This window comes from Podarcis raffonei, chromosome 9, assembly GCF_027172205.1.
Source record: "Podarcis raffonei isolate rPodRaf1 chromosome 9, rPodRaf1.pri, whole genome shotgun sequence".
In the NCBI taxonomy this organism is placed as follows: Eukaryota; Metazoa; Chordata; class Lepidosauria; order Squamata; family Lacertidae; genus Podarcis; species Podarcis raffonei.
The window spans coordinates 20406491-21473667 of record NC_070610.1 but is presented as its reverse complement, the minus strand read 5'-3'; the positions used below and the strand labels follow the sequence as shown (position 1 = coordinate 21473667).

Genomic DNA, 1067177 nt, shown 5'->3' with positions numbered 1-1067177 from the left:
CTTCCAGCAAATGGTTCTCAAAAGCATCACTTCCTTCAACTGTGAAGGCTGAGCATAGCCAGCATGCCTTGTAGCCACTAATAGCTTCATCCTCCATCAATTTGTCCAATCCTCTTTTAAAACCATCCAAGTTGGTGACCATCGTTGCCTCCTATGGAAACAAGTTCCGTAGTTTAACCATGAACTGCACGACAAAGTACTTTCTTTCACCTGCCCTGAATCTTCCAGCATTCAGCATGTTGACCAACATCCAAGCTGCAGTTAAGGAAAGGGTCTCTTGTGCAGCTTTGGAAAGTTTTGATACAAAGTTGACCTAAGTTGTCAGTAACTGGCAATAATGTCCCTGTTCCCATTACTTCGACAGAAGGTAAATTTGGATTTATATCATGTTCTCCAGCTTATTAGGAAGAGCAGAGTCTAAAGCCCATTTTGATGGATTATACAAATGGATGGTAATGGTAAATCATTCTTTTAGTATCCTTTTAGCATCTGCTGAATAGTGGGATAAAAGTGAACGTAGGTCTCCCCTTTTTTTTTTACTGTCTCGGGCAGAAGTGGAATAGCAATAAAATAAAGAGGGAAAATGGCACATGGGGCCAGTAAAATGGTAATAAAGATGCTTCTGATCTTGTTAGTCATACTGCAATGCTGGCAGGTTGCTCAAACTAGGCAAAGTGTGCATTCAAACTTAAAACAGTAGCAAAAAGAGGAAAAAATGCAGTACATCTACAATTCAATGTGTCTCGTGCATTTGCTTCTCCAATTTCCTTAGTCCCTATGACATAAGTGAAAATAGAATTTCTCTCTGTGAACTCCCTGGACCATACATAGAACAACCTTTGGACAGAGATACGAAATCAGGACCAGGAGGACTCCACTCCTGCAATAGTCATGATGATACAAACGCTTTGGAACTGATTGTTTTCATGTGTACCCTACAAAATCAATATTCAATCTTGATATAATTTGATCACAAGATACTATAATCACAGTACCAAATTTAGTATAACCATAGTTTTCAGGACCCATGCTATTCTGGTATCTTGGGACCTGTAGATCAATATCTTCGGTAGGGCACAACATTGCCTACACTTGATGTAGTACATAATATGGTACATAATATATACATATTATTATTAAAAGGTAAAGGGACCCCTGACCATTAGGTCCAGTCGTGACCGACTCTGGGGTTGCGGCGCTCATCTCGCTTTATTGGCCAAGGGAGCCAGCATACAGCTTCCGGGTCATGTGGCCAGCATGACTAAGCCGCTTCGGGCAAACCAGAGCAGCACACGGAAACGCCATTTACCTTCCCGCCGGAGCGGTACCTATTTATCTACTTGCACTTTGACGTGCTTTCGAACTGCTAGGTTGGCAGGAGCAGGGACCGAGCAACGGAGCTCACCCCGTCACGGGGATTCGAACCGCCGACCTTCTGATCAGCAAGTCCAAGGCTCTGTGGTTTAACCCACAGCGCCACCTGCGTCCCACATATTATTTACATTTAATTCCCACCTTTGCTCCAAGGAGCTCAAGGTGCCATACATGGTTCTCCCCATCTCCAACTTTACCCTCACAACATTCCTGTGAGGTAGGGCTACAATGAGAGGCAGTGATTGGCTCAAGGTCCCCTGGTGGGCTTCATGGCTGAGTGGCGTTCCTAATCTTCCTGGTCACAGTCCAACATACCGACCACTAGTCCAACACACTAATCTCTATAGCACAATAAGATGTCATCATGAGCTCAGTCGTCTTCTTTTTTACCCAGCCAACTTAAATACCAAATGGGAGCATAAAAAATGTTTTCAGTAGACCTGATTCCCACCCCCACCAGTGTATCTAAGTGAGCAACCGTTGCACTCTGTTATATCACACTCTTTAAGATTGATGAAATTGCCCTCTGAACAAGTCACATAGAGCACACAGGACAATGCTTTCCTGGGAGGGAGTTTTCTCACTCATCAAATTTTAGTTGTTTTAATTAGATTTTACCTTTTAGTTTTCTATTTAATGTTAACCATCCATGGCCCTTGGATGAAATTATGTATCTCTATGTGTTTTGGCAAAAGGATAAAAAAATCTGACTAGCCTAAAATGAGAGATGCTTGATGTGTCATAAGAAATTATAGAAATACCAGGTGTGAAAAATCTGTCCCCACTCCTGCTGCTATTTCCACCTTTCAACACTGGCATTGCTTCATCAGGACACTTATCTACAAAGCATATACACATTTGTTCCACTGGAGCTCCAAATCACTCTTGAACATACCTTGCGTATTATTAATTAACTGCACATCAGGTTCTATATTCAGAAGCAGAAAGAGCAGTTATGTAATGCAGACCTGAATCATTGTTTGTGCATTACACACAAAATTAATTTTGTTATGCCACAGTGAGCTCATCCTACGCACCACTATTTTTATAGATCAGATGATGGCATCCACAAGCCTGTGGTCAGTTTGGGATGCTAAAGGCCAAAGTACACATGACGCCACAGTGTGGCATCAGCAATAGCAAATATGGGTTTGTTTTTTTGAAAAGGAAAGTAGCAGGTGCATGGGGCCCAATCCAGACTGGGATCCTGATGTATATGCGTGTGTAATTAGCTCCTTGTGGACAGACACATTTCCCTTTGGATTACCAAAATGTGTTAAATTGTTCATACCCACATTGCAGTGGGGCAGAGTGCTGTCGTTCCTTTGGCTTCCCAACACTCAGGTCGCTACTGGTAACCAAGATGGGGAAGGAGCAAGATGGCAGAGAGGTCGTTGCGGTGCAGGTGCAGAATTAGGCGTGTCAGATTGGCTCTGCCACTGTGTCCACACCATGCGAACCTCCTTGCTTCTCCTCCTCTCTCTCTTGGTTACTTGCAGCCACCTCCATGTTGGGAAGCCAGTTGAGCAACACAACCTTGCTCTCCCCCACTGACCATTACTGCCATTTTGAGTCACCCCTGATATTATCTTAAGCCTTATTTTTGGCCAGTTCTTCTTCTTACATTCCCAAGCTATTAGAACACCAAAATATGTTCTCCGCGTTGCAACTGTTACCAGTCTCAAGGAAGTCATGCAACAAAAAATTACATTGCGTAAGTCATGATCCACAGCAGTTTCTTTAGTAAAACTACCGCAGCAGGTATAAATCAATGTCCAACTTCCCTTACATTTTGTGATCACTTCTTCTTACAACAGGGGAATGTGGCATCTAGATTTCATTAACGCCATCTCTCTTTCCTTCCATAAACAATGAGGCTCCTTTAAAAGCTTTTCAGGGTTCCTTGATGAGGAAACCAGCAATGGTAGACAAACATCCCATAAAATCAGCTCACCCTGTGAGATGGCCAGTCAGTCTACCCCAGCAACGAAAAGGAAGGGTGCTGACTCAAGAAGATGGGAACAATTGTGTGTGGGGGAACAGAAACACTCATAGAGAATAGTTGATAGGTGCTCAGGAGGAATGGTGAGGAGCTACAGCTACTACCCCCACTGCTACATTAGGGGGGCACCTCTCTCGACCCAGTGGTTGACCTGCCCATCTAGTGGGTGAGTAGGTAGCACACCTCTCATTTGAGTTATATGAAGATATGCATGCAAGTATGTTGTCAATGAGTGTGTGTTGTGTATACATTGTGGAGGTCTGTGCCTTTTATGATCTGTGTCTGAATACTACCCACTCTCCATGTTTTTCACTAGCCAGAGATGCAATAAAACACTCTTATTGTGACTTGGAAACTAATTTGGGGCATTGTCAAGCACTTGTCAGGAGATAATATTTGGTTGGTGGGATGACCGTTGGACCATGAGTTGTGCAGGTCTGGTATAGTTAAGGATGGCCACAGGATTTCCTGGATCTGGTACCCTGTATGTGGACTGCCCCATTTATCCTCCCTCCCAAAGCAATCTATTGGCAAGAACTGCTGCTTATGTGCATATATTAGCTTAGCTGAGCCTATCTTACAAGGCTGTTGCAAGACTGAAAACAGGGAGAGGAGGATAATGTACACACCTTTGTGCTTCTGCAGGGAAAAGCAAGATCAAATATGTGGCGTTATCCACAGATGAAAAATAGACATGTGCAAAGCCAGAAAAAAACAAAACCCTGCCCTGGCTTGATAGTCCTGATATTTACAGCAAAACACCCACACCAGCCCTGATAAATAACAAGCAAGACATACTCTTCATTGTGCACAGTTTCACAACTTTAGTGTCCAAAGTTAGTACGACTTTAGGGTCACCAACAACCAGATATATAGACACACATGTCACCTTTTTCAGGTTCATCAGCTGTTCTTGATACACAAAGGATAAACAATGAGGATAAAATTAGAGTCATCAAGTGGGAAATGAATTAGGAACACTTTGTGATTGATGGGTAGCCTGACTTATTTTGCTTACATTTTTCTTCCTAACATTCCTGCATGAGAGTCCATCCCCTCCTGTAAGAGATTGCACTCCTGCATAAAAAAACAGTACAAGAAGAAAAGCCCCTAGGGCAATCTGACAGAGGCTGTTAACTTGGGGAAAAGCAAAGCTGTCCTCCCTGCTTCTCATTTTGTTTCAGCCCATGTCACTTTATCTGTTCCTACCGTTATCTAGGCTTTTTAATGCAATTGCTTTCCTATCTTGTTGAATTATGAAAATTCACTTACCGGCAGGATCTCATATTGGAGCCTTTTATCAAAGTTGTATTAGCCACGTTTAATGTATTGACATCAGATTACAACAGAGTAAATTATTTGTTGATTAAAGACTAACAATGAGACACCTCCAGAATGATAAAACATTTCGGCGTCTTTGATCAAAGAACTGTCCCGGTTTTGGATGCAGAGATCTTGAAGTGTTTTTGTGTGTGACAATGGCATATACAAGGAGTGCTCCTGCCGCTGCTGTGAAAAGTTTTTTGGAGGGGGCGAGAGGCAGTCTTAAGATGTATGGAATTCCTCAGAGAAACGTCCACTTATCAAAATTCACTCTTCTCAGAATTTCTCGTATGTTCCTCCCAAAGCTTTCAACTCACCCTGAAATGTTGCTTCAGGCAAAATTTGGCTGTACGTCTTCCTCTTGGTATGGCAAATATTGAACACCGTGGGGAGACTTTCTTTACCAGCTCCAGGCTCCCAGTTGGACACGCAATGCTGACATGAAAGAAGAGATAGCAAGAAAAGGACAACAATTGCAGATTGGTCTATTGGAAAAAGAAAAACCCAAAACCAGCTGTAACATAATACTTTTATTAGGGCCAAATTTAAAAAATAGAATAAATGAATGGATCACAAAGCCATGAGCCGGTTCATCTCTTGCTTGTGGGCATCCCATAGGCATTGGTTTGGCTATTGTGAGAACATGTTCCTGGACTAGAGAGTCCTTTGGTCTGATCTACAGCAGGGCTCTTCTTGTGTTCATTTTCAAATTCACCAACTTTCCTTAAGACTGGAGGTTAAGATCTCAGGTTCCATCAAAGCCTATGGAGGCAAAGAAGCAGTAGGTACCCAGCTGTTGAAAATATAAAAGCCAGAAGTGTTTCAGATCTGTATGTCTCCTTTTCTATATTACAGGTAGGGATGGATGTGCAGAATCTTCCTGAGAAATGGTACCAATCCAACCAAAATTCTTTCCCACCTCCTCATAGGTCAGAAACTCTGCAGCTGCTACCAAAATCTGGCCACTGTAGGAAGCACCTCATGGATGGGGTAAGAGCAGAGTATTTGAGGGGGCCAAGAGAAGACTCAAATTAATGCATTGTATAACTCCTCTAAAATGAATTGTGCAAACTGGCCAAAGATATCATTTTCTTATTCAAGTTGTTTCTGTTTACCTTCTGTGTGGCTGTCTTGTTGCTTGATGCCTGATTCTACCTTGTGCTTATTTTCTTTTTGGATCTGTACAAGGTACAGTGTAACCTGCTTCTCAGTCTTGGTCCTACAAACACCACCTAAACTAGGCCAACCCTAAACATTGCTTAATCTAGGAGTTAGTAGCCAATATGGCACGCTTCGGGTGTTGTTGAACTACAACACCCGTAGTCTAGGGAAGCTCTGCAGGTATAAATCGATGGCCAGTGCCTCCTCGCGTCCCAGCTGCAGTTTCCAGACCAACATCAAGGTCAGCCCCAAGTAGAATGCATTACGGTAGTCCAACCTCGAGGTTACTAATGCATGAGCTGCAGTGGCCATAGTATCTATCTCTGTCCAGGAATAGCTGCAGCCAAGGCACCAGCAAAAGATGGTAAAAGCCACTCCTAGTCACTGCTGGCCCCTGTGCTTCCAGTGATACAGGTGAAGCCAGAAGTATCACCAAGTTGTGTACCTGCTCCTTTGGGAGGCGTGCAATCCCATCCAGATCAGGCATATTGCTCATTTCCTGGACCTTGGAACCCCCACAGGGACCACATCCCCACAGGGCTTCTGTCTTCTCAAGGTTCAGCTTCAGTTTATTAGCCCTTTAGTTTATTATCCCAGGCAGTCATTCTAAAGATGCACAAGCACACCTGACTAAGATATAACAGCATATCGGTGGCACAACACTCCAGTTCCCCTAAAAACCAATCCCAGTAGCTTCATATAATAGAAACAGACAACCTAATAATAATAGAAATCTATGGGAGCAATAGCAATAGAACAAAGCCAGGTAATATACTTTTACGTTTTTAAAAACCCAAAGGCTGTGACCAGTGATGCTGGCTAATTCACAAATGGATTGGGACTACATTGGTGGGTTTTTGTTTCGTTAATTGTTTCATCGTGAAAGTTAATGGAAGATGATTGCATTTCTAGATTTTATCAAGGTTTCCTACCTTGACAAGCAGGGAAAGATGCACGCAGCACTGAATAACAATTACCGTAGCTTTGTATTTAAACTCTGTGCTGTGGCTCTGCTAGTTTTAGGATTTCCATGACAGCTGCGAAACATAAAAATGCAGCTGCACAAAGTGAGGAATTAGTCAAATGTACATGGACGAATATGTTTGATATAAGGACTTGTAGAAAGGGTGCTTAGTTTAGTTTTACTGGAAAGTGTTTCAGTGCATGTTAGCAGGCTTTAATAGCAGGGGTGTTTTGACACACAGGCACACACCCTCTCTCCACTTGTGCAGCGATAGCAGGTTCTATGTTTCAAAAATAGGATAATAACTAATGATTTGTTGCACATATTTGTAAGTGGCAATAAATGTATAAAATTATATGAATTATTATACTTGGAAATTGATTCCACTCTCCACTCTCCACTCTTTATTACCTTCCTATTTTTACATACCAAAGATGAATGGAAAGGGTGCCTTTTCATCTGAAAAGCAAGAATGAACAAGAAATTGGGTGGAAAAAAGAATCTGAGTTAAATATTCAGGCTGCATATACACTAACCCAGGGGTCAGCAAACTATTTCAGCAGGGGGCTGATCCATTGTCCCTCAGGCATTGTGGGGGGCAGGACTATTTTGGAAGGGGGGGAAATGAATGAATTCCTATGCCCCACAAATAACCCAAAGGTACATTTTAAATAAAAGGATACATTCTACTCATGTAAAAACACGATGATTCCCGGACCGTCCGGAGGCTGGATTTAGAAGGCGATTGGGCCAGATCCAGCCCCCGGGCCTTAGTTTGCCTACCCATGCACTAACCTATTTGTTCCACAAAAATACAGTTTTTATCAGTCCAGAATTGTTCATGCTCACCTTAAGTTAATGCCCTATTAATTGTTGGACACACTGTTGGGATACTGAAATCTGCCAGATTTGTGGCATATCTGTGCACTTTTACTCTTTATCACAAACATTCAGTTATATTTATTTATTTTTTTTGCTATTGCTGCATTGTTGTGGAGTTATTTAAACTTACATTACTCTGATATTTTGTGATAAACAATTTCCTTTTAAACTCGATCTCACAAGAAGATATGTATGCCTAAAAACAGCGCTAGCACTAGCTGAAAGCTATATCTGCAAGTTCCAGCGCACCGCTACCTAGAGTAAAATATAGATGTGCAAGATAAAATTTTGATTCATTCATAGTTACCCAAGCAATTTGAGAGCCACTTCTCATAGTGAATCCTACACCACTTCAGCAATGGATGCAAATCGGAACCATTTGGGTTCCTTCCTTTGGTAAAGTGTGGCGCACAAGTGTTTGACAAAACCATCAAGCCCTGTGATATCTCTTCACAGATACTTATCAGTAGTAGGGGACAATCAGGTGGTGCTCACCTGACCTCCCAGCAGTTCAGTTGCTCCTGCTTCCTGAGAAGGAAGGGAGGCAGAGCAAAGTGATGGGGAGGTCAGCGCGATGCAAATGCACCAGTGGAACCAGTCCGAGGTTGCTGCTGGTACATTTGCACTGCACTGATCTTGCACTGCCTCACTTTCTCCTTTCTGGTAAGCATCACTGACTCAGCCGTTGAGAGGTCAGGCAATTCCCACTGTTGCACACCACGACATCCACTACAGAGTAGCATGGGATCAGATGTCAGGAAAGCAGTTGCCATGTGATTCTGGTGCCGTAGCCATCAGGGCTGTGTTCCTGCCACCAAAGACTACAAACCCCATGATGTGCTGTATCCACAAATAAACACACATGTACTTAAGTGTCAAGAGTCTACTTTTTTCTTACTAAGCAGTGCATTGGGGTAATGTCAGGGCAAACACACTGAGCCGAATTTCAAATAAACCTTGAGATTTTCTGTAGCAATCTGCTACTTGGGGCTCAAAAGATATAGATGGAAATTGAATTCCACCTGCTGGTTTTGCACATCTGAAACACAGGTGCAGAATGAGAAGCCACGTTCATGAACATAACTTTCATGCCACTGTACTGCCTCTAAGTTGGTTGCAAGAAGCAGGTAATGATGGTTGCATTTTTTAATTTCAATTTAAGATCATTTGCATGCTGCTTAATTGTAAAAACCTCTAAATGGTTGTATAAAATATACATTTTATAGAACATTATTTGCTTTCAATTGACTTCATATAATGCAAAATGTTTTCTTCTTTGAATACAAGCTTTTTCTATCATGATTTTCCAGATTTCTAACATTGATTTCAACTATCTTATGTGCCAAAACATGTGATACTTCCTATATAGATTACATTCAGATAATTTAATTAAATCCAGTACCACACATCTCTTTCCATTACACAAACAGAAGAAATATCATTTTTTGAAAAAACAAAACAAAAGCAAAAGGAAGTAATATAAAGAGGCAAACTCCTGTGTTTTTCTTTTATTACTGGAAGTAATACTACAATATAAGGCATGGGCTACATGTCAAGGCTGGCTCGCTGTTGTGAAGCAACATATTTATTTTCTAATGCTTATGTTTCTCATTAAAAAGACTGATGTACCAAAATTGAGACACTGAAGCACACTGTCATTTGTATAAACCTGAAATGCAATTACACAAAATAATCCCTTCTCCCCAAACCCCCATTTTCTTTGGATAAGTCTAAGAAGAAAGCATTAACAGGAAAATCAATCATAAAGAAAATTAGCAATAAGAAATGTTAAAATAGACTTTTCCAGTGTTCTTCCAAAGAAGAGGGAGAGCAATTTCAATAAGCACCAGGGAGAGTAATACCTGTTCACTGCAAATGACCACCTTGGTTCAAAGATACAAATCCAAGAGATTTTAGAAGACAAACCAAGAAGATAGATGCAGTGAAGGAAACATGTGAAAGTTAGGAGGAAAGCATGTTTGAACACCTCTTGGTGTGTGTACGGTACATTTCAAGCGCCCAGTGCTTTATGTACATTACAGAACTGATGCTGTGATGCTTGTGTTATCAGTCCCTGTATGCAGTGTATTTTGCAATCATTTAATCAGGATAACTCAGCTGGTAGAGCATGGATTGTGGGTTTGAGCCCCATGTTGGGTGAAAGATTCCTGCATTGAGGACCAAGACTTGATAGCCCCTGTGGTCACTTCCAGCCCCAAGTTCTAGGATTCTTTGATTCTAAGTTCTAACTGAATTGCCAGACTATACTTGCACATTCCATTAACATTAAATGCCATCCTTTCCACTTTTCCTCTTATATCTTTGTGTATGTGTGCTCACACACGTGTGTTTATGGCACAACTGACAACTGACCTTGTGCTATAATAACATGTGCTGGTCTTTAAGATTCCAGAGGACTCTTTTATTATATAACAGATTATATTATACAACTTATAATATATAACATAAGCAAAATTAAAGGGGGCACCTTATCGCGCCTGCATTGCAATAAGTACATATTCAGGTAAGGTTGACATTTTCCAGGAATAGTCTCCCTGCCTTGCGGTAGCCTCTATTGCAGGGGTATGGAATTTGTGGCCCATCATCTCTGACCAGTGACCATTCTGGCTGGAGCGCATGTAATTCAGGAACTTCTGAATGCTCTCCTACATGGGGTGAAGGGGTTGTCCAGCTAGATCCTTTCATTACTATGGAAAGATACAGAATACAGATACAAAAGTACAGAATACTTTTGAATTTTCTCCATCTAATCAAAGCACCATTAAAAAAACAAAACAAAACAAAACAAACCCCCACATAGTAACAGATTCAAGGGCACATTCTGGCAATGTTTTTCACTAGAAAAGGCTTTTTGTTTCGCCGTAACACACAATGGCTTTAATTTACTTTGAGCACATTGTATGCAGCGTTAAAATCTTAATTCGTTTTCCAAGTAAATGAAGTTGAAAATGCAGGTGTACAATCCTGTTCAGTTTAATTAATTGTTATCCTAAACCAAGGCAAATTGAGGTCAGAGGAAATCTTTCTGGTCATATCTGTACAAACCCAGTTAAAAGTTTCTTCTGGAAAATAGGTTTTCTGAGACGCACAAGGAATAGAAAATGTGTGTGTGTTTGGATTGGGTTAGGTTGGGGGGAGAAAATCAAGGCAACATGTATCCCAAGTTGGTCATCTTAATTCTTTTATCTGCTCTGTCCTTGCTTGCACCCACACATAGGCCGTGTTCCGACGATGCACTGAGCCAAGTCATATGAATTAGCAATATGAATTAGTAAAGCAATATTTCTGCAAGGGATTCTGAAAAACTCTAGAAAAGGGAGGCATTTGTTATTTGTGAATTTTTTTTTAGCAAAAATGTAATTGTTTTGCACCTCTGTTTATAATATCATGAGAGAAAATAAGTTCACATGATACACATAGATGAATACAGGCCCTTGTATGTGTGTGTTTATGTGAAAATGAGAGTGGGCTGCTGGCATGGTACCTAACATAAGTGAATTTCATCCATTTTTATCCTGTTGAAACCAGTGGAACGAAAATGTCCAACATCTCAGCAATAATTCATCCTGGTTCAGCTGTGGATTGGAGCCCAATCCTACAGCAGAGTTGCTATTAGGCTGCTTGGATGGATAGCGTATGGTTCATCTAAGGACCCCAAGCCTCCTTTGAACTGGCCATTGATCATACCCTTCTTCTCAACCTTGATGAGGACCAAGAGCTTGTGTGGACAATCCATTAGCTACAGGGATCTCTATTTAAGATCAGAGCATCCCATGATAAATGGGCTCTCCCAAAGAAAAATGACCTGTCGCCAGTGGTCTGCATATCAGATGTTCTCTTTATAAGGAGAAACAACAAAAGAAATAAATAGCAAAGGGTGCAGACTTTTTCTGTGGGAAAATGTTGCCTTGTGCAATAAACCCCAAAAACATTTCCATCAAAAGGTTTCATTTTTATATATATATATATATATATATATATATATATATATATATATATATATAAAGTTTCCTTCGGAAATTTATAGTACTTCAAAACAGCACAGCCGACTGCAGGGAAATGCATGTTTATTTCCCAGAGGCTGCATTTAGCCCCTCAATTCCAACTAAAGAGAAATTTGAATGGAATTTGGAAATCCTCCTCAGGGGGAATGTCTAAGAAATCTTGAGGAAGCCAACAGTTTGTTAATGGTATTGAAAACGCATGTGTTTGTGTGTACCACACATTCCTAGGTCACCCTTGGACTTTGCCTAAAGCTGAATTCAAAGCAAATGTCGATATGCCTTCTCAAGCAAAACATTCAAAGAACATCATGGGGGAGTTAAAGAGTTTTGATACGACAACCAAGATTTCTCTGGGCTCATTTATACTCTGCAACATAGAGCCAAAATCTAGATATAGTGCTGGATAGGCAGCGTTTGGGCTGCTGGTTCAATATTCATGGTAATCATATGTGCAAGAGTTTCAAAGGCATTGAAATATGAAAACACACTAAACTTACCAGGATCTGTGGGCTATTTCAAGTTGGAAGATATCATGGTCTCTTTGTTTCTCTAGTAATGTTTAAGCACCTTTACTTGCTCCATGACATCATCACACAATGTCATTGATTACCACATTCAATGCCATCTTTCCATTTTATCCCCCCCCCCCATTTATCTCCCACTTTTTTTTCAGTCATGGGAACCTACGTGGCATAGATGTGGTTCCTATATGGTCGCCAACCAGTCACTTGGCTTCAGCAACATGGTGACCTCATGTGCCTTTAGACCTTATTCTGGGGCCTCTTTCTTTCCTGATCTCTATAACTGTTGAATCACCAAGATATGTGGTAATGGCAATGGTAATTGTCGGTGGTGTGTAAGTCAGAATGTGTATAAAGCATTACTCAAATAAAACGTAATATGTACTTCTGCCTTCAGGGTCAAATTTAGCATTCTAATGAATGATTAAGACTGCTGCAGGCACTTTTGGGCTATGTTTATACAAGCCTCAGGCTTCTTCACTCCCCGCTTCCTTCTCCTATTCCAGCGCAGCCACCAGGAAAAGATGAGAAGTGTTAAGCTCAAACCTATATTGTAGTTATTGTTAACTTCAAACCACAGTTAACCATTAAGGCTGGTTTCATCAACTGTAGTTAGCACTAACCACAGTTCCCACTTTGGACATAAGGAGAAACCATGATTAATTGAAAATGAAAGTGAAAGCTCTCAATTCCCCCCTCACAGTCACACTGCTGAAGGAAGGGGAATACAGTTGTACCTTGGTTTTCAAACAGCTTAGTTCTTGAACGTTTTGGCTCCTGAATGCCGCAAACCTGGAAGTGACTGTTCAGGGTTTGCAAACTATTTTTGGAAGCCGAATGTCCAAAATGGCTTCTGCAGCTTCTGATTGGCTTCAGGAGCTTCCTTCAGCCAATCAGAAGCTGTGCTTTGGTTTCCAAATGTTTTGGAAGTCGAATGGACTTCCGGAACAGATTCTGTTCGACTTCCAAGGTACGATTGTATATGATTTCAAAGCTTATGAATATCATGCTCTATCATAATTTAGCATAACATTTAATACAGCCTTGTATTTAAATCCCGATAGATTCAGTAATTATTTACATTTTCTCGGTGAACTACAAAACTCATTAGGAGGGTGTCAAATATTTTGCATCCGTTGCTGGGCTGGGTTCTCCTACACAGGATCTTGATATTGCTTTCCGATTAATAATTATTGTTTCACAGTTCATGGTGTTGATAATTTCAATATAAATAATGTAATTGCATTTCTGTTCCTAGACAGGTGTAATTAACGGCCTCTGTATGCTGCCTCCATACTTCTGGTGATTTAGGATGTTTGTACAGTCATGCTACAACATGGAAAGGGTGGGGAGGAGTAAGGGACTAGCCATCTGTCATTTAATTTATTTCTCACCATTATGCATATGAGGCAAGCATTGATTTTGCATTAATGTTACCCAGATAAAATATTTCTTTGCATAATTTGTCTTTTCTCTCCTGGTTTCTTACTTCTCATCATTTTTACAGCCTTATGTTTAGAAGATAAAACGAATGCCTTCTGTGGCGTAATATTCAGACATGAAGGCTGGTTCTGTGGAATGATTTGAAACAAGCTAATGTAGCAACCATTCAGTGTTGCCCCCTGAAGATAAAGAGAGACCTGTTTATTCTGAAATGCAACAAAAAAAGTCAAGATTTACCTGCCTTGGATCAGTAATGCCATATGTGATGATGTCCATAAAATGCTATCTGGGTCCTTAAGTGCTCTTGGAAGACTACATCATTATACTGATACCATATGCTTATGAAGACTTACAGGCAGGTAGATGAAAGCTGGTTGGAGGAGGGAAGTGACCAATGATGGGTGAGGTTTTGGCTCCCTAAAAGAGGCAGCATCAAGACTATTCTTGAAGAAATGTACTCTAGACCTTGAAGACTTAATAATTTTAAACTGGTAGCAAATGTCCCCTTCCTTGGCAAGGTTCTCAAGTGGTTGGTTTCTGATCAAATCCAGGCACACATGGGTGAAACATTTTCTGGAATAATTTCCATCAGGTTTCAGCCCTGGCTTTGGCACAGAAATTGTCTTAGTCGCCCTATATGATGACCTGGGTCCGGGAAAGGATGGGGGGAGTGTAACCTTGCTGATTCTCCTTGAACTCTTAGCAGCCCCCCCCCCCCCCGTGGCAGATGTTGATGCATCAGCCATGATATGTTTCTTATCCATAAGGTGGTGCTTAGGGGATACTTTTCACACCATTGAATTCTCCATTGTGGAGTTTTACAGGGGTCAGTCTTGCCCCTCATACTATTCAATACCTACATGAAACCACTGAGTTTTGGGGTGCTTTGTTATCAGTCTACTGATAAAACCCAACTCTATTTCCATCTTCTGCAGATAAGGCAGTGGATGGGCTGAATGAATGCCTGGTCACAGTATGGGATGAAGGCCAATAAACTGGCTGAGGACCAATAAACTGAAGCTCAGTTGAAACAAAGCTGAGCTGTTGCTTGTTGGTAATCCCTCTGACCAAAGGAATTATCGTCAGCCTGATCTAGATCAGGCCATACTCCCCTCTGAAGGAACAGGTCTGAAGCTTGGGTCTTCTCCTGGATCAATTACTGTCACTTGAGGCACAGATGGCTTCTGTGGTATGCAGTGTCTTCTACCAGCTTTGACTGGTGCCCAAGCGATGCCCCTGTATAGGCAGGGATAATTTGTCTTCAGTGATTTATTCTCAGTAGTGCTGCCTTTGAAGATGATTCAAAAACTTCAGATGGTCCATTGCGTGATCCACTGGCCAGACAACTGATGGGATTTGGCAGTTTGATTGCAGAGCACTAGTCCTGGTACCAGCTGCCTATATGCTTCTGAGCCCATTCAAAGTGCTGGTTTTAACCTATAAATCCTTATACAGTATGGTCAAGACCCGAATACCTGATGTGAACTTACAAAAAACTTAAGGTCCTTATTTGAGACTCTTCTTCAGGTGCCTCCTCCTCATGACCTTCTTCCTTTTCCTCAAGGCATTTGATGGACTAAGGTGAGCAGGGCGTTACATGCTTGGAGGTTTTACTATAATTTAGCATTATATGAATTTTGATAAATAAATTCACATGCTGTTGATGGTTTCAAGCTGCTGGTGATGTTTTTGAGTTATGTTTTGAAAATGGTGCTGTTTTTATGTTATGATGTTTTAATTATTGATGGTCGCTATGCTGCTGCAATTAATAATAATAATAATAATAATAATAATAATAATAATAATAATAAGTTGAGCTGCTCCTTAAGGACAATCTTATGTACTTCTGCACTTTCAGCACTGCAGAATTTCCTCATTACATGTTGTATGGTTTTAGTTTGCATTATACTAAGCACTTTTGCTTTTTATCTACAGTTCTTTCTGTCCTATTTCTGATGCATCTCCTTGCTCCCTAACTTCTGCCAGATGGGAAGGGAATCTCACTTTGCATTTAACAATAATTCTATCATAGGATACGTGCATTTGCATGCAAAAAATCCCGACAGATTACTGTGAAAACTGCCTTAAACTGAGTCAAACTGTTGGTCCATCTAGGGCTGCTGTTCTACAACATCACCTATTGTGGAGGGGAGGGGAGGGGAGTGCTGGCAGCAGCAGCTGTGTCTCCTGAGTTTATCTTTCTCTGTTACCAGGATTCAGTGGCTGAATGTGCTTTCCAGTGATAGCATACCCTCCAACATTTCTCCGATGAAAATAGGGACGTCCCATTCCATAATGATATTACTATTTATACCCCACATATCTTACTGGGTTGCCCCAGCCACTCTGGACAGCTTCCAACATATATAATAACATAATTAAACATTAAAACAAATTCCCTATACAGGATTACTTTCAGATGGGTTGGATAACTCCATACCCTCCAACATTTCTCCAATGAAAAGAGGGACATTCTAAGGAAAAGAGGGAAATTCTGGGATCAAATCAGGAACCAGGACGGCTTCTCAAAATCAGGGACGTCCCTGAAAAATAGGAAAACCTGGAGGGTCTCTGATATGCTACAGGTAGAGAAGTCAGAGAATTCAGATGAAAACAGAAATGGGAAAGTAAATTGCTAATCTTTGCTTTTTGTCCTATGTCCAGAATGGAAATCGGTCCAGGAAATATGACCGGCATTTGCTGTAGTTGCTTTCAGTCTACAAACAATACACAACTGATTGTTCCTATTCTCCCCATTTACACTGTGTTCCCTTTGCACTGAAATGAACAAGGTGGAATAACTTAATGATGACATAATTAAGTGCATTACATAATTTCACCACAGCCGACAGTGAGATGAATGCTGAAAATTTCGGTGGAAGGCGAACTGCAGTGGAAAGGAAAGAGTGTTGCATGGGACAAAACCAGGGTAGAACGGAAAGTGATGCTGTCATTATACTTCCCAGGAAACTTATACAACTGATTTTTCATCTACCACTCTGAAAACATGCCCGGTCTTTCCAAACAAACAAAACGAGGCAACTTTATTTTCACAACTGGTTAATAAATTACATTCACTTTGTTATCCATTTTACTAATTATGCATGCTAATTATACTGCTGCTCCTGGATATGCATGACCGTAGCATTTCAGTGCTTCAAAACCTTTATGCACTGGGAAAAATTAAAGAAAGTTGATTTCAAATTCACCGCATGCACAACTTTGAAAAAGAATTATATGAAAATGATGTACCGATGGTATTTAACTCCTGTCAAACTGGCAAAAATGTATAGAACAGGTGCTAATAAGTGCTGGAAGTGTAAAGAGAAAGAAGGTACGTTTTACCACATGTGGTGGAATTGTAAAGTAATTAAAAGTTATTGGGAGATAATATATAATGAATTGATGAAGATGTTTAAAATAACCTTTGTTAAAAAACCAGAAGCTTTTCTGTGGGGTATAATAGGACAGGAACTACCAAGAGAGTGTAAGAAGTTGTTTATGTACGCTACAACGGTGGCTCGGATTCTACTAACCCAAAAATGGAAGGACGACAAGATACCAATGAAAGAAGAATGGCCTCAAGCTTATGGAATATGTAGACATGGAGAAACTGACGGAAAGAATCAGAGACAATGATAATGATAATGAAGAATTTAAAAAAGACTGGGAACCTTTTATTTTGTATTTACAGAAATACTGTGAAGATATGGACTCACAAGCAGGGTTTGATTAAACACTTACAAGTAAGAAAATAAGATCAAAGGTTAAGTAAGGACAACATGGAATGAAATTGACTGTAAGATGTAATCATGAAGGAAAATTTGGTATAAAACTGATAAGAAAATAAGAGTATTAAGGTGTAAGATTATAAAAATAAGATAATAATTAAGCAGAAGTAGTAAATATTTAAAGAACCAGAAGGGGAAGTTGAGGGACGTCACAGGGAGGGTTTCTTTTTCTTTTATACGACAAATGTTATATTGTGTTGTTTGATTGAATATAAAACTGTAAAAATCCAATAAAATCTTTTTGTGAAACAACAACAACAAACCTTTATGCACTTATCTGGCAAACCAACCGTATGTTCCATGTTGTGCTGTGATAATGTTGTCCTTTTTAAAATAAAATAAAATGAAAAGAAGCTATAGGGTGTTGCTCAGCCCTAGATCACCAAATTTCAGTGCAGCTCAGGTAAATAAGTTTGCCCTTGGCTTCTCCTTAAAGCAAAGGCAATCCACTGAAGTACCTTGTTTTTATTCCTTGCACCTTCCAAAATGTCTCTTCTCAGTTGCTCTCAAAGAAGATAAGCTGCAAGCTGCAAGATACGATGGAGGCGCTGAGCGCATTGGCTCCCAGCCTTGGTTTCTTTTATCTAGCCACGTTTCTTATGAAGATGCGGTTTGTATCATAGCTAAGGCTAAATGCACCAGCGTGCTAGGAACTGAGAGGGAGATGGAAACACACAAGAGAGCCATGTGTGGTTAACATTACAATGGGAGCAGAGATGAGGGAGAATAACAAGCTCTGGAATCTAAAGTGGTTAAGGAGCAGCTGTTTAGAACAGAGGCAGGAAGTCATTTTTGGTCCATCTTCCAGGGTCTGTGTGCCAGCAGTGGGTGGGACTAGGTGCGAAAGTCAGCTTTGTGTGGTAGGTTACTGTGATGGGATGGTGAGCTGCTTGTGCGTAAAATCCTAGTCCCTCAGAGTTTGGCTAAGTCCACAAACCTCTGTCTGTGACGGAGCTCCTTAAGCATGGCTCCATCAGTCGCTCGTTGAATCGGACAGTGGGCGTTTACGGAACTTCTTCCAGCATAAAAGCTCCTTAACGGAAACACGTCTCCTGGACTCTCGGCGTGACAGTTTCCGGCGAGGAGTAGGTGTCCCTATGGGAGGTCCTGAAACCTCCCCACTGTTCTCGCTTGAAGTGTCTCTGAGCCCTCCCTCCGACTCACTTTCCCTTGGAACTCCACTTCTCCCCCTGCTGGTTCCCTCCTCGGCTGAATGGTCTCTCTCACCCTCCGTGAGCCCTTTCACCTCCTGCTCCTCAGATGGCAGTTCCCTGACATCCACCTCCCCTCCAGGGCCCCCTTCACCCCCTTCCCTCCCCTCCTCTGCGGGAGGCGAGGGAGCAAAACCCCTGAAAGAACCTCCCTCATCTTCCGAAGTTTCGAACACTTCCCTCCACCTGTTGCTGTTTCCGGTTTCCAAGTACTCCTCCTCATCGGAGTCTGTTCCTTCTTCCAACTCCGATTCCCTGAATCCTTCCAGTTCCTCCTCATCGTCGGTGGTGCCAAAGTACTCCCTCCGGAACCTCGCTACTGGCTGAGGTTTCCTGGGGAACCTTTGGTGGAACGTTTCGATCAAGATCTCGTCACTGACCTCCTCTGCCGTCACCCAGGTGTTTTCCGACTCCGGTTCCCCTTCCCACGCGACCAAATACTCCACCTGATTACCCTTCCACCTGGAGTCGATGATCTCCGCCACATGGTTGCTGCTTTCCCTTTCTTCTAAGACTGGCCCCCGTGTGGATACCCCTTCACCTTCCCCCCTATATGGTGACAGTAATGACCTGTGGAATACTGGGTGCAGTTTCATGTGGTTCGGTAACCGGAGTCTGAAAGCCACTGGGTTGACCTGTTGGATGACCTCAAATGGTCCCAATCTTTTGGGTCTCAATTTCTTGCAACCCCCCTTGAACGGCAACCCTTGGGTTGATAGCCAGACCTGACTCCCCACCCTAATGGTTTCACCTTCCCTTCTGCTCTTGTCTGCCTGCCTCTTATATTCTTCTTTGGCCCTTTCTAAGTTGAGTTGGAGTTGACGATGGATCGCTTCCATTTCTTCTACAAAATGTTCAGCGGCCGGGACACTCCATCTCTCCCCTCCTCCCCCTGGAAACGCCCTGGGGTGGCACCCATAATTAGCCAAAAAGGGGCTCATCCCGGTGGACACATTCTCCGCATTATTGTAAGCAAATTCCGCTAGCGCCAACTTTTCGACCCAATCGTTCTCTCTGTCATTGACATAACACCTCAGGTATTGTTGGAGGATACCGTTTGCCCTCTCCGCCTGCCCATTGGTCTCAGGGTGCCTGGCAGTCGAAAAGTTGACCTCTACGTGCAACAAGCTCATAAGTTTCCTCCAGAATCTGGACGTGAACTGTTTCCCTCTGTCGGAGACCACCCTCAAGGGGGCGCCATGCAGCCTAAAAATATGTTCTACAAACAATTTCGCTGTCTCTTCCGCCGTGACTGCATGTGAGCAAGCTACAAGGTGACCCATCTTAGTTAACAGGTCTACTACGACTAGTATGGCGGTTTTCCCCTGGGATTTAGGCAGATCAGTCATAAAATCTATCGATACCGCCTCCCACGGTCGTTCTGGTGTGGGTAACGGTTCTAATAACCCCGCTGGCGCCCGCCTTTCTCCTTTGGCTCTCTGGCATTGGTCACACCCTCTCACATACTCCCGTACATCCTCCCTCACCTTGGGCCACCAAAACTCCCTGGTCACCAACCACATGGTCTTGTGTTGCCCAAAATGCCCCACTGTGGGGTTGTCGTGCAGCTGTTTGAGTACTCTCCCCCTCAATTCCCCTTCGGGTATATATAGTGCCCCTTTGTAATACAATGCCCCGTTTCTTTCTTCAAAACCTCCGGGGTCTTCTCCCTCTCTCCTTAAACCTCTGAGCTTATTCTGGGCGTATTCATCATTTACCGTTCCCTCTACCAGTTCCCTTTGCCCCACCCAGGCCGCCCCACACACCCAGTGGTCCTCTGGGATAATATGTCTCTCTTCAGGTGCTCCCTCCCCCTCCAAATATTCAGGTTTGCGTGAGAGAGCGTCCGCTCTGATGTTTTCTGGACCTGGCACATAGCAAATTTCAAAATGGAATTTGGAGAACTCCTGGGCCCACCTCACTTGTCGTTGGTTGAGCACTCGTGCCGTTCTCCAATACTCCAAATTCTTGTGGTCCGTACACACTTGCACCTTATGCTGTGCGCCAATTAGTAAATGTCTCCATCTCCGGAACGCTTCGTGAATGGCGAGTAGTTCTCGGTCATATACGGTGTAGTTCCTCTCGGATTTGTTCAGCTTACGCGAAAAGAAGGCACACGTTCTCCATTCCGACTTATTGCTCCCCGGCTGAAGCAGCACCGCCCCCACCGCCCGGTCTGAGGCATCAGTTTCCACTCTCATGGGTTTTTGTAAATCCACATGCAGGAGCTGTTCTTCCGAAGCGAATCCCCTTTTCAATTCCTCAAATGCTTGCTCCGCCTCCGCCGTCCAAACGAATTTCTTCTTGCTGCTTAGACAGTCCGTGATGGGAGCCGTTAAGTGGGCAAAGTTCTTGATGAATTTACGGTAAAAGTTCCCAAACCCTAAGAACCTTTGCACATCCTTTTTCGTTTTCGGTGTCTTCCATTCCAGCACCGCCTGGACCTTGCCTGGATCCATGGCTAATCCCTTGTCTGATAAGCGGTACCCCAGGAATTCCACCTCCTTGGTGTGAAACTGACACTTCTCCAATTTCACCCACAGCTGGTTTGCTTGCAGTTGGCTCAGCACTTCCCTGACATCCTTTACATGCTGCTCCTCATTCTCTGAATATATCAGCACGTCATCGAGGAAGGCCACGCAATTCTTGTAGAGCAGAGGTCCCAGGACATGGTTCATGAACGATTGAAAACATGCGGAGCCTGATTGTAATCCGAATGGCATAACTAAATATTCAAAAGCCCCCAAAGGGGTGAACATGGTGGTTTTCCATTCATCCCCTTTCCTTATTCGTATCAGGTTGTATGCCCCTCTCAGGTCCAGTTTCGTGAATATCTTTCCCTTCCTCACCCTGGTCAAAATGTCATCAATTCTGGGCATGGGGAAAGTCACTGGTTCTGACACTGCATTTAGGGCCCGGTAGTCCACTACAAGCCTGGGTTTATCCGTGTTTTTTTTGTCCACAAAAAACACTGGGCTCCCCCCCACCGCTCTGGACTCTCTGATGAAGCCCCTCTTCAGGTTTTTATCAATAAACTCCCTTAACTCCTGCATTTCCCTGTCTGAGATGGCGTACAGCTTGCCCACGGGGAGCTGGGCCCCAGGGACCAGGTTAATTTGGCAGTCAAAGGCTCTATGCGGTGGTAGTTTATCTGCTTCCCTTTCGCTGAAGACCTTGCTCAGGTCAGCGTATTGTTTGGGCACCTTCCCTTTGTCCGCCACTTCCGTCCCTGCTAGAAAGGCTTTTGCCCCTTCTGGCACCTTTCCCTCTCTGCAGTGTTCCAGGCAATGTGCTGACCCAAAGGAAACCACTCTCTGATGCCAGCCCACCAGCGGATCATGCAACGCTAGCCAGCTCATTCCCAAAATAACGGGAGCCCCTCCCAGGGTGGCCACATTGAACGCTATCCTTTCGGTGTGCCTGGCCACCCTCATAACCATTGGGACGGTCTGTAGGCTAACTTCTCCTCCCAACAGCTCCCTCCCATCGATCGTGGTCACCTGCAGGGGGTTGCTTAAAGGGAGTATCTGTATCTGGTGTTCAGCTGCAAACTCCTTACTCATAAAATTACAGGAGCTGCCTGAGTCCAACAGCGCCTTTGTCTTTAGTGGGTATCCGTTTGCCAGCTCTAGCAACACCTCTATTACCAGGGCTGCCCTTGGAGGTTCCGGAGTGGGCACTTTTACTGCTCCTTGGCCTGGCTGCAGTGCCCTGACGGTGGCAGCCAGGCGTTGGCTTTTACTGGCTCCTGGACTCCCTCCTCCTTCCCCCCAACAGCTCCCGCCATCCCTTGCCATTCCTTTCTTTGCGGGCAGACTCTGGCAAAGTGACCTGGCTGCTGGCAGAGATAACATTTCTTGGTGCTCTTTCCCTCCTTCTTCCTCCCTTCACTGGGATTTGAAACTGCGCGCGCGCACGCTGTTCCAACTTCCATCGGCTCTCCTGGCGGGAAATTTGGCTCCGGAATCTCTGGAATGCGGAAATCCCTCCAACGCTCTCCTTTCCCCTCCCACTTCTCCAAGGCTCTTGCCTCCTGGCGCGCTCCAATGGTCAGCGCTGATTTGGTCAGCTGGTCCATAGACTCCGCCCTGGGCGCCCGGGAAAGTTCGTCTTTCACCGCCGAAGAAAGCCCCTCTTCAAAAAGCATTTGAATGGGTTCCGCCGATAGGTCCCACCCCAATTTATGTATCAACATTGTAAACTCAGTCCAGTACTCACGAACCGATCGGTTACCCTGTTTACAAGCCATCAATTGTCTGCGCACCAGTCCCTGTTCAATCTCGCTGGAAAACATCAAATCCATGGCGCGAAAAAACTTCCTCGTGTCCTTCAGCATTTCACTATTCCCTGCCATCAGGGGTCTAACCCAGTCTCTCGCCCCCCCTTCGAGATGGCCAATCACAAACGCCACTCGCGATGCCTCGTCGGTAAAGTCGTCAAACTGCAGCTCGAGAGCATACTGCATCTCTGTCCTAAAGGCTTGATAGTTCCTGGGGTCCCCCCCAAACTTCTGCACCAATCCTGGCATCTTTCTTGCTAGTGTAGCGCCTTTTGCCTTTTCTGCATCCTGCGCCCTCCTTTCCTCTAGCCTCGCCGTTTGCAGCGCTAGCTGGACTTCCAACACCCTGTACCTTTCTTCCAGGCTTGGACCCTCTCCAGCTCCTCCTGCTCCCCCGGCTCCGGCTGGGTTGCTCATGATGCCTCTCTGCACAAGCTGCTTTCAGGGACTGTCCGATTGCTGTGATGGGATGGTGAGCTGCTTGTGCATAAAATCCTAGTCCCTCAGAGTTTGGCTAAGTCCACAAACCTCTGTCTGTGACGGAGCTCCTTAAGCATGGCTCCATCAGTCGCTCGTTGAATCGGACAGTGGGCATTTACGGAACTTCTTCCAGCATAAAAGCTCCTTAACGGAAACGCGTCTCCTGGACTCTCGGCCGTGACAGTTTCCGGCGAGGAGTAGGTGTCCCTATGGGAGGTCCTGAAACCTCCCCACTGTTCTCGCTTGAAGTGTCTCTGAGCCCTCCCTCCGACTCACTTTCCCTTGGAACTCCACTTCTCCCCCTGCTGGTTCCCTCCTCAGCTGAATGGTCTCTCTCACCCTCTGTGAGCCCTTTCACCTCCTGCTCCTCAGATGGCAGTTCCCTGACAGTTACGTTCTCTAACCCTGCAAAAGTCAGAGGTTTTTATATACCCACACCACACAACTCTCCACCCTCTCTTCAGGCAAGCGCCAGGCATGATCATAGTTCCAGGACACATTCTAGCCAGGCAAAGGCCCTGAAGACTAGTAGTATATAATAACAGTGAACTCGGGGTGAGTGGCAATAGTATAGGATCCAAAATGGGGCTACAGGAAGCAAGAAAGAGCTATCAGTATAAACAGGGGAACTAGTAGGTTTTAGAAGCCATTTACATCTTTGAATAAAACATCTTTAGTTCCTGTAACACAGTTTTCATTTTTTTAAAAACACACACAAACGAAACAGGGGAAAAATAAACCCTTGCAGTTCAGGATTAAAAATAGGGTTGGATGGAACAGCACATTGCAATTTTTCTATTTTTAACAAAGCTGCTTCAACCACTATGTTTTCTTTCAAGGACTATTTAACGCTGCACTTCTCAAATAAATGAGCTACTGGAAGAATGATCCACCCACTCTTTATAAAATATATGTTTCTTTATAGATACTCAACTGCAGTTCATTATAATGGTGGCCCGCCAGTGAGCAGCAAAGGAAGCACTGATTTTTTTCCTGGCAACACTCGTTTTGCATTTCCCCAGAGAAGAGTTTTCTGGGGGAAACAAAATGGCAGCCGCTCTGATTCTCTTCCTTCTAAAATAATTCCATCCCCTAAAAAAAACCCCCCAAAATGGCAGTAGCACCATCTGTCTCCTGACCTCTAGTTGGTTGTGTTGCTGTAGCTTACTGAGAAAGAGAGAGGAAGAGGCGTGATCGTGATGAGGGCAGAGTGGTGTAGATGCGCTGGTAGAGTCAAGTCAGCATGCTTGCCAACATGTTTGCATTACACTGACCTCTTTGTCTCCTTGCCCCCTTCTGCGTTCTCATAAGCAGCAGTGCTGTGAGTGGCTGGATGTCCAGTGAGTAGTAGTGCCCCACCACATTAATAAATAATAATAATAATAATAATAATAATAATAATAATAATAATAATAATACTTTTATTATTTATACCCCACCCATCTGGCTAGGTTTCCCCAGCCACTCTGGGCAGCTTGCAGCAAATATAAAAATTGTAAAACATCAGACATAAAAAAATTCTCAATACAGAGCTGCCTTCAGATGTCTTCTAAAAATCAGAGTGTCATTTATTTCCTTGACATCTGGTGGGAGGGTGTTCCACAGTGAACCCCTTCTACTACTAAGAAGACCCTCTGCCTGGTTCCCTGTAACCTCACTTCTCGCAGGGAGGGAACCACCAGAAGGCCCTCGGCGCTGGACCTCAGTGTCTGGGCTGAACAATGGGGGTGGAGACTCTCCTCCAGATATACTGGGACAAGGCCATTTGGGGCTTTAAAGGTCAGCACCAACACTTTGAATTGTGCTCAGAAACATGCTGGGAGACAATGTAGGTCTTTCAGGACCGGTGTTATATGGTCGTGGGTGCCACTCACGGTCACTAGTCTAGCTGCCGCATTCTGGATTAGTTGTAATGTCCGAGTTACCCCATGTAGAACACATTGCAGTAGTTCAAGCGGGAGATAACCAGAGCATGGCACCACTCTGGTGAGACAGTCTGCAGGTAGGCAGGGTCTCAGCCTGTGTACCAGATGGAGCTGGTAGACAGCTGCCCTGGACACAGAATTGACCTGCACCTCCATGGACAGCTGTGAGTCCAAAATGACTCCCAGGCTGCACACCTGGTCATTCAGAGTCACAGCTACCTCATTCAGGACCAGGGAGTCCTCCACACCCGCCTGCCCCCTGTCCCTGCAAAACAGTACTTCTGTCTTCTCAGGATTCAACCTCAGTCCGTTAGCCACCATCCATCCATTGTTCAATTCAGCCATTTGGTTTCAGAAATATTTGAGGGAGGCAGTGAAATTCTTTGAGGGGGAAGAGGATCAGAGTGGCTGCCATTTTATTTTTCTAGAAAGCCCTGTTCTGAGATCTGCTACTGCAAAAGGGCCAATTTCAGCACTGCTGATGGTTTTGAGATCCTCTGAAAGTATTCCTCAGATTATATGGGGAACTGCAACTCAATTACTGCATGGATTCACTTACAGCTAATAGAAAATATGATGCAAGGGCCAAGGGATAGTTAACTATCCAGTGAAATAAGCACAGAAGAGGAAACTTCCCCCCACTTCTAATAAATCCTGCAAGTCTCCATTAGTTATATTGAAACATATTCATCCTGAACAGTATGTAACTTTGTGTCAGAAGCAATATTTTAAGAAGATGAAATGGAAGCATTTGAGGTAAAATGCCAGCATTTGAATTGCGCTGCGTATTACAGAGCTGTCCTGTAGAAGAGGGTCAAGTTCTATGAATGGGTTATGCTACGTAAATTGCCACTTTTTTGGCCTCTGAAGGAAATTTCTGCGGTTCCTAGGATGAAGTTGGACTTTGAAGTATGAACATTTCACATGCAATTTTTGAGAGCTTGGTGCTAGCTTTTTCATTTTGTTTTGTTTTAATGTATGGAAGTAGGAAACTTCTACCCCAATCCAGGCTTTAGGCCTACAAATTGGGCCTTCCATGCCCTGCGTCTGCTTTTAAGAGACACACTGCTTCTGAACATGGAAATACCATTTAGCTATCATGATTAAACTCTTATCAATAGGGTTCCCTGTATTTAAGGGATGCGATACTCAGCCACAGAGGCTGACTATTTGTGCTGACTTAGCCTTTTTGGGCTAATCAAAAGCATCTGATTTCCCAGAATCAGTCTCTGGCACCTCCAGGTATGGTTGGCTAAGATTCCCAGTCTGAAACCCTGGAGAGCTGCTGTCAGTCAGTGCAGACACTACTGAGTGAGATGGATCCGTGGTCTAACTTTATAGAAGACAGCTTCGTCTGTTCTTAAGCAGTTTTCAAAGCCAAGTCATAAGGATTTAATAAGATAGCAGTACAATATTCTCTCTAGCCCAGTACCTCTGAAAGGCACATATGTGAGCTTGCAAAAGGAGAGGCTGTCTTCCCCATTCTTTTCCTTATCACAGTAGCTCTGTGTACGTACAATGTTCAAACTGAGCAAATGCATCTCGAAATGAGCATTTTCAGAAGAAAATGGAAACATATTTCCGATGATTGAGTTACTTTCGCACAAGTCAAGGTGTGGCCCCTGCAGCTTTTTCTTCTCATTTACCGCCAAAGTCCAATTCATAAACCAATTGTGATTACAATAAGCTTAACGTTGCTGAGAGTGGGCTTTTTATAGATTGCGCAAGCTCAGCAGACATCAGATTTCATGAAATCCCCCACCTAGTATGCTGCCGTGGGAATCGTGATAGTCATCTGAGTTGAAAGCTTCCCCCATCCCCTTTTCAAAAAGTTGATCTGTCTCGTAGCCATTTGTACTATTCAATTACATCATTTAAGGATTACACTTTGAATTCAGCGGAATAACTGCTGGAGCTAAGAAGGTAAATTTCAGATGCTGCTCCTTTTTAATACACCTAGGCTTGTTTCAGTCCAAGCAGTGACCATCTTAATAATAATCCACTGCAGTTTCGAGATTCCTCAATAAAGGTCCAACAGAAACCAAGATATTCAATGAACAGTGTGGTTTTCTTCAATCTTGAAATAATTGCCTATAGCTGCTCAGAAAACGTCCTTCATAGACAGTATGTCCACTACAGTTGGGGACTGGGCAGAGGAGGAATGGTGGAGACCGCCTCCCCAGCTTGACCCTTCAGGGAGGAGGAAGAGGAAGACAGTTTAGAATTACAACAGGAGTTTGAGGATGGTCACAGCTCAGAGACAGATGAGGGGGAAAGTTGGGAAATAATGGGAGAGGAGGAGAAGGAAGCACCAGGGAGGGTAACAGCTGATGAACACAGTGTCTTTAGAAAGCATTCCAGACCCCTCCTCTCCCAGAACCCAGCGACCCTTGAAAGTAGGGGAGCAAAGAACTCAAAGACAGAGGGCACGTAGTAGAACCCATAGGAGAGACGCTGATAATGACAAATGAGGGAGAGACAAGGTGTGTGGAGATTCACTTGGGACAACGCCATTATCCAAGAAGTTGGGTTCTATAGCCTCTCTCTCTAAATACTGGGGGGGGGGGGGGATGATGGTAAGAAACATTCCCTTGTCTTTGTACGTTCCTGGGCAACCAGCCGGGAGCTGCTGCCAGCAGCCTGACAACTACCTTATTTGATGTATGGCTGAAAAGAAGTTGCTTCATCATAACCAGCACACTATTAGGCAATGTCTGGCAACAAGACATAATAGGACAAGACGTAATAGGACATAAAAAGAGCCCTGCTGGGTAAGTTGAAGGGCCTATCTATGCCAGCCTCCTGTGTCCCACAATGGCCAACCAGATACCTCTGAGAAGCCCACAAAAATAACATGAGGGCAATAGTCATTCCCTGGCATTCAGAGGCATGTTACCTCTGATCCTAGAGGTGGTAGCCATTGATAGCCTTAACCTGTGGCTTTGTCTAATCCCTTTTGAAGCTGTCCTAGATGGTGGTCATCACCACATCCTGTAGTGAACTGTCATAGACCCATTACGATGTTCAGATTGTGCACAACCCACTGCTTCTTGCTAGGGCTACTTCTGAAATTCTGCTCAGCTGAACTTCTTCCTAGATGAATTATCTGTTTTGTTTCCAAAATGGAACTGATGGATTAGCAATTCTCCATCACTCTGTTTGTTTGTTTTCCCCATTCCTGAATTTGTGTGTGTGTGTGTGTATCTTCCCACCTCCTGATACATGTGCACTCTGACACACACACACACACACACACACACACACACACACACACACCTTGATGGGACTGGCTGTACAACCGCATCAAGATTTTTGTCCATAATGTTTTAGCAATGGGCACATCCATATTGAGAGGAAATAAATATGAAAATGAACTGAAAGTTACAGCAAACTGTGTGGGCTCCAGTTCCAGAATTGTGTTGAGAAAGTCTCCCAATTAAACTTGAATTCAGAAGGTATGGGATGTAAAACATCTCCCTGGATCCATAAAGCAGTATTGGGGAACATGAGGCCCAGAGGCCACATGCAGCCCATGGCTTAATTTTATGTGGTCCTCGGGCAATGGCACAAAGAAAGAAGAGTCAAGTGAACTATGTAATTCTGTAAGCTATGCTCATTTTGGGTTCTGGCCTTGCCCACGACTGGCATGCAGTCTCTGACAGATTACCCTTGAGGGCAGTTGGCTGTCTACAGACAAAAGGTTCTTCATTCCTGCAACTATTAAACAGAAAAGGGTAGCAGAACACTGGTCTAGAATGACCTAAGGTGGAATTTAGGGGAGTGAAGTAGGCAAAGGGCTCTTGTGTGTGGCTAGCCACTGTCAGAACAGGATGCTGGACTATTGGGCTTTCAGCCTGATCCAGCAATAACCTTCTTAGGTTCTGATGTTTTCTTCCTAAACCAGAGATTTAGGGTTATCTATGAAAAGGAACTGCCACACTGGCAGCGATTTTTCTTCATAAAGGTCATCTTTGTAGAATGTGCCATGACACCTTGAGGAAAAAAGGAACATCAAACTGTGGTCAAAGTGAGTGTGGGAACTGGGTTTAAGTTGTTTACTGGTCACACTGAAAAAAAGAAAGAAATGAAAGCTAAGTAGCTGAAGACACAAAGAACCCCCAAACAGCTGGCGAGGATGCTGTGGCAAGCAATTTGGAACACAGGCAGATGGGAGTGGAATTATTTTACATAAAGGATTAATGCAGTGTTACGACTTTCCTCATCAACCACATTCTGTTTAGCGTTTTATAAAGATCAAAGGATTAGAATATTCCACTGCAGAAATACAATATGGTTGCATCACATGTCACTATTTACATATTTATCTATTTCAAAGGACAAGCCAAGCCTACGACCTTTTGCTACTACAATTTGAGAAATTAAATTACTTCCTTGACCACATAGACAGTTCACTAGTATGAATATGAATTGGATGACATTACATTAGTATGCTGATGACCTTGATCCTGTAAAAATGCCAGGCCACCATTCACAGTTGGTCAAGGCACTGTGTAAGAGCTGGTGTTCTTTTCAGCATATAGCAAAATTAAAGACCTCGTCCTGGAGAGATAATCGTGCACTTGGCAACTTTCTTCACAGGAGAGATAGGTGAAATGTTTATTCAAAGAGTACGCATGGTATTTGGACAAATCCCAAATCTGAAGATGAAATGAGGTTGCCGATGGTAGTGGGGCCCTTGCGAAAGGTGAAGCAGGATCTGCAGAAGTCAAAGCAGAGACTCCTAAAGTACTTCATGATGCCTCAGTGTTGATGAAATTGAAACATAGATCTGTAGCATAAGGACAACACCAGGATCATTGGGGGGGTGACTGACAGGTCCAGCTTGTAAGCAGATAATATGATTTTACATGGGCTTCTGAATGCCAGTGCTTTGAGGGAGAGAGTAGCGAGAGCAAATCATTTCCTCCTCTTTCCCCAGAATTCAACACACTGCTGCCCCTTGCCCAGGAGGCTTTTAAAGGTAAAGGTAAAGGTACCCCTGCCCATACGGGCCAGTCTTGACAGACTCTGGGGTTGTGCGCCCATCTCACTTAAGAGGCCAGGGGCCAGCGCTGTCCGGAGACACTTCCGGGTCACATGGCCAGCATGACAAAGCTGCATCTGGCGAGCCAGCGCAGCACACGGAAACGCTGTTTACCTTCCCGCCAGTAAGCGGTCCCTATTTATCTACTTGCACCTGGGGGTGCTTTCAAACTGCTAGGTTGGCAGGTGCTGGGACCGAGCAACGGGAGCGCACCCCGCCGCAGGGATTCGAACCGCCGACCTTTCGATAGGTAAGCCCTAGGCGCTGAGGCTTTTACCCACAGCACCACCCGCGTCCCTCAAAAGGAGGCTTTTGAGGGGTGGGTTACTGAGCTGTGGGCCTCCTCCCTCTCCTAAATCATCTTGAAAGGTACATAGCACAAAAGCCACTGAAAAGATTTCTATGCAATTTAGCAGGTTTCCAACCCAGGGGTGCTCCCCCCATGTCAGTTGTCCACAAAACACATGGGGAGATTAAGTTCTTCCTGTTTCACTCACCCCAAAACTGCAACAGCAACTATCCTGCAAGAAAACTAATGCAGATATCCTTCTGAAATCTGGCAGGATTCAGAGGCATTGCTGCTTACAAATTTCATCCAGTTCCGCTTTCACTAAAGTTATGTATGTTTCCTGAAAAAATATCATTCAGATGGAATCCATTGGCTCCAGAACCCAACCCAAACCGTTGGGTTCAAATTACAGGAAAGGAGATTCTGACTGAACATTAGAAAGAACTTTCTGATGGTAAGATCTGTTTGCTGGTGGAACTGGCTAATTTGGAAGATGGTGGACACTCCTTCATTTGAGGTTTTTAAACAGAAGTTGGTTGGCCATCTGTCAAGGATTCTTCAGCTGTGATTCCTGCAGGGCAAGAGGTTGGACTAGATGACCCTTGGAGTTCCTGTTGGCCATCTGCGCCAACTGAGTTTGCGCAGCAACTGGGGCAATGGAATAAAAACTTGCCCACAATATCGTTGCTTATCTTCATTTTTAAATAATAATCAAACAGCTGCAAAACACCGCTTCTCACCACCATTCCTCACCAATACTCAACAGCATTCCTTAACAGTATTCCTATAATAGTACACACTACACCACTTGATCAACTTAAATACAGTTTTCAAAATAACCAATTACCCTATCGCATTGCTGCATTCAGTGCAGCAGGTAAACTCCCCCTGCTAATTAGTTAAATTGTTAAGATACCACAGGTGTGCTGAATTGTCAAGAGCTCACAGATGTGCTGCCATGCAAGTTATAATTACAAACACACACCTCTGAGTAGCACCATTGGCCACATTAATACCAAGAAAACCCAACAGTTCCATCCAACTCTATGATTCTATGAACTAGAACATACCGTTCTTGTTTTGAATTATGGTAGCAGCTCCAGTTTTTTAGGCTTGGGAACAATGCTATTCCTTATATGATGCATGTGGGGGGAAAGCTGTGCATGTAAGTTGCATCAATTTTCCCTCTGTGCTTAGATATTAAGTAACGTATAATGGTATAAATTTTAATTAAATGTCAAAGATGGTGGGGACTCTGCAATGCTATTTTCCCGCTTTTCAAAATGTCCTCTTTTATGATCCCCATTTTATTTTTACTATGTAGTTTTTATCAGCATAATAAAAATAACTGCCGTCTCAAACATTCAGAGCAGAACTGTGCATGAATTCGAAGGAGGAAGACCCACCAATCCAAGAACCTTCCTGGGAGTTTATCTGAAACAAATACTAAGACAGGGTTGAGAACACGGCAAGCTTGTCTTAGATCTGAGTTCCTTGCTTTTTTACGAGGACCCCCAAGCTCTACCAGCCAGAGCCAGGAATGCAAGACATACAGTTAAAATTGAAGAACAGTGTGCTTTTGAGCACCATATGAGCTTAGGAACTGGTTTTCAGTCTCAGAACCGAGCTAAACTCACAGTCCTTTCACACAAAAGTCCACTCCAGGTTACTTTTCTTCATTTCAGCAGCTTATTTCAGATGGGGAAAGTTAGTTTCAAATTTCGAGAGTAATCTGCTAATACCTACTTGGGATAATAGAGCCATACCTTTAAGAACAAGACAAGGAATATGCAGCCTTCAGAAACAGCCCCAGGTGACTTTATTCAGCCTTCTCTTGCTCATCTCCACCCAACTACCTGAGCCTTTATCACTTGAGACAAGAAATTAGCTTGCTTGAAAATAAAAATATAAACCAGCATTTTAGTACACTTTTCTCCAAATGTACCAATTTCTGTATTCAATTCTGATATACACATTTGTGCAAGGATTTTTTTTTTGTCTATTGTCTATTTGTTTGTTTGTAAGTCACTTTGGTTTGCCCTGGGCAAGATAAAGCACCTGACATAATTTATAAATAAAATAATAAAATAATAATAATGTCTTTTTTATAGATGCATTTATATTTACTTTCTTTAGCTGAAGATTTGCACCACAAGCTTCAGGGAAGGGAGAACTTTGAAGAACAGCTAAGGTTTTCCCCCCTAGTTTCTCATTTTTCCAATTTTCAGTTCGACAAACATTTTTTAAAGTCTGCATGAAAAGTTGTATGCATTTCCTGCACATTTCTCCAAATGTACACATTTTTCTACATATTTCTGCCTAGTACACTTTTACAAGTAATTTTCCCCAATAGAGTGCATTTTTGTGCATTTTCACTAATATGCACAATTTATATTCACTTTTTACTAAAATAAGCATTTTTGTACACATTATATGGTTGGAGAGTTGTGCCACAAAATGTGAATTTTGAAACTGTTTCTAACTTTTTCCCCCCAATAAAGGTTTATGGTGTGTAGTGTTAGCTCTTGGGCAGCTGATATAGGAGATCAGTCTCATTTGTCCAGATCTGATAGATGACTTGCCACAGAATTTAGTGAATTCCCTTTATCCATCTAGCCAATCTAGAGAGTTGAATCTGGATGTCCAATTTTAATACGAAAAGCTTAATGTTTAATTTTGAAGTCAAAACTGACACCAAAACCTGGAACTTGAAAGTTTCACGAGTCTCAAAAGAATGAAAACTTGTGCTTCAGCTCTGAAGTTGACCCAGGTGATAATTAAAGTGTCGCATGCTAGATCCAAACCTACCTTTTAAAAAATTCATTCCATTGTTCCAGCTTGTGAATGAAAGCTACACTTTCACTGTTGCAAAAAAACAGAACAAAAAAGGATTTTGAAAGCAATCTAAGGACAAGTCTCTGTGTCGCTAACAAACAGTGCCAAATGGGTTAGACTTAATGCTGACATTGATTGTCTCGTTTCATATAAGCTTCAATAGCTAACTATTAATGCTTTCAGATCTTCTTTTTTCCAAAAGTTTTTTTAAAAAAATCTTCACACATTAGCACCCATTTGATCAACAATACAAAGCCTACAGTGTCTGCCGAGTCTGATTAATAGGTACGTGTCATCCTTCTAGCTGCATCTTCAATTACTTTGTAGAGCTGGTATACAAAGAAATAGATGCTGGAAATCAGGTGAATGCTTTTACCATTTTATTGAGTCGTGAAAAGAATGAAAAAGCAAGCAATTGGAAATTCATAGGTGTTTTTGTTATGTTAAATAATGGCTCACAGAAGGTATATACACTGTCTCCTCCTCATCATAATCATATTCCCTAGTAAATATGGCAGCAGAACAACTCAGAACTCGACTGCAGCTAACAGCTGTCAATATTGCACAAACTGTCACAACAGTTACTAATTGGCTCCCTTGTTAGCAATGTCGGCCCACAAGTAAACGGGCACCAAGGCTACACAGTTCTCTCTCTGCTAGAGGTCGTCCCTCAGGAATGTGACTGAACCTACAAAGAGGAACAACTCTCCTCCCTATACCAAAGTTGCAAGCTGTCCCCTGAATAAACAAAAGATGGGTATTTTTGTAGCCATCCAACTCCTTTTAGAAGTAATTGCATTCACTAAGAAGACTAAGTGTCAGTGTATAATTTGACAATGTATGTGAAGTACTTAAAATGTGGAAGCCAGGGTTCAGTGGGAGAGAGTCAACCAGATCCCACACTTTTGAGAGCCTCTAGTGCTACAGTGTTCTGGGCTATTCAAACATGTTCAGCACCCAAGGGTAAAAAAGCTAAATTCTGAAAGGGCACACAGTCTTTGGTGCCCAGTACTGAATGACAGGCAGTAACAGGTTCAATTCACAAATTATTTCTACTCGCTATAGTTGTTGCTAAGTATTTCCATGACATTTTTCAGTGTACAAAACACCTGACATATTTAATAAAACTCTTCCAACTTCTTCAAAACACCACACAACTTCCTATCCTTGCCTCCTAACACGATCCCACTATTGTGGCATGTGAGGTATCATCCAACACTGTTATTACGGTAGGCTTGGAACTCCCTCAGCTGCTCTTTTGAGCCTACATTTGTCTGTGAATATTTTCTGGCCTTGATCCAAGAACCTTTGTTGCCTTTTCAAAACTGGCACCTAGCCCCAAAGGCAGCAACAGAGGACCTCTTCTCCTGATATCAAATATCCCCCCTAGCACCAACTCCTCTTCCTAGTATGGGAGTAGTAAAGGTAAAGGGACCCCTGACCATTAGGTCCACTCATGGCCGACTCTTGGGCTGTGGCGCTCATCTTGCTTTATTGGCCGAGGAAGCCGGTGTACAGCTTCCGGGTCATGTGGCCGGCATGAGTAAGCCACTTCTGGCGAACCAGAGCAGCGCATAGAAACGCCGTTTACCTTCCCGCCAGAGTGGTAACTATTTATCTACTTGCATTTTGATGTGCTTTCAAACTGCTAGGTTGGCAGGAGCAGGGACCGAGCAACAGGAGCTCACCCCGTCGCGGGGATTCGAACCACCAACCTTCTGATCGGCAAGTCCTAGGCTCTGTGGTTTAACCCACAGTGCCACCCATGTAGTAGTAGTAGGCAAATAGCAATATTAAGAATTCAGTTTCCAAATTCTCGAGGCCAAATTTGCATTGAGTATAGATGGACATCTGAAGAATGACACTGCCAATCACATTGGTAAAGATTCAATGCTGTTTCAGAGGGAGGATCTCCAGGAAAGGAAGACAAGAAATTTCAAATCAACTGCCCCTTTCTCCCACACTATACAGCCAGCCATTGATGATGTTTGAGAAATAAAACTAGCCTGTGCCATAAAAGGAGGTAATTATTATAATCAAAGTTTAATGTCTAAATCCAGTCCATGGGAGGATCTTCCTCGCAATGATGCTTTTGCTTTGTCAGCTCACAAATCACTGAAAGGCTGATAGAAATTATGCAGAACTCTTTGAGGTTCCAGAATGGTGTTTTAATGAGCTGTGATACATATCTCAAAACGTATGCGGTAGATTGTCATGTGGGACCTTCTAGGGCTGTTACTTTGTGATAAAACAGATTTGCATCCTCCACATGTTGCCAAGCTACAGCTCCCATTGTCCCTTGCTGTTGGCCATGCTGGCTGGGACTAGTTGGAGTTTAGAGTCCATGGGTTCCCCATACCTATTGTAATGGTTCTAGGGGTTGCTTGTGTGTAAATCGACGCCACACCTGGCTGGGTTACCTGGGTGAACCCTTTCTGTCTGGACAGCCACTCACCCGCGGCTGTCCCAATCGCTGGCAGAATCCGTCAGTGGGCGTTTCTTGAACTTCTTCCAGCAAAGAAGCTCTTTGACGCCTAGTTGCCACCTACTCTCCCTGCGCGGAAGCCTTCTGCGCAGGGAGGGTGTGGGCAGTGGAGGACCCATGCTCTCCCCGCTGGTCTCCGGGGAGGAGTCATGGAGCCACCTCGCCGATTCCCCCATCTGCCCCCCTTCTCCACTGGTGCTACGCTGAATTCCTTCCCCAGAAGATGGGCTGCTTCTTTCCCTCCCGGGACGCTCTCCGGAATCCCTCTGGAGCCCTCCCTCTCCCTCTGGCTCCGATGGCAGTTCCCTGACACCTATGATAAGAGATTTCTAGCCGCTGCCAACCTGGTGCCCTCCGGATGTTTCAGGCTACAACTCCTGGCAGCTCCAGCCAGTATAACAATGAAGTCCCTGGACCCCACATTCTAGCCACAACAGTTCTCTATGCATTTCAATGGCCTTTGCTCTCCATCTTTTGCAACCTTTGTGGTGGAAGGCAAGAGATGAAGTCCACAGAAGTCCCATCTTGAAGTAAGTTTCTTCAGATCAAATCAGACAAGGAAGACTGCAAAGCAGAGAAGGTAAAGCCTAGGCATGTAGCTCAGGAGTGCCAGCCTGCGACCATGGGTGCCTGGGGCCATGGGTGCCATACAGCCTGCATGGCCCTGGCACCAAAATTTGTGGGTGCTCAGACATCCAGATTCCCAGGGAGTTGGCACCTATGATGTAGCTTGTGAGGCTTCTAGAATCTTCCTCAGCTCCACCCACCCTACAAGTTACAAACCTTTGTAGCTCATCATTCTAAGATTTCTCTAAGTTGGTGGTCTTCGCAATTTCTACCTGGTTGAGGCAGCACAAACTCCCCATTCCCAGCCTGACTTTTTATAACAATTCTGAATTTGCTAAATTGCAAATGGATGTGGCCTAGGGTAGCCATATTACAGAGGATAGTTATCTATATGAAGAGCTGTCAGAAGTCAATGCTCTGTTTGAAGGAAGTCTTTATTTGAAGGGTTGTCCAGTCCAAGTCAGGTTGAAGGATGAAGAACCATAAGAAGGGAGATCAGGAACCTTGAAGTTGCCAGTTAACAGCTCCTGCCTGGATAGTATACTAAGAAGACACTGGGAAAGCGGGAGGAATTAAGTTCAGTTCACATTTAAAGACAAACCTATCAAACTCAGACTTTTTGAATCAATATGTGAACTAAAACACAGTCATTGTTGGAAATCCACACTTCTATGAATTTTGCAATGTAATTATTCAGCCCAATAATGTGTACATAAATGCATATACTAGGGTAGTACGTGCATACAAATTCATATATTTGTGAAAATAACATACAAAAATGCATTGCATTAGGAAAAAATGCATTTAAGTAAAAATGCATTTATCAGGAGAATTTTGCAATGAAATGCTGCTGAAATTTCATTATTAGGAAAATGATTTACAAACTGTTGCAGATATGTGGGGAGCTGAATTTAAGATTGGAAAAATGAGGTATTTGGAGAACTGAAATTGATAGATATGTCCATTCCCCTCAGAAACAGAGGTCACCTGGGCAAAGTCTTTCCCACAATGGTGAGATGTATTTGTACCTAAACTATGGTAAATATTTCTAGATGTCCATCTACACATATAAATTAGTGTGTGATGCAAAAGTTATCAAAATCTGCATCCTCTGTTGTTCACTTTTTGGAGTGATGCATTCCTGCATTGCAGGGGGTTGAACTGCATGGCCCTCAAAATTCTTCCCGCTCTACAATCACATGATTCTACTATTTCCTCTTTTCTGATTATGTGCAAGTCCCCAGTGTAATTTCACCTGCTTTGACATATTTAACAGATCTTGTAAGGGATGAAAGACAAGGGTTTTTCTTCTTCTCCACATTGCAAAAAAATAAATACAAAAATAAAAGACCCACTATGGTGGAGTAGGTTGGAATGTATGTAGGTGGAGAGACAAGTTGAGATTGTATGAAAGACGCAAGATCTATAAACAAAAGTTCTTACTCCAGCCTCCTGTTGTGCAAGGTTCCTTAGTGAATAGAAGAGCTTGAGGCTCATGACAGATATTTTCCCTCCATACAGGAAATCATTCAGTGTGAAATTGTTATGGAGTTCTTGTTACCAACGGTACAGGTATTTATTTTTTTTAAACAAAGATGATCAATCTGAGTAAACAAAGGACTGCTTAAAATTACCTTTGTGCTCAAGCAAGAATAAAGATATTGCAGGAACAATTGGGTGGGTAGGGAAAGGTTAGCTATTTGTTGTCCTCGTTTGAAGAATGGTGGAAGCATTTGCATTGTCTCTCACTCTCCTATTGAACTATGGACACAAATGAAGGTTGCTGGTAGATAATCACTTTAAGTGCAGTACATTTGAGCATGGTACATGATATAAATTGCCTAACCACATTTTATACCCCTTCTGCTTTATGTCTTTCCATTATTCAAAGGAGCTCATAGAAGTGTAAAGTAGGTATCTCTGACAAAAGCATCCTTTGAATTTGAGTTGCCCACGAAATGTCGTTTGAAGGCTGATATGGAAAGCAGATTTTATTTGGGCAAAGTAATCAGGCAAAACATCTGTAGGATTTGAAAGGAAGCCAAAATAATTATACCAAGCACGGGAATTCTGCTCATCCCAAAGTTGTTGCCAGATTTCACCAAAAGCAAAACGGAAAGTCTGGAGGCCTCTCCTCAGCTCAAACATCTGAGGAATTTGGAGGGAAAGTAAATGAGTTTTGATTAGACTAGCCAAAGGTAGTGGTCACCATCAGTCAGGACCAGTAGCTGGAGGCCACCATATTGTTTAACGTCATACACATGTGTTAAAATGTGAAAGAGGTTTCAGACAACACAACTGCCTCAATTGGAAGAGGAGAAGTAACAAAAGTCTCCACAGGACATAAAGCTTCCTTCCTCGGGGCCTATGAGACAGAAGCAGCAATATAGGGAGAAGAAGAAAAGCTGCCAAGAGGAGATACCACACCACAGGGGAGAGAGAGGCGCTGGCCCCTCTGACGAGGAGGGGAATAAAAAAGATGTTGTTGTAGTATGCCCTTCCCTCATGGTCTGAGCTGACTGTGGTGACTGAGGACCTACAAGGACCTGGAGCTAGCATTGAGACTAGCAAAATTTCTTAACGGTGTGTGTCTCACATAACCCTACTTAAACCTAAAAACAGTAAGAATGAATTGTATTTTTCTAAAGGCAGGAGTAGGTAGCGTTAGAATTCCTACTCCATGATTGCAGTCATGGGATTGTTGTCTTTCACATGACGGTGTATGTTTTGACTCCACAAAGTGGGAAGTGACAGAGACAGGATGTTTGTGTTACTGTGTTCCGTGAAGTGGGACTATTGTCCTTTTTCTTTTTGCTCTCTGATGCTAGAGAGAGAGGGAGCCATATTGCAGTGCTCCATGTGTGTTTATATGTAAATAAAGTAGATTAGCCAAAATGCTGAGTTGCTGAGGTCTGTTACGCAAGCTGCGCAAACTCTGCGGATCCCTAAGTGTGCTGGTGTCTGTTGGCATTGGTTGCTGTGATGTTCAGGTGGAGGGAAGCTTTTGAAGCTCCTGAACGATCAACCAGGAGGGAGAGAACATGCCAGTTGGGCATGTGTCTCTGCCAGGGTCCTACTCGAGTGTAGGGCGAGCTCCTGACCGGTAGGTCACATATGGTTTGAGAAACCAGCCTCCTTGCAGTGGCAACGTAACATGACCCAAGCTGGGCATGGCATCTACAAAGGAAGCTCGTAAGAGGCAGAGTTTTCTTGCCCCTTTGGGAATGTGGTTACTATTCAAGGGGGTCCAGCCACTGCATGTTCCAAAGCCAGGCTGCTTTTTTATTATTCTCGCAGACGTTCTCATTTCCTACGTTCAAGGGACAGAAATTCTCCTGAAAAGTAACTGCACATTTAGAAGCATAGCTTTTGATTGGTTAGTAAATCTTTCAGTTTGCTCAAAGGTACTGGCAACCTTCCTCATAGCCCCTTCTCCTCCCGGATCTGTGTTCTGCGCTAACAAAGCTCTGGCAAAGCCCAAGGCTTTGCTAATTGCCAGTAACACATATTTGACAAGAGCTATTTAGACTCCATATAAGTGGGATATTGGTCTGGGACTGCAGCCAAAGTAATCTTAGTAATAAAATACTATATTTCCTAGCAAAAAAGAGAGAGAGTAAGAAAGGGGAACAGGTGTAGTTCAATTTTACAGACATCCACAGGATAAAACTGCACCTATCCTGAGGTAAGATTTTTTTCAGAAGCAGACCAACAGATCAGGTTTTTTTAAAAAGATATACAGTCCTTCAGGCCTCCTCCTTTCTTTAGAATGGCTGGCAAACAAAACCATTAGCTGAATAAAACAAAACCTTAATATATTATTCTTCCTCTGACTATACCCCTTCGGAAATGATCTCTCAAGATTCTCTATCCTATTTTTTGGAGAGAGAAACTGAGGGGACCACTCCACTGAATTTATTCAGGGGCCAGAGAATCCAACAGTTTGGGGGTTTTTTGCAGGTGGGGCTCACCATTAGCAGTGATAGAACAGCTTCTTTGCTTTATTTGTCCCTCCAGAATGCCGCAGATGTATCATAATTCCAGGGCATTATGAGCTAACAAATGATGCAGAATATTAGGATTTTTTTTTAAATACTCTCCAGCATCAAACATTCCCTGCCTACCAAAACCCAGCATGTTAGGTAGAAGGCCGAATTAACCTCATCTCACAAATATGCTAACTTTTCATGGGCAAGGATTTTTTTCAACATGGGGAAGCCTATAAACATTCAACCCCCCACTTCTATTCAGTCAGTAGAAGGATGTACCTATCATGACATCTCCAAACATAAAATTGGGCTCTGAGATATGTAAAATAAGTCACTTGATGGTCAACTTAATTTCCACTGGCCTGATTCTTATTATACTTAGATTCCTTTAGGGAACTATGGGTGGAATTCAAAGTAACTCTAAGGAGATTGCTGCTTGCCTGATGGACTGCCCTCCCCTCTCTTCTGCCATACATGGTTCTGGGGTTCTCCTGACCCCCTAGAGCTGATTTTGGGGTGAGGTGGGAGGTGAGAAAGCCTCTTTGTGCTAGTGGGATTCATTGTGCAGGCTCCCATTAGCACAGCTTCATTGAATCTGGCCACTGGTGATTATATTCAGTTATGTTCCTTTTTTTTTGCACTGTGTTGGAATAGCTCTTGAGGGACATTGTTTATATAAAAAATAAATATTCATAACCTTGGCATTTGCTATTCCTTCTATAAAGAGATCAATCTAGAGTTAACACAACAGTGTTGATTTTCTAAAATAGGATTGTTCTTAACAAATGGTTCATTTGTTCATATTCATGATTGGGAATAATTGAAATTCATGCTTTTACATGAAAATTTTTTCACTGCTTTTAACAGCTGGAAAGCTTAGAGAAATTAATCAGGAAAGTTTTAAAATAAACTCTTTCCCCAATGTTTCATGAATCATCTATTCCTTTAAAAAGTTACAAATTTAATTACATTCATTTTAACTCCAGTAGTTATCTGACATTATATGTGCTGAATAAGATAATCCTTGCCTTTAAAATAACTCAATATGATCCTTATTACAAACTAGCTTTCCCTCCACAATTATGGCTAAATCTATCAAAATGAATTGTATTGACAGGACTGCTAAAATGTGCTTAATTTGCTTTGTTCCCTCATCCAACATTAGTACAAAAATTATGTTCCGTTCTTGTCATTCCCTGTGTTGGAACATCTTTACTGGAAGCTTTCCTCACAATTCTGAAGTCAATAGGTTGCCAGATTTCATATTTTTATAGTGCAGCTTTGGGCCAAAAGTAAACTTTTTAGTGGCATAAAAATAGGTCCAGATTTTGTGATGGCATCATATCACTATTTTGGGTTATGTTTGCTTAGATACTAAAATTCATTTATATACCCCTATTTCAAGAAGACCAGAGTGGCATACAATGAAACAGCAACAATAAAATTTAACAGACAATATAAAGCACAACACAGCAGCCAAATTATCTAGGACAGTGGTCCTCAAACTTCTTTTCCCCGTGGACCACTTGGAAATTGCTGAAGGGCCTGGTGGACCTGGACCAATTCACATTTTTTCCTGCCTATTGTAGCAACTATAATGTGCTGTACTAGATGTTAGATGATTTTTAATTGTAATTTTATTGCTTCTTTTATTTCTTAGATCGTATTTTATTGTCATTGCCATTTGAATTCCATGGAATTCAAATTGTAAGTGCTCTTCACAGTCATGCCACAGACCACCTAAGTGGTTTGCATATCACAGTTTGGGAACCTCTGACCTAGGAGGACTCAAAAGCTAAAAAGAAAATGTTTAACTGCCCTTCTGAATATGGGCAGCGAAAGAGCCATACAAATCTCCAGGCAGGAGGGGTTCCAGAGCTGAGGGGTGCTGCAGAAAAGTCTCTATTGAACATTGTTACCTTATGTGTAGCTGAAGTTACTACAAGGAGGGCCTTTGTGGAAGATCTCGATTTTCAGGCAGGGTTTTCATGAAAGGAAGGAAACGGTTCTTCAGCTAATCTGGTCCCAAGTCATCTTGGGGTTTTTTGGTCAAACCCAGCACTTTAAATTGCACTTGGAAATGAATAGGAAGCCAATATAATTGATACAAAAAGGGAGGGGTAACGTGAGTCCTACCTCACCATAGCAAGATCAAAAGGTTCCAGAAAGGGAAACAATTGGTATGCTATTCTTAATTGTGCAAAGGTGCTTCTAACTTCAGCTGAGGCCTAAAGCTCCAGGTTTAAGGATGGGTCCAAGATAGACCCCAAGCTATGTTTTCAGAGGAAATGTACCCACTTCCAACACAGGTTGAACATCCAAACTGAAACCCTTCCTACTGACCAGAAGACCTAGCCTTGCTTCAGTTTGTTAGCCTTCATCTAGTCTATTATTGATATCAAGGCCTGGTTTAGAACATCTACAGCCTTCTGTGATTGTTAGAAAGAGAAAGATAGAGCTGAGTTTGGTACCCCAAGAATATTGACTTCTCCCAGCAGTTTTACGTAGATGTAAAACAATCATGGGGGACAGAAGAGAATCTTGAGGAACCCCACAAACCAAAGGACAAATGTCCTCCAGTTAAACCTTCTACAAATGTCTCTAAGGAAGGGTTTGAAAGAATGACCAGAGCAGTGGTCCAGAGTGCTTTCATAGCCAAACATCACTGAGAAGGTTTTGTACTTCTGGAAACTCCAGAGTTCCCTAGCAAACTGATACATCCCTCTCATGTATGGAGGGTGGTGTTTTGGCAATAAAATAATCGGTACTTAGATTCCTTTAGCATATGCAAGGGGAACCCATGACAAATTGTTGCAGTGTGGAGTGCTACTGTTCAAGAAATGGAGGAAATATTGTTGGTAATTTAAGTCATAAGAACATAAGACCCCCTTTGATTAGACCAAATGTCTTTCTAGTCAACATCCTGTTTCCCCACTGCGACCAGCCAGTTTGTTACCAATGGGAAGCCCACAAGCCATAGCTTTCAACTTTTCCCTTTTCTTGCAAGGAATCCTATTTGGAATAAGGGAATTTCCCTTAAAAAGGGGAAAACATTGACAGCTATGCCACAAGCGTTGAATCTGGAATTAGACATGCAGCAAGTCAATGTGGTCATTTATTTATTTTAAAAAAGGTGGTTCAGTAGGTCAGCTTTCAAATGAATAAAACAACAATATCACCTTAAAAAAAACTTTACTGGAAATCTTGCTTGAAAGACAGAAATATTCTGTAGCCCTCTAGGAATTAATGCTCGTGATACCTAAGTACACATAAAGTGAAATGGAATCGCTGAGATTTATTTATTTTTAATCAATATTATTCATATTACTCTTTGGGCAAAAAACAAAACTAAAACTGATATTATTATTATTGTTGTTGTTGTTGTTGTTGTTGTTGTTGTTGTTGTTATTAAAAACTGTTTCAAAAGCAGACACTTTTCCTATTAACTCCATGCCCCCCACAAAAGCTCTACAGGATGGGATTTCTCCAGATTTGAAAGCTTTTGCCCATTACAGCCCTGAATGAACTTCTATGGTTGAAGGCTGAAACTCTGACAATAGTATTTTTAGAGTGGAAACTTTGACAGGCTCTTTCTATTAAAAGTGCCAGCACACTTTCATAGAATGCTTGTGCTTTCCCCAGCTTATGACATTAATGCACTATTGTCAAGCTCTTCAGATGTGAAGTCAAGTAGACAGGCTCTTGTCAGATGAGACTCTTCACTTGAGAGATCATCCAAGGACAAGGCATCCCGGTCCTACCTGCCCAGATAAGATTTTTAATTTGAAAACCATACAGTGGTTCCTTACACAGAGTGATCTAAAGGTCATCCAGAAGCCAAGCACTTGATTCTTTCTCTCTCTCTCATTCCTGATGCAACTTTGGACTGGTCAATAGACTGATCATGTTGAAAACAGGGTTATGCAAGCAGACAAGGAAATATGATGTCCATGTGTCAAGGGTCTTTCTTCACAAGTGCCAGCTGCAAAATCTGCAATGTAGCTAACAAATCATAGTAATTCTATCTATCTATCTATCTATCTATCTATCTATCTATCTATCTATCTATCCTGCTTTAAACACTGCTTTGGGATTTATGGTCCATGGAGATCTATAAAGAGCCTTATTTATATTGAGTTGTTTATATTAATAACAGAACAAAAATATGAAACTAGTTTTCCAAATTCTGCCTCGATTTCAACATTGAATCTGTTATTGTATTCAGAAGCACTGCTACAATGTGGTATATAGCAAGACAGCTGTCCCTGGAGACAGATTATGAGAGCCATTAAGGATGATGGAATGGGAGGCAGACAGGCAAGATTTAGGCAGCCATGCTGAGCAAGTTTACTGGGAGCCAGTCGCATTGAACCAAATGGAATGTATTTCCGAGTAAACCCTGCTTAGCAAACTACTGGGAAATTCTCCAGCGTGAACCTTGTTGAAGTAAACAAGGAACTGTGCAGCTCATTTGAACAAGGTTTATATATTCAAATTACCTGGTAGATTATGTCTCATGTTTTCCAAGTGGAAGAACGGTACTCCATTTTGCTTTCATGCCTCAGACACTGAGAAGTCTCTGGGCAACCTTGAATCGTGATTATAACATTTCTGGAGACTAGAGCATGGAGAAAACAAGATTTGCTTCAGGTGAGATCTATACTGTGCCTGGCTGACAGTGTAGCAGGAAGGAAGGTTGTATTTCCCCCTGCATTTCAATTCCCATTTACTAATCAAGTCCAGTATATCAGAAAGTAAGAGTCAAAACTTGTCTGCTTTGAAACAGGCTGTGAATCAGTCACAGATACATTTTTAAAGGCATTTAAACTAAGCTAAATCCAGAGTACTGGTGATTAATTTGTTCTTAAAAAGTTCTTGCCCTGAAACCTTTAACGGCTGCCATTTAAAACATCATTGTGTCCAAAACATGCTTCATTATGCCTACAACTTATAATCAAGCTGACCTGGTGTACAAGCAATTAGTCAGTCAAAACCCTGGTTCATTTTCTGAATGCACACAGCTCTTCCTTTGCGGAGAAGTGTTCAGTTTGGATGAACAAATGTTTTGCCAAGGGCTGCCTAGAATTCAGAAATGACCTTAATTGAATATGCTGTAGGTGTGCCCAAATTCACAGCATTATTAATGGAATGATCCCCTCTGGTCCTCTTAGTCCTGTGACCTCAGCTTTAATCCATATTTCACTGAAGTTGCATATGCCAAAAAATTTGGCACATTTTCTCTGTGACCTGGCACTGATAAATCACAGGTCTTCTATTGCCTCTGTTTCAGTTCTTGGGGAGATTTGGGAGAATCCATTATGAAAATGTTTTTCATGTGCACACTTCTTTGTCTTACACCGCAATCCCCTAAATGATAACCGGGAGAGTAAATCAGCTGCCAGCAAGGGAAGATTTGCCTTCATCTCAGTCTGAGCCAATTTCAACAAGCTAATATAACCACACTTGTTGGCGAAATATGTTCATTTCTCACTGAACCCTTGAAGTATCTGGATGGCGTAAGATAATTGTTTTTTTGTTTTACATATACATATGTTAGGATTTTAGTGGGGTTAAGAAGACATATTTGTCCAGATATTGCAGCTGCCTTTACATTGCCTTTTCTATAGTATTACTTCAGACTTGATAATGCTAATAATTTAAGATGTAATTTTATAGCCACTTATCTGGGAGAAGATCCCATTGAAAGTGCACTGTTAATCAGTTATTTGGACAAAGACAGAAAAGATATAATTCAATTCAACATCATGTAAATATAAAGGCATATCAATATCTCAGAGGGGAAAGTAGCATGTTTCAGCCAAAAGAACAATCCTGAAAAGTAGATGGTTGGTTTGCCATGTGAATGTAAAATCCGAATTTTTCAAAATCATCACCACATTAGAATTGTCTGCCTTCTACATGATCAACAATAAGATGTTCTCCTTGTTAGTGTGAGAGAAGCTGAAAACATAAGAATACTCCATTAAGAATACTCACAGCTGTAAAGACATAAGAAGAGCCTGCTGGGTGAGACCAATGACCCATGTAGGCCAACATACATCCTGTTTTCCCAGTGGACAACTGTGGGAAGCCTGGAAGCAGGACCTGAACTCAACAGCACACCACCCACTTGTGATTCCCAATAGCTGCCATTCAGGGGCATTCCGCCTCTGACAGTGGCAGCTTGGCTCCCAAGTGCTGTGAATCTAGTTGGAAACATGGTGCTCTGTGACACGCTTATTTATTCCAAAATATTTATTTGCTGCCTTTGAAAGTAAACTCTTCCAAGGTGGTTAACAATAAGACACAGAAACACAATAAAGAACACGCATAAAAATAAAATACTAGTAAAACAGGGAGGCCACTCAAAATCACTAAAATAGAATCAACGCCAACAAAAATGGAGGCCAACATTTGCTATAAAAAAAAGCTTCAGGACAAAGTCCAACACTAAACACACCAGGCAAAGTCCACAAAACAAAGTGAGTCTTTACACCCAGACACATTCTCTCTCTCTCTCTCTCTCTCTCTCTCTCTCTCTCTCTCTCTCTCTGGTCTGAGCCTCCCTGCAAAACAAATTTCATTCAGAAGGCATTTGATTTCACGGCAATGTCACGCTGTCTGAAGAGCAAATTTTGAGTCATAGATTCGAAGCAAGAAACCATTGTCTTATATACACATCCTAAGGCTGAATGTTCCCTCCACTTGCCTATCCCTCTATTTTCTACCTTTTTTGTAATTCTTTTTTAAACTCAAGGTGTCTCTGACCCAAAATCTAGCGATATCCATACATTGTAAATATCTAATTTATTGCTTTGTCAAGAAAGTTAGTGGTGTACGAAGTGATTTGTTTAGAATACTTATATCCTGCATTACACCTCCCAGTGGCTGTAATTCAGTTGGGAGCTGCCCAGAGTCGCTGGGGAGACCCAGCCAGATGGGCGGGGTATAAACAAATTATTATTATTATTTCAAAGTAGCTTACAAAAGATACAAGGTGGCTTCAGTGCAAGTTGAAAGAAAAGAATATGGTACAATTCACTTCATCTCATTCCTGGAACAACACCTCTGTTTTTCCTAATGATCGAAAGGGTGTGTCCGTTCATCCTTTTATATGGCACAAAAGTGCAAATGTTCCTGTAGACCAGCCTTTCTTAACCTGTGGGTCCCCAAATGTTGTTGAACTACAACTCCCATCACCCCTAGCTAGCAAGGCCAGAGAGCTCAGGGATGATGGGAGTTGTAGTCCAACAACATCTGGGGACCCACATGTTGAGAACCGCTGCTGCAGACACATTATATGCAAATACAAATTCAAGACATGCACCCTATTTGCACATGGAAGCAGCTTGTGCATACCTGTGTCCCCTGCTTTCTCCATCAGAAACTGCACCCACAGGAATGCACGGCAATGAGCATTTGCAAAAGAAGCATTCAATGGAGGCCACATTAAACTTGGCAACATAAGAAGCTGCCATACACTGGTTCAGGGCATTGGTCCATCCAGTTCAGTACTGACTGGCAGTGACTGTTTAAAGTTGTATACAAGTGTTTCTCCCAATCCTACCTGAATATCATGGGGATTTTATTTATTTATGTTTTGGCCAATTAATATTCGGCAGCATTTAAAAATGTGTCTGTGGGAAGGGGTGGGTGGGTTGTTTTGCTGTTCTGTTTTAATTACTTACCGTACTTGTTTCCAATCCTGTATTTTGTTCTGTGAACTGCCCAGAGATCTTATAGTGAAGGGCTGTATATAAATCAAATAAATAAATAAATAATAATAAACATATCTTGTTAAAAGTTTCACAGCGAATTGATGTGAAGAGAAAAGGAAAAGGAAAGAAGGAAAGAAAAAATACATAGAAACAAAAGAAAGCAGAGGAAAACAACATCTAAATGACAATAACATGTGATTAAGGGTACAAAACTATGTAGTATATATGTAAGCAGATGAGCTTATTATTTCCCTCAAGTATAGATCTATCCATTGATCAAAGGGGGCCATATTTTTAACCTTCCAATGTATTAATATTGATCTTTTTGCAGATGGAAGGGCGCGGAGAAGCCATTTACATTGACTGATTGTTAAGTCCCACATATTAGGTATATAATTTAAGATGATGTTATGAAATGTTTAATTCTTTCCCCACAATAGTATTTATACATTCTAGTATTACCCTTCCCCCCAAAACATAGCAAAAACATAATGTCTCAAAGAAGCATTTTCCTTATTAAATATCCAACAACGTGTTGTCATACATAGACCATTTTTATACAATCGCGATGAAGTCCAGTGCAGGAGTTTCTCCCAGTCCTTACCTGGCGATTATGGGGATTTAACCCAAAACCTTTTTGCATGCAGAGCAGATGTACTGCTGCTGAAAAAGAGGATGCGGGTGGCGCTGTGGTCTAAACCACTGAGCCTCTTAGGCTTGCTGATCGGAAGGTTGGTAGTTTGAATCCCTGCGATGGAGTGAGCTCTGTCCCAGCTCCTGCCAACCTAGCAGTTCAAAAGCAAACCAGCGCAAATAGATAAATAGGTACCGCTCCGGTGGGAAGGTAAACAGTGTTTCCTTGCCCTGCTCTGGTTCGCCAGAAGCAGCTTAGTCATGCTGGTCACATGACCCGGAAAACTGTCTGTGGACAAACACCGGCTCCCCCAGCCTGAAAGCAAGATGAGTGCTGCAACCCCATAGCCTTTGACTGGACTTAACTGTCCAGGGATCCTTTACCTTTACCTTACTGCTACTGAACTATGGCATTTTCCAAAAGGAAGTGTACAATATAGATAGAGATGTGTATCTTCCTCAGCCACTGACTCTGGCTATGTGCACATGGTTATGTGTGACAGATTGCTTGAACATATGAGTCAGACTAATAAATGATCCTTTAATGTGCAATTCACATTAAGGCTGATAGTACAGCCAGTAAGAGAACATCAAATGCATAATTGCAATCAAATGACACAATCCAGAGCTTTAAAATAAATAAATAAATAAATAAATATATTTTTAAAAAATAATTTTATTTTATAAGTTGTGTTTCTTTGTTTCTCAATTTGATCTGTTTACATAGTTTTGTATGCATTGTGGTCTTTTATGCATTGTGACTTGCAGTTATTTTTATTGATCATAGTTTAGAAATTATTTATTGTAATTGTTAAGAGTGAATTTCTGTTTAATTATTTTTTGCCAATGTTTCAAGAGTTAATTTTGTTGTGTACTATTCTATTCTAATAGCTTATTGAATATTTTATTTGATAATAGTGTCTCATTATAAAGTTATATTTTAATAGGACTTTCTGTATTGGATCAGATTATTATAAGGCATGCTTTGTGTATAGTTTGCTGCTGTAAGCCACTTTGTGTATAGTAATCGACAAAGGCAGCATACAAATTAAAAGAGAAATGTAAAAAATGAAATGAAAGAGAGACAAAGGTAAGCACTTTTAAACACCATCAGTTTAAATAGTTGAAAAAAACCCATGTTCTTAAATTGAACATGTCTTAAAATTACTTAACACAAGCTGGATCATCTCTGAGGTCCTTTGCTATGGAAAAACATAGCCAAGACTGCTAGGCAAATTTGGACATTAGCAAAAGGTGTACACAGGTTGTAGCACATCACAAATCAAACTGTCAGGGTATGAATGCAAGAGCAGACGTTATAAATTAAAAACTAAATTTGCACTTCAGAAGCCATCAAGAGAGGTCAGGACAAAAGAGGCTGGACCAATAAACCAAAATGCTTGTTGTACATGAAGGACAAAATGCAACATAAAAAATATGTTTTGCTGTTCTACAGAAGCAAATTAACTTTTAATTGAGATAACTAGACAAACGAGTTGCTTATCATCAGACGTCGCACACTTGGTCACTGAGAATCTTGGCAAACAACAAGAAGAGCTTCAGTTAAAAACAAACCATGGCTAGGTCTTCCTTTATTGCACTGGTGGCAAATTAAAGGAATCTGCCAGTCCAGTGTGGTGAGTCAGTGTGTCAAATTGCTTAACTGGATTAGGGGTGGGGAAACTCTGGTCTGCCAGGGGTTTCACTTTGCCCACCTCCCATGTCATTTTCCCCAAACTACATTCCCAACTGCCCATCAACTGGACAATTGGGTGGAGCAACATGTACAACCCTTACCTTTGTGGATTTGGTGGCATTCCAGTTGCACAGAAGTAAGGTGTCTCTACAGTGTGAGAGCCAGTGTGGTGTAGTAGTTAAGAGTGGTAGACTTGTAATCTGGTGAACTGGGTTCGTTTCTCCGCTCCTCCACATGCAGCTGCTGGGTGACCTTGGGCTAGTCACACTTCTCTGAAGTCTCTCAGCCCCACTCACCTCACAGAGTGTTTGTTGTGGGGGAGGCAGGGAAAGGAGAATGTTAGCTGCTTTAAGACTCCTTCGGGTAGTGATAAAGCGGGATATCAAATCCAAACTACTACTACTACTACTACTACTACTACTACTCTTCTTCTTCTTCTTCTTCTTCTTCTTCTTCTTCTTCTTCTTCTTCTTCTTCTTCTTCTCCACACTCAGAGCCCTTCAAATTTCTATCAGGGCAAGCAAGAGGCAGCATCAAAGTTCAGGAAAACAACCCCAGCCTTGAGTAAGATGAGGACCACAGCCAGTTAGAGGCACGGCCTGGGGAGAAAGGATGTGGCCGGGCAAGGGGAGATTCCTGAGGGCCAAATGAAGAAGTGTGGAGGCCAGCATTTGGCCATCCAGACCTGAGGTTCCCAACCCCTGGTTTAAACCATAAACATCTTCTTTCAGGGTGTCGGGGCAATTATTCAAAGCTCACGTCCCATGTTTTGCACATCAATTTTGTGTCAAGGCCCTGAACCCTCTCCATTTGTTGAATAATAACACATGGACACAGTATTTTAGGTTAATGGGTAAATAAAGGCCACAACATTATTGGTTACAGAATGTGAGTGATTTTGGCTTAGGCACTGGAATTGAATCGCCTATATCTGACTCCTGCCCACCATGCAAGTAGTCCAGTAAGGATCAACCGCTAGTAGGGGGAACCCTGTTGATGTACATCAACTAAGAGCTACCCCAGGGTCCCTAGTGGGGTTGTGGCATGGCCCTAGCCCCTACCCGGACTTCGGACAAGATCCACACCCCTAGATCCCTTTAACAGAATACCCTTAAAGCGGAGAGACAGGTGATGCCCGCAACCTCCCCTCCCAAGAACCAGGTTTCACTAATGCCAAACCACCAAACTTTATAAAAGTTGTGACGATTGCTACGAGGTAGGTGAAAACCAAATGGCTGGTGCCAATTTGCCAAGTGGGAAAATTCCTATCAGGCCCCCTCAACGGGCGACCAGCTGAGGTCCATAGCAAGGCCAGGATGTTGAATGTATGAAAAATGGGCGGGAGGGCGGGAGATCTGCGGAAGCAGGGACAGGAAGGGAGATCCCCTGGCTGTGTGTCTGTTTAAATACACTAAGCCATGCCCCCAGATTGGTTGCTGGGGGCCATGACGTGGCCAGGACTCCTCTCATGACGCAGGGGCTTAGCCACGCCCTGGCTGTGTGCAGGGAGACCACGTGGCCTGCCCGCAACACCGTCCCACAAGGAAGTGGAGCGGCCTTGTCTTAGGATTTGTAAAGCACATGTCTTTAAATATGGTCCATATTTCAGTGTGCACAAGATGGTATGATTACCACCAGTGTCATTGGTGAGAGCGGATAAGCAACTAGGATTGGGTTGGCTGGTTGAAATCTTACTTTTTCTGGCATAAACTTACTAGGTGATGTTAGGTCAGCCCCATTCATGCATTACATGCTGCTCATGCTCCTCTTCAGATGTCTAAACTCAATGTGCAGAAGTCAATGGCAGGACTTGCCCAGACACACAATGTTGGATGAAGCACATACTGCAGTCCCAGCCATCATGTTGAAGAGGAGCTAACTCTAAGCCTCATCTTTCCTTCTGCAGCACAGGACTAAGAAGACCAATATTTGCAGCCAGGACACCTGGGGGCGTTGGGGAAGAGAACTCACAATCTTTGCTCATAATTTCTTATTTGCTGCTGCTTCTTTCTCCTGAGAGCAGAGATGAAGGAGGCAATTGTGAACCACCTTTTAAAAGAACTCAGCTCCAAAGTCCCAGGCTCAGTTGTGAGCCATGGACCATCATGGAAAAGGGACATCAAAACTACGCAACAAATACAGACCTTCCTTACAGGTTTACTGTGATAGTGTATGTGAATACTGCATGTATAGGATACAAATCTGCAGTTGCAAGAGTCGCGAGTGAAAATCAGAAAATGACCAGCTCAGATCTCAAACTCTTAACTACTACACCGCAGTAAGCATCAACAGTTAATACACGATCTGTATGTTCAGTTGTGAAATAGCTTGCAAATGTAGAACAGATTTTACAGATGCAATTTGAGTTCTTACACTGTTTTGGCACAATCTGCCTACACACACACACACACATACCCCTCCACGTGTGGAAGCCAATTTCTATACACAGGACCAAGTTCTGTGGATCATGGCCATGACCTTCAAATCAGTTACTCTTATTTGCAATATGAAATGTGTTATAATGAAAAATGCAAATTACATTCCTGTTTACAAGACAATATTAACCTTTCTAACAAAAATCTTTTAATTTATGATAATTGTACACTCTTATTTCTGAATTTATTCCAGGAGAAAGTGTCTAATTAATATGCTGCAGTTCAATATTTGACTTCTGTCACCTCTCTGGAACATGTAATTAGAAAGTCTCAAACTATCTAATTATAGTCACTGCATTGATCAGTGTTGTGTAATCCACATCTTTATTTGTAATGAAAATAACTCTTTAGAAAGGAAAAGAAAGGGGAAAAAAGTTATCCCCCCACAAAAAAGGAAAATAACATTCTAACATAGAGAAAGTTGCTATGAAGCTCTGGCTTCATGCATTGCCTTCCCATTCAGTAAATACTAGACAAAATATGTATTTATAGATAATTAGGAAACAGCAGTCACAAACCAAAGATAAACTGTAATACCTGAATAATGGCCTTTTCTCTAGAACCTGAGAGGCCAGCAGTGCTACTAAATTCAAATTTCCCAGGGACAAGAGGTCATGTGAGCTGAGCATTGCTTTGACAAATACAAACAGGAACTGTTCTCCTTATTTTTTATTCTCTATTACAAAAATATATCCTCTTGTATATTAATAAAACAGGATGGACAAAAAGGTCAAAAGTAAGTAACAATGGATAAAGTCAAATTATAATTAATTAGTTAATTTCCCTTTTCACAGTTCCAATCAGTCTGCAAGCAAGGTCACTGAGGTGATGCTGTCTCCAGCAGAGGCTACAAGGTATTACCACCAAATATATAATCTCTCAAAACATATCCTTGGAAATGGAACCCTTAAAAAAAAAGTTTCACTGGTCACTGGATACAAAATGGTTCCCTCTGGCTTTCTTTGAAGACTTATTTTCTCTGTTAAATGATGAAATACAAGGTGGGCAAACATCACAAATAGGCTCTGCTGAAGAATTGCAAAGAAAAGGGAAAAGGAGATAAGCATTGCTGCTCTCTGCATAGTCCTCTGTGGTCAGCAATGAAACTAGTCAAGCAAATACAATTGGCTTGCATCGCTGCCTACAAACAATATGCAATTAATGACTCTCTTTTTTTACAATGTTTTAACATTTCCTTTACATTGAAATGTATCTAAATTAGGTAAGCTATGTAAATAGTTGAGCAAGTTACTTTAAATAGCACACAGTGAGACAAATAACATAATAATTGCAGTTTGGAAACCGAAATGCAGTAGAATGGAAACAGTCCTGATTATGACAAATTCAAGCCAGAATGAAAATCACTGCCTTTGTACATCCCTAGGCCATGACAGAACCTTCAGCACTGCTGAGCTGCTGCTTTTCCACAGTCAACTGTAAATGGAATTAAAACTGAGGTTCCAGAAAGGCACTTAAAATAGCACTATTCTGTCTGGCAACACATAGAATCATAGATTTGTTGGAAGAGTCCACAAGGCTTATCTAGTTCAACCCCCTACCAAGATCCAAGTAAGTCCTAGCTCCTTCCTAATACTAAGAAAAAGCTGCTTTCTTACCTGCTCAGCATGGCTGGAATGATGTTGAATTGCTCCTTTATTGCCCCTTATATAACCAGGTTTGGTCTCCCATCTTCAGTTTTAAAAAACAACACGATTTTGTTATACCACAAAGAAAAGATAAAACAAACATTGGAAAGAAATTAGTAATTTAACATCACAGCCATAAAAGACTTGATAGTGTTTGGACTTCCTACAGGTCTTTAAAACGAAATCCACAGGAGAATACAACAGAAAACACAGGAATGGAATTCTCTGATGATGACATTGCAGGAACAGCCTGTAAAAGGGATAGGAAATGGATAGCAATTCCAGAACAGTGTGGAAGCAGGAAATGCCTTGGATATTTGGGGGTGGGGAATAAAATGGTGGCTGCCATCTCTGTCTCCAAAGGTGGTAAAGAACAAAATGAAAAGAAAAGAAACGTAACAAGAACAAATGAATAACAAAATGAATGTGATTTCAATGAACAAATGACAAAATAAAAGCAGTCCTTAATAACAAAAAAATAAGTGAATGCAGAAAGAACAAAAATCTTACACACCTTAGAATGCCTGAGAAGTGCAGAATTGCTGTGGCAAGAGCGAGATTTGGGTGCACAAACTAGATTTGACTTGGCTCCTTAAAGCTTTCAATGTAGCTTAGTGGCAAAGTAGTCTGTTTACACTGCAAGAGACAAAATAATAATAAACAAATGGTTGAACAACATCATCACCCAATGACCCTTCTAAGCTCCGCACGGTCACTATGGTTCATCAGAGGATTCTGGCAAGTGAACAAGGAGAAACCAGGGCCAGGGATTTATCCTTGAATGGCACAAGGGCAAACAAATGTCCCTTGCTTTCCCTCTGCAGTGATAAGAGGAAGCAGGGTAGACTTCTACTCTGCAGCTATTAATACAGTGCAATCATGGCCAACTGAGCCTTTCAACACAGTGTTATTTCCTGATCAAACCCGACAGTGTAATGCAAGCAGAGAACCTGAGTACGCTGGCTTCAGGGAGAATCTCTCATCCTACATTGCAGAATCAATCAGCTTCATGGCGCAGGAGCTTATTCAAACGGAACTCTCTTAAACTACACCGAGAACTATTGTTATGCACGCCCCACTTCCCAGAGCATAGACAAGTTCCAGGAGCAGCAGCTTCTTGGGCTTCATCCCCTTGAGAAGAAGAAATCCATGGAGACTCTCAGTGCAATCCTATACAGTGGTACCTCGGGTTAAGAACTTAATTCGTTCTGGAGCTCCGTTCTTAACCTGAAACTCTTCTTAACCTGAAGCACCACTTTAGCTAATGGGGCCTCCCACTGCCACCGCGCCACCGGAGCACGATTTATGTTCTCATCCTGAAGCAAAGTTCTTAACCCGAGGTACTATTTCTGGGTTAGCGGAGTCTGTAACCTGAAGCATCTGTAACCCCAGGTACCACCGAGGTACCAGGTTAGGCCCAATGAGTTGAATGGGGTTTACTCCCGGTAAGTGGCTAGAAGACTGCAATTCTAAGCTGCTTAATATTTGAGTTTCATTGCAAATTTACAGGTTGGGCACGGGTGATGGTAGGCAGTCTAGCGATTCAACCAATAGCAAATGCACTGCCCCATATCTTTTCCCCAGAGGGGAAATCCAGATGCTTAAAGCTGCCTTAGGTGACAGAGGAATGGTTTTGCCGTATATTCCCTCTTTCCCCCAAGTTCTGATGGATTGCACATTTCTGGAAATTGCATGCTATTTCTGAGCCATTGGCTCCCATGAAGACACATTTCCCTCACTGCTGAGGCATTAGCCAACAATTTCCTTACCACAGTAGTAGTAGTAGTAGTAGTAGTAGTAGTAGTAGTAGTAGCAGTAGTAGTAATTATTTTATTTCTACCCCAACACATATAAAAACATAATAAAACATCAAACATTAAAAACGTCCCAATACAGGGCTGCCTTCAGTTGTCTTCTAAAAGGTGTGTAGTTCTTTATCTCCTTGGCATCTGATGGGAAGGTGTTGTACAAGAGGGGTGCCACTACCGAGAAGGCCCTCTGCCTGGTTCCCTGTAAATTCACTCCTTGTTGTGAGGGAACTGCCAGAAGGCCCTTGGAGCTGGATCTCAGCATCCGGGCTGAACAACTGGGGTGGAAATGCTCCTTCAAGTATACAGGGCCAAGGCCATTTAGGGCTTTAAGGGTGAGCACCAACACTTTGAATTGTGCTCGGAAACGTACTGGGAGCTAGTGTAGATCCTTTAGGACCAAAGCTATATGGTTCCGGCAGCCAGTCCCTGTCACCAGTCTAGCTGCTCCATTCTGGATTAGTTGTATTTTCTGAGTCATCCGAAGGCATGGCCAGAGCTGGCTGGTTGCTTCAAATAGTAACAGTATTAACTGCCCTGAAATCCCTGTCTATATCTTTAGGTTTATGTATGCATCCATGTAGATTGGACCAAGTTAAGAGTTCTGTGTGCTGGTGACAAGCTGCATAATTGTCAGAATGAGGAAACCAGAAAAAAAAGTATCTTGAAGGTATGTTACAGGTATGGAAGGATGGAGGATGAGAGAGTAAGAGCAAAAGCAAGAGCAAGGAGAAAATAGACATTTGAAGTTCAAAACAGGATCTCAACTTTGATCTAAGAAGATAAGATGAGGCTTGCTGGATCAGACCAAAGGCTTATCTAGTCAAGGAAGCTGTTTCTTACACAGGTCAACCAGATGCCAGATCTAAGAAGCCACTCACACGCCACATTACCAATGTGTTTGTCTATTAGCCACAATGGTGCAACACCTGTGCTTCCTGCAATAAACATGTAATAGGGGAAGAGCAGGACCGTCTTAAGCATATGCGGTGCCAGGGTGCAAAGATCCGCCCGGCACCCCCCCCCCCAGCTTGCCCAGAGTTGTTGACCTTTTTCCTGGCTGGCTGCCTCAACAGCAACAGAGGAGTCCGAGGCGGCAGTGGCAGCAGAGCAAGACTGGGGCCGGGTGCTTGGGGGTGGGTGGGCAAGCAGAACCCAGCACAACAACAGTCGAGCCTGAGGCTCATGTGAGCAGTGTGCACTGGGTGGGCCTCTTGACGGCCCGCCAATCCCAAGTGCGCAGAAGGGCAGAGCTGGCTGGCTGCCTCAGCGTCTCACTCGCCCGCAGCAGAAGAGCTGCGGTGCCCCAATGGGCTCTGCTCCGCTTGGCAGCAGCTGTTGGCTCTTCCCAATCCTTGGACTCCAAATCTTGGCCCCGGACTCTCGGCCTGGCGCCCCTGAGAGCCCGGCGCCCCACACCACTAGCGCCTATGGGTAAGACAGCCCCGAGGAAGAGTTGATATCATTTCCACTAGGGAATTAGAGCCATCCATGGGCACGAAGGATATGTCTGTACAGTGGTACCTCGGGTTAAGAACTTAATTCGTTCTGGAGGTCTGTTCTTAACTTGAAACTGTTCTTAACCTGAAGCACCACTTTAGCTGATGGGGCCTCTCACTGCCACTGCACGATTTATGTTCTCATCCTGAAGCAAAGTTCTTAACCCGAGGTACTATTTCTGGGTTAGCGGAGTCTGTAACCTGAAGCGTCTGTAACCCGAGGTACAACTGTATATCTGAGACAAGCTGTTCCATTTCTCTCCCCTCCCTCTCCCTGCCACCCCATCTTCTCTCTTTTTCTGTCACCCCCCCTCTTTTTTTCTCTTTCTGTGAGTCACACAGGATGAGTCTGGCAGCTGCAGATTTCTATCCACTATCCTACACAGCAACACATACACTTCTTCTTCTTTGGTGATCACTCATAGCCAAGTAAGATTGTCTTCCATGAACACAGTCTTAACAGTGAGTCCGTAAGTAACTGTGGAGGCCAGTTCTGGATCCACACATCCTTCCACAGTGGGGACATAGGTTTCTGGGCAGGAGGGTTTGCCAAATGTGCCTTCCTATTAGCATGTTTCTCCCTTTCGTCCTGAGTTCCAGCATATTAAAAGGCTGTTCTCCAATTGGAACACTTGCAGGCCAGTGTTTCCCAGTTGTCTGTGCTTATGCTACATTTTTTAAGATTTGTCTTCAAATCTCTTTCATTGACCACCAGCATTATGCTTTCCACTTTTAAGTTCGGAATAGAGTAGTTGCTTTGGAAGATGATAATCAGGCATCTGAACAAAAGTTGATGTTGAAGAATCATTGCTTTGACACTGGTGATCTTTGCTTCTTCCAGTGCACTGGCATTAGTTCGCCTGTCTTCCCAAGTGAAGTGTAAATTTTTTAGGAGACACCATTGATGGAATCTTTTGAGAAATTGAAGACGGCGTTCGTAAGTGGTCTGTGTTTCAGAAGCATACAGTAAGGTTGGTAGTACAATAGCTTTGTAAACAAGCATTTTGATTTTCTTGTGAATGTCCTGGTCCTCAAACACTCTGCACTTCAATCGGGAGAAAGCTGCACCTGCAGAGCTCAGGTGATGCTGCATTTCAGCATCAATGTCAGCCCTTGTGGAAAGATAACTGCCCAGGTAGGAGAAGTGATTGGCACTTTCCAACATCGCACCACTGAGTTGTATTTGTGGTGCTGCAGAGTGGTTGTTTGTGCTTGTTGGTGCAACACTTTGGTTTGATTTCCAACCAGCAGCACACACTACGGAGATCCTAACAACAACCTGTTTATATCTGTCCATTGTGCATTTCCGCTTGTGTGTGTATCCTGTTGGAAACACAGGCGCAGTTGCATAAAACACATAATTGCTGCGTGCAACTTGAAGTGGGTTTCAGAAGAAAGAAAATCCAGCTTGCTTGCTAATGTAGAGAGACAGTTGGCTATATACCTAGGAGTTAAATAAGCCATTGGTATTTGAAAAGCCTTGAGTGTATAATTCATTTCAGAATGAATTCCAGCATATATGGCAGGAAGCCTGTTCGGAGACTGTTCACAGTATGTCTGTCCTTAAGCAGCATTATCAGTCTTTCATTTTTATGAGCTATACAAATTTACAGAGTTCAAACTTCTATCTTTTACGAGCGGAATAGAGTAGGAGATGAGCCATGTTGCACGACACCTTCCTAAGCAGGAAGATTATGATGGATGAGCAGAACACAATACCTCCTAGTAAAACAGTGAAATGGCAAAATGGCTCTCAAGAGTCCTTTTCTAGGATTCCAAAGAAACTATTTCATGAAACCTGGAGGGTGGGGAGGATGTGGAAAGGAAAGACGAATGAAAAATTCAGATGATGGGGGCAAATTCAAACCAGCAGTAGTGTAGTAGATGAATTGCCACGAGGTGACTCTTTCCTTCAATCCTGAGATGGAATAATGGTCTTGAGGAAGTACTTTGCTGCAGGGAAGCAACTAATATCTATGTTTTTGATTGCCACAACCCACATGGCATGTTTGCAAGACTGGATATATGTCCGGAATAAAACGCCAAGTTTCCAAGCAGTTATAAAGGACACGCATGGACATTGGTGGGAGTGTACAGGAGATGGTGCAACTAAATCGATGGCACAGAATTGGGAAGGCTCGACGTTATGAGCAATAAATAGGTGTGTCGGCACTTTGATGAGGAACAAGGAAAAGCCACAGGGAGGGAGAGCAATCGTAACAGCCTGGCTCCCAGTGAAATAGCAAGCCAGCGAATTATTTGAATTGGAAACAACGAACACATGTGCTGCATTGTCAGCTGGTGTGAAAAACTAGCCACAGTTTTGGAACCAGTGTGGTATAGTGGTTAGACTGTCAGGCTAAGATATGGGAGACCAGGGTTCAAATCCCTACTTGGGCACAAAGCTCACTGGATAGCTTTGGGCCAGTCGTTGCCTCTGTCAGAAATCCTTGTCTGAAACCCTGAAAAAACAAGGTTGGCTACTGCAGACAATATTGAGAAAGGATGGGCCAGTGGTCTGACTGGATAAGGCAGCTTCCTATGTTCCTATTAGATTAGCCTTGAAGACTATTTTAAAATAGTTTAAAAAAGCAGAAAAGTTTAAGACCTCTAGCCTCATCCAGTTTGGGAGTAATTTAAATCTTTCAAAAGGCAGAACATGGTGAAATATGAAAGCACGCAATTAAAGCTTACATAAAACATTTATATTTTACAGTGACACACCATCAAATCAGAAAACCCATGTGCCGGGAGGGGGAAGGGAAATGTGAAGGATTAAGATGAAAAGTGCACAAGAGGGTTCATACAGAAGATCACAGAAAATGGTTGCATTGGAGATGTGAGCAAAAAGATGAAATGCTACCTTCATTGCAGGGGGTTGGACTAGATGGCCCCGGGGGTCTTTTCCGACTCTAAAATTCTATGATTCTATGAATTACTTTAGAATTATATTTTGCCTTAACTTTTTTTGCTATGATTAGGTAATGGAAAAGATTTGCATTGCTGTGTCTTGGGATTGCAGCTATAATAGATCCATCAGAAATGATGAAGTGCCTGGAGTCACAGTGGAGAATTTGAATGGGAAAGCTGGTCTGATTCCATAGTTCTTTGTCCAAAAGATACTAAAGGGCTCTAAAGGGAAGATTAGACAAATTCAAGGATGACAAGTCTCTCAGAGGCTATGCGGAGCATCTGTGTTCAAAGACAGTTCACCAGAGCTGGGGAAAACAATCAGGGAGGGCTGCTCCTTTCATGTCCTGCTCATCAGCTTCTCTGGGGCATCAGGCTATATATACAGTGTTAGAAACAAGGTTCAGGACCACAGAAGACTCGGTGAAGCAGAGCAGGTCTGATGTTAGAGTGTACATTTCTTCAAAACATTTTAACACGACACATTGTAATTGGCGGAACATCACAACAGGGATTGTGGGGAAGCTGCCACCACATAATGTGGTTGTACCCCAACTCCCATTAACCCTTGCCAGCATGGCCAATGGTCAAGTATAATGAGAGATACAGTCCAATGACACCAGATGGCATGCAAATTCCCCATCTCTGTCTTACAGCAGCCTCCAAATTTTGTAAGCAGCCATTCCACCTGGTGAGATGGTATGGTCCACCCAATCAGCTTGACTGGGATCACTGCCATTTGGCACCTCCTCCCCTCAAACTGTCTTCCCCAATGGTCATTCCACACTGCTGAATAATTAGTGCCTGAATATTAATAGTTCCCTCCTTCCTGATCCCCCTTCACCCTTTTGTATTGTGCAAATTGTGTTGCGACTGTGCAGGCAGGGACTGTGTTCTTTGTAAATCTTTGTATAGTGCCTAGAAAACTTCAGGTGCTTTCTAACCAATGACAATAATTTGCAGACGAAGATCACTAGAATGTCTGTATTGTGCACTTCAATTACCCAGCTTGCAAGTTATATGCTGATGTAATAATCTTGATTCTTGTCTTTTCCTCCAGTCTCTTTCTGCCTGTATCGTGGCTCCAGTCACATTAGTCATTCCCATACTGCACGGAACTGACACATGCTTTCTGTCTTGTGTGCATTTTGGTGAAAATAACCAGGAGGTTTCCTGTATGTTCAGTAAGTGCTCTTAAGTTTCTTTAAGGGAAGAACAAGGTATTTGTGTAAACAAAACTGCAGCTGGCTAATTGGAATATACTCTTCTCTTTCTCTCTTAATAAAATAAATCTGTTTCTCCCTGGACAAGAAAAATTAGGGTGTGTTTATCAGATGCTGATCTACATATGCAAATGTGCTGTACACATAATGCTGCAATTTCTTTAGAATCTTTAATTTCAGGTTGGGAGAAGTCAAACATTTCTTGTGTTTATGGGTGCTAGGTGGAAGCACCTAATCTTTATGAACAAAGGCTCACTTCAGTGGACTTTTTCTTTTAAAAAATATTTCATATCTTCATGAAAAAAATACAAATCGGGGCCCATTCAGGCATTGATTAGGCTGAGGGGAGACTTCCTTTGCTTTGATTCAGCATCTTGCACCTACAATCCCTTCTCTGGGTTCCTAATATACCAGCTGAGCTCATATCCTGTTTTCATACTTCTTGCTTCAAGCCAAGAAAATGTGGTGCTCTTATTCTCTGCTTATGTACTTTGAGCATTATGCAGCTGGGTGCTTCTCTGGGAATACTGCATGCTTTAGATTTACGGGTCTCATCTACTGCTCATGTTGCATATTTACAAAATCAAAGCATCCTGCAGAGCTTCATAAGAAGAGGCCAGAATTTCCCAGAGTTCCTTAATAACATTTTCTTTTCATTATGGCTGGGAAGGTGATGCTATTAAACTTTCCAAAGTGGCACCGGATTTAGACTTTCAGAATTCCCATAAGTGTTCTACCTTTAGAGTTATAAAAAGCTACTTGTGAGGCCATGAAGTATTTGAGGTCTTATAAAATTTCATAGGCCACCTAGGAGTTGCTTGAAAAGAAATTTTCAAAACATTTACCTAAAATGAAAAAGCTTTGACTAGGTTACTTCTGCCCTTGCGACAAAAATATCCGTGGCTAATATACAGCTCTTGCCACAACCCAGTTAAGCTGATGTAGTAAAAACTGGTCCCAAGTAGCAATTCTGTACGTAGGCAAATGTTTCCTATCCTGAGCCAGTACTGTTGAAAGGAATGGGATGTCCAAAAATCTGGTAAGATCGAACTGCCTTGGCTTCAAAAGATTCTGCATACCTGTCCTGTGATTCAGAAAAGCACCCTTGGATCTTGATGACTACCTCTACTTCTGTAGAATAGGAAAAAAGAACTGTTGTCCAAGTCCCTCATGTGGAGGTTGTCTTGCTCAAGTCCTGCTGAAAGGGATGAGAGCTCCCATTCCTTTCAACAGCACAGCAGTGCCTGGAGTGGGTGAGCTCTGGGAATGAAGACGTCACCCCAACTGACAAATAGGATGGACACCCAACATCTTTACCAATAAGGATGCACTTGTGGTGGATGGTGGATGCATGGGAACCTCTTGGTTAGCAGGCATATATCTGCGTAGCTGCGGACCAATCAGTACTGTCCAATTCAAGTGGTTGATGACCTGCCTCACACAGGGCACTGCTGGAAAGTCAACATATGTGTCTGGACGATGCTTCTAGCAACACCTATGCATCTATCATCATCTTGTGACACCCACTGGTAACGGCATTAATGCCCAGTCCACCCTGGTCACTTTATGCGGCAATGATGGCATCTCACTTCCCAATGCACTGTATCCCTAGCTGCCACGGCATTTTGATAGTCCTGCAAAGCAATAAGGTAAAAGGTGAAGGGACCCCTGGATGGTTAAGTCCAGTCAAAGGTGACTATGGGGTTGCGGCACTCATCTCACTTTCAAGCCAAGAGAGCTGGCAATTGTCCACAGACAGCTTTCAGGATCATGTGGGCAGCATGACTAAACTGCTTCTGGCGCAATGGAACACCATGATGGAAACCAGAGCACACAGGAACACCATTTACCTTCCTGCCGCAGTGGTACCTATTTATTTACTTGCACTGGCGTGCTTTTGAACTGCTAGGTTGGCAGGAGCTGGGACTGAGCAACAGGAGCTCACCCCGTCACAGGGATTCGAACCGCCAATCTTCTGATCAGCAAGCCCAAGAGGCGCAGTGGTTTAGACCACAGCGCCACCTGTGTATGAAACTGTATGGAATGAACTATTCACTTTCACCATTTTCTACAGGGGCACCTTGCTCTCTCCCTTCAGAGAAAGATGCCTCGTGTACTTCATGCTGAAGATTATCCTTGTGAAAAAAGGGACAGAATTAAAGAACAGCTTAAAAAATGATGATACAGAGAACTAAAGACTAGATCCGTAGTAAAGCATAACCTTTACATGTAGAAGGTCCCAGGTTTAATCCCTGACATCTCCAAATGGGTGTGGGCATGTTTGAAACCCAGTTTGTATAGACCATGGGTTCTCAAACTGTGGTCCTTGAGCTTCCTTTAGAACCTCTGTTGTGTGTCTGCAAATAAGCGATTGCACACCACCCCAATAACCCCAAGATTCCAGAGGTTCCATGTGTTTTCCCAGAGTTTGGCTTCCTTGGAATGGGGGACGGCAGAGACTGTGGTGTCTTTACGATACGTGGTTTATTTACACATATATACAACCTGAACCTATGATGGAGAGGTTCATGGCATCAACACCCCAGAAGGTCTTTCTCCTTCCATTGTCACAGCCTTGGATTCAAGCAGAAATCAAGCATGGATTTCAATCTCTGGCTTCTGCCTCCTTTTTTCTTCTAGCCTAGAAGAAACACACTCAGCTCTGGCCTATGTCTTTCTCACTACCAGCCAGGTGAGGGAGAGTGATTTGCCCTCTGGCACAGAGCAACTTTCAGACTAACAACCATGCTTAGGCCCATTACCAAGATGCTGGCCAGGCTACTTCGACAATTGAATCCTGCAAATTCACAACAATACAATTAGAACACATATACAATCTAGCACAGCACATTAAAGTGGTTCCACTGGTGGAGCTGGAGTTGAGACTAGCAGTTTTTTGGCAGGGCATGGGAAAACACAGTAGGAAGCCTGGCTCCGGGACCCAGCATTAAGGATGGGGCTGCTTCCATTGGTAGAGCTCACTGCAAAAACTTCCTGTTCAGCTTTGAGAAAAAGGCTGAGGGTAGGGTGTGGGGAGAGAAAGGAAATTGGCCTTTGCTTCTTTGGCAACCAAACTAAAAAATAAAACCCTACAACCCAAACAAAGTGATTGGCAAGCTTACAAGCTAGCAACAGCTGAACTTTGCTGATAAGATTTTCTTTTGATTTCTTATAATTGTTTCCATCAAGCCAATCTCCTGATTAACTTATTCTCTTTCTATACTTGATGCATCACTAAGATTAGCATCCCTAATTTGCTCCTTACCAGAACAGATTTCAGTTGGAGAACTATAACCTGCCCTTCACGATTCTGAATGTTGCGTAAAACATTCTGAATAAAGTTTGGATGAGGAATGATGGAGCAGGTGTGCTAGTCATCTTTTTATTCCTCTCACTGAAGAGGCATCATCCTGAGAAGGGAAGAAGTAAGTAATACAAGAGTTCTTTGGGAAACCAAAATGTCAACCATCATTAATAATCCATACTTTAAAAAGTGCATCTGGTTTGCAGCACATTGTATACGGTGTTATTAATCCTCTTTCTCACGCACTGTAGGCATTGTACAATAGGATAGCAATGTTTACTTGGGGGAATCTTTGTTTTGAATCTTAGGCATATCTCCTATTGTTCTGGGAACATCATGAGCTGGAAAGGGTGGATAAAGGCTCCACTGTGCATCTTTCTCAATAAATAAAATATGCAGGATGTTCATACCGTTTAAAAGGAGATGGAGCATATCTCTGTACTTAATTGCACTGGCTGTATTAAAATATTTTTTCCTATGGCTCATTAGTAAAGCAATGTCTTAATATTAAGTAGAGAACAAAGTGCTTATTGGCTTTATATAATGGGAGAGACTATGTAGATCACATTGAAATTGCCGGATTACACCTGATAACTTTTAAAGCCTAGCTGTTGCCTGTACACTTGAGAGAATATAGGAGGATAGGAAGGCATATTGGCCTTAGACGCAGTCACATACAGGACACCATTAAGATGCAACTGATGCTGTAGCCCACCCCAAATCCTGGGAAACATCCAGGTAGAATGAGGCCCATGGGGTGGGCTCCAGCAATCATTCAAAAGTCTGAAAAGGTTTTCTGTGCTACACACACAGGGAGTATTCTGACTGATCCACAAGACTGCTGTTTCAGAATCCCTTACCATGCAGTGAAGCCCCTCCACACATACTATTGTGTGCATGTAAGTTCTCATCAAACCTTTAAACAGGCATGTGTAGGTTGGTAGTGGAATCTGCCCATCATGATTCCATTCATTCTTCCTGAAGTGAATGCCTGAAAAGTTCTAATAGCTTCGATTTTAAAGTTAGGAATGAGATACGCTAGGACTTTCTCCCAGGAGGAAATGATATGTATAACAGCAATTACCTGCTGCGACTGGTAATCCTGTTCCCACAGCTGGCGGAAATTAACACTCTACTCTGGCCTAGAGCATGGAGAAATTGCGCTCTGCTATCGCCTTCCCCTGCCCTACCCCAAGATAACTTACTGGGCTTTGGGGACAAGGAAAGGGCAAGTTAGTTGGGCTCCACTTTGTGAACATTTGACTTTAATATCGTCCAAACGTTTTCCGAGTATTGGAATCAAAGATTCGCAAAAGCCCAAGCCATTGAAAGTGTGTTATATGAATGGTCACAAAGGCTTGCCAGGTGTTCAGACATCACCAAAGTGGCACCCCTCTTCCTTACATAATGCTGGTGACATGAGTCACTGCAGTGTGGCTCTTTCCTGAGTTGTAAAGGCAATGCAAGCAAAGCTCCTTACCTCTCTTGCCCTGACCACTGTGATCCACGCGACGGTCACCTCCAGACTGGATTATTGTAACTTGCTCTACGTGGGGTTGCCCTTAAGACTGACCCAGAAACTCCAACGGGTGCAGAATACCACGGCGAGACTCCTTACGGGGTCCTTGCAGCGAGATCACATTCACCCGGTGCTATACCAGCTGCACTGGCTCCCGGTGGAGTATAGGATCAGGTTTAAGGTGCTGGTTTTAACCTTCAAAGCCCTATACGGCCTAGGATCCTCGTACCTACGGGACCGGCTCTCCTGGTATGTCTCACAGAGGAACTTACGGTCTTCAAACAAAAACATCTTGAAGGTCCAAGGCCACAGAGAGGTTAGGCTGGCCTCAACCAGAGCCAGGGCTTTTTCGGCTGTGGCTCCGATCTGGTGGAACGCTCTGTCACAAGAGACTAGGGCCCTGCGGGACTTGACATCTTTTCGCAGGGCCTGCAAGACAGAGCTGTTCCACCAGGCCTTTGGCCAGGGCACAGCTTGACTCCCTCCTCTGGCAATCCTCACATAACTTCTAGCCCAATGGTTGCCATTAATTTGATTGGAATTAATTTTATAATGAAATGATTTTAGAATGTTTTATCATTTTATTGTTGTTAGCCGCTCTGAGCCCGGCTTTGGCTAGGGAGGGCAGGATATAAATAAATTTTATTCTTCTTCTTCTTATTATTATTATTATTTGGGAGAGTTGCACTGTGTTTGCTTCTTATAACAGCAATGTTTCTTTTTCTGGAAGAATGATGCCGTCAAGAAGAGGTATCTGAATGTGGGCATCCTCCACGAGACCAGAGGTCTTAACTGTGCCTCACGGGGCTCCTGCCTATTCCTTTAAGTGCTCTCCCTGCATATGGTGTTCCCTCTCCAAATTGCCTTTTAAGAACTCTGAAATATCACGTACGGTGGTGTTCATCTGTTAAAATGCATTTTGAACGAAAGTCTTTCAAATGAATGGAAATGCCTGGAGTGTTTTGCCCCTTAATAAGACAAGTGATGTCTGTAGAGACTGAAATGCCCAGGATTTCCATTCTCTTTTATGCAAGAGCTTCTGTAGCACTCAGCACAGTGGTATGAGTATTTAGAGAATTTACCTTAGTTAGCTCCTGGGAAACAACAAATTTTCTCTGCAAAGCATCTATATTTCATTTTTGTTAAAGTATTAATAAGCTAAAATGCTAGCGACACTAGGTTTTATTGAAGCATTCAGAAACTCTCCAGGAGATTAATATACATCCTGAAAGTTCATGCTGGCTGCAAGTTTAGGATGTAAGCATTTTAAATAAAACTTGTTTAGGTGCTGATGTGAAGTTTATGGTTTAATGGCTTTGAAACGCATATCTTGCTGTTAACACATCCATTTAGGGTTTTCCAAGAGGACCTGGAAGGCAATCAGTACATCTTCCACAATACACATTGTCATTCATTACAGAAGTTTTCTGGTCTCTCTGTGCTGTTCCTCTTTTTGAAAGGGAAAGGGAATTCACTAAAAACAATATTTTTACCCTGAAAGGATTCTCACTGGGCTGGGCTGGGATTTTTTCAAAAGCAGTGCACTTGAGAACCTACCCAAATGTGGCTATAGCTAACAACATAGGAAGTCTGATCTGGTGCATGGCAGCCATTTGTCTATCCAGCTCAGTATTGCTCACACCTTGGGCAACTCCTCAAGCATTGGCCATGTTAGCTGGGGCTGATGGGAGACTCACAACATCTGCAGGGCACCACAATGGAGATCTCTGGTCTTCCCTGACCAGTAGCATCACTTGTGTCAGGAAGAGGTCTTTCACCTGCTATCTGAGCCTTCTAACTCGAGATAGTGGGGATGTAACCCAAGACTTTCTGCATGCAGTGTGAATGCTATATCACTGAGCTATGGTTCCACACATTATGCAGGACTCCTTAATCCTGAAATCAAGCCCTATATTGACGGTTGGCATGTGGTGAGCCCAGGTATACGATGCCTAACAGCAGCTCTCATGCAAGTTCCTCAGATGTACACAAGACCACTGCTGGACTTAAGACTCTCTGCTTCACTGCAGAGACTTCTTTTTCTGTATTGCTTGCCATGGCATGGAGATAATCTCCCAAGCCATGCATGAACCCACCAAATACAATGGGTCACCCTGTGACAAGGCCATGCAGAGTTAAACTATGGTACACACTCCCCCAGAAGGCAGTGATGACCACCAGCTTGGATGGCTTTAAAAGAGGATTGGACAAATTCATGGAGCAGAAGGCTTTCAGTGTCTACAGGCCTGGATAGGCAGGTTCTACCTCCATGATCAGAGGCAGTAATACTTCTGAATACCAGTTACTAGGAACCTAAGGAGGAGAGACTGTTGTGGTGCTCAAGTCCTGCTTGATGGTTAATAATAATAATAATAATAATAATAATAATAATAATAATAATTTATTATTTATACCCCGGCTTCCAACAGAATATTAAAATACAATAACCTATTAAACATTAAAAGCTTCCCTAAGCAGGGCTGCCTTCAGATGTCTTCTAAAAGTCTGGTAGTTGTTTTTCTCTTTGACATCTGGTGGGAGGGCGTTCCACAGGGCGGGCGCCACTACCGAGAAGGCCCTCTGCCTGGTTCCCTGTAACTTTGCTTCTCGCAGCAAGGGACCCACCAGAAGGCCCTCGGCACTGGACCTCAGCACTGGACCTCACAGGCATCTGTTTGGCCACTGTGAGAGCAGGATGCTGGACTAGATGGATCACTGGCCTGATCCAGGAGGCTCTTCTCATGTTCTTATGAGCAATTAGCACCCACATTAAGTCACCATTGGTGAGAAGCATTTGTGCTGCCACAGTGGGGGCTGTGCATGCAAGTGGCTGCAGTTCATACTGTGCTGGGAGCGCAAAGAAACACTGCCACAGCCACACAAACTTTAGTGGCTGGAGAGACAGACTCCACATGGAGACGTTTACACTGGTTGTTCCATGTGAGAGCTGTCAGATCAGGGACCCAGTAGCAACTGCTCTCGCACACGGGCTGCTCACCATGTACCCAGGTGTTTTCCACTGCCGACACTTTCCCCCTCTACGTTTGCCACAGCATGGAGATAATTTCTCAATCTGTGCAAAAAGCACTGGACACAAGGCTTCACCCTGGGACAAGCTACAGTTAAATTAGCCTCCAAGTAATTGGAATAGGAAGTAGATTACATTCGTGTGTGTCCACACCATGAAGCCCATGGAAAGGATGGGTCAACACTGCAACAATTCCATTTTTTTAAAAAAAAAACATATTTATTAAAATTTTCAAAATTAATACAATAAAAAAACCAAAAAGAAAAAAGAAAAAATAACAAAAAATACAAAGATTAAAAAAAGGTTAAAAACACATAAGGTTTACAATACTTATTTTTCATTAACCTATTTCCCCGGCCTCCTCATACCTCCCTTTTTTGTATTCCAGTTCAGATTATTAGTTCAGCAAATCCTTATCAATAAGTTTTAACCTATTTCTGCACCTTTTTCCCATATCACTTAAAACATTACAGCTGGAAACCACTTAATTTCTATCAGACATCATTCTAACATTCATTAATTTTACAATATTTCTGTAAATAGTCTTTAAATTTCTTCCAATCTTCTTCCGCCGACTCTTCTCCCTAGTCACGGATTCTGCCAGTCATTTCAGCCAATCCCATATAGTCAATCATCTTCATCTGCCATTCTTCCAGAGTGGGTAGATCCTGTGTCTTCCAGTACTTTGCGATAAGTTGTAGCATACATAAAAAAAGTTCTATCCTTCTTTGACACCAATTGGCCGACTATGCCCAGAAGAAAGGCCTCTGGTTTCTTCAGGAAGGTATATTTAAATACCTTTTTCAATTCATTATAAATCATTTCCCAGAAAGCCTTAATCTTAGGGCACGTCCACCAGAGGTGAAAGAATGTACCTTCATTTTCCTTGCATTTCCAACATTTATTGTCGGGCAAGTGATAAATTTTTGCGAGCTTGACTGGGGTCATGTACCACCTGTATATCATTTTCATAATATTCTCTCTTAAGGCATTACATGCCGTAAATTTCATACCTGTGGTCCACAACTGTTCCCAGTCAGCAAACATAATGTTATGTCCAACATCTTGTGCCCATTTAATCATAACAGATTTAACTGTCTCATCCTGAGTGTTCCATTTCAACAGCAAGTTATACATCTTTGACAAAATCTTAGTTTTAGGTTCTAACAGTTCTGTTTCCAATTTTGATTTTTCCACCTGGAAGCCGATTTTCTTGTCCAAATTATATGCCTCCATTATCTGATAATAATGAAGCCAATCTCGCACTTTGTTTTTTAATTTCTCAAAACTCTGCAGTTTCAGTCTGTCTCCTTCTTGTTCCAAAATTTCCCAATATTTCGGCTATTTGGCCTCCATATTGAGCTTTTCCTGAGCTTTCGCTTCCATTGGTGACAACCAACTTGGGGTTTTATTTTCCAATAAATCCTTATATCTAGTCCAAACATTAAACAATGCTTTCCTGACAATATGGTTTTTAAATGCTTTATGTGCTTTGACCTTGTCATACCACAAATATGCATGCCACCCAAAAACATTGTTAAAACCTTCTAAATCCAAAATGTCTGTGTTCTCAAGAAGCAGCCAATCTTTCAACCAGCAGAATGCTGCTGATTCATAATAAAGTTTAAAGTCTGGCAGGGCAAATCCACCCCTTTCCTTTACATCAGTTAATATCTTAAATTTTATTCTGGGCTTCTTGCCCTGCCAGACAAATCTAGAAATATCTTTCTGCCACTTCTTGAAACAGTCCGTCTTGTCCACAATTTGCAATGTTTGAAACAAAAACAACATTCTGGGCAATACATTCATCTTTATAGCTGCAATTCGACCCAACAAGGAAAGCTTCAAATTTGACCAAATTTCTAAATCTTTTTTCACTTCCGTCCAGCATTTTTCATAATTATCTTTAAACAAATTCCCATTTTTAGCTGTCATATTAATCCCCAGGTATTTCACTTTCTTAACCACAGTCAAACCTGTTTCATTCTGAAACCTCTCTCTTTCAATCAAAGTTAAATTTTTCTCTAAAACCTTAGTTTTTGACTTGTTCAATTTGAATCCTGCCAACACACTGCAACAATTCTAGTGCAGCCCCATTCCCCCAAAACACTTAACCCTACACATCTGAAAATGCAGTTTCACAAAGTCAAGGAAGATCCCAGGCAGGCAATAAATTCCATGCCTTAATAACAACAGCTCCAGATGACTCATGTATTTGTGCAGAAAAACACAACATTCATTGTTGGCCAGTGATCCACATTTTATAACACATACCTCATTAATACTTCCACAGCCACAGATGGAACCAACAATCCTCCAATTAACCCAGGAGGGAGAGGGGGATTGACAGTTAATGAAACACCATGGGACTGTCCCCCCTGCTTGGGGTGCGGTTGGTTGGGTTTTATCTTCTAGGGATACTTACCCTATCAGACCTCCACCTCTTTCCCATACCATTTTGACCCAGGAGTCCTGGCCCAAGGATGACTTGTTATTGAGGGGATGTTACCCATCTATTGGGGAGGCTAGTATGGGATCTGGGATTTCCACAATTGAAGGGCTAGGGAGGAATGGCGGTGGGGCTAGATATCTCTATCGGCGAAGGGTTTCGAGATGCAGTGATCCTCGAACCCCTTCCAATCTACGCCCCATCCCAAGGGATGAGGGTAGGGAGAGCAAGGATTACACACCTCCGTCATTGGTGCTGTGCAATGCCAGGTCCATAGGCAACAAAACCGCCACCATGCGTGACTTTTTTGTCTCGCAGGGGATTGACCTTGCTTGCGTGATGGAGAACTGGGTACGGGAAGGCGAAGTAGTCTCCCTACATGAGATAACACCCCCAGGTTTCTCTGTCCTCCATCAATCGTGGACTGTGGGTCGGGGGGGAGGAGTAGCGTTGTTATTCTGGGAGGATTGCTCTTTCAGAGCTCTGCCATCACCGGCGATCTCTGGCATTGAATGTGTTGGTCTCGTGTGGGGCACCAAGGAGAGCTTGGCTGTCTGGCTGGTGCACCGACCACCCAGCACACCTGCAGCCACCCTGTCAGACCTGCTGGAGGTGGTGGCGGGCTGGGCCTTGGAGTTCCCAAACCTACTGGTTTTGGGAGACTTCAACGTCCATGCCGATGCCGCTCCCTCCTCACAGGCTCTGGACCTAGTGACTTCCATGGCAACACTAGGGCTCTCCCAGTTTGTTTTGGGCCCCACTCATCAAGCAGGCCACACACTGGATCTGATCTTTGGGGCTGGCATAGATGTGATCATGCTCCCCGCTGTGGAGGTGCCATGGTCTGATCACTCACTACGCTCTGAAAGCCAAGATTGACTTCCCGCTCCTCCCCGGCTCGGGTGGCGAACCTATTTGGGCTCGTCCGCGAAAACTGATGGATCCTGATAGATTCCGACAAGCCTTGTGGAACCCTGCTCCTCCTGGCGACTCATTAGATGACCTTGTTGAGGACTGGAATAACCGACTCTTGGCAGCCATTGATGAGATGGCTAAGGGCGCCTAAGTGCCCTCTGCAACCCCGTCGAAACTGGGCACCTTGGTTTACTGAGGAGCTCCGGAAAATGAAGCGGGATCTCAGACGGCTAGAGTGAGTATGGCGACGGACTCATGACGGAGCCTCAAGAACATCTTATAGGACGCTTATGAAAGCCTATGAGATGGCTATGAAAGCTGCTAAGAAATCTTACTTTGCAGCTTCCATTGCATCCGCTAGCTCTCGCCCGGCACAACTTTTTAGAATAATTAGGTCAATAACCTTAGGAGGACAACCAAATTTAAGCACAAATTCGACCCACAGCTGTGAGGCATTCGCGAGCTTTTTTGCGGAGAAAGTCCTGTTGCTCCGCCGTGACCTCCCTGCCAATTTAGATACAGTGACTGAACTGGAGGCCCCCGACTGACTTCAGGTCCAGTGTTGGATCATTTTAATCGGATACTCCCTACTGATGTGGATAGATTCCTCCAAGTTGGTAGACCCACCACCTGCCTCCTTGATCCGTGCCCGTCTTGGCTGATTAGGGAGTGTCCTGATGTTGTGTTGACCGCCCTGGTTGAAATTATCAATTTGTCCCTTGACACGGGGACAGTCCCAGGGGAACTGAAGGAAGCAGTGGTGTGTCCACTCTTAAAGAAAACTTCATTAGATCCCTTAGACCTATCCAATTACCGCCCAGTTTCAAATCTTCCATACCTGGGTAAGGTAATTGAGAGAGCGGTTGCTGAACAGCTTGGTAGGTTTCTGGAGGAAACATCGGCATTAGATCCATTTCAGTCCGGTTTCCATCCTGGTTTTGGGACGGAGACGGCTCTGGTTGCCCTAACAGATGATCTCTGTAGACAACTGGATCGAGGCGGGTCAGGACTGCTGATCCTTTTAGATTTGTCAGCAGCCTTTGACATGGTCGATCATGATCTTCTGGACCACCGCTTCGCAGACGTGGGGATACAGGGCATAGCCCATAACTGGCTGTGCTCTTTTATCTCTGGTCGGGGACAGAGGGTGGCACTAGGGAGGGAAATGTCGTCGCGCCACTCCTTGGTGTGTGGAGTGCCGCAGGGCGCAATTCTCTCCCCGATGCTTTTTAACATCTTTATGCGCTCGCTTGCCCAGAATATCCGGAGCTTTGGGCTGGGCTGTCACCAATATGCTGATGACACTCAGCTCTATCTGCTGATGGATGGCCACACCGACTCGGCCCTGAACACACTGACCAGATGCTTGGAAGCTGTGGCTGGATGGTTTCGTGGGAGCCGATTGAAACTAAATCCTTCGAAGACAGAGGTCCTATGGCTAGGTCGGGATGGCATGGGGATGAGGGACCAACTCCCTTCTCTTGCGGGGGCCCAATTAGTGCCATTGCCTTCCGTTAAGAGTTTGGGTGTAATCCTTGACGCCTCCCTTTCCATGGAGGCGCAAGTTACAGCAACAGCCAAGGCGACATTTTTCCACCTTCGCCGCATCAAGCAGTTGGTCCCTTACCTTTCCCGCCCCGACCTGGCCACAGTGAGCCATGCGACGGTCATCTCCAGGCTTGACTACTGTAATTCGCTCTACGAGGGGCTGCCCTTGAAGCTGTCCCAGAAACTCCAGCGGGTACAGAATGCTGCAGCGAGGCTCCTCACGGGGTCTCTGCCATGGGAGCATATTCACCCAGTGCTTTTCAAGCTGCACTGGCTCTCGGTGGAGTACAGGGTCAGATTTAAGGTGCTGCTTTTGACCTTTAAAGCCCTTCACGGCCTAGGACCCTCGTACCTACGGGACCGCCTCTCCTGGTATGCCCCACGGAGGGCCTCAAGGTCCATAAATAACAACACTCTAGTGGTCCCAGGCCCTAAGGAAGTTAGATTCATCTCAACCAGAGCTAGGGCCTTTTCAACTCTGGCTCCGGCCTGGTGGAACGCCCTGCCTCATGAGACCAGGGCCCTGCAGGATCTGATTTCTTTCCGCAGGGCCTGTAAGACAGAGTTGTTCCGCCTGGCCTTTGGCTTGGAGCCAATTTGATTCCCTCCCTCTCTTTCTTTTTTCTTTTCCTTCTCCTCCTGCGATGAGGCTACATTTTAATATTTTAATGTTCCATTATTTTAATATTGTATTTTATTTTTGTTTTTAAGTTGTAATCATTCATCTTGTTTTTATTATTGCTTGTAAGCCGCTCTGAGCCCGGCCTTGGCTGGGAAGGGCGGGGTATAAATAAAAAATTATTATTATTATTCTTATTGACCCCCTGGGAGCCACCGTGTATGGCTGGTGGGTTGTGTTTGCTAGATGGATCGCAAGTTGTGCAGGGCTGACTTATGCCCTGATTTAAGAGAACTGAACTTTTAAATCAAAGCCACGTTCTCTTAAGTATTGCTTCCATACCAACCGTATTGAAATAAACAGTAGATGCTCTGTGCTTGATGAATTGGTTGCATTCTTTAGAAATATATCTTCTTAAAGTGAACATCAGTCCAGAACTTTTGAGGTTCTTGACGGCTGCACACATGAATTTGAATATTCAGAGAAAACCAAGAGTCAGGCTTGATTTGAGACTGTAATGTCCTCCGCACTTACTTCAGCTGCAGAACAGAAACAACAGTTTTGTATCAAGCAAAAGAAAATGAAACTTGAAAGGCCTATTTATCACATCAGACATATCAACCAATTTATAGCCCATTTTCTCATTAGATTTTCTTTTATTTCATCGGCTATTTTGTAGATTTTCATGTGATTATATATGCATACATATACACACACAAAATATGTCTGGCAGATCTCATGCACAATCTATTTCTGCGCAGGAATAATAGATTGGAACATTATGTTGTTTAGCATAGTTAATATAACTTAGCTTGGTCTGTTTCCATTAATCTTTTTAGGTCTGTGGCCCTTTCTTAGACATTTGCCTAATATATCAAGGTTATGTGCATTTTAAGCCTTGTTTCCAATATGCTTACATCTTTACTTAACCTTCTGCCTGTGATTAATGGGATAGACTGTTCCTGCCTAAATGTAATGGATGGTCATGTTAGAACAATACACAACTCAGCACTGACATCTCAGTTTAGAGAATGATAAAAAAAAGAAAGAAAGTGAGAGAGATGCATTCATGATGGTACATGTCCTTCTCTTTCAGGTGATTCTTTCTGAAACTCACCTGCAGCCGCTACTACCTCACAGTATTGACACTTCTGTGCTGAAGTCATTTTTGAGCTCAAGAGGCAGACATTTCTCTCCAAAAGAGAACTTCTAGTAACTCTCAATCCCAACCATGCCAGAATCCATTGATCCATCTTTATTGAGCAAGTGCCTGGATGGTTCATGTATTAGATAGAGTATGATCAGATAGCTCAATTGGTAGAATGTGAAACTCTTAATCTCAGGGTTGTGAGTTCAAGCCCCACATTGGGTGAAAGATTCCTGTACTGCAGGGTGTTGTACTCGATGATCCTTGTAGTCCCTTCCAACTCTACAATTCTATGAGTCTATGTACAGGAAAACATACATCCCTTCAAACAAATATCTGTGATTAGCACATTTTTATGAAAGCCCCAAAAATGTAGTGAGAAGGGGGAAATCACCCATCTCCTCCGAGAGAGAGAGAGAGAGAGAGAGAGAGAGGAAAGAGAGTCACTGGGAAAGTGGTCTTAAATTGCTTGGGACCAGGTTAATTGTAGGACCAACTTCACCCATATCATCCTGCCCTTATGGTAAGGACTGATTCAGTGAACCTTCTGAAATGTGCCTTGTCCTTTGTCGCAAGTGATTTAGGCAAGCACTGATGACCTTCCTCTTCAATGCTACTTTAAATTGATAATGCAATTATCTGGGTGTTACAGCTTCTTAAAAGCAATGTAGTATATGTTTATATCTTGTCTTACTCTTGCTTGTATGTTGTTTTGTGGTGGCATCATCCTAACAAGTGGCTTACTCAAGATATTATATCCGCAGAAGACAGGACAATATATGAACGCCATGGACCAATAAGCACTCTCAACCCAGCGCCATTGATAGAAATGAAAGGTGTGTGAAAAGGGACCATAACATTTATTGATCCTTCTGAATCAAGGCTGTGACGTATTAAATTTTCTCTGCCAGTGGACGCCAGAGGTGTAAAGAAGAAGGTGGAGAATCACATTGGGCACTGGCCCCAGTTCACAGTGCATGTTGCTAAATGCCACATTTCTTCTGAATGGAAACATTATCTGGGAATTGCTTATTACTTTGGCCATCTTATGCATTGCGGCCCCAAAGCAACCCTCAAAAATCCATATGCATGCAGGCAGGTAAATTTGTATGAGTCAAATATCACCTATATTAGTTTGGGCACTGAAGAAAGCTGCAGCTATTACTGAGCATAACCATTTCAGTGCCCCTGACTGCCAAGATGACAGATCTCGAGAACAAAGAGTCCATTTAATCAATCATTTGTTTCAAAATGCTTTAACCACTCTAGCAAACCTGACACAGCTCCTATTTTGTTTGACAGACCAATGCCCAATTGGCTGTATAAACACAATGACATCCTACAGCCAGCCAGGTTAATCTCAGTGTTTATTGCTATTCCCCACCCCCCACCTCCTGCCCACAGAGATCCAGATGATGAACTATGAAGTATTAACAATTGGAGATTCATAAGCTATTTGCTCGAGGGTATTCTGACCTATCATTCAATGAGGGCTAGCATTTCATACAGGAAAACCTATGTTTCGCTTTGGAGAGAGAGAACAAAAACCCAAATCCCTTTTGTCACATCTCTACAAATGCCTTCACATTGTCACTGCTGATTCCATGCATTTTTCTTCAAAGTACATAAAAGGCACCCTTGCTACATGATCGCTGTGGCTTTCTTTTATTCTGGCATGTTTTCTTCATAGGTCATTGAACTGAAGCCTTAGTTCATGGGTAGGCAAACTAAAGCCCAGTGGCCGGATCCGGCCCAATCGCCTTCTAAATCCGGCCTGCGGATGATCTGGGAATCAGTGTGTTTTTACATGAGTAGAATGTGTGCTTTTATTTAAAATGCATCTCTGGGTTATTTGTGGGGCATAGGAATTAGTTCATTCCCCCCCAAATATAGTCCGGCCCCCCACAAGGTCTGATGGACAGTGGACCAGCCCCCTGCTGAAAATGTTTGCTTACCCCTGGCTTAATTCTCCACAATTTTGTAGAAAATATTCTGATGTGACTGCTTTTTACTAACTCCATAACTTACATGTAAGTGAGAAAAGGTGTTTGCAGGGGACAGTCTGCTTGCCACATAAAAGCACAAGTGTTACTTGGGCTAACTCAGAATGCTGCATGGGGGCCATTATTTTCTGAACAAATGCTCCAGCCACTCTTAATATAAATATTTGGGGTTTTTTTTTTTGTTTGTTTGTTTAAAGAGGACTCAGTGTTAGAGTTGCTCTGAATTATATTCAGAGCAAAATATGTGGCAAAGTGGGAGGAGGTCTCTACTGAGGCAAAGTCACTGATGGATTTTCAAGTGAGGCGAAAAGAGTTTCACTAAGACTGGCAAGGCTTCTCCAGAGGGTTCGTACATCCTTGCACTGTCACTGAATTCTGCCTAAAGCAAAATTCAAGGCAGATCCAGAGGTTGTTGCTTGGGGAAAATGTCTGAGGAATTTCAAGAGAAGTGGAAGGAATTTCAATAATAATAATAATCAGAATTCTCAGAGAAAACATACTCTGCCTATACACAGAATGCAGAATATTGGTCATTCATCTGAAGAAACGAATTAATGATGTTGCCGAATTGCTGAAGAGGGGAATTTTCCTTAGCCTGACCCATGCTTTGACATATTATTCCCAGGACTTTCATGTTGGCTAGGTAAGTGAGAGAGAATAACTGGTTTCCCTTATCAACACCTCTTTCTTCCCCTCTCCTGCCAAGCCTTAACTAAAATGTGATGGACTGCCTCAACCTATCTCTCAATGGGCAGACCGAGCCCATAATCAAGGGCACCTATCCACAATGGCTATGTCCTAACCCCACAGTTAGAAGCAGTGTGCCTCTGAACACCATTGGCTGGGAATCATAGGGGGGAAGAGTCTTCTTCTTTGGTGATCACTCATAGCTGAGTAAGATTCTCTTCCATAAACACAGTTTTAAAAGTGGGTCCGTAAGTGATTGAGGAGGCCAATTCTGGATCCACACGTCCTTCCACAGTGGGGACATAGGTTTCCGGGGAAGGAGTTAATCATGGTGAGGGTTTGCCAAGCATGTCTTCCTTTTAGTGCATTCCTCCCTTTCATCCTGAGTTCGAGCGCCTTCAAAACCCATGACAACTTTGATAAAGGCTGTTCCCCAATTGGAGCGCTCGCAGGCCAGTGTTTCCCAGTTGTCAGTGTTTATACTATTTTTTAAAAAAGATTTGCCTTGTGAGAGTCTTTGAACTTGTTGACCACCAGCATTACGCTTTCCATTTTTAAGTTCGGAGTAGACTAGTTGCTTTGGAAGACGATAATCAGGCATCCGCACAATATGGCCAGTCCAACGAAGTTGATGACAGCCATTGTTATCTGTGATTGTTGCTGTCATATTATCATGGAGGAGCCGAATGATATTCACAAATTCATCTGGGCAGCCAATTTTCATAAGGACAGTCCACAGGGCATCCCATAATCAATGGCACCTATCCATGATGGCCAACCCCACAGCTGGAAGCAGTGTGGAATGCCTCTGAATGGCATTTGCTGGGAATCACAGGTGGGAAGAGTATTGTGGACTAGATAGACCTTTGGCCTGATCCAACAGGGCTCATCATATGTTCTTAAAGATAATCACCTTGTTGAAAAGGTTAAATCTTATTAGCTCATTCATGTACTTTTCAAGAGGGAAAAGAGTGACAATTCCTCAGCATTTTATGGTCAATGGGGGGGGGGAGAGGGGGGAGGGAGAACGAACCTTTGTGAACATCGGGGGCAGTATGTTGGTAACACAAAAAGTGAGTAAAACCTTGTCCTAAAATGTTTTCCGCTCATTCCAGAAGACAAAATATTTCACCGGAGGTTTCCCAAAATTTCCATATTTTTTCTTTCAAACTGAGGGGAAGCTCCACTTAGCAGGGTGAGTAAACATGCATATGGTTGCTTTATAAAATTAATAAATATCACAAATAGTATATTTCCATAGGAACTTTTATAAATGAAGTAATGAATGTGCTCTTGGAGAAATGAACGCAAAAACTAAGGATAGCCAGGAGACAAAAAATAATGGACTCATTTCAGAAAATATGGATTATGCCTGCCCCCTGCCTAATATACTCTAGACTATTTTGAGTTATCTCTTCAACTTGAAGCCCTGTATAGAAACAATATTGCAAAGAAAACCCTGTAAAGAAAATATAGAAAGTATTAGAATTATCAGTATGTATCGTCATTGAGCTGCTTTGAGCCTGTTATGTTCAGAACTTACCCTTTGCATCTGTTTTGTTTGATTTATTTTTAATTTTAATTTTCTAAAAGTTTAATAAAGAAAATAATGTTAAAAAGAAGAAAAGAGCTAATGTCATACAGGTGTGCTGTTGTGCTCCTTTTCATGACGCAGAACCATTTTACATACAGTACTTGGCCGGGAAGATACTTTCAAAATTTCACAGGCACTGAGAATCTCTATGAGTTGATTATTGGAAGTATGGGTATATAAAGTCTTAAAAATGAGCAAACGCTGTTATCTTCCATAGACAACCTTGCACCCCCCCTTTTTTCTGCTGCACAAAGCAATTACTCCTGTTGTCAGCAAAAGAAAAAATTATGACCACAGGAAATCATACAGGTTTTGATTCCTTCTGGAATGGAAAATCATGAGCTGCATGGCAATGAAGACCACACCTTTTAGGGGGCTCTCTGCAGCTGCTTAACTTTTCCATCGCACTCTTATGCTATTGTGCAGAGATTGGGTGAGGATGAAACCCAATTGCACATTCCAATGTAGCATAAAATCACCCATCCTCTGTCTTTTTTGTATATCGAGAGCTTTACATCAGTTTCATATCATTGAGTATTTTGCATAGCTGTGTATCGCAGTGCATGTTTGGCAAGAAACATTTGTATTTGATATAAAAACACGGCATTATATTTAAATGCAAATATATTTTGGAGATGAATCTGTGAGTATACAATTGTACGGCATTTAAAAGGATACACATATAAATGCTGTATTTTAAACACAGAGCAAATCTTTAGGTTTATAATGTTATCCTTTTCTTCTGTTTCTGGAATGGTATTAATAGCAATTGGATGAGAGAATAACATGTTAGCAGAGCCGACCCAACTTGTATTCCAAGCCACTTTCAGAACTGTCAGGCTTTCAGTGGTGCATAACCTCCCTGGGGTAAGGCAGCAGTTCTGCAGTGGAATGCAAGGACTATTCAAAGTCCAGGAGGAAAAAATGTGCAAAGTTAAACACCAATGTCAGCAAGGCTAAAACTTGTACAGGTTCCCTTTAAATGTGTTGGAAAATGTATGGAAGGACCCTGACCATTCTGAAGGCAAAGATCTCCATCTTTTGAAGTCACAGAGGTAGATTTTCTGGATGATGTTAAGCTTGTTTCCGTAATGTATTGTGGGGGCAAAACCAACTAACTACCGTTAAACCATGAAATTGATCGTTTTCAATGTCCTTCAATACACATAGGATCATAGAACTGTAGAGTTGGAAAAGACCATAAGAGCCATCTAGTCCAATTCCCTTCACATCAAGATACTGGTGACATCACATGATTATATATTATTTTCCCATTTCCATTTATTTACCCGGGCATTCTTTGTTAACACTGGCTATGCCAACCACTGTTTACTGCAGAAAATGTTGACATTTATGGCATATTTGAGCTTTTCTTGCATTTATAGATGTTATAAGTTTTATCCATGTTGCATTTTTGGCACTGCTTAGAGATGATCAAATATGAAGCACTTCTATAAATACCCTAAACAGATGAACATGGCCTGGGCACTCATTAGCGGGAGACCTTCAGTAAGTGCCTTTAATTAGACTCCAATAATTTTAAGATTGCCACTGATCAAGCAGCCAGGAGCAGCTGCAGTCAGCAGCCAGTCAGGTCAACATGTTTTCCCACAGTACCACATTTGGGGTAATATTTGGACTGTCAAGATGTAGCATCCTTCCAGGTGCATTGTTGGGGTGGGGGTGGGGGAAGAGAGTGAGTCCCATTGGCATCAAGAGGAGAAGGAAATTTATGTGAAAGAAAGACAAAGGGAAAACTAGGTGCTGCCACATCCACTTTTACTAGAATCCCTGCTACTGCTCCAGCCTACCATCTCCCCAAAGATGAAGTAGTTTTCACTCCTGCTTCCCCCACCAACATCAACCCCCCTAAAAAACACACCTTCCAAATGTGAAATTTTGGAACAGCTCCAGGAAATGCCTTTCAAAATAGCTTTCTGCCAAGTGTAAGTAAAGGAATAGGGAAGTGATATTACCTCTGGTCTTGTGCCCAAGTGACAGTTATCTTACCCTTAAGCTCATGGTGTTAAAACCCTCACATAGCCATTGCGTGGAGAATCTGTGCTTTCCTGTAATGATTTCTGGTACTATTTTCTTTTCCTCCATACTATTCATTTACTTTCTTGTTTAGTCGTTTAGTCGTGTCCGACTCTTAGTGACCCCATGGACCAGAGCACACCAGGCACTCCTGCCTTCCCCTGCCTCCCGCAGTTTGGTCAAACTCATGCTGGTAGCTTCGAGAACACTGTCCAACCATCTCATCCTCTGTCGTCCCCTTCTCCTTGTGCCGTCCATCTTTCCCAACATCAGGGTCTTTTCCAGGGAGTCTTTTCTGCTCATGAGGTGACCAAAGTATTGGAGCCTCAGCTTCAGGACCTGTCCTTCCAGTGAGCACTCAGGGCTGATTTCCTTCAGAATGGATAGGTTTGATCTTCTTGCAGTCCATGGGACTCTCAAGAGTCTCCTCCAGCACCATAATTCAAAAGCATCAATTCTTTGGTGATTAGCCTTCTTTATGGTCCAGCTCTAACTTCCATACATCACTACTGGGAAAACTATACTATAGTTTGTCATCGCTTTTCTCCCAAGAAGCAGGGATCTTTTAATTTTGTGACTGCTGTCCCCATCTGCTTATAAAACTTATAAAACTGTTATCCCACTCTTCGTCCTAGAGGAGCCTGAGGTGGACAGCAACCTATGTAATAATACTATTAAAAATAAAATTAAAACACATTAAAAATATTTTTGAAAGCTTTGAAAACTCTTTAAGGCAATAGCAACATATAATATACCACAGCCAGGAACTTCTCTCCCCTTCAGACCCCTTCTGCTCTGCTCAACACCAGCCGCCCCAGAGCCTGCTTTCTGCGCCCTCCTTGGATTGTCCTCTCCCTCGTATAATACAGTATGACCTGAAGTAAGATGCATATGGATGAGAATGACTAAGTGCTCGTGCAGCTTTCTGACATGCAGAACTCATAACCCTGATCACACCATAAAAAGTCACCTTGGGTTACGCAAAAGGGAAAAGCGGTTAAATGCCAAAAACTATTAAGTCAAAACTTTGTTATATTCAAGTTGCTGCGTTGAGGGAATGGTTTTAACAATATTCTTCAATTCCTGTTTACAGCTTCTTTATAAGCCCAACCCACTGGATATTTTATAAGCTGTAATCGTCTCTCGCATTATCAGTTTGATTCTGGTATGTCTTCAATATTCTCACTGAAGATAACATTCTGATTGTCACGGGTTCTTATCACCATGCATTCAGGTTTTATCATAAACTTCCTAAAATGCAAAAGCAAGGTTTGCAAAACTCTTGAATCTACCACACGTAAAAACAAAAAACAAAAGCCTATGTCCCTACTAATAATAGTGCCTAAGGACTTTAAACAGGACGTCACATCAGACAGATGTTACATTTACTTACCCTGAAGACCTCAAAACATGTTGTTTTAACAAAAGAGGATTTCAGTCACTAGCAGATAAAAATATTGTGAGATGCCAACTTTCAATACACCTAGATTCATTTCTAGGTATTAGGCAGTACTAGCAGAGTGATTTATTGGGAAAGGAAAAGATGCTTAACTAATTATCAAATTATGATCCAATTTGACCTATTATATTTGCCAGGCCTTTCCCCATACACAAATTACATATCAGTCTCATGGGACACTTTATGGCAGACCTCAGTGTTATCATATTTTAATATGAAGGCTTCAAAAGAAGACTGCAAAGTGAAGTTTCCAAACTTTTATTGGCAAATTCCTTTCTACTCAATTTGAACTCAGTTGAGATTAAGGAAATTTTCCCAATACTGAAAGTTTCTCTCTCTTTAATATGTTAATAATAATTATATTGCTAAATTAACACAAAAAGGGAGATATTAACACCACTGACCACTGTTTTGAATGAGTCACTCTTGTTTATAACTTGTATTTTATCAGGCTCTGTATAGAGATGTGACAGACCTATTGCTACCCTTTGGCAAGCTGAAGAACACGCATAGACAAGATTTCATATGTTGCCTGCTCTCAATATGCCACCAATTTTCCAAGCTAAATAAAAATAAACATCTAGATCAGAGTATATCTTGACCTTACAAGCTTCTGTCACTAGACTGTGTCCCATGCTCAACTTATGAGCTTGCTACTTCACTAAGTCCCTGATAAAGCATAATTTTATCCTTCACATCTGTTGGGTGACATTCAGGTAAACAAACATGCCATCTGAGCAGGATAGCTTGGTAGTGAAACAAGGTTTAAACCAGTGTCTGATCCAAAAGGAAGGTTCGTAGAGGAAATCCTATGTCTAAGTCAAAGAAAAATATCCATGGGGTGTGCTGGAAGACACACTATGCTCCTTGCCTGGCTTCAGAGCTCCACAAATCATAATGCTGTGGCGTAAAGAATTCCAAGACACCAAGACAATGCTATTACTGAGTCTTCATTACCAGACTATTAGCCCATTAAGGCAATCAACACCTCATTCTTGAATAATCAACATAATGATGAGTCTCTACCCTGAAACATAATGAGGTGCAGAGCTGCCCTGCAGCGACCAATATAATAAAGTAGGAAATGACTTTAACAACAACCCTTTTCCTCCTCACATCAGAGTTTCCCAAATATTTTGGACTCTCCCTTTCAGATGTTCTCGACCTTCCAAGACTTTCCCCAGAACATCTCCAAGAAAGTGACATCAAACATCTATGAACTAATGGAGGCTCCTATAATCAGAGACATGTATCCTGTTTGTGTTTCTAACACCCTGGATATTCAATGGATATTGAAGATTACATTTTCTCATCTGTTTTCCTTTTGTCCCCATTCTCTTTTTTGGCACAAGAGCCCACTGGGCTGCTGGATAAATTGACCAGAAGAATGGAGCAGTTCCTTCCTCCAGTTACTGCTTGGACAGTTCCCATTTGAGATCCCAAAAGGGAGAGAAGGCTGAGGGCGGGAGAAAATTCTCCAGTTCACCACTTGCCATCCAGCAGCAGTGGATCACTCACGAGCATTTGTGGCTTAGAGATGTCTTGCAAACTCTTCCAAACATGAGGGATTCTTTCCCATTGTTTGGGGAACTTGAGACTTCCCTGCTGTCAGAGTTACATAGGAGAATCTTTTTGAAAAGTATCATATCTTACATGCATATAGAGAGCAAGAGGAAGCTGCTTCATAATCTCTAGAGGACCTGATCTCAGCAGTATAGTACAGTGGTACCTTGGGTTACATACGCTTCAGGTTACATACGCTTCAGGTTACAGACTCCGCTAACCCAGAAATAGTACCTCAGGTTAAGAACTTTGCTTCAGGATGAGAACAGAATTCGTGCAGCGGCAGTGCAGCTGCAGCAGGAGGCCCCATTAGCTAAAGTGGTGCTTCAAGTTAAGAACAGTTTCAGGTTAAGTACGGACCTCCGGAACGAATTAAGTTCTTAACCTGAGGTACCACTGTAGATGGTTGTGTCTTTAGGTTGCATGATCCTAAGCATTCATATTAGGGAGCCCATTATATTCATTTACTTATGACAAAACATGCTTGGGATCAGGATACATATTCAGTGAATTCATTAACGAAGTCATTAGTTATATGCTTACCAGGTTGAGTTAAATTTGATGGTACACAGTCCTAGTCTCCCTTCTTGGAAGGATCATCAGGACTACCTGCAGACTATCCATTCTTAAATTGAATAATTACAATCTGTTACTCACCCATTGCCCCATCTTCATCTGTTCAGTGGGTGGGGGAAATTGGGGGAGTACCAAAGGTTTCAGAGTGTGACTATGTGATTCCATTCAAATGATGCAGATATTCATCTCATCCTTTTAGGAGGACCTGTGTTGCCTTGTGAATTTGCTTTGGGAGGAATCAGATATTTTTGGTTACCTATGAGTCTCCAATATCTTTCAATATCTAGAGGAGTATTCACTCATCCATCACACACACCTACCAAATGTGGGCAATGCTGCAATCTTGCTTCCTCTCCACACATGCATTGAATACATGTGGGTAGTCAGAGACATCTGAATGGCCCTTAGGAGGAATAAACATTCATAGTAAAGTTGTCAGGATACTAAAGCTTCTGAGATACATGGCTATGCCCCCCTCCCCCCAAAAAAATTCTGGCAGTGCTACATATGTGAACAATTAACTTTTCTACGGAATATAGGAATCAGGCCTTTAGTGTTGTGGAACCAACCCTTTGAAATTCCTGCATGTTAAATAGTAGAAGGAGCTATCTCCATTGTCTTTTGTGCCCAGTGCTGGATTTATGTATAAGCTAAACAAGCTATAGCTGTGGGCCCCCCTCTCTTGGACCCCCCCAAAAAAATTAAAGGGAAAAAAACCTGGATGTACATTTCCAATTGTATTTCAGTTCAACAATAACTTTGATAAAATACATATTTTGTTATGTACAAATGGCTTTAGATACCTATTAGGTCCACAAATTCCCATAGAGAATATATTCAACACAAAAAACAGAGAATTTGTTGTTGACAAAGGACAGCTGGATATATAAAGGGCCCCATTACCTTCAGTTGCTTAGGGCCTCATCAAACCTAAATCCGGCCCTGTTTGTGCCTCTACTGAAGAACATCTTCTTCCAACAAGTGTTTTGAGACTTTTTCCAGTCTGCTTCTGGAATTGTTTTAAATATATTGTTTTATCACTTGTTGCATGCCATCCTGGGCTTCTTTGGGAGGAAAGGTGGGATATGAATTTAAATAATAATAATGGTGATGATGCCGAATATGTTGAAGTGCTTTCTTAAAAGCTAAACATTGAAAGGCTAAACATTTCTCTTGCCTACTGTCTGTTAGTGACCTTTTTGGCACAGTTGTTTGTCTTCAATGCACAGAAGAGTGAAGATGCTGAGAACAATATAGTGGCCAGAGAGGAAACAGATGGAAAGGGTATACTGAAAATTTAGCTATTTGCATATATTTCCACAGTAATGCTCCACCTGGCTATAGCTCCTCAGAGTACAGCAGGCAACTTAGTTGTACTTTTGTAGAAAAGCTTTCCTAAGCTGAGAAACATTTGGAGAGAATTCTACAATGTGGCTTTCATGTAAATACATTTAATCTCCAAAGCGCAAGTTAGCGTCTTTACCTTCGAAGTAAATCCAGGGAGTATTGTAAATAACGAGAATGATCATACTTCAGCTCAAGGAGATTAATCATACCACAGTGTCAGAAAAAGGACCATATATTTAATGAACAAGCAAAGATTTATGACTCCTTACTCTTAAGAATTTATGCTAAGCTAAACACTTGCAACTAGGGACATAGGAGGGTGCGAAGTGGAAGCTAGACTAGGCAAGTCGCCAGCCTGGGTCTAAACTAAGTGGCCTAAGAACATAACAGAAATGCAAAAGCCAGCAAAGTCAATGCCCAAAGTTGATGGTGGGAATAATTTTCCGGATTTTCTCTCTCAAATATAAGTATTTCTAACTAGGGCCAATAATAGTTAAGCCACTTTAGTTGTTTGGACCAATTGAGTGTAAACTTCCAGAGGACTTTGTAATTAACTTTGGGGAAATAATTCATGATTAAAAAAAAAAGGCCAGAAAAACTAAACTTTAACGTGGACTGGCCTGCTTCTAAAATGTTTTGCAGCTGTGCCAGTACATTTGAATCACAACATCTATGGGCTAATACCTTTCTTGGGACCAACCAAAAAGTTACAAAGTAGTCAACAAGCTTTGTAAAACTAGACAAAAAAGCCAGAGAGGACTGGAGGGATTAGACCCCAATGTGGGCCAATTTCAGAAATGTAGTGAATGAAATGTCAGAATTAATTTAGAAATGTTGTTTCTCTGATTCACGAGATTGCAAGCATGGGATGGGATCATGGTGCATGTTTGAGAGAGGTTTATGTTACAAGCTAGTACTGGGTCTCAAAAAATCATGCTTAGGCTCATGGTGTCGGGGAGCACGTCCCTATTTTCATCAGAGAAATGTTGAAGGGTATGGATTTGGCCCCTCCACCCATATATTGTTCTGCTTTAAAAACTGGACTGTACACTCTCTGCTTTGTAGATGATTGGGGCAGAGGTGGGTTTCAACAAACAGCGCCGGCACATGTAATTTGAGTTTTCAGGCTTTCACCCCCTGTTGGCTAGATGATGCCACATAAAGACCAGGGAGGTCTCAAAATGCTGTTTTAACAAAACATTCCTCTGCCTGGTTTGTCGGGTCCCCCAGTTTGCAGCTTATTTCATCCACAGCCTGCTACCATCTCCAGGTCTTGCCCCTGTGACCCCTTTTCTTCATTGGAGCCAATCAAACTGTTTTTACCCAAGTTGCAGATGGTAGCTGCTGACATTTCAAACATGGCATACTGATTACCTACTCAATGCCATATCTAGAGTTATATCTGATACCAGCAATGGGGGAACCTAGTTAGAGGGGGTCAAGTCTACAATTCTGAAGTATGGGACTCTTCAGCTCACCTCATGCTGGCAATCTATAAGGCTGTGCCTGATGGATTTCCAATATTATACAAAGTACATCTCTAAGTCTATTTGGCTCGTGTCACATTCTGTGTGCGTCTTGTCATCTGTATGAGCAATTTCTCACAGTGCTGTTGCTCCCCATCTAGCAAAGCCACCTCGGAAAGTAGTTAGTTTTCCAAGAATATCTCAGCTACATGGTGTTGCACACTGGGTACTGTATGTACAGTAGCAGTGGGAGACCATTATCCTGTGACAAATTCTCACCTAGACGCATCATGTCTTGAATATAGGATCACCATGGGGCCCAGAAACACACACAGAAAATATGCTCTTTGTCAGGGATTTCTCCTCCATTGATTTGATTCATTAAGCTGTTTACATTTTTTTTTTTTGCTGAGCTCTTGGCAATTGTACCGCAGAAGCAAATGGAACACAGGATTCATCTGAGGTACTGCAGAGCCTGAGCTGTCTAAGCTGAGAAGGTAGCATATGCTGAAATTTGACGTTAAAGTTGGCTGCACACACACCACGCTTTCAAAGCACATTCCCTACCCCTGCCAGGAATCCTAGGAGCTATAGTTGATTAAGGGTGCTGGGAATTGCTTCTTCATGAGGGGTAAACGATGGTTTCCAATATTATTTTGGAGAAAAATGTGCTTCAAATGTGCTCTAAATGTATGGTGCGTTAGCTGTTACTTAAACAATCGTCTGGATTTTTGTATAAAAAGTTAATGGAAGGAATTCAGCACTGAATGTTGAATGTTCCATTAGTGTAAGAATTTCAGCTTGCCGAATGAAAAGATATTCTCTCTTCTCCCCTCATGCTCTGTAGTGGAGGTTCCCCTGACCCACCCTGAGCAATTTCTGGTGATGTAGGGAGTAGAGGGAGGGATAACCCCATTGCACAAGCAGAAGTCCTTGCACATTGTTTCTGCTTATGAGAACTGATCAGTGAATCCTGCCTGGTATAACTTTTTAGGCCATATATTGACAACGGGAACCATGTAAAATGGAGTTGAAAATTCCTGGATTCAAAGCTTTGTACAGTGGTACCTCGGGTTAAGAACTTAATTCATTCTGGAGGGCCCTTCTTAACCTGAAACTGTTCTTAACCTGAAGCACCACTTTAGCTAATGGGGCCTGCTGCTGCTGCCGCGCTGCCGGAGCACAATTTCTGTTCTCATCCTGAAGCAAAGTTCTTAACCCGAGGTACTATTTCTGGGTTAGTGGAGTCTGTAACCTGAAGCGTCTGTAACCTGAAGCGTATGTAACCCGAGGTACCACTGTAATGTGTATTTCAAGGCACTTTTATTGGCCCAATTAGCACAAGATCTTCTGTTCCTGTCCAAGATTTTTAAAACAGGAAGTTCTTTAACTCCATCACCACATGTTGTCCCCCCCCCCATATTGCTAGCTTTGAAGGAAGAATAAAGTATCACCTTATTTGTTTCACTAATTTTGAGGACCAGTCCAAAATGGTTGTTTTTGTACTTGCTATCAGTCATGTCCGTCTCGATCAGGATTGCTTGGAACGTTTTGTTCTAGGCATTTGCTTGCGATTTCTCAGAGGAGAACCGTGTCCTGTCATGTTATCCATTACAAGCTTCTGCACAGATTCTTCTTTATCAGATTGTTCTTTTTAAACATTAACATTAGCCTTGTTCTGCATATCATACTCACTCTATCAAGTTCTGTGTTAAAATTTCACAGCATTTGCATAAACGATACTGCCTGGAAAAACAACTCTTTAGCAGATTACTTTGGAGCAGTTATTTTCACATTGGTTAAAAGCACCCACAATAAACACGTACACAGCATGCCTAGGGGAAAATAATATTTCATAATTTTATTAGAAACTCAACTTCTTTTTCATTCCTGATTTATCAGAATCTTGAAAAACTTGCTTTAAAGACTTTTAATGATTGAGATTGTTAACTTAAACTAAATTGTACATTTCTGTAAGCACACAAGCCTGTTTTAAGGTGGAATTGTATTATACAGTTACTCATTTAATGCAGCCACTGTTGATTTCTTAAATTCTATTTTCCCTATGATTGGAACACCCTCCCATCAGATGTCAAGGAGATGAGTAGCTATACAACTTAGAAGACATCTGGAGGCAGCCCTGTATAGGGAAGTTTTTAATATTTGATGTTTTATTATGCATTTATATTTGTTGGAAGCTGCCCAGAGTGGCTAGGGCAACCCAGTCAGAAGGGCGGGGGTACAATTATTATTATTATTATTATTATTATTATTATTATTATTATTATTAAACTGCAAGGAATGCAGTATAATATATTGTCATTCCACTAGCCTATTCTATCATATCTTCTATATCCAATTTGACTGGATTTTAAATATTTGGAATTTCGCAATGTATTTCCTTGTTAAACTTCTTTGGATTTTGGCTAAACATGCTTAGTTCATTCAACCTGTCCAACTCTTTAGACTTTGGATTTTTTAAATGTAATTAATCATTGCATTCCCCTTCATGGATCACCATGGATCACTGCCTTGCCGTGGCGAAGGGGCTTGAAGAACTCAGAGAAGCTATGAACTATGCCGAGCAGGGCACCCAAGATGAACAGATCATAGTGGAGAGTTTTGACCAAACGTGATCCACCTGGAGGAGGAACCGGCAAGCCACTCCAGTATCTCTGCCAAGAAAACTCCATGGACAAAGACAACAGGCATATAAAAGTTATGACGCTGGAAGATGAGCCCTTCAGGTCGGAAGGCGTCCAACATGCTACTGGGGAAGAGCGGAGGGCAAGTACAAGTAGATCCAGAGCTGATGAAGCGGCTGGGCCAAAGCCGAAAGGACGCTCAGTTGCGGATATGCCTGGAAGCGAAAGGAAAGTCCAATGCTGTAAAGAAAAATATTGCATAGGAACCTGGAATGTAAGAACCATGAACCTGGGTAAGTTGGAGGTGGTCAAAAATGAGATGGCAAGAATAAATATTGACATCCTGGGCATCAGTGAACTAAAATGGACGGGAATGGGTGAATTCAGTTCGGATGACCATCATATCTACTACTGTGGGCAAGAAACCCGTAAAAGAAATGGAGTGGCCCTCATAGTCAACAAAAGAGTGGCGAAAGCTGTACTGGGATGCAATCTCAAAAATGATAGAATGATCTCGATACGAATCCAAGGCAGACCTTTTAACATCACAGTAATCCAAGTTTATGCACCAACTACTGGTGCTGAAGAAACTGAAATTGACCAATTCTATGAAGACTTACAACACCTTATAGAAGTGACACCAAAGAAGGATGTTCTTCTCATTATAGGGGATTGGAATGCTAAAGTAGGGAGTCAAGAGATAAAAGGAACAACTGGCAAGTTTGGCCTTGGAGATCAAAACGAAGCAGGGCAAAGGCTAATAGAGTTCTGTCAAGAGAACAAGCTGGTCATCACAAACACGCTTTTCCAACAACACAAGAGACGACTCTACACATGGACATCACCAGATGGGCAGCATCGAAATCAGATTGATTATATTCTCTGCAGCCAAAGATGGAGAAGCTCTATACAGTCAGCAAAAACAAGACCTGGAGCTGACTGTGGCTCAGATCATCAGCTTCTTACAGCAAAATTCAAGCTTAAACTGAAGAAAGTAGGAAAAACCACTGGGCCGGTAAGATACAATCTAAGTCAAATCCCATATGAATACACAGTGGAAGTGAGGAACAGGTTTAAGGATTTAGATTTGGTGGACAGAGTGCCTGAAGAACTATGGATGGAGGCTCGTAACATTATACAGGAGGCAGCAACGAAAACCATCCCAATGAAAAGGAAATGCAAGAAAGCAAAGTGGCTGTCCAATGAGGCCTTACAAATAGCGGGGGAGAGAAGGCAAGCAAAATGCGAGGGAGATAGTGATAGATACAGGAAATTGAATGCAGATTTCCAAAGAATAGCAAGGAGAGACAAGAAGACCTTCTTAAACGAGCAATGCAAAGAAATAGAGGAAAGCAATAGAATGGGAAGAACCAGAGATCTGTTCAAGAAAATTGGAGATATGAAAGGAACATTTCGTACAAAGATTTCCATAATAAAGGACAAAAGTGGAAAGGACCTAACAGAAGCAGAAGACATCAAGAAGAGGTGGCAAGAATACACAGAGGAATTATACCAGAAAGAAATGGATGTCTCGTATACCCCAGGTAGTGTAGTTGCTGACCTTGAGCCAGACATCCTGGAGAGTGAAGTCAAATGGGCCTTAGAAAGCAAATGGGCCAGTGGAAGTGATGGTATTCCAGCTGAACTATTTAAAATTTTAAAAGATGATGCTGTTAAGGTGCTACACTCAATATGCCAGCAAGTTTGGAAAACTCAGCAGTGGCCAGAAGATTGGAGAAGATCAGTCTACATCCCAATCCCAAAGAAGGGCAGTGCCAAAGAGTGCTCCAGCTACCGCACAATTGCACTCATTTCACACGCTAGCAAGGTTATGCTTAAAATTCTACAAGGAAGGCTCAAGCAGTATGTGGACCGAGAACTCCCAGAAGTGCAAGCTGGATTTAGAAGAGGCAGAGGAACCAGAGACCAAATTGCAAACATGCACTGGATTATGGAGAAAGCTAGAGAGTTCCAGAAAGACATCTACTTCTGCTTCATTGACTATGCAAAAGCCTTTAACTGTGTCGACCACGGCAAACTATGGCAAGTTCTTAAAGAAATGGGAGTGCCTGATCACCTCATCTGTCTCCTGAGAAATCTCTATGTGGGACAAGAAGCTACAGTTAGAACTGGATATGGAACAACTGATTGGTTCAAAATTGGAAAAGGAGTACGACAAGGCTGTATTTTGTCTCCCTGCTTATTTAACATATGCAGAATCCATCATGCGAAAGGCTGGGCTGGATGAATCCCTAGCCGGAATTAAGATTGCCGGAAGAAATATCAACAACCTCAGATATGCAGATGACACAACCTTGATGGCAGAAAGTGAGGAGGAATTAAAGAACCTTTTAATGAGGGTGAAAGAGGAGAGCGCAAAATATGGTCTGAAGTTCAACATCAAAAAAACGAAGATCATGGCCACTGGTCCCATCACCTCCTGGCAAATAGAAGGGGAAGAAATGGAGGCAGTGAGAGATTTTACTTTCTTGGGCTCCATGATCACTGCAGATGGTGACAGCAGTCACGAAATTAAAAGACGTCTGCTTCTTGGGAGAAGGGCAATGACAGGCCTAGACAGCATCTTGAGAAGTAGAGACATCACCTTGCCAACAAAGGTTCGTATAGTTAAAGCTATGGTTTTCCCAGTAGTGATGTATGGAAGTGAGAGCTGGACCATCAAGAAGGCTGATCGCCGAAGAATTGATGCTTTTGAATTATGGTGCTGGAGGAGACTCTTGAGAGTCCCATGGACTGCAAGAAGATCAAACCTCTCCATTCTGAAGGAAATCAGCCCTGAGTGCTCACTGGAAGGACAGATTGTGAAGCTGAAGCTCCAGTACTTTGGCCACCTCATGAGAAGAGAAGACTCCCTGGAGAAGACCCTGATGTTGGGAAAGATGGAGGGCACAAGGAGAAGGGGGCGACAGAGGACGAGATGCTTGGATAGTGTTTTCGAGGTTACCAGCATGAGTTTGACCAAACTGCGGGAGGCAGTGGAGGACAGAGGTGCCTGGCGTTCTCTGGTCCATGGGGTCACGAAGAGTCGGACACGACTAAACGACTAAACAACAACAATCATTGCATTTATTTCCCACCTTTTCCTGCAGGAACCTTAAGATGGCATACATTCTTATCCATGTCTTCATTTAATCCCCACACTGGGAGCCAGTGTGGTATAGTGGTTATAAGCAGTAGACTCGTAATCTGGTGAACCGGGTTTGATTCCCTGCTCCTCCACATGCAGCTGCCGGGTGACCTTGGGCTAGTCACATTTCTCTGAAGTCTCTCAGCCCCACTCACCTCACAGAGTGTTTGTTGTGGGGGAGGAAGGGAAAGGAGAATGTTAGCCGCTTTGAGACTCCTTTGAGTAGTGATAAAGCGGGATATCAAATCCAAACTCTTCAAACAAGACTGTGAGGTAGGGATTTGAACCCTGTTTTACCAGGTCCTAGTCGAGCACTCTAACCCAGGCTTTCTGCATTGCATATGAAAGGTCCTAGCTGTCAAACACTACAACATCTCATAGATCTTATGCTACCAGGTACTTAATGTCATTCCATGTCAGCTATCAAAACCAGTCAAATATCTGCTGTCAGATACTGAAACCAAATATCATCGGCTACAGACTTACAGATATTTCACAGACTACAAAGCAGGGTATAAATAGAATAAATGTTAAATACAGGCACAAAATTGTTTGTGAATACTTTTCGAATATTCGATTATTCACAAGAGTACCTGAAGAATAGTCAACATCAAAACTTGCTGCAGAGAGTTATGGCGGGAGCTAGCCTGTTTTATTTAAACGGCCTGTTTTGACCGAAGGATACAATAGAAATGTGGAAATTCCATCTGCAATAAATGCATTCCCACTGATAAGAAGTGGAACAGAAATAGCACAAATGCATAATTTATAATCAGACTAGCTCATATATAAATAAAGCATAATAAAATAATAATGTTCAGATTCATAAACCAGAAACTCGCTGAACCTCAATAAAAGTACAACAACAAAAAGAAGTACAAAATTCATTAGCCATACTGAATGCAAGGAGTTCTGGCTGGGAACTAAAAATGCTTCACGACACATGCTTTATTAGACTTCATTAAGAATCCACACATGAATTCATGCATAATTTGAGTTCAGTAATCAGCAGTTGGTACTAATCACCTTTTGCACCATTAGACACAACGTCTTGGTTAAATATTACCACGTATGTGCTTAAAGAGAGAAGAGCCCAATAAGGGGCAAATCCCACCTGAGGAATATTCATTTGAACTTTATATTAAAAGGTTAATGCCGTTTTCCTTGTGCTTAATTAAAGGCAATGTTCCAAAAGTCAACAACTTAATTAGGTGAATGGGCTAAATAAACTTCTATCTTATATTTTTATCTTCATAGCAGCAACCCTGCAGTTCAGCTTCAAGGAGTGCAATTTCAGAGCGCGAGATCTTGAATCAATCACAATAATTAGTTAACAAATCTAAGGTAAATATTGTGTTTTGAAATCAGGGTATACTCAGAACATAAAAGGACAGTGTTTTTTGAAGAACCCCACCCTCTCCGGTCAGAACAAGCTACTGACAAACAGGGTTGGGTAAAAACCAATTTTAAAAAGCATAACAATAAATAGAATTGGGTTTTTTAAATAAAAAAACCAATTTTTTATTTTACTCAGATATTTCAAATGTAAGTATGAAAGCCCTACCTGCAGTATACATTTAAAGTAGTATTATACAACTTTAAGAAGTCATTGCTTCCCCCAAGGAATCCTGGGAATTGTAGTTTGTTAAAACTGCTGAGACTTCTTAGGAGACATTGTCTCTTTCAGTCAGGGACATTGTTTGCCCCCTCCCCTACTTTATCTTTGTGAGAATGGGGATGAGCCAACATAGATTGAAACAGAAAGGAGCAACATGGGAAAGAAGAGAAGGATCTAGCCACAGGTTTCTATATTCACATGCTTCACATACTGTCTTGGATGATGACTGTAGGAAAGACTCTGTATGAGAGTAGTTACAATACAGTCCCTTTACAGTGGTACCTTGGGTTACATACGCTTCAGGTTACATGCACTTCAAGTTATAGACTCCGCTAACCCAGAAATAGTATCTCAGGTTAAGAACTTTGCTTCAGGATGAGAACAGAAATCGTGCTCCGGCGGCACGGCGGCAGCGGGAGGCCCCATTAGCTAAAGTGGTGCTTCAGGTTAAGAACAGTTTCAGGTTAAGAATGGACCTCCGGAACAAATTAAGTACTTAACTCGAAGTACCACTGTATTGGTAAAGAATGAAAGCATACAAAATGTATACAGTATGAAAAAGAGACGCAAAGCCTGGTTGTCAGACTAAAACAGTGTAAACAACCTTATGTTTAGTTGCTAATTAACATGATGTGGTTGTTAGGTTGATGCCATAGCTGAGGAAAAATATGAAATAGAACCAGCTCCCTTCCCCTATGTCTCCTCAAAGAGAAATGAAACAGGCAGAACAGAGGGTGCTTGTGTGCAGAGCCTGAGACTATGGGGGAAGACCCTGGAGAGGAGAAGTCCCAGTTTGCACTGGGAAAGCGGCGACCTTCAGTCCTTGCAACTTCTTCATGGGGGCAAGACCTCCTAGAAAGAGTTGTTGAGACCACTAGGCAGGAGCTGTGGTTTGTTTCCTTGGATAAAGATTTAACTGCACTGGTCTCAGTACGTTTCTGAGGACAATTCAAAGTGTTGGTGCTGACCTTTAAAGCCCTAAATGGCCTCGGTCCAGTATATCTGAAGGAGCGTCTCCACCCCCATCATTCTACCCGGAAACTGAGGTCCAGCGCCAAGGGCCTTCTGGCGGTTTCCTCGCTGCGAGAAGCCAAGTTACAGGGAACCAGGCAGAGGGCCTTCTCGGTAGTGGTGCCCTCCCTGTGGAACGCACTCCCACCAGATGACAAAGAGAACAACAACTACGAAACTTTTAGAAGACATCTGAAGGCAGTCCTCTTTAGGGAAGCTTTAAATGTTTGATGTATTACTGTATTTTAATATTTGGTTGGAAGCTGCCCAGAGTGGCTGGGGAAGCCCAGCCAGATGGGCGGAGTATAAATAATAAATTATTATTATTATTATTATTATTATTATTATTATTATTATTAGTTTTCACTGCTGACCTACGCCTGACTCCAACCATTCACAAGCACTGTGTTCGTGCAGCCTTCTGTTTAAGCATTGCACTGGTAAAGGTAAAGGTAAAGGTGAAGGGACCCCTGACCGTTAGGTCCAGTCGTGACCGACTCTGGGGTTGTGGTGCTCATCTCACTTTACTGGCCGAGGGCGCCGGCGTACAGTTTCCAGGTCATGTGGCCAGCATGACTAAGCCACTTCTGGCGAACCAGAACAGTGCACAGAAACGCCGTTTACCTTCCCGCCAGAGCAGTACCTATTTATCTACTTGCACTTTGATGTGCTTTCGAACTGCTAGGTTGGCAGGAGCAGGGACCGAGCAACGGGAGCTCACCCCATCATGGGGATTCGAACCGCCGACCTTCTGATCGGCAAGCCCTTGGCTCTGTGGTTTAACCCACAGTGCCACGAGGCAATAAAAAATTCCTGGTGGGCAAATACCCCATCCCTCCTCTGTGCTCCACAAAGAAACCAGGTGGGCTGCCAAAGGAGGCAAGCTCTTTTCTTTCTGCTCAGCGTGAAAACGAAGGAGGGACTGGACACTTTGTTCATCTTCTGCCAGCCTTCAGGAGGCTAGTATTGGGGTTTGGTACTTGGTTTGCTTGTTGGTGGGCTAGTAACTTTTGTGGACTTATTGACAAAGCTGTGTTGATGCAGCTCAATGCAAACATCAGACCTATGATTAGCTATTTGGTTTAGATCTCCTCCGTGGGTTTTGAAGGATGATAATACGCTTATTTCAATGCCAGTGTTATGATGGTTTTCAATGCAAATATATTTAAGACTTGGAAGGGGCTGACTCATGAGCAGTCAAGAATAATTGCGCTGCTTTCACAAAGATCAACAGTTTTGTCGGCACGGAAAAGTGCTACGGTCCATGGCTGAAAAACATACTGCATTTTTAAAGAGCTTTCTGAACCATCTCCTTCAAATGAAAGTAACAGCAACAGAAAAGTATAATCTGGAGAATAAATAGAGGAAGAAGAGACACACTAGGAAACACAAAACAAATGGCGAGGTTATCTTGCATTCTCTTGCCTTGGGGTGTTCAACTAGCAATGGAGCATTTTTGATGCTGCAGGCTTTGGAACAATTCCAAGGTAAATTTTTCAAACATGCATGCAGTATGTTCATCTCTTGCACTTGCTCGTTATTCCATACAGTTCAGTGACCTAATTACCTCTTCGGCTCCAAAAACAAGCATTTCAGGTAGAAACTTCTGTTAGAGGTAGTTTTTGGAGATGGATAAACTTTGTTTTATTTGCATTGGAAAATTGCAAACATATTTCAGATGCCTAGGCTAGAACTCTGCTCCTGTTCTATGCAGTGCATTTTTAAAGCGTAATAATTTGGCCTTCACAGATTATTATTATTTCCTGCGAACAGGTTTGGACTTGAAAGCTCCCACTGCAAGATTTAATCATATAAATATGGATGGACTGATTTTCAGGAAAACGTTTATTATATTTACTTTAAAAAGAACCAAAACCAGTGCTACTGCTTTTTGTTTTTACCAAATGAGCACAGATGGAAATCCATAGAAGAGAATACAAACAGAATATTCTAATACATGGGTCAGCAAACTAAGGCCCAGGGGCTGGATCCGGTCCAATCACCTTCTTAATCCAGCCTGTGGACAGTCCGGGAATCAGCATGTTTTTACATGAGTAGAATGTATCCTTTTATTTAAAATGCATCCTTTTATTTAAAATGCATTTAAAATGTTATTTGTGGGGCATAGGAATTCTTTCATCCCCCCCAAAAAAATATAGTCCAGCCTCCCACAAGGTCTGAGGGACAGTGGACCGGCCGCCTGCTGAAAAGGTTTGCTGACCCCTGTTCTAATATGTGAGCCTGAAAGGTAGCCGATCTAATTCATTTCAGACCGTTCTGCGCTTTACAAATCTAAACTGAATGGCAAATATTCATATTTAAAATTACACATATTGATTTCAACAGTCAGTCCCTGACAGACCCTCTTAGGAAAAAGAGAGAGAATGGATGAATGTGGAGACCAGAGGAAGGACATAGATGGTGCACATGCACAAACAATCACCTGCTTAGTATCACGCCTTTCAGCATTCACCGCTTCTAGCCTGGGCATGCTCATTCCTTAGTTACAGCTGTTTCTGGGAGGACTCCTTTTCATGTTACCTTTGTCTTGTGGGACCACTGTGGCACAGGCTCCTCCAGTTCCACTCAAGTAATCTATGTAGCCCCAGGCCACATATGATGAGTCCTCACTGCAGGTCTTCTCCAGGCCAGTATTGCCCCACTTCAAATAGCTGGTCATGAATGTATGTTTCTTGGAATCTAGGATAACTGAACAAAAGAACACAGTAAGAAGCATACAGACAGAATAAGTGAAACAGTAGCTTTCAGCAGATTGACTAGTGTATATTTTGTCCCGAATGCTAGTTAATATATTCTGTGAAGCTGCTGTGTGTGGTCATTAGAAAATTTAGGGCTCAACGCCATCAGTATGCCGATGGCACCAATATCTATTTCTGTCATCTGAATTGGGAGAGACTGGGAACCAATGCAGTGGTGGGCTGGATGAGGGCCAACGATCTTGAGATGTAATGTAATTCTGGTAAGACAGAGGCATTGTGGGTAAGTGGTTCACAGCTCTGCAAGCTGAGGAGGTTATAAATTCTGGGCAGGGCTGCACTTTCTCTGGGGGTATGTAGCCTGAGGCCCCTAGAACCACCACACTGGAGGTCCATGTATCCTCTGTGGTGAAGAGAGCCTATTGTCAACTTAGGTTAGTATATCAGCTATGCCCTATGCTGGGCAGGGATAGCTAGGCTCCTGTGAGTCATGTGTTATCAACCTCAATGTTGGACTACTGTAACATGCCCTAGGTGGGGCCTCTCTTGAAAATGGTCCAGAAGCAGTAGCTGGTGCAGAATGCTGTGGCCAAGTTGTTGAGTGGAACATCTGGATGTACACATAATTGTTGATTGAAGGATAAATTATTGGCAGCCATTTAAGTTCTGGGTCCAAGCAAGGTTTATCATGAGGAAGGGAAGGAGCCACAGGGCAGCAGCTCTTTTGCTCAGTAGTAAGTCTAGACTCCCTGGGAAAGACCCTGATGTTGGGAAAGATGGAGGGCACGAGGAGAAGGGGACGACAGAGGACGAGATGGTTGGACAGTGTTCTCGAAGCTACCAACATGAGTTTGACCAAGCTGCAGGACGCAGTGGAAGACAGGAGTGCCTGGCGTGCTCTGGTCCATGGGGTCACGAAGAGTCAGACACGACTAAATGACTAAACAACAACAAAGTCTAGATGTGTGGCTGTATAATTAATGTGAGTAAGGGCTCTGAGAAAGAAGGTGAAGAATTTGTTCTGTGTTATGTTGCACTGCAAAGAACCTGCAAGGTTGCTTTCTCTTCTCTTCTCTCTTTGCCTTTCAGGATATAGTTTGTGAACCCAGAGGGTGTGCTCAAAAGGAAAGTTTTGGTAACTCCCAAGAGGTTTCTTGATTCTATGCAAGTCACATTTAGCTATCAGCTAGTTAATTAAAATTTTGAATTAGTTAATAAGAGAAAATAGGCAAAGCTCAATGAGATGAGGATATGCAAATCACTCAAAAGTTTCTGATTTAAATACCGCAAGACCTGGCTTTGTCTCTTCCCAGTGTTTTCAGAAATGCCCTGCAAAGGTAGTTGAGCCTTGACCCCCTTTTGCTTCAGAAAAAAAGTGAGGCATTAAAGTGTCAGGAATATACTCTAATAAGAAGCAGGCTTTGGATGGCCTTGGCTCATTATAACTTTCCTTTGATTTACTATACTTGGCCTTTTCACTGATGGTTCAGAAAACGTGGAGGACCCGTTTTGTCTGGTCATCTTCCAAGATACTGAGTAGGTCATTTATGAAATGTTTGAAGGAATCAGTTTGTACTTCATATCAGAACTGAATGTGGCTGTCATTTCCCAAAACTTCCAAGGTTACACTGAGGCAACAGGTAAAGGTAAAGGACCCCTGGACACTTAAGTCCAATCAAAGGCAACTTTTCTTCTTTGACAATCACTCATAGCTGGGTAAGATTGTCTTCCATGAACACAGTCTTAACAGTGTATCCGTAGGTGACTGTGGAGGCCAATTCTGGATCCACACATCCTTCCACAGTGGGGACATAGGTTTCCAGAGAGGAGTTGATCACGGTGAGGGTTTGCTGAATTTGCCTTCCTCTTAGCATGTTTCTCCCTTTCGTCCTGAGTTTGAGTGTCTTCACAGCCCATGACACCTTTGATAAAGCCCAATTGGAGGCTCGCAAGCCAGTGTTTCCCAGTTGTCAGTGTTTATACTACATTTTTAAAGATCTGCCTTGAGATAGTCTTTAAACCTCTTTTGTTGACTACAGCATTACGCTTTCCATTTTTAAGTTTAAGCTTTGGAAGACGATAATCAGGCATCTGCACAACATGACCAGTCCAACTAAGTTGATGTTGAAGAATCATTGCTTCGACATTGGTGATCTTTGCTTCTTCCAGTACACTGGCATTAGTTCACCTGTCTTCCCAATTCAGGAGTGGGGAACTGGATCCCGCCAGGATCCATAGATCTCCCCCACAACCCAGTGGCCAAGTTTGACCACTGGGCAGGGCCATTTACCTGTTGGTCACCTGTCACAGTGTCAGAGGAACATGCCAGTCAGTAATCACACAAAGATGGAGTTAACTTATTAGCAAAAACACAACCTCCACAGACTTGGCTGAGTATCAGGCCCAATGAGCAGAGCAGCTCATTCTCAGTGGGCTTCCTTCAAGAAAATCAGTTGCCAAAGCTGAAAGTCCCTGCCTTCTTACCAGGGCTTTTTCTAAGCAATCGGAGGCTTTGCCTGTGTGCAGTCAACCTCTCCTCCCCCCTTTGTCATGTCTCTTCTGTTTTTTTTGTTTTTTGTTTTTTTTATTAAATATTTATTAGCATTTTCAAGAATTAAACAAGAGCAAGAAATAAACAAAACAAAAGAAAAATACAAAAATACATAACAAAATTAAACAACAAAAAAAGAAAAAATAGAAAAGAAACACATAAAATTATTCATACTTATTGTTCTTAACCTTATTTCTCAGACCTCCTCACACCTCCCCTTCTTGTATTCCAATTTAAATTATCAGTTCAGCAAGTCCTTAACTTATTTCTTTACCTTAATTTATACATTTATTCTAACATACCATTATTTTACTTTGCTTCTTTTTTCCATTTCCTCCATTTATTTTTTACAATCTTATTTTCAATTAATTTAAAAAAGAAGAAACCAATTTTACCTTATTAAAAACACACATCAATACTTATACCTCATTAATTGTTCTTAAACCTTTTTCCTAAAGTCGACCAAAATTTCCCTTCCACGATTTACCCAATTTCCTTACCACTAATTAAAAATGAAAAGAAAAACAAATTATCCTTATGTACCCTTTGGATTCCCAACCTCCACCCGCCCTTTTTCCCGGTTCCAGTCCCCAACCAATGTCCATCAGTCTTTATGTTATTTATTTAGCCTGGAGACCTCACGTCCGAGGCCCTTTTATCTCTCTCAGTTCCTTTCTGCCGGTCTCTTTGATGGTCCTTAATGTTAAACCCCAAGTCTCGGAGGGGCTCCGGCCCAGCAGAATCCTTGTTGCTTCCAGCCAGTCTTCCATACTTGAACGCAAAGCCTATGGGGGGCTCCAACTCTTGTTTCAAATTTCTTACAGATCCAGATGTCCCCAAGGCTCCAGCTTTCACCTTCCGCAGATTTATAATCTCCCATTCAGACCAGGCTTTCCACATCCAATTTTTATTGTCCTTTTTTATCATCATGTCAGGCCTCATATTGTAACTCTCCTTTAACTCCTGCACATCTCCTGCTTCTCCTTCATTTTCTTCAAAGACAGCACCTTGCTCCATCATTTCTGCACTTTCAGTTTCATTTACTTGTTCAGTTAAGTAGGCTTCCTGTTTCAAGTCCTTATCAGGCTCAAAACTGTTGTTCACTGTCCAGTGTAGTAGTGATATCTTTGTAGACATAACATTGTATTCATCTTTCAAGTTTCCCAAGAGAGCGAGTGTTCTATCCAGTTCTACTTGAAATTTACGTACTCCAGCCATTTTTGTAATGTAGTATCCCTATTACCCCTCTAGGGGGATTTTAGTTCCTTAATATTCCTTTCAGCTCAAAACCAAAAGTCCAGTTAATTTGTATCAGCCCTCGTTATTTTCAAATAAAACAACAAAAACAGCAGAAACAATGTTCTCTTTTTCCAGCTAGCAACTAGCTGACTCGCAGCTCTCTTGACAGCTGTCAAAATCTTCCATGCAACAGACTTTCTCTTAGGACGTTCCCGGGTCTCGGGGGGGGGGGTGAAATTTCAGTCCCCAAATTCTTTTTATCCTCCAGTAAATCCTTATAGTGTCAAAACCGTGAAATCAAGATCTTTTCACTAAAAAACATGTTCTCTCGACCTTAGTTGCCCAGTCCTTTGCTTTAAATTGTTTACAAAGAGGGGGGGGGTGACTTCCTTTTTAGCCCCTTCCCGCTCGTTCCAAATCCAGAATTAAGTTTTTTAACGTTCCAATCTCCGTATTACTCACGGGTTTATATTTTAGAGTCCAGTCAGTCTTGGAAGAAGTTGGCGCTCTCTGTCTATGGCTTGCGGCTTCACTCCGTAGGCGAGGGAGTACTCTCAGCACCACGCCTCACCCTGCCTCCGTTCCGAAGCCTTTAAAAAGGCTCCGTCGCGGATTGGGGGGGCGCAAATGGTGCCCGCCGAGTCTCTGTGTTCACAGGCATCCGCGCCTGTGATTTTAAGGGTCCCCGCTTCGCCGCAGCGGCCAGACCCAGACGCTACGGAGCCGATTCCCTCCGGAGCTCGGAGGGAATCCGCCATTAAACAATGGCGCCAACCCGGAAGCCTGTGTCATGTCTCTTCTGATTCTGGGAGACAAGGTGTGAGGGAAGGAGCTTGCCACATCGGGAGGGGGGGGGAAGACCCTCTGGCTTCTTCACCAGCCTGACTCATCCCTGCCCCTTGGCCTCCATCCTCTCCTGCTTCTGCTTCTAATTTTGGACTTCTCTCTGTCACAGGCTCCCCCAGCTCACTAAGCCCTGTTGCCCCCTTCAGCTTCCGACACTTTCTCCTCCCAGTCTTCTCCCTCTGACTACTCATCATCATCCCTTCAGCAATCCTTGGGCTCTGAGCCTTCTTCCCTTCTTCCCCATCTGACCCCTCCCCCAATTCCTCTGTATACAACCATTCCATGACACACAGTTATTTCAGGTGACCCATTTTTGCCCATGAACTTTAAAATCAAACCTTGCGGGCAAAGGTGCAGTATTTCTTAGTCACGGATGGTAAGGTGATCTGCAGCCCTTACAAAGCCCAGTGCACAGCATTTTGCAGATACCACTAGTTGTCAGTGCCTGCAACCACCCCACCTTGGCTCAGGTGTATTTACCTGCCTTACCACTAGGACTATCAGAGACTTCTGATGTGAGCAGTCGCAGAAATTGCCGATATTCACTTGATCCCGACTTTAGCTTTTTTTGATCCCGACTGTCTGTCCTAGTTACCAGTGTCTCCACTCCCACTCCCATTTGTCCTTTGGCCAAAATAAATACATCAGTATCAATGGTTCTCCACGCTGGATTCTTCCTCAGTGCTACATCTCCTTTTAAAAAAAGGCACTAGACAAAAGGGGAAATTACTCTTGACATTAACATTTCTTTGGAATAAAGTTCCTACTTTCATAAGACGTACGCATAAATCATTTTGGCAAATGGCAGCATTTTTATTATATATTGTAGCACACACATAAAATGCTCACAGCTGGGATCTATATTTCCTTACCTGTAAATATTTCAGCCAAAAGATAGATAGAGAGAAAGAGAACGAGGAAGTGGAATAAGCTCTTCTGTCCTGCGCCTCTAGGGGAGAGTTTAACATTTTTACTTTCCCTGCTTAAAGTAATTGCGATGTGACTGCCAAAGCTGGCAGAAAATGGGATACAGCATATTAGCAAGAAATATAAGAAGTTATATGACTATGATGGTAGAATAGTGCTTCTAATATAGATTGCACAGATGCCTAAGAATGCTTCGTTCCTGGGGTTAAAAATGTCCCCTATCATGGAAGGTTTTTTCCATATGCACCATGGGCAGAATTCAGCAAAAGCAGCTGTGATCAAAGCCCTATTTAGACATTTTGTCCATGGGATTAGCAAATGGTGCGAGAAAGTGGGGCCATACCCACAGACCTACACTGCCATGACAGCCCATGTGCCTTTTTTTCGCAGGGAGCCTTTAGAGGGGATCCTACTCTATTTATGTAGGCTTCCCCCAGCAGGGCTGAAATGCCAGCAGGCACAGCCCTGCTCTCCCACTCCATGGGATCATTTTAGAGAATGCCCAGATAGGGCTTAACATGCAATGAATGGGGTTTGTAGCCCAAGAATACAGACCCTCCAAGTGTCCCTATTTTCCAGGGACAGTCCCGGATTTACAGAAGCCATCCTGGTTTCAGATTTGATCCCAGAGTATCCTGCTTTTCCTTAGGATGTCCCTATTTTCATCAGAGAAATGTTGGGGGGGTATGGAGTTATGCGACCCCCAAGTCAAGGAGATAAATAACTATGCAACCTTTAGACGACACCTTAAGATAGCCCTGTATAGGGAAGTCTTTTCAAAAAAATCTTTTATGATGTTTTTATATATGCTGGAAGCCACCCAGTGTGGCTGGAGCACCCGATCAGATGGGTGGAGTATAAATAATAAAATTATTGTGATTATTTGTATTGTGGTATTAATAGGACGCCCCTATTTTCATTGGGGTAAAAGATTCCTGCATTGCAGAGGGTTGGACTAAATGTTGCTTGTGGTCCCTTCCAATCCTATGATTCTCTGATTCAAGCTCCCGATTGCTCATTTGCAGTTGTGTCTTCACCTGTCCCACACCTGATGTCATATGGGGCAGGTGGCCATATCTTTGGGGAAATAGCCTCATGGGCCAAATTCGGACCTGGGCCAAGCCTGGTTTAGCCTATGAGCTGGAGATTCCTCATGCTACCTTAGGGGGAAGCGTGGGGCACAACATGTGATAAACGTATGCACTCTCATAAACTTTCAGATGTTGTATGCCGAGTAGATGAATCTATAGCTTTTGCTGGCATTTTAAGGATGATTGCACACACACACAAACAACACACCACTTTGGCAGAGAATATAGCACATATGTTTTCATTCAGAGAAAGAGAGAGAGAGAAAGAGAAAGAGAAAGAAAGAGACCCGCCAATGTGAAATGATGAGTAATACCCCAGCCCACCCAGCTCCTTTGCTTCACTCTTTTGATGTTTGACATGATTCTTCTGTATGTAAATGTTTTTAATCTTCTAATGCATAAATTATTTCACCGTGAGATTGTTCCCAGTCTCTGACACACAATGCTGTGTCATCTTTTATTGTTGGTGCGGAGGGGGAAGGGAGTGACATTGACTGTAACCTTTCAGAATATAATCCCTCAAGTCTTTTGTAGATGATAATGGAGCCATCTTGGGGGTTAATGGTAGCTCCCCCCCCCCACCCTCCAGCAGCACAATTTGCTCAGATGCAGGGAACACTTAATATCAAGAAAAGGTGGTCTCCGATGACACATGTTCAGGGATATTACAGTGATGGGAAGCGGAATCCGTGTCATGTCACTAAACGTATAATCAAGCCCTCAAGAAACCAGAGTTTGTTCTAATGTGTGTTAATGTTGGTTTTTCCTTCCGGCATTAGCTCTATTTGATGATCTGTGCAGCCTTATTACTTGTCCACTGTGGAACATTCGCAGTTTTACCGTCTGTCTTGGAAAAACTGCTCAAGGGTGTATCTTGTAAACATTTATACAGTCAACATGCGCTGCCTAGACTGTTAACTAGTCAATGTCCAGGAAAAGCATAATGCCACCATTAAGAGAGTCTGTTGCATTGCTCCTAAATGTTTGTAGGCTACGTGCAATGATTCCTCAGGAGAACTTCAATACGTCTGCTTATTATGCGATGTGCATTTTACAAAGAACAACAACACCGCTAGAAGTACTATTTTAAAAACAATGAATTTCTCACCACAGTTTCATGCTCATTTTATCCAAAAGAAGCTCCCCTCTGTCCCAATTCCAATGAACTCTCTCCCCCTCCTTGCAGTGAGGATACCTTGATAATCAGGAGTTCCAGCTTGGCCCCACAAACGTGGGTTGCTGAGGATATAGATATGGAGGTATAGTCATAGACCGAGCAATTGCAGGCCTGTGAAAAGCTTTTGCAGGTTGTGTCGGCGGGGTTCAGATACACAGGGTGGAGTTACTCTTGCAGGGCTTTGCTTTCAATGAAATGCTCACTTGGGCCACAATCTGATCTCCCTTAACCTAGGAGTAAGACTTGCTGTAATAAATGAGATTTACTTCTGAGCAGATGTGCGCAGGATTGCATGCTTGGGTACATGTTTGGGTGCACATTCCAGTGATAGCATTGCAGACAGACAAGATTAGCTTCCATCTAACATCCAATTCACGCTGCAGTCTTCTGGTATAAAGAATTTGCCATGCAACCTGCATACTTAACTTGGGAATAAGTCCCATTGAACTCAACCCTTGCTTGTCCCCCATTGCGGATCCAGGCTAATGCCTTCCCTGCCTTCAATTATTACTTGAGATGAATGATAAGATAATCAACAACCACAACCCCAAACTCAAAACCTCGCTGTGGGGAAGAGAGAAAAACACCTCTGCATTACAGAGCCCATTGATTAAGGTGGATAACAAACCTTTCCAGCCCCATCAACTGCCAGCAAGCCCCTGTCCATAGCAAACAAGCCATCTTCCCTAGGTGAAGTCATGGAATCATAGAATTGTAGACCCTAAGGGAATCTCAGCAAAAGCATCCAAGACAGATGGCCATCCAATTGTCTGCTTAAACACTTTCAAGGAAGGTGAGTCCACCACCTTCCAAGGGACCATTGCCGTTCTTAGCAATGGCAACATCAAAGCCATGGCTGCCACCATCATTTATATGGCAGGAGCAGACCAGAGGAAGGTTTTCCTTCTGGTTTGCTCCCTGGCTCTACCCCAGAAACTCCACCAGTGCTGACACTTGGCTTCCAGATGAGAACCTTGACTGAACAACACATACTCCTGTAGGGATTAGTCTGCTCCCCTCTGTGCACAACACAAATTGTGGGTAAGGCAGGCCTTGCCTCTGACTAGACATTCCTAGATTTGCAATGCCAGAGGTATGCTTTTTCTAACTCCTGTCCTCACCCTCTGCATCTTTTAACCTGGAAGCAAGTGGGAAGGCGGGAATTCATGGCACCACAGCATTTGCATAACAATAATTTCTATCCAACTATATTTATTTCTCACACACACGTCAGAGGGAAGCTGATATAATATCACCTATGCTAAATATCTGTGCTGCTTGCATATTGATAGGAACAATTAACATAATTCAGCTTTTAAATCCCACTTTTTATAAGTTACGATTTTATTCTCTCACATTCTGAACATTATCCAGCGGTAATGGCCGAGGTTATCTTTTAAGATCCCCATGTCATGCCTCTCGATTTTAGCTCTTTAGCATTACCAATCATATGCAGTGCGTTGATCTTCCCAGGAAAAATTCAATTTGCACCAAGGCTCTCCAGGTAGTAAACCAAGCCATTAGTATGCCTAATGCTTGGCCAGTGTAAAATAAATATAAATTCCCAATATGACTGATACTTTAATAGCAATTATTTTGGATGTATGTTATTATATTGACTGTGTTTGGCGGTAGGAAGGGGAAATTGGGCAGGAGAAAAGCACGATGGATTCTGAGACGGTGAGAAGTGCATGAAGGCTCTGGGCAGGCGAGATATGTTAGAAGTGGATAGCTTAAATATTGCCCCATGAATCTGACAATGGGAAATGAAACTAGGCAAAACACATCAGGCTGCGATGAGTTTGCAAGGAAAGCAGGAACACTGACATATGGAATGGTTGCACAGAAAAATATTATGTTGTCAGTATTGAAAGAAATGGGGCACCAAACCCAGGAAGGAATGACATATAGACATTGGCCTGGTTTGTACCTAGTGCTAAAATATGGCTTATCAAACACAACTCAGCATTATGTGTTATCCCAGCCCAGAAACCTAACTATGGTTTATGAACTAAAGTTACAGGTTGACCAAGTTTTGTAGCTGGTTTACAAACCTTAGTTAACACTAACCATAACCAAGCATAATGTCCAAACCTGGAGCTCCTCTCCAACTATGCTTGAAGAGCTGACACAGCCCCACAGCTACAGAGCCTTGGAGGAAGAACAGCTCTTCCTGGCTTGTATCTCCTTTAACATAAGAAAGGGGGTGTAATAAACCATGGTTTAAATGACTGTCTTAACTACATTTATTAACTATGGCTAACATTAACCATGACTTTGGTAATATTCCAGGTTATGAAAAGTATTTTTTCTTTTCCTTTGTCTTTTTTCTTTATATCTTTTCTTTTTCCTTTTTTCCCTTTTTATTTTTATTAGTTTTCATTTCGGAAAATATGTATATAAGTGTGTTACAGTGTTATGTATTGTTCTTTGTTTTTCTTTGTTTAATTTCCATTTTTTTGAAAAATTTAATAAAAAATTAAAAGCAAAACTAAAAACTAAAAACCATTAACCATGACTTAGTTCTATCATCATCATCATCATCATAATTTATTATTTATACTTTGCCCATCTGGCTGGGTTTCCCCAGCCACTCTGGGCGGCTCCCAACAGAATTAATGATGATGATGATGATGATGATAAAGTGATAAAACATCAGACATTAACAGCTTCCCTAAACAGGGCTGCCTTCAGATGTCTTCTAAAAGTCAGATAGTTGTTTATTTCCTTGACAGGGAGGGTCAAGATACAACCCTCCAACGGGAGGGTGTTCCATAGGGTGGACGCCACCACTGAGAAGGCCCTCTGCCTTGTTCCCTGTAACTTCACTTCTTGCAGTGAGGGAACCGCCAGAAGGCCCTCAGCGCTGGAGCTCAGTGTCCGGGCTGAATGATGGGGGGTGGGAACGCTCCTTCAGGTATACTGGGCCGAGGCCTTTTAGGGCTTTCAAGGTCAGCACCAACACTTTGAATTGTGCTTGGAAACGTACTGGGAGCCAATGTAGGTCTTTTAGGACCGGTGTTATATGCTAAGTGCAAAACAGGCCAACGTCTCATGCCACTGCCCAGTTTTTCTGCAATTTGAAAAGAATAAAGCCTCTCCTACAGACCCGAACTGGGTTACAGCTGAACCATTATCAAGTTAACTAGTGAATAACTTTGTTAGGAAACTGGATAATGGTATAGGCAGGCTTCAGATACCGCCCCCCCCCCGGCAGCTTATCGACCCTGCTGTGGATGTTTGTCATGTACTGAGGAAAATGGCATTGGTTAGGGTTGGTTGCGCGGACTGCAATGTGTAGGAAGGAAGGATAGCTGCCAACTAAGCTATGCTGTGAATACACCTGGAAGCTGCTTAAGATAGCTTGAGAAAGCATCAGTGAAGTGGCAGTCTCTCTCCCTCTCTCTCTCTCTCTCTTCTCTCTGTGTGTGTTTTGCCTAATGTACCAGAATTACAAGTCAGAAAGCGGAAGTCAATTCACTTGAAAGGGTGGGGATTGCACAGGGTATATAATCTTCTTGCTCATTAATTTTTCTATTTCATGTCTGTTGCCCCTTCTGATGCCGTTTGTGATCAACTGTATTTTTACATTTTCTCTCACACTGCCTGATAAGCTGAAATGAATTGCTCTCGCCCAAACTAATGTCGTGCAAATGCATGAACCTGATGTAAAAATAAAATAAAATGTTCTCTCCTCTTGTGTCTTACAGGGGCTGGGGATGAATTATTTTGATTTGAATCAAAGTTGAGGATTCAAGGAGAAAGAGGAGCACATTCTTGGACTTTTGCAAGTCAGAGTCACTGCCTGTTCCTCCCTCACTTTGCCTACCAAAGCACCTGAAAGCTGAAAGGAAGGTGAAAGGATTTGGGGAACCTGTTATCCTCTACCTGAGAGAGAGGCCACATTTGCCCCTTTGCCCTAAGAACTGTAGGGGGGCAGGAAGCACTGCTTCCTCTTTATTTAAACATCAGTTTGTGTGGGGGGTGTTTTTGGTAGCATCAATAGCAATCACTTCATTGTGTTATTGTGTTTGATTTTTATTTGCAATGTTTTCTTTTTAATGGCCCAGAGAAATATATGTTTTCCTGTCAATTATGCAGCCTTAAATGTTGATTCTCATTGCATTTGCATCTGATTCTCATTTGTAGTGTTTGATATTTTGTAATATTCTGGTTAGAGGTTCCTTTGGTAACATGAAGCAGCACAGAACCGATTCAAATATCCATAAAAATAGCTCAAATATAGTTTTTATGTGGGGGGGGGGAAAAGCTCAACAACTTTGCTGAAAAACGCTGAACAACTTTTCTGTCTGGATTTTTACTGTTTGAAATATGACAACCCTATCATAGGTGGGAAATTGAACTTTGGTTGCTCCATCCACGTCCAATATTTTCACCCCTATACCATATTGGCTTATGCTGGTGTTTCACCAGGCCAATTCCCCAACACAAATGCTTTTCATGTAGAATTGTGTGTCGCAATTCTAGCCACATATGAAGGAACTCTGATACAGCTGCCTCCATTTTGCATTTCAGGTGTTTCTTGCCATACACCCAAAGCAAAAGGGTCTGCTCATGCCTTCAGACATGAAAGCATCTTACACATTGTTAACAGAAATTGCATGCGAAGAAAAGAACAGCATGGGCAGCCTTTGTAACTGTCTTTGTTACCACATTCTGCCTTCATTGCCAAATATTATTGGAGAATCTGGAAACTCATCAGATGAGTAAGAAAGAAGTGACAGCCTGGCTAAGTATCTTTGACAGAATTATTCTAGGAAAAGAAGAAAAAAGAGGTAGCTTTGAAAAATGTCTTGCATTCTTCAAAGCTCACACTCTTCACTTCACCCCCCTGTCATCTTATTACCCATGAGGTATGTTTCATATAAAAGACTTCCTTTTTCATGTCTTTGTACCCTTCAGAATTATCTGAGGAACAAGCCCAAGAGCAACTGTCAGGATTAGCATTATTGAGGATTGAACATGATATCTCTTTCAAGTCGGGGTGGGGGGGAGCCCTGGTAGGATTGATGATTTTAATTTGTTTGAAACTGACCACCAAATAGCTCTTCTCTTTCACTAAGGTTAAAGCTTCTTTTGAAAACGATGGCTCCTCTGACATTGCTGCGTGGCCTCACTTCCGCACACTGGAAAATCGCAGAGAGTTTTGAGCTTCCCTTTGTAACGATCAGTAACTGGACTGAACCTACTGTCAGAAGTGATGGTAGGCTGGCTTAAATGGAAATGATTGGAAACAGAACTTGCATTCTTACTTACATTGACATTCCTACACAGCAGTTCTCGTGCTTTATCATTCATTGATAGGGCAGTATTAATATGCAAGGAAGATTATTATTATTCTTGTGAAACTCTGTTTCATCACCAGTTTTCGTCTGGAGTTGGGTAGGTGGATGAGGGACTCTGAACCTTTCCCTGGCTCCTCAAGAATCTGATGCAGGGAGGAATTCAAAGCCACACCTTTCTGATCTTTTCTGCTTTGTGGATGGAATATCCCTGCCCCTTCCCTTGTGAACTGTTCTGGGGGGTTCTCCCAACCCCCTGACCCAACTTGGTGGGGAGAGTAGAGGGAAGGAAAGGCCCACTGTGGTAGTATAAGTCCTTGTGCAGACTCTTTATTGCTAACTCTTCATAGTCAAAGATCACACTTTTAGTCATTCTACAGCTCTAAATACCTATGCACACCAATCTAACATCTAGGCAGCTATTCCCAGATCAACGCTCTCAGGAGCAGTTGCAGCAACAGGGGACCACTCCTCCTTCTCTAGTTTATGTACCTTTCCCCAACAGGCTGTGTGCATGTAGCCAGATGAATTAAACACCAGGCAGCGCAATTCCATCTCAGACAAACAAATGGCTGACCTCTGACTACAGGTTATAGTATGGTTCAGGAAAACATGCACCATTTTACAAACAAAAGCAAGCAAACAGAAAACCCATCAAAGAGGTAGCCTCTAGCAATTAAACACAAATCTTCATGGGAAGATTTTTTTAAAGCAGAGATGTCTAGCTCAGAGCTTCCAGATTTTAGAGGAGAAAGCTTACAGATGCATCTGTATTCCTACTGTCTATAAGTAACTTGAGGGCTTTGGGTTTTTTTCCTTATCAGCTTGAGGAATTCTGTTTGAAATTTCCATCAGTCCAGAATCTCTTCGCCTTACCTCCTGGCCCACTTTAAAGTTTTTCTGAGGATGCTTGCGTTCCTTTAGTCTCAATCTGCAAAATCAAGAGCAATGTATCATCGTTGACATTTTGCCTTACTTAATACAGTGGTGCCTCGGGCTAAGAACTTAATTCATTCTGGAGGTCCGTTCTTAACCTGAAACTGTTCTTAACCTGAGGTACCACTTTAGCTAATGGGGCCTCCTGCTGCTGCCGCACCTCTGCCACGCGATTTCTGTTCTCATCCTGAAGCAAAGTTCTTAACCCGAGGTACTATTTCTTGGTTAGCAGAGTCTGTAACCTGAAGCGTCTGTAACCTGAAGCATCTGTAACCCAAGGTACCACTGTATATGATGTATCAGAAGTAAAACTTGGCCTGTATTTGGCTGGTTATTTCTAAAAAGAGCTGAAAACCCACCCAAATCTCATTCCTGTGCCTTTGTTATTTCCACATTCCAACAACACATTGTATATTTATATCCAAGCTGAGCACTATCTGCAAGGCTAATATTCCATGCTGGAAGTGCGAAATCAACTGACTTATTTTAACAAAGTCCTGCTAACTAAGGTTGTCTGTTGGCTGGTTTTACCATTTTAGTCTAACCATTACTAAGGAGCACAAAGAAATTCTGAGAAGCTAATCCAGATTCTGCCATGTTATATATATGTGTGTGTGAGGGAGAGAGCTGTCAGATTCTGCCACAACTCATCAAGTTTAGTCCCAACTCTAATCCAACTCACTCAGTTTAGCCTTGCCCTTGCCCTCTAATCTGCCAAATTCAGCCCTGTTTGGGCACCAAGTCCTGACCAGCCAAATTCCTCCAGGATTTCAACCCTGACTTGCCAGGTTTCAGCCTGACTCCACCCATGATTTGCCATTTTCTGCCCTTGCTCAATTCACTTACTCCTTAACATTTTCCACCTTAGGACATTATATACAGGATTTTTTTGGTTCTCCTTTACTGTAAGGACAAAAAGAGTAGAAAAAGAAAAGATGACTCTATCCAGAATGTATTAGATTTGGCAAACATAACAGAGAATCTCAGCACTGTCATACAACTCTCATTGTATGAGAGTTTCAATAAGTAGAACTTCTGTCCTTTGAAAAACTGATTTAAATAAATATCAGTCAGGAAGAATAGTAAAAGAAATGGACACATGCAACATGATTCTGAGCATCAGTACTCTAAAGTATATGGCTTAGACTTGCCATGATTAAATTTAAATGTTATTAGAAGAAGCAAAAGCCCATGCTTAAACGTTCCTTCTTGGCTAACCAAGGAAGGATTTAGCACTTAATGCTCTAAAATATCTCTATAACACAGTTGTTGATCCTGCAAGTGGTGTGATTTCTCTATTTTTACCACCCTTGTTGAATCAGAGTGAAGATCTTCAGGCCTCCTTCACCAATATCCCACTTTCTCCATTGTTTTACTTTGATACAAGCCACCTTTCTCTCCTAGTAATTTCTTGAGCAAATGCTATTGGGGGAAAGATTCTGTTCACCTTGAATCTGACATTTTGATTTTCCATCAGTTGGTGTTACTGCTCCCACAATTCCTACCACCCTTTCCTGTGATCCTGAGGCACGTCTGGCCTGCACATAGAAAAGTTCAAGTTCACACGGAGAGATTATTTATTTTTAGCTCACGTACCGTTTCTCCTTTTTGTGTTCTCAATTAAGCTTAAGTTTATTGGCAGGATCAATACAAATACAAAGTATATCAAGCAGGTCATTCTTTTCTTTGACATGTGTATATATGGCATTTGGCTTAAATAGAAACGAAACCTTGGCAATGGACAGCATTACCATTTTAATTAAAATGGCTTCTCAGTTAAGGAGGAGGAGTCAGTTTAGAACCTCTTTGGAGCCACAGGAACTCTGACTGAGATGATGTAAGCAAGGAATGAAGCACATATTTCAAGAGCATATTGTCTCATTTTTTGGCTCCCTGCCTCCTTAGCAGGAAGCAGGGAAAACAAGCGGAAGCTTTTTGCAACATAATGCATAATTAGAATTCTCTGTTACAAGACGGGATGGTGAGTCATTTTTAAAGCATTGCACAATTCCATGGAGGAAAAGTCTTGCGGGGCCAAACAAGACTTGAGCTTTGTATTGTGGTATGGCTGATTTTTGAGAAACAGGTAGCAGGGCCCCTGGTTTGATTCTGGATTTCAGCTCCAAAAATTTATCCAGGGATCCAATTGATGGTAGTGCATTCTATGTCAATTCCTGGGCCATTGCAGCAATGCTAACTGGGTCCTTTAGTCAGGGTTCAGATTTGTTCATTGGCAGTCCGGTGAACCAGTGATACCCACAGATTCCTCATTGAAGGCAAATGAAGCTTTCCCGTTGTCCTTACTCTGAAAGGGAAGTGTTGTCCAAGCATTGTTAATCTATTTTGTAGATTAATCTGCTGTAGGGATTACTGAGATAATATATGGTGAAGTGGTTATGCAGTTAGGAAAACCAGAAGGTTTATTATTATTATTATTATTATTATTATTATTATTATTAATAATAATAATACCCTGCCCATCTGGCTGGGTTACCCCAGCCACTCTGGACAGCTTCCAACAAAATATTAAAATACAATACAGTGGTACCTCGGGTTACATACGCTTCAGGTTACATACGCTTCAGGTTACAGACTCCGCTAACCCAGAAATAGTATCTTGGGTTGAGAACTTTGCTTCAGGATGAGAAAAGAAATTGTGCTCCGGTGGCGTGGCAGCAGCGGGAGGCCCCATTAGCTAAAGTGGTGCTTCAGGTTAAGAACAGTTTCAGGTTAAGAACAGATCTCTGGAACGAATTAAGTACTTAACCCGAGGTACCACTGTAGTCTGTCAAACATTAAAAGCTTCCCTAATGCTTCTGGTGATGATAAGGATGATTCAAAAGATGTAGAAGAAGTAATATCTAACCATCCCCTCAGTCACCAGGTCTAAATAACCACATGGGAGCAAGCTAAGTCACATTTCTAGATTCGTAAAGCATCCAGACTATTCCTGATGTAAATATGTTAGTAGCAATAGTAGCAGAAGTAGAGTGATAAATCTGAGATAATAGATAAGGCAACAAAACATAAGTAAAGGTTACTGAGACAAACTTGTACATCTCTTTGACCTTCCACATAGACTATGTGCATTTGTATTCCTTACCTGACAGGAGGGGGAGGGAAGTTATTCTAATTTGAAATCTTAGTGAAGGAAAAACACATTGCTCTGAAACTCAAAAGAAGACTCTCCCAGGAGAAGGACTAAATATTGTGAAGAGTTTAGCCACAGGGCAAATGTTTCCTATTTTCAGTTTTCACGGCTCAGCCTTCTCCCAGGATGTTTCCTAATGTACTCATTTATAATCCAAATGATCTTTTCTACTGGATGGTTTTACCTAAGCTGTGCTTCTCATACCTGTGAGGTCAGAGAAGCCAATCGTCTCAGAGCAAAGCGCTCCAAGAATTTTGAATGACTATTAGTTGGCTCAGTGCAGCATGACAAAAAAAAAGGGGGGGAAGGAAAAGGAAACCCAGAAAAGGATATTTTGCAACAACTTTTTGAATGTGTGGTCTTTCCATTAAACATAGCAGACCTCCTTTCCCCTGCACCCCAGGCAATCAAAATGATGGGATTTCTATATCATTTGACCGAATGTTTTTTGTCAATGTTATTTGACTATTAATTCAAGGGCAAAAAAATAATAATCTCAGCATGGCTCATGTTCCAAGGAAGAGAATGGAGAGGCAGTGAATTGCAAAATGTCAACATTGCCTTGTCCTCAACTTCAGAGAACCAGCCACTAATTCAAACATGTGTTGACTTTGTTCTTTCAACACCTTATTCCACATCCTTGTCCTGCTCCTCTCTGTCATTTCTCTGACTGATCTAACGGGAGACTATAAGCTCTTCCAAGTAGGTATCTGTCTCTTCTGTGGTTGTGCGAAGCACCATGCATATTGATGGCCCTCTAAAAATGATAAATTGTCACAGATTTGTGAGATGAGAGAGCAGAGCATTTTATTGCTTCCATGAAAACTCAGCACAGCCCAAGTACATAGAGGGCTTTCTGCAGATACCTGTTTAAGAGGTCTCAAATGGCAACAAAATTCTGTAAATTGTGTTTGGCTGGGCGCCATTCCCCCAGTGTGTACAACCAATCTACTTAGCATAAGTTTCTATTTCTCCATGAACTGAATTTTCACTTCACCTAATCCTGACATTTAATATCTCACTTTGTCGTGTGCACATCATGTTTTTAAACTCTACATTTACATTTAACTCTTCTGTTTAGAGTTCTGCAATGAAACCACAGGTATCCTTCATACACACATTCACATGTGCCATGGTGCACCTGTAGCAGAAAAACCTGGATGCCCTCATCTGTCCCACCTGCAATAAAATATGTCTCTCCCATATTGGTCTCTACAGCCACAGCAGGTGCTGTAACTCTCCAATGGTTTGGCTTTACCTCCGAAGGCACACACTTCCATTGTCTCCCAAGATGCCAGCAACAACTCATACATGCAAAGAGAGAGAATTGCTTCCCAGTGGGGTAATTCCACATCCCCAGGGGATATGCATGAATATATTCCAGCCTTGGGAGCTGGGCTGGCCATGCGATCCTTGACAGCTGAGCAACACTCTCACTTTCACCAGGGTATCTTTTAGGCAAGAAAGACTCACACCATCAAGGAGAGCACTGTACAGTGGTACCTCGGGTTACAGACACTTCAGGTCACAGATGCTTCAGGTTACAGACTCCGCTAACCCACAAATAGTACCTTGGGTTAAGAACTTTGCTTCAGGATGAGAACAGAAATCGTGCGGCAGCAGCGGGAGGCCCCAATAGCTAAAGTGGTACCTCGGGTTAAGAACAGTTTCATATTAAGAACGGACCTTCAGAATGAATTAATTTCTTAACCTGAGGTACCACTGTATTTGTATGTGCTCTCCTATGGCATAGGGTCACAGATTGCAACAGGGGAGAGCTTAGCTAATTCACACTTTTCAAAGCAATACAGGAGCCAAAACACAGCAACCCATTGAAATCCACACCTCTTTGAATTCTGCAATGCAATTCTCCAGCCGTAATGTGTACTCAAATGCATATACTGGGGTAAAGTGTGCATATAACTGCATATATTATACTGAAAACAACTTACAAAAATACATTGCATTGAAGGAAATTGTTTTGCAAAAAGAAGTTCCCAAAAATTTGCACAAAAATGCTGGTGAATATTCATGAGGACTTTAAAATCCACCCCCCACCCCAGCCCTGCAAACTGATATGGAAATGTGGAGAACTGAATTTCAGTTTGGAAAAATGTGAAACTGAGAGAAGCCAACATTGACAGAATCACCCATTCCCAGTCACAGTGCAGGGAAATAATGCCTTAAGCTTTCAGATATGTGTCTGTAAAGAAAGTCATAAATAAGCAAGAATAAAGATGTTATTGATGGGATTTTCAGTAACTGGATACCAAGGGACTCGCTTCTGTGTTGGGGCCAAGTAGAATTACTGCCTGTTCAAAATTTATACGGGCTGTTCATATTTCAGGAGTGCTCTCTGTAACAAGTGGAAAACTTATTGAGAATGAAGTTTGTCCATATTTTCTGGGAACAGAGTTCTCAAAAAAACATCAGTTGGCACCACTCTTGGAGGGCAGTCTTCAGGGCTTCAAAAGCAGTGGCAAGTATGCTTTTAAAAGGACCAACTTTGATAAGGCTCATCCTCCAGCAAAGTTTTGAGGTAAATTTATACAGCCTTTGCTGAGTTCCCACAAAGACTACAACATCTTTGGGGAAGGGAATGCTTACTATTTGATGAGGTGGTCATCTTTTTCCTTTTCCTTTTCTAACATGAAATCCATAAACCAAACTTGCTGCACTCAGTGCCTAACGGCTAGTTTTGCTTTGTTTTGTTTTGAAAAAACCTCTCCGGGCCTCAGCGAAGTCTGGTGCACAGCCCAAGTTTCTATCAGTATCCCCAACAATTTTGGCTCTACTTTCAGTTTTTCAGGTGTGATGAAGTAATAAGAAACTCTATAATTCCACAGGAAAATATACATGTTATTATATTTTATCTATCTTTGGCGGTATCTTGCCTGCAAGATTAACTATGTCTCACCCCTGCCAATCTACCTGAAATTATGGGCTGTCCATTCTCTGAATCAAGTAGTTAGGTGCTAAAACATGCCCTCAACTCCAGACTAAGGGATTTGTCCATCCCTGGCAATGCTTATTCATCTAGTTGTATCCCACATATCTTCCAGTGAGCCCAGGGTAACATTTATGGGAATTATCCCATTTTATAACTCTGTTATAAAAGAGGTTGGGAGAGAGAGTGCTTCCAGGTGGCCTTTTTATTGAGCATTTATCCCAATTTGCTTGCAGGGGGATCAGACGACATGGGCTGTTTTGTGATTGTTCACTCTGATTTGCTTGCAGGGAGGTTAGATCAAATTGCCTCAAAGGAAGTGTTAGTCCACATTTTCCAGTGCATTTCCGTATCACTTCCCTTATTGCAGACAGTCTAATCTTTTTTGGGAAGCAGGTTTGTCACACAAAATCTCTCCAACAACTGCATAGCCTGAATTTTCCAGTATATGACTGAATCCCACCCGAAAACACTGATGGCCTGGAAGTGCCCAGAGAGTGATATTCCTTCTTCCTTGGTATTCTTAGGTCATGTGTGTTTGTGCTGAATTGTCAACTCTACCCACTTTTAGTTTCCAAGACAAATGACAGCTCCATTGTTTATATATGCTCACTTAACCAAAGACGGAAAAGGTAAGTCAAGAGTCCTAATTAACAAGGGGCTCTCTTCCCTTATGCACTTCATCCTTTAATTAACCCCTGAATCATGTCAACAAATCAGATATTACAGTGAACTAATGGGAAATTAACTGGTGGTGGAACGGATCCAAAGGCACATTCGCTGGTCCTGCCCGTGCTTCAGCCAGCACCATTAATCATGGTCGTGCTTTCTCTAAGCTGAGGACCGTATCTTTTATGTGATTCTCATTCTCACAGAATCAAGCCCTTTGATCCCCTTTAATACACTGGGATCCACATGAAACATTACGGGATATTTGCTTTATGGTCTGTGAAGTGACTTTTGGTTCTGAAAATAAAAGATTCTCAAGAGACGAGTGCCCTCGAAAATGAAGGGGGGGAAATGGTCCTCTCTCAGCCTTGTCTATCAAAATGATGCAGCTCCATGTAGCTTTGGGCAATAAAAACCAGTTTGTAAAACCCTGTGAAATTTATTAATGTGGTGTCATGCAATTGTATTAAGAGATTGTATCACAGCACCACATGGCGTGAATTTCATTTCTGTACAAAATGTGATTATTTAATGTAATAAGATTTTTGGAAAAAAGAGAGAGTTAATATTACAGAAATCAGGAAGGAGGCCACAAAGTATACTTATCTCTACAAGAAAGTGTTGTGAGTACACTTTGTTTATTAGCCCTTGCTTATATTTTACCCTTAGAACTGTCGCAGTCGAATAAAACAAAATAAAATAAGCAATAATTTTCATAATTTAGACATATAATCCATCCACTAAAGCATATGTAAATACAGTTGGGCAGAACAACATTCAATTTCTCCGAGGAAAATGAAAAACAGCCCTCCTGTAGCAATTCTAATTTACATAAAAACTCATTTTAGCCCATTTCCATTATGGCAAATGTAACTAAATCTGAGAAGTACTCTGCCATTTATTTGAGGGTGAAAACATGGCATCCTTCATTCAGATGTCAACATTCATTTTTCTTTATTTGGAAGCTGACTGTACTTGGGGTGTAAATAAAAGGTAGAACTACAGTCCTGTGTGCTACTCCACACGTTAGCTACTCTTGAACAGAATGGAAACAACTTCGCCATAAGTTATCCCAATGGCCAGTTCCTAAACCTGTGTGATCTACCAGCCAAACATGCCCCTTAACTATACTGTGTGAGTGACCAGTTGCTTTGCCATAACCTCCAGTTTTTACAGTCCTAAGCTGGCAGCAGAAGCAGATTCATGAATTCATACACACTAACCATGTATGACATGCTCATGATGTGTGTTTTAGACGTTTAGTTTCTATTGTTCTTCCGTCATAATCCATTTTAGGTTGTGAATCCATCGTGAAATACAGGGTAGGCTTGTGCATCAACTCTAGCTGTATCCCAGATTCTGAACCAAACTGAACCGGTCCAGCAGAGGTAGTTTTAGGGTAGTGCAACTGGTCTGACAACACTAGGTGCCATGCTGAAAGGAGCGCCACACCAATGCTGTAGAATGCAGCATGAGAGGTGGGGAGCGCCAAATTTTGGTGTTGCACAGGGCACCGCTGAAATTTCACAGCCCAAAGTCTGCCACTGGGTCCAGCTTAATATGAGATTTGTCTGAAGCAGACTGAGGCAGTCCCAGATCGCCTCAGCTTGAATCAGGTCCACCTGGAGTGATCTGGGCCTCTCAAAAGGGGGTACAGTCAGGTAGAGAGGGAGGGGAAGAAGGAGGTGACTGAGACAGAGGCTCTTGCCTGCATCGTCTCCTCCTACCTCACTGCCTGACTGCCTGCTTAATTTGGGTTTTTGATGTGGGTGACTCCTACTTGTAAAGAGAACCAGGCCCACTGCATGCTGTCTGCAGAACGATTCTTACTTGTGGTGTTTTGTTTTGTTGAATGGAGGGCAACTTCCCCACCCACGCTGTCATACTGAAAATACAACTAGGAATTATGCAAGGGCTCCAGTTCAGTTCAGGGTCATGAATCAAGATACCAAATCTGTCTACCGAATGGGGGTACCTTGCATAGCCCTAGTATATAGCAAAGGGTTGTTTTTTTTATGGTGCTAGGCCTTTGTTACACAAATTTGCATGTAACACCGGGGACGGGGGGACGGGGACGGGACACACGACATTTCAGAGTCCCTGTTGGGCCCTTGGGACTCTCTCCACACCATACCTTCTCTTTCCAGGTCACACCTCTCACTGGCTTTGCTTTAAACACCCCTTGAACTTTTTTTGCCTGTCTGCGCTGCGCTCTTGATTTCTGATCATTGCTTCTGCTTGCCTGGTGTCAGAAGTGAGTCTACAGTAAATCGTGCTGTGTCTACTGGAGTTAACTCTTCATTAGCAAAAACACGACCTGCAAGGACCTGGCAGAGGGTCAGGCCTAATGAGCACAGCAACTCAGTCCTCGTAGGTCTTGACCCCACGAAGCAGTTGCTGAGACTGAAGGTCCCTACCTCCCCACAGCTGCCTCAGTCCCCTCCTCTCCAGGGTTCCCCCCATGGAATCAGAAACTGCACCTGTATGCCCAACTTTGCCCCTCCTGCTTCATGCCTCTTCTGTTTCTGGGAGACCAGGGGGGAGGGGACTGTGGCGATCACACCGGGTCCCCGGACATTTGACGGTCTATTGATCCCTGTGCCACCACTGTGATTGCTTTCCCGCTGCCACCAACCCGTTTCTCTCAGGTACACACAGAGTCCAGACAGTTGTTTAACATTAGCAAATAATCAAGTTTATTTTATAGGCATGAAGAAGTTTATGGTTTCAGTTAATTTTTCTTGGCAGTTTCTTAATCTTAGTTTCTATACTGACCTATACGTTCCTAACAACTCCAAACTGATTATCCCAGCTATCTATCTGACTCCAGCTAACAGTTCCTCTCACTCTCTCACAACACAACTTGACCAACCCACAGACTTATCCTCCCTCTTCCTTCTCCAACTCCCAACTGAACTCCACACAACTCCAACTCTAACTCCTCCCCTTGAGTTCCCACTGGCCAATAATTTCACACTCATTTAACCCTTTCCTTATGACCCACCTAGGAGGCAAACGCCACAGGGACCTTGTTGCAGCGGGAGGGGGAGACACCTGGGCCTCCTCACCAGTCTGACTGACCTCTGCCTCTTGGCCTCCCTCCTCCCACTCTCTTACTTCAGAGTCTGCCTCCAATTCTGGACTCCTCTCTGCCACAGTCTCTCCCACCTCACTAAGCCCTGACACCTCTTCAGCTTCTCACACCTCTTCTTCCCAGTCTTCTCTCTCTGACTACTCATCATTGTCCCACCACTCACTCCCTGGGCTCTGAGCCTTCTTCCCTTGGTGGTTCCCTAGCTGGTTCCTCCCGCCATTTTCCTGTGCCCAACCAGTCCATGATACCTGGATAGAGGCTAGAGAGGGGTGTATGTGTCAGAACTTGTTTACTGCACAAAGGTAACTCATTTCTCTGCACATTTTTGCCTCTGGCCCCTCCCACCATTGCCACGTGGCCCCCCCAGGGTGAAATAAAGATTCCCCATGCCTGACGTAACATGTATACATAACATGTGACGTTCTGATTGTTGGGTTCAAGCCTTCGTTCAACCATAAAATTCCCCGAATGACTTTAGAGGGCTATTATGGGGACAAATCAAGAAAGGGGCGAGAGAAGCATGCGTGCTTCTTGGAGCTCCTTGGAGGGAGATTAGAATGTAATAAACAAAATAAGATTAAATTGATTTTACAGTAGTTTTGAGCAACTGGTTATCAACACAGAAATGCCTTTTAATTAAGCCTGCTCCTCCAAGCATTCACATTTGTAAAAAAGGAAGAAAGAAAAAGAATCTAATGGTCTGTACTTGGAAACAGAAAGGAAGATTCACGACAATATAACTCTACCTTCAAGTAACCCGAAAAGAAGGACAGTACTCCAGAGTCACTTGTGAGTAAGACAGGGGTATTGTACCCTGAAGAACAAGGTGAGTTATGAAAAAGGACTAAGCCGTTCTACACCTATAGGACTTTCCCGTACACAAAGTACAAAATACGTTTTGGAAAATAATCAGCCGCAGAAAATATTACTCATCTTAATTTTGTTTTATTACTCAAAATAAAGTTATAAATTAGCTGAATGCCATTGAAGAGCAAGAGAAACCGCCTGCCCATAAATTCAGAAAACATTTATTACTGCTCATTAGTATGCTACATTTGCTTGTTCCTGCAGTTAAGGAACTGTGTTTTAGAGTATAAACAAAAACCTGACATTGAAAATTCTTGAGGGTTTTGACATCAGTTGGGGACATGAGCATTTTGAACCCCCCCCCAAAAAAACCCTGACCTTCTTACCTTTAAGAAGGTAAGATGAGCCAGACTGTCAGACTTATCTAGCCAAGCATTCTGTTTTCCACAGTGATGAACCAGATCTCAATGGGAATTCTCCAAGCAAGGCATTAGTCCTCTCTCCTACTGTAGTTCCCCAAAAACTGCATATTTGGAGGCTTGCTAACTCTCATGCTGCAGATAGCGGACCATGACTAGTAGCTGTCGATAGACTTATCCACAATGTATTTGTCCAATCCCAGTCAAGCTGGTGGTCATTGCCACATCTTTTGGCAGCAAATTGCACAGTTTAACCATGTGTAGCCTGAAGAAGATGTATGGAAGTGAGAGCTGGACCATAAAGAAGGCTGATTGCCGAAGAATTGATGCTTTTGAATTATGGTGTTGGAGGAGACTCTTGAGAGTCCCTGGACTGCAAGAAGATCAAACCTCTCCATTCATAAGGAAATCAGCCCTGAGTGCTCACTGGAAGGACAGATCCTGAAGCTGAGGCTCCAATACTTTGGCCACCTCATGAGAAGAGAAGACTCTCCCTGGAAAAGACCCTGATGTTGGGAAAGATGGAGGGCACAAGGAGAAGGGGACGACAGAGGACGAGATGGTTGGATAGTGTTCTCGAAGCTACCAGCATGAGTTTGACCAAACTGCGGGAGGCAGTGGAAGACAGGAGTGCCTGGCGTGCTCTGGTCCATGGGGTCACGAAAAGTCGGACACGACTAAACGACTAAACAAAGCCTGAAGAAATACTTCCTGTACCTCTCACCATTCAGCTTTATTGGATGGCCCCCATTTCCAATGTCATGATGAGAAAGGGAGAGAAACATATAACTAGCCATTTCCCCACCCCATTCATAATGTAACACACTTCTTTTTTATCCACCCTTATTCACCTTTTCTTTTCTAAACCATAAGGTCCCAAATATTGTAAACTTTCCTTGTAGGGATCATTTTGGTTGACCTTTCCACCTACCTTTTCCAGTTCTGTTCTTTTCAAGGCGTGACAACCATAACTTACATAATATTCCAAATATGTCCACATCGGTGATGGATTATATGGAACTGGCGGAAATGACTGGCAGAATCCGAGACCAGGGAGAAGAGTTGGTGGAAGAAGATTGGAAGAAATTTAAAGACTATTTGCAGAAATATTGTAAAATTAATGAATGCTAAAATGATGTTGGATTGAAATTAAGTGGCATTAGTAAAAAGGCTAACAAGAATATGTAAAAATGGATTGATAATGGATGAAAATATATAGTTATAATATGTTAAGATATAGAGTTAAGATAAATGAAAGAGGGTAAGGATTTGCTGAACTGACTATGTGAACGGGAATGCAAAAAAGGGAGGTGTGAGGAAGTCATGGAAACAAGCAAATGAGCGTAAAGATATGGAGAAAAAAGGATTTGTTTTTAACTTTTTTTAAACTTAATTTTTTCTCTTGTTTTTGTATTCTGTATTTTTTTCCCTATGCATTTTTTGTACTTTTTTGTATTTTTCTTCTTCTTTCTTTTTTTCTCTTGTTTTCTTTTTACTTTGTAAATTCCTGCTTTTGTAAAACTCTAATAAATATTTTATAAAAAATAAAATAAAAACCAAATATGTCCACATCATAGACTGCCATCCTGGGTGTTTTGTTTTGTTTTTTTGATTCTGGGTCTTCATCTTTGACGGCATTGGTAGGCCATGTAGCAACCATGCCTCTCCAGATAATATGTAAACAGGCAGCACCTATTTTCATACAGAGAATGGCAAATTCAGAGAGTTGGGTACTTGTAGAAGATCACATATAAGTGCAAGTTCAGAGAAGATGAAGTACAACAGAAGATAAGAAGCTAAAAGGTGGATAGAAGTGACACAAATCTTTGAGGCTCTGTAACATATTGAGGGAGAAACGTGTGTCCTAAAACAGACCTACACAGTAAATAAATGGGAGATGGACCATAGAAACATATAGTAGCCCAACTATCTTGATACTGCCTACCCTAAGTCAAAGCAGCTTGGACCAACCTGAGCTGGAAGCTGTTATGGGGTCAGGGAGTATGTTATGACCCCATGCTGGTTTCCCTCTAGTTGGAATCAGGAATCCCTTCCAAACATTACTTGAGTCCAGGCTCATGTTCTGACTCCCATCTCCTTGAATCTCGAGTTTATTTGAAAACTATACTCTCAAGAAGAGGAGGAGTGATAGTTTTTACCCTTAAGCTTCTTTTAATTGCCTTCAGTAATTTTTCAGCTTGCACTTGTCCTATTTAGTCAGCTGATGGCTGCGAATACAAATTGGAATCTGGAGTCAACCAGAAGTTGTGAATCCTTTTCAAAAGGTGGTCTTTGAAGGATAGTTGCTGTGCAGATAGGATGTATGGAAGGATGAGGCCACCGCTGGATTTTGTTGCTATCTCTGAGAAGAGAAATGTGAAAGAGAAGCAGAACGCCACCCTTAGTAAAATAAAATGAATGTCCCTATGGGAGCATTTCACAGCAGTCCCAGAATAACCTTGTCAGGCAGTTTTAGAGACGTTCTCCAGCCTCTCATGAAAAACATCAGCTAAGTATGTAAATGCAGGATCCGTGATCTAATACACAATTTAAGCCTAGACGAGCTCTGCCTACACCCACACAGAGCCATCTTTGAATAGCTCCAGCAGATTGTACTTCCCAGATACCACTAGGAGGCAGATGGCTCTCTTATAACATTAATCCTCAAACAGGCAGGACAGTTTTTGAAAATGCTTAACTGCGCCCGGGATAATCTCTTATTTCATAACACGCAGCCTGTGTGGCTTGCATATTCCTGCTGTCAACCCCTTACTGCTGCTGCTTCCACTTAAGCTGAAAGCTGGAGGAGCCGATAGTCTGAACTATGAGATTTACATTGGATTTGCCACACAGTGGTTTTCTATTCAGCAACTGGGCGATTGCTGCATTTGAGGTGATAGCGGGCGATGTGGAGCTAATCAAATAATAGCTTTAAAAGGGGAGAAACAACTCGGTTTTATGATTGCCTATTTGCAAAAACAACAACGACTACCACCTAACCCATCCCCCTAAAATAAAAAAGATCAGATATGATGAAAAACATCTAATGGTCCAGAAATGACATCAGATATAAAGCCTTCTGCATATCTTTCCATTCCACAGAGGTAAGTAGAAATGAAGGCAGGGGCTGCATGTTAGATGTGGCAAGAATAGTTGTGGGCCACATTTCAAGAGGAAAAAATAACTGGCCTGATTCAAATGCTTCTCAGCTCCCATGTGATGGCTCATGAGCAGGGCTTCTGGCCTTGCTAGAACTGTGGGGGGTGGACTGGAAAACTTAGAGGAATGTCAAACCAAAAGGTATATAGGGAATGGAAAATATATAAAGAATACTTGAAAATATATAAAAAATCATTGAACAATAAGATACTTGCAGAAATAGAGTGATACTGATAACCAGGAATTATTCAAAATGTAATAGTGGATTATATATCTATATACAAAATAAAATAAAATGCATCTGTGCAAGGAATACAGATAACATAAGTATTATAATGAGAATTATTGGAAGTTACATATTTTAATTTGTTATGTAAGTGTAATATATTGTATTTGTTTATGTTTGTTTTTCTAACTTTTCTAACTTTATTGTTTTTATTCATTTGTATCTTTTTTGTACTATATGTTATGTATAGTCTATGTGAAAATTAATAAAGACTTTCTTTTAAAAAAAATTGAACTGTGGGGGGTGGGTGTCAATGTGTCTACCCTCCCCACTGCAGAGTTCAATGTGCGTCTGTGTTTTTGTATAACCATGGAAAGGTGCTCCTGTGAAAATGCAAATTCAGGAGCGGCCAGCAGGGAGGGGCACCATCACAGACCCGGCCTCCCAGGAGTGGTGTCATGGTGGGATGGTATGGGAAAGGGCATGTTAGTGGCATGGCTTGTGAGCCCTGGTGAAAGCATCAGAGTGGGTCTGCTGGTGCACTAAAGCTGCCCCAATCTGATCACCACCCTAGCCTGCTCCCTCGTTATCCCTGTAAGTGGCAGAAATGCCATTGGCAGTGTCGGGCTTGGGGAATTCTATCCCTCCCCTGGTGACAGCAAGAAGCAGAGAAAAACAGAGAAGAGTTCTTACTAATGAGTCTATTCAGTCATCACAGCAAGAGACAAAGGAATGCAGTCAGTCTCCCATTAATGGTGTTGCTCCAACTGAGCTCCTTCCCCCTCCCTTCCTAGCAACACCACTTCCCTTTACTGTGGCCACCAGGGGCTAATTGTCTCTGAGTCCTTTGCTCTTGCATTCTTAACGAATGTTGGGTTCTGGGAGAAGGGGGGTCAGAAATGCTCTCCAGTGATAATGTGTCAGCTGGCTGCTCTGGTTCTGCCTCCTTCCTTATCTTCTCCCAACACCTCCCAACTCTTCTGTTCGCCTGTCTCTGAGCTGTGACCTTCCTCAAACCACTGCTTTAATTCAATACTGCCTTCCTCTTCTCTGGAAGCTTCAGGAGAAGTGGGGACGATTTCCACCATTCCTTCTCAATCTCAGCCCCTTCAGTCCAGTCCCTGACAGCAGGAGGCCAAGGCCATGGCAACTTTCCTTTCTTGTGATGTTCTTCAATGAAATGATGTGTACAAATAATAATAATAAAGCATATACCGGGGGAAGGTGTAGATGAATGCATGCCTCCCGAATGCATTCTGCTGGGGAAACCGCTTGCAAAAATATGTCGGTCAGACAAAACTGCATTTAAAAAAAATGAGCTTGAGGGCAAATATGCACCCAAATGCTGGTGAATTTTCATGAGGGTTTAAAAATAAATAAATCACAAGCTGGAGAGCTAAACTTAACACTGGAAAAATGAGAAATGGGGAACAACTAAAATAGACCAATTCACCCACCCCTAAGCAGGATTTAGAATCATTCAGGAGCAAGCAGAAGGGAGCAGGCACTGTTGACGGAAGACAGAGGTCTACTCTACCTCAGGCTGGTAAACATTAACATGCCAGCAAACAACAAAGTGAGGCACGGGAAGAATTGCAGAACTTGGACAGCTCTCAGGCAGTAATCTTGTTCCTATAACTGCTGAAGCAGAACTGAGCCTTTTAGTGGTTCCGGCCCTGGAAAACACCACAAGCTCTGCCATTTTGGGATGGAGTGAGTTTCTTTAAAGGCCACATTCTGGTTTGAAGTTTCTCACTCTTCCACAGCATCGCCTAGTCTTCTGGCAGACCTGACAGAGTCTCAGGTAAGAAAGGCTGGGGGAGCATGGGGTCTTAGTGAGTTGGCAAGGTGAGTCCCTTGCACGGTGCAGGGGTTCACTGAGATTCTAGCATATGGGTCCCCATAAAGCTGTATGCTTTTTGTGTTCAGGAGTCCATTATTGGCTCCTTTTACGATGGGAGTCTGGCTTTCTCAGTGCTCCTCTAGCCCCTGATACTGCATCCTGCTGCCTCACATCTGAGTCCTGATTCTGGTCTATGGATGCAATGAGTACCAGCTGGGGGTGGTGACAATTTGAAGCTTTTTTTCTGGGGGTGCTCAAGGGTACATAGTTCCAGCACCTTCTTTTCTAGAAGAAAAGCACTTGTTAAAAGTGTGGCATTTACTGCAACAAATTCATTGTGAATACCAGTAGCTTTCTTCCTATTTTAAAAGCACTGATAGGAGTCACCAAACCTGAAAAGTCCCCCAGTTTCTCCTTGTCTGAATACACTATGAGACACCTTGGTGTTTTATATTCACGCAAGTGAAACATGGTCTAACTTCCTACCATGATGTTGCCATTAATAGGCACAAGGGAAACAAAGGTTTGAATGGTACTTGCTACTCTTGGCATCGATTCTCCACACTTCAGTTTAATCAGACTGGCTGCAGTGAGGCACACATTTTCTATTAGAAATTTATTTATTTGTTTTTTCCCCAAATTAAAATATATCAAACATAAATCATAAAAACAAGATTCCAAGGAATCTCCTGGACTTCCATCCTCTCCTTTGTGGGTCCTATTATTAATCCTCTCCTCCCGCATCTTTTATGATAATTCAGACCATTTACCTCTTCCATTATGTCCAGAATTCAACCTTAAACTAAGTGCTATTCCAATCCGACTAACGATTTTAACTGTTTACAATGGTCTTTAAGGTAAGTTATGAATTTTCCCCATTCTTTGTTAAAACTTTGTTCTTCCTGATTTCTGACTCTTCCGGTCATTTTAGCCATTTCAGCATAGTCCATTAACTTCATCTGACATTCTTCTCTGGAACACACATTTTCTTTATGAGCATCCATGATATCATGTCAGCTACAGGCCACTGTAACATCGACAAAATGGCAGGCATCATCCCATTCATGTGGATTAAATAGCAGTGTGGGCAAATGTGGCCAAAGGCCACAAGAAGAAAGAAAGAAGAATTAAAATGGCAACAAGAACATCCTCAAAACAATGCCTTGGTATTTCACAACACATGCCAAAAATGACAGGCGGTGGGACAGGCTTTCCAAATCAGATGAAGAAAAGGAAAGAAAATGAGCAGAGACATTTCAGTTCAGCCCTGAATTGTATCTCATCCAAAAACTCTCATTAGCATTTTTGAGATTAATCAAAACAGGGGATTATGTTCAAAACCAAATGCTTTTTGGGCCCTGGAAGCAAATAGCAGAAATCATCTTAAGAACCAAGTAGACATTTGTATGGAGTGCCGAAAGTGAGAGACACAGCAACATATCATATGAGTTGGACTGAAAAGCTACAAACATCTTGGGCCAATCTGGCTTGGTTTACCCCAGTCATCCATTATACTCTTATGATATCCTGTAACTGGTGCTTTATCCCTCCCCACTACACATATAAAATCAAATGTCATTTCTATAAAGCTACACAACTCTGAAACAGTAAGGTCAGGGCAGGTTAAGGGGGACACTCAGAAGATTTAGTATGTGAAAAACAAGCTGTGCCAGCCAGATATATGGCAGATTAATGTCTTTGATAAATCACTGTCCTCGATACAATGGGGCTGACATAGCAGGTGTAGTCAGAGAAGCCCAAAGGAAACATGGAGTTGAAGATGAATGATATCAAGCAATACCTTTAATGGAAAACAACTTGAACAGAAATGCCCAAAGCAGCCATGATTTCTTTTCACCACCATGTTGATTTTTTTTTATTATAAAAAAGAAGGTTGTATTGCTTGTGACAATTCTTAAAACTGATGAATAGACTACTGAATGTGCTGTGACAACTCTCTGAAAACTAAGTACTTTCTGATAAAATTCATAAGAGAGGATTGCAGCAGGATTACATTCATCCGCATTGTTTTTCATCCCATAGAGTTTTGTTTTTTAAAAAACCTTTCCAGTTTCAAGGACCCCTTTCTCTAAAGCCATTTCTGTTGAGGAACCCTTCACTGTTTGCCATCGAACCCTAGCTACATGCTGAAGAGGATTCTGGGAAGTTTTCTAAGGGCCACACAATTTTCATAGTGTGCTGGCTAGGAATCACCACTGTTCCGTGTGGACGCAAAGAGACTGTAGCACAGGGCTGAGGAACTTGTGGTCTTCCAGTTGCTATAGCAGTGCCACTCCCATCAGCCCCAAACAGCAGGCTCAATGATCAGGGATGATGGTCCAGAAACGTCTAGAGGGCCGCAAGTTCTATGCTGTCAGGCTTCGGGGAATTCTATCTGAATTTGTGGCAGCACGAAGCAGAGAAAACAACACAGGAGAGACAACAGAATACAGTCTGTCTCCTGTTAGTGGCGTTGCTCCAACTGAACTCCTCCCCCTCCCGTCCTATCAACAGCACTTCCCTTTATGGTGGCCGCCACGGGCTAATTGTCTTTCAGCCCTTTGCTCTTGCACTCACAATGAATGCCGGGTTCTGGGAGAAGGGGGGTCAGAAATATTCTCCAGTGATAAAGTGTCAGCTGGCTGCTCTGGCTCTGGCTCCTCCTTATCTTCTCCCCACACCTCTGTCTCTGAGCTATGACTTTCCTCAAACCACTGCTGTAATTCAATACTGCCTTCCACTTCTCTGGAAGCTTCAGGGAGGGGGTGTGTGTGATCACCATTCCTCCTCAATCTCATCCCCTTCAGTCCAGTCCCTGATAGTGTGCATGTGTTTTGGTTCCAACACACACACTCCTAGGAGTTTCGTGACCTGAAGTAGGGTATCTGAAGACTCTAGAAAACAACTCAACCCTGATGTTTCCCCACAGCTACACATTTTAACGGCCAATCTGCAGTGTTGGGAAAATGTATTTTATGGATGCTTGTCATGGGCAGTTGCTGGTTCCACTTCCATGAATTAGTTCTTTTTTGTTGCTTTGGGGAGAACAGTTTTAGTGAGGCCCTCAGTGATCATTGCAGCAAGTGAGTGCAAGACTCTCTAGCCTCTGTCGCTTGCTTTAGAAATGAGAAGCAAATAAATGTCTCAAAATCCCAATTGGAGGGAAGTGCTATGGGGATTGTGTTTCCTCATTCTGTTTCTTGCTCAAGCTGGCAAGAATATTCTGGAATATTCTGAGTGGGTTGGCTTAGAGTGATAGAGGTTCTCTAGTCTTTATCTCTCCAATCTCAACTGGGTTAGATGTGGCAAAGTGTTTAGGAGGCAGCAAAGTGCTTTCCATCCATTAGTGCTGAATCTACTTTTGGAAACCTGGTGACGCTGTGGGTTAAACCACAGAGCCTAGGACTTGCCAATCAGAAGGAAGGTGGTTCGAATCCCCGTGACGGGGTGAGCTCCCGTTGCTCGGTCCCTGCTCCTGCCAACCTAGCAGTTCGAAAGCACGTCAAAGTGCAAGTAGATAAATAGGTACCGCTCCGGCGGGAAGGTAAACGGTGTTTCCGTGTGCTGCTCTGGTTCGCCAGAAGCGGCTTAGTTATGCTGGCCACATGACTCGGAAGCTGTCTGCGGACAAACGCTGGCTCCCTCGGCCTATAGAGCGAGATGAGCGCGCAACCCCAGAGTCGGTCACGACTGGACCTAAAGGTCAGGGGTCCCTTTACCTTTTTTATAGGTCAATAATAATGAGAATTTTTTTATTTTTTAGCAGAATCCATAAAAAGAAAAGTTAAAAATCCTTTCTCTTCAATATGAAGGAAATGGAAATTACAATCAATCAATCAATCAATCAATCAATCAATCAATCAATATCTGAGCAGATAAGCTCGATACCGAGATCTTCAGAAAATCCCCTCCCTAACAGTGAGTCTCTCTCCAAGAGAAGTGTTCAAACTTGTGCCCTTCACTAACTCCCTACAGTATGAAGTAGCACTATCTAGAACACTTTTGCACCACGTGGAGAAAAACAGAATGAAGTCCATGAAATGTGTGATACAGCTGTTTGAGAAGTAGAAACATACTTTTCATAGGGTGAATATAGGGGAGGCCATTGGGTGCATCAGTTAGCTGGAAACTCATGATACTCCTAGATTTCTGGGCACTGTGGAAGCACAGGTTGCATTACAGGTAGGTATAATTCATCAAGTACTGTATTTTTCTGTGTATAAGATGAGCTTTTTTGACCCAAAAATGAGGTTCAAAATTTAGGGTCGTCTTATACACGGGTAGTGCTGAGGGGGGACGGGCAAATGTTTTTTTTTTATGCGAGCCCGAGATTGTAAGCGGCAATTGGCTGCTTGATTTTTTTTGGGGGGGGGATGCCGAAAATCATTCACCCGCCAGAATGCAGCACACAACTGCTTGTGGCGCTTACAGTCGCCATTTACAAACTTGGGCTTGCACTCCGTTCTGGTGGGTGAGCGGTTTTCGGCATCCCTCCCAAATAATCCTCCCTATTTTCTAAATTTTGAGGCCCCCAAAATAGGGGTCGTCTTATACATGGGGGCGTCTTATAGATGGAAAAGTACGGTATTATCCGTAAGAACATAATAAGAGCCTGATGGATCAGACCAATGACCCATCTAGTCCAGAAACCTGTTCTCACAGTGGCCAGTTGATACCTGTGGGAATCTGTCAAGAAGGACCCAAGCACAAGAACACTCTCACCTTCTGCAGGTTCTACCAACTTGTTTTCAGAAGCACAGCTCCAACCACAGAGACAGAACATAACCATTTTGGCTAGTAGCCATTGATAGCCTTCTTCTGGACCCGACTTGCGCGTCTAATACATTTAATGATAACACAGAACCCTCAGTTCATCCCAGGTACCATATTTCATTCATCCACAAATGCAATGTGTTATTAATGGAGATTGAAACATGCATATGCCTTCAAATCATACCCTGTTAGTTAAGTTAAGAAAGCCTGCAACTTGCTATTTTCATTGTTTTCCAAAAGGTGTTTTACATATATTTGCCTGCTCATTTCAACGATTTTCCACATATTATAGTTTACTTAGAAATTAACACTGGTAAGAAGCATGAACTCTGTATATGCCACTGTGTTTTGTTATAAAGGTCTGTGCAAAGTCCTGTTTTAATGCTTAAAAAAAACTGTTTAAAGTAGTCAACTTTTCAACCATTTTTTGATCAATTTCTTCTCTGGGATGGTCCATAGGTTATTTCCTGGCAAGGCCACGATGTTCAAGTTCTCAGTCTTATTTATTTTCTAAAATGTTTAAGGGTGCAATCTATTTAAAAGAACTGCAACTTCTTAAAACGGATAAACAACTAAATATGCAGATGATTTCTTAAAAGATAAAATGCTAGTTAATACTTTGCAAAAGAACAGCAACAACATTAAAAGTACTTGCAACTAAAAATATCTTTCCCTTCAGTGGGAAACTAGGGATATGAGGAGAATACTAGGGATGGAGAAAAAATGAAAATCAGTTTGCATGTAGAGTCAAATCTACCCAATTTTGACTTCCTCAAACAATATGCAAACTGAAATACAATCCTTCAGTTCTCTGAATTTCACTCCACTTCTCCAGCCAAGTAATGTGTACAAAAATGAATATACTAGGATAAAGGATGTATAAAAATGCATACGTTAGTGAAAATAATATTGAAATGCATTGTGTTAGAGGGATTTGCTTGCAAAAATGTAGCTGTTAGGCAAAACTGCATACAATAATTTGTGTATTGGGAGAATTTTGCACTAAAACACTGATGAATCCCCCCCCTATTTCCCCCCAAAACTGATGTGGAAATGTGGAGAACTGAACTGAAGATGGCAAAATGATAAACCAAAATTGACAGATTTAGCCATCCCTACTCTACACTAGGAGGGACGCAGGTGGCGCTGTGGGTTAAACCACAGAGCCTAGGACTTGCCGATCAGAAGGTCGGCGGTTCAAATCCCTGTGATGGGGTGAGCTCCTGTTGCTTGGTCCCTGCTCCTGCCCACCTAGCAGTTCGAAAGCACATCAAAGTGCAAGTAGATAAATAGGTACCGCTCTGGTGGGAAGGTAAACGGCGTTTCCGTGCGCTGCTCTGGCTTGCCAGAAGCAGCTAAGTCATGCTGGCCACATGACCCGGAAGCTCCCTCGGCCGATAAAGTGAGATGAGCGCAGCAACCCCAGAGTTGGTCACGACTGAACCTAATGGTCAGGGGTCCCTTTACCTTTACCCTACACTAAGGTACCCCTGCCCATATGGGCCAGTCTTGACAGACTCTAGGGTTGTGCGCCCATCTCACTCTATAGGCCGGGGGCCAGCGCTGTCCGCAGACACTTCCGGGTCACGTGGCCAGCGTGACAAGCTGCATCTGGCGAGCCAGCGCAGCACACGGAACGCCGTTTACCTTCCCGCTAGTAAGCGGTCCCTATTTATCTACTTGCACCCGGGGGTGCTTTCGAACTGCTAGGTGGGCAGGAGCTGAGACCGAACGACAGGAGCTCACCCCGCCGCGGGGATTCAAACCGCCGACCTTTCGATCGGCAAGTCCTAGGCGCTGAGGCTTTAACCCACAGCGCCACCCGTGTCCCTTACCCTACACTACCCTTTGGGAATTACCCATAATGCACATCATAGAGGATGCTTTGCGTTAGTGGAATCTGACTGGGTAGCTCAGGAAGTCAGAGAAGTGGCAAGAGAGAATCACATTGCTTCTAATGCCCCATGATGCTCCATCCAAGGTCTGAAATTTGGAAGTGAGGTCCCCTTTCTTGGTCTCTCTGTCCAGCCATGCTAGTCGCCATAAAAAGCACTCTCTTACCTTGACCTGCCTTTTGATATTTCGGAAGGCAAGATTTCCATCACAGCACGAGTGTTCCCAAGATTCTTAAATATCTTGCGTGAGATCCAAGCGCCAGCTGGGGTTACCCAGTACCTCCATGCTACAAGTCTGGCCTCGAACTCTCCCAAACATTTACAAGTTTAAAAATTGTGATGTAAACTTAGCTGGCTAATAAACTGCACCGCGAAATGTCTAGATTTATAACCTCCAAAGAACAAGTGAACAATAAATTAGAATACCAGCTCCATGATTGTGGTAACTAATGCCAAACTGGGGAGCAACTTCACCTAATGGAAATGTAAACAGAAGATTTAATTGGTCCAAGGGGACTGCCAGTGTCATTAAAGATGCAGTAGAGAATGTGTGCAACAAACAACCTCCTGACGCTGATGAGCGCAATAAGACTGAGATCATTGTAGAACGGCAAGTTCGGGTGAAGTCGGTAATCACTCCATTCACATTACTGTCACCGCTACCCTGGGCATCCTTTGGTATGTGCCAGAGTCCATAGATGTCCCTATGTAGTTTTAATTAGAATTATTTCCCTCTTCTTCTTCTTCTTCTTCTTCTTCTTCTTCTTCTTCTTCTTCTTCTTCTTCTTCTGAGCCTCTGCAATTCCAAACACACTAAGCGGAAGAAGGCAACCAACATAACAATTTAATTAATTTCCCAATGCCTAGCATTCTATTTTTTTTAAAAAATCATGACATTTGAAACAACATAACCTGATTTGCAGTCAACCCAATCCTCTAAGTCCCACTGTCTGTAACATTTTTCACAGACCCATTATATTCTCTCCTTCCCTTGTTTTATGCTCATCCTTTGATTTATTTGTAGCATTTATATTCTTTTTCTTCAAGGAGCCCAAGTTGGCACACATGGTTCTCCGCCTCCTCATTTAATCTCCACAACACGCCTGGGAAGCAGGCTAGGCAGAGAGGCAGTGATTGGCCCAATGTCACCCAGTGAGCTTCACAGCTGAGTGGGGATTTGAACTTTGGTCTCCCAGGTCCTAGTCCAACACTCTAACCACTACACCACACTGGCATGTCAGTGGGCAGCTTCCTCATTCTAGAGATTAATCTTTGTGCAGTACTGAGTGTCCTCAGTCACTCAGTACGACTGCTGCTAATGCTGCTGTCCTAGTGTGCTGATGCTCATGTGCTGTTAGCATAGCTGATGTCTCTCCATAACAGTAATAAATTCAAGAGATCTCTTCATTCATTTGAAAGGGGACAAAAGCAAAATGATCACATTTCTTTGTCTCTGCACCAAAGAAAAAAGGGGATTCAAATCTGGCATTTCCAAAAACTAGTGGGGGTATTTACATAACAGACTGATGTTGCACCTTAAATATGAAGGAACTTCAAAAGAAAGAAAGAAAAAGTAATCAAATTCTAAATCAGTTGTGACCATGTTTTATTTGTTTTACTGGACCCGTGGTCTGTGAAAACATGAGAACTAGGTACAAACAGGAAAGATAATAAATGAGCAAGATTGGCAATTGGCACTCAAAGCAAATTAATTCTTAGACAGGCGAGACGTTGGGATAATTTGTTCAATAATCTTTTATGGAGATTAGAAAATGCATCTTTATTACTTTATAGTTTTTGTAAATTCACAGGGTTGTGTTGAATGTAGCACTAGGTAGTGCTTTGCACGAATGGAACAACTTTCACTTGTGGAATGGGACTCCCCTTCCCGTCCCCCGGTCATTGTCCAAGCATCCCCTAAATCTGTTCTGGGACTCTCCCAACTCCAGAGAAGATTTGGGGACGGTGCATAGAGGCGAAAGTCTTTTGCGTATAGCCATGGGGGGGAAGGTTCAAGTTCATGGAAGCTGCTACTTGGCATGAACCGTGCTTGCATTATGTGAACCGACATGCATGTGTTGATATTTCACTTTGGGGTGGGACAGCAGATGCTAAGCAAGGGGAGGAATGGGTTTTTTATATTGTAAATTGCCCTGTGATCCTTGGACGAAGGGCGGTAAAGAAGTTAAACAAGCAAACAAACAATATTTCAATCTCCCAGGACACTCAGTAACTGCCCTTAGAAGTCTCCATACTTGATCAAAGGAACTTCAGGTATGAAACCCCTGAAATACAAGTCATCAAAGGTTTGGTTCTATTGCTTGTGAATTGTTTTATGAATTTACTCTGTATGTGCACTTTCTACTTTTCATTTCATCCATATATACCTTATGCAATAATATTTTTTTCCATGTTTGATATGCTACAAGACTCCATGTTGCTTTTGCTGCAACAGAATAGTATGGCTACCTGACCTTTTAGAATCCCCCCCCCATCCGTTAGGCATTTTCAGAAACAGGAGACAAGAAATATTTTATAGGGAAGCTGCTTTCAATGTGGTCCTGAGCTAGCGCTCACTAGACCAAGTTTAACACAGCGGAGAATCAATACGCCACTTAAATGCAAGCGAGCAGCCAGAGATTCCATGGCTAAGCAGCTGGTGGGCTGCTGTTGTGATTGCATGGCCAGGTGACATCCAGCCTCTAGGTAGCTTGACTGAAGAAGTATCTATCCAGTATAAGTGCTATCCCATATAAGTGCCACAATTGCAGGTTGCTTAATAATCAGTTTGGTGTGGCGAACGGAGCATTGGAGTTGAGGCAAAGAGATTTGGGTTCAAATTTAGTTTTGTGTGCCATATTTTAATGACAGTGAGACTTCCAACAAAATATTGCAGCATGGAATGCTTGTTTTTAAGTCTGCCAGCCAACCACATCCTCATCTACGATGCGCCATAGATATCCCCTTCCTCCTTGGTTTTCCAGGACTCCACCACATAGCAGATATCCAGTATTCTGTGGCCACTGTTGACGCTCAGTTCTCTCATTGGGCTGGACTATTTTTTTATTTATTTGTGGGAGGTTGTCTCATTGTGGACGGGAATAGGGTATTTGTTTTCTTCTGGATGGAGTTAAACTGCTCCTGAGAGGTATGCAACCTGCGGATAATTGGCTGCCAGATTTTGGTTTAAAGTTTTCAAGCCCCACATAACTTAGAGACCACTTCCTTCCCTACTGACCATCTTAGGTGTTAAGCTTGGCAGAATAGTTCCATGGTAGTTCCATGACCCTCAGAAGTTTGGGCAGTCACAAATGCATAAAGAAGAAACTGTCATCCTAACCATGTACAGTGGTACTTCTCTTTACAAACTTAATCTGTTCTGGAAGTCCGTTCTTAAACTGAAACCGTTCTTAAACCAAGGCACGCTTCCCCAATGAGGCCTCCCGCTGCCAGTGCCCTTCCACCATTCAGATTCCATTCTTAGACCAAGGTAAAGTTCACAAACCGGGACACTACTTCCGGTTTTGCGGAGTTCGTAAACCAAAATAGTTTGTAAACAGGGCTGTTCTTAAACCGAAGTACCACTGTATATTCAAAAGTTAGACTTACTTCATTCCATGGGACTTACTCCCTAGTAACTGTGACTTAGGATTGCAGTCTAATGCTAAATATAGCCAGTGCTGTTTTTCTAGAGACAGAGGTGCTGGAATTTAGACTGGGCAGAAGACAAAATAGAAAGAATCCAAGGGATTGCCTGATAACTTTGAGATCTAAGGAGGAGAGAGACAAAATATTAAATTTACAATATCAAAGATCTCTGGAGATTGAAAATTCCTTTGTGCAGATCTACAAGGATATTCCTAAATATATCTTGGAAGCGAGAACTTACTACAAGGACCTGACCACTTTGTTGAAGAATAATAATATAATATACAGATGGGAGTACCCACAAGGCTTGTCTTTTAATTACAAAGGGAAAAAAATCAAAATAAAAACAGTGCAAGATAAAGAACAGTTTCTGGATAGAAACCAAGAGGACCTCGTGAAGGAAGTGGTGGACCTGACTACTGAGGCAAAGGACTTAGCGGATATTTCGAACTTGTCATTTGGACTTCAAACTCCAACAAAGGAAGAACAACTGCTGGGGGCTGTTGGGGGAGCAACCAAGTAAACAACAAGATGGCCCTACAATTTTTAAGTTGGAATTGTAACGGTTTGAACCTTCCCAGAAAAAGACGTGAGGTTTTTCATATTCTAAAAAAAGAACAATTGGACTTGATTTGTTTGCAAGAAACCCACGTGACTAGAATACATAGAAAATTACTTGTTAACAAAAGACTGGGACAGGAATTTATCTCATCAGACAAAGTGAAAAAAAGAGGAGTGGTGATTTATGCCAAGGAAAAATTGGCCCCTAAGTTGATGTTTAAAGATGAACAAGGAAGATACCTGGCAATTGAAATACAAGTCCAAGGAGAAAAATTATTGATAATTGGGATTTACGCTCCGAATGAAGGGAAGTCAGAGTTCTTTAAGAAACTACATGGGACATTAATGGACTATTTGGATTACAATGTAATTATGATGGGAGACATGAATGGAGTGGTCTCTACAAATATGGACAAAGCACTAAGACAGGTGGTTTCTAAGGATGGGAGACTACCTAAGACTTTTTTTGAAATGACAGATAATATGGACTTGATCGACATTTGGAGAACAAGAAACCCTCTGGAGAGAGAGGGAACTTTTTTCTCTGAAGCAAAAATGATTTGGACCAGAATCGACCAAATTTGGGTAACTAGTGGGATGGCACCCAAGATAAAAAAAGTGGAAATCTGCCCAAAGACTTGCTCCGACCATAACGCTGTAAAGATGGAAATGAACATAACAACAGCTGGTTCCTTCAGATGGAGGATGAATGACTCTCTATTTAGAGATGAAGAGGTGTACAGAAAGGCCCAGAAAACTATCAAGGGCTATTTTGAGATAAATCTGAAAACAGAGGTGGAGAAAAGAACAATTTGGGACGCAAGTAAAGCCGTTATGAGAGGATTCTTGATACAGCAGAATACTTTAAAAAAGAAGAGACAGAATGAAAAGAAAGATAAGATTTTGGAAAGAATAAAAGAAGGTGAAAAGAAATTGAGATCAAAGCCAAAGTCTCATGAAATTTTAAGAGAAATAAAGTTCTACCAGAGACAATATATGGAATTGATGAACCAGGAGATAGAATGGAAAATAAAACAAATGAGACAAAAGACATTTGAATCGGCAGATAAATGTGGGAAACTTCTGGCATGGCAATTGAAGAAAAGGCAAAAGTTGAATATGGTTACAAGCTTAGAGGTTGAAGGAAAGAACATTTTCAGGCCAAACGAGATTAGAAACTGCTTTCAGAGTTATTTCAGAAAACTTTATGCACAAGGGCCGGTGGACGAAAAAGAGATAGAAGAATTTCTTAAAAAATATGGATTACAAAAAATATCTGAACAAAGCAAAGTGACTTTGAACCAGAAAATAACTGAGCAAGAGATAGAGGGAGCCATTCAAAATATGAAATTGGGAAAATCTCCAGGACCAGATGGTTTGACTTCCAGATATTATAAAGTTTTGAAAGATTGGTTGATTCAACTGTTTAAGGAAGTCTGCAATGAAATCTTAGAGGGGAAGAAGGCACCTGAATCGTGGAAAGAAGCATACATTACACTTATACCAAAATCTGAGACTGATAAGAACCAGATTAAGAACTACCGCCCTATATCATTGCTTAATGTGGATTACAAAATTTTTGCAGACATTTTGGCAAAAAGACTGAAGAGGGTTTTGGTGGGTGAGATTCATAAGGACCAGGCTGGCTTTCTCCCGGGAAGACACTTATCTGACAATGTGAGAAATATAATAGACATTATGGAGTTGCTTGAAAACAATATTAATACGAAGGCAGCATTAATATTTGTGGACGCCGAGAAAGCCTTTGACAATATCTCTTGGAGTTTTATGAAAAAGAATCTCAAAGGAATGGGGGTAGGCCAGGGCTTTGAGAATGGTATAGGTGCAATTTATTCTGAACAAAAAGCAAAACTATTTGTGAACAATGTGGTCACTGAGGAAATTGCTATTGAAAAAGGGACACGACAGGGGTGCCCAATATCCCCATTACTTTTCATAACTGTTCTGGAGGTGTTATTAAACATGATTAGAGGGGACCAGCTGGTGAAAGGGATTCAGGTCGGAGCTAAACAGTATAAGTTGAGAGCGTTTGCAGATGATTTAGTTTTAACTTTGCAAGAACCAGACACTAGTACTAAAAGAGTTTTGGAGATAATACAAGTTTTTGGTCGAGTAGCAGGTTTTAAGCTAAATAAACAAAAAATAAAGGTACTGGGAAGAAATTTAACAGTGGAGGAAAGAGAGAAGTTTCAGAGTGAAACTGGATTAATGGTAGCAAATAAAGTGAAATATCTAGGGGTTAATTTAACAACTAAGAATGTGAACTTATTTAAAGACAACTATGAGAAATGTTGGACAGAAATTAAGAAAGATTTGGAAATATGGTTGAATTTGAGACTTTCCTTGTTAGGCCGAATTGCTGTTATTAAGATGAATGTTTTGCCAAGAATGCTGTTTTTGTTTCAAACATTGCAGATTGTGGACAGAATGGACTGTTTCAAGAAGTGGCAGAAAGACATATCGAGATTTGTCTGGCAGGGCAAAAAGCCCAGAATAAAATTTAAGATATTAACTGATGCAAAAGAAAGAGGGGGGTTTGCCCTGCCGGACTTAAAACTGTATTATGAAGCAGCAGCTTTTTGCTGGCTGAAAGACTGGCTACTTCTTGAGAACACAGACATTTTGGACTTAGAAGGGTTCAATAATAGGTTCGGTTGGCATGCATATATATGGTATGACAAGGTAAAAACTCATAAAAGTTTCAAAAACCATATTGTTAGGAAAGCATTATACAATGTTTGGATTCGTTATAAAGATCTGTTGGAAAATAAAACCCCTAGGTGGTTGTCACCAATGGAGGCTAAGGAAGTGAAAAAACTTAATATGGAATCTAAATGGCCAAAATATTGGGAAATTATAGAACAAGAAGGTGGAAATGTGAAATTACAGAGTTATGAGAAACTGAAGTCTAAAGTAAGAGATTGGCTTAATTATTACCAGATAAATGAAGTTTTTAAACAGGACAGGAAAATCGGATTCCAGGTGGAGAAGTCAAAGCTAGAAACAGAATTGTTAGAACCCAATACTAAGAATCTGTCTAGAATGTACAATTTGCTGCTGAAATGGAATACACAGGATGAAACGGTTAAATCAGCTATGATTAAATGGGCACAGGACATTGGTCATGACATTATGTTTGCTGACTGGGAACAGTTATGGACCACCGGTATAAAATTTACGGCGTGTAATGCCTTAAGAGAGAATACTATGAAAATGATTTATAGGTGGTACATGACCCCAGTCAAGCTTGCAAAAATTTATCATTTGCCCAATAATAAATGCTGGAAAAGTAATGAAACTGAAGGTACTTTCTACCACCTTTGGTGGACGTGCCCAAGGATTAAGGTCTTCTGGGAAACGATATATAATGAAATTAAGAAGGTGCTTAAGTGTACCTTTCATAAAAAACCAGAGGCTTTTCTCCTGGGCATAGTAGGCCAATTGGTGTCAAAGAAAGACAGGACGTTCTTTATGTATGCTACAACAGCAGCAAGAGTTCTACTAGCAAAGTATTGGAAGATACAAGAACTACCCACACTGGAAGAGTGGCAGACGAAGGTGATTGAATATATGGGACTAGCAGAGATGACGAGCAGTATCCGTGACCAAGGGAAAGAGACAGTGGAGGAAGACTGGAAGAAATTTAAACTTTATCTTAAAAATTCTTGTAAAATTACTGAGTGTTAAAATGTCATGGGTAAAGTATAGCAGATTTGCAGAGATATGACTGGATAAGAGGAAAGAAAAGGGTTATAGAAAGGAATTTATAAGTAATTCGGACCAGGGATTGCTGAAAAAAGTTTAAAACAGGGATGCAGAAAAGGGAGGCATGGGGAAGTCGTTGAAATTGGGTATATGAAATTTTTTTTTTAAATTATACATGTTTATATGTGTGTTTGTCAGTGTTTGTTGTTTGTATTGTCTTTTATTATATGTTGAAAAACTAATAAAATTTTTTATAAAAAAAACAACGAAGTACCACTGTATATTCAAAAGTTAGACTTACTTCATTCCATGGGACTTACTCCCTAGTAACTGTGACTTAGGATTGCAGTCTAATGCTAAATATAGCCAGTGCTGTTTTTCTAGAAACAGAGGTGCTGGAATTCACCATGAATGCCTCCCTTGCTCTCTTATAATGTCAATGGCACCTACCTGAGATGTGCCAGAACTGAGTTCTGGCTGAAAAGAAGAAGCCCTATATACCAGATCAAAAAAGTGATACCTTGGCCATCTGTACATGGGGAAAGAGCTGGGATCAGAGCTGGAAAAGGGCTGGGGCATCTGCTTTCCATGGTGCCAGGTTCAAACTCTGGCATCTCCAGATACGGTTGGGAAGATTCCCTTCTTCAAACCCTGAAGAGCCACTGACAGCCTGACTCTTCATAAGGGAGGTTCCTATGTAACATGGTGACTGAACAGCAGCAGTACCAGCTCAAAAGCTCTCTTTGTTAGCCAAGACAAGGAGAGGGGCAGTGAATGTGAATGTTCAATAGCACAGGAGGCTGATGGAAGTGGATGTGTGCCTCATTACAACGATAATATGTTTGAATCAGACCCCAAAGACATAAACACAAATTCCTTATGATACATAATTTTTAAAAAAGGTAGTGGTATATTTTCAGATTTCAAACCAAGCTGGAGAGAACAAAGCGAAGTGATATCCTATAGGCATTTGGTAGAATGAAAAACAACCTTCTGGCTATATCAAGGGCTTTGCAACCACCTCTGTGCTGGAGGTGTAGGACGAAGCAGCGCCCCGCCTGAGCTTCAGTTGCCAGAGGCATTCTGCCTGCAGAGGACACATCCTATAGCCTACCTTCTCTAATTTCCATCAGTAATACAAAATGTAAGCTACTTTTTGACACGTTAAAGAGAAAGCTATTAAAGTCGCAGCAATCAATTTTCGCTGAAGACCACACTCTCTCCCAGTGTCACTTAAATGCTAATGGGGTTCTTGCAAATTTGATATTTAGGACATGGTTGAACACGTAATTTTTTTTCCTGCTTCGAAATGTATCAGGTTCAATTGAGCAAGAGATTAACACCATTGGGCTGACTGATAGCTCGATGGGGAAAAGACAATGCAAAGGGGAGCGGTGAGAGAAGACTGGAGTTCAAATCCCACCTTGGGGAGATACGAATGTGGCAATCCACAAGATGAATTTTAGTTTGGGAGGTTCTGCTGGCAACAATAAATTCAGATGGAAAAAAGGAAGGGGTAATTAAAGTAGGATCTAGACCTTTCACACCACAGAATGCTACTCTTATCACATAACCACAGACACAAAAGAAAGACCTATGGCAATGGACCTCTAGGGTCTAACAGGAGTCATGTTCCATTCCTCCTCCAGCATGAGAGGACTCCCAACGACATATGGCCAGTACTGAAGGGGCCTCATATTGAACTGAAACTCAGTGGATTAGCACAAGTGTAGAACAGAAAAGATCTCAGATTTGATCTTTGCCTATAATTGCTCAAAGAAAAGGGCCAGAGGGTGACAGCCACTGTGACTGGTACAAAGGGATGTCTAAAAATTCTGATGAAAGTGGAAATTGCTGCTGTTCACATACTCGTCTGTGATGAGGAATGGAAATCAGTCACGCCAGTGTGGTGTAGTGGTTAAGAGCGGTAGACTTGTAATCTGGGGAACCGGGTTTGCGTCTCTGCTCCTCCACATGCAGCTGCTGGGTGACCTTGGGCTAGTCACACTTCTTTGAAGTCTCTCAGCCCCACTCACCTCACAGAGTGTTTGTTATGGGGGAGGAAGGGAAAGGAGAATGTTACGTGCTTTGAGACTCCTTCGGGTAGTGATAAAGCGGGATATCAAATCCAAACTCTTCTTCTTCTTCTTCTTCTTCTTCTTCACCACACAAATGCCATCAGTATTTGTCCACATCATGAATGTTGTTTTTAAGTCTCTCTCTCTCTCTCTCTCTCTCTGAGATTACTGACCTTTTAATATTGTTTTAGTGTTCTTTTATTTTGCAATGAAAGATAACGTATGAAACTTGCATAAACAACAGGCGGCCAAACAAATAATTTCTTGCAAATGAAGCTGCAGCAGAATGGAAACAGCGCTGCTTGTGATGAATACAGCTTGGAACAAAAATCGCTGCCTTTTGCATGCCTGTTGGTATGTATGTCCGAGATAGCTTTCAGCTCCCATAACCATTGGATACAATTGCTGGTTTTACTATCATTAGAATAAAAATATTTATCTAATTGTTTTAGTAAACATTTTCATATACTACCCTCCAGTGGCATTTCTAGGACAATTTTCAAAAGGAAAAAATACCCAAATAAAATATATAACAGTATGTAAGAAAAAGGAAAATACATCAACAAGAATGCTAAGGGAGTAAAGTTCACTTTCTTTTGAAAAAACACATTATCTTAAAACATATTTCACAGATCAGTCTAAAGAGGAAGACTTTCACAAATGTTTTCAAAAACAATTTTCTTAAATAAAACCCTTTTCACTGAAAATTTGAGAAAAAAAGTTTTCTATAAAAATGGAGAAAGCTCTACTCAGTTTTAAAGACTCCCCCCTTTTCACACATTTTTTGAAATGCGTATGTTACGTACGTAAGTTTCATTATCTATCTGTTATTAAATATAATGGCCCAGGAATCCCAATGTGTAGCAATGCTAAAGAAACACTCTCTGCATTTCTGTAAGGTATGTTTCCCTTATGACTAACTCTAACCAACTACAGCTAAAGATTAGTGACAACTTTTCTATTCCTGCTTCACCAAAAATAAAATTAAAAGAAGTTAGCAGAAAACATTTGAGACGTTGAGATGCAAAAATGGATTTGCACATTTTGGCAGTAGGGTTTTCCAAATTCTTATTTTGTACATTAGTTGTGATCCTGCCATTGTTTCCCATTTAAAGGCACAGGTATATGGCTTAATTGTGCAAACTTTCTACTTAATTGTGCATTGTTTCCATTTTGGAAATGAGTAAGGAACTCCTATAGTTTGTAACCAGCACACTACTGCAAAGCACTATTGTGCTTGCTACAGTTCATCTGGTTCCCCACGTTGTTGTCTGCTTGCAGAAACCAAGCTGTTTTCCAGCAATGCAGGCTATTTCACATTCTGTGCAATGGGAGGAATGACATGACATCCTGTATAGCAGGATAGTGGGTCCCCCTCTCCTTGGTTCCATGGTAACTGTTAGGAAACCTGTTGCTACATTTGGGACTCTTAGCTATAGCTGTGAGCATGCAATTCTCACACTCAAAAATGAAAATCACTGATACTCATTGCATCTCTCCTTCCAGTTCTTTCACATTAGAGAGTACGAGAGAAGGGCTTCTAGGGTAGATGATATTGTGGGTGGCATGTTTCATTAACACATTAAGTACAGCTCACTTCGCTGCTAAGTAGAGATAGTTTTTTAAAAACAAAAACGAAAAAAGAACAACTCAGTGTTGAGCTTATCGGCACAGATCTTTTTCTAATTCTCATCTCCTAGATCTCAACAGGAAGGGTATTTTTTTGTTTTTTTAAACTGGTTCTACTAAACATGAAAACAATTCTTACACATTAATTCATGTCCCTATTTCTATCTTTTAAAGTATGTATGATACAATCACCTTTTTTATTACTACTTTTATTCCTTACCTGTTTTAAGTCTTATGTGTTCAGTTTATCTGTATGCTTTATCTTATGCTGGTCTGTGACTGAAATAAAGTTTGATATTGATACTTGCACATTATTTGATGCAAAATATTTCACACAATATGCACTCCTGTTTTCCTACCTGGAAACATTGTTCCTCTACAACAATGCTTATATATGAATACTTGTCTGTTAATATTTACAAAATTAGGCTGGAGAAATACAGTACCACATGGGGCTTTTAATATACATCACATGTATTTTTGCATATAACTGTATATATAGTTAGTCAGGCTTTATTTTTTAAGGCAATGCAAAAGCACCTTGGACTTAAGTAAGTGGACAAATCAAGAGGCAGTCCGATGCAGGAAAATCTTGATCAAGTCAGAACCACCAAATACTGCATATAAATCCATTTAAATCTCACTAGCTAGTCTACCCTTTCCTGCATTAGAAAGAAAATCAGACCAATAACTAATATATTTTAGTCTTTCAAAAGTAAACATCAATTGCTTTATCAGTGGGGGCAATTGGGTGCTGCATTGTTACTGACCGCTGAGTATTAGCATGAGAAACTATGCAAATTCTCTGCACTGTGATACATAATTTACTCTACGCTATGTACATGGAATTTGCATACTGTGTTAGGACTGCATTATTTTGTAATAAAAAGGCACTAGATGGAGTCAGCTTTGTGCTGAAATCCCAGCTGGGCAACTCTGTTTTCATAGAAAGATTAACCAATACCAGATCCTTTAAAATGTTAGTTCCTCCATCCTCATTTTCTGTTTTCAAGGCAGACATGGAATCATGGGCTTAAAAAATTAATCAAAACATCTCCTAGCTGGCTGGGTTTCCATTTTTGTTTTGGAGAAGCTTGGGATTCCTCAGAAACTTTGAACTCCTCTAACACCCCCCCTAAATTAGTTGCCTGTTGCATTTTGTTCTGCACTCATTCGATACTGCAAACCATGGCTGGGTTAACTGTGGCATGGATGTCACAAGTGGTAAAGGTAACAGAACTGGGTGGCATGCCTGGATAGGAGCAAAATAGCCACTAAGCTATTTGATGAAAAATATTGTCACCACTTACTGTGCTGCTCAGTATATGGGACCCTAGGTCATGCATGGAGCTGGGGAGATCTTGGAGAACTTATTGCATGTGTTTGCATGAGTTAAAGCGATGCTGAATAAAAAATGTGCGACAGAGTTCTCATGTTGTCTGAGACTCATCACATCACTCAATCAGGAAATCAAATGGAATCTAATACCTGACTTCAACCTCATGTCTGTTTTCTTAATACACTCAGTGCAAGGACTTAAGTTCACTATGCAAAAATGAAGAGTGCCTTTCATGGTAAACCATAGCCCCCAATTCACATCACAAAATCAGCTGGAGGCTGGTCCATCAGGGCAGAAGGGATGCTGCCTCATCAACCTCACTCTGCCCTCAGCCAGCCCCCACCTGCCTGCCTTCCTACTTGCATCCAGTCTAGTGGGTGGTACTGCCTGACAGCTTCCTGTTTCTCAGTTTCAGTGCTGCCTTTGTAGAACTCAGCAGGGAAGAGGATGGGGGCAAAACTAGAATTCGTGGGCTCTGCCTCTCATTGGCTCTGACTCCATCTACTCTCAAGTTTTGTGGCTTCCTGCCATATTAATCCCAATGGGCAACAGCCACCATAGCCCAGAGAAATAAAATCTGGACATTACAGGGCTAATTTTATATTTTCTTATTGTTACCCAATCCTTCTTCTCTGACTCTGCGGTACTCCCCAACTACAGTGGAACCTTGGTTCCTGAACAAAATCTGTTCCAGAAGACTATTCAGCTTCCGAAATGTTCGAAAACCGAGGTGCGGCTTCCCATTGGTGGCAAGAGCTTCTTGCACTCAGCAGAAGTCACGTCACACGTTCGGGTTCCGAAAAATGTTCAAAAACAGAAGCATTTACTTTTGGGTTTTCGGCGTTTGGGAACCGAAACGTACAAGAATGGAGGCGTTTGGGAACCCAGGTTCCACTGTGTGTGAAAATCACCACCACCCATTTCCTTCCCATGTCTTTTTCCACCATTCACTTACAGAAGTTGCTGTCCTGGAATACAATTCTGCCAATGCAGATATGTGTATGTTTATCGATTCATATGCCTATGTAGTTCTAAGATCCAATCCTGGAACTCCAAGGACTTTCCAAGTAGTAAGTAGAACAGTTCTCTTAGATAAGAGGAATTCGGGAGGTCTGTCCTGGAGAAGCTATGATGATTTTCTATGCTTGCCTTCCTGGTGGAAAGGGAACTGCGGTTCAGTTTAATGAATACTGACAATGCAATTAAGTTTCTTATATGCCTTGCATATCCCAGGGAACCTGACAAGGAAACAAAAGGTAGTCCTCAATCATGTTTCCTATATCTGTGCAGAATAAAGCAAATGTAAATTGAGGCACCGAGGAACCACGGGATAAGCATTTCAATGCAGAGTCTTCAAAGGCATTTATCTTTTAGTCTTCAAGTACCTATCACTGCTTCCTCGCTCCTTGTTTTTAAGAACACAGTGCATAAATTAGTGGAAGTTATTAATATTAGCACCGAGTAATCTCCCCTGCATTGTGGAAAATGTATTAAGGAGTAAAGAAGGGGGATCTTTAATATTACGCTTGATGGATAAATGGTAAGAAATGACTCAAGGAAACACTCAACAATATCAAAAGGTCCCTAAGTATGTTACAAAATAGATCGTGTATACCAGGCTTGTACAACTGGAGACCCATCAAATTGAACATAGCCTTCCAGTCAATTTTGGGGGCCCACTAGGGTATGTTGATCTCTTGTTGCTTCTCCCAGCCCACTATCCTGGGAATACAAACAGTGAAGGGTTGTCAGGCGCCTGCCCGGTCACAAAACAAGATGCATGGGCCAGGCTTGCTGCGCCATAAGCTACCCAAGCCTAACACAAATTATTATTTCCTGTCAAAATGCAGACAGGGTATCAGCTACTCAAAATCCTTCCAAAAATCCTGATAGCTGGGCCAGAGGTGAAGCCAAGTTTCACAGTAATTTGGAAGTAGGGGGAAAAAATCCAATCATGATAGATTTTTTGCTTTGGAAGTTTGAACCTGGCATGCATTGAACAAATATATAATAAATCAGCAAAACTTTAAAATGTGCCTCCTAGAAGCAGTGGAGATATATTTATTTCCTAATCAGTTCCCAGGCTATTTGGGCATAATCAACCCTTCTTTCCCACTTCTTTGTAGGGTGGGAGGGGGCAGGACTTGTCAGTTTGCATTTTCTTGGTACAGAAAGTATTGGCTCAAAGTGCAGAGATCTTTCCTATTCTAATTGATTCAAGAGGGTTCTGGAAGCTTCTCTGTGAGACACAAGCTAGGGCAAACTGGAAGTTTCTAGCTGACAATTAAGGCTTCTATTCCACCTAGAAACAGGCAGAAGGTTCCCAAAGTTTGGGTTATTCCTTCAGAGAAGCTGAACTGCTGGTTTAAACTGGTTCTGTTATCTCTTTCTGCCAAGATCATGGTGACTATAATAGTGCCAGAAGGGGCCTGGGTTTCACCTTCTGTCACTCTTTCCTTCTGGTGTGGTGTTCTGTACATAGTATGTTTAGTGTTAAGGTTTTAGCCTGATTGTAAGTTTAAGTTAAGTCTGCTGCAACTGGATTTCTTATGGACTGTGCCAATCCTGAAGATATTTGTGACCTATGTGCTCATTTGCTTTCAGTAGTAGTAAAGACTGCTGGATGGAATTAATTGCCTCTGGTCTTTTTTTTGGGGGGGGAAATCCTGCAACGTGTTTATGTTTTTACTCTGCTAAACTATACGTTGGGATCTGCTCTGGATCAATATGAGCAGAAATCATGACAGGACTAGAGGAAGCTGCCTTATACCAAGCCAGACCATTTGTCCATTGGCCTCAGCATGGTCTACCCTGATTGGCCACAGCTCCCCAAGCTTCAGAGTGAGGTCTCTCTCTGTCCTACCTGGATATGTTGTTTAGTCGTTTAGTTGTGTCCGACTCTTCGTGACCCCATGGACCAGAGCACGCCAGGCACTCCTGTCTTCCACTGCCTCCCGCAGTTTGGTCAGACTCATGTTTGTAGCTTTGAGAACACCGTCCAACCTGGATATGCTGGGGATTAAAGCTGGGACCTTCTGCATGCAAAGCAGGTGCTCTACCATTAAGCTATGTCCCTTTTCCTTGAGGGGTGTAGAAAGCAGTAAAACCCACCAAGTTTCATCAAAACTGGGGGAGCACTCTGCATGCTGTTGGTGCTGGGCTGTGCCAATAGGGCCCTTCCATTATCTACTTCTTCCTCCTTTTTCCCAAATGTAATTCCCCCCCTTGAGGAAGTGTAGAGGATACGCAGCAGTGATAAACTGCTGAATCAATGTAAACCCCTGTGGAGTTTGCCCTCCTAGGTGGGTCATAAGGAAAGGGTTAAATGAGTGTGAAGTGATTGGTCAGTGGGAACCAAGGGGAGGAGTTAGAGTTAGAGTGGAGTTGTTTGGAAGTTAGTTGTGAGTTGGAGATGGAAGCGGGAGAATAAGCCTGTGGGTTGGTTGAGTTGTGTTGTGAGAGTGTGAGAGAAACTGATAGGAGGAGTCAGACAGACAATTGGGATAATCAGTTAGCACTTATTAGGAAAGGTATAGGCCGGTATAGAAACTAAGATTAGGAAACTGACAAGAAAAATTATCTGAAACCATAAACTTGTTAAGGCTTATAAAATAAACTTGCTTATTTGATTTAATGTTAACAACTGTCTGGACTCTGTGTGTACCTGAGAGAAACGGGTTGGTGGCAGCGGGGAAGCAATCACAGTGGTGGCACAGGGATCAATAGACCATCAAACGTCCGGGGACCCTGTGTGATCGCCACAACCCCTATTTGGTGTGGGTCTGTTGGAGGGTGTTGTATCTGACTCAAACTGGGAACCCTCTCTTCAAAGAGGAGGGAACTTGAGTTTTCAAGTCGTCCTTTTTTGAATACTCCAAGCTTTATCATAATACAACAAAAACACAGAGTCCTGTACCTTTGATTTAGTAACAAACACATGCAACTAGTTTCGCTCAGCAGAATGTCCCATAATTATATTACACTATTACCATAATAACATGAAACCAGAGGAACTTTTACCAACAAAAACAGATAACCAGGACAAAAAAAATATGCCATACCCACATCTAGAAAAAATCAGAAGGGATGATTAACATCTCTCTCCCCCCACCCCACCCAGCGCAGTCTGTTTCTGAAAGGAGACAGGGAGAGCAAGAAATAAGACTGCTTGCATGAGCCTCTGTGAAATCAACTGCAATGCGTAAATTACTAGTTAATCCCAACAGTCTATATTGGGAAGGCAGAATGCTTTACATTTGAAAAGACTAGGTGTTAGCTGTCATTTTTGTACTAATAAGTCAGGATTATTCATTATAGTGGAACATATTTGACAAGAGACACTTTGTTAAGAGTGTAGAAGATTGGTGTCAGATCTAAAAACCGATTCAAACATTGTATTTTCCCCAAGCATGCCTTCTTCCCTTTACACTTCCTTATGAGAGAGAACAAGCAAATCACTCTCCAGCTGTTTCCTTTCCTGCTAACTCCAGCAGTGCCTTCCCTTCCTTCTCCAAACTGTTTGGGCATGAGAAGCTGCTGCTCTTCTGAGGGGTAACAAGTGAGGGAGAAGGACAAGCATGGCCACCAACTTGGATGGCCTTAAAAGAGAATTAGGCAAATTAACAAAGGATAAGCCTATCTAGCCCCAATAGCTATGCTCTGCTTCCATTGTCATAGCTCAGCGGTACAAGTTCAATCCCTGACATCTCCAGGTAAGGACTGCTAGAAACTTTGGAGAGCCATTGCCAGTCAGTATAGACCATATTGAGCTGGATGGACCAATAGCCTGATCTGTATAAGGCACCTTCCTATGTTTCTATACAGTTTCTATATAGTTGTGGGGATCACAAGGGTGGATGGTGCTGTTGCACTCAGATCCTGCTTGCAGGCCTCTCATAGGCTACTTGGCCATTGTGAAAAGAGGATGCTGGTCTTGATAGGCCTTTGGCTTGATCCAGGGCTTTTCCTATGCTATATTCTTATGTTCTGAACATGGTTAACATGTGAACCAGCCCTTAAGGGAGAACACGAGGGTTTTCTAAGCATTCATCCTGAACATGTGGGGGGCAGGAAGTGTGGCTGGATGGGCAGGGAATGCATTTCCCCAAACCTGTATCTGATGAAGTGGGCTCTTGCCTGTGAAAGCTTATACCACAGAAAATCTGCCAATCTTTAAGGCGCCATAAGGCTAAATAACCTGGCTCTTTTCAATTCTGTTATCATTCTCAAAGTCTTTGGGAACAGGGACGTTGGAAAACAAAATACGTGAATACAATGTGAGGCCCAAAAGTGTATTTAAGTTCAAGACAGTTCTCTGCCCGATGTCTTTTAACCTTGGTCTGGGAATAAACCAATCCATGAGAAGAAATGTCACACTAACAAGACAAATATACTTATGAAATTCAAATCCCTGTAGGAGGAAACTTGTGGAACAAGGGTCATAGATATCACAATGTTATCACAATGTCAAAACAGGATGGTACGGAACTCCAGTGCTCAATAATAATAAAAAAGAACTACCTTGCAAATTGTTGGAAATGCCAGAAATATAGATATCTATCATATCTGAAGGTAATGCAGCACTGCAAAGAAATATTGGTGGACCACTAGCTATGGAATGTCATGGGACACTCTACTCCCCTCCCCTTTTGAACTATATAAATGGGTTGCTGTTGTTTTTGCCAACATTTTAAGAAATTAACAGGTGAAATCAGCCTTCACAAACCTTGTTTCCTCCATGTTTTAGACTACAACTCCCATCAGCCCCAGCCAGCTTGTGCTGGCCGGGGTTGATGGGAGGTGTAGTTCAAATACGACCGCCAGAATTCTATATGAAATGCGTAAGAGATTACGAGCAATTGATTAGACACAGAGTGGGATTTTGGAAAAACTAACACACCACATAAGGAGGAGGAAAAGAGAAAGGCTGGGGAAAAGTCATGGCTAACTGGATGTTTTATTGATTTCTGTAAAAAGAGTCTGTCTCAACAAAACATATACAGCTATGCTTCTCACTATGCTGATTTTAAAAATACAGATACATTGAGCAAATCAGTTAAATAAGTGTAATGTATTTGAAATGTACTTTATGATCATTATTACTATTTCTTCTTTATATTATTTATGGTGTTTTCGACACACCCTCTTTCTAAATTCACATTATTTCATTGGGGGGGACCCACTTTTTCTAGCACTTTTTGCTTTGTTAGGTTTTTGTTTTGTTAAAGGGAAAAAATGAATAAAATCCTGGTACTTAAGAAAGCTATCTTCTTTTGTTTGACCTTCATTTTTTGCAGTTGTTCCCTTGCTGAAATTGGCATAGCACAAACAGTAGCTTCTAGGCCAAATAGTGCACAGCCTCTCATTGCAGATGGAAGCAAAGACTGCACAATCCACCCCTACATTCTTTATGAATACTAGCGGCTTCTGTCAACAAAAACCAGTGGCCTTTCCAGCTGGTGGCTTCCCTTATTCTTCCATAGTAGCCTTTTCAATTGACTCTTTGGGGGCTTTGTACTGCAGGCTACAGATAACTCAGAACCCTGAATATAAAAGACTGCCGGGATACAAAACAACACTGGATGCAAGAAGTCTCTAAGGAGCGAGCGTCATTATACACATTCTCCTTCATATCGAATTCTGGAAGGCATTCATGAAATGAGGTACCTATTGATATCCAAGGTGTGCACAAAACATTTGGAGCCTCTTTCACAGCAATGGTGGTCCATTTATTTCCACCAGACTGCCCTTTCAAGGGTCAAAACCCACTTCCTCTCTCTTCAACATCTCTGTTATGGAAGATGGACTTGGAAAATTGTTTTCTTACCTCAAAGTGGCTTGTTGCTGTCATCCAGAGGTCAGGATTCACATGGAACCCGGTCTAGCATTCTCCCTGCTTGTTAAGGGAGGGGAACCTGTGGCCCACCAGATGCTACTTGCTTTCTGGGCCCTTCCAGACACTGCCCCATTCTACCCCAACACTAATTTTGAGCACCTAGGACAGGCCACGCCATGTGTTTCAGTGTAGACTACGTCTCAGGCATCATATGGGTTTTGAAGCGCAAAAGTGGGCATGCCTTTTCTAAGGTGGTGGTTGCCCTTTGTGGTTTTTATAAGTACTTGATACATATCGGCACCCCAATCAATTAGGGGAACCTTTATTGTTGTTCAAAAGTTTTAAAACCTGATAAATTTAATCAATTAAAGTATCTATCCACCTTGATTGAATAATCTAACCCGTTGTTCAGTTAAACACTGCAGCCCTTCACTTTAGCAACTAGCTCTTTGGATAGTCTTCATAAAGTCATACATTTTAGCTTCCCCCAACCCCCTTCATCTTCAGTATGAGGCCGTGGTGAAATAGACAGCACTTCACTTAAGTTACTGCCGATCTTGCCCAGTGAGATGATCCAAGCAACCTCATGGACTTCTATCCTACCAGATACCACTTCGTACTTTTTCACTGTCACCACTCAGAGTTATATGCAACTCCATGTATACAGTCTTGGCTTTACCAAAGCTCCTAGTAAAGCATGGTAAAGAACAAATAATCCCATTTCAGCTTTTTGGCAGGTGGTTCTAAGCAAGCCACTCAATACCAAAAGTATTCAGAGAGACAGAAATAGTGTAAATAACCCTCATGGTCACTACAGATAGATGGATATGGATAGATTTGGTGGGGGAGAAGACAACCACCCTCCTCCATAAAAGAGAGTCTTCTGATCTTCTCATGTGCCACACCTTGACCATGCAGGATGTGATGCCACCACAGACTCAGAAACAACCTTCCCATCATAATTATATAATAATAATAATAATAATAATAATAATAATAATAATAATAATAATAATTTATTATTTATACCCCGCCCATCTGGCTGAGTTTCCCCAGCCACTCTGGGCGGCTCCCAATCAGTGTTAAAAACAGTACAGCGTTACATATTAAAAACTTCCCTGAACAGGGCTGCCTTAAGATGTCTTCTGAATGACAGGTAATTATTTATCTCTTTGACATCTGATGGGAGGGCGTTCCACAGGGCGGGCGCCACTACCGAGAAGGCCCTCTGTCTGGTTCCCTGTAGCCTCACTTCTCGCAATGAGGGAACCGCCAGAAGGCCCTCGGCGCTGGATCTCAGTGTCCGGGCTGAACGATGGGGGTGGAGACGCTCCTTCAGGTATACAGGACCGAGGCCGTTTAGGGCTTTAAAGGTCAGCACCAACACTTTGAATCGTGCTCGGAAACGTACTGGGAGCCAATGCAGATCTCTCAGAACCGGTGTTATGTGGTCCCGGCGGCCACTCCCAGTCACCAGTCTAGCTGCCGCATTCTGGATTAATTGCAGTTTCCGGGTCACCTTCAAAGGTAGCCCCACGTAGAGCGCGTTGCAGTAGTCCAAGCGTGAGATAACTAGAGCATGCACCACTCTGGCGAGACAGTTCGCGGGCAGGTAGGGTCTTAGCCTGCGTACCAGGTGGAGCTGGTAGACAGCTGCCCTGGACACAGAGTTAACCTGCGCCTCCATGGACAGCTGTGAGTCCAAAATGACTCCCAGGCTGCGCACCTGGTCCTTCAGGGGCACAGTTACCCCATTCAAGACCAGGGAATCCCCCACACCAACCCGCTCCCTGTCCCCCAAAAACAGTACTTCTGTCTTGTCAGGATTCAACCTCAATCTGTTAGCCGCCATCCATCCTCCAACCGCCTCCAGGCACTCACACAGGACCTTCACCGCCTTCACTGGTTCTGATTTAAAGGAGAGGTAGAGCTGGGTGTCATCTGCATACTGATGAACACCCAGTCCAAACCCCCTGATGATCTCTCCCAGCGGCTTCATATAGATATTAAAAAGCATGGGGGAGAGGACAGAACCCTGAGGCACCCCACAAGTGAGAGCCCAGGGGTCTGAACACTCATCCCCCACCACCACTTTCTGGACACGGCCCAGGAGGAAGGAGCGGAACCACTGTATGACAGTGCACCCAGCTCCCAGCCCCTCTAGACGGTCCAGAAGGATGTTATGGTCGATGGTGTCAAAGGCCGCTGAGAGATCCAGCAGAACTAGGAAACAGCTCTCACCTTTGTCCCTAGCCCGCCGGAGATCATCAACCAGCGCGACCAAGGCAGTTTCAGTCCCATGGTGAGGCCTGAATCCCGATTGGAAGGGATCCAAATGGTCCGTTTCCTCCAGGCGTGCTTGGAGTTGTTCAGCAACCACCCGCTCAATCACCTTGCCCAAGAATGGCAGATTTGAGACTGGGCGATAGTTGGCCAAATTGGCCGGGTCTAAAGATGTTTTTTTAAGAAGCGGTTTAATGACCGCCTCTTTCAGCGGGTCTGGGAAGGCTCCCTCACAGAGGGAAGCATTCACCACCCCGCAGAGCCCATCGCCCAGCCCTTCCCAGCTCGCTTTTATCAGCCAGGATGGGCAAGGATCAAGGAGACAGGTGGTCGGTTTCACTTGTCCAAGCAGCCTGTCCACATCCTCGGAGGTAACAGATTGGAATTGATCCCATGTAACAGGACCAGACAGAACTCTAGCACTCTCCCGCCCTGGCCCTGCTCCCACGGTGGAGTCTACCTCCTTCTGAATCTGAGCGATTTTATCTGCAAAAAACTTTGCAAAAGCATTGCAGGAGATCTTGGGGTCCCTACCAGGCCCCGGTGGTACAGGTGGTTCCGATAGATTGCGAACCACCTGAAAAAGTCTCCTGCTGCTGTTTTCTGCAGATGCAATGGAGCGGCGAAGAAGGCCCTCTTCGCCGTCGCCATTGCCACTTGGTAGGCTCGACGTTGAGCTCTAACCCGTGTCCGGTCTGATTCAGAATGAGTTTTCCGCCACCGGCGCTCTAGCCGTCTCAACGATTGTTTCATCACCCTCAGCTCCGGGGAAAACCACGGGGCTGTCCGGGCTCCATGCAATCGGAGAGGGCGCTTCGGAGCCAGACAGTCAATAGCCCTGGTTAACTCCGCATTCCAGCGTGCCACCAGGGAATCAGCTGAAAGGCCATCAACTTGGGATAAAGCATCCCCTACCACTCTCTGGAAGCCAATTGGATCCATTAAGTGGCGGGGGCGGACCATCCGAATCGGTCCCACCTCCCTGCAGAGGGGAAGGGTTGCGGAGAAGTCCAGTTGCACCAGGAAGTGATCTGACCATGGCACTTCTTTTGTTTCGCTTTTAGTTAGTGTCAGATCACCAACATCCATAGAGGTGAACACCAAGTCTAAGGCATGTCCACGGCTATGAGTTGGGCCAAACTTATTCAGGGACAGCCCCATGGAGGCCATGCTTTCCACGAAGTCCCGAGCGGCCCCTTGTAAGGTCGTGTCGGCATGGATGTTAAAATCCCCCAGGACAACCAAGCTAGGTGTCTCCAGGAGCATATCCGCCACGACCTGAAGCAGCTCGGGCAGTTGACAGAGGAGCTGGCTTCATTATGAAGAATACAGGAGGCTATGGAAGCATTTCATTGCTACATTTTATAGACCTGTATCCTCAGCGCTGACTGGGGAATATCTGAAGGAATTGTGCAACCCAATGGAGTTTCCTGCAGATGTACAGGAGCAAATTTGCACTGACACATCCCAGGATCCATGAGCAAGGAGTTGCTGGTATGGGTCTTCCATCTCCTGAAGAAACAGCAACCAGTAATGCTCCAAAATGGTTGGGTATCTGTTGATCTTCTATTTTTATGATTCTTAATGCTCAGAAATGAAACTTTCCCTCTTTTTGCAATTTCCCAAAAATGCAGCCCTCTTGGGTCTTGAAGAATACCAGCTGAAATCAGTATCGTTTTGACACGGAATGCATGCTAACAAATCACTCTGCAGTCTTCAGCACTTATTCAGCTTTCATTTTCTTTATTATGCAAACCTGGGTTGGTACTAATAAATCTTACATTGCTTTCTGCCACAAGAGTACAGTTTCATACTCTAAAATGGGTTGACTTTTTTCCCCATCAGAAGTCAATACAGCTGCAATTCAACAACATCAAAAAAGACTTTTCCAACTAAAGTTAACTTTATTTAAATTGGGGACCACCAAGCATATCCCACTCATTTCTGTTTATCACATCTTCCACTTAGATATTCAATGTTTGCTATGATTATAAATCAGATGAAGCATTTTGGTAATAAGGTACAAAAACAAAATTGTCTTCTGCCCACAAATGCTGCAATTTTATCACAGGAAGCAGATGAACCAAGCAAAGACTCTTGAAGAAATGTAATGTTGGTAAGCAGATACTATCAGAAGCTGCTTATCTTCGTAGCAAACGTTAGCTTTATGTGAATCCCACTTGAATTCATTTAATTAAGAAGCTGTAAAGAACAAAAAAATATGATTAAATTCAAGGGGGGAGGGGAGTGCACATGTAGCTTGGCTTCTTGCTCTCGGAAATGAGATTTATCACCCTTTTTGGGGGGGGTGTATGCTTGTGTGTTATACATAATAACACACAAGTCCAAAAAAGAGCCCTTCTTGATGAGACCACAGTCATATTTGGTCTAGCATTCTCTTCACACAGTGGTCAACCAGATTCCTATGGAAGCTCGCAAACAAGATACAATTGCAACAGTACCCTCTCATGCTCCTGTTCCTTAGCACCTCAATCCCCATAGTCCAACACTGGAGGTAATATATAATAGTTGACTGTAGCTTATCCTCCATGAATATGTCTAATCCCCCTTTAAAGCAGCTATCACTGAGGGAGCAAATTCCATAGGGTTGCATCCTATGGTAGATTTGCTAGCAAAAACATTTCTTATATAGGGTGAGGCACTCAATTTTCACCACTCCCCTGTATCCATTGTAGCCTTCTGTGCCCTATCCCATCCTTTCAGGAGGTCCTCCAATCCTTCAGAGCTCTTGGGAGGCACAGAGTGGCTGCATGGGGTTGGGAATTAGTGAAAATCAGGTGCGCTTCCACTGGCAGAAAGTCACAACTGGATACAACCCATTGTTTAACCATGCTTTGTGTGAAGTGCTTCCTTTTGTCTATTCTGAATCTCCCACCATTCGTATCCATCCATTCACAGACTGATTCCTTTATTGAGGGTAAAATATTGTTAGGTCTTGACAGTGTTGCACCCAGATCCACTCTGAGAGCATCTACAAATGTTATCTACATTTATGCAGATTTCCTTCCACATTGCCACATTGATTTTCTTTTTCTTGCAGGTATACCACAGACTTGACTGTAGATCTTAAAACTGTCTCTCTCTCTCCCCCCCCTTCAAAAAGTAAAGTGCAGCAGTTCCATTTAAGCTCCTTCTCTGTCCTTGAAAATCCCCTGCTGAGACATGCATATGGGGAAAAAGAGGTCCCCTGAGAGCAGTGTAATATTAATGCCAGGAAAGGCCAGACAAGTTTCATAATTTCACCCTGAAGAGATCAGAAAGTGGCTCTGGAAAGCTGGCTATTCATCCCCAGTGAGATACACTTACAAGACCATGCCATGCAATTTGCATATCTGTAAACTTGTAAAAAGAAATGGCAGCCCCAAGGCATGTGGGAGGGATGAATAAAAGATAAAAATTTCCAAGCAATTTCTTTCCCTTTATACGATCATGTGATTGTGCATAGGGAAAATTAGCTGCAGGCTCTGTTTAACTGAAGTTAACAGGTGGGCATTGTGCAGCACTTTAAACAGACTTCAGTAAAACAGAACCTCCAGCTAATCTATCAAATGCTTTAACTAAATGGAATGCTGATGTGATCGGGCAGTTAAATTTAATGGCTGTGTTTTCCATTAACCAAAAAAGGAGTGATTTAATGAGCACAAGTACTAATGGGCATGGACTGCTACCTCCAAGGTGTGTGTGTGTGTGTGTGTGTGTGTGTGTGTGTGTGTGTGTGTGTGTAAATAAATGGCAGTAATGGATACCTGCAGGAAGAGCAAATGACACATGCATAACAATTGTAGTATTGGGAATTCAAAAATGGAAGTCAGAAAAACTAATCCACCGGCTCCATTCCACAACCAAAGAAGATTTCCCAGCTTCCCCTCAAATCCAGAGTGAAATAGAGGGAGAGACATGAAGAAGCATCAGTGAAGCAGTGGTGCTGCAGTCCGATTTCCAAGTTAACTGCTTATAAACAGCACGTTTGCCAAAATGTCAGGATTGGCTGCAGCTTCCAGGGTGGCATATCTAGATTGGCTGGCATGCAATGTATGCAAAGGGTCTAGCTCTTAATCCTAGTGTGATCCAATGTGCACACATGGGTTTTGCATCTCAAGAGCATGTGCCATTTGCTTTGGGTTTGTTGTGTGACGTGATATTTTCCGAGCAATCATTTAATAGTTCATGTTTGAGCTATGGTGTTATTATATAAACATTACAGATCTGAAGTGAGTTTCTGGTTATGAATTTTTTACATTTCTAATGCAGAACAATATATTTGCTCCTCTTTTCTATTAATCTGTGGTTGACCTGGCACTTTTCCTCCACCTTTGGGCCCAGCACTCAGCTGCATGCAGGGAGATGCAGATTGGTTTTTATGGCTTTAACAATGAGTCTCCCACACCTTTCCATTGAGAAGAATCTGACCACAACCGTTTACTTTGGTCCAGCAATGATTACATATTTCTACTGATTATTTATGGGCAGTCTATCTATTCCTCTGCCTTCCCAAGCAGCCTAACCTCCTTGCGCATGCACCTGGATGAACTGGTATCAAGTTCACACATCACAATCTCTGATCGGTCCAGTAGCAATAATCATGTCATTCTCCTCCCCTCCCCCAAATATAATTCTGTGTCTATAAACAGCAAAGGTCTGGCAACGTATACCGCAATCTGTTTGTGGTATTCTCAAATATTCTAACAAGAGTGATGCAGTCAAAGGATACATGAAATGAACAAATCTTAAATATTTGATTAGCCAGTTTCAAAGTACTGTGCCCCATTTTTGGCACCCTAGAAGCACATAACTGAAAATGCAATTTCAGAAAAGCTGTATTTCCCCCCCTCAGGAAAATTAAGTCCAACATCCGTTTTAGCTTGCACTAATTGATTATATGGACTGAAGATCTGATTACACATGGCAGTGGAAAATCCACATTCTTACTCAGAAAGCGGAGAGGAGGGTTCCAATTTAAAGAGCAAAGGTGTTGATTAAACTCTTTGTTTTCTGTTGCTGACTTCTTCATGTGATTTGATGCCTTCCTCTACCACCACAATGGTGAAGAACTTCCTTCTTTTTTATAAGGAAACGAATATTTTGAGTATTCTATTACTGTCATGACCCGAGGACGATGCAGTGTGTGGTGGACAATTCTGATGAAGATAAGCTTCTGGCTTCTTCCTTGTAGGAAGAACTGCTAGTAGTTTATTCAGGGCCCTCCTAGCTGAAGTACTGCAGTACTGCTATCTCCCCAACCATAAATGCAAAGCAGCCTTTGGCCTCCCAGGCAGTTCCTCCAGTGAGGCGACACCAACCACAGCTTACAGCTGACTCTAGTTCCCTCAAGGGACCATATTCTTGATCTGAGCAACAAGAGTGACTGATTTTGCTAACTTCAGCCAAGAAACCCTCCCACCCCAGGGTCACCGTTTTATTCCTTCAGCTATTCAAAGTTTTAAAGCCACAGGTGTGTTTCTTTTTTTTGGGGGGGGGGGTCAGTTTACATATGGATTACTGCTTTCAATCCTCAACTGGGAAGGGTTCAATCTATCTTTTTAAAGGAAGGTTTTGTACATATGATTCTGTGTGGGGAATGCAACTTTATATCATGAAGTGGGCATATGAATGTAAAGCTTGAATAAATGCCCTGAAATAATGTCTGCACTTGCATTTTCCCTCTGCCCTTCTAGTTATAGCACTTATTGGCCTCAGCCTGGGAATGCTGGACATGAAAAAGGAGATACTTATGCTGGGCTTCTCCACTGAGGTTTTGGGTATTATAACATAAAGGAGATTCAACTTTCTGTTATCCAGAGGCTAACAGGCCTATATTTATACCATCTGAGAACTGCAGTCATGCTTTCCACTATTCTTAAATAATATTCCAAATTATGGAATTGCCAGAGCTCCATAGTTGCAGACATTAGCTATTTACAAAACTAGGAGAGCACAATGTATTGCTTTTTTTTGTTTTGTTTGCTAACTACTTAAGTAAGAAAGATTCAGGGGTGTCTTGTTATTTGAGAAACAGAATATGTGAACCACATCCTTTTATATTGTAATTGGTACAAGGAGTCTAGAGAGAACTTGATTCTTTATTAAGTATTCTACCCAGAAGACCACTGAAATTCTAGGATCTTACTGTTTTAAGTGATTCCGCTTATGTTACTGAACAGGTAGCGATCCCCCCCCCCTTAATCTCAATACAAATTAGAAAGCAGATGGTAAAATACATTTCCTGTTGACACTTCTGGAGCTAACTTAGTAGGAGACTGCTTTTAGCCAGCAGGGCTCCCTTAGAACTGTCCAAGGTACTGTATTTGTCTGCTCTCAGATTTGATAGGACACCATCTAATTCTCCTGTAGCCTCAAGCTCTCAGGCAGGTACAAAATCTTGTGTAAGCAACCATATTTAGTATGACTGAAGCTCTTCAAATATAGAGATTCCTGAGAATATTTGAGGGTTGGATTTGCATCTCAGAATTCTCACTGCATCATTATTTTTAGTAAAGGAAAATGTTGCTCACAGAGCCTACTGCTGGTTGCAGAGTCGCATTTGAAAATATTGTTCCGAATATGCAGATGTCAGGGGAGAGCTGGGGCACATGCTCTCAGGGGATGGTTGGTCCTGCTCCCTTCTCAATGTGTGACTAAAATTGGGAACAATGAACCTGTGGTCCTACAAATGTTGTTGGACTGTCAACTCCCATCAGCTCCAGCCAGTATGACCAATGGTCAAGGAAGATGGGAATTCAAATCCAAACAACTCCCAGAAGGCCATAGGTTGATCTATCCTTGATCTAAATGCATGGAAGCAGTGTCTGATAGGTAGAGGAAGTAAACTGTATTTTCACAATTGCTCAATCAGGATTGCCTCAGTTCTATATTTTGCCCAACTCTGATAGAGCTTTAGATGTGAGGCAGTGTTAACAACTGAGGACATTTGTGGGAACACAAAATATGTCTGGGAAAAGAGGCAGCATAACAGAGGGACAACACCCAAGCAACAGAGACCAAAACAAATGAATAAGGTCAGAGTGAAATGATGAACAGGAAGCTCAGTGCCTTTCAAGACTTGCTTTTGCTCAGAGTGGCCTTAAACTTTGAAAATTACTGTTCAAAACTATGACTATATAAGTCAGATTAAAGAAGCCCTGATGAGCATTTAAGCCTCTCTCTCTTTTTTTGATAGGTGAAATTTTTTTATTGAAGAGAACACATGGGGCATATCTATATAATGTATTATAATGCATTTTACTTACATATTATCTTTATTTTGGTATTCGTTTTGCACCACCGAGTTTGTGAAGTTATCTTACATAGCACTTAAAAAGAAAAAAGTAAGAAAGCCAGCCTCATTTGCAGACTCAACTTTCTCACACTGCCATTTCTAGCCCATTTTTCTTTAGATGATCAAAAGCAAGAGAAACCATCATAGACATAGTAAAGGATCCTCCTACAATTTTTATGTATACGGCCATGTATAAAAAGCAGGGGCTGGGGATGATAGACAACCTCCCCCACAATCTTTCACTCTTGATTTATTTTTATTTGATTTCATTTTCAAAGCATATCACTTCATAGAGATGTGTGGCCTAAGACAAGTGGCTTTTTGTTTCCTTTATTGATGCAGGACCAACCGTCACCTGCTTCAGGAAAGATTAATATGGCTGTTTGCTGTTATGCAACGCATAAGGTGTTAGGTGTTCACCTTAGGGTGGACTTTGTTTTGGGGTCTACATCTTTCAGCATGCAGCCTCCAATTTCTCTTTACAAGCAATTACTTTAAACACACGCAAATAGAAAGATTCAGTATTCCTTAGTATATCTCCATCGGAATAAGAGCTAGGCATCATCTGGTGCATGTCTTTTATGGAGTTCTTGTCACCTCATTTCCACAGTTAGACATTGCGATTTAGGACTGATCCCATCCTGGCTAATAATATAGAAGGTCAACTCTTGTTGGAGCTGAGTAACTAACAGCACATTGTGACACTCTGAGCCCACATTTAGAACCATTCCACCACTCATCTGTAGCTGATGCATATTAATGCTATTCTTACTAGTTGGCAGGATGAGGCAGATGAGCAAACCAGCAGTGGCTGAGCTTTCTCTTGACTGCAGGCAACATGGTCATCATATGGGGCTTCATCTGTCAAGCATGCTTCGCTGTGCATTTTTTAAGCCTTAAAATGTTAACTGCTGTGGGTCTCAACACAGCTTGGAGTCCATTTCCCCATTCATATGCATCAAGTCCAAAAAACCCATGTATGTAGAGAAGCATCCTTGTAACCTACTTTATCTTAATACCAAGGCTCACCTGGCAGCCTCAAGCCTTTTGAGACGACAAAGTGCTGCCTCCTCATGCCAGTGGTGCCCTAAGCTCCCCAAAGGGACAATGCTTAGGTGGGGATGAACCTTAACAGGGTGTCTAACATTAGTAGAACAGTGTAGCAGCAGATCTATTTTTTAAATTGAATTTATATACCACCCTACACCCAGAGTTCTCAGGGCAGTTCACAGAACAAGTTCCAACCACTTCACACTGGAAGGGATTCCTTGGTGATTGCCCTACAGCTGTAAACTTCTCATCCCTTGGGTTCTCAGGCCACCTTCTCTCTTCCTTTGAAAGATGCAGGAATACAATTTGGGTTCAGAAGAAGTAGGTGGTAAATAATAATTTTAAAAATCCTGTCTAGTAGTCCAGTTTTGTAGTCAGGCTTGGAATGGGAGGAATTAGTTGACATATCTGTGTCCCTACAGATGCTGTTGGACTCCAACTCCAATAATCCCTAAGCACTGGACATGCTGGCTGGGACTGATAATAAATAAAAATAATATTTTTTTTATTTATACCCCGCCCTTCCCGGTTCAGGGCTCAGGGCGGCTAACAACAAATTTAAAACACTTAATTGATGCTACAAAAAAGAGAAGAATAAAATATGGTAGAAAACGTAAATAACAATAAAATAAAAAATCAATTTAGGGGGGAAATCCATCCAATAAACATTAGACGATCACCAGGGCTGGTTGGCTAAATTAGTCCCACTTGGGCCAGCGAGGAGACCAAGGGAGAACCAGTTGTGGGATCTGAGAGCAGACAATCTTCACAAAAAGGGGAGGGGGAGGAAGGAAGGGGAACCGAGGGGAACTGGAGTGCAACAATAGCTGGAGGGCCACAGGTCCCCCACCCTAAATGATATGGAAGCCTGGCGATGTGGTTGGCAACAGCTGTAGTAGCTGTAGTAGAGTAAGAAAATATGGAATAAAGGAATAATAACAGTAAATAATAGATGCAACTTAAGTTATGCTTGAGCAGCTAATGACATCAAAAGGAGATGGTTAAAACCCCCAAGATACTTTTTAACACAGGGTGTTTCAGTTCTGTCTGTTGTGTTTGGTGCACAAGACATTTATTTTTCATTTAAAGTAATGCAAGTTACATGCATGCCCGGAGGAGATTTAACCTAAAGGAAACAGGCAGAGGGGCAAGACTGTAGCACAGCCACTCATGATTACTGCAGGAGACAAAATTGATTTCATGAAGAGCCTAATGAATCCAGCAATGCTTTGCTCAGGGACTATAATACCCCCAGAGAGTTGGGTAAAAACTCCCCAAGCAGAAGGGTGTGATATTAGATGACTTTGACACAGCACTGAAGCAAGTAACTAGGCCAGAAAAGTTATAAAATATTGACTCAGGAGCTAGTAAATTTAGCAGTAAAGGCTGTTGTGTTGCTAGCCACCAGAGATTTTCCAGACAGCACACCTGAAGACGAACTGTTGAATATGCTATTCAAATTACTTGTAAAACAATGAGTAGGATAATCTCTCTCTCTTTTTTAAAAAAAGTATATGAATTAAGTTCAAAATGAGCCTCAAAATATTAGTGGGGATTTCTCTCCCCCTTCCTCTCAATGGACCCAACTGATTAGGAAAGAAGGAAAGGTAAGAAAACAGATAAAGAACAATTCTGAAACTGCCTCTTTGTTTTAAGTTTGGTGCCTGCCACAGTAAGAAGTCTAAAAAATGCAACAAATTTTCAGGGGCACAGGTGGAAAGTCAGTTGTGAACTGAGCAAAGGAATGATCAAAGAAGTGAGTTCAGGATATCTCCTGTGAGCCAGAAAGTTGTGCAAACCAGAAGTTTTTAAACCTTGTTCCTCCATTAGAAGATCAGTAATGGCAGAAAGACTTGCTTTGAAAGGAGGGCCATAGCTCGGTGTTCCTGGGTCCAATTCAGAGTGCTGTTTTTGACCTTTAAAGCCTCATATGGTTCAGGAGCCTTGTACTGAAAACTTTTTCAGCTTGGTGGGTTGGATCCTGAACACACAGCCCACCTCTAGGGGGCTACTTGCCAATCACCTTATATCCCCATGTCAGGGGGCCCATTTTTTCTTTGTAGTGTGGTGTGTGTATCAGCTGCGCTGTGAAGGAAGATTCCAGCCAATCGAATCAGTGCTTAAAGTCAGCACCAGTCAGAAGAAGCGTCTCTGCCTCCATCATTCTGCCCGGACACTGAGGTCCAGCGCCGAGGGCCTTTTGGTGGTTCCCTCGCTGCGAGAAGCCAAGTTACAGGGAACCAGGCAGAGGGCCTTCTCGATAGTGGCACCCGCCCTATGGAACGCCCTCCCACCATATGTCAAAGAGAAAAATAACTACCAAACTTTTAGAAGACACCTGAAGGCAGCCCTGTTTAGGGAAGCTTTTAAAGTTTAATAGATTATTGTATTTTAGTGTTTTGTTGGTTACCTGCCTCACACCTTACATGGGCCAAATTAAGACCCCTACAGGGGCTTCTCCACTGCTCACTGCTTCCCCATATGAATCTGCTTGGATCCTGAGAGTATGATCTGACACCCTGCTCTTTGTATCACTTCTTACAGAGAACTGAATGCTTCTCCTAAGTAGGCTCACCTGGTGCCAACTTTGTCACTCTTTCAGCATTTTTGTTTTCCCAGGCATTTGGGTAGCACTAATGACTTCTCTTCTCATGAGAAGAGAAGACTCCCTGAAAAAGACCCTGATGTTGGGAAAGATGGAGGGCACAAGAAGAAGGGGACGACAGAAGATGAGATGGTTGGACAGTGTTCTCGAAGCTACCAGCATGAGTTTGACCAAACTGCAGGAGTGCCTGGCGTGCTCTGGTCCATGGGGTCACGAAGAGTCGGACATGACTAAACGACTAAACAACAACAACAACGACTGGCTGTTTGCCTCTCTTTGGTGGTCATCTTGGGTGGGGAGGCTATGATGGGAATAAACCCTTTCATGCAATTATTATATTCTGAATATGTTTTTAACGTGGTTTCAGCTTCTGGTTTGGCTGGGGAAAGTATCTGAATGCACGGTTCAACCACTCTCAGACTCATACATGCCACAGTCAAGTGGTCCAATGTATCAGAACCATTTCTCAGAGTCCTCTCCAAAGAACATATCAAGATGTTGCAGAAATTATGTTTCCACCCTGCCGAGATTTTCCAATACTTTTAGTACAGAACTCTGACACACATGAAATGCTCTTCTGAAAGCACAGATGAGTAATATTTCATGCTGCTTATTGATTTTTTTTTAAATAAAAAGAGATACAAGCTGAAAATATTCATTCAAGGAAGAGCTAGTAAGAGACAGGAAGGAGATATAAATATTTTGCATTGTCTTTTATGTAGTTCCCTCATCTTTCTAGATCCAAGACTTGAAATGCATTTGTACCATATTACCAGGGAACAGCAGCTCATGGATTCCATAGTTTTAAGGAAACAGAGGTGGTTAATGTTTGATTATGAGAGTGATGACAGGAGCTGTGTTTGATGTCCTGTTTCTTCCCATACTTGTTTTTCCACCCGTGGTGTGTGGTCCTCTTCTTTCTCCTGGATCGTTGTTGTAGCATCCCTTTTCAAATACTATTCAAATACTTAAGCAGATTGAAAACAGAAGTGTTTTTCTGCCACCACCTCTGACTGCCTAGTAGTACGAGGGCTTGAAACCTTCTCTGGCCCCCAACTGTGAGTTAGGCTTTGTTAGGGATGGACAGATCAGTCTACTTCCAATCTTTCACATGTGCTCACGGATAAATGCATTCAGTCTCGTTTCAACACTCAATCTGCGATTATCATCTTTAATCTGCATGAGAAATCACATTTTCCCCCAAACAAGAATCTATTATGCAATGAACACTAGGAAAATATGCTCTCCTCAGAACAACCTTTTCCTTGACGGAAGATCTTTGGATCCCATGGACATGTGTTGTTGCTTTGATCGACTGAGAGTCAAATCACCATGTGATGGAAGAAATCTATCATATCTTCTAAAATACTTTAAAAACAATCATGGGATTTGAAATCAGTGGCTTGGAAGAGAAAGTTGTGGCTAACTCTTTTGCCCAGTACCCCTTCTCACTACACTATTTCTCCCCAACCTGCTATTTGCCCCAAAGGAGAAAAGTAGAACTACTGAGACTCTACATGGCCAATAGAAGCTTCAAGGTGCAATTTAGATCAGGAAAATTGTGAAGATTAAACACTAGCTTACCCCCAAACTACTGCTCTGATCAAATTCAGAGCCCCCTGTACTTGCTTTAAGATAGTAAATCATCTTAAACCTACACAACAGTTTGCTTTGTCCTGAAAAGGCCCTAAATCAGTATGAATGGGATGAGAATGTTGGCTCTAACACAGCAGCACTGGTATGCAACTTAAATCCATCAGAATGCCACATGCATACTCAAGTCCTCTGAACTTACAGTGTGGCAACTGTCTACAGTTTTCATACTGCATTTATATTTTGCCACCAACATCAGTTGTAGCAGGCACAGAATCTTAATGGAATTTGGTGGTATTTGCAAACTTTTAAACAGCCAACCTGTTATTTTTTCAGCTGTGCTATGCTCCATACCTCAGGTGGCATTAAACTAAGGAGCAATAGGATTTCTTTATGTTGTACTATAATTTTCTCTCTTTTTTGTACTATAATTTTCTGATTTCCTAAGGAATACCTGACAGCTCCATTTTCTTTGATACTGGTCATGTTTGCTGCTGTGGAAAAATTGGGTGAGAGCACATTTCTGCAGGAACTTGCAGGAGAACATTTCTGTAATAGTGCAATGCTGCTTTCTATTATTCAGAAGCTATAGCTAATTTCCTCTATGAATGGAGACAGCATTCTAAGCAAACAGCTGGTTTCCAGATACGGGAAAGGATGTTGCAAAGTTACACTTTTCAGCTAAGTATGGTGCATTATTTTTACCCAGCGTGTACAGTTCGGAATTCATCAACTGATCACTGTTCACATACCTTAAGGACCATAGGGCCAGAACACACCTGGAAAACCTATGGCTTCGTGAGCAGAGCCCATGATACCTGAGGCATCAGTAATTTGCAAACTCCAAAACATAGTCCATACCTCCCAGACTAATATTTAGATTGAACTGTAGCAATACCATCAGATTTTACACTTCTCTGAATACTGCAATGCAGTTCTCAGCTTATCAAAATGCTTTAAAAAATGTGTAGTTTGCAGAAAAATATATTTAAAATAAATCCTATGTCCTTGCAACATTGTAAGCCAGGGCTTGGTACCCGAATACAACCTGGAAATCCCCTTTTCAGTTGCATCTTCAAGCAGGAAGACTTCTTCATGTGGTATGACTAACAAGATGAAACTGCTTTCTTCACAGTTTAGCCTCATACAAGCTGGCATCAGCTACTACACAAGCTCCCTCTTTGCAGATTAAGCACTTCCTTGTTTCATACACCAGAGTGCATGTCACATTGCAAGAAGGCCACTTTTTATTTACTGTTTACCTTTGTACAGGGACTTGTAATACTGTCCTGCAAAACCAAAATGCAGTAAGTGTGTGTTTTGAAGTTGCTGGAAACCACAGGAGCGGAAAGTGCCCTTGTGTTCGAATCCTGATCGCTCGTTTCCCACAGGCAGTCGTTCAGCCCCTGTGAGAACAGGATTTTGGACTAGATGGGCCATTGGCCTGATTCAGCAGGCTCTTCTTATGTTCTTATGCAGTGATAATCCAAATAAACCCTAGAGATGCCAGTACAATTTACCTGTTCATGGATTCATTAATGTCGAAGTAGAAAGCTGGGAGCAGGCTGATGGCTGAAAAAAGGTGATCTGCGTGGATAGGGTTTTCTGGTGACTTACCTGTATGGGTAACCATGGTACTTGGAGCGGAATATCGACAACAGGAAACTGAAGAAGAAAACGACGAGACCCAATCCCACCAGGCATATAACTGGGGGGAAAGAAAAAGGCTGATATATTCAATATTAGGTACAATCACTTATATACTGAAATATACAAGGTTAGTTAGGATGTCTCTAGGCATCATATCATCTGAGATAACATTGTAACCCTTTTACAAAAAACAGAATTCCAAGAGATTATCTTTCCTCGTTATCACAAATGACAAGAAAATTGTTGTTTAAAAAGAAAAAGGGAACTAAAGGTGGCAACCTACAAAATGTCTCAGGGTACCCAGAGCTTGCTAGAGAAAGAAATAAACTTGAATTATGTATTTCAGGGAACATCATTTCAGGTGTGTATGTCAGACCCTTTGGCAGGCGAAAAAATAGTACATCTTAATTATCTATTGCCACAGGTTGGCAAATTCACAGCATCCACATGCCATGTAATTTTTCTTGAAAGGAACTGGCTGACTCAGCCAATTCAGATGCACTTGAGGGCCAAATTAGAAGAATGTCATTCACTGAATTAGCAGCTGCATGAATGGGATGTTAGAAGTCAACTGCAGGCATGGAGGGCTGATTCAGACTGGAGGGTCGTAAGAGGCTTTATCCGGGGAGTGGGGGCTTCTGGACCTAATTCTGGCCCCACCCACATGTCCTACACATGACATCATACATCTACAAGCAGGACATGGGCACAATGAAATGCAACGGAACTTTTTCTTCATAACATGCTCTCTTCCACTTAGATCAGTTCACTTTGTACGGTATTGAAAATGTGGGATACAGTCTCAGTGCTCTAGGCATCACTTTTTGCATACAGAACCTTCACTAGGGTTTTGTACCACCCATTGGTTAGATATATATTTTACATGAGTACTGATGACTGTAAGACACTTGCTTAAATGTGCATGCATGCATAGGGACTGGTTTTTGTTTTTTTGAAGGGTAGGGAGGAGTGGAGATTATTCACAAACTGGGGAGGATTAGCTGGTAGCGAGAGCAACATTTTCTTACCTTTGTTTCGGAACTAGTACAAGTAGTGACAGCAGCACTGCTGCTCCTGGTGGCCACCTTCTGACAACCACAATTTCTTCTCCAGAATGCCCCCTTGGAACAATGTGGTGTCATGAGGTAGCCTTATTCTAGAACATCATTCCAATGGGCATAATCGGGATGGGTGTGTGGCAGCCCCATATTGCCGTTTCCCCCCACAATGCATCTTGGAATTTTGCTGAGTCATGGCATAACGTCATTCTGGAGGGGACATTTTGTGTGTGTGTGCGTGTGTGTGTGTGTGCGAAACTCTGCTGCCGCTACACGACGTTGGGAGACCCAACATGTACACATATACAACATGTACAACATGTGCACATTCCCCACTTCCCAGCTGCCCAGAGTGCCTGAGGCGAGGCAATCCAGTCAGATGGGCAAGGAAATAATAATAATAATAATAATAATAATAATAATAATAATAATAATAATAATAATAATTATTATTATTATTATTATTATTATTCCCAATTTGTCTCTTCCCATTTATTGCAAGCTGAACATTCCCAACAGAAAAATATTCACTGCAGCCCTAAACAGGAACTCAGAAGAAAGCGATCTGAAAAACATGCTATTTTTTTTGTATTACCCAATCTTTCCTATTTAGTAACATCATCACTTTTACACACACAAACAGGGCTAGTATCCAAAGAACTGCACAGATAGTTCAAGGGGTGCAACAAAGTTTTAGACTTCTATTTTTCATGCTATATAGCAAGCTGATGTTGAAAAGACATATCTCAAGCAGCTATTTGGATACCTGCCTGTGCCGTTAAATAATATTAGGAAAGAAAAAAGCCTTTTCACAAAAGCACACCAATGTGTTCACAAATGAATAAATGCATTTGCAAGTGCTCGTGAAAGATGTATGAGAATCTGTGAGCTTCCACGTGGAATGCGGTAATCAAGTGTGAATCAGAATCTCTGAACAGCAATAATAAATCGGCCAACCACATTAAACATCTTACTTCTCCTTTTCCCAACATCTCCTTTGGAGGTAGCAGCTTCATTCAAAAGAACCATTCCCATGGTGATAGCAGCATCTATATCGTTGTTGTCAAGGAAACAATAGAAATGCGGAAGTCTTACAAAGCTAAGCAGTGCATCTTTAAACTTGGGTTATCAATTTTATGATTTAAAGAGGGTTAATTACATTCAGTGTATGGGTTGTAAAAGTTCACAGAGCTGTTCAGAGAGGAAAATGCATTAACTAGTGATTATTTCTATGTATCCTCCACATTTTCAGAGTTATTTTCCCCTTACCTACTTTTAGATTTCTGTAACTGGTTGGAATAGACTAGCAAAGGCATTAAATGAATCCAAGAACACTAATGGTGCTTTGTTAAATTAGGTAAGTATTGTAAAGCCTGCAAACCTATGAGATGTCTGGAAACCCATGTAGCAATTCTGGTAGTACAAAATGAATGTCGCCAGGAGACAGATACAGGGTGCATAAAAATAATTACATTAATTCTCTGATTAACTGATGCATACTAAAGCCATTTAGATAGCACACAGTATGCTGTTTCCCAACCAATGTTTGCAAGATGGATAGTATCTGTCTAATGTGCCACAAGAACAGAGTAAAATCACTGCAGCGGCAAGTGTTTTCACTCACTAGCCATTTTTAGACTCTTAATTGATAGCTTTTACAAATGCAAACAAGCACATAATGATAAAATAATTTTAACTAATTTGCCAGAATCCTAAGCCATTCACATAATTGTTTGAAAACGTATCCGTGAACAGCAACTGTTACTACTGTAATTAACATCTGTTCTAAGCAGTTGACATACAATTGATGTATCATGGGAGCTGTATCCATTTCTAGCTCCCCCCCAAAAAAAGGTCTACCATTTTAGAATTTAGCCTCTTTTCTTTTTCTGTTTAATTGCCTTATTAGTACCTGTAGTAACTAAACGAAAATTATCCACTGGGCACCACGCTCACTGTAAACACCTTATATTAACTAAAGTGCACTTTTTGACTTCAGGAGTTTTGTATTGCAGCTTTTTATGAGTCTGTAGCTGTTAAGAACACAACATCCACGAATAATGACACCGGAGAAAGCATGTCTAAATTAGTTTAGTGAACTTAAGACTGCCGAGAGCTGGGGGGAGGGGGGGGAGTGGCATGGAAAGGTGAAGCGAGTTATGCTCTCACTTCTGAATATCTCTTGCCACTTTTCTGTGTGGGAGTTGTAGACCAGCCCAAGATGTTTCATTGCCTGGGGAGCTGCTGGAGTGAAAGGTAGAACGATAGGCAGCCGGAATATATGCAGGTTGCCCAAAGAAGCCCCATTAATTTCAACGGGAGAGAGTTGTGCATGTGCTTAACTCTCTTTGATTAAAACAAGCAGGGTTTTAAAGTGTTCAAAGACTGGTTGGATCATGCACCAAGTTCAAAATAAGTCATCTCTACCATGCTAACCCCAAAATATCGACCAGCTTGGGGCTTCTGCCATGGGGAAGCATTAAACAGAGGAGTTCTTGTAGCACTGAAGATTATCAAAACTTTTAAAAATACCTGAATTCTGCTGTTCATAACAAAGCAAATGCTGTCAATGCTAATTCCTCTGTGTGTATCTTTGGCTCTAATCACAGTGCTGTCCACATTCTGCCCCAGTCTCCCCACCAAACATGAAGTGATTTTGGCAGATCATCTTTACTTATCTTCCCAGTTTGTATCAGGAAATTGACAGGGTTACTTGTTCTCTATTTATTTTATTTAGTCTCCTTGACAGGTCGACAAGGAATAGTAAAAAAGATAACTGTGTGGAACTCAAAATTCATAAGGTACTCATATATATATATATATATAAATACAAGCAGGCAACATCCTCTTAAGTGTTTGGAAAGGCACACAGGAACCTCCAGGTTTCATGAATGTAGATTGGTCTGTCTCCCCACACTTACAGTGCAATCCTACATTTGTCTACTCAGAAATTAATTGGATTCAGATCAATGGGATTTATTGCCAGGTTAAATGTGTACACGTACACACACACACACACACACACACACACACACACACACTTATTAGAGCTATGAACTGGCTCCAGCAAAATCCTAGCTTCCGAGTCGAATCAGGGTGACTTGTAGAGTCACAATCAGCCAGAGTGAGTTGATGCAGGCCTAGATTGCATCAGGTACACCCAGGGCAATCTGCAGTTATTGAAAGGGGAGGATAGTCAGGCAGCAAGAAGAGGGAGGAAGAAAGAGACACACACAAGGAAGTATGCATGCTTCTCCCTCTTCTTCCCTCCTGACTGCATGTTTAATCAGGGTTTTAAATCCCAATTATGAACTGTGCAAGGCCCCTGATTTGGCTTGGGGTGGGGTCACATCTGGAGTGGGTTGGGTCTGGATTGTCCCTGTATTGGATTGGGTGGGGGTAGGCACAGACTGCAGCCTTAGCTGATTAATTGTGTCCATTCAAAATGAATAAATGCACATGATTTTGCTATGAGAAAAAAAATGCAACAGTTCTAATGAAAAACAATAATCATTCTAGATGATAGACATGTGCTGTGGCAGCACGCATCATCGTCAGGCAATGTACTTCCTTCTCTCCCACATGGGAAGCAATGCCACCTGCGATGTTTGTAAGAAGTTGCGCTACTTTAGTTTTAATTTTTTTTAAAAAAAACCCTGCCACTTTAATAATTGGGATCATTTTTGTCAGTTCAAAACATTTTGAAATCAATCAATCAACTAACCATTGCAGGCTTTTATTTGTTTTTTAAAGAGGGATGGAGAACTACCCCCCAACACCCACCCGATAATCTGTTGCGGCACTAAATCAATCACAAAAAAACAGGACTTTTAGGAAGGAATTTTGGAAGTACTTGGAACTTCCTGACTACTGACATTAGGCAGGTGCAGTGCTTGGAAAGCTAATTTTGAAAAGGAACTAGTTCTAGTTCATCCTGTTCAAAAAGGAATTTACTAGTCCCAGTCCCAGTTTATGCTTTTACAAACCAAACTATTTCAGTTCAAGTTCATTCAAATGGAGCGTGGATTGAAACTTCATCCTCAGAAATTTCCCCCCAGCATTCAGAATGTTACAAGTGGCTGCGCAGGGACTAAAAAGAAATAAGATGCCATACACGAGTAATACAGGCCGACAGGAAGTCAGCAGGTAAAGCTTTCCCCACAACTGTATTTCCATACTAGAAAAGGCTAGCCCTGCTTAATATATGCCAGCCACTCAGCTATTAAAGAGACAAGGTACCAATCCCTTTGTTCCTGTACTTCTCACTGCAAGCTGTTCCTGTTGGAAGGGAACAAATTTCTTCAGCAGGGAAGATACAGGAAATGTCTCACATTCCTTCCTTCTGATTGTTTAGCAACAGTGACTAAGAACCTTTGTATCTGCCAAATTTGGCTTAAAGTGTTACCCAACATTTTGCTTGCTTGCTTTGTAGACGCTTAATTGACATTTTAAAAAATGAAAGCAAAGAGTTTGGGGAAGGGGTGGGGACATCTGAAAACCTGTAAGAAGCTGCACTGATGCACTGAAGATTTCTAATGCATCCGTTAAACTTTAGAAACTTTGGTCCCCTTGCAGGCAACAGAAGACAAGTTTTTTTACCATTAATAAAACACTTGCAGAACCAATGTTTTGTTTGAAGCTGTAAATACCTACAGAGGAAGTTTCAGAAGGATTTTGCTCCTCCAAAATCTGCTTCCAGAAATGGGCAGGGCAATGGGAGGGCCAGTCCTTAAAAGATAGCTGCTTTCTTTCTGAAACCTCAGTTTGGGTTGGAAGGTAGGCTATGATCCAGAGGTACTTACGGTACTTAAATCAGATAGATATCAGATATCAGATTTACTTAGGCCTATTGATTTCAACGGGCCTACCTCGAGTTTGACTGACTCACATTGGCTATCAGCCACTGTTTCATTTGAAATCGAAAACTTAAGGAAATGACCTTCAGCGATGCAAGGGGCATTGGCACTTCTGGCCATGTAGTTAAAAAGGCAGGAAAATAAAACTGGCAGAGTTGCTCATTCATTGTATGTAAACGGGCAGACACTTGGCCTCCTTGTCCTTCAGGCAACTCAGCTGGAAAATTGAAAAAGTAAAATCTCACTGAAAAACCAGATGCTACATCTGAGCCGAGATATCCCGAGCAAATAAATTACGAACGTATAAATAAATAAAAGGCCATTGGCTCGCTAAGAGTTGGCCACTTCAAGTACCCATTTTAATTTGTAGAAGATGAGCTTTAGGCTAAAGCTAAAGCTCCACGATGGGTTCGAATCTAACCCAGGTCATTATTTATTGAATCCATTTATTCATAGGGTAATAATTACCAACATTTATCAAACCCTGGCACCATGGAAGAGGTCAGCGGCTGGAAGCGTGGCCAACGAGGCGGAGAACGCTGCCAGCTTCCCTACACTCAGAGACTCCTGATAGTTGCATAATCCCCCCTTTCAGCAGGGGCTGGCACTGGCTCAAGAGATAGCAGCATCCTTTGGGAGGAGTGTGCCGTGGCGGCACTGCAGCATGTCAAGAGTTAGGCGCTAGTAGCAACTTCCAGGCTAAGCCTCTTCAAGCTCCTGCCATTTTCTGATGTCGAAAAGCAAGCTAAGAGCAGCGGCTGAAGGAACCTGTCAATTAGGTCTCCACAGGGCAGCTGTCAGTTTGCTCAGTCTATTCTCTCACCATGATTGGCACCATCCAGTACCTGCCAAGAAAGGCACAAAAGGCACTCTGACCAGCTGGGAGTAGAGAGCATATTTACAGCCCGAACTATAAAACAACTGGTTTTATATGCTGCCGGAGACTCCTTAACATGATATGCTTTAAGCATGGTGGAGATGGGAGATACATCATCCCCTAGCAACATGCAACCCGAATGTTCCCTTCTGCAGAAGATAAGAAGTGGTTCACATCCCACCTGATGCTCTGCTAGAATTCAGGGGTTGGGGGTAGCAATGTCCTTGAATGCCAGAAATTGCAACAGAGCTATTCTGCCTAGTAATTCAATAGAATTCGGACACCACTGTGAACCAGCCACCTAGAAATGATCTGATATAATTGAGGCCTCTTCTGCACCCTCTTATACAGAAAAAAATTACTCCCAGTGCACTCAGACAAACAGTTGCAGGTCATCAATTAAGAGGTGTATTGTGTCATAAGCCAGATGCATCAGGTCTGAATACCTACTGGAGCACTTTCTGCAACTTTTGACTACCACACTTTTAAATTTCCTGAATGCTGCAGCTTAAAATATTGCAGGACTAGTCATTAGAATTTGTTCCCGTGCAATGTTTGCTTAGCTTTAGGGCTCTTCTTTCAAATTCTGAATCTCCGATAGTCTAGTACACTTAGGCTTGACTCAAGTGCTCAATCTGTCTCAACCCGCCGCTCCTGTCTAGGCACTCAGTTCACAGATCTGCAAATTGTTAGGAGGTTTGCTGCAGAGCGCTGAAAAGTCAAAGGCTGTGCACGGCAGTAGCTTACATATGAACTACACACTGCACAGAACTGTCATATTGTTTCCGTTTAAGAGCAGTCAGCACAATGTGTGTGTGTGTGTGTGTGTGTGTGTGTGTGTGTGTAGGGCATCAGATTTAGAAAAAAAAAATATTTAACATCTATATTGTTGACTTCTTCACCAGCTTTGACACTGATCACATTTGAACTACACGTTCCCAGGGACATTGTAGAGATCCATCTACCATTGTATATGACATAACTTGCTTTTTAGGTGCTTGAACTACCATGGCCCCTAGATCACTTAGGACAGGGCCGAGAAAATTGTGGCTCTCAAGACATAGTTGAACCAGATGCACCATCAACTTGTAGAACAATCAGATACTCAGTCATTTTCTACACCACTTAGAAAAGTGTAATTATTGAAAACAAGGGCCTTTGTCACTTGTCTTTAGCACTAATCAGGAGGCATAATTCCAATTGAAATATTAAGCAGTAAACGTAAGGATGTTGTTGTTTTTCTAAAGGAACCACCCTCAAGATAAGCTCTTATGAAGCTTGACTGTTTCTGATGATCTCTGAAGCTGAGAACTTATATTCTATCTAAAGCCATCAGACCCGTGAAGGTAAAGATTTTAAAATCCATTTCAGCCCGGTCCAGCTACAACAAGCAGAGGATGGAACTACAGCTGACTGGATGATAGACCACTGATTTTCAGATCTTTCCCTTTCGGTGAGATAAGACCTGGGCTACTTAGAAAGGTGCCAATCAAACTGGTTGGAGAAAATAGGTTTTGAAAAGCTTGAAAATGAGAACCCAAAATAAAAGTTGAGACACGGATTACAATTACACGTAAAAAAAAAAAATCCCCAAGTATGTGAAGTAGAGGAGAGAAAACATTGATTTGTTCTCTGAAGAAAGAAATATTTTGTAGTCAACACTTCAGAGAAGTGGAAACGGAAGTATATGGTCACCCAAGGAGAAAGTATATCGCCCCCCAGTATCTTTTCCTTTATTTATTTATTCTCCATATTCTGCTGCTTATTTGGTTTGGCTATTCTTATGGGGTTGCTTTTTTCCTCCAGCTATAAGCTTTATTCTTCCAATCCTGCCACACCCAAAAATGACTGCCCACTTTCCCTGTCTCTTACATACAGAAGGTCACCTCAAAACATTTGAACAGCTATACTCCTCTCTTTTCCTTCAAGTCCCTTTCAGAACTAAGCTTTGTGAAGCCTTAGGCTCATTTCCAGTTGGAGAAGGCCCATGGCTCAGTGATACAGCTCATGCTTTGGGTGAAAAATTTCCCAGGTTTAATCTTTGGGAATCACCAGGTAGAGGTGGGAAAGACTCTGATTAGAGGACTTGGAGATCTTCTGCCAGTCTCAGTGTTTTCCAAACTTGGGTCTCCAGCTGGTTTTGGACTACAATTCCCATCTTCCCTGACCACTGGTCCTGCTAGCTAGGGATGATGGGAGTTGTAGTCCAAAAACAGCTGGAGACCCAAGTTTGAGAAACACTGGTTTAGATAATACTGACTTGCTATAAGGCAGCTTCTTATGTTGCCTTATGTTAGCCAAACATGCCAATATGTTTGCTGGCTGATATTCCATTCATCAGTCCTACCTTCTTCCTTTTATCCATTACCTTCCCATTGGAAGCTTCTCAAGGGCAGGGAACTATTTTTTTTAAAAGTTTATATTAGCTAAGTGCTATCAACGCTACTAATTTTTATACCCAGACTCTCTTGAAGTTCAGCCTATGCAGCAAGACACTTCTGTGTTAAAACTGACCTTAAAATACCTCATTAGTAAACTAAATAGTTTTCGGAGCTTAGTTACCAACATTTTATCTGCATTAACTGTATTTTAGAAAAGAATTATTGGGGAGTGGGGAGGAGGAACCCTGCAGGTTATTGTAAATCCCCACAGTAACGACCTTCAGGTTTATCACTTGCTGTACAAGCAAATACATTGCTTAAATGGAAAAGTCTTTTGATAAAGAAAATATTTATTACTTGAGCCGCATTAAGTGGAATGTTATTGCAACCGCAAGTATGAAAACAGCACAGATTACAGTTGCTAATCTTCAGCGTTCTGGTGCGAGAAAACCTAAGCGAGCATTGTGAAAAGCTTAGGGTAAAAAAATGTGTGGAGAATAGATGCAGGTTTTTGGCAGTAGGAAGAAATGTTATCTAACTTCTAGGGTGTGTGTGTGGAGGGAGGAGAGAGACACACGAAGCATGTGTTGTGGGGAATGAGAGGAGAGGATTAAAAAACAACAACATTCCCTTCCTTCATTTGCTAAGACATTCAAATAATGAGAAGGCTGAAATATCAAGGACAAGCAGGGGAGGAAATTATTTTCCAAATGTGAACTCCAAATGTATGTTTGTTTTAAAACAGACTTTCCCCATTTATTGTACTTAGGACCAAGTATTAAAGTTTGAATCAAGAACAGGAGAATGACAGTTGCAGGATTTGCTAGATGGTACTGTTACCAGGCAGAAGGGACGCAGGTGGCGCTGTGGTCTAAACCACTGAGCTTAGGGCTTGCCGATCAGAAGGTCGGCGGTTCGAATCCCTGCGACGGGGTGAGCGCCTGTTGCTCAGTCCCTGCTCCTGCCAACCTAGCAGTTCGAAAGCACGTCAAAGTGCAAGTAGATAAATAGGTACCACTCCGGCGGGAAGGTAAACGGCGTTTCCGTGTGCTGCTCTGGTTTCGCCAGAAGCGGCTTGGTCATGCTGGCCACATGACCCGGAAGCTGTATGCCGGCTCCCTCGGCCAATAAAGTGAGTTGAGCGCCGCAACCCCAGAGTCGGCCATGACTGGACCTAATGGTCAGGGGTCACTTTACCTTTTACTGTTACATTTTGCAACTGGCGCAGGTTTAATTGTGACCCTGTGGAGATCTCTGGCAATTGACATCTCCATTTGGCTGGCCCCTCCAACTTCCTTAACCAGGTAAGCAGAAGAGCTTATTCATTGCACTTATAGCCCACATTTTCCTCCCAGGAGTACATGGTTCATCCCTCCCCTCAGTTAATCCCTACAACATCCCTGTGAGGTAGGTTAAGAGACTATGATTGGCCCAAGGTTTCACGACTGAATGGGGATTTGAATCCTGATCTCCCAGATCCCAGGCCGACAGTCTAACCACTACACCGCCCAGCATCCTAGAGTATTTCTGCTATGGGGCAGCTATAAAAATTTAGTAAGTAGATAAAAAGAGGGAAAGCAAAATGTCACTTAGAGAAGGATCAGAAATGCTATCCTTGAAGCTTGAATTTGTTTTATTCTGGATTGTTTTATTTGATGTTTTAATGTGTTTGTAAACTGCTTTGAGATGTTTTCTTTAAAATATAAAGCGGTATAGAAATTATGATGATGATGATAATAATAATGAAGAAAAAGGGTGCCTAGACATTTGCAACCTAGGTTTAAGGTGCCATTTGGGAATTAAATTGTGTATCTGAGTTTCTAACACTGGTTACAGGTTATTTGTTGGGGGGAGCACATATTGAAACGCTCCTCTCAAAAAACTAAAACTGCGTTTTGTTGTGCATCTTGGTTGTTTTGGTGAACTCTTTTCTCGGTGTACTAGTTTTCTATTTATAAAAAACATTCTCTCTTCCAAGTGGGAATATTTCAACATGAGATTTCTCTACCTATAGTCCAAAGAACTTTTCTTCTATGGAATAAGTGAGTCATTTCAACTAGTAGTTGTCAATGGATTAGTATAGTCAATTTGGTTCTTCGGTTTTTCTGTCTTTAAAGTATGGGGAGTTCAGAAAGATTTCCATTTTGTCTCAAGTAGCTCTGGAATAAGGAAGTGAGTAATATCAAGATATGGATGGGCAATCTAAACAAGAGCTCAAAAGGCAAAAAATACTTGCAATTTGTAGTTTAAGAAATCTTTTTGCTTTAGTATTCAGCTTTTAAATGGCAGAAGCATAACAAGTCTCTTTATTCCATTCCTGACATGAAGAATGTATGTTTACCATTGAAATGTGAAGTAATTATCCTAAGAAGCTTCTGTTTTAGAATCTGTGTTCTATGGTCTAATTATTCTCAGAATTGAAGAATAATTAATGTAATGCATGATGTGTGTCTATGATTGTTTTCAGATCAATGCCTGAAGTAAAGAGTCATTTTTGAAATGCCTTGTTTAGAAATACAATTGAATGCATTCTGATAGAAAAAAAATGTGCTTTCGTCCTTACTTTCGTGAATATCAACATGCCTGCCCCTCTTTCTTTCCTACAATGTCTGTCAGCAAACCACCAATGCATCTTTATCCAGGTACTTAATGATGGAAAGATGATGACATATGTCGATTGCACAAACTAAGGTCTTTGATGAGCTTCTAAGAACATTGGTACTGGAACAAATATGTGACAGTCGTTTCTATGCAGTCATTCTGTTTTATTTCATATAGTTCAGTCTATCTCAAACGCATTTCAGCTCCTGGGATGATTTATTGATGGCACCACCCCTCCAAAAGGAAGCTACTCAGGGCAGCCAAAATATTGATGTAAGTCTGCCTAAAACCACAAACTATTATTTGTGAAAATTACATACAGCACCTTCAGGCAATGATCATCCAACTGAGAGGGTGACAAATATGTTTACAGTACATAAAGCTTCATTCTCAATTGCACCTGATAACAAGCTACTGTTGCTCTTAGAAAGGAAAACAGGGCTTTGCCAGTTTAAGATAAATGAGAACAGATGCTGAGGAAAAATGGCACTACACTGTGGTTATAATGACAGATTAGAAGCGATCCAAATCTAAAAACAATTCTCAAACTGCGTTCAGCATTAATGTTTCTTCCCCTGAAAATATCTGTCCTTGGATGCACTGTATGTAAAAGAAACCAAGGGGTGGAAACCCATCTATTCCTTTCCTGGGAACAGAATCCACATTTTGGCAAGTTTGCTTTTCGAAATGTTGCTGTGCAATAGGAAGCTGACTTATTGAGCCTTGTTATCCCTTAAGCAAGCTTTAGACAGGCCTAAATGAATACACTTTGACAGAATTACCCTGGATTTACTTTGACATAAATGAAACAGGCATGATGCTCAATATTGTACAGAAACCTGCTAGATGGAAAAGGCAGGAGAAGCGGGAAGGCAATCCCTGTAAGCTTACGGCACCATGCCTGGATAGCACCGTACAAGTAAGCTTGCACTACCTGAGAAGCACTGTGCACAAACACATTGCAGAGAAAACTAAAGCTGAAATGCTTCTGCTCACATTTGTTGGCTCAACGGTACACACCTGCCTGTGGCTGCCACCCCAAAATCCCTCCTAGCATTAGCCATTTATGGACAGAGTTTTGCTTAAACATTTTCTATCCCCTTTTGGAACAAATGAGGGCCCTCAAAGTGGTTTACCGTATTTTTCGCGCCATAAGATGCACCTAGTTTTTAGAGGAGGAATGCAAGAAAAACAATATTTAAAGGGAGTGCTGAGCAGAGCCTGTATGCATCCCAGCCTCTGCTCAGTGCTCCCTTTCATGAGCCGCGTGGAGCGTGTGTGTGGCTCTTGGGGCTTTTCTCGCCCGCCTCCCTCTTGCATTCACTCCATAAGACGCACACACATTTCCCCTTACTTTTTAGGAGGGAAAAAGTGCATCTTATGGAGCGAAAAATGCAGTACATTTAAAAAAAACAGAAAAAAGAAAGCAAAGTGAAACAAATCACAAACAAATACCAAAAGTTAAAATTAAATATTTATAATAATCACAAGCTGATTAGAAAAGCTGAAAAGGAACAAAGTAAGGACCCCAACTACCTTCAGTTCTAGGCAGGGCCAGTCTGGTATGAGAGGGATGACTCCTCCCACTGGAGACAAGGCAAAAGGCATATTAAAATTCAACAATATGTTTTTCATAAAACACTGAGAAATTCAACAGCATTATCGGGGAAAGTGATATTTTGTTACTTTCTTCTTTACTGCAAACATTTTTGAATAGACAAACAGAAACAACAGCGCAGCTAATAATTATTGCTGGTACATAAAGGATAATGGAAACAAACTCTTCCAAGCGTAACTGTTAAAAATCCATATGTAAGACTTCACACTGCTTGCATAACCTCTTTGCATCACAAATTTCAGTTGACAGTACTGAGCCATGAAATAAAACCTTCAAAAACTCTTGTGGGATGTGCTAGTTTAAATCCTCTATTCAAACTAGAAAGCCGTGAGAAGGATGTGTCAGGCCAGTAAAGAAAGGTTCCTTGGCAACTTGGCTTTGAATGTTACTGTAAGTCTGATGAAATTTATTGGAAGTCAGGGTTCACTGAACCCCTTGGGACTCTCCTCTATAGAAAATTTGTTTAAGGGTCCTTTGATGACCACCCTCTATCCACCCAAAGAGACAGAAGCATTTGAATTAGAAACACTGGTAAAAGTTGGAAGCTAATTGAAAATCAATGTTGGGAACCTGCAATCATCAAGGAAGCCTTGCGACTACCACTTCCTGAGCAGGAACTATTCCCTCGCCCTAATATTTCCCACTTATGGTAATGTATGAAGTTGGAACTGCTAGTTGTGAAGTATTACCACCTGTCTGCCCGATCCATGGGGTGAAAACAACAGCGCACAAGGGAGTTCCATAAAACAACAGTTGTCTTTAACACATCCATAGTTCCACAGAACCATGGACTCCCCATACATTTTGGTGAGTCAGAGAATATTCCATGCACAGTCCCCAATACAGTAGTGAATACCGCAAATAGTTCTCAGAGAGAATCCAGTATGAGGACCAGAATCCACTGGAACCCCCCCCCCCAATCTTCCATACCATCCTTAAATTGCGCAGCATTTCTGATGTATATTACTAATGGTGAAAATGGGGAAATTTTGACAGCAAACAGCAAAACATTAGGAACTCTCAGATTTTCCTAGTGGTACTAGGCGTTGTGGTAGATATAGGTTAATATGGCAGCTTGGGCAGAACACACAATCAGTTACAATTACTCTGTAATACAAGTAAGACAATTCCTTCTAAAATCTCCTGCAAATGTAATATGATGACCCAGGACTTCCATACACACTGCCCAGGCTTTTGCCCTGAGGAGGTCACTTTGGTGCTGCTAACACAGCTGTTTGACTTCACCCCCAGAGACACACTCCACTGTGTTGCGAGACTGATGGATGTCAACACCACAGTGACTTCTCTGCATCAAAAAAGGATTGCCCTACGTTTGTTGCTACTAGGGAGCATAACCATACAGCCAACATTATTACCTGACTGATGAACCTATTAAAAGAGAAGGATTTGTTCAAATGGGTCTAGGCCCTTAGAGCCTGGAGTTGGTGTTGCGGTTATGCGCATCCATCCCATTTTATATAGACTTTCTTTTCTAATCAGGTATATACAGGGAATGACAATTTTAGGCCCGTCCAATTGACACATGATCGCTGATGTGTGGGTCCTTTCAGACCTGGAAGAAGGCAAAATGGGGGTGAAATGGGGGTGGAACTGGGGAGGGGCAGAGCACGCTTATGCATGCTCTACCGACATGTGTGGGGGACAGAAACAGAATCCCTGCACAAAATGTTCACTGCTTGTAGATTATATATACCCCACCCTTGTGATTCAGCCAGATAGAATCATAGAATCATAGAGTTGGAAGAGACCACAAGGGCCATCGAGTCCAACCCCCTGCCAAGCAGGAAACACCATCAGAGCACTCCTGACATATGGTTGTCAAGCCTCTGCTTAAAGACCTCCAAAGAAGGAGACTCCACCACACTCCTTGGCAGCAAATTCCACTGTCGAACAGCTCTTACTGTCAGGAAGTTCTTCCTAATGTTTAGGTGGAATCTTCTTTCTTGTAGTTTGGATCCATTGCTCCGTGTCTGCTTCTCTGGAGCAGCAGAAAACAACCTTTCTCCCTCCTCTATGTGACATCCTTTTATATATTTGAACATGGCTATCATATCACCCCTTAACCTCCTCTTCTCCAGGCTAAACATGCCCAGCTCCCTTAGCCGTTCCTCATAAGGCATCATTTCCAGGCCTTTGACCATTTTGGTTGCCCTCCTCTGGACACGTTCCAGTTTGTCAGTGTCCTTCTTGAACTGTGGTGCCCAGAACTGGACACAGTACTCCAGGTGAGGTCTGACCAGAGCAGAATACAGTGGCACTATTACTTCCCTTGATCTAGATGCTATACTCCTATTGATGCATTGATCCTATTGATGGGTGGGGTAGAAATAATAAATTATTATTAATTATTATTATCCACCCATTCATTTGTATGGAGAAGGTATGAGTACTTAAGAGATGTAAAATGGCATGCGTGTGTTGGGTGGGGGAAATATGCTTCCAATGAGACTTGCTTCCACATTTCAACTAGGAATACAATCCTTTGTTGTGATAAAGGAAGACCTATTTGCTCTCCACATGTTACTAGACACCAAATTGTTGGGGATGATGAGAGTTGCAATCCAACAATATCTGGAGGGCAACTGGTTCCCTATCCTTGCAATAACGGCAAGTTTAGCAAAAGATTAAAATGATTATCTTGTCACTTGATGATCACTGCTGACATCCTGAGCTGATCCATAGTTTAACACAACATAGTTGGTTTCTGTTACAAGGGGAAAACAATACGCAACACAGCACCAGGTAACCAGTTAGCAGTATACAACAAAAACATCTACCTTTCTCTACACATAAAACCCCCCAAACTATTGGGCATCATCTTAATCACATAGCAAATAGGCAGGGAACGCAATACCTGTTCAAAACCTCAGTGATATTCACTGTCAGTGCAATTTCATGTAATAGCAGACTCTGCTTAGCTTGCCTTGTTCCATCCATCAACATTTGAAGGATACTCAGGAGCAGTATAATATGAGACTCTGCCACGAATTGTGCTTGGCTGCTTCCATGAATGTAACTCTGAGAAATGGAGGGAAAGGGAGAGTAAGTATTAGATTAGCACATACAAAGGATTTTTAAAAGGATACAATTAGTAAAGATATGTGTCAACAGAATTAAAAGCAAATAAAATCCAGCCTGGCAAAAGCAGGGTACAAAGTACAAAGAAATACAGAGAGATGACAGAGGTGCATAAACACGGCTGCAGAGCTGCACCTTTCTAAATTCTTGCTTAAAACCAAAGAACTATTATGGGAAATAACTAAAAGGGGTAGGCTACTGCCATCACCATTGAGTTATCTCCCATACTGTCATCACACCGTTGGTGGCCTTCCCAAAGGCATTTGACTGGCTATTGTTCACAACCAAGTCTTGGACTAGATGTGCCTTTGGCCTATTCCTAGAAGGCTATTCTTAAAGCAGTGTTTGTCTGCCAATTTCCTGAGCTTTAATCAGAATTGTAGCACTAACACAGATCAAAACCTACATATTGAACAGCAGGTACTGGGAATTATCCAGCAAGCTGAATTTTTAGCCTAGCCCTTGTGTGCTACCCTCCCTGGGAGATTCCATACTTGGTTCCATTAAAAAAAGCCACAAAACCATTAAAAACACACAAAAGTCTCAGAATGATGTTTCAAAATGTTGCCAGATAAGACACTGTGTAAGGGTCGAGAAGGAACTAGGCAGAGGAACAAGCCCAATTAGAAAATGGCAGTCTGAAGATGTGAGTGCACATATGTTGAAATACTTGTCATTCAGTGAGGTGGGAGGGGGCACTTTATTTCATTCATCCAAAAGGACAAAGGGATCCACTCATGTCAAGGGCAAGTCTATGTACAGTGGTAACTCCATTTACGAACTTAATTAGTTCTGGAGGTCCGTTCTTAACCTGAGGTGCGCTTTCGCTAATGGCCTCCCACTACCGCCAAGCCACTGGCACGCATCCCGGGGCAAAGTTCACTAACTGGAACACCTACTTCCGGGTTAGCGGAGCTCGTAACCCAAAGTGTTTGTAAGGAGGACAGTACATAACCTGAGGTTCCACTGTACTGAGGGATCAGTGGCCTTCTTATGCTAAAACTTCAAATCTCTTCCAACACTTTTTCATTTCCCAGTGACGGTGACCTGCTGGTTTCCTGGACCACTAACTGACCATTTACCAGAAAGTTAATTTTTACACTTTTCATAGATGAGGTCCATCCAAAGCATGCAGATTACATTAATTGTGAGGTATACATTTATTACATATGAAATAAAATCTACTGCTGCTTTGACAGCTGCCTATGCAGATCTTGTAGACCTTTTGTCTTTAAGGCAGAAAGGAGGGGGGGTGAGAGAAGAGCTTTCGGGTGACATGATGCTACACTGCATGAAAAAGAAGTGTTGCACTTGTTCTGTTGTCACTCTTATATTTAAGTGACTGTGGTATGGATGAGGGTGCATGTAGCTCAGACCCTCCTAAACTGGCACCAGCTCCCCAGGATTTCAGTCAGGGGTATCTCCCAGTCCTGAAATACTGGGAATTGAACCTGGAACTGTGTAATGCAAAACAGATGCTCTAACAGTGAGTTACAACAGGCTCACAGCATGTGACAGCGAATAGCTGGCAGAAAACTAAAGTAAAGTAAGAGCACTGATAAGAGGATGTGGGGCTGGGAAACCAGCTGGCGAATAATTATTTGTAAGGATAATTTAGGAACCCAGGAGTCACTTCCAGTACAAAATTATATTGTACAGAACCAAAACTTGTAATTTATACCTCAGTTTTGGCAAGCTCCTCTAAGCACCACCACCTCCACACTAAACTTCCTGTGTATGCAGTCCCTCTATAAGCAGAATCCCCACCCCACGATAAATAAAAGCCTATTACAATGCTATCAAATTTCAGGATACCTGAAGGAAAGTCAACCTAAGGGATGAAAGTTAATGAAGCCTAAATTAAATCAAGCGCCCTACAGAAAGATAATTAGGGCATCTACATAGCCATTAACATATAGCGCCAAAGTATACAGCACCTAAGGTACCTGTCAGGAGTTGAAAACTATATATCTCAAAATGTAAATAACCAACTCCCTAAGATGAAAAGACACACAAATTACTGCTTTTATTAATGTGAACATAGATAATGATCCCCCCAAAAGTATATATGGAACTGGATTTGAAGAATGAAGCGGCAATACTTTTGATGATCTGCACCCCGGTTCTTTATAGAGATGGACCAGCTTCTAAAATCTCTATTAGTATGAATTGGGGCTGGAAAAACGAGTAACATAGGATTTCCTTTCCTGAGCACTTTGACTTTGAACACTTAGAAAAGGATGTTCAGAGTTTGGAAGATTCAAGTTTGGTTCGGACTTGCTTTTCTCTCTCTCCCCCCCCCCCTTTTATTTCCAAACCTCTTGAATTAGAATCTGAGCCAAGTTTGGATAAACTCTTATGCTATCCCTAGTACTGCATTCGCTATACATTTGGGGCAGTTTCAAGCAATAATGAGCTGGGAGTAGTTAGTGCAACTGTTCCTGGGCTTGCAGCCAGGGTGAAGTGCATCCAGAAGCAGTGGTGATTTCAAAATGTATTGCAAGAGAGTGCGTACGTATGCTCTAAAATTTATCCTTAGGAGCCCTTCTTGTATAATGGTCGCATGTTGAAGATAGCACAATCACGTTGTCTCTCGGGAGCAACAGGCACAGGTCACACAGCCAAAAATTGTGCCACCATGTGTGAGCAGCATTTGCCAACATAGTCAGAGCAGCTTGCATATTATTTTAGAGGCTGGGTCCAGAAGGCTTCTCTGTCTGAAGGACCCACAGTCCCATATATACTGCATCCTACATGGAACTGAATTACGTTCACAATGAAACCTGAGGGAGCCTGAGGAATGTTCTAAACTAAGCCTTATTTGACAAATTAAAAACTAACAAATCACTGGGGTCTGAGTGCATCTACCTAAGAGTTATTATTATTATTAAAAAACTCAAATATGAAACTGCCAATCTTCTAGCAAAATATGTAACGGGTCCCTAAGGTCAGCTTCTCTACCCGACTGGAAAGTGGCCAACGTATCAATATTTTTTTGAAAAAAGAGATCTGGGAGAATCTGGGAAATCACAGGCTGGTTAGCTTAATGTTTGTTCTAGGAAAACTGGTGGAAAGCAGTGCAAAATATAGAATTACCAATTGTAGAAAAGAGCAACTCCTGTCTCACTATCCTTTCAGAGTTCTCTGATCTGTCAACAAGCCTACAGGTAGATGTGTCATTGTGTATGTAAGACTTTAATAATAATAATAATAATAATAATAATAATAATAATAATAACGACAAAGCACCTCATCCGTGTCCCCTGAGTAAAGTTTAGCAACTCATGGGAATAAGGTAAATCCTCTTATGGATTAGTAACTGGTTAAGAAACAGGAAACTGAGTGTAAAACAGGGACATTTCTCCCAATGGAAGGATGTAAAAAGTGGAGGGACACCCACCCGGGCCAAGGACTTGTGTTTTTTCAGTTGCTCATTAATGGTGTAGAATTATGGGTGAGCACTGACATAGCCTTGTTTGCTGATAATACCAAATTGTTTAAGGCAGATAAAACAAGAAGGAATTGTGAGGAGCTCCAAAAGGATCTATCCCAAATGGGTGAATGGGCAGTAAGATGGAAGCAAATATAAAATAATACATACTGTGGCAAAATGTCACATAAATTTCAAAGACATTATAATTTCACACATTTGCTGATGGGGTCTGAACTGGCAGTAACTGAGGAAGGGGACAAACTGAGATTGCAGAGTTTCGAAAAATTAAAAGGGAAGGTGAGAGATTGGTTACATTATCACCAAATAAATGAAATGTTTAAACTAGACAGAAAAACAGGCTTCCAGGTGGAAAAATCAAAATTAGAGACTGAACTGTTAGAATCCAGTACTAAGAATTTGTCAAAAATGTATAATCTGCTGCTGAAATGGAACACACAAGATGAAATGGTTAAATCAACTATGATTAAATGGGCTCAGGACATTGGGCATAACATTATGTTTGCTGACTGGGAAAAGTTGTGGACCACCGGGCTGAAGTTTACGGCGTGTAACGCCTTAAGGGAAAATATAATGAAAATGATTTATAGGTGGTACATAACCCCAGTCAAGCTTGCAAAAATTTACCATTTGCCTGATAATAAATGTTGGAAATGTAAAGAAAAGGAAGGTACTTTTTTTCACCTCTGGTGGACGTGCCCGAAGATTAAGGCATTCTGGGAAATGATTTACAATGAACTGAAAAAGGTATTTAAATATACTTTCACCAAGAAACCAGAGGCCTTTCTCTTGGGTATTGTCGGCCAGGGGGTGTTAAAGACAGATACAACCTTTTTTATGTATGCTACAACAGCAGCTAGAATACTCATTGCAAAGTACTGGAAGACACAGGATCTACCCACACTGGAAGAATGGCAGATGAAGGTGATGGACTATATGAATTTGGCGGAGATGACGAGCAGAATCCGAGACCAGGGAAGAGAAGCGGCGGAAGAAGAATGGAAAAAGTTTAAGGAGTATTTAAAGAAACATTATAAAATTGGTGACAGTTAGAATGATGTTGGATTAAAATAAATGGTTACTATCAGTAAGGGTTATGATAAAGAGAATAAGGGTGAATATTATAAATTTATAATAAAATAAGGTAAGATTTCGCTGAATAACTGTAAGAATTTGGAATACAGAAACGGGAAGTAAGGGGAGGTCGAGGAAGTAAGATTTACAAATTGGGTTATGAAATGGTACTTGTTTTTATGTTTTATTATTGTCTGATGTTTGTTTATGTATGTTTTGTTTTTGTTATATTAAAAATTGTTCAATAAAAATATTATTAAAAAAAAAAAAATGAACTGGCAGTAACTGACCAGGAACAAGAGCTTAGGGTCATAGTGGATAGCTTTATGAAGATGCTGAACTAGTGTGTGTCAGCTGTGAAAAAGGTGAATGGCATGAAAGGGACTGAAAACAAAACTATCAATACCACGAAAGCTATTATAGAAATCTATGATGGGGTGATACTTGGAATACTGTGTTTAGTTCAGGCCCTTGTATCTAAAAAAAGAATTCTGCAGAGCTGGGAAAAGTTCAAAAAGGACAACAAAAATGATCAAGGGCTTTGAGAAGCTCCTCTATGAGGAAAGGGGGCAACACTTGGGGCTTTGTTGCTTAGAAAAAATGGCAAGCAGAGGAGAACATGATAGAGGTGTATAAAATTTTGCATGGTATGGGGAAAGTGAATTTATTTCTGCCTCTCCTAATTCTAGAAGTCAGGGTCATCCAATTAAGCTGGTTGGGAAACACAGGTGGGGAAAGTGCTGTTGCACTCAAGTTACTGCTCAGGAGCTTTCCATATGCATCTAGCTGGTCGATGTGAGCAAAGGATGCTGGACAAGATGGGCTTTTAGCCTGATGCTGCAGAGCTCTTATGTTCAAGGCGGTCGGCTGAATTAGCATACTCACTTGCCATCACATCAGTTCAACTTCAGGTACAGCTACAAGAGAGTCTTCACTCAAGGTCTTTTAACAAATCCACTTTCCAAATCCATTTCTGTGATCAAAGTAACTGCAGCAGCAAGTCACAATGGCCAAAGGGCCCGGCAGACTTCAGCAAAGAATTAACTTAATACTAAAGGTCACTTGCTTCAAAAGATCTTTTCTTACAACACTGCAAGGATTTTGTCTCCTAAATCTTGATACGACAGTGGTGCCATTTAGAGTGAATTGCCAACTTTCTTTCTAGTAACAGTCACTTGTCTTCAGAAGGCTTTACTCTTATCCACTGTAAAGAATTTTAGGTTTTTCATGCAGTCACAAGTGCTAGCTGACTAATTCATTTTCCTTGCCAGAAAAATGCAAATAAGATCCATTTCAGTATATAAAAATCAACTGTGTTACTATCAGTAACAGGATACTACCCATATGAGAGATAAATAAATCATAATAAAGCTAAAAAGATAGAAATGTAATGATGATCCCTGAAGTTTTTTTTTATTAAACTAATGACACCTGTTTTTTCTATCCAACACATATATTCTGGTACTTTTTTAATGAGTCCTTAGGCATTTGGCTTTGCAGAGATGACAACATATGTTTTTAACATATCTGTAAAGAAACATGTAAGCCATGTTGCACCTGTAACAGCAAAACTGTATGCCTTCATCTGCCCCAATTGCAATAAAACATGTCTCTCCTGTATTGATCTCTACAGCCACAGCAGTCGCTGTAACTCTCTAACAGCTTGACTTTACCCTTGGTAGCACACTCTTCTAATGTCTCTCGAGACAGATGGCTGCCAACAGATAAGTCAGTACGCATAGCTGTCAACCGTCCCTTATTTGGCGGGAAACTCCCTTATCCCAGCGCCGTTTCCCGCTGCTGACCTGGGATATCCTGTAAATTTCCTGGGTTTCAAAGGAAGCAGCTCCTCTCCCTCCCTCCCTGCTGGCCAGGGAGGAGGGAGGCTCCAACTGTGTTGCTTGGCTGCATTGCTCACCCAATAAGGAGTCTAAGAACGACCGGGGGGTGGAGCTTGCATGCCTGTGCTGATCAAATCGGCTGCGTTGCCTGGGGCCTCGCCTTTGCTCAGCGCTTCCCAGCTGAGAGGTGACGGTGGTTTTCCTTGCTGCATCCCCTTTGCCGGGTTGCTGCACTGTGGGAACCACTGCTTGAGGCTTTGTTTGGCTGCTGGCTGGGCTTTCTGCCTTTGGCTTGGGAGCTGGTTGTCTAAAATCCCTTATTTTGGCTGCTGATCCCTTATTTTCGAGGCTGCTGGCCCCTTATTTTCAAATCTGTAAATTGACAGCTATGGTCAGTAAGACCTCTTCCTACACAGATGATAAGCAGAGAGCAGGCAGCAATGCCAGTGGTGTGGATAGAGGAAGGGGCATTGTGGTTAGAAAGCAAGAAGCAGAGGCAGAGAGACATTGCCAGGCCTTCAGCAGTTGCCCAGTTGTGTCACCAGCTTGCCACCTATGAAGTACCAGCCTTGTTTCTATCTGCATCTGTTTCTTGGTCACTTTAAAGTGGGATGGAATAAGAACTTCACACTTTGCTGCAAAGTGTTCTTCAAAATTTACTATCCTAATCAATATTGATTTCCCATGTCCTGTAGTAGCAGAGTGGCTAGTATGGACTGGTCTCCTACACAAAATAATGCTTGGCAGATCAGCGCTTCATGACAGAAGAACCCAATCTTGTGAATGGATTTGCAATTTAACTCTAAGACATTCTTTTGGTCCCACTGAAGGCAGCAAGAGTGGAATGTCCAACCCAAAGTATCAAAATGAATAATATCAAACGCATGTCTATTTCTTGAGAACCAAATTATTTATCTGCTCTCCTAGACTTATTTAGCATTACTGAACCAGAGATGGTATATACTTTGCACACTCTCTCTAGAGTAATCAACGATAGCCATAATGGATTATATATTTTTTTTGAAATTTCTCTAAATGCTGCATATGTTTGTGATCTCCAGAGTGATATCTGTCACGGTTCAGTAAGACACTTACATTAAATGTAGATTGCACTCATTCCTTTCTCCCTGTTAAACTGTGTAAATAAAATAGAAAACGGTAATTGGAAACAAGACCTGTGTGAGTTACATTTTAGTCCTCAAGGCAATTCAATTAGCTCCTGCAATAGCCCCCATTAAAATTTAAACATGATTGCATATTTTAGATGCCACAACGGTCTGCAGTGCTGTTACCTGAATAAAGCAGCATGGGTTTTGTGCTTCAATGAGTTGGTACAGGTGATGGGGAAAAAATAATCTAGAGATGTTTGCGTGGGGGCATTAATTAAACTCCATTTAAATTAATAAGCTGGCATCAGAGGAGAGCATTTCTGTCAAGTTCCAAAAAAAGTTTACTTTGCTTTTTAAAGAGACAGGAACGCACTGTTGTCCCAGCTGTCCAAACGGTCATTTCTGACACAGTGAAATGAAAAGGCTGCTAAGAGCGCAGACATTGGAACAGCTAGATGTAAATTTGATTATACTGCTGCAGCCTTAGGCTCACTATCTAGTTCTTGACAATTAAAAAAGCCTTGCAGCTGGCTAGACCTACTCTGGCAGACTTTCAGCTTGCTTAGGCTTGTGTGGGGGGCATTCCAGCTCAGTGTGACTGCTCCCACATGCCATGAGTGGGCTGAAGGAGAGGAAGGACTGACAAATACCTTAACCAATGCTAAGCATTGGTCCCCTTCAGTGGAACAAGAGGATCAGGTGTATCTTCAAAGCAGTAAAACGGAAGACGTGGCAATTATGCAGCACTTCTAAGCTTTAAAAGTTAAAGCTTCATCATACAAGTTGATACTTGTGCTTCATACAAGCTGATACTACCTCCATTCTGTTAAAGGCAGGATGCCTCTGAATGCTAGCTGCTGGGAATCACAAATGGGGAGAGTTCAGTTATGGCTGGGTCCTTCTTGCCGGGTTTACCATTGGTAAAAGGTAAAGGTAAAGGACCTCTGGATGGTTAAGTCCAGTCAAAGGCAACTATGGGGTTGCGGCGCTCATCTCGCTTTCAGGCCGAGGGAGCCGGCGTTTGTCCAGGTCATGTGGCCAGCAGGACTAAACCACTTCTGGCGCAATGGAACACCGTGACAGAAACCAGAGCGCACGGAAACGTTGTTTACCTTCCCGCCACAGCGATACCTATTTATCTACTTGCACTGATGTGCTTAGAACTGCTAGGTTGGCAGGAGCTGGGACAGAGGAATGGGAGGAAACCCCATCATGGGGATTTGAGCCGCCAACCTTCCAACCGGCAAGCCCAAGAGGCTCAGTGGTTTAGACCTCAGGGCCACCCACATCCCCAGCTTACCACAGGCCCCTGTTGGTCCCCTGTGAAAACAGTATGCTGGATTAGATGGGCCATTGGCCTGATCCAGCAGTTTCTTCTTATGTTCTCATGATTGTCAAATTACATGTTGTGGTGGGGAAAAGGAGGACAAGACATGTTGGTTTCCATAAAGTCTCCATGTGAACTCATGCTCTGGTGTCAGAGGTTTGAGTGGGACTTCCCACCTCTCCTGATAGCCACTGGGCTACAGGAAGTGACTGGCAGGATGAGCCACCCAACACAGACAGCCTAGTGCAGGCTTCCTCAAACTTGGCCCTCCAGATGTTTTTGGCCTACAATTCCCATGATCCCTAGCTAGCAGGACCATTGATCAGGGATGATGGGGATTGTAGTCTCAAAATATCTGGAGGACAGAGTTTGAAGAAGCCTAGCCTAGTGGCTTCTCAGTGACACTGCGTCAGATGCACACATCATAGTGTGTATACTGAGGGTGGGGAAGGCAGCTTGAACCCTGGATCCAAATGCAGCCTCCAAGCTTTGTATATGACTTGTGGGACTCTCCCCAAGCAACACAACCCACCAGTTCTGCTTTGTGCCTTCCTAGAGTGTTTTTGCCTGGCTGAAGTGCGTCCCTAAACTCTGATGATGTATACTGCTTGCTTGGATGGAGCCCAGAACAAAGTGTGTGTAGAAAAGTAAAAGAGAGAAAGAGTAAAATTTATACTTCTTGCTCTACAAACATTTACATCAGGCCTCACAGCTGGCATGTGGCAACTGAAATGGTGTCTGCAAGGGAATCTGGCTGTAAGGTTGAGATATTTCCCTGTCCCCCTTCAATTAAGATGGATAGGTAAATCTCTGCTTAGGCAACTTTTGCCTAGAATTAGATTGCTGTTAACAAGGGATCTAGAAGGGCCTTCCCTGCAATAGCTTGAAGGCTTTGGAACAAGCTAGTAGAGAAAGCGTGTCAGTGTGGCTAACTGGTGAGGTTAAGGAAGCGTTGCAAGACCATTTGTGTTTGAGAGCAGTTTTGCCAACTTGCTAATTTTCCCCTGGCTCCTTTAACAGCATTTGGATTTTGTGGCTGCTGGGTCATATTTGATGTTTAATGACTTTATGCCATTGTTATGCCATAACAAGTTATGTGGGAAGCTGTTTATTGTTAGAAACCACTTCAAGCCAGAGGAGAAGCTAGATTTACACACACACACACACACACACACACACACACGGTGTTCACAGAACTTTGGGGTAGTACAAATATTGTTAATAAATGAAAAAACAAAACAAAATGTTTTCAAAATAAAGGGAAATTTCTGGATAACATTTTTACAATGGCTCATAACAGCTATATCTAAGCATGCATGCTATATACATCCATATACATCTCTGCCCAGTTTTTGCCTCTGATGAACCAATGCCTATTGAAAGTTTATTCCAGCAATTTCTAGGCTATTTTTTCAGGATCACAGGGATGCATCTAAGTAAGTCATTGCACAAGCGGAATGATTTCTGCTCATGCAACAGAGTTTTTCTTCCTTCTCTTTTCCTATGCACCTCCTTACATCCCGAACTTGCTCCAGAGATTCCCTCCCCCATCCCCCCAAAATATCTGGAGCATTTTGGGGGTGGTGTGGGGAACACACAATTGGGAGGAGGGGTTCCATTGCATGAGTGATAGTTGTTTTGATCATGCAATGACTTATTCGGATGAAACCACCAATCCCCTAAATCTATGAGATTTTTTAAAAAATGCTACCACCTTGTTTGCAAAATTAGAACAGATAAAATATTTAACTCATTAAATCAAAAACAGTCAAGGAGCAAATTGTTATTTATATGCCCCCCTCCCCCACCTCTGTAACTGCAGTACATACTAGAGGACAGGAAGTTATTTTGACAAACCTTTCCACTGGCCTGTAAAAACCCATGCCATGTTAACATGCTACAAAATTGTCTTCTGCCCCTAAAAATCAACAGTGGCTAATTCCTCACAAAACCTAGTGCCAAACGCAGGAGGGAACCCCAGTTGCTGTTAGCCTCATGTAATTATGTGAGGAGGGTATTGGCAGACCTGGCTCATTTATTCCCTCCCACCAGTTGAGGCCTGTTTCCTGCGGGAGTCTTTTTCAATGTTTTCACTGTCATCTACCAGCACAAAGTCAATCACACCCAAAGCTGCAATACTAATGGATGCACTTTGAATACCGATTTTACGACCCTAAGGCGTACCATCTCATTTGCCAGACTAGAGAGAGGGAAAGGCAAATGAAACCATCACAATAGACTCACAGGCTATCTCAGTGGCCGCTAGAGAGCACAGTGTTTACATCGTTTCTTTGAAGGAAATGCCTGTTTTCACTTTCTGCAGGCCTAACAATACCATTTCATTACGTTAGTGGGAGATTTGTTTTGTCTTCATAAAGACCTCTAATCGCCAAATGACAAAAGCTACATCTGATACAATTTTGGCACAATTTCTTATTAAATCATCTTTGATGTTTAACAAATATCCAGTTCAAAGAAGCTGTTTCTTATTGATCCTTTCCCCAGTTTGGGCAGCTAATGATTGTTTGTTCGGATACTTTAATTTTAGCATGATGCAATAATGTAGTTATATAAAATGTCCAACATCCCTCGAAAAATAAGAAGAAAGGCAGACATTGGCAGAGGTTTAACATTTAAGAACACAGCAGCCACCCGCTTCCCTGGCACACTCTATGTAACACATATTTAAGTTATATCTCCCTATATACCTTAAAATGTAAGGTTGTCATCACATAGCCATTGGAGGATTTGTAGTGCCACATCACAATTCCAGGTTTGCATGAACTCTGAGCTCGGCCTCAGAATTTGTAGTGCAATGTGTGAAGGAGGAAGATGTAGGAGCTTATTATGAAGGTGGTCTGCGTGCAAAAGGGGTTGCCCAGAATCAGGAGGTGAAGGTAAAAACAGGTATGCAAAGTGGGGCTGCAGAACAGACAAGAGAAGTGTTCAGAAATGAGGTTGGAAAGGTGAAATACTAGCTTAGTAGTAGTATAGGATGGGGATGGGGAAGATGTGGGGAATTAATGTGTGGGGAACAGCAGGGAGTTGTTGAGCAGAGTAATGAGGGGCACAGCTTCCATCTTCACATTTTTAACCAAATGTTGGGATTTAAATACATGTGTTTTTGTGTAATGGGCAGGATTGCAAAACAAACTGTTATCTAAAAAAAGATATCTAATTAGTAGATCTACAGCCTATTCTAAGCCTTCTAACTGCAGCTTCAATGTGCATCAGTCGACACTGGACAGCAATAAAACCATCTAGCATTGCACAATGACCTGAAAAATAATAAGGGACATAATATTGCTTACAAAGGTGACCTGTAGCTCAAGAGGTCAATATAAATGTCAAAACAATAAATATATGGAAAAATTGTCCCTGCTCATTAATTTTTGAAACAAAACAAAAAAAAACCAGAATAATACCCAACAATGTCTCCAAACCCCCCATGTTGTAACTGAAAGGTACATTTGACTAAGGCTGCAAAGAGTAGTCAATATCCCTTCAGTGTCCTTCTGGCCAACCATTTCTATAAGCCCTTTCTATAAAAAGGGCTGGCATCTCTATTGCCCCTAAATATTAAAGTCCCATCATTTTCCAAAGTTCAAATCATTAATGGGGAAGTCTTAATGTCCTAAGTTATTTTGTTTTTCCTCTCAGAATTACTGAAACTAGTATAACATTTATTTAGCATTCAGAAACTCCTAAGGGATCTGAATTATTTCTGTAGCACTATGGTTTATTTGAATTTAATTACTGAAGTTCTATGTATATTGAGTTGCACCTATCCCCTATTTTCTTTTGTGGTGCTTTTGATCCAGAATTTTCCCTTGTGACGTTTCATATATCACATTCTGCTTCACACTGCTCGGCTTCAAACTAAACCACTGGAAAAGCTGCCAGCCAGCCCCCTGGCTAAATGGGATTATTCTTGTTACTCTCTTGGCAAGGCTTGCTTGGCATGAAGACAGATGTTGATATGAGTTTCTCAGAGCTTCTAAATTCAGAGCAGACCACAGAGGTGTGCTCACAAAATCAGACTATTGGGTTTGAAAGAAAACACCTAGATTACTGGAATGCTTCCTTATCCAATTTTTAGATACCCAGTCCTCATTCACAATGAGTGTTATGGCAACCCTTGATATATTTGAAATAGCTAAAAATAACAATGATCTGTGAAATTATGCAAGCTAATCGGTTAGAAGTTATTCCTGGCATGGGATGATGGGATTTGTAGTCCAGAAAGACTGGGAATCAATTTTTCTCATGGATGATTGAACCTGTAGTCCAATGCTGTCTGGAAGGCCACAGGTTTCCTATCCTTGCTTTAAAAACGTGAATGGTTTGGGAACATTCACTGGAAGATCACTTGGACCCATACAAACCAGCCCAGACCTTGCGATCAGCAACTGAACCCCTGCTCTCTGATCTGCCATCAAGGTCCATTAGACTGTAGAGAAGCAGAGACAAGGACTTTTTAGTGGTAGCCCCACATTACTAGCATTCACTTCCTAAAAAGGCATGTATTGCTGTGTCTGCATCTCGCTTCAAGCAGAATTTTTCTGCTTTGTTCTGCATTTTGAGGTGTATGTTCTGGTCATTTGTCTTTTGGATTTTTTAAAATTTGGCAAGGTGAGTTTAAGGTGGTGGTGGCTGGGTTCCCCCCACTCCTGAGAAGCAGGGTATACCCTTATTAATTAATTAAATAGCACACAAATGCAATGCACTGAGTCTTGTGAGGCTGTTCACTGTGGTTTTAAAGGCACATTTTTAAAGCCCCTGTGTTTGGGGGGCAGTTTGTTGGGAGATGTGTTATGAGGTGCTTTCGGAAAGGGGCCATGTGACACGCTGACCCCTCAGAGCTCACAACACAGCACTCAAAATTAAGGCTCTACCCTTAGTTACAGGCCAGCATGCTCATATTTATTAGCTTTTGATGTATTTTCACTGGTAACCTTTCCTTTTTTGCACTCAATTTAAGACTGTTAGTTCCCTTCAAACGTATCTATTCACCAGCTCCTGCTTATCTTTCATCTCTGAGTACTTTATATTCTCCTTCTTGCTTTTTGCATTCTTCCAAGTTCTTTGTTGTTTGCTAGAGCTGACATCTCTCCAGCTATTTTGTATCCTGAGCTTTTTCTCTGATTGCTTCTTATTTATAGAACTCTTTACCAGCTGACATTAGTTTAATTGAATCTCTCTCCCCCTCACTTTTTAAAACAATTCCTCAAGTCTCATATTTCACCTACTCTGTATACAATTATTTTTTTAGCATTCTCCTCTAGTTTTCAGTATATTATTTATATGTTATGTCCATGTGTGGCGGCAGTTTCCATCAATAAGATGGTGGAGGGCCTTTGTGTGTGCATTTGTGCAACACCTAGTTTAAAAAAAATAATCCCACAAATAGTACTAACGCTATCAAGAATCAATTTAAAATTGTATTTAAAAGCTATTAATAAAAAGAGAAAACTTCCGCTCCTTTCACACATCTCTCCAGCCCACACGACTTCGGATTTCCTCCTAGTTAGTCTATTTATCTAGACAGTTTCTGTTGACAGCACTTATATATAATTACATTCTCAACTCTTGCTTATTCAGAGCCAGTGGGATAAAGTAGAATATAAATATACATAGCATAAATAGAGACAGCAGGATTAATCCTGCGTTACCAGTTATATTCCTCTTTACTTTATGGCTCTCTCTCTCTGTTCTGTACTGTTTTAAGCTCACTAAGGCACCTCTTTTGGATTTCCCCTCCAATAAACCATGATTCAGCTGAAGGCACTTATGCCATTCTGCCCAAAGCAATGGGCAGATTGAGCCCTTGAGGAATGTTGGCTACTCTGTGAAAGGGCCTCACAAATTAAAGATACAGCTTTGGGCAGAGAAGGTTACTAGGTGCCCCAGGAAGTTTATTTAATGTTCTGTAACATTATAACATGGCTTCCCCAATAATAATGCAGAAGATGAAGTCCTGCCTGTGTGTCTGCCGATCAGATCAATTAATCTGGCAGGCATGAGAGACAGGGCCTTTTTGTGGTGGCCCCACAGCCATGGAAGCCTGCAATGAATTAAGCTTGGCTCCTTCATCTAAGGTTTTCATACTGACATTGTTTAGGCCTATGGTGCTGAAATCCTGTCTCTTAAAAGTTCACAGAAATCTGCTATGTCAAAGTAGCATCTATGGATCTTCTTGAGAGGGCATTCCCTTGAAAGGCAGCCTACAAATATTTTCCGTAAATAAATAGTGAACATAGTGTATCCAGGAGAAATTGTCATCTTCTACTTTGAAGGAGTTCTGGCGTCTTCTAGCAACTAATGAAACCCTTCCATTTCAGCTGCAGACAGTAACACTTCATCTCTGCCTCAAATCTCGGCAGTTTCTCAGCCATTTCCATTAAAATATCCTCCCCACTCTCAGTCCGAAAACAGGCTTGTGTCACAGATTATTTCCATCCAAACTATTTGAGGCCAATTATGGGTATCTGAAAATAGACAATGAACACGCTCTAAGTGTGAGCGGAGTCCTACTGCTGTGACTATAAATATATATACATATTTATTAGTGTTAATGGAACTACTAGTGTGAATAAGGTTTATGAGAGTAAAAGCTTTATAGGATGAGACATTTTATTGTGCCAATTATTTTAGGCACATAACTACATAAACACTTAACATATTAAAATTTAAATCATAAAGGATGTGACCGATTTTCTAGCAGTACAAGTGAGTTTTACTATTCTGTTCAAATTTATGCTCAACTCATTATACGGTCATTTTGTTGCAATAAGCCCCTATTTTGATGATTTAAAACTCCATAACATCTAAATATTGATACGTAGGGTTTATTATCATGTAGCACAGCTATGCAGAATAGCTAAATTAATATTTCCTGAGAGACAGCATACACAAGTGCAGCTATATTCAACCATGTGAAGGAATGGGGTTTATATTTTTTTTCTTTTTTTTAATAAAATTTTTATTAAGATTTTTACATTACAAAATAGAAAAAGAAAAAAGAAAAAATACAAAATAAAAATAGTTAAAAACAATCAATCTTTTCATCACATTATTTTTCATTTACTTGGTTCTCGGACCTCCTCATACCTCCCTTTTTTGTATTCCAGTTCAATTTATTGGCTCAGCAGTTTCTTTCCCTCTTTATTCTACCCAGATCTTTAATCTTAAATTATTATAACCTTAAATTTGTACTTATAAAAAACCATTTTTTTCATATTCTTTTATACCATTTCAGCTAGAAACCACTTAATTTCAATCCAACATCATTCTAACATTCATTAATTTTACAATGTCTCTGTAAATAGTCTTTAAATTTCTTCCAGTCTTCTTCCACTGACTCTTCTCCCTGGTCTCGGATCCTGCCAGTCATTTCCGCCAATTCCATATAGTCCATCACCTTCATCTGCCATTCTTCCAGAGTGGGTAAATCTTGTGTCTTCCAATACTTTGCAATAAGTATTCTTGCTGCTGTTGTAGCATACATAAAGAAAGTTCTATCCTTCTTTAACACCGATTGGTCAACTATGCCCTGGAGAAAGGCCTCTGGTTTCTTCAAGAAGGTATATTTAAATACCTCTTTCAATTCATTATATATCGTCTCCCAGAAAGCCTTAATCCTTGGGCACGTCCACCAAAGGTGAAAGAATGTACCTTCAGTTTCTTTACATTTCCAACATTTATTATCGGGCAAATGGTAGATTTTTGCTAGCTTGACTGGGGTCATGTACCACCTGTATATCATTTTCATAATATTCTCTCTTAGGGCACTGCATGCCGTAAACTTCATACCTGTGGTCCATAACTGTTCCCAGTCAGCAAACATAATATTGTGTCCAATATCTTGTGCCCATTTAATCATAACGGATTTCACTGTTTCATCCTGAGTATTCCATTTCAACAGCAAGTTATACATCCTTGAGAGAGTCTTAGTTTTGGGTTCTAACAGTTCTGTTTCTAATTTTGAATTGGAAGCCAATTTTCTTGTCCAAATTGTATGCCTCCATTATCAGATAATAATGAAGCCAGTCTCGCACTTTGTTCTTTAGTTTCTCAAAACTCTGCAGTTTTAGTCTATCTCCATCTTGTTCCAAAATTTCCCAATATTTCGGCCATATAACCTCCATATTGAGCTTTTTCTGAGCTTTCGCTTCCATCGGTGACAGCCACCTTGGGGTTTTATTTTCCAATAAATCCTTATATCTTATCCAAACGTTAAACAATGCTTTTCTAACAATATGGTTTTTAAATCCTTTATGCGCTTTAACCTTATCATACCACAAATATGCATGCCATCCAAATACATTGTTAAAACCTTTCAAATCCAAAATGTCTGTGTTTTCAAGAAGTAGCCATTCTTTCAACCAGCAAAAAGCTGCTGATTCATAATAAAGTTTAAAGTCTGGCAGGGCAAATCCACCTCTTTCCTTTGCATCTGTTAATATTTTAAATTTTATTCTAGGCTTCTTGCCCTGCCAGACAAATCTTGAAATATCTCTCTGGAATGGGGTTTATATTGTCATCCTGTTCATGTGTGCGTATGATGCATACAAACCATTCAGCTTCCAAGGGGTAAATGCCTTCTCAAATTCTCCTCACTTTCCCTTTAAGAGTCTTCTACGTCATACCCGCTCTCCCCCAGCACTGCCAATGAATCTCCCACCATCTTCCAGCCATCTTGCGATGATAATTATTTGCAGATTAGAGGCCAGCTAGAATGCTATCAGGGATGCAGGTGGAGCTGTGGCCTAAACCACAGAGCCTAGGGCTTGCTGATCAGGTCGGTGGTCCAAATCCCTGTGATGCGGTGAGCTCCTGTTGCTTGGTCCCTGCAGTTTGAAAGCACGTCAAAGTGCTAGTAGATAAATAGGAACCACTCCGGTGGAGTTTCCGTGTGCTGCTCTGGTTAGCCAGAAGCGGCTTAGTCATGCTGGCCAGATGACCCGGAAGCTGTATGACGGCTCCCTCAGCCAGTAAAGCGAGTTGAGAGCCACAACTCCAGAGTCGTCCACAACTGGACCAAATGGTCAGAGGGCCCTTTACCTTTTTTTAGAATGCTATCAATCCCTGCAGGCATGATTCATCAACCCGGCTCTTAAAGATGGGAGCGTCAGCATCACCTTTATTCACTCTGGAAATCATATGGAACAACTGGAATAATTCCCCTGTCATCCCTTAGACAACCAGGAGATTAATCTACATTTCATATCAAACCCCTAGGTCCTGATAACACTGCAGTATAATATCATCTCCGTAATACCTTAATTCCCCCCAATTCTCAGCTTTCAAGATGTAGCAGAATTCATAGCAGCTATCAGGGCTTGCAACTATGCTATGGGTGTTGCTGGCTGACCTCCCCTGCCTTTTCCATTGCCTCTAGTTAAGGTGAAGGTTGGTACAGCAAAAAAAGAAAAAAGAAAAAAAAAGAAAAAAAAGGAAAAAAGGATACAGCACCACTCGCTTTAGATTTCCATGGTTTCCCATCTCAGCTGGCAAGTGTCCCTTATTTGAAGGGACAGTCCCTTATTCCAGCACCATGTCCCGCTGCTGTCCCTTATTGATGGATGTCCCTCCAATGATGTCCCTTAAATTTCAAAGGAAGCAGCTCCTCTCCCTCCCTCCCTGCCGGCCAGGGAGGAGGGAGGCTCCAACTGTGTTGCTTGGCTGTGTTGCTCACCCAATAAGAAGTCTAAGAACGACTGGGGGGGTGGAGCTTGCATGCCTTGTTTGTGGCTAGTTAATGCAAGCTGAGGGGTTTTTTGAATGCTGGACGCCATTTCGTTGCACGTGCTGCTGCAAACTTTGCAGTGCAAAGCCAGGCCGGGGAGCCACCTTAAGTTGAGGCTGCATAGGCCTTGTGGTGCATGTGATTCAGATTCTATTCAGTTGAACCTCTAGTTACAAAGTTGGTTGGACAGTATTCTCGAAGCTACCAGCTTGAGTTTGATCAGACTGCAGGAGGACAGGAAGACTGGAGTGCCTGGAACAGGTGAGGCTGCAGGTCCCTTATTTTGGCTGCTGGTCCCTTATTTTCAAGGCTGCTGGTCCCTTATTTTCAAATCTGTAAGTTGACAGCTATGTTTCCCATGCTGAGAAATATCATATCTGTTTGTTCACTCTGAAAATATATAGTTTCTGAACTCAAAATGTAGCAAGGCTGCCAAGGAGAAAGCAACTATTAGAAATTTCAGGGAGAGAAATGCAAAGCTAACTTCTTAAATATTGCAGATGTCAGACCATTCCAATATGCTTCTATTATTATGGTTATTGTTGTTGTTTGCTGTTGTTATTATTATTATTATTTGTGCATCACCCTTTATCCATAGATCTCAACATAAAATTACAATATAAAAGACAGAAAAGACAATTAAAAATAAGAACAAAAACAAACCAATAATCCTCCCTTTCACAACACATTCCCCTTACTTTTCTCTTTCTGGAAACAGGTCCTGGCCTTGGTCATTTCATTTATTTAAACATTTAACAGAAGCCTCTCACATTGTATTCCCTTTAAGGCTTTTAATTTGAAGTTGAAGTTGGGGCTACATTTTTATCCCACAAAGCACATGGCAATTTGAAGAATGAAAAAGATTTTCATTCTGCTCCTTTCTGCATTAATCATGCTTAGGCCAAGGTTAGCAACAGTACAGGAGTTGGTGTAATAAAACTGGGGGAAAGTGTGTATCCATCAAGCTTCTGCCTTAAAGTGAATTAAAATTACTGAATGCTCTTAGATTTAGCCACACAGAGAATACTTTCAGGCCTTAAAAAAAATATATCTACTAGCTGAACCAAGGACACAAGCACAAACCATCATTTCATTCAATCTGCTCTTTGCATATACCCTTACAGGTTACTGAGAAACGATAAGGTCTGAATAATTTATCAATAAAAGTATCAAAATTGACTGTATGAATGCAGAATGCTACATTGATCGCATCAACCTCTTCATACTATATAGTAGGGACAAATGGATACTGGCTTGGTACTGTTTTAACTGCCACAGCTTCAACTAGAAGATCCTGAAAACTGTGATATTGTAGCCATGAAAGAAGGAGCTAGCAATCACCCCAATTCTCAACACAAAGGGAATGATGATAGCAAGAGTGGGAAACCTACAGCCCGGGAGCCAAATGCAGCCCCTCCAGGTCTCTCTATTTGGGCCCTTGGAACTTTCCCAGGCCACACCCCTCCTCCTTAGGCCACACCCCTCACTTCCCCTGCTTTGCACCCTCCTTCAGCGTCTCTTTCCCTGACTTGTTTGTGCCACTGAGCTCTGATAATGCCTCTTGCTTACAGTGGTACCTCAGGTTACATACGCTTCAGGTTACCTACGTTTCAGGTTACAGACTCCGCTAACCCAAAAATAGTACCTCGGGTTAAGAACTTTGCTTCAGGATGAGAACAGAAATTGTCCTCCGGCGGTGCGGCAGCAGCAGGAGGCCCCATTAGTTAAAGTGGTGCTTCAGGTTAAGAACAGTTTCAGGTTAAGAAGGGACCTCCAGAACGAATTAAGTACTTAACCCGAGGTACCACTGTATCTGGATGGAGGGTAAAAGATGGGTGTGTGAATCTGTGTAGAAACTAGCCTACTGTAAAAAGGTAAAAATTACAGTTGTTGTTCCGCCCACTTTTGCCTCTGGAACCACTCACCACTACCATATGACTTGCCAAGAAGAGAAAGTGGCCCTCAGGCTGAAAACACCCTGAGACTATAGCCCAATTCTATCCTAACAGTTTCTTTTTGGGCCTGGTTTAAGTGTGCACATTGATTTCTTGATTCCTCTATATTTAATGACACTTTTTTTCTGCCCAAAGCAGAAAGAGTGGAGCAGAAGAAGGGAGGAGATGAAGTTTGCATTTTGGCCTGCTTTTCCACCACTGTCACCAGGTTTGGCGGTCCTGGCAGCAGCCATCCAAGCCTTTGCAATACCCCAAAGAACAATACAATAAGTTCACCACAGCCAATCACAAACAAACAACCACCCTTAAAGATGGCCAAAAGCCTTATTGAGCAAAGATTAGCGGACATTGAAAATCAACACAACCTCGCCAGGGGTGGGGGTGTCTGCTCCCCCAGGTATCACGGAATAACCCCACCACTTGGCCTTCCATCATACATGTCATCTCTTTCATCAGTACCACACCGACTTGCATTTATTCGTGCAAGGTTCAATGTCCTTCCATCAAACCTGCTGAGCCACAGATTTTCCAAGGGTTTGGTGTCTCCGCTATGCGTGTGTGACGGGGAATGTGTTGAATCTCTTTCACATATAATGTTCAACTGTCCCCTACATAGCATAGCCAGGACTAAATTCCTGGGTCCTGCTTTACTGCGCTTGGTTGGCAGGCCTGTTGAGGGACGCTGACACAAAACCCCACACATACATTAAGTAAAATAGAAACATCGCCACCTGACCCCACCCCTACGCACCATGGCCCCCTCTTTCCCTCTTTTCTTCCTAATGTAACACTAAAGTGGTACCTTTGGTTATGTACTTAATTCGTTCCGGAGGTCCATTCTTAACCTGAAACTGAGACACCACTTTAGTTAATGGGGCTTCCCACTGCTGCCGCGCCGCCACTACGTGATTTCTGTTCTCATCCTGAAGCAAAGTTCTTAACCCGAGGTACTATTTCTGGGTTAGCGGAGACTGTAACCTGAAGCGTCTGTAACCTGAAGCGTATGTAACCCCAGATACCACTGTACTGTAATGTCTCAACAAATGAAACTGATCTGTAGAGAATGTAACTTGGAAAAAAAAGACATTGCACATACTTTTGTAAACCAAGAAATCTTTAATAAAAATATGTTAAAAAATAAACTGCTCCTAAAGAGACATAAAAACACACACACAATACAATACAATACACCCTCCCTTTTCACTGCCTGCAAATAAGGTACCAAAACCAAGGTATTTGGGGTCAGCTCTACATAAGATAATGTGGGAAGGTATTAAAATTCTATCAGTGATGGGCCATTCACACATTTAATAATTTTGTGTATTTTGTACTCACTCAGTAACTGTTCTTTGAGTGACATGCAGTCAATCAACTGACCAACCATTATACAAAAACATTTCAGGAATAAAACAGAGATAAAACGATTTTAAACCCATGCAACTTATCACTTGATGCTGAAATTTATGAGAGATCAACATACATAAGTGGACTAGCTCTTTGAGTGAGGCAAATGTTTATGCAGCATGCATGTTCAAATAAGGCTTAAAATACCCAAACAATGAAAGTTAACTCCCCAAACCTTACAATTCTATTTGAGTTGCACCTCATCTAAAAGCAATGTCCTGACTTTATATCACAAGTCCAATATTATCACTCAACTAATATTTGAACCACATGAAGTCCATTTCAGTTTATGCAATGAGAAATTGGTTACACTAAAAAAACACTGATAATGCTGTTATCTTTTCTATTCCAGCAAATATAACCTCAAAAGGAAGCCTCTTCTATTCACAGTTCAAAATCTTCATGAGTACATGCATTATGATTCTGACATTTCTATGAATGATAAGAGACCGAAAGTCGCTGAGAAAGTTTGAAGGTTATTCTTTTAATTGTCTTGTGTAAAACTAGTACTTTTAATACTGTGTGATGTACCCTATCAGACATGAATGTTCTGGGGGAGAAATTCACTTCGTTTTGATGGAATTAAAATGCAACCTCTATTCACTTGAATCTACTCTCATCTCTTTTGCCAGACCTTACCCAGTGATAACAAAAGCTTCAAGAATAACCAAACCTGCATTTTCAAAATGAACAGAGGAAACATTACAACTGAGAAATATATCTTTTTCAAAAGTTGACTTAAATGGCATTTTTATAAAGAGAATATGTGAGGACTAAGCAACCCAATTTGATTCCATGTTTCATTATGCATCTAAAAAGATTCATGATCTTTAAAGAAATGCTGTATAGTTTTTGATCAAAGTAGCCTCAAAGTAGCCTCAACATACTTCATCTGGGCATCATCAATACTGGCCACAGTTTCTATGCAATTCTGGGGTTACCACCAGTCTCTGACAGTTTTAACCATAACAGAAATCTCAGACTTTTAGAAATGTGACAGAAATAGCCAACATTATTTTCATCCAAAGCACTGAGTTAATTAGGATGATTCATCCATTTCAGGCCTGAACCCAACAAAGCAACATATTCCAAGGTTCAATTCACTCATGGGAAATGGCCAATCGTTTTTTTCTTCATGTAATCTCTCTCCTGTGTGGATTTGCATAGAGAAAACTCTTTGCAAATGGGCTTGGATATGAAAACTACCTACAACAGTTTCCATGACCACGGCAGCTGCAGAATATGTTGCTACGATGGCGGAAATGGCCTCCGGCTCTCAGTGTACAATCCAGTTCACACAAAAAATGAAATATGTATACAAGAGTGTGCGAGTGTGTGCGAGAGAAAACAAGTATGTGAATGCTGGAAAGAAAAATCTCTCACACTCAGACATTGTCTGTTAAAACGCTGGTGCAGAACACTAAGGTTTTAATGCACTCAAGAGAGCATTTCCTTTCCCCCCAGCGATACTATGTATACACCAAGTGCAAAAAACAAGAATCTTGGTGACCATGGAACAATTATGTTGAAGGCATGTAAGAACTGATTATCTCATTTAAAGCCTTTTTTGAGGTTTTTTTCTATTACACTTGCACTAAAGTAGATAGCTAGACAAATGCCATGGGGCACACTATAGGATTAAGCAAAAGAAATCCATGCAGTAATGCTGACTATGACCTTGCAAAGTCAACATTTTCTTTTCCTCTTAATGACTTAAACCATACTTAATTTTTATAACAATTCTGAAAAGACACATATTAAGTTAACGTTAACATATTGTGAACTGCTCACATGACTTTCAGAATGCAGCAGATTTCAAAACCTGCCTAAATGAGAGCCACCCAGAATGGATGCTGAGAAAACGGGAAACTGCTTGATCACCATTTAGTCTGAAAATCTGTACATTTATAGTTGTAAGATTCTATTCTTTCAGATCACAAAGAATCCCAAGCTAGATTACAAAGTTAAAAAAACAAAGCAATAGTAAAAAACAATTAGACTATCAAAACAGTAGGATTAAAAGCCTCCCAAACCATACCATATATCTGTGTAACCATGGCACAACAGTATGCCCATTGCTCATGAAAAGGAGGTAGCCATCAGATGGAAAATGGCCTCTCTCAAAAAATTGCAAAATTGCATCATCAGAGACTGAGAGGCACATTGGTTCTGATGAACACAATGTTGGCAACCCCTTGTTTATGACATGATGTGATGCCAAGAGGATATATCATGCTTGCTTGTGGGAACAATACAGTCATACCTCTTGTTACGTTTGCTTCAGGTTAAATCTGTTCAGGTTGCATCCCGCAGCAACCCAGAAGTACCGGAAAGGGTTACTTCCGGGTTTCGCCACTTGCACATGCGCAGACGTTCAAAATGACGTCACGCGCATGCACAGAAGCGGCAAATCACGACCCGCGCATGGACACGGTGCGTTCTGCTCATGTTGCGAACGGGGCTCTGGAACGGATCCCGTTCGTAACCAGAGGTACCACTGTATCCTCTACCAGTTAACTGAACACAAGCCACCACTTCATTGACTTCAAAGTAGCTCAACATCAGAGAGTTATTTCATTCTGAAAACCACATTTTATTACTTTGGAGAATGTTGAAGCCCACCAGATATGCCTCAGCAAGAAATTAACGTCCTCTCATTTAGAAGAGACGACATCAGCTGCAGAATTTATAGGGTACATAAACTTTCACATTAACAAAATTAAATTGGAATGTTAATATTTCATTAAAGGAAATAAAGAGCAAATGCCACCTTTTATGCAGTAGCGAAAGAACAGAAAGAATACAAAAGAAAATTTCTCTAGTGACCTATATCTTTTGTATTGCAAAAATACAATGTTATAGAAATAGGAAATTATATAGAGACTTGATTCTAGAGTGCCCCCTGACACAATGGCCAACTCAATCCACTGAACTATACTTTGCTTCCAACATAAATCAGTTTTTCCTATACGTCGGTGCACATATATCTACTTTATGCATTCCTGAAGGACTGGACTAGCCCAGTTAAGATTCCAATTCTTTCCCTGTAAACAGGATATAACAATATAACCATGATTTTCCCATTCTCATGCTCACAGCTAGCATGCTTTGAACCTTCTCAGTCAAGGGATCCATACAACAAGAACTTAGTGATAGTTGGGAGGGGGTGGTGGTAGTGCAGCTTAGGGAGCAGATATATATCAGTGGTAGAGATGAAAACAATGTCAAGCTTGATAAATTGGATGTTTCGCTTACAAACTAGCAATTTTTATGGAATGCAAGTGTTGCAACTGCTAGCTTTTCTGGCAAAATAAAGCCCAAAATGTTCCATATATTGTAGCATTGTTTTAACAAGCTGAAAGTCAAGGTGCAAGCTAATTTAGCAAGGCTCACTTGTAATGCATGAATTTATAATGGAACAAGTGCATAACAGACTATCTTGGCAAGAGAAGTCTCATTAACTATAATGGTGCAACTAATTTAACCATTTTCACCTTATACTAGCTTCCCAGTTTATCAGATGAATGAGAACAGCATTACTGTATTTTACAGAATCCAATACCAGAAGCGACATTTCTAGTAGGAGCATAAACAAGCACCAAATAAATAATAGATGGATAAACATGCTTCTTTTTCTTTGATACAAGAATTTACAAAGACGTGGTCTCTACTTTTCTTTTCCTAGAGCAATTCTCAAGCAACAATATCTTTGAAATACAGGCCACTCCAGAATATAAGGGAAAGCTAACTCTGTGTCAGATCTGCCCTGCCACCACCCCTGATATTCTGCACACACAGCACAAAAGACTTCAAGAACTTTGACTTTAAACAGAGACACAAAATTATATTTCATAAATGTTAAATAATTTCAGCTAGGGAAATAGAAAGGGCAGAAATAAAAAGATCTACTGTGCATTTTGAAGTTTTCCAAATGAATGGACAGTTTTATGTACTTTTATTTATTTATTTATTTTGTAAATGGAAAAGTCACCGTAATTTATTTTGTCCCCTTAGAACAGGCATACTCAGACTTTGTTCCAGCGAGATGTTATTTCATTAAACTTTATGACCTTCAACCACACATCATTATGGCTTTCTTATTGCCCTTGACAGAGAATGGAAGAAGTTTTCCCTCCAACATTCAAAGCATTCTACTAACAGAGCTGGATTGTCAACCATTTGTCATAGTTGATAATGTCCAGAATGTCCTCATTAGTTAACTGGATATTTAATGCAAGTGAAGAATTGTTTCCTTGCACTTTATCTAGCCTATTTTTTTTTTAATCTGGAGCTACACACTTTCTCTGAATGGGCTGTATCCAACTAAGTTAGAGTAGACCTACTGAAATTAATGAACTTAAGGCACACATGTCCATTAATTTCAATGGGTTTACTATGAGTAGGCCTAACATTGGATACATAATTTTATGCAACCGTGCCTTTATTTCTGGGGATGCTGTGAATCCTACAGAAATATAATACACTTAGGCAGTAATTAAAACTGAAGCACGTTGTCGCACATATGCCAGCTTTCCCCACATTCAGAGCATTGCAAATATTTGAATTTTGGCACTTATTGTTCTTCCATTGTTAACAAATTGAATTTGAAATGTTATTACCCCTGTAAAGGCTCAACATTGCCGTATTTGGATGACTCTCCGTGGTTTCATAAACAATGATTTACGAAGTCACGGGCAAGCGCTGAGGCTCCTCCTTCGCTCTCCCATTCTTGCTTTGTGCACCAACGTTCATGAAAATATTCTGGCTTGCATCAATCAGTAGAATGTTCCGGTGAATCAGCAGGCATGCAGGACTTAAGTTCTTTTTTTCTGCACGTACTTGATAAATTCTGGACATTTTAAAATGGAATGTTTTCTAATTCCAGACTTTTCTGGAGTGCCCTGGTAAATTTAACCCAGTTTGCACAGAAGAGGCAGTAGCACCCCCAAGGCAGAATTGTGATCGCTCCTTACCGCCACGGCCTTCATCTCCATTGCCCTCCAGAACACATACACACAAAGAACGGAGGGGATAGTTTCTAAGCCCAAACGCCAAAATGATGGCATACTTACTGTTTTATGCTCTAGCTGAATTACTAAGCATTTCAAACTCAGAGATGCTGAACTGCAATTTCTGTGCTACAAATGTTGGCGCTTGTAAGGAGAATACAGGAGGGCAATAGCGTGTGCTAGACTTTATGGTGCTTGAAAATAAAATCTGTTATTTAAAATTATTCTGAGAAGTTTGCTTTTTTTTCCAGTTAGAGCAACCTGAGAAAATCACGTTGTTTACAGTATCAAAAAAGCCCCACCTTAACCCCAGCGGAAGTTTAAGAAATCCTTTAAAATGTCAAAAAATAAAATAAAGAAATGGCTTTAGAATTGCTACGAGTTTCACTTCACCCCTACCTAGCTCGCAGGGCCATTTGCCGCTTCTGCTGCAACAGATGAGCATGGCTGCCTCTCTGGGAGATGCTATGAGAGGGATAGCTCTTATACACTGGGCTGCTTCTGGACAATGATGACAATTAGCATATGAACATGAACTGTGCCAGCCACCCTTCAATGTCTCCCAGAAGGAACAGCTCCTAAGCAAAAGACTATCACTATTAGAGGACTGACAACACATCATAAGATGTCGAGAAAAAGGCAGAAAGTAATGAAAATAGGTCTCCTTATATTCCTCCTCTGGGACAGAGAATCCAAACCGAATCTATAAAAACTTACACTTTATTAAACACACACACACAAACCCTAATTTAATTGTTAGCATCAGTTGTCTGCTCTCTGCCATTTCTCACCTTTCTGTCACTCCATATAAAAGGCATCATAAATTAAATACTGAAATGGAGTAATGAAAAATTCTGAGCTGTTCTAAACACAGTGCTTTAGTGACACAGTTATTTATTACTTCCTTAGTCAAAGTTCTGCATAACAAAGCTGCCAGACCAAATGTGTCATTTTATGCCATCCATCAGCAACTATCCTCCCGTCACCAAGTAGATCAGTCATCAAATTCAGTCCGTCACTTTTTTTTCTTACTCTAATTAAGATATGAGGTATCAAAGAAAATTAAGAATGGATTTCCTCTTGCAAGACTAAGCAAATTATTCTTCATTAAACAGTAATGAGAATGCATGAAAATGTGGGAAGTTCAGCTCGCAGGAAGGGGGAGGGACAGATCCCATTTTTGTAAACTACCAACTCAATGACTTGTGGATTTCCCCCCCAAAAAAATATAATACTTTTATTCTGCTTTCTTCAAAGAACAATTCAAGAATGCAGCCCATCTTAGACCTTCTGTGTTTGGTGGGAAACAAGGTGAAATGGAGGTCTTTATGTCAAAGCCCTGACATTTGTTTTCTTATGACAGTTTCTCTTACTATCTTTCATATCAGTCTTACTTCTTTTCTTTCGCTTCTGTATCCCAGCAGGAAGTTCAAAGAGGATTACACTCTAAAAACCATGTATATACACCCAACACAAAAAACAAACTCCCAAGAGCCATCTGAGATTCAAATCACCCTTTGAAGTCAAAAGCATGATTATCATTATGCAGTCGGAACGCACCTCCTGGGACTTGATTCATTACAAATGATGAAGAATTTACAACAGCTGAACCAAGGGATCATCCACTAAGTTATGCAAATCTATTTACAATGTTTCCCGGTATCTTTTAAACCCTCCATCCTAGCCACACTTCACTTCACTTTAACCAGACCCTACTCCTTCTTCATCACAGCTTCCTGCTCAGTTTGATTCAGGAGATACTTTTAGAGAGGTTCCAAAATGCAGGACAAGGCAAAGGAAGGGGCCTGCAAACCAATTACTTTTGTATGTCTTCCTTTAAATTACTATGTTTGATGAAACAAAGCTAGCTCTCACCACTGAGGGAGACAGTTATAACAAAAATGTATATTCAGCTTTCTGTGTTTTCCAGTTATCGCACACTGTTTGATGAAACAGGTGATGTTCTGAAAAGGGGCTGAACATTTCTAAAAGAAGTAAGAGCATCACAGACTATGTGAAGCATAAACAACAAGCTACTTCTATCTTCCATAACCACATATGCTAATGTTTACAACGTGCTTAAGGTCTTGATATTGGAATGCAAAATCTCAAAGAACTTGAGACCAGGCTACCTCCGAGAAGGCCTTACCTTATCTATACTTTCCAGGTCACCAAGCCTTGGGAGAGTCACTCTTAGAAGGGCCATACACTCCTGATGTTAGTCTCATGTCCACTAAAACCAAGGCTTTTAGTGTGGCAGCACCTGCCATCTGGAATGCGCTTCCAAAACACACCAGCCAGGCAGCTACAGCATTGTTAAACAGGCAGCTGCTTAAAACTCATCTATTCACCATGGCTTTCCCTGAGAAGGTGATGCAGCTATGTTTACTATTAGATTCTGATGGATTGTTGAATGTTGCTATGTTTAATGTAAGTTGTTTATTTTAAAGTTATTGTGACTCTTATATTGGATCAGATTGTTACTATTAATGTTTGATGTTTTATTATGTTTTTATGTCTTGGAAGCCGCCCAGAGTAGCTTGGGCAACCAAGCCAGATGGGTGGGGTATAAATGAATTATGATGATGATGATGATGATGATGAAGGAAGCTGATCACCTGAATTGTAATATATTTTGTACTTTTAAATGAATGCATTTTTTGGTTATTTTATACTGTTTGCTGCCATTTTTTTCTTAATAGCCCTTTTTGCAAATAAATAAATTGCAAACAAATAATCCATGCAAGTAACATTTGCTACACCTAGGCTGCATTTCTAAATATATTTATCAGGTCAAAAGCCTCTCCAGACACTCTATGCATAAATAAGTATAGAACTGAACTGCTGGAAAAACTTCATGACATGAGCCGATTAGAATGAAGCTGGTAGTCCAATTTTCTACCCAAAATCTTGACATTGTAGAAGGTGCTCACCCTTAGATAAAGCCTCCTGTCATCTCTTTGTATAACATGCGTGCAGACATATACTAAAAAAGTTTAAAACCTCACTAAAGATTTATAGGGAGAGTGGAAAGCCATAATTAGTATGCAGTCTGTCCATCTGCTGGTATGGCTAGAAGACCATTGGTAGAAGCAATTTTACATGAACTTTGGTTACATACGAAGCCTTTGCTTATGTTCACTGCACATTCCTAAAAAACAGTTTCATTAAGTTCATGTGCTATCAAAAGCATGTGCTAGACACAAGTCTTTTGAAAAAACTGCCCCCGAAGGTAAATAATCGTCACTTATTTTCATACCCTATTCCCCTGCAACTTGAATTTATAGCCCCCTGTGATGACATCATTCTTTTTATACATTGGTAGAATAGGAGAACTTACCACTTGCCCATTCTGAGGATTTTTATGAGCATAAGGGGGCCCACGAATGTGGTTCCACATTTGGCCAGAAGTCATAGCGAAAACGACACACTGCAAAAAGAAAAAGAAAAAGATGCTATTAATAGAACAAACAAAAGAAAGAAAGGGGGGAGCTCTTAAGTTTGCATGCCCAGGAAATATATCCCAATAATCAAGCAGCATATATTTTCAAGACAGATTACAGTGGTACCTCGGGTTAAGTACTTAATTCGTTCCGGAGGTCCATTCTTAACCTGAAAATTTCTTAACCTGAAGCACCACTTTAGCTAATGGGGCCTCCTGCTGCTGCTGTGCCGCCGGAGCACGATTTCTGTTCTCATCCTGAAGCAAAGTTCTTAACCTGAGGTACTATTTCTGGGTTAGCAGAGTCTGTAAACTGAAGCGTATGTAACCTGAAGCGTATGTAACCTGAGGTAACATGGTACTAAAGTTAGGATATTACTTAAGGTAGGTAAAGGCAGGAAGCAAAGAGAAAATATAAAGCGGTATAGGAATAAAATGAATAATAATAATAAAATGGGCCTTCAAAGATTAGTTCCTCAGGGGGGGAAATGAGGTAATGCTTTAAGTTTATAGAATTGCTTGCTTGTGGGACGAAGAATTCAGCCTATCTCTAATGAATTCACATGTGGGGAGAGGGGGAGGAAACCAAACTCCAGTATCTGAGGAGGGGTGCTGTCAGCTAGAGTAGTTGTGTCATCCTTAGATGATCCAATTGGAGAGCCAGATCTGAAAGTGACCAACACTTCACAGGCCAATTTGATAGGTGGGCGTGGCCATCCACCTGTCAATCACCTCCCATCATATAGTGTCAAGTGATTAAGGTTTGGCTGCAAAACCAGGCAGGGGGACAGAAAAGGATGCCAAGTTCAAAAAAAATGCAGCATTTGGACTGCAAAGGAACAAGCAGTGGCACACTGGTTCCCATTCTTCCTTTGCAGCCACAGCTGAATTAGGCGCTTTGGTCAGTGTTGGAAATTTAAACTTGCAGGTGGCTTCCCAGACTCAGGGGCTGCTGACAGTGAGTCTGCAGCTGTAGGGTTAGAAGGAAACTATACAATGATCATCCTGCCAACCTAGCAGTTCAAAAGCACGTCAAAGTGCAAGTAGATAAATAGATACCGCTCCGGCGGGAAGGTAAATGGCATTTCCGTGCGCTGCTCTGGTTTGCCAGAAGCGGCTTAGTCCTGCTGGCCACATGACCCGGAAGCTGTACGGCGGCTCCCTCGGCCAATAAAGCAAGATGAGCACCGCAACCCCAGAGTCGGTCACGACTGGACCTAATGGTCAGGGGTCCCTTTACCTTTACTATACAATGACCAATGCTTTGCAGGGCAACTGCCTCAAACCTACAGCTAGTCCCAAATTTTTCTGTTTCTCTCCATATCACAGCTTTACTACTGCAATCTTGATGGAAGCAGTTTAACTTGAAAATTAATGAACATACAAGGATGAAAGAAGGGGAGGGGAGTCCCTGCTTGACAGACGTCCATGCTCTCAGATTTCGGGGGGGGACCCCAGCTCTCACTGGGGAACTTCCTTTTATCTTCCTTATAATTATCTATGTGGGGGCAAGCACACCAACTGCTCAAGCGATAGGTACAAAAATGGAGTGGACTTGGCTTCTCAACTATCTTAATGCCCAGTTAATGATTGTGTTGTTCTCCCTAAGGCTTAGCAAGCCTAAAATACAAAATATATGCTAATCCCAGGTCCAGCAGGGAGCCACATGCAGCTTAGAGCCTTTTGAGGCTGCCGGCAGCTTCCGAGCTGCGCTGACTATTGATTGACATGAATCAAGTTAGGAATGGTTTTGACAACCGCACACCTACTGTCTGCCTGCCTGAACTAGTTCACAGACTGGACCGGGCCTCCTTTTCGCCACCTGAATCATCTATTAATAAGGAACAAGCTGGCACATGATTAAGGCGGGAGCTAATGGACAACATTAATGGGTCATCTGCATTACGTACAATCTGGAGGGAAAGCAAGCTCACACCTTTAGACGAGTCCTTGAGATCCATGCATGGACGATTAGGGGAGCAGGGTATGTGGAAAGTAAGAGAAATCCGGGGATACTGAGGGAGCTGCTCTTTATCTCATTTTCCCCAGGGTCCTCTTTGCTTACCCACTACTGCTCAATTTATTGTTATCTCTTTCATATTACCTCTAAAGTATTCAACTCCACCTCCCCATTCATGTCATTATTTAAGCTGTCTCAGATGACAGTATGGGATCTACAGGCTCACAACTCCATATTATAAAGACATAATAAAAGGATACGGTAAAAGGATAGCATCTTGTACTTCGCTCCACAAATTAATAATCCGCCTCCTTCCTGTTTTGGAATATATAATCACTCTCCATTTTAGCAGAGTTTTAGTTGCTACACCAAGATAGAATTGAACACTGGATTTTCTTTGTTGCTCCTTTTTTTAATTAAACTCTTGAATTTTCTGAACCCCCTAGGACTGAGGCTCAATGAAGTACTGCTGTCCAATTGGTTGTTTTCTACTAACATCTCTGTATATGCTTAAAATCATTACATGGCTTTTCGTTCCAAGCATAATAATTCTACCCCATGATTCCTCCAAGGAATCAAAAACTATGTATAACATTACCCAATTTATTCTAACAGGATATAGGTACAATACATAAGATGACAGGAACACCTCTTCTTGCACATTTATGTACCAGGCAAGGGACAAAAGGGTCAGGTTAACAGATCCGTAGACATCTTCAAAGCTTTGCAGCGGAGAGCAATCTTACTCAACCCAGCACCGTGTTCTACATCTAAAAAGAGATGCTGCCTTATCCATTCAAAAAATCCAGGGGGAAAAGGTCCTCCCAGAAACCTCTGTAAGGAAATTCCCAAAAAGTAGTAAAACAGCAAAAGAAGGTGAGAGGAAGCAAGTGATAACCAGATAAATTGTACTTGGGAGTAAACCTACTGAAATAATCTCCATTAATCTCAGTTTGGTCTATGCTGAGTATGACTAATGCTGATATCACCAAGAAAGAGTACACTGGCAGTACAAGAAGATCCTCATCACATTAGGAGTCTTGTAGCTCAATGGCAAAGCACATACAAAGTGTCAGTCAATCCCCAGAAAGTCCTGGTAGGGCTGGGAAGGGTCCCTGCCTGAAACCCTGCTGAGACAGTCATCACTTGGTTCAGAAGTAATGAGCTAGATTGACCCAATGGCACTAGATGGACTCTGTTCCTAAAAGACCATGAAACCAGTATTGTGTTCCCAAGGGGGTTGTGGAATTGTTTTCCTAACTCCACTCTCTACCAAACCACATGGCAAACTGGTTTTGAGATTTATTTATTTTTCAGGTGATTCCAAAGCAGTTTGGAAAATGTTCAGCTGGACTTCTGTGCCAAGGACAAAAAGTAACAAATCCCACTGGGCTACTGCCATATCCCTGCATGGAGATTCGTAGTTATTTACATCCTGCAAGTCAGACAAGTTTGCAGCCAAATATATAGGTCAAACTATATATTATAGTGGCATGACCTGAATATCAGAATGTGAGTCATGTAGATTAATGGCACAGATGAGTAGACAGGGAACCTTTCCCTCACCTTCTCTTCCCTCACACCCCAGAAAATCTGTTTTTATCAGCAATTTTTTTTCTCCTTCTGGGCACCAGAAAACAAACTGGGAGGAAGCAGTTTTTCTCAGGAGCAAGTGGAGAAATTTCAGCATTCCTTCCTGAGGAAAGTGCAATTTTATTTCCCCTCCCCACTTTAAAAGAATTCAGCAACAATTTCAGGTGACACAGGTACTGCCCACTGTCTGGCCTAACTCCCACGTCAGATTCATAATTATTTTATTTTAGCTTTATGGACTAGGGATAAAGGGATAAAACAAAGGAAGCATCTCACAAGTATTTTCGGCAGGACACAAGGCATGTTAGCAGTCTGTAACCTGAAAAACGGTGTGGGTGGCGTTTGATGGAGAAGTCAGAGAAACGAATGAAGCAGGTGGCATTTAAGAATGTAAGGGGAAAAATAAATCAGAAATGTTTCTAAAGCAAAAATATCTACCTTAATATTCTTATGGCTAAATGCAGCTGTTCCTTCCAAAGAGAGATATGATTTTGCATGAATAAAAGATCTTTAAAAGCTACCAACAAATCATCACCACCACCTCTTATCTTTGAAGATACCACCATGGAAGAGTTCAAGATTGGAAATCTGCTTCAATAGACAATTTGTCAAACAATTTAACTGCATTTTCTCTCATATATATATGGGGTGGGGAAGATGAGGAGAAAGATAACTAAGCAGCTCCTTTCCATCTTCCCAGCTCTGCAGGGAATTCAAAAGGAGTACCTGTGGGTAGGAAAGCTACAAACTTAGCAGGACTTCAGGAGCTATTGTGCAGTGTGATTTTAGCTACATCTTATAGAGGAAAGAGTCCTGTGGCATCTTAAGTATTAACAAATAAGTTCTGGCTTTTGCAAGCAAGAGCCAAACTCCTGAGCTGTAGAAGGTGGACAAAAAAATGTTGAATTTATTTCTAAGATTTTATAATACGGTGCCTTTCAAACCAATGTTTGTCAAGGCAGCTTACAATATATTTTAATGATGCATGCTTACATATATGCATGTATACACAAGCCCCCAAACTGAACAAACGTGGGGCAAGTTATATGGTAAAATGAGAGTAAAAAGCAAATGTATATATGGCATCCCTGTGTTCAACGCATGTGTTAACGACTATCAAGGACCAAAGCCTACCATTACTATTACCAGTGGGGACAGCTTAGCATACTGGTTCATGACAAAATAAATAAATAATTAAAAAACTGTCCAGTAGCGCCTTAGGTAAAGGGACCCCTGACCATTAGGTCCAGTTGTGGCCGACTCTGGGATTGCAGCGCTCATCTCACTTTATTGGCCAAGGCAGCCAGCGAACAGCTTCCAGGTCATGTGGCCAGCATGACTAAGCCGCTTCTGGCGAACCAGAGCAGCGCACGGAAACGCCGTTTACCTTCCCGCCGGAGCGGTACCTATTTATCTACTTGCACTTTGACGTGCTTTCGAACTGCTAGGTTGGCAGGAGCAGGGACCGAGCACCGGGAGTTCACCCCGTCGCGGGGATTCAAACCGCCGACCTTCTGATCGGCAAGTCCTAGGCTCTGTGGTTTAACCCACAGCGCCACCCGCATCCCTTTAGTAGCACCTTAGAGACCAACTAAATTTGTTTTGGGTATAAGCTTTCATGTGCATGCACACTTCTTCAGATACCAACTTCAGATACTACATGCACACAAAAGGTTATACCCAGAACAATCTTATCTGGTCTCTAAGGTGCTACTGGACAATTTTTTAATTTCTTTCGACTGTGTCAGACCAACACGGCTACCTGCCTGAATCTGGTTCATGACAGTTCAGCAACTGAACCATGACCTGTTAGCAGCATTGTTACTTACATGTAAAGGAAGTAACACTAAAAGGAAGAGCTCAATGTGGAGGTGCGAGTATAAGTAATACTCTCGGACTTGGGAGTCCTCCCAGATCCATTATTCTGTCAGATTCATAAACTTCCATGGCGGGTGGTGGCGGTGACAGCTTTGTTTTAAAATAGAATTGCCTTGTTCTCATGGGTGCAGATATATTTTTAAACAACAACAAAGCAGCAGCACAAGTAAAAGACTGAAACCAACTATGCAACACAGATTCATTATAACGGATGCTGAACAATAAATGAAGGTATTTCAACAGTGGATTCAAGTACTGAGATTTCAGATGAGGGAGCTGTACTCCCACCCACTACAGCTAAGCTCTTACCTAGCAAGGATGTCATGGAAGAGAAGTTTAGTACAAGAAACTAACATGAGCTGCAGCCATGTGGCTCATATTTTCCCATGCCAACTTTCAAGGAGCCCAGCTCTATCTTACATTTCAGCCACTAAAACTAATGTTATATATTCGATAAAACAGTGATTATCAGTATCTTTAATTGCATAAGCATACCCACCCTACCCCCCAGTTCTGAGCAACTGTTAACTTGTGAGTTGTAACCTTCATGCCTTTGAACTTGGGGGGGGGGTGTCAATTTAACCAACTTCTGCCAACACTGGAACCAATTACAATTAGCCAGGGTATCGGCAACCTCTTAATTGCATGCTAGCACTGTTTACTGCCCTTGAGGTTTGGCCCAGCTGTTCCTGTTATGATTTCACAATCAATGCTGTCTCTCGCTAACCTATTTATTAATGCAGTGCTCTCTCATTAACAGTGCGAATGGGACTTGAAATCTTGTTATATAAACAATTAAATTAATTGAGCTTCAAAAAGGTTTTTTTTTTAAAAAAATGAAAAGTTGGCTTACCAGTGCTGCCATTGCCCAACCAGTCTTGTTGTAGATGAACTCCAAGTTGTTTCGCCGCAAGTAGAGTAAGCCACCAACCAGCGACACCAGGAGAGCCAATGCAATGGTACCTGAATAGTTTGGGGGCCTGAACACTCTGATCTGTAAAACAAGAAAAAGCATGTCATGTGTTTTCTGCTTTCTGATGTACAGTGGTACCTCGGGTTACATACGCTTCAGGTTACAGACTCCGCTAACCCAGAAATATTGCTTCAGTTAAGAACTTTGCTTCAGGATGAGAACAGAAATTGTGCTCCGGCGGCGCGGCAGCAGCAGGAGGCCCCATTAGCTAAAGTGGTGCTTCAGGTTAAGAACAGTTTCAGGTTAAGTACGGACCTCCGGAACGAATTAAGTACTTAACCTGAGGTACCACTGTATAAGTAGACATACACCTAGGCATGCAGAATTTACATAGTAAACAGAGCCAGCCATTCACAATTAAACTTGTATGCATCTAGTCAAGTAAAATGCCACAAGTGCAATTAAAACTGCTTTTTCCCCATTTTTCGGTGTGTGGGTGATACCATGCTTGCTGGAGGCAGGGCTTTTTTCAGGAGGAACACAGTTCCAGCACCTCTCAGGTGGGCACCATTGCCATTATAAGAGAACAAGGGGGGTGTTCATAGTGAGTTCCAGCACCACTTTTTCTAGAAAAATAGCACTGGGCTGGATCCAATGGGAACTGTATTCCAAATCACTCAGAGGACACCAGATTGGCTACCCCTTCTCTAAGCCTTCAATGGCAACTACAAAACCACATTCAGATGGCAGCGAGTTTATTCTAGTCACAGCAACAGGACAGAGCCTGGCAAAGGGGCCTGATGGTCTAAACTCAGGAGATAACGTAAAAGAATTTCCACTGGGAGGTTCTCCTGCACTAGACCTGATGAAATGAAAGGGAACTTGTAGTCGTCAATTCATTTTAGCAATGTCTGCACAAGAAAATGTGCTGGTGAGCTGTGCCCCATTTGAGCAGTGAACCTAAAAACATCCCCCCATTTCTTGAAAAGTCCCCTCTGCATCAACCCTAAGAAGCAGTCAAGATTTTAATTCTTCATTAATTCTAAAGAGACTTCTAGTTTTTCCTTTAGATAAATACTCTTCCTACAATGTTCTTGCCCACTATGCCTGCATGCAGTTAAATAAAGTTGTTCAGTATATTTACCAATTGCACATCTACAGCATTATTTTTTTAAAAAAACAACAACTACTCAGTGTTAGACTTGGGAGTTATTACTAGCAATAAGAAATATTTCAAGTACGTGCTCACATTAATCAATTAATTGGTAGAATATCATTCCTCATGTTCTGCTAGGAGACAGCCAGATTAATATTTTAGCTACCAAAGCAAGATTGAAATACATCGTTAATTTTTTTCCCTCTGGAGTTACCAAAGAGTGATAGAGTAGCACAGCTGGCACTTTTATTATTTTAATACATTTTGTAGAGGACTCTTATGGGGGGGGGTATCATTTGAAGGTAGTGGGGAAGAGGGAACCCCAATTCCTAAGGTCTGTTTGTCACAGAACATGAAGATAAGTGTGGATGAGTCTCTTAACTTTGTCAAGTGACTTACATGAACATCAGTTCTGTCAGCTATCCACTTAGCTAACTGCTCTGCTGCGAATCCAATTCTCTGCAGGTCAAATGTGTCAGCTCTCCTGGGCTTCCCTTTCGGAGGGAAATGCATGAACGTTGGAGCAGAGTTCATATTGAGCTATGAGAGACAACAAAGATGCCACCAAATATTAAAAAAGCATATCTGTCCTTTGTCAGCCTTTTGGGAAACTGTTAAAAGTATGGAAGTATATTGTATATAATGCTTAACAATGTGCCATTAAATCAAGCCACTGGGCTTCTATCAAGTCCCCATCTACTGTATGGGAACAATAAGGTCAGTACACTACAGGTCAGCTGCACACATGTAATTTATGTATTTAAAGTCATTTACAGATCACCTCCTAGTGTAAAAACAAGGCAATTTGCAAAGCAGAAATTATACAATACAATATTCAACAGACGTACAAAAGTTCAGTACAGCGAGTACTAAGGATCAGGGTACAGGAATTCCCATGTGAACAGTTAAGCTTTTAAACAGTCAGTTGAGTACCTCTCATTGCTTCTCATGGGGGTGGGGGTGGAACTCAAAAGATGAAATATAAAAGCTAAGTATCATCATCAGCCTAGATCTTATGATAAGCTAACCTGTAGACGTTTACAAAAGGAAATGCTTCCTGACCCCCCCATTTTCTCTGCAGCCACTGTATCTCTTAAAAATATCTTGTGTTCAGAGGTACTCCCAGAATGAAACATGGGGAAGGGCACTAAGAGAAGCAGGGAATTGCATCAAATCAGGTTTGGATCCTAAGCTAAGGAAATTCTCATAAGAAAAGTTCCTGTTGCTTCATCTTTCTCCAAATAGCCCTTGTGCCTCATCCCACATTCTTCAAGGGAGCTTCCATGCCTCCTTGGTCATCATAGGTAACTGCAGACGGAAGGATGGAACAGGAAACTTTCCTTCCAATTTCCTTAAAGCTATGTCAGGATCCAAGCCGTTATTTTCCACTAACGAAAGGCAATATTGTATTTATTTATACTCTCTCTGTCTCAGAACTCAGGGATGTGGACATATAAGGCTACCCTGAAATCTGAGTGAAGAAACCTGTGAAAGCAACGAGGATGGAACAAGATTGCCTCTAATGACATACACAAGCCCAGCCATTTTCATTACCAGGGCTGTATGCTCACTACACAACTAAATTATGTTACATAAATACATTATTTAAATGTTGCAAATTCAAATTATGTACAATAATCAGGCTGGATGTTAAATAATTGGGTTTATTCCAAGTACAACATATTCTCTTCCTCCGCGGAATATTTGTTGACAACCCAATATGTTGTGAAACTGCAAAATATGAGGCACTAGGAAATGTGGTTGGTTGTGGGGTTTTTTTTTTGGTCAAATGTAATATTTCAGAAGACAGCACATAGCTTTGCTGAAGTAGACTGCAACTCGCTTTGTGAACTAGCAAAAGTGAGGTCTTTTAAAAGAAGTAATCAATCTGAATGATATGCATTTTATGTGAACTCAATTACTCAGGTCCATGGGGTGCGTGAGAGAGGATGGAAGAGGAGAAAGAGAGCAATCAGCAATAAGGTAAAAAGGTATCAGCAATAGGGAAGGACAAAAGCTACATATTGTGTTAGGGTGGCCATCGAAAACAGTCTCTCTGTGCCACACTCTTCTTCCCCTTTTCCCCATAACATATATATTCAATTACATCTGATGTGATGCCATCACAGTATGCATTTTCCGTCCAACAGCAGCCGATGCTGAAGAATGGGAGAACATAGGTAATGGCATCAAATCTCTGACAACTGATATACATTATGGAGAGAAGGGGGAGAAAATGTCCTGGCGAGTTGGTTACAGATGGCCATGACCTACATTTTAGTATAAAACTATTAGTGTCAAAGTTTCAGGATAACTGGAAGCAGTAGCAATCTTGTTTTATAAAAATAAACTGATCTCTTAAAAAACTTTTAAACTTGTTTTCTTGTATAGCCTGGGGAGAAGTGGTAGGCTTCTGTGTGTGTATATGTGTGTGTGCATGTGCTTGTGTGTGTATGTATATATAGCACAGTAAAGTAAGAAAGCAGTTTATTTCACTTGCTTTTCAGAACACTAGCTACTTTTGTCTGTGGCACTAAAAAAAAAATCCCCACCCAACCTCTGTATATTTGACAGTAGCCCCATAAAACCCAATGAGGGTTACTTTTGGGCACAGTTATGTAGGTTGGGAATTCAAATCTGAGGTAGGCATAGCAAAAATTGGTCTTTCTTCCAGATTAGTTAATTGAAAACACTTTTGGCTTTGCCCACGGCCCCCAAAAGATTAGCCCTGAGTGGAACCGGTCCTCAACAGGGGTGGGAAGGCTTGTTCATCCCTGATCTAAGCCATAGTTTCACGATCATCTGGACTACAAAAAATGAACAATGTGTACATTTTTGTGGGCAGCAGAAGCAAACTGCTGCGGATCTCTCAGAACAGCAACATTCTTCATTTTTAGTGGCAGTTAAAGGAGTATGGTGGAATTTTCTCATCAATAACCTCAATAACAACAGCAGTCTCTCCATCATCTGTGCTTGTGCTTACCCCCTCTAAAAAAAAGTAAAACATGTCTGAAACATACAATTAAGGCAACCAAGAGTATGAATATATTAGAAAGACGGACACAGAACAGCTTAGCATTCAGGAATGCACCTTCTCACCTGCTGAAAAACATCAGCGCCCTCATCATAATCTACTATAGTGAAGAAAAGTTTGTTCGAAAATGCCGAAGAGTAGCGCCATGAGTTAGCCAGCACTTGATATTCCTCATTAGCTTGCCTGTAAGAGTAAAGACAGAGAAAAACACATTCAACTACCTAATAAGTGCACCATTAATAACTGCAGTAACATCGTCCTACTTACAGCATTAGATGAACCTCACATAAAACTGTAATGTGCATTCTTTTCCACAAAATTACACTATCTTTTCTTTTAAAAAACTTGCAGCTAAACCTCAGAAAAGGGAGAAAACTTTACAGTATTTACAACACTCAGAGCATTTTCAAGGGCTTTGCATAGGTCATTCTCAGTAAGCATCATCATCCCCACATTGCAGATGAGACCCAAGGCTGAAAGACAGTGACCTTGAGCAAATCATCTCCTTTCAGTTGCTGCACCAGTGTGCAATGTGGGGAACAGTAAACTGTTGAGTTGCTGGAAGAGATGAGATTTTAACTGCTCCTAACCACTATAGCAGGGCTCACACAAACCCCTCCATAACCTGAAAAATTTGTGGAAGGGGCTGCTACCACCTTCAAAACTTCCAAAATCCAAAATAAAGAGCCAGTGGTGGTGTAGTGGTTAGTGTTGGGTAGGACCTAAGGCCCTGGTTGGTTATAAAAAACTCACTGGGTGACCTTACAAGTTACGACAAGAAAACTGGACTACTCAAGGAACAGGAACTATGCTGAACCCCTAGGTAAACTGGATTGCAAAATTGCTTTTTACTATTCCCAAATTGTCCCCAGGAGACCAGGGCTGATGTAGTGTCAGCTACCTATCACTAGCCTAGGACTGTCTCATTTTTGTTTCTGTTTTAATCTGTCTATTGCAAGTCTGCTTACATTACCTGGTAGGTGGCGTTGTGGTCAGGCAGTGATCTGGCCGGGGCCGGAAATCAGCACCTCCTTGGCACTGTTCAGCTGCATCGCCGGCACTGGGCCCTGCCTAGGAGCGGCCCTCACTGCCCAATCGGTGCCAGCAGGGGCAGGGAGCTTGGCTGTAGGGAATTTAAACTGCGGCACAGCCGGACACCATCTTCTCTTGCTCTTCACCAGATCATCCACTCAGGGATGAGTTGGTTTAGGTATACATGCCTGAACAACTGACACAGGACTTTCATTTTTGCATTTGATGCCTTCTGCTTTGTTTTTACAAACAGAATGGCTGTATCTTGGTATTGCATTTCATACCCAACCAAGAAGACCACGCCAGTTGAATTTTTTTGTTTATTTTAATCTTGTACGTAAGGTTATCAGATTTTTTTCAATGAATCCACGGACACTTTTCAACTTCAATGGATTTTGTATGGGGGCTGATTTGTAAATCCGGGGACTGTGTGGTAACCTTACTTGTACGCCCTAAGGACAAGTCATTTGAAATGTGGAAGCATTTGCAGTTATCTACGTGGTACCCAGTGAAGTAGTTTCACTAGCACAAGGATTTCTGCATGCAGTGGAACTTCTCCATCTCCTCTCTCCTCGCCTTCTCTGGATCTGCTCTGGAAAGTTGGGGAAAACTCCAGAACAATTATTGGGAAAGGATGAGAGGGAAGGGAAATTCTATTGTGTAGCCAAAAGTCACTGCACCAGCACATCTATTTTGAAACTGCCCTCAGGCTTTTGGAAGTAGCTTATTCACAGGCTCCCAGGTCCTAGGCAAGTTTATTTGAAATTATATCCCCCAGTGTTTGGTGAGACTTACCTACCAGGCAAGAATGCAAAAGGACTACAGCCAGGCACCAACTCTATACACCAGTCTTTGACAACTTGGGTGCCTTCCACACAGGTTGGAGCTGATACAAGTTGTATCACAAAACGTATGGAAGACATCAGGCTAGCAAAAGCTGTTGCATTCACTGACCTGGAAGGAAGCCATACTAAACACTGCGGGATTTACTTCCAAATAATCTTGCACAGGATCAAGCTGAATGTCACTATCCGTTTGGGCAAAATATTAAACAGAATATTTGGCCTTCAGGGGAAGAAAAGGGATAAGTGCTTCTTTGAAGTTACTTCAAGTTGGGAATACTAAATATTTCTCTCTCCCCTTTGGTTTGTTCTTCCTTTCCTAATCCTATAAATCCAGAACAGCTGTTTTTATAGCAGTACTTTTAAGGGTATAATCAGTGCTTTTCTTCCAGGAAAAAAAAATGGTGCCAGCACTCACCATGAAGTTGTTACAGTAAGGGCTACACTTATAACCAGTGCTTTTATTCTAAAAACAGGTGCCAGTATTGCATACCCATGAGTACCACTAGAAAAAAGCACTGGTATAATATCATAGGGTTAAAAGAGTATATAAATAAAGCAAAAACCCAGCCATTGGACAAAAAGAATTACTGGATTTATTTTCAAGTTGGGGGTAAATTCTCTGACTCCAAGTTGATGTTATTTGATCTTAACTATTGAAGGAACTTCCTCCATGACAGTTGACAGATCCAGATCACTGAAAGACTCCAAGAAGCCAATACGTCCATCAGGATATCTAAGAAGCCACAACTTTCATATTCTCCTGCTCAATTTTCAAGCTGTGAGATGGAACCTCTCCATATCTGGGTGAACCATAGTTCAAAAGACCCAGCATCAAAAGACCCAGATGAGGCAGTATTTGCAATGCATGTGGGGCTATTGTTGTTTGCAAAATTTCTGTAAACCATGGTCATTCTGTAATCCATGGCTAAACCGACACTATCAGAACTATTCAAGACCTCTTCAATCTCAATTTTCTTAGAACACTTGGCAGAAGTGAAATTTGTAGGAAAGCATAATGAAGACCCTCTAGTCCAAGCACTGAAAATGTAGCCATCTCTTGTGCCTTTGATCACTGGAACCAGGTAAAAAAAAAGGTTAAGTCTGTATGTTCACTGGAGAAGCAAACAGAGCCAGAGTTCCCTGGTTGAAACTTGACTCAAGACACTGCAAAACATGGATACTAAGTGTCATTTCCTCAAATGAACTTGCTGTCGACTTAGTCAGTGGACCCACACATTTGACTCCCCTTTCATATGGTCAGCAGTCTTCCTTCCTATTCATGAGTACTGCCGTCTAGCACTGCAAACTCTGAGACCAAGATCTGTCCTGCCTTTAATGTGATCCAAGTTGAAGCTTTGGGCAAAATGCCAAAGAGTTAAACTTGCCTCCCACAACTCCAACAAATTCACACTATGAGTAGCCTTGTTCTTCGCCCAGATGCCCATCAGACTGGCATCTTGCGGTCATTACCATTCTCACTAGATCTAAGAAATAAACTGAATTCTGGAGTCCACCCTCTTAGAGATAATCGTAGCCCCACAGTCAAAAGTATCTAAAAAGGTAGTAATACTCATTGTAATGGTCTGATATGTTTTGCCCAAAACATCAGATGAATTGTCCAAACTACAAGTCCCTGTACCATGGGCTATGTGTATCAGCAGTGCTGACCTCATCAGCAGCAATTTGCTGACAATATTTTAAACACACGGTCTAGGCTGACTGATACCAACCCATTCTGCGTATCCAACAGAGCTTGTAGATGAATCAGCTGCTGTGCTGGCTGAAGATGACTTTTTCTCCTTTTCAATTTATTAGGAAACCACATGCTGAGAGACATTCCTTGATTGCATTGGCACCTCTGACTCACTTGTCAATTGTAGTGCGACCTCAAGAGAAGATTGCCCAGAAATGGGTACACATGGCGGAGAGTACACATTGGAGAGTGCTCTTTGGCCCCATGGAGCCTTCGATGTGGGGTTCCTCGGAGTTCAATTTTATCACCCATGTTGTTTAACATCTACATGAAACCACTGAGTGGGGTTATCTGGAGTACGTTGTCAGCAATATGCTGATGAAACCCAGCTGGACTTCTCCTGTACATCTGCAGGTGAGGCAGCGGATGTGCTGGATTGTTGTCTTGCCTTGGTAATGGACTGGATGAGAGCCAGTAAACTGGAGCTCAATCCAGATAAGACAAAAAGCACTGGGAATGGGCAGTTCCCTAGACCAGATAGATGGGAGGTTGCCTACTACTGATGGGGTTACACTCCCACTGAAGGAGTGAGGAAATAGCTTGAGGGTACTTCTGCATCCATTGCTGTTGCTTGAGGCTTAGGTGGCTCAGAGTGTCTTCCATCAGCCAAAGCTGTACCCCTATCTAGACAGAGATAGCCTAACTTCTGTTGTCTGTGCTCTGGTAACCTGTAGGTAAGATTGCTGCAATGTGTTATACATGGAGCTGCCTCTGAAGATGGTTTGGAAACTTTAGCTGGAGCAGAATTCAGAAGACAGGTTGCTCACCAGAGTAAGAGGGTTTGAGCATATACAATGGTACCTTGGGTTAAGTACTTAATTCGTTCCGGAGGTCCGTTCTTAACCTGAAACTGATCTTAACCTGAAGCACCACTTTAGCTAATGAGGCCTCCCACTGCCGCCGCGCCACCTCTACACGATTTCTATTCTCATCCTGAAGCAAAGTTCTTAACCCGAGGTACTATTTCTGGGTTAGTGGAGTCTGTAACCTGAAGTGTCTATAACCTGAAGCATATGTAACCTGAGGTACCACTGTAATGCCAATCCTGGCCCAACTGCACTGACTGCCAATTATTTTCCGGGCCCAATTCAAAAGTGCTGCTTTGGACCTATAAAGCCTTAAGTGATTCAGGACCACAATACCTCCAGGACCACCACTCCCCACATGAACTGACCCAGACCCTGCAATCATCACGTGAGGCCCTTCTTTGTGTACCTCCTCCACAAGAGGTCTGGAGGGTGGCAACACAAGAATGGGCCTTTTTTGCATTGGCTCCCATTTGTGCAATGCTCTCCCTAGGAAGGCTCACCTGGCACCATCATTATACACCTTTAGGCGACAGGCAAAAATGTTCCTCTTTAACCAGGCCTTTGGCTAATTAAACAATTGATGGCCTTTTAAACTGGAAAGTGGATTGTTTTTGTTTGTTGCTATGTTATGTGCTTTTATGTTGTAAACTGCCTTATGATCCTCAGATGAATGGCAGTATAGGAAATTTAATCATCACCATCATCATCATAGGTACAAGACTGAGGACAAATGACAGGAGGGATATCACACGTCTGTCCCAGGCAAAGGCAGGAAATGGGCTACGGGAGGCATGATAAATGGACAAAGAAAAAAGCTGTTTTTCCTGTCTTTGGGTGTGAGGGAGTGATATAACGCACCATGTTCTGTGTCTGCCACCTCTGAAAACAGCTGTTTTTATAGCATTACTTTTAAGGGTATAAGAGTTGTTGTTGTTTAAAAAGCACACTTCTGTTAGATATGACTTTTATTGGTTGGTAATTTTTGTGGATTGATTTTCAAGACCAAGGTAAATTATTCTCAGTATCAGCAACCAATTATACCTGCCAAAAAAAGAAAAAAAAGAGAAAATCCCCCCTGATCTTAATCTGCCCAATAAGTTCTCACAAATTAAATTTGGTCTCCAACCCTATCTTTCTAATAATCTCCCCAGGTTCATGATTATCTCTGAAAAAGGCAAAAAACAAATTCTTTGGCTGTTGCATCACTCAATGACTGAGCCACCATCACAAATCTAATCACCTAACACCATCTGAAGCACAATACTAGTCTAGCTTGCAATGTGCCAACTGATTAGGAAAGTGTGTATGGCAGGGGGATTAATTACTAAAAATATTGATGGGTTTATGTGCTGAGTATTCTCCTGCTACAGTTTATTTGGTTTAGAAAGACCCACTATCTGTCTGCTTTAGTGCAACTGTGTATTCAGTCCCAGAACTGGCCTTCAAGTACAATAAATGTAATCATCACTAACTGTCAGGGTTGCTTCCAGACAGTCAGTATTTTGTGGGATGGGTTCAAGCACTTGCTAGAAATTTAGGTCTGTGCAACTAAAGTGGATTAAAAAGCTTTATTGCCTAGCACAAAAAAACCCACTTCTTGTTTTTTATTGACTTTTTGAGATCAGGAAAGTAACAGGGAAATGTATTTAAATGTGTAGGTTGACTTACTGCTTAATGGGAAGATGTATAAACAAAATACAATAAAATCAGGATGGATGCTCATCATCATATAATCTCTCAACAGACAAACCAGAACAAATGTTCAAGAAAGAGCAAACATAGTCCTTGCGTAAGCTTTGCAGAAGCAAATCATGATAGATGTTGAATCATCAGGTCACCTGGAAGAGCTCTAGATAAAAGTGTAAGAGACACCATAACTAAATAGAATTCTGAATGCCATTTTGGTAGAAAAGTGCATTTCCCCACCAGAACACAGTACTAATCATCTGGTGAAAAGAAAACCAATATTTCTAAATTGCGATCACAAGAAAACACAGCCTCCGACACGGGGCACTCATTTGGACTAGAAGCAAACTGAAATGTTTGCTTTTGCTGTCAACTGGAGAGCCGAGAATTATTCCCTTCTTTCAAAATCCCATTTAGGGGGCAAGGTTTGAAAGCCAGGCAGCTCACTGCTACACTGAATCTGTCATTTCCTAATGAACTGGTGCTGCATCTTCATTCACAGCCTGTAGAGGGCAGTCAAGCAACATCAAATGAATCCTGCCAAGGTTTAAGTAATAACTGTAGGGCATGTCTGTGTTAAACCAACTATAATAGAAACTCTGAAGTTTTAATAGATGAATAAAATGATCACATCACATCACATCACTCCAACTTGATCATTTTCTTTAACTTGTTTAGCTATTACTTACACTTGGGTAATATATCCTAGCCAGTCTTTCAGGTTGCTTTATTAATTAACTCTCTGCCTAATTTAAAGTTACTGCTAATTAATTTATATTTACTATCTTTTGCAAAAGGCTTCAAACTTTTCTGGAATTTCAAGCTCATTATCTTACCATTTCTGCAAGGGATAGTGGGTCAGATACAGTTCACTCAAAGAAAGAGGGAAATAAATTGCCAAAGACAGCTTTTATGCAGTAAAAATAACAACGAACATGTAAGTCAGCCAGAAAAGCAACAATGTTGGGGCGGGGGGGGGGGGGGACAGACAAGATTGGTATGCTAAACTGAAATCTAGCATGTAACTCAGAAATACTATCTAGATACCAGAAAAGGAAAATAGCTATATTCATTTCTCTTAAAAGAATGACTCCCCTGCTCTCCATATTAGATTTACATTTCTCCTTCACTGTACAGTCGTACCTTGGCTCAAGCTCCTGAACGATCAAAAACCGGAAGTGATTGTTCCAGTTTTCAAACGTTCTTTCGGAAGCTGAATGTCTGAGGGGGCTTCCGCAGCTTCTGATTGGCTCCAGGAGCTTCCTGCAGCCAATCAGAAGCCGCGCTTTGGAAGTCGACCGTTTCGGAAGTCGAAGTTGAGCGGATTCCGAGGTACGACTGTATACCCAATTTTATATGAAATTCATAGAAATTTTTGTATGATGTCCTCTTTAGGGGCTGAGGGACATGGAGATAAACAGTAGGAAAATATTTCACATTTTGGGGAAATTGAAATGTAACGGCCTGCAAGAAAAATGCTGAAGAACTGGCTGTTCCTGTTCAGGGTTCTAGCCAGCCATGTCCCCTCCCTGAATACACCATTCCACTGCCCCCTCTCCTAGCAGCAGTCAGTCAGCATTTTGTGCCCCCTGAGCATGCTCAGCTATGACACTCACCTGGGCAATTTATCATCTCTCAGCCTTAACTTGATTGGGAGAATAAAATGGACTAAGCCTACACACACTGCCCTGAACTCCATGGAGGAAGAAGGCACTGAGTATATTTCTGCCCTAAGCTGTTCACAAAGAATAGACAAAAATATTTGTCTTTGGTTTATGGGATTCACAATTTGCTAATCAAGAAGGGACAGTAATTCAGACCTCTAAGTAACCTCTTCTCCTAATTGCATGTAGGTAGAACTGGTCCTCAGGTGACCAAGCAATGGTAGCATTCCTCCTGCCCATCCCTTTTTTAGATCACAAACAGTCATATTAGAAACGTGTGCAAGTGGGCTAGTGAATCTTTTGCAAGGGCCAATAAATCCTGTTCTGTTATTTGCAAAACTGGAATAACTAAACTGGGTCTAAACATTTTTAAAGCTGCAATATTGCGTTATAAAGCAGCACACTCCCCAGAGGGGGTGTTATTTCCCTTGGGTGGGCTCGCAAAAGACCCTGAAGGACATTAGTGCCGACAAGCACATCAGACTGCTAGGGACAGCCTCTTGGCTGCCCTACAAAAAAATGGGGGGGGGGAGGCGAATTCAATGCTTGTATTATACGATTATCATCAGTTATAAGTCCTCCTGAGGAAAGATTTGATCAGAAAGCAGAGTATAAACCTTTTCAAAAATAAGTAAGCTACAGCTACGGGTTTAGTCCAGCATTTGTTTCCTCGAAAGAAAACTGAAAAGGATTTTGAAGAGAAACAACCGTTTTATCATTTTAAGTCAAAATGCCAACTGGGTTTTTCACCAGCTCCTCACTGCAGCCTTGAGAGACAGAACACTGTAGGTTATGAGACCCTCTAGACTCAGCCAAGACCTACTTCTGTCCTTCATACCACTGATTTCCTATTTGCTTAATTCCCAATTTTCTTTCCATAGATGAATACATGTATGTATGTATGTATGTATGTATGTATATACGGAAAGAAAATTCGGGATTAAGCAAAGAGAAATATACATATATTTTGTTTTGATTTGTTTTGTTGTATTTCTGTGCTGCTTTCCATTCAAATGAATCCCCAATCAGCTTGCAAACAATAAATAACGTAATAGAACATTACAGGTTCAGCATTAGTCATATTACATAATTAACCAATCAGTAAAACAATTACAATCCGTAAAACACTATTAACCAACCAGCAGCTAAGAAGAAGAGGAAGCTAAACATATATAATGTAAGCGAGCAGTACTGCAAGAAAGGCCCACAGCTGCATCACCTCAGTCAACAGTTGGCACCCCTAGTTGTTGTTGGTGTGTGTGTGTGTGTGTTTTGCAAAACCCAAGTTTAGATAGCAAAGGCAAACATTTCAGTGGGAAGGAATTAAAAGTACACGTGCGTGAGAGTATGAGTGTGAAGAGCCAAATAGTTGGCAAGGGCCAAGTCATCCCTCATTTTGGAATGGTGATTAAGAACATACAGTCGGCTGACAGCAGGCCCAGCAGGCATCGAGCGAGACAAGCTGTTTTTCATCTTGCGCTGGGCACCGGCGAGGAGGCTCTTGCGTAAAATGGAGCCCGTCCAGTTCTCAGCACTGACTCCAGCTCCTCACACTTGCACGGCATGATAAAGTGCTAATTTCATGAAGGTGAAAATGAAAACGTCATATAATTGGAGAAGAGCTTTTGTGTGTGTGTGTGTGTGTGTGTGTGTGTGTGTGTGGAGAACTGGGATCAAAATAAGAAGGGGGAAGTATGGACAAAAGTGGCCTCTCTTGATACAGAAGACACACAGAGATTAAGCTAGGGTCAACTGCCATGTCCCCTACTTCCTTTTCAAGTGTAAAATCTGAACCAGTGACACCTGACCTCCTCCCACCATTACCCTGGACCTGAAGAGCAGACATTTCAGTGCTGGCAAAAGGCAGGATGCTCTGGTTCAGAAAATAAAGAGGAAATACCAGCTTGCCATATGCTTTTTAATAGGTGATGCCACTACCTTCTCCTCCTGTTCTTACTTCTCCTTCATTTCACAATATTCCCAACCAGCCCAAATGTGAAAGGGAAGACCCTATCTGAACAATAAAAGGGAGGAGATGGGAACATTCTTATTTTATTTGTAAGACTCGTTACCCACCCTTCACCACAAGGTTCCAGGGCGGATCCTGACCATTTCATATACAGTCAGAAAAATGTTTAAAATAGTTACAATGATAAAATCAAGCAAGTAATAATGTTCCAATCAGAACAACAGATTGATAAATAAATACATTCTGTCAGTGGATGTGATGAAAACTCCTTTACTTGCTCTGTTAAGGATGTTGAATGGGATTAAGTTGGCAGATGATGGATCTGACCAAAAAAAAGGTACCTTCTCCAACTTTTTATAAGCTCTGAATATCTGGGACCAACACAACTGTATGTGCGTGCAGTGATGAGATTCTGCACATATAAAACAGTGCCTAATCTCAATTCAGGCAGGCCTGGAAGACGTGCTGACAAAGCAGGTTATCAGTAATGTAGTAAGGAGGAGAGCAGGAAGGGCTGAATCAAGTCCCCTGTTCTTTCACCCATATTCTCCCCAGACAGGGGATCAGCATCTGTTGCATGCGCACCAACACAGAAGCAAACATCAATACACATTTGGCCCCAAGTCAGAACTCCCCAATCTAGTGCTCTACAGATGTCTTTGAACCACATCTCCCATCACCATCAGATATGTTGATTGGGGTTGATGGAAGTTGCAGTCCCATAACATCTTGAGAGCACCAGGTTGGGGAAGGTTACACAGGCAGTTTTAAAATTTGGAATAATTTATCCCAGCAAAAGTGGGAGGGTGGCCTCATCCGGCTGAAATCCCAAGCACTCCTACACCTCAGAGTAAGTCAAACAGAACTCAGTGAGACTTACTTTAAAGTACGCAGGCATAGGATTGCATTTTAAGTGTATTTCCCCCCTCCCTGGCAATATCGAAACACTGGATCAAAACACTACAAGCAGCACTAGAAAAATCCAAGGAGGCTCGCCTCTCAAACACACTTTCAGTCTAGTAGCTTCCCATCATGCTTCCATAGTCTTCATGACACACATAATTATAGGATTCTTCCCACAATCACACTGACTGTTCCTTGCAAATTCTGCTTCCTGCAAACCCCAAACAAAAGGTCCACACTGGTAAGCTTTAGGCATAAGATTTGCAATCAAAGGGAATGTGATCCTGCTTCTGGTGCTGAAGCACATGGTTAGAGGATTTGACAGTAGTGGAATCAGTGGACATAATGCAGTCATACAGATGATGGAAAGAAATTTGACTGCTTGCGGTCTGGCGGCGCTCCAATAGAAGAAATGGCACAAAGACGAAGAACTGGAATTTAACAAAGCGATGTTTTTTAACGGTAGGAGTGGCACACTAATTTGTATCCTCTTTCCACTCTTGCCATTTATTTTCACAATGTTTAGCCAATATTTTATTTCTTTTAGGTGAAGGCTGCAGTGCACCCAACTAAGTATTCTAAGAAATAATATTACCACAATCCTCCTGGAAGCTTATAAATTTACTTCTAGTGCTATCAAGAGTGAAACATTGACCTTTATCATTGGTCACAGAATCAAAGAATTGTATAGTTGGAAGGGATCCTGAGGATCACCAAGTCCAAACCCCTGCAATGCAGGGATATGCAGCTGTTCCATACAGGGATCGAACCTGCAACCTTGGTGTTATCAGTTATTAGCTCTAACCAACCACTTAAGCTCTTACTTGATACATTGAGCCTTACATAGGTGCTGCAATGCTCCTGGTGAGCAACAGGCAAGCCCAAGCTTCCTTGCAGGACTGTGGCAGAAACAGCTCCATGCATCAAACGGGAATGCAATCTAACCTGCTCCCAAATATGTGAATGAATGTGAAAACCACTGCATGCATGTGCTTCGCGTACATTGGAATAAAGGTCAAGTTTGCATACAACATGTTAATTCCTTTTCACACTTCCTCTTACAATAGCTTTGCATGATCAAGAGCCTCAAGTGATACATCTAGTCATGGATTATACCTAGGGGAACTAGAATGAGCTCACTACTGGCAACTGTGTTTTTATTTTCTTTTATGCTAATGAGAAAATTGAAAAGGTTCTTGCATTAACATGCAGAAAGAAGGAAGGCCGTTTCAGGCTAATGAGAAGAATATGGGAACCTCCAGACTTTGTGCTGAGCCTAAAAAAGTTTTTTTAAATGCATTTATTTATTTTATTGCATTTATATCACACCTTGTTCTCCAAGAAGCTCAATGTGGTCACCTGGTTCACCCCCTCCTCATTTCATCCCTACAACAACTGAGAAGCAGTGACTGGCTGAGAGTCATGGCTGAGCGGAGATTTGAATACTTGGTCTAATCAGACACCCTAATAACATCATCATCATCCTGATTCTGAAAGAAGCCGTATAACTTGCTGTCATTGGAACCATTTGAAAATTAGACATTCTCCCCCTCTTGTCCATCTCAGATGAAGGGTAGGCAAATAATCAGATTTTGCAATGAGCCTGTGCCACTGCTTCCCACTCCATCAGTTCAGACCTAGGGGAGGAGAGCTAGGGCTTGTCTCTGTGGCTGAGTTGGGCTTCAGGGCTTTTGGAAAGCCTGCCAAGATCAGTGTGTTGTCATAAGCAAGACTTAACAATCTCCTTACAGTGATGCATAGGAGGAATTTGGCAAAATATCAGCTCCAAGAGGTCTAAGGAAGCAGCTGAATTGCCACACAAAAAGGGTCAGAGAATGAAGAACTTGTTCAGATCCTACAAAGTGCAGAAGACACAACATGTAAAAGAGTGACTAAAAACTAGACTCACTTTATTTGACATGTTTTTGAGAGGTACCTCGTTTTTTAATGATCAAACTTCCACACAGTTGTACAGGAAGCAACTAAATTCACTGAGCAAATCTGATAATTTCACTTGGTTTCCTTACATTACAGAAAAAGTAATGGAGCTAATCATTAGCTTCGAGATGATCAACTGAGATTTAATGATAAGGGACAGACTTAACAAATACTCTGAGTTCCTCCATTAATGCAGACTTCTAAATCATGGTAGGCAGAATCATGACCCAAGGACCAGCTTCCTGACTTCTTGATAAGTGACGAGAAAAACATTGCTCAAATGGTATCCTGTAGCATTTCGTAGTCAGCCATGAATGGATGTATACTAACAAATCTCCACAAAAAACAAATGCACTTAATAGTGCTTCGTACCTGGAGTATGCTCAGCAAATTAGCTGGGCCAATTTAATTTGCATAATTTATTCTCCTTGTGCTAATCCCAAGAAGGGACATGGATCAATGAGAAGCATTGAAGCCTTGGTCCTCCAACCATTCAGCTGTCACTCCAGCTCTATTCATGCATTCAAAAGAATGTGCAGGAGTGGCTTTGTAGGAGGAGTGGAGGCGCAAGAATCAGGCCCAATCTCAGTCTTCTGACCTCCATCCTTGTTGATCTGGACAGTTTGAAGGAGACTTCTAACCTTGAGCTGTCAGGGTAGCTGATCACAATCTAAGTACGCTCAGCTGAATGTGCTTACAAGCCCCCTTCAGACATTCCAGTTTCAAAATGAGAAGGGACATGGAAAACGTCTGATGTGTGCAGGAACATTGAGGGTGGGGAAAGCATGCACACCTGTTCCCCTCACACACATTTTTCTTTTCTTTTTTGGAACACATGGCAAAGATTTTGACTTCTGAAGATTCCCACATGCACTACCCACACACAAGATTTGTCTTCCCAGCCATACTGTCTCAAAACTCTCAGAAGGGAAAAAAAATGAAAATGAGAATCTCAATACACTGTACTCCGCACCCAATGGTGTGACCACATGCCTCAATTTCCTAAAAAGAGCTGCACATCACATACTTTCCACTAAAACAATAGCACAGTGCTACATCTTTCAGCCCCAAATATCTCATGTATTGCTGGCAGAGGTATTCTGGGCAACCTTGGAAGGAAAACTTTTAAAACTATTAACATATGTTGAAGGGAATTATGAACTTTTCACAACTTAATGCATCCTCAGTATCTGAAATACCTAAAAGCCCAAGGACGAACTACATAGAAAAACAACAACAACCGCCCACTGAAATTTCCTATGCATTGATCAAATATGACTGTTTCAGAGCAGTTCCATGCAGAAAGTTAATATTGCATGCTTATTAAAAAATATATATGTTTTGCTAAAAAAGTACAGAGATTCCAAAGGGAAAAATTCATATGAGAAATACTATATTAGTATGTGGTGTACAATTACTTTGAAAACAACTTCTTGTCTAAGAGAGCTATACAAAAGAGTAGCTTCAGTCAGTGATGCATTCAGCAGTATCTAACTAAGCATTTCCGCTAGTGCAGGTACTATGGGGCATGCAGTGAACTCCCATACAACCCCAACATTTTCTAGGGAGGGTTGGAGGGAAACCCAGAACTCAGGGGATGCAGCACAAGGAGAGGAAGTTCTGTTGCACTGTCTAAAGTGCTTGCACTAGCAGAACTGTTTAGTCGAATACCGCCCATTAGGTTGTTCATAGCAAAAACTCCAAAATGCACTGAACACAGCACTCTGTATTCATCTTCTCTATTATACGTACAGCTCCTGCCTTTTAATTACTTGGTGATTGGAGTAACTTCCGTTTTATGTTATTATTTTCAGGTGCAGCGACATCAGCTTCATTTAATTCATATTGTACCCTACAGCAAAGCTAAATCTCAATTTCACATTTGTTTTAAACATTTTGAACTAGAAGCAATGAGTTAATTGTTTCTTATTTTAGATGTCCAGCTGCATTCTGCAGAAATGACTAAGCCTGCGGTCCTAATATTTACTTGGAAATGAATTTCACTGAAATTAATGGGACGTGTTCAGGGTCTTTGCCATGCCATACAGCAGGATGAACCTTAAGCCCTTTTCTCCCCCACTGCAGTAAATGGTATCCTCTTATTAAATGACAATATTTGTACAGCATTAAATCCTAGTAACAAAAGATTTATGCACAGACCAACATAAGGGAATGTGTTACTGGCTATTTTGCATAATAATCAGAACAGCACCATTTAAAGCTGTTCCGTTTGTTCCTGAACTTCAGCCCACCGAGGATAATACAGTTTCTCAGCAACAATAAGCCACATTCCAACTGCAAAGCCAATTCCATCATGCCAACCTGTCATTCTAAAAAAGAGCTGCAGTGGCCTGTTGAGAATTCACATGCTGAAAAAAAGGAGCTGATTGTGAAACCAAACAGTAACAAGGAGTCCTGGAAAGGAAATGTGTAACTTCATGGAAAAGCCACAGATGATTGACAGTTTGACAAATGTTGTAACAACTGTGATTCCTTAGTGGATGTCTTAAGAGCTGTTTCCGATGTTGCATGCATACTTGTACATTGGGCATAACTGTGGCATCCCCAAAAACATATGTGTTCTTGAAAAAAAGTTGAACTTTTGTATGTGCCATGGGGAATCTGGGTTCCATATTGATGTGTAGACAAAATATATGCAGTTAAAAAGAACAACAACGTGTTATAGGGGAAACAGCAAGTATACAAGGCATACAGGTATGCTCTCGCTCAGCTATTTGCAACGTGAAAAGCAGTGCTTTATGTGCCCACGTATTTAGATTGCTTAATTGACAGGTTATTACATGGGGCTGTATCTCTCCTACAAAACAACAAGATCCAGTCTACACTACTGCAGGTTAGAATTTGCAACTTTTAAGGAGCATCTCGTTAAATAGACTTGAGCAACGTTTTCCACAGCAATCACCGAGTAGAAACAATAGAAGGAAGGCTGCAGAATGTTACAAAAAGCCCTGAAATTGTATTAAGTTGTGGCAAAGATCTCTGAAGAAACCAGTCAGTCAACTTGTGAAATAATGAATGCCATTTTTAAGTGTTTAAGTGTGTGTGTGTGTGTGTGTACACAAACATGTAACCCAAAGAACCTGAAATTAAAGCGCACCCAACTGTTGCAATTTGTAAATGGAGCATAAAAGGTCCTTTAAATAAAGAAACTAATGAATTACCATTCCACTTGTATCTCACAGATAAACACAAACATGTGAGTTGATTACATAATTGATAAAGAACTGATAAATGTGAAAACATTGACTGAAGGCAGATGATCAAAAGAGAAGAAGACCAAAAAGTTCTGCTTCCAAGGGTATAAACGTACCTGCAAACAGAACATTGCCTCTGCGGCTGGAGAGCTGTAAACATTACAATCACCGAATAGTTGCGAGGCGGGGCCTTCACAAATCTTCTGAATTTGTCTCCATTCATGCGGATGACTGAGCGCCTTGAACTCCATTCCATAAGTTGTTCCACCTTTTCAGCTAAAAGGTTCTGAAATCAAGAACAAGCAGAATGGTTGGTGCTGCATTTTAAAACACAGCACGTCCCAGGAGGTAGCCCCAGTTCAGATAGTCTCTGTTTAATGGACTATCAAGTTAATAGAAACTTTCTCGTCTTATAGATCTTACTGGCAAGCTGCTGGACTATCGTTGTGGGAATGCCAGGGTTGGAAAAGGATATTATAGCAATATAGGCCTACAAAGCTTTTCTGAGCAAGTAATCTTTTCAGGCACACAGAGGCTCCCATTCACAAATATGTGTATTAAAAGGCTACCAAATATGCATAAAAATAAAAATAGTATCTTAAGGGTTGCTTTATGTACTACAGAAATGGTACATATACAGTGGTACCTTGGGTTACGTATGCTTCAGGTTACACACTCCGCTAACCCAGAAATAGTGCTTCGGGTTAAGAACTTTGCTTCAGGATAAGAACAGAAATTAGGCTCCGGAGGTGCGGCGGCAGCAGGAGGCCCCATTTGCTAAAGTGGTGCTTCAGGTTAAGAACAGTTTCAGGTTAAGAACGGACCTCTGGAACGAATTAAGTACTTAACCCTAGGTACCACTGTACACTGTTAGAAACTCAGATATATAAGCTAGGCACCAAATGGTTCCTTAAACCAGGGTTACAATCACCAAAATGGGATGTCTAGTTGCCATTTTCAGGTTAGATGGCTCAAAAGTCATATTTTTCAATACAACCTTTTGGTTCCTAAAATTTGTTCTGATTGTGCAGATAAAATACCGCAGATAGAATTTTACAGGATGTGTTGTTAGTGTGTGAAAACAGGCAAGACCCAAGGATCCCCAGCCATGCACCTCCAGATGTTGAAAATAACAGGTGCCATCCTAGCACTCGGGCATCTTCACTTGGTCACAAGTGGCTGACAACCACATACAAAATGTGCCTGGCGGATTTTGAATGCTGTGCGTACAGCGCCAATTTTGTAACATGCAAATACAGGAAAAATCAGGGACATGACGCCCCACTACACAACCAGGGTCAGACTCTGCCCTCTTTCAGTCAAGTATCACATCACTTTCCCAACAAACATTTAATGGTTCCTGGCACAACTTGAATGCAGTAAATAAATCTCTCATTAAATAAACAAGGACGAAACTAGATATAAGGCAGCTGGGGCTCTGGCAGTAGGACCAAGGCATCTTATTCCCTGCAAGCAGCAGGAATCGCTGGCCTGATTTTAACAGCTCTGCAGTGCCACTACTGCAGATGGGTGGACAGCAATGTGGCAGATTACATCCCAGGAGGAATCAGGTGACTGAAAGAACCAATAGGGTCCCATGGGGACTGTAAAGCTGACAACGCTGGCCTAGCTCCACAATATGCATAACTTGTCCCTTGGGAGCAGACTGAGCTGCTTCACCATCTGCCCAACTACTACCCACTACTTTGCGTGCTCAGCCTCTGGAACCCTTCACAGGCTTCCAGGCCAGCAATGCGGATGAGAGACAAGTTTCGGAACTGGAACTGTGGACCAAGACCACAAATCATGATTGGCAACTGTCAAATTAAAAAAGGGAAATGTCACAACAGATATGCAATAATGACCTTGTGCGACTTTAAAAATCTTTGCGTAGCGTAGCAATTAGCAAAAGAAAATTCCACAAATTTCAGGACTAAGGAAGTTATCCCTTCAGCAGTCCAATAATAATTGAAACTGCTGAGTAGAAGCATTATGTTAGATCCTTACCACTACTTATCAAAACTAGACTCTGAAATGATAGGCTATTGCTTGCCACCAGACTCTAAGAAGTGCTCCCCCTCTCTATGGCTTCAGATAGCCCCGAACCCAAGTCTTGCAGCACTGGTATAGGCTTCTTGTGGGTGAATGGGGAGTGGGCAGGAAAAGGGTGAAATGTATTTCTTCCTTACCAAACTGCTGCAGGACTTTCCCTCCTGCACTGGAGGGCTACTGACCCTAAACTTGATGGGCTGAGAGAATGCAGTTCTGGAGAAGAAAAGGCATCCCCCAACTCAAATTCTCTGCTTCCAGGATACTTACTACAAGTTTTTAGGGGCTTAAGCAGGTTAATTCCCTTTCAACTCACATATTAACACTGTGCCTCACTGTTCTCAGCCATAGATTTGATTGTAACACATGACTTCTGATTTCACCAAACTCTTTCTATATGCTTAACTGCATAAACAATCTGTAAGCTCACAGGTCCCTTCCATTAAGTTTTGTTTTGTTATTTTTGTTATTTTCTTTTAATTCACAAACATATGCCCTTCTTCATACCTACAATGTCCCCCAAATATGTGGAATCCATTGTGATTCGAGGACCCGATCCCCGCTTGGGGAATAAAGACACGTGGACACAGAATGTAAGGTTAATGGGTAAGGTAAAGGCCACAACTTTATTGATTACAGCATGTGAGAAGGTATTGGCTTAGGCATTGGACCACGGAACATTAGACTCCACCCACTCGTAGAGGGGTGAGTCTGAGGAGGGGTTAACCACCAGTAGGGGAAGCCTGCTGATGCTAATCCAACTATAGGCTCTCTTTCTGATGTCACCGAGGGTCGTGCCATGGCCCCCCGCCACACGGGCATTGGACAGGATCCACGACCGCCGGATTCCTTTAGCGGAATACCCAAAATTGCCGGGGAAGGCGATGGCCACACCTTGCCCCCCGAAACACCAACAGCACATTCCAATGCCTAACCGCCAAATACCACGAAAGTTGTGACGGTTGCTACGAGGTGGGCGAAAAAAAACCAAGAGGCCGGGCCAATTTAGCCAATTGGAAAAAACTCCTACCAGGCCCCCTGGTTAAACAGGGCGACCAACCAGAGGTCCATAGCAAAGTCTTAGGAATCTAAAGGGAGTGGAGGGTGGGTGACTCAGAGAAAATGTGTGTGCAATGGTGGGGATGGCAGCAAGCCACGCCCCCGCCGAGCTTCCCTATTGGGTGCCCAACCGGGGAGGGGTGTGGCACGCCAGCCCTGGAGTTGAAGCAGGGGGCGGAGCGCCCCCTGCATGACGCAGGAATCGTCTCCCGATCACAACCCCTTCCCTTCCTGGGAGGAGGAAAGGCTCTACCCTAATTTTGGAGGAACAAGTTTCACTTCCAAACTGATCCGCACTCAGCCATCTGAGTACACTCTTATAGGGAATTATTCTAATTTCAGTAACAGCCACGTAATAGCACCACCATTTTTTCTTACAACTTAGATTCACAATTAAGTTTTAGTAAGAGGCTGAGAGGAAGAGATTTTCTGAAGGCAGAAGATGAGTTTGATAGTAACACACAAGGCACATTACCCAATCTTTCTCCCATCCAGAGCGAGGAACAATTGACCTCTGCCATTCACAGGTGACAAATTGAGGGTTGATATTTCAGGAGCGGGTGGCTTGCAATTGCATCAGGGAGTCCTTATGGTTTTTTCCTTGCACTTTTCCTTCTCCCGCTCTCCCCTATTTTAAGGCACCTATTAGAGGCACTACCTCCATTCTTCCTTCCTAGACTGACCATGGGAAGGAAGAACAGCTGGCAGTGAGCAGAGCTCTGTTGTTGCTACCAAAACCACCAGCAGTTTCAAAAGGGTCTGGTTTATTAAAAAAACTTAAAAGCCCCTTCTCCTAATCATTTCATCACTCTCCTTTTGTTTCACTTCAGTAATTCAACTGAAATGCCCCCCTCCCAGGACACAACCAAGCCTCCAAAATGAAATGAGATCGGTATTGCCCTCTATTAAGCAGACAAGGCTCCTATCTGCCAGGGGATTATACTTGTGAACCAGGGAAAAGAACACTGTCGGATTACATAGTGACTGCACACACTCTGCCTCTCTCTGCTGTAAGGTTGGGAGACAATACACAGATGTTAATAAAACAGTGTTAGTTTGGCCACAGGGCTGGCAGCCTAGTGTAGACGACTCTCCATTGCCCGCTTTTTTTGCCTAACCAATTCCAAGCTCCAAATCCAAGAAACTCAACAAGACCAACAAGGATGCAGGTAGAATACCAGGAAGGGGTGGGAGCTCTGTATTGTGCACAATATCCCACGAATGACTCTCTGCCTCCTGGACAGAGGTTGTGGCTGCCTGCTCAGTACAATAAGCTCCTGACCCTCAAGGAACAACTCTGTCCCCTCGAGGCAGCTGAGAAAGTTAGAGGGATTGGAGAATGAAGCTTTAATAAATGGGACAGTGGTAACTTATTCCCAGGGTGCCAGTTCCTCTGCTGAAAAAGGGCCTTGGGGAAGGAGAGTATAACTCTGAGGAACAGCAAAATGGTACTGTAGGACAGGGCTTCCCAAACTTGGATCTCCAGTTGTTTTTGGACTACAACTCCCAACATCCCTAGCTAGCAGGACCAGTGGTTAGGGATGATGGGAACTGTAGTCCAAAAACAACTGGAGACCCAAGGGAAACCCTGCTGTATAAGGAACCCATTTCTTGGGAGGCAAACAACTATTCCCTCACATCAAGGATACTTCTCCGAGGAGTGGGGATCTCCTAGTAGTGGGTGACTTGTTCATTAGAGATATAGTTAGGTTTGTGATGGGTATGCTGAATGCATGGCGACTTGCCTGCATTATACAAAGGTTGCAAATGTCAGGTCGCGCCTACATGGTTTGCTGGACAGTGGTCAAACACTGTCACACTGGACTTCAAAAGAGAAAATGTCTAAAAAATGATGGATCTGGTGAAAAGGAAAATTGAAAGGCAAAGCAAAGAGGGTCAAATCTCCCAAGAACAGTTGGGGGTTATTCAAAATCACAATAATAGAAGCTCAACTAGAATCTATACTGCAGATCAGAAAAAGTACCAGCGGGGCCAATATGATGTCAATGTGTTTAATGAGCAGTCAAGAAACTATTAGAGGTTACACGGCTTCCTTCAGAAAATGGAAGTCTTGTCCAAATGAGCGGAGCAAAACGGAACACAAATTCTGGCAAAAGAAATGCAAGCTGGCAATAAGGATGCTAAAAAAATAATCTGAGGAGCACATTGCTAAACAAACAAACAAACAAAACCACCCACAAAGACCAACAAAAGGTTGTGTAAAGACATTAGCAGCCCGAGACCAGCTAGGGAGGAAGTAGAACCTTGGGATGACAAGAGAGTCAAATGTGTGCTAAAGGAGGAAAAGGAGATTGTAGAGAAGCTGCACCAATTCTTTGCATCTATCTTTACAGCAGAAGATACAAGGCAAATCCCTGTGCCTGTACTAACTTTTCCAGGAAGGGAGTCTGAGGTCAACAGTAGTGACGAATTGATGTTCTAAGCCAGGGGTAGGCAACCTAAGGCCCATAGGCCAGATGCGGCCCAATCGCCTTCTCAAGCCGGCCCATGGACGGTCTGGGAATCAGTGTATTTTTACATGAGTAGAATGTGTCCTTTTATTTAAAATGCATCTCTGGGTTATTTGTGGGGCCTGCCCGGTGTTTTTACATGAGTAGAATGTGTGCTTTTATTTAAAATGCATCTCTGGGTTATTTGTGGGGCATAGGAATTCGTTCATTTTTTCCCCCAAAATATAGTCCTGCCCACCACATGTTCTGAGGGATGGTGGACCATCCCACGGCTGAAAAAGGTTGCTGATCAAAACCTAGCAAAAATGTTAACTAGTCACTATGATCGACTTAGGAAGGACTGGAAAGGGATCCAGGGAGAAACTATGAAATTACACTGGCTAGTTTAATGCCTTTTCTGAGAAAACTGGTGGAAAGTATTTGTTAAAGATAGAATTACAAAGCATATAATAGAATAGGCAGGGTATGTGTTTGCTTTTATACATTTTAAGCTGTTCTAAATGGACTTGAATTTTTTTAGATAGCTTTTCATAGTTTCTGCGTATTTTAAGTATGTTTTGAATTGATTTTAAATTATACTGTTATAACGTTTTGAGGGCTGCTTGGGGAGGAAGGTCAGGAAACAAATTTAATAAATAAATAATGCAGATAGTATCTCCTGTGTCATTTTTCAAACAAAAGCTGATCCAGAGATGCAGCCTTCAAACCATACTCCTGGTTTGACTCGGAGACTCAGGATTTAAGTCAAAGAAGAAAAACACCCCCCCAAAACCATTGTTTAAAGTACTTTATGGGTCTGGGGCACCAATTTCCTTGCCTCAGTAAATGTGGTCCTATGTTAATACCCTGCAAAACTTGAGGTTTAGACTGAAGAGGATTAACGGAGCCAGGAGTACTCCTGGTGACTTAATAGTCCCTTGTCAATGAGGCTGGGTACATCCTTTGTTCGGGACACAACAGGTAAATAGGTACATAACCCAAGATGACTAGGAGATAGTTGGAAAAGATGACTCACCCTTGCTCCCCACTGTAGCCAGGGAGAACAAACAAACTAGCTGAGTAGTAACCAATAGAAGCATTTTTCAGGAGAAAAACAGAAAATGAAGCAGAGAGCTGGGCTCTGAAAAAGTATCAGTGCGTGGTGGGGTGCTTTTCTCTGGAGATCTGAAACAGGGCCGTTGCTTTAGCTGTCTGCTGGAGTGTAACACTATGTCTCCACATACTCTCAACCAGTGCTATTTTTCTAGAATAATAGGTGCCAGAACTCCCCATGAACGCCTCCTTTGTTCTCTTATAATGGCAATGGCACCCACCTAGGAGGTGCCAGAACTGTGTTCCCACGAGTTTCTGTTGAAAAAAAGAGCCCTGCTCTCAACTTTTACATTTATAGATCAACTCAAATATTACACAAAAGGCCGTAAGATGCAAGTAAAATCTTCCAAAGGAATCCAAACCAAGACTAAGCGCTGTTACCCTGGTGTTATCAAGATGCTTTGTTTTACTGTCATTTCAAGTGTACCCAAGTGCCTTGACCACCAGTGAAGCCTAGTGTAGCAGGAGAACACAAGCTTGCTCCATCTTCCATGTGATTTTAGATATTTGAAGATGGCTATAATATCCACTGGTGGAGGAACGGGAGTGTGGAGGGAGTGGACCACCCCCGGCACCACTATTCTGGTAGGGTGCCATCGCAGCGGCCCCCCCCGGACACGTGTCACGCACCCGCGTATGCACCAGGTGTCATGCCCCACAGGTGGCGCGCCACGCTCCCAGAATGCACGCCACGCCCCAGGGGGGCACCAGCCACGCCCCTGCCTGCTCTCCACCTCCAGTGGTGGAGCATGCAGCTTCACCACTGATCATATCTCCTCTCAGTCTCCTCTTTACCAGACTAAATGTATCCAGTTCTCACAACTGTTCTAAGGCTTGATTTCCAGACCCTTGATCATCTTGGTCACCTCCTCTGCACATGTTCCAGCTTGTTAATATCCTTCTTAAATTGTGGTGCCTGGAACTGGACAAAGTGCTTGAGGTGGGGTCTGATCAAGGCAGAATAGAGCTGTAGTATTACTTCTCTTGATGAGGGCACTGTACTTCTGCTGATGCAGCCTAGAATAGAATTAGCTTTTTTCTCCTGCTGCACTCTACTGCTGAAGCTCCTATGAAGCCAAGCCAAGTGTCCCTCATTTCATATTTGTGCTGCTGGTTCTTCCTGCCTGACACCTGGCCCTACTGAAATTCATTTTGTTAGTATGGACCCAGTTCTCCAATCAGTTAAAGTCACCATGAATCCTGATTCTATCTTCTCCAGCATTAGTCACCTCTCCCAGTCCAGTGTCATCCGCAAATCTGATAAACAACCCCTCAATGTATTTATCCAAGTTGTTCATCAAAAATAGTTACACGAGGATGTGAGACTGGTTCTAAAAAAAATATGCAGGCAAAATACACACTGGTTTTTTGTTTAACTTAAGGAGAGACCTGGAAAATCTAGCAGCAGGATCCACAGCAGATAAATGAATATGCAAAAACCACATGCTTTCCTATGGTAAATGCAATCTGTAACAATGGCAGCCAGGAACAACTGATTCTCATTGTGTCACACTGAAGATGATATTAACAGATAGCACTTCACTGGCTTTGCGATTTAACACCTGTAACAATTTGAAAAGTACTTTTTCTTTTCACCATGCCTGTGATGTTTCGGCCTTATTGTAGATCTGCAGCAACCCCCCTTCCAAAAAAAAAAAAAAATCAATTACCAACACAAGGTGAAAAGGTACATTAAGAATTGTCATCAAAATATTAATTTGTCTAAAGCATCTGAACATATGGTTTAGAAGATCAATAAAACTATGGAATCCAAGCATTTAAGTATACCATAAAATATGTCGTCAAAGTAGGCTCGTCAGCCAGATGGCTACCTACCAGGTCTTTATTTTAAAAATGCCATCTGAAGAGTGACTACATCAGTATTTGCATACAGAACATTCTAGATTAATGGCTGGCTACCAATTGCTGCAAAAATAGTAACAGGTTTTGGGCTCCATGCCTTTGCAGGAATACCTATCTACAAGTTACATCCCTGCAATATTAGGACAATATTAACAGCTTGCGACATTGTGCCAGTTAGTGCAACCCATCTTAGAATTTCTTTTCTGGCTCTGCAAAGTTAATTAGTATCAGCTGGTCATTTCAAATGCTTATGATGGAAGCAGGCAAGAGCTGAAGTTGATATGACAGAACCATGGTGCATACACTTTGCTTTTGTCATGATATGACCCCAGTTTAACTGGCTCTATATGTTGTTCAACATGTGAAGTTGTCTTTGGCTCAACTGCCATTGTTTCAACTAGTCCAGTAGTGCCCATTCTGAAGGATGGAAGTTCTCCAAGAGCTTTCCCAGGCTTTTTACCTGCGACCCTTTTTAACTAGATCTGCTGAGCACTGAACATGAGATCTTCTACATTCCCTTGCTCAAATCACAGACTCTTTTAACACCAAATGCTTCAATTAAAGCTTCTTGATTTTTGAAATATTATTGTTCCTCAGGCAAGGCATTTTAAGTGTTTTGTACTCAAAAAGCACTCTTTGCACTCTTATTAATGAATAACATTAATAACATGCAAGTGTTCTTGTTTAGGGTACCAGCTAGTTATTCATTTTTCTCCTCCTACTTCCCATTACATTTTACTTTCCCAATTGCTACCGTTCATTCTGTGGCAACTGAGTATGCACAGTATTCATTGTGCTATTGCTTTGGGCTGGGATGGTATATTCAGTTTTCAAATTATTATTATTTTTAAAAAAGATTTTTAGTTTTAGTTTTTAGTTTTGTCTCTCATTTTAGCTACAATCCTAGCTGCAACTGACTTTATTAAAAAGAAATGATTTCAGTTGTAACACCATTTACAAAACTACCCTACAGACAGTCCACCACAAGAAATGAAGAGCAGCATGTTTTAAGGACTTTACATCAGTGGTTTTTATCAACTGCTCTAAAAAAAAGACTCAAATTGCTTCAGTAAGTAACTAACCACAATCTACTCCAGCAAGGTCAAAATGTTCTCCTTGTTTTATTGGCCACCACCCTTCGCAACCTGCTCCATGAACAAGTCGAACTCATTAATCCAAGATTTTTGCTGCATGACCCATTAACAATTTTACTATGGAAGTGTGTTAGCCAATACCGAGAAAGAAAGTAAATTGAGAGTACATGCTGTTCAGTCCAGGATAACATTAATGCAGCAAGGGCAAGGTGTTGTACTCAGTGCCCAAAGAAGAGAAAGGGCAAGATGATGCAACAACTTAGCTGCAGAAACAGTGAGCAAAGTGTACAACAGATTGCTGGCTTTGGTAACAGTCTGGGAGGGAAGCTCTCTTTGAATACTGGATACCAGAGACCACAACCACAGAAATCAGTCATCACTTTCATGCACTGCTTGTGAGCTTTCCAGAGACATTTAGTCCAACACTCTGAAGGAAAGAGAATGCTGGACTGGGTGGACTTTTGCTCTGATCCAGCATTACTCTTCTTATGTTCTTATAGAGAGAGAGTCAAACACCACTAAGAAGCAACCTATTTTTAAGGAAACTAGGTATATGGGTCGCCAATTCAAACAGAAGTGCTCTGTTATGTGAGATCCTTGAACTGTTGCAAAGAGATCTGAGGCAAGCAGAGGTCTCCCTGCTTCAAGTCTTCAGGCACACACACATAGACCTCCATTATCTGCCACCCCATACACTTCTCCGAAACAAAAGTATAGGGTCTTTTCTGTCCTTAGGGGTGGAATGGGGTAGCAGCCAAGAAGAGGCTTTCCATCCCTTGGATTCAAATGTCTGAAGAGTCTTCTCAAGGCTTTCGACCTCAATAATCAAGGGTACAAATGTAGGGGCACATAGCTGTCTGTCCTTCTCTAAAAGAAACTTTAAATCCACTACTTTCTGATTAGGTAGTTTCAAACCTGCAGGTGTACTTTTTTATTTTAAAGAAACCTGAATTTAGCCATTAATGATATTTATCTATCCATTCATTAGCGGAAATAAAATTTCCCAAGCAATTTCCCTTCATCACTTGTTGTAATGAAAAAAAAGAGGGTACAATCTTCATGTGTATGATCATGTTACACTTCTTGGAAAAGCTGGAAAATAACCACTTCACATCTAAAGGACATACACAAGTGAAAGATGAACTAAATAGTTACATTCACTATTTTCAAGTGATCCAAGTTCAGATGCCATGTCTTCTGAATGTATTTTTTGTTGGGGGGTGGGGGGAGAACTAAGCAAGTAAGTTGTGTAACAAGAAAAATTCTATTTGGTCATTGACACTGAAAAGAAAGGTCTTGGAAGCCCATGTACCAGTTCATAAAACAAAGGAAGACAAAGTAATTTCAGAGATAGAAATCATATGACTCTGAAAGGTAAATATTTGCAAAACTTAAAAAAGATACTGGAATCTTTACTGAATTGTCTAGTATTAAAGTATCCTGTGATGTTACACAAAGGGATCCAGGTGCAAACCTGTTCTATGTACAGAAGCAGTGTCTCTGGTTTGTAAATCACTTATGAGACGTGCATACAAAATTATAGCATAAGAAATGGACACAGTTAACCGAATCAGAGCATAAAGATATTACGATTTCCCATAACTACTGCTAATGTAAAATGCATTAGAGCACTTAACTGCCGGAGTTCCAAACCATTGGCTCAGTATGACATTAACACAGTTTGACAAGAGATATTGTCTTCAGCATGAATCAATTCTCTTTCATTATATGCATACATGTAAACAGATTGCTATAAGGCTTACCAATATCTTGTATGTAAGCCATTGCATACGCTATACTAAAACTGAGCCTGAAACGTGGTACCAACATACTACCTAGAAGTGGACGAGGAGGATACCAGAGAGGCCATAACTGCCAAGTAATGTACCAAGCGATGTAGTTCCTTCTTCTATTCCAGTCAGTTAATGCAGCTGCCATTGAGTGTCAGACCACTGGCCCATCCTATCCCAGTTATTGTATGCTTTGTTAGTTCTTCTTCATGGTCTCATTCATTTATTAAGTACACTTACAGTCTGCTCATCCTTCATACCTCTGAGAGCATACAGATTACATGAGCTTTCTCAAACAGTCTACCATCCTGAGACCCACAGTTGTTTATGTGCCCCCAGATCATACTTGGGGTACTCAGAGATAGCACACTCATTTTTAGAGTCCCTGAGCTGGAACATGGGAGTCTCTTCTTTCCATACCAGATCTCTGCAAACCAAGAAGCAAGGGGGAAAGACTAGGGGAAACTCAATGACCTGCAAGGGGTGAGGGGAATCTGATGCACCAGAATACGATGCTTAGGTTACAAATATATGGGTGTTGGTTATTAGCCTCTAAGTTGAAATCCCAAGTGCTAGCCTGGTGCTTATCCAACATGCAATTCACAATCTGAATGTCAGCTTTTAAAACCTGGTTTATTATTATTAAACTCATTTTTTCTTAGTTTGTACATGTCTGTCTTTATGGCATCAACCTGATGTCTCTTAATTGTTGCTTCAGCGTATTATTAAAAATGTGCAATTTTCCATACTCCATTTCCCATCTAGGCTCTATAAATAATTCTGGATCTCCATACTCCTCTCCTCCTTTTACTAATTACCTCTAATAAGTATCATTTGTGACTATCACTTCAGCAATGCCATACAGACAACACAGAAAACTGACAGTAAATTTAAAAAGTAATCCTCTGATTCTACCTGAATCGAAATTCCAGAATGCTTTCCATTGTACTGGAAACTGGCGGAAAGAACAGCAACCAGAAAGTCAGTACGAACCAAACACACCAAAATGGTTGTTGGTAATGGCCATCACAAAGCTTACAAATATAACATGTAAGGGGCAGCCCACTAGTGCCAAGTAATATGATGAATGGAATGGCAGGAAGAAAAAAATATTGTGAGTCTTTGAATTAGGAAAATTACTGGTCTTTACTGGTTGTGTAAACATTCCAAAGCAAACCAAGCATTTGAGGTACAGATTATGGTATTTAGATGGTGTTGGGATACTGCCAGGGAGACAAAGTCCATCATGGCCCCCAAGTCGTCTTCGTTGCGATCCATCGATCTCCCGTAGACAACGCAGTATCATTCAATTAGCGACATGAGCTCCAGAAATAGCTTGCCACATTCCAGAGCTGATGCACGCTCTATCAGCAGAATTCGCACAGCGAAGATGCACGCAGGAGGGCATTATTTACAACTTTATTCAGCGTTGGTCAGAACAAAGAAAACATGACTGCCTGCTTCAATGTGTCAGGCACAGAGAGAGAAACGAAAGCATAGACACAACAGAAACATCCTGTGAACAGGAAATACGCAGGCTGTGACACAAACATCCTGCTCCCTTTTAAGGTGGAACGGAAATATCCTAACAGATGGTTCATTGGTTTCATTTAATTTTATTGTACTGGTGGTCAAAATGTACCATGATACCTCAGTTTTTGAACGTAATCCGTTCCAGAAGACCATTCAAGTTCTGAAACGTTCGAAAACCAAAAACTCAACAGCCAACAGGTAGGCCCCAGGATCTTGCACTCAGCGGAAGCCCCATGGCATGTTTGACTTCCAAGGCGTATTCGAAAACCGAACCATTTACTTCTGGGTTTATGGTTTTTGTAAACTCAAATGTTTCTCAACGGAGATGTTCGAAAACCGGGGTACAGTACCACTGTATTTGTAATTTTAATTATTTTCATATACTGTCCTGAAAGCCATTCTAAATAAAGGGCAATTTTTAAATTTCAAAAATATTTTCTACAAGATTTGGAAAATTATTATATAATGGCCACCAACCTGGATGGTTGCAAAAGGAATTTAGACAAAGTCATGGAGGATGATGCTATCAGTGGCTATGAGTCATGTGCCTTTGAATACCAGTTTCTTGGAATCACAAGAGGCGTGAGAACTGGTGAGCTCATGACCTTCTTCGCTTCCCAGAGGTGTCTGGCTAGCCACTGTAAGAACTACAAGGGCCTTTGGTCTGATCCAGCACAACTTTTATTATTTTCTTAAAATAAAAAAATTCTCCTCCTAGAAGTACAGTGGAACCTCTATTCACAACTACAATCCATTCTGGAGGCCCGTCCTTATGGAGAAACAGGTTGCTGATAGAAGCGGCGTTGTGTGCAGGTGCATTCAGTGGCAGCCTGTTTCTGCACAGGTGCATTTGGCAGCACCCCGCTTCTGCGCATGTGCCGACAGCGGCAGGTGCTTCTGTGCATGTGCAAATGGCTGCAGATGCTTCTGCGCATGCGCAAATCATGGCAAACCCGGTGTTTACTTCCGGGTTTGCCACAGTCGCGACTTGGAACGGGCCTAAGTAGAGCAGGACGTAAGTAGAGGTTCTACTGTACAGTGGTACCTCCGGTTACGAATGGGATCCGTTCTGAAGGCCCGGCCGTATCCCAAACTCTTCATAACCGGAGGTACCCTTCTGAGCATGTGTGTGCGGTGAAACCCAGAAGTATACACTTCCGGGTTTGCTGTGTTCGCAACCTGAAAGTTATGTTACCCAAAGGTAACGTAACCCAAGGGTCCACTGTATAAAGATAGCCAAAAGTGCTCCCCTAACTTTCTTGTCCACTAACAAAATATCAAGGGAGTGAACAGCTTTAACAGCTTGACCAGTTCCACTGCCAAGCCATGAGACCCTCCTTTAAAAAAATCAAAATCAAAAATCATTTTATCCATGAGATATGCTCCATGCTACTAAGTAAAAACAAGACAGATAAATAGTCCTTTCCCAGTAAGGTTCAAGTTTGTCAATGTTTTCTTATGAACATGATGAGAGGGGTCCCAGATCTTCTCACAAACAGAGTGAGTGAGTTGTGGGCGATGGATATTCCCTGCAGTTATACAGGACTCGTTCAATGATGGGTCTCCGATTCTAAGAAAGGAAGGCTGAGCTGGCTGTTTTGGTAATGAGAAGCCAATGTGCCAACGATACTGATGTACACACCAAGCAAGACCTTCCTAAATGCAGCAAATAAGGTTAATGTCCTTGAGCTCCTAAAAATTACATGCGGGCACCAGAAGTTGCTAGTATTCTGAAACATTCTGAAAGGAGCTGTCCTCAAATGCACCACGTTTAACAACACATTTCAGTTTGCTCAATCCCAATTAAATGCACCACCAGGTACACTCATGCACAGTGGACTAAGCAGGTATCCTGGACTAGCCCCAAGGATAAATGAAGTGGCAGTTTAAGTGAACATCTGAGAGCCTTTTCGGGGGTACCATGCACAGTGGGGGAAATGCTAAGGCTAAGGCAGGAAGATAACAGAATGGTGATAGCTCAGGCTATGGACCATGAGACTCTGAATCTCTGGGTCATTTTTTCGAGTCCCACGTTGGGCAAAAAATTCCTGCATTGCAGGGAATTGGACCAGATGACTTGTGTGGTCCCCTCCAACTTTACAATTCTATGATTCTATGCTTCTAATTCTGCCAGGCTGTTTTCCCTTTGACTAGTTTTGCAGTGACCTCTACTTCCAAACTCAAGGTAAAAGGTTAGGTAGCTCAAGACAGTGGCTAGTGGGATCCAAAAGCTTTAAATGAAGCCCTGAGTCTATTAAACTAACAGAGATGAGAAAGCATTAGAGAACCTCCTAACTTTTCTCTGCATTTGGAAGAATTGCTGACAAGTGTTTTGGTTTTTGCATATATATTTTCCATAATACCACAGAGACTGTGTTGCAACAATTACAAAGAATGATTCAGCTCTCATTCCAACCACTTTTTTTAAGCCAAGCTTTAGGGCAAGAATGATGCATTTTAAAAATCGCATCTGCCCTCTACATTTTTATTAGTATAATTTCTTTGTAAATTAAGTAGTAAGTTTTAGTTTTCAACAGCTTGTTACCACTGAAAAGGAAGATGCTCTGATATGGTTATGTTTATTGTATAATACATTAGACTTTAAAGAAACAACTGCCAATGTTAGCTTTCAGACACTGGATCTACCATTGCCACTAATCAGCAGGACAGATTTAGCATTATTTTTATGTTGTGGAAAGGGGAAAGGGAAAGGACTACAATCTGTGTGGAAATAAAAATAGATTCCCTAGAAAACTGTTCTACGTGGAGCATATGGACTGCAGATGCACCTATAGCAAACCCCATCTTTTAACCACTCAATCTGGCTTTCATAAAAGTTGAGGGTCTCCATTTTAAACGAATAAGGTTTTTGCTTGTGGACCCTGATCTTCACTGGTGAACCATTTATTCATTCAAAAAAACCCCTATTTTTAGAAAGAATTACACTCAAAATAAACACAATTCTATGTATTGAATTATCTGTCTTGCACAAGGCAAACACCCACAATAGAATTTTACACTGACGTGGCATTTTCTCCCTGCATGGCTTTTTGATAACAAAATGCAATACATTTTAAATGCAGGGCCCCAACCAAGGAGGAGCTGAACAATTTGCTCTCCAGACATTTTTTATTTTTTTTATGAGTGTTCAACTTTTAAGAGACAGATTGGATTTTAAAACAGGCTCCGCAGTTTGAACCACCATACAAGTCTGTCTCCCCTATCCTACATAGGCTTCTCTGCACATTGGACAATTTGAGAACAAACTAAACTGGCTGTTAATGCAACGGTACGATTCACTGTACAGAAATAAACATAAAATACACTTAAGAACATTAAAAAGGTGGAAGAGAAGAACATTACAGCGAGAACAACACGTTATGAAAAGTGATAGTTGCCACGTACTTGGCAAATTGACTCTGATGTATCTGGGCAAAGAGAAAAGGAAAGAGAAACAGATACAATGAGCCGGGAGAAGTGGAGACGGAATATACCTGTTACATGAATATTTTACAAGTCAGTGCACAAATCTAATTCATTTGAACCGGGGTTTGGTTAATTTACTTTGTTTGGCCTTCCTGCGCTTTTTTAAAAGCTAGGATCTCTGTGGCCTTCCAATGCATTTTTAATTCGCCACGCCCAAGAGGCGTATTCAGGCTCTCTTGATGGAGAAATATTAAGGGAGAAATAATATGTTTTAAGGAGATCCTGAGTATTCACTCTTCCTTTAAAAAGTGTTAGTGCCTTTTATGTACTGTACATTGAGCAACATCATAGGTAAGAGTTTTTCCAGCTACTCCACCCTTGGCTCTTGGAAGCCTTACAAGTGGCTGCAGGAGAGAGTCACTGAGCAACATCATGGGAGTCTGTTTCTGGGACTAAGGTGAAATTGTGAAGCTCCCTTGTTATTTTTGCTATTGGATGCTGCATGTTGTTTAAGTAATCTGATTTTACTTATCATCTTTAAATGTGGGGGTTTTTGTATGTTATGTTTGCTATAATATTGCTATGTTATTACAACATTGTTACTATGTCATTGTTTTGCTGTATTATGAAATTGTTTTTGCAGTGTTTGTTTGAAATGTCTTCCTGTTTTCTTTGCTGAAAGCTGCTTTGAGGATTATTTTTTGTGTGGGAATGTGGTATATAAATAAAATGAATGAATGAAATTTAATTGGAGAGATGGGCACTTCTAAACAGGCTAAAACAAGAATATATTAAGAATCACCTCCACCAATACGAGTCTGGCCAGACCTTGAGAAACTGTACACAAACCTTGCTCTGTGTTTTCCTACAGCAGATGGGCACTAGCACAACAGATGGGCATGAGGAACAGGGCTTTCTCTGTGACAGGGTCAAGGCAACAGAAGGCCCTGCTAAAGAAGCCCACTAGGCTCATCACTGCTCACTTTTCAAGGAGCCACGAAGACACAGCTTCCCCCTCCCAATGGGTGACTTCCTGGTACTGCTTTTTAAATTATTTCTCCGTGATGGCTGCATTCCCCCCGCCTTTTACTCCAGTCTTAATGATTATGGGTTTCGTTTGCCTTCTTAAAAAACAACATTGCTGCATTGTTGCAATGTTCTTTAGTTTTGTTTTTCATTGTTAGTGGCCTTAGGTAGTTAAACTATAGAATTTGCTACCAAAGAATGTGGAGATGGTCCCCAACTTACATGGTTCTAAAAGGGCTTCAGCCAAATACGTGGAAAAGAAGGCTATCGCTAGCTACAAATTGGGAAACAACAGCAGGAAAGGAATAGTACTGTCATGTCTTGGCTTGTGCATTTCTGGTTGGCCCCTATGCTGGAGTAGATGGGCATGGTCTGATAAATAAGGGCTTTTCTTACGTACTTTGTATAGAAAGAGTAAATATTTTCCAATTATAAGTAAATCCTACCTATAGTCCAATTGGTACAGTTCAAGAAAATCATTTGCCTTGAACTAATGAAGTGTGTCTGTTCCCAAGCTAGAAATGTATCCTGACCACCACAAAAATAAACCCAGGCATGCCAAAGTCCTCATATGAGCTCCATATATTCGAGAATGTTGATATTTCTACTTTAAATAGGCACTTCGGCATTGTCAAACTGCTTCCACCCATGCTAAACAGTTCCTTCAACCACACAACTAGATAGATAGAAGGTACATGGGGTTTTACTGGGTCACAGGAGATCTGCAAGAGGTTCATGAGCCACCATTTTGCACCTGCCTACATTGGTGGGCAAGAGGAGGAAAAAAGATATAGATCCTGCATGCCTAACTCTGCCCAACCTCTACCTAATACCTGAGAGATCTAAATACAAATTTTCAAAAGCAGGTTTGAAAAATAGGATCCAACACCCTAGGTTGCTTTTTCTACCTGTCCTTGTTCCTGTCATATATATTTATAGCTAGATGTGCAAATATATACTATATCCTTATGTTACATTTCCCCTTTAGGAAGCAGGATCATCAAGCCATCAAGGCGACCACTCCAGGTTTTAAAAGCTATCATAGGCCTCAGGCATAATGTTGAAGATGTAGCAGAAGGAATCAGGCAAGGTAACACAGGGATCGGAGAAGCTGCACATTTGCATTTAGCTGCTCATCCCAGGAGAACAAACAAATGTTATATGGGACAATAAAATAAATAAGTCTATTTTACCACCAGACTCAAGGAACAAGGAACAAAGTTACTACAAAAGTATTTTAATAAATGAAGTCTATGGAACTATTTGTTAAAATGGTGGGTTGGTCTACATTCCTATTACACCTTAGAACTCACATTTCAGTTGTAAACCATCCTTTTGTCAGCACACTGCAATTTCAGAATTTACATATAAGTTACAAAATACAACAACACACTACAGAATGAGGTTTAGCACCACATAGTTTAAGAAAAACCACGTTTCTCAAGATAATATTGCATAGAGAAAGGGCCCTTTAATTTTGGGGGGAAGCGGGGAGGAACGTGTTCATGTAGCAACAGTACAGAACTTTAATTGCTTTAAAAAACAAATTGCTGTTTCAGCTAACAAACTTATAATTTACTCTCCAATAGCAAAGTAAGCATGAGTTCTGCATGAAAGCACACTGCATTAACTGTTCATTTTAAGCAAACAATTTCCCCTCCTCTGTGTAGGTTTGATTTGACAGAAAGGCAAAACCTAAATATAAGCCGAGAACCTGCCATCTTAAAAAGCACAAGCTCATAGGTTTTCCGTTTTCCAATGCAGTCTCCAGAATCCTAAGGGATCCATTCAATAGCAAGCAGCTTTCATGCAGTGCATCTAAAAGTTCAAAAGTGCTTCGTACACCTACTCTGAAAAATCTTATCCACAGTGATGTAAGGTAGGTTGGAATCATTATCTTTATGTTGGTAAGAGGAGAGATTTGAAATAGAGGTCTCTTCACAATGGCCCAGATTGCACATAACCTTTAAACCACAGTTTAGCTCTACACTAATGAGGTTGAATGAACCTGAGCAAAGCATCAGACGTGGTGCTTCCCTTTCTTCTTCTCCATGGGTGGCAGGAAGACTTTGCCAAAGCTTAGTTTCACATTTAAGAAATTTCAGGTTAGCATTATGTTGAAACAAGGGAATCTTTCTTTTCTTTTTGAAACTGACTACATCTTATTTTAAACCAGAACCCCTAATTCAAATGTGACACTAAGCATAGAATCATTAAAAGAAATTGAACCTATGGCCCAGTCGTCGTCTTGGCCATGCAGGAGGAAAGGAAAAAGTACACAAGCCCAATACTTTGCCCTGGTTCTTTCAGGTTCATCCACACAATGTTAAAGCACTGGAAATGCCCTTCGGAAGGCAGAGTATTTGCTCAAAACTTTTTCTGTTTTCATTCTCCCCACCCCATAGCTCTAATTAGATTTTTCCCAGGCACACTCATTCAGATTATATACAATCATATTTTGGGCTGTTTACTAATTAAATTTGTAGCTATTCAATCATGTGCCTTTTACTGGATTAATTGAATTTTTTTTAAAAAAACACTCAGTATTGCTATAACCTCAATGGTAGTGCCTTTGAGATTAAGTGAAATATAAATGCAATGCAATGAACAAAAGCTACCACTCATTAGAAGGAAATGCCATGTTTAATATTCACTTCTTTTGATCCCTGTTACAGCAACATGCTAAAACAAAAGTAACCTCAAATACAGTCTCGCCAATTCTGCCCTCACTAATAAAATTGTCCCCCCGATTAATCATCTAAATCTTTAGATGATTAATCTACCAATTAAAGATCCAGTCCTAATTGCATCCTAAATTTCTTTACAAACAGTCTAGGCTATCTTCGTCACATTACTTCTTCTTTCTTCCAATTAGTGTTTAGAAGTTGCTGGGCAGCATCCAAATTATTAGTCCAGGTCATAAAGCTTTAAGTAATATTTAGAAGCAGCTCTTGGGGAATATTAAAGATCTACAAACATTATGAACAGGCAGTTTGACTATTCTTTGTTATGCCACCATCAAAAACCCTTTCGTTAACAGAAACACACACACAGCAACCAATATAGAAACTATATTGACAGAAACCAAGACTCAGTGCCAATGCCGGAAGATACCCTGACATTACCCCGTTTTGGACATTAAACAAAGATGGACATCACCATCATGTTCTGGGAATATATTAATGGATATTTGGAAACACAGTGCATTTTTACAGCCAATCATAAGGAATCAATGCATTTCAATGATGATTCTGTGTCATTCTTTTTAGTAAGTTTTTGGCAACAATTTTAGACTAGATGGATCATTCTTCCAATGAAGCAGGGTAATTTTAATGTTCCTATCCAAGAGTACTGTAGGTTTGTTTTTTTTCTAAAAGAAGTTTGTTCTCATTAGTTACAATGTTATCCACAAATTATCTAAAAGGAAACTTTGTTTAGTGCACATGCACCACATATTCTGAGCTCTTCTGTCAAATTTTATTCACAGACCTACTGAAATTAATGAATATGACTAATTCAATGGGTCTGAGGAAAACTTAGTTGAATACTACCCCATTTTTCCAACACCACTGGATGCTTTTCAGGGAAATTTCAAACGTTAGTTCAGGAGTTCTGTAAGGGCAGTTGCCAAGAGCAAAATATCATGACATGTGTGCCCTTTGGAATTATGGTCCAGTTTTACAATTTAGAGTTGCTGGGAACCAGATTAGTCCATGAAAAAAAAGAGATCAGCAACCCAGCAAAGCAACTCATCTAAAGGAAAGGGATGGAAGGTGATGTTCACCACTTCGCCCTATAGCAAGGTTGAGGAGCCTGTGGCCCTCCACAATCCCTGGCCATTGGCTGAGGATGATAGGAGTCAGAGTCTAATGACATATGAAGTGGCATAGGCTTCTACAGCCTCCTCCCATTCAACCACCCAAAGCAGATTTTCAAGGGTGCATGGGGAATCAGGCTAAATTGCCTCATCCCTTTCTGTGCGCTTTCCACAAGTGCAACTCCACTCATCAGTTCTCTGGATCCACAATGCACATTTGCCCCATCACCCCTTCTCATATTTAATTTCAGTTTTCCATTGCTGTCCCATACAAATCTTTGTACCCTTGCCTTACATACAAGGTTTGGGTCCCACCCACCACCCTCTTAAAATCTGTCTTTACCCATACAATTAATGCTGATGTGGAACACAGAGGCGGGGAGCTAAGTAGATCTCTGGGGGATTGGGAAAGGTATCTCCAGCTCATCTTCCTCCCATAAACAATTAGCCAGAATGCTGTAGTGAAAGAGTGGAAATGTCAAAATAAATAAAATCAGCTTACCTTATTTTTAAAAATAAGTATATCAGAAGAAATCAACCATGAGGAAATTATCACCTTTTAAAGAAGGAATCAACTTTGGAACATAATACAATGAAGCATTCATCAGGCTGCACCAGCAACTCAGTCTATTTATAGAGACTGAATACATGAGCTGATAGAAACATCCCATTACCATCTGTTTCCAGAATAGCTGAGCCCTTTTATTGCTACATGCTAATAAGCCCAATAAAGCCACTTCTAGTTCAAAAAAAATGGTTATTTCAAGAAATGGGTTCAAATCCATGTAGCTTTCCAGTTCCATATTTAATTGCAACCTTACTCTGCTAATGAAAACATCTGCAATGGTCACATCTGTCAGCTATGTCAATGCATAAAGGTATTTGTCACTGCAGTCGTGCAGCAATTGGTATATGTAGGATAGATGCTGTCAGCAGGTTAGGGCCAGATATAGATCAGGAGAAGAGGTTTCTTACACAAACCCAGCTCTTTCTTCCCACTCTACCATCTTGCCATTGCTCAGAGCTTTCTGAGGATTCATCAGCATTCTGATGGCTTCAGAAATAGTCATGCTAGTGCACATGTGCTCTCCCCATCCCCCCATATTTAGGAAATCTGATGGACTCATTAGAGAAAGGACACATTACTCCAGGAACTCTACTGCTATTTTGCAAATGGCACCCTGCCACCATGTTGCTCATCCTTCCCTTCTGCTGGTCGCTGGTAAATTCACCATCTCCACAGTGAGTTGTATTCAATAGTGTCTCTGCCTCTGTAGAAAGGGCGTTTTCTGGAGCAAAGTGGAGCCCCCATTTTTTTATTTATTTTTTGCTGATTCCTCTCTACCCATTTCAGCCTTCTTTTAAACTTACTTTGGAGGGTTAGGGTACTTTCCAGAACAGAATGAGAAACAGTCTGGGAGCAAACTGTCTGAAAGACTTCCTGAATTTATATGTACCTGCCCAAACTTCAAGATCAGCACTGGAGGTCCTGCCCTCTGATCCACACAGTGAGTGCTATTAGGTTAGTGAGCCCAGGGGACTTGGCCTTCTCTGTGACAGCCCCACAATCAGTGGAACAACCTCCTCAGAGAGGCACATCTTCCACCACTTCTGTGGCCTTTAGACAATCCCTAAATCTTTTTTTTAATTATTATTCCCATCCGCTTTTTGGTGATTCGATGGCACCAAGTTTTACCATGGTATTATCTACTACTATTATTTCAATACTACTTAATGCTGATGTGGGTTTAATTTAGCTTGTGGTTAGAGATGGGAGAGAAATTAGATTTACTTCCTATTTAAAGGTGAGTTTAGCTAACTTGAGCTTCCTGAAGCAATATGAAACCTGAAACATAGACATTCTTCCAAAATTCACTCAGAATTTTTCAACGCAGTTCTCCAGCCAAGGAATGTATATAGACATGCATATACTAATACTGGGTGTTCCCAAAATGCATATATTAGTGAAAATAACATACAATGATGCATTAGGGAGAAATGTTTTGCGAAAAATGTGTATATTAGGCAACTTTTTTTTTGGGGGGGGAGTACATAATGGAAAAATCCAAACTAAAATGCTGATGACTTTTCATGAGGACTTAAAAATAATAATAATCACAAGCTGATGTACAAAAGTGAAGAACTAAACTTAGGACTGGAAAACTGAAAAGAACCAAAACTGACAGATTCACCCATCCCTACATGTGATATTATATTGCTGGTTCACATACTGCTTTGTAAGCTGCCTTCAGAGGCTTATGAGGGGCATTCATTAAAGATTTCTCCTGACATACTTCCCGTGGACTGAGACAAACGAAACTGGGCACAGTTATTAGTCCTTCTCTACATAGCTACCAGCAAGAGTCAAACACTTCTCCCATTGCTTTATGCAGCTGTGGAGACCTCGGCTGTAGAAGTCGGCAGGTTGCGTCAGAAGCCACGACTTGACCTCAGAAATCAGCATTTCATCGTGTGGAAAAAGCTTGCCCTTCAGAAATAACCTAATGGTTGGGAAGAGGTGGAAGTCCGATGGTGCGAGGTCAGGAAAATAAGGGGGGTAAGGAAGGATTTCATAGCCACAGGACCATGCTTCCATCTGAGCAACAGACAAGTTGTGAATCTGGGCATTATCCTGCAGGAGGCAGACCTTTGGTCAGTATATCATGCCTCTCAATTTTGATGGCCTTCCGCAATTTCTGCAGCAGTGAAGCATAGTATGCCCTGGTAATTGTGGTACCCTTTGCCAGGAAATCCATCATCACTACTTCGCACTGGTCCCAAAAGACCATAAGCATGACCTTGCCCACTGACAGTTGGACACGTATCTACTTTGGAGGTGGTGAGGCAGACTACTTCCATTGTTTGGGATTTAGTCTCTGGGTCATAATGATGGACCCATTTTTCATCCTGAGTAATTAGGCTGGTGAAGAAGAAGCCATCATGGATTTTGTGACACATGGCCAAAAGAGCCTGTGAGCATGTCACTCGTTCCTGCTTCTGGAAAGGCATCAGCAGCCAGGGAACCCACCGTGCGGACACCGTTCCCATGTGCAAATGGTCATGGATTATTTTTTCTACAGAGCCCACACTGATCTTGACATCTGCAGCTAGTTGGCGAACAGTTATGCGGTGATTCTCAAAATGGCAGCCTCCACTTGCTGAATGGTGTCTTTATCAATGGAGGACTGTGGTGACCCAGGAATGGGAGCCATTTCACCAAAGTCCAACCACACTTGAACTGACCATGCCAGTGCTTGACTATACCATATGATGGGCCATTCTTCCCATAAGTCCCTTTCATCTCATTGAACATCTCCCATGGTGTGCGCCCTTTCAAGAACCTGATGACCGCTCTGCATTCAACTGGTCCCATTATCAGACATTACTCCACGTTAGCACCCGTAACAGAGAAACAGTTAGGAGTTCAGAGCTACAAATTACTAAGCTACCTATGGAGAGATGTATCATTATACATGTGCAATTTCATCCTCCTACGATAACTGAAAGTGGGTCTGGGGAAATCTTTAATGAACGCCCCTTGTAACACTCTTAAATGAGGTTTAAAAAATGCCTAACTAACTAACTAACTAACTAACTAACTAAGAAGTGCATGGAAACCTAACTAACTTAATAACTAACTAAGAAGGGAATGGAAGGCCACCATAGGTAGAGATAAGAATAAATGAAAAGAAGATGTTCTGTGCAGAAGTGCTTTTGTTTAAACAATTGGCTCAGCCCAATATATCCTGTTGTATGAATGATTCAATGAGTCTGGAGCCTGAGCTGTGATTTTCATACACCTTTATAAGCAGCAGGCAAAACAGTGTTTTGGCTACCCATTGTTAATATTTGTTCTCATGGGCCTCTAGCATAGGTGGGAGAGGAAGAGAGGAAGGTACACTGCAATTACATTAAACAGCATGTGGTCACATTTTTCTCTCAGACACTTAATTTAAGTCTCCTCTCCTCCCCTAAAATAATCCTAGCCAACTCTTGGAAATGAAAATTGGATGGCTCGTTGAAATGAATTTTGAATAATACACTACAATAGAGGGGAAGAAGCCTCGGGGTGCCAAACCTAGCATATTATAACGTTCCACAAGATGAACGTACTAACAAAACCTGTTAAAGCTTAAACAATTTATTCAGAATACTCTCTGCCACTCAAAGCTGAACAATGCTACACAGTTGTGGAGGGTCGATCTGTGAATACTTCAGGCCACAAATGAAAGCATCCATGAGACATGAACATATAAAGAGTTAGGCAATATTAAGGTTCTGATTGGCCAACAACTCCAATGGCTTGGCAATCACAAAAGGGGGGGGGGTCATTGCTCAATGTCAAACCCAGATATTTGATGCAAACATGGAGGAAAGTCTCACATAACTTTCACCAGAAGAACCACTTCTACGATTTTGTGGTGGCAGGGAAGTAGAGAGCCAAAGGAACTCCTATCTTTCCAGATAGCTGGAAAAGAGGAGCAGTGAAGCAAGTCAAACCAACTGGATGCGCATAAGTAAATATGGACTATTAAAATATTGGGAATTCCAGTCATTTGGCCGTATAGTTAGAGAAACTGATAAGCTGCCCGGCCCCAGGTTTTTATAGCAAGCAATGATGTAGCAAGTGCTGCTGCAAACTTTAAGAAATTGGAAAGGCTGTAGCTCAGGGGTATAGGCATTTTGTTTTGCAGGGAACAGGAAAGAGATGCTTATATAGGACAATGAAGAAGAGGGCAATGGCCAAGCCCCAAAGGGAAAGGGCAGAGCAAGGTAAAGAGCCAATAAAACTACTGGGACCCAAGGAAGTCTGTGACTTCCCAGAGATATTTAATTGTCCAATGAGCTGCTCAGACAAACAGGAAGTCATCAGTTCAAGTTTGTCCGCAGCTGAAAACTTGAATGCAACTAGCATTCAGAGAAAGAGAGAAAAACCAGCTTCTACCCCACTCCATTTTGTGTGCCTGCTATGGAAGGCACAAGGGCTATGTCAGCTTTTGAAATAATATTCTGGGGCTTGAAGCTGGTGAATCGTGGATAAATCCAAACATCAAAATTTCATTTATTCTTGCCGTGGAACTGCCATGGCCCCTAAGCCAAGCTGAAAATTGATATTTCCTTGGGTAACTACATACTTGTAGGATAGATAGATTTTCTTTTGTATTCTGCTATAACCCTGTATAACAAAATCCACAGTATCTGGTTGCTGTGTTAGCAAAGGTCAGAAATGTCTCATTTAGAAATGGCTGCCAATGCAAATACAATCTTATTTTGATTCATAGGTCTGAGGACCAAACTCTAGCACCATGGGGTGAGATCTAGCTAAAATTAAGCCCTAGGCATTAATAACATTTGGGATTATGCTAAAATCCTCTTTCTTCACAAAAATTGTAATGAATCTGGGAGAAAGCTGACAAGAGCATCTGCTTCGCATCCTTTAGGCTGTGCATCCTTTATGCAGCAATGGTGGGGAACCTGTGGCCCTGCAGAAGCTGGTGGAGTAGAACTCCCATAATCCCTGACCACTGACCATGCAGGCTGGGGCCAATGTGTGTTGAAGTCCAGCAACATCTGGATGGCTGCTGGTTCCCCACCACTGCTGTCCTTCTAATACATCTCTTAGGGATTATGGATTGGATCCATTGTTCCCAGCATGGGGCACACGCCCCACAAAGGGGCAATTTGATTTTTAAGGGGGGCAAATCGAGAATGAGTTAGACCAAATTAATGGCCTTTTAGAGTTCCTCCACATGAATAGGAGTTCACTTTTTGAATAATAAGAATTATATGTCGCGGGGGGGCGGGTGTCAGGATTTTAGAGATGCTTAGGTGGGGCATGGCCAAAAAATGGTTGGGAACCACTGGATTAGATATTTTAGATAAAACTTGGCAAAGATCATAGAAAAAATGACAGTAGTTTAAAAATGCTAAATAGTGATTTTTTTTAAATTCAGTGTGCATGCACACACATACACCATTTATAGACAGATGCAATGCACAGGTGCATGCTGAAGCCAAAAGCCTCAAACTATGAGAAGAAGGGTACTAAAAGCAGTACATGGTTACAAGGGGCATCTCAGCAACAGATCAGAACAGTGTAAATTGATGGAATGTCATTATTCCTTTAAATAAATCAATACATGGTGTAATATGTCATGTGTTGTTGCTCATCTGAGGTTGCATTTACCTGATTTTAAGACCTACTAGGGAACAGATGGTTGTTGTTATTATGTCCTGAGGTCTGTATCTCAGGGTATATATGTATAAATATTATCTGTATATTTTAATGGTGTATCTATGCAAATTCTGCACAACATGCATAGAATACTTCTATTTCCTTTTTGGTTGAAATGACCAGGATTGTCACAACAACAAATAAACTTGAAACTTGTCCTGTTATGTGAAACCACTGAAATCAAAGAGGATGTGCTTTCTTTTCCCCATGACCTGTACTTGGGAGTCTCAAGACTATACCCTAATAACTTTCTGTCTACTCCAGTCCAGTTTGAAATATTAGCCGAACTTCCTGTCACTTTGGCTTTCTTCTTCTACCTTTGTTTTTTTAAGAACTCAGGAGGTTCAGCTGGAAAGTGCAAGCCCGCAAGTATAGGGCAATTAAGGGCTTTGTATTTTACTGATGCGACTCATTTTTACTGTGGCTCCTCCATTAGAGAGTCACCTCAGTCAGCATGGCAGAATTACCCATTTATTACCTCTTTTGCTGCCTGTAAAAAGAGTTGACACATAGCAGAACACTAATAGTATGAGGTAGTAAGACTTTATCCACTTCAAATGCCACCTTGAGGGCCATTTTAAGTGTGGCAGGCTCAAAAGGTAAAAAGCACAGCCTTCTTGCATCATCATATCCCCCCCCCCCATATAACATTTTGGTTCAAGTTTTATCTCAACTGTATAGATGGCTCAGTGGTATTGTTTCATTATCCACATCAATCAAAGGGATTTCTACCTGTGATACATGGGACATTACGTGAGGAGTCATTTGATTAATCGTAGTTAAAAGATCTAGTACAGTGGTACCTCAGGTTAAGTACTTAATTCGCTCTGGAGGTCCGTACTTAACCTGAAACTGTTCTTAACCTGAAGCATCACTTTAGCTAATGGGGCCTCCTGCTGCTGCTGCGCCACCGGAGCACAATTTCTGTTCTCATCCTGAAGCAAAGTTCTTAACCTGAAGCACTATTTCTGGGTTAGCGGAATCTGTAACCTGAAGTGTATGTAACCTGAAGCGTATGTAACCCGAGGTACCACTGTATAGGTATTAAGCGGGCTTCAAAAATAAAGATGGTGTATTGGAGGAGGGAAGGGGAAAATAAATGTTCTGATGGGAGCTGTTTAAGAACAATGTATAAGCTTTTGGTAATGTATGAGCTATAGATTAATTTTTTGGCTGTGATAGATGATGATGATGATAGATAGATGATAGATAGATATCTCCCCAAAAGGTATACCAGAGTTTTAATAATAAGATGGAAGCCAAATCACATCTCCAAAACTTACTTTAAAAAGAGAGTGAATTTCAACACTGATTACATGTTGGGGCAGTTCCTGGGAAGATAATTTGCAGTAGCATCTCTTAAACTGGAAAGAGCAGTGGCAGACTCAGTTCTCACATGATAGTTTGGAGAGAGTGCCCTTTGCTCCTGGATAGTTCCTTGCTCAAAGAATCATATGCAACTGTGAACCATTTTCATTCCTTGTACAAGCATCCAAGGCGCCTTCCCGGTCAACGTCTTAACTAAAAATATACCTTGTTAATTTGCTGAACCAACTGAAATCCATGAATAATTCACTTTCTCCCAGGACCACAATTCCTTCCTTTCCCTGGCACCTTGTGCTTCAGCCACTTGTCTTAGACATTAAAAGCATTTTTTTCAGCCTCTTAGCCACTACACTGCCATAGCTCTAAGTTGCTTTAAACTATTTTCAGTGTTGTGTTTCAATGTTGCAACCCACCCTCGGACCCTAGGGTGAAGGGTGATTAATAATTAGTAAATAAAATAATAACCACAGTAGTGCTTTTTATCTTAATGCCCTCATACTCACACAAAAAGCTCTCCCTTTCCTAACACTCTGCTGTGGATCCACTAATTTTTTCAAAGTTTTTTTTTTTTGAATAGGATTAAAGTGCAATACCCACACATTTTCTCCTGATTTTATTACCAAGACTGATACATCCAACCAATTTTATAATAGGTTTTACGAGCAACACACACACACCATTTTGCTATGACAGAATTGTCCAATTCACTTTACTCATCACAATCCAAAACCAGAGCAAACAGTCTCTATTTTCCACGTGGCTGCCCAGGCAGTGCTGCATAAGTACTTGCAGAACAGTTTGATAGGAAAGATCAATTAAGCTGCTGATCTGTCTTATAGAAGCTATGCTGCCAAACTAGAGACATCTGGGATGGGGACAAAGTTTCAGGCAATCTAATTACAGGAGTACTTTGGGGCTGCTATAAGCACCATATTTTATTTATTGTAGATGACAACAACAACAACAACAACAAGCTGCAACACCAACCACTGAAAAACATTTGCCATTCCCACCCTGGTCTCTTCTGGGCTAAAATGTGACAAGATATCATATTAAACAATTGTGTTCTACCAAGTCTCCATGTAAACACCCTGTTTGATTGGCATAGGAGCAATATACTTCAATCCGTTGACTGGATTACCAGAGAATAGCCAAATCACTGAAACACTTCACAGGAAGTTGTATGCATGTTTAGAAATCCATGTATAATAATTCCTTCCCATAGGTATACAAGTTTGATGGATCTGGCTGACAACAAAGCACACGATGGGTGGTTGCTATCTTGCCACAAGTTTTCACAAAAGATCTGTGTGGGCTTTCATGTAGGAAACCCAAATTCAAATTTTCACTCCACCTAGGGAGTTCAAATGTGCAAACACGATTTCTCAGCCTTACCTACTTCATGGGGTTATCTTGTTTCAAAGATAACTGCTCCTTGAGCTGCTTGGAGAAAGGGAAATATACACAAAAGGACTGTTCATTTGAAGCCCTCCATGCATGTATCCAATGCAAGGAGGAGGCAGAATATTGTGCTTCATCACTCCACCCAACATTCATGCATTCAGTGTGGCATTTAGAACAGGAGCCTGTGCAGATTTACATACCTATTATCACTATTTCATTCCCTGACAATTGCAAAAACCACAATTTATGAAGCACTTTGAACATTCAAAGCACTTTCCATATATTGCCCTAGGGTCCCTACAACAGCCCTGTAAGGAAGGTCAGACTGATGGTAGAGTGAGCAACTGCGGCTTGCCTGAAGCTACCTAATGAATCTGTGGATGAGATTTTACCTGGGGATAGCTTGGCTGACAGGTCACACATCTACTATACTAAACCTGCTAGAACCTGTTCTCCTTCATTAAAACATTCATATTCCATCAACCATCTGCCGTGTCACCTCACTAAGCTCTTCCCTGTTCTTAAATCTATTTCCCCAGTGATCCATCAGCAAAATTGCCACCTCACTTTCTTCTCAGAGCTATCAGGAATACTTGCCAATGGTAGAAGAGGTGTTGCAGATGCTGCTGTTTGCCTCAAGAGGCATGAACAGAAGTGGAAGTGATGCATCAGCAGAGGCAGAAAAGCAAAAAAGGCAGAAAGGCTTCATTATGCCTGGACTTTAAAAAACAAAACAATGCAGTGTTTGGCCTCAAAACAGACTGATAAATGATAGACATGTTCAAAAAGAGGTGATCATGGAAGTCCAATAGGTGCCCAAAATGTTCTATGTAGGGTTGTCCAAAATTTTTGCACATCCAAGGATGGCATAATTCAACTAAAAAGGAACATTTTCTAAGGGGCAAAGCATCCCACCTTCCAAGTAAGAAACTACGTTCAAAAGGCCAGCTATATTTCAACTGTCAGCCATTATGAAGAGTGGGTGGAGGACAGGGAATCACTGCAGCTTACGCATTGTTTTAAGGGGAGAAATCTAAACCTTGAAGAATTCAGGACTGACTTTAATCAATTGTGGTTCCTTTTCCAGAATTAAAACTAACAGATGTACAGTAACTCCATAGCCTTGCACATCCTATTTTACAGTTTCCAACTCCATTAGAACCTTAGCTTCATGACTGATTATCTTCAAGATTTATTTTTATATGTATATAAGGAAAAGAAGCACACACCAACACGGACTTAAGCAAGCTTACAGCCTGTAGATTTTCATCCATATTAAACATGCTCTGCATTGGATTGCAGCCAAACAACATTTTCAGAGGCAGCTATAAAAAAGTTACATTTAGATCTAGCATAAGAACAAAAGAGATGAAACTGATGTTGGAACAATGATAAGGTAATATATAATGACTTTATTCAAGTCTGAGGTATGGGAAACGTTCAATGTTTAAAAATTAATTGCTTCATAAAAGTCATTAGTAAAATGGTGGTGGTCAATGCAATATGAGGCAAGTTTGGCAGTTCCAAACTTGTAATTAATGTCATTCTGGTTGCTACACTTAGGAAAAGTCTGGTGATATGTATGTTTTATTGATTTTTAACCCAGAAAGGGTAAATTAAAAACCACAAAAATACTTAGTAACTCTAACCAAAGATCAAGTTATGAATTCACCTGATTGCATTTGCAGCTCTAATCAAAGTGAAAATTCTTACTGCACATCAGATTGCAAGTGTTTTTAAACTTGCTTACTAAATATAAGTTAAATATGTTACATCAGATCACACTGTAGATGCTAAATAAGCATCAGAAAATTTTCCACCTCAATATTTCCTATAAACCCCTTTATCAATTATTTGAATCTACATTATCATTTCAGAAGTTTTACTCTAGTATCAGGTACAGTAATTATGTCAGAGCTCAAAGCTCAGAGAATGTGGTAGTGCTGGATAGGACTTTTTTTTTGGAACAATCATATGGGCAATCCAAGCCAGTCAGGGATCACATGGAGAATACTGGGATGATAGATAGCAAGAACTGGATACATAATGAAGTCAAAAAGCCAGTTAAGATCAATGTTTGCTGACGCTGCCCTAACTCTCAACAGGTAAATACAGTGGTACCTCGGAAGTCGAACAGAATCCGTTCTGGAAGTCCGTTCAAGTTCCAAAATGTTCAGAAACCAAGGTGCGGCTTCTGATTGGCTACAGGAAACTTCTGCAGTCAATTGGAAGCCGCGTCGGACGTTCAGGTACCAAAGAATGTTCACAAACTGGAACACTCATTTCTAGGTTTGTGGAATTCGGGAGCCAAAATGTTCAACTTGCAAGGCGTTCAGAATCCAAGGTACAAATATACTTTCATCTCCTCTCAGGGAAACCTCCTATAAAATTCCTGTAACAAATTCCTGTAACATGGACAATACCATTCCCACAGATAAATGTTTCCATCAAAATGTATCTACCTTTCAGTTGAGCCCTAAATATCTTCAGAAGAAATAAAACAACACACATATAAAAGGGAGGGCAAATTTTAAAAGTTTTTTAAGGCAGGAAACAAGAAGGTAAATTAAAGAAATCCACAATATATTGGCAAATTTATTTAGTCATCTGAAGAAGTGCAAGCAGCAGCTTAAGTGTATTGCGGAAAAATAACTCCCTCTCATCATCACTCTTAAATGTATAGTTCAACTAAAGGTTGTTGGTTTTTTTTTAAGTTCCATTATATGAACACACTTTCTGTTCACCCATCTCTATAGTAGGGTCAATAGTATGTTTGAAATATTATATGGCTTACTTCAGTGCTATCATTCTCTGCTCCTTCCCAATCTACCCCCTAGTTTAAAATATTTACTTTGCAGGGTTTTTTCAAAAGCTTTTGTACACCAGGAAACAGACTCTCCTAACCTTAGTTCATAAATATATTCTGAAGTATTTCAAAATGGTATGTGTAAGAAGTCAGATAGCCTGTACAAAGGGCAATATGGTGCGAAGTAGAGAGGCAAATTTCCTCCAGAGAACATTTGTCTCTGTGTTGCTTTTGTTTATTATGGTTTGTATTTTTGTGTTTTTATATTGCAAACCACCCTGTGATCCTCGGATGAAGGGTGGTATAGAATTTTTTTTTAACAACAACAGAAATAGTTCCACATCTAAAATTAGGGATTCCTCTACCAGAAGATAACAGACATCACTTATTTTGTTTTCCAGGGCTACTTTCACCAAGAATCTCTGCAAGCATCTTCTGAACTTTGTCCAAAAATGCAAAAGAGGACACCTTAACCTTTCTGCTCTTACTTTACATTCATTTGCTCTCCATTAGTACCACCCTGGCCAAGAGTCAAATCTAGCACAATTAAGACAAAATTGATCTAAAGGCTGATCCTGATATTTTTCTGCACATGCTGCATTTTCAGCCTGATTCTCTTTTCTAAAGGGAAGGAAGATCTGGAGGTAGCATCACAGGCCTTTTGCATTTTTCAAAGGAGTGTTTTGTCTCCAGAGTTTATACTTTCCACATGCAGACGGCCTAAAGCATGGCTAGGAAAGCAGATGAGGCAATTCATTGCACTGAATCAACTGCATTGCAGAAAATAAAGGTCTAGACCAGCCTTCATCCACCTGGTGCCCTCCAGATGTTTTGGACTACATCATCTCCTCTCATCCCCAGCCCCTAGCTATGTTATCTGGGCCTGATGGGATATACAGTCCAAATACAGGAGCAGAGTTGAGAGAGAAAGGGCCTTAGAGGAGAAATTTGTGCTTCTATTTGGCAATGTTCAAGGTCGCATTTCTTGATACCGAGAGCACATTTTTTTCTGGATTAAAATTGGAGGCATTCTCTTCTCAGTGCTCAAAAAACACATATTACTTTCTCAGTCAGTTTCAAGAATAAAGGCCAGACATCCTTTTGCACCATACCCACCCTGTTTACCCAGTGCTTTCTAGGCAATGAAGAGTCTTCAGAGATTCTCTTCAGCTGTCAATTAAAAAGGTTGCCATCAGGAAACTTCAGCGCTTTCTTACTTCCTCTCCCTAATGTAACTAGGCCACCCTCCTACAACAGCCTTAGAGTAATGGTTGCATAAAATATAACTGCTTAATTTTTCAAAACATGCTTTGGCCCTAATATGCCCCAACATGTCGTTTGAGCATCACTGATTTAAAGCACACTTTGTGCAATAGATCAAATGATTTACAGGAACACAATTTGTGTTTTTGAAGAAAATGTGTGAGATCCATGCCTGAAGGCATCCAGACTCCACAAATGGAGCCTCATGCAAAATGCATTAAAACTTCATTTCTCGAACATACCCTTTCTTGCAATGTACACATTGTCTCTTTGGCTATAACCACTGTACCTACCATGGAGTTGTCCTAGCTATTTCAACCGAACTATAATATGAATTAACAGGTTACCTTTTCAACCAGTCAGATATCACCACTACTTATTAAAACAGCTGAATTAAAATGGAAATACAAATTTCCAACATCCATGTCATCAATACATCTGTTCCACAAGTAACACTCATGAGAAAGTTCATGAAACTGATGATCACAAACTTTTCCATGCCAATGCTATAAAGGTAGCCTCCTCAGTTATCATTTTCATCTTTCAAGCAATGCATTTTAATTCAAAGAAGAGAAAGTGAAAGTGTAGCGCACCATTCCTCGTGAGAAAAAGAATCAAAACACATAGGGTTCATAAAAGACAAGTGTGGTAACATTCTTTGTAAAAACATGCAAACTGTGTTATTGCAATTTGCAAACAAATTCTGTTCTCAATACTAAGACAGGTGAGATCAACACATTAAAAATAGAACCTGGCATATCAGACCGCCAAGGCCAGATGCAATTCGCCCCATGATCTCTAAGGAACTGAATAAAGAATTGGCTCAGCCACCAGAAAAACCAGGAAGGGTTCCAAAGCTTTTGAAGGCCAATTAAGTATCCATAGCTAATGAGTGAAGGGGGAGAGGAGGATAGATTTTCAAGTACACCTCTAGGTCCAGTAAAATAGAAAGTTTTGATACAGTCTCTCTTTCCCCACCCACCCCATCCATGTAAGGAGTGAAGAAGTTCACATTAAACTTAAAGCGCTGGGGTGAGCTTTAGGAACAACAACAAAAATGACTTGATGACTAGCCACCTGGATTGCTGAAGAAAACACAAAGCAAGCATCTCCTCCTCCAATGAGGAGCACTCTGTATACAACCTGACATTTGCCTTCCCTTACACCCTCTGTCCCCAACTTTGTTCCTTCAAACTCAATAAGCTCAACTTATCTACATTTTGGTGGTACAGCAGCAAGATTTGGCTGCTGTCTCATTTTCCTTAGTCCATCAAACAATACACTAAAATAATACTGAGACTATTTTACCCCCTCCAGCACATTCATAGCACACACCCTCCCTTTCCTGCAGGACTAAAGATCTACTTAAGACGGTTCATGTCCCCCCATATATATATATATATATATATATATATATATATATATATATATATATTCTCTTACATCGTTTCTGTGCCTACACTGATTTTCTTTTAAAACATGAACAACATGACTTACAATAGAACTATGTGACTAGATTCAATGCAATGTATGCCACCCAAAATTTATTATTTTTGCTAATTCTGCTTCCCTCTTTTCCTCTGCTTCTTCTTTTCTCTATCTTTTCTGTCGTGCTTTTGTTCATGCTCCCTTTCTTTCCCATGCAATCCTCATCCCAGCATATCTATCTCTTTCTGTTAGTTTCTTCCTTTCCCACAAAGTTCTTCCCCATGTCAACATCTTCTTATTTAGCCTCTCCACAAGTTTTACACAGCCTTTTAAAAACGCAATCTTGCCCTCTCATTTCTCTCACTCAATTCTAGTCCTTTGCCCTTTGCTTTTCACCTTTTTAACTTTTTGGGACTTAGAAGCAGGTCTTAATCGGAGTTGGGGTTTCCTAGTTAAACTATGGATATTACCTCCACATGGTGCACTGATGGCCCACCACTTGGACAGCTTTAAAAGAGGAATGGATAAGCCTATCAATCATTACTAGCTACAATGCAGGAAGCATGCCTCTGAAGAGTTGTTGCTGGGAATCACACATGGGGGGTACTGTTACAGTCAAGTCCTGCTTGTGGGTTTCCCATAGGACGATGCCCTTTGGCCTGACCCAGCCAAGCTCTTCTTTATGTTCCTAAGAGCACAGCTCCAGAACCTCTTTCTATGGAAAGGCCTTGGAGCAGAAGAAAGAGTAAGTGAAGGTATAGGCAGACCGCAATTACTTAGTAGAGGGAAAAGGCAACCACAAGCCACATGAAGCAGGAGGAAGGGCTCTGCTTTCCAAGTAATCGTCTTGAACCATGGCTCTCTGAATTAAGTGCTGACTAAAAGGCAGCCTGATAAGGGCTAGGGATATCGGTCCCACCCCTCAGTCCAGTATATCTGAAGGAGCATCTCCACCCCCATCGTTCTACCCGGACACTGAGGTCCAGCGCCGAGGGCCTTCTGGCGGTTCCCTCACTGCAAGAAGTCAAGTTACAGGGAACCAGACAGAGGGCCTTCTCAGTGGTGGCGCCTTCCCTGTGGAACGCCCTCCCACCAGATGTCAAGGAGAACAACAACTACCAGACTTTTAGAAGACATCTGAAGGCAGCCCTGTTTAGGGAAGCTTTTAATGTTTGATGTATTGTGGTATTTTAATATTTTGTGGGAAGCCGCCCAGAGTGGCTGGGGAAGCCCAGCCAGATGGGCAGGGTATAAATAATACTATTATTATTATTATTATTATTATTAGGAGAAGCAGAAGCCATAATAAAACCAAACAAGGGCAGGATCCCCTTTTCCACTGATGCACTCAGGTCTCCATTTCTACTTTTCCTCCAATCTAATTCTAACAGCACAAACCTGTAGATATGCCTACACAGGAATAAGTCCCACCAAGCTCAATGGGGCTATTCCCAGGTTAAGCAGGTAAAGGCTTACAGACCACACTTTGGTAAAAGCAAATGGCACCCCACTTGGTTTATAGCAAAGATTCAAATTAAAATAATTCAACACTTTACTATTCTGGCCATTTTTACTCAGAAATAGCACCAATTTCAGGAGACTCACTTTCTACTGGTTAACTCTTAACAACTGAAGTCATGAAATACAGCACTTGGCTCATAAAAAACCCCTGGATGAATCAGAAAGAGACACACGTGCTGCAATACATAAAGCAATGGAAAAATCATTTTAAAACTTCCTAAAGATCCTGATCCGAAATACATCAGCGTTCCTTTATTTGCAGCAGTAGCCTGATGGGGAACAGACAGCTGCTGAAGCAATGGTGAGGGCTTGCAGGCTGTTGCAAATTTGTTTACAAGTTCATTTAGTATAAAAGCTAGCCACACATATTTTTTATTATTAGTACAAGCTGCAGATAAGCATCAGGGTTGCATATTGTCACATTTTTATTGCATAAGTGCTAAGATCAGCAGCTACAGTGTTTCTCATTATCTCAAACAAATTACAATAGTTTGTTTGGGTGTAAATCATGTGCCCAGCATATTGTGATCACAAAGGATAGGGTAGAAGACATTTACTGACTACGAGGCTCACAAAGTAGAACACTTTGAATTCTACTTCAAAATCTCTTGATTTACAAACTTCATCTCACAATATTTATATATTATGAATAATTCCAGAGTGTTGTTGTATACTAGCTATTCATATACTGGTTAGAAGTTGTCCAGTCACAAAAGGCATTACTCACTGAATACATGCTACAAAGCCAGAAAGTTAAAAGTTTTCAGAATAATTAACCCAGGTTCATTGATATAAAGTATTTCCCCACCCCTTCTATGCATGTTAAATGATAAAGCAAGGAGTTTAATCCCAATCAGTAGCCAATGGTGGCTAAGAGACTTGAAGTATAACCGTGGAAGGATGCAGACCTACTGTCTATTATGCAGTTGTCTGAAGACCTTATTGCCATGGCTACATTCAAAAACGTAAGCATCAATCTTGTGTGGATACCTATTTGAAAATCTGAAGGCCTTATACTTACTTATATGTATAATTTAAGACCCATGTACTGATGGTCATGGTATTCATAGTTGATTCTGATTTGATTTAATGTTATTATCTGTGTTATTACTATCATTTGTATATTATATTTTTATCTTTATTTTTTCTTCTCTTTAATTCACTTTTACCTTTTTTCTTGGTAAACATGCAAATAAAATAATAATAATAACATAATCAAGTAAGTAAGATAGAGAGACAGTTAATTCAAGCCAAGTGCAGAAGTGTTATTTTATCTCTGCAAGACAGGAGGTTCCCCCGTTTTTCAGGGGATAATACTGGATGTCTGGCATTAAATGGAGAAGGGAAAAAGCATGTATTGATGGCAAAAAGATTAGGGAAGGGTCCATATTACAGAAATCTCCAACTGCAGCACTGGATATACTACTAATTTATGAAAACTTAAGAGGCAGAATTATTGCTGATATTAATTTAACCACAACAGCTATTTCAATATATAACATTCTGCACTATGCAGCAGTTAGGAGAGGGTGTATATATGGGACAAATGTAACGACAATGACCAACTAATAGGAAATTGTACAAGTGATTAAGGTGGGCTTAAATGTCACAGGTGGTATCAAAACATAGTGAGGAAAAGAACAAGGGAGAAAGGAAGGAAAACAACAACAAAGCAGCAATTAATTCCTAAAAGGATGCTCCTGCCATGTGAAAATCACACAGTGTGATCAGGAATTCCTTTCCGCTTATTTCCAAATAGGTGCTTGTGTTTATGTCAGAAGAGACTTTCATCACACGCTCAGAGCCACTTTTCTTTTTCTCCACTCTAACACCACATGTTCCATCGATAAAACAAGCTGTGGGATATGAGATGTAGAACTGATTTTGCTTACACAATCTAACAACATTTTTGAGGGGTGGGTTTTTTTTTGTTAATTCAAAAATATATTAAACAAAAGAAAACAGGTTCTGGGTTTAAACACTAGTTATGTCTCTTATCTTTTACAAATTTTGCATTGGTGGTTCAGTGGTAGAATTCTCACCTGCCACACAGCTTTTGATCAGCAGTCCTGAGCAAGGCAAACACTCAACCTTCTCCACATTCCTATTATTATTATTATTATCAGTGCTTTTTTTCGGTGGGGGGACGCAGGAGAATGCATACCCCTAAACATTTTGTGAGTCTTTGTACTTTTCTCCATTAGCTGTGTATTTTCCCCAATTTGAACTATAAAATGGTGATTTTCTTGAGTCAAAATGAGAGGACCCCTAAACATCATCATCATCATCATCATTATTATTATTATTATTATTATTGAAAAAAGCACTGATTATTATTGTATACCGCCCTTCATCCAAAGATCACAGGGCGGCTTACAACACACAAAAACACACACACACACAAACCCCACATAGCATAATAACGGACATTTCTAGGCATTTCTAGAAATCTTAAGGATCCATCTTTCCCACATCTTTCCCACATGTCCAACCCAGTGGCGTAGCGTGGGTTGTCAGCACCCGGGGCAAGGCAAGTAATTTGCACCCCCTAACCCATGGATTTGCGCCCCCTAACCCTAACCCCCAGATATTGCGCCCGGTGCGGCCAGCCCCCCCTGCACCCCCCACGCTACGCCACTGGTCCAACCTATGGTTGCCCCTCAGAGGGATGGATGACTGTGTGGGTGGAAGAGGCAGCGAGAAGGGGGGCGGGGGGGTGAATGATTGCTATAAACAAAACCTAATACTGAAATCTTAAATGTGGGCATTCATATTGTATAAATAAAATTGTAAATAGAAGACAACAAATAAACAAACAAATAAATAAATAGAAAAGGATATTATATATATATATATACCAACACAAAGGAGCTGCAGGGGGGAAGGTGGAGAATATATTAAACTCATCAACAAAGGGAGCTGGAGGGGTTTGTGTGTTGAACCCTAGCTATCTCCCTCCCCCCCTTGACACACACAGGGAGGCAGAAGGGTCGCGCGGGTGGGGCGCGTGGAAACGGGAGAGAAGCGAACGGCTCTACCTCCTTCTTCTTCTGGCCTCCCCCGAACTGGACACAAAGGAGGAAGAGGAGGAGGAGGGGGGGAAGGAGGCTGCTCCCCACAGGCAGGTGCGGCGCGAGGCGCCGTGACGGGGCCATGGCTTCCAACGGGCGCCGGCGCGTCAGTCTCCGCCACAAGCACCTGGGAAACGCCGTTATCCACGCCGTTCTCCTCCGTGCTGATTGGGCCCCGAGGAGCACCAATCCAGAAGCGAGCCTGCTACTGGGCAAAGCCTTCTGGGAAATGTAGTCCGTTCCGTGGCGGTGGTTCTCAAAGGGTGCGGAGCGCCGCGCAGGTGCGGCAGGAGAGGATGGCAGGTGTGGCGGGACCCGCTCAAAGAAGCGTTTAAACATTTCACTATACTATACTGTACTATACATGCGTATGTATATATGTGTGCATGTGTGTGTTTCTCTGTGTGTATATATACGTATATATATACGTGTGTGTGTGTGTTTCTATTATACACACACACACACACACACACATATATATGTATATACACACACACATACATACCTCATGTTACGTTTGCTTCATGTTACGTTTTTTCAGGTTGCGTCCCACGCCAACGCAGAAGTACTGGAAAGGGTTACTTCCGGGTTTCACTGGTCGCGCATGCGCAGACACGCAAAACGACGTCATGTGCATGCGAAGAAGTGGCAAGTCGCAACCTGCATGTGCGCAGACGCGCCACTGTGGGTTGCGTTCTTTTCATGTTGCAAACGAGCCTCTGGAACGGATCACGTTCACAACCAGAGGTACCATTCTGTATACACACACACACATACACACATAAATATTCGCAGAATGTGGAATACGCATCTTTTCAAAATCAAGCACTGCTAGGAGTTGTTGCTTTTTGTTTCCCAATGTACTTCTTATTGATAAAAAAATTTAGTGCGGCATGAGCATATTACTATTATTATTATTAAATATTTTTTCGTTATTAGTTTTATTATTTATACCTGGCCCACCTTGCTGGGTTTCCCCAGCCACTCTGGGTGGCTTCCAGCACATATAAAAGCTTAATAAAACGTCAAACATTAAAAACTTCCTGATACAGGGATGCCTTCAGATGTCTTCTAAAAGTTGTGTAGTTCTTTACTACCTTGACATCTGATGGGAAAATGTGGTTCAGAGGGAAGAAGTTTGAGAACCACTGTTCTGAGTCCCCCCCCCCACCCGCTTCCTCTTTCGTAGGGTTTCCTTATTATTTTATGTATACTATTCCTGAAAATAAAGCGATCGCCACTGTGAAACCTGGTTCTTTGCTTGCTTGCTTTAACACAAGTCCCACTTTATTGAATGGGACTTAACACCTGCAAGCAAGGGTGCAACCTGGATAGCAGCCTTAATTAAGAAGTTTGTTGTTTTGACCTAAGCCCCCTTTCCCTACATAGGAAAGCAAATGTACACAGTGATATGAAGCTGAGAAAATATCGGTAGCTTGCCTTTAATGTGGGGTAGAGAGAAGTGTGTGTGTGTGTGTTTTAGCATTCTGTGCAACTTAAAACACACTATTTGATACGTGTCCACTCAGAAGTAAGTCGAGTTGAGTTCAGAGGTCCTTAAAGGTAAAGGCAAAGGGACCCTTGACCATTTGGTCCAGTCATGGACAACTCTGGGGTTGCGGGCTCATCTCGCTTTATTGGCCGAGTGAGCTGGCGTACAGCTTCTGGGTCATGTGGCCAGCACGACTAAGACGCTTCTGGCGAACCAGAGCAGCGCACAGAAACCCCGTTTACCTTCCCACCAGAGCGGTACCTATTTATCTACTTGCACTTTGACGTGCTTTCAAACTGCTATGTTGGCAGGAGCAGAGACTGAGCAACAGGAGCTCACCCTGTTGCAGGGATTCGAACCACCAACCTTCTGATCAGCAAGCCCTAGGCTCTGTGGTTTAACCCACAGCACCACCTGCATCCTTACTCTGAAGTATATGGATATTAGGCTGCTATGTATATAGTATATGACTACCTTTATGCAGCCCCCATACATTACATTTAGTATCCTAGAATCATATAAATGTAGGGTGGGAAGGGACCATGAGGAACATCTAGTTCAACCCCCTACAATGCAGGAATCTGTCCCCAATGTGCATCTCAAACCCATGACCTTGAGATTAAGAGTCTCATACTCTACCGAGATAAGAATAATGACCATGTCACCAATAGTATCAGAGGTGATTGCAGATTTCTGTGCCTTTAATAGCTGGCCAGCAGACAGAAATACAGCAAATTTAGACACACACACACACACACACACACACACACACACACGCTTCCAGAAATAAAGCTTTGTAGGCTGATTTTCTGCCTATGAAATAGTTTTTGAGTGCACAAAAATCTTGCCATAAGAAGGTTCACGGCCAATTCTCATAACCAAATTAAAGAAGGTTCCTGGATTTTATGCTGGTTTGTTTGTTTAAATTAAATAAGGTTAAAGCTTGTCATGATTAAGATAAATGAGCAATGAATGTGCTATTAAAATATTATTCTCTTTACTTGAAACAGAAACTAGCGATAATAAATGTGATGGTTGGGATATCCTATGCAGCACAATCCAGTGCATGTCTATTCAGAGGTAAGTGCTATTGAATTTAATGGGACATTCTCTTAGATAAGTGTGTACAGTGGAACCTCAGGTTACGTACCACCCTCCTTATGAACGCTTCAGGTAACGAGCGCCACTAACCCGGATGTAGATGCCCCTGGTAGCGAACTTTGCCCTGGGATGCAAGCGGAAGTCATGCACCAGCGGCACAGCACCAGCAGGAGGCCCCATTAGCGAAAGCACGCCTCAGGTTAAGAACAGTTTTGGGTTAAGAACGGACCTCCGGAACGAATTAAGTTCGTAACCAGAGGTACCACTGTATAGGAGTTCAGACTTTGACTCTTAGCCAACAAAAATTTCACAAGCTTCAGTATGCAATTATTTAGGAAATGCAACATTTTTTGTTGTTGTTGTTATTGTCAAGACCATGTTCTTGCTAGGGCAGTTGATATAAAGAGAGAACTGGCATATTACACCAGGGACCCTTCTTCTTGTGTCTGCCTTCTCCTCACAATAACCAGTCAAATGTCTCTAGAAAGCAGGGCATGAAGACAACATACTTTCTTCCACCTGCTCCCAGAATCTGCTATTCTGTGTATCCCCCACCCTCACACCACCCCAAATACTAAAATAATAATATTGTTGTTGTTGTTCTTGTTATTTTACACCCAGCCACCCTGGGCAGCTTCCAGCCAAATTTAAAAACATTATAAAACGTCAACCATTATTCCATGTTCTGTGGAGTACTGTCTCCACGCTTGAACATGCTACTAACCTACCATGACTAATAGTTACAGGTAGACCTAACCTGCACTAATTTATCTAAATCTCTTTTAAAGCCATGACTACATCTTGTGGCAATAAATTCCATAATGGCTGGTTGCCTTTTGTCACAGAATTGTTCTATGATTTTGCCTCTCCTGAATCTACTGCTTATCAGTTTAAATGAATTACCCTGAATTACTAACATTGTCTACTTTTCTGCATCATACAGTATACAGTTTTTCAAATGCCTACCGTGAGCCCCAGTCTTTTCCCCCTTTCCCTCAGACCATGCCCCCTTTGCCCCTGACCACATCCATTTTGCCTCAGAAGGGTGGACAGGTGCAAATCTGACTCATGAGCTGTAAATGGTTCTTTCTGTGCCCTAATCTAAAAAGCTCAAAACTCTTGACTCTTTGTTCTTAGGGAAACTGCCCCCTCACCAATTCTTTGATTAATTTGGTTGACCTTTTCTGCATCTTTCGCACCTCTGTAGAACTTTTTCTGAGATAGGGCCCTGTTTCGACATAAGACCTCCAGTTGTAATAGATTGCTCTGAGATTAGCTGTCTGGTTTCTCTGAATGGGTCTACTATTATGGTTTTACTTGGGGTTGTGACAGCAGTACTTAAAAAATGAGTGTCAAATCCCTGCAAAATAAACATATAATAATAATACCCCACCTTCCTACGATACCTGAAATTGAAACAACAAAGCTACAGATAAAATAAACTGTAAAATAATAAAATTGCAAACATTAAAAAAATGTAATGTTTAACTAGAAGCACACTGGAATAAAGCATCTGGGTTGGGCCAAGCATGTTGCCCTGAGTAGGGTGTTCCATGATCTGGATATTGTAACTGAAAAGCCCCTCTCTCTTGACTCCACTTGCCACTCCTCATGCAAAATTGGGTCCCACAAAGTTCTCAAATCATTTCTCAAAGTGGAGACAGTGCCCAACATGCCCTGGTGCCATACCTTGACTTTCAAGGTCAAAACCAACAGCAAGTTGTTACTAGTGAACCGGGTAAAGGATTGAAGTAATGTATTCAGATCTTTGGGCTTCAGCCAACCCCCTGGCATCCACATTCTGAAACAAGTGAATTGTCTGAATTGTCTTCATAGACAGCTCAGCATAGAATGAATTACAGTAACCCAACCTAGAGGTGACTAGGGCATGAATGACTGAGGTCAAGTCAAAATAACTTTAATGATCCTTTAATGGTTTTTATGTTCTCTTCAATAGGAAATCTAGCTGCAGGGTGATGGGACTGATACCATTGCTCAGTGCAAGGAAACAGGAGTTTTACGGTTTGATTAAAGAAGCTGAGAGTTTAACAGGGAGGGGTAAAGTCTGGTAGAAGATGTACTCTCAGTAGATCCAATTCAGACTTATTGAAGGAGTTCTCGTTTGATTCAGCTATGCTGTGCTTACGTATTTGTAATTAAAGTTGAGATTACAGTATGACTGGTAATCTAGACATACACAAGGACTTTTAAAAAACAAAATTCTCATTGTCAAACTGTTAAGCCATGAAAAACAACCAGAATGAACTAAAGTAATACTTCCCCCACTTTTATATGTCTTTAGTGCAAGTGGAATATGGGGTTATTTTATTTTATTTTAGCATTTTGTTTGTTAATATCAACTGAGCTTTTATGGCAATGCAAATTGCTTACAGGCAAAGCTTTCCTTCATTTATCCACTCACATTCACAACATTTCAGGCCCTGTGGGTAGTATCCCCAGCTTCATGTAAATTGGCCAAGCTGTGCATCAGTGCTTTAACTATATGTAGCCATGATGTTTAAAACTAGACAATCGACTGAACCAATCTGACAGCTGTGCTAGAAAATTCTTCTCAAAAGGAACAATTCGTTTGCACTATAATCAGCCAAAGTAGTGCAATGTTGCAGGGGTCCAAGCAATGACTGAAAACTGAGTGGAAACTTAAAAATATAAACGGTGTAGAATATTTTATTTGTATGTTTTTTTCCCTGATTTGCCATAGCTAAGTAAGAGCATGGCCCATCTGGCCCAGCACTAAAAGCTATTCAGATGTCAGAAGTAGGGGGAAATGGAGATAGCATTCATATAACCCACAACCCATAGAGTTCCAGGAATTGCAAGATTTCTCCTTAATTCTAGCCACTCTCAAGAGAAGTCATTTGTCTTCTAGGTTGCGTCAGAGGACAGCTGGAACTCTTGGAAGTGGCCAGGTAATTCTCAGGTGTTCTATTTGAAGGGCCTCTCAACCAGGATGGTTTCATGGTCTTGCCTATGCCCTATCTTCATGGCAATCTGTAAATATTTTGCAAACAGATGTGTCACTCTAAGACAAATCTATGAGTAGCATTGCATATTCTGAATGCTAGTTTCTGTAAGTGGTTTCTCCAGTTACGTTTCCGAGCATAATTCAAAGTGTTGATGCTGACCTTTAAAGCCCTAAACGGCCTCGGCCCAGTATACTTGAAGGAGCGTTTACATCCCCATTGTTCAGCCCAGACACTGAGGTCCAGTTCTGAGGGCCTTCTAGTGGTTCCCTTACTGCGAGAAGTGAGGTTGCAGGGAACCAGGCAGAGGGCCTTCTCAGTAGTGGCCCTCCCATCAGATGTCAAGGAAATAAACAACTACCTGACTTTTAGAAAACATCTGAAGGCAGCCCTGTTCAGGACAGTTTTTAATATTAGATGTTTTATCGTGTTTTTAATACTCTATTGGGAGCTGCTCAGAGTGGCTGGGGAAACCCAGCCAGATGCCTATCAAAATCAGAATCCATATCTTTCTTTACAGTCAAAAGAAAGAAAAGTCAGGGGCTCCGATTATGGATCCCTCACACCCTGACCCTCCCATTTCATACAAGGCAATCCTCGTGTCCTCAGCCATTTGTGTAATATTATACAGAGACGGTTGCTGTGAACTGCTTTTATAAGTCACTGTAAAATTACTTCCCACAAATAAACTCCTAATTCATATCACTGCTGTAGCAACTTCAGGGCGTTTTGCAGATGGTTCTTGTAGCTGCTTCAGCCTCTAAAATTTCCTGCTAAACCTGGAGCCGGGATAGAAAGCCACTTGGAAATCCCATATATACTGTGCAAGCTGCTCTCCAATGGAAGGGTACAATGCAAATGAGTAAAAAAAATATTACAGTGGTACCTCAGGTTAAGTACTTAATTCGTTCCGGAGGTCCATTCTTAACCTGAAACTGTTCTTAACCTGAAGCACCACTTTAGCTAATGGGGCCTCCTGCTGCTGCTGCACCGTCGGAGCGCAATTTCTGTTCTCATCCTGAAGCAAAGTTCTTAACCTGAGGTAATATTTCTGGGTTAGTGGAGTCTGTAACCTGAAGTGTATGTAACCTGAAGCGTATGTAACCCGAGGTACCGCTGTACGGTATTGGCCCAAACATAAGCTGTACCCGAATATAAGCCGCACCTTTAAAATTGGAGGGGGGAAAGGAAAAAAACCCCAATTATAAGCCACTCCCTTCCTCACTGCTCCTGGCTGCATACTGGGCCGGGGCTGCATTGCCGATGGCCTTTCTTCTCTCCCTTCCCAGACTTGCGCAGGGCTGGCTCTGCTTTGCCATGCTCCTGGCGCTGTTTGCCCCGCGCTCCTGGCTGCATACCATAAGGTCGCGAATATAAGCCACACTTTAACTTTTCACAGTCGGAATTGGGGGGGGGGAGTGTGTCTTATTTTCGGGCCAATGCGGTATTTTAAATGGTTGGAAAATATTGGCTTTCATTTCATTTCTTTTTTTTTTTTTTAAAGGCTTTAACATGACTAATTATTTCAGAACAAGTCTAGTAATGGTTACAACTCATGATGAATGTGTGTGTCTGTGTGCACATTCCCTAACTCCAGAATAAGATTATCCTGTGAACCGCCCTGAGACCTGCGGGCATAGGGTGGTATACAAATTTAATAATACAGTGGTACCTTGGGTTACATATGCTTCAGGTTACATACGCTTCAGGTTACAGACTCCGCTAACCCAGAAATAGTACCTTGGGTTAAGAACTTTGCTTCAGGATGAGAACAGAAATCGTGCAGCAGCGGCAGCAGGAGGCCCCATTAGCTAAAGTGGTGCTTCAGGTTAAGAACAGTTTCAGGTTAAGAAGGGACCTCCAGAATGAATTAAGTACGTAACCAGAGGTACCACTGTAAATAGATAAGTAGACACAGTATGCCCCCTCGGGGACAGCAGCGAGAGAGGGCTATTGCTAGCATGTGCTGCTTGCAAACTTTCTATAGGCCACTGTGGGCAAGAGAATGCTAGATGTGATAGATCTTTGATCTGATTCAGCCAGGCTCTTCTCACATGCTTGAGACAACCAGCGCCAGAGGCATGCAGTCAGTGGACTAGGGGGACTAAGCTAGTCATCTAAATGCTTCTGGTAAATTAGAGTATTAAAGCCTAGCGCCTTCTCAAAGCCTGGGATGCTTCTACCCAGCTTAGGGGGGGAGTCACGATGCTCTGACAGGGCCAAGAGCCCTTCTGCCATCTTCCCAAAGCCTGCCCAGATTTGGAAAGGAGGCAGCAGGCTTCCAGCATCTTGTCAGAGACCTGGTACCTCCTTCCCAAAACCCAGGAAGCTTCTGCCCAGCTTAGGGAGGCAGGTGCAACGCTCACACGCATGACATCAGGACGTCAGGCTGAGAGTAGATTGACTGATGGACGATTATTGGGGATTGGAACCGGGAAAGGGGGGGTGGAGTTTGGGAATCCAAAGGGTGCATAATTATAATTTGTTTTGTTTTTATTTTGTTTTGTTATTTGTATGAGAATTGAGGAAATCGTGGAAGGGAATTTAGGTCGACTTTAGAAAAAGGCTTTAAGAATAAGCACGGATGTATAATTATGGATGTTTATAAGGCAAAATTGGTTTTTCAAAATGAACTAAATATAAAATATAAAACATAAAAAGGTTAAAGATCAGGGACAAGAACTTGTTGAACTGTTGTTTAAATATTGATGTTTGTAAGTTAAAATTGGTTTGTCTAAAATGAATGAAATATAAAAAGGTTAAAAATTGGGGACAAGAACTGGTTGAACCAACAATTTGAACTGGAATACAAGATGGGGAGGTATGGGGAAGTCAGGGAAATATGTCATTGAAAATAAGGACTTGAATTTTATGTGTTTTAAAATTTTTTTGTTTTTTGTTTTGTTTTTGTTTTTTGTTTTTTGACGTATTATAATGGAAACATCTTAATAAATATCATTTTTAAAAAACCACAAACAAACATCAGGACGTCATGATTTTCCCTGCACCACCACTGCCAGCAATTGCACTCACAAGCTGGCACCTCTGGCCCCAACTGTTCCTCTACAAAAAATTTCAACACACGCCACTGAGCCCCACACAGGATAAGTTCTGGAAGCCTCCTAATTATTCAGGTACCACTGAATAACCTAACAACCAAGCCAAAGAACCACATCTGGAAGTTGGCAAGAAAGCAAAGTAAAGTTGCAGGTGACATAATTTTTCATTCTGCGTGATCGATGATGTCGTGTGTGCTGGAATGACAAAGAAGTGAAATGGAGACCAAGTTGGAAGAAAAATTACATCTGGGTTCCTACCTAAGCACCAATTTTTGTGATAGGAATATTAATCATGACACATCATATCCAAATGAACAGTGCTTAACAAAGTACCTGAGAGCAAAATCAAGATTCCACCCCACCCTTATTTTCCACCAATCCTGAAGGCTCATCTTCTTTGACAGCAAACTGTCCTCAAAGCACTGAGCCAAGAAGAATATGTTTGGCAGCTATCAGAAACAAACAGCTTATATTGGATTCCTAGTCAATAGAACAGAAGGTGAACCTTTTTTTCCAGGTAGAAATCTCTCAGGTTTATGGTTTCTCAATGCTTTGGGACGGTGCGAAGGTAATACTGATAATCTCCCAGCTATGGTGAGGCAACTGAGGGTTTCTGTTGACCTATTTGCTTCTATTCAGGAACAATAGCAACACCTGGCATCCTCGTTCAACTGAGGAGGATCTGAGCCTCGCAGGACCCTCCCAAGCATATGTGAGGACTGAGGATTAGGCCTACTCACCCACCCATAACCGCAGCTTGATTTATTTTTTTAAAAAAGAAATCATTTTAAATTTCCAGGAGGGGGAAGAATCATAGATACCACCTTGAGCTCCATGGAGGAAAGGTGGGATATAAATATAATGATAGATAGAAAGACAGACAGAAAGAGATAGATGATGATAGATAGATAGATGATAGATAGATAGATAGATGATAGATGATAGATGATAGATAGATAGATAGATAGATAGATAGATGATAGATAGACAGACAGATAACAACTCAATAGAATTAAAAATTGGAATAAATGAGTGGAGCCTCAGATGCACTCCTTGCCTGGGGCACTGCTTGGTCTGTGGCCATCCTTGGTCTCTGCTGCACTAGAATAGGCAGTTTAGAGACTGCAGCCATCAAATTAACTTGTACATAAATGGCCTCCATGTAATTTAAGTTTTATTGGCAGGCTCCCAGAACTAATCAAATGAAAATATACACTTATGTGCGTAAGGAAGAGATTCTGCTCCGGATTAGGGAAAGCAAATCAACTGCCATAGTAGTACAAATAGCAAAACTAACAGAAGATTAACTTTTCAGAAGTGCTTGCCAGCTTATCATTATGAACAGAAAAAGCTGAAAAGAGCTGGAATAATACCTAAAATAATGGCTCGGGGTGGGGGAGGGATCCTCAGGATAAAAGGGCTGACTTTTTGCCCCAGTACCAAAAATAACTAGGAAAGAACCCAAAAAGCAATTAATATAGATGGCATTCTCACAAAGCTATTATTAACAGGAGAATCTTTATGGGTCCTGTTGCACTAAAAAAATTTGTTCTGCCTGAACTTTAGAAGAGTTCAAAAAAATCTGATACGTTTACCTTGACAATCATTTCAAAGGGGGCTAGCTGACGCTGCATATCTCTGTTAATTAATTTAACAATTGCAAATAATTGATACAGCTTTTGGGGGCCTGCACATGCATCCCTGACAAAAACGTAGCATTTTCAAGTGCCCATAGTGGCAGATGGAAAGAGAATGGAGGAGGCATAGTGCATAATTTCTAGACATACCTCTAGTAGAATCAGTGAGTTTCTGGAGCTGAACTCCCGGGTTCTAGCAAGAAACATGGGCGTTATGATCTCTGCTTCAAATTAAACCCTCTAGAAATCTCTTTGCTGAATTCATTCATTGTGTTTTCAGTCTGGAACACCATTGTGGCAGGTCTGACTGGGGACAATGTGCCATGTAGTTCCATGCCTGCCTCCTTCCATTCAGAAAACATGTCAGATATAAAACTCATGGTTGCAACAAACTGGTCATTTTATCTACTGTGTTGCATTTTCAGGCCAGCTAACCTTGAACATTACAAAAAGCTCACCTTACCCCTAGAGCTTTGATTTTTCCTGACCTTCTCTACCACTGAACAAATTGGATCCTAATTCCTTGCAACTCTGTGGTGTCTAGTGAAACCAGCTAGAAAGAGGAGCAATGCCCAGAAAAGGCTATTGGGCAATGCTTTAATAAGAGAAAGACATTCCTAAAGAAGAAGTTCCTCCCCACCGCTGCAGTGGCAAAGAGAGGGTTGTCTGTGGTCTCTCTCTCTCTCTCTCTCTCTCTCTCTCTCTCTCTGTGTGTGTGTGTGTGCAAAGGAAGGTAAGCAGGTCACAGTTGGGGATGGTGGAATAATTGTTATCCTTATTACTACAAACTATTAATTCCTTGGAATTCAATGTTGGCACTGGTGAAATTATTCCAGGGCAATTAATTCATTAATGTGTGTGTGGAAGTAATAATCATTACGGATCATTATAACAGAGCAATTATTAGTGCATTTGAAGTCATTGTTGGTGCTTCTAAGAATCATTCTAGGGCAATGAAATAATATTTTAAAAAATGTTTTTAAATAATTTATTATATGCATTGGTAAGAATTTTGGTTTGGCTTCAGCCCTCCCAGCTTTGACACATGACAACCCACCCTGCAAAGTGGGAGGGTTTGCAACAGAAAATGGGGTGCTTGGACCAGAAAAGTTTCACTACCCCTTGCCATACAGGGTGAAGTTTCCAGTGTACGTTCTCTAGTGCTTGGCCCGTGACTAATTGCCTGTGGCCTATGCATCCCTACTCCATGCATTCAAAAATATTGCTGTGCAGAGTGTTGCTAAGAACTTCTATCATTTGTACTCACCACTCCAAGCCTTGCTCCGACTTTGAAACTGAGTACTGTGTGGTCCAGTTTAGATGCCACACTTCTGGATCTCCAAACCATAGTTCAGGAACACGATGCTTCCTCATTCTCCCTTCCATTTCAGCCAAACTCTGGTAAATACTGACTTCAGACCATGTTTTCAAATCATGGTTTTGAAGTCCATTGGCTAACCATGGTTTGAAGCTTAGCAATGGCCATAGGTGCCAGATTTGAATGTCACTGTAGACTAAGATTGGCGCAATCTGGAAATGGAGGCGAAAATCCTTTTTTGGGAGACGAAAGAGGTGGTTAGAGAACAAGAAGGATTAAGACTGCGGGTTATAATCAATAGTCCTATTCAGAATAGATCCATTGAAATTAATGTAGATGACTAACTTATGCTCCTTTATTACAATGATTATACACTTGAGCAGAACTTAGCTAGATACAACTCAGAGCATGTGAGCCCATGGTGCAGCTTCAATAGTTTGGCAAAACAGCTCAGATGAGCCAATGTATGTGGCATTTCAGTGATATTGATACTTGAGAAATGGGCTATCGGACATGATTCCTACCCTAGACTGGAGAGAGTTTAGCAGTGTGGTCCTGCATGGGACCCAGGCATTACTTAAGCCGTTTCCTGCTCAGGCTAGCAATCCCTTTTCTTTTCTTTTCTTCCCTTCCTCCTCCTGCCTCATTATTCTTGAATTATGTCCGCATTTGAAATTGTTTGGAAGGCTAGATTAATTGCCTTCCCTTCATTCATTTATGCTGACATAACATCAGTGGCACTGTCTGTGCATTTCTCCACTTCTGAATAGAGCACTGCCAGCGCATTCAAGCATGAAGGCAACTTCATCATTGCTCCTGAATCAGCCGGAAGGTTTTGTTTGTAAGAGTTGGGTTAACATACAGAGAGGGCATGAAGATGTTCTCCTTCCTTTACATATCATTAGGGGTAGTGGAAGCTGCCTTGTACCAAATCAGACCATTGGATCATCGGGCTCAGTATTGTCTACATTGGAAAAGCAGCGGCTCTCTGGCATTTCAGACAGTGGTTTACGCCGACTGGTAAGATTTGTCTAGAGTTTCAGAAAGGAATCTTTCCCAGGCCTGTACCTGATGATGTAAGGGACTGAACACAGGAGCTTTTGCATGCACACCATGTGCTCTGCTACTGAGCTACAGACCTTCCCCAAGTTGTCCTGGTGATCACATGTGGAGCGATAAGACTATTTATAGGCTTATGGAAATACTCCTGTCTGACCAGAGCAAACAGCACTGCCCTGGCGATGCGCTGGAAAAACAAACAAGCACTTTAGGGCATTTTCAATGTGACTTCATGCCATAGGCATCCCTGATAATAAAAAAGAAAAATGCTCTCGTTTCAACCTTACAGCTACCTGATGCAAGATTTGAGGTGACAGCCATAAAACCTAGAAATGTCCTCATCAAACTAAGACAGGTGGCAATGCAGCTGCTTCAAAAGCCCATCCAAACATATGTATCTTTTCTTTCGGCAGTATTAGTATGCTGCGCCTAACTGTTACTAGGCAAAGTGATGTTAACAGCACCACAGATCACTTATTAATGTGGCACATCTGTCCTCTTTGTGTATAGAGACAAACAGCATTTCCATCAAGCAAGAAACTTGTGTACCATAAATCCTGATGAACCAAATGGCACGGGGATTTTTCCTCCTTCCTTTTGCAGGGAGGGCAGAAAAGGGAGGGTTGGTTTTAAATCCAGACAAAGTGACAGTCGGTTATCTCCTCTCATTATTTCACTGCCTAACAACAGATACAAGATCATTTTCTAGTGGTGCTCTTGGTATAGGTTGCAGCCATTCAGAATGAACTACAATATGTGAATTCAAGGTTTCTTTTTCCTTCCAATTCTGAAATCACATTTTGATGGGAGGGTTAACTATGGGCTAGATTGTCCAGTTAAAAACTATTATATACAACCCAAGTTGTAGGGATTTTCCATATTCTTATGTGGGGAATGTTCCATGTCCATATCCAGTTATAGAATCTCAACTTACAAACGTTGATCCATTTGGTCCAAGGCAAATGTTGCATTTTAATATTCTGAAGTCTGCTCCACTCTGCATTGATTGTGGCCAGTTCTACTGATGATTTGCACTGTTTTGTCCAATCCACTGGTGTTCAAACCACAACATAATGTAGGTTGTACCAGTGTATCACAATCCCATCACAACAGGACCCTGGAGAGACTTCCTTCAAGGAAGAGGTGTGGGACCCTCAGAGAAACCCAGCACATCTGGGGACCAGGAAGAACTTACTGTAGTCCTGAGATAGCCCCAAATACCTCGTCTCATTGACATGTTGCCTGATCCCTCTAACAGCCACTTCAACCACATCCTTCCTCAACCCCTGATTCTCCTCCTTTGTCCCATATTTCAAGATCAAACAGGACAGCAAACCCAATGGGAGAACTGGAGCCTGAATGTTCATTTGATGTCCAGGGGTCTATCACCAGGGTTTTCTTGGGGAGGAAGGATCTACTCAGGAGGAGGGAGGCTTCAGAGAGAATTCAGTTGTGAACTAAGACCTAGATTATCATATTGCTATTATAGAAACAACAGGTCCTTTGCTCAGCTGCCACACTAGGTGGTGGTCATGGGCACAGTGGCACTACTGCCACCTTGGGGACATAAGAGAATGTCAGGTGATCGGTTCAAGTACTGGCAAATACCTGGGGCAGGCTAGGCAAGCAGTATAGTTGTGCAACCCACCCTAAAAAACAAAACACCCGACAGATCTGCGGCTCTATAGTAGACAGCAGCATGGAACTAACCCCTCACTCAAAGAATTGTGGCCTTTGTGTCTTCATTTGATATGCCCGCTGATGCCTCTAAGACTGGTCATAGACTAAATGGCACCCAAGTGAGGAACTTCCTTGGTATTCTCTCCATTTCTTCAACTTTTGAATGCCATAGTATTTATTTCATTTGTAGTCCATTTAATAGGTTTGATTTATCACAGTCTCAATATGATAAATTTGCACACGTGGGTCTGGTCACAGTCTCTCTCTCTCTCTCTCCCACCCACACCACTACATTTTATTGAATGGTGTATGCCTTATGAGGAACGGCTAAGGGAGCTGGGCATGTTTAGCCTGGAGAAGAGGAGGTTAAGGGGTGATATGATAGCCATGTTCAAATATATAAAAGGATGTCACATAGAGGAGGGAGAAAGGTTGTTTTCTGCTGCTCCAGAGAAGCGGACACGGAGCAATGGATCCAAACTACAAGAAAGAAGATTCCACCTAAACATTAGGAAGAACTTCCTGACAGTAAGAGCTGTTCGACAGTGGAATTTGCTGCCAAGGAGTGTGGTGGAGTCTCCTTCTTTGGAGGTCTTTAAGCAGAGGCTTGACAACCATATGTCAGGAGTGCTCTGATGGTGTTTCCTGCTTGGCAGGGGGTTGGACTCGATGGCCCTTGTGGTCTCTTCCAACTCTATGATTCTATGATTCTATGATTCTATGATTCTTGTAAACATGTGAGAAAATTTACAAGAAGAAGAAACAATATTAACACAGTGCTGGCTATGCTTTACATGTAAGGTTGTAAGGTTTGTGTTAATCACATTGATTGTTACTTCGACAGCTGAATAGATAGACCATGACAAAGAACCCCCTCCCCTTCCCTACAAGGGCATCACCCCCAAGCCTGGCACTCTGCTCAGCTGAACAGCAGTGCCTGAAAACTGAATTTAGTCCAGACACATCTTTACCTGCCACCAAACCAACAATATCTCCCAAATACTGGCACCAAAGAAAAAGAATGGAGACCTAAAAACTTGGAGCAAAACTCTTATGAAATGGTGAAAACATCTTATCCAAGACAAGATAGCTCAGTTGGTTAGAACATAGTGCTGATAATGCCAGGGTTGCAGGTTCAATCTCCATAAGGCGCAACAGCATATTCCTGCATTTCAGGGGGTTGGACTAGATGATCCTAAGGGTTCCTTATAACTCTATGATTCTATGTCTGACTTAGGCTACAATCCTATCCACACATTGATTTCAATGGAGCTTACACTGTCAGATTTTATTGAAGTTGTTCAAAAGTACCGATGAAAAATAATTCTTTAAAGGTTACCACACAGAGATAAGGAGCTAAATCTCCATACAACACAACTTGATAGGGGGGAAATCCACAATAATCTAGTTCCTTTCTTTTTATTCTCCTCTTTAGAGAAAGGTTATTCCAAACATCAAGCACCACTGAGCTTTGTAGGCTCATCCTGCTGACTTATCCCTGTTAGAACAACCTAATTAGACGAAAGCTTATTTTGGAATTGTTTGTAATCAACTAGGGAAAGAGAATAAAAGCAGCCATATTATCTGAAATTTCAAGGTGTATGTTTCCCTATTAATGCTAATTACATTTATAAAATGGAAACTGTTTCCCTTTCCTGTTCTTGCTATAACACAAATGTGAATGCACCAGTTGCAATGCAAGGGCACACACAAACAGAAGCAAATAAACTAAAACAATTGGTTGTAAACATAATTTGTTGCATTCATCCAAGGGTGGAGAACCTGTGGCTCTCTAGGCATTGCTGGTCTGCATTTTCCACCCTCCCTGACTATTGACCATGCTGGCTGGGGTTGATGAGAGTTGGCATCCAACAACATTTGGGAAGACCATAGGTCTGCCACCACTGCCTTAACCAATACTGGGAATACTGGAGTATTAAGGTGCAGTAATACTTTAGGGATAGTTGACACACAACCTTGGTGATTTTTGCAACTGTATATGATGCAGTTTCCAAGATCTCAGATCCTGAGTCACAGCACATGGTGGCATGTTGCCTAGCACACCAATTAGTAAAGGGACCCCTGACCATTAGGTCCAGTCGTGGCCGACTCTGGGGTTGCGGCGCTCATCTCGCTTTATTGGCTGAAGGAGCTGGCGTACAGCTTCCGGGTCATATGGCTAGCATGACTAAGATGCTTCTGGCAAACCAGAGCAGCACACGGAAACTCCGTTTACCTTCCCGCTGGAGTGGTACCTATTTAACTACTTGCACTTTGATGTGCTTTCGAACTGCTAGGTTGGCAGGAGCAGGGACCGAGCAACGGGAGCTCACCCCACCGCAGGGATTCGAACCGCAACCTTCTGATCGGCAAGTCCTAGGCTCTGTGGTTTAGCACACCAGTTACTGGGGATAAATTGCAACAAAACATAGAGTCAATGCAGGTGATGAAGAAAGGTCTGTATTTACTACAAAATCTAAAAAGTGGTAAGAGTTATGCATGCAACCACTTTGCAGACACCACCAGAAGTGCCAAGTTGCCCCTAAGATTCAGGGGGCCTGGCTTGCATCACCTGGCTTGCATGTCATTGGGGGAGGCCGAGCCCTCTGGAGGAGCCGGCCACTGAACCTGCAATGCACAATGCACACTAGGCCCCTCAACATTGAGAGGGCCCAGCCCCCTTCCAACAAATTTTGAGGATGCTGACATGTCTTCAGCCCCCTGGATACCACCTTGACTGAACCAGCAGCTTAATTGAATAGTTCATTTACATGACTGACCTTAAATGTGCAAATGGACTCGTGTCAGATGTAGGATAAGGCTGTTACCAGTTACCCTAAGGAGCGGAGGGTATACACCAAATATACACAGAGTGACTAACATCTAGTTGAACTGTATTAGAGAGCAGGTTTGATGCTGGGTGCCACAGAACAAGGCACATTAGCAATTTCAGGACCATGGATAGCTCCACATGAGCATCTTGCTCCAAGAAAGGTTGAGGCCAAACTGATCCCTTTTAAGCCTCTAAGCTACCTCTCCCAGGCTCTTCCCTCTTGTGACCCTTAAAGGATCAACCCTCTGACCTAAAGATGAACACTTCTCCTCCTTTCCATTTTGGGCAGCGGTGAAGGTGGGGATGTCATTCAGCTGGACTTTCCAAAATGAGACAGCCCCTTCTGCTTTGCAGCTATAGGCAACTCTCTCTGTGTCATTAGAAGAAACTTCCCTAGTGGCTAATTGTTCTACATACATTTCACCAACAACTTGGCAACTTGAGTCTAACAAAGAAGTAATAAGGCTCTGTATAATTAAATAAATGTTCACAGAGTTGCTTTCATTTATGGTTACTATGGAAGGAACACATAATTGGCTCAGGGGGAACAAAAAGAGCATATTTCTTGCAAAGATCGCTGAAAAGGAATTGTCTCCGTTTCTTGTCTAAGCCATATCCCTGTACCTTTTTTTCATTAGAGTGAACTCCAATTTGCATTAGCCTTTCCTATGAAAACCCCTTTTGTTTTCTAGAAAGAGGCTTTGTTATAAAGGCAAGAAGAACATAAAGACAACTTAATTCCAGAATCCTGTGATGTATGTTGATACAATTTCTACTGCATGAACAAAGGGAATGAATTTTTTTTAAATTACAATCTCCCTAATAGGACATCTCCAATTATATGGTGAAGAACCCAACTCAGTGGTAGAGAAGCTACTTTGCATGCAGAAGGTCTCAGGTTGAATTTCTGGTTACTCCAGGTAAGGCTAGTGAAAATGTCCTGCTGAAATGCTGGAGAGCTGCTACCAGTCAGTGTAGACAAAACTGAGATAGATCAGGCCTAAGGGCCATGTTAATTTCTGGGCAACCTGTCAGTGGTGGACTGGGGCAAGTGAAAAAAAAAGTGGGCAAAGCAACAGATACAGTACAGTAAGTACTTTGCACAGTAGGCTAGGTGTGCACTCACACACCCCATGAAGGCATGCAACAGGCATTACAGGGTTCAAGGAACTATTCCAGCCAGGCAAAAGACTTGGGGTGTGAATCATGGCCATTGAGCAGGGTAGCCTGGCAAGCTGAGGGCCTGATGGAGAAACCTAGCAGCCACATTTGGTCCTAGATTCTTCATCCTTGGTCTAGATATGATGTGATTCAGTATAAGGCAACTTGTTATATTCTTAATTACCTGCAATGGCTTCAAGGTATATGGTTGTTGTTGTTGTTGTTGTTGTTGTTGTTGTTGTTGTTGTTGTCTGTCAGGCTTGAGGAATCCTCTCCCTCCCCCCGATGGCACAAAGAGGCAGGGAGGAAACAAGAAAGTTATTACGTATGATTTATTCAGTTATCACAGTAAAATACAAAGAATGCCGGTCATTCCTCCATAATGGAGTTGCTCGCACTGAATTCCTCCTTCTTCCCTCTCTAGCAACAACACCTGCTTCTATAGCTGGGGTCAGCAAAATTTTTCAGCAGGGAGGCGGTCCACTGTCCCTCAGACCTTGTGGGGGGCCGGACTATATTTTGGGGAAAAAATGAACAAATTCCTATGCTCCACAAATAACCCAGAGATGCATTTTAAATAAAAGGACACATTCTACTCATGTAAAAACACACTGATTCACGGGCCGTCCGCGGGCCGGATTTAGAAGGCGATTGGGCCGGATCCGGCCCCCGGGCCTTAGTTTGCCTACCCATGTTCTATAGCATCTGTCTGTGGACAATTGTCTCTGCTTTTTGTTCTAACAACCTTAACAAACGCCGCGTTTTGAGAGAAGAGGGGTCAGGTATTCTGCGCAATGACTTGTTAGCTAGCTGCTTTATCTCCCCTCCTCCTAACACAGCATAACTCGGCTGTTCGCCTGTCTCTGAGCTGCTATCTTCCTCAAAGCCCTGCTGTAATTTGAGATTGCCTTCCTCCTCAGTGTAAGCTACAGGAGAAGGGCGGGGAGACCTCCACCATTCCTTCTCTTCTTCGGTACACATTATTATTATGCTGCCCATCTGACTGGGTTACCGCAGCCACTCTAGTCAGCTTCCAGCATATATAAAAACATAATAAAACATTACACCTTAAAAACTTCCCGATACAGGGCTGCCTTCAGGTATCTTCTAAAGGTTGTAGTGTTACTTATCTCCTTGACATCTGATAAAAGGGTGTTCCATGGGGTGGGTGCCACTATCGAGAAGGCCCTCTGCTTGTTCCCTGTAACCTCCCTTCTTGCAGTGAGGGAATCGCCAGAAGGCCCTTGGAGCTGGACCTCAGTGTCTGAACGAGGGGGGTGGGGTGGAGATGCTCCTTCAGGTATACAGGTCAAAGTTCACCACAGCCTTCAATTCAGATGCCATCATTAGGTGCACAGTGATAAAACAACAACCTCTAAGTAGTTATTTATCTGAAAGATTGTGCTTCAACTCTGACAAAGTTGATGCTGAGATCGCCGAAGAATTGATGCTTTTGAATTATGGTGCTGGAGAAGACTCTTGAGAGTCCCATGGACTGCAAGAAGATCAAATGCATCCATTCTTAATGAAATCAGCCCTGAGTGCTCACTGGAAGGACAGATCGTGAAGCTGAGGCTCCAGTACTTTGGCCACCTCATGAGAAGAGAAGACTCCCTGGAGAAGACACTGATGCTGGGAAAGATGGAGGGCACAAGGAGAAGGGGGCGACAGAGGACGAGATGGTTGGATAGTGTTTTCGAGGTTACCAGCATGAGTTTGACCAAACTGCGGGAGGTAGTGGAGGACAGAGGTGCCTGGCGTGCTCTGGTCCATGGGGTCACGAAGAGTCGGACACGACTAAACGACTAAACAACAACAACAACAACATACGGCATTGGTTCTCTTTCAGGTATCGGATTGCTAGGCATTCATTCTGCATTTATTCTCAGTAGGATTTATTACTTGACTCTGTAGTCTTTAAATTATCCCGTTGAACACTTGCATAAATAAAGACAGGACTGCAAATGTATCATTTCTTTTGGTGAAATCTACTGCATAAATTATCCCGAATGGCTATGTCATATATAAACTTAAAATGAATAATTTAATTGCAGATCTGTCATGATGAGGATTGATATACCTTCCTACCTACAAAGAGGCTAAATTAAAAGCTGTAGTACCATAATGTTCAGTTGCATATGCTAGTGGTGGCTTGCTAGGTTATATCTATACCTATCAAAAGCTAAAGCAGGGTTGGGGAACCAGTGAGCCATCCAGATGGTGAACTCCAACTTCCATCAGTCCCATATAGAATGGCCAAAGGCCAAGGATGATGGACACTGTAGTCCAGCAACATCTAGAGGGCTGCAGGTCCCCCATCCCTGATCTAGAGGAGTAATGTATTCATCACAAATCAGATGTATATTTAGCAGAACATCTAGTATTTTCAACAGCCTCATACCATTTTGAATTGACTAGTAGGTTGCTGAATGATTTGCAGTAGATCAGCAATTGGCTCCCAGTTGCTTAGCACTAGCAATAAACTCCTCTTTTTTCCTTCTAAATTATGCTTCTAGATTTAGAATCCTAGATATGTAGTCACTCAGGTGTCGGTTTGTATTGTGTGTTGGGTCATTCAAGCTGATGGGAGTGCAGTAGGTAATTTGCTCCACCCCTTCAATTATTTTTGCATCTGGTTCCACTCACTATTTTGTAACTCTTCAGTCAGTAGCCCTTAGGGTTTTAGTAAAACAACAAAGTAGGCCACACAAACCTGATGTCTGCCCATAACTTTATAAGGTAGGGCATGGTATCTAGCTTCATCTTTTAAAAAAATCCAACAAAGGAAAAGCAATGACTAGAGCAATAGCAATAGCAATAAAATGTAAACATTCAAGTAGTCTCATATATTTTGAATACAACCTGGCACATGGATATATCTCAATAGCTAACATTTTGAGAGATAGGCTTTCTCTCACATTTTGGCTTTCTCTAACATTTTGGACAGCATTCTTGTCCATGTCTTTTTGATGGGCAGATGGAAGCATACTTTGTTTACTGTATTAAAATTAAAACAGCTGCTTTATTGTTTTCTTAATAGCATGTAACTCTGGGATCAATAAAATTGAGGAAGGGCAGGCTAAATATCAAATCAACCAGCAACATGATTTAGCCCCGAATAAAGTGGTTATTTTTTTCCTTTCTGTTTTAAGGAGAGGAAGGTAATATTCATTAATATTCTAGGTCTTGCCTAGCCAGTCTTGTGGCATTCATATTAGGCTGCTTAGATCTTGACACGTCTACTGTCATGTCTTGGTTAATCTCAACTTCTTTTTGTAGCCTAGGGTTAAACTTCCATATTCGTGCAAAATAGATTATGAAGGTGATGGAGCTGTAAATTGTTTCCTCAGACTTTGCAGTTTCTGAGCTGAAAAACATAAAATAAAATTGAATGTATCCTGATACAAGCATGGTGTGTAACAACTCTGCATTGTATAGATGATGCACAGAGAAGCAAAAGAAGATGAGTTTACACAAGATGAAAGCAAAGCTGGCAAATGAAATAAGGGGAAAGGACTTTGAAATATTTTTTTAAATGTAATGGTGGAATAGTGGGGATGGAAGCAAAGAAGGAATTACCAATAACAGACAAAACAACAACAACAACAAGTATGTTTGTTATGTTTAGAAAGGGCTAGCCTGGCACTTTTATTCCTCAGCATTCCACACTAGTCTTGGAAGGCAGAAAAAAGTGGTCGATTTCTTTCCCGTTCCTGGACAATTTTAAGTAGAGCATACCGTAGATTTTCCTTTACTGAACTTATTTATTAAAAGGATTTATTAATCCTTTCAAGTCATTTTTGATATTCAGGGCAGCATGAAATTTCATTCATTTGTGGCTACAAATAATGGCTGATATGAGACCAGAAAGCTGAATCGTATGAACTAGTCATACAAAGCAATTTTTTAATCATAAATGTTTGCAGGTGTTGTAACTCAGTTTTATATTTTTGCATGGAGTATCCAAACTGATATATTGTTTGTCTCTATTATATAACGTGTGTACATTCAGAGTTCACTGAAAAAGACCCTTGGTTGAAATGCATTTGGTTAATTGTATTGTTTTATTTGAAACCCCCCCCCCCATGAATATTTATTGGTTACATCACAACTGAGTTGTTGAGTTGGCATCCATCTATCTTGGGAGACAATGGAGGACTGCACCTTTGGGGGAGAGGGCAAGCTGTTGGAAGGTTTCAGCATTAGGAGACATTAGGAGATGTGAGGCAGTCACACATCTTTTCGTAGCATGTAGTTCTGCTTGCTGGTGTAAGTAATAATCTATGTGCAACGTTTCTCCTGCAACCAGCTTTCAAAAGGCACTTTAAAGTGTTTTTGAAAGTTCAGTGGGGGAAACTGCAGTCCAGGGATTGTTGCCTAATTGTTTAAAAGGGTTTCTGGCTTTCAAAATCTTGCAATCACTTCAGCTTCTGGGTGTTCAGAGCAAAAGTAGAATAAGAAGATCCTCATTCTCCCAAGTCTATACGTAATCACAAATCACACAGGGTGTTCTGAGAACAATGGAGTGTGGCTGGAGACTGTAATGGGCTGGATGAGGGCCAACAAAATGAAACTTAATCCAGACAAGATGGATGTAACCTCCATATTAGATTACCATAATGTCCTCAACTTGGGGCTGCCATTAAAATCAGGGGCCCAAGGTGGCACACATGGTTCTTCCTCCTCTCATGTTAGCCTCACAACAACCCTGTGATGTAGGTTAGGCTGAAAGGCCACCCAGTGAGCTTCATGACTGAGTACAGATTGGAATCCTTATCTCCCTGGTTCTAATGAAAGTAATATAACACTGCATTATATTGTGGGGAAATAACAGAATCGTAGAATCGTAAAACGTGTACGGGTATATTAGGCAAGATTGCATGCAATATATATATTTATATGTAATATGTTAGTCAATTACTGAGTGAGGCTTGTACCTCCACAGCTTGTGAAAGGGACAGAAGTCATGAAGATGTAAAAATCAGTTCCTCGGTCATCTCAAGGAGTAGTCAAGCAGACTCTCTGGCCCTGCTTTCTTGATCTGGAACATGACCTCCAGTTAATCTTCAATTAAGTCCTCTGCCTCTGGCCTATTTAATCCTTGTCTTTCTGTTGTGGGAGCTTATTACCAACACTCTTATATATATATATATATATATATATATATATATATATATATATATATATGATTATTTTATTTTGACAAAGTAATAATTATACATAAACAAATATAACAATGTGCACCCTACCACCGAGACCATTCCATTTTAACTATCCATCCTCCCCAAATTTCAACACCTCTTGTGATGGTTTGGTCCCTTTCCATTTTAACAGTACAAATTCTACAAACACCATCCATATCTCCTCAAAATCATTTCTCCTGCATATTCCCCATCTTACATTAATGGCGCATGTTAATTTATCATTAATAGCTATATCCCACACCTCTTTATACCATTCTTCCATTTTATATTCTGCTTGCCCCTTCCACTTCCTAGCTAGAATGACTTGTGCAGCTGTCAATAAATTTGCAAGCAAGTCCTTCATTGCCTGCATGCCTTCCACCCCATCATAAATTGATAATAATGCTACCTCTGGACTTTTGGTCAGCTTTAACTCAGTGATTTCTGTTATCTCCTTAAACACCCTTTGCCAGAGAATTTGTACATATTTACACCCCCATCACATGTGAACATAATTCTCGGTTTCCTGGCATCTTCTCCAACATAACAAAGAATATTCCTTGTTTATTTGATTTAATCTGACTGGTGTTAAATGCCATCTCCAAATTAATTTATAATAATTTTCTTTTATTCTTATAGACAACATAGACAACAACACTCTTTTTGAGCATCTCATTGACTCGGGCCTTGTGGATGCTTGTTCAATTGCACCAGAGTTTGCCCAAGGCCCAAGACTACCTGTTTGTTTAGCTCTTCCTCAGACACCTGCTGTTGGCTCCTTCACCATGCAAGGTGTAGAGGAAGCTTACCTGGGGTAGGGCCTTTTATACAGTGCTACAGAAATTCTGAAATTCCCTCCTGTAGGAGGTTCATTCCATCCTTTTATTGTGGACCTTCTGGTGACAGGTCAAGATCATGCTGTTTATTTCTGGGGTCATTTGGAGCCCCCCCAGACAGATTTTCTTTTATTTAGTTGCTGGGCTGTCCCTTTCTTCCCTCAGCTGTTATTAGCTCAGAATGTTTGATGCTTTTAATTTTTTAAAAATGTCTTGTTAGCTGCTTTGAAGGACCTTGGGCACAAAAGACGGGTGAAAAGTATTTTTAAAATAGATATATCTCGCCCATAGATTTAACAAAAATAAAGAAATCCTTGCTAATGAGCAGTGGCAAATCCTCATATTATAAGAAAATTAAATAAAGTGACACATTAAATTAGTTGTGTTTAATTAACGCAGCATAAAATGTTGCCCTTTTAATCACCAGCAACAGCATCATGTTGATTGGACCTGTAAACGATGGCTCTCAATTCAGTCTAAATGTATCATTTTTAAAAAAATTGCTTTTTTAAAAATGCAATCACATTCCATGGGCTCATCCCCTAGATGAAGATACTGACAAATGCAGTAAAGCCACTTCATTTAGAGAGAGGATTAATAACTTCAAAGTTGGAAGCAGAATGGAAGTGAAAGGTGAAATTCAATACAGTTGAAGGCTAATGGAAATGTTTCAATACTTTTAAGTACTAAGTTACTTCATATTTCATGTCTGGGTTTGTTTGGTTTTATTTTTTATTTTTTAAAATGTATCTTAAACCCTAATTTATGCAGCCCCAGAATGGTAGTCCCTTTAGTCTGGTAGCTGCAGCAAACGTAAAGCCATGAGGTATCTTAGACTAATAGATTTCTTGCAGCTTTTTAGGGTCAGAAGCCACTTTGCTAGATGTGAAAGCAGGCATAATAGTCATCAGGAAAAGCACCAGTGTTTACAGAATAAGAAGCCTAGCTGCTTTGGGATATTTTCCTCATTCGTAGACTGAACACACAGATGTGAGGGGGAAATAAAAAGTAGAGTTATGCACAAATAGTCTCCCAAAATTCTCCATCCTAATTGTGGGCAGAAAAAAATGCATTAGGGGCAGGGCCGGAATTAGATGAAGGGAGGCCCTAGGCTACTCTACTTGTGAGGTCCCTCCTAATCCCCCACCTTCACAACTAGAAGAAAATGAAAGTGTGTTATAAACAAAATTGAGCGAAGCCAAGGATGATGACCGGTATTTAAAATTCTGCAATTCACAATTTCACCTCTAAAGGACGTAAGATATTATTGTTAAATGCCATGGTGATTTTAAAAAAATCTGCAATTCACAATTTCTCCTTTAAAGAACATAAGATATTATTGTTAAATACCATGGTGATTTAAAAAAATTAAAATTAACACTGAAAAACTTTTGCAATAACTGAAGGCCGGGTCTTCCTGTTATATACTTGCTGGGATTGACAAGGCATCTGACCCTCACCTGAATCTCATAGCTCTCCTGACGAGTCCTTTGGTCTGCAGCCACGGTGTGGAAATAAAGGATGAGATTGCCCACCAGATACCAGACACTCTACTATTCAAATTAGGCCCCAGTGTTTTTGTTACACTCCCCTTCTCAATTAAGTAATCAACTTTAATCTAGAATTTAAATTCTCAAAACTTTCTTATTTGTTAATTCGAGCAAGTAAACTACTGCTCTCACTTCATTACAAACAGTGTTTCTACCTGCAACATACTTGAGCAAACCTGCTCCTTTTCCTTTCACAGATATTTTGTTGCCATTTGCAACTGTAGCTGCCTCTGATTAGTTATCATTTAACTCTTGGGATAAATAATTAGCATCACACGTCATGTGCATAGAAGTTGCCGAAACAATTAACCAACTAGAAGGATTACTGTTAATAGCATCAGTTTTCCTAGAACTTGATATTGCTGGATAGTTTTGATGAACTGCAAAAGCATTTTTAGTTTGCTTTCTGTTGCCACCCTGGAAATTTTCTTTATTAGTCCCACTTTGTTTTGTATGATTCCTTGCAAATGAGGGAAAACAACTTTTCTGCTTGCATATGTTGATAATATAATTTTGGTTACTGAGGACAAACAAGATTGTACAAAAACAAGATTGGGTACAGGCCTGGCCAGGATATAGGCGTCTTGACTGTGACAAAGGTGACCTGTGTGCTTACTTGCTTGATTAACAACTGTTAGGAACTTCAAGGTCCCTTTTCTCCCTTCTTATGGTCTTTGTACTGGACCTGGAAACTCCAATATACAGCATTCCATATCAAGAAGGAGGGCAAGTGGGTACCCTATCAAATGACAGAGCAGGAGCTACACAGAGCAGGGCCTTTTCACTGGTGGTGCCCATTGTATACCTTGCTCTTCCCAGACCCGCTATATTTTGGTCTGTATTTTGGAGCTTTATAATTTAGGAAGACTAACGCTGATGTATGAGCGGATTTTATTTGCTGCTATTCTGGGCTTCTGGTGCACCAGGGTTTACACCAATGTAATAGAGTTCACCAGGTTGCCAGAAGGGATACAATTTATGAGCTTCCTCCATTATCTGCATAGCAGGGGGTGTTCAGTCAACAGTGCAAAGGCTGAGCTGAAGCATTCCCTGCTGGTTACCTGCTATCAGCAATAGGGGTCACTGTTTGGTAGTCCCCGATTGGTTAGCTGTCAGATTCTAGAGCTCCCTATTGATGGCTCTTAAGTAATTCACAAAATACAGAGTCCATTCATAAAACACAGTGTTCATTATAAAGCAGTAACATAAATCTTCATTGCTACATACCGGGTGTATATTTCAGTGGTTGAACGTACAGGTTTATGGCCATGCTGTAATGTTGTGCTTATGCGACTGTGAATAAAAGGTGGCTGGGCTCATTGTCTCAGGGTTTGGGGCAGGGGGGAGAGGTGACAAAACTGATTTCCAATAAGTTGTTGTTGTTGTTTAGTCATGTCCGACTCTTCGTGACCCCATGGACCAGAGCATGCCAGGCACTCCTGTCTTCCACTGCCTCCCGCAGTTTGGTCAGACTCATGCTGGTAGCTTCGAGAACACTGTCCAACCATCTCGTCCTCTGTCGTCCCCTTCTCCTTATGCCCTCAATCTTTCCCAACATCAGGGTCTTTTCCAGGGAGTCTTCTCTTCTCATGAGGTGGCCAAAGTATTGGAGCCTCAGCTTCATGATCTGTCCTTCCAGTGACCACTCAGGGCTGATTTCCTTAAGAATGGATGTGTTTGATCTTCTTGCAGTCCATGGGACTCTCAAAAGTCTCCTCCAGCATCATAATTCAAAAGCATCAATTCTTCGGCAATCAGCCTTCTTTATGGTCCAGCTCTCACTTCCATACATCAACCATGGCTTTCCAATAAGTGCCCTCCCTTTATTTCCATAACAAGTCCTTGAGTCTGTACTCTGAATAGTGACAACAGGGACCTAGAACATGCAGGGCTTGTCAGTCCAACCCCCTGCACAGTCTCATCAGGGCTGACCTTAAGACAATTGGAGCAATTGGGCCAAATTGGGCCCTGCGTGCAGCTCCTAAGGGGGCCCCTGCACCAGGGCAATCTAGATGGATTTTATTTGTATCTATAAGATTTTGCAGACCAAAAAAAAAAAAAAAAATTCAAGATGCGCCCCACTGCTTCAAATTGGGCCCCACTGGCTAGCCCTGAGTCTCACAGTTGCTGGGCATGAGTTGCCCTGCCCTTGCATGAAGTCTTGGGTTTGCAATTTTGGAAGAGGGGAGTCTGCCCGCTGGGGAGCAGGCGGGCTGGCAAGGCCCCCAGATTTAGAGGCTCTAGGCTTCAGCCTACTTAGCCTATACATAAATCTGGCCCTGATTAGGGGAGAGAACCATTTCAGTAAATTTATCTAGGGAAAGAGAAATTCTTCACCAATTAATTCCAGGGGGATTGAGTTCACCATTAACGGTTGTAAACCAGCACAGTGTCTTTGTCCCCACCACCCACAAAAAAGCTGGTGAACATCCTGTGACAAAATGGCACTCTCTAACTCAGAAATTATCTCAGAAGAATTTTCTTTGAGAAATTTCAATCCATCTCTCGCACATGCTAGGTGTCTCTCACCTCTGTGTGTCCACCTAAAGGTCTGAAAGGAGCTTCATGTGTGTCCACCTCTATGTATCCCATAATAATAACAACTGACTGCAGTTGTCTCCAGATGCTAGTTATCTCCAGATGCTAGTTATCTCCTGCCAAAGAGTCATTTATGGATACAGCAATCAAGAAAGCTCATCGGTGTATCATGGCATTTCTTCTTTCTGCACCCCTCCCAGCAGTCATTTCTCCTTTGGTCACTGCTGTGAATACATAAGTTGTCTCCAAGCACTGCATTCATCTGCAAGGTTGATCGGGACTACCTGGCTTAAGGTGGGCAATAGCTGACCAGTGAGACACAATGATCTCTCCCACCGACAAAGGCAACCTGTAGTGCTCATACCTTACGCCAATCAGTCTGAGTTTAATAACGCCTAACTGCTGCCTCCCACATTGTCTTTGCTGCATTAGCAGCAGGGAAGCAATCTCTCTGGAGTGCAAGCCTGGGCAGTGTGTAGAGAGGGCCTGGACTGCCCAGCAGTGGTGTAGCATGGGTTGCCAGGGCCGTGGGGAGGGTGTGGATTGGAGGGAAGGAAATGGACAGAGTATGCATAGACATTCAGTTGCCTAATGGCGTCCACATCACCCAGGAGATCGCAGCTGCAGAGATAAGAAGAGTTGTTCCATTGTCTGGAGAGGTCATTTTCTGGTTCACATGGGGAAGCCATTTTCAATGGAGCTAAGTGACGGAAGTATGCAGCAGTATTGAGGCAACACAGGGTGTTTAAATTTTGTGCCCCTAACAATTTTGCATTCAGGGCAACTGCCTCTGTGCCTCCCTGCCTCTCACGCTACACCACTGCTGCCCGGACATTATGACCCCACTCTTGGCCTTGTTGATATGGTCCTAAGGAAAGCAAAGCAGTACATTTGGCACCAACTTGGCTTCAGGAATTGCTGGAAAGAAGCATACAAGATGCTATCCAGCCACCTTAGGGATTCTACATGGTATTTGCATAAGGTTTACTTCTTAGCCCTTCTTCTCCTGAAGATGTCCTGCAAGGAAGCAAGTAATGGTTATCGTCTAATTTTTATCAGAGGGAATCTTTCATCTAGAGGCCTCGGAAGGTTTGATCTGAAGTCTCTTGCCATACAAGGTCTTCAGCAAGGCTTAAGGTTTTACTTTAATTGGCTGTGTGGGGAAAGGGTTGATAATAACTCTTGTATTTATATTCTTAGGTAAGCTGGTTCTTTGTTCATACTAATGCATTTTGCAGATTTTCCTTTGATGAATTAGAGCACTTACTTTCATTTTCCAGAATTGGATGTAGAAGTAATATCTAGATATTATTTTGGAGCAGGACAGGAGCCTTATGATAAGGAGTCCAATGCGAGACACGGTAGTTCTCAAGAACATTATCAAGAGTATGGCAAAGAGCCATATTGTTAGTTTGTAGCACTCATCTTAGATGGCATGTAACTGCGTATAGGGAATACTGCAGACCTTGGAACTACAATAAACCCCATAGGCTTGCACTTTTTATGAACTTGAGATCCATCACTATGTCCTTTACTATCAGCTCAAGATGCCATTTCTCCTCAAGCACTACAGGAACACAGCTTTGCCACACTGCAGAAATGTCTCGGCCTTGGCAAATGTGTCTCTATTTATATTGTTCTCCCTCCAATGCTCAATATACAATTTTTTAAATTCAATCATTCCATTAAGTTCAGCTACATTCCATTCTTATAGGCGAGTCCTTTGAGGGGTGTTATTGGTGAATGTGTACACACAGAAACTTTACAAAATTTTATTTTGCCAAGAAGAAGCAGATTTTATTGGTCCATGTCTATGCAACCCAGGAACGCTTAATTTTTTTTAAAAAAAAATAGACTGTCTAGCAAACCTACAGGTATATTTCACAAGAAAAAGATAGTAGAACCATAGAATCTTATAGTTGGAAGGGACCCCAAGGGTCATCTAGTCCAAGCCCCTGCGATGCAGGAATCACAGCTAAAGCATCCATGACAGATGACTATCCAAAGTCTGCTTAAAAACCTCCAAGGATGGAGAGTCCACCACCTCTCGTGGGAGTCTGTTCCACTGCCGAAGAAGCTCTTACTGTCAGAAAGTTTTTCCAAATGTTTAGTCGGAATCTCCTTTCTTGCAACCTGATATTCTCAGAGGACTACATATGGCAAATTGGAAGCACAGATTACCCTTTGAGCTCAAAGCCAACGGTCTGGGTGGGTTTTTGCAAGTAGAGGATCAGAGTGAGAGGATTCCTTTAAAAATGTGTTTATCGTCTTTTTAACCCAACCTTCCTCCAAAGACCTGAGAGTGGGCTACATAACCACACAACCCCTCCATTTTAGAACATTCCTGTGAGGTGCATTAAGGTTAGATCAGGCATAGGCAAACTCCGGCCCTCCAGATGTTTGCGACTACAATTCCCATCACCCCTGACCACCGGTCCTGTTAGCTAGGGATGATGGGAATTGTCCCAAACATCTGGAGAGCCGGAGTTTGCCTATGGGTTTGCCTGGGTTAGAGGTAGCAAGTGACCCAACATCATCCACTGAGAGCTTCATTGCTGAATCGGGATTTGAATTGTGGACAGCATTTCCTACTCAGATTAGATCCATTGAAGTTGGTCACAACTACCATATTCGTTTCATTTTTTATATAATATTTTTTATTAATTTTTAGCATACAAAAATTTTAAAGACATACCACACAAATTATTATACATATGTCCTTGTTTGGACTTCCTCCAGCATCTCTGATAGCCTTCCGTCTTGATTATTTCTCCTGCAATTCTTAACTTAATATTGCCTTTACATTTTCAAGCAAATCATTTCTCCCTTTCCATTTTTACAATATTTCTTAAATTACTCCTCACAGAACTTCTTGTAGTCCACCATATTCGTTTCAATGGGTCTTCTGTGAACACGACTTAGCTGAATACAGTTCTGAGTCTCCCTCGCTTTCACCATTGGCCTCTGGCAGCCAGATGTCCATTGGATGCATATCTGGTGCATTATAACACATCATGAAGATGAGTGCGTTATAATAAGTACAGCACAAGCCAAAATCTAGAATTAAATTAACCTGAGATGGATAATGTACTAGATTTGCTTAACATGCAGCTGAACAAACAGGGATCTCACTGTGGCCTTTTAAAAAAGGAATTTGTTAGTATGACTCTGATAAGAACACAGTGTGGTATTTAGTGTTCCAAATATATTTTGATTGTGTGACTTTTTGTTAAATTTATGAGAGGCATTTATCACACAGAGAGCACTCAGCAATGTACAATCCAGAGATACTCAACCATCTCTCTTTAGCTTGAGTAAAGTTGCCTAGATAGAACACTTCTAGAACCACCTCTGGCCTTTCCCTTCCCTTTTGCTTCCTTCTTGCCTTGTTACACAAAAATAGGGGTATATAGAAAAGATCTTCCACAGCATGAGAGATCAAAAAACAAACAGTGCTGTAAAACCATTCAACAATTCTTGGCAAGAATCCCTAAAGGTAGGCGTAAAATACTAGCAGAGTACTATGAGGCAGAGGTCATCGTAAGGGAGTCACAGCCAATTTCAAACCCTGTCTGTTTCCAAAAAAAAAAACCCCCACATTGATACACACTCAAACGTATTGTTATGTTACAGATCTGGAGGTTCAGTATTGTGGAATACCTGGGAAGAAAATGGTGAAAGTTGTGAGGTTGAGATGCTCTGAACAAAAGGTTGGCACTACCTGAAGATCCAACAGAGTTCCAAAGAACATAAAACATCTGTCAGAGATGAACAGCGGGAACAATATCTGAGCAGAGCCACGAGGGGGAAGGCAAATTCCTTTTTCAGGTGCTTTTTTTAGTTCTGTGAAAAACAAGGACCAAAAGCCGTGTGAATCAAAGCTTCATAAGCAAACCCCGAAGAGATGGCATGCCTCAATATTAGTTAGGAATGAGAATTTTGTATTTCCCCACCATATTTCAAAAGTATAGCTATTCTTCTTCTTCTTCAGTTATTATTAAATGCATGTCCATGGTGCTTCATGAAGAACAAAAGGGAAGTTTCTGAGAAGCATATGTAAACCTCTTAGAGGTTTTTAGTGATTAAGCGGTATATAAATCAATTAAATAAAATCTAAAGTTCAATACGGGAAGACTGTGGGGCGAGAGGAGTTCAGTTATACATGCCTTGGCTTAGTTACAGTAGGGCATGTTAATTTATCCACCTTTTTCCTCTTCACCCAATGCAGTGATGGAGAGCAATGAATATTTTGAAGAAAGATTCTTTACAGCCTCATTTTATTCTCACGGCAAAGTCTCAGGAGGTCAGGGTTGACAGACTCTAGCAATGGTACCCAAGCACTTAATCTGTGTGTTGCCATGGAAACATCCCAGAGGAAGGAGTAACCTGTAGTCTGTGATGCTCTGGCACCAGCGCTGGAGATGGTGGGAGTGGGGCGGGGCATTGCAGCTATAAGCTCAGCAGGGGCCAAGTGGCGTAAGTGACCAGTAGGACTTCATTTGGTCCTGTCACAGAAACTTGTCACTCAGGCATAGAGCAAGCTCTCCAGCTACCCATGATTAGCTGCTTATAGGTTCATCTCAAGACCACCAACCCTGGCCAGAAAGTTCTTCCAAGCCATAGGTTTTAAATAAATAGGAAGTCTATTGTGACAAGCATGTGCATCATTTTTGGAGGGAACATTGCATGTAGCTATTTTGGCAGTCTCCCACTTTCCATCCTCTTGTAGTGAGTAATCAATGCTAACTGTGATCCTAAGGCGGGGGGGGGGGAGTTATCTGCCACACATAGAGAGTTGGACCTGGGAATACAGCACAATCTAAACCATGTTTACTCAGAAGTAAGCCCTATAGAATTCAATGGGGCTTACTCCCAGGTAAGTGGGGCTAGGAGTGCATCCTTAGGCTTCATTCAGACCATGCTTTATTCCATGTGCACATTTCCTTACTTGATATTTTCCACATTTTACATATCTTTCACATGACATAAAAGCCACTTGTGGAAAAACCAGCAAAATCTAGTGAAAGTTTTGGTGCTCGTTTTTGTAATTTGCTTCCAGATTTATTTATTTTTTGGTAAGCATGTTAACCCCCCAAAAACGTGTTCATCATTGCATCATAATGATGAAATGTTGGACAGTATTTCGGCAAACAATTCATTCCTGCCTTTGGAAATTGATCAGAAAGCCACGTTTCCGTAACACAACAGGTAACACAGTAGAAAGGGAATGTTTTATTCAAGTGCTAGCATTATAATTAGGAAAACTAATGCACAAATCCTCACATCTCAAAGCACCCTTAGTCATGTTTAGAAGAGAACAGTTGAAATCAACATGACTTAAGTTAGTCTGAAAGCATGTGACCATCACCTTGATGAAGCTAAGCAGATCTGGATCTAGTCAGCTGCTTGGATCATTGGCTGCCTGAGAAATACATGAATGGCACCTTCAGTTCTGTGATGGAAGAGAGGCAGAATGTAAACATAAGAAAATAAGTGAAATGGGTTCCATGAGCTAAAATCACACCTTTGGGTTAATCATGAGCTCTCAGTGGACCATAGTGTAGTACATGATGGCTTTTAATCACTGTAACCAAATGACACTTGTAGCATCGATTATACCCACCCTATGTGGCATAGGGTCCATTTGAGAAATGCAAATTTGTTAGTACACAATTGTTTTTAAAGGAGTCAATGTGTGCTCTCTGTCTGTGTGTTTACGTACAATATATATGTGTATGTATGTTTGTTTGTATGTATGTATATATGTGTGTGTACATGTATATAAACTGTACATGCATATCTGTGTGTAAATGTAGGTCACTAACTCTGAAGTATCTCTTGCTGTAGCAGTTTATAACCTCCCACTGCTTTGGTCTGGCGTATGTCTCAAGTAATAGGTAGTCTTTGACTGCGGCAAGCTTTTGTGTCCTTTCAGTGTGCTCCTCCTTTGAAGTCAAAGAGTTCATTTTGTTTGAAGCATTTGACTCTGGGCACTGTGCAGCTCAATTTCACAGTTTAGTTATTACACGTTCCTGCCAATCATATTAAGATTGCATATTACAGAGTTACGGTTTCAAAAGGTTAGGCACATGCTCTTTAATACTTTGTGCAATTCTGCTGTCACACTTCCTCCTTTGATTCCCCCGCCCTACATCTAAGCTAAAGGAACAGCTTGCCTCCTTGTCTTGAGAAGGCTTCCTTCGTATAAGCAGGAAAAAGAAACCACAAGTTGAGCCTGGGTGTTGAAACACTCAACATTAACTACTGTAGATGTGATTATGCACAAATCCATCAGTGAAGTATTATATGTCAGATGAGTGAAAGAAACCAACATCATTTGTATAAACTGCAAATTATCAGGGCTGCCTTATTGGAAGGATTCTAGAAAGTTTAAAGAGAACATTGTAGCATGTAATTGTAAGTTAAGAGCACTGAGAGGTCTGCCCAGGAAAAGTCTCCAAGTTCAGATAGAGAGGTCTGAATGGGCACAAGTGTGATCAAAAGGGAATAGTAACCAATCATGGGTTCCTAGGCCTATCTGTTTGGTACTTAAATTTTCAGTGAGGTTTGTCACACTCAGGGATTCATCCCTGGGGTGAAACAAATTTGGAAAAGGGCTGCTTCATTACACAGTTGAATATGCTAGCATGGGAGCCACAGGCTAGGATCTGTTATAGCAGCCCATAGCAATATTATGAAGGGACTGAGGGAATATTACCACCAGGAGAATTCTGTTCCAGGGTTTCCTGGTCTTTGCAGCTGTCAATTTCCTCTTTTTTTAGTTCAGAGACACAAGCAAGGCATTTGGGAACCATGGATAATCAGTGTGTGTTGGTGGGGGGGGGAGAGATATCATGCCCACCATCTCTACTCCACAGTGGGTGGCGCTGTGGTCTAAACCACTGAGCCTCTTGGGCTTGCCAATCAGAAGGTCGCGGTTTGAATCTTTGTGACGGTGGTGAGCTCCCATTGCTCTGTCCCAGCTTCTGCCAACTTAGCAGTTCAAAAGCACACCAGTGCAAGTAGAGAAACAGGTACCACTGCAGCAGGAAGGTAAACAGCATTTCCGTGCGCTCTGGCTTCTGTCTCGGTGTTCCATTGTGCCAGAAGCGGTTTAGTCATGCTGGCCACATGACCTGGAAAGCTGTCTATGGACAAACACCAGCTCCCTCAGCCTGAGTGCCACACCCTATAGTCACGTTTGACTGGACTTGAGTGCCCAGGGGTCCTTTACCTTTTTTTTACCTTACTCCCAGCTTACCTGCATTGATTCAAAAGACTTAAAATAATCACAGTGTGTACACATTGTATGTGTACAAATTCTATTGGGACCATTAGATTGACACACAGAGGCCAGGAGTGTAGAAAATGGACACCATCCTGTTTCCCCATCACTGATTTTATGTGATTCCTGAATGTCTTAGTAGGGCTTCAGTCAAGTGCAGATTCATTCCATCTTTACTAACCAGGAAGACACATTAAGTGGCTTTCTATCGACTTGGTAAATGGGTAGAACTCATCCCCGATGCAAAGTTTTGTATCAGCTTTCTGTTCTTGAAATGCAAAATACATTCATAGAAACAATGCAATATATAATTATCCAGTCATTTAGCTGAGAATTTCTATTATTACACTTTGGTGCCCAAATACAATGGACTCTTCATTTCTGGCATGGGGATTGCATAAAGCCAATGACGTTAAGTTCAAAACACATCCATACATCCCTTTTGGATTCTAAAGTACTCAGCATGCTTCTGACAAGGTAATCCTTAAAAAGATGTTCTTGTCTTTTCTGTAACTGAGTTAGGAACAGCATGACTTACCTCAAGGTATACTTTGATGAGAGTAGCCTGCACCATGCAGTGTCACTCCCTATGGACTTTGCAAGGTGTCCTAATACGATAGTACTAAGAGTGTTTTGAAGTTTGGTTTGGTCGTTAACACTTTAGTGGTTTCATTCTCATAAGGCCTCTTGGCTCAAAACAGAATGTTTTGGTCAAAGTCACAAACTCCTCTTTCAGCTACAGTTCTACAAGAAGAGCTTGTTATGGACTGCAACCCTATACATGCTTGTTTGGGAGCAATTTCCACTGAAGTCAATGGTGCTTCCTTCCAAATGGACATCTATAGGATTGCTCTGTTAGTGACCTTAACTTTGTTGCATTGTGGCTCTCCTTGCCTGCACTAATCTCCTCTGATCCCATTACAGTATAATGATGGAGTGAGTTAGTTTCAGCTTGAACACTCATCATGAGGCCTTATGAGGACCCCAAAATCTGCCATAGGAAATGGTTTGACTCAGGCCCCACATAATGTTCAAATCATGCCTAAAGAGAAAATGATTATATACGATAGAGCAGGGAAAATGTGTCGTCGTCGTCCCCGCCTTCGAATGTACATTTACATTTCTCAAAGCTGTTTTCTTGCAACCTTCACTTGGCTAAAGTTCTTTGGTTCTGCCTCTAAAATATTTATCATTGTAGAATCCCCTTCAGCCAGCACACTCAGCTCCTGATTGTTCGGGGCAATTGTGTGCCAAATCCCAGAGGGAATAAATGCCTGGAACGAAGGACACAATGCAATAAATAACCTTCTTCTATGAGGACGAGGTATTTATGTAGAAGGTGGTGGAAGAGTGAAAGCACCCATATTTGTAAAGTTAATTTGTTCTATCAAAACAACAGAGGCTTTCGTCTTTGTGTTCTAATAATTCAGATATGCTTTTCAAGACCCCAAAGAAAATCCCACCTAAAAAACAAAATTGTGGTTACTGCCTTCAAATGGAAGTCCTATTAAGTCATTCACCCAAATGCATGCAGGCTAAACTTGTGGAGGGAGAAGGTTGGAAGGGAGAATCTCAGGCCAAATTCACACCATACATTTAAAGTGCTATGGTGCCACTTCAAATTATCATGGCTCACCACCCAGATAATTATGGGAGCTGCAGTTTATTAAGGGTCCTGAGAATTATTAGGAGGCCTCTAGTCCCCTCCTAGAGCTACAGTTCTCTGAGTTCCCCATGAAGAGGGATTGGTGGTTAAACTGCTCTGGGAATGGGCAAAGTGTATTTCTAGGTAGGATATGCCAGTGGCGTAGCGTGGGGGGTGCAGGGGGGCCGGCCGCAACATCTGGGGTGCAACATCTGGGGTTAGGGCAAATCCACGGGTTAGGGGGTGCAAATCCACGGGTTAGGAGGCGCAAATTACTTGCCTTGCCCCGGGTGCTGACAACCCACGCTACGCCACTGGGATATGCTAATGACAGACGAAATGAGGGAGCAAGTGGGGGTTAAGATTCTTGTTTTGTGGGGTGCTTGCTTCCCTCCTGCACTGCCTCTGGGGGCATGCAAGGGGAAGAGAAAAGGGAAGTTTCATTGCATGTGGAGAAGTTCTTCCATTTGCACAGTGACTTAGCTAGATACAGCCCCTGATTATCTTCCTGAAAAGGACTTCACAATCTCATTGTAGACGTCTCATATATAGCCATACCACCAGCAGTTCTCGGCAAAGCAGAATAAAATAAAACCTTAAAATAGCAAGACTAGGGTATGATTTAGTCAGCAGTATTTATAAAATTGTTCCAGGCATCTTAGATATGTATTTTAATACCTAGCGTGCCTTCTGATAAGCGAGCGATCAGATTGTTATTGGGACGACTTAATGAAAGTCCAGAAGCTGGTGATGATCTCGTGACCTCAACCGACGTGGGTTAGGAAATGTTTATGAAAGGCTTAATCGGCAGACCAATCCATTTCTAGGCATTATTAATGCAGGAAGGGTTTTTTTTTTTTGAGGGGTGGGGGGTTGGTTGGTTGGTTTGGTTCCCCCCACCCCCGCAATATAGTCTGGAGGGTAGACATCCGGAAGCCCTTTGCAGGAGGGCGGCAGAGAGAGGCACTCATTTTAAATAATAATATAAAAATGTGAAATAGAGCATGATGGCTCAGAATCCCTGATGTGCATATACAGCAATATTATTATGGGTGATGAGCAAACAGTGGGAGGCTTACTGAAAAGTAACAGAGGCACAAATGAATGAAAAGAAATGTCAGCAACAGCAGTAGCTCTGGTTTCAGCTGAGTGAGTGGAAGATAATACCGCAGTTGCTTTCTCAGCTTGCTTTCTGCTGCTTTAATGACAACTGATCCTTTCAATTCTCTGTCCATATGGGAATTTTAGCTCGAGTATAACACCCAAGTCTTTGCCGGACTGTTCACCAATGTAAGCAGAACATTTATTTCCTTTTAATTCCCATACCAATTTATTGGGAATAGGATCCGGGGACAAAATAAAACTCGCTCGCTTGACACTAATGGGCTTTCTGGCTTCTGGTTCCTGGAAGCTCTGCAATGACAGATGACAATATGGCTGTGGTGTTTTAGTGCTCGTTCGTAACAAGGAAAAAAGGGCCTTGGAAGAAGAAAGGGACACAGAGAGAAAGCCCAGCCATCAGCTTTGTTCGCAATCCAGTTCAGACAAAAATAGTAATACTTGGATTGTTCCCGTTGAAGAATCTGCTTCCTTTGGCAACCTGAGAAGTACAACCAGCATCTTCCATCCCAATTGTACTGCCAAGCACTTAGGTGTATGGGCTGCTGATAAGCACCTGGGGCAGACAGGATGGCAGCTGGAAGCAGGAGACAGGTAGCTTGTTGGACTCTCTCAGAGACAAATTGCCCATCTTGCGGAAGAGCAGCAGCTCTCAGAGCTTTTATAACAGGCATTTTCATGGGATTGGCTCTCTATAGGGCCAGGAGGATTATGGGTTGTGTCAATAGTCTCATGGCTTTCCAGCCAGCAGTCCTACCAGTGGAGGAAGCAGGGAACAATCCCTAATCCAAGCCCTGCAGCACCTCAGTTGGAAACCAATTCTATCAAAGTAAGTCCTGGTAATTTCAGTTCAGCTTTGCTAGGGAGTCACAGCAAAGCAAATCCAAGAGTGAAAAGCCTGTTGGTTGGATTCAGAGCAGTGACATTTCGAATGCTACATCCAAGAGTTGACAGTACTCCATACTGTTGAATACAGTCACAAAAAAAGCAATGACATCATCTATTCATGACAATATATTCCAGTAGTAGTGTAGATGGGTACCGGGTTATATTTTCCAGAGCTAGAGAAACGAGGGCAGTCTTAATCCAAAATGTAAGCAAACACCTGATGCAAAGAAATAAAGCCTTCTGGAGGTTTATATTCATTCTATCTGTGAGTCCAGCTTTAGGGGGCACAATGAATTTTGAAAGGTACACAATATGGGATACATAAAGACCCTTAGGCTTCATTTACTAACCCTATGTCTACCTGTCCATACAGATCCTACAGTTCCCTTGCAGACCTCACCCAACTCTATGGGCCACAATCCGCCAAGACAGGAGACTCGATGAGAGTATCAAAATCCGCTCCCATTGCAAATAACATAAAATAAAAGAACGTGTGAAGATTTTTTTAATTGACTGGGCATCTGGATCCTGAAGTCTTTGGTGCTGTTCTACAGGAGATTTTATATTCACTGTAATGTTATTTTCATTTGTTGATTTTCCAAATGGTTTTACTTTCACTGCTGGAGGTAGTAAGCCTCTGAATGCGAGTTGCTAGGACTAGCAGATGGGGCAGAGCTGTTTGTGCTCAGCTCTAGCTTGCAGACTTCCCTCGGGCATCTATCTGGTTGGCCACTGTGTGAAAAGGATGCTGGACTAGATGGACCCTTGGCTTGCTCCAGCCGGGCTGTTCATATGCTCTTACATTTTACTAGTATTTCCCCCCCCCCCATGTTTCTGCAATCTCATCCTGAGATCACCATTGTACTGAGCCTATATAAGCAAAAGCAATAATAATTTACCAGGGCAACTTCTTTCCCGAGTTACTGTTTGCCTGCATGACTTTCACAGGCGTATCTGGCAATGCAGTTAGGCATCTGCTGACATTTTTTGTTTGCAGGTACATCAAAGAGAAAATAACCTGTTCTGTTCTGTCCAATTGTCTAATTCAGGCATAGCTCCGCTGCTGGCTCCCTAATGCAGAAAAAGTGGAAGCAGTACAAATAATTTTGTCTTTGGAAAAACCTGGGCATGGTGATGAATGCAGAAAGGGAACAAATATTGAATGGAAAAGGTGCTATTTTACATTTGCATTTCTTTTTCAGAAGCGATTCGGGAAACTCTTCAAATAGCCTCTTTCTGGTTCTGATGGGCTAACAAGTAGACTGTTAGAAAACAAATTGCTTACGCTGTCGGCAGCCTGGAATGAGAGTGTCAGAATGATGGCTGTGTCAAAACTGCTTTCCATGTTGGGGTTGACTTTGCCAGTCCAGAAGCCCTTGTAAACAGATGTGGGTATGTACATCCTATAAATGAATAGCAGACTCGTTCTCCTGTGTGGTTTCCGTATAGTCAAAATGGGACCATCCATTGTACAAGAAGGAGGTACCAGCAGACTTAAGGGGAACCCCAAGCTAGCTACCTATTTGTATCTGGAACCACAAGTGGGAAAGAAAACAGCAAAACAGTTCAATGAGACTTAGCATATTTAGTGGGCATGGAACGCTGACTATCTGCTGGAGAATAAAAATAGAAAATTGGGGCAGTGGAGGGAAAATGTAATGGAGTGTCCTAGAAATGATCGTGACTGGCATCGAGAGGAACACATTCCACTTGCCCCTGTTTTGAAAATGTCAGTTAGTCCGAAGGCTCGTCTATGACATTTTGCCTCCTGAGGCAAAGGACATGATATTGGGTGGAGTTCAATATTGTGCTAAGCAGGTTGCTCCATCAGTAGGTAAAAGGTAAAGGTAAAGGACCCCTGGACGGTTAAGTCCAGTCAAAGGCAACTATGGGGTTGCGGCGCTCATCTCTCAGGCCGAGGGAGCCGGCGTTTGTCCACAGACAGTTTTCTGGGACATGTGGCCAGCAGGACTAAACCATTTATGGCGCAACGGAACACCGTGACAGAAGCCTCAGTGCACGGAAATGTCGGTTACCTTCCTGCCACAGTGGTATCTCGTTATCTACTCACACTGGTATGCTTTCAAACTGCTAGGTTGGCAGGAGCTGGGACAGAGCAACGGGAGCTCACCCCATTGTGGGGATTCGAACTGCCAATCTTCTGATCGGCAAGCCCAAGAGGCTCTGTGGTTTAGACCACAGCACCACCTGTGTCCTTGCCGTCAGTACAAGCATTGCTCAACTCTCTGCATCCTGTTCCAGGTGTTCTCCTGATTCTCCTCAAACACCACAGGACAATTTTAGTGCAGGGAGGAGCAAGGGAAAGCCCCAATAGATTTGAGACTTCAGTTAGTGGGACTACTTAGTTCATGGGTAGGCAAACTAAGGCCCAGGGGCTGGATCCGGCCCAATTGCCTTCTAAATCTGGTCCACGGACGGTCCGGGAATCAGCATGTTTTTACATGAGTAGAATGTGTCCTTTTATTCAAAATGCATCTCTGGGTTATTTGTGGGGCATAGGAATTTGTTCATTTTTTTCTTCAAAATATAGTCCGGCCCCCTACAAGGTCTGAGGGACAGTGGACCGGCCCCCTGCTGAAAAATTTTGCTGACCCCTGACTTAGTTGAATCCAGGCAGGTGTCTGCCCCACTCCCCACTGCAATGTGTAGAAGTCTACCAACTAGCAACTGACTATTGCTTCAACACTCATGATGAGACAGCATTTTACACTGCATCTGAGGGTAGCAGGCTAGCATATAGGCACAAGGTAGGCCATGTGGCACATACAGCTCAGTTTTCCAACACCTCCCCGCCCTGCCCCAGCACCTGCTACCTCAGGCAGTTGCCTCACTCTACCATGCTGTTCTGAGACCCACCCACTGAACCATCACATGTCATTATGTCATGTCTCCAGGTAAGACACACTGAATCTGATTGGCTGATAAAGGACGTTGGGCAGGGCTTGCAAAAGACACAATGAATAGCCCTTGATGCAAAGACTACATGTTCCTTCTTGTGACTAAGTGCTCTGAAAAGGTAGCAAGACTAGGAATATGACTCTGGGAGACAAATTTGTTTATATAAAAGGAACAACTGAATGCCTATGCTGTTTTGCAAATACAGTATAGCACTTTCAATATGCAGCAATGATTTGTTTTACAATGCTTGGATAGTGTGTTTGGATAGGGGAATCAATGCACTATTAGGCAAATGCAGGGATATATTTATTAATTTAAGTAAATTGCTAGCCCTCCTCTCCATCTGAAGATGCTTGAGGCATCTTGTACTCAACACATACACATGTCTAACAAAATTTTGGATCTGATTGCAGAAATCACATATCCAGTTTTTCCTGATTGTGTTTCTGTACATTCTATGCCAGGAAGGTAGAAATATCTATGGAAATAAATCAACAGGTCCTCTCCCAATTCATAGTATTTATCGGCAAAGCAGTCAAGGAACTAGCAGCAGCAGCAGCTATGAAGTTATTATATTTTTAACCCACTAACATTAATTAGGGCTGCCATATACATCTGGGTTTCCCCAGACATTATCAGGATTTCAAAGGTGGAATCAATGTGGGGGGGGGGATTTCAAAAATGTGGTGCTTTGTCCTGGATTTTAGGCAAGTCAATTGAAAAATCATGGTTGTTTGACATTTTTGTTGGGGGAAAAAATACATCAAAATTTTTGAGGTCTTCCCAGCAACTTTCAAGGTGTCCTGGTTTTTACTTTCTGAAATATGGCAACCCTAAACATCATTACTGATTTCAAGGTAATGTACAATGCCACCAAAACAATCCGATTAAAACACTGTAGCTAAACACAAACAAAAAAATGAACAAGTCAAATGCCATAATTAAAACACATCTTTAAAAACACACTGTGGACTTTATATTGCCTGCAAAAACAAAAAGAAAACTGGCAAGTGAATATTGAATATCCTACAAATTCCAAGGTGAACAAGTAAGGTTTTATTTGGCACCAGCACCAAAATGTAGAGCTAGTCAGTGCCAAATGTACCTTGTGGCGGCAAGGCACTGCACAAATGGGGGGGGGGGTGTCACCAGTAAGGAGACCTTTCTCCCATGTCACTGCATAATGCATATCTCTCAGCAGCAGGACTTTGAGAAGAGTCTGTTGATCTTAAGGCATATGATTCCTATGTGGCAAGCACTGAAACATGTAGCAAGGTGGTATGACAGGCGTGAGAGACGTGGTACGAAGCCAGGACTGCTCCATATGTCATGATTACAGCTATGTGACAATGCTAAAGGAAGCACAATCAGATGGTTGTTGCAAGCTGTTCAATAATGTCTAGTGATGCAAAGGCCCTGGACCTTGGAAGCTTCTCTCAAAGTGCAAACAGCAGTTTCATAAAGGTGATTTGTGTCGGGATGGTGGCTGGGCAAGAAAAAACAAACTATCAAATGAAATGACCCCTTTGTTTTCATGGAGCTGTGGGCATGTATAAAGATAGAAACAAACAAACAAAAAACCCTCCTGTTAAACCTGAACCTCATCTGCTCTGATTCTCCCCCAAGTCCAGCGAGTGACCAGAAACTCCACGTAATAAGTGAAAAGCGATAGGGAAGTTTTGCAAGAGCTTCTGGTACCTAATTCAACAAGCCTCCTACAATTAAATTCCTGCGTGTGATCGCAGAAGCTAAATGGGCAGCTGCTATTTTTGGGTGGCAGAAGTATGTTTAACATAGCATTTAGTTTGGCCCTAAGGGGGAAGTAAGTTATATGTGATTCCAGCAGGCAAGACTTACACTCCAAGCACTCAGATCCTAGCATCTTAATGAAATTGAATTCCAGATGGCAACTATGCAATAACACATCTTCAAAATGGATTAATTGGTGTTGCTCCACTGAGTTTCTATATTTCTTGAAGAGCTGACCTTCTGTGTCAGTTTTTCTCTGTAATGAGCCTTGTCTAAATTAATGTTATCTAAGAGCCACCACGCTGACGAAGGGAGCTTGCCAAACCCTACATGCTTTTCTCTGTGTTATGTACTCAAAATACATCTCAGTTCCACAAGATTTATCTGAATAGTCTGAGAACAGCTCAGCACATATGTATCAGAAATTCAGATAATCATGAGCCCCATTTCTACAAGTCTCCAGCTGCAATATTAGCTACATGGAGCTCAAAGAATTGATTCAGATAACTGCATGGGGGGCGGGGGGAATGAATCACATTTTTATGGAATATGAAAGTAGGAAATATTAGTATAATCTAAAACAATCCATGCAAACACAGTAAGCTAGCTTCCTTAGAGGGAACAAGCACACATGGTTGCCAAGATAGAAGGAACCATCAAAATGTGTCCTGACATGCGATTCATCATTAAAAAGTCTCCTATTGCACATCTATTTTTGTACTCTCTTTATGACAAGGTTCCAGCAGAATGGTTGGGATTATGATCAGACTAAGTCCCTCCCCCAAGGGGTTTTCATTGAAAGAAAAAGAAAAACTCATGGAAGCCAGCAAAATATGGGATACCCTGTAGCACTACAAAGGCAAACGCAGTATTAAGAATTCACAAATTGATGCTTTTTTTAAATGGCTGAATAATCCACCAACAACATACAAATCAATATGGTTAACCTGATCCAAAACACCCACCCCACTCACACACGAAAACAAAGATCACCACAGCCAATCACAAACAAACAACCACACCCTAGGCCAACCCCAACCTCTCTCACCACCAAAGGAACTCAAGTGCACAGCACAAGCAATGCTGACACCAAACCCTACATATATTAAGCATAATAGAAACATCGCCACCCGACCCCACCCCCACCCATCTTCCCCCCTCCACCCCCCCTTTTCTCTCTCCCCCTAATGTCTCAACAAATGAAACGGATTTGTAAAAATGTTACATGGGAAAAAAAAAACGAGAGACATTACACATACTTCTGTAAAACAAGAAAATCTTTAATAAAATAAAATAAAATAAAATGCTGTTGTTTTAGAAATTGTTGCAGAGTTGGAAGAGGTCTAGAAAGGCCGTTCCACTTCTGAGTGGGGCGGTGCTGCGCTCAGGCCACGTGCCCTCTGCACCCAGCGGGGGCTGGGCTAAGCCCCCTCATCATCAGGGAGTCCCCGGCCGTGCCCCGGTCCCCGGCCAGCCAATCCGGTTAGCCGGGGGGGCGTGGCTTCCCCCTTTAAAGCAGCCGCACGGCTGGGTGATCTCCCTTGTTGTTCAGTGCCTAAGCCAATACCGCTCACATTCTGTAACCAATAAAGTTGTGGCCTAAATTTTGCCCATTAACCTGATATATGGTGTCCACGTGTTATTATTCAACATAAGGGGGAGGCCTCGGGGTCTCCCCCCCCATTTTTTTATTACTTTTCCAAATTTATGACAAATATAGCACACACAAAATAGAAAGCACATTAAAAAAATAACAAACATATAAAACATCTTACTATTAAAAATCCATTTTGATTTCCATTGTTAAGTGACTTCCTCGAATCCTCCCTAAGTGAGTTTCATTAAATCTCATTGTAGCAATTTTCCAATATCCACTTTCTAATAAAATTAACTTATTCAAATTACTATCTTCCTTCCTTTTCATGGTTTCTCAATCCATAATATTATACAATTCAACATATTTTAATCCTAGCCCAGTTTGGTACTTGCAAGTATTTCAACTTATGTTATAGCCTCTCGGCCTTTTGGCTAAGATCAAGTGTAGTGGCCTCGGGGTCTTGACATGCAAATGGGAATCAAAATGATCAAGGGGGTGGAGCAATTCACCTATGAGGAAAGGTCAGTGGCATAGCGTCTGTTGCTGGCACCCAGGGATATGCATGCATGCCAGGCAGGGGGGTCTCTAGCCCAGCCCTCACTGCCGGAGCGACTCCACCCTCACTGCAGCAAAGCAGGGCCACACTGAGCCACTAACCCATACAGGGGGAACCTGGCCGACCTATGTGGCCCTTGGCAGGTAGAGAACAGCATCAACACCCCCATCGCTCAGCCCGGACACTGAGATCCAGCGCCGAGGGCCTTCTGGTGGTTCCCTCATTGCGAGAAGTGAGGTTACAAGAAACCAGACAGAGGGCCTTCTCAGTAGTGGCGCCCGCCCTGTGGAATGCCCTCCCTTCAGATGTGAAGGAAATAAGCAGCTATCTTATCTTTAAGAGACATCTGAAGGCAGCCCTGTTTAGGGAAGTTTTTAATATTTAATGCTGTATTGTTTTTAACACTTGATTGGAAGCCGCCCAGAGTGGCTAGGGAAACTCAGCCAGATGGGCGGGGTGTAAATAATAAATTGTTGTTGTTGTTGTCAAGCCAGGCTGGAGCTGAGGGCCTGGTTTGCGCTCCTCCAAAATTGTGTGCCCAAGGCCACGGCCCTCCTAACACCACCTGCCCCATGCTATGCCCCTAGGCAAAGTTGCAGCATTTGGGACTTTTTCATTTAGATTAACAGTGAGTGCGACGTGACATGGCATGTAAAAAGTAGGCAGGAAAAGTTCTTTTCCTTCTCTCATAATGTCTTGTGGACCTCTATTAAAGCTGGAGAATGTACTTCTTCATGCAGTGCATATGTCAACTATGGAACTCGTTCCCATAGAGAAGAAGAGTTTGGATTTGATATCCCGCCTTTCACTCCCCTTCAGGAGTCTCAAAGCGGCTAACATTCTCCTTTCCCTTCCTCCCCCACAACAAACACTCTGTGAGGTGTGTGGGGCTGAGAGACTTCAGAGAAGTGTGACTGGCCCAAGGTCACCCAGCAGCTGCATGTGGAGGAGCGGAGACGCGAACCCGGTTCCCCAGATTATGAGACTACCGCTCTTAACCACTACACCACACTGGCTCTCATTGCTAGGAGGCAATGCATAGGAGGCAATGATGGCTGAAAGAAGGTTCTTTTTATCGTATGTGGTGGTCTTGTAGTAAGGTTAAGGCCTACTGGGAAATGATATACAATGAAATGAAAAGATGTTTAAAATAGCGTTTGTAAAAATAACCCAGAAGCCGTTCTCTTGGGAATTATAGGGATAGCACTACCTAAACTGTATAGAAATTTATCCATATATGCGACGACAGCAGCAAGAATGTGCCCAAAAATGGAAAGAAGAAGAAGTCCCAGCAAAGGAAGAATGGATGCAAAAACTTACGGAATATGCAGAAATGGCGAAACTTACCAGACGAATAAGAAATCAAAATATCAAAATTTTATAAAAGGATGGAAATGGTTTATTGACTATTTACAGACAAATTGTACACAGACAGAAACACTGGCAGGATTACTGTAATAACCTTCAGCTACATAAGAGTATATATTTAAATAACATAAATAAATGAGTAAGTTAAGTTAATTAGGATATGCAGAAGATATTAAAAATAAATTTAAGGAACCTCAGAAAGAGAGGGAAGGAAGTCAAGTTTTAAAATGTCAAAATGACTGTAAAATCAATGAAATGTATATATCTGAAAAGTGTGTATGTATGTAAATGTGTGTATATATATATGTGTGTGTGTGTGTGTGTGTGTGTGTGTGTGTGTATATATATATATATATGGCAATGATGGCCACCAAATTCAATGGCTTTAAAAGAAGGTTGAGAAATTCACAGAAGACAAGGCTATCAATGGCTGTCAGACACAATGGCTGTGTTCAAACTTGCATTCATAATTCTTGGAGAAAATAATATTTATTGATATTGCAGGGTAGTAACATGTCCTTTATATATATATATATATAAAAGATTTGTTTTGTTAATAAATATAAGGATGCTTTCCTTGGGGTCTTATGGTATTTTCTCTTGAAGCTGAAAAGTTACTAAGAGTTCCAAATAGCAGCATATTTCAGCATTATCATCATCATTTATATATAAAATAATTTTTTATTTATGTATATATTTCCTGCATATATACAGCCATCCATAAATAAATATTCCTTGGGTGGCATACAAACAATATATATAACCCACGAAAAATAATAATACAAAACAATTTATGTCACCTTTCCATAGATGCTCAGTGAAGTTTATATCAAACTGACAAAAGCATTAGAATACAAAAAAAATAAAAAATCACAAACCATTAGCCTACAATATCTCCATAGTTAAAACAAAAAATCATAATAAGGAAACACATAAATATTAAAATATTACATAAGGACAATCCATCAAAACATACAGTTCATAATTACTGGAGCATAACAACCAAGTTTAAAACCAGGACAGCAGACATATTCGGAATTTATGGTCTGGCATTATCGTTTACAAATGGAGTATACAGGTGGTATACAGGTAGGTCTGACACGTTTCCTGTTATGCAGTTTGTCTCGGCTTAGCCCTGAACTTGCACCTCCCTGCAGTCACCCTTATTGAATTTAAAGTTCTTCTTGGCTATGGTTATGTGGAGCTATTTGGTGCTAATTTGGGAAAACATTGCACATGATCAGAGGCAAACAGCTGTTTATCATTACTTCACCTGCTCCATGGTTCATGGTGGGAGGGAACCTCTGGCTCTTTGGGTATTTTCCCACATTGCTCTATGACAGACAGACAGACAGACAGACAGACAGACAGTATGTGTCTTAGGGCATGTGTGTGTGTGTGTTTCCCGAACGTAGGTATCCATCCATTTTTGAACTACAATTCCCAACATTGCTAGCTAGGGATGATGGGAACTGTAGTCCAAAAACAACTGGAGACCCAAGTTTGGGAAAACACACACACACACACACACACACACACACACACAATTCAGGGGCTGCAGCCCCTGCATGCTCTCTGCAACAACCCCACCTACCCCCTTCCTCTTCACCCACACCTGAACACACCCCTCCCTATTTCCCCACAGCTCACCTTGCCCTCCTCTCACGGCTCGCCTGAAGCCTCACCCCTTTTTACCCAAGCCCCACCCCCATTTTAAAGGAGAGGAAGACACTCCACTGTGCGAAGGGCCTCCCGCCTCCATTAAACCTTGCTGTGGGTGCATTTAACTGTGGGGGGAAAGTACTCCATAGCTACCTATCTCCATTAAACTGTTTGCCTGTGGCAGCCTTCCATTCCTCCTGCTGCAGTTGGTGTGGCCACCAGTTGGCCGCTATGTGAACTGCAGAGCATGACAACACACTATATTTTTATGTATATAGGAGGATAAAACCCAATAAAAGTATTAAGCAATGCACAATATCAATACAGTAATAAATCTAGTAAGAATTTTTAAAAACTCACACTAAAGCCTGGATCAAAATAACAACAATGCTACTAAATATCATCAATTGCCAGGGAGAATAGAAACATTTTTGCTTGTACCCCAAATGCTAATAAAGTTGGTGCCAATTGTGCCTCCCCAAGGAGACATTCCAATGTCCAGGCAAGTTCATATGGGAAGAGATGGCTCTTTATATATTGGATTTCTGAGCTTCAACAGGGGACGCGGGTGGCGCTGTGGGTAAAACCTCAGTGCCTAGGACTTGCCGATCGTATGGTCGGCGGTTCGAATCCCTGCGGCGGGGTGAGCTCCCGTTGTTCGGTCCCAGCTCCTGCCCACCTAGCAGTTCGAAAGCACTCTTAAGTGCAAGTAGATAAATAGGGACCGCTTTATAGCGGGAAGGTAAATGGCGTTTCCGTGTGCTGCGCTGGTGGCGGCTCGCCAGAGCAGCTTCGTCACGCTGGCCACATGACCCGGAAGTGTCTTCGGACGGTGCCGGCTCACGGCCTCTAGAGAGAGATGAGCACGCAACCCTAGAGTCGGACACGACTGGCCCGTACGGGCAGGGGTACCTTTACCTTTACCTAGCCGTTAGAACTGAACCTAGAAACTGACAGCTAGTGCAGTTGGGCAAGAAGTGGCCTCAGATGTTCCCATCTTCTTGTTTTTGTTAATATCCTCTACATCTAAGCTGTTCACCTTGTCCAAATGTAACATGCCAAGAGTATTGCCAAAAAGATTCCCATACAGTATTTGTGGCTCTAACAACGACAACGAGCGTTCTAAGATTTCTTGCAGCTTTCGTGAAATCAACATTCTCTTCACTGGAACCACTACAGGTCCTTTTGCTGGGTGTAAAAATGAGCTGCCACAATGGAAGCTCGAGAATGTTTGCTCAGCATATAACCACAAAACCCAGTGTGCATGCATGGGAAGAACAATATAGTGCTGATGCAGCAGAAAGACCACAGAGCCTGTGAATGAGCACACTCCAGATTAAAGCATGCATACACAAAATACTGCAATTCAAATCAGCCATGGACAGCGTAATGCACTACTGATTTTATCCCAAATTCGCAACATGGTAGATGCTTGACTTTTGAGCAGCATGCTGCTTTGTGAATTTAAATCAGATATATCTGCAGAGCATGTAATGGGATGTTATAATTGTTGCTCTTTTAGGGATCGAGAAGAACAAATCACAGCAGGGGCTGGAATTTCTACATAAACATATAAATAGAGTAGGAATTTTGGGGCTGAAAATACAATTCCACACCTTTATGCAGAATAGGGATGGACAAATTTGTCAGTTTTGGTTTCTCATCTTTTCTTATTTTTCCAACCTTAAGTCCAGTTTGCCTTCTTTCTTTCATCATCATCATCATCATCATCATCATCATCATCATCATTACAACAATTCATTACCGCCCTTCACCTCAAGGTCCCAGATTGCAATAATTAAAATACAATATTCATATTAAAACACAATATTGCATAATATCAAAAGCAGTTTAAAACAACTGTGTAATTCATTTTTTCACAGTAAGTCTGCTGCACGATATATTCACCTTGTCACACTTATGTCTCCTAATATTTTAATGCATTTTTTTGTTAAGTATGTACATATCGCTAAGCCATTTCCCTTAGCATAATACATCTTTGTATGTTCACTAATGCACACATTTTGGTATGTGCACTTTTTTCAGTCTGCATTTCTACTTTGGTTGGAGGACTGCATTGCAAAATTTGGAAAAGTGCAAATTTCACATTAGTTTGAGAAATGCCATTAGGCGGGCTCACACTAAAATGTGAACTGAACAAATTCCTCCCCATCCCTAAATGGAAGAATAAGTCCAGGAGGACTCTTCACAGTTGTCTCTTTTGCACCAAGCAATATTAAAAAACAAACCAAGTTTCCCAGCTATCTTAGAAACATGGGAATCCCTTATTATGGAGAATGGCAGTGTGGCCTGATGCCTCTAGAGGGCATCATAGGCTGATACTCCCTGATGAGCACTAAGCACATGTAAACAATGCAAGCCCTTCTTTACCAACAGCAGACAGTCAAAGCTCTCTTAATTGCCCTGGGCTGCCTCTTATTCCACAGACCGCTAGCAACCATTGCTTGCCGGCTCCAGATTTCTGAACTCCCCAAGATTGATGATTTTGCCTACATGGAGGACCTAGGATACACTGGGAAAACTCTCTCAGGCCACAACAGAAATGACTTGTCTGAAAGCGCACACATATATTTTAAAAATGGCTCGAACTCACTGAGTCTCTGGCGGTCCCGAGGGGAGCACAAGTCCTCTGAATCCCTCCTCTGCGTACCGAAACAGCAAGCTTCCATCAAACTTGTAAAAACCCTGTCACTTTGTTTGGGGTTGAGTTGGTTCTGGCACTTAACAAATCCCTTTGTCTTTCCTTTCTCCCTGCAGTTTTATTAACGGCGACTGCCGCTCTTTTCGCATACATAAATGTATGGCTTGCTCCAACAGTCCGGAGCTAAGCTGATGGAACGCAAAGAAATAATAATGCCTCGGTTGTGGGCAATCGCTGGGGCTGCCATAAATGGGGTGCATGCCAAAGGGGTAGAAGTGTTCATGTTGCCAGCAATCAAAATGAAAGGTCCCTTCATGATAGTCACAGCCATGTACCTCCAAGATTACGCAACCAAGCTTCTAGTACAATCATCTTGTAATGATACAATCATAATAATATTTAAGGATGCATTGCAATGATCAGTGCAGATCTCCATGCCTGGCCTTTCAGCTAGATTCTGGGCACCTGCATGGGCAAATGATTTGGAGTGCTCCAATATCTTCCTTCGGAGTGACTTAAGCTGCGTTTTCCTTGGTGTGCCTTTGTCTGCATCCAAACTTGCATGCTAGTCTCTGGAAATTGAAGCACCTTGTGTTTTCAATGTTCCTAAATGCTTAGCTTTGGAGAACATGGAATGACTCCTTCCCAGTAGTCTGCCTGCACCCCTTCTCCAGAGTGACCACGGGGCCAATCCTCAGGTGCTGACTCACCTGCTTTCACCATGATTTGCTCCAATCAGCACAAAGGGTGAGAAAACATCTTCTGAGTGGCTAAAAAGCTCCCCTCTCATTCTGATTGGCCAGCTCTAGGACCCTGCTGCTGAAACAGCAATTGGTCTTCAAACCTCCACGACTCTGGACCACTGCACCTTTAGTTTTAACAGATTGAAGATCAGGTGGCTATGAGTTTTATATTTTATAAGGGGACCAAGCCTTCCAAAAGTGGTTTTACAAAGTTAGACATTTGGATGCTTCCATTCCTTTCATTTGCATCAGGTTATATAAGTGTCTCCTATCAAGACGGGCATTGCTCATTACCTGCCTACACATGTTCTCCCTTAAAGAAGGAAATTGACATTTTCTCAACGTATTACAAGTTTGCAGAGGACTATGTATAATCTGTAGGGATTTAATGATAACTCACTGTCTACATCAGGAAAAGCTGAACTCTGGCACCTGATTAAGGCCTCCGGCCTTGAGCACCTGTCTTTGACTGGTTGGACCCAGAGGAATGGAAGGAGGAACCAGCTGGAGAACCACCAAGGGAAGAAGGCTCAGAGCCCGGGGAGTGGTAGTGGGACAATATTGAGTGGTCACAGGGAGAGAAGATAGGGTGGAGGAGGTGTCAGAAGTTGAAGAGGTAACAGGGCTTAGTGAGCTGGGAGAGTCTGTGGCAGAAAGAAGTCCAGAAACAGAGGCAGAAGCTTAAGCAGGGAAGGAAGGAGGCCAAGAGACAGAAATGAATCATGCTGCTGAAGAATCACAGTTGTCTTCCCCTTCTGCTGCAACAAACTCCCCTTCCCCCTTGTCTGCCAGAACCAGAAGAGGCATGAAAAGGATGGAGGAGAGATTGGCAACATGCAGATGCAGTCTCCAATTGCTTGTGGGGACAACGACCCTGGAGAAGAGGCAGCTGTGAGGAGGCAGGGACCTTCAGTCTCCACAACTCCTTCACGGATGCAAGACCTACCAGGGATGAGTTGCTGTGCTCATTAGGCCTGAAACTCCTGTGTCAATCATATTTTTGCTAATACAGTGGTACCTTACATACGCTTCAGGTTACATACGCTTCAGGTTACAGACTCCACTAACCCAGAAATAGTGCTTCAGGTTAAGAACTTTGCTTCAGGATGAGAACAGAAATTGTGCTCCGGCGGCACGGCAGCAGCAGGAGGCTAAAGTGGTGCTTCAGGTTAAGAACAGTTTCAGGTTAAGTACGGACCTCCGGAACGAATTAAGTACTTAACCTGAGGTACCACCGTACAGCAAAGTTCTTAACCTGAAGCACTATTTCTGGGTTAGCGGAGTCTGTAACCTGAAGCGTATGTAACCCGAGGTACCACTGTAAAGAGATAACTCCAACTTGCATGGTGTGATTTACTGCTGTCTCTCTCCTGACAGAACCCCTGGCGCATGGCTTCCCAGAAGGAAATGTAGTGCTCAGCTAAAAATGACTCCCATGTTAGTTTGTAACACCATGTTTAGTCTGATAATGCTGGTCATAGGGTGTATCTGTGCAGAACAGCGAGCAATTGAAATCCTACTGTTTTCTAAAATCTAAACAGATTCTTCATCCACGTTCTCAAATTTGGCTTGAGGAGTGGGACCATGACTTTTAAGAAGAAGAAAAAAACAAAGGCTTTCAAGATTTCATTTATTTGTTGCACTTATATCCCACCTTTTCTCTAATGAACTCAAGGTGGCACACCTGGTTTCCCCCCTCCTCATTTAATACCCACAACAACCCTGTGAAATAGGTTAGGCTGAGAGGCAGTGAATGGCCCAACTGAGCTTCATGGTTGTGTGAGGATTTGAATCCTGGTCTCCCATGTCCTGGTCCAGTGCTCTAACCATTGCACCACACTAGCTGGAAACAGGTTGGATGCCATATTCTGCACAATAGGTTTTGTGCCACCTAAGTCCCAAATATGCAGAATACCTATAACTGGATGTATCTGCATTTGCCACAGGTTATCTGGCAGACACAACAGAGATGGCAGATCATGATCCCGTCTACTGGGAGAAGATGACTGATGGTGCTGCTCTGTGAAAAATGTGTAAATCACACCCTTGTGATGTTTGGATAATATTGCCCAATTTCAAGTACAAATACAAAATTCTGTAACTACTAACTATGTATCATAAGAAAAGTATGTTCACAGTGATTGCTTTTTAAGTGGTAAACTAGAGGATTTACTAAGTGATTATGATGTCATTTTCCTATGGTCCAAGCACTGTTGCATTGAAATATTTTTGTATTGTGAACTGCCCTGAGATCTTGTGATGAAGGACAGTATAATAAAATAAAATAAAATGCTCATTATACAGCAGTAAAAAAAAAAAGATAGATAAAATTGGGGAAAATAATATATGGAGATAAATTAGAATCTGCAGAGGAAAGGAAATTAATAAAATTAAACATGGAAGGTAGGGAGGGGAGTCAACATTAAATGTGTGTTTTACATTTAGACTATCGTTAGTGTTTTAAGTGTAAAAATGAAAATGAGAAATAAATTTTAATTTTAATAATAATAATTAATATTATGTTCATTATATACGTGTGTAGTTGGGGGTGGGTGGTTTTTCCAGCACATGAACACAAAACACACAATCAATAAAACTACAGTAATATATAGCAGGCAGGCGGCATATAAAAGAAGCATAACACCATTTTCATCAGGATAAGTCGTTTATAACAGCATCCTTATTTCTGGCCAGGCACATTTCAGCAAGAGCAAAACCACCATAAGGACACTTCCAGACAAGATGTTCAATTTCAAAAAATAACACCAGAGAGAGTCAGGCCAGGTCAGAGTCATGGAAGAAACACAAATCAAAGAAATGAAAAGTTAGACTCCAGAGTTTCTGCGTTTTATTCGGCCATGATCTGGAAGAAATGGAACAAACAAAAAAAGGAAAGAAGGTAATGATATTGGCTTTTGACACCTGCTGGAGTTCTGATTTGTTTGGTCACTCATTAGGAGAATGGACAGCTGGAGCAATCTGGAACTTCAACTAATTCCCTGGGATAGCTCCATGGCATAAGGAGGAGTTGCAGGCAAGGCAGCTAGCCTTCAAAGAGGTGGATGAAACATTTGAACCAGTAGCCAAGAGAGCATAAGCACCATAGAACATTTGACCCCAGGCTGAGTAAGGCCAATATTCCTTTCATTGCTGCACCTTAACAGGACAGGTCTGGGGGCAAGGTGCACGTTTGGGAGCACTGGATTGGCTGTATCAGTGCAGAGCCCTGACCTCACTAAACCCCGATGCCATGCAGGTAAGCTGCAGTGACCTCAAGAGGGTGGCTCCACCACTGTGCCCCTATCACATGGGCCACTGCTGGTGAGGAGCACAAAAGCATGAGATGTTCCTGCTGCTCATCTCCCATCTAAAGTTCCCCCTTTTCTCCCATGGCAGTGAATTCAACCCCCACCACAGTCACAAAGAAATTCTCTAATGCAGCCCCTTCGCATTTTGTTCAAGCATTTCCCAAGCCCATATTTGTCTTAGAAACTAAAAGCCTTCATGCTTGTGTTAAGGTTTAGTTTTAATCTCTATCCCAGGGAAAGCAAGATCAGTTGAAATAGGAGCGCATGAAAGAATCTAGCTATGAGGAATGCATTTTGGAAACGGGGTTAAACGACTGATGGGAAAAGAGCATGTTTCTAACCATTAGGAACCATATGAACAGTAGTGGGACTGAGTGAGGGTGGTTGGATTCATGATTGCATAGGATCATGATCAAGGGAAGTACCAGTCCCACTCTGTTCTGCCTTGGTCAGAGCACACCTGGAGTACTGTGTCCAGTTCTGGACACCACAATTTAAGAAAGACATTGACAAGGTGTGCAGAGGAGGGCAACCAAGATGATTAAAGGAACTAAGCCTTATTTACAGTCGTACCTTGGATCCCAAATGCCTTGCGAGTCAAACGTTTTGGCTACCAAACACTGCAAACCCGGAAGTGAGTGTTCCAGTTGGCAAACGTTCTTTGGAACCCAAACATCCAACACAACTTCCATGGCTTCCACGGCTTCCGATTGGCTGCAGAAGCTTCCTGCAGCCATTCGGAAGCCGCACCTTGGTTTCTGAACGTTTTGGAAGTCGAACGGACTTCTGGAATGGAGTCCCTTCGACTTCCGAGGTACCATTGTACAGGAACCAGAGCAGCCGGACCCCCTCACCAGAGCCAAAGGGGCCCCTGTCCCCACAAACATGGCAGGCTCTGTGTCATAAGGAGCAGTGGGAAAGGCACTCTAGGAGGCTGAGAATGCAAGGGCCCACTGTCCATTTCCTTAGCTGGCCAGGTGGGGCTCGCTAGCTCTGGGAGGAGAGGTTTGATTCCTCAGCTGAAGTAAGCTTGGAACAGGTGAGGGTCATATGCCTCGTCAAGCCCAGATGCTGCAATCAGCAGTCAAAAGGGAAGCTAAGCTGAGGAGCTGTGTCTGTTCAACTGCCCATGTTGATGGGCCTCGGCCTAGATACCCCTGGACCTTTATGGGACTGTGCTTCAGATTTGACTCTGGACTTCATTCTGATTGCTGGACCTCAGGCTTGGCATTTGGATTGTGTTTCCTGACTGTTGGACTTTGCTTGTGTGGCTTGACCCCCAGACAGTGGACTTGGCCTACTGACTTGCCACCAGGAAGGCCAGGGCTTCAGGACACTAGGAGATACTCAGAAGGCTTTCCTAAGTGTGGATGATGTGAACTAGTTGTGTGGCGTAGGAAACTTCTGTTTTAAAAGTGAGAAAGAGAGAGAGAGAGAGAGAGAGAGAGAGAGAGAGGGGAAGGTGAGTTGCTAGGATCTGTAAGTTAAAAGCATGTTGTGCTGCTGCCTACCACTGCCCAGAGATCTGGAATGGGGCCCCTGGCTTTGACTATCTGTTGGAACTGTACCACCACATAAGAACATAAGAATAGCCTGCAGGATCAGGCCAATGGCCCATTTGTCCAGCATCCTGTTCCCAGATGCCTGTGGGAAACCAGGGAGCAGAACAAGGGCACTCTGCCTTCCTGTGGTTTGCATCAACCACCTATGCTCAACCTGTAAATTTCCAAATAAAATTGGATAAATAAAACAATGGCACAAGTCACCTTCTGCCAAACTGAAAGGAAACTTGCGTTCAGTGCAGCACGGCTGGAACTTTTCAACCCACGTGGAAAAATGAGGTGAGTGTAACCATGTTTTCCATTACAATATGTTAGTTTTTGAATAACAGGATTCACAGGTCTCTGGGTGAGTCAAACAAAAGATTTACTGGTTCATCCCCCACAGGGATGAACCTCCACATCTCTGTGAATGCAAGGTGGAGTGGTCCTCACTTTAAATAATGTTTTTGACTTGACAACCACACAGTGATAATTACAACACTAGACCTTTCTTGAGATAAGTAGCAGGCTGCACATTGGCGGTGGACCTTGACTGTAGTAAACTGTACGAGAAGCCTTTAATTTCCTTGGGGAAAAAATAGTAATTTATTTCATGGTGTTTTCTTTTTTGCTGAACAAGTACCTGCATTTCCTCAATGGTAAAATAAACCAGCTGGGGTTTTAATGTCAGGAATAACTCAGCACTTCAAAATACTGTGCATGCAAAGGGAGCCTTGCAGTTTAACCACAGAGGTCAAATAACCATGTCTCTTGTAAATGATATTGCAGGAGGATAATGGGTCCTTTAGTCTTGAGGAAGAAAATGTAATGTTAGTATTTTGAATGGAAAATGTTTTTATGTTAAGAAACTCAAGCCAGCTTTGTTGATTAATCCATTTAACAAAATGCATACACCACTGGGTTGTAAAGAATAACTTCTAAGCAGTTTACAGAAATGACACATTGCTCATAGAATGAGGGATGGAGTGGGATTTTTCCCTGCTCACCACATCACGCCCTTTGACTCCAGAGAGCACTCCAGAGTTCATATCTGGGTTGTATCCATTGTTGCACTAAATTAGTCAGTTAATTTGTCACACTAAGTCAGTTAGTGACATATTTGTTCCTCTGGTGAAACATTTTGCGGCAGTGAAACACTGTTGTGCGAGAGAATCCTCCCTCAAGTAACTGTGATTGGAGATTCTTGGGAAATAATTCTCTCTGAGTATAAGATAGACCTGTCAGTCACGAAAAAACTCTCCCTTCCCAACATGACATTTTCTGTAGTAGGTTCTTTTTTTAAAAAAGTCTGAATTGCTGAAGTACCTTAAATCACTTTGGATGCCTGTGGTTTGGTTCAGACCCCTTTGGAGGGATCATGATTCCATTTGGACAATGCACAAATCTTTCCAAAGCAGACCGCTTTGGGTCAGGATTTATCAGACTCTAACGCACAACCCTACACACAAGTGATTTTGTATAAATTCCTTGCCTGAGGAGAAGATTGCCTTCGAGCTCTGTCTCATGTGGAGTTGAGCCCCAGCAGGGTAGAATTACATTAGATAAAACTTTGAATGATATGCCCTTCTCCACACACAAAAATTGTCCAAGACACTTCACAATATACAAAGTTAGATAAAAACTGCAGGGGGGGGGTACTATATTCATGGCAACTTGACAAGATACGAAGTAAGGTAACAAGTGCATAAAAACAAATTTAAATGAACATTTTGATTAAAGAAAATCAATAACATAACAATGTCCAAATAATACCAACATTTCAGTAAAATGTAAACATTAATTCATAGAACAACTTTATAAAAAGTTCAGTTAATTTTTTTAAAAAATCCCAACATGCAAAAGCATCATCAAGACTCCCAGTAAGGGGACTTTTCAAAACTCAACAAGCTGGTTTAATTTTTTTTCAACCTGTCTCACCCCCAGCTGTGGTGGACCTTGGGGTCTCAGACTTCAGTGACATCCTGTGTGATGTCAGAATCCAGCTTCCTCCTGCCTCTCACCTTCCATTGGATGTCATAGTGGTGGTGCCTGCTGAGGCACCCCAGAAACTCTGCGCCCAGTGAGCCTGCACCATTCATGATCCCCTGTAACCACCTCTGTCCCCAAATTGCTTTCCCTCTGACTACAATTACTTCAGCAGCCATCTTAACAATCGGAGGAGCTTCTTATTCACACACCTAGGAGGCAGATAGTCCCTCATTTAAATATAGTAGTACCTTGGGTTACAAATGCTTCGGGTTACGAACACTTCAGGTTACAGACTCCGCTAACCTGGTAGTAGTACCTGGGGTTTAGAACTTTACTTCAGGATGAGAACAGAAATTGCGCGGCAGCGGGAGGCCCCATTAGCTAAAGTGGTACCTCAGGTTAAGAACAGTTTCAGGTTAAGAACGAATCTCCGGACTGAATTAAGTTCCTAACCAAAGGTACCACAGTATTGGCAGCATTCAGATGTCAGGGCAAACCACAGTTGTTTGCCATGTGTGAGCTGCTCACACCCACTTTGGTCCTCTTCACTAGTGCTAGGGAGAAATAAATCTGGCTGCTACTTCTTCTTTGGCGATTACTCATAGCTGAGTAAGATTGTCTTCCATAAACATGGTTTTAACAGTGAGTCCGTAAGTGACTGTGGAGGCCAATTCTGGATCCACACGTCCTTCCACAGTTGGGGACAAAGGTTTTCTGGGAAGGAGTTGATCGTGGTGAGGGTTTGCCAAGCGTGTCTTCCTCTTAGCATGTTTCTCCCTTTTGTCCTGAGTTTGAGCGTCTTCTAAACCCATGACACCTTTGGTAAAGACTGTTCTCCAATTGGAGCACTCGCAGGCCAGTGTTTCTTAGTTGTCAGTGTTTATACTACATTTTAAAACATTTGCCTTGAGAGAAACTTTAAACCTCTTTTGTTGACCACCAGCATTACGCTTTCCATTGTTAAGTTCGGAATAGAGTAGTTGCTTTGGAAGACGATAATCAGGCATTCGAACAACATGACCAGTCCAACAAAGTTGATGTTGAAGAATCATTGCTTCGACACAGGTGGTCTTTGCTTCTTCCAAAAATCTGGCTTAACATTGTCTAAACCATGTGTTGTGGGTTGTTTCTCTTGAACCATGATGAGTAGGCCAAGAACAAGGATTGTGGTTTGTTTCTCTTGCTGCTAGTGGGGAGTAGCAAAGCAGGCATACTGAGTTTGTGCATGGTAAACTATAATCTTATTATGATGTCTGAACATGTCCATTAACTCTCAGCTCACCAGCAGTACAGTTTGTATTTTTCTTACCAAAGATGTTTACCTGCAACTTACCAGGACAATCTTCCCGCAATGGAAATTGCCTCCTACACAAAGGGGCATTTACTTGTCTTGGCAGGAGGATGGGATCCATTTTTCAGCTTTCAATTAGGGTGTGTGGCGTTTGCGCTAAAGAGGTGAAATGCATAAATCATGCTCCAATCGCACGAAAATAACTTGCAGCCCGAACCCAGAGTTATCTGTGCGATCCCCCAGGATGGACGATTTTTGTAGGCATGGTTTTGAGTTCATTACACAACAGAAAAGATGAGCTTTTGCTGTTTGGAAGAAATACATCTTCCTTACCCTGGTTTCTACAGAACACGCAGGCAAATGATTCCCATTTGACAAAGAAATAGAAAGAGCAATAACCTGGAAGTCAAGAAGGGAATAAAAATAATGATAGGAGGGAAATTGCATTTCAGTAATCTTGTTGCATGTTTATAAATTCAGTGGAAGCACATGGCAGGTAGGCAGTTTAGCTTTACTGTGAATTCAATAAGCCCCTTTTCTTAAGACCTGAGGATTTGAAAGGAAAGAGCATATGCAGTAATAATAGTAATAAAGATGCCTCAATCAACATTTTCATTGACTACAATCGCTGCTTATCTTGGTGGGACCTCTTAATGTTCAAGCTTCTCCCACAGTGGGAACAACTCCATTGCATCGTCCATTGTGCTTCCCTTTCCTGCCCTCCTTATCAGCCATGTTACCTAAATGGGATTCTTTGCTTAGTGGCAGAAAAGCTCTGTGCACCAATAAGGTCAGAAAAGATTCAGAACTGTGCAGAGTGGTCCCTGTGTGATTATAGTGCAGTGGTCTTCAGCTTGTTCAAGCCAGGAGCCAACCTACAACTTCAGCCTGATTCACAGACCCACTTTTAAAAAATAATAATTAAAAAATCATAAATAAATAGCCTGTTTATTTGGCTGAGAGAACAAGCAAGTAGCAATAGGAGGACTTATTTATGATTGGGAGGTAGATACTACCCTTTGTCTCCTCAGCTCTCTTTTTCTGCATCTGAAGAAAAGCGTCTTGTTGGAGGAGCCAGGAAGTTCAGCCATCTAGCATTGTTCCTCAAGAACCTTGCCACAGCTGAAGCTGGTTTCTGGGGTGCAGGGTGTGGGATAAATTGATTTGGAGGCTGCCATTGGTGGGACAGCTTCTGAGGTCATCCCTTTAGGTTGCAGAAAGGTGAGTCACACCAGTGGCACTTCAGGGTGTGACAAGGGAGAGGGCTCGTCCCATGAGGGATTGGCTGTAGGTGGGCTTGCTTCTAGGGGAGAGACTGGAGCAGCTAGAAGGGGAGGAATGAAAGTGAACCTGAATTTCAGGTGAGAGGTGGAATGCTGCGGAGATGTTTCTGTGCCTCTTAATGGGTCTGCGGAACCCACTGGGGAAACTCCCTTGCAAAGCTGTGTTAGTTGATGCTAGTTCTCAGTTTTTTCTTGACAGTTTGCAATATTTTCAGCACATGCTTACTTTAAAAGATAGTTTTTAATTTAATTTGTATTTTTTTGTAATTGAAAAGAAAAACAATAGCTTATTAAAGGAACAGATTTTTTTTCCGTATGCAGGAGCTGGGGAAAACATTTACTGCCCAGAAAAAAATCTACTTCCTCTGAATAAGGTGTATTCTGGCTCTCAGTGTTTGGGTATTGGCAGCACATGTCATCTTACACCCAGACAGATATTACCCGAGGTCTACCTTCTACTGCACTATGCATTGGAAATCTTATTGGGGGCATAAAATGGACCCTGAAAACCATTAGGGTGGTTTCCCTCTTCAAGACTGGATGGAGGTTAAATGATGGCACAGCCCATGTGGGGGCCTTAACCCTCCAGCTGTAGGGCAATAGCCATGTAAGTCCAGAGGCATGAAGCATTATCATGCCGCTGGATGGTATCATTCTTATCTTTACTAATTTCATTTATGAATTGCTTCCTATGAAACATCTTGAAGCCAACAGCTCAGGATTGCAATACCTCTTTCCATATGAACCTATCCAGACCCTGAGATCATCTTCTGAATACCTTCATGTGAAAGGGGACTTTTCTGCAGTGGCTCCCCATTTGTGGAATGCTCTTGCCAGTGAGGATTGGCTGGTGCTTTCATTATACACCTTTAGAAGCCAGGCAAAAGTATCCCTCTTTAAACAGGCCTTTGGCTGATTAATATCCAATACCCTTTTAAAATGTGTTGTTGTTGTTGTTTATGGGGGGCCCTATTGTTCGTTTTTATTCGTTTTTATTTTGATATGTATTTTGTGTTTTTCTATTGCGATTTTATCCTGTGAACTGCCCCAAGACCTGCAGATATAGGGCAGTGTATAAATTCAATTAATTAATAACTTCACAGTACAGTAACAGCATATGTAAAACAATCACACATGTAAAAATGGTTAAAACAATTTTGACATTCAGAGTGGCGCAAGAACTCTGGGGGAAAGAAGTAATTGCCAGTTTCTGTAGAAACTGACTGTACCAGCAACTAGGTCAGCTCCTTTGGTGTTGGGGAGGGGTGTACCCTAGAGAAATGTGTCCAGTCAAGTAATCCACTATCTATCACTGTTCCCCCAATCAAAATGATTTATTTGCAGTCTATAATGTTATGCCATTGAAGGTATCCCGGCCCACTTCGCACTCTCTCGCTCTCGTTCTCTCTCTCTCTCTCTCTCTCTCTCTCTCTCTCTCTCTCTCCTGCATTTTCTCAAGGTAGCGTTCTCTTGAGCGAAATGCTAATGTAGCCTTTTGTTCAATCCCTCAACTGATCCATTTGTGCCGGGATGGGAGATGTGAGGATATATTTTTGAAACCGTAACATTTCATACATAATAACTGACAGAGGTGCCCCTGTACTAGGGATGTAAATGTCACCTGAAATAGGTAAAGCTGCCTGTAGGTAATCCCAACTGGGTAGGTTACTACACGAATTCGTATTCTGCCTGCTAACTTGCTTGGGGAGGAACCGAAGGTGGTAGACACCGGCAGCCTAAATACATTTTGGATTAATTAACGCTTGCCTCACACTGGGTTGCTTGTATATTTAAATGGCTTTAATAGAGTTTAGATGGAAGGGAAATATTAGCTTTCCTTAATGGGTGGAATGCAGCCTTCTCATTGTCAACATAAATTAGGTAGTGCATTTCAGGGTTTCAGAACACTTTGCAAATATTATCTAGCATTCATATACGGTAGACCAATGTTATTATCTGAGGGGACGAAGGAACTAGCACTGAGATATTGGGTACATTCAGACATGGGGAAAGCTGTGTTAGTTTTACTGCTTGCAATGCAAGCACTTTTGTCCCTCTTTTTAATGTTCCTTTCACACTGCAGTACCTGTTTTGTTATGGAATGGTGGCTTTGAATGACATACTGGCAGGTTGTGCTCAATTTCATTCGCAACAGTGGGTGTGGTGTGACACGACAACAAATATCAATGGAAAATGTTGCAACTGCCCCACCCTTCCTAGACATGCATGTTTCTGCTCCCCCGTGATTCATTTCCCCATGAAAACAGCAGGAAAGTATACTATGGTGATAAGGTAAAGGTAAAGGTACCCCTGCCCGTACGGACCAGTCGTGTCCAACTCTAGGATTGTGCGCCCATCTCACTTAAGAGGCCGGGGGCCAGCGCTGTCCGGAGACACTTCTGGGTCACGTGGCCAGCGTGACGAAGCTGCTCTGGCGAGCCAGCACCAGCGCAGCACACGGAAACGCCGTTTACCTTCCCGCTATAAAGTGGTACCTATTTATCTACTTGCACTTAGGGGTGCTTTCGAACTGCTAGGTGGGCAGGAGCCCACCACAAATTTCATCACTTTACTCCTGTAGTTTTCTGGTTTAAGGATCCCCCACTCTTTGGAACCAAATAACACAGAGATGAGATCTCAACTTGCACTCTGTTCTAAAAGTGGCTTTTTGTGTGTGTCATGTGACAGCTCAAATATAATGCAGAAATAAACAGTTAGGGAAATGTTGGGGAAATGGAATAAACTGTCAAATGAATGCAGCCTTTGTTTTAAACAAGGGCTTGACTACATGCTATGTGCATTACGTGATTAGCGATTAGATATCAGTGAAAATCACCCCCTGCATGGCAATTAGCTTTAGGAAAACCCCACCAGTGGTATGAACCTGAGAACAATCACAATGCACCAATGAAACAAAACTTCACATTTCTAGATTCAAGTAGGTAGCCGTGTTGGTCTGCTATGGTTGAAATAAATAAATAAAAATCTTGAAAAAGATTATTAAAAAATAAATAAATTAAAAATTGTCCAGTAGCAGCTTAGAAACCAACTAAGTTTGTCCTGGGTATAAGCTTTCATGTGCACATGATTTGTGGACCATGTGGTTGCAATCCTATGTATTCTTACAGTGATCAAGTGGTGCTTATTTATGAATGAATATACAGTTGTAACTTGGAAGTCAAACGGAATCCATTCTGGAAATCCGTTCGACTTCCAAAACATTCGAAAATCAAATCACGGCTTCTGCAGGAAGCTCCTGTAGCCAATCAGAAGCCATTGGACATTCAGCTTCCAAAAGAACGTTCACAAACATGAACGATCATTTCCAGGTTTGTAGTGTTCGGGAGCCAAAACGTCCGAGTTCCAGAGCATTTGGGATTCAAGGTACGGCTGTAGATAGATTCATGGACAACTACTGAACTCATGGCTCTTGGTGCAATTTGAACCAAGATCTGCCCAGCTCATGCTCTTAGCTGTCAGATAGACCTGACGATGAGAAAGTTGTCATTGGATGTCAGTTTTTAACAGTAGTCATGTCAAAGTGGAAGTGTGGAATACGATCAGGGCTGCAGCAATGTGTGTGTGCTTGTGTGTTTCTGCATGGGGGTAACATCTAAGTCCTTCTCTACATGCCATATTCTCACTGAAAAACTCTTCCCCCAGGTGCAATTTGCCCTTGTTAGGTGTTTGGTCTACCAGGATAAACCAATAGCAGCTCAAATGACTGCATAGTGAAGTCTCCGGAGGGTTGCAAGTTAGGCATTTTCCAGGGTCCTAAGGGAGAGGGACACTACCCTAACCATTTCAACTTTGCATAGAGTATTCAAGATCAGGACAACCTAAAGAGAATCCTCAGTTTGCATATCCTGCCTTGTTCAGGTTAGAGGACCCCACTGAGTCCAGATCTGTTGGTATGCAAAGAAGAGTTCCCACGCCCTCAATTTGACCATCCTGATTAGATTCAGACTCTCTTGCTATCGGTCTTCAAAAAGCATGGATCTCCTGTTACATTTAGTTTGGTCCTTTGTCACCTCACTGCACCAGCTCTGCCGTTTCCGTAGCACTCAGACGGCTTGCTCCAATCTCTGAACTAAACAAGAAGCAGGTAATTAAGACCATCATGTTCTCCAATATGAAAGGCTTGCTCTTTAATCATTCCCATTTATGTTGTGATGGTTACAGCAGTTACATCTCTTCTCATCGCGTTCGTGTACCCATCCCAAGTGGGTTGTCAAGGAGTTGCTTTAGGGAAAGTAAGTGAGAGGAGTGACAGCCTGATCCCATGCATATCAACTTTAAAGTAAGTCCCACTGAGGTTGAAGCTCATCTCAAATAAATGTGCGCAGGAGTCTAAAGGAACAGACAGGCAATTACAGGTGGCGGTGGAACTTCAGGGCAGTGAACTACTGCAGTTCGTTGGCTATAAGGGAAGTGAGAACGAACAGGAATGAACTGGAGGTGATATCAGTGAAGGGCTAACAATGTGAGCATACATCAATCAATAAAAATGAACAGACAGTGTGGCTTGCCATTGTCTTGAGCCAGCATGCCTCTGAACAGCACCAGACTAAGAGATTTCGCACCTCACCTTGCCTCATCGGTGGGCCGGCCCTTCTTCTGAATACAGAGGGCTAGGAATTGCAAGTAGGGAGAGTGCTGTTGCACTCAGGTCATGCTTATAGACTTCCCATTTGGTTGTCTACTGTGAGTCCAGAATGCTGGATTAGATGAGCCTTTGACATGGTCTTCTTCCACAGACAAATAATGGAGAAGATGTAGAATTGGGGAACTGAGCCAGTGACTTCCTAGAAGGAGATGTCTAACCATATAAATCCTCTCTTCATGCTTTGGCTAGGGTATAAATAGTAACGTGCCGCAGAATAGCTATTATCTTCACTCTCAGACTGGCTAGGATGGCAGTGGTCTTGCTTGAGGACTCAGAGCTGTCTGTGTTGTTCCAGCTCTCCTGTGAAGCTGGCAGTCTGAGGACCAGACCATTGCCTTCCACCCAGCCTCCAGCTGGCATGATGCATCTGCCCTTGCCAACATCAGTTTTGGGTTTGGGGCCAGGTACTGGCAGCATGTGTGTTGCGACTTCATGCCAATGGAGGAACTCTTGCACCTGATCCTGGCTCCCAGGCTAGAGAATTGGTTTATAGGATGAAGATGTAAGAATGAAATGCTCTCATGTGAGATCAGAAACACAAGAAGAGCCATTAAAATGAAGAAAGTACCTCAGGATGCCTCCCTTCCCATCCCCTTTTCTATTCTACAGATAAATGTGATACAGCTTGTACTAATCCCATTTCAAGTTATTAAGATAAGAACTGGGGGTGGGGGAGAGATTGATTGGCATTTTGAGAATAAATCTCTATCTGGAAGGGGAATCTGACACAATTTGAATACATAGACATAGGCAGTGTTTTAAAATATGACACTAATACATGGGCTTGGTCTTCCTTGGGATGTTCTAAACTTCTAAAATAAAATGCAGTAATCTTCATGAGGCAATGGTAAGCTGTATTCTTTGCTCATTTTTATCGGCTGCTATATGATTGCATTGAGATAGCAAACTTGTATGTTTAAGGGAGAAACAGGACTAGAGGTGCTTCGAAACAAGAAGAGATTCACTGTATGGTTCAGTTGTGAAATCAGACTATAAATGTACTGTTCTTTATTATAATAAAGTAAAGGGACCCCTGACCATTAGGTCCAGTCGTGGCCGACTCTGGGGTTGCGGCGCTCATCTCGCTTTATTGGCCAAGGGAGCCAGCATACAGTTTCCTGGTCATGTGGCCAGCATGACTAAGCCACTTCTGGCGAACCAGAGCAGCGCATGGAAATGCTGTTTAGCTTCCCGCTGGAGCGGTACCTATTTATCTACTTGCACTTTGATGTGCTTTTGAACTGCTAGGTTGGTAGGAGATGGGACTGAGCAACGGGAGCTCACCCCGTCGCGGGGATTTGAACTGCTGACTTTCTGATCGGCAAGTCCTAGGCTCTGTGATTTAACCCACAGCGTTACCCGCGTCCCTTCTTTATTATAATAGTTCACAGCTAAAAACAATTTGAAGTTCTCACATAACAAAATCCTTTTCTTCATTAGAAGTTTAATGTATTAGAGTTCTCAGTTGCTGCCTAAAAAACTCTGTGAGGTCTTTGTCCCCCATGGATGGAGAACCTGAAGCTCCAGTACAGATGGAAGGATCTGCCAATTTTAGGTCTCTTAGTTTCTCATTTTTACAATCTTAAATGCAATTTTCCATAGTTCTGCAGAAATTTATGTGTTATTGTTTTTTAAGCCTTGTGAAAATTATTCAGCATTTTAGTCCAATTTTGCCTAATAAACACATTTTTGCAAGCAGTTTCTCCTATTTTAGTGTACTAGTGAGGACTGCCTGGTGCTGCGTGGCAATTTTTAGAAACCAAATATATTTGTGATTTTTTTAAATGGATGGGATAGTTTGAGAGTTTGGATCTGTCACGCTGACAAATGGGTAAAGTCTCACCAAAGTCACATTTTGGTCTGCCATCTTATGTCTGGTGTGGAGAAAGTGGATAAGAAGGGAGCATTTCCCCTTTCATATGATATTAGAACTCAGCAACTTCCCCCAATCTGGTGTCCTCCAGACATTGTTGGACTTCAGTCCCCATCAGCTCCAATCAGCATGGTCATTGGTCAAGGATGATGGAAGTCCAACAACATCTGAAGGACATCAAGTTGGGGGAAGCTGCTTTAGGACAAGACTAGGGAACCTGTGACCACCCAGATGTCGTTGGACCACCACCCCTGATCCTTGGGGATGCTGGCCAGCACTGATGAAGGTTGTAGTCCAAAACATCTGCAGAGCTCCCAGTTGGGAAAGCTCACTGCACTAAAATCTAGGTGCCTAGAAAGATTGGTTAGAAAGGTTGGGCCTTCTGGCGTTTCCCTCACTGCGAGATGTGAAGCTACAGGGAACCAGGCAGAGGACCTTCTCAGTAGTGGCACCCACCCTGTGGAATGCCTTCCCATCAGATGTCAAACAGATAACAACTATTTGACTTTTAGAAGACATCTGAAGGCAGTCCTGTTCAGGGAAGCTTTTAATTGTTGATATTTCACTGTGTTTTTAATATTTTGTTGAGAGCCGCACAGATGGGCAGCATATAATAAATAAAATAAAATAAAATAAAATAATTTATTTATTTATTTATTTTATTATTCCTTGCTCACAGAAAACAAATGTTTCTGCCTTCCATTCTAGGGCCTTCATGGCTCATAGCATTCTCTCTACTTCCCAATTTTTTAGCATCAAGAATAACTGGAAAATGCCAGAGTGATATTCTTTTATTAAAAAAGCTACAGAAAACGCTCCTGGCAATAGTTGCACGATAGGGCGTTGTCAAATGAAACAGATCCAACTTTCATGGTGTCACTACTTTGGGGAGAAATATGCTAAATTTTAGAAGTGAAATACCCTTTGACTAAAATGATTTTTCATACCATGCCTGAAGCTCTTTGCTTTCCAGAAGCTGTGACTGGTGCATCCGTTTTAAGGTAACAGCATATGGCACACAAATAGCCTCCCTCCAATGTCTTGTCATGCTGGATTGTACTACAGTAGGCAGAAATAATCCTCTTTTCAGGAGAGTTCAGTTCTATAACTACAGAAGTTAAATTATTTAGTCGAGGCCATGCCAAATGTCAAAACCTTTTGAAGCTGGAAAGTAAAACGATTGCTTCTAATTAAATTACTGTTTATGAATTATTCCCTAAAGTCTCACCACTTTGAATACATACATTGGAGCACTTAGCCTGTTTTGTATGTAGCAAATTGAGTGCAACAGCATCAGGAGGTGAGTACCAGCTATCGCCCACCGACAGTTTTCAAGCCATGTATGGTGATCTTCCATAGCACCCCTCTCAGACAACAAGATATGAGGTTAATTGGTTCCATCCAGAAGGGCCAAGTACACTGTAAATGGGTTGGGCTCCCTCTACCTCAACCAGTCAATGCCTAGAATGAACACCACTTAAAAAACTTGAGTTCCAAAATACATATGGTGTGTGTGTGAATACGTTTACAAGCGTTAAGTTTACAAAAGTAGTGAACAATGGTCCTGCCGCGGTGATAGACTTTGCTTGTTTTTTCTAATTGCCAACTATTTCCGAAATCTCATACACGTCAATGGACGAATGAAATTGACCAAATTGCCTTATGCTTCAACACGTTGCAGCAAAAACCGGTCCACACATCTTCCAGGCTGTCAGTCATACGACCTGTACAAGAGTCACGTTTTTGGGTGTCGTGATCTCATGTGTTTTGAGAGCAGGGAGCCCAAAACAGGGACGTGCCAATTTAAACAGGACAGTTGAGGGATATGGAATGTTTCACAGACATCCTCTAGTCTTATTAATGTCACTTGTAAAAGAGCAATAACAAACCAACGGCAAACATGTTCTCCTTATTTATCTCCACTCACGCACAAGAGGGAGATGTTAACAGGATTGGCGGAAACCCGAGGTACAAAAAACAGAAAGAAAAGGGTTTAGAACAAAGCTAAAGGGGGATGGATGAAGCCAAAGAAAGAATCCATTGGGGATTGGTCTGATTCGGTGACCACAGAATGCTGGCTAAATGTTGAGGCAGTGGGGAGCAGGGAGAATGGAATGGAGTATCCTTAAGAAAGTGTGGCTGCCTGGAATCCTGAACAGGAGCACTCCCCACTGCAAGACTTTGCTGCTGGTCCCACTGTGGCTGCATATTGTTCCGTTGCGCAACCATAAAAATCTGTAGCTGACCGATGGGCTTTGGATGTTAACCTGGATTTACACAGCTCTGAATGAGCACTGAATGTAGCCTTCCATAAGGAGGAAGTGACCCATACTGGCTTTACCCTTGTTAAAGAGAGCACTGTGCCAATCACCTGGCTGGGCTAGTCAGACTCTGGGAAACTTCTCCACAAGGCTGCCCTTTCAGCAGTCTCTCTCCCTCCATTCCTGGCTCGGTGTTATTCATCCACAGCCAGCAGAGACTGATTAAAGCGGACAAGCAAACCAGGCATGGAAATGGCTCTGGCTATAGGGCCAGGACCACTCCATGACAATATTCCGTATCTAATTTGTCTTCCCTTTCTTACATAGTCCATTTTTCGAATGGATTGGTTTCCCAAACGGTGGATCTAGAACACACTCCAAGTGCTTGCGCTTCAATTGACATGTGGAAATGTTGCCATGTGGTGTTTTATGAGTCTGGTGTGCCACTGAACCTCGGTCATCACCTCACCTAGGCATTTAGTGTTATCATTGTCGTTTCATTTATACTCCACCATTCTTCCAAAGACGTCAAGGTGGTATGAATGGTTCTCCACCTCTCTGTTTTATCTCACCTATGAGGTAGGTTAGCCGAGAGACAGTGACTAACTCAAAGTCGTTCAGTGTGTTCTGTGGCTGGGTGAGGATTTGAGCCCTGCTCTCCTACCCAGGTCGTCGTCTAACATGCTAACCACTGCACCACACTGCCTCTCCATGAATCTGTGCTCATGCTATGGAAAGTGTATTGCAGGCCTAGACTGAACAGTAAATCAGCATTTGGACTGGTGTATTGTTGAGTTTTTCTTACACAACATGCAGTGCAGCAAAACGGGGGGAGGAAAAAAACAAAGTTTCTTTCGAATGATCTACATTACCTATAAATATGTAATTATGTTAAACTGCTTAAAGACATGGCTCCTCTTTTCCCTACAATATGGTAAGATCAGTGATTCAGGCTGATCCCAAATTAGGCCCAACCAATCAGGGTTCACTCTAAGCTCCCCCCCCACCCAGTTGCACAAGCAGCCAGCACAATGCCTGCCCCTGAACATTTTGTAACCAAAACAACCTGAAAGAAGAAGGACAAAATCAGAATTAACAGAGAAAGAGACAGAAAAAGGAAGGAGGAGGAGGAGGAGAAAGAAGGAAAAATTGGATATTTGGGCAAATAATAAAAAAAAAGTCAGAGAAGGAGCAAGAAAAATAGAGATGCCTTGAAAAGAATGGGGGAGTAAGGAGAATGCTCCCAATTATTTGGGGGAAGATATTATCTCCTTTCCTTAAGCTATAATTTGGTACTGAGACTCCTTTTCCACACAAAGCATAACTACAAAGCTGAATTCACAGCCTTTACTATGGCAGAATAAATTTTATCATGCTCAGCATACTGTGAGAGAACGCACCATGGCACCTCTGTGCAATATTCTCTTTGCTTTGTACTGGTAGGTAATGATTGTATAGCTACATATACTGTTTAAGCAGAGTTCAATATGAGTCAATAAATGCCTTTGGCCAGTCCAGTAATTAGTCCCATAATATGCACTTAATATCAATATTTAAAAGGAACCAGTATTCACCTTCATTTTCTCATCTCTCTTTAAAGAAACCACCTAGCTCCTTATTAAATACCATTTGCCCAGCTGCACAAAAACTTATTTCACTTGGCATATTTTCTGTGCACAAAATGTATCCAGCTGCACATGAGAATAAATCCTACAGCCAGTCATGATTAAGTCATGCTAGACTTTGATTTCTAGTTTTGCTTTCACTTCTCTTTGTTGGGCCAACACTGTAAACAACACAGATGACTGTTTTCCCTAAAGGAGAACAGGGCGTTCTTGGGCTTATTGGTCTCTCAAACTATAATTGTCAGCTAATAGAGGAGCAGAGCTCTTCTTCTTCTTTGATATCTCTCTGTCTGAATGCAGACATGCAAATGAGGGTATATAGGACTAGCAACCTGCTAGATACCTGCACACACAATAATCTCCTTTAAAATGTAATCTGAAATTATTAAAATAGTATTATGCATTCTTGGCACTGTTCCATTTTTTGATAGGGTTCCCATATTTCAAAAAGTGAAAATCCAGACCCAAAAGTTGTTGAGCTTCTGACATCGGTTGTCATATGTCGGTTGTCATATTTAAGTGATTTCCTCCTGGACACTGTTTCCGACAGCCAAAACCCTGCAATGTCTGGACATATGACAACCCTAATTTATGAACTAAGCTAAAATACTATGTGTAGCTTGGTTCCCATTATTTTGGACTCAACGCTGTCCATGGAGGCACAGGTCAAGTCTGTGTCCAGGGCAGCTGTGTACCAGATCCATCTGGTATGCAGGCTGAGACCCTATATGCCCGTGAATTGAATCACGCAGGTGGGTTCTGAATACTATGATACCTATTTAATCCACACCCTCTCCTTTTTATTTGTCATGAAGACATATTTGGAGTTTTGCCTTACTTTGACAATCAACAAGTGTTAGTTTTTTAAATAGGAAATAAATCTCCTTTCCCGTTCTATTCAGCAGAATTTGCAGGCCTGTATGTTAGTTTAAAAACAACCACGCACATTAGCACTTCTTATATCCTTGCCGTATCATCTTGCTATCCGGTTGGGGTTTGTTTGTTTTCTCCCCTTCTTCCAAAAGGCCTTAGAGCTAGCTTGTAAACTCATTTGCATGTAGTTAACTGAACCTGACACCTGGTGCCACAGTCCTCTGGGGCTCCCACATCTGTGCACACCTCTTCACATTCCACGAGCCAGAATTCACCAAAGGCCCTTCAGCCTGGTGTAATAAGAGAGCTACAAAATTTTAAAAGGCAATAGGCAGGAATATGCATACAATCCCACTCATATGAAAAATGTACACTGTGCACTTTAGTACATGCAACATTTTGATTTCGTTAACAATCATCAATTGTTTCATTTGATCAATCAAATGTCAAATAATCAATCATCATTTTTATAGTATGAAAAGGTCAGAAAAAAGGCAAACAAAATGATCAAGGCGCTCCAGCAATTCTTCCATGAGAAAAGGTTCCAATGTTGTGGGGTGATGGTGGGGGGCTTTTATAGCCTAGAAAAATGACTAGTAAGGGTGAGACATGATAGTAATGTTAAAATTATGCTTGAAGGACAGGAGAAAGTGGATACAGGTAGTTTTTCATCCTCTCTTTGCTGGTTATTCCTGTTTAAGTGTAGAACCTGACATGTGTCCCTATTGAATTTCATTTTGTTCGTTTGGGACCAGTTCTCCAGTCTGTTAAGGTCAAATTGAATCCTGATTCTGTATTCTACAGCATTAGCTACCCCTCGCAGTTTGGTATCATCTGCAAATTGGATGAACATCCTCTTAGTTCTTTAATCCAAGTAATTTATAGACATTGAAGACCACCGGCCCAGGAAAGAACCCTGTTGAACCTCACTTGTCACTTTCTTCCAGGATGAGGAGGAACCATTAGTGAGCACTTCACTGTGTTCAGTCAACCAACCAGTTGCAAACCCATCTAACAGCAAACTCATCCCATCCACATTTTACCAGCTCCTTCACAATAATATCGGGGGGGGGGATTTTGCCCCAAACCTTACTGAAGTCAAGATACACTATGTCCACAGCATTCCCCTGATCCACCAAGCTTGTTACTCTATCAAAGAAAGAAATGGGGTTCATTTGGCATGGCTTGTTTTTGAGAAACCCATGCTGAAATCTGTTTCTGCAGCTGAATCTCCTTTGTGGGATTGGGGCAGTAATCTGCCTTTTTATACCAGAAAGACGGACACTGAAGTTGGCTCCTATTTTTTAAAAAGAGAGCGGATGACTAAAATTCCCAAAATCCCATAAGAGAATTCTAGGCCAACAGAAACATTACAAACCTAGGAAGTAGTCTTATACTGAAGCAGGCTGCTTCAAAACTGAGTGGGGAAGCTTCTGGGAAGGCTTTTTATTGAATATTCATGCAGATGTGGCCACAGGAAATGTATGTGGAAGTTATACAATCCATCTATTTATCAAAACATGTCATCCTGATATGTTTTCATGGATGTTATATGATACTTATCAGGTTTGTTTTTTTTCCAAGTAGAAAAGTGAAAGATAACAACCACATTTTGTGCAAATAAACAGCATCTCTGGAAATTCCCTCATGGTTGCTCTCCATGATTTCAGAGTTGCCTGGAGAATGAGTTACATATTTCAACTTCCAGGGAGTGTGTATGTCTTCCATAATCTCTTGCTTCACTTCTTCATATAGGTGTTAGAGGCTATGTTTTCCGAGGTTTTCAGTGTTTCCGTAATTATATTTCTGTAAAAGGAATCTGTAACTGCTATTAGTATCCCCTTACAACTTTTTTCTCTATTACTATAGGTAATGAAAGTTTACCCATGTTGTATGGAAAATAAAGATATCCTCTCTCATGCTCACACATAAATGAATCCTTAACAAATCACAAAATGGCTCCTAGAATTCTTTGGGTAAAGCCATGGCTGTTTATAGTGGCATTACAGTGCTTTAAATGTATGGTGTGAATGTGGCTGAAATGTAGTGGTTGAGAGGCAGAGGGGGTGAGGCAGTATTGCTCACCAGGCTTTCCAATCTAGAGGTTGCTGCTAGTACCTGAGAGGGGCACAGCAATGGGAGGTTGTTGTGAGGCAAGCAAATGGCAGAGCCCATCTGATGGTCCCGCCACAGTGCCCGAACCACACTGACCTCCCTGCTGCTACCTCGCTCTTCGCCTTATTGGTTGCTGGCAAAAATCTTTACATTGGGAAGACTGGTAAGCGGCCATTATGCATTTCATTGTGCGTTCAAAGTGGAGAAAACATGTATATACAAATCAGCCTATGTTATTCTGCCCACATTTTATATAGGGCAGTCATGAGTTTAGCATAAAATACCTGCTTAAAGAAAAACAACAACTTCTCTTCCTGTAACATTTTCATAATTAGGTGTCTTTGCTCGTTCTTAACGAGGAATTCTTCCATTTTATACTATAGATTGTCACAGGGAGAATGGAAAGGGCTTTTGAGGTTTCCACCTCTAGTAGCAGCTAATATCTTAAGCTGAAATCCTCAAACCTGGTGATGGAGTTGCCAGAGATTACTGGTGCACTCAAAATATATAGAGATGGAAAGGCACTGTCATTTCTCCCATCTGTTACAACAGGTGGCCCTATTAACCGAGAAGACTTGCAAAAGGCTGACAATTTATTTGATGTTCATACAGGTGACTACAGTCAACAGGTGACAACACTAAACTTTCCAAGTGTGAACTGTAATTAAATAACACAAAATTGTCACTATAGGCCACTGGTTGAGGCCCATTATTGTGTTGTCTCATCCCACCATCTGGGAGCTAACTTTACCCAATATTTTTACTCAGCAAATGGACCCACTGACCTTGGGCTAAAAGTGTCGGCATGCAGAGGGCCGGGAGGCCAGCTGGCTAGCCCCTGCTGGGCCGTCTCCTTCCAGCTGTCCCGCTGCGAAGACCATCACTTCTGCTCCGAGGCAAATCAGTGACCTGGACTTCAAAGCCAGGGCACACTATCAGCAGATCGAACTGCACACACAGAATAGGCGTGAGGCTTGTGGAAGCATACTACAACTACAGATTTATTAAGCATAAATCAGGACAAAGAAACATGTCGTCTCTCTCTCATGTCGTCTCAGAGAGAACAGCTAAAAAGCAAAAGATATACACAACGGAAGTTCCCAGCATACTGTGCTGGAATGTAAACAGACATGTGACACGTAACAATCCCATGTCTGTTCCTTAAGGTGGAATAGAAATGTCAACAAAAACTTCATTGAATCATCTGGTCCAAACCACTGCAATGCAGAAAACCCCACCCTCATGATCTGATATGAACAAGAGCAATAAATGGCTTCCCATATCCTGGGGCGTCTCTCTCTCTCTCTCTCTCTCTCTCTCTCTCTCTCTCTCTCTCTCTCCCCACACCAAGGAAAAACAACTCATGCAGATCACACCCTAGGAGCAGCTCAGGGCAGCCTCAGCCCAGACACGCCAACCTAAGGCAAACTACTTTGGAGTTCAGGAAGCTCCATCACAGACCAGCACAGGTTCCTGAGGAAGATGCTCTGGACACCAAGCTGTGTGGCTGGGCTCCCAAGCTCTTGCACCTGCCCGACTGCCTCCTTGCGGCTCTGCACAGTCAGACAGGGTTGTAGAGTCCAGAGGAAGGAGGGTTACAGGGTGGGAGGCTGGCCAAGACTCTGCCTCTGCTGGAGAGCCCTGCACTTCCCTATACCCCTTGACATGTCCTTATGAGGGGGTTGCTTTGGATTTTGTCCAAATACAAATCCCAGTCTTTTTTCTGGTAAATGGGGTTGACTGTACTCCCTCACCTGGGCTCTGTGAGAGAACGGGACCAGTTTTGTTGATCTCAAGCGATCAACAAGTATTTCACCTCTTGATTCCAGGGTGTGAATGTGACAGGCTTACTAGTTACACTTTAACTTCTTGATGGGGATTTATTTTAATTTCAAGTAAAATAGGAACAGGGCAAAACATGGGAAGTGGGGAAGAACAGTGATCTGAAGCAAAGACCGTGAGATCCTGTGTTGTCGTTGGTGATTAGGCTTGCAGGAACGTATCAGCGGTTTCTTCAGAATGACAAGATGAATTGTATGTGCTCATACACTTCCCACATTTAAGTGAATGTATGCAGGATAATAATAATAATAATAATAATAATAATAATAATAATAAGTCCAACAGGATTTGTTGGCTGCTCAGTGCAGTGCCTATATTAGCAAATGCTCACCCCCTAGTCATCCTGATGATGGTAAATACATCTAAAGGCCAACTGTGACCAACACTCATCTTGATAACAGGGTTTCATCATAACATCTTGGTAATTTCCACTTTTTGCACAGTTTGTGTAAAGCATCATGGAGGAATGGCATGATCTTAGCAGGAAATGAAGGCATTGCTGCACAGAACAGCCTGTCTCAGGCAAGCTTGATAGCCTTTGAAGCTTTTTTCCCATTAAGACACAAATTTCCCATTTTTCAAGTTATATAGACACTGGTAATAATAGATCTTTTTCAAGATCAGCAAAAGCATCAGAGGAATCTCCACTTTCAGATAGCACAGTAAATGCCCTGTAACTGTTCCGTTGCAAGCATATAACATTTCCACAATTTATATCAGAGTTAGTAGTCTTCTGTGTGTACCACAGAGGCACAGTAAACAAGGAAGGAAAAACGCTTAGGCTTTATCAGGTATTTGATTCAAGATCCTGGAAGTCATGTTTGTGCTTTCAACCAAAACTTTGTGCCTCAGTTTGGTAACCTGTTCTGAATATGCGTTTTGATTTACCAAAGACTACCCAGTCTGAAAAAAAACATTCATCAGTTTTGTTGGGAAAACTTATCCATCTCTCTTTATATACTTCTTTCTGCATGTAAACCACCCGCATCCATTAAATTCAATACATTTTTGTCATCGAGAAATGGAACAAATGAATACAGTATCTGAATGGATGTGGATCCGTAGATTAGAATGAATAGTTGGAGTTGTCAAGTCAGGTAGAGAATGTTACTGTAAGATAACATTAAGGGGTGGGCAGTAGCTCAGGAACAGAGTGTTTGCTTTGCATGCAAACTCAGGCTTCTCCAGAGGGCTGGGGGTGTGCCCTACCTGAAACCCTGGAGAGGAATTGTCCATCAGTGCAGAAAATACTAAGCTGGCTCAGTCTGGTTCAGTCAAAGACAGCTTTCTATATTCCTATGATCAATCATCTGCAATTTAGTAAATACTGTAACTAAATTTAATCAATAAAAATGAATAATGATGATGTTCAAAATCTTGATATAGGAGCCTTTTTTCAAGGATGTATACGATAATTACTGGACATGGGTGGCGCTGTGGGTTAAACCACAGAGCCTAGGACTTGCCGATCAGAAGGGCGGCAGTTCGAATCCCCGTGATGGAGTGAGCTCCCGTTGTTCGGTCCCAGCTTCTGCCAACATAACAATTCCAAAGCACGTCAAAGTGCAAGTTGATAAATAGGTACTGCTCCGGCGGGAAGGTAAACGGCATTTCCGTGCGCTGCTCTGGTTCGCCAGAAGCGGCTTAGTCATGATGGCCACATGACCCGGAAGCTGTGTGCCGGCTCCCTCGGCCAATAAAGCGAGATGAGCGCCGCAACCCCAGAGTCGGTCACGACTGGACCTAATGGTCAGGGGTCCCTTTACCTTTACTTTATACGATAATTAGATATAGAAAACCAACCATAGTCGAGTAGAAAGGTCTTCCTCAATAATTTTATTTTTGCTTTTTTTAAAAAAGTAGGTTTTGTACATACATGTATTATGTAACTAAGCTTATGCTCCATCTATATATGCAATCAGTGAGAACAATAATTCAATTAATTCATATATCTTAAGTCAGAAGGCACTGATATTATACTGTGAATTCAACTCTATATGGAAAAACCTGACGGTGTTTATATGTCACTCAACTTCATTTCCTTTATTCAGATTAATTGTAGATTGGTACACATTAAAATATCAGTGACACCATATACAATGAAGCACACAAAAAGATAATGTAAACGTAATTAAAGTGCCACCATAATAATTATGAAAGCTATTTTAAATTAGCCTGAATTACCTAACAGTTAACTTCTAATCCATAAAAATAAATAACGTATGTGAATTCTCATCTTCTGTTCTTGTTGTTTTACAAAAGACGTAGAATATTGCAGTCAAGACTGGTGCAGAATCCACTGCCATATTGAATCACATTACAGATGAATGACTCAGGACCCAAGTACCTTGAGTATCTTGATGTGCCTCGGTTTTGCTATTGGATCAATGGGCTTGCATTAAAGATGATGAAAAGTTCCCCAGGATATTGGTCCTTCAAATGTCACCATTACCATTCATTTTCAGTTTGACACATGTCTATAAACGGCAACAGAATTTTGCTGGAAGTGAAACGCTAGGCAGATACGGGAAAACCCATTCAGCCAGAATACCCATGGAAATTCTCAGAGTGGAAACTTCAATAAAATTTGGATAATTTGGCATGGGGCTTTGTACATCCAGTTCCAAATACATTGTTTAAGCAAATATTGCAGGAGATACTAGAAGAGAAAGAGAGTTTTAAGATCTTCTTGCAAGAAATGAAATTATTCAGTATAGATTTATTGCTTGGAAGCAAACAAAACACAGAACAAGGAAAGGTCACAACAATAGCTTTCTACTTTCTCAGACTCAAGACCCAATTTTAGCCTTAATCTAAAAGAAGGAATCCACTTTTATTTATTACCCTATCCCCATGTTCTCTTCTTTCTCTTGCTTCCTTTACCATTTATATATGGTTGGGAAATGCTCTCACCATGTTCAAATGTGCTTCTCATTCAGATTCTTAGATTCCTGAACTCTTATTGTTATATATGTACAAGATTCCAGAAGGATTCAGCACAAAAAAATCAATAATAAAAAACCCTGCATCTAACACCTAAGTTTGTGTTGTATAACGTTCACGAATCCTCACTGGTGTTGCAGAAACCAGTCTACTATCTCCATTTTATCCCCATCCTGAGATTCATGCGAAATTGTCACTTCACATTACCTGTTCCGCTCTATATTTAGAGGACTGTATCATTGGTTGGTTTTGGTGATAGGTTGGGAATTCCGGGCTTAGACCACTAGGGCTGCTTTCAGTCTAGGGGGTTGGAAAGATAGGGTGGTCTTTTCCACCCGGGCTCAATCAGAAGGTTGAACTGCCATTCTCAACCTAGCAGCCCCTTGTGGAGTTTGCAGCCAAATCACAAATGCATGTTTTGCTAGACAAGCACAGAGAATTCTTGAACTTCCTAGAGAGGATCCCCTGTGTGTGGTCACTTCCTTTGCCTCCTCTGGGTGGGAACTCTAACAAAGGTGGCAGTCCTTTATATTTCCTTCTGCCTGTGAGGACACTCTGTCTTTCCACCATGCCTCCAAGCTGACCAGACATGCATGGCTAAAGCTCCTTATTTCTACCATGTTAGCTAAGACTACCAACTTTTATTTTACTGTAACTTAGAAGTATTTTTCTTCACACTACTATTCAGTATTTGCTGCCTGCACTGAAATGTAAGTAAACCATTTTTTCGTTTATCTTACTAAAACGTGTGGTTCATTCTCTACAATGGGAATGAAGAGGTGGAAGGTCAACAGACCACAAATGAAATGTATAAAAAGGTGCAATTGCTTAATTATTAGTCTTTCATAAGCTGCAAAACTTATAAGTGTTTTTACTCTGCTAAAAAGGCTTCACAGCTTTTGTATTTCTCCCTCACACGTGAGATAGGAGGTTTATATCTAAATGTACAGATTTAATCTTCAATCCATCTCCCACACCCCCAAGGCCACAATAATATATAAGCTATTAGTTTGTAACCTTTGCCATGTTCTTCCTTTGAAGAACTCAGAGCAGTTCTATATTGTTCCATCAGTCTTCATCTGCTTAGCTTTGGCAGTGGAATGGTATCTTGTGCCTCCTGGTTTCTAAGCATTAGCAATTCCTTCTACGCTGAAGTTGCTCAAAAGCTCTCTCCTGATGGCTACCTGCTGAGAGATGCAGCCCTGCTTATGGGAGAAAAGGGAAGGAAGCCCTGTATGCTTTAGTGAAGAAAACTGGAGGCAGAGTCCAGCAGCAGCAGCAGCAGCGACAACAACAAAGATCTTTCTCAAAGTAAAAAGGTAGAAGTAAGACAGGCATGATTTTAAAAAGCACGGTGTTCTGTGAGTGAATTCCAAGTAGAAAAACAAGGCAGCAGGCACCCGCCTACACATCCAGTGAGCACACGGGGTGGCAGGAGGAGATTACAGCTCTCTACGAGATTTGAGATTAAGGACACCTGTTTCACAAAGGAAAAGACTATGCCAGAAGACTCTGGGAGCTATTTACACTGTGAGATGTTAAAAAACGAGCCAGTGATTCATTACGCTGATGCATCGTTTCGACTTTTTATTTTATTTTATTTTTACACCAGGGTGGGGAACTCGTGGCCCTCCAGGGGACAATGGACTCCAGCTCCAATTGGCCCTAGCTGGCGTGTGCACCCATTGTGCAAGGTGATAGGAGGAGGAGCCTGTCAACATCTAGAGGGCCACAGGTTCCCCATTCCTGCTATAAAGTCCAGTGGTACCTCAGGTTAAGAACTTAATTCGTTCTGGAGGTCTCTTCTTATCCTGAAACCGTTCTTAACCTGAGGTACCACTTTAGCTAATGGGGCCTCCCACTGTTGCCACGCTGCCGGAGCACGATTTCTGTTCTCATCCTGAAGCAAAGTTCTCTGCCTCTTTCCAAGCGGATCCATGTTTGGGTATGAGCCATGCTATTGTACATCAACTATATACACTATATCACCTATATCAACTTTATTTTATTAAGTTTCAACATTTTAAACATATGCAGTCAAGACCCAATTTCATCTTTTCTCTTATTTCTGTCGACTCCCCACCCCTTTCCCCATTGAACTGTTGTCTCTCCCCTTCTGCTGCACCCTATCTTCCATCTATCAAATAACAACCACAATCTTATAATCTCCTGTTGCTCATAGCTCAAATCCTGCTTGCGATATCATCACACTATAATATTTCTTTAAATAGTTCAAAAAAGGCATCCATTCTTCCATTGATTTCTGTGAAATCAATGAAAGCTAAAGGAGTTTGTAAACATATGAAACTGCCTTGTGTGAGGCAGATGTGAGGCCTATCTGGCCCTGAATAGTCCACCCTGATGGATATTCTCTCAGTCAATGGTTTCTGCAGAGGCATTCTCTAACCATGCCTCCTGAAATAACTACCTTGGATTCTACGGATCAAACCTGAGCTCATCCGTGGAGCTATGGGCCATTTTTTTATCTGGATTGTGCCCTTAACACACACACACACACACACACACACACACACACACACACACGATGTGATCTTGTCATAATGCAATTCCCCCTAAACACACAAATATATAGCTCAATGGTAGAGCATTTGCTTTGCATGCAGAAGGTCATAAGTTCAATTCCTGGCATCTCCAGGTGTAGGGCTGATTGAGGACTTCATCTGGAATCCTGGAGAGCCCCTGCCAGTCGTTTGAGACAAAACTCAGCTAGATGGAAGAACACTGTGACTCAGTATAAATCTGAACATTTTAAAATGGAAATTGGAATAGCTTATTACCATTCATCATTGACAGGAAACTTGTTCAAGGTTTGAAGGATTCTGTAGCTTCCTTCATGGTTCTCTCTCTTTTTTAAGTGATGGCACTCAGCATGATACTGAGGGAAAGGCCATCAACCAAATCTCAGAAAAGTAAACACTATTTTGATATATATATATTTATAGTATCATATAAAATTATGTAACTTTAAGCAGGTTAATAATGCATCTCATGCTCCAGGGCATATTACTTTATTGGATATGTGGCAATCCTGGGCTTTTTCCCTTTTGTTTCCCAAGGACAAATTACATAAATTAAATTAAAACAGAGCACATAGATTTAAAGCCAATTAAAGTATTATGAATCAGATGCCAAGTTCTCCAAGGCTGGGAATTCAATTTGAGTATTCATTAGATGAAACCAACACTCCAACTTGGTTTGTGATCCCCCGCCTTTTTAGATTCTCTAACTTGTTTCACCCACCCACACCTTCCCCCCTTCCTCCAACAGTACAAATTCAATTTTTAAATCAGCAGCGCATCCATGTACTTAAGCATCAGAATCATTCCTAAATGTGAGGCTGGTCACAAAGAAAGCAGCGTGGTGGAAGATTGTACACAGAGATACCCAATAGGGCATTGAAACAGAGTGAGGAAAGTCACCTTTTTGATCTCACTCCATTAAAAAAAACCAGCACTGTGTCAAAATGTGCCCTTCAATTTCTCAAAAGTTTTCTTCACTTGCAAAAGTGAATTCCCTTCTTCTTCTTCTTCTTCTTCTTCTTCTTCTTCTTCTTCTTCTTCCTCTTCCTCTTCCTCTTCCTCTTCCTCTTCCTCTTCCTCTTCCTCTTCTTCCTCTTCTTCCTCTTCTTCTTCTTCAGGGCCTTTTAGAATTTCTTGACATTTCCAGTGGGTGCAGGATTAAGCTTACTTTAGCGTCGTGAAGTGGTTGTGGGTGGTGTGTATCACAGAATTGTAGAGTTGGAAGGGACCTGGAGGGTTATCTTGGGGGAATCTCAGTGAAAGCATCCCTAGCAGTTGGAGTACCCAAGCTCTGCTTAAAAACCTCCAAGGAAAGAGAATCCACAACCTCCCAAGGGAGTCCATCCCGCTGTTGAACAGCACTTACCGTCAGAATGTTCTTCCTGAGGTTTAGTTGGAATCTCATTTCTTGTAGCTTGAAACCATTGGTTTGAGTGCTACCCTCCAGAGCAGGAGAAAAGAAGCAAGTTCCCTCTTGCATGTGACAACCCTTGAGATATTGGAAGATGACTGTAATATCTCCTCTCAGTCTCCTCTTTTCCAGGCTAAACATGCCCAGCTCCTTCAACCGTTCCTCATAAGGCTTGATTTCCAGTCCCTTTTCATCTCGGTTGCCCTTCTCTACATGCGTTCCAGCTTGTGAACATCCTTCCTGTTTCTCTCCTTCAAACATTTCTCCAGTGCTCTGCCCCAACTGCCCACACTTCCTGGTCTCAAAAACCCTTACAACAGGCATAGGCAAACTCGGCCCTTCAGATGTTTTGGGACTACAACTCCCATCATCCCTAGCTAACAGGACCAGTGGTCAGGGATGATGGGAGTTGTAGTCCCAAAACATCTGGAGGGCCGAGCTTGCCTATGCCTGCCCTACAACATCTTTCCTTAAGTTTGAAGTGTGGAAAGCCAAGTGGTGGTGACTTTCAAGCACCCAAAATCAGTGCACTCGCTGATTTTGTTTTTAAGGGAAGTCTTTCTTTTACCTAACGAAACAACAACAACAAAACTTTTTGCACTGTGATAGGCAGCTTCCCTGTCTTCTGCACTGATAGGAAAGCTCAGCTGAATTTGTCATGAGGTTTTAAGGAAATTTGGGGCCCCAGCAAGACTGCAGTGTGCAACACGGGAAAGATGGTTTGTATCAAAAAGCATCAGCTCAAAAGAAAGCTGATCCACTTTCCTCAAAACCCTGCCCCCACCCCAAGAATGCCACAGGATTTTATTTTCTTCTTTGGTATCATTTGAATGCCATTTCTTTTCTCATTAATTGATGGAGAAAGATCGGGAGGTGAGAGAAGTCAGAGAAATTTCATCACTCACTAATAATAATAATAAAAATGCCCACAGCAATCTGAATCTGATTTGATCCCAAATATGTGTACACATATATGTGCAAATACGCAAACACGGTACCTGGACAGTACAGTAAATGGTCCAAGTAGCCTATGAGTTGGCTAAAGTCAATTTGATATTGACAACTGCTGGTAGGTGATGGACTCGTGCATCGTTGAAAAAGAGGAAATGCGTCATCGGAAAAGAACCCTGATCAGCATGAAACATACCTGTACTATTTTATAACTTTAGCTACAAATTTAGAAATAATTACTATAATTTAAATAGAAATACAATACCTCTCACTGTAGCAGGGGGAAACTGTAATCAGATTAGCTGTTTGCCTGCTGCTCTACCAGTGCTAAGCAGGAAGAACGCAGAAAGAGCTGTTAATGGGCAACCCCATGGCCTCTGCTCTCCCTTGTGATGGTTCTCTGTCTTTAAATCACACTCAGACCAGACAGCCCTTCAAAAGAGAGGACTGTTCTCCAATGGACTCTATGAAAAGGCCACCTTGGGTGCTGGTGACATGTAAGCTTACACAGTAAAGGTAAAGGGACCCCTGACCATTAGGTCCAGTCGTGGATGACTCTGGGATTGCGGCGCTCATCTCGCTTTATTGGCCGAGGGAGCCGGCGTACAGCTTCCAGGTCATATGGCCAGCATGACTAAGCCACTTCTGGTGAACCGGTGCAGCACACGGAAACACCGTTTACCTTCCCGCTAGAGCAGTACCTATTTATCTACTTGCACTTTGATGTGCTTTCGAACTGCTAGGTTGGCAGGAACAGGGACGGACCAAGCAACGGGAGCTCACCCCGTCGCGGGGATTGGAACCGCCGACCTTCTGATCGGCAAGCCCTAGGCTCAGTGGTTTAGACCACAGTGCCACCCGTGTCCCAAAGCTTACACAGTAAGGAAATGCTATTTGTAACTCCATGTTGCGGGGGGGACACAGTTCAGACTGGCCTCAAAGGCGTCACTGCTCCTATTTCTCTTAAAAGTAGGTTAGGGGTGGGGAAACTCAGACCTGGGAGCCAAATATGGCCCTCCAAGCATTTCTGTCTGGTCCATGGGACTTTTCACAGACCACACCTCCTTCCTAGGCCATGCTCCTCACTGGTTCTGCTCCATGCTCTCATCCTGTCTTCTTACGCCTGGTTTGAAAGTGTCCTTGAACTGCAATAATGTCTCTTGCTTGTCTGGAGGGACAGGTGCTAGTGTAGGCAGCTCAGGCTTTTACGAGCTGGAGTCTATGGGCTGGAGTCACATCTGTTGCCTCCACCACTGGTATGTTGCCCCCAGAAAGATGCCCATGAGGGAAAGCAGGCTTTCAGCTGAAGAAGGATTCCTCCTCTCTGAGGCAGATGGGGACCATGATGGAAGGGCTGAGAATTAAAATGATTGTTTATATCACCTCAAACTGGGATCAATGGAATAGAACACGATTCCTTTCCCAAGAAGTAGAAGCATCTGTCCTCTATGACTGCATCAGATATGTATATTCATGATTTTGTCTAAATTTTATTCCAGTTTTTCTTCTTTGCTCACTTTTTCATGGGTTCGTTTTGAATGAGGGTTAGAAAAATATATATACTAGGGATTTGTCATCAAAAAGTCCTTCTTTCATGACCGTTGAGGAATGGCACCTGTTTAGAATGGCTGTTTATTATAGTTCTCCAGACATGTAAGAAGCAAACCGTGTAATCTTGTGTATGTCTACTCAGAAGTAAGCTCTGTTGAGTTTGGGCATCGGAATGTAGCCTAAATCAGGCTGTTGCTTGGTTAAAAGCAAACTAGGCATTCAGCAGAAACACTGCAACATGCTTTAAACACTGTGTTGTTAAACACTGTTATATTGATTTCAGAACAAAATAAATGAATAGGTCATTTTTTAAAAAACCTCAAATTCCTCTAGATTTTGGGGCCATGCATATTTCATGCTATATTTAAGGTGCACTTCTTTGGGAGAATGTTTCATTAAACTTAATTAAAGACATTTATAGAATTGTGCTATAAACACATAGTTGTCATCATAAGTAGTACCTATTCATTTACTATGACAACCTACTCATTCCCGCAGTCATGGCATTGGCCATCGACGCAGCCCAACACATAGCTTTGGCTCCTGGGTGGGAAGGAGAGAGACACAATGTCGTGATGTCACAATATGGATAATTTGTCCTAGACCAGGAGTAGCCAACCAGGTGTCCTCTAGACCAGTTGACCAGTCAGAGATGATGGTAGTTGTAGTCTAGCAATATCTGGAGGACACCATGTTCACTATCCCTGTCCTAGTCATTTATGGAAGAGCAGAGAGAACTAAATGGGCAATCACTGATTTTAGCTTCAAATTAAAAGCAAAACGTAGTTCCAGACGCATATTCTCTGCTACTGCCCATGTATATGTTAGGTTTTTTTGTTAAAACCCATATGATGAAGAGAGAGAAAAGGAGGACTTCTGTCTTAACCTGAACACAAAGGAAAGGAGAACGCTTTTGTTTATAAGCCACTGGAAAGACAGATGTGGTAAGTCATCCTTTCCCTTTCGCCGGAGCGCTACAAGTGAAATGGAGAGAAACATTGCTAAGATATATTTCGAAAGTGATACTTATTTTAAAATGAGTTACAGTTCACTCACTGGAAAACTCAACAGTTAACATATTTCCCCTGTTTGGCGATATTATTATCAAACTGGCAACATGCCCTGGCAGAAACTATTTCCAAAAGTTCTTGAGCTGAAGAATGCATAATATGAAAAATGCCCTTTTTTGCAAATACTGACAAAATGCTAAGTATCGGAATGCATTAAGCATGAAGTTAGCTTTCTCTCCCTTATTGCAGTATAGGAGAAATTCACCCTGGGAACACTTCTGTAGAATTTTTAACAGGTTCAATCATTATAAAAGATGATCTCGTAGCTGGAAAAACATACGTCTCTATTGCTGCAGAACAGATGTCATTGAGGTTAATTTTGTTTGCTTGACATGGGGCATAAGTGTAGTAGAATGTAAACTACGCATGTATTATTTGAAAGCTCAACTCTATTGAATACTGAAAAAGCATTGTTTGGGAATGTCAATTATAATCATAACTATTTTCATTAGGTATGTGAAGTAGTTAGAATATTGTTTGTGCTTCTACTTATAATTTCATTAAGCATATTTTGGTTTAGCTATGTTGATTCATATCTCTGTCTAAAAGGTTGGCGATATCTCCAGCACCCCTTATGAAATTCTCTCTCTCTCTCTCTCTCTCTCTCTCTCTCTCTCTCTCTCTATATATATATATATATGAAAAAATTGTGGCCCACATAGTGGTATTTTGGGGTAAATCTCAGTCTTCCCTTCTCTGGTCCCTAGAGAAGGAGAAGCTAGGTGTCAAAAGAGAAGTCAGCAGAAGACAACCCAAGGAGGAAGCAACCACCTGGTAGCCTTGTCTTATCTCCTACATAGACATCAGAGATGTAGCCCAGCAGTGATGGGCAGCCTGTGACCAGTCAGATATTTCTGGATTCCAAGTCCCATCAGCCCCAGCTGGCAAAGTCTATGATTGGGGGTAATAGGCATTGTAGGCCAACAATATCTTAGTCGGCTGCAAATTTCAATTAAAAATAGAAGAATCAGGAATGCTGCGTCATTGAAAGAGCAGCTGGAGGGCACAACTGCAGTGTAATGACTTCAAATGGCACATAGTAAATTAACTTGCCCATTTAATCAAGAAGCACAAGCGTTCTAGAGTGTGCAGGCCAATTGATACTATAAAAGTATAAAGCATCATCAGTTACATCAACCTGACGAAAGAGATTCAAATCTGAGTGGTTAGATCTACAGCTGCAAGATACATAGTGTTATAAACAGCAGAAAATGGAACATAGAATCACAGAGCTAGAAGGGTCATCTAGTCCAACCCCCTGCAAAGCAGGTCTCTCAGATAAAGCAACCATGACAGATGATCATCTAACCTCTGCTTAAAAACCTCAAAGGGAGCAGCGTCCACAACCTCTCAAGGGAATCCGTTCCACTGTCAAACAGCTCTTACCATCAGAAAGTTCTTCCTGATATTTAGTCGGAATCTCATTTTTTGTAACTTGAAGCCATTGACTCTGGTCCTACCCTCTTCAGCAGGAGAAAAGCAGCTTGCTGCATCTTCCATGTGACAGCCCATTCAATATTTGAAGATGACATATCTCCTCTCACTCTCCTCTTTTCCAGGTTAAACATACCCAACTCCCTCAACCAGTGCTTTTTTCCGGAAAAATTTTTTTTTAGGGGTACTTTCATTTTGACTCAAGAAAACCACCATTTTATAGGTCAAATCGAGAAAAATAAATACAGTAAATGGACAAAAGTACAAAGATTCACAAAATGTTTAGGGTTATGCGTACCCCTGTGTCACCCCAGAAAAAGCACTGCCCTCAACCATTGCTCATAAGGATTGGTTTCCAGACCCATGATCATCTTGGTTGTCCTCCTCTACACACATTCCAGCTTGTCAATTATCCTTAAATTGTGGTACCTAGAAGTGGACACAGTACGCCAGGTGTGGTCTGACCAAGGCAGAATAGTACTATTGCTTCCTTTCATGTGGACACTACTGTTGATGCAGCCTAGAGTAGCATTTTGTAGGGCAGTCTGTGGAGGTGTGAATAAAACTGGCCCATCCACAATTACACAAATGGTCACTAACTATATGATTTAAAGCAGCATCTACTTTGCAGCCAAAAAACATTGCATGGTTCAACTCCAAAGAGAGAGCACAAATTATTATATTTTTGTATTTCCACCCCTAGGTTTTTGATGGCATAAAGATGCATGATTTGTTTATTTGTGAAATTTATATGCACCCTTTCCACCCAATGGTGCTTAAGTTAGTTGACAGCAATAACAAAAATATGATCAACGACCATAAAACAATAAATGAAGAACAAAGGGGGGGGGACAGAAAAAGGAGGCAGGTGAAACATAACGTTTCATTCCCGTTGCTGCTTGCTAGTCTCTACACAGCGTCTATCAAAGCTTTAAACTACAGATAGAGAATGGCAGCAAGGCTGAATGCCATGCAGTCAACAAGCTTTGGTGTGAAAATGAGATCTTGTGAGCTTTCTCATTTCTGTAATCTGCTAATACAAGTAGCACAATGGACAGGGGAGCTGCAGATTAACCCACTCCTGCTAACTCAAATGCAACATCTTGGGAGCTATTTCCAGTCCAAACATAAGAGCTACTGCCAAGTTACTCAATATTTCCCAGCAGTCTAATAAAACTGATCTAAAGGCACAAAGTGCACTTGGAACAATGACCCTGTATACAATGTACCTTGGAAATACAGGATGCATCAGGAGCGCTGGGCATAGCCTCAAACTCTGCTTTGATTTCCATGCTATGGCATATGAGATGTCCTGCTGCCAGGTAATTAGGGACACACAGACTTGTTGACATCCCAGGGTATACCGAACCCTCCTTGCCAATGTATTGTTCCTTTACTAGCAATGCACACGAACACCACACTGATGCAGTTAAGATTAATGACCTCCTGATTAAAACCAGAGAGTGCATTTGCAATCCAATGGTCTATATCGACGAAGCATGCGGAGAACATTTTGTACATGAGTTCAACAGTTCATGGAGCTGTGCCATTTCTGGAATAGAAACTGCCAGTTATTCACCTCATGAGCACTTGCACAGTGTTTCAGAATAGCTTAATCATATAAAGCACTGCTTCTGGAGTCTTTAAAATAAATGCTTTTTAAAATGTGGCTTGGAGACTGCATGCTGGCAACCAACCTTGACAGCACTTGAATACCAAATGCAATGCAATATGCTCTCAGCTCAACAACTGCGAGCAGGAAGCTGCAGATAAAGGTTAGTGGGCATCTTGTCCCTTGTTCACATGCAGAAATGAGCATTCGTTCTGCCATTGTTTTGGAAAGGAAAATCATCACCAGCAACCCAGAAAAATGCAGACTTTTCACTGTTGGTGGTATTCAGGTTCGCCAAGTCAGACCATGACTCTATCTCGAAACTGTACAATCAGATTGGTGGTGGTACCCCAGAGTTTTAGACAGAAGTCCTTCTTGGGTCTACCTGGAAGTGCTGGACAGCAGTGGAGGAAGCCACTCGGGTGCCTGGGGCAGCACGCCCAGGGGCAGGGAGAGCCACCCATAGGGCTGGGGCCTCTGGAGTCTGCCTGCCTCCTTCCACTCAGCTGCCCCACAGCTGGGGGGAGGCAGCGGGCAGACTGTTTGGGCAGTGAGGAGCCTGCATGCACCCAAGCTGCCGCGTCTCTCCCAGGAGAGATGCGTGGCTTGGGCACGCTGCAGGCCCCGCGGTGAGTGCCGCCTGGCATTTTGTCACCCCCTTAGTGGTGATACCCAGGGCGACCCGTACCCACCGCACTTCCCTCCCTTCACCCCTGGTGCTGGAGAGTGGACATGGGACCTTTGGCATGTGTATGCTCTGTTAGAATTCCTGATCTGTGATTGCAGTCATGGGATTTTTGTCTATCACATGACGGTGTATGTTTTGACTCCACACAGTGGGAAGTGACGGAGACAGGATGTTTGTGTTACTGTGTTCCGTGAAGTGGGACTATTGTCCTTTGTTCTTTTTCTCTTTGCTGATGCTAGAGAGAGAGGGAGCCATGTTGCAGTGCTCCATGTGTGTTTATATGTAAATAAAGTAGATTAGCCAAAATGCCGAGTTGCTGAGGTCTGTCACGCAAGGTGCGCATACTCTGCAGATCTCTAAGTGTGCCGATGTCTGTTGGCATCGGTAGCTGTGATGTTTGGGCTGAAGAAAGCTTTTGAAGCTCCCGAACGATCGACCAGGAGGGAGAGAACATGCCAGTTGGGCATGTGTCTCTGCCAGGGTCCTACTCGTGTGAACTCCTGACATGCTCTACCATGGCGGTGTGGCCCACTCCAAAAACTGGCTGGAGGTGCCTCTGTCTCCTTTGAGGTAAAACTGCCAAAATGCTCAGGCTTTACTGAAAGCTTCAACTGCAAAAAATGGAAAGAGAGCTGAAGGGGGCAGTAGTTTAATTCTAATTCCTCCCTTAATGTCATCATCCCCATCCGCTTAGAAGCATGCTCAAAACGCCCTCAAATTCCCAAGAATTTCACAGTTCTATTCACGAAGTTATTAAATGGACTTATTAATGGTGGAGATTAATTAGCAACCCATTCTATTATGTCTTCCACTATAACTCAACATGAGGCCGCTAAAAGACCGCCTGTAGCTCTGTAGCATTTCACTGATGACAGTCCCCAGATTTAAAGGATAATTTATTAGCCCAAGAATAAATAACTTGTAAACACAGTGGAGATACTGCAGTAATCAACTGCTTCGCCACGACTGGCTTCGAGTTTTGCGCCACCTTCAAGAATAGAATTGATTCATTTATGGCAGTGTATATGAGATGCTGTAAGGCTTCCTATCAAGTCTTAGTGTTTGGTACAAATTAATATGCACTATTACACCAGAAGCTGCGGGCAGGGGATTCTGTCATCATTTGAAAATGCTCAAAGCCAAGGTTTTGTAAGTAAAAGGATGGTCAGTGTTGTGGGCAGTTTGGAGAGAGTGCAGCACGGAGGTTTGAGTGATATTGCAACATGCTTTGTGCTTCTCCCCCTTAGTGGCTGGAGGCTTGTGGCACCAAAGCCACAAACAACAATTTAGTGAGAGGATGGTCAGACCGAAGGAGATTCCCCTTCCCTTTTGTTTTCTCAAGAGCAGTGCCCTCGTTGCAGACTAATAATTTATCTAAAAGACACTTAAATTGATTAATGCCTCTTTAATAATTGACAGCCATACTCATTTTCTATCTTCTGGACTTCCAAAGCACTTAATACACAATCTTAGCTGCAAGACAGGAACAGTTCAGCCTCGAAGAATATTATCATACACTTCCCAAAGGGTGTCAGGGCTGGTGGCCTGGAGGAAGGGAAGTGACACAGACAGATGAGCTAGGCAGATGGCAAGCTGGCAAATGGACAGGCTGAGACAAGCTGAGAGGCAGCGTGATGGCAGCTTGGTGTTTACACCACAGACAAATTGCACAGGCGGGGCTTTATAGGGCCAGCTCTGTCCCCATTGGTTCCTCAGGTCACCTGGCCCCTGCTACATTGGTCAGCTTATTGTGTCCCTCTTTTTGCAACTGTTGTGTAGTGAGCAAAGCGTATAGTTTGACCTGTCAGCAACCCAGATGTACAGGGCCAGGTGAAGACGGTTAGAGGCCCTAAGCCAGTCATCCCCAACCTTCAGCCCTCCAGATGTTTTGGACTACAATTCCCACCATCCCTGACCACTGGTCCTGTTAGCTAGGGATCATGGGAGTTGTAGGCCAAAACATCTGGAGGGCCGCAGGTTGGGGATGCCTGCCCTAAGCACTGAAAAGATTATGGTGTCCTCATGTGTAAATCAAAATAAATATAATACTAAAATAAAATAAAATTGTAAAGGAGTCTAACAAAGTTCTCATCTTTCCCATGATCAGTGCTTTTTTTACTTTTTTTAATAAAAAAAAATCAAATGTCAAATCCCATTTTTAAAATCTATTTTTTTATGCCCCTGCTTTGCTTGTGCTTAAAGCACATGCTTAATCTGTCTATTGGGTAATCCAGCACTGTATATCCCCAGATAGACTACAAATAGTTAAGCATGGATTTATCATTCTGGGTCATTTTCATATCTGCTCAAAGAAAGGTCCATTCCACTTCATTTTTAGTGCATTAATTGGGAAAAACCACACACAGAAATTTGCCAAAAAATTTCCACCTTATTATTATTAATTTCATTTCTACACTGCTTTATATTTTTAAGAAAAAACCCTCAAAGTAATTTACAACCTGCATTAAAAAATCAAACAAAGGATTACAGGAGAAAATCAAATATAAAGTATACATTTAAAGCAACATAATTAACAGGAAACAAAAATATTATGTTAAACATTTCAAAATATAACATTACTAAAAGAGGGCAAATATAGAATACATGCTTAAAACTGCATAATTAGCAAGAGGATAAAATATTATATTAAACTGAGAACATATCGCCATCATCTCAACATACCAAGTTAACAAGTATAACAATTCTATCTGCCTGTCTGCCTTTCTGTCTGTCTCATTGTCACTGCCAATGGTGGTTTATGGCAGGCAGTAGCTGTGGAAATTTGGGTTCAGTGACCTGGGTCTGCACTAAGAGACCCTGTAGTGGGCAGAGAAGCAGAGAGACTCCAAGACAATGCCAAGGGGACAGTTAGCATTGAATTCAGGGCATCACTGAGACTCTGCTTCATGAATTCTTTCCTTCTATATACCTGATGTCAATTTTATTTGGGTTCATCACATAGAAAGCATATTTCTGTATGCTTTTCAATGCATTTCCCCATAAAACCCACAGCTTTGAATGTTATATCAGAGCCTGATAAACTAGGTCAGGTTGGTTTAAAATGCATACTAAATCATTTTCTCCTACCAATAGTGAATGACTTGTCAAGGACCCCTCCATTTCTTAAATGTAATTCACAAATTATGTCTGCAATCCTACACACACTGAGCTGGAAGTAATTTCCAATAACGTCCATGGGATATCTTACCCAGTAGATATACTCAGAGTTGTGCTATCTGCCTGTCATACATGTGGGTAACTCAAGTAAAACATGAATAACAAGTGGAACATTTCCTTTATACTTTTGTTTAAAGAAGGGGCATTTTCAAGTTCTGAAAACATGAAAAACTTATTTGTACAGAAATGAGGAACTTACTTGTTCCTCAAATTTACACCTCCGCCAGGGGAGCTGACTTGGACCCCAGGTTAAGGGTGCCCAATGTGTGTAACGTCATGATGTCACATTGCAATGTGATGTCATGGTTCCAAGACCTCAGCAAGCATCTCCAAGGTCTCGCAAAGCCTCGGAGATGCTTTCTGAGGTCTCACGAGACCTTGGAACCTGACTTCTGGTGCCACCGGATATCAGGTTCCGAGGTCTCGCAAGGCCTCAGACAGCATCTCCGATGCCTTGCAAGACCTCAAAAGATGCATCAAGGGCCCTGCAATGTGGGTGCATCCACCCCAAAAATTTTGTGGGTGTTCAGGCACCAGGAGCCCCCTACAGTCTTTGATGTCCAATCAGTACTCTCAAGGTGGCTTACGAAAAAAACATCAAATCCTCATAAAGATTACACAGGAAAGGAAGGAAAACAATCTATAAAACTCAATAAAAACTCACAAGAGCTTAAAACAATTAAAAACCTTTATAAAGTTTAGCAGGGTTGAAGTTTACAACCTACATTGAGCATTGTAACTGTTGAGAGAGTTATGATTGCCACAAGTTTTTGCAGCATGCCAGAAATTATGAGCAACAGCTGGGGAAAGACACATAGATACTGAACATCCTAAATCACTCCCATGTAGGCGATGGGGAACTTCCCCAATTACTTGCTGCTGTTCACATGCTTTATGTGCTTCTCTGGGTCAGTTTTTTCTTGATAACCGCCATGGGGCATTTTTTCTTCTTCTTTTTTTATCCCAACACAACATCCTTGCCAGGATGAGATAAAAGTCACCCCATCTGTAAGATTCAGCTGGTTCTCCCACCCCGTTTGCCCAGGTGTTTTTTGTGTACAAAAAGAAAACTATAACTGGTAGTGGCTGAAATTTGGGGGTCTTGTTTACTATTATACAAATGCCAATAAATAAGGAATACTACATTGTAGATCTGCCTCTGTGCAAATTCTGCAAGAAAATTGCACCCTAGTAATCACTGGGGGGGCAACTGCTCTATCTTGCTCCCTCTTACTGTAGATGTCTTGGTTTGTTTTTTTAAAGGGATTTTCATGGGACAACATAAAATGGCACTTTAAAAATCACATGAAATGACATTTTTTATTCTCAATTAATGAAACACACATTTATTTAAATACAGAAATGTCATGAAATGTGTCAGAAAATCTTCAGGACCTCCTGATTCCTCCTTGATCACTGCCCAACCACTGAGGTCTTCATGATAGCCATTGTTCGTGGTCCCCCATGGCTCGGACACTTGGCTCACGGACAGCAGGAGCTGTGCTTTCAGTATTGTGGGCTCAAGCTTGTGGCATTCCCTTCCAGCTAAGATCAGACAAGCCCCCTTCTGGACTTCTAGAGGAGTCTCCAACTTTTCCATCCTCATTATTGGCTACCTATTGAGAAGAATCAGTCAATCTCCCTAACAGAGGAAAGGTATTTGGCAAGTTTACCAAGTCTGTTAAGGCAGTTTCCAGTTCTGCTAACCTCCTCCTGTACAACTTGTTTGGCCACTGTGGCAGTAGTCCTTTGTCCAGACCCCAGTCTTATATCTAGAAAATTCCTGAGTTGGAAAGGACCTAAAAGGCCACCCAAGAAACCCTTCACCCAAGCTTGCAAAGTTAAGTTAAAATGAAAACAAAAACTGGGACCTGACCAGTAGTACTTTCTATTTGTATCATGTTTAAGACTATAACCCTCTACACTCTTACCTGGCAGTAATTCCAATATTACTCAATGGGGCTTACACCTGAGTAGGATTGCACTGCATCTCAGTAATCCCTCAAGCAGACCTATAAAGTAGGCCAGTCTGGAGTTGGGTGGGCCTGAGCTTGAGAAACAGTGGCTTGCTCAAGGCAGTCTACTGAGTTCAATGGCTGAGGTGCAGTTTGACACTGAGAAGGCCTGGACCTATCACAGTCTCTTAGCCACTCTTATTTCACTGGGTCTCAAGGCATTACAGTCTTCAGTGAAATATAATCAAAGCAAAGCCATTTTCATTAGGCTGTTCTCATGAAAGGCCAGAGGCTGGGCTATTCCAAATTAGCTCTTTACTTATTGTCGGCAGGAGACAAGTCGTGCCATGTTTTTCTGGCATTAAGGAAGTGTAGCTGAAGTCCCCGTTAGTGTTCCATGCAGTGGTGACTTGGCTGCTTTATCTTGAGATGGAGTGCTATTATTTTAAAAACCCTGCAAGAAAAGAGAGAGGCTGTTTCCAGCTTCTCTCTCTTGCTCTCGCTCATAAGCTAGTGAGGAACTGTATCAGCATGATAAGCTTCATATTTATTTTTGTGTATTTTGACACTTACATACCACTTAGCACCATAATCTCTAAGTACGGTGCAGTAAGATTAAACAGATAAAAAAAAACACAGTTAAAACAAACCAGAAAACTTACTTAAAATGCCTGCTTAAACCAAAAGGTCTGCACCAAGCACCAGATGCTCAACAGGGAGGGGGTTCTGTAGGCATCTTAGGCTGCCTCCCTAGAGATCTGATGTGGGAGCCATGGGTGTTGATAATTTGTTGGAGCACTGAAGCTACATCTCCATCTATCCTCAACCTGTCTTCTTCTTCTTTGGCGATCACTTGTAGCCGAGTAAGATTGTCTTCCATGAACACGGTCTTAACAGTGAGTCCATAAGTGACTGTGGAGGCCAATTCTGGATTGACATGTCCTTCCACTGCAGGGACGTAGGTTTCTGGGCAGGAGTTGATCATGGTGAGGGTTTGTCAAGTGTGCCTTCCTCTTAGCACGTTTCTCCCTTTTGTCCTTCAAAGCCAATGACACCTTTGGTAAAGGCTGTTCTCCAACTGCAGCGCTCGCAGGCCAGTGTTTCCCAGTTGTCGGTGTTTATGCTACATTTTTTTTAGATTTGCCTTGAGAGAGTCTTTGAACCTCTTTTGTTGACCACCAATATTACGCTTTCCATTGTTAAGTTCGGAATAGAGTAGTTGCTTTGGAAGATGATCATCAGGCATCCGCACACCATCCACTCAACCTGTATATTTACAAATAAACTTATATATTACAAATCCCCAAGAACCTAACCTGGGTAAGCACTGTATCTCTGGAACTTCTCGCCACTCAGGGACAGGTGACAGTATATATTAAATCACTTGTATGTTGAAATGTGTGCATATTTTAGGTAGGTGGGACATGAATAAGATTGACAGCTGAGGCTGACACTGTCCAACCTTAATCCATCCTTCTTCATGCTTCTTGCATTACACCTACTTACAGAATCCAAGCATTTTCTTCAGTAAGAGTAGTTTGCAAAATCAATGATGAATGGATGGTCTTTTAATGCCCTAAGAATCAAGTCAATCCTCTTCCTTCACAGCATTGTTACTTTTCCAATCATTTCATGTTCTCCATCACATTATCAGGTCTCATCCAATCGTGGACATTTTTTGGAGTCCCCTTGCTGTTGTTTTTAACATCTGTTAATGTCTGCTAGAAACATGAATCTCTATGACAGGTTATTGTGCTTCTATTTATAAAGCACATGAAGTTGTCGTAGAAGGGTTTACAAGAGAAGGCGAAATGGTGTGGACTTAACATTAGAAGAATCTGCCCCACAGAGATGAAAGGAATAATTTTAGGAGAAATTTAGTTCTCAATGATGCACCAAGAAGTAAAAAAAAAAAAAGGGGGGGAGTGTGAAGCAAATGAGACTGGATACAAATAGATGAGCAATGATTATGCCATCTACAGTGCAGGAACAGAAATATAAGCTCTGAATCACCACTGTTCTGTCAATGCCTCAAAGGTTTAAAAATGGTATGTGCAAACTATGAAGTAATGCTGACTAATGAAGAGTATATTTACAGTAATCATGAGCAGCTCCAAGAGGGCTGCATTAAAATAGGGGTAAGGTTAACAAAAGGGACCGGGTCGCGCAGTGGGTTAAACCACAGAGCCTAGGGCTTGCTGATCAGAAGGTCAGCGGTTCCAATCCCCGCGACAGGGTGAGCTCCCGTTGTTCGGTCCCTGCTCCTGCCAACCTAGCAGTTCAAAAGCATGTCAAAGTGCAAGTAGATAAATAGGTACCGCTCTGGCGGGAAGGTAAACGGCGTTTCGTGCGCTGCTGTGGTTCGCCAGAAGTGGCTTAGTCATGCTGGCCACATGACCTGGAAGCTGTACGCCGGCTCCCTCAGCCAATAAAGCGAGATGAGCACCGCAACCCCAGAGCCGGTCACGACTGGGCCTAATGGTCAGGGGTCCCTTTACCTTAAGTTTAACAAATACCTGTAGTTATTTCAATTTTGTCTCTCTTTGGTCAGGAGATCAAATAAAGCTGAAATGAGATTGTGTTAAGGAGAGGAGAAGAAAATAAATCTGAGTGATTCTAGCAGGCCAAATATGTAGGGTCACAAGCATATCTTCTAACAATTCATCAACTAGGAACCCAGACAAGACCCCCGAATTCTGTAGAAACTCCTTTGTTCACATGGAAGCTCTGTCAGCACTTTGAATCCTGCTCCACAAATGTGAATTTGTGATATAGATCTGAGTTGTGCCCATTCCTGCAGCAAACTTCCACTTGCATAATGGAACTGCCCCTTCCAACTTGCTGCACACCCTCAAAATCTGCTCCATCTCTCTTAAGCCCTAGATTTGGCCCTAATTGGTTGATTTTAAATTTGCACCGCTCCTTCTTCTATGTACTCAAGCAGCTAAAGTGGAGAGTTGGTGGGATGGAGAAGCAGCCTGATTGCTAAAAATCGATCCCTGTCAAATCCCTAGTTCTGAATTCAGGGTATTTAAAAATAAAAATAAAATTTTGGGAACCCCCCTTTACATCTTAGCGTAATAAAAGACAATATTATCACCACCACCACCACCACCACCTCTATTCTTATTATTTTCTTGCATTTGTATCTGACCTTTCTTCCATCATGAAACCCAAGATGGCATACATGTGTTTCCCAGGCTGTCTCCCATCCAAACACTGACCAGACCCAAACCTGCTTGCCTTCAGCAAAGTGCTGGCCTGCTGTGACTTCACCCCATAAATACCTTCCTTCTTTCTCCTTCTCCTTCTGCTGTGCATCCAATACATGGAAGGCCTTTCTAAAAAGGATGGGCCAGAAAGCCTGAATGGAGGCATCTGCCAATACATTGTTGGAGACGGCATCTATCAACCATGTTTCATGGTCACCTGTTGCAAAAAGTAAAATAAAATAAAAATAGAAGCACCAAGCAGTTGGATTGGGAAAGTTGCCTCTGCTCCAGGGATTGAACTTTTCAAAGTGTACAAAGAGGGATTTGTTGCTTTAGGGAAGTTTTTAATGTTTGATGTTTTATCGCTTTATCATCATCATTAATAATATTAATATTCGGTTGGGAGCCGCCAGAGTGGCTGGGGAAACCCAGCCAGATGAGCGGGGTATAAATAAATTATTATTATTATTAGCCTGCATTATTCAGGTCTAGAAAGGACCTTACTCACACCAGACCTGTAACTGATGGAACTGTGAGTGGGTGATAGGAGCAAGGCCTAGGATAGGGGGAGAGATAAATTTTATTCAGTTTGCGTTCACATGGAAGCTTGGACAATTCACACTTTGTTTTGAAATTTCATTTGAAAGTCACACATTCCTGAATTTTGTCATGCAGTTCTGCAGCCGAGGAACATCCTGCAAACCTGCGTATACTAGGGCATGCTTTTATTATATTATATTTTATATTAGGGAAATTATAGACAAAGTGCATTATATATGGGGGAACTGCTTTGAAAATAACATGTGCCTTAGGCAAAATTGCATTAGAAATTGTGTATATTGGGAGAAATTCACGCTAAAATGCTGGTGCAGACCAACGTGGAAATGTGGAGAACTGAATTCAGATTGGAAAAATGAGAAGCCGAAATTTGTTCAACTCTAGTGGGGCCAGACATTTTGCCACGTGAGGCAGAGCCACAATGGCACCCCTACGTCAAAGTGAAGGCGCACTGCAAAAATACAGAAGGACAATCAAGTTATTTTGACACCTGCATCAGAATCTGTCTCTGGCAGCAAAAATACCAGATAACAACAATTTGCTGCCCTTGCTTTATTCAACCTAATGGTAGAGCTGGCCATATGAGGCAGGCTGAGATAAGTGTAGGGGTAGGTGAGAGACAATTCTCTGCCACACCTTGCTTTTCAATCTTTCCCCAGTCATATTCTTCGCCTTGTACAAAAGACTGTAACAAGTGGCGCATATGACAGGAAGCCCCGCTTTGATTTTGTTTAGAATATTCTTTATTTTGTTTGGCTAAGCTTGCCTCCTCTACTGACATTTATCCATTATCATCACTGCATGTATCAGAGGATTTTTATTCAATGGATGTAGCCAAAGTCCCCTGTCTTGACATCAAAACTTGACAAAGCAAGTTCCTTTTGCATTCAGCTTCTGCACAGCTGAATTGTCATTCCGTCACCCTAGTGGTTGATGGGCAGCAGGAATAAAAACATGCTCAGTTGAACCACATGTCCTATCTGAGGCGAAACTGTCCTTGTCTTCGTAGTTATGTGATTCCCAAATCCTAATGCAAAACAGATAAACCTATCCTGTTCATCATGGGGTCAAGCAGTGTACTAATGTTGGGATAGTGGACCTCCAAACCTTTTCTGTACCATCTGTGCTATGCAACTCTTTGGTATACAGTACACCTGGGCTTTCGTATTAGTGGCAAGCAAAAGCAGTGCAGATTGCCTGCTCTTGGTCTAACCTTACATTTGAGGTGTCAAGCCTTGCTTGTATGTTTGTTAAAATATAAATGGAAGATTCTTTTTTAAAAGAAATATATTTTATTGAATTTCCACAAATTACACATGAAGTTCCAATACATCATGAATTTTTCTATCGACTTTCCATCCCATTTTTCGTGATGTTCTACTTTTCAACCCCTATGCTGCACCCTATCTTCCCTCTTTTATATCATATCCCTAATACAGTAATCTCTAATTCTCTCTGTTGCTCAAAATTCAAATCCTCCTCGTGATTTCATCGCATTATAATATTTCTTTAAGTAATCCCAAAAGGGCTTCCATTCTTCAATAAAGCAATCATCACTAAGTTCTCTTATTTTTAGCTGTTAACTTTGCTGATTCAACATAGTCCATCACTTTACTTAGCCATTCTTCTTTAGCGGAAACTTCTTCATCTTTCCATTTCTGAGCAAAAATAATCCTAGCTGTTGTAGTTACATACCTAAACCCCTTAATCATCTCTTTTTGGAATTTCTGTCCCTATAGTAAAGGTAAAGGTACCCCTGCCCGTACGGGCCAGTCTTGACAGCCTCTAGGGTTGTGCGCCCATCTCACTCAAGAGGCCAGGGGCCAGCGCTGTCCGGAGACACTTCCGGGTCACGTGGCCAGTGTGACATCGCTGCTCTGGCGAGCCAGAGCCGCACACGGAAACGCCGTTTTACCTTCCTGCTGGTAAGCGGTCCCTATTTATCTACTTGCACCCGGGGGTGCTTTCGAACTGCTAGGTTGGCAGGCGCTGGGACCAAACAACGGGAGCGCACCCCACCACGGGGATTCGAACCGCCGACCTTTCGATCGGCAAGCCCTAGGCGCTGAGGCTTTTACCCACAGCGCCACCCAGACCCTATATTCCCCAGCAGAAAAGCTTCAGGATTTTGTTGTTGTTGTACATTTTAGGGTATTTTGGAAGATTCATTTCAATCAGATAGTCTGAGGTAGGGAATCTTTTACAGCCAGAAGGCAGTAGTCCCTTCTTCTGAGGTCCACAGGCCAGTGGTAGATAGGGCCAGAAGTGGGTGGAGAAACAAATGCAAATTTCACCTTTGAACAGTAGGCTAGTTTCTACACACAGACATGCCCCCCTCCCTCTCTATCCTACATCCAGGCAAGCAGGCATTCAAGGACAGACTCCTGCCATGCAAAAATGCTTGAAGCAGGTCTAGTTAGGGACCTAGCCTGGAGAGAGACCCATGGGCCAGCTAGAGAGTTCTGGAGGCTTGCATTTTGCCCCTGAGGTTCCCAACCCCTGAAAAGCCCATATGGTTTCTCTGCTATCTAGATCTAAACAGCTTGTTTCAATCTTATATAAGTCTGTCCTTGTCTTGGCTCATATGTCTACCTGAACTGGAACTGGCATAGCTTGGAGGAGCTGTGAGCCTCTCTCCATCCTCCGGATAATTTAGTGTGAACCGAGTCTGACTTGTGAATGCACAGGGGACTCGTTCCCATAATTGTTTATTGTAAAAGGATATCACAGAGGAGGAGGCATCATGTAGCTGGGCTTCTGTGCAATCAGATATTAACCCAAGAAACCCACTTCTGCTTTATTGTCTGACTCTAGCACGGCATTGCTAGAGTGTCACAAAGAGATCGACCGTTGGGAACAGAGAGATACAGAGCCCAGGGGAAAAAAGAATGTCATGATGAACTTTGGAAAAAACGACAACATATTGTTGATGCGGCATCCCCTAAGGAACACTACATCTTTATTGGGAGAGGTCAAACTCATCAGTTCTCCCACAGAATGCTGGCCACTGATGACTTGTGATCAAAAACCCCCAAAAGACAGCACTTTCTAGCTCTGATATAAAATAATGAGTAGAAACTTTTATTGCTACATTTGTCTTATTTAGTTCAACTGTTATGTGGTCAGGTCAGCCTGACATCTCATGTATCTGTAACAATTCTTGTTCTGTTCCTACTTCACTTCTATCCATTATTGTATATTTAGCTCCCTTTGCCCCCACTTTGCTCTGTATTTTATGCTCTCCTCCTAGCTTTGGTCTGCATCTTTAGCAAGGATTTGGGATTCATCTAAATTTGATTTTGTCTCAATCAACTCTGTTTCTAGATAAAACAATTGCGGTTTGCAGTATCTCTTTAGCAATGAATTTCTTTTATTAAGCCTCTTCTGCAGATTCAGACTGGGACACAGGTGGTGCTGTGGGTTAAACCACAGAGCCTAGGACTTGCTGGTCAGAAGGTCAGCGGTTCGAATCCCCACAACAGGGTGAGCTCCCGTTGCTCTGTCCCTGCTCCTGCCAACCTAGCAGTTCGAAAGCACGTCAAAGTGCAAGTAGATAAATAGGTACCGCTCCGGCGGGAAGGTAAAAGGCATTTCCGTGTGCTGCTCTGGTTCGCCAGAAGCGGCTTAGTCATGCTGGCCACATGACCTGGAAGCTGTATGCCAGCTCCCTTGGCCAATAAAGCGAGATGAGCGCCGCAACCCCAGAGTCGGTCACGACTGGTCCTAATGGTCAGGGGTCCCTTTACACATTCAGAATTTTTGCTACAGTTCTACTTTTTTAAAAAACCTGTCTCAACCCACTTCATCTTCTTCCCTGTCATCCCTCAATTGATTTTGCACCTCCTCAAAACAAAAATAATGCCCGAGACATCAATATTGGTAGGATTTACAAAATGGCATCCTATATAGATTTGGTCCAAACCAGCAAGACAACTTCTAGCAAATGTCACAGCTAAGGGTGTTGGAGTATTCTGGTTCTATCCTCATTGGGGAGATAGCCTACCCCCTTTTGACCCCACAGACCTATGTGTGGATTGGAATGTAGATATGAGGATTAGTTTGCATAATCTAGGAACCAATATACACATAAACTCTGCAACCACCTTCTTCTTCTTCTTCTTCTTCTTCTTCTTCTTCTTCTTCTTCTTCTTCTTCTTCTTCTTTTTTGAAGTTTTTGCCATCACTATGTTCCTGATGCCAGATATTCACAATAGTTCCAGTGGGAACTTTTCTTCCCATTTTGAATAACAAGTGTGCATCCACCTAAATTTAGATCAATAATGTGGTGGGGGCAAAGATCATCGTATTCCCACACTATTATTGTAATCCAGATCTTCAAAAAATAAATAACCAGTGTAGGGTTGAGTTCACGTCTAGTTTGGCCCTTGGTGTCTGATAAATTAATGGGGTAAGCTCTTGAGCAGTAATACTGAGCATGTATAAGGATGCTAATCTGAATTTTTGCCTGGCATCTTCTTGTACCTATGTAATTGGTATGTCTTCTACACGGACTCTTCCTCTTCCCTCCCCATGCTTCCTCTAACACAGTATTTACTGCGGGAAAAATCTGCAGTTTCCCTGGAAACAAAATTACATGCCATTCAAGACACAAAAGTTAAAATAGATTCTTGTTCTGCCTGGAACCTGATGCAAGAAGTTCACAATCAGAAAAAAAATAAAACTAAATAAAAATATTGCAATGGAAGCAAAATACCTATGATATAAACCTTCAAAAGATATCTCAAAACAAAGATGGCTATTCCTGACTGTTAAACAACATTTGGTAAAGTTTTAATATGTAAACAACAACTTCTGCTTGAAAGATCTGCCCAGTCTGTGAGCTACCAAGTTGAATTGTTGCCATGAGCCGTGTAATTGACTTCTCTATATTTTTGTAATCCTTAGGGTTACCTTATTTCAAAAACACTCACAAAATTGTTGAGCTTTCTGGGGATACATCCCCCCCCAAAAAAAAGTGATTTTAAGCTTTTCGGAGCTGTTTCCTCTGCTTTTTTGGTTGCGTTGCCATACATACAGGTTTTCCCTGACATTTTGCTCTTTTGACAATTTTTCCCCCTGACACTGTTTTTACACCCCAAAACCAGGACATGTCAGGAATTTTCCTGATGTGTGGCAAGCCTAGTAATCCCAGACAAACAGCAAAAAAAGAGAGGAGGGTTGCCAATTTCCAGGTGAACCACCGTACATGGCTGCTTAGCCGTAACCCCAGAGTTGGCCACGACTGGACCTAATGGTCATGGGTCCCTTTACCTTTACCTTATGGGAATTGATAAGTACCTGGAGATGGTCAAGAGAGTGGCTGTACTCTTTTCTTTCTTTCTTTTTTGGTGGGGGGGACGACATGGTAGATAGAATCAAGGTTCTGCAAAAGAGGGTCAGTGTGCCCATGTCCCAGTTTAGTGATTCTACTGTAGTTATTAGGCTGCTGGTTTCTTATTTTTCCAATTATTAATAATAACATTTTACTGATTTTGTTAAGAAAAAGAAATAAAACAAAGAATCAAAAAACACTAATCATAAAATGTCACATTCTGGAAGGACAAAAGTAAAAAGCACAGCTCTAAAGGAATAATGGAGTATTGACTCATCCAAAGATTCCTTTTACAAATAACAAATATATGTAAAGATGAAAGTATTATCCACCTGTGAGTTCCATCATTACTGAGAATAAAGGTTCTATAAAGTCTTAGATGAGCCAGACATTTGCATGCATTGGTGATGCTGAACAACTGTGTGCCACAATATTTGTATAAGAAATAGAATCATGCCATATAGCCCCCACTCCACCCCCACAAAAAAGGCCATTTAAGCTCTGCCCTTTAGATACTTTTAGTTTATGAGTTATCTTTCCAAGGTGGGCAATTTGCCAAATCCAGCAATCCAAATTATTAAGATTGAAGGTCTTCCAGGATTTGGCAGTGGAGCCCCAAACTGCTGTTAAGAGTTGAGAAATAGAATCTGAGAATCATAGAATTGTAGAGTTGGAAATGACTAGGAAGGTCCTCTAGTCCAACCCTCTGCAATGCAGGAATCTCAACTGGAGTATCCATGACAGATGGCCATCCAACCTCTGCTTAGAAACCTCCCAGGAAAGAAAGTCCACCTTCTGTGGGAGTCTGTTCCACTGTCAAACAGCATCTCCTTTCTTGTAACTTGAAGCAATTGGTTCAGGTCCTAGTCTCCAGAGCAGGAGAAAACAAGCTTGATGCGTCCAAGTGACAGCCCTTGAGATATTTGAAGATGGCTATCAAATCTCCCCTCAGTCTCCTTCATGATCTCGGTCACCTCCTCTGCATATGTTCCAGCTTGTCAATTATCCTTCAATTGTGGTGCCCAGAACAGGTCGCACTACTCCAGGTGTGATTGGACCAAGGCAGAATAGATTCAGCCCAGCCTGCGCATCTGACTCAGCCATCAGGTCACAAATACAGCATACAACCTTCCCTTCCCATCTGCAACTGTCCAAAAAACTGGAGGTGTCCCTGCGCTATAAGCTGAAAAAAGCTTCATACTGGAGTCAATAGGAGTCTCCCCCCCAAGTCTGATTGTGGGCTGGGGTGTCACAGTACACGAAAAGGGGAATATTACAGTGAAATAGGTGTGCCTCCTTGGGTCGGCCTTATGTTGGGATTGGTGGAGCTTCTCCTGGTAAGATTTATATCCAAGGGCAGAATAACTAAGGAGAAGCTCTCTTTTAATGTTTGGCCAAGCACTGCAGAACTTCTATACAGTGGTACCTCTGGTTAAGAACTTAATTCGTTCTGGAGGTCTGTTCTTAACTTGAGGTACCACTTTAGCTAATGGGGCCTCCTGCTGCTGCCATGTCGCTGCTGCACGATTTCTGTTCTCATCCTGAAGCAAAGTTCTTAACCCGAGGTACTATTTCTGGGTTAGCGGAGTCTGTAACCTGAAGCGTCTGTCACCCGAGGTACTTGTACCTATTGGAGTTAAACTGATGCAGTTTAACATTATTGTTCCCAATGTTTTGAAAAGGCCTGGATTCAGCAGTCAGACAGCAGAAAACAAATTAACAGCAATAGTTTTGGTTTGAAAGATCAGCCCTAAGGATGTCTGCTTCTTTATTCCCCCCACTCCTTGAAAATGCCACTGGGATTCAAGTTGACTTCCTTGGACTCTGATCTAGAAATGTATAACAACATCAATCAACCAAACTCCCGGGAAGGGCCTTTAGGGTGCAGGCTTTGTGAGGGGCAACACAGCAGGAAAACAGCAGGCCCAGCTTATTCAGAATGTTGCAACACAGCTTTTCTTTGTTATTTTTAAGAATGCCACAAATATCTGCGGTTTCCTAGTCTCAGTGCAAAAACAGCACCTGAATATTCACTATTGCGGGTAAGCAGTGGTGTAGAGGTTAATTTTGAACCCAGGTGCTCCCTCGCAGCCGCCACTGCTGCTGCCGCAGTTGCTCAGGCCAAGCGTCGGCTCATCAGCTGCACTGGTGGGGAAAATAGGGACATTCTCAGATCAAATCAGAAGCCAGGATGGCTTTCATAACTATGGGACTGCCCCTGGAAAATAGGGGCACTTGGGGGGTATGCCATAGCCATGTCGCTTAGGACAGTCCAGAAATGCAAGCAGCTGTGTCAATCAATTATATAATATTTTGCATAGCAGAAACCCCAATATACTGTATCAGGCTCAGATGACAGTCCCAGAATACTGAGCTGGCAAAAGGTGGTGTCACAGTGGTTAGCATATTGGAATGTGCATGGAATGAAGTTCTGCACATGGTTGCTTATTTACCGTATTTTTCGCACCATAGGACACACTTTTCCCCCTCCAAAAATGAAGGGGAAATGTGTGTGCGTCCTATGGTGCGAATGCAGGCTTTCGCTGAAGCCTGGAGAGTGAGAGGGGTCGGTGCGCACCGACCCCTCACGCTCTCCAGGCTTCGCACACCTCTCTGCAAGCAGCGGGAGCCGAGCGCTGGGCTCCCACTGCTTGCGGAGAGTTGCCTGCATGCTCAGGCCTGCGCGCGCTGAGCTCAGCGCGTCCAGGCTTCGCGGACCTCTCCGCAAGCAGCGGGAGCGCTCCCGCTGCTTGCGGAGAGTTGCCAGCATGCCGAAGCCTGCACGCGCTGAGATCAGCGCGCCCAGGCTTCGCAGACCTCTCAGCAAGCTGTGGGAGCGCTCCCACGGCTTGCAGAGAGCTGTCTGTTTGGGGGCTGGGGTCAGGGGAAGCTCCAGCTTCCCCCGCCCCAGCCCCGCGCCTGGGGGGAAAATAATTTCCCCCCCTTTATTTCCCCCCCAAAAAACTGGGTGCGCCCTATGGTCTGGTGCGCCCTATGGTGCGAAAAATACGGTATTTGTTTATTTTATTTATGCACTTGGTTAGTTGCATCATTGTGTCAAGGGCAAGCCAAAGTGACTTAAAACCAACCAAACAGAGAGACCAAAAACCCCACACATACATATGTTAAAACCAAGAGGAAAATGAAATACTTTAAAAACATGCTGCCTACTTCTAAAAGGCCACAGAGGACAAAGGTCTGGTTATTGAGGAAAGGTTTTGCCTGGCACCTAAAGATATATAACAATGGTGCTAGGAGAACGTCCCTGGGGAGAGCATTCCACAAGTGAGGAGCTACTGCAGAAAAGGCACATTCTTGTGTTGCCACCCTCCAGACCTCTCATGTAGGGAACACACAAAGAAGGGCCTCAGATAATGATCAGTGCATACGGGAGAGGTGGCCCTTGAAGTATTGTGGTCCTGGGCAATTTAAGGCTTTAGAGGTCAAAACTTTGAATTGGGACCAGAAACTAATTGGCAGAAAAGTGTAGTCAGGCCAAGAATATTGTCATTGCTACCTGGGAGTGAGCGCCACTGAATTTGGTTGTCCCTATGCTACAACAGCAGCAAGAATACTCATCGCAAAGTATTGGAAGACGCAAGATCTACCCACTCTGGAAGAATGGCAGATGAAGATGATTGACTGTATGGGACTGGCAGAATTGACGAGCAGAATCCGTGACCAGGGAGAAGAGTCGGCTGAAGAAGACTGGAAAAAATTTAAGGACTATTTACAGAAATACTGTAAAACTAAGGAAAGTTAAATGGTGTTGGATTGAAATTGAGGGGTTTCTAGCTGTAATGATATAAAGGAACATAGATGGGGGGAAAAAGGGTTTGGAAAATAAGGTAATGTTATAAGCTGTAATGCTTTAAATGAAGGATTTGCTGAACAAATAACCTTAATTGGGATACAAGGAGGAGAAGTATGAGGAGGTCTGAGAAATTTGTTATTTAAAAGTATGATTTATGAATTTTATGTCTTTTTTAATGTTTTTGTTTGTTCCGTTTTTGTTTGTTTGTTTTAAAAATTGGAAAATCTAATAAATATTCTTTTAAAAAAAAGAATTTGGTTGTCCCAATTCTTCTGACAGCATAGTTTTGTAAATCATATTGAGTTTTCACAAATCTTTAGTCAGCTGAAATACAACCTTCATCCTTGAATCAGAAATGCAGACCACCTTGCAAAGAAACTGCTTGCGTGAAGTAGGAACCTTATGCAAGGAAAGACACGTTCTGTCTCCTCTTCATTATTTCCCTCATTCTCTGACTTCTTTTATGTGAAACTTGAAAGTCTCACAATCATTTCATTCACTTGCTGTTACTGGTGCATTAAGATGATTTCTGCTTCCATGCCACCCACTCATCTGGGGCTGCCTCCTACAGTCACCGCAACACCAGATATTATAGCTTTCTGATGGTGGTAGGCAGAAATATTTATCCTGTACATTTTCTATCAGCACAGTAGGCTGTAGTACTGAGGCTGTCTAATTAATCGTAAAAGTTTGGTGCTTCCAAAATCAAACATCGTATCAACAGCAAGGTTTCACAAAGTGTATTTAGTCAGGATCTAACACAGGCATAGGCAAACTTGGCCCTCCATATTTTTGGGGGACTACAACTCCCATCACCCCTGACCACTGGTCCTGTTAGCTAGGGATAATGGGCGCTGTAGCCCCAAAACATCTGGAGGGCCGAGTTTGCCTATACCTGATCTAACAAATCCTGTAAACATCTAAAAGTAAATTTCAGATCACATAGCGTTGGGTCAGTATTAGTACATGTCCACCAATCCCTAGGAATGTCATTTCCATCCATCCATCCAATCTAACTAAATGGATGGGTCACTGTTGTGCAACTCTCATTCATTTTGGTGGGATTTGAGAAAAGAATGGAGTGGCTTCCAGGAGATCATGCTTCACCATTGTGTCTAGACAGATGGCCCATTGAATTAAATTGCATGCCGAGGTCCGGGGCCCCACAGCCCCCTTAGATAATAAACGCACCATCACAAATATTTAGGTTAATGGGATAAAAAAAGGCCACAACTTTATTGGTTACAGATGTGATCGGTTTGGCTTAGGCATTGGGTGAAACCACACTATATCCTGACTCCGGCCCGTCTGCAGGGCGTCTCCTAAGGGTAAGCCACCAGTAGGGGGAGCCCTATGATATACATCAAATGAGGGCATCCCCAAGGTCCCTGATGGAGTCATGGCATGGCCCTAGCCCATGCCCAGGCTTCGAACAGAATCCACACCCCTGGAGCCCTTTAACGGGACATCCTTAACGAGGAGGGGCAGGCAGAGGCTACAACCTCCTCTCCCATAAACAAGGCTTACCCAATGCCTAACCTCACAAAGTTGCAACGATTGCTACAAGGTAGGCAAAAACCAAATGGCTGGTCCCAATTTGCCAAGTGGGAAAATTCCTACCTGGCCCCATGGCGGCAGACATATGTCCATAGCAAGGTCATGTCAAACCAGAGCTTGAAAAAAGAGGGCGAGTTGCCTGGGAGATCCAGTGAGGAAGCAAAAAGGAGGGCGCGCCCTCCACCGGCCATGCCACAGTTTAATCGGCCATTGGCCACACCCTCAGCTCTCTCGATTGGTCAGCTGGGGGCATGATGTGGCCGGGAATCCTGGTGATGTGGGCAGCATCCCCCCTTCCTCTTGCAGGGTCACTGTGAGGTAAAGGGACCCCTGACCATTAGGTCCAGTCGCGGACGACTCTGGGGTTGCGCCGCTCATCTCGCTTTATTGGCCGAGGGAGCCGGCGTACAGCTTCCGGGTCATGTGGCCAGCATGACTAAGCCGCTTCTGGCGAACCAGAGCAACACACGGAAACGCCGTTTACCTTCCCGCCAGAGCGGTACCTATTTATCTACTTGCACTTTGATGTGCTTTCAAATTGCTAGACCCAGATACGCCACCACAATGCCGCCCACCGGGAGAAGGTGAGCGGTCTTGTATGCAATAAAGGTCATGTTACAAATTAAAGGCCAAGTACTGAAGCCCATGCTTCTGTTGTGATGCCAATGTGGGAGATGGAAGAGCTTTTGCATAGGAGAAAAGTACATAATCCTTCCCCTGCCCTATGGTTCTCTGCTGCAAAAAGCCCCAGAATATTGGGAATCAACACATTTGCTGAGATACTCTTTGGTTCGGCCCTAAGAGAGCCTCTGTTGCTTTGGCTTTGGGCCAAAGGAAATAAATGCATCTGAATCTTTGCTCAGAAATAAAGGTTCAGAGTGAGGGTCATATTTTACAAAACCTGGGAGAAATGTGAATTCTACACAGTTGTATAGATTTTGCAATAAAAATGTTAAATGAATGCTTATTTAGAAACACAATCAACTTATCAGGAATCAGGACCCAGTACGCTATACTAGAATTATTGATTTTTCTAACAAAAAAAAAAAGTTTATACATTGTTGCAAAGCAACAAAAAGCCATAAAGGAAGCAGTGTATGCCAGGTGTAATATCATAAAAATAAAAAGTTTGCTTAGCAGAGATGCTTGGAATTACATTAGTAAAATAGCTTTTAAAGTAGATAGTACATACTTTGTAAAAATGATTTTTTGAAGTTTGACCTACTTTTTTTGGAATCCAAATCAAACCTCAAAAGAACCAGCAGCAAGAGTTTAGTTAGAAGCAGATTTGTTCCTCTGCCAGTTCTAGGAATCACATCCGGCCTAAGTGTGGAACTAAGAAAAGAGTGCTTCTGAGCATGTGCAAAATTTCTTTCTGTCTCACTTCTGAGACCATCTTGGCTGTGATGCATGCATGTGTCACAGCAGCAGTCAGCATCTAAGAGGAGGAACTGCTGTATCTGGAATTGGGTTTTGCTGCAATGCAAGACTCTGTGGATGCATTTGCAAACTGCACCCTCTCTCACACTTGCCATGGTGCTTCCATTTTAAAATGCTCTACAGTCAGTGAAACTGCACTGCGAAATGGTGCAATGCTACACTTAACTGAAGTGCATCAGAGCCATGCAAATCTTCCCAAGTGTCTATATTTTCAGCACCAGAGAGGGAAATGATAAGGAGATGTACCTGGAGCAGCTATTTAAACTCCACATTCGGAGCCCTATTCCACTGTCAACAAACAACAATGAAAGCCACCAGCAGTGCGTGCAATTTTCCCTCTAGTGTCCAGGCCAGATAGAAAACCTGTAATTGCTCTTGAACAGGCCACCCCTGTTGAAATGGCAGAGGACCTAAACTGAAGAACAAAGATGTTTCTGGACTGGTTTTCTTTCATGTTTGGGTGTACATCGTGGGAAGGAGGGGACGGTGGTGCTCACTGCTGCCACCAAGTAAATGTCTTTCATTGAAATCGCACTTCATTTCCTGTCCTTTTATTTATTTAATTGATCATAAGAAATATTGATACACTGTGGTATCATAAAAAGAGAGACATCAAAGCAGTTTACAGCAATAGTGCATAACACAGAGAAGTTAAAAACAGAATCAAGGAAGCCATGTGGAAAGGTGTACTTTTATTTGCCTGAATTGGCCTGACAGAATAGAAGAGGTTGCAGCAGGCATTTAAAAAATGACACAAAAGGTGTCTGCTGAATCCCTATTGTCAGAGTATTCCACAGCAGTGGGCCAATCACATGAAAGGCTCAGCTTCTTCTTGGAGAATGACCATTGGGGCCCCTGCAGATCTCAGTGATGTACTTGTGTCCATGTCTTGTGTCAGCTAGAACCATAGCAAAACATGAATCTGTTATAAGTTTTAAATATAAGACAGTCACTGAACATAATGAAATGCTGGTCACACGTAGTACAAAAGGCACAGTTTTACATATGCAAAGGAGCTTTACACACCTAGAGATGCCATGGAAATGTCACCCAAGGCAAAATTCAAAGTGAAATTCCAGGTTTCCTCAGGCAAAACACCTGAGGAGTTTTAAGGGCAGCCGAAAGGAGTTTTGATAAGGCTAATGAAATTTCTCAAGGAGGGATCTGCATAACCACAGACTGCCACCAGAATCAGCCTAAAGCAAAACTAAAGTGATTTCAGAGGTTCCTCATTGGGCAAAACCATCTAAAATATCCAAGGTATTTAGTGTAAAGTTACGGAGGGGTGCCAGCTGCCATTGTTTCCCGTAACTGTTGATTTATACATCAACTTCTTTGGGGGAATACATGCCTCTTTAAGTGGTATCATAGTGCTTTGAATTTAGGGTGTGAATATTGCCTGCATAAAGAGATTGCACATGAGCATATTCAAAAGCAGAGATAGAGAACTGTTGGCCTCAAAATGTTGTTGGAGTACATCATCCATAAATTCTCAACTGTCCTGATTTAAGGGGGATCTCCTGGAATTACAGACGACATCCCAGCTTCCAGTGGGATCCCAGAATGTCCTGTTTTGGCTCCCGTATAGCCCCCAAAGATGCTCGTTTTTTGTGGCTGTGCTCTCACTTGAGTCACATGACTCATGCAGTGCTGCAGCCCCGAAAGACACGTTTTGGGGGCCACGCTCTCATGTGAATGATATGACTTGCACAGGACCACAGACACTGGTTTGAATCCCCGTGACGGGGTGAGTTCCCGTTGCTCTGTCCCTGCTCCTGCCAACCTAGCAGTTCAAAAGCACATCAAAGTGCAAGTAGATAAATAGGTACTGCTCCAGCGGGAAGGTAAACGGCGTTTCCATGTGCTGCTCTGGTTTGCCAGAAGCGGCTTAGTCATGCTTGCCACATGACTCGGAAGCTGTATGCCATGTAACACACATGTGAGCAGCCAACACTGTTTTTAAACGGTGAAAGCTGTCACTTAACACTCTTATAAAGCAATGACAACCATCCACACTTGATTAATCCATTAGACTTCAGAAGTACGGTACTTTAGTTTGACATATAACTACCCTTTTGCTGAAGGGGCTGGAATTGTGTTTGCCCCAAAGATGCCCAGATAGATGCAAATGTGCCATCAATACCTTTATAGAGAAATAAAAATAACAGCAGCCTAATTATGAAAGAAAATGAAATGGAATCTTGTTTCCTTCTGCAGGTGATTGTTTCCACCTAAGCAATTGTGAACAGTCAGCCTCCAAATTAATTCCCATCTGGAGGTAACCTTATTTGCAATATGTTTCTTTTTTTAAAAAAGCAATCTGGAATCACTCAGCATTCTCAAGTATTATTTTACAGCAGTGATAAACTATAACCTTCTTAAAAGAGAAGCATGAGAGGAAGTTTTTTTAAATATATATATAAAAAAGAAAATATAGTTTTGCAATATGCATATGTAATGCGAGTTGTTTAATGGCCAATACGGGTCAATTAGAATGCCTAGCATTAAAAAGTAATGCGGATATAGTACACATATAAGGATCCTGGGTAAAACAATGAAAGTCAATGGGATACTGGTATCTCTGCATATAAAACCTACAGGGAATTCAGAGCAGTTTATGGTGAAGGTGATGTTGTTCTATAGCATGAAATTGCATAAAACAAAAATCGGGGCAGCAAATTACACCACAGAATCAGTAAAGGAGGTCAGCAAAAGTGTGTGGCATTGGGTATTTTATTGATCAACCAAAAACAGACAATATACACAAACGAGATAAACAATAGCAACAAAATAATACAAGGAGCTTTGGATAGTAAAGAAAAAAAAATATCAGGAGTGAATAAAATAGATACAATTATAAAAGGGGTAAAAAAAAAGCACAACATACATTGCACAATGAAAGAGATAGGAAAAAAGTATTGCCTGTTCATAGACACTGAAAATAAAACCATATTTCAAAGGAATTTGCCACCTGTGATGTCCTATATTTAATAAATAACCCCCAAATAGAAGTGAAATCAGAAGGATTAGCATCATCCCTAGCCATTTAAATATTACATGTCAATTTCTCTGAAACAGCAATAAACCTAACTTTCTTGAACCAGTTATCTAGGGTATAGCATGAAGTGTCTTTCCAGCTCTGAGTGATTACTAATTGAAGATTACTAATTGAGAGTTGATAAACAATCAACTGTTTACATTTAAGATATGCATTAATTTTTTCAAAAACAGACAAAACACATTTAAGAGTAATGATTTCAGATGGTTCCTCTAAGCCAGGCATGACCAGACTTGGCCCTCCAGCTGTTTTGGGACTACAACTCCCATCATCCCTAGCTAACAGGACCAGTGGTCAGGGATGATGGGAATTGTAATCCTAAAACAGCTGGAGGGCCAAGTTTGGCCATGCCTGATCTAAGCCAAGCCAAAACAGCAGGGGGAATAAATCTCTTAGGGTCACCAGAAACATGAAGGAAGCTTCAGTGGTGGCTCATGGTGGAGATGGAGACAATGGTGTCCTCCTAGTAGCAGCAGTGCTGTGCTCATCAGGACAGAGATGGAGTGTGATAGCAACAGTGAGGTTGGGGGAACTCCTCTTTGCCCCACCTTCGTCCCATCCTGAGAAGCACAGTACTTCCAGGAAGATGTGACTTCCTCTCCCTGCCTCATGAGGCACTTCTGGGGAACTTCTCCCAACTTCAGATATGATCTGGATGTCATCAAAATCCACTAAATCTTTCTTAATCACTTTGATACATATTCACACCACTCAAACTCCTGTAGTTTTGGTGGGTTCAGGTATGCCAATATATTGCACCTTGGGTTTGAGTCAAACATGTGTGTTCACAGCTCGATAATGGCAACATCAGGCCATCTAACAATGCAGACAGGACTTTCATAGCACCCACCCACCGTAACCTCCAACACAATACTTTTTCAGCTCAAACACATCAGCCCTCAGATGTGAGTCATCAAGTGGCAAGAAATCCCATGATTTGTGCGGACCACTCCACTCTCTCCCTAAGTGATAAATAAATTCCCTATTCAGTGGCTATGTCTTCAGCTCCAATCAGTCTGGAAGTCCTTCCAGGTGACCCCCGTTCCATCCCTCACAATGTCAGCAGCTGCTAAGGAAAGACACACTTCACTTCCCCATCCCAAGTATTGTCCTGAGATTCCCTTGTTATTACAAAGCAACACCATAAGGAGATTTGCCAGCCAAAGTTAATTTCTTTCCGCCCATCTTTGTTGTCTCAAGTAGCTTCCTTAGAAAATTGGGTTATGCATGAGACCGTTTCCAATTGCTCAATCGGAGTTGCTTATTTAAAAGGAGTCTGCATTGCTAAGGTGGCTTATTGCCAAATACTACAGTTCCAGTAGACCAGCTGAGCTGCCTCCCGAGTGGCTCAGCTGGTCGTATTTGTACTTCTGTACATAGCGTGGCTGTTGACTAGAGCTTTAAACCATTAACAGTACACATTTTAAATCTTATTTCAAACCTCTTCCCTGGGTAGCAGTGTGTATCCAATCTCTCTTTCTTTTAATTGTACAACATGTCCTCAGAACTCCTCAGCAAATATTTTCCCTGTCAAGTACTTTGGGAGGATATAACCTGAATCACGGCGTCAAGATGGTATTTGTATTTAATTAGCAAAATATCAGATAAAGAGGCAAAGTTTTTAGTTAAACGCACGCAGTTGCTTTCAGGTTCTTTGGAATTCTGTGGAAACGTTGTTCAGTGTGATCCCCATTGTTATCCCGTTAATGCTCTGGCGCCTTTGAAAATTTGCGCGCCAGAGATCTCTCCCCATCCCTCCAAATCGAATTACCAAATGCAAGTCGGCACTTATATTGCTGAGGGATATGTATGAAGAACAAGGTGTGGCACTTTCTGAAAGACGAAGTCCTTACCTGCAGACCATAGGAGGTGTTGAGATCCGTGGGGGGTGATCTTTGCTGCTCTAATTTTCTCCCGCTTGGATTACTGCAATGCGCTCTATACAGGGCTACCTTTGAAGGTGACCTGGAAACTACGACTAATCCAGAATGTGGCAGCCATATTATACCGGTCCTTAAAGACCTACATTGGCTCCCAGTACATTTCTGAGCACAATTCAAAGTATTGGTGCTGACCTTGAAAGCCCTAAAAGGCCCAGTATACCTGAAGGAGCGTCTCCACCCCCATCATTCTGCCCAGACACTGAGGTCCAGCTGAGAGGGCCTTCTGGTGGTTCCCTCACTGTGAGAAGTAAGGTTGCAGGGAACCAAGCAGAGGGCCTTCTCAGTAGTGGCACCCGCCCTGTGGAACCCCTCCCATCTATCTGACTTTTAGAAGAAATCTGAGGGCAGCCCTGTTTAGGTTTTTAATGTTTGAAGTTTTTAATGTTTTTAGTGTTCTGTTAGAAGCCACCCAGAGTAGTAGTAGTAATAGTAATAATAATAATAATAATAATAATAATAATAATAATAATAGAGACTTGGAGAGAGCATTCTCTGTGGCAGCCGCTAGCTGTGGAACCCTCTCCCCATAGAAGTGCACATGGTACTTTGATTGTACAGCTTTTGTCATTTACTGAAGGCAACCTCTTCACTCCTCAGCCCGTCTTTTGACCCCTGACTTACTATTATTAATAATATTGCTATTATTATTTCCATTTATAGATAAACTGCTATATGAATATCTCAAACTGGTTTATATATGCATTTTTTTAAAACCATGTCAAATGATGTACATAAAAGCAAATACATATACAATATAAATATACATAAACACAATATCAGTGCAAGACATGCACAAAGGTTTCTGCAAGAGGGCTGCCCTGATTTCCTCCTCCTGAACCCTCAGCCCATACTGAATTTGGTTCTGGCGGGCCTAGAGAATCTCCAGAACAGTGGGATGGTTTTTTTTGGAAATCATTCCCTCTGGTAAACTGCAGTGCCTGTATTGACAGGATGTTCATCACAATGCAACGTTGAATTCCACTCATTGTATGTCAAGTCAAAGAGCATTATGAGGCAGTGTCATGTAAAATTTCAATCAACACAACACACATTATTCATAATACTACTCACTCAGTATCACTCGCCATCTATTCCACACAACCACTGCAGCCTTTCCCTACCTCATACATTTTATTTGTCAGTCAACTACTCACTACATTTCATCAAAGACGGAGATGGTGAATCTGTGGCCCTCCAAATATTGCTGGAATATAACCCCATCATGGGCTGGGACTGATGGAAGTCCAACAAAATCAAGAAGGCCACAGGTCCCCTATCCATTGCCTGAGGCCCAATATTAGGGCAGGTGCCTAAAAGCATTTAAGCAATATTGAGGGAAACCAAAAGCATTTTGATAAGGCCAATGGGATTTCTCAAGATTTCACTGGGCACCCTCTGTTCCAGCTGTGGGATTCAGTTTGGAAAGTAACTAAAGGCATGGGTTATGCTTGAATTTCTTTAAAATATTTCTTATCTGCCCTTCAGGGAAAAGATTCCAAACTCGTGTACAAAGGTGTGAATAAAACTATTCACACAATATAGTAATGCAATAAGAACAGCAAATGAACTTAATATACAGTGGGTTATCCAAACATGGAACATGCTAGCCTAATCCTATCCAGCAGTGGCCACTGCTGGCAAACTAGCTGAAGCTAGTAAGACCAAGGGCTTAAATGACAACACTTTGATCAATGATTACCCACAGACTGATCAACTGCATTTTCAGGAAAAGTGCAACCCCATCCGGAACAAAGTTGATAATCATAGTCCCAGACCCACGATAACAACCAACCACAGAGTTTCTGCCTTGTTGGGGTTCAGCTTCAATTTATGGGGGGCCCTCATTCGAACCACTACGGAGTGCAGGCATCACTCCGTAGCACAGATTATACGTACAGAAGAAGAAGAAGAGTTTGGATTTGATATCCGGCTTTATCACTACCCGAAGAAGTCTCAAAGCGGCTAACATTCTCCTTTCCCTTCCTCCCCCACAACAAACACTCTGTGAGGTGAGTGGGGCTGAGAGACTTCAGAAAAGTGTGACTAGCCCAAGGTCACCCAGCAGCTGCATGTGGAGGAGCGGGGAATCGAACCCGGTTTCCCAGATTACGAGTCCACCGCTCTTAACCACTATGCCACAGAGTTCCCCCATTAAGGATTCGGAATGGATGGAATTGCTTCAGAATATATACAAAGGATCACTCCCTTTTCAAATATCTCTCCACAACAGTGAACACAGTTTCTGGCTTGGTTTTTTTGTTTTTGTTTTTGTTTTTAATTGCTTGTACCGGTATATCCTACAGCTGGTGGATACACACCCCTTCCTGCTACGATAGTTTAGTACACAGATACTTCTTCTGACGACACTGTAAAGATGTTTCCTTTTACAATTAAGCTACATTTATTTGACATCTGGGTGGAGGTGGTGCAGTAGTTCAGACAAGATGCATGAAGATGGTCATCAGGTACTCTTGCATCTTATCTCTGAGAAGGCATTTCTTGAATATTTCAGCCTACGGTACTGCTCATACTATTTCATTTAGCTCAATCTGCTATAATTTTCTCAGAAGCATGATTTGGGGAGAGCAAACGTGCTCGTATTTACATAAACACCCCACTCCAGTTTCCCCGCTGGGCTTCTAAATGAAGCCTGAAAGCCAATCAAACTGCCAACATTTCACCACAGCCAGACATGTTCTTCGGGAAGAACCTGAACTCCTACACAGCTGCAGGTCCTCAGGGCCTAAATGAAACATTGGTGACAAACATCGACAGGTCAGCTGAGAGAAAACATGAAAGCCATATCCTGCTTTGGCGCAATACAGGTTGTTCACTGTTGAAGTGCTGTGCATAACTAGAATGGAGGAATATGCTGGTGAAGACAGTACCTCATAGTGGAGAGCAGGGTGGGGTTTGTGTTTTTAGGCAATTTGGGGAAAACATTGTGATACCACAGGTTGGCAGCAACAGGGACAAAATGTGAATTGGGGGCAGTCTGAATATGAACTCCTTATTTGAAATGGCTCTTCCCAATGTGAGCAGAATCCAGAACCTTTCAGATTAGGTTTAGAGGGTCAAGGGTTATCCTGCTGTTTTTGAGTCACTCTTGCTCCTTGCAAATTACTACTGATGCTCCTCCTAATTCTTATTTGTCTGGCATGCCACCTTCACCGATCCATCCAGCAGACCCACTTGGGCTGCTCTGCTCCAAGTTCTGGCAGTAGAACAGTTGCATGAAGATTCATTTTGAAACAAAGTTCAAAGTACAGGCAATGAAGAAGGTAGAATAAGAATACAGTGAGATAACTAATTGAGAGGAAATTAAACTCACTGATAGGGATGGGAGAACAATTTGATTCAATCCCCATTTAAAGCAAACCTCCCAAATTCACACTTTCCAGAACAATATGCAAACTGAAATAAAGGCAGCCTTTGAAATGAGAACTTCTCTGAATTTTGCAATGCAGGTCTTCCGCCGGCTAAAGTGTGCAAAAATGCATAGCCTTGGGTAAAGTCTGCATAAAAATGCTTATATTGGTGAAAATATGATACAAAATGCATTATATTACGAGAAATTGCACACACTTTTAAATAGTACAAAATTGCACACACTTCTGAATATAAAATTCACTCATCCAGTCCACTAGGTTCGGGAGGAAACAAGCAGCAAACATGGGAAGCATGCAGTCGGATAAGGTGTTGTTAGACGACAATGCGCAGCATCTTTTATCTTGGGCTATGATGTCTGTGGCTGATGGGAGGTGTAGTTCAGAAACATCTGGAAGGCTACAGATTCCATATCTCTGATTTACAGGAAGAAGATCTCATTGACTTTTCATATTCCTATTAGGGGATGAGGTTAGCACCACAGCAATTGTAATTCTAGCAACATCCTTGCTTGTCCTAAATTTCAGCTAATTTGGTTTCATTATTATGTAGGAATGTGCCATTACTGCCTTCTGTCTCCTGAAAATAAAGAAATAATAGACAGATGTCTACTGCAAATAATTATTCATTTCTTTTTTTAAAAATTGCTTGCATGTTACCATTGAGAGAGCCATCTAAAAAGGTAGCAGGTTTTCAAGAAATTTAATAGGATGAGGATTGCATCACAGGTCAAAGTGTTGTACTGAAGTACTATATCCAAATGGGACATGGGTGGCACTATGGTCTAAACCACAGAGCCTAGGGCTTGCCGATCAGAATATAGACGGTTCGAATCCCCGTGATGGGGTGAGCTCCTGTTGCTCTGTCCCAGCTCCTGCTAACCTAGCAGTTCGAAAGCACAACAGTGCAAGTAGATAAATAGGTACTGCTCTGGCAGAAAGGTAAACGGTGTTTCCTTGTACTGCTCTGGTTCGCCAGAAGTGGCTTAGTCATGCTGGCCATGTGACCCAGAAGCTGTACGCCAATTCCCTCGGCCAGTAAAGCGAGATGAACGCCGCAACCCCAGAGTCATCCGCAACTGGACCTAATGGTCAGGGGTCTCTTTACCTTTACCTTTATCACATCTCTCACCCTCTTTTTTTCCAAGTTAAACATACCCAACTCTCTCAACCTTCCCTTACAAGGCTTTGTTTCCAGACCCATGATCATCTTGGTTGCTCTTTTCTGCACTCATTCCGGCTTGTCAATATCCTTCTTTTTGGCTCTGTTCTCCAATCTGTTAAGGCTATCCTGATTCTGTCTTCTTTGGCTACCCTTCCCAGTTTGGTATCATCTGCAGATTTGATGACCATCCCACCAATCCCTTCTTCCAAATAATTTATACAGACATTGAACAACAATGAGCCCAAAACAGAATCATGTGGCACCACACTTCTCACTTTCTCCCAGGATGACAAGGAACCATTAGCGAACACTCTTTTGGTTCAGCCGGTCTACCAGCTACAAATCTCTCTAGCTGTTACCTCATCCAGACCACATTTTGCCAGCTTCTTGACAAGAATATCATGGGGGGGAGGGGCGGTTGTCAAAAGATTTACTGAAATCCAGATATACTATGTCCACACAATTCTCCACCAAGATTGTAACTCTTTCAAAAAGAAAAAAAAATGAGAATATACCCCATTCTCAAATTCTCTTATTATGTTGAATCTGTAATGCAGATGAAATGCAATCTTTTCATTTTAAAAAAGCAAAAGTTTGAAAGAGAATAACTGCACTCTCATTGTAAGGCTCGTTTTTGCTACAGTTTCTTACTTTTAATTAAAAGGGGGAAATGTCATGCGCTTTTTGATTATTTAAACATTTAATGCACATAGTGCAACAGAGAAATTAGCCTAATCTTAATTTTGTTACTTTAAGGATACATTTCCTTTGATGGTATCTCCTTTGAATGCTCGTACGTGAGACATGAGCTTGTGTAATAGGTAGATGCAGACACATCATGTTTAATTTTAAGACTATAACTGAAGTCTTTGACAGAATAAAAGCTTTCCCCTTAGAGATCAAAGTATTGAGCGTGATTCTGCACATGTCAAGGCTGCAGTCCCACCAGGAAATCTTCTGGGCTGTCATCTTGATTGGAGCATGGAGGTTATCTGAGTAGGCAGCCATAAACTCTACCTCCAAGATTTAGAAGATTATAATGGTGCCTATGTTTACCTTTAGAAAACAAAACATCAAATGGAAGTAGAAACCCATGTGTGAATGGTGGAATAGTGGTCTAAACCACTGAACCTCTTGGGTTTGCTGATCAGAAGGTCAGCGGTTTGAATCCCCACGATGGGGTGAGCTCCCGTTGCTGTGTCCCAGCTCCTGCTAACTTAGCAGTTCAAAAGCACACTGGTGTGAGTAGATAAATAGGTACCACTGAGTTGGGAAGGTAAACAGTGTTTCTGTGCACTTTGCCACCTGTCACAGTGTTCTGTTGTGCCAGAAGCAGTTTAGCCATGCTGGCCACATGACCCAGAAAGCTGTCTGTGCACAAATGCCAGCTCCCTCGGCCTGAAGCAAGATGAACGTCACAACCCCATAGTTGCCTTTAACTGGACTTAACCGTCCAGGGGTCCCTTTACCCTTACTTCATGCCAAGTAGTCTGAGCAGGGCAGATCTCTACACATATCTGTGAATATAACAGTTTGATCCTGACTAGGGATTGTAGCTCAGTGATAAGAGTATCTCCCTCACATGCAAGAGGTCCTGAATTCAATACCCCAGACACACAGGTCGGGTTAGGAAAGGCCCTTGCCCTGGAGACCCACTGCAATCCCAGTACTGCACCAAATGGACCAATGATGTGGCTCAGTATACAACAGTTTCCTGTGTTCATAAGTGGTGCAACGCAATCTCCTTGCAATGCTGCTGTAATGCCACTGCAACATCGTAAGAACTGGCAAGTAACTGTAAGAATATCTAATACTTTTGAAAAGCACAGTTGTTGGTTATAAAACATATTGATTAGTACCTAAAATAACGATGGCCTTGATTGCATGTGGTTTGCCAGTCTACTGGAGGTGAGAAACACGCCATGATTCCTGCCTTAGTATTGTATATCAACCCGGCATCACAGGCTGGATCTACACGGATCTGAAAAATGCTATTTAAAAACGCAATAAAAATATAGTTCTCAAGGCAATTTTCCATTAGTGATGGATTGTTGCTCTACAGTGCCCGCTGGTGTCACATTTTTATAACGCATTTTTAACGTTATAATTGACCAATGTTGCTGAGTCCACAGTTTGTTTTGCATAAAATAAGCATGCCAGGGAAGCCAAGAACCAAGTTTCGATATGTATAATGGCTTGTTTGCAGCAAAACAAACCATGATCCATGTTTTAAATGTAATGCTAAGCCAGGGACTGGGTTTTGTTTCTCCCATAAGCTAGTAGGAAGGAACAAAGCAGGTGAGATTGGCACATTCATGGTGAGCCAATCTGCAGTTTACCATGATGTGCAAATTGGGCTAATGTTAATCTGTTTCACATGCCTGACCCAGTGAAGAATAATAAATTAATGATATTCAGAAGAACTGTGAATCATTCGTTAGATACTGGAATCAGCCTGAAGGGTACCAATTAGTTTCTAAAAGATTCTCTTCTACATTGTAACCCATTCTTCTTTGTTTCTGAATGGTGATGTCTTGGAAGTGAAATATTGCAATTTCAGAAGTCTTAACTTGACCGTAGGCATTTAGTTGACTAATTTATTGATTAAACATGCAGATGAATGGGGGGGGAAATAGTTCTGAAGCAAAAGGCAAACTTTATTTGCTTTCAAATGATGCACGCTGTGATGGGATGATGAGCTGCTTGTGCGTAAAATCCTAATCCCTCAGAGTTTGGCTAAGTCCCCAAACCTCTGTCTGTGATGGAGCTCCTTAAACATGACTCCATCAATCGCTCGTTGAATCGGACAGTGGGCGTTTACGGAACTTCTTCCAGCATAAAAGCTCCTTAACGGAAACGCGTCTTCTGGACTCTCGGCGTGACAGTTTCCGCCGAGGAGTGGGTGTCCCTACAGGAGGTCCTGAAATCTCCCCGCTGCTCCCGCTTGAAGTGTCTCTGAGCCCTCCCTCCGACTCACTTTCCCTTGGAACTCCACTTCTCCCCCTGCTGGTCCCCTCCTCCGCTGAATGGTCTCTCTCACCCTCCATGAGCCCTTTCACCTCCTTAGTCTCAGATGGCAGTTCCCTGACATCCACCTCCCCTCCAGGGCCCCCTTCACCCCCTTCCCTCCCCTCCTCTGTGGGAGGCGAGGGAGCAAAACCCCTGAAGGAACCTCCCTCATCTTCCGAAGTTTCGAACACTTCCCTCCACCTTTTGCTGTCTCCGGTTTCCAAGTACTCCTCCTCATCGGAGTCTGTTCCTCCTTCCAACTCCGATTCCCTGAATCCCTCCAGTTCCTCCTCATCGTCGGTGGTGCCAAAGTACTCCCTCCGAAACCTCGCTACTGGCTGAGGTTTCCTGGGGAACCTTTGGTGAAACGTTTCGATCAAGATCTCGTCACGGACCTCCTCTGCCTTCACCCAGGTGTTTTCCGACTCCGGTTCCCCTTCCCACGCGACCAAATACTCCACCTGATTACCCTTCCACCTGGAGTCGATGATTTCCGCCACATGGTTGCGGCTTTCCCTTTCTTCTATGGCTGGCCCCCGTGTGGATACCCCTTCACCTTCCCCCCTGTATGGTGACAGTAATGACCTGTGGAATACTGGGTGCAGTTTCATGTGGTTCGGTAACCGGAGTCTGAACGCCACTGGGTTGACCTGTTGGATGACCTCAAATGGTCCCAATCTTTTGGGTCTCAATTTCTTGCAACCCCCCTTGAACGGCAACCCTTGGGTTGATAGCCAGACCCGACTCCCCACCCTAATTGTTTCACCTTCCCTTCTGCTCTTGTCTGCCTGCCTCTTATATTCTTCCTTGGCCCTTTCTAAGTTGAGTTGGAGTTGACGATGGATCGCTTCCATTTCTTCTACAAAAAGTTCCGCGGCCGGAACACTCCATCTTTCCCCTCCTTCCCCTGGAAACGCCCTGGGGTGGCACCCATAATTAGCCAAAAAGGGGCTCATCCCGGTGGACACATTCTCAGCATTATTGTAAGCAAATTCCGCTAGTGCCAACTTTTCGACCCAATCGTTCTCTCTGTCATTGACATAACACCTCAGGTATTGTTGGAGAATACCGTTTGCTCTCTCCGCCTGCCCATTGGTCTCAGGGTGCCTGGCAGTCGAAAAGTTGACCTCTACGTGCAATAAGCTCATAAGTTTCCTCCAGAATCTGGACGTGAACTGTTTCCCTCTGTCGGAAACCACCCTCAAGGGGGCGCCATGCAGTCTGAAAATATGTTCTACAAACAATTTCGCTGTTTCTTCCGCCGTGACTGCATGTGAGCAAGCTACAAAGTGACCCATCTTAGTTAACAGGTCTACTACGACTAGTATGGCGGTTTTCCCCTGGGATTTGGGCAGATCAGTCATAAAATCTATCGACACCGCCTCCCACGGTCGTTCTGGTGTGGGTAACGGTTCTAATAACCCCGCTGGTGCCCGCCTTTCTCCTTTGGCTCTCTGGCATTGGTCACACCTTCTCACATACTCCCGTACATCCTCCCTCACCTTGGGCCACCAAAACTCCCTGGTCACCAACCACATGGTCTTGTGTTGCCCAAAATGCCCCGCTGTGGGATTGTCGTGCAGCTGTTTGAGTACTCTCCCCCTCAATTCCCCTTCGGGTATATATAGCGCCCCTCTGTAATACAATGCCCCGTTTCTTTCTTCAAAACCCCCGGGGTCTTCTCCCTCTCTCCTTAGACCTCTGAGCTTGTCCTGGGCGTACTCATCATTTACCGTTCCCTCTACCAGTTCTCTTTGCCCCACCCAGGCCGCACCACGCACCCAGTGGTCCTCTGGGATAATATGTCTCTCTTCCGGCGCTCCCTCCCCCTCCAAATATTCAGGTTTGCGAGAGAGAGCGTCCGCTCTGATGTTTTCTGGACCTGGCACATAGCAAATTTCAAAATGGAATCTGGAGAACTCCTGGGCCCATCTCACTTGTCGTTGGTTGAGCACCCGTGCCGTTCTCCAATACTCCAAATTCTTGTGGTCCGTACACACTTGCACCTTATGTTGTGCGCCAATTAGTAAGTGTCTCCATCTCCGGAACGCTTCGTGAATGGCGAGTAGTTCTCGGTCATATACCGTGTAGTTCCTCTCGGATTTGTTCAGCTTACGCGAAAAGAAGGCACACGGTCTCCATTCCGACTTATTGCTCCCTGGCTGAAGCAGCACCGCCCCCACCGCCCGGTCTGAGGCATCAGTTTCCACTCTCATGGGTTTTTGTAAATCCACATGCAGGAGCTGTTCTTCCGAAGCGAATGCCCTTTTCAATTCCTCAAAAGCATGCTCCGCCTCCGCCGTCCAAACGAATTTCTTCTTGCTGCTTAGACAGTCCGTGATGGTAGCCGTTAAGTGGGCAAAGTTCTTGATGAATTTACGGTAAAAGTTCCCAAACCCTAAGAACCTTTGCACATCTTTTTTCGTTTTCGGTGTCTTCCATTCCAGCACCGCCTGGACCTTCCCTGGATCCATGGCTAATCCCTTGTCTGATAAGCGGTACCCCAGGAATTCCACCTCCTTGGTGTGGAACTGACACTTCTCCAATTTCACCCACAACTGGTTTGCTTGCAGCTGGCTCAGCACTTCCCTGACATCCTTTACATGCTGCTCCTCATTCTCTGAATATATCAGCACGTCATCGAGGAATGCCACGCAATTCTTGTAGAGCAAAGGTCCCAGTACGTGGTTCATGAGCGATTGAAAACAGGCGGAGCCTGATTGTAATCCGAATGGCATAACGAGATATTCAAACGCCCCCAAAGGGGTGAACATGGTGGTTTTCCATTCATCCCCCTTCTTTATTCGTATCAGGTTGTATGCTCCTCTCAGGTCCAGTTTCGTGAATATCTTTCCCTTCCTCACCCTGGTCAAAATGTCATCAATCCTGGGCATGGGGAAAGTCACTGGTTCTGACACGGCATTTAGGGCCCGGTAGTCCACGACCAATCTCGGTTTATCCGTGTTTTTTTTGTCCACAAAAAACACTGGGCTCCCCCCCACCGCTCTGGACTCTCTGATGAAGCCCCTCTTCAGGTTTTTATCAATAAACTCCCTTAACTCCTGCATTTCCCTGTCTGACATGGCGTACAGCTTGCCCACGGGGAGCTGGGCCCCAGGGACCAGATTAATTTGGCAGTCAAAGTCTCTGTGCGGTGGTAATTTATCTGCTTCCCTTTCACTGAAGACCTTGCTCAGGTCAGCGTATTGTTTGGGCACCTTCCCTTTGTCCGCCACTTCCGTCCCTGCTAGAGAGGCTTTTGCCCCTTCTGGCACCTTTCCCTCTCTGCAGTGTTCCAGACAATGTGCTGACCCAAAGGAGACCACTCTCTGATGCCAGCCCACTAGCGGGTCATGCAACGCTAGCCAGCTCATTCGCAAAATGACTGGAGCCCCTCCCAGGGTGGCTACATTGAACGCTATCCTCTCAGTGTGCCTGGCCACCCTCATAACCATTGGGACGGTTTGTAGGCTGACTTCTCCTCCCAGCAGCTCCCTCCCATCGATCGTGGTGACCTGCAGGGGGTTGCTTAAAGGGAGTGTCTGTATCTGGTGTTCAGCTGCAAACTCCTTGCTCATAAAATTACAGGAGCTGCCTGAGTCCAGCAGCGCCTTAGTCTTTAGTGGGTATCCGTTTGCCAGCTCTAGCAACACCTCTATTACTAGGGCTGGTCTTGGAGGTTCCGGAGTGGGCACTTTTACTGCTCCTTGGCCTGTCTGCAGTGCCCTGACAGAGGCAGACAGGCGTTGGCTTTTACTGGCTCCTGGACTTCCTCCTCCTTCCCCCCAACAGCTCCAGCCATCCCTTGCCATTCCTTTCTTTGCGGGCAGACTCTGGCAAAGTGACCTGGCTGCTGGCAGAGATAACATTTCTTGGCGCTCTTTCCCTCCTTCTTCCTCCCTTCACTGGGATTTGAAACTGCGCGCGCGCGCGCTGTTCCAACTTCCATCGGCTCTCCTGGCGGGAAACTTGGTTCTGGAATCTCTGGAATGCGGAAATCCCTCCAACGCTCTCCTTTCCCCTCCCGCTTCTCCAAGGCTCTTGCCTCCTGGCGTGCTCCAATGGTCAGCGCTGATTTGGTCAGCTGGTCCATAGACTCCGCCCTGGGCACCCGGGAAAGTTCATCTTTCACCGCCGAAGAAAGCCCCTCTTCAAAGAGCATTTGAATGGGTTCCGCCGAAAGGTCCCACCCCAATCTATGTATCAACATTGTAAACTCAGTCCAGTACTCACGAACCGATCGGCTCCCCTGTTTGCACGCCATCAATTGTCTGCGCACCAGCCCCTGTTCAATCTCGCTGGAAAACATCAAATCCATGGCGCGAAAAAACTTCCTCGCGTCCTTCAGCATGTCACTATTCCCTGCCATCAGGGGTCTGACCCAATCTCTCGCCCCTCCTTCGAGATGGCCAATCACAAACGCCACTCTCGATGCCTCGTCGGGAAAGTCATTAAACTGCAGTTCAAGAGCATACTGCATCTCTGTCCTAAAGGCTTGGTAGTTCCTGGGGTCCCCCCCAAACTTCTGCACCATTCCTGGCATCTTTCTTGCTAGTGAAGCGCCTTTTGCCTTTTCTGCATCCTGCGCCCTCCTTTCTTCTAGCCTCGCCGTTTGCATTGCTAGCTGGAGTTCCAACACTCTGTACCTTTCTTCCAGGCTTGGACCCTCTCCAGCTCCTGCTGCTCCTCCGGCTCCGGCTGGGTTACTCATGATGCCTCTCTGCACAAGCTGCTTTCAGGGACTGTCCGATTGCTGTGATGGGATGATGAGCTGCTTGTGCGTAAAATCCTAATCCCTCAGAGTTTGGCTAAGTCCCCAAACCTCTGTCTGTGATGGAGCTCCTTAAACATGACTCCATCAATCGCTCGTTGAATCGGACAGTGGGCGTTTACGGAACTTCTTCCAGCATAAAAGCTCCTTAACGGAAACGCGTCTTCTGGACTCTCGGCGTGACAGTTTCCGCCGAGGAGTGGGTGTCCCTACAGGAGGTCCTGAAATCTCCCCGCTGCTCCCGCTTGAAGTGTCTCTGAGCCCTCCCTCCGACTCACTTTCCCTTGGAACTCCACTTCTCCCCCTGCTGGTCCCCTCCTCCGCTGAATGGTCTCTCTCACCCTCCATGAGCCCTTTCACCTCCTTAGTCTCAGATGGCAGTTCCCTGACACACGCCTATATTATAGCGAGCATCATTTTAGAAGAGACTTTCCCTCTCCTGTGCAGTTTGTGTCTCCCGCAACATTTGGGAAACAGCTTTTTCAGCTACCAACTGGTTTGCAGTTGATAATCCAACCAATTAACTGGAAAATGTTGCAGTCCTAAGATAAATACTACTCTTTTCTTTTCTTTTCTTTCATTTACCAAACAAACAAACAAACAAATAAATAAAGTGGCTATTTTTCAGTTGGTAGCCAAATGGTCTTTGTATCCAATAAAGGTTTGTTTTTTATTGATTTAAATAGTGTCATCTATATGCATAGTGCTTTACAGAGGAACAGAAGACAGCTCTCTGTTCCGAGGGGCTTGCAGTTTAACATTGGCATTGCAGAAGACAGCAGTAGATGTAGGGTAAATGAGGAAAGAATACATTGTTATTCTAGCTACACATACTGATGATTAGTTACATTAGGAAATCTGTGGCCCTTCAGAGGCTGTTGGACCTCAGTGCCCATCACCCATGGCCACTGACAATGCTGGGGCTGATGGGAATTGGAGTCCAAAAATATCTGGTGGGCCACGGCTTCCTTTTAGTGGAGAAAAGGAACTAGTTTACCACTGTGCATGATTGAAATCAGGGTAATAATAATAATAATAATAATAATAATAATAATATACCCCGCCCATCTGGCTGGGCTTCCCCAGCCACTCTGGGCAGCTTCCAACAAAATATTAAAATACAGTAATGCATCAAACATTAAAAGCTTCCCTAAACAGGGCTGCCTTCAGATGTCTTCTAAAAGTTTGGTAGTTATTTTTCTCTTTGACATCTGGTGGGAGGGCGTTCCGCAGGGTGGGTGCCACTACCGAGAAGGCCCTCTGTCTGGTTCCCTGTAACTTGGCTTCTTGCAGTAAGGGAACCGCCAGAAGGCCCTTGGCGCTGGACCTCAGTGTCCGGGCAGAACGATGGGGGTGGAGGCGCTCCTTCAGATATACTGGACTGAGGCCATTTAGGGCTTCAAAGGTCAGCACCAATACTTTGAATTGTGCTTGGAAACATACTGGGAGCCAATGTAGGTCTTTCAAGACCGGTGTTATATGGTCTCGGCGGTCGCATAGCTTATTCTGGGCCATAGCTTAATAAGTAGTTAGGCAGCCACTGACATGAAGGCACAGATGCTTAGCAATAAGAAAAGGAGAACATTTGTTTCTACTCAAGTGCTGTTGTCTTAATCTGTTGCAATGCAGGTTAGAATTAGGTCAGTGAAGCTGTACAAGGGATATGCACTGAATCTGTCACGTAGCTTCATCAAAAACTACAGCTGGGTTGGTAAGTGCAACTTTTGAAGTGCTTGAGGCGAAGCTTTTGTTGACTATAAATAAAAAAAGAGATATTTGGAAAGGAAGACCTGAAAGAAATGAAACTCTCACCCAAGTTTTAAAGTCTAGGACTAGTAGATTAGACTAACCCAGGCAATGCAATCGAGGCATGTGGAAGACAGGCTTTCCATTTTATTTATAAATCAGTATCTCTTCATAAGGAAGGGACGCGGGTGGTGCTGTGGTCTAAACCACAGGACTTGCCGATCAGGAGGTTGGCGGTTTGAATCCCCACGACGGGGTGAGCTCCCGTTGCTCGGTCCCCGCTCCTGCCAACTTAGCAGTTCAAAAGCACGTCAAAGTGCAAGTAGATAAATAGGTACCACTCCAGCGGGAAGGTAAATGGTGTTTCCGTGCGCTGCTCTGGTTCGCCAGAAGTGGCTTAGTCATGCTAGCCACATGACCCAGAAGCTGTACGCCGGCTCCCTCGGCCAATAAAGTGAGATGAGGGCCGCAACCCCAGAGTCGGCCACAACTGGACCTAATGGTCAGGGGTCCCTTTACCTTTACCTTTATCTCTTCATAATGTTAATACACAACCAGCATTTAAACCCTAGAAAGGGAGCAGTGATAATTCTCTTGGAGAAACTACTGGAGAACATGGCAAACATCCATTGTGGGTATATATTTTCAGGGAGAATACAGGTTCCTGCTCCCCTTAGCCTTAACAATTCCAAATAGTCTTAGAGAAGAGAAAACTGAACATACCTGGTACCTCCATAATAATGTTCCATTGCAAAAGCTTGGACTGAGCCGGTATTACAGGGCTGCAGAATGGAGCACATGGGCTGTCAGATTTCTAGGAAGGTTCAGCATCACCGCCCGTCCCCCCAATACACTCAACCCACTTCTCACTCTTTAGAGAAGTTTCATCAGTGCATACCCAGGTTTCATTTCCTTTGAAAGGAAATCACTGGGTATGCATTGGCCTTTGGTAATAGTTGTGTTGATGTATAAATGTACAGGTTGACCATAGGTGGAAGCACTCCCACAGACACCCAAAGGCAATTGCCTTTACACTGTAACTCTTCCCACTGCGCTGTGACCCACAAAACATATCCACCCTGCTTTAATTGCAACTGGATGTTGACTAGAGAGAAGGCCACAGTTCAAGAGGAAGATGGTTGAACACAATGGCACAAGTCTGGCTCTCCTCAATAAGCCAGATACTGATTCTGGGCCTCTCCCAGCTCAGATTCAATTTTTGAATGAAAAAGAGGGAGTATTCCCCACCCCACATCCTGGCTGAGGGCTGATTCACATGACCATTTCTAAGGCAGATACTTACCGCTTCTCATTTTCTGCATGCTGGTGTGGTCTTGTGAATGCATGTTCATATGGGCAACTGGATTTTCTTACTAGCTACATAGTCTGAAGCTTTAAATGAACATGACTGCAAGTAATGTATAAAGGACAGCCGCATGTCCACTTTGGGGTACAAGAGCAACAGTTATTTTGTAGAAGACTATGCATCCTTCTATTTTGCATTACATCCGAAGATTGGCACTTAATGTTTTATCGCTCCAAAATGGAGAAGCTTTTTAAAGCCCTCATAGGTGCACTGAAAGAGATTTCAGCTTAAAATGGCCATTATTTCAAATACCAACTACTAGTAACCTTAATAATCTTAGGGCTTGACTAAGCAGTTCAGGAATTAGTGCAGAATTGAACAAAAAGCTGATGCACACAGATTCACCTCCTTAATTAGTCAAGCTCTTTACATTTTTCCTAAAGAAAACCTGAAAGTTTCATGTTGCTGGGGGATCTGTTTAATCTCCCCAACCTACCCCACAATTCCTGACTTTAAAGCATATTAAAACAGTGAATATTCAAACTGAAATTCACACACACACACCAAGTTTTAAAATGGAGAACTGTGAGACATGGGCATAAAATAGGATTCTCCTGAAAGCTGCAGAAGCTGTCACTAAACCCTAGCTGTAGGATTCACAAAGCAGATTATTCCTATGGTCATGGAAGCAATTTACCCAAAGATCCGTCTCTGCAGTATTTGCTGGGATGGGGACTGATAAAAGATGTCAGATCTTGGTGGGCTGGTTTAAGTCTGTAAATCAGGCCAGGCCCTCACCAGCACCAGCCCTTTTCTTCTCCAGACATCCTCTCCCATGTCGGGAACTGCCCAGAGGAAGCTCAGTGCGAATTAGGTTAGGAACACAGCAAACCCCCAACTCTTCTTGTGATTATGGCGTCCCCTTTGGCAGCTTCCATAATATGAAAATGGCTATCTGCTGCATCCATTCATGAAAGTTCTTTCTACCAAGGGCTATTAGGTGTGACTAGGGAGACCTGTAACAAAACATTGTGTTGTGGAGTGTTCCTGTTGAGACAGCTGGCCAGCCAGGTCTTTCTTCTATGGCAAAACTTTGGGGGTGTCAGGCTTTGGGGAATCAGTTTCCTCCCCCCGTGGCAGTAGATAAGGGATCAAACGAATGGAACGCCTTAGCAGTTAGAATCTTTAATAATCACAGCGAGAGAACAAAGAACACCTCTCTTAGAAATGGCGGTGCTCTCACATAAGGGACACTCCCCCCTCCGTCCCTATTAATCTATGTCATTCCTACGTCCTGTAATCTGATCTCGTACCCTCTGTGCTTTCTGTTCTGACACTTTCTGAGCTCTCCGAGACTTTGGTGAAGAGGGGTGAATGTTGTCCAGTCACTGTGAATCTGTTAACTCTCTCTCTTCCAGTGTTTCTTCTGCTAGCTGTTCCCCATCCAGTATTTCCCAGCTTCTGCCTTCTGAACTATGCCCCTCTGCAAACCACTGTTCCAAATCTATGCTGTCCTCCTGCTCCTGGGAAGATTCAGGATCAGGATCAGGGGGAGAGGTGGCTCGCATCATTCTTCCTCAGTGCAGCCCCCCTTAGTATGGTCCCTGATGGGGGAGGGAGGGGTTTTTGGGGGTCCTCTTTTTTTCAATTAAAATTGCAGGTATAGGACCCTGGCACAGTAGGATTTAACCCTTTGATCTTGCTGTGGTCCTGCTATTTCCATTGCCAAGAAGAGCCTAGCTGGTTCAATTGCACCTCTCTCTCTCTCTCTCTCTCTCTCTCTCTCTCTCTCTCTCTCTCTGTAATGAAAATTGCTAGCAAGATGGAGAAGACTGAGATTGGGACCACAGCAAAGGGAAAGGGCTAAAACTCCTCCCCCTCTCTTCACATGGCTCCACCCTGACTCATTTCTGCCTTACTGCTTATCAGGCAGGAATCTCTTCTTCTCCCCCAGCCGCTTTTTAAGGTTAATTTGGTGTCCTCGAAAGCAAAGCTCAGACACCCAGCAGCCCTACACTATTCCTTCCTTAGTTGCGCATTATATCAGGGAGTTTATAAATGAATATAAAGAACACTTAAGAGCTTCCAAGGTGAACTGGAATCTGTAGTGTCACCTTGCCTTCTTTACCTGTGATTGGGTGGTCTGATCACATGAATTTCAACTATGTATGAGTTGTTCTTAATAATAATAATAATAATTCTGTTCTGAAGCATTCTTGCCCATTCTGAGCTCTTTAGATGGTTTGGACCAAATGTGCATTTCACATTTTTCAAGAGCTGCCAAATCACATCTAAAGGTCTGTCTTCTCCACGTCAGTGTGTGTGGCAGCCGTTTAACAATCCGCAGGAGCTGAGGGAATGAATAAAGCAGAAACAAATGCTTACTCTTTTCAACATATTATCCTTATTTTACAGACTTCAAAGAGGATATTATTGTGGGAAGCAAATCACCTTGCATTAGCTTAATGTAAATTATTTCATTAATCTCTGAATACGTTTAAGCAGGACAAATGCTGGGTGCACTGTTTCAGAGCCTCATTTCCTACTGTTTTGAAAAGAAAGCTCAGTGAGGGATGGGCTAGTCCTTATATAATGAGATCAGTAAATTATCTGTCAAAACAAATGCTTTTAGACCTATTTAAAGTAATTACAAAACTTGCTGCCCTAAAAGTGTGCATGTGAGTGTTTTTTCTTTCGTTCTTTTTTTTTAAAAAAAAGAAACTCTCCTCACTTCAAAAAATTTGGGATTGTTCACATTTTAACGTGAACCTACTGAATTCATTCTTTCCAAAACAATGCACAAATAAAAACACAACCATCCATAAAAATTCCCACTTCTCTGAATTCTGCAATGCAGTTCTCTACTCATGCATGTATTCTGGAAAGGCATGCATAAAAATGGATGTACCCATGAAAATAAATACAAAAATTGCCTTACAATAGGAAAATTGTTTGCAATTTTTAAAAAAATATTCATTTTTATTAAATTTTCCACCTTAACAATCCAATCAAATCACATTAAATATTACAAATTATACATATACATATCAAATAATCTGAATATTCTGCTAAATTATAATTTTTTAATAGGACTTCCCATGCTTCAAGTTCGGAGGGTTCTGATCATCTCATACTTCTACTGCTTTTCATAGTCACTTCCGATGGTTCCTCTAATTCTTTCTGTTGTTAACCTTCTGCAAAAATATATTTTTAAAGGCATACAATAATGTATTCATTGGAAGCAAGTGCACCAAAATGCTAAGCAGTTATCATGTTGACTAGCTTTAAAGGGAAAAATTAGAAACTCAGAGAAATTGAAATTGGCATATTCATCCAGCCTACCAGAAGTACATCTGCAACAGATGGCCTAGCATGGTGTAGTAGTGTAAGACATCAGTCCTAAGCGCATTTAGTAGGGACTCAGTGGGATGTTACATGACCTTAGCCACAAGCTCACTAGATGGCCTTAGGCAAATCACTCTTACCTTCCTTGAACCCAACCTCCAAGCTCCCATTAGACTGGGGAGCCAACATGATGGACTTCAACTCCAATCTGCCCCAGCCAACAGTGCTGGTGGCCAGGGGTTACAGCTGTTGTTGTCCAACAACATCTGGAGGTGACCGCGTTGGCGATCCTTAAAGGTAAAGGTACCCCTGCCCGTACGGGCCAGTCTTGACAGACTCTAGGGTTGTGCGCCCATCTCACTCAAGAGGCCGGGGGCCAGCGCTGTCTGCAGACACTTCCGGGTCACGTGGCCAGCGTGATAAGCTGCATCTGGCGAGCCAGCACAGCACACGGAACGCCGTTTACCTTCCCGCTAGTAAGCGGTCCCTATTTATCTACTTGCACCCGAGGGTGCTTTCGAACTGCTAGGTTGGCAGGCGCTGGGACTGAGCGACGAGAGCGCACCCCGCCGCGGGGATTCAAACCGCGACCTTTCGATCGGCAAGTCCTAGGCACTGAGGCTTTAACCCACAGCGCCACCCGCGATCCTTACACCAGACCAAAACCTGAACCCTATCCGCCACATGGAGGCTAGTACAGAAGCAAAGACTCTAACTGTGGCTTCCTAGAAAAAATAGGTACATGATAATTATTATTATTCTGAGACCTGCAACTTCTGTTCCAGTTCAGAAAGCCCCTGCACAGTGTGTTGCATTTGCAGCCATTTCTGTTTTCCAGCATGCATATTTTATTTCAGTCATTTCTTGGCTTCGGAATAAATGCAAACCATAATGAGTTGTTACCGCATTCAGCAGATACACGAGTAGCTTCAAGAAAAGGATGTGTTTGATTTAGATTGTTTTGTTTTGTTTTACTTCCACTTATTTTACAAAGGAAAAAGAATATGAGCATTCAGTTAATTCTGCTTTTTTCAGCCCCCTGGAGAGGTTGCTGTGTGATAAATTATTCAGATGAGCTATAAATTATTTGGGAAATATCTGTGTTAGGAACTGGACCATAGTTGTGGCAAATTAGGAGAATCCTCCTCCCAACACACTCTCAAAATTACCATTTCACTAAACAGTTGCACTTATATTTACATGTAAATAGGCATTTTTTAAATTTTAAAACACTGGTATCTAATTTTCAGAGGAAACTCCAGATGTCTAACAAAGCCAAATATCATCATCATCATCATCATCATATTATTATTATTATTATTATTATTATTATTATTATTATTATTATTATTATTATTATTATTATTACTACTATTACTATTATTGTCATTGCTTATGTTATCATCGTATTATAAATTTATACTCAGCTTAATGCTAAAATAAGCTTCCAAGTACAGTGGCATCTCTGGTTGCGAACGGGATCCATTCCGGAGGCCCGTTTGCAACATGAAAAGAGCGCAACCTGCAGCGACGCATCTGCGCATGCAAGGGTTGCAATTCATTGCTTCTGCGCATGTGCGTGATATCATTTTGTCCTTCTGCGCATGCGCGAGCTACAAAACCTGGAAGTAACCCTTTCCGGTACTTCCGGGTCACCGCGGGACATAACCTGAAAGAACGTAACATGAAGCAAACATAACAACATGAGGTATGACTGTAGTTTACAAATATAAAAGCCAATTGCGCAAGCATGAAAATATAGAGATCCATAAAAATAAATATATAGTTGCAGAACCCTCTGTAGCACCCTCAAGGCTTTGCACCCAGTGCAACATTACCAGTCATGCTCCCCTAAATCCATCTCTACAGGGAGTAAGCATTCTCAGTGAATAGTTAACTCACCAGGCTGAGAGGACCCGAAGGTTTCAGTGAATCATCAAATTGTAGCGCCTGGCTCCAACAATTGGGGTAGAGGCTAAACAAAACAAAACACTGAGGAAGCCCACAGTGCCTTGGCCCTTTGGAGCTGAGGCTTATGCTCAGCATCCTTAACAAACCATACTTGCCATGTCTCTTGAAAGTAGTATGATACTATGTTAAATGCTGTGAATGTGGCCAGAAAAGGGAGGGGAGAAGGGGATATCAGGAGGCAGGTCAGAAGCTGGAGAAATCTGGAGCTTTTCCTTCCAAACCTCCTCAGTATTGCCTTTTGGTTGCTTTTTAAAACAACAAAAACAAAACAGAAATAAGGAGCTCTCAAAGAAACTTCTTCGCAAAATGTATGAAAACAATCCGTCATGGCCCAGTTTCAGGTATTCCTAGACTGATTGCCCTACAGATGAAGAAAAGTGCCTGTAGCTCAGAGCTGACAGCTGGAGCCAAGGGCCTGGCAGTTCCCATGCTTCCTCCATCAGCACGTAACCTCTACTAGGGGAGAGTGACAATGACAATTTCTAGCTCAATCCACTTACTGAACAAGCTTTCTAGAAGAATGCCTCATAAAAAAAAGGAATGCAAATCTGATATTCCCAAGGATCACTTTAAATGGGTCTGATACACACACAACACACCTAAGTTTAAACTGCAGTTGGCTGATGTTTGAGAAATTTGGTCTTTGTAAATTCAAGTATAAACTGATCCAATTTATTTGCAGTGGGAGGTTGATAATATCTGGAGGGCTGGCAATATCTGGGGGGCTGTAGGTACCCCATACCTGCCCTGGGAGGATCGAAAAGGATTAGTTCCAATCTTTGTGATACTCAGAGTAAACCAATGGAACCAAAGCAGGTTATTATTAATATAGGTCCTACCGGTGTCAACCTGTCAAATCTAAATCGAACCCAAATGACACAGTTATATATATAGTGAGCTCAGTAACACACTTCCTTAAGTAGCAAGTGGCTCTTACATTGCCTCATCTGCATTATATTTTTTAAGCAGTATCGTAACACTTTAAATGGTCATGGCTTCTCCCAAAGAATCATGGGAAGTGCAGTTTGTTGAGAGTGCTGAGGGTTCTTAGGAGAACAATTCCCCTCACAAAGCCTCAGTTCTCAGAGTGATTTAACAATCAATACCTCTTCTCAGGGAACTCTGGGAATTGTACCGCCTTGAGGGAAATTCTTTGGGGAAAGCTATGACTGTTTATAGTGGTGTAAACCTAATAGTAGTAGTAGTAGCAGCAGCAGCAGCAGTAGCAGTAGTTTATTTACACCCAACAGAATATTAAAAACATGATAAAACATCAAACATTAAAAACTTCCCTAAACAGGGCTGCCTTCAGATGTCTTCTAAATGTCAGATAGTTGTTTATTTCCTTGACATCTGATGGGAGGGCGTTCCACAGGGCGGGAGCCACTACCGAGAAGGCCCTCTGCCTGGTTCCCTGTAGCCTCACTTCTCACAGTGAGGGAACCGCCAGAAAGCCCTTGGAGCTGGACCTCAGTGTATAGTGCAAATGAGGTCTAAATAAAGAAACTGTAGGTGGGCAAATTTCAGAACTGTGGACTGACTGGGGTACACCCAGGCACTGATAATGGGTGTGATCATAGTGGTACAGAAAGTACAAAAGAGTGTTCCTATTTTCATTTATGTTGATAAGGGTATCTTTGTCAAGGACTAATTTTGATCCTAAGAGTGAAGTTTGTCTCCAGTATTAATTGAGTAAAAAGTGGCCACCTGTTTTTGGATGTTATCAAGAGAGGGGAAGGCAACGAAGGGGAAATTAAATGACCTAAACAATTTATTCATGATGCTTGTAGCTATACCCTTCAATATAAGCAGTAATCCAGCCATTTCAAACCTGGCACACAAATATTGAGAAGTGGAACAGAGAGTTAAAACAACCTATCCTGTAAAGGTCAGAACAGAAGCACTCTATGTAATATTAGGTCTTCTATCATAAATTTAAATCTTGTTTGTGCAACAGAAAAAACCATTCTTATTAGAAGTTACTGGGCACCACACAGACCTCGTAAGAAAGAGCATGAGAAATGACTCCTTACCATTGGCTTTGTAGATGTATTTAAAGCCCTAAACGGCCTTGGTCCAATATACCTGAAGGAGCCTCTCCACCTCCATCGTTCTGCCCGGACACTGAGGTCCAGCGCTGAGGGCCTTCTGGCGGTTCCCTCATTGCAAGAAGTGAGGTTACAGGGAACCAGGCAGAGGGCCTTCTCGGTAGTGGCACCCGCCCTGTGGAACGCCCTCCCACCAGATGTAAAAGAGAAAAATAACTACCAAACTTTTAGAAGACATCTGAAGGCAGCCCTGTTTAGGGAAGTTTTTAATGTTTAATAGGTTATTGTATTTTAGTGTTTTGTTGGAAGCCGCCCAGAGTGGCTGGGGAAACCCAGCCAGATGGGCGGGGTATAAATAATTTATTATTATTATTATTATTATTATTATTATTATTATTATTATTATGCTGGTGATGTGTGTATGTACTGAAGTTATCCAAAGTTTGGAAACATTGCCTAAGTGTGTGAGTGGAAAAGGAGTGCATGGGCTCAGGAAGAGTTCAAGTCCATTGACAGCTGTGAAAAATCCTGTTACTTCAAGTAACCTAACATTTCAAATCAGTGCTCAGAGCTCATTTTATAAAGAATCACAGGATGCAGCATATCTGAAAATATGAAGTTATGGACTGGTATTTCATTAATGCATCGGCAAAGTCTCTGCCCGAATCAACATGCATTTGGCATGCTTTTTAAGATTTTTTTTTAGGATTCAAAGATTAAGAGGAAGCTACTCAGTCGAGTCCCTAGCGGGCATCTGCTCACTTCACACAGCCACCATCATCTTAAAGCATAATTTGCTTTCATTGTCAGTCACGACTTAAGAGAGCTGCTACTTTTCAAATCTAATCCTGAAAAACCCTTGCTGAAATGCCATTAACGTGGCAAACATGTATGTTCCTCATGTCTTCGGATAAGGCAAGGAGGCCTTCTGAAATGCAAATGATCTATTTAGAGTCTTATCTTTCATGCTGAGTGTCAAAGAAAGTTGTCGAGGCTGCCAAACTCCAAACCCTGACTCCTCAAACTAGGCTGCTAAACATAAAATATCAGGGCAACAAAGAGCTTTAAAGAGCATGGATGGTTTAGAGAAGCTGGGGGGTTCAACCCAGAATTTCACAATGCTAGAGGTCTCCAGGCAGGATTCGAGTGGTTTGTAAGAACTCATTCCTCAATTGCTGTCATAATAGCAGCTGTAGATTAGCCGATCTCAGGGTTTATTTGGGATTGAAGGAAGTATGGCAGAAACGTAGGAAGGTTCTGTAGAATTCTCAGAGCACACTGGTCCATTGATCTCCAGGGTTTCTGATGGGACACCCCCAGTTGTACCTGGAGATGCCAGGGATTGAATCTCAGAAGTTTCGCATTCAAAGCAGATCCTCTTCCACTAAGCTACACCCCTTCCTCAAATATATATACAGTGGTACCTCTGGTTACATACTTAATTCATTCTGAAGGTCCGTTCTTAACCTGAAACTGTTCTTAACCTGAAGCACCACTTTAGCTTATGGGGCCTCCCACTGCTGCCGTGCCGCTGCCACGTGATTTCTGTTCTCATCCTGAAGCAAGGTTCTTAACCCGAGGTACTATTTCTGGGTTAGCAGAGTCTGTAACCTGAAGCGTATCTAACCTGATGTGTATGTAACCTGAGGTACCACTGTATTTATATAGTTGGTTTTGTTCTGTAATCGGAGGTCTGCTTCTTACACCTACATGTTTGTAACTTCTTTAGACTTTAGACTGTCCAGCTACCCAAATCCTCAGGGGACCAGATGTTCCACTTGCAAGATAAGTTAGGCTGATGAACATCCTTCTGAACCAGGCAACACTGTGTCCTCCAGATATTGTGGGCTACAGCTCCTACCATTCCAAGCTGTCATGGTCAATGGTCCCAGACTCTAGAAGTCACTCCTTAGAGAGGCAAGACTGGCTCCCTCCTTGTTGTCCTTCTGCTGGCAGGTGAAGACCTCCTTGTTCTAATAGGCTTTGGGGAAACCAACAGCTTATAATGAAAAGGCTGGTGCTGTGCTGTTTTCGTTGCAATTATTTGTATGTTTTAAACAAATTGTGTATATATAATGTCAATTCTATTACTGTTTAATTGCTTTCTAATTATTGTTTTTTTCTGTTTTTACCAATTCTGTTTTTATGTGGAATCTGCCTTGTGTCCTATCAGGGGGAAAGCTGGGGTATAAATACAACAACAGCAACTTCTGCTTCACAACACCGGGACAGCACCACATTGGCTACCCCTGCCATAGTCCATCCTATTTCTCACAAATTAAGTGACACCTGCACTGGCTTAATGAATGCAGCAGACAGACACAACAGCATTGCTTACTTTGTTCCCCTAGCACCCTGCTGGTGATATGCAATCTATTAATAATTTTAGTAGGTGTCTGCATACTCAGTACAGTTATGAAACTTTGCAATTGTCATTCTGTGGAATTCAACTGCGTATAATACAAATGAGATTCTAGGGTTACATCTGTGCTCTGACAGCGCAACAGTGAGAAGGCAACACTGACGAAAATGAATAAACGAAATCTTTAAGGACATTCTAGGACCTTGAAAAGCATGCTGGCATGTGGCATATGCTTCATGGTCCTCCTTCGTTTGTCCCAGTCAGACTCTGCAACATTGATAGGTGAGCTCCCCTTGGCTCAGTTCAGAACTGGGCTCAGCAGACTGAGCTCTTTTCCAACAAACAATCAGGAAATGTTTTTCTCCCAATGCCAATTCAGAATTTGGACTCCATAGACCTACCAATGATGCCATCAGGAACATGACAAGATCTGAATGATGAGTGGGGTGCGTGTGCTAAACCCTTTCCTTGCTGGCCACCCCATCAACTTTTCCCTCTGTGACGGAATAGGTGCAGGTGCAACCAGGTTTGTTGCTGTTGTTGGGGAATTCAATTCATTTTGTATTTAAAGGAGAACCTCCCTAATACACACTTCCCACAACACACAAATCGAAACTCAGCCATCCTTCGAAACCCGCGCTTCTCTGAATTTTTCAGTACAGTTCTCCAGCCAGGTGATGTGTACAAAAATGCATATACTGGGGTAAAGTGTACTTATAAATGCATGTGTCAGTGCAAATAAGATCAAAATGCATTATATTAGGGGAAATTGCTTTGCAAAAATGTGTATATGAAACAAAATTGCATAGGAAAGTGCGCATTTTAGGATAAATGAATCAATGATTTTTTTTGTGAGCACTTTAGACAAAACCACAAACTGATGCAGAAATGTGGAGACCCAAACTTAAGATTTTTAAAACGAGAAACAAAAATTGACACATTCACCTGTCCCTAGGTACCACTTTCTTTTTTCCTCTGGGGGAAAAAAGCTGCCTGGAGGAAGGTGATTTTGCTTGGGAAAACAGCTGGCAGGGAAAGGATGTGTGTACATATAAGCACCCCCCCACACACAATCCAGTTGAATTCAGTGTGTTTCAAGGCTCCTTTACATGAAAAAGGTTGTTTGGAGAAAGTGACATGCACCTGCATGTAATATTTGATTTTGCCAGTAACCACTGCCAGTGGGAAGAAGGTTCAAATAATCATGAAATATGGATAAACGTTTTCTGTGAAAATAGTTTTGGAAAACTGCTGCAATGATTATATGGAAATTCAGCCAGGGGATTCGAGGAAGTCACCCAATAATGTTAACAAAAGTGGAATTATTACAGTTAGGATTAATGTTTGTTTGTTTGTTTGTTGATGTTTTCTTTTTATTTGTTATAAATTTGGAAAATTAATTAAAAAAATTGAAAAAAGAGATATGGATAAACGTTGGTCCCCCAAAATGAATATATTGGTCATTACATGTACATTTTGAAACAAAATGAAAGAATTCTGTTCCAATGAGCAAAGAAACTAAGGTTATGGACAGAAGGCTGTTACAGATTAGGATGCTCCTTAGTAGCTGGGAATGAGTGTCCATATCGCCTCTGGGTTTGTCCTGCTTCATAGAGCCTGTGTGGTTCCCCTTAAAATTAATGCCCACATCTATCAAGAATGTATGTAGGTCACCTTCAGTCTAGTAGTTTTCAAACTCTGTGCTTTCAGAGAACCCATTCTTCACTGATGTGTCTGCCAAGAAAACCAGGAACATCTGCCATGGTACTCCTGCAAAGGATTCAAGGGATGGGGGAACATTCTCAGATGCATACTTTTAGTTCATTCAAGGTGGTGGCCATGCTAGAAAGGACTCCTCCTTTAGCCCGTGTAAAAAAAAGAAAGCATGTACACCCTATTATAGCCAACATTCTCTTGTGGCTTCCTATTACAGTGGCAGAAGAGTACCAGCCTAGCAATCAGTCTTCAAGAGATGAAGGTCCACCATTGCTGATGTTCTCAGTGACAAACCCCTGATAAGCTCCATAAACAACAGCAGTGAATCACTCCAGCATTCCCTGGAACGCGGTTTAAAAAACATTGCTTCATCTTAAATTCTCCTGAAACCCTAAACACGGTAACTTGGAGGTAAGTCCTGCTGAAATAAATTTACTTTGGACAAACAGGTTAGATTGGGTTGTTCATATTAAATACCACATTGCTGGGTCATGAAGATACACAAATAAGTGATTTATTTTTTTAAAAAAAGAAGGGTCCTTTCTCTAAAAGTCAGCTCATTTGCTTTCTCCGTATTCTCTCCTTTTTTAATGTTGTCCTAATTACTGGTATTCATTTGTTATTCCCTCATCCCCTACTTATATCAAAGAACAAAAAAAATTGAAGTAGTGGAGTAAAAACAACGCTTTTGCAATAAATCTCTGTTTTTGTGACTCTGTGAGCTTCAGACACTCAGCACTCTTGCTGAATCAAACACTTTGCTTATTTGTTTCTGGAGCAGGACCCCTAAGAAATCTTACCAGCACCCTGAGAACGGAGAAATCATTTGCAGTTCTGAAGTTAGCCTTCTTCACCACCACAGAATATTTGACTCACTACTGTATGCCCATAACTCAAAACCTTGTGTTTTACCCCTCCCTATGATAGCTCCTGGAATAATTACTGCAGGTCCGTGTGTGTGTGTGTGTGTGTGTGTGTGTGTGTACAGACTTAATTAGAATGGGTCATTCATATGCCTTATTTGTAAACTGATGCTGGAAGCTGAGGCATCTTCTGCTGTAGTTAGTTGCAGTTGATGTGATTGCCTGTGAATATGCTAAACAGGCGACACCAGCAGCAGCACCCTTGTCATTAACATCTGGAAGAACCCACCCAATAAGGGAGCTGTATGTGTTCATTCTGCTGAGCAATGTACATTTCTGATCTTTTGGTCTCTTCCTAAATCCCATTCTGATGTTATACTGTCAGTGCGATGCCTTGTGTTGAGATTAGGGTTGCCTGATCACCGTGTGGATATTTCAAAGCACTGATGCAGTATTAGATTATGTGCCGGTTGCTTTTCCTGCCTGCTCATCCATCTTGACCCATTTCTCTTTGCCAGTCCCTTTTCCTATACCTGCTTTAGCTAGCAAGCTCTCAAGCCACCATTTTGGCCCCCATCGGTGTAATGGTGCCTCCCCCTTTTTAACTTGTTTCTGTTAAAGATTTTCCTGTGTTACATAACAAACAAATAAGCATCGGGGAAGTACAATTGGGTGGAAGAGAGGAGAGAGAGGGAAGCAGAAAAATGGGAGTGTTCTTTCATTCTGTTTCCTAGTGTAGGGATTTGTGTCAGTGTCACATGGATAGGTCGTGTGTGTGTGTGTGTGTACACTACTGACACTGTGAGAGTTTAAGGGGTCCAGAGTTTGGTTGGTTGCATTTAGTTGGTTGCAATGTGACTTGTTTGTTGTTGGGTCTAGTTGTTGGGTCTAGTTAGCCATATTGATTTGTATGCTGTTGGGGGCGGGGCTAGGTCTTTGTACTGTTGTGCTGTGTATGTGATAAAGGTGAACTATACTGAGGCGAAGGCATTCTCCCTTGCTTGTCCCCGTGTGAACTTAAGTTCCAGTAGGGTGGTTTCCCATCCATTTTGGTACCAGTGGTCTATGTTCATTCCTGATAGGTCCTTCCAGTGTCTAGCTGTGATGCTTCTAGCTGCTGAGAGTAAGTGATTTATGAGTTCCTTGTCATGTGTGTGTGTGCTTTGTTATCCTGGAAGATATTTAATAAGGCTAATTCTGGAGTTGCTTCTATTACTTGTTTTGTTATTTGGGAAATTTCCTGCAGCACTGATATGCCAAAGGATGAGATTTCCCCCCCATGCCCGGGAATCCTCTAAGCCTCCCTCCCAACTCAGACACACCTGTTTGCTCCCTTCCTCCTTTGTCTTGAAGAAGTGAATGGTGGTTACATTCTGCTCCACTGAAAACTGCATACAGTCGTACCTCGGAAGTCGAACACCTTGGGAGACGAACGTTTTGGCTCCCGAATGCCACAAACCTGGAAGTGATTGTTCCAGTTTGCGAATGCCCTTTGGAACGTCCATCGCGGTCTCTACGGCTTCTGATTGGCTGCAGGAGCCTCCTTCAGGTTTCCGTGCCTTGGTTTCCGAACGTTTTGGATGTCGAATGGACTTCCAGAACAGATTCTGTTCGACTTCCGAGGTTGAACTGTATTTCTGAAGGAAGAAGCTGGAAGGCTGGTGCTTTTCCCCACTTCTTTTTGCAAGAGGTAGAGGAATTACTCTGGAGCCAGCTTCTACCCAAATCCCTTGGAAAATGTGCATGCATTTTCTCTCTTTCTGTCTCTGGGAGTTTGGGGTGGGGGTGAGAAGGTGGAGCCCATGGCACTTGCTCAAAAACCCAAACATACCAAGGGGTTTAAAGATGGAGGGGGGCTGCTCTAGCTTTGCACCACACAAATGGGTGCCGTAGGACTGCAAAGAAATGAGAGTGGGGGAAGTGTGGCAGCTGAGCCTCTCCTGCTCCCTTTGCGCGTGTACAGGTGTAGGCAGGATCCCTGGGTTGCAGTCTGGCAACTGAAGCCAAGACATGTGCTCCGGAGGAAATTAAGCGAGCCTAGCTGTACATTTCCCATGAGCTCCCTGAACAATCTGTGGCATTCATACTGAGTCCACGTCCTGGTAATTCCGCCACCCCTCCCCTCCCCGAACAATCTAGTTCACGCTGGCGCTATGTGTTTGAATGGAAATTAGCAAAAGCTGAAAGTGTCTGCGTGAACATTTGCCTGCCTCGAGGTATTTAAAGAAATCCTCAGTGTGGGCAAGAATCGAAGAGGCACGCAGAAGCTGTATTGCAGCTCTCTTTTTATAAAAGTTACAGCAGACTGTCTCACAGAGATTAAGCAAAATGGCTCCGTTCCAGGCTCCGTTTCTTAGAACAAAAGTATCTCCCTCCAGCACTAAGACTTGATTATGCCCTCAGATATCTGTAGCACCGAACAGAGAAATAATTTATGCATGTGAAGGGCTAGCAGCAGCTTCCATGACGAACTGTTGTTCCTCTGAGATCCTTCTTCTGCTAAAAGGCAAAGCATTTGCCAGATCCTCGCAGTGATTTTTTGCTTCTCAAAGGTTTCTCCAAACTGAGAAAGAAGCCTGACCGAAAGTTAAGTCCTTAAAATAATAATAATGTGCAAATGCAAACTGCTTATTTCTGAGAAAGCACTCTTTGTGAGCTCTGTACTTAGAAGCTTTTTGCCAGCTAGTCTGCCACTGTGGCACTAGATTTAGCTCTGGTTTAATGCCACGTTCTGCAACCAGATGCCCTGGACTAAAAGGTCCTGGAAGCTTTGGACTAAAATGTCCATCATCCTTGACTAGGGTTGATGCCGGGGGTGATGGGAGTTGTAGCTCAGAACACTCATAAGGCATCATCAATCCAGAATGTGGCAGCTAGATTGGTGACTGGGAGTGGCCACCGAGACCATATAACACTGGTCCTGAAAGACCTACATTGGCTCCCAGTACGTTTTTGAGCACAATTCGAAGTGTTGGTGCCGACCTTTAAAGCCCTAAACAGTCTTGGCCCAATATACCCAAAGGAGTTTTTCCACCCCATCGTCCAACCTAGACATTGAGGTCCAGCACCGAGGGCCTTCTGGTCGTTCCCTCCCTGCAAGAAGGGAGGTTACAGGGAACCAGGCAGAAGGCCTTCTCGGTAGTGGCGCCTGCCCTGTGGAACACCCTCCCACCAGATGTCAAGGAAATAAACAACTATCTGACTTTTAGAAGACACCTGAGGGCCACCCTGTTTAGGGAAGTTTTTAATGTTTGATGTTTTACTGTATTTTTAATGCTCTGTTGAAAGCCGCCCAGAGTGGGTGTGGAAATCCAGCCAGATGAGCGTGGTATAAATAAATAAAAATATTACTATTATTACTATTATAATCAGGCCGATCTATTCAGGCTCTTCTTATCCGATTCTTACATCAGTTGGGGTTTTTTTGGGGGGTTAATTAAAAGTTTATTGGCATAAACACATACAGAATAAATTAAAAAGATGGGTATGGCAAATAAAAATAAATGTAAAAGTAGAAAAATAAGACACAGATACAGAGAAGGGGGTAAAACACCAGGAAACTACTTAATATGCAATGCCACATCCAGTTGTCAAATATGAGAAGAAAAGGGTGGGTCAATTCAGTTCTTGATAAAACCTCTCCTTTAATACGAAGGAAACAAGAGTGCGTGTAAATTCTTGCCAATGAAATTGCTCATCATTTCCCAAGTCTGCAGTGCAAAGCCTCATGGTGAGTTTTCAATGTCTGCTTGACAGCCTATATTGTGGGGACCATACACAACTCACTTGGAAGGCAGTTCATAGCCAGAGGGTCTCCACCAAGAAGCAGCAGTCACTTGTGCCTGCTAACCTAATTGATCTTATCAGCAGGCTTACAGGCAGAGTCTCTGAAGCTGATCTTAATGCAGGTTGTCCCCCATTCGTCCACACTCACTGGTAGCAGAGTTTCAGACTGTGGTCTTTATCAGCCCTACCAAGAGATACCAGGGATGGAACATGACGTATATATTCTACTACTGATCTACAGCTTCTCCCATCAAATAGAAACATATCCCTCACCCCATCCCAAAATGCATGATCAGGATGGAATCCTGGACTTCTCACACCCTAAAAAAATACCATGCAGATAGACTGAAAAGAGAATGGAACTCAAGCGAGGAGACTCCCTACTTGGGAATCAATGGAGCAACCAACCATTTTGGGCAGGAAAGCTCCAAGCTTCCATTGCATTGGAGAATCCAGCCCTTTTTTCAGCTCTGGCAAAGAAATGTGCTTAATTAACTTTAAAGGAACTTTATTCCCAAGCCAGGGCCATATGTACTGAGTGCTCCAAGAGATCAACATTCAGTGGCAAACAGTGTTAGAAACAGGTGTGAAAGTGAGGAGCTAAATGACAGAGCGTTACGGGTGCAACAACGGAATGTCTAGGTGCACTTTTTTTATAACAAGAATACAAAGCTGAAAATGAATGAGCTGCAGCTAAAATATGATGTTCATTTTTCACATGGGCTAGTCCTTCCCCTGCCCATCCCTGTAATATTCTTAAGAGTGTCTCTTTTCCAGTCTGGAATTGGGGAGGCAGAAAAAAGTCCTCCTTTCCTTCCACTCTGCTGTTTTAAACTGAAATATTAGGTGCAGTACTGAGCCCAGAGCTCAGAAACTGCTCCTGCTAATGAAATTCCCGGTTGCAAAATGCACCTGGAACAATGGGAGTTTCGAACACTGGTGGCAAAGTAATTCTCCTAAATCCATTCTAAGCTAAGGAAATTCGGAAATAAAAGTTGGATTTTGTGGCTTGTAGGAACGTTGAACATTTGTAAACTACACAGACCATCTCTGGCCATTCCTGACGCTGCCTGGGGCTGATGAGAGATAGAGAACAGCAACATTTAGAGGTCCATGGGTGCTTCATTCTTGTTCTAGGAGTAGAGGGAAAAGTCTTGGGGACAGGATGCTGATAGACAGCACTTGTATTAATGTGGCAAAAACTGCCTAAGGATTCTATGAAAATAACTTATGCTTAGATGTAAATATGTTTAGGTTATGTAAGTTTAGATGCAGAATGGATGCTTGGGTGAAGAGTTGTAGACAACAGGACAGTGGAACAGGATCTGTGGCGCAGATGAATTTATAACAAACACTGGGAAAGTGTATTTTTCTTTTAAAAATATATATGCTGGTGGAAGACTCTTAGGAAGTTGTTTGATCTGCATGGAGAGGGGAAGAAACTCTGCACATCAATGGGAACTTTAGCCGACTTAGATTAGAAGGGGACATTTTTATAAATCAGGAGGCACTCCGAATTATATCTCTGTATTATCACAAACCTTTGAATTGATCAGGTGTGTGTGTGTAGGTTGATGCTGACAGCTACAACAGGAACGACATAAAAACGCCTTTCAAAAATATCCCTAATATTTGTTGGGTCAGCGCAACGTGGGGAGTGCAATAAGGCAGGAAATCAAGGGTGGGGTTAATGTGATATGTAGGGAAACTCCGAAGATTGCAGCCGGAGCTTCACTCAGCCATAGCACCGCCGGCCCCCCAATCTCCAACCAGAGGCGCCTGCCTTTCCGTGCGTGCCCACGACTGCTCGCTCCGAAGCAGCAGCGGTGCCAAGACCAAGCGTGCGCTAGGACCCGGCGCCCGCAGCCTGGGCCGGGAGAGGAAATGTTGCTTTTTGACAGAGGAGAGAAATCCCCTCAGTGCTGGCTGTGAGAAGAGAGAAGTGAAGTCAGTCACCTGGCGGTGAAGGACAGTAAAACAGGAGAGAGGGGGGCGAGAGAGAGAGAGAAATCTCCCCCCCTACTCTTCTCTTCCTCTCCCTGCGAGAGATCCTTCTCTCTCTTTCCCACCCCCCTTCCCCAATCAACCCGGTTTTAACTCTGTTTAGCCTAACCTTCAGGAGAGAGAGGGGGGGAGGGAGGGAGAGCGTCTCTATATCTCCCCCGCAGACTTTCTCTTCTCCTTCTCCCCTTCCTCCCTTCCTCCCTCCCTCCCTCCTCCAGCTCCCTTCCCGCCAGAGCCTCCGCACAACAACTGGGGCGTCTATATCCAGGACTAAGCGGTGAAAGCTCGAGAAGGGACGGCGGCGGATGCCCGGCGCTCGCTCGTTCTCCCGGGCGCCCGCGGGGAGCTGGCCGGGGTAAGCATGCCGGGCAGCCCCGCGCTGCGCCGCTGCTCTTGCCGGGCGCTCGCTGCCTTCTCCGGCTGGGCGAAGGAGGCGCAGCACCAGGAGACGCTCGCTCGCCGTTTTGCTGCATTGGTGCCGTCCGGGGGAAAGGCAGGCGCCGCTGTTCGCCTCGGCTGCCAGCGAGGCGCCGCTGCCGGCTGCTGAGGCGGCGGCCGGGGAGGAAAGCTTTGGCGGAGAGGATTCTCCTCGGCGTCCCAGCCCGACGGGAAACCCATCTTCTTCTCCCCGCCCCCCTCGATTCCTTCGCCTCGGCACAGGACAAGATCCGGGGGCTCCCAAGATCACCTGTCGCTTCCTCCCCCCACCCCGATCCGCTAAGGGAGGTGTGTGTGGTTTCTCCCTCCCCATCTCCCCCCACCCCACCCCAAAAGGAAAGATTGCGAGGAAGGGCCGGGGCATCTGATTCCCCTCTCCACATTTATTTGTTGCTTTTGGGAAGCCTGGGAGGCGGCGCGCTTGGCGGAGGATGCCATTGACTCGAGCCGCCCGGATTGCCAGGGCAAGGCTGACTTCGCGTTGGAAACGGAGCGCCGAGAACCGATGACTGGCTGGCTCGCTCTCGCTCCGAAGAGAGAGGAAGAAATTGGCACAACTTCTCTGGTGTTTTCCTCTTCCTCCGCCACCTCTTTTTCTTCTTCTTCTTCTTCTCCTCCTTCCTCCGCCTCGCCTCTTTTCCCACCTCCGTGGCGTTCACTTTCGGTCTATGGAAACAGCACCCGATCTGGACATTGAAGAGCTCAAGGTACGTGTGATCGTCTCTCCCCCCGTGTTGAGAGAGATGGGAGAGCGTGTGTGAGCGATTGTGAAAAGGGGGAGAAAGAGGAAATGGCTCTCGTGGTGGTGGTGTCTTTTGCTCAGGCTCAGCCCGAAGGAGTTGGAGGCGCTTTCTGTTGCCGGTGCGCGGAGATGCCGGGTGTGGGGGTATGGGAAGAGAAGGGTGGGCATGGAGGAGCGCAGCCCCGTCCGCCGGCCCCTACAGGAGGAGAAGAAGAAGGAAAGAAGAAGAAGGGGTGGGGGGAGGAGGAGGCTCTGGTAGTGGGGAGAGGGGGAGGGGGAAGGAGGAGGAGGACGACGGGCGCTGGAGATTAGATGGCAAAAGCCCGGCTGCGCTTCTCCTCTTCCCTCCCCCTCTCCCTCCCTCTGCTGCGCCTTCCTAATCATGATCCTAATGATAAAGCGCTGCTTCCTCGCGTCAGTTGCATCAGCACTTCGGACAGCGGCGCGCCGGGTCTGTTAATCATCGGCCGCCGGAGGAAGAGCTGAAATGTGGCTTCCCTTTTCACGCCGCCGCTGTTCCTTCCTCAGCAAAACTTCCCTCTCAAAGCTCCCTCCCTCCCGATTTCTAGCCTGTTGTGAGAATGATCGGGCGATCCTCCTCCTTGTCTTGCACTGCTCTTGATCTATGGGGTTCCCTTCCCTCTGCGGATCCCCTCACTCTAGTCTAAAGTCTTTTCCTTCCGCTTCACACACACTCCAGAAGCCCAAGGCTCAACATTTCAGGACTACAAGCCACGCAAGGCAACTATCCGGGATTTTCCAAGGATGCGGACGCAGCCACGTACTTTGCTGGGGGGAGGGGAGCTGAGAAAACTTTGCATTGGAATCGCGGAGCGGAGGGTTTTTAAACAAGGAAACTTCCCCATCCGATTTTGCCTTCTTTTAGGCTCCCTCCCTCTTAAGGAGCATGCTTAGTTGCTGGGAGCATGCGCCATGAAGCTGCCCACCCCGTTTTGCTGGTTTAGAACCTGTTCCCTGCAAAAGGGGAGGGGGCTTCCTAGGAAGCAGAGCAGGCGGTGAAATCGGGGAGAAGGCAGAGTAAGGAGGCAATGGCGAGAGAAGGGGGAATGGGGCTCATGGGGAGAGGAGTAGTACTGAAGGGAAAATGAAAAATGGGGGGGGACTAAGGTGAAATAATGCAAATATAAGGGTAGCAGAGGATCAAAAGAGGATGAGAAGAAGGTCGTTAGAAAAAGAAAAAATAATTTATGTATTTTTTTAATTAAAAAAATCACTGCACTGTGAATCAGAAATTTTGTGTGAAAGAGGAATAGTTGTCTCACAGCCCTTTCCTTATAAAACCTTTCAGAAAGAATTATCCTGTCCTTACATGTGGCAGGCATGCTATTTATTCATTCAGAGGAGTTGCTTCATTTCCTCAAATATTGAAATGCGTGGTGCGGGAACTTTGAAATTGGGGTTCTGGTGGTGGAAATTCCGCGCCCCCAAACTGTGATTCATTGCTTCCTGTTGTTGAGGATGCATTTCCCCACATAAACTTTTACAGCTTGATGCTTCTATGCGCAGTCGCCTCAGAAGGAACCCCCCCCCCAGTTCCCTGGGAGTTACCTCCAAGAAAGCACACATGAAAAAATGGCAACCCCCCCTTCAAGTTGCTCAATTTCAAGAGCTTAAAGAATATGGCATTTTAATGCCAGCTCTGTTGAGATGATCATTTGTTGTGATTGTTATTATATGAACACAATGCAAGAGCCAAGACCAGACTGTTTTGAGCTCGGTTTCCAGCCTGGTGCAATGCCATCCCTCAATGAACTGAGATCCCCTTGCAGTTTGCCGCCTTTCCCTCTTCCCAGGGAGCTGTGGCATGTAACGTAGGTTTGTGAACAAAGTTTTCTTTGAGGACGGCATAAGGGCACTTCCCCGCAGGGAAATGGCTCCCCGCTTTCAAAGTTCTGTGGAAATCCTAAACTGGGCTACGTCTCACACGTCTCTCCATCACTTGGGGACTGGCAGATACTTCTCCGCTGCATGTGGTCTTTCTACAGACCACGGTTTGAGGGAGAGGGAGATGTGTTCCCATTAATCTTCCCTCGAGCAGCTCTGCAATTAAGGCCACTCTTGCAGGGGCTGGGAGACAGTGGGCGACCTTGAGGAGAGCAGCCAGGATGAAAGGGGACTCCCAATGCCCCCTTTCCCCGTTCTTTGCCTTGGGTACCTTAGAGAAAGCAGCAGGGCTTCTCAAGGGGAACTTTATCCTCGCACAGAAGACAGAGGAGCGATAGAAACCCGCATGTCGTTGGCTTAGAGTGGAGCACATCTACATGTTCAGGACATGTCGCCGTGGTGCTGATCTGTGAGATCCGATATGCTCATGCAGGTGCAGCTGATTCATGTGGTGCACATGCACCTAGGTTTCAGATCTGGCTGGACTCCTGCCTGTCTAAATGCTGGATATGTATCTACCTACCTATCTAGGTAGGTAGCACCTTCCCGTTAGATGGTCCTCAGGGCTGCTCCAAGAGCACTGTTTCCCATGCATGCTTCCTCTCATGTGCCACAATGTCTCCTGTACCTCCCCCTGGCTGCTTTTAGGAGCCTGTGAAAACTCAGCCTTTTTGGATAGACAACTAATACTTTTTGATAATTGGTCTGCTGCATTCTATTAATCACCAGTAGGGGGTGGTGTGTATGCAAGATACCATTTTATTGAACAAGGCTAAAAAGAAGCAGGTGGTGAGTTTGGGGTGTGCGTGTGGGTGTTTGTACACACAGTATATTCTGTATTATCAGCTATTTTTTAAGCATTTGCTCCAGGGTGGATTAAACGTGTAATAAATAAATATAAGGGGCAGCCAACACTTTCCTTCTCTTAGCTACTAAGCTTTGTTGGCACCTCTGCTAGTGATGCAATGCCAACTTAAAGTTGCTGGTATTATTAGAATGAGACCCCCCCCCTTCCTTCTTCACATGAGGTTGAACGCATTGTGTGTTTGGGGTGTCAAGGGCTTGTGAGCATGATGCACTTGGGCTTCAGCTGCGAGAATCAGGAAAGCACAGCAAAAAAGAAGAAGCTCAGAGGCTGCTTTAAGTTGCAAAGAAGCAAATGGACTGTAGTCACTGATCTCTCCCCTACACTGATCACATGTGCAGGACAAATCGAGGTGTGTCTACTCAGACGTAAGTCCTACTAAGTTTGATGGGACTTACTTCCAAGTATGCAGGCATAAGATTGAAACCGAAGGTTCTAAGCTCCTTTTTGGGCCGGGGCTGCTTCTGTTAATTTGTAGAGCATGGTGTGTGTGTGTGTGTGTGTGTGTGTGTGTGTGTGTGTCTGTTTCTAAAACTAATGCTAAGAATGGTTAAATAATATTAACAACGGTAGCAGAAGTAGGTGGTCATGCCAAGGTCTCAAAGATGAACACTTGATTTACTGATTAGCTCAGGTGAGGACAGACCTGATTGGTTTTGCTTCGTCTACATTTTTCACCCTAGAACCCTCCTGTGCTCTGCTTCTGTGTTTTACAATTACAGTGCTAACGTGCACATTTAGCACCAATTATTAAAGTGTAAGGGACGCGGGTGGCACTGTGGTCTAAACCACAGAGCCTAGGGCTTGTCCATCGGAAGGTCGGCAGTTTGAATCCCTGCAACGGGATGAGCTCCCATTGCTCAGGCCCAGCTCCTGCCAGCCTAGCAGTTTGAAAGCACGTCAAAGTGCAAGTAGATAAATAGGTACTGCTCCGGCGGGAAGGTAAACGGTGTTTCCATGCGCTGCTCTGGTTTTCCAGAAGTGGCTTAGTCATGCTGGCCACATGACCCGAAAGCTGTACACCAGCTCCCTTGGCCAGTAAAGCGAGATGAGTGCCGCAACCCCAGAGTCGTCTGCGACTGGACCTAATGGTCAGGAGTACCTTTACCTTTACCTTTATTAAAGTGTAACCAATTTCTTCATGAAGCATGTGTTCATGCCTCTGAGCAGAACTGCTTTGGCTGGGTCAAACCAAAGCTGACTTATCTCAGCAATCTTTGCAAGCAGCCCAGATACCAGAAATTTGCTGTGGCTCCACCAGTGGACCATGCCATTTCCTGATGTACCTGCAACACTAAGCTCACCTGGGAGTGAACCCCGCTGAATTCAGTGAGACTTATTTCTGAGCCGACATGGTTAGGATTGTGGCCTTAATGTTCATAATACCTATATTTTATTGAACAAATAAATATATTGTATCCAGAAGTTTTGCTGGCTCTAAACCTGGAGATTCTGTTAGCTCTCATTTTTGCCATCAGGGCATAACTTTGGGGCAGATGCCAGAAAGACCTCCAAATACATTTTGAAGCAAGTAGGGCAATAAACAATATGATTCAAAGGATCTGAAATTATGTAACTGCACCACTGTTAGCCACCATGTCTAATAGACATATTCTCCATGATAGTGCCTAATCTTCTTAGAAAGCCTTCACCTCATCCAGTGGCCCATCTCACAAATTAATTCTATCCTATGTGAAGGACCTTCTGTTGTCTGTCCTGATTCTCCTGGCAACCCGCATCTCTAGACATTCCCTAGACCAAGTTCTAATGTGACAGAAGAGGAAGATGGGGGAGGAAGCCCATTTGACCCACTTTTTCCAGAACATGCATAATTTTGTAAACTGGTATCACAACCCTCTTTGTTGTCGGGTTTTCTGAACCAAAAAGTCTCCAAACCTCAGCACTTACTCTTGAGGAAAATGGCCCCAACCTCTAATTGTTTTGTTTGTTTGCCCTTTGCAGTGCCATAGAGTTCTCTGTGATACCTTTCTTGAGATGAGCTGGTAAGATCTGTTCGGACTATTCTAAATGCAGCCGCAGCAGTTTTCTATGAAGGCATTTTGAAACAGGTCCTCTTGGTTTCCACTTCTTAATCTCTTGCAAGGATTTTGCCTTCTGCCTCTCCAGTTGCCATACACTGAGTTGACATTTTTATTGAATTACCAGCCATGCCTCCGATATCTCTTTCCTGATTAGACCTACTTGGCTCTGATCCTATCATTGTATTTGTGAAGTTAAGATTATTGGGCAAGCAGGGGAGGAATGCACATAATTTTGCAGTCGTACTACTGAGCTTAATTTGCCATATTAGTACTATTCCTATCCCCCACCGTTCCCCTCAGTTTGGAGAGACCCCTCCTTGGATAATGTGTTGCTCTTTGCAAAGTTGGTCACTTCCTTCTGACTTCAGCTCATTTATGGAAACCTTTTATGGAGCTTATGTCTTCTCACAAAGGCCTGCCTGAAACCTGATTAAAACAGTGTCTCCTCCAAACATCTATCTGAAATGCAGCAGACTCGGCCTAGCAGTGTAACACTATCTTTAAAAAAAGGTTTCTAAAATCTTATTTGTGTGGGGGACCTACTATTTTATTATGAGAAATTGCTTCTGGCTTTAGAAAGAATACTTGGATCAAAACAGCAACGAACTCGCTAGCAGCACAAATACTTCTCCATCTGAAATCTATCTCTCTTGTTTACGAAAGCACAGTACGGCCAGGCTTTGGAAAGATCAGCTAGTGATTCCTGATGTGGTTTGGTTGCCTTGCCAAATGAAATCGAGGCAGGGCGAAAAAAAATGCTGCTTAAAATTTCACTTTAAAGAAGCAACAAGATGCTGCAAATTTTATACGTCTTACTCCCACAAATACAGAAAGCAGGGAAACAAAACAGAGAAAGAAGGATGTGCCAGCATTCTTAGGGGGAATACCACAGTTTACAAAAGTGTATATATCTATAATATATACCAAAAATAAACACAAGGATATGGCAGACAAAACCAGAACCAGAACCATGCAGTAAAATATTGAGTCAGCTGGAAAGGAGGAACTGAAAACAGGTCTGAATGGATAGAATGCCCTCTTTGAAAAGAATAGCTGGCTAAAATCCTGAACAGGAGTCCTCTTGTTAGGGGAGAGGATGCTCTGCAACCACAGTAGAAAAAAAAGCAAAGAACTATTTGCCTCTTGGGGAGATCTTTCAGGTAGCACTTTCATTCTTCATTCCCCACAATCAATGACCTTGTGCTAGGATCTGAGTGCACTGTGCTCCATACCTGAAGCCTTTAATGCAAAGTAATACCTGCCTTACTAAAGTCTTGATCATCCATGAAGAGGCCAGATTGATCTGGGACTTGTGTCGTACGCTAGCCCCTAAGAATAGAGAAGTTGGTTATCCCTGGTTACCTATGGCCTGGAGCAAAATCTCACTCCTCTTGCAACCGTTCGTTGATCCCAGGTTATTGGAGACACTGTAACAGGACCTGCCATCTAATTTTCTGGGTAGTTTGGCAATAAGCTTTTCATTTGCTAAGAGCATTATGGATTTTTATTTGTAAGCATAAAGCTTATGTTAAGCCCCTTTTTCTGAGTCCATTTAAAAGTTAGAGTTTCATTAAGCACTTAGCTACAGAGGAACCGTAATAAAGCTCACTGCCGAGTGTCTCCTTGAATGTGTGTTGTGATATTTTCAAAGGTGCTGGGCACATTTGAAAGGTCACTTGATACAAAACTGGAAACTAGCAAGGGGAGGCGCTTCACCTTGCTAGTCTCTGCACGAATTTGCGATGAAACAGATCAGAACAAAAATGAGAGAGACAGAAAGCAAGTTTTCATCCAGAGATCTGGGGGCTGAAGTCCTTTTGCTTTGATCTTCCAGCTTCCGTCTCCAATGCATATATGAACTTTCATACTTTTAATTCACAAATCCTTGGTGTTTTGTTTCAAAGGAACACTGCCATAAAAATTAACTAGGGCTGTATTGCACTTACCTGGAAGAAAGCCCCAGTAGACACAGTGGGACTTCCTCCTGAGTAATCATGCGTAACACTGGGGTGCATGTTGAATGTGTCTCCTCCAAATCCTTTGCAGTGCAGCCCTTTGCGTTAGCAAAGCCACTTTGCAATTTCTAAATGTGTGTCCCTATATGCACAGGCATTTCCTCTGTGAACAGCTAAGCATGTTCATGTTTTGCATACATGCCCAGGAGCACATCCTTAAACTCTTGGCTAATTAAACTAAAATATTACCTACTACTTTCTGGTTCATAATCACTAGCATAAGTTAAAATTCACATATCTCCCCTAAGCATGCTCTCAAAAAGCGTCAAAGTGTGTGTAAGAGTGCAGTCTCATGTGAATTTTATGAGGCTTACTTTTGAGTAGACATGATTAGGGTTGCAGTGTAACTCCCCTGCTGAAATCAGCACAATTTAAATGTACTTAACTTTTGACTGGATCGTACCTAGTGATTGTGAAGTGCAACAGAGTAGCCATACCAAGTCAGGGAGATCCAAAATGGTTCCCTGCAAATGCTGCTGGAATCCAGCTCCCTTCAGTCCAGTGAGCATGGCCACGGATGATGGGAGTTGTAGTTCAGTGCCACCTGGAGAGCAGTGGCATAGCGTGGGTTGTCAGCACCCGGGGCAAGGCAAGTAATTTGCGCCCCCTAACCCTGAGTGAGCCAGGTAGGGGCAGAGAGCTACGAGTGCAAGCGCGCCTCCCAGATGTTGCGCCCGGTGCAGCTGGCCCCCCCTGCACCCCCACGCTACGCCACTGCTGGAGAGCACTCCATTGGCTAACCTTGCTCAAATGGAGAACAAATCCAAGTGATTTGCATATGTGCATATGTGCCCATGGAAATATACTTACACAAATGTTCACTGTATAGTTTGAAATATTTAGCTGACAATTGGATGAGCTGCATTTTTGAAGGCTTGTACGCCTATGTGCTTTGGCTTACCGCACAGGCATGAACTGACTTTGAACCACTCCTTAAATAATGACACAAAGGCAGCAAGTTTGGGATCTGAAGCCAATGGAAGAGAAGTTTTCACATGTGAAGCATGTTCACTGAATTGCCTTGCCCCACACTGATCCTGCTTCTATTGCTATAAATCTCTCGTTTGCATTTTCCACTCTTTATGGTGCAACTCTTGCAGCATCTTTTATTTCCATTCCTCTCCCATTTGCAATCATTGAAATATGTCTATCGGTCTCAGATGGCAGGTGATTGTGCTTTATAGGGTGTGTAAAACATCATCTTGACATTTTTTTCTGGATGAATAGACTATGCAAACCTATAAAAAAAGAATCTTTCAGGTGATATTATTAACTTGAGGTAATTAACAACACCAGTGAAAAGCAGCATTTCTACCTGAAAGTGACAATTCTAAGAAGGAACAGCAAGTTCTAACAGATCGATCCTATGCACATTTACTTAAAGGCCAATCTCTTTGAGTTCAATGACATGAAATGTAGGATTACAAATATGCTAGTTTTAGTTTTTAGTGGTACGTTCAGTCTTGCAAGCATGTTAATGGTTGACTGCTGTTTTTCTGGTGAAGCTATTGGTGAAAGCACTCCTACGAAATGATGTGATCTCAATGTATGGGCAGCCACACGTGGAGGCAAGGGATTATTCCAGTACCCCATCCTCTAGCCATGATGAGCTTTAAAGGTCCCTGTGAATTGGGCCCGGAAACAGATCAAGAGGCAGTGCAGCTGATGAAGTGCTAGCATGACATCTTCATCGCTCCCGGTCCCAGTTAGCTGTCCAGCAGCTGCATGGTTACCCAACAGCAGTTTCCGAATGCTCTTCAGAGGCAGCCCCATATATATGGGCTATCGCAGTTTAACACAGAGGCTAACAGAGCATGGCACATTGGAATTAATATGCAGATAGATGTCTGCCTTTTGAAAACATAGACATGCTCCACGATGGTGGGGATTGCTGTATAACAACATCTGGAGGGGCAAAGGTCCCTCACTCCTGATACAGGGGCTTCTTTAGCACCCAGAACCCAGAACTAATTGTCTCTTCCATTGGACCTATCTCGGACCACCCTCCTGTCTCCTAGGGCTTACTTTCATGTGCATGTACACTCCCTGCTGATCAGTTTTGGTCCTTCTTATCTCACTCTTACAGTTGTACCTTGGTTGTTGAATGGCTTGTGATTCAAACATTTTGGCTCCCGAACGCTGCAAACCCAGAAGGGAGTATTCCGGTTTGCGAACGTTCTTTGGAAGCTGAATGTTCGACGGGGCTTCCACGGCTTCTGGTTGGCTGCAAGAAGCTCCTACAGCCAATCAGAGGCCATGCCTTGGTTTTTGAATGTTTTTGGAAGTCAGACGGACTTCTGGAACGGATTCCATTTGAGAACCAAGGTACAACTGTATATACTAAAATGTATCTAGGTCACGTAGCAGCCTGTTCAGGGCACTGTGAAGACAAACTGGTAAATCAAGCCTGTCACTGTAGGCAGGTAGTTTGCATCAGGGCAACATGGAGCAACAAGAAGTAAGGCAGTTCACTCGAAAAACCAGAAGAGGCTGCTGTAAGGTGATCAAGGGGTGTGGACGAGGAAGAGAAAGGGGAGGGGGGGTCTTTATTCCTGCTGTTGCATTGATGTATCAATAGGTGCTGGGGGGTTGTAACATACTTGAGAACCGCTTGGTCCAATTTCCATTTCCAGATAAATATGGTTACATTATTCAGACCAGTCGATTCCAAAACTAGCCGCAGATGGAGAGCTTTAAACAATGCTGTCCTCCCGCACATGGTAGATTGATGATGTTTCAGAATTGCAGCATATGGCATAAGGAATGTGAAATGAGGGAGCCCTCAAGAGGTTGATTCAGCAGTTCTGTGGTCCTAAACCAAGCCATCTCGGAAGCCAGTTTCACAGTTTCCCCTCCGAAACCGAGCCAAGTTAAGTCAGGCTTTGTGCAGCGTGGGAGGATTTTTGATGGGCAAAGCTAAGTAGGTGGCTTTATTTCTGTTACACGTTAGTCATTCCATAATGCAAAATACTACTCTGTAGCAACTGACATATTTTTAGTGCAATGCATGCTATATATTCATCGCTGAGGCTGGAGACTGGAAAGCAACCTCTGGTTAGAATTATCTGACTTGCCTGATAAACAAACGGCTCTTCTTTCTTTTGTCCTCCCTTCCCTCATTTGCCACCCCAAATCCCATCATTTTCACAAAGCCTGTCATCATCAACATTAGATAAAAGACAATTAACCTTTGCAATTCACCTTCAGAATATCCAGTCTTCAAGCTCTACCTAATTAAAGGTCAAGCAGGAACAAAGTAACACTTGGCAAATTTCTCTTCTTGTTTAGGACAGGATGAGGCGGTGCCATCATTCTGAAAAGGGCCAGTTCACGTTCATCACACACGTTTTAGTCAAAAGATCAGTGGGGAGAGTGATTACCTTTCCCTTGGAAATATCATGAACTCAAGCAAAGCATGCCTAAGGAAGGCCTATTTTCCAGGTGACAATTTTATAAACATGGACACACAGTCATGCAAGAGCAGGTGCCTCTTTCAGAGTGATACATGAATATGCAGGTTCATTTCTGGCAACAGGTGCTGGATCAGAACCAGAAATGCTTTCAGCCAGGGACCAATCTGTTTCTAGTCCATGTCACTTTTACACGTGTCCATTCATAGATCTGATTGCTACAGTTTCCAGATTAATCTGCATTTTTGATCTGCCTGAAAATGTCTGTTATATTTTGGAATGCTTTCCATCACTAAATATACATTTTGCAGCATATTTTATCTTCAGGTATTAATGTGATAGGGAGTAAGGCATGGATGTACAGAAGACAGCCACATAATATTTTCCTACGGGTAAACAGATGTAGGCATGGGAAATGCATCATTTAAGTGAGCACTGAGTGGGTAACAAGGCTGGACCATCTTAGGTAAGTGTAGAACAGGGTTGCCCCCAAATAAAAACAGGTGAAGCAAATTGCAGTGGGTGACCTCAGTAAATAAATCTTCCCTTCCTCCTTTCATTATTAAGAGTTTGCAGTTACTCTGCCTGAACACTTCAGTCTTGTATTAATATAGAGGTTTGCTAAGCTCACTACATTTCAAGCTGAAAATATATCAACACTTGGTTAAAATGAAAATCCTTCTAACTTGTACTTATTCGTGGCTTTTTATATACACTATATCTGTCTTCTCAAGAACTTATCACATTGTGCAAAAAGTATTGATCGTTACATTGATTTCCCCAACCAGTACTAAACACACACACACCAAACGCAAAGCCTACTCCAGATTATCCTAAAGGTTGAATCAGAAGGATTGTGCCAAGCATCCACAATGCCCTTGGCACTAAAAACCTTTAATGAGATCCCAGGGGTGCCAGAACAACGAGATTTACCTTAATTCCATGACAATTCTAGGTAGAATCTTTAGGGGTGCCATGGGACTCAAAAAGTCCCATGCTTCCCTTTTGGTGGGGAACATCATTTTTTTTTTTCATTCTCTGCTTCCTAGAGGACAGCCAGTTGGTTTTCTCTGTCTCCAATCTTCCAGAAGTTAGATGGAGCTATTTTAGCCATTCTCCACTTTGGGCTTATCTTGTCCCTCTTGAAGTGTTTGGACAGCAGACATCATGCATTCTGTTCCATCTGTAGATCTGCACTGTAATGTGTGAATAGATATGTTGGCAGTGGCTGCAGTGATCAGCAGGGGTGCTCTGATATCACAGGAGGTGAAACACGTAAAATGTTTTCTAAATGCTGTTGGATGAATGGCTTTGAGCTAGACCCTTTAAATCAGGGTTGGGGGACCTGTGAACCTTCAAATGTTGCTGTACTACAACCCTCATCATCCCTGACCATTGGCCATACTGGCTGGGCCTGGTGAGAGTTGGACTCCAGCAACATCTGTAAACTGACATGTTCTCTATCGCAATCTAAACCATGGTGGACCATGCTACAGTAGAGGTGCTACATCAGGCTTCTACAACCTCGGCCCTCCAGATGTTTTGGCCTACAACTTCCATGATCCCTAGCTAGCAGGACCAGTGATCAGGGATGATGAGAATTGTAGTCTCAAAAACATCTGGAGGGCCGAGGTTGAGGAAGCCTGTGCTACATGGTATGTCAACTGAGTAGGACAGATGTGCCCATGTACAGCATATAGTCTGGTCTGTATATCCCTTCCTGCCTCTCCAGGGTTGTACTGATAACTTTTTCCTGAATCATAAACCTAAAGCCAAACATGGCAGGCTGTGTATCCATTGTAATGCACATTAGAGTAGTACACTCATATACTTTGAATTGGACCCAGGGCACACCTGCTAAAAAGGAAGGCCACCACTGCTGTCAACCTTGAATCCCACCTTAGGGATAATTTAATGGCAACTCCATTTACTATAAAATATTCTGGATGAGGTCCCATCGTCTGATATTCCATATGCATCTTCGAAGCTCCATCATATATTTTAGTATGCCCATGATTTTTTATTTTTTATTTTTTTGCATGCAGTAGAGTTTTGATGTTGATTGCATTTCAGAAATATTTGTGCAAAAGTTCTCTGGTGTACAAAATTATTATGAGACATTTTTAGTATGAATCAATCAAGACGGTAAATGCGAAATTGATTTTAAGCACGCAGAGCTTGATATGAGGGATTTAGTATTCACAGCACCGTTTCAAAGTGATGCTATATAGTTTAATTCACAGAGATCTACGCGCACATTTACTCCCTTCCATTTGTAGGTAAAACAGCCCAGATTTATAGCGTTTGTTGCATTCCAGAAAGATAGCAGGCCCATATGCAGATGATCCTTGCTTTGCCACACAAATACATTTCCCTTCCCTTCCCTTCCATGAACCTCACATCCCACCACACAAATTAACTCTAATTGGATATGGCGTCACTTTCACTCATCTTAAAGACTGTAAAGCATGGATTTTATGAATTGCCGGCATACATTCAGCAATAAAAACTAAAGATGCCGGAAATCAATAGGAGCTTCTGTGTTGATCATTGGCAATGAGAAAAGGCAAAAGTCAATTTAATATTTCAGGCAACAAGCTGCCTTATCTATAATGGTCTGAAAGCAAAAGAGGACTTATACTGAAGGTGTCTTCACAAGAACCCATACACTTCCATGCTATGAGCCTTTTGGTGGAATCTCTACTTACTGCACAAGCCTTACCATGTTTACTAAGAATTGAGTCCTGCTCAATGGGGCTTAGTCCCAAGTAAGTGAGTCAAGGGTTGCCCACCTTAGTCGAGAATATTCTACATGAGATACAATAATCTGATATAGAAACGTTATCATTATGTGGGAGCGTTTATGGTTTTGGGAGGTTCCATGCTAGCATATAGAGCAGCCTTTCTCAACCTGTGGGTCCCCCGATGTTGTTGAACTACAACTCCCATCACCCCTAGCTAGCAAGGCCAGAGCTCAGGGATGATGGGAGTTGTAGTCCAACAACATCTGGGGACCCACAGGTTGAGAACCGCTGATATAGACAGTGGAGACAAACCCTTGTCCATTTCTGTAGCTGGCTTCAACAGCAAACTTGCATGACCTTTGATGTCCATTTTACACACAGCTGTCCTGCATGGTCCATAGTGTCCCTTTGCAAACTGCTTCTCAGCTGTATAGCTTCTTTCAGGAAGGAGAGTCAGGTGGCAAGTTCCTAGCTCCTAGGGCTGCCATCCTGGGCATTACCCGGATTCAGCGGCGGAATTGACGTCGGGGGGGTGGTGGTGGTTCTGAAAGGCAGCACTTTCTCCTGGATCAAGTCAATTGAAAATTTGTGGTGTTTCAACAACTCAACAACTTTGGGGTTTGTTTGAAGAAAGCTCAACCACTTTTGGGTGTCCTGGTTTTTACTTTTTGAAATATGGCAACCCTGCTAGCTCCTCCTGGCAGTCAGGGTAGTCTAGGTCTTTTCACAGGGTTTTCCTGCTCTGTGCCTGTCTCTGCTTCCTTCCCAGTGCCACATTGCTCTGCGCCAGGGTTTCCCAAACTTGGGTCTCCAACTTTGGACTACAAGTCCCATCATCCCACTAGCTAGGGATGATGGGAGTTGTAGTCCAAAAACAGCTGTAGACACAAGTTTGGGAAACCTTACTCTTGGCCATCCAACCTGATGTGTTGCAACTGTGGTTGTCTGTGTCCAACTCATCCAATGCCTAAGTACTTCCAGATATGCCAGACTTTGCTGAGGACTTGGCCAAAATCTGGTGCACAGCCCTACTAAAGGCAATGGTGGCTGGCTCCATTGGGGACTGGTGTGGTGCAAAGTAGGAGGCCAGCAGTAGGTGGAGCTTCATTCTCCTCCCTTCTAAGTTCTAGAACAGGCATAGGCAAACTCGGTTCTCCAGATGTTTTTGGACTACAATTCCCATCATCCCTGACCACTGGTCCTGTTAGCTAGGGATCATGGGAGTTGTAGTCCCAAAACATCTGGAGGGCCGAGTTTGCCTATGCCTGTTCTAGAAAGGTGAAGAAGGAAGAAGCTGAAAGCCAATGTCACCCTGTGGACTAGCTGTAAATAAGGAAGTAGGGACTAGATGATATTGATGGGGCAGTAGTCCATTCACCCTGATGGACCAGCCTCCACCAACTAAAGACATACCTTTGTTGACTTGGTAATCCTTCCACTATCAGCAAATTCTACAGGTTCTATTGATAATATATGAGATTTCATAATGGCTTCACCCACACCCTCCTAATTCTGCCCTTGCTCCATCCCTGAATCACCACCTTCCTCAGAAGTTGGTGTCTCTGAGCATGAGGCAAACGCTTAAACAATGTAATGTGTGGAATGCCCCTTTGCGTTCTCCCTCTCCAAGTTGTGAAAATTGCTCAGGCAACAACTGTACAAGCCTCTTAATGTTCTCTTCCTTCCTTCCCTCCTCAGCAAACGCATGATCTATTTGCCCAGCTCGGGCCTGCCTAGTTAAGCTCCCTATTTCATTCCGTATTAATTTAGATGAGGCGGATAATATTTGCTGTTCATGTAAATATGTCATCTACTCAGTCTACCGAGACCACTTGCACTATTGCTTAATAAAATTATGGGGATATGAGTGGTGTCGCTGCGTCCCATGATAAAATTTCCATCATAGTGCTGACAGTCATAAAACAAAAGCTTCTCTCTGCCAAAGTGCCGCCTGTCCTATTGAACTTGGGACTTTTTCTAGGCCTTGATCAATGAACAGTATCTACCAGGCAGTAAAACTTCAGCATAATGATAAACAGAGCAAGAAGACAGAGTTTGGGCGGATTGAAGTTGAGCACCTGGCATGTCAGGGATTATAGATTATATTGGCCAAAATTTATTTTACGCGGGTGCATGGTGCACTCAAGTTGAGCTCCTTTGTGATACACAACCCAGCAAGCTCCATTTTCAGAGAAGAGAAGTAAATTGTAAGGATTTGAGGACTGACTGGGTGGGGCAGGGAGGAAGGCACAGACAGAACAGAAATAAACAATTCTAAGCTACACAGCCACATAGGAGCCATTTGTCAAGCTTCTTAAACAAGCTGGGCCTAAGTGAAATAATGCTGTAATACCAGACCCTCCAAGTGTCCTCATTTTCCAGGGACAATCTTGGATTTACAGAAGCCATCCCAGTTTCTGATTTGCTCCTGGAATGTCCGGCTTTTCCTTAGGATGTCCCTATTTTCATCGGAGAAATGTTGGAGGTTATGGAGTTATGTGACCCATGTCAAGGAGATAAGTAACTATACAACCTTTAGATTACATCTGAAGGCATAGGGAAGATTTTGATGTCTAATTTTTATATATGTTGGAAGCCACCCAGAGTGGCTGAAGCAAACAAGTCAGATGGGTGGGTTGTAAATAATAAAATTATTATTACTATTATTATTACTATTAGTATCATTGAGTAGGGCATCATCATCAGAGAAATGTTGGAGGGTGTGTAATAATAATTCAGGAAAAGGAAAACATGGTTTGACTTGGTGTTAATATGGTGCATTAAGTACAGAATGGAAGTTTTTGAGTATCTTGTCACAGCAGTCGTAAACTCCAGGGCTGTAAATCATCAGTATCACATAGTACCTTTGGCCATGGACAGCAATGGTGGCAGGTGCCCTTTGGAGGTAGGGTAGAAGACAGAGATGCCATTGAAAGGCAGAGTTTTGACCCTGTCCTCTCCCCTGCTGAGTTTAACAAGGGCAGTGCTAAGATGCTGACAGAATGTGCTACCCCCTGGGCTACATATAAGTAAGACAGCTGGAGGCTGGCGGAGGGCAGACTGCTGTTGGTGAGGCAGTGCCCCGCACACCCTAGTGGCCTAGACTCCACTGGTGGGTCGGGAACCTATGGCCCTCCAGATGTTCTTCAGCTCCCACTAATCTCTAAGCATTGGCCATGTTGGCTGGGTTACCTCAGCGTCAGGTGTCAGAGGATCCAACCCCCACGGTAGGTTGCCAGGAACGGATAAGACAAAGAAAGTTCTTACCAACTGCTTTTTATTCAATGTTCACACAGAGGTGCTTAGAAATGCAGCCTCTTGGAAAAATGGTGTTGCTCTGGGTAAATCTCCAACCCCTTTCTCTCCCACTTCCTCATTTGTCAACCACAACACCCCCCCCCCTTTATGGTTTCAGCTTACGGCCGTCTGTCTCTGAGCCCTTTGCTCTTCTACTTTTAAGGCTTGCTGGGTTCTGGGAGATGGTGATTCTGGAATGCTTTCTAGTGATAACGTGTCAGCCAGCTGCTCCAGCTCTGACTCCTCCTCTTCTCCCATTATTTCCCAACTTTCCCCCTCGTCTTCCTCTGAGCTGTGACCTCCCTCAAACCCCTGTTGTAATTTGGAACTGTGTTCTTTTTCTCTGGAAGAGTCAGGCTGAACAGGCGGTCTCCATCATTCCCCCTCTGCCCAGTCCCTGACACTCAGCAAAGATCATGCCAATCTGACTGGTTTCTAGGCAACACCTCCCTTTTTGCTGTAAACAGCATTAACCCTTGGGTCACTTGTTGAATGGTCTCTGCTGTCACACTTCCTATAAAAGAACAGGAGCTTACTTATAGCCACCTAATACGATCATAGCAAAGGTAAGAATTGAATAAGGGCTTTCCTGATTCAGAGCTCAGTTGCGTTAAGTCACCAGGCTACAGTTGTTCTCAGTCAGGAATTGCCACGCTTCCAGATTAATTGTTTTAATATGTAATTTCCTCCCCCCCCCGCCACCCAAATGAAAATATAAAAATTGATTAGCTTTTGAGGTTTGATCTGACTGGTGATAAAATTGATCCATGATGGTTTTTAAATCAGGCAGTCAAAGCACTGAGAAGCTGGGAGGTTTATATGCTCTATTTGGTTCAAACATCCGTTTATAGAGCTACCTGCAGCATCAGTCAAAAGCTGTGGCTCAAGGCAGGAAGCACATCCCACAATCCTAATTATAGGCAACCTGTACAGCTCTGAACAGCTGGGCGGCTCCTCACCTGCCTGTGCATAATATAACATGACAGTTGTGGACTCCACATGTCTCCATTCCTAATGGCCAGATCACCAACCCATGTACATCACGCTGTTGATTTTTGTACACTTGTTCACTCTACCTGTGATGACTGGCTGCCAAATATGTCCTCAGATGCCTGTAAAAAGTACTGGACAGATTATGAAAATTATGCCTATGTTATTAGATCTCTGGCTGTCTCCTCAAACATGTAAAGATGCTATCACTTGATGCTGCAGGAACCATGTGAGTCAGTTCCAAGTCTAAACTTTCATTGTGGCATTTGAACACTGATGGTTCATGCACACATGAAAGCATCGTTCAAGGCTGAAGTCACCAAATGATGAATATACGTGTGCAGACCAGTCCACTGGTGAATAGTCAAAAGCCTAATCCAGAGATTTGTTATGGGGTGGGCACTGTGTCCATTGCATATACACTTAGGGATGCAGGTGGCGCTGTAGTCTAAAGTACTGAGCTTCTTGGGCTTGCCAATCAGAAGGTCACCGGTTTGAATCCCAGTGACGGGGTGAGCTCCTGTTGCTCTATCCCAGTTTCTGCCAGCCTAGCAATTCGCAAGCATGCCAGTGCAAGTAGATAAATAGGTACCACTGTGGCGGGAAGGTAAACAGCATTTCTGTGTGCTCTGGTTTCCATCATGGTGTTCTGTTGCACCAGAAGCAGTTTAGTCATGCCGGACACATGATCTGGAAAGCTGTCTATGGACAAATGCCGGCTCCCTCGGCCTGAAAGTGAGATGCGCACCACAGCCACATAGTTACCTTTGACTGGACTTAAACATCTGGGGATCCTTTGCCTTTACTTTTTCCTGCATATACACTTGGAGGTAAATATCATCTCTAGCAGTAGAACTAAGTGCCCTACACATGTCTTTGAATGTGAGTAGACAGCATGCACACCCAAGAGCTCCATGTACACATCTTGGCACATGTGGGATCTGGACTGAGCTGCAAAGCTAAATTGAAGCACAACTTGGAAAGAAGACATGTCCTCCTCTGTCCACCTACTGAGCTGCATAAATACTCTAGAGGCTTCTGATGGAAGCCTCTGTCTTGGAACACACTGTTCTGAGACAGAGGCTGCAAAATATCACAGATGCAGAAAGATCCAGCAGTTTCAGAGGGTTGTTTTGTCAAGCTTCCTTTCAGCCGTGAGGGGAGAAGTTAAAGTTCTGCTGGAGAAAGCAGGGCAGGTTTCACACAGTATCACCCTTGCCTAAATTTTTCCTGTCTTCAGATTTGACAGGTGAGCCTGGCCCTTCTCCATATGTTGCCACTGGAAGTCACAATTATTTGTTTTTCCTTAGAGTTAGCCAAGATCCGTCCACTGATGGGGAAAGGAACAGAAAAATAACCCCAGCCTTAAACCGTAAAAAAAAAGCAAGAAAACGGAGTTCAACTATTTAAACAATCAATTTTATTCTGCACACAGCAATTACTTCTGCTGTCAGAAGGGATAAAGTTTACTACTGCAGGAAACTGTAAAAAGTCAAATGTGTTCTTGTAAAATCCAGTGTGAGCTGCTAAGTCAATGGCAGCATACCTTTGGAAGGCTGCTTTCAGATGTTACATTTATCAAGAGACCATGTGGACATAAATCAAGCTGTGGTATTCTCCTGATGTCATTTCTGAAACAAAAACAGTGGAAGTCATTCTCTTTGGTGGCTCCCACCAAAGCATCCTGCACAGAGGACCATTAATGGGGTGGTGGTAGTGGTGGTGGTCAGTATGATTGTAAACCAAGTGGCCTGGGCTGAGTTACAGTGAAGCATTAGAATACAGTAGGGCCAAAACTGACAGATAATTTCTAATGGGCCAGCAGAAATGACTCCCATTTTGGAGCTGGAGGTCTGACTACTGGCTTTGTCCCATGGATTCTGGTACCCGAAGCCTTGCTGCTCATCTTACGTTGCTTTGAACTGAATTGTAGTTTTTATATTATCTTGTGTTTGAGTAGTTTAATTCATAGAAAAGTGACCCACAAGTCTGAATGAATGAATGAACGAACGAATGCATACATCCATGTAAACAGGACTTTTTTTCCAGCTGGAACTCACCAGAACTCAGTTCCAGCACCTTTCAGGTGGACGCCATTGCCATTATAAGAGAACAAGGGAGGAGTTCATGGTGAGTTCTTGAGCGGTCATCAATGGGAGTTGTAGTCCAACAACATCTGGGTACCCCAGGTTGAGAGAGGCTGGTATAAGGTGCTGTTTCCTTTTCTTTGTGTATGTGTGCGATATTATCATACAGTCCGTATGGAAACATTTATTTTGTTCTTGCAGGGATATGGTTTCCCCAATTCCATTTAAAGGGCCTTTTATGTTCTTGAAGATTGTGACATCACATTTGTGCATGGAGAAAGAGAGAGAGAGAGATGAGAGAGAGAGTGCTTGCCCCTTTTTTAAGCAAAGAAAAAGAAAATATACATCTTCTTAAAAAAGAAAGCAGAGATAAAAATGGCAATGCATCCCTTATGTGCAATCTGTATCAGAAGAAGTTTAAAGCACAGTTTGCTTTTATTGATGCCTTCATCTGAAAAACAAACAGAAGAAACCCTAAAGTTGTAAATTCCAGAGACTGGGGATAAGAATGAGATGCTGATACGATGTACCACAGATAAATCAGGTGGCACTAACAGAATTTCAATAGCTAAGGTTAATAATATCGCCATCAGTAGTTTTCGAAAAAGCTTTGACTGCCTTAGAAGGAACTTAATTTTAAATCTCAAGAGAAGTCAATCAGTATACATCTAAAATATGCGTCAGGATGTGAATTGCATACATTAGAGTCATGTTTCTCTACCTACCTAAAGTGATCTCATTTCCTATGTAGTTACTTTGCCAACAGAGAGTTCCAGCAACTTGAGTGAGAGAAAATAAAGGTCAAGGAACAGTTCAGAAGAGAGTACTTCTCTTATCTCCTCATATCTGCCAACTGTCTTACTTTCCTGGTCAGCTCGGAGGCTGATCAACAGGAAGCAGAAGATGCATCCAGCAGGTTCTTATTGATCTGATATCAGTTCTGGAACTTAGATTAGTTCGATGAGGTTTACCAAAGGCATTCTTCACTTCCTGCAGATCAGCTCTGTACCAGGAACAGCGTCAGCCCAATACATTTTGATGGTGCCCAAAGGACACCTCCATGCTACAGCTTTAAATCAGGGTAGGGATCCTGTAGCCTTCAACTGCAACTCCCATCATTGGGCTAGTTGGGGTTTGTGGGAGTTGGAGTCCAACAATTTCAGGAGCTGGTTCCTCACTTCTCTGTTTAAGTCTTATTACCCCATTCAGATACCAGTTCCCGCTTTCACCTATCCCACCTCCATGGTGCTTTGTAAAGGAAGGAGGCCACCACACTTTATTGCATAGCAGGGCAAGCTCTGATCAAGAAGAGACAATTCTAACTTGTGGCGGAAGGAGCATGGTGCAAATCACACTGATATTGCTCAGAGTTTGAGACTACACCCAAGTCATGTTTCCTCTTGGTAGCACTGGAGCTAATGCACATATACCTCCCCAAAGTGAGATAATTTTCACGAGAGATCCCCACTATTGAAGCTATACAATTAGAGCACATTGGATTTGCACACTGGCAACCGAATGGTCTGTGCTCCTCCTCCCAGATCTTAGTTGAAATCCAATGGATCACTAGGCACTAAGCACAGCACATGTCCATCAAGTGTCACAATCATGGAAATCACTTGCAGGCGTCATCCATGTCTGGAAAACATTGCTGAATTACAGCTTTAGTAACATGACGTCTCCCCACCACCACTCCTGAAAAAAACTACCCTGAAGCTGTTTATAAATATGAAATGGTGACTGAACATAAAAATGCAATGTCACTGTGGTCAGCAGCCATTGGTCTGAAACTCATAGTCTTCTGCCACATCATGCACCCATCAGAAAAACAATATGTTCCAGAGACTTATTTCAGGAACAGCTGTTGTTAGAGTATTCCCACCAACCCCAGCAAGGATGAGCAATGCTCAGGGAAGATGGAAGCCACAGTCCTTCAACATCTGTAGGGCACCATGTGTCAGCTATATTTGGATTATTTATTGTATCACTTTTGATCTTGTCAAGGGAGCAGAGGATGGCATGTGGTTATTATTAGCTATTCTTATCTACTTTTTCATATAGGAATTCCTTCCCATGAGGCATCCCAAAGCAAATTTACAATTTAATAAAACATGAATAAAACACTTAAATATATAAAAACAGAAACCAGTAGTACATATGAGAACATTCTTTTTTTAAAGAACTACATACAGGCACACACACACACACAGACACAATGTAAAACAACAGCATATACATCAAATCAATTCAAATCCAGTACAAATACCAGATGTTTCCTTATGACAATTATATGAGGTATGTAAGTGAGATACAATGACTTGCACAAGTCCAGTTAATCAGAAGGCTGAAGGAAGATTTGAACTCAACTCAGGCCTTCCTCAGTAACACACTGGTGAATCAAGTCAAAGCTTCATGGCAAGTTTTTGCAAAGGTCACATTGGAGAAATCAAGGTGGTGTTTGTCTACTTCAGAAACAAAATCTGGGGCTTTGGAGTTCTTGTCTTTCACTGAGATACAAAATGGGAGGGGATTTTAACTTATCCTGCAATTAAAACAATTATGCATTCTTTTCATTATTCACTGCAATGTTGATTATTTGGGTAAACGTCCTCACATCAGGAGGATTCTGGGGGATGGCATAATTGAACCAGAGCAATAAACACACAAAAAAGTTAATCCATCATGTCAGGTGTGCTGCTTAAAGAGACTAACCCGAACTTGAAGCCGGGAAGAGTCTTCTTGCCTCCTGATTAAAATGTGATTATAAATTACAGTGTGAATGCTGTAATTTCAACAAGGGTTTTTACTCTCAGAACCTGACCTTGAGCTAAAAAGAAAAACAACCATTTGTTGTTGTTGTTTGGCCTGTTTTGATGCTTTCATTCAGAATATCCATGGGAGAAAAGGATCGCGACGTGTGGACAGAAAAAATCTGTGGCATGTAGTTGCCTCTCTACATAACAGCGGTTTTCAGATTTTCTACCTTCACCTTGTCTGTAAAAGGCTCCCTATGCATCTGTCACATAGAACCTCTGATTGTAGGCTTGGTTGAAAGTGGGCACACTCTTTATGTAAGGCTCAAAGGTTCAGTCCAGCACTCCATCCACCACATCAGGAGTGGCGACCTCAGGTGACTGGAGACTGACTGTGTACCAGGCCTGACATCTTCAGCCATGGAAACGCTGCTTTCTCGATAAATGGATTGATCTGCCAGCTAATTTTCATGCACTCTTTGTGCTTCCTTTGGCTGTGGACGTGGAATTCACCAGGTAGTTTAAAGTGTGATCAGCTGCTGTAAATTGAATTCTTTTTCCAGGAATAGGTCAGTTTCTTTCCTCTCTCTGGTTGCAGATATTATACACCAAGCTTCATGACTAGGGATGGAGGAAGAATTTGGTCCACTTTTCTGACTGATCTGATCTGAAAAGCCTAAATTTTCTTGAGGGATAAATGAGAGTGGGGACTTACCTTTCTCCAACAGCAGTGACTTTTCTCAGTGTTGCCATTTCCTAAATGCCACCATTTTATTTTCCCAGAATGCTCCTAATGTGTTATTCTGTAGCATCCCATGGGAAAAAATGGAGGTTGATATCACTTATTCCTACCCAAAATGCTACAGAAGATGCAATGTCAGGTTTGGGTACCACTGCACTGCGTTCCTCAAGAGCAGCTTTTTATTTCCTTCCTGGAATTAATGTGTGGCACCCAGTAGTACTGAGTGCAGAAAGAAAATGATTGGGGTTAAACATGCTCCTTATCCCTAGTGACCCAACTATTAATTATCGAGCCTGCACCTCTCTGCTTAGCCCCATCCTGGGTTCTGTCTCTTGGTCATGCTGAGCATGACAAGTTGTTGGGAGTGCTACAGAATGTTGGGAACTGGCAGATAGATACTTGGAATTACTATTTAAAAGTGACCACCGTGGCACTACCCTTTTGATGTTTATACAAATGCATATACTTCTAGTTCACTGGCTGCATTTTAGACTTTAATTGCCCTGGCCCAGAGACTGAAAAGCTTTTAGTTGATTGCACACATTAGATTAGACTCTTGGACCTGACAATTGACTTGGGCGGTTATTACTATTTCCAGCACTGCAGTATAATTTGTGAGTTTCCTCCATCTGGGGCATCACAAAAAAAAACAAAACAAAACTGTGTTGCAGATTTTCATTCTTCATATCTGTGACAGTTGCACTTGTAGGGCTTCTGTGTGAAACAGAATACAAAAGGGTATACTGCAACTAGGACATTGCTTGCATTCTCAAAAGCTGCTACATTAGAACCCATGAAGATCCCCTCTGGGTCAGGTTCTAGTCTAGCATTCTGTTCCAACAGTGGCTAACCAGGTGCCTATCAGAAGTCCACAAGCAGGACTCAATGGTGGCTGGTGCTCCTTGGGACAGAAGGACAGCAATGATAGGCAGAGCCAACTAATTCCAGTTTTGTCCCCATCCTCCTTCCTGGTGAGTTCTACACCAGGGCCCAATTCAAAGTGCTGGTTTTGACCTGTAAAGCCTTAAAGGGCTCAGGAGCACAATACTTCAAGAACTGCCTCTCTCCATGTGAACCTACCCAGACCCTTCAATCATCTTCTGAGGCCCTTCTTCATGTGTCTCCTCCACGAGAGGTCCAGAGGCTGCCAACAGGAGAGCAGGTCTTTTCTCCAGTGGTTCCCGTTTAGGGAATGCTCTCCCCAGGGATGTTTGGCTGGTGCCTTCATTATACACCTTCAGGTGTCAGGTGAAAATGTTCCTCTTTAACCAGGCCTTTGGCTGATGGACTTCTAGTGCCCTTGTGGGAGTGTGGATTATTGGGTTGTCTTTGTTTTTATTTTGTGCTTTCTACATTGTGATTTTATGTGATGAGCCGCCCTGAGATCTATGGCTATAGAGTGGTATACAAATAATAATAATAATAATAATAATAATAATAATAATAATAATACAGCCCTCCAGCCTCTAATGGACCAGCCTCCCCTGACAGGACTTGAATGCAAGAGTGCTCTCCCCATTTGTTATTTCCAGCATCTAGAATTGTGAGTTACCCAGGGGAGTTCCAGCACTGCTCTTGTGGGCTAGCCATTGATAACCTCTTTCCCTGTAATTCAGGTTTGTGGCCATGACTACATCTTGCGGGAGACAACAAAGGCTTAATACTAGAAAAGCGACTAAACTGTAGAGGAGTTGGTTGACAATAGGGATCTGGTTCACAATGTAGCTGTTTAGGTGTCATTGGGTATACAGTGAGGGGGGAAAGTATTTGATCCCCTGCTAAATTTGCCTGTTTGCCCTCTGACGAAGAAATGACCAGTCCATAATTTTAATGGTAGGTTTATTGTAGCTGTGAGAGACAGAATAACAACAGGAACCCCCCCCCCCCCAGAAACCCAGAAGACAAAAGCCAGGGATTGATGTGCATTATAATGAGTGAAATAAGTATTTGAGCCCTTTGCAAAAGATGACTTAGTACTTGGTGGCAAAACCCTTGTTGGCAATTACAGAGGTCAGACGTTTCTTGTAAGTGGCCACCAGGTTTGCACACATCTCAGGAGGTATTTTGTCCCACTCCTCTTTACTTTTCTGGGTTTCTGGAGTTTTCCCTGTTGTTATTCTGTCTCTCACAGATACAATAAACCTACCATTAAAATTATGGACTGGTCAGAGGGCAAACGGGCAAATTTAGCAGGTGCTCAAATACTTTCCCCCCTCACTGTATTTCTGAAGTACGGTGTGTGGGGGTGGGGGGAGGTCAAAGGGAAGACAAAACATTGGCTTTGCAATACATGCACAGATTCGATAAATTGTACAGCTCCTCACTCAGGTCACCAGTCAGGTTACCTGCCCACGGCTTTGCTTTATGGGAAGCTTATGTTTCCCTCGCATCACACCAGCTTGGGTGATGAAGTTGTTCCGGGGTCTTTTGGCCCTGAACAGCATGCAGGAAATTTTCTACCTGCCTGTGCAGATTATGCCTGCCTGCACTTGTTATATGAGATCGACACAAAGTGCTCCTTGCTATATTTTAAGAGATATATTTTACCAATTCATGCTTTGTCAAGTCTTCATTCTGGGTGTAGGGGAGTCTCTGGTTATATACTAACCAAAGGTTAGACAGCCTTGGGATACAGCATAATATAGGACAAATAAAACCGAAGAATGAAACTGGAATGGATGAGATGCTGACATTTGGACATCTCCTGGAAAGAAATCCTGGAGTACATTTGGTAAGTCAGCATTCAGAGGCAAATAAATATTGCAACCCACTCACAGATATAGATAGAGAATAGCTCAAGGTCAAAAAGCACTGTCGGTGGTTTTAACTGCATTTGTAAATTGTGGGAGAAAACATGAATCTTGTATGCCGCATAATGGATTTTAATTCTTGCACTCAGTCTTTGCATTATAACTTCTTCCTTGATTGCTCATCATTCATCAGATATATTCTAAATGTGTGGATGCTTTGGACTAATCTATTAATCCAGATGCTGATAGTTTAGCCATAGCCTTTGGCAATGGCTTGGAAGCTTTGTTTGGTGCAGAATGAGGAAGCCAGAGTTTTATCTGGAAGAAATCCACTGGTTCCCTGTTGGCTTCTGGGCCCAATTCAAATCGCTGGTGCTTTTAAGCTCTAAATGAGTTAAGATCCAAGTACCTGAGATAATGGCTTCACCCATACCAATCTGTCTGCATGTTAAGATGCACATCTGCTGGTCATCTTTTCTCTCTTTCAGAGATGAGGTATGTTTTAATGAAAGGGGATTTTTTTTGGCCATGACACTCTGATTGCAAAATCTCTCCCACCCAGCTCCATTATTGTACTGTACAAAGGCTCCTGCCAACTAGCAGTTCGAAAGCACGTCAAAGTGGCAGGAAGGTAAACTGCGTTTCTGTGTGCTGCTCTGGTTCGCCAGAAGCGGCTTAGTCATCCTGGCCACATAACCCGGAAGCTGTATGCTGGCTCCCTCGGCCAATAAAGCAAGATGAGCGCCGCAACCCCAGTCAGTCATGACTGGACCTAATGGTCAGGGGTCCCTTTACCTTAGTACTGTAAAGACTTTTTCAACATTCAAGCAGGTGTTTTAGACATCCTGACGAGCATTGTGTTTCTAATGGGCAAGTTTTATGCTTATGTTGTACTTCGTAAATGGCTTCAAAATCTCTAGATATCTAGAGTATCAAGTACACAATGCATTTTAGAATCGAAAAGAGGCATTGCAGAAGCTACTTTTGCAGCCCCACTTGTACTAAAGTCACATAAAGCCACGGGTAAGACTGCGAGGCCCAGGTGTCTAGGGACTGGCTCCTGGGCTGGATATAGCTCAGTTGGTAGAGCATGGACTCAGCTAGATTGGTAAAGAAAAAGCCTTTTATATGCGTTGTATATGCAATATAACACAGTGACACCAGATGGCACTGGGGAGTCCCGTCTTTCCCCACCGGATTTCCCTGTATGAGTTTACAACGTGTTTAACTGAATTGCTTTTTTGATGTGTCTAGATCCAGCCCAAGAGACTCTTTATCTCATGATTGTGGGTTTGAGCCCCATGTTGGCATTGCAGGGGCTTGTACTACATGACCCCCACGGTCCCTTCCAACTCTACAATTCTATGATTCTATGATATCATAAAATGCCATGTTCTGTGCCCATTACAGTGCTGTCACCACAAGAAAAAAAATAGCACCTTTGATGCATGTTTTAATGGCAAAATAATCATTTCAGTGTAGTTCTAGAATTGGCAGTTCTACCCAAGAGATGTGTGTGTGTGTGTGTGTGTGTGTGTGTGTGTGTGTTGAAGAGTGATTTCTTTTAAAAGCATATAATTGAGATGTAGAACCATGAGCTCAAACAGCATTCCCCCCCCTTACATAAACCAGCCTCGAATCTTTCCTCTTTAGACCTTTCAAGCCGCTGCAGCATCTGTGACTTGAATTAGCAGAACAGCTGTTGACCTTTTCAACACACAGTGCACAGAAGGACCCATCACAATTCCTAGTAGGTCACACAGAGCCTGTTTCTTAGAGAGCAGCGGTTGCATTCAAACTGCAGCTTGCTGGTTATGCCATTTGTGATGTTATATTTGGTATAAAGACCTGCATCCAGCATCGCTCCCTATTTCAGAGCTCTTGCCTGTTGTTGTTATCATCAGGAGTTAGGATACAACTCTACTCCTGGTTATTTTTTTATTTTTATTATATTTATATGTTGACTTTCCTCCATCATGGAGCCCAAAATGGCTCCCAGGCCATTATCCCATCCAGGCACTGACCAGATCCAGACCTGCTTAGCTTCAGCAAGGTGGTGGCTTCATATGCCTTCAGATGATATATGACATAGATGTGAATAGAAAACTGGGTTTCCTTCATGGTGATGTGCTTGTTCCTGGTGTACTGTGAATTTCTTCCCTCAGGAGGCCCATCCAAACCTGGGTTTCCCAGTTTTTTGGAAAGTGCTATAAACGGCATTTCATGCATTTATTTAATCGGAGGTCTGGTGCTAAATTTGAGATAGCTGCCTTTGTGATTTTCCTTTTTTGTCAACAATGCGATTGTATTTTTGTATTCTGGCAATTGTGAAATGCCACGATTTTGTAGGAGAAAGAAATATCATTACAATTATTAATGCACTGCCGCCATCCATGCAGTGTGAAACAGTGTTTCCACTTACGCTAAGCATGTCTTCTTCACTGAGATGCATACCAAAAATGCTGCTGAAAATGGAAACTCTGGGGATAAATGTAGCCTAGTATATACCATGTTGGACCTGGAAGACTGGAGGTTAAATCACCACTTGGCTGTGAACAAACTAGTTGGTCTTGGTTAGGTCAGTATCTTTCAGCCCCATGTCTCTATCTAAATGGAAAGACAGTGAAGTTATATATATCTCTTGAAGATGAGTGTGATGGGGATGAAAAATAAGGAAGCTATGGCTGAATTCTAATTTTGATACTGGGTTATTTCTAAACATGGTACAAAAAATAGAACATTAGTGCTGGACATGTGGATATCAATAGCTGGAGTGCCTTCTCCAACTCAGGACTGAGGAGGTCAATCTAGCGAGATGGAACATAGAGTTGTAACAAAGGCTGGAAACCCATGTTGGGAAGAAATCTATAGGACTGGGCTGGTTTTTATTTCTTTTACATCTTTCTTGATTTTGTCCCCCCTCCCAATTCTCTCAGCCCCCTTCCAAATATTATGTGAAGTACCACTCCTCCAAACTTTTCTGCCCATCAATAAAGTGGTGCAACTTCTGTTGCAGTTTTGATTTTTGTTTTTATATCATTGCGATGTTGTTGAAAGCAAGCAATGGATATGTCCCCTATTCCTTCCAGTTCTCATAAATTGGCCCATTGCTTCCTGCCATTCACTAGACTGAACGAATGATACATCTTCATTCATTATTGACGGAGCCAAAATGGATCAGAAGACACCGTATTTTTCCGTGTATAACACGCCCCCATATATAAGATGCCCCCTATTTTGGGGGACTCGAATTTAAGAAAATGGGGGAGATGGTCCAAAGTTGTTAAGCCTTTTTTGGGGGGGTCCAGAAAATCACTAACCCAATTAACAAACGCGCACACCACAGCCAACATGCGTCTGCCCGCTCACCAACAGCAGACGGCAATCGCACACCCAATTCGCGAAGCGTCAGCCAATCCAAAGCAACCCTTGCCGCGGCAACCAATCACCCCCCTATTGCCGCAGCAGCAGCCAATCCAAAGCAGCACATGACACAGCCACCAATCACCCACAAAATCACCACTGACAAGCTCCTGCTCGCGGCTGCAACCAATCACCTGTCCCCACCATGCACTATCTATGTATAGGACAACCCCCGTTGTTTTACCTTATTTTAGAGTAAAAAAGCTCGTCTTATACATGAAAAAGTACAGTAATTTTCTGGAAAATGGTTAGAGAACTGGTTTTTTGTGTGTGTTTTTTTGCTATTTCAAAACCCAAACACTTAACGAATCCCCTATTTTTATTTTTATTTGTTTGTTTTATTGGCACCTTGGTGGAGAGAAGTTTTATTGGGGAGCTTTGGGGGTGCCATGTTCTCATGCCCCCTAGAAGATACAGTAGTGCCTCAGGTTAATTCGTTCTGGAGGTTCATTCTTAACCTGAAACTGTTCTTAACCTGAAGCACCACTTTAGCTAATGGGGCCTCCCGCTGCCGCCATGCGATTTCTGTTCTCATCCTGAAGCAAAGTTCTTAACCCAAGCTACTATTTCTGGGTTAGCCGAGTCTGTAACCTGAAGCGTCTGTAACCTGAAGCATCTGTAACCCGAGGTACCACTGTACTGCTTTGTTGATTAGGCAAGGACAGGGACCGCCAGCATTTATTCATGGCCCAGTAAATCCAGAGAATTCATACTGCTACATTTTCACTGGAAGGGTGTGTGCTGTGTCATGCCCTAGGGCTCTGAAGTTTGAACACATTGAGTCCTAGCCAGCTTACTAGGCTGGGTCTTCTGCTCAGCTATGAGGTTTCCAGTTCAAGCTCCAGAGCCCCCAACCCCTTTGTAAAACATCTACAGTACGTCAAGTGCTCCTAACCTTTCGCCTGTGGCGGTTAACGTCTTTCTCTTGGAGTTATTTTCTGTAACGGTTGCAACAGAAGGGAGGGCCTGCCTCTTGTCACTTGTGAGTCATAGCACATATATTTAAAACTTTGCCTGGCTTGGAAACAACTTGTTAAAATTCTAGTACATCCCCGCTAACTCCAAGGACTCCTTCCTATACACGGCACGTAGCAGAGGTTCACATCAAAAGAGACAAATTTGATTTGAAGCTGAGCTCCAATTGTGTTGGCAATGCTTGGATGTATGATTATTCTAAAAGGATAATAATGTGGCTGAACTGTTGGTGGCGAAACCGAGGAAGTTGGGTCATATATTGGAAAGGTACAAAAGGAAATGGAATTCAGGGGATGAGGCTGGTTAATTACAAGGGAGATAAAAGAAAATTAATTAAAAGAAGCAACCCATGAGCTGTTTGAAAACATTGCTATCTATAGGGGCAATTGGCACTAATTGGTTGTTTTATTTTCAAACAACAACAACACCTAAGACTTAGTTGATTTATTCAAAGGATGCCATCCTGCAGTTCATTACAATATTTCATTGAACTTGCAGGCCTTCAATACTTGAAATATAATGGACTTTATTCTTAAGGCATTGTAGTGGAAAAGTAATCAGGGCTCCCCCTTAAATGTCTGAAGAATATCTACAACATGTGCTTTATCAGTGTGACTTTTGAAATTGCAGACAAATGAACATTGTGCAATCAACTGCATTAGAGCCTCGGGGAGTAATCCACTAAATGTTGCCCCCCCCCCATGCAAGGACCATTAAAATGAATGGGCATGGCGTGAGGTGGTTGTTGACAGATACACTGCATGTGGTCTTATTTTTTCTCTTTGAGAAAGCAACGGAAGCTGTGAAGGAAGGGCTCTTTCAAACTACACAGTATACAATGATGGGTGCTGGGGGAAAGATTAAAAATGTTCCCCATAATTCCCTGGTTTCAATTGACTAGAATATTCCCTCAAAGATTCCAGGCCTGTTAGAAGGGTTGGAATTAGGTAAGATAGTTGCTTGGGGCGATGGGCAAGGTCTTGCAAGAGTGTTGCACAAGAGAGAGTAGCACCCACCGAGATCTTGTGTGAGAAAACAGGATGTCCTGGGGTTTTTCCAGGGCATTTGGGAGATATGGGTTTCCTAGAAGCGTGTTCATTTCATGCAGCACCAACAACAAACTTTCTGCAGTCTCCCTCCTGCTCTCTCTCTCTCTCTCTCTCTCTCATCTATCTATCTATCATCTATCTATCTATCTATCTATCTATCTATCTATCTATCTATCTATCTATCTATCATCTATCTATCTATCTATCTATCTATCTATCTATCTATCTATCATCATCTATCTATCATCTATCTATCTATCTATCTATCTATCTATCTATCTATCATCTATCTATCTCTATCTCTGTCTCTCTCTCGCTTTGTGTGAGACACACCTCAAACAAGTCCTCAAACACTCCAAGGCACCCCGGTTCATCCTGTCATATAAAACCTCTGTGCACCCCTACTTCAGACTATACTCTGTGAAGATATACAGAGCAATGAGTTCTCCTTATCTCTGGTTCCCCCTCTCCCCAAGCTGCTGAAATTGAACACTGGAAAAGGGCTTGATCCCCTAACAGGAGTTTTGCAAGAAAAGGGACTGTGGGATGGAACCTACTGAGTCTATAATAATTAGAGTTCCTATTTACTCATTAATATACTGGAGAGAATTAGGCAGTTTGAACACAATAGGCTTTCACAAAAGATATAGACTATGTAATTGGAATTTGCTGCTTAAATGTGGGATAAGGAGCGGGGGGAATCAACACTGCAGGAGGAGAGATAAAATGCAGCTTCTCTAGGTTTTGAAAGAGCAAAAATGAGCGCTGCCTCATATTCTCCCCAGTATCAAATGAATGTTTTTGTTTGCTCCACATATCAGCATTGGTGGGGGAATGAAATCACATGATGCACTTTCTAAACAAATAACATTACATGTGTGCATCTTAATGCCTTTTATAAAATTATAATTGTTAGACAAATCCTTTCGTCACAGGAGAGGTCACACGAGGTGAATTCTATTATTTGAAAAAGAAAGTGACACAATATGTTGGTGTTATGCATTAAGCCCAAATGCCCTGGAATCAGACAGGGTGAATACTGAGGGAATATTGATGGTTTTCCACATTGAAGAATTCTTCATAACATGGAAAGGGCCCAGATCTACATACATTGCAAGTGCTGATTTTAAGGATCTGAGAAGCCTCAAACAATCAACATAGAGTGGTGATATTTTATCACTTTAATGAAAGAGGGGGATTTTTTGGCCCATGCATTTAAAATAATGCAGTAGTAGACCTAAATCAGTCTTGGAGCACCATGAACTCCAATTCCAGTTCCATCAGGAAAATGTATAGGGCACCAAGTCTTCTGCCTCAGTTCCCCATATAGCATTTGCTCATGGGATGGTTGAGAAAAGGGATGCTAAAAGTGATTGTGTATTAAATGTGGCATTGTAATTTATTTGTTTGTTGCTAGGATTCTTTGTGAATGGATCTGTGAATGGAGATCTGTAAATGGAGCAATCCCCTCCACCTCCTACAACTCAGCTCCTTCATTGGTGTAGGCAGGAAAGGTGCTGTCAGATAAAATATAAAGCAGGTGGGAAGGGGAGACTATATATAGGGAACCTGTGACCTTTTGCTTGAGAGAAAGCTTTTGCTAATGCTGCATTGCCTTTGCCATACAGATGTAACTAACCAATTCAGCAAGTCAGTGGCTAGAAGACTCATTCTCTTCCTTGCCCTTTCCCCCTATTGCCATGTCTGCAATTCTGGTTGAGTAACGCTTTGGTAGATCAGCATGCCCATCCTATAAGGGGCATCTCAGTAGCTTTAACTCGTATAAGTAATGGAAGCATTTGTCCTGAAAGGACACCTTCCAGATCCAGTGAAACGATGGTTGGAATAGCTTTCAAATGTGGAGAGCAGTTTGGAAGGAAATGGCCTGATCAGCTTGCGAAAGTTATTGTAAATTGAGCCGCGTGAAGTAATATTGTCCTGCAGCTAGTTTCACGTGGCAGCAGAAGAGGCTGATCTCTGAATGGTCCTTTGAAGCCAATATTTGCTTATGCTTGTTGCTTCAGTCCAGGAATGGAGCACTTCTGAGCATTTCCTCTTTGAAGATACAAATAGGGATGTGATGTCTCCACTGAAACAAAGAGGGGTCACCTTGAGATTTTGGCGGCTCCCTCCTATACCCACCCCGCCCCATCAAATTGTTGGTTTGGAACAAATCAGTGAAGCTACAATGACACAGGTAGCATCCTCACAAAGAGGCTTACAGGCTCTGTTCCAGGAATGGGGGAACCATGGCCTCACAAATGGTGCTGGACTCCTCTTGGACCACAGAACATGCAGGTGTTGACATTTTCCATTCCACCTTAAGGAACAGGCATGAGATTGTTGCGTGTCACATGTCTGTTTGCATTCCAGCACAGCTTGCTGGGAACTTCCATTTGTGTATAGCTTTTGCTGTTCTCTCCGAGACAACATGAGAGAGAGACGACATGTTTCTTTGTTCTGATTTATGTTCAATAAATCTGTAGCTTTAGCATGACTTATGCCTCACGCCTACTTCTGTGTGCATACCACACTCTGCTAATTGCCTGCCCTGGCTTTTGAAGTTTGGGTTGCTGATTTACGTTGGAGCACAGGCCGATGGAAGGAGACGTCTGAGCTGGGCTTGCCAGCTGGCCTCCCGGACCCTCTGCATGTCGACAACAGGCTGGGACTGATGGGAGTTGGAGTCCAGGAACATCTGGAGCACCATAGACTTTCCACTCCTGCTCTAATCCCTAAACAATATGCACAATGTTATTGACCAATTTATCTACTGTCCAGAGAGTGTTCTTAGGGGAGAGGTCTTCTGTGTATGAAAGATGCAATCATGGTCCTTCGTTCAAAACCTTTCTATAGATGGGATTACAAAACAATTAACAGTATTTCCATGCATACCTGTCAACTTTTCCCTTTTCTTGCGAGGAATCCTATTCGGAATAAGGGAATTTCCCTTTAAAAAAGGGAAACGTTGACAGCTATGTTTCCATGTTATACGTTCTGCCTGATTATATTTTCAAATAGGCCATTTGGCTGGGAGTTCTGTATTTCTCCATTGTGGTTTCCCACTTTGAGGTTTACAACGTGTTTCCATGAAACGCTTTTTTGGTGCATCTAGATCCAGCCACTGATTCATGGGATGAACAGCTCACAATCTGGACTCACAGGGTGTGTTTGGTGGTAAAGCATTGGATCTGCATGGAGAGGGTCCCAGCTATCAATCCCTGGCAACTTCAGGGTGGGCTAAAAGAGACCCCCATCCAAACTCCTGGATAGCCACTGCCAGTCAGTGCAGACAATACTGAGGTAGATGAACCAATGGTCTGACTCAGTATAGGGCAGTTTCCTATGTTCCTTGCAGGTAAAGCAAGCAAAAAGTATTGCTCTCTTGAGCAGACAAAGCCAGAAGTCCAGGTTCCTGGTGCTTCTACCACACTTAGCCAGTCACTGCCAGTCAGTGCAGACAATACTGAGGTAGATGGACCAATGGTCTGACTCAGTATAGGGCAGTTTCCTATGTTCCTTGCAGGTAAAGCAAGCAAAAAGTATTGCTCTCTTGAGCAGACAAAGCCAGAAGTCCAGGTTCCTGGTGCTTCTACCACACTTAGCCAGTCTAGAGACTGCACAGAACCTAACAAGCACAGGGGCCATTGTTGTACACTCTTCCATCCTCTAGCACTCCAAAGCAATGCTGACACCTGAATGCAGCATTTCCCTTGGGTAGGTCTCTGCCTGCGATCATAGGTTTCACTTTACATGCTGATGCCCAAGGCAATGTTCCAGATATAGCTAAATCTGGAAACGGAAAGCATTGTATAGTGGCCCAGGAGAAGGGATGCACTCGGTTCTGTTCAAAAGAAAATCAGCTGTCAAATGCCTGCTAAGCTGTAGTTGCAGTCTCTGATCTAAAAGTATTAAATTCATAAGCGCAGCGCTGGAGAGAGTTGGGAAATAGGGCGAGAATGAAATTCTAATTGCACAATCAATAAAGAGGACCATGTAAGACTGACATGCCAAATTTGAATGGCACCATCCTAAGGAACAAACTTCTATTCTTTTGGACAACAGGTAGAGGAGAAGGCTTCTGATTAAAAAACAGTGTGCTGAAAAATAATAGGTCATCTCCATTAATCACCTGGCCAGCTGAAACTCCTGAATCTGAAAGGAGCTCTTAATCATATTAAAAAATATGCAGAGCAAAGTTAAAATCCTGGACTGCAGCAGGGCTCAAAGATGTTGCGCAGAACAAAGAATCTGCAACAAGCTTCTTAGTCCTGAAAGTGGAACAGCTTTCTGACTAAAGCTGATGAGCTTCAAAACTGCTCTTGTTTCTTCTGGGCTGCCTATCCAGCTGCAACATTTTTCTTGAATTTTTTTTTCAGGGGGCGAGTGCTGCTCTCTGCTTAATCCAGCAGTCTTTGGCACTAAGGTGGCTGTGTTCTAAGCACATGCAAACTGGAAGTTTCATGGGAGATTGAAATAATAGTATCATGGTTTAAAATATACATATCTACTTGACTGAGAAATGTGTGAAGCACGTCTGCCAAACAACATAGTGCTTTAAGTTTTAGAAATATTCTGCTGCAATGGTAGCTCTTTGGGATATTCCCACATGCCAATCATCACACGATGCTTCAGTAATCAAGTGCCCACACTGCATGTCTGGTCTGGACTACGAAAGGAAGTCAGCAAGCCCCCCTGCTGGTAGTAATGCTTCTGTTGTGAATGGTGGACTATATGTAGAAATTCTACTTGTGAAACGAATCTCATGTGCTGCCTGCAGTTCAGATCCACCCATCCACATGTGTTTGTGGACAGTGGTGTAGCATGGGTTGCCAGCACCCAGGGCCACTTGGAGGGAGGGAAACAGATGGAGCATGCATGCCCATTCACTCAGAAGATTGCAGAGATAAGAAAAGAAGAGTCATTCTGTTGTCTGGAGAGGTCACTTCCTGGTTCTCATGGAGAAGCTGTTTTCAATGGAGCCCAGAGAGGGAAGCATGCAGCTGTATTGAGGCAGCATTGAGTGGTGACTTTTTGTGCTTCCTAAGAATTTTGCACCTGGGGCAACCAGCCTTGTGGGCCCCCCATGCTATGCCACTGTTTGTGGAGATGTTGATAGTGCATGTTTCAGTTGTCTCCTACTTGATCTGAGCGACTGGGAGAATTCAGAATCTGCTCATTCTTCTTCCCAAAGTTAAAATGGGGAGTAAATGTTATCAAAAGGCCTTTTAGACTGAGATCAGATTAGTTGCCTACATCACAGTGAAGTGGTAGACTGGATTTCTTTCTCAATAAGCTGGCGGAGGACCTAAAGTACTACAACTCCCATCATCCTTGACCACTGGCCACACTCTCTGGGGCAGTCCAGCAACATCTAGGGGGCCACAGGCCCTAAAAGAAACACTACCCACCAGCTGATTGGAGCAGCCTGCCTTCCTAACCTCTCACAGATCAGACTATTGGCAACTATTAAGTGATGACCATTAACTTGATATCATCAAAACATCTAAGGTCACATAGAGCTGATTGCAAATTAGCCCTGCTAAAAGCAAAATAAGTAATCATTCCCAGGCGCAAAAATGACCAAAAAACGCAATTTTTCAATTGACTTGCCTAAGATCCAAAGTACCACCTTTAGGAAATTCCCCTCCGATGTCAATTCTGCCTTTGAAATCCTGGTAATATCTGGGAAAATCTGGATGCATGGCAGCCCTGATTTAGCACCCTTTTTATTCAATACCCCAGAATAAGGCACCCAGCAAATTTCTCACTTCCACTCACACCAAGCCCTTTCATAATGCTGAAAACAGCAACCTTCTCCACCCATTCGCTCACTGATACAGATCACTGGAGACACTGACATTTCTTTAGGGAAAGCACACTAATAATCTATCAGGTAAGACTCTGGCTATGTAACTATGGTTGCAATCCTACGCACATTTCTCTGGGAATAAGCTCTATTTTTTTTTAATAACAAAAAAGAGGAGCATGCTTCTGAATAAATATGCATAGGATTGCCCTGCATTCATGTTGTCTAATTTAGGGAGTTTTGGAGAAAATGCTTGTTCTTAAGTATAACATGGTTGAAAAACCTCAGGATGGTTTAATGGTGACTGAGTCTCTCCCACATTTATTTATTAAAACATATACCTCCCAGCTTTTTGTTCAGTGACTTTACCGAGGCAGATTTATAACATTTAAAATCCACAATGATGCTATAAATCACAATGATGATGCTTCAACCCTCCTTCTCTGCTGTGACAGGAGGAGGAGGAACCAGCACCAAAGGGTTGGTGCTGACCTTTAAAGCCCTAAACGGCCTCGGTCCAGTATACCTGAAGGAGCGTCTCCACCCCCATAGTTCAACCCGGACACTTAGGTCCAGCACTGAGTGCCTTTTGGCAGTTCCCTCACTGTGAGAAGTGAGGTTACAGGGAACCAGGCAGAGGACCTTCTCGGTGGTGGCACCCACCCTGTGGAACGCCCTCCCATCAGAGATCAAGGAAATAAACAACTATTGACTTTTAGAAGACATCTGAAGGCAGCCCTGTTTAGGGAAGTTTTTAAAGTTTGATGTTTTATCATGTTTTTAATATTCTGTTGGGAGCTGCCCAGAGTGGCTAGGGAAACCCAGCCAGATGGGCTGGGTATAATAAATTATTATTATTATTATTATTATTATTATTATTATTATTATTAACCACGTCATGGTTGGCTCCGCCCTTCACCTCCATGCTTTTTGAACCTTGGGAAGGATTCTTGGCCCCAAAGCCAAAAATATAGGGGGCTCAGCCCCCCTGGAGCAGGGGCCCCTGCTATAAGATTGTTAGTCCATGGAGAAGATCAAACTGAATCTGCTCTATTAAGGTGAGTAAGGCACTGCCTCACCAACCTGAATCTGCCTTGAAACAGCCCCCCACCCTGCCACCACTTATGTTCTTTGTTACAGCCAGTGCAGGGTGGCCATTGGCTGTCAGCTTCTTCCTCCTTAGTCCCTGTAGGGAGAAGGATGGGGACATGGTAGAATCAGCTGACTCTGTCAATAATACTGGCACCACCTACTGTTGATCTTCCTGACCAATCCCCTACAGTCCCAATAGGTAACAGGCCCCACTGGTAGGATCTCTGTCACTCTCTCAGCATGCACAGTATGCACACATCATGACAATAATAAAGGGAGGGTCTTTCACTCATGCATCTGACAAAATAGATTCCAGCCTACAAAAGCCCATGCTGTAATAACTGAGGTTGTTGAAATCCTATGACTTTGACTGGCCTGGGATTCAGCTACAATGAACACCATAGCACTTCCAAAAGAAAATATCTAGGTTTGGGCTTCTCACTAAGATGTTGGTAGTGGTAGCCTATTTCAAAGCACAACATACACCTTTGATTGGTTTTATTCATATAAATTAGAGGGTTTTTCTTGCTTGTTGAAAGGACTGCTATAAGCGCATCCCTGAAAAATATAGCATTTGTTGATAAATGTATTTATTAATAAGTGAGGGTGCCAAACGAGAAAGGATGCTGCTGGCATGGAGGAACTATTGAACTTGTGGTTAACTTATTTGTTTAATAAAGCAGGAAGCAACTGGGTTGTATAACATGACAATTTAGCGGCAATAAAGAAAACCACATGAACAAAGTGGGTCTTAAAAAAGAAGAAGACTGTGATGAGACTTTCTAAAGAGGGTTGAAGTTCTTGGGTGCAGCAAATTGCAATACGCCTTTTCCTGACTTTTTTCTTCTTCAGAAAATCAAATCCTAGCAATTACAGCATTGACCATTATTCCTGTCTGTCAGCATGATCAGAAAAGGAATGTATCTTTATATTGGGTAGAAATATCCAGAAATCTTTCTTTTTTAAAAAACCAGCAGTTGGCAAATGTACTTTTGGAAAACCTTGGAGGGGGTAGTAAAAGAGCTTGCCCTAAGATTGCAGCCCTTTGCACGTTTACCTGCCACGGTGTGCCAAGGGACTTACTTCTGTGTAAGCACGGTTAGGCTGCTGCCCGTGTGAAAAATGGAGCTCAGCAGAAACACAACGAGAGAGTGCATTCCACAAGGCTGAGCTGAAAAATTAATTGAAATTGGCTTAGATGTCAGTGCTCCTGTGCGATCTCAAACCTGGCAGAAGGAGCGCAAAACAAACAGTAACGATAGAGAGCAGGTTATTGAGTTGCGGTAAGACGGGCCAAAGGAGAAGCATTGCTGGGTGCCACAGCAATCAATTTGATGTCTGGTCTTATTCAACGTCTTCATTAATGATCAGCAAATGAGCCGTTAATGACATTCAGATGATGCTACCTTGCAAAGTGTGGCAACGGCGCACTTGACCCAACAAACAATGCTTCAGTTCTAGAGACATGAGTAACACAGTAGCCAGATGCAACTTTGGCGAAGAGGGTGAGGAGTTCCTTTGCACGATGCAGATCAGTTGTGTTGGTATCTTATCTGCTATGCCTTTAAATCTGAGCAATGAGACGCAGTGGTGTAGCATGGGTTGCCTGTATCCGGGGCCACGTGGAGAGGTGGGGTATGGAAGAGAAACAGACAGAGTATACATGTGCATTCAACTGCCTAAGGTGTCTGCATCACCCAGGAGATCACAGCCACAGAGATAAGAAGAGAAGAGCTGTTCTATTGTCTGGAGAGGTCAGTTTCTGTTTTCAACAGAACCCAGTAATGGAAGCACACAGCTGTATTGAGGCGGCACCGGGCGTTAAAATTTTGAGCCCCGAACAAATTTTGTGCCTGGGGCAAATGCCCCTGTGCCCCCCCCACAATACACCACTGATGAGACGTAAGAGTAAGGGCTGATCTCTGCATTTAAATATAACTACTTAGACAGCGGGTGGTGCTGTGGGTTAAACCACAGAGCCTAGGGTTTGCCGATCAGAAGGTTGGCGGTTCAAATCCCCGCGATGGGGTGAGGTCCTGTTGCTCGGTCCCTGCTCCTGCCCACCTAGCAGTTCAAAAGCACAAAGTGCAAGTAGATAAATAGGTACCGCTCCGGCGGGAAGGTAAACGGCGTTTCCGTGCGCTGCTCTGGTTCGCCAGAAGTGGCTGAGTCATGCTGGCCACATGACCCAGAAGCTGTATGCCGGCTCCCTTGGCCAATGAAGCAAGATGAGCGTCGCTACCCCAGAGTCGTCTGTGATTGGACCTAATGGTCAGGGGTCCCTTTACCTTTACCTTACGTGGACAGCACCATGTGAGCCAGTGTAGGTAACTTCTGCATTTGGGCTCAAATCCACACTCAGACATACAAGCCGTAGGATGACAATCTTTAAGATGCCATAGACCTAGTACTGAGACTCAGACATCATGCATTCTGTGCTATTTGGATGTCTTGTCAGAGAAAGGAGCTTTTGATGTGCTCCTGCTGCACTTGAGTGCCAACATTAAGCTTGGCAAAAGGGGCTCAACAGGGGTCAGGTGACAGAAGAGGCCAATAGGCTTCCTTCTTGTCCCATAACGCTGCTGATACTGTTCTTACTGCTCTATCTGAGATATTTGATTCGTCCGCTCCCACAGTCCCTTCTACACAGGACACCAGCCCTGCCACCATATGCATTTCTTCCTGCCTAATCCACCACACAGGGTTCTGTGAGTGACCTATGTGCCACCTTGGACGAAGAAACACAGCTTAGAAATGTGTTGTGTTTTTTTTCAAAGCAACAAAACTCATTTGAGTAGAAAAATGCTTCACAAAGCCTGCCATGGAAGAAAGCAATGTAAACAAGATTAAAGACCAAAACAAGATAAACACTAGAGGTACAAAATATATCTATTAGAGTAGTCTTGTTTTTCTTCATTATGTCTGAATGCTCTTAACCAGTGTCACACTCCAATGGGAATTCTAACTGGCTTAGATTTATTTGAGCAATGGAGGGCTGGTGACTTTTATATGAAGAATGCTTCAGTTATTGTTTTCTACCTGTCATTTTATCTAGATTGAAGAAAAGATCTCAAGCAAACCGAATGCATTGTATCATTCTATTCTTGCTGGTATGCTTTGGTAAAGTGGGCAAGTGTTAAATCCATTATCATCCTTTCAGTCAGCCACTCTGCTCGGAATAGATTTAATACAACACCAATCGCACTAATGCTCAGTATACTGTACATTTGCCACTGTCTACCATTCTGTTTCCAATTACTGCTTGGTCCTCTGTGTGTGTGTGTGTGTGTGTGTGTGTGTGAGAGAGAGAGAGAGAGAGAGAGAGAGAGAGAGAGAGAGAGAGATTATAAACAGCACTATATAGTATATATAGCACCAGGGTACAACACTTACAAAAGCAATAATATACATGCTTACTTTCAAGTAAGCTACAATCCTATACTAGGGAGTGAGTCCCACTCAACTAAATGAGGCTTACTTCTGAGTAGACAAGAATAGGACTGTACACCCATCATGTGTGTGTGCAGGGTCGGATTTAGATTTGATGAGGCCCTAAGCTACTGAAGGTAATGAGGCTCTTTATATGTCCAGCTGTCCTTTGTCAACAACAAATTGTCGCTGTTTTGTGTGTGTTGAATATATGCTATATGGTACAGTGGCACCTTGGGTCAAGAACTTAATTTGTTCTGGAGGTCCGTTCTTAACCTGAAACTGTTCTTAACCTGAGGTACCACTTTAGCTAACGGGGCCTCCCGCTGCCGCCGCCGTGCGATTTCTGTTCTCATCCTGAAGTAAAGTTCTTAACCCGAGGTACTACTTCTGGGTTAGCGGAGTATGTAACCTGAAACATCTGTAACCTGAAACATCTGTAACCTGAAGCATCTGTAACCCGAGGTACCACTGTAATTTATGGACCTAATAGGTATCTAAAGCCATTTACACATGCGGAATGTAGGCACCCTATATATAGAAATGAGCAAATCCAGTGATATTTTAGGGAGCAGGCTAGCAGGCGGGGCCCATTACTTACATCATAGGAGCCTTCACTGTTGCTGTATGTATGTTTTATTTTATTTGTTTTTTATCTTGTATTTTGGAAATGTACAACCAGTTTCCCCCCCTATAAATTTTTTTGGGGGCCCCAAGAGAGTGGGGCTCTAAGCTATAGCTTGTTCAGTTTATACGTAAATCCGGCACTGTGTGTGTGTGTGTTGTGTGCAATATGTGTGACAGCCGCTATCTTAACAGAGGCTGTCCTCCGCCTATTGCTGCCATCTATGATGGTGCCTGCTGCAACATATGCTTGCATAATTTTATCTAAAATGAGGGTCCCTCCCTCCCCGAGGCACAGTTACTTAAATGCAGATTTATGTAGATGTAATTGATTAATCAAAACCATACGATTAATCCTACACGTGCCTCAGAACACCCCAGCGCAGATTGGAGGTCCTGGGTCAGGACCACAGAAAGGATGATAAATCCCACTGTGATCAATAAGATTAACTTGCAAACCTACTGCATTAATTCCATAACTGGGTTTAATCCCATATGTCAGTTGTAGGTCTAAGATCCTGGACAGACTTTTCATTCTATATTCAAAGCAATAGGTACCTGCCTTGATCTGAAAAATAAATAAATAAATACATCCTCTTCTTTCTTTCACTTAAGTCTCAGGTTATGGTCCTGCATACCTGGGATGGGTAAACCGAGGCTTAATCTCAAGTGGCTCTAATTTTAGGTAGCCAACAGAGAAGGAGAGGGACACGGGTGGCGCTGTGGGTTAAACCACAGAGCCTAGGACTTGCTGATCAGAAGGTTGGCAGTTCGAATCCCCGCGACGGGGTGAGCTCCCGTTGCTCGGTCCCTGCTCCTGCCAACTTTGTAGTTCGAAAGCACGTCAAAGTGCAAGTAGATAAATAGGGACCGCTCTGGCGGGAAGGTAAACAGCGTTTCCGTGCGCTGCTCTGGTTCGCCAGAAGCGGCTTAGTCATGCTGGCCACATGACCCGGAAGCTGTATGCCGGCTCCCTCGGCCAATAAAGCGAGATGAGCGCTGCAACCCCAGAGTCGGCCATGACTAGACCTAATGGTCAGGGGTCCCTTTACCCTTTACCTTTACAGAGAAGGAGAGAAAGAGATGAACAATACTGCAAACCCCACCCACTTTGAGTACTAGCTCCACCCACCCCAGCTCTGCCTCTGGCTGCCATCTGCCCCACTGACTTTTCCCATGGGTCAACAATAGGGTTGCCATATTCCAAAAAGTGAAAATCTGGACACAAAAGTTGTTGAGCATTTTTTTTTTGGCAAAGTTGTTGAGCTATATAATTTTGCAAAAAAAAAAAAGTTTTTGAGATATTTTTAAGGGAAATCGCCAAAATATAGACTTCTGACATGGGTTGCCATACCCCTGGATTTTCCCAGACATTTAAGCAATTTCCAACCCAGACACTGTTTCCTAATGTTGTATGGGAAATTCTGGTTGTATGGCAACCCTCGTCAACAACCTTCTGTAGGGACTCAGTGGGGCTTAATTCTCAGTAGACGTTAGTAGGCTTGCCCAATTAACCTGCTAGTGTATCTTAAAACCAGTCCTCTTTTAAAAATCCATAAGTGGGGACGTGGGTGGCACTGTGGTCTAAACCACAGAGCCTAGGGCTTGCTGATCAGAAGGTCAGCGGTTCGAATCTCTGCAATGGGGTGAGCTCCCATTGTTTGGTCCCAGCACCTGCCCACCTAGCAGTTTGAAAGCATGTCAAGTGCAAGTAGATAAATATGTACCACTCTGGCAGGAAGGTAAATGGCATTTTCTTGTGCTGCTCTGGTTTGCCAGAAGCGACTTAGTCCTGCTGGCCACATGACCAGGAAGCTGTCTGCGGACAAACGCTGGCTCCCTCAGCCTATAGACCGAGATGAGTGCGCAACCCCAGAGTTGTCTGTGACTGGACCTAATGGTCAAGGATACCTTTACCTTTACCTTTAAGTGAGGCTCATTTCCCAGTCCTGTGGAAAACTCTGTCAGAAGTAATTCAACAGTTCCTTTTAAATGACTGCTGAAAACTCTTCCATTCTGGCAGGCCTGTGCTGGCAGTTAAGAATCCATCCCTCCACACTGGCTAACTGATATGTGCTTTTAATTTTTTATGGTTCATATTGTAGGGTTTTATGTTTTATTGCTTTAATCCGCTTTGATATCTTTTTTACGACACAGTGGTAGATAATTATTTGCATAAATAAATAAATAAACAAACAAACGAGTCTTCGGGCCTGGCACACTTTCCCGAAAATAAGCCCTGTGGGCCACGGGGGAATTTACTCCCAGGTCAGATCCCATTTGCAATCGATCAAAACATTTCCCCTAATGCAATTTCTGGCCCCTGTTCAGCTCTGTCTGTGGGAAATACAACTGTTATCCTCAGATGTCCACCCTCCTTTAAAATATATACAGTGGTACCTCGCAAGACAAAAAACTCGCTAGACGAAAGGGTTTTTTGAGCTGCTTCGCAAGACGATTTTCCCTATGGGCTTGCTTCGCAAGACGGAAACGTCTTGCAAGTTTGTTTCCTTTTTCTTAACACCGTTAATACAGTTGCGACTTGACTTCGAGGAGCAACTCATAGAATGCGGTGTGGTAGCCTTTTTTGAGGTTTTTAAAGACTTTGGTCTTGCGAGGCACCACTGTGTGTGTGTGTGTATATATATATATATATATATATATATATATATATATATAACACCAATGAAATGGTCCTGAAGGGAATTACCAAGTAGGTAGGGATGCACACCCAGATGTGCTTTTGTGACTGCGCAAGAGAAAGGCTTCTTTCATGCTTGGACCTCCTGAGCTAGAACCAGGCATTTGTCTTCAGAAATTCACCTGCTTCAGTTCCCTTTTCCCTTTGTAGGTTGGCTGCATTTACTGTTTATAAGCCAAAGCAGCTGAAAGTGTGCTTCCCTAATTTAGGAAGACAAAAAGGGGCTGCACCCTTAAGCATAAGAACCATACTCAAAAGTCAGCTTCGAGATCGATGTGTTACGCAGCATGAGCGAAACTGGAGACTAAGGAAAGCAGCTGTAACGCCTAACTAAGTGACCAGTGCATTAATTGCCCATCGGCTTTAGTCTGTCTAGTTTGCCATTGTAAACATTGGATTCTGCAAGCCTTCTCCGTTTCCCCTCTGGATAGAAGGCAATTTAACTCCTGACATCTGCAGCCCTCCTCCCCCCAAACTACAAACAAGATATCCCTGTATGTGGATACTTTCGCCCTGCCTATGCTGCAGTAGCGTCAAATACCCAGAGGAGGGCGCTTGTGGCACTCCAGTCAACCTGCTCCAAGAGAAGCACTTAATACCATATACTCGTTTCTAAGGGGGGACGGGACACATTTTCAAGCACCTTATCTGAGTCAAAGCACTATTAAACAATAATGGGCAATGCTTGGTTATCAGTACCAAGATTAGCTTGCAGGTTTCTGCAATTAATTGGCATATTTATCACACAAGCTGCTTTCTAAACACAGAAAGCAACATCTTTCTGGAGCTGCAGCTGTTGGCTGCGGTTGTCTGTGGCTCAGACCACGGAGGCTGTAGGGACCTTCTGTGTACTCATCATCCCATAAGCAAAGGAAATATCCACTGCAAAACTAGATGCGATGTGAAATGAGTAGAAAGAGGATCATTTGGAGAAATGGTTTCCTGATTCTGTGTTTACATTTTAAAAGCTAGTTAGGTGATCTGTGAAATGTCTGTGAGAGACATTCGTTTGGGGGGGGGATGACATTATTCTCATATTTCACACAGCACTGGCACTAAAAAAGAATATTTACCTGAAATGATATGGGGGGGGCAGAGGGGAAGCAGAAAGATTCCGTGGTTTGAGGAGTTTATTACAATTGATGGCATAGGAAGGGTGGGGTAAATCGCAAAAAAGAAACAAGGATGGCAATTTGGAAGATAACAGTACTGGAAGATACTGGAGATGCAAAAACAAGAGAACGTATGCCACGACCAAAAGAGGGGGTTCCATACATCCATGAAGAGGTGGGATACACCAGCCATCATCATCTCTGGGTACGTCCACACCAAGTGTGCTGGCTCACCCCTGCAATTAAGGGGGGCGGCGCCGTGTGAAGTGTGGACGCTGTGCATGCTGACATCATCCATGTGGGACGCGCAATGTGCTGGTGTCATGAGCGTGTGCCATGCGACGTGCTTGTACTGTGCGCACATGCTGCACAGCATGCTGACATCATGTGCGCATGCCACACAACGTGCGCAGTCGCCACAGAATATTAGGGGGCTGGTCCCCTCCCTGAATATTTTTGGGTGCCCTCAACACCCCCTGCCAAATGGTGCCCCTGTTCCACACCAGGTATTTTAATTCAAAGTCTTGGTCCTGTATACCTGAATGAGCTTCTCCACCCCCATTATCCAGCCCGGACACTGAGGTCCAGCACTGAGGGCCTTCTGGCGGTTCACTCGCTACAGGGAACCAGGCAGAGGGCCTTCTTGGTAGTGGCGCCTGCCCTGTGGAACGCCCTCCCATCAGATGTCAAGGAAATAAGCAGCTATCTTATTTTTAAAAGACATCTGAAGGCAGCCCTGTTTAGGGAAGTTTTTAATATTTAATGCTTTATTGTTTTTAACACTCGATTGGGAGCTGCCCAGAGTGGCTGGGGAAACTTAGCCAGATGGGTGGGATATAAATAATAAATTATTCTTATTATTCTTATTATTGTTGTTGTTGTTGTTGTTACAATTATCATCATCATCATTGCCCACAACTGTCCCATTTTAAGTGGGACATACTGGATCGCAGAAGCCAATCCCGACTTCTGTCTGGATCCTGGGATGTCCCATTTTCTTTCGTCCAGCCCCCTGGCGTGAGTCCAGAGCACCGGACCAAACAAACTCTCACTGGGCTCTCTATCCCAGCACTCTGGCACGACCTTGCTGACAATGCCCCTCCTGACACCCCAATTTTGGGGATGAAAATGTTGGTGGCTATGGAATAAGGAACCCTCACTCTCTGTCCCATAGAAAGGGTCTGAAAATTGGCATGGTGAGAGACATGGCAGGGGGTTCACCTGCTGTAGCATGGAAAGTTAAGTAGTTTAAAGTTGGACAATGAGTGGGAAGTACTAAAAGCTCTCAGTCTGGAAGCGACCTCTCTCTCTCCTAGGTAGCTGGTGGGGCAGCTCAGGGTTGCTCAGCTGCCAACTTAGCATTGCTCATAGATAGATAGATAGATAGATAGATAGATTCTTTATTGTCATTACACACGTGCAACATTGCACAAGTGCAACGAAATTGGATGCCATCCCTTAAAAACAACAAAAGCAAAACAACAACAACAACCAACAAACCACATTCCAGCCACACCCACACCCATCAATCTCCCAGGTCACACTATCGAGTTACAGCATTCAAAAGGGCCACAGCTCTCGGGTAAAAACTGTTTTTCAGTCTATTTGTCCTTGACTTGATGTTTCTATATCTCCTGCCAGAAGGCAGTAGTGCAAACAGACTGTATCCCGGGTGAGATGAATCCTGCAGGATGTTGTTTGCTTTCCTAAGACAACGGGAACCGTACAATTCTTCCAAAGATGGGAGAGGTTGACCAATAATCATGGTTCATGAGAGGGTGAGGCCTGGGGAGCTCAGTGCGGTGTCGGCATGGTGGCAGGATTGCCAGATTGGCTCCGTTGCTGCAGCAACACCTCACCAAGCCCCCTACCCCTCGCACCTTCACTCTCTCTCTTAGGAACCGGCAACGACACACAGCGCTTGGTAAAGGTAAAGGGACCCCTGACCATTACGTCCAGTCGTGGCCGACTCTGGGGTTGCGGCTCTCATCTTGCTTTATTGGCTGAGGGAGCCGGTGTACAGCTTCTGGGTCATGTGGCCAGCATGACTTAGCTGCTTCTGGCGAACCAGAGCAGCACACGGAAACACCGTTTACCTTCCTGCCAGAGTGGTACCTATTTATCTACTTGCACTTTGATGTGCTTTCAAACTGCTAGGTTGGCAGGAGCAGGGACCGAGCAATGGGAGCTCATCCCGGCGCGGGGATTCGAACCGCTGATCTTCTGATCGGCAAGTCCTAGACTCTGTGGTTTAATCCACAGTGCCACCTGCGCTTGGAGAGGCAGATAAAAAGCGTACCCTGCCAACAGCTACTGCTCCCAGATGCAAATGCAATGCAGCGTTGACGAGTGAACTCTCCACTCTTCAAACGTCACAATGTTAACCACACTGACAATCTCTGCAGCAAAATCAATTCCCAGGAACACCATGACTTGTTTCTGTTTACATTAATTAATTACCACATTTGGGTTTTGTTTTGTTTTCTTACTGGAAAGGCCTGTGAATATTTTGTTGAGGGGGGGAATGGTTTGCTTGTTTCTTCAGCTGTGCTACATTAATCTCACTACATCATGTAAGTGGCAGAATGTCACACAAACTGGCTCAGATAACAGAGGGTTTGCCCAATGGGAATCTGTTGTTTTTAAGATGCCCCTTTGCTAATCCATAATGTATGGGGCCTCTGCGCCACCAGTAACAGATCACACACATGGAACGGAAATGTGAAATTTTATAATCGATTTCTTTAAAATATTCACATATATATATCTCATTTTAATATACTAAGAACAGATAAGAAACTTGAGCTTGCAATCACACAGTCCGGTCTTCTCTCGCTTTCCTATTCATTTATATGGCTTTCCACTGATGCTCCGACGAGTTTCTATTAAACAGAACTAGATGAGCTACAAGGTGATATCAAACTTGCCTTGCCTAATTCACGAAAAAGTGCAAAATGGCTTTGTCCTCAAAAAGACTGCAGAAATAATCCCCAGCTTTTGTTCCACCACCACCACCACCACTTTCTGCTTCCAAGACTGATGGGTCTGTCATTCTGAGTTGATGTGGGGAAGAAAAATGAGACGTTTTAACGAACCACTTTTCTCTTTATATTCCTCTGAGGTGATAGGTCTCTTTGAATGCTACAACCCATAATGCTTGCGGAGGTCACAAGTCACTCTGAAAGAATGGAAAATAACATGGAACTCTAGCACTTTCATACTCCATGTACTCTCCTGTAATAAAGTGTCGGGTGGTAACTCAGCCTTCTCACTCTTCAGTACAGCAATGGGCACTTTTGTCATTTGGTTTCTCTCTGCTTCCTGTTTATGACTTGCTTCTGCACATACCTACATCAGATCACTTCTCTCCCCCCCCTTTCTAGAAAAGTCCACGTGAAAATTCTTCAGCATTGTGGTGTAAATTTCTCCCGTTAAACACATTCTCCTATGCAATTTTGCCCAATATATACACATTTTTGCAAGCAATGTCCCCATATGTGCTTTTTGTTGGTGTGTGTGTGTGACGTTAACATATGAGAGTGCTGGAGGTGAAATAGTTAAACAGGTTACCCAATCAGAACCCAGGGGGGTGGAGTCAGAGGGACTATAAAACCAGCTCTGGGAGGGGCGAAGGAAGGAGTTCGTTGGGTGATTGGTTGGAGTGGGAGTGAATTGGGATAGATTCTGTGGGGAGGTTGAGTTAGTGTAGTGAAATAAGCTGAGTCAGGAACAGTTAGGGGCCAGGAAGACAAGCAAATACCTGAGAGGTGGTTTAGTGAGTGAAAGCAGGTAGCGGAAGTTATAGGTCTGGAGAGGCAACCCATGAATGTAATTGACTGATATCGTTTATGAAACCACACACTTGTTAAACTGCAATAAATAAACAGAAGTTTAACCCTGACTGGACTCAATATTGTACCAGGTAGGGCCTGGGTGGTGGCAGCGAGAAATAAAGTGGTGGCACAGGGATCAATAGACGGTGAAACGTCCAGGGACCCTGTGTGATCGCCACAGGGGGTTATGTGACTTTCATGAATATATGCATGTTTATGCGCATATTACTATAATATATGCATTTTTGTGCTGGCGAAGTGCATTGCAACATTTGGAGAGGTGTGACTATTAAAGGATGGCTCTGCAACTGCAAGGCACCATGTGACCCATCCCTGGTTTAAAGCTTCACAGATGGGTGGGACCAAGACTTAATGTGCATCTGCCTTTGGACAGTGCCACTGTGCTGTGTCTGTAGCAAAGGACATTGTTTCCTGGGATAAGATACTATTATGCTAACAGAGGGAAGCTGAGTTTGATCACCTTGTAAAGGGGTGGGGGGAATGTTGTAAGATGAACTGGTAATGAACTTGTAATTCCTAGGCTGTTGGAGTGGCTGTAACCATAAGGATAAAGGTAAAGGTAAAGGGACCCCTGACCATTAGGTCCAGTCGTGACCGACTCTGGGGTTGCAGCGCTCATCTCACTTTACTGGTCGAGGGAGCCGGCATACAGCTTCTGGGTCATGTGGCCAGCATGACTAAGATGCTTCTGGTGAACCAGAGCAGCACACAGAAACGCCATTTACCTTCCCGCCAGAGCGGTACCTATTTATCTACTTGCACTTTGACATGCTTTCGAATTGCTAGGTTGGCAGGAGCGGGGCCCGAGCAATGAGAGCTCACCCCGTCACGGGGATTCGAACCACCAACCTTCTGATCGGCAAGTTCTAGGCTTTGTGGTTTAACCCACAGCACCACCCGCATCCCAACCCTAAGGATAGATACTTTGAAATCAATGGGCATTGCCTCTCTCTTCCTCATCCCACCATCCTTTGTGATCTGCATGCATAAAAGAGAATGGGCCACAGTCAACAAAATTTACATCTGAGAATCAAGCTTTTGGCCTTTGTTTCCCCTGATAGAGAAAACCTCTGAACTGCTTATATCATCAGTAACCGCAGAACCGAGCCTTTGAGAAGTGTCAGCTCCACATCACAGACGGAATTTGATTCCCATTTAGCTTGGTGGTTGTCTGGAAGGTGTTCTATAACTCAACAATGCAAAAAGACTTCTCTGTGATCTTTTAACATCAAAGTCCCCCCCTCCCCACTCATAGAAGGATATTAGTTAATCTCCCGTCATTAAAAATAGCAAAACAAAAAGCGCCAGCAGCTCTCTCTTTTTTCCGCTGAAAGTACAAAACTACCAAAGCATCATTTATTCTTCACAAGATGTTCTCCTAGACACACACTAATGGCAGCTACATGACTGTCTTTGTGGCACAAGCATGTGTCTGGCCCTCGGTGATGTGGATAATGAACGGAGCTGGTGCAGATTAGCGAATTCCATCACTCTTGCTGTTTTTCAGTTGGTTGGAAGTATATCTTTGCCTAGCAAATTGCTTTTCAGCCCGGGAAGCCATGTGGATCATAAAGGGAGAAAACCCAAATTAATTGCCATGACAACATATTTACTGATTTGCTAGATAAGGCTCATTTGCCTTTCGTTAGCAAAGGCTGATGAGCAGAGAAGAAAATGGTAGGAAAAGACTTGCCAAAAAAATATAAAGATTGTTAATTTCATACATTCACTGGCAGTGACACCATCATTACAAGATGGATTCTTCCTCCTTCCCTCCAAGGTGTAGATGACATGTTGAGTGAGCTGGGAGCTCCACATAAATAGCTGACCTTGTAGAGCAGGGATGGGGAACCTGTGGACAACCAGATGTTGCTGAACTGCAGCTGCCATCAGCCCTGTTTATTGGCCATGTTGACTGGGGCTTATGAGAGCTGGAATCCAACAAACAAATCGTTCACATAGAAATACAGGAAGCTGCCAGATATTGAGTCAGATCGTTGATTGGTCCACCTCAGTACTGTTAACTCTTCTTCTTCCATAGAAGGGGAGAGAGGGGGGGGAGGAAGGGAGTGAGGGAGGGATGGGGGGGAGGAAGGAGACTGCCAGCTGACATTAACATTAAGAATATTCCATCAATCATAATTTAAACATACAGATTAACATATGTAAGGTTAAAGCTTACCAGGAAATGATATATATTGAAATGAAAAGGTTGTTTAGAATAACCTTTGTAAAAAAAAACAAAAAACACCAGAAGCGTTTCTTTTGGGAATTATAGAAGCAGAACTACCTAAAATGTACAGAAACTTATTCATTATGCTACTAAAGCAGCAAGAATGTTACTTGCCCCAAAATGGAAAAAAACAGAAGTCCCAGCAAAGGAAGAATGGATACAAAAAATTATGTAATATGTAGAAATGGTGAAACGTACCGGAAGAATAAGAAATCAATATAACTTTTTTTAAAAACAACAACAAAAGAGTGGAAATGGTTTATTGAACATTTACAGATAAATTATAAACAGATAAAAACACTGGCAGGATTAATGTAACAACCTGCAGTTTTATAAGAGTACTGTATATATTTAAAGAAGATGAATAAACGAGTAAATTAAGTTAATTTGGATATGCAGAGGATATTAAAAATAAATTTAAGGGATCGCAGAAAGTGGGGGAAGGGAGTCAAGTTTCAAAATGTCAAAATGATTGTAAAATTAGTGAAATGTATAAAATTAGTGAAATGCATAAACTTGAAAAGTATAAATAAATAATTATGGAGTTAAATAACAAACAAACAGATTAACATATGCTATGCAGTCCATAAGTATTTAAAGAAGATTGATGATTATAAGCCAGGCATTCAAACATGAAAAGGCCAGTAAAATCTTTAGGTCACTGAGTAATGGATGGTGGGTGTTTGGCCTTCCCGGTATTCTCTACACTGACTGATAGTGACTCCCCATGATTTTTGACAGGCTTCCTTCCTAGCCCTACCTGGAAATTTCAGGGATGGAGTGCAGGTACTTTGCCCCTGGGATATGTCTACTCTGATTTGCACACAGCCCCTCAAAATACCATGGGTGGTCAATTGTATAGCCAGGATTCCATATCATCTGTCATTTCTACTGAACAATTTGAAAGTATATGGTTTTATTTGTGTGCAGAAGGGAAGGGGTAAGTTTGCTCATCCACCACGCAAGGATAGTGTTGGTTTCAGTGACTGACTGAACAGAAAATACCATCTGTTATGAGAAGCCAGCTGGCATTCACAAAGCTACAATGGGGAGCCCTGTTGGATAAGGCAAAAAGTCCATCTAGTTCAGCATCCTGATTTCTACAGTGGTCCATTAGATGCTTTCAGGAGGACCATCAGGATAGCATGAAAACCCCATGAAATGAGCATGTGGTCCTCTCCTACCGTAACTATCCATTAGCCATACATACTGCCTCTTAACATGGATATTTCATTTAGTTATCATAGCTAATAACCACTGATATACGGTATATCCTTTTCCTCCATGTGTTTTCCTTAATCCCCTTTAAGAGCCATTTAAACTAGTAGACATCAAGTTTTATAACATATCTGATTTGCTAGGAAGCAAACACTCTTCAGCACCACCAGCCAGTCCTCAGCAATGCCATCTCAGGCTGAAATCTCGGATGCAAAAACCCAGATAGTTCAATCTTTAAAATATTCAAAAGTGGATATCTGAAAGAACCCCACAGCGTGCAAAGTGCAACCCACTTAGGAATAATTGATTAACTTCTGTAGGCTTCCAACGAAGGATGGCGCTTTGAGATTACAGCCATGGTATCGGCTACCAGCTTGCCATAAAATGAGCACAGATGCATTGCGTTTGAATATGAAAAACTGGAACATTTTCGTACTTTCCCCCCACTGAAATTGTTTTCTCTGAGCAAGAGAAATGCAGATTAAATTCAGGAGCATCCTCCCATCTAAATCAATGGAAGGAAAGTTTGCACGTGCATATGTGATGAAACTGTATTATGCAAAGAACCCTTGTTCCCCTATTCTTATCACCAGACTCTCCCCTTGTGAGATCCATGGGTATATAATAGGGTTGTCATACGTCCAGAATTTCCTGGACAAATCCAGAATACTGCAGTCAGAAGCAGTGTCCTGGCAGAAATTGCTAAGAATGTCTGGGAAAATCCGGACAAATGGCAACCGATGTCGGCAGTTGTCCTTTAAAATAGCTCAGAAATTTGCCAAAAAAAAAAAACCCTCAACAACTTTTCTGTCTGGATTTTCACTGTTTGAAATACGGCAACCCTAGATATAACCCAATTATGTGCACCATGTCATCTGAGTTCTTGTCTTTATATATAGAGGCTCAGTATCCTCTCCATCATGGTGATGTGAACAGGAAGGTTGTCATTGGGTGCATGTGTGCAAAGTTTTATTTATTTTCTCCTTGCCACTGAATTCAGAGAGAATTCCTTTCATAAGTTGCATGGTCAGTTGATGGGGGCATGGGCAGAGTCTGAGTGGGTGTAGGATTTGCAGTAAGAATCCTACACCCTCCTGCCACCTGCCTCTCATGTGTATCTGTACCCCAATTTGGTCACACCCAGCAACATTTTCTACTGGGATAGCCAAGAAGATGCACATTGCTCTGGTGCAAGTGGGTCTTCCCTTCTGCCAGTATTTCTTCAGTACAGGACTGTGCTCTACATAAGCAAAGCAGTTGCTTCCTGTGAAAATAAAATTACCGTAATGGTAAATCTTGGTCAATCTGGTGCTCATTCCCTTATATTCGCTTTTAACCATTTGTCCTTGTTTTTATCTTTTTAAGTACGTATGATATAATCACCTTTTAATTACAGTGGTACCTCGGTTTACAAACTTAATCTGTTCCGGAAGTCCATTCTTAAACTGAAACCATTCTTAAACCAAGGTGTAGTTTCCTTAATGAGGCCTCCCACCGCCGATGCCCTTCCACCATTTGGATTCTGTTCTTAGACCGAGGTAAAGTTCACAAACCGGGACACTACTTCCTGTTTTGCGGAGTTCGTAAACCAAATCATTTGTAAACAGGGCTGTTCTTAAACCGAGGTGCCACCGTACTAGTTTTTATCCCTTACCTGTTTTAAGTCTTATGTGTTCAGTTTATCCGTATGTTTTATCTTATGCTGGTCTGTGACTGAAGTTAAGTTTGATACTGATAATGTTTTGAACAACAACTCCCACCAGCCGGCATAGTCAGAGATCAGGGATAATGGGAGCTATACCCAACAATTTCTGTAGGGCACCATATGGGAAAAGCAGATTTAGATTATTCATACAGCTGAATACCACTATGGGGATTTGCTGCTAGGTTCATTTCATCACACTGTTTAATAACCTAGACACAGCACACCTTGGATGCCATCCACTTTCGTTCATGCTGGAAACTATAGCAGAGACCTGAACCTTCAAACGGAGGGCTCATGTTTTGCATGCTGAAGACTCCAGACTCAATCCCTGGCATCTCCAGTTAAAGGATAGCTAGGGCTGGGGACGACGACTGCTGTTTGACTCAACTGAATAATTAGATTGTTTTAGGAGGGATGTTTGCAATGGATTCTAATGCCTCCAAAACAGTGAGATGGAGTGAAAACAAAATACAGGGGGACACCCTTCCTGCTGCTTTGCTGTCTCCTGCCAAATGCCTAGCAAGTGGGAGTTCTAAAGCTAAACTATTATTAAAATTTGGTGTGCAGTTCTGGAAGAGTGACTAAATATTGATTTTGGCCAGTGCAATTGAAAATAAATCTGCAAATTTAAAAATATCCAGCCACTGGGACTCAATGTGTCAAGAAAGTTTTCCCTCTTATTGTCCTGTGTCCACCAACAAACCGCTCATCACATATCATCAGAAAGGTGAAGGCTAATATGGTCTGGAAGGGATAGCCTGCTTTATTTCACCAAGTGCATGGTTAGCTCTAGCCAAGTTGCCTGAGGACTCTTATTGAACACATCTCCAAAAGGAAACTAAGGCGACAATTCTGTTTGCAGCTCTCTGGGTGTAAATCTCATTGGACTCAATACTACTGCAGCAAAAATGTGATGAGCGGAAATGGACACAACAAAGTAATCAAAGAGAGACCAAATAACTTGTATGAAAGGAGAAGGGACTGGCACACTGAGAAAGACGACTATTATTATTATTATTATTATTATTATTATTATTATTATTATTTTATTTATGAAATTTGTATACCACCCTTCATCTGAAGATCCCAAGGATGCATAAAGATGCAAAATAGAGACACAAAATACATAGCAAAAACAGGAACAAAAGCAAAACAAAGCAATAACACGCCCCGCCCCACCCAGGGCGTTATCCAACAATGGAATTCCATTAGTGCAAGGTCTTTGGGCTGTGCAATGCTCTGTGTGCCTCACTAACACCCCATTAATCTCTGCTGGTTGTTGGAGGATGCTTGTTGAAAAACAAAAAGCCAAACAAAATTAAAGTGCCCATCACAAAAGCCGCTGAACCCATTTGCTTGTGATTTGGTAAGCTTGGCAACACAAGACCTTCATATACACTGCCCAGGCTTGGGCCCAAAGAGATCACAGAATCATAGCATCTAAGAGTTGGAAGGGACCCAAGGATCATCTAGTCCAACCCCCTGCAATGCAGGAATCTCACATAAGCATCCATGACAGATGGCCATCCAACCTCTGCTTAAAAACCTCCAAGGAAGGAGAGTCCACCACCTCTTGTGGGAGCCTGTTCCACTGCTGAACAGCTCTTAGTGTCAGAAAGTTCTTCCAAATGTTTAGCTGGAATCTCCTTTCTTGTAACTTGACGCCATTGCCTGAAATCCTACCCTCAAGGACAGGAGAAAACAAGTGTGCTCCCTCTTCCATTTGACAGCCCTTAGGATATTATATCTCCTCTCAGTCTCCTCTTTTCCAGGCTAAACATACCCAGCTCCTTCAAGTGCTCCTCATAAGGTTTAATTTCCAGACCCTTGATCATCTTGGTTGCCCTCCTCTGCGCACGTTCCAGCTTGTCAACATCCTTCTTAAATTGTGGCGCCCAGAATTGGACACAGTATTCCAGGTGTGGTCTGACCATGTTGGCGCTGCTAACACAGCAAAACCAACACAGGAGGCAGCAGTTACTCTGCAGCCACAGTAGGTGCTGTGATTTTACCGCAGTTTGACTTCACCCCCAGAAGCGCACTCCATTGTCTCATGAGACAGACAGCTTTGAACAACAACAACAATTACTGGACTCATGAGTCCTGGGGAGCTCACAGCAGCTGGTGCTGGCTAGGAAACCCTGTAACCTTTTAAATTTTGGGATGGAATTAAATGGAATTTTCAGGCAAGGTCACCTCCTATGAGGGCATGAATCTAGAAGGATAGCTGCAACAATTTTCCTATAAGGGCAGCTGCTTCTTGTTTTTTTAGGGTGAGTGAAAAGGAATCTCTTAATCTCCCCTCATGTCTTGTGGGCGATTGGTCTGAAAATTGCAGTCCTGGGAAGAAGCTTGCTAAATTGCAGACAAATAGATCAGGAGCTTTTGTGCTAGATGCCATTAAATGTTAAAAGAATGAAAAGGGATTTGCTTTCTGGGTAAAACCAGTCCCTCAGATTACAAGCATGACCTGTTAGTCACACAATGGATCTCTCTCTTTCTGTCCTTTATCCACTCGGGGTTTTGATTTCCGTCTCCCCCACCCTCGCAGTAAGGTGGTGTGTTAATCTTAGAGTCTTTACTTTTGCTTTTTAGTGTATGCTTGTCCACAGCATTTTTTAAAATGTCTTATCACTGAGAAGCCATGAAGCATTTTGGGGGTTCCTGTATCAACTCATGCCACCTTATACAAATCCAATGCATACCCCTAGCATATTCTGGAGTCCCCAGCTGCTACTAGATTCACAGGAAGTAAAGAATGAACAAACAAGCAGAGTCATTGTGATGTACTGTTACTCATAAAAAAACCAAAATGACATTTTTTTTATGTGTATAATACACCCCCATGTATAAGATGACTCCTATTTTTTTTGAACCAAAAATTAAGAAATCAATATTTTAAACAGAGTGTGCCCCACCAAGGATGTTGAGCTTTTTTGAGGGAGAAGAACTTTTTGTGGGAGATTGGCAGTTCCGGCAGCTTCTTTGCAGCAGCCACGGGAAGATAATTAGCATTTTAAAAAATACAAAAAACCCCCATGCAATGAACATCCGCGTTTAAGTCGACCCCCAATTATACATGGAAAAATACTGCATTTTTCTAACAGGATATGCAGGAAATTATCACACTAGGCTGACAGATTGCTTACTGATAGAATCCAGTAATGTACTGGATTGCATAATCAGAATACTTTGTTATTCCTCCCTGCATTTCAAAATCAACAAACTTTTAAAAGCCCAGCAAATCCATTTGGAATCTATCAAGTGACCACTGGGCTACTAAGTCTTTGAAAATGCAAAGCTTTAAATTAGACACAAGCAAGACTGAAAACTCATCACAAGGTTGTATGTAGCCTTCGTTTCTGCATATAAATGTCCTCTGTGATGTACGAATTTCCTTTCATGGGCATTTTCTTTAATGTAATAATCACAGATATAACAGTGGGAGCTTCTGTAATCGGAGCTCCCACTATTTTCCTTGCCTTGGTAATCTTTTGTCGGGAGGGCTAAGTAGGAAGAAAGAGAAGAGATTTGCTATGTGAGTACATTAAAGTTAGTAGAGAAAAAGCAGAATGTTGGAACAGGGACAAAGGAACAAGAAACAGAGGAAGGTAGAGTAGAGATGAAAGGTCTCTGGCAAGGGCACGATGTGATGTACTAGCAGCCTTGCACTTGACATTGCTCGGGAATTCTAAGAAACCAAATAAATCAGCGCAGTTCTGAAATTTCAGATTACCATCTTGATGTCAGGAGTTCGGCCTACACTCAAGTAGGACCCTGGCAGAGACACATGCCTGACTGGCATGTTCCCTCCCTCCTGGTCGATCGTTCGGGAGCTTCATAAGCTTTCTTCAGCCCAAACATCACAGCGACCGATGCCAACCGACACCGGCACACTTAGGGATCTGCAGAGTTTGCGCAGTTGCATAACAGATCTCAGCAACTCAGCATTTTGGCTAATCTACTTTATTTACATATAAAGAAGAAGAAGAAGAAGAGTTTGGATTTGATATCCCGCTTTATCACTACCCGAAGGAGTCTCAAAGCGGCTAACATTCTCCTTTCCCTTCCTCCCCCACAACAAACACTCTGTGAGGTGAGTGGGGCTGAGAGACTTCAAAGATCACCCAGCAGCTGCAGGTGGAGGAGCGGAGACGCGAACCCGGTTCCCCAGATTACGATTCCACCGCTCTTAACCACTACACCACACTGGCTCTCACACATGGAGCACTGCAACATGGCTCCCTCTCTCTCTAGCATCAGACAGCAAAGAGAAAAAGACAAAGGACAATAGTCCCACTTCATGGAACAAAGTAACACAAACATCCTGTTTCTGTCACTTCCCACTCTGTGGAGTCAAAACATACACCGTCATGTGATAGACAACAATCCCATGACTGCAATCATGGATCAGGAATTCTAACACTTGATTGAAAATGGCATCCAACTGTATTCAAATCTTATCCTTGTTTTTATGAACCATTGTGCAAAATTGGATTGTATCGCAAGAAGTGTCCAAATGCCTAGTGAACAGCTTTCAAAATTCTGGGGAAAGGCCTGCATTGCCAACTTTGCAGCTAGATTCCACCCCCTCACCCCCGAATTCACCACATACAAAGGACTTTGATGGGAATAATATAGCAAGTGGCAACATTTTCACAGAAATAATGCTATTCATATCGGGCACCAATTTGTCTTCTGGAGAAATAACACCCCTTGTTGTCTAGAATGGATTCTGTGAAGTTTTGGTGGTATATTGCATCACTCCCATGTGACTTGGGATGCCTGGTGGCGTTGTTACCTGGAAACCTATTTTTTCTTCATCTAAAAAGCAGGTGTTATAACTGCACAAATTCTCCATCAGACACCCCACGCTAAAAATAAGACAAACAAACACAAAGTGTGCTTTTGTTCTTGCTCACACCCTGTATCAGTGGTGGTTTCTCATTGGCGTCAGTAGCTCTTATCTATTATACAGTGATGATTTATTTACGAATCTGCCTTCGCTCAGCAACTGACAGGCACAAAAGAAGGAAGCAATGAAGTGTTCCCTGCTCGAAGATGAAGGTGCAGAAAAGGAGATTCCACCAAAAACAAAGTGTTTCAATATAGTTTGGGCGGTTTCTTCTAAGTATGCAAACTGAGCACATTGTTCCCCCTCCATCACCCACGCACATTTGAATCTGTTTACCAAGCCTAATGCTTGTGAGTTGTGAATTAAGAAGGGTTTCCCCTCCCCATTCACTGAGAGACAAAAATGGCTTCCTTTGACTTTATGCAAGTCTGTTGGTGAATGAGGAGGTGAATGAGAAAATGCATTTCTGGCCAAGGTTTCAGAGCATAATTTATTTCAGTGTAATTTTCCAACAGGGTGCTTCCCAGTCAAAGAGCAGTGAAATGAGAAAAATGCAGGCTTCTTCTTCTAATGCAGAAATCTTTATGCAGAGGAGAAGAGGCTGTAGACTTTCACAGCAGGACTGCTCAAGTCAGGGCTCAGAGCTTCCTTTCCCCGCAATCTTCTTCTTCTTTTTCTTCTTTTATTATTAAAGCACATTTATTCAAAAGTTACAAGACAGCTGTGTCCACTGCCATCATAAGGTAAAAAGGTAAAGGACCCCTGGACAGTTAAGTCCAGTCAAAGGCAACTATAGTGTGTGGCGCTCATCTCACTTTTCAGGCCGAGGCAGCTGGCGTTTGTCCACAGACAGCTTTGCAGGTCATGTGGCCAGCATGACAAACTGCTTCTGGCACAATGGGGCACTGTGACAGAAGCAAGAGTGCACAGAAACACTGTTTACCTTCCCACTGCAGCGGTAACTACTTATCTACTTGCACTAGCATGCTTTCAAATTGCTAGGTTGGCAGAAGCTGGGACAGAGCAACAGGAGCTCCCCCCATTGTGTGGATTTGAACAACCAACCTTCAGATCGGCAAGCCCAAGAGGTTCAGTAGTTTAGACTACCGTGCCACCCGCGTCATAGTATCACAAAATGATCACTCCAATCCTAAATCCCTCACCATTGTCATGTTGGCTCACCCAATACCTTAAAAAGGGACCCAACTACAGATCTGATTTTCAGTTAATATATCCCTTCTACAGACACCGCTGTGATGATGCTGGCATTAAAATATCCTGCCCTTCTTCAATAAAAGAGAAAAAAAGGAGACCAAATCATGTCATATGTATCTTTTTGGGAGATGCCTTTGATTAGTCACTGATGGTATGTGAGGCGTTCTGATAGAGCAATGCTCCAGATGTTATTCAGCCATGCCTCTATTAGATGTTTCCTTCCATACTTGGGCAATAACTAGCCTAGCTGCTGAGAACAGGAAGCAAATTAATTCTTTAGATTTAAGGGTAGAATTTGGGGTCAAATCTAGTGATAGTAAGGCAAGTGCCAAATTAGGAGAGAGAGATTGTTTTGTGATTTCAGAGGTCAGATAAAATACTTTTCCCCAAAAGGCATGGACCACAGTACACTCCCACCAAACTTGAAAACAGGAACCTCATTCTTCACAGCCTTTCCAACCTAATGGTGAGCTTGAAGAATTTGTTTTTGCAAGGCATGTGGGGGTCCAGTGCCACTGAAAGATAATCTTAAGGGAAATTTCCTGGAGGCGAGCCGAAATTGTTTTCAGAGACGGATTTCACCATATGGATTCCCATGCTTTTTCACTTATCAGACTCCCAATGTCAGTTTCCCATCTCATTCAAATATCTTCTGTGTTGCCCCCAAAACTGTCTAATCTTTAAAGCTAGCAGTGTAGCAACAGGTAAGAAAAACAACCGCGAGACAGAACTTTCTTGAAGGTTTATTCTTTTGAATGATCGTATGTACTTTAGATATTGCCTACATCAGACATTTACACCTGTGTAGCTTCACCCAGTTTAGTAGGATATCAGTCTATCTCAGCTTTAAGTAGTTACTGCAGTTCAAACTTTCTAGCGCCTTACTCCACATCCGTTCATCTCCTATGACATCCTAGGTCATTGCAGAAAATGTGAAGGCATTCTCTGGAGCACACATCCAGGTTTTTTTATATTAACGTGGCATTCCCCCTTCCTGTGGTTTCCAGCAAGTAGGAATCATAGCAGCCTCATTTGCCTTCACCCTGTCGAGCCCAATCAGGCTTAAGCATCACCGAATTGCTCATGTCACGATACAGCCGTATGCCCGAAATGAACTCGATGGAAGGTTGAGCAGTGTTGTTATATCCATTAGCTTCCATTATTCATGACACTTTGCAAGATATTGCGGAAGGAAAATACAGTTAAGAGTGCTGTGTGTGTGTGTGTGTGTGTGTGTGTGTGTGTGTAATGTATACACATACTGATGGATAGGTATGATCAAAACATTTGTACCAAACTGAACCATTTCCCCTCTCAACGGATCCAAATTCTAGCCCTATCATTGTCAGAGTGAGGTAGCTGCCTTAGGCAGCAGGTGCTTGAGGGAAGGAGGTGACAGTAAGTTGTGTGTGCTGTGCTACCTGACCTGCAGTACAGTGGTACTCAGGTACAGTGGAGGACATTGTCCTCTCACCAGGGTCGAAGTAAAATTCATCTGCCAGTCTGTAATGGCTTTAGGGGTTGCTTGTGCGTAAGTTACCGCCGCTCTGGGCTAGGTTGCCTGGTTAAACCGTTTCTCCCTGGACAGCCATCCATTCCGTGGCTGTTCAGTCGCTAGCAGAATCTGTCAGTGGGCGTTTCTTGAACCTCTTCCAGCAAAGAAGTTCTTTGACGCCAAGTCGCCGCCTACTCTCCCTGCGCGGAAGTCTTCTGCACAGGGTGGGTGTGGGCAGCGGAGGACCCGTGCTCTCCTTGCTGGTCTCCTGCGAGGAGTCCTGGAGCCTCCTCTCTGCTTCCCCCATCGGCCCCCCTCTATCCCTGGTGTTACGCTGATTTTCTTCCCCAGCCGGGGAGCTGCCTCTCTCCCTGCTTGGCCCTTCTCCAGCATCGCTGTGGAGCCTCGCCTCCTCCTCTCGTTCCGATGGCAGTTCCCTGACACAGTCCACAATCATCTTCTGAGAGAAGGGTCACAGCTCAGTGGTAATACAGTATCTGTTTTGCACTCAGGTGGTGCCAGGTTCAACTTCCAGCTGGAAATGTATTTTACCTGAAGCTCAACGCAAGCCACTGCGAGTCATTGTAGACAAGGCTGAGCTGAATAAGTAGAGGGTGTGTTTGTATGTATATGGAATGGAGGCGGCCATCTTGTCATTTGTCTCAGGCAGCTAAAAGCCTTGGTCCAGCCCTGCTCCTTGTTTGAGTAGAGCCTTGATCCTCAGTGAAGGTCACTTGGTTCTGTGCGCCACCATGGCTGGGAAATTAATATCTCAGAATTAGCCTAGATATACCCAGAGTGGACTCTACATTCCTGCCCAATTGGTAAGTTGTCATTATAAACTTTATCGACATGGGTTTGTCCATAGCATAAACATTCATGGATGCTACCAGAGCTTGGAGTGGAGCCTGTTCTATTTGGGAAAAGGGGGCAAAGCCCTACCAGTCTCAGTCTGTTCTCAACCAGTCTCCACTTGCCTGCAGAAATCAGAAGGGAGGAAGATGGGGACAAAAACCAGTCAGTTCTGCCTGCCATTCGCTCTGGTACCACCTACGGTTGGGGTCCCTGCCTTTTATCCTACCAGTTCCAAGGGGCACCAACCACCACTGTCTGCCTACTTAGGAGAAAGAGGAGAAGGAGGTGGGCCAGAAGAGGAGTCACTTTGATTACTCTGTTTCTCAGGTGATGAGAAAATCTCTTTCCTACCTTCTGATCCAATATGAATACCTAATTCTGCAGAGAGGAGAACATTTTGGGAACTGCCTGTCAACTGGCACAGGTCCAAATTCAGGCTTTAGAATGTAATAGGCAACTTTATGAATAGCACTGATTGTTCAGGCTGCGTATTTAGGGAGATAGTGGTCAATTTGCACTTTAGCTATTTATTTACATCTTCCACCAAAATACGACGTGTAAAAAAGTACCAACACACTGTGAAATTACATCAAAGGAAATTAAAGAACTAAGCCTTAAAAGAAAGCATATAATTAAAAGAAATCCACAAACAGAGCTACTGGCTAAGGAAGGAAAAGAAAAATGAGAGAAGTGGGAAAATATTGGCACACACACAAATGGACATGGTTGGGTGCAGTAATGTGGTCCAATGATGTAGCATCACTCTTGAGGCATTGCAGAAGGGGAAATGGATGGTGGCTGTTGGGGGTTAGGGTTAGTGGGGACAGAGGGATACTTAGAAATATAGTGGTGGGGAAAATGTATTTGTTTGTTTGTTTGTTTCGAGCATTTGTAATAATAAATAAATAACAATAATATTTTATTTATTTATTTATACCCCACCCTTCCCGGTTCAAAAACCAGGCTCAGGGTGGCTAACAACAAATTTAAAACACTTAATTATAAAAGCAGCATGAAATACAGTATAAAACATGAATAACAATAAAATTCAAAATTCAAAAATCAATTTAGTGGAAATAAGCATTAGATAATCCCCAGGGCTAGCTGGCTGAATTGGTCCTACTTGGGCCAGTGAGGAAGCCAGGGGAGAATTAGCTATGGGGTCTCAGAATGGGTGATCTTCATAAAAGGGGAGGGGGGGGAAGAGAAGGGAAATAAAAGATCAGGCTGAATTCAAATTAAAGCCCAGGTGGAATAGCGAAATTGTACCCTGCTCTTCAGCCAAAAAGGCTACCAGAATGACCTACATACAATCAAAACAAGACACTCCCTACCAGCAATCTAGGAAAGGCCTCTGTGAGCACATCTGGCAACCACTGGAGCAGGTGATGCTCTCATTTGTAGACAATGGCAGTCAGTGGGCTGGTGCAGGTCCACATGCCTCCCCAGTGCTGAGCATCCCTGTCAGTTCCTGAGAGGGGGAGGTATGAGGTGCTGGAAGTTCAGCGCAGTGTGTGCACGATGGCAGGAACATTGGATTGGCTCTGCTGCCGCGGATGCACTGCAATGAGCTTCCTGTGCTTTACCCCTCCACTTCTCCCTCAGTTACTGGGATCGGAACTCAGCATTGGGAAGGCAGTTGAGCAACCCGTCTCTGGCCTATGCTGCCCCCCCCCAAAAAAACCACTGTGGTATTTAGCAGTGTCTAAGATAAGGCTGTGCCTCTTTAATTTCAAGAGTACTTACTTCCAAATCAACCCTTGATGCATTTATGCGGAAATAAGTACCAGTGGAATGTATTTGTAAGCTAAGCATCCTTTGAAAGCATATTTCAAGGTGGCTTTTGAATTTACCGACAAAAGTTTCCATTTCATTTAGGTTGCGAGCTCCTTGATTGCCATTCTGTGTGAAGACACTCAGAGTTATGCCTAGACCCCAAACCGTTTTTTTGCTAATACTTTTGAGGCTGATGGCTGCTTTGAGGAGGAAAACAAAAGCTTGATTGAATTGCCCATCAAAGGGAGCCCTTGGCTTGCTGGATTTTTCTTCAGGAGAGAATAGCAATTTTGGCTAAGTGCAGGAAGAGAGAGTATTCTCCATTTGCAAAGAGTTTCCTGGCACTTGTGACTTTCCTACTGCTCTCAATTGCCAGTACCATGGGGTCAGTGTCATGCAATACAATTGTTTGGGTAAGAATTGTGGGCCGTAGCCAAGTAAGTACTTTATATGGAGGGGGAAATTGAATATGCAGACTAGAACATCGTGAATATTGTCAGCAGCGGCACTTAGGCTTCCAAGGTTTTCACCAGATTTTGCAACTTTGGTCCATATGTTTAAAGACTCTGAGTCCCCTCCTAGCTCACTGGGGCTTGAATGAATGATAGAATGGATACAATTACAATTATTGCATAAATAAATGTTAGAATCCTGGGCATTCAGAGTTAAGCAAGTACTGACTACATCCCCAAATAATCTTGTGGCATTTTGGTTGCTGCACTTCTTCGTGAAGGGAATATATGGTACTTATAGGACAATAAATATTTTGTTTGCATCCGTATGTCTTGATAGACAATGGAGTGTTCCTCTGGGGGTGAACTCAAACCACTGAGTTAACAGCACCAAAGTTACCTCCCTAGGGCGCAAGCCTTGGCAGTGTGCATGGAGGTCTTGGGCCTCCCAGACAACAAGACCCGCCCGTCTCTCAGTCTCACTCATGCGGTCCAAAGGAAAGCAGAGCAGTATGTTTGGCAACAGCTTGGCTGCAGGAGTTGCTGGAAGGAGGTGCACAAGGCACCATCCAACTATCTTAGGTACTGCACTCTGGATCTGTGGAAGAAGAGGAAGAGGAAGAAGAAGAAGAAGAAGAAGACGACGAAGAAGAGTTTGGATTTGATATCCTGCTTTATCACTACCCAAAGGAGTCTCAAAGTGGCTAACATTCTCCGTTTCCTTCTTCCCCCACAACAAAAACTCTGTGAGGTGAGTAGGGCTGAGAGACTTCAGAGAAGTGTGACTAGCCCAAGGTCACCCAGCAGCTGCAGGTGGAGGAGCGGAGATGCGAACCCGGTTCACCAGATTATGAGTTTACTGCTCTGAACCACTACACCACACTGGCTCTCTAGAGTTATAAGGTTAACTCTTTAGCCTTTCCTTAATGATCTATACCATCTCTATTCAAAGAGGCTTCTTTCCATATAAGAAGGTTGCCATATTTCAAGAAGTAAAAATCCGAAAACACGAAGTTGAAAGTTGTTGAGCTTTTTTGGAGGGAAATTGCCCAAATGAAGTTGTTTTGGGGGAAAGTTTCAAAGACCTGGACATTTTGACGATTTCCCAAAATTCCCCCCATCACTGGAATCCCAGATATGTCCAGGAAAATACATACATATGGCAACCCTACAATATAAGGTACCCAAAATGCAATTATTCAGCAATTATTCGGACTTTGTACAGGAAGACCTGAACTGGGAATTTGCTTAACCTGATCATATTGGAACATGGCCTCTAGGATGGATTTTCTTTTCTTTTACCTTCCTTGGACTTTTAGCCTATATTTATTTTTAATATTTCTTTTAAAAAAAACAAAAAAAAGACTTACAATCCCAACAGCTATAGAGAAAAATCTGGGCGTAAATGGACATCTTCTTCTCATTGTAAGGATAGAGCTGCTTCATCCATCACCATCTCTAGTTCCTCCTCCTCCCCTCCCCTCAGTCTCTTTCATTATTGCAAGTCCAGCTCACCTTGTCCAGCTTGACAAAAAAAAAGGTACACAAGACAAGGCATGTAGATTAAGCATTGTTAAGCATCATTGCCTTCTTTTGCATGCTTCATTCCAGCCTCGGCATTTGAAGATGCCAAATTGAGAGTTCATCATGCAAAGTACAAGACTACATCCCTGCTTGCCCTCGTGCATAGTCAGTTTAACAAGCATTTTTGTCCAAGTGGACAGCCCAAAATACATCAGTGATTATAATACCAATTACATGATGGCGAATGATGCTTGCGCTGGGCTGCATTGCCAATGGTCACAACAGCGAATTGTTAGTACTTGGATTCAGAAGGGACTTTCCCACTATCCACATCTGCCCATAGAAGCTGTTATTTGGGGCTGCGAGCTTTAAACAGTTGAATCAATAGATCAATCAGTTAGAGATTCATCAGTTGGTTATTTGAATTCGAGTCAATTTAAATCTCTTTGGGTGCATGTTAAGGGCACAAGTGTCCTGTTTCAGTTTTTGTGTGCTATTGTAACGAAGACTGAAAAAGAAAACATAAAACACAGTTTTTTCCTGCAACGGAAGCTAAATAATGAGCATTGTAAATACCTATCTATGCTTCAATAATTCAAAAGGCATATCTATTGAGGTTTGTGTGATATGCATATTTAAACACAATTGGTTTAAACTAAGTTGGTTTAGCCAATTAAAAAAATATTGATCAGTTAGTGACCCTATTAATAATAAGTTGTAGAAGAGAAGTATTTTTTAATATATTTCTAATGGACCATAATAGAACCAGAAATTTTCTTTTCCATGGAAGCCTTTAGACTCTATTATGAGTGGTGTTCATTTGGCTTCTTGATTTTTGAGGTCTTTGCAGGGGAAGGAACTGGCCTAAACCAAGGAAAATGGATTATTAACCATAAGTATATTGGTCTGCTCATAGGGAACTAGGCTTTCCCCCAGGTAAGATGATTCACTGATTGCCTGTAATTTGAATTTGGATTAGATTTATGGAGCTTCATATTTCTTTATACCAAGCAATTACCAATTTCATGGTTAAGTTTGTATATTTCATGGCACTTTGCCCCCAAAGTAAACGTGTCATGCTTAGGAATTGCATCTTAAAAGTGGGGAAATAGGCTGACATTAGGTAGATTTCATGGAAATTTTAAACACTGTGAAGGGAACCCCAACTCCATTTGAAAACTATTCTGTTCCATTGCCAACAAGAGTCCAGGCTACAGCTCCAAACCTCTGGGTTCTTTTGCACCCTTTATTAAAGCAATACTGCAAAATTCTTGGCATGGAGTCTAATGCTAAAAGCATGCGTTTGTCATACATGACAGCCAGCAATTTCTGAGTCGTTTCTAAATGACATTTTGCACACTTAGACTTAAAGCTTTATTCTGTCATTTAGCATTTATTCCCATTCTACACACATTATTGCAGAATAGCTCCGAGCATCCCATTCAAGGTAGTTTCAAGGGTTTATGCCTTCTGCGGAGAGCAGTTACAATGCATGTTATTACTGGCAATCTTTTTTTAATTACACTATTAGATCTTTTGGTGGGAGCCTCAAACACTTTTAAGATGAGACATGATTATGGGTTATTTTAGAGGTATATTCAAGAGAGTAAAAGCTTTCTTCAGTCATGAAAGACAACAAAATTCCTCTTGTTTTCCTTGGAATGACATTTGCTGAACATTAACCGCTGACCCCAACGTTTGTCCCTACTCCAATTATACCACCCTTAACTGCCCCCCAAATTTGTATTTTCTAGCACACACACACAGCTACACCCTTACTGTCCAATATTGCATGTATTTTTTCACTTATATCCCATGTTTCTTTCATTATGGGACTCAATACAGCACTTTTCGTGGGTATCTTGTTTCACCTCAGATCCAACAAAGACCTTCCCTTCCAATGTTGTCTCAGTTACAATAATGAGGCGCTATTGAAGTTGCTCTATTTGTTGTTGTATTACAGAAATGGATGGAATTTGTAGGTCTAGTTGTTGTTTAGAAAGAGAAGTGCCTGCCAGATTTCAGAAAAACAGATGCAAGGGTTTCTAGGTGGAGCCTTCAACATTTGTAGATTTTAAAAGGAAAGTACCCCTAGCTGTTTGTTTCTTAGCAGAGCAGGGTGGTCTCTGCAATTATGGCAGTCCATTCTGAGTAGACGAAGTCTCCCACATTTGAGACAGGTAAATGCAGAGCTGTTTTTGTTTTGCAAAGGGAGCCATAAATATTTGATATTATTATTATTAATATTGGCTGAGGCCAATTCCAATAAACATTTCATCCTTTGTAGACATGCCCAATGGTACGTTCCCTGCAATGTTTCAGAAGCATGGGTTCAGGTGTTAGGAAGCTATGATGACGGAAAAAGAGTTTGAGGCATGTTTTATTTTCGGCTAATAGTTGGCACCACCACCATCCGGAGAACTGCATATTCCAAATTTCTGTTGTAGGTCCTGAGGATAGGGAATGAAAACAACTGGTCCTCAATTGCTAAGCCATTTAAAAGTAGGAATAATAGGAGAAAGTTGTAAAGATGAGTTTTGAGAAGCTTCCTGAAGGGAGGGGAGAGCAGAACATAGCTCACATGAAAGAGAATCCCACATGTTAGGAGCAGCAAGTAACAAAGGATAAATACAAGGAAAAGCAGCTGAAATATCCGTTCCTTTCACATCACAAACTGGATATGAAACCGAGGGGGCTTTCAAAATATACCGTATTTTTCGCTCTATAAGACGCACCAGACCACAAGACGCACCTAGTTTTTGGAGGAGGAAAACAAGAAAAAAAATATTCTGAATCTCAGAAGCCAGAACAGCAAGAGGGATCGCCGCGCAGTGAAAGCAGCAATCCCTCTTGCTGTTCTGGCTTCTGGGACAGCTGCACAGCCTGCATTCGCTTCATAAGACGCACACACATTTCCCCTTACTTTTTAGGAGGGAAAAAGTGAGTCTTATAGAGCAAAAAATACAGTATTTTTGACATGGCCCCTGTGGTGGGGCAGAGTCTGCTGTTGGAAAGGGGGAGGGAGAATTTGTTAAAATCCCACTGAATATTGCCCGGCCCCCATGGCACATGCAGAATAGTTCTTTGGATCCTGGACACAGAAGCCAAACAGTTTGTATGACCTACAGGAGACCACCCACACCCCAGGTACATTCCATATGCCTATGGGAGCATTGGAAGTAATATAGAGATCACTGTGCGGGCTGGGCTTTCCATTTATACTCTGCAATTTCTATGCTCAAATAAAGTTGTAGCCTAGTTAAGCCCAGCATGTAGCAACCTGACTTCCTTCCAGCGATTTGTAGGTAGTCTTATCAAATAAGTCTTAATGCTCCTCTGGGATTGAAGAGAACGGCAGGCTGAGATTTGCTTGCACTGCCCAACATATAGTTAGTTTTGGCCTTTGCTCATAATTCGGATCATTTGCCACCTTGGTACAAAATCAGGGATGGGGGGTGGGGGGAGAGAAGAGGGCCTTTTCTTCCTTTTTAAGTAAAAATAGGCAAAATCACTTCCTGCACAATTTGCAGAAAATAACCTTTCATGCCCTTTTCATTGCCTGCAAACCGGGAGTTTCCCAGAGTGACAGCAACCAAGAGTGAAAGAGAATAGGAAATGAAAGGCTTATGGATATCTATACAGGCAGCCCTGTTTTGATCTGTGCCTAACTCTCTTTATATTCCAGCATTGTTAAATTTCCCTTTTGTATAAGTCAGCCATTTGTTTGCATGGCCGTGCAGAATGCTGCTCTACTGCCTGATCCTGTAGCTTGTAGCAAGGAGTGCGTGTTGCAGCCGGGATGGAGGAAAGACAGGATTGGTACCCATCCACCCACTCCCATTCTATGCTATTGTGCAGACCTAAGAAGTTCCTTAAGAGCCACATAGGCATTTGTTGCCTGCCTGAGTCTTGGCCTTGTGGGCAAGTTTTTCACTTCCACTGCACCATATGCCAGATTTTTGGGGATTGGCAGGCATATGAGTGTGCCATTAATTGGGTTATTTGGTCACTTTGGAAGCAGGAAGGTGTGAGGAAATTGATCAGATGGGGTGAGATTAGGGCCGGATCTACAGTAACATTAAGGAAGGGTTAAGGAATGGTTTTCATAATGTAGATGGACACATGTCGTTCTTCTTTTAACATTCATAATGCATTATTCAATTGTGACAACTGAGGACCCTGCAGGACAACCAGCAACCAGCAGTAGGAAGATAGCCATTTTGATGGGGGGAGGGGACAGAGCTAACAAATTATTTTACAAGTATGCCATATGATGTTTTAGAACAGGCATAGGCAAACTCGACCCTCCAGAAGTTTTGGGACTACAATTCCCATCATCCCTGACCACTGGTCCTGTTAGCTAGGGATCATGGGAGTTGTAGTCCCCAAACATTTGGAGGGCCGAGTTTCCCTTATGCCTGTTTTAGAACGATATATCTAATATCATTCTAATAACGTTAAACAGGTCAGTGTAGATTCAGCCTAGGTGAGCATACTTAGGCAACTTTGAGATTGATGGGCACTTGCCAGGACTTGCCGCTCAGAGCTATGGGACTCAGGGGTGGAATAAAAAGTGTATTTGAGGCTAACCTGTCTCACCTGTGAAGTGAAGGACATGAGACAGGAGTTAATCATGCAGGTGAGCTGTGCATAAGCAAGCTGCCAGCTAGCTCTGTAGAGGCTCTTTTTATTAGCACAATATGCAAAACCAGTCGGATACATTTTGGACTGTGCCCTTTACACATCTTCCAATCACACGATCATGGGGTGGTACAAAGTTATTTTGGCACCTGTTTCCACCATGTCACTTTCCCTCTGAACAATGTTTAAACAAAGGTCACAGACAGGGCACGGCAGACCACTGAGAAAGCCAAAGGTTAGATAGAGGGCATGGTGTTCAGACAGCTGTGGCTTATCTGTGGGCAGAAGTGTGCTCCACACCCAGCGGTCATCCCTTCACACCTGACTGGGGCTGTGAGCAGCAGTGGACCTTGGGGTCTCACATTTCAGCAGCACCAAAATTCAGCACCCACCCTGCCTCTCGCCTTCCATTCTACACCAACAGATCTGCACCCGGTGCGACTGAACCAGTCATACTCTAAATCTGCCTCTGCTGTGAGGCCCTAGGAAGGGATGCATCAGGAATACCTATCTGCTCACCTTCATGGGTGTGGCTTGCAAGGATAAGAAATGGCAACTCATGCCACTAGAAACAGCACACCGGGTAGGGCCATTAAGTTGGCTTCCCACTGCTGCTTAGCGGGACAGGTGAGGCGGCAGGGAGATTGGCACTGTCCAAATGCACTGGCGGAGACAATCCTGTGCTTCTGCTGCTGACCTGCTCACTGCCTCACCTCTACCCCTGCTGGTAAAGAACAGTGGTCCACCTGCCAAGAAGCTAGCATAGTGACTCTACCCCCTCCTGCACACCACACTCCCTGGGTAGGGGCTGACTCACCTGATAGCAGGTATTTCTGAGTTATTAGTTTCCTGCACTGCCATTGTCCCTCTGCAGATCCTGATGTGGTTTAAATAAAATGGCCATCTTGGCTCAACTCATTTTCCCCTGTGCCACAGGTATCACTTTACGCCCAGTTCGGGTTGCAAATCTTCCCACTGGAAAAACAGTTACAGAATTAGGATGATAGCGTTGGCTTTCAAATGGAGTTGGTGTTACTAAGTCCAGAATTGTTCTGCCTCCAGAACAGATATAAATGTAAGCAATCAACAAATGAATGAATGAATGTTGGCACTCCAGGCTACATCCTAGGTTGCTTTACCACAGCTGGATCAGCTCTGCCTCTTCCAGTTTGGAGAAAATCAGAAACAAAACAATGGGTGCCTTCTGTCATCCGTTGTGCTAATGGGATTCAGTAAAAAGCAACAGCAATTAGATGCAAATGCAACCACACCTTTAAAGTTTTCTTCTTAGAAGTTTTCTCTTTACGTTTGAAATTGCTAGCAGTGGATTATGGCTCCCATTGCGAAGTAAGTAACTCTGATGCAATGCAGAATATTACTCAGTAACGTTTGTTTGCCATAAACATCAAACCGTTCCGTGCCGGCATAACTCATAGCAGGGGTGGGAGGAACCTGTTTATTTCTTTTTAGAAAAGCGAGAATGTGTGTTTATGGGAAAGATAACTGGAAGCTAGAGAGCGATGGTTGTGTTTGGACTGATTTCAGAGTATACGATGCATAAACTTAAAGACTGCTGGTGCCCGTTGGTAAGTAAAAAATGATAGTCCTATTACAGTGTAATCTTTTTTTCAAACGTTTCCAAGATAGAGATGGTTTGAAAGGACAAACGCTCGACAACTTCAAGTGAGATCTGAAAAGGCATGGAACAAAACCATCCGTGAAATCTTACACTCTTTTAAGGATGGTGTGTGTGCTGGGTATTTTTTATTTTATTTTAAGTAAGGATAAAGAGAAACAGTTGCCAGAAAAGCTGATCAAAATATTCTTTTAAGGACAGGAAAGAAAACACACAATTCTTTCAATATTCTTTCCATACTCAAATGCTGGTGTGTGTGTGTGTGTGTGTGTGTGTGTGTGTGTAAGTAATAACACTTAAGGTTCAGTAAAAGTTTTTGGGAAAGTGTTTTCAGTAAGGCTGACAGAGGGGGATAGATTTACAGAGTACTGTCCAGTGTTAGTCATATTCAGACTTGAGCATCTGAAATCCAAGACTTAAATCCACTGATTTCAATGGGTTATGACTACAGTTGCATATCGCCCACATGCCATAGTCAGATTGCAAGAGAATGAATTTCCTGGGGGCCCGGTTTTGGCTAACCTCATTCCAAGTAGCAAGATTTCCTGGTCCTACACACAGATATGTATGCAGTGGCACTGCTATTTCAGATTCGTCTCCTTAATGAAGCCTGTTGTCAGTTTTTGGCACAGTGCAAGAGCATTTCATGAATGGGCACAGAAAGTGACTCACTCAAAAATTTATTAAGTTAGCAGATAATTTCATTTTAGGCCACGGGCCTGTGCTGGGAAAAAAGTCTGTGTGAATTTGAAGGAAACGTCAGCTGTGAATAAATAAGGGAGTCTGGTTAATTTGCACTTTGAATGCATCTGTTTCTGCAGCCACCTACGGCTTGCTCTTGTGCCATGTTGATTTTGGGAGCTTCCCCCTTGCCGGACTTAATTTTAGGTAGACCAATAAAACTTGTTTATTGATACAGGAGCCAGAGTTCGTCTGCCATTATTTTATCTCTCTGCTGCAGTTGATACCTCACACTGTTTGATTTTGTATTTCTGTTGTGTGTGCTCTATGTATTTCCCTTGCCTCGAATATCTTGGGCAGAAAGGTAGCATGCCTCTGAATGGCAGTTACCTGGAATCGCAAGTGGCGAGGGTGATGCTGTGCTCATGTCCTGTTTGTGGGCTTCTCATGGGCATCAAGCTGAACACTGAGATAACCAGATGCTGGGCTAGAGATGGGCCAGTTGGTCTGCTCCTCTTATGTGATAAGTGACTTTTATAAATAAATATTTGGGGACTTTCAGCTTAGCTGGTTTGTTGTGAACCAGACAGAATAAAGTGGACCAGACCGTTTCATTTCAGTACACTCTACTTAGGAATGTACAGAAATTTCAGTAGGCTTACTGAAACAAATTTGGCATCAGATGTTTGGCCATCATGCTTCCAGCAATTGCAGATGATGTGAATTTTGCTACTTTTTGTCTTGCTAGGGCTTTGGGTCTTTATTTCCAGCTTCATTCAGGCAGAAATCTGGAGAGCTGCACCTCTTTCCATCACTTCTCATTGTTGTGGGAAAATGTGTAATCTATGAGCTTCTTTTGGTTTATGGCGAGCTGGGAGTAGCAATGAAGGAGAAATTCAGTTTGGCATGCATTTAAAAACAAACCTACTGAATTTGCAAAACTCTCAAAACAGTCCATGGACCAAAAATTCCACATTGGAGTTTTGTGACTCGGTTCTCCAGCCAAAGTTGTATACACAAAGTTGTGCCTCTCTGTGCCTTAAAAAAATGAATGGGAGGATCCAGGAACACTAACCTGAAATAATGTGCTTAATAACAAATAGGAAAGCACTGTTCAAGTCTATGTTGCATACCTGAGGTGGGTTTTTTTGCAGGTAAGTACTCTAACTTTGCAATGTAGCTTTTCAACACTGTGAGAATACACATGAAAATAACTGGGACACATTTGCCTGGCAGTATTTTATTTATTTCATAAAATTTATGCACCACTTGCTTGTAAAAAAAGAAAAAGAAAACAGTAAAAAGAGCAGTTTTCAGAAAATCAAAATCAGCAACAAACTGGAAACAGATTAAAACACACACTAGCATTCTAGATATCTGGGTAGGCTGATCTGATAGTCAAGAAAGGCCATTTATTTAAGCATCTCTTCTTTCGTAATGGAAACTTCGCCCTCTAAACATCTGGAATGTGAATCCTTTGCACTTTTCTGACATGTAGGCTCTCCCTGGATATGTCATATGCTCAGCGGTGGTGATTCCTTGACAGAGTAGATTTACAAAGTGCTCAGGTGCTCTGTGCTGTAGGTCAGATTTGTTGTGTGTCTTCAAAACTGCAATCCCCATCTATTACAGGAAGAAGGCAGCTGAATTTCATCATCTCCAACAGCTGCACCACAGCTAGGGTCATAGCAGCGTGATTTGCTTCATCTAAACGATCAGTGCATATCTTCCCTTCCCTCCCAAGCCAAAGCAGATGAGAAGGTCGTACAGAGTGGTCTAGGATATTTGGGCAAATCAGTAGTGGTGACATCCCCTCCCCCTACAATCTAGGCATATTTTAAGCTGTTCAGTAGGTTAATATAAGGTTCATTTCCATGTTAGTGTGAACCTCATTTATTGCTCATTTGCTACCTCCGAGTCCCTGGGATGTTTTTCCTCCTCATTAGCTCCACATAACACAATTAAGCTTTGACCAACTTGGGAAAGGAATAAATGAGTTGGCGAATGTTCAATATGTGCCACATACCCTCCAATATTCTGCAGGAGAACTTAGGGTCCCTCTCCAGTGTTCTTGCGACGCCCCTATTCTCACATTAAGGACCAGGGCTGTCTGCATTATTCATTAAAAGCCTGTCCTTAAATGGCTTCTGAAACAGGGTGTGTTAGTAAATTGACAACAGCAAAGCCTTTTTTTTTTTTGAGGAAAAGGGAAGGGGAAATAAAAACTTTGTGTGTGTTTTGCTTCCCTTACAAATAGAAGCAAGGCGTAGTTTAAACGGGGAACTTTGGATTGGATGCAGAATAGGAATGTCGGAGAATTTTTACCCCCAAATTTTCATTTCATTTTTTAAAAAAATGCAGAATATGCAAAATTACAGAAATTACAGCTGGGTACATATTACAGCTGCGGGTGGCGCAGGGACGCGGGTGGCGCTGTGGGTTAAAGCCTCAGTGCCTAGGACTTGCCGATCATCAGGTCGGCGGTTCGAATCCCCGCAACGGGGTGCGCTCCCGCTGTTCGGTCCCAGCGCCTGCCAACCTAGCAGTTCGAAAGCACCCCCAGGTGCAAGTAGATAAATAGGGACCGCTTACTAGCGGGAAGGTAAACGGCGTTTCCGTGTGCTGCACTGGCTCGCCAGATGCAGCTTGTCACGCTGGCCACGTGACCCGGAAGTGTCTCCGGACAGCGCTGGCCCTCGGCCTCTTAAGTGAGATGGGCGCGCAACCTCAGAGTCTGTCAAGACTGGCCCGTACGGGCAGGGGTACCTTTACCTTTACTTACATATTCACTCATTGTCAAGACCAGGTTTACTTCCTGCGAATGTAAGGGCTTTTCCATACCTTTTGCTCTGCTCTTTCCAGGCAGAGTTCCACACTTTAATGCTCTGTGTTCCCCACCGCTGACCTCTCCCCACGAAAACCCGCTTTTTAAAGCTGAATCGGAGCAAACGTCAAAAAAGGGTGCTTGGGCACAGAGCTCTAAAGAGTGGAGAAAAAGAAAGTGTGGTTAAGCCTTAACTAGCATTTGTTGACACTGGATTCCAGAGCTGTGGATATTAGGTGCCGTATTTTTCGCTCCATAAAACGCACCTGGCCATAAGACGCACCTAGTTTTTAGAGGAGGAAAGGGGGAAAGCCCCATTTTTGGGGGGATCAGCTCACAGTTGTGCAGCTTCTTTTGCAAAGGGGAAAAGCCCCTTTTTTGAGGATTAGCTCAAAGTTGTGCAACTTCTTTTGCAAAGGGGAAAAGCCCCCTTTTTTGAGGATCAGCTCAAAGTTGTTGAGCTTATTTTGCAAAGGAAAAAAATCCTGTTTTTATGGGGTTCAACTCACAGTTCTGCAGCTTCTTTAGGAAAGGAAAGGGAGCCATTTCTACAGTTTCCAGACAGATAATCTAATCAGCCATGTCGCTGGGGAAACAAACGGCCTCCTTCTGCAGAACATTCAACAATGGAGGCCTGGGCAAGGGGGCGGAGCTGGAAAGGGAGCCAGCGATCGACCACACATTCGCTCCATAAGATGCACAGACATTTCCCCTTACTGTTTAGGAGGAAAAAAGTGCATCTTACGGAGCGAAAAATACAGTAATTAATGCCATTGCCCATCATGTTTGCATTGCATTGGCATTCAATGGACTGTGGCTCCAAATGCACTATGGGTTTAAAGCAGTATCATACCACATTAAAGAGTCTCGACTTCCCCCAAAGAACCCTGGGAAGGGTAGTTTGCCAAAGGTGTTGAGAATTGTTCAGAAGCCCCTATTCGCCACACAGAGCTACAGTTCCTGGAGTTTCCTAGGAAGAGGGATTGATTGTTAAACTACTCTGAGAACTGTGAAGAGAATGGGGACTTTTGTAACAACTCGCAGCACCCTTAATAAACTACACTTTATTTGGGGGAAACCATGGCTTTTTAACAACTCTGTGTTCATAGTTGTTAAAATAGGCAGTTACAGCATATTCATTTATTTTCCATACGGTTAAGCAAGTTGTTAAGATTAAGCTCCTTTGCACGTTTCCTCTTTGCACTGTAAGTTCTCAGTATAATGGGGTATAAAAATAATGGGGGCAATCCAGCCAGTACTATGTCTTTGGTTTCAGTTGGAGAGTTAAGCATGCGCTTAAATCTCTCTTCCTCGTTGCAATAAACAGATGTGATATAAAAGTGTTCAATTTTTAATTTTATCTTTTGCCCTTTCTGGAAGGTGAAGGACATTAAAATAGAGGTTTTTAATTGAAAATGTTGCAGGCTTTATTGAAATTTTAGTACTGGTTTTCCCTAATGATACTTTTTTGAGTAGCTATGTAAGTAATTGTATGATGGGGAAATTCTAGGTTAGCTTTATACGATCGTGTTTTTGTTGTTGTTTCGGAGGGGGTAACATAGCCATGCATGAAAAGATGTAGATGTTTCTGATGGGAATCCTAAAGAACTGTGTGGCAATATAGTCTTCAGTGAACAATAATGTCAAGATAAAATGGCCAGGGTTCTGTGGGTTCAGGCAAGGAGTTTCTCTAGGCCTAGAATGAAGCAGAGATGTGAAGCAACAGACTCTCAAGACCCGTTTATAGACATATACAGAGAATCGTAGAATTGTAGAGCAGGAAAGGACCACAAAGATAATCTAATCGAACCCCCTGGAATGCAGGAATCTTTTTGCCCAATGTGGGTCTCAAACCCATGGCCCTGATATTAAGAGTCTCATGCTCTACCAGTTGAGCCATTCTGTGCACATGTACTTACACATTTACTAAAAACCAGAGCCTCTGTCTCTTGCTTGGTCAATAGAACAGAATCGTCTGTGGTACTCAAGCTCCATCCTACCCCACTGCCTTGAAGGCCAAAGCAGCCAACTCCTAGTGACTGGGGGGGCTTTGGCCCCCACAATAAAATATTTGATGGCCATTTCAATTCAAATGGTGTGTGTGAACTGCATCATGTGATTGATTATGGGGGGAGGGGCTTACCTGGGCCCCACCATATTTTATTCAAGTTGGCACCCCTGTTGAAGGCTCCTATTCTACCTCCAGCTCTGGTTATCATCTGTAGAAATTCTGGAGTATAGACTTGACTCATGGTAGCATATCCTAAGGGCCTGGCCTTCTGTGGTCCATAGCCTCCATGGAAAATGGTGCTAAGATTCTGTGAGGAACTACTCCTTAACCACATAAGAGCTGATAAAATTTCAGCTCTGTATCACATCCCAGATTCAGCAATACTCTAAATCCGTGTCCTGAGCAAGGCTGAATGCCCTGTGTCCTTTCTTTAAAAAATTGTAGCAGCAGAAACTGCAAAAAAGGACTTGCTCTTTCCTCCCCTTAGCTTCTGAGCCATGCCTTCTTGGTCTTCTGGATGTGTCTAAAATGGCTGGTGCAGGGGGACAATTTCCATTACAGTATATACATCCCCCGGTTACCTAACTGGTGCACGAATGACTGGTTAGAAAGCTTCAGATCTTGCTCCTCTCTCTTTTTTCCCAAGGCAAACTAATTGGACAGCAGACGCGATTCGAATGTACCCTCATCAGTATGCGAGCTGCGGTGTTTGCAGACAAGCACTGGATGGAATGGATTTGAACATCAAAACAACAGAATGCAATATGTGATTGAAAACAGAGGCTGACAGCAAAGGGTTGCCAGCATGGGGTTCTTGATAAAGTCCATTTGGTCTCTCCGCAGACAACTCAGAGTCTTCTCTTTCCCCCACCCCTTTTAATCTTTAACTCTCGACACAAGAGCCCTCCCCATCCCAAGCTTCCACTTTCCCTGAAATAAGAGGGATTTCTGGCAGCACTTTTAATGATAAACAGAAGAAAAGCTTTTGTTTTCATTCTGCCCTCGAACATATCAAAGGGTTCCATTTTATACACTGGGCTGCAATCTTCTGCTCTTGGTTGTTGATAAAAATTACATAACTCCATTTTTTTTGTAATGATTGAAGAGTGCACAATCTAGCAACAAAGCTGCACCATTCAGTTTGGGTGCAGGCAACAGGAGAGCAATGCAGCCCCACCTACATCATCCCACCAGTCATTCATAAAACCCACAGAACTCATAGAGTTGGAAGGGAACCTGAGGATCATCTAGTCTAGCCCCCTTCAGTTGCATCACAGGGGGTTGGATTAGATTATCTTTGTGGTCCTTTTCTGCTCTACAGTTCTATGATTCTCTGTGTATGCATGTAAACGGGTCTTGAGGGCCTGTTGCTTCACATCTCTGTTTCAGGAATATGCAGCTGTCTCTTACCTGCAACCTTGGGGTTATCAGCACCACACTCTAAGCAACCGAGCTATGCTGCCTATAACCATAGCTGTCAACCTTCCCTTTTTTTGTGGGACATTCCGTTATTCCAGCACCATTTCCCATTGCTATCCCGGATTGTGAGATATCCCGTAGACTGTCCCCGGGACAGGTGAGGCTGCTGTTCCCTTATTTTCAAATCTGAAAGTTGACAGCTATGCCTATAACCCAAGAGATGCCATTAATAATAATAATAATAATAATAATAATAATAATAATAAATTTTATTTATATCCCGCCCTCCCCAGCCGAAGCCGGGCTCAGGGCGGCTAACAACAATCAAATAATCAAACAATCAAATAAACCAACATTCTAAAAATATTTCATTATAAAAATTAATTAAAATCAAGTTAATGGCAACCATTAAGCAAAACTCTGTGCAGGTTGCCAGAGGAGGGAGTCAGGCTGCGCCCTGACCAAAGGCCTGGTGGAACAACTCTGTCTTGCAGGCCCTGCGGAAAGATGTCAAGTCCCGCAGGGCCCTAGTCTCTTGTGACAGAGCGTTCCACCAGATTGGAGCCGCAGCCGAGAAGGCCCTGGCTCTAGTTGAGGCCAGCCTAACCTCTCTGAGGCCTGGGACCTTCAGGATGTTTTTATTTGCAGACCGTAGGTTTCTTGTGGACAGAAGCAAACTATGTCAGAGATGAGAGCAATTTGCTTGTTGTGCAAATGAGGGTGTGTTATATAGCACACGGCGCTTGCATGCCGAACCAGCGCGGAATCTGCCGATACATATTTCATGTAGTTTTAACTGGCCCAAATAGGCTCATTTCCACAGCTTAGGTTTTGCCGACAAATGCTAATAGAGCCATTTCCATGGTAGTAAAAAGTGCAGTCAACTTAAAATGGCCTATGCAACATTATCTTTACCATTTGAATGTGCAATATCGCTTTTGCTTCCTAGCCAGGACAAAATCTGTTTTGTGATTCCCTTCCAACTAAGTTGAAAAGCAGAAGAACAAGCTGTCAATAATTAATCTAGCAATACAGTAATGTGGAAAGAGGAAGCAGATGAGGACGTTGCGAGATTCATTACTGGCTGAGAATCGCATGTCACAAACCCATCCAAACTCTCCATAGTAACTGCTGTGTCGGAATCATTCGCTCTGGGGTGGGGAGGGGGAAGGAGATGCCCTAGATTTTTTTTGAGGCATGCTTTCACAAATAAGAGAGAATATCTTTTCCAAGAAAGCCACTGCATCAGAGACTTGCGGAAAAATCTAAGTTCTCATTCTTATTAAGTTAGCTCCAATTCATCACTTTAACCCAAATATGCTATTTGCATTATTGCCAACAATAATCATACCTATGGTGTGGTTATGCCCCAAGCCGAAAGGAGGATGGTGTCTTGCTGCGTTCCTAAGTGTGTGCTCCAGATAATTCACACTCTAATTAGGTAATACAATGACACTATCAGATGTAGGGAAAGCACTATTTTAAATTAAGGCTCTTCAAGAAATGTGTGTCTTGAGGACCCTTTAATTGGGGAAAGATGGAGTGGAAGTGCAGAAAAGGACAAAGTACAGGCTAGAGTCTAGACCTAGGCACAATTTATGTACTAAATTTGTTCCGGAGGTCCGTTCTTAACGTGAAACTGTTCTTAACCTGAAGCACCACTTTAGTTAATGGGGCCTCCTGCTGCCGCCACGCCGCCGGAGCCCGATTTCTGTTCTCATCCTGAAGCAAAGTTCTTAACCCGAGGTACTATTTCTGGGTTAGGGGAGTCTGTAACCTGAAGTGTATGTAACCTGAAGCGTATGTAACCTGAGGTACCACTGTACAAGGATGTGGGACCTAGTTCAGAATCAAAGAAGGGCCCGGATCCAGCAAGCTCAGCAGAAGTTTGGCTAGGTTTCTTCTGGCATCTTGCATACCTAATGCAAAGATTCAGCCACCATCTAAGATGCTGATTTATATTAGATTCACCTTTAAGTTAAGAGACAGCTCAAAATGGTTAAGTTTATTGTACTGTTTTGGTTAGGTTTATTGCACATTTTAGCTGCTCTGCCATTTTAGAATCTTATTCTAAAATGCTGCTTCCATATACAGATTTTCTCAGTCTAGTAGTTGTCTGGGGCCATTGCCATTGATGGCAAATGCCTGCTAGTTTCTGTCCAGTATAGGCACATGTCCCTAGTAAGTATGACGTGGAGTATTTGAAGCAAAAGCACTCCCCCTTCCCTCATTCTGTTCTTCCAGCAAATTTCTTGGCATCATTGAAAACAGAGCTGGTTCTCCTTCAATGCTACAAGTGTACTCAGTAAAGAGGTGCAGATTAAGAACAGTCACAAGTAATGCAAGGTGATAATCATATTTAACTGTTTTATTGATATCATTAAAGGTTTGGACTCATCAATGTATTGTCCAGATATAATGGCTTTTGGAGCTGCAGCCTAGAAATAGATCTTGTGGTAATCTATCCATCCAGCCAGGCCCCTGAAGCATTGCTAGATTGAGAAAATCAATATATGGAAGCAACATTTTAGCTGCTCTGGCTTTTTAGAATATTATCCTTTGCCAAGAAACCGAACCCTCATTTGAAGGTAATTGTAAATGTCATTCTTGAGTAGCTCGGAAATCATTGTTTTAGACAGGATCCATCAATTCTGAAAAATAGCATGTAGCACAATGTTCCATTACACACACCCATCCTGATCTGATTCCAGCTTGCGCTGGTACTGCATGATGTATGTGTACGGTGGCTTGGCAATGCCAATTTTAATCCCGTACTGAAATCTGTTCATACCAGTTAAGAATCTGGCCCAAGGGCATTGTCAAATATGGCTACAATCACAGCAGCAGGTTATAGCATTTATCAAGAATAATTACAATGTGTTACACCAGGCCAAAGAAAATGATAAGTTACAATGATCAAATAGTCAGATGCTTTATTGATCAGTGGGGCGAATCCTATTTGGGAGGGGGAAATCATCTTACTAGCTCTGATACCCATCTACCAATATCTTGCCTCCTATAGTAGGGTTGACATACGTCCGGGAAAACCTGGACATGTCCTCTTTTGGGGGACAACATGCCCATCCTGGCAGATTTTCACATTTTAAAAGAAATGCCTGGGTTTTTTCAGGCTTGGGCTCAGGCTGTCAGTGGCTCAGGCTGTCCTCTTTTTTGCTCTTCAAGATATGGCAACCCTAGACTCTGCGACACATCTGACGCATTGTAAAGACTTCTGACCTCTGTATTTTGGGGATAAGCAATGGACCCATCTACAACCTAAAGCATTGGGGGTGGATTGCACAAACCTCTCTGTGCTTATCTCTAATCTGATTGTGGTTTGGTGAGCATTTCCTTGAAGTTCTTGCAACAGTTTGAGGAATTTTGCTAGTGCTTGAAAGAAAGAAGACTAGCCAAAAGAACTCCCCCACAGCATTGAACCTGCTTAAATCTTCCTGAAAAGGTAATAAATAAATAACTTTAGGACACATCATGGGAATCCTCATGGACTCTAAAGGTGACTTGGTGTTTTCAACAATGGCTAACCCTTCTAATATTCATACTGCTTCACAGACGTAATCAGGCTATTTATTGATCCTCAGGGTCTTTTCCAACTCTACCATTCTATGATTCTAACTTCCTTTATTCCCACTCAAGCCCAGTGTAGCGTATATGAAAAATCCCTTCAGGTAGGATCAATCAAACTAGGAATGTATGAATCTCTTCATTTTGGCTTTTCTTGAGTCATATGTTGAAATCTCCACATTTCCAAATCAGTTTGTGATTTTTTTTTAAGTCCTCATGAGAATTCACCAGCATGTTAGTGTGAAATTTCTCTGCATTTTCACATAAAACACACATTTGCATATGCTATTCTCACAAATAAATGAGTTTTCATGCACATTTACCCCAGCATGTGCGTTTTTGTGCACATTACTTGTCTGGAGATCTGCACTGCAAAATTCAGAGAAGTGCAGATTTTAAAGGCCGCTTCACTTATTGTTACAGAAGTGTAAAATGCGAAGGTCTGCCTTTAAATGTTACTGAACTGAATTTATCCTTCATCCCCAGATCAAGCTACATTAGGGGATTCAAGTCTGCTTCCAATAATGGATACAGTGCTTAGCCATGCAACCCCTTGCCCTTCTAGGGCTCAGATAGAGGGGGAACACTGTTACCATTGAAAAATATAAAATTATTAATTATGATTTGACTATTTTATAATATATTATGGTAATCATATGTTGTCAAAAGATGCCTGTTGAAGTTGGAGGGTTTATCTCATGGTTGATGTTGGTTTTGTGTGTGTGTACACACACATACACACACACACACACAGAGAGAGAGAGAGAGAGAGAGAGGGAGATAATAAGGTTCTTGGACCTCTAATCAATTTGCTACCAAAACAGTCCCACTGACTCAAAAATGCCCTTGTAGCATATTCAGTTTGAGGAAATGACTGTCAAAGATCATTACCATTTCAAAAAGTCGTTTCCTAGAGTAAGTGGTTTAATTGTTGCAAGCTTAAACCGAAACATCCAAAAATGCTTCAGGCTCAAATGTAAATAATCAAAGAAGTTGAAAATTACAGAGGTTTTAGATGAAGACAGCTAAGATGATATAAGGTTTAAGAGCGCAAATCCTACTAAGAAAGATGGAAAGTACAGAGCCCGACATATTAAGAAGACAGAAGTTGAACTGTAAACCTAGAGAAGAAGTAATTCTTCCATTTTGCCACTGGGGACAGGACAAAAATCAATGGGCTTAACCTACCGCAAAGAAAATAATAGGAGCAATGATTGTGATTATAGAAGTAACCGGACAGTAGAAAAAGTTGCCAAGTATATTCTGGAGTTCCTATTGACTGAACAGGTTGAATACACATTTCTCAGGGACATTATTCATTTTTTGCCGGCTTGCAAAAGTGAGATGCATTCTTTGATTATTTCGAGGGAAGTGCTACAAATCTTCAAATCTATGATTCCTGGATCTATGTAAGAATATGGATACATGGACCCTAAGGAAGTAAAAATTGTTTTGATGGCTACAGCAGTGCTCAACATCCCACAAATTCTGACATGAATAAACGTATTAGCAGGTTTGTTCCCTTTCTTCCTTAGTGATGTTGTATGCTGAATAGAGAAGTTGGCTTTCACTAAGTCTGGGTGAAATGCCTTTGTACCTTATTACCTCAAAATTCCAAGCTATACCATCAGAAAAGGCATCAGAAGCCAATGATCTCTGAAGCCTGAACCGCGTAACTTGGAGCAGGACTTTCAGTGTGGCTGCCCCTGTTTTGTGGAATAGCATTCCTGTCGATGTGCCTACTATCTGCATTTTCTGGAAACCACTGAATTTTTTTATCCATCAGGCTTTCTCATCTTTCCCAGCTGAATGAATGGATCTTTGTCATATGTGTCTATTGTTTTAAATGTATCTGCTTTTTGTGGGTTTTTAATAATAATAATAATAATAATAATAATAATAATAATAATAATAATAATTTGATTTTACAAGTGTAGTGTTTTAACAATGCCAAGAAAATATCCACATTTAGAGAATTCGCAGAATCTCCAGAACTTCCCACCACCTCCTTCTCCATGGGTCTTATTGCCAACATTTTCCACTCCATATTATTTTATAGTCCATATTTTGTATCTGTCCATATTATCCATAGTGATTGTTACAAGTGTTATTAAAATCCTGCTAATATTTTCATCTGCTTATAGTGGTCGCCTAGATAAATTATAAATTTCCCCCATTCTTTCTTAAAGTTTTTGTCTTCTTGGTTCCTGAGGTTTCCAGTCAGTTTTGGTATTTTGGCATATTCCATCAGCTTGGTTTGCCATTCCTTTCTGGTCACGGCCTTGTCTTCTTTCCATCTCTTGGCTAGTAGCATCCGTGCAACTGTTGTCACATACATAAAAAGCCTTTTCTGTTCCTTTGCAATATCAGTACCTACAATTCCTAATGAAAAAACTTCTAGGTTGTTTTTTTTAAATAAAAGTTATTTTAAACATTTTTTCCCAATTCATTATATATCATTTCCCAGAATGCTTTTATTACTTTACATGACCATAGTTTTTAACTGTTTCCCCCCTGTGTATCTCCTTGACATAATGGTGCAGAGGCAACTAATACGTTTATCACCATCATCATATCCTCAAAAACAATAGCAATGACTATTGAAGGAGTGTCTCCACCCCATCGTTCTGCTCAGGCACTGAAGTCCAGCTTTGAGGGCCTTCTGGCGATTCCCTTACTGCAAGAAGTGAGGTTACAGGGAACCAGGCAGAGGGCCTTCTTGGTAGTGGCACCCACCCTGTGGAACGCCCTCTCATCAGATGTCAAGAGAATAAACAATATCTGACTTTTAGAAGACATCTGAAAGCAGCCCGGCAGCCCTGTTTAGGAAAGTTTTTAATGTTTGAAGTTTTATTCTGTTTTTTAATGTTCTGTTGAAAGCCACTCAGAGCGGCTGGGGTAGAAATAATAATAATAATAATTTATAATAATAATTTATTATTTATACCCCGCCCATCTGGCTGGGCTTCCCCAGCCACTCTGGGCGGCTTCCAAAAGAATATTAAAATACTGTGATACATCAAACATTAAAAGCTTCCCTAAACAGGGCTGCCTTCAGATGTCTTCTAAAAGTCTGGTAGTTGTTGTTATCTTTGACATCTGGTGGGAGGGCGTTCCACAGGGTGGGTGCCACTACCGAGAGAGAGATAGATAAATAAATAAATAAATAAATAAATAAATAAATAAATAAATAATATGGCAACAATAAAAAACCATTTGGTATATCTCTTCTAGAGCTGTTGGACAAGTCACAGTGGAGATGGGCAATTTCATGAAGTAATGCTCTTCCAAAGGAAAACATTCCCTGCTCATGGAAAGTTGGCATGCCAGAAAAATGTTCTGGTGTTGTACTCCTCTGAAAAGAGTAGGTCTGTAGCTTGGCCTTGTACTCCTGGCTCCAACATTGTCTCAGAAAGCTCAGGAGCACCTATTTCCAACTGTGGATGGTTCACCAGCTATGGCACCTGCTCATACATTACAGCAACCTGTTTCAGATATGTAACCAAAACATGTGCAACAGAAAGGGCAACAAAAATAATGATAAAATTTCTTTTGTGGTAAAGGACTCCTATGCCGGACTCTAATCGGTCATGGAGTTCTACCTACAGCACAGAAGTTTGAAGATAATTAAGAGTTTGTTGCTTGACCAATGTGTTGGTGGGGAATTGAAGAAAGCAGTTTGACCCCAAAAAACACAACCTAAGTAGATGACCTGGAGTTCTGCATATTGTACGTACTTAAGCTGTGAACTTGCATGAATAGGAGAGAGAGAAAGAGATTCCAAGCACTCACATTTGGAAAGGCCCCAAGAGGCATAATAATTGGTGAGAGCATCCCTGCAGATATGTAGGGAACCAGCACCTAACTTCTCTGTGTATTGATCATGTATTGGGTCTGAAAAGTCAATCCTGCTGTTATAATATCTCAGCACAAAACCCATTGTTAATAGATCAGCATGCGTTTTGGGTATGTTTAGTGTGCTCACTGAACATTTGCCCAGCAAAGCTAGAATCTCTTCCCATCCTTTGGGCGGTCAATAAAGCACCAGCTGACGATTGTATTCCTCCTGAAGTTTATATCGATATTATTGACTGGTGGTCAGTCATCCTCGCGAGACTGTTTACTTCTATTAATGAGTCAGGGTTGGTTGCTCCAGCTCCTGCTCTGGAATAATAATTCCTATATTAGAGAGCGGCCACAATTATCAACCAATCTATATTTCAGATATGGGAAGTAAATTCTGTGCCAACTATCCCCTAGACAAATTGGATACACGAGCTATTAACCAGTGGAGTCTTTGGTGAAGAACAAGCAGGAATTAGAGCGGGCCTCTCAACAGTGGATAATTATTTTTTCCTAAAACATTCAGTTCACCAATATTTCATGCCCCTTCCAGCCAACTGGGGCTATTTGTGGCTTTTGTCAGCGTAAAAGCAGCCTCAGATTGAATTTGTGTGAAGTCCTTGTGGGAGAAACTAAGAAGGCTGAACAAAGATCGTAAATGGTTGCTATTACTGGGAACACAATGAGAAAAGTTTGAATTAGTCCCCAGTGTCATTTATCTGAAGCTATCTCAATCCCAAATGTACTTTGGCAAGGTTGCCTGCTAGTACATGTTGTTTTTAAGTTTTCTCACTCAAAGCTTTCTGCAGCAGGCAAGTCCTCATCATTAGGTATATCTCAAGCCACAACCCATTACTGTTACCCTAGGTAGCTGTAACCTCCAACCTTTTCAGACCCAATGCCCAGTCTTAATTCCAATCTGCATCACTGGACCTACTTTTTTTTCTAAAAAAATAAAAGTTTATGTTCTTTTACTTTTCTCTCTAGAGCAAGGATGGGAAAACTATGACCCTCCAGATGTTGAATTTGAACTCCCAGCCAGCAAGGACAATGGCCGGGGCTGATGAGAGCTGGAGTCTATTAGCACCTGCATGACTGCTGTTTCCCCTTCCATGTTCTAGGATGGCAGCTGAAATAAATAACACTCTTCTGCCTTCAGTGTTTAGATAATATTAGGGGATGCAGGTAAACGACTCAGCCTCTTGGGCTTGCCGATCATAAGGTATGAGCCCCGTCGCTTTGTCCCAGCTCCTGCCAATCTAGCAGTTCAAAAGTATACCAGCACAAGTAGATAAATAGGTACCACTGCAGTGGGAAGGTAAATGGCATTTCCATGCACTCTGGCCCTTGTCACAGTGTTCTGTGCACCAGAAGCAGTTTAGCCATGCTGACCACATGACCCAGAAAAGGCTGTCTGCAGACAAATGTTGGCTCCCTTTGCCTGAAAGTGGAGATGGGTGCTGCACCCCATAGTCGAAGTCAACTGGACTTAACCATCCAGGAGTCCTTTACCTTTACCTTAGATAATTTTGGAGTCTTGCCTTGAATGGCTATATACAAGAGGGACTTCAGGTATGTGCAATTTAGTATGAAAAAGCTGAACACTGTGAAATCCCTTCTTTCATATACCTATTCACAGTAAGAATGCCTTTTCTACATTTTCTCTTTCATATCTGTTTTAGTCCTACCTTTTTCTGTGTTGCTTCTCTTTAAAAATGAAACAAAATGGAGGTGGTGCTACTGCTTACTGATGCTCAGATTGCGGTGTGGCCCTACATCCCACAAGTTAAAAGATGAATACTGTAGACCAGGTATGGGGAATATGAGGTCCTCCAGATTCCCATGGAATGGTTCCCCAGCCATTGATGCAATGAATATCCACAATTTTCTATTCTTAAAAAAGGCATATTTGCTATTGTGGGTAAGTGATCTATAGAGGCTGCTGATTTGTAAATATACTTTTAGACCTGTGGAAAAAACAGCAGTTTGATTGTACAACTATGATATAGCCCTGGCTTCATTTAAACTATGCTCTGCACTGTTGAATGGAAAATGTGATGAGATTTAAACCAATAATGCATGCAATGTGCCTGCAAGGATTTAGTTTCATGCACACTTTCCTGGAAGTAAGTCCCACTGAGCATTTAGAAGCTTACATCTGTGTAAAACTGAATAGGAGTGCACTGTTGGATCCATACAATTATCTGTGCTTTTGAATGGGGAACATGGCACACAAATGTGGGCATTTGGTTGAATTCAAAACCATGTTCTGTCTGTGCAAGCGTTGCAGCTTGCCAGATGGAATGATTTCTAATCTCTTTCCCCATGTGCACTGTTTAGCATGGGGTGTCTCCTGAAACCCCCTCAGAGGCAATTGCAGGGGGCTTGGAGGAAGGAGAGATGCAAAATTGTCCTGTTTTGAATGTGGAAATCCTTGAAAATCATCTGGCAGGGATGGTTAGATGAATCAACCATTATGTGCAATACTGATTCAGATCTGCTCTGCGAAAACATATGCCCCTCACAGAGATACAATTTCCAGAATGGTTTAACAATCTTTCCCTCTTCTCAGGGAACTCTTAAGAACTGTAGGGGAATCAGATGGTTGGCACCTGTCTGTCTCAGGAGACAATGTGCCTTCAGTGGTGAATTCATGGATGGAGACTTACAACACCTGCTGTGGCTGTGTGGGAAAAACTGTACAGTGGTACCTCGGGTTAAGAAATTAATTCGGTCTGGAGGTCTGTTCTTAACCTGAAACTGTTCTTAACCTGAGGTGCCACTTTAGCTAATGGGGCCTTCCGCTGCTACCGCGCGATTTCTGTTCTCATCCTGAAGCAAAATTCTTAACCTGAGGTACTATTTCTGGGTTAGCAGAGTCTGTAAGCTGAAGCCTCTGTAACCTGAGGTACCACTGTACATGTTTTATTGCAGCTAGCTAGGCAAAGGAAAGCATCCAGTTGTGAATATGCATGGGGAATACGTGAGGGGAATGTGGCTCTCCTAACAACCGTCAACAACCCTTAACAAACTACAGTTCCCATGATACTTTGAGGGAAGCTCCAACTGTTAAAGTTGAATAAGAGGGCTTTAAATGTGTGGTAGAGGATATCTGAGAAAATTCTGCAAAGAATTTCTGTGGCGGTGGGATAAAACTAAATCTCAGCAATTTTTCCTCAGAGAAATACCATCTGAGACATTGGGGCACAGCTCCACTTATTACAGGCGTTATATTAGACACACCGAGGAAGTAAGGCTCCTTTTCCCTACATTTCCCCCTCACCCAAATGGGCACGTTGATATTGACCCATCTCGGCAGCAAGGGGCAGTGGTGGGAAATAATCAAGTTCATAATTTTCATCTCTGCTGCAGGTCCTCCTTCTGGATAACCCATTTTGGGGTCGTCGTCCCCTGCAGTTATGCAAAGAACTAACTCTGATGGTAAAACATATTGAAATAATGCCTGGTTTTATTACAGCTTCTGTTCAAAGAAGCAGCAAATTACACAGCACTCATATAGCACCCATTAAAATTCATGTTATGACTCATCAATCACAGAAAGTCTTAATAGATAAAAATAACAAAAATTGAAACTGAGAAGAATGAAAGAAAATTAGTTCTAGCCACTGAGGCTTTCCTTCTAATATATCCTTTTTTATGTAGAAAAAAAAATGTTTATCTCTTTTTTGCCTCCCCTCCCTCTAAAACCCAGTGTGGGTTTTCAAGGACAATTTCTTTCTTAACATTATCTGTGCTAAGGCAAACATTTCCTCTGTTGCTAAGCAACAACTATTTGTTTCTTTAATGAGAGACCACTTTAGCAGTGTTCCTTGCCATTGCTGCTGTTGTTAAAAAGCCTCCGTTAATATATAATTTATTTGAATTTAGAGTAGACCCGTGCTTCTGCGAAGCATTGCAAACCTATCGTTTTAACCTCCAAGCATTTGGAACAATGAAATCTATTTCAGAAATGAGCAATGAATTGGGGACTTTTGAAAGCGGTTGTCATGATGAACTTTTCAGATTGCTGCATTTGGAGCCATGAGGAGGAAGCTGAACAGGGAGTCTGCTTTATTGCGAAGAATTTGTGATCAGCTCCTTCAGTGTTAATTTGTTTGTTTGTTCTTTATTTTAAAAAACCTATATTAGAAATTACATTCATGGTGGCTAACAAAACAGAAAGCAGCACGCTTTGGATCTGTTAGAGGGGTGTGTGTGCTTTGCTCCCCAATCAGGATTATAGCAGACTTGCCAAAAATGGTTTGGTGAGAGGAATGGAAATGAAACTTTGTAAAGTTGACCTGAAAAGTGAAATAGCCCAGGTGGGGCTTGATGGCTTGAGAAGCAGGTGTGTGGTGCCTCAGCTGGAGTAGGCTCAGGTGAGGGTCAGGTGCCTTGTAAAGCCTTCTAAAAACTCGTAAAGCCCAGAGTATATAGCAGGAAGACCATCCCAGTCAGGCCTTCACTGGAAAATGTTGATCACTTCATTGGACCGGTCATGTTGTGCAGATGCCTGATTAACGTCTTCCAAAGCAACTACTCTATTCCCAACTTAAAAATAGAAAGTGTAATGCTGGTGGTCTACAAAAGAGGTTTAAAGACTCTCTGAAGGCAAATTTTTTAAAATGTAGTATAAACACCTAAAGTTGGGAAATACTAGCTTGCGAGCGCTCCAATTGGAAAACAGCCTTTACCAATGGTGTCATGGGCTTTGAAGACACTCGAACTCACGATGCAAGGGAGAAACATGCTATGACGAAGGCACGCCTGGCAAATCCACACCATGATCAACTCCCACCCAGAAACCAATGTCCCCACTGTGGAAGGACGTGTGGATCCAGAATTGGCCTCCACAGTCATTTACGGACTCATTGTTAAAACCATGTTTATGGAAGACAATCTTACTTGGCTACAAATGATTGCCAAAGAAGAAGGAGGAATATACATGGTGGACAACATAATATAGTATAATATAAACAGGGTTGATGCTACACAAAAGAAATAGCATACTAATTTTCACTTGCTTGCGCTTTCTCTCTCTCTCTCTCTCTCTCTCTCTCTCTCCATATACAAACACACACTTGTTTCCATATTTCAGTTATCTTCAGATAGGCTATGTAGTATGAAATAGCTTGGGCAATGTGATGCAAAATGTATGTCTCCTGTCAATATAGTGCTACAACCATAAATGCTGGGTCTTCTAAAGTTGTGCTGTTACATCTGTTAGCTTATCACATCCATTTCACTTATCCAGTGAATCAATAGACATACCACTGATTCTTAGACTGTGGTTCAAGCACCACCAATTATCTCCATTGTGCTTTCAAGTGGTCCATCAGACCATGACCAAAACAATGGGATGAATGCTGAAGGTTTCTTTCTTCAGAACAAACTGATGAGACTCTTTCAACACTCCAGTACAGCTGAATTGAATGCATTGTATTTGCATGGTGAGATGCCAATGAGATTATTTGTTGACAAGACATAACTGTTTGGAGCTGATTATCACATTACAGCTACTATGGTTCTGTGACACAGAGTATGTATATGTCTGGCAATATCAGTTGCTACCTCCCATTCCTTTCCCTCTTCACATTCAGTTTTTGCTTAGACTTTTAAAAACAAACAAAACCACTTTAAAGCCATTCTAGGGGTACTTCCCACACCGCTGAGCCAATTTTGCAGTGGGAAGAGAAAGGGGGAAAATCCCTTTGTGCAAGCAGAGGTCTTTTCTTGGGGCTTCTGCTGACAGGGATACTTAGATAACTCCCACCTCTTGAATTTAACTTTGAAACTTCTTGTCAAAGAATCACAGATTAAAATATGGTGGCCCTCAAAGAAAAAGCGAAAGAGAATAATGGTCTCAAGCAAACAAAATTTAAGAATAATTGAATATTCCAATGATATATATATATATATATATATATATATATATATATATATATATATCCAGATGGAAGTAATTTAGCAGTGGTGATGCTTAATTAGCAATTGAATAGAATGTTGATCTCTTCCTGTGTCATTCAGCTTCCAGGCATGCAAAATAGTAAAGCGCACCAGTTTGTTCATTGATCTGCTTTGTAATTGTCTCAGCATGTTTAATGCTATGAGGCTTGACCCTCTTTAACTTCGTCTGGAATGTGTCCTGTGTTTTCAGGTCACTTTTGCAACAGGTGGGGGCAGACATTTTTTGAAAGAAAGCTCTCGTTTCCACCCACTTGTTTGGAACTACACTAGCTAATCATGCCTGATATTGAACATCAAGGATATCCATTCCATAGCAGTACATCTCCTACTATCTTCCTTAAATATGTCGCCATTAAATCCAGTCAAGAAAGGAAGTAAATGTAGCGAGTCAAGATATTTGGGTGTCATAATTGTCACATCCATTTGGTCATGCCTGTATAACTTTTGTAACCATCTTGATAGTAAAAACTGCATTGGGAAGGAAAACTTCAGTCTTAAGGATCTCCTATTATCCTTTGTTCTGCACCATATTTGGGGGGAAGTAACTCGCTTTCCTTTGCCTTTCTCTTTGAACTCAGGCTAGTGCACATGAAATGCTGGTTTGGTGCCAGTGCTGTATAAAGTGAGAGAACTACTATGGAATTCTTTATTTGTTCTAGCTATAGGCCATTACGAACAAACAAGGAACGAAAAAGCAGACACACAGGGAGACATCAGGAATAGAAGTTAAAAATAGGTAGCAAATGTACAATACAAACTCCAGTCCAGCAGAATAAATGGGAAATGCCAGTGTGTTGTTGCATTCCTTCCAATGCTTCCCATTAAGCTTCTCTGGTGCCCAATCTCATCTCCAATGCTTTCTGAATAGAGTTTAAAGAGCAATGCAGAGTTCCATGCAGGCAGCTTCTGAAAAGGAAACTGTAGGGGGGGGTAGGGAAATCAAGGGCACATCTGAGGAACTGCTTTGTGATGCACTCAGAACCTAATTTTCCCCCCTATAGTCCTTGTTTAGGTTTCTCTCCTGGTTGACTCAAATCATCCCAAATTCACTCCCGAGTACAATGTTGTATTAAAAGCATGACATAGCCAGACTTCTGATGAAGCACTTCCCCAGCTGTTCCATTTTATGGCCAGCTAGGTTTTCAGCACCTGTTGAGGCTCATTATTTTTATTTTCTAGTCAACTCATCACGCGCTGAAAATTGATCAGGCCACAAACAGAGCAATCAGCAGTAAGACAATCTGAATTTGCCACATGCTCAAGGTCAATTTGGGGTTAGGTAAATTGGCTCTACATCTGCCCTATGTATCGTGCCACATTGCAAATGAAGCTGTAGACTCTCCTCCAAATGCACTGGGTAGGCAGAATTGAGGGAAGAGGGTTAAGGCCAAGTTCTCACTGAGGCTCAAGGGGGGATTATTAAGTCTTAGTTCTCGCAGGGAGGTTTGGGCCATAGCATTTCACATTGCAAGTGTAAACTCATATGACTGAACAGGTTTTGTACATAATAGTTCACTGCACAAAAACTACCAGCGGGTGAGGGAGAAGACTGGACATGGATTCATATTATTGATGCTAAGTTTTGTATTTTCAGGGGGGTTTTATTCAGCCATGCAAGCACCCCCACCTGCAATTTGGGCTGGAGCAGCCCAGACACAGGTTTATCACCCCAGTGAAAGCCAAACTATTAAGTGAAAACTCTCTCTTTCTTTTTTTCTCTCTCTGTGTTAGTTCCAGAATTCTCTAGACACTTTTTTAATAAATGCAAAGCAGCTGTAAGTGGCTTCCAGATTGAATGTAGGACTTGTAGGGTGTGTGTGTGTGTGTGTGTGTGAGGGGAACACATGATTGCTTAACCCTTCCCTTGCTGCTTCCTCAGAGCTACCCCCACTCCTGCTTGTAGGAAAGGACTAATGGAAGGAAACGGCTTGCAGGGAAAATGTTTGAAAGCCTCTCTTCCTTGCTGGCCCTTTGATTGTACTTAAAGTGAACTGATTGGGAAAGATATATGGAAATATTGCAAATAATATTATTAGGTAGTTTGCACGTGATAACTGTACCCAAATCCCCTTGAAACTAATGGAATCTAGACTTGTTCCGCACAACCATGCTCATGATTTTGCAAAGGCACCTGATGAATGTAGGAGCTGACACTTAAAAAAAAAATTACTGTAAGCATTGTATCTGTGGGGGTTTGATCTCGACAGCTCATTCATAAATACAAGCCATCATTTGAACATGTATCTTGTCAGTCAACCCTAAGTTGCAACTAACATTTGGTGGACTGTGCCCTGCTATGTTTATACAAAAATAATAGCACTCGTCAAGCTAAGGAGAGATAGATATTTCCCGCAGAATTTATTATAGGCAAGCACAACAGGACCTCACCCTTACCAGCAGGACCCCCAGGCAACACAGTTGTAAATAAGAAAGTGATCTGTATTTTCATTTTTATATGCCTAATCTAAATGGACACTAATTTATATGTGCATAACATTATTGTGGGTGATTCCCCCCTTCACTATTGAATAAGTTTTCATTCTGATGAAGAGATTTTGAAATCTACAGCAGACAGTAATTAACTTTATTGTGTAACCTTCTTCCATAAGTAGCATTTCTTATTGCCTACTATAACATTTATTTGATGGAAAAGCTAACAGCTGTGACCTAATTGCTCTTACACTCATTGGCTTTCCAAGAACATGTATATTCTCTTTGTAACGAAAGTTGCATCTTATGGAGAAAAACAGGCACATGGGAAAATCTGGTCCTCTGCTTTTAACTTATGGGGAAGAACCGTAGTCGAGTGGTAGAGCATATGGTTTGCATGCTGAAGGTCCCATGTTCAGTTCCCAGCAGCTCTAGGTACAGCTGGAAAAGCTCCAGTCCAGCACCCTGGAGAGCTCCTTCCAGTCAGCACAGACAATTCTGAGCTAGACTGATCAATGGTCCCATTGGATCATGGGCTAGGGCAGTCATGCACAAACTGTGCGCTGGAGCACAGTAGTAGAATATGAACGAGCCACCCATGTACCAGAAACATTTAACAAATTCAGTACTGAAAGGATACTGTGAACTTTCAGGGTGTACTTCTCTCCTTCCTCCCACAATCAGACTCCTATGAAGGCCAATGATTTTGCTGTGATTAAATTATCCAGTCACATGTGAGGGACAGACTCGTCAGCAGATCCTTCAGGCAAGGTCAACTGTTACATCTCTGAAACTTAAGCATGGCTTGAATTGGAGGCCTATTAGTAGGGCGACACATATCCCTGATTAACTGATGTTAATTTTATTGTGCTGCATATTTCACTTTCAGTCAAATATGTGAGACACACATATGGTCTAAACGGCCTTTGCCAAGTATACCTGAAGGAGCGTCTCCACCCACATTGTTCAGCCTGGACACTGAGGTCCAGCTCCAAGAGCCTTCTGGCAGTTCCCTCACTGTGAGAAGTGAAGTTACAGGGAACCAGGCAGAGGGTCTTCTGGGTAGCCATGCCCACCATGTGGAATGCCCTCCCATCAGATGTCGAAGAAATAAACAACTATGACTTTAGAGGATTTCTGAAGGCAGCCCTGTATAGGGAAGTTTTTAATGTTTGAGGTTTTAGTGTTTTTCATATTTTGCTGGAAGCCGGCCAGAGTGGCTGGGGCAACCCATTCAGGCAGGCAGAATAATAATAATAAAATAATAATAATAATAATAATAATAATAATAATAATAATATACTCTGAACTAGAATAATTCTTTCGTCAAATAAAATTATTTTCTTTCTCTCCATTCCTACTATTTTGACTGGTTTTGGCATATCAATCCTTGTATTTAACAGGCTCTTTCCTAGAAAAATATTGATACCTAACAATTCAGCGAATCAAAAAAGATAATACAACACTGCTGCTTGACACTGTCCCTTATTAATAACATCTAATTGACTTTCATTTGAAGCTTTTCAGCTGGATTACATGATCTTTGTGCAAATGTCTGCTCCATAAAAATACGACCTGCATGCTAATCTTTCTCTTCCCATTAGAAGTAATAAACATGTTTGCTGAAATGGGCTGCCGATTTTTATAATACCCCTGGAAGCGTTTCTCGTCTATTTTTAAAGCCTCTTAATAGTAGGCTTGCTGAAATGGTAACTGGTAGGCTTTCATTTTCATTTGGAGATTGGGGGCGACGCCCTGGCATAAGTGATAACAGATGTAAAGGATTTGGCAAATATTAGGAGAGTGAACACTCCGACCACTTTCTAAATCTGTGTTTCTTGATACAGCATGCAACTGAATGCCTTTATTACACCCGTGAAAACATGTGCAAACACATACTTGCTTTTCTTGGAATGCAGTTTGCAAACAAATACAGAATGCCATGCTTCCCTATTTAATTTGAGATAAATTCAGGGAGACACTGGGGCAGTTCATCCTTGACTTGACACAGAGTGAACTTGGGCTTGAAGAGTGTTTGTGCCAAGACCACATGATTGATGTCATACATCATGGAATGCAAACATAAGGAACATTTTACTCAGTATCTGAGTTATTTCCAGGACAACTTGAAAAGAAAGTGAGAATAATTATCACAATGAGAAGCATTAGTAGGAATGAGTGAAGAAACACTGAATATCCACTAACTCAGAGAAAGGTCCTTATATAGGTAAACGATTCTATTATGTCCTCTTCTCTTCTGTTTCTTCTTCTGCATGGAACAGTAACAGTCATACAGAGCAATGCTGTGCAAAGAATTCATAGAATCATAGGATTAGAGGGACCCTGAGAGTCATCGTCCAACACCCTGCAATTCAAGAATATATAGTTGTCACATATGGGGATCAAACCTGCAACCTTGGCATTATCAGCACCACGCTCTAATCAACTGAGCTATTTGACCACCATGTTTCCTAGGAAGTAGGTCCCACTAAGTGTGTTTGGGACTGCAGACTCACTTCCACGTAAACAGTCTCAGGGTTGCTCTGTAAGTGGATAATAAGAGAAGGAACAAAAGCAACAGCACATAATATGGAAATAAGCAGATAAATGACATTGACAGGGAAAACATAGAAAGCAAGGTGAAAGAGATTAAGAATGACAAACTAGTTTGTGATAAATGGATTCCTACTTGAAAAGCTCCATCCATAGATGCTTTAATTAAAGAGCCACTAATTCTCCACCAATGCCAGGTGCAGGCATCTAATTGCATCTGTCAGAATAAAAGTAAATGAGATTCTTCTGAGAGTCCTTTTCCAGCGGAAAAAAGAGCAATTCCATCTGCCTCAATTGCATCTGCATATTCTCAGAAGCTCCTGACGTATCATAAACCTCATGATGTAGATGGTGTTGCTCCCAAAATGCATTCTCCCCCTTTCCCACAAAAAAAATGTATGAATCTGGTGTTTAGCGGAAAGGCACTAAATGGATTTGTGTAAAAATTACCTTAGACTCTCAATGATGCAATGGATTGTCATAACAGAATGTTAAATTCCATCAAGGCAAGAGTAAATCAATTTCAAAAAGGGAGGGAAATTGCAACAATAATTCTCTTTATAGAAGCCCAAATTTTTTAGCCCTCTTCAGGCATAAAGAAGGAAAGCAAATACAGAGGGGCTGCTGACCTGTGCACATAGCCCCACTCCCATCATTGGCCTCTCATCTCAGTCGTGTGCCTTTTCTACCCTGGAAGCTCCTCCCACAATTGAGAATTCTAGATGATCTAGAACGTTTGAGTGTAAACAAATCACTAACAACAGCAACAAAACATGGTAGTGGGGAGTCATCCTCCAGTCATTCCATTCCATTGCCCTTCTCGTTTTCACACACATTCAGGGCTGGAGTCAGATGCAGGTCAGCACGAAAGAAGCAGTGTAGTTAAGACTTTATTCAAGGTCTTGCCCCTATGGAGCAGTTACTAGGACTGATGGTCCCTGCCTCGCACCCTTTCTAAGGCTCCTCATCTCCCAGATGTTTCTCAAGCAGTCTCAAACTGTGTGCACTTCTGGCCTCTTTTCCGCCCTCCTCATTATTCTGTGCACTCTTGGAGCTTAGGAGCGGAGGGAGCTTGTTGCAGCAGGAGAGGGAGAGTCCCCGAATTCTTCTGCAGTCTCTTGAACCCCCTCCTCTGCTTCAGCCTTGGAGTTTCAACTGCTACCTGTCACAGGCTCTTCCTGCTCACTAAACCCTGTTGCCCCTCCAGCATCCAGCCCTCCCTACTAATCTTCTCCCTCTGACCTCTCCTCAGTGTTCTACCACCAATCCCTTGGCTCTGAGCCTTCATTCTCCGATATTTCCCTTGGGGTTTCCCCATCAGCTGCCTCTCACCACTCCCCTTCATCCAGCCAGTCCCTGACACACACACATGTGAAGTTGCACTCTCTGCCCATTGACCATGCTAGGTCTCCACTGAACCCTTTGTAGACTCCCTTCCTCACTTAGGTTCCCCTCCACAAAACATACTTGTCTTTCTGCAAATGTTGGTGCTACCCCAAACATGCCAGGAGCTCCTTTTTGTGCTTGGGTAGTGTTTTCATGGCTAGTGTTCTCATGCAGAATGCTGCGGCAAGGCTCTTTACGGGGTCCTTGCCATGGGATCACATTCATACAGTGCTTAACCAACTGCACTGGCTCCCGGTGGAGTACTAAGTCAGGTTTAAGGTGCTGGTTTTGACCTTTAAAGCCCTATGCGGCCTAGGACCCTCGTACCTACGGGACCGCCTCTCCTGGTATGCCCCGGGGAGGATCTTAAGGTCCACAAATGACAACATTTTGGAGGCCCCAAGTCACAAGGTGGTTAGATTGGTCTCAACTAGGGCCAGGGCCTTTTCAGTACCGGCCCCGACTTGGTGGAATGCTCTTTCACAAGAGTCTAGGGCCCTGCGGGACTTGACATCTTTCCGCAGGGCCTGCAAGACACAGCTGTTCCGCCTGGCCTTTGGTTTGGACTCAGTCTGACCCTTATGTCTTCCCTCCCTTAACTGTTTTGATTTATGGGCTACTTTTAAAATGAGGCTGCTTTTTAAATTGCATTTTAACCTGTATTTTAAATTGGGTTTTTTGTTTGTTTGTCCCCCCCCCATTATATTTCCATTGTAATTTTACTGGTGTTAGCCGCCCTGAACCCGGCTTTGGCCATGGAGGGCAGGGTATAAATAAAATTTATTATTATTATTATTACATAAGCAGCAGCACTCACAGCCTGAGCACTAGAAATAGGAGAAATGGCAACAACTATACCAATCTGAGGGACGCGGGTGGCGCTGTGGGTAAAACCTCAGCGCCTAGGACTTGCCGATTGTCAGGTCGGCGGTTCGAATCCCCGCGGCAGGGTGCGCTCCCGTTGCTCGGTCCCAGCGCCTGCCAACCTAGCAGTTCGAAAGCACCCCCGGGGGCAAGTAGATAAATAGGGACTGCTTACTAGCGGGAAGGTAAACAGCGTTTCCGTGTGCTGCGCTGGCTCACCAGATGCAGCTTGTCATGCTGGCCACGTGACCCGGAAGTGTCTCCGGACAGCGCTGGCCCCCGGCCTCTTAAGTGAGATGGGCACACAACCCTAGAGTCGGACACGACTGGCCCATATGGGCAGGGGTACCTTTACCTTTACTATACCAATCTGAACTGCTTCCCACACGCAGGGTTGTATCTAACTAAGAAGTGTGCATGCACACGAAAGCTCATACAAAGAACAAACTCAGTTGGTCTCTAAGGTGCTACTAGAAGAATTTTTTTTAAAAAAATTGTTTAAGCTATTAAGTTAGTCATCATAGCCAATACCTTCAATGGGTCTACTCTGAGTGAGACTAACATTGGCTACAATGCTCAGACTGTGCTATCTAATAGGGAAAGTATTTTTATTGTTGTTTATACAACAAAAAAGGATCCACATACGCAGTCGGGAGTTTTGTCGTCAAGCAAACATAAAGTGAATGAAGCCACTTTCTAAAACCATGGCTTGTACGAACATCCATCAAAACCACTCTGGCGAAAACAGCCCAGAAAGCCTTGACACAGCACCCCATGCCTGCTTGCTCCTTTCTGCTGTGGTGTAAGTATACCTGTGGCATGCTGATTGCAATGATTTGCATTTAAATGGCACAGAGACTCTGGAGCTGAGATTGCCCTCCCTGCGGGCTATCTCTTGCATAGTTAAGCAAAAGTCCACTAGAGCCAAGGATTCCTTCCCATCGCCAGCACTTGAAACAATTAATAACGATAATGATTAAACTCTTCCACTGAAAACTAAATTGTTTCTTAATTAACACGAATGGGCTATTAAAGCATTGATTTAACAGATAAAGTAACTTAAAGCATCGAGATTGCCATGCTTATGAAATACTAATTAATATTAGATGAGTTAATTGATGCTGTAGCCGTGTTGTCAAAATGTCAACTCAAAGTCAGGCGAGTTTTAAGACCGTGGTTTTGTATTTTCATTGCATAACATCACACCATCATAATCTTTGCCCTAATCCAAAATTCTCCATGTCTACTGGGAGCTGCAGGCAAGTAGGGGACTTTCTCATTCACTTCACCTTGGTGCCAATGTCTGAAGAATAAAAATATACAGTGGTACCTCGGGTTACATACGCTTCAGGTTACAGACTCCGCTAACCCAGAAACAGTACCTCGGGTTAAGAACTTTGCTTCAGGATAAGAACAGAAATCATGCTTCGGCGTTGCGGCAGCAGCAGGAGGTCCCATTAGATAAAGTGGTGCTTCAGGTTAAGAACAGTTTCAGGTTAAGAATGGACCTCCGGAACTAATTAAGTACTTAACCCGAGGTACCACTGTATAGATACATATGCAGAGAGAGAGGGAAAGAGAGGGGGGGAGGGAGAGAGGGAGAGAGAGAGACCAAGAGCATTATGGAGATGTGGTTTGCAATCGCTGGTGACAGATGCCAATAAATATCTCAATCTATGTGGTTGTAGATCATCATAACCATCATTTGCAAAGGGCATCATAACTACACATGGGCTTGTCTCCAGTGCTCTGCATACATAGTTCTGCTGGTAACTGCACAACTTCTGTTTCCTCTCCTCCCCCAAATTTGCTCCAGAAGGTCCCCAAACCACCCAGAACTGATTTTAAGGTTGCACCAGGAGGGGGACCTTAGGGGACCAGAGGGAAGCAGGAACCTCCATAGATCACACAGACATCCATTGCAACAGCTGAATTTTGCCACTGCATATGGCCCACAGCTTTCATTATGAAGCTAAACTGGAATCTGTGGCTCATTAAGAAGCTGGCATTTCTCTTCACAGAGTGGAGAAACATTCCCTATTACCATACTTTAAACGTAACGTGCAAATGAAGTGCTCCACTTGGACGTTAGTATGTACACACTCCCAGTTTGTGCAATATTCTTTTACTGCTTTTGAGAAGGGGAGGAAGAATAATGTGCAATAATAATTGAGAAGGGACTTGGCACATATGGACCTCGATTGTGCCACATTCTGAGCATGGTGGAATCGGAGAGTCTGATCTTTCAAGTGAAGTGGATCTCCAATCTAGTAGGTTCATGAACCTTTGGGACAATGAGAAATCAGGGGAATGTTGCTTTGAATCTTATTGAAGGGTGAATGCATTCTCAGCTGTGAAAGACCCCCAATCCATAATAGTTAGAAAAAGGATCACTCTTGTGTACGTACTGCACTCCTTGTTGCAAGGTTTAGTACTTGTGGGTCTTGTCATCAGGGCCGTCTTTACCCTGGGGCGCAAGAGCACCCTGGTGCCAAATTCTGGGGGCTGGCTGCCACTGAAGCCACCTAAGCATATTGTATGTGTCAGCGGAGTCAGCGGCACCTTTGACATGACTAATCGCCTGCTGCCTGCCTGCCTTCTCCCATTCATGGCAGGCATCGTGAGGTGCAAGCACAAGGGGTAGCTGCTGGCTTGATGCTGGGGGAGCCTCTGATTTGGCCACCGAGAAGAGGAGGAGGAGGCACCACTGCCTTTATTTCCCACCGGAATCTTGGAAGGAAAAGCGGCGGTGGTGAGGGCACCAGAGCGAGAGGTGCCGAGGGGTGGCCACCTGCCTGGACATGCGCTGAGGCTTGGCTTACGTGCCTCCCTGCCAAAGAGCAGCACTATATATGAACAAACTAGGCCTATAATCAACCACATTGTATAAAAATAATAATCAGGCAATAAATTCCTTTGTTTTACTCACCCAAGGAATTCTGTAAAGGAGCAAAGCAGGAATTTAAATTTTAAGAGCTGTGCTTTTTATATTTCAGACAGGAGAAGACAGGACTCTTGTGATGTACCATAACTTTGCCACAGAAAGTTTTCTTAACAGAACATCTTTATGCTGAGGTTGATGATCTATATGTATTAGTGAGCATTTGGGACAACTAGCTGTTTATACACTGCAATATCCAGTGGTCAAAACTGTTATGTCAACTTGCTTTCACTGGACTTTTGCCCCTGTCTGCGTAATGTGCATACCTAATATATTCTATGTCTGCCTGCTTGCACATACGTATGTTCTGTTCATGCATTTCTTTTGTAGAGCTGGAAAATGTATTCAATTGCTTTATTCTTTGGGGCATTTCTTTATTTATTTGCTTTTAAGAAATGCAGAAGGGGGAAAGAACCTTGTTGTGTTTCAAGCTGCTAATGTGTGCATAGCCAAATAGTTCTCCCAAATGATAAAAACCAAATCCTGGACACTAATCCATGCAGCATCACTGTAAAAAAAGAAAAAGAAAAGAAGGAATCCACATTTTCTTGTTTGTTTACATATGGGTGACCTTGCCAGGATGTACAAGTAAACCCCTTGATCTCTGGAGGGAAGGAATTGGATAGCTATGGAGGAGACTAATTCACAAGATCACTGAATATGATAGGAATTGGTTTCTTCCCATGTGATAAACTGCAGCTCTTATCTGATCGTTTTGTTGCTTGAAGCCATTATCACAGATCAGTTATCATGCAATGCTCTATCTTATCATATCCGCCCATCATCTAACAAGAGAGAGGCAGGCTTGAATGTGATAAGAAAGAACAATCCGCTTTAGTAGTAGATTTCTGATAATGACTTCACAGTTAAAAGGGGGGGGGGGAGAGATATAGCCATAGCTTGTTTTTGCAGCAAAATCCAACATGGAGCACAGATGTATAATTAAACTAGAAGTATTTGTCTACAATTATCATGTAATAAAAAGTTATAATTCCAGAAATAATCATCTAAGGGTGTATGGGGGTGTGAAATATAGCTACCTACGGTATATAGCACAGCAAAGGACTAAAGTAGTGGGGCTCATTCAGATAGCTCAATTGAGACCCCTGAATTTCAGGGTTGTGGGTTTGAGCCCAACGTTGTGTGACTACATTCCTGGACTACATGAAACTTGTGGCCCCTTCCAACTCTGCAATTCTATGATTCTTTACCCTAGGCATCTAGGAAAACATGATTATTCTTGTTAAGGAAAGAAAAAAGTATAACTGGGAAAAACTAATGCAGGCAGAAAAGCTTTACTACAAATGTTATTTTCTAATCAAGATCAGTGCTTGCTCGTAGCAGTCACAACAAAATACAATCTATATTTGCTTCAGAAGGATTTGTAGAATTAAGATCAGGTGATATCATTAGAACACATTTCAAAGCAATCATACTGTACTCTGCTCAAAAGATGCACCTTCCAGGTCTTCCTTGGCTAGACAAGAAAGCTCTAATGTATTAGTTGCCAAACTGTGTGCTATGAGAGAACTGTTCTGCAAGAAAGAAAGAAATTCATTCATTAAAAGCGCCTATGAACTCAAAGTCCCCACCCACAGGGAAGGTTTCTTGCTACATCTGTACATGGGGTTCTGCTAAGGTTACCAGATTTTTTTCAATGAATCTGGGGACACTTTTCAACTTCAATTGATTTTGTTAGGAGACTGATTTGTAAATCTGGGGACTGTCCCCGGGAAACAGGGACATCTGGTAACCTTAGGTTCTGTGCTTTCCTGCTACCAACCAACCTCTGCTGAGGATAGTTGCATACGATAAGTCTGCTGCATGACTAAATTGAGTGTGATAGGATGATTCAATCTGTCTTCATGCAGAATGCATCTAAATGAAACACCTTCAGTGGAGAATACCCAATGAATCTCTGTAAGAGTCGTTGCTCTGGGCTTACCTCCTTCAAAGGGTTAGTATTCTTACATGCACATGAAGTCAGCCTGTTTGGATATAAACATGAAGCTCACCTCCAATTTGCATTGAGCAAAGTGTTCCTCAGAAAAACGGTTGGGTGGGAAAAACTGCTCCAGTACAGTGGTACCTCAGGTTACATACGCTTCAGGTTACATACACTACAGACTCCGCTAACCCAGAAATAGTGCTTCAGGTTAAGAACTTTGCTACAGGATGAGAACAGAAATTGTGCTCCGGCGGTGTGGCGGCAGCAGGAGGCCCCATTAGCTAAAGTGGTGCTTCAGGTTAAGAACAGTTTCAGGTTAAGTACAGACCTCCGGAATGAATTAAGTACTTAACCTGAGGTACCACTGTATATCTGACTATAGTGAAGTGGGGAGAGAGGAAGCCAGATACCCATATTTAGCTTTAACTATCATATCCTTGAAAGTTCACTTGATGCGATTCTAATAAAGGAGCCTTCCATGTTGCTGCTTTGACATTTAGGTGCTAAACCAGAAGAGGAGGAAGTCCGGCTTGCAAAAGGAAGTACATAAGAGTTTGTGCTTTTGTTCGCTACTGACATTGACCTCATTATTCCCCCACTTTAAGAAAGAGAGATCATCAGAGAGCACAATTCTAAACCCCAGATGCATTTGCTAACTCTCCTCCCATAAGATCTTCAAAACTTGAATGGTGGAACAACTTTAAAGGGATCACAGTCATGCCAACCTGGATGAAGGCTGGAAGACAAAGACCTACCAGCTACCTCTCTCTCTTGTCATGATTCTACAGCTGAGTCAGAAAATAAATGAAAATAAATAAATGCAGCATTATAAACAGAATTATTATGACTCACGTTGCTGCGGCTGTAAATTGCAAGTAACCTGATTGCTGTAATTTAGCAAGGGTCTCGGCATCCATAAGAAGACTTCTGAATGCTGATCTAATGTTAATGTACGCTTGGAAGTGCATTAGAATCAGGGCTCTACTCTGGGCTACATTGAGTTAGAAGAGTGGCATTTCAAATTGATGTGGATGGAACTATGTATCGCCTTCTAAAGAAACTAGTTGTTGTGCAAGACCTCTTCTGCATAGTCTGGATTTAGGGACTGCTTTAAAGCAAGGTATATGCACTAGGTTTTCCTGGTGAGATTTTGAGAAACATTTACTGCCTCTGAGAATAGGGAATTTAAACACCTCAAATATGTGCTCTCTAACAAACAAAAGCCATTCCCCGCTATTTGTGGGTGTGAATACTGATTATGGGATTAAAGTGTCCAAATATTTAGAAGTGTTAAACCTTTCTAAATATAGTTGTGCTTTCACATTAGCTAGGTACAGTGCGTTACCCTCTGTACTGATGCAAGAAAGATTTTATGCCTTCCTCTGGTTGTAGATGTTATGTTATTGTGGGACCACACAGAGGCTGACTCTGTTACACAGGTCTTAACTATACTGTCCATTTTACGTAGAGATTATGTTGACATTTATGGTAGATTTAAGGAAATCTTTTGATGACCCAAATCCTGGCTATTACAAAGAGGTTTTTGGACACACACATGAAAGTGAATGCAATGAAGTTAGAGAAATCTTGACTTGGAACACCAAGGCCATTAAACTCCCTTGGGTGATCTTGGGTCAGTCATTGCCCAATCTAAAAAGCAGAAGAGCGATTCTGAAGTTTTCATTTGTTTATAAATATCAAGATGACAGGCTTCTCTGAATAAATTCATGAATATGCCATATCAAGAGCAAATATTCCACTACTGGATTGTGGTTTGTTTGACTTGCAGATGTCAATGTAATATTCTGGGGAAGCCATTCTTCTGTGACATGTTTACCAAACTAGATGATGCTGAACCTCTGCACACATTTTCATACACGATTTTTTTTTAATGTTTCTGAGAAAACCTACCGTGAATGCAATTACTTGCAGTGTTTTTTGAATTTTAGGAAAAGTTGACATTTGTTAACCGTGGAAGTTAACATTTACAAGAATATAGAACCTCATTGCCATTCCTATTCAGCCATGTTAACTTCATTGGGTTGGATCCAGAGTAAGGAAGCAATCCAAGCCCAAGATCCCCCCAGCTGAGCAAGTTAGGATCCAGCAGATCTCTGGCTTTGCTGACTGATTTGCAGCTCAGCTAGGGCTATGCTGTCATAACACCCTCATCCTGGCTCAGCCAGGTCATAAAGCTGACGTGAGACTGGCAGATCTTATACTGGCATAAGCTCTGAAAAACTGGCATTCTGGGGAGGTGGCAGGGAAGTGTTGAGAACAGGACCAGGGGGAGGACTTATGTTGGATCCTAACTCTGTTCAGCTAAGTCACATGACTTGGCAACTTATGCTGGTGAAAAGGGTGGGCTAAGTTTTTTTTCCTCCCCCAGGAGTTCAAATTATTTTATTTTTGTGATTTACAGAGTCTAAAAACCTCCCAAGAACCTTTTATGCATCACCCCCCTTGCTGTTTCGGGTTTAGATGACCTGGGCTCTGTGCTTGGATACCAGTTTGATTAGGCCTTTGCTGAGAAGCTCCTGGAGTGTGGCTCTAGCCAAGGACCCTCAAATCTTCAGCCTTTCAGAGACCACAGCAGGTGTGATGAGTTTGTAGTTTGGAACCTCCTTGCACTGCTTTTTGTAAGTAGCTTTGTCAAACAGAACAAGGTTGTTCAACTTGTCTCTTACTTTCCCTTTTTGGCCACTTCTTCTTCTTGGCTTTTCCCCTGGACTTGTTGATGGGGTCCTTGTCCTTCTTGGCCAACTTGCCCATGTCCCCCTTCTTATCGTCCTTTGGCGGCATGGTGCAGTTGGAGCAGCTACCATCGCTGCTTCTCAAGGGTGGTCTAAGTTGAACTGGTTTGGATCTGATGTATTCTAAGGTACCCCTGCCCATATGACCGACTCTAGGGTTGCGCGCTCATCTCGCTCAAGAGGCTGGGAGCCGGCGCTGTCCGAAGACACTTCCGGGTCATGTGGCCAGCGTGACGAAGCTGCTCTGGCGAGCCAGCACCAGTGCCGCACACGGAAACGCCGTTTACCTTCCCGCTATAAAGCGGCACCTATTTATCTACTTGCACTTAGGGGTGCTTTCGCACTGCTAGGTGGGCAGGAGCTGGGACCGAACGACGGGAGCTCACCCCGCTGCGGGGATTCGAACCGCTGACCTTACGATCGGCAAGTCCTAGGCACTGAGGTTTTACACACAGCGCCACCCGCGTCCCTTCTGGTGTATTCTACACCAGCTTAATTTAAGTCATTCTAAATTACACTGCCTTTCCATATTTAGGATTGCTCATTTAGCCATACCTAGAGTAAACCCGGATGCGGTTGGTGCTGTGGTCTCAACCACTGAGCCTCTTGGGCTTGCTGATCAGAAGGTCGGTGGTTCAAATCCCCATGACGGGTGAGCTCCTGTTGCTTGGTCCCAGCTCCTGCCAACCTAGCAGCTCGAAAGCATGCCCCAAAGTGCAAGTAGATAAATAGGTACAGCTGCGGTGGGATGGTAAACGGTGTTTCCGTGCGCTGCTCTGGTCTTGGTGTTCTGTTGCGCCAGAAGCGGCTTAGTCATGCTGGCCACATGACCCGGAAAAACTGTCTGTGGACAAACGTCGGCTCCCTCGGCCAGTAAAGTGAGATGAGCGCCGCAACCCCAGAGTCATCTGCAACTGGACTTAACGGTCAGGGGTCCTTTACCTTTACCTTTTTAGAGTAAACCCATTATAATCCAGTCTGGATCCGCCCTAATATGACAAAGCGAGTGAAAGGTGAAAGCTGTTGTTGCATATAATTGCCCAATGATTGAGCAATGCAATAAGAATATGAGGGGATATTTGGAATTTGAATGCCCCCTCCCCACTCCTGTGCCATCTACATTATACCTCCAGCTGTCCCATTTCTTAATCTTCCACCTTGGTCTCTGCTATGCTGATGCGATGGGGAAATATTTATTTTGCTGCACAGTGAGTGCTAATCAAAGTAGTCATTCAACCTTTTCTCTCTTTAATCAAGGGCTACTTTTCCCATCAGTCTAACACTGATGCGATTGATAATGGGGAAGGTAAAATCAGTTAACATGTAGAGAGCCCTATAGGAAATGCGCTGAAATCGGATTACTCCGGCAAATTACTCTCTAGGCATTTGTACAATTGTGGATTTATTAAAGCACTGATATGGGCAGCATTTCAAAGCCCTGCTGCAGCATCTCTGTTGCATTCATGATTGCCATGAGATGAAACAGACGCAGCAATTGTGTTGCACAAACTGCCTATCAGCTCCCTATCAGCTTGTGTGTAAAAGGGGGCTTAGAAGCTCATACCGCATACTAATGTGATGAACATGGACTCCGTGTCATAATTCATGAATCATAATAACTAGGGGGCTCTAAGGCACAGGGAGATCCTGATCATTTATATACAATATGGTGGAATTTTATTTCCTATGATTTAGTTTCAGATTTACCGGTATCTCTCCCGTTGCCATGATTTTAGATTGGGTGTTATGACTTAATATCTTTAGGTTTTGTGTTCCCTGCCTTAAGTCGGACATATTACTGATTTTCTGGTATTGTTTGCTTGTCTCTGTGGTTCCATAATGATTTGAAATCTGAAATAGTAACAACAATAACTAATTATCATTCTTACCCCTTTCATCTGCATCCTGTATCCGTTTTTTGAGGTGCCTTTCTGGCATTAGTTGAGGGTGATACACAGCTGCATGCATATGTTCAATAAGATTTTAAAAAAGCTATTTTGCTTTTGGCTACTTAACATTTGGCCACTTTTCCAACTTGCAATAAAGACAGTGGGTTTGAATGGTTTTACAAAGCACCAAGAATGCACGATCGCAGCGAAATACTGACGACAAAATTTCACCTGCCCGATAAAAAGCGAATGAATGTGGGGGAAATCATAATGGCAAGACAGGCTTTGCTAGGAGGTTTGCCCCTGACCAAAACAGGGGCTGCAACCATGAAGGCCCTGCCCTGTGTCCAAGTCAATCATGCTGTGTTTAAATGGCAAGCACAGCCAGGCTTCCTCAACAGATTCCATAGAAAAGATAGCTTTATATGGGAATACTATAGTATAGTCTTTGCTTGCCAAGCCTCTCAGGCGTTTGGATTACAAGTCCACTTAACGTCAGCAAAGGCAGCCATGCTTGCTGAGGCTGCTAAGAGTTGTAGTCCAAAACATCTGGAAGGTAAAGGCTGCTATAGCATAAAAAGTAGTTTATCAGTTTTTCTACTGATTTAAGTCCCTGGTGCTGCATTAAGATGTATGGTTGAGGCTTCAGTTCTGCACACTTTTAACTGGGAGCAAGTGTCATTGAATTCAGGGTGACTTACTATTGGAGTGGGCTACTTATTTGGTTCCAATTCAGCCTAATGCTCGGCCCAAGCTTGTTTTCCTTCAGTACTTGTAGCCAAAAAAACCCCACATAGAAAGCCCAAAGAATGCCTTGGTGCCCTGCAAAAGGAATCCAGAGAGGGATGCATAATTACATTATCATATTTATAGAGATCAAAGAAAAGCTGTTCCAATAGCACAATCGCTAGAGTCATTGTAACGAGAGAGCCAAAAGAGGAATGTAATGGAATCTTTTAAGAGGAGACATAGGCATTATTATCATTTATTGTCACCGTGGGTTGTCTTGGTTATTATTAAAAAAAACCCCTTCATTATTATTGTCAGTTTCCTGGGAATAAATAAATGATTGTTCACAATTCACTAGATACAAGGTTTTATGACGTTTAGCTCTCTGTAAACAATGAATGAAGAAGCAGGGAAACTGCTTTTAAAATAAAGACCTCTGTGGCCCATTCACGAGCTTTAGCAATAGGTGTTAATTCAGATGTGTTCAAAGAACTTTTCCTCTTGGCAGAATATTGGAAATTGGTTTTGCATTCCACTTGCTGCCAACATGAATGGCAAAATCGCTCAGGGGAAAATATTGCACATTTCCCTCGACACACACTGCGCATGCATGCTGTAATATATGAAAGCAGCAGCAAGGACGCTTCAGGAATGTCTGTTTGGAAACCTTCTCCTTCAATGCATTTGAACCAGGGCATTTGCAGTGCCCTTCCCATGTGTCGCTTTTAGAGATTGGTGCCATTCATCAGAAAAATGGCAACAGACTGCCTAATTATAAACTTCCTTTGCTAATGATTAATAAGCAGCAAGGTAGTTTGTTAGAATGTTAAAAAGTTGCCCTATGTCTCCTGAAGATGAAGAAAGACAAATGTCAGTGCTGTACCTAGGACTGAAGGTATGTGCAAACAGAAGGCAAAAACTGTTACACAAACATATGATGGCCCCAATTTGGAGTGGGTAGTGCACCCCCAATGCTTTTTGGATTGCATCATCTCATGCCTAGGGATGGATGTATTTGTCAGTTTCAGTTCCTTGCAGTTTTTCATTTTTCCAGTCTTCCATTCATTATGCCTCATGTTTGCAGTAGTTTGCATTTTTTAAAAAACTAAAACCTTGATAAATACTCATTCATCATGTGCATTTCTTCTCATGCACATAATGTATACAATTTTGCTTAAGCTAGCGATGGCAAACCTAGACAGCATCTTGAAAAGCAGAGGCATCACCTTGCCAACAAAGGTCCATCTAGTTAAAGCTATGGTTTTCCCAGTAGTGATGTATGGAAGTGAGAGCTGGACCATAAAGAAGGCTGATCGCCGAAGAATTGATGCTTTTGAATTACGGTGCTGGAGGAGACTCTTGAGAGTCCCATGGACTGCAAGAAGATCAAACCTCTCCATTCTGAAGGAAATCAGCCCTGAGTGCTCACTGGAAGGACAGATCGTGAAGCTGAGGCTCCAATACTTTGGCCACCTCATGAGAAGAGAAGACTCCCTAGAAAAGACCCTGATGTTGGGAAAGATTGAGGGCACAAGAAGAAGGGGACGACAGAGGACGAGATGGTTGGACAGTGTTCTTGAAGCTACTAACAAACTGCAGGAGGCAGTGGAAGACAGGAGTGCCTGGCGTGCTCTGGTCCATGGGGTCACGAAGAATCGGACACGATTAAATGACTAAACAAACAAACAACAACAACACTCACAATGGCACCCACTGGACTTGCCCCTGACACTTTGGAACAATAGTTTCCTATAAGGAACCTACATTTGGAGTGAGAAGGGGCTAATGTTGGTTGGGAGCGGGGATTGCTGTTTCAGGTTATTTTGAAAAAATCAACACAATATATTTATTTTTATACTTTTTTAAATGAGTGCTGAGAGGGGAGAACTCTGGGAGGGGAATAGGAGACTCCTGGGAACTCTCAGTTTGCAAACTACAGCTCCCAGGATTCTTTGAGGGAAGCCACACCTGTTGAAATGGGCATCAGTGGAGCACTTTGGGCTTCCAATTTTCAGTGGCATTGTGTGCCACACTAACCCTCACCTCTTGTGCTCCATCCTACATCATTGTTGCTGTTTCCCCCATAGTGCAGCCAAACTGGTTGTGCTACCCTAAAACTGTCTCTGCTGGCATCATGGTGCTTTAAACATATGGTGTGTTTGTGACCTAAGACGCATTTCGACTTTTATTGTAACTGAAATCTGTACTTCTTTTTTGAAAGTCTAGAAAATATTTATAAGACCCTCACCTCGTGAAAAGCATCTGCCTCATAGCAGTTGTGTAGAAATAGGTCACTGTAATTTGAAGAAGAGAATCCCTGAGGCGCTGTCAAGGGAAAAAATCAAGCTGGGCTGGGCAATACCTCTCCTTGTTTAATTAGCATTATGAGGAGCAAGCCCTTTATGGGGTTTTGCAAAGCTATCAAAGAAGGAAATTACCTAATTGTAGCATGAAGCATTCTTCATAAAAAAAGAGAGCTAAATATACAGGTAATGGCCCTAGTCTGATTTATATTTCAACAAATATCCGTGGTTATGAAGGTTAATGGCCTGTTAACACTTGTGGATAAAGCTCTTCTTTTAAGCTATGCAGAACCTCCAGCAGGCAGAAAAAGGAAGAAGGGCAGCGGTGTTCACAGAGGAAATCTTACTCAAGGTGCAGAAGTTCAGAGGTACTTAGAAACAATATGGCTGCTTGGAGTGATTTCAGATGGGACCAAAAAGAAGGAGAGGGAGGGAGGAGGACAGGCAATGAACAGGAGGTGTGAGGAATGTTTGCATGTGATGTCTCATAAGAACATAAGAAAATAAGGCGAGCCTGCTGGACCAGGCCAATGGCCTATCTCTGTGGCCAACCACATGCCTGTGGGAAGCCTGTAAGCTGAACATGAGTACTGTAGAATGCGTACATTGTGAGTAGTAGCCATTGGTAGAAGAGAAGAAGAAGAAGAGTTTGGATTTGCTATCCTGCCTTTCACTCCCCTTCAGGAGTCTCAAAGCGGCTAACATTATCCTTTCCCTTCCTCCTCTACAACAAACACTCTGTGAGGTGAGTGGGGCTGACAGACTTCAAAGAAGTGTGACTGGCCCAAGGTCACCCAGCAGCTGCATGTGGAGGAGCGGAGACGCGAACCCGGTTCCCCAGATTACGAGACTACCGCTCTTAACCACTACACCACGCTGGCTCTCGTATGGAGAGAGTCCTGTCCTCCATGAATTTGTCTAATCCACTTTTTAAGCCATCCAAGATCTCCCCAGTGATGAATGCATTTCTGGGAAGATGGAGAAGCACAAAATCAGGAAGGTGATTTGCCCTTCACCTGCCCTTGTTTCTCCTCAAAATCCCAGGTGGCATTTTGAGTACAGTGGTACCTCTGGTTAAGAACTTAATTCGTTCTGGAGGTCTGTTCTTAACCTGAAGCACCACTTTAGCTAATGGGGCCTCCTGCTGCCGCCGCACGATTTCTGTTAACATCCTGAAGCAAAGTTCTTAACCCGAAGTAATATTTCTGGGTTAGTGGAGTCTGTAACCTGAAGCGTATGTAACCTGAAGCGTATATAATCCGAGGTACCACTGTATAGTACATGTCGTGCTTGAAGCACTGTGTGGTTCTGGTGAGAGGAATCAAGGCTTGCAGTAATAATTCAGAGGCCTTGTATCTTGAGACTATGGTGCCAAGTCCTACATGCCATGGAAGTCCTTGCGCTTTGCAGTTACCTAGAACAGAAGTTGACAAGTTCCCTCCATGTACATGACTCCCAGTCATTGAATGTATGGAGGTCAAACTGACAGATTGGGTGGGACCAGGGACATTGGGAAGGCCTGGCATATGACATCATATTTCCCCCTCTTCATATTATCCCACCTTTCAGAGGGCTAATGTCCTCATAGAGCCAGAACAAGGATGGGGATTCAGCTGGACTTCAAAGCCCATTAGATCCAGCCAGCAAGGCAAAAGTTCAGGGAGGGAAGATGGGAGCTGTGGTCCAACCACATCATGACACCAGAATAATAAAAGCAAGGAGAAATCTCACTTGAACAGAATATTTCGGCTTTCCTTTCATCTCTCATTTTCAAATCAATTCTTCCTTTTCCCAGTCTTGCTTTTTCTCGATTGTGTATGTGTTGCTATGGGGCTGTTTTCACATCAGCCATGGCAGAAGCATGAAGCATTATTGAAATAACGTTGCCAACCATGCAACGGAAAGGCTTTGAGGGAGATTCATGATTGGTTGGACTAACCAACCAATCAATTAAAGCTGACATTCCCTCGACAGAACGGTGGTGATTGAGGACAATTGAAACCAATTAGTCACTTCGGCAGCCACCTTGCAAGCTCTCTTCCTCATCATTTCATGTGACACCTGTTCTTGATGTTTTCTATTAGGAAAAGAAACAACAGGATCTTTTAGCTGTTGACTATGGAGAGTTGCACACCCACAAAAGATGCACAGGCCAACATGTTTTCCAATGCTGTTATATCGTATGCAGTGGCGTAGCGTGGGGGGTGCAGGGGGGGCCCGGCCGCACCGGGCGCAACATCAGGGGTTAGGGCAAATCCACGGGTTAGGGGGCACAAATCCACGGGTTAGGGGGCGCAAATCCACGGGTTAGGGGGCGCAAATTACTTGCCTTGCCCCGGGTGCTGACAACCCACGCTACGCCACTGATCGTATGCAGCCGATTGAGATGATACACAAGAGCAGGCATAGGCAAACTCGGCGCTCCAGATGTTTTGGGACTACAACTCCCATCATCCCTGACCACTGGTCCTATTAGCTAGGGGTGATGGGAGTTGTAGTCCCAAAACATCTGGAGGGCTGAGTTTGCCTATGCCACACAAGAGTATGAATACACTATGGCCTCAATTTATGAATTCAATATAAACACTTGAAGTTGCTTTATACTGAGGCACGGCATTGGTTCACATAGCTCAGTATGTTGACTCACCTGGAGATGCTGAGGATTGAATCTGAGACCATCCATTAATGCTCTACCACTGAGCTAAAGCCCCTTCACTGAACAAGACATGTGCAACACTGGGACGTCAGCGCTTCCTGTTTCTAAATCTAGACCTGTCTGATGACTATTTACAACCTAGCCTCTGGATTGCCAGAGGTATAGTAGAGTGGCCATCCACTATATCTTTCCCAATAGCCAGAAATGTGCAGCTACTGAGAGATGCTATCCTGAATTCTCTAGAATAGCTCTGCCAGCCCAGCCCCACACAGACTATGACATAGCATATGTCCATATCCAACATGTTCTGTTCCCAGAGCATATGCAAAAGCTGTTGCTGCCCACACTCCTTCAGGCCAGCAGAAAATTATGTTGGCACTAGGAATGGGTTTTTTGGGGGGGGGGTGTCCTAGGGACTTTGAGTCCCCGTGTTTCTACACTCCTGGTCTTTTGTGAGGAAATCTAGGCTTCTATTTAGCCTAGGCTGTAGATCACTAGTGGCAAGTCACACATACTTATTGTCATAGGAGCCACCCCCCAATAAAATACTTTAAGGGGCCAGTCTCGCCCCCCCCAAAAAATTGATGGGCCTTGCCGGTCAAATGGTGTGTGTGCTCCGGGTCTTGCAATTGATTCTGCAAGGCAGTGCTAACTTGGACCCCCCAATATTTTATTCAAGTTGTCACCCCTGCCTATTATTAAATACAGTGGTACCTCTGGTTGCGAACGGGATCCGTTCCAGAGCCCCGTTCGCAACATGAGCAGAGCGCAACCCACGTCTGCGCGTGCACAGGCGCGATTCACCACTTCTGCACATGCGCGTGATGTCATTTTGAGCATCTGCGCATGCGCGAGTGGTGAAACCCGGAAGTATGCTGAAAGAACGTAACCTGAACCAAATGTAACAAGAGGTATGACTGTCCATCGATATCCCAGCTTTTCTCCAAAGGAGCTCAAGGTAGCATCGCCAGCTCTCCTCCTCTTTATCCCCACAGCTTATTCTGTGAGGTAGGTTAAGCTGAGAGATAGTGGATGGCCCAAGGTTACCCAAGTGAGCTTCATTTGAGCTTTGGTCTCCCAGGTCCTGGTCCAGCAGTCTAACCACTACAAGGATAACAGTGATTGGTATTATTATTATTATTATTATTATTATTATTATTATTATTATTGATTTACATCTCACCTTTCCTCCAAGAAGCCTTACAGCCTTGTGACAAGCTTCATGGCTAAACAGAGATTTGAACTTGGGTGTTTCATGCTCATAGCTGGCACCCTAGCAACTCTTCTGACCTGCTTCAGTGTGACACAGCAGCATCCATACTTCCTCAGAAGTTAAGTCCAATTGAGTTCAATAAGTAAGGTGTTCATAGGATTGTAGCCACGCAATCCAATTCTGTGTGTACTTAGTTGGAACCATGTTCTGTGGGACTTTTTCTGAGGTTCATGTGCCTAGGACTGCAAGTCTCTCTCTCAGCAATAGCAGTGTTTTCTCCTCTGGTTATTGATCCTTTTGTCAGTGCATCACAATCAATTTTTCGCATTTGTAGCTGCTGTTTTCCTCTCCCTTTTCCAAGAAAGATCTTTGATAAATGGTATTATTTTGTGATTTGTTTCAATTACCCTCAGCCCGATTCATCTTTCTGTTGTGTGTTTGGCAACTGTTACCCATTCTGCAAGTTCCCTCTTTAATATTCCATCTGATTTCTGAGCAATAGTCAACACTTTGCTCTGTATTTGTTTTCACTTTTCCATGTTATCAGCTTTAGAGTTCTTCTAATGAGGAACAACAGCATTTAAACAGGGTTCTGCTAGCTGTTTGGGTACATATTTATGAGCCATTGCATAACAAGTGCAGGCAATTCACACTTGTCAATTGTTTGGAGTTCTGCTGATTACTGTATCTGTAATCATCAGGGTGCTTTATTTCTTTTAATATCCTCCTGCAGAAAGACTAATTAATCATTCACTGATGTCCCTCTCCTTTCAAATTCTGTTTTAAAAATATTCAGAATTGAGACATCCAGGCATTCTGGCAATGAATGATGTAGCAAGCCCTATAAATAAATCATAAATTATCCTCCCAGCTGTATAGAAACATGGGCTATCAAATTATTCCAAAATCTATTTTTTAATTTATTTATTTTTAGGTGGCCTAAGTTCAGAGAACCATATGGCATCTTTAACACCATAAATCCTTTCAGGTTTGAAGAGTCCTGTTGGTATCATTAGAGCTCCTTTTCATCTTTCCCCCTTCCGCTCTCAGAATTGACTCCTGTCTCCCTGACTACTAAATCTTAGCTAAATTAATTGTGATGCATTGTTATGATTAAACTGGCTGGTCTGACTATGAATGCAGATTGGGTTGCCAACTCTTGAACCAAAACATTTTGGGTATCTCAATCAGCCTCGTTCACTCTGGAGACAGAGCCAAGAGCAGACCCAATGGTGGAGCTGGAAAATGCCAGAATTTCTTGGTGGGTTCATAGTGGACCTCAGTGAGTCAGGGGCAACTTCAGCCCCCCCCCCAATATTTCAAATTAGTTTCAGCTGAGGTGCTTTCTCTTTAGTCTGTGGGATGGTCTTGGACCATTGAAGGTCTTTATTTTAACAACATATATTAGTAATAGCTTGATCCATTTTGAAGATTGGTTGGTTGGATTTGTTTAGATGTTGGCAAAAACCAGTATAGCCCCAATTATGCCAATCAAATAATCTCACTTTCAATGACTAACTGCATGAATGGGACTTCCTCGAATTACCGCTCCCATAATCATGGCTCACTGTGTTTAAGCCTCATTAGATGCATGCCATAATTTCAGTTAAAATTTACTGCACCGCAATAATATTAAAATTGCGCAAAATGTTTTGTTTTACAACACACATAAAATTGCATTACGTAGGTGATAAAATGGACGGCCGTCTTCTTCGTTGTAATATTCCCAAGCCTGCATTTGTTTAATCTCTTGAATGAACATTCATAGCACCTTGTGCCTTTTTATAACGGAAAATTGCTCAAAACGTAAGAACAGGAAATGATCCCGCTGGATCAGGCCAATGGCCCGTCTAGTCCAGCATCCCATTCTCACAGTGGCCGACCAAATGCCCATAAGAAACATGCAATCAGGACCAGAGTGCAACAGCACTTTGCCCTGCAATTCCCAGCAACGGGCATTCAGAGGCGTAACACCTCTGACAGTGGAGGTAGAACATAGCTCTTACAGTGGTACCTTGGGTTAAGTACTTAATTCGTTCCGGAGGTCCGTTCTTAACCTGAAACTGTTCTTAACCTGAAGCACCACTTTAGCTAATGGGGCCTCCTGCTGCCACTGCGCCGCCAGAGCACGATTTCTGTTCTCATCCTGAAGCAAAGTTCTTAACCCAAGGTAATATTTCTGGGTTAGCGGAGTCTGTAACCTGAAGCATATGTAACCCAAGGTACCACTGTACATTTAGAAGCCATTGCTAGCCTTACCCTCCATGAATTTGTCCAGTCCTCTTTTAAAGCCATAGATGTTGGTGGCCTTTCCTGCCGTCTATGCAAGCGGGTTCCATTGTTCAACTAACCGTATTTTTTCGTCTATAAAATGCCCCCATGTATAAGACACCCCCTATTTTGGGGGACTCAGATTTAAGAAAATGGGGGGGAGATGTATCCATGTATAAGATGCCCCCTAATTTTTGACATTATTTTTTAGGGGGGGGAACCTAGTCTTATACACGGAAAAATACGGTATATGTTGTGTGAAGAAGTCCTTTCTTTAGTCTGCCCTGAACATTCCAGCATTCAACTTCATGGGATGACCACGAATTCCAGTGTTATGAGAGAAGGAGAAAAACGTTTCGCTTATCACTTTCTCTATGCCATGCATAATTTTATAGAAGCAAATGCCTAGTCAATCTCCTTTTTTCTTCCTTCAGCAGGACAGAGAGTTCTTTTCCAGCCTTAAGATACCTCTTACTCATCTTTCCTCTGAATTTCAATAAAGAAATAATTTTTTTGAGGGAACAGGACAGGGGACAGAAGATTCTTAGAGGAAATAACAAATAATTTTCCCGAGTTGGGAATGAGATATAAGGATATCTGGTAATTTCACTCCCTGACAAAGAAGCAAGATTCCATTTTATCAAGTTTAGTTAAAGCTGAATTGACGCGTGATTGTAAAAACACAACTCCAAACCTGCATTTCAGAATGCCATCCCTGTACAGTAGTTGCCTTCATTGTAAAGGTAAAAAGGTAAAGGTTAAGTCCAGTCAAAGGTGACTAATAGGTTGCAGCGCTCATCTCGCTTTCAGGCCAAGGGAGCCGGCGTTTGTCCACAGACAGCTTTCCAGGTCTTGTGGCCAGGATGACTTCTGGTGCAATGAAACACCATGACGGAAACCAGAGCGCACAGAAAGGCCATTTCCCTTCCATACCTATTTATCTACTTGCACCAGCGTGCTTTCGAACTGCTAGGTTGGCAGAAGCTGGGACAGAGCAATGGGAGCTCACGCCATTGTGGGGATTCGAACCACCGACCTTCTGATCAGCAAGCTCAAGAGGCTCAGTGGTTTAGACCACAGCACCATCTGCCTCCCTACCTTCATTGTACCTGATGGTCATCTGCTTCATCTCATGTCATTACCTTGTGCAAAATCCCTTTATGAGGAATGATCTCTCCACATAATCTTGATTCTGAATGTAAGGACTCCTTCCTCATGCAATGCTGCCTTTGAATATGATATACAGGCCCCAACTCAGAAGTCCATTACCATGCCACACACAGTTACTTCTTTTATTTTGTTTTATGCAATTCAGGGGCCCATTTCTTAAACACACAACACATGCATCTCCCTATCCTTAGGTGTCAACTCCTAGGGGCTGAGGCAGTTTTGCCCCCCCCCCCATGCATTTTTGAGGTGGTGGGCCCCCTCAATTTTCAGAGGGAATTCGGCTCCCCCGGGATCCTCATGACATCACACAATATCATGTTGGGCCTCCTCAATCATCTGAAGAAGCTGACACCTCTGGTTCTATCACTGAATTTAGGAACTCTGAATTGGAGAGTGTGGTCTCCTAGATTTGGGGTTGTAGATGCCTTTGGTAGGCCTGGCTTTGCTATTCTGGAAGCTTCACTGGTTGTAATGGCAAAAAGGAGAACCCAGCATCCTTTAACAGCAAGCTGTAGTTGCCGCGAGTCCATTTGCCAAAGTGACAGGAGCTGAATCGCAGCACTGAATTAAAAATGGAGAATTAAATACCTTTTAAGTCCTAAGGAGTCTGTCCTCAGCAGTTGCTTAATGTAGCTTAAATAGCATAATGGAAAACTATTCATCTTTTCTGGTAATAAAAGCAAAATGTGTGTGTGTGTGTGTGTTTGGCTTGGTAATGTTTATTGCAGGGTTTGTATGTTTCACATTCGCTTAAATATTAATGTCAGCATCTGTTGCATTCTATGCTACGACAGTTATCCTAGGCAAGCAAGGAAGGTTAAACACTTTTTCTTCCTGTCATCCCCAAGCATGTCTCATTTCTATGCTTGCTTCCCTGAAGAATTGACAGTGGACAAAATGGCTTTAAACTGAAGCAGAGAAGAGGAGGAGGGGGAAATCTGAAGAAAGGACAGATGCCATAGAAATTGATGAGTGTTACTTGGGCCAAAGGGCGTCTTCAACAGAAACAAGGCAGGATTGTTGAGAGCCTATTTTTTAATTGTTTATTTTCTTAGGTGTACAACAGGTAGCACAGGCCTGTAGGGAGATTCAAGGAACTCATGCATATTTTCTCATACAAAGCACTTTATACAAAGCCCAACTGGGGTTACTTCCATGTAGGAGTGCACAACTGTGTATCTATATCTCCTGTGGTTTTTTTATTTTAAAAAAATTCAACCTAAGACAAGCAGGTGTATTACATTTATTATTATATTACATTTATCTATGTCCCATCTTTTCCTCAGGGACTCAAAGTGGCTTACAAATAAAATAGACAGTTAAAAACATAGGAGTGTCAGAAATAATTAAAAAACAATTAAATTATTATTATTATTATTATTATTATTATTATTATTATTATTATTATTTACCACTCTTTATCAAAAGATCAGGGTGGTGTGCAACATTAAAAGCATATAGTATTGCATACTACTAGTAGTACTACTACTAATTTTATTATTTGTACCCCACCCATCTAACTGGGTTGCCTCAGCCATGTAGATCATTACAATAAAAACATCACAGCACCAGCTCTTTCCTTAAGAACACTAAGCTCCAAAAACCTGTTTAAATAAGAAAGTCTTCGCCTGCTGGCAGAAGGGAGGGAGCCAGGAGGGCCCCCTCTCACGTCCTGAGCCTTGAAGGGTGGTGGGACTGAGAGAAGGGCTTCCGCTGAAGTTCTCAGAGCTTGGCCAGGTTTGTCTGAGGGAATAACGCCAATTATGGTTCTTTCAGTTGCATATTTTTTGAATTTTAAATTCAGTTTTTCACATTTCTCCATTAAAAAAAAATTGCTCATGAAAATTCATCAGCATCTCCACACAAATTTCTCTTGAGAAACACATTTTTCTACACAGCTGTGACAAATATTCGTGTTTTTGCAAACCAGTTTCCTCTCATATATAAAGCATTTGCGTTATGTGATTAACACAGAGAAATTTGTTTAATGCACATTTTACCCTGGGGTGTGCAATTTTATAAATATTATTTGGCTGGAGAAGTGCATTTTGGAAAAGTGCGAATCTCAAAGGCTGGCTATGTCTCATATTGTTTCAGAAAGCGTGAGTTGAGTAAGTTTGCCTTTAAAGCTGAACTGTATTTCTTTCCTATCCCTACCAGGGAGTAAGCCCAATTGAACACTGTGTGCTTTACACAGCATAAACATGAGTATGGATCAGGTGGGATGTACTCTTAAGTGCCTGCATAGGCCTGGCAGAACAGGAAAGTTTTCAGTGGTCACTGAAGTTGCCCGCTGAATCTCTGTTGGCAATGTGTTGCACAGGACTGGGGCAATGACAATAAAGGCTCAAATTCTCAATCGTTTATAACCGTGGAGAGATTTCTGTTGCTGTTGCAAAAAGGAGAATGGATAGGTATGTGGAGGGGACATTCAACAGAGAAAACATTCCGCTTTGGGTAGTGCAACACAGAAGGGAGGAAAGGAGTAAAAGCCCTCAGTCCCCCTTCTTATGAATTTTCTTCTGGCTTCCCAGCTGAGTTAGCCAGCAAAAAGGAACCCAGCTTTATTTGTTGTGGCAGGATAACTCCACATGTGGAGAAATTGTGGAATAGTTTGTTTAAATGTTAGGGTTATTGTTTCACAGGATGTGTACCATTTTAAAAGCCAGGGTGCATATCTTGCCCTAGTTTTTACAGCTGTGTAGAAGGTGCTGATAAGTCACTGTAATTAGATGTGTCAGCAATTGTGAATGGTATATCATGTACAGTATGTACCGTACTCTGCTGCCCTGGTGGATTGATGTTGTTGTTTAGTCATTTAGTCATATCCGACTCTTCGTGACCCCATGGACCAGAGCACATCGGGCACTCCTGTCTTTCACTGCCTCCCGCAGTTTGGTCAAACTCATGCTGGTAGCTTCGAGAACACTATCCAGCCATCTCGTCCTCTGTCGTCCCCTTCTTCTTGTGCCCTCCATCTTTCCCAACATCAGGGTCTTTTCCAGGGAGTCTTCTCTTCTCATGAGGTGGCCAAAGTATTGGAGCCTCAGCTTCAGGATCTGTCCTTCCAGTGAGCACTCAGGGCTGATTTCCTTCAGAATGGATAGGTTTGATCTTCTTGGAGTCCATGGGACTCTCAAGAGTCTCCTCCAGCACCATAATTCAAAAGCATCCATTCTTCGGCGATCAGCCTTCTTGATGGTCCAGCTCTCACTTCCATACATCACTACTGGGAAAACCATAGCTTTAACTATACGGACCTTTGTTGACAAGGTGATGTCTCTGGATGGGTGATGATTATAGGCACTATGTAAGATGTATGTTTGAGAAGTTGTTATTAAACCTTGCAAATATATCTTTGCATCTCTTTCCATCTGTGTGGTCCACTCTGCATGCACTCTGTGACATGTTTTGATGCCCAATAGAAATATCCTTCGTAATTGGCTACAAATGGCTTTTAGTGATTCAGCTGGTTTTTCTTTTACCCCTAGACCTTGACCTCTTATTTTGTGCCTTTCCGGCCCTTAGTTCTTTGACTTTTCAATTTTATTTGTTTTTTCCTACTTGCCTGTGGCTTTTACCCTTTGATTCCCACCTTTCTACAATTTCTCAATATAGGCAGACAGACAGACAGACACTCTTCTCCTTGGCTTGGTTACATCCTGCCCCCCTTTGGAATTTCCCTGCTTTACTTCCTTTCAAAACTTTGCAGAGTTATTGTGGTTGTTAATGGTTTTTCTTTGGCGGCAGTCTACAAGTGGCCAGAGGCATGGTCTGCTGTGGAAGTATAATATGTAAACTCCTCAGATACTGCTTTTGCTTTAGCACTGTATTATGGATCTGGTCTCTGTGGGTATGCTGAGAATTTGACCTCCAGCAAACAAATGTGGAAATCAGTAATAAAACATACTGTTCTTTTTGCTAGTTCTAGAACCTCTGTAGGGCGCTTAGCTTTTTCTTTCTTTCTTTCTTTCTTTCTTTCTTTCTTTCTTTCTTTCTTTCTTTCTTTCTTTCTAGTATATGCAATCAAATACAGTCCATATGTCCTCAGGGAAATGTGTGATCTCTGGCATTTGTAGTTGTTGATGTTTCTGCTGCTAGAAGCAGACGCGGAGGTCCCAGTTTTGATCAGGGAATTAATGGGGTGGGGGTGGGGAAACAGGGGCTTACACACACCCCATGCCTTCTATTTATATCCTTCTCCTGCAGCTACTCTTAGCTAAAGAAGTGAGAACGTAACAGAAATGCTGGTGCTTTTTAGCATCTCTCCCACTGCTGGTGTGCATGCATACAAGACAGAAATGCAAGCTCAAATGTGTTTGTGCCAGCTTTTCAAACTAATGCGAACAAACATGCAGGAAGATGGATTTGTATGCTCATGTCAACCTTTGTGTAGATTTTGTGCCACTTGCAAACCATTTGGTCTGATGTGCATTTTGAGCCATCTATTCAGGACCTTTTCCAGAGAGTTGTACATTTTTGGGATTTGATTTTTTTTATATACATATATACAAGGATGCGGGTGGCGCTGTAGTGTAAACCACAGAGCCTAGGGCTTGCCAATCGGCAGTTTGAATCCCTGCAACAGGGTGAGTTCCTGTTGCTCGGTCCCTGCTCCTGCCCACCTAGCAGTTTGGAAGCACATCAAAGTGCAAGTAGATAAATAGGTACTCCTGCGGTGGGAAGGTAAACGGCATTTCCGTGCGCTGCTCTGGTTTGCCAGAAGCGGCTTAGTCATGCTGGCCACATGACCTGGAAAAACTGTCTGTGGACAAACGTCGGCTCCCTCGGCCAGTAAAGTGAGATGAGCGCCGCAACCCCAGAGTCATCTGCAACTGGACCTAACGGTCAGGGGGACCTTTACCTTTACCTTTATATACATATATAAAAATAACTTCATTCCTCTATGAAAGTGTATGTGAAAGGAGATAGAGAGAAAGTCTCCTCATTTTCACTGTTATCCTTCTCTGATGCTGATTTTCTTCACTGTTCCCCACTCTGTGTTGTATTAATGAATTAACTCTGAGGCTGACAATTTTTTTTAAAAAAATCAGTTTCTTTGTGGAAACTTCACAACTTCCGCTCCTTTTCTTTGCCCCTATAACTGCTGCTGTTCAGGAAAAGGAATAAAGAGTTTGTGTGTAAATGTGCACAAAGAATATATTTATATTATAAAAGCAATCGGTGAAACTGTTCTCCCTGACCTCCTTCACTGGATTTAATAGCTAGGAAGGGGCAGTGAAGGTAACAGTGAGGGCAAGGAGAATATCTTTAGAAGAAGGATGGCTAAACAATGATCTTCCAGATGTCATTGGACTCCAACTCCCATTGGTCCCACCTAGAATGACCAATCGCTAGGGATGAACACACTGACACAGAACTCTGAACCTCTGAACTCTAACACATTCCAGTTAGTAGGCCATTAATTATCACTCCCTTGAGAAAGCTTGACCAATCAGGGAGCGGTCTCCATGTCTCTGTTATCACCAGGCAGACTTACTCCTTCAGATGACCTTCTGGCTGTCTGCCAAACCTTAATTGACTCTGTGTGAGTAGCTGCACGTACACAGTTAGTGCATGTGTGAGGAACTTATTTTCATTGAGAAGTATTCAGTCTGGCAATCTCCCCATCTACTACCCAAAGTGGTATATTCCAGGAAGAGTTTTACGACACCACACAATGTTTTCTGTGAAAAAGGCCTCAGAAATGAAGTTCCTCTGCACCTCCAAAGACTTCTGAACCTAGGTTGGGAATGAGGTCCAGACGGGAGTTCAGCAACACATCTGTTTGTCCCATCATTTGTAGGCACGGGGCCAAGAGATTGCTCTCCTGCCCCACAGCTTTCTTTGGAAAAACCCACTGTTTACTGCTGAATCAGAACAAAACATTAATTCGCGGAAAACCCGATTGATATTTCATCAGTAAATGGGACCAATGGAAGTGTGCATGAGCCCTCAGCATTGATGTGCTTTTTGGTCTAACAAGGCATAGACTTGATTTGGTTTAATAGGATTACCGTTCTACTCACATAATTACACTGTGGTGAGAAGCCATCGGATAATTGGGGCAAAGTTAATTTTCTGTTTCAAAAATGTAGGTAATGATTGCACATTTTGACTGACTCTTTTCTGTGCCGTGCAGTTACGCTGTTCTGTAGACTTTTTATTCTCCACAGTATAAATTAATTATGCGCAGATTGATCTGCAGCTGTCATTAGAACAATCTTGTGTGTAACATGCTTTGCCTGATTACCATAAAAATTTACGCTGATGCTAATCAAACTTGCCCCAATAGGAATTTATAGGTCTAAATTGAGTTTTGCTTATGGATTGTCTACTATAGAGAAATTAAAGCTTGTTGCTGTTTCCAGTTCAATATATTGGTCTATTTTAAAGCTCTCGGTTTTAGATCTGCTTGTGAAATCATTATTCTGTGCTGGGTGACATTGTCAATCTAGTGTTAGTGTTAAATCACAGTCCATTTTTATGCTTCAGAGATTTTTTATTTTTTTAAAAACCTGTTTGTGAAGTTAAAAGTTGTGGCTAATGTACGTCCTGCAAATACCATGAGCAAGTGGAACGATTGTAATTTATGCGGCCACAAGGAAGCGTAGCTTACCTAAAGAAGTAGCCTCTTTTTAATTCCTTCAGTGTTCCCTAGTGGAGTTTGCTTATCTGTAGCTCAGCCAGTCCCCAAAAGAGTAGAGCGGACCAAAATTCTATTTGGATTAAAGCTGTAAAAACAGAGATTATGGGGATTGAAACACGGTTTTTTATTTTATTTTTAAGGCTTGGTTCTGCGTTCCACTGACAACTTGGCTCGTGAAAAATGTCTGAGGATACAAGTCCGCTGTTGAATATAAAAGAACAGTTTAGTAATCTTTAAGTAAACAACCCAAAGCTTACTGTAACTCTGTGGAATTAAGTTGAATGAGCTCAGGGTCCTACAGTTCGACTTCTGAAGTGACACATGTATGATGCATGTTGTACATCTTTAATAACAAAACATGTTGTGTAGTTGCGGTACCTTTTTATTTTGTCTTTTTCTCTGGCCTTGCTTCTGTGTCTTTCAAAGCAGCCTTAGACAGATAAATTTAGCTGGTGAAGCTTTTCCATTTGCCTGGATATCTGAATGGGTAAATCTTTACCCAGTGCCTGTGCCAGGCTATTTTGAGCCCTAAGCAAGGCTAACTACTTGCACCCTCCCCACCGAAAAAATTGCTAACTTCAATTTTCAAAAATGGATGTCTTATAGAAAATGAAAAGCACAAAACTTGAAACTGCTAAATAAGTAATACAACAATCTTGGATTATCTTTCGCAAACACAAAAGGAAATGTTTTAGCACACAAATCATTTCGAATAATCCTGTGAATTGCAGTGTTGAAGTTCAGGTCTCCTGAAAGTTTCACTTTCAGGCACAAAATCTCACTTTGCATGCTTTTTCCTTTGAAAATGATGTCACCAGTTCCTTCAGGTCAAATATTGATGCTTGGGCCTGTTCAATTGGTATACAGGTGACTTCTTATTTACATGGGATTTATGTTCCTGAGATAGTGTGTAAAGCTAAAATTGCAAATAGTCAAAATTTAACATCTATGTTAACTCCCTGGTCACATGTTGCCGTGAAATCGAAACCCACCCCCCGTGTTCTCTAACGGCAGAAAAGTACCAGTTTTAATGTATGCGGATGATGCTGTTCTTCTCTCTCAAACCAAAGTGGGTCTGAAACGTGCCTTAGGAAAGTTTAGTGACCAATGTAACACTGAACTGTTAACAATTAATTTTGCCAAAACCAAAATTGTACATTTTAACCGCTCCTTCAGGAAAGATAATTGGAGCGTAAAGGGAAACGCCATTGAACAGACTAAGACCTTCCAATACTTAGGCATTACTTTCTCTTATAATGCCAAATTGTCAACACACCTGACCACATCAGCTATATCAGCAGGAAGAAGTGCAAATGCCATCCTTAGATTATTCAGAAGGAAAGGAGCTGGCTTCCTCCCGATGGCCCTAAAAGTCTTTCAGGCAAAATCTTTAGCCCAACTCCTGTATGGCTCTCAAATTAGCCCCTCTGCCAACCTTAAGACCCTTGAAACAGTACAATCAAAATTCTTAAGATCATTATTTGCTACCCCAAAGTGTACACCTAATGCAGTCTTAAGGCAAGAGGCAGGACTGCCCAGAGTGGAATTAAAAGTCTGGGAGCAAGCAATATCCCTCTGGCTGAAAATCCATTACAATCCTAAGGGACTGTTACCTTGCTTCCTGGCCGCAGTTCCCTATCCTCCTTGGCTTATGCAAATAACTAATAAGATCAAACAAATTGGCCTAAACCCTGAAAACCTTTTTATTGGAACTCTGAATAAGGCAAAAGCAATTATCACTCAGAGACTTTACGATGTCGAATTACAACAAGAAGACGCCCTACTCCCGGAGACGTATAGATGTTTAAAAGCTTGGCCTAATTTTGCAACTGCCCCTTACTTAACTAACATCACTAACGAAGCTTATAGATGGGCTTTCTCTAGAGCCCGCTTTGAGACAATGCCCTCAGCAGTGCTGTACGGCAAATTCACGCGGGTACCAATGCATGCGCGCCTCTGCCCCTGTATGTCTAATAAGGTAGAATCTGTCACACACATCCTTCTATTTTGCGAATTTTATAGTGAAGAGCGAGTTCAACTTATTTTGCCACTTTTATCAAAATTCATACCCCTACAACATTATTTGGAATCCTCCCCCGAAATTCTACGAAAATACCTTCTGGAAGATTCCTCAAGCTCAATATCATATGAGGTGGCCAAATTTTGCACTTTAGTAATCAGGAAGCGTAAATCTCTTCTGTTGAATGGCACACTGCGAAGTTCCCTTGTGTAATCCTTTTTTTTCCTTTTTCTTTTCTGATGTTGTTGTTGATTTCTTTTTGTTTGATCTTGTGGTGTTTAGTGTCACTGGCTTTTGCCATAATAAAACTTGGTAGCAAATAGTCAAAACACATTGGGTGCAATGGCGGGTGGGCTTGCCAAAGTCTTTTTTTCTGGATGCCTACCCCTTTCCACCCCTTTTTTATTTTTTGCCAAGAGCGTGAAGCTGAATGCATGCAAGTTAAATGTGCATTAAGTTGTGGTTTACTTGTAGATGCCAAGCCAACTAGTCTCTCTCTTTTTTAACATGGTTGAGCTTTTATGAGTTTGAGCTTTGAGAAACTGTGTTCACTACTTGCTATTAGCAATGGAAGTGTGAGATGGATCCTTAAGAGAAGCAAAAATATTAGGCACATTATCCAACAGTTTCAGTTGTATGAAAAGAAATACTCCTTTTGGCGGCATAAACTTTGGAAGTCTTTGAGCTTTTGCTATAAGTTCATAGCACAGATGTCAGCATCAATTTAGTTGTTTCCGTTGTGCATCAATGATTTTTCCAAATTTTTACAGGCCTTAAGTAATAATAATAATAATAATAATAATAATAATAATAATAATAATAATAATTTATTATTTATACCCCGCCCATCTGGCTGAGTTTCCCCAGCCACTCTGGGTGGCTCCCAATCAGTGTTAAAAACAGTACAGCGTTACATATTAAAAACTTCCCTGAACAGGGCTGCCTTAAGATGTCTTCTTAAGTACAGCTTCAGTAGAATACTGTATATATCATACAGGAAGCCAAATAGGGAATTATATTTTTATAGTTGTTGGGATCTCTCTTCAGCAGATTGCACATGTAAGACAGCTTAGTAGAAGCCTACTTTGAATTTCTGCTTTGGATTTTGTAGTGCCTCTTTTTGGGCCTTGTACAAAAACTACCAGTGTGGTGTAGTGGTTAAGAGCGGTAGATTCGTAATCTGGGGAACCGGGTTCACGTCTCCGTTCCTCCACATGCAGCTGCTGGGTGACCTTGGGCCAGTCACACTTCTCTGAAGTCTCTCAGCCCCACTCACCTCACAGAGTGTTTGTTGTGGGGGAGGAAGGGAAAGGAGAATGTTAGCTGCTTTGAGACTCCTTCGGGTAGTGATAAAGCGGGATATCAAATCCAAACTCTTCTACTCTTCTTCTTTCTCCTTTTTCTAACTTACTCTGTCTCAAAGTTTGGTAGCATTTCTAGCTTCTTTGCAATCTCTGTAGCCTCTATCAAAACTTGTTGAAAACCCTCATCACCTCTATAGCTCACAAGGCAATTCTTGGTCACTTGCAATTGGCTTGTAGCTGAATTTAAATCAGGCTCCTTACTTTGTAATAGCTTGTTTATAAGATTGACTTCAAAAAGGATGTTGTACCATGTAGCAAGGAATACCACAAACTTGAACTTATAAATTGCATCAGCAAGAGCCTTAGCTTCAATTCGGGAAGTATTTCCAGATAAACCTTTTAGGCTTGTTTCATCAAAGGTTTCTATTAAAGCATCATACATACTGCCAGTGGTTTCAAAGCATCAATCTGGTTCTCCCATCTTGTTTTGCTCAATGGCTTAGCAGTTATGTCTAAGACTGATGCATGGCTAGTTAGAATTTGTCGATGCCAAGTCAATGCATAGAAATAGTGATAGGTCTGTTGAACCAAGTTGTCTACCAAGTTTAAAGAGTGTTTATTGCACGGCACAAAAAAGGCGACGAGTTTATGTCCAGGACTCTCTCTTGTATGCCATTTTCTTTGCCTTTCAACTCCCACTATCATAACCTTGATCACACAAATTCTCGGTGGCTAATCCCATTTGCACAAGGCGCCCAAGAATAATTTCTGCCATAAAGGCATTCATAACAGTGACCAAAGGAGGAATGAACGCTGGGAGGAGCACAGAGAGAAGAAATGCCATGGTGCATCTGTAGCAGCACAACCAGACGCCTTCATCTGATCCTTCTGCAACAAAACATGTCTCGTCCGTATCTGACTCTACAGCCACAGCAGGAGCTGTAACTTTCCAGTGATTTGACTTCACCCCTAAAGGTGCACTCTTCCACTGTCTCCCAAGATAGACGGATGCCAACAAATCTCCTTTAGTGGAACAGATCCCAATAAATGTTCTGTTATGATAACTTTAAGCTTATACATACATACATAATTTTATTTGTACTTCTATACAAATCATTGTCATTTGTTCAATAACATCTGGTGTGCAGTCCAAAGTGTAATGCTCTGTACAGAGTGAAGCTCTTGTGTTCCCCATTCACTATAATGGGGAATCTAATTATAATTTAGGCCAGATGAAATATTCAGGCACAGGAGAACCTTCAGAGAGAATTAAATGTGCCAAATGACAGACAAATAGGTCAACAAACTTTTTGTGAGGGAAATAAAAGGGATTCCATTTTCTCTGCAATCCCTTATGAAAATGGGGATCAGGGGTTTGTTTCTCGCTCTCTCTTAACTTAAAATAAATGAGTTGACTTAACAGTTTTTGTTCTTCTTTTAAATTAAAAAACCCAACAACTTCTTACTAACTTCCTAGATGCTCAGTTGTGTCCTCAGATACCTTTTAAAATGTGTTTTAAAATCTACAGAGTTCTATACTGGTTTTTTAAAAGCAGAAGAATGTATTTTTTTGAATAAGTGTTTTTCCCTTAATTTCTCTAAAGAGGTCAGAAGGGCCTTTTAAGGATTTTCTGTATTTGTATATTTGAGTGCACCAGGGAGTGCACCAAATATTTGCTGATGAACATTTTCAGTGTTCAGAAATGTTTCCTGAAATAACATGCCTCAAAGCCCAACTTACCTGTTTTTTGGCCAGAATTCAGAGCCAGTTCACGATCCGAGTGGCAGCTAGTCCAGTGACTTTCTTTTTCATTTGGCTGTCCAAAAACCATATATAGTACCTTACCCCACCCCCAAGACAGGGAAAATTCTAGTCATCCTGTGTATTCCTTATAAGAACTTCCCTCCACGGTTAAGGCTACTTTGAATGCAAGAGTTCTTCCTGTATCATCTTCATACAGAGAATGACTAATAGGCATTTGTAGTTTGTTTTATGTCAAGTATTATAATCCAAAATATGATGCTTAAATGGGGACCAAAAGTTCACAGAGACCCATTTCCCCCCACTAGATTTAATTTTAAGGAATCTATTTAAAATATGGCTTTCTGCACTACAAAATTGCTTCCTGCTCTCTCCCCCCCCCCATTTTAAAGGACTATACTCTGAAGAGAAAGGCATGGGGCTAGAATTGCGAATGCAAAACTGTATCCTATAAGGAAACAGATATTCAATGCTTTTGTGTAATCTTTTGTCGAAAAGCACTTTAAGTGCATGCATTATCTTCTCGTGTAATAGATTTTCTCAGGGGCTTTCAAGTACAGCCAACATTCTCACTGGAGAGGCGAGTGGGAAAAAGTTGCACTGCCTGTAGATTACCATTGCAGGATAATTTGTACTGTGTCGGTTCTTTGTTGGCTTGAATTACACTCCACCTGAAAATAATCTTTTGGACCAAATTTAGCATCACGACCACCACCACCACTACCTCCACCACTATTACTACAACAAAGGAATAAATATCCATGGAGTTCTTTCCCTGTTTTTAGCTGCTGTTAACTGGCAGTGACATTTTTCCTACAGCCTTCTCTGAGATTGTGCTGGGAGAGTTTAGAAACGTTTCTGAAGCCCGTTAGGATTTCTGCCTTGATACAGAGTGGAATTTGATTATTTGGGACAGGTATGAAATTATAGCAGGCATTAAATGAAATAATTATGAGAAGAACATTTCCTTAGTTGGTTTCCATTTCAACTCCTTCTTGCTATTGGTCTGATCATCCTTTCCCTTAAATTGTGCACTGGGGAAAGCAGCTGGAAGCACAGGACCACACACATTGCTAGGGCTTTTCTGTAGATTCCAGACAAGGCCAGGCCAGGGCTATGGGTGTCTGGATCCAAAAATAGTCCTAGAAGGTGCATTTCCCAGCCTGGGGTGCCCATTCTTTTCCTAAAGAGGACTCTGAAATTTAAGCACATGTAGTTCATAGCACATGTGCATGCCCTGTGGCTCTCTGCTGGCTGGCTTTCTTCATGTTGAGCGTGTGAGGAGGTTTCATCTTCATGTCAATGTGAGTAGAAGACATCCCATAAGGTGGGATTCTAGTCATGTGGGGCAATCTACTTGCATTTGAATGATTGCAAGTTAAAAACAAAACAAAAACAACCCTACAGATCAGGCATAGGCAAACTCGGCCCTCCAGATGTTTTGGGACTACAACTCCCATCATCCCTAGCTAACAGGACCAGTGGTCAGGGATGATGGGAGTTGTAGTCCCAAAACATCTGGAGGGCCTATGCCTGCTACAGATCTTCCCAGGGAAGATTGGGGTCTGAGTGAATTCATATGGATTGACCCAATGTGCATGGGGTCATTTTGAACCAGTGCCAGATTAAACCCTGTGGAGGCACCCCTAGAATTCTTGGGGTCTCTCTCGTGTGCAGATTAGTGGGATAACATTGAATTAAGAAAGCTTGATGGTAATTTTCTTTCAAGATCAAAACAATATTATTTTTATCTGTTCTCGTGGGGCCCCTAAAAGGTGCAGGGCCCTAGGCAAGTGCCTACTCTGCTTGTTGGTTAATCTTGCACTGTTTTGAACTGTGCAGTTCAGCAAGATTTTGCCCAGCCTTTTGTAGTACAGTCATGCCTTGGTTGTCAAACGCCTTGTGACTCGAACATTTTGGCTCCCGAACACCGCAAACCTGGAAGTGAGTGTTCCGGTGTGTGAACGTTCTTTGGAACCCAAACGTCTGACACTGTTTCCGTGGCTTCCGATTGAGTGCAGGAAGCTCCTGCAGCCAATTGGAAGCCGCACCTTGGTTGTCGAACGTTTTTGGAAGTCGAACGGACTTCTGGAACGGATTTCCATTTGAGAACCATGGTACGAATGTACTATCAAATGATACAGATGTAATAGCGCTGCTGCTAGGGTATATGACAGTACTTAACTCTAGAAGCCCAAGGGTCGGGTTTGGAAGGGGAGTAGAAGGATGCCTTCCCACTTTCTATCATCTTCTGATCAAGCTGGGCTGTGAACTGTGTAGCATTCTGGGAGACACTTGTATTTTAACAGTTAGTGATGCTTTGAGCAAGATTGGTACAAAAAATGCAGCGCTGATTGCATATCTGCCCGGGTAAATGTGGGGATTTATGGAAGATCTTGGGACTACGTTAAACCGCTGGAAATCATTAATGAAAGCATTTTGTTCTTTGGCTGGTAAAGGGGCTCTCTTTTCCTTTCGTTTCCCCATCCTGGCCTTGCATTGTTTTTCGTTTCCTGCTCGAAATGAGAAGAGAGCTATTGTTTTGCTTTCTAGGTGGTAAACAAATGCTCCAGTCTCAAATCAATCTGCGCCACTTTATGTGGCCAGTTGGGATTTCCCAGCATGTGGCTTTAATGGAAATGGCACCAGTGCCTGAGATGTGAAGTAGGGCAGCACAAAATGCGTTGCTGCATGGTGCTGGGATCTGCTCCTTCCTGCAACTTGTGGCAGTTAAGTGGTTTGATGGTGAGTAATAGGGAACATTTGATAGCCCAAATGGCATAATTTATAAGGAAAGGGTACCATTTCAGTGATGCAGGTTCTATCCAAGACAATGCGTATTGAGAGTACAGTTCTGGGAAGTGTTGTTCTGCATTCTCTTAATACATGATAAATATTTCTCTCTGTGTTAATATTATTCACAGAGTAGTCTTGGCTCGGTTGATATAGTTTCCATTCAGAAAGTCTAACATTATCAACAAAGAAATGCAGCAATCTACAGGAGGGCTGCAGACTGATTTGAAACCAAATGCCTGGAGCCATGGTCCCTGTCCTATAATGCATGTTTTCATATTGATGGAGGAATGAAGTGCCACCAAGCAGTGCGAAGCTCAGATCCAGTCCATTCATTTAAAGGAGGCTTGGATAAAGCAACTGTTGGAACTTGTAGCATGTTGCCTGGAAGAAGCAATGAAGAAAGCTGGCTGAAAACATACTGTAGTGACTGTAGTCATTTTGTTGAATCCTTATGTGCTTCCAAGTTCAGCTTGATTTCTGTTCCCAGTGATAGGGGTGCATCAGGATTCCTGTGAATTCTGCTGTGAACTAACCTGATCAGAACCTCCCATATATCTATGGAGGTTGGAATGTACTTATCCTTCGGATTTCACTACCATCTGAAATTTGAAATTCAGTTCTTGGCTCAAAGAAATAAAATATAATGGATATTTAAAGGTAATGTACATGCTTTAGGATAAAATATGTATTCAAATATATGATTAAGTACAACTGTTCATGTGGATTAACCAAAATATGAAAATATGCAGATTAATGCAGAAATAGTAGTAGGATGGAGTATACTAATGAATGACATAAACTCTTAATATCAGGGTAATGGGTTTGAACCCCAGGTTGGGCAAAGATTCCTTCATTGCAAGCGGTTGGACTAGGTGACACTCAGTGTCTGTTCCAATTCAGACCACAGAGGACTGGAAAGGAATGGCTAACATCTTCAAAAAGCATAGTCAATATCACTAAATAAGGACTGGGTTGCAACAACTTTTAACCACCTGTTCCTTCATGCTTTGGAAGGTTCAGAAACATGGTTAGAGTGTCTCTGTGTATATTGTAGCAGTTAGAGGTGAAAACGCAGACATAAGTCTAGCACTGTTTCTACTTGTTATAGAGAAAAACATGACTCAAATAACAGGGAACTTGGATGGTTATTCTAGGTTTATTTTTATCTGCCCATTGCTTGGGGACTTGGAAAATGTGCATCCAGCCCTTCAGTTCTCAAGGTTCCTCTCTTTTTCAGCCAACATTGTATAAATCTGCCAGACTCTGAAGAGCCGTTTGAAAGTGGAAAATATTGAGGAAAATTAACAGTGCATTTGAAGTATCCACAATTTGAGACTTGGCACTAATATCTGAGTGTGGGTGTCTTTATACTTACAGCTTATTAGCATTGTTTTGTTTTAGAATAATACAAACACAAGCACACCTACATGATGGAGGCTACAGTCCTGCATACACAAACCTAGGAGCAAATTACATTGAATTCACCGAGGCTTACTCTTGAGTAGAAATGCATATTGTTACACGCAGCACTTTTTTTCCAGTCAGAACTCGCTGGAACTCAGTTCTGGCACCTCTCAGGTGGCCGCCATTGCCATTATAAGAGAACAAGGGAAGCATTCGTAGTGTGTTCCGGCACCTCTTTCTGTAGAAAAATAGCTCTGGTTACACCCACCCCAATTTTCACAGCCGTCATGTCATGTATGAGTTGAGATTCCTTATGACCCCCGGGATCTAGTTGAGATTCCTAATGACCCCCGGGATCACTTCTAATTCTACAGTTCTATGATTCCAGAGGCCCAGGCGCTCACCCAGGGTTTGTGTTTCCTTTGGAAATGAAACACACCCATGTTTCTTTATCTCTCTGTATTCCTTTGTGCTATGTTGTGTTTATTTCCTTTGGAAATGAGGCATGCCGTAGACTGTGGTGTCCTTCGGATGTATGGTTTATTTGTACATACATACAACCTGAACCTACCTACAATGGAGGGGCTCATAGCATTCCACTGCAAGCGGGGTCTTGCTTCCTCCATAAGCTCACCCTTGGATTCAAAAATAAATACGCCATGGTTCTCTGACCCACTGCAGCTGGGAGTATTTTGCATACTGGCCCTTTCTTCCCCCTAGCTCACAGCACAGCAAAACTCTAAAACTTCAATGTCGCTTGTCTTTCTAACTAATTCTGAGTTGAGAGAGCGAGCCCTCCCATTTGCCCTCTGGCACAGAGCCACTCCCTTTGTTCCAGCGAACGACCCTTCTTTAGTGGCCATCACCAGGCTGGCTCCTGGCTTGTATTTGTAACATGCTAAATTCAGTGCGTTCCACCCAGGAATTTGAAGAAGAAGAAGAAGAAGAAGAAGAAGAAGAAGAAGAAGAAGAAGAGTAGTAGTAGTAGTAGTAGTTTGGATTTGATATCCCTCTTTATCACTACCCGCAGGAGTCTCAAAGCGGCTAACATTCTCCTTTCCCTTCCACCCCCACAACAAACACTCTGTGAGGTGAGTGAGGCTGAGAGACTTCAGAGAAGTGTGACTAGCCCAAGGTCACCCAGCAGCTGCATGTGGAGGAGCGGAGATGCTCCTGACAGAAAGAAAATGGAGAGGATGGAGAGTGGTGGTAAATAATAATAATCATCATCATCATCATTATCCATTGGGGTATGGAATTTGGACTTGCAGTGCACAGTGTTGCCCATATAGTCTAAGGAACTAGCTCAGGAATCAGGAACCGTTTTTCAGACCGAGAGCCACATTCATTTTTGGGCAAAATTCCAGGGGCCACATGACGGTGGTTGGTAGGACCAGAGAGAAAAGTGGACAAAGCAATGAATGTGAATTCTACCTTTGCTCAGGTGGATGGTTTATAGACGCATTCACACATCCCTCTCTGGCCTCCATTAAGGCAAGGCATCATTGGAGTTCAAAGACACATTCCAGCCAGGCCAGAGCTCTCAAGGTAGGTGTGAAGGTGGGGCCAGTGAAGGGTGATCTGAGGAGAGTCCTGAGCACATATCTGGAGGGATGTATTTGTCCTCTGGGCTTGAGAACTGCAGATCTCCTGAATTGGAGATATCTCCAATGTGTATTTATTTTAATTATTGGTATGTTGTTGTTGTTTAGTCGTTTAGTCGTGTCCGACTCTTCGTGACCCCATGGACCAGAGCGCACCAGGCACTCCTGTCTTCCACTGCCTCCCGCAGTTTGGTCAGACTCATGTTTGTAGCTTCCAGAACACTGTCTAACCATCTCATCCTCTGTCGTCCCCTTCTTCTTGTGCCCTCAATCTTTCCCAACATCAGGGTCTTTTCCAGGGAGTCTTCTCTTCTCATGAGGTGGCCAAAGTATTGGAGCCTCAGCTTCACGATCTGTCCTTCCAGTGAGCACTCAGGGCTGATTTCCTTAAGAATGGATACGTTTGATCTTCATGTATTCCATGGGACTCTCAAGAGTCTCCTCCAGCACCATAATTCAAAAGCATCAAATCTTCGGCGATCAGCCTTCTTTATGGTCCAGCTCTCACTTCCATACATCACTACTGGGAAAACCATGGCTTTTACTATACGGACCTTTGTTGGCAAGGTGATGTCTCTGCTTTTTAAGATGTTGTCTAGGTTTGCCATCGCCTTTCTCCCAAGGAGCAGGCGTCTTTTAATTTCGTGACTGCTGTCACCATCTGCAGTGATCATGGAACCCAAGAAAGTAAAATCTCTCACTGCCTCCATTTCTTCCCCTTCTATTTGCCAGGAGGTGATGGGCCCAGTGGCCATGATCTTCGTTTTTTTGATGTTGAGCTTCAGACCATATTTTGCGCTCTCCTATTTCACCCTCATTAAAAGGTTCTTTAATTCTTCCTCACTTTCTGCCTTCAAGGTTGTGTCATCTGCATATCTGAGGTTGTTGATATTTCTTCCGGCGATCTTAATTCCGGCTTGGGATTCATCCAGCCCAGCCTTTCGCATGATGAATTCTGCATATAAGTTAAATAAGCAGGGAGACAATATACAGCCTTGCCATACTCCTTTCCCAATTTTGAACCAATCAGTTGTTCCAGATCCAGTTCTAACTGTAGCATCTTGTCCCACATAGAGATTTCTCAGGAGAAAAAGGGAAGGTGAGAGATTGGTTACATTATCATCAAATAAATGAAGTGTTTAAATTGGACAGTAAAATAGGCTTCCAGGTGGAAAAATCAAAATTAGAGACTGAACTGTTAGAATCCAGTACTAAGAATTTGTCAAAAATGTATGATCTGCTGCTGAAATGGAATACACAAGATGAAATGGTAAAATCAAGTATGATTAAATGGGCTCAGGACATTGGTCATAACATCATGTTTGCTGATTGGGAAAAGTTGTGGACCACCGGGTTGAAGTTTACGGCATGTAATGCCTTAAGAGAAAATATTATGAAAATGATTTATAGGTGGTACATAACCCCAGTCAAGCTTGCAAAGATCTACCATTTGCCTGACAACAAATGTTGGAAATGTAAAGAAAAGGAAGGTACATTCTTTCACCTCTGGTGGACGTGCCCGAAGATTAAGGCATTCTGGGAAATGATTTATAATGAACTGAAAAAGGTATTTAAATATACTTTCCCCAAGAAACCAGAGGCCTTTCTCTTGGGTATTGTCGGCCAGGGGGTGCTAAAGACAGATACAACCTTTTTTATGTATGCTACAACAGCAGCTAGAATACTCATTGCAAAGTACTGGAAGACACAGGATCTACCCACACTGGAAGAATGGCAGATGAAGGTGATGGACTACATGGGCCTGGCAGAAATGACGAGCAGAATCCGAAACCAGGGAAGAGAAGCGGCGGAAGAAGAATGGAAAAAGTTCAAGGACTATTTAAAGAAATACTACAAAATTAATGACAGTTAGAATGATGTTGGATTAAAATAAATGGTTACTATTAGTAATGGTTAAGACAAAGAGAATAAGGATGATTAGCATAAATTTATAGTAAAATAAGGGAAGATTCGCTGAATAATTATAAGAATTTGGAATACAGAAACGGGAGGCAAGAGGAAGTCGAGGAAGAAAGGCTTAAGAAATCAGGATATGAAATGGTACTTGTTTTTTGTTCTGTTATTGTTTGTTGTCTGTTTATATATGTTTTGTTTGTATTAATATAAAAATTGTTTAATAAAAATATTATTAAAAAAAAAAAGAGATTTCTCAGGAGACAGATGAGGTGATCAGGCACTCCCATTTCTTTAAGAACTTGCCATAGTTTGCTGTGGTCGACACAGTCAAAGGCTTTTGCATAGTCAATGAAGCAGAAGTAGATGTCTTTCTGGAACTCTCTTGCTTTCTCCATAATCCAGCGCATGTTTGCAATTTGGTCTCTGGTTCCTCTGCCCCTTCAAAATCCAGCTTGCACTTCTGGGAGTTCTCGGTCCAAATACTGCTTAAGCCTGCCTTGTAGAATTTTAAGCATAACCTTGCTAGCGTGTGAAATGAGTGCAATTGTGCGATAGTTAGAGCATTCTTTGACACTGCCCTTATTTGGGATTGGGATGTAGACTGATCTTCTCCAATCCTCTGGCCACTGCTGAGTTTTCCAAATTTGCTGGCATATTGAGTGTAGCACCTTAACAGCATCATCTTTTAAAATTTTAAGTAGTTCAGCTGGAATATCATCACTTCCACTGGCCTTGTTATTAGCAGTGCTTTCTAAGGCCCATTTGACTTCACTCTCCAGGATGTCTGGCTCAAGGTCAGAAACCACACTACCTGGGGTATACGAGACATCCATTTCTTTCTGGTATAGTTCCTCTGTGTATTCTTGCCACCTCTTCTTGATGTCTTCTGCTTCTGTTAGGTCCTTTCCACTTTTGTCTTTTATTATGGTAATCTTTGTACGAAATGTTCCTTTCATATCTCCAATTTTCTTGAACAAATCTCTTGTTTTTCCCATTCTATTGTTTTCCTCTATTTCTTTGCATTGCTCGTTTAAGAAGGCCTTCTTGTCTCTCTTTGCTATTTTTTGGAAATCTGCATTCAATTTCCTGTATCTTTCACTATCTCCCTCGCATTTTGCTTGCCTTCTCTCCCCTGCTATTTGTAAGGCCTCATTGGACAGCCACTTTGCTTTCTTGCATTTCCTTTTCGTTGGGATGGTTTTAGTTGCTGCCTCCTGTATAATGTTACGAGCCTCCATCCATAGTTCTTCAGGCACTCTGTCCACCAAATCTAAATCCTTAAACCTGTTCCTTACTTCCACTGTGTATTCATAAGGGATTTGACTTAGATTGTATCTTACCGGCCCAGTGGTTTTTCCTACTTTCTTCAGTTTAAGCTTGAATTTTGCTATAAGAAGCTGATGATCTGAGCCACAGTCAGCTCCAGGTCTTGTTTTTGTTGACTGTATAGAGCTTCTCCATCTTTGGCTGCAGAGAATATAATCAATCTGATTTCGATGCTGCCCATCTGGTGATGTCCATGTGTAGAGTCATCTCTTGTGTTGTTGGAAAAGAGTGTTTGTGATGACCAGCTTGTTCTCTTGGCAGAACTCTATTAGCCTTTGCCCTGCTTCGTTTTGAACTCCAAGGCCAAACTTGCCAGTTCCTTTTATCTCTTGACTCCCTACTTTAGCATTCCAATCCCCTATAATGAGAAGAACATCCTTCTTTGGTGTCATTTCTATAAGGTGTTGTAAGTCTTCATACAATTGGTCAATTTCTTCAGCACCAGTGGTTGGTGTATAAACTTGGATTACTGTGATGTTAAAAGGTTTGCCTTGGATTCGTATCGAGATCATTCTATCATTTTTGAGATTGCATCCCAGTATAGCTTTCGCCACTCTTTTGTTGACTATGAGGGCCACTCCATTTCTTTTACGGGATTCTTGCCCACAGTAGTAGATATGATGGTCATCCAAACTGAATTCACCCATTCCCGTCCATTTTAGTTCACTGATGCCCAGGATGTCAATATTTATTCTTGCCATCTCATTTTTGACCACCTTCAACTTACCCAGGTTCATGGTTCTTACATTCCAGGTTCCTATGCAATATTTTTCTTTACAGCATTGGACTTTCCTTTTGCTTCCAGGCATATCCGCAACTGAGCGTCCTTTCGGCTTTGGCCCAGCTGCTTCATCAGCTCTGAAAATCTACTTCTTCTTGTCCTCTGCTCTTCCTCAGTAGCATGTTGGACGCCTTCCGACCTGAGGGGCTCATCTTCCAGCGTCATAACTTTTATATGCCTGTTGTCTTTGTCCATGGAGTTTTCTTGGCAGTATACTGGAGTGGCTTGCCGGTTCCTGCTCCAGGTGGATCCTGTTTGGTCAAAACTCTCCACTATGACCTGTCCATCTTGGGTGGCCCTGCACGGCATAGTTCATAGCTTCTCTGAATTATTCAAGCCCCTTCGCCAGGACAAGGCAGTGATCCATGAAGGGGAATTATTGGTATACCAATATGTAACAAAATATAACAATAAAAGCTGTGACAACAAAATGACAGTGAAACTTATTATTTCAGGATTGGGCAAAGTGTGATGTCATATATATATATATATATATATATATATATATATATATATATCCAGCACCATCCTTTTCTACTTTTCAGCTGTGCTTTAGTTCCAAACTTGCAAGCAGGAAAAATGAAAGCTGCTGCACGTGTTTTGAATTTTTGCTTGGGTGCCCACTGCTTTGGAACCGGCAGTCATAAAAAATATTCATAAAGTTTGTTCAATTCATCTGTTTGGATGTCTCGCATGTCAAGGCTGCTTCTTTATTGTGATATTGATGCTTGGCCGAGCCTCACAGCTTCTCGGTGTTGTGCTGAATTTCAAACGAGCCTCACTTGTTACAACGTTGACAGGGAAACCTTGACCACGTCGCTTGCGGTCTTAAAAGAATAATAAAGAGTAGACACTTATTTTATGGGCCCGCACAGCAGGCATGTGTGGATATAGTATCAATAAGCATCTCTTTATATGTTAAGGTTGCTTGATATTAACTCCATCAGCGAGTGCAGATATTATCCTGTGAGAGTCAGTCTTCCTGGAAGGGCAGGAAAGGACATATTTATTCTGTGCTCTTTTTATTATCTCATTGGGATTCCTTTCTTTCTGATGTTGTTTTCAATGGCAATTTGTGTCTTAAAGGCCTTTTTGGATGGCAGGGGGAACCCACATGCATTTCTTTAGCATTTTACTAGCATCAGTAACACAACTATACTCTGTCCTAAGGATGGAGAGATGAATCTGTCAGTTTTGGTTTCTCTTACCTTCTCATTTCCCTGCCGTAAATTAAGTCCACCATTTCCCCTAATGTAGGCCTGTTGTGCACACACTTCCTGCTAATGTACATTTGTGCATCACAAAATTTGGAAAAGGGATGAATCTCAAAGGATGGCTGCATTTCAGTTTGTGTCTTCCAAACTTGATTTTTCCTCCATCCCTACTCTGTCTCGCTAACAGTGCATTGTGGGTAGATTTCCTGTTCACCAATTTTTGGGTTGGGGATATAGAAGATGTCTGTATGGCACAGAAGTAATATAATACCTTTAAGGAACAAATTTTGTTCCTGTACTGATAAGTGAGATAAGATAAGCGAGGACCCCAAACACCTTCTATTTAGCTTAAATCAAGGCTAAGGAGTCAGTGACCCTCCAGATATTGCAGGAGCCCCATCATGACCAGCGATCAGGGATGATGAGAGTTGCAGTCCAACAACGGGAAAAGCACAGATTCCCCACTCCAACTATACTACAGCATCAGCTGCTCCCAGCTGGACACCTCCCCACCTTGAATTATTATTCCTATTTTTTAAAGAGAGATAGTCCTGAAAATCCTTTCCCCAAAGGCCAGTGAGTGATCTTCATAGCTGAATAATTTGAACCGGCTGATCCCGTGTTCAGACCTAGTCTTCTGTCCACGTCACCTGACCAACTTTCACATCCACTGTGACTGCATTAGTTGCTGTGCAAGAAAGCAGAGCCGGGAGGAGGTTTTAATCAAATGCTTTTGAGTTTGCCGGCACTTAGTGGGTGAGAGCAAGTGGACATTCAGAGGTGGATAACATAGCACAGAATCATAGGATCATAGAGTTGGAAGGTGCCCTGAGGATAATCTAGTCCAGCCATTTCCCAACCTTGGGGCTCCAGCTGTCTTCAGACTACAGCTCCCATCATCCCTGACCACTGGGCTTGCTAGCTAGGGATGATGGGAGTTGTAGCCCAGAAACAGCAGAAGACCCAATGTTGAGAAACACTGATGTAGTCCAATCCACTGCAGTGCAGGAATGTGCAGCTGTCCCATATTGAACCTGCAAACTTGGCGTTATCATCATCATGAATCAAGGCATATCTCGGGGGTTGGGTTGAAGAGAGCAAAGTGATTTGAAAAAACACACACAACAGTTTTCAATTCAGAATAAGCTTTGTATCCATCTCAACTGTTTGCTCCTTTTGTTTTTAGCGCAACGGTGATCATTCAAAAGTGATTGCCTGAGAAAAAAGAGAAGAAAGCCATGATCCTTGCTGTGGTCTTTGTTTTTGCATGTACTTTGAGCTGCTGACTTGCATAATGAAAACGAGCTTTTGTAGCTTTTCACGTTTTCTTATCCCTGCTGAGACATCGCATTTATAAATAAAAAGTGCGGGGGGGGGGGGGAGGGAGGGAAAGAGACGCTGTTCCTTTCCATGTACTAATGGACTCATTTACCAAGTTGCTCTAAGTAAGATGCTGATAGCATCAGAGCTGCGTGGTTGTCTTAAATGATGCCCTTGGAGACAATGGGATTGTACAGCTGAAGCTGAGGGCCCAATTTGGCCTGTCATCCCTTTGTTACTGGGCTTGATGGTCTTTGTTCTCAAATCCCAGGTCGAATTTCCAGGGTTGGCAATTGGCTCCTAATGGAAGGGTAGGATTCACAGAGACGCAATGAACATGGGGGGGTCCACAAAGTCCTCTCCAGTTTTCCTTTGCAATCGACAATGTTTGCTTGCTCTGTAGAGAAATCAAACATAATGGCTTGTGGTTTTTAAAAAGCGCATGCAAAGAAGGCAGAAAACGAACCTTAAATTGAGTTTACTTAAGGCTTGTTACTTAGACATTTTGTTTAATGGTTCAACAAGCGGGGAACAATTGAAGGAAAGTGGTGGTACAGGTTCTTTGAATTCTGCTTGAAAAATCGGGCTGTGGATCCAGTCAAGCTTGAACATTTTAAAACCCTGTCAGTTTCAATGGGAGGAACTGGATTTCATGCTAGACCCCTCCTATTACATATATCAGTGGGACTTTAAAGTGATTAGCTGTGGCTAGATTCCTTCTCTGCATATCGTACAGGGTTGGCAACTGCAGACCTTGGGGACAAATGTGGCCCTCCAGTCTTCTCTAGCTGGGTTGCGTCTCAAGGCCCCAAGACCCACCCCCAAAATAAATACACACGGACACTTATATTAGTTTAAGTTTTTGGGCAAATTTTGGCCTCAACTTTATTGAAATACAATCACGTGAGCGGTATTGGCTTAGGCATTGACTCCCCGCTATAACTGACTCCACCTCTCGGGGTGATCGTCCAATAGGGTAAACCAAATGAGGGAGCAAGGTCAATGAGGATCAACCTAAGCTCACCCCGGGGTTCCTGGCATGGTCCTAGCCCCTCAAGCAGACTTTGGATGAGATCCAGGACCCCCAGATTCCTTTAACGGAATACCCAGTTCCTGGAGGGGCAGGTGATGGCCGCACCTCCCCTCCCCACAATCCAACTGAGCCAATGCCTAACCGCCACCTTACAAGTTGTGATGATTTGCTAAGGGGTAGGCGAAAACCAAATGGCTAAAGCCAATCTGCCAAATGGGAAAAAATTCCTACCCAGCCCATGTTCCAAAACAGGTGACCCAAACCAAAGCAAGGCCAAGCGATTCTACCTAAACTAGGAAGGGTGGGTGGGTGTTCAGCCATGCAAATGCAAGTGCCCCACTTGTATCACACTGCCGTTTTTTAAAGCCCCTGGGATCACGCCACCTACTGGCTATTGACTAAAACTGCCTGGCGTGATCCCAGGGGAATGACCAGGACTTCCTGCTCCTCCCCCCCCCCATTTTAACCCTGTCAGGTGAGCTCTTGGGTCCCGAGCGCAACCAGGACGCTCTCTTATGAGGACCCCATTTTCTGGACTCTCTCCAGGCCATAGTCATCACTTGCTCTGCTTTGTACCTCATTAACTGCTTTTTTCTGGTCGGAACTGGTGCTTGGGGGTGATAATGTCTCTTACTTGTCAGGCGGAGAAAGGTGTGGTGTGTGTGTAGAAACCACTAACTTTTGTGTGGCTGGAATGTAGCCTGCAGAACAAAGCTAAGCATCACATCTGTTGCTTCGTCTACTTTTTCCTCTGGCTCTGTCCACCCCTGGAAGGTGGCACAGGAGTAAATTTTCCACAGAGCTGAAAAGGGTTCCCTTTTCTTACATGACCTTGACCCAGTAGTCTTATATTGGTACCCTCAGGTGGGTTACTCTGTTGGCTGTCTTCTTACAAGCAAGTGGTTGTATGAAGATGAGCCCCTTCAGTGCTTCAGAGGAGAGAACCAATGTTCTTCAAGGGACCTTTTGAAAAAGCAAATAAATCCAAACTTTTTAAAGTGAAAGGGCACTGATGCTGTAGCCCCTCTTCTTCTCCTCCTCCTCCTCCTCCTCCTCCTCCTCCTTCTTCTTCTTCTTCTTCTTCTTCTTCTTCTTCTTCTTCTTCTTCTTCTTCTCCTCCTTCTGGAGAGGGAGGCTTGGAATTTATGCAAAAGTAGTGGAAATGAAGAGTCTAGAGCACCCAACGCCTAAACAATTTAGAAGAAAGGTGGGGAGTCAAGCAAGGACATCTACTGCTTATTTCAAGGATGTGAGAGGCACTACCCAATGGGCACCTGCGAATCTCGCTCTGTCCCTGCAGCATTTGCAAATAGGATTGCTGTGCTGCCAGGGGTGAACTTTCATTTCCCCAGCATCTCAAAATTAGCACTTTGAGTGCCTGGAAAATGAGATTTCCCCACTGCCAATGTGCTAGCTAGGGGAGTGTGTGTGGTGAAAGAGGACTAGCTAAGAGCTGCTACTGACATACTGCTTAAAAAGATATCCGGTTTTGTAAAATATTAATAAATGGTGTGTGATTTTGTGCGTGTGTGTGTGAAACTTCTTAGAAATCTTGGGAGCCTATTGATAAAACTGGTGAAATTTCCTGAGGGGAATTCTAGGTTTCCATCACATTTTTTTTGCCCAAATTTCAGGTCTTTCTGATGGCAAATAGCCCATCATCTGTAAAATCTTGTCATGCAAAAGAGATTGACTTCTGAAACTAATATGATCCAAAACTGTCCCCTGTGTAGGAGGCTGAGATGCTTGGAAGTTTTATTAAGCCTCTCCTCTGTCATCACTCATGAGGTTTTATTTGGGGGTGGGGGTGCAAAAGAGCCCCCAGAAACATCTGGATCCCACAGGGAAGACACCTGCATGCATTTTCTTACAGTACAATCCTATATCTGTGTGCTCAAAAGTTAATTGTGTTGTGTTCAATAGAGTATACTTACAGATTAGTATATTTGGATGGGTATGAGCAGTAGGAGCAGAGGAGCTTGGCTGGCCAGCGAATAAGATGGCAGAAGGCCGGGTGGCAGTTCCCCAGCAAGTGCCATTGAAACACCTTGAAATGGGGCATTTTGAGGGCTGAGAAGGGGCGGGGAAGAGCTGGCCTGGAATCCCAAGACATTCCCACAGCTATCACCAGCCAGTATTGGCCCTGATCCATGCTTCAGTGCTTCACCAGCCATTCTCGTCTTCCACCATGACTACCAATAGGTGGGAGAGAGACTCAACAGTAGTGAGTTTCAATTGAAGCCTCAATGTGTTTTTACTTCAGATGTGCAGGATTGTAGGCAACAATGAATCTGGTTCAGCGAGAGCAAGATGGCAGCCTAGTGTGAGCACAGCCTGAATATTTTGACTGTTTCCCAGACACTTTGGATAGATGGGTTTGTACTTCATTACGCTGGCTGGTTACTCCGTGCTTTGCAGGCCTAGAACTCCTGCCTCAGTATCCCTTTCTGGCTATATAGCAGGCTTCAGAGGCTTCAGAGTGGTCAGGCAGAAGATAAGGGTCCCATTTCTGGCCATAAGTTAGCTGTTTGTGTGTTTTAAATCTCTGTGTATTGAACCAAAAAGTTTGCTCCTGAAGTTTGGAGTCAGTTACAGCTTGGCAGCAAGATGATACGGTACATTTCCCGTACAGCTCAATTCTCCAATTCTTACCTAGGGACACATTTCAGAAATCCTTCTTAGTCTCTAAGACTGTGTTGTTGATTTTTTCCCCTTTTTTAACCAACCCTCCAACTTCCTGGCATAAATCAATCTGATGGGAATGTTATCGCAAAGAAGCAGATCATAAGGTAACATGGGCTGATGTTTTTGTGGCACTAAAACCTTCCTATCAAGCACAAACCCCTTAATCTTGGTTGCAAGATTTTCTAAAAAGATATTAACACTTGAGGTTGCCCGTCTTGCAATGCTGATGTATTGGAAATTGCCCCAGGTGGGAATTTGCCAATTTCACAGAGAAATGTTTCTCTTTTCATGGTGGAATGAGTTTTTGTGATTCCCTCCCCCAACTAAAAAAAAAATATGAAAAATGCTTTCCTATGTTTGCACACCAGTTAAAATGAGCTATATGTGCGTGTGTGTTTTTCCCTGGCAGCTGAAATATCTTACAGAGCTTTAATAAAAAGAACAAATGCGAGTGTTGGGAATGAGGGAGAGATCAAATTCTGTCATTTGTTCTTAAAGAAATGACACTTAATATTCTTGACATACATTAGCTTGTCTGCAATTTTGACTTATATTAATAGGGCCTGCTCTTGGAATGCTATCTCAGCATTTCCTGCTTGGAGTGACATATGAAGCCGGACTATCTCTGACTACATGAATGCAGTCAGGCAAACTTCTCCGTTCCTCCATTGGTGGTATGAATAATCGTAGCTGACATGTCATTCAAAAATGGTTTAAGGAAATGTAAGTTTCTATTGGGTAATAAGCTACAACGAACAACAAAGAGAGCGGAAATGATAATCAGAACTGACTCCTGGGTCATGATAAATGTCAGAGATGTCAAAGGAAATACTAGAGAGGTTTCTTTCTTGCTGCCTGTTGCAACCTGCAGCTTGTCAGATCCATCCATACATATGTGAAATGCAAGGACTAGAATTACATAGAATGAGATGAGAGTGTTGGCGTTTATCTACTCACAGCAATGCAACAGATCTCCAGCTGCTTTTGTTCAGATTGCAAACTTTCAAGTGCTCAGCTGTGCCTGGTTAGGGAAAGAGCTATTTGAGTGTGAGTTCCATTTGCGTGTTCAGACCCAGAGACCTCCCCGCTAAATCAATTCACACATGACTCAAATTTTAGTTTTGGTTTTTGACAGAATTTAGGCCACAACTTTATTGATTGCAGAAGGTGAGTGGTTGCATAGGCTCTGGTTCAACTAGCTCCCTGCACTCTTGTAAGCAGCGCTGACCCAGGGCACCAGGATAAGTCAGCCAAGGGTGAACACCTAGGAAGGTGAAAAGCCAGGTACAGACTCTGTTCACCACCCAGATGCCCCCCCTGGACTCAGGTACAGGCACAACCCCCTCTCACTGGTTGACCAAACCAGTTGAGTCCCTGGATTCCTTTAACACCATTCCTTCACATAGGAATGGCGAGACTGTTCTCCCATCCCTATCACATGAACCAGAGCCTATCCACAACCTTACAAGTTGTGACGATTTGCTACGCGGCAGGCGAAACCCAAATGGCAACAACCAATCAGCCAAGTGGGGAAATTCTGCACGGTCAGGGAAAAAACAATCCTGTCCAGGGTTGTAAAGACTGTAGAGAGAATAATTGGGTGCACTCTTCCCACCTTGGATCTATGCTTCCCAGTGCTATAAGAAAGCTGCAGAGATAGCACAGGATAGTGCACACCCCGGAAATGATCTCTTTCAGCTTCTGCCGTCTGGAAGAAGGTACAAGGTTACAAAGACCAGGACTAGCCTCCTGAGAAACAGTTTCTACCAAGATGTGATTTTGGTTTTAAACACAGTGTAAGGAGTCTCTATGGGAGTATATTGTATTTAAAAATGGGGTATCAGAGTTTTTAGGGGGCTAACCAGGTTAGCGTAGCTGGGATAGCAGGCTTGTTAGATTTTGAATGTTTTATGTAGATTTTTCAATCTCATTGTTCTGTATGGGACAATGACAATAAAGATTATCGTATCATATCGTATCGTATCGTAGTGTGTGGAAATGTATGTCTCATTCCTCTTTGTAAGCAGCCTTGAGCATGGTTTTAAACATGGAAAGGAGGCATGGATGAATATTGCTAGACTATAGCTCCTATCATCCCTGATCATTGGCCTTTGCTGACTGGGACTGATGCAATTTAATGATATCTTATAGATTCAGTTAGATAGGAACTTCAGAAAGAAAAGTTAACTACCTGTCTCCTCCCAGGGGAAGAGATAGAGCTATTGTGCCCCAATTTTCTTGAGAACTTCCACAATCTCATTCACTTTCTCTTTGAGTATGCAGCTTCATCACCAAGGTGCATGTATACAGCCAGGGAAAGCTTTATGGCTATTGAAGGCACATTCTTGATTTAAGGAGCCTGGATAGTTCTCTTTTTCTAAATGAGCTAATTCTTAAAAGCTTCTTTCAATACAATAAAAGGTCTTTCGGTGTTTCTGAAACATCAGCACATTCCAGAGACTGATCTGGGACAGTCTCAGTGTAGTCATATAATTGCTCCATCAAATAACTTGACAAAAGGTAATCCTACAGACGTTAGACGACTGGCCCTTTAGGCTTGTTCCATTTATGCTGAACTTGGTAGTTTTAAGTGCCTACTCATCCATTCCACTTTCTTAGTGTTGCAATAAAAAAAAAAAGCAAGGACTTCAGCCCACAACTGAACACAGCAGACAATTGAATGGGACTATAGGTCAGATTGGACGCGGGTGGCGCTGTGGGTTAAACCACTGATCCTAGGGCTTGCCGATCAGAAGGTCGGCGGTTCGAATCCCCGTGATGGGGTGAGCTCCCGTTGCTCGGTCCCTGCTCCTGTCAACCTAGCAGTTCGAAAGCACGTCAAAGTGCAAGTAGATAAATAGGTACCGCTCCGGCAGGAAGGTAAACGGCATTTCCGTCCGCTACTCTGGTTCGCCAGAAGCGGCTTAGTCATGCTGGCCACATGACCTGGAAGCTGTCTGTGGACAAACACCGGCTCCTCGGCCAGTAAAGCAAGATGAGCGCTGCAACCCCAGAGTCGGTCACGACTGGACCTAATGGTCAGGGGTCCCTTTACCTTTTTATAGGTCAGATTAAGTCAAAACTGTCAGTACTCCAGAGAGGAAAGAAAGACTTGGAGGGCTGCAGGAGTGCCCCCAAATACAACATATCCATGGCAAAGTCTTCAATCTCTGCTGTATTATTTGCTAGCTTATATGTGTTTGGCTCCATCATGTAGTAGTTATTCCCCGCCCCAGTGTTGCATTGCTGAAATGCAATGTATCAACTGCTTGAGTGGAATCATATGGTAAGCACTTACAGGTGATCAATGAATGCATGAAGAAGAGTAAGTTCACTCTCAGTAGCCATATGGTTGATCTCAATGTAACTACATTTTTTTTCCATTTAGTTGCTGAAAGAATGCAGGTATTATTTAAGAATATCACGGTCCAGAATATGTATGAGTAGCGTATATTTTTGGTTTGGTCATCAGCTGTGGTGGGGATTAAGTAACTGAAAGTATCTTCTCTGGGTGAATATTAAAGTGTACTAGTTTTTCTAGTAAAAAAAGATCGGGAACCATAATGCTTTGTGGCAATAGTGACAATGATTGGATCTGTAACATAGTGCCTAACTAAGGAAGATCTGGCCTGAAAACTTTTTTCCACATCTTTAGACACAGTATTCTGTGCTCATATTTTTATATTCTGTGGAAGATGGGCACAGAATCTGAAACTTATGTAAAAACCTATCAACCATGCCTCATTTTAAAATATTTTCCCCCCATCTGTCTTGAATGCTTTAGTTGAGATTCCTTCATTGCAGGGCATTGGACTAGATGGCCCTTGGAGTCCATTCAAACTCAATAGTTCTATGATTCTAGGTCTACAGTCTCTACGTCTGCTTGGGTCATAGTGTCAAGCTGGGTTACATCACACTGCAGGTTTGTCCACAAACCAAGATTCACAGTTTATTTTTAGTGCTGTTATCTTGACATAATACATATCACCCTAACTTTCTTGCTAATTATCTGGATCATTCTGAGGTCACTGCATTTTACTGTAGAATTCTACACACCACAAATATATGCTCTGGGTGGTGAAAATTCATCAGCATCTCCTCCCAGGACATCTATGCCATTGGGAATAAGGAAATGGACCGGAAAACCTGCCTAGAACTCTTCTGAGAAATAGAATCATAGACTCATGTGTTTGAGTAGGTTGCCCACATACTTGTACTAAAGACTTGAGAAGGGGAAAGCCTATATCTCCCGTATCCTGGGCAAAATCAACCTACTTTGGCCCTTGCACTGTTAAGCAAGTGATGAGAGCAAATGATTTCTGGTTTCTCATATAGGGAAGCAGTACACCAGGCTCCAAGAGCACCAGAAGAAGCAGCCTCCCAAGCCCATCAGCAATGGAAGGCGCTCACCAATGTTATCCAGACCAATGTACATTCTTGCCCAACACTAAATGGAAATTAGGATTGAATCAGCCACATCATAAACCCAAGCTCACCAAAAGTCAGTTGAAAAAGGGGCAGGATGGAGTAAGTGAAAAAATGGTGCTCAGTTGCCAGTTGAGCCCTAGGAGGATAACTGACTTTGCTGTTCATAGCAGACAAAGAAGAAGCGCCTTGGGGCAACATCAGCCATTATAGGCTGGTGCCAGCCTTTTTCTGATTGGTCTGTTAGGGCTGAAAACTCCTGCTCTCTTGTCTCCCTCCAGGAAAAAGCCTCTCTAGACTTCCTGCGACTTCCCGCTTGCACAGAGTAGGCCAAATTCATCCCCAGAAGAGAGATGGGGCAACGGCATAATCCAATTATAGTTTATTCTACTCCCAAGGCTAAGGATATGCAGTTTACTTCATGATTCAAAGGTTAAACTGTCTTTCCCATCCCGGTTCACTCAGATTGTTCCCACTGTGCTGGGCTGTCATCTTTCGTCATCTTCCAAGAAGCTCTCCTGATACCGAGTCAGTGTAGTTAAGACTAAACACAGGGGAGCAAAGATAGCGGTTGTTGCAGGAAAAAACACAATATTTTATTTATGATGGAAGAAATGTATTCTCCCTCTGTTGCGTTTTAGCTTCAGTGACTGGTGAAGAAGAATGAGGAGGGGGGCAAACCCGGAGCAAGATACTCAAATCCTCACTTCTGATACACTTTAAAAGCTTGTTTATAATTCATCAGGGAATTTTAAGGCACGAGTGCCCTGGTAAGATCAATAAGCACTCCCGGAGGGAATGTAAAATGGACAGAAGCCTTAATGCGAGAGACCCAGATTGCTTCTGACACCATGCAACCATGTTGACAATGACCTGATGCAAAGATTCTTGGTGGGGAAAAAACCTGGAAAAATCACAGCCCATTTATTTATGAAACTCTCGGAAAAGGAGGGTCAAAATGTTCTTCTATCCCCATATGGTTATGGTGGCAGTAGTAGCAGTTGTACACAGAGAGAAACTCAGACTTTTTCTTTGAGGCTATATTATTGACGGTCAATTATCTTTTCAAACCCGGGAATTAAATTTCCAAAGTTGAATGCATCGACTTAAAAAGCATTCACTTCAAAAGACAACTGAAAGAAGTGATGAGAGGAAAATTGATTTCGTTAAAAGGTGGCCAACGTTTTATTAAACAAACTCCCGCAGTGTTTCCCTTTGAAATCACAATGCATCTGGATATGGTGCTCTTACAGAAGCGCAACTCGGATGTGAGCGATGGCGCACATTTCATACACATCCTATTTTTATGCATGCATTTTCTTAGTTGCTGTGCAGAGCTTCAAAGCGACTGGCCCATTCTGCTAAATCCCCCTTGTTAACTTCACCTTAGCTGGATCGTAAACATTGACTTTCTCCCTCTTTCTCTCATATATACCTCCAATAAAAGTGGGAAAAGAGAATGAGAGAGGGAAAAATCTATAACCACAGAGCTGTCAATTCTTACACCGCAAGGATAAATCACTGGAACACGCGCAGCTGTAACTTTTTACTATTGAGATTGGCATCCTTGTGGCAATGTTTGTTTGTGCACATAGCTGTATATTGAAACAGCATTTTCTATGTTGGTAGGGGACTCTCACATTGCAAATTTCCCCACCCCATAAGTGCAGCCTTTGATGTGATTTGGGGACAGGACAAAAGAACTCACTGTGTGATGGATACAACTGGGACTGTGCTTTTGTTTCATTATATGCCCTGAGGACAAGGGGAATGCATAGTGCAGGTAACTGCAAAGGAAGTAACATCTAGGCTAGCTCTCATGTTATAACCATGACATCGAAGGCTAGTGGAAAAGTCTCCTACGTAGTGTTAGCACCACTAGGGATGTAACAAGGCATAGTTTTCTATTTCACCCATTCCATCCCATTCATCCCATGCCGCACTGTTTCCATTCCACTGCAGTTCATGTTCCACCCAGAATTACATTATTTGTCTGACTGACTGTTGTGATGAATTTAGAAAATTTATGTAATTGATTGTGTAAATTACATTATCATTAAGGTACAGTGGTACCTCTGGTTACGAACTTAATTTGTTCTGGAGGCCTGTTCTTAACCTGGAACCGTTCTTATCCTGAGGTACCACTTTAGCTAATGGGGCCTCCCGCTGCCGCGGCGGCACGATTTCTGTTCTCATCCTGGGGCAAAGTTCTTAACCCAAGGTACTACTACCGGGTTAGCGGAGTCTGTAACCCAAAGTGTTTGTAACCCAAGGTGTTTGTAACCCGAGGTACCACTGTATTCTACTCCATTCATTTCAATGCAAAGGAAATGCAATGCATATTGTGGGCAGGGAGCAATAAATAATGTTTCATTTGTGGAATCAAGGCAACAACAACATATACTGATAGCATTCACTGGATTGATTTCCATTCTGGGATGAATAAGTGAACATAGACAGTTTATTCTCCAAATTTCATTGCAATTCTCTTCCCTAAGCAACCTGCAGCCATTATAATGTGTGAGAGATGTTTACCACATGGGTCAGCTGTGTGGTTAAGTCGAAAGTCGCCAAACCAGTGACCTCCATACGTGGCTGTGGCATGTAGCAGTGTCCAGACATTCCAAGCTATTGGGGCACTCCACGTGTTGAATGGAGATTCATATTACGGCTGCCATGTGGATACATGTATCTCAAGACTCCCAAATGATGCCCATGACAAGAGAACTGGATTTAAGTAGGAGACTCCCTTAAGGGTGAATCCCCCCCGGTACCTCGGGTTACAGACGCTTCAGGTTACAGACGCTTCAGGTTACAGACTCCGCTAACCCAAAAATAGTACCTTGGGACAAGAACTTTGCTTCAGGATGAGAATAGATATAGTGGTCTGGCGGCGCGGTGGCAGCAGGAGGTCTCGTTAGCTAAAGTGGTGCTTCAGGTTAAGAACAGTTTCAGGTTAAGAATGGACCTCCGGAATGAATTACCGTATTTTTCGCCCCATAAGACACACTTTTCCCCTCTTAAAATCTAAGGGGAAATGTCTGTGCGTCTTATGGAGCGAATGTGTGGTCCCTGGGGCTGGGGGGGGGGCTCTCTCACTTCCCCCACCTCCCGCAAAAGCCCCCAAGGGCTGCATTTTTTTTTCTTTAATTCCCCCCCCCCCAAAAAGTAGGTGTGCCTTATGGTCAGGTGCGCCTTATGGAGCAAAAAATACAGCAAGTTCTTAACCTGAGGTACCACTGTACTGCCTTTGCTTTTGTTCAGGTCAGCTTCACTCTTACTGACATTTCCTAAGCAGTGCTATTGGCAATTAAGGCTGTCGAAGAGCTGAGCTTTCTAAATCAACGGAAAATACTTTGCCAACAGATCTCGGGTTTGTATAAGCTAATTAGCTCTGTGCAATGCAGCTGAGGTCCTAGGCATGAAGAGAGAAAATGCCTGATTTTTGACAAAGGGTACCAGTTACATTTATTTTATTTATTTCATAAAATTTATATACTTCTTGATTTAAAAAACAAAACAAAAACCACACATCCTCAATGTCTATTGCCACGCCCCTCATTTAATCAACTTGTTAATTTTTATAGTCAAAATAAGCATTCCAGAGTGACGCCAAACCTTGCATTCACGATCATTTTCTAGGTGCTTATCATTATAACAGACCAGTGGGCCCTGTGCTTTACTGGCCATTGGAATCAGGAATAAAAAGCAATTTAACTTTCGAGACCCATGCTCTTATCACTTACCCTTCCTGGTTTCAGAAATGTATTTTGAATGTTACGGCAAAACCGTTTGACATATTTTTCAGTGCTCAATAAATGGCTCTGCCACGCAACAGATGCCACTGTGCGTCACCAGGTAATCTTTCAAAGCTATTGTCTCATGGAGTTTAATGGGGCAGGGTTAAAGCATTGCTCCCCCTTTAAACCATTATGATATAAAAGTGCTGAACACTCAGCTAGATCACATGCATTGTGTGTGCATGTGAACCTGCATTGACAACACAGCTGCTATCTTTGAATTCATATTTAAGATTTGTGTTTAACTTTAATTATGACAACCCAAACTGGATAGGATATTTTAAAAAACAACAAAGAAAACACCGTTCAGTTATCTGTTTGCTTTTCCCCAGACACATGGGAAATTAGGGTGTGTTTCCGAGCACAATTCAAAGTGTTGGTGCTGACCTTTAAAGCCCTAAACGGCCTCCCAGTATACCTGAAAGAGAGTCTCCACCCCCATCATTCAGCCCGGACACTGAGGTCCAGTGCTGAGGGCCTTCTGGTGGTTCCTTCACTGTGAGAGGTTACAGGTAGTGCCCTCCCATCAGGTGTCAAGGAAATAAACAACTATCTGACTTTTAGAAGACATCTGAAGGCAGCCCTGTTTAGGAAAGCTTTTAATGTTTAATAGATTGTTGTATTTTAATATTCTGTTGGAAGCTGCCCAGAGTGGCTGAGAAAACCCAGCCAGATGGGTGGGGTATAAATAAATTATTATTATTATTATTATCATCATTATTATTATTATTATTATGTGCGATCTTGCCTTGTGTGCTTGGAAATTCCAACTGTTCCTCCTGTAGTTAGGAACAGTTTTGTCTTCCCCATTTTCAAAAATGGTGGGTTTGATTTGTCTCTGCAAGGGAATGTAGCAGTGGTGGGGAGCCTCAGGCCTTGAGGGCAAATGTGGCCCTCAAGATCTCTCTGCCAGGCCTTTCGGACCTTCACCAGGCTCCCCAGCCGCATCCCCACTCATCCTGCTTTGCACCCTTTTTGCACCCACCTGGCTGTCCTTGAACTCTGTCCATGCTTCTTGCTTGCCTACATGAAGCATAGAGAGGGGGTGCAATATGCATGAACTAGTCTACTGTATATAGGTAAAATTTACCTACAGTGCTCCACCCATTCTTGCCACTGGCCTCATATGGTATGTGGGCTCAGCGGCACAGCATATGCCCGTGCTGCCCTGGGTGGGCGCGTTCCTGAGGGGGGCAAAGCACACTCCCCAGGGGGGGTGGAGCGTGCTCCTGAGGGGGCTGAGTTGCAGAGGGTACCCTCCCAGGTGCAGGATAGCCACTCGGGTGCATGGAACGCCCCATGCACCCTGCAGCCAGGGGCAGAGTGAGCTGCCTGTGGGGGCTCAGTGAGCCACTGATGGCAGACATTCGGCGCGCCAAATGTCACCCCCCTCCGTGAAGACACTTGGGGCAGTCCGCCCCCACCGCACCCCCTTCCTCTGCCCCTGTGTGGACTCTGGACAATTTCACAGAATGCAATGTGGTCCTTGAGATAAAGAAAAGCTTCCTCATGCCTGGTCTATAGGAAAAAATAGGCATAAATTATTTCCCCGCTTCGTCATCTGTATACTATTATGCAATGGTGATTCACCCGCCTGTACAAATCATGAACATATTGCTGCCATATCATCCCAAACTGCCTTCTGCAGCCTCACCTTCTCTCTCACTTTGTCCTTCTGTCATGTGTGAAGTGTATTTTCCCCACCCCAACAAATACTGAAACACTGTTATGATTTCATGAAGTACTAATGATCTGACATCCAAGGAGTAAGCAAAATCTGTGCTTTTGAGCCTATTAAGGACTGACAGAAAGCAGCAAACATTGTTCCTTAAGGAACAAAATATATTTGAACATTTCGTTGGTACTTGTTACAAAAACAGTGCAGGCAAAATCTACAGTTCAATTTGCTGAGGTACTAAAAATTGGAGGTAATATTTAGGTTAGCCGCATGTTGGCTGTACTGCAATAAACCAAACCATTGAAGGTTTGGATCAGAGTCATTTCTGCTGTAACATAATGAAGGCTTCATTGATCTCAGTGGCAGTTGCTTGAGTTTTTATAGAATTTTCTTGTGTTCAGATTCAATACAGCAGTGTTTCTCAAACTTCTGAAATTTGTGAGACTCTTTTCTTTCTGGATTAACTTGGAGGCACTCGTATGTTTATTTTGACACTGCAGTCCTATGCATCTCCTCTCAAAAGGAAGCCCCACTATGTTTTATGGAACTTACTTATGACAAACAAGAAAAGTTGAACCCCAAAGCACTGAATAAAATGTTTTGGTAAGATTCACTCCAATGAATATTTCCTCAAACGAGGTGGTGCCAGTACAGACCTTGTCTGCCTACATAAGGCTTCAGATAACCCCAGCTCTTGGCTGAGGGCTTATCCTCACATACCTTTTGCCCTGGTCTTTGCAGGCACAGGTCTAGGCCTTAAAGCTATATGTCTGAACACTCTTTTTTTGTCTCCCCTGCGAAAACCCGCTCTTTAAAGCTGAAGCGCAACAAACAGCAATTCAGGTTTTCTACGGATTGCCCCTTTTTTTCCAATTCAGCTTTTGTAGGGAAAGCTCCAGATCAAAAAAAGAAAGGAAAAGAAAGAGCGCTCGGACATGGAGTTTTCAAATGTGGACTGTGCCTGAAAACAGCAGAGAAAGTCTGGATAAGCCTTGAGACAACAAAGTTTCAAAGTTCAGCCAGCAGGGCCCAATGGGAGTTGTCCAGGGTCCTGAATCTGTTTAGAGAAACTTAACTTGACTTTTTGCCTGGATTTGCCTTGATGTGCTTGACCTATTTATTGCTTGCACTTCCCCTGTGAGTCTCAAGCCTCAGCAAATGTTGACTTGAAAGTTCTCATACAAACTTACCAGGCTGAGTTATGGTTCTGGGCTATGTGTGTGAAAAGTTTAAGCACACAGTTCCCTCCCTCCCTCTGCTGTCATCCATTCCTGGTCCTGGTTACAGCAGGAATTGTGTTCCCCAGTGCTTTGGGACATCATTTTATATTACCCACCCAGCCCAGAAGTCACCTGAGTGAAGGCAATCCTTCCTGCTATCACTCTGATTTGGCTTCATGATTATTGTTTGATAGACTTTTGTGACAGAACCCTTTAACTACCAAGTCTCCCACAGCAGCTTATGTTTTTTTAAAAAAGGGGAAAATGTTTTACAGTAGACAGCTTTTAAAGAGCCAGAAAAAGCTCTGTCATGGTAAGCCCCTCCTGAAATGGTATAAATTGCTTTATGCCACCTCACACTCTTTGTTCTTTAAGCTCTCCACCCATCCTCAAATTCAGGCAAAACTTAAAATGGAGCTCAGGAAGTCCAGGTCTATATGGGGTAACCTTGCAACATTTGGTGTAGCAGATTCAGTGACCCGAGCACCAAATTTCTAATGCCAAGCTCCCTATCAGATACGTGTTTTCACTGACTGAAAGTCAACTGCAAGTTTATACATTCCAGTAAGAGATCATAGATCTGTATGTGCGACAAGTAACGGTGATGGTAGCAATAGACGTTGTTGAAGTTGGTGTCAGATGTATAAAAATTGTTCACCTACTCACCTGTCAGTGTCAGATGTGTTAAGTAAAAAAGAGAAAGTACCTGTCCATCAGCAAGTCCATTTTTCTTTCCTAAGGCTCTCAAAAGTGTCACAAATATCTTCCTCTGGATAGGTAGTCTAGTAAAACTGCTTGTAGGTTAAAAAGTCTTTTAAAAGCTGGACTTTAGTACTAAGGGGTTCACAAAGTTGTGTGGATTCAGAGACCAGTAGCTTACTGCACAATTCTAAACATGCTTACCCTGAAGTAAGTCCCATTGAATTCAATGGGACTTGTCCCAGGTAAATGGGGTAAAGATTGCAGCCTTAACTATCAGCTCACTCTGCTATTTGAATGAAAAGCACCATCCATGGCTCGCTTCCAAAGATCACATCTTTTTAGATTGCCACGACAAAACTGATGTGAATCAGGAGACTATAAGGACACAGAGTCTCTTTACTGTTTTCTGTTTTGCTTTCTCCCTCTGATTAAGGCTGAGAACACAAGACTTGCAAGTATTTTAGAGGGTTATCTCAGGATAACCCAAAGAGATCTTGTGTGTCCAGAGCAGAAGGAAGGTGCCTAGACACCTATTAAGTGGATATGAGGTGGTGGCTATGGAATTTGAGGCATGTAGGACACTTTTTAACGAGCAAGAGAACAGGATTTTGAACAGCAGCAAGAGAATCCTGTGGGATCTTGTGGAAGAGGATTGACCTCTAACCGAAGACCACAACACTGACTTGCTTAACAGCTTAAAGGATTATCAGAGAGTGAGAATGCCAGAAGCTTCAAGATTTATTATGACTTTACAGAGAGGCTTATCTAGAGGAATCGATCAGATTAAACTGAGTATGTGCTGAAGAACACTTTCTTCAGGGGCTATACGATGTTAACGCTTTGCCCTTTGCAAGGGGCTCCCAGAGGACAATCTTCCTTTAAAAAAGAATAGAAAGATGATTAAAGCTTCTAAATGCTTAATGCAAAGGTTTTCAACCTTTCTGAGTCCACGGCTCCCTTGACCAGCTACAGTTCCTTCTTTCTGTGGCACCCCTGTGGGGCTCAGGAGCCCAGTTACGTCACCCCTTTCCTGCAAAGCTACCTAGCAGCCTCTCACCCCTTTTTGAACACTCTCCCTTTTGGAGTGTTCCTTCAGCCTCCTCTCCCTTCTCCTTGGGAGTCCTCTGGGCAGCCGGTGCTGCTGGCCCTGGTCTCTGAGCTGCCCCCCGCCACTCCAAAGAGAGATGCCTCCTCACACTGCCCCACAGGGCAGAGGATGACACCAGCCTTAGTGGCCTAAAGGAGACTGGCCACTGTTGGGAGGAAACCCCATTGAGGAAGATAACAATGGTTACCTAGACCTTGTCACTGGTTGTGAAGTGGCCCCCATAACAGTTCAAGTTTCAAGGTCCCCCAAAATGTAGGTCCGCCACAACTGTAGCTTTTGAGTTGTAGTAGAATATGTGAAGTAACTAGGGCTATGCCAAAAGTTTGCCTATTTATATGAGGGCGGGGAGGGATGAAAATAGATTTGTTGAAGGAGATGGGGACTTGATAAATAAATCCTTGATATTTATATTCCCTTCGTTCTCCCAGTCTTACTGCCATTGTTTTTTCTTCTTCTCCGCTGCTTCACTGCCGTTTTTTAAGAGTTTATTTTTGTCTTCTTAGAGTTATCTCAGCCACTCAAGGATGAAACATGACAAATGTGATGCCCCCCGTGCTATGCAACTGATAGCTATGGCTACACAGAGGGCACACAAAACCAATTGAGAGTGGGGACAATTTTTCCTGCTTCAGTAACATGGAAATCTCAGCCAATTGGATAACCAGTTGTCCTCATTCTGTATCAGTGAATGTTTTGTCCTTCCTTTTGATGCAATTACTGAAAGGTTACTGAAAGGCAGGTGTTTTTCAGTTCTTCCAAAAATGTTTGCAATGCCCCCTCCCTGTGCAGGTACACACACACAATGTTTGGTTCAGTCCTAGGAGATACAAACTACAATGGCCACACTGAAATTTTTAACTTTTTAATGGATACACTTAATCTGCTGGTACAAATGCAGTTTTTGGAGTCCGATGATTAAATCTGAATTTATGTCTGTTAAAACTCCACACTTTCAAAAGAACTTAGTCAACTGTATGACAAATTTCCTTCACAGAAATGGCAATTAAAAATGATCTACAAGGATGTGCTAGCAGAAAAGGCTAGAGATCAATTAGGATACACACACTGTTCAGCATAGTTGCTACTGGACAATTGGCTAGCAGGTCTGAGTAAATCATTATGCCCAATTAAACAATAAAACCTGACAGTAGGGTGGACTCTAATAAGTGAGGCTTCAGTTTTGGGGCATAGAGAATGTGCCCTTAGAGATTATTTTATTGGGAAATTTTGCTTTATTGCTGAATTGCTACTTTGATTGGAGGTTCTGATTTTTCAAGTTATTCCACACATTGATCTCCTTTCTAAAGCCTTAACCAATAAGATCAGTTTGACTTCCATTATCTTTATTGTACAGTGATTTCTATTGCAATTTGACAGTACTTATGTCAAAGCTACAGCTCGAAATAGCACAGGCTCCATAAGGCCAGGTCCTTTGCTTTCTTTGCAGCACAGTCTCTTTTTGATCCCAGCTGTGCAAGGAGCCTCTGATAGCTAAGTCGGTAGAGCATGAGACTCTTAATCTCAGCGTCGTGGGTTTGAACCCCATGTTGGGCAAAATATTCCTTTGTTGTAGGGGGTTGGACTAGATGACCCTTGTGGTCCCTTCCAACTCTACAATTATATTATTCTATAAAAGCTGCATTTAAATCTGTTCAGTGTGTTTCAGTGAATGATCATGATGCTCCTCTAAATTAATAGTTGTTTAATCTATAATAAAATCAGCAACATTTGGCAACAAGACGAATTTCATTTTGGGTTAATTGTTGAGAACAACCTAATTCTGGGGAATTAGCTACTGAAATAAATACTCACAAAAAATGAAAGAGCAGCCCAAATGGGCTAATGCCGTTAAGATTTTCCACCTGTAGGAGAGTGGCTGGGCCACAGGCTTGCAGGTGCTCCGATGGTTGTCTGCGAGCCTATCTTTCTGCTTCTTGCAACTTCATTTGTGTGATGTTGGATGCATGCACTCAAAGAACCAAGCCCTTTTTCCCTGCCTTGCAGAAAAATTGTTAGTAAAGTAAAGCTTGAGCCAGCCCTCTGTAGTGGCTGCACAGACTTATCTATTGCACAATTTCTTATTGAATTAAACAGAAGGCTGTGCTACCATGCTCAAAGAGGTAACAAATATAACCTCAGATATTCAAGGGCTAATGGAAACTCTTACAATACAGAGAAATGTACATGAGGAGTTACAACTTCTTTCATCAGGTCCCTTTTGAATTTCTGCATGACTTTTGTAGCACTTGGCAGAATCTGTCTGAAACCTTTCAACACCAGAAGGGGAAATATATATCAGAGAAGAATTCCTGAGGCTGAGGCCCCTGTAGACTCCTGCAATAACCCCGGCCATGTATTCCTCCCCAACATTTTTGATAACTTCTTAAAGTTGGCTTCCATTTGTTTAGGCTGATTTCTTTTTAATGCTCTGTGGCTAGTAGCTAGTACCTTGAGAGTGAAAGACCATAAGTTCACTTTCCAATCAGGGTTTATTTTAAGCTATCTCAGAGCTCATCCTGGCATGCCAAGTTCTGTCTTGGTGCAAGAAAAACAAGCCCCGATCATTCTCGTTTCTTTGTTCATTTCCAACCACAGCATTTTCTGAGCTTTCAGCGGAGTTGGGTCATTGTCTAGTTTGATCAAGCCTGAAATCTGAGAAATCTCTTGATCCCATAGGGCTACCTGTGTGACACAGATGAAATCTGTCCCTTCCCAAGTATTTCCTTTTATTTATTTTAGTTACAATGTGAGGCATTGGCCACACTTTAGTGCCTTTCCATTTTTCTGCTGTAGTCCTAAATCCGTTATTCTTAGACACATACTGGGGGACATCAGTGTGCCATTAATCCATACCTTGAAAATTCAGCGAGACTGAGAGGGGGGATCCTGTCGTTTGGGTAGCCCAGGACCTCCATATGCACTGCCCAAGCTTGTACCCCAGGGAGGTAACTTCAGTGCTGCTAATGCAACAGTTTGACCTCACCCCTTGAAGCACACACCATTGTTTCTCAAGAAAGACAGATGCCAACAACATGACTCAAACTACCCATCACTCAATACCAAAAGAACAAGGGAGTTCAGAAATCTGCACTGATGGTACCTCTTTATGCCATTATATGGACAGGGATTCCATCCTTTGGAGAAGTGCAAGGATGCACTGAAGTTTTCACTATGAGATTCCTTTCATTTGGCTGACAGTATGGGGAAATCCTATGGAACATAGGAAGTTGCTTTATACTGAGTCAGACCACTGGTCCATCTAGCTGTCTACTCCAGGGGTGGGGAACCATTAGCCCTCTGGATGCTGTTGGGTTCCAACTTCAATCAGCCCCAACCAGTGTGGCCAATAGTCAAAAATGATGGGAGTTGTGTTTCTACCAACATCTGGAGATCCACAGGTTCACCACCACTAATCTGCAATGTCCAGCTCTTTGATATTTCAGGCAGAGTTGCCTCCCAGCTTTACAAGGAGATGGTGGATATTGAACCTGGGATCTTCTGCATGCAAACCCTAGAAGTATTACCACTGGCAAGAATCTGCTATGCTGTCTCTGAGCTCTGAAGAACTGGAGATGGTAGGGTCAACTATCCTGCAGCTGATAGGAGAAAACTTGTTCATTATACTGGCAATTGAATGAGATACGTAAGTGAGTTTCTTCTCCCATTTGAATTCAGAAAAATCTTTGTTCCAGTCATAAAGCTTTTGGAACAGTGCTTCCTAAATAGATTATACCTGAATTATGCTACTGTGCCTTCCAACTTGCAGGAAGTTCTCATTCTTTTTGTGCCTTCTTTTTTGAGGTTTACCTAACATTTGAAAATTGGTATATTATATATTTTATTGCCGTAAGCTGCTTTGAGACCTACATGGTAAAAAGTGGGATATTTTCCCGCAATATTAAAAACTAATTAAACAGCAGTAGCATCAAACTTTACAATAGCAGACTTGGATGGTGAGTGCAGACAGGGTTGCAGCCAAAATCAACAAGAACAGGAACAGCCCAGCGATGATGACAGAGCATGCTCAGTGGCCATAAAATGCTGAGTGTTTGGAGAGGGGGCTGGATTACTTTGTGGGGTAGGGAATGGGCAAAATGGAGCTGTATGCTGGCTGAAATACCGAACAGGAGCAGTCTAGATGACAATATTTCATTTCAGGTTGCAACCGAATATCAATCACTAAATTTACTATTATTATTTGTTTGGTTTCTTAAAAAGCAGTTACAGCAGCAATGCATGGGGAAGTCCTCTCAAAATGAATGGTTTGACAGAAGTGTGTGTATGCTCCCACGTTTATTCATGTTCAAAACACTTTGTGATGTATGCTGATATATGAAGGTAATGAATTCTTTGGTGACTGGAATATTCCATACCTTGTGTTCCACCTCGTCCACCAATGAACCAGCACCTAAGTATCTGGACCCAGGAGAACGCTCAAGTCACCTGCTCCTCAGATCAGAAGGTGATTGTGGCTTTGGTTTGATATTAAACAGCCACAGCACTGCCTGGTCAGAAAGAGCAAGTGTACTAGCCTTTTGCCACGTTGAGACCTTGGTTCTCATGGAGCATAGCTTACAACCTAATGGTTTTGGTGGTCACCTCCCCGTGTGAGAATCAAAAAAGCAAAACCAAATGTAAGGAATGATTAATGGTCATGAGGATCCTGGAGTCAATTGCTCGAGTTGTTGGCAGGTAAGCATTGGCTTGACTTGCAGTTTTCAAACCACATCACAAATGACAGTAACCCCAACGTAACACATTGCTTTGTTTTTTTAAGTCAGTGTGCTTATCTGCCGCGAATAAACCTAGATTGACTTTAATGTCTCCCTAGTTGTTTGCATCAACTAATAGTTAAGCAGAAAGTATTACAATAAGTAATGTAGCCTTGTTGGATACGGGGGGGGGGGTCTTGTCTTTTTTTATTATCAGTAGCAGAACTATGGGCAAATTACACCATGCATGCACAGAACAGCAAATATTTCTGCATCCTGCTGATTTTGCTTTTCCTCATGCTGTCTTAGCTTATCAATATTGCCAGAATACAATATCTAATGCACAATGCATTAGAGCGAGGTGTGATGCCATCTCACTCCTTTTCTGTGAACAATTGAGGCTGTCCTCATTTGAAGCAAAATGAAATCATCAGACTTCCTTGCCACACATGCCGTATTGAGCACTGCTGACACAAACCCCAATGCAAGCTTATACAGAGTCACCTGCCCGTGATGGGCAGAAGTTGCCTACGTCACAGATGACCAAGCAAGAAAGCCAGCAGGGTCAGGGCTGATGGGAACTATAATCTAGCAGCATCTGGAGGGTCACAGCTTTCTCATCCATGCTGCACAGGTTGGTGAAGTCATTAAATTCCAAGTAGATGCCCACTTGCTTTGCTCCCAGTGCTAAAGACTAGAAATAATAGTACCTGATTTTCCCCCACCCCACTGAGAAAGGTTTTGGCTGAAACTCATTCAGTTTGTTTCAATCCCTAATGCCTAGAGCAGGGGTCAGCAAACTTTTTCAGCAGGGGGCCAGTCCACTGTCCCCCAGACCTTGTGGGGGATGCGGACTATATTTTGAAACAAATAATAATGAACGAATTCCTATGCCCCACAAATAACCCAGAGATGCATTTTAAATAAAAGGACATATTCTACCCATGTAAAAGCACGCTGATTCCCTGACTGTCCATGGGCCAGATTTAGAAAGCGATTGGGCTGGATCCAGCCCCCGGGTCTTAGTTTGCCTACCCATGGCCTAGAGGCATTATTATGCAGGTGTTGCTTTTTTACCTCTGTGATATCGGATACCATATATAAATCAATTTTAGTATTGGATTGTGTTTGTTTGTTGTCCAATAGCTTTATGAATGACCTTGGGACACACACTGCCTTGATTAGTAGAGATTTATATCACTGATGAGGAATAATAAGCCTGACCAGTCTCATTGTTGAGGGCACACTGCTGAACACTAAGGCTGCAATCTTACACACATTTCCCCAGGCTTAAGCAACATTGAACTCAATAGGGCTTACTTCTGATATGCATAGGATTAGGCTATGACTGAATAAATATTCAGCCAGCACTCTTTCTTGGTATAGTGCCAAATAAAACAAAGTACTTAACCCCTAGCCCTAATCAAGGTTTTGCTATAGCTGACCTTTCAAATCAGCAACAAAGTGGAGCAAATCAGGCAATATTATTTTTCAGGCTTTGAATTTCAAAAATAATATAGTGGCTGCACTTGATTGGCGCATTCAAAGCACTGTTGCAAAGTGCTTGCTTTCATTCCTAAGAACCATGTGCCCAGTTCCATGAGTCCAAGGAAGCTTTGGATTTAATTTGTGTCCCCCTCAAAAAACAAAACAAAAAACACACATGCAAAATTGCCTTTGCAAGTCAAGGGCGTTTCAAAAAGCTCAAGACTCTGTCATTCAAGGGGGTCAGAAATGCCATTTGCTTATATTCAGATCCTTTAAACATCTGCAAAGTAGTTCTTTGGATCCCTGCTTATAAGAGTGACTGAGACTTGCCTTATTTACATCTATCATTTATACTATCTCTGCAAATGTTGTAGCTGTGCATTGCTTTGTTACAGGAATTTCATGGAGGGAGTCTTAATGCAGCCTGTTTTATAAGAATTGTATTGATTTGAGGTTGGATGTCTGGTAAATGCCAGCTTGTGGGAACCCGGAAATAAATGTTTATCAATGTTTAGTGACTTTTGCAAATTCTGTTATAAATAATGTTCCTCTGTATGGTTTCCTTAATCTCTTCCTGTGGTTGTTAGCCAAAATCTCATTCCGCCCCTGTGCAGAGCTAGCATCTACAGTAAGATCAATAAACATTGTGACTAAAATGGCGTCATGCCTTTTGATTCTCTCTGTGTCATAGCTGTGTTAATAACAGCAATCTGTGGACACAGTTTAGGGCACTTTCCCTAACTTGGTGTCCTGCAGATATTTTGAACCCCCATTAACCCCAAACAATGGCCAATGGTCAGAGAAAATGAGATTGTAGTCTAAAAGATCTGGAGGGCACCATTTTGGAGAAACTGCTCTTGAGGTTTGAATGAAATCACCAGTGCTTTGATATACAAAAGTTTAGATCATGTGAAGTCCCTCCAAGTAGTCACTAAATGATTTCTGGAGCAGCAATAAAACCGCTAACACATTTGCAAAGCTAAGCAGGGTCCGGTATGGTTCCAAACTGGGTGGGAGACGGTGTGTTGACATTCCTGCATTGCAGGTGGTTGGACTAGATGGTCTCTTCCAACTCTCCAGTTCTATGTTTCTTTGACATCATTTCCTACCCTCAAATCTTCAGTAAGCAAACTATGCAATTCTCCAATACTTTGGTGTTCAGCTCAGGGATGCTATTTAAGATTCCAGTGCCTGTAATATAACAGCCATGTTATATTAAGAACCTTTGCTGTGGTTATTTTTGTACCTCTGAATAACCCTCCCTTTCTGTATGTGGTGCCTCACAATTGTAAATAACTTTATTAGGACCACACAAAATGATGAAAAGAGTGCAGGCTTTGCGTTCTCCAGATCAATTCAACAGGCAAGATGTTACTCAAAGCAGAAATTGAGAGGAATTGGAGAAACATCCCCAGCTGTTTTATTTAAAAAGAAAATTAAGCTGGACACTTTGATGGTTGCATTTAGACTCAGTCTGAAGATGGAGATCGCATAGTGTATTTGCAGGTATCAGATTACACCTGATATTCTGACAAGAAGCAGCAATAGCTGATCCCCATTTTTTTGGAGAAAAACAAAGCCTGGCTGTTACCCAGATCTGTCTTGTGCCTTAAGCAAAACACACAAGTTTCTGGTTATGCAGAAATTATATCTCTGTCACCCCACCCCATAGGTATAGGTATTCCTGAAGAATATTTTTGTGTGTACCAAAGAATCCCTAACTCCTTCATAAGAGGGTATCTATAGAAATCCATTAATCACTATGCTTTTGCCTGAAATCCTGAAATCTTGATGGTATGGTGTTTTTCAACCAACACATTTTATAATACAAAGCCCTGCACCCAAACTGTGGCTGGCCCAGTAGCTTTCAGGGTGAATTCCATCATGCTATTCCCCATAGAGTTCCCCGCATGAAGCCCCATTATCCAGGCTCATTTCAGTGAGGGTAAATTTCCGGCCTTAATGAACTTTTCTTCATTTTCGATTGTTCTGCTGCCAAACACGATGCCTCACGCTGAGAAACAGCAAGGAAATGTGTCCCTTTTAAATTAAAAATGGGAATGTGGAAGAGAGAACAGATTGGGGAAACAGAGCCAGAATAAATGACAAGTACCAAAACAGAGAACACACCTTCCATTCATAAGTGAGCGATCAAGGGGGATAATATTTGTTGTTTCTCTCTGAACACTCTCAGGGCTGATTCACACACACATGTGCACTGCTTGAGGATCCTCAGACAACTCACGACAGGGGAGGCAAGAGAGGAGGGGGGGGGAGAGAGACCTGTGATTCTTCACCAGCAGGACTCATCTCTGCCTCTTGGTCTCCCTCCTCCCCTGATTCTGATTCTGATTCTGGACTCTCTCTGCTCACTAACTCTGTTACCCCTTCAGCTTCTGACACCTCTCCCCCCCCCCAGTTTTCTCCCTCTTCTCCCTCAGACCACTCATCATTATCACACTCCCTGGGCTCTGCTGCCAGTGTGGTGTAGTGGTTAAGAGCGGTGGACTCGTAATCTGGTGAACCGGGTTCGCGTCTCCGCTCCTCCACATGCAGCTGCTGGGTGACCTTGGGCTAGTCGCACTTCTCTGAAGTCTCTCAGCCCCACTCACCTCACAGAGTGTTTGTTGTGTTGGAGGAAGGGAAAGGAGAATGTTAGCCGCTTTGAGACTCCTTCGGGTAGTGATAAAGCGGGATATCAAATCCAAACTCTTCTCTTCTTCTTTTGGGTTTTCCCCTTTCCTCTGTGTCCAACCAGTCCAAGTATGCAGTGGGCTTCATGTCCAAGTAGGGATTTGAACCCTGGTCTCCCAGGCCATAGTTCAACAATCTAAGCACCACATCACACTGGTGTAATGATATTATTATTATTATTATTATTATTATTATTATTATTATCATCATCATCATCATCATCATCATCATTATCATTATTATCATTAATTGATACTGCACCCATCTGGCTGGGTTTCCCCAGCCACTCTGGGCGGCTCCCAACAGAATATTAAAAACACAATAAAACATCAAACATTAAAAACTTCCCTAAACAGGGTTGCCTTCAGATGTCTTCTAAAAGTCAGGTAGTTGTTGATTACCTTGACATCTGATTGGAGGGAGTTCCACAGGGCAGGTGCCACTACTGAGAAGGCCCTCTGCCTGATTGCCTGTAACCTCACTTCTCACAGTGAGGGACCCGTCAGAAGGCCCTGGACCTCAGTGTCTGGGCTGAATGATGGGGGTGGAGCCGCTTCTTCATGTATACTGGGCCGAGGCCTTTTAAGGGCTTTAAAGGACAGCACCAACACTTTGAATTGTTCTCGGAAACGTACTACCTGATTTCTCATCTACACATGGAGGTCATCATTTAATGGTTCCCAACCCCATGTTTGCATTTGACATGGAAATTAGGAGCCAGAAAGGGGGGCAGGGTGGATTTGCAGGAAGAGTTCTTAATCCTTTTTCCTGGCCACTGTGTTTCCTTGATTGCTTTCCCCAGTTGACCAGGAAATCCGGAATCTGATGGGGAAGTGATTTGAGGAAAGAGCTTGCGGAGTAAAAGAAGCAGCCAGAGAAGGATTGAAGGAAAAGCTATTCAGGGGAAAAGATCAACAGCTTCCTCCTTGCTAATTATCCTTGTTTTTGTACATCATTGTCAAACATTGGACTGGGAGGGTTCCATTTTTGCACCTAGTGCCTAGTTCCTGCCTCAGGCTCCATCTGCCCTACACATTTACAGCAGTGACACACCGTCCACTTGTCATGGTAGTTAGGTTAATGAGGCGAGCCTGCCGTTTTCATAACACAGGTATTTAATATCTGACACTGTCAACACGGTTTCCGTGGCTATTCCAGTGAATCTTGACAATCTTCAGCTTGTGACATTTGTAGCGGCGTCCCAAATATCAGGAGCTTTTGTGCGGAAATGGGAAAAAGGCATGTATATCTTGAAAGGTTTGTAGGTGATTGTATAGCAAAACACTTTTGGCAGGAGTTCTTTCCTTAACAGCTCTTGCATCTACCGATTTGTAAGGTGCCATGTTACCCTCAGACTTCAATAAGCAAGCCTGATAATTGTAGCTTATATTTAAGTGACTGTGATTGACTTCAAACTCTAATGATAAAAGAGGCGGCTAAGTTTGATCATTAAATCCCTGTAAGAGAAGCTTTAAATCACAAGAGATGTGTGAATATGCAGAATCAGTTTATTATCCCCTTTCCCCCTCTAGTCACTCATTTATATTGTAATGTAGCTGGGTTTTATTTCCTCTTTCTATTTCTTTAAGGCATCATACGCACAGAATAAAAGGATGGAGGAAGGGACTCAGTCATTCCACCTTTTGCACCCAAGTGACCTGATCCGACGCCCCCAAACTTGCAGATTAGTAATGCATTTTTGATGCTCAAAATTGTACACACAAAAAATGCACATTGCACTGGTGAAATCACCAAAAAGCACTGAGAGCAGCATATTTTATGCACAATGTGCATATTTTACATCTCAGAAGTGTGCACAAAATGTGTACAGGGGGATGGAATAGGATGGAATGACATGCAATGGAACGGGATGCAATGGCATGCAATGGGATACAGTGGGAAGGAACAATGACTGAAACAAGCTGGAATTATCTGCTCATCGCTTCCCTAGGGATAGGCAAAACGCCTAGGGTATAAGGAAATCATTCCCTTGTCATATAGCATGTACCTTTAAGGTCCACTGGAGCTAACCTTGGGCACCTCAGCTAACAACAAGTCTGGGAAGAGAAGGGTTCAAGTAGGCAAGGGAAGTGAGTGAGCTACGGCAGCACTAGATGGAGCAACCTTCTGCCCCACCAATGTATAAGCAACACATTGTTGTGGCTTCTTTGCTTTATATGGTCGTTTTGCAGCTTAGAGCAAAAGCTTAACAACAGGTAGTTTCAAAATATGCCATTCCTGACTACCGGCTGCATATTTCAGGCTGAAGCCACAAGCATGTCATCTGGGAGATGATGTCTCACGCAGCCCAGATGGTGCATTTGGGCTTCTTTCCAAAATGGTCTCAGAATGCCTGTGTGGCTGTTTCCTCAGGAGGCTGTTGAGTGGAAGTGCTGCTCTGCTGAACAAAATCTGCCTCTTCTGTCCAGCAAGTGGCCCACAGCAATTCCCAGTCCGGATTCCTCTCCTCTCAAATTTAGCTCCTGATCAGTGCATTCTTTCCTTATATTTCTTATTGGCAGAGTCCTAAATAACTTCACAAACAAAGGTTGCTGAAGGTATATTGAATATCAAAGGTATACAATAAAATACTGAAAAAGTAAACAGTACACAGTAGAACAAAAGGTGCCTGTCTTTAAACCTCACAAACCTGCTCTAATGTTCACAGTACCAACGTATCATCTTCATAAACCCGTCACCAGGAAGACTCTACAAATGAAGCACCTGTGACTTTTGACTTTCCGCTGTAGGCTACACACAGGGAAAGGGTTGCAGCTGAGTAGTAGAGCATCTCAGGTTCAATTCCTAGCATTTCCGGGTATAGCTGAAAGAAACCTCTGACTGGATGTAAACACAATAGTTCTCCCTCACCATTTGCCCACTGCCACCTAGTATTCATAGGTACACTGCTGATAAACACAGGCATTACACTTGGGCTCCATGACCACTGCAGATGGTGACAGCAGCCACGAAATTAAAAGATGCCTGCTTCTTGGGAGAAAAGCAATGACAAACCTAGACAGCATCTTAAAAAGCAGAGACATCACCTTGCTGACAAAGGTCTGTATAGTTAAAGCCATGGGTTTTCCCAGTAGTGATGTATGGAAGTGAGAGCTGGATCATAAAGAAGGCTGATCGCCGAAGAATTGATGCTTTTGAATTATGGTGCTGGAGGAGACTCTTGAGAGTCCCATGGACTGCAAGAAGATCAAACCTATCCATTCTGAAGGAAATCAGCCCTGAGTGCTCACTGGAAGGCCAGATTGTGAAGCTGAGGCTCCAATACCTGAGGGCACCTCATGAGAAGAGAAGACTCCCTGGAAAAGACCCTGATGTTGGGAAAGATGGAGGGCACAAGGAGTAGGGGACGACAGAGGACAAGATGGTTGGATAGTGTCTTCGAAGCTACCAGCATGAGTTTGACCAAACTGCGGGAGGCAGTGGAAGACAGGAGTGCCTGGCGTGCTCTGGTCCATGGGGTCACGAAGAGTTGGACACGACTAAACGACTAAACAACACTTAGCTAACATTAATCCCCTTTCAAAGGTAGCTAAGACTGAAACAAATGTTACAATATATGTAGCTTTCCTGTCTTCTCCTAATCCTTCCCCTCCAGCAGTTTTCCACGCAGAATAGCAGCAGGGGGGGTGGTGGTGGTGATGAAATGGCTAGAGGGAAACAGGTTAAGCAGTGTCCTTGCTGCTCCTTGCACACATTCGTAGCACCCTTTTGTGAAGAAAAAAAGAAATGGAAGCAAAGTTTAATGACACACAACCACATGTAGACCTAAGCCAGGGGCCACCACCATGTCCCAAGACAGCAAATTCAATTTGTTATTTATGCTTTTGTGGGAATAAGTTCTGAACACATATTAGGCTCCTCTGACACATTTCTTGCCATTGTTTACATCATTTGATATAACAGAATGGTGAAAAACCTCTTTATTGGTTGGCAAAAACAAGGAACTTCTTAGCTTTCTGTTGAAGAATCTAATCCAGCGTAAAACAACTAGAAATGTTTGTGTCCCTCCAAAGATTCATTCAGACCTTCAGGTCATTTCCACATCCCTTTCATTGCTTGAGGAAGTATGGCTTCAGTTATATACACAGGGTTCGCTGAAGAGCAGCCATCACAAACTGTTTGAGTCTGCCATTCCAAATCAAGGGGAATTGGAGATAGAGTTGGAGTTCTCCACCGTTTTTGGACCTATAAACACATAGACAAATGAGAGAATCTGTTATGGGCAACATGCACACACACCACAGCTATGTGTGCACAAGTGTCAACCACATGGATGCACACACCCTGACTCCCCGCCACACTACAAGCAATGAGGCTTGCAAAAGGCCTCTTTTCAAATCTAATGTGCTTTTTTTGGGGGGGGGGTAGTAATTCAAGAGAGTACAGCTGGAGGTTGAAAGACTTACAGGCCAGGGCCCTGCAGGATCTCTTTCCGCAGGGCCTGTAAGACAGAGTTGTTCCGCCTGGCCTTTGGCTTGGAATCAACTTGATCCCCTCCCCCTCTTTCCTTCTTCCTTTTTCCTTCTGTGATGGAACTCCTATTTGGGGACTTCCCTGGTTTTTTTCCGGCCCATGTAGGACCAGTCTGGATAGTTGGCCTTGGTGAAGATTTGATGTTTTAATCCCCAAAATGTTTTCTACTGAAATGAGGCTGCATTTTAATGTTGTATTTTAATCTTGTTTTTAAGTTGTATTTTAATCAATTGTTTTTATACTTGGTGTTAGCCGCCCTGAGCCCGGTCTTGGCTGGGGAGGGCGGGGTATAAATAAATTATTATTATTATTATTATTATTATTATTATTATTATTATTATTATTATTCTGCAGCTCCCTGACAATAATTAGGCATAAGAAAAGCCTTCTGTCACAGCTAACAGAAAGCTTATTTCAAGCCTAATTGCAGTGGTGTGGAGTGTTTTGAGGGATCAAAACTGCAGAGGGAAGGAGTAACCTCAGCTCCACCCCCCCCAAATCACCCCTGCTCCTTTGTAACCAGGCTTCAAAGAAGTCTTCTATTGTACCCCAAAGAACCCTAATTGTAGTGGTGGGGACATTTGTGTCACAGCCAGGGAGCACATGAGCATGCTGACTCTGCTGCCTCACTGCCTTTGACAAGTTGGATAACACCTGATGCAGGCAGCCTGCACTACTACATGTGATTGAGAACCCTGAAAAAAATGAAGGATTTAAAGGGAGCCTAAAAGAGTAGAATGGGACGCGGGTGGCGCTGTGGGTAAAAGCCTCAGTGCCTAGGGCTTGCTGATCGAAAGGTCGGTGGTTCGAATCCCCGCGGCAGGGTGCGCTCCCGCTGCTCGGTCCCAGCACCTGCCAACCTAGCAGTTCGAAAGCACCCCCGGGTGCAAGTAGATAAATAGGGACCGCTTACTAGCGGGAAGGTAAACAGCGTTTCCGTGTGTGGCTCTGGCTTGCCAGAGCAGCGATGCCACGCTGGCTACATGACCCGGAAGTGTCTCCGGACAGCGCTGGCCCCCGGCCTCTAGAGTGAGATGGGCGCACAACCCTAGAGTCTGTCAAGACTGGCCCGTACGGGCAGGGGTACCTTTACCTTTACCTTAAAAGAGTAGAAAAGGCTCTCAGTGCTGAAGTGATTCCTCCAGCTCATGAAGCCACTGTGCCCATCCTAACCTTCCACCCCAAGCATTTGATTAAATGGAGAAGCAGAATGGTCGGATACGGCTATGTTGATTCTGTCTTCTGAGAATAATCAAGAGGATGCCCTGCATTTGCTTCAATGCAGCACTTTGTAATGTTAATTTATCATCCCGCTTGTAGCATGGGAAATGTCAGTGAATACAGATGAATCTTATTTACAGTGAAGAACTGAACCATGAAAACATTTTCCCCGATAGCAGACAAGTTGCTACGACATTCAAAGAGTGTGCTGGAAAGTTCCTCTGGGACTGCAGTGATTTCCCTCCTCCATTACCCTAAACCTGTCACAATCCATGCACCAGGTCAAATTTTTGGACACGACAGCTATATAAACACCGCCATTGCCTTATACCAGAAACCAGCTCAAATTTAAACACGGCTACACAATTGCATTTATTCTGAGTTTGCCACACCATCCAGTGCCTATAGCCAAACCTTATGCCTGAATTTATTCTGGCTCCTTGCAAAGGGACAAATACCCCCAGTATTTATAGCAATGGAAAATATTATTTCAATGTGAATTTTGCCCAATTAGTACATTTTTACACACACACACAAAATCCACGACAGAATGATTTTTTGTATTTTTTTCCACCAAAATATGCATTTGGGTCTTGGCTGATCCATTTTGTACACATTGCGTGGGTGGAGAGTTTTTGCATTGCTGGTGCCACCCAGTCAGATGGGCATGTAAATAATAATAATAATAATAATAATAATAATAATAATAATAATAGTAATAATAATTTGGCAAGGTGCAAATTTTGAAGGATAATTGTGTTTTGGCTCATGTATTGTTTTAGGAAGTGCAGATTTGGTATGTTCATCTTTAAATGTGAACTAGCAGGGGGTTGGACTAGATAACATCCTTCAGACTCTAGAGTTGTGGTTTATTCTGTATCCATTCCATTATATTTCCTTTTGCAGTTCAGATTTTAATAGAGGGCAAGATTTCCCCCTGCAACAATATGTAGATTATTGCAGGGCAGTAACTTATGGCAAGTATAGCACCTTGAAACAGTCAGTCACGCTAAGTAATCAAACGCATAATAGAGTCGCTTTCAGTGAACGCTTATAGAATGAGTCAGTCTGTGATCAATTCTCTCGCAGTAGAAATCTTATGGGACAAGAAATCTTTCAAGTTTGCAAACCATGTGAATGTATTTAGAACGTGGAGGAAATTCTGCAGACTTGCTGTAGAACTGGAATGGCATATCAAAAGTCAGATGGTAGGAAATAATCTTCTTTCCTCTTCCTCTTTGTCTGTATGGTGATGCAAACAGCTTGACTTAGCAAGTTTTCATCTCTGTATTGGATGCTCTAAGCCTGAAAAATGTTAAAATGGTGAGGATCGCTTACACTGTTTTTGGACACAGTACAGAAACCTCTCTCCAGTTCTTTGCATAAGTAAAATGGAAAAATCTGCATGCAAAAGCCTGTTTGTACTTGATTGGGTCCTCCCTGTGCATGGGGGAGTTGCGATGTCTGGTATTTCTGCTAGCTCTGTGTCATGCTTAGTCTAAATTCCAAATACTGAGGCAGGTATATTTAGACTGAAATGTTGACCTTCCAAAGTGTGTCTCCTTTCCAACTACTCCAAAGTGAATACGTCCCACCACTCGGAGCTATCTGGAGTTATTCAGAGTTGACATTTTAAACCCTATTACCTAAGCTAGACGGCCTGTCTCCAAAATGCTATAAATACGTAAAACAAAACCATACAAGGGAAATGCCTGGGTAGAGAGAGGGAGAGAGTAAGGGAGCCAAAGTTTGTTCATTGAGAGGACTATCTTCCAATAAAGGGCTAGAACCACCCTCAAAACTCTCCAGTCAAAGTGCTTGGAAGATGGGGTGTTGATTCTATCAGACTTTCCCCCAATGCCTTTTTCTCACTCTTTGTCTAGTTCTCAGAGCATCACAAAGAGTTGGGTGGCTTTTTAAAAAAGAATATTTTTAAGACAAGTATTTCCAAATCTGCTGGTGGAAAACGCCACCTTGTAAAAGCCATGCTTCCTGAAGAGGATTGGATGCATGAGATCTAGGCTGCCTCAAGCTCTCACCTCACAGCCACTTCTCACTTCTCACCTCATGGCCAAGTGTCTGTTAAGAGGACTGAGGAGAAAGAGACTAATGGTGGAGGATTACTTTTCCCACTTTGACCATATCTGCCCTTTGCTGGGCTGTAAGCTTGGGGGTGAACTAGAATAATTTGTTGTTTGCGTCTTGAGCCCCCAACCCAAAATTTCATAGCACTATGCTCTAACTTTATGCTGCAAAATGTCTTGAATAGTATTGGCTCTGTATAGATAAAAAATGATGATCAATTAATAAGCAGCTGTGCTGGTTTTAAATGCTACCTGCAATATGTTATAGTGTTGTTTTAATTTGTTTTTATATCATTCTCTTATTGTGAGTTGCCCTGAAGGTGGCTTATAAATTTGAAATGCTAAATAACAAAACAAGAAGTGGGCATAAAGCTATAAAATGGCTGTTGCAACTTTTTTTTGCAGATCATGTTGTGCAGCACCCAGCACCCACTTCCTCTCCTCATGCACCCCTGCACTTTCCTCAGATCTGTTCTTGAGGATTAAGGAACCCTAATAATAATAATAATAATAATAATAATAATAATAATAATAATTTTTATTTATACCCCGCCCTCCCCAGCCAAGGCTGGGCTCAAGGCGGCTAACAAGCAATAATAAAAACAAGTTGAATGAATACAACTTAAAAACAAGATTAAAATACAACAATTAAAATATTGAAACATTAAAATATTAAAATGCAGCCTCATCACAGGAGGAGAAAGGAAAAAGAAAGAGGGGGAGGAAATCAAATTGGCTCCAAGCCAAAGGCCAGGCAGAACAACTCTGTCTTACAGGCCCTGCGGAAAGAAATCAGATCCTGCAGGGCCCTGATCTCATGAGACAGAGCGTTCCACCAGGTCGGAGCCAGTGTTGAAAAGGCTCTGGCTCTGGTTGAAGCTAATCTAACTTCCTTAGGGCCCGGGACCACTAGGGTGTTGCTATTTGTGGACCTTGAGGTCTATAAATAGAACAGGGGGACAGAAAAAGGGAGAGGAGAGGGAGAGAGCTTGGGTCCCTGTGTGATAAAACTCTGAAGTTTCATTGCGCTAATAGAACAACTTTCGGTAGCAAGACAAGATAGAAGGCCATGGAAAATGTAGCACGTAGTATCCATAACTTGAATTTGGCTCTGAAGCTTGGTTTCTGGTACACCTACCCTCACATTGATTTTTCTTGAGAATGTAAGAGAGCATTTCCGCCCTTCCCCATCTTCCTTGAATTGGTTAAATAACCCAATCAGCATTACAAAACAAAGCAGAATGGCTTCATTTTTAAAATTAAATGATTATTTCAAAACTTTTTTTTGCAAATTGTGGGCAAAGCTCATTAGTATGCCATTATATTTATAGAGATGTTACTTGCTGCATTAGTATAATGTCAGAAATAATTATACATGCAAACACATATACACTTTTATACAACCTCCCTTGCCTTGCAGCCAGCATCTGGTATCAGTAACGGTATCGGTAATTAATGTGAACAGGTGAATTTATAGATATGAAAAGTATTTCCATAACTATATTCTACATGTTCTAGCTAAACATAAACTTTTATTTCTGGGTCATGAGCATATTAGTTTCCTAGCACAATAATATGCTTTTCTGATTTATTTATGCTTATAAGGCACTCATGGGTCCTAAGTAGTATTTATCTGCAGAATGAGTAACATTCAGGCTCTGTGGTTCTTTTTCCTTGGCATTTAGCTCCTAACAAGATTCCTCAGGACTTGCTTTTCAAAGCTTGGCTCTGATTTGGAGAAGTGTACTGTCTTTAATATATCTGTGAGCTACTCATATTGCAGTGAGATTGGGCAGACCCGGTTATTGCAGCCTAGCTAAGCAGCCTATCCTCCTAATGCCTCACTAAGATGTGGAAAAAATATTGTGTAAGTTTTATTGATGATATAATGCTAGCGTCTTCCGTTTTCTAACATACCTTTCACACTGAGGTACTTGTTGCCTACTGTGTCTTTTTGACTGATATGCTGGCATGTCTCACTCAATTTCATTCACACCAGTGAAAGAGAAACTGCATATCCATATGATCTGCTGATTATGTGTGAGTTATAGATTCCCTGAGAATTAGAGGACCCCGTATTTGCCATCTGTGGGACCTTCCTCAGAGGGAGGTGTGGAGGGGGGGCATTTGTGGAGTGGCTCCACATTTGCTAAATGCTTTCCCCAAGGAGGCACACCTGGCACCATCACTATTGATATTTTTCCCCACCCAGGTTTTGGCCCTTAATTTGGAAGGTACTTAGCTATCTGGCCTCATTTTGTGCTTTTTTCCCTGGGGGTAAGCAGCGCACGGAAACACCATTTACCTTCCCGCTGGAGCTATTTATCTACTTGCTGTTTTTTGGGCATGCTTTCGAACTGCTAGGTTGGCAGGAGCTGGGACAGAGCAACAGGAGCTCTCCCCATCGCGGGGATTCGAACCGCCGACCTTCTGATCGGCAAGCCCAAGAGGCCCAGTGGTTTAGACCACAGGTCAACCCTGGCCTCATCTTTTGCTTTTTTTTCCTGGGAGTGAGTTGAGTTAGATCTCTTCTTTTATACTTATTCCTGAGCAGCCTTTTAGGTTGTTTTTTACTCTTATTTTTATACTTGTTTTTAAATTTTCTTTCATCAGTCGCTTTGAGTCACTTTTGTAAAAAAAGGGAAATGATAATAATAATCCCAATTGCTTTTCAAAATAGATCCTGAAAGTTTGCAAGATCTGTAAATCTTCCATCTTTCTGGAACAGATTGTGCAATGGGGTAAAAAGAAAGTTAAGTTTCATGGCATTAACATGTTGACTGAACTACCTACTGACTTGTAAGTACGAACGAGTAAATACTTCTATCTTTTCGCTGCCCCCCCTCTGATGTCTCTGGTTATTTGCTTCATTTTTTAGAATCAACTAGTGTTTTCAGTGTAAATATGATTCATTTATGATTCATCTGGCGGCTCATTTGGAATGTTTTATGCATATTATACTATTATGTTTAGAAGATTGCACTCGTTTTGTGGGGTTGATCCAGGGCATTTTATCGCTGCCTGGCTAGGATTATATACTATTATCACGTTAACATGACACAACCTTTAAGAAGATGTCCCAGGGCAGCATTTAATCTTCTGTTGACTGGGAGTTGCATTTCATTATGCAGTGGCTCACAATAGCACTAATATATCATTTTTTTATTTTTTGCAGAATCTCTCTCTCTCTCTATCTCTATCTCCTTACCTGATCTGGGAACTGTGTTCTCTGTATTCGAATACCACTGATGATGCATTTGTTTTTGAAGCCTGGTGATGTGTACAATATGTTATTGTTCTAGCTTCACATCGTCTACAATACAAATGAATGTCAGTTTTATAAACACTTTAATGTCACAAATTCTCTGAAAAAGTTTTCTTAGGAACAGTAAACTTGTTTGGAATTTCTGGCAGTTTATCTCAGGGCACTACAGCTCCCATGGGACAATGGCACAGAAACAAAACATCTTAAGTGAATTTGATTGGAACATTGTTTGGATCAAGAGTAAGGGTTGTAGCATCAAGTTGAAGTCACCTAGTGATATACTTAGTCTTTTGGCAAATGTTTTGTGGCAGGAGAATGTTGTTGCACAAGAAAATGCACAAGCAGGTTGCTGGGAACTTTGTTGCATGATAGAGTATGCAATCTGTTGCATTTATAAAAAATATATAGTAAAGGTAAAGGTACCCCTGCCCGTACGGGCCAGTCGTGTCCGACTCTAGGGTTGCGTGCTCATCTCGCTCTAGAGGCCGTGAGCTGGTGCCGTCCGAAGACCGAACGACGGGAGCTCACCCCGCCGCAGGGATTCGAACCGCCGACCATACGATCGGCAAGTCCTAGGCACTGAGGTTTTACCCACAGCGCCACCCATGTCCCTATATATATATAGTAGGTTATAAATAGCAATATATGTATTTGAATAATAGTACTTTATGAGCATATGTGGAATTGTAGTTGTCAGCATATATAATGATATAATACACAGTGGTACCTCGGGTTAAGTACCGTATTTTTCTCTCTATAACACTCACATTTTCTCTCCTAAAAAGTAAGGGGAAATGTCTGTGCGTGTTATTGAGCGAATGTGTGGTCCCTGGAGCCGACTGGCCCGAGTACAGGGGCAAAAATCAGGCAAAAATCAGATTGCGGAGGAGGGAAGGCTAAAGAGAGGAGGTTGCTGCTTTCCTGCATTCTGCCTCAGGGTCTTACTGCCCACTGTTTTCGCTAGGAGCGCAGCTGACAGCCACCACCTCCTCCTCTCTGTGCTCCGCTGCTGCTGCTGCTGCGTCCAGCATCGCAGGCAGCCGGAAAATGCAGGTGGGAGAGAGAGAGAAAGAGAGAGAAAGAGAGGGGGGCTGGCTTAGGTGGGTGGGGGGAAACTTTTGCCTTCCTTTCCTCCCTCCTGTTAAACCCCTCTCCTGCATTGTTAGCCAGCTGCTTCTCCGCACACCCCTCTCGTGCTCCTTGTCCCTTCTGTGTTTTTCCTTCCCTCCCCACTTAAAACGTGGTTACAAAGCACGGATCCACATGGATCCTCAGGATCTTTGCATTGGGTCACCCCAAATTCACCATCAGATCACATTACATGTCCATGGCTACAGCCTGCACCAAAAAAATCACGCACCCACTGTTGCCTGGAGCTACAATGGTGCAAAAACATGGTTACAAAGCATGGATCCACATGGATCCTCAGGATCTTTGCATTGGGTCACCCCAAATTCACCATCAGATCACCTAGCATGTCCATGCCTACAGCCTGCACCAAAAAAATCATGCACCCACTGTTCCCTGGGGCCACAATGGTGCAAAAACGTGGTTACAAAGCACAGATCCACATGGATTCTCAGGATTTTTGCATTGGGCTACCCCAAACTCACCGTCAAATCACATGTCTGTGGCCACAGCATGAAGCACAAAAATGATACATCCACTGTTTCACTCAGAATTTTTTTTCTTGTTTTCCTCCTCTAAAAACTATGTGCGTGTTATGGTCAGGTGCGTGTTATCGAGCGAAAAATACGGTACTTAATTCGTTCTGGAGGTCCGTTCTTAACCTGAAACTGTTCTTAACCTGAAGCACCACTTTAGCTAATGGAGCCTCCTGCTGCTGCCGCACCGCCAGAGCACAATTTTTGTTCTCATCCTGAAGCAAAGTTCTTAACCCGAGGTACTATTTCTGGCTTAGCGGAGCCTGTAACCTGAAGCGCCTGTAACCTGAAGCGTATGTAACCCAAGGTACCACTGTACATTTATTTCATTTTCCACATTGTATTTCTTTTTTTTTTTCATTTTTCACTTCTCTTTTATTAGGTTCAATTGAAATATTCTCAGTAAAAGATGAATATAAAAAAGCTTTGAGGGAATTAGAGTGGCAAATAACTTACATACATACACACATGCATTAATTTAGCTGTTAAGAGAGTAGAACCCCATAAAGCTTAAAAATTGTGGAGAAGGGGTCACATTCCTTCATCTTAATTATCCCAAATAGCAGTGGAAGCTGATCTGCTAGGACACTGCCCCACCAACTTCGGTCTTCCCTTAGTTTGCCCCGACCTACAAACTTTCTTACAACAGTCAGCGGGTGACTCTGCCTCTCATTGACTCTGACCCCACTCACTGCTGGTCTCTTTGCCTTCAAATCTACCAGTTCCAACCGCCACCACCTGGGAATGTGGAAGAAGTAAGTGGTGGTGGACACTGGAAACTTCTTGGAGTGGGTAGAGAGATCATGCCCCTCAATGGGTCATGTTTAGTTTGTGAGCCACCACTTACAAAGCCCTACTGTGGTGGCTTTCCTTACTCCATATCAGTGGTGTCCAAATTTTTTTCAAAGAGGGCCAGATTTGATGAAGTGAAGGGCCGTGAGGGCCGACCAAAGTTGTTGACCTTCTTTTCTTTTTTTAGATATAAACTGCCACGGGGGCCAGATTAAACCGACCGATGGGCCGGATTAGGCCCCCAGAATGGACTTTGGACATGCCTGCCATATATTATCTACCTCACCAGAACCCTGTATTAATACAGTGATAAGGCATCCCTACATGAACTAGGCATTTAGATCTAATTCACGAAGGACTCCAGAGTACTTTGTTTTAGTGGGGTGGCATACACATGCCATAAATAGAGAGAATAATCCCTTGGTGAAATAGCTGCTTGTGAAAAACCTAAGAGGGACGATACTGGACTGCTGAGATTGAAATTACCGTATTTTTTGCCCTATAGGACGCACTTTCCCCCTCCAAAAATGAAGGGGAAATGTGTGTGTGTCCTATGGGGCGAATGCAGGCTTTCGCTGAAGCCTGGAGAGCGAGAGGGGTCGGTGCGCACCGACCCCTCTCACTCTCCAGGCTTCAGGAAGCTATCCGCAAGTCTTGGGAGCCCGCGGGAGTTCCCGCCGGGCTCCTAAGGCTTGCGGACAGCAGCTTGCAGCCCGAAACCCGGGGAGCGCAGCAGAGCACGCCCCAGGCATCGGGCAGATATCCACAAGCCTGGGGAGACCGGCGCGACTTCCCGCCGGGCTCCCTAGGATTGCGGATAGCAGCCTGTTCTGGGGGCTGGGGGGGAATAATTTTTTCCCCTTTATTCCCCCCCCAAAAAACTAGGTGCGCCCTATGGGCCGGTGCGCCCTATGGGGCGAAAAATACGATACACTTTTTAAAAAAACAAACCAATTTTGTTCTCACAATAAATAAAATACAATGCCTTGAGATTTATGTCATTTCTTAAGGAGAAGAATGGCAAAGGATGATTTCATGTAGCAATAAAAAGGGATAAGTGCCCCCATTTTCAAGTTTGCACATATACTGCTGTCTTGGAATAGGAAATGTGCCAGCAGGCTTTAGAATCCAGAACAATTTATCAACAGCAGAACACTGGTGATGTATTACACTCGGGAAAGCAGAACGTTTAGATGGCTTTTGCTTTGCAGATGTAATTTAGACAAATTAAACTGAGTCAGAGTTCCTTTGTTTTGGCCTTCAGAAGAAAGAATTTGGTCTGAAACCAGGCATTGAATCGGGCCAGACTATATGGGAAGTCTCTAATTGCAGCTCACAGTGATGGGAGGAAAATGTGGTGGTGGTGGTGTTGTTTAAAAAAAACCTTATGGGCCTTTTAATGTATCTAACGCTTTAAATTCACTTAAAAACATTGATTTAAAAAAAAACTTCTCTGAATTTTGCAGTGCAGTTCTCCAATCAAAAATGCCCACAAGTATCTTTCTGTCTGTGGAAATAAACACATTATATTAAGGGAAGTAACCTGCAAAATGTTGTAGGTTAGGCAGAATGCATACACATTTTTCATGTAGACTTTTAATTTTTTGTAAATCACGAACTGACATGGAAATAGTGAGGACTGAACTTAGTGTACAAGTGTGATGTGTCATTGTGCATCAGGGATGAGGAATCTCAAGCCTGGGGGGGCAAATGCCATCCTTTGGGTCCTTCTACCTGGTCCACAGAACTCTTCCCAGAACTCCTCAGCCCCCAGACCAGACTCCTCACTGGTCTTATTTTGCTTGGATGGAATGTTCTCTTGAACTTTCATAATGTCTCCTGCTTATCTGGGTGGAGGATTTTTGTGCACAGAAATCGGTCCACCGGGGTGGGCTTTGTAATCTATGGTACTATGGTGTTCTGAGTGAGGCCAAAATTTGGCAACCCCAAATGGATCTTCTCAATTACGGATCTTCTCAATTTAGTGCAACCTCTGCTCGGTGCCATGTGTGGCAGAACCACTAGCACTGCCCTAAATCCAACACTGAGTCTACTGTACGAAAGTAAAGTTTGCATTTGTTGTTATGCCACTTTTGCCTTCAGCCTTGCCCTTGGAAAGTTGCCCAGAAGGGAATGTGCCCCTCTGGCTGAAGAAAGATTCCAACCCTGTTGTATATAAAAACTGGAAAAATGAGAATGAGCCACTCTACGTGGGCTGCCCTTGAGACTGACCGAGAAACTGCAGCGGGTGCAGAATGCCACGGCGAGACTACTTACTGGACCCTTGCCATGGCATCACATTCACCTGGTGCTATACCAGCTGCACTGGCTCCCGGTGCAGTACAGGATCAGGTTGAAGGTGCTGGTTTTAACCTTTAAAGCCCTTTGTGGCCTAGGACCCTCGTACCTACAGGACCACCTCTCCTGGTATGTCCCACGGAGGACCTTACGGTCTTCAAATAAAAACATCTTGGAGATCCCGGGCCACAGGGATGTTAGGCTGGCCTCAACTAGAGCCAGGGCTTTTTCAGCCGTGGCCCCGATCTGGTGGAACGCTCTGTCACTAGGGCCCTGCGGGACTTGACATCTTTCCGCAGGGCCTGCAAGACAGAGCTGTTCCACCAGGCCTTTGGCCAAGGCACAGTCTGACCCCCTCTCTCCTTCTGTAATCCTCATAGAATTCTAACCCAATGGTTGGCATTAATTTGATTCTGAATTGATTTTAGAATGTATTTTAATTAATTGACTGTGATTTTATGTAAATTGTGTTATTTTTACTGTTGTTAGCCACTCTGAGCCCAGTGTTGGCCAGGGAGGGTGGGGTATAAATAAAAACTTCTTCTTCTTCTTCTTCTTCTTCTTCTTCTTCTTCTTCTTCTTCTTCTTAAGTTGACATGTCTGCCCATCTCTGCTCTCAGGCATATAGGATTGCACATGGTGATGCACAGGAGAGGATGACAGCAGATAAGGTAGAATAGCAAAGAGGGAGACATGGGCCAGCATGAGAATTCCTTCTGCTCTTGCACATGACACTCCATGGCCCCCATGGCATTGCCTCTTTAACTAGGATGATCTAGGAATTTTCTGAGCCCAAATCCCACAGTAAATTTAACCTTATCACACCTCCTGGACTAGTGGGAAGGGAGGAACTGAATGTAGTTCTCCTTCAGAATCTGTGCTGCAATGAATTTGAAAAGTGGTCCAAGGGTTGCCTTTGGAAAAGAATTTTTTTGAACAGCTGGTTCAGTAAGCGCAAGTGCACAGGGAATGATAGGACATGATAACATCCCATTCCTCCCAGCGACAAAGGAGGGAGTTTTCCCCATAGCTACTTCTAAAAGAAGAAAAGCACATAGATCTGCCACATAGCACCTCATTATGCCCAAATCTTATATAAAAAATGTACTGAACCCCTTCACACTCTAGTTCCTATGGGTCCTATGAGTAGAGTGTGTTCTGTCAAATGTGAGTCCCACAAGATCTAAAGTGGGTCAGAAAGTTTTTATATAATCTGAAATGCAAGTTTCAGGCCTAAGATGCTGTGTGGGAGTCCCATATGATCTCCTTCTTCTAAAAGTAGTTATGCTTTCCTCCCCAGCTATGGATTAGTTGGACGTGGGTGGCGCTGTGGGTTAAACCACAGAGCCTAGGACTTGCTGATCAGAAGGTCAGTGGTTCAAATCCCCGTGACAGGGTGAGCTCCCATTGCTTAGTCCCTGCTCCTGCCAACCTAGCAGTTCGAAAGCACTTCAAAGTGCAAGTAGATAAATAGGTACCGCTCCGGCGGGAAGGTAAACGGCATTTCTGTGCACTGCTCTGGTTCTCCAGAAGTGGCTTAGTCATGCTGGCCACATGACCCGGAAGCTGTACACCGGCTCCCTCAGCCAATAAAGCGAAATGAGCGCCCCAGAGTCGGCCACGACTGGACCTAATGGTCAGGGGTCTCTTTATGGATTAGTTAATTTACGTGATTGCCAATAACCTCTACAGAACTTTGAGAAGACCATATCTTTACCTGACTGCAAGCAAACTGCATCCATACATGCTTGGAATTCCTACTCAAGACAGCAGCCCTAGTGCATGGCTCTTCCTCTTGCTCACAAAGCAATGCCACCATGGGGATGAAGATCTTTGCAGCAAAATCCTCACTTAGTTACGTATCACAAGCTTTTGCAAGACTGTGCATTGTCACAGTCCGTTTCCATGTCTCTGCCAGCAAGCACCGTTGATAGGAATTGCAAATAGAAAACGTCATAGTTCTTGTGGATCAGGAGCAGTTATTCCCCTTTCAAATTATCCCTTTCTTAGTCAGTTATCCGTATTCAGTGTTTAGATATAGACTTGCAGCTACCCAGAAGTAAATGTGGCATCCTGCTTATCTCTTGCAGCAACCATCAAAGGGAAACACAATTTGTTCCCAAGCCTTTCATTTAGCATTCATGTATAAGGACCCAATCAAACTGAAGTGATTACCGCCCCCTCCACAAGTAACTATTGTGTCAAATGGGACTTTGCAGTTCAAATAGCGAAATATCAGAGGGAAATTTCAAACCAAGGCATGACAATGAAGAAGACAACTTTTGTAAATGTGTAACCTCAGAAAAAGATAATTCCTCATTATGCACATGAGAAATATAAATAATGTATGTGCAGCTGAGGGAAAGTTAAATAAACACAATCAGACAATATGAGATTTTTCTGATCTCTTGACCTGAACATCTTGTTTTAAATGTTATTTTGTTGTGCTACTTTAATGGGATTTGTTGCATATTTTAATTTTAGGTGCTTATTTTAATATTTTTCTGTCATTGTTTTATTGTGGATTTTAATTATGTGTGTGTGTGCATAGATAGATATAGATAGATAGATGATAGATAGATAGATAGATAGATAGATAGATAGATAGATAGATGATAGATAGGTTTTACACTTGTAAACTGCTTAGAAACCACTTTGGCAATTAAGTGGTATATAAAATAATAAATTCATAATTTAATGATGATGATGATTTTTCATGGAGCACTCAGTGGGGAACCTTTTTCAAACTGAGGGCCACACTCTGTTCCTGCCAATCTTCTGAGGGCCACCTGCAGTGGTGGGTGAGGCTAAGGACATGTTCCAGCAGGGGCAGCCCATCCCGTTTCACCACCTGAGGCAAAATGTGAAGGTGCCCTTCTTCTGAAGCCTCTCTTCTGGAGCCAGTGTGGTGTAGTGGTTAAGAGCGGTGGAGTTGTAATCTGCTGAACCGGGTTCGCGTCTCCGCTCCTCCACATGCAGGTCACTGCTGGGTGACCTTGGGCTAGTCAAACTTCTCTGAAGTCTCTCAGCCCCACTCACCTCACAGAGTGTTTGTTGTGGAGGAGGAAGGGAGAGGAGAATGTTAGCCGCTGTGAGATTCCTTCGGGTAGTGATAAAGCGGGATATCAAATCCAAACTCCTCCTCTTCTTCTTGTCTTACCACGGTTGTGAACTGTGGCTGCAGCTTCCATGTTCCAGCAAGACCTTGGGATAAGTCTGTGAGATCTTTCCAGAACCTGGAAACCACAGCCGCTTCTCTGGCAGCAGTGGTGATGGCAGGGTGAGGAGAAGCAGCGGCGATGAGATCGTGTGAGAGTTCTCTGAGACCTCATGAGTTCTAATGATATCTCACTGGAAGCAGCTGTTTCTTCTTCTTGCTTCTCTGGCAGAGGCAGAAGGGGAACCTGTGGGGGTGCCACCCCTTGGGATTCCACCACCCTTGACAGCTGTCTTAGTCTGCCTCATGGATAGGCTGATTGTGTATTCCAGCCAGACAAAAACATGTTTGGCATGCAAAGTAGGGCCAGAGAGGGGTGTGGCTGAGAAGAAGGGGTGTGGCTTGGGGAGAATTCCAGGGGCCAGGTAGAGAGATCTGAAGGGCTGCCTTTGGCCCCTGGGCCTGAGATTCTTGATGTGATTCAGACAGATCACACTGACATGCAGTGTCCACAGCAGTATCCTAAGAAGTCTCTCTCAGCAGCCATTCTCCTCACACACAGAGCAAGAAGCAGAAAGCAGTTAAAAACGACAGTTGCTTGAATAACAGTCACAACAGAATGGAATGCCTTTCTCATGTGACTCACAGTCCTCCAATTACATGAGAGCTACTACCAAAGGAAAAACCCTGTGCAGAAAATACACATTAGTTTAATATAATTCCCATTTCAGGAAATTAAACCATTATCCTTAACGATTCCCCACCCCTGGCTTAAAGGGAAGGACAAGATGGCAGCCATGTGCAGAACTCTACTGGACCAGCAGCTGAATCTTACTTTAAAACTAGTGAGGGAACAGTGTCCTCCATTGGACCTCAAGACGGCAGATATCTTAGAGGCTCAGTGCCAGTGCTTGTGTCTGAGTGCAGCCAGACCCAAAACCACTGGAAAGCAATAGGACCATGGAGAGTCTGGCGTCAGGGCTAGACCATGAGCAGTGCTCTGCAGAGAGCCAGAATTGAGAATCAGGAGACAAGTCAGGAGTCAGGGCTAGCAAGCAAGACCAGAAGCATAAGATATTCTAGAGCTCAAGTAGACCTTCCTTGAGCAAGGCTCAGCTGGATAAAGAAGCTCATTATACCACTACCTGCCTAGAAAGTTGCTTGGTAAACAGAGTCAGTCCAGAAGGCTCTTCACAGGGGAGGTTGCCACCTGCAATTCAGTGATTCACCATATGGGGCAGCTACAAACAGATTCTAGCAGCTCCTGACTGTTGACCTGGTTCTTGGCTTCTGGGAAGGACAGGTGACAGCCATGGCATAAGCTGAGGGTAGATTTGCCTGAAGATGAAAATTGGCCACACATCTCACAGCTCTGATGGTTACAGATGTAGCCTAGAGCGGTTATAGCTGTAGTAATCACTGCTCCCTCTCAGAGATGTCATTCATTATTGGGAATGACAAACAGATTAGGAGAGAGAGAGGTCTCGAAAACTCTCATTGATTATTATTATTTTTAAATATAAAAAGAGTCAATAGACATTTCAGTGCACTGCATTAAAAAAAGAAGTTATCTGCTTATTCTCATCATATACAACAATGTGATATTTGCGGACCATAGCTCCAGTGTATTTTCCTACTGCTTCTGTTGTCACAGTTTGACAGGTTGTGATGATAAATGTTCAAAACAATAGATGGTTTTCCATTTCTGCTTTGACAGCAGCATTATTCTTGGTGGTTAGACTTGCAAAATGAATGTGATTGGCTAAAGCAGGTGAAGGACCTTAAAGGTTGTGATGGGCAGGCAGTGTATATTGCAGAGACCCCTGGTTGGGAACCTCTGGCATGGCCTGCAGGCCTCCCTGCCTGGCCATCAGAACAGTCCTTAGACCACACTGCTCTCTGGCTCTTCTTCATAGCCTCTCTCAGTGTTTCCATCTGGCTAAAATGTGTCACTTGACTCTGATGATACCTTTTGTTTGTCAATATGGAGGACAGAGAGCTGCATGTGTAGAAACTATGGAGGCTATAGAGGGGGTGTTTGTAATGTGAACTAGTTCAAAGGTACATTGCTCCACACACTTTTGCTTATTGTTCCAACCAGCATAGGGATGTGGCCCCCAGAATCTTGCCCAGAAGGGAATGTGGCCCTTGAGAGCCAGCGTGGTGTAGTGTTTAAGAGCGGTGGACTTGTAATCTAGTGAACCGGGTTCGCTTCCCCGCTCCTCCACATGCAGCTGCTGGGTGACCTTGGGCTAGTCACACTTCTCTGAAGTCTCTCAGCCTCACTCACCTCACAGAGTGTTTGTTGTGGGGAGGAAGGGAAACTTAGCCACTTTGAGACTCCTTAAGGGGAGTGAAAGGAGGGATATCAAGTCCAAACTCCTCCTCCTCCTCCTCCTCCTCTTCTTCTTCTTCTTCTTCTTCTTCTTCTTCTTCTTGAGTTCAGAAAGGTTTCCCACTCCTGCGCTGAGGCGTGCTGTACATCTAGTTGCGTTCTGTAAAACCGGGCATATTGTAAACACAGGTACCCTCTACCGTGCCAGTGAGGAAACTACTCAGTGTCAAAAACAGTGGACAGGTTTTGCTCTCAGTACAATGCTGTTCTCATAATCAGTACCTTGCTTTTCCTACTGAAGTGAACAGCACAAAGTTGCTCCTGTGGGAGAAATTATGGAGGTACATTTCATTGGGGAACCATAGGATGGGGGCTAACCCTGCTACCTGCCTCTGGTGACCCTGGTCAAACAAACTTGCTTCCAGTTGCGCACCCCACTTCTCTCTACTGCATAGTTTGTTCCCAGCGATCCTGTTTCATGTTCATGCTAGAGTGTGATCAAATGTTGGGGAGCTATAATTACATAATAAATGAGAAAACTAATAAGGATATCTCTTTTTAGAATGGCTTTAATCAACCATATTGTTGACACATTTCGTGACTGGAGAGGCGCTTTTCTCACTCTTTATTGGCCACATGCTGTTTAAACACTCATTTCAACGGCATATCTTATAATAACTGGAGGTATAGTACCTAACGCTCCAGCTTAGTTTAAAATTCCACTTTAGATGAAAAGCTCAAAAGGTCAACAAAATCTTGGCTTCCCAAGAATGTCTCTGAACGAAACACTGTATATCTTACAGATTTCAAATGTATGAACCATTGGTACACCCATTATAGCCTTGAGAGGCTATGAAAATAAAACATCTTCACATTTCTGATCTCTGGGGTAATCAGTTCCAACAGATTAAGACTGTTTGTTTTAAAGTTTGTGAGTGTGTGTGCCTTAAGATCCTGAGTTCTGGATGAAAAATGTATCTGGCTGGGTTATTTGTCTTTGGTTTCCATGCTGTCTGCAGTACCATTTTCTCATGGATAGCTGTTTGTTCTTTTGGGATGTGTATTGATTTGCATAGGGCTTCAGCATCAGGCTCCTAAAATAATTCTAGCAGCAGGGTTGAAATAATGGCAAGGAAGATAGATAGCATATGAGCAAGAGATTTGATTAAAAATTAGATGGATGATCATGTTTCTGAAAAGTATTATACTTTAGGGGGGCTGTTTTGATTGGGCTTGTATACTTCATTATGGCATGCTCTCCGTTACATTACATTACAACCCAGATTTCCTTCAAAACAGCTGCTGCCATACAAATGGACTAGTCACTTGAATATAGTATCAGAGTCTTGGAGACAGGTCATACATTACGGTAACAGTCTGAGCACTGTTTCTGTTGCTGCAATTGTAGCCTGCAGGCAGAGTCCTGTGATTTTTAATTATGGTTCTTTAGTCTACCATGAGTCCTGTTTGAGCATTCAAAAGTGCATTCAGTGAGCATGCCACTGGAGGAGGAATCATGCTCCACCCCATAACCTGTGTGGATTCACCAAAGCCAGTGCATGAGGCTGTGCTCTGGTAATCAATGAATGTTCAAGGGGTGAGGGCAATGTCTGTGCAAGGGATGTATTTTGGAATATCAGAACTGGGTTATAGGAAGAGGCACTTTGATTGCTTGCCCAGGTAATAACAGGAAGCCTATTCAGATTCTGTGGCTGGGTGGGCGATATGGATATGTCAGCATCTCAGTTGTCCCATGGAGAAAAGAGCCAAGTCTTTGCAAGCATTCCCGACAAAGCACAAAGCCTTTGCAAGTTGTGATGCAAACACTTGTGAAAAGATCACTGGCAAACCTGCCTTTTCCTTTGCTCTAAAACTCCGAAATGTACTATGGATAGGGCCGGGGAAGACATTGGCAAATGTTGCCACACTGAAAGTACAACTCCTGACAAATGCAGAATGGGCACATGCAGGAGTGCAAGTTCTGCAGATTAAAGTGATTGAGTCAGCATACATGGGGTTAGTAAACTGGTCCCAAGCCATTAAGGGCTTGGTAGCACCTTGAACTCATCTCACTGGCGAACCGGAAGCCAGTGCAGATCTTTGAGCCCAGCTGCAATATGCTAACAGACTTCCACTTCTGTAAGCAATCATGCTGCAGCATTCTACACTAATGACAGTTTCTGGACCCAGGGAAGCCCCAAGTAGAGTGCATTGCAGTAGTCCATTCTTGAAGCTACCGATGTCTGAACCACTGAGATCAAACTGCCCCAGTCCAGGAACGGTTGTAGGGTTTGTGTGCTGAGTTTCCTCCTGCATTAAGCAACAGGCCCTAAAAATATTAATTTTTCCAAGGACTGAATCACTGCATGCTTCAATAGTGGGATTTTCTTTTCATTACAGTAACAATTATTATCAGTGAATTTATAAGATGGTACAACCAAGGGCATCTTGCCCATAGAGGCAAGTGGTGTGGGGCGCCGGGGCGCCACGTTCTGGAGGGCGTCAGGGAAGAAGCGGAGGCTGGATGCTGGGAGCGGCCGCCAAGACCATATAACACCGGTCTTGAAAGACCTACATTGGCTCCCAGTACGTTTCCAAGCACAAATCAAAGTGTTGGTGCTGACCTTTAAAGCCCTAAATGGCCTCGGCCCAGTATACCTGAAGGAGCATCTCCACCCCCATCATTCTGCCCGGACACTGAGGTCTAGCGCAGAGGGCCTTCTGGTGGTTCCCTCCCTGCGAGAAGCCAAGTTACAGGGAACCAGGCAGAGGGCCTTCTCGGTAGTGGCACCCACCCTGTGGAACGCCCTGCCACCAGATGTCAAAGAGAAGAACAACTACCAGACTTTTAGAAGACATTTGAAGGCAGCCCTCTTTAGGGAAGCTTTTAATGTTTAACAGACTACTGTATTTTAATACTTCCTTGGAAGCAGCCCAGAGTAGCTGGGGAAACCCAGCCAGATGGGCGAGATATAAATAATAAATTATTATTATTATATTATTATTATATCAGCTCGCTGCCCTCGCCCGCCTCCGCCATGCCACGCTGAAGCAGCGCCACGCCAGGAGCCTCTGCCTGCCATGGCCACCATGGCACAGGCTCTAGGGAAGAGGCTGAGACTGGGCGTGGCACCTCCCAGCATCAGCTTGCGCCTTCACCTGCCTCGCTGAAGCAGCACCACGCCTGGAGCCTCTGCCTCTTCCCCGCCAGAGGAGCTGCCCTCCAGCCTCTGCCCGCCTCCTCCAGCCCCACAAAGCTGTCGGCCACACCGTAAAAAGGTCAGCATCTCTGGGAAATGGGGGATCTTTGCTCCACGGCAGCGGATATACTTAAGATGGCCCTGGATATAACCCTTGGGAATCTTGGCATCCTAGCATGTCATGGGAGAGACTGCAACCCACTGCCCGTGCTTTGCAAGCTAAGTTCCTTTGATAAGGAGATGTTCTAACACCGCAGTCTAGGAGTGGTACAATGTAGAGGCGCCATCCATGGTGACTGCATTAACAATGGAGTCTTTATTGATGCTGTATCATGAGAGTGCTTCAGCAGAAATGCTCCATTTCTATTCAGTATTTGAAGTGTGGTAAATCTCTCTTTTTATTGTGCCGTAAAAAATGACATGATATTTAGTTACTCTAAATGCATATTGTGACCTGAGATGCAATTCACATAACCTACTTACCTTGAAGTAAAAGAGTCAATAGAACTGCTCTGGGACAACTCTGGGGGTGAGTGAGCTGTAAATTTCAGCCTAAATACCTGTTCTCTCTTTCCTCCACCTCCTCTTTCTCTCTCTATCCTTGACATTTAACTTTCTAGCTGTACTGAAGTAATGGATTCCATTTTACAGGGTATATTTTTTATGGGTAAAAGAACTGGGCTAAAATTCCCTTAACTAAAAATATGAATGTAGATTGCAACTCAGCCAGAATACATTAAACACTCTCTCATGCAACAGATGAGATAAAATTAATAAACTATATGTTCATGTATGTTTTATGAAATAGGCCTGTAGTCAGAACAAAAACAATTAATGTCTTGTAAATCTGTCACAAAGTTTATTAGTTTCTTTATGAGTTTTATTCATTGTTTTTAATGCCGGAGGTGAATTATAGACCATCGTTTTCTTCTTTTCTCAGACTCCCTGTAAATTCTCATTCCACTGGTACGTATCATAGTAGTTCTCAGACAGCCAAGAGCAGATAAAAGAGTTTTGGGAGGCATTCCAAACTCATTTGGTGTTCTACGTAGGCGCGATCTTTGGCTTTTAATCAGTGCCCTGTGATCAGCATTGTCAAACTCATAGATAAAGAGTTTAAAAATTCGGAGAGCTACAATGGGGTATCAAGTGGTGATCAGCAATCATCAGCCTCTCATTTATGTCCTGCTTGCGTGCCAAAAACAGGTTCAAAGCAATTTACAAGTATTAAATCAGTTATAGAACACAGACATACATAAATAAAACAGTTCCATTAAAATGTCTGTAATGTAAATTTACTTACAGAATACTTAAAAGAGTTAAAAGAGCAATTAAACCAAATAGATCAGGAAGTTCATATTCAGGGGAATACTTGCCTAACAGCCATATCTTCAAATATGTCCGAAGCATTTGCAAGGTGTATTTAAATTCTGAAATGTAGCCATAAAGGTCATCAAATAATAGAAGTCCTTAAAAAAACACACACACACACACACACAGCCAGCCAGTAAATATGAATGGTTGTGTAGAAGAAACTGACATAAGGAGATATCAAATTCTGTCCAAAATTGGCAGTATGGATTTGCCTTTTTAAAATGGCTTATTTAGTGAATATTAACAATGTGGCATTGAAAAAGTCTACCAGGGCAGGCTCTGTGATGAAGCAGAGCAAAATAGTTGGCAGGCTCAGGCAGCAGATTTGGAACACCGTTAAAGGGGATTAACTTGTCAGTCCCAGCCATGAGGCAGCCATCAATTCATTCGGCAGATTTTGGATACCATTAAAGGGATTCAGATTGCCGTGGTTAGGAAAGCATTTGGATTTTCTACCTCAGTAATACTAATTTACAGGACCAGCACTACTCTGTGTGTGTGTGGGGGGGTACCTGTATATACACTTTCTTTAAGTTCGGCTCTCAAAAGTGTCCAGATCAACCTTTCTCAACCTGTGGGTCCCCAGATGTTGTTGAACTACAACTCCAATCACCCCTAGCTAGCAAGGCCAGAGCTCAGGGATGATGGGAGTTGTAGTCCAACAGCATCTGGAGACCCACAGATTGAGAACCACTGGTCTAGATGAACATTTAAAGCAGGAGTGCTTTAAACTACAACTCCCACCATCCCTGGCCATTCTCCATGCTTGCTTCGGCTGGTGGAAATTGTAGTTCAGCCACACCTGGAGGACCAAAGATTTCTCACCTCTGCTTTAAAGAATTCTACCACTTCTCTCCATTGTGCAGTTCGTTTATAGTGCGCCAGTGATGCTGCTTTTTACATATGATGAATGACATCACTGTATCGTTTGTGTTAGTAAAGGCAGGAATTTACATTGCCCTCAGCCTTGATGCATCTTGCTCAAGAGGAGTAGCCTTAATATCCATCACATGTTTTTGTTGTTTAGTCGTTTAGTTGTGTCTGACTCTTCATGACCCCATGGACCAGAGCACACCAGGCACTCCTGTCTTCCACTGCCTCCCGCAGTTTGGTCAAACTCATGCTGGTAGCTTCGAGAACATGTCCAACCATCTCGTCCTCTGTCGTCCCCTTCTCCTTGTGCCCTCCATCTTTCCCAACATCAGGGTCTTTTCCAGGGAGTCTTCTCTTCTCATGAGGTGGACATCCATCGCATAGGGGTCTTCAGTTATGGGAGCAGCATGGTCACCATTCTCTGATACTGCTCCTTGTGGCTCCAGGAATGTGGGAATCGACATCCAGCACAGTTGGTCTTAATCAGGCATAGGCAAACTCCAGATGTTTTGAGACTACAACTCCCATCATCTCTGACCACTGGTCCTGTTAGCTAGGGATGATGGGAGTTGTAGTCCCAAAACATCTGGAGGGCTGAGTTTGCCTATGCATGGTCTTAATTTCAAGAGAGGAAACTTCTCAAGAAATTAGGGGATCAGTTTAGAAAGGCAAGAGGTTCAGATCTATTAGAGGGAATTAAAAAAAAATAAGTGTGTTGGAGAAATGCCAATGGGACTAATGAGCAGCATTGAGGAAACCATTAAAAGCCTGCCTTTCTAAAAGTTTCCCAAATAAATGCAACGAAAAGGAACGCACGCCCTCCAAAATGAAAGTAAGCTGACAATAAGTCAAGCAAGAGTAAAAAAGTGTAGTGAAATTGCCCTCTTTTTATTTTTGGGATGACATCAAATGATTAAAGATGGTTAATTAGCATTCTCCACAACCAAGTGGATAGAGAAGGATGTCTCACAATAGGGCTGGGCTGAACAGCATCCCACACACTTCCATGGGCTCATTTGTGCCCCTGCAGAAGAATGTGCCATATTGGCCTGAATATAAGCCTCACCTTTTCCTCAAATTCTGACCATGAAAAGTTAAGGTGCAGATTATATTCACGACCTTACGGTATGCAGCCAGGAGTGCGGGGCAAACAGCGCCAGGAGCTCAGCAAAGTGGTGCCCGCCCCAAGGCCGGGAAGGGAGAGAGCGGCAACACAGCACAGCCCTCCCCCCAAGTATGCAGCCAGGAGTAGCAAGGAATGGAGCGGCTCATATACTGGTAACTTTTTCTCCCCTTCCTCCAATTTTAAAGGTGCAGCTTATATTTGGGTGCGGCTTATATTCAAGCTAATATGGTATGTGTTTAGGTTTTCAGGCACTTTCTTTTTTTAAAAGATATTTATTAAGAGTTTCAAAAGTACAGAAAAGAGAAGAAAAAAAGAAGAGGAAATACATAAAAACCAATACAACAACACCACAACAAAAAAAGAAAAATACAAATCCCATATTACATATCTTTATCTTTCATTTGCTTATTTCCTTGACCTCCTCACACCTCCCTTTTTGTATTCTAGCTTAATTAGTTATTTCAGCAAATTCTTTCCATCGTTCTCAATTTTTATTTGAATAATTTATCTTAACAGTCTAACCTATTAATTAACTCAGCAAATCCTTTCCATCTTTCACCATATTCTGTTATTCAATTTGCCTTAATTTGTTTAACCTTATCTTACCGTAAAATACCTTAAAACTTAAAACTTAATACTTATTTATACATAACTCCTTATATCATTTCTACTAAAGCCAGATAGCTTCATTCCAACATTTTCCCTAATATTCATTAATTTTACACTAATTCCCAAAATAAAAATTTTTCTTTATAGACTTTCTTCCAATTTTCATCCAACGTCCCTTCTTCCTGGTCTCGGGTTATGTCAGTCCTTACTGTCCATTCCATCCAGTCCATCAACCTGGTAATCTTATGTCCGAGGCCCTTAAATCTCTTCCATGCCCCTTCTGCAGATCTTCTTCTTCTTGTTTATACTTGCACTTTTCCTTGTCTTTTGTTGGTCTCTTTCTTAGTTTCTTTCCTTTCTCCTTGAGGAGTAGGTCTCTGGGGGATTCCAGCCGATAGTTATCTCCATCTCCCCTCATCAGACCAGCCCAATCCCCACAGTCCCACTCCCCTCAGTCATCAATGTAATCCAAAAAATAATTAACAGCATATTTCAAAGTCCCTCCAAAGTTAAGAGCCTCCTCAGCTCCAGGCTCCCCCTGGCCCACTCCAAATTCAATCTTCAAAAGCAGCGGCTTATGCTCCTGCAGGGCCTCGGATCTCTCCATTTGTATTACTTGAGGTGCAACTGCCACCTCCTCCATTATCATCTGCCCTTGCACTTGCCCAGTCGAACCAGTTTCCTGAGTTGGTCCCTGTATGATTTCTGTGTCAGTATTCCCTGTTTGTCCGCATTTACTGACTACAACAGTCATCAAGTCCAACTTCTCATTCATCAGATCCATCTTCTCATGCAACTGCTTCAGCAAAGCATTCGTCTTACAAAAAGCAAGCACCAAGACTTCCTCCCAACACATTTTTATTCAAGGTCAGAAGACTGGTCCCACGATCTTAATCTCGCAGCTGTAAAGTCCCCTAGTGGACTGCAGCAACAATTTAACAAGCTCCCTCTAGAAGAGACAATTTCTATTTGTGTCCATCTTTTTAAAGCATATCCAACAAAGGAAAGTTACTTTCATTTTTCAAATATTTTGTTTCTTTAGGATGCAAAAGGCAACATTGGAATCAGTTTGTTTCTCTTTTTTAGCTATCTGTCAAAATGTTCCATTCACAGTCAATGAACGTCTCCAACAATTTCTGTCTCTGACACCCCGTTCCCAGGTTTGAGGCGGTGGAAACTTATTTTTCTTTTACTCTCTCTCCTGCAGGCTTGAAAAATCCCCCCCCTTTCTTCTGCTTCCAAGGGGGTTTTAGTGGTTATAAATGAAGGAGATTTCGACCTTTACAAACGACTTTCCAGGCTATTAGCTTACAAGGTTTTTGCTTCAGTCTATTTACAAAAAGCAGAAGGCGGACTTCCTGTTTTAAACCTTCCCGCTTCGGTGCCAAATTAGAGTGTTTCTTGATCCAATTTTCCGTTTCTACCCACGGGTACTTGTTTAGAGTCCAATTGTTCACAGGAAAAAGTCAGTGCTCTCCGGCAATGGCTATGCGGCTTCCCTCCATGAAAATAGCAATCAGTTTGCAGCACCGCGCCGCTCACCCCACTTCGCTCCGGAGCCCCAAAATGGGGTTCCCCGCAAGTAGGGGAGGCGCTCCTGGTGCCCTGCTGAACCCCACGTTCCCAGGCTTCCTCCACCTGGGATTTCTAGTGGGTCCCCACCTTCGCCGCGGCGGGAAGACCCAGTTTCCACGGAGCCAGTTCCTCCGGTCGGAGGAACTCTGCCATTCGCCGATGGCGCTAACCCGGAAGTCCGATGGCGCTAACCTGGAAGGTTTTCAGGCACTTTCACAAGAGAAGTTACATTTTCTTTATTTTTGGAGTTGGGGACTTGGTATTTGGAAATGAGATGGTGGAGGGCTTTCTTGATCCCTTGCTCTTCTTTTTAAAACAACAAAATAAATCTTTGCCTCTGCTTCAAGTGGTGGTAAAGCTGCAACCAGCAGCACGTTGGTGTCTTGTCCCATATGGTGGCCTGTTGCCAATGGAGCATCATAGGAGACAGAATGTCAACTGGCTGCTGATTGAAACTTGAAGAAGCAAAGACTTTATGATGTGTGTGTATTTTAATGAAGAGAAGACTTTGCAAGTCTCCACCTTCCACACATAAAATTCAGCCTTCCCATGAAAACACTGCCATTGTCCAGCTGCTGTTTGCCCCACCTCCTTATCCTCCTAAAAGGAGGAGATCTGGGCTGCATAGTTTGTCTCAGCGCCAACTTCACATTGTGTGAACGGACAACAAAAGTGTAAAATCATTCAAACTGGAGCAAAAACCGCTAACTTCACATAAGCACCAATGTGGGTGGTGAGGTCATGATAACAAAACTGTTATCTCAGTGGGTGATTGTTGTGATAAAGGCAAATTCCACAATAGGAAATTATTAGTAAAGGGACTGAAAATTAAAATTCAGTTTTGTAAACTATGCCATTGCATAATCTATAATACAGCCTCATTTGGAGCTCAGGTACAGTTCTGATTTCTCAATCTCAAAGATAGCACAGAGTTAAGGAGAGCACGTGGGATGCGGGTGGCGCTTGCCGGTCAGAAGGTTGGCGGTTCATTGCTCGGTCCCTGCTCCTGCCCTCCTAGCAGTTCGAAAGCATGAAGTGCAAGTAGACAAATAGGTACCACTCCGGCAGGAAGGTAAACAGCGTTTCCGTGCGCTGCTCTGGTTCACGAGAAGCGGCTTAGTCATGCTGGCCACATGACCCAGAAGCTGTACGCCGGCTCCCTCAGCCAATAAAGCAAGATGAGCGCCACAACCACAGAGTCGTCTGCGACTGGACCCAACCGTCAGGGGTCCCTTTACCTTTACTAAGGAGAGCACAGAAAAGGGCAACCAAAATATCCAGGGGGTAGGAGCACTTTTCCTAAGAGGGAAGACTAACAGATACATGGATTTTTGATAGCAGGGGGACAGCAGCAGCAGCAGCAACATAATTTTATTATTTGTACCAGACCCATCTGACTGAGTTGCTCCAGCCACTCTGGGTGGCTTCCAACATATATAAAAACATAATAAAACATTTCACATCTGAGACAGGGGACATGGTAGAAGTTTATAAAGTTAGATATGGTATAGGAAAAAGTGGTTATAAATTATTTTCCCTCTTTACCCCATTGGTAGTAAACACTTTTTCTTCTGCATTCAGTTGCTTCTCTCCCAGGAATAAGAGTCTCTTCCTGCAAGCTGGCTTAAGTAAAGGAACAAGTTTGTGAAAAGGGTACCACAGATGGTTTAGTACAAGAGGTGATCATCCCTTTCTCTGTACTTTGTTGTTTCAGTTTGCATATATTAAGTGTACAGATTTCAGTGGTGGCATTTGCCTCCCAGTTGTTGTTGATACACATAAAACGAATTCTTTGCTTATGTTTGGTGATGATATTAATCTTCCACTCTAGCAATTTTCAGTATGTCATGCTCCACATCTCAATCCGTCTCTTAAAACCAGGTTGCAGGTGGCTTTTTGGAACGATACAAATATTACCAGCTGTTCTGGATTCTTCAGCTCTCATAAGTAATATGGCATATGCCTTGTATCCTCGTAGCTTGTTTTGATGATGAAATGTTGGGAGTTTGAATGGATAATTAATGTTATGGAATGCTTCACCTTAAAAAAACAACAACGTTATTGCCTCTTCAGCAGTGGTTTAGTGGAGCAATAATGCAGAGAGATACAGCTCTAGGGTGTTCTTCAGAATAATAATGAAATCTGCTGGACCACCCAGTAATTGACAGACCCTACTTGTTCAGGTTCAAGGGACGCGGGTGGCGCTGTGGGTAAAACCTCAGTGCCTAGGGCTTGCCGATCGTATGGTCGGCGGTTCGAATCCCTGCGGCAGGGTGAGCGCCCGTCTTTCGGTCCCAGCTCCTGCCCACCTAGCAGTTCAAAAGCACCCCTAAGTGCAAGTAGATAAATAGGTACCGCTTTATAGCGGGAAGGTAAACGGCGTTTCCGTGTGCTGTGCTGGTGCTGGCTCGCCAGAGCAGCTTCGTCACGCTAGCCACGCGACCCGGAAGTGTCTCCGGACAGCGCTGGCCCCTGGCCTCTTAAGTGAGATGGGCGCACAACCCTAGAGTCGGACACGACTGGCCCGTACGGGCAGGGGTACCTTTACCTTTACTTGTTCAGGTAATGGTGTTAATGAAGCTCTGAAATTTGTTTGTCAACATAGAGGAAGTCAAAGAATGAGGAATATTGTCAAGTAACAGAATGGACCCATCTTCCATTTTCTTTGGTGGGGGTCACACGAACAATTTAAATGCCAACACTTATTTGCAAGATGGTTAGCATTTCTAATTTAAAAGCTAAAGGGTGTGTTTTACAAGTCAAGCCTTTGCAGTCAGATGTAGGTAAAGGTAAAGGGACCCCTGACCATTAGGTCCAGTCATGATTGACTCTGGGGTTGCGGCGCTCATCTCGTTTTATTGGCCGAGGGAGCCGGCGTACAGCTTCCGAGTCATGTGGCCAGCATGACTAAGCCGCTTCTGGCAAACCAGAGCAGCACACGGAAATGCCGTTTACCTTCCTGCTGGAGCGGTACCTATTTATCTACTTGCACTTTGATGTGCTTTCAAACTGCTAGGTTGGCAGGAGCAGGGACCGAGCAACGGGAGCTCACCCCGTAACGGGGATTCGAACCACCGACCTTCTGATGGGCAAGTCCTAGGCTCTGTGGTTTAACCCACAGCGCCACCGCGTCCCTCAGATGTAGGTACCACTGAGTTAAATGGAGGAGTTTAATTCTTGAAAACTTAATAGGATTGCTGTCATGCTGATTCTAATAAGCTGAGTATTATGCTATGCATTGGTGTTCCTGTGTGTGAAAGAGAGCAGTGGATGGAGAATGGATGAACACAGTTGCCTTTAGTCTCTCCTTGGGGACATAGCTATGGCGTCTGTCACAATGCGCTTATGCACTTCAGATTTTAGTACTGCACCATTACTATTCAGACTTGCCTTAGCATGCAAATTATGCTGGTAGCCTCACTTACATAGCCCTGCACAATTCCAGCCCCTGTTTTTTTCTACTATTCCATCCTTTACCACAGTCCCTTGTGCCACCATAAAAATCTCTATGTGGGGCTACCTTTGAAGGTGACATGAAACTACAATTAATCCAGAATGCAGCAGCTAGACTGGTGACTGGGAGTGGCTGCCGTGACCACATAAGACTGTTTGTGAATGGCCTACATTGGCTCCCAGTACTTTTCCAAGCACAATTCAAAGTGTTGGTGCTGATCTTTAAAGCCCTAAACAGCCTCTGCCCAGTATATCTGAAGGAGCGTCTCCACCCCCATCTTAGGTCCACACTTAGGTCCAGCTCTGAGGGCCTTCTGGCGGTTCCCTCACTGTGAGAAGTAAGGTTACAGGGAACCAGGCAGAGGGCCTTCTCGGTAGTGGCGCCCACCCTGTGGAACGCACTCCCACCAGATGTCAAGGAAACAAACAACTACCTGACTTTTAGAAAACATCTGAAGGCAGCCCTGTTTAGGGAAGTTTTTAATGTTTGATGTTTTGTCATGTTTTTAATATTCTGTTGGGAGCTGCCCAGAGTGGCTGGGAAGGCCCGGCCAGATGGGTGGGGTGTAAGTAATAAACTATCATCATCATCATGATGTAGGAGGTGAGATCTCAGATCTTTGTGGATGCTGCTCTGAAAGCTCTTATACAAGTCACACATAACATCCTCCAAAGCACCAATAAGACCATATTTTGTAGATCTCACTGTTTGTCTGATCTTCTTCCCCCCGCTACCAAATCCTGCTTAACAAGCCAGTCATTTGTCTTGAGGAGGAATTAAATGGTCAGTCTTGTTGCCACTGCAGTAGGAGCTAGCAAGCAAATACTAGAGACTTGTCAGCTAATTCCTGTGGCATTTCTGTCTACCTTGCTACCACGCTGGGCTCCTTCATTAAATATATGATGACTTTTTAACTAGGATTAAAGATATCCCATGACCTTTAAATGCCTTTATTCCTTTGCCCAATTAAAGTGCAGAGCTGAAATATTCCACAGTGTTAAAATGTGAAGCACCTGGGCTTTGCTGTGGGCCATGCTGCATCAGGGATGCATGTGCCCTGCATGATGCGCCCATTTCTGTATCCTTGGCATCCCGGTAATGTGCTGTTATAGCCCATTATGTGTCATTACAGTCCTCAAGATCCTCATGTAGGCATAAGTGTTGTGCAATGTAACTGAGATGAAAATGGCTTGAGGGGAAAGATGTTATGTGTGTGTTGTTGATTTTACTAGCCCTAGAAAGATTGGCCATGAAAGAAAACAGATGCCCTTAGGAACATAGGAAACTGCCTTGCACAGAGTCATACTATTGGTCCATCTAGCTTGGCATTGGCTACAAGGACTGGAAGCAGTTCTCCAGGGTTTAGACAGGAGTCTCTCCCACCCATACTTTGAGGTACCAGGGATTGAAATCTGGATATTCTGTGTGCAGTTTACCACTAAGCCAGTGTTTAACAAACCTGGATCTCCAGCTGTTTTTGGACTACAATTCCCATCATCCCTGACCACTGCCCATGCTAGCTACGGATGATGGGAGCTGAGCCTTCATATGCAGATGGGCCTTCATATGCAGTTGAGCTACAGTTATCATACCCCCAGTGAGACCAGTTGTCAAAGATGATGGGTGCCATAGTCCAACAAAATATGGCAGGGTTGAGGGGAACAGATTCCTCTACTGGTGCTCTATAACATCCCATATCTAGCATGGTTTGGGAGCATGGGGGGCAGGGATGGAGGTCACGACCCACACAAAATGCGTAGGATATTTGGAGAAACTTCCGCAGCATGGCTTTCTTACTGCTGAAGAGGGATGGTGCTGAGAAAAAGAAAAATCTCCATCCTTGTCTCTGGGGAAGCACTGAAAGCAGCTATGAATGAAGGAGCCTCATGTGGAAGATGCCTTCACAATGTGAGGGATAACTTAGTAAAACCAAAGAGAAAATCCTCCTGACTGTGCAGCAGGGGCAGCCACTTAATCATTTATATTTCTCCCCGGGAGTGAAGAACAAGTGAACTGTCCATCTTTGCGCCTTTTAAATCATATTGATGTAGCAGATTGCAAAAGGTTTCCCAGATGCATCAGAGTAAACATTGTTTGGTGCTGTCAGTTTGCTTTGTGCTCTTTCTTTACGGGTTACAGAGTGGCTGGATTGCAGCTGAGAAGGATGGACGGCAGAAGGCATGGTTTGTGCTAGCTGATCTCACCTCCCTTCTTTTGTTTTCTTGTGTAAAGAATCTGGCTACAAAGCTTCCTGGGTAGGCAATGTGTGGTTGGTGTCCTTCCCAGAGGGCCCCTGAGAAAGGGGACTAAGAGGCTGGGTCAGAATTATGGGGCGGGTAAGGGAAAACCTCTTTTGAAAATGGAGACTGGCAATTAGCTAATGACTTGTTCATATGTTACAAAGACAGGTGCAAGTGTTTGTGTGAAAGAGTGTACACATGTTGATTTGTATGGCTCAACTTATGTGTACACAGATATACAGACTGTACATTCAGTGAATGTTGCATGTGAATAACGGTACAAGTGTACAAGTCAATCATTTGTATACATGCGTATATCAGGGTGGGTGGTGCTGTGGGCCTCTTGGGCTTGTCAATCAGAAGGTCGGTGGTTTGAATCCCCATGACAGGGTGAGCTCCTGTTGCTCTGCCCCAGCTCCTGTCAACCTAGCAGTTCGAAAGCATGCCAGTGCAAGTAGATAAATAGTTACCGCTGTGGTGGGAAGATAAACAGCATTTCCATGTGCTCTGGTTTCCGTTACAGTGTTCTGTTACTTCAGAAGCAGTTTAGTCATGCTGACCACATGAACTGGAAAGCTGTGGATAAACGCAGATTCCCTTGGACTGAAAGAGAGATGAGGGCCGCAACCTCATAGTCGCCTTTGACTGGACTTAACCTTCCAGGGGTCTTTTACCTTTTTACCTTACACAGAATCATAGAATTGTAGGGTCAGAAGGGACCACAAGGGTTATCTAGTCCAACCCCCCGCAATGCCAGAAACTTTTGCCCAATGTGGGGCTTGAACCCAAGACCCATGCTTTACCAACAGAGCTATCCCAGCAGATTGAACACTCATTGAACGTAATGTGTGAACGCCCCTTTCAAAATGCAGTTGGGCCTGACTAGGCGATATTCTGGTCTTTCCTGAAGCTATTCTGAACCCACACTTATGTACAGGGCTTGGAATCAGTCCTGGTCTCTGCTCTTGGACCTAGGAACCTCAGCTGCTCATAGGGAAAGCTTGAGGACTGCCTATCTCTCTCATCTGTGGGGCCATCCCCACAATCTTTTCTTCTCAGGCAGCAAAATATCTTGGGTCAACCCTCCCTGTTGCAAACTGGCTAACAGTTGCTAGAGTCTTCCTCCTTCTCTGGTGTTCTTGCTGCCGTTTTTCCTCCCTTGCCATCTTCCTCTGTCCTATAAGTCCTCCTCTTCCTCTCCCTTCTTCTCCTCGGCATTCTTTGCTTCTTCCAAAGTGAAAAACGCCCCTCTTGCTTGCCTCACGCCTCTGTATCCCTGCCTCCCCACTCCTGCAGCCCATCTGGGCTCACTTCCAGAGCTAGCACAGGCAGGGAGCCAAACTGCATCAGTGTCTCCTTGCGGTATCACTGCTCTAACATAACAGTCTTGTTTTTGGAGTCATCCATGTCTGCATGTACATGACAGCATTAAAAATGACAGGGCTTTGCCCCAAGGATCTTCCATTCCAGTATCTGATATTTTATTTATTTACTGGATTTATATCCTGGTTTTCATTGAAGGAGCTTAAGATGGCATGCATGGTTCTTCCCCCACCTCTCCCATTTTTTCCTCACAACCACCTAAAAAGTAGTGACTGGCCCAATGTCACCTAGCTAGTTGCAGCCAACACTAGTCCCACTCAGAGTAAACCCATTGACATTAATGGACATGACTCAGTTCATTAGTATAACGAGATATTTGAACCCAAGGCCCCATCTACACCACACATTCAAATAAATATCATACCGCTGTAAATTGTTAAGAGTGTTGAAAGTTGTTAGGAGACACCTATTCTCCTCACAGAGCTACCACTCCCAGAATTCCCTAGGAAGAGGGATTGGTTGTTAAACAGCTCTGGGAATTGTAGCTGTGGAAGTGGACTAAGGGGCCTCCGAACAACTTTCAGTACCTTTAAGAAATTACAATTCCTAGAATTCTTTGATGGGAGCCATGACTGTTTAAAGTGATACTACTTTAACTGTAAAGTGCAGACGGGGCTGGATTCTCTCCAGCTTTAGTCCAATGACTACACTATACGGCTCTCAGGTTCTTGACAGAGAACAGAGGAAATGGAGAGGTGAAAGAGGTGATAGTAAAGGTGAAAATGAGCAGATGTAGTTATATTTTCAGTGCCAGGGAAAATGTGGGCTTTGAAGTGGGATTTGAAGGAAGAGAGCATGAGCCTTTCATGCTAAGAGTTTACAATCTCGTGCTGATCAGCTTGCAGCCCGGAGTCCATAGACTTCCAACCAGGGACATGCTAGGCAAAGAAGATCAGGGGATGGCTCCTACGGTATGAGGCTGACTTTTATTTATCGAGATTAAGGTTTGCCTAATCCAAAAGATTTCAGAGTAGGTAGTAGCTATGCAATATGTCAGATGGGCAAACCGTAAATCCCTAGCAGGCTTAATGCCAAGCAGAAGCTGTCTGAAAGGTGACTGTGGATTGTGCGCTAGACCTTCTCTGCATCTCCATACGCTGTTCTTCCTCTGGGTCAGCTGGTAGTTACAAGAGGGGACAGTCAGGTAGGGGGCAGTCAGGCTGGGCAAGCAACACCCACACACATTAGGAAAAATGGGATAGAAAGAGATATGGAGGGCCACATGTACACACCTCCATCCTAAGAAAATAGTAAGTAAAGGTAAAGGGACCCCTGACTGTTAGGTCCAGTCGTGGCCGACTCTGGGGTTGTGGCGCTCATCTCACTTTATTGGCCAAGGGAGCCGGTGTACAGCTTCCGGGTCATGTGGCCAGCATGACTAAGCCCCTTCTGGAAAACCAGAGCAGTGCACGGAAACACCGTTTACCTTCCTGCTGGAGTGGTACCTATTTATCTACTTGCACTTTGATGTGCTTTCGAACTGCTAGGTTGGCAGGAGCAGGGGCCGAGCAACAGGAGCTCACCCTGTCACGTGGATTCAAACTGCTGACCTTCTGATCAGCAAGTCCTAGGTTCTGTGGTTTAACCCACAGCGCCACCCACGTCCCTTAAGAAAACAGTACTATGTTGTAATCAGAGGGGAATGCAAAGTAAGAATTCTGATGAATATCGAATAACCCTAAAGTAATACCCTATAGGCATTTTTCCACCAACAGTAGCATGATGGGAAAATGAAGGAAGCCAATGAACACTCAGTTTAATGGGCCTGGAGCAAATCATTCCTTCACATCTGTTTTGTTGTTGTTTTCTAGGCTACGATCTACACACTGACTTTAATATACAGCTTAACTTTCCAGGAAGCCCTAGTGGCATTTGAGTTCTAATGTAATGGTCTTTTTGGCACCGACCTCCAGTTTAATATCTTAAATCAAAGGGGAACATATTTAACAATGCCAGCCAGCTGCCTGAGCTGCCGATCGGTCCCAACACTGGGTGTGAACTCAGCTGCTGCAGAGACTTGACATACACACTCCTTGGCTTGAAATTGGAAGTGCTGTGGCACTTACCACTTGACTGGATCATTTAAGTATTCCATGTCCTGTGGTAGGTGGGAAATCTTGAAAAATGCAGGATATTACTGAACTACTGCAGAGGATTCCTAGTCTCTAAGTATGTGGGGTCAGGGACAGAGCAAGAGTAGCAATAACTCAAGCTTTTTGAAGTGAGAGGAAAAATTAGCACGACAGCATCAAAGAGCATGAAGCATCAAATATCATCATGCTGCTCGCCAAGGTTAATTTTTAAAAAATATAATAGGCTTCTTAGTCTGAATGCTGAGCATGCAGCCTCAGCAGCAGTATCTAATTTTCAACTTTGGTTAGACAAGTTCTATTCTAAGCAGTTTCTGCATTCATCTCCCTGCTTTTCCACCCAAAAGGAAGGCTAAAGTCACTGACAATAAGCACGACATGGTCAATGCAAGAAATGAAAGCTTGGTCACTGCTCAGTTATTATATTGCATATGTGCACATTGGGGGGTGGGGGGAATCAAAATTACAATCCAAACAAAATGATAATTGATATTTAAACTTGAATAAAGCAGTTCAATATCATTCCAAACCCATAATGTCAAATCAGTAGATCAATATAGCACACTTTTTCTATAGGTAAAATAAATAAATCAGGCATTTCCTTAAAGAAATGTCTTCCGAGAAATTTCAGCTCAACTCCAGGCAAAATATATCATGCCTAGATATCAAGAGCAAACCCACACTTTATTATTTTTTTTACATTCTATTGCCAACCTGCTTTTTATCTTTCACAAACCTGACACATTAACCTGGGGTGCGTATGGGAGATTCCAATTTACAGGTAAAGACAACAACAACAACAACAACAACAACAACAACATTCATGAGGAATGGATGCCATGTTCCCCACTCAAATATGTTGCATATGGAATTGTGGTTTTCTCTCCTACAAACCTGGAAATAATTTTCTTGCTTAAGGCAATTGGTCTGAAGTCCCATATCAGGGGTATGTCCAATATCCCTTAATGCAGCTTACTTCTGAGTAGACAAATATAGAGTTCTACTGTTATTCACAACAGCAAAAAGACAGGGTTTTTAAAACGTAGGTGGGGAAAATATAAGACACTCATTCCATCCCTGTAAATCTGATTTATCGTCACTTGAGGCAGCTAGCTATGAATCCAAATTTCTGTAGCGATGGCTGTGTACACCTGAGTAGGAGACTGGACACACAGAGTGGGTGTGAATGAAAGCTGCCTACAGTGTTCTTTGTCTTTATTTCGCCCCCTTTATTTCTTTATGCGATGGATTTAATTAGGTATTCTCTACCAGCCTCCCTATGTTCCGCACAGCACAGTAGCCTTCATAATATCAGTGAACTCACAGTGTGTGGCTGTAATTGACATGTTAATGAAGCTGTGCCTGGGGAGGGTGTTACACTAGTTCCTACCACCTTACAAGAGGAAAGCTAATGAAGAAATGTGTCCTGAAGTTCTTTTGGCAACGACAAGGAGAAAGAAGAAAAGCTAGGATTGGGTTTTAGCGTTTAGGTGTCTGCAGGTAGGTGCTGCAGGGTGGAAAAAATAGGCAGTAGTTAGGCCAATAGCATAGTCCTCATGTGCTGCTCCTAATATTTCTGTATGCATTTTTGCCTAATATACACATTTTGCAGTAATTTCCCCCATGTTTTGGTTAGAGAGCTGCATTCCATCATCTGGAGAGGTGTGAATTTTGAAAGATGGTTGAATTTCAATTCTTGTGTGGTTTCACTAGGTGCAAATTGGGTAGTTTCGCATTGCAGTGATGACTCATTTGAATTTCTGCTCCATCCCTGCCCTGTACTTCCTGACAAGCTGCCACCAAATCTCGTATAAACTTGGAAACAGCCTGTAAGACAATGCAAGGCAGAACAGTTAGTCAAATAAAAAGGGAAGACCCTTTGATGGTTTTAACAATGGAAAGGCAACATACAAATAAAAATATATATGCCTGTATGTTTATATGTTTTCCCACCTAGGACTGGGAATACCAGTCCCACAAGCTTCGGCAGGAAACAGACACCTTTGTATTCTCTATTAATGCAAGGAATAGTGACTAAAACCACCTATTTTGTGGTTAAATATCAAATAAATCCATGAGCCTTAATCCTTGTAAAAAATCCACCTCACTTTGCTCTTCCTCTTAACATACTTGGGCACAATCCACAGAGATACAGTGGTACCTCGGGTTAAGAACTTAATTCGTTCTGGAGGTCCGTTCTTAACTTGAAACTGTTCTTAACCTGAGGTGCCACTTTCGCTAATGGGGCCTCCCGCCGCTGTTCTCATCCTGAAGCAAAGTTCTTAACCTGAGGCAGTGGCGTAGCGTGGGTTGTCAGCACCCGGGGCAAGGCAAGTAATTTGCGCCCCCTAACCCGTGGATTTGCGCCCCCTAACCCCCAGATGTTGCGCCCGGTGCGCCCGGCCCCCCCTGCACCCCCCATGCTACGCCACTGACCTGAGGTACTATTTCTGGGTTAGCGGAATCTGTAACCTGAAGCGTCTGTAACCTGAAGCGTCTGTAACCCGAGGTACCACTGTAAATTGATTCCATTAAGCATCAGTGTACTCGCTTCATGCTGGATTGTGGCCACTGTTTTTCATCTGACAATGTTTCCTCCCATGAAATGGAGTTTGGGAAGCTTGCCGGAATAAAACCTCTAAAAAGTACAGTGGTACCTCAGGTTAGGGACGCGGGTGGCGCTGTGGGTAAAAGCCTCAGCGCCTAGGGCTTGCCGATCGAAAGGTCGGCGGTTCGAATCCCCGTGGCGGGGTGCGCTCCCGCTGCTCGGTCCCAGCGCCTGCCAACCTAGCAGTTCGAAAGCACCTCCGGGTGCAAGTAGATAAATAGGGACCGCTTACCAGCGGGAAGGTAAACGGCGTTCCGTGTGCTGCGCTGGCTCGCCAGATGCAGCTTTGTCACGCTGGCCACGTGACCCGGAAGTGTCTCCGGACAGCGCTGGCCCCCGGCCTCTTGAGTGAGATGGGCGCACAACCCCAGAGTCTGTCAAGACTGGCCCATACGGGCAGGGGTACCTTTACCTTTACCTTACCTCAGGTTAAGAACTTAATTTGTTCCGGAGGTCTGTTCTTAACCTGACACTGTTCTTAACCTGAGGTACCACTTTAGCTAATGGGGCCTCCTGCTGCTGCCGCAGTGCCGCCACGCGATTTCTGTTCTCATCCTGAAGCAAAGTTCTTAACCTGGGTTAGCAGAGTCTGTAGCCTGAAGCATTTGTAACCTGAGGTACCACTATACAGCGGTTGAATTTCTGTGTAGCCTGATGGAGTAAAATTGATTAGTAGCACCAGTAGAAGACAAGGATGGTGGGAGCTGCCATCCACTTCACCTCCTGATAGGTGAATCACTGCTGTCTGCCACGCCGACCTCCCTGCCACTTAACTTCTCTTCCCTCTCCTTCCCATTCTTGGGAGGGAAGTGCCACTGCCCCATCAGGCCATCCGCTACTGAGTAGCACACTTAAGCATCTGTTATATATATGGATTCTGCTAGTTTCAACATGGCATTGTCAAATGCTTTGGAGAAGCTTCATTTCCTACCAGCTTGATTAGTCTCTCATGCTTTCCAGCCAAACAAAATCACATAATTGCGCATTCTAATTTGGTGGTTACTTGAATTCACACTGATTATGTGATTAGATGTAATGACAATAATTACTCCCTGAAAGTGGACAACGGTCATTTGAAGAGAGGGAAAAAATTACAATCATTTTAACAAGATAATACCTCACGCACAAGGACAGGAAAACTTTGTTTTCTCTGTTGTGAATTTATTCCGATATCATGGACAACAGCTTGAAAGGTTCACGCTCCGTTTCCAAGAGATTCCATATGCAAAGAAGGCAAGTGGAACTTAAAACAGTTGAGCAACATCTGCAAGAAGATTAGCCAGATGTCTCAGTGTCCCCTGCAGAAGAATTCAAAGAATTTTCCCTCCAGAAGGAAACAGAGCGAGAGACGTCATTATATCCCCTAAGGACTGAACATTTTACTTAAAATTTATTGGGAAAGATTTCGGTTATTGTGAATGGTACCTGCAGGTGAAACGGGAAATTCCTAAAATCATTATCAAAGAAATTTGTCATTTGCAATTCTATACTCAGAGCAACCATTGTGTTCAATGGGCTTACTAAGAGGAAAGTGTTTGTAGGAGCACAGCCATATTAATGTAATCCTGTGCATGACTAATCCAGCCAACCTAGCAGTTTGAAAGCACGTCAAAGTGCAAGTAGATAAATAGGTACCACACTGGCGGGAAGGTAAATGGCGTTTCTGTGCGCTGCTCTGGTTCACCAGAAGCGGCTTAGTCATGCTGGCCACATGACCCGGAAGCTGTACACCAGCTCCCTCAGCCAATAAAGCGAGATGAGCGCCGCAACCCCAGAGTCGGTCACAACTGGACCTAATGCTCAGGGGTCCCTTTACCTTTACTTTATGCATGACTAAACAGATATAAACTCCAGGGGGTTCAACAGGAGTTACACCTGGATAAGAGGCTATAGGATTGCCACCTTACAGAAATCTTTGGCTTCTAGGTATATGGACAGTTGAGCATGGTCTTAAAAATACTTGGGTGCTTCCTTTGTTCTTTTCCTGCCATACACCCTTTTGGAAGTTCTAGTTTATTTCCTTAATTTATTTAGAAGTCTAAAAGCAGCATGCGTTCATTCTATTTTGATTTGATCCAGACGTTCAGGAAATCTAACATCTGTAGATTTGGGTTTATGTTTAATGTACCATTCTAGAGAAGTGAACCATCCATTTTGGAAAAATGTAGCATGCCTATGAATACCAAAAGCTGGGTGGGTCAGAGGCTTTATGCCTGCATGCTCTCTAACATTTCATGGGTGAAAACAAGAACACCACTGCAACCATGTATTTTCTTTCTGAATTCATACCCAAGTTCCTCCTATTGTTGCTAAGGTGAATGGTCTTCTCCACCCACTCCCCACTGTATTTCCTTTCTTTATAAGAATTGTCTGGGAATGAGGGGGTATTTTGTTCACATTTTAATGAGTAACTACTCAATTGGCACAACTCAAGCCAATACGCGAACTGAAAGTACACATTGTGAATTTTGCAATACATTTCTAAAGCCAAATGATAGACAATGCATGGGTGTGTGTGTATGCATAAGAATCTATATAACATACAAAAACACATTCTGTTTAGAAAATTTGCTTGCAAAAATTGTGTACATTAGTCAAAACTGCGCACAAATGTGTATATTAGGAGAAATTTGCACTGAAATGCTTATGAATTTTCATGAGAATTTTTTCAAAAAGAATTACAAACTGCTGTGGAAATGGAGGGAACTTAATTTAAGGAAGGGGAAAACAAGAAATCAACCCTGACAGATTCATTTCTCCTTGAGCTGTTTGCACTCAGAACACATTCAGGAAAAAAATTATCCTGATCAAAAATTATTGGTGTCAGAGGAAGTGTGTTTTTTATGTATGTACACTAGGGAAACCTACATGTTGTCCTTGGGATTGTCAGACCGACCAGGGTAAAATGGATCTTGCCACCTTCAAGTTGTGCATTTTGGGTTCATTTGTGTGCACTGGCAAGCATAAGTCAATTTCTAGCCTGCCTTTCATCATGATTCCAGGGCAGTAAACAACAAAACAGTACTACAATAAAACCAATTGAACACAGCTGAGAAAAGCAGTTTGAAATGTAAAATTAGCAAAAGATATAAACCTTCTTACCTTCGATGGAACTGACTCCTAGCTAAGTGCTTTTAGGATTGCAGCCTAAAACTTGGTAGGGCTGCTAAGAGGGTTGATAAAAGTCCTTCTTTGCCAAAGGGCATTATAACTTTCACTTTATAATTTGGGACCCAAAGGTTAGATACACTGATAGGTCCAAAGTCACTCGTTCGGGTGGGAAGTGGCTCTCAAATACTTCACATTAATTTATGAATTGCAATTTTGCAGAATGAAGAAAGTTTCCATTAATGGAATGGACGGGCTCTTCTGCTGTCTTCGAGTAGTCTCCAAATGTGAAGTTAATCATTGTGACATATTCCTTTTGGCCATTTTATTTTCATTTCTCCCCCAAACCTCTGCTTGATTTACAGTTTGCCGCCACTTATAATGCACACCAGTGCTTCTCTTAACAGTCTAGTGGCCTCATTCAAGAGGAGTTGACAGACTTCCAAGGCCTGTCATGATCTGGTAACTCTCCTCTGATTCATAAGGGATTAATTGCCCCTTAGTGCTGGTGAGCTGTAATGCTGTCACCAAGGCTGTAGATCTGTCACTTTGATGCATAAGATAATCAAGTCTCATAATAGACTCTCCATGCATGCGAATAACTTGGGAAAAAAATCTAAGCAGGAAATGACAAAAACATGTGGTAAACATGTATACTGACAAATGTCACTGATCACACTTTTCACTTCTTTCTTCTTTGGGGGTGAAAAAGGTACAAATTGATATATTAGTATTCTAAACTATAGTGGTACCTCGGGATACATATGCTTCAGGTTACAAACTCTGCTATATTACCTCGGGTTAAGAACTTTGCTTCAGGATGAGAACAGAAATCGTGCAGCAGCGGCGCAGCGGCAGCAGGAGGCCCCACTAGCTAAAGTGGTGCTTCAGGTTAAGAACAGTTTCAGGTTAAGAACAGACCTCTAGAACGAATTAAGTTCTTAACCTGAGGTACCACTGTATTTAGATCAGGGTTGGGGAACCACAAGCTTTGGGAACAAAAAACGGCCTCTGCATCTGTCCTGAGGGACTCTCCTTAGGTCATGTCTCCTCCTTAGGCCACACCCCTCTCCCTAGCCCACAGCCTCACCTATTACAAGCTCTCATTGAGTGCTTTTGCCTGGCTGGAATGTGTCCTTGAACTGTGGCAATTCTTCTTGCTTGCTTGAGGATAGGGAAATATAAGGTAAAACGGTAAAGGACCCCTGCACGGTTAAGTCCAGTCAAAGGCAACTATGGGGTTGCAGTGCTCATCTTGCTTTCAGGCTGACGGAGCTGGCATTTGTCCACAGACAGCTTTCTGGGTCATGTGGCCAGCATGACTAAACCACTTCTAGTGCAATGGGACACTGTGATGGAAGCTAGAGTGAACTGAAACAATGTTTACCTCCCCGCCACAGCCGTACCTATTTATCTACTCACACTGGTGTGCTTTCGAACTGCTAGGTAGGAAGGAGCTGGGACAGAGCAACAGGAGCTTGCTCCATCCCGGGGATTCAAACCAGTGACCTTCCGATCGGCAAGCCCAAGAGGCTCAGTGGTTTTGAGCACAGCATCACCACCCGCGTCCCTACAGGGAAATGTATGTGTGGGTATGAGTATGGAAATCCCTGAATTTTGCAAAGCTAGGATCAGGCCTCCTGTAAAATGGTAAAATTTGCATTCATTGCTCTTCCTATGTATGTCTCTGGCCATGATGATGATGATGATGTATCACTTGTCCCCTGCACATCTGACTGGGTTGCCCCAGCCACTCTGGGTTACTTCCAAGAAAATACAAAAGAATACACGATACATCAACAGCTTCCTGATACAGGGATGCCTTCAAATGTCTTCGGAAAGTCGTATAATTTTTTTATGCAAACAGAACTGTTACCCTGATGGATGATGGTGATGATGGTGGTGGTGATGATGGTGATTTACTGCCTCAGCTCACACTGTTCTCCCAACCCGCCAACCCCTTCCCCTTCCAGGGATAAGCACTTGAGGAGGTCACAGAACAGGTCTGAGATGGGGGATCTGGCCTGGGAAGAGTCCTGAGGACCCAACAGAGAATCCACATTCAGTCTCAGGGCCTGAGGTTCCCCACCCCTCTATAAAAGGATACGATTAATGGAAGTGAATAAAGAATCAAATTTAGCTAGTAATTGAAGAGGGTGTGTTTGAATTAACTATTTGAAAAAGAGTGTTTAAATGTTTCATTTGACAAGTTTAAGCTGTTAAATGTTTTAACAATAGCATCAGCTTTAGAGGCAGGGATATTTTATTTAAAATAAAAGTTCTGGCTGCTCCAAGATCCTTAATCACGTGGTCTGTGTAAGATGAGATAGCTGTGGCAAAATTAGACCCATAATAAATCCTCTCTGGTGTCACAGAAACATCAAAGATACAATGCTGGTTAAAAGGTGATACATCATGCCAGGATTGTGCAGCCATTACTTGGCAATGCAGGTAGATATGCCATTACAAGTGTTTAGAATTAATGCCAGCACTCCAGAATAATTCCTTATTCCATATGTAAAACTGTAAATATGCTGCTGAGATGTAAGACTTTAGCTCAAATGTTTATATCTTTATCTTCATTTGCTTTTAAGTACCACTCAGGTGAAAGAGATTCATAAGCTGAGGTTGGGGGTGGGGTCTCTTTGTTGTGGCAACTGCCTCCTTGTGTGCACACCTAGGAGTAGCTGAGAGACGTAGGGCCGAGAGACATGCCTTTCCCTAACTTGTAAGTGCCCTTTTGACAATAAAGAGTTAATTCCTCACTCTGGACATTCCGTGCCTGATAGCACAATGACACTTGTGGTCATCAAGCAATGCCAAATCAGGGATTGGCTAATCCAGTTCAGTGCTGGTTGTTGTCTTATTTCCCCAGTGTAGGTTGCACAGAAGACTTCAAATGGCAAGAGATGGCTGCAGTTTTCTGCATGTTGTGAAGGAACGTTATATTACAATTTAATTCAACTGTTATGTAAGCTATGCCCTTTGTTATATACTATGGTCCTCCTATTCTGCATTTTGCCAACCGTCTTCTCCCAAAATGGACCATACACTGTGACCTTATTTTCTGTCTTTTCAAGATTTCTTCGCAGTTGCTATGGGATTTTATGTAGCGTTTTAGATGCCTTTTTCCATGTGCAGATTTAATTGCATTTTGTTAATGGCTTTTTTCTTCTAAACCTGTGGTACCTTTCCCTCTTTGTGTTTGAATGCTGCCTACGAACATTGTGTCCTATTAACAATAAGGCGGACTGAGCAGCCTAATTCTTTGCTATTTCAGTTTTGCTGGCACTCAAAATGAAAGTCTGTTCCTTCCCATTTTCTGCAGATGTTTTGAAAGAATACACGAACACTCTGCATTTGCATTCTGCACATTTGTTATACATTTTCATAGAATCATACATTTACAGAATTGCAGAGTTGGAAGGTACCCGAAGGTCCAACCCCCTGGAATACAGGAATAACAGCTAAAGCATCCATGACAGATGACCATCCAACATCTGCTTAAAAACCGCCAAGGAAGGAGAGTCCACTTTCTCCTGAGGGAGTCCATTCTTACTGACATAAAATCCTTTCTGATGTTTAGTTGGAATCTCCATTCTTCTACTTTTTGGTACTTGCTTATTACATAAAATTTGCATTTTTGATACATTTCCCCATCAAATATGTGCTTTGGACTCATTCCTTACATAACAAAGCTTTTTGTGTGATGGAAGTACACCACAAAATCCACATAATCTGATTGGGATTTCATTCCAATCTGCAAGTACCTTCTGCAGTGCTGATTTGGGTTGGTCCACTATGCCTGGCGTGCTCTGGTCCATGGGGTCACGAAGAGTTGGACACAACTAAACAACAACAACTATGAAAAGCATGCTGAACAAACTCCTCTTCCAACTCTAGGTGATGGTACTGCTTGGATGTAGTGGACATCTATGACCCTTAGCAGTCATTGATCTACTGTGGCCACATTTCAATAATTGCATTTCAACTATATTGGTTCTTATTTCTTCACCCTGAGTATTGCCATAAGAATAACCCTTCGAGTATATAAAGATATAGCTAAACCTTCCATGTTCCTTTTCATCCTCCATCTGAGCACAAGTGGGTCAAGGAGGAAAGGGGAGTTAGATATATTTGGACTCATTCCAAGCTATAACCCTTGTGAAAATGGACTGGTTTATGTCATTGATTCCTGAGCATTGCTCAGGGGGATTAGAGATGATTGGAGGGTTGGAGCTTCTGGTCTTATACTGACTGGAAGAAACTGAATGAATGGATATACTTGCAGAGTTCACTCTGCACCTCCCTTGCCTTTAAAGGTAAAGGTACCCCTGACCATTAGGTCCAGTCGCCGCCGACTCTGGGGTTGTGGCGCTCATTTCGCTCTATAGGCCGAGGGAGCCAGTGTTTGTCCGCAGACAGCTTCCGGGTCATGTGGCCAGCATGACTAAGCCGCTTCTGGCGAAACCAGAGCAGTGCATGGAAACGTCATTTACCTTACCACTGGAGCAGTACCTATTTATCTACTTGCACTTTAACGTGCTTTCGAACTGCTAGGTGGACAGGAGCTGGGACTGAGCAACGGGAGCTCACCCCGTCGCGGGGATTCGAACCGCCGATCTTCTGATCAGCAAGCCCTAGGCTCTGTGGTTTAGACCACAGTGCCACCCTATCCCTTGCCTTTAGGTAAAGGTAAAGGGACCCCTGACCATTAGGTCCAGTCGTGGCCAACTCTGGGGTTGCGGCGCTCATCTCGCTTTATTGGCCGAGGGAGCCAGCGTAGAGCTTCCAGGTCATGTGACCAGCATGACTAAGCTGCTTCTGGCAAACCAGAGTAGTGCACTGAAACACTATTTACCTTCCCCCCAGAGTGGTACCTATTTATCTACTTGCACTTTGACATGCTTTTGAACTGCTAGGTTGGCAGGAGCAGGGACCGAGCAACGGGAGCTCACCCCGTCGTGGGGATTTGAACCGCCGAGCTTCTGATCGGCAAGTCCTAGGCTTGCGTTCCTCCCTTGCCTTTAGAATGCCACTAATACCCAGTACATGCAAGAAGACAACCTTTCTACCTAATCACCTATGAACTGAGGGACCTTCTTCCACACAAACCACTTGTTCTGCTACTGAGTGATGGCTTGTTCCTTATGGCCAGAATGCACAGGAGCAAACCATTCTGTTGTCAACAAAAGAGATGCTGGAGCTGCATTTGGGAGAACTCAGCACCTGATTTGTGAAGGAAAGTTTATCACCATCTGATCTCAAGTACACTGCCGGAAGCAGGAAGGGGGGAAAGCTTTAGCTATGGTTTCATCTTAACTTTGTGCTCCTGATTTAAAGGGAAATAAAAGCTATAACAACAATAATAAATCTGAAACATTTCCATTAGGTGTAAGGCACAAGCAAGAACGGTCTACAAAAGCCCTGATTCTTTCCTTTCTCCCTGCCTAAATTCCCATTGAGAAACAACTCGCATCCTATAACAATAGCAGCTTTCATATTTAGAAAAGGAATGCAATTTTAATTTAGCCTATAATGATACTTTAATAGGCACGCCTGTTATTAGCCGTGTCAGCCTGATTGCTTTCCTGACTGCAGTTTTCAATTAAGCATAATGTGTCCTATTCATGTGCAGAGGAGAAGAGAGGAAAGGGGTGTGGACTATTTTTGTTGGCAAATCATAGACTTGAATAGGCACTTAGAGAAAATACATCTTGTAAATCTCTTCTGGGTTTCAATGAGACTGATTTTTCTAGTGAAATGCATCTAACTTGATTAGAGGTGCTCTCCCTGATACGTCCTCCACAACAGTGGTCTTAATGCCACTTCATGTCTTCTAACTTCCATCATGGAACCACCAGGGAGGGCAAGAGGGATGAAGGCCATCAGACTTCTAATATTTGCCTCATACATTTTGTGATCCCCACACAAAATGCCAAAAAAGTTTTTTTGAATTAGGAGTGTGCAAAAGATTCAGAAGAATTGGCAAAGGACCACTTCATCCAGATTTGTCTGAGCCAAAGTAAGATCTCTCCAATGTGACCCAAATCGAAGAGGCGACCTCTGAAGCACTAGGTTTCAGATGTTTGAAAAACATTGCACTGCATCTGAAATAATAATTAAAAAAATCTCCTATGCTTTTTGCCATATAAGAAAAATGCCAGGGTGGAGAGGGACAACTTGTTTGTGATGGACGGATCTAGCCTCTAATCAGAAAATAATATTTTGCCAGGCCTCTCCAATCACAGTGCATTTTCTTTTCAAATTAGTTCTGCTTGTGGTGTTTGCTTGGGAAATACTGTTTGTCTTGTCTCTGTGCCGAATGCTCCTCATGGTCCCACCCCCTTCATGTCCATAGCCTGAAGAGTGGTGATGCATAGGACCTTCTCAGTGGTAGTGTCTGGTTTTGGACCTCTCACCTGTTAGAGATCTGTGCGTCTCCCTACACTGCTTTCCATTAGGCGATCACTTAGCTATATGTTTGTCTGGGCTTTCGACCACATAGCTAAAGAAGAGTCCAATTGTCTACTGTTTTGAGTCGTATTGTTTAGTGTTAAGGTTTTTATTGTTGGTTCCCCCCCCAGCTGATTTTATTTGTGTGGTTGTTATTGTTCCTTCAGGAGGAACAGCAGGATATAACAATAAATCATCATCAGCACACAGGGGATTTTTGCCCAGTTTATACATGACTGCAGCAAAGCAGTAAGGAGGCAGGCAAAAGTATTCTCATTCCATGTGGATAAGATAATATGTCACCATCTCCACTCTTATCTATTTCACCGGGAATTCTAAGTTAAAAGAGGAAGAAGCAAGGTCTAAAAGACTCCAATTTAATCACAGGAGTGCATGCTTTTCTATACAGAAATGGTAAAAGAAAAATATTTTTGTCTAGCTCAAAATGTATCCTATACCAAATTAAATTTCTAAAGCCATAAGTGTGCAGTGGCATTATATTAGTGAAATTAAACCATTTTCAATTTTGTGGAAAGTAATAGGCATTTAACTTTTCAAAATGAACAGCTGATGAGCATTACACCTCTGCAGATGTAGCAGATGGATCCTCTATTAGTTCGACTGCAGATGTCATATTATATCTGCATATCTCCTAGTAGGCTGCAATGTTTAAATTTAGATCCTTGCTTTATAGTCTTGGAAATATTCATATGGAGACAGCCCAGGATACTGAGGCAGTATTGACATCTTTAGGACAGTATTGATGAGTCAATATGTTTCTGTTAGTCACAGTTGCTTGAAGACTCTCATATATATATATATATATATATATATATATATATATATATATGCATGGAAACACCTAGGGGTATTGTTGACAACTGCAACACCCAATGTAGATATAATCCAAGGAACCCTTTCAAGAAACTATTCTTCTATGGGGAGGGGGAAGACTGTTTTCAATAACCATAGTTGTTGTTGTTGTTGTTGTTTAGTCTGACTCTTCGTGACCCCATGGACCAGAGCACGCCAGGCACTCCTGTCTTCCACTGCCTCCCGCAGTTTAGTCAAACTCATGCTGGTAGCTTTGAGAACACTATCCAACCATCTCGTCCTCTGTCGTCCCCTTCTCCTTGTGCCCTCCATCTTTCCCAACATCAGGGTCTTTTCCAGGTAGTCTTCTCTTCTCATGAGGTGACCAAAGTACTGGAGTCTCAGCTTCAGGATCTGTCCTTCCAGTGAACACTCAGGGCTGATTTCCTTCAGAATGGAGAGGTTTGATCTTCTTGCAGTCCATGGGACTCTCAAGAGTCTCCTCCAGCACCATAATTCAAAAGCATCAATTCTTCGGCCTTCTTTACGTTTCCACCATCCAGGCAATTTTTAAAATACATGTAACCTTAGCAGGCAGGAACAGCGCCAGACCATTGTTGATCATGATTTCATGCCGATAATGAAAACATAACGCTTCCACCATTTTAATAAAAGTTGATTAAAGCAAATTTTCGCTTGAAAAGCCTATGTCTATATTTCTAAGGCCCGGATGAACCCAGTGCTCCTCTTTCTTTTCCATTGTGTTACAGTGCATGTTAGATCCTTCAGCAGCCATTATGAACTTCTGCAGGAGGTGTTAATCTCGCTCATACAACACTCAGCAGTCCCTGTGGAGTCATTCCAAGTGCATGAATGTTTACTGAACTGCCCAAAAGTACTTTGAAGCGCTCTATATAGTTACTCCTTTAAGGGCCAACAAGCTGGTGGAGGAGGTACTGCTTTGATTCATTCTTACTGTGGTCAACCGCTGTGTGAAGGGAAGAAGAAAAGGATGGTTAGGAGAATGCGCTGGGCAGTTGCCCAGGTATTTCTGATGGTTATTCTGCTCCTGTTCCTTTCATTTCCCAGGAGGCAAATTCCATCTCTGACAGATCACAAGTCAGAGAAATAGCCTCAGGTTAATGAGGTGATGCGGTTCATCCAGCAAAGCCGTCGTGCAGCTTGGCTTGCTTTTATGTGACTCCTTTCCATAGCCATCTTGTTGGCCATTATTTTCAAGTTAATATTTTACAGTACCAGATAGAGATGGACAAGCACTTTCATTTTTTTATTCTCTTATTGAATGCTCCACCACTGCACAATTTTCTGTTAGATACTCTGAGCACTGGGAGCATATGGACCACTTGATGTGCTTTTTGTGAAATCACCATGATAAGAACCCAACCATTATCCAAATTTATAGAATTGGCGAAAATAACCACAGCAATAAGATATCAAACAAATCAGAAATTAAGGTCACAATGGATATGGTTTGAAGAGTATATGAGCAAACACTGGTCTAAAGATAATACCTTGATATGTTTAGATTAAGTCTGTAAAGCTGATCTAGAAAAAAACTAATAGTTTAACAAGAAAAGTAAGGTTGAGATATATAAATTGCAATGTAAGAAAGAAATTTTATGAATAAAAGATGACGAGCACTGGTGGAGGGAAGTCACAAGGCTGTAGTACCTATTTTTTCTTTTTTTTCTTTATCTTTTTTGTTTGTCTTTCTGTTTGCAAGTGTATGTGTAATACTGCTTTGTATGTTTGATGAAAGAAAGAAAGAAAGAAAGAAAGAAAGAAAGAAAGAAAGAACCCAACCATTGGCAAGATGCAGCTGATTGTGTGATTGGGCGCTATTGAAAAGTCTTTGTGTGTGTGTGTGTGTGTGTGTGTGTAGGGGGTGATGTAGAGTGACGTTCAAATGTGGTGCTTGATTTTTCAGTGGCACATTATTGAACTACAGCATGCTAAGAGATGAACACATAGGTGTGAATTGTTTCATTTGGTAACTCATTCAGAATATAGGGGAGATGTTTTTTGATCACTGGCGACAGCAAAATGATATTGAACCATATACAATATGAGATAGACAAAGCTTGTATTTACAGGTAGCAAGCCTGTAGGTGTTTAGTGCAATGCCTGAGACATCAAAGGCTTTTGTACACCTGGGAGAGAAGGGTGCCAGTAAGAATGGGCTGGGACTGTGCATTGGACAATGTATGATTCTAACTTCAGGGAATAGACTTAGCGTTAGGGCTAGAGGATTGCGTTTAACTCTTTGTTTTTTGCTTCATTGGGGATATGCTGGTTTTCTGTAACTTTTCCTTGCAGTACAATTTTTCTTTTCTTAAAATGTATCATAGTAAATGTTTTGTTTCAAAATCCTGTTGTGGTTTACTCCCTGTTAGCCATGTGCTCCCTTTCCTCAGATGGTAATAGTAATAATAGTAATAGTAATAGTAATAGTAATAGTAATAGTAGTAGTAATAATAATAATAATAATAATAATAATAATAATAATACTTAAACCCTCCCCACTTGGCCGGGCCTCCCCAGTCACTCTTGGCTGTTCCCAACAGAATATTAAAAACACAATAAAACATCAAACATTAAAAACTTCCCTGAACAGGGCTGCCTTCAGATGTCTTATAAAAGTCAGATAGCTGCTTATTTCCTTGACATCTGATGGGAGGGCGTTCCACAGGGCAGGCACCACTACCAAGAAGGCCCTCTGCCTGGTTCCCTGCAACCGCACTTCTCACAGTGAGGGAACCACCAGAAGGCCCTTGGAACTGGACCTCTGTGTCCAGGCTGAACAATGTGGGTGGAGATGCTACTTCAGGTATACTGGGCCAAGGCCGTTTAGGATTTTGAATGTTCTCAGAAATGTACTGGGAGCCAATGAAGGGACCCAGGGCGGCTGGAGAGGACGGGTGGTCATCACATATGTGATCCATCCTATCCCATTTCCACATTGATTAACTTACTTTCTATCCATCTGCAAGGAAATGGCATGTAAATTACAGAATGTATCCCCCCAAAAAAATATATATTTAGTTCTCAATGTTTTTCGATATGACATTTAAGACAAAACCTGCCACAGAATCCAAAGAAGTATGAAATCCAGCAGATAGCTGACTTCCAAGCCAAACATTAGTCTAGAATAGATCAAGTCAGCTAGCATTGGAATTCACATAGATCAAATGCAACAGACACCTGTACACTCTGCTATGAATAATAATAATAATAATAATAATAATAATAATAATAATAATAATAATAATTTATTTATACCCTGCCCATCTGGCTGGGTTTCCCCAGCCACTCTGGGCAGCTTCCAACAAAACACTAAAATACAATAACCTATTAAACATTAAAAGCTTCCCTCAACAGGGCTGCCTTCAGATGTCTTCTAAAAGTTTGGTAGTTATTTTTCTCTTTGACATCTGGTGGGAGGGTGTTCCAAAGGGCGGGTGCCACTACCGAGAAGGCCCTCTGTCTGGCTCCCTGTAACTTGGCTTCTTGCAGTGAGGGAACTGCCAGAAGTCCCTCGGTGCTGGACCTCAGTGTCCGGGCAGAACAATGGGGGTGGAGACGCTCCTTCAGGTATACTGGGCCGAGGCCATTTAGGGTTTTAAAGGTCAGCCCCAACACTTTGAATTGTGCTTGGAAACGTACTTGGTACAAGTACAGTAAAACTTTCCAGGACAACTGTGCATATATCCTGTGCACATTATTAACTCCAATGTGGCTCATGTGATCACATGATTAATGATGTTACAGGAGAAGGCAATTATTGAGAGACGGATGTGTTGTTAATGTAAGCTCAAAGCCTCTGACCAGCTTTCAAAGAGCTGCCATGATCACAAAAGCAAACAAACAAAGGCTCCTTTTTGTTTCCCTTGCAAATGAAGTGGAGGTCAATACCAGCAATTACGTTGGCTTGAACTCCTGTACCAGCCTCATCCTGCCCTTCACAATTGACATTTTTGAAGTCCAGCTTCTCCTGAACTGTCAGCCATTTCAATTATAGCAGGTTGTAAGACCTTACATTTCCGACACCCAGATTACCCAACAAAATGCTTGCAAATGGCTTGAGCAGGCTTTGTAAACCATTAGCGTTCTCACCTTTGACATTCCAAAACATGGGCTCTTTGCATTGATGTTACCACTACGACATTATGTTTACGCTCTTCTCCGCTTCATTGGCAACCAGCAATTCATCATTGGACCAAACCAGGCTTGAATAAGCCACACTCTTGGACCTGAAAGCAATGTCCCTTGTTCCTATGTCTGGACTGATTTGTTGATGGTGTACAAGGACTTTGCATCCTCTTTGAGGCTTGTGCTCAACCAAGCTAAACACAGCTTGCTAGTCATGTATAGTGGAACCAAGTGTTCAATAAACAACTTGGTTTTGCTGTCTATCAGGTATGCACAAAAATGGGCTTGCAGGCTCACTTGTGCATAACTACAGTGGTACCTTGGTTCTCAAACTTAATCCATTCCGGAAGTCTGTTCCAAAACCAAAGCATTCCAAAACCAAGGCGTGCTTTCCCATAGAAAGTAATGCAAAATGGATTAATCCGTTCTAGACTTTTAAAAACAACCTCTAAAACAGCAATTTAACATGAAATTTACTATCTAATGAGACCATTGATCCATAAAATGAAAGCAATAATCAATGTACTATCCTATAAAATAAATAAAACAGTATTGTAGATGATAAAAATTAAAATTAAATTCTTTTCTTACCTGCACTGATGATAGTCATTGTTTGGATGGGGGGCTTTTATCCATTTCCACAGTCACACAATCAATCAATCAATCAATCAGTAGCTGATCTGGGATCCAGAGTCACAAAAACAAATTAACTGAAAAAGCTTCAAAACAAAAAATGCAAAATAAATAGCAAAAACAAAAGGACCAAATATAAGCTCCAATTATTGCCTCAGAACACTGCAATCGGAAACGGAAGGCTTGAAGTACAATGCGGGGGACGCAAATTAGCAGTGAAACAGGGAACACAGGGGGACTCAAAACGGAGCACGTTTGGCTTCTGGAAAAAAGTTTGAAAACTGGAACACCTACTTCCGGTTTTGCAGCCTTCGGGTTCCAAGTTGTTCATGAATTAAGCTGTTTGAAAACCAAGGTACCACTTTACATATATTTTTGGCACTGGAAAATAATTCAATAATTCAATACTAACCTGAAATGACAGGAGAAAGCTGGAAAGTGGCTCATGAGGAGACCCTCCCCAGAGCCTGAAGTCCAGAAGACTCCAAGGGCTCCAAAATGGTGTGCGGGAGCTCTCACTGTTGGATAGGAAACCGTATTTACTGCAATGGGCTTCCCACTTACGTGCATTTCACTTAGGCCTTTATTATTAAGCACTTGGCAGGCCCAAATGAATGGCTGGGGGACTGTGTTGAGTAGGGTGTGCATCAACTCCATGTGGGGGCTGGATAATGGGAGAATTGTGGTGATTCAGGCAGTTTCCCCCACCCCACAATCCAGAATCAAAGGGCAATGTCATTAAACCCATTTGACACAAATCAGGGTTTCCACACAGGTTGATCCGTTGTTCCTTTCCTTTCTGTAACTTACAGCTCTGAGTTTCCCTTTAGCTCTGTGTTTCTCCCTGGGCTTTGCAAGAAGTGAAGCTGTCTGAATTGTTGCCGACAGAGCATTGAGGAGCTCTGGGTTTTGTGGTGGTGGTTAAAGTGCAGCATCCGGTGATTTTGTTTTTAAAAAAACAGTGGAGAATTTTATTTTAAGAAGTTTGTTGTTGTTGTTGTTGTTTAGTCGTTTAGTCGTGTCTGACTCTTCGTGACCCCATGGACCAGAGCACGCCAGGCACTCCTGTCTTCCACTGCCTCCCGCAATTTGGTCAAACTCATGCTGGTAGCTTTGAGAACACTGTACAACCATCTCATCCTCTGTCATCCCCTTCTCCTTGTGCCCTCCATCTTTCCCAACATCAGGGTCTTTTCCAGGGAGTCTTCTCTTCTCATGAGGTGGCCAAAGTATTGGAGCCTCGGCTTCAGGATCTGTCCTTCCAGTGAGCACTCAGGGCTGATTTCCTGAAGAATGGAGAGGTTTGATATTCTTGCAGTCCATGGGACTCTCAAGAGTTTTAAGAAGTTAAATACTTCTATTAAGTTTTCTTGAAATCCTACTTTACTCTGCTTTGACAGTGACAACCATCTTCCCCTTCAGGAAACAGCCCAAAGCTCTTCAAAACTGAAGGCAACTTTGTGGACAGTCTCACACTATAAGGCTTCCCAGAGACCCCTTAAGACCCACCAGAGGAAACCAACAAGACTGAAATGGAAAGCTTGATGTGAAGCTGCAGAGTTGTTTTTTTAATGTGCTAACAACAATATACATCACTCAGCCACCACATAAGCTGCTTATCCATGCTCGTTAATTGCAGTGGTTTTACTCTGAGTAAAACTGAGTTGAGTACTAATCTGGTTTCTTGTCATCACCTCACGCAGTCAGGTGCAAGGAAATTGGTAAGAATATTGCATTTGGACAATAAAACGTTGGCCTAGCTTTATGTGCACGCCATTGTGCTGCAGAACTGTTATTGTTTTGCTCCTCCTTGTTAGCTTTGCGCTCGCCCTAATACAAATGAACATCTAATGCACTGAGGGGAGTAGAATAATTACACAAGAGAATTGGGCTGTTGCAAAGGTGAAAGCAATAAATCCTGGTATTATACTTTTAATTTGCGCAAGGTATTAAACCTGAAACTGCTCTTTCACTTGGTGAGTTAGAAGCTGTGCTGCGGCAGCACATCCAAAGCTTCTTTTTTGGTCTGAAACATGAATGTGAACTAATGCTCACTGATGGTGCCCTCAGTGCACTTTGAGATGTCAGATTCATTTCCAGAGCCGTCCCTTCTGCTATGTGAATGGCCTTTTGATGTGATGTTGTTGGGAAGTGGGAGCTTCAAGGAAATGCATCAAGGAAATGCAGGAGGCCAGGACAGCAGAAAGCAAATATGTATTTTCACACATAAACAAGCATGTGCACACATACATGCAGACACGGACAGAGATATATGCATGTGCAGTGTTAGAATGTGGGATAACAAAAGCTAGGAGCCTCATTGCTCCTGGGACTTTGATTGTAGGTGCAAAAACAGAATGTATAGTCACCACTTTTTAAAATTTATATAGGGATTTCTTTTTTTAAAGACACTACAGGTTTTCTGTTTTGAAAACCAGATTTTGGCACAAATTTATTCCAGGCAGGTTTAATAACATGAAAAAAAATAGTTTAGCAGGGATTTTTAATACAACTATGTGAATGTCATAGCTACCTGGCAAGAGCAACGGGGGTGGGAATCCCATAATGAAAGCTCTGTCATTTTCAACAGTAAACAGTCTATCCACCAATTTCCCTACAGGAATATTTGTGGGAGAGAGACTGCTAGGGGAGATGCAAAAGGTTCCTTGCAAACAGTGATGAGGTGAGGTGGGGAAAATGATATAACAGGAAGCACAAAGCACTGATGCTTCCTGGTGTTTTTGCAGGTCCTCTTTGAAGGCAGTCTGATATCCCCAGCCACATTATAAAGGGACAAGGAAGTAGGTGCAGGTAAGACCCTTGAGAAAACATTTTGAAGCCACAGCTAGGGGTTCAAGTCAGGTCATTTAAGAAAGGTGGGTGATTTAAACTTTATCTTTTTATTTAAAATGAACAAAAAATAATCCAGTCCAACCTGTTTTTAAAATCAAGTGTGATGACTTAGCATTCTAAAATCATCAGCTAATAATACTTTATACAAATTGGTATAAATTAGGGAGAAAGGGATGCAAGTACCAGTAGACATCACCATCACGCTGAACATTTGGAAATGCCCTCGCTTACAATGAACACAGGAATTCTGAAACTCATGATCAGTAATAATATTTCCCTCCATTGAAAAGCATAAGCTCTCTTTCTCCTAACAACATCCTATACAATATATGCAGCTCTTAGCACAGAAATAAACATAAAAGGGAGCTTCTATTATTACCTTGTTTAGTAATTTGGTTATATTTTGAAATACTAAGTGCATTGTAAAAAAATATTCTTTACATCTAGTCATTTCAACAACAACAAAAAACAACACACTCAAAGCAAAGAACCACTGATTTCTAGTAACAATTATACATCTCTGAATTATTCTAAAAGCAGAAACACCAAGCCTAAGGAAATACACACAAACTTTGGGCAGGAATTTTTTAAAAAAGGTAAACATGTACTGTTTGTGTGCTATTACTTAATCTAAAATAGAGGGACACAAAGTTAATAGCAAATTTTATAAAGAAACTAACTTGTAGTAATTTTCCTCTGTCCCTGAACTCACACACTTATCAACATGGTTCACCCTGAAAAGAAATAACTGACATAGTTTGGTCTTGCATTTAAATAATGGCAATGAAAGTTACCATTCTTTCCAGGCATTCATACCCCTTTGAAAATAATTAAATGAAGGTATTGTCTGACAGATCCTATTAACCAACATGGTCAGTGCACATGCTTCATCCAATAAATTGCTCCTAAAGTTTCCACAACAGAGACAATATTGGTATGCTCAGCAAATTGAAATCTACAGAGGAGGCTTGCGTTTCTTTGCATGGCACAGTTATTACAGGTAACAGGAATGAGTCTTCTCCCTGCGCAGAAAGCACAAAATGGTTATGTAGATTTGCGCTGCTGTCTGACTAAAGATCAAGAGCGGAGAGAAACTTCTCAGAAGCTTCTGGGAGTTGTAAAAGAGGGCTGCCTGTGAATCACCTGGCCGGCGCAGCCGGGGAGAGGACAGGCAAAGGAAGGAGAGAAAGAGAGAGGGAGAGAGAAAGAGTCTGAGCTGAGCCCGAAGCAGGGGAATCCTCACGAAACACAAAGCGGCAGCGAGAGAGGCGAGGCTCTGCTTCCCTGCCCGGCCATGCAGAGGCCAGTTCGCTGCTCCGAAAAGGAGAAGGAGAAGATTGGTAGAGAGAGAGGGAGCTTCGCCTGACGGAGGGAGGGAGAAGAGGAGGAGGAGGAAAAGGCGGAGGCGGCAGCAGGAGCTCTCCTGCTGCTGCCTTATTGGGAGAGAGGGGGAAAGGAGGGATCTTTGGAGCCGATGCCAAAATGCGGGTAGATGCTTCCTTTACACCCAACCCGATTCTCCTGCGCCTTCCTTCACACACGCATGCACAGCGTTCTCCCTGCGCCTGTCTTCACACCCCACCCCAAACACCTGATTCGCCCAGCAGGATGGCAGAAGAAGGAAAAGACGCGTCTTTTGCTGCTGCTCTGCTGGGCGAATCAGGTGTTTTGCGGAGTAGAGGCACTTCTTTTGCTGCCTGTGCCCTGCAGACCGGCGGACTGCAGCCCGGCAGGCGTGGAGATACCTAGGCGCAACGGAAACTTCCAGACATCTCCAGTCGCAAAAGGCGGGTTTGCCAGTGGCAAAATGAGACTGGAACAATGGGAGTATCCATCGCTGTGCATGAGCACGTTTACCCACATCTAAAGGGCACATAAGGGCTTTTTCATGTGCTCTTCTTCTGTGGAGTTTGTGGAGCGCAAGTTGAGCCAGAAAAACCCCCAGGCCTCACCAGATCCGAATTCACTCATCTCATCAGCTCTTGGATTTAGGTTGCACTTTCATGCATTAAATAACTTTTCCTTAAAAAGGCTGCTCTTCCATATATACAAAATTAGTTTCCCGAAGAGGTCACCTCACTGTACATTTACCCTGTGCTAGTGGATAATATTTTAAAATTAGTTCTGTACCTTCTAAATATGTTAAATATTAAGCGGTTAACAAATGATAAATATACTACTTCCTCTTTCCTGGCCAAGTCTGTTTTCTGTGTGTGAATGGAAGTTTCACCTGAACCCAAATAACAGCAATTGTTGATAACAGCAATTTAGTGATATCTGGATGGAATTCTACAGGGTTTTTCATTCCTTATCATTCTTACTTAGGAACCGTGTGTGTGTGTTTGTTTGTTCCTGAAAGTCCTCTTTCTGCTACATCTCTATTTCATTTTTATTTTTAGATAAGAGGGGAAAAGGTATGATCATTTCAATTTGTCAGATATGTGTGGGGCCTTTCACCCTCTCAAATACTCTTTTAAAAGATTGTGATTATTGAGGATGAAGTATACTGGTTTGATTGTCTTCTGAGGCACTTAGATGCTCCCCGCCATTCTGTGTATATATCTTTTGTCAAATGGCACGTTATTTTTTGAGCGGGTTGAACTTTCATTATTATAGCTTCTGCTTCCATTATGTCAAAGCATATTTGTGGGGGTATATTTGGTCAGCTTCATTGAAATCTAACTTTAAGCTCCCCAGCAGTGGTGGAGATTAGAATGCAAATTGCTTTCAGAAAATGAAATAGTTACTTAGAACAATACATACCTCTACTTAGAGATTTATTTAAAAAATGCAAAGTATGGATGTTTTGTTCCTTCTTTGGATACTGGGGGATGATTCAGCATCTGGGCTGGGTGGCCTTGGCCAAGCAATGACCCGCAGTTCAGGTACAGGGTTTTTGTCTGGATGTTGGCTTCAGCCTAACATGATCTTAAGCGTTCCCTTCTGCATTCAGTGCCACTGATTGCCTTAATTCAGGCGCACTTTAATGCTACTCAAAGCCACATATGGAACTTTAGTTGCCACCTGTACATGCTTAAAAAGCCCCCAAACAATTTCTGTGCTAGATAAGGTTTGATATGATGTACAGTGGTACCTCGGGTTAAGAACTTAATTCGTTCTGGAGGTCCGTTCTTAACCTGAAACCATTCTTAACTTGAGGTACCACTTTAGCTAATGGGGCCTCCTGCTGCCGCCACGCCGCCGGAGCACAATTTCTGTTCTCATCCTGAAGCAAAGTTCTTAATATTACAAAGTTCGTAGGGTTAGCGGAGTCTGTAACCTGAAGCGTCTGTAACCCGAGGTACCACTTTACAATGTTCAAGCACTTGCAAATTAGGCACTTAAAAAAAATAAAAATAATATTTATTAAGTTTTCCAATTTAACAACCCAATAAAGACCACATTAAAGACATTCCAAATTATAAAATAATCGAACAGTCCAAATATTAAGCCAAATCATAAACCTTTGTTTGACTTCCCATGCTCTGAGGTTGGAGGGTTGCAATCATCTCACATTTGCACTGCTTTCTTAATTAGTCCAGGTGGTTCAGATAAATTAATCTGATGTTAATCCTTCATTCATTTTCACAGCCTCTGAGTTCGTCCAGCAAGCGAGTTATATCAAAACAGTATGTTTCTGAGTGGGTGTTTATTTTTGTCTGTGTCTTTCGCTTTCACTTCTTCATGCCTGTAATTGTCCAATACGACACATCCCCAAATGGAGGAAATCTGGCTTTCTGCCAATTGTTCCAGGCATATGTTCAAACCTCTTCATTTCATCTCATACCAGAACAGATAAGCCTGTACTTTGGCTAGAAGCCTCAATTCGCATATTCTGCTCTTAACAGTCCATCAAAATTAATTGCAAATTCATAAATCTTTTCCACACAGTTAATAATTAGATCAAAACTATATCAACTAGGCAATGCTTTGGTACTGCAAAGGAATCTCTGTTTGAAGACTGCAAAAAGATCTCTGGAATTGAGCCAAAGTAAAGGCACTAAATGTTACCAGTAGCGACTGAAGGGCCCATCACTTTGAGCTCTCTCCGCATCTAGTTTTTCTAATTTTAATTTTTTTTCTGCACATTTCTGTAGCAGTTTAAAAGAAATCCTCATGAAAATTCTTCAGCATGTGACTGCAAATTTCTCCCAATAAATACAGATGTTTGTATGCAGCTTTAACTAATGTACACATCTTTTTTGCAAGCTGGTTCTCCATAAATATTGCATTTTTGTATGTTCTTTTCGCTAATATATTCTTTTCTTTTGCACACTTTCCCCTAATATATGCATTTTTGTAAACATTGTTTGGTAAGAGCAGTGCATTGCCAAATTCAGACAACTGCAAAATTTTAAAGGTAGCTGTTCATATATTGTTTGTGCGGATTAAAATTATAAAGTCAGAACTCAGTTAATATGCCTGCTGGATATTTTCCCCAAAAAGTCCTTCAGTGTGTGCCAGAGGTTCAATGGGAAGCATGACATTCTGATCTCAGCTGGTAGAGAGTTCCATAAAATTGGAACCACAATACTGGACAGCTCCTGGTGGGTATAAGTCATACTTGCGAGTCACAAGAGACAACTAACAGTGGCTCCCAACCCCCAAGTTATCAGCGATTGAGTGGGGATATAGCAAATCAGGTAGTCTTGGAGGTATCCCGGTCTCAGATTGTTAAAGGCTTTGTAATTGAATGCAAGAACCTTGAACCTTGCCCAGTAACATATGGGCAGCCAGTGCACAGAAATCAAATGCACACTTTTGAGCACTGGTATTATGTGCTGGAGATGTTTTTCTTATACAGTCATACCTCTTGTTACGTTCGGTTCAGGTTACGTCTTTTCAGGTTACATCCCGTGGCAACCCGGAAGTACCAGAAAGTGTTACTTCCAGGTTTCGCCGCTCGTGCATGTGCAGACACGCAAAATGACGTCACACGCATGTGCAGAAGCAGCGAATCGCGATCCACATGTGCGCAGATGCGGGTTGCGTTCCTTTCAGGTTGCGAACAGGGCTCCAGAACAGATCCTGTTCGCAACCAGAGGTACCACTGTAAAAAGAAACTCACCATCTTTGGCTAGAACAAAGATGGTGAACTTCCCCACCTCTGGCCAAGAGTCCTATTCATAGACCAAAAGCCAAAAATCATAGACCAAAGCCAACAGTTGATGGAGTCACTATCTTTCTGTCCACCACCCTTTCCCTCTTTCTATTTCCTCCTTCTTTCTCTCCCCTTCCAATCAGGCTCCTGGGGAAGAGACAGATTGCTCTTGCCAGATCTTTGAACGGATCCCTGGCTTACAGAAAACTTTTGTAATTAGGCCTTGTGCTACAGGTTGTCTGCCCCAATGTAGAATCTGCCCTAGGGTGTGGTTATTGTAAAGTGTTAAGAAAAAGAAGAAAATGCAATTCACAAATAAAATACTTCAGCCTGCTTATTCATCATAACTTATGGGGAGTGGGAAATAACAACATAAAGGGCATGCAAATTATTTCTAATGAATATCAGCTTGTCATTAAATTATTTTCCCTTTGAAGTGCTGGTATTAGCTGAAAAGTCAAGTTGCTGAGTTTCAAAACCACGTAGGATGTTGTAAATAATGCAAAAGAGAGAGAGAACTCCATGGCTCTGTCTGTCTTCTTCTTCTTCTTTTCTTTAAACTATCTAATGGCAAGCTCAGCTTTGTTTTTAATATATCTGACGTTTAGGAAATAAAGTATCTGGAATGGCGTATCTGTGTATTATTAGAGAAGAGTGCACAAAGTATATTGGATCCATCATAGCAATGTTTCATCTAATGACAGAACCGTGTCAGCTAAAGCAGTGTTATCTGAAAGTGTACTCTGATATTCAAGTGAAGGGGCTTGGGGATTTTTTAAATTAGTCATTTTTATTGTTTCCTAAATAATTGTGTTTGCTTTATTAAACAATATCACAGCTTGTTATCATGGTTAGTTGGTTCCCCTTACCTAGTAAAAGTCATTCTTTGGTTAATCAATTGGCTAGTATGAAATGGCTCTTTATATTGCTCATCGGCATGTATTTCTTGATCAAGAGCTAGGATATCATAGTGACTGAGAGCCAGCTTGAGGTCCAGTGCCGGAGCTTGAGTTCCCAGCTCCCATAACCATACATCATAACCATTGCTGAATGGGCTACCGTTACTGAGAACCAGTCATGCTTGTGTTGGATCTTAGTTTAGTCTTTATTGCACAAGGTATGAGTTTAGGTCGACAGTACAATGAAGCTTCAAAGCTCTGTATTGATTTCCTAAGATTGCAGGGTATTGTGTTTTTAATGTGTGAAAATACAGGATTGAGTCACTCCCTCGTTTTTAAACCGTAATTTATTTTCACTTATTGCTGTGAAAGCTTTATTCTCTTACTTTAATATTATCTAAAGAGGCACTTGTTCCCTCTGGATATATCCTGTAATAAGCTGTTTCTTCAAATGCTTGAAGAGTTGAGAAGCCCTAAAAGCTTTGCTTAAAATGAATTAGAATAACCATGTTATCATGTTTGGTTGCTTTTGTATTTTTCTTCTCAAAAAACACTTTAGTTTGTATGTACAAACTTCACTCCTCCCTCTTTAAGGGAGGAAAAAGATTGACATTAGCAAGCAAGAATTATCAAAAGAAACATAGCTAAAGTCAGTAATTTCCCCCTTTTGGATTCCTGAGAAATGACCATCACACTTTTGGAGAGGCACATTATAAGGGGAGACCCTGAGTGAGGGGCAAGCTGTCATCCAGGGAATATAGGTCGTAATTACTGATCTTTTTATTTAGGAGCCCTGAGTAAGTTTCTGAGGAACCCCACAGTTCTCCAGAACACCAGGTGGAACACAGTTGCTTTAGCCATTTTTTAAATTACTGCTTAAAATAGATTTACTTCTGCTATGTTTGGGCTTTAGAGCTCAGGTGTTAACTTAGTTCCAGAATGCCTAGCTGCTTTGGATGAACAGCCTAATCCTAAAGAGGTATGTGATGCGGCAACAAAAATGGAGGAAATGTTGCAGCGCCTGGGACTTAGCTTAAAGAAAAGCAGGTGAGAGTGATATTAGAGGAGTTTATAAAACTATGTACGACATGGAGAAAGTGGGCAGATAAAAAAAATTCTCCCTCATAACGCTAGAATCCATGGACATTCAACGAAACTGAATGTTGGAAGATTCAAGACAAATTAAATAAACTACTTCTTCACACAGTTAAACTATGGAACCTCCCACAGGAGGTAGGAGATGACCATCATCTTGGATAGCTTTGAAAGAGATTTGGGAAATAAATGAAGGATAAGGCTATCAATGCCTACTAGCCATGATAGCTATGCGCTGCCTCCATAGTCAGAGATAGTAATGCATGTGAATACCAGGTGCTGGAAACCACAGGAGCAGAGCGTGCTTGAGAGGTCTCCTTGACTTTCCCATAGGTATCTGGTTGGCCACTGTGATAAGAGGATGCTGGACCATTGGCCTGATCAGGCATGTTCTTATGTAGTTTCCAGGGCTTTTTTATGGGGAGCTCACAGGAACTCAGTTCCAGCACCTCTCAGGAGAGCACCATTGCCATTCTAAGAGAATGAGGCAGGAGTTCATGGTGAGTTCCAGCACCTCTTTTCCTAGAAAAATAGCAATGGACCAACCTGTAGTATGCCAAAATCTGTCCTCACCTTTCACAGAAGGCTTTTTCTTTGGCGATCACTTGTAGCCAAGTAAGATTGTCTTCCATAAACGCTGTTTTAAGAGTGGCTCCATAAGTGACTGTGGAGGTCAATTCTGAATCCACATGTCCTTCCACAGTGGGGACATAGGTTGATCATGGTGAGGGTTTGCCAAGCGTGCCTTCCTCTTAGCGCATTTCTCCCTTGCGTTCTGAGTTTGAGCGTCTTCAAAACCCACGACACCTTTGGTAAAGTTTGTTCTCCAATTGGAGCACCCCCAGTCCAGTATTTCCCAGTTGTCGGTGTTTATATTACTTTTTTTAAGATTTGCATTGAGAGAGTCTTTAAGCCTCTTTTGTTGACCACCAGCATTATGCTTACCATTTTTAAGTACCCTGTCTTCAGCAAGACATCAGCAGACATCTGAAAACAAGTCCGCCCAGATCTTGTATCCATTTTACAACGTAAAATTTACACCAGAGGGAACTTATTTCTTTTATTTTGTTTTGAACTACTGCTTCTAATGTTAATGCTGAAATCCTTCATTCCTTTTTTTTTAAAAAAATGGAAATTAGCAAACCGAGTGCAATCACGTAAAACTGATGAGGGTTTTGATGGAATGTTTATAATCAAGAGCTGTGAAAAAGCTGTTGAAACTTTATATTTCATAGATTAAAAAAAAATCATGAAAATGTTTCTCCTGTAGCAAATGCAAGGGAGAAAATGATGGTGAGTTTAAAGCATACTGCTAGATAATGAGCATAGTGCCATTCTGAACTGTGGAACTGGAAGGGATCTAAGAGGTCACTTGGTCCAAACTCAGCCCACCTCCTCAATGCAGGATTTGCAGTGCCTGATGCAATTACAGTTTCCCTGATAGATGACAAATAATGATGCCTATAGCACAAAAAGAAGAAAGTATCACTTCAGAATTCTAAGGAAGGCATATGGGGGAGCAACAGTTTTAAAGCAGATATAGAATCAAATTATTTAAAAGAGTATTTAAAAAAATTCTTTTATTGAGAATTATGATCAGTTATATGTGTTGGAAGCTGCCCAGAGTGACTGGGGTAACCCAGCCAGATGGGTGGGATCTTCTTCTTCTTCTTCTTCTTCTTCTTCTTCTTCTTCTTCTTCTTCTTCTTCTTCAGCAGATTTATCAATAAACAACTAAAACTCCAGACTGGAGAGAAGGCCTAACACAACTAATTCTCTCCCACTGTGTATCTAATGTAAAAGGTAAAGGTCCAGTTGTGGTGCGAGGACCCGACCCCCGCGAAGTGAAATGAAGACACAAGGACAAGTGATATAAGGTTGATGGGCTAGAAAAGGCCACAACTTTATTGATTACAGCAATGAAAAGGTATTGGCTTAGGCATTGGATCGAAACAAGTGGGTTTATTCACCAGTAGGTGGAGCCTGTTGATGCTAATCCAACTATAGGCTCACCCCTGATGTCACCGAGGGTCGTGCCATGGCCTCCCGCCAAGCAGGCATCGGACAGAATACACGACCGCCAGATTCCTTTAACGGAATACCCCTAAAAATTGAAGGCATAGGCGATGGCCACACCTAGCACTTCGACACACAACACATTATTCCAATGCCTAACCTACCCACCAATACCACAAAAGTTGTGACGATTGCTACGAGGTAGGCGAAAAAACCAAAAAGCCTAATGCCAAATGGAAAAACTCCTACCAGGCCCCCCGGGCAACCAGGGCGACCTTCTGATCGGCAAGCCCTAGACTGTGGTTTAGACCACAGTGCCACCCGCATCCCTATGTGTGTCTAATGTAGAGGAAGACAATTATCATTGTCAAAGGACAAGGTGGTGCCTCCCATCACCCATTCTGTCTTCTAGCACTGGCTGGTTAAACAGACACCTGGCTTCAACATTGGCAATAGAATATCATCCTCCATCAAGGCAGCTTTAAGGGGACAAGGCAGGCTGCACAGCACATGCAGCTCTGACTGTGTGAAGAATACCCAAGAGGGCCACCACAGCCTTCTCCCAGACTCCCAGCATCTCCTGCCTGAGGCGACTGCCTCCCTCTGCCTAATAATAGAGGTGACCCTGCTCTTAGCTTTTGGGCCTTCCTTACAATATCCTGGTTTCTTAGTAAGGTGTCATTCATCCTCCATCTGAAGGAACCGATAGGTGTTAGTTTCATTTCCATCTTTACTGCGTTATGGTCGGAGCAGGTTTTTGGGCAGATTTCCACCTTTTTTATCTTAGGTGCCAGGCCTCTAGTTGTCCAAATTTGGTCAATCCTTGTCCATGTCATTTTGGCTTCAGAAAAGAATGTTCCCTCTCTACCTAGGGGGTTTTTAGTCCTCCAAATATCAATCAAATCCATGTTGTCAGTCAGTTCAAAAAAAGTTTTTGGTAGTCTGCCCTCTTTCGTTATGGTCTGTCTTTGTGCTTTGTCCATATTCGTAGACACCACTCCATTCATGTCTCCCATCATAATAATATTGTTATAGTCCATAAAGTCCATCAATGTCTCATGCAGTTTCTTGTAGAACTCTGATTTCCCCTCATTTGGTGCATAAATTCCTAAAATCAAAAATTTCTCTCCTTGTGTTTGGATTTCAATTGCCAAAATTCTTCCTTGTTCATCTTTAAAAAGGAACTTTGGTGATAGGCTTTCTTTTGCATAAATTGCCACACCTCTCTTTTTGACCTTGTCTGATGAGATAAATTCTTGGCCTAGTTTTTTATTAATTAGCACTTTTCTATGCAGCCTAATCACATGTGTTTCCTGCAAGCAAATTATGTCCAATTGTTCCTTTTTTAATAAATGAAAAACTTTCCTCCTCTTTTCCGGGGAATTTAAACCATGAATATTCCAGCTTAGTAGTTGCAGAGACATATTGAGATGATGTTATTTTCCTCCTGTTGCTCCCAAAAGTGGCGTGTCTTTCTCAGGATCTTTCGATTCCCCAGGTGCAGGTGTTAGGCTTGATGATCCAGGTCCTGGATCGCTTGGCTCTTCAATCCCTTTCTGAAGGTCTTCTCCGTAGTCGTTCAAAAATTTATCTTTATCTTCCACCGATTTAATTTTGACTTTTTTCCCTCTGAAAGTAAAGGAAATCCCCTGGGGGAATTCCCATCTGAAGATAATCCTGTTGCTCCTCAGAAGTTGCACCAGATCACCGTAGTTCACTCTGAGCTCCAACAAATGCTTAGGAATATCCTTATAAATTTCCAGCCTTGATTCTTGGATCTCTAAAGGCGTCTTGAAGTGCGCACTCAGAATTTTGTCTCTTTCTTCCCTCGTTCTGAGGGAGATCAGACAGTCTCTCGACTTAATCTTCCTCCCTCCCTTTCCCAGTCTGAATGCACTTACAATTTTAAAATCCTTTTCTTCTTCCAAGGGCCAAAATTGTGTAAATTCTTTCGTAAGGTACTCGATTAGATTTTCATTATCAATTTCCGGTACAGATCTGATTCTTAAATTATTTTCCTTATTTTTCAGTTCGATCATAGACAGCAGTGCCTGGTGTTCCCCTATCTGTTTGCGCATAGGTTTAATTTCTCCCTGAACTTCTTCAACTTTCTGCTTTGCCTCCTCAGCAATTTTACGATTTACAGTAGTGTCTTCCACAAGCTTTCCAATAGTTTGTGCATTTAAATTTACTTGTTGGGTCAGGTTGTTAATACTTGCAGTATTTTGGTCTATCTTAGCTGACTGGTCTGTGACTTGTTTGCTTAAACCTTTCAATTTTTCCAAAATTTTATTTAGCACTGAAGTAAAGTCCCCTCCTGAGGCCATTCCTTCCGGCCTAGGTTGTTCTATATCTTCCACTCATGCCACAGGGATTGTGGGGACAGATGATCTGTGCAGCTGAGAAGTTAAAGTAGTTTGCAGTGTTTTTGCTTTAGCTGATCTTGTCCTTCCGCTCATACCCCTTCTTATCTATGCGTCAAGGTCAGTCTCACAGTCTGTCTTTCTCATGGAAATCCCCAAATCAACAGATGGAAAATTCCCCCAGTAGGCTGCCAAACTAAGTTGTTCCACTAGAGGGATACTGTAATCAGGAAAGTTCAGAAATGTCGCAGTTCATAAAAGTTTAAAAGTTAAAAATTTCCCTCTAGGCGTTAAACAGTGTCCAATTTGTAAAAGACCTTCAGACTCCTCTTAAATCCCTTAAATTTCCACAGAGTTACTCTTTAACAAAGATGAATTGTCCCAGCAAAGTGCGAGATATTAAGTAACAGTTCCAAAGTAGCCTTCAAATTCCAAACCCTGGCAGCTCAGTAACCAGGGATTCAATATTTTCCAGTCCCAAAGTTCAAAGAATCAGCAGGAAAAAGCTGATTTTTCACCCCTCCTCCCCTCAATAAAATTGAGAGGGGGTCTTTAAGCTTGATGTGAGAGTTTGCAACTTATTTATCCCGAAGTCCGAGGCTTGGGTTTTTTGAAAGTCTTTGCTTTGTTCTTGAAACAAAACCCGGGAGACGGACTTCCTGGTTGCGTCTCCCGCTTGTATGCCAAATTCTTAAATTTATCTTCGTGAACCAAATAAAGTCCCCTACTTACGGGTTGAAGTTTGTAGCCAAATAGTTCCCAGGAAAAGGGTCAGCGCTCACCGGCAGCAGCTTAGCGGCTTCACTCCGCAAAAAGAGCGATCGACTCACAGCGCCGCGCCACCCCCGACACGATCCGGAGCTCCTTACGGGGTCCCTTCACGTAACGGAGGAGCGCTACAGGCGCCCGCCGAGTCCCACGACCACAGGCTATCCCCACCTGTGGGTTTCTGACGGGGGTCTCCGCTTTGCCGTAGCGGACGACCCGTTTCTGCGGAGCTTCCCCTTCACAAGTGAGAGGGGACCGCCATTACCGTTCGCGCCGCCCCCGGAAGTCCAGTAATCATGTTCTTTAAAGGCCCTAAGCAAGACGTGTAAGTGAATGAACTAGAAATCGTTCAGAGTTCTACCTCCAAAACAAACAATTCATGTTCAGTTATGGGAACTACTTCCAGTTGTAGTTCGGAGATTTTGGGACTAATTCTGTGAACCTCTTAAGCTGAGCTCGTTCATTCCAAACACTAGTTGGGCAGATCACCTACGAAGCCCACCCATTTCTCTAGTTCTCTAAGAACTTTTCACTTACAAAGCCACCACTGGTTCTGGGCATCTGCTGCTGTAGCTGGTGACTTTCTAGCTGGAATCACATAAAGGGGCAATGGAGGTGCTGGCTGACCCAAGAGGAGTTGTCCCAACCAAGAAAATGCATTCAGACACCACATTCTGGATTAGGAATCAGAAGCATAAATTGGATGTAGATTCAAATGCCCGTCCTGTGTATGAACCACTTCTGTCTGCACTGCCTTGGTCTCAAACAGAAGGGAATCCATGTCCCTTTTGAATGCAAGGCAGTGTTGGTGGTGTCCTCTACTCTGGATCAATATGGGGATTAAACACACATGAAGGTGATGGATGGTTGGCAAAGGACCCTGTATGAGAGGCAGGGAAAGGAATGGTCCCCAGGGCGGGATGCTGGGAAAAGAAAGGGAAGCTCCCAGGTGAGACCTGGGAGGGTCCACCCCTTTCTGTATGAGACAAGGGGTAAGATCTACCTTTGAGACACTGCTTTGAATTTCCTTTCCTTTTCCTTTATTTCTCCCCCCCTTGAGATTAGTTTGTTTTTTATTGTACAAAAAAGCTTTAATAATACAGTGGTACCTTGGTTTACAACCATAATCCGTTCCGGAGGTCCGTTTGTAAACCAAAGCAGGTTGTAACCCAAGGCACGCTTTCGCCAATGGGGCCTCCAAAAGAAAAAAAAATGTTCGTAATCCAAAAAAACTGGGATGTAATCCAAAAAAAGGTTGCAAACCGGGACATGCACTTCCGGGTTTGACGTGTTTGTAATCCAAAACGTATGCAAGCCATGACGTATGCAAACCAAGGTACCACTGTTATAATACGTTATCAGAAAGAAAAGAAAGCAATGAATTGTAGATCTGACATGCTCATGCAGTTTCTGATCCAGGATGCGCTGTGCATCTTGAACGCTGCTTCAATACACAGATTGCCTTGGTTGTACTGGGCCAATGAAGCATTATGGGAGGGGCAGCAGAGAGTGAGATGTGCGTGAAAGAAAAACATGTCTCTCTTTCTGAAAGTTTTATCTTTGGTGTGCACACTTTTCGGTTTGCAATTAAACAGGTCTGTTTAATTCTTACATAGCAATCATTCGGGACCAGTTAGAATGCAAGGTGTCTTGCATGAATGTAATTAACATGCATGATTTTGTTGATGCAAATAGCAGCCCCAAGGGGAGCCTAAAGCAGCATTGGTGCCGTAAGCGCTGGGGAGGGGAAGCTTAACCCTGTACTTCCTGCTGTTGTTGTTGTTTAGTTGTTTAGTTGTTTAGTCGTGTCTGACTCTTTGTGACCCCATGGACCAGAGCACACCAGGCACTCCTGTCTTCCACTGCCTCCCGCAGTTTGGTCAAACTCATGCTGGTAGCTTCGAGAACACTATCCAACCATCTCGTCCTCTGTCGTCCCCTTCTCCTTGTGCCCTCCATCTTTCCCAACATCAGGGTCTTTTCCAGGGAGTCTTCTCTTCTCATGAGGTGGCCAAAGTCTTGGAGCCTCAGTTTCAGGATCTGTCCTTCCAGTGAGCACTCAGGGCTGATTTCCTTAAGAATGGAGAGGTTTGATCTTCTTGCAGTCCATGGGACTCTCAAGAGTCTCCTCCAGCACCATAATTCAAAAGCATCAATTCTTCGGCGATCAGCCTTCTTTATGGTCCAGCTCTCACTTCCATACATCACTACTGGGGAAACCATAGCTTTAATTATATGGACCTTTGTTGGCAAAGACCTGCTGTGGTCCCTGCCAAAATAGCCCTCCCACCTAAGCTGCTGTTTGCTCTGGAAGGGAAGCCTCGATTGCTCAAGCCCCCCTGTGGTTGCTATTTTCAAAACAAATGTGCACATTAATTGCATTCACGTAATTAATGCTGTGCTTAGCTTGGCCCTTGATGTGTTTAGACCTAGTGAGCTGGCCAAAATATTCTGAGCTATGTGATCTGAAATGTGGGAGGGGCAGTGGTGGAGGGAGTTGCCCCCCCATGCCCTTTCTAAATGGCACCCCTAATGAAAAGTTAAAAAATATCTATAATCCATTCCGAGAAGCTAAGAGTGATCTCGAAAGCCTGGCAATGGAAAAGAACTTTTGACACCAAGCAAATTACTGAAATGCGACAGAATGATAGAGGTGAATTGGAAGCGAATTATATTCAAACAGATTGTAATTCACCTCTCCCCACATGACATTGCATTCAGTGGCGTGTGTGCTTAGATACTTGAATGCAAGTCAGCACACAAGGGGTCATAGTGGAAGGTCAACTCTCAACCACTGAGAACTTGAATAGGTGGCCTTTGTGAATTACAAATACAGGAGAGGGGAAAGAGGATGTGAGCATAGATGGTGTAGTAAGGAAGCAGACTGAATGGTACTCTTCAATGCATTTTTGTAGTGAATGACCATAAAAGCAATGAAAAGAAAAACTCCCCCTCCCCCCAAAAAGACGAGTGTTGCAGAAGATTATTGTGTCTTCTGAAGAACTGATGAACAGCAAGGAATGATCAAAAAGGGTAAGGTAAATCAACGACGTTAAGCAGAGTTGTTGCCAAGTTCCATCTGAAGTGCGATTTATTATTATTTCAGTGTGCATGGTACTTTATACAGTACAGGAAGACAGGTCACTGTCCTGAGGAGCTTACAGTCTAAGGGTCAAATGACATAGCATGTTAATGACATGAATGGCCCTTGCACTTGTGTTTTTCTTTGCTTAACTTTACTTCCTAAAGTTGGCCTCTTCCCTTTTTGTGCTTTAGGATGTTGTGCTGTATTTTTGTATCTTGCTAGGTGGTTTGTCATGTATGCTTTAACTGGGATCCCTGCATTGTAGGAGGTTGAACTAGATAACCCTCAAACTCTTCAGTTCTACAATTCTGTGATTCCGTGGTTTGAGTGTTAGACTCGGACCTGTGAGAACACAGTTCAAATCCCCACTTGGCCAGTCAACGCCTCTCTGCCCAGCCTACCTCACAAGCAGTGCTCCTTTTTTCTTAAAAAATGTTTAGGGATACAGTACTCTCATTTTGACTCGAGAAAAGCAACATTTTATAGTTCAAATCGGGGGAAATAAATACAGTAAATGGACAAATGTACAAGGATTCATGAAATGTTTAGGGGTATGTGTACCCCTGCATCCCCTCAGGAAAAAAGCACTGCTCACAAGGTTGCTGTGGAGAGTAGATGCATGAGAAAAAGAGCCATGTAGACCAACTTGTGCTCCTTGGAGAAAAAGGTGGGATATAAATAAATAGCTTAACTATCTGCTGTGTGTGAAGATGGTCCTTTGTCTGTCTTCTGTCTCCCACCATTCAGTTTCATTGGATGACACCTGGTTCTAGTATTATGGGAGATAAATTTCTCTGGGTCCAACTTTCTCTACACCCTGCCTGGTTTTATATACCTCTATATACTTACTCACCTTTTTGGTCATCTAAAAAGCCCTAAGTGTCACCACCTCTCTTCTTAGCAGAATTGCTCCACCCTGTTCATTGTTCTTGCTTGTGTGGAGAGAGGCTCTTCCTTTAAATTCCTAGGAATTTATCTCAGTGAAGACCTTACTTGGAAAATAAATACAACCCAGGTGGTTAAGAAAGCCCAACAGAGACTCCATTTCCTCAGAGTCTTGCGGAAGAACGATGTCAATCAACATTTGATGATCTCCTTCTACCGGTCAACAATAGAAAGTGTCCTTTCATACTGCATCACGGTGTGGTACGCTGGTTTGACATCAGCTGATTGGAAGTGCCTACAGAGGGTGGTGAATACAGCACAATATATTATGGGCTGTCCCATGAATCCACTGGATGAAATAGCAGAAGAACGTTGCCTCAGGAGAGTGAGGAAAATTTTCAGGGATGATTCACACCCTGGCCGGCACTTTCTTGATCTCCTGCCCTCAGGCAGAAGATATAGAAGCATGATTAGTCGCACCAACAGGGTAAAGAACAGCTTCTATCCATGGGCTGTTAGGCTGCTGAATGAAAAGAGAACAACAGGGCAACTGACTTTCAGGTTTGGTGGGTGTGCGTCAGTAAATGAGGGGAATTAAGACTAAGAGAGCTGAGTGGGGGGTGCTCGTGTAATCTCACAGTATACAAGTTGTACAAGTGACAATAAAGTATTTCAATTTCAATTTCAATTGGAAGGAAAAAGTTTTGTGGTAGGGAAGCAGAACTGAGTTCCATCAGTATGTCTTCTAAATCTTTTTTGTATTGGATTTTAATTATTCTGAGCACTGTAGGTTTGTTTGTTTTTTGCAAGTCTCCCCTAAACAGCTAGATAAATTACCTTCAGCTGTTTGAAGATGTATCGCTGCAGAGACGTGACAAAATAAAATGTGCTAAATAATATGTTAAAAGCGCCAAGTTGCTATGCTGGTGAGGCAATCCCTCATTAACAGCTTTGTAATATTAATAATGATGGCACAAGAGGAGAATTTATAAAAAGAAGCTTACCTTTTTTCAGAGCAGCTCGGCGTATCCTGGGAAGCACAGCCTGCTGAGTTTGACTTTGGTAGAAGAAAAATATATCTGAAGCATTGTATGAAAAGGGAGCTATAAAGTGAGCCTATAATTAGTGTGTAATAGAGATAAACCGGCAGGAAGTATGTAAGAAAAATGTGTGGTTTATAGAAATTAATTCTGAAAGTGTTGACAACTTTGTTAGAGAGTGGAAGGTGAAAGTAGCATGGAAGAGAAATATTTTGTGTGTACTTCCCTGTTTGCAAAATTGGTCATGCAAGAAATGGAAATGAAACCCACACAGGGTTACATCCAGTGCTCAGAGTAGACTAACTGAAATTAATAGGCATGACTAAGTCAAGTCCACTGATTTCAATAGATCTACTGTGAGTAGATAGTAGGGCCATGGGTGGCGCTGTGGGTTAAACTACAGAGCCTAGGACTTGCCGATCAGAAGGTCGGTGGTTCGAATCCCCATGACGGGGTGAGCTCCCATTGCTCGGTCCCTGCTCCTGCCAACCTAGCAGTTCCAAAGCATGAAGTGCAAGTAGATAAATAGGTACCACTCCGGCAGGAAGGTAAACGACGTTTCCATGCGCTTGCTCTGGTTCGCCAGAAGCGGCTTTGTCATGCTGGCCACATGACCCAGAAGCTGTACGCCGGCTCCCTCGGCCAATAAAGCGAGATGAGCGCCACAACCCCAGAGTTGGTCACAACTGGACCTAATGGTCAGGGGTCCCTTTACCTTTTTACTGTGAATATGATTTAGAGCATCTCCAGACTGGAATAGGGGATCTTTGGCCCTCCAGATGTTGGACTGCAATTCCCATCAGCCTTGCATGTAGATGGTGCATGCAACATTTGGAGGGTCAAAGGTTCTCCTCCCCTGCATTAATGTAAGGAACAACACACAAATGACCACAGAACCCACTGCCGCCACCACACACACACACACACATGCACGCACACACACACACACACACATATGCACGCGCACGCGCGCGCACACACACACACACACACACACACACTTATAATAGCAATATTTAGGCTAGAAGAACCGGAAACTGTCTCCAGGGATAGTAATACTCAAAGCCAGGGGTGCCAACTTAAATAAAATACTGGGGGGGGGGACAGGTAACCCCATCCCCACATAAGCGATCACAAGTCACGGTACACACACCTCATTTGAATGCAATCCCCATCAATTTTGGGGAGGCAGCCCCCTCAAATATTTTATTGGGAGACCAAAGGGATCTCAGCCCCTAGGAGTTAATGGACGTGACTAATATACAGTTATTGAGCTGAATAATTTCTATGGGTCTACTAGATAAGGATACATCCTTTCACTTTTACTGTATCAGAAATGGATTACTGCCTAACATACGTTGCCTATCATTCTAGTATTTTTTTTTAAGATTACTATTCTTGCTCAGATTGATTTGTTTTATAACTTCCTAGCTTCACCCAAAGAAACCACATAACTTTCTCAAAGATTATACATCTCATAGTTTAATATTCTTTCAGTTGGGGTATTTTCCTTCTTTTCCAATCCTTAAAAAGAACAAACAGTCTGTATTATATATTTAAAAGAGGTTTTCTTCCTTTACTGCTTGGTCCCCTATCTTTTAAATATTAATATTTGATGGGGTTAAGAGGAACAGCATATTGCAAAATATCATTGATATTTATATATAAAAATATTGCCAAGATCTCTTGGCTTTAGAACACATCCAGTAAATGGCAGGTTAAGTCGGTGTTGAAATTGGTATGTTTGCCTAATTTTGACTCTCTGTGAAATATATTTTCATTGCGGTGAAATGATGATTCTTTCATGACTTTAGAAGCTGATTATACAAAATTTGTACCATGTTGGATTTCTGATCAGTGGGAGTAGATTCTCAAGGTTGATTTCTAATGAAAAATTGCAAAGTGGGACGCTTCTATCCAAGGCAGATGGAATTACCAGGTAGAAAACAACTTGCACAAGGACAGCCATTGTCATTTTATTTAATCCTGAGATGTAATTCTACAGTCCTTGCATTTTGAATTCACTCTCAAGTATACTTCTATTGAAATCCTGCCCACATATTGGCAGGCGACAATATATTCTCTTCTGTCTCGTTCTGTAGTTCTGTTTAGAGGAACTGTTTGGCCATCCCTTCCAAAAGTAAAGAAGAATGGACTAAAAATCCTATACATGCCAGTAAACCATTATTTGCACCTGCATTTCACAGATAATTTTCTCAGCTCTAATTGCTGCATCTTATATGACAAGATACATGTTAATGGGCTGAGACAGCTTTTGCAAAAGAACGTGGAGATCTGCCTTGTACAAAACGATACCATTTGTCCATCTAACATAGAATTGTAGAGTTCCAAGCCCCTGAAGGCAGGAATATGCAGTTGTCCTATATTGGGATCAAACCTGCAACCTTGGCATTATTGGCACCATGCTCCGTGGCTGTGAAGGGTCAGCAGCAGGGGTATTTCACCTGCTAGAAGTAGCCAACACGATGTCCTAAATATGTTGCTGGAAGAGTTCTGAAATAGCAAGCTGTTTCTTAGCATTTGCTTCATCAGAATTCTTTGTTGAATTTCCTGACTATGCCGAAATCTACTGGCATTCGGTTGGCTGGGGCGAGAAAGAGGGCATTTTCTGTTTTGTGCAATGAGCCCCACCCATATGGAGACCACTGACCATGGGGTGCTTTTGCAGACCGCTTTCTGTCTTTTCCTTGGTATTTCCTGGCTTGTGGACATTGGGTTGTACTCAGTGCTGCATGGATGGTGTTCTACTCACACAGTGGAACTTGCCCTTCCTTTCCTTTCCTCTCCTCTTTCTCTTTGGCTGGAATGCACCCTAGCTTCCCCAAAATGGTGGATTCAATGCTAATGCAGCCTTAAAAAAAAATAGATTTTCTGTAAAGCTTTTGTGGCAAAGAAGATAAATACGCAGGGTAATAAGTGGCGTAATGATCTTAGGCTCTTCAGCTTCACCCTATGCAGCATCTCAGAAGGCTAATGTAATTTTAGAGGAAAGAATACTAAGATGTATCATTTATCTTTCTCACCCATTCCTCAGCTATCACCTGCAATGTAGGACATTAACATTTGAATGGAAACTTTTGTCAATCATGAAGCAAGATAAAGCGTGATCCGTTTTCAAACAGTGGAAGGGAAAGGAAGGAAACACTAGTATCCTAGCTCACAATTACATTATAGGTTTTCATACATATTAAAATAGGCAGAGACGGCACACTGAAAACTGGATTTATTACAGCTTCTTCCCAAATATTGATTTTTCTGTGTGTGCATTACCTGGAAGGAAGATTTGCATTGTGGGTGTTTTGTTTTGTTTTTGCTATTCCTTCATTTAGAACTTTGAGTGAAACAATGGGATGTATATGGAAGTAACTGGGTTCAATGATGTGTGCAGTGAGGTCCTCTTCTTTCTCTACCTCTTTATCTCATAGGGTTGTATCAAATCTTTCAGAAGCAAGACAGTTAATGTGGTTCCCTTCCTGTCCTCCTTTTCTTGTCTCTGTGCTAGTTTAAGTTTGTTGGTTCATTTTTCTAGGAGGGCGGCTTCCCATTCATTTTGGTAACAGTGGTCTATGTTCATTCCTGATAGGTCCTTCACGTGTCTAGTTATGGTATTTCTAGCTGCTGATGCAAGTCTTAATTTCCTTTAAGATCTAACACTGTGTTAGATCCCCTAAGATGTCCAGCCCACAGAAGCCCTGTTCAAGGACTTCCCCTTGTGCTATGGGGCTTTCCCCACTGTCCTCCCCTCATACCCTCTGAAATAGGCGAGGGGAATAGTTCCATATGGCAAGCTGCCATATGGAACCATATTAAATTCCACTAAATTGCATTCAGAGTAGATACATTGGACTTAACGAACCTAAGTTAGTCAATGGGTCTACTCTGTGTAGGGCTAGCATTGAATACTATCCACAGCACTTGTAAACTACCCTGAAATCAACTGATATAGGGGCTTGTGTGTGTGTGTGCGTGTGTGTGCGCGCGCATCTCTCTCACTCTCTCTCTCTCTCTCTCTCTCTCTCTCTCTCTCTCTCACACACACACACACACACACACAGAGAATCCTCACAAAGCCTGACCAGTTTCTATTGATAAAGATTTTTAAAATATGCTGAAAATATCTGCTAACAGTTTTGTGTACGTTAAAATATTTCTTCTATATCCATTGATTCTCATTATCAATGTAAGTACCCATTTTCAGATAGCTGACTTGGCAATGCAACTTATTCTTTTCTACAGTAACAGCCTTTGAAATTGCATTCCTCACATTCTACGTGTTACTGTTTCTTCCAAGGAGACAAAAATGCACTTAATTCTCGGTGTTTTGAAAACTCACACCTTAAAGTGTCAACAGCCTGATGTATCTTTTAGCGAAGCGAGAAGCTTCTAATAATATAGTGTTTATCTAGTAGGCTGTTCCTCAGTAACTCTAATCAATACTGGTGTTCTCATTATTTTACCTCTTATCGTGGTGCTGGAAAATTAATGTGAAGTAATCATGGAATTGCTCTGAATTCATTGAAATGGATTATACCAGTTTGGATATATGGTTCCTTATACACAGACAGCCAATTAAAGGTTTTACTCAGTGATTGAATGCACGCTTTGTAGAATGCCTCCCCTTCAACCTCCAGCAACTCCTGTAAGATGCCTGTCAATGTAGACAACAGATGAGATGATGGGCCAAAGCTGATGGACCAAAGGCAGCTTCCTGTGTCCTTATGCATACCATTCTGAGATGATTTTATTCTTGTCTGAGGATTATGTTGCTGGGGATCGAGATGACTATATAATTAGAGATGGGCAGTCTAAAGCCTTTGGGCTGTGTGTGGCTGTCTTGCCAAATGCAAGGTGGTTCTTTGGAAATGAGATTCAGAGGCAATACAAACACAAGTGAGTGACAAGATTAAAGATTTTATTCTAAACAGCAAGCATTATGTACATTACCAAGCAGGCACTTCGATCTTCCACTTGGAAGCCCTCAAGAAGCGGCAAAGTGACTCCCCAGGTTGCACAGCCCTGTGGCCGTCAGTTTGTGCACAAGCTTCTCAGAACTCAGCCCAAAATATCTGATTTATAGTTAGTTAACCTTTTAGCCTGCTTGGCTTGCCTGACTGGTTATGTGCTACTAGCTACATGCAGATTCATTAGCCACCTCTCCCAATGCCTCACTTTCTTCAAACAATGTCCAGCATCAAAACAAGGTACCCAGCAATATCACTTCCTTCCGTTTCAACAGATTAGGGCATTAAAGGCTGTTCTTCAGCCATCAAAGAGCTTAGAGGGGGGAAGCAAACAGGAGCAAGAATGATAACCACGTTAGAGCGCTATCTCCTCGAAATACAGTTATCTTCCAGATAGATTGCCCAGACAATGGCCCTCAGCTTCCAGTCTCGTTTCTAATTTCAGGCAAATGGTGGGAGCCCAGAAGGGAGAAAAGGAGGTTGAGGACAGGAATTGGGGGTCAGAAATAAAAATGAATGCAGTGATGGAAGAATAAGCCAAAATACTGGGAAATTTTGGAACAAGAAGGGGACAGATTGAAACTGCAGAGTTTTGAGAAACTGAAAGATAAAGTGCGAGATTGGCTTCATTACTACCAGATAATGGAGGTTTACAACTTAGACAAGAAAGTTGGTTTCCAGGTGGAAAAATCTAAATTGGAAACAGAATTGTTAGAATCCAAAACTAAGACTTTGTCAAAAATGTATAACTTGCTGTTGAAATGGAATACTCAGGATGAAACGGTTAAATCTGTAATGATTAAATGGGCACAAGACGTTGGACATAATATTATGTTTGCTGACTGGGAACAGTTGTGGACCACCGGGATTAAATTTACGGCATGTAATGCCTTAAGAGAGAATATTATGAAAATGATATATAGGTGGTACATGACCCCAGTCAAGCTTGCAAAAATGAATCCCACCCACTTTTAGATCCAGCCCCACCCACCAGTTCCTGACAGTTCCTCCCAGCTCTTATATATGTAGGGGAATGGTGCAATTCAAGGGACTTCCCTTATGTTGGAAGAAATGTTGAATCTGCTTCTGGCATGTTCACTTCCCATGCAAGCAGAGAGTGTGCCCCAGATTCATGGGCAATGCCACAGCTCATGTCAAAGTTCTAGGACACAGACTTTGAATACTGTTCTGCTTCTGCCTCACTTGCATCTAGGGCAGAAGACAAAAACAGAAACATCCTTGATGTGCTCCTAATGCTACCTCTATTTTTCATGGGGGGAACTACCTGAGCTAGCTGACCATGTAAAAATCAGAATGTGTAGCCACCATGCCTCTCAATGTCCTTCTCAATGCACTCAACTATTGAATGGCCTCTTGGTCATTCTTCTTGAACAATGGCCATACCCAAAGAGAAATCCTTTTGTTTGGACTGGCTTTACTTAAACTGTGCCACATATACTGCTTGAGGGTTGATGCACACGGTATACCTCACCACTGCATCTCCAGCTCCTTTAATAAAGGACTTTTTAAGGAAAATCCTACTGACAATTCAGGGACGCGGGTGGCGCTGTGGGTAAAACCTCAGTGCCTAGGGCTTGCTGATCACATGGTCGGCGGTTCGAATCCCCACGGCGGGGTGAGCTCCCGTCGTTCGGTCCCAGCTCCTGCCCACCTAGCAGTTCGAAAGCACCCCCAAGTGCAAGTAGATAAATAGGTACCGCTTTATAGCGGGAAGGTAAACGGCGTTTCCGTGTGCTGCGCTGGTGCTGGCTCACCAGAGCAGCTTTGTCACACTGGCCACGTGACCCAGAAGTGTCTCCAGGCAGCGCTGGCCCCCGGCCTCTTAAGTGAGATGGGCGCACAACCCTAGAGTCGGACACGACTGGCCCGTACGGGCAGGGGTACCTTTACCTTTTACCTTTACTGACAATTACTTTTTTCCTGTTACAGTGTAGATAGAGGCGACTTCCTGTAGCATCTGTGCTCCTTAAAAAAAAACCCCGAACCCCTCAATTGACTCCTGAAATACATTATCTTTCTTTAAAAAAAGTTCTTTCAACTTGTGAGTTATTTTGCTGAGTTTTGAGGTCAGAGTTCCCACTTATTTCCTCCTTAAGAGATCTGAACCCCAAGGTGAGGCTGGCAGACACTGAAAAAACATATGTCAGGATCAGCAAGGATAAATTGAGAGATACAGAAACACAGAGAGGGAGGAAGTCTCTTATTGGGTATGAACTGCCTAATCAAAAAAATGTTGTCTCTGGTTCACACATTGGATGAGGTGACAGCCTTGTACGTCTATTGCAGTCTCCATTATTGTCATCGTGGGTAGGTCTGGTTTCCAAAGTTTGGAACCAAGAAGCTGAACAGTTGCATAAATATTTGACCACATAGTTCAGGCCTGGGTCACATGAAGAGAGCTATGAGTGTTTTTGTTTTAGTATCGCTTGCTAAATGAAGACAAACTCTTGTCTCTAAGCACCTACTGTACTGTTCTATAGAGTTCTGCGTGAATATGAAATAGGAGCTAGGAGAGAATGTAGAAAAGATGCATAAATAAGACTAAGTGACATGTCCCCACTAACTTTCCACTGGGGCAGTGTTCTCCAGCCATGTTTTATGTGTATTTCTCAAGCAAACAAGTTTGATAACAAAATCAGGATTGCTGCTGGATTTCCTCTGGAGCTCAGGGATGTAAATCATGGAACCTGCTTTGAAAGCCCATGAAAAATGGATAGTTCTTCTTGCTTTCACCACCCATTGGAACAGAATGTGGCAGAAAAAGTTCTGCTTTCTTGTAGATTTTATTTGCAGTAGAATTTTATTTGCCTGGGAACAGTAATGACTCTTGAGTGCTGACATTCCAGTGTACTAAAAGCAAAGGAACATGAATCTGTTTTTTTTTTAATTGAACCCAGCACACACGGAGATTTCATTAGTTCTAATTATAGTAAGTTTATTTAGATTCCCATGAAAATAGCTTAATAGGTTAGAAACTATTGTGCATAGTTGATTACTTTTTTCCTTTCCTTTCCTTAGTCAAAATGAGCAACTTGAGAGCTGCACAATGGCACATCAACAAAATACATTTGTCATTTCGACATGCTGCTGCTTAAATGTAGATAGCTGTGGACTCTGAACTCCTGGTCTAGCTGCTAATTAGTTCTTAGCACTTGTAAAGTCAGAGCACATCCTACAATCTCAGAAGTGGCATTTTTTTCCTCCCAGGAAGAAAATTGCACCACTCCTCGTTCAAGGCAAGCTAAATGTAATGAAGCAAAGCTGAAGGAGATGTTCGCTGCTGACAATTATCCAGCTTGAATTGTTACTGAAATCAGTTTTACGTTCAAGGGACATAAGTGAAGGTTCAAAAATTTAAGGTGGGCTTAATCTATTTTTTGCATGTTTCAGCAGCAGGAAAACATATAGCTGAGTGCACTTCCTTCAACTAGTGATGATTTAGAACAGCACTTGTTGATGCCTTCTCCTCCTTCCATGGTTTCCCCATGAGTTCCAATGGAAAAGAGCAGTTGTATTGAATTGTACATCTGCCTCAAGTAAATTTCTGGAGGAGCAGGACACTAAACAAAAAGTATACTTCTCCGATATTGGTATAAATAAGCAAAATAGTTTTCTCCCAGAGCAGATTATTTCTTAAAATTTAGATATTTTATATTGCTTTATTAAATAAATTATTTCATTTCGTTTTTTCTAATATAACAACACACACTAAAAACATAAACCCCTTCCCATCATGAGAACAAGGTACAGATATCAGCCAAATACATGTCATATATATGTCATAGAGGCATGCCCTGTTTCCACAAAATCATTTTGTTTGTTGTCCGTTCCGTACTTTTAATGGTCAGCTTTTCCATGATAGCCAGAGTACAAACCTTTTGTCCCAAGCAGACAACTGCAAATTATCCAAATCCTTCCAGTTTGGAGCAATCAAAAGAATGTGATCAATTATTTGTGGAGAACGTCCTTCTGTTCATTTTCCCCCCAATGGTTAATAAAGCCACTTGCTAACCAATGAACTGACTGTTTTTTTGAGCAAACTTATTTCCTGAAGGATTGCAGTTCAAAATGTATTAACCAAAGTACAAGTCGGCCACATATGGTACATCATCCCCAAACATCCACAGTCCCTCCATCACAGTGGCGACCCTTGAGCATTGACCCAGTTACATTTTTGTGAATTCAAATGCCACCTATGTACGATTTTAAATGTGTTTCCCCTAAGTTGGGCAGATACAGAGTGAAGTGGCTTTTTTTTTTTGCCACGTATTGCACCAATCTGCTTGACCATAAAAAAAAGAAAATCCCCAAAGTGGTTTGCAATTTGCTTAATTGAATGGTTCCATTTCTGTATAAGACCAGTGAATCAAATGTCATTAGAACAGTTGAATTAGCAGTATTTACATTTTTGCAAGTCAACTTCAAATAGGAGAATTTTATTGATTATCTGAAAAAAATAACCCAGCGCTTGCCTTTCTTACTGGAAAGATCATGAAGACACTAACTGATTTAAGTTTCTTTGAAGTCCCCCAAGCCAGTGGTCTAAGCAGCATATGGTTGGACACAGCTGGATTGCAACTGACATAGTTTCTAAATGAGAGGAAGGACCAAGGACAAGGGAAATTGACTGGTGAACAGATGCTATCGCTGCTGTTCACACTGACTAGCAGAATTGAGTTCCTGCCTAGACTGACCCTAAATCATCTAATGAATGAAGTCAAAGAAAGGTCAGGACACACTATTCCAATTACTTCCCCCACTCTCTGTGGTGATTTGTGTAAGTGAGGTAGTAAACATTTGAACAGAATCACCAGAGTTGTAGTTTATAGTTCTTCTATATAATGGCGAGACTTCATTTTCAGCAAAGCTTCCTCTTGTCTTGCTCTGTGCCTATTTACTATATACCTGCCTTTAAATATTCTTTAACATGGTCTCGTTCAGGTGGGACCTTCAAAGATTGATCAAAATTATCCCCCTACTTTCATGGGTTCATTTACGCCTGCAGGAGAGGGGTTCAGTTTTTTGCTATTATTATTTTTTGAGTGGAGAAATAATTTTCCATGAATTTTTCAAGGTGGAGGGAAGTTTGCCTGTGGTTATGTTGATGAACTATATAGGATGGTCAAGGATTCCTTCCCCACAATACTTCTTAATTTATTTATTTTTTAAAAAACCTTGCAGCTACTCATAGCACCATAACCCGAGGCTGTGTTTCCTGAGAGCTGGCCCAGAATGTCTAAGGGAATAATAAAATGTCGAAACATCACATGGCTCTCAGAGGCATTCTTTAGTAGAAGGACTGTGGGTCAGGGTGGCAACACCTGCCTTACATGAAAAAAATGTCCTGGAATCCATCCCTGGTTTCTCTCAGGTAGGAAATGAGAAAAAAAACAACCAAAACAAATAAAAACCTGCCTGGAACCCTTGAGAGCCTCGGCCAGCCATTGTAGACAATCCTGAGGTAGATGGACCAGTGCTTCAACTCAATAGGTGACAGCTTCCTATGTTGTTTTTTTTAAAAATAAGATTTTATTGGGTTACAAAAGTACAACATCTCTGCTTTCAGTTCATAGAGTTCTTTCTACAGATCAGTTATATTCAATGCAAGACACTGCCAGTATAAGGTTGGGGGAGAAAGACCGAGGGAGAGAGAAAGGGTGTAGTAAACTTTTGCTCTTTTACTTAGTGTACGTGCAAGGTTTTTGCGTCAGTGTCACATGGGTAGTTTCTCTTTCTATTCATTTATTAGTTTTCTTTGGCGATGAGAGAGATTGGGGGGCCCAGGGCATGGTTGGTTGCCTTCAGCTGACTGGAGTGAGTTTTGTTTGCGTGTGTGAGGGAGAGAGGCTGTCAGGTCAAGTTAGCCATATCAATTCATATGCTGACGGTGGATTCTTGTCATTGTCTTGTTGGGCTGCATATGTAAAAAAGGGGAGTCATACACCGGTGAAGATGTCCTCTTTTGTTTGTCCCCATGCTAGTTTCAATTTGTTACAGGTAGGTAGCTGTGTTGGTCTGCCGTAGTCGAAACAAAATAAAAAAATTCCTTACAGTAGCACCTTAGAGACCAACTAAGTTTAGTTGGTCTCTAAGGTGCTACTGGAAGGAATTTTTTTAGTTTGTTTCAGTTTGTTAGTTAGCTTCTCCAGTAGGGTTGTTTCCCATATGCTTTGGTACCAGTGGTCCATGTTCACTCCTGACAGGTCCCTCTGGTGTCTAGTTATGATGTTTCTGGCTGCTGAGAGCAGATGGATTATGAGTTCTTTGTAGTGTGAATCTGCGACAGCTTCCTATGTTAAGCAACTAACAGGACACTGTTTCAGCAAAGAGGCAGCTCCACCCTCAACCCAGCTGGGAAAGCAGAGGTGCTTTGAAAGTCAGCTAACTCTGCAAAGATGCTACAAGGATTTTTCTGGCACAAGAAGCTCTTTTCACTTAAAAATGTGTATAACAACAACAACAACAACAACAACAACAACAACAACAACAACAACAACAACAGAATATTAAAAACACGATAAAACATCAAACATTAAAAACTTCCCTAAACAGGGCTGCCTTCAGATGTCTTCTAAAAGGCAGATAGTTGTTTATTTCCTTGACATCTGACGGGAGGGCATTCCACAGGGCGGGCGCCACTACCGAGAAGGCCCTCTGCCTGGTTGTCTGTAACCTCACTTCTCGCAGTGAGGGAACCTCCAGAAGGCCCTCGGTGCTGGACCTCAGTGTCCCGGCTGAACAATGGGGGTGGAGACACTCTTTTAGGTATACTGGGCCGAGGCCATTTAGGGCATTAAAGGTCAGTACCAACACTTTGAATTGTGCTTGGAAACACACACTGGCCTTGTGCCAGTGTCTCCATAGGCAAGCCCCATACCAGCTGAAATCCCCATTGAAGGATAATAACACCTTCCCATGGGCATTTCAGAAAATGTGTTGGCAAGGAGGCACCAGAAAGCAGCATGATGGGTTTATTTTTAAAGGAAGATCACCCCTTGGTCACCTTGCAACCTTCTTATTAAGGTAACCTCTCCTTTCCAAAAAAAAGGGGGGATTCTCCCATCCTCATGCCAATTTGAGAGGGAACATATTTTTTCCTGCTGCCACCCTGGGAATGGTTGAAAAACATCTTGCTTGAAAATATCAGTCTACCACCATGTAAGCTATAATGAATCAGACATAGTTGGGCATAGGCACTCCTAGCCACTTAAACCCCCAATGACAGTGCTGGATCCAGGAGCACCACAAACCACAGACCTGCTTCTTCCAATGGAGCAGGCTGTCTTCTCACCTCCTAGACTTGAGAAGTCTGAACACATAACATAACCATTGCATATGGCTATGCATAACCATTTCCAGCGTATTATTTCCATGTATGGCTCACATAAAAAAGTGTGTTCCCAACGACTCCTGTGTAAATTTAAGCATTTATGGGATAAGAGGACAGAATGAACATATTATTATGGATTAACAACTGTTTTAGCAACAGAAAAAAGAGGACAGGAAGAAATTAGCAAGGGGAGAAGTTGGGTCCTCCCAGTATCTGTATTGGTATTGCTGCTGTCCAGTTACTTCATAAATGAACTCAAATTAGGGGTGAACAGGGAAGGCTAATCTTGCAGGTGCCATCAAATTATTTATGGTGGTGTGAAGCCTGCGGAGCAGTGGAAAGCTTCAAATTGACCCCTCTGACCTGACTGGTAGGGTATCCAAACAGAAATGCAGCATAAATAACTGCAAAGCGATGCACACACTAACTTCACAAATATATTGATGGAGTCTGAAAAAATGGAAAAATCCTTAATATCCCGGTTTATATACCAGTAAAGTGAATAAAACATGCTATGAGAGTGAACTCTAAGAAAGAAGATACACTGCCAAGGCTGGAGTCAGACTCAGGTCAGAACAAAGAGACAGCCAGTTGTCAGTGAAGGTAACTATTCAGTGAAATGGCATACAACTCAGCAACACTTCCCAGCAGGTCTTGCCCCTATAGAGCAGTTGCCAGGGATGAAGGCCCCCACCTTCCACCCTTTTAAAGGCTCCTCCTCTCTTCAATGTTTCCCAAGCAGTCTCAAACGACATCTCTGGTCTCAGCATTGCCCTCCTCATTATCTTGTGCGTTCTTGGAGATGAGGGAGTTTGTTGCAGCCTGAGAGAGAGACTCCCAGGATGCTCCAACAATCTCTTGACCCCTAATCTTCCTCTGCTTCAGCCTCGGCATCTGAACCCTGTCACAGGTTCCTCCTGTTCACTAAACCCTGTTGCCCCGTCAGTATCCAGCCCCCCCTCCCAATCGTCTCTCTCTGACCTCTCCTCAATGTCCCTCCACCAATCCCCCAGCTCTGAGCCTGCCTTCTCTGGGATCTCCCACCACTCCTTGTCATCTAACCAGTCCCTGACACACAGCCACTGCCTCATACATTGCAATTACAAAATGTAATTTCATTGCCACTCTAACGGTGATGACTATAAATACATTGAGTGTAGTACAGTAATTACAGCAGTCAGCCTTCTTTTTTAGATCTAGGAACTTTTCTACTGTCTCTAGTCCCCATCAGCCAGTCAAGATTATCTTTCTTTAAGTATGAACACCTCTTCTGCTGCCTTAATAATATGCAATTCCCTGATGTGTTCCATCATTGAGCACTTAATTATCTGTTAATTAAATCACACAGTTTAGAGATTTGTTAGATTAAACAGGAATCCCAATTTCAAAGAAGAAGAAGAAGAAAAGGTGCTTGCATAACCCACAAACTGGGTCAAAGAAGATCCAATATTAAACCAATCCCAATGTGAGAATGGAAGGTGCTAGGCGTATGAAGATACACAATAGGATGCTATACTAACCCTGATAACAATGAGTGGCCCAATGGCACATCAAGACAGCAACAAAATAATATTTTGTGAGCATGCCTCTCCTTCTGAGAGCACTGCAAGTGAGGAAGGAACTAATTAGCAGTACAGAATCATGCAGAATTCATCTGATCGAAAGGCACCACAGGAGACAGGAGTTCCATTTTCACTGGAATTTTGATAGTAAGTACAGTTTTATTTTTTCTTCTTTCAGTGCATCAGGACTGAGTGTTATTAAAACTGCGTTCTGGAGTTCCATTATGGTGCACCTGCTTTCCTCAGAAGAACCCAACTTGCCCTTAATTGTCAGCCTTAAGAGATATATGGGGGAAGAGCTATGCATTTTGTTGACAAGGAGAGGCCTAGTGGTGCGGGCTGGGTCACATGCCCCAGCCTGAGGTGGGTTGTCCATTGCGAGCCATGGGACATGTAGCAGTCAAGGCCAAAGAGTAAGTTGGAACTAAATAAGACATCAGGTGTAGGGGCAAAGAGCAAGTAAGAAGTCAGGACTGAAGGACAAGCAGAGTGGTAGGAACACACCATAACTCAGGAAAGCCTTGTTTCTCAGTCAAGGCTCAACTGAAACAGGAAGCCCTCTTAGACTCCATATTGTCCACTATGATCCAGTGACCATCCTCAATAGGCCTGAAGATACTTCACTGAGAATCTTTTCAGTGACATGGGGCAGCTACTAACAAATCCCACCAGGTCTTGACAGCAGGGCTTTCAAGTCCCATGAGGACTGCATACTCCAGTATCTTCTGGAGCACCCAGAAATTTATCCATAGAAAGGTTGGTGCAGAAAGGGTCCTTTGAAGAGAGAAAATCTGAAAACCACTGGCGAATTTCTGTAAAACGATTCCATTTATTGCGAGCTTTTAAAGAAAGTAGGCTGTTCATAATTGATCTTTGTGGGCCTGTAGGGTACACTTCAAGGCATTGTAATAAACTTTCCTTCTCTCTTTTTGGTGGACCCTATCTCCCAGTTAATTTAACATCCCAATTTGTTTCCACCTGGAGTCCAATATGAAGTAAAGTTAGCAGTTAATGGCACATCAGCACCCACAAAGCTGTGTCTGGATGACTTTTGAATAACTGTAGACTGTAGAAAATAGATACTGGCTTGGGGTACAGGAATAGCTATATCCACAGGCAAATGGCCAAATCTGCTTCAACAAGCAATCTAGATTGTTACCGAACAATCCTATGCATGTATACTCTGAATCATAGGAGCCAACTTCTAGAGGCCAACCCCTCTCCAAAGTTGGTGGGCATTGCCATTCAAATGGTGTGCATGTGCCGTGTCTTGTGATCAATTATGTGGAGCAGGGCTTACCTTCCCCCACCAACATTTTATTCAGATTGGTACCCCTGCTCACAAGTAAGTCCTGCTGAATTTAGTGTGGCTTGTTTCCAAGTGAATGTGCATGGACTGCACTCTTAGTGTTAAAACTGTTTCTTTAATTTTGTATTTTTAGATAGCCATGCCATGTGAATTTATTTCTATCTCTTTCCTGCTCCCACTCTGATCATTCTTTGTATCAGTTTTGCCTCTTCATGTCACTGGTTTCTGGGTTGCAAAAGTAGAGATGCTTGCGGAGTTTTGTCTTTGGAAATTCCAGAACTTGAGCTAACCTGATTGACACCTCTCAGATGAATGTGGTGGTGATTGGAACATAGTGACTCATTTGTTTTCAGACTTGCTGGCTGTCCTGATGCAGTTCTTGACTCAAATATATCAAGATACATCGATGGGGTGGGGGGAAGTTATGTTGAGAGAAAAATGCATTCAGAAATGTGTATTTAAATACATAAAGGTGAAGGGACCCACCCTGACCGTTAGGTCCAGTCACAGACGACTCTGGGGTTGCGGCGCTCATCTCGCTTTACTTGCCGAGGGAGCTGGCGTACAGCTTCCGGGTCATGTGGCTAGCATGACTAAGCCGCTTCTGGGGAACCAGAGCAGTGCACGGAAACGCCGTTTACCTTCCCGCTGGAGTGGTACCTATTTATCTACTTGCACTTTGATGTGCTTTCAAACTGCTAGGTTGGCAGGAGCTGGGACCGAGCAATGGGAGCTCACCCCATTGCGGGGATTCGAACAGCCGACCTTCTGAATGTAATTTTTTGTGCAGATTTTTTTTATTATAAAAAATGCAGATTAATGTAGAAATGGAACAGAACGGACTCACTATAGCTCAACCAGAAGCGTAGGAGACTCTTAGTCTCAGGCTTATGGGTTTGAGCCCCACATTGACAAAAGATTCCTGAATTGCAAGGGGTTGGACTAGATGACCCTCATGGTCCCTTCCAACTATATGATTCTAAGATATCTGAAACTGACACAGATTGTTTCCATATGACCTGTACATGAGCATTCATTTTGATTTGCTTTCACAATGTTTGCAGTGAGGCTGGATGACGTCCACCATTTATTGACCATTCATTCCAATTTGTTCATGGGGAGGTTAGACTATTGTCTCAAGCAAGAGTTATCCCACATCTTTCAGTGCATTTTCTCCTAACTTTCTTTACTGCAAAACATTCAATTTAGGTTGAATACGAGTGTCAAATCGGTGTTAATTGTACAACCTGAATCTGATGGCATGTGATTGAACCCCACCCAATAATAGCGACACCCCCTTAAGAAGCCGATATATTATCAATAAATGCTCTTGATTCTTTTCTCTCTCTCTTTTTTTTTTAAAAAAATATTAGATTTTTAACAATAAGAACAACAAACATCATATTTCCAAAATACTCTGGTTTCTAAAGTGCCTTTGCTTCTACCAATGGAAGCGACTTTTCAAGCTTCCGAGTTTCTAATGGATCTCCCCCCCCCCCGCCTTTTTACTGTCCTCCTCATGAGCAATTAAAGTAATTATACCATACCTGCCTTCCTACTCATTTCATCAGCTCTCATTCTGGCATGCCTCCCAAGCCCTATCATTAAATCTTTAAAAACCTCTGCAAGGTTCTATTTCCACAAAATGTAGCTATTCTGATCTGAAGTGCATATAAGTTACAGAACTGAAAGCTTCTAAAACTTCTGAATACATGATCAAAATGTTTAATTCGAGGCTATTCACCGACAAAATGCTAAATCACAATTATACCTTTTCATAGACCTATGACTGTTCATTATCCCCAGTCCCCGCCATACCAATCATTAATAGATCAAATTTCAAGTTACCTCTAAAATGCAGGGTAAGTTGCTTATTGTGGTAACATTAATTATTGACTTGTAGTTTATTTTTAAATTGTAGGTTTTGTCTTGAAACTTTTTGTTAACTACTCTTGTCACTGAAAACCACAATCTGTCTGATTTTAACTTGTAATTGCGGCTGTATTTAACAGAGCAGATTTGGGCAGAAAAACAAAGCAATGTATTCAACGATGTCATCATGTTTGCTCAAGGACTTGTGCAACAGAACGTTCCTTCCCTCTCGTGTGCCCATATGTCCCCCATCCCGACCCCACCAAATTTGCTCTAGAGTGTTGGAGGGGGAAATCAAGATCAAATTGGGGGGGGGGGGGCACAAAGAGGGAGGAGAGAAAGAGAAAGTTCTATTGCACTAGCAGAAATCTTTTTTGTGAATGGAATGATTTTGTTAGCAGCAACCCAAAATCCTCATGACACAATTGATAAATAAGAAAGGTAGCCGTGTTGGTCTGCCATAGTCAAAACAAATTTTTTCCCCCCTTCCAGTAGCACCTTAAAGACCAACTAAGTTAGTTCTTGGTATGAGCTTTCGTGTGCATGCACACTTCTTCAGATACACTTGAAACAGAAGTAGAGGGATCTGGCAACTTCTGTTTCAAGTGTATCTGAAGAAGTGTGCATGCACACAAAAGCTCATACCAAGAACTAACTTAGTTGGTCTTTAAGGTGCTACTGGAAGGAAAAAATTTTTTTGTTTTGATAAATAAGAGTTTGTTTTGACTGAGTGCATGCAATTTGCCTTTTTGGGAAATTTGCTCCTCTTATTATTTGTGAGAAATAATATAAAATATACCTGGAGGAGAAATTCAACTCAGCATGCATTTAAAGCCATATCTACCAAGTTTTCACTATCTGAAACAATATGCGAATGAAAACACAGATGTGCTTTGAAATTCATATTTATTTGGATTTGCTATGCAGTTCTCCAACCCAACTCCCTACCCCAACCCTGGAAATGCATATTGTAGGGGAAAGTATGCCTTAAACATAAGCTATCAATACAAAAATGTATTGTTTCAGATTGCTTGCAAAAATGTACACACTAGACAAACTTTTATATAAAAATTGTTTAGTTGGGAAAAAATCTCACTAAAATGCTGATGAATTTTCATGAGGATTTTTTTAAAAATTGTAAATGGCTGCAAAATGTGGAGAGCTGAATTTAAGATTCAAATAATCAGAAACTGAGGGAACTGAAATGGACAGATCCATCAGTCCCTACCTGGAAATGGATAATGACACACAGTTAAGCATCTGTATAACTGCACAGGAATGCCCTATTACTGACACATAATGCACCATTCATCTGCAATGCCCTAAAACAGTATAAGGAAGCAGATTCCCAGATCAAACTTGAGTTTGATTTCCTAAAGCTAGGATTGTTTTAACTCACACGTATGCTACACATTTGGACTATAATTCTAAACATTCTTATGATGAGTTAAGTCCCACTGGCATCACTAAAGCTTACTTTTGAGTAGACATGCATACAATTGCACTCCATATCTGGTTGGGCAGTGATTCAGTTGTCACGACTTCTCTCAAAGAATGATGAGAATTCTTTGGGTCTTCCCTGGTCTGTTTACAGCACTTCAGTATCTGGGGTATCTTGGCTGAGAGCCATACCATACCACAGTCTTGAAATTGATTTATTTTAATAGTAAAGGGAATATATGGATTTGACATAGCACAAACTTCCTCCCATGATTTCTGACTGATATTGAGTTTTTCACTCTCCTCTGAAACTTCTTGGCTCATACTCCAAGCTTCAGTCTTTTCAAGTATGATTGGGAAGAAATGCCTTCAATATCTGAGGTTGTTGTTGCTGTTATATTAAATTTATGTATTGCCCTTCATCCAAAGATCTCAAGGCTACAGAGTGGCTTACACATTTGGTCATAATTTTAGGAACTGTAAAGACGTAGTTTAAATAATATAAATGAACTGAATTGAGAGCTGGTTTATAAGTTGCAGATAAATGGACAAATACAAAGAATAATAAACATCCATTTCTGAATTCCCCTTTTCTATCACAGTGTGTGATATGGACAGATCCAGCGGTGGGATTCTGGACATACCCATCTATGTTTGAATGTGCAGATGCTCAATTTTTCCATCCACTTCCATCCACTCATGAAAGCATCACTAGTGTACATATGGGGGACATGTACAGTCCAGCCATTTCTGAAGGATAATTAGTTTGGCAAGTACTGGAGCTGGACCAGTATTGCTCTCCTATCTGCCATTATGAATGTGTTTTCCCTTGATCGTTCACTATCAATAAAATAAAAAAAGATTTAAAATCCATCATTATAGTTTTGAAGTCCAGCTTTTTCAGCCCCGTCAAATTAAATAACAAAATAAGCCACTCGATGTCTATTGCAGGCTGACTAGGATTAATTATATATTATGGACCTGGTTGGTGTCATTCATTTTGGGATTTCAAAACTAGTGATGCAGTACAACTGTCTACCAGAGACATGTAGTCAATAGAGGTAAGATAGATAGTGCTCATAAAAGCCTATTGATTATGGAATACGTTGTTGTTTTCACATGGGCAGATAACTAAATTCTCTGTTTTATACCTGACACTCTTGTATGTATAAGCTGTAAAACCATTCCCATTTTAAGGACAAGGGTGCTATTGTATTCTGTATAAGGGTGAGGGGAAGGCTCAGCAGTATAATGTTTTTATGATAAAAGCTACTCTATGTGTCTTGCATAGACGTCTATAAAGGGATTGATGGCTGGTGGAAGCATACAACAGAATTTACTCCTCAGATTTTGACATCCAACTGTAGTCAAGTAATATCAGGGTGTTTTGAAATTAATTTGATATGCTTTGAAGGCATATATATATATAGGCTATTCGTATTAATCTCACTTGAGGGATGCCTGCCATTTTACTTTTGAAAAGATTTTAGTGCATGGTTAAGAGAAGCACCTGGATTGAAGACGCCATCAAAATATAATGTTAAACTGTATTATACTGACTTTGACTTCTGAGGAGAAGAAGTCTACACAACTTGTAAATCAGCAAGCAAGCAAACACGGTCCACCAGGCATACGTTGTGACTTCCTGTGGGCTCCATAAACCTGTAGTTTTTGCTTCCTGTTGGCTAAAGAAAATGCTTTTGGGTGAGATCTCTGAAGTATGTGAGGCTGAGGAATTCAAAGTTGTAGGAGCAGCCAATGCAATGTCCTCCAGATGTTGTTGAACTATAGCTAGCACCTATTTATCCCTGACCAGTGGTCATGCTGGTCTCCAGACAACATCCAGAAAGCACCACATTATCTATCCATGGAATAGAGCATGGGGACTGGACATGACACATCCTAATTAAAGTATGCAATCCCAGAAGCTAGAGACATTTATCCGGTTACTTAATCAGATGGTTTAAAATACAGTGAACTATAACATGTTGTCTAGTGAACACAGAGAACTAGAAAGTATTGTCCATAGCTGTAACCTTTAGAAGACATCTGAAGGCAGCCCTGTTTAGGGAAGCCTTTAACATTTGATGAATCATTGCATTTTAATATTCTGCTGGAAGCCTCCCAGAATGGGATAAATTATAAATAATACTAACTATTATTATTATTATTATTATTATTATTATTATTATTATTATTATTATTATTATAGCTGTCATTAAAACAAACAAACAAACTCTCTCACCTCATTAAAAAACCCCCAAAACATCTTAGAGTAATCTTTCTTTATGTGAAAGAGCTGTGTTGGGTGAATGTTGTGATATGGCTCCAGGAACTGTGCAGCTTTCCGCACTCCCAAAAAGATATATGAATGGGTTTGCAATGCTCTTTATACGCAAATGGAATGTCCAAGATTAGCTCTGCAACTTTCAAACAATGAGCTTGCATGTATACCTTCTGTTTTTCTCCTTTAATGAAGCAATTGTCTGTTTGCTTTACCTTTGCAGCAGGTTTGATCTGCTATAGCTTTGCATGCAATGCATCCCAGCAAAAGAGAATGAAAGGCGCCATCTTCCCTTTCTGAAGATCTCACACTGCCAAACAAATTTCAAGGGGGAAAACCATTGGTGCTTTACTTCCTGCCCTTTGCAACCCTGTTCCCTATTTCCCATTGGAAACCCAGGTTAATTCTGCAGATGAGAATTCTATTTTAACTATGCTTCTGTTGTATTAAGTGGGTTGAATCTGCAAGAAACTGACAGTGATTACATAGTCTAATGTAACAAATGAGAGCAGGTGCTGTTGTAAATAGTCCCTGATTAACAATTTCATTTAAATGTTATAACAGATTTCTGTAGGGCAAATTACTCCCACTGGCAAAGAGGTGTAGCTACTTTTTTGTAATATAATTTAGTAAACCTATAATTTAATTATGCCAGCAATAACAAAGAACCTCGGTGTGCCAAAAACTTCCAAATGCACCATGGAAAGGAGTGTAACAAAAATGAATGATTTGTTATTCACAATGTTTCTGAAGTATCTCAAAAGGGAATAGTGTCTTTTGATGCTCTGTTCTGTATATATTGAGCTGCACCAGAGATGAAAGACTGAAAATGGGATAGTGACTGTAATTCACTATTTTAGTTGATACAGATATTTTTCTTATTCTACTGGTAGATAATTTCTGTCAGACTATTTGGACTGCAATGTTTAGGACCGGGGTGGGGAACCTGTGATCTTCCAGATATTGCAAGACTACAAATCCCATCATCCCTAATTGCACATGCTAGCTAAGGCAAATAGGAGTTGGAGCCCAATAACATCTCAACAGGTTTCCCCCTCCTGGCTTTGGACTTGCAACTGAATTTCATTCCTCTAATAACCTTACCTGTTCTTGAAAATCAGAAGGGCGTTTTTTCTACATAAACATGTCAAGGGTCAAATTAGACATGTGATTCTAAATACACATACTTGAAAATAGCTACACTGACATCAATGGAACTTCCTAAATTCACTTATTTGAAAGCAGTGAAAGGTGAGCTCCCTGCAGCTTGCAATTAGTTCTGGTTTCCTTTTCCTTTTTAATAATATTTTACTGGTTTTATAAAATGAAAACATGAATCCAAAGAAGGCTAGAAAAATGCATTACATACATTATAAATAACTGAACCTTGTTATCAGTAAAGGTCCTTCTTCATAGCACTAACCATACAAAAATTGCACAGAAATCTCATCCTTGCCAAGCCATCTGTGTTGACTTAAGAAAGGCTGTAGTGAATAATTGTTGTTTATATAAGAAATAAGCATAAACCATTTATCAATATTCTGTTCAGTTGTGTTTGTTCACCAGATGCATGCACTTGTTCAGACAATTTGTCCCAAAAGGCTGTTAATTTCTGAGATTTCTCAGTGAATTATTGGAAAGCCCACACAAGGGTGAGATTGCTCTCAGTCTACCCAGTGATTCCCCACTTTCCTAAAATTCACTCTGTCAAGGGTGATGTAAGCAGGAATAGGGATGATCGGACTAATGGATTTCCACATTCATAAATTCATTCATTCATTCATTTGTTCGTTCATTCTTTACTTGCCATTTCCACATTAACCTGCATTTTAAAAAAAAAAGACAACCTGTTGTATTTAAAAATGCATTTTTCTATATCTACGTATAGTGCTAGATTTACTTATAAGCTAAACAAGCTATAGCTTAGGGCCCCACTCTCTTGCCCCCCCATATACTTCTTCTTAATTGCATTTCACTATTAATATAATTCTTCTTAATTACATTTCAGTTCAACAATTACTTTGATAAAATACATATTTTGTTATGTGCAAATGGCTTTAGATACCTATTAGGTCCATAAATTACCATATAGCATATATTCAACACAAACAACAGCGACAATTTGTTGTTGACAAAGGACAGCTGGACATATAAAGGGCCCCATTACCTTCAGTAGCTTAGGGCCTCACGAAACCTAAATCCAGCCCTGACTATGTATATTTTCTCTCAATGTCTACATTTCTTTATGTATTCTTTAATTCTAAAACATGCATTTAAATACACATTTAGGTTCATTTTTTTGACACCCCCCAAAAAAAGCACCACAAATTTTGTAGAAGCATGAAATCCAAAGTATAACTGCATTCCAATCCACACACCAGCTTGGGAAGTATGAGTGAGGTTTGTTCCTAGCAGAATTCAGAAAGAACGCATTCTTAAGCATCCCTCGACAAAGCGGGCTTTTGTGGATTGCTTCAGCAGATCATCCAGTCTTTCGAGCATGTTCTTTTTGAGCATGTTCAGAAATTCAATTGCTTCCAGGGAGCCTAGGAAATGGATGTTCCCAGTGCCTCTCTGCTTAATGAATCAAACTGAGGGGCAAAAGGGAGAGAACATGAAAACTTCATTTTGCATGCTGGACATATATGCAATAGACTCTTCTAAATAAAAACAGAATTATCTAGGGACAACCAGGCATCTACAGTTAGACTTACGCAGCTCCAGAAGCCTTCCACAACAGGCTTCTCTGTAGTTGGACCCTCTTTTCCTTCTAATGTTTTCCAGAATGGGAAAGTTTGATTTGAAATCCCCTAGTTCCCAATTTTGGTTCCAACCTCAGTTGGAGAATCCAGGATGTAACTTTGAAGTATTTTGGTTTTACTGTATCGGGCTTCAAAGCAGCCTGGATCTTCTGGGCTGTCAAAGATGGAACAAAGGTTTCTGCTTCCTTTAAGGGTCGTTGTAAAGGCATTACTGTGGTTACACAGAAGCAGACTAAATACAGATTTTAAAAAGAAAAACAATGGCTCACCAATGTATTGATGCTCATGATTCTTCCTAAAATGATTGAAATTTGAAGTGAATTCCAGTGGAAACTTGTTTCAGAAATAACAAGTTGCAGAAATAACAGCAGAGATGCTGAGGGAAGTTTTGTGTAGTAGTTAACAAAAAATACATACGATATATTCTCGAGGAGTGGATAATGGTCTAGAGAGCAAAGAGAAGCTGAATCTTAGTGAAGTTTTGGAGATTCTAATGCTGGGTTTTATATCAAAAGCTGGAACACAGAGGAAAGAGGCAACAATTGTAGCTGAAAGAGATCTAGCAGGGCAGCCTCTTTGTTTATAGCAGAGGAGGAATTTATTGATGGCTTCAGAGGGGGCAAAGAGTTGGAAACAAGAGGAAGACTTTGCAGATTCATCAAAGTAACACACTGGAATGGCAGGCAGCTCTGGAGTGAGCCTGCCTTTGATCTTGGGAAGACAAAAGCAGCCATCTCAGAAGTCTGCATGAAGAGGTTTTTGCGGGCTTTTCTCAATTTGAAGATAAGAGCCCTGTGCTGTATATGAAGCTGGAGAGAGGACTACAAAGCCCACACAGATTTGTCTTCCTCCTTCCTGTTCTGCTACAATGCGCCACATCCCCTAGGTCTCATGTGCTGTTGTAAAAGGCCACTCGCCACCAACACCCAGGCAAGATGAGCTCATGTCCAGGTAACCTAAATCTGGGCATAAGGAAATCCAGATTTATGGTAGCTTAAATGGAAAGGGATGAACAGACCTAAATCCACTCCTTTCTGCCTACCAAGGTGGCATTCAGACAAACTTTATTACGTTTCCCTGGTGTTTCTTTACCTGGTAATTTCTGTGTTTAATGTGATCTTTCACATGGTATAAAAACACTTCTGGAAATCTAGTGGAAGTTTAGCATTCATTTCCATGTTGAGACAAGAATTGGAGCCCAAAATATCTAGAGGTAGCATGGTTGGGGAAACTTAGCTTAGAAGCCTGGCTTAGAAGTTGGAACCTATCTATTTCTTTAAAAACTCAATAAATATTTATAATGACAGTAAATCAAATATCCATCAGTAATATATTACCATAAATAATTATCCCTCACATTCAAAATGCCATCAGCATCTGCAGCGTAGAGGTTTTTTTAATACAGCTTGCAAAGCTTTTTTATCAGCTTGTCCAACCATTTAGGATAAGAGTCAATATTCATTTTCTGAAGGAGAAAAAAAAGCAGCAGCAAGAATTTTTATGGTACTTCTAAAGTGCTTAAAAGAGTCTTGAGCCTTTACCTTGATCTTAATTCGTCTTGAATATAGCTGACTAAATAGGGTTGTCAGAGGGTACACTTCCGGGCAGCGGTTCACCTATGGCACTCACTTCTTTAATCTCTAAATAGTGTAGAGCAGTTCCTCTAGCAACACGAACCCAGAAGTATCAGCCTGTCAAGGAGACAGGCACTGATTTGTTTGGATCAGACAGTGAGGACCTTTATTTATACCTCCAGCAGTGCTGCTTGGTTTTGTAGCATTTAGTAGCCCTCTCCAGGCATTGTACTTCACCACAAGAATAGAACTGTGTGAGGAGGGAAAGCAGGGATGAGCATGCAAAGCTCCTCTGTTACTGTCCCCGTCATCCTCCATGAGTTGGAGAGTGAACATCTGAAGCAAAGAGCTCTTTTATACTTGTGGAGGCTCCCCATATAATTTGGAATCTTGATCTTGCAGGGTTCTATATTGCACTGTGCAAGGTTGCCAACATGGACTACATGTTGTTGGACTACAGCTCCCATTGCCAGCAACCATTGGCCATGCTGGCTGGGGCTGATGGGAACTGAAGTCCAACAATATCTGGAGATCACCATGTTGGTAACCTTTGGTGTAGTGTAAGGTTACCAGATTTTTTCCCAGTGAATCTGGGGACACTTTAAATTAATTAATTAATTAATTACTACACGTTCGGGACCTTGATGCTGCAGCAATGGCGGTGGCAGAGGGCTGGCCGCCACCTTGACCTAAACCGCCACGTTTCCCCTTCCTCCGAGGCTTCTATCTCCTTTCTCCATGAGCCTGGTCAGCCCTTGAGTTGTTGGTTCTTTGGTGGTGGTGGTGTTGGAGAAGCGGTGCACAGTAGGTCAGGCATGGAAGGCGGAGAAGGAGGGCCGAGATTGGAGGTGAGGCTTGGGCAGCACAATGCCTCCCTTCCCACTGGAGCAGCCGCAATCCCATTCCTACTTGCGTGCAAGCAGGAGGGGGCGGGGATCCCTCAGCTGGGAAGAGAGGCTTCCTGTTGCCTAACAGAGATGCCTGCCCCCTCCTGCTTGCACGCAAGCTCTGATAGGCAGCGCCTTCACAGCTTAGTTGCTGGGGTCAGGGAAGGTGGAGGCAGCCCGGAAGCTGCATCTTAGAGCCCCTGCACAACCATCATATGGGGACTTCTGAGCAGCTCCTGAAGCCAGCCCGAGCCAACTGCTCTGGGCTGATGAGACTGCCACTGCTGCATTTCCCAGGGACATTAGATGAAATCCGGGGACATTCCAGAGGTGGAATTCATCCAGGGACTTATTCGCAAATCCAGGGACTGTCCCCGGGAAACGGGGACATCTGGTAACCCTAGTATAGTGTGTCTCCACAAGTAAAGAAGCCTCTCTCTGTTTCAGTTCACCCTCTGTGGTGAAAATGGGGAAGGCTCATGCTTGGCCCTGTTTTTTACCACAAAATGCTACTCATGTGCAGGGCTAGTGTAGAAGCTTCTAGATGGCACTAAGATATGGGGGCATGATGCACCACCTTATTCAAAAGCAATCTGGTACAGTGGTACCTTGGGTTAAGAACTTAATTCATTCTGGAGGTCTGTTATTAACCTGAAACTGTTCTTAACCTGAAGCACCACTTTAGCTAATGGGGCCTCCTGCTGCTGCTGCTGCTGCCGCTGCTGCCGCTGCGCCACCGCTGCACAATTTCTGTTCTCATCCTGAAGCAAAGTTCTTAACCCGAGGTAATATTTCTGGGTTAGCGGAGTCTGTAACCTGAAGCGTATGTAACCTGAAGCATATGTAACCTGAGGTACCACTGTACAGAGATTTCATACTGATGCTGGTACTTCTATGGTAATGGCACTCTTTATGGTATTTTGAAAGTGCTTAACAGAGTCTTGAGCCTTTACCTTGATCTTAATTCCTCTTGAACAAAGCTGACTAAATAAGGACAAATCTTTCAGAGAGTACACTTTCAGGCAGTAGTTTCACCTATGGCACTCAGTTTTTACATCTTTAAATAGTGTACAGCAGTTCCTCCAGCAACATGAACCCAGAAGTCTCAACCTGTCAAGGTTAGAAACACTGATTTGTTTGGATCAGACATTGAGGACCTTTATTTATACCCCCAGCAGTGCTTCTTAGTTTTGTAGCACTTAGTAGCCTGCTTTGGGCATTGTACTTCACCACAAGAGTAGCACCGGTGGAGGGAAAGCAGGGATAAGCATGCTAAATTCCTAAAGTCTTCCATTTGTGCAGTTGAAACTGAATGTAGGTCTAGGCCCAGTCTCAGGGATGATGATTAGGTTATTAACTCCTAGCTGAAAATTAAATGTCAGAAGACAGCCTTTTAAAAAGCATATATGATGGAGCATCAGCACAGTCCAGGGTCATCTTGGTATTCTACCTTGGAGGAACCGATTTGACTTCTCTTTGACCTGTTTTAGGGATCACTCTATAGACGGTTCAGAATCTGAATTTAAGCTTAAGGTCCAATATTAAGAAAACTAGAAACGGCAGCTGAAGATTCTGTAAAACCATGTTGTGCCAGACTGTAACATTTGCATGGTTGTGAATCTGATTTAACAATATTAGACAACTTTCCTCTAAGGAAAATATTCATACTGCTGGAGCTTTACACTGCTATTTTAGAGAAAGTTCCTCAATCTTAACCTTAAGTGCATTTGTGAGATTGGAAAGTTGAGTCACTATTTATTTTTCTCCTCAGAGGAAATTTACTCCAGACTTTTGATTCCATTTTTTATGAAGAAAACCCAACGATGAGCTCTTCAGAAGCTAATGTTTTAATTAAGTCCTGAATGGAGCTAAATTATTTGCAAAGTGGAAGCTTTTCTATGCATTTGATGTTCGTATGGATTCCCATCCCTTGAAGGTCACAAAGCTAATGGATACCAACCAACCCAAGCCTATTTTAATGGTCAGGGATGGTGGGAGTTATAATTAAACAAAACTCAGAGGGCAGCAGGTTGGGAGAGGCTGGTGTAGATGGAGTGTGCTAGATTACTCTGTGGTTATTGAAAGCTTGTGTGTGTGTGTGTGTGTGTGTGTATGTAAAGAGTCTGGCATAAGGCACATGGAGTCACAGTATCAACATGGTTAAAGATGTGGAAAGGGAGCTTAACCTAAATGGTGGTTGTGAAAACATACTTTGCCTGTTATCAGACTGAGAAGGAGACAGGAAGTGCAGGTGGCTCAGACTTGCCCTTATTGGTTCTTCTTTGTAACTTCTGCCACAGAATGGACATGGTTCATTTCCAACAGTACAAATTGCCTGAGTTTCACAGGCTACTTCCACATCGTGAATTTCCATTCAGCATCTTGGACATTGCGAAGGAGCACGGAAAACAGAAAACACAAGCCGCTGGTGCTTGCTGTTCTCCAGCATTCAGTCATGTCCATAGCCCCTCTGTTTCCTGTGGATCCAAGCCATCGTGAGGAAAACGTTGCCATTGGCATTGCATAATGGTGTCATCTAATGTCCTTTCTGAATGAGAATCGCATTACATATGTATTTCCAACCTTTATACACACTGGTGAAAAAATGATGCCAAATCTGGATTTTATAGCCAGGACCAATACAAGATAAGGGAAAGTGCAAGGAGAACAATGGAAGAACCTGGCAAGCATGCTGTTTTCCCCCAGTGTAGACGTTAGTGGCCTCGCTGTATGGCACCCATTCCCTGGCTGGTAGTCCAAAACACAGGCTGAACAATGAGATATCCTGGCATAGAGAGACGTTCTCTGAACTGCATTAAATGAGGGATTTGGAGGACATTTGGTCTGCATAAATCATAGATTCATCTGCTAGAATCCTCCTTTAATTAGGAGGATGCTTGATTTCTGTAACACATTTAGCACCACCTTGCCTCTGTTTAATTACCTTGATAAAATGAGAGACTGTGTAGATTTAGACATGCTTCTTGAGAACACTCCAACAACATGTTTAATTCCCCCCCTCCCCCCATCTATATACGTGGCAATTTATAACAAAGAAGTATGACCCATCTGCACCCCATTGGGTTTACAAACCACAGAACCTCTTGGGCTTGCTGATCAGAAGGTTGACAGTTTGAATCCCCGCGATGGGATGAGCTCCCATTGCTCTGTCCCAGCTCCTACCAACCTAGCAATTTGAAAGCATGCCAGTGGAAGTAGATAAATAGGTACCGCTGTGGCGGGAAGGTAAACAGCGTTTCCGTGTGCTCTGGTTTCCATCACGGTGTCGCGTTATGCCAGAATGGTTTAGTCATGCTCACCACATGACCCAGAAAGCTGTCTGTGGACAAACGCTGGCTCCCTCAGCCTCAGCCTGGAGCAAGATGAGCGCCGCAACCCCATAGTCACCTTTTAATGGACTTAACCATCCAGGGGTCATTTGCCTTTGCCTTTACCTTTTACAATCTAAAAGAGATCCAGGGAAACAACTGAGAAAGTGGGAGAAATGGATGCATAGTTAGGCAAGGGAAGAATATTCTATTATTTCACTTACAAATACTTTAATTTACAATAAGAATTAACCAATGTGGTGTGTGATCTAAAAGCTTCTTGGAAAACATGAGTTCCATACATAGGTCCATGGTATACTCATAAAACATATCAATACACACACAGAGGGGGGGGGGAGAGTATATATATAGGTTATTTTTCTATTAGCTGTGTCTGAATCTTCCATTTCAATTTCCTTGCTATCGTCTTTTGCTTCCTTACTATATAATATACAGTCATACCTTGTGTTGCGTTTGCTTCATGATACATTTTTTCAGGTTGCGTCCTGCGGCAACCTGGAAGTACCGGAAGGGTTACTTCCGGGTTTTGCAGCTCGCGCATGCGCAGATGCACAAAATGACATCACATGCATGCGCAGAAGCGGCGAATCGCAACCTGCAGACGAGACGCGCAGACGCGGGTAATGTTCTGCTCATGTTGCAAATGGTCCTCCGGTACGGAGGTACCACTGTATTTGTAAGAAAGTAAGTCACCATGCTGCAGTTTGCATGTCCTCCAGTAGGCAGCCACGTGAACTGCAGGGGTGACAAGAACAGGTAAAGTGAGTGAAGGAAGCAGGCCGGCCAATGGGGTCCGTGAGCAGGCCAGTGCAGTGAGTGAGTACATGGGCAGGTGGGTGAGCCAGGTGGGCCTTCCCATGTCTCCCATGTCATCATCATTGCTGCCACCGCCCACCTGCTGGCTTGAGTGTGTGCATGCACAACAGGGCCAGGAAAGCCCAGGGTCTGAGTGACTGAATAGGCAGCCTGGCTGAGCAAGTGAGTGAGTGAGTGAATGGACAAATGATCCAGCACAACAGGCAGCCAGGAGGGTGTCCCAGGCAGGCATTCACATGCCCTTCCATTGCCACCACCACTACTGCCATGGAGGGGACAAGTTGTTCTCCCCTTCACCACTGCTGTCACCAGAAAGACACCTGCCTTTCGAAATGTGGTGGCTCATCTTTGAGATGTGGCAGGGATTTTGTGTTATTCTAATCCTCCTCAGCAGCCATCTTGTGACTGGCACCCATGGCACTTTCTCAAAATTACACTGGCCTAGAATTATGACCTATGCACTAGTTGAAAACAGAAACTCTTAACTTCACTTGGTATGCTACCACCATACAGTAATGATGAGAATAAGTGGGATTTATTTTCCATGTTATGGCAGAAACTAGAGAGGAGATAGTTGATTGTATCCTACTGTGTAAGGACAAAGCAATGGAATGCTATTAAATATGAAAACTATCGAGAATGTGTTGGCCACCCTTAGAAATTTTACAAACACACACACACTCACACACCACTTTCCCTACATGTTCAAGGAGCAGAAGTTAATGTAATTGGGGGTCAAATAGCTAAGTTGTGGGTGAACATATCAGACGACACAGCGATTCTTCAAACAGCTCTTGTTTATTCACAGGCCAGAACAGAACTGAACTGAAGGGTTCAGCCAGCCTGCTTATATAGAGCTCCACTAGAACGCAACAGTAACCATTTTCTGTAACTATCCAATCACTGAACGTCACTTTCAATCCCTTATTTGCATATGTGGACCTGAGTGAAAACTATCTACAGTATCCCCCTGCTGGCTCAGGGTGAGAACTTCAGTACATAACAGAAATAATTTTTAAAACCAAAAATACCAGCTTTTGGAACAGAGTAATATGGTAACTGCCATAGAAACCCACTTCCTCTGGCTAGAACTGAATTTTACCTCAAGAATCAGAGGAGGGGATGGTTGAGTTCAGTATTGTGCTAGATTATGCTGAAAGAGTTGATTTACAGTTAAGTTTGCTGTTGGCTGGAATTATGTGATGAAATGTTTTGTTGCTGAATGCATATAAGTAGTTCCATCCCTGTATACCCGTCCTGTTTATTTGTTTGTTTAAAAAAGCTCAAATTGTGATGGCTCATTCACAAAATTGCCAGTTGGAGGTTCTGTATTCATCGTGGTATGCTGAGATTGTGTTCTCTCCATGCAGATGTTGAATCACTGTTGTCATTATAATTTATTTTTATTTATACTGAGCCTGCTGCTATAATAGGTGCTGTACAAAACACATAGTTTTGCCAGCAGGACTATAAAAGGAATGTGATCTATGTTCTAAGACTTATGTGCACAAGTCTGCATATGCCTAAACTCACACATATATTTCCACTCAAAAATGGACCACGAAGAAGCAACACACACACATGTGTACAGATGTATGCTCATATGTCTCAATTCATGTACTACATAGAGGGGGTGACCTACAATTCCAGTGTCTTCTCACAAGAACAGAATTTCCAGTAAGGGAGTGTTTGCACTACCTCAATGATCTCTTAACTCCCATGCAGAGCTTTCATATGTTTCTGTAAAGTAATCCATACTACTGAAGAGGATGCACAGAGATGTGAGAATATGTCTTAAATTTGCATATGACAGATTAGCAATTCATGCCAAAGATTTGTAGCAACATTGTGTGTGTTATTTTAGCCTAATTAAATTGACTGGCCTATGCTGTCAAGAGTGAGCCACTGACCTCCCAGAACCAGAGTTGACAGAGGAAGAATGATCTCCTCCTCCCAGCTCTATTATTTCCAGACTTCAGATGTGGTTAGAGAGGATTACAACAGTGCATTTGTTAACTGCCCATTAAAATATAACAATTATTTTATTTGAAGGGAGAATGATAAACTTGGTAGTGATTACTTGGGGAAATAAAGCCTTCAGGGCACAAACCACTCTCAGATATTTGTGCAGGCTGTGTGTGTGTGTCTGTTTAAATCCAGATTGCATTGTGTTTATATGGCTTTCCATTTGAAAAATATAGGCCTTTTCTTAATCTGCTGTTTTTGTCCTAAAGGTGATCTATAATCACATGTGCAAGTGGTGCATTTAGCCCAGAATTATCCACTAGGACAGTCTAGCTATTACTTTTATTCATGGTATGCTTCCCTCCTATCTATCTATCTATCTATCTATCATCTATCTATATCTATCTATCTATCTATCATCTATCTATCTATCTATCATCTATCTATCTATCTATCTATCTATCTATCATCTATCTATCTATCTATCTATCTATCTATCTATCTATCTATCTATCATAGATAGAGAAATGCTGTTCAACAGTGAAACTTTGAAATTCATAGATCAATACCACAAGGATGTCCTCAGTCAGTCAAGGACCATAAAGACCCTATAGGTTAGCACCTTTCCTTCAATGTGCTTAGCCAAACTTCAAACTGCAAATCACTTGAAAAGACTCCTGGACAGACTGAGACCTAAAGACACACATGCATGTTCCTCCGTTGATGTCTGCAAATAGTGACTTGGATGTGTTGATCAGCAAACGAACACCATGGATATTTCCTCACTGTTCACACCTATGAGTGTGCTCCTATGAGTGTAAGTCTCCCTGAGTTCAATGGAGCTTACTCCCAGGTAACGGGCCACAGGACTCCAACCTGAGGCTCAAGAAACACAATGATCAGGAAGCCAGCGATATACCTTCTTATGTAGATTCCAAGCCCAGCCCTGAAAAATCTCTTGTTAAAAGGAGGAAATGGCTCTTAATCATGGTAGAAAGTAGGGAAATAGTACGTTCCTTCTGCTCATGGTCTATCTGGTGTATGCTGGTTTTATTATGTTTTTATATATGCTGTAAGTCACCCAGAATGGCTGGGGAAACCCAGCCAGATGGGAGGGGTATAAACCTAATAATAATAATAATAATAATAATAATAATAATATCATAGTGGTCATAGTACAGCAGGAGTGGGAAGTCTTTTTCAATCTGAGGAACAAATAAAAAACTAGGCCCACCTACCCTGAGCCATTTTTGGCACATGGGCGGGGCTTTCTACCTGTCAGTTGTCTGACTTCATTATGATTCCAGGTGACAACGTCAAAGGGGCTCACTGTCCATGCCAGTCAGCTGTTCAGCACTGGCATTGAACTCCACTTGCACACTTTAAGCTCCTGACTGTTCCTTGGCAGCCACATCTGTCCTGCCCTCCACCTGATGCCACATATTTTAGGCCCAGGAGCCAAAGGCCATTCACAGCTATAGTATGGTCATCGTTTAGTCGTCTTAGTCGTGTCCGACTCTCTGTGACCCCATGAACCAGAGCATGCCTTGGAAATTTCTTCTCAAAGCTTCTCCTTTGTAATGTGCATGGAGTTTTCATGGCAAAAATACTGGAGTGGGTTGCCAGTTCCTTCTCCAGGTGGATCACATTAAGTCTAAACTCTCAGCTATCTGTCTTGGGTGGCTTCTTGGGGCTATTCAAGCCCCTTCGCCATGACAAGGCAGTGATCCATGAAGGGGTATAGTATGGTAAACCCAGGCAAATTCTCTCCATTGAGAAATCTTCAACACTCCTCTGTGCTTCTATGCCAAATAAAAAGAAATGATATGAAAGCATAACTGATTGCGAAGGGGCTTTTCCTTTTTACTGAGATGATGATTTCCTTATATAAGGGGAAATAGCATTTGTGTAAAAGGAATGATGCATTAGCACAGGAAGGCATTAAAGGATGGGACAAGGCAGAAAGCGACAGAAGAAATCATATATCAGAGTGGATGAAAATCAAATAACAGGACCATTAAGATGTTAGAAGTAGAGTTGTGCACAAGGTGGTCCCTTGAATTTCGCCACCCTACATAGGAGCAGAGAAATTGTTTGTGCAGGAGGAAGGGGCATGATTTAAAAGCTTTGTTTCAAACAGTAATAATTTCATTGGGGTAGAAAATAAAAACTTGCTTAGAGGAGAAAGAAAGGAAAGAAGAAATACCATATAAGTGTAATACCATGATCCTACAATTTACAATCCCATCATAGCTGTCAACGTTTCCCTTTTTACAAAGGAAATTCCCTTATTCCGAATAGGATTCCTCACAAGAAAAGGGAAAAGTTGACAGCTATGAATCCATATAACCCAGTAGGGCCATAACAGACCTGAATTTTTAAAAAATCCTTGATTTTGATTTTTAAGACAAATTTGATTCCCCCCCCCCTTGAAACAGATCCTATTGCTCCCTTCATGAAGGTTCATAGTTTCCCCTCCCATACCTTGGTGGGGACTAACGTGTGTGAACTCTTGCTCTTTTGCTCCCCATTGTTAGCAAAATTATTTTATGCAATAACTTAACATACATAACAAGCAGAATCTTAGAAGGCACCTCCCACAAAGACAAAGGGCAGAATCTTATGCAGATTACCTGGGACTGGAGTAACCTCATTGAACTCAGTGGAATTTGCTTCTGAGTGGATGAGAAAAGTCTCACCTGATCAAACTTCTACTGAAATCACAAAATGGGTGGGTGGGAGAGAGCTGGCAACTAACGAGCAAAAGAGGAGACTCAGGAGTTATGGGGACAATGTGGCATGAACCAGAATCCATTTTTACTGGACGATGGGGAGAAGAGGACAGACCCAGACTTAAGTAATCTCCCAGAATGCAGATTGATGTTGAAGGGAATCAACTAGTGGTGGGGGAAGGAATTAATTAAAAACTCCCCAGAAGAAGAGAGCTTTGCACCTACAGAAAAGCCAACCTGAGTGTGCTGGAATATCTATGATTGCTCTTTGCTTCCCATCCTTTTTTGTTTTTAAGCAAGCCCTACCAATGGATGAGGGACGCGGGTGGCGCTGTGGGTAAAACCTCAGTGCCTAGGGCTTGCCGATCGCATGGTCAGCGGTTCGAATCCCCGCGGCGGGGTGAGCTCCCGTCTTTCGGTCCCAGCTCCTGCCTACCTAGCAGTTCGAAAGCACCCTTAAGTGCAAGTAGATAAATAGGTACCGCTTTATAGCGGGAAGGTAAACGGCGTTTCCGTGTGCTGCGCTGGTGCCGGCTCGCCAGAGCAGCTTCGTCACGCTGGCCACGTGACCCGGAAGTGTCTCCGGACAGCGCTGGCCCCCGGCCTCTTAAGTGAGATGGGCGCACAACCCTAGAGTCAGACACAACTGGCCCGTACGGGCAGGAGTTACCTTTACCTTTACCAATGGATGAAGGAGGCACTCACCACTGATGGGCAGGCAAGCAGTAATGGACTTGGCAGGTGAGGTTTCTTCTGGCTACCCCAAAATGGGGTGAAGGGCCAGATGGCAGGAGGTTGAGCATGTCACAGTGTGGGACAAAGGAGACACCTGCTAGAGCTGGCTGGCGTGCACAGAATTATGTCTGGGAACATTCCACCAGAAAATGGCAACTGAAAACTTCTTTCAACGTTGGCTGAAAATAGTGGACTTTTCTATCCTGCAATATTACCGGCTCCACGTTGCAGAGGATGACTGTGATGGCAGAAGAATAAATTGTTCAGCTCTCTCAAATGACAGGGGTCTGTGGCACATTAGAGGCTGTGCCTCTAATTTTTCCGCATATGGCAATTTTTAAGACCCGGGCTCTGCTTTGATGTAAAGGAAGTTCGTATCGGAAGAACCCATGAGCGACTTGAGCCTAAAGTTCTCAGCTTTTGGTGGAACATAAATGGTAAACTAATTTTTGCAGGACTGAGGCCTCCCCACTTATGACTGGATCAACAACATTTTGAAAATATCATCTTTTTTAAAAAGTGAAGGGAGCCATTTTTGTGCCCTTGTATTCATCAACATAATTGTCCCTTCTTATCATCATGCTCATCAGTACTGATTAGGCAACTTCTAAAGCGGTTCTCCTATAAATCACAGAAACCTTGATCTCTGTAGCTAAAATAAAATTAACTGTAGGTTAAAGTCACATTTAACTTGAGACTAGTTGAAAATGATAATTAGATCTTATTCATTTCTGCTGGTCTCCCCTCCCCCCCGCCCAGCATAACTTGTATGTATGTATATATGTGTATATGTGTCTTTAATACACTTATGTCTTAGGACAACTATGTCCGATGGGGATAAAATTCTACATTCGTATTACCTGAAGGCAAAATTACATTGGCTTTACTGTATTCAAAGAAGTTAAGGAAGAATTGATGTGATTTTGTAATCTTGCACAGTAATTTTAATTGTTGAAAAAGAAGCTGCATGAAACTGATTTGAACAAATATAAATCTTCATTAATTTCACATGTCAATGCACCAATTATATTTAGGTATGCAATTAAACCTCTAATTATGTTTACAATGCGACCACATATTAAAATAGATATCTCTAGGCCCAGCCATTTGCTACCTTTCCCTGTTCTTTATGCAGGTGTACACCCCCACCCCACAGGTCGTTTACAAATTTGTTTGTGTATTTGTTACGCTACATACCCCAAAGTGAATCCTGATATTGTTTGCCTATGCTGTGCATTTCCATTAAATGCTGACCTGCAGACCATAAATGAACTTGATTGCATGATCACAAAAATGTTATTCACCAGAGATATTTGCAGATCCGCTATCTGTGGTCCCTTTCCCCTTCAAGATGTATGCTGCCATATTGCATCCACTAACCATTTTCTATCAATGATCAGAATTTCTAGACAAATTAGTATTTCTCATTTCCGTTCTGACACATTTGCCTCCTTTTTCCCTAGCACATTGTGGGAGATGTCTTATCTTCTTATAGTGCATGAGAAATTGGGTGATGCAAGAGGGATGGGGTGTGACTTCCTTGAACTAGGCGCATGAGCACATTCAGTTCTGAAGATGGAACTGAGTTTGGTGGGCTGGTATTTGTTGTGGCAAAACAGAATCCAAATAACGAAGGGATGAGAATGTTGAAGCAATGAAAACAGGTGCTGCACAATTATTATTTTTTGTGATATCCACTTTTGCTACTGAAGGTTGCTGGGGAAAGGATAATTTTGATGACTTCTCCTCCCTGCACTACCACCCATACCATGAAGCATCTCCAAGCTCTCTAAATAGGAAATAATAATAATAATAATAATAATAATAATAATAATAATAATAATTTATTATTGATACCCCGCCCATCTGGCTGAGTTTCCCAGCCACTCTGGGCGGCTCCCAATCAAGTGTTAAAAACAGTACAGCGTTAAATATTAAAAACTTCCCTAAACAGGGCTGCCTTCAGATGTCTTTTAAAGATAGGATAGCTGCCTATTTCCTTCACATCTGAAGGGAGGGTGTTCCACAGGGTGGGTGCCACTACTGAGGAGGCCCTCTGTCTGGTTCCCTGTAACCTCACTTCTCACAATGAGGGAACCATCAGAAGGCCCTCGGCGCTGGATCTCAGTGTCCGGGCTGAACAATGGGGGTGGAGACGCTCCTTCAGGTATACAGGACCGAGGCTGTTTAGGGCTTTAAAGGTCAGCACCAACACTTTAAATTGTGCTCAGAAACGTACTAGGAGCCAATGCAGATCTCTCAGAACTGGTGTTATGTGGTCCCAGTGGCCACTCCCAGTCACCAGTCTAGCTGCCGCACTCTGGATTAATTGCAGTTTCCGGGTCACCTTCAAAGGTAGCCCCATGTAGAGCACGTTGCAGTAGTCTAAGCGGGAAATAACTAGAGCATGCACCACTCTGGTGAGACAGTCCGCAGGCAGGTAGGGTCTTAGCCTGCGTACCAGGTGGATATGGTAGATAGCTACCGGATAGCTGGTAGATAGCTGGAAAGAGGAAGTGCATTCCTGCCTCATTGTCTCATGTTCATCTTTTTTGGGGGGGCTGCATGGCAGTGGTACATGTGGCCAAAGGGAAAAGTGCATAGAGCAATTCATGTGGCTCTTACCTTTATACTGTTGCCTACATTCCAACCTGCACAGCTGTGAGAGGTTTCTACACACACAAACATCCTACATTCAGGCAAGCAAGATACGCTATCACAGCTCAAGGATACATTGCAGCCTGACAAAAAGCCCTTGAGGAGGGTGCAGAGAGAAGCCTGACCTAGTAAAAGTCTCAAGGGCCATACAGAGAGGTACGGCGAACCTCATTGTTATTGCCATCCTCGTGTCACATGTGGCAAGTATTGAACTGAATAGGTGAGAGCATGAGGACTTGGAGGTGACTGAAGATCATCCCATTATCTGAAGGCTCTCTGTGCCACACAGCCAATCAATGTGTTCCTTTCTGTTTCTTACTTTAATGAACTAGTCTTCAATTCATTAATTTCCTTCCTGGTGGGTTTGTTAAATGGGGTGGTGTCATACCCCGTCCCCAGCAACTACAATGGCTCTGTCACAACTGGTAAGTTGCCGCTACTAATAGCGTGCACGCACACACAGTCTTTCAGAAAATAGGCAGCTTTTCACATCAAAAGCACTGCAAACTAGAGTAGGAGGATTCAACATAATGTGAAAGTCTCATGCCTCGCTTGATGACTTACAATTGAGTGTGTACACTGACACAGTAAATAAGCAGGTTTTTTTTTCTGTTTAAGATCTCATCAAGTGGTAGGAAAGTGTCAGACCGAGAATGACTCATTCACACATGGAAGTCACCATTTGATGCCACAGTTACCAAGGGATAAAAATGCATGTGCGAACTAACCCTCTGCATTAAGATACATCTTATTCTAAGTTTGGGTAAGCGGGGGTGTCTTAGCCAAGCAGTGCAATAGTCCAGGACAGGCACCCCAAACTCGACCCTCCCGATGTTTTGGGACTACAATTCCCATCATCCCTGACCACTGGTCCTGTTAGCTTGGGATGATGGGAGTTGTAGTCCCAAAACATCGGGAGGGCCGAGTTTGAGGGTGCCTGGTCCAGGATCTAATGCAGGCTTTCAGGACCTTGGATAGCTCACCCTGGCAGCTGGTTACAAATCAAGCTCTCTGCAAAGAGAACAAGAAGCAACGTGCTTAGCTGTGTTGCTTCACCAATAGTCCTGAGCCAACTTCAGGCTTAACAGATGGCTCTCAGCTTCTACCACTTTAGAGAAAAATCTGCTTGGACCTAAAGAGATCATGCTCTATAATGACCCAACTGATCTGGTTGGGTTGGAAAGCATTCTACTGCCTAGTATCATGGGCTAGGAGTCGGCGTCACCTGCTGAGCAGCAGCCTGAAGGAGCATAAGGCAAAGTGACTCCACCTGCTGCTCATCAGCCTTCTTGCTCCTGATGAGAACCAGCTGGCTTCAGCTTTCTTAAGCAGGGATTCCAGCCTCAGTTAGTTGCTGGAAACAACATTTGTTGTTCCTGGCCAAACCTTGCTGCTTCTTGCTTCTCATGCCCATGGACCGTCAGCTTTCTTGACTCCTGGATTGTGAACTAAGATATTCCTGACCTTAGGACTGGACTGAACCTTGTATACAGACTGCCTCCAGGCAAGTACCCCCCTGAGACTCGGCTGGCTGGCTGGCTTCCTCCTCCATTGAGCTCTGCTGTGGTTGGCAGCACAGAGCTACAACACCTATGGACATGACATGTTTGGAGAAGGAACTCTCCTGAGCTTCAGGTGGCTTGGGGGAAAGGGTTAGAGGCAGGGCATGGTTACCTGCTCAGGTAGAGAAAATGGAGGCATAGCTGTATCCTAGAGCTCCATTTTCATAGGACTTTCTAACAGCAGAGTTGTTTTGGACTGATAGGTCTTCTCCATTGGTAGGTTTGTCGGGATTAGAAGCACAGCTTTCTCTTTTATTTGGTTCTAGGTAGAGTCTGGAGTGTCACATGCAATTAATTAATACATGCAATTAATTTAATACTTATTTCCTAAAGGTTGAATCCAACATTAGTCCTACTCATAGACCAATTGAAATGAGTGGACACAACTAACTTGGGTCCATTACTTTTTGCTGGTCTGGTCTTTGTATAACTTAGTTGGATACATCCCTTCATTTCTATACTGCACTTCTCCCAAACAAGTTAAGCTGGTTTGTTGTAATGGCTTTTAATCTAAGAGACGTGAGGCAAAGATGATCAGGGAGGAAATAGGAAAGGAAGCAATTTCACATTCCAAATATTGTGTAAATGGCATTCTGCATGATTACCAGGAAGCAGTTGATACCAGCTTATCCAAAGGAGAGAACCTCACTGTGTCAGTGTGTATGTATATGCGTATAGTCATACCTCGGTCTAAGAACAGTCCTGTTAACGAACGATTTGGGCAATGCACTCTGCAAAACTGGCTAGCAAACTTTGCCCCAGAAAACAAATGGAAGCTGACCGGTGGAAGGGCACCGGTGGCGGGAAGCCTCATTGGGGAAGGCACGCCTCGGTTTAAGAATGTTTTTGGTGTAAGAAAGGACTTCCAGAACGAATTAAGTTCGTAAACAAAGGTATCACTGTATACAGTGTGTGTGTGTGTGTGTGTGTGTGTGTGTGTGTGTGCGTGTGTGTGTGTGTGTGGTGTTTTCTTGGACTGTATCAGATTTAAATTATTATATTTCAAAATTAGAAGAAGCTGGTGTATGCCACAAGTAGTAGTACAACTTTATTTTGTCAAAAATAATTATATTTTTTTTATCTGTTATGATCTGTCTTGTCTTTCTAAATTTACTCAGCCCTCCAAGCAATTTATTTAGGAATATGTTAATTATAACTGTACCACACACACAAAACAGGCTCATTTTTAGTCTCCCCAAATATAGGCAAGCCACTGTAAAACACTGGCTGCAAATTGATGGTGAAGCTTTTCTATCAAAAAATCCTTGGCGGGGAAAACTATTTTTCTGCCTTAATTAGGTCACCTATGATGGTGGAAATATCTCTTCAGCGTAAGTAACATGATTGACACTATGCAAATAATTGTTTTGTTTTTGTTTTGCGGTAGTTGGAATTTTGGGGTAAGGAAAAAAAGACATGAAATAATCATGTGATGCTTTGTGGTGGTGAAAACAGAAATAAAACTAGTAATTTATGAACTTATTACTTGGGCCACAGTTACACCATACATTTAAAGCACTCGTGACACCACTGGGAGAACAGGGGTCTCCTAACAACTCTCAGCACCTTTAACAAACTACAGATCTCAGAATTATTTAGAGGATACTATGACTACTTAAAGTGGTTTGTTGTTGTTGTTTAGTCGTTTAGTCGTGTCCGACTCTTTGTGACCCCATGGACCAGAGCATGCCAGGCACTCCTGTCTTCCACTGCCTCCCACAGTTTGGTCAAACTCATGCTGGTAGCTTCGAGAACACTGTCCAACCATCTTGTCCTCTGTCGCCCCCTTCTCCTTGTGCCCTCCATCTTTCCCAACATCAGGGTCTTTTCCAGGGAGTCTTCTCTTCTCATGAGGTGGCCAAAGTATTGGAGCCTCAGCTTCACGATCTGTCCTTCCAATGAGCACTCAGGGCTGATTTCCTTGAGAATGGATAGGTTTGATTTTCTTGCAGTCCATGGGACTCTCAAGAGTTTCCTCCAGCACCATAATTTAAAAGCATCAATTCTTCGGCGATCAGCCTTCTTTATGGTCCAGCTCTCACTTCAGTACATCACTACTGGGAAAACCATAGCGTTAACTATATGGACCTTTGTTGGCAAGGTGATGTTTCTGCTTTTTAAGATGCTGTCTAGGTTTCTCATTGCTTTTCTCCCGAGAAGCAGGCGTCTTTTAATTTCGTGGCTGCTGTCACCATCTGCAGTGATCATGGAGCCCAAGAAAGTAAAATCTCTCACTGCCTCCATTTCTTCCCCTTCTATTTGCCAGGAGGTAATGGGACCAGTGGCCATGATCTTCGTTTTTTTGATGTTGAGCTTCAGACCATATTTTGCGCTCTCCTCTTTCACCCTCATTAAAAGGTTCTTTAATTCCTCCTCATTTTCTGCCATTAAGGTTGTGTCATCTGCATATCTGAGGTTGTTGATATTTCTTCCGGCAATCTTAATTCCGGCTTGGGATTCATCCAGCCCAGCCTTTCGCATGATGAATTCTGCATATAAGTTAAATAAGCAGGGAGACAATATACAGCCCTTGCCGTACTCCTTTCCCAATTTTGAACCAATCAGTTGTTCCAGATCCAGTTCTAACTGTAGCATCTTGTCCCACATAGAGATTTCTCAGGAGACAGATGAGGTGATCAGGCACTCCCATTTCTTTAAGAACTTGCCATAGTTTGCTGTGGTCAACACAATCAAAGGCTTCAAAGACTTAAAGTGGTATACCGCTTTAAATGTATTGTGTGAACATGACCTTCTGTGTCTGGCTCACTGTGCCTCTGTATTTAAGAATTTTCGCATCAGTGGCTAACTTTTGCCAATCTGAAGGCAGAATTGATGGTATTTGAAGGGAATTTTAAAAACCCATACATTTACTCTGTATTTTTAGGAGTGCAGAAAATATAAGGTATTGAAAGGACCATCTCAAATTGGTTGGGATTAAAATAAAAATAGAACAGAATGGGGTAGAATCAGTTGGCCTTGTTTCATAATTAATTAATTGAATTACGGCATCCAGTGTGTAATAAATTCAAAATCAACGGAGTCAAACAGTATTCTTAATATAGCAGCCATCTTGATAAAAAAAAGCAACTCTATTTATTTTTTTCCTTGCAGTTCTCCCTGAAAGTGACACAGTAGTTGTCTTGCATCAGAAGATTTAAAGAGGGTTTGCAATAGTAATTAATATGAAATATGCATGACAGATGTACACATTGAGGCGTTTTAAGAAGTATGTGTTGAATAATGGTTCTTGTATTATTCAAAGGGCTTGCAAAGTACTTATCCATTGTGTTAGTGTGTGCAGAACTTCAATTTTTAAATGAGATTTGCATATTCTAGTTTGTTTACAATAAATTGGTGAAGGGATAATTGGTAATTTTCCAAATTTCTCTTTTGATTCAAGTACACATGTTGTGCCTTGCCATACTGATCCTTTTTGTATTTTGCTGTGGTTCCCCTCCCCCCCATCTTCTAAATAACTCACTAACTTAACTACATGTAAAAGATCAAAAGATAAAAGCCATTTCTAAAGCCCAATTGAGGTGAAGGAGGAGCCTGAGGGCAATAACAGGACCAATTATCAGAACTTCCACACTTAGTGAATTGCTAAGTGACATCTGATTTCTTCCTCGCTTCAAACCCTGGCTTGAATTGGTATTAACCAAGAACTGGAGTTGTAGAAACACAAGTTCAATTCAGCAATACCCATGCTCAGGAATAACCACATTTTTCTATTTAACTCCAATCTCATTGGGGTGGTTTTGTTGTTTAGCTGCTACTGAATACCAGACCACTGGTATTATGCAGGCTGGACCCTGGTTTGAGCTCATTCCGTTTGCATAGAGAAAAGAAAAGGAAGAGTGAACCTTTACCATAGCTGCCTTTTCCCTCAGTGCAGTTCGTGAGGGCGAAAAACCGTTCTCATTTATCAAAGCCTGTGGCTGAAGTATATAACTTTTTACCCTGCTATGGCTACTTTTAATATTTTATTATGTCTTACGTGTTTATTTTAATCTATTGTGTGCTGCCCTTGAGCTTTGCAAAGAGGCACCAAAGCGAAATAAACAGATGCCATTAATGATTGTAATATTAGTTTTATAATGAAAATGCAGATTACCATTTAAAGGATATATTTGACTTAATTCATGAGCTACTTCCACGGGGGTAGCCGTGCTAGTCTGAGAAAACAACATTAGCTGCAGCAAAAGCAATGAAGCATATTGTGTCACCGCATAGATGAACAAGTTTATTATGGCTTGTGTCTGCTGCAACCAATGCAGGGCCAGCTTTAGGTCTGATGAGGCCCTAAGCTACTGAAGGTAATGGGGCCCTTTATATGTCCAGCTGTCCTTTGTCAACAGCAAATTGTCCCTGTTGTTTGTGTTGGATATATGATATATGATAATTTATGGATCTAATACATATCTAAAGCCATTTCCACATGCAGAATGTAGGCACCCTATATATAGAAATGAGCCAACCAGTGATATTTTAGGGAGCAGGCTAGCAGGTGGGACCCATTCCTTACATCATAGGAGCCCACACAACACAAAACACTGTTGTTTATGTAGGTTTTATTTTATTTTTTCTTATATTTTGGAAATGTACGTCCAGTTTTTCCCCTTTACATTTTTTTTTTGGGGGGGCCCAAGAGAGTGTGGCTCTAAGCCATAGCTTGTTTAGCTTATACGTAAATCTGGCACTGATCTGATGCCACTTCCAAAAACAGCTCTACCATTTGGCAGTGTGAGGCAGCCAACATGAAGGCAACATTCTAAGGATTGTTGGGCAGGTTGTGGAGGCACTTTTGTTGCTAAGGATGCTTAATCACTGTTGCTAAGCAGTCGGAAGGAAGGAATGTGAGGCATTTCCTGTCGCTTTTCCCCCGCTGAAGAGATTTGCTCTCTTCCAAGAGGAGCAGCTTGCCTAAAGAAGTTAAAGAACAAAGCAAATGATGCATTTTAACAGGTGTGCAACTTGCACAAATACAATAGGGCAAGCCTTTTCTAGTATAGAAATACAATTATGGGTGGGGGTGGAGGAGAAATTCAATTCAGTACACACGTAAAGCCAAATCAATCAAATTTGCACTTTCTGAAACAATGTGAACCAAAACACAGCTAGTTTTCAAAATTTGCACATATCATAATTTTGCAGGGTACTTTTCCAAGCAAACAAGATTTACAGAAGTACATATATTAGGGGAAAGTGTGCACAAAATGAAGATACAGGTTACAAACACTTCAGGTTACAAACACTTCAGGCTACAGACTCCACTAACCCAGAAGTAGTTCTTCAGGTTAAGAATTTTACCTCAGGATGAGAACAGAAATTGTGCACTGGCAGCAGGAGGCCCCATTAGTGAAAGCACGCCTCAGGTTAAGAACGGTTTCAGGTTAAGAACGGACCTTCGGAACGAATTAAGTTCATAACCAGAGGTACCACTGTATTAGTGAAGATAACTTACAAAAGTGCATTATATTAGGGGGAAACCACTTGCAAAAATGTGTATTTTAGTCAAAGCTGCATATAAAACTGGGGAGAAATTTACACTAAAATGGTATGAATTTTCATGATATTTTTTTTTAAATGCAAATTGCTGCAGAAATAACTGAATTTAAAATTGGAAAAATGAGAGCGGAAATTGGCAGATCCTTCCATCCCTAATTGTGTGGAAAGCTTCACCTGTTGACATTCTGTCTGTCAGACATCTTACTTGTGTGTAGCCTCTGATTTTCTTGTGCTTTAGCACAACAGCTTGTAACTGGATTTTATTTTTTGCCAAGGATGAACTTTTTATGAACTAAAATGTTCATTTGGGTTGACTTGAGCTGAACTAGTTTGCCTCATAAGAGGAAGTTGAAATGAAAATTGTCCCACTTTTGACAGAATGAATTGAGACTTGTTCACTTTTAAAACTGGACCTTCCGCACAGTGTGCAGGACTGAGCTGTTTATACCATTCCAGCTGCCCTACCCTACCCTACTGCCCTCAGATGCGCTGCCTCATTCACAGCGTTTAAGTAAAGTTCAACTGCTTGTCTGCTTGGCTTTTTAACATGGAATGGAGAGTGGCACCATCTTATCCTTTGCCTCAGGCAACCAAACGAATAATGTTTGAAATGACCTTTAGCAAGGAGAATAAAAGGGCTAAAGAGCCATATAGGAATTAGCTTCCTTTTGCTAGCAGGCATGTTTGAGGTCTCTGCAAATATCATACATTTAGAAGACAGGGGCTTCTGAAAAGGAAACAAGCCTCTTGGGGCCCAGCTAGATATTCACATGTAGCTTCCTTCTTGCCTTTTCTTTCTGAATTCCAAGCACACAGGTGGGCAATCCATATAGGGATGGAGATGGCTGGCTTATCTCTTCCTCAGCATGACTGGGCCTCACTCCCATAGATAGAAGCCTTAAGGACAAAATGGCTTGAGCTTCACATATCTGAAGGAACATTTCTCCCTATATGTGCTTGCCCATGTATGAAGGTCAGTAGTGGAAGCAATTCTGATTGTCGTATCTTCAGGAAAAGTATGTGGGGCAGCGGCATAAGAAAGTGTCCACTAAGTGGTGACACCCCCATCTCTGGAGCCATCTCCCCTCTGAAGAATGTCTGACACTGATGTTGCTTATGTTTGGGCCCAGGCTTTTGGGGTGGATTGAGTTGTTATGTCACGTATTATCGGTTTTATTTCCTGCTTTTCCCCCCTGCCTTTTTGATAAGTTCTAAAGAAAATATTTTTGTGAATGGTTTTATTCTAGGACCATTTGATGAAGGATGGGCTTATAGATTCCATAGATAACCATTAGCAGCAAAGCTCCTAGATGGGGAGGGGTTGTTCATCTGGATTCTCCAACATCCCAACCCCTAAGTATTGCCCTAGGCAGACCCTTGATTCTGTGGACCCAGCCCACCAATAGATTGTCACTTGTGCCAGAACAGTCCTTCCCAACCTGGTTCCCTCCAGATGCTTAGGACTACAACTTCCACCATCCAAAGCAATCATGGGTGGGAAATGCTAGCGTAACAGAAAGACATTTTAACACTAAGCTAGAAGAAATCCAGGTTTTTCTGGCAGCCTAATTTAGCAACTACAATGCAATCTTTCTCTCTCCTGCCCACCTCCACCTGCTGCTGCCGCAAAATCCTATGGATCATTAGGTGTAGCTAAGCCTATTGATTTTGGCAGGTGCAAACATTTCTAACTCAGTCTTTTAGCCTCACAATACAAGGGAGTGGATATGTGGAAGTCTCCTTCTTGATCCCCTCTCTATCCCACCCCCACAAAGACTAGTATCTTAATGGAAACATCTCCATACTTTCTCTGTTCTGGCTGCTTCCTCCTGCGAGTCATCGCTATTGGTGCAAGCCAATGGACTTCCTTGGTAAGCATTTATTGCAGAGCTTGGCATTTTCACAGTTCGTATCGTTTAGCACCAGAAAGGTACCGTATGTCCTTACATAACTGCACTTGCATTAAAGTTAATAAGGATAATGCACGAAAGCTGTGAGGGACGGAAACCTTCTTGCTGTAACGAGGTTCTGATTTATTTTACATTTGCAAGACGGATCAGTGCCAAGCATGCCATCTGTTGCCAAAGAAGAGACATTATTGCTGTTGCCACACTAGCTAGATCGTGAAAGCTAGTTGCATATGGGAGGGTGTTGGCCCTGGTCGGACTATTTACTGTGACTGGAAATGGCACTGACTGCCCTTTCTAGCTCGCCGAAGACTTTTGTTATCCTTCCTCCACAGCTGCAGCCAATAGTGATATGGCTTTAAAAACTGGCATGCTGAAAGCCTCTTTCTTTAAAGCAGTGCTGGGCAACATATTGTGTTTTGCTAAGGAATAAAGACTTTAAAAGATAAGGAGACTGCTGCGTCCAGCCTGAGTTATTACCACACAGAACGTTCCTGCTTCTGTTCCGCTCTGTTTACGTGCTGCTGAGTCAGAGGTCCCTGGGGGAAGACCAGAGCCACGCAGCGAAGAAGTGTGCCGGACCCCCGGACTGGCTCAGGTTTCGGAAGACATTGTTCTTTGATGCGCTCTTGGATATGTTCGGTAGCAGAGAACAGAATGGTGGCTCCAAGAAGGACTCATTGAAAATTGGTGGAAAACTGCCTTGGTAGGCTTTCCCTCCCATCAGCACAGGAAGTTTCCCTTACTGTGGCTGTCTGGTAGTGGTGAGCTCCATTTGTTTCACCAAGAAAACAGGATTTAGTACATAGACTAAAGGACAGGTGAATCTGTCTTTACTTTGTTGAGATTGAAAGCCTTTTGTCAAGGTTGGCAAACGTAAATCCCAGCATCTGTTGGTTTGTGAAAGAAAAGACAGAGCAATCAAGGCTGTGCTCGCATTGACTCGGCTTTCCCAAATCAATTAGGGAAAGAGACTTGGAAGACATATGTTGTAAAACAGACCAAACATACTTTAGTGATATCTGAGATGCTGTTGGCAGGGCTTACTTATCCAGCAGGCAGACGGTGCTCAGCTTCCATCTTCCATACATTGGCAGATCAGTGAGAATGGGGAAAAATTCACTGTTGCTGTAGCTGTATGTGAAGACAGAACTAGTTGTATGGTTGGCCAACAAAATAGATAGCACTTAAGAATTTTGGAGTGACACTAGAAGTTGATTCAAAACAGGATGACTTTGTCTGCTGTCCTTAACCCCAGCGTACTCTGAGTTAAGTTTTGATGTCATGAACTGGCAGGACATCAGTTTTTGGATTAAGTTGTGAATGCCACTGGTAATGTAGTTTAAACAATGACATTGCACACACATGCATGCAGAAAAGGTAGACATGAACAGTCTTGGGGAAACACAACATCTTTATGAAAAACACACTAAGGGAGGGGCACCTGTAGAAACATCTCGGAGAGATCTGAGCATTCCCAGTGGCTACAAAATGCTGTCTGACAGTTGAGTGGTGGAAAGGAAGGGAAAGGCTAGAACCCTGAACCACAGCACCCTGTGCTACAACCTTTTACTGCAGGTCTCACTTTGTTCAGTACTATCACTATTTACCTTTTGACACATGCAAAAACAGAATGGTGGAGCCAAAATTATTGGGGTTTTGATCATTTTGAAAAGGCGTTTCTGTGTTGGGATCAGTTGTCTTTCACCCACATATGTGGTGTGTCAGGAGTTGTGGCGGTCAGTCTGAGAGCCTTTACAATCATGTTGAGGTTTCCTTTTCCTGTGCCACCCTCTGAGCTGCTAGGTAGAGGAGGGGAACAATAAGCAGTTCAAGCTGTGCCACTGATAAAATCAGGATTCTGAGCTCCAATGGTAATCAGGTGATACTGGTGAACCAATCCCATGTTGCTTATTAAAGGAGTGGCCATAGGACATATGCATTCATATTGCTGACAATAGTAAAACCTGTTGTGTTTTCTAGTTTACAATTACATATTCTGAGTGATGGAGATTTGTGACCCAAGTGAAATAAAACATAGGATTTATAGTGTGCAGTATTTCTAGCTCTTTTTTCAGCATGTGAATCACTTCCTATAAAACAACATCAGGATAATTAACAGGGAATATGGATAACTCCATATGGTTGTTGGAGCTCTTTTATGTGTGCGATATAGACTTTTCAAGAGTTAATCAGCATGTGCTTAAAATGCTTATGGGGCAATCCTGTGCCATTTTGAAGTGCAGTCAATCAATGACTATTACAATGTCTTGCCATTCTCGCCAGTGATTTTTAAGAAGCACTGTGCAACTCCAGTCAGTATGTGGAATTATGGTTGCACATCTGAGCATACAGACCAAATTTAGCTAAATATCTCAATTAAATGCACAGTTCTGTCAGCTGCTTCTCGTGAGATATTTTCTACTCGGGGGAACAGATTGTGACTTATAAGAACCATAATTAAATCTAACAAAATTGAAAGTACATTATTTTTCATGGTTCATATCAAGAGTGCTTAATCCTTGGTCCTCCTGATATTGCTAACCTACAACTCCTCTCACCATTGGCCATTGAGCATGTGGCTTAGAGTGATGGGATTTGTAGTGCAGTAACAGAGGGTCACAGGTTAGTCATTCCTAGTTTACAGTATAGGGGTACAAACTATATTGGAATGATATCTGAGGTCTTTAATAACCCAGAATATTAAGGTTCAGGCAATGCTGGGTTTTTTTGCATGGATGCATGTATTTACAGAACCTAACTTCAACTCAAACTCTTACCTTTCATAATTAACACAGACTGTATGCATTTGAAAGTCTGGCCTCTGGGACTTAATGCTGGTATGTGAACTGTATTTTCTCAATGTCAGTCATGAAGTCCAGAAAGATCGTTGTCTGGGAATATTGAAGAGGAAATGACAAAATCCTGCGGCAGTGTGGCACTTTTATAGACTTTTTTATTATCTGTTTGTGTGTGTGTTGATTTATGCATTTTCCATTCAATAGTGTATGTTTCTTGTATAGCTAACTCTTTTCAAGATCTTAAGACTATTAAATGACTTAATCCATGGCATGCACCAGCATGCTCTAAAAGCAGTTTGAAGTGGGGAGTGGAGTGGAGGGCTATTGGATCACATAGATATATATTACATCTTGTATCTTTCTATTGCATTACTTCTGTAGTGGCATTTTTAAAAGAAGGCACACCCTTTGGAACTTATTTTATATACAGTGGTACCTCAGGTTACAAACACTTCGGGTTACAGGGGACTTCCGGGTTGGCGCCATTGTTTAATGGCGGATTCCCTCCGAGCTCCGGAGGGAATCGGCTCCGTAGCGTCTGGGTCTGGCCGCTGCGGCGAAGCGGGGACCCTTAAAATCACAGGCGCGGATGCCTGTGAACACAGAGACTCGGCGGGCACCATTTGCGCCCCCCCAATCCGCGACGGAGCCTTTTTAAAGGCTTCGGAACGGAGGCAGGGTGAGGCGTGGTGCTGAGAGTACTCCCTCGCCTACGGAGTGAAGCCGCAAGCCATTGACAGAGAGCGCCAACTTCTTCCAAGACCGATTGGACTCTAAAATATAAACCCGTGAGTAATACGGAGATTGGAACTTTAAAAATTTTTAATTTTGGATTTGGAACGAGCGGGAAGGGGCTAAAAAGGAAGTTCACCCCCCCCTCTTTGTAAACAATCTAAAGCAAAGGACTGGGCAGCTAAGGTCGAGAGAATCTGTTTTTTGTTTTTTAATGAAAGATCCTGACTTCACGGTTTTGATACTATAAGAAGACTTACTGGAGGATAAAAAGAATTTTGGGAGCTGAAATTTCACCCCCCCCCGAGACCCGGGAACGTCCTATGAGAAAGCCTGTTGCATTGAAGATTTTGACAGCTGTCAAGTGAGCTGCTAGTCAGCTAGTTGTCAGCTGGAAAAAGAGAACATTGTTTCTGCTGTTTTTGCTGGTTTACTTGGTATAACTTGTTGAAAATAAGGAGGGCTGATACAAAATAACTGGACTTTTGGTTTTGAGCTGAAAGGAACAACAAGGAACTAAAATCCCCCTAGAGGGGTAATAGGGACATTACATCACAAAAATGGCTGGAGTATGTAAGATCCAAGCAGAATTGGACAGAGCACTCGTTCTCTTGGGAAACTTGCAAGATGAGTACAATGCTTTGTCTACAAAGGTATCACTACTACACTGGACAGTAAACAACAGTTTTGAGCCTGATAAGGACTTGAAACAGGAAGCCCATTCAACTGAACAAATAAATGAAACTGAAAGTGTAGATACGATGGAGCAATATGTTGTTTTTGAAGAAAATGAAGGAGGAGCAGGAGATTTGCAGGAGTCAAAGGAGAGTTACAATATGAGGCCTGACATGATGATAAAAAAGGATAATAAAAAGTGGATGTGGAAAGCCTGGTCTGAATGGGAGTCTGGAAAATGGAGAGATCCCTTTTGGAGGAGATCTGAAGACCTGAGGATTACAAATTTGTTGGTGAAGGCTGGAGCTTTGGGGACATTTGGATTTGAAAGAAATTTGAAACAAGAGTTGGAGCACCCCATAGGCTTTGCCTTTAAGTATGGAGGACTGGCTGGAAGCGACATGGATTCTGTTGGGCCGGAGCCCCTCCGAGACTTGGGGTTTAACATCAAGGACTATCAAAGAGACCGGCAGAAAGGAACTGAGAGAGATATAAGGGCCTCGGATGTGAGATCTCCAGGCTAAATAAATAATATAAAGACTGATGGATATTGGTTGGGGACTGGAACCGGGAAAAGGGTGGGTGGAGGTTGGGAATCCAAAGGGTACATAAGGATAATTTGCTTTTTATATTTTTTGTTAGTGGTAAGGAAATTGGGTAAATCGTGGAAGGGAAATTTTGGTCGACTTTAGGAAAAAGGTTTAAGAATAATCAATGAGGTATAAGTATTGATGTGTAATTTTAATAAGGTAAAATTGGTTTCTTTTCTTTTTAAATTAATTGAAAATAAGGCTGTTAAAAATAAATTGAAGAAATGGAAAAAAGAAGTAAAGTAAAGCAATAGTATGTTAGAACAAATGTTTAAGCTAAGGTAAAGAAATAAGTTAAGGACTTGCTGAACTGACAATCTAAATTGGAATACAAGAAGGGGAGGTGTGAGGAAGTCTGAGAAATAAGGTTAAGAATAATAAGTATTAGAAACTTTATGTGTTTTTTCTATTTTTTTTTGTTTAGTTTTGAATGTTATGTATTTTTGTGTTTTCTGTTTTGTTTATTTTTTGTTTTTGTTTGTTGTGTGTTATTTGAAAATGCTAATAAATATTTAATTAAAAAAAAAAACACTTCGGGTTACAGACTCCGCTAACCCGAAAGTACAGTGGTACCTCTGGTTAAGAACTTAATTCTTTCTGGAGGTCCGTTCTTAACCTGAAACTGTTCTTAACCTGAGGTACCACTGTACTACTTCCTTGGGTTAAGAACTTTGTAACCCTAGATATCACTGTAGTACCTTGAGTTAAGAACTTTACCTCGGGATCAGAACAGAAATTGCGCAGTGGCAGCACAGTGGCAGCGGGAGGCCCTATTAGCTAAAGTGGTACCTCAGGTTAAGAACAGCTTCAGGTTAAGAACGGACCTCCGGAACGAATTAAGTTCATAACCAGAGGTATCACTGTATTGGACAATGCCAAAATGGCACAGTGAATGTGAGCCTTCCCTTGAGAGAGAAGCATGCACTCCATCTCAAATATTGTGGAAGAAGCTCAAAATGGGAAGCAGACAACCCACCACTTAGTGCTTGCTACTTGGTGTGTGATGTCAAGAACCTCACATTACAAGTGTTCTAATTTTTTATCCATAATTGTTGTTTGTATCTTTCCAACTTTAACTAAAATTAATGCAGTGAAGGTAGCTCTGTATTGGTGGTCAAATTCTTTAGTCTCCTGGGTTTAGCATCTTGTCACAGATTTATGATGGTAGATAATTGTGTTATGGCTGTGTTGACCAAAGTATGAACTAAATGATAAATGATTTCTTCGTAATCTTCGTTGACATGTACTGCACAATTATTATTCAAGTTTGTGACATTAGCATGAACTCATTCCACTCTTTATGAGAAACAGATGGAACAAGCAGTCGCCATAGGTATTGCCATGAGCATCACAAACTTTTACCGGATTTTTATTACAATGGACAAGCAGTCGATTATTATAGCTACAGGGATACTGCTGTAGACAGAAGTATTCAAACATAAATTGTGCGTCAGCACTGATAAATTGTGCACCATGTATACATAAAATTCTAATGCATGTGCTTATTTAGAGAGGTATTCTGACATGATGGATAGAGGAAAATTATTCTGATTTACATAGAAATGTGCAGCAGCTAAAAGTTGAAAATGAGTTTGAGGGGCCTTCATTCCTTTCACCCGAATATAATGTGAATTACAATGAGTTATTAAAATATGCTAGTGCTACTTCTAGGAACAAACATATAATTTGACAAAAGTTAGCATGCTTGCAGCTTTGTCTTGATAGCAGTTTACATTTGGAGTTACCTCTTCAACAATTAAGCTGTTATTTGTTGTACAGAAAATGTTGCTTGAAGAATGCTTTCAGAGCAGGAGGGAGAAAGTATTGTAGTGCACTTGCTATCTTTTTGCAGTATATGACACATTTAGGCTACAATACAAAGTGTACCTAGGATTGAATGACACTGTTGAAATCAGTGACCAGAATCAGGGTGGTTGGGAATTTAGAACTGTTCCCTAAGCCTCGTACCTCTTTGAAGAACTGTATTCCTCTTTCTGTCTTTATCCTGATGTGACCCCATCTCAATCCACCTATGGTAGTCAGGTGATTGTTCCATTTGTCCGGGTGTATCTCCTTCAAGAATTGTGACAATCTGACTTTCTTCTACTTACAGATAGGTAGCCGTGTTGGTCTGCCATAGTCAAAACAAATTTTTTTTTTCCTTCCAGTAGCACCTTAAAGACCAACTAAGTTAGTTCTTGGTATGAGCTTTCGTGTGCATGCACACTTCTTCAGATACCTGAAGAAGTGTGCATGCACACGAAAGCTCATACCAAGAACTAACTTAGTTGGTCTTTAAGGTGCTACTGGAAGGAAAAATTTTTTTTTTTGTTTTGACTTTCTTCTGTTTTAGGTATATGCAGTATATGTTAGATATATATTTTAGGTATATTCTATATGCATTGGAAAATGAGTGCTTTGATTAAATGGGCATGATCCAAGTCTGGAAGGCTACAATTACATCAGGGTAGGTCTAGCCTACAGATAACTTCTACAGAGGACTTGTGGCCAAACTATATGTGACCTAGAATGTCAAGACATATAAAAAATAGATTTTTCTCAGAGGAGTCTATGTCAGTCCATAATCACTTGCCACCAAGTTTTGCCTAATCACTTAGTTGTCAACAAGTTTTGCCCAAAAGAAACTGGAAATTGGGAATTCTATTGACTTTTTACAGCTGTATTTTCAAAGATCAAGAAACATTTTTTTTAAAAAAATATAGTGATAATTCTGAGCAATTTGATGAAAAGTTAGCAAAAGTTCTTGGGTTACCAATGTTACTAATCAACTGTTATATGGATATATATAAATTAAAACTCTTATCAGCTGAAACTTTCTTTGGACAACAGTATAATAGCTTTGTTGAGTTAAACTAAAATCACAATGTAGAGAGCTAGCATTTGAATTTCAGAGAATATTTCCTCAGGATGAAGGTTATAGTTGAGAGAATGGAGAAAGATGCTGATGATGAAAGGACAGTGTGTGACACTGTCAAGATGATGGTTTGGGAAGCTCTTTGCAGATTAATATAAATTAATTAGTGCCCAGAACAAATTATCGTAGTTTGCACCAAGTAAATAGAGATTTTTGCATTCAGAATAGAGCATGGGTAGGCAAACTAAGGTCCGTGGGCCAGATCAGGCCCAATTGTCTTCTGGATCTGGCCCATGGACGGTCTGGGAATCTCCGCGTGGATCGCCAGCATGCGCATTCTTTCCCTCTCCCTCACATGGCGGCGGCAGCAGCTCCCTCCCTCCTCCTGGCTTCTCCCCGCCCTGCCTAGAGGAGGAAGGAGGCTGGGCTTTGTCGGTACCAGCAGCAGCAGCAGCACCACTCGAGCGGCCACCATTTTAAGCAGCCCCTCTCCAGAGCCCTTTCACGCACTGCTCATCGTCACTCCACCTCTGCCGCCAGCCCTTGCCGCTCACAAGACACAGGTAAGCAGCCACTGGGGCTCTTGGTGCTCTTGCATCACCCCCCCAAAAAAATATAGTCTGCCCCCCCAAGGTCTGAGGGACAGTGGACCAGCCCCCTGGTGAAAAAGTTTGCTGACCCCTGGAATAGAGCTTCATAAAACTCATGCTAGAACAGAATTTGACAGTTCACACCAATCCTGTGACAAATGACTCTCAGTCTCATGCATGCCCTTCGTAACTTCCTCATATTCTGGCTTGCATCCTGCTGTTTAGTATAAGCCACAGTTTGCCATTCCATCCAAATAGCCAATGTATGCCAGCAATCTATGGTTTGTACTAGACAGGAAGACAGTGGATTTCTGCATGGGAGAAGAAGGAGGAAGTAGCATGTGCATCTGAGGCTTGCTGCAGTAATACAAAGCCATAGTTTGGCATTATATGTGAACCAGCTCTGGATCCATCTTATCTTAGTGTGGCTACTTTGAGAAGCACTCCCAAAGGCACAGTGATTCATTACATCTGTGGGTACTTGTTAATTAGTCTCATTAATTTATAAACTCTAAATTTTCTTTTTAATTATGTACACTGAGAAAAGTGGATAACTCAAGAAGGTAAAGGAAATGAGCAGTGAATGAAGACTTGCTAGCTTTTAATTATGCAAATAAAGACCGCTGTGGATTAATTATTTAGAAATCGGTATGCTTAGAATTGAAAATCTATTTCTGTCATTTGTGTACATGCCTTCCTTACTTGGAACAAAAGAAACGACCTTTTCCCATATATTTTGCTTTGCTATATATTATCATACTTTGGAGAAATCCAGATACACTTCTGGGATTTCCTCCTCCTTGGGATTTCACTTCAGTGGCTTTAAATTGGTGAATTTTTTACCAAACTCATTTTGTCGTTGTGCTCTCACTTCCCCAGCATCCTAGTGTTTCTGTTTCTTAGTTGTGTTGTGCTGAAACTTGTGCTCCAGTTCCTCAAAAACATCTTCCCCTAAAAAAGGGCTTCAATTTTCTGCCTTATTCTCAGGGGCTTGAGAATTTCTTTAGAATTCTGGTTGGTGCCGGATTTTGAGCTTGCCTTATCATTGTAAGGTGGCCCAGAATGATGTGCATGCATTTTTCTTCCTAGCAAACAGTTGTCCAGTTCTTTGCAGATTCGCATGTTCCCTGTAATTCCTAATATAAAGAACACCCATGGGAGCAGTTACCTCAATATAACCTCCCCGGAATTATAGTCACCCAGGGGAGCTGCAGAGTGTTGAACACTAGGCGACCCTCACAAGCCTCCATGATCCCCTGCACTCATGAGAAGTTATTTAAAGTGTTGGCACAACACTAGTTTTAGTAGTCGCACTAGCCATTTCCCCTTGGTAGCAGCCGAATAACACCTGATTTAACAAATGTGTTCATCGATGGTGCAGAATTCTGACTGTAAAGCACAGCTTACTCTTCGGGGATTGGGGGAAATGGCTGAGATGTTGGAGATGGTTCATGCAATGGGATCTTGCCAGGGAAAGGTAGCTTGCCCCAAGCTGATTTTCCATCTCTCCTGTTGTGTTCCAAAACCTTTATAAAACATCTTATTTACTTCACTAGGGTATGCAATGGCCCAAAGCACATCAAATTTAATTTGAATCTTCATTCTCCTTACATTATCACTTCTCCAGTTCTTCTTCCTTTCCAATATGGCTATATGTATACAAATAGAAAACTACGTTGTTGTTGTTTTAAAAAAGAACGGTAGCTAACAGCTTTTCTACTGAAGTTGAAAATGAGGATAGGAAAACGTAGAGTTCTGAATTCTTCATACAGTGTGTGTGTGTGTGTGTGTGTGTGTGTGTGTGTACACACACACACACACACACACACACACACATATATATATATATATACACACACATCCATACACACACACACACACACACACACACACACACACACAACATATATATATCTGTGTTGATCAACCCTATTCCATCCTCCAGACACTGCCATGTTACAGCTCCTAGTATGGTACATGTATTTTTAAATGGTTAAAGGACACACATGCACGTTATATATTTAACTCTCAGATCTGCTTTCTTAATGCTACTTTCATATCTTTTCCCCCGGAGGAAAATTGTTCTGTTTAAAACATGTTGGGACAGTTTGTCACAACTTAGCATAAGCACTTTGGTATCCATCGGTTTTAATTCCTGCATTTTCCTCTTCCAGTCTAATACTTTTACACCTATTTCAGAATTGTGAGGGGAAAATTGAGTGTGCCTTTCATTCATTGCCATTCAGATTTATTTTTAAGCTGCCTTTTATTTCTGTATTATTCAGTCCTTTAAGAAGCCTAGCAGGAATCCAGCGCTTTATATGAAAGAAACCGCATGAAGTAACAGCATGCATAAGTTTGTGATGGCACGGCAGTTGGCTTGTGACCATCACTCGCTTACTCCCCAGGCTGGTGATCAAGGAAGGATATTCCTCTGTTATCTCTCTTGGGGCCAAAGCTCAGCACTGTTAGAAATGGACAAAAATAAACTCTTCAGTATTGTTTGCTGTCTTGATAAATCTTTGCTACTTTAGAATAATGTTTACATCTGTTCCAATGTCCTTTCTCTCCCATCTGCTCTTCGCATATAATTTATCTTTATAGAGCTTTCCCCTTTTAATTGTTCCACTCTTCCAATCTGCTGTATTTACTTCTACATTTAACTACATTTACAACCCCTTCTGTTGACGTTATAATTCCTGAATCAAGTTTTCCTTCTCAAATATCAATAGTATTCGATTCGGGCCCCATTCATGCTTAGCTGCTTCCTGGCCATTGAAGGCATGGTCTCCGCAGGCTGAACTTAAGATCAATTCAAAATGGCCGGTGGCAAGGTTGCCACTCTGGTCATGGACAATGGCTATGGAATGTGCAAAGTGAGATTTGTGGAAGATGACAATTCCCAGGCAGTCTTCTCCACCATTATGAGATAGCTCAGGCACCAGAAGATCATGGTGGAGTTGAGCCAGAAGGACAATTACATGGGGGACAAGGCACAGAACAAGAGGGGTTTCCCCATTGAACATGGCATCATCACCAAGTGAGATGACAGGGAGACAATCACCCCCACCGTCTACAAGTTGTGGGTGGCCACCAAGGAATACCCAGTCTTGCTAACCGAAGCCCTCCTGAACCTGAAGGCCAACTGGGAGAAGATGATGCAGATCATGTTTGAGACCTTCAGCGTGCTGGCCATGTAAGTGATCATCCAGGCTGTGCTGTTGCTGTACACCTCTGGCTGCACCACCAGTCATGTAGGTGTCCCACATGGTGCTCATCTATAAAAGGTACTCTCTGCCACATGCCATCCTGTGCTTTAACCTGGCCATTTGCGTCCTGACTGGCCATATCATGAATATCCTGACCAAGTGAGCTATTGCTTCACTACCACAGCTGAGACGGCAGGACATCAAAGGGCCCTGGACTTCAAGCAGATTACGGCCACGGCTTCCTTGTCATCCTCTCTGGAGAAGAGCTATGAGCTGCCTGATAGGCAGGTGATCACCATTGGCAGTAAGTGCTTCCGGTGCCCCAGGGCCCTCTTCCAGCACTCCTCCCTGGACATGGAGTCATGTGGCATCGACTTGGTGTGAGTCAGGGACTCCACAATGTTTCTCCACATTCTAGAAGTTTTGCATCTGCAAGCAGGAACACAATGAGTTTGGCACATTCATCATCCATCGCAAATGCTTCTAACAATCCAAGCAGCCAACCTCTTCTGCTGGAGTCAATTTCTCTTGGTGCACTGTTTTTATCTGTTAAATTCTGTCCTCTTGCAAAATCTTTAGTATTGCCCTGATTCTTGAATTATCTCTTCCTTTGTGCAACCCTTGTCTACTACTACATTGTCAAGGCTTGTTAGCATCTGCACTCTCAATCATTAATCAGATTTGTCTTCTTTCTGACTCCTAAGAGCCAGTGTGGTGTAGTGGTTAAGAGCGGTAGTGTCGTAATCTGGGGAACCGGGTTCGCATGTCCGCTCCTCCACATGCAGCTGCTAGGTGACCTTGGGCTAGTCACACTTTGAAGTCTCTCAGCCCCACTCACCTCACAGATTGTTTGTTGTGGGGGAGAAAGGGAAAGGAGAATGTTAGCCACTTTGAGACTCCTGAAGGGGAGTGAAAGGCGGGATATCAAATCCAAACTCCTCTTCTTCTTCTAACTGCTTCCATATTCCAAGTTTAGTGTCGGAATAGTCAAGTTCAGTACTTTATTACTATCAATTTTCACTGTCAAACAAGAAAAATTAATAAAAGTAGTGCAAATGAATTAAGTAATAATAATAATTCATAGCCCTTAAAAGACTTCATATTTGCAGGGAAATGTCAATCACTGTGATTCCTGGGGCAAAATTGGGTTTATACTATATTCTCACCAATTTCTGCCTAGGCTCACAAGTAGGAATGATTCTGCATACGTCTCTTACATGGAGCTCAGAAAAAGAAATTAGGGATGTTTTCATAACATACTGAACTTCCTTTGAAAGCCTTGTAGATATCTAGGAGGACTCAGAAGTCATCTAGTCCTTTCTGCCTCAAATTGGTATCAAGCCCTTAACTGGCAAACTCTCCCAAGCATCATTTATGACCCATTCCTCTGTCATAAGAAGTTGCCTTATACCTGGAACCCAGTACTAAGAATCTGTCAAGAATGTATAACTTGCTGTTGAAATGGAATACACAGGATGAGTTGGTTAAATCAGCTATGATTAAATGGGCACAGGACATTGGACATGACATTATGTTTGCTGACTGGGAACAGTTATGGACCACCGGTATAAAGTTTACGGCATGTAATGCCTTAAGAGAGAATATTATGAAAATGATTTATAGGTGGTACATGACCCCAGTCAAGCTTGCAAAAATTTACCATTTGCCCAATAACAAATGCTGGAAATGTAATGAAACTGAAGGTACTTTTTATCACCTTTGGTGGACATGCCCAAAGATTAAGGCTTTCTGGGAAAGGATTTATAATGAAATGAAAAAAGTGCTTAAATGCACTTTTGTGAAGAAACCAGAGGCCTTTCTCTTGGGCATGGTAGGCCAATTGGTGTCAAAGAAAGATAGGATGTTTTTTATGTATGCGACAACAGCAGCAAGAGTACTCTTAGCAAAGTACTGGAAGACACAAGAACTACCCACACTGGAAGAATGGCAGACGAAGGTGATTGACTACATGGGACTGGCTGAGATGACTGGCAGAATCCGAGACCAAGGGAAAGAGACGGTGGAAGAAGACTGGAAGAAATTTAAAGTTTACCTTAAAAACTGTTGTAAAATTAACGAGTGCTAAAATGTTTTGAGTAATGCAAAATAGAATTGCAGCGATAAACAATTGGATATGGGAAAAAGGATTTAAAGGAAGTGCCATAAGTAAATAAAATTAGGGGTTGCTGGAAAGATTTAGAACAAGGATGCAGAAAAAGGAGGTATGGGGAAGTCGTTGAAAGAAGGTTTAAGGAAAAGAAGGTTAAGAAATTATACATGTTTATATGTTTGTTTGTTTTCATATTGTTTTGTATTGTCATTTAATATGTGTTGGAAAATTAATAAAAATTTATTTAAAAAAAAAAAAGAAGTTGCCTTATACCATGCCATGTCAAACCATTGAGCCATCTTGCTTAGTGTTGTCTACACGGACTGGCAGTTTCTACCTGGCGACACCAGGGATTTTCCTCTTCAGTGGTCCTGGGATGACAACACCTGTAGAGCGCTCCCTTCTCAAAGACAACCATGCTGAGTGCTGGTTTAAAAAACAACAGTAGGCTCTCTTCTTGTCAGCAAGTTTTTAAATATCATAAATAGCAGGAGCTGAAACCATTAGAAACCCCTTTGGTTCTGAGTGGGTGATATTTGCATGAAATCAAAGGCATCCATTCAGAGTCTCATGGTGCCTTGGGAAGGAGGGAGTTCCCTTGCTGGCCAAGTTCATTGACATGTGCTAAAGTACATTACACCTCTTCAATATTTCATTCCCATCTTGTCATGCCAAACTACATAAATTTTGGTTTTGTTTTTCCTTTTGCCTACAAGGTCTTGACGCCAACCCTGAATTATGCATGTCCAGGTTGCCGCCCATCTTGCCTCGAGTCCTGGAGGACGTTGCTTGCTTCTTTGCAGGCCTTTTCCACCTGATATTGTTTAGGGGATTTTGTTGATGAAAGGAGCCTGTTGCTGTTTATAAATGGTTTTGTTAATGTTTTAAATTGCAGACTGCTTTTAACATGTGTGTTCTAAAATTTAATATTTGAGGGTTTTGTTTTGTTGTGTTTCAATTAAGGGATGCAGGATGTGTCTGGGAAGATAGGAGCTGGCAAGAGCAGAGGCACTACAGTCAGTTCTAGGAAAGGGGACATATGGTGTGTGAGTGAGGCAGCCCTGACTGACCTATGGCTTGGGCTGTTGACATAGTCACCCCTGAATCTTCTCCTCTCATCCATCCCTCCTGGTGACTTATATAGCCATGGGAAAACATGTGTATTGCTGTATATGTAATGCAAAATAAAACAGTCCATGCATACTTCAACTTTACTTTCTTTTTAGGATAGCTTCCTGGGTCCTTGGGGGTGTGAAACAGAGCGGGGCTAAATACAAATGACAAATGTCTCTGGGGCGGGGCTATATTTGCAATTCTGAAGAGCAAATTCAAGAGAAGACTTGCAAATAAGTTGGCTAGATCTGCCACTCTCTCCCTTTCCAGCAAGGTTTGTTTGCAACAACCTGCTTATTCTTGGAAGTAGCTATTACTCAGAGTTATTTTAAGAGATTAGCTGGCACAGTGCAGTTGCTTCTGTTGCCATGGCCTGTTTCTGTGACCATCGAAAGACTGAAAATAACAATGACATGTCAAAGAGCGAGATACGGACTCAGTAAACTGCATCTGACAAAGTGGGCTCTACTCCAGAAAAGCTGATGCCCCCATGATACAAAATCCTGGGCCATTCTCCTAATTTATTTTAAAACAAGCAGAGCGCCAGAAGGAAGAGGTTCCCCTTCCAGTCCACACCTAAGCCCAGCTCCCTAGAATCATCTGGCATCACTGATTGGCTCCCAAGGAAATGTCTCAACTGCAGTTTGGTCCTGAGCCCCCAAATTGTGCAACTCATCTTCCAAGTCAACAGTTCCTTCTTAGATATTGTCCAAGGGATTAAGATTGAAGAACAGTGGTCTGTTAAATAGGGCTCTGTTGTGCTTGAGGTCATAGTAAACACCCTCAAGAAAACAATAAGCATAAGATTAAGATACTAAAGAAATAGTTCTTTTAAATCAGCGCAGAAAATTCAGAGTGAGGGTACAAAGGGTCCTTTGCCTTTAAGCAGTGCTTTTTTCTATTAAAAAAAGTTTAGGGGTACTCTCATTTTGACTCAAGAAAATCAGCATTTTATAGTTCAAATTGTGGGAAATAAATACAGTAACTGGACAAAAGTACAAAGATTCATAAAATGTTTAGGGGTATGTGTACCCCTGCATCCCCCCAGAGAAAAGCACTGCCTTTAAGACTCCCCAACTGTTACTTCAGACAGAGCTCAGAATCACATGAAAAAGATACCAAATGAATAATTATTACCCAGCCAATGAAGAACATCATTGTAATGATATGTGGCACACGGTCAATGAAGGCTGCAAATGTTTGTAAGCAGTGGGAAATGTTTTCAGTCCTGGCCTTGGTTCATTTTGCATTCATGAATTCCTGATCTATTTACAGTTAAGCTTGAACTGTAAGCCTTTTATGAAAGAAGGGGGGGGGGAGAGAGAGTGAAGCAAAAGCTTTAGTTTTGAAAGCTCATTAAGCAGCCCCAGGACTCAAAACAACAGCAAGGCCATTAGGAGAGGATTTAAAATTACCTTTACCCAGTAAACTATTCAAAGATGTACACCACACAAGCTTTTGCTTTTGTAGCACCTTAAAAACAACAGGCTTTTTGCTCCTCCTTATTTTGAAATTACTTGTATCTGGGGGTGGGGGTGGAGTGGGAATGCCTTATTTTCGTCTAGTTCTGTGTATAGACCTGCATCCTACTGCAAAAGAGCAATTGTTCATTTATGTGGTGAGAGGCAATTTGCGAAGTCGCAGTGTTTGCGGTGTTGGAACAATTCTTGTTGTTCCCTGTTGATTACTTGAAATCTGTTTAAGATGTTTGAGTGTGGAATCCTATGCCCTAAAATGCTATACATCAGAGGTAGTTGGCACCAGGACGTACCCCACCCAGCAAAAATGCATGTATTTGTAGTCACATGTAACTCAGATTAATTTGACTGTAATCCACAAAATATATATTATAATCTATGTTACTCTTTAAAATGCCACCAGGTTCTTTGCTGTTTCATTCAGAGGTGTCAACCGTAGGGTGGCAATGACTAAGTGATCCATTCATGCTTGAGTTGTGTGGAAGGATGGGTCTGTGCTGGTAGAATGAATAGGGTTTTTTTTATTTAAATTGCCCAGCCGTAGTGCTTGGAAGAAAGGCTGACAACAGGCTGTAAAGCTCAGAAGCTCCAGACTGAGAAAAGAGCATGCAGAGGTATTTTAACAATTCATCCATGTCACAAGAGCACCCAAGGCCCATTCTGTTGTGAGTTGTAGATGAATGCTATTGTGCACATGGTGTTCCTTTTTTAAAAGTATTTTTTGAGAGGCTGAAAAATGACACCGACAGAAACAGCCACCTACAGAGTCTCAGGGAAGGGGATTTTAGTTGTACGCAAATAGCAAATTGCTAGGATGAGATCCCAGGAACTGCCTTGAAAGAGCCATGTATTTTTGCTTGCCTCTTGTGCATGCTAATTGTGGAACAGGTATGACAGCTGCAGATGTACAATGGATTTGCCATTCTGCAAGATTGAGGCATGGTTCACAGACCTGTCTATTGAGTGAAATGATGGAAGCAGGGGGATACGATCCTCTCTTTTAACTACCTCTATTCAGAAACCATTGTAAAACCTTCTGGTGTTGGGAGGAGTTCTTCAGCAACTTGTTCTATCATTTATGCATCATTGAAAGTCATTACAAGCAGTAGTGTTTTGAAGGAATATTAATGATCCAGTCACTAGCTTACCATTTCTGCATGGGGGGTGCTAACCTGGTCAACCCAAATTCGCCAGATCTCCCATTTCTTGTAGTACTCAGATTATGGGGGCAAAGCTAGGGGGCCTTTAATGAAATCAACAAGAGCCATTTTAGGCACAGAGAGAGACAGAGAGAGAGCTTCTGGGGGAAAAGCAGCTGAGAGGACTGGGAATACCCTTGTATTCAAGAACTGATTTCCTGGACTGCAGCCATTTCCAGTCTGTCAGTATATTCCCTGACATAGATGATACAAAAATGGGTGGCATGCAGATGCCTTAAATAAGTAAAATTAAATATTGAGTTAATAAGACTATGATGTGCACTTTCATTGAAGAGGATGGGAAGACGGTTATCCTCTTTTCTTGGATAGAGATCAAAGCTTAGTTCTTTATCTGGATTGGACCACTTCAGGCTGTATATAGGGGCTCAGGGGGCTCAAGACCTGCACACCCCAAAATCTGTATGTTGGGGAGAATGGTTCCAGTTTAATTTTGTTTCCTATTTTTCTGCGGAGGATATGTTTGTATGAAAGAGCATTCCTAATAATGAACCTGTGTTTGGGCTGAACTACTGCACTATATAAGGGACGCGGGTGGCGCTGTGGGTAAAACCTCAGCGCCTAGGACTTGCCGATCGCATGGTCGGCGGTTCGAATCCCCGCGGCGGGGTGAGCTCCCGTCTTTCGGTCCCAGCTCCTGCCCACCTAACAGTTCGAAAGTACCCCTAAGTGCAAGTAGATAAATAGGTGCCGCTTTATAGCGGGAAGGTAAACGGCGTTTCCGTGTGCTGCGCTGGTGCTGGTTCGCCAGAGCAGCTTCGTCACGCTGGCCACGTGACCCGGAAGTGTCTGCGGACAGCGCTGGCTCCCGGCCTCTAGAGTGAGATGAGCGCACAACCCTAGAGTCTGTCAAGACTGGCCCGTATGGGCAGGGGTACCTTTACCTTTACCTTTACTGCACTATATGAAGTGGTTCAGCCCTGACACAGGTTTGTTGTTAGGCAATAGTCCTGTTTTCCTTTTGGTAACTTGTTAGTCCTCATTTTTCTATTGGATATTTTAAATGCCCATTGAAACAGGGTTTGAAAAGACATGCATTTTATAGGCGCACGAATAAGAAAGCCAGGGTTGGCTGTGGCTGCCTGTCAAGTGTATATTCATTGGCAAAACCAGGTTTGCTTCTATGTAATGAGCGGTGAGTGCTGGCTCTGCCATTAGGCAGAGTGAGACAGCTGCTTCAGGCAGCAGATGCTGAGGTGGACTGGGAGTGCAGCCAGATGACAGAGCTGTGTGAGTTAGCCTGCTTACTTACACATGTACTCTAGGCTACAGTCCTGTTATCATGATTGATGTAAAATTCAGTTGCTATCTGGTTGGAAAAGGGATGGGGAAAGTTCCCATTCTGCCCTTTATTTTAGGCAGCAAAATGTCTTGCAACAGTCCTGTCCTCTATCTTTCACTTGTAACGAAGGTCTCATTAGCACACAGTGATCTCCTAGGGATGTGAGTCAAGAAATGTTCAGTTTCATAACATTTTTGGTGCAACGTACTTGAATTGGAATCCCGAAACTCCTCTCTTCATAAAAAGAAGGCACCCAAGTCATTATTCCAGAGTACATTTTAGCATTGGAAGATGAATAAATATTTGCCTCCTCGCCCCCCTTCTGCCTGTACTTTCTCAGTAGCTGTTCAGAAATACTGTGAAATAATGCAGTGTGTCTGTCTGAGCAAGTTGAGAGTACTTTTCGTTGAGCTTCTATGCTGGCAAACCATCAACACCTTTCCTCAGGGCTGAGATGGTAAGACTAGCTCATCCTCTCTACTTACATCAAAAATCACACACCCCAAAACACACACACACACACACACACACACACGGATTTTGAATCACTGGAAGTCTGCTTCTGAGTTTAAGTGCATGGCTCCTCAGTCCCTTTTCATCTCCCTCATAATCTCTCTGTAAGGTGCCTCCCCTTCCCCCTGGGCTTTGCTCCTTTGGAGATTTCCAGATCACAAGGTAATAGGTGAGTTCCTTTTGGATGCTTTCGGCAGCCAGCAGAGTCTCCTTGGATGAATAGCAGAGGAGGTGGATGAAACATGCTCCATACGGCTCATTAATAGGTGGGCTACAAATATTGTGCACCAGCTTAAGCTTTGGGATAATATTTTACCTGGTTTAATGTTTATTATGCGATTCCAGCTCATGACAGGCGGTTCACCTCAGAATATTTTTTCCATGGCTCAAAGAGAGGAAAAGGCTGTTTGGAGAAGTGCATAAACCTTTGTAGCTGTCTCACTGTGCTGTGTGCTCTTAATGAACGATTTTGCTACTAATTCCAGTTAGAGGACCCACGTATACCGGAGGAAGCTGGTCCATTAGAGTAAATGGCATCCTGCCTCACCAATTTCAGTCTGCACTCAGCTAAGCCCACCCACTTACTCACAACCATTAGTCTTGGTGGTGCCCCCATAGAGCTCAAACAGGGAGCAGGATGGAGGCAAAACTGGAATTAGGTGTGTCTACCTATCATTGGTTCTGGTTCTGCTTACCATTGGCTTTAGCTCCACCTAATGCTGGTCTCCTTGCCTTCTGCCCTATGAGTCACAATGGACACCAGCTGCCCCTGAGACACGCATATTCCTCTTTTCCCCCATAAGGGGCATGCTCACTGGGATACTGTTTCCTTGACCCATAAGCTGTGTGTTGCACAAATTCACAAGCTTCTGAGTGAAATGCCAAACCTGTCGAAGTAACAGCAAAGTCCCACTGCCCTGTTTTTTTTTAAATAAGATTTTGTGCAAGAAAATATAATAATAATAATAATAATAATAATAATAATAATAATAATAATAATAATAAATTTTATTTATATCCCGCCCTCCCCAGCCGAAGCTGGGCTCAGGGCGGCTAACAACAATCAAAATAATCCAACATTCTAAAAACATTCATTATAAAATTTCAAATTAAAATCAAATTGATGGAAACCATTAAGCAAAATTCTGTGCAGTTTGCCAGAGGAGGGGGTCAGGCTGCGCCCTGACCAAAGGCCTGGCGGAACAGCTCTGTCTTGCAGGCCCTGCGGAAAGATGTCAGGTCCCGCAGGGCCCTAGTCTCTTGTGACAGAGCGTTCCACCAGATTGGAGCCGCGGCCGAGAAAGCCCTGGCTCTAGTTGAGGCCAGCCTAACCTCTCTGTGGCCTGGGATCTTCAGGATGTTTTTATTTGCAGACCGTAAATTTCTCTGTGGGACATACCAGGAGAGGCGGTCCCGTAGGTACGAGGGTCCTAGGCCGTATAGGGCTTTAAAGGTTAAAACCAGCACCTTAAACCTGATCCTGTACTCCACTGGGAGCCAGTGCAGCTGGTATAGTACCGGATGAATATGATCTCGCAGCGAAGACCCCATAAGGAGTCTCACCGCGGCATTCTGCACCCGCTGGAGTTTCTGGGTCAGTCTCAAGGGCAGCCCCACGTAGAGCGTGTTACAATAATCCAGTCTGGAGGTGACCGTCGCGTGGATCACAGTGACTAGGTCAGGGCGAGAGAGATAAGGAGCCAACTGCTTAGCTTGGCGGAGATGAAAAAATGCTGCCTTTGTTATAGCTGTAATCTGCGCCTCCATAGAGAGGGAGGTATCGAAGATTACACCCAAACTCTTAACGGACGATGCTGGCACTAATTGCACCCCTGCAAGAGATGGGAGTTGCCCCCTCAATCCCATATCGCTCTGTCCCAGCCAGAGGACCTCTGTCTTCGAAGGATTTAACTTCAACTGGCTCCCACGTAGCCATCCAGCCACAGCTTCCAGACATCTGTCAGTGTGTCTGGGGCCGAGTCAGGATGGCCATCCATCAACAGATAGAGTTGGGTGTCATCGGCATACTGATGGCAACCCAGCCCAAAACTCCGGACAAGCTGGGCGAGGGGGTGCATAAAGATGTTAAAAAGCATCGGGGAGAGAATCGCACCCTGAGGCACTCCACATACCAAGGAGTGGCGCGATGACAATTCCCCCCCAAGCGCCACCCTCTGTCCCCGACCAGAGAGAAACGAGCGCAGCCATTGAAGGACTGTGCCCTGGATCCCCACGTCGGCAAGGCGGTGGTCCAGGAGTTCGTGATCGACCATGTCGAAGGCTGCTGACAGGTCTAGAAGAATCAGCAGCCCTGACCCGCCTCGATCCAGCTGCCTGCGGAGATCATCTGTTAGGGCGACCAGAGCCGTCTCGGTCCCATGACCAGCGCGGAAGCCGGACTGGAATGGATCGAGAGCCGATGTTTCATCCAGAAACCTACCAGGCTGTTCAGCAACCGCTCTCTCAATCACCTTACCCAGGAATGGAAGATTCGAAACCGGGCGGTAATTGGATAGATCTAAGGGATCTAATGATGTTTTCTTTAAGAGTGGACGCACCACTGCCTCCTTCAGTTCCCCTGGGAATATCCCGGTGCCAAGGGACAAATTGATGATATCACCCAGGGGGGACCGCACCTCGTCTGGACACGCTCTAATCAGCCAAGACGGGCACGGGTCAAGAGGACAGGTGGTGGGCTTTCCAGCTCGGAGGAGTCTGTCCACATCGTCTGGGGATATCCGGTCAAAGTGGTCCAATACTAGACCCGAGGACAGTCGAGGGGCCTCCAGTTCCTTTATTGTATCCAAATTGGCAGGGAGGTCATGGCGGAGCAGCTGTGTGTCAAATTGTTATTTAAATTTGGCTGACCTTCAAGGGACGTTAAAGACCTAATTATACTAAATAATTGTGCCGGGCAAGAGCTAGCGGAGGCAATGGAGGCTGAGAAGTAGGACTTCTTAGTGGCCTTCACTGCCATCTCGTAGGTTTTCATAAAAACCCTATAAGATGTTCTTGAGGCTCCGTCATGGGCACCCCGCCATACTCGCTCTAGCCGTCTGGGGTCCCGCTTCATTTTCCGAAGCTCCTCGGTAAACCAGGGAGCCCGGTTTCTGCGGGGTCGCAGAGGGCGCCTAGGTGCGATCTCATCGATGGCTGCTAGGAGCTGGATATTCCAGCCCTCAACAAGCTCAGTCAATGAGTCGCCAGGGGGAGCAAGGTCCCGCAAGGCCTGGCCTCCTTGCCTTATTTATATCCAATAAATTGCTTACACAGATTGCTACATTCTATAGTTATAAGTATCTGCCCGTTTGTTGGTTACTTTCTGCTTTTGTCTTAAAGACTGTAGCCATTTCAATTAGAGAGATTTCCTTGAATTGTTGAATGTAGGCTTCTTCTTCTTCTTCTTCTTCTTCTTCTTCTTCTTCTTCTTCTTCTTCGTCTTCATCTTAAGACATAACAGTGTTAGGAGTAGACATTTCTAATTTGGATCAAATCAGTAGCTGAAGTGGCGCTTTCTGAGCTTGAGTTTCTCTTCCTTACCTCCTGATATTCCATTATGTAACAGACAAAGTTAAAGCTGACATTTAACTGACAGCTTCTATGAAGCACAGACAATGTTCCTTGGACCAATTTCCTATTAAATTGCTGGCTTCCTAAATTCTCTGGGTTTTTTCTTCTTCTTCACCTAATGCCTACCTTTAAGTACGGTGATGGTTTTATAATGACGGGTTCTATCAGATTTTCATTTCTACATTAGCATCTGGAATTAAAAGCCATCGGTAATCATTCATGTTGAGATATATCTTGGCACAGGCTATTCTGCTCAACTACTATTTTGTAAAAATATGATTTTAATCAAATTTGACTGTGTGTGCGCGCGCTTCTACTCTAGCAACACAGATGATGCTATTCAAGTTAAAGGCTACTATAGCTAATCAGACTGAAAATGGAAATTCTTTCATGCTGTTAGATCTTCGAGGGTACAACATTAATGTAGCATTAACTTACAATCTTGTGTAAGTTGTTTTAAATGTTGTGGAGAGAGGGAGAGAGGGGGTGAACTTCCCAGGCTACTGTTCTGGGGTGGCAATCTTCTGTTGCTACTGCTGATACTTCATTTCCCCCTAAAGCATCTCTGTTTGAAAATGAGTCACTTAACTGGGTGAAATCAGAGGGAGTGAAATTTAAAATGGCAAATTAATGATCTACAACTTTAGTTTGGTCTACAATTTCAAACATTTAAATATCAAATTAGAGATCTCCAAGAATCCTGACAAAAGCAGGTATTGCTTCAGCCTAAGTGAATATGATTGGTATTCATTCACTGGGTTAATTGCTGCTAAGTTTCTAAACGACAGGTAATTAATGATATTTTATTTACATTGCTTTGATGTTTACTTTACATTGAAATGAATGGATGTAAGTTATAGAACAAATATTAAATAGATGACAGGGAGATGAATAATGTAGTATCTGGCAGAAACTGAACTTCAGTGGAATGGAAACAGTGCTGATTGTGATAAGTAAAGGTCAGAACAGAAATTGTTTTCCTTACACACCTAATATAAATCAAAGTAAACATAGTAATGCATACATTGACTTTAGTCCTGCAAATCACTGGAGGACCCACATGCACAGTTGAAATCCACAGTTGTAGCCAAAAGAGATTGGCAACATTTCAAGCTAAAAAGCAGTTTGCTTATCATTAGTTTTCTAACAGTTAAAAGCGATAACTGGTTACTAAAACTTTCTTGGTAACTGCCTTCATCTTCATCTGTGCTCCCCCCCTTTTTTTAAGTATTTGTATTATTCTGAATTAGAATGGATTAGGACCTCGTTGCATTTGCCTCGAGTAATGGGTGCACTCCAGCTATTCAGATAATTAGATTAGCTTTTCCCAATCTTTATTAGATAAAACCTTTCACCAAGAGGCCTCTGAGAATGCTCAGATTGTTGGTGTACCTGAGGGAGCTCCTTGCTAGATCTTTCCTGTCAAAAACTAGCCTTGAGCAGAGTATGAGGAGCCAGCAGAGAGGAGAACTGTACGGTAATTGTGGAGGTCCAATAGGCCCCATTCTTAAGGTCTGAATCCCAAACCTACTCGGATGCAGGGCAATTGTAGTTTCCAGTACTCCCAATTCAATGAATTGTTCCAGGAGGAATTGGAACCCTCAACTTCTACTCACCCCAGTGATGCTAAAAAAAGCTTGAGCATGCTCAGGGATGTTCAGACGGATGACACCTACAAGCCCCTGTGATTCCACTAGCTTTCCTTCTCCATGGATAGTTCTTCCGTTTTCTTCAGAAGGTTAACTTTGCTGGGGGCAGGGGGACAAACAAGCAAGATTGACTGATGGTGAGCCAGTTATGGCCCTAGCTTGCATTATTTTGTGTGGAGCTGTGAGCTCAGCTCATGAAGGCAAACCTTTGGGTTGGCCACTATAACCCCCTCCCCTTCCAAAGTTCGGCAATCTTACTACTCACCATAACTAAGCCATATTTTTTTTGACATGATCTTTCACAAAATGTTGTTTGAAAAGCATTAGCCATGTCTATCCCCTTGAATGAACTTTTGGGGGACAGTAAGATACGATAAACTAAAGTCCACAATCCAGTCTGCAAGCCTTCTAGGTGCCCAGACATCCCTTTTAGACTACACATTTTATTTTTTAAAGAGAAACTGTGGAAAGTTTCTGGTCAAAAGCAAAGTGTCTGTAGCTTCATAAGACACTAATGGGAGATGGTGACAGAGAAACTAACAGGAAACACCACAACCAACAGTCAGCTCAGTCTGTCTATTGCAGTAATCGGTGTGTAGCTGAGCAACTGCCATAGCAAAGCACATGTTTTGAATACAGAACGACTCAGGTTCAGTTACAGGGCTGGGGAAGACTGCTGCTTCAGACCCTGGAGAGCCCCTGTCAGTTAGAGTACACAATATTAGGCTAGGAGTGGATCGATGTCCTGCCTCAATATAAGACCGTATGTCTTGTCAGACAAAGAACAGAAGGGAAATGTGTCATGCTGACACTCTGGTATTAACTTATCCATTGCAAAAATTAGCAGCCTCACACCGCGTCATGGGGACTCTACAACATTAGTAGTCATAGTGGGTTTTATCTATCCACCACATTTTCCCACAGATACCTTTGGGATCAAAGTGCTGTGCAGAAAATAAATGGTCGAAATACAATAGTACAACAAACCATAATCATAAATATAATGCTATTGCAATACAGTGCTAACAAGTTCGACAAGGGTTCATTTAAATTATATCAGGAATTTAAGAGAGCATAAAGTTTAACAGTAGGTCACTTAACCTGTCGTTGTCCCCCCCCCCCAAAAAAAAATTATGGTATAAGTGTCCCCACAGACAATGAAGGCTCCTAAGCCTGGAGAATAGAGCAAGGCATGTGGAAACATCAATTCCCAGATAGTAAACAAAGAATGCCTCTTTCTTCCTAAATTACAATAACCTGAAGTTCCCTTAGCTGAAGCCCTCAACTTCACTGAGTATGCTGTGAAGAAATATAAGAGCAAGATCCATACTCCACATGTTTCTACTCCACTCGTACACACGCCTTTCTCTTTGCAAGTTTTTTATTTCCCTCAGCCGCTCTGTAAGTAAAAGTGAAGTTGGGGGGGGGGGCAGGATTGGATGAAGGATAGAGTTGGGCTTACTGGAAAAACTTGATGCTGGGCTTATCTGCACAGTTTTTTCTAACTCCATCTTGCTCCTTAATCTCAGTTAAGTTCTTCCCTGACTCCAGCCTGGTTCTGCTAAATGTACGAGCAATTCACACATATTATACAAATTATTTATACCAGAGATGGGGGAGCTTGTGGGCTTCAAAATGTTCTTGGACTCCCAACTCTCATCGCTAATGGCCAGTATGGACATTGGTCAGGGATGATGGGCGTTGCAGTTCAAGAACAACTCAGAAGTCAATGGTTCTTCATACCTGATTCTTGAGTTATTATGAAAGTTCACATAATATATAAATATTTATAATATAATATAATAAATATATAAATATAAATGTGTGTGTGTGTGCTGGAATGTAAACAGACATGTAACATGCAACAATCCACATATCTGCAGCAAAGGGTGGAATGGAATTCCCAATAGATCATACACATAGTATTCATGTGTAAAGAAATAAGCAAATACGCCAATGCATATAATGCCATAATTTATGTAAATATTAATATACTTATAAAATTATACAGCAGAAATATAGTATGGTACATTATATGCATACAAGGCATACACATAGTACAGTGGTACCTCTGGTTACGTACTTAATTCGTTCCGGAGGTCCGTTCTTAACCTGAAACTGTTCTTAACCTGAAGCACCACTTTAGCTAATGGGGCCTCCTGCTGCTGCCGCCCCGCCACTGCACAATTTCTGTTCTCATCCTGAAGCAAAGTTCTTAGCCCGAGTTACTATTTCTGGGTTAGCAGAGTCTGTAACCTGAAGCATATGTAACCCGAGCTACCACTGTATAGGGAAAATTAGCATCTAATTAGTTGGGCTTTTGTAAAGCAAACAAAAAAAGACCAGTGCCTCAATGCAACAGGCAGCTCAATGCAAACAGGTTCTGTCTGTCCAGAACTGCCAAAATGTGTGTCTCATTCTATTTAAGGCAGATTCCTCCTCCGTCCCTAGTAAAGGAACCAAGTGTTAGAACTTGCAGCTGAATCCTATAACGCAAGGGGTTCACCTGAATATGCGAACAGGCGCTTGATAACTTCCACTGCAATGTTCAAAAGTTTCAGTGTCCCTTACTGCTGCTTCTACCTCCTCAGAAGAACTCTTTTATTTCCTGTAACTCCAGCCTCCAATTTTCTATTCTTTGAAGCTTTTTATACTTGCCTCTGTGAATAGACTTGAGATAAAAGACAAAACACCCAGCCTTTTCGACTTAGCTAGTGCCAGTTATGAGTGGTGCCGACTGCCTGAAGAGAACTGTCATTCAAGCAAGCTCGGGACATGCCCAATTTAGATGAGGAATCCTGCCAGACAATTTTAACCTGTCCTTTGGGGGGCGGGGGAACCATTAGTGTACTGTTTGAAAGGTTGTTGCTTGCCAGCAGGGTCTATAGCCCAACAGACCAGGGAGATCATGATTTCTTGTGTCTGATGACAGCGATAAATCTATGTCCCCTGAACTTATATTTTGATGTGTCGTTGAGAACACTCTGGCCATTCTGCTTCCAAGTAGTAAAACCAGTTGTAAGGGTGCTTGGGGATTTCATGTGGTTCACATTTTTAGGCGAACTGGTCTGATTTGCACTTCCTGGAGTTAAGGGAGAAATCCTAACTCCCCACTCCCCATATGTATGCAGTCTAGCAGACTTTAGAGTTTACCACCTCCACAGTTCTTCTCCACATGGGTGCAGAAGGCAGGCAGGCAGATTGTGCCAGCCCGGAGGTGGTACATTGATTGGACTCAGATCATACCCTATGACATCACATGATGACAGCGAGACCCACTTATAAGCCTGTGGATCCCAGGCTGCGTCCCTGTTTCTGAGTTGGCTGTAGGATCCTACAGGTTCAGGATACCACCGCCCATTGAAAACACACACCCCAAAGAGCCTGCTGGCACCAGGCTGACAGTGCCATTGCTGTACCAGCTTAGATGATGAAAAGGTGCAAACATTACTAGTATTGCTCAGCAGAAGGGTGGGATTCTTAGAATTATATCATTGGAAGTAACGTCAAAGGAGACCTCAAACTCCACACTAAGGCAAGAGATCAACTCCTAAAGCATCTATGACTGGTATTTGGAAAGAGACAGATCCTTTAAGCATTTCCACTCCCCAATAAACAGGGAGTGTGATGCTTACTGTGGCATGATTCCTTTCTATTGAAGAGCAACCTTGGAATCGCAATGTGCTCTGTAGCGCCGATTAGATTTTGAAGGAAGGGTTGAGAGCATACATTTTGTTTGTAAGATTGTCCTTCAGTCCTTGGAATCTAGTTAAAAGGATATCTGGTAAGAGTGCTGGAAAATAATAAATAAAAATAAAATAAATAAAAATAAATAAAATAATATAATAATATAATAAAATAATTATATGCCACACATCTGACTGGATTTTCCCCGCCACTCTGTCTCTGTCTGAGACCATTTTCATTTATTAATCATACTATAACCCAAGTTCTCTGGGTGATAACCCAGCTTAAACACAATTTAAAACACAAATCCAGTAAAACAATAAAAGAATCCTAAAAATCAAAATAGCCACATCAGGGGAGATTTAAGTCTTTTAATGTCAGCAGAGAGCCACAAAGTTATGTTACCTTCATGTTCTTTGCAACTTTGAAAACTTATTTTTGGAAATACAGAAAATACTTACGAAATATGATTTTTTAGAAAAGGACTATGGAGTAAAAATACTTGGCAGCACTTGCCATAAGCCAAATATACCTGACTTTGATTTTGCTTCCACTGTGTAACAAGCCAACTAGAAATCTTCTTTTGATGCTGCAGGATCAATATTATTTGACAGCTTTGTCACTTGTAACAAACCTCGGAAATACAGTTTCATTGGAAGCAATTGCCACTGCATCTTGTTGGTTCATGGACCCCAAACTGAGAATCAGAGCAGGGATAGAGATTGTTGTAGCAGTTGCAATGACAGTAGCCGAAGGCAGCACCACAAGACCTTTTTAAAGCAGCAGTCCCATATGCACGAGTTCAGTAGTGCTTCCTTCTGAGCAAATGTGTAGGCAGTGGCACTGTCGGTTCCATTTCATCCAGTCAAAATGGTTTGAATTTATATCTGCAGAAGAAAATTGTTATTTGTATTACTGAAAATAAATAAGCATAAATACACTCTAAACGTCCTGCAATGGAGGCTGGTTGATTAGGACAAATGGGGCAGTGCTCCACCAAACTCCGTTTGCCCTTAGCCAGCCTCTGTGTGCTGACCTTCTTACTTACATCCCGTCTCTTTTTTTGTAGTAATTTTTATTTGATTTTTGAAATACAGATTTATAACAAAACCCAATACATTAGAGAATTTCGTGAATTCCCCCCATTCCTTCTGTAGGTCCTAATGTCAACGTTTTCAACTGCATATTATACCGTAATCATGTTTTATATCTATCCATATTATCCATTGTATTTGTTACATTACAAGTGAGATTAAAAACCTGCCATTTTTTTCCATCTGCTTACAGTGGTCTCCTAGATAAATTATAATTTCCCCCCATTATTTCTTGACGTTTTTGTCCTCTTGGTTCCTGAGCTTTTTGGTCAGCTTTGCCATTTTGCCGTAGTCCAACAATTTAGTTTGCCATTCCTCTCTGGCAGGGACTCCTTCTTTTTTCCATCTCTGGGCTAGTAGCATCCGTGCAGCTGTTGTCACATACCATAAAAATTCTTTTCTGCTCCTCTGAAATGTCTGTACCTATGATTCCTAATAGAAAAGCTTCTGGATTTTTAACACAGTCACTCAGTGAAATTTTGTTGGCAGTGCAACTTAGTGCCCAAATTAGTGTCCAACTGTAGTGAAACAGAGACGAAAACCTGTTGCTTTGATCTCAGGAGCCACAAGCAGAGTAAAAGAACCGTAGCTGTCAACTTACAGATTTGAAAATAAGGGACCAGCAGCCTCGAAAATAAGGGATCAGTAGCCAAAATAAGGGATTTTTGGAATACATGTATGTTCGACCTCCGAGCCCAAAGCCCAGCCAGCAGCCAAACGAAGCCTCAGGCTGTGGTTCCCACAGGGCAGCAACCCAGCAAAGGGGATGCAGCAAGGAAAACCACCGTCACCTCTCCGCTGGGAAGCGCTGAGCAAAGGCGAGTGCCCAGGCAACGTGGCCGATTTGTCAGCACAAGGCATGCAAGCTCCACCCCCCAGTCGTTCTTAGACTCCTTATTGGGTGAGCAACGCAGCCAAGCAACACAGTTGGAGCCTCCCTCCTCCCTGGCTAGCAGGGGAAGAGGGAGAGGAGCTGCTTCCTTTGAAACCCAGGAAATTTAAGGGACAGCAGCGGGACACGGCGCTGGGATAAGGGACTGTCCCTCCAAATAAGGGACGCTTGACAGCTATGAAAAGAACTGTGAGATACGTGCAAGCGGGAAGCAAGCAGGAAGCAAACAGAAAGAGTCCCAGTCCTGCGGCCGCTTAAATGCTGCAAACCACGCCCCCCAGCCAGCCGGATTGGCTGGCTGTGGGCATGATGTGGGCCAGGGAATCCCTGTGACACGGGGGGCCTAGTCACACCCCCTACTAAGCGTGGGAATGTGAAGACTGCTTGCAACCCCTCCCCTCTGGGAAGAGGAGCGGCCTTGCTTGATCTCAGGAGCCATTGTGCTGGTTACAATATATTAAACTTCATAGTGAAACAACAGCTTTCCAAAAATATATAATAGATACATGCAGTAGACCTATATTTTGCATATAATTTTGGATATAATTAGTCAAACTTCTTTTTTTAAAAGAAAAATGTTCCTTTTCAACCAGACTGTTGCCTGACTTGATCTACATCTTATACCTTTTTTTAAAAAGCTGGCTCTTTTGGGGTTGGTTTTATTTTATTGGGTTGTTAGTTTTGTTTTAATTTTATGTATTTGATATTTTATGTGAACCACCCTGAGACCTTCGGGTATAGGACAGTATAGAAATTAAATGAATAATAAGAAGGCATTCAATATAAGTTTGAGCAACTCACCCCCCCATGTAATAAATCTCTTTAAAATGGATGCCTCCTTCACTGTACAAGTCTGGTGGTACATTTGCCATATACTTGAATGCAAGCATGTCCTTTTCAAGTACAGTGGTACCTCAGGTTAAGTACTTAATTTGTTCCAGAGGTCCGATCTTAACCTGAAACTGTTCTTAAACTGAAGCACCACTTTAGCTAATGGGGCCTCCTGCTGCTGCCGCGCCGCTGGAGCCCGATTTCTGTTCTTATCCTGAAGCAAAGTTCTTAACCAGAAGCACTATTTCTGGGTTAGTGGAGTGTGTAACCTGAAGCGTATGTAACCCGAGGTACCACTGTATTCATGTCTCCAAGCAATTAGCATCCCATGGAGCAGGAAGCAGGAATGAGCATGCTTGCTCCTTGTTCATCCCCACTGTAGTCCACAAACTGGAGGGTGGTCATCTGCAGTGTGGACTTTCCCCACTCAGAAAGGTTCCCTGTACATTTTAGAAAACTGATTTCCCCAGATGCTAAACCATAAGGGGAGCCTACCTGAGTAGAAGGGGCTCCTCATTGCAGTTGAACGTCCCCCAACCAGTTGAAGATTTCGGGGATGGCATTGGATAGGGCAGGTTGAGTGTGCTCATTCTCACCAGTGTGGTGTAGTGGTTAAGAGTGGTAGACTCGTAATCAGGGGAACCGGGTTCGCATCTCCGCTCCTCCACATGCAGCTGCTGGGTGACCTTGGGCTAGTCACACTTCTCTGAAGTCTCTCAGCCCCACTCACCTCACAGAGTGTTTCTTGTGGGGGAGGAAGGGAAAGGAGAATGTTGGCCGCTTTGAGACTCCTTCGGGTAGTGATAAAGCGGGATATCAAATCCAAACTCCCCTTCTTCTTCTTCACTTCCTCCTCCATGTGATGGATAAATGAACCCATGAAAAGGGCTGCAACACATCACAATTTCCTCCAGGCAAGGCCTATCTTTTAATTTTACCTATAATGATTTGAACACATTGCAGCTGGTATGTAAATAATCATACTCTCCAAGCCTACTGATGCTAATCACAGTCTGCTTAGAAAGGCACAAAGGTTAAATTCACGGTGATCGTTCACTGGGTTTTGAATAACTGTGGCGCGCCTCTAGTAATTCATGCTACCCATGATCTTCAATAAACAAAAGTTATTAAATCAGTTTCACCGACACACGAGAAAATCCATTAGCCCGAAAATCCATAGAAAGCACGCAAGGCATGCCAATGTGATCCCCAGAAAATGCTTTTAAATATGCAGATATGAACTAGGCTGTGGCAGACCTCATACATTATTTAAGATTACAAGCAGAGGCGTCGATATTTAATGTTTGAATGTGCAGAAAATTGGGCATCTTGGAATAAATATGCTGGGCGAATATTTTAATCAGCATATCCTTGTAACCACAACTGGCAATCGGAAGCATGATGAGGGATTGTTCCTAACTCAGTTAAAGTTTGTTAATGGGGAAATCATTTCAGCCAAATGTGTTGATTCATTTCTCTCAACAGGCAATCTGTTGAGGGTTAGGTGCCACTGTCTTTCACCCAAAAAACCAATGTAGTACATTAAATTGAAGTGTGTTGCTGCTGCTGTTGTTGTTGGCTATGCTGCAAATTTACCAATCAAACTCTGCTTCCTATTTAGAGGGTAAAAATTTCACAATAAAGCAAAACATATGGTATATTTGCTTCATAATCCAGATTATCATGAACATTTGTTAGGGAAAGTAAGCATCACAGAGATGTTGTTAGCCACATACTCATTTGCTTTTGTTATGGAGGTAGTGGTTGTGTGAAGAGCTGATGAACAACATAACTTGTCAAAAGACCTAATAAAATTGTAACGCTTCTCATCACACACCGCATACTATGGAACAATCTGTTTGGATGATGATGGGGGGAAAAGCTTTACAGGGACATTATTTGCAACCATCCCTGTCAAACACAAATATATTACCAAGCACATGTTGTACAGTAGTAGCTGCTGCTGTTGTTCTAGAAAAAAAACTTGAAGAAACTTTTAAAACCCATTTAAAGGAACATGTTAATAATAAACAAACAAACAAACAAACAATTTATTATTTTTACCCTGCCCATCTGGCTGGGATTCCCCAGCCACTCTGGGTGGCTTCCAACCAAATATTAAAAACAATACAGCATCAAACATTAAAAACTTCCCTAAACAGGCCCATCTTCAGTTGTCTTTTAAAAGTAAAATAGTTGCTTATTGCCTTGACATCTGCTGGGAGGGCGTTCCACAGGGTGGGTGCCACTACTGATAAGGCCCTTTGCCTGGTTCCCTGTAACCTCACTTCTCACACTGAGGGAACCACCAGAAGGCCCTCAGTGCTGGACCTCATAATAATAAAAGAGAAAGAGAAAGGGACCCCTGACCATTAGGTCCAGTCATGGCCGACTCTGGGGTTGCGGCGCTCATCTCGCTTTATTGGCCGAGGGAGCCAGCGTACAGCTTCAGGGTCATGTGGCCAGCATGACTAAGCTGCTTCTGACGAACCAGAGCAGCACATGGAAACGCTGTTTACCTTCCCGCTGGAGCGGTACCTATTTATCTACTTGCACTTTGACGTGCTTTCAAACTGCTAGGTTGGCAGGAGCAGGGACCGAGCAATAGGAGCTCACCCCGTCGCAGGGATTCGAACCGCCGACCTTCTGATCAGCAAGTCCTAGGCTCTGTGGTTTAACCCACAGCGCCACCTACGGCCCTGACCCTCATAATATGACGAGTCATATTGGAACTTCTGATTCATTAAATATTGGGCCTGGAGAAAGAAGTTTGGGGGAAATGCTATCTTGCAGAATGGGAAAGGAAGGCTGGATATTAACTACAGCAAGAATTACTCAGGAGTGTGTATGTTAAATACTTTGAATTATTGGTATACATGTAATTGATAGAAAGGTGGAAGTACCTCTTATGTTGTGTTATTTTATTTTCTCTTTTAGAAGTCCTTTATTTTGGATTGAGGAGGGCACACATAGGAAGGGGATAGTTGGAGGAAGATGATCCCGACAGGAAATGAAGGGTAGAAAGATTCTTTGAGGTTAGGAGACTGGGAGAAGAAGTAGGGTCCCAGATGGGAGATGCGAGGATCTACCTTTTTGGATAAATGATATGATACAAATGTGATAAAGTGCCCTTATAGTTACTTTTCCCCCTCCTTTCTCTCTTTTTATCTCTTTCTCTCTTTTCTTTTGTCTCCTTTTTCATTTCTTGGTTTCTTATCATTTTTGTTATTTAGATTAGTTTGATTTTTTTGTATTTTATGTTGAAAACTTTCAATAACAATACTTATTTTAAAAAAAGCTAAAGAAGTATTTTTTAAATAAGTGATTTGGTCAGCCCTCAATGTAAAATCCATGAGATGTTGTTTAGTCAGTTAGTCGTGTCTGACTCTTCGTGACCCCATGGACCAGAGCACGCCAGGCACTCCTGTCTTCCACTGCCTCCCACAGTTTGGTCAAACTCATGCTGGTAGCTTCGAGAACACTGTCCAACCATCTCATCTTCTGTCGTCCCCTTCTTCTTGTGCCCTCCATCTTTCCCAGCATCAGGGTCTTTTCCAGGGAGTCTTCTCTTCTCATGAGGTGGCCAAAGTATTGGAGCCTCAGCTTCAGGATCTGTCCATGTCTAATCTTTTAGTGAGCCTCAGCTCAGCAGGCTCTAACACCCCCTAAACATCTCTTGTTTGATAAGGATTCATCCTGAACTTACAAATATGCCTGATTATTGCTCTGAGGTGAGCACAGATATCCTCCTCCCTTCTCCCAGATTCGGACCTTTTAGAAATGCCAGGATTACATTTTGAAATCAGCACACTGTCTCCAGCCTACTGGTGCTATTGAATAATGGGTTTCAGGCAGACAAGAAAGTTCAGAAAGCAGATGATGGGGCCGTAATGGAAAGGCAATAAATTATGCTTTCCGTAATACTTGAAAAAGAAATAAAACGACCGTACTGAGCAGGTGCTGGTCACATACAGCCTATGAGCTGAATGTAAACTGCCAAAATTTGTACCATGGTTTGCAGTCTTCCAAGTAATAAATGTAGATGGGATGCAAAGTGAGGTGAGGCTGAAATGGACTAGGTGCAACCCCCAGGCTTTAGATTGCACCCACTTCATTAGAAAAGGAAACCAGTGATGTCCCTTAAAAAGAAAAGATGCATTAGGTTTATAGTGTCATATCACTCTAGAACATACAAAATACAAATACAAAATATTTTTAGAAATCTAAAGGGTCCAAACAGCAAGAGAATTCCATTCTCTTCCTAGCACTGTTTTGAAATTCAGTAGTGAAGGACAGAATAAAAGAGTTATCCAGGCACTTAAGGATTTTATACATTACAGTGGTACCTTGGGTTACATACGCTTCAGGTTACAGACTCTGCTAACCCAGAAATATTACCCCGGGTTAAGAACTTTGCTTCAGGATGAGAACAGAAATCGTGCTCCGGCGGCGCAGCAGCAGCAGGAGGCCCTAAACTAAAGTGGTGCTTCAGGTAAAGAACAGTTTCAGGTTAAGAACAGACCTCCAGAACGAATTAAGTACTGAACCCGAGGTACCACTGTACTGGGAAGTTTCAAGGCTTACGGAATGGGGAGGTTCATCAAGATTGTTGTGCAGTTTGGTATCTGGGAAAGAAGTTCCCATCTTGAAAGTATGGCCAAAAATGTTAAATGCAGAATCACTAGCATTGCTGATAAGTCAAGCAGCATGTTTTTAAATACCTCTGTATGTATAATGATAGAAAACAACACTAGAGAGGAAAATGGGAAATTGAAGCTGCATGTCTCATAAAATGGAGGCGTAGGGATGCAGATTTTGAATAATTTCTTTTTGGAGACCTGATGGGGTAACAGAAACATGCCTAAGTGCTTTCTCTGTGGGTTTATAATAGTATCTGAATTGCTTGATAGAATTACAGCCTCAAGATTCTCAGTGGTGCCTTGGTCCATATTTGTTCTCTGTTGCTATTAGTTTAGCTCCCTGCAATTTTTTAAAAATAAAGTAGCAAATTCTGAGTCTGCAAGGCAGGCCACTGAACAAATATGGATGTATTCCTTTGTGGTTATTTATTTTAACTTTTGCATCCGCTTTTCCGAAACCAAAAGTTATACAATAAGCACAACTAATATAAAACAGTTGTTTTTGTTGTTTTAAAAAGTGTCTTTCTGAGTTACTGCAATGCACTCTATGTGGGACTTCCCTTGAGGCTGAATTAGTGCAGAATGCTTCAGCACAACTGCTGACAGGAGTGAAATTCGATGAGCATCCTATACCTGCGCTTAAAGATCTGTACAAGCTGCCAAGTTTGTTTCTGGACTAAGTTCAAGGTTTTATTATAGGTACATAATGCCCTTAACAGCATGGGATCACTTTACTTTAGGGATCCCTTTCCATATATTCAAGCATTTTGGTATGCAGAACTTAAAACGTTTACAGGTGCTATATCATGTTGGTTGGAGACAATCTTTTAGCGTGGCCGCACTTTTGGTTTTGAAACCCCCGTCTTATTGGCATTAGGCAGGTGCCTTCTCTGTATTGATTAAACACTTGCTGAAAACTTGGAATCATAGAATTTTAGAGCTGGAAGGGACCCTGATAATTATCTAGTCCAGCCCCCTGCAAAGCAGGAATATGCAGCTGTCACAAACAGGGCTCAAACCTGCAACCTTTGTGTTATCAGCACCACATAACTGAGCTACTTCCTCTCCTCCCCGCCCCGCCCCCAAACAAGGCTATTTACACACACACATACACACACACACACTGGTACCTCGGGTTAAGTACTTAATTCGTTCTGGAGATCCGTTATTAACCTGAAACTGTTCTTAACCTGAAGCACCACTTTAGCTAATGGGGCCTCCTGCTGCCACCGCGCCGCCGGAGCACGATTTCTGTTCTCATCCTGAAGCAAAGTTCTTAACCTGAAGCACTATTTCTGGGTTAGCGGAGTCTGTAACCTGAAGTGGATGTAACCTGAAGCGTATGGAACCTGAGGTACCACTGTATACTATGGGTGATTTCTGCATTTTATTGATAATGTCTAGTATACCTGTTTTTTACCAGTGTTGCTAATTTTACCCATGTTTCATTGATGATGCTGTTATATGCACCACTTGCAGAAGCACCACTTTTCTGCCTACATAAATAAATGCACCTCTCCCCCCCCCCTTCTTAACCTTTTGCGCTGGAAGGCATCCATATCCTCCTCCCAAATCTCTGAAAATATGGAAACTGTTCATCATAGGATTATTCTTCCTGAGTGCATGCCGCGAATGTGATTGCATGACATGCATTATAATTAAATATGTTAAATACAGAGCACCAGCAAATGTTCTCACTAAGCGGTAATGCTAATAGCAGTATCTAGCTTACAGTCGTTCCCCCCATTTAACTCCCTTTCCCTTTCAGTGGGAAAATGGCATTGGAAAACAATATTTAAGATAGAGGCATTTATTGTCCTTTTATAGACAATTGTTCCAATAACTGTTTAGTAGTTCTGGGATCATAGGGTGAAAATTGTATACCTCAGCGGCTGTCCTGCTTGTGGCTGTAATGAAGTCTCGGTAGTAATCTAATTGTATTGACTTAGCAGGAAAGTGGAATTCTCATTGACAGTGTACAGGCAAGCAAATTGCAGTATCAGAAGACACATGCTGACATAAACCCCATAGACACCGATGTCAAGGAAAAGTGTTCTTCCTCGCCCCCGCTCCTAGAGAGGAGAGGGTATGAAACAATTAGGTTCCTCTGAATTTAGTAATTTTTTAAACAAATAATTTGACTTTATTCTATAGATTTTTTTTCCTCTCTAGACAGACATTTTGGCCCAAGCTTTCGATGGTCGCTTCCATGGCCATGTGGCATTCAGTCACATCCTGGCAAATTCAGCTTGCACAATTAAAGCTGGTTTGGAGCTCTTGCCAACTCACTCCCTGAAAAGATTGGACATTTTTTGACAAGAAAAGCGACAGGGAAATCTATTGTAAAGTGTGGGAGATGTCAGAAAGAATAAGGCAATAAGTAAGAATGAAAGCTCAATAGACAGCCAACCAAATCAGTTTGTCTAACCTCACGGCAAACAAATGGCAATGCTCAATAAACAGATAATCTGAAAATAAATAGACTTTCTAGTCTTTTTCATGTAGACTTTCCAATCGTTCCTAATGTTCAGAGAACACTACCCACGTTTCCACAATGACCTGTCTACTGAAGAACCAAATATGCATTGGTGAGGCTTCTGTAACATATTCTAGGTAAACATTCACATAAGGGCAGGAATCAAGACCTTAATATGTCACTACTAATCCATGTGAACATTGAGTGTGCCTAGGACACATCCAGGACTTCAAGGGAAGATTTGTTTTAAGGAAGCTAGGTCATTATTGAAGAAGCCCTCAAAATCTTTCTTGGATTTCCTGGAACATGGTTTGAAAAGAAGGAAGGATTTGAGTATTGATGCCTACAGAGAAACTCCCATGGTGAACTCTTAAGTGTAAAGCCATGCCTTAGCAGAGCAATGAGGTAATAAATGATAAGGGAAGACTACCTTCATCTTGAATAGAAAGCTTCTGGGCAGCCATTGTCTTTGAGTCGTGAGCAGTCTCACTGAGAAGGGCAACATATGCCAATCCAATGGAAGAGAGGGTTGTATCTAGCAGTAAATGCCTGTGTGGCCTTGGTGCGAAAAGCAAATAACTCTATCTGAGTGGTATGAAAGTAGGTAGTCTGGATGAGCATGACCACTGTATGCATAAGGGATGGAAGGAATTGACTGTGGCTCCTGAGTTGAGTGAAATCTCCTATTTTTAGGTTTTGAACATGGGTTTGCAGAAGAATGGGTGGTGAGAAACCTCCTATGCTTATTAAGAAACATCTCCCTAATGGCTCCACCGTTGTTTGGAGCGCCACATTTCTCTGAAAGAACAAAATTCTTAATTTGTACATGCAAGTCAATTAAGGTGGATTACATGGACCGGTGGGTTACATAATTCTCAGTGGTGGAAGGACTTCTGGTTATAGGCGTAACTTTATGTAGCCTGTAGATATGGAGTGGCATGGTGTACAGAGAGAGAGAACTTAGACAATCCTTCAACGATGCAAATCCCAGCCACTTTGGGCTCTTTCTCTGGCCACTCTTCCCTGCAGTCCCTGATAAACTTTTCCTGTAGCCCTTCGCAGCATTTCATATACATCCCATTCTGGTGACTCTTTGTGAGAAGGCAACATTGTCAGGAAATGACTGTATGAACAAATATATTTGATTCATGTGACAAAAAGATGGCATATCCTGCCTATGTCTTGTTGAGGGAAGGGTTGTTAAGTGTCGGTGCTATTGCAGTAAAATACTTCCTCCAGGTAGATAAAAGATAAAACACCGAAGGCTGTGGTTACCATGAAGAGGGCTCCATCTACTGATCTCGGTTTGCTTCATAGTGCTACTGAGGTGAGGAAGAGATAATGGCTTCCTTCTTTCCTCACATTGCCATTGGGAGGGAAAGGGTTTGGAGGCTGATGGGCCTTGGAGGCTCATGAGGGTTGTGTAAGTGTGAGAGGGAATGGTTGGGAGATTCAAGAGGGAACATTCCACGATGGATCAGAACCCCTCAAGATAACGTTATTTTGAGGTCATGATGGGGATAATTTGGTTTTTAGTTGGGTTTGGGATAGACCAAAGCTAGACTTGGAATAGACTTTGGGGGCAAAAGCTTTGGTATGTCCAACAACAAATCCAACCAAGTAATTTAGTGCTCATTACATGCACAATTCACATATACATACATACATACATACAAACATAATTATATTTGTATGCTGCCTTTCCATAGTTCAAACCATGCTCAGAGTGGCTTATGACATGAAAAAGATGCATAATTGCAATGTAAGAAAAGTAGTAATAAAAAATAAACATCAAAAATACACAGCCAAATGGAACAATTTCCACATAAATCACAAGATCTAAAATGAAGATACAAAAAATATCAATAACATCAACAGCCTGTCCCAACAAGACCGCCTAAACAATAGCCCAGCTCCTAAATATCCAATAGATACCCTGCGAAGGAAAAGTGATATAGGTTATGAACACAGAATTATATTTACTCTTTTTAAAAAGTCGTAGAGCTTAGCTGTAGGAAATAAGGCCTAACTTTAGGAAATAAGTCGGAATAAATCAGTTTGAGCAGCATTATCTGTTTCTTAAAAATAAAAAAAATAAAAATGACAAGACTAGGTATATTTAAGCCGCTTGCCTTTGAAAAGAGCTTCCATGGTAAATCTATTTGTCTGACTCGTGGAGTCTTTCTTTTACAAATCAATCCATAGCGGGAAGAATAACTGGCCATTATATATAGTTAAATTGTAAAAGTCCAATTTTTATCTATCACGCCTGAAATACGGTGCCATTTTTTAATACATAATGTATGTATTTATGAGTTTGCAGCCGGAGAAATGATGACTCCGGTGCTGTTATGCGCCATCAGCTACACTGTGTGATACATATTACCCTACATATGGTAGGATGCCAGCCAGCCAAACAGCACGAAGGAAATGTGAAATAATGCTTCATCTGTAAGTTTAATTAACGCCCCATGCTGCACAAACCAGAAGCAGGGTGAGTGACTTGCTGGCATGTTGAAGAGAGAAGAGAGGTGGCCACAGCATGGACTGCATAGCTAGAGGGCATGTTACTGTCAGGGGGAGTAAAGGAAGCCAGCTGGTTCTGGTAAATTACCTGTCTAAGGTTTTGAAAGAGTTCTCCCTAGCTTCTGTGGCTGGTTAGCAGCAGATTGTGGACCCCCCTCTTTCCCTTTCTCTTTTCTTATTCACTCTAAATGCTGATGCGCGCACTTTTAGCTTAGAGTGTCTATTTTAAAAGGCTTCTCCCCAAGCTATTGTGACGAGTTTCACAGCTCACATGGCTCAGAGTCTCCACGCAAGCACAAAATAATAATCTGATCTATATACGGATGGGGGCTGAGTCACGTGTCCTCGTCCCAACATCATATTTTTGTTGAGAATAAATTATCAGGGGAAGGAAGATACAAGGGAATGTTTATTGGCTTATCTTTGCCTGGGTATCGATGAGCACTTGCCACCGTGTGCTTGGATAACCAGGTATCTGTGTCATCTTGCCAAATGGTCAGGAGAACTTTCCCCTGCTTTTGTCAGGCATCAGGTGCTGACAGCTGGTAGTTGAGACAGATGGGTAGAAGCAGCACAAGTGGAGTCAAGTCTTTATGGAAATATAAATCATACGAAGCCATAGAATGTCAAACTGCCTCGGTCCAGTATACCTGAAGGAGTGTCTCCACCCCCATTGTTCTGCCCAGACACTGAGGTCCAGCGCTGAGGGCCTTCTGGTGGTTCCCTCGCTGCGAGAAGCCAAGTTACAGGGAACCAGGCAGAGGGCCTTCTCGGTAGTGGCGCCCTCCCTGTGGAACGCCCTCCCACCAGATGTCAAAGAGATCAACAGCTACCAGACTTTTAGAAGACATCTGAAGGCAGCCCTGTTTAGGGAAGCTTTTAATGTTTAATAGGTTATTGCATTTTAGTGTTCTGTTGGAAGCTGCCCAGAGTGGCTGGGGAAACCCAGCCAGATGGGCGGGGTATAAATTATTATTATTATTATTATTATTATTATTATTATTATTATATAAGACCACAGAATGCCATGTGGTTTCTTGAAAGACAGCTGCACCAGTACTTAGCACTGTCAAACCATCAGCCAAATCTGAGCATATTTTAAATTAAATGAAAGTTGTGCTCAAGCTCCATTTCAGATTTTGAGGTTCCAAGTTGTTCTTCAGCTCCCCCAAATTTGAAATCTGGATTTTGAAATTACAAATGATATGTACTAGTGGTAGACCCTTCAAAGGACTTTATAAGCTCTTAGTGCAATTAAGAGAAACCCTCCTGATCCCCTTTTAGGCATGCTCATAACTATTGTTTGCAGCCTCTTGTTCCAGGCCATAAGCCCTCTTCTGTATTTCACAAGCGTGACCTGCTGGTGGTTATACCTGTTAGTTAGTAAAAGCAAAAACTTTTGCTTAAGAAGCAAGTTAACTGGCAGGGAAGGGATGGCTAGTGACTGGACCTAAACCTAAAAGGGATTGGGCCCCACTTACAAAGGGGCGAGCTTTTTTGAAGGAGTGGGGAGGAACTTCACAGTTCTGAACTCTCCCCAACAGGAAATTCACCCCATAGCAAAAATTCAGCTGGTCCAACTTGTGTTTGAGAAGTCACTTACAGCACTGCAGAAATTATTATAGCACCAGAGGGAAATGATGGAGTGGCAGTGGATGCGTGGCAGCCAAAGATAGAGAAACCTATTAATTTTGGTACCTCAAGTTTCTCATTTCTCCAATCTTAAATCTAGTTCTCCACAGTTGTGTGTCGAGGTCCCCAAGCCACCCCAAATAAACTCACACTTCACACATCAATTTTGTTAAAGGTTTTTGGCATGATTTTGGCCACAACCTTATTTAAATACACACGTGAGTGGTTGCTTAGGCATTGGTTACGACTATCTGTCCCTGCCCCAGGGACAGAACTGACTTCCAGATTCCAGCGGAAGCCAGTCAGGGAAAACAATATCGGGGAGAAATGAAGCTGGGCATCAGACCCTCACTTCTCACCTGCATGCTCCCAGGGGCTTGCATGGCCCAAGCCCGATGCCAGGGACTTGGATGAAAGGATGGCAAGTCCCTAGATTCCTTTAACGGAATTCCCTTGCAGCACCACCATTGGAGGGGTAGGCACTTACCCCTCCACCAACCAATTTTAACCAATGCCTAACCGCCAACCTTACAAGTTGTGACGATTTGCTACACAGTAGGCAAAAACCAAATGTCACCAGCCAATCAGCCAAATGGACAAAATTCCTACCAGGCCCCTGCCCCAACAGCAGGCGACCCCATGACAGGCATAGCAAGGTCAAGCAAAGAACCCCCCTCCCCAATTCAGGGAGGGTGGGCGGGTGATCCGGTGCACGCAGCCCAAGAGGACACCCAAAGCTGTGTGTCCAGTATTTAAAACCTTTGACCCCTCCTCCAAATTGGTAACTTCAAAATCTCCCCAGAGACTCGAATTACCCAATCACTGCCTGTGGCCATCCAAACGTATCTGCCCAGCAACAGTGGGGGGGCCTGCTGCCCCCCCGCAACACGTGTTCTCTCTCAGGGAGAACACGCTTTCTGCAACAATCTCTCTCTCTCTCTCATGAAAATCTGTCATTGTTTAATTGAAAATTTCCAGTTTGTGTGCAGTTGCATAATATTAATATTATTGCAAAGCAATTTTCCCTGAAGTAATGCAGTATTCACTCTGCCCTTCCTTATATTCTCTTGAGAAAGGGCTTTGTGTGTTGGCCTCATCACAGCTTGCATTTTCCTAATTGTTTTATGACAATCTCTCAAAGGTAGAAGCTGGTCCATTGGGATGAATGGGGCACTGACTGCCCCACCACCCTCAAACCTTTCCTCAAGCCAGACCCCACCTGCAGGTGTATACTGTAACTCGCAGCCAGTCAGGTGGTGGCTCCCCTGGACATTGGCTCCGCCTACTTTTGGTCCCTCTACTTCTGCCTTACCAGCTTCAGTGGCTCCAAGCATCATTGCTAAAAGAAAATTCCATTCCCACCATGGCTCCTTTCTCTGCCCCAATTGCCTTTTAACCGATACAGTAATTGAATGCATCTTGCTTGTTGCAGAAAGGATAACATTTCCTGTTTGGGTGGACTTGTTTGGAAATACGGCAAATGTTTGATACATAAACAGCATGTGTTAGCACTTTGGAGAGAGAGAGCATATGCTTATTGGTTTGTTCCTTAAATTTGAGACATCGTTTCTTACATTGAAAGGTCGAAAACATTAATTGTATCGTGTCTTGTTAATGAGGAAAATGGCTCTAAAACAACAGAAGTCTTTCATTTCATTTTTGCCGGTCATTAATATTGAACCATTTTTGTACGAGGAAAAAATGCAGGTGTGCATACTGAACAGATCATAAATTTTTGTTAGAATAAAAGGATGTGGAAATGAAGGGATACCGTAAAAGTTAATCCAGAAATCATTAAAGCAATTTTTGCTAAATACCAGAAGATTAGCAATCTAGTGAATACATGTGCCCTGACATTCTCAGTTATTAACTTTCTAAATTACCATATATTGAGACTGGCTTGAAATGAAGACTAGAATTGTTTTAATTGAGAACAGTGAACTATTTTCCCCATGAGATTTAATCTGCGTCATTTGCTTCCCCCCTCTGAGTCTGGAGGAGAGTGAAAGGACCAGTTGCTGAGTCCATCATTTCTTTGCTTCTGGTCCCAGTTGCTTCAACTATTAACCTTTATTCAGAGCCAGCTCTGAGCAATGTAAATGTTAGAGAGCCCAGCCAAGGCCTTGCATCCCAGGCTAACTGAGGAATGAAAGGCTCTGGCCCCATTCTGGAAGAAATGCAGCTTGGACATCTGAGATGGGGCCAGGATGCACCCCCACAACCATTTTATTCACAGGATGCCCCTTTATGCAAGAAATGGCATTGCGATCAGTTGCAGGAACTGAAGGTGGTCGTTGGCAAAGATGGAAGCTAAAGTCCAGTGAGTTGCGTCCCTCCCAGCTGTTAATATGTCTGAAAGAAAAAAAATAGCAATATCAGACCCTCCAAGTGTCCCTATTTTCCAGGGACAGTCCTGGATTTACAGAAGCCGTCCTGGTTTCTTCTGTCTTGATCCTGTAATGTCCTGCTATTCCTTAGGACATCCCTGTTGTTAAGTTGTGGGTGAACATATCAGATGACACAGCAATTCTTCAGACAGCTCTTGTTTATTCACAGCCCAGAACAGAACTGAACTGAAGGGTTCAGCCAGCCTGCTTATACAGAGCACCACAACAATGCAACAGTAACAACTTTCTATAACTATCCAGTCACTGAACGTCACTTTCAATTCCTTATTTGCATATGTGGACCTGAGTGAAAACTATCTACAGTATCCCCCTGCTTGCCCAGGGTGAGAACTTCAGTACATAACACCTGTTTTCATCCGAGGAATATTGGAGGCTATGGAGTTATGAAACCCCTGACCCAAGGAGATAAGTAACTATACAGCCTTTAGAAGACACCTGTAGGCAGCCCAGTATAGGAAAGGTTTTTTTTAAAAAAAGGTTTAATGTTTTATTATGTTTTTATATATTGGAAGCTGCCCAGAGTGGCTGGGGCAACTGAGTCAAATGGGTGGGGCACATGAAATTTATTACGGTCAGAGACCAGCTTGAGAAACACAAATGGAACTACAATCCCAATAGCAAAACAAACATTTAAAACAATATACAGCAATGGATTTTAAGTTTAAAAGTGTGATAGGCATATAAACACATAAAAACTTTAAAATAGACTACCTTAGAGAGATGACCCAAAGTAGCCCATGGATCCTATGGGTGGTGTATTATTATTATTATTATTATTATTATTATTATTATTATTATTATTATTATTATTTAAATAGGACATCCCTATTTTCATAAGAGAAATGTTGCAGGGTATGCAATATATGTTAATGACAGAAGTCTAGCAATGGAGGGGAAAAGGGGATGAGCTGCTTGTTTGGGGGAGCATTTTCCTCATCTCTGGTACCACCCATGTTTTGGTTTCTCTTTCATCTTTCCTGCTTGCTTCTGCTTTAACAAGCTATGGCTGATGTTGTTAAGAAAAAGATCCTGTTTAAGCTTATAGCCGTGCCTTCTGTGAGGTGAGGCAAAGAACCAGCTCTGCGACAGACAGAGGAGCGAATGGTCTGACTTAGTGTGAGGCAGTGCCCTATGTTTCTACGGCTGGGGGAACACTGTGTTGTATTCAGGTCCCGCTGCTGAGCTTATCAGCAGCACATCAGGTTGGCTACAGTGAGCACAGGATGTTAGATAAAAGGGGATTTGGTCTGATCTGGCAGGGCTCTTATTATGCTCTTGGGAAAAGGGAGTGTTGGTGGTATTGTAATCCTTCACATGGGAGCAATACAGGAGGGAGAAGAAGAGTGCATTGAGGTGAACTTGTTTATCTACACAGACTAGGGTTTTTCGCGGTTTTTGAACACCAGCCAAATGTATAGCAAGTACTTGAGTATTTAATTCATCCGTATTCGTACATACTTCTTCCCTTGTTTTTCACTTCTTCATGCAAAATGATGTTTTGGAAACCATTTATTTTGCCCTCGAAGGCAAGGCAGAAGTTTTCATTAACATTATATATGGTAAAACAAAGTCTGAGCTGAAGTAGGCACTGAGATTCCTATTGAGTTTAATGGATCCAAGATTTCATTTATTCATCTTATTTTGTCTTTTTAATTTAGCTTCCCTCCTTTCAGCTTTGTAATATGGCTCTGATATATACATACGACACACACACACATTTGTATTGTATAATTACAACCAATGATGGGAGGGAGAAAGATACTCCTAGTGGGAACAGGGAAGCGGTACAACACTGTAAAATGCTTGCCAAATGGGTGGAAATTAATGTAAATCAAATATGATGCCCTTGCAGCAAAATCCTATGCATATCTAATCAGAAGCAAATCCCATTCTGTTCTATTGACTTACTCCTGAGTAATTGTGTCTAGGATTGCAGCCATAATGCACTATTGCAGGCATCCCCAAACTTGGCCCTCCAGCTGTTTTGGGACTACAATTCCCATAATCCCTGACCACTGGTCCTGTTAGCTAGGGATCATGGGAGCTGTAGTCCCAAAACAGCTGGAGGGCTGAGTTTGGGGATGCCTGCACTATTGTATTGTTTACCATGGTGATAAAAAATTGTAGGATGGTGTTGATGATGATTATACTCCACCCATATGGCTGGGTTGCCCCAGCCACTCTTGGCAGCTTCCAACATAATATATAAAAACACAACAACAACAACAACAACAACAACAACAACAACAGAACATCACACATGAAAAGTGTCCTAATACAGGGCTGCCTTCAGATGTCTACAGAAGGTTATATCATTATTTATCTCTTCGACATTTGAAGGGAGGGCATTCCACAGGTTGGGCACAACTACCAAGAAGGCCCTACTTCTTATACAAAAGCAAACTTGTTCTCCTGGCACGTGGACTCTAAGAGAGGAGCTTATTGAAGAAACTCTTAAAATACATTGGATAGGTCCATTAATATAGTTTATGGCCTGACAGCTGCATTCACCCTTGACCAACCCTCTAGGTTGTGGGTGTGGTCAAAGTGAGTAGCTGTGGATGCCACCTACAGGACACATGGCCCCCTTCTCAGCTGATCCGTGCAGATTATCACCATCATTTGATGAAATGATAAATCTGAAGACTGGGGAAGGGATATTTTGCAGACAGTTCCATGTGGAAAGTGTTTCCGGAAGCAGAACACTTGTAAAGTGCTTCGGGGTGTGTGTGTGGGTGTGTGTGTGAAATATTAATTCAGATATGTCTGCAGTTTTGATCCTCTTTTGTGTGGTTTTTTCTTTAATTCTCATTATGCATGTTAACTCTCTGAAACTTTATGCCTGTATTATATAGCTAAAGTGGGGGAGGAGGCAAACATTGATGGTTAAAGGGGGGAAAACCTGGTGTGTTATTTTCCTACTGTATTTGATTTGATTGTGAAAACTTGAAAATCAATTAATCACACCATCCAACAAGAGAGAGAACTCCTTTGGGAGTTCATTAGTTGAAACCTGGGACAATTGTTCTAGACATAGTCCTATTTAAATGGTATATTTGATTGAATATTAAGATAAATACTTAATGATATTTTTATTTTTATTTTATTTTAATAGATGACACGAGAACAGTATATACTGGCAACACAGCAAAACAATCTGCCCAGAACAGAAAACACTCAGCTTTATCCAGTAGGAATTTATGGTTGGCGAAAGAGGTGCCTATACTTCTTTGTCCTCTTGCTATTGGTTACCATGATTGTTAACTTAGCAATGACGATATGGATACTAAAAGTAATGAATTTCACAGTGGTAAGTAATACTAAGATTTGTTTTTTGTTTGTGTGTATATACATGGCGGTCCTTTGGTGTCAATTTTCAGGGACCTCTGTTTATTAGTTAGACGGCAAATTACTTTTTTTAGCAGGTGCACCATTTCAGTTTTCAGTGGGGAGGACAAAGGGATATGGGGGGAGGCTGGGAGGTGGAAACCCACAGCATAGTTTAATGATTAGCTCTTAAAGATGGAGTCCAACGAAACTAGTCTTGTTTTAAGAGCATTCAGTTGTGCCTACATTCTTACAACATTATTCTAATCCAGGAGTGGAGAATTTAATGGCTCCAACTCCCATCTTGCCCCAGTATGCCTGTCCAATGGCTAGGGATGATGGGAATTGTAGTCCAACAACATCTGGAAGCTGAGAGGTTCCTCATCCCTATGCTTAGACCCTTCCATGTCCTCTTCACATCACTTAGGTCTCCAGTCTGGTGAGGTGTTGGTGTTTTTTACCTTCCATGCCTACAATGATTTGTGGCAGCTTTTCATTCTCCTCTGATTCTCTGTTACAGAGGAATGATTCCATCATCATTTTGCATAGGCAAGTAGTCCCTGGGTGTGCAGAACCATAAAGCTGGCCAGAAACATGACTGTTCCTGAGGAATAATCATGAGGTCCTGAAACAGAGGGTGGGAGATTAATTCTTGGCCCCCTCCCCACTGTTCTGATTCAGTTCCCCTGCTATTCAGAAATTATGTCTACTATGGAATGAATAGCACATTGATACCAAATCATAAAGCACTGCAGATTTATTGTGTAATTTTAAAAAGGAGATGTACTGTCTTCCCCTTGGTTTTTGTTTGATAGAGTATTATTTTGCCTTAGAGAGGTGTGTTCTTTTTATATGTTTTTATTCATACGTATATCAGGGTATATTATGGGCACAATAATTTTTATTTTGAAACGTAGTGTCTTCCTCATCTCTATAGATCTACATTGTCTTGTTTATGTATTAAAATTAGGGGTGTAATGACTGTGCTAAGATGATTCAGTGATCTTGCTCAGTTAAGAATTATTCCTATGTATTGGGGGTGGGGGGAAACCAAGAGTACAGAAACGACCAGAAAGAGCCAGCTAAAAATACAGCGAAAGCAATCGTGTCCTTTGTCATGATACATTTAAATGTTTCTTGCCTGCATTTTAAACATTTTCTTAATCTGGCCATTTCTGTGTTTTGATGCACAGTGTTGGTTGTATCAAATGGAATGTATTGCAACGATAGGTATCAAAGCAATGAGGACTCTGTAAACTGACCACAGTGACATACTGTCTCCCTTTCAAAAGTGGGGCTGAAGAATCCTTTACATTTCCACAACAGTAGAAAGTTACATCTTTATTCACTGAAGCTAGTGGGCAATAGGCTGGAGACAAATATAATGTTTGACTTCATGCCTGTATAATTTACATTTTTCTTTTGTGGGGAAGGTCTATAGCTTAAGTTTTAAAATGCTTAGGAGACCACAGAAGAGAGGTCTGTAAATATCTCTTTACAGCTGGATATTGAGAGGAGTGCTCAAATATGACAGCTAAAAAGAAAATGGCAGCTGCCAGGCTATCAGAGCTGTGAGAACATTCCAGTGAGTTCCCCTTCACCCAAAATCCTATGTCCTCACCCTCAGTCTCTGAAGGTTTCTTTACAAACCTCTATAGGCACAAACCCTATAAAGCAGACACTTATATCAAAAACCCAAACATGTGCAGGTGACGTCAAATATTTCATTAGTATCATCATAAGAACAAGAAAATTATTGTTAAATTGATGGTTCTCATTGAATCTATTATGTCTCCTGACAATGGCCAATCAGATTCCTCCAGAAAGATGACAAGAAGAGAAGGATGCCAATTCTTTCTTTTCCTCAGAATGATCCCTTGCAACATACATTCTTGGCAAGTGAAAATGGTGGCTGCCTGTCAATCAAAACTACAAGGACATTCTAGGGGTAATAAGTTTCTGGGCGGCTCTCAACAAAATATAACAAAACCACAATAAAACATCAACCATTAAAAACGTCCGTGAACAGGGCCACCTTCAGGTGTCTTCAGATCACCCCACAACCACCTCTGATGTGGGAAAGGAACTTGTAAACTGCAAATCTTAAAAGAGTATGTTTCTCATTTAAATTGCATACTATGGAGGATAATTTGGCTGGGGTGATGGTACTTGGCTTTGCATTCTAACAATTTGAATATGGAAAGCACTTTAGACGGGGCTATTTAGGAATGGCACTTCAAAACACAGCTCCGGGTGCAGAAGTCTTGCTGGAAAGTTTGCTTCCTATAGCATATTTTAGAATCATATTTCATATTTAGACTACAAGGTGATGAGTTGACTTCCTTCCCTGCCTGCAGACTAGAGGATTGAGGTCTTTGCTTCACTCGTTTAAGTTGTATGCATGTGGCTACAGTAATTATACAAATGGAGGCTTAACGATTTCCAAAGATAACATTTGAAGTCTAATGCACTTTATACCTAAATCCAGTCTTTCATGACTGTACTGGCTATGGAATTTCAAGAAATCACTTAGCTAATGTGGATTTTAACTGCCCCTTCAGTTCTAAATCCAATTAGATTGTACACAGTTGACAAGTGAAAATTAATCTTTAATCCTCCTTTGTTACTCTGTGAGAATGAACCAGCATCTTTCCTTCCCTATTCAGAAAGGAGCTGTAGAAAGCACTGAAGGAAAATAAATTAAGAGTGATATTAAAAAGCAAGAAAAGAAAAGTGTAAATTGTTCGGGGAACCTTATTGATCTGCCACAATTAGATCTCACTTTCATTATTGCTCTTTGCTATCCCTCAAGTGTGGATTCATACTTGTTAACATTTTATGTTTGAACAAGCTGAACGTGTTGTTTTCAGATGATTCTGTTCTCAGGAAGATTGACAGGATGGTTTGGGGTTTTTTTATTATTATACAGATTGTCCTTTACAGAATTTATACTTTATGTGAGATGGTTAACTTTTGTTCTTCACATGGAGGAATACATAGTAGTTTTACACGGAGGTGAGAGATTCCAGGGGTACCAGATGCCTACCTAGGTTCTGTGTTTCCTTTTAGGAAATGAGGCACAGTGGAGGCTGTGGTGTCTTTATTTACACATATATACAACTTGAGCCTATGATGAACAGGCACATTTCATACTCCAAGAGGCTTCTTCCATAGCCCCAGCATCCTTGGATTTAAGCAGACCCACAACCATTGCTCTCAAACATTGCTCTCCGACCCCTTTCTCTCCAGCCCACAGCTTACTGCTGTTTACCTCTTAACTCTCTCTGCACCCTAGGTTTTCAACCAGTGTGTCGCGGTACCTGGGGTGACTTGAATGATGTTCAGGGGTTCCGCAAGCAGCTCTGCCCCCCTCCCTCCTTCCTTCCTTCTCAAAAGTTTTTTTTAAAGAATTCTGAAGGGTTACCTTTTCATTAAAAAGTATTAACCAAATGATATATCTGAACTTGTCCAAATAGAAGAGAGGAGATGAGGCTGTGATGGTGTAAGGGACTGAGATTTATAAATGCATATAGTTCTAATCTTTATACACACACACACACACACACACACACACTGCTTTTTTCTTGGGGGGGGCACACAGGAGTATACATAACCCTAAACATTTTGTGAATCTTTGTACTTTTGTCTATTTATTGTATTTATTTTTCCTGACTTGAACTATAAAGTCAAAATGAGAGTACCCCTAAATATTTTTATAGAAAAAAGCACTATATATACCGGTATCTCTTTTAAATAATGAACTCTTTGAAGTCCAGTTTTACCACCTACATGTCAGCATTTTCCTAAACATTGAGCTTCCACAAACGTTCAAAAGAAAATGCTTGACTTCTGGTTCAGTTCCCTACCTGCGACCCTCAAGTATAACTGCTTTGAAGCTAAAATAATAATAATTAATTACTTGTTCCACTTGTCGTGTTAACAAGAGATACTTGCCTTAGCCAAGTTCTTTCTTCCTAAGTCCATTAGAGGTTTTTCTTTAGTCTTCTGGAGATAGTAAGTGGAATACAGATGAACAGATACCTGGCAGATACTGATTAGGAAACACTGAGTTTAAGAGGAATCCACAGGTTGAAAAGGAAAAAGGCAAAAAAGCAAAGGTAGCTCTAGTTTAATACGCGGGTGAATATAATACATATTTTCATCCTTTCTTTTAATATTTCTACAATAGGCAACAACCCAACTGTGAAATAAAGATTACTGGGTAGGCTATTGAGGCAGCAAGAATTTAATTTTAACCAAATGAAACTATCCATTAAGCACTAATTTAGAGACTTGTGGGATCACAGTGTCAATATGTTTTTCTTGACTATCCATGAACAATGGTGGTGATCTGGGCAGGGTCTTTTTGATGAAAGTGACTATCTACCTTTGCCAGAAACCATTTGTGTGAAAAAGGACCAACTCTCTCCCCCTTCCCATTGTGGCTAGGTTCTTCCATACCCAAAATTGCCGGTGAGGTAGACCAATCCCCTATTTCCCCCAAATCTGTGGGTACTTCTAAATATATTGGTGTGTATCCAGCTAAGCCATACTCAAGAGTAGGCCCATTGAAACCATGAACTGAAAACTTAGACATGACTTACTTAAATCATTTTATTTCAGTGAGTATGCTTTAAATTTGCCTTTGGCATAGACCTTACTACTCATTCCGTTTCAGAGCTCATAGTCTTATTGCCAGACTTCTTCTTTCCCCCCCCTCCAAAATGGGGATTAGGTACAAATAAAATTGTGGCTCCTCTTAATGGTGTAGCACAGGAGGGGTATAATTTATAAAAGGTAGGTGGACATGGTGGGATTGAGGACACACTGTTCTGGACCTTCAGTTTTTGATATATGACATTCACTTAATGGTTTCCGTCCTCAGTATATACGTTAATGGTAGTATTCTGTTGTATTATATTTTAATAGAATTACCTGAATTTTCCTTTCAAAATGCTAATGGAATTACATCATTGCATTGTGTCTGCTGTGCCTCAATTGTTATTATTTGCAGCCCATGTCCATCAAATCCTCACAGATGAATCAAGTCCAATGTGTTTCTGTAGCTCTCCCAGAGTCTGCAAGACTCAGAAATGGCACCATCTAGATGAAAAGAGAAAGCGTCAGATCTTATTCCATTTGGTGTTATCCTTCACTGCAAAGGAAATGTAAACTTATTGTCATTGGACAAGCGCTAGAAAAAGGAGAATACCTTCCACCGCATTTCAGGCTGAAAAGCTCTAAAAGAACAATGCTTGAAAAGAAAATGCAAACTTGACCAGAAAGGCCAGAATGCCAACCCTGAACTTTACTTTCCCTTTGCATCAAAGTCTCTTTATTCGACTTTTTGAATAAACAATGACCGCTCCCCACATTAAATGGGGGGCGCCCTTTGCGTGGTCAAGCACAGCCCCCTGGACTCTATGTGGCACCATTAGCACAGGCTTGGCTTCACCTTCCCCAGGTGGGATACCTGGAGTTCTCCGCCTACTTCAGCCAGTTGCCCAATCCCGCCTGGGGAGGCGTTGCCAAGGTGATCAGGCCACCCTGCCCACACAACAGGGGGAGGATCATACCTGGGAATCATCAGTTGGCTCCCAATATGCTTGGCATATGTTGCCAGTTGTATTGTAGCTAGTATTGGTCTCAATACTGCAGCCAGTGTTGATCAAGGGTATTAAAAATTACTGGGCACAAAGCAATCTCTTTTAAAATATTTTCATTGGCATTTAGCACTTTTCATTGCTTCAGAGATGCTCTCTCTCTCTCTCTCTCTTTGTCTGTGTGTGTATTCAAAACACTTTTCTAACTGCTTAGCTTCGATCTAAGGCAGGCATGGCCAAACTTGGCCCTCCAGATGTTTGGGGACTACAATTCCCATCATCCCTGACCACTGGTTCTGTTAGCTAGGGATGATGGGAGTTGTAGCCCCAAAACATCTGGAGGGCCAAGTTTGGCCATGCCTGCTCTAAGAAAACAGAGGCTTGGCTGCTGTTTTGGTTTTCCTGATTGGGATTTGTAGACTTTCATAGTGAGCATGCATTTTGGACTCATGATCATCGCTTTGGATAGAGTGGTGCCAATTAATATGCAAACTAGATACTTTCCTTCAGGTTTACTTGCCATCCAGGCAGGAATCCAGTGACTGGGCAGCCTCTCTGAAAATGTAAATCTGCTTACTCTTTACTCTGCTTCTATAGGTGTCCATGGCTTTTCCTGCTCCAGCACTTCAGCAAACATGTTAAAAAAAAACCAGCCAAGTATTTTGGCTGAAGAATCACAGCCACTGGAAGGCACAACCAGTTCGCATTTAGATTTTCATTACACGACAGTAATGAATAATGTTTCAAAACATGGGATACAGCCATGCAATGAACTTTACATAGAACATTTGTTCAGGTGTGGATGCCAGGAAGGAACAGAGATACTAAAAGCAGAGGTTCCCGCATTCTGTGTGTTTTTCTCTGTTTTCTGAAGTTGACATTGTTACAGATAGGAGTTTGTAGGTTCTGTAGAAGCCTTGCTGGGATGGATTTTAAAAATTCAATCTTCACACATATAAAGCCTGTTCTAATTGACTATGACTAAACAGCTGGGTAAGCAAGCGCTTCCCTTGTACAGATGTCTGCACTGGATTTGCAGGCACCAAGAGGCAGTGCTGCTCACTGCATGCCGTGTAGGAGGCCAGGCTAGGCAGGTTTGACTTTGGCATGAGCACTGTTACTATTACAATTATTATAATTCATGCAGGCTGTTGCTCTTGCATCCCTGAGGGCAGCAGCCTGGCAAAGCTGTGGGGGACAGGGTGATGAGGGTGTTGCATATGTCCCAAATGTGTCAACACCATGGACAATGAGAGACAGACGGACAGAGGGAGGGAGGGAGAGGCTCAACTCACTGCACATTGCCTTGGAAACACAACTCATCTGTGCTTCTGATTTCAGCTCCTCTCTGCAAAAGCACCCTTAGGCTCACGCTGACAAAATCGGACTGCGTTTATTTTGATATCAAATGCCTTGGTGTTCGTATTGTCTTAGCAGGTGTTTCCACTTGATTAAGAATATTTATTTTTGTAAAGTGGCAGGTATTGCAACTATTACGTTGTTATCTTTGCTGCATTGCCTGGCTTTCATTTGCTTTAATTTAATATTCAGCTCAGGAAGGGATGGTTATTCAGCCTGGTAAATTACTGAGGAAACAAGCGACATGCTAGTATTTGTTAGGAAGTTTAGCTGCAGGGACCCAGTTCATGCTGCATGTGGTGCCATGGATGTCCTGCGGTTGAAGCAATATTTAACCAGGATATAAGCCTATAATGTGCAAAAGGAAAACACATTAACAAATTGGAACTCACAGTGAACACACACAGAACAACTGAAATTGAGTGGAAGTCATTTGTGTGACTCCCTTTCCTGTTTTATATGTTTACCACAATTGTATAAGTGTGTACCGGCTACTAATGTTGCTGAAGTTTATGATTACCTGGGTCAGTATATATGACAATGGTATTATACAAATCTGTGGCATGGCTGCATGTGGAATTTTTGGCTACCTCACCTCAAAAAGGATATTGTAGAATTGGGAAAGGTTCAGAAAAGGGCAACCACAATTAGCAAGGGGGTGGACTCCCCTATGAGGAAAAGTTGCAGCATTTGGGACTTTTTAAAGGTGAATTTAAAGGGGAACACGATAGAAGTTTATGTAATTATGCATTTTATTTTATTTTTTGCTTCCTTGCTGGGCAAGTGAAGACAAACTACATTTCTCAAGGATCAGTATGATAGTGAGCATATCCGTGACACCATCAATGTGCACGTATCAGCATTCCAAGTGAGGAAACTGGTGGTGAGCTTTTCAGAATTCTCACTGAGTACTTGTCAATATGAACTAGTCCTGAATCCAGCTAAGGAAAGCTCACTGTTCAGTAATATCTCTTATACTTCTTTGGGTGTGAAGCGACTCTAGGTCACAATGGGCAACCTGTGGGCCAGGAGCCACATGTGGTCAGAAAGGAATTACTTTCACTTGCTTTCCAGAGCAATAGCTGTGGTTTGTTGAACTGGGAGGTGGAAGCTCTGAATACTTACTTGAGAGTAATCAAACACAGTAGTGCTTACTTCCGACCAGAGCTACATAGGGTAGGAAATTCTAATCTGAGGTAGCCATGGTGAAGATTGAAAAAAGTGGTCTTTATTCTGAATTAGTTAGTCCAGAACAGTTTTGTCTTTGTCTTTACCCACCACCAGCTTTTGGCCCCTGACAGGTTTACCTCAAGGGAATGTGGTTCTTGACAGAAAAACGCTTGCCCACACCTGGTCTAGTCATTATGGCTTTCTGAGTATACACATGGGGTGGAAAGGGGTTTTAAAGACCTTAAGGGAAGAAAAATGTGAGGACATTATATAAATTTGGTTAGGTTTGTGTTTAAAAGGAACATACATTCTCTGATGTCTGTGATTGCCACAAGGCCTTGTATTATTATAATGTTACTAGGGGCTCCTGCTCCTGCTCACTCCACTCATCAAACCCGTCCATCAAGCCCTCCCTTACCCTCTGCCTGGCCATCCCATACTTCCTTTTACACCTGACCAAACCCACTTCAGTGATATTCACTCCAGCAATATTCACCTGGGCCACCTGCCCCCCCCCTGCTTGCCTGTCTACTGTTCTGTTGTTGCTACTGCAGCTATTGACAGCCACCTGAACTGCAGCAGCATGGCAACAGATGTACAATTATATTATATAGTAAGATAAGCCTGTTTAGCAGGGGATGCTAGGTAACAGGTCCTGGAAGAGAAGAGAGAGACTGCTTTAAGATTTGCCTTGGATCAGGCTTGTCAGGATATTACCAAAATGCATAGGAGAAGACATATGCCCTAATGACAGAATTTTTTTGAATATCCCCTCCCTCTTGTGTTGAAGGAGGAACTTTTATCAGGAACTTTGCAGAGTGAGGTAGTAGTCCCTTTTTTGCTTAAATGGAGAGTGACTATAAGGTTATATCATGCACTTACACTACACTACAATACAATACACACTAACCAGTGAATAAGTTCCAGTGAAAACAATGAGATTTACTTGCAAGTAGGCAAGAACAGGATTGTATTATTTGGGGGGGGGACTTTCTAAGTAAGGGTTCTGCAGTTTTTTTGGGGGGGGGTGTCTATACATTCATTGTCACAGAAAGAATCTGCCAGATAAAATTCTGCCTCTTTTCCTCACATCTTCATGTATTTATTAATCCTTTGAGTAGCAAGAACAATTAACCTCTAACTTCAGCTCTTTTTGTCTTGTTTTTCCTCTAGTCATTGTGCTGACACATGTTATTACATCCAGACCTCTGTTGTTTGCTGGAAAGAGGAGCTCTTGAAACACTATCCTTTCCCCAAGGGCACCTGTCACCTTGTCATTCTGAGGTCTGTTCTACTAACTCATGTGCATTTGAAATTTTAGCTTTTGATTCCGTGCCATTTAGCGAAGCTCCATTTTGCATTCCGGTTTATACGGTTATCAGGGGATGGAGTAGATAGGCAGCACGCGGGTTTTATATATGCACAAGTTCTCAATGAATTAAATAATTGTGAGGTGACAGGGTGCCTGGTTTGGTGTTTGTTTGCGATCAGTTTCAATTAATGTTACTAACTGGTGTTTTCTGTCTTAAGTGGCAAACCTTCAATGGTAAGCTTAGGCAGTCTGATCTCAGAGAGATCAAGTAGGAAAGGATGGGTGTGATGTAATAGCCACCTGCTCCACCTGTGTGCATCAGTGATTATTCCCACACCAGAGTCCTGATCCTAATACAAGGGGAAGGGACATGTATCATTTATCTGCATCACTGAGCACATTATGGGAGGTGAGCATTTTGGCTTTCTGCAGGCTAAACAACATATTAGGTTATTTGCTATACAGTGGTACCTCGGGTTAAGAACTTAATTCGTTCCGGAGGTCCGTTCTTAACCCGAAACCGTTCTTAACTAGAGGCATGCTTTCGCTAATGGGGCATCCCGCTGCTGCCGCACTGCCGGCACGCGATTTCCATTCTCATCCTGGGGCAAAGTTCTCAAGCCGAGGTACTACTTCCAGGTTAACAGAGTTTGTAACCCGTAGTGCTGTAACCCAAAGCGTTTGTAACCTGAGGTACCACTGTATATTAAGAAGCATGCGTAAACTAGCCGCTCTTATTTTGATGGGAGAGAGACTACAGGGAGCCCTGATCCAGAATGTTCTCCTGAGCTAGGCCCCATCTGCAGTGTATATTTAAAACAACAGCATAACACTTTAAACAGTTGTGGTTTAACTTGGAACTGTAATTTGATAAGGATGTTGAGAGTTGTTAGGATACCTCTGTTTCTTTCCTGGAGCTACAATCCTCAGAGTGGTTTAACAGCCAGCCCCTCTTTCCAGGGAACTGTAGCTGTGTGAAGGAAACAGTGTTTTTCTAACAACTCTCAGAGCAAACTTAACAAACTACACGTCCCAAGTTTCTCTGGAGGAAGCCATAGCTGTTTACAATGGTATGATAGTGGCGCTGTGGGTTAAACCACAGAGCCTAGGACTTGCCGATCAGAAGGTCAGCGGTTTGAATCCCCGCAACGGGGTGAGCTCCCGTTGCTCAGTCCCTGCTCTTGCCAACCTAACAGTTCGAAAGCACGTCAAAGTGCAAGTAGATAAATAGGTACCGTTCCGGCGGGAAGGTAAACGGCATTTCCGTGCGCTGCTCTGGTTCGCCAGAAGCAGCTTAGTCATGCTGGCCACATAAGCCGGAAGCTGTATGCCGGCTCCCTCGGCCAATAAAGTGAGATGAGCACCACAACCCCAGAGTCGGTCATGACTGGAGCTAATGGTCAGGGGTCCCTTTACCTTTAAGGCCCACGTGCTGGTTTCCTGCCAAAATCCCCCTGACTCTTATAGCATATTCTGGGATAGATAAACAGCAGCTTGGGGCAGTGCTGTATCTACAATTTTGCTATGGAGGCAAAAGTCTGCACCGCTGCTGCCTCTCCCCGCTTCTGAATAAACTTTGACGTGCGACTGTTCAGTACGACTCCTCAGACTAAACAAAAATCAGGTGGAGAAGTGGAAGCATCAATTAATTTTAATAGCAGAGGGATTCCATGGGCTGGGTGAGTTAGCTCCCAGAACCCCTTCATCTGCCTCCTTCACAGCATCAGCATCACTGGCAGCAGGTTTAATCTCTTGTGATCAGCCGGCAGTTAAACCCACCTCAGGTCAAACAGGCCTAAGTAGAAGAGCAAGTCATTTAACCATACATTGGTGCCCAGTGTTGTCACCAGGGCATAAGAGCAGATCAGCTCAGGCACCCGAATCACAGAGCATGTTCTCCCTCATGGAGAGCACGTGTTGCGGTGGGGGCTGACAAGACACCTCACAGTTGCTGGGCAAAAGAGTTTGGCCATCTTTAAGCAGGGGTGGGCTGTTACTGGGGAGATTTATATGTTGCCATTTATTGATTGACAGCCCTGTTTGTTAAATACACTGCACGCAGTGCCGAGCTTCCTCTTTCGCTGCGTGCTTCGGATCACCCGCCCTCCCTCCCTAATGTTAGGCTGTTTGCTTGACCTTGCTATGCCTGTCATGGGGTCGTCTGCTTTGGGGCAGGGGCCCGGTAGGAATTTTGTCCATTTGGCTGATTGGCTGGTGCCATTTGGTTTTTGCCTACTCTGTAGCAAATCGTCAAGACTTGTAAGGTTGCAGTTAGGCATTGGTTTGGGAATTGGTTGGTGGAGGGGTATGGATTTGGCTGTGCCTGCCCCTCCAAAATGCTGCTGCTGCAAGGGTTTTCCATTAAAGGAACCCAGGGGCTCGCCATGCTTTTGTCCAAACCCCCTGGCAAGGGGCTAGGGCCACGCAAGAGCCCCTAGGAGCATTCTGGGTGAGGTGAGGCATGGTTCCCAGTCCCGTCTCTCTCCCCAGGTGACTTACCCTTTCTGACTTTGCGGGGGGGGGGGTGCGAATGTCAGAGCTGTCCCCATGCAGGGTCAGTTAGTGCTACCAATGCCTAAGCAACCACTCACATTGCTGTATTTTTAAGAAAGTTTTAAGAAAATTATGCCAAAAACCTTAAACAAAAATCAAGTGTCATTGTGTTCTTATTTGGGGTATATGGGGACCTCGACGCGCAACAGGGCCAGCATTTCACATTTTTACGTAAATGAACATCTGTAGCTCTGTGATTTTCAACTTCTTCTATTTCTTTCATGGAAAGTGGCAAGGAGTTAGTGTGAGTCTGGAATTCAACAATTCAAGGGGCGAGAGTCTTCTGTATCTGCGGTGCCTAATGGTTGAAAAACTATGTGCTCCATTGGGAGCAAATTCTCTCTGGCATTGCCCTGTACTCTCAAAAAGAGTATTACTTTGGTGACTAGTTTGGTCCATAGAGAAATATGCTGTAATTAAATTGTCTTTCGAGGTGTTTTGGACTCCCTCTTAAACTTGTGCAAACTAGCATTTATTGATTTCTTTAATTTTAAAAAAGAATTAACTATTGCCTCTGACACAACATTTGCTTTCAAGGAAATAAAACTGCACCAGATAAAGATTTTGTTGGTAGAATGTGAAAGCATTTCTAAGGGAAATAATGAGAGATTTCAGATTCATGGTGTGTATGAGTGATAATTACTTCAGGTGCCTACAGTTCAGTTTAGAAGCGAGTCCGTTAAATAAATCAGCTGTACAAAAGGAACATGCCCTGAAAATGATTTTATTGGAATGGGTTTGTAAAAGGGAAAGCGTTTAAGGACATTTCCTCACTCATTGCTTCGTTTCATAAAATGAAAGTGAGCATGAATTACAGAATGTTTCATGAAAAGCTAATCTCAGCAGATATAGCCCACCACATTATTAGTATGTCTAGGAACGGGATTGCAAAGAGGAGTAAATGGGATGGCAAAAGGCAATTTAAGCAATCAAGGCCTATAAATATTTCACAATAGTGTGCCCTACTTATCTGAACATTTTGGCTGGGGTAGTATTTCAAAAGGTTGATAATAAGCCTATAAAATACAGCTGGTTATTAACAAAAATGAAAAGACTTCCTCAAATATTAATTACTACATCATGGAGTGCATTCCATTAGCAACGCAGAGTGAACCTTTTTGTAAATTCGGTATTGATGGCTTGATAATTGCATTGGGAAACAGATTTTATTTATCAACCTGTTGCGAATTCCTCTGAAAACAATTAGAATAGTGTTCTCATGTTCTATGATCCTATCTTAAGCAAGGGAGTGTCTGGCTTTGTGGGAAATTTTGTTCTGTGCCGTTGTGGCTAGAGGGGCATCAGTAAAATAAACCAGCTGTATGAAGAGATATATGCACAGTGAACAAATTATTATAGAAAAGGACTTATAAAGGAACTGAACATTTTATTGCTTTTCATAGGAAACCTGCTGTCTCTCTTTACCTTACGAGGGCAATGGTGATCTCGGCAGGATGAGAGTAAGACAAAGAGACAAGGAAGACAAGCGCTAACAAAGCTGATCAGGGTCTGTGGTAAAAGTTTCAGAAGCAAAGAATCAGACAAAAATGGGTTAGATGTCACTTAAGGGAAGCCCATCCACCCCTCCCTATATACAAATTTGTGAGCTTATTCCCATAGAACAATTTCATGTCATGCTGCCATGGTGTCATGTTGTGCCAGAAGCGGTTTAGTCATGCTGGTCACATGACCCGGAAAGCTGTCTGTGGACAAACGTCGGCTCCCTTGGCCTGAAATCAAGATGAGCGCCACAACCCCAGTATCCTTTGACTGGACTTAACCATCCAGGGGTCCTTTACCTTCACCTGGGTACCATTATTATAATTCGTTGCATGACACTGAAGCATGAGCCACCTCTAGTTGTCATAGTCAAGAATAGTCCAGTGGTCCTTTACCTTATAACTTGGCAGGGCAAAGCTAATCTTCAGGTGCCAGATATGACCATAGGAAAAATAACCCGTTCTACTTTTATAGAAAAAGAGGTGCTGGAACTCACCATGGGCACCTCCTTTGTTAATGGCAATGGTGCCCACCTGAGAGGTGCCAGAACTGAGTTCCAGGCAGTTTGGGCGGGGAAAAAGCCCTGAAAATAACTGTTTAATTGGCTAGCTATTGTAGGTCATGATGTCTGCTGAACCGTGTCCTCCTCTTTCATTTTGCAGTGCCTGTCATTGTTTTTACCCAAATACTGTAGTTTGATGATGTTAGTATCTGTATTCTTGAGAAGAAAAGAATTTTAATTCCTGAAAAATATTTAAACACAGTGCCGAAAGGGCACCATAACTTTGTTTCAGTTTTAATTATGGACCTCAAGCCATAGTAGCTAGAGTGTAAATCATACCATATGCTTATTATTATTAAATTAATTTTATTATTTATACCCTGCCCATCTGGCTGGGTTTCCCCAGCCACTCTGGATGGCTCACACAGAATAAGAATAAGAATAAGAATAAGAATAAGAAAGCGATAAAACATCAAACATTAAAATCTTCCCTAAACAGGGCTGCCTTCAGATGTCTTCTAAAAGTCAGATAGTTGTTTATTTCCTTGACATCTGATGGGAGGGTGTTCCACAGGGTGGGTGCCACTACTGAGTAGGCCCTTAGCCTGCAACATTTTGTTGTGGACCCTCCTTATTTTTGTTTCAAGAAAAAGAAGTACATCTGTTGCCTCCTGAAACTTGTCAGAGCTAATCAGAATGCAATCTCAGTCTGAGGGTAGGACTAGATTCCAGTTGATGGAACTCTTCAAAATATCAGAATAATCTAGCATGTGTTCTATTGCCAAGCTAGGAAACAAATGCACCAAAGGACTTAGTGATAAGTTCTGAAAAGCAGAACTGATGGATTTCAGGAAACCCAAAGCCATGGGAGCTATTGCGTAATAGCTTACCTGCTTTGAAGTTTTGTTTTGTTCAATAGGTTTAAGAAATACACTTCTTTTTGTCTATTTCTTTGTAAGTATGGGGTTATTTAAAGCTGATGTTTCTACTAACTAATTACTTGCTGAAGAACAGCTTCAAATGGGTCTAAGTTGGAAAGGCTGATCAAGACTCTGGAAGTCAAATGGGTTGTTGGTCTGGTGTTTGTTTACCATAGAGTTAAAGAAGGACTATTATGTTGCACCAGGCTGTACTGGTTAGAAGGAAGATGGTGGTACCAGAGAGGCACAAAATTGGGAGTTTGGGGCAGCAGAGGGGATAAATACAAACTGCTGGCTTGTCTTCTATTGACTTTTTGACTCAGCTGACAAAAGTGACAGTAATCAAGTGCAAAAACAATAAAATGTTCAAAACGGTTACCATTACCGGCAAAATGGAAACAATTCCCTGTCACAGAAAGTGATGGAAAATATATTCTGGAAGGGCCTTGTTGCTGAAGAAATCAATCACTGTCCATAGTACAGGTATTGGGCTGATGTGTTGCTTGCACAAAGTGTGCCGGAGTTGACAAGAGCTTTCCATAAGACTTACAATCATTCTGGAATGTACCACTTGTTTGACAATTTTCCCCACAGCAGTTTTAACAGCTATGAAAACAAAAAGGATGTTCTAATGTCTCTTTCCATTAGTGTAGCTAACTTACCCCTTTATACTTTAAGGACACTCTTTGTGGGTCAAGGTGAGAACCTGATGATGGTGATTTATTTTTTTAAGTGTGTGCTTTTTTAATAAGTTTAAAGTACGCAAAAATTAAAATTATAAAAAAATTATTAGTTTTCATATAACGACGGTGGAAAATATAATATATATATTATAGGGTATTAAATGTTTTTGTTTTTAATTTTTCTTTAAAAGTCTTTGACCACTACAAATATTTCTATATAGTGTGATTAATGTGTGTTTAATGGCGAATGTGCATAAACACAAAGAACTGCAAATTGCCTAAAAGTCAGGAGCATGTGATCCTAAGTGGGGGAGGGGGAGGAGTCAAGTAAGTGCTTATATATGAGCCAAGAGAATCATGATCCAAATCCCCTATGGATTTTATACTTGCAACATCAACTGTATCTCAGTCATTAAGCTCAGCACGCCAGTGAAGTCAGCAAAACCAATAAGAACAGACAGAGGTACTAAATTTGAATTCAGGGAACTACCACTACCACTTTAAGACTCTCCACTCCTTAGGAAGGGGGCAGAGCCTGAGAAATATCTACCATCATGGAATCAAGGACTGATTTCTCTTGTTAGCACTGAAAGCAAACTATGACCACAGCTCTAGAATTCTTAGCATATCTGTTCCACCCAACTCAGGGCTGGATAGCATCTGTTGCTAAAACTGGAAAATTGGCATATGGCAATAAATTAGTAAAAGAAGAAAAACATACTAATAGATAGATCTAAAACTGGTTCATTAAAAGAAAAAGAAAAAACCCCAACCATATTTGATTCAGATGCAGCCATTTAAGATGTTCTGCTCTTCCTCTAATTGTTTTTAAAATGATGTTCAACCCTATAAACATGAAAAAATCTTGGCTGAAGTTTGAATTTTAAGGCATTGACTCAAGGACTCTATAATTTGAAGTCTGTCCATTAGACTAAATATGGCTTAGAATTTGATCCAAGACTAATGGAGGATGCATTACTTTCCCCATTACCTTACCCCATTATCGGTAAAATCTTTCTCTCTTTTTTTTAAGCACACACACACACACACACACACACACACACATATATCTTAAGAGTGGCCAATTTCTCTCCATCATAGACAAATAATCCCATCCCTATTCAGACCTGATTTTAGCGGGGGAGGGGCATGGGTTGTAAATATGATAAATCTCTTAGTATGTTCAGACAATAACATAATTATTTCACAAAATTTAGTGGCACTCATACATACTTCATTGCCATTGTAAGGAATTGAGTATCCATTACACTAAGAACAAGAATGTAATATTTGGTCAGATTCTCAACAGGAACTCCTCAAATATAGGTCACGGACTGTAATACATAAACAAGTAGATAAGGGCCCAAGACATCTGTTCTCAAACTGATGAGAGGCTTCACATGTAGTAGAAGTACCTGGAATAGTCCTCATCTCAAAATGCAGAATATAGAACTATATGCCTGTAGAACTCTAGGAATGAGAAGCACAGCAGCTCAGATGCTTTGGCATTGACATCTATGCATGGATGTTCTGGAGGAAGGGATCGTAGTGAATAGCAAGAGAAAGAGATCATAGAATTGTAGAGTTACATTATAATATTTTGCATGCAATTTTGCATATAATTAGCGGGTCTTTTGTAAAAATTGCATGTGTGCTTCAGTCATAAGCAGGTGCTTGATGCAAGAGGTGGCCCAATGCAGGAGAAGCTCCATCAGCTCAGAACTACCCCATTAAATCAGTGTATAAATCAGTTTCAAACTTATCCACCCCTAATCCTTGTAGCAGACGAATCTTGTCTGATTCCTGTACAGCTTGTCCCCACCCCCTTCCCTCTCAAATTTCATCATGCACTCCTATAATCTTGGGTCAAGAATGTAATTAACAGAAATCATGCTGCATCACCCTGTTTTGAGCTGAATCTCCTTTCAAGGAATTGACAGGTTTCACATGCAAAATTGTATTGTATTACAACAGAACGTCGGGACACGGGTGGCGCTGTGGGTTAAACCACAGAGCCTAGGACTTGCTGATCAGAAGGTCAGCGGTTCGAATCCCCATGACGGGGTGAGCTCCCGTTGCTCAGTCCCTGCTCCTGCCAACCTAGCAGTTCAAAAGCACATCAAAGTGCAAGTAGATAAATAGGTACCGCTCTGGCGGGAAGGTAAATGGCATTTCCGTGTGCTGCTCTGGTTCGCCAGAAGCAGCTTAGTCATGCTGGCCACATGACCCGGAAGCTGTACGCCAGCTCCCTTGGCCAATAAAGCAAGATGAGCGCCGCAACCCCAGAGTCGGTCACGACTGGACCTAATGGTCAGGGGTCCCTTTACCTTTACTACAACAGACCGTCAACTGAATTAATCTCTGATATTTTTTGTTTCTTGTTATCTTAGGCTTCCTATTGATCAGTGAAATTTGGAGAAGTGTGAAATCTGATGGATAGATGTGTTCTGATCCAAGGGGTGAGGATCAGACCAATTTTGATAGGAATTTTGTATAGACTGAATTCCTCAAGAACCCCTCCATCCCGTTTAACAATACAGCCTTAGTCACACTTCATGGATGGGAAACCGAAGGATATAATGACTATTTTTCTCCTATGATTGAAGTGTAATTTTAAATATTTAAATCTGCTATGTATGACTTGAATACTCAAAAGCCATTCATTAGCTCATCCTTTATTACCCTGTCCAATTAATGAGTGCCTATAAATTTTATATTAATATAGAACTCCTTTTGGACTCAAACAGTTATGATTGTTCATGATGTGATGGTGACAGAAAATAAATACAATTGCCTGATGCATAAACAGTGCAGGAAATATTTATTACTTGCAATAAAACTGTCTCCAGTCAGCATAATGATACATTGAAAAGCGGTGTTGAGAGAGAAGACTCGTAAGGAATGAGTAGGTTAAACTGAGTTCATTGCAGTCTGTAACAAAGAAAGGTCTGAAATTAATAAACTAGTATTCATACTAGGGCCTGCTGGGGAAATGTCTAGATCTCAGATAACATAGCAAATGGATTGCTCCACAACAGCCCAGGCTAAAGGATCAATCCTAAATATGGGTAGCCAGGATTATTTATGTCAGCTTAAGTTACACCAGATCACTGCAAACGTACCATGTTTATCTTAATGATACGTGGATTAGCCTTTTGCCACCCACCTGAATTCGACTAAGTGGCCATTATCAAGCTCTCTGTTGTTGCCCATACAGCCTGATTGTCTGCATGCTTAAAAGGTAAAGGTAAAGGGACCCCTGACCATTAGGTCCAGTCGTGACCGACTCTGGGGTTGTGGCGCTCATCTCGCTTTACTGGCCGAGGGAGCCAGTGTACAGCTTCCAGGTCATGTGGCCAGCATGACTAAGCCACTTCTGGTGAACCAGAGCAGCGCACGGAAATGCTGTTTACCTTCCCGCCGGAGTGGTACCTATTTATCTACTTGCACTTTGACGTGCTTTCAAACTGCTAGGATGGCAGGAGCAGGGACCGAGTAATAGGAGCTCACCCTGTTGCGGGGATTCGAACCACCGACCTTCTGATCGGCAAGTCCTAGGCTCTGTGGTTTAACCCACAGCACCACCTGCGTCCCTGTCTGCATGCTTACTCACAAATAAATCATAGGATCAACTTAGCATGGTAAAGACTTTTAAGAAGTCATTGTTGTTGTTTGTGGGCGTTATTCTAAAGAAGGAGGAGGAGGAGGAGGAGGAGGAGGAGGAGGCAGCATAATGACACTTCTAAAACTCAGCATCAACTTTGTCACCTTTCATAGCTTTAAAATACACCACAGACTTAAAACATTTGCAAAAGGACAAAACAGAGGTTAGTGATCTGAAGGATTCAGGAGGGTCTGAGAAAGGTGCAGTCATTTATCATGGAAGGGAAGGGAAGTTAGAATGGCTTATAATTGAGAAAATGACAAATGTTAGACATAGTTTAAAGTAATTAAGCCCTTTTCACATACAGGCAAATAGTTACCCAGTGGAGCTAAAAGGAAGTAAATTTTGAACAAATGTCAAGAGAACCTGTCTCTTACAGCAGCTAATCAGCACATAAAAGTCCTTGCTGGAGAACGCTGTGTACACCAAATGTGGTCTGAATTCTTTTTGAATAGCACCTAATTGTATTGTCTTTTATCTCAATTGTGGCTTTGTAAGCAAAGCAATAACAGTAGCCTGATATATATTCAGAGAAAGTTTTGACTGTGGGAGAACAGTACTGCTAAATTTAAGCAAATTTAATCAGTGAAAATGAGGGTTTAAGTTTCTTCCATTGAAATTGTTTGGGATCAAACACACTTAATTTCAGCTGAATTGTGCCCCATTTTCTTATGGATTATCTAGACCAGTGGTTCCCAATTGGTGGTCTGTGGACTCTAGGGGTCCATGTAACCCACCCAGGGAGTCAGTGGCACAATTCACATATCAAAAACTACCATAGAGCTATCTAAATTTTGAAAGGTAGAGGGTTCATGGCTTAGCTAATTGGGAACCATTGGTATAGATGGTTGCCTAGTTTTCCTCTAAATATTTCCATGTATGGATGTTTCATTCCCTTCCCCCAAACTGGATGAGATCTCAGAGAAGGATGACCTTGTTGCCAGCACTTGCTCCTGCAGCAGACGTAGTCAACATGGTGCCCAGAGGCAGAGCTAGCTGCTCCGGCACCTGGAGTGGTACACATTTTGTGCACCCAGGGGTGGGGCTAGTCACCCATGGGGCGGGGCTAGCATTCCAGGGGTGCTCCACCCACAGCGAGCAGCAAGCATCCCAGGGGGGTGCGGCAATATCACCCTCCTCAGGGATGACACCCAGGGTGGACTGCACCCACCGCACCCCCTTCCTTCTCCAGTGATGGTGCCCTCCAGATGTGGTTGACCTCCAGAGCCCATCAGCCCCCCGCCAGCATAGCTAGCAATAAGAGATTGTGGGTGTTGTTATTCAGCAGCATCAGGAGGGCCCCTTCATATATAGGATTCAAGGAGAGTCAACTATCAAGTGCCTTCTCCCAAGACTGTTACCTGGGTGGGAAGGTGCCCTGCTTTTGCAAGCTGTAGACTCAGGGGAAGCAATGAACCCTGATTGGTTCAGATCTCCTGGATCAGACCTGATTTGTGGGATGCATATATATAACAATACAGTCTCCACAGGGAAAAGAACATAACATTAAGTTTATGGCATCATTTTAAATGGTCTTAAACATCGTCATTCCATACAGGTTCTCCACATAACAGGTTTGTGAGGCTGGTGGGAGACGTTTGCTTTCTTTTCCCCTTATGTATGAAAAGAAGGGAGTCCAGGTTTCATCAAAGGTCAGTTAATCATTCTGAACTAGCTATATCCCAGTTAATCATTCTGAACTAGCTATATCCCAAATATTATTGAACCTGGGATTGCCAGTGATACCACTAGACATGTGGCGGTAAAAAAAAAGAATTAAATCTTTATGCTGGGTAGTAGGATTGGAATCTGGGTTTAGTGAAAGCAGAGTTAAAGCTGGGTTTGGCGAGAGAGGTTGTTTAACAATTTTGGAGAAAATATTGCAGACCAAAATACAGAAACAATTTTGCATTCCCACCAAGCATGAAAACACTTCCTCGGACCCTTAAGCACAGTAAATGAACAGAATCCAAGACCCAAGGGTATGGTGCCCATCTGACAACACAGGTCCTCATGTCCCCGAGTCCTATTTTGGAGGAGAAACATCAGATCCAACACATGTTCAGGCTCAGGCCTCTGCTGATACTGCAGGGAGAGGTGGGGCTTCAGAAAGGGGTGGAGCCTCAGGAGCAGCTACAGTTGACGATACTACACCTCACCTTTCACAGCTCACTGACCCCATAGCTGAGGAATAGCCATGTTCTTTCCAGATGTTGTTGGGCTCCAGCGTGGCTGGTGACCAGAGATTATGGGACTTATACTGGAGCAACACTGGCTATCCCTGGTTTACTTCAACAACTTCCCTGCTGTCTATAAATGTTTGGTCTCTGACCTACTGAACACCTCCAGTAAAACATGCCTTTGAGCCATACAGTGGGAAAGTGGGGTTCTGAGCACACGAAGTGAAAGAGAAGCTTTCTCACATATTTTCCCCCTTTCATGTGGAGAGTGTCAATAGTGAAGGGGCCCCAAACTCCCACATAGATTTCTGTAATGGAACACATTTGTCAAATTTGACAACTGCACTCTGTTACAACCCTCCTTCTTAAAATATAAGTTTGAGGCAAGTATGATTCATCACCATTTTCCTGTCTTCTGGGGAAGAAGACTTAACTCTCAACTAATCCTTTCTTTATGTAATTTTCTGCTGTGGAAACTTCAGCACATTTGTAATGAAATGACTGCATGTTGCAGAGACACTGGGCGTACTCTAGGGCAATTCTTAGGTCAAGCAAAGAACTGCTTGGGCACTACTGTATGGTCTACCTGAAATCCAGGGTGATCTCATTTCGAACAGCGCAGGAACACAAATTGGAGACTGTGGTCCTACAGCTCCGATAAATGCAGATGAGAAGGATTGGGGCAAGAGTGAAGAACTCTGTTGGGGTCATTTTACAGTTCTGCCTAGTGTTCTTTGTAAGGCCTGGTTTGATAGTCTCCCTGATACAGTGTTCTCACTTCTGAATTACAGCAGGGGCCTTTCTTGCTGCTGTTAGAAGGATTCTGTTTGATGAAATGAAGACAGATGCTCCATTGCTCCAGCCAGGAAAGGGCAGCTGAAATATTGGAAGTTGGAGCACCTTTGCTTAAGAGGAAAAGCCTTCAGGGCTCTTCAGCTTGTGGAGGCTGGAGATATATGGAAAGGGTAGAGGATGATAGAATAATTATAAATGGTGTGGAGAGAGTGGGCAGATTTCTCCTCCTGTTCCCATAAAGAGTAGCATTTAGGATGTCAGCCGGTGAAATTGACTATAACTGTTCATAGGAGAATTGAAACGATCCATTTTATACATACCAGAGTTCGCTACTGCAAAACGTGATGGCCATCCTAACAGTTCTGCTGGATCAAAACAAAGGCCCATCTAGTCCAGCATTCTGTTCTCGCAGTGTCTGGCAAGATAGGAAGCCTGTAAGCATAACCTGAGCACTATAGCTGTGATTCCCAGAAACTAGCATACGGCCTGTGACAAAGAAGCATAGAATTGTGGAGTTGGAAAGGACCCTGAGAATATCTAGTCTGGGCTTCCTCAACCTCAGCCCTCCAGATGTTTTTGGCCTACAACTCCCATGATCCCTTGCTAGCAGGACCAGTGGTCAGGGATGATGGGAAATGTAGTCTCAAAATATCTGAAGGGCTGAGTTTGAGGAAGCCTGATCTAGTCCAACCCCCTGAAACACAGGAAGTTAGAACATAGCCATCATGACCACTACTCATTGATCTTATCCCCCATGGATTTGTCTAATCCTCTTTTAAAACTTGCATAGATGCACTAAAGTAGACAAATCCACAAAGGCTAGGTATGCCTATTAAGCCATGCTAGCTTGTATTAAGCCATGCTAGCTTGTATTAAGCCATGCTAGCTTAATACAACCTCTGTGTTCAAGAGCAGTTTACCTCTGAGTACAAAATGCTTGGGACAAGCTGGAGATTAGCAGTCACATTCAGGTCCTGTTTTTGAACTTCTGGAGCAGGCATAGGAAACCATTAGTCCTCCAAATATCATTCCATCTTCCTTGTTGGCCGCGCTCACCCTCATCGAGAGGCACATAGAGTTGGAAGGGATCCTGAGGATCATGTAGTCCAGCCCGCTGCAATGCAGCAGGAATATGCAGCTGTTCCTTAAGGGGAATGAACCTGGAACCTAGGTGTTGTCAGCACCATGCTCTAACCAACATGACTAACTACAGTTGGAAATGAAATGTCAGAGAGGATGAACCGTGGGCCAGACTCTGTTATTAAAGGAAGGACAGGATATTCTAGGTAATTAATAAATGTTCCTATAAACAGATTAACATGTTTTCCCATAATTTTATTATGTTTAAATTTAAAACAGGTGAATGCTTATTTTTTTCAAACTCTAGTATTTTCTGGTAGTATTCCCACCCATTCTAGGAATGACAAAATCACACACACTTCTTCTTTGTAGAGTAAATACACTCTTGATGTGACACTGTCACTAATTGGTAGACACGGGTGGCGCTGTGGGTTAAACCACTGTGCCACTTGGGCTTGCTAATCGAAAGGTCGGCGGTTCGAATCCCCGTGACAGGGAGAGCTCCCATTGTTTGGTCCCAGCTCCTGCTAACCTTGCAGTTTGAAAGTATGTCAAAGTGCAAGTAGATAAATAGGTACCACTCCAGCGTTTCCATGTGCTGCTCTGGTTTCACCAGAAGCGGCTTGGTCATGCTGGCCACATGACCCGGAAAAACTGTGGAAGCAGACAAATGCCAGCTCCCTCGGCCTTTAAAGCGAGATGAGCGCCGCAACCCCAGAGTCGTTCACAACTGGACTTAATTGTCAGGGGTCCCTTTACCTTTACTAGATAATCCAAAGATTGAGGTGGAGTAAGCTATTCCTACCTTTTTCATAATTGTTTGGGGTTTGGCACTTCAAATACCGTGTGTCCTACTTAATAGGCTCTGTCAGCCAATTTTATTATTCATGCATAGTGAACAATTGAAAAAAATAAATATTTCTGGTCTAGCCTTGAGGAAACTATCCATCAAAATTCAAAAGCTGGCAGGTTTTTGCTGTACCAGTGTACTGCAACCTTCTAGTCCATCTGGAACTGCCATATTTAAAACCAGGTATTTAGAAAAGGAGAAGCTCATGCACTCCACTCTGTCTGCAGAATGTACAGACTTTTTTATACAGACGTTTGAAGTAATACAGAGAAACAGCTTATCATTTTAGCCGTTGCAATGCCACTGTGTTTCTAATTACACTAATGAAGATGTACAGCTATATTCTTAATGGCTGAACATTGTAAGTTTACTGGTAGGATTTTCAATCAAAGCACGTGGTGAACAGAAAATCCCAACATAAAAAAGAAATTATTCAGAACAGGTATGAGAGAAACGCATTTCAGATTCTATCCTGTCAGGCCATAGTGGTTTTATTTATAGTGTTTTGAAAACCATCACTAAAAGCTGAAACTTAATTTTGCAGATGTCACTGATAGCACGTATTTGCAAGTTACACAATAAAATATGAATTCTCAAACATGAAAACCTATACTGAAATGTGTAGGAACTTGGTCTTTCTTTGGAACCAATTATTTATTTCTTTAAATCTGCATGGCTGCCTATCAGTAACATTCTTTACATAGTTATCTTCAGTACTTTAAATACAATATTGCTTCCTCTGCTTGTCAGGAATGTTGCTGCTTGTTTGACAAAATCATCACACAAGACCAGCCCTCCTTTTTTTTCCTGTCATAGAACTGATCGGGTTCATCCTTCTCCACCGGATAATTGGGCATTTTGTACTTTGTTACAAATTTGTCTTAAGAACAGGAGTTCGGGAATCAAGCAAGGCATTCAGAAATGAACAGAAGCAATGAGGATGTCCCAACAGTTACCCAGCCCTGCACACCAAGCCTGTAAAGCGCTCAATCATGATACTCACTTCCTTTGTGGGAAAGTGGGCATTGCAAATGTGCACTCCTCTAGCAGGGGTGGGTCTGTTAGGATTCTGTGTGTTGCCACTGTGCAGTACTTGGAGTCACAAGGCTCTGTTTTGCATCCCAGACATTCCAGACTGTTGGAAGTCTCACAGAAAATGGGAGACAGATGTGACGTTACTGGTTTCCTGTTCATTTGTTTCAGTTGCTCTCTGCTTTTCACAGAGAAGGGATGTAAATTCTTACTGTCTGCATCATTAGAAAAATACAGCATAGCGATGTCACTCATATTTCTCGGCTCCTTCTGCTCTTTTGGATACTCTGCTGAATGGGGAACGTGCCTGGAGCCTTATCAAAGGCTCAGGTCGTTAACCGTCGGAGGAGGAGATTCCGAAGGCTCGACCGGAGGAGTAGCTCGGTTGTAGCGGAGATTCCGACAGGGTCTGCTCCCATTTGTGCAGATGCTGCCTGTTTCTAGGCAACATACAGCACCCCCTTGTTCAGGAGGCCTGATCAGTTGCTGCCGCCTCCTGACTTGCCTCCTCACTCAGCTGCCCACGGCCCTCCGCAGCCTCCACTGAGTGTCTCTCCTTTACCGACGGGTTGAGGGGAGGAGCCATCATCCTTGTTCCCTATTCCAAAGTGTCTGAAGTCAAAGCAGGATGGGGAAAATCCTCTTCTTCTGACCCCCGGTTCCCACTAATCCCACTAATCAGGCCCAGTGCCGGATTTACGTATAAGCTAAACAAGATATAGCTTAGGGCCCCACTCCCTTGGAGGGCCCAAAAAAAATTAAAGGAGAAAAAAACCCCTAGATGTACATTTCCAAAATACAGTGGCACCTCGAGTTACAAACGCCTCAGATTACAAACACTTCAGGTTACAAACTCTGCTAATCTGGAAGAGTTACCTTGAATTGAGAACTTTGCCCCAGGATGAGAACAGAAATCATGTGCAGCGGCAGCAAGAGGACCCATTAGCGAAAGCACGCCTCTAGTTAAGAACAGTTTCAGGTTAAGAATGGACCTCTGGAACGAATTAAGTTCGTAACTAGAGGTACCACTGTATAAGATAAAAAACAAATACAGTGGTACCTCAGGTTACATACGCTTCAGGTTACAGACTCTGCTAACCCAGAAATAGTACCTCAGGTTAAGAACTTTGCTTCAGGATGAGAACAGAAATCGTGCTCTGGCGGCACGATAGCAGCGGAGAGGCTCCATTAGTTAAAGTGGTGCTTCAGGTTAAGAATGGTTTCAGGTAAAGAACGGACCTCTGGAACGAATTAAGTACTTAACCCGAGGTACCACTGTAGAATAAAACCTACATGCAGCAACAGTGTTTGGTGTTGTGTCGGCTCCTATGATGTAAGTGATTGACCCCGCCTGCTAGCCTGCTCCCTAAAATATCACTGGTTTGCTCATTTCTATATATAGGGTGCCTACATTCTGCATGTGGAAATGGCTTTAGATATCTCTTTGGTCTATAAATTACCGTATAGCATATATTTAAAACAAAAAACAGCGACAATTTGTTGTTGACAAAGGACAGCTGGACATATAAAGGGCCCCATTACCTTCAGTAGCTTAGGGCCTCTTCAAACCTAAATCCGGTCCTGATCAGGCCCCTCACGTCTGTTCCTCCTCCTCCTCCATTGGGGCCTGCCAAGATAATTCCATCCTGACAATGCTCTTTTCCTTGATTGTTTTTCCTTGATTTCAGTTCCTTCCTCGTCTGAAAAGATCATTTCCATTCACAGAGGAAACACTTTAGATCTAAACTGCTGAATTTCGTCAGTTTTTAGATGAAAGCATCTTGATAAAATAATGTTCTTTTAAAAAAAGAAAGAAGCCACCTCAACACTGTATTAATTTATTGGTTTGCTATAAGCAAACAAAGATGTTTTGCTGGAAATTACCTGAAGTTTATAAAAGCTTCACATTTTTTATTATGTGGGATTTATTTGCATTTACATTGTAGTTTTTACAAGTTTTCACCTAAAGCAACCATTTACTGCAGCTTGCTTTTCTCATTGTGGAAAATGAATGGTAAATAATTCATATTCAGATAAAGAAATAAATTGAAGCAAATAAAAATGTAAAGAAGTAGTTGTAAAAATTATTTTAAATACAGTTAGGTCACTGAACTCACAGTACATGGGCTATTTTTTATTTTAATTTTTTTTAAAAAATCCATTTTCTGAGATAATTTAAAAAACCAAGAACTGCTTCCCAAACAATAGAACTGAAAGCATAATTTTTTCTCTTTTTTTCTTTTTTGTTCTAAACAGAAGCTTGTAGCTTCTGTTAAGAAGATTAACTCTGAGGGAGAGTGTGACAAAGTGGATTTTATAAAAGCAGGCCAACAAAGTATTTGCATTTGAAGCATAATTATCACATTCTTCAATATCAACACTGTGTTAAATGTGCTTTTTTTTAAAAAAAAGAGCCAGCGGTGAATCACTGAATTATCAGTCTCCAATGCCTTATATTTAAAGCTCCTTGGAATTTAAACCAAAGCTGTGTGTATCTATGTTTTGTTTACTTGTTTTCTACAAGCTGTTCATTTTCTGTTCATTTTTCCTATTGAGAAGCATCAAGATGCTATTTATTGTATACTATTTTCGTAACTCTCCTGGGAAGTCTTTTAAACCTAGGGTCAGAGAGAAATGCCCCAAAGCAGTTGCTAGTATTCAGGTTTTTCCCTCAAAAAATAAAATAAACTTGTCCTTCCTAAGTCTAAATTACTAGAGAAACTGATAGCCATTGCTGGTATGCAAAGGTGTCTTGCACAAACAGGTATGGATGCATTACGGGAGTCTGCAGTGGGGGCTGGGAAAGGGAAGAGGCCAGGAAAATCTTCCTCCATGACCACAATAGCATATGAAGCTTACACATACTGAATCAGACCACTGGTCCATCTAGCAGGACGTGACTCTTAGGGGTTTCACAAGGCAGCCTCTCCTAACCTGGAGTTGCCAGGGATTGAACCTTTGACCTTCTTATGCAAAGCAGATGTTTTACCACTGAGCTATGGATCTTCCCCAGAGTTCCACTACCTCTTCTCAGGCTCCAATCCATTACACCGCAATGGGCATTATTTTCCAGTAGCTTTAACAAAAACAAACCAGAGTTCTTCTGTGTCTTACGGTTGGGCAGCCTCACTTCTTGCAAAACCCATGGAACTTGATACACATAGACATATGTAGAAACTATGGCATAGAAGCAAAGTTACATGAAGCTTTGGGAGTAGCCCTGGTTTGACTTGGAGTGTTGCTGATGTGTGTGAGTAGGAAGGAATACAGAGGCACCTTGGTTGTCAAATGGCTTGGATCCCAAACAAATCAGCTCCCGAATGCTGAAAACCTGGAGGTTTTGGAAGCCGAACGTCCAACGCGGCTTCTGAGGCTTCCAATTGAGTGCAAGGTCCTGCAGCTAATCGGAAGCCATGCCTTGGTTTTCGAACAGTTCCTGGAGTCAAACGGACTCCTGGAACGGATTAGGTTCGGCAACCACGGTACCACTGTACCCCAAATCATCCTAATTCACCTTATTCTTCAGGTCCTACACAGAGCTAAAGCACTCCAAAATAGTATTTTCCTATGTTTGATTCTCTGTCACTCTTGTTAAGTGAACATCATTTTTGACTCTTCTTTCTTTTTAGTTAATGAATATGTATGGCATTAATATTGAAGTTTGCTTTTCTCTTTTTCCGGATGCTAGATCAGCTACGCTATATATAGCCTGCAACATATTATTTAAGTAAAAATAAAGTTGCCACTATGACTATTTTCTAGTACAACTATTGTACAATCATTTCATTCTGCAATATAAAATTTCCAAGGTGCCGTATTTAATGAAGAGAAGGTATGATGCTCAGTGGTAACTGCATACTGTGCCTGTAAAAGGTTCTGGGTTCAATTCTTGACATCTCTCTCTCTCAAACCCCAGAGAGCCATAGTCAGTATTGACACCACTGAGCTAGATGAACCTGTTAGCAGAAGGCAGTTCCTTAATGAATAAAAACAACAGAAAATCACACATTATATAAAATAGTAAAATCTGACAAAACAATACAGTTTTTAAGACGTTAACTGCATGACAGCAGGGCCTTTCCTATAGCATTTTATTAGCCTGGCTGCCAAAATATGCAGAAAGAGAAGAACGCTGCTTCTTCTACTTTCAACTTCCAATTTGAAAATTTTGGCAGCTATTCTGGCTTCTGTTATGCTTTCTACAAATCCATTTATGGGTTCTGCTTGGGAGAATTAGCTTTCAGTATACATTCACAATGTTCTTTGATTTTGAAGCTCTCTCTTTTTTCCTGTTGGTGCTGCGTCTGTATTCTTGCAAGTATTTTTACTCTGTGCCAAATCATGTTTTGTCTTGCAATATATTAACCATTTTGTGTGTGAACAGCCAGACACCTTTCAGCCTTAAAGCTACAGCCTTATAGTATGTGACTGCAGCTGAAAACTTGTATGGGGGGAGGGAAGAAATGAGCAAGCATTTGAGGACCTTCCTTAAAAGTAAAGAACTGATATCAATAAATGAATGGAAATGCTGAAATATGAACTGGTAGTCAGACTTTTTTGGGGACGACGACGGACTTATCTCAGAAAATTGGTAACCGAAAATGAAAATTCACAGCTTCTACACATTTCTACTTTTTGAAAGAAATAAGATTGCATTTAGTCATCTGTGAATGTTCTACAGTTTCATTAAGAAGCATTGAAAGATTCAGCCATCACTCACTCTGAGTTATCTAGATATTTGACATCTCTTGCTGAAAGAGAAAGCATCTCTAGCCGTGGGTAGTAAGACTTGAAGGAATATCAACAAACCATTTGCCACATGCTTCGCTGGTAGCTTACCAACTCTGTATTCATTGACAGTCACCTTATTCGACTTTCAGATTTGCTAAACTGGGCTGAATAATCAGCTGCCATAGTGCAAAATTCAACATTATAGGATACAGCAAATAATGTTGGTGTGAGACTGGTGCAGATGATTATGACTGGGGGCGGAGCAGGCTAGAAGAGTCAGAAGGCCAAGTCAACTTTCAGTGGTATCTTAAGATTGTTGCAGCACTTGAAGTGCTTTGCCAAGATCTGCCCTCCAGTTCCCCAAATTGCTTGAGAAATTCTCTTTCCCCTACAAAAAGAGAAGCGTCTTTTTTCTGTCTCATTCTCAGGGCTCTTTAGAACTTATTATAATTTCAGTAGGTGTGGGAGCTTTGAGTTTACTGTATTATTGTGAAGTGGCCAGGTGTGTTTACATTTTTATTTTCCATTACCGTATTTTTTGCTCTATAAGACTCACTTTTTTCCCTCCTAAAAAGTAAGGGGAAATGTGTGTGTGTCTTATGGAGCGAATGCAGGCTGCGCAGCTATCCCAGAAGCCAGAACAGCAAGAGGGATTGCTGCTTTCACTGTGCAGTGATCCCTCTTGCTGTTCTGGCTTCTGGGATTCATAATATTTTTGTTTTGTTTTCCTCCTCCAAAAACTAGATGCGCCTTATGGTCTGGTGCATCTTATAGAGTGAAAAATATGTAATTTTTTTTCTCCAGCACTCTGCAAAATCCTTGGTTGCCCACAGATCCTGATCTGGAAAAAGGTGCATGGGAGATGTTACATTATGTCTTTCCCTGGGCTTTGACTGATCCATGGGCACCTGCATAAGCTGCAGAATGCAGACTATGGGTGAGGTGATTTGTAGAAGGAAAGAAAGGACTCTCTCAAAATACCATGGCCACATCAAAAGTAAAGTAAGAGCATCAAAGCCTCTGCTTCTGAACCATGAGAATTTCACCAAAATTCTTGCTCTCAATTGATAAATTCCAAACCTATTTTTTTTCCTCATTAATTGATGGAGGATGTTTGAAAAAATGCAGAAGATATTTCCAACACAACACTTCCTTCATTGCTCCTAGCCAAGACCAGGAGTAAGTGTTTGGGGAATTGCACCACAACCCAAAACATATGTACATAAACAGATCACCTTGAATTCAGTGTGATCTACTCCCAATTAAATGTTCATAGCATTGCATTAAGTTTAAAAAGAGCCCTACCTGCCAAGAAGCCATGTCTTAAATCCAGAATAAAAGAAAGTCCAGCTTCTGTTTTGCAGAAGCATATTTGCTTCTCATTTTCTGAATTGTAACTGCTTGAACAAATCTTACCTTTTAGTGAATTAAGCCAGTCGCAGTAAAATGTTTTCCTTCTTTAAAGATGGAAATCATCAAATCATTTGTTGTAAAGAAAGAAGGGGGAAAGGTCATAAAAGGGGAAATGAAATATTCAGGACTTTAACTGTATTGCCATTAGCCTTTCTTTGAACTGAAAAATGAAAAGTTCTGTCTCACTCCAGGTTCGCTTCATGTACAAGCTTTGTCATTTAAGCTGTGCTTTCAATTTAAAATACAGTCCAGGCATATTTATGGAATAAAAAGGGGGGGGGATGTATGAATTTTGCAGTGACATGAAATGTCGCATGTCAATATGGGACGCAATGTTGGATTGGTTCCTGAAATATATTTTAGATAGCTGTGGTCATTGACAACAACATCTTTCCATAAGTACAAAGAATTAATATCAATGGGTCGACAGGTTCAATGGTGATGGAACTGAAGACAATTCATGGAGTAAGGTTAAAATAAATAAATAACCGAAGGCTCAAATGTTACAGTCCCATGAATCTTCATGTGAGTTCCAAGAGGAGAGCTGAAATGGTCTCAAGTGAATTAAATGGAGTGGATGCAGTTTCTGGTTGAAAGCTTGCCACATCAATCACTGGTTTCATTCTCCAACTGATGTCACAAAACATGACTGTCCTATGGGCAGGGCATGACTGGGGTAGTCTGGAATGAGGATTTCTCTCTGTTTCATTATGGGGATATGTTGGGACCATCAGATTACTCAAGTTCTTGTATGGATTTTATAGGCAGGATAGGATATGCTTCACAATTTATCTCCCCCATTACTCATGTACGTGAACAGAATGTTTAAACTTAAAACAATTAGAGAGCAGAGTTTAAAACACCATCCCTTGCATCATTAAAGTGGAAACTTTGGGACTAGGCTGTGCAGTTTGTTGCAATTTATCCAGACTACGGTGATTGACTGGATTCCCCCCCTTAATTAAAAGAATCATACGACAGATTGTAGATTAAGCATAAAAATTGTGTTTACTTACATAAAGTATTGCACTTGATTCCAGCAGTAACGGTAGCAAAAAAAAAAAAAAGGCTGGCAACATTTATTTCTAGATTATAAAATACATATTTGAGTTCAAAATGAAGTCTCTGCTGAAGCATAGATCAAAAGAGAAGTCCATCTGCCTGAGAAGCATGGTGGAAAAGAGACTTGAGTTCTGAGGCAGGGGGGAGTATAAAGGGTTAAATCTTTTTGTCTTTTTCCTGCCAGGGAACTCAAGAGAAGTGACATCACACAGTGCCCTCTCTAGTAATCAGGAACTCTGAGGTTCTTAACCCCTTCATATCCTTGTTTAGCAAAGCATGCAAAGTTATTTTGACTTCAAATTCACACACTCGTTAGGAGGGTCACTCTGGAACATAGACTAACAGATTCAGTTTGAAAAGGTTTTTTCCTTCTTTCTCAAACTGTGATTTAAATATTTCAAAGGGACTTTGTAGACATCTAAATAATTAGCACATGAAATGATAATGGCTGCTTTAAAATGAGTTGAAACAGACCGTCTCTAAAAATTGTCTTGGTGGTGGCACCTCCTCAGCAGACTCTCCCTTAATCTAACTGATTTCAGCATTCAGAATATATTTTCCGGCAAATCAAACACCCTCTCCTTTATTTAAATCGATCCATTATTCTTCATTTGTACATCTTGTACCATTCTTTAGGGGGAACAGTGTGGCTTGTTACCCTAAGTCAAAATTCTAGTGAATTAAATTCTAGTTTATAGGTACTTCAGAGCGCTGAGTGGTTGCAAGTCCCAGAACAATAAGTTACTATTTAACAAAAAAGACTTGTGAATTTGAATCCCTTTAAATTAGTTCCATAGTACTCAAAACACCGGATAATTGTACATTTGTATAGGAAATTGCATAGTTTTGTTTCAGCACATTGCCTTGAACAAGAATCTGGATCTTTGTTAATTTCAGTCTCATGACAAAAAAGATGTTGCAGTGATTCTAGCAAGAGAAAGCCCATGTGTTTAGGTTTTGGTGCAAATCAGTGTATTGTATCTGCATCCAATTGCAGTTGCTAATAAATCTGTAGCTACTTTTTCTTGTAACCCTAATTTATTATTTTAGGCACCAGGGCCACATTTTACTAAACCGTTTTTTTCATACTTACAATCTTTGTTTGCCTCCAATATTTTGCATATAAGGCACAGACGACATTTTCATCCTTGCTTGGACTACTGTGTGCAAGTATGTCTAGGGTATTCATTATTTTATTTTATTTTTCTCCTGACATCAAGACTAGGGAAGTAAGAACGTTATAGAAATGAAATGGTTTATGCAGAGGAAAAGAAAAAAGAAGGGAGTCACTGTCAAATTCCTTCCATTTTCTGTGTCACAGCAGTAGCTGGTTCAAATATACCATGCACTTTTCGCCCCTTGCTAGTAATTTGGAAAAACATAAGTATCCTATAAGGTAGATCTGAAGGGGGAAAACACTGAAACATTTACTGAGCGGATTTGCTATAGAAACATTAGATGAACTCCTGAAGTATAAGAGTTTATAAAGCAATTTCAAGCCATTCTTTAGCAATTATGTCAAGGCTCTCATACTATGCATTCATTGGATAAAATCTGGTCTTTTATCTTACATTGCCTCCCAAGAGAGATGGATGTCAACAACAACAATAATCTTCTTTATAGCTCATTATATAAGTCCGAAGGCCTAAGTAGACGCAATGTTGGAGGATAACATTTGGATCTCCCTTTATATGCTTCAGAGTCCCTCAGTTTCCATTCAGGCCATTGTGCAAAGTAGAAGTGTCTAATCCTTTTTCTCTGTGGTCTGGCATCGATCCAGATATCCCTCCCCGGTTGCTATGTAGGAAGATTTTTGCACCCTCTGCTTATGAGCTGCTTTTGCTGTCAGGCCCCACCCTTCTGTGCCATTAAAACCAAATAAATGAATCTCCCACTGTTGCATCCCACTGTTGCTTCAAGTGTGACCTTCAACATTCACATTCAGAGTACTTCTGCTGAAACATTCGTTGCTCAGAAACAAAACAGAGCAAAACCAGTCTTGTGCTGCCAGGCTTCTGCAGGCAATTAAGAAAACAGCTTTCCGTATTTTTTAGCTGATGGTTTCTGGTTTAAAATTTTTATGTGTTTTTATTATACGTTGATATTACTTTGAACTGCTCTGCTATTTTCCATGACATATTTTTTAAAAAATAAGTAAATAAAAAGAACCAAGAAAACCAAGACAGGTAACTCTTTTCTCAGGGCAAAGTTTTAGTGGGCATTTATTGCACAGTCCTAAATAATGTAAGGATTGTGGGTTTTTTTTTTAACAAGTTGTTCCAATAGACCTGCTCAAATGCACTTCAGAAATGGTGACTTGCCCAGTGTTACACAGGGTTGAATCAGCTCAGCTCCTCCTTGTTCCGGACTCTCTCAAGAAGAAACTTTTGTCAACCCTTACTTTTGGGGGTCAGAGTAAGAACCTCAATTCCAGCTGAGATTCCTTGCTGGCACAGCAAGACATACTCAGGGTGAACTGGCTGGAACAATCCCTTTGCCTCATCAAACCTCCCTCTGGTGTATCCCCCAACTTGGCCCTCCAGATATTTTGAGACTACAGTTCCCATCGTCCCTGACCACTGGTCTTGTTAGCTAGGGATGATGGGAGTTGTAGTCCCAAAACATCTGGAGGGCCACGCTTGGGGATGCCTACTCTACTACAACAGATTGGAAGTCTGGATTCCTCTCTTAAGCAGTAGTGTACAGACTTCTTGGATCACCAAGACCACCTGTTATTCTCTAATACCCATTACACCTTGTCAACAGATAGATGTATTGTAGTTAAGGGATTTTTGGCTTTGTTTATAGCTGTTGTGGGGAAGAGGGTTAAATTCTATCAACAGTGGGACTTAACTGATTAAGTACGATGTAGATAATTGTTTACTCAAAGACTATAAAAAGTATAAAGATGTCAGAGATTCATGGATGTGATGAAAAGCTCATTCTTAAATATGTCAGAACCTCTTCTATCATTAAACATATGTGGGTTTTAAATTTATTAATCTTATTATATTAGCATCTACAAACAAATCTCATTTGTGGGCCTGGAAACTAGCATCTTAGTATGTAAGACGCTCCACTTGTGATATATATATATATATATAAATATCTCCATTTTAGATTCTACAGTTCTCAATCAGCATAATTTAGGATAAAGATCCTGTTAGAAATGTAAATGAAGCAGTAAAATAATCTCTGTAAGAAGATTCTTTCAATCTGTTGAATATCTCAGTGGTAAAACATATGTAATTTAGGAAAACCAAGGCACAGGGACATACATCAGTTTCCTTTTTGCCACGGTAGATATATTGGGGTTTGGGGAATTGAATTCTAAATTTGTGAACTTATTCAGGGTTCTCTTTCTAGTTATTATCGGTAACAGAAAAGCCAACCTGCCTTTTCCTTCAGAAATCCAGCTCTCTGCCAAAACACTGCCACCACCTACAATCCCCAAGCGCAGTGCCATTTTTCTAGAAAAAGAGGTGCCAGAACCACTATGAACGCCTCCCTCTTTCTAGTAGAATGGCAATGGCACCCACCTGAGAGGTGCCAGAACTGAGTTCCTGTGAGTTCCCCCTGAAAAAAGCCCTGCTCAAGTTGGCCATCTTTGCACACAGTTGCCTGATCCTACATAGAGTGTCTGAGAGGAAAAGAAATAACATCAATGGATATTGCTATTTATGCAAAATGTAAGAACCTCTCTCTCCTCCCCCCCACACACGTCACCACAAAAAATAGGGTATTTTGCACATAATGTTGTGTCTTGAAATGTTGCGCCTGTTAATTAAGCACTAGTCAAGAGTGATCTGCTTCTATCTTCCACTCCATGTCTGAAGTTTTAAGCCTGACAGGGCATAGTTATCTTCTAGTGAATCAATCAGTGCAGCAGTGATGATTATGAAACTTTGTTGGGGAAAAAACAAGATATCCTTGCCGCAGAAAAGAAATGCTACAGAAAAGATGTTCACAGCAGGTACTTTGAGATAGAGGACCTCAACATGTATATATTATGTGTCATTATTCTGACTGTTTTCACCTTGAGTTACATACTTTACATACTGTAGGCTTCAGAATAGGCTTTTGTCACGGAGGGCATGTTCTCTGCCTGCATTTTGCCTGTGCCACTTGTTTTCAAGTCCTTCTTCTTGCACCTTGCAAGATCAGGAAGATCTTTGTGCCCAGCAAAAGCAGAATGTTTTTGCGTTGTTTGCTCTGATGCCTTACCATAATAAACAGTCTGGTACAAATCACAAAGGTGCCTAGTAAGATGTTTGCCTCATCTTGACTTCTGTTCTTACCGACTTTTGGAAACAGTTGCCCTAGATTTCAGATAAGCCACATAGCTAAGCTGGGATGTTAAGAAATACTTCTAAGGTCGAAGTCAGGCATAGGCAAACTCAGCCCTCCAGATATTTTGGGACTACAACTCCCATCATCCCTGACCACTGGTCCTCTTGGCTAGGGATGATGGGAGTTGTAGTCCCAAAACATCTGGAGAGCCGAGGAGGGAGCTGCAGCCCAAGATAGGAAACAGGTAGTCGGGGAACACCTAGCTACTTTAAATGAATTCAAATCTCCAGGGCCTGATGAGCTGCATTCAAGGGTACTAAAGGAACTTGCAGATGTAATTTCAGACCCTTTGTCTATTATCTCTGAGAATTCTTGGAGAACAGATGAGGTCCCTACAGACTGGAGGTGGACGAATGTTGTCCCCATCTTCAAAAGGGGGGGAAAGGAAGACTCAGGTAACTACCAACCAGTGAGCTTGACATCAATATCAGGGAAGGTCCTAAAACAGATACTTCAACAGTTGGTCTGTGAGCATTTAGAAAAGGATGTTGTGATTACTAAGACCCAGCATGGGTTTCTCAGAAATAAATCATGCCAGACCAATTGGATTTCTTTTTTTGATGGAATTACAAACTTGGTGGATGAGGGAAATGTGGACATAGTATATCTTGATTTCCATAAGGCTTTTGACAAAGTACCCCATCATATTCTTGTGAGGAAGCTGGCAAAATGTGGGTTGAACGAGGTAACTGTTATGTGGATTTGTAGCTGGTTACTCATTAATGGTTCCTCATTATCCTGGGAAAAAGTGACAAGTGGGGTGCTGCAAGGTTCTGTCCTGGGCCTGTTGTTGTTCAACATCTTTATAAATGACTTGGATGAAGGAATTGAGGGGATGCTTATCATATTTCCAATAGGGACAAATTTAAGGTTCTGCACTTAGGCAGGAAGAGCCAGATGCACAAATATAGGATGGAGGACATCTGGCTTACTAGCAGTACATGTGAAAAGGATCTAGGGGTCTTGGTGGTCCACAAGCTTAAGATGAGTCAACAGTGTGATGCAGCAGCAAAAAAAACCTAACACTATTCTAGGCTGCATCAACAGAAGTATAGTGTCCAGATCAAGGGAAGTAATAGTACCACTCTATTCTGCCTTAGTCAGACTACACCTGGAATACCGTTTCCAGTTCTAGACACCACAGTTTAAGAAGGATGTTGACAAGCTGGAATGTATGCAGAGGAGGGCAACCAAGATGATCAAGGGTCTGGAAACCAAACCTTATGAGGAACAGTTGAATGAGCCGGGTATGTTTAGCCTGGAAAAGAGGAGACTGTGAGGAGATATTACAGCCATCTTCAAATATCTTAAGGGCTGTTCACATGGAAGAGGGAGCATGCTTGTTTTCTCCTGCTCTGGAGGGTAAGACTCAAACCAATGGCTTCAAGTTACAAGAAAGGAGATCCTGACTAAGCATTCGAAAAAACTTTCTGACAGTAGGAGCTGTTCGACAGTGGAACAGACTCCCACGAGAGGTTGTGGACTCTCTTTCTTTGGAGGTTTTTAAGCAGAGGATGGATGGCCATCTGCCATGGATGCTTTCGCTGAGATTCCTGCATTACCAGCGGTTGGACTAGATGATCCTTGGTATCCCTCCCAACTCTATGATTCATACACTAAACTATTGTTCACATTCTTGACTAAGCATTTAAGGAAGCACAGTGTAAGTCTTTGCACATTACAGTTCCATGTTTCTGAGATCCCCGCAGCCTCAAGGCTAAAAACAGGAATTGGGAGGAACTTGGAAATTAAATATTAGGCATTTTCCCAGAGTTCCCCAGTAAGAGGCATTAATTGTTAAACCACTGTAAGAATTCTGCCTCTGTGAGGGGAATAGGGGTCTCTTGGCAACTCTCAGAGCCTTTCACAAATCACACTTCCTAGGAAGCTATGACTGTTTTGAAACGGAATGATACTGCTTTAAAAGTACAGTGGTACCTCAGGTTACATACGCTTCAGGTTACATACACTTCAGGTTACAGACTCCGTTAACCCAGAAATAATACCTCGGGTTAAGAACTTTGCTTCAGGATGAGAACAGAAATCGTGCGGCGGTGGCGCGGCAGCAGCGGGAGGCAGCAGCAGGAGGCCCTATTAGCTAAAGTGGTGCTTCAGGTTAAGAACAGGTTCAGGTTAAGTACGGACCTCCGGAACAAATTAAGTACTTAACCCGAGGCACCACTGTATTGGGCCCTAAAATTGCAATTAATGCTTTCTATCACAAAAAGAATGTTCTAGAAAAACTGAGTCATATTTCTAAACGGGGGGGGGGGGGGCATTTTGTTAAGCAACTTAACATTTCAGAAATCATTGAGATTTCAGCAAATACATAACTAATCTACTAGCATATCCCAGTATGGAGGCAGAATAAAGAATTTGCTTCCCAAACTCAATTCAAACACATCTTTTTCAATTAACTTGCTCAGCCAGCTAATATTATTGGCTTGCACAAATTGTAAAATGGTCACATGGATTTCATATAAATTGAAAGTGAGACTTTCCACTAAACTAAATATAAATATAAACAAATACAAAGCATGTACCCACAATGCACTGAGTGACTCAAGAAAAAAATGGGTTGTTTCAAGCACCAGAAATATCACTTGAAATATAATACAATATTGCCCAAACTTTCGCTCTGTATATTTACATAATGCACTCCATTTCTTATACACGGGGCGATCTCTTTTGTGAGCCTATGTGTAATTTTACATTATGAACAGGTGCAAATGGAAGCCTAAAGCAAATTGCAGTTTCTTAGGTTTGTAGATTTACTGAACTTCGTTTTCCATCTAAAAGGCTAGGTCTTCAATGTGTTATTTTTTGGTGGAGGGAAAGTCCCGTATCACATTTCAATTAACGCATAAGACAAATTATTTTGTTTCTAATCAAGTGCTTTGTTGCAGTGCAAGCTTGCATTATTCTGCATTCTATGAGAAAACCGGAAAGGAGTTCGCATTAATATTGGATTTCACAGTAATTTTTTTCCCTGAGGCTCTAATTGATTCCAGTGGGTTGAGCTGAGTTAAGAAATTCTTCCGTCAGCATTTATTTTCCCATTTATTTTTCCGTTCTACGTGGCCCTTACACAAAGCACTAGAGAGTCACTTAAATTACTACAAACTAATGTTCCTTGCTTTTATAAATTGACACTGCAATGCTATTAAGTGTTCCACTGTCCTCTGAAAACCAGAGTAAAATTAAATAAAAATTAGGGGGGGGGGGGAGGAGAAGCCCTTGGAGAGCTGTAGTCAATGATGGCTGCTAATTTAAAATGCTTACCTAAACCACAGAAGCATGAATGTACGGTAGCTGCTAAGTGGTAAAGACAGCATTATTTAAAATGCTGTTCTTCATAATAAATGACCCACTTTCAGATTGATGGCAGCTTTCAATATACATGGGACAGTATGGTTTCCCAAATGTCTTCCTGTTTAGCAGGTGAGACCTTCCAGCCCATTGCCTGAAGTAAATTCCACCATAATTAGAGCAGCATACTTGCTGGCACCAAACTTTATGACATGTCATTGGTGGTTTTGATCATCCCATGTCACTTCTGTTTTCATTTCAATCACCTGCATTTTAGATAGAGGGGGAAAGTGGATTTGGCAACTAGACAGAGCAAAGAGCTTCATTAGAACAAGACTGACTTGGGCAAAACCGTTGAGTTTCTGGAGGTATGGTTCTGTGTGGTGCTTTTTGATTTGAGAAAGTAGATGGGCTGTCATGAATCTATGCAGTTATTGACTCACAGTGCAATCCTAACCATGCCTTCTCAGAACTCCTATTGAATTCACTGGGGCTTACTCTCAAGTAAAAAAGGCTAGGATTGCCAGTGTAAGGGTTTGCTTCAGTTTCCATATCTTCTTGTTATTGTTTGGTTTATGGGAGCAACCACGGAGTAATTAGAGTCCCTATTAGTTTGCATTCTCCACTTCTTGTAACCAGGAGGAAGGTCCAGGGCTAGCCTTTTACAAGATAAGGAGCAAGCACTAGAGACATATTTTTGCAGTGTATGTTTACATAAATATGTTGAACACCAAGGACAATTTGTTCTGCTTCTTGGTGACTTATTTTCAGTCAGCTGCAAAAATTCAAATTTCCTTCAGTGGCAACATTCAAGCATGCACATGAAAGCTCATACCAATACATAGCTGTCAACTTTTCCCTTTTCTTGTGAGGAATCCTATTTGGAATAAGGGAATTTCCCTTAAAAAAAGGGAACAGTTGACAGCTATGTACCAATAACAAACTTAGTTGGTCTCTAAGGTGCTACTGGAAGGATTTTTTTTATTTTTTGTTTCAACATTCAAGCAGTTTCTCTCCAGACACAATTTAAGCAGATGGGATTTATCCAGTAGACAGAAGGCAGTAACAATAGTACACCAGCGAAGGTATCTGGTCCACCTCACCTGTTTTAAGGAAGCATTACCTCGCCATCAGTGCATAACTTGGTTGTCATAACTGGAACCCTGCTACAGGACAGACACTGCCATTATAGCCATTTCTCCTCCTCAGCTCAGCAGCACCTTGTTTATGTTCTGTAATTACCCAACAAGAAAGAATTTGCTTGCTCTTTGCAAATCGGCAAATACATTTCCTCATCCAGCAAAACCTGAGCCTACATAGATGTTATAGACCAGAGCTGGTGTACCTTTGACCTGGCAGATGTTGTTGAACTTACGCCAGGATGGCCAGTGGAAAGCAATGATGCGAGACATAATCTAACAACATATGGAGTGTCATAGATTCCTCATCCCTTTCGAGACATTGGTTTTTTAGTGCGACCACCAGTAACTTTTGATGTAGCCACTGGTGTTCAAAAGTGGAAGCGAGGAGGACCATAAGGAAGAATGGAGTTGGGCCAAAGTAGAAGAGCCAGAAAGATCAGAAAAACTTTTTATGGGGACACACTTGCCCCCGCCTTGAGTTTTCTCTGGGACCCTGTGCTGTCAAGTGGAGAGACAGATCATTATTTATTTCTTTATCACCTTCCACATATGTCTCAAGGCACTGTGCAGAATACAATAAAAACAAATAAAACGATGCCGGTTTGAAACAATACAGAGAATTGCAGCAGATTAAAAAAAGCAAAAACACAACACCAGTTAGTCACCCATGGCAGAGACCTATTCATCTAGCTGGGAAGGTTTGTCAGAGCAAAAAAGTCTTCAATTGTTTCTGGAAAGCACAGATAGCGGGCACCTGTTGCATTTTGGTAGGAGTGCTGTTTCACAGGATATGCACAGCCACAATCAAAGCCTGGCTCCAAGTTACTGTGGAGAGGACTTCTGAGATTTTTGGAACTTGAAGGAGATGCTTTTTCGTAGACCACAGTGACCTACTGAATGTTTAAGAGATAATGCAGTCTTCCCAAGCAATTGGGTCCTGAGATGTATAGGGCCTTATATGTGAACTTGGTTTGGTAGCAGATTGGTAGCTAGTGCAAATCTCACAAACAGTGTGTTATATGTTGGTGGTAGTTTGTCCCAAGCAGCCTCCTGATATTTTCCCAATATGTGTGTGTGGTGTATGTGGCTTTCATCTCTCTTTTTTTGGAAGCAGAGATTCGCAGTCTATCCCACAGTCACAGGTTTTCTCCCATTTTTGTTGTTTAGTCGTGTCCGACTCTTCGTGACCCCATGAACCAGAGCACGCCAGGCACCTCTGTCCTCCACTACCTCCCACAGTTTGGTCAAACTCATGCTGAAAACCTCAAAAACATAAGTCTCCCATAAGTCTGTCTTATTTCTACATAAATCTGTGCTTTAAAAACAAACAAACAAAAAACCCCATAATAATCCTTTCTCTCAAAAACATGCCATTCTAAATGTATTTTGATACATTTCTTGAGCTGATAGCAGTATTGGAAGGCTAGGAAAGAATACCGTGGAATAACTAATTTTCATTTTTTTGCATTAATCTAGAAGGCATAGGTCAGGTCATTTCATATTTAAATTGCAAAGATTGAATTCTTCAAGCATCCTTATTTGGAGATGGCAATACCTGAAAAGCGATATATAAATGCTTGAATAAATAAATAAAATGTATTTCTGAATCCCTGTGTAGTAGAGATGCAATAGATATGTATATTCTGTTCCAGTTAAGGTGTGTCTAAGAAGAACCAAGTATTATCCATAGTAAAAAAAAAAAAAGGTAAAGAACCCCTGGACAGTTAAGTCCTGTCAAAGGCAACTATGGGGCTGTGGCGATCATCTCGCTTTCAGGCCGAGGGAGCTGGCATTTGTCCACAGACAGCTTTCCAGCTCATGTGGCCAGCATGACTAAACCACTTCTGGTGCAATGGAACACCGTGACAGAAACCAGAGTGCACGGAAACACCACTTACCTTCCCGCTGCAGCAGTACCTATTTATCTACTTGCACTGGCATGCTTTTGAACTGCTAGGTTGGCAGGAGCTGGGACAGAGCACAGGAGCTCACTCCGTTGCAGGGATTCAAACCGCCAACCTTCTGATCAGCAAGACAAAGAGGCTCAGTGGTTTAGACCACAGCGCCACCCGCGTTCCTCTATTCTCCATAGTACTTCAACAACAACAACAAAATACTGGTCCAAACAAGGGAATAAATTAGTATTTTAGACTGTTCACTGAAAAGAGCACAGGAAGGTGATGCAATGAAATTACCAAGTGGTAAAAGCACTTGATATTGTAGTTCAGAGTGCAATTAACCTCAGACCTTCCAATAAAGATCTTGATATAGGATAATAGTGCATATATATATATATATATATATATGGGAAAACCAATTTGCATTAAAAGCCAGTAAGAACTTGAATTTGGCCTTCATGCTTGGAGCAAAATGAAGTTGTTTTCTTTCTCGTTGTAATCCGCTTTGCTGTCTCTCTGCTGCCTGTGTTGTCAGCATTTATAAAGCAAATAGACTAAATACCCTAAGACTAACTTTCCCTAGAGTAATGTTGCTGGGATTAAGCTTTACAATTTCTAGCCTTTGGGAAATCAAAGTCTTGAATTTTTCAGTGCAAGTGATTCATGGATTGCTTCGTCTGCTCGAATCTTTCCCAAGTAAGAATTTCTTACAGACATGAGATCAGTTTTAAAGGATTTAAACTACATAACGGGGGCAGATGAGAACTGTTTTCCCCCTTTTCCTTTTCCATCTTTTTTTTGTTTAACAAACCCCCTCATCAAACCCCTGCAGTTGGTGATTGCCAATTACCTGCAACTGCAGGAACACTAGTAAAGCATCCCTTTAATTAGGGAGGTATTAAAAATGCCCTTGGGAACTAACCAAGCATAAATGTAGCTGAGAAGTTTTGTTTTTCCTGACAGGCTTCAGGATTAGTAGCCAAATCAGTGAAAGCTCCTAGCAGAAAATACCCCGAATCAACCTCCCTAGAACATGCTGCTGTTTAAATTAGGCAGTCATTTCACCTTCAGAAATAATTCTCCATCATTACAGGGGAGATATGTGTGTGTGTGTGTGTGTGTGTGTGTGTGTGTGTGTGTGTGTGCAGGCAGACAGAGGGAGTTGTTCCTGCAGTTCTTCATAGTGCTGGAATATCCCTGGAGACAGCATGTAAGTCCCTTCACTGTGCATAACAGCCTCAGCGAGAAAGCTACTGAGATACTGGGGCCCGTAGCTTTTTCTAGAAGAGACGACGATATATTGTTGCTTATGTAGGTAGCCAAAAGTGCAGCCTCCATGCACAAGAGGAGGGCAGTACCATCAGGTCTGGGGGAAACATCACAGTTTGCAGAAGAAGAAGAAACTTTAAGGGGGAAACTACAGGGTGTAGATCCCAATAACAGCCCGATGAGGACAGAGTACGCTCAATGGTCATAAAATACTGGCTAGCTAAAGGCCCGACAGGAACAGTAAATGGAATGGAGCAGTTATAATCCGAAGCAGCAATACTATGCACTTCTACACCTTCTTGCAGATCTGTTTATGTCTACGCACAATGCTCATTTAAAAATGCTGGAGTTGCCCCTCCCCACAACATATAATAAACTTAATATGTTTATAAACATACGTATAATTAACCAGAATTCACTAGTGCAGCAGAGGGTGATGGCAACCTTCTTAGCTGGCTTTAAAATGGTTTAAACAAACTGGTTAGAGGGTGCTTGTATAATGGTTACCCAGTTTTGTGGGCTCCTGAGGCTCACAGCAGAAGTGCCTTGTGTTACAAGTTCAAGTTGTAAGTCTGAAACAAGCAGTGAATGTGCAGTACCATGGACAGCTCCACACATCCCTGCTAAGGCAGCAAGTGGAGTTGTTGTCTCTGTTGGAAGCTAGAGCCAACTGACCAGGCCTGGAGGAGCTGGCTGGCTAATGGCTCTTATTTTGTAGCCTTTGGTTTCTGAGAGACTAGGGAAGCAGGCACTGTAGGGGATGTGCCCTTTGAACCAGAGGGTGTAGATAGGATGGTGTACCCAATAAGATATAGCTTGGTCTCACCACCCCAGCCAAGGAACTACCCCAACCCTTGACCTCAGCTACACGTTGAAGGTTCTTGGATGGTGAGTCATTCCCTCCCCGTTTTCATGGTACAAGTTGTGTGTTCTCCACAGTCAAAAGCAGGAGGCATTTGGGTTGGTTTTGGAGGCAGGGTATCATATTTTTCTTTTAGAATTTTAGGGGTGTCAGCTAACTTACTGTCTCACTAGCCACTGGTAATACACTCCTGAGTTTTCCTGGTGTGATTCCTCATGGAAGTGATGCTATGTAATGTGGCGCTCTGTTTAAGGGGAAGTGGCTGAGACAGGGAAGTGACATGAAGTGGGAAGCCTTGGGAGAGTCTTGCCAGCACCAACCAATTATTTTCAAAGAGGACTTGCCGATCAGAAGGTTGGCGGTTCGAATCCCCGCAACAGGGTGAGCTCCCATTGCTTGGTCCCTGCTCCTACCAACCTAGCAGTTCGAAAGCATGTCAAAGTGCAAGTAGATAAATAGGTACCGCTCCGGCAGGAAGGTAAACGGCGTTTCCGTGCGCTGCTCTGGTTTGCCAGAAGTGGCTTAGTCATGCTGGCCACATGACTCAGAAGCTGTACACTGGCTCCCTCGGCCAATAAAGCGAGATGAGCGCTGCAACCCCGAGTCGGCCACGACTGGACCTAATGGTCAGGGGTCCCTTTACCTTTTACTAGTGTAAAAATAAATGCGTATGTACATAAATCAACCAATTCTCAGCTATCTCATCTTACGAGCTGCTCTGAAAGTCATATAAATGTCGCCAATCAGTTCAGAATTTTCTGGGGCACACCTCTGAGCTCCATATGGATATCCAGAAAGAGATGGGCCAAGCATGATTCAATGGAACCTGCATGTTCAGAGGCAGTCTACCTTTGAATACCAGTAACTTTTAAAGAGTGAATGGAGAGTTATGCTCAGTTAGAACAAGGGTCTGTGTACTCCTTCATCTGATTTCCTACTGTGCCCAGCCAAAGACCTCTGGGAACCCCACAGGCACGACATTAAGATATGACCCTTCTCACGTTGCACACAGTTTTCCAAAAGGTAACACCAATTCATAATAAAAATTCACAATAAAAACCAAGTAATCCCCAAAATGAAAATAACTGTGAAAACAAGATATAACAAAAACAGCAGCAATTTAAAACAGCACCAGGGTCAAAATTAAATCCCATTAAAAGGCTAGGGGCACAGCAATATGTGCTGCCCATGACGTAACCAATTCCCATGGTGGTATTGCCACGGAAGTAAGACCTGTTTGTTTCAATAGGAACTACTGCCATCTAAGTACTGTATACTTCAGATTGACTTAAAAGAAATAGATATATTTTGCATATTTGGCTTGCAGTTATATAAATATTGAGCAAATGTTATGGATATATATTTACTTCTGATATAATCTTGGTTTCTTAACTGCTACTTTAGAATCTTATCTTTTGCATTTTTATTAAAAATTAACATTTTCCTTAAAGGGAACTTTAGAAGGCAAATTAAGGCACTAATGCTCATTTCTGTGGGCAAGTTAGGATGACAACACACAGCAAACTTTTGGAAGTAATTGGATTCTAGCTATAATATTTTCTATTTGGTGTTTTGTGGTTGCTTTTTTAAAAAAAAAACATGCACAGGGCATTAGAGGAATATTAATATCTTTTTAATTGGCCAACTTGCCATTCCACTTGTAACCTTAATGAAATTCACAGTCCTTAATGAGGATACGTTTCATCTCTGTGTAATATAAAACTGAAAATACCAGGTCAACTTCTTAACAACCCAACATGCTTGTTTGCAGGAAGTTGCCTCAGTGATATGTCAAGGTTTAGACTAGTACTCACTGTGGTACAATTACTAGCTGCACAACCTAAATGGGAAACTGAGTAGCTACTGCTGCCTACACCATATGGCATAATTTCTGTAATGTCCATTCCTTCTCTAGTAGTGAAGCAAACTTCTCTGGAGCAAGAAGCGAGTTGTTGATGTCTTCTTGAATCCCAGTCATAGGGCATCAAACACAGTCTATGCTGCTGATCATACAGAATGCCTGTGTGTGTATAGATGTACACATGTAGGTGTCTTTTTTCAGACCTCCTTTTTTAAAATAAATTTTTATTGGAAATTTCAACACAATGGTTTTATCAAAAATACATCATCCACATTATTATTATTACTTCCCTCCATTTCCCCCCTCCCGCCTAAACAAAAAACCCCACCTTCCACCCCGCCTCCGGACTTCCCTCAGCTCCTTTCTCTGGTTTCTCAACACATATTTCTATCTGCATGTTATAAAATTGTAAAGATCCTCAAGTTGTCTATCTATATATTACAATAAAAGGTTTCTGAATTTTTATTCAAAACCTGCCATAGAGTCCAGTTCGTTTTTTTTTTTTTTTAAAGATATTTATTAGGGTTTTACAAAATGAAAAAAGAGAAAAGAAAAAATACAAGTAAAAAACAATTCCATCTTTCCATCACATTCTTTCATTTGCTTGATTCCCGGACCTCCTCAAACCTCCCTTTTTGTATTCCAGTTTAATTTGTTAGTTCAGCAAATCCTTCCCCTCTTTACTTATCCTAATCTTTAATCTTAAAATAATGTAACATTAGATTTTTGTCTATTAATAGTCCAATTTTTTCATACTCCTTATAACATTATAGCTAAAAACCACATAACTTTTCATCCAACATCATTCTAACATTCATTAATTTTACAATATTTCTGTAAATAGTCTTTAAATTTCTTCCAGTCTTCTTCCAGTTCGTTTTGTTGCTTCTTCAAATATTTCATAAAAGGTTCCCATTCGTCTTTGAAGTCACAGTTATCCTTATCACGTAGTTTGTGTGTCAGTTTTGCCAATTCTGCATGGTCCATCAGTTTTTCTCGCCCCAGTTCTTTCGTCGGGATTTCCTCATTCTTCCATCTTTGTGCTATTAAGACTCTTGCCGCCGTTGTCACATACATAAAAATATTTTTTAATTCCTTTGGCAGGTCTTTTCCCACTATCCCTAATAACAAAGCTTCAGGCTTTTCCATAAATGTTAAATGGAACATTTTCTTTAGCTCATTATATATCCTTTCCCAGAATATTTTGATTTTACTGCAATCCCACCACATATGGTAAAAAGTCAGACCTCCTTTGAACACCTATGCTGGTGGGGACAGCTGTGAAGCAAGCCGATTGGACACCTGGGGCAGTATGCATGCCCTGGGCCCAGGGGTGGGGCCAGCTGCCTTTGGGATGCGGCAAACCAGGGCAGGATGCTCCGCGGGGCCTCTGAGGAGTCTGCCTGCCCCCTCCCACTCAGCCGCCCGCCAGCTGAGAGAGACGAGGTGGGCGGACCATTTAGGGCAGTGCGGAGCCTGCGGGTGCCCAAGCCACCGTGTGATTCCCAGGAGAGACACGTGGCTCAGGTGTGCTGCAGGCCCCATGGTGAGTGCCGCCCAACATTTTGTCCTCCCCCTCAGTGGTGACACCCAGGGGAGCCTACCCCCACTGCATGCCCCTTCCTCCACCCCTAGGTGGGGAGCAGAATGGGACCAGCATAGTATAGTAACATAGGAACCAACTCCTAGGGGCCAAGGGGCCTTCGGCGCCCCCATAAAATATTTGAGGGAGGCCTCCCTCTGGCTGTTAATGGTATGAAGGCTGCCATGAAACAGATTTGCCCAGGACGCTTCCTACCAGGCTTCCAGCAGAGTGAACACAGTCAGTGGCAAAACACGCAAAGAATCATCCAGAGTCTGATTGACCAGCAACACGAGAGTGTTTTAGGCAGATTACTTTATTGCCCGTAATTGAGCGAATCAGTTGCTATAGACAGAGATAGTCCTTAACGGCTGTGGATCCCCACAGCAGCACATCTGCTTGCATCCTCTCCCCAGATGAAGGAGTTCAGAAAGAAGAAGAAGAAGAGTTTGGATTTGATATCCCGCCTTTCACTCCCTTTCAGGAGTCTCAAAGCGGCTAACATTCTCCTTTCCCTTCCTCCCCCACAACAAACACTCTGTGAGGTGAGTGGGGCTGAGAGACTTCAGAGAAGTGTGACTGGCCCTAGGTCACCCAGCAGCTGCATGTGGAGGAGCAGAGACGCGAACCCGGTTCCCCAGATTACGAGACTATCACTCTTAATCACTACACCACACAGACTCTCACATAGGTTGCTCACATAACGCAGTGCGCATGTCCATGCTTTCAGTATCTTATCTTGCAGCTGTATAAAAAAATCCAGCTTCACAGAGACAGTTTTTTGAAAACAAATGACCAATACCCCCAACAGTTGATGGGCACTGCCATTCAAATGATGTACATGTCCCAGGTCATGTGATCAATTATACACGGTGAAGTTTACCTGCCCCATATTTTATTCAAGTAGGCACTCCTGTACAGAGGTAGGGTCCTTATGAACTCATATTTCATATTTGAGGACCTTGATTCCAATTATGGCTGTCCTGCACCCAGGTGTGCCAACTCTAGGGGGGGCGAAGGCACCTCAGCCCCCTCAATATTTGTTTCAAGGGGGCTGGGCTTCCCCCAAAATGAGGCAACCCTGTGTGTTGCGCATGTGTGACATCACACGGGCAATGTACAATGTGTGTAACGTGTGCCATTCGAGTCTGGCTCCCTCAGTCTTGGGGGCAACCTGCCACCTCTGCCTGTACCTGCCCTCTCATATTCAGCTTTGGTCCCCCCCCCCGCCCCGAAAGCTGACCCACTTATTTTGGCTGTTGTTGTGTTTCCCTTTTGAAATGTTTTGTTTAGCAGGTCTTTGAACTGTATTTAACTGAATGTCTTGCTCTCATGGGAGAGAAATGAATCTGATATGTGCTTCCGGATTGGTTGTGTAAACCCACAAAACCCTGTTTATGAAGACCATTGTCTGCTGAGGAGATGAATCAGTGGTGCCAAAATGGGGTACCAAAATTCCCCCAACAAGTACGGATTTTTCAGAATGATAAATTCTGAAGAAGAGAAGAACACGCTCTGATGGCCAAATGGTTGAATTCAATCTGAAACAAACAAATAAACAGTGAAACCCATGGCATCTCTGTAGTAAGAGCACCATACCGTTTCAGAGTGATCCTATGTATGATTCTACTAAGTTCTGTTAACTTCCCTCCAATTCAGTGTGTATTGGACTGCCGCCTCAAGTTTTGCATCCAGTGCCTGCTTATTATGCTTAACGTTACTCTTCATCAGACTAGCCTGATGAAAGATGATGTCTTAAACAGTAATATTAGCATCATTCAATATTTCCTAGAACTCATTTGTTTCAGCCTGCAGAACAAACTGAAAAAACCTGCCAATCTTCATCTTCCATGGCATCAGAGTTTAAATATGTCGCAATAAAACAGATTTATTACTCCTTTTAAACTTCAGAAATACAAATGACTGTTTCGTTATTAAAGTTATTGAAGAGAAATATACTTTTCATTTTCCAAAACAACAATAAAAGTGCAATTATGAGGGTACATGCTAATACATCTTACTGATTGAAAGCATATTAAATATTTACCTGAACCAGCTGCAAATTTCTCTTCCTTTATTAAGCTAGATCTCTGTTGACAGCAGTAGTTTTTAACATTTCTATTCTAAGCTCCCCCTGCCATTCCTTATTCCTACTGATGAAACTGAAGTCTAGAATCCTCTTGTACCCTTTTGGCCACACAAATGGATTATTTGGCCACAGTTCTCTAGGCGAGGAATCAGTCCATGGCTAGGTGGTTCGAGGGTGAAAAGGACAATCAGCTATTTGATGTATCAAGGATCATTTACCACATGCATCCCATATATACCCAGTGTGTCATTGTGATCTGTGGGAGACTTTGCCCTTCAAGTTCCAAAGATCTTCAGAGTAACTCTGAGAAGGGTTTTGCCCTGTGAAACGGCATTCCTGTTGAGATATGATGGGCACCACCCTTCTGTACTATTTGGAGAAAAATGCAAGCCTTTTTTTTGTTTGTTTGTTCTGACATCATAATAATTTATTATTTACATCCCGCCCATCTGGGATATTATGATTATTTATTTAATTTATATACTGCCCTATACCCAGAGGTCTCAGGGTAATAACTTGTAGTTTATTACCTGCCCTCCACTCTAAGGTCCAGGGCTGGTCAAAACAATTTAAAATACAACATTAAGAACATCCCCCCCCCCAAAAAAAAGCTCGCACTTGCAAAAAGTACAATCACAGAAATAACATCTAATAAAAATAACAAGAGCATCTAATAAAAAACAACAACAAAAGTACACCCAACTGCTTATATTTAGAGTCCCAGTCTTTCTGTGTTAGAAATCTTCAAGGCCATTTGCTTTTCCCGTGTCATGGTATGCATCTAGTAAGGCATCCTCTCGTACGGTTTTAAAGTCCAACTGTTGTCTGAAAGTGGGAAGCCTGATCTAGAGCAATTAGGAAGATTCCTGGCCTGCAGGCTCATAATCGAAGGAAGACACACAGCCATGTGTACTTGAAGATTTGAGTTGTGGATATATTTAGGTATAGCTTCGTATTTTCAGTTCAGTTTTATAATCATAAGTTAGCAGGGGAAGGATTTCCTATATTTTGATACTCGCACTGGGTTAAGTGTCAGCTTGCCCTGCTGAACGAAGAGGTCTCTGTCACGGGTGCCTAATTGTTATTGTTATTTTAAAATTTTACTGTTGTTTTCTGTGGTTTTTCCTTCCATTTTGCAATCACTTTGTGACATATATGGAAGGTGATTCCTAAATAAATTGATGATGATGGGGATATCCTGGCTGGTTTGTATCACACGCGTCCCTAAGAGTTTGCTATACTACAGAACGTTGGCTGTCAAATATTCCTCATTCCACTTAATTGCACACCTACAAGGTCATCCATCCACAAAAAAGGTTGGGTGTGTGTTCTGATATATATTAATGTACAAAAAACACATTCCTCTCAGAAGTTATGCCTCATACAAAACTAATGTCTAAGGCGGTACTCCTTAGACTCCAATACTCTTGATGGTCTTTACTGGGTGTAAATGAATTTATTTTCATTATGGCACTGCTCAGGTAACATTTCCTTGTCTGTCACACGCCTTAGGCTTTATGTGGACGAGCATGTACACTGTGTGCCTTGTGTGTTTGACTGAATGTTGCCTGACTTGAACTAGCAGCCTGGGAAGGTCTCCATCCCACGAATATACTACTAATATCGTGGGGGGCATCTTAAAATGAAGCCAAGCATTATGCAACAAGTGCCCGTAATAGTTAAAAATTACCAGTTCAGCCAGGAAGTGCACCTGTAGCCAAATAAAAATCAGAACTATTTGCTGTGTTCTGTGAAAACTTCCTTGAGGGATTGATTAGGAAAGCGCTTGCAACAACCCTGCAGCACAGCCAGCAGAGGTGATGATTTTCTAATAAGTAGAGTGGCTCAGGGGCAGCCTTTATGACACCAATTACTGTGGTGTTCGGTGACTCATTGGTGCACTGTAGCTTGTTAAGTGTGTCAGCTCATGTGTTACTTAGCTTCCAGGAGGCTGGAGAGAACCAGATCCTTGCATTGGCTAAGTCATGCTAGATTGGTAACATATTCACTCAAGTCAATATTTTTCAAACTTTGTATATTCTGCGGACACTCTTTCTTAACACAGGCCCAAAACTACAAGTGATGGTGAGAAATGTGACTTTCTTTTAGTGCCTGACCTGTCCATATATAAAATTTGAATGGTGGGGCAGAGTTTGTTTTAACAGAAAACGGAACATGCGAAATGAAGGTTGCGCGTCGAGGTCCCCAAGCCACCCCAATTAACCCACACCTCACACAGAAATTTTTGTTTAAGGTTTTTTTGGCATAATTTTTGGCCACAACTTTATTTAAATACAAAAAATGTGAGTGGTTGCTTAGACATTGGTTGCGACTATCTGCCCCCGGTGGGGACAGACTGACATTTCGCAAGCCTGCGAAAGCCAGAAAAGGGGAATACATTTTGGGAATAGCGACGGAGCAGGGAACCTGCCCTCATCCCTCCCCAAAAGCAACCAGGGGCTCTTGCATGGCCCTAGCCCCTTGACAGGTTTTCGGCAAAAGCAATGGTGAGCCCCTCTATTCCTTTAACGGAATCCCTTGCAGCAGCAGCATTAGAGGGGCAGGCACAGTCAATCCATGCCCCTCAACCAACCAAACCAAAAACCAATGCCTAACCGCAACCTTACAAGCTGTGACGATTTGCTACGCAGTAGGCAAAAACCAAATGGCACCAGCCAATCAGCCAAATGGACAACATTCCTACCAGGCCCCTGCCCCAAAAGCAGACGACCCCATGACAGGCATAGCAAGGTCAATATAGGGAGGGAGGATGGGCAATCCGATGCATGAAGTGAAAAAAGGAAGCTCTACACTTCGTGCAGGGAGTTTTAAGGTTTCAAGCTGTCAATCACAAAATGGCAGCATTAACTTCTTCCCAACAACAAGGGAAGCCCAATCACAACAGTGGCCAATGATCAATTAGGCCGCCTCACAATTCTGGAGTGTCTTGTCGGCCCCCACCGCAACCTGTGCTCTCCGTGAAGGAGAACACGCTTTCTGTATCTCTTTCCCCTTCCCACCATATTACCTCCCCTCAGTCCAAGGTTCTAAGCACTTCCTTCTCTTTCTGGCTCAATTTTGATAATGGGGCTGGGAAGTGTTAGAAAACCAGGAAGAACCAAATCTGAGGTGGTAAGGCATGAAATGAGGGAAGGTTCAGAATCCATCTCAGGTATTTATTTTACTGTTGAAATAAGAGCTCCTCCACCTCTTTATGTGTGACTGGAAAGATGCATGAATTGCTGCCCTTTGCCTTATTTACTGAGAAAGGGTTGTGGCTTCTGGGGTATGGCAGGCAATACTGTGACATATTTTGGATACTTGAGGAAATTGATTCCTGTGAATTCCAGTGCATACTGACCTAATCCACACCTCCCAGGGCAATGTACAGATTGGAGTGTAATTAAACTTCAGATTTCACACTTCTCCAAAATTAGTCTTGCAGTTCTTGGCAAGTTTAGGATGGAGTATGTTTGCTAATGAGTACGTTGAAATAAAACATGTACATACGTAATGTGTAATAAGATAAGTATTTAAGTAAAAAGAATTGTACGATTTTATAAAAAAATGCAGATAATACAAAAACATGGCAAAACATAGTTATGAATGTGCAAATTGATACATGCAAGATATATACTGATTGATCTTTCCCTAGTTGTAAGGCACAATATGCTTACAGGATCAAATATAATTGATTATAGTATGCACATTTTTCTTAGATGTCACACTGAATTTTAGGTTTAAAAAGTCCTCATGGAAATTGTTATTTAAATGCTGTACCTACTTTATGACAAATTGTGTATTTTTAATGATTCCAACCATTTTTTCTTTCTCCTTTTCCATGGGAGTTGTTACCTTTTCCTTTATGTACTGAATTATTGAATACATAATAGGCAAATTAAGAGACAGGCATTAGTGCTCTGCATCTTGAATTCTACTCAGCGGCAAGAGGGAGAATTGATGATGTTGTATATTTTCTTCTTGGAGCTGACAGAACACTGGAGTTTTGTGCCGCAACACCCATTCCATGAATGAGTACCTGTAGATGCTTAAAGGTATTGGAAACAAATTGGAATCTGTAAGTCTCACCTGTTAGATGAGACCCAGTTCTTAGTGCAGTTGATTTATACAACAGCAAGGATGCAGTATATGATGTTAGGAGATGAAAATATAACCATAAATTTGAACTCAATTTTGCAAGCTACTCAGGGTTTATTGCAGTAGAGATTCAGGAGCATGATTTGATATGCATGTATAGGCAGGACATTTATTTGCTTGTTTGCTAGTTTGCATTACTCTGCAACCTTGAACTATAGTAAACAGGCCATCTGGAAATCCTAACTTATATATGGAGCCGTACGTTGCTGCCATACACTAGAGGGGCCCTGCACTCCCAATTGCATGCCCAGGGTTTTCCATGGACCTTTCCTAGTGTGCTGTATCTGGCCAAATTAGGTTGCCAACCCTTGAAAGATGAAATGGTTTTAGTAACTTCAATTAATTTAATAACACTCCAGCTGGGTCAAAATCACAAAGCGTGAACTTAAAATGCACAACTTACAGGTATTCTGTAACCATGGACAATCAGAATCCAGGATTTGCAGATGCAAGAAAATTTGGATGAGTGGAGAACTGAGTCTCAGTTAGTTAGGTCAGTGTGGCTCTTCTTCACTATATTCTCCAACTGGCATGCCTTTCGGTCTTCCTTCACTGCTACCTGCAGTCAAAAGGGATGTAGTGACTCTGTGACAACAAAGGCAAGGATGAGCAGTAGAGAACAACTGAGCATGGTGTGGTACAACTGGCCACTTGAATCTCATGGCATCTCAGGAATTCTCTTACCTCGTACCTTGATTGTTTGTTTGTTTGATTGATTGTATTCTATGCTGCTGTATCCATTGAGAAGAATCCCAAAGCAGGTTACAAACAACAAGTAGCATTAACACAAAAAACACAAACACAGCATAAATCATATCATATGATTATGGTGTATGGGGTGCAGTGCTGGATTTACGTATAAGCTAAACAAGCTTTAGCTTAAGGCCCCACTCTCTTGGGGGGGCCCAAAACATTAAATGAAAGAAAACTGGGTGTACATTTCCAAAATCTAAGATAAAAAACAAATAAAATAAAATAAAACCTACATACAGCAACAGTAGTTTGTGTTGTGTAGGCCCCTATGATGTAAAGGGCCCCACATATAGCATATATTCAACACAAAAAACAGTGACAATTTGTTGTTGACAAAAGACAACGGGACATAAAAAGGGCCCCATTACCTTCAGTAGCTTAGGGCCTCATCAAACCTAAATCCAGCCCTGATGGGGTGTTAGGGAGGGGATTATACCTCTGGTAGGGGACACATCATGCTCCTTCTGGGGTAGTTTATCCACCTTTGGTCCCCACCCTGCACTCAGCTTTCACCTGTGAGTCCCAGAAGCTGTTAGCATATGACAGGGGCCACACCCTGGGAAATGGCTTCAACTGGCTGAGGGGAGCCGATGGGTCTCAAACCCTTGGTGAGTTAGGGACTTCCACTGCATGCGAAGACAGGCTCCTGCGGATTGAGTGGATTAGACCTATAGGGAGTCCAACCATCAAGAAGGTGGTTATTGCAAGTGCTGTAGAGGGAAAACATGGGGCTCATCAACCTGGGAAAGTTAACTGTATTAACTTTGTAGTTCAGGTATCAATTTAACAAATACTTAATTAAAAACTTGAAAAAGGGGAGTCCTAAATCCTGTGTCCCCTATGAAAGTCCCTCCCCTCTTATTCTGGCCTCTAATGAGTTCTCAGCATGGATTAGTGACATTTGGAGAGGGGTAGTTGTAGCGGGTGGTGCTGTGGCGTAAACCACTGAGCCTTGGGCTTGCTGATCGGAAGGTCGGTGGTTCAAATCCCTGTGACGGGGTGAGCTCCCCTTGTTCGGTCCCAGCTCCTGCCAACCTAGCAGTTCAAAAGCATGTCAAAGTGCAAGTAGATAAAAAGGTACCGCCCTGGTGGGAAGGTAAACGGCATTTCCATGCGCTGCTCTGGTTTTGCCTGAAGCGGCTTAGTCATGCTGGCCACATGACCCGGAAAAACTGTCTGCAGACAAACGTTGGCTCCCTTGGCCAGTAAAGCAAGATGAGCGCCGCAACCCCAGAAGCATTTGCAACTGGACTTAACTGTCCGGAGTCCTTTACCTTTACGTTGTAGCAAGCTGCTGCCACTGTGTCACTTGTTATTTAATAAATTATCACTTTTAGAGTTCCTGTTTATGTTTTACTTGAGAGCCAGTGTGGTGTAGTGGTTAAGAGCAGTGGACTCGTAATCTGGTGAACCGGGTTCGCTTCCCTGCTCTTCCACATGCAGCTGGTGACCTTGGGTCAGTCACACTTCTCTGAAGTCTCTCAGTCTCACTCACCTCACAGAGTGTTTCTTGTGGGGGAGGAAGGGAAAGGAGATTGTTAGTTGCTTTGAGATTCCTCAAGGGGAGTGAAAGGCGGGATATCAAGACCAAACTCTTGTTGGAGTTTAAATTAAATTAAACCAAATTAAACCCACACTAGAAGAGTAATAATCAATAAACGGCAGGCACAAACACACGCTGCAAGCACACACACACACACACACACACACACGACTTAAAATTGGAGAGGAGCCCTGGGGATCATCTAGTCCAACCCCAGCAATGCAGAAATATTTAACTGTCCCATACAGGCTCTCAAGGACAATGGAGGGGGAAAACACATAAGCACCCTGGCCAACAAATTAAATGTAAGGCAAACCCTCTCAGTCACCCAGACCAGCCATGCAGGTGGACAGGCAAGGGCAATAGAGGGGAAAACATACAAGCATCCTGGCCAAAAATTAAAAGCACCAGGAGTGGGGGGAAATAGAAGGTTAAATGTAGGTTTTTACATGGAAAAGAGGACACAGCAAGGCCAACCTGGATGCCTGGGTTTTTAAAAGCAGTAAAGCAATGAGCGCACGCAAGCCTCTTAAAGTTAAAAGGCATGCAAGGAACCAGACCCCTCCCCCGACTCCAAACCTCATGGCTCTTCTCTGTGATGACTCTCCTAGCTGATGACTTGCGATGGGACGCTGATGAGGAATGAGGCCAGGGAGAGGCTGGCACTGCAGCAAAAGGCTGCTGAACACGCCCCCTCCACGGCACCTGGTTGGGTGGCCATCGGGGGGGCGTGAGTGCCAGCCAGGTGAGCTGGAGGCAGGGGGCAACGCCCCCTGCTGGGCGGTGCTCGGGCTCCCGCCCACAACCACTCCCCTCTCTTTCAGGGAGGAGAGTCTTTGTTGTTGTTGTTGTTGTTGTTGCTGCTATGTAGTGCTGGCCTGCTGGGTTGGGTCCCCCTTTTGTTGCAACTTGCTCTCAGATCAATACAATGAAAGACAGATTTGATAATATTTTAAAATATTATGCATTTGATTAAGACATCCATTGGAAGCAATATAAATGCATGGAATAAAAGTATGCATATTTACCTGCTGAGAGGATCATTTTTCACCACTGCCTCTAGCACTATAAGTCTAGTGCAAGTCAGATTTGATAACTTCCCATGGAGCTTTTCACTTTCTTATCGCCGTGAACGTTGCACACAGAGGTAGTTGGATGTTATCCAATGGCATGGATGGAACTGTGTATACATTTGCTGCGACAGTCGACAAAGACTGTTAACATGTGCTAAGTTCAGTGTGTGTTGATGCCTCACATGTGACTGTTCTAGACTTCAGGCATTACAAGCGAGTCCAACCAGTGGCTGCTACAGTTGAGGCAGATGTGAGAATCAGTCATGAATCACTCAATCAAAACATTACAATGTAACAAGGGGAAATCATAGGAACAACAGTCTCAAGTTTCATCTTTCCCCACTTATAGTATAAAGTCTAAAATAAAGCTCAGCAAACAGAGAAGAGCCCTCTCCATTTTGCAGACACATCTGTAGGGCTGGCACTGTAAGTGCTACTTAACTGTCCAAGATGGAGGCTTACTGAAAGTAGTAGTCAAAATGCCTCTTTTTTTCTTGTGTTTTGAAGTTTACTTTCTCCCGCCTCTGCTTACAAGTGCCTGAAGTGCTCCTATGCAACATCGGTTTCCCCCAACCACTTAGGGAACAATGCTACATTGTGATGTACCATCATGCCAGGACCTGGTTGGAAAAAAGCGATGTCATTTCCACTAGGCTTCTCTCCCACTCCCAAGAGTCCATGTTATTCTCTCCTGAAGGTGGCTTGTGGTTTTGTCTTTGCTTTTTACCCATCCCTACATCAAAGTGCAAGTAGATAAATAGGTACCGCTCTGGCGGGAAGTTAACGGCGTTTCCGTGCGCTGCTCTGGTTCACCAGAAGCGGCTTAGTCATGCTGGCCACATGACCCAGAAGCTGTACGCCGGCTCCCTCGGCCAATAAAGCGAGATGAGCGCTGCAACCCCAGAGTCGGTCACACCTGGACCTAATGGTCAGGGGTCCCTTTACCTTTACCCAAAACAAATTTGGAGAAAGGGACTAACAACAACAAGATTTGGATCATCACTAGTCCAAATTGACTCGCAGATCTTACCCACAGTGAGTGAGTTCCAGAAATCTAGGGGCCCCAGGAAAATTTGAGGCCAACTCTGGACGCTAAATTGGAAGCGAGGAAAAGAGAAGGGGAATTTCGTTGCACCTTTACCCTCCACGCATCTTTGTTCCATTTGAAGCTGCTCTCTAAGTAGATTACTTCAACAAAACCAAACCAGGTAGTGTCCATACCCCTTTCTGATAAGCTTTATTTGATTTGAAGGCTGTAAGCTGCAGAAACGAGCTGGCTTTGAAGACTCGTGACACTTTACATTTTGAAATGTATAAATCAAAAGCAGCTTTGTATCCATTTTTTAACATATCAAATGCTGAGTTGGCTTTGCCCCATAAATAATTAATACCACAAAGCATTTAAGAACCCAGATGATGAATGGCACTTGGCAGTAATAATGCATTGCTTTTTTGGGAGCCAAGCATACTTTTACTCAAAGAGAGGAGAAGAAGCCTCAGCCCCCTCCTCACTTGATTGACTGATGAGGAATCGAACCACAAGCTACCATCACACAGATGCCTTGGCTTCAGGGCTTTTCCCCCCCAGCCAGAATTTGCTGAAACTTAGTTCCGGCACCTCTCAGGTGGGTGCCATTGTCATAATAAGAGAACAATTCACGGTGAGTTCCGGCACCTATTTTTCTAGAAAAACAGCACAGCTTGGCTCTTTCTTGAACTGAGCATTTTGCTGAGGTCAGAGCAGATCACTGCAATGGGTGCCAAGCCCCTTTCCATCCCCAGCCAGGTAGGTTGCAACATTCCTGGTGTCAGGAGAGCAGCTCCACCTCCATCACATTGGCCATTACTGTTGCGAACCACAGGGCACCTGCTTGCCCCTAGGCTTTTTCCCATTCTCTTTGTCACCACATGGCTGCACTCTTTTATAGACCCCCTTCCGTTCCAGGCACTACTTGTAAGCTCAGAGAGCTATTTCCTCAACAGCATCAAGCTGTGATGCTGCAGCTAGCCAGCCCCTTAAGAAACACTTCTCTCAGCTGAGCAAAAGGGAAAGTTCTGCTCTGCCAAAGCACTGCATCCTCCCGCAGCAATCTACAAATGGAAATTTTCTTCCAACATTGAAGAGCCAACTGTTTTAATTCAAGGGAGAGGGCAGAGGGAAATGACAGTGTAAATAAAGAGCTGAGTGAGAAGTTTGATTTAAGATATAGGTGTATTTTCATATGTTTTCAAACATCCAGTTTTGTTAGGAGCAAACAGAAATCCTGTCTTACATGTTTCAGGAAGGACATTTTTAGAGGACCGAATGTGAGGCCATTATCAGGACTTCGGTGGCGCTGTGGTCTAAACCACAGAGCCTAGGGCTTGCCGATCAGAAGGTCAGAGGTTCGAATCCCTGCGACAGGGTGAGCTCCCATTGTTCAGGCCTAGCTCCTGCCCACCTAGCAGTTCAAAAGCACATCAAGTGCAAGTAGATAAATAGGTACCGCTCTGGCGGGAAGGTAAACGGCGTTTCTGTGCGCTGCTCTGGTTTGCCAGAAGTGGCTTAGTCATGCTGGCCACATGTCTGCAAACAAACGCTGGATCCCTCGGCCTATAGAGAAGATGAGCACCCAACCCCAGAGTCATCTGCGACTGGACCTAACGGTCGGGGTACCTTTACCTTTATGCGAGACCATTAGCTCTCTTTTCCCTCTTGGAACTGCCTTTTTTCTCTCCAGCAATACAGGGAACCAATGGCCTTGGTGTTGGACTTGGAATAAGGAGACCTGTGTTTGAACAGAGATGGTGTTCGATAGTGAGCAATCTCAACTTACTTACAATGGTGTTCGATAGTGAGCAATCTCAACTTACTTACATTATTCTAATAAGAATAAATCAGGAGAAATAAGTTTCAGATATGGTACCCTGAGCTACTGAGACAGAAAGCGAGGAATTAGTTTGCCCTGAAATCCTCTGTCACTCAGTACGAATACAGCATCATTGATACAAGTTTAGCAATAACTGAACCTGTTGATTAAGGGTTACAACACCTCCCAAAGCACTTCTTATCTGAGTGTAGTTCTTGAGTGATGCATCATTAGTGAATCTTCCCAAAGTGTATTGCAGGGTTGAATTTTTGAGAAAGAAGATGCTTGAGAACTCTTATTTTCCAAGTATGTATTTTATTTAACTGCCTGGATTTTTATTGCAAAACTATTGAATGCTAACATTAAAGTGTCGTCTCCATTGTCTACCATCTACAAAAGCTCTTTCCTCAGTTGATTTGTCAATCTTTATAGCAGAGGACTTTTATTTCTTTATCTGTTTTGAAAGATTTTTTTCTGCCCCAAAGGCAAAGGCAAAGTTGATTCTCATTTCAAACACACATGCACACACACAATTTAACCCAATGAAAACAGAACATAAAAATCACAACACAAATGTATAGAACCAGTGAAACCCACATAGGAAAACAAGAGAAAATGAATCTGACTGATTTCTTTTCCTTTGTGGAAAACAAGCCCTGTTAATTAAATGTAAAGGCTTGAAAGTAAATAATGTTGTTGCCTCCCAAATCAAACTACCAACTAGTAAGTTTGTCCAAGAGCTATGACCTCTATAACCAAAACAGGCAAGAATTGGGCTATTATTCCCTTATTTTTGTTTGCGATATAACCATGTAAAACATTTTCTTCTTCTGCAGGGAAGGAGGGAGGAGGGGTTAATGTGTGAGCCTCCTAATTTCACTTTAGCTCATGAGCATTTGGCTGATGAAGAGATGGACTATTCTACTCTCATCTGCAGGTGTAGGGATTATTTTGTTAGGAAGGCTGAAAGGACTAGGTAATGCGGGACAGTTAATCCCTTTACGAATTCCAAGCATCTTTATTCTGATGGAATATGGTAATAATGCTGGAATTACTATGGTGCATAATAGATCTATTGCCTAGTATATGCTGCATGTTTAAATTAATCTTATCTGCACTAACTTGGAACGTAAATGAGTACTCCAATTAAAATTAATATCAAACTTAAAATACGAAGGGTATGGTCTACCCAGATAACCCAGACCTTACTTTTTAAATAAAAGACATATTTTAAAAAGAAAAAGAGACACAACACTGATACATATCCCTTCCTCCTGAATCAAGGTGGAGATTGGTACACCTTACAAGGAACTTGCAAAAGTAGGGAGTCAGCAACCTGGATTTCTCCTAGACTTGATTTTCAATTAAAAGATGCACTAAGTGACCCTAATGGAAGATTTATCTTCCTCAAAGGGCTGTTAGATAACTCCTGGCTGACATTATGCTCTGTATGTACCTAATACCTAACAAGAATAATTTCTAGATGAAGCTTTTACATTACTGCACTCATTTAAACAAGGCAAAGTGGTGATAAGTGTTAACTTTAATCTTGTACTTAATGATTATTTTGATAGAAGCAGAACATCTCACCTGTTGCAAAACCCATGCAAACCACCCACTTTTAAAGCATCCCTATACAACATATTACATTAACACAATTACTTTTATGCTTGGTGCTTAGCCAATTCAGAACTAATAAACCATACACATATGTCAGCAAGGTACAAAAATTATGCCAGTTTGTATTATTATTCACAACTCAGAAGTTGGTCGTCTTAATATCTTGGGCCATGCCCCTGTTATCGCCTAAACCTTTCTATTGGATATTTTTTAAGACATGATTTAAAATGTTCTGAATTATTTGGGGGGGAAACATTTTATCAATATGATGTTGATCTATTCCTTTCTGACCCTGAAACCTCATTATCTGCTGCTATGCATCAACTTGTTATATCTGGCAAGATATCTGGGTTTGCCATTAACTTCAGCAAATGTGGGTTGATTCACCCCTCTAAAATTACAACTGCATTGACACAAAACAACTGGCCTAAAACACTGTAATACCTCCTTTAAATAACAGAGTGAATATACCTTAGAATCTATCTAAACTAGAAAAATTGGACCTTAATGCCCTGATAAAAGATTTAACAACTAAACTAAAAAATTGGTCAAAACTAACATACTCATAGTTAGTCAGAGTTTCTAAAACAAAAATGATGCTATTATCATACCTTCTTTACTTATTCAGAGTCTTACCAATAAGCATACCCATCTCTCAAGTTAATAATTACCAAAAAGCTACTAAATTTTATTCATGCCAACAAGAGACCTTGGCTATCTCATAAAACCCAAGAAACAATGAGGTAGAGTGATACCAAACCTAAAATGGTATAAAGACTCTGCTCATGTACAGAATATCATTTTGATTTTACTTCTAAACTAAACACAAGCCCCTTGTAGCACCAGGAATAATTTTTATATTGGGATATACCATGTGGCTGGTTAGAGATACACCAGATTTTACATTTTCTAAATAAGCCAAATGTAAGGACTCAAGCACTATGCAGTTTAAATAGTTTTGGGCAACTACTCAACTCAACTAACCCACTGGGGAAAGGAATAATCTCCCAACTATCTAAAATTCTCACACAATTAGCTATCCTTCCTTCATTTTATTAAGACTTAAAATGGGGAAAAGATTTTAGAGAAGAACTAGAGGAACAACTCTGGGAAATAATTTGGAATAATCTACCATTTGCATCCATCTCAATTAGAACATGAGAAGATGCTTTAAACATAGCACATCACTGGTACATGTGCCCAACCAGATTATGCGGAATTAATCCTAACACATCCAACCTTTGCTGGCAGGAATGCAATTTTCCTGGCTCTCAAGTACACGTGGTGATTTCCCCCCAAACTCAAAAAGGTTATGAAACAATTAATCAGACCCCAAATTAGCCCCACTATCTTATTTTAATTCTTGGTGTAAGAACATAACCAATAAAGACCTCATCCTCCATTTATTAACTGCAGCTAGATCAGTGATTGCAAAAAAATTGGAAAACTTTAAATGCAAATCTTTTTGAAGCCTGGATTTCACAAGTATGGAACATTTTGCTTCTGGACAAATTAACCATTTCACAAAATGAATATTGATCTGGAAAGGGAAAGACTCAAATCTTCTACATGACGTGTTATCCTTTTATTTATTTAGTTAAGACAATCAAACATGGTTTTCACCCTTCATTGACTCATGGATAGATGCTTTCATTTGATTGCCTTTCTTGGAATGTCTAAAACTACAACCATCAGCTGGTGTTTTTCTTTCTTTTCTGTATAACTACTAAGCTCTGTTTTCCTTGTATGAGCAGGTTTTGTTATCTGAAATTTAAAATCAATTTCAGAAAGTGCTTGCAACAAGTTCGCCCAAACAGGCAAAAATGGGAGGTGTGTTTTGGAGCATGAACTCATACACAAAGGAGACATAATTTAGCCTCATCCGTAATGTTTTCCACAACCCCTGCAGGTTGGCAGGTCACAGTTCATGCTTCCATGGCATGCTCCTTAGAGTATTTTTTGGGCTAAGCTCTTAAACTCTCAATTACCACTTTTTAACCAGATATCTTCTTTTTTCTGAAAAGTATTTTAAGTTTCCTAATAAAGTTTTGTATTACAAAGTGTGTTCTCCTTTACGGAGAGCACGTGTTGCGGTGGGGACCAGCGAGGACACTCCAAAGTTGTGGGGCGGGCTAATTGATCATTGGCCACTGATGCGATTGGGCTTCCCTTGTTGTTGGGAAGAAGTTAATGTTGCCATTTGTTGATTGACAGCCAGAAATGCTAAAACTCCCTGCACGAGGCTAGGGCTTCCTCTTTTTGCCCGTGCATCGGATTGCCCGTTCCCCCCCCCTATATTTAGGGTTGTTCGCTTTGACCTTGCTATGCCTGTCATGGGGTCGTCTGCTCTTGGGGCAGGAGCCTGGTAGGAATTTTGTCCATCTGGCTGATTGGCTGGGGCCATTTGGTTTTTGCCTACTGCGTAGCAAATCGTCACAACTTGTAAAGTTGCGGTTAGGCATTGGTTTTTGGTTTGGTTGGTTGAGGGGCATGGATTGGCTGTGCCTGCCCCTCTAATGCTGCTGCTGCAAGGGATTCCGTTAAAGGAATCGGGGGCTAACTATTGCTTTTGTTCACCCTGTCAAGGGGCCTCGGCCACTGCAAGAGCTTCTGGCTGCATTTGGGGAGGGCTGAGGGCAGGTTTCCTGCTCCGTCGCTACCCCCAAGTGTATTCCCCTTTTCTGACTTTCAAAGGTGTGTGGAATGTCAGTCTATCCCCCACGGTGGGGGCAGATAGTTGCAACCAATGCCTAAGCAACAACTCACATGTTTGTATTTTAATAAAGTTGTGGCCAAAATTATGCCAAAAACCTTAAACAAAAAATTTGGTAATGTGTGAGTTATTGGGGGGGGGCCTGGGGACCTCGACACACAATTGTGAATTATGTCACATGGTGACACACACACACTACAAATTATATGTAGCTTGTTTCTTTGTTGGCAGTTGGATTAGCCCACCCTATGACATGATCATAATGCTCTTTAATAATCTCACTACATGCCCATTGTCTGTTGTGTTTTTCTCCAACAGCTGCTATCTTAATTTTTGGAGTATATGCACTGCTAACGCACCATCAGCCAGTTCTTCACTCTCCAGGACTTTGCTTAAGCCATTTGCTAAAAAGCACATAATCAAACAGACCTTTAATGCAGTAATCCATCAGGCAAAGCCTGCAGATGAAGAAATGGCTAGAAAGAGAAAAGTCTTGCATGTCATATAATCATCGCCATAGGGTGACTCTCAGAATGTAAAATGGCATAAAGCTGGAAGTACAAATAACACTATTTAAGTCTGCAACCCTTAAACCACTCACTCCATAGTAGATGACTGCAAGATTTCAGCCCATATAATTTCACCTTTGTTTCAGGTTTTTTTAAAAAGAGCCTTGAATAAAATATACATACCAAGCCTAACAACTTGAATTTTGCCTGAAACAGCTAATTCAGCAAACATGACTCTTCCTCACACTTTAAATAGTCGTTTGTAGAAGAGAAAGCAGCAGTTTGAGGTGAGCCAGGAGTTGAGGGATGAAGCCACAAGTCAGGGTCAAACAGCTACCCAACTGCTCAGGCAAGCTATGATATTTTCTATCATGTTGTCTTAAAAGAAATGGGCAGATTTTCATTAGATAGGATACCTGCAGGTAATATGTAAGCTAGATGCACATAGAACTGGGAGGAGATATGCTGCTACTAAATCATTGTTGTGTGGAGGAAGGGTGGAATTCAAGGAAACCCAACGACAAACTTTCATTAATGCTCTCCCCTCACACATTGTGAATTCAATGTAAAGGGGTTTGATCGCATTAGTAAAAGGGAGAAGAGAGAGAAATAAGGGGGTAACAGAAAAAGGAAATGGGGTGGTCATGATCATCAGGGCCGCAAAGCACCAAACTCAGCACTCTACAAACACCAACAATCAGGGCTTGCAAAGCGCCACATAGGGTGCTATGTATAGGGGTTTGCTAGCACCTGAAAACCTGTTTTTGGCACAGCTGTGTCTTTATCCATCACCTCTCAGCTGGGTGACAACAAGGGAGGAGTTCGTGGTGAGTTCTGGCACCTTTTTTTCTAGAAAAATAGCACTAACTAACGTCGTATGTGAAGTCAGGTGTAAGGGAGGTGAGAAGAACATGGCCAAAATAACCTTGTGGACCAAATGAGGTTTTAGTGTGCCTCATTAGGTGCACAGGCCAGAAGTTCCCCACGACTGGCCTAGATACACACGCACACACGCACACACACACACGTGTGTGTGTTTTACAATGGGTTGGAAGAAAGTTGTTTTGAGACTTTGTCAGAATGCATAACAAAAGTCATACCAAAAGACAACTTTGAAGGATGCTTCCAAAATGAGGGAGACAACTCCGCAATTGGCAACATGTTATTCATAAGGTTGATGTTGCAAATCAATAGGGCAAAGGGCTCCAAAAGGTATTCTTTAAGCGAGGTGAAAAACAACAAAATGGGAGATGTGAGAAACTCTCTTCTTAAAATAAGCTGATGAGATCAAAGGGCTACCCAGAACTAAAACCATAGTGGAAAGTTCACTGACAACGTCAACTTTCAGTGTTTTGTGGCAGTGAAATACAAACTCTGTATTACAAACTGTTAAGGAAGTGACCGGGGGGGATGAGGATGGTTATGTTTCTGATTTCTGATTTCTTTCCTAGTATAACAGGCAAATTCCTTCTTCATTCTAAAATGTTCCTAATCATATGTTCTTCTCTGTCAGATTCTGAAAAAAGAAACTTTACTTTTAAAGCAATGGAAATTGCCTTTTCCCATAACTGAAATTTGCAAGTCAGTATCTCATCATTCTTGGGTCTTCTACATGCCAGAACCTCAGCCTTCTTAGCACTGGTGCCGGTTAGCCCAAGCCTAACCAAGTTGACTCATATGTAACAACATTGATTTTCATTATTCTTGCTTCCATTAAGTATGTTGAGGGCTACACCCGCAAACAGCTAAAAGTCTCCTAGAATAATTTATAGGAGGAATTTAAAACAGCAAACAGCATGTATCTCTGGTATACAAATGCCTTAAGGCTGTTTTTTCAACAGTTGCCCCCCAAGCCCTTCACTTTTCATGTCCTATAATAATAAATAAGGTTCGTTCAAAGCACTCTGTGTGTGTACCCAGCAATAAAAATATAGATTATATTCAAGCCATAAAAGCTAGGAATAAAGGCTTTGAGTTCTTCCATTCCAATAAAGTTTTTGCTTCTGTTTCACTGCTGATAGAATGTCGTAAATTTTGTCATATTCATGACACAATTATAGCAAAACATCTGTTTGTGGTTATGAACCGACAAAGTATACATACTTTTTGCTGATCAATAAAATGCGCAATAAATGTCGGGAAAGTTGACATCATAAATTAAACCCAATGATAAGATATTTGGATTCAAGGACGGTTAGGACAAACTGTGATGCTTACAGCAGTGAAAAGGACAGAGACTAAAAATTGATTTGGGAGAACTTATCTATAAACCCTCCTAAAATCCTTCTTCATTGACACTCTTCTAACTTTTCCTTATCTGTTCGAAGCATGGTGGGAATTGGTAAGGTAGAAAGACATGTCTAGCTTTGATTTATACAAGGTTATATTTGGAGAGATTTTCATTTCATTTTGTAGGGAGCTCTGCTGTTAAAAGAATTTTTCATACAATTAACACAATGAACAACCAAACATACATAATGTAACACCTCATTTAGCATGGCCAAGGGAAGACTTGTGAAGATGAATGATGTTACTTATATATATTTTTTACATCAGAATAAGAAGTTACATGAAACCAAGCCTCACTATTCAGAACAGCCGAGCTTGCTTTTCAATTAATATCAAACAAGTTTGTCCTCTCCTGTTGCTTGTATACTGGCGGAAAGAGAGAGGATCAATGTTGCCTCCATCTCTCTCCCCATCCCAAGGGGCATAAAGTGATAAATGCATCCAGTATGGTTGCATCAGTCCCTCTTGAGTTCTGAAAACTATGAAGCCTCTAGGCAAAAGATTCCTGCATTGCAGAACTAGATCCGGCATAGGCAAACTCCGGCCCTCCAGATGTTTGGGACTACAATTCCCATCATCCCTAGCTAACAGGACCCGTGGTCAGGGATGATGGGAATTGTAGTCCCAAACATCTGGATGATACCTTATGGTCCATTCAAATTCTATAATTCTATGAGCCTATGTATGTTCCCTGTGTTGGCTCCAATTCTATACTCAGAGCAGACCCCTTGAAATCCATGGATTCATTCCGGGTATGATTTCACCCATCAAGAATCCTCAATTTATTCTCTGCTTATTCTTCTTCTTTCAGTAAGTGAGCCCACTGTATAGATCTCAAGTTTTGTTTCTTTCGGGATGAAATGCAAATGTTATAGTGTAGTAGATCCAACGCCATTTCCTTGATTTAATAAATCACCTACACTTTTGTGAAAAAGCATTAGCGTCATCAACTTTCAAGACAAACATTAGTAACAAATGCTTAATCTTAATAATGTCACAATGCAAAGTGATTATTTTAACTGATTACTTCTGAGTTGGGAGAGAATGTTATATCAAACTTGACAAATGCAAATTTTTACTTCTCGAGAAGAGTTTAATCAGTTTAATGTGTCATTAAATTAACTGGCATTTCTCAATACCCCAGTGCAGCCACTGAAAGTCAGTCTGCTCATTCACCCAAAGCCCTGATATATTCAAAGTTACGCTAAGATTGTTTTGGTAAAGGGAGTTGTATGAAGGTTTTATCATATTCTGTAAGGTAAGGTAAATTTGCATTGTTGTTGATCCTTCAAAGTCCCATTGATTTGAATGGGACTTGAATGGTAAGCACTTACTTAAATTCCATTGGACTCAGTAGCAATTATGGCAGAATTAACATTGCATATGTAATGCACAAAAATAAAATATACAGAGGCTGATAAGCACATTCATCTGAACACAATTAGAAGTCCCCTTTGGGTCTACCTGCTCAGTGGCAGAAGGTTGGGGTGATCACATGGTTTCATGATACTGAAGGTGGGGCCAGCACATGAGCCCATACACTTCCACACATGTTGCTTGAGCACCCAAATAGGGCTATTGTTAGGCCCTTAAGTGTATTTAACTGTGGCTGGATAATCCCCATAATAAATAATACTCTCCTAGCAATTATCAATGCTGGAGAAAGTGGAGGGACTTACTTGCTCGTATTTAGTAGATTGAGATAAAAGGTGTGTTTTATTATACTTGTTTCTCACTCTTTGGAAGACCCAGAATGCCTTATTTTTAACTTGCAAACAATTTGTCATCCAATAATTCACTAGATGGTGATGTATGTTTTTGTGTAGCTTAGACCTAAACACCTTTGCTTGGAAGTAGGTTCTGTTTTAATTCCACGGACTCAATTTCCAAGGAAGAGTGCCTTGACATCTAACTTTAGGAATATTTTGTGTACTGTGCATCTCCAGACTGACACTTCAAAAGGGAGGAGAAAATCTGGGTCTCGTTTTGAAGATGCAAGATTTAGGCACATCACTGTCCTTACCCTCCAATGCAATGGTAGTCTGGTATATCAAAGAAGACAGTCGAATTGTCTGAAATGCAAGGCTAAGGCCATAAATTAAGACCTACCATTGTAATATATTTCTGCACATTTATGGAGTATTCGCCCATCATCATCTCCTCCCCATCACTGCACTACATAAACCTAGGTGCATTCGTGCATTTTGAAAGGGCCATCTGCCTTTCAAAGATTCAGAACGACAATCTGAAGTATCATTTCAATGGGGAAGAGAGGGCAAACTCAAAACATTGTCCAGAGGCCTCCTTTTAACATTCCCTCAACATGGCAGAAGATTATTGCCATCTATGAGGCTGTACATAAGTCTCTCATGTGCATCAATGCCATGTACCCACTTAGAATATTGTTTCTAGGATGATGCGATCTAAGGGCAGAAGGTATGAATAGAACCTTTTTAATATCTTGTATTTTACAATATTCCTAAATACACACAGGTACAATTTCCTGACAAGTACAGTGTAGTGTTTTACTTCTGCAAATGTTCTTCCCTATCTATCTCCACTAACCCTGATATGTGTAGGTTCAGCATGTATAGGTTCAACATCACACGCGTACATTTTGAAAACTGGCAATCTGGAACTATTAAAATCTACTAGGCCAAAGCTAGTTTCTAGTCTTCATTTTTTTTAAAATAAATGTTTATTAAAGTTTTACAAATCAAAAAGTTCATCATTTCACATAGATCATTCCATTAAATAAAGCCCACAGAAAAAAACAGAAAACAAAGATATATAGCAAAAAAGAAAAATAGAAAAAAAGAAAAATCCACCTTTTAAAATTATAAAATTCCATGTCCCTCTGTCCTGACCTCCTCACATCTCCCTTTTTTGTGTTCCTCTTTATTCCAATCTGATTCAGCAAATTCAAACCCTTATTCAAACCATACTTACAATTATATTTTTCTAATTATTATGTCCCAAGTTTTCGTTGTCTTAGCCCATTCCTCATCTTATATACTAAAGACATAATTTAATTCTGTTCATCACCCCCTTCTCCTTTTTAAACTTCTTCTTTAACCAAATCCCACATGCCCTGTTACCTTCACTTCCCACAGCTAGTTTCTAGTCTTCAAGGTCCTGTTAGTTAAAACTCCAGGGGTCTCATAATGCTAGAGGTGGTTAATCCCCCATCCCACTTTTGGGCTCATGCTTGTTTTTATCTATCTTTTTTACTTTATGAATTCTCAAGTTACAATGAGAACTTTAAGCCTTGGCTTTGGCACCTTATCAATTATGGGCGGTGTGTTGAAAGATAATTTCATTTCCAAAGGTATTGTGATTACACAAAAATACAAAAGCAATAATTCATGTTACCCAGCATCAAATAATTTTGCAGTATTGATTTTTGGGGGGGAGGGGGAGGGGGAAGCTAGCATTCTGGTATCAAGGTCTGTCAGACACCAAATAAGCAATTGTGCAATTCTTTGCCAGTCTGCCTGATCCTGAGGCAGTTCCTGAGGTGCCCAGGATTTCACAAGAAATGGCGGGAGGGGGGGAGAGAGAAAGAACAGTGTTGATGAGGAATAGGCACTTCCAGTATTCTTCAACTCCAGAAGTGTATTTTCACACTGCAGGCACCATCCTACAGTAACCGCTTCCCACTTATGGAGCATGTGTACACAAACACAGTATCATTTATTTTACGTTATTTGTAGGTCACAGAATATTCCAGAGTGGAAGGTGGCTATTTAATATAACTGGAAAGCACTGAAAAACATTGCAAGAGAAACAGTGGGTGGGTGTATATATGTGTGTGTGTGTACACACACACACACACACACACACACACATATATATATATATATATACACACGCACGCACGCTTTGGGAACAGCATTGAGTCTATGGGAAAACAGATGGCTATCTCTGGTGTACATGCCTATTACCCATATGTAAAAACAAAAACAAAAAATTATTTCCAGTAGCACCTTAAAGACCAACTAAGTTAGTTCCTGGTATGTGCTTTTGTGTGCATGCACACTTCTTCAGATACAGAACAAATAACTTACCCATATGTAAGTTATTTGTTCTTCAGCCATTTGTATCATGTCCACAGTTTAACATTAGAATCCATACTCTTCGCATTTGCCTGTTGAAACTTTTGGTTTCCTAAGAAACAAATAGATGCTGTTTCCCAAGTTGTTGTTATTTGCATTTTCTTGGAGCGTGTCAGGCCAGCAGTTTTTACTGTAATAATAGTGCATTTATTCCCTGATTCCTGTTATCTTCCAAGTGGCAGCTCAGCTCTACGTTTTATAACATTTCATCCCCGTTAACACCTCTGTGTTGTTTTCATGTTAAAATTGTTTTCAAAAATAGTATTTTTCTAGTTTTCTTTAACAATGATGACAAAATTGTGGAGTGTGCGGAGCATAGGATTTGGGGTTCAGTAGCCTTAAGTGGGGCCATCCTGAGGCTCAAACCAGACATTACAAAGAATCAGGTGTGGGGAACGGGGACATTTTCATCCTGAGGGCCATATTCCCTGATTGGTCAACTTCCAAGGGCTTCATGATGTCATTGCTGGACTGTGCCATAGGCAAGAGTGCATGGAGCCACTAATGCAGCTCTTTCCACTCCATCCTCCATCTTGGCAAAAAAATAAAAGAGGTATTATCATAGTCTGAAGACATGTTCCAACCCAGAAAACACAGAGGGATGTAGTGTGTGGCTTGCGTAGAGTTCCCATCAAGGCTCATCTGCCCCTAGATTGTCTATCAGCTCTGTCTAATGGTGTGTATAAAATACTACTTCATTCAGTTAGGGTTACTGGATAACGAAAAGTGACATTTTAAAGGATAAAGAAAAGTGACATTTTTAAGGCATTCCACATACCTTTGTTGCTTGAAGGGATTTTCAATGTGCTGACTAAAAAGAATTAAACTTGTCCTCCTCCTGTCTGCCCCACGCCAAAATAATCTTCTGCTTCTTTAAAAATATCCTATCTTCATATTACATATTACTTCCATCTGATGGGTCCTGAAAGTGCTTATCATTTCCCTTTTTCCCCAGACCCAATAGCTTAAATGTTCCCTGGTGTTAGCATGAGTAGCATGATTGAATTCCATGAACCTCATTATTTTTCAATTTGTTGCATTCTCATGCCATAATTGATCTCTTTCTCACGAGAGAGGAAATAGCTTTCTTAAGGATCTTGGTGTATCCCTATAGATTAAATAAATCTAAATCCTGCTGGATTTAATACATTTACTAAATCCCTAACAGAGTATCTTTCCTTTCTAACCATTTATAATTATGAAAGTCTTGGACCTGATGCTATTCTGACTTGAACAGTCATCAAAAGGAGAACAATTCAATTAGCAGTGTCCTTTTAACACCTTTTTAGAATAAAGCCTTCTGTGGGCAAACCTACAGTCTTTCCCAGGGTCTGTGCTCCTGTCCTCAGCCTTTCTTTTGTTAAACTGTCTTGTTCCCCCAGGAGCACACAGGCTGAAAAGATGGAGATTCAATCAGGCTGTCCTCAGGAATGGTGAAAGCAAAAGATATGCTCTTCCACCCTGCCCAAGCAAGAGACCTCCATACTTGTCTGTGTCAGGAGTTCAGCCTACACTTGAGTAGGACACTGGCAGAGACACATGCCCAACTGGCATGTTCCCTCCCTCCTGGTTGATCGTTTGGGAGCTTCAAAAGCTTTCTTCAGCCCGAACATCACAGCAACCGATGCCAACCGACACCGGCACACTTACAGATCTGCAGAGTTTGCGCATCATGCGCATGACAGACCTCAGCAACTCAGCATTTTGGCTAATCTACTTTATTTACATATAAACACACACAGAGCACTGCAACATGGCTCCCTCTCTCTCTAGCATCAGACAGCAAAGAGGAAAAAAAACAAAGGACAATAGTCCCACTTCACGGAACACAGTAATACAAACATCCTGTCTTCATCACTTCCCGCTCTGTGGAGTCAAAACATACACTGTCATGTGATAGACAAAAATCCCATGACTGCAATCATAGATCAGAAATTCTAACAGTCTGGTGGCAGTAGGTTAAGGAACTAGTTATTTGGGATCAAAGACTCATGAAGTGTTTTTAACATGGGTAGGTGCTTAAGGTGATTATTACACTATATACACAATATTACACAAAAAATGAAATTCACAAGGGATCCCAACGGTACCGAAAGGACACAGTTTATGAATAACATCTGCACTGTATATTTAAAGCACATCTAACACCCATTCAAATGGGTCCCCAAGATTCTGTCATGGGTTAGGACTCGGTGTGATGGCCTGGGAATCTGATTCAGAGGCTGAACCTGAGGAATCCCAGCCTGCACAGGAGTCCCCGCCTCCAGGGCCAGCTGAGCCGAGGCAGGGGCTTGAACCTGAAGGGCCCTCACCAGTGCCAGATCCTCAGGAGCAGACACCGGCTGAATCCGCTCTGGCTCCGGAGGTGATCAAGGACCCATTGCCTGCAGGTGCTCCTCTCCCAGCCCTGTCAGGGGAAGGTGAGGTTGCCTCTGGGTCCAGTAACCCTCCAGCCTCTCCTGAGCTGCAGAGGCTCAGGGCAGAGAGGCGGAGGGAACTAAGTTCTCGTAGGAGAAGTGCTCGCCTCCAGGCCAGGAGAGGCGAGTCACCTGTGGACCGGGACCGCCCTATGCCTCACGGCAGATAAAAGCCAGCCAGCCCAGTCCCAGGTTTTGGGAGCGACATAGTTGGTTACCTGTTCCTGCCGGCACCCTGTCCTGCTTTTTGCCAGAGTTCCTGACCATGCCCGGCTCCCTGCCTTGGACCCCGCTTCAGCCTCGGACCAGACACGGACCATGCCGCACGGTAAACTACCCCCCCTGGGACCAGCACACTCAGCACACTCGACCAGCACATCAGAGTGCTCTGATGGTGTTTCCTGCTTGGCAGGGGGTTGGACTCGATGGCCCTTGTGGTCTCTTCCAACTCTATGATTCTATGGTTTCACCTGCTGAGCAGCAGCCTGAAGGAGCAGAAGGCAAAGTGACTCCACCTGCTGCTGATCAGCATTCTTGCTCCTGATGAGAACCAGCTGGCTCCAGCTTTCTTAAGCAGGGATTCCAGCCTCAGTCAGTTGCTGGAAACAACCCTGGTTGTTCCTAACCAGACCTTGCTGATTCTTGCTTCTTATGACCTTAGACCCTCGGCTTTCTTGACCCCTGGATCATCTGACTATGTGAACTGAGATGCTCCTGACCTTAGGACTGGACTGGACCTTGTATATGGAGGCAGGTACCCCCCTGAGACTTGGCTGGTTGGCTGGCTTCTCCCTCCACTGACCTCTACCCTGGCAGCCAGATTCTGAGGGAAGTCATGGGTTACCACATGGAAGGGAGAACAAGCTAGTTTTCTCCTGCTCAGGAGGGTAGGACTTGAACCAATGGCTCCAAATTACAAGAAAAGAGATTCCAACTTAAACATCAGGAAGAACTTTCTGACACCAAGAGCTGTTTGTCAGTGGTACGGTCTCCCTCAGGAGGTGGTGGGCTCTCTTTCCTTGGAGGTTTTTAAGTAGAGGTTGGTACGGTCTTCTGTCATGGATACATTAGCTGAGATTCCTGCATTGCAGGGAGTTGGGCTTGATGACCCTGGAGTCCCCTTCCAACTCTACAATTCTATGAGTCAATTAATGGGTGCTAAGCATGCTTTAAATGTATGGTGTGGATGACTGTCTTTTTCTCTCCTAACATTGTGGCCCTGTTTAGCTTGTCTTGGCTCCCTCCACATCTAAGCTCTCAGGGCGTGGAATGCAAGGTGCTGTAGTCAGTTTGTGGGTTCTATAGTTGCACTTCTTTTGTCATTAGCCTTGGCTTCATCAGCAGCCTGATCACCTCAGGCTTAAGATTTACCTGTAGCCATAGAGAGTTGACAACTCAGTTAGCGTCTCCAACCCCCTTGTTCTGAGGTCCAGCGCTGAGGGCCTTCTGGCAGTTCCCTCACTGCGAGAAGCCAAGTTACAGGGAACCAGGCAGAGGGCCTTCTCAGTAGTGGCACCTGCCCTGTGGAACACCCTTCCACCAGATGTCAAAGTGAACAACAACTACCAGACTTTTAGAAGACTTCTGAAGGTAGCCTTGTTTAGGGAAGCTTTTAATGTTTGATGCATTACTGTATTTTAATATTTTGGTGGAAGCTGCCCAGAGTGGCTGGGGATAAATAATATTTTTTTTCTTCTAATAAAAATAAGAGGAGGAGGAGGAGGAGGAGGAGGAGGCAAGGCAGGTATTCCATGCTCCCTACCGATGCTGGAAGATCAGCATGACCTCTGGTAGAAAATCATTTATGTACGGACCATTATTATTTCAATGTGACTAGCTACTGTTCTACTTGTATTAGACGTACCTAAAGTTCTGCTGTTCACAAACACAGGAAAATGTTATTTTGAAAAGGGAGAGAGTTGCATTTTTCTTCTGATGTTTAAATTGAGCTCCAATTCATTCATCCTATTAAATTTTAAATATTTTGTATTTGAAGCTCTGCGCTAATATTTTATTCTAGAAAACATTTCATTATTTCAGTTGGTGTGATGTGCTTTGGGGAAATTGTCCTCATAATGTAACTCTTCAGTCTCAGTTGGCAGGCGTTAGTGGAGAATGGAGGATGAATCATTGTTGAGAAGCTGTATATTTTAAAGTTGAAATCAATGTACTTACCAGTGATTTTCAACAATAAGCAGTTTTGATGTTGAGAATTTCCCACATATTATTTGTGTGGTCAGTATATTTATATGTTACACTTGCCTGAATATTGCCATCCAACAGTATTTAATATCAGGCATGCAATGGTGTTCAGCACTTAACAGTATAGATGGCTGACATGCAGTAGTAAATTGCAATGTTGTTTCAAACTTCCTACCTTCTGGGAACATTTACCATACAAAATCTACCAAGGAACCTCTACATGTTTGACAAAGAATCTCAGGGCATTGCATAGGAATTTGGAGAACATGTTGTAGGGCAGGGATGTGAAACCTGTGACCCTCTAGATGTTGGTCTCCCAGTTCCCATGAGTGGATTTCCATCGTTCAAATTACATGGCGGTGTGTTGCATCTCACTATCATCCATTGTGAACTGAGAGTGCATGCCCAATATCTTCCTGGAAAGCAGTTTCGAAACTTCTGTTGTGTCACATTTAACAATATTTTGTGCCAGTTGGACATGTAATGATTGACATCTGCCAGCATTTCATATAGGACAAAGTCGGGGTGTCTAAAAGCAACACCCCTTATGTGTTGTAACCCTCTGCCTGGCAAAAGCAAGACATTCACCATTTTTAAAAAATGCATATTTCCTCTGCCTTGTAATCTTGCCTTGTATAGGCAAGTTGAGGGAGCCACACTGTATAAAATACCATTGTCCTTCCATAGGCTCTTATTTATCTAGCATGTTTATCTAGCATGCCTCAAGGAGCTCAAGACAACATGCATGGAATCATGCTGTTTTATTCCCAAAAGAACACTCTGCAACTTCAGTTTATACACTGAATTTTCCCACAGTGAAAACACAAATAGTGAAAAAGATTTCCATGTTCTTGTTTTTTTAAAAAATGACCCCTTAGAATATGTACCAGGAATTCTCCAGTATATGTCCATAAACATGGGTCTGTCTGCATTTACTATGCCTGGTGTGCTCCAAAGTAATTGTGGCAAATCCATTTTCTGAGTGAAGTGGCCAGGAACCTCATTATTTTATTGAGAATCTAAGAGAATCCTTTGACATTTGTATAGACTCCCACAAGAGATGGTGGACTCTTCATCCTTGGAGATTTTAAAGCAGAGGTTGGATGGCCACCTGTCAACATATGATTTAGTCGAGATTCCTATACAGTGGTACCTCTGGTTATGAACTTAATTTGTCCGGACATCCATTCTTAACCTGAAACCGTTCTTAACCTGAGGTACCACTTTAGCTAATGGGGCCTTCCGCCGCTGCCACGCCACCGGCGAACGATTCCTGTTCTCATCCTGAGGTAAAGTTCTTAACCCGAGGTACTACTACTGGGTTAGCAGAGTCTGTAACCCGAAGTGTTTGTAACCCGAGGTACCACTGTACTCCAGGGTGTTTTGACTATATGACCCTCGGGGTCTCTTCCAACTCTACAATTCTATGATTTTATGTAAAACGTTAAATTTGAAATCTCATATGGACTATGGAGTAGTATGCTATGCCTGTTGATCACAAGCTTTTCACATACCTGCAAGTTCAAATCTTCAGGCTACAGATGGCTTCCCTCCTGGTAGCTTTACATTTCCATATAAACATGGGCCCTATCCATATTACTGTTATAAAGGAGGACAACCAACCTAGAGTTTTATGAGCTAGGTAGCTCAGACTATAGAAAGGTACATGTCAAAGAAATATGTGTTGAAGTTTTTAAAGTATGTTGCCAGTAGGCAATGTGCCTATCAAAAACCGTGACAGATGTGCATTCATGTCATGAATCATCTCATAATCAGACAGGCATACTCACTTCCCCCTGCACTTACATTGCTTTTAGCATTAACCTTCTAAACCTGAGGTTTGATGGGAGTAAGTAATGCATTGTATATAGTGATTAGATGCCCAACTCAACGGCATATACACACATTTGTATATTATTGCTTCTAGGATGGAATGGGGAATCTGAGAGTCACCAAAAAAGGAATTCGACTTGAAGGTATATCTGAATTTCTACTTCCATTGTATGTGAAAGAAATCCATTCTCGAAAGGTAGGTTGCTTTGCTTAAATAAATAACAAGTTTAAGGCTTTTCTCTTTTTTTTTGCTTTCGTTATTTTCACTGAAAGTATTGGATTTCTAAGATACCTTTAAATTGACATTTAGGTGAGGATTCCAAATGCGTTTCCTTCTGAGCCTTCAGTGTAGAGGCGCATAGGGAACTTAAAGGCTAATCTACCTCAATGATAAATTTTCACTTGACTATACCTTGTAACATTTCTAAGATGAATATTGGTTGTGCTTGCTTATTCTGTGTGAAAGCGTAGTTCCTCAGAGTGACACAGACAGTTATGACATAGGTAGCTGATGTGTGAAATGGCCCAATGCATTTTGGAAACCTTAACTTCAAATAGTGTTTTTCTGCTGCCATCACTATAAAAAGAACTTGGGGATTTTACAAATTTCATACAGATTCTACTCTTGAACGCAACCAGAGGTTCAGAGACACATCACCAGTCAATACAAGCTGCTAGGAACCTATAATGTGAGGGAAGCTATTGCCTTCATGTCTTGCTCCTGGCTGGCCTGTCCCATCAGGACTCCTCTAAGTTAAATTACTATGTATTTACTAAAAATAAAAAATAAAAAAGAAAGAAAGCTAATACTATAGCAGTGAACTACTGGTAGATATATACTGGGAATGTATCATTCAACATTCAACTTTTAAGAATTATCTAGTAGACATCATGAACAGATTGGTACATTTGGAGCATATGCTTGGCCTTTTCCCAAAGAATTTATTTCCAATTAAGTATTCATGCTTGCATCCTTAGGTCATAATTTAGCGTAGATGTAAACATGCTTAAGCCTATTGAAACCAACAGGCCTAAGCACGCACTGGTGTGTGTCCACTAGTGAACAGCTTTATAATAAAACAGAGGCTGGGAATGTTCTAATATGAGAAGTATCTCATCCAAAAGTACATTAGCTAAAGCAGCCCATCACATTATTGTTTAGTATGTAATTGTTTTACTGCTTAAAGTAGGCCATTACAGAAAAACAAGAGACATTATAAATTCTGCACAGCAAGCCAGCTATTACAATTCTGTCATGTGGCAACAGAGTTCTTAAAGATATATTTTTAGAAGATCTTGTGTTTTGCTTTCTTCGGTTCAGGAGTTCTTTCTAGCATGCCAATGCTAACCAGTAATCAAGGAGTGAAGCAAAAATGTTTTGAGTCAATGAAGTGTAGGGAAATTTAATATACATTGCTGCTCCAAAGTTGTCAGGAATGAAGAGCTATTTAAAAACTTGTCAGTCCCAAGGAAGGCTACAATAAGCACTCATTTAAACGCCCGCTGAAGTTGTGTACATTTTATAAGCTGCTGTCCTAGGCACCAGCCAGGGAAGGCACATGTCTGAAAGTTACTTTTTAATTGACAGAAGTACACAGAAATTCCCACGTCCCCCCCTCCACACTTCTAGGCTCCAAGCAGCTGTTCCCAGGCCTGTGCCCTGCAAAGCACTTGCAGCAAGAATGGGACCACACAAACCCAGCTTGTCTTCTCCTACATGGAGAAGCTCTTCTTTCTTCAAGCCCCTCCTGGTTCCAGTAGACACTGGGGCGGGGGGGGGTGAGGATTCAACTGGCCTGTCCCTCGCCTGAACAGCCTCTTCCTCTGACACATCCTGCACACCCAGCTCCCAGCTCTGGCCATTCCTCTTCCGCCGAACCTCACAGCCTGTGCCAAATTCCATAAATCACTGCCCTGCTCTTGAAAGTCAATCCCCAGGCTTCCCGCCTCTGTCACATACCCATGAGAGCCCTGCCAGACCCTGATATCTGCCCCCATCTAATGATATGCTGGGAAGTCTGCCGTTTCCTCATTCAGGGCCATGTTTCTTAACGTGTGACTTGTGTATTAGAATTGTGCCTCCAATGTTATAAACAGTCCACTGGTGGCCCCATCCACTCTGAATCAATCCTGATTCAGATTGCACTACCATGCCCCATTGGGTGGGGTGGAATATTGAGAACTTATATAGGTCGGATTTTTTGTAAGCCACTTGGGGAATTGGTTTCAAAGATGGGATAGAAATCCCATAGGAAATAGATAAAATGGAAATTTCATGGCTTAAAGATTGGGATGAAGGAGGGCCTCCATCCTCTTGTCTCATTCTTTTCCACTCTATCTCTTCACAACACAAATCTTCACTACTACTACTACTACTACCCCCTTCTGAAAGCATTTCTCTGGCTCTCTTTCCTTCCCTCTCCTGTTCCCTGCTCATGTTTGGATGGATAGCTCAATCTGTTTCAGGTCTGTGCCAATTTCACATAATCATGGATTCGTATGAATAAATCCATCCCATCTGGTTTACATATTAATCAACAATTTTTGAAAATTATACAAAACTCTTATTAAATGCATATGTTTATAATAAATACCAAATTTTAATACATATTCTAGCACAAAATATGAATTTAGATTTTTTTTTGTTTCAGTTCATGCATATCTAAGTGAGTGTGTGTGTGTGCAGAAGCAAAAAAAAAAAAAGCATTGCAAAATTTGAAGTGCAAAATTCTAAGACTAATTATTTTCAGATTTGTACCATTTTGTCTAGGAAGTACAGATCAGATAAATCGGCATCAGAATGTACAGAAATTGAATTCCTTAAGTGGCTCTACTCTCATGTTGTCTTACTTTCCTCTGCACACGCTGGCACTGACTGTCCAAATATTTAAGAAGCTTTTCCCCTCCCCGCTCTCTATCTTTCTAGCTCTCTGTCCTTCCCCCTCCTCACCAGTGTAGAGCTTCACTATTCTCTATAGCAATTCACGTTAGCCAAGGAGAAAGTAAGGGGGACAGTGTGGCAAATTTATTCTTCTTTGTGGTCTCTGTGCTAGCATCCCTGGGAACATTCTAGAGATCTAGCTGGCAAATGGTGCCCACAGGCTCACTAAGGAATGTAAATATCTCGAGGTTTAGTTGGGCATTGACCTGAAATTGCCTGTGACGTGATAATTTGGGAGAAGAGCGTGAACCGAATTTGACATTTCCTGAAATTTACTCAGCAGACTTTTGTAATCGGAGGGCATCGTTGTGGCAAAGAGCAGCAGGTATCACGTAGCCATCTTCGTAGCCTCAATTTTGAGGGAAGACAGAAATAGTTGCCCAGCATCATTCTTTAACTCCTAAGGTGTCCGTTTCTACATCCCCTATTGCTCCTTGCCCCTGGACCTGTGTTAATTTCTAAACCTTCCTCAAAGAAGGCAATGTATGAGTGGCCAAGGAGTGACATCAACAACCTTCTGCTGCTGCGGTTGTTTCTGTTGCTCATTGTGCTTTGGCACCTATGCAAACAATTCCACCTACAGTGATTCCCATACCCAGAAATACAGCTTCCTGTTTCAGTGGAGGTTTCTCCAGAAGTGACAATGCCTGAACCTATACTGGACAGGCTGCAGTTCCTCCCCAAGTCCACAGTGTGGCATCGGACATCTTTATGGTTGTGTGTCATTCACAGAAAGGAAGGATTTGAGGATCCTGCCACTTTCTCATCATAGCAGGTTCTCCCTGCTTCATTTTGGTTTGCACTATCAACAAAGCATCTTATGCCAACTAAGTTCGGCACATACTGTTACTCCTCTAAGATGCTAAGACCAGGGTCACTGAGATCATAAATATGATTTGAGTAAAGGTAAAGAGACCCCTGACCATTAGGTCCAGTCGTGACTGACTCTGGGGTTGCGGCGCTCATCTCGCTTTATTGGCCGAGGGAGCCGGCGTACAGCTTCCGGGTCATGTGGCCAGCATGACTAAGCCGCTTCTGGCGAACCAGAGCAGCGCACAGAAACACCGTTTACCTTGCCGCCGGAGTGGTACCTATTTATCTACTTGTACTCTGACGTGCTTTCAAACTGCTAGGTTGGCAGGAGCAGGGACTGAGCAACGCGGGCTCACCCTGTCACAGGGATTTGAACTGCCAACCTTCTGATCGGCAAATCCTAGGCTCAGTGGTTTAACCCACAGCGCCACCCACGTCCCTGATGATTTGAGTAGCAGACACTAATTAAACGGTTTGTGCTATTCCCCAAGCTGATAATTCCACTCTCACGTTTGTGCTGGCTCAGGGATGAAGACTAGGAAAAGCCTACTCTTAAGCATCAGCTTCTTGATTTCCTCACAGAAACCTACCGTTAATAAATCTGTTACCATCCTAATAGGCTATTAGCAACTATCCCCCTCTCCTATGATGTTCATTCTGACTGTACCAATGTCAACCTTCAGCAACTTTTTCTGCCAGTCCAAATCCATCCCTTTTCATTTGCTTTTCAACTTTATTTTTCCTGAGGACATCGGTGCCCTCCCAACCAAGCGGGTTGGTGAACCAAATGTGGGAATGCACAGAGACAAAAGAAATATGTTTGCTATGTGTAACGTGTGCTCTTCAAGTGGTCATCTGTATAATCTCCCAGCCTTCCCCTGTTTCTAGTGTCCCTCTAGATTTTTGTTTAGGGATGTGGCTATAAAGGAACTCAGCAGAAGAGGGCTTGCCCCACCTTTTGAAGAATAAGCAACTGGTCAGATACCTCACCTTGAGGGGAGGAGAACAAATACCAACATCCTGGTCTGAGATCTAGAATGTTCCAGTTGGTCTGCACAGGCACAGAACCATACATGGAACAACTTCTGTATGCTCCTTGGCATTTGAATAATACAGTTGTTGTTATTGTGGCTATTTTACTTTAAGAGTCCAATTGTTCACAAGAAGAAGTCAGCGCTCTCCGACCATGGCATGCGGCTTCACTCCGCAGGAGAAGCAGTCGACTCTCAGCACCGCGCCGCTCACCCCGTCCCCCGTTCCGAAGCCTTTAAAAAGGCTCCTTCGCGGGTTGGGGGGTGCAAATGGTGCCTGCTGAGTCACCAAGTTCACAGGCTTCAGTGACTGTGATTTCTGAGGGTCCCCGCGTCGCCGCAGCGGCAAGACCCGGTTCCTGCGGAGCCGATTCCCTCCAGAGCTCGGAGGGAATCCGCCATTAGCCGATGGCGCTAACCCGGAAGTCTGTTATTGTGGCTATTTTAGCTGGAATCGTTGGTGATTAACCTTGTGTCATGTGTGGAAAGGGTATCATTATACATTAGTTATTATTAGCTGATGATCTCCTTTAGTGTTTTATTATTGATTCTTAATGTATTTATGTGACACTGCATCTGTTTGAAAGTTTTGGTTTTACTTTATTTCAAGCCACTGATAATAATAATAAATTTTTTTTATACCCCACCCTCCCCAGCCAAGACCGGGCTCAAGGCAGCTAACAACCAATAATAAAACAAGCTTATTGAAAAACAACTTAAAAAAACAAGTTTAAAATACAACATTAAAACATTAAAAAGCAATGGGGGGAAATGACTGAATGGCAATCTTTTTCCATTCAAAATTCTGAAGTGTCTGATAGAACATCTGTGTATGACCACAACTGCACCATACAGTCAAAGCCCTCTTCTCATTTTAACATTCATGGTGTCCCCAAAGAATCCTGGGAACTGTAATTTGTTAAGAGTGATAAGATTTGTTAGGAGACGACTTCCCTCACAGTATGATTGACAATTCTCTGAGCAGCTTAACTGTGAATCCCTCTTTCCAGGGAACTCTGGAAATTTGTGAGGACAATAGGAGTCTCCCAACAACTCTCAGCACCGTAATGAATCCCTTTGGAGGAAGCCATATCTAAAAGTTCTGTAAGAATGCTTTAAATGTATAGTGCATATGGGACCTATCAATCAATCAAATCTTTATTACGGTCATAGACCAGCATAAGTAGGGTGGTGTACAATAATTTAAAATCTGTAAAACGTTTTAGAAAGCTACAATTATTAAAACAGAAGGTATATATAAAAAAGACTATAAGAATATAAAAGAACATGAAATGGATGTGGAAGAGCACAAAAGGCTATGACTATCAATTTACAAAGCACTCTGATATGGGTGTTCATTAAAACTAGTTTGTGGCGCAGGTCATCAGCTGATGAATTTTGACCACTGCTATGCACAACCGTGTTTTATATAATCGACTTCCTATTTTGTTCTGTGTGTCTCGTAATGTTCTTGTGTTGTTATGGCTGATGGCTGACGCAAATAAAACTTCATTCATTCAACCTGGCAACATTGTATGTTGTAGCAGGGTTGGTAGATATGGGACCTAATATATGTGTAGGAGACAGACAGGGGAAAGATGCTTACAATAAATTTGTTAAACTTTTTAATCATAGTCATTAAGAATCCAACTGCATCTTAGGGGCTGGAATTGTTATATGCTCTCATACACACCAGTACATGCTGATGTGCTGGCATGATTGGATTAGGACCTTAGTAAATAGATAATGATGCAAAATGTTTTCTTACACTTCTAAAAATATATATTTTATTTACAATATTTTGCACAATATTTATGTACAATATATATTTACACTATTTATGTACGAAAGAAACATAAAAGATAGCATCAATTAACAACAGACAGGTTGATGTTTCCTATTAGTTCTGACCGTGAAAAAAAAGAAACTATTGGGACATAGATGATTAAAATGGGGGGGGGGGGACTAGCTAATCATAATTTTTAAGTAAATCGTCAGTAATGAGGTTGCTTCAGTGTAGAGAAAATGCAAATACCTAACCTCTGATGTAGTACTTTGCACAATCAAAAGTTTATGGTTGCATAAATGACCTCTATATAATTTATTTCATATTATAGTTACATAAATGAACCTCTGTGTAATTAGATTTCTTTTTTTATAAAAAGAAAAAATACATTTTAATGTGAAATGCAACCCCATGAGTGTAAATCAAAGTGGAAATTAAATTACGGCTAAGAAAAGTGTGCCACTATCATAAGGCATACAACCTTTTAAATAATTTGACTACAACTTCACATATTATTTGATGGAACAGAGATGAAGTACTGAAAGGAGTTGTGTCCTGTAGGTCAAAAGGTGTGCAGAAGGGTGAAGAGGCTGAATTTTAGAACCACACAACTACTAGGAAATTTCCCCAGGCTAGCATGTGTATACTCTAATTTACAATTTGGAAGCTGAAAATGCACGTTCCATGTAATCTCCTACTAGGCACATAGCTACAGTATGTTAGCCAGAGCCTCTGGGTGTTTAATCATGGTCTGATGTTGAAGCAAGCTCCTACATGTACTCAGGTCTCAATTCTTCCAGGAGAGATTGAAATGAGTATATCTCCAGCTTCTACTGCATTTGGTCAACAGGAAAAAAAATAGTAATTCTGGGCTCACTATGACTGGCATAAATACTAGGAGTAAGATCTTCTTTGCTTGCCTGCTCAACTCAGTCTTCTGCCAGACTTCTGTCAGTGCTGAGGCTTCAGGTTCTATTTATTTAACAGGATTTATTAAATTTCTCTATTGCCTTCCACCCAAGGATCACAGAGAGGTTTACAGTTAGGAGTTCAAGATGGCATACTTGGTTCTCTCCCTCCTTATTTAATGCCCACAAACAACCCTGTGAGTTAGTTTAGGCTGAGAGGTTGTGGTTGGCCCAAGGTCACCGGGTAAGTTTTATGTTTGGGGGTGGGGATTTGAACCCTGGTCTCTTGGGAGGAGGCCTTTCTGGGACTTTTCAGGTCAATTGACAACCCTAACCTTTAAAGGTTGTAAGGGGAAAGGATGTTAAACAGAAAAAGCACACAGAGTTGCTCCCTAATGTCCTGCTTTCCCCCCTCCCCCAAGGCTCTCTTGTGCCTTCAACAGCTGCCCATTAGAGATCCATCTGCTGTGCACCTCAGAGATATTCCTCCCTCTCCTTCACGCCTCTCAAACTATTTATACTCATTGCCTGTGTTTTTTTCTGCTGTCTCCATTCATATCTTAACTTCTAGCCTCTTGGTCTACCTGAACTGTAAACTCTTAAAGTCTGTGGCCTGGTGGGTGAGAATCTAGCCTAGCCACAGAATGCTTCTATATTGGCAAAGATTGGCTGGAAGTGTTGCCTAGCAACAGCAGAATAAGCAAGTCCATTGACAAACCTTGGTTAGAAAAATACATCTTTAATAAAATAATAAAATAAAATAAAATAAATACTACATACATGTAATACATCTCATGGGCAGAAGCACCTACCAGATATTCTCCTTGACCTAGATCAGCAATGTGTTCTCCAGAACACACAATACAAAGAGCGAAATCTTTCTGGAAAAACCGCCCCAGCAAAATTAAAGTAAGACAAATGTACAATGCCTGTTGGAGATTTAACTAATTTAAAATGAAACATTTTAAAAACCCCTTCTACCCCATATCTGCCAGCTTTCAATTCAATCTGTTCAGCCATTTTCAAAGTATAAGCCCTAGAACCATTACATTGATTGAATGTGGTTTACTTGACTCACTTTTAACAATAGTGTCACAACTATTGCATATAAGAAAAAAGTAAGACTGTTGTCACCCAACAGTTTGCTTTGCTGTCGACAGTTCTCAGGGGTTTTCAGATAATGAAGATGTTAGGAATTGAATCTAGGACCTTCTGCATGCAAAGCATGTGATCCAACACCAAGCTACATTCCTTTCTCCCCCCACTCCCATGAGCCTGGAAGTAAAAACAAGTTCTGCCCTGAATACAGCCAAACACAGACTTAAATAAAGGTGATTGTGGTGCAACAGAAAAGAGAAGTGATTTATGTTTATCTCCAACGCTTCGTTATAAATAGGTGCCAATATAGGTAAAAATAACATACAGTGGTACCTTGGTTTACGAACTTAATCCGTTCCGGAAGTCTGTTCTTAAACCAAAGCGTTCTTAAACCAAAGTGTTCTTAAACCAAGGCATGTTTTACCATAGCAGCAGGGGACTCAATTTACAAATGGAACACACTCAACAGGAAGCGAAACATGTTCTTATTCCAAGGCAAAGTTCACAAACCAAAAAACCTACTTCTGGGTATGCAGCATTCTTAATCCAAGTTGTTCATAAACTAAGCTGCTCTTAAACCAAGGTACCAAGGTATATATATATTTGTCTTTGATCAGCTAAAATCTGTTAAGGGAATATATATATATATATATATATATATATATATATATATATATGCTGTTTCGCAACTGTGGTCATACATTTTCTATGTCATCTTTTACACTCCTTTGAAGTCACAGCAAGCTAAAAAAAAGAAGAAAGAATATGCTCACATATAACTGTATTTTTGCCTTCTTAGATTTTGTATTCCCAGAAAAGTGTTTTTCAGGTTGCATTTTCATGAGTCTAAAGCTAGAGTAATTTCCCCCCAAAACCATATATGAATTAGTATGCAAGCTATTTGCGGAGCAGGATGGATTGGAAGTAGCTTAGCAACTTCTGTGAACTAAGTTCTGCACTGCTGGCTTTCAACCCCACTGAAGGCAATGGGAGTTACCTTTTAAATGGACACTGACATATTTTAAAATAGGATATAGCTCCACTCACTTTTTTTCTTGGGTGGGAGCTATCACTCAATGAAAGAAAAAGACGTGGCACCTGTTTCTTTATAAATAACTGCCCTTCTGCACAATAATGGATACTACTTAGCTCCCCTTTGATAGAAAGGTGTTGCTCAAGAGATAATGATTCATGAGTTGCTCAATAGCCTTTTCATAGGTTTTCATGGGATGCACAGGCCTTGGTAAACTGCAGGAATAAATTTCTCTGAAGGGCATGGATCACATAATTTTCTCTCTATAACCTGAAAACAAATATATGGATTATAAAGTACAAAAGTGTCAGTCGGTAATAATGTAGTTCATCCTCTTGGGCTTAGTCTATGATGGCTTCATAACCTTTTTTTTTTTTAAGACATTTGGGGCCTACTGTCATTCTTGCCGCTATTATTTTTACCTATTTCCTTTCCCCTCCAGCTTCTTGAACTAATTCCATACACCTGGGACTTTGTGAAATACAGTACCTTCTAGTAAACCCAAAGCTTTCCTAGCGCAACACATGATCTAGTAGAAAGAAAATTTATTGTGAGCCTTTTCTAGAGGAGCTTCCTATTATTAGAAGCCTGTGAATTTGAAGGCGCTTCAGTCTGTGTTAAGCTTGTGTTTGTCTCCTTGCATGCCGTGAATTAGAATGATGTTATTCTGAAAGTCCCATTTATATTACCAAAGGGCTCGCAGTGCTGTATATTGCATGTCCCTATCTGCTAAGGCAGTGGAATAAAAACACTAGCCCAAGAAGCCAAAGCAAAACTCCATTTAATTAATGTGGCACAAAGCATAATAATAATAATAATTTATTATTTGTATCCCGCCCATCTGGCTGGGTTTCCCCAGCCACTCTGGGCGGCTTCCACAGAGACCAAAAATACACTAAAATGTCACACATTAAAAACTTCCCTGAACAGGGCTGCCTTAAGATGTCTTCTGAATGTCAGATAGTTGTTTATTGCTTTGTCATCTGATGGGAGGGCGTTCCACAGGGCGGGCGCCACTACCGAGAAGGCTCTCTGCCTGGTTCCCTATAGCTTTGCTTCTCACAATGAGGGAACCGCCAGAAGGCCCTCGGTGCTGGACCTCAGCGTCCAGGCAGAACGATGGGGGTGGAGACGCTCCTTCAGGTATACTGGGCCGAGGCCATTTAGGGCATTTTAGCATGTTCTCCTTCATGGAGAGCACATGTTGCGGTGGGCGCTAGCAGGACACCCCGCTGTTGCTGGGCGGGAAAGAGTTTGGCCACCATTGGCAGAGGGCTAGCTGTTGCTGGGGAGACTTATATGTTGCCATTTTTTGATTGACAGCCCTAGTCTTTAAATGCCCTGCTTCCTCTTTTCGCTGTGTGCATCGGATCACCCGCCCTCCCTATTTTAGGCTGTTTGCTTGACCTTGCTATGCCTGTCATGGGGTCGTCTGCTTTTGGGGCAGGTACCTGGTAGGAATTTTGTCCATTTGGCTGATTGGCTGGTGCCATTTGATTTTTGCCTACTGCGTAGCAAATCGTCACAACTTGTAAGGTTGCGGTTAGGCATTGATTTGGGAATTGGTTGATGGAGAGGTATGGATTTGGCTGTGCCTGCCCCTCCAAAAGTGCTGCTGCTGCAAGGGTTTTCTGTTAAAGGAACCCAGAGGCTCGCCATGCTTTTGTCCAAACCCTTTCAAGGGGCTAGGGCCATGCAAGAGCCCCTAGGAGCATTGGGGGAGAGGTGAGGCATGGTTCCCAGTCCCATCTCTCTCCCCGGGATGTCTTACCCTTTTCTGACTTAGCAGGCATGCAAATGTCAGACTGTTCCCGTGCGGGGTCAGATAGTCGCAACCAGTGCCTAAGCAACCACTCACAATTTAATAAAGTTGTGGCCAAAATTATGCCAAAAAACCTTAAACAAAAATAAGGTGTCACTTGTGTTTTATTGGGGGGTGCCTTGGGGACCTCGACACGCAAATGATTGTGACTTCCATTTTCCAACATTGTTTCTAAAAATGCACCTGAGAAATCCTGTTTGAAACCACCTAGTTAAAACACACACAGGAGGTCATGAAGCAAACTGGAAAAAGGTGTTTCACATAGTAGTTTCTTGGCACCCCTGTGGGCACTACATAAGCTGTTTTGTGTTTTGGCACAGAGGGTGGGGGCTTAGGCAATAATCCTCCATGTGTAAATGTCAGCATTCAGCATTTTCTACAACTGGGATATTCATTGTGGCATATATACTATTTGACACAATATGGCTTAGACACTGTTTTGTTATAAGCACCTGAATTCTCCCTATTTGAAACCCTGCAAAGCTCAGTGGCCTGTTTAAAGCCAGTCTGCTCAAGTAAAACTAGCCAATCTAAAGGAAAAAAAGAAAGATGCTGTGAAATTCTGGCATGGCATCCTGTTGTGTCTCCTATATGAATTAGCATATGCACAACTCTTGCTAATTTTAGTAGTGACTGAGTTTGACTAGCAAAAGTAATGTATCAGAAAATTATTCTCTGGCACATCCAAATACAAAAATCCCAAAGCAGTGCTAAAAATAAGGCTGCGTGGTCTTTATTGCTTTTCTTTTTTCTTTTTGCATTTATCTGTTTACTTTGTTCCTTTGATTATACAATAGTACAATGATTGATGAAACCGATTCCCCACCCCCACCCAAAGATTTATTGCTTGCGTAGGGAAAATATATCACTTAAATTACATATAACTGAAAAATGGAATCTTTCCAATCTGGCTTATCAACAGCAATTTGTATTGTAATAGTATAATGAGAGGAGTTGCTTTGTTCACTGATTGTAAAGAAGATGTTTGGAAGGTGTCCAGAATATGCTTCTAATGCTCAGGAAATCCATCTTAATTAGCTTTATCTCATCATTCAGGGTGCTTCCACTATACTGACAAAGTATTTGCTTTGTGTACACTGTATTTCCAAGGGCAGGCAGATATTATACACGCTACCCCAATCTCTGAGCAGTTTGAGAGTCAAGGGGTTCCATGCGCTTTCAAGCAGAAATCTGGCATCTCTCTCTCTCTCTCTGCTTGCTGCTTTGCTTCTAGCTCACATCCACTGCAAACTCAACTCTAGACTCTGGCTTTGTCCTTCTAATGATCTGAGAGCTGAAGGAAGGGCCCCACCCATTTGCCATCTCACACAGAGCCTCCCTTTGCTTTGCTTCCCTTAATGGCCCATCACCCAGGCGATCACCTCATCAGGAAGCTAGCCTGGCTTATATTTTAACACCTGTTGGATCCAGGCGTTAGAGGGGTCTCACATCCAGCTTAACACACACCAAACTCATAACTACACACACACACACACCAATCCTAGTGGTTTTTGTTGATACCTAGGGTTACATCAAGGGACATGGGTGGCACTGTGGGTAAAACCTCAGCGCCTAGGACTTGCCAATCGAAAGGTCGGCGGTTTGAATCCCCGCGGCGGGGTGCGCTCCCGTCGCTCGGTCCCAGCGCCTGCCAACCTAGCAGTTCGAAAGCACCCCCGGGTGCAAGTAGATAAATAGGGACCGCTTACCTGCGGGAAGGTAAACGGCGTTTCCGTGTGCTGTGCTGGCTCGCCAGATGCAGCTTGTCACACTGGCCACATGACCCGGAAGTGTCTGCGGACAGCACTGGCTCCCGGCCTCTAGGGTGAGATGAGCGCACAACCCTAGAGTCTGTCAAGACTGGCCCGTACGGGCAGGGGTACCTTTACCTTTAGGGTTACATCAGTAGGGTTGTTTGATTGGATGTGTTATTTGATTTTATGTCCATGTGCCCATTCTTAATGCACGTTTTGTTGTTGCCAAGGGGACAGTGCTTCTTTTAAGATTCAGAGCACAATGAATACACAAATGGGATGAAGGCTAAAGATTTTATTAAATAGCAAGAGAAAGTTTCAAAGCATTGGCATTTTCTTACTCCCTTACGGTCTATAGTTGATGAGAGTCCTGCCAACAGCAGCTGTGATCCCTGAAGATGGAGATGGAGCTGTGGTCTGCGCACGCCACTTTTTGCGGTCCAGCCTGTGCAGAGGTTCTCATGAACAGATGTGTTATTGGTTCTTATTCCCATCAAAGTGACTCTTGCAGCTACATAAGCCACAGCTGGTGTTCGCTTGACATATCAGTTTCCCATCAGAATGAAAGACTAGCTAGTACTTGGCAGGTAGTCAGCACAGATAACTTCCAAGGAGCCCTCCTTACTCCAAATGCCATTCTCACACAGTGACATCTCAACAAAACTAGATGTGAGAACTAACTAGGGAATAAACAGCATTAGCCTCTTAAATACCAAGGCCCAAGGTATTTCTATCATTGAGAGGAGCAATTGCTGAGCCCCACACTTCTCTCAATGAGAGCCAGTGTGGTGTAGTGGTTAAGAGCGATAGACTCGTAATCTGGGGAACCAGGTTCGCGTCTCCGCTCCTCCACATGCAGCTGCTGGGTGACCTTGGGCTAGTCACACTTCTCTGAAGTCTCTCAGCCCCACTCACCTCACAGAGTGTTTGTTGTGGGGGAGAAAGGGAAAGAAGAATATTAGCCGCTTTGAGACTCCTTGAGGTAGTGATAAAGCAGGATATCAAATCCAAACTCTTCTTCTAACAAAAGTCTTCCGTAAGACGGCAATACAATATTCTGGGAGACAGATTCTGCTCTTGAGCAGGTCTAGCAAGTGGCAGCAAGAGAAAGACTTTTTCATTGGCAGTGCCAACTGTGGAATTTGTTGCTTGGGGGTATTTATCTGGCATCCTTGTCCTCAAAGGCAATTTTAAATTCTCTTAAGTCTTTTAAAAGAAATGGATGTTTTAGATCTGAGGAAATGTGGAGGCTCTGCTGGCGCAACAGACTTCCTTGCATACAATGGAACTTCCTCTTCCCCTCCAGTTTTCCCCCAGCAGCACCCTTCTCACCCTCAAAATCAGCTCTGGAGGACTGGGGTTTTGTTTTGTTTTTCTTGGGGGGGGGGAGAAGGAGAGGAAATGGAAGCTCTGTTATCAATTCGCTTTGTGAATTTCTGCACTGGTGAAGGGTGATGTACAAATGCTGCCAATAAATAAATGTAATATTGTTGGGTGTACTTCAAATGGTCGGAGTCCTCAGCTTGAGAGGCAAACTAGCAATGCACTTCCTGCTAAATTCTCACTCTTATCAGCAGCACTCATATGCTCAGGCAGTACCTGAGATCATTGGTCTTGAACAATTTAGCAGACTCTCTGCGTTCTCATCCTGTACTTACATCTTTTATGCACAGAAAGTGAGGCATAATAATATCATGTGCACTTCAGGCAATCTTGTGAGATAGTTGGATAATTCATGTGTAGTGTAAAATCAATGATAGAGTGACTTTGGATAGGTCTTTTGTGGATAACAAGAGTGGAGGAAATGAAGCCTCTTATTTTTCTAGTACATCTCAAACAGACAACACCACCTTACATCCATGTTAGAGTCTATAACAAAAGAACTTTTATTTAGCTTTCCTGCTCTTCTTTTTTTTTTTTAATAGGGTGGAGTGAACTTATTGATTCCTCTGGTGGCCTCAGAGAATGCATTCCCTTCACCTATAAAGTTCAAAGACCATTATCTCCATTTGAGTGTTCTGAGGGCTTCCTGTGCTAGAAAAATCTAGACCTAAAACAAATATTCACCACAAAAGTTAGAAAGATCAATACATGAGCCAATGATGCATAGCCAATTCATTTATTACATGTCCTGGTAAATATTTAAAATTCAAATATTTTGAATATCAGTTTAGAATGTTTGCCTTATTACTTTGATATTTGAGTTGCCTCGGCAAGATTAGATCTCCCCAACATCTTAAGGCCTGAAAAGAACACTCTGTCCTGCTGAAGGAAGAAAACAATAAAGGAGATTGACTAGGCATGCATCTCTATAAAATAATGCATTGAGAGAGAGAGAGAGAGAGAGAGAGAGAGAGAGAGAGAAGTTTTTCTCCTCTCATAACACTAGAAACTCATGGAGATCCAATGAAGCTGAATGTTGAAAGACTCAGGACAGATAAACAAAATGATTGCTTCACACAGTGCATAAATTACAGAACTTGTTCCCACAAAAAGTAGCAATAGCTACTAAGTAAGTTTCCTCCTTCTGAATTGTATGGTTTTATTTTGTTTTAGGAGGTATCACTGAGTAGTTCCATACACACGCATCTTTTCTAAATTACTGTTCCTCAGCATAATTCCCAATAAGCAAAGCAAATCATATCACCTAATGATGCCTCGGTGTGCTTTTCTGGTTCTGTGATTAAATTGGACCTTTGTCCATAAAATCCATATCAGTCAACCTATTTTTTTTCTTCTGGTTAGCCTTCAGGATTTTATTATTGCTGTAAAAAACAAAGTCATCTATCCCATACTATTCTATCTCTCAACTTGATAGGGCACCACTGTAATGAGTTGGTTCATTGTCAATGAACACTATATAATGTTGTCTTAATCACAGACTCTGCCAGTGGGGACCACTCATTCATACTTTTACTGGAGCCTGTATCATATCTGCCATGAAATTAAGTTGGCTGAGCTCCACAGATCCTGATGATTCATGACGTTGCCCTTGATTTTCTGTACTTCACTGCAGCTTTTCTGAGGTCATCCATTTGCAAAACTATACCTTTTGAGCACATCATTTTTTGTGTGTGTCACGGTGTCACTCATTTTATGAGTTCAGAGTCATTGGTCCTTTGCACAGATGTCTGAGTATTTTACTGGAAATGGTGGGATATTATTACCCAAGAAGTTCATTTGAACTGAAAAACCTCCAGGGTAATTATCAGGGATCTGCTATCATTTTCTATAGTGGATGGAAGAACAGAATAACTAAGGTAGAAGCAAGGGGTTGTGAAAACCCCTTTTCCAAGTTGTGAAGTGACATAAAACCATTTCTTAATGTTTATTTAAGCCATTATGCTAACGGTTCTATATTTCATAAAAATGTAAAAGTGCATTCTATTGCAATCACTTTAATTGATTGAAGTGTATGATTGCTTGTGTTGTGTGTGTGGTGCCCGCTACAGTTTCTCCTGTTTGCAAATGTGCCCATGGTCCAAAAATATTAGCAACCCCTAACCTAACAGGACAGGTTCAGAATGCAACCAAGATTTGACATGCCACGTTGGGAATATGTAGGGCATATTTTCTTTTGACATGAGGCTGCAACTAATCCATACTTACTAGATGTACTCCAGACTTAACTACAGTGGTACCTCGGGTTACATATGCTTCAGGTTACATATGCTTCAGCTAACATACACTTCAGGTTACAGACTCTGCTAACCCAGAAATAGTACCTCAGGTTAAGAACTTTGCTTCAGGATGAGAACAGAAATCGGGCTCTGGCGGCACGGCAGCAGCAGCGGGAGGCCCCATTAGCTAAAGTGGTGCTTCAGGTTAAGAACAGTTTCAGGTTAAGAACGGACCTCTGGAACTGTTAAGTACTTTACCCAAGGTACCACTGTAATGCCAAAATCCTGAAGAAAACAGCATTATTGTATCCCGTGTATTTTATAAAAGGATATTTCACCAGCACTTTAAATATATACATAAGGAAGGAAAGGGAAGAAAGGGTGACATAGGAATTAAAGACTGCTAAACTTGCAATTGCTAAATACTTTCAAAAAACAGCAGCCATTTTGGGGATCATTTGCGCAATATGTTTGTTTTCTATTATTATTATTATTATTATTATTAGCCACCTTTTTCCCTGACAGGGACTCAAGGGGGCTTACAGATAAAATAAGAACAGCTTAAAAAAATAGAAAACATGTTCTTATAACGTTCAATACAATCACAGAAATCCCTGCTATTGACTCTACATTACTTTTGCCCATTCAAAAAATGATATAACACTAGACGAAAGCATTACATAGTTTCAGGAACATTTAACATCTTGGTGGTTGAATTAGGGGATGTGTTCATGTCCAGTGTTCCATTTCATTGCTGTCCCATGGCTTGGATCAACTGCACATTCCATTCTCCCTACATTCTGCTTTAACTATCTATATTTCCTTTCAGAACTGATGCACCCTTCATTTATAGCAGTTTTCAGTTCACATCTTTCTTCCCTGCTGGTCACGAATTGACACTAGTGCATGTAAGCATCTGAAGACAGTTCAGTTCAGAAATAAAAAATGGAAGAATGGTGGCTTGCTAGTGCATTAGTGCTGCTCCACATTTGGAATCCCCAAATACCTGCGATAAATTTATATTGGGAGAATTTCATAAGCATCCCTACTTTTAAATTGCAAAGGCAGGGGGAAGAGTGCCATCTCTGCTTTTGATGTATAGCTGGAACAAATAATTTTTCTAGATGTGGAACAAACATTAAATCAATACCACTGAGATTGGTTGTATCTATTTTCTTGACGCTGCTCCTGGTGCCAAATGAGTTAAATCTCTCCTTAAACATCAAGGATATACCATTTAGTTGTACAGATTTCTGCAGAGTCCAATTAAGTACCAAACGTTAAAAGGGGGGGGGGGAGAAATGAGTTCCTAGTACTTGTGTCTTCACCTTAAAAAACAAAACAAAAAGAGGCATGGACATTCTGGACTGTTAATTAGCTAACCTGATGAACTGAGACAGGAAAAAATGACACTCACTTAATCAACATTTCTCTATTGAGCTGGCATCCCTGGAAGCTATGGCTTTACTGAGCAGTTAAGCATTTTCCAAAAGAAATATATCTGCTTTGAAAACTATACTTTTAAAAAGTAATGAAAAGTAAAGAGTGATTTGAGACCATGTCCTATTTGTTTCTAGCCTTTCCATCCAATTTCTCTGTCTCCCTGATTTTAGTCAGCAACAGAGTATGTTTAGGCCTCACTGGGCTGCTTTTGAGTGGGTTTCTACACTTAACCCTTCCTTCCTTCCTTCCTTCCTTCACTCCCTCCCTCTTTTCTTTCTTTCGTTCTTTCTTTCTTGGGGTTCCCTCAGAACCCACCCTCCCATTAGGCTGGGTGAGGCAGCTACCTCAGGCAACATCACCCCAAGGCGCATCACCCCAGTTCCACCACCCAGCTTTCCTCCTGGTCTCCCCAGTCCTTAGGGGCAGAGAAGGACTGGTGGCAAAGCTCTGCTGAATACTTCCCCTCCTGCCTATTCAGCCAGAAGGGAAACATTCCAAAATGCCTCTGGCCACCCCTGGGTTCCCTCAAGTCTTCTCATTTTTCCTGCAATGCTATTTTAGCTACATAAGGCTTGCCACATAGATAATTGAGTTGGGTGTTATGGTCTCTAATTTACATTTGGTGCTATTGCCCTGCTTCCTAAATTATGGACACTAATATGCCATTTAAAAAAAACAAACTGTTAAGGCTGTGTACACACTATACCTTTGAATTATCTGTTCTTACAAGGCCTGTCCAGCACAGTGGCACACAGTTTACACTGTGAACTTCATGACCGAGGATTTAGCCCATATCTCCTGGGTCCTAGTCCAATTAATATATCTCCACCTTATTCCACATTTGGGGAAAGAAGACAGCAGTTAATAAGCTGAGGGAAGGGAATAATATTTTCCAGTAGGCCTGGAAATTTATGTGGTCGCAATCCTGTACATATTAGGGCGCAAACCCTAATGTATGGTGTCTTTGGCACCAACCCACAACTGAAATTGTGGCAAGGTGTTAAGTGTCCATGGTATTTTGTAGGGGGAGAAGGGTAAGGAGAAAACACCCCTGTGACCTCATTGGCCATGCCCACATGAATCCTTAGCAGCCAGATCTAATGGACACCAGCCGGCACTACCCAGTAGTGTTAATAATAAATAATAATAATTTTTATTTATACCCCGCCCTCCTCAGCCAAGACCGGGCTCAGGGCGGCTAACAACCAATAATAAAAACAAATTGATTGAAATGCAACTTAAAAAACAAGATTAAAATACAACATTAAAACATTAAAATGCAGCCTCATCACAGGAGGAGAAAGGAAAAAAGAAAGAGGGGGAGGGAATCAAATTGATTCCAAGCCAAAGACCAGGTGGAACAACTCTGTCTTACAGGCCCTGCGGAAAGAAATCAGATCCTGCAGGGCCCTGGTCTCATGAGACAGAGTGTTTCTCCAGGCCAGAGCCAATGTTGAAAAGGCCCTGACTCTGGTTGAGGCTAATCTAACTTCCTTAGGGCCCGGGACCTCTAAGGTGTTGCTATTTATGGACCTTAAGGTCCTCCGTGGGGCATACCGGGAGAGGCGGTCCCGTAGGTACGAGGGTCCTAGGCTGTGAAGTTGAGGGTTGGGTTGAAGCTGAGAGATGACGACAACCTTGCAGTGTTGCCCATTGCTTTTATCTCCACATTGCAGGTTGACTTGAGAGAGTGGGATACAATGGCTTTGCAGTGAAGTATAGAATTCCAGAGTTGGAAGGGACCACGAGGATTATGATGTCCAACCCCCTGCAACGTGGGGCTCAAGGCTGAGATTATGAGTCTCATACTCTGGAGACTAAGTAGTATTATCTGTAGCAGGAAGAGAGGGGTTTGCTAAGAATGAGTAGCTTGCAGCAGCCTTGGAATGCAGTCTACTGCTCATATTGTAAGTCTGAAGTCAGTCTGAAACTGGTCTGGTTTGCCAGTCAATAATTCTCCATTCATTGTCTCACCCCAAGATCTCCTTCCAGGCAAATCGAGCATATCAATTGCCTGCAGAAGCTTCATGTTCCCTTGACGTACATGCAGATTGGTTGCACTTTCAAATGTTAAAAAACAAAACCATGAGGTAATAGATGCACATGAGGGAAGAGCAGGGTCTGCCTGTTCTTAATGGACAGCATTCCTCCAACAACAACAACAACAACAACAACAACAACAACAACAACAACAACAACAACAACAACCCATCTTAGCCACAGGCTTAGGTAGCTCATACGCACCAGGGATACTTGGTTTATGTATATGTGTAGCTTAAGGCAATTTGAGTCCTTAAAGTCTGCATTCATGTTAGTGAGTCAATTCATGCTAGAAGTTTGAGCAATTTTAAGTACAGTGGTACCTTGGGTTACATACGCTTCAGGTTGCATATGCTTCTCTAACCCAGACTCCGCTAACCCAGAAATAGTACCTCAGGTTAAGAACTTTGCTGCAGGATGAGAACAGAAATCGTGCTCTGGCAGCGCGGTGGCAGCGGGAGGCCCCATTAGCTAAAGTGGTGCTTCAGGTTAAGAACAGCTTCAGGTTAAGAACGGACCTCCAGAACGAGTTAAGTTCTTAACCCGAGGTACCACTGTATTCAGAGCTGCTGTTGCTATCCGCAATATTTGCTCATTTCAGCTACAGTGGCGTGAGTTGGGTGTTCCTGAAAAGCAAGCTCTGGGATTGTAAGCCATTTTGTACATATAATTAACTACTTAATACTTAAGTCTTAGCATTTTGCTTGCTGGCAGGCAGCATTAAAGAAATAAAAATACACAGAGGAGGAAAAACCTTGTTTTCTTTATTGGATGCCATGCCAATCAAACTCCCCTCAGAACAACTCTGGCATTGCAGCTCATATCTGAATGGCAGAGACAACCCTTATCTGCTTGTTGTAGATACAGAATTAAGGAGAAAATGGCAATAATCAAAAGTATATTGGGAAAAGATGCTGAATTGACCTGGTACTGGATAAATGCAGATGTCTGGAGGGACCCTTGATAACCTGCATCATCTTGCCTGATAGTAAGGAGAATTTTACCACGCATCATTCATTAATGTGTTGCAAAATACATGGCAGACCATTTGGTATAATGGCTTCCCTTATCCAACCATGTGATCCAGTTACTGCTTGGTGAGCAAATTCCGTCAGGGGTAGCTTGGTTGTCTCTATGGACTGCTTGTTAATAATACTCAAGTGAATCTGGGGTTTAATCCCTAGAAAAGATCAACTAGAGTGCAATTTGTTGTTTAGTCGTGTCCGACTCTTCATGACCCCATGGACCTAGGCACGCCACTGCCTCCTGCAGCTTGGTCAAACTCATGTTTGTAGCTTTGAGAATACTGTCCAGCCATCTTGTCTTCTGTCGTCCCCTTCTCCTTGTGCCCTCAATCTTTCCCACTCACTGCCTTGTCAGTGCGAAGAGGCTTGAATAACTCAGAGAAGCTATGAGCTATGCTGTGCAGGGCCACCCAAGATGGACAGGTCATAGTGGAGAGTTTTGACCCAACTTGATCCACCTGGACCAGGAACCGGCAAGCCACTCCAGTATCCCTGCCAAGAAAACTCCGTGGACAAAGACAACAGAGTGCAATTAGCAGATCATAAAATGGGGGGCAGGAGAGAGAGGAGTGAATAAACTGTTTGGATATGTGCATCTAATGTACAAAATGAATGCATCTCAAAGAAATTTGTGGGCAAGTCGTCTAGGGCAAATTTGGAGGCCACATATGTTTAAAGACTTATGGTCTGCTACATGGTGGATGTAAAACATGTCGACTGATGCCCTTTTCCCTCTTTGTGGGCTCTGTTAAGCAACTCCTATGGACAGGCCACTTCTAATATTTAGGTTTAGGTGGGGTGCTATTATGCTGATATATTTTCTGTCATCTGCTTTATTTGATATTATGGAACTGTACTAATATGAATTAAAATGCTTCTCTCAAAGTGCCTATTGAAATGCACAGCTGATACTGTTTCACATTTGAAGATAAAGGTATAGGTGTTACAAATGTTCGTTTCTGGGGCTTCCTGTTAATTAGCGTGAAAATATACATGCCTCCAGACTCTTTGAGAATCTAGCGGAAATTAGTTGATGAGTTCATGTGGAGCAAAAGTAGACCTAGAATGAAAGCCTCTACAATCAAGCGACTCATAAATAAGAATGGGGATTGGGGGGGGGGACACACACAGGGACAAAATGTAGGTCTTTATTATTCACTTCAGATAAGGCCTAGTTCTCCTCTCTGTCTTTTTAGAATATGCTTTACTGAGATTAAAAAGAAGTAACAAACAAGGTTAACCAAAAGGAAGAAAGAATGTAGTGAAATTTGTTACATCTTATCACACAATACAGTGGTACCTCGGGTTACAGACGCTTCAGGTTACAGTCTCCACTAACCCAGAAATAGTACCTCGGGTTAAGAACTTTGCTTCAGGATGAGAACAGAAACTTCCCGTCACCCCATCATACAACTACCACTTAATCTATCTAGCGTACTATGTATTTTCATTTTCTTTTATTAATTTTCATCAATATTATATTCTCTTATGATTTTCATACCACAGAAATCATTCAAAGCCTGCCACTGATGTCATGTTATTACAGTAATCCTTAAGGTATTTTTCGCACATGTCCCATTTCCTAATAAATGTTTGATCAGTATGACCTCTCAGCTTTTCTGTAATTTTTGCCAATTTGGCATATTCCAGCAATTTGCCACTCCAGCTTTGTCGGGGTTCTCTCCCCTTTCCAATTTGTGGCAATTAATATTCTTGCGGCTACCGTAGCATACAAGAATATTTCTCTCACACTTTTAGACCTAGTTCTTCTCATGGAGGTGGCGGACCAGTCTTTGGGCTTCACCATTTCAGACAGTAGACAGGAGCTCATGTAAACAGTGGCATAGCGTGGGGGGTGCAGAGGGGGCCGGCCGCACCGGGCGCAACATCTGGGGGGCGCGCTCGCACTCGCAGCTCTCTGCCCCTACTAAAATCCACGGGTTAGGGAGCGCAAATTACTTGCCCTGCCCCGGGTGCTGACAACCCATGCTACGCCACTGCATGTAAATAAGAATTCCTCCATATAAAAATGAAAATGAATCTGTATGTAGAAAGCTAGATGTCAGTAGGCTACATCCAACTATGGAAAAGTCAGAGGGGGAAAGTCCAAAGGACACATAGAGACGCCTGGAGGCTTTTCCACCTTTGCCCTACAGAAACATTCAGCCATGTGAACTAGGCATAAGACTCAAGACTTGGGTTCAATTGTCCAAAGGATACATTCTGGAAACTCCTGGAAGAAAATGGAAGTGGTGGAGGGTTAGTAACAGCAAGCATATACTTCAGATGGGACAGATCTTTGTCCCATTCCTAAGCTTACCAGATGAGTGTCAAAGTAGGATATCTGTAATTATCCAGTGTCCTAGCATTAAGCAAGGGCTGCAAAGTGGTAGTGATTTTGTAACAAATGTATCTTGTGGATAAGCTTGCAAACAAAATGAAATGGGTTCCTAGTTTAAGATGTATGTTTTAAATGGAAGTCTGCTTCTCACTGTGAAAGGGGGGGATTTAATTAGCCCTATGTGACCTCTTTTGTTAGAATATTATGGGGCAGCATATTGAATACCCTGCTCACTATTACTCCCTCAGACGAAATTGAATCCTAATCTAATTAACTTTTTTATTTTTTTATTTGGTCAAAGGGCACTTATAATAAGAAACAGCTTTTACTTTTCACAGAAAGCCGCTGCACTACTCCTCATATAAATAAATGGACAATGAAAGATATAAGATTAGAAAGTTGCCCTGCTGGTCCACATTGCACTCTGTTACTAATCACCTGGACGTAAAAGATTTGATTAGTTCTTTAAGATCATGTCCATGACAAAATTTCACTGATAAAATTATTATCATACTTATGGACTGGGCCTGGGATGGGAGTTGATTGGCTCAGGGAATATGCCTACAGACCCCCCAAATGTACCTATTTTCCAGTGACGTTCCTGGATTTACAGAAGCAATCCTGGTTTCTGATTTGATCCCATGGAATGTCCTGAGGGCATCCCTATTTTCAGTGGAGAAATGTTAGAGGGTATGGCATTATCCAACTTCCAAACCATCTAAAAGCAGCCCTGTATGGGGAAGTTTGTTAATGTTTCATGTTTTATTATGTTTTTATATATGTTGGAAGCTGCTCAGAGTGGCTGGGGCAACCCAGCCAGATTGCCAGGGTATAAATAGTAAAATGATGGTGATGGTGATGATGGAACAGGGTGTCCCTATTTTCACCGGCGAAATGTTGGAGGGTATGTAGCTTAGAAATGGGATCCAGACCATCCAGACCAGCCAAAAATGGGAACAAATAAAGAGCACTCAGAGTGGATTTGAGCCGTAGACTGTAAAACAAACCCAGATACATTGGACACTCGGGTTGCGAACATGATCCGTGTGGGAGGCACATTTGCAACCCACAGCAGCACGTCTGCGCACGCACGGGTTGCGATTCGATGCTTCTGCACATGTGCAAAGCGCGATTTAGCGCTTCTGCACATGCGTGACCGCCGAAACCTGGAAGTAACCCATTCTGGTATTTCCCGGTTTTGGTGGTCTGTGACCCGAAAAAACGCAACCTGAAGCATCTGTAACCTGTGGTATGACTGTATACAGTATGGTGCATGTGTGTGTTTAGATTGAAGAATAATGAGTGATGAACTAAAATTTATGTGGCACTGAAAAAGGGCATCTAAAATGGGGAGTGAGATAGGTTTCAGGGAGACAGAGCTTTCCAAAGTTGTTCAAGACAATACTTACCATTGGCAGATGGGTGACATTGGTGGTTTCTTCTCCTGTCTAATGCCCTCCCCTCCAAGTTCTCTCCTTGGATGACACTGGAATCAAAGCAATGCCAAATTGTAGCATCACTTGGAGGAAGATTTCTGGGAGGAAAGTGGTGGCTCCCAGTTGGACTTGATGTAGCATTGATCCAGAGGCATTATGGGAAAGAAGAGTGAGAGCTTCTGTAAGGAGCTCCACCACTGCCTTTCCTTGGCTACTTCTATACAGTGGAACCTTGACTGTCGCACACTTCGAAAGTTGAACGTTTCAGCTTTTGAACGCCAGCAACCTGGAAGTGAATGCTTCCGTTTTGGAATGCGCCTCAGAAGTCAGATGGCTTCCAAGCCGTGTTTCTCCATGTTGTCCATTGCAATTGCTGACCGGCAGTTGTGCCTCGGTTGTCGAACATTTCAGAAGTCGAACGGTCTTCCAGAATGGATCACGTTTGACAACCAAGTTTACACTGTATTTTGACTCACTGTCATCTCCAGACAATCCCCCTTTCCTAGCTCCTTGCTATATCTCCTAATGTCCTGCCACTTTCAGTGGTTGGAGAAGTTGAGCCACCAATGGGTAGCCAGAAATCCTTAGGATCAGAGAAGCTAAGCAAGGGGCAGTCAGAGGCTTTCTTATCACTGCCAGAAGCTTCATTGCATCACAAAATCCCATAGTCAACACACACACACAGAGTTTTTGTGTGTGTGGTAATATTCCTCCATATATATATATATATATATATATATATATATATATATATATATATAAAATGGGTGTGGGTATAATCTTGCAGTAATATACAGTGGTACCTCAGGTTAAGTACTTAATTCGTTCCGGAGGTCCGTTCTTAACCTGAAACTGTTCTTAACCTGAAGCACCACTTTAGGTAATGGGGCCTCCTGCTGCTGCGCCGCCGGAGCACGATTTCTGTTCTCATCCTGAAGCAAAGTTCTTAACCCGAGGTACTATTTCTGGGTTAGCGGAGTCTGTAACCTGAAGGGTATGTAACCTGAAGCATATGTTACCCGAGGTACCACTGTAATGCATTTTAAAATGGCTTCCAATTTAATTCAAGTAGGGACAGCAGTTCATTATTCAGACCTGCAACACTGACTTAAATGTTGCTGTGTCAAATATCCAAAGTATTTACTGTTTGTGTTTCTGCAGCAAAGTGTTAAGACTGAATTCTAAATAATTGCCTGTGTGTGTGTCCATGCCATCCATTACTGTATGCTGAAGTTTGTGTGGGTGACACACTCAAACATTTCAATTTATTTACCTTTGGAAAAAGTTTGACTACCTGTCTATAAAGCATTTTCACTTTTAAAAAAGATTTATTAGGTCTGTCTCATGTACCCACTCAGCTAACACTGAATAGGCACCTAGCTGTTATCTTGGTCTTCTGTAAATATTTATTTTCCATGTGTCCCTGTCAATTTAAACATGCGTTGCAAGGGGTGTTTCAGAAGCGTGCATTCCAGTGGTCTGCAGTAAGATGTCACCCGTCTTTGCCCAATGGTAGCATTTCCTTTTCTCTCTCTTGATCTAAGGTAGGGAAAATGTATAAATCCATCAGTAGCTTTCAACTAATCTTGCAGGAAGCAGCACAACAGAATACACATGCAAATAGGATAATGCTGTTTCATTTTATGACTGTAGAGAGCTGTAAAAAAATCAATTATGTAGTGTACTATGCAGTGATTGTTATCTGTGTCTGTACAGTGTGATATTAGAGGTTTTCCCTCAACATAGTGAAGGAATTAAGTTAAAGGGTCTTCAAATAGGCTTTGACCTATGAAGAACACAAAGGCCATTATCTGCACAACATGAATTTTCTCAGAATACCTAAAGATTTCAAAGCATAGTATACAGTTGTGGGAATACACTGAAGGGAAAGTAGAAAAGAATATTGAGGCTTCGGGGCAAGACTTCTTTCTAGAACATGGTGGGATTTGGTGGCTATATTGAGGTCTTTTCCAGTTAGTTATATGGTCATTACATGATGAAAAGACCTCTTGTGGCCTATTTTAACTGGAACTGACTGTGAAACACACATTACGCTGAATAAGCCAGCTACAGAACTATACGCCAAGGATTCCTTGAATTCTGACTGTGCTTTGTAGTCAATGAGAGCAAGAATTCATGGGAAATAGTTTGTTCTTATTTTACAGATTTCCCAGTAAGCCTGTATTTGTTTGAGTTTTAACAGTGCCTGAAAACCAGAATGACCAATTAAGAATGTTGCCAATTGCATAGGCCTTGCGCCGCCCCTCCTGTCTTGCACCCATTAACTTTCATGAAGGCAAAACATCATGCCGTGAGTTCCCCTGCTCTCTCACACAGCACACACTGAGGAAACTTGCAACATACTAAGAGTCACTGGAGGAGAATGGAGGAGGAAACATGGCGCTGCTGTACTGCACACCAAGCTGAGAGGCATTGCAAGGGGCACCGCAAAAATGACATAATGTGGAAGACGAGAGGTGAGGGCGCAAGGGTGTGGCTGAAATTTGAAAGCCCAAAGTCAGCCATTGGCCATTGCCCAGCTCCTGTCTTCTGAGGCAGCCACCTCACTCTGCCTAATGGTAGGTTTAGCCACGCCATCTACACTGGAGCTATAGCTGATGGTGGTTGGTACCCATTGAGATTGATGGGTCAGAAAGCATGGAGGCCAACAGTAGGCGGGGGCCAGAGCCAGTGACTGGCAGATCCAGCATATTCTAGTTTTGCCACTATCCTCCTCCTTGTTGAGTTCTGCAAAGGGCACACTGGCACTAAGGAGGAGGCAGAAGCTGACAGCCATACTGACCCCTGGACTGGTTGGGACAGTGGGGGATGGCGGAGGGCAGATTGGGGTTGGTGTGGCAGCCCCTGTTTGCCATAAGGGACCCCCCTCCACTGGCTGCAACACATACCGTACATCCTTAATGCATCATTTGTCTATCCTCGAATCCGACACAGCCAGTATGCTGGCAAATAAAGAGAGTTTCATGAACAAACAGGAACTTAACCAAACTGTGCATGCAAGTACTTTATAAGCCATTTGTCTGTGTGGCGCAGAGTCCTTTATCATACTTCTGCACCTGGTTAGAATTCTGAGGAAGAAGGGAAATGATAACATGTCTCCTTCACCCCTTGGCAGCATGATGCAGTGGTACAAGCTGCCTCAAGGCTGCAAAATCCCATCCAGTAGTCGAGACAGCAGTACACCAGTCAGATCATTGGTGATCTTGCCCATCAGCTTCTCCAAGCCCTTTAGAAAAACAGAAATATTCTGAATGCCTTTATTTATGCTATGAACACACATTTTTTTCGGATCTTAAGTAGTGTTTTTATCCAAGGGTTATTGATTTTTAACTGTAATAAATATGTTGTAGAAACTCTCCACCTGAAAGGCAATTAAGATGATGCTATCTGAATGTTCAATGCAAACAGCTTTATTGATTCTTAGAATTTGTTTTTTTTTTTTAATCCACTTCACATTCTTGTCCATACTGCCAAGGGGCAGATGCCTGCTTCCTCTTACCTTGTCAGAGGGCCAAACTGCGTGTGAGAGTATTTCGCGTTTTTCTGTATAGTGGTACCTCGGTTTTCGAATGTCTCTGTTGACAAACATTTCGGTTTTCGAACGCCATAAACCAAGAAGTAAATGCTTCTGTTTTCAAACACGCCTCAGAATTTGAACATGCCATGTGGCTTCCGCTGAGTGCAAGATCCTGAGGCCCAGCTGCCGGCTGTTGAGTTTTCAGTTTTTGAATGTTTCAGAATTCAGACTTCTGGAATGGATTACGTTTGAAAACCGAGGTACCACTGTATTGCAGTTTCTTCCCAATACAAATAGCAGGTGGGGGTTTATACAGGACCACCGAAGGGTGAGAATCCCAACAATTATCAGCCCCAATCCCACAGCACCCCACAGCAGCAGACGTTGCTTGCATTTAAAAATAATTTTAAAAACTTACATGTTCAATGCAAAGACCCATTTAAAGTCACCTCCAAATTGGCCTTAAAGTTGATACCAAAATATATAAAACACCTCAGACTGTCAATATTTTGATTCGTCACCAAAAAATAATGAGACAGCTACTTCAGAGAGCATTTTCAAGTCAACCCTGGCTGATGTTTCAATACCTTTAAAGATCATGGGGAAGAGGTTTTGTTGTTGTTTTCTTGACAGATAATGTGCTTGTCCTTTCAGGGCCTTTTTGCTTGTGTTTGAAGAGACTTTGAGAAGCACCCTAGAGTTTTGATCATTACTCATTTGCCTAGACAGTTCATAGAAGTGTCAGTTTTCTTTGATGACCAAGAAGCAACTAGGAGTGTTGTATGCGAGTTACGGCTGCAGAAAATGTTCAGCTAAAGCCTATTGACTAACATATCTCTCAGAAATCCCACCAGTTTGGTTAATGTATCTCCTAGGAGTAACCTTGCTTGCTTCCTAACAATAAATAGTAATAAGCTTTTTAAATTTCAGAAGTTTTTCATTTATATTAAATGTAATTCTTTCAAGATTATAAGGTTCCGTAGGGAAAAAAGGACAGCTTGCTCTGTCTTTTCTTTTCATTGCTTGGTCAGCTTCATACATTAAGGTGGCAATGTTATTGTCACTGAGAAGTCTTACATGTTCAGGGGAATAATCTGCCCATGCATGCTGCAACATATGTAACCGACTTCCCATTGGTGAAGTTCACTGCCTGAACTGAAAGCTATGAGCAATCCAATCTTGGGAAACAGATTACATATACTGCAGCAATCATGTGAGTGGGGAGCATTTTTTTACTGGCAACTATTATGCCATGACTTGGAACATGGGTGGCACTGTGGGTTAAACCACAGAGCCTAGGACTTGCCGATCAGAAGGTCGGTGGTTCGAATCCCCACGACGGGGTGAGCTCCTGTTGCTCCTGCCAACCTAGCAGTTCGAAAGCACGTCAAAGTGCAAGTAGATAAATAGGTACCACTCCAGCGGGAAGGTAAACGGCGTTTCCGTGTGCTGCTCTGGTTCACCAGAAGCGGCTTAGTCATGCTGGCCACATGACCCGGAAGCTGTACGCCGGCTCCCTCAGCCAATAAAGCGAGATGAGCGCCGCAACCCCAGAGTCGGCCACAACTGGACCTAATGGTCAGGGGTCCCTTTACTTTTATTATGCCATCACTTTGTGACTGAACATCTGGTTTATGTGGAGAGGTCCTGAGTTCAACTCCTGGCATCACCAGGTCAGGCTGGGAGAAAACCCTGCTTGACATCTCAGAGTCGCTTCTAGTCTAATCCAGACCCAAGATCCATTTTAGACTCTTGGCCAGGAACATGGGACCTACCTCCACATTTTCGCTTTTCTTTTGGCATACTATTTTTTTCATTAGTTCAGGTATTGGCCGTGAAACTTTTGAACCCTCTTAATAGTAGTATCCTCTCTTTGGCTTCCATCCCACCCCCTTCAATTAAGCCTGTGGTTGATGCTGAGCAAGAGGGCAATTTGTTTTAATCTGTTTCAGATTTTAACTTTTGTATGTTTGAAAATATGGTCGTGAATTTCCTTGGTTTTATCTTTCTGTAAATTGTTTTGAAGTTTTTAACAAGCAAGCCGAATAGAATTTTTATGAAATAAATACATAATCACAACCATATATGCTTGTGTTTTGGTACCCAAAAAAGCTTTTGGACCACTTTCTATAACTTTTCACCGCCTTCTTTCTTTCTGCTGCCTTTTCCCTCCATCACCGGTCTTGCCTATGTTCTTTAACCTTCCACCTTTGCTTCCTCCCTGCATTTTGTCAGTTCTTTCTCGGTTACCACACACCCTCGGCTCCCCTTCTTTCACAAGTCTGCCTGTTTCCTCTTTCTCTCTGCTCTTGTCATCTTCTGCATTCTCTTTACCTTCTCAAACTTCTATACTTACTTTCTTCTACTCCATTTCACCTTCTTGATATTTCCTTCCTCTCTCATTTCCCTTTCCCTTTTGCTCACTTTCTTCCACCTTGTGCCACCTTTTCTGCCATCTTTAAATTCACCTTTCAGTTGCCCTTGCTCCTTGCTAATGTCAACTTGCCTGAAATAAAAAGGAACAGGATTTCTGGGGAAGGTTCATCACCCCCAGAACCTAATATAGATGGCAGTTGTTCTTTGTTGCCCCTGTTCGATGATGGCTTCTCCCAAACTGAAACAATGTCCAGTTATAGTTCCAAAACAAAATGTGTTTTTTCTTTTACTTTGCAAAGTCTTGCCATTTCCTATTTCTTTCTTTTTTTTAACAATCAATTAAATAAAACTAATTTTCATTCCAAATCAACCCATATTAAAGTTGAGTACTTATTTGAGAGTAAGTCCCATTAAAATAAATGGACCTTTCTTCTGAGTAGAGATGCATAGGATTTGCATATTAAATTAATTAACTTTAACTAAGCATCTCCTTCCCTGGGGACCCGAGTCTCCTCTTCCTTTCCTGCATTCCACCCTTTTTTGTCACCTTTTTTCTCCCTCTGTCACAACTACTCGTCTATCTGCTCTCGCCTTGTATCAACTTGCCTGAAATCAAATGTACAGAAAATAAATCTGAAAAAGTTTCAGTACGCTCAGAACCTTATCTAGAAAGTATTTGTTTGCTGCTGTCCTAAACTATTTAAACTTGGAGTAATTCCCATTTAAACAAATTGACTTTACTTCTGAGTAAATTGCAAGAATGAGCAACCCTAACCATGTCTACTCAGAAGGAAGTCTTGCTGAGTTCAATTGGCCTTACTCCCAGGAATGTGGGATTAGGATTGCAATTTTACTTCTGAATTAACCAACTGAAAAGTTGCAATAATCCTATTATACTTGCTCTCAGGTAAACTCATATCAATCCAGATCAGGCTGTAAAGCTGCCACAATCCTACCAGGACACATTTTAGCCGCTCTGTGAGCCACATGGAAGGAATTTAGCGGTGGGGCCATTTTTGTGAACTGGCTAGGCGAGGGATGTGAGGCAAAGAGGTCTGTTGTAAAATGGTGGGTTATGAGAATGCACTGAAAAGAAGCACTGAAAGTATCTCCTGTGGAAGTCACTTTGATAAGAGTAATAGTTTCATCAGTGATTCACTTTGATAAGAGCAATAGTTTCATCAGTGATTCTAAGCCATCGGGCAACTACTTGAGGTTCTGTACATTTACCAGAATGGGGTGGAAACTTTGAGGTGACTGTTTGAGCTGGCCAATATTGCAAGGATCATGCATATAGGGAAACCAAAGCCAAACCAAGCCATAGTTGACGCCAGTGTGACATTTGTCTGGCTGAACCAAATGCTGTCCACCAGCCACATATTATGGCTTGCTGACAACACTTTCCCCCTTGTCTTTGCAATCCCAGGCAGGCAGGAGTTTTATCAAGCCCCCATACGTCATCATACATGGCTGGAAGACTCTCTTTAGCTTGGTGAGTCCACTGTAATATGGCAGCACATTTTCCTCTGGACAGTAAGAACAGGAAAGCATCAGACTTGAGCTTTTCACCTTTATGTCCTTGAAGCAAAAATACTGTGCTCCCCATTTTAGATTCTCGCTTATGGATCTAAGGTGATAACTAGCTATTTGCTTTTTAAAACCTTGTTACCCAATCACTTAAAGATGGTTTGATGGTATACCATTATTTTATGTGAGGGGTTCTTAGTTTAGTTAATTGTTCAGACCTTAGGTCTGGGTAAGGCATATGTGTAATCCTCCCTAGGACCAGAGGCCATTGTCCAGTCAGGATCCTGCCTTCAGTCCAAGAGGGAGGGCACTACCCACTACCCAATCACTTGTTGGACTGTCTGCATCTGGAGAGCACAGAAAGGAAACTCAACAGTGAGTATTCATTTTCCTTTTCAGAGCCAGATTGCACCAACCATTTAGCTTGCAGTGGACTACAGAACCATATTGCTACCATTAACATGGATATATATACATATCAAGTTCTCAGGATCCTAAGCACCATGTATGGCCTTTTCAGTCACCCCATCTTTATGCTGTATCCCATGCCCCACTCCCAAATTGTCCCTAACCATCAAGGGAACACTTACCTCAGCATTGCATTGGGTGTAAAGGGCTACAACAATGAGGGGAAATCAGCAACCCATCCATACTTTGCCTCTGTACATACCGTATTTTTCGCTCTATAAGACGCACCAGACCACAAGACACACCTAGTTTTTGGAGGAGGAAAACAAGAAAAGAAATATTCTGAATCTCAGACACCAGAACAGCGAGAGGGATCGCTGCACAGTGAAAGCAGCAATCCGTCTTGCTGTTCTGGCTTCTAGGATAGCTGTGTAGCCTGCATTCGCTCCATAAGACGCACACACATTCCCCCTTACTTTTTAGGAGGGAAAAAGTGAGTCTTATAGAGCAAAAAATACGGTAGGTCTCCTTTGATCCTGGCCAGTATATATTTATATTAAGTAACTGGGCAAAAATCCCCTCGTGGTAGATTTAAAGTGGTTGCGGGAAGAGATAAACAACTACCTGACATTTAGAAGACATCTGAAGGCAGCCCTGTTCAGGGAAGTTTTTAATGTGTGACATTTGAATGTATTTTTCATCTTTGTTGGAAGCTGCCCAGAGTGGCTGGGGAAACCCAGCCAGATGGGCGGGGTACAAATAATAAATTACTATAAATAGATAACAAGGGTCAAGGAGGACTGTAGCCTTCTTTTCACAAGTTGCCTTCTGAATTGAAACACTTCTTACATTACACTTCTGTGGGCCAGTTCTAATAGGACTCCCACACACACATTTGCTTTTAAGATGCAAGCATGGAAGAGAGCAAGTGTAGTAACATCAGAACAGTAAGGTACAGGTTTAACACATACACTTTTGTAGAGAAGCCTCAGATGGTCTACAACAGGGATAGCCGACACCAGCTATGCCGTCTGGGGCTGATGAAAGTCTTAGTCCAGCAGCCTCTTGAACTGGTCTTCAGTTTCGAGAGCAGTGATTCATAAAGGGTAGCCTTTAACATCAACACAATAAGCACCACTAAGATGCGAAATGGTAACCAAGGTGAACTGCTAACCTATAAATTGCAGGGGTTGGACGAGATGACCCTCTGGGTACCTTCCAACTCTACAGTTCTATGACTCCATGAGATTAGAATTGAAGCCAGCCCTATCATTTACGCAGAATGAGGCTGCCAACTTCAGACAGCAGATTTTGAGGTACAATGGAAGGTTAGCAAATGGTTGGTTATTTAGTTTTCACATTTAAAAGACACCCACAATTGCAGGAACCATTTGGATTTTCTGCCTCAGGCACCCAAATGTCTAGGGCGATTTCTGGCTTAGAGCCATCTCAGTTCAATTCCTGCATGTTGTCCGTTCCATTTATGAATGCCTGATGAGCATATATGACTGATGAATGCTGCAGAGGAATTATAGGTGCTGTCAAATATTAAAAATAGTTCCTTGCGGCTGGTCTGTTGTTAAAAACCAATGAAAAGCTTTTTAAAACCTTTTTTAAATGAAAGCTAATGCTTATTATACTTTGCGTGATTTAAGTAGAAATCAGAATTGGCTGACAGCATTAAAAACGGGTGTTTGAAAAATGTCAAGCCAATTGACTTAAGAAAGCTTGCCCACCTACTACATAAATAATATTTGTACCCCATTTAGCATAACTTCATACTGGATTTCTTCTTCAAAGAGGTTATTTTCTCATGTTATAAATGTCATACAGTTGAAAGATGCTTTTCATTTTGCTTTTCATCCAACCGACATTTATCGAAATTCCGCTGGATATTTTTTATCTGCTAAACTATCCCTGCCCAAACCCTTTGCCACAGTAAATATATTGGATATTTGAAGGAAATGACCTATTTATAATTAGTTGGAATGATGTAATCATGTAAGCCAGCTGTGTTTAATCATCTGTGAATTCCTAATTATAAATCCCAGGAGGCCATATGTGGCCAAACACAATTACCAAATTATTAAAATATGATGAAGGTGCAAAGTTAGATTTCACCACGCTTCCCTTGAACTATGGTCATGCTTTGACAGTGATTTTACAAAGATGGTAACATTTTAAGGATGGTCATAATAAAAATATCAGAACAGTTTAAGACATCGGTGCTAACTTATCTGGCTTCTTTTAAAAATTATTATTTTCTTATTTTAAGAAGAAGCCAGATGGTTGAGGGACTTCTGGGAGCACCAGGAATTGCTTGAGTGGGGATTGAATATGACTTAACTGCTATTGGTTAACCCAGACATAGGCAAACTCCAGCCCTCCAGATGTTTGGGACTACAATTCCCACCATCCCTGACCACTGGTCCTGTTAGCTAGGGATGATGGGAATTGTAGTCCCAAACATCTGGAGGGCTGGAGTTTGCCTATGCCTGGGTTAACCAATCACGTCTCAAACTGTTTCATTATATATATAAAAAAAATCAGTCTTAAAATGTTACTGTGGCGATCACACAGGGTCCCCGGACATTTGATGGTCTATTGATCCCTGTGCCACCACTGTGATTGCTTCGCCACTGCCACCAACCTGTTTCTCTCCGGTACACACAGAGTCCAGACAGTTGTTAACATTAAATCAAATAAGAAAGTTTATTTTATGAGCATTAACAAGTTTATGGTTTCAGATAATTTTTCTTGACAGTTTCTTAATCTTAGTTTCTTTACCAGCCTATACCTTCCTAATAACTTCTAACTGATTATCCCAACTGTCTATCTGACTCCTCCTAACAGTTTCTCTCACTCTCTCACATCAAAACTCGATCAACCCACAGACTTATCCTCCCTCTTTCTTCTCCAACTCCCAACTGACTTCCCAACAACTCCAACTCTCTCTAACTCCTTCCCTTGGGTTCCCACTGGCTAATCACTACACACTCATTTAGCCCTTTCCTTATGACCCACCTTGGAGGGCAAACGCCACAGTTACCATCTTCATAAACTTACTGAAAATTACTGGGGGGGGGGGCGGAGCAGGCTTGTGGGTATCATCATCATTACTGAATTAACCAGCAGGTGATGATGTGAGCTCTACCAACAGAGCAGAAAGGGGGGGCAGTGTCACCTCTTTTTACCTTTGCAAATGGGCCCCTTCTCCCTCTTGACAAGTACAATTCTGAGGTCAGTGCCAACGTTAGGAGGTTTCAGAGAGGTTCAGGAAACAGGAAGAAGCATGCCTTCCTCCATCCTCACCAGAAGAACCCCCCCTTTTTTAGCTGAAAACTACAAAAATGGGCCATTTATGCAGTGGAATGTTCTCCCTAGGGAGACTTGCCTGGCACCTTCATTACATATCTTTAGGCACCAAACAGCAACATTTCTCTATAACCAGGCTTTTGGCTGATTGAAATTCTATGACCTTTTTAATGTGTTTGTGTGGGGGGGTCATTGGTTTGTTTGTTTATTTGTTTGTTTTGTTTTATCATGCATTTTGTGACCCTATTTTCATGTTGTGAACTGCCCTGTGATCTTCAGATGAAGGACAGTATACAAAATGAATGAATGAATGAATGAATGAATGAATGAATGAACGAATGGAAAAGCCAGTCCTGGTTTAAGAAATATGATAAATGAACAAAACCTACTGGAAAATGCCATACATTTAAAGTAGACGTGTGTTTAGGGCATAGTTGGGAGATAGGCTAGGGTTCCAAAATGCACTTTATGGATGCCAAAATCTGCTATTCCTTTTCATTCTCCTTTGGACAGCAAGCTTTCAATCCCATATCACAATCTGTTTTGAAAAGTGTACTTACTTTCAAAAGCTCTTTCCTATGCAGCTGATGGGTGGTACTTATCTGAGAAAACCAAGACCCCCTGAACACATGAAGCTAGTTGTGAATAAGGATATATGGACCAGTAATTTTTGTATGTGACACTTCACATGTCACACATTTTCCCATTTTGTCCTGCTTTCCACATTAAACTGCAGGTTGTTGGGGTTTTTTTAAAAAAGCATTTACATATGAAAATTAGGCATGCTTTCACTAGAAATGGGCATTTCTCAAATGGATTTCCTCTCAAAATAGGCATTTTGATGCATTTTTTTATTTTTAAAAAATCTGTATTGCAAAATTCTGAAAAGTATAATATCCCAATAATGGATTTGTTCCCATGCACACATCAGTCCAGGAGAAGCAGATCAGATCAATTGATTTTGGAATTCACAGAGATCAATTTCTTCAAGTGTCCCTAGTTGTTCAGTTATTTGGATCCCAAACACACCACATGATTCTGATCCATATTTCCTTATGTATACATCCATTGAACACTGAAATACTATTTTCTTACGCTAATAACTACAACAGGAGATTGCATGAAGAATGTATTGTAATAGCAAATTTGAAACTGATACTAAGAGTAGCTAAATAAGATTTCTTTTCATACATCTTTTTCCTAATGAAAGGTAGAAATGGGATATAGAAAAGAGGCATAGCTGGTTTAATTTTCCTTAATAATGCCAGTATTGATGGTTAAATTTATAGGTTTTGTATCCAAAGTTTTGTGTTGTCAAAAACAGGGGTAAAAAACAAAAAAACAAAGAGCACAACCCTTGGCAGCTGGCACTTGGATAAAAGCAAGTTTTACTTTATGCAGGAATGCTTGCAAATGATTTATTGGCCAAGGTAATTTTCTACTAGATTATAGCAATTAGAATAAATATGAACTGTCAGTATGCCAGCTGATTTTGTGTTGACCTTTCAAAAGCCAAGTGCACATAGGCGTATAGGACAATTGGCACAAAGGCAGCTCAAAGGCGTCTGTGATATGATACTTGTCATCTTACCTCCTTCCGAGACAATGAATTAGACTAATTATTAACTGTTTTGGCAAGTCGCAGCTTTCTGGAATCATATTGTTTTAGAAGACTGCTCACTTTTTTCGGTGAGCGGTGTTGCAGCCAGGCACCCGGAAGTTGCAGTGACCCGGAAGTTGATGCCCACCCCCCTTGTGCCATCCAGGCCACGTCACTGGTGCTGGGCAGGGCCTCACTGGCCAATCAGTGCTGGTAGGGGGCGCGACTGGGGGAAATTTAACTCTGGCATGGCTGGGGTTGGAACTGCCATCAGAATCAACCGCTACGTATGCTACACATCAAGGTAGCAATGTTATGACAACAGAAGAATCTTATCACAATAGAATGGAGAATATAATGAGCTGAACAAATGATACTGAGGTTGGCAAGTAGGGATTGAGTAAGTGCATTACAGCTTGGGGTGGAGGATAAACTTGATTCAATATGCATTTGAAAGTGAAGCTACCTAGTTTGCAGCTTTCCAAAGTCATATAGGAACTGAAACAGAATCACCCTTCAAAATTCACACTTCACATTTTGCAGAGCAGTTCTTCATCCAAGCATTGCATGCAAACAATTAAGAATGCATTATATTGAGGTAAATCATCTTCTAAAAAGGTGGAAAAATTCACACAAAAATGCTGACGAATTTTCATGAGGATTTTTTTTTCTTAACCAAAATTTCAAACTGATGTAGAAATGTGGAGAATTGAATTTAGGAGTGGGGGGAAAGGAGAAAGTGTGAGAAAGTGAAACTGGCGATTCACTCATCCCTAACTGCAACCTATTTCTGTGCAACAAGGAAATGCAGTTATACCTTGGCAGTTGAGCAGAATCCGTTCTGGAAGTCCGTTCGACTTCCAAAACGTTCAAAAACCAAATCACAGCTTCTGATTGGCCCCGTTGGACATTCGGGTTCCAAAAGAATGTTTGCAAACCGGAACAACCACTTCCAAGTTTGCAGCGTTCAGGAGCCAAAATGTCTGAGTTCCAGGGTGTTTGACTACCAAGGTACAACTGTAACTGTAAGGAGATCAGCTACACCAGCTAGGAAACCTTTTTATAATAATATGCGAACTGGCCCACTCATGAGGCAAGGTGAGACAACTTGGGCAACAGTATTCACAAGGGCAGCATATCAGGCTGCTATCACTGCCTTTAAAAATAAAAAAATAAAAAAATAAAAAAAATAAAAAAATGGAACGGCTTTCAAATAGTGCAGTGATGTTTCTGCTCTCTGTAATTGAATAGATCAGTTTTTATATTACTTTCATTCTATTATAGTTTTGCATAATTGCCTTATGCAAATTAAAGCAACACCGACAGAATATAGAAGGCTAAAAACATATAAAAGATCATAGTTAAAAGTAATTTAAATATGATCTTTCATATGTTTTTAGCCTTCTGTATTTTATCAGTGTTGCTTCAATTTGCATAAGCCACAACAGCAATAGGGTGGAGGTTAAAATTGCCGTTAAAATAATGACAGTCTTTTAAAAATTCTCTTTCCAGACCTTTTTATTTTATGTGATGGATATTATTGAGGAAACACTAAAGGGCCCAAAAGTAAAATATGGGGCTGTAGGTGGGTTGAGACAAAGTGGTACATCACCACCCAGCGCTAAGCACTGCCAGACTTCAAATTCACCCTCTGAGGCAGCTGGATTATTGGCGATTATCTCAACTGTTTTCAAATCATGCACTCAAAAGAGTAAACCTCTTTTGGAGACCTGCTGGCTGCCAGAATTTTCTGTGCAGCTTTGGCAGCAGCTGCTTACAACAGATAGACAAAGAAAAGCCACAGGCAAATGTCACTGAAATGAAATCCATTGTTAGATAAAACCAACACTTTAAAATATACTTTTTAATAATAATTAGAGGTTTGAAAGTCTAGTCTGTGTTTGAATTGCTCAGCAGCAAATGAGGGGCTTGACCTTCAAAGCATCACTGGGTGTGATGTACCACAGCAGCTAAGCGTGCCTCAAATGAGGAGCGATGGAGGATTCCTCTCCCCACTCTCTGGCCTGAATACTAAAGGTATCACCTCAAGTAGAGCAAGAAGTATAGACACAATAGGGGTGGGAGGCCAAACTTCTCCCCGTCTACTGGGCAGGTGAGATAATTGCCCCATGCATTAGTTAACTGGGGATAACCTTTACTACCAAGTTCTGTGTGTTCTTGCTCAGTTGGCTTAGCTAGTTATTTGTTGATTTGAGGAAGTACTGTGGCTTGTGATTGGTGAGAAACTGAGAGATGGGTGCCGCTAAGCAACACCATTGGTGTAGAAGGTGTAGATTGGTTCCTCACAGGTTCCTGGAAAATGCAGACTGCATTCCAGCAAAGGAATAGCAACTGGACCATGTTAGGGGTGATTAATGAAGATGGGGGAAAAGGCAGCAGAGCAGGTTGTGGGGGAAAGAGGCAGTTCCGTGCAACGGGATCTTGAAGAAAGAGATCAGCTCAAGCCTTGTTGCTTTAGAGGCCACCACAACAGAAATAGAAGTCTTAAATTTTAAAATAAATTCAACATGATCCAGTCAAAGCTAAGCAGATTTTGGGATGCAAACATGCTTAATATTGGCTGAATTCTCCTTGTGGTGTTTGTCGTTCTTTATCTTTGAGTTTTAGGGGCTGATTGCCTCTGCATGTCCATTTAAAAGTGTTCCTTCATCATATTAAAGGGAGTTTAGAAAGCAATTGGTGTGATTAGCATACTTATTTGATTATGCAGAAGAAGAAGAAGAGTTTGGATTTGATATCCCGCTTTATCACTACCCGAAGGAGTCTCAAAGCGGCTAACAGTCTCCTTTCCCTTCCTCCCCCACAACAAACACTCTGTGAGGTGAGTGGGGCTGAGAGACTTCAAAGAAGTGTGACTAGCCCAAGGTCACCCAGCAGCTGCATGTGGAGGAACGGAGACACGAACCCGGTTCACCAGATTACAAGACCACCACTCTTAACCACTACACCACACTGGCGATGACTGTTTCAGTGGAAGTGGGGGTTTTTCCAGTGGAAGCTCCTATTCTGCCCCTTAGAAAGAGGAAGGAGGGAAGACAGAACTCCCCCTATGAACAGCAGATCTGACCATCTTTTGTGCTGTTGGACTTACTGCAATATTTCTGACAATTCACACCCATCGGCAGCCAGTAGCCAACTCCACACCATCCTGATTCCCACCCCAATCTGATGGAGGGCCGACTGGCTGTGCTGCAAATGGCTGGACACAATACAGTGGATGCTTCCCATAACAGCTGCATCTCCACACAGGGTCAGCGTCACGAGGAACAGGGTTCTGTTTAATTCCTACTAGGGGTGAAATTCCCTCACCGTTCTGTTGACAGCCCTCAAAGCAGGAAGAAGCGGGGGACCTTTGGGTATCAGTACAGAGAGTTACTTTCTGCCCAAAGGCTTGCTAGTGAATTATTTCTTTTCTTTCCCTCAGTATCCCATATCACAAACAACGACTGCAACATCCTCAAGTTTAAAAAAAAAAGGTTTGCATTTTGAGGGGAAGAAGGAACTCACAGAAAACCACAAATCCAACGTTCAGTCCCATTTGGACATTCTTGTGACATTCTCTGGATGTTAGTGAATGTCTTTTCTGTATTGTAAGAGAACAGTCTGCAACTGGATGGGAATCTGTCTCGAAATGTGGGGGGGTTGTGGGGGGGGGTCTTTTATGCATTCTTTTTTGAATTTTTTTTTTACATTTGCTCAGGTTAGCATATGTAATAAAGCATTTTCATAGATCCATGGTGGTGAATTAAAATAACTGTTAATAAACTGAGTTTGGTTTGTTTTTTAAGGGTGCGGGGAAGTGTGAGTATTGAGACCTCCATTTGGCAGGATTAATAGGGGCAGTAACAGAAGCATAATTGTGGTTGTTGCTACTGGCAACTAACTTTATGTCCTATATGAAGAGTCTGTACAAAGATATTTGAGGGCCATTTTCTTTCAATAAATGCAGACCACATGCCAAGAACATCATAGTTAGTGCTCTTAACATAGGCACTGCATCAAAGATATTGAAATTACTATTCATGTATAATAACGGAGACTTTAAAAAAAAAACAGTTCTGAAGCTGCAAGTTATCATGAGAAAAGATCCATTCAGATGTCTGTCTGTTTGCAGATTAGGGAAAAAATGGGAGGCAATGTGTATTAAGACAACAGTATTACAGACTTGATTCCTCTCCCTTCTGTCATACACACAGAACTTCAATTCCTTTGTTTTCTGTAGCCTTATGATAGGATATTACACTAAGTATGTCAGTATAAGTGGCCTTAAATTAAGGCTTAAAGTGGAAAAAAAATCCATGGAGGATGGTTCTAGCAATGGCTTTTAGTGATAACTAAGGGACGCGGGTGGCGCTGTGGGTTAAACCACAGAGCCTAGGACTTGCCGATCAGAAGGTCGGCGATTCGAATCCCCGCGATGGGGTAAGCTCCCGTTGCTCGGTCCCTGCTCCTGCCAACCTAGCAGTTCGAAAGCACGTCAAAGTACAAGTAGATAAATAGGTACCGTTCCAGCAGGATGGTAAACAGCATTTCCGTGCGCTGCTCTGGTTCACCAGAAGCGGCTTAGTCATGCTGGCCACATGACCCGGAAGCTGTATGCCAGCTCCCTCACCCAATAAAGCGAGATGAGCGCCGCAACCCCAGAGTTGGCCACGACTGGACCTAATGGTCAGGGGTCCCTTTACCTTTACCTTTAAGGAAGAAGCTGTCATCTTGTAGAAGCAATTTGTCTTTGAGTTCCAGGTGTTCTGAATAAGCATGGGAATAATGTCTGTCTTTATCTTGCTCTGTTTCTGAGCTTCTTGATAGCACCTGGCTAATCACTGCATAGTAAGGTAAGATGGTTGCATCATGGCAATTCTTATTTCTGTAGGCTGCCACTAAGCATTAAATGTATCAGAGGTGTTTACTATCTAGGGCAGCAGTTCTCAGCCTGTGGATCCCCAGATGTTATTGGACTACAACTCCCATCATCCCTGAGCTCTGGCCTTGCTAGCTAGGGGTGATGGGAGTTGTAGTTCAACAACATTTGGGGGACCCACACGTTGAGAAAGGCTGATCTAGGGCAAAAGGCTGCCAGCCCACTCCAAATTTGGACACTAGGCTGAAAACTGATCTGATGGTGCTTCAGAACAAAATGTGGCTGTCTATCCAAATGGAAGGCAGATGTAGTCAGGGACAATTTGTAACTATAGGAACTCGTCTTGTAGTTCACTTAACAAGTCTTTAGAAAGTTCCTAAGTTATATTCCAGCCGTGATTGAAACTAAGTGATAAGGCCTGTCCTATCCTAAACTCACATATTTGGATGTGGTCTCGGCTTAATATGATCAAATGTTCATCACCAAATTAATCTGTGGGGAAACCAGTGTTGTTGTTGTTTTTCAGCCAGCACTCACCAGAACTCAGTTCTGACACCTTTCAGGTGGGCACTATTGCCATTATAAGAGAACAAGGAAGCCATTCGTGGTGAGGTCTGGCACCTCTTTTTTGAGAAAAACAACACTGGGGAAAACAATTCGTTTCACCGGAAGCAAGGTGGTATAACTGAGCTAACATTTAGCTAAAAGTTCTAAATGCAATTTGTGGGCCCATGCACAGTGAACCTGTGAATGCCGGGGGCAACCCAGGGACAGAGTACCATATTTTTTGCTCCATAAGATGCACTTTTTTCCTCCTAAAAAGTAAGAGGAAATGTCTGTGTGTCTTATGAAGCGAATGCTGCGTGGAGGAGGAACAGATGGGAGCCATGGCTCCCATACTTCCCTCCTCTGTGGCTCACTTTAAAGCAGCAAAGCAAGAGAGGAGCTGCTTACACGGGTGTAAAGCAAGCACAGCAGGAGCCGTCTAATCCCTCCACCCCTGTGCTTGGCTGGGATGGCAGGCGCACGCACTCCCCACCCCCTTGGACGAAGCTTGCATGGGCGACGTCCCATGTCCCCACAGGCGATGTGCACCACGCAAGACCCTCCCTGCGCCACTGGTCTTGCCGGGACAGTAGTGCCTTTCTTTGCAGAAGTGTGAAATTTGAAGGGTGGCTGTGGTTTGGTCCTTGTGTTGTGTACAAAGGTGTGAATTAGGTAGGTTTGACTTTAAATGGGAATTGAATCAGATTTCTCCCTCATTCCTCCCTTATATGAAAGCCCCCAGAGCTCTCAGCAATGAACAAAAAGGAAGAAAGTCCCACTTCTTTTGGCTTTATTAAAATAATTGTGTAGGGCCAAACCATACAGTCCTTAGATCTAAGGGACTCAATGTGGGAAGCTTATATACCGTATTTTTTGCACCATAACACTCACTTTTTTCCTCCTAGAAAGTAAGGGGAAATGTCTGTGCGTGTTATGGAGGAAATGCCTATGGGTGGCATGCCTACGGATTTTCCTCCTCTAAAAACTACGTGCGTGTTATGGTCGGGTGCGTGTTATAGAGCGAAAAATACGGTACTTCAATTGCCTGCCCCCTTACTAGGGTAAGGTCTCTCTTCATTTGTTAATGACAGTGGTGATGGTTCTTAATGCCACTGTTGACTGCTGTTCACTTTACATGGTTGAAATATTATTCTGATATACCAGTAGTTTATTAAATAGTTTAGTACAACATTTGATTCAGAATATTTATTTTATTGTCTTCCTTCTTTAAAAACTAGGCGCATCTTATGGTCGGGTGCGTCTTATAGAGCAGAAAATATGATAATAAAGAAACAATAAAGCCAGTTCTTGGGATTTAATTGGCCACAACTTTATTGAGTGCAGTTTTAATATGGTCTTGGCTTAGGTGCATATTCTGTATTAACCAGTCCAATCTGTTGGCTGATTATTCCATCAGGGCTGATCCTGGATTAAGGACCACCCCATGACACACATCAAATGGAGGAGTCCCTCCAGATTGTCATTTTGTAGAGGGTCTGAGGCCTGTCAACCCACATCTAGATATATGGACAGAGGCTGTTAGGATATTCCATTCCACCTTAAGTACAGGCATGACTGTTGTATGTCACATGCCTGTTTACACTCCAGCACAGCTTGCTGGGAACTTCCATTTATGTATAGCTATTGCTTATGCTGCTTGCTTGGACACGAAGGAGAGAAGACATGTTTTCATCTTATCCTGATGTATGCTGAATAAACTGATTGTAAATATGCTCATCACAGCCTCTCCCTGCCACTTCTGTTGTGCAGCGTTATTTACTCTGCTGAGCATGCGTGCTCAGCTTCTGAAAGCTTCGGAAACTAGAGTCGCAGTTTCATGCTGATCCAAGGACTGGAAATCGCCGGCACACTGGCCGGTGGGCTGGGGCTACCTGGGGGCCTGCCAATTGCCCTTGATTCCTTGGCTGCATCCCAACAGAGGCATCCCCACCAGACCCCTTTACTAGGGGGTCTATTTCAAAAAGTGAAAATCCGGACTCAATGCAGTTCAGTGCCTGTCAACCCATTGCTATGAGGCAGGCAAATGCCCCAGACAGGTCCAATTAGTCTGCAAACAAATTCTTCCCTGGCCCCAACTACGGTGACCAAAACATGCCCTCCCACTCGCCCTCGGGTGTAGCATCCCAACATCATAAAGGGAGGGAGGGTAGGAAATCCAATGCCAACCTCCACTGCTGTGTGCCAGCACTGTCAAAATTTATGAGCAATTGGTGGACCTGACTGAAGCCAGGTTAGAGCCTGGTCTAGAACCAGGGTGCCACCACTCCCTGCCTACCAGCTCAAATTTGAAATTGGGAGGGAGAGTCCTAACCACCCCAGCAGCCAATGGAGGAGCTGATTTCATCTGTTGGCTGTGCAGAAAGCCAATGGATGCTCCCAAACCTTTGGAGGCTGGGCTGGGCTGGGCTGCAATTGTCTTTTCCAGTTGATGCTGGTAAGCAGTCCTTTCCTATGAAAATGGAGAAATGGAAGAAACAACGGGGTGGGGGTGGAAAGTAACACCCCCCCCCCCATTTCTGAAAATACGTTTTCTTCTGCTTTTGGGGGGGGAGCCCAAATGCCCCACCATCCAGCCTATAAATGGGGAATGGGCATATTCAGTTCAGCCCTACTTTGAGTTACAAATGTGAAAGTAGAGGTCCCATACTAAATATTTTACATGGATGTGGAGGAGGGGGCAGAGGAGTGACAGATCAGCTCATGAAGGATATAGGAAATCATTTGCAAAATGGTGTATTTGGGGTGAAGTTTGAAACCCACTGACATGTCCTTGGTGAACATCTTACGTTTGTGTAAAGCACAAATAGGAAAACCTATTTTCCAACCAATATTTATTTTGAGAAAGTGACATTTTGACTTTGCTCTGATGTTTGTTGCTGGTAGTGGTTAGACCTGCACATAGCATGTGAGACGTGGATCATTCTTGAGGTTTTGGATATATACACAGCAGAATCCTTCAAGTTTTTCTTGAATCGGGAAAAGTGCAGGACATTGCCAGTTGTATCTTGCAGAATAAATCATTTCCATATTAAATTATGTCTCTGCAAGTTTGAGCAGCTCATAGATTTAATTTAAGAATAATAATTTTCCAGAGCCTAGAATCTGTAGATTGTGCATTTTATTTCCATAGCCTCACAGCTTTTACCTGTTAAATTATTTGGATCCTGAAGTACTTTCAAGAGGAAATATAAGCCCAGATAATTTCGCCTGCTGCAATCCACTCCTTAAATCTTTTTAAAGCTGTTAAGTGGGTGATTCACCTGAGAGGAGAACATACCATGCTAAAGTGATTGGCTGCCCTAGGCATGCAGAAAGGGAATACAAATGAAATCTTCATGTGGTTGTCATGACTTGTTCCACTTAAAGGGGTTTCACAAGCTTTGTGCTGCTGCTTCCATACTTCATAAATGTAGGCAATTTGAAATGAAAGCCTATACACTGCACTGTCTGCAGCATTTTAATCATAAATTGTTATAGCTGTAGAGAGTGTGGACAGCGGTTTTTCAAGGATGCAGCTTTTGTTATCTCCCAACACCCTGAAGTATATGTGAGACTGTAGAACTTGTGGTTGTGCTATCAGCCCAAATATTAACCAGTTGTTCTAGTATAGCATTAATCCAGATTAATCTGTTTTATTCCTTTGCTGGTTGGCAAAGCATTTTTTTAAAAACTACCCACCCAACAGAGATTCAATCCTTATTGGCCCCCCTACACCTGCTGTTTGCATTCTAAAGAAACATTTACATAAAGGGTGTTGTCACATCTAGTTTGCCCCCTATCCCTTTGAATTTGAGCAAAATAACTAGTTGAAATCCGTTCAGATAAATCCAGCGATGCTCCAGACATTTGGGACCCCCTCTCTGGGTCTAGACATTGTTCTGGAGATGTCAGATTCAGGACTCTGGTAGTGAAAACCTTTCTCTTTGTTTTCATTGTTAGTTTGTCAGAACAGCAGTTGAGTCTTCTCTCCACTGTGTTTTAGTAATATCTCTGTGCATAGCTGGAGGGTGGTGGGTATGGTTGCTGCTGCCAATTGAGCAATGGCATTACACACATCCAATCAGTTCTGATCTGGTAATATAAAACTTCTTGACTGTGTCCAGTTTGAGCAAGTAATTACTTGGGAAGGGATATGTCTCAGTGGTGCAGCACATACTTCGCTTGTGAAGGTCCTGGGTTCACTGGGAGAGACCCATTCCCCATCTGAAATTATAGAGGACTTCTTTCAGACTGTGTAGACCAGGAGTGGGGAACCTATGGCCCTCCAGATGCTGCTGAACTAAAACCCACGTCAGCACCAGCTAGCATAGCAAGTGGTCAGGGATTATGGGAATTGTGGCCCAGAGACATCTTGTTCCCCACCCTTGGTATGGACAATACTGAGCTACATGGACCAGTGGTCTGTCTGACATAGTATAAGGCAACTTACATTCCCAGGTACAGCTTTCAGATAGCACATTACTGCCGACTGGCTTAATTTGCTATCTGCTCAGCTCAATACCTGCCTGGTTGGTATCTACTTGCCTGCAAACTACGGTTTCTGTTGGGCCATGCCAATTCCTTGCTGATCCAAAGAGATTAGCGGGAGGCACCAACACAAATGGCAAAGTTGAAATAACAACTCTAGTGCCAAACTCTCAACCTAGTTGTTATGCCTGCAGCTGAACTACCTTCCTCTTCCTCCCACTTTAGCAGAACTCACTGTTATCTGGAAGTTCCTTTCACACTTCTTATCGTTGCACAAACCCTCAGAAGGAGATTAAAGTCTATTCTTTTTCTGCTCCATTTGTACGTTCTAATAGTTTGCAAAAAAAAACACAAACCTATCTTAATTAACTTCTGTTTGCTAATTACATTGACGAACCTGCAATGAAAGTAAACTCTGGTTTCATCTACTAATTTGGCTCATTTGGAGTTGAATTGCTAAGTACATAGTTTAGGAAACCTGATGGAAGAGGTGAGCATATAATATTTTTTTGGGGGGGGGGACAAAGAAACCGATCATAGCAAAGGAGAGCAGCTTAAGTAATACAGGCCAACAGTGGTACAGAGGGAGATCGGGACCCCCAAATGAGTGGTGGTTTGAGTTGTGTTGATTACTTGCATGTGTAGATGCTGTTTTCACATGTCCTGTTCAGTGTGTGAAAAGCACATTTTCATCCAAGCTATAACATGCTATCTTTCTTGCCTGAATCTTGCTCAGCAACGTAATTGTAGGAAAGCCTTTCCTAGCTCCCAGATTCCAGATAATGTTTATAAATCAGTCCTTTCATTAAATGCCAGTGTAAAAATGCTTTGCCTATATAAAAATAACCAGCACTTGCTATTTTAAAAATGGTCTGGAGATTACAATGCTCTCAGTTGACAATTTATTGGATAGTAAATTAAACAGGAGAAAGTTAGACCTTGATATTGAATCTCGATGTGAAATAGGGTTTCAGTAGATTATTTTCTTTAGCTATCTGGATGACATGATAAGGGAACAGAACAAGCCCACAACAAATCCAGAGCTATCTGATATTTCTTCAAGTTTATCTCCACTATCTAGCATTTAACCTGCTTTGTTTATCTTCCAAACACAACTGATTTGATTAATAGATATGATTTTTCTAACCTTATAAAAACTTATTGAGAAGACAAGAAAAAGAAAGCTGTGAAACTGAAAATCCATTAATACTGGATGATAAATTAAGCAAGTATTTCAAAAGAAATAAGAAAAATACATTTTGAACTAGATAAATTGTCTAGGACTGTAATCCTATACACATTAGCCTGGACGTAAGTACCGTTGAGTAAACGTTTATAGGGTTACAATATAAATAAGTATACATAATACCCAGAGACTGAAGACCTAAAAGGAATTTGCTTCACTTATGGTGGCGTGTTGGACATGCTCACAGTAAACTCTTGAAATTCATTGTTTTCAGGAACTTAAATATATTGATTTCAACGAGTTTACACTGGGTATGACATAGTTGGACATCACCCTTAATATCCAAGTAATCTAAAAACTGAGCACTTACCCTAGTGCTCAAAATCTACCGTAACTCATAATGACTTCATTGAAATAAAACTGTCATAGAAGTAGCATGACTAATTTTGAATTCCTCTCGTCAAGTGAATGCAAAGAGCCTAGAGGATATAAGGAAGTCAGTGAACGGAGCCTGCAGGACCATCCCAAAATAAATATTAGGCTACATAATATACCATACTAATTAATTTCTATTTTCACAAAGATGAAACGGAGACTTCTTAAAGAACAGATGTCACAGTCCAGCACAAGGTAAAGAACGCTTAAGCCCATTGGGACCAAAGGTCTTAAGTACACCTAATTCTCTGCTGCATTGTGGAAAGGCACCTCACACTCTTAGCCGGGGGTGGGGGGAGAGAGACACCCTTTTCTTTTTCATTAGATTAATGAGCATATAATGTATTCAAATAAGCTCTGTTTATTTTAATGTGCTTCCAAATTCCAGTTAGAAACAATGGATTCATTCAGGCAACGTCAAGTTGAAATCAAAGATAATCTGTACCCCTGCAGTTTAATGAAAAATGCATTAACACCAATCAAATGACGGAGAGATAGAAACTGGAAATATGACTCTCATGTGTTGTTCTTTGGTAGTGGGAGGGTTCCCCCCCCCAAGCTAAGTGCTATAAACAACAAAGTGGTTCTTTGAGGATGTATTTTGATACCTCAGCCATTAAGTCATTTATTACTGCATACTTTTTGCCAGTCCAGCAATCGCTGGGGCTAACGAACTTCAAAAAGTCCATAAGGGGCATGGGAAAAAAATAACTACTTAGGAAAAATATCCCTAGCAGCTGCTTTGGTTGCCATCAAGTCCCTGGGCAATGTTCATATTCTCAGCCCAAATGATTGCTTTGGGCACGGACGCTCCCAAACAGTCATGGCTCTGCAGCTGGAAAGATGGACAAGCCAAAAAGCCCCTTCCATCTGCCAAGCTGCAGGAGGGCAAGCTGTTTGACAAACTATTAAATAAATCAACTGCAGAGGGGAGGAAGAGGAGAACATACAATGCACTTGAAATCCTAGGATGGAGTTCACCATGACTTCACACATTCCTATTTGCAAGTTAATGAACTGATGGAAACAGCCTAGAAGCCTTTCCTCTGGGAAGAAGGCTCCATGTTGGAGAGTCAAGAGTAACGTCTAGCCATTATTCAACATTTTGTTGAACTTAACTTACTTTGTTTACTCAGAAGGGAGATAGGAGGCTTACTTCCATTAAGCATGCTTGAGGAAAGGTGAAATGGTCAATTTCAGCTTTTCATTTTTACAAAATTAAATTCAGTTCTCCACGTTTCCAAGTCAGTCTTTTAAAAAAAAGTCCCCATGAAAATTCACCAGCATTTTAGCTCAATTTCTCCTAAAATGCACATTTCCCTCTAAAATACACATTTTTGCAAAGCAGTGTCCCCTAATTGAATGTATTCTTGAATAATCATGAATTTGTATGCAGACTTTGTCCTAGAATGTACACTTTTGAAACACTTTACTTGGCTGGAGAATTCCATTGCAAAATTCAGAGAAGTGCAAAATTCAAAGAACTGTTTTGGGCCACACATTAGTTTGAAAAGTGCAAATTAGGGAGGTTCACCTTTAGTTGTGAACTGAATCAAATTTCTACCCCATCCCTAAGAATACCAAGCCAAGCCTATACATGCCTACACAGATACAAACCCCATTGGTTTCAACAGGACTTAACAGGTAAGCACATATAGGATTGTAACCTAAATTATTTCTTCACACACACACACAAAAACACAAACAGTTTTACAATTTTGAATACTCATTTAAACATTAAAATATCAATGACTTCCCTTCCTCTCTTTCCATTGTTAATTTTGCATACCATAAATCCCTTCATATTTTACATAAACTAAACCATTCAATATTCCACTATTACATCCATCAAAACTTATTTATGCTGTTGAATTTATCTTAATGCTGCCAGTGTTTTCAAGTGTATACAATTACCCCCCCATATATTCAATAAACATTTTCCAATCTTCTCTAAACGTATGTTCTTGTTCTCTTATTCTATATGTTAAGTCTCAAAGCTGTGCATATTCCATCAGCTTAAGTTGCCACTTTTCTTTCTTTGGGACCTCACTCATTTTCCATTTTGGGGCTAACAAAACACAGACTGCAGTAGTGGCATACATAAATAACAATAACATCTGAAAATAATAATAATAATAATAATAATAATAATAATAATAATAATAATAATAGTAAAATAAATAAATAAATAAAATACCCCACCCAAGTTGCTGGGCCTCCCCAGCCACTCTGGGCAGCTTTAAACAGGATATTAAAAACATGATAAAACATCAAACATTAAAAACTTCCCTAAACAGGGCTGCTTTCTGCTGTCTTCTAAAAGTCAGATAGTTCTTTATTTCCTTGACACCTGATGGGAGGGCATTCCACAGGGCGGGCACCACTACCGAGAAGGCCTTCTGGTGGTTCCCTGTAACCTCACTTCTCGCAGTTAGGGAACCACCAGAAGGCCCTCGGAGCTGGTCCTCAAGACTCTGGTGTGTTTTTTTTAATGATTTTTAATGATTTTTTCAGTCATTATGAATTATACCCTTTTACAGGTCCATAATTATTTCTTCATTAGTCCTCAGTAGCACGACAGAACGAAAATCAGGAGCAATGCTTTGCTCTTTTTTCAGTTTAGAAAAATGGAAAGTGTCCATAGAAAGGGCCAGATGGCATTAAATTGTTTTAAATCACCAACCAAATATGTCCTTCACTTGGACTAAACTATTTTCCAAAAGCAGTTAAAAGTCATGGGGTTGGAAGAACTGCTTCAGAATCCAACCCTCTGCAACAAGATGTTTCAGACATAACACATGCAATAATTCAGCCCTCGTGTCTAAATTGCAGTGTGTGAGACACTCTTTAAATGCCTTCAGTTGTTGAGCTATAGAAGGTTCTTTTTTTTATGTGACAAGTTAAACAAATTATATCGAAGAAAATTTTGGTGTGGTGTTTTTACCACCATGGAGGAAGAGATTTTAATTGTTTCAGCAGGTATAGATACGGAGTAGGTAAGAGAAGACCCCAGAAAACAATCTCAGTTGCCAAATAAAGAAAGAGAACTATTAGGAAAACTATGGCACCAAGCAAAAGCAGCAAATGGACAGGGAAAAATCAACTTTTTATGTTATCATGGGGACAGTTTATTAACTTTGCAGAAATCAACACACACATAGCAAAGTAGTTAAATAAGTTTGAAGCTTCTCATCTCTCCTGATATTACAAAAATAAACCAAATGAAGTAGCTAGATTTGAATTTTAGTGACTATTTTTATGTGAAGTTTTTCCTATTCTTTCCTGTAGAAGTTGTAAAAGATTGGTTTGACTTGATGATCTGATTTTCTTTTCTCCTGTAAAAGAATTGCCATTGTACCTGATTTTAGAAGAGAAATAAAACAAATAGGTTTTTTAAAAAAGTATTACCAAATTAAAAAGAAGCTATGAAGTAGCCTGATTAGTAGGAGAATATCTGAACTTAACTGATAACATTTAAAATTTATCCAGGCATTTGTATATAGCTAACAGATGTTAGCGAGGACAGGTGGTCTTCTGTGCTCTTTATAATACACCAGATTTCTATCCATTCTGAGGATTAATGCTAAAATAACAAACCACTGATGAGACTGCAGTAAATAACAAAGTTGATAGATTACATTGCAGGCTTAAAAACAGCCACTAATTTCCTTACCTGTACTTTGTTAAAACTGTTTCCATGCACTCATTTCTGAAAGCTTTTATGAAGTTGATATTTTATTTCCTTTAAAAGATTATTATAAGTGTGTGTGTGTGTGTGTGTGTCCATGACCTAGAAAATATTTTTATTTGCTAAGCTGTCATAGCAACTGCACACTGTTCTGTGCCTCATTCAGTGGGAAAGCAGTTGGGGAGAGATTACTAATGCTGGCATCCGTCTGTCTTGAGAGACAATGGCCATCACGTGTGCTATCCAGGGGGTAAAGTCAAACTGCTGGAGAGTTACAGCGCCTGCTGTGGCAGTAGAGACCAGTACAGGAGAGACATGTTTTATTGCAGCTGGGGCAGGTGAAGGTGCCTGGTTTTGCTGTTACAGTTACACCATGGTGTTTCTTCTCTCTGTGCTCCTCCCAGCAGTTTAGATTACTAAATGCTCATTAGCAAGAATGTTTATTCATTTGAGTCCTGGACTGAACCTTCCCCAAGGAGATCTTTCAGCCACATTTGAGAAGTGGGAAATTACTTCATTATGTTTGCATTTGGCTGCCTTGTGGAAGGTAGCAAAATAGCACTATTGCTCTGTCTACCAATGTGGAGTCACACAAAGTGGGTTCTTGGGGACTAGTGCCATCCTCCCTTCTGAAACATACACCACCAGTTATCAGTTGATGACCATTGAAAGGGGGCGCTGCTTGCGCCCCCACCACTGCTAAGCCCCTTCCCTGTGTCTTTTAGACTTAACTCATTTCCTGCCTGGTGCCAAAATAGTCCCGCCTCATTTTTGCTAGCTGTCAGCAGGGTGCTTAAAATGTTTGTGCGTATTGGGAGGTGAGAGATTTAACAAGCCTAATTGATTTACCAAGAGCTCCATATCAATCAGCTCCATGCAGATTCAAGGGTAGTCATAAGCCTGAACAGAACTTCGCCATATCGATAAGTTCTGATCAGGCTTATGACTACACTCTCATCAGCATGCAGTCCTTTCCCCCCAAGTTCTCCCCACATTCCCCCAATTTCTGTGGCAGCTGTTTGACTCTAGAAACAGACAGGGCCATTTAACAAGCATCACAGTTGCTTCTCTGGTTGAAGCGGAGAGAAAGTGCATGGCTGCCTCTTCCTATGACTTGAGCAATCTCAAAGCTGTGACAAAAAGCGAGGTCCTACACATGGTTCTGCTATTTTTTTTAATCACAGAATTATAGCGTTGAAAGGGACCATGTGGGTCCTCTAGTCCAACCCCCTGCAATGCAGGAATCTCAAATAAGCATCCATGACAGATGGCCATCCGACCTCTGCTTAAAAACCTCCGATGTGCATCTGTGTATATCATGGGATTTTTGACTGCATGGACTTTATGTGTGGTCCAGTTCACATAGACACACCAAGCTGAATGAATCCTTCCTGCACTGGTGTTATCTGGTGTTGTTACAATTGCAACGTAAAATATCTCAGAGGTGTTATGGGTCCAGTCATGTATACTGTGGTACCTCGGGTTACATATGCTTCAGGTTACACACTCCGCTAACCCGGAAATAGTGCTTCAGGTTAAGAACTTTGCTTCAGGATAAGAACAGAAATCGAGCTCCGGCGGTGCGGCAGCAGCGGGAGGCCCCATTAGCTAAAGTGGTGCTTCAGGTTAAGAACAGTTTCAGGTTAAGTACAGACCTCTGGAACGAATTAAGTACTTAACCTGAGGTACCACTGTATCTTACATATCGACCAAGAGAGAGCCAAGGAATGGATGCATTCAAGCTTAAATGACAAACAATAACAAAAGCCAGTATACTGTACTTTTGCTGTGATTACTTATTACCTCATAATAGTGATGTCAGTGCTATCAGCTCAGCTCAGTCACCTCTCCTCCTTTTCATGAAGTAGAGAGATGTGTGTCTTTACTACACATTCCTAATATGGAGACTTGTTTCATTGCATTGAGTGATTCCACTATGTGGAACCATTGACTCAGTAATATTTTTAATCTATTCTAAAACTACCTTATCATTTAAATAGATGGATTAAAGCTTTTTAAAGCAGCTGTTCATGATAGCCTCAACAATTGCCTTGTATTTTGACATTTCCAGAGATTCGGAGTATAGACAACTTTGTTGTCCACTTGTCATCTTTCTCTAACTTATACCGTGTCCGTCAATTCAGTCAGAGAAACTTGCCTCCTGCACTCTAAACAGTCTTTCTACTGAACGTGATAGGCCTGTTCTCATTTTTCCACCATCTTTGAGTGGTTGCCCTTTGGCTGCTGTCAAAAGATGAACAGTCGTCTGCAAAGCATCAGAAGCAGCTATGTATTTTAGATCTCCAAATACAACCAGAGGCTGGATTGAATGCTGTATCATAACCAGTCACTTCCCTAATGTTTCTCATAACTAATTTCTATTATGGTGTAGTGCTAGGACAGTTCCAGAAATCATTAAAGCAAATTAGCTACAATTTTGTCCAGCTCCAGATTATCCTATATCCCAGTCGAAGACACAATCAGTAATGGGTTTTCCTGAGATTTGTACTGCGTGTTATCCATGTAGCCATCATCAGAACCAAGCACTGTTTGCACAGCAATGCATGCTTGCTGAGGAATAGCCACACATGTTCTGAATCTAGAGAATCCAACTTTCATCCAGTGCCTGTAGCTATCTCTTAAACAGCAAGTTGATCTGCAGCAATTAAACAGGTAATAATGTATAGCTCCATGTCATTAAAAAAAATTGCCCGCTCTTTTCAATATACCAAACCTATCTTAAAGGCACAGGGGCAAACCAGGCTAATTTATTTGTGGCTGCCTGGCGGCTCTTTCTGTTAGGTAGGGGTAGAGAAAATGGTTTAACCTGTCCTCCCTAAATGTGATCTTTCCCACAAAATAAGGTATATGGTTTCTAAATTGAACACCTTTGCAATTTGAACATAAATAAAAGATAAAAGAAAAAGTGTAGACATCTCTACAATTTATTTATTATGTTTAAAATGATATGCTGCATTTCTAAAAAATGAAACGAAAAAACTACTTTGATCACAAAAGCAAAATGAGATCTACTAACAATATAAGTTAGAGCTAACCCAAAACTGCTTATATTAGAATTTTTGAATGATTTTGAGAGGAGGTGGGGCAGAGAAGGTGATAATTACTTTTTTTGTATTTTCTAGGGGTAGAGTAAACATTTTGGGGGAAATATTCACAGGCACCCACATGGCCTCCATTCAGCTTGCTACCACTGGTCTTTTTTCTTGCCCAAATGCCTCTGAGCAGTGTTTCAGCCACTGCAAAAGCAGCTGTGTAAAGTGGAAGCAGATTCCAACTCAAACCTAGTAGCAGCATAAGAAAGAATGCAGGAAGCCCAAGCCTCTCTGAAAGCCTGGCAAAAAGGCCACCATGTTCGCCATTCACCTGGCTGTGTCATAATTTCTTATGCTTCCAGCTGGGTCAACTGGAGGTAGCCTCCCCAAACGATCTTTATTCAGCCCACGTACTGCTGTTTTGAATAGTATACCCTCCCATGCAACCAGAATGCCAGGTTTTCAGACATCAGCAGCCAATGCCACACCCCTTTTCATACTCAGGATCCCTTAATGACCATTCTCTTAGCAGTAGCATTGCCTTTAGTGTCAGAAATATACCAGAAAATAGTGGCTTTGGTTGCTGATACACACCCAAATTGCAGCTTTTCAAGTGGGCATATAAACGCAATGGCACCAAATGCTTGGCACCGAACGATGAGTCACTTTGTAGGCCTGTGTCTCTGATGCTGAATGCAGTTATGTAAGGGAGCCATTTCAGAATTTTAAAAACCTTGGAATAGCTCAGAAATCAAATTCTGCGTCTTCAATTTCATGTGATTCTAGCTCAGGGGCAGCCAACCTGGCGACCTTCAGAAGTTGTTGGACTACAGTTCCTTATAATCCCTAAGCATTAGCCATCTTGGCGACAGCTGATGAGTGTTGCAGTCAGGGCCGGCCCACCTATGAGGCAAGTTGAGGCAACCACCTCAGGCGGCAAGATCCACAAGGACATCCGATCCCAATGCAGATCTTTATTCCCCGCCTTGTTCCTGATGTAGATCTTCACTAACCCCCTCTTCCCTGGAGGGGAGGGGAGGCACCATTTTGTGGCCTGCCTCAGGTGCTAAAATGTCTTGGGCCAGACCTGGTTGTAGTCCAACAGAATTTGAATGGTATTCCATGGTTATAGCTGATATCAGCAAGACTGTGCTGTTTTGACTAGACCTCACCAGCATACTTGTGTGTCAGTCGTTATAGCTTGACTCTGCTATATTTTTCCCTCTCATTTCCTTATCTTATACATGTTTCCCAGGATAGCCCTCTGGTCTTACAGTCTGACAGGAATGTAACAGTGAATGCAAGAAACCACATGGGACAGTTAACGGGACAGCTGACTGTAGGTAAGTCTTATTCTCTAATGAAGCTTTTGTGTATCATGTTAACATTGCAGACACCATTTCTTTTAAATATAGTGTATAGGAGGAAGGATGCAGGAAAGGATTATCCAAGTTCAGTGCACTCTAAATGTCCTTAGCTGCAATTTTAGCAGAATTTAGCTCTGCAATGGTAATTCGATAAAAAAGATAATCTATCCCAACAAATAATTGATCGGATAAAATGAGGATTAACCCTATTAGAAAATCTTATTGCACTTCAACCTTTTCACAGGCAGATTAATCTAGAATTCTTCTAGCCTTTTAGTAAAGTGAGTTATAATTTTCATCCAACAGCAATGGTACAAAATGTGTGGGAATTATTTGCTAATATCAGAGGATTTTCTTTTATGATTATGAAGACAAAACTCACTGCCTCTTCAAGAAAGAGGGAAAACATTCTGAACACAGTCTCAGTAAGATACTGGGGAGGATAGGAAACCTTTGGACTGTATTTCCGCATATAGTGGGAATGTTGTTCAGAAATATAAGCATTTACTTTTAGACATCATGTGTTGTATTGCAGAGGGTGCATTGGAATGTATGTAAATATATGTGGGTGTGTAATAGCAGGATTTCCAAATCAGAAAGCTTGTTTCCCTCTCCAATTTTATTAATTATATCCAAAATAATTAGCACAGCACTGGAGATGAGAGCCACAGTGTCACTCTAACAGTGGTTCTGTCACTTTTGGGATATATTAGTGGCTGAAGACGACAAATCATCAAGTGATCAGATATCAGGTGATGCTTGTGCCTATGTCAATATGCCTCATTATCCTCTGTTGGTTTGGAGTGCTCTTTGTTCTTCTTCATTTACAGTTACATTTTATAATGCTGAGTTAGTATGGTACTTGAACAGGTCTCCCCCCTCCCCCCCAAAAAAAGAAAAAAAGAAAAAAGAGATACAGATTTTTTTTTAGTAAGAAGAATCTTTCAATTCTGCAGAAAAACACATAGAAAACCTTTACTACATATTTAAATAATGACGTCTCTTGTGAGCATATGCCATGCAGTATGTTAGGTTTTTATTAATGTTCAGGGAGAATTTCTATGGTTCAGAATGATTTCTATCATAAATCATCCTCTGATGTCGGGGTACTGTTCTTCTTTACAATTCTGTCGTCCCCAGTTGTCCCAATTCAGTTGCTATCATTGCAGTGGCTTTATTGTAATGCCATCTCGAATATTTTTTAGTGGTCACTTTACATATTAAAAGGATTGCAATATTTAGTTGATTAATCTGTTAGATTAATCAACTAAAATCTCCTAGGAGGCAATACATTTCTGTGGGTTTCAAATAATGTCAACTATTTTAATACAAGTACTTGTAAAAAAACTTCAAGTGGTAGGTATAAACTTAGAAGCCAAGTGCAACATTCGTGTTCATCACCTTAAAAGCAAAGACAGTGCCCTTTCCCCCCTGTTCTTCAGAATTATTATTTTGTTCATATGGAAACACCTGCAGATTTAATGGATGAGTTAACTGATTGAAACTTATATCAACTAGCATTTCTAAAGCAGCAAATTTAATTGATACCAAAAGATCCGTCACTAGACTGATGGTTTTTGACTGGTGAGTTTTGAAAATTACAACAAATAATCATGTTCTATAAGCGATTTCCTAAATCCAAAAACCTTAGCCAGTTAATGAGCAGAAAAGACACTGTCCACTTTTGAAAGGCTACGCAAGTAAACATCTTAGTTTCTCTGATCGTCTCTGTTAGCTTTTGACTCCTGCTGCCAGACATAAGAGGTCCAGGGGAGGGTGTTTATAAACCTCTTTTCCTTCAGATCTTCCCATGGCCACTCAAGAAAATGGCTTAAGACCCTACCTTGAAAAAATGCCAGTATACTATAGGACTGTAGCAAGACCTTAATCCTACTCTCTTGATTATCCTTTTCTTTTCCAATGAGGGTTTTTTTTATTGAGCGGGTGTGTCTCTCACTGTTCATTATCTTGTTTTCTGCAAAAGCCTTTTTGAGTACATATAATATACATTTAAGATTAAGGGGGAAAGGCCTTCTCGGATAGGAGGTCTGGAGCCTGCTACCTCTCTCTTTTTTAGAAATGAATTGCTGAGCTTTCCCCCCTTCATCTGATGAAGGAATTGTTGTTTCGTTCATATAGTTATTCTACCTGAGGCATGGCAGTGTAATATGCAAAGACACAGCATCTGTGATGATTGCCCTAAACGGTTGTGTCAAAGGCAGCCAGGCATGGTGGCAGATACAAATGGATGCAAATTAAGCCAGCATCTTTCCTACCCATTTTGCACTCGCTGCTTCTGGTAAATACATTATTTAAACATTTAGCTCTAGCGGTATTTAAAGTTAGGTTTCTTCTGACACTCCGTTGAATGCAATATAGGGAAGCAATCTGAAACTCAGATTGAAGGAATGGCAATTTGTTGAGTTTTACCCTGTAAGTGTGACTAAATAGGTGCGAGAGCACCGTCCAGTCGGCTTGACAATACAGTGTCTGCACTTAATCCTCTAAATAGTTCAGATGCTTTAAAGCAACACATGTTCTCTTGTTAGTCATTACTGCAAACACCTGTGAACTATTTAATTAGCCATCGCAGTTGGTGCAGATTGTCGGAGGAGTCTACTGATTAAAATGTATCATAGTTACGTTCCATTTCACTTCTCTTGCTTTCTAATCCTGGTGAAATCTCTGCAGGGTCAGTTTACTTTTCAATAGCATCAAGCCCTCAAAGTTACCTCAGTCATCAGTGCAATCTGGCTGTGGGGAGGTATGTAGGCATCTGTAAAGGTAAAGGGACCCCTGACCATTAGGTCCAGTCGTGGCCGACTCTGGGGTTGCGGCGCTCATCTCGCTTTATTGGCCGAGGGAGCCAGCGTACAGCTTCCGGGTCATGTGGCCAGCATGACTAAGCCACTTCTGGTGAACCAGAGCAGCGCATGGAAACGCTGTTTACCTTCCCGCTGGAGCGGTACCTATTTATCTACTTGCCCTTTGATGTGCTTTTGAACTGCTAGGTTGGCAGGAGCGGGGACTGAGCAACAGGAGCTCACCCCATTGTGGGGATTCAAACAGCCGACCTTCTGATTGGCAAGTCCTAAGCTCTGTGGTTTAACCCACAGTGCCACCCGCGTCCCTTATGCAGGCATCTGTAAACACCCTCTAAAACTCGGTACAATCGGATTGCAGTTACAAAGGCTCATGGGATTTCTTGCTGGTTTTGCACCATTTTTGCAGTTTTCCTGCTCTTTGGGGGGCTGGACAGTTGTTGTTTTGCGCTTTTCACACTATTTTTCAGTTTAAATCAATTTATTTAATTTCCCCCCAGCGCCACACATATACACAGTTGTGCACGAGTTGAACGAAGCTAAGTGAGGAGATGCCTGCACATAGTAACACCTGCCATTTCCACAGCACGTTGGGAATGTTCAGAGCACTTTGTATAGCGCATGTACTAAGTCACAAGAGGCCTGCACCAAAACAGTGCAGTGAGACATACTCTTGTTCAGTATGCGAGCCAGCCAGTCATGTATTCTGTATGGATGCCCCATTCCATTCTCTCCCCACCCTATTTTCTGTTGTCCTGCCCCACCTCCCACCAGTCAACTTACTGTGCCCACTGAACATTTTCAGTCCTCACTGGGCTGGGTTTTTGGGGAAGGAGGTGTGTTCTTAATATATTTTTGTTCCCCCATGACTCCCACATGGATGATGCTGTTTGCGATACATAAGGATCCACATTCAGAGAATAACTTCACTAATAGCATAGCAGATCTTTTCTATATCTGGTGCTTTATATAATCCGTGGCTCTGTAGCTATCATCAATGAATATAGATGAACTATTCTTTTCTTCTGTATAACATTTCGCTGCTAAATAAAGATAACAAAAATTGGAAGGAAAAAAATCCATAAGGACATTTTTGCAAAAATCCCTAGCTGATTTCAAAAGGCCTTTCTGGTCTAGCCTTCTTTCTCCAGTAGTAGCTAGGTGCATCTAGGAAGCTCACAAGCAGAGTTGTTGTTGTTGTTGTTGTTATTTTTATTATTATTATTATTATTATTATTATTATTATTATTATTAAACTGTTCGCTTCTAGAAACTGATTTACTGAAGTAAATCTGAATATGGGAGATTCCATTTTGCTATCCATGCAAAAAGCCGTTGATACACTGCAACCCTAGACTCACCTCCCTGGGAGTAACTCCCATTGAACTCAGTAGAACTTCTAAGTGGACATGTGTGAGATTGTGCTATCATCCTCCTTGAGTTTGCCTCATTCTCTTGGAAAGCCATCTAAGGTTGTGGCCCTTACTACATCTATCAGGAGTTAATTCTGTTTCTTATAAGTTCATTGTATGAAATAAGTGCAATCGTATGAATGATGGACAGTAGATTTCAGCCAATCATAAGGAAAGCAACTTGATGGTAAGAGCAGTTTGACAGTGTGTGTAGAGAGAGGCTGCGTAAATGTTGATACAAGACTGGGGTCAGATGGGCATTGGTGCTGGTTGACTGTCATCATAAGGTAAGACATAAAAACATAATAAGAGCCCTGCTGGATCAGACCAATAGTCTAGTAATTAGTCCAGTGGCCAACCAGATGCTTATGGGGACCCCACAAGTTAGCCATGAGCTTACCCAGCAATTGGTATCAGAGAGATCTGATAGTAGTACACAGCCATCATTATGGGTAGCCACACCAGACCAAGTTGTGGTTCACAGTTCTGTGTTCTGCAGCTTAAGATAAGGTACCCAAGAGGTTGGCGATTGGAAGTAAGCTTTTAGAATTTAGAAACCGATGTTTTGTCAAACGTGGATGTGGTAGATGGATGTAGTATCAACAGAAGCAACAGAACCTGGAGAAGATTGGGGCTGAAAGACCAAGGTGAAAAAAGTGTAGATACATGGAGGCTAAGTTGTAAGTGGACGCATTGTGTGAGACTCCCAAAGGCTACTGTTTACATGGCACAGAACAGAAATTAAAGCTAGTGCCTTCACTTAAAACTTTCGTGCTTTTTGGTGCTTGTATGACTTAACTCTTCCCTTAAGTTAAAGTTTTTTTTAATCTTAGAATTACATTTTAATTCTTAAATGTAGACCACCATGAGCACTGGAAAATGTGGAATCAAATTAGTTTCAATAGATAAAAACAGAAAAGCAGAAAAGCAGAAAAAGAATTTAAAATGTATGGGACTAAATATTTGATTACTATTCTCATACCCTGTTCTTTCTTCACTCATTTCAGGGTGGGGTGATGTGTTGTTTTGAGGAACAGGCTGCCTGTTATGTAAATGGCGCAATGTGAATCGATGGCTTTGGGTATTTTTCTTCTTCTTAATAACAGCAAAGCTCTGCCTGCTATTACTGTCTAGTACGAGTTGTCCTGATGTTATCACCGTGAAAATGCAGGTGTAGCTTCTCTCTGCGCTTGTTCCTTTGGCTGGGCTATGTTGAATCCGGGGTGGGGTGTGGGTGTGTGTGTGTGTGGAGGGAGGAACACCCAGGTGCATAATGTGGAAAAGGATATGTGATGTTTGCGTGGATGTTAGCAATAAACGCATTGAGAAGTATGTTAAGAAGCCTTCATTTTGTGTAATGAAAGCCTGGCTTTAGTTTATAGGTCTGTTATAAAAGTCACAATAATGCAGAGATTAGTTCCAGTGACTGAGCGGAATGGGCACAGAGGACTGGCTTAGCATAACAATGCCGGCAAGGCATTGATCATTTGGTGGCGGTGGCGTTGTGCTCAGAATGAAGTGGGGAAGGGAGAATCCTAATGCTGTGCATGCTTTTCCTTTTACATTATTCAGTTGGCCCACCAAAATTAAAAGACCTATCTCACAGCAGACTATGACATTCAGTAAGAGGTACTTAAAGTGATGTTCAGAACATCCTGTTTCTGGACACTCCAGAAGACATACATCTACAGGTGAGATCTATCAGAAAGAAGGGAGTGGTAAAGAAAACCTAAAGCTTTCCTATATATTGTGATCACTCTGGCATGTATCCTGCACCAATTACATTGAAATTTCACAACCTCGTCCGAGCCGCATTAGCATTGTTTTACAGCACTGCTGCTCCTTGCTTCACTAACTCATATATATTGTTTAACATAGCTGATACTTTTATAGGGGAACCTGCACTTCGTGCATTAGGAGAAGGGAGTTGCTGATCAATTAGGATATAGGAAAACCACCTCGAAAGCATAGGGAGGGGGGTTCAATCCTGGTTGAGTTTGAGAACAATAAAAAGGTAAAGGTAAAGGTACCCCTGCCCGTACGGGCCAGTCTTGACAGACTCTGGGGTTGTGCGCCCATCTCACTCAAGAGGCCGGGGGCCAGCGCTGTCCGGAGACACTTCCGGGTCACATGGCCAGCGTGACGAAGCTGCATCTGGTGAGCCAGCGCAGCACACGGAAACACCGTTTACCTTCCCTATTTATCTACTTGCACCCGGGGGTGCTTTCGAACTGCTAGGTTGGCAGGCGCTGGGACCGAGCCGCGGGAGCGCACCCCGCCACGGGGATTCGAACTGCCGACCTTTCGATCGGCAAGCCCTAGGCGCTGAGGCTTTTACCCACAGCGCCACCCGCGTGGACAATTAAATAATTGGCACCTGCTTTATTATTGGAGTCCTCTTAAGCACGGATAGTAAGCCACTGCCAGAAAAAGGTTTAATGAGGATAAGTACTTATTTTTCTAACTTCTGAGACCCCCTCCAAACGAGAAAACAAATATTATTCAGGTAGTACTGAATCTGTTTGGGGTGATTTAATACACCTCTTCCAAAGACCTTCCATTTAAATGGCTTGTTTCATATATATTAACTGCTAATGCTTAGCTACCAGGACAGATGCTATGTGACTGTCATGACATTCAGAAAGCTGCTGTCGGGCGTTAAGTACAGTTAAATTATTTCCAGCATCTGGCTCTATAACAAGTCTCCGACAGGATATTAAATTTTTATTTTTGCTCTCTCTCCGCCCCTTCTGACATTCAGACATCTCATTAATTTTGGCAAAACTATATATCCTGCGTGCAGACTGGAGAAAGCCGTTAAAGAGGGCAAGTACATTTAGTGCCATGTTATAACTTAACATTATATCTGGAGAACATGTTGTCATTCCCACATGCCTCTGACTTAACCTTTAAACTGTCACTGGCAAACAGCTCTGTCGGATGTTATGATGGTAGCAAATGGATATGGATCGCTGTAAAAGGATTGCATTTATTCAATCTGTCCGTGCATCTTTCTAGTTAGGGGATGGGAGGAATTTGCGACCATCCGGAAGTAGCTGCACTAAAACTGTCGTCATCCTTGAGCAATGTCCGTGCTCGCTGGAGATCATGGGAGTTGTGTTGGAGTCCAACACCATTGGGAGCACACCATATTGGCTACCCTTCACTATCTAGCTTTCCTTCCACAAAATTACAGGGCTTCCATATTTGTTTCTCTGTGTGGTGAACCACTCCACACCATTTATTTACCGTATTTTTTTAAAAAATAGAATCCACTTCCTCAAAAGAAATTATTCTGGAGACATTGATCTCACACCTTGTTTTGTTTTCCCTACTTTAGTCTAAAATATTCTACTTCTTTTTCTTTTTACTGCAGTCAACATGTATCTAAATGCAAAGTCAGTTGTATAGCTCAGTTCATCCACCAGTAGCTATGGATGAGCTTGGTGCAAAACTCAGTCTCTACAATGTGAATTGTGTTTTATTTTAAGCAGCTACTAATATAAAGCAACTGGCGATGTTGATCTATGTTGGTTTCTGTTTCTATAACTCAGAACAGTTGTGCTGCATCGCTGAGTTTCTTTAAGAAAGTAGCTCTGAGAGATTCAGTTCTTCCCTCGGTTTGTATATAAAGCATGGGTAGGCAAACTAAGGCCCAGGGGCCGGATCAGGCCCAATCGCCTTCTCAATCTGGCCTGCAGACGGTCTGGGAATCAGTTTGTTTTTTTCATGAGTAAAATGTGTGCTTTTATTTAAAATACATATGTAGGTTATTTGTGGGGCCTGCCTGGTGTTTTTACATGAGTAGAATGTGTGCTTTTATTTAAAATGCATCTCTGGGTTATTTGTGGGGCATAGGAATTCGTTCTTCTCCTTTTTTTCAAAATGTAGTCTGCCCCCCCCCACTGTCTGAGGGACAGTGGACCGGCCCCCTGCTGAAAAAGTTTGCTGACCCCTGATCTAAAGGCACAACCTCACTCTCAGTGTTGTCTTTGTTTCAAGATCATGTGAAATGGCAATTATACAGCCAGTCTTCCACCTGCTGATCTTCCTGTTGATACCTTATATATAAATCAAGATAGTTTGTGTACAGTTGACCCCTTACATACAATAACGTGGATTCCATTTTACCTACCTTTAAAACAAAACTTGACCACAGAAATAGAATTGGGCAGCGGTGGGTAGAGGGAGGGAATGATTTATCGACAGATTGTCCTTAAGATTTATGTCCTACAATTCACCCAGAAGTTACAGGGCAGGTTACAGCAACACACAACAGGGAAAAATATAGTGGGGTAGCTCAGTTGGTAGAGCATGACCCCACGTTGTTCAAAAGATCCCTGCAGTGCAGGGGGTTGGCCTAGATGACCTTTGTGTTGCTTTCCAGCTCTATAATTCTATGATTCTAAGTTTAATGTACTGTGGCCTAGATAAGAGTGGTCAGATACTATATATGCAACAGCCCAATGTCTGTTTGTCTCAGACTAAGTACCACTGAACTCAACAGGGCTTACTTCTGAGTAGACATGTGTCAATTTGTTTTATTTAAACAATTGATATGCTGCTCAACTAAAACCATCTCTAAGCAGTGTATATATAACAAATACAACACCAAAGAGATAAGAATTGGTTAATACTCTAAAATCAGCATTCAGTGAAAAGCCTGCTAGAAGAAAATAGTCTTCATCAGGCACCAAAAGTTCAATGGGGAAAGGATCTATCAGACCTCAGCTGGAAGGAAGCTGGACCCGCAATAAATTTAAAAAGGCAAAGGACCCCATGACGGTTAAGTCCAGTCAAAGGTGACTATGGGGTTAGAGCGTGTTTGTCCACAGACAGCTTTCTGGGTCATGTGGCCAGCATGACTAAACCGCTTCTGGTGCAACGGGACACGGTGGTGGAAACCAGAGTGCACGGAAATGCTGTTTACCTTCCCGCCGCAGCGGTACCTATTTATCTACTTGCACTGGCATGCTTTCAAACTGCTACATTTGCAGGAGCTGGGACAGAGCAACAGCAGCTCACCCCATCGCAGGGATTTGAACCGCTGACCTTCTGATCGGCAAGCCCAAGAGGCTCAGTGGTTTAGACCACAGCACCACCCGCGTCCCAGACCCACAATACTGAACACACAGCTCCTGTGTGTCATACATCCAAGCCACGAGGAAGCACCAACAGTGACTCCTCCCCAAAAAATGGCACTGGCCATTCAGTTTTTGCCAATCTCATAGCAATCGTCACAACTTTGTGTGGCTAGGCATTGAATAAGCCTTAGTCTTGACTGGAGCAGAGGTTGTAGCCTCTGGCTCCCCTCTCCCCAGTTAAGGGTGTCCCATTAAAGAGATCCACAAGGAGTGGCTTCTGTCCAATGCCCAGGCAGGGGCTAGGGCATAGCACTCTTCCAACAGGGACCCATCAGGGTGGTACCCCTATTTGATATAGGTCATAGTCCCCCTCCCCTAATATGTAGTTTACCCTTAGATGCACTCCCAGGAGTCGGGCTGGAGTGGAACAATTGGCTTCACCCAATGCCTATGCCAAGCCACTCACATCTGTAACCAATAAAGTTGTGGCCTATTTGAACCCCAAAACTGTATGCTGCTATCTTACCTGTTTCTTCACCACCTAGGGAACTGCGGGGTCATGGGGCTTTGATACACAACCAGCTGTGAAATGAATGATACTGACTGCTCGCTGCATTTTACTAGCTTCTACTAGCTGGTTCTTTGGTTGCTGAATTTTAAGTTTATCAGGTTTTGTTTCCAAAAAACGTGTGTACACACACACATCCATTGAAAGCTTTCTGAAGCTTGATGTTGATTGCAAGACTGGAGCAGTCAAGTGATGGAATCAGAACAGAAAAGGTTAAGGAATGCTTAATGCAAGCATATTTCAAAACCTCAAGACTTGTAGTGAAATTCACCTTACAGCGTTAGAGCAGCTAGCAGGAAAGGGATTGGCACCACTATTAGCAATTATTTTTGAGAACTCAGGGATGACAGGTAAGGTCTCTGAGGGCTGCAGCAGGTCAAACTCCATGCCTATTTTTAATAAGAAAGAAAGGGGCGAAAAACAAGGATCCGGGGATTACATTCAAGTAAGTTTAATTTAACACCTGGCAAATTTTGAGAGTAACTAATAGAGCAGTCAATCAGTAAGCAATGCACCTAGAGGAAAACAAGATGAACAACAGTAAGACAATGTGACTGGGCTCTGTTGAAGAATGACTGCTGTAATGAATCCGGAAAAGATTCCCTGTGTTTCCAATCAAGTATTTGGGTATGGGTGAGACTCTGGCTTTGTATAATACCACAAAGATTTTAAATTAAAGATTATTTTGTGCTCGTACCTTTCAGGAAGTAGCTTCATCCAAGGGCACATTGATCTGGCCCACAGAGGCAAATCGTTACACAGAGATCTGTGGCATTTGCTCTGTTCTTTCTAAGTTTTGCAGCCAATCTAATTTTCATTCCAAATTGCTCAAGATCAAGGTAGTCCATGGGAGATAATCAGAGAGTGGGTGGAAAGAGCGAGGATAAAGGGAGGGATAGGCAGAGAGCAGGGAAAAGCGAAGGGGTGCATATGATTGATGGTGATGGTAGCTGACTAATCATATTAAATAAAGAGCTTATCATATTCACAAAATTCTAAAGTAATAATAATTTGATATCGTGAAAATCCACAGAAACGCACTTTCCAGCAAACTTGGGGGCAGTTTTCTGCCCAGCCGGGTTGTAGTAAATGTCTCCATCATTCCTAGAAACTGCGAAGGGGTGTCCTTACGCTAGGAAGCTGGCAGGGTGGTTTGGGAGTGGAGGATCTCTGGACCAAACCACCAACACTTCGAATTGTGCCCAAATGGCAACCATTGCCAGGATGGCAGGATAGTTGTAACATGGTTCCATGAGTGTGCACCAGTTGGCATCCTTCTTATTGCATTATGGATCCTCTGCAAGCTTCCAAAGGCGCCTCAAAAGAAGCCACATGTAGAGGGTATTGCATTGCTTCAATTTCAATGTACCATATTTTTTCGTCTATAAGACGCCCCTATATGGGGGGACTGAAAGTTCAGAAAATGGGGGGAGATGGCAAAAAGTTGTTGAGTTTTGGGGGGTGGGGATTGCCCAGAGTTCTTGAGCTTTTTGGGGGGGATTACCCGAGGGGGGGGGATGCCAAAAATTGCTCACCCACATGCGTCACAAAATCCATCTCCTGTCTGCCCCCTTGCTGGCAGAAGCTGCCAATCGCCCACACAATTGCCGCAACGTCAGCCAATCAACACCACCCTTTGACGCAGCAGCCAATAGCACGCACTATAGCCGCTGACAGCCGTGGAAGAAACCAGTCAAATGTCCACCCTATGCACTACCCATATATAAGACGACCCCCACTTTTTAGCATGATTTTTAAGGGGAAAAACCTAGTCTTATACACGGAAAAGTATGGTAACTAAGGCCTATGTTAATTTATTCATATCTGACATTCTGGGCCTAGCTAATAACCGTCCCCTCTCTCTTACAATTACAGAAGCTTATATCTATGTATGTATCTATATCGTGTATTTATCTATCATCTAACTATCTATCTATTTAGCATCTATCTATCTATCATCTATCTATCTATCTATCATCTATCTATCTATCTATCTATCTATCTATCTATCTATCTATCTATCATCTATCTATCATCTATCTATCTATCACTGTCCACCTCTCCAAACTTATATAAACCTAAGTGTATGGACCTTTGTTGCTGATCTTATAATTCTTTTTCCTCATCACTTTCTTTCCTTTCTAAAGGCATGCAAATAAACTTTTTATCTCCCCCAAAATGGTGAATAAAACATCAGTTACAAACCTAGCATAACTAGATTATTTTACTGAGTGTGTTCTTAATCTATTAATCTGAAGCAATTTCACTGAAGCAAGCTTTGCTTCTGTGGTGCTGTTGCTGAGCCAGCAGCGGAATGAGACTAACATCTATTGAAGCCTAGGAGAAAAATCTAATTGCACTGAATGAGAGTCAGATCAAGATCAAGAATGTATACAGGAAATGCAGCACATATGCTGTGTATTTGGAATTTAATAAGGTGTCTGCAGTGTACATTTAAAGCAATATCATGCCACTTTAAATAGTCAATTTCCAATGTGGTATAGCAATCAATCCATCTTCCTAGGTAATTCTGGGAATCCTATTTCTCTGAGGGGAATAAGGGTCTCCCAACATCTCTCAGCCCCCTTAACAAACTACAGTTCCCAGGATTTTGGGGGGAGGGGCGCATGACATTGATACTGCTTTATATGTGTATATATAAAGAGAGAGAGCAGATGGGGCCAAAGTACAAGTGGAATCCAGTTGAGTCATTCAGAAATCTTGTTTGAATTGCCCATTCCGCAGTCATGCCCCTGTTATTATAAGTGCCACGTTCCAAATTCATTTTAGTATGTATCTACATTATAAATGCTAGAAAGGAGAACCAGACATTCAAGGACAGATTGGGTTGCATCAATCATAAGGTCATTTTAATGGATTGCAGATGGCGATATGAATCCGAGATACATTTTTCCTCTGTTTCCTGTTTATTCTTTGTTAAAAGTGATGGTTCAGTACAGATAATAAATAGTCTCCTTACCCCCATCCTGAGCTGAAACTGGTAGGGCAGAGGCATTATATTTATCCCACTAGTTTTCAGTTTTCATGTTTTGGGGTACCTTGCGAAACTCTGTTCTAGTGAGCATTTGAGGGATTGCCACCATTTAGTGCTACTGACTAAACTTGAGTCAGTGGAGTGTTGCAGCAACAAAAAAAAGGCTAAGGCAATTCTGTGTATTGTCAACAGATGTATAGTATCCAGACTGTGAGAAGTAATGGTACCGTTCTTTCTGCTTTTGACAGACATCACCTATAGTTATCTGACCTGTTCTGAGCACCACACACCATGTGGGAGGGCAAAAGATGTTCATGGGCCTACAGATTGTTCTGTGAGGAAGGCTGAAGGAGTTTGGTATGTGTAGCCTGTGGGGAAGATTATGGAAAGTGCTATGAAAGAGAGCCTTCTTAACAGGTGTTGTTCCAGAGGGTAGAACCTGAATTCAGTAGGTTCAAATGAAAACAAAAGGGATTCAGACTAAACACTAGGAAGACATGCCTGCCAATGTGAGCTGTTTGCCAGTGGTACACATTGCCAAGAAGAATGGTAGAATGTCCTTTCTTAGGGTTTTTAAGCAGTTTTTAAGCTGTCTATCAAGGATGCTGCAGTAGATGGGTTTCCTGCATTGGCAGTGGGTGGACTAGATATCTTTTGAGGTTCTTGTTTTCACCTGTAAGTGATGTGCCCATTGATGAATCAGGTATGAATCAGGCCTTAAGGTATGACGTTAACATATGAGAGAGTGCTGGAGGTGAAATAGTTAAACAGGTAGCCCAGTCAGGACCCAGGGGGTGGAGTCAATGGGACTATAAAACCAGCTCTGGGAGGGGCAAAAGGGGGAGTTCATTGGGAGTTGGGTGGTTGCTTGGAGTGGGAGTGAATTGGGCTAGAGTTGTGGGTAGGTTCAGTTAGTGTAACAAAATAGGCTGAGTCAGGAACAGTTAGGGGCTAGGCAGACAAGTAAATATCGGAGAGGTGGTTTAGTGAGTGACAGCAGGTAGCGAAAGTTATAGGACTGGATAGGCACCCCATGAATGTAATTGACTGATACTGTATATGAAACCACACGCTTGTTAAACTGCAATAAATAAACAGAAGTTTATGTTTTAATTTAACCCTGACTGGACTAAGTATTGTCCCAGGTAGGGCCTGGGTGGTGGCAGTGAGAAATAAAGTGGTGGCACAAGGATCAATAGACAGTGAAACGTCCGGGGACCCTGTGTGATCGCCACAGAAGGTTTTGTACAGTTTTGTACATATTTTGCATTCTTGTTGCAGATAGGATTTTGGTGTTTTTTTACATACACAGTCATAGCTTTGATGGGAATTTTTTGGATGGGGCTAGTTTGGGGCCTGGTACTCACAAGACCATGATTTATAAATAGCTGAATAGTGTGACATAAATCTTAGAACTTCAGCTGAGAATAAAGTGTAGCTATTCTAAGAAGCTCGTGCTCATGCTCTGGTCCATGGGGTCGCGAAGAGTCGGACACGACTAAACAACAACAACATTCTAAGAAGCAGTCTTTGTTTCCCCTTGTGATCAAAAGCTAATTCCAAATACATCTGAATCCCTTAGTGCCTATACATTTATATTCAATCATAGGGGCTTAACATGATTTTGATTCAATATTCTAGGGTGCCCCCAATCTACAGTACATCTTAAACTGAAGGCCCTTAGCAGTAGCTTACGTAGATGTTTCTAATGTGCCAGTGAAATTACTTAAAATTCCACACACTTATATTCAGTTAACGTAGCGTGTCTCATGCTTTCATATTTCAAAAAATGGCAAAGCCCACTGGTGGCCAATCATACTTGAAGCTTCATCAATATTAACCCCCAATCCTGCATCTTTGAAGATATATTTGACATTATAATTTTAAAGATTGAGCTTAGGTTCTGCCAAGGATTACCTCATTATTAAAACACGTGCTATCACTGTGATTCCTCCCGATCCTTAGAATCAATACATTTCAAAAGACTTTTTTTTCTAATATCATTGGAATTATTCCTTATTTCATACACAATTAAGCAAACAAACAAAAAGCAATCCAAAAGATTATTTAATTAGTGTGTAATTTGCTTTGGCATATGCAAATCTCATTTGTTTTGGCATTATCAAATCTCAGTAATTTACTTACAGCTACCTCCTTTGGTGAGGAAAGCTCATCCGCTTGAACAGCTTTCTATGCTGGAGCTGCAAATAAATATAGAATTGTAGTAAGTATCCCAGTGGTGGATGGGTAATGCTTGCATCTACCCAGTAACTTAAATCCAAAGAGGCAGCACATTCTTTACATTTACTGAAAACCAGCAAATCCAGATTCTGATGCTCCTCTTAGCTGCAAGTCCCCCTTCTGTCCCCCAAGAATCAGGTTCTCTCAAGCTGGAATTGTTGAAGGCAAAGTTAGTTTCTCACAGAGAATACAGATGGTGGCCCAGTTAGGTAATTCTAGATTCTGGACTTAATAATGGTTCTTTAGATGGTGGCATGTATTTCTTCACTTCAAAATGTGCAATGCCAGCCCTTCTCCATTTGGCTATCTGGTTCATTCTGCTGAATGACTTCCAGCCCCAAAGTCTTGCCCTCATAACACCACTGGATGCAGAAGCAGAATCACTTTCTTGCCCATACCAATGAGCAAGCCTGACCAGGGAATATCACATGACCCACTCTTAAAGGGCTGGTGTTCATGCCATTCCTTCCATTGCAGAATGGAATGATTGTACACAGGATAAAATCTTTCCTGGCATTGCCTGCTTCAGACTGCAGTCTGGAGATACATTTGAAGAAGCAGAAGCAGAAGCAGAAGCAGAAGCAGAAGCAGAAGCGGAGGAGGAGGAGGAGGAGGAGGAGGAGAAGGAGTAGTTTGGATTTAATATCCTGCTTTATCACTACCCGAAGGAGTCTCAAAGCGGCTAACAGTCTCCTTTCCCTTCCTCCCCCACGACAAACACTTTGCGAGGTGAGTGAGGCTGAGAGACTTCAAGAAGTGTGACTAGCCCAAGGTCACCCAGCAGCTGCATGTGGAGGAGTGGGGACGCGAACCCGGTTCACCAGATTACGAGACTACCGCTCTTAACCACTACACCACACTGGCTCCGTACTGCAGGTTCATAGTAAACTCCCATTTTTTTTAACCATGTGTGTTGATGGCACTTAAAGAACTATTTTCTGATGTCCTGAGTAGAGAACTGAAGGATGTTTCCACTCAACCTAGTACATGTTGCTTCTAAATCTGTACGGCAGCTCTTCGTCTTTCTAAGCCGCTCAATGTCTCTTTAGATGGCTTTGATTATTAGCGCTCCTTTCTTTTTATAGTCAAATATGTCAGTCTGGATAGGCAAGATCTCTTGTGATTCATCCCATGAATCACCAGTTTTCCATGCCTTAATGTCAGGGTCAATTTAAGTGAGACAGCGGTAGTTGGGTGGAGGTCAGCAAAACCCCCAAACTTACACATGTGGGTGCCCCATGCGATGGGCCTCATAGTTAAAATAGTGCCAGAATTCAATGGTTCCGATGACGTGCTAGTCCTATGAGGGTTGCAGCACTGCTTGTATCTAGGTTATTAATATTGTGCATATGGAAGCAATTTGGATGAATAAAAAACTGACTCTTCTTTGAAATAAAAATTCTCCAGTTCAAAATGATGGTTCAAAAGCTTTACTTACAGAATTCAAACTCCAATCAACTTAAAACAAATAAGGTTACATTCCGTTAGATACATAATTTCTAATACTGATCCCAATATAGGTATTATGCATACCCTAAGCTAAAAATCAAAGCTGTCTCTCCTCCATGCCAGCCTCCATTAGCTTGAAGGTGTTTTCCTGGAGAGAGATTGTGGATCGAGGGCCCGACCCCCGCTATGTGAAATAAACACACAAGGACACGTGATATAAGGTTAATGGGCAAGAAAAGGCCACAACTTTATTGATTACAGCAGTGAAAAGGTATTGGCTTAGGCATTGGATGACTATAGGAGGTGGGTTTATTCAACAGTAGGTGGAGCCTGTTGATGCTAATCCAACTATAGGCTCACCCCTGATGTCACCGAGGGTCGTGCCATGGCCTCCCGCCAAGCAGGCATCGGACGGAATACACGACCGCCAGATTCCTTTAACGGAATAACCCACGGTAGATAGCATAGGCGATGGCCACACCTAGCCCTTGACACACATGAATCCAATGCCTAACCTACCCACCAATACCACAAAAGTTGTGACGATTGCTACGAGGTAGGCGAAAAAACCAAAAAGCCTAATGCCAAATGGAAAAATTCCTACCAGGCCCCCCAGACAACCGGGGCGACCAACCTAAGGTCCATAGCAAGGCCAAAAAACCTAGACCCTGAGCTAAATGGGAGTGGAGGGTGGGTGACTCGCTGCGGGACGACGACGACTGAGGAGGAGGCGGAGCTGGAGCCGCAGCATTAAGCTGCTAAACACGCCCCCCGGAGACACCTGGTTGGCTGCCTCCGGTGGGCGTGGGCACCGGCCAGGTGAGGAGGGGTGGGGGCTAAGGCCCCCGGCCAGGGGCGGAGCTCGGGCTCCCGCCCACAACCACTCCCCTCTCTTCCAGGGAGGAGAGTCTTTAGCATGTTCATTCTGTTCAGCAGCTTGAGAACAAAGAATCCCAACAACCAAAAAAGGATGACTACAGATTAGCATATGCGGAGACTTGTCCTACTTAATCATTAATTTGTTAGTCTCTCTCTTCAGCTCCATTGGAAATTTCCATGCCATGCTTCACAGCATACATACAGACAAAATGCAGAGTTATTTTCCATCTCAATGTACATTAAACAATACTTAACAGTTGGTGCCCCATCTTTCAGTCACTCACACCAATCCAACCAATTCTCCAGTGCTTTCTGGATAAATGGATGTTTTCCCACATGACATTTGTAATCAGTGGCATTCCACCCCCTCAAAGTCAGCTGTTTTCAAATATTTCCAGACAAACTTCCTTAAAACACAACATATGGCTTGGTGGCTTCATCAATTACAGATTAACCGGCTTTTCTGGCTCATATAGCAGTTCGAAAGCACGTCAAAGTGCAAGTAGATAAATAGGTACCGCTCCAGCGGGAAGGTAAACGACATTTGTGTGCGCTGCTCTGGTTCGCATGACCACTGCTGGCCACATGACCTGGAAGCTCCCTCGGCCAATAAAGCGAGATGAGCGCCGCAACCCCAGAGTCGGTCACGACTGGACCTAATGGTCAGGGGTCCCTTTACCTTTTTATAGCTGCATGAATTTATTTCCAACACTCTCGACACATTCCTTGCATATGTGCTGGTGAGCCATAGGCAGTTGCAGCTGATGATGTACACAGTGTACACTCTTAGAACTGGTCTATATGCTAACTTTACCATAAAAGACTTTCCTTGGTCCACCACTTTGCTGGTACCCACCAGTGATATGGATTGGAAAACAAGTATCTCACAGTTATCACCCAACCCATGGGTCTATTCCTGTACATCAGACCGCTGGTCCAACTAAGTTTCATCTACACTGACTGGCAGTGTAGGGATATTTTCCAGCCTGGCCTGAAGATGTGAGGAATGAGCCTGGCATCGTTTGCATTCAAAGCATGTGCTCTGTCACTGATCTATGGCTGTTCACTGATTCTTTCAGATAAGCTTTTCAACTCTCTTCAGGTAAAGGCCCCTTTTCAGCCTCACTTCCACTAAAAATAATAATAATCATGAGACTAAGTCAGTATTGTGTTCCTATTATTGCTACTGTGATGAGCCTGATTTGCTCCTATAGTCTGTTTTTTGCCACTGTTGAAAGGATGTCCACAATGCCTTAAACACATCTAGTAGTAGAGCCCAGGTTTTGAATATATAAGGTCTTTAACTGAAAGAAAGCAGACAGCAAGCCTGGGAAATATTGCTGTTTGAGACATTGGAGAGGGAATTCCAGCCATGTTTCATACCCATTATGTCACTATGGTTGATATTATAGTGGGATCATTAATAATATTTGTTGTTTGAACGTGCCATGCTCTGACTGCACTAATCATCACATTTCACCATTTGTATGTCTGTGCAATATTTCTTTAAAAAGCTACATCCATGTTTGAGAACTAGTTTGGAAAGATCTATGCGTCCTGTACAGAAACCGGCAAGTGGTTGGCTGTGGGATAAGTAACAAGTCGTTCAGACTGGCAATCCAAATAAGAAGACCTTTGTAAAACTAGGCGGAACCATGTTGACTCCTTGTGTCTCCTAATCCCCGTGAGGTTATTTCCTGCAATACCTTCTACGGCCATCATCAGTGATGGCGCTGCAGTGCCACAGAAAGCAGGCCAACAGCTTCTCTGTTCTGGCAAGGTGACTCAGTGAGGTGATGAGCCGGTATCCTACTACCAGAACACCTGGTTCAAGACCCCTGGCACTTTAAAGGCCCCATTTTATGTTCATACATGATTTCAACTCGTGTGAGGCAACTGGGAGTGCACCATGTACCTTCGCATCACCTTTACTATGCAAGCTATCACCAGCTGTTTTTGCAATACAATTCCCATCATCCCTGACCCCTGGTCTTGCTAACTAGGGAGGTTAGAAGTTGTAGTCCCAAAACAGCTGGAAACTCAAGTTCGGGAGACTCTACTCTAGAAGCTGGCTCTCAAACTTCTGTGGTCGGGAGATAACAGTACTTGAGTGGATTGTGCACAGGAATTGTGAAGGGTAGAACTCTCTCTCCTTCCCCTACTTCTTTAGAATCCCATGAGTAAACAGAATTCTCAGATATAACTGCATAGTATCTGTTTGCTGTTGGTGTTAAGAGATGATAACTATAGAAATTGTGAATTGAAAGATCTGGCATCAAATGAATATCCACAATACCATATATATTTTTTCTATTGAAGTTCTATCAAAGGACACTAAGAGAGTCACAGTATTCATGTGAGAATGTGTTGCTTTTCATCTTCTCATTAGCTCCTTGGAGATATCAATAAGAGATAATACTAGCACTGAACAACAACAACAACATCAACAACAACAGAGTGGAATCTATACAACATAAACTGATTCAATATGCAGATAATAGCCTATCACCAGTCATGGATTTCCACTTCAGAATCGAGAAGGTTGTGGACTTAACATAGAGAGCAGCGTATTATATTGGGCTATAAAATAAATTATTCTAAATGCCCTTATCCATTACTTTGCTTTCAGCCATGGTTTGCAGTCAGCAAATCTAAATGGGGAAAGAGCTAAGGAATCAATTCAAAAGAAAGCTCAGTAGCATTGTAAAACACTTGCGAAACAATTACTGTGAGGATTAGTGGTTATGTTGAGAGGTGGAGAACTGTCAGTCTTTGGCTTGATAGAGAAAATGAATGTTCTGCTGGAACTAGCTTCTAAGCATAAGATATAATGAAAAGGTTTAGGCTTAATATTACAAAACCTGAGTTTAGGGAAATGTCCTAAGCTTGCTCCAGTTTGTGGACATGAAAGGAAACTTGTACTGGTGATCAGCCTACGAGACTTTTATTTGAAGAATTGGCAGTGTTGCTTAATTGCCCCCAATTCAAGGGATCCTGATGGGCAAGATGTCTTGAACCAACCTGCTGGTCTTTACATTCCAAAGGGGACAGCACAGAATAGCTCAGTTGGTTAGAGCATGGTGCTGATGATGCCAGTGTTGCGGGTTCAATCCCCATATGGGACAGCTGCATATTCAGGTTATGCAGATTATGTACTAGATTATTCTTGTTATGATTCTGTGATTCTCTGCTGTCCCTTAGAGAAAGTGATGGGTGTGCTCCCCCCAGCTCATCTCACAATTAGCTCAGTTTTTCCAGGTTTTCTCAGAGAACTCTTGTGGGGAGGTTATCTGCCCTCCCCTCAATAATTAAGTTCATAATAGTCATGTAACCACCAATCTTCCCTTCTAGTCCTGCCTTCCCAACAATTAAGCTTGTAAAGATATGGTAGCAGCAATAAGGGTGATGCAAAGAGTTTACTGCATGGGCAGGCAAACTAAGGCCCAGGGGCCGGATCTGGCCCAATCACCTTCTAAATCTGGTTCGTGGACAGTCCAGGAATCAGCGTGAGTAGAATGTGCCCTTTTATTTTAAAGGCATCTCTGGGTAATTTGTGGGGCCTGCCTGGTGTTTTTACATGAGTAGAATATGTGCATTTATTTAAAATGCATCTCTGGGTTATTTGTGGGGCAGAGGAATTCATTCATTTTTTTCCTTCAAACTATAGTCCGGTACCCCACAAGGTCTGAGGGACAGTGGACCAGCCCCCTGCTGAAAAAGTTTGCAGACCCCTGGCTTACAGCATTGATGGACTCATTTTTAAGACCTGGATGGTCTAGCACTGGTGCTTGCTTGGCCAGGAATTTCAACAGCTTCCAGGGAGCTAGGGAAATGCAGTTTTCAGTGACTCTGTGCTCAAAATGGGCTCTCGTTCCCAGGATCCATGACAGTGGTAGATTTTTCTCCTTAAGCATTCGCTTATCAAAATTCCTTCTCCTCCCCACTCATTCCCCTGGTTATAATCTGAGGGAAAGGGGGAAGAAAGAGTGTTGGCAGAAGGAAAGACTGGTGCTGGGACAAGTGGGGATGGGACCTTTATGCTCCAGGTATTTTGTAGGAGTTCTTGGCATGGCTCAAAATGAGATTGAGGGTAACACACTCTGCATCCACTCCAGAACTCAGTACTGGTATATAAAGCTGTGAAAAGAAATTGCACCTTGTGTGCTGTGAGCCTGTCTCTCTTATTTTTCCTTATGCACCTCCTAAGTTTAACTCTTGCTGTTTGTTTTAATTCTGGTTCATTTCTTGCATTTTAGTACCTAACTGCTCATTTCTTCTGTTTCTTCTGCTAGTTTGCTAAATGTTCAAAGGAATTCAGACTTAAACCAGACATTGCATGTTGCTTGAGACTGTTCACAATAAATTTTTTTCTCCTCTGGCATGTCAACAGGTTTCTTTATTTACTGGCCTTCCCTTTTCTAACCTCCAGACCTTCTAATATTGATCATTGCCTCTCCTTTATTGCAGGCACTTTGTTGCAGGCACCCCATTTTCTCATTATGTTTAAGAACATTTTAAAGCACCAAGCTGTTCAGAAAATATTTTCAGTTAGCATTTTGTCTCAGCAAACAATGATTCAGCCTTCAAACCACTGCGCTTGCTCCCATTTCTTGCTTTTTTGGTCTTTATTAAATTAGCTGCTTGAAATAGTCGATGGATGCACCAAACAAGATTAGTATCTGTAATTTACCCAGATCTTTCCCTAGAACTTTCAGTTATCCACATCAGAGGTTATTAGGACCCTGAGAATGTTAAAGGACTTAGAAATTTGTAATATGAATGTTCAACATGGTGCAAGCACCAAAACATATTTGTGGGTGGATTCCAGTAGCATGCAGAGTACTGTATATCATACATTTTCATTGACTTGACTATGTTCTCACTGATCCAGAATGAAATATGTTATTGTCTTATACCCCGCCCCTCTGGCTGGGTTTCCCCAGTCACTCTGGGCGGCTCCCAACAGAATATAATAATAAAAAGCAATAAAACATCAAACATTAAAAACTTCCCTAAACAGAGCTGCCTTCAGATGTCTTCTAAAAGTCAGATAGTTGTTTATTTCATCGACATCTAATGGGAAGGGCGTTCCACAGGGCGGGCGCCACTTTCAAGAAGGCCCTCTGCCTGGTTCCATGTAACTTCACTTCTCACAGGGAGGGAAACTGCCAGTCCGGGTAGAATGATGGGGGTGGAGACACTCCTTCAGGTATAAAGGCCGAGGCCGTTTAGGGCTTTAAAGGTCAGCACCAACACTTTGAATTCTGCTTGGAAACATACTGACACATACGGACCACAAACATGCATGCAAGTTTTGTGAAGGTGTTTATCTGCCCATGTGGGAGGCTCTGCTGCCTTGAAGGCTGCCACTGCAGCTGTGTTGTGTGAAGAGGTGGATGAAGGGGGGTGACAAAATGCCGGGCAGCACTCACTGCAGGACCTGTAGTGCGCCCGAGCCATGCGTCTCTCCTGGGAGAGACGCAGTGGCTCGGGCGCGCAGGCTCTGCGCTGCCCAAACAGTCCGCCTGCTGCCACCCCACCCCCAGCTGTAGGGCGGCTGAGTGGGAGGAGGCAGGCAGACTCTGGAGGCCCCATGATACGCCCCGCCCCTATGGGTGGCTCGCCCTGCCCTTGCCCCACCCCTATGAGCGGCTCACCCCGCCCCAGGCACCCGAGTGGCTTCCTCCGCCACTGGTTGTGAGTCAAGCTCTACCACTGGGGATGTTTCCACTGATGGTAGCCAGCACACGGCTTTGAAACAGGGTGTTGCAAGGGCAAAGCAGAGTCGTGTCAGTGTGCCCGATCCTAAGCTGCACTAGCCTGTAGCTGACACAGTCTCCGCCTTCCATTACATCTGGTGTGAGTTGGCAAAATTTCAGGTGGCAGAGTGGCTGACCTGTTGCTCTACTCCCAGCTGGATGAGTGTACTCTTAAGTCTATTATGCTGGCGCCCCCATCATGCTTAATCGGGTCCTCCCTTAAAGAGGGCATGTGTTGCGGTGAGACCTGGCAACGAAACCCTGTGTTGTGGGTGGGTACATTTGGATAGCCACAACACCCAGTTGGTAGGTCCCTTGATGCAGGGCTTAATCAGATCAATGGGACGCAAGCTAAACGGATCAAGGGACCTATATATACCTATACACCTGACCCAAAGCTTCCTCTTTCGGTGCGTGGACACCCGCCCACCTCTCCCTGTATTTAGAGCTTGCACGCTTGACCTTGCTATGCCGCCGTCTGTTGTCTGTCTTGGGACAGGCGCATGGCAGGAATTTCCCCCACTTGGCTGATTGGCTGGTGCCATTTGGGTTTCGCCTGCCATGTAGCAAATCGTCACAACTTGTAATTGTGGATAGGTTGTGAATAGGTTCTGGATAGGCTCTAGTTCAGGTGATAGGGATGGGAGAAGGCTCTCGCCATTCCTATGTGAAGGGTATTCCGTTAAAGGAATCCAGGGACTCATTGGTTTGGTCAACCCTGTGAGGGGGTTGTGCCCGTGCCTGAGTCCAGGTGGACATCTGGGTGGTGGACATAGCCTGTTCCCGGCTTTCCGCCTATCTGGGTGTTCACCCTGGACTGACCTATGCTGGTGCCCTGGGTCAGCGCTACCTGCAATGGTGCAGGGAGCTAGTCAAACTAGAGCCTATGCAACCACTCACTTGCTGTAATCAATAAAGTTGTAGCCTAAATTCTGCCAAAAACCAAACCAAAATTTTGAGTCTTGTCTGAATTTATTTAAGGGGAAGGTTTAAAGGTCTGAACATGCAAAATAGTCACAAAGTGAAGTGTCTGCTTTCAGTGGGTCTACTCTAAGCATGATTAATTTGACTTCAACCTACTGAGAATAAACAAACTAGCTATTTTGCTTTGGTCATCTAAAAGTCATAATAATAATAATAATAATAATAATAATAATAATAATTATTATTATTATTATTATTATTATTATTTATACCCCATCCATCTGGCTGAGTCTCCCCAGCCACTCTGGGTGGCTCCCAACAGAATATTAAAAACATGATAAAGACATCCAGGTCCTAAGTAAATATCATGCCCATTTATCTATCTGAGAATTCTGGATATAACCCAGGTCTTTTTCAAATTGTTCATATTTGGGGTTAATTCTCAAAAGCACCATTAAAAGAAAACATTTTATTTTTTACCACAGGAAATTCATAAGCTTTCTGTAAAACATTCACACCATAATAAAGATCTGTCTGTTAACACAAAACTTAACAAGAACTGTATTATTTAAATTGTACAGTATTTGTATGTTACTAACAATTAAAGTCTACGACAATCACACTACTAAACTGTATAAAACCAAAAGGTGGCAATGTTCTGGGAGGCCTGTAAAAGGGTTATCTTGATCATCAAGATAACCCCAGGATTAATTGGTAGTTGCTGAAAGAATGAGCTCATATATGTTTATTCACTTGCTTTGATATATGCTAATTGGCTTGCTCTGATGCTACACTTATCTGTGGGCTTGGTGTGCTTGGTTACTGACCTAGAGAGGGAAGCTATCTGTAAGACTTGGAGTCTTGCCACATATGCCTTCGTTGGCAGGTGGTTCTGGCCCATTGGACGTATGCTGATTTTTGTATAATGCATGAAAGCTTTCTTGGGTGCAGATAAGTTATGATGAACACTTGCTCTGGTTATCTCCTGCTTGAACTGCTGCAATGCACTCTACTTGGGGCTACCTTTGAAGGTGACCCAGAAACTACAACTAATCCAGAATGTGGAAGCTAGACTGGTGACTGGGAGGGGCCGCCGAGACCATATAACACCGGTTCTGAAAGACCTACATGGGCTCCCAGTACGTTTCCGAGCACAATTCAAAGTGTTGGTGCTGACCTTTAAAGCCCTAAACGGCCTCTGCCCAGTATACCTGAAGGAGCATCTCCACCCCCATCGTTCAGCCAGGACAACACTGAGGTCCAGTGTTTAGGGTAGTTTTTAATGACTAATGTTTTAATGTATTTTAACTCTTTTGTTGGAAGCCGCCCAGAGTGGCTGGGGAAACCCAGCCAGATGGGCAGGGTATAAATAATAAATTATGATTATCCTGACCCCTTCGGCAGCAAGACTCAAGGGGTATAAGCCATCTTCACACAGGGATGTGCACACTAAAGAAATTCCATACAGTGAATTGTGGCAAATGTGGATTCTCAAGCAAATTTGATGGAGGGCTGCAGCCATTCCTTGCTCTCTTACTAAAATGCCTCTGATACATAAGCATATATCAAAACATGCATTCCTTTTCATTGACATTAGAGTCAGGCTTAGTAGTCTCAATTAGTCTTTAGCTTCATGTGACACTCTAAACTGAAGTCCAGAGCGACTGCAAATGCAATTCATATGCATACAAGTAGGCCTCCCCAATCCTTAAAAATCCTTCTAATGTAAAGGCCATGTCTGAAACTTGTCCCACGTCAAATATTTTTTTAAGGGAATCCCACCTATGTATGTTGATGTGACACACAACAAAAATTGTTTGTGATTAGAGCAACAAAGTCAACAAGTATAAAGGGCACTCAAACAATAGTCAACTACCTAGTCTTGCCTAGTTCCAAAGTAATCAGGAGAAGTGTGTCTGGGGGGGGGGGGAATGAATTTTTTGCAGATTTCCCCTTTAACGGGCTTCGGGGATACATTAGTTAGGCATTTAATTTGCATATATGCTTCCAAAAATATCTGCAGGGTGTGATTAAAAGAATTGTGCCATTCATTGAGACATTAATTGGGGATCAAAATACCCACCTTACATCCCAGCCCATTTTGACAGTTCTGGAACCCCCCTGCCAAGAAAACTAGGTGGCCATCCCCAGCTACCTTACTGAAATGGTGAAAGTTGCAGTGTTGGGAGTGAAATGCTTGAGCTCATTGTGTAAGTGGTGGCCTCTGCCTCAAAGCATTGTTTTCTCTCCTTAGGTGCTGACGCTGTAGAAGCCCAGTGTAAGAGATTTGAAGTGAGCTCCAGTGAAGATGGAAGGGTGCTCTTTTCTGCTGACGAAGAAGAGATCGTCATTGGAGCAGACAGACTGAAAGTCACAGGTAGGGAAGAATAGCGGCCTCCTTTTTTTATTTATTTAAAAGTGCTAATGGTATTGATGGTGATACGTCCATAAGGTTTTCAAAGCGTACCACAGTTTATTTTAAATGAGGAAGAAGACTCGCTCTCCATCATTTATGCACATTTTTCTAATGCATGTTCATGCACTCGACCAACAGATATACTGGTACCACACATTGTTCTGAATTAAGGGTGTGGAAATAGACCCTGAAACCAAATATGGCGGTGTGGAATGCTCCTGCTCATCATTCCAGAAATCCTAGTCCATTCCGCTCCCTACCCCAGCTTTTTGTTCTCCCCTCCCCGGCTGCTCAACGGTCTGCATTCTGTGTGCACTGAGCATGCTCAGTCTTTATTGGACTGTTTTTTTGGGGAGGGCTCTCTAAGGGTTTTCACTAAATATTTTTTGCCCTTGTACAAAATTTGTGGTTCCCCAAAACTACTACTACTACTACTACTACTACTAATAATAATAATAATAATAGTAATTGTACCCCTCCCATATGGCCACTCCAAACAGCTTCCAACAAATATAAAACTACAATAAAACATCAAACATTAAAAACTTCCCTGTATAGGGATACCTCTGTCTCATGTGTGGATAATTTTGGCTACCCAAGGACCAGCACTCAAGAAATATCCTTATCTTAGGCAAGGGAAAGGAAAGCCTAAGGTAGATAGGAAGGGGGTTGTGACCAGACAAAGGGCTGAAGGATGAGTAAACTGGGAGTGGGTAGACTTGGTGGGTACTGCATAAATGAAAAAGGGAGGAGCGAAGAAAGGAGTCAGGAATGTTTGAGGAGGAAGAATCTCGGTGAAACCAAGAAACAGGAGTGAGAGGCGCTGCTTCGTGCTAGGCAGTGGCATGGTGGGCACCAAAGTACCAAAATGGTGGCCAGCTGGGCCCCAAAACAGAGCCAGGGACAGAGTGGACATAGGCTGCTGCAACCTCATCCTGAATGGGAAGCCAGGAGAAAGAGAGAGCAGCAAGATGAGTGGCCACAGATACAGTCCTGAGTAGCAACATAGAGTGGTACCTCGGGTTACATATGCTTCAGGTTACATATGCTTCAGGTTACAGACTCCGCTAACCCAGATATAGTACCTCAGGTTAATAACTTTGCCTCAGGATGAGAACAGAAATCGTGCTCCAGTGGCGCGGCAGCAGCAAAAGGCCCCATTAGCTAAAGTGGTGCTTCAGGTTAAGAACAGTTTCAGGTTAAGAACGGACCTCCGGAACGAATTAAGTACTTAACCTGAGGTACCACTGTACTTCCATGGAAGGTCCAACTCAGGGCCTTGAAAGTGAGGCTGGCAAAGGGTGGAAGGGGCATTCGCCTGGTCTTACCTCACCTTGAGTTTGTTTTTATGTCTGCTTTTTTTAAAAAAAAAAATAAACATGCAAGTTGTTGAGTCGCATCTACCTTTCTGGCTCTGTTCTTTGCGAAACTAAGGTGTAAGATTTGGATCGCTGTGATGCTGAGTTCTCCCCTCCCCTTTTGTTGCTGTCCAGACACAGCAATAACGTAGATGGATATTCTCCTGCTGTAGAATTCGACTCTCTACCCGCAGTTCTGTTTCACATGCCATCATTAATGCGGCATTAATTTATTGCGCTTTTGCCATTTTGAGAGGTTTACTTAGGTAACGCCAACCCCAACCCCAATAGTCATAAAAGCTGCCATTACCCAGCGTGTTAATAGTCGCCTGTACTCAAAATGTCAGCTCTAATTTCTCTGTGACTTAAGGGTACGTACTTAAAAGTACTCTATAAAGAGTGCTTCAAGACAGTTCACCTTGAACTGGGGAAGTCGAAACCTATTTCTTACTAGAGGACTACTCCATGGATCAGAATACTGAGGAAAGGCTTTCCCTCAGTGGGTCAGTTATTCTCCAGTGAAAGACTGCATTTCCAAAGACTATTTTGACTGCATTGGCATGTAACCAATAGTGGTGGTTACATTTAATATTGCCTCAGTTTATACTTTGTTCCCATGTTCTATTGCAATGTATCAGAAGCAAGAGGTTGCTGATTCAATCCAACGTTACAAGCTGACTCTCGTTACTGCAAATTGTATAATTATATCGGTGCAGATAGCAATGTTTAGCACACTTTAAAATGTTCCACATTATTATTTGACTTGGAAAGGATGAATCATACAACTAAAATCATGAGATTGATTGTCCAAGGTTTATTTGACACATTATGCAGAAGGAGAGTCTGACCCACCGCTTTACATTTTGGGTATCATTTTTTGAATGCTTCCCTATGTAAAAAAATAAACAAAAAATAAACCCCTAGTGTGGTAAACTATAAAATGGGGGAAAGAGCTATGCTATTTCTCTTTTGTTGTTCTAGTTTTCTACATGTCAGGAACTCACTCTCTCTTTTTTAACTTTGAAAACAATTAAAAAATATGATACCCCATCCAGTGGCGTAGCGTGGGGGGTGCAGGGGGGCCGGTCGCACCGGGCGCAACATCTGGGGGTTAGGGTTAGGGGGCGCAAATCCACGGGTTAGGGGGCACAAATTACTTGCCTTGCCCCGGGTGCTGACAACCCACGCTACGCCACTGACCCCATCTGCAATTTGAAATGCTGCAAACCAATTTCTACAATTTGAGTCAAGAGTAATGCATAGAACAACTCTATAATGTGAAGTGATCTCCACATCCCCAAGTGTTAGGAAGTTTCAGGGACAATCATTACCAAATCAGTTTCCTTATGATGAGAGATTACCAGAATTTTTTTGTGGAGTCTCTATTTGCAAACATACAAGTTGAGCAAGGATGAGCTTCCTGGCATCCAGACCAAAAGTTCTAGTTTTGATAGTATTACAAATGTTCAAAAGTAAGAGCAGGTCCCCAAGCCTGCAGACTGCCAGCCAGCAACAAAAATCTTTCATATGGTTGATTTCAGCTGCATCCTTTCCCCCCCCCCCATCCTCCCTACGTGCATATTCTCCTATTTGTATATTTACAGAGGCTTTCATTTGAACATAAATCTGTACACATAGTTCCCAGGCTAGCACAAAAACATTTTTTAATATTTATTTTTTGCAGTTTATAATAATACACCAACAAACAATTCCCATATACCCCACCCCAGTAAACATTCTGTGTGTATGCAATGTAAATAATAAACACTAAGTTTGTAAGGAGTTTAGAAGTTTTGAGCAAAAACACCTCTTTTTGGAGAGCCAACTAGATATATACCCCCTCCCAATAACCATGCACAGGAGTTTGTGCATTCCGTTGCCAATAATTTCTGCCACCCCAGAAATAAAATAGAAAAATAAAATAGAATCAGATAACAGGAAAATCTGGTATACTTGTCTGCACCAGTGGAACTACTATATACATATTGGGAATCAAACTTGGCAGATCATCACAGCATCCATACTTTTTACTATTCCTGATTTATCAAAGATAATGACCAGTGTGGCTGGTTTTTGAGAATAAAATATTTCCCCTATGTCAGTTGTTCAAGGGAACAGTGAACAATTTTGTATTTCTAAAAATACTTCCCCCCCCCACAAAAGGCCATTGATGCTGATATTTTATAACTTTCTCTTTTAGCATAAGTCTTTAGAATCTAGCATTTGTCTTAGCAGACTAATTGGCAGTTGTCTTGTGACCAGTGAACTACTGCTAATTTTGTCTGCTTGCTAGACTTCAAAAGCCAAAGGAGAATAAATATCTGGTTCTTTTATCTAAAGCAAATATTGAGAGGCAGTCATTTTCAAGATGTTTGCCTTAGCAAGGAAGGAAACGAAACTTGAAAAATACAAGAATAAAGCTAAATATAAAAACTGAAAGAATCCTGCTGGCAGATAAAAATCTCAGATTGCTAAATGTTCTGAAGCTCGATCTTAAGCAAATAATTGACACAAGCTTTCAAAACAGATGTTTAAAGTTTCCTCAAATGAATATAAAACAGCTAAGTTGCAACTGTTATGAAAAATAATAGCCTGTGTGGAGAAAGGTAAAGTTACATATGTGAATGTTGTTCTGCTAAAATAAACTTTTCAGCCCATAAATAGTTAATTGTATGGAGTGACTGGCAGTTTATTTCTAGCTGGGGCCTGGGAGACATTATGTAGGATTTCTTTAGTTTGCCAAGGAACAGCTAGGCTGATACAGTTTCTAGGGATTTTGGAGAGGTGATCATATGGCTTGTGGGATTTTCCATTGTGTCAGTTGGCATTAGAAACCAGTTACACTGAGGCCTGTATTTTTATCCATACTTTTCGCAAATTATCTCATATCAGTCAATGTTGATATGTCAGGGCAAGCTTTTCAGCTTCCCATATAAAACAACCCCTTCCCTCCATGCACTGCTCTGGGGATTCTCCTGACCCCTCCCCAGCCATTTTTTTTGGGGGAGGCACATGGGGAAAGACCCCTTGTACAAAGGGAAATTCTTGTGCAGGCCTCCACTGACAGGAGTCATTAGTTGAATTCAGTCCTCTTTGCTTAAAGGTAAAGGTAAGGGACCCCCTGACCGTTAGGTCCAGTTGTGGCCGACTCTGGGGTTGCGGAGCTCATCTCACTTTATTGGCCAAGGGAGCCGGCGTACAGCTTCCAGGTCATGTGGCCAGCATTCTGGTGAACCAGAGCAGCACACGGAAACATTGTTTACCTTCCCACTGGAGCGGTACCTATTTATCTACTTGCACTTTGATGTGCTTTCAAACTGCTAGGTTGGCAGGAGCAGGGACTGAGCAACAGGAGCTCACCCTGTTGCGGGGATTCGAACCGCCAACCTTCTTTTTGGCAAGTCCTAGGCTCTTTGCTTACTATCACGCAAAGTCTCTTTTTGGATTGTGGGTTATTGTTTTAAAACCTTTCTCCACAAAGACTAGGAGAAATAGTTCAGACTTGCTTCACTATTTTTAAAATTGCACAAATGAATACTTAAACATATGAAATATACTTGTATTGAGTCAGCTTTCTTGGCCTCAAGCAGAGAGATTTTCCTGCTTTGTTGAATGCTAGAAATCAAACCCAGAATCCTCCATGTGGACAGTACGGGATGGGAGAGAGACCATATCTGCAAACTTCTACCCTACATTTTATCCAATGAAATGCAGTCGTGTCGTCATACTTGCCCCATGCTTCATAATACCAAAACATTCAACACAGATATTTCTGTGATAATAACGACACCATCTAGTAGTAAGGGCATCACAATTATGGAACCCATATGTTCAGCATTGCACATAAAATATAATTACTTTAGAGGGAATTCAACACCACACTGTCGCAAACATTCTGTTAATGCAAACATTTCTGCTTATCCAACAGAATCACCTCCCCCTGCACACTATTTTGGGGTTTCCCCTTGAGCTAATTTGGGGGGGCACAAGGTGCAAATAGGGGGGGAATCACAATTGTACTAACAGGTTACCACTAGCAGGACCAGTTGGTTTATTTCGGCCGTACATTTTCATTGCATCTAAAGTAGAAATTGAACATGGAGGTTTCACTTTTCATTACAAGTAAAAAAAGGGGGACAACATTTCTGTTGTTGTCTTACCACATCTTGACTCACATTTCACAGGGTCCTGGCCACAAGCCATCAGTTAGCCATGCCTGGTCTAAACTAAGTACCTAATGTCTTCTTTTACTGTGTCAAGCACTTCAAGGTAAGGTACTTATTGAATGTGTATCTGAAGGTGGGAAAAGCCTTTGAAAATCTCTTTGTGACACTTGGCACTCCAGTGCCCTGCCATATTTCATCAGTTATATCATGTCACAGGACGTAATATAAGCCGACTGATGCAAACCGTGGGGACTTGCACATGTTTGCTGAAAAATTTAAAAGCAACACAATTTGGGGGTCAGAACTCAAAGGCAACTACAAGGAGAAAGTTATCTCTGTGTTCCTAGCTTGGGGAATATAATGCCTTTTGGCAGTGTTCTAGTTGTACCTTGCAACCATCATTCATTCCTTCGTCACCTCGAGGCTAGATGACATGTGGCTGCCCTTGATGACTACTAGAAAGCTGCCGATGTTGCAGAATACAGCGGTACACTGCCTGAGAAGGGGAGATCACACCAGTGCTCCAAGCCTACTTTCCGTCCCCTACAGCATCACAGTTGCTCTGGTTACTTGTACCCCCTTAAGGTGCTTGGCCCCGAGTTCCTTAAAAGATTGTGATGGGTCAAAGGTCCAAAAGAAATTCTGAAGCTGATCCAGAAATAGGGATGCAAGTCATCTGGTTCACATTTTGACATGAACCTGCCTAATTCGCAGTTGTGGTTCGAGGACCCGACCCCCGCGAAGTGAAATGAAGACACAAGGACAAGTGATATAAGGTTGATGGGCTAGAAAAGGCCACAACTTTATTGATTACAGCAATGAAAAGGTATTGGCTTAGGCATTGGATCGAAACAAGTGGGTTTATTCACCAGTAGGTGGAGCCTGTTGATGCTAATCCAACTATAGGCTCACCCCTGCTGTCACCGAGGGTCGTGCCATGGCCTCCCGCCAAGCAGGCATCGGACAGAATGCACGACCGCCAGATTCCTTTAACGGAATACCCCTAAAAATTGAAGGCATAGGCGATGGCCACACCTAGCACTTCGACACACAACACATTATTCCAATGCCTAACCTACCCACCAATACCACAAAAGTTGTGACGATTGCTACGAGGTAGGCGAAAAAACCAAAAAGCCTAATGCCAAATGGAAAAACTCCTACCAGGCCCCCCGGGCAACCAGGGCGACCAACCTAAGGTCCATAGCAAGGCCAATGACCTAAGCCCTAACTAAAAGGGAGTGGAGGGTGGGTGACTTGCGATGGGACGACGATGAGGAATGAGGCCAGGGAGAGGCTGGCACTGCAGCAAAAGGCTGCTGAACACGCCCCCTCCACGGCACCTGGTTGGGTGGCCATCGGGGGGGGCGTGAGCGCCAGCCAGGTGAGCTGGAGGCAGGGGGCAACGCCCCCTGCTGGGCGGTGCTCGGGCTCCCGCCCACAACCACTCCCCTCTCTTTCAGGGAGGAGAGTCTTTCCCGTACTGTTATGCAGGTATCTTTCAGAAAGCCATTTCCGAGCTAGGGAGGAGAGGGGGTTGCGGGCTACCCCCTCCCACACACGCGGGGGCTGGCCTTTTGCCCCCGCGAGAACAGGGAATCCCCGGGCGCGCCTTCAACCCTGCCCGCCAATCGGCGGGCAGGGGAGGCGTGGCCTAGCCTATTTAAGGCCAGGCACGCCCAGGGACCGCCCTCTTTCCGCTTTCCAGCTGAGCGGTTTTCCCATCCCACCCACCCTTTAGGCTTAGCTAGCTATGACCTTGCTATGGACTCCGGTTGGTCGCCGCAAGGGGCCTGGTAGGAATTTTTCCAACTTGGCGCACTTCTAGCCTTTTTGGTTTTTTCGCCTACCTCGTAGCAAACGTCACAACTTCCGTGGTATTGGCGGTTAGGCATTGGCAGGGGTAAATTGCTATGCAAATGAAGGGGGGAAGGAAGCGCCATCACCTTCCCCCAATGAAAAGGGTAGTCCGGTAGAGGACTCCGGGGGGCGTTGCCTTGTCTGAAACCTAGGGAGGTAAGGGCCTCCGACACGCCCCCGAGTGGTGACACCCGTGGGATCCTAGTTGGCATACTTCAACAGGACCCCCACGGCTTGTGGATAGCCCTACCCCATGCCGGGTAGTCGATAGGAGCCAATGCCTAAGGCCAATGCCTTTCAATTCTGTAATCGATAAAGTTGTGGCCTTTTTATGCCCATTAACCTTACATAATGTGTCCAGTGTCTTCATTTCACATGGGGGAGGGGACTTGCCACACAATTTACACTTCTACGAATTTTGCAATTAAGCTCTCTATAACGCATGCTCCAAAATGGGAGAAAGGTGTGTGGGGGGGAGTCCACAGTGGGAAAGTGTACACAAAAGTACTTGTATTAATGAACATAATATAGAAATAACAGACAAAAATGTTTATTAAGGGGAATTGCTTGCAAGCATTCCTATTTTAGGCAACGTTGCATACGAAAAGGTGAGGGGAAATGTGTACAGAAATGAGCACAATTTTTTTATGTGAACTTTTAAAAATATAAAAATATAAAATCACAAACTGATATGCAAATGGGGCGATCTGGAAATAATAATAATAATAATAATAATAATAATAATAATAATAATAATAAATTATTATTTGTACCCTGCCCATCTGGCTGGGTTTCCCCAGCCACTCTGGGCGGCTTCCACAGAGACCAAAAATACACTAAAATGTCACACATTAAAAACTTCCCTGAACAGGGCTGCCTTAAGATGTCTTCTGAATGTCAGAAGACGGGGAATAAGTGAGTGAAATTGATGTATCCATTCCTGTTTCTCTCTCTCTCTCTCTCTCTCTCTCTCTCTCTCTCTCTCTCTCTCTCTCTCACACACACACACACACACACACACACACACACTGTCTCACATACACACACATTTGACATTCTTTTATCAAGTTGCATTGAACTAAACTTCATGCACATGTCTCTGTCATATAAGGCTTGATCGCAGCTGTGAGGCCTTTGATAATTTTTGTTTTGTAGACAGGAAGCAGCACTACTCCATCACAAAAAAGGAATAGTGATGAACTGTTCAAACTATGTATACAGAGAATATATAAAGAGTTATGGTAGAGGTGTTGGAATGAGTGCTAGCAGCAGTCTTTGTACTGGGTTCAGTCAGTCAGTTTATTGCATTTTATACATATATACACATATAAAATGTTTGTTGTGGTTTAGTCGTTTAGTCGTGTCCGACTCTTCGTGACCCCATGGACCAGAGCATGCCAGGCACTCCTGTCTTCCACTGCCTCCTGCAGTTTGGTCAGACTCATGCTGGTAGCTTCAAGAACACTATCCAGCCATCTCATCCTCTGTTGTCCCCTTCTCCTTGTGCACTCCATCTTTCCCAACATCAGGGTCTTTTCCAGGGAGTCTTCTCTTCTCATGAGGTGGCCAAAATACTGGAGCCTCAGCTTCACGATCTGTCCTTTCAGTGAGCACTCAGGGCTGATAATAATAATAATAATAATAAATTTTATTTATATCCCGCCCTCCCCAGCTGAAGCCGGGCTCAGGGCGGCTAACAACACTAAAACAGTGCAACATTATAAAAACATTATAAAAATTAATTAAAATCAGAATTGATGGCAACCATAAACTAAAGTTTTGTAAAGATTGCCAAAGGAGGGAGTCAGGCTGCGCCCTGACCAAAGGCCTGGTGGAACAGCTCTGTCTTGCAGGCCCTGCGGAAAGATGTCAACTCTTGCAGGGCCCTTGTCTCTTGTGACAGAGCGTTCCACCAGGTCGGAGCCGCAGCCGAAAAAGCCCTGGCTCTAGTTGAGGCCAGCCTAACCTCTCTGTGGCCTGGGACCTTCAAGATGTTTTTATTTGAAGACCGTAAGTTCCTCTGTGGGGCATACCAGGAGAGGCGGTCCCGTAGGTACGAGGGTCCTAGGCCGTATAGGGCTTTGAAGGCTAAAACCAGCACCTTAAACCTGATCCTGTACTCCACTGGGAGCCAGTGCAGCTGTTATAGCACCGGATGAATGTGATCTCACAGCGAAGACCCCGTAAGGAGTCTCGCTGCGGCATTCTGCACCCGCTGGAGTTTCTGGGTCAGTCTCAAGGGCAGCCCCACGTAGAGCGAGTTACAATAATCCAGTCTGGAGGTGACCGTCGCGTGGATCACAGTGGCTAGGTCAGGGTGAGAGAGGTAAGGAGCCAACTGCTTAGCTTGGTGGAGATGAAAAAATGCTGCCTTTGTTATAGCTGCAATCTGTGCCTCCATGGAGAGGGAGGTATCGAAGATTACACCCAAACTCTTAACGGACGGTGCTGGCACTAATTGCACCCCCGCAAGAGATGGGAGTTGCCCCCTCAATCCCATATCGTCCCGTCCCAGCCAGAGGACCTCTGTCTTCGAAGGATTTAACTTCAACCGGCTCCCACGTAACCTTTAAAGTAGTGATGTATGGAAGTGAGGGCTGGACCATAAAGAAGGCTGGTCGCTTTTGAATTATGGTGCTGGAGGAGACTCTTGAGAGTCCCATGGACTGCAAGAAGATCAAACGTATCCATTCTTAAGGAAATCCAGCACCATAATTCAGAAGCGATCAGCCTTCTTTATGGTCCAGCTCTCATTTCCATACATCACTTCCATTACTGGGAAAACCATAGCTTTAACTATACAAACCTTTGTCGGCAAGGTGATGTCTCTGCTTTTTAAGATGCTGTCTAGGTTTGTCATCGCTTTTATCCCAAGAAGCAGGCGTCTTTTAATTTTGTGACTGCTATATACACATATTAAACAGAAAACAACAAAAATAGTAATTTGCATTTCTACTCCTTAACCTTTAAAGCATACATCATTACCCATATGCCCTTTAAATTTTGTAGCACAGATCTATAGAGTCTTAACAAGAAATTTAGATATTCTGAAAGATATGTATTTCTCTGCATCAGACAGCAAGAAACAGGTCTTTACCAAGGGATGGCCTTCCCTTCTGCGCTCTTAACAGTGGGTGAATATAATTGTTTCTAAGTTCATTATAGAAAGGGAGCACATGAGTTGCATCTCCTATTCATACTGAGTTGCAGCCACAGACTCTGTCTTTCTTAGGAATTCCTTTATGCCGGCCCATCCAATCTGCTAGTGGGAGAACATTTAATCTTGCCTGTGTAAAGGCCACCCTCATTTTGAGATTTGGCAAGTCTACCAGATATCTTGGAAATGAGAAATACAATGGAATAAAGGAGGCATACAATTTATTAGATTGACAGGTCTCCATCTGGTTTCCACTAACGGAACCTGACCCTAGATCCCATGGTCCGCTTTAAAAAGTATTTTCTTCTGATGTTCAGCTTTTTAATTTGATTATTGCTAGACAAAAAGAGATGAGTCTAAAAGGCAAATATTATTGATTGTCACTGGGAACAACCTTTATCGGCTAGAGTCGCCAGACAATCAGAAACAAACAACAGCTTTTTTTTTCTTGGGCCAGTTGCTGGTTGTGTAACAGCCAGTGGCAACTTCCCTCCCAATGGAAATAGTAGTTTCTGAGCAAGGATATGTATTTTCATTGATATCATGGTACACTGCAAAGGATTGAAGAGCATAGCCATCTGCCCTCACCACATTTTTTATCCTATCTGGGCATCCCAGGTGTCTGCTATTTAAACTTTAAAAAACAAAACAAAATGGAATGCCAAGCTATATGTTTAACATAGAATGCAGTTTGTCCCTGAGGCATGATGTGAATAAATGGGTTCATGCATTCAAGACTAGCAAAACATAAATACAGAACAGGCTTGCCTATAAATGTTTCATTGGAAATGTTCATTATCTAACAAAGAAAACATGCACATGAAAAAATGGTGTGCATGTTGTAGCTGAGTAGGCATTTGAACTGTGGCTCTTCTGTAGCCAAGAAAAGTAACTGTGTGATCTTGACAAACCGCCATACAGGGGACCCAATTCAGTCACGAATGTTGCACAAATGCAAAAGTTTAAAGCTTGAGTGTCTTAACTGTACAAGCTTCATGACAACTGTTAAAGATTGCAAGAGTTTTCCTTCTGACCTTAATGGTATTAGCATTGTTCTTTCCCAGATATAATTTAGAAAATTGTTCTGTCTCTAAAGCTTCTCTATGCTTGTCTTTGAATTAGGTTATTATGATTTTTCCCCCCTGTGCTCAAAGGCAAAGGGGTTTTTTAGATTCAAGAACTTGTGTCCTTTAAACATTTTTAAAGCTCTGCATCTTCAATTTTTATTTTAAAACTTAACTCATAAAAGAAAGGAGGGGTGCTTCAAAGAATGGTCTCCAGGGAAGGGAAGAGTAAACTTAAACTTTTTTGTTTATCCAGAGTTTCCCTGAGCAACTGAGCAATTCTCAACCTAATCTTTTTAAAAACCCACACAAGAGCCTTGCATATGGGGAACCATATGCTCAATAGGCAGAGGATATCTATTTTTATGATGTGTGGTATACGTTTGTGGTATGCACACACTGGAAACCTAAAGGTTGGATTACTCAAGGGCATATGTGAGAATGCCCTTGAGAATGCACTTAGCTTCAGCTGGTACAGAATGATGTGACTAAGCTCCCAACAGGGGTAGCCTACCATGAGCACATAACATCAGTTTTAAAAGAACTGCACTGGCTACCAATATGCTGCCAATGTTTCTGTGCATTTCCGTGCACTCTGGCACTAATCACAGTGTCCCATTCTGCCAGAAGCATTTTCATCACGCTGACCACATGATCAGTTGTCTGTGGACAAATGCCAGGTCCCTTGGCCTGAAGCGAGACGAGCACCGCACCCCAGTCACCTTTGACTGGGCTTAACCGTCGAGGGGTCATTTACCTTTACCTTTTACATATGCTGCCAAGAATGAGTCAAAGTTTTCGCATTGGTACTCAGAGCCCTAAACAGCTAAGTTCACTTGAGAGAATTCTTGCTCCCCTATAGACCAGCTTGCATATGGTTCTTCTGGTGATGCCATGTCACATAGGTTTGAATGGTGGTGGCACAAAAGATAATATTTTCAATGGAGAAGCTTTGGAACTTTCTCCCCTCCGAGATACAAACTTTTCTGAGCTTTTAGAACCAGATAAAGGCCTGTTTCTTCACTCTTTGCTGGAGTGCAAAGCCAGATTGGAGTCCCCCTTGCTTGCCATTTATCTGCCTTGGTTATCCTTTCTTTTTAATCCTGGTTTTGTTTTATGCTGATTTTAGTTTCAGTTTTAGGGGAAATATTCATAGGGCTCACTTAAAACAAAATACAGCAAAATATGCAAGTACAATAAAACATAAAACACTATAAAAGCAATGGCAACAATGACCATTTCACCTTGAAAAGGTTTTGTAGGAATAATGGAGACAACAGGAGGTTGGATGCAGGTAAGCTGTGCAGAAGCATGCTGGCAAGCATTCTCCAAGCAAGCTGCCGGCTAGCTCTGCCAAGGCTCCTTTTACTGAAGAAATGAACCTGTGCTACCAATTCTCATAGTAGACCAGTATAAAGTAAGCAGCACATAAGCCGCACACAAAACGCTACCAAACCATTCTACGTTCTAAATCTTATATTAATAATCCAAAATTTGATCTACAGGAGCCTGGCTAAAGGAGCTTTAAAGACTGAATCTTCCTTTTGGACGCAATTTGAATGAGTTTTCTGTTTGTGGCTTCTGTAGTAGATCTTATACATAGCTTTCTCAATTTTTGGATTATTAATATAAGATTTAGAACATAGAATGGTTTGGAGGCTCCTTTTATTAGCAGAAGTCAACAATTGGAAACAGTAGTGAAACCACCCTGAGCTTAACGTATTTCCATCTAAGCATATTTCCAGCATTAGCAAATACACGTGTCAGCAGGTGTTTCCTTAAAATGTTCCCACCGATACTTGATTACATCTGCGTCCCCAGTCATAGCCCAGCCAAGTGATATGTCTAACAAACAAATTGTGAGAGGACAAAAAGTCAGGGGGGAAACCCTGTTTTCTAGCCAAGAAGGCAAACTGCCAGGGAAAGCAGGTGTAACGCTCCTTGACATACTGTTGCATGTCTGGTGCGAGGTTTGCCTTCGCAAAGCGGAGCGTTACCTCTACAGGTTTAAACATTGGAATAGGGCTGTCAGCATAAAAAAAAGTCTGCTATAGGTGCCTGGAAATTAGCAGCAAGAATGCTAAATACCTGAAGCCAGGAGGGGCCCTGTAAAGTGGGAGGCAGCCAGCCGTGCTCCTTCAGATCATCTCAGGCCTCAGCAAAGCAGTAACATATTCTAGACCCAAGTTGTTCAGGGCTTTGTATATTAAAGACAGAATAATTTATGTCTTGGTTTTGTCTGTATATTGTACAGCAACCTGTTTTGGAATGGTCACAAAAAGCTTGGGATAGATATAAAGGTAAAGGTAAAGGGACCCCTGATCATTAGGTCCAGGTCGTGACCGACTCTGGGGTTGCGGTGCTCATCTCACTTTCTTGGCCGAGGGAGCCGGCGTACAGCTTCCGGGTCATGTGGCCAGCATGACTAAGCCGCTTCTGGTGAACCAGAGCAGCACACGGAAATGCCATTTACCTTCCCGCTGGAGTGGTACCTATTTATCTACTTTCACTTCATACTTTCGAACTGCTAGGTTGGCAGGAGCAGGGACCAAGCAACGGGAGCTCACCCTGTCGCGGGGATACGAACCACCAACCTTCTGATTGGCAAGTCCTAGGCTCTGTGGTTTAGACCACAGCGCCACCCGCGTCCCTTGGGATAGATACGGTCTACATAAATAAATAAAGAATGTCAAGGATGGGCAGTTTGTGGCTCCTTAGATTTTGTTGGGCTCCAGCTCCCATCAGCCCCAGTCAACACAGTCAGTAGTTAAGCATGATGGCAATTGTATTCCAGCAACATCTAAAGTGCCACAGGTTCCAATGTAAAGCATTGAAGGAGCTCAGCAAAGTATACGTACTCTTTGCCCAAGAATGTTGACAGTCTCAGAACTGAGTATTATCCTTCCTTGAAAAGAAGATAGGGAGTTGAGTCATTTGCAGTTGGCACTGCTACCATCTGGCTTGCGCTCTTCAATGCTTTATGCCTGTGTGTCGACAGCACATGTTAGCAGCAGCTATTAGAACCAAAACACCATTTCCCCAGGGACATTTGGTTTCAGCAAATGACATTGAATTAGATGGCGTAACTTTCAGATTCTAGCAATCATGTAAACTAAACTAATATTCTCATCTGATTTTCAAATTTGAAAGGGGCTATTTATTTCTGCTCTCTTGACTCTGGCCACCATCCAAGAGAACCCCTGAACTAAACTGAGGCCACATGCCAAGCAGAATTGCATAATGATCTCAAGCAAATAGCACCCGGGATAACAATATTCGCAAGCAGAGTTCAGATGTGATACACTGATTCTTGTTGGACTCCAGAACTATCAGTGGCCTCATAAGCAAGTGCAAGTAATAAACTTTCATTTCTCTGTGTCTTTTGAGTTAGCTTGTCACTGCCTATATAATTCAAACCCATATGTATTAAGGCACCATTGACCTTGAAAGCTATATTTACAGTAGGTTTTTTTACTTTTAGAAGCATAAAGTCCCCACAAGATTTGGGAGAGGTCTGTAACTCCACATAGCCATTAGTGATGAAAATCCTCAATATGTTGCTGTAAAATTAATAGGGCTATACAAAGCCAGTTAACGAATATCTCAGGATGAGTTTCAAAGTTCTTCAGGGAGGAAAGGGTGTCAGGGTATCTTAAAGAATATGGATATGTAGAGAAGGATTCTAAATTTCAAATAGAAATAATAAATAATGAATATAAAATCCTATCCAAAATGTATAAGATATTGTTGGAATGGCATACAAAGGATGAAGAAGTTAAATCAGTTATGATAAAATGGGCCAGAGATATTGGACATAATATACAATTTAACGATTGGATAAAACTATGGAGTGAAAGCATTGAGTTTCAAAGTTCTTCAGGGAGGAAAGGGTGTCACATGTGTGCCAAAGGAAAAAGAGAGGAAAACCACCAGAAATAGATGACAAATGACTCTTTGGTAAGAACTGAGGTCCAAGCTGCATGTCCTTGCATCACCTGAAATCCCACTTTGTGGGGGACTCCCTTGTAGAAATGAGCAGAGCCCCAGTGCGGCCTTGCACAGCTAGGAACTCACAAGCAGCCATTTGGGGGGCAGGTCATTTTCATATCTTCTGAGACTGAATCAAAACTATTAGGTTAACCCAATACCAAAGAATCTCAACTACAATTGCAGTTTTGCATTTATTTATTTCTCCAATAATATGCAGGCATACAAAGCAGATACAGTGGGACCTTGGGTTACATACGCTTCAGGTTATATACGCTTCAGGTTACACACTCCGCTAACCCAGAAATAGTGCTTCAGGTTAAGAACTTTGCTTCAGGATAAGAACAGAAATTGGGTTCTGGCGGTGCGGCGGCAGCAGGAGGCCCCATTAGCTAAAGTGGTGCTCCAGGTTAAGAACAGTTTCAGGTTAAGAGCAGACCTCCGGAACGAATTAAGTACTTAACCCGAGGTACCACTGTATAAGATAGGAAACCAGACTTAGTTAAGTACCTTACTAGTAGCAGTGTGAGAAATAGATGTCAAAAGGTTAGATGAGAAATATACAGTGGTACCTTGGGTTACATCCACTTCAGATTACATCCACTTCAGGTTACAGAATCCGCTAACCCAGAAATAGTGCTTCAGGTTAAGAACTTTGCTTCAGGATGAGAACAGAAATCATGCTCTGGTGGCGCGGCAGCAGCGGGAGGCCTCATTAGCTAAAGTGGTGCTTCAGGTTAAGAACAGTTTCAGGTTCAGTACAGACCTTCAGAACAAATTAAGTACTTAGCCCGAGGTACCACTGTAATCTCATTTATCAGGAAGATTAAGGAGAGTTTTAATGCAAATCTTCAGATAAATCACCAGTTACACGCTGCTAGAATTGCACATATCTTGAATGAATTTGCAGAAATAAAAGACATTCCACTTGAGTTTCATGTGAAACAGACAAGAAAGAAAAATGTGTTAAGAGTTGATGAATGTATTGAAACAAATTTAATATTCTTCTGACTTGGGTCTAGCCATGCTTCCTTTGATGTGGAGAAAAATATTATGAATTCAATAGAATCTAGCACAGCCACACAGTAGAAAGAAATAATGAGACACTCCATTATTGTATTATAATAGCCACACGATTTTAACATGTATAGGAGAACATAAACATACTAGATTTGCTTTTAAGACTGGATAAATGTGCAGGTAATTGGAAGCAATATACAGAGCACCACAATAACAGTTAAAATGGGATGATAAAGTAGAAATATTGTTTGGGGCCATAAAAAGGAAATATGACAGAATAACAAGGAAATGAGGGATATGTGTGAATTACAAATTAGGTTAGAAGAATATAAATAAACCATTTAGAAAAAGCTCAGTGATGTAGAGAAAGTAAATGATGATACAATGCATGTTTGTATGAGAGTATATGGTATATATTTGCCTTCAGTATGAGTGAAGTCTTTCTCACACTTTTCCTGCTCTATAGACAGGTCATAATTCAAGCTTGATACGTTACGATCAATGGAAGAAAGGCGGGAAGAAAAAGCAATAATATACACCTGGCTGACTCACTGAATTAAGCAGCATTTACAATCACGGCATTGCTGAATATGGATGGGTATGGTCAAAATACTGAGGACAGTTGGGTAGACATGTGTAGCAAACAGGTGGAGTCCTAAAATCTCAAGGATAGCAGTCAAGATGCAAGCTGTATATGAGGACAAGTAGCCACCAAATTTGCCTGTGTCAGAATTTCTGGGCAGACAATAAGGTTTTGCCTGGGTAGATATCTTAAGTTATTTCAAGGAATGTTTGCAGTTTTGTAAATGCTTGCAAACATTAGGGTTTAGAAGCACAATCAATGTTGGTATCTTCAATCCTGCTTCCATTCTAAGGTCCAGTTGGCCCAGAGAAGCCAGTACCATATCCACAATTTGTGTATTTCATTCACCCAGCTTCTAAACGACATAATTTACCATCCCTTAGTTATTCAACATTTGATACCTTTCGGCTGAATGTGCAGACTGATAATGTGTTTTGGTATGAAAGTTCTATCTATGGTGTACCACCTGTGATTGCTCATTCACACATACAAGCTTTCGCACTTTGTGTCTGCACTCCTGAACTTCGCATGTTCATGGGACCTTTGTAAACAGATCCTTCCTTCCTTCCTTCCTTCCTTCCTTCCTTCCTTCCTTCCTTCCTTCCTCTCTCTCTCTGTAACTTGTACCCATGTTTGTTCCATATATAACAAAATGCATAAACAAATGAAGATTTGCAGCCTTGAATGCAAAAGGCACAATCTCACCACTCTATGTGCCCGGAATTCCTGAATTTTGACCATGTGAACAGGGCTAAAATTCCAGTTTCACAGAGGCAGTGGAATTGGTCTATTCAGTCTTATCCCTGATTCTTTTTCATAACACACACAAGAACTGTAACATCAGAAGTAGTCCTCAGATACTTCTGACACTATGACTAAGAAATGGAAGCAGCAAACCCTAGTTTGCCTTACTTTGTCTCAGGAATTTTTGTGACCTAAGGTTATTGATATGTAAATCCATAGCAAATATCACTTGAAGACTCACAGATCCATCAAGAAGACATTTCCAGGTCTGTACCAGCAACTTCCCTTCTCCACTCACAAGCAGATATAGGTCTAGTAAAGAATTTTAAAGTTATGTAATTACACCTCACCCTTGTATCATGCAACCTGAATATTATTTAGGCAGCTGCTATTCACTCAGAATGCTTTCACCCACAGGGTGAGATGCCTAGCCCACAGGGAGTGAAGTGTAGAAATCATACACCCAAATGTGGCTCAGTATATTGGTTATTTATTTATTTATTTATTTAGCAGCACTGTGAAGTTGAATTTCTCCCTTGATAGAGGACAATGATAGGTTCCTGTTTTTCAGGCTGACATCAGTAAATTCAGTACCTAGGTATTCAAGCATAATAATGGTCTTCTTTTGCTTTGTTTTAAAGCACATAATATATTTGTTTTTATTTTTCATGTCTGGATTGTAAATGAGGGCTGTAAAGGTGTGGACATGACTTGTCAGGAGCCTTGGCTCTCACCGCAGAATATATGGCCACTTAAGGATTAGTTTCTGGGAAAAGAGCTAACTCTTGGATTGAATTAAGTAAAAAAGAAAGAAAAAGAAAGGCTAGGAGCACATTTCAAACAGAATATGTTTCTTGATATAATGTGGTACTAACTCAAAGGTTACATCCAGTGATTGGGGGATGGATTGAGGAAGTTGGAAATGCCAGGCTATTGCATAATAATGTAGTGTCATTCAAAGAGGCAGTGATTGGGTTGTAAGAAGACATTGTTGTGCATTCCATATATTGCATGTATTCGTCACACACAGCACTGCTTCCATTCGACTGCAGGTCATCTTCTGCCGAAATGTACGTTCTTCTTCTCACTGTCCGCTGTGCTAAAATCAAGCAACTTGACACAATTTACGTAATTAATTATATAAAACACAGATATTGCAACAGGTATGTAGCTTGATCCACCTGCCAAACAGTACAATTGTGGACCCAATAATAGTGTATTATAAGTAATAAGGATGTTTGGAAAAAGAGCTTTGATTTTAGTTGGTGGGAATTTTAAATGTGGAACCACAATTTGATTCAAGATGATTTGGTGAAAGGTGTTTCATTTTCACTTGATGGCAAAGGTCTGCACTAATTTTTCAGAAGTTAGCAGTGATATCCAAGCTACAGAAAAATCATGAAGATTGTTGCTTTTTAACAGTCATTTGGTGATGGTTAGCAGTCACTGACATTGATTTCAAGGGAGTCAGAATTTATTCCATTGTTTTTATTTTAACTTAGCTTGGTTTCTCTTTGGGTGTTATATAATATTTTAAGCCTACTGTAGCTCATTAGAAGTATTAAACAGAGGGCATCAAAAGGCACAGGGGATAATCAGGACATGGTGACAACAGAGAAGGGAGATTAAATAAAACAGCAAAGGATATGACTAATTGAGTGCCTGTATGAACAGACTAGGATCAAGGGGAAATACAGCTGTGAGTTTGGCTGGCTCGATCTCTGTAAATCTGGGATCTGACAGAGGCATGTTAATGCTTCTTAATGACCAGGGATGGTCCCTTCAATGGGTAATTCTCTCCTGCAGTGCTAGAGAGGTCTCAGACCTGTGCTTTGCAGACCTGTGCTTTGTATAGGGTCTCAGACGTATGCTTTGCAGGATGCGTATGTGAAATAGTAGCTAGCAGCTTTGAATGGGCAATTATAGAACAGAGAGATCTGAGTGTTCCTAGGTGGAATTAGTTGGAGCAGGGAGTACAGTTTTGTAGGTCCACATAAATAGTTATCTGGGAATCTGTCTGCCTTCTGCAGGAGTGCCTGTTTGCCTCCACCTTTGCTCTGCTTGTGCATTTGTTAAATAAAGCAAATAGTCCAAATACACCATTAAGTCTCCAGTGCTCTCTCAACCAAAGGAAACAAATGCTGCAGTCCTTGTCTTGGAACTTGGCCACAGATTCCGGAGTGAGAGCTGTGCTGGTCTGTTGCAGCAACAAAGTGTATTGTGGCACTTAAAGCGTAAAATTTTTCTATGGCATATGCCCAACAACTGATGCTTACACTCCATGCATCTGTTTAGTGGGCTCTAGTCCACGAAAGCTTATGCCATAATATAATTTATTTGTCTTTAAGGTGCCCCAAAAACCTTTGCAGCATTATTCTGCTAGAGAAACAAACACATACTGTGCATATCTACGGCCATATTATCATGAACACTGTGCATGTGGTGTCCTATTTCAGCTATTTGAAATTTTCCCAACTTTCCTTCCTCCTGGAATGCCCAATTGTAGCATGAAAGACTTCCCATCTAAGGGAACTTCCCTCTTTTCCTAATAGCTGCCGTCATGCTGATTGGCTTCTCTAACAGGCCGCAGCTCTCCAATATCTGGATTATACAGCCTTCACATAGTTAAGAACATGTAGATTTTAGTCTTTGTAATGTGTGTCAAATGCTTTACATCAAGCGTGGTGAACCTTTGACCCTCCAGGTGTTGCTGAACTAATACTCCCATCATCCCTGGCCATTGGCCATGCTTGCTAGGGCTGATGGGAGTTGCAGTTCAGCAATGTCTGGAGGGTCAAATGTTCCCCATTCCTGCCCTGCGTGGATGAACTTCAGAGCTTGTCATGAGATACTTGATGCCATTTCAGTTTTGTTAGTGTGAAACCGTTTCTCTCTTCTTCTTTTTTTAAATAATTTTTATTCATTTTCCAAACAGGTTTTATACAGTCAACAAATTATTTTACACTCATGCTTCAATTTTTGACTTCCCTCAGTTTCTCTGTCAATCTTTTGAAAAATTTCTATTTATTGACGCATTTCTAAACATGATATTGCCTTTCCCCACTCCTTTTCCTCTTACTCTCTTTTTTGCAGTATTTCTTACTATTTCACAGAGTCTCTTCAAAACCAACAAGTGTTGTCTGTGTATCGTGTGACACCGTTTCTCAACATCTCACGCTTTGTTTAACACTAGGGGTCTGGTTGCATTAAATGAACAGGTCTTAATTTCGTGTACGTGTGTTAGGAATTGAATCTGAGCCCTCCCTGTATTTGAAAGCTTAGTGAGATGGGAGAGTCTGTGGCAGGGCAAGAATCAGAAGCTGAAGCTGGCAACTGGGAGGGAAGCCAAGAGGCAGAGATGAGTCAGGCTCATGAACAGGCACAGGTGTCTCCCCCTCTTCCTGAGGCAAGCTCCTCTCCACCCCCTGTCTCCCAGAACCAGGAGATAGGGGGCATGCAGGCACAGTCTGATTGCTTGGGGAAAACCCTGGAGAGGAGGAGACCTAGATAGCTGTGGGGAGACGGGGAGCTTTAGTCATGGCAACTGATCTCAGGGAGCCTGACACTCAGCCAAGTCTGTAGAGATCATCTTTTTGCTAAGAAAGAGTAAACTCCAACTTTGGACTGTGCAATTCAGGCATAGGCAAACTCCGGCCCTCCAGATGTTTGGGACTACAACTCCCATCATCCCTAGCTAACAGGACCAGTGGTCAGGGATGATGGGAATTGAAGTCCCAAACATCTGGAGGGCCGGAGTTTGCCTATGCCTGGTGTAATTTACTGACTGGCATGCTCTGTGACAATGGGTGCCCCTTGCCTCCATACATGGAAAATCTATTACTCTTTTATCAGGGCATCCTGATCAAATTTGCAGATGACACCAAACTGGGAGGGGTGGCTAACACCCCAGAGGACAGGATCACACTTCAAAACGACCTTGACAGATTGGAGAACTGGGCCAAAACAAACAATATGAATTTTAACAGGGAGAAATGTAAAGTATTGCACTTGGGCAAAAAAAATAATGAGAGGCACAAATACAAGATGGGTGACACCTGGCTTGAGAGCTGTACATGTGAAAAGGATCTAGGAGTCTTGGTTGACCACAAACTTGACATGAGCCAACAGTGTGACGCGGCAGCTAAAAAAGCCAATGCAATTCTGGGCTGCATCAATAGGAGTATAGCATCTAGATCAAGGGAAGTAATAGTGCCACTGTATTCTGCTCTGGTCAGACCTCACCTGGAGTACTGTGTCCAGTTCTGGGCACCACACTTCAAGAAGGACACTGACAAACTGGAACGTGTCCAGAGGAGGGCAACCAAAATGGTCAAAGGCCTGGAAACGATGCCTTATGAGGAACGGCTAAGGGAGCTGGGCATGTTTAGCCTGGAGAAGAGGAGGTTAAGGGGTGAGATGATAGCCATGTTCAAATATATAAAAGGATGTCACATAGAGGAGGGAGAAAGGTTGTTTTCTGCTGCTCCAGAGAAGCGGACACGGAGCAATGGATCCAAACTACAAGAAAGAAGATTCCACCTAAACATTAGGAAGAACTTCCTGACAGTAAGAGCTGTTCGACAGTGGAATTTGCTGCCAAGGAGTGTGGTGGAGTCTCCTTCTTTGGAGGTCTTTAAGCAGAGGCTTAACAACCATATGTCAGGAGTGCTCTGATGGTGTTTCCTGCTTGGCAGGGGGTTGGACTCAATGGCCCTTGTGGTCTCTTCCAACTCTATGATTCTATGATTCTATGATCTCCTCCCTTTAGTCTTGAATATGCAGAGCAAATCTCTAACCCAGGAACCCTGTTGAAAAGTACAAAGTGGGAATTTTATCACTGATCAATGATGTTTCTTAAAGTATTAGCTGCTTTCAACTTTCACTGTTTACTGCAATGTCCTGTAGTGAAAAACAGTTGCTGCAGTGCTACAATGTGTGTCTGAGGCTATTGTAGTGAATGGCTCATTGACTGTCATATACATATGCCCACATGCCCCCTCCTCCTATTGGTATGCTTGTGTCAGATTCCCAGGCCTTGTTGTCAATTGCTTTGCAGTACACCTCTTTCCCCATACCGCTAAATTAAGAACCGTACTTTGCCTCTCTGCTGCTCTAAAGAAGGGCATATAAGTGCCCAAGTCCCTCTCCCTCTCTTATTGCCTGCAGAATTTCCCACTTGAACCACGGTGAAGGGCATTTCTCAATAAATCATTTCTCTTTTGCTTTGTGGTAATGACAGGTGGTTTTTGCTTTCTACACCTGTTATTCACCTCCGTGGTACAGAGAAAAGGTAGGATGCTTTGGAGACTAAATGGCCAGCAAGTCATTATATAGGTAATAATCAGGAACACTAATGGCAAGATCAAAATAGAACCTTCTGAATAACCTTTTTAAAAAGTGCATATTATGGCTTTAATCTATTCCATCTTTACGAGTGACACACTGTGCTTTTTAGCAATCTATAGTAATATTATTTTCTGTTCACGCATGGAAGGAAGCCATAAAGCACTCAACATGGTGGCTGTTATCAAGTAGCAAGCCATTCATGCAAAGCAGTATACTACGCAGCATCTACTGAAGATCACCTGGGAAATCTCCCAGTAGATCCTGATCTATCTTCTGCTCACTCCTGTATAGGACTTCAAAGTACCTTTGTAAGCCACCCAGATAAAGGTAAAGGGACCCCTGACCACTAGGTCCAGTCGTGGCAGACTCTGGGGCTGCGGCGCTCATCTCGCTTTATTGGCCGAGGGAGCCGGCGTACAGCTTCCGGGTCATGTGGCCAGCATGACTAAGCCGCTTCTGGCGAACCAAAGCAGCGCACGGAAATGCCGTTTACCTTCCCGCTGGAGCGGTACCTATTTATCTACTTGCACTTTGACGTGCTTTCAAACTGCTAGGTGGGCAGGAGCAGGGACCGAGCAACGGGAGCTCACCCTGTCGCAGGGATTTGAACCGCCGACCTTCTGATTAGCAAGTCCTAGGCTCTGTGGTTTAAGCCACAGCACCACCCACATCCCAAGCCACCCAGAGTGGCTGGGGAAACCCAGCCAGATGGGCGGGGTATAAAAAATTAAATTATTATTATTATTTCCCCACCACCTCATTTTTGTTTGTGACTGGGATACCTTAGACCAATGTCAGTGAGCTGCTCAACCATCATAGAAGGGGGGGCAATGTGAAGCTAGAAAACCTAATGTGTCCATAGGCAGGCAGAAAGGAGACAAGAAATTAAAGTAAGGGGGGAGAAGGAGGCTGTGGGTAGAGGCAAGGGATTCAAATGAATGAGTGAATGGATGAATTGGGCAGGGCATTTAGGAGAAAGCAGGCGGCAATGGAAGTGAAGCTGGGGCAGTTTGGGAGGAGGAGAGGTGGAGCAAGGAGGGAGTTAACTTGTGGGATTCATTGCCACAAGATGTGATAGTCACTAGCCTATATAGATTTCATGGAGAAGAATGCTGTAAATGGTTACTATTATTACTTGTGATAGCTGTGTCCTGTTACTGGGAATTTGTTGGGGAGCAACAGCAAAGCAGTTATTGTCCTCATGTCCTACTTGAAGGCTTCCAAAAGGTGTCCAGTTGGCTGCTGTGGATAGCAAAAGATGGACTAGATAAATTTTGGTCTCATCCAGTATGACTCTTCTTAGATTTTTATGACCTGGGAAAGAGTTGCTAAGGCGACTTATGCTGGCATTGGTATAATTGTTTGTGTATACACATTCACATAATCTAAATGGCAGTGTCAAGCCTCTAGTTTCAATCTGTCATAATTTAAGTACAGTGGAACCTCAGTTTTTTAACATAATGTGTTCCGGAAGACTGTTCGACTTCCGAAATGTTCGAAAATCGAGGAGCAATGGATGGTCGGCAAAATCCATTGAGAAAAAAGAAAAACACGCAGTGGAAGATGCTCGACTTTTGAGGCACGTTCTAAAACGGAAGCAATTACTTTTTAAATTTTCGGTGTTCGGCTTCTGAGACACTCGAAAACCGAGGTTCCACTGTATATTATTAATTCAAACGCTATACTAGTCCAAGAACTGGTATTGGCTGCACATATTCCAATGTTGCCAAGTAACACTTCAAGCTAAATGCTTCCGTTTTATGATACAGCTGTGAAATGTTGCACAGTGTTTCTCATTCTAACACAATGACTTGCAAATCTTTTACCAGTAGCATTTAACTGATATCCTGGACCCACCTGTAAATCCTACATCACCACAATGATGGACGCCTGTTGACAAAGACAGGCACAACTGAGGTTCCTTATATCTGTGATTTGAGAAGTCAGGGTCCAAGTATCTACAGGAATAACATCCCTCTCATTTGCTTACCCAGCTGTAGAAGCACCGAGGCTTTTGAAACCATGGCAACTTTGGTCAGCGACACCAACAATGTACCAAAGCAACACCTTGTTGTTTGGTCCCTTTGTTGAAATGAACAGAACATGCAACATTGAGTTTGCTTTCATTTTATTGTGACCCTAGATGTATGATTGAATTAAAGGGAGGTGGCGGCGGTTTTGCATCTAGAGTACTCCCAATAAAACGGCACAATTTAGCCTTTATTTGGTGTTGTGCTGAATGTGCTGCCATTTTCTTTTTGAGAGCAAGACAATGCATGGAGAAAACCCTTGTTTGCTGTTTATATAACAAGTACCCACTCATTGTGCTCATTCTGTGGATGCAAGGGTAACATGATCTATTGCCAAACTTTCAGCTCTATAATTTGTAATATATGCTTCCAGTGGTATTAATGAAACCATCTTCATTGTCATTTTCCAAAGGCCGAATATCAGTAACTGGTAAATCGAGCAGAAATAAGTAGTTTACACCAGCCAGTCTCTGAGAGTACTAAATTTTCAGTTTCCATAGTTTCAGGGGAGTACAATTTGCGAATGCATGACTAGCTGTGGCTTGTACTGAATTAGGATGGATATGATGTATGCTGAGCTCTGTGTCAGAGAAATATTTCTGAAAATCTTGCCATTTATAAAATGGCCATGTATCTTGTGGGTTTCTTGCCTTATTTAAATGATACCTCCTAGAAGATTTTCCACGCTCGGTCTGCTGTAATCTCTAATTTCTTTATGGATGATCCCTCCATGTCCATGATTATGCTGTTTAAGAGAGTACATCACTGGTCCTCTAGTTAACACATTGCTGCCCAATATTGAAAGCTGAGAGTTTGAACTAATAAATAGCTGTTCTCACTCCCCTTCTATGACTTGTGATCTAGTTTTGTAAAAAAACAACCCAAAAAGCTTTGTTTTCAAATGTTGACCAGTTTTTAGCTAATTATTATTTATTTAAGGCTTGTGTATATCGCTTAATGATTAGTATTTCTAAGCCATGTACCAAAATAAATAAATAAATAAATAAACTGTATAGAGAATAAAACAATAAAAATAATCATGAAACCAGACACAAATCGGAATGCTACCTTAAGATGAAAAGATGGGAGCTAGAATCCAGTCACCTCTGGAGGGAACCACTTTGGTCATATAGAATAAAATAATTTATGAAAAAAATAATCTTGTATAATTCATTATATCCTGAAGCATTGCATAAGATACTGGAGATCTAGACTAGAGGTGGCTGTCTAAGATCTGGGATATTATACTCATATGCAAGAAAGGGGAAACATAAATCGGTCATTAGTGGAAATTTTTGTATGGAAGCACTCCTCTTTACACAAGTGCTGGTCCATTTCCTTTTCTGGACAAGGCAGATGCATAAGCACCCTCCTTCAAGCATGGAGCTTCTGCCACTGTAGATATGAATGAGGCAGCAGCAGCACCCCAGCCTGAAGATCAGGACCTTTGCTTCCAGTGCCACCAATCAAAATCTTTTTCATATATCACATTTTCTTTAAAACATGAAACCCTTCTAGAGCAGTGCTCCTCAGCTATGGGCCCTGAGATATTGTTGCACTACCCATCATACCTAGCCAGCTTAACCAATGGTCAGCAAAGACGGTAAGAGTCCAGCAGGGCTTTAATTTTTCAGCCGCAGCTCACCAAAACTCACTTCTGGCACCTCCCAGGTGGAAGAATAAGGAAGGTGTTCAAGGTGAATTCTGGCACCTCTTTTTCTAGGGGGAAAAAATAGCACTGGAAGGATTCTTCTAGAGCCAGTCTAATTTGAAGAAAACCTCACCAACAGTAACGTGCTGAAACATTAAACAAATCAGATCAATGAAATGCTTTTGTTTGAGGAATGTAATACATTTAAACTGTGATCTTCACATAGAATATAACCATCCTGTATCCTATTTATGTATTTATTTTAGGCACAGAAGGGGCTGTATTTGAGCACTCTGTGGAGACTCCCCATATCAGAGCAGAACCATCCCAAGACCTCAAGTAGGTGTTTTGAAAGCATTGATTTCAGTTTTATTTGGCAAGTTATCAATAGAACAGCTATGCTTTAAAACGCTTCTAAAGTAAGTTATATTGTTCATTAATATGACTATAGCATTTGCGTACTCCTCACCCATAAACAAAGCTTTGAAGTACCGGTAATTCTCCTACAAATGAAGAATCAAAATTAATCATAGACCTTTTCACAAAAGCATTTTCCTTTTGACATGTATCTGTGCCTTGTATCAAAGTTGTCTGAAGCGGTGATGGGTCAGGATTCATTCATTGTTAAATGGGGTTTGTAGAGCACGCCTGTCCCTCTGAAAACTGAGTTTTTGTTCTTATTATGAGCTTTCAGGATGTGCAAGCCACAAATGTCAGCGAAGGGTTGGCATGCTGTGGTTTGCCCTTGAAAACTATGTTTGCCTTTTGCTCATTTTCTCTCTCTCTTGAGCCATATTTGTCCTTCACTTTCCTATGAATCTATCCTTCCAAGGTTATTCAAAGGCTGCAATCCAAACAAACAAAAACCCCACTCACTCCTGATGTCAGTGAAACAATACTGCATTTGCCGGCCAGTCACTCTTGTGGTTTTTGTCTTTTCCCCAAATATCAGAGAGATTATTTTATAAAAAAGATTGAATCCTAAAACTTCCAGGGAGTCTGTAAGTCAAACTAAGATTTATTTATTTATTTAATGAAAATGACTTCCCTGTTGAAGCCTTAGATAAGTTTAGATGTGGCTGTGCTGCTGAGCCCTGATCAATATTTTTCTGAAAAGGCAAAGAGATTAAATGTAAGCCTAAAACAAACAGTTGTGTTTCAGTATAAGGTTCTTTCTTCTTCTGTTTTTGGGGATCATTTCCATCTCAGCACGTGTCACAGAGGTTGTGGTAAGGTTGATGTCCCCTTCTCTTTCCAAAGCAGATTTGGAAGCAGATTCAAGAGATGGACTCAAGCACTTCAACAAGGGAGTGCAGTCATCAATCTGGAACCATTGTAAAATGTGCATTTTAACTTGGGCAGAAATCAGATGAGATCCCTTGTTGAACACGTTGCCCTAAAGCAGACTTCCTCAACCTCTGCCCTCCAGACGTTTTTGCCCTACAACTCCCATGATCCCAAGCTAGCAGGACCAGTGGTCAGGGATGATGGGAAATGTAGTCTCAAAACACCTGGAGGGCCAAGGTCGAGGAAGCCTGCCCTAAAGGATAACTCTAGCTGTGATGGGACAACATCTCCTTACTCTGATGGAGCACCACTTCCTGTTTCCTGTCCAGAAGTCAAGAGGAGTGTGTGTGAGGAAACCCTAGAAAAGATATAAGGAGAGAAGCACCTAAAACAACCAGTAGCAGACTGGTTGTGGTAACAGGAGGAAGGCAGATATTTTGCCACTCCTCAATACCATCAGCCATGAAATCTTATTAGACCAACTTTGGTGGTTGGAGTAAAGGGCACAGTGTTATGGTGGTCCTGCTCTACCTGAGGCTAAGTTTCAGAGGGTTGCACTGAGGGACTTTTGCTTGACTCTATGGCAGTTCAGCTGTGGGATTCCAAAGGGGTCAGCCTTAGCCCTCTAGTCAACATCTGTACGAAGCCACTACATGAGGTCATCTGTAAGTATGGAATCAGCCATCACCAGCATACTGATGACGCCCAGATCTACTCCACTTTCTCAGAGGAGGACAGGCAGTAGAGGTGGATTTGGGGGAGCTTGACCAGTTTGTGTTTTTTTAAAAATAATATTTATTGCTTTTAAAGATTACAGAAAAGGAAAAGAAAAGAAAAGAAGACAAGAGAAAAAAGAAACAAAAGAGAAAAAAGCAAAACAATACTATATATAAACAATACAAAACACAACCTAAACACATTAAACTAAACACATTAAACTAAAGTAAACAAAATCCTAACCCTAACCCTAAATAAAACAAAACAAAAACAATTTAAAAACATACATCACACCTTTTCCATACTCTATCTTTCATTCCCTTGTTTACTCGACCTCCTCTCACCTCCCTTTTTGTATTCCACTTCTATTAATTGTTTCAGCAAATCCTTTCCATCTTTCTCTATTTTCTATCATATTATAAATATCTCAACATATTTTTAACCTTATTTTCCATTAAGACTAAAATACTTATATATGCTTAACTCCTTATAACATTTCTGCTAAGGCCATAAGATTTCATTCCACCATTTTTCTATCACTCATTAATTTTACAGTATTTCTATATATAAACTTAAAATTTTCCAATCTTCTTCCACCATCTCCTGTCCCTGGTTTTGGATTCTGCCAGTCCTTTCAGTCAATTCCATATAGTCCATCAACCTGGAGATCTTATGTCCAAGGCTCTTAACTCTTTTCCAGGTCCCTTCTGCAGGTCTTCTTCATATTCTTTAATTCTAAAGAGCAGATCTCTGGAAGACTCCAACCTAACAATACTTTTATTCCTTCTGGACAGGTCAGCCAAATTTCCACAGTTGAAGCTAAAATCCATAAAGTGTTTCAGGACATGTTTCAAGATTCCTCCAAATCCAAAGGCCCCCAGAACTTCAATCTCCTCCAGACCCAAGTCCATGTCCCAAAAGTCAGTTAATCCCTGCATAGAGGGATCTTTCCAACTTTCCTTCTTCAGTCCAGGCCGGGATCCGATCCTCAGAATCTGACTTTTTCTAGATTCGATCATAAAAGGCCTCAACTTGTAGTCCTCAATTTTCTTCTGTAAGACTGAAGATCCCGCTTGTATTACTTTAGGCTCAACAAGAACAGCTTTCTCCTTCTCCTCCACAATTTGTCCTGCCAAAGTAGATTCCTGTACCAAGTCCTGAATTATTTCTGTGTTAGTGCTCACTTTTTGTCCCATATTAATCGCTTTTTGTCCCAAGTTGTCAATTTTAAAAGCCATGTCATCCGTCTTCTTATGAAGCTGTTCCAGCGAATAGCTTATCTTGCATAATACAGTCACTATGGCTTCTCCTGTCAACATTTTTAAATGGTCCAAGGTCAATCTCTGGTTCTCACAATTTCTTATCTTGCAGCTGGAGATTCCCCAGTTACACTCCTGTAACAGTTTCAAAAGCTCCCTCTAGAGGGAAACAATCTCCACTTGTATCACACAACTCAAGCCATAAAGATAGTTTCAATTTTCAGTTACTTTTCCTCCTTTTTAAACGCAGAAAAGGACAATGGAAACAGTATCTTTCTCTTATTTAGCTAGCTGTCAAATACGTTCTGTTCGCAGCCAATGAACTCTCCCAAAACGTCACTCTTTCTGGCAGCCCTTTTCCAGGTTCAGAGCAGTGGTAATTTGATTTTTCACTCTCTCCTGCAGGCTCGCTAGGTCCAAAATTTCCCCCCTCTTCTCCTGCTTCCAAGGGGTTTTTTGTAATTTTAACCGATGGAAATTTAATCCTTTGCCAAAGGCTTTCCAAGACTTTAGCTTGTAACGTCTTTGCTTCAGTCTATTTACAAAAGAGGAAGGCGGACTTCCTGTTTAAGACCTTCCCATTTCGGTGCCAAATTAAGGTATTTAAGGATCCAATTTTCCGTTCTACTCACGGGTAGTTGTTTAAAGTCCAATTGTCCACAGGAAAAAGTCAGCGCTCTCCGGCAACAGCAATGCGGCTTCACTCCGTGAAAGAAGCAGTCAATTCAAAGCACCGCGCCACTCACCCCACATCGCTCCGGATCCCCAAAACAGGGTTTCCCCGCGAGTAGGGGAGGCGCAAAAGGTGCCAGCCGAATCCCAAGTTCACAAGCTTCTCCCGCTTGTGATTTCAATGGGTCTCCGCCTTCGCCGTGGCGGTCAGACCCTGCTTTTCACGGAGCAAGTTCCTCCCAATCGGAGGAGCTCCGCCATTGCCGGAGGCGCCAACCCAGAAGTCCGAGCTTGACCAGTTTGGTTGCACTCCTTGCAGGAGACACCTCAACTATGAAGTAGAATGGAAGGTCAGAGGCAGGGGGTGCAGAATTTTGGCATTGCACAAGGTGTCGCTGAAATTTGAGACCCCAAGGCCCATCACTGTAGGCAGATCCTGTGCCAGTGTCTGGTCATCAAAAGCTAAGGCTGTTTTTGAATATATATTTAAAATAAAATAATATTTTTATTCTTTTATTATTTTAAATTGCATCCAGAATTCATGAATCGCAAAATCGGGTAGGCTTTTTTCACCAAATAGGGGAAGTCTGAAATTCTCCAACAGTTCAGGAGGAGCTTGAAAGAAAGAAAGAAATCTTTTTGGATTAATTTCAGTTGAGCCCTATTTATTTTGAATCCCTTTTTGCACCTCACTTTTGAGCCTCTCCATCATGAGGTTATCTTGAAATGGTTTTTTAAACAAACAAATCTGTTTGTCTTATTTTACTTGCATAATGTTATATCTAGTACATTTAATAATATAAAATTTAAAATTTTTGAGAGGTTTACAGTACAGTCCTGTATGTGTCCCATGGAGTTCACTGGTGTTTACTCCTAGATAAGTAGGTTTGGATTGCAACTTCCATGTGTAAAACTTTGTTTAAACAGGTATGTTATTTTTTTATTATCCACATAAATAACTTTATTCTTATTCTTAAGCATTTTTCAGATTTAGTAAATTGATTCAGCTGCCTCGATAAATGATAGCAGTATCAATGACCAAATCTAATCTGAAAAATAAAAATCATATCCTAAACATTTATGAACATGCTTCTCAGATTCTGAACGTTCCCCCATAGTTTGGGATTTTTACATTTTGTTCCTTCTAAATCATCTTTAAATTCCCTTGCTAGTCAACCATTCAGCTCAGACAAGATAAAATCTACCCAAGTTAATCTTTTGCTAGCAAGATTTTGCTGCCTGTAGCCATTTTTGAGAGTTTATAAACCCTGTTACATGATCCCTGGCCCAAGAAAGCTTAGCTGAACCTGAGACTCATTAGCAGGAACAAGCAGGATAAGAGGATCATATTTTACAAACAGTAAAATGAATTACATCTGTATAACTGAATTACACCTGTATAATTTATTTGTCAGACTCCAGTTGCCACGTTTTGTCAGAAAGAGCCCAGCTAAACATAGGAGAATATAAACCCCAAAATATTTATTTTAAATATGACAGCAATGCAGTTTGTCCAGGTAGTCATTAGAAACAAACAGCTTCTGTACACAATAAAAGACCACTGTGGTTATCTGCAGAAATCTATGCCCTCAATCAACTTCTTAATAAGGGGGGCAAATTGCTTTGTTGTTGTCCTGCACCTCTGGGGAGAACTCGAAAATCAAATTTAATAGCTTCCTTCCCCCTTTTATCATCAAGACTACAGTAAGATTGACTATAAACTAATCCTGAAAGCCAACACTGGGCATAATGAGATGGAAAATTGATCAAGCGACAAGGAGCCGACAAGGATAGTAGGATCCCCTTTTAATTCTGATTTGTATTGAAGACCCACAAATCCTGCACAATAGTTTTGTGTTTTCTACAAAGCTGCAACCGCCTGGCATCAGCAGGAGCAGTTCTTGAAAAAGACAGAGGGAGTAAGAGAAAAGCACTAACATAGCAGGACATCCTTTCATTAAAAGCTTGAGCCACAAAGAGGCCAAACGCGATTTCTCCCTGCTGCCCTTAAACAGATACAGAACTTTAAAAGATTTGATTTGAAGGTATTAAAGCACATGTTGATGTGATCTACTTTCAGGGCAGGAGGAAGCCTCACAAAGCAGCCATCAACATAAATTATAAAGGGTAGATCTTGGTGCATTTGTGCTTTTGTATGTTAATGTGAATAAGGGAGCTTCTAAATGGCAACATACTCAGCAACAGCAGCACCGAGAACAGTGCACCAAACAGGAAGTGTCTGTCGGGGCTGATGGTTTAGAGGCAGGTAAGTGGCCAGGTGGCCTAAGATCAGCTAAAACCATAGAGCAGGGGCAGGGAACCTTTTTCAGCCTGAGCACCATAGGCTTAGCAGTAGGTGAGGCCAGAGGCAAAAGTAAGTGGACCAACTAATTTTGATTTCACCGCCTTGTGACCATGACATGCTGTAACCAGGCAAAAGCACTCAAGTGGGATGCAACTCAGAGCCAATGGAGCATGGGGCTGGGAAGGAGGGTTGATCCTGGAAGAGGCATGAGGCCTGGAAGGCTGTATTCACATCCCTGAGGTTCCGTAGAGGCAGGCCATAATTAGAAACTTTGCAGAGCTTTGGTGGCCCTTGGACTCACCTTACTCCTGTGGAAATGATTACCGAAATCCCTGTCCTCAGGAAGCAATTCAACCAAACTCTCATGGTTGCTAGAGAATAAGGCATCTGGGTCCTACAGCTAATATCCCAATTAGAGAGGCATGTTATTTGTTACAAACAAACAAACAAATTTCTTTCCAGTAGCACCTTAAAGACCAACTAAGTTAGTTCTTGGTATGAGCTTTCGTGTGCATGCACACTTCTTCAGATACACTATGTCAGATATGTTATTTGTTGTTTAGTTGTTTAGTTGTGTCCGACTCTTCATGACCCCATGGACCAGAGCACTGCCTCCCGCAGTTTGGTCAAACTTATGCTGGTAGCTTCGAGAACACTATCCAACCATCTCATCCTCTGTCATCCCCTTCTCCTTGTGCCCTCAATCTTTCCCAACATCAGGGTCTTTTCCAGGGAGTCTTCTCTTCTCATGAATATTCTCATGAATATTCTCATGAAAATATTGGAGCCTCGGCTTCAGGATCTGTCCTTCCAGTGAGCACTCAGGGCTGATTTCCTTCAGAATGGATAGGTTTGATCTTCTTGCAGTCCATGGGACTCTCAAGAGTCTCCTCCAGCACCATAATTCAAAAGCATCAATTCTTCGGCGATCAGCCTTCTTTATGGTCCAGCTCTCACTTCCATACATCACTACTGGGAAAACCATAGCTTTAACTACACGGACCTTTGTTGGCAAGGTGATGTCTCTGAGGCATAGACATGTGCAAACCTTTAAGTCATTATTCATAGGAAATGGGACCTGGTGGATCAAGAAGATTTGTAGATAGGACTTTGGTCACAAACACTCCTTGACTATCTTGAAATATGACAGGCACAGGAGAACCCTGGACCCACACATGAGAATTGCAGTGAAAAATTATCTGCCCTTGTATAATTTTTGAATGCAATTTCCTTCATTAAAAAGGAATGCAGTTTACTTTGTTATTTCATATGTTTTAAAAGTTTGCTTCATTTATTAATCAAGAGATCTGTGAAAAACTGAACAATGTGAGATTAGGCGAGAGCAGGAGATGTCTGCCCACATCCCCCTCCCCTCCAAATGCCAAATTATCTGGACAACTTGTTCCTGACTCTGGGCCAGAGGTACTGTATCATTTGTTTCCAACCCTGCAGACCTCACCTGTCCAGTCCAGGGCTGAGAGAAGTCCTTCCAGATCACAGCCGCTGGTGAAGCTGCATGCTCCACTATTGGGGGCGGAGAGCAGGTGGGGGCGTGGCTGGCACCCCCCAGGGGCATGACGTGCATCCCGGGGGGTGTGGCACACCACCCGCAGGGGCATGGCGGGCCACCTGTGGGGGCATGATGCCCGGTGCTTGGAGGGGCCACCGCAATGGCACCCTACCGGAATAGTGGTGCCAGGGGCGGTCCACTCCCCCCGCACTCCCGTTCTTCCGCCAGTGATCACAGCTTTAGCTGTGTCATCCAAACAAACCTTGGAAGGGATCATTTCTCCCCCTATAGCTCTGAGGGTCCAAAGCAGTAAGCTGCTGTTACCCTAACCTCTGTTTGCTGTTAAATCCATCCCCATACTACACTGTCATTTACAACCATCTATTTAAACTGACACCAGTCAGGTCAATCTATGATCAGCACAGTATCGTGTAGGCAAAAAACCCCGTACTTTCCCCAGGCCAATAAGGTTTACAGATTATTTTTTATTAGTATTAAAAAAACAAAAACCTCCTGAGTCTCCTATCTATTCAACCTCCATTCAGTGAAGCCTTCTCTCATACCCATGGCATGCAGATGTTGCTAGTCCCTATCTCACCCCTGTCACCCACGCGTGTAGCCCATGTGCAGAGTAACAGGGGGATCATGCAATGATGCAGAAGAGAGGGAAAACATGTAATTACTGGAGGCTGTAGCAAAGCGTGCACGCCCAGTGCTATGCTCAAAATTCTGAAATAAAAAATCAGCACAATGGATAATTCCCAGTACATCCATTCCACTTTTGAAACAACAAGAGGTCACTCAGAACGCCAACATACATAGATAATGGAGAATGATGTGGCAGTATCCCTGTTCTGGGTTGCATTGTTCCCAGGAGAGCATCTTATTCAACCACCTCCAATGTAGGTTCTCTGTGCATGAAGGACTTGTTGCAGGTCACCGTGGTCTTCTTCCTCTCCTCCCCTGGTTCCTCCTCAAACAATTGATTCCGCTGCTATTCATATATAACACATCTGTTCTATGTGTCACAAGTTTTCAAACTGCCCTTCATTTAATTCTGCTACCTTTCTCCTCTGATCTCTCCCCACCCCAGTATTATCACTACAAAACCTCTCCTTAACTTACAATACATAACAACGGCATTTTCAAAGGCTCTTGAGATGTCATTTTATCTTTAGATTTCACTCCCGCCTTGGCAACAAACTACACTGTAACTCCAGACACTATTGCTTAATGCGCACACACTTCACCTATCTTTCTAGACTTGTTAACATCAAAGTAGTCAATTATTTTCTATGATTCCTGGTAGAATAAGGAAAACTAGCTATGCCAAAAATAATGGAATGTTCCGTTCAATTAGAGTCTAGCTAGGAGATGTCTAGGACTTAATGAGAGCTTTAGGATTGATAATAAGGTAACTGACATGCTCTGCATGAAATAATATGAAATTAAGTCATAAATTCGATACTGCCGTATTTCTGAATTGGACCTGGAATGATCTTTCCTGGTTTAAGAGCCAAACAGTTGAAAAGATGCATGGGAGAGGCAGTGCAATTTGGAGGGGAGAGGCAGCTATTTGGGAATGTTTGCTTTACCCTGATTCCTCCCCATTGATTCTCCCCTGCATGCCTTGACCAGAGCTGCTTTTCCACTAGCTGCATCTGAGAAATCCATATCCAAGAAACTCAGTTTCATGGAGGGGAGGGGACCAGATGTTGCAGGAGAAATGCAAGAAATGAGGGAAAGTGAAACACCTTTCTCCATTCATTAGATACCCGAAGCTCAAAAATGAATGACTTACCCGTGCCCTGGTCTTTCCCTTTGAGTGTTCATTATTAATGCTACCTTTTTTCTTTTTGCAATAATGAACCCAAACCAGGGCCAATCTACATTCCATGCTGCTGAGACTCCTTTTCCCATGTTTTGGGACATTTATGCCTTACCCAGAGATATGAAAGTATTCACCGCCACCTCCATCTCTTTATAGTGCCAGAGGTAGAGCGACCTCCCCCTCTTTGTTAAGGAATCTTACCATAACCCACTGACCCCTTTGCCGGCTTGTGAGATGTGGAAAGTTGCTGATCCCACCACCTAAAACCTCAGAACTCTCTGAACTGGGCAGATTCCCTAACTCACCTGCATGCAAGCTAGCAGAATCTTTGAACCCCACCATACTGAAACATAGAATCTGGGTATAGTTGCCTTGTAGGTTCAGGCAAAGCAAGATTGTCCAGCAAAGCAAAACTCCACTTCCAAACCCTTATCACACCATGCTAGTGATCTATCTCATTTTAATTCAGTTCTAAGACTATAAGAGCAAAAAAACCTGAAAGTACCTCCATTCTCTTTCCGAATAATTATAGCCAAGCCTCCTTTACTTGCTTTTGAATGCTGAGTAACCATCTTAGATCAATTGTCTTTTGCCTCTTGAGAGTCCTGGCTCGAGTTGAACTCACTCAGTTCCAAGTACCATTTTAGTTTTCCTCATCAGCTGGGCTTTTTTTCCAGCTGGAACTCGCTGGAACTGAGTTCCGGCTCTCAGGTGGGCATCATTGCCATTATAAGAGAACAAGGGAGACGTTCATGGTGAGTTCTGTGCCTCTTTTTCTAGAAATTTAGCATGGGTTGTTGGTGACATTTTCCTTGATCTTAGGGTGGTTTGACTTGTGCTTCTGTGCAAGCAGAATATGATTAGCAAACCACAGAGAGGTTTCTTTGAAGGTGCAGCTGCAACTCTTTTCTCCTGATCCACAACCAATGAAAGTTCCTAGTGGTAAACATTTATACTGGTTCATTGTGTTGACACAATAGGCGATAAGAAACCTTAGTCTCTTATAGCAAGTTTAGGGTTGTAGTATATATTCCAGGCATGTCCCCATCAAATTTAAGTACTTTCCAGTCCCTGTGATTTCAGGGGTGAGGTTAAGCACCTTTTAACGTCTCTTTGTCTGCAACCAAAGGATCTTAAATGTCCTTAACTTTGGGTAGATGGTGCCCATTATTTTTAACCATGCTTTTAACTTAGTGGTGGTGTCTGAAATGAAATCTTTTTACAGAGAAGCTATTTTGCCTCCACAGCAAGTAGTATTTTTTTTTAAAAAAAAAAGTCAAACCACACTTATTTTAAATTTCCTGTACAGTAGAGCAGCATGTAGAAATTTTAGCCCATTTTATCATATAGTTGCATACCTTCCTGTTGCCTAAGGGAGGGCTGGGAATAAAACGCTGCATTGGTAGCAGTGAAGTAAGTATCGTTATGACAAGGAATTTATTCTCTGAAAGGAAAGCAAGTTCTCAGACTGTTCAAAAGAGAACTTTCCTGGAATTTAAACCAAGCCCTTTTCTTTAGAGACAAGGATATCTAAAAGAGAATGCTGTAGTAGCTCCATGGAAAATGCTGCACTTTCAGAAAGCATATAACAAATATTTCTGAAGTTCCACTGATTTTAATGAGAGGGGTTACATGTGAAACCAATGGATTTGAAAGTACTTCACTTTTAGCTTGAGATTATTAGTTTTTCCATATCAAGACCTGGAAACCAGTTTTGGGGACTCGTAATGGTTGTTTCAAAACAAAATATGAGCAGTGAAATTCTTGTTTGTCTCAAAATTTTAAAATGCTCTCACCAGAGTGGCCTAACTGATGAATATTTTGCTGTTCTTTTGGTTTCAGGGGGAAAAAAATTCCATTTTCCTAGGCCTTTTAGACACAATTTAACTCATGCTATTTGCTTTTATCTGGCTTTTAAGGTCTCACTGCTGTTGTAGTTCTTGCATTCTCTTATTGTCCACCATTTGTTTTATTTATTTGTTATGTTCACTGGTAGTCTGAGAACTGGGAGATGGTACTTTCTTTTTCTATAAACCACCCTGGGAATTCTTACTGAAGGGCAGCATAGAAATATCTAAAACAAAATTAATAAAATAAAACCTGGGCCGGGGGGAGAGTCCCACCGGTAGATAATGAGGCAGCAAAATTTGTTCTGGGGGCAAGACACTGAATTTGTGTTGCTGAGTTTCAGCACTGAAAAAGGATTATTTTTCTGACTGTGCTGATTATGCATAAAAATGAAGTTAAGAAGGTCATATTGCTGAATTTGTTTGTTGATGGCTTTCATTTGCCTTCTTTTACAGAATCACATATTTAAGACCCTCCTAGCATGACAGCCACCAGTCATGGTGACAGTGAAACAATCATATGATAGGCTGCAGGCACAAATCATTAGCACTTCTGGGTAGGGTGGTAGAATTAACTTTGAAAAGATGCAGTACAAATATTTGAGTGTAGATTTGTCGTGTGCTATCACTCCTCGCCTCCTTGGCACAAGCAGAAAGCAACCCACCACGTGGTGGTCATAAAACCAGGCTCTTACATGAGACAATAACCCCTTTTCAGCGTAATAATTTGTTATCTATAACACTAAGATGTGTATGCATGTACGTGTATTTATGTGCATATAGAAATATGTGGTTCCCGAAGTAAATGCCGTGTGTTCCAAAAACAGCTCTGAACTGAGATCTAAAGGAATATGAATATTGTAAGAACTGACATTTTTCATCTTGAAAATGAATTTTTCCAAAAAGCAGGGGAGTCAGTGGAAGTTTTATTTTTACATTGTCTTAGGGAAAATATTTTACCTATGCTGTTGGGTGATATGTGCAAAGCATAACCATTTAAGACTTCCCCCCCTTTCCCCCTCTCTCTCCTTTTTTCAAAAACACACTTTCAGGCTCGAATCGCCAACCAGATCTTTGATAATGGAAGCTCCCAAGGGAATACAAGTGAGTGCAGCTGCAGGGGACTTAAAAGCTACCTGTAGAAAAGAACTACACTTGCAGTCCACAGAAGGGGAGGTAAGTCTGATAGGAGCACCATGACACAAAACATACACGTGGGAAACACAACTCAAATGGTGCTCTGTTAGCCAGATCATCCCTACCACATACTTGTGTCAGCATGAAAAGATTACATCGGGAATCGTAGCATTTAACAGAGCAGCTCAAAGTTGTCAATACAATTTATGGCAAATGTGGCTCAAACACAGAGAAAAGCTTCAGATATTACAAGCAAGCTTTCCTAGTTGACTCTGGAAGAGACCGTGCAGGTGGCTGACAACCCATCCTTTTACCATCAGAAGATACCCAAAGTTAAACAGTCATGGTTTAGTTACTGGATTTCCTTTTCAGAACTGAATTGCTTTCATTTTCAAATTGCAAACCACCTTGTGGGCCATTATGGTGGAGAGGTGGTCTAGAAATGCATTAAATTATTAAGTCAGGAAAGAGATGTGATTTTAAAGGGCATATACACAGCTCAATGACACATTACATGAGATTCGTACCTCCATTCCCAATGTGTACAGTATGCATCGATAGTGATCATATCCACATCATACATTTAAGACACTCTGCTACCACGTTGACAGTCATGGCTTTTCCCATGGGACTGGGGCATCCCAGTCAGATGGACAGGGTCCAAGTTGTTGGCTATATGCAGTTTAGTAGCACTGCAGAGAGCTTGCTGGGGAGACCATGCATAACAAGGAACTCAAAAATAACTTATTAAAAAAGGTTTTAATAACAAAACAAAAACTCCTTTTACACTAAAGATAACAACAACAAACATGACCCAACCACCAATCCATCCCCCAGGGTAATGAGAGAGCTAGGTGCTGCTCCTTATATACTATGCCCAAATGCTGACACAGCTTAATTAACACAACCTAGTAGCACCTGCTATGTTTCACAGCTGCAAGACGGTCTCGTTATTGGCCCTGGCCCTGGCCCTTAAAGACATACACAACGTGTGAAACAATAAAGAACCTTCACATTTTACAGTGACCATTCAACACAAGTAACTCTATGATGTCCTAAGACCTTTCAGCGTCCTTAACAACTACAGACCCCAGAATTCTCTAGGTGAAGCAGTGGCTGTTAAAATGGTATAAGAGCGACTTAAGAGTGGATGTGAGCAGCACTGGAGTCATCAAGCTCACCTCAGAAATTCCACGCTGGGCAAGGCATTCCTACGGAGGAGTCCTTCCCAATCATAACCCAATCCACGTTGCTTCTTCTGTCGCTTCTGTCTTGTGTGGCATGTCTCAGAGCTATTCCCACATGTCACACGGCATGATGGCCATGTTTGTGACTTTTCAAGGGGAAGCAATTTTGTTGTCTGCAAAGAAGAAGAAGAAGAGTTTGGATTTGATATCCTGCTTTATCACTACCCGAAGGAGTCTCAAAGCGGCTAACATTCTCCTTTCCCTTCCTCCCCCACAACAAACACTCTGTGAGGTGAGTGGGGCTGAGAGACTTCAAAGAAGTGTGCCTGGCCCAAGGTCACCCAGCAGCTGCAGGTGGAGGAGCGGAGACGCGAACCCGGTTCCCCAGATTACAAATCTACCGCTCTTAACCACTACACCAGGAGGCACTGTTGCGAAAGCAGGAGGCAGACGTTGGCAAAATACAGGCAGTAAATGCCTGATGGTCCACATTCAGCTTTGCAGGTCACAAGTCATGCACAGCTGTCATAATAAATGACTGAAAATTGCACAAACATCATGCTTCCTTTCCTATGTGACACTGATGACCAGGGGATATTTAAATGAACAGCAAATTCTAAATATTTCAGTGTGCTGTGAATTATACAGTTATTTTTCACTTTCACTGCTCTTTTCAAACTTCATTATTTCGATACACTAATGTACAAATATAATTGCTACATTAGTGATGAAAAATGCATAGCTTACCTGCTCCTTCCACTTAGCGGTACTGATAAACGGGCCACAGTTAAATCAAGATCACCAAAAGGAAGAAGTGTTAAAATGTGTATGTTTTCAAGGTGCTTTGAAAACTTTGATGACTTGCATGCTGTTATATCCCAGCTTTCAGTTTTATATCCATATTTAACTATCGGTCCAAACCACACATGGCATGAAAATAACGATGGTTTGAATTGCTCCAAGAAGTACTTTATAGGTAGCCATTACACTGCCATGGAGTCCCGTTGCTTTCCATAGGCTTGAGCTTGAGTCACACTAATGTGTCCCTCGGCAGCTGCTATAATGCAGGAAATACTTAAAGCCTCAGCCTTGTATCAGTATTTAAGCTCAAGAGCTTTTAAAATACTGCTGTCATGCTTTTACACCGTTGTTGCCACTCTGAAGATTGTAAAAGGCATCAGTAAAAAAGCTAACAGCAGTTGTAACAGTAAAACCCATTCTGTTGGTTCTGAGGGCTGTCAGTCTACAGCCCTCCATTGGACTTTCTGCCAGTGACCAGCCGGCCATTTCAGGATGCTTGGCTGGCCAATGGGAGCTCCATATGCCAATTGGACATGAGCCTTTTGCATATATCTGTGGTAACCCTAGAGGTAAGTTATAAAAGGAAGTGAATTCCTGCCATACTCCATAGCAAACTGCATCCAATTTATCCTTACTGGAAAGTGGTGAGTCCCCCAGTGCTGTCTTCCAATTAATACTAATAATACTTATTATTATTATTATTATTATTATTATTATTATTATTATACCCTGCCCATCTGGCTGGGTTTCCTGAGCCACTCTGGGCAGCTTCCAATAATTACCTTGGAATTGATACAGCTTTCTCCAAAAAGACATTGGTTTGATTTTCAAAGCTTCACTGTCCCCAAATGACACCTCCCAAACTATCCCCTTTTCCTTCCCTGTCAGGTGGCAGTCATAGGAGTAGCAACGCTGGCACAAGAGGAAAGAAGTTACTCCCTTTCCTTTGTCTCCCTCCACAACACGAGTCAGCTGTTGTGCAACTATTGTGCTGGGTTTCCTTTGTTTCACAACCTTTAAACAACTACTATGCTAGCGGAGAGAGAATGTTCAACCAGGCCCCATGTATTTATCATTCCCTCTATGCCTGATATCCATAGGTGAGTGTGGTTGCTTTTGCAGGCAAAATGGCGCCATCCACACACGATAGGGAGGCATCTATAATATACACCAGGCATGTCCAGCTCCCAAGAGACTGCGAACTACACCCACTATAAAAAACTAGCAGTGACCTACCCATTAGATTGACCAAAGCTGTTGAGCTTCTTCTGGGGAGCCAAAGTTGTTGAGCTTTCGGGGGGGGGGCAATCGATCTGGATCACACAATCGACTGCTATCGACCGGTTGGACATTGCCTGATACACACCATGAAAAGAGCTTTACATTCTTTTCTCTTCTCTTCTCTTTTCCTCCTAGATATTTTTGAACGCGGACTCAATCCGATTAGGAAATCTACCAGTGGGTACTTTTTCCTCTTCCTCCTCCCCGCCGAGCTCATCAGCAGCTCGACAGACTATCTATGAGCTCTGCGTTTGTCCCAATGGTAAACTGTACCTTTCCCCGGCAGGAGCAGGCTCCACGTGTCAGTCCAGTAGCAACATCTGCTTGTGGAGCTGAAAAGACTCCCGACCCCTCCTCACACCAGAATAGCCTTTTTGTTACTGTCCCTCTGCTTCACAGTTCTGCCCGGTTTCCTTCGTTCCATCATGAAGCTCCGAAACAGCCCACAGAGCATCCTCTTCCGGTGTAAGCAGGAAGACAATGTGGCCTTTTTATCTGGCTCGTGGACGTAAACGACTGGAAGAAAGAAGGGGGAACAAAAATGGTTGTCTTCATCAGGAAACCTGGATCTTAGTATCACCTTTTGTCCAAAAGGGAGAATAACACAGGTGCCTTTGCTATATATGAAGTGAAGCACATTGTTTTAGATTTTTGCAGGAACTGTAAATGAGAATCTGCACATATATATAAATATATATATATATATATATATAATACATAAATAAATATATATAGATAGATATAGATATAATGCTATACAAATTTTCCCAGAATCAAAAGGCGAGATGAATTGGTATAATAAATAATTCTACTGTCTGAAAGCACAATTTTCATATGCCCATCACTTTTGGATGTAAACTTTTATCCCTGATTTTTAAAACTTTTGGAGCATTGTGTGATGCTTGCTTTGCTAAACAATTAAAATTCAATTCACCTTTTAAGCAGCAAGAGACAGAATCCCTCCCCGATCGCCAATCCGTTGTTACTGTTTATCTCCTACAGCTGGGGTTTTGTAGGAAAAATTCTTTGGACGCACTTAGCAATATAACCTATTCATGTTGAAAACAAGACCCAATTTTAGTTTTGTTCAGCACTTCAGTGATTACATAGTGATTATATACAAAGCAATTTCTTTAAACAGTAGCATTCTGGGGTCAACGAATGGTCTGGGTCGGGGGAGAATATACCACTGAAGAAATTCCCATAATGATGTGATGGATAAATGGATGACCAAATAAATATTTTTCTAAAGTTATAGAAGTTTATAACGGAAAAAAGAGCCATGCCTTGAACTGGAGCCCCACAGGTGTACATTGAGTTCTCACATGTGTGGGTTTCCTCATCCTTTACAATGGAGAAAGCAAATGCATGTGCGCACATGAAAATGCCCATAGACCTGCTTCGTCCATTGAAATGAACTGGAGGAAAGCACTATACAAGCCCAAAACAGTGGCAGGTTTGGAGCATAAAAGCTGCAGCTAAACAAAACCATCTGAATGTAGTGCATTGGAATTACTATCATGGTGAAAAAGTGCAGTGACGTTTTCTCTTGTTAGCAGCTATTATCAGATCTTCCTGTGCAATTTCAAAATATATTTGACTAGGATTCTGAAATAAATTAAAGTTCATGGGGGGAAATGTTTGGCCCTTGGTCACCCTGGCAGCCATATGCACCCCTAAAAGGGGTCTTCAGATGATAGGGAAACCCTCCTGAACTATGTGGAAATGGGGCACTGGGGTACTGCTTGTTGGACCAATTTGGGGCAATTTGTTATCTGCCCCCACCCCAGGAGCTCCAGTTCCGTATTTTGAGTGAATGTGCATATGGCTTCGAGGATGGAGGAGGGGACAGGCAACCTTTTTTCTGTGAACTTGCTTAGCTTGTTTTCAGGATAATTATTATCATTATTAAGGGATGTGGGTGGCACTGTGGGTTAAACCACAGAGCCTAGGACTTGCCAATCAGAAGGTTGGCGGTTCAAATCCCCGTGACGGGGTGAGCTCCCATTGCTCGGTTCCTGCTCCTGCCCACCTAGCAGTTCAAAAGCACGTCAAAGTGCAAGTAGATAAAGAGGTACCGCTCCGAAGAGAAGGTAAACGGCGTTTCTGTGTGCTGCTCTGGTTCACCAGAAGCGGCTTAGTCATGCTGGCCACATGACCCAGAAGCTGTACGCTGGCTCTCTCGGCCAATAAAGCGAGATGAGCACCGCAACCCCAGAGTCGGCCACGACTGGACCTAATGGTCAGGGGTCCCTTTATTATCATCATTATTATTAAATTTGTATACGGCCCTTCACCTGAAGATCACAGGGCAGTTCACAAAATAAAAACACAAAATGGACACTCACCCCTTCCATCGGACGGGCGATTGTTGCAGATCCTCACGCTTGGTCGCCATCCCAGGGCAGTAAAACAGAATGCTCATGGTCAGGCAGCCATTGAGGGAATTCCCCTTGGCCACGTAGGTAGGTAGCTCAAGTTCCCATCAGCTGCTGCAGTTCAAAATTGTCCAATGAGTGGCCTCCTCAGGGGTGGGGCATACCTTGCTGGCTGAAAAGCCATAGGCTGCATGTCTGCCTGGACAGTTGGCAAGGCATAAAAACCAGAAGCGCTTTCCTACAACATAAAAATAAAAAATGAGAACACAAAATACATAATAAAAACAAACCAATCTCTCTCCTTCCTACAAACATGTTTAAAATGACATAGAATCTCTACACTTGAGCTTTTGGCTGATTAAGAAAATGTTTTCACCTGGCATCTAAAGATATATGTAAGAAAGGTGTTGGGCAAACCACCCTGGGTAGAGCATTTCACAAACAGGGAGCCACCGCAGAAATGTATCTTGCAGCTTGCAGAATTCAGGCAAGACTCACTAAATCAGCATCTTTCCTCTTGAAGCAGCCTGTGTTTCAAATAGTTGACTGATTGCCAGGGCTGATTTGCTTGTTACTTTAGTGTGCTTGCTGCCACCTCTCAGGTTTCTCCCTCACTCCTCCAGCAATGTGCACAACTTCCCAAACTTCACAGCTGTGCACAATACTGGAATCACAATGGGAGAAACCACTAAGAAGTTATTTTCTGTTATTGATATTGTTTTATCATCCAAATTAATTATTGTAAATCACGTTGAGCATTTAAAAATAAAATAAAAGGCAATAAATAAATTTCAGCGGCAGCTAAGCTACTTGGAGGAAAATGTAAATCAGGTCTCTGACTGGATAGCAGCACAATTCTGCCACAGTAGGAATCTATGGTTTCCTATTACATGAACAAGCTATGACAAGCCTGAAAATCCCATGCTCCCCCACTCCTAAAGGAGATCAGAAGCAACTACCTCTAGTTTTAAATCAATCTGCATTCTCTGTGACTTCTGAACTGGGAGAACTATGGTTTGTTTAAACTATGGTTTCAGAACAAGCCAGGGTTTGAAATCATCATCTGATCATGGCTTGTTCTTCTTAAGCATAGCTTCAGCAAATCACAGTTCAAATGCCATGGGAAACTGTGGTTTGTTTTAAACTGAAAGCAAAATTTTCCAATCTTCTCACAGGAAAGTCAGAGGAGAAGGCAGTGCACCAACTTGAGGCTCATTATGCTTTGTTCCCACAGCAGAAACCGTGGTTTCCTCTTTCATCTGAGCTGGGTTGAATATTTTGTCAAAATATCAACTGGGACCCATATAAATTCAAATGTATTTTAAAGTAATATTTGTTATGTTAGCTATTTCCCATCATCCCTCTCCATTACCCATGTTAGATGGTGCAGGTTTTCCAGAGCCTAACAACAGCTAGAGGGAAACAGGGTGGCGAACAAATTTCCAGATGAACCAAATAAATAAATAAATAAAAATCCTATGAAGTCATAGGAGACAATGAACAGTAAGATGGTGTAGTCATTTAGTTAGCAGAACAAGAGGGCAAAGTGTGAAACTGGAAGCATTCAGTTCATGGTTGAATTACAGTATGAACTTTCAGAGACTGTTTGGTTCCCTGGAAGTAAAGACTCTCCCCTATATTATGTGTAGCCATAGATTTATAACCATATAAAATGAAAGAGAGGACAGAGGATTTGAAGGCTTTATAACTGAGCTCTAAAATGATCTCCAACTAGATGAATTTCCCTTTTGACATGTATGTGTTTATTTGTTAGTTGAAATGCCACACTGTTAATTTTAAGCTGGAAAATGGGCACCTCAAGATAATGCATGAGTGTGAAAAGACTCTTGTCCCAGGCAATCAGAGCAAGTGTGGCCGTAACCAGAACTGAGCCTCCTTTCTCTGTTCTGCTCTCAGAGCAACCGCACCTCCCTACATGAACCAGATGTTTAGGAAAACATCTGGCTTGGCAACTGGACCAAGAGACAGCCAGCCCACCAGCACTCCCTAGTTAACTCCTGCCCCCTTTGAAAGTCTCTCCCTGTTGAATCAGGCAGTGCAAATGAGTGTCAGGCAAAACCAAATAACAAGGGAGAATTGAAAGGGGCCAGTTGAAATTGGGAAAAAGCTTGTTTTTGTATGAGCCCCTGCCCAAAAACAAACAATCAGACCCTTCAGAATAAGACATGCCCATCACAGCAGTGTTACCAATTCACCAAATTCAAAGAATAACAGGCAGCTAAGGATTTCACTAAATCTGGTAGGGAAGCAGCCTCCCAACTGCCTGGGCATTATTCATAGCCTCCTTGTCATTGGATACACCCATCTCAATGTCTGTGTTCCCACAATCAGTCAAACATCTAAGGAGGTAAAGTTAGCTGCATAATTACCGTATTTTTTGCTCTGTAAGACTCACTTTTTCCCTCCTAAAAAGTAAGGGGAAATGTGTGTGCGTCTTATGGAGCGAATGCAGGCTGCGCAGCTATCACAGAAGCCAGAACAGCAAGAGGGATTGCTGCTTTCACTGCACAGCGATCCCTCTTGCTGTTCTGGCTTCTGAGATTCAGAATATTTTTTTCTTGTTTTCCTCCTCCAAAAACTAGGTGTGTCTTGTGGTCTGGTGAGTCTTATAGAGTGAAAAATGCGGTAGACACAGTATATTCCCACCTCTCCATGAGGTTACAACAGTCAGGTATAGTAATATTTTAACAAGGAATGGGGAGCCTGTATCCCTCCAGCTGTTGAACCCAAATTCTCATCAGCTCCAGCCAGCAGGGCGAATGGTCAGAAATGATGGCAGTTGAAGTCCATCAATATCTGCAAGGCCACAGGTTCCTCACCCCTGTTTTAAGTGCTCCCTACATGGATTCCTCCATCTAGCATAGCATCACCATAATGGAATAACATAACAATAGCATCCTATTGGTAAAGGATAATAATATGTTCCACCCTTACCTTCGTAGGGTGCGAGTGAAATACAGTAGAAATTACAGAAAGAAGTGGGAGTAGCAGGGCTGTTAGAAATTCTCTTGATCTTTTTGACCGGCTAGCTGGTCACTTGAGACATGTAGTATTTTAACTTTTGATGCAGCTTGGTTGAACAAACACTTTTTTTATTCTGCCTTCATTGCATTTTGATGTGGCTTGGCTGTATGACTGAATTTATGTTCTGCAAATGAAGAATGGATAAAACTAGTTATCAAGTTCAAACACCACAGAAGTTGGAAGCAAACTTCAGGTTACAAGTTGAATCAGGATTGGGGAAGGTTGACAGCTAGGTTCAAAGGTCTGCTCTTTAAAAAATATTAAATATCAGACCGCCTTAAAAAGAAAAGCAGTGTAATTTGCAAACATTTTGTATTGGTTCCCCCTTTTTACAGCCCACAATAACCAGATGTATCATACTCCATCCTTTCTAAATGGCATCCCCATGCATTTTGTTTAGAAATGGCAAGAGGTTGCAATGAATTCTTCTTTTACTGCTTCTAAGTTCTGCTTGTGTTAGTGTTGAATAATCGTGGGCACAGCATTCAAGAGAAACCCTTTGAGATAGATGCCCATTTAGGATCTCAGAGCTTGGATCACAAGAGTAGGTGGTAGTATTTATGTTTTAATGTTTTTGAAATAGGGAGAGATTCCTGAATCTTTTGATAAACAGCATCACAGCTGACAACGTCACTTGGGTGCCCACACATTAGCCTTGACCTGGAACTTCATGCTTGCTTAAAATCTGGCACCACTTTATTCATGGGTTTCTCTTCCAATTGCCTGGATATCCATCCTATTCATGGAAGGCCCATAGCCCAGTAGTGTAGAGCCACAAGTTGGGAACTTTACACTGAAACTAAGGAAAATATTGGATAAATATTTTCTGTCAGGCCTAGTTGTATTCTGTCCAGGGCAAAGAACCTGAACATGTGAAAATTTCAGAGTGACTGATGGGGAGGATAAGGTACGAGCTCCTCATTTAATAGGTAATTCATGGGCCAGAGGATTGCAAAAGCCCATCACAAATTACAGCAAGTCCAGCATTCATCAGTTTATAAAGCTGTTACATGCAATAATCTGTAGGAAGCTCCTTCAGGTCAATGATCCATCTATCCCAGAGCTGTCTATAACCAAGTTGCAGGAGTGGTTGGCATACTGAGGTGGTGTTGCAGAGCTGCTTACCTGGATGAGGCAGAGCAAGATGGAACTGTGTCGATATACTGGTGGAGCCAATCCTGGTCTCCTGCCACTGTGTCTCCACAAAGCCCTGGCCTCACCTTTGCCCCACACCTGCACCACCCAGGTGAGCAGCATTGATGCCCATGTCGGAAGGGTGACTCCATGGCACTGCCACGCCTCAGCAGCTGCTTCCGCCTAAATGGCAAGGAATTTTTAAGGGCTCAAGCATAGTCCTTCCGCAACCCTGCTACATGAGAGCTGTAGGTGGCAGGAATTAAACATGAGACTTTCCATATTCCATGCACGTCCTGTACCCCTGAGCTAGGTCCATGTTCTTAAAGAGCATCCCTGAAGTATGGCAGCCTGCCATTCAGTAGCCACTTACCAGTAGTCCAAGGAGAAGGCAAGATCAGGCCTCCAGCAGAGTTGAATGGGGAGCCACGTGAATTGCTAAACCAGGTACAACCCCACTTCTTCAATATGATTCTTCTTGGATCATGCCAAATACGAATAACATAATAATGTTCTTCCTTTTACCTGGAAAGTTTTTTCAAGAGGAGGAAATGTAAGTTTAAAAGACTGGTGCTATGACCCCCTCCCTCAAATCAGGCCACTTTTTCAAATATTGCCCTCTCAGTTTGTATCCCAAGGAAAATGGTACCTCACTTTTCCAGATTTTCCGGTCTCCTCAGAATTATCCCTACTGCATCATATACAATGGAGTCTAGTATATAACTAGACAATTCTCCTCTCTTTGTATGACTATATATTACGTAGCAAATACCGCAAAAATGGGGGGATCCCTGCTACAAGGTTAGTGGATACTGTCTCTTGTTTATTTATTTGTTTTTAAATAAAAGTATACAATGACCTCTTTGAACACTGTTACTTGTATGTGGGGTTGGTTCTGTTCTTTTGTTAAACGGCAGTTCATGTATTGGTTTAATATTAAAGACCAAAGACTGATACTTCTGTTATATCTAATACGACACTGCACCTTCAGCTCCTCTCTGTTGGAATGAAGAGAATGATGCATTGTTCTTGCTACACAAGACAGTAACATGCTTTAGATCTGTGAAGTATTCTGTGCTTTCAATATTTGCCTTTTTCATTCATTTCGAAGGGAAAGTGAGTTTGGGTTGTTGAATTATTTTCTTCTTCATGCATAAGATCTATATTTCACTAATCAAAAAAGGGAATGTATACTGAAAATGTGCCAAAAAGTGGGGGGGGGATGTTTTGTTAGGCTTTTCTTCTTCCTCAGTTGAATTTTCAGAGTAAGGTCCAGGTTCTAAGTTTCTGCTCCATGCATGGAATGAGCTTCTGCTCCTGGAAGGAAAGTTGCTTTCATGGAAGAACCCTCCATGAGTGAAATGCTAATACTGAAAAAAATGAATGAATTACTGTCCACAAACAGAAGCTCTTTCAGTTTCGAGAGGGAAAACTAAGGCTGCAGTCCCTACCCACTTACCTGGGAGTAACTCCCAATGAATTTAATAGGACTTACTGAATAAACGTAGTTCGGATAGCCAGCGGCATAGTTAGCCATTCGGGTGCCCGGTACAGCGTGCGCATCCTGCAGCCGGGGGTGGAGGGAGCCTCTCCGCAGCCTCCCCCTCAGCTGTAGGGTGGCTGAGGGAGAGGCGGTGGGCAGACGCAAGCTCCACGCTGCCATTTCAGGCAGCGCTGAGCCTGCAGGCACTCAAGTCCCCAAGTCACTCCCAGGAGAGACGTGTGGCTCGGGCACGCTGCAGGCCCCCTGGTAAGTGTCGGGCCCCGTGGTGTGGCGCCCAGCACCAGCCGTGTTTCATTGTGTTTGTTGACTGAACTAAAAAGTTTTGTGAGCCCAATTTATTTTATTTAACTCATATTTTTTGTCACCTCCCCCCCCCCAGTGATGACACCTGGGGCTGCCCACACCCACTGCACCCCCCTTCCTCCGCCACTGTGGATAGCACTGTTAGGCCCTAAGCCTATATTTATTTATTTCTCCACTGATCTGACTGGATTATACAAGTAGAGGATGAAATAAAATGACCAACAATCAGCTGTAATGACAAGTGATTGGTTTCTTTGGGAGTTCCTTTATCATTCATTTAAATGTCAATCAAATAAATCAAACATATTGACAACCCTGGTTTGTAAGTGCCAGTTCATTCACTCTGACATAATTGCAAAATACTCTCTCAAGTTCAAATGTCCAATGGTTACGTTGTATTTTTCAGGGTGTACTAACTTTTTCTTTCCCTTTTTCTCCTTTTGCTACTTTCATGTCAATGTTGTTCTTCTGTAAATAAATATATAAAAAGACGGAACTATTTTCTTACACACTCTATGCAATATGTTTGTAAAATTGCAATATTACCAAATTACAAAAGCTGTGCTTTTGTACTCTCTCTTGCTTTATGTGAAACAAGACTTTTTTCTATTTAAATGAATTGATTGTCTTATAAACTGTAGATAACCTATTAATTCACACGCAGTATATGAATATCTTGGATTTTGTTGTTGCAGTAGTAGTTTATTTTAAACTAAATTACAGCAAGGTTTTGGAAACGGGGACCTGTTCTTATCAGAAAAGAGGAACTTTCAACTCATTTGATACTATTTTTTGTATTTTCTCCATTCACTTCATATTTGGGATTAGATCTTCCAGATGGTGCCGAAAAGAAAAAGATAAGCATCTAAATTCTACCCATGACAAACAATTAACTGTCTGCCAGGGCTGGTGCTCTGAGCAGGCAAGAAGGCAGAGACAGTCGGAGAGTGCTTTGGTGCTCACTTCAGGACACAATTTGCTTAGATTAAGGACAGCCTGGTCACAGAATGAGGCTTTAAAAGACAAGATGGAACTCTGCTAGGTTCTTGTGTCGCCTAGCAGCCCTTTAACTAATAGGTGCAGAACTGGCCAAATACAATGAGGTTAGCAGGTCCACAACTACATCTTACAAAATGCACAGAAGCCTTCTTCCACCTTCCTTGGGGATAAGTCCTTGACATGGAAAAAGGCAGTATATAAATGATGATGGCACTCAAAGTGGGGGCAGTAGGAGGAGTGCACAAGCTCAACCCCTCATTGCCATTCCAACCACCTTTTTAGCATTTGGAGGGTAAACACATGAAGCTGAGAGCTTCTGTTCTTTGTGGAGGTTGCCCCCCATGTTTTAGAATTGTGGAAAACCACAGGGAAGCTCCACAAGTATATGAATATATATATATATATATAGGCTCCCCACTTTATAAGTTTGCTGTCTAATTCATGGAGGGAAATTGGTGCCCCCACATATCCCCAATACAGAAAACGTGAACAGGGTTAGGGGCCAAGTTTCCTGGGTTTCATGGCCTGTACCTCTGGTTCAAAACCCTACCATCTTAACCCTGTCAAATTACTTTGACTGGGATCTAACCAACCACACCAATAATCAGCTGCCCTCCAGGAAGTTTTCTGCTTCCGTTTCCTAAACAGCAGACTTCCTCACTCACACATCACACGTGACTAACCGTGAAGCAACTTTTGCAGTCAATTTGTGACACCGCATAGTGGTGGTCTTTGGATCCTGGTCTAAGTAATTAACCACACTTTCTTCTAGAATCAGTTGCTCATTTTACAGCTTACCTGTTGTATGCATGCATATCAAGCCAACTAATGGAAGTTGATCCTAGTAATTTTTTTAATCGGCATCTAAACCAACTACATTCAATATGGAGCAAGTATTATGAAACAGATGACTGATGCACTGGTGCAAAGCCTGTGGGGAAAACCTAGAAATCTAAATGTACTTCACATACATATTTCAGCTGGGTATGAACCAACAGAATGGCTTCTTTTCCAGTGCCTAGAATTTTTAGTGATACAGCAAACCACCTGCACACAATAGCAGCCTCTTACGGGCACAGTATCACATGGTAAGAAAATGTATTGGGGTCTCTCCTAAAACCTGTTCATTACATTATCTCCAGTTTCCAAAACCTTGCATGGATTTAACATGTTAGATTTTTGAGGGAGGGGGAAAGATTAGTTTTTCAGTCTAGTACATTATATACTTTTTAGAAGGTTAAAAATTATATATCTAAACAACAGAAATTTACTAGTGGCCATATATTTCTGATAACTGAAAGGGAAAAATACATTGGAATCACGATGCCTCATTTTGCAGGACAGTATAATTTCATTCTTCCTAGAAAAGCCTCTATACAAGCCAATATAAACTAAATTTGATACTGTACAGTCCGTCTAACAAGTTTTACTTGGGTTAGACTCTTGTGATAAAGTATTTACATTCCAACGCAAAATTTCTAAATGGTGTATTATTCCCTTTTAGGAAAACAAAAGAATTGTTTATTACTAGAATTGATGAAAAAGTATATCAATGTATTATCATGTTGTGAAGTATGAAGAGCTATGTTATATCAGTTTTTAAATATATGTAAATAAAAATCTTTAATATATACGGTTGTTAAATGTGAACCTTCCTGTGAACTATGGTGCTCGTGTCTGATAATCCTTTGAGAGAAGCATCTAAATATGACATCAGGTGGTGAAGAAATTGTGCCAGAGACTTTTCAAGTCACATGAAAGGAAGACATGGTTTTCCTTTCCAAGCTGCTGCACTTTCTAACATTTTGAATAATCTGTTTGTAGCAAGGATGGGGGACAGGCCTAGGGGCTGAATGTAGACTTGGCCCTCTGGATTTCATGGATCACCCTCAGGCTACCACGCTCTCCCTAAGCCACACCTCTCAATGGCCCTGCTTTGCAGCCTCCCTGGGTGCTCTTTCCTGGTTGGAATGTGTCCTTGAACTCTCATAAGACCCTTTGCTTGCCTGGATCTCTTTGGTGGGTGTTGAAACCTCCTACTTTAGTGTAAATGGATGTAGCCTACTGAACAAAGGTAAGACTCACGGTTTTTCTTTAGCCTCTGGCCCCACCACCACTGGGATGCTGCCTCGCCCATGAGATGTTTCACCTGTAATGAAACATCTCTCTGCAGGTTCAGAAGCGTTTGGAGGAAAGAAGGCAGTGGCCACAGCAGTGATGCAGTCCGATGCTTCTCAAAGGCATAGGCCCTGAAAAGAAAAAGGGAAGCCAAGTTATGCCAGGTGTGTTAATGCTGCCTCCCAGCACCAACACCTTGCCCTGTCTCCCACCCTATGCCATTCTGGGGAGCCCAGTTGTCAAGCTTACTGGGCAATGGAGGCAGCTGGGGCAGCAGTTGTGCACCCAGAGTATCACGGAGCTGGGGGAAGGCCACAGCAGGCTGTCCCTGCCTCTATCCACTGCCATCACTTGCTAAGCCTGCCCAGGAGGTTCTGAGCTGGGCACTTTGAGGGAGCAGAGGGTACTTTGCCCAGGGTACTCCAAACCCAGTGCATTAACTACCTCTTTTGTGCCTCTGGTTTGAAGAGGACAGGGACTGGATAAGCAGAAACAGCCAATTTAAGGGTCTGCTTATGAGATTATTTTATTTCTTTAAAATTATATTCTGCCTTTGTCATACAATAACCCAAGGGAGCTAAACAACAAGTCATTAAAACAACACACAAAAATCAATAGATCAATGCAAAGCACAGAAAATAAAAAACCAAGTCAGGGGAGGGACTCCAAAGCAACACAGCAAGAGCCAGAGATGCCTATAAAAATCCATAGAAGTTTATCAGCACACAAAAACACAGAAAGCAGAGGGAAACTTATTGTTGGGCAATTTATGTGGTGGGATATCATCAGGTTCTTATTGTTGATGAAGAACTCATTTGGCACCCAAGGCTGTGCAGAAACTCTGCATGCAGTGGCCAACACTGGTAATGCCGAGGATTCGAGCTGCCACTGAAGTTTGCCTAGAGCAGAAATGGGGAATCAGGGGCCAAACGTAGCCATTCTATGTGGCCCTCAGGGCTCCCCCCAGGCCACACCCCTCATCAGCCCTGCACAAGCACTTCTGTCAAATGTCCTTAAGTTGTAACAATGCCTCTTGAGTGCCTAGAAGGGGGGGTATTGGTGTTCATAGAATCATAGAATCATAGAGTTGGAAGAGACCACAAGGGCCATCGAGTCCAACCCCCTGCCAAGCAGGAAACACCATCAGAGCACTCCTGACATATGGTTGTCAAGCCTCTGCTTAAAGACCTCCAAAGAGGGAGACTCCACCACACTCCTTGGCAGCAAATTCCACTGTCGAACAGCTCTTACTGTCAGGAAGTTCTTCCTAATGTTTAGGTGGAATCTTCTTTCTTGTAGTTTGGATCCATTGCTCCGTGTCCGCTTCTCTGGAGCAGCAGAAAACAACCTTTCTCCCTCCTCTATGTGACATCCTTTTATATATTTGAACATGGCTATCATATCACCCCTTAACCTCCTCTTCTCCAGGCTAAACATGCCCAGCTCCCTTAGCCGTTCCTCATAAGGCATCGTTTCCAGGCCTTTGACCATTTTGGTTGCCCTCCTCTGGACACGTTCCAGTTTGTCAATGTCCTTCTTGAACTGTGGTGCCCAGAACTGGACACAGTACTCCAGGTGAGGTCTGACCAGAGCAGAATACAGTGGCACTATTACTTCCCTTGATCTAGATGCTATACTCCTATTGATGCAGCCCAGAATTGCATTGGCTTTTTTAGCTGCCGCGTCACACTGTTGGCTCATGTCAAGTTTGTGGTCAACCAAGACTCCTAGATCCTTTTCACATGTAGTGCTCTCAAGCCAGGTGTCACCCATCTTGTATTTGTGCCTCTCATTTTTTTTGCCCAAGTGCAATACTTTACATTTCTCCCTGTTAAAATTCATCTTGTTTGTTTTGGCCCAGTTCTCTAATCTGTCAAGGTCGTTTTGAAGTGTGTTCCTGTCCTCTGGGGTGTTAGCCACCCCTCCCAATTTGGTGTCATCTGCAAATTTGATCAGGATGCCCTTGAGTCCATCATCCAAGTCGTTGATAAAGATGTTGAATAAGACCGGGCCCAAGACAGAACCCTGTGGCACCCCACTAGTCACTCTTCTCCAGGATGAAGAGGAACCATTGATGAGCACCCTTTGGGTTCGGTCAGTCAGCCAGTTACAAATCCACTGAGTGGTAGCATAGTCAAGACCGCATTTTACCAGCTTCTTTACAAGAATATCATGGGGCACCTTGTCAAATGCCTTGCTGAAATCAAGGTAGGCTACATCCACTGCGTTCCCTTCATCTACCAGGCTTGTAATTCTGTCAAAAAACGAGATCAGGTTAGTCTGACATGACTTATTTTTCAGAAATCCATGCTGACTATTGGTGATCACAGCATTCCTTTCCAGGTGCTCACAGACTGTTTGCTTAATGATCTGCTCCAGAATCTTCCCTGGTATTGATGTCAGACTGACTGGGCGGTAATTATTTGGGTCCTCTCTTTTCCCCTTTTTGAAAATAGGGACAACATTTGCCCTCCTCCAGTCTGCCGGGACTTCGCCTGTTCTCCAGGAATTCTCAAAGATGACTGCCAGTGGTTCTGAAATCACATCTGCCAGTTCTTTTAATACTCTTGGATGCAGTTCATCTGGCCCTGGAGACTTGAATACATCTAGACTAGCCAAGTGTTGTATGGTTGGAAAGTAGACTACTGTTCAAAGGTCTCAGCCACTGCTTCTGGCTCCACCCACCACCAACATGTGGACCCGGGAAGACTTCCCACAAGGGAATGTGGCACTCTGGCTGAAAAAGCTCCCCCCCACCACCACCCGAGTGAAATGTTCAGGTGAATCTGTGGGATTCTTCTTGGGCCAAAAATTCAAGGATTCTCGAGGAAGGCAAAAATGAATAACAGATTATCCCTTGTGGCAGCAGGGGTAGGTGACAGCCTGCATATGAAAAGCAAAAACGATGGCCCATACTCAAGCTATTGTTGTTTAGTCGTTTAGTCGTGTCCGACTCTTCGTGACCCCATGGACCAGAGCACGCCAGGCACTTCTGTCTTCCACTGCCTCCTGCAGTTTGGTCAAACTTATGTTGGTAGATTCAAGAACACTGTCCAACCATCTCGTCCTCTGTCGTCCCCTTCTTCTTGTGCCCTCCATCTTTCCCAACATCAGGGTCTTTTCCAGGGAGTCTTCTCTTCTCATGAGGTGGCCAAAGTATTGGAGTCTCAGCTTCAGGATCTGTCCTTCCAGTGAGCACTCAGGGCTGATTTCCTTCAGAATGGATAGGTTTGATCTTCTTGCAGTCCATAGGACTCTCAAGAGTCTCCTCCAGCACCATAATTCAAAAGTATCAATTCTTTGGCGATCAGCCTTCTTTTTGGTCCAGCTCTCACTCAAGCGATAGCTCTAAGCAAATGAAAAAATGGGACTATCTAATAGGGGCAGATAACCAGAGGAACTGAGTGGGGCATACTTGAAATGAAGTGTTCATGGTAAGCTCATTGACAGTTGGACATCTGGCTCAAAATATCTGGAACGAGTTTGGATACAATGTTCGGTGGGAGCTGGAAGTTGGGTCTCTTGCCTGCAGGTTCTGCTGGTGGGTTTTCCCACGATCATCTGGTTGTTGAATGTGAGAACAAAGTGCTAGGCAAGATGAGCCTTGGCAAATGCAGCAGGGATCTTCCTAAGTTCTTAAAAGTAGGTAGGAAGGAAGGAATTAGTACCAGTTTAGGAAACAACTTATTTTCTCATGCTTTCTTTTTATCCCAAAAGGTTAAGCCCCTTATTAAGTTGTTATTCCACCAACATTTCCCTGACTTGATCCCTGCCTGCCCTCCCTTTGACCTCCCAAGCTCTTTCCAATTGAGGGTCTCCAAAATACGCTGTGACAGATGTTAAATGCCACATCAGATGTACAAATATGCTGTTATCGTCCCCGTCTGTCAGTTGTATTTTGACATCGCAGCCAGGCTTTCAGAAGTTCCTACCGTCAGCTAGCTGCTGATTTAGTTGTAACAGCATGTTGCATCTTTATATTTTAAAAAGATGAGATTTCTTTTTATTGCTTTGTACTGAGAGTTCGGTTAGATACCGATCTGTACAAACCTCAGCATCTGTCAGTGCCTCACCTGACAAGTAAAGGAGTCAACAAGCACAATGTTGGCATTAGAACTGGAAACATTAGGAATCTGATTGACCCTGGATCAAGGACAGATTGGTGTATAATCAAAAGGAGAGGCCTTAAGTTGTGTGTTTGACCAAGACTGGGACCTTCCAGACCTCCTCATTGCCCGCAGTGAGAACTCCCACCTGCAAGAGATAAAAGAAAGATTCCTAAAGAACCATAAACCAAACTTTTCCTCTAGTTACACAAGCAAGCAGGTGATCCACAAACATTTTAGGTGTGTGAGAAATTCCACTTTAAATAAGTCACACACTCCACTGAGTCTCATACAAAGATTTTGTTTCATCTTTCATGGCACCCTGCAGTCATGTAATATTCTGGCTTTCAAGGCTGAAGTTCCTTTATATGAATTCCAATTATTTACATGACCTTCAGACAGGGATTGGGAAGAATATGCCAGGTCCAAAATAATGATAAGGTGGAAGGTTTTAGCTATGCCTCCCTATTTGTGGTTAGCAGATCCTTGCTTTGTGGAGAAAAGACTAATGAGGAGGCCTAATCATAGAAGTGCCTCACTAAGCTGAGCTGTAGATATAAATTAAGAAGGGAGAAAAAAACTGAACTCATAATTAGTGCAGGATAGGCTGATTGTACTTTCTTTATGGGGAGCACCATGAACTCTATGAATGCTCAGAGGTGTCTTCTTTATAATGGTCCACTCCCTGATAACCTGGTGGTTGCCAGGGATTTGATCGGGACATGCGTGTGAAGAACAGGCTGTTACCTTTACATTCAGCTAGATAAGGGGTCAGATGTTTAAGGTTTTAAGTTTGTTTCATCGTAAAACTTAACAATGTCATAATGTCATAAAACTAGTGGATCCCAGACTTAACAGCGATACCAGGCTCAACCTGTGGATACTCAATCAACAATCCTACTGATTTCAGGGCCAACACATTTTCTGAATCCAAAATTGCAAAATTCATTGCATTGCATTCAAAGCCTCCTTATTGCAAAAATCTTGCTAATCACTTTCTCTCTTTCCCACCAATGAGCAATAGCTATTTGCTCTACAGGTAACTTGTGAAGATGAATAAATATATACTGTATACAGCGCACACATGATTTGTTATTCGAAAAGTTGCTTCTGTGAATTCCCATACATTACAAATTAATATCTTCTCCCTAGGCAAAAAGCTCAAGAAGGTCCATGGGAAATGTTGAGAGTTCCCCCTGGGAAGCTCCTGGGAAACAGTGATTGAAGGTTGCCTGAGAATATGGAGCCCTCTATGTAGGAAAATCTCTCCTGTGGACTCTCAACAGGGAGTAACCAGCAGGAACAGCAGCCTATAGCAATGATGTGGACTGAGAAGAACTCCAGTCCTTTATACTCTTGCCAAAGCCCTAACAGCATCTATGGCTTATTCCTAATTTAAAAACACACTTCTGGCTGTACACAGAGAATCATTCTTAACCATCCTAGATTCTTCCAAACATGCCTGAAGGCATCTCAGTGTGTAAGGCCCCAGGGTAATTAAACATTCTTCAGAAACTCTTGAAGGGCTCTCATTGATGCAATCGTGACTTTCTTCAACGCAAACTTGTATCTAATCCGACAGAAAAAGTTCTATATAGGGATTAACCCTGGGCATGCTCTTCAGCGCAAGGGCTCGGCTGAATATGTCGGTCCAAATCCAGACTTAGATGTGTGTGGCTGCTATATTGCACATTACTAGCAGCAGCGCCGACATCTACATTTGGTGAGATTTGGGGGTTTGCATCCTGAACAGCAGTGCACATGGGAGCACTGGCCAAATGCACATTACAACAGAGATTCGTATACATTTGAACAATGGGTCAAAGAAAAGCATGCGCAGAAAATTATATAATTGCAGTGTCTTCACTGATGTCATTCAGGCAATGACAAAAATGTGGGTAAAAATACATTTCCCTCACCAATCCATTCCATCTCAACCTTTGATTTTTGGGAAAGCTCTCATGGAAACTTTGGCTGTGTACACATATGTTTAAAACACACATCCAACCCAAAAAGAATACTGTGAACTATAGTTTACCCCTTATAGAGCATCAGTTCCTAGCATCCTTAACAAACTGGAGTTCCCAGCATTCTTTGGGAGGGATGCTTTGAATGTGTTTTGAATATATGGTGTGTACCCATCGCTAGGGGATGCGGGTGGCGCTGTGGGTTAAACCACAGAGCCTAGGACTTGCTGATCAGAAAGTCGGTGGTTCGAATCCCCGCCACAGGGTGAGCTCCCATTGCTTGGTCCCTGCTCCTGTCAACCTAGCAGTTTGAAAGCATGTCAAAGTGCAAGTAGATCAATAGGTACTGCTCCAGCGGGAAGGTAAACAGCGTTTCCGTGCACTGTTCTGGTTCGCCAGAAGCGGCTTAATCATGCTGGCCACATGACCCGGAAGCTTTACGCCAGCTCCCTTGGCCAATAAAGCGAGATGAGCGCCGCAACCCCAGAGTCGGCCATGACTGGACCTAATGGTCAGGGGTCCTTTTACCTTTACTTTACCCATCGCTAGATTAGACCGCTTTGTTTTAGAAAGTGTACTTCCCAGTTGTTACATGGAATATTAATAACTCTGCCCAAATTGTCATCATCATCAGTTCTAACATAACAACATTTAGAAAAACTTTGAACTTAGGCTTTACACAGAGCTCCTTCTTCTCTCTACACAGCCAGAACATGCATCAGCAAACCAGGCAGCCTCACTCTTAAATATTTGTTGGTACTGAGGTTGTATTAGGAAAATTATACTCTGCCTTGGGCACCTATCTACATTTGCATGGTTCTCTGAAGATAATTTTACAGTGAATAAAAGTTAATGTGGGTGGGGGGGGGGGAGAAATTGTTTTTTTTCTATGCCCCTTAGTATACTTAAGAGGTCAGAGCCATAGTTTTAACCAAAAGTAGCCAGGCTTCAGAGACACTTGCTAAAGGAGCTCTCTTCATCATTACACTGCATACTCTCTTTGCCAGCAAGATAGATTTCAGAGTAAACTGGCCTGGAGTAAAGATAAGGAACGCCTTAGGAATGAGAGGGAAATAGGGGCTCCATGACAGGAACTTCCTCTGTGTTAATAGCAAAGATGGAGCAAAATTCAATTGAGTTGCATTCAGCGTGGACCTATCTAATTCCAAACCAAAACAGGAACCAAAATACAGCTTACCTTTGAAATCTACACTTCCCTGAATTTTGTGGTTTATTTTTCCACTCCCCCCTACACCCCAGAAAGGTATCTTTTAGAAAGTGTATATTAGGTAAAATTTTACACAGATATGCATATATTGGTTGCAAAATGCATTATATTGGGGTGGGGGTGCTTGTGAAAATATGCACATTAAGCAAAACTGCATACAAACAAGAGAAGAGAAATGTACACCAGTTTTCATGCGGATTTCTTTTTAATTGCACACCGATACTGCAATAGTGGGAACTAAACTTAAGTCTGGAAAAATGAAGACTGAAGAGGTACTAGCACTGACAAAATTGTCTATCCCCAGTTAACTGATGAGGGAGTTCAAGTAGAATAAAAAAGGGACAACATCTTTCTTGTTTTACTGCAGATGCCTTCTCTGTCAGATTCCTTTACAGGCCTCCTTCTCCTTTGTTCTGATTCCACCCCGCATGACATCTCTGGTTTGTGGAGGAGCACTGCTGTGAGGCACCCCATAGGGAGCTGCTTAAAAAACTAATGGAAACCTGGAAGGGAACCTTTGTACCAGACAGCCCCCTTTTGCACCGCAACTTATGGCTGGCAACAAGCTGCAGGAAAACAAACCTTACTGAAGCAGGCACAGTGGTATGTTGGCTGGCTCCCTTTGGATTAACACAGAACTTACTGGGCACAGAAGACTTTTATCTCTTGCTCACACACCTCTTTGCTGACTGTTTTGTCAAACTGTTGACAAAAATAGGTTCGAATAAGACCAGGAGCTCCAATTAAGTCCTATAATACACCCAAAACAAGGAAGTTGGAGGCAAACAAACTGCCTCTTTTGTTCTTTAAACTCTTCTTTCTGTACTATTTCTCCAGGGTAAACTGATTGCCCTTCAAACTGGTGAATATTTTTTTTTCATGTTCAGTCCAAGAATATAATAAGTTCATATATCACTAGTGCATCCAATACAGTTTGAAATTATTTTCCATTCATGCCCACAAACCTTCAGACTGTCTAACTACCCAGATTGTATGTTAATGATATCTGTGTCAACTGTAAGCAAACTAAAAAGCTAAAACAAAAATAGAATAACTAGCTAGCTTTGGGGAGTATTTTTCTCTGAGATCAATGCAGCAAGCATAAGACTTCCATACCTATCTATTTTTCTCTCTGCCTATTTACTGTGTTAATTCCAGATGTTGCACTGAACAAGGAAGGACCAAGCTGAATCAATGATTTACAACCAAGCATCAACCATCTCATGGCTTCGGGTACTTTGGTCTATTGAGTAAGCAGAGGGAGGCACGGCAAGGCACTCTGCTGCAGAGAAGCGCGGAACACCCTCCACCACTGCGGGGAGGTACAACAGGACCCTCTGTCGCTGCAGGGAGGCATGAGAAAGCCCTCTGCTGTTGCGAAGCATGACATACCCTCCACCAACACAGGGAGACATGGCAAGACCCTCTACTGCTGCAGGGAAGAATGGTGCACCTTCTGTCACTGTGGGGAGGTCCAGAGAGACCCTCTGCCGCAACTGATTTATTATTATTATTATTATTATTATTATTATTATTATTATTAATAATAATAATACCCCACCCATCTGGGTGGGTTTCCCCAGCCACTCTGGGCGGCTTCCAACAGAATATTAAAATACAATAATATATTAAACATTAAAAGCTTCCCTAAAGAGGGCTGCCTTCAGATGTCTTCTAAAAGTCTGGTAGTTGTTTTTCTCTTTGACATCTGGTGGGAGGGCGTTCCACAGGGCGGGTGCCACTACCGAGAATGCCCTCTGCCTGGTTCCCTGTAACTTGGCTTCTCACAGTGAGGTAACTGCCAAAAGGCCCTCGGCACTGGACCTCAGTGTCCGGGCAGAACGATGGGGGTGGAGACGCTCCTTCAGGTACCAAGGCCATTTAGGGCTTTAAAGGTCAGCACCAACACTTTGAATTGAATTCCCAGAAACGTACTGGGAGCCAGTGTAGGTCTTTTAAGACCAGTGTTATGTGGTTTCGGCGCCGCTCCCAGTCACCATTCTAGCTGCCGCATCCTGGATTAGTTGTAGTTTCTGGGTCACCTTCAAAGGTAGCCCCACATAGAGTGCATTGCAGTAGTCCAAGGGAGAGATAACTAGAGCATGCACCACTCTGGCAAGACAGTCTGCGAGCATCATGACATTGTGATATTCAGCTGGTGATATATCATGATTTGAAAACCATATATCACCCAGCCCTACAGGTGACTAGCAGCAGCCCTGAACAAATGTTGGTTTGACAATAGCCATGTTCACTGCCCATGGAAGTGCTAGAAACTATGGCAAGTTGTCTTCCTAGTTGGTTTCGGGGTTGCCCTGTGTTCTGGTGCAGACCAAATAAATGAGCCCCTGCCTCCCTTGTTTTCTTAGATTCAAGCAGATGGCTAGGGCAGCCAAATGCAAGTGTGTGCAACGGTAGAGGCCTGGCTGGGAAATCTGAAGCCTGACACAACTACATGAAAGACAGATTGAAGAAAAGAACATATGAATTGGCCCTGCCCCATTGCTTGATCAATCGTGGCTAGGAGAAGCTAGATAGTGTCATAGATCTATTTTTGAAAAACAACGTGTAGAGTCACATCTGCTGGCCAGCTTCCATTTTGACTTGAAATGTTCATTTTGGGCTTCTCAAAAGTAGGTAAAGGCAAGAAGCAGTGAGGAGGAGAGCCCCGGCCCGCAATGGTGCCCAACCAAGAGGTGCCGGAACTGTGCTTTGGTTCTGACATTTAGCAGGAATTTCAAAACAGTCTCAGTTACCCAAGAATGTTTTAACTGTTTTTGGACTGCTAAAAAAACAAACACACAAAATTTAGTATTGGTGTGTTTGCCACCCTGGGTTCCTTCAGGAGGAAATGTGGGATGTAAATGGAAATAAATAATAATAATGCATTTTTTCCCCCAGTCACTGTCTTGCTGTGCTATAAAAAGCTTCATGCTTAATCTTCTGCATGATAGACTACTGTTAAAGGCAAAACAGCAGGTTGACAGCTCCTAGGTTGGCTGTTACCACTTGGCAGAAGATTGCTGCCTGCGTCTCCTGAGCCAGTTTCACCATGAGCTACAGTCCAGAAGTGTGTGTCTTTTTGGAAGCATCCGTTGGCCATTTCTGCTTCTTAATTGATCCCTAGTCTGTGGGTTCTAATGAATAGTTGATGGTAACTTAAAACCCTCCTGTGTGGAGGCAAAATCCTGTCAGCTGCCACAGCTCCTTTGAAAGTTAAGATGCAAAGAAGTTAAGGGAAAGGTTTCTAAAGGAAAGGGCAGAAGAGAATGCCAGGCTGCAGTTTGTACTGAACATTCGGGCACAATGATTATTTTTATATAAAAAAAATACTAATTAGTGGGCAAGAAGCACTCTGTGTTCTGAAGAGGGGAAGCGATATAATTTGAAATGAAGGGAAATTCCAGACTTCAAAAGGGGGATATAAATGTCACTAAGCTTTTTCTCAGAGTTATGATTTGGCTACTAATACGGACAGTTAATTGCCCAACAATATCCATTATGACCCTCTGTGTGGAACTCTGATAGTCTGGGTTTATAAACAGCCCATGGCCAGTGGAAAAGATAGTTGGGAAAGTAATAAGACAAATGGTTGTTAGAAGATGTTTCTGAGGAGAAATTGGGAAATTTGAGATGGTGGCATTCATAATAATTATTATTTATACACCACTATTGCATGATTGTACTCAAGAGTGACTTATAGCACACGGATAAAAACTGTACAATACAGTAAAATGAGAGAATGTTACATATATAATACATCCAACACTAAGAAAAAGTGACAAAGCTAAAAGAAATGCTGAAAAAGGAAAATCTGCAGGCTCTTGCTCAGGTAAAATATAAGGAGTTTCAAGAGAAACTTCGGAAGGGTACAAATAAATTATTATCATCATCATCACATGTAAAACTGGCATGGACTAGAAATAGACAGATCTGGACATCCATAGCTTAAATTAGTTGAACCTAAGAGTCATTGGAACAAACAGAGCAAGGCTGGATCTGGGCGGCTTCCAACAGAATATTAAAATACAATAATATATTAAACATTAAAAGCTTCCCTAAACAGGGCTGCCTTCAGATGTCTTCTAAAAGTCTGGCAGTTGTTTTTCTCTTTGACATCTGGTGGGAGGGCGTTCCACAGGGTGGATGTCACTACCGAGAAGGCCCTCTGCCTGGTTCCCTGTAACTTGGCTTCTCACAGTGAGGTAACTGCCAAAAGGCCCTCGGCACTGGACCTCAGTGTCCGGGCAGAACGATGGGGGTGGAGACGCTCCTTCAGGTACCAAGGCCATTTAGGGCTTTAAAGGTCAGCACCAACACTTTGAATTGTGCTCGGTAACATACTGGGAGCCAGTGTAGGTCTTTTAAGACCAGTGTTATGTGGTCTCGGCGCCGCTCCCAGGCACCATTCTAGCTGCCGCATTCTGGATTAGTTGTAGTTTCTGGGTCACCTTCAAAGGTAGCCCCACATAGAGTGCATTGCAGTAGTCCAAGCGAGAGATAACTAGAGCATGCACCACTCTGGCAAGACAGTCTGCGAGCATCATGACCTTTTAAACATTATTAGAATGATATTAGATATATCATTCTAAAATGTCACAGGGCATACTGGTAAAATAAAAACATTCCTTACCTGTTTCCTCCATAATAACACAGTTTCCTCTGCAGCGTCCTCTAGTGTCATATTTTAATAACGCATTATTAATGTTACAAGCAAAACGTAGTATGTCCATAACATCATGAAAATCATTCTTTGATCCTTCCTTAACTTTGTAGACCTTGAGTGTAGATACGCCCCAAGTAAAGTCCTTTCCCCACCTGCCATAGTGAGAGTTAGTAATTAAGTAGGGATGTGTATTTCCAGTCCATGGATTCCATTCTATCCATTTTCAGTTTAATCTACAATTTTTAAGTGCTCACAACATATGTATTTAATAGATGCATATTTTCTCTGGAAATAAATATCCTGCACTACATACTTTAATCCATGGTTTGATACCTTCAAGCAGCTGCAAACTATGTCAAACAACATTCAGAGAAGTGTGAAATCTACTGGATAGCCAAGTTCTGTGCATTAGTCTTTGGGTGTGGATCAGGGTGTTTTGTATGGAAATTTGCAAACATCACAGCCCTCCAGCACCCCTAGTCATCAGTAATTTTATTTGTATTGGAGCCCCAAGCGGGGGGGAACCTAAAATAATTCTGGCGTGTTGTATTTGTTCCCTTTCAAATCACAATGCTGCTTTTGCAAAACGCATTTTGCTTTATTAAAAATTGGGGGCAGTTGGGTAGATTGTGAGGGGGTCCCCCTTCACTTTCAGTGCAAATATTGCAGAAAGCAAATGTAACAATTAATTAGTAATATGCCAAAGCATTAGGGGGGAAAGAGGTACTTGTCTGTCTTCTGGCAGAGACTGAGATCATAAGGTGACCTAAATTCACAAACTAAGAACTGCAAACTCTAAAAATACTCCACCACTGAAAAAATATATATATAAAGAAAACTTGGAGAAAAGATTTCTGTACCAAGAAGAAGGAGCGAGTTCTGTAAATAGAAGTTGGTTTTGTGAGGAAATGGGGCTGTCCAAATCATAGGATTTGTATAGCTGCTTATTCCAGAGGAAAAAGCTACCAGAGAAAGACTTTGTCAGGGAATGAAGGTGATAAGAGATGACAGGGAGATGAAAATTCTGTGAGAGACAAACCAAAAAAAGAACATATATTAAAACGTGTGCTGAAGGGAAAAATAGCAAAGCCAGTTGTGACAGAAGTGTCTCTGAAGGCTGAAGAACTTTGTGTTGCATTAGATGACCAGAGCTGTATTGACAAAGGAGTCTATAATATTTGAGAATTCTTTGAGAACGGGTTCCTGTGGGCTGGAGGGGGGGAAATGTTGTCCCCATCTTCAGTAAGGGGGGGGGAGGGGACCCAAGTAACTACTGTCTTGTGAGCTTGCATCAATACCAGGAAAAGTCCGAGAACAGATAATTGAACAGTGGATATGTGCACACTTAGTAAAGGATGCTGTGATCACTAAAACCCAGCATAGGTTTCTCAAAAACAAGTCATGCCAGAGGAATCTCATTTCTTTCTTTTTTCATAGAGTTATAAGTCTGGTGGATCAGGGGAATGCAGTGGATGCAGTGTAACTTGGTTTCAGTATGGCTTTTGAGAAAGTCCCCTTTGATCTTATTGTGGAGAAGCTGGTAAGATGTGGGCTGGAGGAGGTAACTGTTAGGTGCATTTGTAGCTGATTGACTGACTGAACCTAGAGTGCTCAGAAAGGGTTCCTTGTCATCCTGGAAAAAGTGGGGTGCCACAGGGTTCTGTCCTATGCACGTTGCGGTTCAGCATCTTTATAAACAACTTGGGTGAAGGTATTGAGGGGATGTTCATCCAATCTGCAGATGACTCCAAAAATGCCACTACCGTGGTACCTCTGGTTAAGAACTTAATTCGTTCTGGAGGTCCATTCTTAACCTAAAACTGTCCTTAACCTGAGGTACCACTTTAGCTAGTGGGGCCGCCCACCACCGCGGCACAATTTCTGTTCTCATCCTGAACCAAAGTTCTTAACCCGAGGTACTATTTCTGGGTTAGCGGAGTCTGCAACCTGAAGCGTATGTAACCTGAAGTACCACTGTACTAAGAAAGCTACAGGTCCTCAAATATAGTGGCAGTGGAGGGGGGGGGGGACAAAGAGCTTGGAAAAAAGCTGGCTTTACAATTGTTGGTGATGTCACTGAGTACAAGCTTGCCAAAGAAAATATCCTTTAGAAGCCTGAAATGAGAGGTGATCTGTCACAACTCCAGTGATATGAAAATGGTATAGTATTTTTATTCTATAGTAGAGCATTTCTGTGTTACTGAAGGTGTGCTCTCTCTTAACAAAACACTTATTCAAGGATTTGTGTGTGTGTGTATTTTTAACACACTATCTTATCAGCTACTTCCTTCCACTTCAAAGTCAAACACCAGAGAATTTTGCAATCTCTCTTTTCCTGCACCAAATCAACACCACAAGAAATTAATACAGTTTGTAGAAACTGGGGTGTTAGAATCAGAGTGAACCCTAATGCACCTCCAAAGGGATGAAAAGATTCCACCATTTCTACTGAAATTTCTGAAGTAATCAAAACTAGGATCTTGGCTGATGTTTGTGTGCAGAGAGGCATGGTTCAAGCTCAATGGGGGGGGTAGCATTGCATGCAAAAGGTCACAGGTTCTTGGGGGGTCCCTTCCAACTCTACAATTCTGTGATTCAGTCCTTGGCATCTCTCTGTGGGGTTGAAAACCTGTAGCGTCCCTGCTGATCAATGCAGACAATGATAAACTGGATGGATCAATGGTCTCATTCACTATGAGGCAGCTTCCTATGCTCCTAACCTGCATTGATGCTTTCTCTTCTTATTCCACACACAAACATTGCTCAAGGAAAACAAATTCACCTCACAGAGCTGCTGGGAAATGAACCACCAGCGTGAATCGGAAGTGACATGGTTCTTGTTGTTTGTGGAATGTGCCACTAGCACTGCCACATATCAGCAGGACCAGCCCTCCCCTTAGGCAGAATGAAGCAGCTGCTTCAGGAAGCAGATTTGGGGTTTCCTCCCCCCAACTAATTCCCCCTCCCACAAACACACATAATTATGGAATCCATATTTTTGCTCATTCCCCTTTGAATTCACATGTTACCCCAAGGCCTATAGTTAAAAGGGACTGGGTTATATATAGTTCATGATGTGTTCTCATCTTATTACATAACTACAGTATGTTTCTATCTTAATTGTTCTCTTTAATTTGTAGCCTACAGTATTTTGAAATAGTGGCTATCCAGAGGCTGTTGGGCTAAAACTCCCATCATTCCTGACCAGTGGTCATGCAGGTGGAGTCGATAATCTATACAATTCCACAGGTCCTCCATCTCAGATTCAGATGCTGAGTGTGCTGCTGATGTTGCGAATCCTTTAGAGCAGCTTCATGGCAAATTTGAGTGTCCCTTGTGCACTCAGAGAAGAACTAGTCTTAATAAATTTGGTTTCTCTCTCCCTCACTCTCCCTCCCTCCCTCCCTCCCTCCCTCCTTCATACATACTCCCTTTGTAATTGCTAAATACTTCTTTATCGAAATCCGGTGGCGGGATTTATTTTCATGAATTTGGGTCCTAAGCCTGAAGGAGCTATCTAAATTACTTTAGCCCAGGCTAATGCTTTTAAAATGAACTTGAAACTCAGCTCCACTGTGGCTTCTTTTGTTGCCGACTTGAGTGGCATAATGAATTCTAGGATGTAATGATGATTTGATTTGAGTTGGTGGGTTGATACTCAGATATCCTATAATTAGGTAAGAAAAAGACTGAAATGGGATTGTCTCACTTGTGTGGCGTCAATCAAGCAGGCAATCTGCCGGATATATGCATATACAATCCGTTATTAAAGGATCGTAATGACTTCCTCCCTCCTCCACCCATTTCACTTTTCTGGATAAGTCAAGTGCTCCGTCTTCCGCGATACAGAGTGCGTGTGACCTCACCAGTTCCTCTTTTCCTGCATTGCTTTTTGGAGACCTTAATTTCCCTCGATAAGAATCAGTTTTGTCAAGTGACAGCAGAAGTAATTAAAACATTTTCAGTCCATTGCTACTGTCTCCCTAAATATCTAGCAAGTTGAAGGACGGCGGTGACAACACTTCGTTTTTATATGAATAATGGGAAATTAGGATCACTTTATTTGCCCCAGTGGACAAACCATGATATCGATAGCTAGATGACCGAGTTGTGCAGAATGATCTAAATTTACAGCCCACTATTGGCTGCTGCTGTCCTACTGAAAACAGATGAAAGAATAAATTGTATAAAATTAGTGTGGGGTGAACTGGCCATATTGAGCCACTGCACAGCAAATCAAATCAAAACCCAGTAAGTCAAATGAAATGTTGGTATTTTTAAAAAACACACACACAGAGAGATTAACATTTGATTGCAAAAATATACTATTTGCCTGGATTCACTCAAACAGGGACTAGCTATTTAGCTATAAGTCGAACCAGAACGTTTTTATTTGGGGATGGGCAACCTTTGTCCCAATTTTTTAAAGCTATCTACAAGTACAGTGGATGCTCGGGTTGAGAACGTGATCTGTGCGGGAGGCACATTCGCAACCCACAGCGTTCGCAACCTGCAGTGCCGCGTCTGCATGCGCACAGGTTGCAATTCGGCACTTCTGCACATGAACAAAGTGAGATTTAGTGCTTCTGTGCAAGCATGACGCCAAAACCTGGAAGTAACCCATTTTGGTACTTCCAGGTTTTGGTGTGTCCATTACTCAAAAAAACACAACCTGAAGCGTCTGTAACCCAGGGTATGACTGTAATCCATTCAGGCAAGAGTGATATATCCATCCATCACTGGGCAGGAAAAAAAGCAGGACAGAGGTGGGAAGGGGATAACTAGGTGTCAGAAAGAGGGAAAAGGGAGAGATGGGTTGACCTGTACACAGCTAGCTGTGGCTCCACCCACTTCTGGCTTTGGTCCCACCCACAGTCAACACCAGTGGTGTGTAGTCAGTGGATCAGGGACTAGGCTAGTCTCCTAAATGTTCCCATGGTGCCTCCTTCCCAAAGCCTGGGAAGCTTCTGCCCAGCTCAGGCAGGGAGGGGGCACGATGGTCATGAGTGCGTCGTCAGGCTATTGCAATGTCATTTCCCCCGCACCCCTCGCCCTTGCAAACTGGTGCCTCTGGCCCTAACTTTTCTCCTGTGAAAAAATTCACCACATGCCAGTGGTCAACATACAGAAGCCTCAGAAACAGACTTCCTATTGTGCCATAAGTGAAGGGTCATACACATGTGAACATCATCCATTCTTGTTGCTGGCACCATGTAATGAATGAGCCACCACACTCATTTCCCCAGCTTTTTGTTCTTCAAGGATAGGTCAAAGACATGAGCGGTTCGTATGAAGGTATGGCACACACAGGGCCGGATTTAGGTTTGATGAGGCCCTAACCTACTGAAGGTAATGGGACCCTTTTATATGTCCAGCTGTCCTTTGTCAACAATGAATAGTCGCTGTTTTTTTGTGTTGAATATATGCTATATGGTAATTTATGGACCTAATAGGTATCTAACGCTATTTGCATGTGTTGCCATGCAACCAGTCCATGCAGAATGTAGGCATGCTATATATAGAAATGAGCAAACCAGTGATATTTTAGGGAGCAGGCTAGCAGGCGGGACCCATTACTTACATCAAATCAAAACACTATTGCTGTATGTAGGTTTATTTGTTTTTTATCTTATATTTGGAAATGTACATCCAGTTTTTTTCCTTTAATTTTTTTTTGGGGGGCCCCAAGAGAAATAGCTGTTAACTTTTCCCTTTTCTTGTGAGGAATCCTATTCGGAATAAGGGAATTTCCCTTTAAAAAGGGGAAAAGTTGGCAGCTATGCCAAGAGAGTGAGGCCCTAAGTTATAGCTTGTTTAGCTTATATGTAAATCCGACACTGGGCACACAGGCTCTTACAGTGATGTCTAGAATTATGCTGTGGTTTTGTGGAAATTTATATGCCATATGGTGGCTGAAAGAGTCCTTGAAAAAGAGTAGATTGCTGGAGTTGAGAGCATCTTTAAAATTGTACTTTCTGCATTAACTGATTCACTCTCACTTTGATTTTTAAATAGCTTCTCCTGGCCTGACGGGTTCTGAATACGAGCCCTAGACTGAAGAAGTTACAGGAAAATATGCTGACGAATTCCATATTATAACAGAATGAGAATCCCTGTCCTTTTTTCTTCTCTGTTACAGAAGCTGCTAAACATTATGCTTTGAGATCAATAAGGTGGAATGGAAATTTGTTACAGTTAGTGCCTACAAAACCATTTTTTCATCATAAAGTACATTATAGTTAACCTGAAAATACTGTGATTTGTTTTTGTTTTTTTGTTCCTCTCAGCAGAGCACATATGCCTTTCAGTCTGTAAAATACAATGGCAATCAAATTGATCATAGCTGTAAAGTTGCGACCCAGTCAGAAGCATTGCAGCTATTGAAAAAACACAACTTGTGCATCCTGAAAATTAGAAAACATTTTTTAAAAATCATATTTTCCTTTCAAGGAATATATTTTCTTGCTCCCAATATTACCTTTTTTCCCTACTTTCCATTATACTTTTCTTAACTGGCCAGCACCTCTCTTCTATAAGCTTGGGGAATGACTGGAAATGCATTTCTTCTTCATTCACCACCTATATAACTAGCTAACTCTCTGTATAGAACCTCTATACAGAAATCACCTATTTCAGATACTTGCATTTTTGCTGGTTCTTGTTCTGCATTTTAGTTCAGACTGCTTAGTTTTAGAAAGGGGAATTGTGATCCATATATTATTATGTAATTCAGATGGGCCATGGGTTCATTTTCTGGTGTCCACTGGAAATTATGCTTCCTGCATGCAGTATGATATTACATTACAGTGGACGCTCGGGTTGCAAACGTGATCCATGCAGGAGGCACGTTCGCAACCTGCAGCGTTCGCAACCTGCAGCGTTCGCAACCTGCAGCACCGCGCCTGCACACACGCGGGTCGTGATTCAGCCAGTGTGGTGTAGTGGTTAAGAGTGGTAGACGTGTAATCTGGTGAACCAGGTTCACGTCTCCGCTCCTCCACATGCAGCTGCTGGGTGACCTTGGGTTAGTCACACTTCTCTGAAGTCTCTCAGCCCCACTCACCTCATAGAGTATTTGTTGTGGGGAAGGAAGAGAAAGGAGAATGTTAGCCGCTTTGAGACTCCTTCAGGTAGTGATAAAGCGGGATATCAAATCCAAACTCCTCCTCCTCCTCCTCCTCCTCCTCCTCTTCTTCTTCTTCTTCTTCTTCTTCTTCTTCTTCTTCGCAAAGAGTGATTTAGCGCTTCTGCCCATTCCGGTACTTCCAGGTTCGGCGCGGTGCGCAACCCGAAAACACGCAACCTGAAGCATCTGTAACCCAAGGTATGACTGTATATTAGGAATGGGGAACCTGTGGTCTCCAAATGTTGTTAGACTACAACTCCCATCATCCTTGACCATTGGGCATGCTGTCTGGACTTAACAAGAGGTGTAGTTCAATAACTTCTGGGGAAGGCCACAGGTTTCCCAACTCTGCACTGTATAATCCCATAATATTCTGAGATCCAAAGCAATCTTGTTGTAACATGAACTTGTAGGCATTTTTGAAAAATTGATGGAGCCTTTCTTCTCTGCAAAAATAATGTTAAATTCTGTTGTCCACTAAAAGCCTGTTTGGTATCACCTTTCACCACACCTAGAATTTAACCAGGTGGCATGTGAAAAGCCCTGTAACTTGCTCATTTCAAATAAAGAGCATTCCAAAGCTGTAATACTATAAGAATTTATGCAAAATCAAATATTATAGCTTTGAGGTAAACAGCACACGTCAATACACCCAGAGTGTAACAACAACAACAAAAGCCTCAGAATGCCATGTTCTTCTCCATGCCTTCAGGTAATGTACCTCAGAAATTATATCACATTTATGAGGCCTCTCTGCTTACTTTTCAATTAAGAGATCTCTACTTGTCAAATGATCCAAGACCTGGGTATTTTGTATTCAGATCATTCTCATATTTGTTGTTCTAGTTAATTTATGTTTGCATCATTTAAGGAAAGCCCCAGAAGCAGTTAGTGATAAAATAGCAAAATATAATGAAAAATATATCTATCTATCATCTATCTATCTATCTATCTATCTACACACACACATACACACACACCCCCTCATGAGGGGAAAAAAAGATAAACCAAAGTAGGACAATACCTTTATTAGGCGAAGCAAAATATCACAAAATACCACACAAGATTTTGAAATGCAAAAGCTTGTATCCTGTTTTGTGATATTTTGGTTAGCCTAATAAAAGACATAAAAATATGGATTTCCTCATATTATATAAAATAAGAACACCAGCAGAGCAGAGCAAGATACCAAAGGGAGCCAGATACAAATTTTTAACTGGCAAACAAGTACAAATGACTCCAAATGGAAGCCTCTCCTGAATAAAATGTTCATTACAAGTCTTTGGAAAAGAAAAGGGAAGAGTCTAGGTGGGTGTCCCATGGGAGATAATTCCAAACCTTGAAAATAAGAAGAAATCCTATGCCAGTCATACTTCAGTTGATGATGATGGAATGTGGAACAGGACTCCGCTGGGAAACCTGACACGGCAGGCGGGAACATATGGCAGTAGGCAGTCCTTTAAGTATCCAGGCCCAAACTGTTTAGGGCTTTGGAGGAGAGAGTCTTTGATTTGAGCCCAGATTGAGGCAGAATGAATAACAATAGAAGCACATACAGGCCTGTCCAACCGGTCAATCGTAACCTGTCGGTCAATCGCAGACTGTCCCATTGATCCCCCCCCCCAAAGTGGGAGTAGATTGCAGTCTCTCTTGGAAGTTGGACACCCCTGCTATAATAGGTCCCCATGAGCAGTTTGTTCCATCAGCTTCAGTCTCCAAGCACTTTTCACAGATAGCAGCGCACAAGGTGTCTTGCAGTCATCTAAAGGGGATGTGATCAAGGCATGTGTGATGTTGACCAAACCCTTCTTCTTTGACCAATGGTCAAAGAACACTAGCTGAAGACCAGCAGAGACGTTCTTAACCACAGGACCTAACCATCCAGGATCAAAGCTGGGTCCAAAAGCATTCCCAGATTACTAACTGGTTGTTCAGAGAGAACGCCACCCCATCCCAAACAGGCTGTATCACTGACCCAGGATTAGCTTTCCTGCCGATGAACAGAATTTTCACCTTGTCATTAAATCTGTTTGTTAGCTCACAAAATGAGACACTGAATGAAACTGCAACCCCAGCAGCTGTGATAAATGAAGTTGTGATACGGATCAGAAAATCTCATAGGAGACAAATGGAGCAAATCTAGGACTGTAGCCTAAGAGAATAATACTTATTAGAAAACATATTAAGTGTGTGTGTTTTTTACAACTATGTTCATTTATGTATTACTATGTTGGTTTTAATTGGAGTTAGTAGGGCTTTTTGGGGGAGTGTTAATGTAAAAGAGTATATGTTGAATTTAGACAAATCCCACACTGAATGGGGTGCCTCAAGGGGATCTTAGACTTAAAGAAGTAATGTATACAGTGGCATGAGCCAAAATGGATAAAAATGTACCTGAAGTGCTTCATCATGCCTTTGTGATCCAGATGTCTGTCTGTCTGCTTCTCTCTCTCTCTCTCTCTCTCTCTCTCTCACACACACACACACACACACACACAATGTTGCAGAAAGCAAAATAAAATTTCTTATGGAGAACATCAGGGTGGGGTGATAGGGGAAGAGAGAAGAAACACTAGTGTGGGAAGAAAGCTGAGCTGATAATCAGAGGGGATGGTTTTACTTTGAAAACAGAACCCTTCTTGTTTCACCTTAAAATCAATTTTAATGGTACCTGGTTCAGAAGCCCATAGATTTATTCATCTCCAATTTGGCAAGTTTCCTGTCCACAGGCATTTCTCACTTGTCTGCAATTTTCAGAACAATTTGCCTTGATAGAGAGAGAAAGAGAGAGAGGATTATATTTTCACCCACACAAAAACTATAAGGTTGCACTTGCAGGAAAACCACTGCAGATAACTTGAAATTTAACAGGATCCATGCCCTGAGAAGGATGCACTTGTCTACAATTTCATCCACTTCTGCTCCAAAATAATGATAATAGTAATAAATAGACATTTCCTTTAAAAAATAAAACAAAAGTGCTCAGAACAAATACCTCTGGACCTATTTGCCTGTAACCTGGCAAACTTTATCTGCCCTGAAGAGACTACTGTGCCCACAAATTTAATCCACTTCTGTCAAAAGGAAAAAAAAGTCCTAGTCAAGTTTGTTTTGGTTTTTTAGTTATGAGGAGGGAGTACAGCAGATGAGATGGATCCCAAGTCAAATTGGCCTACTAAGTTCTTTTGATGGAGGTGGGCTGTTTTCCAGAGTCCTGAATCATGACCTGAACAAAATATTATGGACTGTGTACACCCCTAACACTTAATGTTTTCTTTGGTATGATCTAGCCAAAAATGCAACACTTCTGAGCCCGGCTGATTTCAACAGGAGACATATGCAATGCAGTAAGTTATATTATGCTATGAGGGCTTACTTCCAGGAAAGTATGCATAGGATTACAGCCTTAATCATTCAGAATCCTTAAATCAGTCAGATTTAAAGGTGTTTCATTTTGTTATATCACATGCATTTTTTTAAAGATGCCTTGAGATGCCTGAGGTAAAACTATTAAAGAGTAAAATACAGTAAAGCCGAGATAAAGGAAAATCTTTCTCATCTCTCTCTATATGCATTTCAAATTCAAAAAGTGTATATTGGGTGCATGTGTACTATGCATAATACCATGTTGAAGCCTGTATCACTTATGAAGTATTGCTATGGGAAAGCATTTTTTAATTTTTTTACATATATGGTGTGAAGGGGGAGAAATATACACACAACAGTGTATTATAACATATTTCTTTTCTTGAGATAGTTCAGTTTGTTCGATGTACAGTAGTCCAACGCTGGGGTTGCTAAGCAAACAGCATGAAAATTTTAATTTATTTTCAGTTATTTAATAATCCAAAACTATTCCAGAGAAGACTACAATATTTTCAGTGCAAATTTGTTCAGAGACATAAAATATCTATGCTCCATTGCCTGCTGTTGATTCCATACAGCAAATTGACAGAAAAAGCTAGCAATGGTTTCCTTTGAGCTTTATAAGAAAGTAGAAAACCAAAAAAGAAGGTTTGATACCTGTTGAAGATGTGGTTGCCTGCCTTATACAGATTTTTTAAATGTGCATTATGTGTTAGTTTTTAAAGAAACACCATATCCCACTTTTCACCACACTTCGCTCTTAAAATTATTTCGGCCTCATTGATATGAACTGTGTGTCTGGTAAGGCTTTCAGGGGAAGCTTTTCAGATGGCACCTTGATTGCAATATTAGATTATTATTTTTCTCAGCTGAAATGATCTCAACCACGTTGTTGGTCTGTGGGTAAAAAGGTAAAGGGACCCCTGACCATTAGTTCCAGTTGTGACCGACTCTGGGGTTGCAGTGCTCATCTCACTTTATTGGCCAAGGGAGCCAGCGTACAGCTTCCGGGTCATGTGGCCAGCATGACTAAGCCACTTCTGGCGAACCAGAGCAGCGCACGGAAATGCCGTTTAGCTTCCCACCGGAGCGGTACCTATTTATCTACTTTCACTTCGTGCTTTCGAACTGCTAGGTTGGCAGGAGCAGGGACCAAGCAACGGGAGCTCACCCCGTCGTGGGGATTCAAACCGCCCACCTTCTGATCGGCAAGTCCTAGCCTCTGTGGCTTAACCCACAGTGCCACCCGCGTCTGTGGGTAGTAGGTTCATTATCAGACAGTGTTTATAAGCCAAAGTACTTTTACGTATATCAAGCACCTTCCTTCACAAATAGTCAAAGGGAGAAAAGGCCAGGCGGTAATGAAAGGAAAGCTGCCCTATCAACATTTTGATACATTATGTTGTGTACATGAAAGGCTCTGGTGTCAGCTACCATGTGAAGTGATTTATATGCTGTTGGCTTTGACAACTGCCATCTTTACCATTAAGAAGGGTAAGGACACACTTCTTATTTAAAAGATATGAGGATCATACCTTTGTCCCAAATTGGGCCTAGGTTTTTTCTTTATTTTAAGTGGTAAACCTGAAGGGAAAAGTGTACACATAGAACCTAGTACATCAGGAAGAAGGTTAGAACAGAGCCTTTGACTCTTACATTGTTGGTTGATGAACACCTTGCGACTCAAACATTTTGGCTCCGGAAGCCAAACGTCTTACGCAGCTTCCGATTGGCTGCAGGAGCTTCCTGCAACCAATTGGAAGCCATGCCTTGGTTTCTGAATGTTTTGAAAGTCGAACGGATTTCCAGAACGGATTCCGTTCAACTTCCGAGGTACCACTGTATATATATTTTTAACAGAGATGGGTGCACTCTGTGCAAGTCCATATTTGGTTTTATTTGCATTTAATTTGTATTTTTATTTATTTGTATTTGTAAGAGTTTTATTTGTATTTAAAATGCTTAATATTCAAAAATAAGGTGTACAAAAATAATAAAAAACAATACAGTGGTTTAATAAAAACAGCAGAACAGCATTATAAAAGCAGGAGGATAAAAACAGGAATTTATAAAGGTAGGGCAAGCCTGGGCAAAGATATGTCACCTCCATTAAAGATTTGCCACCTCACTGAGAACAAGGCCTTGGATATGGAAATACATATCAGAGCCCCAAACAAAAGGGATTGCTGTGTCCTGCCTGGATATGACTGTACATATCCAGCTATCCTGCTGTTTGGCTTTCAGCCTTTTCTTAAGCTCCACCAAGAAAAAGGTGCAGAGGAGTTTGGGGTCAGGTTTACAGAGGCTGAAACCAGAAGGGTTTTAGTTGACAGTTGAGTCCTGTAAGAACTAGGCCCATCCTTTTTATAACACAGCTGAGATAAATAATCAGGTTGTGTGCTGAATGCTTCTCCACTTCTTAGGGTGGGCGAAACAGAGTGCAATATTCTGAAGAGAAAATGGAAGGGAAAAAACCTGCCACAAAAAATCTATCTGCTACAACAGAGGCTTCTAACATCAAAATCTTGGCACTACGTGCTAACAAGCAGAAAAATGAAGACAGGGCCCAAAGGTCACCTTCAAACTGCTTTCTACTCTTCAAGGAATAGTCCTGTGGGAGCCCCTCAGACCTCAAAAGACAACTAATTCTTGACAGTTCAAGCCAGTGTCAGGTTAAAGAGAAATAAAAATATGAAAACTGGTGAAAAAAATTATCTAGAGCTCTGCAGGCATAAGAAAAGCAACACATTTGTAGAAACTACAGAGAAGTTGGAAGTAGGCTTTCAGGTTCGAGATCCTGTGGTGTGTTGCCTCAAGTAGGCTATATTGTTACCTACAGACATGTGACAACATCACAGTGAGACAATAGGACTGTCAGGGTTGCAGCTCCAAACAAGGGGTTGATCCTTCTCACGAAGAAGAATCCAAGCCAATTCACACTGTTAGGTTTGTTGTACAGAGATTGCAGTTGTCACCTGAAAGTTTCATGCTCATGGAAGAGCAATTGTGAGCCAGGAATTGAAGGAAAGAGCTTTTCCTACTCAAACTGGCAACACCCTGTCAACAGGAACAAGCCCTCCTGAACTGCCCTACTAGTAGATCTTACAAACATATATTATTGCTTGCCTTGCCATCAGCTCAATTTATTACATTTATATCTTGATGGGCTCTACCTCAGCTTTGCTGCAGCGTAGCATTTTATTTTAAGAGTCTCAGACAGAAGCAACTGGATAGCAGTTTGGCCAAGACACTTAGCATGTTGAATATAAAGTTGTGCTCTATAAACAACAGTTAATCCTGTCTCCATATTTTGTTTTAGTCAAAGGGCCAAACTAGACACGATGATCAGTGCATCTACATAGTTAATTTTTGTGGGGGGCAGGTTAGGGATGATAATTATCAAAATGAAAGCAGGTGGGCAAGGAGGGGGTTTAACCCAGTCCTTCTCTGCTGTAGTTTAGACCAACTTTTGACTTCCAAAGATGCTACTCAAAAAGTAGCAAAATCAGTTTAAAATACATATTTTAGGAGAGAATTATGTTCAGAAATGCTTTTTCTAAAGAATGCAATCCTATGAATATTTGCTTAGACCAGTGATGGCCAAACTTGGCCCTTCAGCTGTTTTGGGACTACAACTCCCATCATCCTTAGCTAACAGGACCAGTGGTCAGGGATGATAGGAATTGTAGTCCCAAAACAGCTGGAAGGCCAAGTTTGGCCATCACTGGCTTAGACGTTAGTCCCACTGAGCTCAGCTGGACTTACTCCCATGTCAATGCATATAGGATCTCCACCTTAATGTACATATTTAAAATATTTAATTGGAAATGTTTATGCATCAAACCACAGATTAAAAACAGAAATGGGACCAGACTGGACTAATTCCTCCATCCATGCTAAACTGAGTGTTCTATGCATGTGCTGCAGCGATTCAGTTCTGATCCCCTAAAGACTCCATGCTGCACATAGGCTCAAAATATTCATGTGTAGAACTGAATGTGACACATTTCAGCACAGATCTAGAGGACAAGTTCTTTGGTTCTGGGGGAACTGAAGTAGAAATACATTTCATGGGGGAATCAAAGCCACACTAGGTTCTCTTTTTTTATTACCTTTTTCAGAATTTCTTATAAAACCCCTAGGCTGCTCTTAAGATTGTTGTGTGGCAGTATTAAGCTATGGCCTTGACTTGCGTATTCTATATGGATGTTTATATGGCTTGCTTCCAGCAGAATCTGAAGGAGCGATTATGAACATACGCCTTCTAGGCTTCCAGGCAGAACATATAAATCTCGGTTAGACAAATGTAAATACACTTCCATGCATTTTAGAAAGAGTTACTTTAAATATTTTTTTTGCCACACTAAGTGATAAAAATCTTTCAGATTTTAAATGGGCCATTATAAGTCTTTTATCCTCTGAGAATAGAATTTAATCAGATTTTAGTAAGATAGTGGTGACAGACAAGGTTATTTATTTAGTGGCAGCAAATCCTTTCATCTTTTGAGTGTACCATGCTCCTCAATATTAAAGAATATAACAGACTTGAACTTTTATTTATGTATTTAAAATATTGACAACCCCATTCTTCTTTACCATAAACAACTATTTGACTTTTAAAAGACATCTACAGGCAACATAAATGCCTAATGTTTTACAATGTTTTTATGTGCAGTAAGTCGCCCAGAGTGGTTGGGGAAAGCCAGCCAGCCAGATGGGCAGGGTATAAATAAAATAACAACAACAACTATTATTAATCATCATCATCATCATCATCATTATTACTACTACTACTACCAAAAAGGCATCCCAGATCAGGTTGCATCATTAATTCTTTGAAGCATAAACATAATAAACCCTAAAAGTAAACAGCAGTTAAAACCACAAAACTCATCAGAACAAATTAGCACTAACACAACTCATCCAAAGGCTGCCTGAACTGGTGGGTCTTTAACCAGTACTGAAAGCACTTAATCTAGGTCCCAAGATGTTTTGGGATTTGTATATAAATATGCAAATCTGGCATAGTAGCAAATAGGCAACCTGTCCCGTTCTTTCTTTCTTTCTTTCTTTTTTTCCCTGATAAATTTTTATTAGTATTTACACAAATAAACAATTAAACATATACAAAGTTCATTTACATGACTTACACATATTATATCCACTCCCCAAGTCATACAGAATAAACACCTTATTTTAGGCTCTGCCGAGCCTAGGACTTCCCTCCACCCCTTTGGTAAGTGTCAAATAGGTTCTATGGTCACATATTTTATTTTTAATCTTGCATAGTAACCCCTTACTGTTAGAGTTGTTCTACCCCCGCCAGTGACTTCTACAAATTGGTTCCAATATACATCCAATATTTATTCCAGTTGTCGTGAAATTTCTGTTCATCTTGGTCCCTTATCCTTCCTGTTATTCTAGTGAGCTCGGCATAGTTTACCATTTTAACCTGCCAATCACTTATATTGGGTATAACTTCCGTTTTCCAGTTTTGTGCTAACATAGTTCTTGCGGCTGTGGTAGCATATAGGAATAATGTCTTATCTTCTTTTTTAATTTCTTTACCCATCATTCCTAACAGAAAAGCTTCGGGCTTTTTGGGAAAGGTGTATTTTAAAAAAATTTTAAGTTCATTGTAGACTAATTCCCAAAAGCCTTTCACTTTGCTACATGACCACCACATGTGGTAGAAATCACCTTCTACTTCTCCACATTTCCAACATCTTTTGTTCTTTAACCTATACATCTTAGCCAATTTCACTGGCGTGAGGTACCATCTATATATAATTTCCCACAAGTTCTCTCTCAATGCCGTACACGCCGTGAACTTCATGTTGTTATTCCATAATTCCAGCCACCTTTCAAAGTCAATATTATAACCAATGTCTATCGCCCATTTAGTCATTGCCTCCTTTACCTCCTCATCTTTTGTGTACCACTCCAATAAAATATCATACATCCTAGACAGCGTTTTATTCTTGCCTTCAATAACTTCCACATTAAACTTAGATTTTTTATCTTCAAATCCTAATTTCTTTTTATCTTCTTTTAACAAATCGTTTACCTGGTGGTATTGCAGCCAACCAGTAAATGAATTTTTTATCTCGTCATACGGTCTAAGTTTAATACCTTGATCTGTTTTCCTTGTAAGTTCTTCATACGTGGCATTCTTCTCTTCCATATTAATTTTTTTAATAGTTAACACCTCTATTGGTGAGATCCACCAAGGTGTCTTCCTTTCCAAAAGATTTTTATTTCTTTCCCATACTTGGAAAATTGGTCCTCTAAAAATATGATTTAGAAAGCCTCTGTGTACTTTCACCTTTTCATACCACAGGTACGAGTGCCACCCATACCTGTTGTCGAAGCCTTCCAAATCCAGGATGTCCCTATTTTCTAATCTTATCCAATCTTTCAGCCACAATAGACACACCGCTTCATAATATAAGCTTAAATCCGGTAGGGAAAAACCCCCTCTTTCCTTTCAATCTACCAATATTTTCATTTTTATTCGCGGTCTTTTTCCCTGCCAGATATATCTCGCCAGGGCTCTTTGCCACTCTCTACATTGCTTTAAACCTTTAAGTACCGGAATGGTTTGAAATAAAAATAACATTCTAGGCAGAACGTTCATTTTAATAACCGCTATCCTCCCCAAAAAAGACAATCTCATTCTCTCCCAAATTTCTAAATCTTTCTTAATATTCTTCCAGGTGACCTCATAGTTATCCTTATATAAGTTAATATTCTTAGCCGTAATCCACACTCCGAGGTACTTCACCTTCTTTGCTGTCATAATTCCCATCCTTTGTTCTAAGTCTACAGTGTCTTCTTTAGTTAAGTTTTTAACCAACATTTTGGTCTTGTTCTTATTAACCTTGAGGCCTGACACAGCACCAAACTCTTCGAATTTTTGTAAGGCTTCTTTTACACTATGTTTTGGGTCTTCTAATGTTAATACAATATCGTCCGCAAAAGCTTTGATTTTATGTTCTTTCATCCCTACCTTAACTCCTTTCACCTCTGTTATCTCCCTCAGTCTCTTAGTAAGTACTTCCAGAACTGTTATAAATAATAGAGGAGACAAGGGGCAACCTTGTCTAGTCCCTTTAGATATGTCAAAAAATTCTGATGTAGTATTGTTTATTACAAGTTTTGCTTTTTGCTCATGATAGATAGCTTCTATACCTTTTCTAAATCTTTCTCCCATCCCCATCATTTTCATGTTTTTCATCAAAAAACGCCAAGAGACGTTGTCGAATGCCTTTTCGGCATCGATAAATACCGATGCCGCCCATTTGTCTATTCTAGTATCCAAATATTCAATGATGTCTATCACGTTTCTTACGTTATCCCTCAGTTGTCTCCCTGGTAGGAAGCCTGTTTGGTCTTTATGAATTCTGTTATTTAATACCCTTTTTAATCTTTCTGCCATTACATCCGCAAACAATTTATAATGGTTATTTAATAACGAAATCGGTCTGTAATTCTTCACCTCTAAGGCGTCTACATCTTTTTTAGGGATTAATGTGATATAGGCCTCCTTCCAAGTATTTGGAATCCTTCCCTCTTTTAAAATATTATTCATCACTTCACATAAAGTCGGGCATAGTTGGTCGCTTAGTGTTTTATAATATTTGGCTGGTAAGCCATCCGGCACCGGCGCTTTTCCAATTTTCATCTTTTTTATGGCCTTCTTTATCTCCTCTTGTGTGATCATCTGGTCTAATAATTCTTTTTCTTCAGTTGCGATCTGTTGCAAATGATATTCTTGCAGATAACGATCTATTTCATAGTCTGTCTCCTTTCCTCTTTATATACCGTATTTTTCGCACTATAGGACGCACTTTTCCCCCTCCAAAAATGAAGGGGAAATGTGTGTGCATCCTATGGTGCGAATGCAGGCTTTCGCTGAAGCCTGGAGAGTGAGAGCGGTCTGTGCGCACCGACCCCTCTTGCTCTCCAGGCTTCAGGAGAGCCCCGCCGCCAGCCCCGCAAACTCGGGAGACAGCGGGAGAGGTGCAGCGCGCCCTTCCCGCTGTCCCCCGACTTGGCTAGAAGGCTGGCGACGGGGAGAAGCCTGCTCCTCCCCGTAGCCAGCCCCGCAACCTCGGGAGACAGCGGGAGAGGCGCAGCGCGCCCTTCCCGCTGTCCCCCGACTTGGCTAGAAGGCTGGCGACGGGGAGAAGCCTGCTCCTCCCCGTAGCCAGCCCCGCAAACTCGGGAGACAGCGGGAGAGGCGCAGCGCGCCCTTCCCGCTGTCCCCCGACTTGGCTAGAAGGCTGGCGACGGGGAGAAGCCTGCTCCTCCCCGTAGCCAGCCCCGCAAACTCGGGAGACAGCGGGAGAGGCGCAGCGCACCCTTCCCGCTGTCCCCCGACTTGGCTAGAAGGCTGGCGACGGGGAGAAGCCTGCTCCTCCCCGTAGCCAGCCCCGCAAACTCGGGAGACAGCGGGAGATGCGCAGCACGCCCTTCCCGCTGTCCCCCGACTTGGCTAGAAGGCTGGCGACGGGGAGAAGCCTGCTCCTCCCCGTAGCCAGCCCCGCAAACTCGGGAGACAGCGGGAGAGGCGCAGCGCGCCCTTCCCGCTGTCCCCCGACTTGGCTAGAAGGCTGGCGACGGGGAGAAGCCTGCTCCTCCCCGTAGCCAGCCCCGCAAACTCGGGAGACAGCGGGAGAGGCGCAGCGCGCCATCCCGCTGTCTCCCGACATGGTTTGGAGGCTGGCGGAGGGCTTTCTCCTCCCCCAGCCCCGCAAGCTCCCAGAGTGATGCCAAAGCTGCGCGCAGCTTCGGCATGGCTCTGGGTCCCGTTCTGGGGGAGGGGGAAGCTCGGGCTTCCCCCGCCCCAGCCCCGCGCCTGGCGGGGGGGGGAATAAATTTTTTCCCCTTTATTTCCCTCCCCAAATCTAGGTGCGTCCTATGGACCGGTGCGTCCTATAGTGCGAAAAATACAGTAAGTCCTTATAATATTTCTGAAATATCCTTTTTATTTCTTTCGGCTCTTCCACTATCCTTTCTCCCTCCCTTATCTTACAGATCGTGTTTTGTTTCCTCCTTTCTCTTAATTGCCACGCCAAATATTTCCCTATTTTATTGGCTGATTCAAAATTCTTTTGTTTCATCATTTTAATTTTCCATTCAATCTCCTGATTAACAATCATAGAAAATTTGGCTTGTAATATCTTTATATTTTGCTTTGCAGTCTCCTCACCAGGTTTGATGGCTAATTTTCTTTCATTCTCCATAATCTGTATTAAAATCTCCTCTTTCTTTTTCCCTTTTTCTTTTTTTAGGTGACTATTTTTCTGAATTAGGAAGCCCCTCATAACTGCTTTTCCTGCATCCCAAACCGTTTCTATAGCTGTTTCTTTGTTTAAGTTCCACTTAAAATATTCTTCAATTGTTTCTTTTGCCTTGTTTACTATCTTTTGATCATTAAATAGGCATTCATTCATTCTCCATCTACATGCTATAACATCTTTACCCTTTATAAATACTGGATTATGATCAGATAAAGTTTGCGGGAGAATTTCAGATTTAGTTAAACTCTGTGTCAATTCCTTCGAGATCCAAATATTATCTATTCTCCCCCAACTCTGGTTTGGGTTTGAGAAATAAGTATACTGTTTTGTAGTGGGATTTTTAAATCTCCATGCATCAATTAGTCCCATATTATCAACCAAGTCAAAAAAGGTACGAGGTAGCTTGCCTTCCTTTGTCTCTTGCTTTTTTGTTGACCTATCCAAATTTGGTGATACCACTCTGTTAAAATCGCCCATCAATATCATTTTTTGATCCATCCACTCAAATAACTTATTGCCTAGTTCGGAGAAAAAAGCCGACTTTTTTTCATTAGGTGCATATATTCCAACGACAATTATTTTTACTCCTTGAAACATCATCTGTACTACTATCAATCTCCCTTGTTCATCTTTATACAATAATTTTGGATCAATTTTTTTCCTTTATATAGAGTACCACACCTCTTTTCTTAACCTTATCCGAAGCCACAAAATCCAACCCCAGTCTCTTATTACTCAGAATTCTCTTATGTTTTTTTATTACATGAGTCTCTTGTAGGCAAATTAAATCGAGGTTCTTTTTTTAGTAATATATGTGCAATCTGATTCCTTTTATTCTTATTGTTTAGCCCATTCACGTTCCAAGACAGTGTTTTTAAAGCCATCTGTTATATACAATTTATAAGTTCTCAAGTCTAAGTTAAAACTACTGTTCTTTGTCTTCTTTCTCTTCCCCTTCCCTTTCTTCTGCTGAGTTTGTCTCTCTCTCTCTCTCCCTCTTCACTCCCCCCGCCCCCGCCCCCAGCCGCTCCCCCACCTCCCCCCACCCCGCCATCCTTCCAAGTTCCTTCTCGTATCTTCTTGCAAATTTTTCAAGTTCTGAAGGGCTGGACAGTTTAAATCTTTTTTCCTTAAAATAAAATGAAACACCTTCCGGAAATTCCCATATATATATAAGATCCCATTTTTCTTCAACTGATTAGTTAATTTTTTATAAACATCTCTCCTTCGAAGAAACCTCGAGGGGATCTCTTTAAATATGATAATTGAATTTCCTTCAATACATAACCTTTTGCTATAATTCTGTTTCAGTACTTCATTCCTTAAATCCAAGGAGTTAAACATGGCTAATACATTTCCTGGCAATTTTTTCCCTTTAACTTTAGCCGATTTTGTTTTTATCCGGAATATATTTACTAGACAGTAATTTATCTCTTCTTCCTTCCTATCTAACCAAATTGCTAACTCTTTAACCATTTTAAATCTTATATTCTCATTTGGTTCCTCCGGAATCCCTCTAAATTTCAGGTTTGATTGGTTTTGTCTCATCTGAGTCATCGCCATACTGTCCAGCAATTCTTCCTGTACCTTTCCTATCTCCTTAACTTCTATTTTAATCCTGTCCAGGTCCTTCTTACTGTCTTTCGTATCCTTTTGCACCCTTTTCATTGAATCCTCAAGTACTTTGGCTCTTACCGATAAGTCTTTAACTTTTCCTGTCAATTCTCCCACCACCCCCTCCAATCTCTTATCCAATGTGTCCTGTACTTCCAATAGCTTTCTCTCAATATATTGTTCGTTATGTTTAAATTCTTTCCTTATTTCAGCCATCAAACTGTCATAGTCCTTAATTTCTTTCCCCTCTTTCCCATCTTCTTGTCTGGATGGCCTCCTTTCTGCTGGCGTTCCCGCCCCCTTTTTCATTTTGTATATCAACTTGTATTAACTAATTATTAGATACTCTTCCCCCCCTAGTGAACACTAAAGGGAGCTGCTGGATTCCTCTGTTCCTCCCGTTGGTTTCTTCTAATGTAGTTTCCTTTATTCCCACACGGTGGCACCTTATTAGCCTTCCAAGTCTCTTTCTTTTCTCTTCCGTATGATTCCTCAACAGGGTATCTCCTTCCACACGGAACCAAGCGACTGATCTCTTATAATCAATAATCACACATTTTTTGGGGGGGAGACAAATACACAAAAATACACAAAACAAAAAGGGAAAAAGGAAAAAAGAACCAGCAACCAAAAAAAAGAAGCCAAAAGAATAAGGAGAAGCAATATAAAGAAAAAGAAAAAGAAAAACCTAATAAGGAAAACCAATAAAAAAAAAGGCAAGGGGACGCTCGTAAAAAAGCCAACGTCTCAAAAAATATCAAGAAACATACCCATAGGGGACAGGAAATAGAAGAAGTTGGGGAAAAGTAAAAGAAGGGGATGCAGGAAGAAAGTGGCCGCCAAAGTTATAGGGGCAAATAGGTAAAGTATTAATTCTCTGGCCCTTTGGAAGGAATATGGGGAGAGTCTCAGTCCGAGAGCGAGCACAGGCGAGCGAAGCTGGATCAGGCAAGAATATGTTCCACAAGGAGGGAGGCTTCTGTAAGTAGCGGAGAGTCCTGGCAGGCTGTCCTATTTGGATTTCCCTCTCTTTCCAGAGATTCCCAGTCTCTTTTCTCTATAGCGATAGTTCAGTCTAGAGCATAGCCTCCATCTTCTCCTGCTTGGACATTAAGGTGTATCTCTTTAAAACAGGAGGAAACAGGGAGCGAAATGGCGCTGCAAAAACCCACTGTGTTTTTACTTTTCTCCAATCCATTCGCTTTTTCTCTCGAACCTCGTCAGAAAAGTACTATTTCTCCACGTCTTCCCTCCTCCTGTTGTCAATCAAATTTTCAATCATTTAACTAGCCTGAATGTATACCAGTCTCTGTCCTTTATTCAAACATAGTAAATGGAAAGGGTAGGAAAAACGCCGTTTAAGTGCTGTTTAAGTCAGTCCCCATTCAAATGTCACAGGCAATAGAACTGGGTGTAGAAAACCCGCCGATATACCCCAAGCCGGTCGCTGGCACAACACTCTCTGACCAGGTAAAACAGAAAAGTTCCTTTCCCTACTCTCTAATCCATTGAGATATTTTCAATATTGCTTTTGCCTCAGACTCTCTTATACTTTGTATCTGAGGTCTTTCCTCTACACCCACTTAGCGGCAACTTTCTTGCTTTCTTACTTTCTCTCTCCCAGTCTTCCGCTATACTCCATTTTCTCTTACCGCCGGTAGTGGACTCCTTCTCCTTTCGCCCCACGTTGGTTTTTTCCGCTGGGTTCTTTAGTTAAACTTTCTTTATTTGTTATCACTTCCGTTGCTTTCGCTATTTTTCCAATATTTTTCCACTCCAGTCCTTAATAGCTATTTCCCAGCTTTTTGACTGTTGTCTGAGGTTCGCCGCTTTTCACACGGAGCCTGAGGCTTCACAACATGAAGTCTGTTGCTTCCCCTTCATGCTGCAGCTCCAGCCCTGTTAAACGCCGGCAACACAGGCGAGCACAAGCAGCTTCGCTGGGTACTCTGTCCCCCAGGATAATCCTCCTGGGGTTTTGAGGTTCACGGAGTCTTCGTGACCCCTCTAGACCTCCGTGTTGTTCGAGACACACACCCCCGGAGGGCAGCCTCGCACTCCTTCCCGTGGCTGCGGCGTCCCGGAAGTCCCGGATTATTGGAAGTCCCGGATTATTAACCTGTCCCGTTCTTTCAACACAGATGATTCCAGCAGCTGTCCCACCAAACACAAATACCACAACAGCCTCCAGGGCAGCCTAAAATAGAATACATTGTGGTAGTCCAATCTTATGGTGCTGGAGGAGACTCTTGAGAGTCCCATGGACTGCAAGAAGATCAAACCTATCCATTCTGAAGGAAATCAGCCCTGTGCTCACTGGAAGGACAGATCCTGAAGCTGAGGCTCCAGTACTTTGGCCACCTCATGAGAAGAGAAGACTCCCTGGAAAAGACCCTGATGTTGGGAAAGATGGAGGGCACAAGGAGAAGGGGACGACAGAGGACGAGATGGTTGGACAGTGTTCTCGAAGCTACCAGCATGAGTTTGACCAAACTGCGGGAGGCAGTGGAAGACAGGAGGGCCTGGCATGCTCTGGTCCATGGGGTCATGAAGAGTCGGACACGACTAAACAACTAAACAACTAAACAACAACAACAAATCTTGACTACACAGACACTTCCTGTCCAAGAATGGCCATAGTTGGCATACCAACCAAAAAGGGCAATAGGTGCTCCTCCAACAACAGATGGAGGTCCTGGATCCAGGAGCTCGCAAACTATGCATTCATTTCGGTAGAGCGAGTGCAACCCCATCCGGAATGAGCAACCTACCCAGTTCTGAGATCTGGGAAATACCCAACCACAGAACCTCTCATTTAACAGAACTTATCCTCAGTTTATTGGCCCTCACCAAGCCCACAGCTGTGTCCAGGCACCAATCAACAACCTGCATGGCCTCTTCTGACTCAGATGTCCAGGGGGGAAATGTGGGGGGGAGCCTCTCTGGCCTTCTGGACTGTCAGCAGGGACATCCTTGCCCAGGTCACATACTCCTTGAGTGTGTTTGCCTGGCTGGAATGGGTGCTTGAACTGTGACTGCCTCTTGCTTGCCTGGGAAGAGAATGGGATATGTGTGTGTAGGAACTTGACTTCTGCATAGCTTGGATGTCACTTCCATTGCTCTGCCTACTTTTGCATCTAGGCCCACCCCACACCAGTATGTGGCCCCCAGAAGGGAATGTGGCCCTCAGATTCAAAAATATTCCCTGCCTCTGCTTTAAATGGTAGTATAATATAATAACCTCATGAGAACCTACATCTTTAAAAAGAATGTACAGATGCTAAGTGTGCCGTAGCAAAGCAAAGGTAAATAATATGTTTAGAAAAGAGTCCTGAAGTTTCTTTCATGAGACTCTTCACCTGTTATCACCTGTTGCCTTAAACTGCATTATTCCTGATTTACAATATTCTGACAAAGGGGAGAATTGGGCCTTCTATTTCCCTCAGAAGTGGCTGGGGGGTTGCAGCTCCGTGATTACTCCTGAAGATGAAACAAAATATAATCAACAGAAACCATCTCAGCTGGGTGTTTTTCATAGCTAACAAACTCCTGCCACTGTTCAAATAAGCTTTTTAATTAACACACTTTATTGAGGTCACTGAAAGCATCTAACTCTCTTGCTCTTCGGTGACATTGGGCCCTCGTTTCAAATCTTTCATTGGCTTTGGGATCGCATGTTTGTGAATTCTCTTTCTAGCACTATACTGTGCCGTTTCTGATGCCTATCTATATTTTCTCATTTAGTGAGGTAGCAGATATCCCTGCTAAACTGTGTTTTTGTAAGGTGAAATGAACAAACAGATCTTAAATAGGTTTAAGATGAATTCATTGCTGTTTGGTTTCCGATTTGCTCAAATTGTTTGAGCTATATAGATCTTGAATCTCTGACACACATACTAAATTAATTCTCTGTTCGGAACAAAATTAGTTGGGCAGGGGCTTAATGTCCCTAATTATCTGCTGTTCTCTCTAAATATCATGCCCTTTGCAGAGGGTTAGCAAAGTGTCCTCCAAGAGGTAAAAAATGACAGAGCATGGAAATCTGTTTCACCTGTGCATAATCTTAACTGTGCCTTTATAGAGTTCCTTCAGGGATGAATCTATGTAGTATTTTTAATCTCCCCCAAGTCTTGCACCCTGACCCAAGCGTGCCAGTTTTTAAAGGGCTACTGTGGTTTTTAGAACTGCGTGTTAGGCAAAAGCTAAGCAGGTGCTGTTCTGCAAAAAAAAAATATAGCGATTTACTTACAGCAAAAGTAGCCAATGTGGTGGCCTCCAGATATTGCTGGACTACACATCCCACAATCTCTGACCATTGGTCATGCTGGCTGGGACTGATGGGAGCTGGAGTCCAAGAACATATGGAGGGCATCACATTGGCTATCCCTAATCTATAGCAACAAAGAGATAGCTGCTAGGAGTCTGCTGGCGCGACTTAACTCTCTTGCTGGTGGACTTCCGGGTTAGCGCCTCCAGTAATGGCTGAATTCCTCTGATCGGGAGGAATTTGCTTCGTGGAAATTAGGGTCTGGCCGCCATGGCGAAGGCGGGGACCCACAAAAAATCACGGGCGGGAGAAGCCTGTGAACGTGGGCTTCAGCTGGCACCTTTTGCGCCTCCCCTACTCGCGGGGAAACCCGGTTTCGGGGATCCAGAGCGACGTGGGGTGAGTGGCGCGGTGCTTCGAATTGACTGCTTCTTTCACGGAGTGAAGCCGCATTGCTGTTGCCAGAGAGCGCTGACTTTTTCCTGTGGACAATTTGATCTTAAAACAACTACCCGTGAGTAGAACGGAAAATTGGATTTTTAAACATCTTAATCTGGCACCGAAACGGGGAGGTTTCAAACAGGAAGTCCGCCTTCCCCTTTTGTAAATAGACTGAAGCAAAGAGGCTGCAAGCTAAAGTCTTGGAAAGCCTTCCGTAAAGGATTAAACTTCCATCGGCTAAAATCATCAAACCCCCCTTGGAAGCAGGAGAGGAGGGGGGAAATTTTGGATCGTGTAAGCCTGCAGGAGAGAGTGAAGAAAGTTAAATTACCACCGCTCTGAACCTGGAAACGGGCTGCTAGTAAGACTGACATTTTGGAAATGCTCATTGACTGTGAATAGATCATTTGTTGACAGCTAGTTAAATAAGAGAAATACATTGTTTCCATTGTCTCCTTCTGCGTTTAAAAAGGAGTAAAAGTAACTGAAAATTGAAACTAACTTTATTGCTTGAACTGTGCTTAAAAGGATTGATACAAATAGAAATTGTTTCCCCCTAGAGGAAGCCTTTGAAATTGTTACATGAGCTGAGCTGGGGGAATTTCCAGCTGCAAGATAAAAAACTGTGAGAATCTGGGATTGACCTTGGAGCGTTAAGAATGTTGACAGAAGAAGCCTTAGTGGTTGCATTATGTAAGATAAATTATTCACTGGAACAGCTCCATAAGAAGACGGATGCAATGACTATAAAAATTGATAACTTGGAACAAAAAGTGACTAATTTGGGACAAAAAGTGAATATTAATACAGAAACTATTCAGGAATCGACACAGGGATCTACTTTGACATGGCAAATTGTGGAGAAGGCGGGGGAGAAAGTTGTTGTTGTTGAACCTAAAGTAGCACAAGTGGAGAGGGAGAGAGCCCCAGCCTTACAGATGCAATTTGATGACTATAAGTTGATGCTTTTTATGATTGAATTTAGAGAAAGTCAGATTTTGAGGATTGGAGCCCCGCCTGGACTGGAGAAGGAAAGTTGGATAGATCCCTTCATGCAGGGATTTACTGACCTTTGGGACCTGGACTTGGGTCAGGAGGAGACTGGAGTTGTGGGGACTGCCAGATTTGGAGGAACTTTGAAATACGTCCTGAAATATCTTTTGAATCTTAGTTTTAACTATGGAGATTTGGCTGACTTGTCGAGAAGGAATAAAAACATTGCTAGGTGGGAATTTCCCCGAGATCTACTCTTCAGCATCAAAGGAAGGAAAATAAGAACAAGATCAGGAGAAGACAAAGTAAAGTGCATGTATAAATATGAAGAAGACTTGCAGAAGGGACTTGGAAAAGAGTTAAGAGCCTCAGACAGAAGATCACCAGGTTGATGGAATATATGGAATTGACGGAAATGACTGGCAGAATCCGAGACCAGGGAGAAGAGACGGTGGAAGAATATTGGAAAAAGTTTAAAGTCTATATATGGAAATAATGTAAAATTAATGAGTGTTAGAAAAATGTTGGAATGGAATTATACGGCTTTAGTAGAAATGTTATAAGGAATTAAGCATAAATAAGTACTATAGTATTAATGGAAAATAAGGTTAAAATATGTTAAGATAACCATATGACAGAAAATAGAGAAAGATGGAAAGGATTTGGTGAAATAATTAATAGAAATGGAATACAAAAAGGGAGGTGAGAGGAGGTCGATGAAACAAGGGAATGAAAGAGAGGGTATTGAGATGGTATGATGTGTGTTTTTTGAATTGTTTTTGCTCTTGTTTTGTTTAATGTGTTAATGTTGTGTTGTGTATTGTTTATATATTGTACTGTATTGTTTTTTCTTTCTTTTTCTTTTTCTTTTTCTTTCTTTTCTTTTCTCCTTTTTGTAAGGTTTAAAAGTAATAAATATTATTTTTTTTAAAAAAAAAAATAATTCTCCTGCTGGTGGAAGCACGGCTGGAAGAATCAAAGTCATGTCCCTCCATTAAAGGTAAAGGTAAAAAGACCCCTGACCATTAGGTCCAGTCGTGACTGACTCTGGGGTTGCGGCGCTCATCTCGCTTTATTGGCCGAGGGAGCTGGTGTACAGCTTCCGGGTCATGTGGCCAGCATGACTAAGCAGCTTCTGGCGAACCAGAGCAGCGCACGGAAACACCATTTACCTTCCCACCGGAGCAGCACCTATTTATCTACTTGCACTTTGACGTGCTTTTGAACTGCTGGGTTGGCAGGAGTCCCTCCATTAGCCAACAATTAAAGTTGCTGCCTGGCAATATGAGTAGGTGAAAGCACCCAGCTTGCTCAGAGAGAGAGAGAAAGGTCACTCCTTTCTTTACTCATACTGTTCAAACCAGTGGTGTGGGGGGGGTGCGGTGGGTGCGGTCCACCCCAGGTGTCATCACTGAGGGGGTGTCAAAATGGCAAAAATATGAGTTTTAAAATAATAATAAAAATTGGGCTCATGAAACTTTTTAGTTCAGTCTACAAACACAACAAAACATGGCTGGCACTGGGCCCCACACCGTGGGTGCCGGCACTTACCACAGGGCCTGCAGTGTACCCGAGCCACACGTCTCTCCTGGGAGTGACATGGTGGCTTGGGCACCTACAGGCTCTGTGCTGCCGGAAACAGCAGCATGGGGCTTGCGTCTGCCCACTGCCTCTCCCTCAGCCGCCCTACTGCTGAGGGTGAGGCAGCGGAGAGGCTTTGCGCAGTGCACCCTGCCCTGGCTCGCTTCACCACCATGGGCAGCTCATTCTGTCCCTAGGTAATAGTAATTTATTATTTGTACCCTGCTCATCTGGCTGGGATTCCCCAGCCACTCTAGGCAGCTTCCAACAAAGATTAAAAATACATTAAAATGTCACACATTAAAAACTTCCCTGTACAGGGCTGCCTTCAGATGTCTTCTAAATGTCAGGTAGTTGTTTATCTCTTTGACATCTGGTGGGAGGGCATTCCACAGGGCGGGAGCCACTACTGAGAAGGCCCTCTGCCTGGTTCCCTGTAGCTTAGCTTCTCGCAGTGAGGGAACCGCCAGAAGGCCCTCGGCGCTGGATCTCAGTGTCCGGGCTGAACGATCGAAGTGGAGATGCTCCTTCAGGTATACTGGGCTGAGGCCGTTTAGGGCTTTAAAGGTCAGCACCAACACTTTAATTGTGCTCGGAAACCAATGGGAGCCAATGTAGGGCAGCTAGCTATGCCGTTGGTCCAAACACAGGAAGAGGGTCCAGGGAGCCTTACCATTAGCTCCAAAATGGAGGCAAAAGAGAGTGATATCTTCCTCAGCTCCACCAGGCAGCAGCAGAGGAAGCTGCTCGGGCACCCATAGGGGTGGGGTGCACTGCAAGGCCTCTGGAGTCTGCCTGCCTCCTCCTACTCAGCCGCCCTACAGCTGGGGGGAGGCAGCGGGCAGACCGTTTGGGTAGCATGGAGCCTGCGCACACCCAAGCCACTGTGTCTCACCCAGGAGAGACACGTGGCTCAGGCGCACTACAGGCCCCTTGATGAGTGCCACCCGGCATTTTGTCACCCCCTCAGTGGTGACACCCTGGGCGGCCCGTGCCCACCGCACCCCCTTCCTCCGCCACTGCAACCAGGGCTTTACTGGGTAGATGTGAACTGCCTTGAGACCACAGAGAAGTCAACATGGTATCCTCCAGATAATACTGGACTCCAGCTTCCATCAGCCCCAGCCAGGATGACCAGCGATCAGAGATGGTGGAAGCTGTAGGAGAAACATGTTTTGGGCACCTTGTCATGAAGGAGTAAGAAAAGCTGCTGGATTTCCTCCTTCTACACAACTATGAAATGTACAGGAAGTCTGCCCTTTCCTGCATCTTGTCACCCAGCCAAGTCAACTGGACTAGGTATAATAGTTTAAGAGTTCAGAAGGAGACTGAAATGATCTCCTCGTACTGTGGTTGGATTTAGTAACAATGTGGGAAGCTGTGAAGCAGTTAATGGAACCATGTAAATACTCCCAATTAGTCATTTTCTCACTAATGCCCTGATGAAATGATAAGGTCACTCAGAACTGTCTCAAAGCTATTATTTCACATTGCATTCTCAGAAACCATTAGACATCATAACCCTTGAGGTCAGATTGTTAGAGATTTCCTTTGAATCCCCAAAAGGCTAAAAACTTTAATTATTGTTAATGGAAGTTTTACTTTATTCAGAGACCCATCAATCTGCTAGAGATGATGTTACTGTAGTTCAATAAAAGAACCTCTTGCCATTCAGACACTGACTTCAGGTATGCCACTTTTCTCAGCTGAAAAGCTTTTGTTTTAGTTCACGTTGCATAGATGTTCTTTTCCAACCCTGTAAAGAGCTGTTGAATGCAATTTAGCGCTTAGTAGAAATGATGTCAGTTAACCAGAGCTGAGCTCTGAAGGTTTTCAAGCAGTCTGGTAATTTTAGAGTCTGAACTTGATGGTCTTATGGGAGCCTCACTCGTCTGTTGATGAAATTTATTGTGTACACTTGTTTCAAAATGTGTGAGGCCAACGCTTCACTGTTTTCCTGCCCCCCCCACACCACTCATTCTGATAAAGTTGTGGTTTACTAAGACCCCTAGATCCTTTTCACATGTACTACTGGAAAACCAGGTGTCCCCCATCTTCTATGTTTGCCGCTGGTTATTCCTGCGTAAGTGTAAAACCTTACATTTATCTCTCTTGAAATTTATTTATTTTTTTAGTTTTGGCCCAGTTTTCCAATCTGTTAAGGCAATGTTTCCCAACTTGTTTCTGACTGTGTGGATCCCTTCTGACCTTGTTTCCTTCCTGTGCTTCCCCCTCCCCCCACCGATGTAGCCGCAGGGGGGCAGCTGCAACCCAAATAAGAAAAAAATCAATACAAATCAATACAAATCTGACGTTCTGCCCCCCCCCAAAAAAAGCCTGACCCCTAAAAGAATCCTGGCTAGGCCAATGCACATACACCCTGTCCTACTGGCTATTTAAATGTTTTGTTTGCAAATAGAATATGTTTTATTTATATTTTTTATAATTTATACAAAATACAATTACATGAAATGATAGGAAGATGATGAAATATTGTTGAAGCAGAAAAACATAGAATCATAGAGCTGGAAGGGACCCCAACAGTTATCATTTGAGTGCAGCCCCCTGCAATGTAAGAGACTCAGCTAAAGCATCCATGACAAATGACCATCCAACCTCTGCTTAGTAACCTCCAAGGAAGGAAAGTCCAGAACTTCCCAAGAGAGATCCATCTTCCATGTATTATAAAAAGTAAACAACACTTATTTGACCCCAGTTATTTGACACAGAGGGAGAAACCTACAGAGAATAGTCCAAAAGGTGCACAGGGAGTTCTGTATATATGGGAGAATTTTAAAGGCAAGTAGTCCTCACTGACCTGGCGCAAAAAAATCTTGACATCCGGAGGAGCCCTGGCTGCCTAGATAAAACACTATCGCCCCACATACCCTTACCTGGGAGTAAGGCTCACTGAACTCAATGTGGCTTTCTTCTAAGTAGACACTTGGTTATTTACAAGTCAGCAGCACCAGATGACCCCACTCGGCTAGGCGCTGGGGTGGAATTCACCCCACGCCTTGCAGTGCCGGGCCAACACTGCTGACAGACCCTGTGCCCCTTGGCAACATCTGAAGGCCCTGATCCCCTAGGCCTGATCACCCTTCACCTTGCCACCTGGCCCAGCACCGGCGGCGGCAGCAAGCAGCTCCATCTCGCCCTGCCCTACCCATTGCCATATCTCCACTGCTCTTACCTGACCTGGGGGTTCTAGATCACAGGCTCTACTGGTCAAAATGGTACCCTCAGTGATTGCCCTCTCCTGCTGGAAACAAACTAGGGCTGCTAGAAGAAAACACATGTGGCAAAAAGCAGCGTTAGGCCCTTACCCGTTTGTGTTTGGCCAAGTGCATGGGTAGGCAAACTAAGGCCCAGGGGCCAGATCCGGCCCAATCACCTTCTCAATCCAGCCTGCGGACGATCTGGGAATCAGCATGTTTTTACATGAGTAGAATGTGCCCTTTTATTTAAAATGCATCTCTGGGTTATTTGTGGGGCATAGGAATTCGTTCATTATTATTTTTTCCAAAATATAGTCTGGCCCCCCACAAGGTCTGATGGACAGTGGACCTGCCCCCTGCTGAAAAAGTTTGCTGACCACTGGCCAAGTGGATAGACAGCCAATCAGGATTTTTATTTTTAAAATGATTTTTTCCTTCACTTCTCACTTCCCTCTGTGGCCCCCTAACTGCATGCCGTGGTCCCCCATTTACACAGTTTTCACCTGTAGCCCCCTAGGAATATCCTGGTGCCCCTAGGGGGCCATATGGCCCCCGGTTGCAAAACATTGTGTTAAGGTCATCTTCTGCGGCATTAGCTAACCTTCCCAGTTTGGTGTAGCATTTGTTTACCCCCAGTCCACAGGAACTTCACCTGTTCTCAAGGATTATAGACAGAGGCTCTGAGATTACGCCTGCAAGCTCCTTTAATACCCTTGGGTGCAATTCCTCAGGCCCTGGAGATGTGAACTCATTTAACGTATTACGTGGACCTGGTCAGATGTTGCTGAACAAAAAGTTCCATCATCTACAGGAGCTGGCTGGGGGCGATGAGAGTTTTAGTTCAGCAACATCTGGAGGGCCAAATATTCCCCACACCTGCTATAAACCTTGTGTGGTGCTTGTGAGTGGTTGTTATTGAGAGAGATGTCAGAGGAGGCATGCATTGTAACCAAGTACATCTATGTATCTATTCTTTCCAAATAGTTTACCACTGTCACTTCACAGCTTCTAAATACAAATAATGTAGGTTTCAGCTTTGATATGGCTGTGCTAGCTTGATTTGGTCATAGCTAGATGTGCATTTAGTAGGTTGTCAATAGAAGGTACACAATGGAAGGATTAAATGTCAGGCTCATGAGCGATAAAAGAAAGGTTTCTATATATCGCCGGTCAGGAACTAGAATAAGGTGTCAGACAGACTTGAAAGCCTCTCACAAGGTAAAGAATTTAGCAATCCATGTTCAGTGTAACAAGGAAAGAAAAAGGTTTCATGCTGCTTACAATTATGTTCCACAGAGAGTCAGCACCGGACAACACAGGTACAAAACACAGGAAAGGGCTGATGCTTGTCAGCAGCTGAAGCGCTACCCTAGATGAAAGGTTGTAAGGAAAGCAAAAGTTGGGAGGGGTGGGCAATAAGGCGCAAAGCTGTACTGCAATAAACACAAAGCAAAACTCTATTATATAAACCCAGGGCTGCTTAAATTGTAGAAGCGCCATAGAAACTCCGCACTGCACAAGCTTAAATGGTGAATGGACAATACCTTTTAAAACTGATTTGCAGAATCCTGTCTGTTACTGTTCCCTGAAGGAAATGCAGGCAGTGCTTACACAAAGTGCTGCTGACCATTCCAGGCAAGGGTGCAAGAAGATGATTTGAGACAAGTGGTTGTTTCTTGCTTTGGTTTTTTTAAAGGATGAATAATACTTACTTTGTAAAATAAAACAAAACAAAAACTGGCATAACAAAGCAAGCATTGCTTTTGTAGTTTCCCCTAACTCAAAAGAAACCCAGTCTGCAAATTCCTCTTTAAAGTAATCCACCACAGGTCTACTGAGCTTCACCATTTCCTGAAAATATAGAGAATATAACTCCGTGACGTAGGTCCTCCAACTGGCTGCATTTGTTCTTGCTGTTGTAGCACCTGCGACTCCTTAAATTAGCCACAGCTGGCCTAGTTAAGGCCTTAATAGCTGCCAAATGTCAGAAAGTTGCTGACACACTAAGCTCTTTTCTAGTTCTCCCTTCTGATAAAGCCAGCAAAAGAGAAAAAATGCTATTCTTTATCCCCTATCAAAGACAATAGGTTGTACCACAGAGACCAGTAAATGAAAGGTGGAGGGAATATCCTTACACAGATAGATGCACATCTTTTAGCTGGTATGCTGTTTCTCAGCAGAAGGCTCATTAACCCCTTTGTGGCAAATGTGAAAATGAGAAATGGCTTCTCATTCTTGCTGTATTATTGTGTCAGCATCAATGTACTAAGCGCTGCGCAATTTCTGGCCAGTCTACTCATTAAAAGTGTGACAGGAAGAAGAGGGTCGTACAAGCATTTCCTGTACTTGTGCTTGGGACCTGGTTACTTATAAGATCACTTGTCCCCATATAGACCTGTAAGATCACCTGGATAATCTGGGGAAAATTTACTCAGGGGCAGTCACCTGAAAATTGGCATTTTGTGCTATTGTCCTTGGACTGTGGATGCTCTTTCTTTCGCCATATATGAAGCATCATCTGTTAGTTCATGGGTAGGCAAATTAAGGCCTGGGGGCCAGATCTGGCCCAATCACCTTCTCAATCCGGCCCGCAGACAGTCCGGGAATCAGCGTGTTTTTACATGAGTAGAATATGTCCTTTTATTTAAAATGCATCTCTGGGTTATTTGTGGGGCCTGCCTGGTGTTTTTACACGAGTAGAATGTGTGCTTTTATTTAAAATGCATCTCTGGGTTATTCGTGGGGCATAGGAATTTGTTCATATATTTTTTTCAAAATATAGTCCGGCCCACCACATGGTCTGAGAGACAATGGACCTGCTCATGGCTGAAAAAGGTTGCTGACCCCTGTGTTAGTTGCTTCAGACAGCTTATGAATAACTAAGCACACAGAAGAACAAGCCCTACTGAAGCAAAGGCAGCATGGCTTCTGCAAGGCAAAGTCCTGCCTCACATACCTATTAGAACCCTTTGAGAGTGTCAACAAGCATATAAATAGCACTGATCTGGTTCCTAAAATGGCAAAATGCAATTCAATGTAAGCAAGTGTAAAGTGATGCATGCTGGAGGAAAAAATCTCAATTTCACATACACAGGGTCTGAGATGGAGGTAACAGAGCAGGAGTGAGACCTTGGAGTCATAAGATATACCTCAATTAAAATGTGGACCCAGTGTGAAAGAGCAAGGCTCAGGTCTCTTTGCTCCTATTTTCCCACTCTGTGCAGACAAGACAAGAGTTTAAAGGATTAATTAGCAGTAACTAATCCTGAATATATGTTCTAAAGTGTGAAGTGTTTCTGTGACTTGTCTTATTGATTGCCAGAAGGAGAGTAAGAATGAATCTGGGATTGGTATTTATTAACCTGGAATAAGACTGATTATGTGCAAGGTACTTAACAGCACATTGATGTGAGATGCCCATTAATCTGATTAAGGGGAAAGCAGATAGTTTTCACAGCAAATATCTACAGCTTCAGCACCACGTACTGACATGGGGCCTGTTCACACTTCCCCACTTCCTGAACTCTTGGAAATTCTAGTGAGACTGTGTTGAGAAATAAGACCAAGAGCACATATTGATATAGGAATGTATTAGATAATACGTAAAGAAATATACAATAATAAGAGTACATTCATTTGTAAAAAAGGAATATACAATGGGAAAGACAGGAAGTCTAGTGTGTTGGTATGTATATGATTTTTGGAAAAACTTGTTTTTGGTTTTTCTTCTTTGTTCTTTTTTTTGTTTCATTTTATTTTTAGGTATATAAAATTTGTATATACCGTATTTTCTGCTCTATAAGACTCACTTTTTCCCTCCTAAAGAGTAAGGGGAAATGTGTATGCGTCTTATGGAGCGAATACAGGCTGCACAGCTATCCCATAAGCCAGAACACAGCAAGAGGGATTGCTGCTTTCACTGTGCAGCGACCCCTCTTGCTGTTCTGGCTTCTGCGATTCAGAATATTTTTTTTCTTGTTTTCCTCCTCCAAAAACTAGGTGCGTCTTGTGGTCTGGTGCGTCTTATAGAGTGAAAAATATGGTAATTTTTGTATACATGTTGGAAATTATATTATAGTAAGTCCTGTAATGTAATATGACAATGTTTACCAATGTAATATAAGAATGTTAATAAATAAATAAAATGGAGGGGGGGGAGGAAATTCTAGTGAATGGGTGGAGAATACTCTTCTGAGCCACTCCCTTCATCAGTCCTGGTTTGCACCCTCCTTGAATATTTTTGTCTGGTTGGAACATGTCCTTGAACTCTGCTTCTTGTATGCTTAGATGGAGGATAAAAAATGGGTATGAAGAACCATACAAAAGTTTAAAGAAATGTATTTGTTGCTCTGCCTGCTTTTGGTTTCCCTGTGGCATTTGGGCCTCAGAAGGTTGCCTAGAGTGGAAAGTTAATTATTATTCTGAAAGTGGTCCTTGGAGTTCCCCCACTTTTTCCAGAGTCAGTTTCTCTATGAGCTGACGCTACTGTTGATTCTTGTGGTGTCTTCTCAAAACCTGCTTATTTACAGAGATATAAATTAGGCAAAGGGTGAACCACCCTGAGATCATTTGATGAAGGGTGGTAAACAAATCTAATAAAAAATAAAATGATAATAATGAAGGACAACAGGAATGTCCATCCAGACAAAGCAGCATGCATTACCAAGTACACAAATAAAGTTCTGCTTCTTCCAGTTAGTAATAATAATAATAATTTATTATTAAACCCCGCCCATCTGGCTGTGTTTCCCCAGCCACTCTGGGCGGCTCCCAACAGAATATTAAACAGAAAAAAACTTCAAACATTAAAAACTTCCCTAAACAGGGCTGCCTTCAGATGTCTTCTAAAGGTCAGGTTAGCTATAAATGTCGGATTTCTGTCTCCTTTGCTTGGGCATGTTCTCATTAAAAGAGAGCACTTGTTGCGGTTGGGGCCAGCCAAGCCACCCCCTCTGTTGCCGGGCGGGTTAGGATAGATGGCCTCTAGCAGGGATATGTTGTTGGTGTTGCTGGGGTAAAATTGATGTTGCCATTTGGGAGGGAACAGAGGTTTTTTTAAGCAATGCACACAGCCTGAGAGCTTTCACTTTTGCTGCGTGCAACGGATCACCCAACCACCCTCCCTTATTTGGTTATTGGGTTGACCTTGCTATGCCTGTCATGGGCTCGTCTGCCACTGTGGCAGGGTCCCGGTAGGAATTTTGTCCATTTGGCTGATTGGCTGGCGCCATTTGGTTTTTGCCTACTGCGTAGCAAATTGTCACAACTTGTAAGGTTGCGGTTAGGCATTGGTTAAATAATTTGTTGGCGGAGGGGTAAGGATTGGCTGGGCCTGCCCCTCCAATGGTGCTGCTGCAAGGGAATTCCGTTAAAGGAATTCAGGGGCTTGCCATGCTTTCATCCAAACCCCTGGAATCGGGTTTGGGCCGCGTAAGCCCCTGGGAGCATGTGGGGAGAAGGTGAGGGCCTGTGGCGCAGCTCCACTTTCTACCCAATATTTTTTCCCCTCACTGACTTTCGCTGGAATCCGGAAGTCAGTTCTGTCCCCAGGCGGGGGGACAGATAGTCATAACCAATGCCTAAGCAACCCTTCACATCCATGTATGTTAATAAAGTTGTGGCCAAAATTATGCCAAAAACCTTAAACAAAAATTCTGTATGATGTGTGTGTTATTTGGGGGGTGTCTTGGGGACCTCGACACGCAACTACATGCCCTACTTCCAAGTGACTAGGGAGAAGCCAGAGTTAGTAGCCATCAGCCTTCAATGCTCATTAATGGAGCACGCAGCTACTATGCCCCCACGATTAGTTAAAAATAAGGCTAGAGGAAAACTCACCTACCTATTTGATAGTCATGATACTATTGATTGATCTACATATTCATTCATTCACTTTAACACTAATGCCCTTCATTATTATTTTTTTAGAGTCAACTTTTTCGTTGAGTTTCTTTTTTAAAGTAAAATTTCAAGTTCTCTCTGAATACATATTAGTTAAATTAAAATAAGTTTCAGAAGACTGGAAAGATCAAATATACGACAACATTTGTGCCAAATGATTTGAATTCATCAGGAAGCAGAATTGGAAGTCACAAATTCAATCTGCAGTGTTTGAAGTCTTATCACAAAGTGGCCATCTTATCTAATGCTCTGTTTTGAAAAGATAATTTTTACAGTCTGAACTGCAGCAATGTATCCCCAAAAGTAAGACGCTCTTTGTTCAACCCCAATCAAAATCAGCATGACAGTTCAAAACAATTTGAATTAAACTAATTCAGTTGGAAATTCTAAGTAGGACAAAAGCTTTTGCATCCTCAAAAATTAATAAACTTTTAGTGAGTTTGATGGACCATTCATTTATTCCATGTACAAATCACAATACTTATTTAAAGTATGCCTTGCATCATCACTGTCAGGGAACTGCCATCGGAAGAACAGGAGGTGAAAGGGCTCACAGAGGTTGGGAGAGACTTATCAGCTGAGGAGGGAACCAGCAGGGGGAGAGAAGGAGCTCCAAGGGAAAGTGAGGCGGAGGGATGGCTCAGAGACACTTCCAGCGAAAACAGTGGGGAGGTTTCAGGACCTCCTATAGGGACACCCACTCCTCGCCGGAAACTGTCGCGCCGAGAGTCCAGAAGGCGCGTTTCCGTTAAGGAGCTTTTATGCTGGAAGAAATTCCGTAAACGCCCACTGTCGGATTCTACCAGCGACTGACGGAGCCATGCTTAAGGAGCTCCGTTACAGACAGAGGTTTGTGGACTTAGCCAAACTCTGAGGGACTAGGAATTTCACGCACAAGCAGCTCATCGTCCCATCACAATCACTTAGTGACCTTACTGTACGAGTGGGGAACCTGTGGGCCTCCTGTGATGTTGCTTTCATAATCCTTGACCACTGGCCATGGTCCCTGGAGCTGATGGGATCTGGAATCTGACAACAACTGGAGGGCCATAGGTTCTTCTCCCTTGTTTTGGTAAGGAACTCATGCAGGATATTTATATTTTAGATTCTTTTTAATTGAGTTATCCCCCAATGAACTGTTCCATGCCTATCAACTTAACTGTTTCCTAGATTCCTTTCTGGGGGTTTTTCTACCTTACTAGAGTGTTTTGCAACCCCAGATTCCAGTACCTCCAAGCAGGAAGCAAAAAATTGGAGGTTTCTGAGACTACTGGGGAGCAACTATGAATTAAACTGTGTGACTGAGTTTGGCCTGATGCATCACAAGTTGTGGAGGCCTGATCTAGTGGAAGCTGTACTGTGGGTTGTCTGTCTCAGTGGTGTGGAACTTGTGACACTATAGATGCCATTGGACTCCAAGTCCCGTCAGTTCCAGCCAGCACAGACAATAGAGAAGGATGATGGGAGTTCTAAAATAGCAACATCTGAACTGCCACAAGTTCTTAACCCTCTGTCTAACTGAATTTAATCCAAATGAATATTAACGTATTATTCATAACTTTTAAAAAGCATTATGTCAGCCAGAGGGAGGGAGTGTTCATTCCCATTAATGTGAGATATATATTCTCACAAAAATGCATCATTATGTTAATCTTAATTTTAAGAATTGTTTCCTGTCTGACGTCTGGGGGGTTACAGAGGATGGTCTCTTCTTTCCTTGCCCTATCAGAGAAGTGTGCTCTATAATGCAGATAGTCTAAGAAAGTAATCAGAAGACTGACATTCATTGTGAATTTCAGGCATCTTTATACTTGCCTAGACTGCAAGTACCTTAATGCTAAAAGGGGCTCAATTTCCAAAACGTTGCAAATAGCCAGAAGGCATTTGAGGACTTGGTGCATAGAATATTTTACTCATTTATTTTAGATTAGCAGATGAAAACTTTATCTACAGTATAGTAATGACCATATTGCTGAGAAACCTGCACAACGTCTGATGGCTATAATGAGAATAATAATAATGGTGATCGTTTTATTAAGAAGATTTTTAGAGTGATGTAACTTTAAAAAAAACAACGGTGGGTTGATTTGCTTCTTTAGAAGCATAAAAATGTATTTTTGTGAGGATGGGAAATTTTCATAGTAATGTAATTCAGTTTAAATGGTGAGGCACTGCTACATTTTATAGAACCCAGACACATTTTATGGCTCTTACAGAGTATACTAATGTCTGGCTGACCATCCAATAGGTAATAAAATCCTCCTTTAATGTAATGTATCCCATATAAAAAGAGAGATAAAAAAGAAATACCAAAAATGTTTTTCTACTGAGGTTGCCACCTTTTGTTTTGGAGGGGAGTTTTTTTTGGGGGGGGTTACAAATGACTACAAGGAATAAAAATATAGAAAAATAGAGCCTGGACATTAAAACACTGGCTTGGTCAGCATGTAACTGTCAAATCAGTGGAATATAGTTATTACCTCAGGCCTGTATCAGACCAAGAATGTACACTCTGCAAGCCTACAGGGATTGGAAAAGACTATGAGGGCAAATAGGCAGTTCTGGTCTGTTGACCAGGCAAGGGTATCTATATGGCCAGTCTCAAGGTTTCACAATGTATTTACCAATTGGAAAGAAAATACTGTTTACTGGAAATGTTTAAAAAAGAGAGAGAACATTATGTCAAAGGAAGATGGGACTTGAAGGGGAAAGTGTGCTATGAAAGAGGTGGAAGGATGTTTGAGGCATTGTAGCGCCAGGGTGGGGAACCTGTGGCCCTCCAGATGTTGCTAGAATACAACTCCCATCCTTCTTGCCAATGGTCTATCTTAGCTGGGACTTCTGGGAGTTGAAGTCCAGCCACATCTTATTTTTTTTTTTAAAAAGATTTTTATTGGAGTTTTACAGAAAAGAAAAATAAAAATTCACAGAATAAAAAACCCTAGATTACAAAAAAAAGAAACACCAAAAATACAAAAAGAAAACACAACTAATTAAGAAAAATTAAATTTAAACATAGAAAAGTTAAAACCAATCCATTTTTCCAATAACCTCAATTTCATATGCTTATGTTCTTGACCTCCTCACACCTCCCCCCTTTTGTATTCCCATTCAAATATTTAATTCAGCAAATTCTTACCCTTTTTCAAATGTTAAACTTTATACCATAACATATACTATATCCATATTTTCAAGCATATCAGTACCTTTTTTTTGCATAATCTTATTAACTTTTATCACTAATTACCACTTATTGCCAATCCAAGCACAGTTTTAGCATTCATTAATTTTATAGTATTTCTGAAGATAGTCTTTGAATTTCTTCCAGTCTTCTTCCACCAACTCTTCTCCCAGGTCTCGGATTCTGCCAGTCATTTCCGCCAGTTCCATATACTCTATCAACTTCATCTGCCACTCTTCCAGGGTGGGTAGCTCTTGTGTCTTCCAATACTTTGCGATAAGAATTCTTGCCGCTGTTGTTGCATACATAAAGAAATTTCTGTCTTTCTTTGGCACCAATTGGCCCACCATGCCCAAGAGAAAGGCCTCTGGCTTCTTAAGGAATGTATATTTAAATATTTTTTTCATTTCATTATATATCATCTCCCAGAAAGCCTTAATCTTTGGGCATGTCCACCAAAGGTGAAAGAATGTTCCTTCACTTTCTTTACACTTCCAACATTTATTGTCAGGCAAGTGGTAGATTTTTGCAAGCTTGACTGGTGTCATGTACCACCTGTATATCATTTTCATAATATTCTCTCTTAGGGCATTACATGCCGTAAATTTCATACCTGTGGTCCACAACCATTCCCAGTCAGCAAACATGATGTTATGACCAACATCTTGTGCCCATTTAATCATAGCAGATTTAACTGTTTCATCCTGCGTATTCCATTTTAGCAGCAAGTTATACATTCTTGAGAGTGTTTTAGTTTTGGATTCTAACAACTCAGTTTCCAATTTAGATTTTTCCACCTGGAAGCCTATTTTTTTATCCAAGTTATAGGCTTCTCTTATTTGAAAATAGTGCAACCAATCTCGCACCTTATCTTTTAATTTCTCAAAACTCTGCAGTTTCAGTTTATCTCCTTCTTGTTCCAATATCTCCCAATATTTCGGCCATTTGGCCTCCATATTGGACTTTTTCAATGCCTTTGCTTCCATTGGTGACAGCCACCTTGGGGTTTTATTCTCCAGTAAGTCTTTATATCTTAACCAGACATTCAACAATGCTTTCCTGACAATATGATTTTTAAATGCCTTATGAGCTTTAACCTTGTCGTACCACAAATATGCATGCCACCCAAAAACATTGTTAAAACCTTCTAAGTCCAAAATGTCTGTGTTTTCAAGAAGCAGCCATTCTTTCAGCCAACAAAATGCAGCCGATTCATAATAAAGTTTCAGGTCTGGCAGGGCAAAACCACCTCTTTCTTTAACATCAGTTAATATTTTAAATTTTATTCTGGGCTTCTTGCCCTGCCAGACAAATCTAGAAATATCTCTCTGCCACTTCTTGAAACAGTCCATCTTGTCCAAAATTTGCAAAGATTGAAACAGAAATAACATCCTTGGCAATACATTCATCTTTATAGCCGCAATTCTACCCAACAAGGAAAGCTTCAAGTTTGACCATATCTCTAGATCTTTCTTCACTTCTAACCAACATTTCTCATAGTTATCTTTAAATAAGTTTAGGTTCTTAGCTGTCATATTAACCCCCAAATATTTAACTTTCTTTACTATTGTTAGGCCTGTCTCCTTCTGAAACCTATCTTTCTCAATCGGTGTTAAATTTTTCTCAAGAACTTTAGTTTTAGACTTATTCAACTTAAAACCAGCCATCTTCCCAAATTCTTGAATCACTTCCAAAACTCTTTTCGAACTAGATTCTGGCTCCTGTAATGTTAGAACTAAATCGTCTGCAAATGCTTTCAATTTATATTGCTTAGCTCCGACCTGAATGCCTTTTATCAAACGGTCCCTTCTGATCATATTCAATAATACCTCCAGGACTGTGATGAATAACAATGGGGAAATTGGGCAGCCTTGTCGTGTGCCTTTCTCTATCTTAAATCCCTCTGTCACCATATTATTCACAATTAATTTAGCCTTTTGTTCTGAGTAAATTGCACTTATACCATTTTCAAACCCTTGGCCCACCCCCATCCCCTGAAGATTTTTCTTCATAAAATTCCAAGAAATATTGTCAAAGGCTTTCTCGGCATCTATAAAAATTAAAACTGCTTTAGTATTTATATTCACTTGCAGCTTCTCCAAAATGTTAATTATATTCCTCGTATTGTCCGACAAGTGTCTACCCGGTATTACACTTATACCAAAAACTGAGTCTGAAAAGACGCAACTTAAGAACTACCGCCCCATATCCCTTCTTAATGTGGATTACAAAATATTTGCGGACATTTTGGCAAATAGATTAAAGAAAGTACTATTGGAAGAGATTCATAAGGACCAAGCTGGCTTTCTCCCGGGAAGTCCAGCCACATCTTAGAGGGGCACAGGTTCCCCATCCCTGTTGCAAAGACTGTCTTGGAAGAATGAGACAAAATAGCTGAATGTTGTTGCGAAACTACCAGCACAGTTAGAAAATGACAGTGCAACAAAAGAAAAACCCCTTTACTTTTCAAAAGCATGCTACAAACTAAACCAATCCAAATAACTTTATTGTACTAGCCATTGGCCATGACAAATCTGAATAAAAACTAAATACAAGCAAAAGGGGTGTTGCGCCACAAACAATTGTCTCTATTTAGATCTCTGCGTCTCCCTTGCAGTTCGCTGCTATATTGTTCAGAGTCTTATTTCTGAACTTTTTGGCTGCCAAAGCAAAAAGGGTGACTTTATGAATCACCCTAAGAATTGCTAAGAATCCAGGATCTACTCTGCCAGGGAGAGACATCTTTCCTGTATGGACGGTAAAGTGAGAAATCGCCTCCTAGGTCCAATGTATAGTGGACTATATAGTAAATAATGAAAGATGTCTTCCACATGTGGTTGCCCACATATACAAAGACTGTCTTCGCATGGTATCCTGTTATATCATCCCTCTAGGGAAATGGAGGGCATAGCTTGAAAATGCAGCTCAGTTTGATTTCTGCTGTTATTTGTTGGTAAATCTCCACTGGGATGGACTAGTTGTTTTCAGGGGATTTGTGTAGATGCGTCAGATATTCAGAGGCTAGGGTCTTTTGGATATTGTCACTTAGTCTCAATGACCATTTTAGTCTTTTTGCACCCATGAGCTCTCTGGAAGCAATTGTTAACTCTGGTGGGGGAAAACATTCTAACAGGGGGTAGATTGTAACAAAAAATGGGAAATGGTCTCTTTCTGCTATCTTCAGCACCTCAAAAAAATTCACCGAGCGGAAAAGAGATGGCGACACTATGATGTAGTCGGTCACAAACTAAACACTTAAAAATGTTTTATGTACACCTCCCTGCAGATTCTCCACAGATCCATTTTTTGTTTATTTCTTCAGACACAGCTTTTGGGAAATACTTTGAGTTAACTTGAAAACGCTAGCTTAAAATATGCATGCATTCTATGTATGTGAATGTTGCTCACAATCAGCTATCAATTGTTTAGATGAAACTGGATGGTTAATCCAAACTTTTTTTGTGATTCTTTCATACTGTGAATGTTCATCTTCTATTGCCATTCACCATTTTGTGAAATGGACTCTTAACGGGCCTAATGTTGGCAGACTTTATAAAAGTTACATAGATAGCTAAGATAATTATACCCCAATTCCCAATATAAGGGTCCATTTCAACTGTGGCATGCTCACCTGGCTTATCTATTATTGGGCCTTTTTTTTACACCATGGCCTAATTAGTCTTCGGTTCTTTAAAACAGTAGACTGGGCAATAATCCCATTGCCTTTGAGGTTAAAGAGTTGAACAATAGGTAGTCATTTAATGGATTATAGATTAGTCCTTGCGAGTTTATATCTCTAAAGGTCTTCTATTGGCTGAAAGTGAAGGTTCTTGCAAGTTCACTAACAGAATAATTTATTCAGGGCGGTCAAATGGGAGAGACACCATTGACTGCCCACCTTGTACCATACCCAGACTTGCACATACACTATTCCTGATTTGGCTACTAAGTTCTTGGAATTCGTTGTCTAACAATCTGCATTCAGTACATATTGATATGCTGGGGAAGGCCTGTATACCAACAGCATAATGGAATCAGAAAATCCTGGCTTCAGCCCTGTCAGTAACTGAATCACATCTACAATTTATGGAAGATCATTATGTTAACAGTGTTATCCTACTAATAGATTTAAATGTGTGTGCATGTTTATAGGGCTTTTATGGCAGGCAGTTATAGTCCCTTTTTGTTGTTGTTTGATTTCAAGGCACCTATATTTAAGTGCAATTGTCTGGGGTCCGATAGCAAAATAGCAATCCCAGTTATCAGTGAATTAGATGACTTTAGTACAGATGTGTTGCCCTGATGTCAGTCTTTAATCTCCCTGTTTTTCCTTCTAGGCACTTTCTTTCTCAAATCATTAACTTTCACAGTATGCTTGAAGCTTTTGGCATCTGCTTGTTTCTCAAAGTAAAACAGATTTTATCCACCATAATCTACAGCTCTCAAGTACCCTGAAATTGGAAGCTATTTTTGTTATCCTGGAAATAATAACAAACATTAGATTATTTGCACCAGAAAATTCAGTTCAGGGAAACTGCTGTTTAGAAACAGCTCTTTGATCATCATTATTTCTCATAAACTGTGTGACAGAATATCACCCTTTCCGTATAAATAAACTGACAATAAGAGCCAGAAAATTAGGGGTGGTTTTTCTTATTTAAAAAATGGTGTTAAACCATGAATTTTGAGGAAATGTATGGAGAAATGCATTTTTATATAAGCCCTTGACCCAATGAACACTATTTCCATTGAAACTGGCATTTCTGCTACTCACAATTTATGCAACGCTTTCAGGACAGGATCCACCCAAACATAAGTACTTCTAATTGATTTCAATGAAGACATTTAGGCACATACAGTGGTACCTTGGTAGTCGGACGGCTTTGCTCCTGAACAAATTGGCTCCTGAACGCTGTAAACCCAGAAGTGAGTGTTCCGGTTTGTGAACATTTTTTGGAAGCCAAACGTCCGACACAGCTTATGCGGCTTCTGAATGAGTGCAGGAAGAACCTGCAGCCAATTGGAAACCACGCCTTGGCTTTCGAACCATTTCAGGAGTCGAACGGACTCCTGGAATGTATTAAATTCAAGAACCAAGGTACCACTGTACTTAACTATTTCACAGAAATCAACTGAGCTTAGAAGTGCATCCCTTTGCCTGGATCATCCCCTTAATTTTCGGTTCTGCAATCACGACTGTTTTGCCCTCATTACAACCTTGCAAGGTAGATTGCTATTGTTCCCAATTTGCAGTTGAACCACGGTTGCAAAGAAGCTGTGATTTGTCCAAGGGCACAGAATCAAGATTCCCCAACTGATCCTTTAACCTAAATCTCCCAGCTCCAAGGACTTCCCCCCACTTCCATCCATTCGGACTGCTGCATTCAGATTGCACTTTATGCCATCTTCACCATGTTTGCTTCTCTGTTCCTTTTTGCATTTGGAATTATCTTATGGACAATGTAAAAGCCATTTCTTGGAATCTAGAAGAAGTCCAGCACTCATTTCTGTGTTGTTTCTAGGAGGTGGAAGTCCACCGGCAACCCTATTAACTCAGAAAATCATGTCCCACTTTACATGTTGAAGTAAGACACTCAGAGATCTAATTAGAGACCGTTATTTGTGGCGCTACACCCCCTTTGCTTGCATTACCCTGGGAATAATTCTCATTGAACTCAATGGGGCTCACTATGTGATAAACCTTCGTAGGATTGCGCTGAGCCTCATATGCATTGTTGAATCAATTCCTAGTACACATTACTGTGGAAAGTAACTTTTTTATAAAATAGTTTTATTAAAGCTTTTCAACATAGAAACAAGGGAAGAAATAAGAAAAAAATGCAGAAAAAAGCAAACAAGCAAAGAGATAAGAATAACAACAGAATAAAGAGAGAGAGATAAATAAAAGTGACTTCCAACTATCCACCTGTCAGTTGTGCTTGCAAGAGTTCCTTATAATAGTCCAATTTTCAATCAAGAGTAGTATCCAGTTATTCCTCCCCCTGCTAGCTGATGTTTTCCCAATGATCAATGCAGGCATCACAGGTTCATTTCTTTTCCTTTCCATCCAAGAAGTCCAAAAGGGTTTCTCCGGTTATTATCCATAAAAACCAGCCACAATATTCCTCAGTCCAACCTCATAACTTTACTTCCAGATTTAAGACAATTTTATCCAGTCCTTATGCTTTGTTCCTCACCAATTTCTTCACTGTGTTTATAATAAGACAATATCCATAATCGATTACAAATTATTTAGGCATTAAATTGCACCGAGAAAGGCATATCCATCTCTGCTAATGCCATTTCCTGTGGTCTTCCGCCCTTGTCAATTAGTATTGCAGGAGGCTTGATCACTTTTTTCTTCTGAAACCATTACAAACTGTACACAGAGTCCTTTGACCACCTCTCCTTGAAAGACGTGATTGAAGTAATGCCCAAAGTGATTGTGTGGTTTACCAGATAATTCCCTATGCACAGGCCCTTAACCCATGGCTACCCCCAACAGAGGCCTTCCCAGGTGTCCAGAGGGTCCCATCCCTCCAGCTGAAATGAGTCTTGAAATGTCACTCTTCAGGGAATCCTGTCCCTCCCATGCAGGCAGCCAAGAAGCAGATAAACAAGGAGGAGATCTTACCAAGCAGTTTATTCAATATTCACAGAGAGAGACGAAGGTCTCTCTTAGATAATGGTATTGCTCCAAGTAAAGTCCCACCCCCTCCATCTCTCCTATTCCACATCATCCCTGCGCTGGCTGATGAGTGCTTTCTGCCTCTGAGCTTTCTGTTCTACTACTCTCAATGCACGCTTGGTCCTGGGGGAGCGGGTCAGGAATGCTTTCTACAGACACTGAGTCGGTCAGCTGTCTCTCCGCTGGTGCTTCTTCTCCCTGCTGCTCTCCCAGTCTTTCCCAGCTTCTCCCCTCTGCAGCCTCTGAACTATGACCTTCTGCAAACCACTGTTCTAAATCTATATTGTCCTCCTCTTCTTGGGAAGGTGCAGGAAGAGGGGGCGGTGGCCCCCACCCATCCTCCTCAGTCCAGTCCCTGACATGAAAGAAGTATTCTAGCAGGAAGAATAGGTTGTGGTATGGTGTGAGGGGGGCGCGCAGTCTACAACACTTTCTGCCCTCCGTGAACAGCCTCTGGACTTGTTTTCAATTACACCTTGCCTATTTTGAACATACCTTGCATATCACAGCAGAGAGAGAAAATATTGATGAGGCGAGTCTTAATATCCTTTTTTTCTTATTTCTTTTTCCCATACGAAGAAACAGAAACAATGTCAGTGGCATACCTGCTGGGCTTGGCAAGGACTTCTCTCCTACAGAGAATTTGGCAAAATTCACCTGCGATGCCTTTTGTTTAGCGTGGGTTCATATCAAATCTTTCAGTGCAATTGTTTGGATAGTCTGTTCTTGCTCGGGTAATACAAATTGTTTGTGAAGCTTGCCCATACTCATGCATTTTCCTATCAGACCTGCAATTGCTTCTGATCTCTTGGGAACTCTGCCAGCCAGGCATTTTGTCTTTATTTTATTAACCACTCGTTCATTCAGCCTATGGGCTTACTCAGCCATAGATGAAATACAGACAAAGGCATACAATTATGCCGTTTGTTTCCCTATCAAGAAGGAGGCACTTCTGTGATTAATAAATAGCTCATTCTTCTCAATGGTCCGCAAACGTAGTATGTTATCAAGATGAAGCATTATGATTTCACCAAGCTCCAGGTTTCAATAGGCTCCAGATATTTTTGGCTCCTGGACATAAGACCAGCTATGGGTCCCTTTCTCTCCTCCCCCCTCCCTCACCAAAACACACACACACGTAGTTGCTGCTGAAACTAGACTGGTAGGGCTCCCTAGTCTGTGCCCATGTGGGTACAACAGGGAGCTGGGTATGAGAAAGTGTCCCACAGAAAGGTGTCCCATGAACATCCACACCCAGGGCCACACAATGATCAGGCGAGCAAGACACAATGATCAGGCGAGTGTCAGGTTGTATAAGAAGCAGACAGAACCTCTTTGGAAGGCAGAAGGAAAACACACACACACACACACACACACACACACACACACAAAAATCCATGTAGGGACTAGGACAAGTCTGTGCCTCTTTGGAGACCCACAATCAACAATTCCTTATTGATTAGCAGCTACCAAGAACATCACTCCATGTACCCCTTTGAGTTAGCCTATACAGTGGTACCTTGGGTTACAGACGCTCAGGTAACAGACGCTTCAGGTTACAGACTCTGCTAATCCAGAAATAGTACCTCAGGTTAAGAACTTTGCTTCAGGATGAGAACAGAAATCGTGAGGTGGCAGCGGGAGGCCCCATTAGCTAAAGTGGTACCTCAGGTTAAGAACAGTTTCAGATTAAGAACGGACCTCCAGAACGAATTAAGTTCTTAACCCGAGGTACCACTGTACATGATTATATTAAGAGGATAATTTTCTGAAAGTATCAGGGGTTTCAGTGGGGCTAAAGTAAAAAGAACATCTCTCACCGCTTTGATATGTTGGCCTTGGGTTCCATATAGAATTTATTTTGTTAGCAATCAGAAGCATTATTACCCCAGTCTTTAGCCAAAATGTCTCCCAGAGCAGCTTACAGTAGTAAAACATTCCCTGCCATCAGACTTGCAGTCTAAAAGTTATGGCACACAAGGAAATGAGGAAGAGGAGAGAGAAGAAGAAGCAAAAGATCAAGAATCGTTTCTTAAAGTTCCATTTCTTACCATGGCCAGTAGGGATGGAAACACCTTCATTTTGTTTGTTTTCTGGTTTTTATCTACTTTTAAGAGAATATTATTGGATTCCCCACTCCCATAAGCTGCCGAGAGACTTTTATTATATTAAGTGATCACACACACACACACACACACACACACACACACAATTGTTCAGGCACTGATTTCACTGATTGTTCACTGAAATGCCTGCCACTAGGTGACACTTGAGGGAGAGTCAAAAGCAGCTGGTCCCTCAGACAGGGGCTATTGAATTGCCCTGCTTTGCATCTCTCCCACTGTTCTGCAGCCTACAGAGTGAAGGGCAAAGGAGATTTACTTGTCCCAACTACTGACAATATAGAAAACATATTGTCATTAGTGAGCATAAATCTTATTTGTGTGGGGAAATCTATGAATGCCTCCCCTCCTCCCCATCCCACCTAGTTTGTTTTTCCTCTTACATAGCCTGCCTTTTTGTATTTGACAAATGAGGACTATGTGACCCTGAAAGCTGCTGTATTCAAATTGCATTCTTGAAAATGAAAAATTAACTCCACAGCTAATGCATCTGTTTTTCAAGGATCAATATGTCTACAAGACACTTTAGCATTCGATTTTAAACTCAAGAGCTTCCATAAATATTCTCCACTGATCCCCATAATAGGATTTTGCTCTCCATTAAAAACACCTGCAGGATCTTTGCAATTTCTTCTTATGCATTCCCATGTTGAAATATTTTGCAGTCTCTTGCAGAGGTGAAACACTGTCTCTGCTTAAATAGCCCATTATTCTGATCTGCCAATACGTCAATTCATCATTGGAATAAACATACACACTGTAGGAGACATCTCAATACTTGATGATCGTAAGTCTGGCTTGGAGGAGGAAAAATCACCGGTGGCCTGGCTTCTCTAGTGAAGTATGAAGCCTTTCACGTATTCTGTTTCCTCTCATGCTGAGCTCAATGAGTTTATTAGGCAGTAAAAGCTTACTAGAGCTGAGACTTTCTACTATCTACACCTAAGATGGTACCTGCCTGTTCCACGCAGCAGAGGTCTATCAGACTTCTCCAAGACTGACAGTTGACTCTTAACAGCTGGAATACCCTCCAACATTCCTCAAATGAAAATTGGGACATTTCTCACTCCCCAGAACTGACCCTCCCCGACACCCCATTTTTGTGTCCCTCCAGGCATTTCCTATCAGAAGGCGGTGAGGGCCACCACCACTAAACCAACAGGCCACAGCACATCCTGAGAAGACCCTTAATCCTGAAGCCTCTCTTCCTACTTGCCTGCTCTCCAGCAGCCACTATGAGCTGCCCAAGGGAGGAGGCTGGTGGCAGCGACCATGGAGAGGCAACAGGATGCTCCATCACTGCCACCAGCGCTCAGGAGAAACACCAGCTCATCCTCCTCAATGGCAGCTGCACTGTCGGGGAAAATAATGACATTCTGGGTCAAATCAGAAGCCAGGATGGCTTTCGTGATTCTGGGACTGCCCCTGGAAAACCGGGAAAACTTGGAGGGTATGAGCTGGCTAGCCTAATGGCTGCATGACTCACTGCATGGCTCAAGCTATCGGTCATGCCTGGCCGAGGCTGATGGGAGTTGTAGTCCAACAATATCCAGATTGCAGCACATCGGCTACCCCGTCCAACAGGGAAGCAGAGTAGCTCCCCAGCTTCACCTTGTGGAATTTCCTGCTGATATATGAGAGGAACCATGGCAAAACAGTGTCCCCAGCATACCCTACATTTAAAGCACATGATTCTTCCAAAGAATCATTGGAAGTGCAGTTTACCCTTACAGAGCTACAGTTCCTAGCATCCTTAACAAACTACAGTTCCCAGGATTCTTTGAGGTGCTTTAAATGTAGTGAGCACACACCCTCTCTCAAGGAAGGTTTTTATCCATCGAGGTGTGGGCCATTCACTTTAGCCACCATATCTTTAGTGACTCATAGCATAGATGTGAGATGGGGATATGGGGAATTAACATACATGCTTACCTTCGGAGACATGTTCACTGAGGCTTTCCACTGCTCTCCAGAAACAATTAGGTTGATTCCTTTTTGTTGTTTTCATAGGTGAAAAGCTCCCAGAGAAAGCAATAGGGGCACCTTCCATCTCTTGAAACTGATTCTGTTTCCGTGGCATCATTAAGAACTGAAATGAGAACATAAATAAATCCAAAATGTGAAGTAAGCTTTAATGATGTCTGGATCTTTGGCCAGCTTTGGATTGGCAAAATCACTTTTTATAGACTTTCCCCTGCTATTTCCCCGAGTGTTAAAATTATTTATTGTAACTTGGGGAGGCGTGTGGTTGTAATGGCTACAGCAATCTGCCAGAGCTTTCTTCACTATCAAACATGGGCCTTCGGGGGACTGATGTTTGCTAATAGGTTTAATGAGTTTTATAAGAAGTTTTTGCTTAAAAAGGGGGGTGCATTCATTGCTTTGAAAATCAGGATAATAACCATAGAAAGAGAAGCACATCCATGTGGAAATGTAGCTTTTTAACATAAGGATTTAAACCTTCTGATCGCTGCACGTTCCATGTTTTCTCTCTCTCTCTCTCTCTCTCTCTATATATATATATATATAAAATATTTATTAGAATTTTACAAAAACATCAGTTTACAAAATACAAAAGAGAACATATGAAAAGAAAAAAAGAAAAAAAGAAAACCTAAAAAAAATACATAAAAAAGAAGAAATACAAATAAAAATACAAAATACAAAAAACGAATAAGTAAAAGAGAATTAAGAACAAATCCATTTTTTATAACTTCATGCTCATTAACTTGTTTCCTTGACCTCCTCACACCTCCCCTTTTTGTATTCCCATTTAGATAATCAAATCAGCAAATCCTTACTCTCTTTCATTTATCTTAACTCTATATCTTAACATATTATAACTCTATATTTTCATCCATTATCAATTCATTTTTGCATATTCTTATTAAGTTTGTTGCTAATACCCCCTATTCAATCCAATCATCATTTTAACATTCATTAATTTTACAATATTTCTGTAGATAGTCTTTAAATTTCTTCCAATCTTCTTCCACCAACTCTTCTCCCTGGTCTCGGATTCTGCAAGTCATTTCCGCCAGTTCCATATAGTCCATCATCTTCATCTGCCACTCTTCCAGGGTGGGTAAATCTTGTGTCTTACAATACTTTGCAATCAGTATTCTTGCTGCTGTTGTTGCGTACATAAAGAAAGTTCTGTCCTTCTTTGGCACCAATTGGCCGACTATGCCCAGGAGAAAGGCCTCTGGTTTCTTCAGGAAGGTATATTTAAATACCTTTTTCATTTCATTATAGATCATCTCCCAGAAAGCCTTAATCTTTGGGCACGTCCACCAAAGGTGAAAGAATGTACCTTCATTTTCTTTACATTTCCAACATTTGTTATCAGGCAAATGATATATTTTTGCAAGCTTGACTGGTGTCATGTACCACCTATATGTCATTTTCATAATATTCTCTCTTAAGGGATTACATGCCGTAAATTTCATACCGGTGGTCCACAACTGTTCCCAGTCAGCAAACATAATGTTATGACCAGCATCTTGTGCCCATTTTATCATAGCAGATTTCACCGTTTCATCCTGAGTGTTCCATTTTAACAGCAAGTTATACATTCTTGAAAGTATCTTTGTTTTGGGATCTAACAGTTCTGTTTCCAATTTTGATTTTTCCACCTGGAAGCCAATTTTTTTGTCCAAATTATAGGCCTCTCTTATTTGATAATAATGAAGCCAGTCTCGCACTTTATCTTTTAATTTCTCAAAACTCTGCAATTTCAATTTCTCTCCTTCTTGTTCCAATATTTCCCAATATTTCGGCCATTTGGCCTCCATATTGAGCTTTTTCTGAGCCTTCACTTCCATTGGTGACAACCACCTTGGGGTTTTATTTTCCAATAAGTCTTTGTATCTTATCCAGACATTAAACAATGCTTTCCTGACAATATGGTTTTTAAAAGCTTTATGTGCTTTAACCTTGTCGTACCACAAATATGCATGCCACCCAAAAACATTATTAAAACCTTCCAAATCCAAAATGTCTGTGTTCTCAAGAAGCAGCCAGTCTTTCAACCAGCAGAACGCTGCTGATTCATAGTAAAGTTTAAGGTCTGGCAGGGCAAATCCGCCTTTTTCCTTTGCATCAGTTAATATTTTAAATTTTATTCTGGGCTTCTTGCCCTGCCAGACAAATCTAGAAATGTCTCTCTGCCACTTCTTGAAACAGTCCATCTTGTCCAAGATTTGCAATGATTGAAACAGAAATAACATTTTTGGCAATACATTCATCTTTATAGCTGCAATTCGACCCAACAAAGAAAGCTTCAAATTTGACCATATTTCTAAGTCTTTTTTCACTTCTGTCCAACATTTCTCATAGTTATCTTTAAATAAATTTAAGTTCTTAGCAGTCATATTAACCCCCAGATATTTTACTTTCTTAACTAATGTTAAACCTGTCTCCTTCTGAAACCTCTCTTTCTCAATCGGTGTTAAATTTTTCTCAAGAACTTTAGTTTTTGACTTGTTCAGCTTAAAACCTGCCACATGACCAAATTCTTGAATCAGTTCTAATACTCTTTTCGTGCTAGATTCTGGCTCCTGTAACGTCAAAACTAGGTCATCTGCAAAAGCTTTCAATTTGTATTGTTTGGCTCCGACCTGGATACCTTTAATCAGACGGTCCCTTCTAATCATATTTAGCAAAACCTCTAGGACCGAAATAAAAAGCAATGGGGAAATTGGGCAGCCTTGTCGTGTACCTTTCTTTATCTTAAATTCCTCTGTCATCACATTATTGACTATTAGCTTAGCCTTTTGTTCTGAGTAAATTGCACTTATACCATTTTCAAACCCTTGACCCACCCCCATCCCCTGGAGATTTTTCTTCATAAAATTCCAAGAAATATTATCAAAGGCTTTCTCCGCATCTATGAAAATTAGTATTTTCATAGTACATATTAGTATTAATATTCACTTGCAGCTTCTCCAAAATGTTGATTATGTTCCTCGTGTTGTCAGACAAGTGCCTACCTGGGAGAAAGCCAGCTTGGTCCTTATGTATCTCTTCCACTAATACTTTTTTTAATCTATTAGCCAAAATATCAGCAAATATTTTGTAATCCACATTGAGCAGGGATATGGGGCGGTAGTTCTTAAGTTGTGTCTTTTCCGACTCAGTTTTCGGTATAAGTGTAATATAAGCTTCCTTCCACGACTCTGGCGCTTTTCCCCCCTCCAAAATTTCATTACAAACCTCCTTTAGTGGCTGAATTAACCAATCCTTCAAAGATCTATAATATTTTGAGGTTAAACTATCCGGCCCTGGAGATTTACCCAACTGCATATTCTGAATGGCACCTTCTACCTCCTGTTCTGTAATTTTATGGTTCAGCACTATCTTGTTTTCCTGAGAGATTCTTTGTAATCCATTTATTTTTAAAAATTGGTCTATATCAAACTCTTTCTGTGGCCCTTGTGTATATAACTGTTTAAAATACCTCTGGAAGCATTTTCTAATCTCCACTGGATTCTGAATGTTCTTTCCTTCCACTTCCAAATTAGTGGTAGTATTGAGCTTTTGTCTTTTTTTCATTTGCCAAGCTAACAATTTTCCACATTTATTAGCCGATTCAAATGTCTTCTGTCTCATTTGTTTAATTTTCCATTCAATTTCCTGGTTCATCATCTTCATATATTGCACTTGATATAACTTTATGTCTCTCAGAATCTCTTGTGACTTTGGTTTCGCTCTTAGTTTCTTCTCACCCTCTTTTATTTTTTCCAAAATTTTATCTTTCTTTTCATTTTGGGCTCTCTTCTTTATTGTATTCTGTTGGATCAGAAACCCCCTCATAACTGCTTTACTTGCGTCCCAGATTATTCTTTTTTCAATAATAGTATTCAAATTTATCTCAAAATAGTCTCTCAATGTTTTTTGGGCCTTCTTAACAACCTCTTGATCTCTAAATAAGGTGTCATTCATCCTCCATCTGAAGGAACCGATTGGTGTTAGTTTCATCTCCATTTTCACAGCATTATGGTCGGAGCAAG

At 42.3% G+C, this 1067177-nt stretch overlaps 2 protein-coding genes, 3 long non-coding RNA genes and 2 pseudogenes across 5 annotated transcripts; 4 read left to right on the top strand and 3 right to left on the bottom strand.

Annotated features, from left to right (window-relative positions):
• Positions 1 to 35702: 35702 nt before the first annotated feature.
• Positions 35703 to 36575, bottom strand: LOC128420663 (uncharacterized). The gene is made up of 2 exons (XR_008332076.1): positions 36348 to 36575; positions 35703 to 35908 (listed from the first exon to the last, which is right to left on the bottom strand). It is a non-coding gene; the product is annotated as an uncharacterized LOC128420663 (long non-coding RNA).
• A 12062-nt stretch (positions 36576 to 48637) lies between these two features.
• Positions 48638 to 50573, top strand: LOC128421030 (uncharacterized). The gene is made up of 2 exons (XR_008332209.1): positions 48638 to 48696; positions 50398 to 50573. It is a non-coding gene; the product is annotated as an uncharacterized LOC128421030 (long non-coding RNA).
• Positions 50574 to 161433: 110860 nt separating this feature from the next.
• On the bottom strand, positions 161434 to 287539 carry TUSC3 (tumor suppressor candidate 3). The gene is made up of 10 exons (XM_053402546.1): positions 287345 to 287539; positions 247220 to 247389; positions 231355 to 231472; positions 228655 to 228795; positions 227040 to 227180; positions 220654 to 220743; positions 190272 to 190335; positions 175938 to 176012; positions 173873 to 173963; positions 161434 to 161912 (listed from the first exon to the last, which is right to left on the bottom strand). Exons 1-10 carry the CDS (start codon positions 287459 to 287461, stop codon positions 161897 to 161899), a joined length of 1023 nt encoding a protein of 340 aa, XP_053258521.1. The 5' UTR covers positions 287462 to 287539; the 3' UTR covers positions 161434 to 161896.
• Positions 287540 to 287580: 41 nt separating this feature from the next.
• Positions 287581 to 319777, top strand: LOC128420721 (uncharacterized). Its single transcript, XR_008332099.1, has 3 exons — positions 287581 to 287680; positions 289880 to 289949; positions 319442 to 319777. It is a non-coding gene; the product is annotated as an uncharacterized LOC128420721 (long non-coding RNA).
• Positions 319778 to 438343: 118566 nt separating this feature from the next.
• SGCZ (sarcoglycan zeta) lies at positions 438344 to 989922 on the top strand. The gene is made up of 8 exons (XM_053402397.1): positions 438344 to 439537; positions 782009 to 782203; positions 861160 to 861261; positions 918454 to 918541; positions 944953 to 945075; positions 972347 to 972419; positions 984561 to 984684; positions 988050 to 989922. The coding sequence occupies exons 1-8, from the start codon at positions 439499 to 439501 to the stop codon at positions 988248 to 988250; spliced, it is 945 nt and encodes a 314-aa protein (XP_053258372.1). The 5' UTR covers positions 438344 to 439498; the 3' UTR covers positions 988251 to 989922.
• Positions 547742 to 548124, bottom strand: LOC128420676 (40S ribosomal protein S25-like; annotated as a pseudogene).
• On the top strand, positions 745386 to 746159 carry LOC128421031 (actin, cytoplasmic type 5-like; annotated as a pseudogene).
• Positions 989923 to 1067177: the final 77255 nt, after the last annotated feature.

Coding starts and splice junctions, on each gene's coding strand:
- TUSC3 (XM_053402546.1), bottom strand. CDS start 287,461: ATGGCCCCGTCACGGCGCCTCGCGCCGCACCTGCCTGTGGGGAGCAGC. Junction 227,181..228,654: donor CTGACAGAACTGATGTTCAT/GTAAGTCACTTG, acceptor CTTGTTTTACAG/ATCAGAGTGTTCAGGCCCCC. Junction 176,013..190,271: donor TCATATTATACTGCTCCTGA/GTATCCTTCAAA, acceptor ACAACGATATAG/ATGCTGCTATCACCATGGGA.
- SGCZ (XM_053402397.1), top strand. CDS start 439,499: ATGGAAACAGCACCCGATCTGGACATTGAAGAGCTCAAG. Junction 861,262..918,453: donor AAGAAATCCATTCTCGAAAG/GTAGGTTGCTTT, acceptor CATGTTTCCCAG/GATAGCCCTCTGGTCTTACA. Junction 972,420..984,560: donor GAACCATCCCAAGACCTCAA/GTAGGTGTTTTG, acceptor ACACACTTTCAG/GCTCGAATCGCCAACCAGAT.